General features: G+C 42.4%; 1 non-coding gene across 1 annotated transcript; it reads right to left on the bottom strand.

The window, feature by feature from the left end:
• Window positions 1-1,148,784: 1,148,784 nt before the first annotated feature.
• Trnas-gga (transfer RNA serine (anticodon GGA)) lies at window positions 1,148,785-1,148,868 on the bottom strand. The gene is given in 2 exon segments: window positions 1,148,785-1,148,819; window positions 1,148,829-1,148,868. It is a non-coding gene; the product is annotated as a tRNA-Ser (tRNA).
• Between the last annotated feature and the right edge of the window lie 4,565 nt (window positions 1,148,869-1,153,433).

The raw sequence follows: 1,153,433 nt of genomic DNA, 5'->3' as shown, positions 1-1,153,433 counted from the left end.
GCAAAATTCCTTCCGGCTGAAATTTTCTCCCCATACCATACACATTTACTAAATAACTTGCTTAGATATACAGCCCGTAGCTAAGTACTGGTAAATTTCCAGGCCCTGGTGATTTACCCATTCTCATTTGTGTAGGTACATTCTGTAGCTCTTTCGTAGTTATTTTCTCTACCTTTTCACCATCCTGGTTATCTCACATTCCCCACTTTATTCCCTTGCACTCTGTCCCTTCTTATATTAGCAGTCTTTTAAGATGCTTGTCACACTACTTTATCATATCGACAACTGGTAGATTTCCTCTTTCTTTTACCTCTTCACGACTGGTCCCGGCGGAGGTTCGAGTCCTCTCTCGGGCATCGGTGTGTGTGTTTGTCCTTAGGATAATTTAGGTTAAGTAGTGTGTAAGCTTAGGGACTGATGACCTTAGCAGTTAAGTCCCATAAGATTTCACACACATTTTTTACCTCTTCCCTCAGCTCAGCAGCCATATTCCGTGCTGCAGCCACTTTAGTGTGCACCATGCATCAATCGACTTCTTAGCATTTATCCACCGAGATTTCATTTTTCCTTTCACATATGTCCTTTTTTACTTCTCTAATCGTTTTGAGATTCAAGGCTCTATCCTGTTTGTCCCTTTGTCTCAAGCAATTGCTATACATCTTTCTTACGTTTAACTTCTCTTCAGTGATCCACCTCCCTAGCTAAGTTGTCAGCGTAGTTGGCTGTCATGTGAACGATTCGCGTTTGATTCCCAGTACTGCCAAGTGTTGGTCCTTGATGGGACGTTTGAGTGCTACGGGGTGCAAGCAGCATCTTGATGCCAGTTGGAAGCTTCTTGAATAAGTAGCGGTGCACAGGTCGGGAATGTCGCCAAAATAGCCGGGTGAACGGCATGATGACCACATGCCCTGCATGCTTCATCCGCATCCGCACGATGCTGCGAAGCAAAGGAATCCAAGGTGGCAAGTCGACATCTCTTAGACATTCATGACCTGGACGAGGAACTCATTTCTCTTGCTGTTATTATCAATCGAAACTTCAGAGCTGTCTGTTTAGTGACTTTTCTCGTTAGATGATCATTAGCTAACACGGACTCACTTTATTTTCAATCTTATGTATATTGTTTTTATTAGCAACTTGAATACATGATCTGTTAAGCTGATCGTGCCAAGGTTATCGCACTTATCTACATTTATCTCCATGATTGTGTGGCTGATATTTTTCCGAAAGTCTCATGGCATATCGCCACTCTCTTAGATTCTACACAACACCTGGAATAATCGTTTGATTTGGACTTCCCGTAACGACTTTAGAAAATTGGAAGGAATGCTATCTATCCCTTCGGCCTAATTTGATCTCAAATGTTTGTAACCTCCCCCTCAATTATCGACCTTAATGACAGCGAAAAATTAAACCGCGTGTACCCAATCGAAATTTGGAAAAAGCAATCGGTACCGAAGTTAATGTGTCGGTAAAGAGGAAGGAAGGGTTAAATCTAAATGAAAGGAAAAATGCAAATGGAACTGGTGGAAATTGCTTTTGAAAAAGGGTAAAGTTAATAAAGAAAGTAAATGTGCGATCGTTACGTTAACAATAAACTTGCGTTAATTAGATATTTGAGATTTGGGGAAAGTTACAGTCGCCGGTCCTATGGACAACTACTATAATAACTGAAAAAGAAAAGTTAATGCACATATAATTAGGACTAAAAGCGTGGCAACTGAAGGTTGACACGTGTTGTGTGTCCGCAGCTCGTGGTCGTGCGGTAGCGTTCTCGCTTCCCACGCCCGGGTTCCCGGATTCGATTCCCGGCGGGGTCAGGGATTTTCTCTGCCTCGTGATGAGTGGGTGTTGTGTGATGTCCTTAGGTTAGTTAGGTTTAAGTAGTTCTAAGTTCTAGGGGACTGATGACCATAGATGTTAAGTCCCATAGTGCTCAGAGCCATTTTGAACGTGTTGTGTGAAAACTGAATGTTTGTCGGAAGTAATAAATTTCGTTACACTCTGACTTAATTTAGCAAAAGAATTAATAAAACCGGAAAATTGAAAGTTAATTTAGAGGCTGAAATTAATAGTGAACTTTGTTTCTGAAGCACTACGAAATTAAATATAATTAGGTTAGTTTTGGGCTACCTCAACAATCATCTCAAAAGCAACTAGAATCAACGCAATTTAGAAATAGGAGATTTAACTTTGAACTTGAATTAAATGATTCTGAACAATTAACAATAGTAAAGTTTAGTACGTACCAAGCTGAGCTGCAGTCACAGGTAAGCTAAAATATGGTAACAAAACTCGCACTCTTAATTTGTGCTTGTGTAATCTAAATATAGTTCTGTTTCATTATTGTAGCCAGCTATGAATACATTAACTGAACTTTGAAATTAAAGCAGTGAAATGGAATGATATTACTTTAATGCTGGCGTTTGAATTTCAACGACACTCGGGTTCATTTCGGAAAAGGAAGGGATCCTGTTTGGTAATGCTATTGGGACAATGAGCAAAAAAGGTTCATTTTAAATTGCTGTATTTTAGTGATGCAAATCGAACAGTTTGAAAAACGGAGGTCTGCCATATAGTTCTACAACTTTACGTGATTTCAGTCTTCCTTGTTGGTTGATTGAAGGTTTGAAGTCGTCGATCGAGGAGGTGGCGACAATCACTTGATGTCGGCCGTCGCTGTTGCAGAAGCTGGATGTTGGCGCGCCTTCTTCTCGACACGGTCACAAGGCGAAACGGGCTCTTCATGTGTGCCAGCTAATGTTTCCCGTCCGCGACACCGTGCCAGAAACTATCATAGCAAGTCGAGCGCAATTACATGCTGCCAAACCCCGAAAGCGCGGCAACTCTCGGGAACGTCACTCGACACACCTGCTCCACCGCACTACTCCAGCCAGACCCCACTCTGCCCGCGCTCCACGCGGCAGAGTTCACACTACCAAAGATCCTAAACACTTTTGGTTCTGCACACGACCTATCGATGTAATCGTTCGATAGCATAGTTTCCCTAGTCAAGACCCAGAGTAAAAAATACAAATAATATTTACAAAACAAACCAATTATACATCGACGTAAATGCATAAATATGTTGTTGTGGTCTTCAGTCCTGAGACTGGTTTGATGCAGCTCTCCATGCTACTCTATCCTGTGCAAGCTTCTTCATCTCCCAGTACCTACTGCAACCTACATCCTTCTGAATCTGCTTAGTGTATTCATCTCTTGGTCTCCCTCTACGATTTTTACCCTCCACGCTGCCCTCCAGTACTAAATTGGTGATCCCTTGATGCCTCAGAACATGTCCTACCAACCGATCCCTTCTTCTAGTCAAGTTGTGCCACAAACATCTCTTTTCCCCAATCCTATTCAATACCTTCTCATTAAGTATGTGATCTACCCATCTAATCTTCAGCATTCTTCTGTAGCACCACATATCGAAAGCTTCTATTCTCTTCTTGTCCAAACTATTTATCGTCAATGTTTCACTTCCATACATGGCTACACTCCATACAAATACTTTCAGAAATGATTTCCTGACACTTAAATCTATACTTGATGTTAACAAATTTCTCTTCTTCAGAAACGCTTTCCTTGCCATTGCTAGTCTACATTTTATATCCTCTCTACTTCCACCGTCGTCAGTTATTTTGCTCCCCAAATAGCAACACTCCTTTACTACTTTAAGTGTCTCATTTCCTAATCTAATTCCCTCAGAATCACCCGACCTAATTCGACTACATTCCATTATCCTCGTTTTGCTTTTGTTGATGTTCATCTTATATCCTCCCTTCAAGACACCATCCATTCCGTTCAACTGCTCTTCCAAGTCCTTTGCTGTCTCTGACAGAATTACAATGTCATCGGCGAACATCAAAAGTTTTTATTTCTTCTCCATGGATTTTAGTACCTACTCCAAATTTTTCTTTTGTTTCCTTCACTGCTTGCTGAATATACAGATTGAATAACATTGGGGAGGGGCTACAACCCCGTCTCACTCCCTTCCCAACCACTGCTTACCTTTCATGTCCCTCGACCCTTATAACTGCCATCTGGTTTCTGTACAAATTGTAAGTAGCCTTTCGCTCTCTGTATTTTACCTGTGCCACCTTCAGAATTTGAAAGAGAGTATTCCAGTCAACATTGTCAAAAGCTTTTTTCTAAGTCTATAAATGCTAGAAACGTAGGTTTGCCTTTCCTTAATCTAACTTCTAAGGTAAGTCGTAGGGTCAGTATTGCCTCACGTGTTCCGATATTTCTACGGAATCCAAACTGATTTTCCCCGAGGTCGGCTTCTACTAGTTTTTCCATTCGTCTGTAAAGAATTTGCATTAGTATTTTGCAGCCGTGACTTGTTAAACTGATAGTTCGGTTATTTTCACATCTGTCAACACCTGCTTTCTTTGGGATAGGAATTATTATGTTCTTCTTGATGTCCGAGGGTATTTCGTCTGTCTCATACATCTTGCTCACCAGATGGTAGAGTTTTGTCAGTACTGGCTCTCCCAAGGCCGTCAGTAGTTCTAATGGAATGTTGTCTACTCCCGAGGCCTTGTTTCAACTCAGGTCTTTCAGTGCTCTGTCAAACTCTTCACGCAGTATCTCCCTTTTCATCTTCATCTACATCTTCTTCCATTTCCATAATATTGTCCTCAAGTACATCGCCCTCTTATGACCCTCTATATACTCCTTCCACCTTTCTTGTTTCCCCTCTTTGCTTAGAACTGGGTTTCTATCTGAGCTCTTGATATTCATACAAGTAGTTAGTTACCTTTTCTCCAAACGTCTCTTTAATTTTCCTGTCGGTAGTATCTATCTTACCCATAGTGAGATAAGCCTCTATATCCTTGCATTTGTCCTCTAGCCATTCCCGCTTAGCCATTTTGCACTTCCTGTCGATCTCATTTTTGAGACGTTTGTATTCCTTTTTGCCTGCTTTATTTATTGCATTTTTATATTTTCTCCTTTCATCAATTAAATTCACTATTTCTTCTGTTACCCAAGGATTTCTACTAGCCCTCGTCTTTTTATCTACTTGATCCTCTGTTGCCTTCACTACTTCATCCCTCAAAGTTACCCATTCTTCTTCTATTTTATTTCTTTCCCCCATTCCTGTCAATTGTTCCTTTATGCTCTCCCTGAAACTTTGTACAACCTCTGGTTTAGTCAGTTTATCCAGGTCCCATCTCCTTAATTTCCCACCTTTTAGCAGTTTCTTCAGTTTTAATCAACAGTTCATAACCAACAGATTGTGGTCAGAGTCCACATCTGCCCCTGGAGATGTCTTACAATTTAAAACCTGGTTCCTAAACTCTGTCTTACCATTATACAATCTATCTGAAATCTGTCAGTATAAATATAAACCTGTCAGCATATATATATATATATATATATATATATATATATATATATATATATATATATATATATAATATTGGTTTTTGCCCTTGCTGCCTTCCTTGCTGCCCAAACTTCCCTCATTCGCTCGCTGTGTTTCTGTTTCCGGTCCTCTGTCTATGCTTTTTGTCGGCTTTGTGTCTTCGGCTTCATCTTGATTGCCTTTTTGGTTGCCCATATTTCTTTCATCTTCTGGCTGTGATCTTGCTTGCGTTTTTCGGTCCTTTTTATGCCTGTTCGTTTGTCACAGTGTACCTCATATAGTTTACTTTTCTTAATGATGTTTCTGAATTTTATTCTGTCGTTTAATGTGTCTGCTGTTATGTTGAGTTGGTTCAGGTCGTTTTCTACCTCTGTCACCCATTTGTTGTTTCTAGTGGTTACCCAGTCAAAGATCTGTTTGGTCAGCCTGTATGATGGCATTCTGTATAGGTGTCCATAGAATTGTAGTATATATATATATATATATATATATATATATATATATATATATATATATAAATTGTAAAACGATTACAATATATAAAGACACATGTCATTTCTTCAGGTAACAAAACAAGGAAAAAATTTATAGTATAATAGATGGAAATAGGAGGATATGCATTTTTGGCGTTACATGTACCAATGCTCTGTAGAACTCTACTACCGGATCCCGTACGTCTTTCGTATTGACTCCCTTTTCCTCTACAGTCATGTCATCAGACAGTTACTTCCCATCATAGGGACGTTTAGTGTACTTTTTTAACCAATCTACCACTCCTCTGCGCTTAATAGCTGAATTCCTCATGCACTCTCAGATCTCATCAACGGAACAGAGTTGCAGTTTCGCTCGCCACATGGACACTACCCAGCCCTCCGACGACAGCGAGGCCTGTGGTCCGCTGCGAGGCCCCGGGCAGCCGCAGTCTGCGCTGGCCCTCGGACCGCCCAGTGTCCCAGCCGGAGCCCAGCTGCCGTGCCGGTGCGAGGTCCCTAGGGCCGTGGCGGCCTGGCGCGGCGCGGCCCTTCTCGGCCCTTATTGTGTTTGCCGAGCTCTCCTCGGCTCTCCGCCCCCGCCACCTTCCCTGCCCATCAGCTCTGTTTAACTTTTATGGCGGCGGATTGAAAGGGCCGATCGTTATTGGCCTCGTGGTGCGACGCCGCAGCCCTTCCGTCAGCTCTGCGATCTTCCTTCCCACTGCGTTTCCTCCGCCCTCCATTAACTTCAAACTTCAACTTCGCCTTTCCCTAATCGCGAGCCTGATCTGGCGGAATTGTAAGTAAGAGGACGATACCACTCTCTGATTCATTCGCTTGCTGTCAGAATTTCTGCCACTCTGGCGGAAATGGCGGATCAGGCTACTTGATTCGGTGAAATAAGGAAATTACAGTTGAGCAGGTGGTTACATGTCTTTCCCGTGCAATTTTGTGCAGGTCTGATTGCGCTGCACGTATTAACAGGTCCTAAATTTTTATAATCTTTTTTTTTGTAAACAGATTATCGCACGAACACAACAGCTAGCTGTTTGGGTACAACCAAAGACTAAGATTGCTGGTTGTTAAGAATAACAGTAAAACGAAAAACACAGAAACACGCTAAACGGATAAAAATTATTCAAATACTGAGAGAGACTTATTTATTGCTTTTACAAAAGTCGAATCTAATTGAAAACAATCGCAAAGAAACTTCCTTGGTAATTACTTATACATAGTTTTTTCATTATATATCCTGTTGACAATGTCGATAATTTGGGTCTTACTCAAGGGACACTGTAGCTTAATATTTTAGAATTTCCTGTTTTCCGAATTTTTCTCTCACCACCGTACCCAATTCACCTTTTCGCCGCTCGCTCTCACTTTCCATTCCCCCCTTATCTCCATTAACCCATGTTGCTTGCCTTGCTCCATCTCCCCTCTCCACAGTCAATCCATTACGCTCTTTCGTACTCCAGTTCCTGAAGTCCAGTATAAACTTCTGAACAGTCCTGCGGTCGAGTGGCAAATTCATAGATGTGTCTCCAAATAAGGCCTATGTTTTATATTAGGAGACTTCTTTACCTGTTTTAGTCTAATTCTTATATCCTCTTTAGTTCGACCGTCATGTGGTATTTCGTTCCAAGATACCATGATTACATCACTTCGTCTTGTACGTTGCACCCAATTTACTTCTCAATACTTTCGATCTTCTTTGATTTATTTCAATCCGTATATTGTGCTCAGCAGAATGTCTATTCTGTTCAGAAGAGCCTGCAGTTCTTCCTCACGTTCACTGAGAATAGTAACGAACAACGAATCTTATCACTGATATCCTTTCACCCTGAATTTGAATTCCACTCCCGCAACTTCCTTTTATTTCTGTCATTGCTTCTTTGATATACAGGGTGAGTCACCTAACGTTACCGCTGGATATATTTCGTAAACCGCATCAAATACTGACGAACCGATTCCACATACCGAACGTAAGGAGAGGGGCTAGTGTAATTGGTTACTACAAACCATAAAGAAATGCACGGAAGTATGTTTTTTAACACAAACCTACGTTTTTTTAAATGGAACCCGGTTAGTTTTGTTAGCACATCTGAACATATAAACAAATACGTAATCATTTCCGTTTGTTGCATTGTAAAATGTTAATTACATCCGGAGATATTGTAACCTAAAGTTGACGCTTGAAACCTCCGAGTTCAGTTGCGTGTTGTAACAAACACGGGCCACGGGTGTTTCACAGGACGTGGAGGACGCATAAATTGGCCAGCCCGTTCTCCTGATCTTACATCTCTGGACTTATTTCTGTGGGGTACGTTAAAGGAGAATGTGTACCGTGATGTGCCTACAACCCCAGAGGATATGAAACAACGTATTGTGGCAGCCTGCGGCGACATTACACCAGATGTACTGCGGCGTGTACGACATTCATTACGCCAGAGATTGCAATTGTGTGCAGCAAATGATGGCCACCACATTGAACATCTATTGGCCTGACATGTCAGGACACACTCTATTCCACTCCGTAATTGAAAACGGAAACCACGTGTGTACGTGCACCTCACCCCTCATGGTAATGTACACGTGCGTCAGTGAAAAAGACCAATAAAAAGGTGTTAGCATGTGGACTTAATGTGCTGTTCCAGTCTCTTCTTTACAGAAGGTCCATCACTGTTCCCTTTGGATCCCTACGTAATTCGGTGCTCTCCGATACACACGATCGAACAGCGGAGGAGTGGTACTCAAGCGTCAACTTTAGGTTGCAATATCTCCGGATGTAATTAAAATTTTACAATGCAACAAACGGCACTGATTACGTTTTTGTTTATATGTTCAGATGTGCTAACAAAACTAACGGGGTTCCATTTTAAAAAACGTAGGTTTGTGTTAAAAAACATACTTCGGTGCATTTTTTTATGGTTTGTATTAACTAATTACACTAGCCCCTCTCCTCACGTTCGGTCTGTGGAATCGATTCGTCAGTATTTGATGCGGTTTACGAAATATATCCAGCGGTAATGTTAGGTGACTCACCCTGTATAGATTCGAAAGTCAGACGGAATACTTCATCTGTGTCAGTAGAGTACTCTACCCAGTGCTCGGACAACCTCCGTGCTTGACAGGTTTCAGTAACCTTTTCTTCACTTTGACATCATGCAACATCGCCACATTTTCCCCCTTACCTGCCGCGCGGGGTAGCCTCTCGGTCCTAGGCGCCATGCCACGGTTCGCGCGGCTCTCCCCGTCGGAGTTTCGAGTCCTCCCTTGGGCAAGGGTGTGTCTGTTGTCCTCCGCGTAAGTTAGTTTAAGTTAGATTAAATAGTGTATAAGCCTAGGGATCGATGACCTCAGCAGTTTGGTCCCACAGGAACTTACCACCACCACCCCTTTACCTTCACTCACCCACTAATCTGGTATGGCAACTCTGCCCCGTGTTCTAGCGGAATTTGCGACTTTTATGAGTGTCCGGCTTCTGAATTTCCACGTTTTACAGATAAAAAACTAAATCTATAGGCAGCGTAACCATCCTTTTTAAGCATTCTTTAATTTTCCTGCATAGCAATATTGCTAGGGCAGTCCACAGCCACTAGGTTGTATGATGGCATCTGATTATGGATGCAATCATGTTAGCTGCAGTTTAAACGTTGCTGTTACGGCTTCCGCAATTATTCTCAGTTTGTATTCGTTGGTGACAAAGCCACAATCACGGAGAGTTTTGGTAGCTAAGTGGAATGAATAAATTATTTCTTTCTACTCACATTATTATGTGTTAACGTCAAGCAGAATCACTACCAGTTTATGGATGATTGGCATGCAAGTCTTGTGTATGTAGTTGTGTACAAGTAAAGAAAAAAATAACAGAAATAAACCTAGAAAATTAACCCCAGGCTATGCCTGCCACACACTGCGCGAAAAAGAAAGTACTATTGATGTAGATGTAGAAATGTTGCTACTTCAATCTCCAATCTGTTTCAAAGTAATAATTAAGAAATCACTGATGCTTGAGGTCTAAACTGAATAGCATACTGCAGATATTAGGCTAACAATGTGGACAAGAACACGCCCCTTGTTCTTTCCGATCTCTCGTAATAAGTGACATACGAGTGGCTAGAGAAATGTGTCCGTAGCGCTGACAGAATATCTTTGTTAAGGGGTCAAAATGCCACTGCTACGGAGCTGAAAGTTCAACACGTAATTATATAGGATGCTCAGTTATTTGCCGAATGTGCTTCAATCACTGTCTTCCTCTACCGATTTTACCCTCCATAGCTGCCTCTAGCACCAAGGAAGCTATTCTGCGATTTCTTAACAGATGTACTACCGTCCTGTCCCTTCTTCTTGTCGGTGTTTCGTATATTCTCTTCCTCACAGATTCTGCGGAGGACCTCCTCATTCCTTACCTCACTAGTTCACTTAATTTTCAACATTCTTCTGTAGCACAACATCTGAAATGCTTGGATTCTCTTCTGTTTCCAACGGGCCAGGTTTCACTACCGTACAATGCTGTGATTGAAATTTACAGTCTCAGAAATTCCTTCCTCAAATTGAGGCCTGTTTTTGCTACTAGCAGATTTCTCTTGACAAGGAATGCCCTTTTTGCCACTGCCCGTCTGCTTTTTATGTCCTCCTTGCTACATCCGTCAATGGTTACTGTGCTGCTTAGATAGCAGATTTCCTTAGCTTCATCTACTTTGTCAGCACCAACCCTGTTGTTAAATTGCTCGTTGTTCTCGTTCCTGTTACTTCTCATTACTTTCGTCTTTCTTCGATTTACTCGCAGCCCGTATTCTGTGCTCATTAGACTGTTCGTTCCATTCAACAGAGACTGTATTTCTTCCTCACTTTCACTGAGGACAGCAACGTCATTAGCGAATCTTTTAATTAATATCCTTTCACCTTGAATCTTAATTTAACTCTTGTACCTTTCTTTTATTTCGGTTTATAGACTGAACAGGAGGAGCGAAAGACTCCGTCCCTGCCCCATGCACTTCGTTATTGGTCTTCCAGTCTTACTGTGCCTTCTTGCTTCTTGTACACATCGTATATTATCTGTGGTTCGTTATAGCTTACTCCTATTTTTATCAGAATTTCGAACGTCTTGCACCACTTGATATTGTCTAATGCTTTCTCCAGGACGACAACTCCTATGAAAGTGTTTTTCTTTTTATTTGGTCTTGCTTCCATTATCAGTTATCAACTGCAACGTCCGAATTGCCTCTCTGGTGCCTCCACCTTTCCTAAAGTGAAACTGATCGTTATATAACATACCATTAATTTCCTTTTCCATTCTTGTGTACATTATTCTTAAAAAAAAAAAAAAGGTTCAAATGGCTCTGAGCACTATGGGACTTAACATCTGTGGTCATCAATCCACTAGAACTTAGAACTACTTAAACCTAACTAACCTAAGGACATCACACACATCCATGCCCGAGGCAGGATTCGAACCTGCGACCGTAGCAGTCGTGCGGTTCCGGACTGAGCGCCTAGAACCGCTAGACCACCGCGGCCGGCGTACATTATTCTTGCCAGCAACTTAGACGCAGGAACCGTTAAGATGATTGTACGATAATTCTTGCACTTGCTGGCTCTTGCAATCTTCGTAGTTGTGTGCATGATGTTTTTCCGAATTCTCATGATATATATCGCCGTACACATACATTCTAAACATCAACGTGAAGAGCCGTTTTGTAGTTGTTTCCTCAAATGATTTCAAACATTCTGTTGGAATGTTTTCTGTTCCTTCCGCATTATTTCTACATCTACATCTACATGGATACCCTGTAAATCACATTTAAGTTCCTGGCAGAGGGTTCATCGAACCACCTTCACAATTCTCTATTATTCCAATCTCGTATAGCTCACGGAAAGAATGAACACCTATATCTTTCCGTACGAGCTCTGATTTCCCTTATTTTATTCCGATGATCGTTCCTCCCTATGTAGGTCGGTGTCAACAAAATATTTTCGCATCTGGAGGAGAAAGCTGGTGATTGGAATTTCGTGAGAAGATCCCGTCGCAACGAAAAACGCCTTTCTTTTAATGATTTCCAACCCAAATCCTGTATCATTTCTGTGACACACACTGCCATATTTCGCGATAGTACAAAACGTGCTGCCTTTCTTTGAACTTTTTCGATGTTCTCCGTCAGTCCTATATCGTAAGGATCCCACACAGCGCAGAAGTATTCTGAAAGAGGACGAACAAGCGTAGTGTATGCAGTCTCCTTAGTGAATCTGTTAAATTTTCTAAGTGTCCTGCCGATAAAACGCAGTCTTTGGTTAGTCTTCCCCACAACACTTTCAATCTGTCCCTTCCAATTTAAGTTGTTCGTACTTGTAATAGCTAGGTATTTAGTTGAATTTACAGCTTTTAGATTAGACTGATTTATCGTGTAACCGAAGTTTAACGAGTTCCTGTAGTACTCACGTAAATGACCTCACAATTTTCGTTATTTAGGGTCAATTGCCACTTTTCGCACTATTCCGATATTTCTTCTAAATCATTTTTCAGTTTGTTTTGATCTTATCATAACTTTATTAGTTGATAAACGATAGCGTCATCTCCAAACAACCGAAGACGGCTGCTCAGATTGTCTCCCAAATCGTTTATATAGATACGGAACAGCAAAGAGCCTATAACACTACCTTGGGGAACGCCAGAAATCACTTGTGTTTTACTCGATGACTTTCCGTCAATTACTACGAACTGTGACCTCTCTCACAGGAAACCACAAATCCAGTCACATAACTGAGGCGATATTCCATAAGCACGCAATTTCACTACGAGCCGCTTTGATCTTAAGTCTCCCAAAACTCTTAAATTCTGATTCTGATATTGGATCCCGTATGTCTTCCCGACCGTCTCCTGTTTCTACTTCTATCACATCATCAGACAAGTCTTTCCCCTCCTAGAGGTCTTGAACGTGCTTTTTCCACTATCTGCTCTCTCCTTTGCATTTAAGAGTGGAATTCCCATTGCACGCTTGGTGTTGTGATCCTTGCTCTTAATTTCAACGAAGTTTATTTTGACTTTTCTATACGGTGAATCAGTCCTTCTGACGACCAATACTTTTTCGATTCCCTTACAATTTTCATGCAGCAATTTTGCCTCGGCTTCCCTGTACTTCCTATTTATTTCATTCCGGTATGTCTTGTACATCTGTATTCCTGAATTTCCTTGAACATTTTTGTACTTCTTTCCTCGATTAACCGAATTGATGTTGGTGTTGATAATCCGTAATTTTGGACCTAACATACACTGAACGAGGGAAAATCGTTAGTAAATACGAGAAAACCACCACAAGTATATTAGAGGCATACAGGGGAACTGTATCCAGTATTACGCCGGCATACGTGGTTCATAGGGAAACTTCATCTGCTAAATGTAGTATTAGAATACCTAAATTTAGTTATGGATACAGGAGAGCGTTAAAAAAATTGTGGCTGACTGACGCCATGAAGATTACGGCTAGGCTTATATTTCTCGAGATGTGCTCCTAATACCAAATGTTTGAGCCTCGCAGAATAATACAATACGGTGGAATGTAAAGTCTAAAAATCCTGGGCGATGACATGAACTGATCTCAGGACACCATATCTGCATGTCAGTCATCTGTTAACCACTAGTGATACTACTAGATGTTAACACGTAATAATGTCAGTATAGATAAGTAACTGGTACAGTCCTCTTAGCTACATTAACCAATGCATGGTAGTCGCTTTATCTACTTAAGTCAACCTTTCCGATATCTTCTCTTTAAGTTGTCATGTTAAAATATGGGTTGTCAGAGAAACCTCAGAGATTCTATACAAATCATCATAAAGTGCGACAGCTAGTCTCCTGGGATAAACTGTATATATCTCTTACAACAAGATAGAAAATTTTTGAATACATTCTTATACCAACGCCGATGATTTTTATACAAGTAGCTTCTCAGCTGGTTTTGCATGATTATCATACAGCCGAGAGGAAAAGATTGCCTCGGCAGTATTACCATGTAGGAAAATGAAACTCTGGTTGAAAAGAGATAGTTAACACAACCTATAGTGTATATTATTGATCAGCATCTTGATTGCATTAGCTAACAAGATGAGTTTGTAATTATATCTCGCATTTATCTGTTCTGGCTGTCTTGGGAACTGTGTGAATAAGAATAGAGTGTTTCAGATGTAGTGTTACGAAAGAATGCTGAAAATAGACTGAAAAGAGATGAGGAGCCTCCCTGCGCAATAGGAGGCTGCTGCCAAATCAAAAAACTATCCATAGGAAGGATCAGCATGATAAGACCTGTGTTAAGGCATCATGAGGTCACTCAATTTTTTCCATAGGAAGTCTTGGAGGACAAAAATTTAAGGGGAAACCAAGTTTAGTATATAAAAGAAATAACTGAAGACTTGGGGAATAAATGCTACTAGCAGATGAAGAGAGTGTCATAGCTTTGGAAATCGTGGAAGACCGCATCTAAACAATGATATAGTCACAACATTAAATAAGACAGAAGAAGTGAGTAAATATCCTGTTGATACCACTAGACCATGGGACAGCGTAAGCCTTTTGGCGATAGGAAGACCCATGCTTTTGCTAAGCCAGCAAAAATCTACTTAAGTTACTTAAATTCCGCCTTAGACTCACGCAGCGTTAAAACTAAGGCCCCAACTTCTAAACCCTGATCATGATATATAGAGGTCCCTCTGAATACTCCCAAATACTCTGAAGTAATTTCCTCTGTTGATGGACTAGCAAAGGCGTAAATAAGTTGATGTCAAAGAAACAGTAAATTCTAAGTCTACAGTAATCAGTTACATTTATCTTCACAAGTTTCACAAGCTGCTATATTTACAAAAGTTGTTCCTGTTCAGAATGGCGTCCCCCAGCATTAATGCAGGCATGGCATCGTCAAGCAAAGTTCTGTCGCAATCATTCTAATATCCCAGGTGTTGTTTGAACAGTGTCTCATGCAGCGAGAATTCTTACAAGGAGAGTTTCTTCAGTCTCCACAGGCGTTTCGTACACGAGACTTTTCGCATAGTGCCATAGGAGGAAATCAAGTGGGGAGAGGTCAGGTGAACGTGCCGCTCACAAAACACGACTTTCTCTGTCTGTCCACTCTCCAGGGAATTTTTGATCCAGGTGTTCCGGAACCTTCAGTCCAAAGTAAGGTTTGGGTCTATCATGTTGGAACTAATTGTTTGACGACTAACAGACATACTACCTGGACAATATGTCTGGCAAATACTTTGTACATTGGTGCAGTTAAACGGTGAGGTAGAAAAAAACCGGCTTAGTACAATAGATAGATTCATACGGCATAAGTTAATAAGAGGCGGGACTGATCCACCATGTTACAGAAAACACGTCAGAACATTGTTGCAGAAGCAACTAAAAAAGCATGCCAAATTCAGAAGAACGCAAAATACCCGAGACTGGCTAAGTTTCACGGAAGCTTGAAATTTAGTGCGGACGTCAATGGGAGATGCTTTTAATTGTTTCCACAATGAAAGATTGTCTCAAAATATGGTAGATAACCCAAAGCGATTCTCGTCGTATGTAAAGTACACCAGTAGCAAAAAACAGTCAATACAGTCACTGCGCCATAGCGATGGAAATGTTACCGATGATGGTGCCACTAAAGCGTAGTTACTAAATACAGTTTTTCGAAATTCCTTCACGAAAGAAGACGAAGTAAATATTCCGAATTCGAAACTAGAACAGCTGTTAGCAAAAAAATGGTTCAAATGGCTCTGAGCACTATGGGACTTAACATCTGAGGTCATCAGTCCCCTAGAACTTAGAACTACTTAAACTTAACTAACCTAAGGACATCACACACACCCATGCCCGAGGCAGGATTCGAACCTGCTACCGTAGCAGTCGCGCGTTTCCAGCTGTTAGCATGAGTGAGATAAAAGTAGATATCTTAGGTGTTGCTAAACAACTCAAATCACTTAAGAAAGGCAAGTCTTCCGGTCCAGATGGTAAACCCATCTGGTTCCTTTCAGAATATGCAGACACAATAGCGTCTTTCTTAGCAATCATGTACAACCGCTCACTTGACGAAAGGTCTGTTCCTAAAGACTGGAAAGCAGCACAGGTCACATGAATATTCAAGAAAGGAAATAGGAGTAACCCATAATTACAGACCCATGTCACTAACTTCAATTTGCAGTAGGATGTTGGAGCATATACTGTACTCGATCATTATGAATCACCTTTAAGAAAATGACTTATTGATACATATACAACAAGGATTCAGGAAATATCGTTCTTGTGCAACACAGCTAGCTCTTTGTTCCCATGAAGTAATGAGTGCTGTCGACAAGGGATCTCAGATCGATACCATATTACTAGGTTACCAGAAGGCTTTTGATACCGTTCCTCACAAGCGACTATTAATGAAATTGCGTGCATTTGGAGTATCGTCTCAGTTGTGTGACTGGTTTCGTGATTTCCTCCCAGAGAGGTCACAGTTCGTAGTGATAGACGGTAAATCAACGAATAGAACAGAAGTGATATCTGGCGTTCCGCAAGGTAGTGTCATAGGGCCTCTGCTGTTCCTGATTTACAGAAATGATCTTGGTAATAATCTGAGCAGCCCCCTTAGATTGTTTGCAGATGACGCTGTAATTTACCGTCGAGTAAAATCATCAGGCGATCAATTACAATTACAAAATGATCTCGAGAGAATTTCTGTATGGTGCGAAAAGTAGCAATTGGCACTAAACAAAGAAAAGTGTGAGGTCATCCACATGGGTACTAAAAGAACTACGATAAGTTATGGGTATCCGATAAATCGCACAAATCTTAGAGCTGTCAATTCGGCTAAATACCTAGGAATTACAATTACGAGCAACTTAAATTGGAAAGACCACATAGATAATTTTGTGGGGATGGCGAAACAAAGACCGCGCTTTGTTGGCAGAACACTTAGAAGACGCGACAAACCCACTAAATGAGACAGCCTACATTACACTTGTCCGTCCTCTGCTGGAATATTGCTGCGCGGTATGGGATCCTTAGCAGGTAGGATTGACGGAGGACATCGAAAAAGTGCAAAGAAGGGCAGCTCGTTTCGTGTTATTGCGCAATAGGGGTGAGAGTGTCGCTGATATGATACGCGGGTTGGGGTGGCAGTCACTGAAACAAAGGCGGTTTTCTTCGCGACGAGATCTATTTACGAAATTTCAATCGCCAACTTTCTCTTCCGAATGCGAAATTATTTTGTTGACACCCACCTACCTAGGGAGAAATGATCATCATAATAAAATAAGAGAAATCAGAGCTCGAACGGGTAGATTTAGGTGTTCCTTTTTCCCACGCGCCATTCGAGAGTGGAATGGTAGAGAAGTAGTATGAAAATGGTTCGATGAACCCTCTTCCGGGCACTTAAGTTTGAATTGCAAAGTAACCATGTAGATGTCGATGTACATAATCATTAACTATGTCCGCCAACACGTCGACTGATGAGTTGTGTTAATGGCTCCGTACCGTGGAGATTCTCATCGGCCCTAAAATGACTGTTGCGACCACTTATCATCCCGTCACTGGTGAAACAGGCTTAATCCGTGAAAAGTAGACAAGCAGGCAAGTGAGGAGTGCTGTAAGGCGCTGCAAGAATCTTTGGTTGAACACGACACGATGTTCGAAGTCAGCAGGAGTCAAAGCATACACATGCGGTGGATAACAGTGGTCTAGCTGTATTTTACGTAATGCTCGTCACTCAGTAGTCAGCGAAATATTCATTTCACGTGCAAGTGATCGAGTGGTCATAGCAGGCGTCTCATCTACTCGAGCAAGCACTGCATCTTCTAACACAGGAGTCGGTTTAATTCACCGCCCTTCTCGGTTCTTGTACTGTGGTACCAATTGCTCCGTTTCACTTAATCTTTGGAATAGTCTTCGAAACACTGTATAAACCTGATGTTTTCTACATGGTCCTGTATAACCTTTCCACTTCTCTGCTGCTTTCATTTCCTTGCCCATAAACGAAAATCATGCCTGCGAGTTGCGTCACCGGCTACAACTCCATTTGGTTAGAGCTGGTCGATGTTAGTACTTGTAAGCGCAGACTGTACCTTGAGTACAGATATTGTACACTAGGATTCCTCATGTCAGTACAGAGTACGCCATCTGCATTGGATTAGTTGAGTTATTATCCCAATCTCTACACCTAATTGCTCATCGAAGGTGCTTATCCCGCAATATGAGCAACAACAGTACCTGTGTACATATTACACTGTCAGAGGTACCAAATGATAACTTTCGACTTGGTCGTTTTCGGACCAGGATCGTTTACCTCAAGTTTACCTCAAGTTACCCTTTCCATCATCCCTGACAGTTTGTAATATTATGATGAAATCACCCTCTATAAGCTTTAGTACAGCTGGACTTCTCTTTCCTGTCTCCATTCATCTACAGCACTTTACAAATACCATTCATATTCATAGTCCTTGTTCGTCCTTAAGAATTCGACTTCAGTGATTATATCGCATTAGGACTTGCACGCTGTTCCAAATAAAACTGATGGGCTTACGTAAGATGGAAGTCACAGCATCTGATATTGACTATAATGTTGGGACACACATGAATTTATGGGAGCTTGTTATAGTAAATAATCTCAGAGACATTCCGTTGCATCGTTGTTCCTGTTTAAGAAATACAGTACCTGTCATCCTAACGAGCAGCATTCTGAAGCATCGTAACTTGATTTGTCTGTTATCTACACTGAAGTAGAAAAGTGATCCGAAATTTTATAAATTTTTAGTGCCACGCTATGACTGTGTTTTGACTTTAAAGAATTTATTATGTTCTACACTCGAGCATCACTTTGTTACGGATCTGTGGGAAGGACTCTAAATCTATGGGTGTTAATTCCTGCGCAAAATTATTATTTTACTAAGCCACTCAATTTCCACAGGAAACACTTTAGTTTGGGTCTATTGAACAAACAAGCCGTTTTATTCAATCTAAATTGTTGAATGTCGTTACCCAGCACATAGAAAGCTGTTACTGGCTCATGCTGCGAACGACCATACCGCAGAGAGCGAAATGCTGATGAGGTGTTCACATATGACATTGTGCTCCGTGTAAAGTGCTTCTGCTATAATCTACAGAAGGAATACTTGACGTTCAAATGCAAATTCCTTCAGACATCCGGCCATAGCGGTGGGTGAATGCGCTAAATACGCACCTGGTGGACATTTTCTGAACATTCGCGCCGTTCACATCAATGGAGCTTCTATGCACGTAGTTTTGTACGGTGTGATGTTATATTATGTTGTGAGCGCCCGTTGTTATAGCCTCTCGTCCTGCAGCAAGGGTATTTTATTTGCAGTTTAACTGTCGACACGAGTAAAACGACGCGCTAACATTCTGCACTGTAATTGCTTACACTTTGCCATCGGTGTTTTATGCGGATTTTTATTTTAATCCAGCAATTTAAACGTAAAATATTAACGACTAAAAGGTAGGTATTACAGAAGTTTAAAAGTGATTAATATTTGATTGATATCTGAGTTAATAATAAAACAGTGATTTAAACCCGCCAGCGAACATATACAATTGTGTGGGAGGAAAGAGCGTGGGAGAGGTATACGAAGCATGGAAAAAAGAGGGAGAGAGCGAGAGACAGAAGGAGAGAGAGAGAGAGAGAGAGAGAGACAGAAAGAGAGAGAGAGGGGGGGGGGGGACTAACGGCGAGTTCTCTGTCGGAGCGTATTAACGTGGATTGTTATAACTTAGATTTCCATAACTGAATAACTAAATGGACTCCATAAGTATAAAATAAATCATTTTCAATCCTTCCTGTTTGCCTGACACATCCTCTTCTACCCCTCAGTCATTTCACCCCTGCTGCGGAGGCCAACATTTACCATACTCTTCTTTGGTGCGTAATTAATTGTGGGGCGTCGCCAGTCTTAGCCGTAGGCAGCTGCTGGGATGACTGTGATCTTACCTTGTAGGTCAGACTTCACACCAGATTCTCAGTTGCCGCAGTTCTGAAAAGACACATAATCGTATTCAGCAGAGATACTATGATAGCTGTGGTCTCTTTCCATAGACTAATTTGCTCAAGCACTTACCTGAAGAGCTGTACTCTGTTAATACTGTTCAAGATACGGGGACCGTGAGTAGCAGAAGAGGAACACACGGAGCTGCCCGGTTTCCAAAGTTTCTCCAGAATACTTCGAGAATATCCAGAGATGAGGCACTAAAACAAGGTAATTACCTGTATGTTCGTATAAATGATGAGAGAAGTAGGCATACTTTAATCCACACAATACTTGTAAAAACACAATAATCTCTTTCGAATCAGTCCGACGTCTCCTCGGATTTACAGTAATCAGATGGATGTGCATTATCGTAGAACATTCACAAACAACTATGTGTAAGCCTGACAATAAATATATAACGAATAATGTAGCTCGGAATACGTGACACAGATTCTTGTTGATGTTAGCTATAGTGAGTGACTAACGATTTAGAAAGGAGCAGAGTGCCAACAAAGCACAGTAAACTAAGGAATACAAAAGACTTGTGTCATTTCAGTACATCTTTTTTGTGCTTACCTGCCTCGAGACGAATAAATGAGGCATCAAAGTCTCCACTACTTTTAGAGGCAAACTTCACCAGTCATCTATAATAAATACACTGAAGTGACAAAAGTCATGGGATACTTTCTAAAATCGTGGTGGACCTCCTTTTGCCTGGTGTAGTGCAGTAACTTGACGTGGCATGTGTTGTGACTGACAATTCGCAATTTTTCATAAACACAACTTTTATTAATGTAAGTTTGCAAGGTTGACGAAAGAACAACAAACGAAAGGTAACTCCTAATTGAGGAAAACAAAAGTTCACTTCTAGTTTTCCACAAAGGTGCGTGGTAGCACACACAAACACACTAGTAACAGTCCAATTCAGAGACGAAGACGTAATCTTCCACAGTCGCAGTACACGACAGTACACATAATACACATGTTACAGTAGTTATACAAAGTTATAGTAGTTTGGAAGTAATTACAAACAAACATCTAATGAGTTAATATATGCAATTGATTCTGGAGTCGCCATCAGGAAATCTTCTGGAGTCCCATCATAGGCATCTGGCATGAACTGAACTTCGGGGCTGGTTCTAGAACCTGAATAGCTGTCTCCAGCCAATCAGGTTTTGGCGTAGTGATGCTTCCTGCAGGCTATGGCTCGAGCTACCCCTGCAGGAAGTAGTGCTCGGAATGTCTGTTTCCAGTTTTATTTAGCGTATGGCATTTAGACACAATTGTTATTACAATCAATGTGCAAAATTGTAATAATTTGGCATTAGATATTCTTTCAGTTATTACAATAGTTATACAGAATTATACAAAATTATACAAAATTACACATAATACACATGTTACAGTAGTTATACAAAGTTATAGTAGTTTGGAAGTAATTACAAACAAACATCTAATGAGTTAATATATGCAATTGATTCTGGAGTCGCCATCAGGAAATCTTCTGGAGTCCCATCATAGGCTGTCCTGGGGCAGTCTTCTATTATGTGCTGGATAGTTTGATTTTCTCCACATTGACATAGCGGCGATTCTGTCATGCCCCACTGGTAGAGGGAATAGGCGCATCTGCGATGTTTAGTTCTAATTCTGTTTAAAGTTGCCCAGGTTTTGCGTGATAAGTCAAAACCTGGAGGCTTCTGGGAGATACATGGAAGTTTGCTGATGTTCTTTAAGGATCATTCTTGGTGCCAGGCGCTGGTTATGTTGAATTCTTCCTCTGTTGCAGATGTGGCTATTGCGGTTCTGATGGGTGACCTTCTGGAGCGGAGGCGGCTTTGGGTGGCATCTTCAAAATTCTCATGGATGGGTAGATTCCGATTGCTCATTATCTTTTTGTACTCTCTTATAAGAGCGTTTGTGCGGCGTAGGTTAGGGGGTGGTATGTGGCTTAGTACTGGGAGCCATTCCACGGGTGTAGTCTTTATTACACCAGCGATCATTCTCATTGTGTTATTGAGCTGTGCATCGATTCTATGGGTGTGGGGGCTGTTTAGCCATACCGGCGCACAATATTCGGCAGCTGAAAAGACGAGACTTAAGGCTGATGTCCGTAACGTAGTAGCTGCCGCTCCCCATGCCGTTCCACAGAGCTTCTGTATAATGTTATTCCTTGTTTTTAGTTTCTCTGCTGTTTTCATTAGGTGACCTTTGAAAGAGAGTGTTCTATCGAGGGTCACACCTAGGTACTTTGGGGTTTTATTGTGGGTAAGCCATGTGGTCTCGAATTTTATTCTGAGCTCCCTCTTAGCCGCTTTATTGTTTAGGTGAAAACATGATACTTCTGTTTTGTTGGCGTTAGGTTGCAGGTGCCATTTTCGGAAATATTCTCCCATCTTCTCCAAGTCAGCTGTTAGGGTCTCCTCTGCCTCTTCAAATGACTGACTTCTCGTTGCAAGGACCCAGTCATCGGCGTAGCCAAACTTCTTTGATCTTGTTTCCGGTATGTCTGCAATGTAGAGATTGAAGAGGAGTGGTGCAAGCACCGATCCTTGAGGTAGGCCATTTTTTAATTTCCTCGATGAACTAATATCTGAACCCATGGTGACTTGGATCGTTCTGTCATTCAGCATGTTGTTTAGTAGGCGAGCTGTTAGTTTACATGGGATTATGCGGAGGAACTTATAAATCATGCCTTCTCTCCAGACTGTGTCGTAGGCAGCTGACAGGTCTATGAATGCTGCAGTGGTTTTAAGCTTTCTTTGGAACCCAGCTTCAATGTACGTCGTGAGTGAGAGAACTTGATCGACACAGCTGCGGTTTGGTCTGAAACCTGCTTGTTCGATTGGTATAGCATTGAGTATTTTCTGGCAGATTCTATTGTAGATGAGCCTTTCTAACAATTTATATATTACTGACAGTAGTGCTATGGGCCTGTAGCTCTTCGGTGAGTTTGTTGGTTTCCCTGGTTTTAAGATGGCTATTATTTTCGATCTTTTGAGGTCACTAGGCACATTACCGGTTTGGATGATGTCGGTGAAGAATCTCGCCAGCCAGAGTTTTGTGTATTTACCGCAGTGTATCAGGAGTTCTGGGTTAATGCTGTCGAGTCCTGGTGCTTTCCCTGGCTTGACCTCTTTGAGTGCTGTTTCTATTTCTTCGAGTGAGAAAGGGAGAGCGTATTCAGTTTCTGTCGCCTTATTCCTCAGATTCCTGAGTTCTCGTTTTATCTTGATCGTGTGTGCCCTGTCACTAGGGGCTCTGGACGTGGCCACTATATGAGATGCCATGGTGTTTGGGGAGACGTTTGCTGTCTGTCTTTGAATAGGTGCTCCACTTCCTAATTTCCTTAACAGGGTCCATGCTTGTCGGCTTGAAGTCTGGAAATTCAGGCTCTCCATTGCTTCTGTCCATTTACGTTGTCTTGCAGTATCAAGACTGTGGAGAAGGTCATCGGCCAGTTCTTTGTCGCCCGTCTTGAGGAAGCGCTGGTAGAGCTCGTCACTGTTTTTGGACCACCCTGGGACATACTCTCGTCGGTATCCCCTAGGGATGTGCTTCTTGGCAGTGCTTATTACTGCTCCGATGAATCTTCTATAGTATTTATGGGTAGGTGGAATCCATCCTAGACATTTATCAAGGTCTCGATAGTACTTTTCCCAATTTGCGTTCTTGAAAGTCCATCTGGGGCAAGGCATGGAAGTCACCAGTGGGATTTGGCTGCCAATTTCAATAATGACTGGTCGGTGCTGGCTATGAGGAAAGTCGCACAGGACTTTACGGGTAGCTGGTAGTGGTTGGTTATTTCCGTCAGTTGAGGTGAAGCATAGATCCGGGTTGTATTCCTGCTCCCAGGCAGCTGATCTGAATGTGTAACGGTCTTTCGCATCAAAGATAAGGTTAAGATTTTCATTTTCAGCCCATTTCACCAAGGTTTCACCATTAGCATCACACTCCTTATATTTCCACTGTTCGTGGTGGCTATTGAAGTCTCCCAGTATCTTGTATGTAAATACAGTAGCTGGTGTTTACCATGGTGCTTTTGGTACGCCTTGGACATAGACAACCTTGTCCTCTGTAGTGTAATATGGGTTGCCGTCCCCCAGGGGCTACAGTATAACAGCATGCACTGAACAAGTTGTTGGAGGTCCTCTGCAGAAATATTCACCCATGCTGTCTCCATCGCCGACCATAACTGCGAAAGTGTTACTGGTGCAGGGTGTTGCACATGAATTGACCTCTATTATGTCCCATACATGTTCGATGGAATTCACTCCGAGTGATCTGAGTGGTTGAATCATTCGTTCGAATTGTTCAGAATGTTCGTCAAACCAATCGGGAACAGCTGTGGCCCGGTTACGAGACATAGTTGTTTGGGAACATGCAGTCAATGAGCGGCTGCAAATGATTTTCAAGTAGCCCACATAACCATTCCCAGTCAATGATCGTTTCAGTTTGACTAGAGAACTTAGTCCATTCCACGCAAACACAGCCCACACCATTACGAAGCCTTGTTTGTTGATAACTTTGGTCCATGGCTTCGTGGGGCCGGCACCACACTCTAACCGCACCATCATGTCTTACCGGCTGAAATCTGGACTCATCTGACCAGGCCACGGTCTTCCAGTGGTCTAGGTCACAAGCCCAGAAGAGGCGCTGCAGGCCTTGTGTGCTGTCAGCAAAAGCACTGGCGTTGGTCGTCTGCTGTCATAGCCCATCAACGACACATTTCGCCACACTGCCTTAAAGGATTTGTTCATCGTATGTTCCACATTGATTTCTGCGATTATTTCACAGAATGCTGGTTTGTTGCTCTGCCTGACAACTATACACAATCGTCGATGCTCTCTGTCGGCAACTGCGTTGTCTGTGCTGAGAAGTAATGGCTGAAATTTGGTGTTCTCGACACACTCTTCACACTGTGGACCTCGGAATACTGAATTCCCTAATGATTTCTGAAATGGGATATCCTGTGCGTCTAGGGAAAACTACCATTCCGTGTTCAAAGCCTGTCGGAAATCTTTTCACTGCCGCTGACTGCAGTGATCTAGACAGCAGCTACGGTCTAACCTCGCGTTCAGAGCGAACTTCCCTTCGCTGTGAACATATCGGATTTTGGTGACGGACGGTGACGTTCCGTGACGGACACGCATTTTCGTATCCGAGTGTTGAGATTCATCCTCGCCACGCTCCACATGTAAAACACTACTTCGCGCCAAAACGCATACTTCCGACCGGCAGGCGTTTGTGCTCACGCGGGAGCTAAGCGAATTTGAAGCTATCGCCTGTCACGGCCGGTATGCTTGCTTAATAACTGTGTTTCGTTCCTGTGGCTGTTGCCCTGGCTACCAAGAGAGCCGCCCGATCCCCCGCCTTGTTCGGCTAAAATCGGGTTCGTGCTGGTGAACACTCGGCGAGGTGGTAATGACTTTGTTCAGAGACTCATACTCACGTGGATTCTGCATGGATTTTTTTTATAACGTTTTAAACATGGCTGCGTGGTAATTAACATAATGGCGCGGATTTTACAATGGCACCACCACAACAAGGAAATTTCATCATTTGGGAAAAGAAAAAGTGACAGTTAATGTAAAATGTATCTTAAAGTGAACGAGCCGTCTTAAGATGAACCTGTCGGTTCTAAACCGACAACTGCGCTATTGAAATAAACAAATAGCATTATAAGAAGTGGCTAGTTGCTGTTATCTGCTCTGTAAGAGTCAACCTATATTAATTACTCTCAGTTTACATTCCATACTCATTAGACCATTCCATTCAGCAGGTCCTGCTGTTATTCCTCAGTTTTACACGGGACAGCGATGTCATCTGAGAATCATAACCTTGTTATACTTTCATCCTGAATTTTAAAACCGGTTCTTGAACCTTGCATCTATTCCCATCTTCAATGTGAACTGAACAGTAGAGGTGAAGTACTGCATCCTTGTCTTACATCCTTTTAAACTGGGTACTTGTTTCTTCGTCTTCCATTCCTATTGTTCCTTCTAAGTTATTTTACACATCGTATACTCTACGTCTTCCCCTATCGCTTTTTCCCATTTTCTTTAATTTCGAATATCTTTCATCACTTTAAATTGTCGAAACTTCTTTCTAGGTCGACAAATCCTGTGATAGTCTCTGGATTTTTTAAAATCATGATTCCACTATCAAGGGAAGCGAGAGGTCTCTCTTGCGCCTTTATGTTTCGGAAAGCCAGACTGATTGTTATCTAACAGATCCTCAATTTTAAGTCGAGATTATGATAAATTTTATCTCAGTCCAAAAATAATTTTCAGTTTGCTTCTGTTGTGTCATGATCGAATTCGGGGCTAACAGCCTCAACTTCAAATGAAGCTGGTGTATTTTTTTCTTTCTTTTTTGAACCATCAGTCGTCTGACTGGTTTGACGCGACCCGACTAATTACTCCTTATCTCAGAGTAGCGCTTGCAACCTATGTCCTCAGTTACTTGCTCCAGGTATTTCAATCTCTGTTTTCCTCTATTTTTTTACCCTCTACAGCTCCCTCTAGTAGCGTGGAGGTTACTCCCTGATGGCGTAGCGCAGGCTGTTCCAGCTCGTCGGCTCCGTCGTGAGCCGCGGAGTGTTCCCTGCTCCAGGGAGCCGTGTCGCTCGCTGTGACCATTCAAGTGGGCCGGCACGCCGGCAGGTGGCACTGCTGGCTGAGGCAGGCGGCAAGGCGAGCGTTTTGATGTGCCAGCTGCGTCTTACAAGATCGACAACCTCGTACTCTTAGCTGCTAAGACGTGGGGACATGCTACACCAGGAAATACGATGTTCAGGAAATAAATAATAAACAACTGTTTTACAAATTTATTGGGCCTCTTTAGCTTGACATTTTCTTTTCATTACAAGATCGGAAACATCTGGCGTCAAAGTGTTCGCAGCGTTAATGCGGAGGATGGCCTTTATTGTTGCATCCTGAAGAAACGATCGTTCCTTACTTTTTACTCTTTTCATTGCTGAGAAAAGCTGCTCACAACAATACGTAGATCCCAACATGCAGATGATCTGAGCGGCATCGTTGTGAAGCTTGGGAAATGTTTTTTGCTGTAATGAACGATACCATCGTGACAAATCCAACGTGTTGTAGTACCTCTCTTTCAACAAAGTTGAATTTTGCAAATCAATAATCTCCAACTGAAGTGACGATGACAAGTCATCGGGGGAAACTGAAAAAGGAGTGCTGAACACCGTAAGTTCCATTTCCAAACTAGTGAGGTCTCGGAATCGTGTTTCAAACGACGTGATGAGCTGCTTTAACTTTGCTTGGTAATCGCCGAAAGTAGTACCTTCAGGTAGTTTTAAAGAAGCAAGACGATTGAAGAACGTTAAATGTCCATTACTCATCTGCCTCTCAAATAAACGTAACTTTTCCATGAACGCTTTGATCTGGTCGTGCATGTCAAAGATTAGCTGCCCTATGCCCTGCAATGACAGATTTAAATTAATCAGATGCATAGTTATGTCAGCTAGGAACGCCAGGTCTGATATCCATTTTATATCTTTCAGACAACGCATTTCTTCCCCTTTCATTTCGAGAAGAAGGGATATTTCCTCACGAATGGCAAAGCAAACATCAAGAACTTTTCCCCGACTCAGCCAACGAACTGTACTGTGGTAAGGTATATCCCCATATTCCGCTTCCACATCTTTCAGGAATCCTTTGAATTGGCGATGATTCATACCGTGACGCCGCACAAAATTCACACATTTCACGACATCTTTCATTAGGCCACCTAGCTCTACTGTTTCAGCACACAGTGCCTCTTGGCGAACAAATAATGAAGAGTCAAAATGTCTTTCTCGAATTCGTCCCTGAGTTTATTTTTCAAACGAGAAGCAAAACCTTGGTGATGCCCGATCATATGTGGTGTAGCGTCTGTCGCTACAGAATGGAGCTTATCCCACGGGAAATCAATATTGTCCACTGATTCACAAACAGCTTCACAAATGTCACGTCCTGTTGCGGTGTAATCGAGTGGTACCATATCCAAGAGTTCTTTAGTTACTTGCAGCTCCATGTCGACACCACACACAAACACTGCCAGCTGAGCACAGTCCGATATGTCGGTGCTATCGCCAAGCGCTAGCTAAAATGCAACAAAGCTCTCCGCTTTTTCCCTGAGCTGTGTCTCTAAAACCGCTGCCATATTCAGGATTTGAAGAGACATTGTTTGCTTCGACAGGCAAACTCAGGCAAACCCCTTCAATTGCCTGCACCTCCCTTGGAAACAAACATTCTGCAACTGCTAGCATGCACGATTTTACGAGTGGTCCCACCGAAAACGGCTTGTCACTGGTCGCAAAGACGTGAGCGATCCTGTAGCTTGCTCGAATTCCAGGTTCAGTAGTGTTTTCTCCGCTCTCATTCAACTGAAAATTATAAACGCATTACAGAACACGAACTATGTTGCATGTTTCGGTACCCTCCGTATTACGCCTCCTGGTATGTCGTTCCTAAGCCTGGCTACCAATTCTCTGCGTGCAACGCCTTCTACCTGATCGTAGTGCGCTGCGTGAAGACGTGTATAATGTCGGTGTATATTTTACCTCCTTGCAGAATTAAATACTTTATGACATACAAGACACTGTGGACGACCATCCCTCTCAGTGAATAGAAAGGTATCCTCCAATAGAGGTACAGGGCTCCCGCGGCTAGTCATAGCTGTCATTGAACACGGATTATTGCGTCAGTTGCGGCTGCATGCGGCCAGGGGGCAGTGAGTTCGCTTTCCCCCTCCACGCGGGCTCCGAGCTGCTGCAGTGAGCGCTCCGGAGCGCTCCGGCTCCCTGGAGCTCGCTTGGAACAGCCTGGCGTAGCGGATGTCCAAACACCTTTTCTCTGTCAGTGATTTTCATATATTTTTTTCCTCGCCTATTCTCCTCACCAATTACTTTATCAGTCCACCTAATTTTCAACTTTTTTATGTATCACCATATACCAAAGTCTTCGATTCTCTTCTTTGCTGATTTTCCCACAATCCACCTTTCACTACCATGCAGTGCTGTGCTCCAGACGTCCATTCTCAGAAATTTCTCCCTCAAATTAAGGCCTATGTTTGATACTAGTAGATGTCTGTCAGCCAAAAATACCCTTTCTGCAATTGCTAGTCTGCTTTTTATGTCTTCTTTGGTCCACCCGTCGTTTTTCATTTTACTGCCTAGGGAGCAGAATTCTTTAACTTAATCTGCTTCGTAATCACCAATCCAGACGTTATATTTTTTGCTGTTCTCATTTCTCCTGCTCTCATTACATTCGTCTTTCTTTGATTTACTCTCAATCTTTATTGTGCACTCATTGGACTGTTCATTCCATTCAACATATCCTGTAATCCTTGTTCACTTTCACTGAGGGTAGCACTGTCATCAGCGAATCTTATAATTGCCATTCTTTCACCCTCAGTTTTTATTCCACTTTTGAATCTTTCTTTTATTTCCCTCATTGCTTCTTCGATGTATAGATGGAACCAAGGAGCGAAAGACTATACATCCCTGTCTTACAGTCTTTTTAATTCGAGACATCGTTCTTGGTCTTCCTCTCCTGTGCCCCCTCTTGGCTCTTGTAAGCTATTAGAAAAGATGATCAATGTAAAAATAGTACCTCTATTTTTCTCAGTATTGAAAACATCTTGCACCACTTGACACTGTCGAACGCTTTCTCCAACACGGCAGATCCTCTGAACGCCTCTTAATTTTTCGTTAGTCTTGCTTTCATTATGAACAGCAACGTCACAACTGCCTCATTGGTACCTACAACTTTCCTAAAGCCAAACTGATCGTCATGTAACAGATCCTCAATTTTATTTTCCATTTTTCTGCATATTATTCTTGTCAGCAACTTGGATGCATGAGTTGCTAAGCTAATTGTGTGATAATTTTCGCGCTTGTCAGCTCTTGCAATCTTGGGATTTGTGGCGATGATGGTTTTCTAAAGGTCTCATGATATATCGCTAGTCTCATGCAATCTACACACCAACTTGAATAGTCCTTTTGTTGGCACTTCCTCCAATGATTTGGAAATTCTGATGGTATGTGATCTATCCCTTCTGCCTCATTTGATCTTAAGTCTTTCAAAACACTTTTAAATCCCGATTCTAATACTGGATTCCCACTTCCTCTATATCGACTCCTGTTCCTTACTTCATCAGACAAGTGCTCCGCATTATAGAGGCCTTAATGTACATTCTCCGCCTATCCTCTCTCTCCTCTGTATTTACCACTGGAATTCTCACTGCACTCTAAATGTTAGTAGACTTGCTTTTAACTTCACCGAAGATTGTTTTGACTTTTCTATTCTCTGAGTCGGTCCTTCCGAGAATCATTACTTTTTCGATTTCTCCATATTTTACATGCAGCCATTTCATCTTAGCTTCTCTGAAATTCCTATTTCTTTCAGTTCTAAGTGACATGTATTTCTCCGTTCCTGAATTTCCCTGATCATTTTTGTACTTCTTCCTTCGTCGATCGTCTGAAATATTTCTACAGTTACCCATGGTCTCTTCACAGTTACCGTCTTTGTCCCTTCTTTCTTGGAGATGACCTTCCCTCTTCAGCTGAGCTGCCTACTGATCTATTCCTTATGGCACTATCTATAAACTTCACAACTTTATTCCTGAGTACTTCCTTATCCCACTTCTTCGTGCATTGATTCTTCCTGACTGATCTCTTAACCTTCGACCTACTCTTACTAAGTTTGGTCTGAGTCAATATCTGCTGGTCCCTTCAATCCCACAAACCGACCACCAACCATCAATATCTGCTCCTGGGTACGCCTTACAATTAAGTACCTGATTTCGGAAGCTCTACCTGACCATGACGTAATCTAACAGAAATCTTCCCCTATCTCTGATCCTTTTCTTATACTTTTGTGATTCTTGAATAGAGTATTCACTATTGCTAGCTGAAATTTATTGCAGAACTGAATTAGTCTTTCTCCTTTCTCATTCCTAGTATTTGTAGTATCAAGTACATATTGTTCCTATCATCTACTCTTTTCCCCTCAAATCTCACATAACAGATTTTCATCTCCCTTTACGTACTGAATTACCCATTCAATATCCTGATATATTCATGTATTTTCTCTATCTTTTCATCTTCGACTTGTAACGTCGGATTGTGTACCGGAGTACCGTTATCAGTGTTGGTTTGCTGTCGATTCTCATGCGAACAATCCTATCACTGAACTGTTCACAGTAACACACTCTCCGCCCTACCTTCCTATTCATAAAGAATCGTAGTCCCGTCACACAATTTTCTGTCGCTGTTGGTCATTCCCTACACTCATCCAACCAGAAATTCTTCTCTGCGTTTCATTCCACGTCACTGATCGCCCCCCCCCCCTCACTGTATCTAGAACGAGCCTTAGAATTTCCCTTTTCAGACTTTCTAGCTTCCCTACGCCCCCCCCCTTTTTTTTACCACGTTCAGACTCCTGACATTCCACGCCCCGACTCGTGGAAAGCTATCTTTTTGTTGGTTATTCAGTCTCTTTATCACGGTCGGTCACCTCCCCCTTGGCAATCTCCTACAGGAGATACGAATTGAGAACTGTTCCGGAATCTTTTTCCAATGGAGATATCATCACGACACTTTTTATCAAGTACAGGCCACATGTCCTGTAAATATACACTATGTGTCTTTGGTGCAGTGGTTTCCAGTGCTTTCTGCATCCTCATGCCGTTGATCATTGCTGAATATATCGCTTTTCAGGACAGTTTCCCAACCCAAGTTGAAGAGAGTCCCATGAACCTCTATCAGCTCCTCCGCCCTCTTTGGCTAAATGTGTATGACTTCTTATGCCGGAAGTCTTTGGCCGCCATTGCCAATGAGTTTCATTCAGATTTTACGGTTCGAACCGGGATCGAGGACGTTTTGATTGTTAATCAAAGACGCTACCCCTAGACCATGGGTTTGTTTAGCTGGTGTATATACACGAAATGAGCCTGATGCATGTTTTTCCTAGGATCACAACTTGCAATCATCACCGGCCAGCAGTAAGTGGTCTGTGAAATATGTGTCCACACCACCATTCTGAATGTGATTCTGCAGAAGTCAGCAGCAATTTATCTGGTACCGCGCGCCGCGGAATCTGAATCCCCGCTAAACGTCATGGACGTCGAAGACCCCTACAGGTCTCTGCACCATCGCGCCGTAAGCTGTGGCGGCGCGCGCGTACTGGCCTGCATGTAGTGTGAGGGCGCCACAGTGGAACACGTGTTTTCAGCAGCCAATAGTGGCGCCCCCGATAGAGTATTTAAGAGCTGGCCTCTCGCTCTGCAAATGCCTCCCTTCTCCCCCCCCAGTCCTTATGTATTCCCCTCCTCTGCCTACCCCACTCCCTGTCGCGTCTGCCCCCTACCGCTCTTATGGGTCCTCCTCCTCCATCAGCTCCTTTCCCGGTTCCCCCCCTTCGCTTTTACTATCCTTTCCCCCCTTTTTTGTTTTCCCATCTTCTGTCCAGTTTCCCCCCACCTGCTCTCGACTGTGGTGTCACATTTGCCAACTTTTTAGTGCAGTGTTCCAGTGACTATTCAGTGTTGTTTGTCTTTCTCGTGTTGCGAACAGAAACCGTGCTGTCGCTAGGTGTGAATTTTATGTCTAATGCGAACAGAATCCAGACTGTCGCCCTGTTTTTTAATTGTCTATTGTTTTCTCTGTCTGCTTCGTATGTATTTTTATTAGCCTCATCATCCCTCTGTTGTTTGTTTTAAGTTCCACGATTTCTTTTCGCCTTGTTACTCTCTAAGTTTCCGGTTTTATCGCCTGTTTTTTATTATTATTTGTTCTCCTGATCTTTGTCACAAAATCTGTAGGCTGAAGAGCGGCATACTAAGCTGCTGCCAGCCCGCCCCCTTCGGGGGGAATTGAAATTCAATAAAAAAAAAAGCTGTGCCAATCCCCCCCCCCATCTGCCTTTAGATCGGGAGTGTCATCTTTGTGCCGCTATTTTCGTGCAGTGTTTTACAGTGAGTGTTTTTACAGTGAGTGTTCTGTGTTGTGTCTTTTGGGAAGTGTTGCGAACGGCCATCATACTGTCGCTGAGTGTGATTTTTTATCTCTTGCGAACAGAAACCAGACTGTTGCCATGTTTTTTTAATTGTGTGTCTACTATGTTCCTTGTCTGATTCCTGTGTATTTTATTAACATTGCCAGCCCCTTTTGCTTTCTGTTTTAACTTTCCGCTTTTTTCCGCCATTTTACACTTCAAGTCACCGTTTTATCGCCTGTTTTTCTTGTTTCTTTCCTTCTTCCGTTTTTAAAAAAAAATCTGTAGGCTGTTGAGCAGCGTACTAAGTTGCTGCCAGCATCAATAAAGAAAAAAAAAAGCTCTGCCAACGAGTCTAATCGTTGCGTGAGTCTCGACACATCGCCTCGACAAGACAGCGTCTTTATCGTACTTTGATCTCGATGATCGTGGCCATGTTGGATTCGTTTGGTTGTCTCTGTCACTCCGTTACGTCTTGCGTGTTGTCGTCATAAGGTCTTTCTCCATTTTCCGTCGTTGTTTCGTGTCCGTCCTTTCCGTTCGTCCGGGCCGCTCTCCGTATGGTCCCGTCGCGCTTTCTCGGCCACCCCGCGACCGGAACAGGCTGCAACATCATTGGCGACGAAGTAAACGGTGGTAGTTACTAACATGGAGGCAAAGTTAGTCTGTCTTCTGAAGCAATAGCAGCAGCTCATGCAGCAGCATCTGCTCCAGTTAGACATCTTACAAAAGTCGCTGCAGTTGTTAACGGACAAAGTCGATGCTCGGGACGCGTTTCCACAACAGCTTCAGAGTCCTTGGGTGTCCGATGCTTTTCCACGCCCGCGGTCATTTTCACCCTTTAATGACGCTAAAGAGGACTGGGAAACCTACTTACATCGGCTGAAACAACATTTCACGGCTTTTCAAGTCACGGACGAGTCCTTGCAGCGGTCGTTGTTTTTGTCTTGGGTCTCCCCTGACACGTTCTTTCTTTTCCGCAAGTTGGCACCGTTATCCTGTGGCTCTCTCTTTCCAGGAGATATGCCTTTTGATGACAAACTACACTACCGGCTACACCACGAAGATGTGCTACAGACGTGAAATTAAACCGACAGGAAGAAGATGCTGAGATATGCAAATGATTAGCTTTTCAGAGCATTCAAACAAGGTTGGCGCCGGTAGCGACACCTACAACGTGCTGGCATGAGGAAAGTTTCCAACCGATTTCTCCTACACAAACAGCAGTTGACCGGCGTTGCCTGGTGAAACGTTGTTGTGATGCCTCGTGTAAGGAGGAGAAATACGTACCATCACGTTTCCGACTTTGCGGTTTATCGTATCGCGACATTGCTGCTCGCGTTGGTCGAGATCCAATGACTGTTAGCAGAATATGGAATCGGTCGGTTCAGGAGAGTAATACGGAACGCCTTGCTGGATCCCAACGGCGTCGCATTGCTAGCAGTCGAGATGACAGGCACCTTTTCCGCATGGCACATCTCGATCCCTGAGTCAACAGATGGGGACGTTCGCAAGACAACAAGCATCTGCACGAACAGTTCGACGACGTTTGCAGCAGCATGGACTATCAGCTCGGAGACCATGGCTGCGGTTACCGTTGACGCTGCATAACAGACAGGAGCGCCTTCGATGGTGTACTCAACAACGAACCTCGGTGCACGAATGGCAAAACGTCATTTTTTCGGATGAACCCAGGTTCTGTGTACAGCATCATGACGGTCACATCCGTGTTTGACGACATTGCGGTGAACGCACATTGGAAGCGAGTACTCGTCATCGCCATACACGTCTCGGTCACCTCTTGTTCGTATTGACAGGACGTTGAACAGTGGACGTTACATTTCATATGTGTTACGACCAGTGGCTATACCCTTCATTCGATCCCTGTGAAACCCTACATTTCAGCAGGATAATCCACGACCGCATGTTGCAGGTCCTGTACGGGCCATTCTGGATACAGAAAATGTTCGACTTCTGCCCTGGCCAGTACATTCTCCAGATCTCTCACCAATTGAAAACGTTTGGTCAATGGTGGCCGAGCAATTGGCTCGTCACAATACGCCAGTCACTACTCTTGATGAACTGTGGTATCGTGTTGAAGCTTCATGGGCAGCTGTACCTGTACACTCCATCCAAGCTGCGTTTGACTCAATGCCCAGGCGTATCAAGGCCGTTATTACGGCCAGAGGTGGTTGTTCTGGGTACTGATTTCTCAGGATCTATGGACCCTAATTCCGTGAAAATGTAATCACATGTCAGTTGTAGTATAATATATTTGTCCAATGGATACCCGTTTATCATCTGCATTTCTTCTTGGTGTGGCAATTTTAATGGCCAGTAGTGTATTATTCCCAAAGCTACCATGTGGTCGCCTCTCGGCTGGAGTTCCAGCAGTACCATAAACAGCCTGGTCACAGACTTGCAGGGTCTCAGCCGTGTAAGGCTTCGTATGCGGACTCCCTGATCTGGGATGCGGTGGTTCAGCTGGCTTCAGCTGAGGTCCGTAGTGTGCGTTGAAACTCGACAACCTCTCCTTGGAAGAGATTCTCCGCGTTGCCCACTCCTTTGAAATTGCTCAAGCGGCTAACGAGCGTCTTATGGCGGGACCGCAGGTGGCGGCGATAGTGGCGTCACGGCGGGTTCCGCCCTCGCGACGTCGACGTGGCCCGGCCGACAGAGGCCAGCATCGTCGGGACTCATCGTTGTCCGACGTCTCTATGGCATCGGCGCCTTCGGTCGCCCCTCGTCGCCAATCGCGCGGCCCACTCCCATCTTGCCCACAGTGCTTTACTGCGCATCCGCGGCTGGTTGTCCCCACAGTTGGAAAACGTGCGCGCTGTGTAACAAGGAGGGCCACATTCGATCAGTTTGTCGTAGTCGCTCGACTCGCTCCAGTCCTGCCCCTCCTGGGCCTCAAGATACAATCCATGCTCTGCGATCGGTCGCCCCACAGGATGACCCGTCAGCGCGGAAGCTTTTTCTCACGCTCCGCATTTTTAATGAGGAGGTCAGTTTTCAGGTTGACACTGGGGCCACCGTTTCCCTGATTAATATGGCGACATGTACCCGGCTGGGCTCTCCTGAGTTGTCACCTCCCGCTCGCCGTTTCGTCGCCTACGGAGACGGTTCCATTCCCCTTCGTGGGCAGTTCGCCGTCCAGGCGACGTACAACCGTGATCCCCGGCTCCTTACCCTCTTTGTCGTCGACCATTCGTCGGCTGCGAATATATTTGGTCTGGATGCGTTTCAACTGTTTGGATTTTCTAGTTCCGACGAAGTTCAGGTCGTTTCCACGGCTGTTCCTTTTCAGGCCTTGGACGATCTCTGCTCCGCTTTTGCGTCGCTGTTTGCAACGGATCTCGGATGTGCTTCCGGCTTTCAGGCGCTCATCACCCTACGGCTGGACGCACAGCCTCGCTTTTTCCGGGCCTGGCCCCTTGTGGTGGCCTTACGGCTGGCTATCAAGTAGGAACTGGATCGGATCCAGGCCGTTGGCGTTCTGCAGCCTGTAACATACAGCACCTGGTTGACGTCACTGGTGGTCATACGGAAACCCAATGGGTCCCTTCGGTTGTGTGGGGACTTCGGCACTACAGTCAATGGTAAGTCCCTCGTGACACTTACTCCATTCCCCGACATGAAGACCTTCTCGCCAAGCTTGCCGGGGGAGAGTATTTTCCAAAGATCCACCTGGCTGAGGCATACCACCAGTTGCCTCTGGATGCCGAATCTGAGAACATCGTGGTTATCAACACGCCTTTCGGACTGTGCATCTACAAGCGCCTTCCCTTTGGTGTCTCTTAGGCGCTGGCCTTTTTTCAGCGATTCCTGAAGCAGCTTACACTGCTTATCCCAACCTATGTGAATTATCTGGATGACATCTTGGTCACCGGGGGTTCCCGCCAGAAACATTTGCAAAACCTCAGCGCCCTATTTCACGCTCTGCAGTCTGCATTATTAATTGATTAAAGTATTACTCAATCATTACTTAACAACTAATAATATTTCTTAGATAATTGCAGTTTTAATCACTACTCCTAATTAACTATGTATTTTCTTATTGTAAACTCGCTTTCGGTCTCATTTGATGCTATGGCATCCTGCTCAGTCAGCCAGATAGATTGTGACTTGCGTTTCTTGGGAGATATAGCTTATCTTGTCCGAAGATGATTTCCACTTTTTCATGCATACGAAAAAACCGGCTTGGCTGCAAACGTTTGTACTCCGACGACGCTGCAGATCTCAGCCAGTGGAATTTTATGGAGTAGGAATTTTTCTATTCTTCAAGAGATCTCTTTAATGCTTGATTGTGAATTTTTATTATCTTGTGGTGTAGGTCAAAGATTACGTTCTGACAGTCCTCATATTTGAATTAAGTTTTGCATCTATACTAGTTTCGTGACAACACTTTGCGTCTATGTTCTACAGGGGCTATTTTTTTCTCAACTTCCAATCGGTCACGAAATGGGAACCATACTGAAATTCTAAAACGTTTTATTTGCAACATAGAGCTACACGTTCCCGCTACTTCTCTACTTAGACTTTTGTCGTAGCGTTGTACCCTCACCATAGAAGGCTGTCACCTGTACTTTCCGCCAATTTCCTATGCTGGTATGCTGCTAATTTTCTGTGCAAGAATGGTGTCCTTGTAGCCGGCGGTTCTTGTACGCAAAGAGATGAAAGTCAGAGGGAGCCATGTCGGAGCTGTATGGTGAAAAACGCCTCAGGAGCGCCTATTCACAGCTGCAATGAGTTGCTACAACACTGCCGCACTTTGCTGTGACGCATGGCTGTTGCGTTATTTCGGCTGCATGAAATCAGGCGGAATCCCTGAGCGAAAGACAGGACGCACTTCATGCTTGACGCGAGACTATTGCTGATTGTTATAGGCACCTTTCTTTGCTCTCTGTGCACTCAGAACAGAAAAGTGCCGCGTGATGAAATCGACAGGTATACTAGAGACACTGCACAACATACGTGCGCAAGGCTTCAACCGATATTCACAGTGCTTTTATTTAGCGACTGATTACAGTTTGGAAAAAAAAAACTCGCCCACCTACATCTAAAAGGGGCATTTAATAAGGAACGCAACACTTTTTTTTCTGAAAGCAGATTGGTTTCGTTTAGAATTCTAATACAGTATATTATTCCCAAATACTTTAGTTAGAGCCGGCCGCGGTTGTCTCGCGGTTCTAGGCGCGCAGTCCGGAACCGCGCGACTGCTACGGTCGCAGGTTCGAATCCTGCCTCGGGCATGGTTGTGTGTGATGTCCTTGGGTTAGTTAGGTTTAAGTAGTTCTAAGTTCTAGGGGACTGATGACCACAGCTGTTAAGTCCCATAGTGCTCAGAGACATTTGAACCATTTGAGCCTTTAGTTAGAAAACCGTATTTTTCAATCAACTCCATTCAATGCGACGAGCTTACGCCGTCTTACTGAGAGGTCTGTATGCCCGCATGGTACCACTGCACTTGTCGACATCAGAGCTGACCTCTTGCTGCGTCAATAACCTTCAATAACCTCCTCATCACCCACTTACTACTTCCCGTGGAATGCATGCTTCATTGAGCTGAACAGATGTAAGTCTGAAAGTGTGATACACGGGCTGTAGGTGGGTGAAGAAGAACAACGCAGTGGAGTTTTGTGAGCTCCTGTTGGGTGTGCAGACGTGTGAAGTCATGCGTTGTCATGGAGAGGGAAAAGTTCGTTTGTATTCTTGTGGCGACGAATAGACTGAATTTCTTTCTTCAGTTTTTTGAGGGTAGCACAATACACTTCAGAGTTTGTCGTTGCAGCATGAGGGAGGACATAAAATAGAATAACCCCTTCATTGTCCATGACGATGGAAACGGCCTTGCTGCAGTGGCTACACCGGTTCCCGTCAGATCACCGAAGTTAAGCGCCGTCGGGCGTGGTCGGCACTTCGATGGGTGACCATCGAGGCTGCCATGCGCTGTTGCCATTTTCCGGGGTGCACTCAGACTCGTGATGCCAATTGAGGAGCTACTCTACCGAATAATAGCGGCTTCGGTGAAGAACACCATCATAACGACCGGGAGAGCGGTGTGCTGACCACACGCCCCTCCTATCCGCATCCTCCACTGAATATCACACTGCGGTCGGATGGTCCTGATGGGCCACTTGTGGCCTGAAGACGGAGTGGTTTTTCTTTCTTTTTTTTTTATTGTATCAGACGATAGTCGTCATGTTTCGAATGGCTCTGAGCACTATGGGATTTAACTTCTGAGGTCATCAGTCCCCTAGAACTTAGAACTACTTAAACCAACTAACCTCAGGAGATCACACATATCCATGCCCGAGGCAGGATTCGAACCTGCGACCGTAGCGGTCGCGTGGCTCCAGACTGTAGCGCCTAGAACCGCCCGGCCACTCCGGCCGGCGATAGTTGTCATGACCTTACCACCTGAGGATGCGGCTTTGAACTTTATTCTTCTGAGAAGAAGTGGTGTGGCGCCTCTCCATGGATTGTCGCTTTGTTTCTGGTTCTTCGTCTGTGACGATGTTCGGAAAAAACTGTCACGATCAACTGTATAACACGCAAGAAATTGCACGCTGATAGTCCTTTGTTCTCTTGATGGTCTCTTATTAGCCGGCGAGGAAACCATTGGACACACGCCTTTGAGTAGCCCAGGTGTCACAGCTGCGTGCGGATGTCTGGCACGTGGGAGATCGGACATGTCTGCACTATCTCATTGCGATGAGAGAGACGCCTCACCCAAAGATTCACCGTGATTTTGTTCAGTGACAGATTTGTGTAGCCATTCTGCAACAACCTTTGAATATTTGCGATGCTCTGATTTTCCTCCAGAAGAAACTGACAGCCGTCTGCTTGCAACGCACCTCTGCTACAGGCGCCCTTTTCGAGGTGATGCTCTGGTTTTCCGCCAAAAGAAACTCAATGACAGTTCTCTACTTGGAGTAACTCCTTCACAGACGTCATTTGGAAAGCTATCGGAATTTCTTGGAACTCTAGAGGATGGAACGGGATATCCCACAACAAATTTCGCATTTTTTCAACCGAAATTGGCCGAGAAGAAAATGTGTCGCATTACTCATTGACCGTCCCTCGTAGATAGGCTCTAATTGCAAATAAAGTTATATCTCAAAAACGACAGTAGTCACAATACAAAAAAGCACGATTATATGCGACGCCATTAGAAACACTGACCACCTTGGGAGAGCCAGTCCTGACATAACTACCAACTGGTGAGCAAGATGTATGAGACAGGTGATATACCCGCAGACTTCAAGAAGAATATAATAATTCCAATCCCAAAGAAAGCAGGTGATCACAAATGTGAAAATAACCGAAATACCAGTTTAATAAGTCACACATCCAAAATACTAACGCGAATTCTTTACAGACGAATGGAAAAACTGGTAGAAGCCGACTTCGGGGAAGATCAGTTTGGACTCCGTAGAAATGTTGGAACATGTGTGGCAATACTGACCCTACGACTTATCTTAGAAGAAAGATTAAGGAAAGGCAAACCTACATTTCTTGCATTTGTAGGCTTAGAGAAAGCTTTTGACAGTGTTGACTGGAATACTCTCTTTCAAATTCTAAAGGTGGCAGGGGTAAAATACAGGGAGCGAAAGGCATTTTACAATGTGTACATGAACCAGATGGCAGTTATAAGAGTCGAGGGACACGAAAGGGAAGCAGTGGTTGGGAAGGGAGTAACACAGGGTTGTAGCCTCTCCCCGATGTTATTCAATCTGTATATTGAGCAGGCAGTAAAGGAAACAAAAGAAAATTCCGAGTAGGTATTAAAATCCATAGAGAAGAAATAAAAACTTTGAGGTTCGCCGCTGACATTGGAATTCCGGCAGAGACAGCAAAGGAGTTGGAAGAGCAGTTGAACGGAATGGACAGTGTCTTGATAGGAGGATATAAGATGAACATCAACAAAAGCAAAACGACGACAATGGAATGTAGTCGAATTAAATCCGGTGATGCTGGGGGAATTAGATTAGGAAATGAAACACTTAAAGTAGTAAATGAGTTTTGCTATTTGGGGAGCAAACTAATTGATGGTGGTCGGAGAGGACATAAAATGTAGACTGGCAATGGCAAGGAAAGCGTTTCTGAAATTTGTTAACATCGAGTATAGATTTAAGTGTCAGGAAGTCTTTTCTGAAAGTATTTGTATGGAGTGTAGCCATGTATGGAAGTGAAACTTGGACGATAAATAGTTTGGACAAGAAGAGAATAGAATCTTTCGAAATGTGGTGCTATGGAAGAATGCTTAAGATTAGATGGGTGGATCACATAAATAATGAGCAGGTATTGAATAGCATTGGGGTGAAGAGGAGTTTGTGGCACAACTTGACAAGAAGAAGGGACCGGTTGGTAGGACATGTTCTGAGGCATCAAGGGATCACAAATTTAACATTGGAGGTCAACGTGGAGGGTAAAAATCGCAGAGGGAGACCAAGAGATGAATACACTAAGCAGATTCAGAAGGATGTATGTTGCAGTAAGTACTGGGAGATGAAGCATCTTGCACAGGATAGGGTAGCATGGTGAGCTGCATCAAACCAGTCTCAGGACTGCAGGACTGAAGACCACAACAACAACATAAGCGACGCAAACGGTAAACGTCGTAATGGTCATAATCATATGACACAGAGCACAGCAAATGTTTTCATTCTCTATGCTCAGTACAGCGTTAAGGTAGCAATGACATTCAGGTACTTGGTGGTGCGTGTTGTGCAGCGCGTGAATGTGTGACTCCGTGGGTGTGACGTCGGGAGCAGATCAGACCGGGGCCCACGCACCACGCCTGGCTCTCGAGCTTGTTTTTCTCTGGCAGTCCAGACGGCAATAAAACTGTCACCGCCTCTCGCGGCCGCCCACTCAGACCGGCAGTTGCGAGCGGACGGCGACGTGCGGCGACGTGCCGCGCCGAATCCAATCAGCGCAGTCGCAGCCCTCCCCTCCCCCCCCCCCCCCAACCACCAGCCCTCCTCCAGCCTTCAGCCGCCCACCCTCCGACACCCAACGTAGCCCAATCTAGGAGCCCGTTACGTGTCCTGCATGCGAGGCGCTTATCCCATCGCTCTGGTGGCGCTATGTCTTCACTTACGTTAAGATTCCAATGTAGCATCAGACGTTTCACTTAGGTGCAGTGCTTTGCGCTGACAACTACACTCATTATTATACTTCAGTTTCAATATCCAAGTAAGCAGAACTAGTGATCACAAAACACTTAACATTCTGGAGGAAACAAACTACTGCTACATGTTGGACTAGCGAGGAACGGCCATAAGGCTAATGACTGCGAACGTCTAACAGTTTGATCCCGAGCTCCCACGACAAAATTTCGGAACACGAGAATTATATTCTAATTTGGGAATATTGCTAAACTTTTACTGCACTACGCATAGATGACAATGAAAATTTGTGCACGGACCAGGAGTCGAACCGAAATCTTCTGCCTGGTGCGAACGGACCGCCTTGGCCACCTAAGGACGCTTCCCAGACCGACCCAGACTTCCGTATGTCATCACATTTGTCTTCATACTATAATCGCACAGATACTGTGAGTCCCGCACAGGAAGAGACATATGGTTAAATTAGAAGCCAAGCTACTAGAGGTGAAATACTATTTTGCAGAGCCTGTGTTACTCCAATGTACTTTGCAGTTTCCTTCAGGTATGCATGAAGTGCCTGTGTTGTTCTAATGGACTTTGCAATGACCTTCAGACACGCATGTATGTCCTTCAGACGTGTATGCATGACTGAAGGAACAGGCACTGTAGTGATCGAAGCTGTATGCAATACAAGAATCACATTCGTTAAGAATATTGCTAACTTTGGCTATACTATGTATTGATGACAAGCATGTGCGGGGTCTCGAACCGGGATCGGGTTGCAAATGGGGGGGGGGGAGGGGAGGGGGAGGGAGGCCCCAGCAAAATTCATAGAAGGAACTTGCTGACAGATGCAAGGGTCAATGCTATGCAGTCAGATCTGCCAATGGTTTGAGGTTGCCAGAGACCAAGAGTCATAATGCAGATACTATCTCCCAAGGTTCTAGGACGCTGGTGGAGTCTGTTGTTAACAACCTGTATATATGGAAGAATGAGATGTGCCTGTTTGGCAGACCAAGACAAAATACCCTTCAGAGAAGCATGCATGTGTGAAGGACGTTCCAAAATACAGTGTATTAGAAAAAAAACTGCTTAGCTTTACTGTGTGCTAGAATCGGTACAAAGTGACTTACACTATTATAGTTTGTGTTGTCTGTATCATCAACTGTCCAAGTCTGGCTTCCCTGCAGTTGGCAGGTCTGCTTGATCTTCAGACGGCACCAGTACTGATTTTTTCTATGTTTCCTCAGTTCAGTCCAGGCGTGAGTGCAGTGAAGTGCAGTGCAGAACAACTCAGCAACAATGTGTACTCCGCAACAGAAAGCGCAGAATTTGGAGGACAGAGCATCCACGTGAAGTTATTCAGCATCAACGTAACTCTCCCAAAGTTAATGTCTGGTGCGGTTTGATGGAAGATCGTGTGATTGGTCCTTTCATTGTTGTAGAAAAAACAATAAACGGGGACGTTTACGGAAGTGTTGACACAGTACGACTTTCCCCAAATGGACGATATTGAGGCGGAAAAGGGCCTTGTAGCCCTATTTTTCCAAAAAATGGCGACCCACCTCATTACAGTAACCATGTGCTTGCAGCTCTTCGCACTCGCTTTCCAGCCCTCGGGCTTAGCTTAAGTTACTTTAAGTTAGATTAAGTAGTGCGAAAGCTTAGGGACCGATGACCTCAGCAGTTGGGTCTCATAAGACATTACCACAAATTTCCAAGTTTTTCGCTTTCCAGGAAGGTGGATAGGCAGGGCTGGCCCAGTACCTTGGCCACCACGAAGCCCAGACTTAAACCCATTGGCCTTTTCTTTTGGGGCCACATAAAAATGTTGTTTACAGTGAAAAGATCAGAGACGTCAATCATTTACGGGAAAGAATCGTCTTTGCGGTTGGGACAGTTACTCCCGAAATGTTGGTGAATACGTGGCGAGAAGTGGAATATCGTCTCGACGGGTGCAGGGCAACAAATGGTTCCCACGCTGAAGTCTACTAACATTAACCAAAACTTGAAGGAATTATCTTTCATGATATGTACTCGCTGATGTAATTTTTCATTAATTTCTCCATTAAATTTGTACTTAAAACTAGGGAGTTCTTTTTCAAACACCATGTACAGTAGAACAACACAGGCATTACAATATAGCCAAATCAGAAATTGTTCAGGATATTTTCTGAACATTTTAGTATATCGAAACTTGGTCTCCAGTGGCTCATTATAGAGTCATAATATACTTACAATTTATTTGGTTTGTTACTTAAATTGACTATGTTTCTGTGAAAATACTGAAAAAGCCTGCAATATGCAATCACAAAAACTACTTGAAACGCAGAGCAATGCAACAACTTTTAGATGCAATAGTGCTGCGACATAGTTACTGTCACTGTGGGAACAGCTCAGCAGGCGCCGTTGTGTCACCCTTCCTTTGCATTCAGTGAACGCATGTGCGAAGTGCTTATCGGACAGTTCTTTGTAAGGCACTCAGCTGTGAATCACTATTAATGTACAACTAACACCGCCAGAAAAACAAGTGCAAGGCGGAATCGAGCAGCACTGATTGTAAGGCTGAGAACGAACTGTCAATTAGGCACTACTGCCATCATGTTGTCAGCAGCAAGTACCGTAACAGAAACAAACTCTTAAGTACATCAATTAATAATCGCAGAATCGCCGTCAATCGGCTTTGATTCTTTTACGGTTTGTTGTATTGTGGAAGAAATTTCCGCAGTAATACTTTGGTTTATATCAGCAAACTATTTTCAATCCACTCAGACATCTAATCATCCCATTTCTTAGACTGATTGTCCAAATCATAATGTCTGTTTCTTACTGTTCATTTCGAGATTTTAAAATTGGGTAGTTAAACTATCTACTGTAGTTTTTACGGTAGATAGAGGTGTCTTAATTTCTTGTACTTCCCCTTTCAGCTGATTAACTAAATCAGGGAGGCATTCGTACTTTTCATTTACCTCATTTAAGTCAGATCTGAGGGTTCTACTGATTTTTATTTGTATGAACTAGTTTTCGGCTTATTAGGCCATCTTCAAATAACTACTGGCTATTGTTTACAAGGACCTTGCGTTCTTACGAACCAAACATTCTGGACTAAGATACAACGCACTTACATACGATTTTTAGTTGTGGTATTTTCTTTGGAATTGTCAAACGGGTCTTTTGACATTTTGTTCTGTAAAACTGTTCATTAACATAAAAATCACATTTAATGGTTTGTCAGTACCATGCATTACAACAATTAGAATTATTTAGAATACACATTATTACAAATTTACAATTATTTGTTATTTGTTGTGAATAGTTGTACTGGACATTAATTGTTGGTTGTACAACAGTTATGTTTTCTTTGGCGGTACATTTTGTTATTAGAAAATTTTGCATTAATATATGCCAAATATTACATTGTTACAGTTGAGTTGCAGTTAGGAATGTAAACACATAAGGGATATTACATTATATTGGGGTGTGAATTTGTTTACTATTGGGACACTTTGTGGTTAGTAGCAGGTTTACTGTATTGTGTAAAGTTAAGAATGGTGATGTGCTCTGTTGCTATTGGTCATTTAGGACCAGCTGGGGATTTAGGGCTAATTGTTTGTTAATGTCAAGTGCTTCTAGCAGGCTGAGTTTTCTGGCTTTGTTGGCTATATCTAGCACTTCTGTGTGTGTTAGATATTTGTGTCCTTACTTGAGCACATGTTCAGCAAAGGTGGAGACTGATTTATTTAATCTCCAGCTGCGTTTATGTTCAGTCAGCCTTGTTGTATAGCCCAGGCCATTTGACCAATGTACAGTTTATTGCAGTCAGTGCAGGTTATTTTGTAGATCCCACTGTTGTTTAGTTTATCTGTTTGCTGTTGAACAGGAGATTAACTGTAGTACGTCTTACATAAACTTTTTTTTTTGTAGGAATGGGCTTTCAGGGTTTGGCTAGTTTGTCTGATAGCTTACCTACATATTTTATAGTAGACCAGTTGGTTTTTGGTGTAGTTGTTACTGCAGAGGAGGCATAAATGTAGGGTAAGATTTTCCTTCTTTGTTTCTTGTGCAGGATTTTGTCAACTAATTCAGGGTTATAGCCATTGTTATATGCAATATATTTAATGGTATATAGTTCTGTTTGGAAATTCTGTTTTGACATTGATATGGATGTGAGGCGATGTACCATGGTATGTAAGTGCGTTGTAGCTTAGTCCAGAATGTTTGGTTCGTAAGAACACAAGCTCCTTGTAAACAATAGCCAGTAGTTATCTGAAGATGGCCTAATAAGTCGAAAACTAGTTCATACAAATAAAAATCAGTAGAACAAGAAACCGTCTAAGTGTTATTCAACCCTCAATATGGAATTGTTCTATCAAGAAGCTACGGAAAAATCCATAAATTTAGATCTGATTTACTACAGGCCTTTTAAAATAATTTTATCTCGCTCTTCCTGTTCCCTTTTGCGTTCGGCTTCAAAGGCCTCTTGTTTCCTATCATGTTCGACTTCTAGAGCAGAAAATATTTCGTCTCGTTCCCGATTCCTCTGTTCCAATCCCCTAAAAAACTCTGAAGAAGGATCTCGGTACCTAGATCAAAAAGTCGTGGTATCTACCGCTTCGGACTTTTCCTGCGAATGTTTCTGAAAATATGACGAGACATGACACCCTGCATAGTCATTTTTATCTAAAAATGATGTAGAATCATCTACGTCGGCTTGACTTTCGTCAGCCATTCCTGCCTGATCGGTCACTGGCAAAGTCTTGACATCCGAACCATTTAGCTCATTAAGATTTTCGCAAGATCCATAGTCTAACACATTCGCGGATTCCATTTTTGCCTTAAGAACTTTCTTCACTATTTCACCCGAATTAGCTTTGCAAGAAAAATTTAACGTTTTTAGAACACAAATACTTACTATGTATATCTCTACTACAAATCACTTCCTAACCTACCTCGTATTTTCACACAATAAAATAATATCACACCCAAAACATAATAATAAAACATAATAATAAAATGGTTTAACCTATATATACTACTCACAATTAATTAATCAATTGAAGACTCTTTCTTAAAACTTCACTGGTATCACAATGGCATGTTCGGTAGGAAATCCTTTAGTTCACAAGGCAAGAACCGACGAATATAAGCATCCAAATCTTAACAATACTAGACACATCAGACCAGAATATCGCCTCGCAGTAATATTGCTTTTGAGTCTATGTTAATGGGCTCATTTAGTTACAATTGCTCACGTACAGTACATGAAACAGACGATATGAATCACGTTTGTTATACAGCAAAAATCATGAATCACAATAATAACACAAATTTCACAATTAAAAAATTGTTAAACGATAGTTACCCTATATTTTTGTTTGATCGCGCCCCTCGTTACAGGGTGCCATTTGAAGCCGGTTCCGTCTTGTCTTGTCCTGTCGTACTCGGTAGTAAGTCTTGAAACTTATTTTCGTGGTTCTTTTAGTAGTAGCGGGGTCGGCGGGTGCAGCGATCCTGATGCGTTTCTTTGCTAGGAAAGGTCTTTCTGTTGTTTTACTTTGCAACGACGATACTATTTTGTAAATATCTACTCTGGTCTTCTTTAGAAGTTGCCAAGATACACAACCCGGCCCCAAGCGGCACATTTCGTTTTTATATATTGTTTTAGTAGTGCTTAGTGTGCACTGCGTGTGCTGCATTACTAATGCACTGTGTATTCACATGCTTTATAAAGGACTGCGTCGATTATTTAAGATGGCCTGCGTTTAGATTCAGTTAAATAATTTTATGATGTTAAACTTTCAAGTCTTTCCTAATATGTAAGGCCCAGAAATACGATGTAATTAAGTATTAGAAAAAGTTCCACCTAGCTCTCGATAACTGGACCAGAGATCTTATTATCTGCGTCGTATTGAACTTTAAAGTTAACGTACGACTGACACTGTTAATATCACTGTCGTTCGTTGCAAACTGTTCACACTAAAAAAATTCTGATTGAAATTACTTTTCAAACTTTCACAGCCTATTTAGTTGAAAGTCACTTCTTAAGGGAATTAAAAGTTAATTAATATTTCTCTCTCCATAGTTTCAACTTTGAGAAGTAATTATTTCGCAGGATAAAATTAGCGCGACTTGGCGCAGAGATATTTTGGTTAAAGAATGTACAATGTTTAAAACAAACTTTGTTGTATTTTCAATACTTTCTTTATACAGCACAGATAAATAAAACTTTTAATGCAATCTCAATTAAAGCACCAGAAATGAAACGAGTAACCATTTATCAGCAACAAGAGCGAGCAATAAATGCAGAAAGCGAGAAAAGGAAGATAACTAACAATGACGTGTAGTACCTTATATAGACCGAAACAAACTACGACGTAACATTCTTTAATTCCTTTACTTAATACTCTTATAAAATACCATCTATTTAAATAATATTGAACTTAAATATTTTATTTCATTACTAAAAATAATAAAGACGGTTTAAAATACGTCGCCTACATCTGATGAAAATGCAAGGGATTCAGTTCCACTGTTCGAATATAAATTTGTGCTCGTAATTAGGAGTTAGCCAATTGCCTGGACTAGTATTTTTCTAAAAATACTATCAGAATACTTTCAGACGCAGGTAATATAAAAAGAAGCTAGCATACTTGATGGCTTTCATTCTATAATATCATACAGGATTATTATTAGGGGTAATCCATCAAGTCAAGCTAAAGTCTTCCAGGTCTAAAATATTGTAATAAGAATTATTGATGATCAGATTCAAGAAAATCCTGCAGAAGCCTATTTATGGGACTAAGGGATTCTAACTATTGACTCTCAATATATTTTTTTCTTCATGAAATTTACCATTAAAAATATTTCTCGTTTTGAGATCAAGAGCTGAGTTCATGAAATCAATACTAGAAATAGAAATAATCTTCATAAAGATTTAAAGTCACTAACATTAGTGCAGAAAAGCGTCTAAAATTCAGGAACACAGATTCTGAATAACTCGCTAGTGTATACTACTAAAAGTCAGCTTAAGAGCAGCCTAAAGGATTTACTGCTGGCCAAGTCCTTCCAGTCCATTGATGAATTCCTCAGCAGCCAACTGATGTATATATGCTGCTACTAATATCAAATAAAGGGGTATTAAATACAAACTAAATTCTGTACAACTTTATTGTAGTAATGTGATCATTGTAAATAAGTGTTGTAAAATGATTTTTCCACTTAATAATGCATGGCTAATATGGCGTAAGAATTATAATATGCACCTTACATATTTTACGACAAGTTTGCTATTGCCTTGTAAAAGAAAATAAGTTTAAGATTTTTTGACTCATTCCACATCGATGACGACGATTTCACTTGGGACTTGTGGAAGACACGTTAGTGTTACGACCTGATGAAACTACCATCGTCTAGTATAACTGTGAGTTCATTGATTGCCCGGAAGAAAGTGGAGTGGAACTACAACATATGGAATATTATTCCACTTTATTATCAGAATGATAAAAAGAATTACTTAACTTTATACAATCCATTGCCAAAGGAACGTGCTGAATGTTTACAGCTTTCTTTGACTATTGAAGCGTCGCTTGATACACACATTTACTAAAGTCTTCTCTTGAAGTGCGAAGTTCACAGAGTCCAGAATGACAGTTCAATCAAAGATGTGAGTAACGCCTGTGTCCCAACTAGACGATGTTGTCTGCTCGATCATAGGTCACGAACTGGACTAAGCATTGCTCCTCTCGGCTGTATATCGGCGTCTCGATGCGGTGGCGCTGCGAAGCTGAGAGAGGGTGTGACTCGACTCCCATTCGTTGTCGCAGAATGCAGTGAGACATCGTCAGCGACTGTGGTATCGACGCGAGGTGCCGACCTTGTTATAGCATCGCGATCTTTGGACGACACCATAATTAGCATATTTGTTTCTCTTTTATAAATATTTCCTGTGTGTTTTTGCTGTCTCATGTGTTCTACATCCAAGAGGATCTCCTCACGGATGTACTGCAATGAAAATACCTCTAAGAACACGTAAAAATCTAAAAGAAAATTATATTCAAAACAGTATTTTGAATTTTGAGCAAAAAATTTACGAGGATTACAAGCAGAGTTAATGAGAAAATTTAGTCTATTGGCTTTCTGGGCTTCCATTTGTTTCAGCTTGCTAAATGTGCGCAAAATCCCGTCGTAAAAGCTTACTGGCATGGCCAGGCTCTGCGTTAACACTGTTGTCGAAGCGATGTAACTTCAAATTAAATAGGCGGTTTTACGCACGGGATTCTGGTCCCACCTACATGCTGCGTTCACATTGGCGTGTACTATAGTAAAGCAGAATGAATTCGGCTACGTTCGAAAACGATTTTGCATCCTTAGGCCCGTTACTGAGACGATCGGTAGTCACAGAACGATTGTATTCAAGCGTGTGAATCGTAATTTAAAATTTCTGGACTTTCCCTTTAACAGAGCGTGACCGTTTACATCTACAATCAATAGATACAGTCAGTGCACTGGTTTTATTGTCCTACACAAAAGCTGTGCTTCCTGCTCGGCTGTAATGGGAGTATAGCGAGCGTTTAGCAGTTAGTTGCTCAACACTACGGCATTCTGCAGGGCCGTTAGACAGAATGTGCGCCGGTACTTGGCGTGTGAGAAATTCTTCCGAGTTGATTAATCTTCGGAAGTTAGCAGTGAGCATCCGGGCGGACGGGATGTAACGTCGTTAGCGGAACAGCGGCAACAGTAGAGGGGGCTACGTGTCTGGAAAACCAGCGCTCGGGAGCGCTAGACAAATCTGACTCCCCTGCAGCACCTCCGTACATCTGCTCACTGTGGCCGACACTACGGCGCTGCACTCCACATATCCTTTTCCAGTATACACTATTTGACCGATACGGTGCTGTCATACGTCACTTCCTCCCTTCAGGTAATAGTCTTCGTTTTTTCATACTTACCGCAACACACGTTTGTGACAGTCGGCTACGCAAATCCTAATCTTAGCTCGGAGGCTATCTGGGTAAATGTGAGAGTAGGATTCCAAAGTTCTGAGTTTTGTTTCCACTATTCCTTTTGACACTTACTACTTATTTACTTTGTTCAAGGTTCAAAGGAGTGTGAAATCTTGTGGGACTTAACTGCTAAGGTCATCAGTTCCTAAACTTACACATTACTTAACCCAAATTATCCTAAGAACAAACGCACACACACACACACACACACACACACACACACACACACACACACATGCCAGAGGGAGGACTCGAACCTCCGCCGGGACCAGCTGCACAGTCCATATTTACTTTGTAGTAATGATGCGTATATAAATAATTCCACCATGGTTTCAATCCAAAATAAAATTATTGGTCCTTCCGCCATTGGCTAGGTAAGTCCGTTGAAAGATTGAAAGATTGGAAGAGGTTGAGACATACCAATTGATTATAATCAAGCCTACTCGCAGCAGCTGTGGGGTTTTCAAATAAACTCTCGAGTTTAGGAGAGATTCGCCTGAATCTTTGACCTGCGACAGTTTCATGAAGGTCATAATAATTATTATTTGTTAGTTTAAGAGAAAAGTAGAACAACGGATGTTGGCTGAGAGGTACAGCGCAGATCATAATCTGAAACTCTCTATTTCTCTCTTCCCTTGCGCCATTCCCCGAACAATTCTAACATTGACCTTTGTCCTAAAAATGTTACCAGTGTACCAGCGGTACCGGCCTTATTTGTACTGAGACTACTGTCGGTGTGGCGGTCGCAGTTGGATCTTAATGTCTCGAAAAAGATTGCAATGTTTTGTAACCTGTACTAACATGTTGTCTTCGTCCCAGTACTCAACCCTCTGCAGTGAAAGCTGAGAGGTCAGACCATCATGTACTGTTGGCTGGAATGCATTATTTCTACATTTGACGCACATCTTTAGGCTCAGGTAGACTAGTAAGTGATGTAGCTGAAACTCAAGAAGGGATGCCAGTATTATATTCACGAAGTTAATATTGATTAAAATAACAAGATCACAGACATTCTAATGTCGTTTGTTCACGTCGTTAGACTATCTACAAATGCACACATTACGAATTCCACAAATGTATTTATTCTGCTTCATAGCGTATAACTGGCCCACATTATTCACGGACTGGTGCCACGAAATATATCTCTGCAGACAAGACTTGAACACTTCTCTCTGCCGTCACGTATCACTTGTTCGTAACAACACGATAACGTGTAAAGTGATTGTTCATAAACTGTGCATTTTGATGTTTTCACAGAGTAATGATTCATACATCAAATTACGAGAGTGCAGACAAATAAGCTTCATATCTTCATTTTCTAATATTGTATCTTCCAGTCACCTTCGGAGTGAGCTGACTGTCACTGCAGTGCACTACAGTACTTGTTCTATAATTTTAAGCCATAGGAAACACATGCGCCAGAGACGTCGATCGGCGGCAGTGATTACGCAGACACTAAATCTATGGATACGCGGGCGAACCATGCTGTGATGTGGACGTGTCATTATTAGTTGCACTGTAGCGATTTATAAGTTTATTAATGAAAAGGCTGGGGTCCATGGATTTCCTATTTCGCAACCGTTATCTTTGTTAGTTAAAATCTGCGCCAAACGAATTTCAAGTGCTTCTTTCACCAGCGAGTCGCAAAACGAAGAATTCGACATTATAATTTCGATATTTTCATACCGCATAGAGTGACTGGCATCGATAGCAGCGCTCTGCCACAGCCAATTTCTTGGGCAGTGTAAACGGTTACATCTACGGTACTTTTGGCTCTGCATCGATACTGGTCCCTCGATGCGGTATGAAAATGTCAGAATCCCAGCGTCGACCTCATCCTTTGTTTGACCCGGTTGTGAAAGAAGGAGCAGAAATTCATTCGGAGAAAAATTTAACTAACAAAAGGCAGCGGTTTCAACATTGACAAATTGTGGACTCCGGCGCTGAAGAATCGCATCAGAACTGCCGTCGGCAATGTCCCGGGGAATATGGTACGCCGAGTTAGGGAAAGCTTCGAACGCCGCCTAGATGAATCTGTTGCGCCGAGGGGGCATCATTTGACAGGAGTCATATTGAAAGAGTAATCCACGCAATAAACAGCCACTTACTCATTAGTAAATAGCACGCCTTTAATTAAGAATTGACATAAGAGGTAATAAATAAATTACAGTTACCGCCTGATGATGAGTTTTTAATATTCTAGTATGAACGCTGCCCCACCCTGTATATAAGGGAGCTCAGTGTCTTTGGGCCAGTATGCATCTGAAGATGGGCCGAGGTATCTGCGCCGAAATCTCGTCGCAACAAGTTACAGACATTGGTTCGGTCACCAGAACTTTCATGAAACAAGATTAGATCAATTACGTCGAGTACGGAGACGTTAGACAATCATTCTTCTTGCTCTTCATATATAAAGAATCACGAAGAAGGCCTAATAAGTGGTAAAACGCAAACTATCCTCTGCCTTGAATTTCACATGATAGAAGTAGATGACGAACGTCATTGCACTTTCCCTAGGAGAATGTGAAGTTATGAGCTACCATGCGTGACATAAAAGATTCAAATGTTTAATGAACTAACTATACTACAGTTAATAAATGGCGAAGCGGAATTCACACTGGAAGTTCTAGAGAAATTTTGTTCTTTTCTGAGAAGGGAAAGAATAGGAAAAATCACTACCAAACATTTGAACCTATCGACGTTTAGAAAAACAATACGTAGACCTTTTTGTTTACTTTCTGAGTATCAAAAAGAGTTAGAACGAATTGCATATTTATTCTTCAATAGGGCTAACATTTTCATCGTTAAAAAAGGTTTATTGTTTACGTACAAGGTACGCTTGCGTTTTTATAGGAACTGTGAAGGATAAATCATTTTTCTTGTATTACGCGTGGAATGTACATCTTTCGTTTGAAGCATATCACATTTTCTGAACGTCGAAGAAAGTGATGATGGACCGTTTTATTACGTCAAAAGTAGGTCTGGGCTGACGCCGTGTAAAACTGCTTCGTTCTGAAGTGTAGTATTTTGTGGTTAACGTACTACAACTTGCGCTCCAAGAGAGTAATCTTTTTCAAGCCAACAATGTATTAAGAAATCTGGATAAAGGCAACCTTTCGGAACGTTGGTATTATAAGAAGTAGGGAATACTTCAGTGCTTGAGAGTGCTGCCAAAACAAAAATGCACCGTTGGGACTAGGAATATCAACATCGTTAGTGCAATTGTTTGAAGTATGTAAAAAGTGTGGGGTTTCCGCGCCAGACGTCGTGGTTCCGGATCACCTTCATGCACATGATCGTAGCTGAAACCTACGAGCGTTCACCATATACGTTGCTAGTACACAGAATGACGGCGCGCAGCAGAATTCTGTTGTGAGGCTGTATACTGAACTTCGATCGCCAGGATACTGAGCGAAGATGTGCACCCAAAGTAAGTAAACAGCGTTTGCTGTTGGAAAGTAATACGAGAGGAAGTTAAGAGATGGATTTCACATGATATGCAGTTGTAATGTGCTAGCAGATAAAATACATATATATTTTAATTCTTTGAAAATATGTTATTGCATTGCTACGTTATCCTGTGGAAGGCTAGAGTTACTACTTACATTAAATGATTTATTGCAAATTTAAAGACCTGTTACCTGATGTTTTAAAACATGTTTTTTGCAGTTTTTTGTTTTATTTTGTTTTTTTTTTTATCTGCAACATCTGACGAAGAATAAAACTTTCTTAAAAATAACAATAATTTGCGGCTGAAATATAAATAAAGGTTTTTGGTTTTAAGAAGAATGTAGAAAAGGCGGTAGTACAGAGGAGAGAATTGTTACTGCCATCACTGGTTGTGACTGCCGGTGACTACCGCAGAATGGTTTCTTCGAGCTGTTGACCGCCAGTCACTACAAAATAGTTTAAAGTTAGTAGAAGAGAAATGATATTGCTAATCCTATGCATTAATATTAGATATTCATCCACGTTCAATATTAGATGCTTTCTTGGCTAGATCGCCTGCACCTTAGGCTACGTTTACCATTTACTCTATTAGTCGCCATCCTTAATAAATATTTGACTGATATGTATAATTTGTGAGTGAATTTTGGTGTGTTATGTCGGATTCATATTCTAGATGTCTTACTTAATGTTATATTTCGTCTTTCACCTCCTCCTGTTACCCTTCAGTGTCATTGTTTTTGCTGTCACTGTGGGTATCGCTGTCCACCCTCTGGAGACTGTTGTTACATTGCAAATAGGCACGTCTGTTACATCGTGTTCGTAGGTACCATTCATGTGTTGTTATTGAAATACGGTTTGCTAAGGCAATTACTTATGCCCCTCGTCTTTTGTCTCTTATCGTTCTATATACGTGCGTTTCTGTGTAGTCTATGTGTAGTGTATGTCTATTGTTCGCGTACTGCCCGCAGAAGAAAACAGTGTGCTCTGGCGAACCTTCCTCCACGCATGTGCGTATAAGGTGTCTGTGTCACACTCACGCGGGGTAAGTGTGTGGGGCCAATGTCCGATTTCAATTAAGAAATGTATCGTACCGCGACTGGGATCGATATGTTTCATTCTCAACCGCTCTCTTATGTCAGTGAGGAAGTCGTGCACTCTGTGTCGCTTATCAGTTACATCCTGCTCACCTTGCCATGTATCCAAACACTATCTTTTAGTGCAACGTGCCGTCTGTATCGGTACACCAGTTATTGTGTATACTTTATCAAGTCCCCCATCTTTAACCAGTGCCTTGCAGCTCTGTATTTGATCATGATATCTATGTGGCGTATACCGAACATCACACACATTGCACCCAGTAAGGTGGTGCCGAAGTAAGTGTACCACTTACCCAAGTGGTACACTTCTCTGTCCTTGTATGACTGATGCTTTACTGATGACCAGTTGCAGTCTGTGTGTCCTCGTGCTATCTACGAAGCTGAGTACAGTGGTATGTCCGCACGAATGGGGAGGTAGTCTGTACTGTTTTGAATTTAGCCTCACTAGTTTATGTAGTTTTGTTCTGCTTTGCCTGTTTTTAGTCTTATTGTTGTTGAAATTCAATCTCTCATCTGTGTGTCTATAGCGTGCAACATGTACTCATTTGATGTTCGTGCCCCCTATTTTAACTGAAGGATTCCTTCGGAGTTATCCTTTCGGTAACGTGCATATTGTTTTGTTTTCGGCTATCCTGAGTTTGTTGTTGTGACACCACTGCTTAATTGTTTGTAATATTCCACTGGCTCTTTCTCCTAGCTGAGCTCTGTTTTTTGCAGTGACTATAAGTAATAGGTCATCAATGTAAGCGACGATTCCGTCTGACGCATCATTCCCATCTAGAAGTTGTAGGAGGGATTCGATTGTTATGTCCCAGAAGGCGGGGTCCCACATCGACTCTTCGGGAATCTTTTTATTTTCCTGTTGTCCATCTACCATTCCATTACTCCGTCTTTACAGTCGTATAGGAAACATTCCGTTAGCATACTGATAGCACTGGGAGAGGCAGCTGTGACAAAACTGTTCCATCTGGTGAGTGAGATGTATGAGACAGTCGAAATACCATCAGACTTAAAGAAGAATATAATAGTTCCCATATCAAAGAAATAAGATTCTGACAGTGTGAAAATAGGTCACGGCTGCAAATTACTAACACGAAATCTTTACAGAAGATTGGAAAAACTGGTAGAAGCCGATCTCGGGGAAGATCAGTTTGGATTCCGGAGAAATGTAGGGACACGAGAGGCAATACTGACCCTACGACTTCTCATAGAAGATAGGTTAAGGAGAGGCAAAAGTTTATAACATTTGTAGACTTAGAGAAAGATTCTGACAATGTTGACTAGAATACTCTCTTTCAAATTATAGAGGCGGCAGGGGTAAAATATAGGGAGCGAAACCAGATGGCAGTTATAAGAGTCGAGGGGAGCGAAAGGGAAGCAGTGCTTGAGAAGGGAGTGAGACAGGGTTGTAGGCTAGGTCTACCGGTGACATTGCGATTCTGTCAGAGACAGCAAGAGACTTGGACGAGCAGTTGAACAGAATGGACGGTGTCTTGAAAGAAGGATATAAGATGAACATCGACAAAACCAAAACAAGGATAATGGAATGTAGTCGAATTAAATCAGGTGATGCTGAGGGAATTAGATTAGGAAATGAGACACTTAAAGTAGTAAATGAGTTTTGCTATTAGTGATGATGGTCGAAGTAGAAAGAATATAAAATGTAGACTGGAAATTGCAAGAAAAGCGTTTCTGAAGAAGAGAAATTTGTTAACATAGAATATAGATTTAACTGTCACGAAGTCCTTTCTGAAAGTATTTGTGTGGAGTGTAGCCATGTATGGAAGTGAAACATGGACGATAAACGGTTTAGACAATAAGAGAATAGAAGCTTTTGAGATGTGGTGCTACAGCTGGCCGGGGTGGCCGAGCGGTTCTAGGCGCTACATTCTGGAACCACGCGACCGCTACGGTCGCAGGTTCTAATCCTGCCTCGGGCATGGATATGTGTGATGTCCTTAGGTTAGTTAGGTTTAATTAGTTCTGAGTTTTAGTGGACTGATGTCCTCAGAAGTTGAGTCCCATAGTGCTCAGAGCCATTTTTGTGGTGCTACAGAAGAATACTGAAGATTAGATGGATAGATCATGTAACTAGTGAGGAGGTACTAAATAGAATTGGGGAAAACAGAAATTTGTGGTACAGCCTGACTAGAAGAAGGCATCGGTTGGTAGGACACATTTTGAGGCATCAAGGGATCATCAGTTTAGTACTGGAGGGAAGCGTGGGATGCGGGGGGGGGGGGGGGGAGGGGGGGTGAAAATCGTAGAGGGAACCCAAGAGATAAATACAGAAAGCAGACTCATCAGAGGGAGATGTAGCTTGAAGTAGTTACACGGAAATGAAGAGGATTGCACAGGATAGAGTAGCATGGAGAGCTGCATCAAGTCAGTATTTGGACTGAAGACCACAACAACAACGGAAACTGTTGTACAGTGATTGCGGTACCTCCTGATCTCTTAACCTCTGAAAGATTGTGAGCCACCAGAGGTTATCGAATGCATCAGCACTGTCAGTCATTAGTGCCGTACCGTATTTCTGCGTTGCACTATTAACTATGTTTAGTGTATGGTTGATGGCGTCATCTATGGATTTGTCGGTACTGAAGCCGAAATGGTGTTGTTTACCGCGTAGCTTCCCCTGAATCTTTGCTAGGGTGTTTATTGTGCATATCGGTCTGTAAGTCATTGTATATGAAACGTCACTGTCTGGTGATTTCTTAATAATGACGGCTTTGTATGTTTTCCTTACTGTAGGTACTCTCCCTAGCCGTAAGGGATCATTTAGTAGCGTTGTTAGGAACGGAATGGTCTGCTGTACTAGTTTTTTTCAGTGTTTCCGTTTGGTTATCTGGTACAGGTGTTTCTTCTGTTTTTGAGCTCTGAGACAGCTAGTGCAACATCTTCGCACGCAAATGGACAGGTGACAGCAGCAGTGTTGTGCATAGGTAGTGTTGTGTGATATACTGTGACTGTATCGATGACGTCGTCAGGAAGCAGTTTGTGCAGCAGTAGTATTCCTCCAACCCCCTGCCATCGGCCCGCCATCCTGCCTTTGCGTTCCCAGAACTAGTGGGGCTTTTATATTCTCTGTCAGTATTTCGCATGGTAACCCCCTCCTCCCCTCCTCCCCCAGTCACCGCCAAATACACAATCACGTATTTTGCTCAGTTTGTCTCTTTACAAATCGTTCCCAATTTTGTTTATGCGCTTTGTACAGGGTCTGTCTGTGCATTCTTATATGCTTCGAGTCTTATTCACCAGTATCTAGCTGGTATCGTCCTTAGATATAATTTTCGTTTGCGTCTGGCGTCTTCTTTAAGTCTCATAAGTTTGTTGGTCCATGATATTGGTGAGCCTTTTGTTCTCTTTGCCGTCGGTATGTTGTCCAAGTCTAACGAATCTGACCTGCGCAGAGAAACCTGGAGCACGAGATCGAGCTGGAGCTCTACTCATGTAGGAATATTCTCGGTCCTTAGGATGTCCGTCTGCTCAGTTATTGGAAAACAGAGAGAATCACCTTTGGATGGTGCAATCTAAGTAGCTTCCCCCGCGCTGTCTGTAATATCTTTTTCTCTAGTAAGTTAAATTCAAAATTATCATAATTAGGTATAGTTGGCTTCTTGTTGGTGTGGTTTCTGTTGCGGTTTCTGCGGTGGTGCTAGATGGATTGTGGTTTGGTGTTGGGAGACATTTCAAGATCATTTTGGGATGTCACACGGTTAAACTTCATTTTGTCACACGCTTCTTCAGTGCTTTTTGCCTTCACACGTCCATTATTGACGTTGTTGGTTATTGCTGTTGTTGTGTCAGCCATATCTGTCATTTGTGTTGGACTGACTGCATGTGTTGTGATGTCTTTGTCGATGTTTGGTGTCGTGATTGTTTCTAGATGCAAGTTGGCATCAATCTAAATGTCTCACGTCTACCTCAAATTTGTCGTCACCTAATTTGTGTACTTTTGTAAATCTGAGTTCGGTAATTGTGGGTTTTATATTGGTTTGTGGTCTGATTGTTCCGGTGTCTATTGATTCAGGCTCCTTGTTTGTTTTGTTTGGGGTGGAGAGTGTCTCCCGAGACAAATTTGACTGGTTGACTGTGTTATTCACGTTTATGTGTTTCCACGTAATGGTGATTCCGGTTTTTGCGCGTCTTATGTATGTGTAATGTGATGTACCTCTGTTGGACGAGATTTTATTGGTTTCATTTGTATATATGTTGACTCATCTTCCAACTAACCTTTACTCTGCGTTGATGTTATTTGGAAGGTTAAGCAGTGATGTATTTGCTTTTGATTTGCTTTGCCACCTCGTAGTGGATGAAGCCACCGATTGTCATGTCATCTATATACTCTGTTACATTAATATAGCTATCCTGTAACGTCGTTGAGTGTGTTAGGGGGTGGGGATGATTTCATTTTCGTTATAATTATCTGTCAGATAACTGATTTTCTTTTGCAGCAAATTGCTCTTCGGTAGCTTCTCGGTATTGTTGCTGGTGATTTGTATTTACGTGTTTTGGGTGATTGGCTATGGATGTTCATGTTTGTTGTATGTGTGTTGATTTTAGTTTCTATAGTCTATGCCGTCCAAGAGGCGGTCAGGCAAATGTTTATAGTTTTGACAATGACCTACTTTTGGTTTGTTGCAGACTCGGCCTCTGTATTTGCAGGAAATGCAGACGCAAGCTTCGGCTGACGTGCAGTCAGCACGAGTGTGTCATTAGTTATCCCACTCCGCATACGTAACGTAGGCCTTTCTGCAGGTTTTAGTCGTAAAGCTTAAAACACTGATTTACTACTGTATAGTCTTTCACAGACAGTATTCGTAGTCTATGCAGCCTCTCTGTCCTTTTGTTAGGTCTCTGTACAGGTGGAAATTGACATCCAGTGGCTGATGACTGAAACCCCATGGGTTACGCCTAACTTTAAACCTTCTTTCGACTTCTCAGTCCAAGTCTTCTTTCGAGGTGTCGCCACTTAGATTCAGTTCATACAAGCTTTCTAGAAATTCCCTGACGGTAAGTGTACCGAGCACATCATACACTGCCACGAGTTTCTTGCGTTGTAGCGGCTCTTTTCTGAAAGTGGCGTGCATGTCTTTCGTTTTCTGTATTATTTCTCGACAATCCTCCTGTCTTACTGTAACAATAATGTACCTACAGTAATTTTTTTCTTTATGCATTTAGATAAATGTTTCTTTCTGACTTTATGTAAAATAATGTAAATATTATTTTGGATTTTTTTCCTTTTCGTGTCATGTTAAAGAAACTGTACACAACTTTTGAAATGAATGTTATTATTTATGTTAGATTTCAAGCAATTTGATAACCAAAGGAAAGTGTATTTAATGTTAAACTATTGTATAATGTGAAAATTGTAATTTAAACACTCGGTCCATACGTAGGTAATGCATTAGAATATGTGTAGTATAAAACCTGTGGTGAATACCCTACCTGTAGGGGCGCGGGAAAAGGTGGATGCAGGCGAGCGCGGGAAAACACACACTGGCATGGTTCGGCACAATGGGCTCAGTAATACAGTCGGAGTTGGGCATCGGTCAGAGGAACATGTATTGTACCGAGGAGGCTATCTAGGAAAAGTGGATTCCATTGAGCCTCGGATGGGCCGATTCTGACGACTACTTGGCATGGCTATATTCCCAGGCACAAAATTGGAAAGATTACGACGCTAAGAAGAATGAAAGTGCCGATACTGTGAGAGCCGTGCTTGTATGTGTGCTGTGCTGCCCGCTATCTCGCTGCCCGCCATCCGCCGCACCGACATGCACAGGTCAAACAATTATTTCATCTTTAGAAGTGTATCTGTGTGGACCAGTGTTGAAACTGTTCTGACTGTTCAATAATAACGTGACTTTTACCAGAATTGCCTTAGCCATCACTTATCCTTATCATTGACCTAGACAGGGTCTTTACCACATATTGTGCAACCCGAGTATCCCGAATTGAAAGTTTACAGTTAGTAATAAATCATCTGCAGACTAATCTATGCTATAAAGACGTTTAAATTCATGTTTGTTAACGCAGATGTTAGTAAAGAACAACAGTGTGATCAAATTGAAAGATAAATTTTGAATTGAGCTAGCAATGTTATTTAATTCATTTGAGACTGAAAGAATGATAACTAACCGATTCAGTAAAAATAAGACAAAAGATTAGTTCTTTACAGATTGATAACTTTGAGAGTTAAATTACCTTCAGGACTTACTAGTTTCAGTATAACAACCATAACAGATTCAGGGCCCCCCCCCCCCTTCTCTTGCCTATTCTTGCACATTTTGAAGTGTACTGATCAGAATTGAATAGTAAAATTAATTTCTATATTAAACCTAAGTGTATTAGTGTTTTTTCCAATTTTAATAGTGACATTGTATATGTGTTTTCAAAATTGCTGATTCTAGGGTAATCTATGCCCGATTTCAGTCTGATCAATATACAAAGTGCAGCTCGTAGTAATCATTGCTGTGTGGTGTTGTGTAATTTTAGCTCGTACAAATTAGTACAAAAGAAGAAAACCTTAGTTCAGTAGATTCTTTCTGGTTCTAAATTTTGCCATAAAACGCAACATTACTACGTGTCATTATGCTTGTACATGCTACCACTTGTACAGGGAAAAACTCACTCAATGCCTAATTAGGCTGGCGACCGTATTATTAATCATTGGTAGTATCTACTGTGTGTACTTCTTGTCCATGTGAACGCGTAATTATACTTTACATTTGCTTGACGCATCACTGTAGTTACTGACTGAATATAAGTCCGAATTGCTTCCATTAGGTACACGCGGTCAACTTATGTACTAAATCCTTGTTTACAAGGTGAAGCCCGTGAACTTATTACAGTACAGGCTTTGTTGAGCTAATGCACGTCCGACAGGGCGGTAGTGTTACAAGTGGCTTCCCGGTGACAGGACATCCAGTTGTTGTCGGTTATAAACTAACGTAAAGACCGAACAGTGGATGTTCAGTGGCACGAACAGTAATAAAGTTTAGCAAAGTAAACTGCAGTGTGAGTCAAGTATAATAGTGGTGTAATTGGCATTTAATATGGACAGGAACGGGGACAGGATAGATGTGCCAAGCGAAATTGAGAATGCGGCTAGTAGTAGCAGGAGTTTACGCGGCCAGATAACAGATGGCGTTAGCGGAAGACAATTGGCGTACATACAATACCATGAACACGTCAACGAACAGATTGAAATGTTGCGATCGCCTCGAACACAGCAAGGGACAAAACAGGAAGTAGAGGGTGACTTTGTAGATGATAGTGGGTACGTGAACGAATCCACTGACATATTTGATTCACCACAAATAAAGAAAGAACCGAAAGAGACTTTTGAAGTAGGATCGGAAAACACAAATTCCATAGAACAAAACAGTGTAAAAATTTTGAGCATAAACGATCTATTAGAACAATTAACCAAACAAATTGCAGGACAGACTGAGCAACTTAAAACACAGAATGAGCAACTTAAAACACATGTTGATGAGCAGCTCAAAACACAGAGCCATCAACTCAAAACACAAAATGAGCAACTTCAAAGACAAGTCGGTACTCAGGTTAATCAGCTCAAAACACATGTTGATGAGCAACTCAAAACACAAAAAGAGCAGCTAAAAACCCAAAGTGATCAGATTAAAGCACAGGTCAAAGATCAAGGAATTAGAATTAGTAAACAAATAGAGCAGGTAGAACAAAAAGTGGGAAATTTAGGTTCTGTGGTAAATAATATGAAATTTGAAATTGACACCATTAACAAAAATATGGATACTATGCAGGAGGAAATTGGTAACATTAACAGTAGATTCGATGTTGAAATTCTCAACATCCAAGAGAAAGTAGAACCTCTGGTTGAAACTAAGGTAGACGAAAAAGTTTTCGGTCTAAAAACTGAGATCCTAAACGAATGTCAATACGGAATATCTCAGTTGAAAAAGGTAGTTGTAGACACTGAAAAAGGATTAGGTGAAAAAGTAACCGGATGTGTTCAAAATTGTACGAAAATTCAAGGCAAAATTTTCGATCTAGAGAGCAAAATTAAAGATAGGCTTGGTGTGGTCTGTAATGGCGCACCAATTACGAAGCTGTTAGAAGGCGAGGAACGCTTCGATCCAGCCAAGAAACATAACGGGTGGCATCCGTTAGACTTTATCAAAAATTGCGAGAGAGTATTTCCTGAACACTTGTCTGATCAGGAAAAGGTAAATGTAGTAATTAGCGCCTTAGCAGGTGACGCTAAGCGCTGGGGAATAGATTTAGATACCGAACGAATGACGTTCGAAGAATTCAGGCAAAGATTTACAGAAGAATATTGGTCTGAACAAAAGCAGGACCATTTATGGCGCGAATTTATCATGGCCAAACTGCATGATAACAGGGGCAGGAATTCTTTAAAAGATTTCTGTGAATATTGGTACCGGAAATTGACACATTTAAGAGGCCGAAGATCGGATTCAGAAATTATCTGGGAGCTGTATAAAAAGCTCCCAGAAGATTCAAAGAGGTATGTAGGAAGCAACCATCGTAGCTTCCAAGCATTTCTAGAAAGGGTCGAAGACGAAGACCATTGGCGCGAAAGTCGAACCAATTATCAAAATTTTGGTAACCGTAATAACCGAAACCATGACGAAAGAAATGACGGCGATGGATTTCGCGTCAATATGATACAGAGAGGAAGAGGCAGGGGAAGAGGCAGAGGAAGTTATCCAGGTCGCGGTCGAGAGTACACCGCGCAAAATAATAACGACGTGGGAAACTAATTTCCGCGAACGTTGCGGGCCAAACGGAAGCGGACAATACATACCGGCCCCGATTTAAGAACAGATACCGGACCGACCGTAATGTAATGAGACAGGTTAGAGACAGGCGTGAAACGATGCAACGTGTTGTGGCGAGACAAGCGTCAGGTGCGAGCCAGCATGAGTCATATAGGCCGCACAGAATACTCCAGGTTAACGGGCGAGTGGAGCATCAGAGGGCAACGGCCCAGCCTAGCGGAACATCTGTTCAGAGAGAAGCCGCTAGCAATACGGCAGCAGTAGGTGCGAACGTAGCCGTAAGAGATAATGAAAATTTGACGAGTGATAATTCCGTGGCAAAGGAAACAATAAATAAGACTGTGAGTCCACAGGGAGTTGTGGTGAGCAGTGTTCGCAATGTGGTAAAGGGCGATAATGAATTAGCAGAAGTAACTGATTGGCGTATGCAGATCGACGATCTGTACAAGGGCCTAAAGCAATGTGAGTGGGAGGATTTTAAGAAGGAGTATGAGGCGAAGAAATTAGTTAATAGGAAGGGAAATGATAGGGGCGTCAATAAAGTGACGTGGCCCAAATTTGAAGAGGGGAGAATAAATAGCGCCGCGCAAAGTACGCGTGCTGCCGATAAGAGAAAGGTTAATGATAGGAAGGATGTGGAGGATGAAATCCTCAGCATTGATGAAGAAATAACTTCTGCTAACAAGCCGCCAATAGTGCAAGCTGCTACTGGGAGGCACCGTGGAGAAGGGGTAGATGATTACATGAAAGTAATTAAAGTCCACGAGGATTACACCGAATATGAAGTCATAGTAGATGTAAATAAAGCTGATGATGAGGCCGTTTCGCCAAAAGAGGAGATTGAATTAAAATCTAAGCCTGATGACAATACCGAGGAGGAACTTAGTGCCTGTCTCAAAAAAAGCCTTTATGTTAGAACCTGATAGCGATCCGGAATGGTCGGATTCCGACGATAGTTCAGATGATGAAACATACGCAAATACAGACAAAATTGAATATACTAACTGTCCCTGTTGTGCAAAAGTAGCGTACTTAAATGAATCTGGTGTTGAGGAAGAGAGTAGTGATGACTCTAGTGAAGATGAATTTTTCGGGGTAAAAGAGAGTGAATATACTTTTACTGAAAGAGGATATGAAAAAATCAGTGAAATCAAAGGGGATGCAGTTAAGTACGATATTGTATCTAACGATGACGAGGTATCAAAACAAAATCCAGATGTTGAGACCGAACAAAGAAAGAAAGAGCCGCCTGACGACTCAGTGTTTATTTTGCGAAGAGTTCAAGTGAGCAAAGACTTTGAACTCCAGAGGCCCAAGAAGCCACCAGACTTAAGTGACTGTTTTATGAACCATAAAAGACTGCCTTGTTAATAAAGAGACGAGCAGGGGCAGGATGCTGTATTTGTAAATATTATTAATATTATGCATAACTTTATTGTTACTATAGCTCTGTGTTATCTGAAATTGAATTATTGTTTTGTTGAATTAGAGCCTGAGGCAGATTCATATCGGATTTTGAGAATGTCATGAACACATTACATCCTGAAACTACAGGGTTCCCACCGGAAGAAATTTTGTTAGACAGAAGTAGTAAAAGTTTAATTGAAGAAAAATTAGAATTTCCACCTTGTACAAGTTTGGGATTGAATCAAAAGAAAGAATTGGTAATAAAAAGGGCAAAGCAAAAAGCCGAATCTAGATCTAGAAGACACGATAAAAATCTAAAAGGTTTCAAAATTTAAATTTGGAGATTATGTTCTTTTAAAAACCCACGAAAAATCTAGTGAACTAAACCATGAAATTTCAAATTTTAAATATATCTATAATGGACCATATATAATACAGAATATTCCACACGATAATGCTTACTACCTAATCTACCCAAAATCCAAAAGACCTTTAGGTGTAAGAAATATAGTGGATCTGAAACTGTATGTTCCCAGAAACGAGTAATTGTGCTGTATTTTATGCTGAACCCAAGTTATTTGAAATGTAACTAATCTTTGTAAGTGTCTGTATACCATTGAAAGTTTGCTAATGTAGTTATGTGAGTTTCAGATTACCAATTGTACTGTAACTATAAAAATGTATGGAGGAAAGGACTGAAAGGAAAGGATAAATGCTATCAGCCAGATAAAAGATGGAACTGTCAAAAATGAAAATGGGCAGTGTATGAACCATAATATGAAGGACTGCCAAATACCAATGAGGGCAGATAAATAGTCGATGAAAAATAGTAAATGTAATCCAGAGGATGTGACAATATGAAGTGAAAGGGACTGCCCAAATCCACAGAATAGGCAGCAAATATGTGTAGATAATTTACTGAAAATTTTGTGTGTGTGTTTTGTTTAGTAAGTTAAGAAATGGACTGCTATTCAAAGCAAGCAGCGACAAATTATCTTATAGTGTATACGAAATATGTATTTGTTTTTGTAGTTAAATGTTTGCACTCCAGAATTTTAAATTATTTCTTTAAGAAATTTGGGAAAAAATAATTAAATTGCTATTTTAGTAATGTTAGAATGGGAAGTGGGACTGTGCAAAAGGCACTTAAGTAAATAACGAGAAATTGGTCTTGATATGTTAAAATAGTGTGAACATATATACAGTGAGTGGGAGGAAATATGTAGTGTAAATCTTCTTGAACATTTACGTAAAAATTCAGAACCAGTGTATTATTGTTAAATTTAGTATTCCCATAAAATTTAGACTTAAGAAAATTTTCTGGAAACAGGGGCATGTGTAACAATAATGTACCTATAATAATTTTTTTCTTTATGCATTTAGATAAATGTTTCTTTCTGACTTTATGTAAAATAATGTAAATATTATTTTGGATTTTTTTCCTTTTCGTGTCATGTTAAAGAAACTGTACACAACTTTTGAAATGAATGTTATTATTTATGTTAGATTTCAAGCAATTTGATAACCAAAGGAAAGTGTATTTAATGTTAAAACTATTGTATAATGTGAAAATTGTAATTTAAACACTCGGTCCATACGTAGGTAATGCATTAGAATATGTGTAGTAGAAAACCTGTGGTGAATACCCTACCTGTAGGGGTGCGGGAAAAGGTGGATGCAGGCGAGCGCGGGAAAACACACACTGGCGCGGTTCGGCACAACGGGCTCAGTAATACAGTCGGAGTTGGACATCGGTCAGAGGAACATGTATTGTACCGAGGAGGCTATCTAGGAAAAGTGGATTCCATTGAGCCTCGGATGGGCCGATTCTGACGACTACTTGGCATGGCTATATTCTCAGGCACAAAATTGGAAAGATTACGACGCTAAGAAGAATGAAAGTGCCGATACTGTGAGAGCCGTGCTTGTATGTGTGCTGTGCTGCCCGCTATCTCGCTGCCCGCCATCCGCCGCACCGACGTGCACAGGTCAAACAATTATTTCATCTTTAGAAGTGTATCTGTGTGGACCAGTGTTGAAACTGTTCTGACTGTTCAATAATAACGTGGCTTTTACCAGAATTGCCTTAGCCATCACTTATCCTTATCATTGACCTAGACAGGGTCTTTACCACATATTGTGCAACCCGAGTATCCCGAATTGAAAGTTTACAGTTAGTAATAAATCATCTGCAGACTAATCTATGCTATAAAGACGTTTAAATTCATGTTTGTTAACGCAGATGTTAGTAAAGAACAACAGTGTGATCAAATTGAAAGATAAATTTTGAATTGAGCTAGCAATGTTGTTTAATTCATTTGAGACTGAAAGAATGATAACTAACCGATTCAGTAAAAATAAGACAAAAGATTAGTTCTTTACAGATTGATAACTTTGAGAGTTAAATTACCTTCAGGACTTACTAGTTTCAGTATAACAACCATAACAGATTCAGGCCCCCCCCTTCTCTTGCCTATTCTTGCTCATTTTGAAGTGTACTGATCAGAATTGAATAGTAAAATTAATTTCTATATTAAACCTAAGTGTATTAGTGTTTTTTCCAATTTTAATAGTGACATTGTATATGTGTTTTCAAAATTGCTGATTCTAGGGTAATCTATGCCCGATTTCAGTCTGATCAATATACAAAGTGCAGCTCGTAGTAATCATTGCTGTGTGGTGTTGTGTAATTTTAGCTCGTACAAATTAGTACAAAAGAAGAAAACCTTAGTTCAGTAGATTCTTTCTGGTTCTAAATTTTGCCATAAAACGCAACATTACTACGTGTCATTATGCTTGTACATGCTACCACTTGTACAGGGAAAAACTCACTCAATGCCTAATTAGGCTGGCGACCGTATTATTAATCATTGGTAGTATCTACTGTGTGTACTTCTTGTCCATGTGAACGCGTAATTATACTTTACATTTGCTTGACGCATCACTGTAGTTACTGACTGAATATAAGTCAGAATTGCTTCCATTAGGTACACGCGGTCAACTTATGTACTAAATCCTTGTTTACAAGGTGAAGCCCATGAACTTATTACAGTACAGGCTTTGTTGAGCTAACGCACGTCCGACAGGGTGGTAGTGTTACATTACCGTTTCTGCTACAACTGCAATCTAAATGGTTCTCGTTGACTTGATATATAAATTCTGTTTCCTCGGGTTTATGTTCTATATGATAGTCTGCCGTACACTTTGGCATCCTCATTTGCTGCCGCTTTGATATATAGTGTTGTGGCCTGTTTTGTTTTAGTCTGTTCTGCCTATATATGAAACAGTGAGTTGAAAACTTTGTGTTCTGCCTTACGGCCGATCTGGTCATGGGGGAAGCCTCGTCAGAGAGGTCCACCGCATGAGCGTCTACGGAAGTGATTCCAGTGGTGATTTCCCGTTGACTTCCACTGATGATGATGAAATTATAATGAGGACAACACAAGACCCAGTCCCTGAGCGGAGAAATCTCCGACCCAGCCGGGAATCGAACCCGGGCCCCTTGGCTTGACAGACCGCCGCGCTGACCAATTTTTTTTTTTCTTATTGTTCATTATTGATCGTTGTGTTTGGTCGTTGCAGACGTTGCAGGACATCCTGTTCAAGTTCGGTGATTGATCTTTCCACTCAGTTTTTTTATTACAGAGGCCAACCGGCTCTCTGACCGAACACGCTGAGCTACCGTGCCGGCTACCACTCAGCTATCGGGGCGGACGAAACAGTGAGTGAATAAGTCTAATTGAAACCATCCAGAAAGTACATTCTCTCGCTGTTGTATACAGGAAAAATGTTCCACCAACTGATACAATGTGATTATTCTTATGCAATGGCTTTTCACACTACCTGCTCCGTGAACAAATGTGACTTCGTTCTGAAAACATGAAGTCATAATCAGTCCCACGTGAGTGCAACGCGGCTCTGATTCACGACATTTACTTATTTAACCAGCAAAATACTCTTCTATTGATTTACGTTTAAAAATAAGTGGCTGTAATTCAAGTTTTGCCACAAAAGAAACCGCCTGAAATCTGGTTAATGAAATGAGAGTAAATTTTAATTACATTCAAATTTATCATTCCAGTTAATTAGCATAAATTCGTTATTCATGTGTTCATCTAAGTTTTTCAATGCTCTTTCTTTCTTCAAACTTTACAGCAAAACATTTCTGGCGTCTATATTCTCAAAGGAGACAACATATTTCCTTTCCCTATCCAAGAAACACTAGAACATTCTGAAGAATAAGAAATTAATACAACGACATATCAAAGAATAATTACTGACTTTTTATAGTAACGCCTATGCTACTGATTTTACAAAACTCTCTGGCACTGCTGAGTTTTTCTCTATAGGTCATAGAGAAAACTCCCGCTGATAGCTCATTTTCTGTCTATAATCTCAACAGACGGCAATACGGATCTATGCCAGATTCTTCCTTGATATCTGAATGTTTGCGGCATGAAAAAACAAAATAAAACCCATCGTAACTTCCACTCCCTTTCTACCTACATCCTTTAGAACACTTTACTTAAACTATATTCCATCTGCGTTTCATGGGGTACAAAAAACTCACTGTTTCTGAACGAAATTCGCGTTAAAGCACATACGTGAAAATTATTACCTTACTCTTGCCTCCCCAAAGGCAGGTGATTTCTGAGCACACGTGACGTTAAATATATTCATATTAATTTATTATATTATTCTGTGTGAGAAGTATCCACATTTATAGAAAAATAGGGATTCTTCCTTCGTACATATTCAGTAAACGTTCTGTGCAAAATTTCATATTTAAATACTAGTAAAACAATGGGCAGGTCATTTTTACATTAACATTTGCGTTCAACATCTGCTATTTTTATCAATCCATCTAGTCATAATCATCATCTTGGATAGTTTCCAGCCTCTGGCCGGGTCTGTTTGGAACGTAAGTCTCTCCATCGTCTTTTGTCTTGCCACCATCTCTCCGTTTTCACCTTGATCCAGTCTTCTCCTTTCTTCTGGACACTTTCCTCCACTCCTTTAAGCCATCTGTCTCTCGGTCTTCCTCTCGGTCTCTTTCCTTCCAGTTTCACCTCGTGTATCCTCCTGGGTATCCTCTTCTCGTCCATTCACTTAACATGACCATACCATCTCAGTCTTGATTTATCTGTCTCCTCCTGTAGTGATTCCACCTTCATTAACTCTCTGATCCTCTCATTTATTAACCTATCTTTGTCACTCCAATACTGTTCCTCATGAATTTCATCTCTTCGTTCCTTCTTCCTTCCTTTCATAACCAAGTTTTCGGATGCATATGTCAGGATCGGGACATAGTATGACAGGTATATAACCTTTTTACTGATCTGGTGTACATCCTTGCTCTATATCAAGCTTCTGACACTTTGCTGAAATGCTTCTGCTATTCTCCACTGCTCATTTATTTCTCTATCGTTTATTCCCACTTCCTGTATCAGGCTTCCTAGGTATTTGAAACTCTCCACTCTCTTCAATCATTCCCCATCAATTGTTATTCCAGTTGTTCCTCTCTCCTTCGTTCTTGTTGCGATAATCATATCACTCTTACTTATACAAAATTTCATCCCATATTCTTGTACTGTTCGTCCCCATACGTCCAGCTGCTCCTTTACTTCCTCCTCCATATTCCCCCAAATCATCAGATCATCCGCAAACACCATAGTTTTCATCTTTCTTTCACTAATTACTTGCCCTACTGTACTTATTATATCATCCATCACTACAATGAAGAGTAATGGTGAAAGTGCACATCACTGCCTCAACCCATTCTTCTGTTCAATCGAAGCTGATCTCTCTCTTTCCACTTTCACACAGCTCACACTTCTATGGTACATTTCCCTCATCCTCCAAATAATCAGTTCTTCAGGGCATTCCACACTTTCCTTCTACGTACACTATCATACGCTTTTTCAGTGTCCATTTCTGTTCCTGCAATTGTCTGTTGTCTTACAGCAAAAATTAGATCCACTGTGGACCTTCCTGTTCTGAAGCCATGTTGCTCTTCTCTCATCCCTCCCAATTTTTCCCGAATTCGTGATTCAAAAATTTTTTCAGAAATCTTTGCACAATGACTCATCAATGTCATGTCCCGATGGCTCCTGCACTCTTTTCTATTTCCCGTCTAAAATATCGCTACAATTATTCCCTTCTTCCAGTCTTCTGGGATCATGATCTGTCTCCACATAATTTTCATTACTCGATATAGCCACTGCTGCTCTCACCATCTCTACACTTAGGTCATCCAAACCTGGTGACTTCCCTTCCTTCATCTTGCCCAATGCCTCTTCCACTTCTCCCCATGTCAGGTCTTTTCCTATTTGCTGTTCCTCCTCTTTTTTTCTCCACGGATTGTTCCTTCTCACCCAGGTCTCCATCCGGATTCAGGAGTTCTTCAAAATACTCCTTCCACATATCCCTCAGTTCCTCCTTCTTCTCAACATCTTGGCCACTTTTGTTGACCAATCAGGCATAATCTGTCGCACCGTTCTTCCTCTTACTTTTAACACCTTTTTTGAACCTTCACTATCCTCCTCCATCATTCTGGTCCATTGTTCCATAGACATTCTCCTCCGCAACCACTCTTTTTGCTTCTCTCGTTTTTGCTTGATACTCTTCTCTTGTCTCTACTGTTCTCTTCTGGAACCATACCCTAAAGGCCCTGTTCTTCATCTTTACTATATCCTTTGTTTTATCATTCCAACAGGGTGTTCATTTCCATCTCTTTTTGTTGCTTGTCCTCCCAAATGTATTGAATCTACTCCATTCCTCTTCTACCGTTTTTGGTTCATCCTTTGGAATGCGTTCTTTTACTGCTCGTAAGTACTGTAGCCCGCTTTCTTCCTCCTTCAACGGTGGTCGCTCTCCAAGGCCTCTGGTGGTATTATCTTACTGCCAATAATGTTCCTATTCATCTCACTATCATACAGGAAATAGTCAACTATTGACTTTCTCTTTAAGTCTTGACTGTACCAGATAGTCTTCTGGCTCTATCTTTACCTGAACCAAGAGTTCCCAACCAGCAAGCCATTTCTTTGAGAGAACTCCAATAGTCTTTCTCCTTCTTCCTTACGGCAGCCCCAACAGTCTGGTTCAAGCATACTTTCGCAGCCTTGTCTTTCTCTTCCAACGTGTGCGTTTAAATCCCCCATTGCTATCACATTGTTCCTTCCCACCTGCTTCTGCATTTCCTCTTCATACTCATGCTTCTCCGCAGAAGTGCAACCCACCTGCGGCGCATACACTTGTATTGTCTCTATGGTCGTCCCCTTAAGTGATATTTTGATCTTCATCGTCCTATCACTTATTCTCTTCACTTCCTCTCTTTATCCATCTAAGAAATGCGAATATTATACTTGCTCAAAATGCGTTATTACTCTCAGTAAGCCAGGATATACGTATTTCTTAAGTTATATACTGCATAAGCCACATATCTTTAATAGAATTTTCCGCTAATGCTTCCCTCATTATCATAACATTCCTCGTTGTCCCCATATTCAAGGCACTCGTTTCTTGAAGTACTTAAAACATTTAGTTGTGTAAGTAGCCTGTTTAGGTTTTTATATTGGTAACGCCACGTAGCGCTCTGTATGAAAATCACTGGCTGTGCTATGTGCAGTCTGTGGATAGTTTGCATTGTTGTCTGCCATTGTAGTGTTGGGCTGTTGGCTGTTAACAGCGCGTAGCGTTGTGCAGTTGGAGGTGAGCCGCCAGCAGTGGTGGATGTGGGGAAGTGAGATGGCGGATGTGTCCATCAGAAACAGTACATTTGTAAGAATGTATGTCATGAACTGCTATATATATTATGACTTTTGAACACTGTTAAGGTAAATACATTGTTTCTTCTCTATCAAAATCTTTCATTTGCTAACTATGCCTATCAGTAGTTAGTGCCTTCAGTAGTTTGAATCTTTTATTTAGCTGGCAGTAGTGGCGCTCGCTGTATTGCAGTAGTTCGAGTAACGAAGATTTTTTTGTGAGGTAAGTGATTTGTGAAACGTATAGGTTAATGTTAGTCAGGGCCATTCTTTTGTAGGGATTATTGAAAGTCAGATTGCGTTGTGCTAAAGAAATATTGTGTGTCAGTTTAAGCACAGTCATGTACAATTTTTCTAAGGGGACGTTTCTCTTGCACCAAAATGGCTCTGCGCAGTGTTAATCGTATTGGTTGGTGCATTCATCATCCGTTATTATTTTAATATGTTTTAGCTCCCACGTAGAGGGATGATCAAGTTCATCAAGAAATACTAACAACTGGTGGGCATTGCCCCAAGTTATTCCTGTCAGTTTTTAATAAGCGACTATAGGTTACCTACAGATAAGCAGTTCAGTCAGGTGTAATTCATAAGCACCTTTATCTAAGTATTTTGCTTGACTCCCACACCATTCTTTCTGTATACGACTGAATCCAGCAATTGTGACCTTAGTCTCTCTTGGGCACCCTCTGACCAAAATTTGGACTTCAGTTCTCCTTCAAATCTCTCATAGGACTAAAATCTGCATCCATTCAACAGCTCTCACTGCTAAGCATTCCCCTCTAAATGATTTATCACAAAATGTATCTTTCTTCGACAGTTACAAGCTATGGTTCCGTGAAAAATTTTCAGAAAAACAACTGGGTTGGTTCTCCCTTCTGGATCAAATGATGGAAATTTTTTATTTACACCTCCGACCTTTTCAAACCTAAATTCTTCCAAAATTTATTCCCACTATCAGTCACTTGTGCTTGAGTTAGAGCACTACTTCCAAAATTTACTCTTTCATGATTTCCCTCCAAACCTACCACGTAATTTGCAGAACGGATCCCTAGTTGCTTAAACCTCTCTTGTGAGAGAGTCTCATCTTAGCCGACACTGTAAAGAGGGAACGTTACTCTGAGCTGTTTTCCTTTTGCTACTCTACCCACAAACAATACGCTTGTCACACTCACCGTGTCCATAGGTAAATCACAGTCTCTCAACTTGCTTCTTGCCCAAGATTTGTAACCCTCCTTTGACACATGATTATTGGTCTTTAGTTTACCTAGTCTCATGCTGCAGTTTTTCAACCTCTTTTTTTTAATCTTTCCTTCGTGCAGTATTCGTTCTGATACCAATACATTCAAGTATTTCATCTGATTATTGATTCTAACTATCTGTCCGTTAAATGATCTTACAAAGCTTGCTTAAACTTTTCTTGATATTTCTGAATTCTACAGCTAGTTCTCTTTATACACCATCTATCAATTTTGTATTCTTCTCCTCTGCGTGTTCTGCCAAATCGTTTTTACATAGTCTAATGAAATTCTCACACTTGCTAGCAAACGATTAAAAATCTACTCTTTACATCGCCACTACCCATTTTGCTGAAACTGGTAAGTCGCTCACAGATACAGAAAAAACAATTAAATAAAATTAATATTTTCAATTGTACCAAAACTATAAAGTTTTAAGTTGATACTTTCAGTGACGCAAAGTTAAAAAAAATGGAACAAACGTTCAGGTTTCTGTACTTGAAGATTACTACAACCAATACTGGAGGCCCAGAAATACACCAATAATATTTAACCTTCGCACCAACATCAAGTCACTAAGATCAGTGGATGCACGTGCAAAAAGAATTGTTTTTCGATGAACAGTTTACCTTAGGCCGCATGTAGCTGCTTGCCGTAATTTCCCAGTCATAAATACGGTCCTTAATTAATCCCCGCCACGCGCCCCCTTTGTTTCTCGACCAAGAACGATGTTATTTGAGTCTGTTGCTAATTCTTAGTACAAGGGATTCAAAGCCCCTTTGTCTGTTCTCATTATACCCTCCAACTGCAAAGCAGGCACTCACGGCGGTATGAAATCTTCTGAAATTTCTTATCGAAGGCAGAAAATAAAATAGTGGAGTCTGTTTTCATTACCAGATTGTTAACTGCCCAGTTATTCCTACAGATTCACAAAAAATGTTAATGAACAGAGAATGGAGTATTTTGGGTACTCCATTTTCAATTTTGATCGCCAGTATACAGAGCCAAGACCTGCGTCCAAAGCAAGTAAACAGGGTCTGCTATGATTACGTAGTATGAGAAGAAGTCAAACCATGAATTTCACTGGATATATGGCACTTCGTTTTCACAGTTGTAGTTGTGTGTTTGTAGTGCGCTAAGCTACAGTTCAGAGTTAGCTGATGTACATGGTGAATCACCTACAACTTGCATCGCAGATATTGCGCAAATGTAAAGTGCTATTGATGTGCGGTTTCCACAGAATGGGATGGTAGTCAGGGGCTCGTATTCTTAGCCAATCGATAGATTGTAATATTAGCTAGAAAGTGTATGTTTTGTTCAAACATACCCTTTTTTAAATGTGACAATGAATATTGACATTAAGAAACTAAAGGTAGGCTAAATTAGAATGTTTGTGGTGTTTGTTGTAGGATTCTTCCTTGTACCTATGTTTGGCGGTGAAACTTATGTGACAGCCCGTTGTAGAGATGCTCATTTCTGTTCATCTGAACTATCTATTGAGATATTCATTATCACATTGCCGGCCGGTGTGTCCGAGCGGTTTTAGGCGCTTCAGTCTGGAACCGCGCGCCCACTACGGTCGCAGGTTCGAATCCTGCCTTGGGCATGGATGTGTGTGATGTCCTTAGGCTAGTTAGATTTAAGTAGTTCTAAGTTCTAGAGGACTGGTGACCTCAGATGTTAAGTACCATAGTGCTCAGAGCAATTCGAACCTTTATCACATTGTCTGTAGCCTCAGAGAACTTAAAGCCTATCTCTTTATCTTTACTATTTCCGTATCCCACTTCTTTGTGCTTTGATTCTTCCTCACTAGTATACGGTTTCAGTCTCCTCTTCGTCATTACCATATTGTGATCTGAGTCTGTATCTACTCCCGAGTATGGCTTACAATCCAATATCTGATTTCGGAATCTCTGCTTGACCATGCTGTAATGTAACTGAAATGTTCCCATATTATCCGGTCTTCCTAAGTGTACCTTCTCCTCTTGCGATTTGAACAAAGAATTCGCTACTACTAGCTGAAATTTTTGCGGAACTCCATTAGTCTTTCTCTTCTTCTCTCATGACTACTACCAAGCCTTCCTTTTACTCTTTCCACTACAACGGCATTACAACCCCCCCCCCCCCTCCCCTTACTATTAGATTTTCATCTCTCGTTAGGTACTGAATTACCCTTCCAGCAGCCTCATATAGTTTCTCTATCTCTTCCTCTTCTGCTTGCGTCGTCAGAATGTATACCTGAACTATCACTGTCGTTGTTGCTTTGCTGTAGATTCTGATGAGAAATATGCTGCCACCAAAATGATTACAGTAGCTTACCCTCTGCCCTACTTTCCTATTCATAACAAATCCTACTCCGTTTATACCATTTTCTGCTGCTGTTGATATTACCCTACACTCCTCTGACAAGAAATCTTTGTCTTCCTTCCATTTCACTTCAGTGTCTCCCGTTGTATTTAGATTGAGCCTCAGAATGTTTAATTTTAGATTATCTTCCTTTCCTACCAAGTTCAGTCTTCTGACATTCCACTCACCAACACGTAGAACAACGTAAATTGGAATGATCATCTAGATAATGTTGTGGGGAAGACAAACCAAATCCTTCGTTTTATTGGCAAAACATTCAGATGATATAATAGTTTTACTAAAGAGACCGGTCTACATTACACTTGTCCGTCCCCCGCTAGAGTACAGCTGTGCAGTAAACGATCCTTCCCATATTGGATTGACGGAGGGCACTGAAAAAGTTCAAAGGAGGGTAGCTCGTTCTGCATTATCGTGAAAAGGGGAGAGAGTGTCAAGGATATGATATGCGAGATGGGGTGCCCATCATTGAAACAGACGTTATTCGCTGCGAAGAGGTGTTTTCATGAAATTTCAAACTTTCTTCTCCGAAAGCGAAAATACTTTGTTGGCACCCACCTACAAAGGGAGAAATAATAACTGTAATAAATCAGAGAAATCTGAGCTTGCACGGGAAGGTTTGTTTGTTTTTCCCGAGGGCTATTAGACATTGGAATGGCAAAGAGATCGTGTGAAAGTGATTCGAAGAACCCTCTGCCAGGCAATTGTGAATTGCAGAGTGATCATGTAGATGTAGATGAACTTCTGTCCGCCCCTCCACCGTCTTTGACAAGGCTGTTGGCAGCATAAGGGTGACTTCTTATACCAGTCATTGCTGATGATTTTTACTCAAAATTTAAGCAGTGGAGGGGCTCTAACGGGGGACAAAGGACGTTTTCATTACTAGTCAAAGACCCTACCCTTCGACCACGGGTGACAGATATTTGACTGAAATTTATCATAAACAATCTGACAAATGTTGACAATGCTACAATAATAACTTGGTAAGCCTGGTTAAGGGATCTGAATTTTGATCTTAATAAACGCTCATCAGTATTCATTTAATTTATACTTACGAGCTCGTACTGCGATCGCCGAAAGTTTAGTGTTAAAAGACAGATAGCGCCGTAGAAGAGTACGCGTTTGAATCCGTGGTTGGGACAGAAAGCGTATTAATTGTAAAACTGCAAGCAAGCCTTCATAATGAAGACTGAAATTATAGAAACTATGTAAAGATGACTTTATCATCCCTACAGTTCATCTGTCTGACGTAGCTGGATCTCACCAGGTCAATCTGCAGGTGGAAGCTGAAGTGGCTCCAAACTGTCATTATATCATACCAACAACTTGCATCTGTGGTTGAGTTCAAACTACCAAGCGAAATTTATATGTTTCCAGCTCATCTGCTCAAAGAAGTACCTGGATGCATAGACGCTCAGTTGATGAGAAGCGGAGAAGAAGTCTGGCCGGGAAGAACCCTGGCGGAAAAGTTATTTTGTGTCATCTGATTCTGAAAAGGAAGACTCGTGTCTCTACGTTTCTCGTTCATCATTTTGATAGCAGAACTATGGGTATACCGAGTGCCAACCAGTAAAAAGAATCTTGTTTCAGGAATTTGGCGCTCCCTAACACTTGGTGACGCAAGCTGTGTCCTCCTCTCTCTCTGCGTCTGTCTGTTGTCAGTGTCGTTGGACATCTGTAGCACAACAATGCTTATCCCTCTGGCTTCTAAATTTTTTACGTTATTCAGTCATTTCAGCTCTTACATCGTGTTAAATGCTTTTATTTGGCAGTGCCTTAATTCAGCGGCATCTCACGGTCCTCACTCCACTTTTAAATTTGCTGTTTAGTGGTCGGTATATTTCGAAAAAGTGTTCTTCCAGGCCAGCCAAAAACGGTACATCTCGTTACATACGCAGGTGGCTAATGAAAGACTCCTCTGGTGTCCTAGCGCCATGGGAGAAACTATCTGCATTGTGAGTCGTGGTGTCCGGCGTCCAGGGGCGGCAATCCTAAAGCAATGGTTGGTCTTGTCGCATGGTGTTGACCAACGCAGCAATCGGCAGGTCCCTTCCACGAATTCTCCTGGGGTGGCCGACTTTCTACACATCTGCTCGTAACAACTTAGCACAGTATGCTTTCATAGTAGTCTCTTATTTAGCTGACCATGCAATTTGGTATGAAACTATAATCTACATTAGTTAGTACACACATTTCATTTATCAGTGGAGATTAATTGTTCTGAGCTGACTGGTCCTTTTGATTCTGGTTTTATATTAGTTATGGCACAGTTTTATTTTAAAAAAATATTAATATAAGAAGTTGTACAAGCAGGAAGAAATATTATAGTAGTGAAAATGAAAACCAGAAATCAAATATAGTTGAAGCATGACTTACGATGTGCATTCCATCTTCATACCCTCAATACGAAATAAAAGGATTCTTAGATATAAGCAGAACCTATCTCCTTACTTCCTCACTATTTCTTGGTTTAGTTATATATATATATAGCTGGAACTTAATTACAAGCAGTATGATTCGTACAAGTAAAATTAATATTACCCCAGGTGGCCAATCCACTCGCCCTGTGGCGACAACCAAGCTATCGGATTCTGGGGAGCTTGGGCTCGTACGACAGAGAAAGTCGGAGTTCTCTAGTAAACGTCCACGAAAGTCCCATACATTTATTGGCACTTTTAACATTCAGACACTAATTCAGACAGGCAAACTTCATAATCTTACAACAGAACTCAACAAACAGAAAATTCAAATCCTTGCTCTCCAAGAGACCAGATTCACTGATTCAGAAACAATAGACTACAACAATTACCGTATCTTTAAAAGTAAAACAGACAAGAAAATTGGCAAAGGAGCTGCAATATTTGGCATGGCTTTTATTGTAAATAAGGACACCCTTGACTCTGTTATAGACATAAATCAAATCAGTAACAGACTAATGACCATGCGAATCAAGCACACCAACAAAATATATACATTTATTAATGTTCATGCACCTACCAACATTGCCAACAAAAAAGAACCGGAGAAGACAGAAAAATTTTGGGAAAAACTCGAAACTGAAATGTCCAAAATTCCAGAGGAGGATGTAAAAATTCTTCTAGGGGATTTCAACGCGCAAATTGGCAAAGAGAGGAAATATAAAAAAACAGTCGGTAATTACCCTGCGCACAAATTCACAAACAAGAACGGCATGAGACTCATCGAGTTATGTCAGCAAAACAACCTAAAAATCGTGACAACATCACTTCGAAAAGACCCCAATAAACAAAAAACATGGAGATCACCAAACCTTCAGCTTGGTGAATTTCAAATAGACCATGTTGCGATCTCCTATGACTTCCAGAAAGAAATACACGACGTTCAAGTCCGCAGAGGGGCAAATATAGATTCTGACCACTACCTTACCAGAGTTAAAATTAAATTCACTCCAAAAAGGAAACGCCAAAGGAAATCACCACTAATTCCCAAATTTGACTTGAAAAATATCAAGGAATCAGAAATTACAGAAGCATGGGATAAACAACCAACAAACAACTGGAAAGATTTCCGAACGAAAATTATACAGAAAGCAAGAGATTTGATTCCGTTAAAGAAAATATCCAAGCATCCATGGTGGAATTCGAATTGTGATAACGCATTAGAAGAGAGACAACAAGCCTTTTTAAATTACAATTGTGACAAATCAGAAACCACACAACAAACATTTTTCAAAGTGAGAAAACAAACAGCTAAAATACTTAGACAAACTAAAAGAAAATACCTTAATGAACAACTAAACACAATTGAAGAAAACTTTAAGAACCACAACACTCAAGATTTTTATAAAATATTCGCAAATCAAATCAAAGGATACACTCCACAAAATCTCTGCTTCCGGAAACAGAATGGAAAATTGGCACTAACTAACAAAGAAAATTGCCAAGAACTAGCTAAATATTTCTCACAACTCCTAAATTGCCCACAACCAAGTACAAGATTCCCCAGATTACAACCAGAACACACGAATGAGACTTCACCACCACCATCTCAAGAAGAAATTTATAGTCACATTAGAAAACTCAAAAACAATAAATCATCGGGAGAAGATGGAATTGTAGCTGAACTACTGAAAAACCTTGGTCCAAATTCGTTAAAAGAGATCACTAGCATCATCCAAGAAATTTGGCAGACAGAAAATATCCCAGAGGAGTGGAAGTGTGCACTAATTCACCCATTGCACAAAAAGGGAGAGAGATCAGACGTAAACAACTACAGAGGCATTTCACTTTTACCAGTTACCTACAAACTTCTATCTGCATGTCTCCTAAAGAGGGCACAAGAACAACTAGAACATACAATTTCAGACTACCAAGCAGGCTTTCGTCCTAATAGATCATGCCCGGAACAGATATTCAACCTTAAAACTATTTTAAAGATTAAAGCAATCAGGTCAAAACCAATAATCTGCACATTCGTTGATTTCAAAAAGGCATACGATTCCATAGACAGACAGTCTCTATGTCACATTCTCGAAGAACGAGGCCTAGACACTAAAACCCGAAAACTAATTGAACAAACACTAACAGAAACCAAATCAAAAATTAAATTCAGAGGGGAAATTTCGGAACCATTCTCAATTAAAACAGGAGTAAGACAAGGAGATGGGATCTCACCACTATTATTCAATATAGTTTTGGACAAAGTTATGAAAGAGTGGGAAGTAACACTAAGGAAACAAAGCTTGTGGAAGCCAATTGAACTAGGAAGAGGTAAAGGAAAATTGAACATCCCTTATTTAGCGTTTGCAGATGACTTGGCAATTATAACTGACAGTGAAGAAACAGCAGTAAAACAAATTGAGACACTTAAAGAATGTGCTGAGAAGGTTGGCCTGCAAATCTCCTTTGAGAAGACAGAATTCATCTGCTCAAAATTAGATATTTCGAAACTAAAAACAAAGTATGGTGAAATAACTAGAGTCAAGCACTTTAAGTATCTCGGTGAAGTTATTGAACCAACAGGACTTGAGAAAATAGCACAAAAAAACCGATTACAGAAAATCAAGAAAGCATTCGGACTTATTCAAAATATATATAACAAGAAATGTCTATCAAAAGGCACTAAAATCAGACACTACAACACAGTCATCAAACCAACAGTCACATATGCAAGTGAAACACTCTCCCTGAATAGAAAATTAGATTTACACGAAATTAAGAAAGTAGAGAGAAAAATTATTAGAAAAATCCTAGGACCACGATACACACAAGATGGATACAGGCTGCAGACTACCGAGACAACCGAAAAAATATCAAACATCGAGGCAGATATCAGGAAGAGGCGGATGAAGTTTTATGGACATATAGACAGATTACCTGGAAACAGGTTAACTAAACGTCTATTGGACTATATGACATCACTTAAGGCAACAATACCCTGGGTAACTGAAGTTAAGAAGGATTTGAAAAAGGCAAAAATTGACATAACAAACACATCAGACCGGGATACATTCAGAAGAAAAATCGACAAGTGGAAGTTTACTCCAGAGACGGAATCTAAACCTTTCCGACCAAAGTGGACCGAAGAAAGGAAGAAGGCCTTTGGGGAGGCAATGAAGAAATACTGGGAAAATAAGAAGAACATTAAGAAATGTTAATCACCTGCTTATCGTTCTCCCATGGGGACATTCGCTAATAATAATATATATATATATATATATATATATATATATACACGAAATATTATTTGGTTGTTTGAATCTTCACTCTCTTATATTAGTCAATTGTCACTTAAAACAGTGTTTTTGTTTGTTTCTCTTTTCATAAGTCTAATTTGATTGTAAATTTGGTTACGCGTATTGTCTGGTATCTTGTTCAAACGTCATCTCAAATTAGGTTGCGAACACCAATGAAAAAATTCGGAAGTTGTTCGTGAATATTTTGTGAGCGTTTTGGTATAAGAGACCAGTGGGCCTTAGTAGCTCGTTACTGAGTAATGGCATTTTGTTTGATTTCTTACCGCCTTGTATCTTTGTATGTATTGCACTGAAAATGTCTGCATGATAGTACAAATGTCGACAATGTGTCAGTAGGACCCCTATCGCTTGCGTCACGAGCGATTCCAAAGACAGTGTAGTGGCCTTAGTCATAGGTGGCACTGAGTAAGGACCCTCAAATTAAATATTTCCACATGTAAGTTGTTCTATGATGCTTGTAAAATATCACATTGTTAATTAAACGTCTAAAATGTTTGCAACAAGACGTCAGAAAGGTAAATATGCGATGTTTATATCAAATATCACAGTTATTACCACACACACATACATACACACACACACACACACACACACACACACACACACACACACACATACACACACACACACACACACACACACACACACAAACAAGTCAAAATTGTTGGCTAAGACGTGACTGTGTACTCTCAAAAATTAATTGCGCTAATAATATTTCCTTGACAAAACTGTTACGAAAAACATTTGGTTAAAAAATAACACCCTAAGCAGGTATTTGACTTCCCGTTTTAAGCCTAAATTTGGCGATGTGCCAAAACGCACCTGACGAAGCCTCTAATAGCACAAAACATGTTAGATAGCACCAATTATTTCACTCCAATGACCTTACACGAGTCTGTCATTTTCTACAACTTCATACGACAGGTCAGGTGTGTAAATATGACTTGCCTTTTGGAGTTTTCTTTTTATTGTGCCAAACTCTTGACTACTGGGTAAATAGGAATATACAGGTACAAGGAAATAATGCTGAATGGAATCAAAAAATGGCTCTGAGCACTATGGGACTCAACTGCTGTGGTCATCAGTCCCCTAGAACTTAGAACTACTTAAACCTAACTAACCTAAGGACATCACACACACCCATGCCCGAGGCAGGATTCGAACCTGCGACCGCAGCAGCAGCGCGGCTCCGGACTGGAGCGCCTAGAACCGCACGGCCACCACGGCCGGCCTGAATGGAATCATAGGATCCTTTTGAAATGAGAGAATAATACATTAATCACTGTATTGTTTCTGTTTTGTGCAGTACTGGTGTCTAAAATACTTAAGTTTCTCTTAAAATGAGCGCTCGATGGATCACGTAACACTTTCATGCTGCAGGATGCAATTTCTGGGCCAATACCTTCTGGTAACGTACTCATAATAACTGAGTTAGAGTTGCATATGTGGAAGCCAAGGTTGTATACTGACAACTACCTTAGGTAGAGCAATGTCTCTATTGGAATTTCTGGTGTTGGTAGCGCCTAACGTAAGGCTTAAATGGTTTACGCAGTAGTTGCAGTCATCACTAGAAAAAGCCTTCGTGTATTCCCCTCCTCCTCCTTCCCTCCCCCCCCCCCTCTCTCCGCCGTCACCGAGTAAGGTCTAAGCTTTTTCAAAGTTAAGTTGGTGTAGTCTAATCATATATTACCTACCTTAGAAACAGCACACTCATCACTAGTTTACACTTGTCCGTGTATGGTAAATTAAAGCTTATACTGAACTCAGTATTCATATTTTATGGACAAAAATCTCTGAATTGTGGCATTATCTTCCGTACAATTGGTGCATTTCAGGCACGCTTTTCAATCCTACAATGTACATCTATACTTGGCATGCAAGGATGTATTGGATTAAGTGCATTGCTAACGTTACACATTTTCCCATCTCTCTTCCGTACAATTGGTGCATTTCAGGCACGCTTTTCAATCCTACAATGTACATCTATACTTGGCATGCAAGGATGTATTGGATTAAGTGCATTGCTAACGTTACACATTTTCCCATCTCTCTGGCTATTGACACTCTTTTTCGTAAAACTGAAAATGTCACAAAAATCATTCCAACATACTCTAAACTTTGTACTGAGTATCCATTGTAACTTGACAAGCAAATGAGTTCTTTCTTCTACTCACTCCTTCATCATTACGTTATTTTGGTGCAGCTCTGATTGCAGCCTTTACACTCAGTAGGACCAGTGGGGTATGCATTTTGAATGGTGTGCTCTTTCAACTTATAAAACTCACGAAGTAATGTGTCTTTAGAATCTTAATCTAACGTCGAATAGCTACACAAATTGAGGTTAGAACCGTTTGATATGTTTGTGCAGTCACATCCAGCTCCTTGTTACTTAGCTGCTACTTTTTCACTGGCTTTATCACTCACATATTCATGACCACTGGTTCTTTTCTTCTTTACATATTATCTGTCCTGGTTACGAATGCATTTCATACTACCGCTTACGACATTTTTACGCAGGCATCCACGTTTCTCTGAAATAATGCATAGCATCACTTCCATTACCAAAAGAATGACGTAACATGTATATTACAAAGTGGGACAGAATAACAAAAATGGTTCAGATGGCTCTGAGCACTATGGGACTTAACTTCTGAGGTCATCAGTCCCCTAGAACTTAGAACTTCTTAAACCTAACTAACCTAAGGACATCACACATATCCATGCCCGAGGCAGGATTCTAACCTGCGACCGTAGCGGTCGCGCGGTTCCAGACTGTAGCGCCAAAACCGCTCGGCCATCCCGGCCGGCGGACAGTATAACAATTTAGGCGTAATGGCATAAAACAGTAAGAGATATCTACGTTGTTGACTCTGCCACTGATTTAGCAGACAGCTTCAGTAAGTGACACAGCTCGTCCTCTCACTCAAAATGCTGATGAGAGCGCATTCCTGAACATAAAGAACCTGCTGGAAAAAATTACAGAAATCACAGTTTTCTCGATTTGTCGCATTCTGACTAGGCCCTTTAATTGCCTGTATTACTTATCAAAAGGCACGTGGCTCGTTTATTGGCACTATTGAAAAAAAGATACACTACGATGGGGTTATCCGAATAGGACGGAAATCGGTAGATGTGATGTGTGTACGTGTACAGATAGATTTCAGAAAAATTGGATGATTTATTCAAAGGGCTTCACAGACTGAGGAAGTCAGTAAGGTGTTGGTCCACCTCATGCCCTTATGCGAGCAGTTATTCGGCTTGACATTGACTTGTAGCTGGATGTCCTCCTGAAGGATATCGAAGTAAATTGTGTCCAACTGGTGCATTACATCGTCAAAATCCCGATATGGTTGGAGGACCCTTCCCATAATGCTCTAAACGTTCTCAATTGGGAGACGTCCGGCGACCTTGATGGACAAGGTGGGGTTTGCCAAGCACGAAGACAAACAGTAGAAACATTCGCCGTGTGCGGCAGAGCATTATCGTGCTGAAATGTGAACCCAAGATGTCTCGCCATGAAGAGCAATAAAACGTGGCATAGAATACTGTCGACGTATAGCTGTGATATATGGGTGCCGCGACGAGGACCAAACGGGTCCTGCTATGAAAAGGAATGGCACCCCAGGCCATCACTCTTGGCTGTCGGGCCGTATGGCGGGCGAGAGTAGGGTTGGTATCCCACCGCTGTCCAGGGAGTCTCTAGAAACCTTTTCGGCTTGGAATCTCATTGTCAGGAGCAGAACTGTCTTCAGTGATGAGTCCCGCTTCGAATTGAGCTCCAGTAACCAGCAAATGCGTTCAGGAGACGCCCTGGACAGTGTTGGGACACCAATCAGACTAGTTTTTGTATGCTCATCCTTCTGACTGATGGTTTGTGGGATTTCAGCCGAACACTTATGTTATAAAATGAAACAACTGCAGCCGTCGTTTGATGTTATGTATTACATTGCAGCGATCCAGGCCTGCGGATGATGCACTGCGTCACCGAAACTGGTTGCGACATAATAACATCAAAACGCCGGCTGCAGGTTTTTAATTTGATTACCAACCTGATTGTAGCCCGCTAGCTAGGGCTGATGGTCTGGGGGTGCCTTTTTTTCATGGCAGGATCCATTTGTTTGCCATTCACGGCACTCTTACAGCACGGCGGTACGTCGACGACATTCTACGTCCCATTTTCTTCCCCTTCATGGCGGACAGTCCTGGACTTACATTTCAGTGAGATAATGGCCGCTCACGCACGGCTTGTCTTCGTGCTTGCCCAACCTCACCAGCGAGGTGCCGGTTCATCCCCAGTTGGAGCATTATGGGCAGGGCTCTCCAGCCAGCTCGGGTTTTTGCCGATCTAAGGCGTACGTTGGACAGAATTTGGTACGATATCCCTCAGAAGGACATCAAACATCTCTCTCAATCAACGCCAAGACGGAGAACTGCTTGCAGAAGTGTAGGAGGTGTTCCAACACGTTTTTGACTTGCCCGGTTTGCGAAGATCTTTCTCTTGAACAAACCATCCAGTTTTTCTAAAATTGTAATCATTTCTTTGTTTGTACATGTACATCATACCTGGCGGTTTCCTTCCCATTCGGGTAATTCCTTCGTGTTTTTTTTTTTTTACCTGAGAGTGTACTACAGGTTTGTCGGTAAATTTAATTCGATATTAGTATCACCCATTAAAGAAACAAAAATACATAAAAATTTGTTCTGTAACATTACAAAGGACACGTGGGCACTACTGCTTACCCAACTTCCAGCTTTAACTGCATCTACTGACGAGAATAGCCTCAGGAATGAATGTACTGCAGTATTAACTTTATCTTGTAGAAAACGTTTGGCGTCTTCTTCTATCAAGCGTTGAAGACTACGTGACACATGACTCTCCATATGCCACCATGTTATGGCAAAAATATAAAAAATTGCGGCATAGATCAACATGTTATGGAAAAGTTGTAACGAGAAGGCTCTTGCAGGCCTATAGTGAATAGTACATGGTACGAGATAGTGCCGTGGCTATCGTCACACGTAAAATACTATGCCTGTACTTGTTCCTGGTACAGGTTAAAAGCCCAGAGCAATAGAACACAGTAATATTACGGAAATTTTGCCCTGTTACTCATATTCCTGCGAATCCACCTTCTGACACGACCTAAATCCCTTAAGCAGCCTTGAAACGCACCAAGGCTGGTCACCTCGAGGCTTTGTGCCACTTTCTGCAGGATGCTTCTTGTCTTTTTGTTTAACTTTATTATTTCCGACTGAAGATAAATCGTAGAAGATTTTAAAGTCTATGACATAAATTGCGATTCTTAGATTCAAAGTAACTTTGTGTTATATCTGCGAATATCTGTCACCATTATTTGCTGTGACTCTGGTAATGTGAAGTTTGTTTTGCCCTTATGTTCTGGAAATTAGTAACGTCGGAAGAAACTAAATTAATACTTATTTAATTCTCTTTATTACAGCCGAATCGTGTTTGGCAAAGTATCAGTTATCAGTGAAACTGAATAACTAAGCAAGAGCGATCATTCAACCAACTGACAGAAGTGGTCATCATTTGTGACGAATATTTTTTCAATTCTTTTTTATTACATCTACGTCGAAACCAACTAATTTTAGTGTCATTAAAATAATGTTTCAGCCTTCGTAACTGATACGAGAGTTAGCACCCCCAATGCACGCTTAGTGGTATTTCTTTGGGAAATGATGGAGACTTGATGATTTACCATTTAACAACCAACGATATTCATTATTTAACACTACAATTGCTCTTCAAAGAGTATTTCCTTCCTGCTGTAGATTAAAGTTATAGAAGAGGTAATAGCAATACAAATCACTATTGCCGTCATTTCGTCTCAAAAGATTCAGCAACTTCGTTGATGTTTGAAATTTATCGTTTTATTTTGCTCTCTCAGTTGAATATTTATGTTTAGGATCGAAACTACTCATTCTATATGAACAAGAGACGAAAAAATAAAGCAATATGTTTCAGATAATGTTAATCAATGTCTTACTTGCAAAAGCAGACAGTAGGCCTCCTGTAATTGTTTACAGGACATTCTTACGTCAGAGTGTTCCGACATGTGATCCGCTCTGTGTGGTTCACCACCGGCTACTGAAGACTACCACCAGCTACGTGTCATTACGGTGTCAAGCCGTACCAACACGATTAAAATGACATTAGGGTCATAAGAGTGTGAACAACTACTGAGCCAGTGAGTGGCTGTTGGAATACATACCAAGTAGGATTAACAAAGGATGTTGAACCCACACAAAGAAAGACAGCGTCAGTCATCACTGGTTTTTCTGACCCTTTAGAGAGCGTTAGAAATCTGCTGAAAACGTGCACGGGCACTGGAAGACAACTGAAAATAGAAGGCTACTTAAAGAGTTTCAAGAAAGCAGGCAATTAGGAATATTGTACAGCCGCTACATGTCTCTTCTTTCCCCCCCCTTTCCCCCCTCCCCCCTCCCACCCAACACACACACTGTGATTCTTTAAAGAGTTGAAATCCCATGTATGGAACAGCTTCAAACGTCTGATTACTTTATAGATAATTTAATGTATTTAGATATTTAGTAAGCGATAAATTCTTTTCGTTTCATTATTTTGTGGAGGTGTAGGGGGGTAAAGCGTATAAAAGCTCTGAAACTGTTTGAAATTTGTTAAGTGCTCCCATTATCAATCACTCGATGAGTATAGCGTGGGTAATTTCTGCTTCGTGTTAAGAAAAGATAGAGTTTCACGAATCTCTTTGTTTATGACGCCTTATCTCCAGAACTGTGTGTCGTAAAATGATACGATTTTATACATACTTTCAGTGACACTTGAGAAGACCGTCTGCGAAATGTTTTGCGAGTAGACTTAGCAGCAGAGTTGTAATAAATTGAGGTGTCAGCCCTGACGCAGTAATTTTGCTGTATGAACAGTGAAAATGCAGTAAGCGATAAATTGTTTTCCTTTCATTATTTTGTAGTGTGTGACAGAGAGAAGTAGTTTCGAAAAGGTTTGAAGTTATACGTAAAGTTTATTCTAAGTTGCTAAGTGGTCTCATTCTCAAATACTGGACGAATATGGCGTGGGTAATTTACACGCCATGTGTTACCTGCCAGAAGACATATACACTGCTTCTAATTTTAATACTTATTGTGTTAAACCACTGACGTAAGGTTATACGTATTAAAAAGTAAATAATTATAGTATTTTAATTTTTTAATTTGGTCAATAGTTGTATGAAATACTAAAAATCAAATTTTTTGCCCCTGGAAAGGCTAGTTAATTCAACGTGGAGCTGTGACCATGTGATTTTAGGTTTAGTAATTCAGATTCTGACAGAGCTTCATACGCATAAGGAAGGGGAAGAAACTATAATCCTAGTCAAATGGGAAGTACCCTCTACCACACTCTTCATAGTTATTTGCATAGCATAGAGATAGACATAGATATTACTACAAAATGGAACCTGGGCAAAGCAGTCAAAATATTGATAAAAAGTATTGGCAGAAATGACTTTTCGCATTAAATGTAGAAATACGAGAAACCTTATATGCATAGGATTACCTCTGACCCAATAACGTAAAGTGCTCCCATTATCAATCACTCGATGAGTATAGCGTGGGTAATTTCTGCTCCGTGTTAAGAAAAGATAGAGTTTCACGAATCTCATTGTTTATGACGCCTTATCTCCAGAACTGTGTGTCGTAAAATGATACGATTTTATATATACTTTCAGTGACACTTGAGAAGACCGTCTGCGAAATGTATTAAAGTATTTCCCCAACACAACAGAAACACATGTAATGAATTAGATGAAGGTTTTCTCCTGCTCAGAAAAGTATTAGCACACTGCACGACGTTTGTTATTGTGCTTGAAAGACAACACCGAGCTTACCAAATTTGTAAAATCTGAGTTGACAAACAGTTCAGTCACTTTCCTTAAGGCCTTTGTAAGGGGCATTCTGTTGTCACGATGAGTCAGATGGGGAAGGAGCATTGCGTGTCGATCCCCGGAACCAAACAAGGCGGTTTTATTGCATACGCAAGGTAAAGCCAACCTTGAGATTGGTAAAGAACTTCCTGTTAATTATATAACTGTGCGGGCAATCATCAGGAAGCTTCAAGAAACTGACACAATAGACAATAAACCCAAATCCGGATGTCCAAGAGTCCCTTCATGTAGGGAGCGTCGAAGGATAGATCATGTCGCACAAAAAGAGCCCTATAAAATTGCAGGGTCGCTTGTATCGGCATCCAGTCAACTTCTAACAATCAGGTCAGTGCTCACACCGTTAGGAATACATCTAACGCATCTGAAATTCATGGCAGATCTTCCAGCATGAAGCCGTTTACTTCAGAAGTTAACCGAAGAAAACGCTTGCAGTTCGCCAAAGATTACGTCAATAAATAAATAGAATTTCGGAATACTGTGCTATTTTCTGACGAATACAGTTTCAACTTGTTTGGATCTGACAGACAGGGAAACATGTGGAGCAAACCAAATACAGAGCTCCAATCACAACACGTCTACCTACGGTAAAACAAGGAGGAGGAAGCATAATGCTTTGGGGATGCCTGGCAGCCTCTGGTGTTGCTGGTTCGGCAGTTATTGAAGGTGTCACGGACTATCGTATATACAAGTATATCGATGTGTTGCGAAGCCAGTCACGTAGCTGTGCCCAGAAACTGTGTATTGACGATGTCTTTCACTTTGTACAAGACAACGACATTTAACATACATCCCTTAGAACCGGGATGCGGTTCTTATATAATGCTCCAAGATGGGTTTTCATTCCTTCACAGAGCCCTGATCTTAACCCGATAGTGCATATTAGAGCACACATGGATACAAAAATTTGCAAACGTCGTTCTACAGGAATAGTGGAGTTTCAGACGGTTTTGTTAGAGGACTGTTCGATGTTAGAGGACTTGTAACGACAACTGTACATATAATAATTTTTTTCTTTCTGAATTTCGATAAATTAATGTAAGTGATGTTTTGAAATTCTTTTTCTTTTCGTGTCATGTTAAAGAAACTGTGAGCAACTTCTGAAATGAATATTATTATGTATTTTAGATTTCAAATAATGTGATAATTAAAAGGAAGTGTACTTAATGTTAAAACTATTGTAAGATGTGAAAATTGTAATTTATACACTTGGTCCATACGTAGGTAATGCATTAGGATATGTGTAGTAGAAAACCTGTGGTGAATACCCTACCTATAGGGGAGCGGGAAAAGGTGGAGACAGGCGAGCGCGGGAAAACGTACACTGGCGCGGTTCGGCACAACGGGCTCAGTAAACAGTCGGAGTTGGGCATCGGTCAGAGGAACATGTGCCGTACCGAGGAGGCTATCCAGGAAAAGTGAATTCCATTGAGCCTCGGATGTGCCGATTCCGACGACTACTTGGCATGGCTATATTCTTAGGCACAAAATTGGAAAGATTACGACGCTAAGAAGAAGGAAAGTGCCGATGCAGTGAGAGCCTTAGCCGTGCTTGCATGTGTGCTGTGCTTCTCGCTATCTCGCTGCCCGCCATCCGCCGCACCGACGTGCACAGGTCAAACATTTATTTCATCTTTAGAAGTGTATCTGTGTGGACCAGTGTCGAAACTGTTTCTAACTGTTCAATAATAACGTGACTTTTACCAGAATTGCCTTAGCCGTTACTTATCCTTATCACTGACCTAGACAGGGTCCTTACCACATATTGTGCAACCCGAGTATCCCAAATTGAAAGTTTAAAGTTAGTATTAACGAAAATTATCTGCAGACAAATCTATGCTATAAAGAAGTTTAAATTTCTGTGTATTATTGCAAATGTTGAGAAAGAACAAAAGTATGACTAAATTGGAAGAGAGTCTTTTTGAATTGAGTTAGCGATAGTCAAATAATTCAGAAATAAGAGAAAAGAGTAGTTATCCATAGATTGATAATTTTGAGTGTTAATTTACCTTCAGGACTTAATAGTCTCAGTATAACGACCATAACAGTTTCAGCCCCCCCCCCCCTTCTCGTGTCCATTCTTTCACATCTTGAAGTGTACTGATCAGATTTGAACAGCAGAGTTAAGTTCTATATTAAACCTAAGTGTATTAGTGTTTTTTCCAATCTTAATAGTGACATTGTATGTGAGCTTTCAAAATTGCTAATTCTAGGGTAATCTATGCCCGATTTCAGCCTGATCAATATACAAAATGCCGTTCGTAGTAATCATTGCTGTGTGTAATTTTAGCTCGTCCAAATTAGTACAAAAGGAGAAAACTTTAGTTCAGTGGATTTTTCCGGTTCCAAACTTTGCCATATAACGCAACATTACTACGTGTCATTATGCTTGCACATGCACCCACTTGTACAAGGAAAACCTCACTCAATGCCTAATTAGGCTGGCGACCGAATTATTAATCATTGGTAATATCTACTGTGTGTACTTTTTGTCCATGCGAACGCGTAATTGTACTTTACATTTGCTTGACTGCATCACTGTAGTTACTGACTGAGTATAGATCCGATCTTGCTTCCATTAGGTACACGCGGTCAATTTATGTACTAAAATCCTTGTTTACAAGGTGAAGCCCGTGAACTTATTACAGTACAGGCTTTATAGAGTTAACGCACGCCCGAGCGGGCGGTAGCGTTACAGACTGTTCGAAGATATTACTCGCAACTTGGTTTACTCCGTGTCAAGAAGTCTACAAGCTAACATCAATGCCAACGTTAATCACACAGGCTACTAGAACTGAATTAGAGAAACTTTAACTTCATTTTTATGTAGGTGTGCCAATAGTTTCTTGATGTGTGGAGCAACAGATTTATTTTTGTAAACCGATGTTTCCGTTGTGAGAAACCAATTATACTACAAGAACGTTATGTTTACTGCTTTACCTTTAAGTACATATAATAGAGTCTTGGCATCACCTTCATTTTTTTGTAATGTACAGGGTGATTATAACTAAAGTTAAACGTTCAAGTCACTGTAGAAATAACACCACTGGTCAATATGATGTCAAATTGCAACGAAATGTTATCGGAGAAAGGGGAAAACGTACAAAATGTAGCAATAGATGACGCTGTAAGCATCATAATTTAATAGTGATCAACTACAAATGACAAATGAATCATACAACAATGCCTAGGATGTACGTCTGACGTTAAAAAAACGGTACTACTCAGTGTGCATGGATGTGCAGGTATGATTCTGTTAATTACCTAAGCCCATCCACCACAATAAGGCCGTATTACATCGGATAGGAAAAATCGGTTTTTAATTGTCCTAAGACCAAAAATTGCATAAAAAGCATCAATCAAAATCAGATTGGGTTATTAATTTCCTCGTGACTGGCACAAAACATGTTCAATATGGTGTCCACCGTTGTCTGCAACAAGTTGAAATCGAGAAACAGCATGTTCCACAACTGATCGAAGTGTTTCCGGGGTCATGTTCAGAATGTGTTGCTCAGCTCGTGCCTTCAATGCAGCTAAGATTGCAATCAGAACAGTGAACTTAACTCAGGTAGCCCCAAAGCCAGATGTCACACGGATTAAGATCAGGTGATCGGAACGGCCAGGCTGTAGGGAAATGGCGGCTGATAATTCTTGCATTTCCGAAATCCGGCTTCAGTAGCTGCTTAACTGGATTTACAATGTGTGCATGTGCACCATCCTGCATAAAAATGGTACCATCCACACATTCACATTGTTGGAAAGCTGGAATGACACTCATAGCGCTAACCAGTGATGGTGCAGGTAACAGGACAGGAAGCACACATCTCTTCAAAAACATGTGGCCCTATGATAAATAATGCCGTAAACTCGCTCCACACAGTGACCCTTTCAGAGTGAAGTGGTACTGGTTGACATGCGTGTGCATTTTCCGTTACCCATTTTCGACAACCCTTGTATTGACATATCCTGCCACTTGGAAGTGGGCTTCATCTGTCCACAAAATGTTCCACGGCCATTCACTGTCCACTTCTAAAGCAAAGGTCTCTCTTGCTGGCAGGTCAACAGGAAGCAACTCGTGCACATGGGTAATTTTGAATGGATAGCAAAGAGGGATGTTTCGTAGGATTTTACGCACCGTGCTCACGGGTATGTCCTACAATCGGGCAGTTCTCCGTGCACCACACGTTTGCGCACCACCACTTGTCTCCTCGTGCATTTCTGTAGCCACTGCTTCCACTGACGTCAAGTCAAATCGTTTCCTCCCTCTACCAGGTTCCACACCAAGAGAATCCGTCTCTTCGAATTTCCGAATCATTATCTTCAGACCCTCGGCAGTCTCTGATCAACGCCTTTCTTCAAACCCTTCAGTGTCAGGAACTTCTACAGAGCGACGTATGCACAGTCATCATTCTTGTAATACAGTTTTACAAGAGAGCGCAATCCTGCATTGAGATAGTCATGCCGAACGTCCCAGACACGAAAGGAGGAAAAGCTGTTTTTTTTTTCTTTATTGTGATTTTTATCACCTTACACAAGGCTGGCTGTCAGCAGCTGAGTACGCCGCTCTTCAGCCTTGAGGTTACAATAAGTAATACATAGAGGGGGCACAGAGAATACAAACAAAACGGCGGGTAAAACAATGTAGACACTAAAAAACAAAAAAACACGGAGCCGTTCACGCTGGACGAGAAAACATCACTGACACTAGTTGACACGGTGCACAAAACATGGATGACGGCGACGGTACACGTGAACAGTGGCGGCGTGACGGCGAATATACACGAAACACAAACGAAGGCACACACACGAGGCACTGTTGGCAATGACCTCCGGCGCGCGAATGTTCACTGTGCGTGTGCGAGTCCGGGGACGTGCCAAGAGAGGTGGAGGCGGAAATGGAGTGGGAGAGCGAGAGGGGAGAGCAGAGATGCCACGGGCAGGGGAGATAGGGGGAGGGAGGAAGAAAAGCCGTGTACCCGGCATGTTTATACCAGCTTCAGTGGGTCGTGCGCATGACAGGTGTTTTCATTTACGTATTCTGTCACGTACAGCGCCATCTATTGATCAATATTCATACTTTTTTTTCTTCTGCCATGTGTTTCCCCCTACTCCGATAATATACCGTTGCAATTTGGCGTCATTCTGAGCAGTTGTGTTATTTCTACAGCGTTTTGAAAGTTTAACTTTAATTATAATCACCGTGTATATGTAATGTTACGTGTGACAATACGTTGTGGAACTACTGTACGTATCCACGAGTGTGAGAGAACCTAGCTGTCATCTCGTTGGAAGAGTTCTCAGTAATCGTCCCATAAGGCAAAGAAGTTCAGAAAGCACTCTCCGCCTCGCCTATCGCATCCGTCTCCCCTCCCCCACGCGGATCCTGTACGATCTCATCCCCTTCCCCCACCTCCTCCTTTTACTTGAAAGGATACGGATCCTGTACACCTCCCGTAAACTCGATCCTCCTCACCCGCTCGTCTCCCCGATCCTCTCCCACCCCCGCCCGCTGCCGCACCTGTATTCCCACGTCCCGCCTGGTCTCCATCTCTCCACCCTCCTTACATTCTCCCAAGGTGGCTTCCGCCAGCTCCCCCTCCCTGATGACGTCCTCCTCCCCTCCATCTACGCCTCCTATCAACTTTGACCCTGCCCCACCCCCCACTTCCGGTGTCCTTTCCTTTAGGCACCCTCCCTCCCTTCTCTTCCCTTCCCTTCTCTTTCCTTTTCCCCCATCCCCTCCCTCCACCCCTCTTCCCCCGGGCTTCCCCTCCCCCTTCCTCTCTCCCCCCTCTCTCCCCTGCCCGTGGCATGTCTGCTCTCCTCTCTCGCTCCCCCACTCCCCCTCCTCCTCCTCCTCTCTTGGCAGGTCCCCGGACTCGCACACGCATAGTGAACATTCGCGCGCCGGAGGTCATCGCCATCAGTGTCTCGTGTGTGTGCTTCGTTTTGTGTTTCGCGTTCTTTCGCAGTTACGACTCCACTGTTCGCATGTGCCGTCGCCGTCCTCCGTGTTCTGTGCACCGTGTCAACCAGTGTTAGTGTTTTGATCGTCCAGCGTGAACGGCTTCATGTTTATTGTTTTTTGTCTCTACTTTTTTTGCCCGCCTTTTTCATTGTATTGTCTATGTCGCCTTTGTCACATGATTGTACCACTTAAGGCTGAAGAGCGGTGTACTATGCTGCTGACAGCCCGCCTGTATGAGGTGCTAAAATTACAATAAAGAAAAAAAACAAACAGAAAGCATTCGGAACTTTACGCCGAGTACGGTGCCGACAGAGTTGTGAGGCCGCATTCATGAACGTATCACCGCCGTGAAGTGCCCGCTGGGGACGCAGTCTGGTGCCGATGTGCAGTTTGCGTGACTGTAGTCGTCAACGACTCGCAACTTGGCCCCCAGTGTAGGCTGCGGGACTTAATGAAGAGGTCGATATGGCAAGCGGCGCCCGCCGTCAGCGGGTTGGCATTTGCATATCGCCTGCGGCTGGCGGCAGCGCCGCGGCAAAACACTCCCGCCTTGCCTCGGCGCCATCGTGGTCATCCGATGGAGCTGCGACCCTCTGCTGAACACCAAAAACCTCGCACTAGTAGACTTCGCGAGTGTAGCTTTGGCCGCAATGCTTGCCACCTTCCACCTACAGGCCTTCAAAGCGGAGTTCTCACATTATTGCGACTTGGAATTTTATTTCATTGAAAGTTACAATCGGCAATTTCCGAAATCACGAATGAGATGTTTTCAGTCTTTTAATACACCGAGGTGACAAAAGCAGTGGGATACTTCCGAACATCGTGTCGGACCTCCTTTTTCCTGGCATAGTTCAACAACTTGAAGTGGCATATATTCAGCAAAACTTTGGAAGTACCTCGCAGAAATATTGAGCCATGCTGCCTCTGTAGCCTTTCATAATTCTGGAAGTGTGGCCGATGCAGGATTTTGTGCGCGAGATGACCTCTCGATTATGTCCCATAAATGTTCGATATGACTGATGTCGGGCGATCTGGGTGGCCAAATCATTCATTCGAAATGTCCAGTGTGTTTGTCAAACCAGTCGCGAGCAATTGTGGCCCAGTGATATAACGCACTCTCAGCCATAAAAATTCCAACGTTGTTTGGGAACACAAGATGACGAATGACTGAAAACTGTCTCCACGTATCTGAACATAACAATTTCAAGCCAATGATCGGTTCAGTTGGACGAGAAGACCAAGTCTATTGCACGGAAACACGGTCCACACCATTAAAGAGCCACCACCCGCTTGCACAGTCCCTTGATGACAATCTGGGCTCATGGCCTGGGGGAGCCTGCGTCACACTCGAACCCTACCGCCCGCATCTCGTGGTCGTGCGGTAGCGTTCTCGCTTCCCACGCCTGGGTTCCCGGGTTCGATTCCCGGCGGGGTCAGGGATTTTCTCTGCCTCGTGCTGGCTGGGTGTTGTGTGCTGTCCTTAGGTTAGTTAGGTTTAAGTAGTTCTAAGTTCTAGGGGACTGATGACCATAGATGTTAAGTCCCATAGTGCTCAGAGCCTTCGAACCCTACCATCAGCTCTCACCAACCGAAACGGGGACTCATCTGACCAGGCCACGGTTTTCCAGTCGTCTACGGTCCAACCGATATCGTCACAAGCCCAGGAGAGACATTACAGGCGATATTGTGGTGTTAGCAAAGGCACGCGCGTCTGTTATCTGCTGCCACAGCCCATTAACGCCAAATTTCGGATACGTTAGTTCTAAGTCCCACTCTGACTTCTGCTGCTATTTCAAGTAGTGCCGCCTGTCTCTTAGCTTTGAAAACTTTAAGCAAACACCACTGCTCTCGGTCGTCAAGCGAAGGCTGTCGGCCACTGCGTTGTCCGTGGTAAGAGGTAATGCATCCAGTTTGGTATTCGTGGCACACTGTTGACGCCGTGTGCTTCAAACGGCTCTGAGCACTATGGGACTTAACATCTGAGGTCATCAGTCCCCTAGACTTAGAACTACTTAAACCTAACTAAGGAAATCACACACATCCATGCCCGAGGCAGGATTTGAACCTGCGACCGTAGCGGTCGCGCGGTTTCAGACTGAATCTCCTAGAACCGCTCGGCCACAGTGGCCGGCACGCCATGTGTCTCGGAATATTGAATTCCTTAACGATTTTCGAAACGGTATGTCCAATGGATCTAGCTCCCAACTACCAATTCGCGTTGAAAGTCTATTAATTCCTATCGTGCGGCCGTAATCACGTCATAAACCTTTTCACATGAATCACCTGAGTATAAATTACAGCTCCACGAACGCACTGTTCTTTTACACCTTGTATACGCTATACTACCGCCATACCATGACTTCTGTCATCTCTGTGAATTTCGTGATAATGCCATCAACAGTTTCCTGTTACGGAACAGCAGCATACAAAACGTTATTTCAACTTTAGCAGATCTAGGTTACCTGCTAGGCTCTCAAAAAGGAGTATACTTGTCCTTTTCTAGCCACGTAGCAGCCGGGAAGCGATTCTGTGACAATCACCTTACCAGTGACAGAGCTTTGGCCAACTCTCTCCTACCGTTTACACGGAATGTTTTACGCTACAGAAATCAAGTCATTGGGAACAAATTACTCTAAAGTTTTAAATAGTTCCATAATAGGTCCAAAAACGGGGTGAAATCTGATAGGTCTACACTACATAGAAATACTATTGTTATTGTGGGTAACTCAATCTAAACTACATTTCTGTTAGGCAAGATAAGTGCCCAGAAATACAGGAAAATGTTAACGTAATCGCTAGGATGTCGAAGCTTTCTTGAAGAAGTGCTAGTCCTGTAAGGTTCGCAGGAGAAGTTTGGAGACGAGGAAGTGCCGCAAATAAAGCGGCGAGGAGGGCTTGTGAGTCCTGGTTCAAAATGGTTCAAATGGCTCTGAGCAGTATGCGACTTAACTTCTGAGGTCATCAGTCGCCTAGAACTTAGAACTAATTAAACCTAACTAACCTAAGGACATCACACACATCCATGCCCGAGGCAGGATTCGAACCTGCGACTGTAGCGGTCACGCGGTTCCAGACTGAAGCGCCTTTAACCGCACGGCCACACCGGCCGGCTTGTGAGTCCTGCTTGGGGAGCTTAGTTGGTAGAGCACCTGCCCCCCAAAAGTCCAAGATCCCGATTTCGTTCCTCGGTCTGACACAAGGTTTTAATCTACTAGGAAGTTTGATATCAGCGCGCACTCCAATACATAATACAAGTTTCGTTCTGGAAATGTAACTGATAATAGTTACACACAGATAATTTCCTATCGCCTCCCACGAAATTGGGAAGTTTTTTTTTCCTATGCATGTGGGAAACATTTCCAACGAAAATGAGATACTTATTAAATGGATTGTTATGGGCAGGGTACTTTGGAATAATATACATAATTGATATGAAGTGCTAAAATGTTCAAAATGTTCAAATGTGTGTGAATTCCTATGGGATCAAACTGCTTAGGTCATCGGTCCTTAGACTTACAAACTACTTAAAGTGACTTAAACTAACTTACGCTAGCCCGGTCTAACGCACGGCTTTCCGGACTGGGAAGGAGCGCCTGGTCCCCGGCAAGAATCCGCTCGGCGGACTTGCGTCGTTGTCCGGTGAGCCGGCCAGTCTGTGGATGGTTTTTAGGAGGTTTTCCATCTGCCTCGGCGAATGCGGACTGGTTCCCCATATTCCGCCTTACGCCTCAGCTACACTATGTCGGCAATTGCTGCGCAAACAAGTTATCCACGTACGCGTACACCACCATTACCCTACCACGCAAACGTAGGGGTTACACTCGTCTGATCCACCGGGGGCCGAACCACACAATAAGCCTGAAAGAGTGGTTCGGTGTGGGGCGGCGGAGGAGTGAAGTGGACTGCGGTAGTCATCGTGGGGTTGTGGACCACTGCGGCTGCGGCGGGGACCGATCCTTTCCGTCGTTTCTAGACTCCTGGTTAACATACAATGCAATACAATACAACTTATGCTAAGAACAATACACACACCCATGCCCAAGGAAGGACTCGAACCTCCACTGGGAGGAAAGTGCTAATAGTACCATATGTTTATCAAATTTAACCAGACACGTACTGCTGGCCATTAATATGGGGTGTCTCCACCCTTCGCCTTTTAGACGACTTGAATTCTGCTGGGGACGCTTTGGATAAGGTGAATGCCTTTGAAGGAATGTCAGCACTTTCTTCCTCAACAGATGGACTCATCGAAAAGGGGTTCGATTTTATTCATGCAGGGACTGGGTAGACTAGTCCATTACGGGAACGTTATTATAAAGAAATCATTGCCCACAGATGCCGCTTTATGACGAGGTGCATTTTCACAGTACAAAATGCTGCAAAGTGTGTTCACATCCTTCCGCATTTAGCGGGGACCATACCCTAATAAAGAAAAACATCCCCATACCATAACAACTCCTCCACAATTCAATATAGGCGCTACACATGATGACAGACAGGGCAGATAACGTTTTCCAGACATTGCTTAGTATGAACTACAGGAATGCGCGGCTTATGAGGGACTGTTCGACCTATGTACCCCATTCTTTTAACACCTTACGCAAAATCCTTTTGCTAGCTAAACTGCTGGTAGCACTATGAAACTTACAAGTGTTTTCTTCTTCTGATTTCATGCGATTTTTTTGCAACCGCCTTCTGCAATGCTACTCGGTCTGTCTCAAACAGCACATGGGGTGACCTGGTCATGGTTTAGCTTTGCTTGTTCCTTCGCGTTTCCACTTCACAGTCGCATCGACTTGGGCAGTTTTAGAAGGGTTGAAGTGTGCCTGATGGACCAGGTAGTCAGCTGACTACCAACAAACAGCCCACGTTCGAAGTCACTGAGCTCTCCTTTCCACCGCATTCTACTGCTGCTCCCCTACTGGCAATGCAATACTCCCAGCTTTGTCGTGGCATCAAGTCATCAATTCAGCATTACATAGAGCAGCTCTGATACCTTTGATCATCTAGTGTAGACATCACAAGACATCACAAGTCATTATGCAGTGTAAACATTGCTGCTACTATGAATCTCGGTACAGCCTCCATAATGAATTCGTCGCACATAACTAAGGGTTTGTTACCCGACACCTACATTTTCTGTTACTTTTGAATTTCTGCTAATGGTGGTCCTCTGTTTGAAGTAATAAGTACTTCCATTCAATCATACTCACTTTCATTTGGATGGAGGCTATCATACTGCCCACATCTTTCCCCAGCTTAGTCAAATAACTTGAGGCCATGAACAGATAGTATTTTACTGAGCACTTCTTTGAACGCACCTGTTCGTGGGACGACACTTACAATTACCAAAATGGGCTATTAAAAGTATGTAAATAAATAACTAAAAGTAAAAAAAAATAGAAAGTCGCCTGACCGCGTTTCATCCTAATCATGCAAAATCTGTATCAATCCCCGATTTATGATGGAAAGTTAAATAAAAAAACCCTCGAGCTATGGTTATCCTGTTTCATAGCTATCGGACTAATCACAGTACGATCAAATCCTAACATTGTTATAAACTACACTCGCTTCAACAATAATAACCAAAATTTTCTTTTTTGTGTTCCACACCTCCGATATAAGACATATTTTACACTTACCACTACAGAGCTACAATAAAACTTTCTTTCTGCAATTAATTCCGTCTATTTTGCCATCAAATGTAGACTTAAGAGCATAAGAAAATTGAGTTGTGTCTGGAAATTAGATGATGTCATGTTATACACCAGATCTACGTCCTTCCACAGCAGTAACTAGGTACGTAACATGTCCATACACGTTATAAATGTGGATGTATGTATTTACGTTCCACATTTCCTGCTAAATCCCTGGATCGATTTCAACCAAACTTCGTACACGTATCACTTATAGTTTGGGAAGACTATGTGGTGGCAAGACCAACCTCCCTCAGACCCTGGTGTGGAACGTAATTCACGACGCACAAATAGCCAAACTGTAATAATCAAGTATTTGAGAAAGAGAGCGCTTAGTGGCTTGCAACTAAACTTTCACATAATTTCTAACCTTTACGAGACTTTTTCTTGTCAACATCCCCGACATAATGATGAAAGGAAACAAAAAAGTATTTTTTCCTTTGTACGGCACATAGTTCAGACTTGATGTCGCTATCGTTGATCTACGTGGAAACGAAACTGCAGGATAAAATTCGCTAGAGGTACAGGTGAAATATGTTGTCAAATATGTATGAAATATACTTAATTTATGTGACATGTCCGTACACGGGCAAAGTAATGGATAAATAGCTTCTCTTAAACCTCAACCAACTTTCGTACACATATTACTTGTTATCTAGAAAGAAATAATGTGGAAGTGAGAATCTGCGACTTCCTATTGGTATGTGCTTCAGAACGTACTTAAGGTTTCCGCCTGTGGTTGTAATTTGTTGTACGCTTGCTCGCCTGTCTGTTGTGTGACGCTGGAGCATTCTTATTTGAGGCATAGTAGCGAGCAGTTGACTTTTTAGAGAGGGGGTTTTGGTATTCGACGGCTTGAAGTAAATAGGGATCTAAGTGCTATTTTTTCGAAAAGTGTAGTTTTACCAAAAATGAGATCTATGTGCCAGCGACAACTAGGTAAAAAGCCAAAACAGTTCCTATTAGTTACAGCGATCGATAACAGAATGCGCTGGGTTGAATATGATGAATACGTGGCATGAAGGAATGTCAAGTAGTGGAGAGGACGAAGTTGTATTCTGAACCTTCAAAGAAATTAAATCTAACTCCTGATGTTCCAGTGACCTGTCTCGCGTTCGTCAGTCGTCATTTTATGTTGCAGCGTGTTGTCTTTGTAGTATGTTGTAAGTGATTAGGCCTATTAATAGAAGGCTTACCAGTGTTATTCAGAGTAAACTATGGCAGATGAATGTTAAGAACTGAAAGAAGAAAGGAGAAGGAAGACTATCAGAAAAAAATAATAAGCTGAGAAATGCAGGCAAGGCCTAAGTCACATCTACTAACACTGTAGTAAAGATGAAGGATGCCCCATCCTAAAAAACTGTATGCAAATGCAAATCAGAGTGCAAATATATACCTACAACAAAAAGCTTTTGCTCTTTGATGAGAATTTATAAGCTAGATCATTGTAAACAACAAAACCATCCTCCAGGCCTAATGCAAGTCAAGCATGTTGCAAGACATATGGAGATTCTGTACAAAGTAGGCGTCAAACTAAGGTGACGTACACAGTTCCAAATTGCGAAGGAGAATATGTGCAAGTCTCTAAGAACACTTTCTGCAATATGTTTGCTATCTCTGGTAAAATGTGCCAGCTTCTAGTAAAAATTATGCAGATTGCTAACCCAGTTAATGTTGAAAAAGGGGGTAATACGAAAATTGATCGAAAATATATTCACGATGACAAGGCTCTTGTATGTGAGACATGCAATAATTCCCAAAAGATATAAGCCACTATGGGAGGCAGGATGTAGGGAAATAATGTCTTTCACAGGATTTAAACATGTCCAGATTGTACGAGGCTTCTAAGATACCACATTTTGACAGCACTCTGCCTTGCAGTTTTTATTATCTGGGTATTTAATAAGCTTTTCGAAAGTAAACTCTCCCTCAAGCAAGAAGACTTAAAATCTATAACAGAAAATGTTAATGTGACAAAGCCATTTAAAATAAACATGTTAGGCGAAGCTGATTGTTTTGACTTCGAAGAAGCAACAGGGACTTTTATTAACACGGCAAACTTTAACATCACAATCTTTTATGGATAAAAGTTACTTCTTGTAATCTTGGCAAAATCCTGCTTAAAATGACCTTCAATGAACTTCAGCAATGGACTGAGATTGCTTTCAAGGAAGGTGTGACCAAACCGAAAACAGCAGAGGCACCATTGCCTATGTTGTTGTGCAAATCACATATTACAGAAGAGCGATTTGAGAACTATGATTGAATTTTTGGTAAAACCTGAAGAAAAACTGCTTTATGAAAGCATCACATCTTAAAATTCAAGCCGTTTTCAGAATGTTTTTATTATTCCAATATGATTGTAATAAAGAATTTCAATACTGTTGTATTATTAAACGTCAATATTACTTAAAAAGATGTTTTTGTATTACAATACCAATTTCTTTTTGTTATGATCACAAGCAAGAATAGGGAATCAATACCTATTCTATGATTAGGTACTATCCAATGAAACATTTGTATAAAGGGAGGAAAGTGCCTCAGGCACTTACGTGCTATTTTCGTTCAATACGTCAAATGCTTTGGACATAGGAATAACCGTATCTACTGACTTTTGCATTTTTTCCGTTCTTGATTAATTTCTATTTTCTTAATGATTGATCACAGTGTAATATGTCTTCAATTAAATGTATATATCTAGTTTGAATCAGAAAATTAAAAACAAATACTAACCAAAGAAAAAACGCATTTCCTGCAAAATGTTGAGAATGACACTTACATCCCCATTTACTTCAAACCTTCAATTGTAACTCTGAGAAAAATCTAGAATACTTTATTATGGAGACAAAAACTTGTTTGTAAAAGTATGTTATTGATTCTTTGGATGAAGGAGATTTTTAAAGGAATATTTCAAGTTAACCAATGCATGTGCAAGAATGAAATGTTCGTCAGAACTATTAATTGAAGGGAATTTTTGTCCCTTAGATAACTTATAATACTCATGATTAGTATCAATTTGACCTCCTTCTTTCCATTATGTCACAAGTGGCGTAGTTAGTTTAAATATCTATAATTTTTGTTAGTAATGAGAGAATTTTGCAACTGTTAGATTTTCCTTATTTTGTGTAGTCTTTTTTGACAACAATCAGAGTTTAATTTTTCAAGAACGATTTCCTGTAACTTAAAACCCTCTTCCATCGTTCTTAGTAAAGTTTTGAATATTACGTCGTGTATGCATTGCGTCTTACGCCACACGATGCATCAGATTATTTCTTCCAAGCAAAAACAGAATTTGCACTAAGTAGTTTATTTTTTCTTTAGGTGCTGCATTTGCTGATTTCAATTTGCTTTCGAGAATGTCAGTATATTAGACACAAAGCATACTGAGCATGAGTTAGTTACTTTTATTTCAGGGCAGATCTCACTCTGCATTCTTGTGAGCAAGAAGTGTACAGTCTGAATTTTCAGGTGTTGTGCTTATTAATCAGATTAATTGACAGTGAACAGTGTAGGTAATGAAACTTCCTGGAAGATTAAAACTGTGTGCAGGACCGAGACTCGAACTCGAGACCTTTGCCTTTTGCGGGCAAGTGCTCTACCATCTGAGCTACCCAAGCACGACTCATGCCCCGTCCTCACGGCTTTACTTCTGCCAATATCTCGTCTCCTACCTTCCAAACGCTACAGAAGCTCTCCTGCGAACCTTGCAGAGCTAGCACTCCTGAAAGAAAGGATATTGCAGAGACATGGCGTAGCCACAGCTTGGGGATTGTTTTCAGAATGAGATTTTCACTCTACAGCGGAATGTGAGGACGGGCCGTGAGTCGTGCTTGGGTAGCTCAGATGGTAGAGCACTTGCCAGCGAAAGGCAAAGGTCCCGAGTTCGAGTCTCGGTCCGGCACACAGTTTTAATCTGCCAGGAAGTTTCATATCAGCGCAGAGTGAAAAGCTCATTCCAGTGTAGGTAATGTTAAAAGTTTATTTTCTACGGAGTTGAGGAGCATTGTATTTCGTGAAAATTTCAAGTCAAACTTTGCACTTCATGTTATGCAACATTCACAGTGTACTTCGGTACTGAGTTACAGTTGAACAGTTTTCACTACATACACTATTAGTTTCTTTTGGGTTTTAATTACATTTATTTTTATTAATTAAAACTCAGCATTTCTCTTAGCTTAAAGTCGGTACTGATCAGCAGTTGAATACGTTAAATGTGGATAACATTTCTGAAAAACAAAGAACATTCAGTAGTTACACTTATAGATAGTTAGGAAGCTAACACGTGAAGAGAGAAGGGGGTCTAGGAGATGGACAGAGAGGAGAAGAGAGACACAGATAGGGGGTGGGGGGGGTTGGAGATGGACAGAGAAAGAGATAGAAATGGACAGAAAAGGAAGGGGATGGGAGAGAAGGAGATGGACATTGAAGTGAAAGAAAAGGTGGTGGGTAGAGAGAGAGAGCGGGAGGAAGAGACAGAAAGAGATATGGGGGCCTAGGACAGAGGAGGAAGGGGGAGGAAATTGACACAAGTTGGGGAGAAGACAGAGTAAGGGATGGATGGAGACAGGAGGAAGGAGAAGATGGATGGGAAGTGGGAGGCAATAAAGAGAGGGAGGAGGAAGAGGTGGAATGAGAATGGGTGAGGAGGAGATAGAGATGGCAGGGGGAGATGGATGGGAGGAGGGAAGAAGCGGATGGACAGAGAGGGGGAGAGTAGGAGGTGGACAGAGAGAGCGAGAAGGGGGAGACAGACTAATAGAGGTTTGGAATAAATAAATATGCGAGCTACACCCGGTCGTCAGCTGTTTCACAATAAACGATATGTGGCTTGTACCTTTGAATGCTCTGAAGTGAGTCAGATGACGATGAAATTTTCAAAATTAGTTGCAACTAAAGTTTTGTAGTAGCATATTGGTACTGTGTGTAAAAATTACTAATCTCTTCCTTTAATTTTGAGAATGGTCAGCTAAATTTACATGTCTTGATCCTTTTACTAATAATTGCACAAGAAAACAGGAAAGCAGTTTCGATCAGCGATGACTGTACAGCTATATCAGTAACATTCAGATTTAAAAGTCTGAAATGAAATTTATCCATGTTTGCCATATTTGCTAGATAACAGTAAAGCAAATTAAGTGGCACACACGCAGACGTGCGCAAACGCGCGTGCGCACTCACGCGCGCGCGCACACACACGCACACGAGAAATGTTACAGCACACTTACAGTCATTCTTAAAACTCGTTGACAATAAGTAACGCGTTGGTCCTTAATAAATACTTGTTTATCATTATGCTTTCGCGGAGCAATGTGGCGACCGTTTTTTCTTTTTTTTTTTTAATGCAGTATATGCCTTCAGTAAAACGTTAGCCATCAGTTATAGCACAACCATTGTTCTCAGAGAAAAATATGGAATTATAGGATTTTCCATCTGCAATTATTGCTACAGACGTTGAACTAACTTAATTATTCCAACTGCAAACAGGGACGGGTAATAAACTCAAGAGAAGGATAATTATGCTGAAACGTAGGCTTAAAAGTCTGATGCTTGTATTGTACCCGAAACTGAAATTTAATCAAAGTGGATCCGTCAAAGAGACAAAGGTAATTGGCTTTTTGACTAAAAGGAAAGTGAATGAAAGTGAGTCTGTCAAAAATACAATGTTAATTGGCCTTTTGAATAGCGAGCGCAACGTTTCCACGATCACCTACGTATTGCTGGACTACAGGTGGATCAATGACCTTCCCCATTACGCTTTGAAGTTGTTTTCAGAGGTAATTACTGTGCACGCTCACCGTCATATCAATCAGTGGCTGTCACGTGGTAGTTTTACTCCTTCGGGTTCGGTGCATGACATTCCCTAAAATTTCCTGACACTGGAACAATACTTTGTCTCAATCCAGACAATGCCATAATTTGAAACTGGCAATACCCTCAACTTTTTTATTCTACTGCAGCTTTGCTTATATTTCAGAACTATAATTACATAAAGCTTCACATATCAATAAATTACGTACAATTACAAACGATTTATAATGATCCCTGTAAGTGACAGCGCCTATTGCTCATTATGTTCATCGATTATACAAAAGTTTAATAGAGAAAGCTACTAGTGCATCCTATGTATAGAATTTCAACAGAGACGGAAAGCGAATGAAACAACAAATTTACTATTACCAGTCCCAGTGGCTGGTAGCAAAAAACTTGCAGCATCATTCCAGATCAATTACAGTCACAGTAAAGTCTTACAAAAATATTCACTTTTAAAGAGATGAGAAGCAATATCTTTACAAAAGTGCTGACAGTCCTTGGTCTGAATGGCACAGATTGTCGAAAATGCTTATAGGAAGTCGATATCTTGGCTTCGCTCACGTCACAAGTTTAGTTTCTTTCTTTTCTTTCTTATACAAATTATACATACATTTGACTATAACATTGATTGAAATTAAATTAGTTTCTTAAAGGTAAAGGGTTTCTTTCTGATGTATTTTTTGGCGCTGATTTCTGGGAAAGAACTTAGAACGTTCAGTCACATGCAGCTTTGACTCAAACTTAGAATTTCTGAGAGGTATGCAGACTGTATCTATTTAATCATTATCGTATCGCCAGTACTTTTTTACGAAAGTTTGCAATGTAAACTGCTACAAAAATAAGTTCAATTCCCGGTCTATATATTTCGGTGATACTGTTACGTTGTGTCTTGTATGTTTGTTTTTGCATACTGTTTTTCACAAAAAAAAAATTCAGCAAGGAATTATAAATCGACTGGTTCTACTTTTACGAATTTCGAGGGTTAGAGAGTTTATACTAATTCGCCTGACCATTTCTGATAATCTGTGCCCGACTTGCAGTGTAAAAGCAGCAGCCGATAATCTCAGACTTTTTCAAAGAAGTTTATTTTTCTTACTTGGGAGTCAATTTGGGGACTAGGTCAAGTCATGAGCCCCACGTCGAGTGTTGGGAAGAGGGACCCCTGCTTCCTATGGAGATGGGACAGTCGTGCAAGAGACAAGCGCTGGTCTGAGAAAGTATGGCCAATCTCAAAGCCAAAATTTGGGGGGGGGGGGTAACGGACTAGGAAACAATTTATTAAAGCCCTACATTTACATCTACAGCTACATCTACATTTATACTCCGCAAGCCACCCAACGGTGTGTGGCGGAGGGCACTTTACGTGCCACTGTCATTACCTCCCTTTCCTGTTCCAGTCGCGTATGGTTCGCGGAAAGAACGACTGTCTGAAAGCCTCCGTGCGCGCTCTAATCTCTCTAATTTTACATTCGTGATCTCCTCGGGAGGTGTAAGTAGGGGGAAGCAATATATTCGATACCTCATCCAGAAACGCACCCTCTCGAAACCTGGCGAGCAAGCTACACCGCGATGCAGAGCGCCTCTCTTGCAGAGTCTGCCACTTGAGTTTGTTAAACATCTCCGTAACGCTATCACGGTTACCAAATAACCCTGTGACGAAACGCGCCGCTCTTCTTTGGATCTTCTCTATCTCCTCCGTCAACCCGATCTGGTACGGATCCCACACTGATGCGCAATACTCAAGTATAGGTCGAACGAGTGTTTTGTAAGCCACCTCCTTTGTTGATGGACTACATTTTCTAAGGACTCTCCCAATGAATCTCAACCTGGTACCCGCCTTACCAACAATTAATTTTATATGATCATTCCACTTCAAATCGTTCCGCACGCATACTCCGAGATATTTTACAGAAGTAACTGCTACCAGTGTTTGTTCTGCTATCATATAATCATACAATAAAGGATCCTTCTTTCTATGTATTCGCAATACATTACATTTGTCTATGTTAAGGGTCAGTTGCCACTCCCTGCACCAAGTGCCTATCCGATGCAGATCTTCCTGCATTTCGCTACAAATTCATATGATGTACAGTAGAATGCAGCGTATAGCTGGGGTTCCCTGATGGATACTCAATTTTTTCACCTTGTTCCTTATCAAAGTAATGACACCAAGGCTTTTGACCAACCATTGCAGCACTCCATCTGTTGCAATCAATGAAAATTTCCCCCGCAAATGTCATATTTGTCAATAATGTCTCTTAAGCAAGGAAATATGTCATTGTGTGTAGTTGTATCATGCATTTATAATAAATTAAGGAGTTCCTCCATGAAGTTGAATTCAGCATTTTTTTGGTGGTGACACTTTCAGATATATGGAGAGTAAGTTACCTTGACTATCAGAAGGTAAGATGAAATACGCGAGTTTTTGTCAGTCCTGACGTTCGGAAAATAATGAAAGACGAACCTTACGAATACAAAACGAATGAAATTTAAAGATCTAGGATATCCTTAAAAAAATTTGTCAACAAGTTTTCTGAACTGAAAGAATTAGAAACATCCTGGATAAATTCAGAGTTTGAGTGCCTCAATGATCTTGAAGCTGCACTTTCTGGACTCCCATGCAAGGTATATTCCAGAAAATCTAGTTGCTATGTGTGTGTAACAGGGAGATAAAGAAAGAGAGCAGGGGTACCAGGAAGGATGGGATGTCAGCGTGATATCTGACTACTGCTGCATGCTGCAGAGGGAATGTCCTCAGTCAGTGCATGGAAGAAAACGCATAGGAGATTTGAGGAAAAAGAGAAGAAACACTAATGTTTATAAGCTTGTACTAGACCTGGAAGATATAATACTTCATTATAATGTTAGGAGTGCCTTTTATACAGTATAATGCTTCTTTAATGAACTTTTTGAAAGTATATGTTTTGTAAGATGCAAGTGCTATTCTGAGATGAATACGTTGTGACGTTAGAGGAATTCGTGACGGCCGCATCAAACCAGTCAGAAGACTGCTGAGTCAAAACAAAAAAAAAAAAAAAATTGATTAGAAGATTCCATGGTTTACCCTGAGGGCGTCGTGGATTTGCCCTTCTTAAAAGTTCGTGGAAGATATCCTTCCAACTCTTTATCTATTAGTGCCACATTCTAATGATATTGATGTCTGTGGACCGATAAATATTGACCTTATAGTTACGTCGTTATATTGGAGCTCAGAACGTGTTTCTTGTTCCTAAAGTGGGAAAATGGTAGTATATAATTTTGATCGTCTGTTGTTCTACACTACAGAGAAGCAGGAGTAATATGCGCTTCTTTCTAACACTTTTGGACAGTTTTCTGACATGTAGGTTCAATAACGGCTCCAATTCCTCACAGTGCACGACATAACGCTAATTCCGCTAGTGCCACTCACTTTCTTAGTTTCCAAAAGTATCAATTTTTATTCACCAAAAGTAGTATTTATTACTATAATTTTCATGTCACCTGTTTTACAGTTCGCACTGCACTAAACGGCTATTTCGTTATGAGGTTTTTTGTGCATGTTTTAGCGACTTACAAATTTAGGATGGGCTGAAGCTTTCAAGTACACTAGGAATAGAGAATCAACGAGCAATTACAATATCGCCATGAATAGGGCGCCCATAAAATTATTTACATAGGGACATGAATGTTCTAACCATAAATATAGCTTTTTGCAGGCAGCTGGCTTGCGAAATGTGCAAAGTTATGAGATAATTCAGTTAAGATGCTCTAGACGACAATGTTAAGGATTCAGATTCAGCGCCCCTTTCGATTCACAGCCTTTCTCCCCTTCGACTCTTTTTTCCGATATTATTTGCTCACGGAATCAAGAAGCGACGCAGAATAGCTTCATTTACATCTTTAGAGCCAAAGAAGTAGTCGGAACAGATAATAGGATTCGTCGGTCGAGGACACAGCCAAATCGCTGCGACGTTCCTTCCAGAAACAGTGTTTTAGGACCCGAAGTAATTTACCACGACCGGCAAATCAAATGAGGTCACTACGGTAGGAAGACATGTTAAGAATGGCCTCTCCTACTTCTCGTTGCTGCAGTATACAGTAATTTTAGAAGCTGCATCTTGTAATCACAGAAGCAATTTTATTTCGTAACACAAAAGCTGTCTAATGCTTTTTAATAAGTTACGTATCAATATTAGAACATTACTTTACGGTTACGTTCAGAGAAAGTTTGTTGCAAGTAATAGCGGGCAAGAAATTTCTGATTTCTCTTTGACTGGCTTCATGCGTGTGAACGACTCCATTTGATATAAAATATACACTGAATATTATACTACTCTTCATTCATTTTTTCTATTAGACAACTTGTTTTTGGTTGTATCTAATCACCACCCCCCCCCCCCACCTCCCTTCTGTTCTGAACGGTCGGTAAATGTTCTCGACAGCTAGCAACGCTGGTGGTCAGTTGATGTATTACACTACAAAATTTATTTTTCGCTCTATCAAGCATGTTCTACATCTATATGTACATTGATACTCTGCAAATCACATTTAAGTGCCTCGCAGAGGGTTCATCGAACCACCTTCACAATTCTCTACTATTCCAATCTTGTATAGCGCGCGGAAAGAATGAACACTCTGATTTCCCTTATTTTATCGTGGTGATCGTTCCTCCCTATGTAGGTCGGTGTCAACAAAATAATTTCGCATTCGGAGGAGAAAGTTCGTGACTGGAATTTCGTGAGTCGCAACGAAAAACGCCTTTCTTTTAATGATGTCCAGCCCAGATCCTGTATCATTTCTGTGACACTCCCTCCCATATTTCGCGATAATACAAAACGTGCTACTTTTCTTTGAACTTTTTCGATGTACTCCGTCAGTCCTATCTGGTAAGGATCCGACACCGCGCAACAGTATTCTAAAAGAGGACGGACAATGTCTTGTAGGCAGTCTTCTTAGTAGGTCTGTTACATTTTCTAATTGTTATAAGTGTCCAGGCAGTAAAACGCAGTCTTTGGTTATCCTTCCCCACAACATTATCTATGTGTTCCTTCCAATTTAAGTTGTTCGTAATTGTAATACCTAGGTATTTAGTTGAACTTACGGCTTTTAGATTAGACTTATTTATCGTGTAACCGAAGTTTAAGTTCCTTTTAGCACTCATGCGGATGACATCACACTTTTCGTTACTTAGGGTCTACTGCCACTTTTCGCACCATTGAGATATCTTTTCTAAATCGTTTTTCAGTTTGTTTTGATCTTCTGGTGACTTTTTTTTTTTGGTCATCAGTCTACTGACTGGTTTGATGCGGCCCGCCACGAATTCCTTTCCTGTGCTAACATCTTCATCTCAGAGTAGCACTTGCAACCTACGTCCTCAATTATTTGCTTGACGTATTCCAATCTCTGTCTTCCTCTACAGTTTTTGCCCTCTACAGCTCCCTCTAGTACCATGGAAGTCATTCCCTCATGTCTTAGCAGATGTCCTATCATCCTGTCCCTTCTCCTTATCAGTGTTTTCCACATATTACTTTCCTGTCCGATTCTGCGTAGAACCTCCTCATTCCTTACCTTATGAGTCCACCTAATTTTCAACATTCGTCTATAGCACCACATTTCAAATGCTTCGATTCTCTTCTGTTCCGGTTTTCCCACAGTCCATGTTTCACTACCATACAATGCTGTACTCCAGACGTACATCCTCAGAAATTTCTTCCTCAAATTAAGGCCGGTATTTGATATTAGTAGACTTCTCTTGGCCAGAAATGCCTTTTTTGCCATAGCGAGTCTGCTTTTGATGTCCTCCTTGCTCCGTCCGTCATTGGTTATTTTACTGCCTAGGTAGCAGAATTCCTTAACTCCATTGACTTCGTGACCATCAATCCTGATGTTAAGTTTCTCGCTGTTCTCATTTCTACTACTTCTCATTACCTTCGTCTTTCTCCGATTTACTCTCAAACCATACTGTGTACTCATTAGACTGTTCATTCCGTTCAGCAGATCATTTAATTCTTCTTCACTTTCACTCGGGATAGCAATGTCATCAGCGAATCGTATCATTGATATCCTTTCACCTTGTATTTTAATTCCAGTCCTGAACCTTTCTTTTATTTCCATCATTGCTTCCTCTATGTACAGATTGAAGAATAGGGGCGAAAGGCTACAGCCTTGTCTTACACCGTTCTTAATACGAGCACTTCGTTCTTGATCGTCTATTCTTATTATTCCCTCTTGGTTGTTGTACATATTGTATATGACCCGTCTCTCCCTATAGCTTACCCCTACTTTTTTCAGAATCTCGAACAGCTTGCACCATTTTATATTGTCGAACGCTTTTTCCAGGTCGACAAATCCTATGAAAGTGTCTTGATTTTTCTTTAGCCTTGCTTCCATTATTAGCCGTAACGTCAGAATTGCCTCTTTCGTCCCTTTACTTTTCATAAAGCCAAACTGATCGTCACCTAGCGCATTCTCAATTTTCTTTTCCATTCTTCTGTATATTATAATTGTAAGCAACTTCGATGCATGAGCTGTGAAGCTGTTTGTGCGATAATTCTCGCACTTGTCAGCTCTTGCCGTCTTCGGAATTGTGTGGATGATGCTTTTCCGAAAGTCAGATAGTATATCGCCAGACTCATATATTCTACACACCAACGTGAATAGTCGTTTTGTTGGCACTTCCCCCAATGATTTTAGAAATTCTGATGGAATGTTATCTATCCTTCTGCCTTATTTGACCGTAAGTCGTCCAAAGCTCTTTTAAATTCCGATTCTAATACTGGGCCCCTATCTCTTCTAAATCGAATCCTGTTTCTTCTTCTATCACATCAGACAAATCTTTACCCTCATAGAGGCTTTCAATGTATTCTTTCCACCTATCTGCTCTCTCCTCTGCATTTAACAGTGGAATTCCCGTTGCACTCTTTATGTTACCACCGTTGCTTTTAATGTCACCAAAGGTTGTTTTGACTTTCCTGTATGCTGAGTCTGTCCTTCCGACAATCATATCTTTTTCGATGTCTTCACATTTTTCCTGCAGCCATTTCGTCTTAGCTTCCCTTCACTTCCTATTTATTTCATTCCTCAGCGACTTTTATTTCTGTATTCCTGATTTTCCCGGAACATGTTTGTACTTTCTCCTTTCATCAATCAACTGAAGTATTTCTTCTGTTACCCATGGTTTCTTCGCAGCTACCTTCTTTGTACCTATGTTTTCCTTCCCAACTTCTGTTATGGCCCTTTTTAGAGATGTCCATTCCTCTTCAACTGTACTGCCTACTGCGCTATTCCTTATTGCTGTATCTATAGCGTTAGAGAACTGCAAACGTATCTCGTCATTCCTTAGTACTTCCGTATCCCACTTCTTTGCATATTGATTCTTCCTGACTAATGTCTTGAACTTCAGCCTACTCTTCATCACTACTATATTCTGAGTCTATATCTGCTCCTGGGTACGCCTTACAATCCAGTATCTGATTTCGGAATCTCTGTCTGACCGTGATGTAATCTAATTGAAATCTTCCCGTATCTCCCAGCCTTTTCCAAGTATACCTCCTCCTCTTGTGATTCTTGTACAGGGTATTCGCTATTACTAGCTGAAACTTGTTACAGAACTCAATTAGTCTTTCTCCTCTTTCATTCCTTGTCCCAAGCCCATATTCTCCTGTAACCTTTTCTTCTACTCCTTCCCCTACAACTGCATTCCAGTCGCCCATGACTATTAGATTTTCGTCCCCCTTTACATACTGCATTACGGTTTCAATATCCTCATACACTTTCTCTATCTGTTCATCTTCAGCTTGCGACGTCGGCGTGTATACCTGAACTATCGTTGTCGGTGTTGGTCTGCTGTCGATTCTGATTAGAACAACCCAGTCACTGAACTGTTCACAGTAACACACCCTCTTCCCTACCTTCCTATTCATAACGAATCCTACACCTGTTATACCATTTTCTGCTGCTGTTGATATTACCCGATACTCATCTAACCAGAAATCCTTGTCTTCCTTCCACTTCACTTCACTGACCCCTACTATATCTAGATTGAGCCTTTGCATTTCCCTTTTCAGATTTTCTAGTTTCCCTACCACGTTCAAGCTTCTGACATTCCACACCCCGACTCGTAGAACATTATCAGTGGAACAGTGTCAAAAGCCTTCCGGAAATCTAGAAATACAGAATCGATCTGAAATCCCTTGTCAATAGCACTCAGCACTTCAAGTGAATAAAGAGCTAGTTGTGTTTCACAGGAACAAAATGGTTCAAATGGCTCTGAGCACTATGGGACTTAACATCTTAGGTCATCAGTCCCCTAGAGCTTAGTACTACTTAAACCTAACTAACCTAAGGACATCACACACATCCATGCCCGAGGCAGGATTCAAACCTGCGACCGTAGCAGTCCCACGGTTCCGGACTGCAGCGCCTAGAACCGCATGGCCACCGCTGCCGGCTTTCACAGGAACGATGTTTTCTAAACCCATGTTGACTGTGTGTCAATAGACCGTTTTCTTCGAGGTAATTCATAATGTTCAAACACAATATATGTTCCAAAATCGTGCTGCATATCGACGTTGACGATATCGGCCTGTAATTTAGTGGATTACTCCTAATACCTTTCTTGAATATTGGTGTGACCCGTGCAACTTTCCAGTCTTTGGGTACGGATATTTCGTCGAGCGAACGATTGTATACGATTGCTAAGTATTGAGCTAATGCATCAGCATACTCCGAAAGGAACCTAATTGGTATAGAGTCTGGAGCAGAAGACTTGCTTTTTTTAAATGATTTAAGCTCTTTCACTACTTCGAGGACATTTACTTCTATGTTACTCATGATGGCAGCTGTTCTCGATTCGAATTCTGGATTATTTACTTCGTCTTCTTTTGTGAAGGCATTTTGGAAGGCTGTGTTTAGTAATTCTGCCGTGGCATTCGCAGAGAAGGCATTAATTGTTTCTTGTCGCTAACATACTTCACATACGACCAGAATATCTTTGGATTTTCTGCCAGGTTTCGAGACAAAGTTTCGTTGTGGAAACTGTTATAAGCATCTCGCATTGAAGTCCACGCTAAATTTCGGGCTTCTGTAAAAGATCACCAATCTTGGGGATTTTGTGTCTGTTTAAATTCGGCATGTTTGTTTCGTTGTTTCTGCAACAGTGTTCTAACCCGGTTTGTGTACCAAGGAGGATCAGATCCGTCGTTGTTTTAATTTATTTGGTAAAAATCTCTCAATTGCTGCCGATACTTTTTCTTTGAATGCAAGAGACATCTGGTCCACACTTATTAATTTGGAATAAGTGGAGATTGTCTCTCAAGAAGCCGTAAGGAATTTTTATCTGCTTTTTTGAATAGGTATATTTTTCGCTTAGTTTTCGAGGATTTGGAGATTACAATAATCTCGCTACGATAACCATGTGTTCACTAATCCCTGAATCGGTTTCGATGCTCGTTATTAACTCCGGATTATTTGTTGCTAAGAGGTGAAGTGTGTTTTCACAACCGCTTACTATTCACGTGGGCTCATGAACTAGCTGCTCGAAATAATTTTCAGAGAATGCGTTTAGCACAATTTCGGATGATATTTTATGCGTTCCTCCTGAATTAAACATGTATTTTCGCCAACATATAGAGAGTAAATATAGAGAGTCACCACCAACTATTATCGTATGACTGGGGTACGTGTTTGAAATCAAACTCAAGTTTTCTTTGAACCTTTCAGCAACTGTATCTTCTGAATTGGGAGGTTGGTAAAAGGATCCAATTATCATTTTATTCCGGTTGCCAACAATGACCTCTCGCCATACTAATACACAGGAAGTATCTACTTCAATTTCGCGACAAGTTAAACTACTTCTAACAGCAACAACACGCCACCGCCAACCGTGTTTAGCCTATCCTTTCGGAACATGGTTAGGTTCTTCGCAAAATTTCGGCTGAGCTTATATCCGGCCTTAGCCATCTTTCAGTGCCTATAACGATTTGAGCAATGCAAAGGGAATCGCGTCTCCTTGGCTGGAAAGAGGTTATATTTGCATTTTGGCGTAAAATTTGAATAAAATACGGAGAAAACGTAACCACGAAGTTACGCCCCGAACGCGGAAACAACTCTTAACTGTTAATGACATTAGTCATCATTATTCATCACGACTTAGACCCTTCGAGCATTTGCAAACTTGAAACATTGGCTAGTATTGATATTTTTTCAAGGAAAAATACAGGGTGTCTCAGAAAGTTTACCCTGACTTAAAGTGTTCCCAACTTTACAATTAATCTCGACACACACAGAATATTTAACACGTGCATATACGCAAGCAAAGTTTTCAATCACATATAAATTCATTTAATGTACTTGATTCGGCAATGCTGGTGACAAACAAAATATACAAATAGCATTCTATCTTACGCCGCACATTGTTCAGAATTTGGTGGGGAGAGAGGGGGATGAAAATTTCAACGGCTTGAATTGTGCATTCACACAATGTTGGCGTATGCAATATAGGAATACATACACATTGGTCTTACCTCGATGCGATAATATCTGGCGATCTTGGTGGCCAAGGGATTGTGCCAAGCCAAGGGATTGGGCCAACATTCCCAGTCCAATACAGAAGATGCGCCCGAAAGATGTTGCCCAAAGAGGTGGTGTTCTGCCTGTTTAAAACATTACATGGAACACCATCTTCTGGAAATGGGAATATCATAATTACGAATCACATCGAAGTACACAGTACCAGTATGAGAGGTTTCATGGAAGAAGAACTGGCTACTGACTTTCTTGTGCACTAGTGAACACCACACACTGGTGTTCGGGTTATTCCTTCAGCACTCCCTTGCTAGTCTTGCCTTTTCATTATGTTCATTTGCAACGCTATTTAAATGAAACGTTGTGTGCCCACTTCGCGCAAGTTGTCGTTTCGTTTTGTGGGTCTTTGCGAATTGATTTAAGTACTGAATCCAGACAGCCTCTTGGTTCACAACCTCACAGAAGGGAGGGATGAAGGGTGCATGTCACCCAGGTGAAAGGGGAGGTTTAACTATAATTGTTTTCGTCTTCTTCTCAAAGGTAGGGAGAGGGAGAATTTTCTAGCTTTATTGGGAAAGGATGAGTCGTACGGGCTCATATCGATCTCGTTTCCCGACAGGAGTTGTAATCTTTGATTGGGAGCCACAATGGCAGAGAGCGTGCGCAGAAGGCGCAGGTAGAGTAAGCAGTGTGTATATGGATGGCTGGAGGCAATGACGGAGTGACAGCTCTTCCGGGCATCACTAAATGAGCACCATTAACGAACGAAAATACTACGAGCCAGCGCCAGTTATTGTGGTACGACTGTGGGATTGGATTTTAGGTGGTTGGCAGCCTGGGGTCATACAACAAGTCATCTTTATGGTTATTGGGCTGTACTGTGTGGCCCTGGTTGTGGAATGCCTTGTTTTGGATGTCATGCACTTTAATATCAAATGTTTATACCAGAAATGTCCATGTATTAATTCACCGGTTGCCAGCATGTGACAAGTTTAGACTGACTGTAAAACCTGCAGTAGCACCTAAAAAATTAAAATGCTGGTTGATTCCACCCATGCTTATATCTAGTGGAAGTTGTCAGTTTGGGTGAAAGCAACTCTAAGCACATGAATGGAAGCCTTTTTGCGTTTCGTATTTCGTAAAATAGTCCCCCATTCGGATCTCCGGGGCCCGGGGGGGGGGGGGGGGGGACTTGAAAGGAGGCAAAAAATCAAAACGAGAATTGGTACCTGGCATGTTAGAACTCTGCTACAAGGAGGAAAACTAGAAAACCTTAAAAGAGAGATGGAAAAGAATCATATGGACCTCGTAGGAGTTGCTGAGGTAAGATGGAATGGACATGGAGAGTTGCAGTCAGATGAATATGTGTTGTACTACTCAGGAGGAGAAGTAAAAGGAATTAATGGAGTAGGAATGATTATGACAAAATAATTGGCAAAATGTGTGGAATATGTGGACTATGCAAATGACCGGGTTATTGGTGTAAGGCTGAAAGGAGCACAAAAAGATTTACTGATTGTCCAGGTGTATATGCCAACTTCAGAACATGATGGCCAAATTGTAGAGGAAACGTACAATGTAATAGAGAGAATAATGGACGAAAATAAAAAATGCTGCAAAATAGTAATGGGAGACTGGAACGCCATTGTGGGGAAATGGAAAGAGGGAAACATAGTAGACAGTCATGGACTTGGAAAGAGAAATGAGAGAGGTGAATGGTTAATTGACTTCTGCAGGGAAAGGCAGCTCATAGCGGCAAACACATGGTTCAAGAGCCACAAGAGGAGGCTCTACACTTGGAAATCACCAGGGGATAAATACAGAAACCAAATCGATTTTATACTGGTAGAAGAAAAATACAGGAATGGAATCAAGAAGGTGTACACATTACCAGGTGCAAATATTAATAGTGACCACAACTTAATTATGGCAGAAATAGAAATAAGAATGAAAAAACTGAAGTAGGCGACCATGGTGAAGAAGTGGGATTTAGAGAAGATAAGATCCAACAAAGAACAAATTACAGAAATGCTGTCTCGGGAGTTTCTAAACACAATACGAGACAAAGAACCACCTGATAATGCCAACGAGTACTGGAATATGCTGAAAGAAGGAATCATTAAAGCAGGACAGCAAAATATAGGATATGTAAAAGGGAAAAGATAAAACAAACCATGGGTCACACAAGAAATGATTTTCAAGCTGGAGGAGAGAAGAAAATTGAAAAACAAGAACACTGAAGATGCAATAAAGATATACCGGTTAAATAATGAACTGCGAAGAGAAACAGAGCAGGCTAGGAAAAAATGGCTAAAAGAGGAATGTGATGAAATTGAAGAACTGGACAGGAAGGGAAGATACGACTTACTATACAACAGAGTAAAGACTATGGCTTGGGAACAAAACACAGCAGGAAGTGCGATTATGGAAATTTTGAGTAAAGACGAATAGGTAGTGTACAAAGATCGTGACGATGTCCTGCAGGGATGGGAAGAATATCCAAAACAGCTATATGACACAAATAGCAAACCAGAAACTCTGGAACTTGAATCACACAACAGTGTAAGCGATGACGAGAAAGGACCAACCATCATAATGGAAGAAGTAAAGTCTGCCATAGCAGCAATGAAAAATAGCAAAGCGGTAGGTACAGATACAATAGCGGGAGAAATAATAAAATGCTTGAACCAAGATGGAATAAGAGAAATATTGAGGTTATGTAATAAAATATATGACAGTGGTGAATGGCCTGAGGACTTTTTGACAACAGTAATGATACCATTACCGAAAAAACAAGGAACCAAGAAATGCAGCGAGCACAGGACAATCAGCCTCATCTCACATACAGCCAAAGTGATGTTAAGAATAATTAATAAAAGACTTGAAAAAGTAATGGAGGAGAATCTTGGCAAGGATGCTGTATATCACCTACTCCTTTCAACATCTACTTGGAAAATATGATTCACCAATGCTCATTAGATGACAAAGGAGTAGAAATTGGAGGAAGAAGAGTAGGGTGTTTGAGGTTTGCTGATGACATGGTCCTTTTAGCCACAGGGAAAAAAGAATTACAGGATTTGGTGGAAACCATTGCAACTAACGGAAAAAAATATGGAATGAAAATTAACACAAATAAAACAAAAGTATTGTCACTAGGAGGAAATAAGGAAATAAAAATTTTGCTGAATGGAGAAAGACTAGAACAGGTGCAAAATTTTAAGTAACTTGGAAGCAGGATAGACACAGACTGGAAGTGCACCACAGAAATTAAAACAAGGATACAAATGGCAAAAGAGGCGTTTTATAAGAAAAGGAGAATTTTCTGCAGCGGTCTGGACAGAGAACTCAGAAAGAGACTCATAAAATGTCTTGTATGGAGTGTTCTTCTATATGGCGCTGAAACATGGACTATGAGGAAAAAAGACAGAGAAAGGCTGGAGGCTTTTGAGATCTGGACACGGCGGAGAATGGAAAGAATAAGTTGGATGGACAGAGTAAAAAATGAATAGGTACTGAGAAGAGTGGGAGGGAAAAGACAGTTACTAGATGTAATAAAGAGAAGAAAAAGAAATGGGATTGGGCATATATTAAGAAAGAATGACGGACTGATAAAAACAGTTTTAGAAGGTTATGTAGAAGGGAAAAGGAAACGATGATGATGATGTTTGGTTTGTGGGGCGCTCAACTGCGTGGTTATCAGCGCCCGTACAATTTTCCAATCTTTGCTCAGTCCAATTTCGCCACTTTCCTGGATGATGATGAAATGATGAGGACAACACAAACACCCAGTCATCTCGAGGCAGGTGAAAATCCCTGACCCCGCCGGGAATCGAACCCAGGACCCCGGGCTCGGGAAGCGAGAAAAAGGAAACGAGGAAGGAAGAGATTCCCGATACTGGATGACATGATGGACGGTACAACATACTGCAGCCTCAAGAAGGAAGCAATGGATCGCAGAAAACGGAGAGGCAAAGGACCTGCTTATGCAGCAGATAACTGATGATGATTTAGTAATTAATCTCTGAATTGAGGCCAAGCTGCTAAGTGAACGTTCTTAGTGTTTATCTTCATGTTTCATCATAATAAGACCAAGTAAAACATATTTTCTTATACAATTGTGGAGATTGATGTACTTTCGATTATTGGTAATCGTAGTCAAGTATGAGATAGGGTCCTCATATTGATCAAATTAATTAGGACACTTCGTTGCCTAGAAAAGATTATATGTTTCTTAAGTTGTAAGGCTTCTGTGGAAGCTGAATCAGATTTGAAGTCATTCTAGCGGATTTTGCTGTGGGCTGAACACGCTATTCACAAACGTCAGTTGTCACTGAAGGGCAGATATACAGCAATTTCTTTAGTTCATTGAGATCAACTAAATAAATTTAAAATTTACTACATAGCTGGCCGTTGCAGTCCTGAAATTCTTATCATAATTAAACCTCGCCCGCATCTCGTGGTCGTGCGGTAGCGTTCTCGCTTCCCACGCCCGGGTTCCCGGGTTCGATTCCCGGCGGGGTCAGGGATTTTCTCTGCCTCGTGATGGCTGGGTGTTGTGTGCTGTCCTTAGGTTAGTTAGGTTTAAGTAGTTCTAAGTTCTAGGGGACTTATGACCACAGCAGTTGAGTCCCATAGTGCTCAGAGCCATAATTAAACCTCAAGCAATTATTTGTTCTTAAGTTAAATTTCTTTAACTAATTACAGTACATTTATTATAACCAGTGATATTTAAAGCGTATTTCACTTTCCTTAACGAGATTTAATACTCCAAGACTTCAATTAAACCTTGTGTGGGATGTGAGGTGGAATCGGTAAGTGGCGTACAGGAACGAGAGACAGAAAAGAGGTATAGGTTTAGAGAAGATCTGAGCATGAGAGAGGAATCTCCTGCAGCTGATATAAGCGAGAGGTTCACTGTACCCAGGTGTTCCTACCTGCAGCTGAGACATCGCTACCTGCAGCTAACGTGAGTGACAGGTTCATCGTACCACAGGAATCACTAGCTGCAACAGCCATGACTGAGAGGCCCACCGTGCCGAAGCATGAGACAGCGAGCAGACCAACACAACTAGCAGCTCAACGTCTGCAGCAGGTCAGTGAAAATGGCAACTCCTGCTGATTCGACACGTAGTGCCGTGACAAGTGCAGACCACCAGTATTTATTTGATAGTGAGGCGATGAAGCCAGTGCCTAGCAAATTCGGTGGAGGTACAGAACAGCTTTCGCAATTTCTAGATAACTGTGATAATGCGTATGAACTTGTAGAGCCAAAATCAAACAATTTGTTTTTAAATATGTTACAGGACAAACCACGGGACCGTCCAATTGTGAGATACTTGTAAGAGATCACACTGGATCTTGGTCTGCAGTGAGGGAATTACTAACTGAGAATTACGAGAACAAAATGACACTGGAATTTTATGCCTGTAAAATATTTAATAGTAAGCAAGGGACGAATGAGAGTGTGGTTCATTGACGGTCATGTGTCAAGACAGTGTAATTTCGTTTTCACGAAGCAATGAGAGGGTTAATGAATGCGGAGGAAGTTTCAGATAGTAATGTACTTGGTAATTTGGGTCAGGAGGTATTTATTCAGGTTTTTTTCGATGAGCTGATAATGACAGTAGAGCAGGCACAGCGAGAATGATTAACATTATGAGAAGCAAATCACTTAGAATTTACAGATGACAGTACAATCACGTCAGAGCGGGAGAAGAATAGAGTGACTGCTCTCCCAAGACAAACGAATAGGAAAGGAAAAAAAAATGTTTTAATTGTGCGAAGGATGGACATGTAATACATGGTTGTAGAATTAGATTCCATGTACATAGATTTAACCAAGCACATGCAGCACCGTCGCGACTAGACGAACTAGATTGTCTATCAATGATATCGACGTTAGACACTTCCGACGGAATTGCTGCCGTTCGGAATGTCCCCCTCCAGTTAGATGCACCAAGTGTAACATGACAAGATACTCTCCCCCATGCACCCGAGCGAACCCAGAGTCTTGTTTTATGTGTCACTACACCGGGAATTACAAAAAAGTATACAACACGTGCCTAGGGGATAACATACCCAGAAAGAACACATCGGAAAATGAATCGTGGTCTGAACGGGAAACAGCGACTACTTGCAGTTGCAAAGCTATAATTCTCAAGGAATGCGTATAGGTTTATTGATATATTCTGGAGTCCATGTAAGTCTAATTAAAGCCGCCACCATAAAGCAAAAGACTGGGGACCCGACGAGGTTAGTAACAGAAGTATAACTAATGAGGAAATTGAACTGATGGACAAGTTCAAATAAAACTGCGCATTTGAAAGGGGTGCAGAATACGTTCTTGGATCTAAAGTTTCATGGGTTACTGGGAAGAGATTTCATAGAAAGACAGAGTGGTGCTTGACTATGCACGCAGGGGAATTGGGGAATTAAAATTCAAAAAGAGTGTGTAGAGCTAAGACAAGCCACGGAGGAAGTGAAGTTATCCAAACTGGCCGTGGAAGCAAATACGACTTACAATACCAGGCGAGCCAGTTACGCATTCATTACCAAACATGGACGCGAGAAATTCGGAACAACTAGATCAAGGTGTTACGAGGCAGAGAATAAAAACAGCCCATAAAACGGCCACAGTGCCACAAATTGACATGGGAACAGAGTGAAAGTTATGTAAGAGAACTGCCCTCAAGCACGTGTTGTCACCGGCTGCCACTGCCGGACAACAGAGGGAGAGTCCGAGAGAACAGCTCTGCCAACTGCGAAATCGTAATGGAAGGAAGCATAGCCAGCAGCAGATACCGGCACTTGATCGTAGAGAGGAAATTGTAATCGGTTCCACGGACGAACGTTTCGTGGAAGTGCATGTAGCACAGGTATGAGGCGCGGAAGGTCTAATGCCAGAACAAGAAATTAAGCCGTGGGTGCACCCCAGAGGCAGTGTTCGAGGAGGAACATGCGTGACTATCATAGTTAACACTCGGAATGAAGATATTCGGCTAGCCACTCCCGAAGTATTAACAGAAGTAATCCCGCCTCCTAGTTTTTACGAAGTCTGGAAAGTAACAACTGAACATAAGGTCATGAGGTCAAGAATCAGTCTGCTAAATTAAATATCCGAATACAACGTATAAATAGCGCAGAAAGACCGGCTGTCGAAGGAATATGCGCTGCATATGACGACGTAATTCATGTACCCAGGGACGTACTAGCACAGACCACATTGGTAAAACACAATATACCCTTGATACCAGAGATGGAGGGCACGATTATAAATCAAAGACCACATAGAATACATTTCCAGGAGCAAATGTGGACTCTGACCACAATCTATTGGTTATGATCTGTAGATTAAAACCGAAAAAATTGCAAAAAGTGGGAATTTAAGGAGATGGGACCCGGATAAACTGAAAGAGCCAAAGGTTGTACAGAGTTTCAGGGAGAGCATAAGGGAACAATTGACAGGAATGGGGGAAAGAAATACAGTAGAAGAAGAATGGGTAGCTTCGAGGCAAGAAATAGTGAAGGCAGCAGAGGATCTGTCAGAGACAGCAAAGGACTTGGAAGAGCATTTGAACGGAATGGACAGTGTCTTGAAAGGAGGATATAAGATGAACATCAACAAAAGCAAAACGAGGATAATGGAATGTAGTCGAATTAAGTCGGGTGATGCTGAGGGAATTAGATTAGGAAATGAGACACTTAAAGTAGTAAAGAGTTTTGCTATTTGGGGAGCAAAATAACTGATGATGGTCGAAGCAGAGAGGATATAAAATGTAGACTGGCAATGGCAAGGAAAGAGTTTCTGAAGAAGAGAAATTTGTTAACATCGAGTATAGATTTAAGTGTCAGGAAGTCGTTTTTGAAAGTATTTGTATGGAGTGTAGCCATGTATGGAAGTGACACATGGACTATAAATAGTTTGGAAAAAAAGAGAAGAGAAGTTTTCGAAATGTGGTGCTACAGAAGAATGCTGAAGATTAGATGGGTAGATCACATAACTAATGAGGAGGTATTGAATAGAATTGGGGAGAAGAGGAGCTTGTGGCACAACTTGACTAGAAGAAGGTTTCGGTTGGTAGGACATGTTCTGAGGCATCAAGGGATCACCAATTTAGTATTGGAGAACAGCGTGGAGGGTAAAAATCGCAGAGTGAGACCAAAAGATGAATACACTAAGCAGATTCAGAGGGATGTAGGCTGCAGTAGGTACTGGGAGATGAAGAAGCTTGCACAGGATCGAGTAGCATGGAGAGCTGCATCAAACCAGTCTCAGGACTGAAGACCACAACAACAACATATTTATTGACTGTGAGACGCCAATCGGCAGGTTAAGCAACTTAAAAGCAAAGATTTATCCATCCTTCGTGCACAACTGTACCTTTTTACCACAGCGTGTGATGTGACTGTAATGGCCGTGTATGGAGAGTTGCGCTATGTTCGCTTTGTGTGACGCTGGAACCTGGTGCTTAGCTTCACTAGAATAGAAGAAGGGGCCGCCGAGGTTAACGACCCCCTCCGACGGACGGAACATTCGCAGTTCCACTCGCCCTCATTTCATGACCTACTTCACTGAGATTTGGAATTTAATGGACGACATCCGCGCAGAGTCCAGTGATCGGGAACTTACACCACCACGGGTCCTCCCCTTTACGGTAAAGACAAACGGAAAGCAGCCTACAGCATGTGTACTAGGGAAGCGAGTCTTTATATACCCAGATAACATAGTAGTGATATCCGCATGTTTATCGAAGCACAACACTCGGCAGGAAGAGGTATTTAAGCGACTGAGACAAGGCTATTTAAAATTACATGTGGACAAATGTGAATTCCTGGGGTAAGAAGTTACCGTTTTAGGACATGTCTCAATGGAATCGAGGCTGCAGCCTGATCCTGTCAAAGTCGATGAAGCTATCTAAAGGTATTCTCAAGCTAAAACGACGACACAACTAAAATTATTACTCGGTCTTGTCGGACATTACAGTTGCTTTCTAAATATTTTCAGTAAAGGGACAAAACCATTGCATGACTTGTTGAAAAAAGGAGTCGTTTATGACTGTAGAGTGCACCATGCATTACAACAACTAAAGGGAAAGTTCGTCTGTGCTCTAATATTGCACCACTTGCATTTCGACAAGGAGTTTGTACTTGGGAAAAACTTCACGCTCGGAACTTATCTCAGTAAGGGGACGATGGGAAAAAGACTTACCCGTAGCTTTAGTATCACGGACGCTCCATAAGGACAAGCAGAGTTATAGTACGGTGTAGCAGGAGTCGCTCACGAGTGTATTGGAAGTGAAATAGTTCAGGCCATATTTATGTGGCAGAAAGTTAAAAATAGTGACTGATCACAAGCCACGTGTGTGGCTAGGAATTATATCAGATCTGTCCTCGCACTTAATGATACTACGTTTAAAATTGGAGGAATCTAACAAATTATATATAATCCAGTGACAGAGGCACTGCTCTGTATTAGAATTTTGAGCGTGGTAACAAAGGAGCCATCACACTGCATAGAAAAAAGTGTCGACAGCGGCGCGGAGGCCATGGTCTTGGAGGCATGAACCGAGACAGCTGACTCAGAATTACCGGACAATACAGACGCCGTGGAGCAGCAAACAAAAGAAGGGAAAGTGGAGACACCACTGGAGGGTCCGGGTGCCGTGCTGAGCCAAGAAAAGAAGTCAGCAATCTTAATGCAGATGCATGTGTCACTGATAGGTAGCCGCCAGGCAATGGGAAGGACGTACAAACGCTTGATACAATATTGTAGGTGGTCCGGAATGAAGGCAGATATTGAAAAATTTATAGACATATGTGAGAGCTGTCTAAAGAATAAAATACGCAGTCCAAAACTAAGTATCCCGTGGAATTAACACCTGCACCTGGATTTGTATTAGAACGATGTGATTTTGATATCGTACGCCCCCTGCTGCATGCAAATTGAACCAAACTCTATATTTTGACATTTCAGGACTCACTGACTAAGTTTGTTCTGGTTGAACTGATAGCGGACAGGGGGGCAAGGAAGCCAGTAGAAAACTTTTTCCTAAGATTCGAAATCCCGACAGGACTGTTAAGCGACATAGGTTGTAATTTTGACAATGACACAATGAACCACGTAAGTAAATTGCTGAAGTTCAGCACAGCAGGTGAAATACGTAGGCAGCCAACCAGTTACAATAAATGGTGGTTTTCAATTAACCTTTACCATGGTTTCAATGGATTCAAACCCGTCTTGCTGAGAAGCACAAGAAACCTACATACAATGTGATAACGTAACTTACAATCAAAACATCATGGATCATTATTACGTGTCATATACAAACTACTGCCTACAGCAAATGTAGACATATCACAAACAACATTACAAACCTTAACAGAGGACAAGCAGTACTTACAAACTTCACATTAGCAGTCAGGAAAGCGATCTCCACATAAAATGTGTCGGAAACGGTCTCTATGCCTATAATTGAAAGTAAGTGCCCCTGGAATCAGGGCTTTGTCAGATCAGTAAAACCAGTTACATAAAATACCAGAGTACATTAAAAGTTAAAATCCGATTGAGGGAAAGCGGAGAGCGTCGGTACCAGAAAAAACAAATCCTAAGGCGCATACACCGAAGAACATGTACGCTTGGTGGCATAACAGCCAATAAGCGTAAGCAGATTGAAATTACTAACAGAACTACAGAAATACACCATGTGAATCAACGAGTATAGAATAAAATGTTCAAATAGACAAATACAAAAAAAAACTTATAGGACTATCGCCACGTTATCGTACGGAAGTAATGACGTCTGTGCACAAGTACGTTATTATAAGCATAATGACAGCAAAGAGACTAATATCACCTTAGTTCATCATCGTACGAAAAGTCATAACACCAGCGAATAGGCCCGCTATTAAACATGATGACAATTAAGAGCAAAAATTCGTTGGTTCCTGTATATAGTGGGAACGTAACAAAAGTGGGTGCCATTAATATCTTAGTGTAACTAGAACTGACAAACGACACTGTATGCACAAAAATTGTACAACAGAATTTTGAAAAAATGGACCACTCGCTGAGACCACTGGCAGTCGCAGGAAGATTTCTTTGCGAAATTTTGTAAATTCCCATCATTGCGCTCTAGATGTTGATAGATGACTAATTCTTCCCAAAGGTCCATCCTACACCTTTTGATTTCACTGTAAACAATAACCGAGTCTTCTAATTTTTCCAGAATGTGATTAGGAATTAGTGTATCTTCAGCAAACGTAAAGTTATGTATGTGAGCTCCTTTCTTTCCTAACAGTTGCTCTTTATATTGGTCCTCACAGCTCTGCCTGTTTGACCAATGTAATAGCATGGGCAATTGTTGCAGGTTAATTTACAGAAACTTGAATTGGAAAACGAGTCGCCATTATTTTCCACTCACTAGAAGATGTTTTAGCCTATAAGAAACTGACGTGGCCAAACAAAACGTAATAACAGTTTTAGAAACAAGGTCAACGTAACGTGGAACAGCTAGGCAAGGTTCAGGGAAAACATCCTTCACCCTTTAGTTTATACATTTTATTTAAATAAGACCTAGAATCTTTAATAAGGAAACATTTCCGGTTTTTAACAAATATAATTTAAATAAAAAACAAATAGCGTCAAGTACTGGACGACTCAAGCGCTTGAGAAAGTTTCACAATTTGCCCGATTCTTAAAACAAGTATTAACCACTTAGGAGGAAAAAAAATTAATTTATGAAATTCCTCAAAAAAGTACTTTTCTCTCAACTTAGCAAAAATGTATAAAATTCTTTAAGATTTTGAACTCTCAATGAGTGCAGAATGTTTATCAAAACTCACATTTTTCTCTCAGTTGAAAGACAAAATTTTTTTTTTTAAAGGATAGCAACCATTTAAGGAAACAACTGTTTGAGATACACCCGATTGTATACGTTTAAGGCAAGATTTCAATTATGTATAACTGCTTTAAAATATTAAAGTCTCATTGATTCTGTCATACTTAATAAAATCTTACAATTTATTTAAGTTAAACAAATAACAGGACAATTTTTGGGGTTGTTGTTGTTGTTGTGGTCTTCAGTCCTGAGACTGGTTTGATGCAGCTCTCCATGCTACTCTTCTATCCTGTGCAAGCTTCTTCACCTCCCAGTACCTACTGCAACCTACATCCTTCTGAATCTGCTTAGTATATTCATCTCTTGGTCTCCCTCTACGATTTTTACCCCCCACGCTGCCCTCCAATGCTAATTTTGTGATCCCTTGATGCCTCAGAACATGTCCTACCAACCGGTCCCTTCTTCTTGTGAAGTTGTGCCACAAACTTCTCTTCTCCCCAATCCTATTCAATACTTCCTCATTAGTTACGTGATCTACCCACCTAATCTTCAGCATTCTTCTGTTACACCACATTTCGAAAGCTTCTATTCTCTTCTTGTCCAAACTATTTATCGTCCATGTTTCACTTCCATACATGGCTACACTCCATACAAATACTTTCATAAATGACTTCCTGACACTTAAATCTATACTTGATGTTAACAAATTTCTCTTCTTCAGAAACTCTTTCCTTGGCATTGTCAGTCTACATTTTATATCCTCTCTACTTCGACCATCATCAGTTATTTTGCTCCCCAAATCGCAAAACTCCTTTACTACCTTAAGTGTCTCATTTCCTAATCGAATTCCTTCAGCATCACCCGACTTAATTCGACTACCTTCCATTATCCTCGTTTTGCTTTTGTTGATGTTCAGCTTATATCCTCCTTTCAAGACACTGTCCATTCCATTCAACTGCTCTTCAAAGTCATTTGCTTTCTCTGACAGAATTACAATGCCATCGGCAAACCTCAAAGTTTTTATTTCTTCTCCATGGATTTTAATACCTACTCCGAATTTTTCTTTTGTTTCCTTTACTGCTTGCTCAATATACAGATTGAATAACATCGGGGAGAGGCTACAACCCTGTCTTACTCCCTTCCCAACCACTGCTTCCCTTTCATGTCCCTCGACTCTTATAACTGCCATCTGGTTTCTGTACAAATTGTAAATAGCCTTTCGCTCTCTGTATTTTACCCCTGCCACCTTTAGAATTTGAAAGAGAGTATTCCAGTCAACATTGTCAAAAGCTTTCTCTAAGTCTACAAATGCTAGAAACGTAGGTTTGCCTTTCCTTAATCTTTCTTCTAAGATAAGTCGTAAGGTCAGTATTGCCTCACGTGTTCCAGTATGTCTACGGAATCCAAACTGATCTTCCCCGAGGTCGGCTTCTACTAGTTTTTCCATTCGTCTGTAAAGAATTCGTGTTAGTATTTTGCAGCTGTGGCTTATTAAACTGATTGTTCGGTAATTTTCACATCTGTCAACACCTGCTTTCTTTGGGATTGGAATTATTGTATTCTTCTTGAAGTCTAAGGGTATTTCGCTCACCAGATGGTAGAGTTTTGTCAGGACTGGCTCTCGCAATTCTGTCAGTAGTTCCAATGGAATGTTGTTTACTCCGGGGGCCTTGTTTCGACTCAGGTCTTTCAGTGCTCGGTCAAACTCTTCACGCAGTATCGTATCTCCTGTTTCATCTTCATCTACATCCTCTTCCGTTTCCATAATATTGTCCTCAAGCCCATCGCCCTTGTATAGACCCTCTATATATTCCTTCCACCTTTCTGCTTTCCCTTCTTTGCTTAGAACTGGGTTTCCATCTAAGCTCTTGATGTTCATTCAAGTGGTTCTCTTATCTCCAAAGGTCTCTTTAATTTTCCTGTAGGCAGTATCTATCTTACCCCTAGTGAGATAAGCCTCTAAATCCTTACATTTGTCCTCTAGCCATCCCTGCTTAGCCATTTTGCACTTCCTGTCGATCTCATTTTTGAGACGTTTGTATTCCTTTTTGCCTGCATCATTTACTGCATTTTTATATTTTCTCTTTTCATCATTTAAATTCAATATTTCTTCTGTTACCCAAAGATTTCTACAAGCCCTCGTCTTTTTACATACTTGATCTTCTGCTGCCTTCACTACTTCATCCCTCAAAGCTACCCATTCTTCTTCTACTGCATATTTCCCCCATTCCTGTCAATTGTTCCCTTATGCTCTCCCTGAAACTCTGTACAACCTCTGGTTCTTTCAGTTTATCCAGGTCCCATCTCCTTAAATTCCCACCTTTTTGCAGTTTCTTCAGTTTTAATCTACACGTCATAAACAACAGATTGTGGCCAGAGTCCACATCTGCCCCTGGAAATTTCTTACAGTTTAAAAGCAGGTTCCTAAATCTCCGTCTTACCATTATATAATCTATCTGATACCTTCTAGTATTTCCAGGGTTCTTCCATGTATACAACCTTCTTTCATGATTCTTAAACCAAGTGTTAGCTTTGATTAAGTTGTGCTCTTTGCAAAATTCTACCACTCGGCTCCCTCTTTCATTTCTTAGCCCCAATCCATATTCACTTACTACGTTTCCTTCTCTCCCTTTTCCTACACTCGAATTCCAGTCACTCATGACTATTAAATTTTGGCCTCCCTTCACTATCTGAATAATTTCTTTTATTTCATCATACATTTCTTCAATTTCTTCGTCATCTGCAGAGCTAGTTGGCATATAAACTTGTACTACTGTAGTAGGTGTGGGCTTCGTATCTATCTTGGCCACAATAATGCGTTCACTATGCTGTTTGTAGTAGCTTACCCGCATTCCTATTTTCCTATTCATTATTAAACCTACTCCTGCACTACCCCTATTTGATTTTGTGTTTATAACCCTGAAGTCACCTGACCAGAAGTCTTGTTCCTCCTGCCACCGTACTTCACTAACTCCCACTATATCTAACTTTAACCTATCCATTTCTCTCTTTAAATTTTCTAACCTACCTGCCCGATTAAGGGATCTGACATTCCACGCTCCGATCCGTAGAACGCCAGTTTTCTTTCTCCTGATAACAACATCCTCTTGAGTAGTCCCCGCCCGGAGATCCGAATGGGGGACTATTTTACATCCGGAATATTTTACCCAAGAGGACGCCATCATCATTTAATCATACAGTAAAGCTGCATGCCCTCGGGAAAAATTACGGCCGTAGTTTCCCCTTGCTTTCAACCGTTCGCAGTACCAGCACAGCAAGGCCGTTTTGGTTATTGTTACAAGGCCAGATCAGTCAATCATCCAGACTGTTGCCCTTGCAACTACTGAAAAGGATGCTGCCCCTCTTCACGAACCACACGTTTGTCTGGCCTCTCAACAGATACCCCTCCGTTGTGGTTGTACCTACGGTACGGCTATCTGTATCGCTGAGGCACGCAAGCCTCCCCACCAACGGCAAGGTCCATGGTTCATGGGGGGGGGGGGGGATAATTGGGGTATCAACCACATAACAAAAAAAACATACATAAGAAAAAAAACAGCCATTTGAGAGATACCCCAAAATATACTTTCAAGACAAGCTTTCAATCATGTATTACTGCTTAATGTAGCTCTTGATTCGGCGAGCATTTTGCAGAGCCGACGTCCTTTGGTTGTCGTAGATCTGGATTAGATTAGATTAAATTTACTTTAATTCCCACTGGCCCGTAGCGAGTAGGTCCTCCTGGACGTAGAACATATCTAAAAACAATGATACTTGACAAATTTTTACAACTGAAACAAATAAGCTAATATACCTTCCACAGGTCCCAAGTGGAATTATCCGTAAGAATCATTTTACGAACAGTCATTTACTAAGATCGCATTATGCACTGAATTTAAAATTATTATTTTTTATTTATAAGGTAATAAACATATAACAGAACTACTACAATACTTATTTACAATGAACACATCACTGCACTGAAATGGTGCACAAGTTAGTGTGTACTTACACACACACACACACACACACACACACACACACACACACAGAGTTATTTACAATGAACACATGACTGCACTGAGTTGGTGCAGAAGTTAGATTTCATTGGTTGTTAAGATTTTTATGGCTGCTCGCAAGTTATTGAAAATGTATGTTCCTGAATAGTGCACAACTTTTTCTACAAGAGTAAGTGACTTTAAATCGTTGTGAAGATTATTCTTATAATCTTTCCCTTCCTTTACACTTACAAAAAAAAAATATATATCAAACAAAGAAACATAATTAATTAGCCTATAGCATCAGCCACATGGGAGATACTCTGTGTGAGCGTTGACCCTGGTTGTAACGCAGCCGCTTATGTCTCCGTGTTTACAAACATGACAAGCTGTTGGTTTGAAAAAGTGATTTATTTCTTATGCCAAATTTCACTAAGGAATAAATATATTGGGAAGCGGAAGTTAGTATCCCTAGTTCCCTAAACAGGCTTCTGGAGGATGTTCTTGAGTTCACACCACATATAACGCTTATTGCACTTTTTTTTACCCGGAAAAATTCAGCTTGGCTTGATAATTACCCCAAAAAAATAATCCCTTACGACATTATGGAGTGAAAGTAAGCATAGTATGCCAGCTTTTTCATTTTTTAATCCCCTATGTCTAACACAATTCGCATTGCAAACAGAGATTTGTTAAGACTCTTCAGCAGTTCTGTGGTGTGCTACTCCCAGTTGAATTTATTATCAAGCTGTAATCCCAAGAATTTAACACTGTCCACTTCTTATATATGCTTGTCATCGTATGTTAGGCATGTAGTGTGTTTTTTCAAAGTTTAGTCACAAAGAATTGGCTAGGAACCAGTGATTAATGTCCACAAATATTCCATTAGCCGATCTTTCGAAGGTTACGCTTGATTTGCTATTTATTGCAATGTTTGAATCATTGGCATACAAAACAAACTTGGCATCTGGTAATGTTACTGATGAAAGGTCTTTGATATACGCAAGAAAAAGTAATGGCCCTAAGATGGAACCTTGTAGGATACCACATGTAATTAGTTCCCAATTTGATGATGCCTGATATCTTAATACATGTCTCTTTCCTTACAACACCCTTTGTTTCCTGCCAGAGATATAAGATTTGAACCATTTTGCAGCATTTCCTGTCACACTATAATATTTACTTAAAAGGATATTGTGATTTACACAAATACCTTTCACAGATCACAAAATATACCAGTTGCCTGCAATTTTTTGTGTAATGAATTAAGTTCATTTTCACTGTAAGTATAGATAGCCTTCTCAATATCAAAACCCTTTCGAAATGCGAACTGCGACTTTGACAGTATGTTATTTGTGATAAGACGGTTATAAAGCCGATTGTACATTACTTTTTCTAAAATTTTTGAGAATGCTGGCAAAAGTGAAATTGGACGGAAATTTGATGCTACTTCTTTATCTCCCTTCTTAAAAAGTGGCGTCCCTCCATCCTGTCAGACCGGCGTCGTCTTCTGCAAGGCGTGGCGCTCGAGCTGGCAAAGCCGGAACACACTAAGGCATGTGTTAACGGCCGGTTCCATACCACTTGTCGAAAAGGAGCTTCAGTAAACACAGACGGGAGAGGAATATAAGTTCAATGCGAAATAGCACAGTGCCTTTGTAAAACCACAATGAATATGGAAGTACCGAGCTATCAGGGGCTTAAAAGACAATGGGCAGAAACCAAGGCCCGCAGCCCTATGCGACCGTGTCAAACCAAAACAAAAGAGAAACGTTACAGAGACCCAGAACACACGCCAAGGTTAAACCAAATAGCCCCCCCCCCACTCCCCAGCTTAGGTCAAATCTGGAGACGACAGCAACTTGCACATTTAAAGGGTGGGGTTAATGATACACACATTATCGCGAAGATGTCAGAAAATATATAGAACACTGTATGGACCTTTAGTTTAACTGAATCAATATGAAACAACTGCCACCAAGGCGACACTTCCAGGCTTATTCTTTAATGAATTCACGTAAAGTGCTAAGCAATGTCAGATTTGTAACTAGGATCAAAATTCGTGTCCAGGATCGCAGCACTATAGCCACTCCATCAAATAACAAAAATTAAAGGTCACTAAGTATTGGAAAAACGGTCAGGGCGGACGATGATCTCCTTCAACCGAACGTAACACCTGTGGGCCTCTCGTTCTGTAAAACGATGGGGCCTCCTCCTGTCCATTCTGACGGTCGCATCCTAACTCACGCTGCCACTTCCGTCCGGGCAGACCCACTCCACATGACTGCACTCACTCGATCACTCCATCCGCCGTAGTGCCAATAGCGCCCTCTCACGGACACTGTTGCTGAAGTCGAGCTGCTGCCGCGACGCGAGAGCCTCCACCAGAACATAAACACCTCAGGAGCGGACAAGCAAAGGGACAGGCAGACTCCAGGAATTTGAAGGAAGCTGAGCTGCGTGGCTCAACCTCCCCCGCCATACCCACAGAAATCCCCTACACTTTTGCTGTGTTGACTGTTTAGGGAAGAGGCATGAAGAATACTCGAATGATCTCAATGGGACCCGAAAACTGGAGTACTAACTAGCTAGAATAGCCCTTCTCCCCTTTCCGATTAACATTGGGGTTGTCCACAAAAACCCGATCACCTACCTTACTCCTAAATTCTATACGCCCCTGATTATTACGATCGTCAATGACTGATGGGCCCGCTGAATATTTCGACGTGCGCTTCCTTCAATTCTTCTGCAGAACCTTAGCGTCAATGTACTCGAGAAGCAAATCGTTAACTGGGAAAAAGTTGGCCGGAGGTGAATTAACGTGATACCCCAATAGTAGAGAAGCGGGGGCAGTTTTCAGTGACTCTTGCTGGGCCGTGTTAAATAAAATTAAGCCACCCCATGGAGCGGTACCACTTTGTGAATTACTATGGAAGGCAATAAGAGCCCCTTTCAAAACTCGATTAACACACTCCGTAAAACATGGTTGAGGATGATAGCGGGTAGTCGTGACGTGACGGATAGCCTGCTAAAAACAGAATCTCCTAAAGCCCTTAGTTTTAAAAGCCAGGGCATTGTCGCTGACTAATCACCTCGGCAGATCAAAGATGGAAATTGTCCGTGGGAGATGTTGAATAGCAATAGGAGCCGTAACCTCGCGACTAGGGATTCACCAAAGAAAGTGTGAGAAGGCGTCCACCACCATCGCGAGTGCGTGGCAAAGGACCAATACAGTCGATGAATCACTTATCCGAGGGATAAGTTTTCCTAGTGGATTGCAAAAGACCTTTACTGGCACTAGAATCGGGTTTAGCTCTTTTGCAGACATCAAACTCACTCACCATCCGCTGGACATATTTGTATAAGGAAGGTCAAGACACAAGGCACTTAATATTAGCGATAGTATCGTGGACACCTAGCTACCTCCAGTCGCTATATGATAAAAGTTCCGGAACACAAGCTGGACGAGCTGACTAGGCAAACAGATACGAAAACCACCTGACCCCGTTCCATGACAATAAGCCAAGTCTTTATGCATGAGATTCTCGTCCACCTGTTCCCCATTCAATAGCTTATTCTTAGTAGCCTTAATCCTGGGGTCACTGTCTTCTCTTTTCCAGGGATCCTCGAAAAGTACTGGGACTTTAGATAGTATCCTGCCGACACAATCCTGTAGACCAGAATACCTCCTCAACTGCTGAATCCCAACGTCAAACATCCGACTCAAGGCGTCGGCCACCTGATTGTCGGCGCCACTATATGCTTCACCTTGGACTGGAAAGCCGAAATTAGGATGGCCCGTCGAACTATACGATCTGTCTTACGTGCGCGCGCCAACACCCAACTGAGGGATTGAGTATCAAGCAAGAATTCACGGTGCTCAAGGTAGTAGTTTCTGTATGTCGATTGATATTGGACCACGATGTTTTAATTGTAAGTTATCCCATTGTATATATTCTTGTTATAAGGAAGACGGGTTTAAATCCATAGAAAACATGATAAAGGTCGGTTGAAAACCACCATTTACTCCAAGTGGTTGGCTGTCTATTTCACCTTCTATTCCACAACCGTTTCTGAAATGCAGCCATGACCAAACTACTAAAGATCAGTAACATACAAACAACTAGCTTACCAGTCACAGACAATTGCGGCACTCGACCGCACGCACCGGACGTTGACCGAGATGCTCCAGCGCTATATTAACCGCTGTCGAACTGGTTGGAAAAGACCACTCCCTCCCACAAAATTACCGACCCATCAGCCTGCTGTGCTCGCTCAGCAAGATTGTTGAGAAGGTAATACTAAAACGTATCACTAGGCATTGCATCGCCAACGACACCCTAAGACCGGAGCAATTCGGCTTTAGGAGTCACCACTCGACAACACAACAACTCCTCCGCGTAGTCGAACATATAACACACGGCTACAACATGAACAAAGCCACAGGGGCCGTGTTCCTAGACATCGAAAAGGCTTTCGATCGTCTCTGGCACAACGGACTCATACGCAAACTAAGCGAAGCTGGTTTCCCGGACGGACTCGTACGTCTCATACACTCATATCTCACGAACAGATGTTTCAACACTAACGTGCAGGATAAACAATCAACACAACACGGTATCCAAGCTGGAGTACCCCAAGGAAGCATCCTAGGGCCCATCTTGTTTAACCTGTACATTAATGACTTCCCAGCGACACGAAACACGACGTTAGCCGTCTACGCGGATGACACAGCCATCCTCGCTCAAGACTGGAAACCGTCGAACATCAACTCACGAATACAGACAGCACTCAGAACAGCTGAGCCTTGGCTGGAGCGATGGCGTATTGAAGTAAACGTCGACAAGTGCGAAGCAGTTCTGTTCACACGCAGACCGAAACTACTGCGCAAACACCAACACTGTAGACCGATAACACTACATACACGCCCAATACATTTCCGAGAGAAAGTCAGATACCTTGTTGTCTGGCTGGACCGAAAACTTACATGGGGGGACCACATCGAATACGTTGCCAACCGAGCGCACGCGAGGCTCAAACAGCTCTACCCAATGCTCAACAGGGAAAGCACACTGAATAGGCGGGTGTCGAGGTCCTTATACATGACACTGATTAGACCTCTGATGACGTACGCAGCTTCCGTCTGGGGATATGCAGCTCCCACACGACTGCGCCGCCTGCAGATCATACAGAACAAAGTGCTACGAATCATTAGCAATGCTCCACGCTACACACGCACCGTGGATCTTCACCATGAATACCGCCTTGATACCCTCAAGGAAGTATTCAAGAAACACGCCACACGACTATACAGGAACTCGAGACACTCGAACAATCCTTTCATCCTCACTCTGGGAAACTACGATCACAACCACAGGTGGAAACACAAGCGACCAAAGACACTGCTAGCTAGGGCATAACCACCTATGGTAAACTAACATACGCAAACAGCGACAAACGTCGGTAAGCCCCTGCATATCAGCAACACTGACTGGCAACTACCAGCTGCTATTAGAGCCGACCAACAGGCCACAGCAGGGACACCGACAAGCTCGCCCACAGACGCACAAACAATCTGCCAACACTCCCTCACACTGTGCCTCCGGTATATGACCTATCGGACACAAGACCGATAACAAACCTAACTGTTGCAGGTTGCAGGACGCTGAACGAGGACTCTGTACCAGCACCCAGCGCCAGCCGCCGAGCAGCACAAACGCACAACGCCAAGGTATCGACATGCATGATACCCACTACTAACAAAGCCTATCCTTGCTCAACCTATCGCAGGCAGCAAAACAACCGCTACTGCTCTTGCCGCCCGACCTAACTTTCGCAGAGGTTTTTTTCCCTTGGCTCTTGCCTTGGCACTTTTTTTCCTCTGCCCTTCAAACCGCTACCCTTCGTCAGATTTCGACCAATCTATCTCCAGATGAGCGCGTATTAATGGTTAATCTTAACCAGACGTACGCAAACATCGCAGTACCCACATCCTGCGACACCTCACTTTAGTGAATACTAACCCTTATGCAGAGATGGCAGTAGACCTTTTGTGTTGGCCATCATGCCGGTGTGGGCGTGGAGGGGCTCCACCTCTATGTAAAAAAAAAAAAAAAAAGGTTGGAATAGCTGGGTCCCGTATGCCACTGTCGTGTACAATACCACGCCACAGAGTAAAAAAGGGAATGCACTGTTACAAAAATTTCTCAGTTGCAAATGTAACCTCTAACGGTTACTGCAGAGAAAAGCTGACAATGTGATTTTTAACTACGACGACTGTGCAACGGAGATGCCTCAAAGAATGTTGATACTGCATCAGGCTGCCATGGCCACTACGCAAGAGCGTAATGAACGAAGTAAGGTACCCTACGACAAAACACAGAATCCAGAGAGTATCCGGAAACATAATAGGTAGCTATTATTCGAGGAAACAAAGGGAAATCCGTTCCAGAAAGTTCGGTAGCAAATGAATAGGATCATTCATTATCGTGGACTTAATTGGACCAAAGGAAGTATTTAGAATAAAATGGCAAAACTGTGTGAAGATCCACGCAGACAGAATGAAGGAATTCTCTTTATTACAGACTGCTGAAGTGCAGACAATGTGGAGAGTTACAGTGATCGGAAGTACTATGTGTCTTGTTTAGCAGAAATCAAGACACTAGTGCAAGACGTACAAGTACAGCGTTTCCAGTCTGCAGCAGGGATTTATTACGACAACCAAGTAACCGTTAGTTTGTACATCACCACGTAGAGTATAGTAAGTTACTTTAATTTAAGAGAGTGGCATGACAAATTCACAACACGCAACAGGTTGCGACGAGGGCAATAGTGAATTGTATGACAAGGTTACGACGAGGAAAACTGAGCACAGTTGTGTGCGAGAAAGCGCAAAAGACCGTGAAAGGGCGTGTCGGCAAGATAAACGAAACAAAGGAGTTGATAGCACAGCTAGCGAGACACAAGCGAGGCCGTTCAAAAAGAGGTAACTTGTTCTTTATCTCAGAAGTAAGTAACGTATTGTTCGGTACACTAGACTAGGAAGAGGCGTCCTTCTTTATAGCTACGGTAGATGTTTTAGCGAAACAGCAAAAGCAACTTTTGGGGTTGATGAAGGACCAGGCAACAATTGTGGAAGACGATTTAAAGTCAGGCGGACTTTCGCCCTTCCTGGATAAAGTCACGTGGAGAGACCGAAGTGAAAAGTCGCAGCCCACCACGAAAATAAGAGATATCACATTAATGGTAGAATCCCCAAAATTACGTATGGCAAAAATTAAATCTTGCACGTAGAAAATAAGAAAACTAGTAATTATAATAATAACATCCTATGTAAATGGCAGAACAAGAGGTAATGGCATGGGCAAAACGGACTCACAAACTGAGAATAGGGTAATGAATGTGTAAAACCAGTAAAGACCTGAACAAAATGAACTCACTAAGATGATAAAAGTGAAAAACGTGTGGTTAATTTTTTTGTAAAGTACGTCAATGGTATTTTATAAATGCTGTATTCTGTGCACTTGATTAGCCGAGCGGTCTAGGGCGCTGAAGTCATGGACTGCGTGACTGGTCCCGGCGGAGGTTCGAGTCCTCCCTCGGGCATGGGTGTGTGTGTTTGTCCTTAGCATAATTTAGGTTAAGTAGTGTGTAAGCTTAGGGACTGATGACCTTAGCAGTTAAGTCCCATAAGATTTCACACACATTTTGTATTCTGTGTATTGTGTGTCCTAAGTAGTATGTTGTGCCTGACGTACTGTAGCTTGCCGGTGTATACGTATGTAAACTGTTTTGGAATGTGATAAAAGGAGGACTGTTCCAATGGCACTGGGAATAGGACCAGAAATTTTATGACCTCTGAGGACAGAGCCTATAAAACTTCCCAGGTGGATGGGAGGTGTTGCGAATCTCAATCCTGCCACATATACTCATTAGAACGCTCAAGAATTGCTCTGCTGGAGCAGCGCTGAAGCTGGCTACGGACAGGAAGTGTTGTCTCAATGTTTGACAGCGGTAACGACCAGAAACAACCTCGCGGCGCCATTTGACAAACGGTTTTACAGACAGAATTACGTAGCCCGCAGCAAGCAAAGACTGGGCTGCTCCAGGGGTAACATCTTAACCAAAAAAGCAAAAATTATAAAAACATGAAATAATAAGAACCAAAATCAAATAACAGTGTGTGCTGTGTAGATGTCGATTGTTCTGGAAACATCCTCGCGACAGCTTACGAACCATACAAGTAAGGGCACATCAGTTCGTAGGACAGATTAGGGATGAGCAGTATCCAGACAACACCGTCTCTGTGTCACATGGCGCTGGACGTCGAACTCTGACCGATTTCCTAGCCTCGGCGCCCGCGGTTCCTACGGAGATAGACCCAGAGCAGTAGATGGGAAACTGCTTAGTAGTAATGCCAGAAGAGCCGCCCATGTTCGTTAACAAGGGACTTAGAATTTCTACCCTTTTTCCTTAAAATATTCTCACCTTGTTTCGTATTCTGTACCACTTATAGCTTGTGTCCAGCAACTGACGGAGTTCTATAAGTGGTCTACGCCTACTTCCACTCATCGAGAGATTTGACTGAGGTAAGACACCTGTGTAATAGCAAGTGTCCTAACACCCTCTCGGGACACGACAATCTGTCCACTGTGCCATTGTGAAAATTTTAAAGTGTTTTAACTTTGGTTCAGAAAAGTAATTTGTTGGGGCTCCTTTTATATTTGAAAGAAAGTTTCAGTTTTTCGTCTATTGTAGTGATTTGATTGCAAGTGCCTTTCTACCCCTGCTTGTAGGTCCCACTGGGCGGTCCTGTTACGGTGGATGGGCTTGCCGGATTGTGACTGTCAACGATGGAGCTTATGCCGTGCTTCTTGTTCAAAATTTGATATTGTATTTTTTGGAAAAGCTTTACAATCAATACTGAAATAGTTCCACTATAAGTGATATGTAAACTGACACTATGAAATAAATCTTTATTGAAGGTTGTTTATTGCGAATGGTGTTTGAAATATTATGATGGCTTGGCCCTCGCACCCTACAGTTAATTAAGATGACGCCAAAGTGGAAAAAAATAAAATTCACGTTTGTTCATCGGAAAAAGCTACTTCCTGTACGAAATTTTCATTCTTTTCAACATGGAATAATATACAGAGTGGAGCAGAGAAAACGCACGTTTTTCACTATTGAATGACTGGGACACGGTCTGATAAGAATAATAAAAACAAGCATTAAGTGATAGATTTTTAATGCAGTTTTGAAATATACAAACTTTAATTAGGTTCGAAAAATGTCTTGGAGATGACGTCCTTCTTGCAGGGTACAAATTTGGATCCTCTCCCGAAAGTTACGCATGGCTCTCTCCAACATTTCATTCGGCACGGCTTCAATTTCCTGACGAATGGAATTCTTCAGGTAATCGATTGTACGAGGCTTTTTCATGTAGACTTTTGATTTTAAATATTACCACAAAAAGAAGTCACATATCGACAAATGGGGTGAGCGAGGGGGCAGTAAACATCACCATATCTCGAAATAACATGCCTTGGGAACATTTGTCGAACCATTTCCATGGATGCTCTCGCCTAGTGAACTGTGGCACCATCCTGCTGAAACCATAGTTCTCTCATGTTCACTTGACGTCTTTCAAGTTCTGGACGAAGAAAGTTGTTTACCATTTTAACGTAGCGCGCTGATGTCCCAGTAACAGCAACTCCTTCCTCTTAAAAAAAAAAAAATAGGGTCCAACAATCCCCGTCTTTGAAATGCAGGACTACACTGTTACTTTTAAACTGTGGAGAGGTCTTTGGTGTAATTGATGTGGGTTCTCCGGCGCCCAATACCGACAATTTTGAACACTGACGAACCGTCTACTCGAAAATGTGCTTCATCACTCATGAAGACTGTAGCATCTGCACCTCCCATAAACGTTTCGTCCATTACGCGACAAAACTCTCTGCGCTGCACAAAATTCCCTTCACTAAGCTGCTGAACGATCATTATCTTGTACAGGTGAAACTTAAGATTATCATGTAAGATGCAGTGACGCGAACGACGTGACATACCCGGCGCTACAGCCTGTCGTCTAGGTGATCGTTTCGGACTAGCAAGAACTGCCGTTCTCACTCGGTCTACATTTTCCGGTGTACGAACTGAACGGGGAAAACCATGTGGTTTCTTTTTCCTCACAGATCCAGTACTTCGAAACGCTGCAATCTATTGGAGTACAGTATATCGATCAGGCACTGCACCTCAACGTACAACTCTAAAATTTTGACGGTAAAGACGTTGCACTGTGACTGCGGAATCATTGTTTCTAAAGTACTGCTCGACAACGAACACACGATGCTCTACGCTCCGTCGCTCCATAGCGACTGAAACTGCATCGTATGGGCAGTCTGCTAACATTCATTCAAGGTCAATACCCCCTGTCGTCGCCGCGTACTAGCGGTTCAAAAAACATGCGTTTCCTCTGCTCCACCATGTATTATTGGCAAATTCTTTTCGTTGTTCATAATAACGTGAATTGTCCTTAAAAAAAATTCCAATTTTGTAAGAGTACAGTTGCAAATGTTTGCATAACTCTCTATGCACAATGGCGTGCTCAGAGCTACGTGATGCTTCTGTTACTGATTTGGATGGTGATCGTGTAAAGATTGGCCGAAGGTTTTGGACAGTTTCTGCTGACTTTTAATATCGCCTGCTAGTTTTCTTATACCATACCCTTTTCTGAAAAGTTTAGCATCAACACCTTAATCATCTAGACATCTGAAACTTCCTGCGATATTAAAACTGTGTGCCAGACCGCGACTCGAACATTTGCCTTTCGCGGTAAAGTTCATAAGCAGCTGAGCTATCCCAGAACAATTCAGAACCTCCACTCCTACTTTCCGACTTCAGTCCTGGTCTGGCACACAATGTTAATCTGCCAGGAAGTTTCATTTTAGCGCATAGTCCACTGCAGAGTGAAAACTAATTCTGCAGCTAGTGCTTGTTCTGGACCTCCGTTGTGCTGGATTTCGTCTTTCAGCCACACAACACTTGTGCTTTACCGCACACTGACGCCATTTTTGTGCTTTAATCTATAGCGTCGCTTCCGTTGATAGATTCATTAACTTAACCGTAATGAGTTTGACAGCACACTAAAAACAAAATATCACAGACGTATGGCATAAGTAAATGGTATTAGCTGTTTAGAGACAGAGTAAACATTCTCGGGCACCCTGTATTTTACTCACGTTACGCATACTGCTTGGGGATGATCCTCTTCGAAGAAAGTTCACTATTTCATGATCACCAATTGTTCCGCCTTTTACGGGCAGTTTCTCATTCAAAGGGCAAGAGAGTGTTCTAAATATCTGTCCACTCCTCCGTCCTTTTGACAAGGCCATTGGCAGAATAAGAGTGACTTCTTATGCTGGAAATTTTCCGGAGCCATTGATGATGATTTTTATTCAGAATGTAAGCAGTGACGGGGTTCTAACCCGGGACCAAGGCCGCTCTGGTTAGTAGCCAAAGGCGCTACCCTTATTCTGGTCGTCATTGTTCTCGGAATTTGGTCTGGGCGGACGTCTCATGTCACCGCTCGAAGTTCTTCGTTATATAGTTCACCCAATCTTGCTATTACAGAAGCAGCCAGTCCTCTGATAGAATGGATTGAGCTACCATGTCAGCAGCGAAGACCAAGGCTGCAAATATAGAACTAATGGACTTAAATCTGGCTAATGTGGTACATACACTACTGGAACTCGGAACCTTCTCCGTCTTCGTGGAAACATGTTATCCAGTTATGTCCTGAGAACTTCTCCATAATGACGTGGAGCACCATCGTGCTGACAAAGTTGGAAATTTCCCGTTCCAGATAGAAGTCCCGGCAGCACTTATTTGTCTAACAGCAGCAGATAATGGGCTGCTGTTAGTGTCCTTGGAATGAAGAATGGCATAACAATGTGAGAAACTTGTATCTCACATCAAACTATCAGTTTCAAAGCCCCAACTACATAGGATGGATCCAACCTATGAGGGTTGACATATGACTAGTCTCTGTGATTCTGTTTATTTACCTTACCATTGATACATAAATTAGTTTTATCCGTAAAAAGCGGTTATCAACAGTCTTAAAACGAAGCCTTCATATGATCGCCAGCATTCGCCTAGTTCTGTACAAAATGCAACGCAACTCGAGACTGACTGAAGCAATGCTCAAAGACACAATTCTTTCATTCTTGTAATTCTCTATGTGTCTAATACAGTACAGGATCCCATTTCCATTTGAAAATTACGAGTTGCATCGAAAATGGCGGCTTCCAAAATGGTCACCATATTGGTAACGTAATATCACAGGTCTCTCTGCCCCATCTCATACTAGTTGACTTTAAATTTATTTTTATACATCTACTTCTGTTTTAGAAGGGTGAACCAACCTGTAGCATGTTAAATGACACTTCCACCCATCCTGTACATTAGTTTACATTATCGGCTGCAAATTCAATTCAATCGTAAATTATTTAGTTGGTGGTGAAGAACTCGATTGGAGGTAAACTGGGAAAGAATCAGAACTGTGACAGTGTGACTAGTACCTGTCCCACATCCCTGTTCCTATCCTTTATTACAATTTGATTACTATCCATTTCAGTACAGTTAGGTAATAGAAGGCCCATGGTTTATATTCAGTAATTCCGACGAACGAAGTGTGTAAATACACTCCTGGAAATTGAAATAAGAACACCGTGAATTCATTGTCCCAGGAAGGGGAAACTTTATTGACACATTCCTGGGGTCAGATACATCACATGATCACACTGACAGAACCACAGGCACATAGACACAGGCAACAGAGCATGCACAATGTCGGCACTAGTACAGTGTATATCCACCTTTCGCAGCAATGCAGGCTGCTATTCTCCCATGGAGACGATCGTAGAGATGCTGGATGTAGTCCTGTGGAACGGCTTGCCATGCCATTTCCACCTGGCGCCTCAGTTGGACCAGCGTTCGTGCTGGACGTGCAGACCGCGTGAGACGACGCTTCATCCAGTCCCAAACATGCTCAATGGGGGACAGATCCGGAGATCTTGCTGGCCAGGGTAGTTGACTTACACCTTCTAGAGCACGTTGGGTGGCACGGGATACATGCGGACGTGCATTGTCCTGTTGGAACAGCAAGTTCCCTTGCCGGTCTAGGAATGGTAGAACGATGGATTCGATGACGGTTTGGATGTACCGTGCACTATTCAGTGTCCCCTCGACGATCACCAGTGGTGTACGGCCAGTGTAGGAGATCGCTCCCCACACCATGATGCCGGGTGTTGGCCCTGTGTGCCTCGGTCGTATGCAGTCCCGATTGTGGCGCTCACCTGCACGGCGCCAAACACGCATACGACCATCATTGGCACCAAGGCAGAAGCGATTCTCATTGCTGAAGACGACACGTCTCCATTCGTCCCTCCATTCACGCCTGTCGCGACACCACTGGAGGCGGGCTGCACGATGTTGGGGCGTGAGCGGAAGACGGCCTAACGGTGTGCGGGACCGTAGCCCAGCTTCATGGAGACGGTTGCGAATGGTCCTCGCCGATACCCCAGGAGCAACAGTGTCCCTAATTTGCTGGGAAGTGGCGGTGCGGTCCCCTACGGCACTGCGTAGGATCCTACGGTCTTGGCGTGCATCCGTGCGTCGCTGCGGTCCGGTCCCAGGTCGACGGGCACGTGCACCTTCCGCCGACCACTGGCGACAACATCGATGTACTGTGGAGACCTCACGCCCCACGTGTTGAGCAATTCGGCGGTACGTCCACCCGGCCTCCCGAATGCCCACTATACGCCCTCGCTCAAAGTCCGTCAGCTGCACATACGGTTCACGTCCACGCTGTCGCGGCATGCTACCAGTGTTAAAGACTGCGATGGAGCTCCGTATGCCACGGCAAACTGGCTGACACTGACGGCGGCGGTGCACAAATGCTGCGCAGCTAGCGCCATTCGACGGCCAACACCGCGGTTCCTGGTGTGTCCGCTGTGCCGTGCGTGTGATCATTGCTTGTACAGCCCTCTCGCAGTGTCCGGAGCAAGTATGGTGGGTCTGACACACCGGTGTCAATGTGTTCTTTTTTCCATTTCCAGGAGTGTATATTCACTATTTGTTGGAGAAGCATTTCAAACTTAACAATTTCTGTTCGCCCTCGTCGTTGTTGTTACAATACTGTTTTCACTCTGGTGAGTTTCCTTCTGTAATATTTACAATAAAATCATGAAATTTTGTCTGAATCATCATTTGAAGATTTAATGTTCTTTATCATTCACATGCGATTGTTACCTCTAACCGCTTTAATTACTTCCTACTTCTTATGAACTCCTAGTTGTCATCTATTCCTCTGAAGTAGTGAGTAATATTCTCCCCTCATTTTGTTTCCTCTGAATAATTATGGTCTAAATTAAATTCAGATTTTATAGTCATTAATGTTGTACCTAATGTCATCGCAGAAAGTTCTGACATACATGTGCTATCGAATCCAAAGCTTCAAAGCTTCACTCTGTAAACATTACAATGTCCAGCTTTCCAAGATCTTGGTGCGGTAGACATGGTAAGCTTACAAGATGAGTGATAAAACGTAATGGCAACCAAACTAAGAGTGATGTTGCTATGTCATTAACTACTCAAATGTATAGCTCAAAATTAATGTGATGGGGTGTCGGGATGGCTTGGACTGTATAAGTTTAACTTTTTCTTTATTTCAAGAATCATTGAAAAACATGTAGAGAAATTGTAATGCAGAGATTAGTTTACGCATTCTAAGGTGCTAAAGGCATGTATATATATTTTATCTTTCAAAATAAAAACGGCTCTGTACTTCTTCTGTCACGACAAGTTTGTTATCACTGTAGGATGCTATATTGTAAGTGTCCCTCATGTAAAAGCAATATATTTAACTAGTTGTATAGAGGTGTTTTGTGTAGTAGACTTATTTGCAACACAATTTTTTATATATCTTCATCTCATCAAAACTATAGTTATTATTTCACATCAGGCCGATTTTTAACAGGATTGCAATCGGCACTATTCAATGACGAAACAATTCGAGCTTCGTGTTGTCTCTTTCGTTGATCATTCTGCTTCAAAGAAAGAACCTATCTTTGTAGGAACGAAGTCCAGTATTTTCATTTTCTTTCTTTGCTTACACTTTCGCGGTGTGGAAATAGTATCGAAATTTCACGGTCAAAAAGTCAATGAATAATGACGGAAGCCACACATAACGCATTGGCGTGAAGATCCAGTGATGCGAAAAAGGTATACAGTTATGTAAGATCCTAATAAATATAACATGAAATAGTCCCATCGCTGCTGGAATATGCTTCCAAGACGCAGCAAAATGTGTATGCGGAATTTTCGAATGAGTCGGATCTTTCAATGTCGCACAACTAAAGAGATTCTCTACAGGAGGAGCATTTGAGCACTGCAGAAGAAGGCAGCCTATCGATACAAGTGACCTTCATTGTTTACAATCGTTCAGTCTTCGCCGGCCGGTGTGGCCGTGCGGTCTAGGCGCTTCAGTCTGGAACTGCGTGACCGCTCCGGTCGCAGGTTCGAATCCTGCCTCGGGCATGGATGTGTGTGATCTCCTTAGGTTAGTTAGGTTAAAGTAGTTCTAAGTTCTAGGGGACTGATGACCACAGATGTTAAGTCCCATAGTGCTCAGAGCCATTTGACCAATTTCGTTCAGTCTTCTCGGGGACAGGTTCTCAACTCTGGGACCTCTGCGAGTGCGGCTAATAGGGCACCGCAAAGTCTCCCGGCGCAGCTGTCCTTATAGCGGTGTCCATGTTAACGACAGCACATACTGAGAGCCCACTGCTGCTGCGTCAGCCCTCGTCAACGTCTCGTGTAACCGAGCCAATAACAGAACCGAATCTCTACGACTGATTCGTCTGATACGTATAAATATGACTCTGACAGGTGACACGTACGTGATGTCCATTGTGCACTCCGACGGACTTGGGCAATTCCAGCAGGACAATGCGACAATCCACACGCCCAGAATTGCTACACAGTGCCTCCAGGAGCACTCTTCTGATTTCAAACACTTCCGTTGGCCACCAAACTCCCCAGATATGGACATTATTGAGCATGTTACTTAAAATCCGTCTTGATTGCAATGCAAAAACAGACATAATGTCTTATGGGATAACAGCAATCAGTGATTTTATAATGTTACTTAAAATCACTGATTGCTGTTATCCCATAAGACATTATGTCTGTTTTTGCAAATTATTGAGCATATCTGGGATACCTTGCAATGTGCTGTTCAGAAGAGATTTCCACCTTCTCGCTCTCTTATTGATTTATGTACAGTCCTGCAGGATTCATGGCGTCAGTTCATTCCAGCATTCTTCAAACATTTGTCGAGTCTATGCCACGTCGTGTTGCGGCACTCCTGCGTACTCGCGGGGGCCCTACACGATATTAGACAGGTGTACCAGTTTCTTTGGCACTTCAGTGTATATAGATTGAGGATAGCGGTACTTCTACGCACGTTGAGAGGTTACACTGAAGTGCAAAACATTTGCGAAGCATGCAGTACAGTTCACGTTGATCTCACTTTATACGTCGCCTGCATGATGTCGCAATTTTAATTTTAATGGCCGTGGGAGAGGAACAGTCTGACACAGAGTTTGTATGCTATGTACAGAGTCTCTCGGGACATCTATCTTGTGGTGCATGTTTTTAATAAAGGTGTAGCCCTTCTCACTCAACCGACGTGGTAACTATCACAAGAGATCTGCTGTCACCTCCGTATTTGTTAGTTACTAATCGAGGACTTCGCGGGATGTGGGGACGTGATGTCATCCATGCATCTGGGTAGGATTACCCACTAACACGGTCGCATCGAGGAGATAGATAATGGACGAACACAAACAAAGCGTAGCGGTTTCAAGGGCAGAGGAGGGAAAAAGGTTCCAAGGAAAGCGCCAAGGGGAAAACAGCCTCTGCGACAGTCTGGTCGGGCAGTAAGGGCTGTAGCGGTTTCTTGCGATCTGCGACAGATCATGCAAGGGTAAGGTGGTTGCTAGTCTTTGGTATCGGTAACGTGCCGATATTGTCTGGTGGCGTTATTTCGTTATCCGTTTATGTACTGCTTCCGCAATCGTGTCCAGACGTAGCTCTGCATGTAGGTCGACGATGCGAGTACACAGACTGGAGTCCAGTACCCACTGAAGAACTTTATTTTGGAGAATCTGCTGCTGGCCGATTTGAGCTGAGCGGCTTAAACCCGAGACTAAGCTGCTGTATAGGATCGCGAAGAGTACTGCATGTAGGTCGAGTTGCGATTATACCAACTGGCAGCCAATATCTATTAAAGGCTTATTTTGGAGGACCTGCAGCTGGCAGCTTGAGTTGTACTGGCTAACCCCTCAGAACGAGCTGTCATACACGCGTAGTGTTGTGGAGTGCACTGAATGTAGGTTGGTGCTGCGAGTACAACAACCCCCCCCCCCCCCCCAGTGTGCACTGAAGGACCTTATTTTGGATGACCTGTAGTAGGTGGCCGATTTGAGTTGTGCTGGCTAACTCCCAAAACTGAGCTCTGAGCGGCCATACAGGACCTACGTTTTGTGTAGCCAAAGTTTCACTGTGCAGTTGAGTACTCGTAAAAAAGGGGGCTCAATGTTTGGAAAAGCCATACGCCTCATCCCAAAGTGCCTCAATGTTGTTAAGGAGAAAAACTGTTTATCCAGGATGACCCCAGATATTTTACCATCACACTTTAAGCGATATTTTGCACTCAAATTGGCATGAAGTAATGGCCGTTTCTTACTAAAGTAATACCGCAATCTTAGCCAGATGAAGTTGATCCTTATTAGTCGTACAACAAGCAGCTGTGTGGTCCAGTTGTGTCTGAAGGCGTTTGGTATTGGCCTGTACAGGCCATCCGCTGGTGACAAGGACTGTGTCATCAGCAGATTGCGCTGTTTGACCCCTTCAACAGTTGGGATGTCATTAACGTATACGTTAAATGGGACAACACAAAACCCAATGGCGACCACGCAATCACTGTCCGGGAGTCAGACGATTGATCCTCTGTAGAGACAACCATCTTCCCGTCTATAACATAATAAGTATTTATAGCCCCTTCCTCCCCAGCCATCCAGTCACTGTCAGATAGCCAGGCTACGATAGCATCTGTGTCAGTCACTATCATGATGTCAACGACGCCGCTATGAGGTGCAGCCCCCACTGTTACTGGGCCTCCAATCCTAGGAAACTGCCTGACCTCCCCCCCCCCCCTCCTCCAGCTTTTGGCGTCCCAGCACTCTGCTGCCACTGTGAGTCTACAAGTCGGGACCCATATTGTCACCTCGTACCCCTTCCCCTGACAACAGCAGACGCCGCTATCGGTTTGTTTTTTTAAATCATCAGTCTTCTGGCTGGTTTGGTGTGGCCCGCCTCGAATTCCTCTCCTGAGCCTCATCTCAGAGTAGCTACATCCTCAATTATTTCCTGAATGTTTCCCAATCTCTATGATCTACAGTTTTCGAGTTGTACAGATCCCTCTAGTGCCACGGAAGTTATATAGTGATGTCTTAGCAGATGTCCTGTCATCCTGTTCCTTCGTGTTATCAGTGTTTTCCATGTATTCCTTTCCTATCTGATTCTCTGGAGAGCCTCCTTATTCTTTACATCTGTGCACCAAACTTTCAATGTTCTTATGTAGCGACACACTTCAAATTTTGCTATTCTCCTCTACTGTTACCTAAGTCCATGTTTCACTGCCATACCATGCTGTGCCCAAATGTGATGTCTCAGAAATCTCTTCCTAAAATTAAGATACAACAGACTTCTCTTGTCCAGTAATTCCATTTTTGTCAGGGCTACTATACTTTTTATGTCCTCCTTGCTCCGTCCATCATGGATTATTTTGCTGCTTAGGTGGTAGAATTCCTTAACTTCGTACGAATCGTGATTGTGAAGCTAAGTTTCTCTCTGTTCTCATTCCTGCTACTTCTCATTACTTTCGTCTTTCTTCGATATACTCTCAATCCATATTCTGTACTCATTGACCGTTCATTACATTCAGCACACCTCATAATTCTTCTTCACTTTCACTGAGGATAGCAATGTCATCAGCGAATCTTCCACCTTGATTTTTAATTCCACTACTGACTTTTTCTTTCATTCCCTTAATAGTTTCTTCGGTGTCTACACCGAACAGCAGGGGCGGAAAACTACATCCCTGCCTTACACCCTTCTTAATCAGAGCATTTCGCTCTTGTTCGTCCATTCTCATTGTTCTTGTACATATAGTGTATTTCCCGTCTTTCTGCATAGCTTATCCCCACTTTTCACAGAATTTCGCAAAACCTTCACCATTTGACATTGTCTAACACTTTTTCCACGTAGACAAATCCTGTGACCATATCTTGATTTTTCTTTAGTCTTGCTTGCATTACCAGACTCACTGGTGCCTTTACCTTTTCGAAAGCCATGCTGATCGTCATCTAACACATTCTCAATTTTCTTTTACATTCTTCTGTAGATTACTCTTGCAACAACTTACATGCATGAGCTGTTACGCTAAGCTGGCCGGGGTGGCCAAGCGGTTCTAGGCGCTACCGTCTGGAACCGCGCGACCGCTGCTGTCGCGGGTTCGAATCCTGCCTCGCCATTGGATGTGTGTGATGTCCTTAGGTTAGTTAGGTTTAAGTAGTTCTATGTTCTATGGGACTGATTACCTTAGAAGTCCCATAGTGCTCAGAGCGATTTGAACCATTTGTTACGCTAATTATGTGATAATTCTCGCACTTATCAGCTCATTCTATCGTCAGAATTATGTGGATGGTGTTTTTCCGAATGTCAGATGGTATATCGCCAGTCTCGTACATTCTACACACTAAGATGATTAGTCGCTAAGTGTTCGCAATTCACTTAAGAATTTTAGAAATTCATATGGATTATTATGTATACCTTCTGCGTTATTTTAAATAAAGTCATCCACAGCTCCTTCAAATTCTGATTTTAATACTTGATCTCCTATCTCTTCACTGTCGACTCCTATTTCTTCTTCTAAAAGGGCATCAAATAAGTATGATGCAGCCTCTCAATGTACTTAGAGAGGAATTGAAAACGTCCGAGGATGTGAGCAGCGTGGAAGATTATCAAGATCGTAGTTCTGTTGCTAATTGCATTGAGAACGTCATTTTCGACTGTGAAATGCGCGGGAACCAACGCTATAAGGAAAGTGTTTGCTTCTTTGGCGCCCTTTATGCCACCTCCAGAGATCTTTTCGTATCGATTCTGAGTGGCGTTGTGTCTGGAATCTTTGCCTCAGATCCCCATAAGAAAAGCGCGTGATTTCAACGCTGGGTATCGGCATTCCGACCTCGATCGGAGAGGCGCCGAAAAAAGTGGTGAAACGTGGCTAAGAAGAGGGGGGGGGGGGTTCTGTGACGACCTTGTCATCGTGTGACTCGTCCACGGTCGCATTTCCCGGAATTTTTGGTCAAATTTGGTGCCAATGTGACATCATTAACCCACCGTACACTTCACAAGGACTTCATAACTCTGGCCTTTTCTTCCGTATCTGTCGTCACCTTGCTGTCTGAAGCGTCGTCGAGTCCGAGGCTGACCTCGAAGGTCGCCACGCTCATTGGGATTGAAGGGACCAGACTACTTGGGCCGTCGGTCCCTTTTTCCATGAACTTGAAACCCCCACAAGGAATAAAAACAATGGAGATGACAAGAGACGACACAGGACAAGAAAGACACAGACAGAGACCAGACAAAAGGAATTAAAATCACACCGAGTGTGACAGTGATCGCCATGGGACTCAGTTACGGAGTTTATAAGAAGTGGTCCCCTAATTGTTTTGCGCAGTGTAGATTACACATCCTACATTTTGAAATTTTCTGCCAAATGATTACTGAAAAACAGCTGTTCTACGATTAATATAGATTGTGAAAATTACTTTCATTTTGATCTATCATGTCGGAAATTTTCATAAAATAAGATCTCTTACTTTCAAAGATTTAAGTAATCGAAACATTGATATTGAAACCAAATTTCAGTCTATATGCTATAAAACTACTGCCTCTTGTAGTTCACCGTAGCGCTGAAGTGATAAAGAAAATTAATATTGTTAATGCCCTTTCAAAGACTTTTTTCCACATATCCCTTATTTAAGTTGGGGCTCTCTAACAGAGGCTTTCATCATTTCACACGCTGCTTCTTAATGTCACAACTAATATAGACAGGGGGAGGGGGAGAGAGAGAGAGGGAGAGAGTGTGTGAGAGAGAGGGAGGGGGAGGGAGAGGAAGAGGTAGAGGGAGAAAGTGTGTGAGAGAGAGAGGGTGAGGGAGAGAGTGTGTGAGAGAGAGGGAGAGAGTGTGTGTGTGTGTGTGTGAGAGAGAGAGGGAGTGTGTGTGAGAGGGAGAGGGGAGAGGGAGAGAGTGTGGGTAAGGGAGAGGAGGAAAGTGGTGGAGAGGGAGAGAGTGTGTGAGAGAGAGGCAGAGGGAGAGAGAGAGTGTGTGTGAGAGAAAGAGGGAGGGGGAGAGGGAAAGGAAGAGGGAGGGAGAGGGAGAGGCAGAGGGAGAAGGAGAGGAAGAGGAAGAGGGAGAGGGAGACAGTGTGTGTGTCAGAGAGAGAGAGTGTGGAAGAGGGAGAGAGTGTGGAAGAGAGTGTGAAAGAGTGAGAGAGTCTGGGAGAGAGTGTGGGAGAGGGAGAGAGTCTGGGAGAGGGAGAGGGAAATAGTAGATGATGAAGTAGAAGAAAAATATGCGTATTTGGACAATACATTCTTACGTGCAGGTACTAACTGTTGATTATCAATGGATCTAGTTATTTGGTTACTCTCAGCTTAACATGAAGAGCAGAAATCATTATATGACATAAGCCCTTTAATTTACAAACACACTAATGTTTAGAAAGTAACTATTGGTCATTTCAAGGGGAGAGTGCACTGATACACTCAGGATAATACGTCAGCCGATTGTAACTAAATCTCATAAGAGTAGTGGCATGATATCTGTTGTGGCACACTTTTGATATCACATTCATGTCAAATTAATTATGCAAATTATTTAAATTGGTCAAATAAATTAATTAAATTGTGACAGCTGATTTATTTGTGTTGCTTGTTGTTGTGGTCTTCAGTCCAGAGACTGGTTTGATGCAGCTCCCCATGCTACTCTATCCTGTGCAAGGTTCTTCGTCTCCCAGTACCTACTGCAACCTACATCCTTCTGAATCCGTTTAGTATAATCTCTTCATTTATTTATAACCTTAACCTATTGCTATGATAAGTGGTTTATGACCCCCTAGCAAACCCTTTCCATATGTGTCAATGCAATTACAATAAAATGTTACGAATGCAACAGTCTGACAACGAGTAAGGCGTGGGAAATACCTCCTTGTGACAACAGTATCTCTGGATATATCAATCTTCCATTTAAATTTATAACCTCCTAATGATGAACATCATTTTCCACGTAAAATCTCTGACACTCCTTACAGCTGCTGATGCTCTGACATCGCGATTTTCCACATCAAAGCAATACCTCCCTTATGAGAGGACATAGCCTCACCCTCGTCATTTTCTTTGCACGTGTCTGAACACTGACCACAGTAACTTTACACTCTGGCACATACTTTATAAGCCTGCTGATCGCAGCGAATCTATCACACAATGTATAATACTTAAGTAATAAATGAATGCTGGTGGCACCAAAAAACACTGAGTGAAAATTCCGGATGATTGGACATGCTCCATTTTCTTTTGTTGTGTGTGGTACCAGTGTCTCTTAGGAAGAGAGATGTGATCGTCTTATAAGTGACTAGCTGTTAAAACACGATCGCAACGACTATCTTACTGTCACCCTGTATAAAAAGCAGTCTTGGTTCTACAGGCATACACAAGCGTCACTAACAATATTAACGTTAAGAACAATACATTCTTTATAATTTGAGATATGTATTGCTTGTGAATGAAGTAGTCTTCCACACAAATCCTGTGACATTGAACATAGACCATAGTTACTGGGGTGTGTATTAACAGACCGAAAGTGCTGGTGCATGTATTCGGCTAAGGAGCGTGGTATTAAACCGATATTTGCAACTCCCTCATGCCACTGCTAGATATTTCTCCCACTAACAAACAGTATTTGAAACGTATTCTATTTCGATACCATTTAGACAGTGTAACAGAGGCTCAGAGATATATCCAAAGGGTTATAGACGAGGGCGGATGATGGTTGTTTGAGAATGACCACATGCAGTAGGTGGTGTGCTACGTGAGGATCGCTTAAAAAATGTCTCACTTGATTGAAGTCATAAGAAATGTACGAAATCGTATGGCCAATACTCTGGCTTTTCAGGTTTATACCATTACACTATCTGATAGAAAAGCTGTATGCGATTTGGAATCAAGTCTGTCTATTCGTCCACACACTTGCATTGGATCCTATTGAGATATATTATAATGATTACAGCCGCTGGTGGATCATATTCGTGGCACTCCCATATCTCGAAACGAGTCACCTTTTTCAAACCTATCTACTAACGACCCCATACCGCAAATCTCCAGTACGGCTTTAGACAGCCTCCCTGCATCTTGTGACTGTTCCTCAGTCTCTGCCCCGCCTTCCCTGCAGCTTTGTCCAGGTGATCATTCCAATTCAAGTCGGGACTGAGCGGAAGTCGGAGATTGCTACATCCTACCACCTTCTGCATCCCATGGAGAAACGGGTTGAGCTGAGTTAATGCAACAGGACTGTGTGTTGACCACTTGGCGGAAATGGGAACATGTTGCCATAGCCCCACCAACTGTATACAATGTGTAAGGCCAACGCCAAACTGAACTTTCTCCTGTAGTTCAAAAGTCAGTGTGAGCTGTTATGGTGGTGATTCTTACCAGGAAAATTAGGAAAACTTCAGGAAAATTAGGAAGACTTCAGGAAAATTAGGAAGACTTCACATAAGGGAAATGGAAGGACGAGGATTTTGTTACTGCATTGCAGCGCAATTCCAAACTACATGTAGGTACTGCAGTCTGAAGGAGATCTGTGTTCCTGAGGGTGCATTCATATCTGTCACCCAAATCTCTCTCTCTCTCTCTCTCTCTCTCTCTCTCTCCCTTCATTATGTTGTACCATCCAGCAGAGAAGAACCACGAAGTACATGCAACCAAAATTTTAAGCTCCATACCGTGCACTGTAATAGTGCTTCGCTAACGTCGCCTGGTAGAGAACTAAATGAGATGGGTAAAGTTTCATCTCCTGTACTGAAAGAAGACCGTATCCCATAGACTATCACTTGCTGTAGAGTTGTCTTGTGATATAGCTTTGTAAGCAGTTCCATACATTGGGTTTCCACTGTAGTGCAGCCAAGCGGTATATGAGTCCAGCTTTGTACAGCGCCATACATTTTTATCCTACCATGGCTTCAAGGTGTGGTGTGTCAGGTGCTGCAACGACATTAACATGTTTTGATCCATTGGCTATCACAGAACGCGGGAGGGGAGCGGGAGGGAGGGGTGTGCAGATGGGGCCGGCCGGAGTGGCCGAGCGGTTCTAGGCGCTTCAGTCTGGAACAGCGCGACTGCTACGGTTGCCGGATCGAATCCTGCCCCGGGCATGGATGTGTGTGATGTCCTTAGGTTAGTTTAGGTTTAAGTGGTTTTAAGTTCTAGGAGACTGATGACCTTAGAAGTTAAGTTCCATAGTGCTCAGAGACATTTTTTTGTGCAGGTGGGCTTGGGGTATGGTGGGGGATTTCTCAGAAGAATGGATTATCCCCAAGCGGTTATAAAGGATGGGTCATCCCCAAGGAGTCACAAATTAGTCCTCATGGGGTCATAAGCCATTTAGCGCAACAACAGGTTAAGGTCATAAATCAATCAGTTACCAGAATTTAATTAATTTAACTGATCAATTTAATTAATCTGCATAATGCATTTGACATCAATTTGATATCTAAAGTGTTTCAGAACAGACAATACCCCACTGCTCGTTAGTGCCTGTGTACAGGCAATGCAATCTCCTGAGCCGGGTTTAGATCTGAAGGGGAGAGATTCAGGATGCAATAAATTCAATGTCGCATGGCACCGCAAGGGCGACCGAAAATTATGTGTTCGGTGTTCTCCCTGCAGCACAGCCACACAGGTGTGTCTCTGTCCATTGTAGACGACAGAGATACTGCATGAATATCCCGTGATTAGAGCAGAGATGAAAAAAGATTGATGAGGAGTTTTATGTAATACATCCCGAAAACGTACCATTGCTGTGCAGGGATGTTCTGCACTACATCTGCACAATCCTTTCTCTTAAGTTATTATAGTAGGTACCATATGATATTCTATGAGCATCATTTACCGTCCCATCTCTTTAAGATCTGTTTACACAAATGGTCATATGTTTTTGTGCCATGAAGAACAGTCCTCTTAGCGAGATTTCCTCAGACACTGTCGTACCCCACTACCCATAACGTGATAATCCTTGTCGTGGTGGTGTAATTCAGCAATCCTTTCCACCAACTGGTGTTACTGTGTGCACGATTCTATGTGAGCAGCAACGCTGGTCGCGAGTAAGACAGTGCATTCCACTCAACGTAAAAAAAGCTTCCTGAGGAAGATGGATTTGACCATTGTGGTGTGTCTTTTCGTCGTCGCATGCGCTGTACACGCCATCTGAATTATATAACCCATAAGTTTGGAGACGGCTTGCCTGTTCGCATCCATGTAAAAGATTCAACACTTCAATATTCATAGTAAATGCCAAGTATAGTGTGTCAGCGACCGTTCGTTGCGATGAAACAGAACTGTCATTACCTCGATGTCTTGTTGTACAACAGGTTGATGTGGTGCCAGCGAGTACAGAAGTTTCAAGGGAGGCACATCCACTATACTCGTACGTGAGCCAGATATATTGTGTAAGAATTGTAGACGCTTGTTTATAGGCAACACCTACTTCTGAGCAATATGTTCCTTTGTATACTCTTAAGAGTATACAAAGTTCCTTTTATGATCTTAGGGGAATTATTTTTGTTTCTCTAGCAAAACATTTTTTGGTTGGCTCTATCTATTTATAAGCCTGAGAGGTAATGCTTTTGCATCTCTGGTGAAAATTATGAGCCTTAAACCAGTGTATCTTACATATGTCTACCGCTACAAGAGTTAGAACAAAATCAGTTTATTTCACTTTTATTTTATTTTAGTTGAAGTGCATGAGTCCATGAATTCAGAGCGCACAACTGCACGAGTTCAAAAATTCATTGCCCACGCTCCATCTTCTATTCTCGTCAGGTAGTGCTCGATTAGACCGCTCCTCCACCGTCCCCAGGTGTCTTGAGTCGTAATGGCCTGAGCTGTCAGACACCACGGTTTTCTTTCGTGTCGTTTGCAAACAGCTTCGAGGTCGCCAATTCCTCAGGTTTTGCACTGCCACCGACTTGAACGCGGCAGCGGCGTCATCGTCGTCGTACTCAAATAGGCTCTGAAAAAAAAAAAACCATGAGAAAGAGCTTCCTACGAGTGCGTGCTCAGACAACACGGCATACCTTTGTATAGTCGGCAAACTAGCTTCGGCGCTACCAGCCCCTCACACCTTTTGTGCTCCCATCAACTTGTTCACAGTGGCATCGTCGTCGTCTTACTCAAATACATCGAAGGCTCTGAAAAAAGTAGTAAATGAGTAAAAGTTCACTTGGCTGGTGGGAGCTCGTATATCCTCAAGACACCGTGGCATACCTTCGTATCGTTGCAAATAGCATCGACGGCGCCACTTCCTCAGCTTTTGAGCTTCCAGCGACTTGTGAACGGCAGCGGCGTTGTCGGTGTCGTACTCAAATAAATCCAAGGGTCTGAAAAAAAAAATAGAGTACATGAGCGAAAACTTATTGGTAGGTGTGGAAGCTTGTTTTCGTGCTCAGACACCACGGCATACCTCCGGATAGTTCGCCAACAGCATCGACGCTGCCACTTCCTCAGCTTTTGCGCTTCTAGCGACTTGTACACAACGGCGGCGTCGCCCATACACATTCGCATCTGCAGCGTGCTGTCTGCTCGCAGTGCTCTTGTCTCTGAAACTCTGCCTAAACTTCCCAGAGTCTTTCCTTATATAGAAGTACGACAATGCTAAGCGTGGTTTCCGTGGAAATGTGCTCTGACGTCATTTGTTCAACCATTGTCCATTTCAATACCACATGCATGTTTCGATACTATACACCCATTCGTGAAAGATTGAATCGAGGAAATGTACACTGGCTCACCCACTAATTCTATGTTTGATATCTAGACTGAAGACCTGGTGATTTTAATCCCCAGAGACTCTACGTAACTTGCAGACACTGTCGTGTACACTTCGTTTTTAATTTCCTTATTCTATCTACAATTGTACCAATGACTTCCTCGCTTTTAACATTGATTCGTACAAGCGCCATAGACAGTATCGTGTACTTTTAATATTAGTGAGAGAGATGCAATAGCTGTTGAGGTACCAGAGTGGTATTCGGATGACACTAGGCTCAACTCTCCGGATAGTCGTCTGCATATTCTTATTTCATAGTTATGTTTTTCACAGCTTAACTCAGCCGAATACCTCTCAACCCTTTTCTTGCTTAGGATGCGCCTTTTGTGATTGTGTCAGCAAAGAGACATTGAATTTTTAGCTTCATTTATCTGAATTTTGACTATATGTTAGGAAGCTAGACTTCCGGGACAAGAAGTCATCATCATTCTGCCAACAGCCTTGTCAAAGAGGGCGGAAGAGGTGAAAGAGTTTCAGGAAACCCTCTTGTCCATGTGTAAAAGGGAAAATAATTAGCAATAGTAAACGGTATTGCGATGCAAAATGCAATGGAAACCACGAGGTTTAAGATGCATGTTGTGCACCTTACAGGTGCCGGGTCACATAAGTCCAATCGGAAAACTGATGATTCCTCCCACAAATAAGGTAATTTGCAGCATTCACATACTAGGTAATGTATGAGACTGCTAACGGAGTGTAACATTACGAGTCAAGATAGATGTAACGGAACTTGAATAGCGTAAAGTTATCATTAAAAACGCACGCCGCGCGATTTGTTACGATTTGGTCGGTCATAATAATAGTAACATGCTTTTGAATACAATTAAAATAAAACGGCGATACCTGTTTAGTGTTAATGGAAATAATATGTAGTAAATTAACGAGTAAGGTAGCCGATCCTATAAGAAGAGGTAAAATTGGGCATATTAAGGTGTTTTGCTTTATCGACTAAGCCGATGATACGGCGTCTTTTTTTCCGCTTACTCTTAGAAATAAACAAGTAAAGAAGTGCTAATTGTGCGTTGTGAAAAATATAGGGGCGAGTTTTAAATAGCTACGGTGTACAATCAGACTAATAAATGGACATTTAGTTACACGAAATCGCGGGTAGCGAAGTGTGGTCATTAAACTGATTACACCTACAGGGCGGTCAATTCCGGGATAAGTCTATTCGCATCTTACGAGGGACGCGGTATTGAGACCGTTTTTTTTAATTATATCGCGGAGAGCGGGCTTCAATTTATAAAAAGGAGAAAAGCTGTATCATTATCATTGACTGTTGGTGTCAAGCAACAAAAACTGTTCATCAAAGGGTTTCGGTGAATGAGTGGTGAATGCGAAATGAAACTATGAACGAAGTTATGTTAAATAAAACAGAAGAGACAAGACAGTTTGTTCGTATCTGTTATTATTCCATAAACTGTAACATTTCTTCTCGTTGAACGAAGCCTTTATAGACGATCGTTATGAAAATTTGTTTTGAAGGGATCTCGTTACGAGTTAAGTTTTGGGGACCTGGTCAAGAGGGGATAGTTTGTAGATCCTAACTACTGCAGCTATCCTGGAATCAGGTGCTACCGTGACCGTTGTGTGTTGTGAATGGCTTAAAGACATCATATCTCTTGCTCTAAGATCGACGCGCCTTTCCCCTTGGTATAACGGTGTCTCACGGTAACAACGACAACGCCGACGACGAAGGAAGATACGGTAGAAGTGGCGCCACAACGTGCGGCTCGATCGAGGAGGATTGCTGCATCGAGTCGAGTGTCATCCGGATTCACGAACCCTAGAGTTGGAAAAAATTTTACCAGCCAGTGAATCTGTCCAATGAGAGAGGTATTCTTCAATAATCGCTAAAAGTGAGCGATACTACCAGGTATGATTAAAATAATAGTATAATTATTATAAAAAAAGTTGAGACTTGTGATTTTGGTAGATAAATATATGCAAATACATAGTGAAAATAAGTGTATGTCTTGGTAGTGAATAATCATGTCAATACGAACGAAAAGAATACATGATAATGTGCAGTTGAGTAGAGTAATGAGTAGAGACAGAGAGGGAAGTGAAGAGGATATGGATGATGCATCCCATGAGCTCAATGTGGGACAGGAGACATGTAACGATAATAATACAGTTATTGATTTAGAGCCGTTAGGAGATTCAAATACAATGATAAGTAAGGTAAGCAGCGTGGGAGAACATAAAGATCTTGAGGTTTCGGAAGTAGATCAGCAAGTTGATCCTCAAAATTGAAATATTAATCAAAAAATGTTTTGATATGCTGGTATCAATAAATACTCAAATGGGTGTAATGAATGGAAGACTTGGTTCACTAGAAAAAGATAATAAGCAATTAAAAGAGGACAATCAAAAGTTAAATGAAAAATTTGAGGCCAAATTTGGTTCATTAGAAGTTAAAATGGATTCTTTGGAAAGCAAACTGAACACCTTTGATTGTAAACTGGAAAATACAAAGAAAGAATTAAAGGCGGACTGGGAGACTCAATTAAATGCGAAATTTGGAGAACTAGATGTAGAGTTTTCTAACACCTTAGAAAGGCAATATAATAATTTAATGGGAAAACTTCATGACGTAGAAAAGAAATACGAGGTAGTTTCCAAGAATTATGATGGCCTGTCCAATAGGATGGTTAAATGTGAAAGCAGCTGTTTCAGTGCTAGCGCACAGATAGAAGAGCTTTCGGAACAAATAGTCGAGTTTGAGTCCGATGCTCGTAAGGGGATTGACAAGTATTTAGTAAATCAAACAAAAACACTTGACGAAGATCTATCTGAATGGATAGAAATAAAAGGAAATGAAATTGTAGACAAGGTTAAGACTACTACTGGATCCCAGCCAAATGAAACTATCAATGAGCACCTATGTAGAAATGATGAATTAATTAAGCTCTTCACTAGCGAAATTCAGAAAATAAAAGACAAAATAGTTGATTAGTTACCTAAATGGCAAAAGGAAACCAACCATAAATTGGCGGAGTTAGAACGAAAGTCATCACAAAATTTGTTGACAGAGGACGTACGTTTGGAGAATAGGTCGAAAACAACCGAACATGTGATAATACGAAGTACAATTGTGGTGAAAATTTGCATTGGGAAGTTGATGATTCGGTTGGTAAAGATGACGATTCTTTTGGTCAGCGAGGATACTTGTCTTCTTTAAAGGTGGAGAACAGCATTTTTAAAAGTAGACAATCCCCAACATTCTCGACTGAAAAGAACAACCTGCATCCGAAAATTTTGATCAATAATTTCAAAAGAATATTTCCACGTAGCTGGTCTGAACACGACCGACTTCAGTTTATAGTATCCAAAATTACCGGAGAAGCCGCATTATGGGCCGCCGAGGTAATTGAAAGTTTCCATACTTGCACTGAGTTTGAACAACTTTTTTTGGCTAAATACTGGTCGTCGAGTAAACAAGAGAAATTAAGAAAAGAGGTTTATCAACCTGAATATTTTAACAGTAAAAGGAGAACTTTAAGGCAATATTTTGAAAAGTACATAAATAAGACACGTTATTGGAGTGATCCGATTTCTCACAAGGAAGTGATCAGAATTTTGAAGGGAAGGTTGCCCATAAATATACGTGAAAAGTTAATAAATCTTCCTGACCACGATGTAGAACAATTCTTGTCGGTGATTGACTATAGATATGATTATGGAAGACGCAAGACAAATGAGTAGTAATCAAATGTCGACTCACACTCATAGTAATACGAATAATTATAGTAATAATGTAACGTATGATAATAATAATAATACCGAAAACCAGGTCAAATCTGCATCACAGGAGCGTGGACAATCTTCGTCCTATGGTTGCAATAAAAACAATGATTATAATAAATATAGAAGAGATACGTACCTATGCTAGAGGTAAGCCTCGATATAGTGACGCGAATGTGCATAGTAGTGATATTAATAAGAGTAACACGTACCCAAGTGATGAACCCAATTGTATTCGACCTTGGGAAGATAATTCGAAGCACAATGTTCATCGGCAGGATGGAACAAATGCGTTAAGTCCTCATCCAGCACAAGGAGTTATACCAATGGGCGAAGGAGCCTCCAATGTGCGACGGTGTGAATACCATAACTCGGGTCACACTGTACGGATTGTGGAAGTTCATGAACCCCCACCGATGACTCAGCGAGCGAGATACCAGTCACCAAATGCCTTCCTAGGATGACTGGAAAGGAGAAGGAAGGCAGGCATCAATTTGAACTGAGAGTATTAAGGTACAATAATGATCAGGATATAAGGAATGAATTAATTGAAGAAAAACCTGAAGTTTCTAATAAATGCGGACAAATTTTACAGGCAATAATTCCAACAAGTATAAATAATGTTGATGTTTAAATATTAATTGATACTGGAGCGACTATTAGTGTCATGACGCTGGACTGTTTAAAACAGATAAGCCGAGGGTAAAAATGTCCACTTTTCCTATCACAGGATGTACCGTGTCTGGCGCATTCAGCGCAAAAATGCAAAAAGTTGTGAAACAGATACGTGTCGACGTTACAATACGGGGGGCTCAAATAGAAAGTACATTCCTGGTTGTTCCTAAAATGACAGTACCATGTATCTGGGGTTTGGATTTTTTATGTGAGACCGGTGCAATCATTAATTTAGAGAAAGGTGAATGTATATTTAATTCCAATGGTAATGTTTTGACAGCCACCCTGAGAAAGGGCCGAGTAATTCCAAATCAATTGTGTATTAATCTAATGGTAAAATATGTCAGTATTAATGATGAAAATGTGTATGATATCTTCCTCATTTAATGTTCTGAAGAAATGATGGATAAAATGTCATTGCAGGAAAAGGTGTTAGAATCAGAATAATTATCTCTTATCCAAAGGGACGAATTGTACTACTTGTTGGAAGCATATCAGTCGATTTTTAGTAAACGTCCAGGTATAATAAAAGACTTTGAATACCATATAAAGACGTATGCACATATACCCTCTTGTCGTACTTCCTATTCTATCCCATGGGCAAAGAAGGAAGTAATCAGAAAGGAAATCAATAACATGTTAGAATGGGGTATTATTGAGCCCTCAGATTCCGAATATTGTAACCCTCTTGTGGCGGTAATTAAACCCAATGGTGACATCAGATTGGTGTTGGATGCCAGAGAGATCAATAAGATCATTATACCTGTAAAAACGCGACCGGAGAACATAGAAGAGTTAGTACAAAGGTTTTATGATGCCCGCTTATTAACTTCTTTGAATATGCATAGTTCATATTGGCAAACTAGAATATCGAAAGAATCTCGAAATTATACTGCATCGTTTTTCTGGGCCAAAGTTACCAGTTTACCGTCATGCCATTTGGGTTGAAAACAAGCGGTGGTGTTTTCATATCGGCATTAGACACCGTACTGGGCAGAGACCTTTTGAATGAAGTTACTTTATATGTGGATGATTTGCTAATTGCTTGTGAAACTTGGAAGGAACATTTTGACTTATTGAGAAGAGTTTTTGCGAAATTTTTGGAATACGGAGTTACTGTAAATTTGAGCAAATCCAAGTTTGCTCATAACCAATTGAAATTTCTTGGACATATAATTACTCCTGAAGGGATAAAACCAAATCCTAAAAAGATGGATGCAATTAACAGATGTGCTTATCCAAAGAATAGAACGGAATTAAAGTCATTTATCGGCTTAGTTTCATTTTTTAGACGATTTTTACCCAATCAGTTAGGAAGCCAAGACTGTTTGTTACGGCTGTTGAGAAAAAATGTCATGTGGGAGTGGAATTCCGAATGCACACAAGCTTTTGATAACATCCGCAATGCTTTGACTAATGCTCCACTGTTACATCATCCGAGACTTGATCAAGATTTTTATATTGCTGCGGATGCTTCTGAAACATGATTGGGTGCCACTCTTTTCCAGATGGACAATCCAGAAGATATCAGTACCATCAAAATAATTGGGTTTGCCAGCAGAACACTCTCTAGCTGTGAACGTGCGTATTGTACTACTGTATTGGAAGTACTGGCCATGGTCTGGTCCCTTAGAAAGTTTCGCTATTTTGTTTATGGAAAGAAGATCATTGTATTCTGCGACCACAAAGCTTTATCTTTTATTTTAACAGGAAGGATGTTCCATTCACGTTTAACCCGGTGGGCCGTGCTACTGCAAGAATATGATATTACGCTCAAATACATCAGAGGGAAAGACAACATCATAGCCGATGCTCTTTCAAGACTACAGAAAAGAAAGAATGACAACGAGTGTGAAGAACGGACCATTGACTCTAAAGTCATGAATTTATCAAGGCAATATTGTGAGAGGCAGATTTCACAGCTATGTCGAAGTCTTCCACAACTGCAGGAAGATGATAAGTTGTGGAAAGCCATTAGACATGCTGTTGAAAGCAAAACGCTAAGTCACTCTCAAGAACAGTATCAATTAAAACCCGGAATATTGTATCAGAGGAAGGATGAAGAAGATGTTTGGAAAGTTTGAGTTCCAAATAAATATTTAGAATCACTAGTATGGTACACTCACTTGAATTGGGGTCATTTTGGTGCCGCTAAATGTACAGCCAAAATAGCACAATACTGCTATCATCCAAATTTGGGACGTCCAGCTACAAATATTCTTAAGAAGTGCAAAATATGTTAGAAGGCAAAATCCATAAACTATTGTCGGAAGATAGAATTACATACGATCATCCCACAACAACCTTTAATGTTGGTGTCATGTGATGTCTGTGGGCCATGTTCTATGTTCTACTTCTTATACAGGAAATCTTACATTCCCGTTGATGAAGATTTTTTTCAAAATATAAGCAGTGGCTGTGATCTGATCCGTGACTCTGGACATTTTGATCATTTACAAAGAAAATCGCCAAAGAGCCGTATGTTTTGGGAAGTTATTTTATTTAGTCAACTAATTTGGGCATCTCCATAATGCCATCTTCAGGCCCCTATGCACTCCATATATAGATAATCAGATATATCGATACCTGCATACTGGAGCCATCAATATCTGGATTTCGTGAATTCGTTTTTGGAATTCACAGAATCTAAATTAGCCCAATTGCTAGCTCAAAGTGTCGTAGCCGTATCATCCTGCATGATGAAGCAAACTGTGAGTCTCTACAGTCGGATGCTAGTCGCACGAGTTCGTTGAGTTGGAAACTGTTCTCCTGAGCTCATCGACTCTGTGCTTGCACGGCAGTCGAGCTATCCCGAACAAAGCGAGCAATACTATAGTGGAAGGATAAACCACAGTCTCGATGGGCCACAATCCTGCCGTCATCGATTAGCGGCATATACTGGTAGACTTTTCAGTCTTGCACGAGTCATAACGCACTGTCCTCACACACGCACGCACACACACACACACACACACACACACACACACACATTCAAACACGACTTTTGAAGATGAAACTCGCGGTATATTATTTCCTCATACACTCAAACTCCAAAGAAACTTGTATAGCCATGAGTATTCAAATACAGAGATATGTAAACAGGCAGAATACGACGCTGCGGTCGGCAACGACTATCGAAGACAAGTATCTGGCGCAGATGATAGATCGCCTACTGCTGCAACAATGGCAGATTATCAAGATTTAAGTGAGTTTAAACGTGGTCTTACAGTCGGCGCACGAGCGATGGGACACAGTGTCGAGGTAGCTATGAACTGGGGTTTTTCCCGTACGACCATTTCACGAGTGTACCGTGAATATCAGGAATCCGGTAAAACATCAAACCTCCAACATCACTGCGGTGGGAACGATCCTGCTTGAACAGGACCAGCGACGACTGAAGAGAATCGTTCAACGTGGCAGAAGTGAAACCCTTACGCAAACTGCTGCAGATTTCAATTCTGGGCCGTCAACAAGTGTCAGCACGCGAACCGTTCAACGAAATATCATCTATGTGGGCTTTCGGAGCTGAAGGCCCACTCGTGTACACCTAATGACTGCACGACACAAAGCTTTATGCCTCGCCTGGAACTGTCAACACCGACATTGGATTGTTGATGACTGGAAACATTCGTCCGAAAATGTGTCGAGCGGATGGACGTGTACGGGTATGGAGACAACCTGATGAATCCATGGACCCTGCATGACTGCAGGAGACTGTTCAAGCAGGTGGAGGCTCTATTTTGGTGTGGGGCGTGTGCATTTGGAGTGATATGGGACTCCTGATACGATTAGGTATGAGTCTCATAGGTGACTTGTACCTAACAAGGGAACCTCCCGATCGCACCCCCCTCAGATTTATTTATAAGTTGGCACAGTGCATAGGCCTTGAAAAACTGAACACAGATCAATCGAGAAAACAGGAAGAAGTTGTGTGGAACTACGAAAAAAATAAGCAAAATATACAAACTGAGAAGTCCCTGTGCAAGATAGGCAACATGAGCTCAGGTGCGCCGTGGTCCCGTGGTTAGCCTGAGCAGCTGCGGAACGAGAGATCCTTGGTTCAAGTCTTCACTCGAGTGAAAAGTTTAATTTTTTATTTTCAGACAATTGTTATCTGTCCGTCCGTCCGTCCGATGCGAGGTAACTGCGCCGTAGTATGGAGACGCTACACCTAAACAAACATCGAAACACATGTCAGTCGACTACAGCGCACAAACTCTTATGTTTTCATCACTTTTTTGGGTGTGATTATCACATCCACAAGAAAACCTAAATCGGGCAAGGTAGAAGAATCTTTTTACCCATTCGCCAAATGTACAAGTTAGGTGGGTCGACAACATATTACTGTCATGTGACGCACATGCCGTCAACAGTGTCGTATAGAATATATCACACGTGTTTTCCTGTGGAGGAATCAGTTGACCTATGACCTTGCGATTAAATGTTTTCGGTTCCCATTGGAGGGGCACGTCCTTCCGTCTACTAATCGCACGGTTTTGCGGTGCGGTCGCAAAACACAGACACTGAACTTATTACAGTGAACAGAGACGTCAATGAACGAACGGACAGATCATAACTTTGCGAAAATAAAGAAAACAAATTCTTCACTTCAGCGAAGGCTTGAACCAACGACCTCTCGTTCCGCAGCTGCGCACGCTAACCACATGACCACGGCGCTCGTGTGATTAGAGTGTCCTTGATGTTGCCTATCCTACACATGGACTACTCAGTTTGTATATTTTGCTTATTTTTTCATAGTTCCAAACAACTTCTTCCTGTTTTCTCGATTGATCTGTGTTCAGTTTTTCAAGGCCTGTCCACTGTGCCGACTTATAACTAAATCTGAGGGGGGTGCGATGGGGAGGTTCCCTTGTAAGAATACGTCTGATCACCTGCATACATTGATGTCCATTCTGCATTCCGACGGACTTGGGCAATTATATGATTCGTTCTAATAAAATGACGAGAAACGTCATATTCATGGTTACAGACGTTTTTTAGCTTATGTATTATGAGAGTATGCTACTTAAGGCAACGACACATAGTGGATGTGTGTGTGTGTGTGTGTGTGTGACTGTGAATTCCTAAAAGACCAAACTGGTGAGGTCATCGGTCCCTTGACTTACCCACTACTTAAAGTGGCTTATGCTAAGAACAACACACACTCATCCATGCCCAGGGAAGGACTCGAACCCCCGGCGGGAAGGGCCGCGCAATCCGTGACATGGCGCCTCTAACAGTGCAGCCACTCCTTGCGGCAAGGATCCATCAAAAACTCATCGTTCTTGGTGCAAGTTGTTATAATTGAATTTCATTTGGTAACATAGATACGATTAAAGCTTTCAAGACATCGTAACATGCTAGATATAGTCATTAAACAGTTTTGGTCGGTATAGCGCAGTGACTAACGTGATGCATTTTTAACAAGAAGTATGAGGTGATCGTGGTTTGCGTCCCACGTCATCCAAACATATTTTTTCTCTAACCTTTGCTTTTTTATATTTTCTGATACTTTCTTATTAGTTTAATATATGTCTGTACTACAATACTCGATATTATGTAAATATAAGTGCGCTCTTTTAGAGGTGTGAGTTTGTTCGATTGGCTTATTCTACAGGATAGCTTGCTGTACTTGTAGTAAAATATTATACTCTTTCTTCTTTTATTTATTGTATTTTACATGTTGTAAAGATTCTGCCAATTGATAGGAACGGTGATAAAGTAAGAATGACCTTAGGATTTTTCTAAAAAGTGAGAATGATGAAATAATTTTTACCTCGTGTGGAAAACTATTGTAATATTGTATTGAACTATTAGTAATGGAACTTTTATAAGACGATGTCCTTATTGACTGGACATGGTACTTACAGCATGTTCACGGTTATAGATGTTTTTCTTTGTACTAGAAACAGAACAACCTGACTAGCAAATGGACATGGGAAGAAATGTACGTTTTAGTACAGTTACTACACGTATTTTACGCCAGTACGTTTCGCAAACAGTGTGAGTTACGAGCCAGATACAGCCGACAACTGCCGCTTGAGCACGCTACGATCAACGTGTATCACGCTGGGGCCTGCAGAAGTCGCATCGTTTCTGAGTATTCAGCATCGCGTTGAACTCGGCACGCTCGACGTCAACGTTCAAAACCACGGTGCCCCTTAACCCCGTACACGTACCACCACCTGCATGTATCCAAATGATACTCTGTGACATGTAGAATGGCCACCAGAGTGTGTTCGCGTTGTTCGTGTTTGTTGTTCCCAGACCTGACAACTTATGTTAGGGGCATGAACAGCGGCAGATGTTGAGTGATCACTGTAAGGGCAAGGAGATGCCACATACACGTGTGAGACAGCGTTATCAGAATCTGACAGAGTTTGAAAGGGATCTCATTGTGGATCTCCACTTGACCGGCTGGTCGAATCGTGCAATATCCAAACTTGTGGGACATTCAGATGTGAGAGTGGGCCGATGGGAACGTGCGGTAGACCAGTTCTCGCCACGGAAAGGGAGGATCTCCGTATTCTGCCCAGGCACGTCACAACCCCTTCACACCTGCGTCTGCCACCCGGGAACAAGTAATGGACTCCCTGGAAACAGTCTGTGTCTTCTTGCACCATTAGTAGGACACTACAGCGGCTTGGCTAGGGATTTACTGCCCTGTGCCTACGCTGCTGTCAACACCACAACACAAACAGCTGTGTTCGACGTTGTGTCGTGACCTGGAAACATAGACTGCTGATGAGCGGCGTCACACAGTGTTCAGCCATGAATCTCGGTCCTGCGGTACCCAGGATGACGATCCTCTTCGAGTATGACGGCGACCTCGAAAGAGGCCCCACTCTTCCAACGTGTATACTTCGGTCATGACTGGTAGTGACTGACGGAGCTCTGGCGGCACACCGGTACGTCACAGCGTGCTGTGTCCTCGTGTGTTGTCTGTCGTCATGCGACAGAACCGTGAGGCCATTTTTCATGGCACATACGTCTGTGAACTATCTGTGTAATGCTGAAGTATTTCCGTTGCTAGAAAGATCTCCAGATCTGTCTCCTATTAAACATGTGTTATCAGTTCGGACGTCAGTTGCATCTCAGTGCCAGTATTCAGGATATAAAGGACAAATTACAACATGCTGAATAAGAAGGACCGCTCCGATATGTTTCTCAAACTATATTTGCATCATCAGATGTGTATCTGTATACACAGCAACAGCGAAACGACGGAAACACACTCCTCAGGCTATGTGTATTGGTGGTTCAATATGACGTTATTTTAACAGTTCTTCCTCCATCAACGCTTTAAATTCGGTTATTTTGCAAAAAATCTTTACAGATTATTAATTTAGCTTCAACTACCTTCCCACTTTTCACATTCTTAGCGGCTTCTTTTTCTGGATGGTCTTTGCACCCAATTCCTATTTATGAACATTTACACGTTTGCAAGTTAGAAGTTTTAAATACCTTGATGAGAATGTTGCGGAACCTGCTTTTATGTAGACTGTAAATAAACAAAAACCTAATCGCTTTTATTTTCCATTACATACCATTATCAAAATTCTAATAGGTTGTTCTACACATTTACATACAGATGATGCAAATATAATTTGCAAAACCGTTTGTGTCTTTCCATAAGGATTTTTGAGAGTCGAAGCGGTCCTTATTCAACACGGAATATTTCAAATGTGGATGCCCTACCTACAAAATGTTATGTTCCCGTTACAACAGCTATGATAAATCTAGAAGTTAATTGGGAGAACATCGACTTGGAACACTGCTTTATCCCTAAATAACCTCGGAGGTTAGGTCTTTAACATACCGCAAACACTGTCTCAACACCAAGCTACAAGTGTCAGCCCGAAATAACATTATATCTCTGCCGATTGCTACCATAGCAATTCGCCGATAATCTTTTTCCTATGACATGAATTTGGAATTCTTACCGCGAACGCATGCGAATGAGAAAGGTATCGGATTATGCTTCAGTATCTCAAAGATTACGTTTGATAGATACCAGTAGTGGAACCAGTCCGAATCGAAACAAGGTCGTGGTACTTATAAAGTACACTGTAAATTACCCGAATGAAACAACGATCGCCAGCGTGATGAAGCAGAGTGTTACCAAGTGTTTATACCTTTCATCAAATAAATTAACTACTATGTACGCTGAAGCGCCAAAGAAACTGGTATAGGAATGTATATTCAAATACAAGAGATGTGTAAGCAGGCAGAATACAGCGCTGCGGTCGGCAACGCCTGTATAAGAAAACAAGTGTCTGGCGCTGTTGTTAGATCAGCTACTGCTGCTACAATGACAGGTTATCATGATTTAAGTGAATTTGAAGGTGGTGTTATAGTCGGCGCACGAGCGATGGGATACAGCATCTACGAGACAGCGATGAAGTGCGGACTTTTCCGTGCGACCATTTCACGAGTGTATCGTGAATATCAGGTATCTCCGACACAGCTGCCAGATTTTAACGCTGAGCCACCAACAAGTGTCAGCGTGCGAACCATTCAACAGAACATAATCGATATGGGCTTTCGGAGCCAAAAGCCCACTCGTGTACCTTCGATTACTACATGGGAGCCGGCCGAAGTGGCCGTGCGGTTAAAGGCGCTGCAGTCTGGAACCACAAGACCGCTACGGTCGCAGGTTCGAATCCTGCCTCGGGCATGGATGTTTGTGATGTCCTTAGGTTAGTTAGGTTCTAGGGGACTAATGACCTCAGCAGTTGAGTCCCATAGTGCTCAGAGTCATTTGAACCATTTTTGAACTGCATGGGAAAGCCGTACGCCTCGCCTGGGCCCGCCAACACCGACAATGGACTGTTGATTACTAGAAACGTGTTACCTGGTCGGACGAGTCTCTTTTCAAATTATATCGAGCGGAATGGATGTGAACGGGTATGGAGACAACCTCATGAATTCATGGACGCTGCATGTCAGCAAGGGACTGTTCAAGCTGGTGGAAGCTCTGTAGTGGTGTGGGGCGTATGCAGTTGGAGTGATATATGACCCCTGATACGTCTAGATGCTACTCTGATAGGTGACACGTACGTAAGCATCCTTTCAGAGCACCTGTATCCATTCATGTCCATTGTACATTCCGACGGACTTGGGAAATTCCTGCAAGGCAAGGTGACACTCCATAGTCCAGAATTGCTACAGGATGGCTCCAGGAACACTTTTCTGAATTGAAACATTTCCGCTGGTCACCAAACTCCTCCAGCCGTGCAGGATTCATGGTGTCAGTTCTCTCCAGCACTACTTCAGACATTAGTCGAGTCCATGCCACGTCGTGTTGCGGCACTTTTCCGTCCTCGCGGTGACTCTAAACGATATTAGGCAATTGTACCAGTTTCTTTGGCTCTTTAGTGTACGACTTTACTCGGTACTAAGATATGTTTTACTTATAGGACACTAAACAGCAACAGTCTAGCAAGATAACTGTTGTGAGACTGGCCACCTCAACATCCAGAGTCGCAACAAATAAATGCAAAATATATCTACTTAAAAAAAAAAGCAGAGAAAAATTCGCTTGCGCCTTCCTGAGAGACAGCCTCCACTCCTTCCGATATAACTATGTAATTGTAGACGAGATAACACAAATCTAAAGGCTGTCAATTAGACTAAATACCTAGGAATTAACATTAGGAACGAATTATGTTGGAACGGTTATATACTCAAAATTGGGGGGAAGGCAAACCAAAGACTGCGTTTTACTGGCAGAACACTGAGAAGATGCAATAGGCCTACTAAAGAGACTGCCTAGAGTGCGCTTGTTCATGCTCTGCTGGAGTATTCGTGTGCTGTATGGGATCCTTACCAGATAGGATTGGCGGGGGACATCGAAAAAGTTCAAAGACGAGCACCTAGTCTTGTTTTATTGCGAAATAGGGGAGAGAGAGTTACGAATATTATAAGCGTGTTGGGATGGCAATCATTAAAACAATGGCGTTTATCGTTGCGGCGAGAACTGTTCACGAAATTTCAATCACCAACTTTCTCTTCTGAATGTGATAATATTTCAGAATCGCTAACCTACACAGGGAGAAATGATAATCATAATAAAATAAGAGAAATCAGAACTCCTAAGAGAGTTTTCGTTGTCCATTTTTTCCACGTGATTTTAGGGAGTGAAACAATAGAGAAATAGGCTGAAGGAGTTTCGAAGAACCCTTTGTCAGACACTTAATTGTGAATTGCCGTGTGTGTGTGTGTGTGTGTGTGTGTGTGTGTGTGTGTGTGTGTGTGTGTGTATACTGAACCGGGGACTTAGAAACGATGGAGAGCTTCGTCCCGCCGTTGCCTTCAGTAGTTCACAACCCACATGAGGCCACAGCAGTCCACCCACCCCACCGCCGCCCCACACCGAACCCAGGTTTATCGTGCAGTTCGGCGCCCAGTGGGCCCCCCGTGAACGTCTCACACCAGACGAGTGAAGCCCGAAATGTTTGCGTGGTAGAGTAATTATGGTATACGCGTACTTGGTGGCAGTGTTTGCGCAGCAATCGCCGACATAGTGTAAATGAGGCGGAATATGGGGAAGAAGTCCACATTCGCCGAGGCAGATGGAAAACCTCCTTAAAAACCATCCACAGTCTGGCCGGCACACCTGACACCGACACTAATCCGCCGGGCGGATTCGTGCCGGGGACCGGCACGCCTTCCCGCTCGAGAAGCAGCGCGTTAGACCACGTGACTTGCCGGGAGGGCGAACTGCCGAGTACTCAAGTAGATGTAGATGTCCTGGAAGAGCAGTTTGCCATGAGCAACAGATACGTAAACTTAAAATGTACTGGTAAAAAACTCTCACTATGAAACTTACTGGCAGATTAAAATTGTGTGCCGGACCGAGACTCGAACTTGGGACCTTTGCCTATAGCAGGCAAGTGCTTTAACATTTTTTTCATTCTTGGAAGTGGATGGTCCGCATCTTTAGAACGCCTGCCTTAATCCTTTTTTTATGTGCAGGAATGAACGAACACAGTCGGCTTCAGACCGGGTGGAGATTAGGTGGGCAGGGTTCGAAACCCGAAGCCTGGCCACGATGCCTCTCCCTCCGCCTGTCACTATGCTGGTCTCTCACTTGGACATGGTACTAGGGTTAGATTGTTTTTCTTTCACTTAACTTTATTTCATTTTTTGTATTTTCTTAAATTTCTCCCTCATTTTTCACTGTATTGTTTTCTGGAAATAAAACTTGATAGACGAAAGTTTCACAATTTCTGGACTCAAAAGGAAACAATTTTTTCGCTATGAAGAACAATGAGAGAAGGGTCCAGAGGAAGCAAGGCAAGAAACAAGGGGATCGGGATCGTTGTCACACCCGTCTGCAGAGTGGGCGTATTGTCCGAGGAGCCACAGGAGAGAATTAGTCTTGGTCCGAGGGATAACGGAAAAATCTGGACACAGAAGATCAACCGAGAAAACAGCTTCAGATGATCGGGTAAGGAAAGCCAGCTATCGGCAAATCCAGTGCCAGTGTTCTTGTCCACAAGAGACAAACCTATGTGGTAATGTATCACGTTGATAAAATGTGTCGCAAAGACCAGTCGGATTAAGACCAACCGACGCGATGGAGGCATTCGCTGGTCGGTATCAGACTGTGAATGACCGTATACCATGATGAGGCGACTTCCAACGGCAGTGGCCGCGTGGTTTGAGGCGCTATGTCAAGGATTGCGCGGCCCCTCCCGTCGGAGGTTCGAGTCCTCCCTCGGGCATGGGTGTGTGTGTTGTTATTAGCGTAAGTTAGTTTAAGTTAGTATAAGTAGTGCGTAAGTCTAGAGACCGATACCTCAGCAGTTTGGTCACTTAGAAATTCACACACACTTGAACATTTTTTGAAACCATACTGTTTTCCACGATACAAATGGCGCGGCCAGTTCAGCTCGGGAGAGGGATGATCGTACTCCCCAACGAGAATGCAAGGTGTTTCATTGATAAAAGTCAGCTCCTAGAAAACTTATTATGATATAAAATTCAAGTACATGCCGCAATCTAGAGATGATCCGGCCAACATTGGCAGGCGGAGTCGGACTGGCTTGTCGAAGACAAGTAAATAAGTGATATGTAATAGATTGAGTTGTTCGAGTACATGTTAAAACGGTACGCCGTATAAACAATGCTGGAGCCTTCACTTTAATATTCGGAAGTCACAACCATCCAACGAGACAGGGCCTTGCAACCACTTCATACCGAAGTCGGAAAATATAACTTTTCCAAAAGAAACGACCGGACATTGGCTTCAGTTTGCGCACTACCATCGCGGGGAGAGGGAATATTCATGTAACACAGTATACTTTACTGAAAATATAGGAATCTGAGATCCGTACTTTGTGATGAACACTAAGGGGACGGCGTTCGTGTTAACGAATCGCCCCTTGAATTCGATTCGTTACCTCGCGTCTGTTGAATGCAGCCATTTTCATCGGACAGTGATCCACGGGAATTCCCAACGATTTGTGGTGTGCGACAACCGTTGCTCATGGAACGACAACGTGTTGAAAATCCTGAAATGGTAGTATTGTACATTTCCGTTCATTAATACTGGCCCCAGAGAGAAAAAAGGAAGTTAATATGTCCTTGAGCAAGGATATATTAACGACTTGACGAATCTGCGTATACTCGTACTGAGAACGTTTCTCCTAATATCTTCCAGTCACTAAATTGAGCAGCAATAAGGCGAAACAAAGGTTCTAAGGACAAGACAAAAAAATGACGGAGAGGGGGCTACCCTGCGGTAAGCCCCGTCGGATGGTCATCTGGAGATAAGTTGTCCATGCACTAGGACAGATGCGTGAATACCAGTAAAAAGATTGGATAATACCTGACTCTTATTATGACTGAGACCAGTCGCCTTCACTACCTGCATCATAAAACCGTGGCTGACCCGGCCAAATGCCTTATTAAACTCAAGGCTCCAAAAGACAGAAGGCGCTGCAGCCGCCAAGACAACATCGCGGCGTTCGACTACAGATGTCAAAATCTTGCGCCCAGGCACGCAGCTTTGGTGGACAGCAAGAATTTTCTCGAGCAGAACCGACAAACGGCTATTAATCGCCCGGTCTACAGCTTTGTAACCGAAATTAAGTAGTGTGATTGGGCGGAATTTATCAATGTCTGGACGTCCGGCTGCCTTCGGAATTAGAATGATTTAGCCAACCTTGGAAGGGTCAGGAATCAAACCACTCCCCCCCCCCCCCCCCCCCCCGGATCACTTCATTTACCAATCTTAATGGTATTACCTATAAGAGGCCAAAAAAATACATAAAATTCCCTAAGAATACCGTCGAGTCGCGGCGATTTTTTGCGATGGTGAATCAAGAATAAGACGAGATATATCATCGCAAGTAAGTCACTTAGAAAGTCATCATTTAAAGAGGGAGTAACTACAGAATCGAGGAGAGAAGTAAAGTCCATCAGGGGCAGTCATATCAGTAGCAGGCTCATCATACATGTCGGTAAAGTAATTATAAATCGCTGTGGAAATGTCACGTTGGGATTTGAGTATGCGACCGTCGCGTCGTGTGAGTAAGCGAAGTGATACATGCTCGTTTGTGACGCTTCGGCAATCGCATAAGGTGATATAAGGGGGTCAGTTCATCCTGCAGAAAGAAACGGTATTTTAATCGCACCTTGAGTCCTTCCAGTTGTTGTCTCTCTAACTGAAGAAGCTTCGCTTTAAGATGGCGGACATCCAAAATCCGTAAGGTAGCTTGTCTGGCACCGTCATAAAGTTGACGCAAGATGGAATAATAAAATTACTGGGTACGACGAAGATCCCTCACCCTCCCAGAGACGCAACGCATTCACGCTTTCCGGAGCAATGGTTAGGCATGCTCTGACTACCATTCCATAAGAGAAGGATAACGGTCCTTTCTTTTTGGTCATCAGTCTACTGACTGGTTTGATGCGGCCCGCCACGAATTCCTTTCCTGTGCTAACCTCTTCATCTCAGCACTTGCAACCTACGTCCTCAATTATTTGCTTGACGTATTCCAATCTCTGTCTTCCTCTACAGTTTTTGCCCTCTACAGCTCCCTCTAGTACCATGGAAGTCATTCCCTCATGTCTTAGCAGATGTCCTATCATCCTGTCCCTTCTCCTTATCAGTGTTTTCCACATATTCCTTTCCTCTCCGATTCTGCGTAGAACCTCCTCATTCCTTACCTAATTATCAGTCCACCTAATTTTCAACATTCGTCTATAGCACCACATCTCAAATGCTTCGATTCTCTTCTGTTCCGGTTTTCCCACAGTCCATGTTTCACTACCATACAATGCTGTACTCCAGACGTACATCCTCAGAAATTTCTTCCTCAAATTAAGGCCGGTATTTGATATTAGTAGACTTCTCTTGGCCAGAAATGCCTTTTTTGCCATAGCGAGTCTGCTTTTGATGTCCTCCTTGCTCCGTCCGTCATTGGTTATTTTACTGCCTAGGTAGCAGAATTCCTTAACTTCAATGACTTCGTGACCATCAATCCTGATGTTAAGTTTCTCGCTGTTCTCATTTCTACTACTTCTCATTACCTTCGTCTTTCTCCGATTTACTCTCAAACCATACTGTGTACTCATTAGACTGTTCATTCCGTTCAGCAGATCATTTAATTCTTCTTCACTTTCACTCAGGGTAGCAATGTCATCAGCGAATCGTATCATTGATATCCTTTCACCTTGTATTTTAATTCCACTCCTGAACCTTTCTTTTATTTTCATCATTGCTTCCTCGATGTACAGATTGAAGAGAAGGGGCGAAAGGCTACAGCCTTGTCTTACACCCTTCTTAATACGAGCACTTCGTTCTTGATCGTCCACTCTTATTATTCTCTCTTGGTTGTTCTACATATTGTATATGACCCGTCTCTCCCTATAGCTTACCCCTACTTTTTTCAGAATCTCGAACAGCTTGCACCATTATATATTGTCGAACGCTTTTTCCAGGTCGACAAATCCCATGAAAGTGTCTTGATTTTTCTTTAGCCTTGCTTCCATTATTAGCCGTAACGTCAGAATTGCCTCTCTCGTCCCTTTACTTTTCCTAAAGCCAAACTGATCGTCACCTAGCGCATTCTCAATTTTCTTTTCCATTCTTCTGTATATTATAATTGTAAGCAGCTTCGATGCATGAGCTCTTAAGCTGTTTGTGCGATAATTCTCGCACTTGTCAGCTCTTGCCGTCTTCGGAATTGTGTGGATGATGCTTTTCCGAAAGTCAGATGGTATATCGCCAGACTCATATATTCTACACACCAACGTGAATAGTCGTTTTGTTGCCACTTCCCCCAATGATTTTAGAAATTCTGATGGAATGTTATCTATCCCTTCTGCCTTATTTGACTGTAAGTCGTCCAAAGCTCTTTTAAATTCCGATTCTAATACTGGATCCCATATCTCTTCTAAATCGACTCCTGTTTCTTGTTCTATCACATCAGACAAATCTTCACCCTCATAGAGGCTTTGAATGTATTCTTTCCACCTATCTGCTCTCTCCTCTGCATTTAACAGTGGAATTCCCGTTGCACTCTTAATGTTACCACCGTTGCTTTTAATGTCACCAAAGGTTGTTTTGACTTTGCTGTATGCTGAGTCTGTCCTTCCGACAGTCATATCTTTTTCGATGTCTTCACATTTTTCCTGCAGCCATTTCGTCTTAGCTTCCCTGCACTTCCTATTTATTTCATTCCTCAGCGACTTGTATTTCTGTATTCCTGATTTTCCCGGAACATGTTTGTACTTCCTCCTTTCATCAATCAACTGAAGTATTTCTTCTGTTACCCATGGTTTCTTCGCAGCTACTTTCTTTGTACCAATGTTTTCCTTCCCAACTCCTGTGATGGCCCTTTTTAGAGATGACCATTCCTCTTCAACTGTACTGCCTACTGCGCTATTCCTTACTGCTGTATCTATAGCGTTAGAGAACTTCAAACGTATCTCGTCATTCTTTAGTACTTCCGTATCCCACTTCTTTGCGTATTGATTCTTCCTGATTAATGTCTTGAACTTCAGCCTACTCTTCATCACTACTATATTGTGATCTGAGTCTATATCTGCTCCTGGGTACGCCTTACAATCCAGTATCTGATTTTGGAATCTCTGTCTGACCATGATGTCATCTAATTGAAATCTTCCCGTATCTCCCGGCCTTTTCCAAGTATACCTTCTCCTCTTGTGATTCTTGAACAGGGTATTCGCTATTACTAACTGAAACTTGTTACAGAACTCAATTAGTCTTTCTCCTCTTTCATTCATTGTCCCAAGCCCATATTCTCCTGTAACCTTTTCGTCTGCTCCTTCCCCTACAACTGTATTCCAGTGCCCATGACTATTAGATTTTCGTCCCCCTTTACATACTGCATTACCCTTTCAATATCCTCATACACTTTCTCTATCTGTTCATCTTCAGCTTGCGACGTCGACATGTATACCTGAACTATCGTTGTCGGTGTTGGTCTGCTGTCGATTCTGATTAGAACAACCCGGTGACTGCACTGTTCACAGTAACACACCCTCTGCCCTACCTTCCTATTCATAACGAATCCTACACCTGTTATACCATTTTCTGCTGCTATTGATATTACCCGATACTCATCTGACCAGAAATCCTTGTCTTCCTTCCACTTCACTTCACTGACCCCTACTATATCTAGATTGAGCCTTTGCATTTCCCTTTTCAGATTTGCTAGTTTCCCTGCCACGTTCAAGCTTCTGACATTCCACGCCCAGACTCGTATAAGGTTATCCTTTCGTTGATTATTCAATCTTTTTCTCATGGTAACCTTCCCCTTGGCAGTCCCCTCCCGGAGATCCGAATGGGGGCTATTCCGGAATCTTTTGCCAATGGAGAGATCATCATGGCACTTCTTCAAATACAGGCCACATGTCCTGTGGATACACGTTACGTGTCTTTAATGCAGTGGTTTCCATTGCCTTCTGCATCCTGATGTCGTTGATCATTGCAGATTCTTCCGCCTTTAGGGGCAATTTCCCACCCCTAGGACAAGAGAGTGCCCTGAACCTCTATCCGCTCCTCCGCAAGCTACGGGCCCAAAACTCTCGAACGATAATCTCGAAGGAAAGAGCCTTTAAGACGAATGTATTCAACATCCAGAGGAGGTGACACGGTTTTACTAGTTGCGGAATATGATTTAAAATTACAGCTACGGCACAGTGATCAGTGAAACAAGTTGGTATCACGTCTGACGCTAATAGCTGTCCACATAAAGAGTGAGAAAGATAAAAGCGATCGAGTCGGCTGCTGGAAGTATCTGTAAAATGCGCACACCTGACAAGAATGGGATATTGACAGATCCACACATTTGTATATTCGAAGAACGCACCAAATCGTCTACTTCCTTACTGAAATTAAAATTAGGGGTCTGATCCACAGGACTCAAAACACAATTAAAATCTCCACCTAACAGAATTTTCCGCGGTGTTTCATGAAATAAATAAACTATATTCTCTTTAGAAATCAGCGCAAGATCTGTAGAACGATCAGATCCTGATGAGACATAAAGAAGAATCAAAGTAAGGTCACAATAAATTCATCCTATTTCTCGGCCATTATCAAGAACTTCGAAATCAGTGGTATACTCTCTCTATAAAATAACTCAGTGTCAATAGATTGTTCAGGAGTCTCATTGAAAAAAGTATTAAAGCCGAGAATAGAAAAATTTTCGGGCAACACTTCTTACAAAAATATCACGTCTGCGCCTGGGTCGTAAATAAATTGGCGCAGCGCCGCAAGTAGAAGCACGGGACTAATTCTGTTCATTTTCAGAGTAAGAAAGATATGGGCCTGCATCTATAGATTATGAAAACTATTCAGTCGATTACTTGCAAAATACCGTTAACAGTCCAAGGCAGAGTCAACCGGATAAATCTGAATGTAAAGAGGTGGACCCCTCTCTTCCACACTCCTTCTGTTTTTTCTTTTTTCCCGATGCCGCGGTCAGGTCGAAAACATATGCTCCGGCTGTGCGGCAAGACGACTGCCGCATGGGGCAACGTGGTAGGGTTCCTGTACCAGGTACAGGTGGGCGGTGCGGCTCCTAGGAATCAAGGGAATCGGAAAGTGACGGTACGACTATTACCGTCACCACATGTGACGCTGGCACACTTGGGCTGTTCGGGGTTCGATCAGCAGCGGCTTGTGGCAACCTTTCTCGTTACGGGGGCGCAGAAGAAGGGCGGGGATACGTTGCAGACTCAGGGATGTCTGGCAAGTCCGTAATTATAGTACGGAGCTCCGGAACAGGCCGATCCTCGTGTGATTCCGAAGAGACGTTTCGGTCTCGGAAGTTTGGTCGGAGGGAGTGGTGGACGCTTTCGAATCTTTAATAGCAACCGACATGGCACCATCCTGTCTAAACTCAGGGAGGGGAGAGGCCTCCTCCATCGGAATCTTTTCAGTAGAGCGGAGAAGCGAAGAGAAATTTTCTGACTCCTCATTATCTTGCGTCCGTCTACGCTTGTTTTGAAGTGAAGGTGGTGGAGGCGCGGAAGCAAAAGTAGCGCAGTTCCGACGCGAGGCTAACGGCGGAAATGCTCTAGGACCATCACGCAATGACTCGCCTTGGTTTTCAGAAACGTGGTTAGGCACAATGGCTGTCGCTTGGGGAACCAGATACGCTAAAGTTATCCTTTTATGTTGTTCACAATTGGATTTTAAGACATTAGCAATTTGTACGGAGGTGGATACTCTCATTACATATAAAACAGGTGCATTCTTGTCCTGTGTAAATTATATGCATCCTGTATGCGCACATCTGCAAATGAGAGAGAATATTCCGTTTGACTACCATGTTCACGGACAGAACTCCGCTGTAAACTTGCAAACGATGTTGAGCGGACCAACGTTCCTACCGTATATTCCGCGTACCCCCAAACGGAAGCAGGACCGATTCAGGAAAATGTCATCAACTTCAGGCGGAAGGTTAAACACCCTAACACTCGTATATTCTACGCTCGCGTTCGCCAGAATAACCATGCTGTTAAAGCCACCGCGATGAGTGAAAGGAGCCTGTCAACTTGAAGCTGGTCTGCGACTGACATAAAACACATACGATTCAGAATCGAAGTAAGCCGTGTGAACCTGTTCTGAAGTGACCTTGATCGTATCTACAAGCCAATCATGAATTTCTGACGAACTCGGCTGCACGTGACGCGTGGACTTGTCAAAACTAAAACTGACGGTACATGTGCGTGGGATGTTCCTAGGAGCCACGAACAACATAACGGCGAAAGACAACGGCGGGTGAAAATGGAGTCATAATCGTGATACGCCGAGACAGACAACGATGTGACCCTCACAACGACTCACACGACACTGTGGACGAACTAGGAAGCTCCCGCAGCGTAACGATAGAGGCGGGAACAATCGGAACCTTCTCACCCGGCGTGCGGCAGGAATGAACCAATGAGCTATCCAAGCAAGACTCGCGACCCGTCCTCTCAGCCTTAATTCCGCCAGTACCTCATGTCTTATCTTCATGAGACGGGAGTTGTGCTTGGCTAGGTCAAACGGTAGAGCGCTTGCCCGAGAAAGGCAAGGGCCCTTAGTTCGAGTCTCGATCCAGCGCACAGTTTTAGTATGCCAGGAAGCTTTTATCACCGTACATTCAGCTGCAGAGTGAAAATTTCATTCTGGGAACATCCCTCAGCCTGTGGGTAAGCCATATCTCCGCAATATTCTTTTTTCCAGGAGTGCTAGTTCTACAAGATCTGCAGGAGAGCTTCTCTGAAGTTGGGAAGGTAGGAGACGAGGAACTAGCGAAATTAAAGCTGTGAGGACGAGTCGTGAATGGTGCTTGGGTAGCTCAGATGGTAGAGCACTTGCCTGTGAAAGGCAAGTTCGAGTCTCGCTCCGGCACACACTTTTAATCTGCCAGGAAGTTTCATACCAGTGCACACTCTCCTGCAAAGTGCAAATTTCATTCTGTCTCTCACTAACCTATACTTTTTGTACTCAACACCAGAAAGCTAATATTCATTACACAGAGTAACTACACAAGGAATGAGCACAACTAATTTGAAAATGAGGAGCTTCTGCCATTTAATTATTGACAAACACTGACATACTATAGATATTTAAATGACTATACTCACCATTATGGTTACTCTACTTTTTCTGATTTGGTATTTACTTCTTTGCATTAAGTATATTACAAATGAAACATGGGGTCCCTGAATCGGTTATAACCTGAACAGTTGCAGCCACTCTGAGATAGAACATAGAACGAGTACGTTTTTCAGTAATCACAAGAGGATTATGAATGCGTTGAAAAGACAGGTACTGAAATCAAATATTGGCTAGGAGCGCGTACTCAGGAGTAGATATAGACTCGTATCACAATTTTGTAATGATGAAGGGTAGACTGCAGTTTAATAGCATAGCCCGGAAGAATCAGTATGGGAATTGGTGCGATACTGAACTCCTGAGAAATGATGACATGCGTTTGACGTTCTGTAAGGCCGTAGATACTGCGATAATGTATACCACAAGAGGCAGTTTATTTGAAGAGGGATTATCCAAAAAGGATAATCAGAGAAGTATCACATACAAACATAAGTACAGAAATATGGAAGTTCCGAAAACAAAACATATTCGGCGCAGGTAACCCACTGGCATTAAAAACAGCTTTGAGTCTTCTCGGAATGCATAGATGTAGGTCCTGTGTGTCCTTCAAAGGAATCTTATACCTTTCTTCTTGAAAAATCGTGGCAAGTTCAGGTAAAGATGATGGAGGTGCATAGCTATTGCGCAGCCATCTCTCAAAAATAGACCGCAAATAACCACTCAATTATATGGGGTCTGGTGAATAGTAGCTGGGGTAAATGTTCAAAAATGGAACACATAACCATCATTAGGGAACAAATGTTGTACCATGGAATAGAGTTGATCAGGGAAACCAGAGTAACCATAGGGCTCACTGAATAGCACAATGTGGAGTAGGCAGAAAGCAGAGAGCTTGAGTTACATCGGCAGAACAAGCGGGTTTTGTCTAAGGTACCGTTAAGTCGTGGAATGTCAGAAACGTTCTCTCTGTCGCTTTTCAGCCCATCACTCTTTCCAAGCTGAAACTGGTTACGCTGGGCGACGTCCAGACCACAGCTCTCTTTCGCCACAGGTGAGTTATGTATCATATACGTCCTTAAGAGGCTTCGTTCTGGTAGATATTCAGCTATTTTTTATTTCACGTGTGAGTCAAATCGTGGTAAACATCTCTATTTATTCTTTTATATATTAGGGGTATTTATGGTATTTACTTTGGCGTGATTTCACGTCTCACCTAAAGACTGAGTTTTATATGGAGGCTGCTTTGCTTTTTCAAAATGAACTGGTGCCACAATCACACACATGGAGCACGTAGGATCTCGATCTCCCTGAACTATTAGTGGAGTTAATTCATCGGCGTTGTTTAAAGTGAATTCATGGTATAAATTTGCGGTTTATGCGAGATTAACTGAGTTGACCACTTGATCAATTTGTATCACCTTTTTTGCCAGTGGCTTTGTTTCGTTATCTCACCGTATGGTCCGTGTTAGTGATAGAAGCTTTAGCTACATCTGTTGATATTGAGTCTTTGCTAAACATGTGGAATATTCACAGTGTGATATTTCCTTTGAGTAGACGACTTTTTAGTTTGTTCACACGTTGATAACGTATAGCCACGAGTCCCCAAGACTGTACAGTTTTCTTGTATCATTAGCTACAAATGAACCAATGTGTTCCATAAATAGTATGTGGCTTTTAAGTTGAATACTTACATGCTCGGGTAATTTTCGCCCGTTTCATTAAAAATAAGTTTAACACTCCTTTGTAATTCTGTGTCTCTCCACGGGTAAGGATCCATCTTCACTGCTGAGGTACTAGTAGCCGAGTAGATTCTTTTTCTGTGGTTTAGGGTATAATTTTCTGTCTTTATTACGAGCTTGAGTGAATGTGTGGATAATTTCCTTCTGGTTCTAGTACGTGCACTAAAACATTTCAAATAGGTCTGAATAAATTGGCAATTTGATGTACATTATTTTAGCGAATCAACAGGAAGTCACTGATAGCACAAGAAAAAAACGTAAGTTAACGTAATGCTCGCTACTCGTGGTATACACTCTAAGACAAAAAGACCCACCGTGAAGGAATTACCCTAATGAAACTGAAATCAGTATTGTTTATGTGCATATACAGACAAAAAATGATTAGAGTTTCAGAAAAATTGGATGATTCAAGAGAAAGAGCTTTACAAACTGAACAAGCCAACAACGCGTTGGTCCGCTTCTGGCCCTTTTGCAAGGAGTTATTCGGGTTGGCATTGATTGGCAGGAGTTGTCGGATATTCTCCTGAGGAATATCTTGCGACATTCTGTCCAATCGGCACGTTAGATCATAAAAAAACCCGATATGGTTGGAGGCAACAGTGAAGGTCTGGATGCCATCCCCGGCACCCTTACAGTACAACTTTACATCGATGATGTTCCACGTCCGGTTTGGTAGCCTCTCATGGCAAGCCTTTCTGCGCTTACATTTCATCAGGATAATGCCCGTACGCATACGGTGAGAATTTCTACTACTTGTCTTGGTGCTTAGAAAAACCCTATCTTGACCAAAAGGTGGCCGGATCTTACCATAGTTGAGAACGTTTGGAGAATTATGGGCACGGCCCTCCAACCATCTCGGGATTTCGACGATCTAACACACCAATTGGACAGAATTTGGCACGATATCTCTCAGGGGGACATCCAGCAGCTCTGTCAATAAACGTCAATTGCATGAGGACCAGATGTGGACCAACGTAGTATTGTCTTTACTTTGATGTGGAGCCACTGTCATAAAAACTTTTTGAAAGATGAAAGCACCATTTGATTGTACAACGGGTTTTATTCCACAATCTACGTTTCGGCCTCAGCCCATGTTTCAAGTGTTGCAAGCATCACGACGGTGATGACTTTGTTCTTTTCAACTGTAACACTTGAAAATGGACAAGGGTTGAAATCTAGATCATGGAATAAAACCTGTTGTACATTCAAATGACAGCCTCATGTTTAAAAAATATGTTATTGACTTGGCTAATTTGTGAAGCTCTTTCTGTTTAATAAATCATAAGTTTCTGAAACGGTAAACAATTGTTTCTCTGTACATTGTAATCACATTTCCATCCCATTTTGATAATTTCTTCTTGGTGCGTTGTTCTTTGTTCTGTTATAGTATATGAGTGTCGATCATGTGGTTGACTTATTTTTATACCTTGTATCAACAGTGACTTGCTTTACGTGGTATAAGCAAACCTTTTTACAGTATGTAATACTGAAACTAAGTCTTGTGTTATAGGATATTTCCAAACCTTTATCACGCACATGAATTTTAATAATAGTCTTATCATAGCACATCAGAAATTTTTCATCTATGAAACCCAGGTAACATTGATTATCAAGTAATTCAGATTGTGAATCAGTATGAACATTATTCCATCATTATTGTTGTAGGTAGCTGGTAGTTAACGATAAAACTAATCATTGGACAGTAGCATCCCTTGCCCAAGATAGTAGCGGATCAATCGGAAGTCACTTATAGCATAAGGCATAAACATAAGTTGAAACATCCCCGTAGAAAAATTTATAAATGACAGTGCTGGAAAACATCTACGTTATTTGATTTTCAAACAGCTGAGCAAAACTGAACGTACTCAGACATTTCTCTCTTTACTTATTCTGATCAACACTAAACTGACACACAATTCTATACCTTTCATGAATCACGTACCTCACAAAAATCTTCGTTACTCAAACTACTGCAATACAGTGAGCGCCAATACTGCCAGCTAAATAAAAGATTATAACTACTGAAGGCACTAACTACTGATAGGCATAGTTAGCAAATGAAAGATTTTGATGGAGAACAAACAATGTATTTACGTTAATACTGTTCAAAAGTCATTATATATACCAGTTCATGACATCCAGTCTTACAAATTACCTTTTCCTGACGGACACACGTCCCGATTGTCCGGTCTCAAAACTCTGTCATCTGTCTCCCCACATCCACCACTGCTGGCAGCTCACCTCGAACTGCGCAACGCTACGCGCTGTTCACATCCAACTGCCCGACACAATAGCGAATATTCCGACAATGAGTCCAACCAGCCACAGACTGCACAGCACAGTCAGTGATTTCCATACAGAGCGCTACGTGGCGTCACCAACATGAAAACCTAAACAGCCTACAGCCTACTTACAAAGTCAGCAATAGATTTAATGTATATATACGGGCAAACAACCGAGTTAACAATCCTACTGTGGGGTACTCGATAAAGAAAAAATTGAGGCGTTTGAGATGTAGTGCCGCAGATGTATGTAGAATATTACGTGGGCTGATTAGGTCAGGAATGAGATTGTCCTCCGCAGAGATGGCGAAGCAAGGAACATGTGGAAAACACGGAGAATAGCATCAACATGGAAGACAATGTGTTAAGACATCAGAAAATAACTCTTTAGGGAGCTGTAGAGGGTCAAAAGTCTAACGGAAGACAGAAGGGAAGACATGCAACTAACGATGACGTGGGAAGCAAGTGCTACTGTGAGATGAAATTCGTGGCGTGCTGCAACAAAATCGTTAGAATTCGGCTGACTAAAGAAATATGAATGAACGAATCGAGAGGTATATCGATTTTGCTCGTCGAGGCAGTAGTACCCTCAACATTACTAGCAGTTTGGTAATTTATTGAGGGGTTAGTAGTAGTTTTACGGTGGTAGAAAGTTTCGTGGTTACATGAAATTACTTGAAGCAACGAAAGACTGCAGTCGGTTTACGCACACTTTGCAGTATACGAAATGCGTCACTGGAAACGCAAGTCACGAAGTGAAACTTGTTTCCATATTGTCAAATTCGGTCTTGTAGAACTTATATTATGCTTCGTGAACTTAAAATTTGTAACTAAGATTAGTTTCAATTCAGGACATGATTTAGTACAGTACTTTAATTTTCCTTAGTTGCTGACTCTGCATTAACGAAGAAGGGAGAGTTAACTGTAGGACTGGCAGCTTGTGAGGGTTGAGTTTTGAATGTGACATAAAGACTTTCTCGTATTTAACTCGAATAATATAGGGATGGAGTATCCATTCAATCGAAGACATTAAACGTAAACATTACTGTATATGCTCCAAGAGTTAGGTCGTATCACCTACAAGGCGGTTTATTGTCTTTTGTATCAGTACGAGGAGCATTCAATAAGTAACGCAACACATTTTTTTTTCTCAGCCACTTTCTGTTGAAAATATGCGAAATTTGTTTTGGGGCATTGTGGAATATTCCCGCTTCAGACCCCAACTTTTCGTGAAGTTCACGTAGGTGGCGGCGCTATACGTACCTTTCAAAATATCGTCTGTAACGGAGGTGCGTCCCAAGCAGAGAGCCGTCACTGAGTTGAAACCAGAGCGTCGCAGGTATTCATAGGCGATTGCAGATTGTCTAAGGTGGCCTGGCAGTGAACAAAAGCATGTCATTAGATGGGGGAGGCGTCTGTCATAATTGCAACATGGTCGCGCAGACATGTCCGTTCTCCGGCGTGCCGGCCGGCCATGCACAGTTGTCGCTACTGCAATGTTGAAACGTGCGGACACTCTCATTCACCTTGCTGCACAACTGGAATTCTGTGTTGGCAGTGCTGACACACACATCCACGAGTTGAGTGCTCAAAGGTGTGTGCTCGCTGGGGTTCTGATATCGTCAAAAGTGATGAGAAACAAAACGGGAATCCGTGGAGTGGTACCGCTCCACCTCTCCTCCGATGAAAAATTTCAAACGTGCACTCTCAGTAGGTAAAGTCATGATGGTTGTCTTCTGGGACTTTGAAGAAGATATTCTGTTTGATATCCCCGCTCATCCTGCAACGATCAACGCTGAAGGGTATTGTGCTACGCGCTTGAAATGGAAGAAACAACTTCAGAGTCTTTGACGTTACAAAAAGCAAACGAACTTCTCCATGACAACACAAGGTCTCGCACAAATCTGTGCACCCGAGAGGAGCTCCGAGAACTTCATTGGACCGTTCTTCCTCCTCCACCTCACACCCGGATCTCCCACCTTCTGCCTTCCGTTTGTTTTGCTCAATGAAGGATGCACTCCGCAGGAAGCAGTAGGTGGATAACGGGGAGTCTATGATGCAGCAAGACGTTTGCTCCGAGTGGTACCATACAGGCATAAACGTCCTCCAAATAAGGTGGCGTCAGGTAGTCGTATTGGACGGAGATTATATTGAAAAATAGGGTTTTGTAGACAAAAGATTGGAGAGTAATATAATGTACTGGAATCCTGAATAAAACCAACCTGTTTTCAGAAAAAAACTGTGTTGCATTACTTATTGAACGCCCCTTCTGGCTCGAGTTAAATGCAGTTCGTCTACGCACTAGAGTAGTTGTACTGCTGTCAATGAAATTTAAATAATAATCAGGTGACCAGCTCTAGTGAAGTTCTGCTAATAATCAAGAATGCTTCAGAGTCTGACAGCTGAGTCAGGTGTTTAAGCTGGGGACCTGATCTACTTTATTAGAAACGCTGTCTCACTGAGGAGTTACGCGAGTGTCAGTATCAAATACAGTGTGTTAAACATCCGGACTTAAGGTCTCACAATCTTTCGAATCAAGTTCGTGTAAAGATGTTTCTGCACAGTTGTCGCATTTAAGTGGGTACTGAGCGATTCTCCGCATTGGCAACCTCTGACTTAATGATTTCGGTACAATATTTCCTTTGTTTTTAAACATCTAACGTGTAACAACAGGGATAGTATGCGAAACCGTTACTGAAAGTCATTTCATTGCGTACTTTACCGGAAATCACAATTGAGGGGTTACTCAAATAACTATAAGACTAGCTAGGTGTTCTATGGTTGTCCGTAATTCCAATGACCAAACCCCTTCCCCTTACCTAATACACACGAGAAGACACCAGAACTATTTCTGAGATAACTCAAACATTATGGGGGTCGGTCTCACGGGAACCATCAAAAAGCGATCACGAAGATGAATTAGAAACGGTAGCAATGGTTGGCAGTCTCTCGAGGCGGCTCAGGATCAGAAGCGAGTCAGCGCCGATATCAGACAAGAAACACATGGAGAAGGGGTAAGCTACAATGAAAGAAACGGTACAAAAAGAGTTAGTAGTAAAACTGCGGATATAAACCACCTAATTTGTAGAACAAGGTAAGTTGAAATACATGAAGCTCTCCAATTTGCAATTAAAGGCTACAAGAATTAGGCAAAGAAACAACGATGTAAACTTTTGAAACTTCATGACTGTTTACATCTCGAATTAGGACCACGGAAGATCGTGAGTCGTGATCTTACTGAGTTATCCAGGCGTGCCCAATGGTCTCACAGCTTTCCTCTGACAGTGACACTTTCACATTTTCTGAATAGTTCTGAGTGTTTCCTGCTTGCATTGCTGGACCAATACCACGAATAAAATTCCCTCTGTACTGAAGCAGTTGTCGACAAGATATGAAAATCTATTCTCCTCCTTCCTTCCCTCGAAGAAATGAATTGGATATTGGAGGCTAATATATGACACATCATAAAAATAACCTTTTTTCGAACTTTATACTGGGTGTTCGTGGACGAATAGTAGATGTTTTAAGAGGTGGTAGTACAGACAAATTCGAATAAAACATTTCATACGACACGAGTCCTATTTTTAATAGTTGCTGAGATATAGCCAGTTGCGATTTTATTTCGGTGGTGATACGACCGTTTATTTATCGACTGCCATTTTTGTTTTGAAGTTCAAGCTATGAAGACGTTTTCCAGTTCACATGATTGAATTTTTCAACTTTGATTGTGATTTGCGGTTCTAGGCGCTTCAGTCTGGAACCGCGCGACCGCTACGGTCACAGGTTCGAATCCTGCCTCGGGCATGGATGTGTGTGCTGTCCTTAGGTTAGTTAGGTTTAAGTGGTTCTAAGTTCTAGGGGACTGATGACCTCAGATGTTAAGTCCCCTAGTGCACAGAGCCATTTGAACCATTTTTTAAAATATTTTTATTTGGGTTTTGCGATGGAAACGCTGCTGTTGCTATTGCTTGTAGAGAATATCGGTGGATTAGATTTGTAAAACTACCAGAGGTTACCAAAGACTACCAAAGTAAGCGTAGACTGTGGTAGTTTTCCTAGTACCTTTGGTCAGTTAAAGTCATACGGCATTACCTATACTTAGGTGTGCTGAATACCTAACGGGCGTTATCTAGTAACCATTCCTTTCTTTACATATGCGACCAGTGTCTTATTAGAGTCCCCTAAAATCAAAAGCGTTGAATCGTCATGAAACTGAGTGATGTTATGTACAGGGCGAGTTAACCTATTGGGCGGTCCACTCAAGGTCTAGGAGCAGCGACTATGATTAGTAATCGAACCGTCCGTGATCCAGGGTTCTATTCATGGCAGTGATTAGTTTTTCAATAAAAATAATCAGCAATGGCGGCTGACGATCTCCGGCATAACAAGTCACCATCACTCAGCAACGGAGGGGCAGAGAGGAGTTCGGAGCTTTTTGTAAGGGCTGGAGAGTTTGAACAGCCGAGAAGTCATTGCTTATCGGACATTTCAGATATGTGAAGCGTATAACACGGATCGTGGAACTTCTTATTATACGTCTACAATGCCATTGGTTCTCAGGAGGAGGAATCGTCGTAAAGTAAATGAATCAGTCTGTGCCCGTATGCGTTAAAAGTGCACTCAATTATGTCAAGTTTAAACTTGTTGATCATGTGACACATTAATACAGAAACTGAAATAAATTACCTGTCCTTTCTTTATCTGTTTACCTTGAGAAAATTACCTTTAATGGTGGAAGAATCAGAAATGATCAACGGCGTGAGGATGCAGAAGGCAACGGTAACCTCTGCATTAAAGACACGTAACGGGCATCTACAGGACATGTAGCCTGTAACTGAGAAAGTGTCATGATGACAAAAGATTCCGGAAGGTTCCCCATTCGGATCTCCAGGAGATGACCATAAGAAGAAGACTACTTAACCAATGAAAAGGTAACTTCTACGAGTCGGGGAGTGGAATGTCAGAAATTTAAACGTGGTAAGTAAGCTACAAAATCTGAACATGGAAATGCAAAGACTCGGTCTACATATTTTGGGGACCTGTGAAGTGAAGTGGAAAGAATATAAGAATTTCTGGTCAGGTGAGTATAGGCTAATACCAACAGCAACGGAAAATGGTGTAGAGGAAATAGGATTCGTTACGAGTTGCGGTGAACAGTTCAGTGACAGGGCAGTTCTCATCAGAATGGACAGGAGAACGACACCGACAACAATAGATCAAGTGCACATGGTGGTATCGCAAGCTGAAGATGAAGAGACAGAGAAAGTATGTGAAGATATTCAACTGGTAATTCAGTACATAGAGGAAATTGGAAAGAGAAACACACGCAATTCATACACACAAGCAAGCATACCTCATGCTCACATGAACACCACCTCTGCATCTCGGGGTTCTGGTCTGAGATGTTGGAGTTGGCGGTCTTGTGTGCATGAAGTGTAGTTGCTTGTGTGTATGAATGGTGTGTATTTCCCTTTTGCTGATGAAGGCTGTGGCGGAAAGCTTTATGTAAGTGTATTTTGTGTCGGTCTGCAACATAACGTGTCTTCTTTACAGTAAGTAGCAATCATCTTTCCTTACATTGTAGATATTTCTACCTGGAGTTTCAGTTGTTTAAAACTGAGGATGTGTTAGATGACGATAAGTTTGGCTTTAGGAAAGTTAAAGTTACCAGAGCGCCACATCAAGCCATTCAGGATACCGACGACTCAAAAAAAAAAATCTACAGAACGTTTGCGTTCTATATAGTTATTCTACTGTCTGTTATTTAAAAGTAAATTGTATTTATAGCAAAACTGAAATTGTCAATATTAAATTCACGTTTTATTCGAAAACTGTTGATTGTAAACTGAAACAGAATGATGTTGTAGTAGAAATAAAGAAAACAATACATATTTGTTACATAGCACTAGAGAATGCAATTTCCTCAACAAAAAGGTAAAAATTAAAAATACCGCAAAACAATGACATTTCAAACATCGCTTCAATACGTGCCGAACTTATATTAAATATGTTTCTGTTATTCATACACGACTTTCGTATTTATCAATAATAACAAGGAACTCTTGCCCTTGACCACGACGAAGAACGTTACACTGAATGCAAAATAACAACAATAATTAGATATACAGTTTTTATGTTTGTGCATCTACTTGCATCAAAAGTAATTGCTTTGGATACATAAAAGCGCAGAAGTTACGCAATCAACTAATTTTTATTACTTGTTTGTTGTTGTGGTCTTCAGTCCTGAGACTGGTTTGATGCAGCTCTCCATGTTACTCTATCCTGTGCAAGCTTCATCTCCCAGTACCTACTGCAGCCTACATCCTTCTGAATCTGCTGAGAGTATTCATCTCTTGGTCTCCCTCTACGTTTTTTACCCTCCACACTATCCTCAAATACTAAATTGGTGATTCCTCGATGTCTCAGATCGTGTCCTACCAACCGATCCCTTCTTCTGGTCAAGTTGTGCCACAAACTCCTCTTCTCCCCAATTCTATTCAATACCTCCTCATTAGATGTGTGATTTACCCATCTAATCTTCAGCATTCTTCTGTAGCACCACATTTCGAAAGCTTCTAGTCTCTTCTTGTCCAAACTATTTATCGTCAATGTTTCACTTCCATACATGGCTACACTCCATACAAATACTTTCAGAAACGATTTCCTGACATTCAAATCTACACTCGATGTTAACAATTTTTTCTTCTTCAGAAACGCTTTTCTTGCCATTGCCAGTCTAAATTTTATATCCTCTCTACTTCGACCATCATCAGTTACTTTGCTCCTCAAATAGCAAAATTCCTTTACTACTTTAAGTGTTTCATTTCCTAATATAATTCCCTCAGCATCACCCGACTTAATTCAACTACATTCCGTTATCCTCGTTTTGCTTTTGTTGATGTTCACCTTATACCCTCCTTTCAAAACACTGACCATTCCGTTCAACTGCTCTTCCAAGTCCTTTGCTGTCTCTGACAGAATTACAATGTCATCGGTGAACCTCAAAGTTTTTATTTCTTCTCCATGGATTTTAGTACCTACTCCGAATTTTTCTTTTGTTTCCTTCACTGCTTGCTGAATATACAGATTGAATAACATCGGGGCGAGGCTACAACCCTGTCTCACTCCCTTCCCAACCACTGCTTCCCTTTCACGTCCCTCGAGTCTTATAACTGCCATCTGCTTTCTGTACAAATTGTAAATAGCCTTTCGCTCCCTGTATTTTACTCCTGCCACCTTCAGAATTTGAAAGAGTGTATTCCAGTCAACATTGTCAAAAGCTTTTTCTAAGTCTACAAATGCTAGAAACGTATGTTTGCCTTTCATTAATCTTTCTTCTAAGATAAGACTTTGGGTCAGTATTGCCTCACGTGTTCCAACATTTCTACGGAATCCAAACTGATGTTCCCCGAGGTCGGGTTCTACCAGTTTTTCCATTCGTTTGTAAAGAATTCGTGTTAGTATTTTGCAGCCGTGGGTTATTAAACTGATAGTTCGGTAATTTTCACATCTGTCAACACCTGCTTTGTTTGGGATTGGAATTATTATATTCTTCTTGAAGTCTGAGATAATTTCGCCTGTCTCAAGCACCTTGCTTACCACGTAGTAGATTTTTGTCAGGACTGGCTCCGCCGAGGCTGTCGGTAGTTCTAATGGAATGTTGTCCACTAACGGGGCCTTGTTTCGACTCAGGTCTTTCAATGCTCTGTCAAACTCTTCACGCAGTATCATATCTCCCATTTCATCTTCATCTACATCCTCTTCCATTTCCATAATATTGTCCTCAAGTACATCGCCCTTGCATAGACCCTCTATACACTCCTTCCACCTTTCTGCTTTCCTCTCTTTGCTTAGAACTTGATTTCCATCTGAGCTCTTGATATTCATACAAGTGGTTCTCCTTTCTCCAAAGGTCTCTTTAATTTTCCTGCAGGCAGTCTCTATCTTACACCTAGTAAGATAAGCCTCTACATCCTTACATTTGTCCTCTAGCCATCCCTGCTTAGCCATTTTGCACTTCCTGTCGATCTCATTTTTGAGGCGTTTGTATTCTTTTTGCCTACTTCATTCACTGCATTTTTGTATTTTCTCCTTCCATCAATTAAATTCATTATCTCTTTTGTTACCCAAGGATTTCTAGTAGCCCTTGTCTTTTTACCTACTTGATCCTCTGCTGCCTTCACTATTTCATCCCTCAAAACTACCCATTCTTTTTCTATTGTATTTCTTTACCCCATTCCTGTCAATTGTTCTCTTTGCTCTCCCTGAAATTCTGTACAACCTCTGGTTCTTTCAGTTTGTCCAGGTCCCATCTCCTTAAATTCCCACCTTTTTGCAGTTTCTTCAGTTTTAATCTACAGTTCATAACAAATAGTTTGTGGTCAGAGTCCACATCTGCCCCCGGAAATGTCTTACAATTTAAAACCTGGTTCCTAAATCTCTGTCTTACCATTATATAATCTATCTGGTACCTTCTAGTATCTCCAGGGTTCTTCCATGTATACAACCTTCTTTCATGATTCTTGAACAAAGTGTTAGCTATGATTAAGTTATGCTCTGTGCAAAATTCTACCAGGCGGCTTCCTCTTTCAATTTTTAAACCCAATCCATATAACCTACTATGTTTCCTTCTCTCCCCTCTGCTACACTCGAATTCCAGTCACCCATGGCTATTAAATTTTCGTCTCCCTTCACTATCTGCATAATTTCTTTTATCTCATCATACATTTCATCAATCTCTTCGTCATCTGCGAAGCTAGTTGGTATATAAACTTGCACTACTGTAGTAGGCGTGGGCTTCGTGTCTGTCTTGGCCACAATAATGCGTTCACTGTGCTGTTTGTAGTAGCTTACCCGCACTCCTATTTTTTATTCATTATTAAACCTACTCCTGCATTACCCCTATTTGATTTTGTATTTATAACCCTGTATTCACCTGACCAAAAGTCTTGTTCCTCCTGCCACCGAACTTCGCTAATTCCCACTATATCTAACTTTAACGTATCCATTTCCCTTTTTAAATTTTCTAACCTACCTGCCCGATTATTACTTATAAAATGCAATTTAAGGATACGAAGTAACACTGACTGATGTGCGGTACTAATTATGTGCTAAGCAAACAACCAGAAAAACAAACAACCAAAGAGGTCATCGGCTCACTGTTTCTCTCTTACACATTCATTTACGTTTCTTTCTGTATCATTGCTACCATTATTGCCGTTAATAGTGCCATTTACTACGTCATTTATGTAGTGTACAAAAACTACCGACCCGTTGTTTTGGTAGAACCCAAGTGTACGGTGGCGTATTTCCTAACCGCGGAGTACCATGATCAAGAGTGTTTACTCCTGTCTTTACTCAGCTGCATGAGTCTGGTGCAGTGCTCGGTAGTAATATCTCATCGGAACGTGTAAATGGTCAATGTGTGGATGAAACAAAAAGACGTTAAGCAGTTAGCAGCAACATCGTCCGTTAACAAGTACGTGTTGAATTTGTACACTTATCGATGTTCCACTTACAAGAATATGCCGGACATTGCTTACACATGGCCTCTATCATTATCAGTTGCAGAGGATTCCAGACCTTCGAGAAGAATTTCGAGGTAGAAGACTGGAATTTCGTCGTGGGCAACTTGAAAATCCCCTACCAACCCTCTTATTACTGTTAACAAATGAAGCCACTTTCACCCATGACCGTGTTAATAACACTCGCAACTCGTGGTCTTGCTAAACCCAAATTACGTATTTCAAGAACACTTTTTCTGCAAACTTACAGTATGGTACGGTACGGAAGACAACCAGCTGACTGTTACCGCACCGTTATCTAGACTTTCTTAAAGACAATTTTCAGCGTTATTGGGAAAGGCGCCATTAGGTACAAGTTTGGGTATGTTCTTTAACCATGAGAGTGACACATTATGTAAACCTAACATTCCCCTGAAGATGGGTCGACAAAAATGGTTACATTTCTTGCCCAACAGGCTCCCTTGATCTCACCGTTTTAGTTTTTTCCTACTGGTGTCGTTAAAAGAAAAAAGTAAATACAGTACAAGAAACGAAGTGATCGGGCTGTGAATAGTGCTGGGGATGAGGCATTATTATCGCGTATTAACGTGGCTCATGCCTGCTGTCATACTGGTCACTGAGTGTACGTGAACGAGGAGGAGGAGGAGTGTCCCGATGAAGAGGTCTCGGTATGCGAGATTTCGTTCGATGAGGAGGATGAAACACCGTCGCATGAGGAGGAGATGGAGTCCCCGCAGCTGCCCACGCGTTTCTGTAATTGGAGTGGGAAAGATCTGTAGATGGAAGAGACAGATCATTAAAACATTTAACACGGAGTTTTATTATGGGGGAAAAGATTACTATTCAAGTGGGCGAAGGATTGTTGATTCATTTGTTGAACAGATAGCAACCTTTAGGCACTATAATATTAAAGACGCAGTAACGTTCTTCAAAAATAAATACAGTACCGTTATTATCATCAAGTTTACGACATACGCGTATAGAACTAACGTCTCAGGCGAGCGCATAACGAACGGTAACCAGGCATCTAAGAAATTCTTTGAAGAATAGGGACCTATTGAAAAAATTAAACTGTTTATTAGTAATAAGATGGGTAGATTTAGTTTCCAACGATTTGATTCCGCTGTTGTTCCATAAGGGGAAGTATATCGATAAGAATGTATATAAATTCCTAACGTAGAGCAGCCCCGCACAACGATCAGTGGCGGCAGACAAAGTACGGACTGGCCATCTACTGAAAATAAGTTTAAAACTAAGAGTAAGGTGCCTGACGAAAATCCACTCTGTATTGGTGATATTTTTAGTTGAAGTGAACCTAAGGCTACTGATGCCGTATAAAGTGAAGTAATATATGTATCATACATAGTGAAAAATATTGTTCAATAAACATTTTGTGAAAGTAAAGGAAGGGTAACATTATAAATAAATGTATTTTGTTACAAAATGCGTCTGTGTTGGCGTTTTATTACCAGAACTGGAAACACATCACATTGAAGCGCCAAAGGAACTGGTATAGCCATGCGTATTCAAATACAAAGATATGTAAACAGGCAGAACATGGCGCTGCGGTCGGAAACGCCTAATATAACACAACAAGTACGTGCCGCAATTGTTACATCAGTTACTGCTGCTACAATGGCAGATGATCAAGAGTTAGTTTGAATGAGGTGTTATACACTCCTGGAAATGAAAAAAAGAACACATTGACACCGGTGTGTCAGACCCACCATACTTGCTCCGGACACTGCGAGAGGGCTGTACAAGCAATGATCACACTCACGGCACAGCGGACACACCAGGAGCCGCGGTGTTGGCCGTCGAATGGCGCTAGCTGCGCAGCATTTGTGCACCGCCGCCGTCAGTGTCAGCCAGTTTGCCGTGGCATACGGAGCTCCATCGCAGTCTTTAACACTGGTAGCATGCCGCGACAGCGCGGACGTGAACCGTATGTGCAGTTGACGGACTTTGAGCGAGGGCGTATAGTGGGCATGCGGGAGGCCGGGTGGACGTACCGCCGAATTGCTCAACACGTGGGGCGTGAGGTCTCCACAGTACATCGATGTTGTCGCCAGTGGTCGGCGGAAGGTGCACGTGCCCGTCGACCTGCGACCGGACCGCAGCGACGCACGGATGCACGCCAAGACCGTAGGATCCTACGCAGTGCCGTAGGGGACCGCACCGCCACTTCCCAGCAAATTAGGGACACTGTTGCTCCTGGGGTATCGGCGAGGACCATTCGCAACCGTCTCCATGAAGCTGGGCTACGGTCCCGCACACCGTTAGGCCGTCTTCCGCTCACGCCCCAACATCGTGCAGCCCGCCTCCAGTGGTGTCGCGACAGGCGTGAATGGAGGGACGAATGGAGACGTGTCGTCTTCAGCGATGAGAGTCGCTTCTGCCTTGGTGCCAATGATGGTCGTATGCGTGTTTGGCGCCGTGCAGGTGAGCGCCACAATCAGGACTGCATACGACCGAGGCACACAGGGCCAACACCCGGCATCATGGTGTGGGGAGCGATCTCCTACACTGGCCGTACACCACTGGTGATCGTCGAGGGGACACTGAATAGTGCACGGTACATCCAAACCGTCATCGAAACCATCGTTCTACCATTCCTAGACCGGCAAGGGAACTTGCTGTTCCAACAGGACAATGCACGTCCGCATGTATCCCGTGCCACCCAACGTGCTCTAGAAGGTGTAAGTCAACTACCCTGGCCAGCAAGATCTCCGGATCTGTCCCCCATTGAGCATGTTTGGGACTGGATGAAGCGTCTTCTCACGCGGTCTGCACGTCCAGCACGAACGCTGGTCCAACTGAGGCGCCAGGTGGAAATGGCATGGCAAGCCGTTCCACAGGACTACATCCAACATCTCTACGATCGTCTCCATGGGAGAATAGCAGCCTGCATTGCTGCGAAAGGTGGATATACACTGTACTAGTGCCGACATTGTGCATGCTCTGTTGCCTGTGTCTATGTGCCTGTGGTTCTGTCAGTGTGATCATGTGATGTATCTGACCCCAGGAATGTGTCAATAAAGTTTCCCCTTCCTGGGACAATGAATTCACGGTGTTCTTATTTCAATTTCCAATAGTGTAGTAGGCACACGGGCGATGAGACACAGCATCTCCGAGGTAGTGATGAAGTGGGGATTTTCCCGTATGACCATTTCACGAGTTTACAGTGAATATCAGGAATCTGGTAGAACATCAGATCTCCGACATCACCGAGGCCGTAAAAAGATACTGCAAGAATGGGACCAATGACGTTTGAAGAGAATCGTTCAACATCACAGAAGTACAACCCTTCCGCGAGTTGTTGCAGATATCAGTACTTGACCATCTACAAGTGTCAGCGTGCGAACCATTCAACGAAATCTCATCCGTATGGGCTTTCGGAGCCGAAGGCTAGCTCGTGTACCGTTGATGACTGCACGACCCAAAACTTTACTCCTCGCCTGGGCCCGTCAACACCGACACTGGACTGTTTATGACTGGAAACATGTTGCCAGGCCGGACGAGTCACGTTGGATGACAACCTCATGATTTGATGAACCCTGCACGCCATCAGGGGAAAGCTGGTGGAGGTTCTGTAATGGTGTCGGGCGTGTGCAGTTGGAGTGATTGGGACCCCTCATAGTCTAAGTATGACTGAAAGGTGACATGTACGTAATGTCCATTGTGCATTCCGACGGACTTTGGCAATTCCAACAGGACAGTGCGACAGCCCACACTTCCAGAATTGCTACACCGTGGCTCCAGGAACACACTTCGGACTTATCTGTGTGTACAGCCCTGCAGGATTCATGGTGTCAGTTCGCTCCAGCACTTCTTCAGACATTAGTCGAGTCCATCCCACGTCGTGTTGCGGCATTTCTGCGTGCTCGGGGTCCCCTACACGATATTAGGCAGGTGTACCAGTTTCTTTGGCTCTTCTGCATATTATCCTGAGTCCTTACGACTTGAATTTGTAGAAACAGATACAGACGCAAGAATAGATTACCTCGCCGTAACATTCTACGAGAGTAAGATCAAAGCATCAGTCGCCGTTAGTCTATTGGAAGAACTGTGTTGCTGTAAGCCTAATGTCTATGATCTAATACGTCGTTTTAGGGAAGCACATAAGACTATATACTACATAGAGTAAGGCGTGCGAATCGGTATCTCAGTTTTCGGCAAATATATAGACCTTTGTGGTTTACGTACTAGAACGTCTGTCATAGAAAGACGTATTAGAACGGCTGTCATAGAAAATGGCCTCAGTGAGTAAGTAGGCCCCCCACTCAGAATGAACACTGTAGGCTGCGATCAGAAGCAAAAGAGAGGAAGCTGTTAGCAACATGCAAGTGCGATGCAGAAAAATATGCACCATCAGATGTAATTTATAGTTAGGATCTACGAAATGCTTTGGCTTACAGGATTGCGAGCAACAACACAGACTAACAAGATTTGTGAGGAAGGGCTGTATGAAGGGATGCCTCATATTAGCTAAACGTGGTGTTGTCAAGAAAATTCGAAAGTGCATTGGCGTCAGAGGTGTAATCCATGAAAATCAAGGTTTAATTTAATCATTTGTCTGCGTTTAACGCCTTCTGTGAGAGTTGTTTGTTAATATATATCACCAAAGCATGTGGATAGTGACATGCTGATATGAAGTACATAACAAGTTTCTCACTTTCCTAACGTTTATCTCGTTGTATGGGGTCGGTTTTGTACATGAGCAGGGTATACTTTCTGACGCTGTAGTCGTCACTTAACCAACTTAAGGAAGGAAAGGCGTGTAAACCCTTATTCTCTGTGTTATCATATTTTAACTTTTTGTGTATCGTCTTTGTGACGTGTAAACTGGAGATCAGCCCAACATTTTTATAACCAAGTTTGGAAATCCGCTTAACTCACGTACGTCCACAAGGTCAATAACCATCCTGCTGCGTGCTGACAGGGTATTACTCTTACTGGTCTGGTCAGAAGATTTGCGCTTTGTAAAAGTAAAACTGTCAAAATGTGCCGCAAATGTAATATAAATTTGTATGGGAAATGCTTTGCGGAGTTTCATCAAAATTGGCTATGAGCGCTATGGGACTTAACATATGTGGTCCTCAGTCCGCCAGAACTTAGAACTACTTAAACCTAACTAACCTAAGGACATCACACACATCCATGCCCGGGACAGGATTCGAACCTGCGACCGTAGCAGTCATAAACATTTTATGTTCCTTACCTGCCTAATATAATTACTTAATAGTTATTAATTTTCAAGAGGAAGACTGATTATCAAATTCCTAATAACAAACGCCGATTAACGTAAAATATGTTTTATTTTGAAAATATCTGTTCCGGAGCAGTGTACGGCATTATGAGCGCATGCGCTCATTGTCGATCCAGTGGAAAAAAAGAACTTTGTTTCAGAACTCATAACTACAAATTAGCGTTACAGCTGTTGTCTGTAGCCACTAATGAATGACATATATAAAAAACATAAAACTCTGTGTTAAAAAGCTTTGTGCCCATATACGATTAAAAACAACATTCAGGGCTGGCCGCTTTAGCAGACGAAAGGTTATTAAGCCTCGCACTCTCCGCATGGTTCACCTTCCTCTCCCACTACCTAGCACGCTGGGCGCTAAGCTATACGAGCGATTTATGTACAACAAAAAATATATTTTGTAATGTTTTGTTGTAAAGTGATCACATCGAGTTACCAAAGTTTTTTGTTTCATTGTTCTGCAACAATCAAAGAAAAACTTTTAGTAGCTTGCTCTGGTTTTTTACAACAATGTGTTTTTTGAGCAAGCTACGAATGAAATATATTAAACACAGTAGTCTAATGATGTTGGGTTTGAAAGAAAAAGAATGATTACGCGAGATCTGTCGTGAGTTAGACAGCTCAGCATTTGGGAGAAAGTAGTGAAAATAGTTTGTGGAAGATGACAAAAAATTGAACGCTATATTGGGAGAGGTTCGAAATTCCCGTTCATTGTTTAGTCAGTTCTCGATAGCAAAATTGGGAGAACAAGTACAGTGTCTGATAAGGATGATAGATGTCGTTTGCTCAAACAGGTATATGGAAACAGGAAGAGTTCAGAGAGAGTACTAGAAGGTTCACAGTTGTAAATAAGGAAACATGAAGAAAGATGTGCTACACATCATGTAAGTTAAGAGTGGACACATTATTATGAAAAGCAAAGTAAATTTTATTGAACGCTGCACTGCATACTGAAAGTGATCAGATACATCAAGCTATTTTTAACGCACTCATTAGGTCTCTGTATACGGCGGTCGGTTGGCTTTCGGGCTCGTACAAGCTCAGCATGCTGAAATGTGTACATAGGTACATACATACATTAATCCTTGTTCCATAGATCATGAATACGGAATTTCTTAATGAAGTTGAACGTGTCATTGTAACATAAGTTTTCTTTAGATAAAATAATTAATTTTTTTTTTCAGTTACTACTTCATATCTAAGAATTTATCTATTGTGTAGAAGGAGTTGTCATTCAGAAATTCTTTTAATTTGCTTTTAAATTTTAGTTGGCTATCTGCCAGACTTCTAATACTATTTGGCAAATGACCAAAGATTTTTGTGGCAGCATAATTCACCCCTTTCTGTGCCAAAGTAAGATTTAATGCAGAATAGTGAATATCATCCTTTCTTCTAGTGTTGTAGCTTGATCTTCTCTGTTATTTTTGAATTGGGATGGGTTATTAATGACAAATTTCATAAGCGACTATATGTATTGCGAAGGTACTGCGAATATCCCGAGTTCCTTAAATCAATGTCTGCAAGGTGATCTTGGGTGGACTCCAGCTATTATTCTGATTACACGCTTTTGTGCAATGAATAGTTTCTCTCTTAATGACGAATTGCCCCAAAATATGCCATATGAAAGCAGCGAATGAAAATAGGCATAGTAGGCTAATTTACTCATATGTTTATCACCAAAATTCGCAATAACCCTAATAGCATACGTAGCTTAACCTAACCATTTCAGCAGATCATCGATGTGTTTCTTCCAATTCAATTTCTCATCAATCCACACACCCAGAAGTTTTGAGTATTCTACCTTAGCAACAGACTTCCGTTCATAGTCTATATTTATCAGTGGTGTCATGGCATTTACTATATAGAATTGCATAAACAGTGTTTTCTCAAAATTTCGTGATAGTCCATTTGCAGAGAATGTAACTGTGCAGCCCTCAGGTCAGGCCGTCATCTGATGACTGTCGAGGACGATGCAGGCGTATCAGATTGCGTTATGGAATGGAATTTGTACTGCAAAATGGTTGTCGCTCTTTGCTGAGTTTGGCACTAAGGTCGGAACTTATCAAATTTAAGTTCCTTCTCTTTTCTGTTAAAGATATGTTTAAATTTTGGGTTTCTGTGGCTTCTCTGTAGTATCTACTATAGCATGGCAACGACTCGACCTTTATAAAACGATAGTATCACAGAATCGAACTTGAGCGTTGCCCAACAAACATAGTGATGCATTTGTGTGTCCATTTTATATTTACACTATGTGGTTTTCTAGTTACATGTATTAGTGGTAAAATAAATGGATGATGTCAGGAGGGTATGAAGATAAAAATGTCTAAAGGTGTAAACCCTTCCTAAATTGTTTAAAAGGCTACCAGAAACAACTGTAGAGACTATTGTACTGTTATGTTACATGTATTTAGGCGTGCAATTTGGCCGCCTGGAAGTGGTATTAGGCGAGATGAGACTGGGGTACAGCTGAATGATAATGGACCAAGGGCTCAGGGCACACAATGGCGATGGGAAGGGCGAGCCCTGGTACAAAGACAAGGATCGTCGACGGAAAAGGGTAAATACAGAAGCTGAGAATGTCGACCTCTGTCGCTTGTCTGGCCTTTATGCAGGAGATGCACAAAAAGTGGTGTAGTGTCAGGCATGCTTCTTAAAGCCCTTTGAGAATCTATAGTAATTTGCAGCTAAGTATGGATGGGAATCTGAATACAAAAATGGTTCAAATGGCTCTGAGCACTATGGGACTTAACTTCTGAAGTCATCAGTCCCCTAGAACTTAGAACTACTTAAACCTAACTAACGTAAGGGCACCACACACATCCATGTCCGAGGCAGGATTTGAACCTGCGACCAGGGTGGTCGCGCGGTTCCAGACTGTAGCGCTTAGAACCGCTCGGCCACTCCGGCCGGCAATCTGAATACATCTGTAAACTCAGAAGAATGAGCTGCATCCAGTAACGCAACAATATTTCAGTATATTTAAAACTACAAAAGTTAGTAATTTAAAGCAAATAAATATTTTCACTATGAATCTCTGAATTAACAACTTTTAAACGCTTAACGAAGTTTCAAACAATGATATATCATATGAAAGAACTGCACGGTAGCTATCATCCCTGAAAGTCACTAATCTATATCTGTTTTGTTTACTAACTTATGACATCTTTTATTCCTTTCTATTACACAAATGTTTGAGAGAATATTGTATGCTCCACAGTTACACAGTATATGAATGCAGCATGAATACCTTTCATTTTTTCGTACCCGTGTATTTATTTGATGTATAGTATACTATTTTGCCAATCACTTAAAAAAAAAGTTCAAGTGGGTCTGAGCACTATGGGACTTAACTTCTGAGGTCATCAGTCCCCTAGAATTTAGAACTACTTAAACCTAAGTAACCTAAGGACACCACACACATCCATGCCCCGAGGCAGGATTCGAACCTGCGACCGTAGCGGTCGCGCGGTTCCAGACTGTAGCGCCTAGAACCGCTCGGCCACCACGGCCAGCGCCAGTCACTTTATTTAAATATTAATTATAGCTGATAGTACAAAATCGTGGTAATTTAAGAAGTGATCAGTCACATGTGTTAGCTGACACAACCTTTGTGAAAGAGAGCCAAAGGACACTTCTAACAAGCAGGCCTAAGTAACTATTTAAACAATATTTAACGACAATCTGTCATAATTTATTGATATTTATAGTTAATCGTTTGAGTGTGACCGAGTGCTCATACGATTTCTGAGTTTTTGTTGTAATATATTAGTTTAGACCAGGAAGTGGTCAAGCTAAGGCAAATAATGTCCATAGAACTTAAGAAAGATTTAATTTTTGTGGGCCGCCATCATCCAATCGAAAAATCAGACAGTAGCAGAACTCTACAGGAGTTAGATGGAGACCGGTACAGTTATCGAGTGAAGAGCTGAAGAGAGCAAATCCTAAATTTTACGTGAGTTCTGAAAGGATGTAGACCTGCCTGTGGTAATGAGTGGTATTCGTTCATGGAGATGTTTGATTCTGGGCACTGAACAGCCACTACTGTACTTCAGCTTCTAAAGGGAGTTGTCAAGAGGTTTTAATGTGCTCCAGAGCAGGGTTCTAATGTTTCTGCCTTCGTTACAGACCTGAAGATACACAGAGTATGAGTTACTAGTCCTTATATCACTTGTGATAATTTGTAAATGATTATATTGAACTCCGAACTGTTTTGAGATAGTGAATATTTCATGATTTTGATTGTGAAATGGACTTAATTGTCTCGTATCTTTGATTACCATTTAGTTTGGAGACTTTGCTGTCATTCTCCAAACGCTCTCAACGTTACTTTACTGATTTAATAAGGATATTTACTGTTTTTATTTTAACTGAATGTTGTAGGACCACTTCTCACTTATTTGATATGTCCTTTCGTGAATAAACATCATTCAACTAATTCTCTGACGTCTACATCAATTACGTGCGTTAAAACAGAACCATTGTTATTAAATTATCTATTTAACCTGCGTTTTGCATTCCTGTGTATTTTATTAACATGCAATTCTAGCGAACACATAGATTATTTGACTGCAGAATCACAGCTACAGGTTATTCTTTGCACCGAATTAGCTGTGATGCATGAAAGCAGGTGTGCACAGCCATGAGTACATTGAACTATTCTTTTTCACCCTCTGCTTACCAGAAAATCTGTTTAGCGTTGCTTACCAGTCGGGCCTCTCAGGCCTGTGTTTTTTAAATTGACATAAGGTGACGCTATGCTGACTGCTTATGATATGAAAGACTTGTGAGGAATAAATAATTTTAAAATAATTTTATTTATTTAAAGATTGCATTTTAGAAAACACAATTTTTATACTTTTGCAGATGGCCTTTATTCTTATCGAAAATTTGCCCATGGTCTACGGACAATAGCAGAATGTCCCGAGCATACAGGTTTGGTGTACTTTAACATGTAATTTGAATTTTTCTATCTTTCTTCTCTACATAGTACGCACATCTCCTTTTATAAGCTGGTGTTTCCACTGCCATTCCTGGATCTGGTGCTACTAATGTGTTCATCGACTTCTTTATCCCTTCTAGTTGCTTTCCCAAATTGATGAAAGTCTGACATCTCATTTTTTGATTGGTAGTCAGCATCATCCAAATTATCTATGCATTCATTGCACCTACATCGATCATGTTGAAGAAAAGCACCAATGGCCAGTGCCTTGTTTTTATCTTCACACTGTAGCTTCGCATCTTCTGGTCCATGTTGTCAACGATAAACTTTGTGACATTGTGTCTCATTACAACTTGAGGATTCTTTACATGTCATGATGACATCATTGGTTGGTCATCAAGAGAGCTAAGGACGCTAACAAGATAGCTTTCTTCAGCAACATAAGAGGCTATTATCCCATCTGGTTGAAAACCAAATAATGTAGAGCATACTTCATGTCCTTTAGGTGTAATAAATTCGGCAGGCAGAACGACTTTCTTTTTTTCGGATAGTACCGACTAGTGTCAGACCTTTTGATGACAAATAACGAACTAAATCGAGAGATGTAAAAAATTATCAAAGATGATATTACTCCCATATTTATCAAGTTTTGTTGCCACTATCTTCACAACATTCTGTCCAAATCACACGGCTCTGGTTTCTTTCGCCTTTCCCAAATACACTTTCATCTTCCGGCAGTACCTTGTCGCAGTGCCACAAACTGCCCAGAACTTTATTCTATATATACCAAATTTTGATGGGATATGCTGTGGAAATGGACAGCGACCACCAAATGTGACTAACTGTTCATCCTTGGTCGTGTACCATCCGCAATGTAGGCTTCCCTAAAGGTGAGATCCCACATCTCGAAAACTTCTCTCATTGGTTCCATTTTCTCACTTCACCTATATTCATTTTCGGTATAACATGGAAGCAGCTGCGAGGCATAATTTCACTGAACAGAGGTCGGCCATTCTCAATACTCCAAAGCTGACTGATATCTTTACTTTTTGACTGGTGAACCCCAGCCAGGAGCAGAACTCCAAGAAAGGTTTACATTTCACGTTTATCTACACCCATCCAGTCCTCCTAGACGATTCGACCTTCGTTGTCGATCCACATATGAGGGGGTACGCGAAGGAACAACGTAAAACAAGATTCTTCAGTATCATAGTTCCTAATAGACTAGGGTGACCAAATTATTTTCAGTGAAAACCGGAACACATTCACCTGGGTGCCAATGGACACCTCATTCCACATGTACCCGGTTCCGTAATTATAAATATTAATGTTTTGTTGAAACATTTTGTTAACCTGATTATTATAACTAATAAGTGGATACAAAAGATTGATATAATCTAGATTATCTGTATAATTAGTGACATTTAATAAACATATACAGTAATAAAGAAATATATTACGATTTTACAAAATTTTACAGCCATTCAACGTTTAATCAATTAATATTAACATGAGCTTTAGTATTACTGAGCACTTGTAGATGGAATTGACTTTCCTTGGAGAAAAGTCGTATTTTTCACTGCCTCCAGCCTTCTTGATCATGTCTTTGTTCTTTGAGACACAGTGATAAAACTCGGCACAAGCCATTTTGTAGTTGTACAGGATCTGCAGGATTGCTTCAAGAGAATCCACCTCCATTCTGTTTCTTTCATCAGTCCACTGGATATTCATGAATGAAAATATTCTTTCCACATTGGCATTATGGGCTGGGATAGCAAATAAATACCTTGCAATTATTACCAACTCAGAGTAATGCTGAAGACAGTCACAGCTTTTAAAAAATCTCACCCACTCATGACATTTCAATGGTGTTTTTTTTCATCATTCCACTTGCAAAGGGTTTCTTCAACAAAATTTGTCAGTGTGCCGAACTGGTCAAAGAGAATAGAATCATCGATTTCAATCTCTTTACTCTTCAAATAAGAAACTGTCTTTTCAACACTTTCCCATTTTGGCACTCTCTTCAGTAACATCCAATCAGACACCGGCGATGAGGGTAAATAAGAGGCGCTCCACTTGCCGAGATATTCTACACAAGTGTCATAAAACTTGTTAACTTCTTCTCTAAAACTCCTTTCCGCTGCTTCTGATACTTCTGCTCTTTTAAGGACAGATTTAACATTAAAGGAAATGAACTGCTGTTCTCTCCTCTTAGTAACAGTTTCCAGAGAATTTTTCAAAACATCATTTACCTCTATTACACTTTTCGTGCTTCCCTCAATTTCCTTTATCCCATGCTGCAAAGTGCTAAGCTGCCTGTGAATGAACCATAAGTAGGCTTCACTTAAAGGGTTACTGAAAAACTGAACCAATATTTTGGGGCTTTGTCTTCATTTAGGAAAAAAATCTTTTAACGGTTCAAACAGGCGAATTACTCTTTCAACTGCTGGAAACAGTGATAACCAGCGAGTTTTCGAGTGACACATTGCATTCACATATTCAGTTCCCACATAATCACAGAACTCCTTAAGCCTCTCTGTTCTAACAGTATATATGTAAAAGTGTGAGTATACCTTCATGGCGATAGTTTCAACATCACAGCTTAACTGTCAGCAAATGTCTGCACGCTATTGTGTAAAACATGTGCAGGGCACCTTTTGCCTTCAAAGTTTACATGCAATGTTGCCTTTAATTTGGTAAATACGTTGCATTTGCCTTGTCTTTTTAAACCACCAAAGTTTGTGTTGGTGTTGTCTCCACAAAATGCCACACATTTATTTTTCTCAAGATCAAAAATTTCGATAGTATTCATACAAAATCTTGAAATTTCGTCAGATGTTTCATTAGGTAGGGAACTCACCTTCAAAAGTTTGGTCTGAATTCCCTGATTAATATCAAAAAACTGAACAACAAACGGAAATATTTTAGTGGCCTTATGATGTCTGGCATCAGTGGATATCCCGTAGATAGAAGACTTTTTGATGTATTCACAGCTTTCCTTTACACTCTGGGGAGCAATAACTACTTTCACTAAGGCTGACACTTTAGTTCTTGCTGAACTAAACTTTTTTGCAATGGAAGACTCATCAAACATAATGCTGTTAAGCTTATTAGCAGAATCACTAGATCTATAAGTTTGGTGATGTTTTACCGTGTTAAAACGTCCCCTTAGAAAAATTATACATGACTGTACTTATACTCACACACAATATTTTTTTAGCGCAACGCAATCTGACTTTCAAAAATCCCTGCAAATGGATGGCCCTGACTAACATTAATCTATACCTTTCACAAATCACTTACCTCACAAAAATCTTCGTTACTCAAGCTACAGCAATACAGGGAGCGCCACTACTGCCAGCTAAATAAAAGATTCAAACTACAGAAGGCACTAACTACTGATAGATATAGTTAGCAATTGAAAGATGTTAATAGAGAACAAACATTGTATTTACCTTAACAGTCATAATATATATTTTAGTTCATGACATCCAGTGTTACAAATTTCAAAACTCCGCCATCTCTCTCCCCACATCCACCACTGCTGGCGCCTCACCTCCAACTGCGCATCGCTACGCGCTGTTCACATCCAGCTGCCGCTGCCCAACACTACAATGGCAGACAACAATACAAACTAGCCACAGCCTGCACACAGCACAGCCAGTGATTTTCATACAGAGCGCTACGTAACGTTGCCAATAAGAAAACATAAACAGCCTACTTACAGTGTGGTAGGCTAGTGTAAGCTCGGCTGCTCGAACTTTCGTCTCTTTACTTGACTGATGTTTCACAAAATAATTTTGTAGAGTTTTACTGCACCTCGGTGCACTGTATCTGTTAATGTGTTTCTTTGACCTGATGTGATCAGCTATGTCGGAACGTCCACCATGACTTATACTAATAAAACAGTTACATACGGAACGCTCTGCTTCGTAATCAAAACGACCTTTCTTAATTAAATTACATTCCTTGGAATAACAGTCACTGAACTTGCAGACACGTTTCGGCATTGCGTTTCACAGTACTGCAGCAATAATACCATTAATATGAGAAAAACTATTGCAGTTTGTCTGACAAAACATCAACAACTACACTGTTCTGACAATGAGTGTGTGAGTAAGTGGCGCGACAATCGAACTGTTTCATAGCTCTGTTACAATAATACAACTTACTACTTGTTGGCCAAAATACCGCTCAAAGCAAATTATTGCCTGAGTGTATCAATACCGATACTGTGATTACTAGTATGGGACAATGGAGGTTTTAGACAAATAAGCTAAAATATATTAATTTCTTGTGTTGTATTTCCTTTATTATAGCGAAATCCCAAAAATTTGAGAAAGTTTCACGAAATGTATCTAAAAACTGAAATCCGCGTGATAGCCGGGTCTGGCGGGTTGCATTATGCAGCCTCGCAAGCTCTCAGCGGCGAATGTGGCACTATTTTTAAGATTTTTTGTCGACTGTATGTATGTAATGTATGTAATCAAGGTCATTCGCTCAGTATAAAAGCGGCCAACGCAGACCAGCTGAATCATTCCGCTGTGAGCTATATCTGCAACAGCATTGAAGCACTATGCCTCGTCGACGTGTTTATCGGCATCGCCGCCACCGCATGCCTGTTTACAAATACATAATTAGCTTGGAAAATAAGCTTGGCGGAAATGGTACTGCACAATCTATTATTCTTAATGGACCTATATTTTTCCGTGGATGTCGAGTTAATTTTTCACTCGATGTTGCAAGTGGAGCAGCTGGCAGTGGGTGGTTTACACTCGCAATTGTCCGCTGTGAGAACGCAGCGCTTCCTGGACTAGAATCTTTCGCCGACCGAGATGTCATCGCCTACAAGACATGGCACTGTGGAATCGACCCGAAGACAATGTATGGATGAAAGGACTGGGTGTGCTTGCTGAGAATGTAACTGTAACTGTTGATGTAACCCTGTACTATAATTATTAATAAAGTATGATCTGTAGCATCAGCCATTAACCTGGGAGCGTATATCGACAACCGGGGGCTCAAGGATGCAACAGTTTGAAAAAAAAAATTCTAACATAGTACCGCGTTGGCCGCTGAGCGCCTGCGAGGCTGCATACGGGAGGAAACGTGCATGATCACTTTAACACAAAGCCGTAGGTAAAATTTTATAATTCTCTTCCAAAATTATGACTCAGTTGACAAATTACGTAAAGTCATAGAATTTCTTTAAAATAAAGTTTATCGTCACTAACAGAGAAGATATTAAAAATCACTGACGGGCCCCTGAGACCTGATGGTAGGTAAAGGACTAAACATAGCCGCGTACAGCCCAAGTACCTAAAGTACGAGGAACCACAGTAAAGACGCAGCTGGTTTTCTCGTACGGGATGCTGTTTAGAAGAGCAACTCAGCAGCATAAAACCGTAAGGTAACATCGCAGGACGGTCAAAAGAAACTGTAACAGAGACAATGGGCTGTGGAGCCAATTCTTTCAAAGTGATTACTGAATGCGACCTCTAGTTTTCATAGTTCCCAGAAGGTACATGCTACTAAATAGGTATTCCATTATACGAAGGTGTACATAACTAGAGGGGGCTGTAAAGGAAGACAGAGACGGTAGAGGAAGACAGATACTGGGGTACATCCTGCAGAAAACGGAAGCTGGAAGTTGTAAGTGCTACCCGGAGATGAAAAAGTTGTCACAGGAGAGGAGTTTGTGGAGGGCCATACAGCACATCAAATCACTAGGAAGACTGATGACAAAAAAAGAAAAGAAAAGCCACAACGGAACCAGAAATTGGAATTGGTTCCATTCGAAAGTAATGATGATGCCCCCATTAAGACATTTATCTCACTGGAGGACGAGACTCAATTCCTGTTTAATAGAACGTGGTCGGCCGCTGACTGATCCACAACTGCATCTATTCTTGCACTTCCTCATCGACTAAACCAACATGCACACAAGTCTTTCTTCAGGTCGCTAAAGAGGGGAAGATAACACTGTGAGAGGTCAGCGCTGTGTAGACGACGTTGCTGTGTTTCCCAATCAAAACGCTGGTGCATAGCCCTCGTCCGAATGGCAGTGTAGCGGTGGACTTTATCGTGCAACAGTATGATTCAGTCCGAAAGCGTTCTGACAGCCCGAGGGCAAACTACAAAGCCAGCAATGGAAACGTTACACATCTCCCCCGCCAAAGATATCCAAAGCTGCTCACAGAAGTTCTGGTAAGGTCATGAGGTCCTACATCGACAGGAGGGGCCCCTGCTCGTCGAATTCCTTGAGCGTCGAACCAGAATCAATGGGAAGATCTATTAAAACACTTTGCAGAAACTGCGGCGCGCCATAAAGTCGAAACATGGAGGAATGCTGTCTCACGGAGTCATCCTGTTGCACGATAACGCCCACACCCCATCTGCCAAATGGACGGAAGCTACGCTGTAGCGAATCCGTTGGGGAACACTGCAACATAATCCTGTGTGATATTCACATCTTTGACGACCTGAGGTAAGAGATGAGTGGACGTCGGTTTCAGTTGCACGAGGAAGTGCAAGAGTGGTTATAGTTGTGGATCAGGGATGGTGGTTATCGCTGAAACAACAAGTTTTCGGTACACCGATTTTTCCTTTTCCATTTTAAGCTCATTGTTAAAACCACTCAGAATAACCGGTTTTTTAGGTAACCAATTTTCGGTTGTTGTTGCTATTATTCAGCAGTAGACGTAAACACTGAGCAAAGATTGAAGTTTCTAAGATTCCCTCACAGTTTTATGTAATAAATTTCAAGATACAGAAAGTAAAAATAACAAGTAAATTATGCAAATGAAAGAAAGCTTGATCCGTCCAACATTCACTGGTTTTCCCGAAAAAATAATGCAGTATTGAACACTTTAAATCGCTGCTCAAAAATCATACAGAAAGTCAGTGTTAAAGTGTGGAAAAGGATACAGAACTCTACTTTTTGTGTTAAACTGTTTCTTTCCAAGGGCTGCAAGCAGATAAAGGCGTATTATGTAGATATAGGCAGCTGATCAACTATTTTATATTTTTTATGCAAACAAGAAAGTTTCGTTAAGTTTTTAATTGATTACTATTGAGATGACTTAATTTGTCTTATTCCATAAGACAAACAGTAAGCTTTTGTGTAAATTTTGTACCATTTTGTTTCTTTAATTATTTCGAATGAAAAACCTGTACCTTAGTCAAATATGTATCTTTACTCTTTAATTGGAATTTGAATGCAGCTGATTTTTATGGTCAAAATAAAATATGCTCTTTCAAGAAATTTAAATGAATGATATCAGACAAAAAAAAAATATTTACCAGAAACAGTTTCATTATTAATTGAAATAAAAACTTCAGTAACGGATCAATTCGCTGGTCAATATTTACTCCCTAATCTGTTCATAAATACTCGTTCTGTTATTTTTTGATTTGTAACCTGACTCCTTTCATCATAAATAATATTTTTGACAGGCATTACGTTTCAGAAGCCACAGAACTTCTCATCAAACAAGCTTCTAAAGAAAAGTTTAATTAGAAAACAAAACATTTTAGCTCCACTGTTATGCTAAACTGACATATCAGTTTTTAACCAGTTCTTAGTGAAAAACGCAAATGCTTTTTATAACCGAGACCAAGTATACACGGAAAAATATCGGTTATTCAGAACTCAAATACCGGTATTTTAATTAATTTGGAGAGATCCCCTTCACTTGTACTAACATTTATTCAAACCATGACTTGTTTCGGAATTTTAATTTCATGTCCTTAAGATGGGACTTTAAAATCCTAAAACCGTTGCGGTTTGAATAAATATTAGTACAACTGAAGCGGATCTTTCTAAATTAATGATAATGCCTCTCAGTAGCGGATGTCCTTGTTACCAAATCTTATAAAATACCAGTATCGGTTTTAACTGGTAGGTTTTTCCCATCCATATGTGAATCCGGCAGTGACTCACCGTGTTCTGTGAAACAGGAACTGATCGCCTCGTCTCCCAGTGAGATAAATGCCATAACGCGTGTGGTGATTACTTTTGAATGGAACCATTCCATGGTCCCGTTGTGGCAGAAGTTAGATTTTCATTTGTCTGCCCGTTATACTATACGGTATCTCTGAATGATACGTCCGTTTTCTGCATCTTCTACAAGGTAGGAATCACAACATGGTTGCTGCGCCTAGACGATGGACTGGTAGCTGCGCTTAAGGCGCCTGCTGAATGTGTTATTACTGGCGGTTCTTGATATTCCACCGGAGGAGTGACGGAGTGGGAAGGGGAGGGGAGGGGGGGGGGGGTAGGCACCCGTCCGTCGATGGAACTCACGTAAGGGCGCAGTCACTCACATTTGACAGGCTGCAGGAAACCGTGAAAGATTTATGGCGATCTTTCTCGCTGGCTTTCAGCCATTCACTTTCATTCCATATTCACTCCGTCTTGGCGCATGTACTCTGCGCAGAAATGAACCGAGTCTGCAACTTCATTCTGTGCCCCCATAAAGCCTTCACAACCAATGCAATCATATTAATGGTGGCATAACTTATTCACCCGCTGTAAAGCCTTTCCTTATTTATTTGTTGTTTAACTAATGCAAACCTTTCATCCAGTATATCATCAACTGCAAAAGAGTGCAACGTAATTACAGTAGACTAGCTGAGATAGCCGACGTTGCCCTGGTCGGAATATGCCGAATGCGAGAAATCACAAGTATCATGCGTACACACCTACATCACATCAAGGATACCACGAATGGGGTGAAATGAAATGTAGTGTGGCTAGGGCCTCCCGACGGGTAGACCATTCGCCTGGTGCAAGTCTTTTGAGTTGACGCCACTTCGGCGACTTGCGCGTCGATGGGGATGAAATGATGATGATAACACAACACCCAGTCCCTGAGTGGAGAAAATCTCCGACCCAGCCGGGAATCGAAACCGGGTCCCTTTGCATGACATTCCGGCACGCTGACCATTCAGCTAGCGGGACGGACATGAATGCGGTTATCCTGTAGTAAGGTAGTTTAGTCACGGAGCGTGATAGTAGGTGAGTGTGTTGGGCTAAAGTCCGCGAAATATGGAGCAATAAATACTCTTAGGTAAAGAAAAAATAGTATGTAACTTACGATCTTTACCGTATATGTGGAAATGAGTTTGTTGTTTCATTCACTATGTAAGTTAATGAGTCCTCAACGTTTTTCATCCATACTGTGGTTGGTGGCTATACTGACGAAGAATAATGCAAAAGAAGAATAAGCGAAATGATTGACGACAACAACGAAAATAATGAAAAACATTATACTCACGAAGAATAAGCAACATGTTAACTCGAAATCACTATAGTGTGCCGTTAGATTATTCATTTGTTAGTTAGGAGTCTTTATGTCTTTCACTGTACTTGCATTACTTTCTTTGTGTCTCCGTTGACCGTCAGTAAAGAGTGGTTGTAAAACGCGCTGAGAGATTAAAAACTGATCTATTTGATGTTACATTTCATTACTGAAGTATGAATGACGAAGACGCGCAATATCATGTCGGACGAATGAAACAATAAACGCATTTTCATATGAACGGTCAAGTTAGTGAGTCAACACAGCATATAACTTTTTCTAAGAGTATATACTACATATTTCGCCGATTTTTCCTCACCACACTCACCCAGTACCATTCACGGCGACCAAACTCCCTTATTAACAGCATGAGGCAAAAAGGTTTTTTTAATTTTTTTTTGAGACATCAGCTTTCTGTCTGGTTTGATGCTGCCCGCCACGTGTTCCTTTTCCTGAGCCAACCTCTTCATCTCAGAGAAGCACTTGCAACCTACGTCCTCAGTTATTTGCTGGAAGTATTCGAATCTCTGTCGTCCTCTTCAGTTTTTGCCCTCTACAGCTCCCTCCAGTACCACGGAATTCAGTCCCTGATGTCTTAACAGATGTCCTGTCACCCTGTCCCTTCTTCTGCTTAGTGTTTTCCACACATTCCTTTCCTCTCCGATTCCGGGCAGAACTTCCTCATTCTTTGTCTTATCAGTCCTCCTCATTTCCACCTTTCGTCTGTAGCACCACCTCTCTAATGCTTCGATTTTCTTCTGTTACGGTTTTCCCCATAGTCCATGTTTCGCTATCATACACTCCTGGAAATTGAAATAAGAACACCGTGAATTCATTGTCCCAGGAAGGGGAAACTTTATTGACACATTCCTGGGGTCAGATACATCACATGATCACACTGACAGAACCACAGGCACATAGACACAGGCAACAGAGCATGCACAATGTCGGCACTAGTACAGTGTATATCCACCTTTCGCAGCAATGCAGGCTGCTATTCTCCCATGGAGACGATCGTAGAGATGCTGGATGTAGTCCTGTGGAACGGCTTGCCATGCCATTTCCACCTGGCGCCTCAGTTGGACCAGCGTTCGTGCTGGACGTGCAGACCGCGTGAGACGACGCTTCATCCAGTCCCAAACATGCTCAGTGGGGGACAGATCCGGAGATCTTGCTGGCCAGGGTAGTTGACTTACACCTTCTAGAGCACGTTGGGTGGCACGGGATACATGCGGACGTGCATTGTCCTGTTGGAACAGCAAGTTCCCTTGCCGGTCTAGGAATGGTAGAACGATGGGTTCGATGACGGTTTGGATGTACCGTGCACTATTCAGTGTCCCCTCGACGATCACCAGTGGTGTACGACCAGTGTAGGAGATCGCTCCCCACACCATGATGCCGGGTGTTGGCCCTGTGTGCCTCGGTCGTATGCAGTCCTGATTGTGGCGCTCACCTGCACGGCGCCAAACACGCATACGACCATCATTGGCACCAAGGCAGAAGCGACTCTCATCGCTGAAGACGACACGTCTCCATTCGTCCCTCCTTTCACGCCTGTCGCGACACCACTGGAGGCGGGCTGCACGATGTTGGGGCGTGAGCGGAAGACGGCCTAACGGTGTGCGGGACCGTAGCCCAGCTTCATGGAGACGGTTGCGAATGGTCCTCGCCGATACCCCAGGAGCAACAGTGTCCCTAATTTGCTGGGAAGTGGCGGTGCGGTCCCCTACGGCACAGCGTAGGATCCTACGGTCTTGGCGTGCATCCGTGCGTCGCTGCGGTCCGGTCCCAGGTCGACGGGCACGTGCACCTTCCGCCGACCACTGGCGACAACATCGATGTACTGTGGAGACCTCACGCCCCACGTGTTGAGCAATTCGGCGGTACGTCCACCCGGCCTCCCGCATGCCCACTATACGCCCTCGCTCAAAGTCCGTCAACTGCACATACGGTTCACGTCCACGTTGTCGCGGCATGCTACCAGTGTTAAAGACTGCGATGGAGCTCCGTATGCCACGGTAAACTGGCTAACACTGACGGCGGCGGTGCACAAATGCTGCGCAGCTAGCGCCATTCTACGGCCAACACCGCGGTTCCTGGTGTGTCCGCTGTGCCGTGCGTGTGATCATTGCTTGTACAGCCCTCTCGCAGTGTCCGGAGCAAGTATGGTGGGTCTGACACACCGGTGTCAATGTGTTCTTTTTTCCATTTCCAGGAGTGTTTAATGCTGTGCTCCAAACGTACATTCTCCGAAACTTCTTCCTCAATTTTATGCCTGTGTTTCATTGGTTATTTAGCTGCCTAGGTAGTAGAATAGGCCTACCTTAAATTCATCTACTTCGTGACCGCCTGTCCAGATGTTAAGCTTCTCGCTGTTCTCGTTTCTACTACTACTCATTACTTTCGTCTTTCTTCGATTTACTATCAATCCATTTTCTGTCCTCATTAGACTGTTCATTCCATTGAGCACATCAAGTAATTCATCTTCACTTTCACTCAGGATAGCAATATCATCAGCGAATGGTGTAATTGATATTCTTTCACCTTGGATATTAAATCTACTTCTGAAATTTTCTCTTATTTCTAACATTGCTTCTTCGACGTACAGATGAACAGTAAGGGCGAAAGACTGAATACCCGTCTTACAGCACTTCGTTCTTGGTGGTCCATTCTCATAATTCCCTGTTGGCTCTTGTACATACTGTATATTATCCGTCTGTTCCAACAGCTTAACCCTATTTTTCGCAGAACTTCGAACGTCTTGCGCATTCCACATTGTCGAACGCTTTTTCCAGGTCGCCAAATCCTGTGAACGTGTCTCCATTTTTCTTCAGTCTTGCTTCCATTATCAACCACAACGTCAGAATTTCCTCTGTGGTATGGTGTGGCCAAACTGGTTATCATCTAACACATCTTCAATTTCATTTTCCATTCTTCTGTACAATATTCATGACAGTAACTTGGCAGCGTGAGCTGTTAAGCTGACTGAGCGATAATTCTCTCACTTGTCAGCTCTTGCAGTCTTCGGAATTGTGTGGATGATTTTTTTCCGAATGTCTGATGGCATGTAGCCAGGCTCATACACTCTACACTCCAACATGAATATTCGTTCTGTCTTATTTGATCTTAATCCGTCCAAAGCTCTCTTAAATTTTGGTTGTAATGCTGTATACCCCACAACTTCTAAATTGATTACTTTTTCTTCTTCTATCATATCAGACAGATCTTCCTCTTCATAGAGGCCTTAAGTTTACTCTTTGCTCCTATCGGCACTCTTCTCTGCATTTAACAGTGGAATTCCCGTTGCAACCTTAGAGCTACCACGCTTTCTTTTAATTTCACCGAAGCTTTTTTTGACTTTCCAATATGGTGAGTCAGTCCTTGCGACAATCATTTCTTATTCGATTTCTTCACATTTTACATGCAACCATTTCGTCTTAGCTGCCTTGCGCTTCCTGTTTATCTCATTCCTAAGCGACTTGAATCTTTGTACTCCTGAATTCCCATGAACATTTTCGTACTTCCTTCTTTCATCGATCAGCTGAACTATTTCTTTTGTTACCCATGGTTTCTTCACAGTTACCTTCATTGTATCTGTTTCTTTCTGTCCAACGTATGTGATTGCACTTTTTATATATGTCCATTCCTCTCCAACTGTACTGTTTACTGAGCTATTCCTTATTGACGTATCTATAGCCTTAAAGAACTTCAAGTCTATCTCGTCATTCCTCAGTACCTCCATATCCCACTTCTTTGCGTACTGATTCTTCCTGACTAATCTCTTAAATTTCAGCCTAGTCTTCATCACTACTATATTGTGAACTGAGCCTCTATCTGCTCCTTGGTACAGCTTAAAATCTACTATCCCTCTCTGACTATGATGTAATCTGACTGAAACCTTGCCGCATCACCCTTCCCTTTCCAAGTATTCCTCAAGTTATTCTTGAACAGAGAATCGCTATTACTAGCCGAAATTTGTTATAGAATTCAGTTAGTCTTTATCCACTCTCATTCCTTGTTCCAAACCCATATTCACCTGTATCCTTGTATTCTACCCCTTCCCCTACAGCAGCATTCCAGTTCTCCATGACTATTAGATTTTCATCGCCATTTGCTGTATTAAGTTTTCAGTATCCTCAGATACTTTCTCTATCTCTTCATCTTCAGCTTGCAACGTCCGCATGTATACCTGAAAAATGTTTGTCGTTGTCGGTTTGCTGTCGGTTCTGATTACAACACACTAGTCACAGTAACACACTCTGCCATGTCTTCCTAATCACAACGAGTCCTACTGCTCTTATACCATTTCCTTCTGCTGTTGATACATTTCACTGACCCCTACTGTGTCTAGATTGAGACTTTGTATTTCCCTTTCCAGATTTTCTAGTTTCCTTACCACGTTCAATCTTCCAACATTCCGCGTCCCGACTCGCAGAACGTTATCCTTTCGTTGGCTATTGAATCTTTTTCTCTTGGTCACCTTCCCTTTGGCAGTCCCCTCTTTGAGATCCGAATGATGGACTATTCCGGAAACATTGGCCAATGAAGAGATCATCATGACACTTTTTCATTTACAGGCCACATGTCTTGTCTATACACGTAATGTGTGAACTGAATGCAGTGGTTCCATTGCCATCTGCATCCTCATGCCGTTGATCATTACTGGTTCTTCTACTTTTAGGGGTAGTTTCCCACCAAAAGGCAAGAGAGTACTGAATCTCTGTCCGCTCCCTCGTCCTCTTTGACAAGGCATTTGGCAAAATGAGAGTGATTCCTTATGCTGGAAGTCTTAGGCCGCCAATGTTGATTATTAATCAAACTTTAAGCAGTGGGGTGAATCGTACCCAGGGCCAATGAGCTTATTAGACGAAGACGCTACCCCTAGGCCATGGGTAACACAACAACTAGGCGCTATCAACTGCATAACCACGAGTGGGTGTCAGCAGGTCGTCATGGAGTCATAAAGTCTATCGTACAATGACAAATATACCTAAAAACCCAGTGAAGCATAGGCACCAAGATTTATTTGATAGATTCATGTCAAACATTGAAAACGATGCACTTGCTTGACAGTCTTTCTCTTACGAGGCACTGAAAATGCTATGTGAAGAACAGAAAGACATTGTGAAACTAAATGTGGCTGACAAGGAATTTTGGCCCTGAAGTTAAAATCTTCTGTGTTATTAGGCCGCGTCATATTCCTTCTAAAATGATCGACGTTTCGACCCCTCTGCTGGGATCTTCCTCAGGATCTTCTGGTGTCCACTACTGATAGAACTGTTCTAGCAGTTGTGAACACCAGAAGATCCTGAGGAATATCTCAGCAGAGGGGTCGAAACGTCGATCATTTTAGAAGGAATATGACGCGGCCTAATAAGCCAGAAGATTTTAACTTCAGTGACAACGCTCCCGAAAGCCTGCAGACTTACATAAATCTTGGCCCTGCTATTACGGTACGAAGACAAAAACTCCGAGAGTGAAATATAGGGGGCAAAGTGCGCTATTATCGAGTGCTGTTCTTAAATTTATGGTTACCAATAAATTAGCAGCGTTTAAATTTGCTGTACATTTCCTGGGGAATATTTAAATACGACCCTTACAAAAAATCTGCCGAATGTCCTCTCATTCTTTGCTAACAGGAGAAAGAATTACAACGTATTATTTTTGCCTCCAGAAAATGTGTTTCTAATTCCGGGTTGAACAAACACTAAAATGTATGGAATTTGTAGCGTAGCCTTTATTAGTACCAAATGATTGTTTTAAAACTATCGAGTGTTGCAAAATTGTCGGTTACTCTGCGGACGTTTCAGTCATAACAAGAAAAATGTCCAGTCCTTATGGTCTTGGATACAGAAATCACATTTACAATTTTTCCGAGTATCATCGTCGACGTCTTGTGTTTAATGACTTAATTATTCATGTCCATAATTATTTTTGAGAATTTTCTTTGAATGACGGAAAACCATAGAATCATGCCAAATATCTAAATTACGAAAGAAAGGAACGATTTACCTCGCAGCGGAGAGCATTGTTAAGCTTACAGACCACTGACTGCAGCTGGTCGTTGTGGCCGAGCGGTTCTAGGCGCTTCAGCCCGAAACCGCGCTGCTGCTGCGGTCGCAGGTTCGAATACTGCCTCGGGCATGGACGTGTGTGATGTCCTTAGGTGTGTTAGGTTTAAGTTGTTCTAAGTCTAGGGGACTGATGACCTCAGATGTTAAGTCCCATAGTGCTTAAAGCCATTTGAACCATTTTGAACCACTGATGACGCAGGGTTTCTCCACTGACCTGGCAAGCGCCCAATGCATACACACTCGACTCGCCACACACATGTTCGTCCTAAGCTACTGCGGGTTCTGAGCAGTACCAGATTGCTGTCTCGTGGGTTTTGTTTATTCCAAGTGTACGTTGTTCTTCAGCTGTTTATTCCAAATGTACGTTGTTCTTCAGCGTCCATAGCTTAAATGGAAATATGTTTCTGCAGAAAGATGGATTGTTTGACGAGGGGAATAAAGGCTCATAACACCGGTGAAAGCAACCGAGCAGTTATCCAGGTCTCTTTAGAGGTATCAGTCAACCACAGTTCGCACAGTAAGTGCACTCTTTGTACTCTTCTTATTCGTATTATGTCTTTCAACATGGATTCATCAACGCATGAAAATCTTTCTCACCACGATCCTGATTCTCCGCGACTCTTAGTAACAGCTTCCTTATGGTAACCCCACACGTTGAAGGTGTATCAGATTCATCACATGAAGCTCCTGGAGGAGATTTTGTTGAAGGTGGTGTCATTCCAGTAGCCTTGATACTTGCTTCCTTTTGCCCTTTAGCCAGAGACTGCTGCAAAGCCTTTTTAATAGGAGATGAAGTGAAGAGTACTGCTTTACCTGTTGTTGGTGATGGGTTCGATAGTGGAGGCAGAATAGGTGAGCTGCTTTCATAGGGAGAAACCGCTGTTCTTCCATTCGCGTAACTGCAGTCGACAACGACCATTTTGTTTAACTTCTGAGGCCTTATCAGCATATTCTACAGATTGCTAAGGCTGCAAACACGTAGATGAAAGAAAACTAATGGGTCACAAGAACATCTCCCACATTTTTTGAAACCATTTGCAGCCACTTCTATCCTTGCGGCTGTGCAATATACCCAACACATCAGTGCCCCAACATGTCTCTGTCACTGCGTAGACGCCATCTGGAATAAGATGCAGAATATCTGACACATTTAAGATAATTTTGATTTATTGTTCCGTATCAGTTGCACATTTTTTTAATTCGATTACATGTTTCGATCGCTCTGGATCATCTTCAGATCTAAAACAAAGTAATACTAAATATGTACCATCTAATATTTTAAAATAGTAGAAAAGAAAAGAGCTGTACATAATTGAAGAATTTACCTAAGTAATTGCATCAGCTATCCGTATTCTCTACTCAGAACAACGTATTATAATACTGTATTTTGCACCTGAGATCATGTAGATGGAGACAGGGTGTAAGAGGGGGAGAGGGCAAATGGTATGAAGCTGAGTGGAGGACGGGGGAAGCAGGGAGGGCGTGATGGGGATGTCATGAGTTTATTAAGAGAGGTCGTGTTAAAATTATAGAACGCACAACTGCGTAAAAATTATCGTTAAAACACTAGTAGTGTAGAATAATACATATGTAAAATGTAAGCCGCATAAAATAGTGGAACTACAGGTAAAACTGAAACGACAGGGCACTGAGAGCGGGCGAAGAAGGCAAGGCATTGAGGGGAGGGGGAGGGAGGGGGGGGGGAATGATGGTGGCAGGGATGCTACGGGGACTATAGGATAGGGTCTTGTCTTAAGTTGCAAAAGAGGCAGTAATGTAACAACCTTCTGTTAAGATACTATAAAACTGTAATAGAACGAAAAAATAATAGATAATGAAAACGGAATAAGCAACTGAATTGGAAGTGCGAAGCCATAATTTCTTACTCTAAAAGTATAAAAATAAAATTTTATAGAGATCTTTTCGTTAAAATATTAAAAGTATAGGCCTAGAAATACGGGTTTTGTAAATATTGAATGACATAAAGACAGTAAAATCATAGAAGTGAAATTGTGTAGAGGTCCTAGAACTGCATGAATTAACATTAACTCGCATAGATTCGTTGGTTGTCAAACTATACCTCCTGGTAAACAGCAACATAGATACGACAGATCAGTACTACATGGTCATTGTCTGCCAATCGTGTGAGTCTAGATCTGTTCGTGTTACGTGGGTGGTATGGCTCTAACGCATCATGTGGGTGTTGCTGGGATCGAATAAGATGGTACATTCCATTCGAACACGTAACAGAAAAAAAATCACGTCGTTTAGTATACTACATTCGAATAAGTAACAGAAAAAACTCTCGCGACGTAATTGTCCTGAATATGTAAGGGTGGCATAGGGTATGTATGGAACTATACAATAACTTTTTACTCTAACAGCGCGTGAGACTTGGATGGGAGGGTAATCGATTACACAGGTACGATGTACCCTCCATAATGCCCTGCACAGTGATTACGGAATATTTGTTTTAGGTATAGGATGTTCACAGGTAACGGAGTTATCTACAAGCAGGTGGGAAGACCTGTGTCTAAGTAATGCTGGGTGTCAGAACTGCATTATGTCAGTACACCCCATTTCAGAAAATGCTCTGTATTTCTCGTAAAACGCTACTAACTGAACGAAAACTCTGATAACGTTACACTCTCGGATATCTAGCGTAAGGATCACAGGAATACGATTACGGAGATTAGGACATGTACAGGGACATATTTATAGACAATCATTCCAAATCGATTAATTGCAGATGTTTGCCTATGAATTTCTTTGTGCAACCACTATCCATTAAAGGTAGACAAATTTATAAAGAATCATTATAAATCGATAAATTGCAAATGTTTGTCTCTGCATTCCTCACCTACTAAAGATGCAATAGGCCACTGCACTGGAGAACTGTACCCCTACAGTCTATCCATTAAAGAAACCTGTATGTGGCATAGCACTCATAGTGGAGATTAGGATACTTACAGATGAATACAATAATTTTTTCTCGATTATTACGTTTGTGAGTGGAATAGGTGTGATAAAATCGATAGTACTGCAACGTCATAGCACAAACCGGACAGTGGTTTGCGGAATACGTATTTAGATGTAGGCATCTATCTATAGGAGGTCTCAATACCAGCAGACTATAGCGATTTACGAAGGACTGACAACTGGTAGGGGTTTGAGTTAAATGTAGATAAATGTGACTATTGAATCTAAATAGCCAAAGTGACTCGGTACTGTTCGATTATGTAACTGAACACCGATCACTAGAAACAATACCCGTCATACAATACCTGGACATAAGCATACACACGGTGGTGAATTTCTTCTTGTACGTTAGTGTTGGTACACAGCTACTGCGTGGGGTCGTCTAAGAAGGGGAGGATTAGGCCCAACGTCATTCGTGACCAAAATATTTTTTGAACAACATATGTTTAAAAGACCAATCAAACGAATTAAGAAAAATTTACTTGTGAGCTTTCAACAATTAATTTAAAGAAACACGTTAAGACCAACAACAACAAGCCTCAAAAGTGATTAAATTTAATAAATGTGCACATCCCCGAACGTGTGCTGCAGTGTTTGCTTTGCGTACAAGAAAAACTTTAATACACTGTCACACTGACTCACTTTATAGTGTTAAAAATACAGGGATCCCAAAATGTTGTGTATAGTTAGGAAAATATATATGTCCAAAGACAGCAAAGGAGCTTTGCACTTAACTTTAACTATCGCACTTATGGGAGCAAATAGTTTCAACAACTCACACTGCAGAGTCAAGGAAAGTCCTTGACAATTAATGTCTTCTCACTAAGTTTCAGTTCCTATAATGAGATACCATACAATTGTTAGAACATAGATTTTTTTTAGTACAAGCTTATATGAGAGATGAACGATAGAACAATGAAAAAAAATTGAATTCAGTATCTGTACTTGAATTCAAGAGCTACAACAAGAAGAATTTGTGTCACAAACAGCTTAGTAGTTCACCTTATCGTATTTCCCGACAGCCTGTTTACTCATTTACAGTTGCTTGGTATCACAGAACGTTCCACTACATTACTGACCAAAGAAATGAGAACATACTTAAAATATACGTTCAGTTCCCCAAAAAGACACACACACACATTTCAAAATATATACAGTTTCGTAAAAAACCGAGACAGTTAGAATGCTGACTCAAGCTTCTTTTTTTGTCTTCTTCTTCTTCTTTTTTCCGACCGCGGGGGTACTGTTGATCAAGAGGTAGCGCAATCCGCGACCTCAGAATCCAACGGGCTGCACCCACGTAGTTACTCGGCATAAATCAGATATAGACAACTCCCGGATAATGAAGACAATTCTGCGCATGGCGCTAGTAAGTGCTAGTGTTACCTGTCAAGAAAAAGAATCTGTAAGTTCAACAAATAATCAAATCATAAATGATCTTTAACCCCTAAATCATGGAACGGAACACAATATGGCAACGAGTGTAATCACATGCATACATGCCAACAAAGGGGCAGAAATCAAGCACTCCAGTAATAGCATAAAAATTATACGTCTATTTTCACATTAAATGTGCAGCAGATTTAGCAGAGTGCTAATCAGGGGGCCACTCTCTTTTCCCTATTTACTTGTACCATACTGACTGTTCTAAATCAGCATGGCTTTAGACATTTAAAATTAGAAGCAAATCACGCAGCGAGGGTCCATGAGGTTCGTGCGCCTATAAATGAATGGAGTGAGGCCTTAATAGGTAGACTAATATACTTTGTTCACTCATAGTTCTGTGAATAAAGTTATAACGTTGCTTTGAAGGTCAAAAATTTTGATCAACAGACAGACATTCTCCCCACCAGACAAAATAGAGCAAAAGCCAATACCAACCAGCAAAGAAAGCAAGTTGTAACGTATTTGTATTATATTTGAAGACCGTTAAATGATGGTTGTATAATAAACGACACAGGACATATAGCCTGAAGCTTCAAGCTAAATAGACAAAGACTTTCAAGGATGTTCCACTAATTCCTGGAAGAAAATTTTAAACATCACGAACACAGACTTGTCTTACAGTTTAGCATTTTCTTTCAACTTCTGAGTTATGGAATATAATTACGTAACTTCGACAATTATTAGCAATCCTTTGCTAAGTTACTGTAGAGTAAATGAAGTGGTAGAGACTTCGTGAGGGACTAAAAGGCTGTGTGGAGAGTGCACATTCTTCCGTGAAATTTCTTTGTCTATAACTGTATTTACTGACATCTTAGTAGACAAGCTAAATGTATACTATAGACTCGTAGATAAAATACAGTGAATAAAATTAGGGAATTGCTCTACACCGACAGACATTCTTTCCACGTGCCGTTCACGAATGCTTCTAGCTGCAGATGAAAAGGAAATATGCTTGATGACTCCTAGGAGTGACGCAGTGCATAATTCATTAACACGACAGTGGAACTAAAATGAAGGGAGCTCCATATGCCGTAGTTTGAATATATTTGGAACAAATTCCGTCGCAATGAGGGACAAAAATACTGGAATTGTCAGACTATAATTGAACGTGAATTTCGTAAAACATATGGAAACGTATAAATGATTTGTGTTTCGTAGAACTGATATTGTATTCTGCGTATGCACTATTAAGGTGTACGCTGTGCACTACACGAATGACATCATCTCTCATTTACAAAATATAGTGCAGACGACGTAACAAAGCTTATTGAACACATTTTGCTACGGCGTAAGATGGGCTAGGGTTTAGTATATTAATAACTTTACATTCTACGAAGTAAGTGACAAGTTATATTTAAAAAAATCTTTGTAGATGTGTGCGTATGCGTATTTAAGACTAGTGGCTAACCTGCTGTGCCGTGCAATAGGGATCCGTGGAAGCAGAGGCACTACATATGCAAGCGCTGCACCTGCAATTGCACGGCAAAAGCGTACAAAGCTTTTTTTTTACCACACTTCAAGAGGAATGGAGGGATGCAAATTCACGCATGCAGTCTGCTCGAATATGTACGGCTGATGGAAAAGAGGGGCATTATTGGTTTTTTAATCGAGATACGGTCACTGCTCTTAGAAGTAGGCTGTAGCGGCAGACACTTAGCTTCTCTACCCTCTGGGCTAGGCAGGTGAGTGGGGTGTGGGGAGGGTGCAGAGCCCAGCCGCAAGAGCACTCTAGTTCCGTTTATCCACATTTGCTAATACCTGTGGCTCTGTGGCAGGCGGGCTATGACAAGCACTGCAGTCGTGGAGCTCCAGTTGGTGGCTATGTAGCAGCAGCGTGCGGACAGACAAAGGGTTCTGTCGTCTTTTGCTCCTGTTTTAAGTAAGCCTTCGTGATATCAAGACAAGCACTTTGGAGTATGCGGTTCGGAGTGCTAGGGAACATTGTGTAGAGTATGGAAAGATATTGTTTTTAAGTACCGTGCATAGCTCTCCTACTCTTACCCTGGTGGTAACAGCACAAGTGTGGAGCGCACTGGCGAGGTATATACCTTTCCTCTGTAGAAATGTTCACATCATAATTTGTTTTACTAGTCCAGTATAATCATATACTGTTGCGGGAGCTGAAACACCGCACACTTTAAGCGCAGGTTATAAGTTTGTTTCAAGCGAAACGTAGGTTTCCTGCATGTTTCTTGTCGTGGTGTGTTTCCTGAAAAAAAGTAGCTATTTGCTGAATACTTGTAGCAAACCGAGAAAATTTTAGCGAACCGCCCAAAAACACAAAATAGTGTAGCATGTTGGTGTCGAAACGTGATGTCCTCCTCTAGCATTACTTTTCCTCAGCAGTATCTTCGATACTAGTATTATTTTTCAAATTTTCGACGGTTCAGTATAATCTCAGTTCCCTTTCTGGAAACTTTCATATAATTTTTACACAGTATGTTATATTTGAAGCCAAAATTTATGAAAATGAATTACTTTATTAAATGTTTTAGTCACGATATTATAATCGGTAAGTACTCGCTTTGAAAGTACCTTAAAATAATCCTTTTTAGAAACATTTGAAACTACGATTTCTTGGCACACGTAATTTTTTATTAATTATGCAATATTTTACTGGTTATTATGTTTATTTGTGGATTCATTTATGAAATAATACTCGAATGTAATAATGTAACACAAACTAATAGAAATCCATTTGTTAAGAAAAATTGCAAACCCTTTGGAATATGGTTATTTCCGCAGAATGTGAGAGTCGTAAGCACGCCTCTGATGTGATCGGACGTATTTTGGGTTTTATGTGAACATTGTAATTTCGGCTTTGTTAATGTGAAAAATCAAAAGACTATATGATATAATAAAATGTGAGAAAATAGATTTCCGTAAAAACAAAAGTTCTACAACAACGATCTTCAATTATACTTAGATCAATCCAACCGTGAGGATCTAAAATGTGACATTTTCAGCCTCAAGAAGCACCCCCCCTAGACAAGAAGAACTGGAGTCAACGCTACATGACAAGCTAAGTAAACTAGAAAGTTTACTGTAATCTTCGATCCTCTCAAATCTTCATAAAAGACTAATGTGGACAATAAATGGAATTAGGAAGGAGGTTGGAGATTACAGTATGCTCACGGGGTATGTGGTGTGGTGTTAGATGCTACAAATTTAAGGCTCGGTATTTAAGTGCGTCTTCTTGAAAAAGCAGGTATTTTTGAATACAGAGGAAAAATCGATAAAATTTTAACAAATTGACTAAAAATTGTAAATAGTGTCATATGTTGGTGGTGTTATTAAACATTTAAAACCACGTATTTTTCTGTGTGTTTTCTGAGAATCTACGTAAAAGCAGCAAAACCCATATTTATATCTGCAGTCTTAAGAAGTTCGTAGAATTAGTAACGAAGCCATATCTATGGGTATCTTCTTAAAAGTAGTGGAAAATAGCAGCGATCCAATATTTATACGAACCTTTTAAGAAAGTGCAGGAAAATCAGGAAAATAGCAATGAAATCAATAAAATAACAATGAAATCAGTAAAATAGTAATGGAACCGCTAAAAATTAACCACGGAATCCTAAACAGCGTCGTATGTTGCAGAAAATACTGAATACTGATGAGTGCTGAACTATGCTAGAAATTTACAGTGTTAAATGAATTTACAGATGCTACTGCTCGAATGAGATCCATTTTAAAAAGGTCATGGTTAACGGCGAACGGACGCACTGCAACGAATTGAACAATGCAGTAGACAAAATCCATAATATAATTACTGTGAGTAATGAAAATTTGATCACATTTAGTAAAGAAAATTTGCTTGACGAAATGAGTAATGTGTTAAGAGAAGCAGACACCAACAATATTGGCGGGACGCATGTAATTCTTGACAATGGACTGAGCTCCTTTCCAGAACTATGATCCGAAACAAGATATTCATACTCTTGACTTTGTTAATCAATTTAAACACGCATTTCCCAAACCTTATAATGAGTGTGCTAAAATTTACTTTCGCGTCTGTCACATAAAACGGGAAGCGCATGTATGGGGTACTCGAGAGCTCGAAAGCCACCACAGCTATGAAGAATTTGAGTACGCATTTTTAAATAAATGTTGGTCTAAAGAGAAGCTGTGGGGCGTTAAATCAAAAATTCTTACGCCCCCCAATTATGCAAGGCACCAAGTTACCATGCCCGAGTATATGCAGAAGTACTGAAACGGCAACGCTTATTTAGAAGATCCGGTCAAGTAAGAAGATCTGATGTTGATTTTAATAGAGAAATTACCCATCGCAGTTCGAGAGACGCTAGCGCATACATCGCAATTAATAATGGAACAAATGGGTTTGTTACTTGACCGCAGGGAATCACTTAACACGGAACGAGAACAGAGAGAACGCAATAACAACAGTAATTATCAAGGTCGAGATAATGGCCCGCTGCGAGAGGGATTGCAAGCGCACGGACGACCAAGTACTCGTAGATTTCATCGCCGAGGTGACGAGAGGCACTGAAGAAATAATTATGACATACGCGATCGAGTCAGATCGCCGAACAAAAGAGAAACAACAAAATATCAATCACTGGAATGTGCCACAGGCTATGACTGTAATCAGCGAAATAATGAACCGTTAAACTAAGTCAAATTTTGGAAGCGTCCCGCTCCGAAACTCAATTAGAAACGGAAAGGTCAGGAATTATGATGATTGTTATTCAGTATGAAAGCACTGATGCGGTAGAATATCTTTACAGGGAAAAGGAGGAAGCAGAAAAAGAAATTTTGAAGCCATATGTTGAAATCGAATCTTGTGGTGTAATCGTAGATGCTCTAATAGATTCAGCGAGTGAAACGAGTGCAATTTCTGATAGCTTATTTAAACCGTTAAATAATAAGATGACATTCGGAACGTTCCCTCGTGACGAAGTACGTATTGTCAGTGCAGTCGGCAACAGAAGCAAACCCATTACAGGATTGGCCTCGTTGAAGTTTCGGATTAAAGAGGATGAATACGAAAATCGAGCACTAACTGTTGCCTCTCTCTCAATGTTGGGCTGGTTCTCAGAATAGATTGGCTAACTGAAACGAAGTGTAGTACTGATTTTGAGGAAAGTTGTCTGCGGATTAAGATTAATAATGCAGAGAAGAAGGATTAATAATTAAAGATTGAGGATTAATAATTAAATGTGATAGTAGTGCTGCATTCGTCAGGATAAGGTTAACCGTTTTCGTGGAGAACATGAAATGGTAAATGTTGGTCATGCTAAGAACGATGTAGGACTGCACGTTCAAAGGATTCAAATATTTAAGTAGTCTTGATTTGAATAACACCCACTGGCAGCTACTCCTAGACGAAGACAGTAGAAAGTTTACTGCATTCCGATACAACGGAAAATGTTACCAGTTTCAGAGGATGCCGTTCGCTTTGTATATATTTTCAGCAGCTTTTGTGAGAGCGCTTGATGGAATGAAACTTCCTGGTATATTAAAACCGTGTATTGGACCGAGACTCGACCTCAGTCCCGACTTCGGGCCTCGGTCCGGCACAAGCGCACACTCCGGTGCAGAGTGAAATTCTCATTCTGGAAACTTGGTGAAGTGTTAGGGAAAGATTTATTAGAGCACACGACGTTCAACGTCGATGACATTTTATTTAGTACTGCCTCCTGGGTAGAATATTTGGATTATTTGATTTTTTTGTTGAGTACTTAACGCTTTTAGAAGACCTCCAGTTACCATTAACTTGAAAAATTCACAGTTCACCAAATCACAGATTAAGATGTTTGGTCATGTTATTTCGTAGCGTGGAACTGAAACGAATCCGGAAAAATGGACACAGTGAGGAATTCTCCACTACCGCAGTACCACAAGTAGGTGAAACAACTTATTCGTTTTGCCCGCATCTCGTGGTTGTGCGGTAGCGTTTTCGCTTCCCACGCCCGGGTTCCCGGGTTCGATTCCCGGCGGGGTCAGGGATTTTCTCTGCCTCGTGATGGCTGGGTGTTGTGTGATGTCCTTAGGTTAGTTAGGTTTAAGTAGTTCTAAGTTCTAGGGGACTGATGACCATAGATGTTAAGTCCCATAGTGATCAGAGCCATTTGAACCATTTGAACTTATTCGTTTGTGCAATTTCTATGGCTTTTTTCTGCCAGGATTTTGTTTACCTTCTCCTTTCTTGATGGAACTATTAAAGAAAGGTACCATTTGGAAGTGGGGTAAGGAACACCAAGATGCGTTCGAATTGATTAAAAAACAACTATATGAAGCACCAATAGTGCACCACCACGGTCTAAATAAGAATTTTTATGTCGGCACTGATTCAACTGATTATGCTGTATGCGCAGAATTGTATCAGTTAATAGAAATTGACAGAGTAATTGAGTATTACGTAATCGCATTCGCGAGCCGTGTCTTTACTAATTGTGAAATAAATATACTGTCACAGAAAAAGAAGCACTGACTATCTTGCGGAGTTTTGAAAATTTTCGCTTTACTTGTTTGGAAGACACAGAGTAATAGTGACAGATCATAAAGCGTTGTCATTCTTACTTAATTGCAAATTGGTGCACGACTGGCTCACCCACTGGGTATTGACTCTTCAACAATACAGCTCCGAAAAACAGTACGTGCCTGGGAACCAAAACATACTACCGGATGCGCTGTCAGTGTTATCTGAAAGACATGAATGTGTTACTGTTGCACACTCGCGGCAGAAAGACGTGAAGGTCCACTTCATGAGAGATGTGGAAGGTGAACATTCCGTACAGAAAATACTCAGAAACATAAAACATGAACAGGATGCCGATCAACCACTTAAATTGGTAAAGGAGAAACATGATGATCCGAATGCTGTAGGTGGTGATAATATACGTTAGTATTATGTAAAACAAGCTGGAATTTTACGGCAACTCATAAATGTTAACTCAGATCAATGAATCTGATACAACTGAATTTTCCTCGAGACTTTTGAGTCTCATCGTTATCTACAGTAATGATGGAAGCTAAAGAAATGAATTAAAATCTGTGCTACAAGTGGGACCTGAACCTGAGTGCCCTTGCTTAGTAGGCAAATATGCTAGCCATAACAGCACCACAGCATTCAAACTTCAATTCTCACCCTCAGCTTATTTTCCCCTTCTCACATCATCACTGTCGCTGAGGTTCTCCAGCATTGGAATAGCAGTCCAGCATTGGATAAGTGAGAAAAACCTGCCTGTACCTCAGGTGTAGCTGATCTGTAGATCTGATAAAATTAAATTTTCCTCGCGACATTTGAGTCTCATCTTATCTACGATCTAGGGAGGGCATTCGACTAGGGTAGTCCATGCAGAGGTGTAAACAGTAATGTTGTGGTGGTGTAATGGCTATCGTACCTGCCTAGTAAGCAAAGACACGTGGGTTCGAGTCCTGACCGTAGCACAAATTCTAATTGATTTCTTCTCCTTCCATCATTATCAGATCAATGAAGGTTGTGCATACCTACATATGTGGTAGCAATCTAATAAAATATGTATATGTGAACTATACTCATTTTTGACCATGTGAGTGCATGTAGAAGTTATAGGAAAATTTATTTTGCGACAATATGGCTAGAAAAATCTGTGCAACACTGAAGTCTTGCAAACTGTGTCAAAAAAGTATCTATTTTTCAGCATAAAGGGTTTATGCACAGTATAGTACTGAGGCTGTTTACGTTTTCTTATTGGCAACTTTACGTAGCGCTCTGTATGAAACTCACTGGCTGTGGAAACAAACCCTGTCCTTTCCTTTTGTGTTATCCCACTATGTGTTTGTGTACCCTTGTGTATTTGTTTTCTTCCTGTCTCTGTGTAGTTTCATAGAATTTTTTCTTCTTCTAATACTAAGCTACATTCACTATGATGAAGAATACTGTTATCCTCGAATATAATTGGCATTAATAATATGTTATTTACCTTGTAAAGATGTTTAGACATTATTTATTCTGTTTTGTTTTAATGCTCATGTGTGAAGTTGATGTTTCAATAATTATTCTGATCTTTTATCTATTTACTTATGTCATAATTCCTGTAACACTGATGTATATGTCTATTTCTATTCTTTTGTAAAGCCTGTTTTACTACAAATGTTATCTGTATTGTTATGTTCTTTAATGATGTATTTTGTACCTTTGTTATTGTATACTTATGTTATAAAATTGTAATTGACACCAGTTCATCAAATTAAGTAACTTGTAAGTTACATTTCACTGCACACGTTTCTGTTGGTCATAGTATATGGACAATATGTGAGAAGAAGGGACTGATAGTGTTTGCACGTGTGTTAATAATTCAGCAAGGGACTGGATAACAGCATTGCTGGTTCTAAGGACATTTCAAACAAATTTTTTGTGAGTGGACAAGTGGTGGTTTATGGACTTGCTGTATTCTCCGCAAGACTCTTCAATGGTGATTGTGCACCTGCACAGTCGCAACAGATGGCTGCTGGCCATCTCTACAAGGACTACAGTGGGTCTGCATTTTTGATGGCCCACCAGTACCATTATTTCTACAAGGACTACAGTGGGTCTGCATCTTTCATGACCCACCAATACCATTATTTCTACAAGGACTGCAGTGGGTCTGCACCTCTGGTGGCCCACCAATACCGTAATCTCTACCAGGACTACAGTGGGTCTGCTCTGTGATGACCTACCTACCAATCTTCTTCAACACGTCGAATGACTCTGCTGTGGGTTTGCTCTGTTGTCTGCATGTCAAGAGTCAGCACTGTCTTTCCGTTGGAAGGACAACACTACTTCTTCAAGACTGCATGGAAATCCACTGCTTCCGTGTGCATTGTCTTTTACTGCTCAGACTTTGAGAAAAGAAACGGCAGTTTTACTGTGATGAATCATCAGGACTGTTTTTATGGACTGTGAGAAAATTTTAGCTATTGACCAAGATTGTATCAATAAGTGTGTGCATTTGATATCTTTGTTATTGTAATTATGAAAAATTTTAACAAATATGTATTGGCCAGTACCCAAAACGATTTGTAAAATTTTTTGTAGGGAGCATGGGGGCTATGTAAGTAGGCTGTTTATGCTTTCTTATTGGCAACGTTACGTAGCGCTCTGTATGAAAATCACTGGCTGTGCTGTGTGCAGTCTGTGGCTAGTTTGCATTGTTGTCTGCCATTGTAGTGTTGGGCAGCTGGATGTGAACAGCGCGTAGCGTTGCGCAGTTGGAGGTGAGCCGCCAGCAGTGGTGGATGTGGGGAGAGAGATGGAGGAGTTTTGAAATTTGTAATACTGGATGTCATGAACTGCTATATACATTATGACTTTTGAACAATATTAAGGTAAATACATTGTTTGTTCTTTATCAAAACCTTTCATTTGCTAACTATGTCTGTCAGTAGTTAGTGCCTTCCGTAGTTTGAATCTTTTATTTAGCTGGCAGTAGTGGCGCTTGCTGTTTTGCAGTAGTTCGAGTAACGAAGATTTTTGGTGAGGTAAGTGATTTGTGAAAGGTATAGGTTAATGTTAGTCAATATTGTGTGTCAGTTTAAGCACAGTCGTGTACAATTTTTCTAAGGGGACGTTTCAGTACCTAAAAAAGACCTGGAGAATTCTCGGCCCTTAACTTCTACGGACCCCTTCCTCGATCTAAAGGGAATTTCACAGAGTTTAGTTGGGATGGACTTATTTTCAATATTTCATGCCTTTACTAACTGAGAAAAGCCAATAGCAAAATTATAATAAAGAAACTGAGAGAAGAATACTTCATGTACATTGTTAAACAAGAGTACACTCTATCTAATAACGGCCCAAAATTCCATTCACATTGGTGGAAAGGATTTATACATGATGAGGGGATTTTATATATTACTGTCACAGTTTATAGGCCCTCATCCGTTTGGGACGTTTGTTTCATGCCTATAGCGACAAGAAACACACTAAATGGTTTGATCAACTAACTAATATTGAAACTGTGATGAACAGCTTAGCTCATGGTTCAGTGGAAATATCACCATGTATTTTTCTCTTTGATAAGTAGCCAGACAGCATATTTCATAAATACATTAAGTTTCCGCAAGAAAAACGTTTGAAAATCGCTCTTGAGACAATGAAGAAGCGAGCAGCCCATGACAAAATCGTTAGATCTGTTACCTTCAAGGCCGGTGACTTAATACGTATCCGAATACAAATGAAACCACCAAAGTATTAACGTCGAAATAAAGAAGTTTCACCACTATTACCATGGGTCATTTAGGATCAGAAAACTAGTATATCCGAATTCAGTGAAAGTAGAAAGGATACTGTCTGCTGAGCACCAAAGTCTTCAACACGTCGAAAACCCAAAATGTACTCAGTGAGAAACAATGTAAAGATAAAATCTTATGTTTATAGATGACAGTACAGTGAACTATAGAAATGGACAATATTCGGTAGCTATTGTGAGTTAGGACTAATTGTCTGAAGTGGTTAGCTACAGTGAATTCGGTTTAAGCAAATATTAACATCATGTCTTGTTATACACTGTGTTGTGCTACCTTAGAACGCTGCTGCAGACGATGTTTGTGTCATGTGATTCGTCAGAAGAGGCTGCTGGGAAGGTTAGGCGTTGCGTGTTCTGTGTTATTGCACCACTGCCGTAAGTGTGTTTTTTGTGCTCACATGTAGATGAGCCATCTCGATATGCACGTAACCCGGTCACAGGAAGCAGGCTGCCAGTGAGTTGTGCCGATGCGCGCGCAACCCGCGTTTCCATGCTGCGACTCCTACAGTGTTATATCGTCATATGTAATTCTATCTTTTTCTCATAACCTCTTGTCAGTCCCTTTCCAGTTCCTAATGGGAGACTAAGCCAGCCAGTGGAGAGAATATATCAATTACAGACCACATGCAATACGGATCGGGTTGGTGGGGATAAAGCCTGTCAATTTTCAGTTTTTGTAACATTGTCGCCAATGAGGGATAGAATTTCCCGTGAATTCTGATTAAAGTCTTTTGTTGGATTGGTACCTATAACCCATCAAAATTCCAGTTCTGTCTGATAATTAATTACAGAGAAATTTACATATTAGTAAAGAAAAAATAATTGCGAGATTTTACCACACAAAATGACGTAAAGCCCCGCAGTTCGGATCTCTGCCATATCTGAGATAAACATGGATGTGAAAGGATGACTGCAGGATAAAAGCACTTGGAATAACCCGTGTAAAATTTTTGTATTACAGCCAAGTTACTCATCAAAATATTGAACTTAAATAGCTCATAAATTTGAACATAATGTTTAAAAATATTTCTACAAAAATAATACTTTTCTCTCCAAAAAAGAAAGATTAGTAAGGTAACCTGATAGTTCAGTGAGTAAGGCTACGCTATATAGCTAAATAGTGCACTTTGTTAGGTCTTCTGAAACAGTTATTCCGTTACCGAACCGTGCTGTGTTCATCCCTGTGGGTTTCGACAGTTTTGTTATGATCAGTGCCAATAAATGACTTTCTGTGTCTCAAGAAATTAGTAGCCCCCTGGAACTGCTGTCTTATTGTTGGAGCTGCGTGGATGTACCCCAAAATATTTGTGGAGATTTGCCCTGTTTCGCCATTTTCTCACAAATGTGCCATGTTGATTTTGGGGACTAACTGTAACAGTTATAGCCACTCGAATGTGTTGCCACAATGCAGTAGCTTCAATGAGTAATTAGTTGAGCCTTCTTTTCAAACCTTACATTATACAATGTTCAAGTACAACAAGAGAAAAATTAAATGTAAGTAGTAAAAAATGACTTAACTTGTTTTCTCATCTCTGGAGCGACCTGCCGAGACGAAACCTACACAGAACAGTAAGTTACAATAAGACAAACCTGTCACTAGGTGATCAACTCCGAATCGATGACGGGCGGTTTAAAAACTCATTATGTGTCTTTAATGCTTGGTTTCAATTGCCTTCTGCGCCCTCACGCAGTTGATCATTGTCGATTATTCCGCCTTCCGCGACGATTTTTGTTCAAAATTTCGGCTGTGGTGGGATTCGAAACCGCGACGCAAGACATTTCCGTTACTCGCGGAAGAAGCTGCCCCTATTTTATTGTTGTATTCGTGGATCTACTCTTTATATTCTAAGTTTAATCTCCAAAATATATAAAAAACAAAAATCCAGTCCACCCCTACGTGGCACCGCCACTTTAAACATACCAAAAAAGAGATATAAACTATCATTTTTCAAGTGTTGCCCCTAACTGTTCTCAAAAATACTTCCAAGGAAATAAGCTCCACGACTCTATGATTTGTTCATTTGCTTATTTATTTTAATAAAATTATTATAGTTAGTAAATGTGTACAAATAAAAATGCTATAAAACAGAATGTTGTAATAAAAACATTATTCAAAGCATAAACTAAAATAGCTTTCTGTATTGCTTGTGCTACTCCAGCTAAAAGGTTGAGTTTTGATACCCCGTAGAGGTTCAGGTATCCCACACATTGCAACTGGTCCCAAGGTTACGAATCCCTATACCTCAGCTACCTACTTTATTGCAAAACGCTTTTTTTTCAAGCATTTTGCTATTCTTTCACTTCACTTCATTTATACCTGGCTCTTTCCACACCTGTATTTCTTCTCTGTTTCTATACCTCTTCCTCTCCTCCTCCTCCCAGATAGTACCTAATTGTATTCTTCCTTCTATTACGAGTTAGGAAATGCGTTTAGCACTGACAGTATTTCTTTTTTTGAGTTATAGCATAGTTACTGTATTCCGTTACAATCCTGATCCATATGTATGTATTGAAACCATTCTGATATTCCTAAGACGGGCCCGCATCTCGTTGTCGTGCGGTAGCGTTCTCGCTTCCCACGCCCGGGTTCCCGGGTTCGATTCCCGGCGGGGTCAGGGATTTTCTCTGCCTCGTGTTGGCTGGGTGTTGTGTGCTGTCCTTAGGTTAGTTAGGTTTAAGTAGTTCTAAGTTCTAGAGGACTGATGACCATAGATGTTAAGTCCCATAGTGCTCAGAGCCATTCGAACCATTTATTCCTAAGACGTAGCACAGATCAACACACTTGCTATATTTCCTGCTCTCTTTACCGCTTAATGATCACCGAAGAGTATACTTCCACGTATTCTGCAATAAACATAGCTTCTTCCCTCGTACGGAATCGAATTTGAGTCTTGCACTGCCAAAAAATGTATCATGTTTTATGCTTTTCTATTTTTACAATTTCTTAAAATTATGGTTTTTTGCACCTGTGACTATTTGCATGAACTGTAGGAGTTGCTTTTAGTGTTTTGCTTGCAAATCTGAAAAGAAAATTCTGGAGCCTTATCGGTTGTGTGATTGTCTCTGCTTCAAGATGTCGGTAGTCTCCAATGATTGCTTAATGAAACGTTCTTCTCCTCTTTCAATAACAAGTTGCGAATTGTTCATCTCTGATTAATAGTCAGCTATTGATCTGTCGGTGCGTTATGTAATCGGAACCTCCTAATAGGATATATCAATTGACGGTTTGGTTCCTGATACATTTAATTGATGTAATCTGAGAGTAACATAATTGATCTCTCTCTCTCTCTCTCTCTCTCTCTCTCCCTGTCTGTCTGTCTCTCTGTCTTTCATGGTCACACACACACACACACACACACACACACACACACACACACACACACACACTACATCTCTGTCTCCCTCCCTCATTTTAAAAATGCATGTATTTACACGCATACACATTGGAGGAGACATTCTTTAAGATCTACTTACATTATACCGAAGACCTCGTTTAGAAACGTTAACAGTGTTATTTTTCTTATTATTTCTTTAATAAATAAACCTTTCTGCAAAATCAGTCCGTATATAGTTCATGTGAATATGTTTGTTATGTTGTTTAGCCGGCCGGAGTGGCCGTGCGGTTCTAGGCGCTACAGTCTGGAACCGAGCGACCGCTACGGTCGCAGGTTCAAATCCTGCCTCGGGCATGGATGTGTGTGATGTCCTTAGGTTAGTTAGCTTTAATTAGTTCTAAGTTCTAGGCGTCTGATGACCTCAGAAGTTGATCCACATAGTGCTCAGAGCCACTTTTATGTTGTTTAATTGCATGTTTTTACGTAACACAAGCGAAAGTTTTCACAAGAATAGCACGTCCGGTTGAAATATTTCATTATTGTCTTGTATACTGTTGATACTATAAAGTTAACAAAGCAATAATGACTATTCTCTCTCTCTTTAAGGTATGTTTCCCTTCCAGAGCACTCTTTTGGATGCTGATGATTAAAGGTATTTTCTATGGTGCCTCAGCGTTACACCGATCTGTACTTGCTGGATATTAATTCTGTTACGCGTCACCTGGTATCTTTAAGTAACGGAAGACTGTTATCGCACACGGCTGGAACATTTTCTTAATGTGGACGTTACAAAACCCTAAAAAGCAGATAAAACTAGAAAGAAAAGAAGCAGCAAAATAGTAGATCCTTTTAGCAACGAAGTGAAATGTTGACGTGCCGTAAACTGTTGGTTCAGTGTGGCCTCGGAATAATCGTCGAGAGTTTCACAGACCCACAGCTTCTCAACTACCTGTAACTATCCTGTGCTTTTCGTTTAATAATACTGATTATCCTAATCCTACCTACAAAGTTAATATCTGTGACAGGGACAATAATAAAACACAAGATAATAGCTGCTAATATGAATATTAGTGGTGGCCTTACTAAAAAAGGTGTTATAATACTAGTGTTTTCAGGTTGGTTCGTGAGACTGTTTTTATTGTGTGGGGGTGGTGTTATTGACGTTACAGGGCCACATTCACCTGTCACTTGCATTGGTTTGTCATCCATGATGAATGGTGAGATCGCCACCACAGCAGTTTCACTGGGACCTCATTTCGCAGGGTATTACGCGACAGGGAAGGGGCTAGACCGTTACTGTCGTGTTAACATACTAAATGTATAGACGGTTCACGGTTTACTGTTAAGTTCGCTCTTTGCTGTTAAAGTTTTTGCTATCTAAGGAACAATTCATCGTATATTGATACGTTAACGCACAACCCTGTGTCTGCTCTGAGGGTGTCCGGCCAGCAAAAGATCATGTGTTCACGAGTTCAGTCTTCTTGACATTCTAGATTCTGTCTATGATATCTTTTAAACATGTAAGTTTGGTAAAACACGAATGTAGGTAGGAACACCAATATGTACGTACATGCTTCTGAGAAGGTAAGCTATACAGTTACTTATTTCTGACAAAGCTATCAGATCCATTCAGGATACAAGGTTTCTGAACATTTCATGTTTAATATATCTTGATACCTTGCAAATCAGGTTCTCCAATGAAAAGGACAGTCAGCGCTGTTCTTTCAGTATAAGTATCTAAGGGGAGAACAGTTCGATGAAATTGTTCTGTTGTGATGTTTCGTCCTAGAAAGAACACTTTTCCGTAACTTTGGTTCATATAGTTATAGTACCTTTCACGAATAAATTTGAAGCAATGTGTTGTGTTTTGTCTATATATCGACACTGTGTAATTTGTTGTTCATTAGAGATTACTCACAATTAAAGTGAAACCTACGTAAGTAAACACGTGATTTCTACAAGCCGATCCGTAGAGTCGGCAGTATGAGGGCAAGAGCTAACAATAGTTACATCGAACATAATTATCCAGATCATGACGAAGAGCAGCCATTGACAATAAGGATAGCAATTCTAAGATTCTGCGTGGTGTCTGTTTGAGCTACACTCCTGGAAATGGAAAAAAGAACACATTGACACCGGTGTGTCAGACCCACTATACTTGCTCCGGATACTGCGAGAGGGCTGTACAAGCAATGATCACACGCACGGCACAGCGGACACACCAGGAACCGCGGTGTTGGCCGTCGAATGGCGCTAGCTGCGCAGCATTTGTGCACCGCCGCCGTCAGTGTCAGCCAGTTTGCCGTGGCATACGGAGCTCCATCGCAGTCTTTAACACTGGTAGCATGCCGCGACAGCGTGGACGTGAACCGTATGTGCAGTTGACGGACTTTGAGCGAGGGTGTATAGTGGGCATGCGGGAGGCCGGGTGGACGTACCGCCGAAATGCTCAACACGTGGGGCGTGAGGTCTCCAAGGTACATCCATGTTGTCGCCAGTGGTAGGCGGAAGGTGCACGTGCCCGTCGACCTGGGACCGGACCGCAGCGACGCACGGATGCACGCCAAGACCGTAGGATCCTACGCAGTGCCGTAGGGGACCGCACTGCCACTTCCCAGCAAATTAGGGACACTGTTGCTCCTGGGGTATCGGCGAGGACCATACGCAACCGTCTCCATGAAGCTGGGCTACGGTCCCGCACACCGTTAGGCCGTCTTCCGCTCACGCCCCAACATCGTGCAGCCCGCCTCCAGTGGTGTCGCGACAGGCGTGAATGGAGGGACGAATGGAGACGTGTCGTCTTCAGCGATGAGAGTCGCTTCTGCCTTGGTGCCAATGATGGTCGTATGCGTGTTTGGCGCCGTGCAGGTGAGCGCCACAATCAGGACTGCATACGACCGAGGCACACAGGGCCAACACCCGGCATCATGGTGTGGGGAGCGATCTCCTACACTGGCCGTACACCACTGGTGATCGTCGAGGGGACACTGAATAGTGCACAGTACATCCAAACCGTCATCGAACCCATCGTTCTACCATTCCTAGACCGGCAAGGGAACTTGCTGTTCCAACAGGACAATGCACGTCCGCATGTATCCCGTGCCACCCAATGTGCTCTAGAAGGTGTAAGTCAACTACCCTGGCCAGCAAGATCTCCGGATCTGTCCCCCATTGAGCATGTTTGGGACTGGATGAAGCGTCGTCTCACGCGGTCTGCACGTCCAGCACGAACGCTGGTCCAACTGAGGCGCCAGGTGGAAATGGCATGGCAAGCCGTTCCACAGGACTACATCCAGCATCTCTACGATCGTCTCCATGGGAGAATAGCAGCCTGCATTGCTGCGAAAGGTGGATATACACTGTACTAGTGCCGACATTGTGCATGCTCTGTTGCCTGTGTCTATGTGCCTGTGGTTCTGTCAGTGTGATCATGTGATGTATCTGACCCCAGAAATGTGTCAATAAAGTTTCCCCTTCCTGGGACAATGAATTCACGGTGTTCTTATTTCAATTTCCACGAGTGTATATCGCGTCTCCCTACCACTTTCGCTCAACGACGCTCTGAGCGTGTTTTTTAGGGAATTGACTAGTTTGAACCTGGGACCTGTTGCTGGTAAGGAGACGCCAGACTACACATGACATGTAGAATTCAGAAGAGTTCAGTGACACTAGCGATGACGTACCCAAATACTTAATGATTTCAGCGTCCGCTCCACTGCACTCCCTGTAAAAGAATCTTAATACTAACTAAATTTAGTGGAAGGGGTTCAAGGCTTTCCTATTTTTGGTTAGCTGGTAACATAACGTCGAAAAAGCAGTTAAGTTTACCATGAGAAATTTTATTCTACTCACAAAGCATTGTTTATAAATTGCACTATTGATAAAAGGGAATGTTTTAATACAGGATGGTAAAAACCAACTGCGTTCAACAAAAATGTGAACGAATATTCCATGAATAGGTTTCCAAGTTCTACAATGGATCGAAGGATGACCTAAGCCATATCACATCTATAATCTAGGTTTAAATTAAGTTTCACAAAAGAGAAAACTATCAAAATGGTCTACAGTGACCCTCAATTATCTTTAATTATCTATCTAACTTGTCTTAAATTACAGTGGCTGATGTGGCTTCTCAATAACTATATAACAGAAAAATGATCGCGTTTCAGGTTTTTACTTCAAGTGCCAAATGTGAACACCATGAGTTTTAATTGACGATCGACACTAGTATTACGCAAAAAGGGGATGTAACAGATGAGACTTCTGCAGTTCGGAGTGAAGCTTTATGCGCTGTTATGCGGCATCGCATGTGTTCATTACCTTGTCGGTGTTCGTCAGGGGATGGCGGGCAGCACAGCTCCGCTCACCTTGCCGTCTTGGAAGAAACTCTGTCGTAACTTCTCCTTACTACAATTTACCGAAGTTGCTTTAAAAAAACTATCTGGCTGTGTTTTCATCTGACCAGTCAGGGTCTCAATGTTAACCTTAAGCTCCACCTACAAAAATTCTGTCTATCCAATGAGAAACGTTATACTTTTCATGGTAAGGCAATGTTTTTAAAGTTTGCTACATAACAGAGACATGAAAAAGTCTCACGCTAAAACTTGCAGCTGGTGTGGTCCTTTTAGCGTTATCGTAAGATCTATACTGTTCTTCTGGAGGGCTCTATCTTTTAACATGGGCTGGGGGGTGGTCCTGACGTAACAGAGACGCGAAAAAGTCTCACGCTAAAACTTGCGGCTGGGCGTGGTACTTTCTGTGTTATCGTTAGATCTATAGTGTTCTTGTGGAGGGCTCTAGCTTTTAACATGGGCTGGGGGTGGTCCTGACGTAACAGAGACGAGAAAAAGTCTTACGCTAAAACTTGCGGCTGGGATGATCCTAGCGGTTAGCTGGCGACGTGGGTGTCCGTCCCTTATTGTAGGGCCTTCAGCTTAACACAGTTCTGCTCTCGGCTTCTGTTCTCGTTTCTCCCCTCGGAACTGCGTCTGTCTCACGGTGGGAAGGTATGACATGCATTTAGGCAATTTTGTGTTTGCACACTCATTACTCGTATTACTTTGGTTAATTTAATGTCATGATTTATTTGGAGCTATGTGATATACTACTGGATTTGATTGTCATGTCAGGGCATTCATGGAAGGTGTTGGATTTGCCTGACACCTTACATATCACCACCCTTCGAACTTAATTTTTGCACTGAATTTAGGTAATGATTGAATCGTTGTCTAAGTCATTCAAATATTATTCCTTTATCTAAATTTTGTTGCCTACTGTTCAGCAATGTTATTCTGGTTCTATGCTAGTTTGTATTACTAATTTATGTTTTTATATTCTTCCACATTATTCCCAAAAATGACAAGAGAAGAATATTTTTATGCTATTATTAATTTTTAATTACTTTCTTTCTTTATTTAAGTGTGACGTTTGTTTTTAAGAAGTTTGTTATCGAAACTGAGGAGTCTTTCACATCGATTTTCTTAGAAATATATTTTTTTTATAAATGTAGTAATTAAGTAAAATCTATTCCTAACACATTTTCTAAATATCATGTACAAGTAAAATGGTTTTGTTTCCGGACACTCATTTCAATGTTGTTACACTAACAAATAAGAATTATTCCCAAGAATTGCTTTGACAAAGGAATATATATACACAAGTACTGAGATATAATCCTAACAAATGGTACAAATGTTAAAAAAAAGGGAAAACATCCAAGAAGATAATTTTTTATTCTTTGTTTTTATAGGGTGAAAATAAGTAAAATACAGTTATTCTTTTATTTTTATGAGGAGAAAATAAGTGGCATATAGTTTTAGTGTTTATTATACCTTAATTTTGTCCTTTATATACTGTCCATTTTAGAAGTAATGACTTATTTTTATCGATCGTCTATTTTTTACTTAAGTCCTTAGTCAATGACTTATTTTGTAGATTATTAGCTGTCTGGTGTGCTTAACTTGTTTAGGTTTTCACACGTTTCTTTTGCACAATTCCTACATCACATAATTTGATTTCACACATTCACACAATCATATGAATGTTTAAGCATTGGGTTGGCGAAAGTTTTTTGCACGAAGGTGATGGACTTGAGCGAGATGGATGTGGGCAAGTATTTGATGTACAGCTTCGTTCGTTGTTCCTTGTTGGCTTTGCAAGTGTGTATTGCTGTTGTGGAGGTCCCATAATGGAATGGTGCTGTGAGTGCAGAATCTCGTGGTTTACTGGCTTTGTATGCGTGAGAGTCATCGTTATGTGTCGCTGAAAGTGGTCGTTTTTCGTTGTAATACTTCACAGACGACTAGTTTACAATAGGATAGGGATTTGGGAAGGTATGTCGTCTATTCTTCACCCATCTTCTTCCTTGGTCTCAATCTTGTGAATATTCAACTTCTTCCTGCTTTTTCTCTGCTTCTTACTTGCTTCTTGGTTCTTCTCTAAGCAGGATATGGAAATATTTATTGATAACTAGTCGCTTTGAAGTTCTCCTCTTAGTAAAAGTTAGATAAATTCTTAGGGCATGTCATTTTTACTTTGTGGAAGTTTTCTTGAGTTTCGTGCATGAGCGTGCTGTTTAATAGCAGTAGTGTGACTTTTACACACATTTTTTTGCCCGTGGTGGCTTGCCCAAGCTGTCTTTTCGTCAGGCCGTTTTTTGCTCGCTCTGCTGAGTTGGGGCATCCGGCGTCCCGGGGTTTACGAGAGGTGAACATCTGATGTTTGCTTGTCAGTCCCAAGACCCTCTTGGCTTTCCGTGTTCTGTCACAGCAGGGTTCTCATTAGTGGGCAGATTTACTGCTCACTTCCGATACAAGAGCCTTCTGTTGGTCTCGCTGTCCTTTCCCTTCTCTCGACGCTTCTGCCTTGTAGGAATCATTTCTTGCTAATTACGTACTTTCCTTTCTTGATACTTCTCGCGTTGCAACTTGTGGGTCGCTACATCTCGTCCTTGCTGGAGATTTGGCAATGGTTCTTACAAAAAGTTTTACTCATAATCATCTAACATATGTCTAGTATCTACATTGTTTTACGCCTTCTTAAAAGCTTTACAAATTTCGGCACCCTTTCCTTGTTATAATTCTAAGATATTTTGAGTTTTAACGTCTACAAGAGTCCTCAAATTCGTTTCTTATTTTTGTGTAGTGTCGTGGTGTATAGCATTTTAGTATTTCATGCTGTTAGACTATCTACGTTTTATCCCTTCACCTTAATCTATGGTAGTATTGGTGTTATTTTTTTTTATTGAAACTACTTTCTTTTTCCCACCTTCCTCCCTCTTCATTCTTGTTTCTCCTGACGATCTTATCTGCAACATAATCTTGAAATATTGTGCTGATTATTTACCAGTAATAAAATTAATCTTCAAACTTGCACTGAAAGTGTTTAATACTGCCAGTCTTAGGTAAAAATACCTCTACTTTATCTCGTAAAATACCCTCTAATTCTCTTTTACTGTATTCCGAAATACCTTGAACTTCTTGCAAATTTTCGTCGATTTCTTTATGGACTTCTAACATGAGTTGAGGCGATTCCCCCTTTTGTGCATACCATTCTAATTCTTCATCCTCTTTATCTCGCGTCATTCGTAATCGTTTGTTTATAACTGGTATTTATTCTAATTTTAGCTTTTGCTCAAAGAGAAGTGTGACATTCCCGAATGTTACGCTACCTTTCCCCATATCTATTATCGCGCGTCTCTCATTTAAAACATCCGCTATTAATTATAGTATTGACTGGGATATGCTTTACCATGGCCTTCACAATTGGTTGAATTTGAAAGGGTTGGTTCTGTTCTTCTTCTTCTTGCATCAAGGAAATCCTCCAATGAATCATACATGAGTCTTTTTAGGAATTTACCTTGTGAATTCGAACTTTCTGTAGGATAAGCTTCGACTGCTACTTCTCTCTATTTCCTCTTCTCTATTTCTTCCTTCATTTACGCTTCCTTCAACATTCTCTACTTTTTCCTCATCCTCGTCTATCTTCTCCTTCTCCGTCGCTACTTCCACATAATCGCATCTAAATGCTCTAATTATCGCTTCATAACTTCCTTCATTATATACGTTGGGTTGTGTGCCCACTCGTAACTTATTGTTGACTGCGCATTATCCTCATTGAATTCGCTTTCCCTGTTTTCCATCTCAAATAGCTCTGCAATACTCATTACTTCGTCCTTTCCTCCTACATTCGTTGTGCATGCTCTGGTAATTCATCTTCCTCGTCAGTATTCTCCCAATTAATTTCGTCCCAACATGATACTGTTATTTTCTTGTCTTCGTTTTCATCTGGTCCCTGTGGATTTGTATCTTCCTTCTTCTCTTCTCGTGATAAGATTTTTACTTCTCTGTTCAAGGTGCTGCAATTGTCCTGGGTCGGTGTGTCATTCTCTTTGGCATGGGCGCTTAGCTGTCAATTCGAACGTTAATCGGGGTTTGGTGGTCTTACCTCCACCTCTTCTATCTGTATTCTCTTTTCTTGTTCAGCTTGTTGATAGTGGTTTCTTTGTTGATAATTTGTCGGTCTATTGGTTCTCCAGTACCAGTTCCGGTTGTCGTTATTCCCTCTGTAATAGTTGTTGCCGTTCCTGGGTGAATTATAGTTATTGCCATATTCTCTTCTAAATCCATAACCGGTTCTTTGTTGAAATCTATTGTCGTTTCTTGGTGCGAAGTTATCACGTGGTTCGTAATTATTGTTTCTTCGTACTGTGTCTTGAGGATTCCACTGCTTTTTGCTTTCGTTTTCACGTGCGCTTCGTCTTTTTCTTGCATCATCTTCCGAAAATACGAACTCTAGTTCCCTTAGAATACCTTTAAATGCTTCGACGTCATTGCCTCTGCGCCCTACTAATGATTGCTGGTATTTCAATGGTAGCTTCATCGCGCATAATTTAGTCAACTCTCCGTCACTGTATGGTACATCTAAGCATTGATTTTTGTTTGTCATTGCTTCGAAAAATTTCACGGGACTCTCCTGAATTTTCAATATATGGGTTGTGTAATAATTCGTACTTCACTCTGTTCTGTGCTTCGCTGGACCAATATCGTGAGAGAAACTTCTCTCTGAAATCTTCGTACGATCATCATGTCGCTGCAACATTCTGCATGGTTTCTGCGACTGTTCCTGACATGTGACATATAAAGTCTAATTTGTGTGCTAGCGTCCAGTGTTCTGGTAATCCTACTCGGAATTGATCAATAAAAGTTCGTGGATGTAATGAGTTTCCTTCTCGAAAGTGTTGAAATTTTCTGACTGTGAGGAAATGATCGTTGTCGTACTTCGTCATAGTTCCATATGAAATTCGCGATTCTTTTGTTTCTGATCAGTTCTCCCGTCGTTCTTTCCGGTTGTAGTAGATCCAATGGACATTGTGCACTGTAACTTTCGCTTACCCTTGCGTAGTATCGTTGGAGTGGTACGCAATAATTTTCTTCCATCGGTTATGAACGTGTAGCTGAATGCATTGCATGTACTCTTCGCGACCTGGCTTTCCATTGTCACGTATTGGTTGGGTATCTTGTCTGGCTAACCTTGCCGCTTCATTGCACGATCCAAACTGTCTTGAAACATACATTTGTGGTTCCACATGTGTTTGTGGTGCCGTTTGTTCATCAAGAATTTCGAAACATGTTTGTTGCTGTGCAGGCTGTCTGATTTCACGTATGGTACTCTCCGCCTGTGATTGGAATCGCAAATGCGTAATATCTTCGTTAATTGCTTGTTTTTCCGCTGCTATTACAGATACGGATGTGGTTGCAGTCTCTGTGCTTGTTCGATCCTGTTCACTACGCTCTTCAATGGTTTGCAACAACTCTGTTCGCAATTTCTGAAATTGTAGCTTCGTTTGCGCTTCTATTTTGACTATGCGGTTATCATATCTTTCCAGCGCTGCTTTTGTGATACGTTTGTGTAACACACTGTTTTCAACAACTTCACGCGCTGTACCTGCTGCTTGTCTAGTAATTTCGTTTATCTGTTTCTCTAGTTTCTTGACTTCTCCCTGGGTGTTGTTACGTAATGTTTTGATCTCGTCCTGAATGTCATTACGCAATGTTTGTACTTCCGCTTGTACCTTGTCAATGCCTGTTCTCAATTGATTGTTACCTGTTATTAAGTTTCCTATCACTTCTCGAGATTCTTTTGCCTCGTCTTCAATATGACTTAGGTGTAACTGAATTTTTTTGTTTTGTTCTTTAATATCACGCATTTGTCTCGTGGTTTCTGCAATTTGAATTTGAATTTGGTTCGCTGTCTTTATTTTGCCTTGTCATGGTTTCCGTAATTTGTTGTAATAATTCTGCCAGATTGGTGGGTTCTATTGCGTTTTCTTCCGACGTCCTACGCTCTGTGTTTTCGCCCAAGTGTTGGTTCGCAACCGATTGCATTGAACTATGCTGTAACACGTTTCTGCTCGCGTTCCTTGTACTCTGTGGTGAGGGAGCTCTGATTACTTATACTATGGGTTCTAGGTATTCAAGACGCAAGTTAGAATCCTCATCGACCGTCTCTCTACTTTTCTGCTCCTCTGTCGTATGCTGACTTACGTTTTCTATGCCTTGACGTACATTATCCTCGTGATGGTGCGTTATATGTCCTATTTCTCGCGATACTGCATCGTCTGTTGTACTGTCCTCCTTCTCTGTCCATTTTCATACTGGGTCACTACCTCAATTCGGTCAAGGTCTCGATCTGCCATTGCTAATCTTTCCGAATCCCTTATTTTCTGTTTTAAAAGCAATTCACGCGCGCTACTTCGCGTCAACATGCGCTCATACGATCTCACGCGTTTCATAATCTTTTTGCACACACGACTTGACAATCAATTCACTTACTTGTTGGGTCAGGACCAACTTGTCAACGATGTATCCGCTACCTGTGCGCTTGCATTGGAGAGAAAACTTAATTGTAACAATATTAAAATTCATAACTTAATTATGCTATTGTCTCTGTCAGAATGTCTCACTTTTATTGAATACTTTCTTACTATCTATCGCTGCAGCTACTGTATTTGACTATTTATAACGTTAAAAAAAATTTTTTTTTTATTACGAAAATTTTTTAACAGGATATTTTTCTGGCCTAGTTAGGCATGTGGTCGACCTTCAATCATGATATTTTACCATCCTGGCAGGGTCGCCATTTTGTAACATTCTGCGTGGTGTCTGTTTGTTCTATATTGTGTCTCCCTACCACTTTCGCGCAACGACGGTCTGAGCGTGCTATTTAGGGAATTGACTAGTTTGAACCTGGGACCTGTTGCTGGTAAGGGGACGCCAGACCACACATGACATGTAGAATTCAGAAGAGTTCAGTGAGACTAGCGATGATATAACCAAATACTTAATGATTTCAGCGTCCGCTCCACTGCACTCCCCGTAAAAGAATCTTAATACTAACTAAATATAGTGGAAGGGGTTCAAGGCTTCCCTATTTTTAGTTAGCTGGTAAATAACGTCGAAAAAGCAGTTAAGTTTACCATTAGAAATTTTATTCTACTCACAAAGCATTGTTTATAAAGTGCACTATTGATGAAAGGGAATGTTTTAATACAGGATGGTAAAAACCAACTGCGTTCAACAAAAATGTGAACAAATATTCCCTGAATAGGTTTCCAAGTTCTACAACGGATCGAAGGATGACCTATGCCATATCACATATATAATCTAGGTTTAAATTAAGTTTCACAAAAGAGAAAAGTATCAAAATGGTCTACAGTGACCCTCAATTATGTTTAATTATCTATTTTACTTGTGGTAAATTACAGTGGCTGATGTGGCTTCTCAATAACTATACAGGGTGAGTCACCTAACGTTACCGCTGGATATATTTTGTAAACCACATCAAATACCGACGAACCGATTCCACAGACCGAACGTGAGGAGAGGGGCTAGTGTAATTGTTTAATACAAACCATACAAAAATGCACGGAAGTATGTTTTTTAACACAAACCTACGTTTTTTTAAATGGAACCATGTTAGTTTTGTTAGCACATCTGAACATATAAACAAATACGTAATCAGTGCCGTTTGTTGCATTGTATAATGTTAATTACATCCGGAGATATTGTAACCTAAAGTTGACGCTTGAGTACCACTCCTCCGCTGTTCGATCGTGTGCATCGGAGAGCACTGCAACATACATCGCGTTTCTACAGAATGATCTGCCAACGTTGCTCGAAAAGGTCCCACTGGAAACGCGTCGACGTATGTGGTATCAGCATGATGGTGCACCTGCACATTCCGCAATTAACACTAGGCTGACCCTTGACAGGATGTTCGATGGGCGTTTCATAGGACGTGGAGGACGCATAAATTGGCCAGCCCGTTCTCCTGATCTTACACCCCTGGACTTCTTCCTGTGGGGTACGTTAAAGGATAATGTGTACCGTGATGTGCCTACAACCCCAGAGGATATGAAACAACGTTTTGTGGCAGCCTGCGGCGACATTACACCAGATGTACTGCAGCGTATACGACATTCATTACGCCAGAGATTGCAATTGTGTGCAGCAAATGATGGCCACCACATTGAACATCTATTGGCCTGACATGTCGGGACACACTCTATTCCACTCCGTAATTGAAAACAGAAACCACGTGTGTACGTGTACCTCACCCCTCATGGTAATGTACATGTGCGTCAGTGAAAAACACCAATAAAAAGGTGTTAGATGTGGAGATAATGTGCCGTTCCAGTCTCTTCTGTACCTAAGGTCCATCACCGTTCCCTTTGGATCCCTACGTAATTCGGTGCTCTCCGATACACACGATCGAACAGCGGAGGAGTAGTACTCAAGTGTCAACTTTAGGTTACAATATCTACGGATGTAATTAACATTTTACAATGCAACAAACGGCACTGATTACGTATTTGTTCATATGTTCAGATGTGCTAACAAAACTAACGGGGTTCCATTTACAAAAAAACGTAGCTTTGTGTTAAAAACCTTCCTTCCGTGCATTTTTGTATGGTTTGTATTAAACAATTATACTAGCCCCTCTCCTCACGTTCAGTCTGTTGAATCGGTTCGTCAGTATTTGATGTGATTTACGAAATATATCCAGCGGTAACGTTGGGTGACTCACCCTGTATAACAGAAAAATCATCGTGTTTCAGGTTTTTACTTCAAGTGCCAAATGTGAACACCATGAGCTTTAATTGACGATCGACACTAGTATTACGCAAAAAGGGGGTGTAACAGATGAGACTTTTGCAGTTCTGAGTGAAGCTTTATGCGCTGTTATGCGACATCGCGTACGTTCATTTCCTTGTCGGTGTTCGTCAGGGGGTGGCGGGGAGCACAGCCACGCACACCTTGCCGTCTCGGTAGCAACTCTGTCCTAACTTCTCCTTACTACAATTTACTTACTACAATTTACCGAAGTTGGTTTAAAAAAACTATCTGGCTGTGTTTTCATCTGACCAATCAGGGTCTCAATGTCAACCTTAAGCTCCACCTACAAAAATTCTGTCTATCCAATGAGAAACGTTATACTTTTCGTGGTGGGGCAATGTTTTTTAAGTTTGCAACGTGACAGAGACACGAGAAAATCTCACGCTAAAACCTACAGCTGGTGTGGTCCTTTAGCGTTATCGTAAGATCTATACTATTCTTCTGGAGGGCTCTATCTTTTAACATGGGCTGGGGGGTGGTCCTGACATAACAGAGACGCGAAAAAGTCTCACGCTAAAACTTGCGGCAGAGGGTGGCCCTTTTTCTGTTATCGTAAGATCTATATTGTTCTTGTGGAGGGCTCTAGCTTTTAACATGGGCTGGGGGGGTGGTACTGACGTAACAGAGACGCGAAAAAGTCTCACGCTAAAACTTGCGGCTGGGGTGGTCCTAGCGGTTAGCTGGCGACGTGGGTGTCCGTCTCTTATCGTAGGGCCTTCAGCTTAACACGGTTCTGCTCTCGGCTTCTGTTCTCGTTTCTCCCCTCGGAACTGCGTCTGTCTCACGGTGGGAAGGTATGACATGCATTTAGGCAATTTTGTGTTAGTCTGTGGTATTCCATTTGCTCACTCGTTACTCGTATTACTTTGGTTAATTTAATGTCAAGATTTATTCGGAGCTATGTGACATACTACTGGATTTGCTTGTCATGTCAGGGTTTCCATGGAAGGTGTTGGATTTGCCTGACACCTTACACAATACTGCTGCTCTCTTCTGGTAGCCATTCTACACGAGTCGCACGGCAGCAGTTCTGGCCATTGCAACAATTTATGGCTTTGCTGTACGTCCTTTGCACAACCTTTATGCACAAAATTGCCATTACCGGCACTAGCGGACGGTTTGAGCTTGTTACGACCGTGTTTAACTACGACGAACTTTGCAGCAAATAGTACCTGCATCAGAGGCAATTCCAACTAGCGTATAGCGTCTCCGTTTCAGTCTTCAAATTTACGCTTGCGTTAACTCGACAATAACTCAGAAATGTAAGAGTTAAGGAGAAGAACTTAGCACGAAACTTTTCTTTCAACAGTGTAATGTTGCTCGAAAATTAAAGTGTTCGATACCGGGCAGCGGCTTCGACCTGTGACATTATCAAAATGTCGGAGATAAGTAACTCATCTAAATTCTATGCGGCTACAACGACGTCGCCCATGCAACTATTTTTTGGTGCATAAGTTTGTTATACCTGTTGGTATTCCTGTTACTATACCTTTCTTTTGATCGTCATTTCTTCTTTGTAGTTCTCTACAGCCATTTGAGTTTAAATATTGTCATTTTGTTATATGGAGATAGTAAGTGGAGATGTGAACGCTAGGGAATGGAGTGTCGAGTGGAGAAATCGGAACATTTGCGACATAAGTTGCACTCCAGTAGGTGGGTAACATCAGCGGAGACAACCAGAAACATTTGAGCTGTGTGTGGCGATAATGCCATTGGACAGAGCACTGTAAGAAAATTGTTTTCTCGTTTTAAAGAGTATCGTTTTAACATCAGAGGCTCTCCACGTTCAGAAAGACCTTCGGTGTTCGATGATGATAGTTTAAACAAATTTAAACGCATAGTTTAAACACAAACACTAACACATGATCCAGATCAATGTGCTAGTAAACTGACAAATATTATGAACTGTGATCATTGCGCCATTGTGCGGCATTTGCATGGAATGTGAAAGGTTCAAAAATCGGGTGTATGGGTACCGTATGCTCTAAGCCAAAATCATAAAAATTTGCGGGTGACCATATGTGCATCTCTGCTTAGTCGTCATCAATTGGCTCGTGAACAACACTAACAATTCATATGCTATATCGTTACTGGTGATGTGAAATGGTGTCTTAATGCTAACATAACGAAAAGAAGAGAACGGTTGAGTCCAAACAGAGCAACAAGTCCCAGTAGAAAGGCATGCACACATCCACTAAAGATAATGTTATGCATCTGATGGGACAGCGACAGTGTGGTGTTGAAACGGTTCAAAAGGCTCTAAGCACTATGGGAGTTCACATCTGTTGGCCGGGGTAACCGAGCGGTTCTAGGCGCTACGGTATGGAACTGCGCGACCGCTATGGTCGCAGGTTCGAATCCTACCGGGCATGGATGTGTGTGATGTCCTTAGGTTGGTTAGATTTAAGTAGTTCTAAGTTCTAAGGGACTGATAACCTCAGAAGTTAAGTCCCATAGTGCGCAGAGCCATTTGAACCTAAGGACATCACACACATCCATGCCCGAGGCAGGATTCGAACCTGCGACCGTAGCAGCCGCTTGGTTCCGGACTGAAGCTCCTAGAACCGCTCGACCACAGCGGCCGGCCAGTGTGGTGTACTAACAATTGCTTCCCGGAGGTGTAACCATCACTGCTGACGTTTCTTGTCAAGAACTGTGATTTCTCGCGGACGGGATCCAAGAGTAAGGACCAGGTAAACTGCGTGAAGTGATGATACCCCACGATAACGCCCGCCCATATTCTATTGGACTGAGAATAAACACTGAAATGTAGTTGGCTTGGAAAGTCATTCGGCACGCATATTATTCACATAATTTTGCGCTCTCACATTTTCACCTTCTGCATTCTCTGTCAAACATCCTTCTAGGAACTTCCTTTACGGATGAAAATGTGCTCCGAACATGGCTATACGAGTTCTTTCACTCAGAATCATTGCAAAGTTTCAATAGTGTTGGCTGACTCTTGTAAGTAGTGAAGGAGAATGTTTTATTGATAACTGAAGTCTCTGTTATGTGTATCTGTGGAGTTTGTTAAACTAATGAAAGACGATACGAACTTACGCACCAGAGTATTATAACATGCAACAACTACAATTCCATAACATAAAAATGTAATCAAACTATTATAAAAACCAATATACAGAGTGTCCGTGTTAAACATGTAATAATATAAAATCTAATAACTTGAGGCGTAATTGAGATACTTATTGGCCGTTTGCTTCTACATGTACGTTAACACAGAATGTTTTCTGTGTGCCGGCCGAAGTGGCCGTGCGGTTAAAGGCGCTGCAGTCTGGAACCGCAAGACCGCTACGGTCGCAGGTTCGAATCCTGCCTCGGGCATGGATGTTTGTGATGTCCCTAGGTTAGTTAGGTTTAACTAGTTCTAAGTTCTAGGGGACTAATGACCTCAGCAGTTGACTCCCATAGTGCTCAGAACCATTTTCTGTGTCTGTTTGCGATAGATGGTACCTCGTGTGCGTGCGCGTAATTGCATTACTCACGTAAACGCTTGTCAGTAGCCATGTTGACCCCACACCAGCCAGCTTTGTTACACCTATGCATCGTCGTTGGACTGCGGACTTTCGCAACAATCAAGACATGGACAAGCGGATTCGTCAAAGTAGGAGTGTGCTTTTGATGTCAGCCACCACTCCAAGCACGCAGTTCCATATGCTACTATTGAATTAATCCGTACGTACTTTCAGCAGAGCACTCTTAAGTCAGTTAGACAAGCAAGTAGTCATTTACAGTTACGTCGTTCGCCAGTACACGGTGTCGTCCATAAACGGTTTCCCCTACGGGCGTAGAAATTACAGCTTTGTCACAACATCAAGTGTCAGGACTGGCCGTGTCGGATGTTATTCGTGGACACATTTCTGGCAGAAATGGATGAGGCACTGATCGATTTCGTCTGTTTCCCGGGCGAGGCTGTAGTCCACACTTCCGGCACGGTAAACACGCACAAGCGCCGCTTCTGGTTTACTGAACCCCCTAGGTACTAATGCAGTGTGAACGAGACTCTCCGAAAGTGAAGGTGTGGTGTGGATTGTTGAAGAACAGGGCTATACGTCCATTCTTCTTCGCGGAGGCTACGGTTAATACAACAACGTACGTCTACACGTTGGAGCTGTATGCTGTGTTACAACTTTCTCGTGACGTGAACTTTCAACAAGATGGCCCACCATGCAGTTCTGCGAACATTTTGAGGGTTTTATTGCATTGTGAGTTCCGAGATCTCTGGATTAGGAGAGGTGTTCCATCAATTTCTTGGCTACGTAGAAGGCCAGACATTACAGTTCTGTGGAGGCTTGCCAAGAATCAGGTGTGCCGCCCACGATTTCCTGTTCTGCTTCTCATTCGTGCAGCTGTCGCAAATGTTGACGTCTGCAGTGCTGAAAAAGCACTTGCAGATAGGTGGAATACGGATTGCTTGTCTGTCGCGCCACTAATGGTGCGCATATAGAGTAGTGGTAGGTGGGTAAAATAACATTCTGAGGTACCACACTTGTAGTAACGTATTGTCAATAAGTATCTCAATTACCTCGAAAGTTATTACATGTTATATTATGATATGTATAGCCCAGTCACCTTGTGTAACCGACATGACATCCGTGGGTTTGGGTGGGGGAAAGCAATCCCCGACCTCCTGCTCATGTGCGAAACGTATCAAAAATTAAAGAAAAAACCATTAACGTCCCATTACGTACTTCAACCTGAACCACTAATAAACAGGTATCGTTATCTTCATTTAACCTTATTCTTTAAGTCTTAACACAATTCCTACCATCCAGTCCCACCTTCTTGTCAATGTTTTTCATGCGTTCCTCTCTTCGTCCATACTCGATAGAACATCCTCACTTCTTATCTTACAGGTCGACTTATTTTTCCTTCTATATAATTACTTCTCAAAACTTTCGACATTCTTCTTATCTGGCTTTCTCACAGTTTTTGGTTCACTTCGGTGCCATGCTGTGCACCAAATGTATATCCTCAGAAATTCCTTCGTCAAATTATGACCGATGTTTGAGACTAGTAAACGTATTCTGGCCAGAGATGCCCTCTTTACCAGAGCTAGTCTACTTCTTGTATCCTCCTTGAGTAGTCTGCTACGCGTTACTTTTCTCTTCCAGGATTGGCAATCCTTTCGTTTCCTCCCTTACGTTGTCCCAGTTTTGACATTCGCAATCTCATTTCTGCTACCGCATGTTATTTTCTTCTTTCTTCTTTTTACTCTCAAGCCCCATTTCATTCAACAGGTCTTTAATTCTTCCTCATTTACTTCATTTACGGCTGTTAAATTTTACAAGTCCAGGCACGCAACGATCTTCAACAAATCACAGAACATTTAAAAACTTTCGGCACACCGAAATTTACTGTAAGAGAGCCCCACCTCAAGCAACATGCCCGCTTCAAGACTCCCTTACTTCACACAAGTTTCAGACATACCGCCGTGGGTCAAAATCAACGCCCAGTGCTGAACGCCTCAGCTGACCAGTAAGATTGATAGTAGTGTAAATATCTATTACAAATTCGCCAAAATATTGTTCTACGGTTTAATACATTATTTGACAGCAGGGTACCGTAGTCAACGAGACAGATGCATGTGATGAACTGCAGGCCGTTGCACTTGACGGTCGATATTTAACGTGTCTTATTATCGTTTCATCACAGATATACACTGTCAACGAGGGTATAACAAGACCAACCTGATTTTGGTATGACAAGATCAGCATTAACTGGTTTTCCTTTCCTATTGTAATTCAGTATATTTGCTCACATACTGAATTTGTGTAGCAGTCTGATTATTCGTCTAATGTGATACTTTTATTTATACCTGCAAATAATATGCCTCTTATTTATTGAAAATGCTAATATTCTACGACGTAAGGAGATATCGTCGAATGAGTGAATGAAGACCGTTGAGATTCCGAGTAGAGGACGGATAATAATGACCGTATGGCGTTTTTGGTCTTTTGGGAGCCTCAAATTGAAGATAGAGCTTTCAATCAAATTAATCGTTTCCATCTGGAGCAACTGGTGAATAGTCAAACGTTCGAGAATAGTTTACACAAGGGTGGCCTTTCCTAGATCTTATTGTGTTGTTGCAAGATTCTGGAGAGAGCACACGTTAGCTCTAGCTGTATACTCCGTAGTCTGAGTGGACCTGCGTCGGTAATTGAATCCAGGATGTAGGGGAGCTTTCCAGCATTCTTTGTTGGAAACATTCACCAGCTGTTATGCTTCAGACGGGAGCTACGTTCTTGCACGTACGTATTTAGGAGCAACAACCCCATTCAGATAATAAAGTTATCCAACGTCATTTTAAGAAAAGAAAAACTGAGAAATTAATTCGGAAGAAGTTTAAAAAATGGCTCTGAGCACTATGGGACTTAACTTCTGAGGTCACCAGTCCCCTAGAACTTAGAACTACTTAAACCTAACAAACCTAAGGACATCACACACAACCATGCCCGAGGCAGGATTCGAACCTGCGACTGTAGCGGTCGCGCGGTTCCAGACTGTAGCGCCTAGAACTGCTCGGCCACCTCGGACGGCCGGAAGAAGTTTATCCAAAAGCTCTTGCTACTACAGTGGTGAGCGGCTATAATTTTATCAACAGTATCTGTACCACTGATTCTACAATTTATGGGCTAAGGAGTTCAAGTTGGGAAGCTGTGAGTCTTTACACGTGCCCATTTCCGAACGCGTTGAGGGTTTCAACGTCATGAGCACCAAAATCGTTTCTAAACGGTCGCAGTGGTGCTAAGGACACGGCACTGAGCTAGTGGATATATTTTCCCACCTAGAATAAGTGTATGAACGGTTACTGAAAATGTTTCACTTCCGAATGTGTGTGTCGTGAAGTGCAGATTAACAAGCACTCCCGCCGATGACGTCTATCGGGAGAAGAGAGAAAGCACACACCAGATGCATCCGTGTGAACTAACGATGCAAGAGAAAGTGACGTGAAATAAAAATATTTCGCAAGTGGTTGGACATTTGGTTCGTTATCGTGTCGTGCAGATGACGATCATAACAACCGCGAAGGTTACGCTTGCCATCGTAAGCAGGAACTGAGTGTTGACCAATTGCTGCAAAGAAGACTTACGGTTTACAAAACTACAGGTCTCAGATGAGACGATCAGTACTAGGTGTTATTTGAACATGGCAACAATTCTGAGCCGTGCTTCAGCTCGACTTTATTGTGGTACCGATCAAAGCTGTTTGATATCATTGCTGTACGTATGCTTTACCCGGTCACCGTGTAGACACCGAGGGCGTGGCACTAAGTGGGTACTTAGCGCCGGCCGCGCCTGTACAGAGCGAGAGAGAGTGAACTACACTCCTGGAAATGGAAAAAAGAACACATTTACACCGGTGTGTCAGACCCACCATACTTGCTCCGGACACTGCGAGAGGGCTGTACAAGCAATGATCACACGCACGGCACAGCGGACACACCAGGAACCGCGGTGTTGGCCGTCGAATGGCGCTAGCTGCGCAGCATTTGTGCACCGCCGCCGTCAGTGTCAGCCAGTTTGCCGTGGCATACGGAGCTCCATCGCAGTCTTTAACACTGGTAGCATGCCGCGACAGCGTGGACGTGAACCGTATGTGCAGGTGACGGACTTTGAGCGAGGGCGTATAGTGGGCATGCGGGAGGCCGGGTGGACGTACCGCCGAATTGCTCAACACGTGGGGCGTGAGGTCTCCACAGTACATCGATGTTGTCGCCAGTGGTCGGCGGAAGGTGCACGTGCCCGTCGACATGGGACCGGACCGCAGCGACGCACGGATGCACGCCAAGACCGTAGGATCCTACGCAGTGCCGTAGGGGACCGCACCGCCACTTCCCAGCAAATTAGGGACACTGTTGCTCCTGGGGTATCGGCGAGGACCATTCGCAACCGTCTCCATGAAGCTGGGCTACGGTCCCGCACACCGTTAGGCCGTCTTCCGCTCACGCCCCAACATCGTGCAGCCCGCCTCCAGTGGTGTCGCGACAGGCGTGAATGGAGGGACGAATGGAGACGTGTCGTCTTCAGCGATGAGAGTCGCTTCTGCCTTGGTGCCAATGATGGTCGTATGCGTGTTTGGCGCCGTGCAGGTGAGCGCCACAATCAGGACTGCATACGACCGAGGCACACAGGGCCAACACCCGGCATCATGGTGTGGGGAGCGATCTCCTACACTGGCCGTACACCACTGGTGATCGTCAAGGGGACACTGAATAGTGCTCGGTACATCCAAACCGTCATCGAACCCATCGTTCTACCATTCCTAGACCGGCAAGGGAACTTGCTGTTCCAACAGGACAATGCACGTCCGCATGTATCCCGTGCCACCCAACGTGCTCTAGATGGTGTAAGACATCTACCCTGGCCAGCAAGATCTCCGGATCTGTCCCCCATTGAGCATGTTTGGGACTGGATGAAGCGTCGTCTCACGCGGTCTGCACGTCCAGCACGAACGCTGGTCCAACTGCGGCGCCAGATGGAAATGGCATGGCAAGCCGTTCCACAGGACTACATCCAGCATTTCTACGATCGTCTCCATGGGAGAATAGCAGCCTGCATTGCTGCGAAAGGTGGATATACACTGTACTAGTGCCGACATTGTGCATGCTCTGTTGCCTGTGTCTATGTGCCTGTGGTTCTGTCAGTGTGATCATGTGATGTATCTGACCCCAGGAATGTGTCAATAAATTTTTCCCCTTCCTGGGACAAGGAATTCACGGTGTTCTTATTTCAATTTCCAGGAGTGTATTTCCCGTTTAGGTCACCGGGGCGCCACTTGGTGGATGGAAACATGGCTGAACAGCAACGCGGGGTTGGAAGCAACATTTCCTTCATGTGGGACAAACTGTTGCTTGGACGATGAAATGTAATTCCTCAGCCCAAGTAGCTCCTGAGTATGCTGAACTGTATGTGACTGCTCATCTACCGTTGCTGCCAAGAGCTTGCTTTGAATTACTGTGTGTTGGATTTGTGTCACGTTACCTGAAACACGTGTCCTTGAAATGCCCCTGACCACGTTCTAATATATATTTCCTTCATGCTAATCTGCTTACATATTACTGTATACATGTGAAAGTTGGCAAGCAGTTATTTGGTGCAACACCTCCAGCAGTCAGTTTCTGAATTCGTGTTCTGCTTCAGCTATCTTTTAATGCCAGTAGTTCTTCCGTGATTTCGCAGTATCTATTGTGAGTTTTGATTCTCGTCCAGGTAATTTCTTTTTTTCCCCTATGTTGTAGTAGGACGAGCGTTGCGTGATTCCTTGTCTGTATTAAGCAGGCTCCTATTAACGGTCAGACGAGCGTGTAAGTTGCAAGCAGCACGGCGCCATTTTTCTCCTTTGTACGCAAGCCAGTTTATTCACCAGTTTGGGTCATGCGTTTCTCGTTATTAAATTTCCTCATTGTGTAGCCGTTGTATGTAGTGTTAAGTGTTTAAGAGGTTTGTGTATTATTTTTAACAAAAATATCCTTTGGAAGTACTGTTTTCAGATTCTTAAGCTTTATGTGATTAACTAAGTTTTATGTAAATTCGTTTTGAATATTGGAAGATGAATTAAAGTCCATTTGCGTTAAAATAGGCTACATTTTCTTAATTCTCTGCTTTTGCTCAAAACATTCATTTGGATTTGAGATAAAGGCAGTAATAACTGAGCTCACTACATTGGTCAGGTGATTTAAGTGTTGTTAATGAAGAGTTGTTCTGATGTATGGTGTTACTACTGTACCAAATTTCCTTCGAAAAGAAGGAGAGAAGAAACAAGACTACGCTGGAAAATAAATGTGTTACAGTTTAACAAAAATATTTCTTTTCTGGGTAACCAGCCCTTGTCACTTTCCTGTACATATCTTTGCTAACCATAAGCACTTGAAATTCATATTAAATGACTAAAGCCATAGACTGTGAAAAACAGAGCATGTGCTAATAATTTCAGAGTGTGCCTTTTCCCCATCCCTGTAGACCTTAATTAATTACAGGAACGCTTGCTGTTGGTAGAGCAGGAGCACGCGGCTGCGCATGTCGCAGTGAAAGTAGGCACACAAATTACAGGCACCGGCTGACAGCAATCAGCATCATCAAGGAACTTGTGTGTGTGCTTCTGCCAGCTCTCTTACACAATATTGTTAATAATCATGATTTACAGCGTGCAGTTTCAAATTTTTTTTTTATTTGCAAATGAGCAATTCTGGGGTCAAACAGTTATAAAGGAATTTCGTTCAGTGCACTGTAGCACTGTTAGATATGTATGGAATAATATTTAACATTACAGCCCAATTTTTGTTTAATATTATTGAAGAATAGGTATTAATATTTTATTACACTTTTTACATACATACTGTAGGGACCACCTGTTCTTAAATACTTCAAGTACTTTGTAATCAAGCTTTTACTAAAAGAATGTATAGTTTTAATGGTCTCAGGTAATCAATTATTGCCCAAATGACAACTCCTAATATATCCACAACCAATTACTGTAAAAATTGTACCTCTTCAAAATTAGGTTGTGCATGGTACGTTCTACAACGTCTACATGGCTACTCCGCAATTCACACTTAAGTGCCTGGCAGACTCACCTTCAGACTACATCTGTACCAACCCTCTCGCCAGGAGGGCGCTACGTAAACGAACTCTTAAATCTTTCTACAAGACCTCAAATTATTTTATACGATGATTATTTCACCCTATGTAGGTGAGCATCAACAAAATATTTTCGCATTCTGAGAAGGAAGTTTGTGGTTGAAATTTCGTGAAAGGATCACACCTCAACGGAAAACACCTTTGGTTTAGTGGGTTCCATTCCAGCTCGCGTGTCATATCCCCAACACTCTCTCCCCTATTTCATCATAGTACAAAATGGGCTGCACTTATTTAAAATTTTTCGATATCTCTTATCAATTCTATCTGGTATGGAACCCATACAGTGCAGCAATACTCCAGAAAGGACGGACAAGTGTTGTGTAGGTAGTCTCTTTTGTAGCTCTGTCGCATCTTTTAAATATTCTGCCAATAAAACTCAGTCCTTGGTTCGGCTTCCCCACAACATTTTTTTATCTGATGGCTCCAATTTAAACTTTTCGTGAATGACAGCGTTTAGTTTTTGTGATTTATCGCGTAACCGAAATTTAACGGGTTCCTTTTAATAATCATGTGGATGATCTCAAACTTTTCATTATCTAATTTTGTAATTGATTTTGATCTTCTGATAATTTTACTGTAAAGAATAGTATCAACCACAAACAATCTAAGAGAGCCCCTCGGATTGTCTTCTAAATCGTTTACACAGATAGAAAAGGCAGAGGGTCTAAAAATACTTTCTTGGGGCACGGCAGATATCACTTTCGTTTTACGCGACCATGAATCCGTTCCCACAACACAGACAATATTCCACAGAGACGCAGTTTCTTGAGAAATCTACTGTGAGCAACGGTCCAAATAGCCTTCTGGAAGTCTAACAATGTGGAATCACTTTGAGATCCCCTGTCAGTAGCACTAATTACCTTGTATGAATAAAGAGCCAATTATATTTCATTAGAAAGATATTTTCTCAGTCCATGCTATGCGCCAATACCTCTTTGAGATAATTCATAATATTCGAATACTCTACATGTTGAAAGTCCTATTGAAAATCGACGCCATGATATGAGTCTGTAATGCAGCAGATTACTCCTATTCCATTCATGAGTATTTTAAGTTCTTAGGTCTGGTCTTTCGTCGAATCAGCGGTTGTATGTGATTGCTAAATATTAAGCTGTTATATCAACATATTTTGAAAGGAACTTAACTGGTATACAACCTGGACCAGAAAACGTTTTTATTTAAATTGCTTCACTACAGCGAGGATATCTACTTCTAAATTTCTCATGTGGTTCGTGGTTCTAATTCAGACTGTTTACTTCGTCTTCGTTGGTGACGTAACTTCGGAAAACCGTGTTCAGTAATTCCGCTTCTTTGACACTGTAAGCAGTAATATTACCATCGTTATCCCACAATGCAGGTAGTTATTTTGTCCTGTTTCTGGTGAATTTTTCATATGGTCAGAATTTCTTTGGATTTTCTGCCTGTGGAAGCAATTAAAAGCATCTCGTATTGATGTCCTTGCTAAATTTCGAGCTTCTTTAAAACATCGCTAGTCTTGGAGATACTGCGTTATTTTATATTTGGCATGCTTTTTTCGTCGCTGCTGCGGATTTACTATGACCCTGTATTTGTAATAAGGAAATGTTTAAAGAAAAACTGAAGGAAGTAAATTAATATTGTGTAAACCCATATTACTTCCAAAAACTTCAAAGCAAGCCTGAGAGGGGACAAGTTACTCTCACACCTATTTTTTGTATATGGAAAATTATTAAAGATTTTGTTACAACCTGACACACCTTGAGCGAGCCTCTAGAAAGTTAATGGCCTTAGCAGACGTTGATGGAGTCTGGTAGGACACTAAAAGCATGAGGTATTTTTATAGTTCTTAGCTCGTAGAAATGGCTTGTCGAAAGCAATTGACAGTGACCCCCTTCCCTTAGTAAACCTTGCCAGACAGGCCCACAGCTGTACATGGCAGACATATCCAGGTAGGTCTCCAGCAGAACAGTGCCTTGATACCTGCATTGGCGCCAGCCATAGCCTAGTGTGCAGGCGATGGACGGAAGGAACGTGTCTACACAGTGGAGTCGTAAGCCTGGCATTCTCTGCAGGTTTCTTAATTCTTGCCCTGGTTCAAAAGGAGTTTGTGATGTTATGTGGGAGATTTAGCGCATCTAGAGCCCTGCAATTGGCTCAAGATGGTGTGAAGGCGGTGTCGTTCGTGCACTGTGTGGGAAAACGGATTTTTTTCTTTGAGAGGTGCAAAGCACTTGTGTGCTGGGCTTTGGTATGATAAGAGGACTTCTGGTCAATGCTCTGGCGTGTGTGGTTGGTGCTTGGGACCTGTCCTGAGATTGACTTCAATTGCAAGTAGTTTAGACTGCAGAGCCTGTGGTGAGGTTCTTAGTGTACCGACAGTGTGGCTTCAAATGTATTGGACTACTCGTTAGCTGATTGCAGACTTATTCCTTTTTGGTTTACAAGTCTTGACATTTGGTATCCTTGTGCGCTCTGTTGTGTAAGTGAGCCACATTGGTCCTTGGTACGACCAGCGAACTGGTTATCACACACTGACATCTACTTTGATTTCAGGGCTTTCGTAGGAGAGTGAATTACGATCTGTCTGCCTGATCGCCAGACTGTGAGATTTTGGAATTTCTTTTGTTGCCGCGATCAATTCACATTTGCTCCTCATGTGTCGCCTCCACCACACAAATCTCGCCGGCTGCATGTTACATCGCTGCACGTAGCAAACAATGTAACATACTGCAACTCCAGCCTTGTCAGGGGGGACAGATCTCAATTGCCACTTGCTCTCAGCTGCACCTATATAGAAAATCTTCTGAAGATTTGAACAATCAAAGTCTACTCAGCATCAGATCAAATCAGATTGAATTATCTACATTTTTAGGGCCAGAGTACATGACTCACTTCTGACACCCAAAATCGTTGTTCACTGTGGTCTTAAATCATGTGTTTGTTGTTTACGATATCAATCAATAATGTTATTAGCTTAATTTATGTATTTTTTATTTTGAAAATAAATGTTGTTAGAACTCTAGTTAATTTTGCCTCCTTCTCAATCATTTATATAGTCTCTATAGGGTTAAACTTTCATTCTGGCGACCCTGGCAGGATCTCTGATTGATGGCACCTTCTGTGATGGCCATATCGCGTTGCCTAGCATAGTCATTCAGTTTGAAGTCCCTTGTGCAGAATTTTGAACTGATGGCACCTACTGATCGTAGATCATAGATAGTGTTCCTTAGTGAAGTTTCTGTTCCTGATGTTGAATATGGTGCTCGGGGTAGAGTATATTCGCGTTGCTGGCACCTAGACACAGTACTAATATGTAATTATTTTATGTGTTTATTTTCATGTTGTGGTTGTGATTTCTGTGTCACTTGATCGTCTGTTTCTGATGGCGAACGGTGTTGTGCTGATTTGTTATGATTAAGATTTTCGTTTGTGAATATAGACAATCGTTCTGTTATATGAATTCGCTGTCAGGAACTAGGAATCAGTAGCTCATAGGAGCGTAATTTGGAGTCGAACTTGCGTGGCACAAGAATGTGTAGTGTTTAAATTCGTTTGGGTCAGAATTAGAGTGCATGCTTACAAGAAGCAAGGCCGTTTGCTACAGAGTAGCGGAAGTAATTGTGTTTTGTTAACCATGATCGACGTCATGTTATTAGCGGTGACCAGGCAGATATTACACACGAACCTCAGGTAAATGCAGTTCCGGACTGGACAGAAATGTCAAACGTAGAACCAGCAGAGTATGACGACATGTCTCAGTCAGGTGACGAAAGTGAACGCGAGACCGCGTCAGAACGAAAAGTAGGCGCTGCTGGTACGAGACGCACCATCAGTGAGACCGGCAGACCAGAATCACGAACGAAACGTCACAGAGTGATGGAATCTCGTTTGTCTAGTCCTCGAGGTATTAGCGGTGGATCTCAGTTTGGGGCTCTCATGCAATTCATGCAAGAGGCAGAGAAAAAGATACGGGACGGAGAGGAGCAAAGACACAAATTAGTTACGAGAACGGTCACAGACGGTATAGATGGGGTCAAGAGAGAGAGATCGCAGGAATCCAAAGAGATCTAAAGAACGTCAGCAGAAATGGGTGAGGTCGCAGACCGGGCGAAGCGCGATGCCAAAACAGCGCGTTGGTAGCGTAAGTAATACGAAAAGACGCATCAGTGGCCAAAGAACAAGTTAAACTGGCAAGAACTGAGGTGTGTGAGACAAAAAAGACACTTGAAACTCTCCAAAATCAGGGCAAAGATAGTTGAAAAAACACAGAAAAAAATGAGTGAGGTTGCGAAGCGAATAGAACAGATAGAAATCAAACAGATCGAAATATCTGAAGTTAAAGATCAGCAGCCCCGAGTCGCCGCACTACAAAACGAGTTGGATATGGACGTTCGGCAGGTACATGAGGAGGATGCGCAATGGCAAACACAGTCTCGTCCGGTAGAGCGCCACCGAGAGCATCACGTAAGTTAATAATATGGTTTGCGGGTGAATGCAGTAGGAATATGCTCCTACCACGGCGAAACACGTAGTACAACACGCTCCGTTGGTAACACGCAGCGTGTCAGAGACCGAGCCCGAAAATAACTGTACACGTCTACGGAGGTCAGAAACATTATACGTGAATCTGACAACACGAGGAGATACCATAACAGTGGACGTGGATCGTTTGGGCGCTGCGGAATCACTCGCTGCAGACGAGAGGGGAAATTCGCACGGCGAATACTTCGAACCTTTCGATCACAAACTTTCCTTGTCCATCCAGAATTTTCAATTCTACATGGAGGCAAAGAACGACTTACATCCAAAGATGTGGATGGCACAGTACGATTACGTGCTACCAGAATCTTGGCCACTGTAGTACAGGCTCCAGTTTATCTGTGGTTTCTTAGAGGGGTCGATTGCAGAACATATGTGCGGAGTTGCGGAGATCCTACCAAGATGTCCTCCTTGCTCCGTCCGTCATTGGTTATTTTACTGCCTAGGTAGCAGAATTCCTTAAGTTCATCTGCTTTGTGACGATCCATCATGATGTTAAGATTCTCGCTGTTCTCATTTCTACTACTTCTCATTACTTTCGTCTTTCTTCGATTTACTAGCAATCCATACTATGTACTCATCAGACTGTTCATTGCATTCAGCAGATCATGTAATTCTTCTTCACTTGCACTCAGGATAGCAATGTCATTAGCGAATCGTATCAGTGATATCTTTTCACCTTGAATTTTAATTCCACGACTGAAGCTTTCTTTTATTTTCATCATTGATTTCCCGATGTACAGATTAGACAGTAGGCGCGAAAGACTACATCCTTGTCTTACACCCTTTTTAATGCGAACACTTCGTTCTTGATCGTCCACTCTTATTATTCCTTCTTGATTGTTGTACATATTGTATATGACCCGTCTCTCCCTCTAACTTACCCCTACTTTTTCCAGAATTTCGAACATCTTGCACCATTTTACATTGTGGAACGCTTTTTCCAGGTCGACAAATCCTATGAACGTGTCTTGATTGTTCTTTAGTCTTCCTTCCATTATTAACCGCAACGTCAGAATTGCCTCTCTCGTGCCTTTACCTTTCCTAAAGCCGAACTGATCGTCACATAGCGCATTCTGAATTTTCTTTTCCATTCTTCTGTATATTGTTCTTGCAAGCAACTTGGATGCATGAGCTGTTAAGCTGATTGGGCGGTAATTCTCCCACTTGTCAGTCCTTGCCGTCTTTGAAGTTGTGTGGATGAAGCTTTCCCGAAAGTCAGATGGTATGTCGCCAGGCGACAAATTCTACACATCAGCGTGAATAATCGTTTTGTTGCCACTTCCCCCAATGATTTTAGAAATTCTGATGGAATGTTATATATCTCCTCTGCCGTATTTGATCTTCTCCAAAGCTCTTTCAAATTCTGATTCTAGTACTGGATGCCCTATCTCTTGTAAATCGGCTCCTGTTTCTTCTTCTATCACATCAGGCAAATCTTCCCCCTCATAGAGGCTTCCAATGTATTCTTTCCACCTATCCGCTCTCTTCTCTGCATTTAATAGTGGAATTCTCGTCGCACTCAGCCTTGCGTTTTTTAGTGTCACCGAAGGTTGTTTTAACTTCCCTGTATGCTGAGTCTGTCCTTCCGACAATCATTTCTGTTTCGATGTCTTCACATTTTTCCTGCAGCCATTTCGTCTTAGCTTCCCTGCACTTCCTATTTGTTTCCTTCCTCAGAAACTTGTATTTCTGCATTCCTGAGTTTCCTGGAATATTTTTGTACTTCCTCCTTTCATCCATCAGACACTAAGAAAGAAATAACCTCGTTAGTGATGGTCCTGCAGAATGGTGCGTCAATGAATCAAAAATCGACATTCTCTTTCTATGTGGCATTAATCAAAATTATAATGGTGATTTTTCTAATTCAAGGAGATCAATAGACGAGAAAACCAGATATTTGAACAAAAATGTGTTTTACCGTTAATTTTTAAATGGTGAATCAAGTTTGTGTGATGTTCTGGTATACTTCTCTTGCACCGCTGCTGTTTTTTGGGCACCATGTAGATTTTTCGGAGGTAAGGCTGCGATTGCTAATAATGGTATTGCAGATTGGAGAAATATTTCTAATATATTATCTCAGCATGAGAATTCACTTGAACACAAAAATTCTGAGTTATCACTCTTAACAAGAAAGAAGTCACTTGGAACAATAGATAACCGTTTCGAGTCATATGTTGAGACAGAAAATAATATACTGGCGCAATGTATTGAAAAGGGTGTTTGCAGTAGTGAAGAAGCTAACAAGTCGTGGACTTCCCCTATGTGGACACGTTGAAAGATTCGATTCATTACGTAATGGTCAATTTACGATGCCTCTTGAACTTATAGCCGAGTTTGATCCTTTTCTCGCAGAGCACATTGAACGATATGGAAATCCAGGGCAGGGACATATGAGTTATCATTCTTCAACAATCTGTGATGAAATAATAGAGCTTCTTTCTGAACGACTAAAAAGAATTATCATAAGCGAAATAAAACAGGGCAAATATTTCTATATAATAGTAGATTATACTGCGGATATTTCGCATATTGATCAATTATCTTTCATATTAAGATATGTGAACTAGAATGGTGAACCTGTTGAATGTTTCCTTCTGTTGTACCAAACGAGGGACACGAGTCCGAAAACTTAGCAGAGGCCGTACTAAAAGTGCTATCTATAAATTCCATTGATAATATTGGCCGTAGAGGCCAGTCATATGACAACGCAAGCAATATGTCAGGAACCTACGCAGGCACTCATTAAAGAACGAAATCTGGAAGCGCGTTATGTGCCTTGGGCAGCACATTCTTTTAATTTAGTCGGCACTAGAGCTGCAAGCTGTCGTTGGGAAGCATGTTTAGTTTTAATTGTAGTGCAAAAGCTTTATAGTTTATTCTCTGGTTCTACAGAGTGCTGGGATAAACTTCTTTCTTTCATCAAACCAGAAGCAAACCGATAAAAAGTTTATCAGAAATGCGTTGGTCAGCAAGAGAGGAAGGGTGTGTAAGTCTGTATGAAAACTATATTGCCAGTAATACGTTTGAAAAACCACTTGTGCCGAATGAGGCTTCAGCTTTATTGAATCAAGTCAGCAGACTAGAAACAGTATTTATAATGACAGTTTGGAAGGACGTACTCCAGAGATTTAATGGCGTAAATCTGAAATTGCAAAGTGTGAAATATTGATGCTAAAATAGTGCATGAATTATATGAATCATTTGTAGGATTTATTGCATTTATTCGTGGAACGTTCGACTATTATGAAAACAAATCCATGGAGATTGTGACATATAAATTATGAATGCACCTATAAAAGATCACGAAAACGGAAACTTCATGATGACGAAGAAGCGGACTCTGGAGAAGTTTTTCTGACTGAAAGGGAAAAATTTAGAGTCGAAACATTTCTCGCAGTACTTGGCGATTTGTACGCCGAATTAGCGAGGAGGAAGAAAAGCTATAGAACACTGTTGGACTCCTTCACAGTTTTCAGTAACCTTAAGAACAGTTCACCTGACAATATTGCTGAATGTGCAGCAAAACTCCAAGTGTCGCCGACACAGATTTAGAGCCTTCCTTCTCTAGTGAATGTGTACATTTCGCGTAACTTTTGAAATCTTCTGAGATTAGTGATATACCAGTCGAAATGAGTAAATTTTTACTAAAAGAGAGATTGCAGCACGTGTTTCCGAATGTTGACATTGATCTTAGAAGATTCCTATGTATGGCACTTACAAATTGTTCGTTTTTTTCATATAAGTTTTAAAATTTAAGATTATAATGTGACATTTATTATAACCTAGAGCACATTCATTGGATTTACAAACTACGTATTACCTGATTATTTTATACTTACCGATGGCAGAACGCGGAACTAAACCTCGTTTACGTGCAGACGTGACCGAAGGTGCCTGACAGTACCAAACAATAGCTGAATGACCCAGGCCTCTCGGCGCTGTACAGTCAAGTCATACTGATACTGTGGTATATTACAACTGATGCGTTTGCTTGGCGTTTCATCAAATGTATAGTTATCTCAAAAATATACGTTATCGGAGAGTACACTCAGATGAAGAAGCGTTAATAAATAACGTAGGTCAGTTCTGTCGATAAATACGTAAAAGCTTTGCTAATACCGTTAGAAAGAGCTATGGTGAGAGCAGTAGCTGCATTGCAATACTGTTGAGCCCTTACATGGATTAAAGGTATTGTGTACACTTACTACGCAGCATCTAGCTACACGGACCCTAATGCTTTTACACGTTAACTATTAGATTATAAAACACATTTGATTTTTCCTCACTAGTCTGTAAAATTATGTAATAGCAAATCCAGTTCTGTTTTTGTTCTTCTGTATTTAGTTATTAGTTCGTGCACGGAAATCTCTGTTTCATTTTCATTTCTTATCCTTTCCTATAGATCCACGTATTAATATTTCCTATAGATCCACGTATTAATACCGAACGTGTTTTTTTATCTGATACACATTCAATTCATTAGATCGTAAAACGACATTTTAATTTTAATTCCGAAAGCATCTCTGTAAAAGTACGTATTAATTTCTAATGTATGACACGTTCGCTTCAATTTTTAGATCGTAACACAACATTTTTATTTTGATTTTCAACGACTTCATGTAAAAGAACATATTAAAAGTTGAATGTATAACAAAAATCCGTTGTCTCCTACATGCTCTGCTGAATTGTTAGGCTATAAAAGAAAAATTATTTTCCTTGTGTTCTTTTCCGTTGTCTTTCGACAGAAGAATGTGTTAACACAATGCAGTTTTAAGTTGGTTTTATCCGCTGTCGTACCCCAAGTAGAGTTCAGGAACCATATTACATTTTGATTGAGCGGGACTAGACCTGTGACGCGTCCTTCAGAACAACGAATAACAGAGTACGGAAACAGCTCCCAGCGCTCCCACCCAAAATGACAATTGTCAAGTGATCGGGTAATAATTATTACTTAAAACATGTTTTTTTTGAGGTGGGGGGGGGGGGGGGTCGGGAGGGGAGGTGGTCATGTAATATGGTGTGCCTAGGGGCGCAAAATTTTGAAATCCGCCACTGAGCATCCATTTGTCATAGGCCCGAACAAAGTAACTGTTTATGCAGCACTTGGAGGTCGTATTAGTTCAATTGCAACTTTCACACACGATAGTTTGGCACAGGACACGACGTGTTTACATGAACATTCTAAGTGCTATAATTCGCCAATTGCGAATGTTAATATTCAGGTTCACGGTAACTCCGTTACATAGCAACACAGTTCACAGTTTCCACATTGGCGGTTAGTGTTTTAACATACGTCGTATATTGTTGTCAAGAAAATGACCAATGTTAAATTTACAGTTTATGTAATGCACCTCAATTCTAAACCGGCGACAATACTGTCTGTTAACGAGTGCATTGTCACTGCAACAAGCATCGTTCTGCAAAAACCAACAGTGTTCACGAAATACAACGTCAGTTTAGAATGTCCATCATGAAGTCAAATTTCAAACCGTACCTAACACACGGAAGTTCGGTATTAATATCGCGTTAAACGCACACCATTACCACACACACTTGCTTTCGTACCGCCGCGCTCGCACCATTCGCGACTGACTGCCCCACTGTTCGACCCGACAACTATCGATACCTCTCTCGCTTCACAGTTCTTAAAACACATCTGCCCATTGCATTCCGTTCCAAACAATACATATAGTAAAACTATCTGAAAGATCATAAAAAAAATCGAAATATTTTACGTAAGGACCTCGTATAGAAAACAGCAAAGTAAACATAGTGACATTTCATGTTCTACACTAACAACCAAATAAAAAATATTTTACGTTATCAGAAATATATCTATGAAGTACAAGATAGTAAAAGAAAGGAAAAATATATATATCTCGTTATTAGTCATGGCATCACAAGTTCAAACATCAATTAGAATTTTTAAAAAAGAGTTTCGTGATGCCTTCAGCTGACATTCTCTTCATTTTTAAATACTATTCTACAGATTCGGCCTTAGGCAGCATTATAAATTGGACTCAACAGTCTCGCCTATGAATTTAACGCAGGAACAAGTCATATCCCAAGATATACTATGTTAGATTCGTAAGTTACATTACTGCGTCCAATGTATAATGCTTCCATTTGAGAGACTAGAAAATGTCCTGAGGCCGAAACTGTACACTCGTACATCAAACAAAGAGAACATCAGCTGAAGGCATCACGAAATTCATCGCAGTTGCAGAACCTATCGCAATGAAGACTATAGAGTCAGTGTGAAAGCCATATACTCTTTTGTTTTCGGTAAGCGTTCAAGAAACGTGACACCCATTTACCCTTAAGCTTTCTCACAGTTTATTGTTCGCTTAGAATATATCATATTCCTTTGTCAGGCATGCCTGCTGCATCGATTATTTCATACACGTTTAACAGGCTACCGACCAATACGATATTTATAGCTCTCTCAACGTTTCTCAGCTCTGGTTGCAGCTTTGCTATTTCTACAAACTGATCAGCTTATACAGAAATACTACTACGTTTCAGACGAGATGCTTGTTTCTTCATTGTTAAAACTGGGTTTCTAACTAAAGATCTGCCAACTTTCAAGAACTTCTACTAGCAAAGAATGCGTCCAGACTGATGTTGTGACAGCACGGAATTATAGTTTGTCAATGCGAACAAAAATACACGCGCAGCACGGAAATACTTATAAAGTCATGCCATAGATCAAGCTGCCATTTGACTTACACCATTCCACAACATAATCCAAGACAGGAAGAGGAAAATTTCATTGCCACTTGTTTATCACACCAAAACGTCTCACCTTGCTGTAGTATAATGTTCGAGTCGTATTTGTGAATTTGGTGCAAGAGTCGCAAACGAGGCGTAGTTTTGTGGGTACGTAGACTCCTCCGCCGTTCTGACTTTCAGTAAACCTTTACAAGATACACGGTCGCGGTGTCATGTTGTTGTCTAGAACAACGTAAATACACTACCGTGATGAAAAGTTACTTGCAATACTGATCGAAACGTTGCTTCCTAACAAAATAACAGCATAATCGTACACCTGCAAAAGTTTTATCGAAATTAAACTTTACTATGTGGTGCTACTAAAGCGTCCCTTCGATCATCTACGTCAGTCGTTCCAACCTTCCTTTTTGACCGTTACCCCTGAGTGCAATCAGACATTAGCTTGTACCCCCGCCCATACCCCCTACCCCTGCCGTCTGTTGCCCCCTCCGCCTCCCCTTCGCCCACATTAACTTTAGCACCTAAGTAACTTTAGAATGAAAGGAATTTCTTGAAACACTTTTATTTTTAAAGTGATGAAAGATGAATGATATTTAGTGTGTGTGTGTGTGTGTGTGTGTGTTAGAATCAATTACAAAGGAATTCGTGGTGCATCGAAAGTGCTATCCACAACTCCTTCTCAGATATGAAAGCTAAGGGTAGACACTTGTTGCAAGACATGCTTCCCCTGCATTATTCCTGTCTATTGAGGCATTTGCTTGACCTGCACACCGCAACCCCATTTAAAATCAAACAAGTTCAGATGTGTGTGCTATAGTTACCATTTGTACATAAATTGATTGTTGCACTCCTTACTGCCGAACTTGCAAAAACTGGACGACTTAGGCTGTTAATTCGTTGTGTCTGATCACTCTAATAATAATAATTACTGTGTACAGCACTATCGTAACCCTTATCTAGTGGCTGCTGTGGCGCGCTGTCAATTAATTCATTTATCTGTTTCGAAGCGAGTAATGAAGCGATATCTGGACTGCTGCAGGTACTATCTATAACTTGTAGAAGACATTTTCTTGAGATATTTAGCATTTGTAACGTATGTGTCTCACTTACACATATACGTGTGTGGTGGGTGGACCATGTGAAGAACCTGTTACCTCCGCGCATTAACGCTTCTAATTGAGAAATAGTAATTATTGATAACTTACATAATCTATATAGGAGTCTTACAAAATTGTGATAATAGTAATGATCTTTCGAATAATTGAGTTTCGTGACTGAAACAGAATCGAATCGTTTAGTTTTTATCCCTCAGAAAATTTCATTTTATCTCTCGGGGGGAATTACACTCAGATTGGAACCACTGATCTACGTACACATTGAAGTAGGTCAGAAATACAGTGCCTGGAAAAGAGAGGTGAAGCATCCACAAGACATGGGTGGATATGAATGTACACACATCAGCTGGAACGTAAATGATTAGAGCTGCAACTCTCTCTAGCAGGTAGAAAGGTCACCAGAGTGCATTATTGTTGATAGTGTTTAGTGTTGCTACCAGACCTGCTAGGATATACAAGGGACGTAAACAGCGTCGAATTTTGAGTGATCACTCCGAAGGAAACTGCGCGGGGACTTGAGCGCGGGTATACTCGTCGTCAAGTTTCATGTGGACCACGTTTGACCACCATATTCTGCATCAAGCACATCGTAGCTTCTCCACATGTGCGCCTGCCGTGGAACGAGTAATGCAACGTTCTTCTCATCCGACCAGATGACTAGCAGCAGCTGGAATAGAGAATTGTCGTGAGATGTGTACGCTGTCGATAACCCCACATTACAAATTGCTGCGTTTGGATGGTACAGTGAGAGGTAAATATGGACCGCTAATGAATGACATTGTATTGTGTTTAGCGATGAATCGTGGTTGTGCTCTAGACCGGATGAATCTGTCGCAGAACATAACGGCATCATGGGGAGAGGACCTATTCGTCCGACGTTTTGGACAAGCACAACGGTGTTACACCTGACATCATCACGCGGAGAGCCCCAGGTAGGAGTTCAGAACATGCCTGGTAATGAGTGAGAGAACTCATCAGACACAACGGTAAGTCACGAACATTATGCGCCTCATATGCAACCTTTCATCTGACGATATTTCAGAGTCATTTTTCAACAGAACAATGCTCGTCCACATGTGTCACGTTTCAATGATATGCGAGATGGTGAGGTACTCCTGTGGCCAGCAAGATCCACAGATCCGTCTCCGATAGAACGAGGGTGGGACCAGTTCGGTCATCGTCCCAATGCTAGTATCAATGACGAGTTACAGCAGTTGTGGGCCGGTTTGCGTCAGAAGACGATATAACGGCTTTATGACACCGTTCCCCACCAAATCAGTGGCTGTGTTCGGTACTGATAAATGGAATCCTACTGTCAAGTTGTTTGTAAATTTGACTCGGTTTTATAATCATCAAAAAACATTACATACCCTCTCAAAAGTTTTGCGTCACCTCGGTTCCGAGAGTTCCGGAACCTGTACAGAAAATTGGAATAGAGATCAACATTTCCGTGCTTTTTATTGCTCATGAAAACCACAAATTGCATGTTGTACCACCATACAGTGAGACATTCAGTGTTGGTGGTCCAGCTTGCTGTACACACCGGTACCTCTAATACCCGTTATTATGTCCTCTGGCATACTATCCAAAAGTTCATCAAGCCACTGTTTGTCCAGATTGTCCCATTCCTCAACGGCGGTTCGGAGTGGTTGATGGGTCACGTAGTCGGTAAACAGCCCTTTTCAATCTATCCCAGGCATGTTGGATATGGTCACTCTAGTGGAGCGATGTCGTTATCGTGAAGGACGTGATTCACAAGATGTTCACGATGGGTGCGCGAATTGTCGTCCATGAAGATGAATGCCTCGCCAATATGCTGCCGATATGGTTGCACTATTGGTCGAAGGATGGCATTCACGTATCGTACAGCCGTTACGGCGCCCTCCATGAGCACCAGTGGCGTACGTCGGCCCCACATAATAACACCCAAAATATCAGGCAAATTCTACCTTGCTGCACTCGCTGGACAGTGTGTCTAAGGTATTCAGCCTGACCTGGTTGGCTCCAAACATGTCTCCAACTATTGTCTGGTTGAAGGCATATGCGACACTCATCGGTGAAGAGAACGTGATGCCAATCCTGAACGGTCCATTCGGCAAGTTGTTGGGCCCATCTGTACCGCGTTGCATGGTGTGGTGTTTGCAAAGATGGACCTCGCCATGGACGTCGGGAGTGAAGTTGCGCATCTGGGAGCCTACTGTGCACAGTTTGAGTCGTGAAACGACGTCCTGTGGCTGCACGAAAAGCACTATTCAACATGGTGGCGTTGGTGACAGAGTTCCTCCGAGGCATAATCCGTAGGTAGCGGTCATCCATTGCAGTAGTGCCCCTTGGGCGGTCAGTCTCTCTGTGTCTTCTCCATGTCCGAACAACATCGCTTGGGTTCACTCCGAGATGCTGGGCACTTCCGTTGTTGAGGGCACTTCCTGACGCAAAGTAACAATGCAGACGCATCGAACCGCTGTACTGGCCGTCTGGGCATGGTTGAACTACAGACAAAACGAGCCGTGTGCCTCCTTCCTGGTGGAATGACTGGTCGGCTCTCGGACCCTCTCCGTCTAATAGACACTGCTCATACATGCTTCTTTATATCTGTGGGCGGATTTAGTGACATACCTGAACAGTCAAAGGGACTGTGTGTGTAACACAATATCCACAGTCAATGTGTATCTTCAGGAGTTCTGGGAACCGGGGACATCCAAAACTTTTTTTGATGTGTGTATTTTGTGGTCAGAACAGCAAACGTTAAGGATAGTCCACGTCTCCGCCTAGTTCCTTACGAGAAATAGGGTCGACTGCCAATAAACGTCTTGAGTATCTTCATGGAGAGAATGACAGCAATTTTTGTCAGATAGGTGTAGCCAAGTCCCATATAAACCGTTTTTAAAGAAAAAGAAATTGGCGTTTTTGTGTAATTAAGTTAAAAACTGCAGGTTGAAACTGAAGAAACTGCAAAAAGGTGGGAATTTAAGGAGATGGGACCTGGATAAACTGAAAGAACCAGAGGTCGTAGAGAGTTTCAGGGAGAGCATAAGGGAACAATTGACAGGAATGGGGGAAAGAAATACAGTAGAAGAAGAATGGGTAGCTCTGAGGGATGAAGTAGTGAAGGCAGCAGAGGATCAAGTAGGTAAAAAGACGAGGGCTAATAGAAATCCATGGGTAACAGAAGAAATATTGAATTTAATTGATGAAAGGAGAAAATATAAAAATGCAGTAAATGAAGCAGGCAAAAAGGAATACAAACGTCTCAAGAATGAGATCGACAGGAAGTGCAAAATGGCTAAGCAGGGATGGCTAGAGGACAAATGTAAGGATGTAGAGGCTTGTCTCACTAGGGGTAAGATAGATACTGCCTACAGGAAAATTAAAGAGACCTTTGGAGAGAAGAGAACCACTTGTATGAATATCAAGAGCTCAGATGGCAACCCAGTTCTAAGCAAAGAAGGGAAGGCAGAAAGGTGGAAGGAGTATATAGAGGGTTTATACAAGGGCGATGTACTTGAGGACAATATTATGGAAATGGAAGAGGATGTAGATGAAGACGAAATGGGAGATAAGATACTGCGTGAAGAGTTTGACAGAGCACTGAAAGACCTGAGTCGAAACAAGGCCCCGGGAGTAGACAACATTCCATTTGAACTACTGATGGCCTCGGGAGAGCCAGTCATGACAAAAATCTACGATCTGGTGAGCACGATGTATGAGACAGGCGAAATACCCTCAGACTTCAAGAAGAATATAATAATTCCAATCCCAAAGAAAGCAGGTGTTGACAGATGTGAAAATTACCGAACTATCAGTTTAATAAGTCACAGCTGCAAAATACTAACGCGAATTCTTTACAGACGAATGGAAAAACTGGTAGAAGCCGACCTCGGGGAAGATCAGTTTGGATTCCGTAGAAATGTTGGAACACGTGAGGCAATACTGACCTTACGACTTATTTTAGAAGAAAGATTAAGAAAAGGCAAACCTACGTTTCTAGCATTTGTAGATTTAGAGAAAGCTTTTGACAGTGTTAACTGGAATACTCTCTTTCAAATTCTGAAGGTGGCAGGGGTAAAATACAGGGAGCGAAAGACTATTTACAGTTTGTACAGAAACCAGATGGCAGTTATAAGAGTCGAGGGGCATGAAAGGGAAGCAGTGGTTGGGAAAGGAGTAAGACAGGGTTGTAGCCTCTCCCCGATGTTATTCAATCTGTATATTGAGCAAGCAGTAAAGGAAACAAAAGAAAAATTCGGAGTAGGTATTAAAATTCATGGAGAAGAAGTAAAAACTTTGAGGTTCGCCGATGATATTGTAATTCTGTCAGAGACAGCAAAGGACTTGGAAGAGCAGTTGAACGGAATGGACAGTGTCTTGAAAGGAGGATATAAGATGAACATCAACAAAAGCAAAACGAGGATAATGGAATGTAGTCAAATTAAGTCGGGTGATGCTGAGGGAATTAGATTAGGAAATGAGACACTTAAAGTAGTAAAGGAGTTTTGCTATTTAGGGAGTAAAATAACCGATGATGGTCGAAGTAGAGAGGATATAAAATGTAGACTGGCAATGGCAAGGAAAGCGTTTCTCAAGAAGAGGAATTTGTTAACATCGAGTATAGATTTAAGTGTCAGGAAGTCGTTTCTGAAAGGATTTGTATGGAGTGTAGCCATGTATGGAAGTGAAACATGGACGATAACTAGTTTGGACAAGAAGAGAATAGCAGCTTTCGAAATGTGGTGCTACAGAAGAATGCTGAAGATAAGGTGGGTAGATCACGTAACTAATGAGGAGGTATTGAATAGGATTGGGGAGAAGAGAAGTTTGTGGCACAACTTGACTAGAAGAAGGGATCGGTTGGTAGGACATGTTTTGAGGCATCAAGGGATCACAAATTTAGCATTGGAGGGCAGTGTGGAGGGTAAAAATCGTAGAGGGAGACCAAGAGATGAATACACTAAGCAGATTCAGAAGGATGTAGGTTGCAGTAGATACTGGGAGATGAAGAAGCTTGCACAGGATAGAGTAGCATGGAGAGCTGCATCAAACCAGTCTCAGGACTGAAGACCACAACAACAACAACAAGTTCAAAACATTACTTTGAACACACTATATGTCATATTGTCTGTGAGTAAGCTTTATTTTATTTCGTAATTGCTCTGGATTTGTAGTAATGAAAGATGGTAGCGTTTTGGTTACATTCAACGTATGTACGTTTGTATGATAGACATCTGACTCAGTTTCCTCAGCAGATACAGGGTGTTACCAAAAGGTACGGCCAAACTTTCGGGAAACATTCCTCACACACAAATAAAGAAAAGATGTTATGTGGACATGTGCACGTTATCATGATTTCATACAGGATACTCTACCTGTGCTGCTAGAACATGTGCCTTTACAAGTACGACACAAAATGTGGTTTATGCACGATGGAGCTCCTGCACATTTCAGTCGAAGTGTTCGTATGATTCTCAACAACAGGTTCGGTGACCGATGGATTGGTAGAGGCGGACCAATTCCATGGCCTCCACGCTCTCCTGACCTCAACCCTCTTGACCTTCATTTAAGGGGGCATTTGAAAGCTCTTATCTACGCAACCCCGGTACCAAATGTAGAGACTCTTCGTGCTCGTATTGTGGACGGCTGTGATACAATACGCCATTCTCCAGGGCTGCATCAGCGCATCAGGGATTCCATGCGACGGAGGGTGGATGCATGTATCCTCGCTAACGGAGGACGTTTAGAACATTTCCTGTAACAAAGTGTTTGAAGTCACGCTGGTACGTTCTGTTGCTGTGTGTTTCCATTCCATGATTAATGTGATTTGAAGAGAAGTAATAAAATGAGCTCTAACATGGAAAGTAAGCGTTTCCGGACACATGTCCACATAACATATTTTCTTTCTTTGTGTGTGAGGAACGTTTCCTGAAATTTTGGCCGTACCTTTTTGTAACACCCTGTGTACACTACTGGCCATTAAAATTGCTACACCAAGAAGAAATGCAGACGATAAACGATATTCATAGGACAAATATATTATATTAGAACTGACATGTGATTACATTTTCGCGCAATTTGGGTGCGTAGATCCTGAGAAGACAGTACCCAGAACAACCACCTCCTGCCGTAATAACGGCCTTGATACGCCTGGGCATTGAATCAAACAGAGCTTGGATGGTGTGTACAGGTACAGCTGCCCATGCTGCTTCAACACGATACCACAGTTCATCAAGAGTAGTGACTGGCGTATTGTGACGAACCAGTTGCTCGGCCACCATTGGCCAGACGTTTACAATTGGTAAGAGATCTGGAGAATGTGCTGGCCAGGGAAGCAGTAGACCATTTTCTGTATCCAGAAAGGCCCATACAGGACCGGCAACATGCGGTCGTGGATTATCCTGCTGAAATGTAGGGTTTCGCAGAGATCGAATGAAGGGTAGAGCCACGGGCCGTAACACATCTGAAATGTAACGTCCACTGTTCAAAGTGCCGTCAATGCGAACAAGAGGTGACCGAGAAGTGTAACCAATAGCATCCCATACCATCACGCCGGGTGATACGCCAGTATGGCGATGACGAATACACGCTTCGAATGTGCGTTCACCGCGGTGTCGTCAAACACGGATGCGATCATCATGATGGTGTAAACAGAACCTGGATTCATCCGAAAAAAATGACGTTTTGCCATTCGTGTACCCAGGTTCGTCGTTGAGTACACCATCGCAGGCGCTCCTGTCTGTGATGCAGCGCATGTGTAACCGCAACCATGATCTCCGAGCTGATAGTCCATACTGCTAAAAACGTCGTCCAACTGCTCGTGCAGATGGTTGTTGTCCTGCAAACGTCCCCATCTGTTGACTCAGGGATCGAGACGTGGCTGCACGATCCGTTACAGCCATGCGGATAAGATGCCTGTCGACTGCTAGTGATACGAGGCCGTTGGGATCCAACACGGCGTTCCGTATTACCCTCCTGAACCCACAGATTCCATATTGTGCTAACAGTCATTGGATCTCGACCAACTCGAGCAGCAATGTCATGATACAATAAACCGCAATTGCGATGGGCTACAATCCGACTTTTATCAAAGTCGGAAACGTGATGGTACGCATATCTCCTCCTTACACGAAGCATCACAACAACGTTTCACCAGTCAACTGCTGTTTGTGTATGAGAAATCGGTTGGAAACTTTCCTCATGTCAGCATGTTGTAGGTGTCACCGCCGGCGCCAACCTTGTGTGAATGTTCTGAATAGCTAATCATTTGCATATCACAGCATATTTCGCGTCTGTAGCACGTCATCTTCGTGGTGTAGCAATTTTAATGGCCTGTAGTGTATATATATATATGTATATATAGCGTTTCAATCTCCTTCTTCTCTCACACTCATGATTTTCTTTCCACTCACATTTATGCGTTTGTTTTTTAACTCAGATTCTTGAAGGCCACGCGTTGCTTTATCTTGCGGCAGTTTTTCTGCCATTTCACTCGTAGCACTGGCGCTTATACACCCTGCTGTCCAAAGCAACATGCAGCTTTTTGGATGCCTACAGGCCATTCATTCATGCATCCTGTCTTCATACCAGAATTAATTATTACTTTAAATCAAAACCTTTTACGTTTTATATGAGAGATAAATCTATCTAAAAGTTCATCAAAACCTTTACATGTTCACCACTGACCATGACTGACAGACACAGTATGTCAGACTTTCTAAATAACTACTGACATTTTAATAAACAATAAAAATAAAGGCGGAGAATTTTCATCCTAGTTCAGATGAAAATACTGAGTTTTCGGAGAAGCAAACGCAAAATTTACACTTTATGACAGGTGTTGTGACCGGAACATAAATGTCCTACTCAGCTCCGACATTTTTCTGAATAAGAGAAATAAAATATATTTTTTGTTGCAGGTAACGTCTCTTTTTAAATGTAAGTTACATATTTCTATCAATTGTAGCAGTCTCCTTGCTAAAATGATGTATTATAACATACCTATCTTTGTCGATGAATGTGAAAGAATGTGTCTAAACGAGAATGTTTCATGTGTCCTTGTAAGAGAAAAGTTATTTTTTCACGTTTCAGCTGTAAGTGGATTTCTGTATAATAAGATATTTCCCCAAAGTAATACCTGCCAGAACTTAATTACATTCACTACACATTATTTGTATGAATATCCCTTTGATTCGGGACCCGATGGCAACACTATTTGGGGGTTTGGCCGTGATAACGACGTATTAAAGATGTTCTAAGTATAAAATAGTGATCTTGCATCCGCTGTTACCAGTATCGAAACAGAAATATTCCAACGTCTCGTGCTCATATTAGTAAATGCTAAAATTTCTAATCTTTTCTTTCCTACGTGACACACGTCAACAACGATACGCTTTGTTTATGGTATATGTTGAGATGCACTATCTGGTTCCTCTTATTTTGATTTTTTTGTTATTTTTTGATCTTTGGACAAGCCGTTAAGTATATGTGTGGGCATGATTTTCAAGCTGAAAATTGTCTTTTTGCCCCGTAAAGATAACGTGATGTGTTTTAGTTTTCCGACGATGATATAAGTCTCTGTTTTCTAGCCTGATAATTGTTTCCAGTCCTTAGAAACGAAAAGGGTCATCATTATCGTTCGAAAGACTTTTCTGTGCCATTCTTCCTCATTTCATGTTGCCTCGCATTCAGAAGGTCCCTGTAAATTATTTGAATTTCTCACTGGAGACACAGGTTTTTTTATTCTTTTTCCGCCTTCCGCTTCGCATCATACACTTGAGCAACTCGGAAGACAGTACCTTGAGTCCACAAACTCGCACAACTAATTTGTTCATTTCCTCGGTTCCTTTTGGTCCTGATGAGAGGCTAGCTTCCGCTTGGAATGAGGCCATTATGCGCCATCTTCATCACTTACTAACCGTTATATGAGAGCATAACCGTTATTTACGCTTCTAATGAAACTTTATTTTCTTCTTCGTTGTCTCAATTAGCGCTTCATGTGTCATTACGTGCACCCTTTCATTAACTTTTCGCTAAACGAAAGAAAATACAAATTTTGTCATTTATACGTGTATGATGGAGGCCCTTATGACCCGACAAAATGTTCGCTGAGGCTGTTGGGGTCTCTTTATTGAATTCGCCGGCCCTGGGACGATGAGATTTCACCGAACTAGCAGAGCGTACTAACCAGTAGGTGTGCTGTACTTCCATACTACTTTCCCCAGTAAATGCATAAGAGTGATTTTCAACAAGAAGACCTTAGGAATGAGTGTGTCTAAGCAGGGTGTGCCTGCGGAGCAAAAGACTGGATTATAGGCAACACACACTGCACTCGCATGCACAGTCTCAGGGGGGTTATCAGTTATGAAAGGCGCCTAGCGCAGCCGTGAAACGCCAGTGAACATTTTGTCTTGAACAGAAGCCATTTCCCATGATGTGATCAATCACACCTGAACGTGTGATGCAAAAACTTTTATATGTGTAAACGGTTATAAGTGCAGATATTTTTATATGTGGTACCTTAATATGTACAACATCAGCGTGACGGTTGTTTCCCCTCTATGTCGAACAGTCTTTCCACAGACACGTCACATACTTCCCGACCTGATGTTTCACACACAGTCGTAACTGCAGCTCTAAGTCGCCTACCCCTATCAGAATAAATTAACCATTTTGCATCCGTGCATCCACACTTCGACAGCTGACTTGTTACCCAGGAGTAAATAAGCTTTAATAAAATACTCTTGCCACATGTACTTGGAGGTTCTAACCAATCTAACAACATACTACTCCTAACAACTACAACCATTTGTCTGCAAATGAAGTAATAGTGGCGTAGGCCCATCTATCTGATGAGCATTCCACACTAACGAATAAAAGTTATGTGTGATACGAGTGTTCTTTAAAGCTACTCCCTTTGTTGGTGGACTACATTTCTCGAGGATTCTTCCATTGAATCCAGATTTCCCACGATTATTTGTACCATGTCAGTCCAAAAAGTTTCGTGACTGTGTCACAAAAAAACAAAGAAAAATTAAAATCGCGTTTTCAGCCCTTCATGTGTTCTACACAATCTCCCCCAACTTGAGTACAACACACAGAAAGTTCTTAGAACCATGTGAAACTGACATAAAAGTCCTTCTTTGGGATGTTGTTCACCTCATGCATCACATTGGTTTGAATATCAGTTATTGACCATAGGAGTTTCTCACCTCCGCTTCACAGAGCCCTTCCGCCAGTCAGCCTCCAGGGAAGAACGTAAGCATTTCAATTGGCCACTTCCGTCTAGCATCATAGTACTTGCTGTAATACGCTGCTTCCTGTCCCCAAAGGGTGTTACAAAATACTGCCAGATTTGTGAAAATTACCCTTGAAAACAATGTGATTGGTCCATACCACGAGCTACTTACCCAGATTAAGGGAAATTAAATCCAGTATATCCAGGCTGGAGAATATCTACCCCCTCCCCTCCCGGACCCAGAGAAGAAACGCCGGCTTCCACAACAGCTATCAGCACTAGCCAGTTGTAGTTGTGTCATGGCTGTTATAGGACAACCTACCGATGTCGTACAGCTGCAAGAACGTTGTATTTTTTATTAGTGTTAAAACCGTTGGCTGGCAACACTGATAAAGGTTTTTCAAAGTCACTTAACAGAATCGTGGACACATCCTGTCCCGTTCTTGTACAACTGAACTCCTTTCTTATCTGTTAATACCTACATGTGAAAGTGACATCAAACTGTAATCCCGTTCCTTTCTTTTCAGCATCAGCCATTCCATACAGTAGTTACAGGCCTTCTCTCAACTTTTCCATGCTTTAAGGTCTCCCGTTATACGGATTCATGTTCTGTTGCCCACCGATCCTCTATTGTGACATGGCCTCTGTCTTATCAGTCGGAAGCATCAAGGTATTACGTAGGTCGATCTAATGTACCTTATTCTGGCTACAAGTTCCACTCAACTGCATTCAGTTTTAAATGGAGTCATTATCACTACTTGTTTTTTGTTCCTTGACTCATTTGCTATTTCTCTCTCCTAGAAATTACTGAGACCCTTTACTGATTTCAGAGTAACCCTCAGTGTTTGAATAGTTTTCACGTGTTGCCAGTATCGAATTCGCATGTTCGTAGCGGAGATACACTCTTATCACATGTCTTTTGTGGCTATGCATACATATGCTTTTTATGTATCTTAAGTTGCAAAATACTGTTTATCAAAAACACACGACATCCGAGACACTCTTTTGCAGGAAAAACCAGTTATTCAAAAAACCATTTCACACCCTGTCGTTGAAGTAAAGATTGGATCATCTAAATTTTCAGCAGTAATCGATTCTGGATCACCTATGTCAGTTATAAATGAGGAAACTTTCAACGAATGTAACAAAGAGAATACCTATCCTACGTTACCATTAGGCAAAACTAAAGTAAAAGGAGCAGTATCTGGTAAAGGAGTAGATGTAAAATTACAGACACATTTATCATTTTGTATTGCAGGTCATACATGTCACTCAAATTTTAGGATTGTTCCCTTATTGACAACAGACATTATTTTAGGTACGAATTTTCTGGTTCAAGACGACGCAATTATTGACTTTCGAAATTCGTATTTAATGTTAAAGGATGAAAATGTGCAACTGGCTTTAGAATTTCAGCATTCTTTACCTGCAGAAGAACAAACAATTAATTGTACAGAGGTTATTTCCGCATCACGTAACATAGACTGTCATTCCACGTTGTTCACAGATACGTACGTACACAACTATAATACTCCAGACGAAGCCGACTATGACGTTATACAGATGATTTCTGCTAAAGTTAAACAGAGCAGCGCAAATACAGACGACGAACGCACGCAATTACGCAAAATTCTTTTACAGCAAGCTCCAGTTTTTGACAACGTCCCTGGTACTATGTCCGGTTTTATGTATGAATTTCAAGTTAAACAGCACGACACATTTAAAGCCAAACATTATCCCATTCCGTATATTCACAGAGAAAAAGTTAACAAACAATTGCAAGCTATGCTTGACCAAGGAATTATTGAACCGGCAGTTAGTCCGTACATAAACCCACTCCATATTGTTAAGAAAAAGGATGGTTCACTTCGCCTCGTACTTGATTAGCGTCACATTAATGACATTATTATTAATGAAACAGATCGCCCACAGACACTAGAAGAACTTCTACAGAAATTTCATGGTACTGCTATATATTCCACATTAGATTTGAAATCGGGATTTTGGCAAATTCAGCTCCATCCAACCGAATCACAACGTATGTAGACGACATTCTTATTGCAGAAGCTAACTGGTCTGAACACAATCTGATTCTTGAACAACTGTTACGAACTTTTCGTGCACAAGGACTCACAGTTAATCTCAGTAAATCATAGTTTGGGAAAACTTCTATAAAATTTCTTGGACATGTAATTTCAGCAGAAGGCATTGCGCCTGACCCGGAATAACTTCAAGCTTTACGTGACATTACTGTTCCTACGACGAAGAAACAATTACGCAGCTTTCTAGGATTAATTAACTTTTTTCGTAAATTTCTTCATTACTCTGCTTTCGACACCCCTAGATTATGTCAGTTGACGAGTAAAACCACTATTTAGTCCTGGGATAGCCAAGCACATTCTGAATTTGTGAATCTGAAACAAGCTTTGTTGAATGCACCACTTTTATCACATCCAGATCTTACTAGAAATTTTTCCATTGCCACCGATAGTTCTAGCACCGCTTTAGGCGTACACATTTTTCAGGAAATTGAAGAAGATGGTTGTACAGTAATCAAAAACGTCGCCTCTGCGAGTCGCATTCTGTCACCTGCTGAACGCAATTATTCTGTCACAGAACTTGAAACATTATGTGTTGTATGGGCATTTACGAGATTTCGGCATTTTCTTTATGGAAGACACACTACCGTTTACACAGATCATAGAGCTATACAGTTTTTACTTTCCGCAAAATTTACACACAACAGGTTAAGCAGATGGAAACTTTGTTTACAGGAATTTAATTTCACAATTGTTCACATTCCCGGTACACAAAATATTGTCCCAGACGCACTAGCCCGTTCTCTCAGCAACAATCAGCAAGACATCGCAACCAACTTCTGCAAAGGAAATTTCAGCGTCATGTACACTCCTGGAAATGGAAAAAAGAACACATTGACACCGGTGTGTCAGACCCACCATACTTGCTCCGGACACTGCGAGAGGGCTGTACAAGCAATGATCACACGCACGGCACAGCGGACACACCAGGAACCGCGGTGTTGGCCGTCGAATGGCGCTAGCTGCGCAGCATTTGTGCACCGCCGCCGTCAGTGTCAGCCAGTTTGCCGTGGCATACGGAGCTCCATCGCAGTCTTTAACACTGGTAGCATGCCGCGACAGCGTGGACGTGAACCGTATGTGCAGTTGACGGACTCTGAGCGAGGGCGTATAGTGGGCATGCGGGAGGCCGGGTGGACGTACCGCCGAATTGCTCAACACGTGGGGCGTGAGGTCTCCACAGTACATCGATGTTGTAGCCAGTGGTCGGCGGAAGGTGCACGTGCCCGTCGACCTGGGACCGGACCACAGCGACGCACGGATGCACGCCAAGACCGTAGCATCCTACGCAGTGCCGTAGGGGACCGCACCGCCACTTCCCTGCAAATTAGGGACACTGTTGCTCCTGGGGTATCGGCGAGGACCATTCGCAACCGTCTCCATGAAGCTGGGCTACGGTCCCGCACACCGTTAGGCCGTCTTCCGCTCACGCCCCAACATCGTGCAGCCCGCCTTCAGTGGTGTCGCGACAGGCGTGAATGGAGGGACGAATGGAGACGTGTCGTCTTCAGCGATGAGAGTCGCTTCTGCCTTGGTGCCAATGATGGTCATATGCGTGTTTGGCGCCGTGCAGGTGAGCGCCACCATCAGGATTGCATACGACCGAGGCACACAGGGCCAACACCTGGCATCATGGTGTGGGGAGCGATCTCCTACACTGGCCGTACACCACTGGTGATCGTCGAGGGGACACTGAATAGTGCACGGTACATCCAAACTGTCATCGAACCCATCGTTCTATCATTCCTAGACCGACAAGGGAACTTGCTGTTCCAACCGGACAATGCACGTCCGCATGTATCCCGTGCCACCCAACGTGCTCTAGAAGGTGTAAGTCAACTACCCTGGCCAGCAAGATCTCCGGATCTGTCCCCCATTGAGCATGTTTGGGACTGGATGAAGCGTCGTCTCACGCGGTCTGCACGTCCAGCACGAACGCTGGTCCAACTGAGGCGCCAGGTGGAAATGGCATGGCAAGCCGTTCCACAGGACTACATCCAGCATCTCTACGATCGTCTCCATGGGAGAATAGCAGCCTGCATTGCTGCGAAAGGTGGATATACACTGTACTAGTGCCGACATTGTGCATGCTCTGTTGCCTGTGTCTATGTGCCTGTGGTTCTGTCAGTGTGATCATGTGATGTATCTGACCCCAGGAATATGTCAATAAAGTTTCCCCTTCCTGGGACAATGAATTCACGGTGTTCTTATTTCAATTTGCAGGAGTGTATATTCAACAAGTTGCATTTGAAAATTTCTTTTCGTCGTCATTACGAGACATAGCACAAGAGCAGAGTAAAGACAACGTATGGAAAGAAATTAAACACCTTTGGCAAGATAGGAATAATGTTACCATTAGAAACCATGACACTGTACGCAATAATATTCTGTTTCGCCGCTCTCACCCTGACAGCAACAACTGGTTACTATGCATTCCTGGCGAACTTGTTAACAAATTAATCTGGTATACTCACTTAAGTTACGCACACTACGGAGCCAGAAAATGTTTTCTTATACTGAGACAGAACTGTTACTTTGCCAACATGGAGAGACGTATTCGACGAGTTTTAGCGTCATATAAAATCTGCCAGAAATCTAAGTCAGATACGACTTCACATATTCCTCCATTACATCCCATTGTACCTGTTAAATTGAGACATATGGCCGCTGTAGACATTTTTGGTCCGATTCCCAGAACTAATAGAGGTTTCTGCTACATTTTGGCGCTGTTGAACTCACTTCTTTGTTACGTTCACTCCGTTACGCAAAGCTACTGCTAAAACTATTTTGAAAGCATTTGTAAAACATTTTCTATCCCATGTAGGACATGTATTGAAAGTAATTTCCGACGATGGACCACAGTTTCGATCTGCTATATGGACACGTATGTTATGAGCTAGAAACATTTCTCCGATCTATATATCCAGGTACCATGCTTCTTCGAACCCTTGTGAACGACTAATGAAAGAAATTGGTAAACTGTGTAGAATATACTGCCATAAAAATCATATTGATTGGGATACAAACATACTGTCATTCCAGGATGGAATTAACCCCATACCAAATGAATCTACTATGCTATCTCCAACTGTTATAATGAAAAATGTTGAACCACCTAACAAAATTAAAGAATTAGTAACCTTTCCTACATCTCGTCGACTACGACACCATGAAATAATTGACATTGCCCTGAACAACATCAAACGTGCCGCAGAGCGCCGGAGAAGACAGCAAAAACAGGTTTGTACACGCCGTGACTTTCACATTGGACAGAAGATATTAGGACGTACACACTATCTATCCAACAGAGGAAAGAATAGATGTAGTAAATTTGAGCTTCTATATGCAGGCCCATATCGAATTCGCAGCATTCCCCACCACAATGTAGTACACGTCGAAACTCTGAGAACCAGAAAAAGTAAAGGCAGTCACCATGTCTCCAATATTAAACCCTTTATTGAATGAACATACTTTATGATTTATCACATTGTAATGCAATTTCCTGATTTTTATACAACCACTTATGCAATTATATTTATGTGACTACTTACTGATGATTATCGTATTTTTTCTTGACAAGTGCCCGGCAAGGTAAGGTTAGCAGGTCGCTTTTCTTGTCGATACACATCAGACCGCGCACATTTTCCATTTTTCATGTATGTAAGATTGTTTTCCTGTTTGTTTGTATGCACTATGAAATGTTTAAGATGTAACAAACACCAGTTGACTTTGACATTTTGTCTTATCATATCTCAACATCGTGACTATTTTACATTTTTTTTGCTACTACATTATGATACTCCGTGTATATTTTTTTTTGCTCTTGAAAACTGTCTATGTTTTTGACATATTACGTTTTCTGTCATGCTATGCTGTATGCTTAATTATATCACTAGAAACCAGTTTTTATTTAATGGGTATATGATTTAAATGTAAGACATTAATCATTGTTCATCATTTTCAGAAAGCAATAACGTGTAAAAGAAATAAATTAAACAAACCACAGTGGATTACTATGAAATGGGAATTTCACCTTCGGAATGAACGAAAGAAGATGAAATACCTCGTCATGAAGAGTAAATGGATCTGAATTAACAAGCATTAACAAGAATATACTATACACATCGTATGATAGCAGTCTTAACTAATTTTTTCTTTCAGAATACGAGGCGACTGATGCAGGCTGTCAGACAGAACTACACATCTTAGTTTTAGTGATGAAATATGCTAGAAATAAGAAAGTCTATACTATGAATAGTTATATGAAGTAAATTGTAGTATGAATAATGGATAATGAAGTGTCTTTTTGCAGATGATAATGAATGGTGATGAACAGCTATATGAAGAATATGCTAATATGAATAATGAAGTTTTTCTTTGCAGATGAGAATAATGATGAAGTTTATATATTTACTATTAGTTAAGAGATGCTATGTAGTTATTTAAGTATTTGTTGCAGTTCGTTTTGACAGTATGTCTTATATCGCATGGTATAATGACTGAATGTTTTGGAAAGTACAGCTAGAGTACATACATACTGAGTACACATTTCATTACCTGTTAATTCGATGTTCATTACTTTTCAGCATAATATACGTTTCTTCTTTCAGCTTAATAATCCATTTTGTATTTTTTCTAGGAGCAGCTGTTCACGAAATTAATGTGCTATAAGCAGTTAGTCATTAAACCTGTTCTAGTACTTGCATTTTGTTTACCCATTTGTGTGTGTCATTCATGAATGTGATCACATATACTCTACTTGTTTCATAACCTTGCTACAGCTGACTCATGACGAATGACGTTACGTACCCTCATTGTAGCAATAAGTCGAAAGCAAATATTTTCATCCCCCAGCAATTAATTATCGATCCCAACGCAAAGCATTGCTAGAAAAAAAATGTACTACCAGTCCCAAAAAATGCTACCAGTTTAAGAGAGTTCTGAGTAATACTAAATGATGTTTTCTAACCACAGACCTTGAATAATAGTTACAGTGTGTTACATTTTAAATATGTCTTATGTCACTTGAATGATGAGTTCTGAGCAATACTGAATGATGTTTTGTAACAATGCGTACATGCTATGCCAATAATTTCTGTAAATAATATTTTTGTTATACTCTATAAATGCTATGCCAATAATTAACTCTCATTTTGCTTGATAACTTCTGATGGTTTGTCACTGGCCAAAGAGTGCCAACAATTATTTGAAATATGTCGCATGTCACTTGAATGATGAAAAATGTTTTGTAATATTCAATACTTGCTATATGTTTAGTCGCTGGCCAAAGAGTGCCAATAATTATTTTAAATATGTCATATGTCACTTGAATGATGAAAAATGTTTTGTAATATTCCATACTTGCTATACGTTCAGTAACTGGCGAATGAGTGCCAATGATTACTATAACTAGGTGAATTATGTAAATGGTAAGCCATTAATTAACTCTTGCTTTGAATGATCACTTTTAAATAATGTATAAAAATGGTTTGTAACTGGCCAATTAGTGCCAATGTTCACTGTAATCAGATGATTTATGAACATTATTCTGTAATACTTCATTCATAGTACAGAAATGTTCAGTAACTAGGCGATGAGTGCCAACAATTAGTTAAATCGGTTGATAGACTAGTGTAATTCTCAATGATGACTAGCATGAGACTTAATGTCCTTCACCTTCTGACCTAATTACCAGAAATTGCTGCAATATACGTTTGTCCTGTCTATACTTTTGATCATGGAGCACTATATTTGGTTTCTGCACTAATTCTACGTTGGTGAATGAGTGTGGTGTTGACACATCATGGTGTCCACCACCTTGAACAATGGTGATGTTATTATGGTTCCACTGTTTGGTGTACCTAATGTACTACCAAAATGATAACATGGAATATTAATACGACATTTCAGTGTCTTGGCTACACTGATTAATACTTCAGGGAAGAGAACTTCAGATTGTCTCACTTGGTGTTGTGCCTATGTAGAAATGTATGGACTTTCAGTGCAGCTACGTGCAACCTAATGTGCTACAACCATGATGCAATCCTTCCCTTTCCTATCCTAGTTATAGTAAAATGGTTAAAACAAATACTACAGTGCGTATGCACTGTATGTCATTTGTTAATATGTTTTGTACTCATTGCGTATACATTTTGTCATTGCTTGATATGTTCTGTACTACAGTGTGTATACACTTTATGACATTTGTTAATATGTTTTGTACTCATTGCGTATACATTTTGTCATTGCTTGATATGTTCTGTACTACAGTGTGTATGCACTTTATGTCATTTGTTAATATGGTTTGTACTCATTGCGTATACATTTTGTCATTGTTTGATATGTTCTGTACTCAGTGCATGTGCACTATATTTCATGTCATGTTATGCACTTATATATATGTATATACTCTGTGACTGTAAACTTAGTTAATTAAGAAAAATTGCATATATATTTTGTATTTTCTTGATATGTTCTGCACTCAGTGCATAGGCACTCTATTTCATTTTATGTTCTGTACTTATATATATGTATATACTCTGTGACTGTCAACTTAATTAATTAAGTAGATTTTAGAAAAATTTGTTGGTCATGGGAAGTCCAATTGACTCACCATCGCTGCCAAATTTTTGCCCCCCCCCCCCCCCCCCCCCAGTGGAGGGTTATGTAAGAGGTATGTGCTGCCTGCGATATGTAAGCTATAAGAGAATCTGAGTCCAAAGAGCAGTGTTGACTGCAGTACGAAATGTGTAGCAGTTGCAGTAAGTTGTTGTTGCTAGCGAGCAGTAGCCTGTCTGCTCTGGTCTGGGCCGGTTGCGGTGCAGTGATGCCGGAGCCCGAGTATTATTGTATAAGGTAAAAAGCAGCCTCGCGCATATCTAGTAATGGTATGTAAAGTGCCATGTAAATCTTTTAAAAATGTCCCAATAATAATCTTCGTGATATAAAGTAATTTCTAAAAAAACATTCATTTCAATTTAAAGAATTTACTAATTTCTTCAATCCATGATCATTCCTATTGTTGCAAAAGAAAAATCAGTTTCTTTCTTTCATAAATGACAAATCTATCAGCCAGCATTGCACAGAGCTGTGCCGGAAAAATTTTAGGTAAGAGCAGATATATTCGCCGTTTTTATTGAGGTAAGAATTTTTGCTTTTTTATTCAGAATGATCATACAGGGCCTTGATGCAGCACTGCTGTCGTCCAAAATTTACCAGGTTACTGATTTATTTTTTATTACGATGTTTAGGAATTTTTCTGTTTCAAGCTTACATTAGATGAGAAAGGAATTTTGTGGGTACATTAAATGTGAATGCATTTCTGTACAGAGATTATAAATGGGGACCAATTTCGTTCAGAGGTTACACAAAAACTAGAATCATATTCATATTATTATTATTATTTATTCAATTTTTTTGTGGGAAGGTTACACACTATCTGACGTAAATGAACCACGCGAATATAATATTAAATGAAATGATTTTTCCACTGAATAATTAATAACTCTGCAACAGAGTTTAGGTAAAGTAAGCATACAGTACTGGAAATAAAAAGATAACACTTTCAAGACTCAATGGTTACTGTATTTATCCAAAAGCGCTATCTCCGTACTCATCCATAACTCTAGTCTGGCTTTACATGACTAATTACGAAATGAAATGTTTGTAGCTAGCCTTTTGAGATGCAGTATAGTTGAGAATTAGGTGCAGAATTGCTTCCACAGCATCTTCTGCACCATTATTATTTAGATAGCTTAAACCCTCAAGATTGTATAACCTTTGGAACCATTCATCAATTGCAATGGCTTAATTCTTGCAACAACATAATTTTGCGTGGAAACATCTTGCATCCACGGCTACAGTTTACCAGAGGCGGCTTGTTACTGTCAAATTAATAATTATCGCCTTCCGCCAAAAGTTGCACCAAATTTAGGACAAAATATTCAAATCTTGAAGAACACACCATTACGTGACGATACAGCCGTGGAACATGGCGGGTGGAGATTGTAAGGAATCGTATGAAATCAGCCGAAGAAATAACCTCACAAAAAGAAAAAAAAAAAAAAAAGCTCCAGTGCGGAGACGATGAATTTTTGTACCAACAAGAGAAAGTAGCATCTGTGAGACAATGTTTTGTGGACAATAACATTCCTGAAGTGGACTGGCCTGCTCAGGGTCCCGACCTGCACCCAATGGAACTCATTCTATTTCCGTCCAGACCCCATTACCCAACGTCAATAAGTTCCCTAGTTTCTCCTTGAGGAAAAATTGGCTCCAGTTTCTCCACAGGCGTACAGAGAACTCATTAAAGGAATCCCTAGCGGAGTTCAAACCGTCATAAAGACGAAGTGTGGACACATTCCATATCAGTATCCGCTAATAGGTGAGATATTTCTTATCAGCTAGTGTATACTCATGCAGACGCACTGATTTCGGTTTATCAAATTTGTCTTAAGCCATTTCTGGTGGCTACAAACCATCTTCGACTAGGCTACAAACCATCTTTAATACACATCCTCCTCCAACTGAATTAGATCTGTCTCTGCTCAAAGTATCGATATGACGTAAAATTACCGTCATTTTTCTCTTACATGTGCTTCAGTTCTCTTCTTTGTCTACTTCTTCTTAATGCTATTCATCTGTTTCCTGTTATTTTTTCACCTTCCCTTCTTCTTTAATCTCTTCTAACTCGTGTCGAGTACTAGTATACTGAAACTGAAAACCCAATGACATAGTATTTCGAATTAGAAACTTCGGTTTTTTTGTGATGGTTACTCGTAAAGCGCATAAATAAATTCGTACAGCACATTACTGTTGATTGCTGTCGTGCAGTTTTGTGTTTTATTATTTCGCAAAACTACACGGGTAGAATTCGTTGCTCACTGACAGGTCTGAGTTTCGATAGTCAGCCCAACTTAAGATGTTTTTTGGCTTTTGGTGTTACGTTCGCGATCAATTTTAAAAGGCTTATGAGGATGGCCTACTTCTCAGATCAACATTCAGGGTGATTAATTTACTTTTGTTAGCTGGCAAACGTTTCTGGCTTCTGGAGATAAATTAGACGCTATTACATTTGAATAACGAGGAGCAGATGTTCATGCTTCTTAATCATAGCCGTTCCAATTAAAACAGGCTGCCGAGGTAATAAACAATCTTTGGTCAAATGCTAGTACACAAATCATAAGAGCAGCCATGAATTAATTCCCGTTCCAATTCTTAATTTGCTGTCAGTTTGCCAGCACTGTGCGAGTTGAGTTACTACTTCTAATAATAGCTCTTTATTCGCCTACCGCTTACCTTGCAGCCCATAAAGAAACGTTATCTCATTCCGCACAGGGACAGCCCGCACCGAGCGTCCAGCAGCGATCGATGGCGCCATACATTAGCAGACGTCTTGGCTTCCGACGTACCCAACGCATACATTTGATTCCATGAAATCAATGGCTTCGGTGTTCCGCAGGTACTACCGGTGTCAACAAATGTTCACTTCAGAAACATTTTCTACAAGCATATTGAGATACAGCAGAACCTATAAAATAAATAAATAAATAAAATAAAATATTAATTATTAATTACGTATTATAGTGATTGGTTGTAATTAATATTTGCTTATCTGGAACGTGGACGTTTAATTATTTGGTATCAGACGCTTGACAATGGCTTTTTCGTAAGTGCAATGTTATTCGTAGTTGAATGTGAAATAAGACTCAAATAATCGGACTTCGTATTTAAATCATTTCCAAAGACTGCTGCGGCAAGTGCGGACTCAAAATCTAAATCTCAATATTAGAATAATTTGCCAGCCATGTCAATACGCCGTACAGAGGTGACTGTCTACTAAACATAAAAAAGTTTACACAGTTAGTTAAATCAGATATATTCAACGATTAAGCCTACAGTTAAATAGTTCAACTTACTTTCATAAATATAAATTCTTTACAGACTCGAGTGCCTAGTAAGATTGCAACTTGCAGTGTTCTTATATAACATCAAAAATGGCGGTGTGCCAGTTAATAAAATATACGTGCTTCCAGCCTCAGCTATTCTACAAGACCTCCTCCTTCTTAATGAAACATAAGAGTGTCATAATTGTATTTTGTTTTATCAGCGGCATAGCGCTGCAGTCCTGTGCCATAGGCTTTATTTATTTGTCAGAGATTAATTATTTAATTAAGATTTCGCGTTTCCGAGGAAACTCACGCACGGCATGCAAATGTGCCTTTATAAACCTTATCTCTTAAAAGACAGTTATCTGAGGCGTTGTGTCTATACAGACGAATTCTCAAAAGGAAATTTGCATTCTATACGTTAAGTCTGATCCTATATAAGGGGTCTGTTGTGTGATCCCTACAGGGGACGCTGAGCACTAGTTGGAGACAGTGTTATCAGCACTGACAGAGTTTGAAGGCGACCTCGTTGTAGGTCCTCACTTGGTCTGCCGGGTAATCGTGCGGATGTACAGTTTTACGGCGCATTCGGATGCGATAGGGAGCCCGATGTTTGCGTGCATGTGAACATGAGCGCAGGCATACCGTCGTCAAGATTCCGGTCGTACGCGTTCGGCAACCACAGATGAAGATCACGATACTGTGCGTCAATCGTATCGTAACCATTTCACATCAGTGATTCAAGAATAAGTAATAGACTTTCTACAACATTCTGCGCCACCCTACACTAAGGACTAGCTCCTACCAGACAAGGAAATTGTCGTAACGCATTGAACACAAGCGTCTACTTTTGGAGAGAGGCCGCGATCGCGAAGCATCTACTGCTGATAAATGGCTTCGCATTGTGTTCAGTGGTTGTAGACTACCCTGCATAACCATCGTCGACAAGTATGTCGGAGGCCTGGGCAGAGGTCCCATTCTTCCAGTGTTCTGGAGAGGACCGGATATGTTACTCCTTGTGCCATGGTGTGTGCAGCCATCGGTATGACTTACGGCTGCTAGTGACTGAAGGAACTCTAACGGCACAGTGATACGTCAAATACATCCTCGTCCTCATGTGTTACCTCTGAATGGACAGTATAGTGGTACAATTTTTTACAGGGCAATGCTCGTCCACACACTGTGCGATATTGAGGTACTCTTGTGGCTAGCAAGATCCTTAGAGCTATCACCGACATAACGTGCGTGGGACGAGACTGAACGTCAAAACCGTCCCAGTGAGAGTATTCAGGATATGAAGGACCAGCTCGGCTCGGGAGAGTATACAACGGTTTTACGACCCCCAACCCATCAGAATCAGTGCATACTAAGTGATGTGTTGGCAAAAGAGCCAACACCGTGTTGCTAGAGGAGGCCGAAATGCACGCGTTAAAGCTCACGCAGGTTGGCGTGAGATCTGGAACAGGTCAGAGAAATAAGACTAGCAAAACAGGAGGTAACTGGTAGCTTTAATCCACAATTGGTGAACATCTCTCTTGACTGTACATGCTTCATAAGATAAGTAGCAAAGGATATGGCGCCTTGCTAGATCGTAGCAAATGACGTAGCTGAGGGCTATGCTAACTATCGTCTCGGCAAATGAGAGCGTAATTTGTCAGTTCCATCTCTAGCAAAGTCGGCTGTACAACTGGGGCGAGTGCTAGGAAGTGTCTCTAGACCTTCCGTGTGGCGGTGCTCGGTCTGTAGTCACTGACAGTGGCGACACGCGGGTCCGTCGTATACTAGCGGCCCGCGGCCGATTAAAAGGCTACCATCTAGCAAGTGTGGTGTCTGGCGGTGACACCACACTAAGCTTATCCGTTACGGATATTTCAGAGCCCGTGTCTCTTTATTCAATGTAAATACATAAAACTGCAGCCAGTCACTTTTCTTCAAATAGTTATTTACTTATTCCATGAACCGGTTTTCAAACCTTTTCAGACTCATCTTCAGATGGTTTTCCAAAACTTCCATTACATAACGCTGGGTGCTGACTCTGGGATAAGAAGATGGAAAATGCTTCAATACATCGCCATGAGTGTTGTTTATCTGTTGATTTGGATCCAGAATTTAGTTTTGTACTTACTGCCCCAGTATGGGCGGCTTTTGTTGTTAGTATTCATCCGCCTGCTTCTATTGTGGTGGTCAGTTGATACTACATCATCCACTTTTATACAATAGGTATGCTTGTATACTGTCATAACGAAACTTTGGCATCATCTAGCAGGTACCGTACAACTGTTACTTGTTACAAAGATCTTGACACAAAGATGTGGCGTAGGCCTACTTTGCTCCGAGATGCCAGTTTCTTTTTGCGTGTACTAAAGTCGATACGTGGGCAAATATTGCAATAAAACCTGGTGTTAACATGAAAGCCCAAAATAAAATAAAGAAATTAATGAATTACTACAAGAACAAACATAAAGTGACCTACTGTCTTATTTCTATTCGTGTATTAAAATATATAACAGTAAATTTGTGAGCAAATACTGGTCATACATAAAGCACATCAGTGGCAAGACGCAATCAATACCTTGACTGCGCGATAACAACGGTGAAGTCACTGATGACAGTGCCACTAAATCAGAGTTATTAAACGCGGTTTTCCGAAACTCCTTCACCAAAGAAGATGAAGTAAATATTCCTGAATTCCAATCAAGAACAACTGCCAAGATGAGAAACATAGAATTAGATATTCTAGGTGTAAAAAAGCAGCTTAAGTCACTTGATAAAGTCAAGGCCTCCGGTCCAGATTGTATACCAGTCAGGTTCGTCTCAGAGTATGCTGATAAAATAGCTCCATATTTAGCAATTGTCCACAACCACTCGCTCACAGAAAGATCCGTACCTAAAGACTGGAAAATGACTAAAGTCACATCAATACCCAAAAAGGGAAGTAAGAGTAATCCGCAGAAATACAAGCCTATATCACTAACGTCCATTTGCAGTAGGGTTTTGGAAAACATACTGTATTCGAACATTATGAAGTACCTCGAAGAAAACGATTTATTGACACATAGTCACCATGGATTCAGAAAAAATATCGTTCTTGTGAAACACAACTAGCTCTTTATACTCATGAAGTACTAAGTGCTATCGACAGGGGATGTCAAATTGATTCCATATTTTTAGTTTTCCAGAAGGCTTTCCGACACCGTTCCTCACATGCGTCTTCTAACCAAACTGCTTGCCTACGGAGTATCGCCTCAGTTGTGCAACTGAATTCGTGATTTCCTGTCATAAAGGTAACAGTTCATAGAAATAGATGGAAAGTCATTGAGTAAAACAGAAGTAATACCCGGCGTTCCCCATGGAAGTGTTATAGGCCCTTTATTGTTCCTGAGCTATATTAACGACATAGGAGACAATCTGAGTAGCCGTCTTAGATTGTTTGCAGATGATGCTGTCATTAACCGTCTAGTAAAGTCAACAGATGATCAAAACGACTTGAAAAATGATTTAGATAAGATATCTGTATGGTGCGAAAACTGGCAATTGACCCTGAATAAAGAAAAGTGTGAAGTTATTCAGCTAAATTTCGATTACGTGATAAGTCACACAAATCTGAAGGCTGTTAATTCAGCTAAATACTTAGGGATTACAATTACAAATAACCTAAATTGGAACGATCACATACATAATATTGTGGGTAGAGCAAGCCAAAGACTGCGATTCATTGCCAGAACACTTAGAAGGTGCAACAGGTCTACTAAAGAGCCTGCTTACACCACACTTGTCTGCCATATTCTGGAGTACTGTTGTGCGGTGTGGGATCCGCATCAGGTGAGACTGACGGATGACATCGAAAAAGTACGAAGAAGGGCAGCTCGTTTTGTATTATCGCGAAATAGGGGAGATAGTGTCACAGACATGATACGTGAATTGGAGTGGCAATCATTAAAACAAAGGCGTGTTACGTTGGGACGGGATTTTCTCATGAAATCACCAGTTTTCTCTTCCGATTACGAAAACATTATGTTGCTACCCACCTACATAGGAAGAAATGATCATCACGATAAAATAAGAGAAATCAGGGCTCGCACAGAAAAATTTAAGTGCTCGTTTTTCCCGCGTGCCGTTCGAGAGTCTAATGGTAGAGAGACAGCTTGAACCCTCTGCCAGGACTTTATTGTGAATAGAAGAGTAATCACGTAGATGTAGATGCAGATGTAGTCGAGAATTGACATTAAAATGAATGCCTAGGGATAAAATAACATAGAGTTACAGTATTTGCAATGAACTGCAGCTGCCTGTATGACGGTCATCTTTAAATTTAAAAACAAGAACAAAACTTCAAATGAATTGATGACTTGTTTCTGTTCTTACATCAAAAAGGTCTGGAATATTAGTAAAGACAAAATTCTTTTTATTTCAGCTAGAGGTGATATGCATAAAATTTAGGGTATTTCTAATGAACTAAAGCTCTTTGTATGACCATGAACTTTGCATTTAAAGACAAGAACAGAACCTCTAATGAACTGTTCACTTATTTTTGTTCTTACATTAACATGATCCGGAATATCACCAAAGGCAGATTCTGTTTATTTCAGCTAAAGATAATATGTATAAAAGTATTGTTTTACTTCAACAGTAGAGTGCTTTGACATTTAGTCATAAACTACAGGTTGACAACAGTGTAGATGGGATGTAAAGAGAGGAATAGGGCGGCGGGGGTTAGAGGAGGGTGGGGTTGAGAAGGGGGCATGCTTGGTTGATTGATTACCTGTTTTGAACGAATAAGGCTTCGAAATTCCGAAGGAAAAATTTATTTCTCAGTTCAATAAACATCATTTTCCAGAGTTTGTGCAAAGAATATTTCTCTCTTTTTGATCACTGTAACATCTCGATAAAATCCTGCTACAGTCCTTTATTTTTGGCACAATTATGTAATTAACCATGTTGTTCATTTTATGCGACATTGCGTCATAGTTATTTTTATAAAAATAATTTTTTTTGTTTCGTATCTTTTATACGACATACAATTTACTTAGTTTAAACCATATAAACATGTGCCATACTGAAGCATTACTGTAACACTTGCATATTTCATACAGTTGAACGTTTGTCACGCTACAAGCGCCCAGTAAGTAGCGAGCTATACACCATGTTTACCTGCCCTCGCAACCAGTTGTCACACGTTTAGTCCAATGTCTTCTCTTTTAGTAAGCTGTACGTGTGTGACAATTCTTACTGTTTCCATGGAGGGCTTTCTACTGTTTGACTTCTTCTCCTTGGCTCATCATATTGCAAGTCGAAGACTGCTCTGATGCAGCTCTCCATGCTACACTATCCTGCGCAAGCCTCATCCTTTGCGAGTAACTGCTGCAACCTACATCCTTCTGAATCTGCCTACTGTCTTCATCTCTTGCTCTCCCTCTACAATTTTTACCCCTTCCCCTACCCCCACGCTTCCCTTCAGTACTAAATCGGTGATCCCTTGATGTCTCAGAATGTGATGATGATGTTTGGTTTGTGGGGCGCTCAACTGCGTGGTTATCAGCGCCCGTACAACTACCCAATCTTTGCTCAGTCCAATTTCGCCACTTTCCTGGATGATGATGAAATGATGAGGACAACACAAACACCCAGTCATCTCGAGGCAGGTGGAAATCCGTGACCCCGCCGGGAATCGAACCCAGGACCCCGTGCTCGGTAAGCGAGAACGCTACCGCGAGACCACGAGCGGCGGTCTCAGAATGTGTCCTACCAGCCGATACCTTCTTCTAGTCAGGTTATGCCACAAATTTCTTTTCTCCCTATTTCTATTCAGTACCTTCTCATTAGTTACGTGATTACCAATTTAATCTTTAGCATTTTGCCGGCCGGAGTGGCCGTGCGGTTCTAGGCGCTACAGTCTGGAGCCGAGCGACCGCTCCTGTCGCAGGTTCGAATCCTGCCTTGGGCATGGATGTGTGTGATGTCCTTAGGTTAGTTAGTTTTAATTAGTTCTAAGTTCTAGGCGACTGATGACCTCGCATAGTGCTCAGAGCCATTTTTCAGCATTTTGCTGTAGCATCACATTTAAAAAGCTTCTATTCTCTCCTTGTTTAAACTGTTTATCGTGCATGTTTCACTTCCATACGTCGATGAAGTCCAGACCAATACCTTCAAAAAAGACGTCCTGACACTTAAATCTATACTCGATGCTATAAAATTTCTCTTCTTCAGAAATGATTTCCTGCCATTGCAACTCTACCTTCTATATTCTCTCTACTTCTACCATCATCTGTTTACTACCCAAATAGCAGAACTCATCTACTACTTCAAGAGTCTCATTTCCTAATCTAATTCCCTAGGCATCACCTGACTTAATTCGATTACATTCTATTATCCATATTTTGCTTTTGTTAATGTTCATCTTATACCCCCCTTCCAAGACACTGTCCATTCCGTTCAACTGCTCTTTCAATTCCTTTGGTGTCTCTGACAGAGTTAAAATATAGTCGGCAAACCTCACAGATTTCGTTTCTTCTCCCTTTACTTTAATTCCTTCTCCAGATTTTTCTTTTTTTTACTTTACTGCTTGCTCAATATACAGACTCAATAACGGCATGGATAGGCTACAACCCTGCCTTACTCTCTTCTCAACCACTGCTTCCCTTTCATGCCGCAGTTTCTGCACAAATTGTAAATAGGCTTAGGCTCGCTGCCTTTTACCTCTGCCACCTTTGAATTTGAAAGAGAGTATTCCAGTCAACATTGTCAAAAGCTTTCCCTAAGTCGACAAATGCTCTAAACGTAGGTTTGCCTTTCCTCTATCTATCTTCTATGAGAAGTCGTTGGCTCTCGTGTTCTTACATTTCTCCAAAATCCAAACTGATCAACCCTGAGGTCAGCTTCTCTCAGTTATTTCATGCTTCTGTAAAGAATTCGTGTTAGTATTTTGCAACAGTGATGTATTAAACTTATGAGAAGTCGTAGGCTCTCGTGTTCTTACATTTCTCCAAAATCCAAACTGATCATCCCTGAGGTCAGCTTCTCTCAGTTATTTCACGCTTCTGTAAAGAATTCGTGTTAGTATTTTGCAACTGTGATATATTAAACTGACGGTTCGGTACTTTTCACACCTGTCAGCACCTTTTTTTATCGAATTGGGATTATTATATTCTGCTTGAGGGCTGAAGGTATTTCGCCTGTCTCATACATCTTGTTCACCAGAAGGAAGAGTTTTGTCACGGCGGGCTCTCCCAACAGTATCAGTAGTTCTAAGGGAATCATGTATGTTTACATTTTAACGTCATGTAGTTTCCCTAAGTACCAGCTCTAATTCATTTATTCCATTTCATTGTTGTAAAGTTTTAACTACACTCCTGGAAATGGAAAAAAGAACACATTGACACCGGTGTGTCAGACCCACCATACTTGCTGCGGACACTGCCAGAGGGCTGTACAAGCAATGATCACACGCACGGCACAGCGGACACACCAGGAACCGCGGTGTTGGCCGTCGAATGGCGCTAGCTGCGCAGCATTTGTGCACCGCCGCCGTCAGTGTCAGCCAGTTTGCCGTGGCATACGGAGCTCCATCGCAGTCTTTAACACTGGTAGCATGCCGCGACAGCGTGGACGTGAACCGTATGTGCAGTTGACGGACTTTGAGCGAGGGCGTATAGTGGGCATGCGGGAGGCCGGGTGGATGTACCGCCGAATTGCTCAACACGTGGGGCGTGAGGTCTCCACAGTACATCGATGTTGTCGCCAGTGGTCGGCGGAAGGTGCACGTGCCCGTCGACCTGGGACCGGACCGCAGCGACGCACGGATGCACGCCAAGACCGTAGGATCCTACGCAGTGCCGTAGGGGACCGCACCGCCACTTCCCAGCAAATTAGGGACACTGTTGCTCCTGGGGTATCGGCGAGGACCATTCGCAACCGTCTCCATGAAGCTGGGCTACGGTCCCGCACACCGTTAGGCCGTCTTCCGCTCACGCCCCAACATCGTGCAGCCCGCCTCCAGTGGTGTCGCGACAGGCGTGAATGGAGGGACGAATGGAGACGTGTCGTCTTCAGCGATGAGAGTCGCTTCTGCCTTGGTGCCAATGATGGTCGTATGCGTGTTTGGCGCCGTGCAGGTGAGCGCCACAATCAGGACTGCATACGACCGAGGCACACAGGGCCAACACCCGGCATCATGGTGTGGGGAGCGATCTCCTACACTGGCCGTACACCACTGGTGATCGTCGAGGGGACACTGAATAGTGCACGGTACATCCAAACCGTCATCGAACCCATCGTTCTACCATTCTTAGACCGGCAAGGGAACTTGCTGTTCCAACAGAACAATGCACGTCTGCATGTATCCCGTGCCACCCAACGTGCTCTAGAAGGTGTAAGTCAACTACCCTGGCCAGCAAGATCTCCGGATCTGTCCCCCATTGAGCACTGGATGAAGCGTCGTCTCACGCGGTCTGCACGTCCAGCACGAACGCTGGTCCAACTGAGGCGCCAGGTGGAAATAGCATGGCAAGCCGTTCCACAGGACTACATCCAGCATCTCTACGATCGTCTCCATGGGAGAATAGCAGCCTGCATTGCTGCGAAAGGTGGATATACACTGTACTAGTGCCGACATTGTGCATGCTCTGTTGCCTGTGTCTATGTGCCTGTGGTTCTGTCAGTGTGATCATGTGATGTATCTGACCCCAGAAATGTGTCAATAAAGTTTCCCCTTTCTGGGACAATGAATTCACGGTGTTCTTATTTCAATTTCCAGGAGTGTATTTAACTGTTTAGATTAGATTTAATAGTCATGGGTGACTGGAGTCCGGTAGTAGGAGAAGGCAGAGAAGGAAACGTAGTAGGTGAATATGGATTGGGGCTAAGAAATGAAAGAGGACGCCACCTGATAAAATTTTGCACAGAGCACAACTTAGTCATAGCTAACACTTGGTTCAAGAATCATAAAAAATGGTTGTATACATGGAAGAAGCCTGGAAATACTGACAGGTTTCAGATAGATTACATAATGGTAAGACAGAGATTTAGGAACCAGGTTCTAAATTGTAAGACATTTCCTGGGGCAGATGTGGACTCTGATCACAATCTATTGGTTATGAACTGTAGATTAAAACATAAGAAACTGCAAGAAGGTGGGAATTTAAGGAGATGGGACCAGGATAAACTGAATGAACCAGAGGTTGTACAGAGTCTTAGGGAGAGCATAAGGGGACAATTGACAGGAATGGGGGAAAGAAATAGAGTAGAAGAAGAATGGGTAGCTTTGAGAGATGAAATAGTGAAGGCAGCAGAGGATCAAGTAGGTAAAAAGACAAGGGCTACTGGAAATCCTTGGGTAACAGAAGAGATAATGAATTTAATTGATGAAAGGAGAAAATACAAAAATGCAGTAAATGAAGTAGGCAAAAAAGAATACAAACGCCTCAAAAATGAGATCGACAGGAAGTGCAAAATGGCTAAGCAGGGATGGCTAGAGGACAAATGTAAGGATGTAGAGGCTTATCTTACTAGGTGTAAGATAGATACTGCCTACAGGAAAATTAAAGAGACCTTTGGAGATAAGAGAACCACTTGTATGAATATCAAGAGCTCAGAGGGAAACCAAGTTCTAAGCAAAGAAGGGAAAGCAGGAAGGTGGAGGGAGTATATAGAGGGCCTATACAAGGGCAATGTACTTGAGGACAGTATTATGGAAATGGAGGAGGATGTAGACGAAGATGAAATGGGAGATATGATACTGCGTGAAGAGTTTGACAGAGCACTGAAAGACCTGAGTCGAAACATGGCCCCAGGAGTAGACAACATTCCATTAGAACTACTGACGGCCTTGGGAGAGCCAGTCCTGACAAACCTCTACCATCTGGTGAGCAAGATGTATGAGACAGGCGAATTACCCTCAGACTTCAAGAAGAATTTAATAATTCCGATCCCAAAGAAAGCAGGTGTTGACAGATGTGAAAATTACCGAACAATCAGTTTAATAAGTCACGGATGCAAAATACTAACGCGTATTCTCTACAGACGAATAGGAAAAGTTGTAGAAGCTGACCTTGGGGAAGATCAGTTTGGATTCCGTAGAAATATTGGAACACATGAGGCAATACTGACCCTACGACTTATCTTAGAAGCTAGATTAAGGAAAGGCAAACCTACGTTTCTAGCATTTGTAGACTTAGAGAAAGCCTTTGACAATGTTGACTGGAATACTCTCTTTCAAATTCTAAAGGTGGCAGGGGTAAAATACAGGGAGCGAAAGGCTATTTACAATTTGTACAGAAACCAGATGGCAGTTACAAGAGTCGGGGGGCATGAAAAGGAAGCAGTGATTGGGAAGGGAGTGAGACAGGGTTGTAGCCTATCCCCGATGTTATTAAATCTGTATATTGAGCAAGCAGTGAAGGAAACAAAAGAAAAATTCGGAGTAGGTATTAAAATCCATGGAGAAGAAATAAAAACTTTGAGTTCGCCGATGACATTGTAATTCTGGCGGAGACAGCAAAGGACTTGGAAAAGCAGTTGAACGGAATGGACAGTGTCATGAAAGGAGGGTATAAGATGAACATCAACAAAAGCAAAAGGAGGATAATGGAATGTAGTCGAATTAAGTCGGGTGATGCTGAGGGAATTAGATTAGGAAATGAGACACTTAAAGTAGTAAAGGAGTTTTGTTATTTGGTGAGAAAAATAACTGATGATAGTCGAAGTAGAGAGGATATAAAATGTAGACTGGCAATGGCAAGGAAAGCGTTTCTGAAGAAGAGAAATTTGTTAACATCGAGTATAGATTTAAGTGTCAGGAAGTCGTTTCTGAAAGTATTTGTTTGGAGCGTAGCCATGTATGGAAGTGAAACATGGACGATAACTAGTTTGGACAAGAAGAGAATAGAAGCTTTCGAAATGTGGTGCTACAGAAGAATGCTGAAGATTAGATGGGTAGATCACATAACTAATGAGGAGGTATTGAATGGGATTGGGGAGAAGAGAAGTTTGTGGTACAACTTAACTAGAAGAAGGGATCGGTTGGTAGGACATGTTCTGAGGCATCAAGGGATCACCAATTTAGTATTGGAGGGCAGCGCGGAGGGTAAAAATCGTAGGGGGAGACCAAGAGATGAATACACTAAGCAAATTCAGAAGGATGTAGGTTGCAGTAGGTACTGGGAGATGAAGAAGCTTGCACAGGATAGAGTAGCATGGAGAGCTGCATCAGACCAGTCTCAGGACTGAAGACCACAACAACAACAAGATGTTAGTTCCATAATATGTTAAAACATTATAGGTGAGTTTCCTTCTGAAGAAGATACCCTTAATGGTCAAGAATTCTACAGTAAAATTATGCAATCAGTTGGATATATAATTTATATGTTGACATTATCGTGCCTAATATCGTGTCGGAAACGCTCTGACATTGCAAACAGCTACCAGTAGTTTCGAAACGGATAAATACACTGATCGTCCAGAACATTATAGCTGACATGCCCATTTTTGGTACGGATAGCAGCGACGACATGTCGTGGCCTTGAAGCAATGAGTCCTTCGTAAATCGCTGGAGGGAGTTGGCACCACATCTGCATACAGAAGTCACCTAGTTCCCGGAAAATTCGGGGGGGGGGGGGGGGGGGTGATGAGCTCTGATGCCACGCTCAGTAACATCCAAGATGTGTTCAGTGGCGTTCATATCTGGCGAGTTGGACAACTAGCACATCAATTAGACCTCGCCACTGTGTTTCTCGAACTACTCCAGCACGCTCCTGGGCTTGTGAAATGGCGCATTATCTTGCTGAAAAATCCCACTGCAGTCGGGAAACATGACCGCCATGAAGGGGTGTATGTGGTCTGCAACCAGTGTACGATACCCCTTGGCCGTCATGGTGCCTTGCAGTAGCTCCACTGGATCCATGGATGCCCAGGTGAACGTTCCCCAGAGCATAAAGGATCCGCCACCAGATTATCTCCGTTCCTCTGTAATAGTGACAAGGAGCTGTTAACCTGGAAGACGACAGATTAGCGCCCTCTCATCGTTATGCTGAAGGAGTTATTAGGATTCATCAGACCACTGTGCCAACGTCCAATGCCGATAGTCACGTGCTCATTTCAGTTGTAGTTGGCAGTGTGGAGGTATTAACATTGGCACATACAGGGTGTTTCAAAAATGACCGGTATATTTGAAACGGCAATAAAAACTAAACGAGCAGCGATAGAAATACACCGTTTGTTACAATATGCTTGGGACAACAGTACATTTTCAGGCAGACAAACTTTCGAAATTACAGTAGTTACAATTTTCAACAACAGATGGCGCTGCGGTCTGGGAAACTCTATGGTACGATATTTTCCACATATCCACCATGCGTAGCAATAATATGGCATAGTCTCTGAATGAAATTACCCGAAACCTTTGACAACGTGTCTGGCGGAATGGCTTCACATGCAGATGAGATGTACTGCTTCAGCTGTTCAATGGTTTCTGGAGTCTGGCGGTACACCTGGTCTTTCAAGTGTCCCCACAGAAAGAAGTCACAGGGGTTCATGTCTGGCGAATAGGGAGGCCAATCCACGCCGCCTCCTGTATGTTTCGGATAGCCCAAAGCAATCACACGATCATCGAAATATTCATTCAGGGAATTAAAGACGTCGGCCGTGCGATGTGGCCGGGCACCATCTTGCATAAACCACGAGGTGTTCGCAGTGTCGTCTAAGGCAGTTTGTACCGCCACAAATTCACGAAGAATGTCCAGATAGCGTGATGCAGTAATCGTTTCGGATCTGAAAAATGGGCCAATGATTCCTTTGGAAGAAATGGCGGCCCAGACCAGTACTTTTTGAGGATGCAGGGACGATGGGACTGCAACATGGGGCTTTTCGGTTCCCCATATGCGCCAGTTCTGTTTATTGACGAAGCCGTCCAGGTAAAAATAACCTTCGTCAGTAAACCAAATGCTGCCCACATGCATATCGCCGTCATCAATCCTGTGCACTATATCGTTAGCGAATGTCTCTCGTGCAGCAATGGTAGCGGCGCTGAGGGGTTGCCGCGTTTGAATTTTGTATGGATAGAGGTGTAAACTCTGGCGCATGAGACGATACGTGGACGTTGGCGTCATTTGGACCGCAGCTGCAACACGGCGAACGGAAACCCGAGGCCGCTGTTGGATCACCTGCTGCACTAGCTGCGCGTTGCCCTCTGTGGTTGCCGTAGGCGGTCGCCCTACATTTCCAGCACGTTCATCCGTCACGTTCCCAGCCCGTTGAAATTTTTCAAACAGATCCTATATTGTATCGCTTTTCGGTCCTTTGGTTACATTAAACCTCCGTTGAAAACTTCGTCTTGTTGCAACAACACTGTGTTCTAGGCGGTGGAATTCCAACACCAGAAAAATCCTCTGTTCTAAGGAATAAACCATGTTGTCTACAGCACACTTGCACGTTGTGAACAGCACACGCTTACAGCAGAAAGACGACGTACAGAATGGCGCACCCACAGACTGCGTTGTCTTCTATATCTTTCACATCACTTGCAGCGCCATCTGTTGTTGAAAATTGTAACTACTGTAATTTCGAAAGTTTGTCCGCCTGAAAATGTACTGTTGTCCCAAGCATATTGCAACAAACGGTGTATTTCTATCGCTGCTCGTTTAGTTTTTATTGCCGTTTCAAATATACCGGTCATTTTTGAAACACCCTGTATATTGTCCATTGTCTGCAGAGACATATTGTTAGGAGTGTTCGGGCACTTTGTGTTCAGATACACTTGTACTCTGCCCTGCATTATAGTCTGATATTAGTACACGCAGCGTGCGTGTGTCTGACTAGCAGTCAGGTGACGCTGCTACCGTGTGGACGGGTTTATATCGTTAGTTGGCCCGTAGATATAGTGTTCTGGCTGATCAGCGTACAGGCCCTGTAGGATTTTCAGGTGAATGTTATATAGTTCTTCCTGCAAAATCGTGACGAGCTCAGGTTACGATGATGGATGTATTAGCGATCATACATCCTTCATTCCAAAATAGACTCCAAAGGCTCACTAATATTGAGATGTGGTGATGTAGTGCACAGTGGAGATGCGAAATTAGTCCTCATGCTCACAAAGATAGTCCTGGACGACGGAACTATGGAGATGGGTAGAGGGGGGGGGGGGGGCAGACCAAGAGGGGTGTTGGAACACAACATAGTTGTTGGGGAATAAACATTATACCCTGGGCTGGATCTCATGAGCCAAAATAGTTACATAATGCAGATTAACCATGGGGCCCCTGTAATGCCACGGTATGTCTGCCCAAATTATTACCGAAACGGCGCCATGTTTCACTCTTGAGACACTCTGCCATAATTTGTGGACAGTGCGCAGTGTCCACCCCCGGTAGCTGAGTGGTCAACGTGACAGAATGTCAATCCTAAGGACCCGGCTTCGATTCCCGGCTGGGTCGGAGATTTTCTTCGATCAGGGACTGGGTGTTGTGTTGTCCTAATCATCATCATTTCATCCCCATAGACGCGCAAGTCGCCGAAGTGGCGTCAAATCGGAAGGCTTATACCCAGCGAACGGTCTACCCGACGGGAGGAGCAAGTCACACGACATTCACATTCAACAGTGTGCAAAAAGAATGATTCGACCAAATGGCTTTCTCCCTTTTCTCCACAGTCCTGGTTTTATAGCTTCGACACCACGTTTTCCTGTTCCGGACGTTTGCAGTACTGATGACTGGTTTCGTAATTTCGACTCACCCCACAATTCTTTGCTTCTGGAACTCCTTTCGAGTTGTCTTGTTGCTGACAGGGTTCGCGAATGTGACATTTGGTTTTACAGTGTTAGTTGCAATTTTCATCCTGTTATTTTTCGTCACAATATTCTTCAATAAACGTCTGTCAGGATCATTCAACACGCACTGTAGTCGGCGTTGGACATAGCTGATGAGGTTTTTCCGTTTCCTCTCTGCGGGATATACATATTTGAACTGCGCCGCTTGAAACACTTGGGTACGTTGGTTACGGTAGTACGCACGATACGAGTGCGAACAATTTGCCTGTGCTGGAATTCACTTAACTCTTACGTAATGCACTCACACCTTCACACTATTCTACATCTACATCTACATCTACATCCATACTCCGCAAGCCACCTGACGGTGTGTGGCGGAGGGTACCTTGAGTACCTCTATCGGTTCTCCCTTCTATTCCAGTCTCGTATTGTTCGTGGAAAGAAGGATTGTCGGTATGCCTCTGTGTGGGCTCTAATCTCTCTGATTTTATCCTCATGGTCTCTTCGCGAGATATACGTAGGAGGGAGCAATATACTGCTTGACTCTTCGGTGAAGCTATGTTCTCGAAACTTTGACAAAAGCCCGTACCGAGCTACTGAGCGTCTCTCCTGCAGAGTCTTCCACTGGAGTTTATCTATCATCTCCGTAACGCTTTCGCGATTACTAAATGATCCTGTAACGAAGCGCGCTGCTCTCCGTTGGATTTTCTCTATATCTTCTATCAACCCTATTTGGTACGGATCCCACACTGCTGAGCAGTATTCAAGCAGTGGGCGAACAAGCGTACTGTAATCTACTTCCTTTGTTTTCGGATTGCATTTCCTTAGGATTCTTCCAATGAATCTCAGTCTGGCATCTGCTTTACCGACGATCAACATTATATGATCATTCCATTTTAAATCACTCCTAATGCGTACTCCCAGATAATTTATGGTATTAACTGCTTCCAGTTGCTGACCTGCTATTTTGTAGCTAAATGATAAAGGATCTATCTTTCTGTGTACTCGCAGCACATTACACTTGTCTACATTGAGATTCAATTGCCATTCCCTGCACCATGCGTCAATTCGCTGCAGATCCTCCTGCATTTCAGTACAATTTTCCATTGTTACAACCTCTCGATACACCACAGCATCATCTGCAAAAAGCCTCAGTGAACTTCCGATGTCATCCACCAGGTCATTTATGTATATTGTGAATAGCAACGGTCCTATGACACTCCCCTGCGGCACACCTGAAATCACTCTTACTTCGGAAGACTTCTCTCCATTGAGAATGACATGCTGCGTCCTGTTATCTAGGAACTCCTCAATCCAATCACACAATTGGTCTGATAGTCCATATGCTCTTACTTTGTTCATTAAACGACTGTGGGGAACTGTATCGAACGCCTTGCGGAAGTCAAGAAACACGGCATCTACCTCCCCTGCGGCACACCTGAAATCACTCTTACTTCGGAAGACTTCTCTCCATTGAGAATGACATGCTGCGTCCTGTTATCTAGGAACTCCTCAATCCAATCACACAATTGGTCTGATAGTCCATATGCTCTTACTTTGTTCATTAAACGACTGTGGGGAACTGTATCGAACGCCTTGCGGAAGTCAAGAAACACGGCATCTACCTGTGAACCCGTGTCTATGGCCCTCTCGTGGACGAATAGCGCGAGCTGGGTTTCACACGACCGTCTTTTTCGATAGCCATGCTGCATTCTCACCACGACTGAGATATGCAACGTATTGAGGGCACTGCACAGATGCCATTCATGGGCAAACACAAAAGCGCAGTCGGCCAGTGTGGCCGAGCGGTTCTAGGCGCTTCAGTCTGGAACTGCGCGACCGCTACGGTCGCAGGTTCAAATCCTGCCTCGGGCATGGACGTGTGTGATGTACTTAGGTTAGTTAGGTTTAAGTAGTTCTATCTTCTAGGGGACTGACGACCTCAGATGTTAAGTCCCATAGTACTCAGAGCCATTTGAACCATTTGAACGACAGCGCTACCCCGAGGCTTGGCTAGCATCTGCACTTACGTTGAAGGATAAATTTCCCGCTGGATTTCCATATGTTTGTCCAACCCCCTGTCGATGCAGAATGTGAAACCACCTGGCAGCAACGGACTCAGCTACAGTGTGAAGAAACCGTCGGTGCACCGGAAAGATGCAACTTTTTTGTTTCGACGACAGTGTTCGAGGTAGAAGAGGAGGAGGAGGTTAACGTCGCAAATATGTGTGCCTGGACTGTAGGGAAGGGAGGCGGAGGAGACGAAAATCCGCTCGGAGACGTAATTATTTTACGCGCACAGATTAAAAAAATGAGAAAGTGGCGAGAGCCTTAATGAAAGTGGTAGCAGAGCCGTGCAGCGGTAAAGCTGTTAGCAGTACGGCGCTGACGGCTTCCGTCTGCCGGGGAGTCGCGTCACACTCACGCCGGGGAGCGCAGCAGAAACCAGCGATTACTGCGTCTCCTGCCTGCTGTCTGTCTGCCTCGGTACCGGAGAACCGGCCTGCGGCCGTGAACCGGTGTCGCGTCAGCAGTACTCGTGCCCAGCCAGTGGCCACATCACACAAACAGTGGCCTACGCTGTCTACTCCTAGGAAGTGCTCATCTCCAAGGTCTGTACAAAAACATAGCGGTTTTTTAACAAGACGTCCCCAACTGAGCTGCATGGAGAGACTCAAAATATATGCTTCCGCTTCGGTGGATTAGAAACAACGGCCGACCAGTTGAAAAATGTAGGTTTATTGAACCTTGACCATGCTTTAGACTGTTTAAAAACATTCCTCATCGGATGATATTGTACCTGTTAACAAGATTACGATTCTGTGTGTGAAACAAAGATAATAACACACAAAACGCAAAATTACAGGAAATGTTTACAAAAAAAAGTTTCTGTGAATCACACTCACGTAGATTCACATTATCTATAGCTAATGTGGGAATCATTTACTATGTCTAGTATATGTCTTGCAATTATTCACCATTTAAAATACGTTATAGAAAAGTATTAGGCTTCTACTGCAGGGATTTGTCTTAAAATTTCTTAAACTGTCATACATTTGACGCTGAATACAACAACAAATAGTATGCCACTGAAAGATTTGTATAAAACTGACATTTAAACATAAAAAGGGCATCGGATCCTATGGAGCGTAAATATGTCACGTTCAGAGCTAGTGATATGCGCTGACTGACTGAAGAGAAGAGGTAGTATTCTAAAGTCACCACCTGCCCGTCCTAAACGCGCATAGATGCAATGAGCAGCGTGTGTTATTTCACTAGTACACACAACTAACAGAATTACCATCTCTCCTTCTTTTCAACTACTTAGTAGGTGAAAAGAGGGAGAGGAGCGTAAAATATGTGTCATTAAAGTCGTATGACTTATAAAGAGCCCGCAGGCTCAATTGAACAGAGCAGACGCTTTACAAAATGTGCAGACCGCACGAGAAGCACCCCTGTGTGAATAGGCAACCGTACCAAGAGTAAACACCAAAGAAAAACTGCTTCATGGAACACTATCACTGTGTAAGAGATCCCCCACTAGATGTACCCAGTTGCCCCTGTCATGCTAGAATACTGTAAAAGGACACACTATGACAGAGCAACTACAAATATTAAAAGACAAATGGAAATTGACAAAAGAGAAGGGTGGGGGAGAAGTAGAGGATTAATCATCGCTTGCAAGGCATCACGCTAAGTGGAGTGGTCATACTGATAAAATATGTTATATGAACAAATGTACTAGAACAGGGTGCGTTGTAAAATAGCTAGTAAAATAATAAACAAAAGTCTCACTAAGCAGCGTTTACGCCTAGTAATCATAATGTTATAGACAGAGTAAAAACATACTAAAAATTAGAAAAGGGGGAATAGGTCTAAGGAGGACCACTACTAAAATTTTGAACAGCAACTTAACTGTAATTAAAAATGACATCATAAAAATAACAAGAGACGTGTTCTTACAGGACATAGAATTCTGATGAAACAAACACTACTCGGAGGCCACCAAAGAGTGGTATACTTGGCTACTCGGACAGAAGTAGAGACTTAAAAGCCTTCCAAGAAATGTTTAGTTGCAAACTAAAGCTGATCGTTTAATGTGTAGGCATCGTTTTTCTCTAAGTGTTCCACCCATAAATCTAATCTTATGCCCTTTTATTCTTTGTGTAAGATTACGATACTCTCAGAGTCCTTCGGAGTATGACAAGCCATAAGTAAATTTTCTGCAAAAGTGGGATTGTGTACGTTACTACCTTTCTTCGCCAACAGATGTCCTTTATATCTCACCCTGATTGCACTACCAGTTTGACAAATACGGTAAGTAGACGATTACTGCAGATCATTTCGTAAATTCCGGAATTTGAGAACGGATTCTCAGCAGTTTAGATAGTATGCACAAGATGTATTTTAGCTTATTATTAGTAGTAGAAGTTACCTTGCATTCACATTTATCCAACAAAAGGAGTTTAATCCAATAGGCCCATTGCCTGTAGAGTTGAATATTTTGGTAGTTTCATTACAGAGGATACTATCTAGTACACCTTGCTTATATTCATTGTTGGTAGCCATGGATTTTATTACATTCATTTCATTTCGTTGGTAACTCAGAGACAGGGGCGTTGTTATGGCACAATTGATAACGGAATGAAACACACTGTAATTTGTGCGTTCGCGAATGAGAAGAATCATCTGGAATAATATTACCCGAATAAGTTGTCTCACGAAAAACATTAAAATGATTCCATTATCTGCTATATATATTTTAGGGTCGAGGAAGTTAAGCTCCGCATTTTCTCGTGGGAACTATTAAACGAGCTGAACAACTGCTCAAATTCTCTGTCATTGCGATCAAAGGCGATAACTATATCGTCTACATAACGAGCATAAAAGCGTATTTTTCTTTGTAATCCTGAATTAGAATTGAAGAAAGCAGTTTCGAGGAGATTCGCGATGATGTCAGCTAGTATTGCGGCGAGAGTGTAACATAGCAGGTTATTACGAAATAAGATTCGATGCAGTAAAGTACGCAGCCGTATAGTGCGATGGCTCCAGGATGGCTATATTTCTTCTTCGCTCTGACTCACAGTGCAGCTGACGCTACCAGCCATTAGAACGGTCTCAAGTAACACTCAGTCGGTACGCAAATTCGTACCCCCTACGAATCTAAATAAACCAGAGTAATTATCATCCAATTCTGTTCAAACTTGGTACTCAATCTTTTGTTATTAAGGAAGGGATCCTGTCAAAATTTCAGATTTTTGTCTATTATAGTTACAGAGATTGAGGAAATTACTTAAATGTCCTAAAACCGTCACCTATGTTTCGAAACTCAGTTAGGAACGATAACCAAATGTCTTTTATTATCGTCTGTAGTCATAACAAAGCTCACAGTATACAAAATCACTTAACTGGAATTTTCTTTTCAAAACTTTAATTACTCTACGTTATGTAGTATAAAAAATCATTCGAAATTATTTGCTTATTATTTTTTGGTGTGTATACATGGGAATGAGAGAGTATATGCGGGACATTCGTCAAAAGTTATTGTCATTTTATGTAAAACCTTATAAAACTGAACCGTGGGAAAATTGTGTTGCAACCACGATGCTGATGACGTATGTCGATGTGTTCTTGCTTTTGCAAGAGAACAGCCATAATAAAAGTCTGAAGCGGAAAAAGTTTCTATATTAACTTAAAGAATATTTTGCATTTCGTTCTATTTTATCAAACAATATACCAGAAATTGAAATTGTAATGACGTCAATGACTGTCTGATTAGTGGTTAGCTCATTCTGGTTGGTCATTCAGACCAACAGCCAACCAGAACTAAACAGTTCCCGCGCAGAGACAGTTAGACAGGCAGAGAGGAGAGGAGCATCGAGATAGTCGCTCGCTAACCTGCTTCCGGGTAACACCATGCTAGATGTCTGCGTAAAAATATTATGTAAAATGAAGAGTTAGTGAGATCATTTAAGATAGAATGCGTCGTGACTAAAGCGGTTTAAGTTACGAACATTTTGAGGAAAGTGTGATATTTCGGAATTAATTAGTTGAAGTTTTATAAGCGTGTGATCTTTTGGTCGTAGGGGCGATTCCGCATGGCATATTCCGTGTTCTTGATGGAGTACTTTGGCGAGCACTTCTGCCATAGAAGACTACTGAAACGACCGAATGTTCAACTCTCTAATAGTGGTGGGTCAGTGACTGTTAGATCACAAATTTAACCAGGTCGGTCTTGCAGGAATTCTGGCTGCTTTTACGTGTGATATATGTTGGGTAGACTGTGAACTTTGAATGATAGATATAACAGTAGTAATTACGGACTTGATAGCCATTTCATGTCATTCCCTATGAAAAAATACGTTAACAGAATTTTCAAATGCTTACTGCAAATAAATAGCATTCTCCTACCGGTCAAAATTTGAGGACATGAACTTACAGGAAATGATTTGCAGCTTGAGTTACGCGGCCTCTCTGTGATAGGTATTAGGTAGTGGTTTCATCAACGCTGCTTCACACTGCCCAGCTTGTATCTACTACTGCAGAGGGAAGGAACGTCGGAAGACAGAAATATAGAGGTAGGTGAACTGTTCGACGAAAGTGACTGTGAGAGAGAGGAAGGAGACGAAAGAACGGCAGAACGACCCCGCCCCACCGAAAGAGGTCGATCCATCGCTAGGTCCTATGATTGTACGTATCCACTTGTGACGACCGGTTTCAGGAAAATTGTATTCCCAGCTTGAGATGTATAAATTTGAACTCAAAAAGGAGCAAAATATAGTAAAGTGCGCTTAGTAAAGTTGGATTGTGAAAAAGTAACTACCGATGGCAATTCATTTACAAGCGTAACGGAAAAAGTGCGATTGGGTTAGTCAGTGTAGAAAAGAGGGAACATGGAAAGAAAAATAAATTGTATGGATCATATGAATTCATTGTTCATCTCCAGAATACGTGCGTTGGCTCCGAAGTGTATGCTACGTCCTCTTTCACAACGTACGTTCCATTACGAGTAATTCCGGGTATCAATTTGGACCGTATAGCTGCCCCCCCTCTCCCCCCCCCCCCACACATACTCTAAAATCATTATATCAAGTTGTATACAACATAACCATTGCTTTTCTTGCCACTTCATATGTATCTATCACTCCTATAACTCTAACCTTTCGACGATTTCACCCATCGTTTCTCCCAGGAGCAGTTAGCTATGACGAAGACGATGATGACGATCGACAAAAGTCGCAGCTATACCCAAATCTGACGTGGCAAGAAAACCGCCAACGTTTTACACAAGATCATCGTGAGAAACTTAGTACACACTACCTATGAGTGCTGGGAATCATAGGATGAATGAAGGTAGAATACTGATAATAGAAACGAAAAACTCGACATGAGACATCTGTGGGCTTCTGATCAGTAAACAGACCATAGACGAATATTTGAGATGAACATGTAGGAATATTGCTTAGAAGAATGTTTAGGTACGCGTGGGAACACTAATAAGGCAAGAATTTAGCTGTTCCCTTTTGTACAGATTGAGAGATTGAAATTATCCGCTTCAGTTGTGACGACAGGTTTAGGGAAAATTTGATTTCCATCTTCAGATATACATATTTACTGAAAGAAGGGCGGAAGTATAGTATAAGTCTGTATAGTACACCCGAATTGTAAAAAAAGGTAACTACCGATTGCTGCACAACCTAAGAAGTGGAATCGGGTTGGTTAGTGTAGGAAGAGGGATCAGCGAAAGGGAAATGAATTATAAGGGGGCCTCGAATATGTGAATGAAAAATCGAGCAGAAGTTGAAAGCACTAAAAGTGAGCAATAGAAAGACGGTTTCACGTAATCATCTGTGGACACCACAGCGCGTGGCGGTGTTGTACGGAGTGGTGTGACTGGGCAGCCTGCCGTAAAGGGTATATTACCAACTTCTATTGAGTGCCCAGAAAGAAGAGCCATCATGTGCAGGGAGAAGAGAAATGGAGAACTACTACAACTGATTAGCCCGAACAATCGCAGGTAGTCAAAACTAGAAAATATAATTAATACCGGAGTAATAATAGTAGTATGCATGTCTTCATACACTCCTGGAAATGGAAAAAAGAACACATTGACACCGGTGTGTCAGACCCACCATACTTGCTCCGGACACTGCGAGAGGGCTGTACAAGCAATGATCACACGCACGGCACAGCGGACACACCAGGAACCGCGGTGTTGGCCGTCGAATGGCGCTAGCTGCGCAGCATTTGTACACCGCCGCCGTCAGTGTCAGCCAGTTTGCCGTGGCATACGGACCTCCATCGCAGTCTTTAACACTGGTAGCATGCCGCGACAGCGTGGACGTGAACCGTATGTGCAGTTGACGGACTTTGAGCGAGGGCGTATAGTGGGCATGCGGGAGGCTGGGTGGACGTACCGCCGAATTGCTCAACACGTGGGGCGTGAGGTCTCCACAGTACATCGATGTTGTCGCCAGTGGTCGGCGGAAGGTGCACGTGCCCGTCGACCTGGGACCGGACCGCAGCGACGCACAGATGCACGCCAAGACCGTAGGATCCTACGCAGTGCCGTAGGGGACCGCACCGCCACTTCCCAGCAAATTAGGGACACTGTTGCTCCTGGGGTATCGGCGAGGACCATTCGCAACCGTCTCCATGAAGCTGGGCTACGGTCCCGCACACCGTTAGGCCGTCTTCCGCTCACGCCCGAACATCGTGCAGCCCGCCTCCAGTGGTGTCGCGACAGGCGTGAATGGAGGGACGAATGGAGACGTGTCGTCTTCAACGAGGAGAGTCGCTTCTGCCTTGGTGCCAATGATGGTCGTATGCGTGTTTGGCGCCGTGCAGGTGAGCGCCACAATCAGGACTGCATACGACCGAGGCACACAGGGCCAACACCCGGCATCATGGTGTGGGGAGCGATCTCCTACACTGGCCGTACACCACTGGTGATCGTCGAGGGGACACTGAATAGTGCACGGTACATCCAAACCGTCATCGAACCCATCGTTCTACCATTCCTAGACCGGCAATGGAACTTGCTGTTCCAACAGGACAATGCACGTCCGCATGTATCCCGTGCCACCCAACGTGCTCTAGAAGGTATAAGTCAACTACCCTGGCCAGCAAGATCTCCGGATCTGTCCCCCATTGAGCATGTTTGGGACTGGATGAAGCGTCGTCTCACGCGGTCTGCACGTCCAGCACGAACGCTGGTCCAACTGAGGCGCCAGGTGGAAATGGCATGGCAAGCCGTTCCACAGGACTACATCCAGCATCTCTACGATCGTCTCCATGGGAGAATAGCAGCCTGCATTGCTGCGAAAGGTGGATATACACTGTACTAGTGCCGACATTGTGCATGCTCTGTTGCCTGTGTCTATGTGCCCTTGGTTCTGTCAGTGTGATCATGTGATGTATCTGACCCCAGGAATGTGTCAATAAAGTTTCCCCTTCCTGGGACAATGAATTCACGGTGTTCTTATTTCAATTTCCAGGAGTGTATAAACCCCCTTTCCTCCTTCCCAATCCCCCCTTTTCCTCTCATTTTAATTTTTATTGTCTTAACTCCTTATCATATCTAGCCAACGTTAGTAATGTCGATTATAATAGTCTTTTACGAATATTGTTTTATTCGCGATGAGTCATTATGCTTGTACACACACTGCATTAGTAACACTAATTTTTATATCTTTTCCTAATGCGTTTTATAACCGTTTTCATGAACATTATTTTCCAACTACGCATTATTATTTATACTCATAGGACACTAGCACTATTAATTTATGCCTGTTCCACGGTGCAGTCTGGTGTCTACAACATGTGACCGCCTCATAGCTGAGCCCCCATACAATTTTATGTGAACTGAAGGTGAAGGGGGAAAAAAGGAAAAGGATTAGTGATGTCACCTTTCCGAAAGTCACACTGATCGTCATGGAACAAATCTTAATCTGTTTCCCATTTTTTTTGTTTATTATTCACGTTGCAACTTGGACACACGAGTTGTTAAGGTGGTTGTGCGATAGTTCTCACACTTATATGCCCTTGCTACAGTCTAGATTGTGTAGGTAATGTTTCTCCTAAGTCTGATGATACGTCTCCCGTCTCATAGATTTCACACACCAACATGAATAATCGTTAGGTCGTCACTTTCTATAACATATTTTCTTTTTTTCCTAGTCTTATCGTCTACACGGGTCGGCTTGTTAACCTAGAATTAGCGTTCTAGGTGGTGTTCGGCTATACTTTGTCGCAGGAACCAACCGTTCCCCCCTATCACCCTCCCCGATGTCAAGGAGGCTTGTGTTATCCCACGTGAAAGAGTGTGGACGGTAAGGTTTTCAAAATGTATGTGAATGGAGTAACTGAGGTGGGACGAGCGTGGAAGAGACGTATTCACTTAGTCGGATGTGGAAAACTGCCTAAGAGTCACATGCAGAACGACCACTTCGCATAACGATTGTAGAAATTCCGAAGAAACATCAATCCCTTCGTCCTGATTTGATTGAAAATCTCACAACGCTGTGTTGAACATTGACTCTTAACGCTGGATCCCGTATGTATTCCACACAGATTCCTGTTTCTTCTTCTATTACGTCATGATATCAGTTTTCCTCTTGCAGAGGCTTTCAGCGTACTCTTTCCTCCTGTTAGCCCTACGAGTTTAACAGGGGAGTATCCACTGCACTCTCAAACTTGACGCCATTGTTTTCCTTTTTATCAAACGTTGTTTTGACTTTGCTGTATGCTGAAACAATTTTTACGACGTCCTTGGATTTTCCACCCCTTCGAATTCCCTGTAGCCACTCCACTTCGGTTTTACTGCACTCTCTGTTTATTTAGTAAGTGAATGACTTATATTGCAGTTTTCTTTTGCTTCTCTGCACCCTTTTCCATACTACTTTCAGTTATCTTCTTTGTTCCTATGTTTGTCTGCCTAAGTTTTCTGAGTGCTGTTTTCTCAGATGGCTTTTTTTTCCCCAACTGAACCGACTACTATGATATGCATTATCCCGTACCGCTAGCTCTTTCTTTTGTATATTACAGACGTTGTGATCAGTGGGCGATCTGAGGATTGTAATATTTGAAAAATACTTCAGAACAAAGATCGCATACGGCATAATTTTGAAAATGAGCATTTCGAAGCTAACATCAAAGTATTGTTGAAACCGGTCATCCATTTAAAATAAATATTTAAATACGATCTTGGCACTGAAGTACTTCTTCGAATATCATTCTCTTTCTTGTATTCCTTCCTATACTGTCGCAGTCCACTTCCCCATGATTTTTACCTCATCTTCTCCCTTTGCATGCTTTCCGTATCTATTAAACTGCTTGTGATGTCGGTATGTACAGTATACATGAAATATTATCATTGGCATTGTAATGCTGTCGATTTTGCTTAGAACAATCCTGCCAGTGAACTGTACACAGTAACTCATTTCGGTCATAAATTCCTATTCATAATGAATCCTACTTCAGTTACACGGCTGTCTGTTCTTCGATATTCGCCTGACCAATGTCTCTTAACTTCTTTTCGTTACCTTAGTCACCCCACTACAGATGGATCGACGCTTTGCATTCACCTTTTCAGATTTTCTAGCTTCCCTTCCACATTCAAACTTGTGACATTCCGCTCCCCGACTGTTACAATGTTACCCTTTTGATGCTTATTCAATACTTTTTTTGTGATCATCTTCCCCTTGGCAGTCTCTTCATGGAAATTTGAATGCGATACCAATCTGGAAGCTTTTGTCACTAGAGGGGTCATCATGTCACCTCAGTTACAGGCTACGTGTCCCACGTATACACCTAGCTGTCTTTAATGCAGTAGTCTAAACTGCCTTTTGCATCACCATATCGTTGATCATTGCTAATTCTTCAACCTTTTGGGGCAGTTTCTCACCCCCAGAGGGAGTGATTGCCATGAAACTCTGTATGCTCGACTGTCCTCTTTGACAAGGCTTTAAACAGTAGCGCTGTGACTCCTTGTACGGGATGACGGCCGATATTGCTGATAAATTTTGTTCTAAATTTGGTATTGAACCAGGGACACATGAACTTCAGATTGCTAGTCAACGACGTTATTGTTAGAACATGGGTAGATTTACCAGTTCGAGGAAAGGCTAAGAGCTCTTCATCATTAAGCACGGTTATGCGGTTTTCAGGGACTTCCATGATGCTGTGGCTCGTTAGTGGCTATTTGTCACTTGGGCATACCTCAGAACTCTCCTGATGAGATAAGGGTGGCCTGTCAAGACCAAGCGTTGCGGTAAACTGTCCAAGGTGACATTTCTCCTCCAAGACAACTACTCAGTTAATTCTGCACAATAAACTGTCACACATGTTGCTTCTTTGGGCTGTCAAACTTAGGCTCACCCCCCATTTTCTTCTCCCATGGCACACTGATATCTTACCCTGTCCTCAGATGAAGAAACCATTGTGTGGGAGGTATGTCCAGAATGTGGATCTGATTTTCCAGGTGAAACGTTTCTTGAGCAGCTGAAATTAAAGCTTTACTTAGCGTACCTCAACTATCCATAATCAAAAAACGTGCTTTACGAAGCAGAACAAGACTTTCTGCTCTTCAATAGTGACCAGCGATACCCTTCTTCCTCAGTGTTATCAAATACTAGGCCAATATAGTGTGAGCTGTTTGAGCACCATTTTCAGAAAAGCTGGTTTTTCACGCATCTCAATGTGTATGGCATCATATCTCCTTAATTAAGCGTCGTACAGTGATATAGTTCGGCAAGTATATTCAGTGGTATATGTGGTTATTCTCTGTAATTTTTTTGCCAATAGAGTCAGAAGTAAAAAAGTAATACATTAGAACAGAATATTCGGTTTAATTTTATCCATATTTTGCTGCTTAAAACGTGACTGTATTTAAAACATTAGAGGTATGAATTAAAAAACACCTTCAGTCACAGCCTTTTCGTGTTTTATTAACTACACGATGCATTTCGGACCTTGTGAGTCTATCGTCAGGCGTAATTTCTCTTAATACATGTTTTATTTCTTCTCCTGAATGAGGTGAAATGCATATTCCTGTCACGAAAACGTTTAATGTTAGGTTATGAATTTCGTAAGTCGAACGCAGAAAATATGTGCAAAATAGTGGAAACTGAACAGTGTAAACTTACCACATCATCCAAGGAAAGCATTTTTAACGTTTTAGTATCCTCAAACATTCTTTTTTCCGTCATTTTAGTACATGTCACTTCATTCAAGATGTACATTTGAACACACATGTTTATAAACACTTCCCAGGTATTTTTGTACATGGTGTTGTCAAAGATGAATTTATTCGTACTGCTAAAGATATAACTATTAAACAATTGACATATGCAAGAAATAACTTTAGAATAGGTTTTTAAAATTACTGAAATAGCTATGGCTTGCGAAATCTGTTTGTTCATTTAACGCAGATTCGGGGTTTTTGATTTTGTTAAGGTATATCTCCAGTTGTTCTAAGAGACTTAGGGTCTTACCATTGGCTTCGTTATGTAGTATTACCACACTGTTTTCTATACTGTTGATGACATGTTTCGTTTCCAACATATGTTGTGCAATGAACGATTTTTTGAAATTTTTGAGCCTGAAAGCATTTACATGTTCTTTAAAACGGGTCTTGAAGTTTCTGCCTGTTTTCCCTACATAGTAGGCAGGATAACAGAGGGATGTACTTGTACACTCCGCTGTTGTTATATGTTTGTGTATTTGATTTTACGTTAAGCATGAGTAGGTTTCCTAAATTATTATTGTTTGAGAATGCAACCTTTTCAGAAAAACAAATGTAACAGTTCGGAAATCCTGACTAAGGATTCCATGATTTCCCTAACTCGTTTCAGGCAAACGCCGGGATGGTTTCTTTTAAAGGGGACGGCCGACTTCCATTCCAATCCTTTCCTAATCCGATGGGACCGATGACCTCGGTGTTTGGTCTCCTCCCTCAAATTAGCCAGCCATCCCTAATCTCTCTTCCTCTTTTTGTCCTGGCTCAAGAAGGATGAATTTAGGAGGAAAATGGTACGAGCGGATCAAGTGTAGAATATGCAAAAGGGTTCATAGCTGTTGTTGAATGTAAGTGTTACGTTGAAAAGAAAAGATAAACACAAGATAGAAAACACTCTGAAAAACTAACGGCTTAAAAATTAGAGTTTCATTAGCTACTACTGGCATCACGATGATTCAAGATAACGCTACGAACGTTTACCTGGCAATACACACTGAAGAACCAAAGAAACTGGTTCACCTGCTTAATAACGCGTATGGTCCCCTAGCGCGCAGAAGTGCCACAACATGATATGGCATGGATTCGACTAATTGCTCAAATAGTGCTGGATGGAACGGACACCATGAATCCTGCAGGGCTGTCCGTAAATCCGTAAGAATACGAGGTGGTGGAGATCACTTCTGAACAGCACGTTGCAAGGCATCCAAGATGTGCTCAATAATGTTCATGTCTGGGGTGTTTGGTAGCGGAAGTGTTTAAACTCAGAAGGATGTTCATGGAGCCACTCTGTAGCAATTCTGGAAATTTGGGGAGCCACATTGTCATGCTGGAATTGCCCAAGTCCGTCGGAATGCACAATGAAGATGAATGGATGCAGGTTATCAGATAGGACGCTTAGATACGTGTCACTTGTCTGAGTCGTATCTAGATGTATCAGAGGTCCCTTATCACTCCAACTGCACACACGCCGCAACATTACAGGGCCTCGAACAGCTTGAACAGTCCCCTGCTGACATACAGGATCCATGGATTCGTGATGTTGTCTCCATACCCGTACACGTCCATCCGCTCGATACAATTTGTAACGAGACTTCTCCGACTAGGTAACATGTTTCCAGTCATCAACAATCCAATGTGTGTTGACGGGCCCAGACGAGGCGTAAAACTTTGTGTTGTGCAGTCATCAAGGGTACACGAGTGGGCCTTTGGCTCCGAAAGCCCATATCGATGATCTTCGTCGAATGGTTCGCACGCTGACACTTGTTGACGGTCCAGCACTGATATCTGCAGCAATTTGCGGACAAGTTGCACTTTTGTCACGTTGAACGATTCTCTTCAGTCGTCGTTGGTCCCATTCTTGCAGGATCTTTCACCGGCTGTAGCGACGTCGGCCGACTATAACACCACGTTCAAACTCACTTAAATCTTGATAACCTGCCATTGTAGCAGCAGTAAGCAATCTAACAACTGCTCCAGACCCTTGTTGTCTTATATATGCGCTGCCGACCGCAGCCCCGTATTCTGCCTGTTTACATATCTCTCTGTCTGAATACGCATGCTTATACCAGCTTCTTTGGCGCTTCAGTGTATTTGTCTTACAGGTGAAAGCGTTAAGGTTTTAGTTCGAGTTCCCTCAAGTTCCATAGAGGTTATTCTCTTTCGTGTTAAGACATAGTCTATCATATTCTCCCTTGTTTCCCTGATCCTTAATACAGGACCTATCGTCTTGTCCCTTCTTCTTGCCAGCGTTTTGCATATGTTCCTTTCTTCGTCGATCCTGCCGAGGACGTCGTCATTTATTATCAGTCCCCCTGCTCCTCAACGTTCTTCTGTAGCACCACATGTCAACCACTTCGATTCTCTTCTGTTCCGGTTTTCCCATTATATATGATTCACTACCATACAATGCTGTGCTGGAAATGTACATTCTCAGAAATTTATTCCTCAAATTAAGGCCTATGTTTGATACTAGTAGACTTCTCTTTGCCTATACTAGACTTCTTTTTTATGTTCACCTTTCTCTGTCCGTGGTGGGTTATTTCGCTTCCAAGATAGGAGAATTCCTTATTTTCGTCTACTTAGTGATCACCAATTCTGACTTGAAGTTTCTCATGATTCTCATTTCTGCTACTTCTGATTATTTTCTCTTTCTTAGCTTCCCTCTCAGTCCATATTCTGTACTCATTACACTGCTGACTCAATTCAACGTTTCTTCTTCACATGGAATTTTAATTCTACTCTGGAACCTTCTTTTTTATTTCGATCTTTGCTTTTTCCGTGGATAGACTGAAGAATAGGGCCGAAAGACTGCATCCTTGTCTTACACGCTTTTTAATCTTAACACTTATGGATATTATGTAGTATAATAAAACTGTCTCCTAACGAATCGCGTCACTAATGGCGATCTTTAGTTTCCCTCCCTAGCAAAGATCTTACTGTGGCGCACGAACTAGAGAGAAACGACTGGAAGAATTTTCATCACCTATACTCCAACGAAACTCTAGGACAGCTAATAATGTGTAATATCGATCACTGAACTTGCGATGTTATGTCGTGTCAAAGCGTTCCGTTTTATTATTGATCACTACCCTTACACTTGACGCGGCCCACTATGATTTCCTGTCATCTAAAAATCTCTCATTAATGTAGCAATTAGTCTCGACTTTCTCCTTTACTTGTTCTGCATATCTCAGTCTCTGCCTTTCCCTACAATTTTTGCTCTCTGCGGCTCGTAGTATCGTGGAAGTTATTTCCTGATGTTTTAACAAATGTCCTATCAATGTTTTATAGTGAATGATTTCACATACTCCCGAACTCGCACTCTTACCTGTTAAATCGTGGAATTGGGACATCTGAGAAAGTTGTTGATCTTTCCGTGGAGTGGGATCAGGTTGTTTATCTCAGCTGATGCTGTAGGACTGTGTGCCATCTGTTTGTGCAAAATACAAATTCTACTTCTGTTACTTTTCCTACTGAAAAATGTTTCAACACATTTTTTCCATTATCAGTGAGTTCTCATTTAATTCAAATCTTGAGTGATTCTTTGTTAGGCTTCGTAGGACCTATACTACTAGTCGGTTAATGTATAATACGTAATTCATACACTACTAGTCCAATAATGCATAATACGTAACTCATTGACAAAACCGCTGTAATAAACTATATCGAGCTATCCGACCAGTGATGAAGGTCCTACAGACCTAACCAACAACTAATTAAGACTTTAATGAAACAGAGACCCATTGCTGAGAGCATGGCTGTGGTGTAACATGTCAGGGTGGGAAAAGTAACATAAGATAAAAGGTATTATGCATAAGCAGGCGAACCTAATCGTATAGCTTGAACTTCGTATATCTCTATTTCTCTCTTTTTCATCGATAATTATTCTTACATTCTTAAACATTTATCACACCCATAACGTCACATTCTACACAGTGTGCAACGATTATCATGAATATACCGTGTCTAATGTTTTCGACCATTAAAAATGAGTAATAAACTCCACTTATTATTTGGTGGAACTTGTAATAGCTGAGTTCATTCTACTTCTTAATGAGCGCAGATCAATGATCACAAAAAAGATACGAAGGTACTATGCTCCATAGTTGTAGTTTTTCTATCCTCATAAATATGCATTATCTTTTCCTAACACATGATATCATGAGATAGGAATCCAGAGGGGTGATATTTTCGTGTGTGAATTTGGCTTACGGCAAAGAAGGAGCATCGGCTAATAGCTGCGAGGGCTGAACAACCAAAGTGTGCGTGAACTTCGCAGACTTTATATTATTACGTGCACTTCGCCGGGAGCGTTTATCAGGCAGCGTGCGTTGCTGCAACAGTGGGCTGCTAATTATTCTCTTGTCTATTACGGAGTTTACTCTGGAAAGTTGGAATTCTAACTCCGACTTGAGGTAACAACAGTGCCGGCAAACTGAAATAAACCAAAGATATCGTTGTTCAAATGAAACTGTAATGACGTTATAACGTCGTTTTTAAGTCAGAAGCACCGTTTTAATGCTGAAACTGTGTCTCAAGCAGAATGAAATCATTTAGGGAAGAAGTGATTCGAAGGACTGAACTTGGATCATGAAACGTGCTCCCAGTGTTTGAGTCTGAACATAATTGGAGAATGATTCGAAATAATATCGTAATCGATCAGGTAGACGAATTCAGGTAACGGTTTCTCGAGATACAGAGCCAGAGACCAGCACAGAAAACTGCGATCTAACCACCACCCCACTATCACCTAATCTCTTCGGGTGGTGGTGCCCTCTTCCCCTCTCCTTTCCTCCAACAAGACGCAAATGTCTGTCACGTGTCATACTGCAAGTTTCATAGCTAGAAAGAAATATGTGTTTTTCATTATGAGGTGGAAGCCCACTTTTTTACCCGTCTATGCTCCAATAAATAAATTATCTTCTGAAATGATACTGCCACTGCATGAATTACGTACTGTGAACCCTTGGCGGAAGTGCTGGAGTTTGGATTGAAGTGATGGTGGCTCGGTAAGGGCGGAAACTCTTTGTCCCGTCTCTGAATGTTTGGGAGAAGACTAACTGGACTCGTGTTGAGTTGTCTTTTCAACTGCATCTCCTGCTTCTCGGATCGTCACCGAGACTAGTACTAGCAACAACTGCCTGCTGCTGCAACTGCAAGAGCAGAGCCGCTACTGTGCCTCTGCTGCCCTCGAGCTAACAGCAGCAGCGTAGAAGTTTCCGGCGTGCAGCTGTTCCTGCGAAATATCAGCAAACGTACTGGATTCTGTCCTAAGTTGTAGCTACCAAACTTCGCCGTGAGGTCACCTGTACGGCAGATGTCAGACAGCGAACCCATCAATACTGATACATATATAGGTGTACTAATGAGAAAACTGTGTTTGCTTAAGGAAGAATGCTTTGAAAGTCTCTATACGTAGCCGCGCGGTGTAGCCGTGCGGTCTTAGGCGTCTTGTCACAGTTCACGTAGCTCCCCCCGTCGGAAGTTCGATTTCTCCCTCGAACATAGGTGTGTGCGTTGTCCTTAGCGTAAGTTACACTCCTGGAAATTGAAATAAGAACACCGTGAATTCATTGTCCCAGGAAGGGGAAACTTTATTGACACATTGCTGGGGTCAGATACATCACATGATCACACTGACAGAACCACAGGCACATAGACACAGGCAACAGAGCATGCACAATGTCGGCACTAGTGCAGTGTATATCCACCTTTCGCAGCAATGCAGGCTGCTATTCTCCCATGGAGACGATCGTAGAGATGCTGGGTGTAGTCCTGTGGAACGGCTTGCCATGCCATTTCCACCTGGCGCCTCAGTTGGACCAGCGTTCGTGCTGGACGTGCAGACCGCGTGAGACGACGCTTCATCCAGTCCCAAACATGCCCAATGGGGGACAGATCCGGAGATCTTGCTGGTCAGGGTAGTTGACTTACACCTTCTAGAGCACGTTGGGTAGCACGGGATACATGCGGACGTGCATTGTCCTGTTGGAACAGCAAACTCCCTTGCCGGTCTAGGAATGGTAGAACGATGGGTTCGATGACGGTTTGGATGTACCGTGCACTATTCAGTGTCCCCTCGACGATCACCAGTGGTGTACAGCCAGTGTAGGAGATCGCTCCCCACACCATGATGCCGGGTGTTGGCCCTGTGTGCCTCGGTCGTATGCAGTCCTGATTGTGGCGCTCACCTGCACGGCGCCAAACACGCATACGACCATCATTGGCACCAAGGCAGAAGCGACTCTCATCGCTGAAGACGATACGTCTCCATTCGTCCCTCCATTCACGCCTGTCGCGACACCACTGGAGGCGGGCTGCACGATGTTGGGGCGTGAGCGGAAGACGGCCTAACGGTGTGCGGGATCGTAGCCCAGCTTCATGGAGACAGTTGCGAATGGTCCTCGCCGATACCCCAGGAGCAACAGTGTCCCTACTTTGCTGGGAAGTGGCGGTGCGGTCCCCTACGGCACTGCGTAGGATCCTAAGGTCTTGGCGTGCATCCGTGCGTCGCTGCGGTCCGGTCCCAGGTCGACGGGCACGTGCACCTTCCGCCGACCACTGGCGACAACATCGATGTACTGTGGAGACCTCACGCCCCACGTGTTGAGCAATTCGGCGGTACGTCCACCCGGCCTCCCGCATGCCCACTATACGCCCTCGCTCAAAGTCCGTCAACTGCACATACGGTTCACGTCCACTCTGTCGCGGCATGCTACCAGTGTTAAAGACTGCGATGGAGCTCCGTATGCCACGGCAAACTGACTGACACTGACGGCGGCGGTGCACAAATGCTGCGCAGCTAGCGCCATTCGACGGCCAACACCGCGGTTCCTGGTGTGTCCGCTGTGACGTGCGTGTGATCATTGCTTGTACAGCCCTCTCGCAGTGTCCGGAGCAAGTATGATGGGTCTGACACACCGGTGTCAATGTGTTCTTTTTTCCATTTCCAGGAGTGTAGTTTAAGCTAGATTAAGTAGTGCGTAAGCGTAGGGACCGATGACCTCAACAGTTTTCTCCCATAGTCCTTACCACAAATTTAATTTTCTCTATACGTATATAAAAGGCCATGTCCTGACTGACTGGCTGCCTCACTATCGCCCAGCCCAGAACCCAAAGGACAGGAACTTGAAATTTGGAGAAGATGTGGGTCTTATACTGAAGGCGAACCTCAAAGTTTTTATTTCTTCTCCATGGATTTTAATACCTACTCCGAATTTTTCTTTGGTTTCCTTTACTGCTTGCTCAATATACAGATTGAATAACATTGGGGAGAGGCTACAACCCTGTCTTACTCCCTTCCCAACCACTGCTTCCCTTTCATGTCCCTCGACTCTTATAACTGCCATCTGGTTTCTGTACAAATTGTAAATAGCCTTTCGCTCCCTGTATTTTACCCCTGCCACCTTTAGAATTTGAAAGAGAGTATTCCAGTCAACATTGTCAAAAGCTTTCTCTATTTCTACAAATGCTAGAAACGTAGGTTTGCCTTTCCTTAATCTTTCTTCTAAGATAAGTCGTAAGGTTAGTATTGCCTCACGTGTTACAGTATTTCTACGGAATCCAAACTGATCTTCCCCGAGGTCGGCTTCTACTAGTTTTTCCATTCGTCTGTAAAGAATTCGTGTTAGTATTTTGCAGCTGTGGCTTATTAAACTGATGTTTCGGTAATTTTCACATCTGTCAACACCTGCTTTCTTTGGGATTGGAATTATTATATTCTTCTTGAAGTCTGAGGGTATTTCGCCTGTTTCATATATCTTACTCACCAGATGGTAGAGTTCTGTCAGGACTGGCTCTCCCAAGGCCGTCAGTAGTTCCAATGGAATGTTGTCTACTCCAGGGGCCTTGTTTCGACTCAGGTCTTTCAGTGCTCTGTCAAACTCTTCACGCAGTATCGTATCTCCCATTTCATCTTCATCTACATCCTCTTCCATTTCCATAATATTGTCCTCAAGTACATCGTCCTTGTATAGACCCTGTATATACTCCTTCCACCTTTCTGCTTTCCCTTCTTTGCTTAGAACTGGGTTTCCATCTGAGCTCTTGATGTTCATACAAGTGGTTCTCTTATCTCCAAAGGTCTCTTTAATTTTCCTGTAGGCAGTATCTATCTTACCCCTAGTGAGATAAGCCTCTACATCCTTACATTTGTCCTCTAGCCATCCCTGCTTAGCCATTTTGCACTTCCTGTCGATCTCATTTTTGAGACGTTTGTATTCCTTTTTGCCTGCTTCATTTACTGCATTTTTATATTTTCTCCTTTCATCAATTAAATTCAATATTTCTTCTGTTACCCAAGGATTTCTGCTAGCCCTCGTCGTTTTACCTACTTGATCCTCTGCTGCCTTCACTACTTCATCCCTCAAAGCTACCCATTCTTCTTCTACTGTATTTCTTTCCCCCATTCCTGTCAATTGTTCCCTTATGCTCTCCCTGAAACTCCGTACAACCTCTGGTTCTTTCAGTTTATACAGGTCCCATCTCCTTAAATTCCCACCTTTTTGCAGTTTCTTCAGTTTTAATCTACAGGTCATAACCAATAGATTGTTGTCAGAGTCCACATCTGCCCCTGGAAATGTCTTACAATTTAAAACCTGGTTCCTAAATCTCTGTCTTACCATTATATAATCAGTCTGATACCTTTTAGTATCTCCAGGGTTCTTCCATGTATACAACCTTCTATCATGATTCTTAAACCAAGTGTTAGCTATGATTAAATTGTGCAAAATTCTACCAGGCGGCTTCCTCTTTCATTTCTTAGCCCCAATCCATATTCACCTACTACGTTTCCTTCTCTCCCTTTTCCTACACTCGAATTCCAGTCACCCAATTTCGTCTCCCTTCACTATCTGAATAATTTCTTTTATTTCATCATACATTTCTTCAATTTCCTCGTCATCTGCAGAGCTAGTTGGCACATAAACTTATACTACTGTAGTAGGCGTGGGCTTCGTATCTATCTTGGCCACAATAATGCGTTCACTATGCTGTTTGTAGTAGCTTTCCTATATTCCTATTCATTATTAAACCTACTCCTGCAGTACCGCTGTTTGACTTTGTGTTTATAGCCCTGTAGTCACTTGACCAGAAGTCTTGTTCCTCCTGCCACCGAACTTCACTAATTCCCACTATATCCAGCTTTAACTTATCCATTTCCCTTTTTAAATTTTCTAACCTACCTGCCCGATTAAGGGATCTGACATTTCACGCTCCGATCCGTAGAACGCCAGTTTTCTTCTCCTGATAACGACATCCTCCTGAGTAGTCCCCGCCCGGAGATACGAATCGGGGACTATTTTACCACCGGAATATTTTACCCAAGAGGACGCCATCATCATTTAATCATACAGTAAAGCTGCATGCCTTCGGGAAAAATTACGGCCGTAGTTTCCCCTTGCCTTTAGCCATTCGCAGTACCAGCACAGCAAGGCCGTTTTGGTTATTGTTACAAGGTCAGATCAGTCAATCTTCCAGACTGTTGCCCTTGCAACTACTGAAAAGACTGATGCCCCTCTTCAGGAACCACACGTTTGTCTGGCCTCTCAACAGGTACCCCTCCGTTGTGGTTGTACCTACGGTACGGCTATCTGTATCGCTGAGGCACACAAGCTTCCCCACCAACGGCAAGGTCCATGGTTCAGGGGGGGGGGGGGGAAACATTAATGAAATATTAAAAAAAAATTTTTCTGATAAATGTGGTTGGATGTACAGAAGTTTACTGTTTATTTTAAATCATCCTTTCAATTATTATTGTGTCGTACACTTTTTCTTCCCAATTTCTTCAAGCCTTTTCATACATTTATATTCCCTCCTATCTATATTATTGGCAGCACATTTTTCACTTTATCTGGAACTACTACTTCCCCCTCTGCTATACCGTAGCAGCGCCGGCCGAAGTGGCCGTGCGGTTAAAGGCGCTGCAGTCTGGAACCGCAAGACCGCTACGGTCGCAGGTTCGAATCCTGCCTCGGGCATGGATGTTTGTGATGTCCTTAGGTTAGTTAGGTTTAACTAGTTCTTAGTTCTAGGGGACTAATGACCTCAGCAGTTGAGTCACATAGTGCTCAGAGCCATTTGAACCATTATTATTATACCGTAGCATATGTTCCTCAAACCTCTGAAGTTTCACATTTTCCATCAGTGTGTTAAAAGTTAGTTACCATTTTATAATATTTGATGAATAAAACCGTCCAGGCCGTTTAACGTATTTTTTCTTCGTACCGTCGTTCCGGCTACTGCCACCACCAGATCAAAACTTAGAACGAATAAAACAACATTCGGTCTCAGTACGCACAGAACGTATGCCTAAGCGGACGAATCCATAAGTGTCATTGATACTGACGCTGGACGTTTACAGCTTCAATCATTTGATCTGATGGTGGCACTAGCCGACACGAACTTATAAACAAAGTGATGCAGTAAGCGGTCTAGAAAACTTTATTCACGAAGCATCTACGGTAACCGGAGGCCCATTCAAGAAAATTATTGACTTTATTAATGACAATCTGTGAGTTGAGTTTTGAGATGCACTATTTATTCTGGTTTTATTCTGTAAATTCCAAGCTGCAATCGTCGGCAGAGCGAAACTATTACTAAAGAAACAAATAATACGCGAACTGTTGCATATTGTTTTCACATTCAAGTAACTTCACTCTTTACATTCCAAGTGACACAGATTTCAGTTACTCTGTGTGAATCTAATTTTTTCTGTGCATTACGGTTGTCAGCTATGCATATTCACATTGACGTCCCTATCTTCCGAAAGTATCTAGCGACCCACCACTAGGCTCTTTTTTCGTATGATTTCGAGACCAGAAATGTTCTTCCTTGGCCCATTTACTATGCACTCATCTGGCCACATGTTCTACCTAAATACATATCGTTTTCACTGCTGTCGTTATCACACATTCTAATCCAGACTGTTCTCCAACACATTATTTGATTGTGTCTCCCACCCTACATGTGTATCTCCATTACTCACTGAACAACCCACAATTTTTCAACAGTTCTCCCTTGTGTCGTAGCCGGAAGTTGAAACTAGTAACACAGCCTGGTTACTTTTCTATGGAGCTACTCAGTTTTGAAATGCCAATTTAGTTTAGCAAAAGCGTTGTTCGCCATTTGTACTACTATGTTTAATCCATTTGTCGTGCACACAGTTGCCCTAAGGACAAAGAAAAGAGACATCTTTTCTTTTCGATGTGGTCATTGTATAGGTGTCATTACAACTGAATTTTTGGGAAAGTTTCAAAATAGTTATATTAAGTTTCACCTTCGTTGTTCACGTGTAGCTGTACGAAAGGCCAACAGCCAGTGTCATCTGCAAAATAAAGGTATTTCAGTATGATCCCTAAGTATGTGTTCCTCCTTAGTTTACATAGTTTAACCCTTTGTAAACTATTTTCAGGACTGAGGAGAATATTTATGATGATATAAAGCGACGGTCTTGACTTCTCTTCGATTCCCACTTTTCTCACTATGCTCATTAAGTCTAATGGAAGGCGTAACGTTGACGTATGTTCTTCAGTGTACCAAAAACCTTTGAGTGAAAGACGTGTTTGTCAAGGGTTGTTAGAGCTGATTACGGTGAAATCTTCTGTAAGGGCTTCTCAAAGTGTTAACTATTCTCCGTCTTGTGACTTAAGTCACCATTTCCAAATCGAAATGTTTGAGCTGCTGCCCTGTAAAAGGAGGTTGAAAAATGAAGTGAACTGATAAGATATGGAGAAGTTTTCATTAGATTCGGCGAACAGAGCAACTTGTACAAAACATTAAAAAGAAAAAGAGACTGGATTATAGGACGTATGTAAGCCAAGGAATAACTTCCATGGTACTTGATGGTGGTTTAGAGGGTTGAAACTTTAGGGTAAGGCAGAGATAGGAATTCACTGACGGGCAAAAATCGCAACACCAAAAAATAATTAATGTTGGGTAACAAAATTTTGGGAACACATTTGTCTACGTAACATACTTAACTATTAACATTGCAGAATCACAGGTCAATGTAAGCGCGAGATACGACATTGCATATGTGAAACGCTGGTACATTAGTAACCGATGTAGCCCGAAGAATGTTGAGTGTAAGCATGGAATACCAGATGTCAGTTTGTGGGATGGAGCTCCATGCCTGTTAAACTTGGTCAGTCAAAGCCCAATGATGTCTCATATGTGCTCTATTGGAGACAGACCTGGTGACCGAGTAAGCCAACCCAACTTGTCGACACTCTGTAGAGAATGCTGGGTAACAACAGCAGTATTTGGGCGAGTGTTATCCTTTTGGAAAAAAAAAAAACTACCTGGGATGCTGTTCATGAACGGCAGCTCAGCAAGTCGGGTCACGAGACTGACGTACAGATTTACAGTCAAGACGCGTGGGATAACCATGAGAGTGCTCCTGCTGTCGCACCAGACGATGACTCCTGGCGCACGTCCAGTATGTCTGGCACACAGACAGGGTGGCTGCAGGTCCTCAATCGGCCTCCTCCTCACCAACGTATGGTCATCAGTGGCACCAAGGCAGAACTAGCTTCCATCATAAAATACAAAAGGTCTCCATCCTGCACTCCAATGAGCTTTCACTTAACACCACTAAAGTCGCACGTGAAGTAAGTCTGGGGTCAATGGAACCCACGCTACAATGCTTCTGGCTCGGAGCTGCCCTTGAAGTAACCGATTTGTAACAGTTCGTTCTGTCATTGTGGTGCCAACTGCTGGTCGATTTGCTACTGAAGATGCAGTGCGATGCGCCAGTGACATACGCCAAAAGCGATGATCTCTCTCGTTTGTGGCACGTTGTCGTCTAGAGACTGGTCTTCTTGTGACCGCACATTCTCGTGACAACCACTACTAGCAGTCATGTAGTCCTACAGTGTCTATATTCTTGCCAAGTCTTTCCTCAGTGTCTCAGAAGAAACATCCAGCATCTTGTAGCCCTGTTGCCCGACCTCGTTCAAACCCAGTGAGGTGCTGATAAGGCGTATTTGACACCTTAAAGACATTTTTGACTAACATCAACTCACCATGTCCAATTTCAAAAGTGACTAACGCTCACACTCTTTACAACGTGTATATAAGGCAAACCTGTTCGGCAACCTGATAGTGACGCTACTAGCAACGTTAGGGGCAAGTGCTACTCTGAGATGAAGAGGTTGGCGTGGGAGAGGAATTCGTGGGGGGGGGGGGGGGGGGGGGCTGCCACATATCAGTCAAAGAAATGATGGGAAAAAGCGCAAATACTGTGACAACTCCTGCTGTGAGCTTCTGTTTTCTATGCTCTTGATGATAGTTATGGAAATGTGACAGTTTTTTACATCTAATGAAGGAGAATTACGGCATTAATACCGCATCATAAGAGGGTTGTCTTTATTCTTAAATACACGATGATGCAAGACAGGCCACCCTAAATATGTCTTGAACGAGTAAATGTAGGGTAGGGTAACTATAATATCCACGAAACATTTCAGAAAGTCGATACAGATAAATGGCCAAGAACAACGTAACAAATGATATGCAGCACACATCTAATCGGCAGTGTAGTTTCGCTCATACCCTATTGAGCGTACAAGACGTAACGGTAAAAACAACTGCTGCAATGCGCTGTCGCAAGTTATTGAGATTCTGAGGTAGAGGCGGAACTTAAACGCTAATCTTGATGTAACCCCACAAGAAGAAATACCAAGGCGTCAAGTTTGGCGACAGTGGTGGCCACTCCGTGGATCCAGAGTTGTGACAACGTCTTAATCAGATAATCTCCAACACAATTGTGGCAATGCGGGAGGGGGGGCGGGGGGGGGGGAAGGGGGCGTCTTGTTGAAAGATTAAAGCCCTGCTATTATTATAAAGTTGTGGAATGACCCAGAGTTGCAGCATGTCGGAAACAAATTGTGTAAAGATACCTTATGTTAACCTGACATGTTCCACATCATTATGAAATGTCGTACGCATGTTTCGTGGAACAAGTATTAATGTAACGTCTCTCAGACAGAAGAAGGGCCCGTAGACTAGGACCGTTTTACTGTGATACCGCAATCTGTTCTTTTGGCTGTTGAGAAACTAGCAACGGGAAGCTCTTTACACACTCACTACCGATGGACAAGAAGCAAGCTTTCTCTGCTTTCTTAGCCCCACTTTCAGCAGCTACGGTCGGTTGTGCATTTTTCGGCGGTTTCCTAAACTAACATGCCAGACCCACGTTAGAAAAATAGAGTTTGGCACTCAAGTGCTGTACATTTGTTACGTTACATTTAGCTATTTGCGTGCACCGATTTTGCGGACAGTAGGATAGCAAGTAGGTGCAGGAGTAAAATTTTGTTAAGAACCAACGGAGATGGCTAAAGATGGTTAAGTGGGGCGCGATGGTGTCGTAACTGAATGTCAAGAAAGGGTGGCCCGAAGTACAAGAAAGCTATGAGCACATTTCATCAAACTATGCGAGAAGGAAGCCAGGAATAACTGATTCAGCGCGTCGACAACAGTGTGGAAAACACAGAATATGAAACTGTAACGATGCTAAAGGTAGTTACTTCACTCAGAGGTGTCATAAGAATACCTCTCTGGATGCAAACTTCGAGTAAAGGAACCCTCTGAAATCCTGTAGTTAAACGCTAGAGCAGACGGGAGCGCTGATAGGCTCATAAAACGAGAGTACATTGGATCACAAGCCTTGGTGGATCACGCCATCACCCGCTGTGAAACCTCCGCCCACCTGAAGCTCATTCTCAGAGTTACGCCCACATTACGTGTGTCAGTGGAAGACCGGCTCTGTTACGCTGAAGGATGCTCTAGTGAATTCAATAAGTGTCCAGAAGCTGCCGCGAACCTGGAGTCCACTGCTGTATATTCACAGCAGTCTGACGGTCGAGGGGACTTCTGGCAAGCCAATCCTGACTGAGGGGAAATTTTCAGTGGGTGAAGAACCTATCTCTCGATCTGGAAGTTGTTTAACTTCGGTACTAGGGACCTGTGGGGCCGCTACGGGGGCAGTACAAGTACGGCCTTGCCAGATGTTATGCTGGGATCGCTACTGGGACTGTCTGTGCTGCTGCCGGGTCTACACGCCATCTCGACAACCGGCAGCAGGGGCATACAGACTTCTGGAACAGAGCCTAAGCACAGCTTCACTCGTCGAGGGCGCTGAGGCTCTAACGGCCGTCCACAGTCATGTCAGGCTACGGGGACACTGGGCCGCCGCACCCTTCTGCGACAAGGCTGAGTTGCTGACGACGGACAATACAGGAGCTGTCCTCAGCAAGTTCCTCGCCGGGCACCGACGTGCAACCTCACGATTTCACGCAGCGCAGACTCAGCAGAGACGCTACTGGGTAGCGCAGGGAAGAAGAGGGAGTGACTGTGCGGCTCTCGCCAATGAATGATTGCTAACTGAATGATGTTTCATTAACGCCCTATCGCTCTACAGGACCACTCACCCAGTCACCCATGCTCTCCGGTCGACCTCCTAATAACCACGAGACCCCCGCTCGGGTCGAAACAGATCTTTTGAAAAGGTTTTATGGGCGTAGCCTGTATATTCAGTAGCGCTTTTTCCTGAGTTCTAGAGGACAATGTTGAGAATTTTCAAATGTACTAAGTAGATTCAACGTTTATAGCGACCAAATAAGGATACCGTCTTTTTTTAATGGAACAAAACACTTCTTTCTGCGACATTGGAAGGATACTTAAATTACATAACAAGTATGTACCGTTATCAGAAAGTAGTATGATAACCATAAGAAGCCGCAAGCCACAATTCCTCTGACACGAGAAGAGGTCTGACAAGCGTCTGGCCTACTGTACCAAATATAAGCAAAGATATAGCTCAAGAACGGGTCGTATGTTTATTAGTACGCCTACAACTTGTAAAAGTGACTTTGAGCGTACCCCAAGGGGGTGTTATAGGACCATTACTTTTCGTAATATGCATAAATCACCTATTGAACAGCAAGGTGTGGACCCGTGGTCAACAGATGGTGTACTTGACTAGTAATCAAAAAATTATGCGTTCCGGGTTCCAAACTAACATCTACTTAAATTTTGAATAAAAATCATCTACAGTGGTAACCGGAGACTTGTAGTATAATAGCTCCCCCTCGTTCTGCCAACGACCCTGTAAAGAGGGCGGAAGAGCGGAGTTCTGCGCACTCTCTTTCCCTTGCGATGGCAAACTGCCCCTAAAAGGCGGAAGAATCAGCAAAATTAAGGACGCAATGTGTATTAACAGGAACTGTGACCTGTGAACTGAAAAAGTCTCATGATGATTTTTCCGATGGCAAAAGATTCCGGCTTAGTCCCCAATTCGGATCTACGGGAGAGCACTGCCAAAGGGAAGGCGACTTTGAGAAAAAGACTTAATAAACAACCAAAGGGAACGTTCTACAAGTCGAGTTGTCGAATGTCAGAAGTTTGAATTTGGTGGGGAAGCTAGAAAAACTGAAAAATGAGATGATAAGGCTCAGTCTAGATGTCAGTACAGTGAAACGGGAAGAAGAAAAGGATTTCAGGTCAGACGAGTATAGCATAATATTACCGCAGCCAGAAATGGTATAGTGTGGATAGGACTCTTTATCAATAGGAAGGCAAGGCAGAAAGTGCGTTACTGTGAACAGGTCAGCGACAGGATTGTTCTCATCAGAAATGACAGCAAACCAACAGCGACTGTAATAGTGCAGGTATACCAGCCGACGTCACAAGCAGAAGATGAAGCTGCAGAGAAGGTATGTGAGGATATGGAATGGGTGATACAGTATGCGGAGGGAAATCAAAATCTATCAGTCGTGGGGGACTAAAATGCGCTTGTAGAGGAGAAGTAGAAGAAAGAGTTACGCGAAAATGTGGGCTTGGTGATAAAATGGGAGAGGGGAAAGTCTGACTACTGCAATGAATATCAGTGAGTAACAGCGAATATTGTGTTCAAGAATCAAAGGAGGAGGATTTATAATTTGAAAAGGCTTGGAGATACGGAAACAATCCAGTTAATTAGACATATAATGGTCTAACTACTTTTAGCATTGTACTTGATAATGACATACAAGCCGAAACCTAGGTAGTACAGAACATAAACATAGTAATACACAGTCAAATGTTGGTTTACCACTTTAAAAAATAACCATGACTATGGCTCAATACCATCGAAAACGTTTTAGGTTACTTCGTGTTCAGGCGGAGATTCCGAGGTCACATGTTGGATTGTCTGAAATAACCAGGAGCAGATATACACTCATCACAATTTAGTAATGATGAAGAGTATGCTGAAGTTTAAGAAACTAGACAGGAAGAATCAGTACGGAAAAAATGGGATACGGAAGTACTAAGGAATTCAGAGATACTCTTGAAGTTCTCTGAAGTTATCGACACTGCGATAATGAGTAGCTCGCTAGAAAGTCCAATTGAGTAGGAACGGACATTTCTGAAAAGAGCAGCCACGGAGGTTGGAAAGAAAAATATAAATACAGGGGAAGTAAATGCGAAGAAACCATTGGTAACAGAAGAAACACTTCAGTTAGTGGATGAAAGAATACAGAAATATAAACGAATTAGGAATGAAAGAAATGGGAAATGCAAGGAAGCGACGGCGAAATGGCTGCATGAGAAATGTGAGTAAATTGAAAAAAAAAAAATGATTCTCAGGAAGACTGTCTCACAATATAGAAAAGTCAAAACATCATTCATGGAAATTAAAATTAAGGGAAATTACATTAAGAGTGTAATGGGAATTTCACTGTTTAATGTAGAGAAAAGAACGGATATGTGGAAATAGTACACTGAAAGCTTTATAATTGGATGGACCTGTCTGATGACGTGATAGAAGAAAAAACAGGTATCGTCATGGAAGAGATGGTGATTCAGAATTGGAATTTAAAATTTCACGCGGTGTGTAGAATGTATCAGAGGGCTATATCATCACACTTTCGGAGAAACATTATCCACACAATTCCGAAGGTGTCAAGAGCCTACAACTGCGAGAATTATCGCGCAGTCTATTTAATAGCTCATGCAATCAAGTTGTTGTCAAGAATAAATACTGAAGGTTGGAGAAGAAAGTGGAGGATTCGGTAGATGACGATCAGTACGGCTTTAGAAAAGGCAAAGGCTCCAGAGAGGCAGTTCTGACGTAGCGGCTGATAATAGAAGCAAGGCTAAAGGAAAATCAAGAAACGTTCATGAGGCTTGTCGATCTGGAAAAGGGGTTCAAGAATGTAAAATTGTGAAAGATGTTCGATATTCTGAGAACAATCTGGATAAACTACAGAGAAAGACGGCTAATATATAATATGTGCAAGAAAAAAGAGGGAGCAATAAGACATGAAGACCACGAACCAAGTGCTCGGATTATAAAACGTACATGATACAGATGTAGTCTGTCGCTCCTACTCTTTTATCTGTATACTGAACAAGTAATAATGGAAATAAATTAATGATTCATACGTGAGATTAAAATTCAGTGTAAAAGGATAACAATGATAAGATTCTCTGATGACGTTGCTATCCTCAGTGAAAGTGAAGAAGGACTAGAGCGTTTGTTGACTGAAAGGAACAGTGTAATGAGAACACAGTATGAATTAGGAGTATGACGAAAGAAGACAAAAGTAATGAGAAGTAGCAGAAATGAGAACACTGAGTAGCTTAAAATCGTAACTAGGGATCACAAAGTAGACGAAGTTAAGGAATTCTGTTCCCTAGGCTCAAACGGTTCAAATGGCTCTAAGCACTATGGGACTTAACTTCTGAGGTAATCAGTCCCCTAGAACTTAGAACTACTTAAACCTAACTAACCTAAGGACATCACACACATTCATGCCCGAGGCAGGTTCGAACCTGTGACCGTAGATAAGTATCAAGTATTGGCGTTTATTTGGGAAAGAAATTACTGACAACGTACATTTGGAGCACAGCTTTGTATGGTAGTGAAACGTGAACTGTGGGAAAATCAGAAAATAGAGAGTCGAAGCATTTCTGATGTGAAGCTACAGAATTATACTACACTCCTGGAAATGGAAAAAAGAACACATTGACACCGGTGTGACAGACCCACTATACTTGCTCCGGACACTGCGAGAGGGCTGTACAAGCAATGATCACACGCACGGCACAGCGGACACACCAGGAACCGCGGTGTTGGCCGTCGAATGGCGCTAGCTGCGCAGCATTTGTGCACCGCCGCCGTCAGTGTCAGCCAGTTTGCCGTGGCATACGGAGCTCCATCGCAGTCTTTAACACTGGTAGCATGCCGCGACAGCGTGGACGTGAACCGTATGTGCAGTTGACGGACTTTGAGCGAGGGCGTATAGTGGGCATGCGGGAGGCCGGGTGGACGTACCGCCGAGTTGCTCAACACGTGGGGCGTGAGGTCTCCACAGTACATCGATGTTGTCGCCAGTGGTCGGCGGAAGGTGCACGTGCCCGTCGACCTGGGACCGGACCGCAGCGACGCACGGATGCACGCCAAGACCGTAGGATCCTACGCAGTGCCGTAGGGGACCGCACCGCCACTTCCCAGCAAATTAGGGACACTGTTGCTCCTGGGGTATCGGCGACGACCATTCGCAACGGTCTCCATGATGAAGCTGGGCTACGGTCCCGCACACCGTTAGGCCGTCTTCCGCTCACGCCCCAACATCGTGCAGCCCGCCTCCAGTGGTGTCGCGACAGGCGTGAATGGAGGGACGAATGGAGACGTGTCGTCTTCAGCGATGAGAGTCGCTTCTGCCTTGGTGCCAATGATGGTCGTATGCGTGTTTGGCGCCGTGCAGGTGAGCGCCACAATCAGGACTGCATACGACCGAGGCACACAGGGCCAACACCCGGCATCATGGTGTGGGGAGCGATCTCCTACACTGGCCGTACACCACTGGTGATCGTCGAGGGGACACTGAATAGTGCACGGTACATCCAAACCGTCATCGAACCCATCGTTCTACCATTCCTAGACCGGCAAGGGAACTTTCTGTTCCAACAGGACAATGCACGTCCGCATGTATCCCGTGCCACCCAACGTGCTCTAGAAGGTGTAAGTCAACTACCCTGGCCAGCAAGATCTCCGGATCTGTCCCCCATTGAGCATGATTGGGACTGGATGAAGCGTCGTCTCACGCGGTCTGCACGTCCAGCACGAACGCTGGTCTAACTGAGGCGCCAGGTGGAAATGGCATGGCAAGCCGTTCCACAGGACTACATCCAGCATCTCTACGATCGTCTCCATGGGAGAATAGCAGCCTGCATTGCTGCGAAAGGTGGATATACACTGTACTAGTGCCGACATTGTGCATGCTCTGTTGCCTGTGTCTATGTGCCTGTGGTTCTGTCAGTGTGATCATGTGATGTATCTGACCCCAGGAATGTGTCAATAAAGTTTCCCCTTCCTGGGACAATGAATTCACGGTGATCTTATTTCAATTTCCAGGAGTGTAGATTAGAGTTCTCCGGAGAATCGACGAGGAAAGAAGGGATAGATAGGACATGTATCTCGACTTGAGGGAATAACCGCTAAGGTGCCAGACGGAACTGTACAGAGTAAAATGTGTAGAGGCAGATAGAGGCTACATGCAGCAAATAACTAAAGACATAGGGTGCAAGGAGGAAGAGACTGGCACAGGAGGGATATATTGAGGTGACACAAGTCATAGGATAGCGATATGCACGTATGTAGATAGCGAAAGTATCGCATGCACAAGGCGTAAGACGGTGCATTTGCGGATCCGTCATTTGTACTCAGGGGATCCACGTGATAAGGTTTCCGACGGGATCATTGGGGAACGGCGGGAATTAACAGACAATGAACCTGGAATGGTAGTTGTAAATAGAAGCATGGGACATTCCATTTCGGAAATCGTTAAGGATTTCAATATTTCCGATATCCACAGTAGGGAGAGTGTGCCGAGACGACCAAATTTCAGGCATTACAACGTAGTGGCCGTCGGCTTTCACTTGTACACTGAGAGGAGGGTTGTGTAGAGTTGTCAGTGCTAACAGACAAGCAACACTCCGGGAAATAATCAGAGAAATCAATATGGGACACATGACGAACGTGTTTGTTCGGACAGTGCGGCGAAATCTGGCTTTAATGGGATACACCAGTAGACGACCGACGCGTGTACCTCTGCTGACACCACGACATCGCTTGCAACGCCTCTCTTGGGCTTGTGATCATATCGGTTGCGCCATACAAGACAGGAAAATCGTGGCCTGGTCAAATCAAATGCCTCTGAGCACTATCGGACTCAACTGCTGTGGTCATAAGTCCCCTAGAACTTAGAACTACTTAAACCTAACTAACCTAAAGACATCACACACATCCATGCCCGAGGCAGGATTCGAACCTGCGACCGTAGCGGTCGCACGGTTCCAGACTGGAGCGTCCAGAACCGCTCGGCCACTCCGGGTGGCGTGGTCAGATGAGTCCCATATTAGATGGTAAGAGCTAATGGTAGTGATGGTACAGTTCGAGTGTGGCACAGGTCCCACGAAGCTAAGGACCCAAATTGTCAACAAGGCACCGTGCAATCTCGTGGTGGCTTCATACTGTGTTTGCATTATCTTGCGTATCTTTGGTGATCTTGTGTATCTGAGACCTCTTCATGATCCTCATATTCGTGGACCTCATGTTCCCGAACAACGAATTTGTATGGATGCCAATCCGGGACGTCATCAGGTTACAATTGTTCGCGACTGATTCTAAAGTACATTCTGGACAGTTCGAGCGAATGAGTTGGCCACCCCAGTCGGCCGACGTGAATCCCATCGAACATTTATGGGACATAATCGAGAGTCCTATTCATGCACAAAACCCTGCACCGGCAACTCTTTCGCAGTTATGAACGGCTATAGAGAGACAATGGCTGAATATTTCTGCAGGGGGCTGCCAACGACTTTTTGAGTCCATGCCCCGACGAGTAGCCGGGCAAAAGGAGGTCCAACACGATATTAGAAGGAATCCCATGACTTTTGTCACCTCAGTGTATTTGTGGCGGGTGGCATGAAAAAAACCAGAGGACTGATGACTCAGAGTAATGACATCTGCAAGTATCGCCATGCATGATGTTTGTTTGTCCCGAAGTGTACACTTATATAATAACTGGCTAGAGATACTGTGGTGTCACCGCCAGACACCACACTTGCTAGGTGGTAGCCTTTAAATCGGCCGCGGTCCGTTAGTATACGTCGGACCCGCGTGTCGCCACTGTCAGTGATTGCAGACCGAGCGCCGCCACACGGCAGGTCTAGAGAGACGTCCTATCACTCGCCCCGGTTGTACAGCCGACTTTGCTAGCGATGCTACACTGACAACTACGCTATCATTTGCTGAGACTGTAGTTAGCATAGCCTTCAGCTACGTCAATTGCTACGACCTAGTAAGGCGCCATTTATCTTTTGTTGGTTATCTTATAAAGCCTGTACCGTCAGACCGATGTTCACCAATTATGGAATAAAGTTAAGTATTACATCAACTACGTACTTTATTTGCTATATTAATCACATTGTAATGTTCCAGACCTCACGCCAGCCTGCGTGAGCTAAGCGCGTGCATTTCGGCCTCCTCTAGCAACACAGTGTTGGCTCTTCTGCCAACACAATAGATACTTCCAGATGCAATAGTGGTGAGTTCTGATGATTGCCTTAAAACGTCGAGTCTTGAGATGAAATGATTTATGAAAAAGAAGTAAGTCAGTTGTTCCACTGAGAGAGGACAATTCAATATCTCTCTTATTTTCATATTCAAGGCTACTCTTTAATGTCATTATTACGCCCTAGGCATCATTTTTTGTGAGACGACCTGAAGTTATTAACATGACAGGTACTGAAAGGAGCATGTACATTGTACTGAATGTGGGTTCTTTATGGTAGCTCTCCTTTGAATAGTATTTTCTAGGTGGTTCGGTTATTTAACCATAAATATTATAATGGACATTTGTATCTTGGGGGCCACGTGCTGCTGTTAGGGAGAGGATGGAATGCTGGTCCCAAGAATTTCTCGTACCAGTGTGGAAACAATGCTTCCGAACGAAGAGGCAAAAAACTGCCTATCTGGATTTATCTGTTAGGCATTTCTGGCCACAGGAGGGCAGTGGTGCAGGAGAGAAAGTGAGTCACGTGACTAAGATGTTCCAAGAGTCTAGTAAATGCCCATTATGTGTGGAGCTGGGGCCCATAAAAGTCTGCGAGTTTCCATGTTCGCCTTGGACCGGACACTATATATTTAGCCAACAGTTGGTGTTGTCCCTCTGCCTGCTGAATTTTTTGGGAAGCCTCGGGCCTTTGTAAGAAAGTTAGTATGGAACACGATATTTATGGCAGCTCTGATATGGTCTATGTTGGGGCACGAAAACACTTTTCTTAGAATAGCCAAGGGCCCTGGTCGGACACGCTGTAAAGTTCGACACATCAAGATAGTGATTTCTGTGATAAATGTGTTGTTCACTTCAGGCCAAAACGAAAACCCTCAAAACATGCTGCCTAAAGTGGCTGCGGGAGAAACAGTTTGGGGGGTGTAACCTTTTCTCTTCCCTGTGCAGAAATTTGAGTCAGGTATTGGCTGCTTCTCCAGTAAGGAAAAGAATATTATTAACTTTGGTAACTTTGGTTAGGATTGGCTGGGAGGTAGAGCAGACGAATTAGAGGGGAGTCTTGTGACTGGCATGAAACCCATCTAGAGTTGGTTGTATTGTTGCACTTTGGAGTTGAAGGAGTTTTGATGGGGATGGACAAGCAGAGAAATGCGCTTCTAATTCAGACTTCGTTCTGGAGAGGAGATTATGGTCTGCACTCTTGCTATGAGTAGGCTGCACTTGGGACACTGATACTGAGTACGACTTCACACAGGCACTGGTCTTGCCTGGTGAGCCTGTGGTGAAGTCTTACCTGTTCTGACAGTTTAGACCTCAGTCATCTCGAACAACTCGCTGTGCCACCTTGATTTTTGATCTCCTTGCGCGCACTGCTACATGAGTTGGTCAGGTTGGTCCATGGTATGACGGGCAAACGGGAGTGCCATACGGTGGAATCTGCAGTTATTTCAGGCCTCCGTTAGAGAGTAGTGGCGAACCATCTAATAGATCGCAAGTCTGCTACTTTGCATATTTCGTGCTCGCGACAACGAATTACACGCGCCGCATATCGCTACCCTGCACACGCTTGCCCCACGACTGTCACCCGAGGTAGCGCTACTCATCGTGAAAGGGGCAGAGTGCTTCTGCTCCAGCTTGTTAGGGCAAACAGAGTCACAGCCCCGTGACTTATTCTCAGCTGCGCCAACCACCAACCTAGTATCACTTCTATGGACTGTAACTCCATCAAAGTCTGTTCAGCGTTTGATATTTTCAGTTTGTGTTAGCCCTGTTTTCAGCCAGAGTAAACAGATTAAACGGATAGACCTTATTCTTTGCCAACCAATCGTCAACCAGTCACCACCCAGTTGAGAGCTAATTAAATGTTGCATCTATTTGCGGTGCCAAGAGTTCATGACTTACTTGTCACCTCACTTAACTTGCGCTGTTTGTTCTATTTTACGATCAGTACACTTTTGCCATAAAATTTTATAGAAGCTAATTCCATGTTTATATATCAATCACCCATCAATAATTGACTACAATAACGACAGGGCCACTGTTCTGTTAAATTTTTCTCTGCTTTCAAGTTCTATTTAAGATTCTGATAAAAGTGATAACCTCCAAAGGAAGCTAGCAACAACAACCACTATCAGAGGGCAGCATCAGTTTAGCAGATGGATGGCCAGGTAGACAACTGGAAAGCTTACAAGTTAAAGTTATTTCTGTCAGGGTGTAAACTTACAGTAGCCTGTAGTCTTTCAAATCAAACTGCAAGCCACGTGTAGTCTTGCACCGTGAGCCATTTTGCAGATGATGGTGCACTGAGTACTGGCTTCTTGTATTATGGACCACTTTGACATTTGACCGTCAAGTAGCCTACATGCAGGGGTAGAAGCTTGTCTACATCCTGAGGGGTAATAACATCATTAAAATAGCAGATGTATTTAAATTTAAAAAGCGAAAATGTTAAGAAACTTAAAAATTAGGGATGACGGTGATGAGGAATTATTATAGCATTCATCAAAAAATGGAACAGCCAATCACAGCACTTGAAAGTGCAAGAGGGTGCTAATGGGCAAATACTTTCCAGACAATCAAAGCGCAGTATATGTTTCTGCCAAAGTTCACCTTGTTCAAAAGTATCCAATATACTATTTATAAAAAAGGTACGTAGTTCAGAGTACTTTTCAAGGTCGCCCAAGTATCCACTTTGGCTACTTTGTAAGATCCAAAAGACACACAGGAATAAGAATGTTTTTGGTTTTTGACGAGGTAATGATTGAGGAATCATATATTTCTGTACAAAATCGTTGTTGATTTGGCAGAGAAGTATTGCCAAAGTACATTAAAACAGATGGAATGCGTTAACAACAAGGGAAATAAAAGGCAAAATGAAAATACACGAATTGTCGTGGCTAGAAGAAATCCCAGGACAACTAGAGCATGTTATTGTTAAAGTCATAAAAGGGATAGTTTTAAAAATAAATGAATAAATCAATTGCGACTCTTGACATAAACATATACTTTTTCAATCTTGTACTGTTTGCTGTTTGCTGTCGGGAGTATGTAATTTTAGGAGAAAATTAAGTATGTATTGAATTTCGAGGACTGACCTCCTTCGTATTTGCCAAATTACTGCCTAGAGGTAGAATTAAATGATTTGGATATAGATTTACAAGTTGAAAATTAAGGTGGATGTTATTAAAACCACATAAGACCAACATAAAAGAGAGTAGTTTTCGGTTTGTAAATGTATATTCAAAAATTAATAAAGGTTTTGTATAATAATATTCGATTTTTTAATATGGTATTCTGTCAAAAACCCTAAAAGTCTCTTGTTTTTGTGTGTCTTTTGGATGGTGATATTTCAAAGAAGCCAAAACTGTATTATCGAGTATCGGAAACTAGGTACTTAAAAGCACAGTAACCCACGTTTCCTACCCATATGATGCAATTTCACATTTCACCAGCTCGATCTTTCTGGACAAGTTGGGGTTGCAAAATCCATAATCAGTGAATTCAGGTTTTTCAGAGTACCAGATTCATATTTCACTAATTTGACAGTCCAAAAAGTTTAGGGGCTGCAAAATACGTAGTTAGCGAATTCGGGATTTCCTATGCTTAATCAAAATGTGCATCATATTACTCCAACAGGGTGCGAGATGTGTCAGAAAAGCAAAATGCTCAGTCAGTGCGCTCATTCTTGCTGAAGCCTCATTGACATCTGTTTCATAATATACAAAGCCGAGTTTAAAATGCAAAATTTTTCATCAACTGTGTATGACTCAACAAATGACATTTATTGTTTTACTTTTTTTCCGTTGTAAAATCAGTTAACATTTTCCTGCAGCACAATGTACTATTTAACTGTTCAACCTATTTAAATATGCGAAAAATATTAAATAAAAAAAACAACATTGTAGAATTTTAAGTCCGACTACCCTTGTCGTATCTAGAGTGTATGTTAAAGTTCACAGTCAAGCAAATGTACGTCTCACTTTCTTTGGAAAGCCATTTTTTATTTTATATCAATGGGGTCTTTTTGTTTTATTTTTCTTCCTTTCCCACTACTTCGGTATATACAGTTTTTGACGTAAACAGAGAGACACGAAGTATAGTGATGCTGATATAAACATTACTGGGGTATGAAAACAGGGAGAGAGAGAGATGAAATTTACTGATGACGCAGATATGAGATCAAATTTTCTGGCAACTCTTGACAGTATTTGACACAAACGTTAAGTTGTAAACGAGTAAATCGTAAATTACTAATGAGGTTACACTACTGAATTTCATCACGGAGCCGGCCGCGATGGTCTAGCGGTTCTAGGCGCGCAGTGCGGAACCGCGCGACTGCTACGGTCGCAGGCTCGAATCCTGCCTCGGGCATGGATGTGCGTGATGTCCTTAGGTTAGTTTGGTTTAAGTAGTTCTAAGTTCTAGGGCACTGATGACCACAGATGTTAAGTCCCATAGTGCTCAGAGCCATTTGAACCATTCATCACGGAATAAATACTTTTTCAATTAATAAATAACTTAGGTGCCTAACTTTCATGATGAAGCACGAAATTGTACTTCATCGAGATCTCTCTCTCTCTCTCTCTCTCTCTCTCTCTCTCTCTCTCTGAGCTGCTGTTCTCTCAAAATACCTGGAACAGAATCTAGATGCGAAGATTCACTGACTTGATCCATTTGTTCCTGTGCTGAATTTTAGTTTAACAGCGATTCCAGACGAAGCATTTTGATATTTTTATAGGTTTGTTGTAGTCGTAGCCGCGTTTCTACAGTTCATCTTTTCCTCAAAAGGCCTTCATATACTTAATGTCTGCAAGAGATAATTTTCCATAAGGTTTTCATTCAAAGGACACGCACAGTGTCTGTATTTAACACTCTTCCATTACAAATTAATGCATTAACGTAAGACTGAAAACTCTATTTTGTTTTAAATAGATTTTGAAAATTCTAGGGTTTTGCATTAAGGAGTTCGTCTTTAATAAACAATGCAAAATTCATCGAAGAATCTCTTTTACTTGTGAAGAAAAGTGTACCTGTAGCACCAAATGCAGCCAAAAGTAACTGAAAAAATGACGAAATTTCAAATGTAAAAAAAAAATTTTGTTATGTTTTTGAACTTCCACTTCTATTAGAGTGAATCCTGAATCCTTCGTGGTCATGCTGACAAAGTTTTATGAATTTATTAGTAAAACTATATACAGTGGAAATAAAAACGTCTTGTGGTGCCTCTCCTGCCCCAAGTCGCCCCATTTGACGTCCTACCCCCCTTAAGCTGCTAAGATGCCTTTTTCATTATTCTCGACGTTAAGTCTCGATGGATTTTTTTCTGTTACTATAGTGGTCCAACAACGTACTGATCTTCGTATCGTAGTCCACGTGTTCCATAATTACGGCTGCGTTACCCTCGTTAGCAGGGAAAACTGCACTACTTTCACCATTGTGTAGTGCGCGCAAGCCATTGCGATTGGCCCTGGTTACGTATAGTGCTTTCAGGTTTCCTTTAGTGAGAATATGGCCCATTTCATGACGTATTTCATCCCCTGTTTTAAAGGGGAACTTCCGAACTCCATGTTTAACGTCAATTTTTATTTCACAGAGAGGGATGCCCTGCGACGAAGATGCGAATTGAAGTCGTTTCTTTAAGTGCCGACGTGCTACCCATGTGTATGTCTCTCTCCGTCAAGTTGGTGATGGCGTGTTCGGAGGATCTGTGGTCCGTAGCTTGTTCTTGTTGCGGAAGCTGGCTAAACTTCCATCTCTCCTCCTCGATAGTTCATTTCTGTAACCTCACCGACGCAATCCCATCCAAGGCTGTCAGTATCCTTGGTAGTTACAAATGCAAGCCTATAAGGTCACGTCCGTTTACTTCCAGCTGCTGAATGATGTTGTTTATCCTTTGCCACTGTGGGACGAAGCTGGCATGACGAAACGTTCTGCAGGCGGCGGTGTTGATGTGATGGGATGTCATAGCTAATCGTAGAGTTGTCTTCTCGTCGCGGCAACGTAGCAGGAAGGACAGTGAACTCAGTAAATTAGGCTCCGTGACGCGCAGCTTCCCCAGACTTTTAATGCTGTGCCACGTTTAATTCCCGTTAAGGTACATAAACCAAAAATTCAGAGTCCTGCAGTGGTAACATTGAATACAACGAGCTTTCCATCAAGTACTCCCTGGCCATTGTCAAGTGAAACGACTGCTAATGGCTTCAATAGAGACGGCGCCCTACAACCGAGCACGGCATGAGATCTAGCGAGCGCAAGATTGAAACAGGCACATCGAACGCAGAGTCAACGCGTGTCGATGTATGGCGATACGGCGGGCACCAGTGACGTCACACCCGTCAGATAGTGTATACAGGGGCGTACCGGCACCCCATCACAAGTCATTCGACTTGACAATGGTACTATGTCGAGAACATCTGATGTTTTAGGCATTTGACTCAGAGCACAATTTATTCAGTGTTACCGCCGCGTTACTCTAAATTCTTACAATGAATTACTTCCTTCTACGTATATCTTGCGAAAGGATTACGAAGATGAAAGTAGAGAGGTTCGAGCGCACGCGGAGGACCATTTGCGACTGGAGTAGGAAAACGAGTAATTACCTGTGGTATATAAAGTACCCACCACCACACACCATAAGGTGAATTGTTGCGTAGTATAGATGTAGATACAGTTATCTGTTATGGGCATATGTGGGGTGGCTTTGCTTTAGTGGGCTTATCCTGTATACTGTAAAAAATATGCAAGATTCTAATTGCATATGCAGAAGTACATCTTCTAAGGTTACCGATGTGTTGTTGACGCCTATTAAGCCGTAACGACGTTCATATTTACCGAGCTTCTTCCCATGGTTTTGGAAAATTTCATCAGTAGATAATGATTCATCATCACACTGTCAGATGCACTTTTTAGTTTGTCTGCCTTTTATTGGTTAAATTTTTCCATGATAAGTTTTTAAGTAGTAATTTTGACAACTACTATTACTCAAGTGAGCAAGCCTCATTGTCTGTAAATGTTCTTAAAAAGGCTTTACGAAAGCCGGCATAAGGTACTAACACCTCAACTGTTGAAGCACAGGATTAACTGAATGAAGGGCATAGTTGTCACTGAATGCTCAAAAACAGAGTTAATAACATTGAACTGATACTGAAGAACAGCTCGCTTACGACTGACTTGGAATCATGCATACTGAATACCGTGCAATAAGTAAACTGAATAACGTAGTACCTTAAGGAGTACAGCAACAGTTCAATTTCTATGTATTTTTATTTATATCAGTACGCGTTTCGGGCTTTTACCCATCTTCAGTTGGCGTAATACATATTTAACTCAGCATCCAAATTGCGGCCGATGTTTTCATCGACGTGTTAATTTAAGTTTTAAATACGAATTGCGCTAATTGAAGATGAATGAAAGCCCGAAACTCGTATTGGTATAAATAAAAGTACATTTAAACACGTAATAAAATAGCTGGTTGCCGTTTTTCTTAAAGTAATATAATCCAAGTCACGGGGCTGAACTATCAGTAAAACTGCAAAATTAACTAACAACTTAGTGTCTGATCTAGGTGATTACTCGTGTACGACTGACTCTGATTTTATGCGAACGCTTAAGTAAAAACGTTTGTAGTATTGATGAGACATAATTGTAAAATACAAGACTAATATGTTTTAGATATTAACGTAAAAGACAGCAAAAACAGACAGTTAAAAAATTTCATTAGGCAGCGAAGTTATCTTGATTAACTACAGGCGTTGTAAGTAAAACGGTAAAATTGCAGGTAGTATTTTATGATTTAGAAGTTTTAACCTGCACTGGATTTCCAAACACTGCCGTGAATTTTCCGGAAAGTTAAGTCCTCTAATTCGAATATTTTGTTAACAATCATGCTATTGTAAGAGAGTTATATATTTTTGTAATCATAAAATTATGGCTACGAAAGTATAAGAGAGAAATTTCTACAGGTTCACATTTTAAGATTAGAAATTCTGGAATACGATAATTTTGAATTGTAGTTGAGTAGAGGTGAGTTCATCCCTGACACCTGCAGTGGGCTGGGCGCGGCAGCTTCGCTGGCCTGCCTCAACCAACAACGTGGCCCGACGTTGCCAACGCCTCAGTGCTGTCACAGCTCTGTAGACGGCTACTGTTTTCGCCTGCAGCCGTTAGTGCTTCGCAGTTGAAAGCTGACAACAGCGCTGAGAGCTGTCAGGGATCTTCTTAAGCCGTCTCGACTATAGTACAATTTTTCAAATAGGTATGTTTCGGAAAAAGTAAGATGTTCGTTGTCAAATGGAGAGTGAGGCCTTTCTATTAAACGCATGTCAGTTCTAAAATAAGTAATTATCAGCGGCATCGAATTCTGAAGAGTGTATTGTTTTAGTGCCCGAGCGCAGTGGGGCAGTGATCAGAAACCTGTATTATCAGTCGGGACTGCCATCCATATTTAGGTTTTCCGTGATTTTCCTAAATCACTCCTGACATGTCGGGACGGTTCATTGGAAAGGGCATGGTCGATTTCATTTCCTCTCTTGAAACAATCTGAGCTTTTGCTCCATCTCTAATGGCCTCAACATCGACGGTGTGTTAATCCACAATCTACCTTCTTTTATTTTTATGGATTTAGTTGATCGTAAATTTACCGGAAAGGTGGGGAATAGTAGCGTTTGATATGTAGTGGTATAGAATAATGTTGGAGATGAAGTGTACTGGTAAGGTAAAGAAAGAGGAGGTTCTCCAGAGACCTCCTTTAAGACACCATGGAATAACTCCCATGGTGTTAGAGGGAGTTGTAGCCGGTAAAAACTGTAGAGTAAGATACATATTGTAATACATCTAGCAAATAATTGAGGATGTAGGTCGCAAGTGCTATTCTGAGATGAGGATGTCGGCACAGAAGAGAATTTCGTGGCGGGGCATATCAAACCATCACAAGACTCATGATCCGAAAAAAAAAAAAAAAAAAAATGTTACCTCAAAAAGTACTTCTTTGGTATAATCAGTGATCTGAAACTATACAGTGAATACTAACGTTTAGTTAAATACAGCACTGATCATAATTTAACATTTTCATGTACACATAAGTAATATGCTTGTAATAGAAAACTGGAAAAAGCAAAGAATGGAATTGTAGCAAGTGGAGCTGTTATATTTTATCATCTTTTAACTAACAGGAATGCTTTTTACAGCATCACAGAACAGCCACTGAGATGGAAATGGTAAAAAAAAAAAAAAATAATAGAGTGACATACACATATAGCAGCACGTTTCAACCGAGGGGGATGTTGCTTGCAAGCAGCGCAGAACAACCACAGAGTTTGCAATCGTAAAATACAAGCAAGAGGTTGAAAGACACATTAAACAGCACGTTTGAGCATTTGAATTCGTTTTAATACTCCATTAGTTGGCGATCATCCCTAAAATTAACAGGAAGTCGAGCATAGAGTGGCACCAGGCTTCTGCTCCGGAGTGCAGCACATTTGCGGGTGTACGGGTAAGGCAGCAGCCACTACTGGGGTGACAGCGCGGCCCCTAAGCCCCTGCCATGTAGGTCGCCGGTGGTCCCTGAGTGCACGGCTGGCGGCCCAACCTGCCCGGCGCCGCGCAGCACAGCGGCACGGGGTAGCGGAATTAATGCCGCGGCATTAACAACACAAATGGCCGGTAGCGGGTAGCGCGGCGCACGGGCAGGGCTCGCTGGCTTTTATTCAGAAAAAGCCGGAATAAATTGAAAGGCAGCCGCGTCACCCAACGCGGCCCACCGGAATACGCGGTAGTTCGAGAGAAATTGTCGATAAATACAAAAAGCGCAAGACAGCTAGGTGGGCGTATTACCAGTGACAGCCAGGGTGGATTCCGTGATACCTGCACATTTGATTTGTCACATACTATCAACACGACGTATAGTTAGCCTACCAAAAAGAGTAGAGAAAGGTCACAATAAAAACACCACTTTTTTCGTTCGTATTTTCCCACTCAACGTGGAGTCGACGCTCTTGGCCAGTCTTCTCCATTTTCTTCGGTCCCGTGCTTCCCTCTCCCTTGTTGGTTTTCCCTCAAGTCCCTGTGTAAACGGTCCACCCACCTTAATCCTCACCTTTCTGTCACCTTCCACAACAATTTCTACCATTCGCTTGGCAATGCGGGTGTCGTCCCTTCTCGTTTCATAGCCATAGCCTGTCTTGAACCTTCTCTGAGGCTCCATTGTCTTAAAGTTGTCTCTTATTCTCCTATTTCTGATCTTATCAGCTCTGCAGGCGTCACAAATTCATCTCAACATTCTCATTCCAGCCACATCCTTAGGTTTACTTGGTGTCCACATCTATTCTCTATACATTTCAGATCTCACTGCTGACTTATCCAGTATTTCTTTAATCTTAAGGTTTATTCTTCTATCGCATAGTATACCTGATGAACTTTCGCAGTGCCTCCAGCCTGTCTGTAGTCTACGGGTTATCACTTCATCTCAACTCTCAACAGTAGTCATTGCTAACACTAATGTCTTAAGCCATCGACTCCTTCAAATTTTGACTACGCATATTGTGTTACATTCCGTTTAGGCCATCGAAGTTTTCCACTCCCTGTTTATAACGAGGAAATATGATCATGACAAAATAGTAAAGTAGTGTTAGGTGGGGAATAAGCAGCGAAACACATACTGTGTGCGATCGTTTTGTTTCACTTTGTGCAGAGTGGAACACAGAGGAGAGTAGTGACGACGAGTAAACGTCTTCACCTGCTGTGGGCAGGGCCTTTTATGTATTGGCATCCCGGTTTGTGAAGGAGCAGCCACCCTCTCCAAGAATGAAAACAGCAACGAACAAATGAAGCACTAAAATGATATATTACTTACTTCTTGTCGAGCCTTCAAAGCGAATGTTATATTTAATTTATATTGTCTCTGCTCCAAGTTAAGAAGTTATGGGGATCTGCACACCCACTGAAACAAACCGAAGGTATTCAAGTACGAAATATTTACGTCATTTCGAAGTTAGAGTAGATATCGTTTTTACTTCTATCAATAACATCTGCAAAGGCTAAGAGTTCAAATCTTCCAGTGCTAAACACGGTTCTGTGGAGCTACTGCTTTCGAGGATCACCACATAAAGGAAATAATTAACGGCGACCGAATTACATTAAAAATATATTAACACACGGAACATTGGCAACAAAAAGGCTATTCACGTTGACGTTTAAAATGTATGAGTCTACCAACAAACCATCTGACTTCCATAAAAATATCGTCCAACAGTTCCCAAAACTGAAACAACTGACAAGTGCGAGAATTAACGCAAAATCAGCTTAACAGCTCATTCATCCGAGTTGCGGACAAGAATAATGTACAGAAGAATGGAAAAGAAAGTTGAGGATGTGTTAGATGATCAGTTTGGATTTAAGAAAGGCAAAGGCACCAGGCAGGCAATTCAGACGTTGCGGTTGATAATGGAACAAGACTAAAGAAAAATCAAGACACGTTCATAGGATTCGTCGACCTGTAGAAAGCGTTCGACAATGTAAAATGGTGCTAGATTTTCGAAATTCTGAGGAAAATAGGGGCAAGCTATAGGGAGAGACGGGTAATATACAATATGTACAAGAGCCAAGAGGGAATAATAAGAGTGGACGACCAAGAACGAAGTGCTCGGATTAAGAAGGGTGTAAGACAAGGATGCAGTCTTTCGCCCCTACTTTTCAATCTGTACATTCAAGAAGCATTGATGGAAATAAAAGAAAGGCTCCGGAGTGGAATTAAAATTCAAGGTGAAAAGATATCAATGATTCGATTCGCTGATGACATTGCTATCCTGAGTGAAAGTAAAGAACACTTACGTGATTTGCTGAATGGAATGAACAGTCTAATGAGTACAGAATATGGACTTAGAGTAAATAGGAGAAAGACGAAAGCAATGAGAAGTAGGAGAAATGAGAACAGCGAGAAACTTAGAATCAAGACTGATGGTGACGAAGTAGGTGAAGGTAAGAAAATCTACTACATAGACAGCAAAATAAGCAATGACGGACGGAACAGGAAGGACATCAAAAGCAGACAAGCACGGCCAAAAAGGGCATTCCTGGCCAAGAGAAGTTCACTAGTATCAAACATAGGTGTTAATTTGAGGAATTGGATGTACGTCTGGAGATAATCACTGTATGGTAATGAAACATGAACTATGGAAAAACCGGAACAGAAGAGGATCGAAGCGTTTGAGATGTGGATGGAGAGATGCGACAATTCGGTTTCGTACTCACAAACCCAATCCTAGACGATGTGAACTGTGCGACAGGGGCCCTGTCGTCTTTGAGCACATCGTCGCCATTGGGGAACAAACATTGCACCATGAGATGGACGTAATCAGCCAAAATGGTCACACAATCCTTGCAGTAAGGTCACACTGCAGAGTACTCATGGAACCTATGGGATGCCACGATATGGTTGCCCAAATCATCGTCAAACTAGCACCATGTCTCACTTTCGAGATGAAAGTTGGACCATGAATTGGGAACAGTGACAATAAGTATTCCTCTGATGAAATGATTTTCTTCCATTATTCCACATTCTATATTTTATGGTTTGAGCACCACGTTTCCCATAACTGATGAGTGATTTTGGAATTCAAGATCACCATGTAGTAAACAGCTACCGGAGCTCCCTTCGTGTTGTTCTGGTGCTGAAAGTGTTCCCAGGTGCGACATTCAGTTCTGCAGTGACATTCGTAGCTGTCGTCCTCTTACTTATAGTCACAATCCTCTTCGATGGCAACCTGTCACTATCGCTCAAAACACACTTTCTTCCGTGTTGTGACATAGCTGATGATGTTTTTCCTTTCTCCCTGTGTGCGGTATAAATCTCTGATATCGTTGCTCTTGTAACTCAAATCAATTTTTCTCCCTTGTCTTCGTGAGCATCCACCATTCAAGCACCGAGAATTTGCTCACGTTCAAATTCACTTAGTTCCAACATAACGCACTCACAAGTACACGGAAAAATTTTTCTGAGCACGACGGATACATCCTATATACTGAGATCATTGAACAGGAATCGTTCGTGGTCAGGTACAACAGTTCAATCCGCAACCTTGAAAGGGATCCGCATATATGTTCAATACGCGTTTCCCCTGTATTAGGCAGAATGCATGGCTGAAATTGTTGAACATTTTAGTGGTATACATTGTACAAAATGTCGTACTCAGAGTGGCAGCAACAACATATCTGATGCGGCTGCACATAGAGCCGAACTGAACTTTTATGACATACAGATATAACGTTCCATGTTACTTCTTCTGTTCTAACCATTTCATCTCAGAGTAGCAACTGCAACAGACGTCCCCAATTATTTGCTGGATGTAATCCAACGCCTGTCTTCCTCAGCAGTTTTTACCCTCTACAGCTCCCTCTAGTACCATCGAAGTTATTGCTTGATGTCTTAACAGATATCCCAACATCGTATCCCTTCTTTTTCTCAGTGTTTTGCACAGACTGATATACTGCTTTCCTCACCGATTCTGCGGAGAACCTCCTCATTCCTTACCTTATTAGTCCACCCAATTTCCAACATTCTTTTACAACACCGCATCTGAACTATTTCGGCTCTCTCCTGTTCCGGTTTTCCCATAGTTCATGTTTCAATACCATACAATGCTGTGCTCCAAAAGTACATTCCCAGAAATTTCTTACGCCAGGAATGACCTTTTTGCCAGTGCTAATCTGCTTTTTATATTCTCCTTGCTCCGTCCATCATGGGTTATTTTGCTGTCTAGGTAGCATAATTCCCTAACTTCATCTATTTCGTTACCAATTCTGATGTTAAGTTTCCCATTGTTCTCATTTCTGCTACTTTTTATTACTTTCGTCTTTCTTGGACTTACTCTCAGTCCACATTCTGTACTCATTAGACTCTTTATTCCACTCAACAGCTCCTGTAGCTCTGCTTCGCTTTCGCTGTGGATAACAGTGTCATCAGCGAATCTTCTCATTGCCATCCTGGCACCCTGTATTTTAATTCCACTCTTCAATGTTTGCTTTATTTACGTCATCGCTTCATCAGTGGACAGATTGAACAGTAGGGGCAGTAAACTACTTGTCAGTCTCTCACACTTTTTTAACCAGAGCATTTCTTTCTTGGCCTTCCAGTCTAATTGTTTCATCTCGTTTCTTGCACATGTTCTGTGTTACCCGTCTTTTCCTATAACTTCCCCTACTTTTCTCAAAGTTTAGAAAATCTTGCCCCATTTTAGGCTGTCGAACGCTTTTTCGATGTCGACAAGTTCTACGAACGTGTTTTTAATTTTCTTCGTTTTTGCCCTCATTATCATACGCAACTTCAGGAGTGCCTCCCTGCTGCCTTTACTTTCCTAAAGTCCTTGATTGCCCTTTTAGCGATATCCATTCCTCTTCAATTGGAGAGCCTTCTGAGCTTTTCATTATCGAAGTATGTATAGCATCAGAGAAATTCAAACGAAACTATTCATTCCTTCGTACTTCCGTATCACGCTTCTTTGCCCATTGATTCTCTCCGACTAGTCTTTTAAACTTCAACGAACTCTTCATCAGTATTAAATTGTGATCTGAGTCTGCATCAGCTACTAGATGCGCCTTACAATCCATTATTTGATTTCGGAGGATCTGCCTGATCATGGTGTAATCTGACTTGAAACTTCCCATATCCTTCCTCCTCTTGTGATTCTTGAACAGACTATTCGCTAGCTGAAATTTATTGCTGAACTCAATTACACTTTCTCCTCTCTCATTCCTACTACCAATCCCATATTCTCCCGTAACCCCGTCTTTTATTCCCCCCTACAGCCACATTCCAATTCCCCCATGAGTATTTTTTTCATCTTCCTTTATGTACTAAATTACCCTATTAACATCCTCATGTACATTCTGTATTTCTTCGACTTGCGATGTCGGCATGTGTAATTGAACTTTTTTTGTCGGTGTTTGTTTGCAGACGATTCTGATAACAGCCCTCTCTCTGAACTGTACATATTAACTCACTCTTTTCCCTAATTTTGTTTTCGCAACAAATTCTCTTTTAGTTATAGCATTTTCTGTTTCCGTTGATATTACCATGCATTCATCTAAGCAAATATCATAGTGTTCTTTCCATTTTATTTCACTGACACCTACTAGATCTAGATTGACCATTCACATTTCTCTTTCCAGATTTTCTAGCTATCCTATCATGTTCAAATTTCTGACATTCCACACTCTGACTGGTAGAAGGACATCCTCTCGTTGGTTATTCAGTCTCTTCCTCCCCCTTGGATGTCCCCGCCCGGAGTTGCGAATGGGGAACTGGTCTGGAATCTTTTGCCAATGGAGAAATCATCGGACACATTTTTCTGTTACGGGCCATATATACTGTTGGTATACATAATGTGTCTTTCACGCAGTGGTTTATATTGCCTTCTGCATTCTCATGCTGTTGTTCATTGTTGATTGTTCCGACTTTTAGGAGCAGTTTCCCATCCCAAGGGCAAGAGAATGCACTGAAATTCCATCTGCCCCTCCGTCCTCTTTGAAAAGACAATTGGCAGAACGTGGGTGATTTCTTATGTTGGAAGTCTTCGCCTCAGAGTGATGACGATTTTTATTCAGAATTTGAGCAGTGAACTTGTTCGAACCAGAGACCCAGGACGTTTTGGTGTTTTGGTTACTAGTAAAACACACTACACATTTTTTGTTTTCGTTTTTTTGTCGCTATCCTTCTTCCTTTTTGCTGGCCACTTTTTTTTTTCCTTAGGCCTTTCCACTTCAAGCGTGGGCCCGTAACACCCATACTTCCCCGAAGAACCTACATAACATACAAACAAAAACAATATATAGTGCCGCTGCCACTTTCATCCTAAAAGCTAACTAGGACGGATGTTTGCCACCACTTCATGCTCTGCCCACAAACAAAAAGGAAATGCGCCGCTGCTCATCTTGTCAAAATAAGAGGAAGGAAAGAAATGGCACAATGCTTCTATTTAATTTTATTCATTTATATTTTTAATTTTTTAAAATATTCTTATGGTGGTGTCCACCGAAGCCAGACGGTGGGGTCTCCAGGTCGTCTTCTTGTTCAGCGGAGGTCAGACACCCTATAACTACCGTTAATGTCTGTGCTCGGTCCATCCTGTGCAATATCTTCAGTTTTTTCTCACAACCAGCACACCCTAGTATTGCGGTTGCGCAAACGACGAACCCAAATAATTCGCTAAGAGCGAACCATACGACCAACTGCGCTGTAAAACAGTGTAGTTGCTCGTTAAATAGTACCAAAACTCTAACAACTCTGCAACGCCCTCACTAAAAAAAGTATGACAATACTGTACCTTTAATTCACACTATGGCGTTATCACAAGTGGCATGGTGGTAAGTGGCGTCAAGATGCGTCAGTTTGATGGGCTCTACGGGTAGAGGCGTCCGATGTAGCCGCAAAGCCAACATGTGACGTATCAGGAGCCAACAGTCGGCAGCCGTATCACAAACGAAGCGGTGCATATCGCTGTCGACAGCGGCGCACTGGTGGCAGAGAGGGCCCTCGGCAAGGAGTATGGTGTATGAAAGTTTGTTTCGTAGCAGATAGCTCACTCTCGACGCTTCGCAGAACCAGATGGAGCGTACAGATTCACGAGGCGGACCGCACCGATCGTGAGCGCTACTCCTCGCACTGAAAGCAAATACTGAATATACACTCCTGGAAATTGAAATAAGAACACCGTGAATTCATTGTCCCAGGAAGGGGAAACTTTATTGACACATTCCTGGGGTCAGATACATCACATGATCACACTGACAGAACCACAGGCACATAGACACAGGCAACAGAGCATGCACAATGTCGGCACTAGTACAATGTATATCCACCTTTCGCAGCAATGCAGGCTGCTATTCTCCCATGGAGACGATCGTAGAGATGCTGGATGTAGTCCTGTGGAACGGCTTGCCATGCCATTTCCACCTGGCGCCTCAGTTGGACCAGCGTTCGTGCTGGACGTGCAGACCGCGTGAGACGACGCTTCATCCAGTCCCAAACATGCTCAATGGGGGACAGATCCGGAGATCTTGCTGGCCAGGGTAGTTGACTTACACCTTCTAGAGCACGTTGGGTGGCACGGGATACATGCGGACGTGCATTGTCCTGTTGGAACAGCAAGTTCCCTTGCCGGTCTAGGAATGGTAGAACGATGGGTTCGATGACGGTTTGGATGTACCGTGCACTATTCAGTGTCCCCTCGACGATCACCCGTGGTGTACGGCCAGTGTAGGAGATCGCTCCCTACACCATGATGCCGGGTGTTGGCCCTGTGTGCCTCGGTCGTATGCAGTCCTGATTGTGGCGCTCACCTGCACGGCGCCAAACACGCATACGACCATCATTGGCACCAAGGCAGAAGCGACTCTCATCGCTGAAGACGACACGTCTCCATTCGTCCCTCCATTCACGCCTGTCGCGACATCACTGGAGGCGGGCTGCACGATGTTGGGGCGTGAGCGGAAGACGGCCTAACGGTGTGCGGGACCGTAGCCCAGCTTCATGGAGACGGTTGCGAATGGTCCTCGCCGATACCCCAGGAGCAACAGTGTCCCTAATTTGCTGGGAAGTGGCGGTGCGGTCCCCTACGGCACTGCGTAGGATCCTACGGTCTTGGCGTGCATCCGTGCGTCGCTGCGGTCCGGTCCCAGGTCGACGGGCACGTGCACCTTCCGCCGACCACTGGCGACAACATCGATGTACTGTGGAGACCTCACGCCCCACGTGTTGAGCAATTCGGCGGTACGTCCACCCGGCCTCCCGCATGCCCACTATACGCCCTCGCTCAAAGTCCGTCAACTGCACATACGGTTCACGTCCACGCTGTCGCGGCATGCTACCAGTGTTAAAGACTGCGATGGAGCTCCGTATGCCACGGCAAACTGGCTGACACTGACGGCGGCGGTGCACAAATGCTGCGCAGCTAGCGCCATTCGACGGCCAACACCGCGGTTCCTGGTGTGTCCGCTGTGCCGTGCGTGTGATCATTGCTTGTACAGCCCTCTCGCAGTGTCCGGAGCAAGTATGGTGGGTCTGACACACCGGTGTCAATGTGTTCTTTTTTCCATTTCCAGGAGTGTATGTTGCTTCTGTGCCATCGCGTAGTACTAAGGCCATACCACCACCACCGTCGGTAGTTGGGTTGACATAAGACGTGTATCCATAAGCATCCAGGCGCAGATCAGGATGTACCTTGAAAGGAACAATGTGGGGACTATATAAATGATTGAGAATGAAGTAAAATTTACTAACAACATTGATTTTATTGAACCAGACATAAAGTATGCTAAACAAGTTATTGATTGAACAATGTAAACAACTAACAGTTGGTTTAAGGCTACACTAGACAAGGATCCTGGGTTGGCAAAGACGGTTTAACTCTGGACCTAAAAACGTGGATAACGCAATCTGAATTGATTTGACGCTGAGCAGACTTTGATAAAATCTACTGTAGTTTCACTACATAGGTGGAGCTGAGAGGAAGTGGCGATTGAGATCTGTACGCCATGACAATGTCGGAATGGCAGTATGTTACCCTGTTTGCTTCAAGCGGCGATGTAACTTGCAGCTGGCGAGATGCGTGCGGTGGAGGTGAGATGTGAGGCGGCACCTGTGAATCGATGGCGGCCACGAAAGAAATGCAAAAGTCTCATGGTCTAGCGATCAGGCAGACGGGTCGCAATTTTACTCTCTACCAGAGCCCTGAAATCACGGTAGATTTCAGTGTGTGACACACCCGTTCGCAGATCATACCAAGGACCAATTTGGCTCACGTATACGACAGAGCGCACAAGGTAACCAAACGTCAGGACTTGTAAACCAAAAACAAGTAAGTGTGCCCTCAGCAAACGAGCAGTCCGAGACGTTTGAAGCCACACTGTTGGTACAGTAAGAAATTCACCACAGGCTCCCCAGTCTAAACTACTCGCAAGTGAAGTCAGTCTCAGGACAGGTCCCAAGCACCAACCACACATGCCAGAGCATCGACCAGAAGGCAATTACCAGACCAAAGTCCAACACCCGAGTGCTTTGCACCTCTTCGGCAAAGTGCACGAATGATACCACCTTCATGCTGTCTTGAGCCAGTCACAGGGCTCTAGAGGCGCTAAATCTCCCCTTCCACACTACAGAACATACTCATGTCGAACCAGGGCAGGAGTTAAGAAACCTGCATCTCTGAAAAAAAAAACCGCCAATTACTAGCTTTTTTAAGTTTTCGCAGAGGAGGAAGATGATTTTCTCTGAAGTCGTGTCGCTTCCCACGGCAACAAGTGAACATATACAATCTTAAAGATCTTTATCTAAATCGCCTTTGCCTTGGAACTTGTTAGTCTCCAAACATTTCTCAGATGCCGGATTTTTTTCTTATACAACCGAGGCAGCTGGGAATTGGTTTACAGTCCGGTACGCACTATCGGTGAAGATGAAAACAGGTGAATTTTTATTACACGTGGCTCTGCACACAATGCCCTGTTTATGATTCCACTGTGTAGATGCATTCCTTCAGTCCATCACCCTAAACCTAGCCTTCTGCTGGCACTGCAACAGGTAGCTTGGCATTGTTCTGCTGGAGACTTGTCTTGACAAGGGGCTGCCCTGTCTGCCCTGTACGGTTGTGGACTTGTCCAGCAAGATTTACTGAGGGATGGGCACGTGGCCAATTCCTTTCAACTTCCAACATGCCGTTGCTATGAGCTAAGAACCAAAAAAATACTTCATGCTTTTAGCCTCCCATCAGGCTCCATCAGTGTCTCCTCAGGCTGTTAACTTTCTAGAGTCTCACTCAAGGTGCATCAGGTTGTAATAAAATCTTTAATAACTTTTGGTATGTGGAAATTAGAGTAACTTGTCCTCTCTCAATCTCTAGAAGCAGAAGCACATATCAATGTCTGCCCCTGAATCATGTTCTTTAACTATTGGTTTTGATTGTAGAACTAGTGCCATTGACATTGACCGTACCTATCCAATACAGCTGGATCACTATGTAGTATGACGGAATATCGTGCAGTCGTTTAATTCATTAAGTCCCAAATTGCTTGTATTACCATCCCTGTCACCCACAACACACATATTTGGCCAAGGCAAGATGTCCAACCGACGATCCGGTGGCCGGGGCATCAGGTGATTGCTCGAGTTTAACATCAATCTTTCCATCTCTAGTTTAGGCGACTAACCACCAAGCTGGAGTTGCAGTACGTTAGCCGATGGATGACGTTCATCTGGTGTCCCGGCTGCAAAATCGCTAGGATGATCGTCAGTTGGTTGATCATCGTCAAAATGTCTTAGTCCTTGGGCAGACGTTGCCAGCAGTGAACTAGTAACTGTTGGAGTAGGCTTCACAGCCCAGGCCACAGAGGGACTGTCCGCATCGCATCTTCCTGCAACGTGTCACCGTCTTACAAAACATTTCCTGTGGACAGTCTCCTCTTCTTTATGCTTGTGCTAATGCGTGCCTGCGTCCTACGGATCACTACAAACAGTAGCCACGTCCTACATTTCTGTGTGCGACCTTGAATCGATCTTCAGGTGCTCACATGGATGAAATGCACACGCGGTCGCTTCTGTTGAGCACGTCGATGGTTCTGATGCAGGCCGTGACGTCGTAGGCGAGGAAACGGTGCCGGCTGGGATCGGTAACTGGAACAGAACAACGTTCGCGTCCGTCATGTTCCCCGTTGCCTCAACGTATGTAAAAGGCAGCGTCGTCGGTTGTGATGTAGGCGTCGTGTATGCACGAGGTATCTGGACGAGGCGTCTCTGCAGCTATTCAGAGCGAACATGGGTTTCCCGCCCGTACCGCGAGCAAGTCCGCGGCTGACCGTGATAAATGACCATCACTCGGTAGCCACCAACGGTTACATACCACAGGATGTGTTTGTGCTGTTCGTTTTGCACCTGGCACGGGGTACGTCTCGAACGTTTGCCATTTTCCTTCCAAGTGACTTAGTACCTCTCCATAAGGCAGCAGCGCTTCCACGACAAGAGTGGCTCTAACTTCAAACGGCAGCTCGAAGATTCTTATGTTCGGAACGAAGTCTTGCTTGGTCAACAGTCACTACTTCCATATTGCCATCTGAGTGATGGAAACGATACCCGTCGTTGGAACGGCGAATTAGCCGTTTGCACGCTGCTTCATCGACAAATTTCAGCTAAATTGTGCTGGAGACGATCGAAAGATGGTTACTGGGGAGTTGCTGTGGATCGACGAATGCATTACTTCACTAAGGAAACGCCCTGCTTCGAATACTTTATGTGGTGCATACTGAACATGGAACGTTAATGTTATTGTGGCATTTTTATACGAGAGTGCCATCGTCGTTCTAGGCGATCTTCTTACACTGCAATACCACGATCCATGCGAGTAAACAACTGCTCGCTCGCTCAGCACCGCACAGAGACGAGCGCACGTCTTCTTCACACCACGGCTGAGAACCGACAGACCGCTGGATAGCAAGAGGTGTTATAAGCACGAATTTTAAAATTTTGTCTCTCTTCTTTTCTTTCTCGCTGCACTTCGAATAATATTATACAAGTAAACGGCAATTTTAATATTCACACACTTTTGCTGTTGTAAGTTCATAGCAATTATATGAGCTACTTGAGGACGAAATGAGCAGAATGGTAGCGTTCAGAAAATATATAATGTATGATCTACTCGTATTTCTGTCTGGCGTGCAATTAACTGAGACTGTTGACGCTCATTTTATTTCGCCGAAATTTCGAAGCTGAAACTTCGTTATTTGCTTCAAAGATAATTTCATTACGACTTAACACTTGAACTGCATGGTTTAGCGCCGTATACCATCAGATGGAAAAAGCAAGTATTCAATTACAGATTTCGCTTTAAGACACATTGCACATACACTATATGATAAAAAGTATCAGGACACCTCGCTGAAAATGACTTACAAGTTCGTGGCGCCCTCCATGGGTAATGATGGAATTCAATAGGCTGTTGGCCCAACCTTAGCCTAAATGACAACTTACACTCTCGCAGGCATACATTCTATCCGATGGTGGGTCTCTTGGGAAATGGCAGCCCATTCTTCACGGAGTGCTGTACTGAGGAGAGGTATCAATGTCGGTCGGTGAGGCCTGGCACGTAGTCGGAGTTTCAAAACATCCCAAAGGCGTTCTGTTGGATTCAGGTCAGGACTCTGCGCACCTCAGTCCGTTACAGGAATGTTATTGTCGTCTAACTACTCCGCCACAAATGGCTGTGAGCACTATGGGACTTAACTTCTAAGCTCATCAATCCCCTAGAACTTAGAACTACTTAAACCTAACTAACCTAAGGACATCACACACATCCATGCCCGAGGCAGGATTCGAACCTGCGACCGTAACGGTTGCGCGGTTCCAGATTGTAGCGTCTAGAACCGCTCGGCCACTCTGACCGGATACTCTGTCACAGGCCGTGCATTATGAACAGCTACTCGATAGTGTCGAAAGATGCAACCGCCATCCTCGAATTGCTCTTCAACAGTAGAAAGCAAGTAGGTGCATAAAACGTCAGTGCAGGCGTGTGCTGTGATAGTGCCACGTAAAACAAAAAGGGGTGGTGCAAGCCCCCTCCGTGAAAACACGACCACACCATAACACTACCGCCTCCGAATTTCACTGTTGGCACTACACACGCTGGCAGATTACGTTCATTGGGCATTCGTCATACCCACACCCTGCCATCGGATCGCCACGTTGGGTACTGAGATTCGTCACTCCACACAACGTTTTTCCACCGTTCAATCGTCCAATGTTTACGCTTCTTACAGCAAGCGAGAAGTCGTTTGACGTTTAGCGGCGTGATGTGTGACTTATCAGCAGCCACTCGACCATGAAATCCAATTTTTCTCGCCTTCCACCTGTCATAGTACTTGCAGTGGATCCTGATGCAGTTTGGAAGTCCTGTGCGGTGGTTTGGATAAGAGTCTGGCTATTACAGATTACGACCCTCATCAACTGTCGGCGGTCTCTGTCAGTCAACACACGAGGTCGGTCTGTACCCTTTGCTTCTGTACGTGTCCCTTCACGTTTTCACTTCATTATCACATCGGAAACAGTGGACATAGGGATGTTTAGGAGTGTGGAAATCTCGCGTACAGACGTATTACAAGTGGCACCCAATCACCTGACCACGTTCGAAGTTTTTGAGTTCCGCGGAACGCCCCATTCTACTGTCTCACGACTACGGTGATCGCTGACATGGAGTACCTGGCAGTAGGTGGCAGTACAATGCATCTAATATCAGAAACGTATTTTTTGGCGGTGTCCGCAAACTTTTCATCACATGGTGTATACCCCGTGTAAGTAGGCTGTTTATGTTTTCTTATTGGTAACGCCACGTAGCGCTCTGTATGAAAAATCACTGGCTGTGCTGTGTGCAGTCTGTGGCTAGTTTGCATTGTTGTCTGCCATTGTAGTGTTGGGCAGATGGATGTGAACAGCTCGTAGCGTTGAGCAGTTGGATGTGAGCCGCCAGCAGTGGTGGATGTGGGAGAGAGATGGCGGAGTTTTGAAATTTGTAAGACTGGACGTCATGAACTGCTATATATATTATGACTTTTGAACACTAGTAAGCTGGCAGTTGTGGCGCTCGCTGTATTGCAGTAGTTCGAGTAACGAAGATTTTTGGTGAGGTAAGTGATTTATGAAAGGTATAGATTAATGTTAGTCAGGGCCATTCTTTTGTAGGGATTTTTGAAAGTCAGGTTGCGTTGCGCTAAAAAGATTGTGTGTCAGTTTAAACACAGTCATGTATAATTGTTCTAAGGGGACGTTTCACGCATACTTTTCATCACATGCTGTATAACCGGTTGTGCATAAACGCAAGTCTTTCTCTGTCTGAAAGCGTAAGGTTCTCCAGTAAGTCTGCTAATTTATCGTGCAGAAACTGCGATAGTGAGGCGGCCTTTACATTCGAAATGCCGGAGCTGAGAGATTCTTTACCATAGCTAATGGTTGTACTGCGGCGCTGTGGCCACGACGACGTGTCGGTCACCGTGCGTACTGCATATCGGGTGTGTGGTTACAGAATCGGCTGACGGTGGTTGAATCACGAATAAACTTGCCTACGCCGAAAGTAATTTTCCGAATAATCCCATTTCAGTTTACTTATCTTACAATCGTGCAAATTTCAGCATAAAATGAAAAAAAAAAAAACTTCTAACGGAAGGGTGAAATACATGATGCTGAGTGAAGTTCCTGAACAAACGCGCACTTGGAGACAAAGTTCCCCTGAAATGGGTCAGCAAACGGAAATCACTTTTCGTGATCACAACCAACATAGTGTCATATCCTGGAGCCATGAACAGTGCTTAACCCGTCACAACTAAAGGTTAAACAGAAAACTATCTACATCGGCAGTGTGCGACGGCAGATGGCCTGTCTGCACTTGCTAATTACCAAGTAGAAGTATCTCATATGAACTGCCAGGGCAGCCGGATATAGAGATGCATGTTTCTCTCATGAAGGAAGCAGGCAAGCAGAGGAGATTAAGAAACATATATCTCATGAAAGAAGTAAGCAAGCAGAAGAGATTCAGAACGCAGAATGAGAAATCACGCCAGACTCGCGTTGGAAGTTACAGAGCATAGTACTTAGAGTCTGTATTATAAAACGAAAAAAATTTCTGACGAATTCAAGATGATGTCACATTATGAGCTTGGCAGGTAAGCGTCTCCTATCACCACTCTGACGTCATGGTATACAAGCCAATGAGCCGTTCTCGTTCTACACGTTACTAAAGTCCTAACGTTTTGATGCTCGGTTCGGAATTTCTCTAAAAACTAAACAGCAGGGGTCGATGGTGGAGTTACACCGTCCCTCTGACGAAATTCTTAAGATGTTTTTTTAAATTAATTTTTTGTTTTTTATTTAATGAACGCTTCCTCCCGAGCGTTGGTTGGGGGACTCTTCTTGTCCCTGTAGTGCAGTGAAACGGCACCGAGGAAGATTGTTTAGAGATTTTGCAGAACCTGGATCCCATTGTATGATTCAGGGGCCGCCAATAGGCTGTGTGGTCTCTTACGGAACATCACTGTGCCACCGGGTGGTCCTGTCTCCACGTCGTCCTCGCCTGGCATATGGAAGCAGAGGGCTTGCCGGTGGCGGCCGTCTCGTGTGAGATTTGCTCTCTCGCTCAGCTGGGACATAGTCTGTTCTGCTAGAGCCAAGTTATTGCAACTAAAAGCTAAACTGCAATTGTCACAAGAAATAGAAAGAAGGTTATTGAATTAAAGGATAAAGAGAGAAGAAGGAGAAAATGTAGGCTTACCCATTGACTATTCATACTAGTGACATAACAAATTTGCATAGCCCCTCCATTTAATGCCTAATGTAAGTCAATCCAAAAAGGGTGTGTAATGAAATCTACAACTACAGTGTTTGAGGAACACCTGAAGACAAAGAACTGTTAACACGAAGTATTTTGATGATTTTATCCAGTTACGGCAATCAGCTAACGTGCGACAGTGGTATGAGTGTGTTACTGATTAAATTTTCTTAGGCAGCTTATTTCTTTCATGTCTGTTATGAACGCTATCTGTGTTACATAACATGTGTATATTTGTGTATAAAATGCTGTGCATGTGTATTTTCTGTTCTATGAATGCTATGCCAAGAGGAATTAATAATATATTCCCATCTCTAATGACTGAAATCGATGTATTTTTAGTATCCATTTCGTCTGATTATTCCACCATAAACTGTTCTGCATATATTTCATTGCGAGAAATACTCTTCTATAGCGATCCATCATCTATTATGTTAGTCAATATAATAACGACGAATGTCATTAAATTAAAGGAAGGATAGTCGCCACACTGAATTCAGTAACAGTGAAGGCACAGACTGCACTCCGGATAGCCATCAGGTATTAGAAACTTGCTTTCATATGCCTGTAGTGACCGAAAAATATTGAAAGCAGACCGATGGGAACAAAATTAAACTGTGGCAGGAAGCAGTTCAAAGTGTAGTAAACAATTCTATTTCCAGCTAACATTTCATTATTAATACTTCCGTTATTTAGTGAGATGAGCTATTTACTTAGACGCATTCTTGCAGACCAAATTATATGAACATTTAATTTATACAAATTCAAAGTGCATGCCTTGCGGGACACTGACCATGGGTTACGCCACGTTGGGACCACGCCTCCACGCCGCTGGCACCGACATCCGGTTCCCCCAACCATCCTAGAGGAACCGGACTCCGAGCATGGCCAACGATAGGCCTGGCACGCCGACCACGGACGCATCCCTTGGCGGGACCAGCCCCTATACCCGCCCACGTTAGGCTAAATTTCTCTGCCTGACACATACAGCACTGACACCGTCAGAGGGTAGTACGGGACCACAAGTCCCACCGCCACACCTCCAAAGTGAATTGTAGTGACGCAGTCACTGCCCTGTGGATAAATTTACTGCCTCACCAACACAGTTAGACCGCAATAGACCGGTGATGCTGTATTGTAACATATCACAAAAAATAAATAAATAAATAAATTATGCGGCGTGTTTTCAGTTTGGATCCCTGAAAGTGTTTTCTAATACGAGTGCGCTTCCGTGTCGTGTCGTTATAGTTTTTGCACCGCGTAACAGCGTTGGTGTACGTGCTATTTCGGCGTTGGTATCTTAGTAGTTATTACCCCAGGATAGCTGGGAAGTTTTTGGTGTGCGTAGTCCTCTCGTGCCGGGCCCCTGGCTATGTTAGGCGGACCCGTGTCCACTATGGAGAAACTTGCGGAGCAGCCTTCGCGAACCTCCAACTCTTCCACCGCCGCCCTGCGGGGAGAACCGCGTCGGAAACGCCGCCCATCCCGGCCTCCCGTCGCGCACAATGCTCCGCCCACCTCGCAACGGGCGAAGGATCGCTTGAATCGCGCCAACCGCTACAAATCGCCGGAGGATACCACCGGCATTGAAACCGATCATCATGAATCCACCGTCGCGTGTCAGGGTCCGTTCATCCGTGTCGTCGTCGTCGTCGTCCGACGATTCACCTGACCGCCTAGTAATTGATATTTCTCGTAGTGAGGCGGCGAACACATCGTCTCTGTCTGACCACCACCCCGCTGTACCTGCACCTCTTTCAACGCCGTCCCGCCACCGTGGCGATTCTTCTGGACACCCTGACCCAGTCGGAAACTCCTCTGGCCGTCACTCCAGACGCCCCTCCGCCCACACGGGCTGCTGTGGCAGCGGATTGTGTTCCGATACCCCCCTGCCGGGGGACGCCGCACCGGATGGTCCTGTGGATGAGGAAATGGCTCATGCTCCCGACTATCCTTCTCAAGAGATCCCGTCAAGCACTCTGAAGAGAAGATACCCCCCATTGTCGTATATAATGCCACTAATTATGCGAAACTAAACACTGAGCTCGAGCGGCTCATTGTCGGCCAATTGAGAGCTGTTTACCAAAAAGATCATGTGAAATACCCGCTTGACAGTAGGGACGACTATCTTACCATTCTCGATTTCGTAAAATCAAAGGCGATGCCTTACTTTACCCACCAGACGTCGGGTAATCGCCGAACCAAAATCGTCATCAAGGACTTGCCACCAGAAGTTACAGCAGAGGAGGTCAAGGAGGAACTGCTTCGACTCGATTTCGAAGATCCTTTGGTCCACCAGTTTAGCAAGAGGGATCCTGAGACCACGGCATTGATCCCCTGCCCCACCCACGTCGTCTCCCTTTCCCGGAGGGAGGACATAGAGCGGATTTACCAAATCCGCTATCTTCTGTACACGAAAGTCCGGATTGAATCTTACGAGGGCCGCAACGGGCCAGCCATCTGTCGCAAACGCCAACGTTTACGACATACTGGGAATTACTGCTACCTGCCGTTGCTGTGTGTCAAGTGTGTTGGCACACATTTAGTGGAGAACTGCACACTCCCTGCTTTGGAGAAACCTACCTGAGCCAGATGTTTGGGAACGACTCACGATTCCCACCACAGGGCATCCTGGAGGGGCTGCCCTGTTTACCAGAAGGCACTGAAGTCTTCTCGTCCTTCCATAAGAAACCAAGAACAAATCGACCTCCCCCACTGCTACGGGACATGACCAACTATCCTGTTTTGCGGGGTCAGCCAGGTGCACTGTCCTCAGCAGCCACTCTGGTACCAGCCACTCAGGAACCAGATGGTTCGGTGGCTCCTGTGCCCCTTCCTGCCCGGACTGCCACGACATCCTTTGCTGCTGCAGCCCGGTCTCCTCCTCATTGTCCATCTTCTGTGACTGCTCCCACTGCTCACCAACTACAGGAGCCAGCTGCAGCTCCCTCCAGTCCATCTGTGGCTCTATCCCAGCCCTCTGCCCCTACCCCCACTCTGCCTACTATTACTCCTGTACCTGCCCGCCGTAGGGGCAAGCAGACCACACGGGACCCTCCCCCAGTGGTGGAGACTGATGCGTCCTTTAGGGCGGACATGCGTGAAATCCTCCAGGTCATCACCTATTTCACGAAACCCCACCTCCAGTCTGTTATTCGTGACACTGCGCAAAGAATCCGTCGGTCGGAGGATGGGCTCTCCAAGGTCATCGCCCTAGTGGAAGGGCTTAGTCAAATATTGTTGTAATGGCGAATGGACCTCCACACCACCATCAGCCCCCTCGGGATCTGGTCACCTGCATTTTTAATGCCAATGGCATTAAACGGATTAAGATAGAATTGAACACCTTCCTCCATGACCATCGTGTGGATGTTTTACTGGTCACAGAAACACACCTCAAACCGGCAGACGATTTCTGCCTTCGCAACATGGTGTGTAACCGCTCTGACTGCCTTGACCGCTGTGGTGGAGGTACAGCTGTGTTCCTCAACAAAGCTCTTGTCCATACCCAAGAGACTCTCCAGCCAATGGAACACATAGAGGCCCCAGCGGTTACCATCTCCACATGCCTTGGTACCATTACCTTTGCAGCAGTGTATTTGAGCCCAAACAAGCCACTGCTGGAAGCAGACCTCTGCACATTGTCAACCTTCGACAGGCTCATCACTGGGGCGGATCTCAATGCCAAGCACCCAGCTTGGCATTCTTGTGTCTCTAACCCCAAAGGCCGGCTCCTCCTTGACCTGGAGGATACTTAAGCACTATCAGTCTATGGCCCCCACGAACCTACCCATATCCCAGTCCGTACTAACTGCCAGCCAGACGTTCTGGATGTGGCCATCTTGAAAAACATCACCGCTCAGTTTTCACTGGAATTTCTCCACGAACTGGCCTCTGACCATGAGCCACAACGCTTGCACATCACCAATGCTGCCCTTTCATTTGATGTTCGTTCCACTGCGACCCTCACCAATTGGGACAAGTTTGCCAGGGTACTTAATAACACCACTCGACACGACCTCGATTTGACAACACCAGCCAATATAGTCCGTGCTGTGGATTATCTTACCGCCAAAATACAGAAAGCAGTGAAACTCTCAACCTCCACTGCACCTCGGAATTTAGCACCCCTGGACGACTTGCCCCCTCTGTTACGAGAGCTGAACGTGCAAAAGAACCGCTACCGCCGGAGGTGGATGCAGTTTCGTGACCCTCAGGACAAACGCCAAATGAGACGCCTCCAACGCGAATTCAGCCACCGTGAAAGGAGGTCTAAACTGTGGGAGGAGAGGATGTACACTTTCCTACTCCACCAAAAATCTGACTGGGCTATCATTCGCACCCTGCGGCGTTCTATGCCAGCGACTGCCCATCCTATTCGCACAGCAGTGGGCTTGTCGTATGATACCTTCCAAATTATGGAAACGCTGGCTGATGCGTTCGAGGCCCAAAACCACCCTCTGGTTCAGGATCTTTCTGCAAACGAACTACAGGAAGAACATGAAGTCCTGACAGCTGTTGCTGCTTTCTGCAACCGCCCACCCCAGTCTGCTCCCCTTCTTACGTCCATGGCAGAAATTCAGCGCATCCTTCGACGGAAACGTGGCCGGTCGGCCCCTGGATTGGACGGAATTTTAAATGAACATCTTTGCCACCTTCCCCGCAACCACTCGTCTTGTTCACCAAGATTTTAAACTGTTGTCTCACGTCTGGCCTTTCCCCCCCCCCCCTCAGTGGAAACAAGCCAAGCTGATTGCCATCCCCAAGAGGTTAAAGGACCCTACAGTCCCCACCAACAACAGGTCCATCAGCCTCCTAAATACTATGGCGAAGGTCCTTGAATCTGTGATCCTTCACCGACTTTCCCAACCTCTTGCAGCAGCTGGGACGATCCGTCCTGAACAGTTTTGATTCACTTCGCACCTCTCTGCTGAATTTCAGGTCCTACGGATCACTGAACACATCAGCAAAGGCTTCAACACTGCCAAGTCGGCAGCTGCCGTTTTTCTGGACTTGCAAAACGCCTACGACACGATCTGGCAAGACAACCTCGTACACAAGATGCTGACAAAGACCCCTATACCGGATATTTATGTCAAGATCGAGGATGACTTCCTCCGTGGTAGGACTTTCCTAGTTTCTCAGCGGGGAATGCGTTCTGGAATTCGGCAGTTGTCGGCAGGCACTCCACAAGGATCGGTGCTACCTCCCATCCTTTTTAATATCTATGTAAATGATATGCCGGTATCCCCGAATGCCACCTTGCACAATATGCTGATGACACAGCACTATACACCACTGGCCGCATTACTGACGCCGTCGTCGCCCACCTCCAACGACAGGTGGATGCCACCATCACCTGGTGCCGGACAAACAAAATAGCTCTCAACGCCGCCAAAACTACGGCAGTTTACTTCACGAAACGGCGCCCAGTCCTCCGCCGCAATATTTAGATTGCAGGTGTGTAGGTGCCCTGGTCCCCGACAACCACCTATCTCAGGGTCCAGATTGACCTCAAGTTGCTCTTCCACTGTCTTGCGGAGTATGTCACCAACAAGGGGCAAAAGCTGACTAGGGCTTTGTACCCACTCTTTCGCAGTAGGAAACTTAACCTGCATACGAAGCTCCGCATTAACTGAACAGTTATCCTGCCTGCCCTCACGTACGGATCTGCTGCCTGGGCCACGATTAGTGTCACCAGGATGCGAAAATTGCACCGCCTGCAGAACAAGGTGGTCAGGTGGAGCCTGCACGCCCCGCCACTCACGAGAATTGTCACTCTTCACGAGGAAGCGGATATCGTCCCCCTAAAGACGACCATACGCAATACGCGGGCCGGCTCTATGAGAAAGTGGATGCCTTGTGGGACACTGTCCATGGGTTGCTCCACGTTGGGACCACACTTCCACGCCACTGGCATAGACATCCCGTTCCCCTAACCATCCTAGAGGAATCGGATTCCGACCATGGCTAACGATAGGCCTGGCACGCCCACCACGGACGCAACCTTTGGCGGGACTAGCCCCCATTCTACGTCCAATACTTTCCAACCATATCTGCCCACGTTAGGCTAAATTTTTCTGCATGACTGATGTAGTACTGTCACCGTCAGAGGGTGGTACGGGACTACAAGTCCCACCGCCACACCTCCAAAGTGAATTGCAGTGACGCAGTCACTGCCCTGTGAATAAATTTACTGCCTCACCAACACAGTTAGACCGCAATAGACCAGTGATGCTGTATTGTAACATATCACAAAAAAAATTATGCTGGTTGTGCTAACAGTCGTTTTGACATTTGGGAGTGAGGACCAGCCGAGCCAACTATAGTGACATATTTCCTTGCATTCAGACACGGTAACGTGGACTGGAAGCCGCCCCAGCATATGAGTGAATGAGAGCCCCATCCGAGACCAGCATAGCAATGTATTGCCGCGCATTTACGCACGGCAAGAGACTGAGCGAAGTTTGGACTATGGAATTTGCCTCGCAGAGATTGTCGGTGAGTAGCTTCTAGAATTCCCCTTCGTAGAGGGTGTGGTGGTATTTAATACATTTGTTTGTAATCACTAGCCGAGCGCATGTAAAAATGTACGTCAGAATGAGGAGGCTGTGGTGAATATCCCCTAACCCTCATTCGTGAGTACGGGTACCTAAATAATTAAGAGCACTTCAACATACATCACAAATATTCTGGCAATATTATAATTAACAGCACCCCACCATACGACACAAACATGCTGGTAATCTTACATTAGAAAGAGTTAATCTAAATGTACACTCCTGGAAATTGAAATAAGAACACCGTGAATTCATTGTCCCAGGAAGGGGAAACTTTATTGACACATTCCTGGGGTCAGATACATCACATGATCACACTGACAGAACCACAGGCACATAGACACAGGCAACAGAGCATGCCCAATGTCGGCACTAGTACAGTGTATATCCACCTTTCGCAGCAATGCAGGCTGCTATTCTGCCATGGAGACGATCGTAGAGATGCTGGATGTAGTCCTGTGGAACGGCTTGCCATGCCATTTCCACCTGGCGCCTCAGTTGGACCAGCGTTCGTGCTGGACGTGCAGACCGCGTGAGACGACGCTTCATCCAGTCCCAAACATGCTCAGTGTGGGACAGATCCGGAGATCTTGCAGGCCAGGGTAGTTGACTTACACCTTCTAGAGCACGTTGGGTGGCACGGGATACATGCGGACGTGCATTGTCCTGTTGGAACAGCAAGTTCCCTTGCCGGTCTAGGAATGGTAGAGCGATGGGTTCGATGACGGTTTGGATGTACCGTGCACTATTCAGTGTCCCCTCGACGATCACCAGTGGTGTACGGCCAGTGTAGGAGATCGCTCCCCACACCATGATGCCGGGTGTTGGCCCTGTGTGCCTCGGTCGTATGCAGTCCTGATTGTGGCGCTCACCTGCACGGCGCCAAACACGCATACGACCATCATTGGCACCAAGGCAGAAGCGACTCTCATCGCTGAAGACGACACGTCTCCATTCGTCCCTCCATTCACGCCTGTCGCGACACCACTGGAGGCGGGCTGCACGATGTTGGGGCGTGAGCGGAAGACGGCCTAACGGTGTGCGGGACCGTAGCCCAGCTTCATGGAGACGGTTGCGAATGGTCCTCGCCGATACCCCAGGAGCAACAGTGTCCCTAATTTGCTGGGAAGTGGCGGTGCGGTCCCCTACGGCACTGCGTAGGATCCTACGGTCTTGGCGTGCATCCGTGCGTCGCTGCGGTCCGGTCCCAGGTCGACGGGCACGTGCACCTTCCGCCGACCACTGGCGACAACATCGATGTACTGTGGAGACCTCACGCCCCACGTGTTGAGCAATTCGGCGGTACGTCCACCCGGTCTCCCGCATGCCCACTATACGCCCTCGCTCAAAGTCCGTCAACTGCACATACAGTTCACGTCCACGCTGTCGCGGCATGCTACCAGTGTTAAAGACTGCGATGGAGCTCCGTATGCCACGGCAAACTGGCTGACACTGACGGCGGCGGTGCACAAATGCTGCGCAGCTAGCGCCATTCGACGGCCAACACCGCGGTTCCTGGTGTGTCCGCTGTGCCGTGCGTGTGATCATTGCTTGTACAGCCCTCTCGCAGTGTCCGGAGCAAGTATGGTGGGTCTGACACACCGGTGTCAATGTGTTCTTTTTTCCATTTCCAGGAGTGTATTTGGGTGAATATCTTAGTGTGTGTATGCTGAACTCCAGTTCACCGTGCGAATCAAATAACAGCAGTGGGAGGAACATTGCAAAAGGAAAATAGTCTTAAACAGATAACATTGCTAACAGTGTTCGTATGTCCACAAGACGTTACGCTGACATTACAGTCGCTGTCGGCGTCTGCCAAGTAAAAACATGCTAATTTCACCACCAATACTCTAATGTAGGAACTTTTTTCATGATCGGAGCTTTTGCGACTATGCCCCAAGTAGCAATTCACAGTTTCAGTTTACCACGTTTCCTTTCCATTCCAACAACGTGAATAGATAAACGACGTAGTTTCACTTATCCAAAACTCTGAGATACAAACAGGATGCAATATATTGCTAGCAATAAAATCACAACACTATGATGGCGGCTTGCAACAGTCATAAAATTTCCATAAAATGTACTAAATGCTTGTACCTGCAAATGAGTAGCGTTTTAGCGCAAGCATGCGAATAGCTTTCTGTAATAAGGATACCAGATTCTCCCTAGACAGTTTGTCTGTGAAGATGAATAAACGATTGAAAATAGGACTGCGTCCCTAACACAAGTCGCAAAAAGTAATATAAATAAGTATAATAAAAACTAAGAGGAGCTACGGCACTTCTCTTTGCTAAATAATAACGTTATCAGCAACGTGTTCGCATACAGAAGTCGCCTTTAGAAATAATGGTGGCAACAAGCAAGAAATAAAAGGAAAAATATCGTGTTTCTCAGTCAGAAATTACTTTTAACATTGGTTATTTGTGAGGAGAACATGTTATGTCTCGTCGAAAGAAGAGTCACGGAAACCAGTACGTAACTGAATACCAGAGCGACAGGGTTGTGGCCAAACAGACTGCGCTTTATCGTCCCGCGATACTGTTGTTTTCGTTGGTCGGGATAAAACCGCAATGAGAATATCAAGTCTATGGTTTCAGAAAGGCCGTTCTCAAGGCATGGTGGCTCCCTTAGAGAGGTGGATCGACGGCAGTGCGCCCAACGACTGTGGACGCGAGTGACACCACATCCCTATTCCGTGTGAAGCATTACGATCGGAGTACGAGTTCGTGGACGCGATTAAAGAACAAAATTTGCTACATTCTAATGTTAATCATCATACGGGGGAGTGTAAGATGCACACCCATACCGCTTTGGGTTAGCAAAACAGGTAATTTTGACAACAGGCGTTACTTGCGCGACGTGTTAGCGTCGATGACTGTTCCCTATCTTCGAAGTTCCCCTTATGTTGTCTTCCAACAAGGTAATCCAAGACTGCATGTTTCCCGAGATATTCCGGCACCTGGATGGAGAGCGTTCAACTGTTTCCTAGACTACATAGTTCTCCAGAAGCGTCACACATTGAAACCGTTGGTTTTGAGTAGTTGAGAGAAACACAAAAAATGCAAGTCACTTAGCGATGAAATAAATCAGAAGTGCAGGGGAACTAAGGTGAAATGGCAGCATGAAAAATGTGAAGAAATTGAAAAAGAAATGATTGTCGGAAGGACTGACTCAGCATACAGAAACGTAAAAGTAAGCTTTCGTGTAACTAAAATAAGGGCGGTAACATTAAGATTGCGTTGGGAATTTCACTATTGAATGCAGAGGAGAGAGCGGATAGGTGGAAAGTGTACATTGAAGGCCTCTGTGAGGGGGAAGGTTTGTGTGATTTGACAGCAGAAGAAACAAGAGCCGATTTGGAAGAGATAGGAGATCCAGTATTAGAATCAGAATTTAAGAGAGCTTTGGAGAAGCAGAAGGAATAGATAATAGATAACATTCCATCAGAGTTTCTAAAATGATTGAGGGAAGTGGCAACAAAACGACTATTCACGTTGGTGTGTACAATGTATGAGACTCGCTATATCTTCCTGACTTTCGGAAAAATATCACCCACACATCTCCGAAAACTGCAAGAGCTGACAAGTACGAGAATTATCGCACAATGAGCTTACAGTTCATGCACCCAAGTTGCTGACAAGAATAATATACAGAAGAATGGATAAGCAAACTGAGGATGTGTTAGATGAAGATCAGTTTGGCTTTAGGAAAGGTAAAGAAACTAGAGAAGCAATTCTGACGTTGCAATTGATAATGGAAGCAAGACCAAATAAAAACCAATACATGTTCCCAGGATTTGTCGACTTGGAAAACGCGTTCGACACTGTAAAATGGTGTAAAGCGTTCGGAGTTCTGAGAGAAAGATCCGTGATCCAGCGGTGCCGGCACGATGGTGTTCAGTCACAGTAGTAAAAGAACTGAGTGAACTTGAATGGGTGTAATGGAATGTCCGCCCTGAACAAATGCAATGAACAATAACGAACAAAATGAGATAAAGTAGGGGAGTTAGTGTCCTTGATTCGTAATCAAAACGTCCTTGGTCCCTTAAATTTTAATTTATGAGTAGCATTGGCGGCCGAAGACTTCAGGCATGAGAAGTAACCTTCTTTCTACTAACGGCCTTGTCAAAAGAGGGCGGAGGAGCGGACAGGGCACTCTGTTATCTTTCGCCTGAGGAACTGCCCTTAAGGGCGTAAATATCAGCAATGATCAACGGCATGAGGATGCAGAAGGCAATGGAAACCACTGCATTAAACACACATAACGTGTATCTACAGGAGATGTCACCTGTAATTGAAAAATTGTAGCGATGATCTCTCCATTGACAAAAGATTGCGGAATAGTCCCCTATTCAGATCTCCAGGAGGGGACTGCCAAGAGGTAGGTCACCATGAGAAAAAGATTGAATAAATCAACTGAAGGATAACTTTCTGTGATTCGGGGCGTGGAATTTCAGAAGCTTGAATGTGGTAGGGAAGCTACAAAATATGAAAAGTGATATGCAAAGTCTCAATCTAGATATAGTAGGGGTCAGTGAAGTGAAATGGATACAAGACAAGGATATCTGGTCAGATGAGAATAGAATAATATCAATATCAGCAGAAAATGGTATAACGGGGAAGGATTCGTCATGAATACAAAGGTAGGGCAAAGAGTGTTACAGTGAACAGTTCAGTGGTAGGGTTGTTCTTGTCAGAATCGACAGCAAACCAACACCGACTGCGATAGTTCTGGTACAGATGCCCACGTCTCAATCTGAAGATGAAGAGACAGTATACGAGGATATTGAAAGAGTAATACGTTACATAAAGGGAGATCGAAGTCTAATAGTGATGGGGAACTGGAATGCAGTTGTGGGGGAAGGAATGGAAGAAAAGGTTACAGGAGAACATGGGCTTGAAACAAGGAATGAAAGAGAAGGACTATTTGAGTTCTGTTATAGATTTGAGCTAGTAACAGAGATTATTTTGTTCAAGAAAAAAGCTTAGGACGACCTAAACACAAATAAGGCAGAAAGGTGGTATAAAATTCCTCAGTAATTCATAAAATCATTAGGGGCACTGACAATAAAACAACTATTTACGTTGGTGTGTAGAATGTATGAGTCTGGCGGTTTACCTTCAGGCTTTCAGAAAAACGTCATCCACATAATTCGTAAGGTACCAAGTATCACCAGGTGCGTGAATTATCGAAAAATCAACTTAACAACTCATACTCCAAGTTACTGACAAGAATAACATATAGGAGAAAGGAAAAGAAAATTATAGGTGTGTTAGAGAACGATCAGTTTGGCTTTAGAAAATTTGAAAGGCATCAGAGAGCCCTTTCTGACTTTGCGGTCGATATTGGATGCAAGACTGAAGAAAAATCGAGACACGTTCGTAGGATTTGCTGTCCTGGAAAAAGCGTTCGAAAATGCGAAGTGATGCGTGTTCGATTTTCTGAGAAAATTAGGGTAAGCTATGGCGAAATACCGGTAGTATACAGCTTGTATAGGAATCAAGCGGAAACAAGACCAAGAAAAAACTGCTCGGATTAAAAAGGGTGTAAGACGGGGACGTTGTTTCTCACGCCTACTATTCAATCTATACATCGAAGAAGCAATGAGGGAAATAAAAGAGATATCCACGAGAAGGATTAAAATCTAGGCTGAAAGACTATGGATGATTAGATTCGCTGACGACATTACTATCCTCATCGAAAGTGAAGAAGAATCACAGTATCTGGTGAGTGGAACGAACAGTCTAATGAGTACAGAGAATGTAGATTGAGAGTAAATTCAAGAAAGATGAAAGTAATTAAATGTAGCAGAAATGAGAACAGCGAGAAACTTAACATTAGAACCATGGATCATGAAGTCGAAGTTAAGGAATTCTGATACCTAGGCAGCAAAATAACCCGTCACGGGCAGAGCAAGGATGACATAAAAAGCAGACTAGGACTTCGCTAAAAGGGCATTCCTCGCAAAGTGAAGTCAATTAGTATCAAATGCTGGTATTAATCAGAGGAAGACGTTTTTGGGGATGTACGTTGGAACACAGCATTGTACGAGAGTGAAACGTGGACTGTGGGAAAATCGGAAAACAAGGGATTCGAAGCATTTGAGCGTGGTCCTGCAAAAGAATGTTGAAAATTAGGTGGACTAATAAGGTAAGGCATGAGGAGCTTCTCCATAGAATCGGCAAGGAAAGCATTATATGGAAAAGCACACCGACTAGAAGAGCGGACAGAGTGGTAGGACATCTGCTAAGACGTCAAGGAATACCTCCCATGATACTAGAGGGAGCGGTAGAAGGTAACGGCCGTGGAGGAAAACAGGGTTGGAATACATCCAGCAATTAATTGAGGACGTGTAGGTTGCAATTGCTACTCTGAGATAAAACAAGGAAAGCAATTCGCGTAGACCCAGTGAGAAGATTAGATTCTATATTCGATAATCTACGGGTACAATCACATTTTCTATGGATTGTACAACGGTATGTCATCCCACGTTTCCATGGGCGTTGGCCAAGGAGGTCCAATAGCATGATAGCATGACCTCCTCATTCGTCTGACCTAGAGCCATTGGATTTCTGGCTACAGGAACATTTAAAGGCACTGGTGTACGTTCAACCCAGCGACAACGTGCAGACGCTGCAAGAAAGTATGACCAATGCATGTGGAGCAGTTCAATTAGAGCCAAGCGTATTTGAGTGCGTGTGTGATTCACTGCGAAAAAGGGCTAAAGGATGTCATAGGATGCGTGGTAACTGCTTGCATCACTGACCATAGTGTCTACTTCTAGGTAACAGACAGATGGAAATGAGATGCAAGACTGGCTCATACCTTAACGGGTATTGCTTTCGGCCAAGTCATTATAGGAACTTTTCCTCTAGGTTTGATCTATACTGCCGTGTAGAACAAGGTAACGCACAAGACAACGGCGTTACTTCTCGACGTAATCGCCCTGCAGACGTACACATTTTTCACAACGCTGACGCCATGATTCCATGGCAGCGGCGAAGGCTTCTTTAGGAGTCTGTTTTGACCACTGGAAAATCTCTGAGGCAATAGCAGCACGGCTGGTGAATGTGCGGCCACGGAGAGTGTCTTTCATTGTTGGAAAAAGCCAAAAGTCACTAGGAGCCAGGTCAGATGAGTAGGGAGCATGAGGAATCACTTCAAAGTTGTTATCATGAAGAAACTGTTGCGTAACGTTAGCTCGATGTGCGGGTGCGTTGTCTTGGTGAAACAGCACACGCGCAGCCCTTCCCGGACGTTTTTGTTGCAGTGCAGGAAGGAATTTGTTCTTCAAAACATTTTCGTAGGATGCACCTGTTACCGTAGTGCCCTTTGGAACACAGTGGGTAAGGATTACGCCCTCGCTGTCCCAGAACATGGACACCATAATTTTTTCAGCACTGGCGGTTACCCGAAATTTTTTTGGTGCCGGTGAATCTGTGTGCTTCCATTGAGCTGATCGTCGCTTTGTTTCTGGATTGAAAAATGGCATCCACGTCTCATCCATTGTCACAACCGATGAAAAGAAAGTCCCATTCATGCTGTCGTTGCACGTCAACACTGCTTGGCAACATGCCACACGGGCAGCCATGTGGTCGTCCGTCAGCATTCATGGCACCCACCTGGATGACACTTTTCGCATTTTCAGGTCGTCATGCAGGACTGTGTACACAGAACCCACAGAAATGCCAACTCTGGAGGCGATCTGTTCAACAGTCATTCGGCGATCCCCCAAAACAATTCTCTCCACTTTCTCGATCATGTCGTCAGACCGGCTTGTGTGAGCCCGAGGTTGTTTAGGTTTGTTGTCACACGATGTTCTGCCTTCATTAAACTGTCGCACCCACGAACGCACTTTCGACACATCCATAACTCCATCACCACATGTCTCCTTCAACTGTCGATGAATTTCAATTGATTTCACACCAAGCAAATTCAGAAAACGAATGATTGCACGCTGTTCAAGTAAGGAAAACGTCGCCATTTTAAGTATTTAAAACAGTTCTCATTCTCGCCGCTGGCGGTAAAATTCCATCTGCCGTACGGTGCTGCCATCTCTGGGACGTATTGACAATGAACGCGGCCTCATTTTAAAACAATACGCATGTTTCTATCTCTTTCCAGCCGGAGAAAAAAAATCGGAGGCCTTAGAACTTGAATGCACCACGTAATTATCGATACTGCCGGCAACCCAGTTCCCATGAACTAGAGTGTAGTATGATGTGCACCTCAAAATACTATGACATCGTGGGGAAGACTGTTACAGTGACCTTATCGAGTGAGAAAACATGTATGGCATATGATAGTATGCAGCTGTACATGGTATTGACTACTTTATTTTTTCTCTCCCCCTCTGAAACACTTCTCATGCAGCAGTAATGATACGTTTGTGTGGATGTACTTTGGCTAAGCTAGCGGTGATACTTTAACTGATTTTGTTTGGCACGCTGTGAGAGCTGTATCTCAGCTGAACGAGTGCATAACATCCTGCATGGAGAATTGGGTATGAAGAATCTGTATGCGAGGTGGGTGCACGATAGCTCACAGTCGATCAAACGCGTATCCGGCGCAACATATCAACACAGTGTTTGGTGATGTTTAATCGCAACGACAAGACTTTTTGCACCGATTTGTTACTTTTATGAAACCTGGATCCTTTAACACACATCAGAGTGAAAACGGCAGACGAAACAATGGACAAAGGCTGGTTAAAGTACACCAAATAGGGCAAAGACCATTTTGTCAGCTGGAAAGGCTATGGTCGCTGTTCTTTCTGGGGAGGAGGGGGGGGCAAAATCCCCAAGGAATAATCCTCAGAGATTACTGGTAAAGAGGCAGAACCAAAACTAGACCATTTTAGGCTTCATTGTTGGACCGTCTGAAATTTGCTTTATCTGAAGAAAGACAATATTGGCACGGGATAAAGAGCTTTTTCACGAGGATAATGCAGCATCCGACGCTTCAGCTAAACAGTAGTGAAAGTGCATGAACTGGGCTTTGAATTGGTTCCTCATTCAATCTAATCGCCAGACTCAGTCCCAAGTGACTTCTTCCTGTTCTCTAACTTGAAACTTTAGATGACTGGGAAGAAATTTTCATCAAATGAAGAAGTGAAATTTGTAGTCAACGAGTATTTTGCAGAGCTTGACAGAACCTGCTTTTCCAGTGGGTGGTCACAGGACTAAGTGAATATCCCCCAAAGGAGACTGAGTCATGTGGCGAGTTCGATACGTCATACCTGGCGAACTTGACCACCATCTTTGTGTATCTGGTTAGATAGCGCTCTCTGGCGGAGGAACGGTGGAGATGACAGTCGGACCGAGGACTGGGGGGATTCTTGGAGAGAACAGTACACAAGGTGGAGCGCATTTGTTTCGGGTTACCTTGGCCAGCTTTCCCTGTGTGTGTGTTACAGCAGGGGGCTCCGTGTGTTGGCGCTGTTGGTATACAGCTGTGTAGCACTTGTCGTGGCGTGCCAGCCGTAACTAGTGTATTGCAGTCAGATAGTTTGATAAGTAGTTTGACCAGACATTTGCCCAGTTTGCTTGTCACGCTTGGTCGAAGACAGAGCTTGGGATTTGCCGCTACCTGTTTTAATCGTGAGCGTTCTTTGACATTTCTGTGACACTCGTTCCGGCTTGTAATATTATTGGATTTCAGATACTTCGCAAATGAGATATTTGTCATAAAAGAAAGGAACAGCCATCTGGCTGTAGTTCGTAAAGATAATAAGCAACTCAGCGCATGTGTAAAGAGACGAAATACTTTATAACGTGCGCCTACACCAAGACGCGCGTCCAGTGTTAAAATATTTCAAATAAACACTATGACCTGCTAGGCGCAGATATTTAAATCATTGCCACAGCGCTCGATTGAAATAAGCTCAGAAACATTTGAAAGAACAATCCATCATTTGTTAAGAAATGTTCTAGAGACTTCATTACCTTTTTACGTTTGGTCGCCGACTTATTAAGACGAGTTGTGTAGCACCGTTACACACACACACACACACACACACACACACATATATATATATATTGCACTGTGTTAATAAGAATATATTTAAGGCCAGGCTAGAACACTGCGTTTGTAATACTTTTGGAACATAAAGTAAATTTGGATTCTCAATGTACATGAACTTTTCCTAATGTTGCACTGTTTTCATAGAAAATCTTGCGACTAGTAAATAGTTTATTGTCAATAGAAAGGAACTTCGAACATTTTGATATACTGGTGATCTATACTGTGGTATTAAATTTTGTCAAAATATTATTTAAAAGAAGCAATGTTGAACATGGTACCCAGTCCTTCCACTACGCGCTGTTGATTGTGTCCTCTCATAATGATGGTTAAAGCATGGTTGCTCGTATCGTGATTGGAGACGGAACATTGAAGAAAGGGCAGTTAATGTATGAGTTGATAGTTCGTGGAAGAAGCGAGGAACGTGGCGTCAGTGAGTTACACAGACGTCTCTATGCAGTGACACCTCCCGTGAATGTCACGGGCGCGCTTATTTGGCAGGTCAGTGACGCACTTGTTAGTGCTGCCGCCTCTTTAGTTGATTTAGACAGGAATATTAAGTTCTTGGCAGGTTCCAATCCCTCTCGAATGCTTATTTATCTCCTGAGTTTGCTTAACCGAGTGGAGATTGTGGTATCTGTAAGCTCTGATGTACCGACCAGAGCTAAGGCTTAATGAATTATTGCTTGCTGTGCAAATAAAATTGAGCGCCTTAAAATGGTATCGTGGATCCCGGGGGATGGCGAGGTAAGCAGTGTGACAGAAGAATGTACAGGGCAAAATCATAGTCCTGCAGAACGGAAGGTGCCTAGCGGGCCAACCTGTTTTGCCAAACTTCAGAATCTCTTCCTTAATGTCAGTGAGGGGATAGATTATCTTGCTGTAGATACCGTTAATAAGTTAGTAAAATTTGTGTGGATCTCTGTAAATCTGGAGAAACAAATCACTGTTTTCAGGGTGGCTTGAGATTTGGTTTTTCAGATAATTTACCCATTGTGTAAAGGTTCTTTAACTGAAATGGTAAGCAGTGTCCTGCCCCGTAAGCGTAATTTACGTGAATTGCTCTCAACGATCCTTAGGCAAATACTTTTGACCCAAGTCTGAAACCAGTTGATTTACTAACATTTTTCCACAAGCAGCAGGTTGGCAAACGCCTTATTGATTACATGTGGGAAGTGCGTATTGCAGCCCTTGCTTTTAATGGGCAGCTTTCACAGGACGAGGTGGTGCCTACTATTGTGCACGGCATTAATAAAGAGGATCACTCATGCGTTTTGTTTTCAGAAGAACCTATAACATTTTGCGGTTTAGAGCGTCTAGTATCTGCCGTCATTGGCATTCCTCAAGCAGGCACCAGGTGTGAGCAGGCTGGGGGATCGGACGTGTTTCGGATGATAGCACTATCATTATTAATGATGTCACTCATTGCCAAGGAGTAGTATTTCAGTTGGGTGGACCTGTGACATTTTGCCCACTCGTGGCAATAGAAACAGTGCAGAACAGCAGACGCCAGAGATTAAACAGACTCTATGGTACTTCTTCTATGCCTAGATCACGTAATCATCTGAGTGCAGGTTGTCTGAATCCTCTCCCTTATTCTTGCGAAAACATCAGCCATGTGCCAGTGTGAGGTGTTTTAAACCCTGGAAGCTTGGTGTCTTTTTCTGAGTTGTGGGTGGTATTTTAGACTCATTACCATTTGTAATTTTACGAAGTTACTAGCAGTAGTTACAGGATGCTGCACTGTAAGTCAGCAGCAGATTGCCATAGTGGCTTTGTTGCACATTAATCGTGGGCAGGCTATTTGTCAAAGAGGTCGTAGTAGCGGGGAAAGGTTCAGGCACTCTCTTGTCCAGGGGGTGGGAAACTTCCCCTAAAGGCGGAAGAATCAGCAATGATCAACGGCATGAGGATGCAGGAGGCACTGGGAACCAATGCACTGAAGACACACAACGAGTATCCACAGGACATGTGGCCTATAATTGGGAAGGTGTCATGGTGATCTCTCCATTGGCAAAAGAATACGGGATAGTCCCCCATTCGGATCTCCAGGAGGGGACTGCTAAGGGGGAGTTGACCATGAGAAAAAGATTGAACAGTCAACGAAAGGGCAACATGCTAGGAGTCGGGGCGTGGAATGCCAGAAGCTTTAACTTTGTAGGGAAACAAGAAAATCTGGAAAGGGAAATGCCAAGGCTCAGTCTATGTATCTTAGGGGTCGGTCAAGTGGAAAGAAGACAAGGATTTATGGTCAGATGAGTATACTGTAATAACAACAGCAGCATAAAATGGTATAACGGGAGTAGTATTCGTTATGAACAGGAGGGTAGGACCGAGAGTGTTCAGTGATAGTGTTGTTGTTCTCAGAATAGACAGCAAGACAGCAAACCAACACCGACAACGATAGTTCAGGTAAACATTCCGACGTCGCTAGCTGAAGATGAAGAAATAGAGAAAGTATTTGAAGTTGTTGAAAGGGTGATACTGTACGTAAAGGCAGGTGAGAATTTAGTAGTCGTGAGAGGCTGGATTACAGTTGTAGGGGAAGGAGCAGAAGAAAAGGTTAAAGGAGAATATGGGCTTGGGGCAAAGAATGAGAGAGGAGAAAGACTAGTTGAGTTCTGTGATAAATTTCAGCTAGTAATAGCGAATACTCTGTTCCAGAATCACAAGAGGAGGAGGTATACTTGGAAAACGCCGGGTGATACGGGCAGATTTCAGTTATATTACATCATAGTCAGACAGATTCCGAAATCAGATACATATTGTAAGGCATAGCCAGGAGCAGATATACACTCAGATCACTATGTAGCAATGATGAAGAGTAGCCTGAAGCTTAAGAGATTATTCGGGAAGAATCAACACGCAAAGAAGTGGAATACAGAAGCACCAAGGAATGACGAGATACCCTTGAAGTTCTCTAGGGGTATAATACAGCAATAAGGAACAGCTCAGCTGGCAGTACAGTTGAAGAGGAGTGAATGTCTCTGAAAAGGGCCGTAACAGAAATTGGAAAGAAAAACGTAGGTACAAAGAACGCAACTGCGAAGAAACCATGGGTAACAGAAGAAATACTTCAGTTGATCGATGAAACAAGGAAGTACAAAAATGTTCCAGGAAACTCAGAAATACAGAAGTACAAGTGGGTGAGGAATGAAATGAATAAGAAGAGTGTGGAAGCTAAGACGAAATGGCTGCATGAAACATGCTAAGAAATCAAAAAGAAATGATCATCGGAAGGACAGACTCAGCATACAGTAAAGGCAAATCAATCTTCGGTGACATTAAAAGCATGGGTGGTAACATCAAGTGTGGAACGCTAATTCCACTGTTAAATGCAGAGGAGAGAGCGGATAGGTGGAAAGAATACACTGAAAACCTCTATGAGGGAGAAAAATTGTCTGCTGTGATAGAAGAAGAAACAGGATAGATTTAGAAGAGATAAGGGATCCAGTATTAGAATCAGAATTTAAAAGAGCTCTGGAGGACTTAAGATCGAATAAGGCAGAAGTGATGGATAACATACCCTCAGAATTTCTAAAATCATTGGGTGAAGTGGCAATAAGACGAATGTTCTTATTGGTGTGTAGATTGTATGAGTCTGGCGACATAACATCTGACTTTCAGAAGAATATCATCGACACAGTTCCGAAGACAGGAAGAGCTGACAAGTGCGCGTACTATCTCACAATAAGCTTAACAGCTCATGCAGCCAAGTTGCTGACAAGAATAATATACAGAAAATCGTTAAGAAAATTGGGGATGTGTTAGACAACGATCAGTCTGTAAACTTAAAGGCACCAGAGGGAGAATTCTGATGTTGCGGTTGATTATGGAAGCAAGACTAAAGGGAAATCAAGACACGTTCATAGGATTCGTCAACCTGAAAAAACCATTCGTCACTTATAATATTTCTGGCTTATTGAGCCATCATATTAGGCTCCAGGAAGCTATTTCCAGGGCAGTGGAGATGCAAGAAGCATAGAGATGACGCAATGTGGGATGAGGTACCGGTGACAGATGTTAGATTCGGTACCATTCCCGTGAGAAAGACCGCCTGCATGATGCTGCTGCTCTGTGATTGGCTGCTGTGTTCGGCGGTAGGGCGCCAAAACGTTAAACTTTAGTTGCTATTATTAGTTAAACCTGTCATCCAAATTACTTCATATTTTTAAATAAACATCTCTCAACAGCCAGCTATCAATCAGTCATTTCAAAATTATTAAAATCAAAGTATTACTAAAGCAAAAGACTGACGATATTACTGCCGATGCACTTCGGTGACGTTCGGGTCACGCCTTGCTGCCTTGGCGCGCGAAGTGTCTCGGGCAGTCCGGCTCTCCAGTTCTGACCGTTACATTAGACAGACATGTTGTCTGTTATAGCTGTATTTGTTTCATGCAATTTTATTTACTTGTTCTGACGGTTCCAGTAGACAGACATGTTGTCTGTGGCAGGATGTATTTCATGTTATTTTAGCCAGATATAATGACTGTGGAAAGATATGTTCAATATGTTGTGATCAAGAATAGTTTCTCGTGTCTATATCAATAAAAACGCGAGTGGCATCCCAAATGAGTTATAGTTTATTCGTAGCAGCAGTTCCTTGCGAAGTTAATTTCAGCCTCAAGAAAAAGAATCTACGACCTGCGTGCTGTTTTCTGCGCTGGGGACATCATCATCATGAAGACAGCAGGTTAGTGAGGTGTACAAGAACTTACGAATTCCACACAGGGCAGTGGAAACAACTAGGCACCTCATGTGTACTGCATGCACTGTACAAATGTGCTCAGTGACACGTCATCTGCAGTAATGCAGAGGAGGTAAAGAAGGATGAAAGTAATAACACCATCTCACTTTTACTCCTTTTTATTGCCGTACAGTGTAAAATGGTGGAAGATGTTCGAAATTCTGAGAAGAATAGGGGTTAGCTGTCGGGAGAGATGGGCAATATGCAATATGTACAAGAGCTAAGAGGGAGTAAAAAGAATGGACAACCAAGAACGAAGTGCTCCGATTAAAAAGGATGTAAGGCAGAGATGTAGTCTTTCGCCCCTACTGTTCAATCTGTACATCGAGGAAGCAATGATAAAAATAAAAGAAAGCTTCAGATGGGGGGGGGGGGCGGAATTAAAATTCAAAGTGAAAGGATATCAATGATACGATTCACTGACGACCTTGCTATCCTGAATAAAAGTGAAGAAGAATTACATGATCGCTGGATGGAATGAACAGTGTAATAAATGCAGAACATGGACTGAGAGTAAACTGAAGAAAGACGAAATAATGACAAGTATCAGAAATGAAAGCAACGAGAAAGTTAACAACAGGATTGATGGGCACCAAGCAGATGAATTTAAGGAATTCTGCTACCTAAATACACTCCTGGAAATTGAAATAAGAACACCGTGAATTCATTGTCCCAGGAAGGGGAAACTTTATTGACACATTCCTGGGGTCAGATACATCACATGATCACACTGACAGAACCACATGCACATAGACACAGGCAACAGAGCATGGACAATGTTGGCACTAGTACAGTGTATATCCACCTTTCGCAGCAATGCAGGCTGCTATTCTCCCATGGAGACGATCGTAGAGATGCTGGATGTAGTCCTGTGGAACGGCTTGCCATGCCATTTCCACCTGGCGCCTCAGTTGGACCAGCGTTCGTGCTGGACGTGCAGACCGCGTGAGACGACGCTTCATCCAGTCCCAAACATGCTCAATGGGGGACAGATCCGGAGATCTTGCTGGCCAGGGTAGTTGACTTACACCTTCTAGAGCACGTTGGGTGGCACGGGATACATGCGGACGTGCATTGTCCTGTTGGAACAGCAAGTTCCCTTGCCGGTCTAGGAATGGTAGAACGATGGGTTCGATGACGGTTTGGATGTACCGTGCACTATTCAGTGTCCCCTCGACGATCACCAGTGGTGTACGGCCAGTGTAGGAGATCGCTCCCCACACCATGATGCCGGGTGTTGGCCCTGTGTGCCTCGGTCGTATGCAGTCCTGATTGTGGCGCTCACCTGCACGGCGCCAAACACACATACGACCATCATTGGTACCAAGGCAGAAGCGACTCTCATCGCTGAAGACGACACGTCTCCATTCGTCCCTCCATTCACGCCTGTCGCGACACCACTGGAGGCGGGCTGCACGATGTTGGGGCGTGAGCGGAAGATGGCCTAACGGTGTGCGGGACCGTAGCCCAGCTTCATGGAGACGGTTGCGAATGGTCCTCGCCGATACCCCAGGAGCAACAGTGTCCCTAATTTGCTGGGAAGTGGTGGTGCGGTCCCCTACGGCACTGCGTAGGATCCTACGGTCTTGGCGTGCATCCGTGCGTCGCTGCGGTCCGGTCCCAGGTCGACGGGCACGTGCACCTTCCGCCGACCACTGGCGACAACATCGATGTACTGTGGAGACCTCACGCCCAACGTGTTGAGCAATTCGGCGGTACGTCCACCCGGCCTCCCGCATGCCCACTATACGCCCTCGCTCAAAGTCCGTCAACTGCACATACGGTTCACGTCCACGCTGTCGCGGCATGCTACCAGTATTAAAGACTGCGATGGAGCTCCGTATGCCACGGCAAACTGGCTGACACTGACGGCGGCGGTGCACAAATGCTGCGCAGCTAGCGCCATTCGACGGCCAACACCGCGGTTCCTGGTGTGTCCGCTGTGCCGTGCGTGTGATCATTGCTTGTACAGCCCTCTCGCAGTGTCCGGAGCAAGTATGGTGGGTCTGACACACCGGTGTCAATGTGTTCTTTTTTCTATTTCCAGGAGTGTATAAGGAGTTTATTTGTGTTGTTACCTCTGGATGATAATTACACGTAATATTTATCAGGATTCGTAAGCAGTGGGTCCCTGAGGTGCAAAACATGCGAACACCGAGAAGTAAGTTTAAACAGTTTGTCAACAAAAGACTGATTATAAAACACCCATGCCACGCGCACCCAATATCAGCGTGTCTGACATCCTAACACTTGCGACTTACGGTCTTGTGAAAAGGCTCCATGGTGAGCTAAGGAAAGAGACATATTCGCTCTAAGGCCGCGCTGTTATACGGCGCGCTACGGACGGCGGCCAGTGGCTTTCTCTCTTGTGGCGCACTGCGGCCGGACGCACGTCTACTGACCAAGCATATTGTCAGCATTCCGGTCGGCTGGCGAGCGCGTGTTACGTACTGTACGGCTGCGTACAAACTGGTAGACCCTTACATAAACAATAAAATAACCAGTGACGGACGGAGCAGGGAGGACATCAAACGCAGACTAGCAATGGCAGAAAGGGCATTCCTGACCAAGAGAAGTGTACTAATATGAAACATAGGCCTTAATTTGAGGAAGAAATTTCTGAGAATGTATGCCTGGAGCACAGCTTTTTACGGTAGTGAAACATGGATTGTGGAAAAACCGGAACAGAAGAGGATTGAAACATTTGAGAAGTGGTGCTAGAGACGAATATTGAAAATTAGGTGGACTTAGAAGGTAAGCAATGAGGAGGTTCTGCACAGACTCGGAGAGGAAAGGAATATATGGAAATCACTGGTAAAGAGAAGGGACAGGATTATAGGACATGAGGGAATGACTTCCATGATGGAGCTGTATAGGGCAAAAACTGTAGAGGAAGACAGAGAGGTTTTGAGTGTTGATTTTCTCCTGGGATGCATCTTTATTGGTAAGATAGGACTTGCCTTCGGTTATGGGCAAGGGCACTTTTATTTCAGGTTTGTCATTTCAGTGAGATTCCTCTTTTATTATTAGATCCACTTGGAGGGTGTTGATTATGGGGGGGGGGGAGGATTGATTTGGGGTATCTGTTGGTGGAGAAAGCACAGCAAGTGTGGACAGTGCAGCGACAATTGCCTCATGTCCTAACGGACAAACCTGGAATGACAAAATCGAATATTGTATTCAACTGAAAGGGTTAGATCAATGTTAGCCAATCGCCCAACTGCCTCGCACTTCCGAAAATGAAGGCACTGCGTCAGAAAGTAGAAAAGATGTTGATCAATGGGGTTATTTGAGCATCCATTTCACTCTACGCTTCTCTCGTTTTGTTTGTGAAAACACGTAATGGGGAAGGTTTTGCCCGTCGTCGTTTACCGTGCGTTGAATAATAGGGTCGGTCTAGAACCGGTTCCCTTGCCTGAACTGCACCATCATTTTACATGGTCTGCCTGGGCAAGCTATTTCGCCGTCCTGGACGTCGACCCAGCCTATTATCAAACTGCTCTGGTGGGGGTATCAAAGGCTACGAAGGCATTTGTTACGGACTGGAACCTGTACCGATTCAGTTGTCTCCCTTTCGGGTTGTCCGCTTGTGCAGCGGTTCTGTCCCACTTGTTCGACTCTGTTTTGTTGCATGTTTGTGTGGAACTATTTCTGTGGCGCCGTCATTTACAGCAAGACTTATGTCGAACATCTGGAACCACCGCCGTCAGGTATTGGCAAGATTGGGGGAAACGGAATTGCCTGTCAAACATTCAAAAGTGTAGATTGAGATTTCCTTTTTTGGATATTTAGTTTTGTTTGATGGGGCTCGAGTGGACTGTACCCGAACTCAGACCATTCACTACTTTTGTGCTCCTAGACCTAAAAAGAGAGTAGTTCGGTTTGTTGGTATGATAAACGTTTTCGTAAATTTGCTCTGCAAAATACCCGTTGACTGCAAGTGTCACTTCTTCATTTGATGAAACTTTTTTCCCAGTCATCTAAAGTTTCAAGTTAGGGAACCGGAAGAAGTCACTTGAAGCTATGTCTGGCGATCAGATTGAATAAGGGACCAATTCAAAGCCCAGTTCATGCACTTTCGCTACTGTTATCGTTGAAGCGTCGGATGGTGCATTATCCTGTTGAAAGAGCACTTTTCCTATGCCAATCTTGTCTTTGCTAGCGCAAATTTCAGACGGTCCAACAATGAAGCCTAAAAAGATCCAGTTATGGTTCTGCCGGATTCGCTTTTGATCGACTGTGAGCAATCGAGGCACCCACCTCGCACACAGATTCTTCATAGCCAGTTATCCATGCAGGATGTTATTCACTCGTTCAGCTGAGACACAGCTATCACAGCGTGCCAAAGAAAATCAGTTAAAGCATCACCGATAGCTTAGCCAAAGTACATCCATACAAACGTATCATCCGCCGACTTGGCAGCCCTTTTGAATTTACTGCGTATAAATGGACAAGAGTTCAGGTGGACCGAAAGTCGACAAGCTTCGTTCGATGCACTGAAGACCACACTTAGTAACGCCTCCGTAATAGCCATACACAATTTTGATTAACCTATTATCTTGCCAACTGACGCGTCAGAAACGGGATGGGCAATGTGGACCCATTGCTTAAGCGTCACGCGCCTTACCAGCCACTGAGACCTATTAGTCTGAATGGTAGCTTGACGCCCCCACTGTTCTGTTTAGTACAGAGAAGTTCAATTTTACTTAAAACTGCGTCAATACATCTTGGAAACTGACAATCGAGTGCTCTCATGAGTCCTAAAATGCCCCTATAACAAGAGGCATGTTGCGAGCTGGGCGGTGCGCGTTCCGCTTTTAAGTTTCTTGTGAAGGATAAAAGGAGCAGCGAAAATGATGTTGCTGGCGCGTTAAGCCGTATGGTTGAGTCTGGGAATGTATGACTGATCGTGAAGTTAATGTTAGTGTCATCTTGACTGAGTTATTTAGTGACGTCGCTCAAAATCATTTGGTGTTTACGGATCAAGGGCGACCGGCATTGGAAAATGTATTTACCCCGTCATCTTGTTCTCCCTATCCATAGATACTACCATCATCAGTCCTTGCTGGGTAGGCATCTATGTGTTTATAAAACCCTTCACAAGGATAAACAGAATGTGACATGGCCCTCCATCTACAGCGATGTTAAGGTGGTTGGGCAGAGCCGTGACTGAAACGGCAAAAGCCTAATTATGTTCATAAGGGTGGGCTGTTGCAGTCCACCCATGTTGAATGTCCTATGGAACACCTTTCTTCGGCTGCGTCTGCCTCCTTCCTCAGACTCAGATGGGTTATCACTACACTTTTGTTACCATCGACGCCTTTTCGCTTTTTGTGTGGTTACTGTTGTATGGGGAAGTGCCTGCAAGGCAGAGCATTACGCACCTGAGTAACATAATTTCGCTTTTTCGCCCTCTTGGTTCTTTAGTGATAATGTGCGGGAATCGTTTCTCGTAGTTTCGCTGGTTTCCTATTGGGCATGGTACCCATCATGAAACCACCATACCCTGTCATCCTTAGCCGGCCGTTGTGGCCGAGCGGCTCTAGGCGCTTCAGTCTGGAACCGCACGACCGCTACGGTCGCAGGTTCGAATCCTGCCTTGGGCATGGATGTGTGTGATGTCCTTAGGTTAGATAGGTTTAAGTAGATCTAAGTCCTAGGGGACTGATGACCTCAGATGTTAACTCCCATAGTGCTCAGAGCCATTTTTTTTTTGTTATCCTCAAACATCTTTCGCAGAAAGGGTTCATACGAACCTGAAAGCTGCAGTTATAACTTATCTCTCAGGGGTGCAATCGAAATGGGATGCACCCTCCTGTGTTTGAATTTTCCCTTCAATACTGCGAGGCATATCGTGTGGCTAGGGCCTCCCGTCTGGTAGACCGTTCGCCGGGTGCAAGTCTTTCGATTTGACGCCACTTCGGCGTCTTACGCGTCGATGGGGATGAAATGATGACGATTAGGACAACAAAAGACCCAGTCCCTGATCGGGGAAAATCTCCGACCCATCCGGGAATCGAACACGGGCCCTTCAGCATTGACATTCTGTCGCGCTGACCACACAGCTACCGCGGCGGACACTGCGAGGCATGAAGCCCAACAAGCTGTGCTGGCGTCCTTAATATTTGACCATGCAGTAAATTAGCTACTTTCCAAGATGTGGGAGACATCAGACTTGCTTCTGTATCAAGTTACTCCTGGAGTAATCGTAGAAAACTGGGTTAAAGGCAAATACTGCTAGAATCTACCAAAGGAAAGCGGCGCACTATAATCGCTGGTACTGGCCTGCCAAATTCCAAGCAGGCGACGTGGGCAAGGTCGTGACTTTGGAGGACGTGATAAGGAATGTAAATATCTAGCAAGTTAGCGACAAGCTTTGTGAGTCCGTGGTGGTCCTTGATGTCCTCACCCTGGATGTGCTATGGGTGAAGGGCGAGGCACCCTGTACAGAATGTGCACGTTAGGCAGGTTAAGCCAGCAAATTCTCATTAATGTTGAAACGTCCCCTTAGAAAAATTATACATGACTGTGCTTAAACTGACACAAAATATTTTTAGCGTAACGCAATCTGACTTTCAATGATCCCTACAAAAGAATGGCCCTGACTAACATTAACCTATACCTTTCACAAATCACTCACCTCACAAAAATCTTCGTTACTCGAACTACTGCAATACAGCGAGCGCCACTACTGTGAGCTAAATAAAAGATTCTAACTACTGAAGGCACTAACTACTGATAGGCATAATTAGCAAAAGAAAGATTTTGATAGAGAACAAACAATGTATTTACCTTAATATTGTTCAAAAGTCATATTATATATAGCAGTTCATAACATCCATTCTTACAAATTTCAAAACTCCGCCATTTCTCTCCCCACCACTGCTGGCGTCTCACCTCCAACTGCCCAACGCTACGCACTGTTAACACCCAACTGCCCAACACTACAATGGCAGACAACAATGCAAACTAGCCACAGACTGCACACAGCGCATCCAGTGATTTTCATACAGAGCGCTACGTGGCGTTACCAATAAGAAAACCTAAACAGCAAACAGCCTACTTACATAGCCCCCATGCTCCCCGAAAAAAATTTTACAAATTGTTTTGGGCACTGGCAATAATGATTTATAAAATTTTTCATAATTACAGTAACAAAGATATCAAATGCACACACTTATTGATACTATGTTGGTCAAAAGCTAAAATTTTCTCACGGTCCATAAAGACAGTCCTGATCATTCATCATAGTAAAATAGCAGTGTTGTTTTTTTCTTTCTCAAAGTCTGAGCAGTAAAACAGAATGCACACGGAAGTAGTGGATTTCCATGCAGTCTTGAAGAAGTAGTGTTGCCCTTCCAACGGAAAGACAAGTGCTGACTCTTGACATGCAGACAGGTAATGGGCCACAACAGAGCAACCCCACAGCAGAGTCAGTCGAAGTTTTGAAGAATAGTAGTAGGTAGGTCATCACAGAACAGACCACAGTAGTCTTGTTAGAGATTACGGTATTGGTGGGCCACCAGAGGTGCAGACCCTCTGCAGTCCTTGTAGAAATAATGGTGTTGGTGAGTCATCAAAGGTGTAGACCTACTCGTGGCGTTACCAATAAGAAAACCTAAACAGCAAACAGCCTACTTACAATGTATGTGCTTCTCTTCTGATCTCCCTTCCCGGAAGTCCAGTTTACGGATTAGGGGGGGGGGGGGTTAAGCCATGTGGCGAGATGCGAGATGGATAATTCACACCAGGCGAACTTCAGTACCGTCTTTTGGTATCCGGAGCGGTCCGTGACGGTCGGGTTCAGGGATCTGCGGGGAAGGAGAGGGGGAGGGAGGGGGGAAGAGGTGAGGGGCGAGCATTTATTCACTGCTGAGGTGGCCGGTAACCGGTGCGTTGCACTGTGAAAAGATATTTTGCGGTGTTTGGCACGGTTGGTTAACTTTAATATGAAATTTTTGAGATTGGTATTTGTGTTTTGATGCTGTTAGATATTTCGTGCCCACTTCTGCTTTAGCCTTGAGTAAAGCATGTTTGTAGATGGGCCGATGAACTGTTGTTATATCCCTGCTTTACTTCAGACACATTTTAGGTTTGTTGTCGCCATGGATAGGATGCCCAAAGCCTACATCAGAGAGTAATATTCCGTCTGGGGGTTTGCACCCTTCCACTGGACTGGTTCCTCACAATTTGTTGGTCGTGGTCTGAAGAACCTCTTTGAGTAAACTATTTTACCTGAAATTTTGGAGGCATGAAGAATAAATATACTGCACTGTGTTAATAAGAATAGATTTAAGGGCGGGTTAGCAAACGTCTTTTGTAATACTGTTGGAACGTAAAGTAAAATTTGGATTCTCATTGTCAATGAATTTTTCTTAATGCTGCACTGCTTTAATGGAAATTCTTACAACTAGTAAATGGTTTATAGTCAAAAGAAAGGAACTTTCGAATGTTTGTAATATATTGGTGAACTCTGTTGTGGTAATGAACTTTTTCAAGATGTTATTTAAAAGAAACAAACGATGTTCAACTTGTAACCCCTCTTCCACTAGTACATGTTGTGTCCTCTCATTAATGAACTTTTAAGACCGTATTAACACTGTGTCAAGAAGTAAGGTGAGTTGAATATGAAACAAACATTTTTTCTATCTTATTTTTACCAGACTTATGAAACCATCCCGCTTTCGCCACTACAGTACTTCACCGAAGTGTACCCGCAGCGAAGCCATGTGGCAGTTGTTACTAGCATACAGCGGAAGAAAATTGTGAGCTCCCGTGTGCAATTTTGCGTAATAACTGAAACGTACCAAAGGCGAGTGAACTTACTGGTCATCTTGGGAGTGTTCATTTTATTCTAAATCGCACTGAGATTGTCAGCGGTAACTTGAGTGTGCTTTGAGTGATTTGTAACTGTGGATCCGCCAGGATGGCATTTTGTCACAAATTCCTCTGTGTCTGAGCACCTGAACTGGCAGTGGGTTAAACGTGTTCGATTCGGCCAGATAGGCAGCCTAGTAATTGATTCTTCATTTGTTAAATTCATTTATGTTGTGAGTGATGGGAAAGACGAAAAACTGATTCCTTCGGTTACACGATATGTAACTGTTGTAAGATACTATTTTATGTGTGGTAACATTGTTTTGTTCTGTTTCAGAGCTCTAAAACTGTCCAATTTTACCTTTAAATCTACTAGGACGACCTGTTGGAACCTGTACCCATTGTAAACAAGTTTAACTAGCTTGTGAACAAACTTTTCAGGTTGAGACTTTTATACCCGTCGTAGGTGTCTGGTAGATGATCTTTGTGAAAATTACTAGAAATTACTCGGCCTGTGTAAATGTAATTCTGTATTTGGTATGTTGTAGACACTTAAATAACCATTCGCAAGTGATTAACTGAATACTCAAATGAGCTCATATCACTAGCGTGTGCCTTACGTAAACTGTTGCGTTAAACAAAGCTGCGAAATATTTCTGCTGATGGTAGTGGGCTCACTTGGCTACCACTCCCGGACCTCCGTATCCTTATATCATTTCAGGCAGGCAGCTGGAAAATATCAATTAGGAGATTTCACATTTGCCAGAAAGTTGGTGTAATTGCAAGGCATTCCAAAAGAAATTATCTTATTTTCGCGTGCCAAAGAGAACACTATCGCACTCATTAGACATTTTATATGGTACATCCATCGCAACATTTCATATTTCCGCGAGGAACCACAGTAATGGAACGCACGGGTATAGGTTAAAGAAACCATTTGATCATTGCATTGCCTGCTGCCCACGTGGTACAAAGAAATCTACGACGCTGTTTTAGGGAGTCATGAAGTTTGGAGATACGCACACGCTCTTCAACTGCAAGGAGCTAAGTCAAGCCTGGACTTCGGGAGTTTGATTTGCTGTCCATAATAAAATGATATCGGCTGTCAATAAATGGTCTCCAGCAAATTACCGAAGCTGCTGGACGATATTAAATTCTAAGCCATATAAGATCTGCTTAGTCAACTGTCGCGCCCCATCGGTAGATGCTGACGAAGAAACAATGTCTATATCGAGCTAGAAAATGTAGTAGGTGGCCTACCTAGGCAATCAATCCAATTGATAATAGGAGTTTTCAATGCCAAAGTGTGAAAAGAAAAGGACTATCGCCCAGCAATTGGCAATGGCAGTAGCCATGAAACAAGGTATTAGGACGGTGTCAGGCTAATTAACGTCGCTAAAACAATGAGATTGACCATCAGAAGCACGTACTTCCCACGTAAAGAAGTATATAAAGTTACCTGCATGTCCCCAGATGGAAGTACGAACAACCAGATCGATCATGTTTTAGTTGAGGGCATCATGGAAGTGTCGAACATGTACGAACCTCCATCGGGGCAGATATGACTACGACCACTATTTGGTTGTAGCTAAACTACGTCTGAAACCGTCCACCAAATGGCGAAATAATGCGGAAAGGATGGTCCGCTTGGGCAAGGAAAAATTGAAAGATGTAACAGTCAGACAGCTCTACTAAGAAAAGACTGCGAAACGTCTCACAACTTAGGAAGAGCCTAACAACGTAGAAGGCGCATGGCTGGCACTACGGAATGCAGTGCTATTCAGCGCAAATGAAGAACTTGTTTGCCTTCCAAAACGCAAAAGTAAACTTTGGTTTGCTGAAGACTGTCGGAAATCCGTAGAGACCAGATCAGCGAGGAGGCTGAAATGGGTAGAACAACCTTTAGATGATACAAGAATAGCTTATTGTGAGACGAGGCAAACACAGGCCTGCTCATAAGGAGGAAGAAATGGGAACAAAATAAATTGTTGATAACAGTCGAAGAGTCAGTCATCACGTTCTTTCTTTCAGGCCTCAAGATTTGCCAGACGTGTCTACTGGCAACATACATTGTTTTTAACGAGTGAGACTGGTGAAGTGGTACCACCACTAGAGCAGGCAAATCTATTACAGAAACATTTTGAAAGTTTATTGAACCATGACAGCCCAGCAGTGTTGACAAGTCAGATACAGCTCCAATTTGATAGAGAGAAAATCCCTGAACGATAAGAGGAAGAAATCCGTGTTGCGCTAAAGGCCCTCAAGAACAGCAAGGTTCCAGGTGGTAGTGGTATTACAGCTGAAATGCTACGCCTGTGGGTGAAGCATTGATGGAGGCGTTGAAGCGGTTAACATCTACGATCAGGACAGTGGAAAACATTATTGAAGAATGGAAGGGCGCAGTTGTATGTCTCAACTTGAAGAAGGGAGATGCCACACAAGTATCCAACTACCACAGGATTGAGATGGGGTACAAAGTATTTACAATGCTGCTCGTGAACCGTTTGAAACAAGTGGGCTGAAGAAATTATAGGCCCTTATCAATCTGATTTCATCTCTGGACGGTTGACTCTTGATCACATATTTACCTTGCGACAGCTAACAGAAAAATTTTATGAGTGTGACCGGGAACTACATATCATCTTCATTGATTTTAGACAAGCGTATGACAGCAATGGCGGCCCCACGCTTTGAGAAACATTTGAAGAACTCGACATACCACCCAAATACATCCCACTAATAGCAGCTTGCTACTCTCAATCAACTTGCCAAGTAAGGTTCGGTAGCCAACTATCGTCACCATTCGGTATTCAAAACGAATTGCGACAAGGAGATCCATTGGCGCCAATACTACTCAACTTGGCCTTGGGAAGGGTAAGCCGCGATACTGGTCGAAGCAGAGAAATGGTGATTGTGGGAACTGACACAATTCTGGCATTTGCAGACGATGTTGTGATCCTTTTCGACACCCAAGAGCAAGTAAGTGCTGACACTTCACGATTCCTCCGCAACGCAAAACAAATAGGGCTGGTAGTGACCGAAAGGAAAACAAAATATCTCGTTGTCTCACGACATCAGGCTCTTCTCCCCTCGATTATTTTTCGACGTGGATGCCATCGAACGAGTAATAGAATTCAGATACCTGGGATTCAAAGTGACCAATGAAAGTGAAGTAACGAAAGAGGTGCAGCAAGGAATAACAAACATTAATCGCATTTTCTTCAGTTAAACAATCTATTCAAATCCCCACTGATATCGCCAAAAAACCAGATTAGGCCGGTACTTTTATATGGTTGTGAAACCTGGGAAACTTTCTCTACAACTGAAGAAGAAATTTGTGCGTTCGAGAGGAAGGTACTTCGAAAGATATATGGATCCGTCCACAATACTATGTAAGGCAAATGGGAACGAAGAACAAAAGAAGACCTTTACCAGCGGTATAGGAAGCCACACTTCGCCAGAATATTGGGGCAGAAGAGGCTACGGTGGTTTGGCCACATCCTTCGAGCTCATGCATCCCTCCTCAACGGTGTTCTCCGTTCCCGATCTGCTGTGAGGCGCCCAAAGTGACGATTGAGGAAGCGATGGAAGGATCAGGTACTGGCATTACTCAAACAAGTGTGGCCAACAGTGATAGAATATGAGGCTGGGGACCGACAGTGATGGACCTCCATCTGCAATAAATGGCTCGTATACTGAGATTGTGACTGACTGATGTATTTTGACTTTATGCAATGTGTACCTTTGTAAATTTTTATTATGTGCAGTTCCTTGTATTATTTTTATATTGTTTGTATCCTTTATTTATTCTGCTGTAGACCTTACAATCCCGTAAAGGCAATAAATGACAGTATGTTCAAAGAGTTTGAGGATTTTTTTAAATAAGTTTGTTTATTTGTCTACATTGATGTGATCTCCTTCAAAGTAGTCCCAATTAGATATTACTCTCTCATGCTAGAGCTTCTTTCAGTCCCCCGAAGCACATCTAGAACTCGATCTAAACTTGTAAAACGACAGCCTTTTAAGATTCTCTTTACTCCTGAAAACAGAAAAAGTCTCACTGGCCAAATCTGGCGATTAAGGAGGCTGGGTCCTCAATAAAGTGTTGTTTTTCGCCAAAAATTCAAGCAATGAAATGTGAGCAGGTGCATTATCCTGATGCAAAAGCCACAAATTGTTTCGCCACAAATACAGGCATTTTTTCCAGACTGATTGCCGAAAACGGCATTGCACTTGTAGGTAGCACTCCTTATTGATCGTTTGACGCTTTGGAAAGAACTTACGATGAACTGTACCGCTAAAATCGATGAAAACCGTGAGTAGAACTTCCACTTTCGGCCGCACCAGATGAGTTTCTTTGTCCTGGCGATCCAGAATGCATTAGTTGGGACGACAGAGCTTCAATACCAGTATTCCCATGTTTCGTTATCTGTTGTGATATGCTCCGGTATCTCAGCATGTTTCTTGACTTCATTTAGTGACTCCTTAGAAACTTCTATTCGCCTCTGCTTTTGGTCAAAATCCGCCACGTTTGACACAAACTTTGCTGTCACACGTTTCATACCCAAAACTTCGTAATAGATTTCATGGCATGAGCCATTTTACATGTCAACATTATTAGCAGCTTCTATGGCTGTGATTCGGCCATCGTTCATAATCATTTCTCTCGCTTTTTTCACGTTTTTATTAATTGGTGGCTTTCTGGGGTGTCCGGATCGTTCGTCGTCTTCTACTTCTTCACAGGTATCTTGGAAACGCTTACACCACCCGTAAACCCTCGTTTTTACTCGTTGCAGACGCACCAAATGCAATATTCAACATTTATAAGACTCTGTTGCATTTCATTCCATTTTATAGGCAAATTTAACGCATATTGTCTGATCCTTTCCTGAAAGAAACTCGTAAGCAAACACATGTAACCTTGTCAACTATTGACCAGAGACATTCAATATGGCTGTCAGTGTACAGATATGTGTGTGTGTGTGTGTGTGTATTTGTGGTACGTGGCTGCTGCAACCTTCAAAACTACCATGTAACAAAGAAATGCAAACGAAAATCTCTAAATTGTCAGCTTATGTGTCGAGCAAAATAAAAGTCTGTCCACTTGCCCGTCACTGCAGTGTGTATACCGCAGAATGTGTGGGCTGCATAGGCCGCCACTCTCGTCCTCTCGCGTAGTCCGGCCTTCACAGCAGCGCGAATCCTCGCCGAGATAGACGCCCACGGAATGGCGCCGTGAGGCTGCTTTCCTCCATGAATATAAGATTAAAACCAGGCTCCGCTTTATAATTTAATTAAACAAGAGAAACAGCGAACATATGGCGAACACAAAGGAAGAAAATTGTTTTGTTCTTTCGTCAAACAAAATGTAGTTACTCCATCCTGTTCATTGGAATTTAGCTGAAGGAGAATGTTTATTTTACCTTAGTATCTAGTACGAATAGACAAAATTTCGTTTAACTGCTAATATACCGGATCAGGACTCTCTCAATCCAGACAACCGTAACTATACAGCGATACACGAAGTGGAAACTACGTTGTATTTCCATGGTCCTGAAATCAGCTAATAACGCGTGTAGTCTGTGCAGTGACTGGTGCTGAAAAAGAAATGAACAATGTAGCAATAGTAATTAATATTATGAAATAACTTCTCTGCAGAACTGGAGAAACTTTAAGGCAAAGTACACTGGAGATAAACCGAAAGGAACTTGTAAGAGGTCCATGATTAAAGAATTTGTTGCTAGCTCAGTCGAGCAGATGTAATTTCGATGGATTGCTCACGCGCTGCCTGCGATATGTAAGGTATAAGAGAATCTCAGACCAGAGAGCAGTGTTGTACGCAGTAGGAACAGTGTGGTAGTTGGAATAAGTAGTTGCTAGCGAGCAGTCGTGTGTATGGAGTTGGCTGGGCCGGTCGTGGGGAGCGATGGCGGAGCCTGAGCGTTGTAGTATAAGGTAAAAGCAGCCTCGCGCATATGTACTATTGTTATATCAAGTCTCATGTAAATGTGTCTAAGGAATCTCTTAATAATAATCTTTCTTATAAAAAAGTAACTTTCGACAATAAATCATCTCAATTTAAAGAATTTACTAATTTCTCCAATCCTTGGTCATCCCGATTATTGAAAGGAAAAATCAGTTGTTTCTTTTTATACATGACAAATCCATCGGCCAGCATTGCACTGAGCTGCGCCAGAAAAATTTCTTATAGGAGCAGATATATACGCGTTATCCGGTGACCTAACTGAGGTAAGATTTTTCAATTTATTGAGAATGAATTTTCAGGGCCATGACGCAGCACTGCTGACGTCCAAAATTTACCAGTTTACATTCACAGTCAATTATTGAAAGGTTATAAGTGAGCCACATTTTTTATTTAGAGATTAGTCACATTTTATTATTGATAGGTTACGAAATTTTTCTGTTGGGAGGTTACACTAAATGTCAATGCTATAATTATATTTTTTACTGTTGGGAGGTTATTATACATATTAATTTTTTGTGGGGAGGTTACAAACTGTGACGTATTAAACAGGGGCTTCGCATGTGGAAGAATATAAACTTTAATCTCTATATGTCCGTTCTGATAAGGTTTCACGTGGTTTCGTTAAATTTCTTCAAGCAAATTCCGGGATGATGACTACTGTAAGGCTACGGTCGACTTCATATTCCATTCTTATGCAGATAGATCTGTAACTGTTTAAAGGTGTTTGGATTAATACCATTGTCATGTCCTATTATAGGTGGGAGAGGGAAAAAGGGGTTACTGGTCAGTCTGCGCTCCCGAGCGGTACAGAGCAGAAATCAGAAGGACAATTCACCGTGAAGACATTCGATTGTTTTCTTCCATCTGAGCCAACACTGGTATATGGATTTACTAGAAATGCATGTGGTGAAACTCGGTAGGGAACTCGTTGTGGAGACTCTTGGACAAACAGGGTTGTGAAATAGTAGTTTATTCCAGACAGGATTAACTAACAGACTGGAGGCTAGTTCTATTATTTGAAAAAGCTTGAATAACACTGTTACAACAGAAGTCAGTGCAGAAGTCCCAGGAGTGGAAGATATCCACAGTACCAAACACTAGCAGCATCTTTAGGCAACAACTTAGTTGCAAAACAAAACATACTGAATGTGACACTGTCCACTGAGGCACTGCAAGTGAGAGAGCAGACTTACGCGGAGCTGGACCGAGGCTGAAGTCGACGGACGCGGATCGGCGCCCAGATCGTCTGACTGAGAACTCCGCCAAAATGCGGAATCAAGGGGTTTTAAAGAGTCGCGCGGGGGCACTGTTTTTCCCACATAAAGCCGCCCAGCCAATCCCGCAAGTCTCTTGCAGGCGCCTGCCTCTCACGGTTTAGTTTGGTCCCCTCTACTGCTCCTAAGGCGGGGATGTTAATGCAGCTGCACTAACTAAGTTCGTATTTGGCATCAACATTGTTCAGCTGAAAGCTAAAAGTAACTGCTCTGCCAAATAAGGCTTGCAAGATTATGGTTATACGTCATTTAGCTCCGCCCCTCGGGTTCCCCGGAATAGGGACTGCTAGGTCAACGGTTTTTGGCGTTGCCGCTCTCTTTCTAACCCTTGTGATCCTACTGACGTTGCTGTTCTCAGAGCTGGTATCTAACTGGCTTTATACGCTAGTACGTGCCTGTTGGTTACAAAGTTCTACAGTGACAACCTACTACAGCATCTAGACGACATATGAAGTTAAATGCTAATTCCTTGAGGAGTAACTAACGACCTGGGACCGCTTCTGGGGGCGTCTGCATTTTCGCAAGGCTCTCCCCTTACGGTTTACTTCACGTAACAATATCTCTCCTAGTTTCGTTTGCCCGCAGCATCGTCTCAGCTTCTGCGCCTTGGAACGCCTGTCCTCCTTTCTCACAGCTTCAAGATAACACTACAGTAGCAAGGAATAATCAATATATTACACCATAAAACTTCCAATATCCTTATATAAGTGATCCATGGATAAATAAAACTACTACCTCACTCTTTTGCGGTGCCTCAGTTCTGAATACAAAGCCAACATTAACCAAAACTACTGCAGTGCGTCATCGTTAGTTGCAATGCTAATATCTGGAAAAGCGGAACGCTAAGCAATATCTGTTTAAACGAATCTTAGCATGTACTGGAGCACGCTCATCTTGATAAATGATCGAAAACACTTAAAAATAAATGTTTATTGACAGAACTGAAACTCAGTTTTAATGCCTTTGGATGAATATTGACACACGTTTTGACCACTGACGTACTATTGGTGATGGCAATGATGAAACTGGACGGGATCTGCCGGCGTGCAGCCTGAGACGAAGTTACTGGAAATGTCAAGTTCATCTGTAACTGAAGTGAAACGCTATGTCGCCGGATGAAACTGCTGGTACTAGCGACTTGAGGCGTAGGGCGTAACCAACTTCGTACGGTCCGATGGTGTCCTAAATACACTCCTGGAAATGGAAAAAAGAACACATTGACACCGGTGTGTCAGACCCACCATACTTGCTCCGGACACTGCGAGAGGGCTGTACAAGCAATGATCACACGCACGGCACAGCGGACACACCAGGAACCGCGATGTTGGCCGTCGAATGGCGCTAGCTGCGCAGCATTTGTGCACCGCCGCCGTCAGTGTCAGCCAGTTTGCCGTGGCATACGGAGCTCCATCGCAGTCTTTAACACTGGTAGCATGCCGCGACAGCGTGGACGTGAACCGTATGTGCAGTTGACGGACTTTGAGCGAGGGCGTATAGTGGGCATGCGGGAGGCCGGGTGGACGTTCCGCCGAATTGCTCAACACGTGGGGCGTGAGGTCTCCACAGTACATCGATGTTGTCGCCAGTGGTCGGCGGAAGGTGCACGTGCCCGTCGACCTGGGACCGGACCGCAGCGACGCACGGATGCACGCCAAGACCGTAGGATCCTACGCAGTGCCGTAGGGGATCGCACCGCCACTTCCCAGCAAATTAGGGACACTGTTGCTCCTGGGGTATCGGCGAGGACCATTCGCAACCGTCTCCATGAAGCTGGGCTACGGTCCCGCACACCGTTAGGCCGTCTTCCGCTCACGCCCCAACATCGTGCAGCCCGCCTCCAGTGGTGTCGCGACAGGCGTGAATGGAGGGACGAATGGAGACGTGTCGTCTTCAGCGATGAGAGTCGCTTCTGCCTTGGTGCCAATAATGGTCGTATGCGTGTTTGGCGCCGTGCAGGTGAGCGCCACAATCAGGACTGCATACGACCGAGGCACACAGGGCCAACACCCGGCATCATGGTGTGGGGAGCGATCTCCTACACTGGCCGTACACCACTGGTGATCGTCGAGGGGACACTGAATAGTGCACGGTACATCCAAACCGTCATCGAACCCATCGTTCTACCATTCCTAGACCGGCAAGGGAACTTGCTGTTCCAACAGGACAATGCACGTCCGCATGTATCCCGTGCCACCCAACGTGCTCTAGAAGGTGTAAGTCAACTACCCTGGCCAGCAAGATCTCCGGATCTGTCCCCCATTGAGCATGTTTGGGACTGGATGAAGCGTCGTCTCACGCGGTCTGCACGTCCAGCACGAACGCTGGTCCAACTGAGGCGCCAGGTGGAAATGGCATGGCAAGCCGTTCCACAGGACTACATCCAGCATCTCTACGATCGTCTCCATGGGAGAATAGCAGCCTGCATTGCTGCGAAAGATGGATATACACTGTACTAGTGCTGACATTGTGCATGCTCTGTTGCCTGTGTCTATGTGCCTGTGGTTCTGTCAGTGTGATCATGTGATGTATCTGACCCCAGGAATGTGTCAATAAAGTTTCCCCTTCCTGGGACAATGAATTCACGGTGTTCCTATTTCAATTTCCAGGAGTGTACGTCGGAAGCAGTTGGGTATCCGCATGACGCAGCATGAGCACGTGACCTGGCGTAGCAAATCAGTGTCCGGATGACAGTGCGCTCCGCTTCGGCAGGTACGCTACGCTGCCTATCTGCGAGGGTGGCGACCGCAGACGATGTGGACGCTACGTGGCAGCTCTATGGTAAACAACTCAAGCCATAAAAGGAGAATATCTCTAATTTATTTAATAAACACACTCGTGATCGCATTAAAGTTCATTTTATATTTTGGATGACCGGTTTAGACCATTTAAGAGATCATCATCAGTTACCAAATAGAGTTTTCCATAATTCCTTCACGAAAGAAGACAAAGTAAATATTCCAGAATTCGTAACCAGAGCAGCTGTTAGCATGAGTGACATATAAGTAGATATCTTAGGTTTTGCGAAACAACTCAAATCACTTAAGAAAGGCAAGTCTTCCGGTCCAGATAATATACCAGTCAGGTTCCTCTCAGAGTATGCAGACACAATAGCGCCTTTATTAACAATCATATGCAACCGCTCACTTGACGAAAGGTCTGTTCCTCAAGACTGGAAAGTAGCAAAGGTCACACCACTATTGACTGATGACCTCAGCCGTTAGACCCATGGTGCTCAGAGCCATTTGAACCACACCACTATTCAAGAAAGGAAATAGGAGTAAGCCATTGAATTACAGACCCATATCACTGATATCAATTTGCAGTAGGATTTTGGAGCATATACTGTACTCGAACATTATGAATCACCTTGAAAAAAATGACTTATTGATACATAACCGTCCGCTGCTTGCATATGGAATATCGTCTCAGTTGTGTGACTGGATTAGTGATTTTCTCTCAGAGAGGTCACAGTTCGTAGTGACAGACGGTAAATCATCGGGTAGAACAGAAGTGAAATCTGGCGTTCCGCAAGGTAGTGCCATAGGCCCTCTGCTGTTCCTGATTTACATAAATGATCTAGGCGATAATCTGAGCAGCCCCCTTAGATTGTTTGCAGGTGAAGCTGTAATTTACCTTCTAGTAAAATCATCAGACGATCAATTCCAATTACAAAATGATCTAGAGAGAATTTCAGTATGGTGCGAAAAGTGGCAATTGACGCTAAACAAAGAAAAGTGCGAAGTCATCCACATGGGTACTAAAAGAAATCCGTTAAACTTTGGGTATACGACAAATCGCACAAATCTAAGGGCTGTCAATTCGACCAAATACCTAGGAATTACAATTACGAGCAACTTAAATTGGAAAGACCACATAGATAATATTGTGGGGAAGGCGAAACAAAGACTTCGTTTTGTTGGCAGAACTCTTAGAAGATGCGGCAAACCCACTAAAGAGACAGCCTACATTACACTCGTCCGCCCTCTGCTGGAATATTGCTGCGCGGTATGGGATCCTTACCAGGTAGGATTGACGGAGGGCATCGAAAAAGTGCAAAGAAGGGCAGCACGTTTGGTGTTACCGCGCAAAAGGAGTTAAGAGTGTCTCTGATATGATACGCGAGCTGGGGTGGCAGAAACTGAAACAAAGGCGGTTTTCTTTGCAGCGAGATCTTTTTACGAAATTTTAATCACTAAATTACTTTTCCGAATGCCTAAATGTTTTGTTGACACCCATCTACGTAGGGAGAAATGATAATCATAATAAAGTAAGAGATATCAGAGCTCGAAAGGAAATATTTAGGTGTTCATTTTTCCCACGCGCCATTCGAGAGTGGAAAGGTAGAGAAGTAGTATGAAAATGGTTCGATGAACCCTCTGCCAGGCACTTATGTGGGAATTGCGGAGTAGCCATGTAGATGTAGATGTACATCTACATTCTGCGATGAGCAGCAAACCACAACGCTTCAGTTACAACTGAAATGTACATTAATACACAATAATGTAGTAAAAAAAGATCAGCATGATACACCCTTGATGACAATTGCGGATATAATTGTTAATTGCACAGAGAACAATTTTCTGAAAAACCAATTCTGATAGAAGAGATAAAGTCATCTATTATAAACGACACAGCCATTCTTTACGATGGGTCCCTAGAAGAAACTGAAGTTTTGACAGTTATACTGAACAATATTCATACAAATTTGCATTTTACCGTTGAACATTAGGTCCATAAAGGCACTGACTTTCTTAGATATCACTATTACCAATTCAAGTGATAAACATCAGTTCGCTATCTACAGAAAACCGACTACCCAAGGATGTCATTACTCATGCGAAATCTTGTCATCCATTCAGGTATAAAAAGGCATTTTTGCAGTCCATGGTTTTCAGTATTATAAACCCGAATTAGAAACAGGGGCAATTCAGAAATCATTGAATAATCTTTACAAGATTCCTATAGCTAATAGTTATAGCACTGAATATGTTGATACTTTATTTAATAAAATTAAAAATTCCTACTGAAATTGAAACCAAGGCACAATTACAAATAACTATCGGCTTACTAAACTGACCTACCTAGTCAGTACCTCAGAGAAAATTATTAAAATGTTAAAACACACAGAAGCGACAATAGCATTCTCAACAAATAACCTGTTGCAGCGTACGTTTAGACGTACTATGGACAAATGTGGTACCAAATTCTTAAATTCCTGAGTTTATAAAGCCATTACGTAGGCCACAGATGCAGAAATTTTAAGATAAGATTTCAAGAAATATTCGCGGAAGAGCTAGCAATCAATTTGATTGTGCTCAACAGCTCATCAAGAATAAACACTCTCAGGAAACTTCGGATAACAACGTAAAATTTCTCCATATGGCCCCTAAAGGAATGTTCCTCAGTACCTTGGAGGAACCTGAAATTTATATCTATCAGAAAAAGGAACCTTCAGCTCTATTTAACGAGCAATTGAAAGTTATTAAACAGTTTTTCTTCTATCTTTTCGATGAAGTAATCTAAAATTCCCAGCACTTCATGTTCACAGTTTGCCAATTAGATTACACTCTCACACATCAGAGTATGTTATTACTTACCTTACTATGATTAAATGTGATCATTATTCTTCAGTTTTTCTTTTCTTTTTAGTGCTACTGATTATCTTACTAGTTAACACTTACTTAGATCCGGGATCTGGTGCATTCTTGATTCATACATGTACCTAACACTACTGCGAAGTGGCAGTATGTCTTTTAAATCCATACTTTACGTGTGTATTTTTCTCGTAAACAGCGACTCGGCCATTTAAACAAAGACCAATTATATCTGGCCATAGGTACGTAAAATATGCATTATATGAGTATTACACTAGCTGCAGATGGTTACGTACATCTGTTATCGATTACACGTCGTATCCATGGTTACCAGCTGACATCCTTCTTGCCAAAGGGAATCCATAACATCTTTGATTAATGGCGGAACGTTTGTCGTCTTCTTGGTTACCAAACTGGCGTCCTATGGACCGTCCTTGTTACGTTTTCTACCAGAAGGCCATGCAAAGGGCACCCCACGTTTAAATGAGGCCTGTCATTGGGTAGTGACTATTTTTCTACTTCTTCGCTTTTTATAATGTGTTGTTCTTGATAACATCAAAATATTCTTCGTTGTTTTCTCAAGGATCGAACTCCTAATAGTTATATTCATAATATATGTTCTTCGCACAATGTAATTAAGTCTCACGGCCGTTTGGTACCAATGACGTTATGCCAGAGAAAATGGGCGGGGCTTCCGCCATTTAACTACCGGCAGCCAAGCCGTGTCCAGCAGTATTCTCCACGCCAGCGGTTCCTACTGTCATCAAGGGTATATCATGCTGCACTTTCTTGCTAAATTATTGTATATTAATGATATTTCAATTGTAACTGAAGCATTGTGTTTTATTACTCTTCACGGAATGCACATATGACGATGATTTCTTAGAAGGTCGAAACCAGTCATCTAAAAAATAAAAATTAACAGTTTAAATGCGATCACAAATGTGTTTATTAAACATGTTGTAATAGAGCGCTGTTTTTCCTGAAACAGTATTCCAAAAAATAAAAAATATCTCTGTTTAGATTAGAGACGTTTACCCAGGTCCCCTTGGCGGGCGGCTATCAGCACGACGTGCCATATGTGCGGAGAACAAAGGCAAATCCAACATGCATTACTGTTAACGATATGGAGGTGTGGATCCGCCTTGATAAAAACATGTTTATTGTTTATTTACTGCTCCAGACGTCATCAGCTGGTTTCTTTATTCCAAAACATCTCCTTGGGAGGAGTGGAAATTGAATCATTGTAAGATGCAAAATATTGCCACCTTACAAACTAAATGGGTTGTCAAATACAGCGCGGACAGATCCAATGCACTATTAAGGGAGTGCCATTCTGTAGGCAAGTCTGTTATACTGTAGTCAGACAGAGATAGAGAGAGAGAGAGAGAGAGAGAGAGAGACAGAGGGAGAGAAGCTTTGCGCTCACAGGCATCATTTATGCTCTAGGAAGGAGGTCGTGGTAGCATGTGGTGGGTTCTTATGTGCTAGAAGAGTCGCACTGCCTCCGGCGGCCATAGTGTGCACATCGATGTAGGCGGCGGCAGACGGTTGCCCTGTGGCTGTCTACAATAGTGGTATGTATTATGTCTGGTGCCATCCCTGGAAGTATGAAATGGTGAGTCACCATAGAAACAAGTTACCTAATGTTTCATTTTATCAACAGATGGGAGTCACGAACGCCCTTCGATAAACTACACCTCACCCCCCCTCACCCCTCGTACTGATGTTAACAGCTCTAGGTTGGTTAGTTGGTGGTTTGTGGGGGTAGAAGGGACAGACTACAAAGGCCAACGATCCCTAACAGCTCTGGAAGCTTAATTTGGGTTCGATCAACACGGGATTCCACGGACGTGGTATTGATCAGCGTCGCCAGTTCTATACAGATGAAAGCGTTCATTATGCAGTTAGACATTTGTGTTGTGAAGAGCGAGATTGTTAGCTTAAATGTCGTATACGTTGCGATACGAAAACATCGCTTAAACGATAACAGGAAGAATTAAACGAAATCGGTGGTTCCTAATGACAGAACAAGAAACTGATCATCTTTACCACACGCCAAGAAATTATTTTCCATTTTCCATGTAAAAACGTGATAACAGCCAGGACAGGAGCCTAGCAATCGAACCCAGGCTGCTGTTGCTGAACAATATCCTGCTAGCTCACGAGCGTCAGTAGACTCAGCGTACGCAGCTAGCGCTTACAGGTCAGAGACGTCAACGCCCTGATACCTTAGCAGTGTCAGCAGACACAGCTTCCTCGGCCAGCACTTATACGGCAGGGACGCCAATGCCCTGCTAGCTAAGCAGTGTCAGCAGACACAGTTTCCTCAGCCATTGCTTACAAGTAAGGGACGCCAACGTACTGCTAGCTTAGCAGTGTCAGCAGACAAAGCTTACTCAGCCGGCGCTTACACGTGAGGGGAACCAATGTCCCGCTAGCTTAGCAGTGTCAGCAGACACAGTTTCCTCAGCTAGTCCTTACAAGTAAGGGACGCCAATGTCCTGCTAGCTTAGCAGTGTCAGCAGACAAAGCTTACTCAGCCGGCGCTTACACGTGAGGGGAGCCAATGTCCTGCTAGCTTAGCAGTGTCAGCAGACACAGTTTCCTCAGCTAGCCCTTACAAGTAAGGGATGCCAATGTCCTGCTAGCTTAGCAGTGTCAGCAGACAAAGCTTACTCAGCCGGCGCTTACACGTGAGGGGAGCCAATGTCCTGCTAGCTTAGCAGTGTCAGCAGACACAGTTTCCTCAGCTAGTCCTTACAAGTATGGGACGCCAATGTCCTGCTAGCTTAGCAGTGTCAGCAGACAAAGCTTACTCAGCAGGCGCTTACACGTGAGGGGAGCCAATGTCCTGCTAGCTTAGCAGTGTCAGCAGACACAGTTTCCTCAGCTAGTCCTTACAAGTAAGGGGCGCCAATGTCCTGTTAGCTTAGCAGTGTCAGCAGACAACGCTTACTCAGCCGGCGCTTACACGTGAGGGGAGCCAATGTCCTGCTAGCTTAGCAGTGTCAGCAGACACAGTATCCTCAGCTAGTTCTTACAAGTAAGGGACGCCAATGTTCTGCTAGCTTAGCAGTGTCAGCAGACAAAGCTTACTCAGCCGGCGCTTACACGTGAGGGGAGCCAATGTCCTGCTAGCTTAGCAGTGTCAGCAGACACAGTATCCTCAGCTAGTTCTTACAAGTAAGGGACGCCAATGTCCTGCTAGCTTAGCAGTGTCAGCAGACAACGCTTACTCAGCCGGCGCTTACACGTGAGGGGAGCCAATGTCCTGCTAGCTTAGCAGTGTCAGCAGACACAGTATCCTCAGCTAGTTCTTACAAGTAAGGGACGCCAATGTTCTGCTAGCTTAGCAGTGCCAGCAGACAAAGCTTACTCAGCCGGCGCTTACACGTGAGGGGAGCCAATGTCCTGCTAGCTTAGCAGTGTCAGCAGACACAGTTTCCTCAGCTAGTCCTTACAAGTAAGGGACGCCAATGTCCTGCTAGCTTGGCAGTGTCAGCAGACACTCCTTCTGCAGTGGACGCTTACACATGGGGGATGCCATGCAGGCTCGTGTCCCATAATTGACTGACCTACCAAGGATATATCACCAGACCATCGATCTGCTCCAGACGTTTCGATACAGGTTCAATACAACGTGCCTTCGCTACTGTCTGCACGTGGAAACAGGATTTAAGTCACCAGGATCAGCTGGAAAGTCGGACGACAAAGAGCCTGTGTCAGTTTTTGCCGCATGTGTGGCAGTGTCTCTGCCAGGCTGCGAACCAACAACTGCTGCCCAAGTGTCCTACCTTGCACAGGGCTCTCATCTCGCTGCTGTATCGCCACACTGTAGCTGTCATCTGTCTCTTTTTTCATATGTGTTGAACATGCCTGCTCGTGTTCATCAATAAAGTGTTCAATTAACTGATTGGCTGCTTTCTTTGCCCACTTCATCGCCAACTTCCAGCAGAGAATGACTGGCCCATTGCTACGCGTAATGGTGAAGCGAAAAAGTAGGTATAATAATTAGGTTTCATCCATTGCATCAGGCAAATCAGTATCAATATGGATGAATTAACGAATAATAATCGTGAACGTAAAGCTATTTTGCAGGAGGCAGAAAAAAGGGCGCTTGTCGCGTTTTTGCGGGGCCTGCCGTCCGAAATGCCACGGAAAGTATATATGGAGTGTCCGAGGACCCGGGGCGAAACAGTCGCAATTTCAATAGCTTTGACTGAAACTGGTTCTGTAACTAGAGCAATGAATAAGTGGGCAGTGTTTAATGAGAAGATTATATGTTAGCGGTTCGGTGTTCCAGGCTACATTTATCGTCTCTGTATGAAACCACGATGTCAGAGTTGCAAGCCATTTGGGAATTCTTCTATAAAATGTTCGAAGGCCTTAAACGCTACAGGGGGCGGTATCACCACTGGCGCAACGCTCCTGGTGGAAGGAAGAGACTTCATACATGTGCGGAAGTCCTGTCTTCCGCGGACATTAGCTACGACATCACTTTGGTCGTGGACCACCTGAGTAAACATCACGCTAAAGTCGATCTGCAGCAGCGGACGGTAGAGCTGGATGGGACGTTTTCCCTCTCAGTTGCATGGCTGAAAGAGCCAAACTGTCGCAAGGAACACCCGAGACGTCACGTAAGCCGCTTAAATTGGGTACACGGTCTCTCTGGCTCGACACATGGGGTACAATATGGAAAGGCAGAGGAAGGCTCTTCTGGATGGACGTAGGTGCTGATCTGACAGCTAATCTGTGTGTGTGTGTGTGTGTGTGTGTGTGTGTGTGTGTGTGTGTGTGTGTGTGTGTGGTAGAGCCCTTGTTGCCAGAGAACGAGGTACTGGATCAGGCACTAGTTTTGAACGACGATGTTTGTCAAATGTGGAAGAGATAGATGTAGGTGGGTAGTGCCCATCATTATAGACAATTTTCGTGCAGGGTAGGCGCGGCCATCAAAAGGCAGCCTGGTGAATTGTAAGGGGATTTCGTACAAAAACCAGGACACTCTGTCAGTTTAACTGCGCTGTGAGGAGTAGTATCGCATCTGAAAGGACGCGAGAGAGTATCTATGGAGAAACTGTTAGCAAAATATGCAGGATCGTTTAAGCCACCTGGATCACTACCAGTATACCTCTCGTACAACACAGAATTCCGACTGGGACGGAGCAGCCAGTGTACAATAAACAATACAGTGTCACCCACTACTTACAGCCAGTAACAGAGGGGGTCATAGACCACCAGCTTCGGCGTGGAATCGATGGAATCATTGAAGAAAGAGGAGCTAGCCCCTGGTGAGCTCCAGTAGAAATTGTGCCCAAGGAGTCCTCAAATAGGAAAAACACTTGTAAGTTTTTCTACAATTACAGGTTACTAAATCAGCGAACGGTAACCGATGCAGAGACCTACCTCTCGCTTAATAACACAGACACTTTAGAAAATGTAGAGCGAGGCTCTTATTTCACCAGCTTAGATTTACGCAATGGCTGTTACCACTTAGAAGTTGCACCAGAGGATCGGCCAAAGATAGCTTTTCGGTCCCGTTTGGACACTTCCAATATAGTCGGATGCGTTTCGGTCAGAAACACGTGCAGCCACTTTCCAAAGCTTAGTCACTAGATGACATAACAGTATACTCCAGATACATCCAGGAGCACTTGGTACATGTGCGGGAAATATTTGAACGGTTGCGTGCAGTACGGCTGACCAACAGCTTAGAAAAATGTCATTTTGCATCGCAGGAGGTCCACTATTTACGTCACATTGTTGTCCGGGATGGGTGTATACCGACCCTCAGCTTTTGCAAGCAGTAAATTATTTTCCAACACCTAGCACGGTAAGAGAAGTACAATCATATATTTGGATCGCGAATTTCTATAAAAAATGGATTCCGAAATTTGCAGGGGTTGCTAAAAAGGCGTAAAATTCAACTGTATTCCGAACTGTCAAGAATTGTTTCAACTGATAAAGCAATTACTGACCACGAGTCTTGTTCTCATATTTCCAGACTATCAAAAACAGTTTATCTTGTCCCGTGATTTGAACAACCATGCCCCCGGCTGTGACCTGCTCCAAGAAGCACATGAGAAGGAATGTCCTTCAGCCTACGCTCCCAGACAACTGAATAAAGCAGTAAAAAACTATCCAACTACAGAGAAGAAAATGCTAGCGCAAATTTTTGGTGTCATGTAGTTTCGTTGCTGTCTGCATGGGGGAGGGGGGGGGGTGGCTATTTAAGTTGATTACATATCATATTGCAATAAAACGGCTCCTAGCGCTAAAGGATCCAAGCAGTAGGGCAACCCGCTGGCCATTACGGCTTAGAAAATTAGATTTTGAGGTAGCCCATCGTTCAGGGAAGTCTCATGGTAATGCTGACGGATTAAGCAGCAACGAATGCATTGTAGAATGCTTCGGAATAAGCACAGGAAAGTCCACAGAGCTCAGGCCGCCGACGCCAACTGTCAGCGATAAGCAAAACATACGCACCTCAGCTCTGATGACGGAGTGCTTTGCAAGCAAACACGATGCGGCCGCCGTATCGTTGTGCCAGGCTCTTTATGGGATGAAGTGTTGAAGCAAGCCCATGATTTAATCTTAGCTGGGCACATGAGACGACGAGCCACAGACAGACGCACGAGCCACGTTGAGCGCTATGTAAAGAACTGCATCCTTTGCACTCAAGAGCAGAGCTGAGCTGTCGGCGAGTACCACTGAAAACACAGCCTGAGGCAGAGAAACGTTTTCAGCTAATCAGCCTCTACGTCTTTGGTCCTTTTGCACAAACACCAGGGGGAAACCGAAATGCACTGACCATAACTGATCACTTCTCGTGTTATTTGCCCATGATCGCGATACCAAACCGACAATCAGACACAGTAGAAACAGTAACAATAGACCAATGTACGAACTTCATGTTTTAATTGTTTAAAGAACTATGTCGGCTGTTGCGCTTTAAGAAGTTACGAACACTGCGTCGACAGTTTCCTAGTAGTCGTCAAAAAACCCTAAGTCGTGATTTACTGCGTCCGCTGACTCTCGAAGGTGTGTCAAAAAAAAAAAAAAAAAAAAAGGTTCAAATGGCTCTGAGCACTATGGGACTTAACATCTATAGTCATCAGTCCCCTAGAACTTAGAACTACTTAAACCTAACTAACCTAAGGACAGCACACAACACCCACCCATCACGAGGCACGGAAAATCCCTGTCCCCGCCGGGAATCGAACCCGGGAAGCGAGAACGCTACCGCACGACCACGAGATGCGGGCGAAGGTGTGTTATGAGGCGGCCTTGGTGGTATACCAGGTATTGCTCACGAACAAGCGCCCGTCACCCGCAACCGAACGGTAGAACAGGCTTTTACCCATCCTTGCCAAAAGTATCACGGAGACCCTCATCGAAGTCGTAGAACTGCAAGAAGCACTCCTCCACGCGATCTGTGTTCATCTGACCGTGATACTGACGCCACTGGGACAATTTTTTGAATGGCTACGCAGAATTCACTTATTGTACAGACGCTACGGCGCCTTCCATAACCTCCAGCGGCGTACGTCGGCTCCACATCATGCCACCCCAAAACAGCAGGGAATCTCCACCTCGCTGCACTCGCTGGACAGTGTGTCTAAGGTGTCCAGCCTGATTGGTTTGCCTCCAAACATGTCTCCGATGATTGTCTAGTTGAGGGCATATGCGTCACTCATCGGTGAGAAGAGCGAGATGCCAATCCTGAGCTGTCCATTCGGCATGTTGTTGGGCCCATCTGTACCGTGGTTGCAAAGATAGACCTCGCCATGGACGTCGGGAGGCGCATCATGCAGCCTATTGCCCACAGTTTGAGTCGTAACACGACGTCCTGTCGCTGCACGAAAAGTATTAGTCGACATGGTGGCCTTGCTGTCAGGGTACCTCTGAGCCATAATCCGCAGGTAGCGGTCATCCACTGCAGTACTAGCCCTTGGGCGGTATGAGCGAGGCATGTCATCGACAGTTCCTGTCTCTCTGTATCTCCTCCATGTCCGAACAACATCGCCTGGGTTCACTCCCAGACGCCTGTACACTTCCCTTGTTGAGAGCCCTTCCTGTCACAAAGTAACAATGCAGACGCGATCGAACCTCGGTATTGACCGTCTAGGCACGGTTAAACTACAGACAACACGAGACGTGACGTGTACCTCTTTGCTGGTGGAATGACTGGAACTGTTCGGCTGTCGGACTCGCACAGCGTAATTGGCGCTGCTGATACATGGATGTTGACATGTTTGGATGGGTTTAGTGACATCTCTGAACACTCAAAGGGACTTTGTCTGTGATACAATATCCGCAGTCAACGTCTATCTTCAGGAGTTCTGGGAACCGGGGTGATGCAAATCTGTTGACATTGGCAAACAATAAATCTCTGAATTAGTCGTAAAATAAAACGATTTCTTCTGTTCCTACGTGTAAGGAGACAAATGACAATAATCGGATTAATAAACTCTTGTTTTTTATTGTATCTTTGGACGTAAATTTTAGTCTGTGATCACTGATGTTTTCATGAAGGATGCAGGTAAGGTTACCACAAATCCGTAATAGGATCGTCTGTGTCAAAAGGCAAATACCTTTAGGATTTGCGTCATGTCCTTCACAAAGAATCTCTTCAGATTGTCATTTACATCTTGATTGTTTAACGTAACCCGTAACACGCGCCAAATGTCTGGCTTACTCAAACTACGAAAGATCGACACTTCTGGGAGAATGTAATGTATAGCTTCATCGTTCTTGAGGCTCACTGGTAGGCACTTCACATATTTTTTAAAAAATTGCTACCAAATCACATCTTTGTAGAATTATTCGTTTTGCTAACGATGAACTGCTAACAATCACTCCTAGGAAGTTGTACTTCGAGTCATATACTCACTGGTGACGCAAGGCAGTCGTATAGAATGATTACAGTCCAAAGCGGAGCTGATCGTTGTGTATTCCACCCGATACTTTACATTTTGCTATGTGACCGTGCTCTTCAGAGCATGAACACGTAGTGCGCTTGGGAATGACTCACAACTGATTCTTAACTGGTCGTGTTAATAAATTTAAGACTAATTTTAGTAATTAAGCGTATTTTTGTAAGAAATTTACAATCAACAGTCGTGGAATAACTTCAGTCATTTCAAACAATTTTAATGAGAAAGATAAAATGCTGTTATTGATAACACTACAACAATTTTTACATTGTGGTTGTTTATTTATTTAGTTGGCTGTCAGTCATGATGAGCTTCGGGCAATACGTTCTCTCTTATAGGTAAATGGAGAACGTACAATTTATGACGTAATCGGTACACAGTTTCACACAGCATTTAGTGAAATATTTGGCTTGGGGCAAATAGAAAGTAGCAGTCGTGCTAATGATTTGTTCTGTGACTTTCCTCTGACAATGATTTGTTAATGTGCAAAATGTCATTTTACTCAGTATTTTGGAGTCCTGATTCAAGTCTTGTGGGGGAGGATGCGGAAAACGGCGTTGTCGTTGTCGTAATGCGAAAACGGAGCGATTTATCTGACGTACAAAATGGCATGATCATTGGCTTTCGGGCCAACGCTGGAAGCATTTCCGAAATGGTTAAGTTCGTAGACTGCTCGCGTGCCGCCGTGGTTAAAGTGTACCGAGCATGTCAAAACGGCGCTATTCTATACCAGGGCGCAACAGGACATAGGTGACAGGGTGAAGGAAGGCTAACTGGCGATGTTGCGAGATTTACGTGGCCCAATTACTTAGCGTGATCACCTCCTACGTTCGAAGTCAACTAGCGATAACCACCTACATGTGGTAGGTGGCATCACTAACAATGGAGGGTATATAAAACCCATCGGGGGGACGTGGAACACAGTGCAGTCATTGTCGTAATGTGGAAACAGAATTATTTATCTGACGTCCAGAAGAGCATGATCAGTGGCTTTTGGGTCAACATGGAAGCATTTCCGAACCGGCTAAGTTTGTAAACAGTTCGCGTGCCGCCCTGGTTAAAGTATACCGTGCGTGGTAAAATGGGGCTATCCAAAACTGACCGCCGATGCAACTGAGGCACACCACGGCCCAAGGGTGAACGGTGGCTGTGGAGATGTGTACGGGCGAATAGACGTACAGCTGTTTGGAAACTGACCGCCCAAATGTACCAAGGGGCAACTAACGGTGTCCCCTCAGCAATATTTCAGAGAAGGTTGCTGCGTTATAGGCCTCCGCAGGAGGCACTTGGATCGTGCACCCATGCTGACCGTTGTTGATCGGCGATGACGGGTGGAATTAACACGCCAATACCGCTCTTGAACGACAGATGTTCGTTGACGTGTACGTCTGAAAGCAAACACCCTGTAGAAATACGAGTAGTTGGAAGGTTCCAGCCCGGAAGAGGGAGCTTTACGGTCTGGGCAATGTTTTCTGGCGACACCCCTACTCGCAGTTTGTTTTTCCTTAGCACGTTGACACCTATTAGCAGGACAATGTGACGTGTGACACGGCTCGCAGTGCACGTGCTTGATTCGAAGAACACCAGAATGAGTTTACCGGACATCCCTGGCAACCAACCCCTCTGGATTTAAACCCAATGGAGAATCTATAATACCATCTCGATCGGGCCGTCCGTGCCATGGATCCTCAACCGAGAAATCTAACCCAACTGGTCACAGAACTGGGTACTGGAATCGGCATGGCAAGTCATCTCTGACCGCACCTTGCCGAACCTCACTGACTTTCCTTCTGCACTTTTGCAGTGGCTCGTGCTGCAAAAGGTGGTTATGTGACTAGACACGGTACTTTCAAGTTCGGAGAAAGTCCAATAGGACCAAAGGTATAAAAATCACTTGAATGTTCAAACTAGTCTTCGGGTTGAATATAGCTTTACGTTATATAACAGTACGTAATCGTTTTATATTAACTATATCAAATACGAAATCAAAGTATTGCATGACGACTGTTCATTATAGCAGTAACTGCTTGGACGCTTATCACATTCGTATTATACTGATTTTATTATAGCAATTACAACGACAAGGGCAAATAGTTTAAATAAATTAACATCATACTGTCAATTAAAACGATGAGAGTTTCACGTCTCGTTAAAACGAGGTTATTAGAGAAAAAACACAAATTCGAATTTTACAAGGATGTGGAAGGGAATCGGCTGTGGATCTTCCAGGAGAACGATCTGGAATTCGCTTCTTTCTATGTAGAGAAACCACGTAAACTCTCAATCGCGACAGAGACGAAAATACCGCAGTTCCGAATGCGAGTTCAGTGCCCAACAGATGGGCCACCTTTCCCACTGCTAAGCTTATATACTACTAGGTTATTATTCTATATGGAAAAGTACAGATTCCCAAATGTAACAGGCCAAGTTATCCCTTAGTTGAATACTTACAGCAGTGCTTCATGCCAACAGCTGTGGTATGGGTAATATTCAATAAAAGTTTAATATCGTGAGAATTTTCGGTGAAGGAAAGCTGTAATTTGCGTAGAAATATTTGAGATGGCAATTACTCAGAAATCGATAGGAGTAATGGTGAGCATAGTAATAGAGTCTTTAAACACTGCAACAATGCTCTGGAGAAATGACTATTAAAATTGAATGAGTATGTTCTGGTCTGTGTCACTAAGAGGCATTTAGGATGAGGACAACCCGTCTGGAGCCAGTACTGTATTTGTAACTCGACATAAGGTCCTATTACATTTGGCCTAAGAAACGTTTCCTATACATGCCTCTTGAGAAAAAAATAAGTAGTTTGCGGAGACCGGAAACTCGAAACAAGGCGCTACGTTATTGATCGATTAGGGAACTATTTGAAGGACTCAGAGACACCCGGAAGCATATGCGAAGCGTATGCAGAAGACTCTCCATTTCCGGGAATCCTTCCATTTGGCACGGCCGTAGCAAGCGCGACGCTATGCCGTTGGCGAATTGCCGAATAACGCATCGCGAATCCAATTAATCCGTCTACACGGGCGAGGGAATAGCTTCCACTCTCGCTACCGATGCGATTGTTTCCCCTCATCCGATTTGCCCGTCGCAGGTTGGGGTGGCTTCTCTGGGGCGTGGGAGGACTGGTGAGGAGGGGCAGAGGGTATCCCTGAGCTGTCGACATCGGTGTCTCCGGTCGACCGAGTAAAGAGGCAAGAAGCGCCGGAATGTCACTTTTTCACTGCGCTCCCAACTGTTTCTCCCTCCAGACGGTGTAGCGCCAGTATTAATTACCAAGTCGGTAGCGCGCGCCATTGTTCAGGCGTGTAACTGCGCGGCTCCCTCTATTGTACTTGTGTTAATTAGTTTGCCGATGATCCGGAATACCTCCGTCGCCTACAATCTGGAGGAGCTTTGTCCCTCTACAACAGTCGAGATTAATGCGTTTCTATTGACCGTAAACACGATCTCTTGCCGGGAAACTTGCATCCAGTTAAGCCGTGTAGAACTATAGTTGCGGCACTGTTCTCAGCTCACCGACTCCGGTGCTGTGGCTAGTTGTACTACGTTTCTTGGTTGAAAATCCATAGCTCGAACAACCCGCTCAAAGTGGTCACACAGATTCTCGACTGGGTGTAACTCCGGGGAGTTTAGTGGCCAGGGGAGTACGATAAACTGATTCTGGTGCTCATCGAGACACACACATGCACTGTGAACTGTGTCACATGCGAAGAAACTGGGTCGCCAGAACATGTCACACTAGAATGTAACACGGTAACACATGCGAGATTTACATAGAACGACAATGAGATCGCCAGAATAATACACAATCCCGATGATTGGAACACAATAAGGATTGCAGACGATATTGTATCGAACACACTGTACGAAGAATACAAGCACCAAAACCCTTATGGAAGGAGGTGTAGACAAGCAAAAACAATACAACAAACCATGCGGGAGGACAAGCACGAACACAGATTCGGAAGCCGAGGAAAGAACCAACACACTAAGAGAACGCGATTCGGAAGGGATCAACACATAAGAGGCCCAGACCAACAACACGTGACACTGCATGCCATAGCACAGCCACAAACAAGACAACATGCAGTTAACAATCATAAAACAAAGAATCGACCAAGTAGTGACACTACATACTAAGACTCTAGTAATAAGGTAACGTTGCTTGAGAGGAGAAGCCACGAAGGTCTTGTACTCCGAGGCCCCTCCTCCCTAACGACACATTGTATGTTGCTCATGGTACACTGTACATAAGCAGTAATGTATTGTTTGTCTTATTATGTGTAGATAGAAGTATACTCTCTTCTTCATGTAAAGCTACAATCAATGTATTTTATGTATGAAATGTATTTTCTGTATAAACCATGTATAAAAATAAAAGTGTAGTATATTAAGTTGTTTCAGAAACACTGCAATCAAGTAGCAATGTACTACATTGTATTTCTATCATTAAATTATAACCACAGGTTTATTCTTTCCGTAGAACTAAAATTCAAGTATTTCATGTATCAAATGCTCAATCAGCATATAATCTGTTTAGCAGCTGGTGTATATATATCTAAACTATCACATAGAATACACAAAAACTACCAACAATTATGCAAATAAACATTCACGGAATATAATGTAGTGTCTTGACATGCAACACTCCACACACAAACACAACAAACGTGCATAAACACACACCATTTCGGATGAGAATAACTCGAGGTTCTACCGACGCTTGCTCGCCTGAAATGAGTAGAAAGAGGCTGTTATAAACCAACAACCTGGTTACGCAATATTGCAGTCCAGATGTAGCATATCACTTCTCTCTAAATATTGCAACTTATTTTTACCACACTTACTGTATTACATTTTTTGACATATGCATAACCTTAGAGAAATTTTTGTATACTATGTTCTTCACATTCTTTAAAATAGCATTAACAACTGCATATCAGTAATACTGTCACAATAAGGATTCTTTGCTGTTAGATTTAGTAGCATCCGATCCACATGTCATTTCAAGGTGGTGGGATGCTCTGTACTGTTAAGGAAATAAATAATCTGGACACATCTTGGGTTTAGCACCTGGATGTCTGCCCATCTGACCGACTGCTGAGAGCAGCCGGTTATTCATTATACAGGGTGTTACAAAAAGGTGCGACCAAACTTTCAGGAAACATTCCTCACACACAAATAAAGAAAAGATGTTATGTGGACCTGGGTCCGGAAACGCTTAATTTCCATGTTAGAGCTCATTTAAGTTTCGTCAGTATGTACTGTACTTCCTCGATTAACCGCCAGTTGACCCAACTGCAGGAAGGTAATGTAGACTTCGGTGCTTGTGTTGACATGCGACTCATTGCTTTACAGTACTAGCATCAAGCACATCAGTACGTAGCATCAACAGGTTAGTGTTCATCACGAACGTGGTTTTGCAGTCAGTGCAATGTTTACAAATGCGGAGTTGGCAGATGCCCATTTGATGTATGGATTAGCACGGGGCAATAGCCTTCCACGGTACGTTTGTATCGAGCCAGATTTCCAGAACAAAGGTGTCCCGACAGGAAGACGTTCGAAGCAATTGATCGGCGTCTTAGGGAGCACGGAACATTCCAGCCCATGACTCGCGACTGGGGAAGACCTAGAACGACGAGGACACCTGGAATGGACGAGGCAATTCTTCGTGCAGTTGACAATAACCCTAATGTCAGCGTCAGAGAAGTTGCTGCTGTACAAGGTAACGTTGACCACGTCACTGTATGGAGAGTGCTACGGGAGAACCAGTTGTTTCCGTACCATGTACAGCGTGTGCAGGCACTATCAGCAGCTGATTGGCCTCCACGGGTACACTTCTGCGAATGGTTCATCCAACAATGTGTCAATCCTCATTTCAGTGCAAATGTTCTCTTTACGGATGAGGCTTCATTCCAACGTCATCGTCCGCAGCTCGTGGTGGTTCGGTAGCGTTCTCGCGTCCCGCGCCCGGTTTCCCGGGTTCGATTCCCGGCGGGGTCACGGATTTTCTCTGCCTCGTTATGTTAGGGTATTGTGTGATGTCCATAGGTTAGTTAGGTTTAAGTAGTTCTAAGTTCTAGGGGACTGATGACCATAGATGTTAAGTCCCATAGTGCTCAGAGCCATTTGACCCATTTTCCAACGTCATCAAATTGTAAATTTTCACAATCAACATGTGTGGGCTGACGAGAATCCGCACGCAGTTGTGCAATCACGTTATCAACACAGATTTTTTGTGAACGTTTGGGCAGTCATTGTTGGTGATGTCTTGATTGGTCCCCATGTTCTTCCACCTGCGCTCAATGGAGCACGTTATCATGATTTCAAACGGGATACTCTACCTGTGCTGCTAGAACATGTGACTTTATAAGTACGACACAACATGTGGTTCATTCATGATGGAGCTCCTGCACATTTCAGTCGAAGTGTTCGTACGCTTCTCAACAACAAATTCGGTGACTGATGGATTGGTAGAGGCGGACCAATTCCATGGCCTCCACGCTCTCCTGATCTCAACACTCTTGACTTTAATTTATGGGGGCATTTGAAAGCTCTTGTCTACGCAGCCCCGGTACCAAATGTAGAGACTCTTCGTGCTCGTATTGTGGACGGCTGTGATACAATATGTCGTTCTCCAGAGCTGCATCAGCGCATCAGGGATTCCATGGGACGGAGGGTGGATGCATGTATCCTCGCTAACGGAGGACATTTTGAACATTTCCTGTAACAAAGTGTTTGAAGTCACGCTGGTACGTCCTGTTGCTGTGTGTTTCCATTGCATGATTAATGTGTTTTGAAGAGAAGTAATAAAATGAGCTCTAACATGGAAAGTAAGCGTTTCCCGACACATCTCCACATAACATATTTTCTTTGTTTGTGTGTGAGGAATGTTTCCTGAACGTTTGGCCGTACCTTTTTGTAACACCCTGTATGTCGCTGCCTGCTAGACGCCTGACAACAGCACTGCGTCTGTAAGGTGGCGCCAAGCGCTGCTACTTCCCTGAGGCAGCTCCCAGCCACCCCTGTGTACTCAGGCTGTTGCGAGCCAAAAACACTGCTATGTGCAATGCTGAGGTAGCGGAGCAACTTGTTATTAGTGTAATGGAACGTTATGGTGTGATGTTAGTTTGTCAAATTTTTAATAATGGATCTTCATTAATGAAATAAAAATATCAATACCTCTATATTAATTGTTAGTCTGTAAACAATGGAGGTCTTATCGAATCAGCTCCACACTTCTGGGCCCCCAGAATGTAAGCTCATGAATACAAGGGTAAGACTGCTTCTTTGCCATATTACCTTTTCAGAAAGTGTTGATCCTGCTTTCATAGCACTCTCTCTTGATTCTTGAGTATATTGTACACTAGAAATTTGGCAATGATTCGCAATTGCTAACTATATATGGGACTTGTAATACATCCAAACCGCCATCTCTCCCCCCCCCCCTCTCTCTCTATCCATCTCCTCCTCCCAGCCTCTTTCTCCATCTTCTCCACTTCCCCCACTCTTAGTCTGCTTCCTCCTCTTCCACCTCCTCCCTCTCACTGCCCATCTCCTCCCTCCCCCAATCTCTCTCTATTTTTTTCCTCTCCCCCATCTTTATCCATTTCCTCTCACCATCTATCTCTCTGGACTGAGCTTAATTTATTGCAAACGAAACCTTGATGATGAAACAAAATCACCTAAAATGAGTAAATCATACCGAATCACTACCATAAGGGATACATGGGAGACCTATCTAGTTGTTGGATCTCTCTGGATAGTAGCTTCAATGGCAGTATTTCGCATAGTTTTAATCTGTGAACAGCTAGGATTACAATGTTTCGAATGATTAAGATTACATAGTAGTATTCTAGTCGTAAGTCAATGAGCCACAAATAGAACAAACCTCTTTCCTTTAATACTGACTTCGATGAAGGAAACAAAGCATCTTACTATTGTATATATATAATATTTTTTTAAAATTATGTACGAGGGGAAAGAATATATTTGTGGAAGAAACATTTTGCCTAATGTATTAAATGTCTTGATATTTAAGTTAAAACTGACTGTAAGAAAGAAAACTAAACTGTAATTTTTCACAGTACAGTAAGTAAATTTTATCTTTCAGTCTGTTTTAATAGACATCTGTATATTATTATTAAGAAAATATGAATAGGCCATGTCCATCTAACGATCACAAAGTTATTTAGATTCGTTGATGACAAAGTAATATTAAATACATATTTCAAAATTATATATGTTTATCACAAAGTTATTGAGAATTTTTGATAGCAATGTTATACTGAATAAATATTTCAATATTTGTATATTTAAAAATATACAGCCATTATCGGTCCAAAAGTTTTTCAGATATGCAGCCATTATATGTCTAATTGTTTATGACACCATAGTGTAGGGTTGCAAAGAAACTGCTCAAGAACTTTCTGAAATTTTTACTAACAACGTTTCCCCTCAGTGTGGCAAATACGTGTTTCTGTACCACATATACCTCAAAAAGTACATAGTGTTTGTCTGTCCAAATGCATATTAGACTATGTTGTAAAGATATGTTCGTTAACAACAATACCGAAAAGTTCTTGATTGAGTTAATTCAGATATTGACATGGTAGTTTAATATGCATTTGGATGGACAAATGTTATATTTTTTTGACATATATAAATACATAAATATGTATTTCACACACAGAGGGCTATGTTGTTAGTAACAATCTCGAAAATCTCTTGATCAATTTGTCTCAAACCTTACACTACAGTCTGATAAATATTTGGATGGATATTCCTGTATGCACAAAAAATAAATAAATAATAATACAGAGTAATGAAATTTCGGGAACGTACAGGCGCCAGATGTCAGTTTGTGGGTTGGAGTTCCAAGCCTGTTGTACCTGGTCGGTCAGTAGAGGGACGGCGAATACTGTATGTGGGTGAAGCCGGAGTTGTAGTCTGATGATGTCCCATATCTGCTCGATTGAGGACAGACCTGGTGATCCAGCAGGTCAAGGCAGCATGTCGACACTCTGTGGAGCATTTTGGTTCACAACAGCAGCATGTGTGGGGCATTATTCTGCTGGAAGCTACCTCCTGGAATGCTGTTCATGAATGGCCTCCAACAGGTCGAATCACATACAAATCTGCAGTCAGAGTGCTTTGCATATCCATGAGAGTGCTGTCATACGGAATCACACCCCAGACCACAACTCCAGGTGTTGATCCAGTATGTCTAGCACACAGACAGGTTGGCTGCAGGCTCTAGACTGGACTCCATCTAATCAACATACGGTAATCACTGGCGTCAAATCAGAACCAGTGTTCATCAGAAAATTAAACAGATATTCTCTCTGTTCTCTAGTGAGCTCTCGATTGACACCACCATGGCGGTTTAGATTAGATTAGATTAGATTTACTTTCATTCCAATTGATCCGTAGTGAGGAGGTCCTCCAGGATGTGGAACATGTCAGAAAAACAACAATACATGACAAATATTTACAACTAAAACAAGTAAGCTAATGTACCATTCCACAGGTTCCAAGTGGAATGATCGTCATTTTTTAATGAACGCTAAGAGTCATTTTACAAATACTAATGCACTGAATTTAAAATAAAAAAGTTTTTTATTTATTTATAAGGTAATAAACATGTAATACAACTATTGTAATACTTATTTACAATGAACACATTACTGCACTGAAATGGTGCAGAAGTTAGATTAAACTTACACACACACACACACACACAAATTTTCAATGAACACATTACTGCACTGAAATTGTGCAGAAGTTATGTTGTACTTATATACAAATCAGTTGGTTTTACTAAGAAATTCATCAATTGAGTAGAAGGAGTTGGCCACCAATAAATCCTTTAGGCTTCTCTTAAACTGAATTTCATTGGTTGTTAAGCTTTTTATGGCTGCTGGCAAGTTATTGAAAATGTGTCTTGCTGAATAATGCACACCTTTTTGTACAAGACTAAGTGACTTTAAATCCTTGTGAAGATTATTCTTATTTCTAGTATTGATTCCATGAACTGAGCTGTTGGTTTGAAAAAGTGATATATTTTTAATGACAAATTTAATTAAGGAACAAATATATTGGGAAGCAGTAGTTAGTATCCCTAGTTCCCTAAACAGGCTTCTGCAGGATGTTCTTGAGTTCACACCACATATAACTCTTACTGCACGTTTTTGTGCCTGGAAAAATTTAGCTTGGCTTGATGAATTACCCCAAAAAATAGTTCCATATGACATTATGGAATGAAAGTAAGCATAGTATGCCAACTTTTTCATTTTTATATCCCCTATCTCTTACAAAATTCGCATTGCAAACAGAGATTTGTTAAGACGCTTCAGCAGTTCTGTGGTGTGCTCCTCCCAGTTGAATTGATCATCAAGCTATAATCCAAGGATTTAACACTGTCCACTTCTTCTATCTTCTTGTCATCATATGTTAGACATATACTCTTGGGACACCCCTTACAAGTTCTGAACTGCATGTAGTGTGTTTTTTCAAAGTTTAGTGACAAAGAATTGGCTAGGAACCAGTGATTAATGTCCACAAATATTTTATTGGCTGATCTTTCTAATACTACAATTGATTTGCTATTTATTGCAATGTTTGTATCATTGGCAAACAAAACAAACTTGGCATCTGGTAATGTTACTGATGAAAGGTCATTGATATACACAAGAAAAAGTAAGGGCCCCAAAATGGAACCTTGTGGGACCCCACATGTAATTAGTTCCCAGTTGGATTATGCCTGATAGCTTGATACATGTCTCTTTCCTAATAACACCCTTTGTTTCCTGCCAGAGACATAAGATTTGAACCATTTTACAGCATTTCCCATTACACTATAATATTCTAATTTACTTAAAATGATATTGTGATTTACACAGTCAAATGCCTTTGACAGATCACAAAATATACCAGTTGCCTGCAATTTTTTGTCTAATGAATTACGCACGTTTTCACTGTAAGTGTACATAGCCTTCTCAATATCAGAACCTTTTAGAAATCCAAACTGTGACTTTGACAGTATGTTATTTGAGATAAGATGGTTATAAAGACGACTGTACATTACTTTTTCGAAAATTTTTGAGAATGCTGGCAACAGTGAAATTGGACGGAAATTTGATGCTATTTCTTTATCTCCCTTCTTAAACAGTGGCTTAACTTCAGCATATTTCAGCCACTCAGGAAATATTCCACTGATAAACGACTGGTTACACAGATAGCTTAATATGTTACTTAGCTCAGAATCACATTCTTTAATTAACTTTGTTGATATTTCATCATACCCACTAGATGTTTTTGATTTTAAAGATTTTATGATGGACATTATTTCTGTTGGGGTAGTGAGGGTCAAATTCATATTATGGAAGTTACTTGAAATGTCTGGTCTAAGGTAATCCATAGCAGCATCTACCGAACCTGACAACCGCATCTTTTCAGTAACAGTTATAATATGTTTGTTAAAAAGTTCTGCAACACTATACACATCTGTCACCAATGTATTATTTACTCTTAATGCTATTTGTTCCTCTTCATGTCTGGTTCTACCAATCTCCTCCTTCACTATATCCCATATTGTCTTTATTTTGTTATCTGATATGACTATCTTTTCCTTGTAATATATTTGCTTTGACATCCGTATTACAGTCTTTAATATTTTGCAGTATTTCTTATAATGTGCTATAGCATCAACATTGGAAACGTTTAGGATTGACAGATACCGTTTTCTTTTTGTTTTACAAGATACCCCTATTCCTCAAGTAATCCATGGCTTCTTTGTAGACTTTGCTCTAACCTTGGTAAGTTTTGGGGGAAAGCAGTGTTCGAATAAGGTAAGCACTTTATTAGCAAAAATGTTATATTTTTCATTCATGCCATGAGCACTGTAAACATCAGTCTGGTGAATGTCTCTGAGGAGTGTCCTAAAATAATCAATTTTTGGCTTACTGATTACCCTCTTGAGCTCAGATTTAACAGATTTTATATCCTGTTCAGTATTAACATTTAACAGAAGGAACTGCATGTCATGGTCTGAGAGGCCATTGACTATTGGTTTTGTAATATAATTTTGTTCATTGGACTTTTCTATAAAGATATTATCAATGGCTGTTTGTGAGCAAGTGGCTATCCTAGTGGAGAACTTTACAGTGGGAATTAAGTTCAATGATAGTGTTACTAACTCAAATAAGTTCTTATTGGGAGAGTCTTTAAGGAAATCTACATTGAAATCACCAGCAACCACTATTTCCTTGTTTTTGGTTGTTAAATGGGCCAGTACAGCTTCAAGGTGGTTTACAAACAGATTAAAGTTACCTGCAGGTGCTCGATATACACTTAATACTATGAAGGATTTTTTGTGAAATTCTAATTCTGTTGCACATGCTTCCATATGCTGTTCTAGGCAAAATTTATGAATGTCTATGTTCTTAAATTTATGAGAGTTCCTGATGAATGTGGCAACTCCTCCTTTCTCCATTTCTGATCTACAAAAGTGAGATGCTAACCTAAACCCTGTAACACTTAAAAGTTCTATACCAGTGGTCACATGATGTTCAGAGAGGCAGATTATGTCAGCTGGGCTTGAAGACTCTAATTCATCTATGCAGATAGTTAATTCATTAATTTCATTTCTCAGTCCTCGAATATTTTGATGCAATAAAGATAGCTGACATTTCACATTGACTGAGTTAAAATTGGGTGGAGTTAAAATATCTGCTGACAGTTGAAAATTCTTAACCAATGGCTGTTTATGCTGATGTAATAAGCTGGAATTATGTTTTTTGATTTCTTTCTCAAACTGAAGGTTTGTCTCAGTCCTAACCTCTCTTAAAATTTGCTTTCTTTCTGTCCTGCCTACCCTAAAAAAGGGTCTTTTCTGAATCCTATAACCACTGGTATTTTACCACTCATGACAGTGCCTCCCCCCTTTAACTTTCCTGCTATTTCCCCAGCCAATTTACCCTTCCCCTTCCTGTTGAGGTGAAGGCCATGCCTAGTATAATCCCACCTACTGAGAGAATCAACATGAACCACACCAATGTGTGACCCCGCACCCGACATGAGCAGCCATTCCAGCTCCAAATTAACTCTCTTGACAGAAGAGTTCAAATGAGGTCGGTCATGGCGCCCAAGAACAGATACAAACTCAACACTAGTATGCTTCGATGCTGATGCAATCTTCGCCAGGTCACACTCTATACTGTACCCAGGATCTCTGTCAATACTGTTACCTGCCCCACCCACTATAACCACGGTGTTTTCCTTAGTGAAATCTTTGCAAAGTGATCCTAAATCCTCTGTCACCTGCTCCAGCCCAGCACTAGGTTTAAAAAAAATTGGTGACCTGGTATTCTGATCCCAGTTCATCCTGCAAAAGTTGGCCAACACCTCTTCCATGGGAACTACCTAACAACAACACTTTCTTTCTCTTTACTGATTTCCCTACATTCTTACTTTTCAATTTGCTGCTGAAAGTTTGTTGTGCCCTGTCTACACCTGCAACTGCTTGAGGCTCACCAGCTTCTAACTGAAGCAACAGGTCAAATCTATTTTCCACATTCACCATAAAGCTGTCAGACAAAGTTCTAGGCCTGTTCCTCGTGTTGCCTGTTGCCACTTACCACCTCTCTTTACCCTTCTCCCTCCTTAACCTGTCAAGATCTCCCCTGGCCTTGTCTAACTCAGCCTGAAGGGCGGCAATTTTCCCCTCCTGTTCTAGTATCTTCCTATCTCTACTACAAATTCTACAAAACCACTGATGAGTCTCATTTACTTCCCCTATTCCCACGCCACTACAGTCAGTTTTGGGTCAGCGGAATGCACGCTACTGGGCGTTTGTCTCGGCTCTGTCCTTGAAGTAATCGATTTGCTGCAGATTGTTGTGTCCCTGTGGTGCTAACTGCTGCTCAGATTACTGCTGCTTATATGACTGCCACGTCTCGGCGACCGCTACGGTTGCAGTTTCGGATCCTGCCTCGGGCATGGGTGTGTGTGATGTCCTTAGGTTAGTTAGGTTTAAGTAGTTCTAAGTTCTGGGGGATTGAAGACCACAGATGTTAAGTCCCGTAGTGCTCATAGCCATTTGAACCATTTGAACTGTCATGTCTTTCTGCAATACCATAGAAGGAATTTACATCTCCTCGTAGCCCTGTTATACGACCTCGTTCAAAAGTCATTCTTGGCTGACATTAACTCACAATTTCCACTCTGAAAGGTAACTAACGCACACGACCGTTACAGCGTGTTTTTAATGCAAATTTGAATTGTATCCTCGTAATGGTGCTACTAGCGCCACTCTAATGCGACTGGTAAGAAATTTTAATCGAGTTCGTCTTTCAGATATAGAAGTACGCCTTCCAACTGTACGCCTACCTACTGTTGTTTATGCCGCACAACTCCCTTTGGCGCTGCATTTTTTCCGTCGGTGTGTATAGGCTCTGCACGTCCCAATGTGTATTAGAGGATCGTAAATATTTGAAGTAAATCGATCAAGAACTATCCGAGATTTTTGGTAACAAGTTTAATAACGAATTGTCTTGGTATAGTAATATAGAAGACTTACATTCCATATGTATTAAAGAAAATATATGTAGCCTATGTCTATCTGAACATCTATTAGCTACCGCGTAAAAGTTTGAAGTACTTCGGTCAAGAACTTTAAGAACTTTTCAAGATGTTTAATATCAACATTAAATTGCAATTTGTCTTTGTATAGTAGCATAAATTACGCGTCGTTTCATATAGTGTTTACGGAGGATCGGGTAAAACTGGGTGCGTATTTATCAAGCGGCCTAGGATTACCAGATTCCTTAGTTTACTGCAGTAATATTATGCTTCAGATACCTAGCTTGAAAACTGGGTTTAATGAGGTAAGCGAAAATGGCATTTCAATTAATCTGGAATACTTTCAACTACCCATTATATCTTATATAGCCTGTAACAGACTACATCTGTACAAAGTTGTTGAGGCTGATGTGCTTTCTTGTTCACATATTGCTTATTTGCTTCTGTTTGTCTGACCATTTATCTGATGTTTCACGAGCATAAGGGTGCAACATCTGGAATACGTTCTGAGAACCAGTGGATACTCCACCAATGCAAGAGAAGTGTCACGAAATCTATCGGCAAATTGACACGTCGGAACCAGGAAAGAATCGGCAGTATATTGCACAAACACAGCGTAAGGATTAATTACAAATCGAAGACCAAAGAGATCCTGGGGTCGGTAAAGCGTCCACTAATGTATTTGTCACAAACATTTTTATGTTTGTTGCTAATTAATGAACTGAGTGACTTTAGAAAAGGAAACTCTATAAAATGTAATAGCTAGCGAGAGAGGAAATCAATGATATGGACTATAAGATTGTTAATTCTACGAAATGTTAATTTAAATAAAACCAATGACAATAGCGACTTGAAACAGTACACTGTGTGTACATAAAGTCCCGGAAAACTTTCAATTATTTATTGAACAAGAACTGAAAATTGTACAGATGTCATACATATTGCATTTTGAAGAGAAAATCTGAAAGTTTTTTTACGAACATTCGATATGCGAACCATGAGTGACCCGGCAGACGTCAATACGGTAATCGAATTCTTGCTATATCCGTCCCAGCATGGCATCGTCGACTGTGGCAGTCACTTCCCGTATTCTCTACCGGAGCTCTGATACATCACGTGGTAGAGGCGGTACATACACCGGATCTTTAATGTGTCCCCACAGAAAAAAGCCACACGTAGTGTGATCTTGTGATCGGGGCGGCCACTTCATGAAATAGCTCTCCCCTTCTGTAGCATGGCCTTCCTTGTTGGTGGCTTCTTACTGTACTTGGTTCTAAACATCCGGTGAACAGCTGTAGCCCACTCTCCAACGCACAGAAAGCTCTCTCCGCATCTGAACTCGCCATGTTTGCGACAAGCGCAGGCTATCGGCAAATTACCAAACTACGCTGTGGCGGTATACATCATCATCATCATCATCATCGTCATCATCATCATTTAAGACTGATTATGCCTTTCAGCGTTCAGTCTGGAGCATAGCCCCCCTTATACAATTCCTCCATGATCCCTATTCAGTGCTAACATTGGTGCCTCTTCTGATGTTAAACCTATTACTTCAAAATCATACTTAACCGAATCCAGGTACCTTCTCCTCGGTCTGCCCCGACTCCTCCTACCCTCTACTGCTCTTGGATAACCTTGCTTCTCCCATGCGTGTAACATGACCCCACCATCTAAGCCTGTTCGCCCTGACTGCTACATCTATAGAGTTCATTCCCAGTTTTTCTTTGATTTCCTCATTCTGGACACCCTCCTACCATTGTTCCCATCTACTAGTACCTGCAATCATCCTAGCTACTTTCATATCCGTAACCTCAACCTTGTTGATAAGGTAACCTGAATCCACCCAGCTTTCGCTCCCATACAACAAAGTTGGTCGAAAGATTGAACGGTGCACAGATAACTTAGTCTTGGTACTGACTTCCTTCTTGCAGAAGAGAGTAGATCGTAGCTGAGCGCTCACTGCATTAGCTTTGCTACACCTCGCTTCCAGTTCTTTCACTATGTTGCCATCCTGTGAGAATATGCATCCTAAGTACTTGAAACCGTCCACCTGTTCTAACTTTGTTCCTCCTATTTGGCACTCAATCCGTTTATATTTCTTTCCCACTGACATTACTTTTGTTTTGGAGATGCTAATCTTCATACCATAGTCCTTACATTTCTGATCTAGCTCTGAAATATTACTTTGCAAACTTTCAATCGAATCTGCCATCACAACTAAGTCATCCGCATATGCAAGACTGCTTATTTTGTGTTCACATATCTTAATCTCACCCAGCCAGTCTATTGTTTTCAACATATGATCCATAAATAATATAAACAACAGTGGAGACAGGTTGCAGCCTTCTCTTACCCCTGAAACTACTACTCTGAACCATGAACTCAACTGACCGTCAACTCTAACTGCTGCCTGACTATCCATGTAAAGACCTTTAATTGCTTGCAAAAGTTTGCCTCCTATTCCATAATCTTGTAGAACAGACAATAACTTCCTCCTAGGAACCCGGTCATATGCCTTTTCTAGATCTATAAAGCATAGATACAATTCCCTGTTCCACTCATAACACTTCTCCATTATTTGCTGTAAGCTGAAGATCTGGTCCTGACAACCTCTAAGAGGCCTAAACCCACACTGATTTTCATCCAATTGGTCCTCAAGTAATACTCGCACTTTCCTTTCAACAATACCTGAGAAGATTTTACCCACAACACTGATTAAAGAGATACCTTTGTAGTTGTTACAATCTTTTCTGTTTCCATGTTTAAAGATTGGTGTGATTACTGCTTTTGTCCAGTCTGATGGAACCTGTCCCGACTGCCAGGCCATTTCAATTATCCTGTGTAGCCATTTAAGACCTGACATTCCACTGTATTTGATGAGTCCCGACTTAATTTCATCCACCCCAGCCGCTTTATTGCACTGCAATCTATTGACCATTTTCTCCACTTCCTCAAATGTCATCCTATTTCCATCATAATTCCTATCCCATTCTACCTCGAAATCTGAAACACTACTGATCGCATTTTCACCTACATTGAGCAACTCTTCAAAATATTCACTCCATCTGCCCAAGGCATCCACAGGATTCACCAGCAGTTTTCCTGACTTGTCATTTCCTTCTTACCTCCCTTTCTAAGACTGCTAATTACACTCCAGAATGGTTTTCCAGTGGTATACATGAAAAAAAACTTTCACGGTTTCTCTTGAAAATGACATATCTATGACATCTGTAAAATGTTTGGCTCGAGTGCAATAAATAATTGAAAGTGTTCCTGAACTTTATGTACACCCTGTACTTCTATCTACGACTATTACAATATAGAACACACATAGGAGCGCCATTCTCATAGCGTCTCTCTGCTCGACATTCGCTCTTTCTCTGTGTTGAATTCTGCCTTGACCTCAATATGTATGGTCTAGGACGCCTGCCTTCTCGGATTGCTAGACAACATGCAAACAATTCGTATAAATCAGTTTTATTACGAAATGACCAATGACAATACTTAACATTGACGATAGCACAGAAGTGTCGCAACAAAGAGCGACAAGCAAATAAGAAATCTCTTCAGTATATACAATTTCGAAGCCACTGGTCTTCAATTGTCTAATTTTGATGCTGCTGCAGACGTCGGCCGCTGCCGGTCGGTGAAGCGCTTATGTCCTCTTCGTATAGAGGTCGCCGCCGTCGCATTGTCGTCCTGGAGAGGGGTCTGTCAGCGTGCAATTGGCCGACGTCTTCTTCACAGCTCTGTGTGCTCTCTCGTTTCCGCCTGGTGTGCCGGCGCTTGACTTTACGCGATGACACTTTGACTCTGTCGTTGTTATAAGATCCCTCTGTGTCTTCCAGTTCTGTACGACTGTATAATGTGTTATTAATTGTGAAACAGGTTTTTAACCTAAACTCATATTTAACGTTTTCATTTCATGCATTACATAACGAAGCATTTACAGCAATTCTGAATGGTTCAAATGGCTCTGAGCACTATGGGACTTAACTTCTGAGGTCATCAGTCTCCTAGAACTACTTAAACCTAACTAACCTAAGGACATCACACACATCCATGCCCGAGGCAGGATTCGAACCTGCGGCCGTAGCGGTCGCGCTGTCTCAGACTGTAGCAGCTAGAACCACTCAGCCACTCCGGCCGGCCCGTAATTCTAGCACGCTGTGCAGTTGAGACGCTGTACCATCACAGGAGGTACAAGACAGCCTCCATTACGCGGTAAATTTGAATTTTAATACTTTTCTTCACAGTCGCGCAACTGATCGCGCAGCTAGTATGATATCTCTATATGATAGGAAACTGTAGGTATGGAGGAGATTTTCTTATATCGAAACAAGTAAATGTACAATAAATGACTGATTTTTCATCTGATATGGCTACGAACCAGCAAAGACGGAATTTCAAGTCATGTTATAGAGAAAAGGTGTAGGACTATGCACTGTTAAACCATTGTAGTGAGAAAGTCATTTAAAGTGCCATAGTTGATTTTATGGTGCGAAAATAGGTACTTTACGTAGACGTAGTTACGGACGCTTATCGTCACGAGACCTCTTTTTTGATGATCGTTGCTTATAACAGCATATACTCCACGCAATCACAATACCTAGACGCAGGCTCAATTCATGATTATTAAAGTAAATGTGGCTAAGAATTATCCTGTAATTTACGTCACAAACGACAGAGCTAGACTCAGAATCCATGCGATATTTTACGAGTTAACTTCCAAACAACACTTTGGTTTATTCAAAGAAAACCATAAAAACAATTAATTACAAGAAACAAAAATAATTTTCAAACTTGAGCTAACACCAGAAGTATATATGAACTTATAATATACTATTACATACTATTGCAACATACATTAATTGCACGTATCTTATTTTTTCATGAAATACATACGAGACTGATACCGAGAAGATGCTTGTAATGATGAGAGGAAAAGATTACCTGGAAAATAAAAATGATACTGTGTACGTAAGGTACAAGATAAATGGTTAACAGGTAAGGGCGGCAGTGTAGAATTTCCTGTTGTCGAGGAATTACTAAAGTGAATGTACAGAAGATAGTTTCTGATGTTGGCAGTTTTTCTTGTAGCATTGTAGCACTGAATCGTTTAGTTGTGAGTTGTTGCTTCTTGTATAAAGATTTAGTGAGTTTTGTACCTAATACGTGCTGTATTTCGTGTGGCGAACCATAGTTAGGCCTAGGAAAAAGATGGAAAACCAAGCTAGCCAAGGCATGTCTGCATCAGAAACAGTGTAAGACGCTGAAGTTGGTAACGTAACAGTACATGCTGAAGCCCATAGTCGGCAAGCAACCGGAATAATAAGTGAACTGGGTTCACCAGTCTTTAACAAAAAGTAATACGATGGAAAGCAAAAGTGCTGACACAATTTTTCTATACCAGATCGGTTTACTGAACTTCTATGTAGGTCAGAAGAACGTGTCGCTTACAATACAAACGTGAAAAGGAATGTGATCGTTTGCAAGCAGAACGTGAGGTAGAGAGTGATAGGAAATTAGTCGCTGAAAAAAATTAAAAAATAAATAAATAAATAAAATAAAAACAAAAAGTAAAAAAATTAAAAAAATAAAAATAAAATAAAGGATGAATTTACAAACTTAAAAACGACATGCAGAGGTTTAACAAAATGGGTATAGTGGTTGTCCACCCAGTTAGAAATTGGACACTTGTCTGTAGAGGAAGAAGTAGCTTTACGACCTGAACGGTTTAATAATCTGGCAGTAGATGCAAATAAGAATGTTGAACAGCCATTTTATTGTGAATTTAATGAATGGTTACATAGCAAAGAGAACGAAGTTACCGATCGGGCGGAAACTCAAGTAAAGTTTGCGATACAGCGCCTAAACAAGTGAAATTCCAAGCAACAATGTTTGGCAACACGGCCTCCGTTGCAGCTGAGTCAAACGACAGAGCGCACTGGAAACAAACTTGGCATCAGTGTAGCCGCAAACTAAGTTGTGACTGCTGGGAGCGACCATAAAGTCATTTCCATGTACAGTCTTTCCCATCAGATACCGCGCCTTGTGTCAACATTGTTTGCGTGTATAATACGCCCTGGTAGCGAAGTACTACAGAGGGTTTTGACACAAATTGCAGTCCAGTAGCCAGTGATGGGCATTTTGTAAACTGTGGTGTGACATGTTGTAACACCGAAAATGTAGGATGCATGGCACCTACTACAGATATATAACTTTTTTGTGAATTGTTTGTAAATATTTCTAATTTAAATGCTTTCTTTTAATAAGTAAGAACATTGCTTGACTGTTGTGTAAATTTAGGTAGTAGTAGTTGACGTTTCATTGTATTTCTCTGTGTCTTACTGTGAAACTTATAAGCTCCGGGAAAAAGCCAAAGGAATTGTTGTTTGCATCGACTAGCAACGATAATAGCAGTGCTTTTGCATTGTAAAATCTTTGGGTAGGGAGATGTTGCGCGGAGCGCGCGGAGAAAGAGAGAGACGGGTTCCAGCGCTTGTAGTGTGTGGAAGTGTGGTGTTAACGCTCTCACAGTAGAGAATACCATTTTCGGAGAATCATGTGCGCGAGCCAGTCACATGTCTAGTAGCAAGAGTATGGACAATGGACGGGCGGAAGCGGCTGTATTAATTACGATTGCGCGTTCCTGTAATTACGCGTGTCTCCACAAGATGCGACCGTCTTCAACAACAGCAGCAGTGCCAGCAACATAAGTTTGTCGTCGGCTTCGAGTTTCGTCGTATGCACAACGCTGAAGTAAGACTGTTCATTGCTAGAAGGTATTAACGGCTAACCCAGCAGCACAACTGAATGTGATTTGATTGATGAAATTTATTTAAATAATAATCAGTTAAGCTCAAGACGGTTGTGTCCTCATTGTCCTCAAACGTTTTTACGAAGCAGGGTCCTTGTTCCTTTTTTTCCCCCTTATATGATGAGTGTCATAAGAAATTGAATACTTGCAGCCAGTTTATTAACGAATAATTTGATTTTTAAGAATTTTAGCCTTAGTCTATTTTCAATTAACAGTTGTACAACAGAGGTTTCAGTGTATGACTAAAGTAAAGCAATTTCATTTTTAAAGTTAGAAAATCAGTCACTGTAAAAAATCCAAATCTAAAGAAATGCACAAATTAAGAGCGTGGAAGTTTTATTTATTGTACATATAGCTTGGTGCACACGGCTGTTTGGTTTGGTACATATTCTAGTGTTTAATTCTGTTCAAGTCAGTAAAAACGGCTGAGTTGTTCAGACAATAATATGAAATCCAATTTGCAAAACAAGTAACTGCAAAACAAAAAGTGCTTGCTTTTTTTTTTTAAATTTCTTTGACGACTTTAGATTGAGGTCACTGAAAGTCATTGTTCATATAACGAAGTTCAATACTAACATACAGTTTAATTACATATTTTCAAATCATTACTCGATTGCCTTTTTCAAAATTTAATGCCAAACATAACGTAAGAGTGACTTCTCAGTTTTCTTTGTCATTATATACTCCCTTAAAATTAGTTAAAAAAACATGACAATCTTCACCTGCCGCGTCAGTGTTTAATAATAAATTTTTTTCTTTCCCGTCATCTTGTACAGGATTTTGGATGTAAATTGCCCTAGTGGGCTGGCGACCGTTAATTATTTCCTTTTCGTTCATTAGTGTAACTTTTGGATTCATGATCAGTGGTACCCCTTTTCTGTCCAGTATTGTTCGTGAGCAAATGCACAAAATTACTTTAATTTTCGAAATTATAGCCCAGTTCGATTTAATTACTTTTTATGTTTAATAAACTTTCCACCAGAAGGGTCGATTGTACACTTTCCTCCTACCTATTGGTATCACTTCTTCGGGAAAGATACCCTTATCCAATTGGAAAAAATCCATTAGACATTCACGCGATCCACGATCATATTTCATATCGCAGGCAGGATACGCCGATTAGTAAGAGGGAGGTTAGAATGTAAAAATATGTATGGTAATGAGTGCAATTTTCCGTGAGCATTCGAGCAGCAATACGCATTCACATCCAATAGTCACAGTCCAATCAACATAAAACATTTATCGAGTTGCTGGGGCAGCATCTCCGGTTTCGGACTTACTGCTTGAAGGAAGTTTGATTAAACATAGGCAGTTTCAACCTTATACCGATGGAGAGAAGTATATTGAACAAGTTGTGCTCATTCGTGGTTTAAAAAATATATTATTTCGTGCTTGGAGAGGGCGGCAGAAAATCTAGTTCATTTTGTCTCACATTTAAGGTGAACCAGCATTAGGTACCCTTCAAGTGGCAGAACCTTGTGATACAAAAGGACACTTGTGTATCACAAGGTTCTGCCACTTGTACGTCCCCTAATGCTGGTTCACCTTGACTGTGAACAAAATGAACTAGATTTTCTGTCTCGAAAAAGCATTTGTATCGATATTCAAGAGCGTTTACATAAATAAGTCTACTCAAGTGTAACTCAAAACATGGTTCTTTGATGAAGTATTTCTAAAGTACATAAATAAAACACGTTACTGGAATGGACCGATCTCTGATAGAGACGTCATCCGCTTGTTGAAGGCTAGGTTACCACACAATATCAAAGAAAATCGACGCGTTAGTCACCAAATTGGGCTCAACTCACAAGACTTGCACCAGGCGACCGGTCTATCTGACGGGAGACCCTAGCCACATGACATTTCATTTATCAAAGAAAAGTTTATCAGTGTATCCGAAAATGATCTTGAGCAATTTATGTCTCTGCTTGAATCTGCTGACCTTATGTAGGTAGACATGAGGCATAATAGCGAGCACGGGAGCGGTAATGGAAGTATAGGAAAAAGTGATTACAGAAACAATAACAGTAGACAAGAAAACGATCATGGCGGTCAGCCATTTAACGCAAAAAGAGACCGAAAGGACAAGCCCTAATAATAATGCGAAACGGAGAAATACTAAGCAAGGAGGATATTCCCGACCTGGAATACAAATCAGAGACCTCCGCCTAGTAATTCGAGCAAGCAAAGTGATAACAGCCAAACAATTGCGCAAGGGCAATGGCAGAATTCTAATTAAGACGTGCGTGTAGTGGGGGTAACGGAAGAAAATCTGCACGGTCCGTCTGTTCTATTAAACTAGATTCGACCGCAACACGCTCACCATTATAGGCAGTGCGGTGGAGTGAGAAAAACATGACTGACACTCATGGCAACGACATATCAATGTTGAGGCACAACGATGGCCTCGAACGTCAGTTAGATTTGGAGAATGAACAGCGTTCATGTCCCAAGACGGATAGATAACTTGTGCTGGCGTTATGTGGCATATCTATCAATATAATCATAGGCACTGGTGCTTCTACGAACGTAAAGAGTAGAATTCCTTACGAAAATTTGTAAGATCCAAAGACTGCCAACATGACCGGTGAAAAAGTTTCTGGTTGTAATAATGGTAGGAGAGAAAGCAATTAAAAGCACCTTTCTCGGAGTACGAGGACCCTCGGTTGTTTGTATCCTTAGTTGCGAGTTTCTCGGGGAGAGGAAAGCAAATAATCACCTTTGCAAAGGGGAAATAAACTTTATCAATGAGAGAAGCACAGTGTCACAGGTAATGTTGGGGACAAAGGAAATACAAAGCAAATACTGCCAAAGTATCCAGAACATGTGTAGGGGGCTGCATGTATTGCAAATCTGCACTACGATATACACACATCAAAAAAAGGTTTTGCATCACCCCAGTTCCCAGAACTTCTGAAGATAGATGTTGACTGTGGATATTGTATCACAGACAAACTGCATTTGACTGTTCAGAGATCTCACTAAAACCACCCAAAGGTGTAAACAACCATGCATGCGCAGCGCCTCTTACGCGGTGGTGGTCCGACAGCCGATTAGTTCGAGTCATTCCACCAGGTAGGAGGTACACAGTTCGTGTTGTCTGTAGTTCAACCATGCCTAGACGGTCATTACCGCGGTTCGATCGCATCCGCATTGTTACTTTGTGCCAGGAAGGGCTCCCAACAAGGGAAGTGTCCAGGTGTCTCGGGGTGGACCAAGGCGATGTTGTTCGGACATGGAGGAGATACAGAGAGACAGAAACTGTCGATGACATGCCTCGCTCAGGCCGCCCAAGGGCTACTACGGCAGTGGATGACCGCTACCTTCGGATTATTGCTCGGAGAAACCCTGACAGAAACACCACAATGTTGAATAATGATTTTGGTGCAGCCACAGGACGTCAGGACGTCGTTACGCTATAGGCTGCATGATGCGCAACTTCACTCCCGACGTCCATGGCGAGATCCATCCTTGCAACCACCACACCATGCAGCGCGGTACAGATGGGCCCAACAACATGCCTAATGGACAACTCAGAACTGGCATCACGTTCTCTACACCGGTGAGTGTCGCATACACCCTCAACCAAACAATCGTTGGAGACGTGTTTGGAGGCAACCCGGTCAGGCTGAACGCCTTAGACACACTGTCCAGCGAGTGCAGCGAGGTGGAGGTTCCATGATGTTTTGGGGTGGCATTATGTGGGGCCGACGTACGCCACTGGTGGTCATGGGAGGGCCGCAGCGGCTGTACAATACGTGAATACAATTCTCCGACCGATAGTGCAACCATATGGCAGCTTATTAGTGAGGCATTTGTTTTCATGGATGATAATTCGCGCCCCCATCGTCCACATCACGTGAATGATAGGATAACGACGTCACTCGACTAGAGCGGCCAGCCTGTTCTCCACGCAGGAACCCTATGAAACATGTCTGGGATAGATTGAAAAGGGATGTTTATGGACGACGTGACCCACCAACCACTCTGAGGGATCTACGACGAATCGTGCTATTGGATATTAGAGGTACCGGTTTGTACAGCAATGTGGACCACCACCTCTGAAGGTCTGGCTGTATGGTGGTGCAACATGCAATGTGTGGTTTTCGTGAGCAATAAAAAGGGCGAGAATGATGTTTATGTTGATCTCTATTCCAATTTTCTGTGCAGGTGCGGAACTCTTGGAACTGAAGTGATGCAATACTTACCTTAATGTGTGTGTAATGAGGGACTGTACTACTGAGATACTGGGGAAGATAATCAACCTCGAGTAGAAACGCTGATTATTTCGAAAACACGAGAACTAGAGTATCTTACTTGCGGCCAGCAATTCGGAATAGGTCAACTGCTATGTACATACTTAGGAGTCTTTTCTAACAAACGAGGTACATCAAGGAATACAAGTACAACACATTTTATCATGTCACTTATTCCGTACCACGGACCAAGAAAGCGTCAGTCACGAAGGAAATCAGAAAAATAGGTGAATTGGAAATAACAGAAACTTCTTTGTCACCATACAGTAGTCCATTTGTTACCGTAGCTAAAACCGGTCACAAAATCCGTCTGGTTTTAGACGCTAGAGATATAAATAAGGTCAATGTACCGGTTCAAACCAGACCGGAGACTTTAGAAGAACAGATTCAAAAAAACTTTTGTGTTATATATCTAACATCAACAGATTTAAAATAATACTACTGGCAGATTTCGTTAACGGAAGCTTCTAAGAAGTATCCAGCATTCATATTTTGTTGTAGTAGGTACCAATTTAGAGTAGTATCATTCAGCCTGAACGTTAGTGCAGGTGTATTTATAACAGAACTTGATATAGTTCTTGACTATGAACTGCTGGAAGAGTAAAGTTATACGTGTGTGAATTATTGCTACACCAACATTAGAAGAGCTTGTAGAGATTTTAGAGAAGGTACTGCGAAAATTCACAGAAGCAGGGTGAATGCAAAACTCGAGAAATCGAACTTTAACAGGTGACGAATCCAATTTCTAAGACATGTTATTTCACTCTTAGGCATCGTTCATGATCCTAAGAAAAGGCAAGCGACTGACGAATTCCCTCAACCGAGAACGAAGAAGCAATTAAAGGTTTTCATGTCGTTTCTCCTGCGTTTTGTGCCCAATCAAATTTTGAACAATGTACCACTGTTGGGATTACTGCATAAAAACGCACCACTGGTGTGGTCAGTAGAATGCCAGACAGCATTTTCAACAATCAATCAAGCCTTGTTAGAAGCAAACATGCTGTGCCATCCGAATTTGACGAATGAGTTCTCTAATGCAACAGACGCTTCTTCGTCCAGGCCAGTATGTTCTCTGTTTCAAGTAGAAGTGAACGGTTCAAAGAAATACGCGTGATCGGTTTTACAGGCTACGGTAAGCCAGCGAGAGTATATTGTGGTCATCAAGCTCTGAGCTTTTTGCTTACGTGCAAACTTTTACATAACATGTTGTATAACCTTACAAGAATATCAACTACACATAATGAAAATGAAAGTATGTGTCAACGTAGTAGCAGATGATTCATCACGCCTACCTCGTGGTTTAGATTAGCTAATTGAGCTGATTGAACAGGCTTCCGAGCATACAAATGTCACTAGTTAGGGATCAAAGGCATAGGCAAAAGTTTTTGCAGATGTGTAAAGACATGATCGAATTGCAGAACTCAGATTCGATTTGGAATGAGGTAGTAACAGCCTTGTCCCAGCGTGTGCTTTAAGCGAGCCATTTAAAACAGAAAAATCAGTCCTATTCTGTGGAGGGGCGTAAACACAGATGTGTGGTGCATGTGTAAACCGCAGTAGTGTATGAAACATTTCATCTGGTATTCACACATGACTCGGGGGCGGCCGGCACCTGTGGCCGAGCGTTTCTAGGAGCTTCAGCCCGGAACCGCGCTGTTGCTGCGGTTGCAGGTTCGAATTCTGCCTCGGGCATGGATGTGTGTGATGTCCTTAGGTTAATTAGGTTTAAGTAATTCTAAGGGTAGGGGACTGATGACCTCAGATGTTAAGTCCCATAGTGCTTAGAGCCAGCCATTTTTGACTTGGGATCAGGTAGGAATTAATAAGTGTGTGACAATCATAAAAAGGTACTGTCATGCCAACAACCTCAAAAGACAAGAACAAAGCGTTGTACGAACCTGCGAAATATGTCAGAAGGGCAAGCCTATGAACTAGTCAAGTACGAACGCATTACATACTGTAGTACCAACCAGTTAGTGTCAGTTGACATAGTAGGCAAGAGTATCTCCTTACTGTGTACGATACATTCACAAAATATATGAAATTGTACGCTCTGAAAACGTTCACAGCATCGCCAGTATTTCGAAATCTGATAAAGGACTACATCTAAAAGTAGTAAAACCTCAGGCTAAATGGTCTGACAATGCTGTTTATTTTACCGTTTTGAAATGAAAACTGTTCCTGAGGGAATAGGGAATTAAATAGGTATTAACATCACGCTTCCATGCAAAGCAAGTCCGGTGGGGAGAACTTTTAAGGAGTTCGATACATTTATAAGAACCTTCATACCCGATCAGCACACCAACTGTTCGGATTACTCTACCATGCAAACGTTTGTGGTTGCACTCGTCTGGTATGTGACGTTCCCGGGGAGCGGGGGGTGGGGGGGGGGTCCATTGGGCATTGGGGGTGATATCGCACAATATCCCTGGGTTCGGTGTGGGGCGGCAAAGAGGTGGGTGGACTGCTGTGGCCTCATGTGGGGTTGTGAACCACTCAGGGCTACGATGGGATGAAGCCCCTCCGTCGTTTCTAGGTCTCCGGTTCAATACACAATACACACCCCTGCAAAGACTTAAAGATATGAATGCAGTAGTTTTAAGTTGTACATAGTAGATATAAGTGTAGAGAAGTAACTGTTTTATCGACCATTTTGATGTGAAATGTGTGTTGAGTGTAGTATGTAAGTGTTTGTTACTTGGCCCTCAGCCAGGACTGAGCATTTGCAGATAAAGGAAAAAACGCCTTCAGCAGTATAATGTACAGTAATTTTATAAGAAAGTCTACCTGGTAGACAAAAACTACTACAGGTCAAAGTAAATATTTAATTGAAAAATAATGTAAAGTGCATTGACGAGTAATTAATGTTTTTCATTTGAATTGTCACTGTGTGTACATCATGTCTGAATGCCACATAGGCAGGGTTTGAAACCAATATGTAGAGATTTTGTACTGTAATATCCAGACATCTTCTGTGTATTGCATGTAAAGATTTTGTACTGTAATATCCAGACATCTTCTCCACACTGCACAAGAGTAAACCGCATTGGAAAGGACTGTGCCTTCTCCACGCACAACTTCATATGAAAGTTTTATTGCATGTTGAATAGCCATGATTCTTTAGTTTCTGGATGCGTGTGTGTTGTTGTAATAGGAACATACACTGCCTTCGTAACGAAGTAATCTTCGAATGCATTTAACTTCTGACAGTAACTACAATTAGGATTTGATTTTACGATAAAGATTCATGAAGTCAGTCCAGAGTCTGTAGTCAGGACGCAGCACCCCAGTGATTTGAAAAGGGTGAATAAAGAAGTGGAGCATGTACACCAAAGTCAAAATTACAGACATTTGTGTACTGTTTTTATAAGGAATATGTTCTCGTCCATAAGACGAAAATGAGTGAGATAAAGATAGAATTAGTTATCCACAGTCTGGTTACTAATGAGAACTTTAAACCAAAAGTGTGTTAGTGACTTGAAGCTGTGATTGGCAATATGTACGTAATGAAGAACGAACACTTATTGGTAGAAGACAGTGCAATAGTGAACGTTATATTGTAAAACCAAGCTGTGTGTTACGGACGTGTGTACAGAACCCCTGTGAAAGTGACAGTGAAAACTGTACAGGCAGTGGTTACGTACAGAGAAGTTAGGGTCATTGTTTTTGAGACTGCTGGGATTCAGTCTCAGACAACTATTCACATACCGCGCTAACTGTCGGCGAAGCGGTGCAGACAGTGTACGATCGCAGCACTGAGTGTTTGCAGAACGCGGTGTTCCCGAGAGCGTCCACAGTCTATGAATTTACGAACGGAGAAAACTCTTGGGACAACGGTGCGTTTACGTGTATATAATTCCGCGTAGGGCAAACCGATAAGTGTGGAAGACGTGTGAGAATAAATCGCACAACACAGATAATCTTCTGAACTGGTCCTGAATAAAAAATAATCATGCATAATCGACCTTTGTTTCATCCCGAAGCATGCAACGTCTAAGTCAATCAGGGCGTAATGCTGTACTTCAAACATTTTGATGGTCACTCATGACGGTGTTGCGCAGTCGAAAGTAGTGATGGGGAGGTCGTGAATGAGTCGTTCAAATGAACGCTTCACTTCAGTGAAGTGTGAACTAACCACTCAATTTCAATGAACTGGTACTTCAAACTCTTCACAGATAGCACACTCCACACTTTTTTCTAGTTCACTCACTCTCTTCTCCTCTCCCTCTCCCACTATCGGCGCTACGTCACTCATTCTCCCTTCACTTCAGTCCTCCCTCTGCTGCCTCTTGACGAATCGCGCGGGGTTTGTGGGGAAAGATAGGTTTACGAGGGGTTGGGGAGGTGAGGGGTGAGGGGAAGGCAGCGTCAGCTGCTAAGTGCAGTGCTGACATTACTCGTGACTATTTGTGTATTTATACTTCGCGTCTACGGGTAGCCTACCGTTGGCAGCGCTTGCAGACAAATGAATATTAAAGATATAAACGAAGGGGCTGGCTGTGTGAGCACGAACAGTCAACATGAAAATAAAAGGTTTGTTAATAACACTGAAAGAGGGATTTTACCTGAAATCGTACCAATGACTACAGGTGACAGTTTACGTTTTGAATCTGGAGGGTTATTATTCTCAACAAAAATAAAATCTACAGGAAAACTTGTGAATAATTACTTAACGTAGGTATATAGACTGTGACAGTTGTAAACATACTCATTCTATTTTGGATTAAATTTTACAAGGAACTTAAAATTGGACTGCATTTCGTTGGTAGCCCTATTTTTCAGTTCATGAATACAACAAATAATATTTCATTTGGCAGATAAAGACTTTTTTGGACGCTTCATGAGAAAATTTCGAGCAAGATTAAATGTAATACCTTCTTTATATGTGACAGGCTTCTCTGTTTATCTTTCCTTTGTCCCCTTCGACCATGCTCTATTTAAGTTAACTCAGACGCTGTAAGAGCGTAAAACGTTGCGTGCACGTTACTGCATAGTTCGGCCATCTGTTGGTAAAATTATGAAGTATTACGAAGCTTCATTGTACGAGCGAGCGTAGCAGCGGCTGAGCGGCGAACTGGGCAACTTCGACAGGCTTCCATACTTCACGAATGAACTACTTCATTTGAACGCTTCACGGCAAAGAGTGAAATGAATGAAGTAGTTCACTGGAATGAACGAGTTCGACCCATCTCTAGTCGAAAGCAGTCCAAATTTTCGCGAACCGCGAACAAGGCAGCGACAAGTTGGCGGCAGCAACTAAGCAGTCGTTGCCGGAGGAGGGGGGGGGGGGGGCGGGGATGGGAGACTGTGGAGTGCGACCGAATCTTCCTCTGGGCGTTTCTCAACGTCTACAGCGAGACGACAACAAGGCGGCATCAAAACTGGTCGTATGTCTATGACGGAGAAGATCTCCGAAAAATTTTAAATATTTGCATTGTATAACTGCGAAGAGAAAATCTTCCAAGAAATTCTGTAAAACTTCATGCTTAGAGCAAAAATAATAATGCATTTATGTTTGATCTGTATATTTATGTTTACGTCTAAAATGTTAGCATAATATCTCTGATTGAATCAAATGTCTTACAAATGATCGACAAAAGTAATATCTGAGCAAACTGGGTGTGGAGATAGGTCCTTTCATGGTTTTTCGAGCCGCTTTTCCACCTCACCGCGCCATAATGACCACAAATTTTCTAACGGCTCAAACTGATAAATCTACTTTCCAAATTAAAAGCAACTTATAAGAACAGTTGCAAAATTGTGTACTTTCAAGCAGCCTTAAGAAGTAAACGCAAATTAATATGCAATGATATACATACTAACAAGCAGCAACAAACACTAGTTTATAAGTTTCAAAAACTTTAATTGTAACCTGTAAGAAGGTAAATATGATGAAGTGTCATGCAAATTTTCATAAACATTAACGTACTACGTAGATGTTATGTGTAAAAGTCTGTAAACAAGGATCGCATCATAAACTGTTAGTGAATGTGAACCCAAATAGTGAAATATTATTTATCTCATGCGTGTCTTATGGAAAAACAGGCACGCTAGTAGAATTTCCATTACAGATTAGATTAGATTTACTTTCATAACAATTGATCCGTAGTGAGGAGGTCCTCCAGGACGTAAAAAATGTCAGAAAAACAATAATACATGACAAATATTTACAACTAAAACAAGTAAGCTAATATAGCTTCCACAGGTCCCAAATGGAATGATCGTCATTTTTTTAATGAACATTATATGAAAGAATCATTTTACAGGCACTCATTTACTAAGATCGCATTAATGCGCTGAAACTAAAATTTAAAAAAGTTATAATTTATTTATAAGGTAATAAAAATATAATAAAACTGCTATGAGACTTATTTACAATGGACACATTACTGTACCGAAATGGTGCACAAATTAGATAGTACTTCTTTTATATATATATACACACAAAGAACTTGCTTCAAAAGACAAGATGGAACACTGGAGACAAATCCGAAGAAAAATTGTGAAATATTAGCCAGATACTTTGACACATTACTTAACTGTGATAAAGCAAAACAGAGATTACAGTTTACAAAACCAGAACCCTATGAAGAAATGGTGAAAATAATAAAATCACTGAAAAATAACAGAGCACCAGGTGAAGATGGACTGATTGCAGAAATCTGGAAATTAGACCATGAAAACATTACACCCAAAATTCATAGTATAATCAAAAACATCTGGGAAACAGAAAAGATACCAGAAGAATGAAAGTCAGCCCTAATACACCCCCTCCACAAGAAAGGAGACAAAACAGACCCTAATAACTATAGAGGAATTTCGTTACTGCCGGTGGCATACAAAATTCTATCAAAAGCTCTGTTAAATCGCCTAGAACGTCAGACAGATCCACAGATCGGAGAATACCAAGGAGGGTTCAGGAAGGGAAGATCATGCAGTGAGCAGATCTGGTGTCTGAGAACATTATTAACAACGAGAAAGTCCAGAAACACCACAGTAACATTTGTTGATTTCAAGAAGGCTTACGATTCCATAGACAGAGAAACACTTTTTAATACACTGGAAGAAATGAAGGTAGACAATAAGACCAGAAAACTAATTCAGGACACATTAAGAAATACAAAGTCAAAAGTGAAGTTCATGGGCGAGATCTCAGAATCTTTCGAAATCAAGACAGGAGTGAGACAGGGAGATGGCCTGTCACCCACTTTATTTAACACTGTTTTAGAGAAAATAATCAGGACGTGGGACAAAGGAGTCAATGGGGTAAAGATGGGGAGAGAGAAAAATAGAACAGTCAACATAAAATGCCTGGCCTTTGCCGACGATATAGCCATCATTATAAATGACAGAAGCCAGAGAATCCCTAGAGATATTGCATGAAATCGCAGCCAGAACAGGACTACAAATATCATATGAAAAAACCCAGTACGTGGACACAAAATCTACAGGCAGAAGCCCGTTGATAACAAAGTACGGTAAGATAACACAAGTAGAAAGTTTCAACTACATGGGAGAGATTATACAGAAAACAGGACTGAATTCAACAGCATGCAGATTTACATGGAACCATTACAATAAAAGAAATATTTCCGTCAATGCCAAATTAAGACATTACAAAACAGTAGTCTTACCTGAGGCCTTGTATGCCTCAGAAACGACAGTAATCAGAGGAAGAACTAAAATCAAGGAAATGGAAGAGCAAGGGAGGAAAATTCTGAGAAAGATCTATGGGCCAGTTCAGAGATAGGGGATTTGGATAAAGAGACCAACAAAGGAATTGTACAAACAGGCAGAGACAATTACAGACAATATCAGAAAAAGAAGGGCAAAATTCTATGGGCAGATTCATAGGATGAATGAAAATAGGCTGACCAAGAAGATTTTTAACATAATGGTGACAAATAAGGTGAAAACTAACTGGGTAAAGGAAACCATGGAAGACCTCAAAAATCTAAACATCTCCACAGAAGAAATATCAAACAGAGGAAATATGAGAAAAAATCAACAAACAGAAATTCGAAGAAACACCAAAAGAGAAGAAATCAGGAAAGAAGTGGACAGAAGAGAGGAAGAAGAAACACAGTGAGTTTATGAGAGGTTTTTGGGAAGAGAAAAGAAAGAGACAGAAAAATGTGCCATGAATTTCAAATGTACCAATTTATGTACCATATTGTCATTGTGAATATTGATTGTGTTTTAACACTCTCCTTAATGGGGAATTAACGATAATAATAATAATATCACTCAAAGAAACACAGTTGTTTCTAATGAGATTTTCATCAATAGAGTAGAGAGAGTTGGCCACCAACAAATCCTTGAGGCTTCTTTTAAACTGAATTTCAGTGGTTGTTAAGCTTGTTATGGCTGCTGATAAGTTATTGAAAATGTGTGTTCCTGAATAATGCACACCTTTTTGTACAAGAGTAAGTGACTTTAAATCCTCATGAAGATTATTCTTATTTCTAGTATTGATTACATGAATTGAGCTGTTGGTTTGGAAAGTGATATGTTTTAATGATAAATTTCATCAAGGAATAGATATATCAGGAAGCAATAGTTGGTATCCCTAGTTCCTAAACAGGCTTCTGCAGGATGTTCTTGAGTTCACACCACATATAATTCTTATTGCACGTTTTTGTGCACTGAAAACTATAGTTTGGCTTTATGAATTACCCCAGAAAATAGTCCCATATGACATTATGGAATGAAAATATGCGTAGCACGTCAGCTTTTTCATTTTTATATCTCCTATGTCTGACACAATTCGCATCGCAAATAAAGATTTCTTAAGATGCTCCAGGAGTTCTGTGGTGTGCTCCTCCGAGTTGAATTTAATACCAAGCTGTAACCCCAAGAATTTAACACTGTCCACTTCTTCTATCTGCTTGTCATCGTACATTAGACATATACTTGTGGGACACCCCTTAAAAGTTCTGAACTGCATGTAGTGTGTTTTTTCAAAGTTTAATGACAAAGAATTGGCTAGGAACCAGTGATTAATGTCCACAAATATTTTATTGGCCGATCTTTCTAAGAATACACCTGAATTGCTATTTATTGCAATGTCTGAATCATTGGCAAGCAAAACAAACTTGGTATCTGGTAATGCTACTGATGAAGGTCATTGATATACACAAGAAAATGTAAGGGCCCTAAGATGGAACCTTGTGGGACCCCACATGTAATTAGTTCCCAGTTGTATGATGCCTGATATTTTAATATATATCTCTTTCCTAATAATACCCTTTGTTCCCTGCCAGAGATATAAGATTAGAATCACTCTGCAGCATTTCCATAATATTTTAATTTACTTAAAATATATTATGATTTACACAGTCAAATGCCTTTGACAGACCACAAAATATACCAGGTGCCTCCAATTTTTTGTCTAATGAATTAAGTAAATTTTCACTGTAAGTGTAGATAGCCTTCTCAATGTGAGAACCCTTTAGAAATCCGAACTGCGACTTTGACAGTATGTTATTTGTGACAAGATGCTTATAAAGCCAATTGTACATTACCTTTTCTAAAAGTTTTGAGAATGCTGACAAAAGTGACATTGGATGGAAATTTGATGCTGTTTCTTTATCTCCCTTCTTAAACAGCGGCTTAACTTCAGCATATTTCAACCATTCAGGAAATATTCCACTGATAAACGACTTCTTACATAGGTAGCTTAATATTTTACTTAACTCAGAATTACATTCTTTAATTAACTTTGTTGATATTTCATCACACCCACTACATGTTTTTAATTTTAAAGATTTTATGATGCACATTACTTCTGCTGGTGTAGTGAGGGTCAAATCGAAATTATGGAAGTTACTAGAAATGTCTGGTCTGAGGTATTTCATTGCAGCATCTACAGAACCTGCCAACCCCATCTTTTCTGTAACAGTTATAAAATGTTGGTTAAAAAGTTTTGCAATACTATACACATCTGTGACCAATGTATCATTTACTCTTAATGCTATTTGTCCTTCTTCATGTCTGGTTCTACCAGTCTCCTCCTTCAATATATCCAACATTGTCTTTATTTTGTTATCTGATATGACTATCTTTTCTTTGTAATATATTTGCTTTGGTGTCTGTATTACAGTCTTTAATATTTTGCAATATTTCTTGTAATGTGCTATACATCAACATCAGAACTGTTGTTACAGTTTTCTTTTTGTTTTAAAAGATATCTCTATTCCTTGAGTAATCCATGGCTTCTTTGTAGACTTAACTCTAACCCTGGTTAGGTATGGGAGAAAACAGTGTTCAGATAAGGTAAGCACTTTATTAGCAAAAGTGTTATATTTCTCATTCATGCCATGAGCACTGTAAGCATCACTCCAGTGAATGTCTCTGACGAGTGTCCAAAAGGAATCAATTTTTGGCTTAATGCTTACCCTCCTGAGCTCTGATTTAACAGATTTTATATTCTGTTCAGTATTAACATTGACCAGAGGGAACTGCATGTCATTGTCTGAGAGGCCACTTTCTCTTGGGTTTGTAATATAATTTTGTTCATTAGGCTTTTCTATAAAGATATTACCAATGGCTGTTTGTGAGCAATTAGCTACCCTAGTGGGGGATTTTACAGTGGGAATTAAGTTGAATGATAGTGTTACTAACTCAAATAAGTTCTTATTGGGAGAGGCTTTAAGAAAACCTACATCGAAGTCACCAGCAACCACTATATATCTGTTTTTGGTTGTTAAATGGACCAGTACAGCTTCAAGGTGGTTTATGAACAGATTTAAAGTTACCTGCAGGTAACCTGTATTATATTATAAATGATTTTTTGTGAAATTCTACTTCTGTTGCATATGTTTCCATATGCTGATCTAGGTAAAATTTATGAATGTTATGTTCTTAAATTTATGACAGTTCGTCATGAATGTGGCAACACCTCCTTTCTCCAGTTCTGCTCTACAAAAGTGAGATGCTAACACAAATCCTGTAACATGTAAAAGTTCTATACCAGTGGTCACATGATGTTCAGAGAGGCAGATTATGTCAGCTGAGTTTGAGGACACTAATTCATCTATGCAGATAATTAATTCATTAATTTCATTTCTCAGTCCTTGAATGTTTCGATACAATAAAGATAGCTGACATTTCACATTGACTGAGTTAAAATTAGGTAGAGTTGAGATTTCTGCTGATTGTTGAAAATTCTTAGCCAATAGTTGTTTATGATGATGTTACAAGGTAGAATTATTTTTTTTTCTTTCTCAAACTAAAGGTTTGTCTCAATCGTAACCCCTCTTAAAACATGGTTTTTTTCTGTCCTCCCTAGCCTAAAAAAGGGTCTTTTCTAAACCCTATAACCACTGGTATTTTATCATTCATGACAGTGCCTCCTCATTTTAGCTTTCCTGCTATTTTCTGAGCCAGTTTACCCTTCCCTTTCCTGTTGAGGTGAAGGCCATGCCTTGTATATTCCCACCTATAGAGATAATCAACAGGAACCACACCAATGTGTGACCCTTCACCCGACATAAGCAGCTGTCCCAACTCTAAATTAACGGCCTTGACACAAGAGTTCAAATGAAGTCGGCCATGGCACTCAAGAACAGATACAAATTCAGCACTATTATGCTTCGATGCTAATGCAATCTTTGCCACGTCACACTCTATACCGTACCCAGGATCTCTGTCAATACTATTACCTGGCCCACCCACTATAACCACTGTGTCATCCTTAGTGAAATCTTTTCAAAGTAATCCTAAATGCTCTGTCACCTTCTCCAAACCAGCACTAGGTTTAAAAAAAGTTGTGACCTGGTATTCTGATTCCAGTTCACCCTGCAAAAGTTGGCCAACACCTCTTCCATGGGAACTACCTAACAACAACACTTTCTTTCTCTTTCCTGATTTCGCTACATTCTTACTTTTCAGTTTGCTGCTGAAAGCTTGTTGTACCCTGTTTACACCTGCAACTGCTTGAGGCTCACCAGCTTGTAACAGAAGCAACAGGTGAAATCTATTTTTCAAATTCACCACGAAGCTGTCAGACAAAGTTCTAGGCCTGTTCCTCCTGTTGCCTGTTGCCAGTTTCCCACCTCTCTTAATCCTTCTCCCTCCATAACCTGTCAAGATCTCCCCTGGCCTTGTCTAACTCAGCCTGAAGGGCGGCAATTTTCCCCTCCTGTTGTAGTGTCTTCCTGTCTTTACTACATATCCTACAAAACCACTGATGAGTCTCATTTACTTCCCCTATTCCCATGCCATTGCAGTCACCCACATGGGAAAAAAAACTACAGCACCTTCTGCCTCTACTACATATCCTACAAAACCATTGATGAGTCTCATTTACTTCCCCTATTCCCATGCCATTACAGTCACCCACATGGAAAAAAAACTACAGCACCTTCTGGATCTACTACATATCCTACAAAACCACTGATGAGTCTCATTTACTTCCCCTATTCCCATGCCATTACAGTCACCCACATGGAAAAAAAAAAAACTACAGCACCGGTCACACCAAAGTCCCGACCTAACAATTCTACGGCAAGTCAAGCACTTTTCACTCCTGATAAACGTAATAGTTTATTCAGAATAAGTCAGTTAAATTACAGATAAACACGAACATATGATTCCACAAATTTGGCCTATACGCAACTGTGTGTAAACAAAAACAACAGTACAAAGTTTCTGAAATAACAACTTAAACTTTACGCTACTTTCCGGAAATGTGAGTTAAATAATGAAGAGGTGCGCTACAGTTAAATTGCTGGAGGGAGCAAAGAACAATTAAACAAAATTCTATAGATTTGCTGCGCCGAAATGTAAACAGAAAATACGACTGTAATCCGAATACACGATCTTTTAGCGTTTTCTGCTATATTGCGTAAAGAAAAATAAAACCTTTAATGGTACGCTTAAAAGGCACACTAATACACCTATTTACCACGTAATCGGTACTAAACTATATGTTTTATAATGTAAAATGACTTATCTTTACGAGAACACCAAAACTCGCGCTAGTCGCCTGGCTGCAGCGCAGACAATGTTCAAATGTATGCATGGACAGTCTAGGGGGCCATATAGCGTCCCATATGTATTTGCCCCGAGCATTTTTATATTTGTTACGAATTAATTAATTGAGTGACTAATATAAGAAATTCTATATAGTGGAATAACTGGTGAAAAAGAAAATTAATGGGCATGGAACGTAAAATCTTTAATCCTACATAATGTTACTTTAGAGAAAACCAGTGGTAACAGGGACTGGTGAAAAAGAAAATTAATGGGCATGGAACGTAAAATCGTTAATCCTACATAATGTTACTTTACAGAAAACCAGTGATAACAGGGAGTTGACATAACGTGTTACGAAATAGTATATTTATATCTGTGACTCTTGCAATTTAGAATATAGATAGAGGAGATAGAGGAGATAGAGGTTACACGACGATCTCTTTCTGTAGCTCTTTCTCTGCCTTTGTAAGATTGCTCTGCGTCTTGCAGGTCTGTATGACTATATAATGTGTTATTAATTGTGAAATTTATTTTTAGTCTAAGCTCTTATTTAACTTCTCATTTCATGGTTGTAATCACCCTGCACCACATATGAAGCATTTACTGCAATTCTAGCAAGCTGGGCAGTCGAGACAACGGAGCATCACAGAAGCTACAAGATAGCCGCCATTACGCGTCAAATATGAATTCTAACTCTTTTCTTTACAATCGCGCAAATGCTCACGCATCTACTACGACGTAATTTCGTGTTATAAAGGAAACGTGTGTGACTATGCAGTGTTAAACCATTATACTGAGATAGTCATTTACAGTGGCATGGTTGATTTTATGGTGCGAAAATAGGTAGGTTACTTGACGTAGTTACGGACGCTCATTGGCACGATATTGTGTTTTTTTAGTACTTGCTTATAATAGCATTTACTCCATGCAATCACAAAAATTAGATGCAGGCTCAATTTATGATTATTAAAGAAAATGCGACTAAGAATTGTCCCGTAATTTACGTCGCGAACGAAAGTTCAAATGGTTCAAATGGCTCTGAGCACTATGGGACTTAACTTCTGAGATCAGCAGTCCCCTAGAACTTAGAACTACTTAAGCCTAACTAACCTAAGGACATCACCCACATCCATGCCCGAGACAGGATTCGAACCTGCGACCGTAGCGTTCGCGCGGTCCCAGACTGTAGCGCCTAGAACCACTCGGCCACTCCGGCCGGCACGAACGAAAGTGCTAGGCTCAGAACACATGCAATATTTTACGCGCAAAGTTAAACAATAAATGGATTTATGTAAGGAAAATAAAAAAAACATGTAATTACAAAAAAAAAAAAAAAATTCGAACTCGAGACACCACATCGGGAAAAGACAAAAGGGATCCACTTGTAATTTCGGGAATAGATCTCATACTCTGTAAATGTGGAGATGCCTATGGCTTAATAACTGCACGATCCATCAATACCACAAAGACCGAACATAAGCGATGTTGGACAGATTGGAACAGATGGAGAAATCGGCAGCGACAGAGAATGCCCTGAGTGAGATCGATCACATAATAAAATTCGACGACAGGTAGGTTCTTGCTGTGGAGAGGAGCTACCTACCACGCCCGCTTGTTCAGGGGATCCTTAAAAATTTACATACACGATAATAGTTTCGACGATAATAGTTTCAACAAGAAAGGGGAAAGCCTCGTATTGAGCGGATTCTGGATTCCCTTGCTACAGTCAACGATTGTTGTAGGTAGCAAAGGGAGAACGGAAGCGGTAACAACCAGAGGAAAGATCTTAGATGTCGGTACGACAGGTAGGCCTATTATTATCTGCGACCGAGAGATCGACCCGAGTCCGTTACCAGCAATACGGAAAATCGTCAAGCAAACGTCTGCCGGAAAATCCGAGACAAAGCAAATAGCTAGTTGGTCACAGTACATCAGTGTTACAAAATAAATGGACGTTAGGTGCAGAACATGTCTAATTTAATAAAAGGCTAATAAATGCGAATAATCTGAACATTGAATGGATTAAAAGTTAACTAAAAAGTCTGACAGTATTATCACTTACTACTACAAAACTCTACCCACAAAACACATAAATATTTCATCATCTTCAGTATCGATTCAAGAACACTGCCGTGAGCCCAATCATTACACTTTGGACATTTCAATGAGCCTGATTCACAATTAGAGATGGAGAAAGGTTCACTAAACAAAATTTCGAGCTATATTATTATTATTACAATGATCTTTTCCGTGGGACTCGAAAGTGTCAGTTTCTTTCTCATTTTGCTCGTTCAGTCACTTTATTGTCGCTGAGACTTCATTTCCTCTTTTCATGGCTGTGTGTAGCCAATGGACCTGCCAAATTACTGCAGTACGGCTAGCTTGTTTGCATGTTGTGAGCCTTCTGTCTTGTCCCAGTAGCCACGGGGTGCCTTTAATATCTTCATGTGAGAACCCAGCTCTACGCCTTAAGTGTTTAAAGTTTTAAGTCATTGTTTGGAATTCTGATTTAGAAACACATTTTCCTTCTCACTTCGTTAAAACGCTTCGAACTCCATCACCTACCGTTGTCAGCTGAATAACTTGATATCTGCTACAAGTTATCAACGCCAGCTGAAGACAAAAGGCAGAATTATACCAACTTCGTTTAGGGTCAGAGACTATTACACCATACAGGTATCATCTCTGACTCAGTGCGGCAGACGCAATTTTCATTTTGGCATATATGGCTGTATTGTATTATAACGTGAAGTAGGCTAATTCAAGGCAACGTTTAATTGAAGATTTATCACAAACACGTCACCCCTATCAGCAAAAATTAATGTCAGTTAATGGCACATCAACGAGATAAGCCTTCAAGAAATGCTATGATACCCGGGACAAAAAACCGAATCGAAGCGTAATGGATATATGGAAGGACATCAAAAGAACAACAGCTTTGCTACAACGAACTGATTATAAATATGTAGAAATCAGCGACTTGTTGATTCCAGATCAGGTACCTTATCCCTAAATGGAAAACAACGCCATAATGTGGCTTTTCGGGAATTATCCCAATTACATTATTAACAAGAATGGATATGACAGCCTACTGAAGTTCCAAACGTATATGGAAAAAATATGCTAAACATCCATTTTAAAAAGTTGGGTGTAGGATAATGTAACACCGAGAATTGCAGGATGCATGGCACCTGCTACCGATATATATTTTTTTTGCTGAATTCTATGTAAATATTTGCAATTTAAACACTTTCTTTTAATAATTAACGACATTGCTTCACTGTATGTGTAAATTTAGGTAGAAGACTGTTGACATTTCATTGTATTTATCTGTGTCTTCCTGTGAAACGTATAAGCTCTGGGAAAAAGCCAATGGAATTGTTATTTACATCGCCTAGCAACGACAATAGCACTGCCTGTGAGTTGTAAAATCTTTGGGTAAGTTGTTGTTGCGCTTAGCACACGGAGAGAGGGAGACGGGTTCCAGGCCGACCGGTGTGGCTATGCGGTTCTAGGCGCTTCAGTCTGGAACTGCGTGACCGCTACGGTCGCAGGTTCGAATCCTGCCTCGGGCATGGATGTGTGTGATGTCATAAGGTTAGTTAGGTTTAAGTAGTTCTAAGTTCTAGGGGACTGATGACCACAGATGTTAAGTCCCATAGTGCTCAGAACCATTTGAACCATTTTTTGAACGGGTTCCAGCGCTCGTAGTGTGCGGAAGTGTGGTGTTAACGCTCTTGCAGTAGAGAGTGCCGTTTCGGCGGCATCATGTACGCGCAGTGGCCAGATGTCTAGTGGCAGGGGTAAGGACAGTGGACGGGCGGAAGAGGCGGTATTAAGTACGATTGTCCTATCCTGTAATTAGCCGTGCTCCACAAGATGCGACCGTCTCTAACAACAGCAGCAGTGCCAGTAACATAAATTTGTCGTCGGCTCCGAGTTACGTCGTATGCACACCGCCGAAGTAAGACTGTTCATTGCTAGAAAGTATTAACGGCTAACCCAGCAGCACAACTGAATGTCATTTGATTGATAAAATATATTTAAATAATTATCAGTTAAACTCAAGACGATTGTGTCCTCATTGTCCTCAGACATTTTTACCAGGCAGGGTCCTTGTTCCTTTTTTTCCCCTTATATGCTAACCGAATGTCATAAGAAACAAATTGAATATCTACAGTCAACTTATACATGAATAATTTCACATTTAAGAAATTTTCCTCAGTCTACTTCTTAACTGTTGTACAACAGAGGTTTCAGTATATGAGTAAAGTAAAGCAATTTCATTTCTCATTTCTGAGAATCTGTTACTGAAAAAATCAATATCTAAAGAAATGCACAGATTAAGAGCGTGGAATTTTTATTTTTTGTACATATAGCTTGGAGCAAATGGCTGTTTGGTTTGATAAGTATTCTATTATTTATTTCTGTTAAAGTCAGAAAATAATTTGAATTCCAATTTGCAGATCAAGAAAGTGCAAAGTAAAAAGTGCTAGTTTTTTTTATAAATTTCTTTGATGACATTACGTTGAAGTCATAGTTCACGTAACGAAGTTCAATACTAACATACCTTCAGTTGCCACGTCAGTGTTTAACAATACATGTTTTTCCTTCCCATCATCTTGTACAGGCTTTTGGATGTAAATTACCCCAGTGGGCTGGCGACCGTTAATTACACTCCTGGAAATTGAAATAAGAACACCGTGAATTCATTGTCCCAGGAAGGGGAAACTTTATTGACACATTCCTGGGGTCAGATACATCACATGATCACACTGACAGAACCACAGGCACATAGACACAGGCAACAGAGCATGCACATTGTCGGCACTAGTACAGTGTATATCCACCTTTCGCAGCAATGCAGGCTGCTATTCTCCCATGGAGACGATCGTAGAGATGCTGGATGTAGTCCTGTGGAACGGCTTGCCATGCCTCTGGCGCCTCAGTTGGACCAGCGTTCGTGCTGGACGTGCAGACCGCGTGAGACGACGCTTCATCCAGTCCCAAACATGCTCAATGGGGGACAGATCCGGAGATCTTGCTGGCCAGGGTAGTTGACTTACACCTTCTAGAGCACGTTGGGTGGCACGGGATACATGCGGACGTGCATTGTCCTGTTGGAACAGCAAGTTCCCTTGCCGGTCTAGGAATGGTAGAACGATGGGTTCGATGACGGTTTGGATGTACCGTGCACTATTCAGTGTCCCCTCGACGATCACCAGTGGTGTACGGCCAGTGTAGGAGATCGCTCCCCACACCATGATGCCGGGTGTTGGCCCTGTGTGCCTCGGTCGTATGCAGTCCTGATTGTGGCGCTCACCTGCACGGCGCCAAACACGCATACGACCATCATTGGCACCAAGGCAGAAGCGACTCTCATCGCTGAAGACGACACGTCTCCATTCGTCCCTCCATTCACGCCTGTCGCGACACCACTGGAGGCGGGCTGCACGGTGTTGGGGCGTGAGCGGAAGACGGCCTAACGGTGTGCGGGACCGTAGCCCAGCTTCATGGAGACGGTTGCGAATGGTCCTCGCCGATACCCCAGGAGCAACAGTGTCCCTAATTTGCTGGGAAGTGGCGGTGCGGTCCATTACGGCACTGCGTACGATCCTACGGTCTTGGCGTGCATCCGTGGGTCGCTGCGGTCCGGTACCAGGTCGACGGGCACGTGCACCTTCCGCCGACCACTGGCGACCACATCGATGTACTGTGGAGACCTCACGCCCCACGTGCTGAGCAATTCGGCGGTACGTCCACCCGGCCTCCCGCATGCCCACTATACGCCCTCGCTCAAAGTCCGTCAACTGCACATACGGTTCACGTCCACGCTGTCGCGGCATGCTACCAGTGTTAAAGACTGCGATGGAGCTCCGTATGCCACGGCAAACTGGCTGACACTGACGGCGGCGGTGCACAAATGCTGCGCAGCTAGCGCCATTCGACGGCCAAACCGCGGTTCCTGGTGTGTCCGCTGTACCGTGCGTGTGATCATTGCTTGTACAGCCCTCTCGCAGTGTCCGGAGCAAGTATGGTGGGTCTGACACACCGGTGTCAATGTGTTCTTTTTTCCATTTCCAGGAGTGTATTTACTTTTCGTTCATTAGTGTAACTTTTGGATTCATGATCAATGGTACCCCTTTTATGTCCAGTGTTGTTCGTGTGTGAATGCACAAAATAACTTTCATTTTCCAAAATTATGACCCTGTTCGGCTTAATTACTTTTTAGTTTTAGTAGACTTTTACATTAGAAGGTTCTGTTGTACACTTTTCTCCTAATTATCGGTATTATTTCTTCGGGAAAAATACCTTTATCCGATTAGTAAAAATCCATTAGGCATACACTCGATCCACTGTCATATTTTATATCGCAAGCGGGATAGGCCGATTATAAAGGGGTAGGTTACAATAAGAAACATGTAACTGCTCAATTTATTGTTGTTCTACAAGAGCGCGTATACAATGTAAATGGCATAATACTATAAACATAACTAGGGCTACTTCGGGTCTTCGGGACAATTCCACAATGCCAGGTGTTGTAAACGATGGCATCTCTGTCGACGAAAGATTCAAGTCCAGGTAATGATGCGTTTACACAACGAACAATGGCTAGGGTAAACTAACCACTACCGGAATTTCCAGCAGCGACATACAAAGTAAAATTAACTCTGCAGCCTCGGAAGAATATAGATCCATTTAATATAACTGCTTGGGTGGTGTCATTGCCTCGTAGTTTATTTTTGCTGGAGATATTACTTTGTACTATAATTATTAATAAAGTGTGATCCTTGACTTCTGTAACCGCTAGACGTACATCACTAACCGGGGGCTCAAGGATGTAACAGTTTGAAAAAAGTCTAAAACATAGTGCCGCACTGCCCGCTGAGCGCCCAACGAGTCGGTGACGCAACCGGCCCGACTAGGCTCGGCGCTAGGCCGGCGCACTGCTAGTACTACTACAGCACGCGTATAGTCTGTCTGGAAACTCGAGCGAGCAGCGCTTTTGGTGGGGGAAGTGGTCTTTCCCGGAAGAACCCTGCCACTGGCCTACAGGGCAGCCCAAAATCAGTTGCCCGTTACCTGTCTAGCAGTGTAGTTCGGCGTGCAGTGATACATGTCGTTTCTGTTCGTGGGTTCTTAGTTGCCAATCTCTCAGTTGACTTTGTGTACTCACTGATATACTTCAGTATCGGGAAGTGATGAATAATCGATCTGCATTGCAAGAAAATTTGCAGAATACGAAGGAGATATTTGCGCAAAACGAGCGTTCGATCGTCTCTAACGTTATTACAGCTTGTGTTAAGGAGACTACACAAAAAGAACTGTTGGCTAATATTACCAGTCCCAATGAAAGGGCTGCAGTTTATGCAAACGTCAGCCTCGCCAAAATAGGAAGCATAAGGAAGGAACGCGAGAACAAGGCGCATGGTTTACTGGAATCGGCGCGAAGGCAAACTAATAATTTAGGGAGGAAACCCATCGTTATAGACAGTTTCACAAAATCGGTCATTCGACAAACGATGGATGACTTTTACATAAACCAAAAAATAATGCCCACATTACGGAAATTACTCAATGGCGTGAAACAAAAAATACATTTTCGTTGCAGAAAGATGTTTTACACAAGACACTGCGTGAAATGGGATTTACCTGGAAATACTTTTCAGACATGTTTACGAAGACAATGACAAAAAAAGCAGTGCGAATCGAACTAATACAACACACGTAGTTATAAATTTCTGGTTACTTTTTAAACACTCTTCGTGTTGCAAGAATTGTTAAGTTTTAATGCAGCCCTTCAAAGAAAACTTCTACCTTTTAGTAGAAACACGAAGTAAGAACAAGTCTTAAATTCTAAAGACTGATTCCACTATATCTGGTTCCTCTTACGATAGAGGAACATACATTGATATGAACAGGCATTCGGTTCTATGTTTGTAGTAGAATCCTGACTTCCGTTCTTATGTTAATATTATTTACTCTATAATGTTTTGTTTCGAAGAAGGTATCGTCTTTCGTTTTCCTTATAATCTTAACGCATTTGTCTAAAAATAAACGCAGACGGGACCTATCTGTACACGGCGTCGCCACAGATTTAAAGCGCGCGCCGCGGCAGGGACTGTACTACGTTGTGGAACAGCCTGTAGAAGCGCCCTCTGACGTAGCAAGGTAGGCAGAGTGGGGACTCGCTCGCTCGCTCTTCAGTTTACCGACAGACTATACGGTACGGGATAACTTCCGCCGGCTGCCAGTCTTGCAAAACCCCGAAGGAGCTCATGAAGACTATTATTCACAGTTTATGGGATACCATTTTTTTTAGCTGTCATGCAATATAATCCTTTACATGATTTACTAATCATTCATGAGTATGGTATACTTGTCAAAAAATCATATTACATAAGATTTTTAATAATAATGTGAAACGTAAGACTGTTCCCACAGTTTAAGAAAGTTGGTCAATTTGACCTACGCCATTCTAGTTATCCAACAACAATTATCCATAGCAGTCAAGGGTTAAGTGCTATATGAGCGTGATTGAGTTTCACCACCCTTCAGAAAGTGTGTTACTTATGAACTCAAGAAACCACGTATGAACTGTTATCAGGTATTTCAACGAAATGTTACTACGCTGATGACACTTTCGAGATCATAAAATAGATCTATGGAACACCTATTATAATAAAAGGACAGCGTATTTTAAAAAAAAAAAAATCGTTCGGTTCCCCAAGACTGTCGTCTACATGAAAGAAGGTAGAAGCTTGCGAAGAATTGTAACTCAGGTATCGAAACAACAAGTTTATACCTTGCTGTCATTTGTAAATTGCCAGTTCACGCGGCTGTCAGTAGGGGCGCATTGGTGCAAGCACTTAGTTCATTAAGCATTGTGTGTGGAGTCGAAATGACGATAACTCAGTAACATAGGCGTACTGCGTTCTTCGTTTCAGCGGGTGCTACTCAATTGGAACAATGCGACGTGATTTTTGTCGAGAGTACAGCACTTCATCTCACAATGTAGAGGGCTTACCTATCCCCATTGCACCAGTGTCCTCGAAGGTCACTTGATTTCTCGGTATTTTTTTCTGAAGGTTGGGTTGGGGAGGGGGCGCTTAATGGAAGACTACGTACATGTGCTTCCCCTCCCAACAACTTTGGGTGAACTGCGGCAAAGTACAGCAGCAGCGGTGAATGCAGTAGCTCCAGATACGTTCGATATAGGGCAAGTTTGATTAAACGTAATTGGAACAGATAACCTATGGTTGGATGTGAATCCATTAAAGACATACCGTTGGAAAATAAAATAGTTCGTTTGAGGTAGAAAAAAGTGGTCTAGTGGGGTAAGTTAAAAATATCCTTCCACTTAAATTTCTAGGCGCTCAGTCCGGAGCCGCGCGACTGCTACGGTCGCAGGTTCGAATCCTGCCTCGGGCGTGGGTGTGTGTGATGTCCTTAGGTTAGTTAGGTTTAATTAGTTCTAAGTTCTAGGGGACTGATGACCATAGATGTTAAGTCCCATAGTGCTCAGAGCCTCCACTTAAATACGTAAATTCAAGAACTGATGACTTTGATATTTATGAAGAAGAGATATGAAAAAAGGGTAAGAGGTAGTTTCAATTAAGAATCAGAAAATCAGAAAACTATAGTGGGAGGGAGGCCACAATATTTTTTGGCTGTCGCTCAGAGGCCGGTACGCGAAGCGTGTGCTGCCTCCATCCCATAACGCAGAGCCCACAAATTTCAGTGACGCCTCGGCCCGGTGCCGCTGGCAGCCGTCACGTCACGGCGCGGCGGCAGCTCGGCCAGAGCGGCGCCGTGCTGCGCTGTGCTCCCTCGCCCTCTTCGTCGGCCGCCCCTTTCCGGGTCGCGCTAGCGGCGCTTTCATCATTCCGACCGCAGGCGCGCTGCCTCGCTTCGCCTCGCCTCGCCTTCCCTTCATCTCGGCGGCGGGTCGCGCCGCCACCTCAGTATTTGTTGCTGTCATCTCCAGACCGCGCCGCGTCGCGCTTTCAGCCGGCGTGTCGCGCAGATCCGCCGGTACGGGCGCGCGCGCCCTCGGAACGAGCCGCGCTTTATGGTCGCTGCTCGTCCACAGTTTTCTGCATATCACGCCGGCACTCTCTCATGTCGCTGCGTTACCGCTCCACCTTCGTACTCGCGGTAACAGCTGTCTGCCGCTACACGACGAAGATATAATACAATCTCCCGCACAGTGGCGCCGAATATACTCGGGTACTATTGTATGTTATTCGATACTTCATGTCTTCACTCTGTTCTTTAATATCATATTATCAATTTTATTGGCTTGCCACCTGTTGTCTACAACCTTTTCATGCTATAAATCTTTCATGTTAACCTAAAGTTTCACAACCGTTTCACTTTTGGAGTGTTTCGTATAGTTTTTCATATCGCTTATATTTACGAACATAACTGTAAAATTTGATAACTAAACATAATGTATTTGTTTTCGTCTTCATCTATTCTTCATCTCAGATTCATCTATTTCTCCACCGTCATCTTCCTTCTCCCCTCCAATTACATTTCGCTTCCCTCTACTTACCCAAAACTTTTGTCTCACACTTCAACACGTTACTCGTCCCCTCCAACCTCTTTCCTCTCACTTGCCCTTTTTTGACCTCTTCTGTACCGGCCGTAGTGGCCGAGCGGTTAAAGGCGCTACAGTCTGGAACCGCACGACCGCTACGGTCGCAGGTTCGAATCCTGCCTCGGACATGGATGTGTGTGATGTCCTTAGGTTAGTTAGGTTTAAGTAGTTCTAAGTTCTAGGGGACTTACGATCACAGCAGTTGAGTCCCATAGTGCTCAGAGCCATTTGAACCATTTGACCTCTTCTGTTCTTCCTCTCACAATTCACTTCTCCATCCCCCCTCTGCTCTCCCATCCCTATACTTTGTACCATATTCTTAACCTTTCTTCTTCTTTTTGTACACCATATCTTAGTCACTTCTTTTCATTACTGCTATTCTTCAGTTTAGTCCTACCACTTCTTCGTCATCCAGTCTTGCTCATATTCACCACCACCACCACCTCCTCCTCTTTGTCCTTCTACTTGTACTGCTACAAATTAATATAAGTATCTCATATGGTGTTCCTGACAATGACCAACTGTATATGTCCTGGTACGCCTTGAAAATTTATCACTGAAACTGTAAAAACTCAATGTATTGTCCCACAAAATAATATATGTCATTCACAGAATATAGTAGCAGTTCAGTGCGTCTTGACCACACAGTGCCAGCACGCTATGTACGCTGTTAACAGTAATGCCAATACATGTTCTGAGCAGAGTACCATCTGGAATAATTTCGCAAGCTATCAGAGATTAAGTGCATAAATGGTTAGTACATGACCTGCTTGTATCGGATCTACATTACTCCTTTCCAAAACACATAATTATACAACATTTAGTATGTAGGACATCCACAACTGACAGATATGATAATTAATTTACAGAGACCCTGTTCAGTTGCACCAATTACTTATACAAACCACAGCTGCTTTCCGGATTTGAAAATCACATCTATAGGTGTGTGAAACTATAACATACAAAGGAGAAGAGAGCAGAAATATAATCCTACAGATCTGTAAAAATGAGAAGAGCATACAACTGAAACATGGTGGCTCACTTACTGTATTAGGTAACGCATGACACACACTCGGGCCAGTCAGCACAAGAGCTCCAAATCACCGCAACTTGGCGGAAAAGGAGAGGGCATAATAACCAAACGACCTGAAAATGTAACGTCCAGCAGGGTGGGATGAAGGAAACACGGACCGGGAACAAAAACAGTACTTACACCGTCCGCCGATGGCCAGCTGTACGGTATGAACACCATAATACATAAAGACAAAAACATAAAAATCTATAATGGAAGTACAGTAGTGCTAGGAGCGAAACCAGAATCTGCTATATACAGTACAATAAATGAACGAATTACGATCAAACATGTGTTTCTATTTAGAACTATAAATTTCTTATGTGATATGTCACAGGATCGGACCTATTTCTCTAAAGTCCAATTCGCTTATTGTTTCACCGTAATCATCTTTTCATATGAGTCGTGAGCGTCCAGCTCTTTCAATTGCAATCAAGACGTTAATAAAATGACAAAAGTTATGTTAATCAGAACACTGGGAGGAGTTGTGGTCTAAATAACAATAGATTTGTTCATTTTTAACATCACATGACAAAAAAATTTTGCTGAAGGAACGCCACACAAACATTTTTATCTGGCAAACGCTTTCAATGACATGCGGTCTATGGTGAACAAAGCGATCAGCTGCGTATCAACACACCACACTAACCAGAACCAAACGCTTTATCTGATCTACAAATGTGAATCCGTGGTATGGCCCAAAAAGCACGCTACTATTCCATAAAGAAAAATATGGTTCCAAGAACAGGGTGCTTAGAAGCATACATTGGAGCCCTACGCCATGGTGGTGAATACTTTACCCTTCTGCAGGTGAGGGCAGCACAGCATGACGCACTCGCCAACTGGAGTCACTGACAGCGAGAGTCTGTTGTTAACGCCACGCGCGCGGAAATATGCAAATACGCAGTCTCGCGATCGGCTGATTCGGTACGCAGGTACTTCCCTACGAGCCTCTGAAACCCTGGTGGATTCCAGAGTCCAGGTGGACCCGTTTGCTGGTCTGCCAAACCAATTTGGCTCCGTGACATGACTATGTCTGACGGAATATGTCAAAAGTTTAGACGGCCGACTCAAAACAAATAAATACACCCACATATCACACGTTGTGTGCGTGATGCAAGAAGCAGTATCTCTGATGGTTCAGACGGTGACTGGCATAGGCTCTAAGTAGCACACTAGCAAAGGACACAAATCTCACTTAATAGCGAAGTGTCAGTACAAGAGTGTCCTCTTTCTCTACAGCTTTCCTATGCAGCTCGGTAGCATAGGACATTTGCATGCTTAGGCTACACCAACTTTAGCACAAGGCAATCACGAGCCGGAGCATGGGAAGTGGGAGCAAGTGGGAAGACCGCCCCCTACTCTGGATACACATATTTCACCGATCAACGACTTTAAAAATTAATTGGGAGAATACATCTACATCTACATCTACATCCATACTCCGCAAGCCACCTGACGGTGTGTGGCGGAGGGTACCTTCAGTACCTCTATCGGTTCTCCCTTCTATTCCAGTCTCGTATTGTTCGTGGAAAGAAGGATTGTCGGTATGCCTCTGTGTGGGCTCTAATCTCTCTGATTTTATCCTCATGGTCTCTTCGCGAGATATACGTAGGAGGGAGCAATATACTGCTTGACTCTTCGGTGAAGGTATGTTCTCGAAACTTCAATAAAAGCCCGTACCGAGCTACTGAGCGTCTCTCCTGCAGAGTCTTCCACTGGAGTTTATCTATCATCTCCGTAACGCTTTCGCGATTACTAAATGATCCTGTAACGAAGCGTGCTGCTCTCAGTTGGATCTTCTCTATCTCTTCTATCAACCCTATCTGGTACGGATCCCACACTGCTGAGCAGTATTCAAGCAGTGGGCGAACAAGCGTACTGTAACCTACTTCCTTTGTTTTCGGATTGCATTTCCTTAGGATTCTTCCAATGAATCTCAGTCTGGCGTCTGCTTTACCGACGATCAACATTATATGATCATTCCATTTTAAATCACTCCTAATGCGTACTCCCAGATAATTTATGGTGTTAACTGCTTCCAGTTGCTGACCTGCTATTTTGTAGCTAAATGATAAAGGATCTATCTTTCTGTATATTCGCAGCACATTACACTTTTCTACATTGAGATTCAATTGCCATTCCCTGCACCATGCGTCAATTCGCTGCAGATCCTCCTGCATTTCAGTACAATTTTCCATTGTTACAACCTCTCGGTACACCACAGCATCATCTGCAAAAAGCCTCAGTGAACTTCCGATGTCATCCACCAGGTCATTTATGTATATTGTGAATAGCAACGGTCCTATGACACTCCCCTGCGGCACACCTGAAATCACTCTTACTTCGGAAGACTTCTCTCCATTGAGAATAACATGCTGCGTCCTGTTATCTAGGAACTCCTCAATCCAATCACACAATTGGTCTGATAGTCCATATGCTCTTACTTTGTTCATTAAACGACTGTGGGGAACTGTATCGAACGCCTTGCGGAAGTCAAGAAACACGGCATCTACCTGGGAACCCGTGTCTATGGCCCTCTGAGTCTCGTGGACGGATAGCGCGAGCTGGGTTTCACATGACCGTCTTTTTCGAAACCCATGCTGATTCCTACAGAGTAGATTTCTAGTCTCCAGAAAAGTCATTATACTCGAGCACAATACGTGTTCCAAAATTCTGCAACTGATCGACGTTAGAGATATATGTCTATAGTTCTGCACATCTGTTCGACGTCCCTTCTTGAAAACGGGGATGACCTGTGCCCTTTTCCAATCCTTTGGAACGCTACGCTCCTCTAGAGACCTACGGTACACCGCTGCAAGAAGGGGGGCAAGTTCCTTCGCGTACTCTGTGTAAAATTGAACTGGTATCCCATCAGGTGCAGAGGCCTGTCCTCTTTTGAGCGATTTTAATTGTTTCTCTATCCCTCTGTCGTCTATTTCGATATCTACCATTTTGTCATCTGTGCGACAATCTAGAGAAGGAACTACAATGCAATCTTTCTCTGTGAAACAACTTTGGAAAAAGACATTTAGTATTTCGGCCTTTAGTCTGTCATCCTCTGTTTCAGTACCATTTTGGTCACAGAGTGTCTGGACATTTTGTTTTGATCCACCTACCGCTTTGACATAAGACCAAAATTTCTTAGGATTTTCTGCGAAGTCAGTACATAGAACTTTACTTTCGAATTCATTGAACGCCTCTCGCATAGCCCTCCTCACACTACATTTCGCTTCGCGTAATTTTTGTTTGTCTGCAAGGCTTTGGCTATGTTTATGTTTGCTGTGAAGTTCCCTTTGCTTCCGCAGCAGTTTTCTAACTCGGTTGTTGTACCACGGTGGCTCTTTTCCATCTCTTACGATCTTGCTTGGCACATACTCATCTAACGCATAATGTACGACGGTTTTGAACTTTGTCCACTGATCCTCAACACTATCTGTACTTGAGACAAAACTTTTGTGTTGAGCCAACAGGTACTCTGAAATCTGCTTTTTGTCACTTTTTCTAAACAGAAAAATCTTCCTACCGTTTTTAATATTCCTATTTACGGCTGAAATCATCGATGCCGTAACCGCTTTATGATCGCTGATTCCCTGTTCTGCGTTAACTTTTTCAAATAGTTCGGGTCTGTTTGTCACCAGAAGGTCTAATATGTTATCCCCACGAGTCGGTTCTCTATTTAACTGCTCAAGGTAGTTTTCAGATAAAGCACTTAAAAAAATTTCACAGGATTCTTTGTTCCTGCCACCCGTTATGAACGTTTGAGTCTCCCAGTCTATATCTGGCAAATTAAAATCTCCACCCAGAACTATAACATGGTGGGGAAATCTACTCGAAATATTTTCCAAATTATCCTTCAGGTGCTCAGCCACAACAGCTGTTGAGCCAGGGGGCCTATAGAGACATCCAATTACCATGACTGAGCCTGCTTTAACCGTGACCTTCACCCAAATCATTTCACATTTCGGATAAGAATAGGAAAAAAAGATTCTGCTTCGGAGCCCCTTTCCCACTCGTTTACACCGTGTCTTTGCTAAAAGCATGACCTGGGTGGAACCATAGCTCTCCTTAAAAAAGATCGTTATCTCTCCTGTTGCGTCCATTTCGAACTTTCCAAGGAACGGCCATATACTCGCTAAGAGCCTCGTGCTTCGCAAATATGTTTTGTAGTAGAGTCAGCCCTGTCCCACATATATTCGCAGAAACTCACAGCCGTCTCGTCTGCTTTCTCTACCTAACAAGGGCCCATCCTGTGCTTTATTGCCGGTAATCAATGCTCTGCTCAAAGCTGCAGTGACTACTCGGCACCAGTCCCCCTACCTGGACGAGGCCGCCGACCGAACAGCGCCGTCCAATGTCACAATGAGACTGAGGGACTTGGCTGTCCGCAAACGTTTCCACCCAGGTTCCACAGAGAAAACGCTCCCCTCGGCTCTCAGTCACCGTACGATTTTACGGCAGTTAATTAACTCGGTACCCTCTTTCTTTGAACGCAGGTAAAGCTTACTGCTATGCCTTCACTAGAGCACACAAGCAAGAGCGTTAACTACTTACTTCATTCATCATAAGAATGAAGTCAGATCGTATCAGATATAGCAACCGAGTAATAGAAATTATCTTCCCTAAGAACATTAAGCAGCATGAACCCATATCAAAAGTGAAAGTGCCCTGAAATCTCTCACAGTACTATTTCATCTAAGAAAGTGCACTCGCCTGACCACCTACATTTGTCATTTCACTCCTAGCATCGTTATATTTACAAGAGTCTTATAATGATTTTTATATTTATATATTTTTAAGGATTTCACTTTACATCACTTGAGACCATAATGTATCCTACATATGAGATGACTCACTTGGTGTAGTTTATCTTACCATTACTTTTTATCACGACTTTTTGTGTCTAATCCTCCGCTCACTCATTAGACTTTTCCACCAATGAATTTTTGCCTGTTAAGTCACATTTTTTACAAGTTTATGAGGTTCTGGCTTACTTTTCTCCAACTTGTTTAGTTGTTTGGCCACTTAGCCATCTTTCCATATCATTATTGCTTTGTAATAACACAGGGCACTCAGCGTGATCATTTTCGTTTTTTTATTTCGCTGCCTATGCTACTACAGATACATTTTATTTCCGTGACGGCTTTCGTGTACTTTATTTTGTGTGACTCGGTTCCATAGTATATCGAACATGGTGAGATTTAACTTGCACGGTCATGTTAACATTAATATTTATTCTGTTTTTATCCCTTGTTCATTCATATTGCCTGTGTACCATTGTTCTGCTGCCTAAAAGCATCACGTTTAGTAACATGTCTGATAGTTAATGAGCCTAACACCATACCACAGCTCGTTCATATTCTATTATGTTTTTAAATGAAGTACTGGAAGTGCTCGGACTAGTCAGTCTAGATTTTATATATCTTCACTAATGACGTCAGTTTATTTGTTTGTAAATCACTGGCGTCTGCGCGGCATCGCACCTCCAGACTTCTGGTGTAGCCCTCCACTCATTCGTGGTTGGCACTCATATCGTACGACTACTGTTCAAATCCCCCTCGGCCAACCAGATTTAGCTTTTCTGTGATTTTCCTAAATGGTTCAAATGGCTCTGAGCACTATGGGACTTAACTTCTGTGGTCATCAGTCTCCTAGAACTTAGAACTAATTAAACCTAACTAACCTAAGGACATCACACACATCCATGCCCGAGGTAGGATTCGAACCTGCGACCGTAGCAGTCCCGCGGTTCCGGACTGCGCGCCTAGAACCACTAGACCACCGCGGCCGGCGATTTTCCTAAATCTCTCCAGGTAAAAGCCAGTATTGTTTTTTTGAAAGGATGCAGTAGATTTCCTTCCACATCCTTGACAAAATCCAAGCTTGTGCTACGTCTCTAATGATGTCGATATCGACGAGACGTTAAACCTAATTGCCTTTCCTACCTTACGGTGCTTCTGCCCGATGGCGGACATTGTGAGTACAGCGTTTGTTCCTGGTTTCTGTACTCTCCGTCCCACCCGCCCGAACGTCACATTTTGGTTATTACACTCCTTCCTTTTCTTTAGTTCCACCAAGAAACAGTGATTTGGAGTTCTTGCACTGACTGGCCCGACTGCATATCATGTGTTACCGAATATGGGTAGTGAGTCGCCTTGTTCCGGTAGTCTGCTCTTCTGGGTTTTACAGACATGCTGCACTGTATTTCCTTCCCTTCTCCTTTGTAATAGTTTCGTACTCCTGAAGATGGGATTTTAAAATCCCGAAAAAAAAAATGCTCTGAGCACTATGGGACTTAACTTCTAAGGTCATCAGTCCCTTAGAACTTAGAACTACTTAAACCTAACTAACCTAAGGACATCACACACATCCATGCCCGAGGCAGGATTCGAACCTGCGACCGTAGCGGTCGCGCGGTTGCAGACTGTAGCGCCTAGTACCGCTCGTCCACCCTGGCGGGCAAAATCCCGAAACTTCGCGGTTTGTATAAATAACTGGTACAACTGAAACGTTTCTTTCTATATTAATTATCATCTTGATTATGGACATACTAGCAACCGTACACGATGTAACCTCTGACTGGCATGTACGTAATACCAGGGTGTGCTGTAAAGGAATGTCTTCATGTTTCTTATCTGAATACTCTTAAAGCGTTTTACCTGGAGGACAGTGAACCGAACGAATAAGAATGCTGGAGATGTTGCAGTGATCGTGTATGGTCTGGCATTGTCGTGCTGAACGAGAGGGTGCTTGGTATATGGATGAACTCTTCGAATTCGAAACTCGATCATATGACGCTGTTTCTCAGCACCGACATAGTTACGTTGCACACCCCCATGTTACACTCTACAACTCGGGGCCTTCTAGAGGTAGAGGGCTGCAGATATGTAGACATGAAGAATAAAGGTGTAGAAAGTTAATGACGTTTGTTTTGTTTTTTAAAAAAACTTTAAGAGTTTTCACAAAAAAATTCTGAGGCACCACTTTTCAGCACGCTCTCACACAAAGTGGTTGCGAGTACGGGTCTCAATTTGACAAATCGAATCTAGAATTTCATTCTATACACACTGAAGTGTAAAAATGGATACACCAATTTTTCATATAAATGATAACACTATAATGTATCCTTTTGTTAATAATTAAACAAAATTATCAACTGACTCCTGTCTTCCAGCAAAAAGATGCTGAAAAATTAATATAACTTAATATTTCATTTCTTTTATTTTACAACACGTAAATTCCTAGTGTATGGTGAGCTATTTGTATTATTATTTATTAACTCGTAATTCACGTCTCACTAACGCGTATCTCCACTGCATTTTTATTTAAATGTGCTACCTCTGATTTTTCAAATGTTCGGTAACAGAACACGAAATGCAACAGTAGTGAATGCGTTATTCTTTAAAGTGTCGTTGGACTTCTACTACATCTTCGTCTCATACGGATAATATAATTAATTTTTGTTACTACTCATGAAAGATTTTAATCTCCTGTTCACGCCCGGGTTCCCGGGTTCGATTCCCGGCGGGGTCAGGGATTTTCTCTGCCTCGTGATGACTGGGTGTTGTGTGATGTCCCTAGGTTAGTTAGGTTTAAGTAGTTCTAAGTTCTAGGGGACAGATGACCATAGATGTTAAGTCCCATAGTGGTCAGAGCCATTTGAACCATTTTTGAATCTCCTGTTTATTTATGGTTAAAACGGTTAATAACTAGGCAAACCCAATGACAACAAATATTCTTTTAGTTACAGCTTACCGTACTTTTTCTATGTACTTCATGCCATCTTTGTTTTCTCTTACACATTTTGCTAACCCTAAGGCAAGATCGCATTAACCGTCACGTTAGAGGCATAATATGGAGAGCCATTAGCGTTTCGAGCGGCGGGAAAGCTGGCAGTCACATGCGTCGACAGAATAATGTTTATTCTTAATACTTTTTCTACTTAATTAACATAATAGGTATTATACGTTTGCTTTCCAGGAATTAGTAAATTAACAAGAAACGCGAATGGTTCTGAAACAAGTGTAAAAACACTAATTCATTGCCATAAAACAGTAACTTATTCGGGAAGAAATTCTTTCGACTATATGTGTAACTGCAGCTTACTCCACTGAAGAGAATATAAATACACATTTCAGTTATGAGAAGCGTATATTTCTGTTGACATCTATTCTTATTATGACAAGTATTTTCCTGGCCATATTCAGAGTCTAATGATTCGCACTTTCTAACACTTTGATAGACTCTCTGACACACGAATACTTTTGTAAATGTAATTATTTTTATCTCTAAAGCGAATGTGTTGTAGATTCTTGCCATTTGTGGCTCAGATTTAGCAACAATTCAACATTTATGGAATTGATTTATTTTGTGTTGGGAAACAGTTTCGGTGTTTTCGACGTTATACTGGCACGTATGTGTGGCTTTCTCTTGACCAGCAATTGTTGTAGATGATTTGGTGAGTTAAATAATGTTGATATACCATTCAATACACGTTTATTACATTCCACTTTCACTGATTTCACTGGAGGTATAGCAAACAAAACTTCGAGTTGCTGAGTAAGCGCTATATACACTGTAGCGCGAAAGAAGCTGGTATAGGGATGCATATTCAAATACAGAGATATGTTAACCCTAGGACTAACTCTGGGGTCATAGGTGACCCCAGTCATCTTTACTATGGATAAAATAATATTTCTATTTCTTGTAAAAATCCAGAATTTTATGACTTTTACCACACAGTATTGTAGTTCTCTCACAAACATTTTTAGAGCGCTTGACGCAACATTTAAATCAATAATTAACAAAAACTACTGTTGGAGTCAATTATGACTCCAGATAGATTATATGTAACATTCATAGAATGCATAGATTATCAACCATCAATCTCTTTCTTAGGTATTTTGAGGTGGTAACACTGAATTCAGGTGTTATTAAGGTGTTACTCAGAACTAACCTCAAACTGGAAGTTCGTTTGTACGTTTGTTGTACGTTTGTTGTTGCAGTGTAATTTCAGCATGGATGGAATACGTTTTGCTCCTGGCTATAGTGTAGAACAAGCTATGGAAGACTTATTTCGTAGCAGTAGTGATTCAGAAGGTAGTGACGCCGAAGATGATGGAACAGAGACACAGGTAGACCAAAGTGATGAAATTTGTTTACATGAATTAGAAGAAAATGATATTCTTGCTGAAAATGATGACAGTGGAGAAGATGAAAGTGCAATACTGGTAAGCAGGGGTGGGGATATTGCATGGAGTACAAAAGAATCATCAATTCGTAGATTTCCAATCCGCAACATACAACGATTTTCAGCAGGTATTCCTAGTACAGTTAGTGTTAACTCAGCTGTTGACTGTTTCATGCAGTTTATTGCTAATGAATTGCTGGATATAATAGTTCAGTTCACAAATCAACGAGGAAACGAATTGAAAGTGTCTGGAAAATTAGTTGACTGGCGTGATACAGACAGATGCGAGTCTCTTTCATTTTTAGGCTTGCTGATTCTTTGTGGCGTACAGTAAAGAGCCGGGGGAAACCTATTGACGAATTTTGGGACTCTAAATATGGCACTCCTCTATTCCGTGCTACTATGTCGAGGAGGCAATATCAGGACAATCTGCGTTCAATTCGTTTTGACGACCGCATCACAAGACTTGAAAGGAAAGAGAGGACTGGAAATAACGCTGAAGCTGTACAGGAAATATTTGATTTGTTTGCCGTGCAATGTCAAACATCATTTATACCTACCAGCAACATTACTGTTGATGAACATCTTTGCGTATACAGAGGTCGGTGCAGTTTCAAGGTCTACATTCCTTCAAAGCCAGGAAAGTATGGCATCAAGATATGGTGCGCAGTAGACTGTGAACATGGTTATGTGACAAATCTTCAAATGTACACTGGAAGGAGTGGTGATGTGAGAGAAGTGAATCAAGGCAAGAGAGTGGTCTTAGATTTAGTGCGTCATCTGGTTGGCAGTGGTAGGAATATTACCACTGACAATTTTTTCACGAGCTATGACCTTGGCCAAGAATTGTTGAAAATGAAGTTGACACTTGTATGTACTCTACGTTCTACAAGAAAAGAAGTTCCAAAAGAGTTTTTGCCTTCGAAAACTAGGGAAGAATGCACTACCAGATTTGCATACAGTGGTAAAACCCTATTAGTATCGTATGTTCCAAAAAGAAATAAGGCTGTGCTACACCTGTCAACACAACATCAATCATTTGAAGTGCCGAAAGAAAACAACTTGAAACGAAAACCAGAAATAGTGTTGTATTACAACTCAACAAAATCAGGTGTTGATACGCTAGATCAAATGAGCTCTTACTATTCTGTGAAAAAGGGTACAAAACGTTGGCCATTAGCAGTATTTTATGATCTTGTCGATCTAGCTGCACTCAATGCCTGCATACTCTTCTGTGTTGCTCTTGAAAATACAGAGAGACGTCTTTTTCTAATGAAGTAGGCCAAAAAAATGGCAAAGCCGCAAGTGGAAAGTCGTTTGAGTTTACCACAAGCAAGGAGCAAGGATATTATTAGCAGTATCAAACGGTGTGGATTTGATGACCTGTTAGACAATGGAAAACCAGACGTAATACCAGACAATCAGAAGAGAAAGCGAGGCAGATGCTCCATTTGCCCCCAATCATAGGACACAAAATACAGTTCAACATGCAAAAAATGTAACAAATTTGTTTGCAAGGAACATTCTGAAATAGTTACTACTTGAAAAATATGTGCAGATGACTATGGTACGGATTCCGGTTAGAATTATGTTTCCTGTTGGGTTGTTCATCACATTTTCTGTAAATTTGAAGCCATTGTGAAACATTTATGAGTGAAACAAATTATGACTTAGAGTAATATTGTAACTTCTGATACATAATTACTCTGCCACATGTAATTTAATTCTACTATGTACATACCTGTTAAAAAGCTGTGAAATGTGTCTAAATAATAAATAAAATGTAAACAAACAGTATTAAACGACAGTACGTTGTTCTCTGAATGATTAGTACACACAGTCAATTATATATTGATTGGCGTCATGTATGACCCCAGATGGAGTACTAGGGAAATTTTAGCAGAGTGAGTCCTAGGGTTAACGGGCAGAATAAGGCACTGCGATCGGCAACCCCTACATAAGACAAACAAGTGTTTGGGGCAGTTGTTAGATCGGTTACTGCTGCTACGATGGTGTGTTATCAAGACTTAAGTGAGTTTGAACGTCGTATTATAGTCGGTGCACGAGTGATGGGACACGGCATCTCCTAGGCAGCGACGAAGTGGGAATTTACCCGTACGACCATTTCACCAGTGTACCGTCAATGTCAGGAATCCGGTAAAATATCAAATCTCCGACATCACTGCGGTCGGAAAAAGATCCTGCAAGAATGGCGCGAACAACGACTGAAAAAAATCGTTCAACGTGACAGAAGTGCAACCCTTCCTCAAGTTGCTGCAGATTTCAGTGCTGCATCATTTCAACGTCCTCAAGTGTTATTGTGTGAAAGCAACGAGCGTTGTAGGAGCTAGGCTCCACACCGGACGCAAACGGATAACGGTTCATCTTTTTGTCGCACTGTTGTTTTGAGTCCACCGCTGGAACTGTAATCATTACACTACAGCTACCTATATGCGCCACGTATGACTAAAATTCTCTCATTTACGTTGCGTCAGTGATTCAACTATTCTCCAAACCCGGCAGATGATGGTAAGTGGTTCATGCACCTCTTTAGGGCAACCTGTGTTACAATCTACACCTGAAATTTCCAGTAACTTTAGCTACACCCAATACTCATTTTGTAGCAAGATTACAATACGATGGCTCGCTCACAAAAAGTCTTTTGAATCTACGATAAGTTTTCTGCCGTCGAAGATGGTTTTAGACCAAACAGGTTGCAGAATAAATATCATTATCACGGATAGCACAGTGTAATACATTTTGTGAAACTTCTGAAATTTGTTACAATGACGAAAGTGGAGATTGTTACACCATGGACACTTTATCCGAACACCCCAATGTTCCCATGTGTGTGGGATAGGCTGATTAAAATGTTATCCTTAAGCAGTTTGTTTTCAGTATTTTTAGTGCAGAAATACGTCCTTCCTGCAGATAAAGAATGGTGTGAGTACACAATGGTTATTGAGTGTGGCTAAGGTTTCTGGAACTTTTCAGTTGTAGATGGTAGGACAAGTTGCCCTGAAGAGATGCATGAACCACTTATCATCATCTGTTCGACATGGAGAACAGTTGAATCATTGACACAAGGGAAATAGGAGAATTTTAGTCACACATGGTACATATAGGTGGCTGTAGTGTAAATACTACAGATTCAGCGGTGGACTCAGGACAACAGTGTGAAAAAGATAACCGTTGTCCCTTTGTGTCCAGTGTGGAGTCTAGCTCGTACAATGTTCGTTACTTTCACACACTAACACTTAACAGGACGGTGAAATGAAGATCGAGCGAGTGTGAAAACTTGTGGTAGTCAAGGGAAGGCAGGATTCGGTAACGATTGTGGAAGGTTTCGCGTAAATAGTTCTCTCTCACGAATTGTTAAATTGTTGCTCTTTGGTTTATTTATTCTCTTTGTAACAACACATTTACGGAAAGAGTTACGCGAAATACTTTTATCAATGCTGTGCTTTGCTTTTCATTATCCTCATTACCTTTTAGCAGAATAAAATGTATATATGGAAGTTTGATTGTTCTGGATCTGGCCTCCTATTTAATGAACGATTTTTCGTAACTGCAACTCATGCTAGGAATCAATATATCTTCCCTACTTCATAATGAGTAAAGGTTGATATTACTTTGTTATGAACACTGATGTTACAATTCGTATGATCGTTCAAAAACACAAGTTCGCAGTGGATTTTATTTCTCGTTAAAATGCTATTTCACACCACGACTAGCCCAAGAACATGAGACTCTCATTAAAAAAATACGTTGTCACTATAAAGTTTGCCAGATCAGAACGGAGCACAGCAAGATTCCTATCAGATTCTGAAGGTACATTAAATTATTTGCACTGTAAATTATATCCTATCAGCAGCCCGCGTCAATCTGCAACACATCATAAAATCCGCTGATCTTCACTGCCAGTCTGGGAGCTAAAAGAAATAATATTATTTTACTATTATTTTACCGCTTCCTTGCGGTATGCTCAACTATATCGTAAGTCATTTAAATACGCCGCGGCAGCGGCTTTTCGTTCTCCACGCAGCTCAGCACCACAGATAATATTTATATAACTGAAAAATGTTTCAACAGGATGGGATAATATGCAAGCAAGCTTAACAATAAATGATACAAGTTTTCATTTAAACAACTCTATTAAAACCTTTAAATATCTCAGTGATTACAGACCTTTGTGAATTCAGACATAATGGCGTCAAATGCTTAGTTTCGACAAAAGAGTGCTACATTCGCGTTCTCTACGACAACAACAGGAGATCTTACTCGCGCAACTTCCAAACTAAGAAGAAAAAGACATTAATCTACATCACGTATTATATACTAGTTCATTTCTTTTATCTCTGTTTAACATTTATCTTCTGTGTCGGTTTTATTACTCGCCGACGCAGACGTTTTCAAAAATAAATAATAAAAAAAAAATACATAATTTTATGCAATGACACAATATGATACATCTAATTCTCTAATTACTACATAATATATTGTTTTTGTTTCTCTAGACGTTACAATGCCCCCTGGCAGCAATTGACTAACGTTGGAAATGTTCGGCAATATGCTGCCACTAACGTCTGTTTGGTTATTGTCTGTTACCTTGGTTGGAACATTCACCATACACTTCTTAGTTCTTTTACACTGTAGGTTTAATTACACTTTTTATACTGTTCTTACACTTTGCGAGGTGACCGTCAACCTAGTCCCAGGGTCATTACATTTATTTGGCTCCCCCATTCGGGCTACGTGCGATCAGAAAACCTGGGAAAACTGCGCCGGAGCCATGGTCATCTCGCCTGGTTTGTTTTAATACCCAGTTTGATCACAAAAAGTTCAAATTCTTTCAATGTTCACATATAACAAAGGCTATTTGTGAGATCATGTTAAACTTTTAGTCTCTTTGTTACCCATATAATATTTGTGTTTTGGATTGTAATGAAAGTCACTTATTACACAATTTTACAGTAGTATCCTGAATCGTCCTTGCATTTGCTCGCGACAATTAGTTTAAAATGTCTAGCATTCATGCGAGTATACTTCATTAACATGACGAAAACATATTATATCTATATATCACTGAACCAATGAATACTTTGAGTCCGTATTGAATAACTCAAAAAAAAACTGTTTGTCACGTCATTTAGTGTCCACTAAACCCTATTCATGTTAGTGCATTAAACACATATTTGATAGTTCATTTGAATGACAACAATGTTGTACGGAGCTGGCGGCGCGAAGCAATTGTTGAGTAGCGTCGTCTGGAACGCCGCGTGCCGACGGCCGCTGGGTTCGACGACCGGCTCTCAGTAACAGCGACGTCGTGCTGACGTGGCGCCCAAGCAGTCACGAACCGCGCTGAACCATTCGCCGATGTCGGCGAGTGGCAGTGGTTTACCGTGACCGGCTGGCTGGCGACACGGCACTCGTCTCGGCTTCTCCGCATGGCTCCCCGTCGTAGCGCATGAAACAAACATTCCACAACGGTGTACTGTCTTTAAGAATACAGATTACTAGCTGTGGAAGAAGATGCAACTGGTTAAAAGCGTTTATTGTTCAGTAAGCCGTCGCTTCACTGGTATGCACAGGATGGTTTGGCGTGATAACAGGTTTCTTGTGGCATTGTGACACTGGTATTCAAGGTTCGTCACACGCACATTGTACTACACATTTTCACTCGCTCCACGGTTGGTACACTGCCAGAGCGTCTTTCAACACGTGAAAATGTTTCGTAACACACATACTAAATGTCCCCATCGAGCGATGTTCGTTTAAATCGACTCCGAACGGATCAATAACTACTGTTTTTATATACTGTCTATTGTTCGTTGAGCACTGCACTAGGACAGTCTGTCACTCAACACTAGACTTATCGACGTATATATTGGTGCAGATACAACAGTCATTTTCTGTCCCTGCTACACACAATATTGCGTCCTTTCCTCCATTATTTATACGCACAGTTTATTTTTTAGTACCTTTTAACTGTTCTTCATATACTCACTCTCATCTACATGGCGTCTATTTGTTTTTACCTTATCACAACACACTTTTCATATTGTTACTAGGCGTATATAGCCCTTTTGCAAAATTTTTTAATTTTCTTATCAGTGTAGCTTGCCTGGTTATCACCCATCTATCAAACAGATTTTACCATGTGCATGACAGCTTGACTTGGGCATATTGCTCAATAAATACTTCATTTAGCACTAGCATTATTTTTAATGATTTTTCCTATATGACTACAGTGTAGGTTCCACATTGGTTGACTTAATTCGCGTATCGCGTAATGAATATTCAAGGGCGTGTACCAAGTACACAGGCTTCAATTGAAGCATTGTTATATACAAAGCGGAGTTTCCACGGAACCGGCTTGTTTTTTGATTAGCTTATGCTCCAGTGGTGTTCTCAAATCACTACTGGCAGCAAACATCACATAATTGTTGCATATTACAAAGTCCATGTTTGGCTAGTCAAGACTCTCTCTCTCAGGGTTCCTTATTCTAATACAATTACAACAGTTACCTTACTATATTAGATTGCATCATTAATTGCACTTACACACTACACATAGAAAATGGTTCAAGAAATTAATCCTTTGTATAATGATTCAAGAAATTAATCCTCACTTTATCAACAAGAAGATTGTTCGTTGCTTAATGAGCATATAATATTTTAAATGGCTCTAATTGTCTGTAAGCAAAATCTTTCCTGTGTAAGCTATTGCCTACTTTCTGAATCCATTTCCTCCAAGTTTCATTACACACAAATTTCTTTCTTAATACTACCATACTTATATTCTAAAACACAATTAAAATCTTCTTACAACTATTACTCTTTATATGTGATATGTCACTGAATAAATAACTTCACATCTTTACGTGGATACAATCCTTTGATCTTCCCCGTATGGGGATGTGCTAACAAATAGCTACATTCGTGTGGCACGCTTATTACTTCAAAGGGCCCTGAATATAGCAATTGCCACTTACTATTCTGTTTTAAGGTGGCTGAGGATTTAGGGTGGTTACGAATAAGTACTAGATCTCCTACATTATATTTCTGTTCGTTAGTTACACCTCGGTCGTACTTCCTTTTCCTCTTTGCCGCACAGCTGATTAGTCTGTTCCATATCTTTTTCATCTTTTCCTCCCTTGTTTCTGCCTTGACTGGTAGTCTCGGCAAAGGCGTGAGCCATTCATTCGGTGTCTCATTAAATCCATTCAGTATCTCTACCGGTGGATAGCCTGTACTTGAATGGGGTGTTAAATTGTGTATTTCTACAAATTTCGGTACTAGTCCTGGCCATTTTGTATGTCGGTTCCCTAAGTAGATTCTAAGGAACTTATTCAATTCTCTGAATATTCTTTCTACTAGACTTGCTTCTGGATGGAATCGGGATACCAGAATATGCTGTATATTTTGTTCCCGTAGGTAATTTTTCCAAGTTCGACCCGTGAAATAAGAAGCATTATCAGTCGTTATGGCTTCGGGTTTTCCCACTTGAGGCAAGTATTCTTGATTGATCCGCCTGACCATGGTTTTGGCAGTAGCTGATTTTATGCAATAAATTGCCAAGTATTTGGAAAAAATATCGTACATGGCCAGTATATACTTCATACCTCCTCTGGCCATGGGATAAGGACCGGCTACATCCACAGACACTATTTGAAGCGGCCTGAGTGGAACTATGGGATGTAGTTCAAACTTAGTGGATCGATTATAATGTTTTGCTTTTTGACATATCACGCAAGTTCTAACTGTTGCCTGAATCTGGTGTTTCATACGGGGAAAGTAGCAGTATCTCGCCATGATCTCTGCACACTTTCCAATCCCTACATGGCCCCATGCCAAGTGCGTGTGCCATATCATAACTTTTACCGACTGGTTAGGTATACATACTGCCCAGCAGTCTTCTTTCGTATTAAGTTTATGATACAAAATATGGTTCACTATTTTAAAACCTTGCTCATCTCTATTGTTAACACCCTCTTCAATATTATTAATGATTTTTTTCCACATCGGATCTGCCCTTTGTAATTCGAACATGTTTTTACATATATATAAAAAATCCTTCATGTAAGTATTGTCACGCACTAACAGCACTTTATACTCCGCGGACTGCTCTAACAATTCTGCTAAATCCGGTAATCCTACCGGCAGTCGCGACAGAGCATCCGCTATCACGTTATCTTGGCCTTTTATGTACATAATCTTTATCCGGTATTCTTGTAAGACAAGCATCCATCTCCTCAGTCTGGTATGGAATAGTTTGCATGACATCAAAAAACTTAACGCCTGGTGGTCACTATACACTCTAATCTCCTTCCCTTGTAGATAATAATTAAACTTTTTTACAGCCCAGACTACTGCAAGTGCTTCCAGTTCGGTTGCCGAGTAGGCTCTCTCGCAGCTAGTTAAAGTCCTACTGGCGAAGCCGATAATCTTTATTGTTGTCGGGTCGTTTCCTTCCCCCCACTGAAATAAGCACGCTCCCAGGCCATAGGAACATGAATCCGTCGCAAGACAAAAATCTTTTGACAGATCTGGGTGCTGCAAAATATTTGCATTCAGTAGGGCGGTTTTAATCGCTTCGAAAGCTTGTTGACATTTGTCAGTCCAAACCCACTGCACATTTTTTCGTAGTAGATTTAGTAGTGACGCGTCATTTAACAACTGATTGGGCACGAACCTTCTGAAAAAAGACGTGAGCCCAAGGAACGCTTTCAATTGTCTCTTAGTGCGGGGGCTTGGAAATTCTCGGATCGCCTCTAGTTTTTTGTTGTCTGGGCGAATACCAAGTGGTGTAATAAGATGGCCTAAAAATTTAATTTTATTTCGTCCAAATTTTGACTTTTCTAGGTTTGCTGTCACACCTGCTTGCTTAAATCTCTCTAGTACTCTACGCAACAATTCCATATGTTCGTCCCAAGTAGCAGTAGCGATTACCAGATCATCAACATATACAGTGATTTTTTCTAATAAGTCTGGACCCAATACCGTGTCTAGTGCAGTAATAAACACTCCGGCACTCACATTCAATCCGAAGGGAAGTACCTTGAATTGGTAACTTCGCCCTCCGAATATGAAAGCTGTGTACTTCCTGGATTCCGGTGTAAGGGGAATTTGCCAATATGAACTTTTAAGATCGATCGAGGTCAAGTACTGTACTCCATGAAATTTTTGTATCTGCTCATCTAAATTCTCAGGGCGAGTCCGGACAGGTATGATAATTTTGTTAATGTCCCTCGCATCTAACACTAGCCTGATTTTTCCATTGGCTTTCGCCACTGCTACAAGAGGACTACTATATGGAGAGAAGGAGGGCTCAATGATATCCCACTCTAACATCTTCCGAATCTCTTTAGCTACCAATTCCCTCCTCGACCAAGGGATGGAGTAAGTTGCGCGACAGTATGTTTTATGAGGCATCACCTCTATGTGATAGTGGTACCCTTTGACTATTCCTGGTCGGTCGGTAAATACCATAGTGTATTCCGATAGCAGCTGCGTCAACTGTTGCTTTTGCGTATCGCTTAACCCTTCAGATTCCTGCACTTTGGTTTTAAATGCCTGAACATTTGTTTCAAAATTTCGATCCTCTAAATTCGGATAATAGAGGTCTGCTGCATGTGAAAAATCATCAAGGTGTAGTACCCAAGGGTTCCTACCCTTGATATTGATTCGATTACAACACGGCACAAGTACCTCCTTCGATTTCATCATAGATAACTCAATCCTTCTACCCCTATTAACTATGCTTAATTTCCCCAAGGAGAGGTCGATCAATGCGTCCCTCTCGCGGAGAAAATCTACTCCCAGAATGCAGGCCACCTTCAATCCTTTTACAACGAGGAACGAGCTCACTATGGCTTCGCCCTCCTTACAAATCTCCACCTGCACCTGGTACTTAACTGATTGGCTCTGTGCACTAATGGCTCCAGACACCTTACAATTATTAACCGGGAAAGTCGGAATGCTATGTCCTTTTCCCAGTGCCTTAAATAACTCCATACTCATTACACTTACTGAGGCACCTGTGTCGATGATTATATTCACTGCAACATCATTGATTTTCGCTTCGATAATAGCTTGCACATTTTCGTTATTATCTTTCTTACATTCGTGCGGTTCGTTCAGTAGATCTTTATCCATACTGACACCATCGTTGTATCGCAGCATACGTATCCCAGGTATATTATTATCACTCGTGTTGCTCTCACTCCATCCCTCGGCCATCGATGGAGAGCATATCGAGGCCGATTCTAGTTTGTTGGATTAGTTACTTGTGAAGTACTTGGACGGCTATTGTCCGCGACCTCCACTATATGTACACTCTGATTTGTCGGCCGCCACGGCTGCGCAATAGGCGCGTTTTGCGGTGGTGGTCTATTGTTGTTATACCGGTCATTACCCTGTCGCTCTGGGCTTCTTCGCTGATTTTGCTGCCAATTTCGATTACTATCACTATAATTGCTCTGCCACTGACCTCGCGCATTTTTACAGCGGTTGGTCCCTGACATTCCGGATTCGTATCGATCGTCAAATCGACGCTTTTTGTTATAAGTTGTTTGTCCATACCTGTTCTGGCCTCTACCATTACTACCATTTTGCGAATGTTCTTGCCGCTTGTTACCACCCCCACTATTTCCATGGTTGTGGTTTTGTGCACTACTATTTCTGTCATGTTTATATCCTGACCCATTATTCCGCGAGTGATCCCACGCTGATTTTGCGTCTTCCTGTATCAAGTCTATAGAATCTAGAACAGACAGGAAGTTTTCCATATCGCTTTCTGGTACGTGTATTAATTTCTCTTTGATATGAATGGGTAAATGCGATTTTAGTAGTCTTATTATGTCTCTTGGTGATATAGGCTCGTCCCAGTAGCGTGTTTTGTTTATATATTTTTCAAAATACCGTCTCAAATTCCCCAGACGAGGTGAGTACGGTTCGGGATTATATACTTCTTTTCTTAGCCGCTCTTGTATACAAGGCGACCAATATTTCGATAGAAATGCCCTTTCGAACTGTTCATATGTCATGCAGCTGTCTGCTACTTCTGTAGCCCACAACGCTGCGTCACCTTGAATGTACGACATTACGTATTGAATTTTCTGTGTTTCATTCCACACACTGGGCAAGATATTTTTAAAGCTTTTTATGAATACTACTGGGTGTACTGATTTCCGTTCAGTAGTAAACGTTTGAAATTGTCTATTTTTGATTAAACTTTCTTCCACTAATATTTTTGAACTACATGGTTGTGCCCCTGGGACATATGCTGTGTGCTCCGAACCGAAGCTACAGCTCTTCGCATTATCGGCTACAGATTCCCCATTGTTGTATCGCGTATAAGTTTGTGCGTTGCCAAAACCGTGGGCTGTTGGCGACAGAGGTTCCTGTTCCAAATGCTTTCTGCTTTGTACTAAACCCTTCTCCAGGTCGGATATCCGTTTGTTCATATTCACTTGCCACTGCGGAATATCCTCCCTGAGTATTTGCTTGATGGTTTGCACGTCGTTCTGTACCTGACTGTTTACTGCGGTACTGAACGTTTCGGGATCTCTATTTGCTATGGCTGCTTGCACTTTGGCATTAATGTTCTTGTCAATCTCACACTCCTTCACTTCTAGCCATGAGTTGAATTCTGTTTCAATTTTAGTTGCTTGTTCGTTCCACTTCTGCTCTACAAGCTGCGTGGAATCTATTTCTAGCTTTTCTACTCGATTGGCTAATACACCTATTTCGTCTACCCTGTTAGTGTTTGCTACTTGCAGGTTGTTGACCTGTTCAGTCAGCTCCTGCACGGCCTTAGGTATCGACTCATAATTCTGTTTCATATCTGCAATCTCTTTTTTCATGTTTTCTAACGATTGCACAAGTTGCTGGTCCCGCTCAGCTTGCCGGCGATCTCGCTCAGCTTGCTGGGCAAGTAAATTTTCTGTTAACTGGCGATCTCGCTCAGCTTGCTGGGCAAGTAAATTTTCTGCTAGCCTACGATCTCGCTCAGCTTGCTGGCAGTCTCGCTCGACTTGCTGTTCAATAAAGGTTTCAATTTTTTCGTCCTTTTCAGCTTGTTGTTGCGCAAACTTTGCCTGGTAATCCAGCACGCGCTCTAATATAGCCTGAAGTGAATACCCACCAGGCAGATTACCACTCTCTGGTTCCTGCTTTTCTGGTGGTGGTACAACTTCTTTCTCTACATCTCCTTGAGGACTAGTGGGCGGTGGCACCACTTCCTGTGCCCCTGCCCCCACATTCTCACATGTTATATCCTCAAAGAGAGTACTAGTACTACTTGAGGTACCCGGTTCCACATTTCCTGCACTAACTAATTGTTGTTCCTCAGTATCCATATTGCTCGGACGTTGACTACGCAACTTAACCATATTCCTAAATTGCTTACTAAAATACAAAGTCTGACAGTTTTGCCCCTTGCACACAAAATACGTTAATTTATCTACACTAACTGCACACTAAAAATTACTATCTACCATCCACTTTGTCCTGTCACAAACACTAACATCAAACTACGTACAATATGCACACCACTAGCGAAATGAGATCACTTCACTGGAGCTCGACTTCTACAAACAGGACAACTACACTGTAGTCTTACCTTTAGTTTATCTTATCTCGGGGTTCGGCTGCCCCCGGATTACGTAGTCGTTACAGCTTCTCAGTACTATCAGGATCGTCTTCTCAGACTCGTTTGCAGTAGTACGTTTTGTCATGAAAGAGTGTTTACACATTCATTAATACATAGCATTGATCATGATATACATACATACATTCATCACTAAATACATATATATCTATACATACATAACAATCAACACTGAAAGAAAAATACATAAAATTTTATATTTGTGGCCACTGCAAATTCGGGCCCCGCGTTTTTGGGCGACAGTTTCGCGTAAATAGTTCTCTCTCACGAATTGTTAAATTGTTGCTCTTTGGTTTATTTATTCTCTTTGTAACAACACATTTACGGAAAGAGTTACGCGAAATACTTTTATCAATGCTGTGCTTTGCTTTTCATTATCCTCATTACCTTTTAGCAGAATAAAATGTATATATGGAAGTTTGATTGTTCTGGATCTGGCCTACTATTTAATGAACGATTTTTCGTAACTGCAACTCATGCTAGGAATCAATATATCTTCCCTACTTCATAATGAGTAAAGGTTGATATTACTTTGTTATGAACACTGATGTTACAATTCGTATGATCGTTCAAAAACACAAGTTCGCAGTGGATTTTATTTCTCGTTAAAATGCTATTTCACACCACGACTAGCCCAAGAACATGAGACTCTCATTAAAAAAATACGTTGTCACTATAAAGTTTGCCAGATCAGAACGGAGCACAGCAAGATTCCTATCAGATTCTGAAGGTACATTAAATTATTTGCACTGTAAATTATATCCTATCAGCAGCCCGCGTCAATCTGCAACACATCATAAAATCCGCTGATCTTCACTGCCAGTCTGGGAGCTAAAAGAAATAATATTATTTTACTATTATTTTACCGCTTCCTTGCGGTATGCTCAACTATATCGTAAGTCATTTAAATACGCCGCGGCAGCGGCTTTTCGTTCTCCACGCAGCTCAGCACCACAGATAATATTTATATAACTGAAAAATGTTTCAACAGGATGGGATAATATGCAAGCAAGCTTAACAATAAATGATACAAGTTTTCATTTAAACAACTCTATTAAAACCTTTAAATATCTCAGTGATTACAGACCTTTGTGAATTCAGACATAATGGCGTCAAATGCTTAGTTTCGACAAAAGAGTGCTACATTCGCGTTCTCTACGACAACAACAGGAGATCTTACTCGCGCAACTTCCAAACTAAGAAGACAAAGACATTAATCTACATCACGTATTATATACTAGTTCATTTCTTTTATCTCTGTTTAACATTTATCTTCTGTGTCGGTTTTATTACTCGCCGACGCAGACGTTTTCAAAAATAAATAATAAAAAAAAATACATAATTTTATGCAATGACACAATATGATACATCTAATTCTCTAATTACTACATAATATATTGTTTTTGTTTCTCTAGACGTTACAAAGGGGCCGCTATCAGATGTTGTTGGTTGCCTTTTACAGTTACCCACAATTTATTTTAAACCAGTAATTCCAGACTCAACAATAAATAAAAAACATCACACGTTATTAATGAAGGAATAAACAACAGTCTAAATAATAGTGTTTTCAGTGAGTTACAATCACCATTAAATATAGATACAACCGATAATGTATTAAAAGCAAGCCCCTGTGCTTTGGGCAAGAGGCCTTGCACAGCAGGAACGGCAATAAATTGAGAATTGATTAAAACTCTCTGCAACTAACAAATTACAGGTATATAAATGTTAAAGGTAAGTCGCTACAGCACAGCAGACAGCATCGGACGCCAGGAATGGCAGTAAATAAGGTTTTAAGGCTTACCGCTAAAATACAAATACCAAACTAGAATTTTAAGGCAAATGACCACAATCACGGCCAAAGGCGTTACACGCCAGGAACGGCAATAATATAAAAAATTTGAAACCTGCTGTAAAACATCAAATACAATAGCAAAAGTTAAGTAAAAGAACAAGCAACTGATCCAGATGGTGCTCCAGGAATCGATCTCTGAGAAGGTCCGGCAACAAACACACTCGCGAGCGATGAGATAGGCAGCCAAGAGTTGTATTCCCTTCACAAGATGGTAACTCATACTAGTGGCAGTCTAACGAATAACTAACGATAATGTTGCTGAAGCTACCTGACGTCCGATAAACCAAATGCAACGATGGAACAATACGCCAAAGCCAGCACCGGCGGTCTGCTCTACGTCCAGAATACTGTGTTTAGAGCCCCTGGAACGAGAAAGGAATCATTACCACCAGAGTAGAGGAATCACCAACCGGCCTACAATCAAGAAAGCTGTCAAAACTACACGCCTTACCGGACAGCAGCGGCAAGACGACGAAATGTACACTGCCGTTACATGCACTAACACACCCAAGGCAGGTAACTGGGGTGTTAGCGGGCATCAGGCAAGAAAAATTAGCACTGGTTGAACTTAACAAATTGTAACAAGTTTAACGCAGAAAATAGTAACAAGAAGTCGAGGAAAGCTAATGAGATCCACCTTCCCCAAGCACTCCACTCGCTGCACTTCGCCTTGGCGACACTACGAGCAGCAACACGAACCCAAGTCACTGGAGAATCACGGGATATCACAGTGGTGGAGGTTTCTGTACTTGGATTGAAATGCACTCATCTTAAATCTTGCTGGATCGGGTTTACGACGACGTCGCGCACCCTCGTGACCACAGGCCTTCCATCCGGCAGTCCAAGCGTGCTGCCAGTCGTCCCGGCGTGTTCTCGCACTGCGCAGACCTGAGTCCCCAATCGCACTCGTCACTCACACGACCGGGCAAGAACAACGACATCGCCCCAAAGATAGGGCAACAGTTACTAGATATCGGTAACCGCCGCTGCTGCCACTAGCGGACATCGAATGCTTACGAAACTGAGTGGCGTCAGTCAACACGAGAAGAGGACAAACAATTGCAACCATGCCAACTAAGCAATACCGTCTGGTCTCCAACAGAGGGCGGAAACCTGCAAAAAGCACCAATGCGAGCTGCAGCACGGCTCAGAGTGTAATGTTCGTTGCTTTGGAAACATAATACCTGAAGGAACTAGGTCTTAGTGACATAAAACGAGCTGGAAAAGGCCTTCGACAATATAAAACGGTGCAATATGTTCGAAATTCTGAGAAAAATTTGGATAAGCTATAGGGATATGCAGGTGATACACAATGCGTTCAAGAACCAAGAGAGAACAATAAGAGTGGAAGGACAAGAACGACGTGTTCGGCTTAAAATGTATGTAAGATAGTGATGTAGTCTCTCACCCCTTCTGTTCAATCTATATGTAGAAGAACTGTCCGCCTTCTTAGCTGTATCGTAACGTGCTCGCCTCCCACGCAAGCGGGCCTGCGGGCCTGGGTTCGATTCCCGGCTGAGTTGGAGATTTTCTTCCCTCGGGGACTGGGTGTTGTGCTGTCATCATCATCATTTCATCCTCATTACCAGCGCGCACTCGGAGTCCGAACTTCCCTGGATAGGGCCTTCCGGTCAACGATGCCATACGCTCATCCCTTCCATAGAAGAACCAATGACGGGAATAAAGCGAATGTTCGAGGGTCGGATTAAAGTTCATGGTGATAGGATGTCAACGATAAGATTCGCTGATGACATTGGTATCCTCTCTGAAAGTATAGAAAAACTACAGGATCTTTTGAATATAATGAACAGTCTATTGGGTGCAGAATATGGACTGAAAACAAATCGAAGGAAGACGAAAGTACTGAGAAGAAGCAGAAATGAGAAGAGCGAGAAACGTAACATCAGAATTTGGGGTCAAGAAGTAGACGAAGTTAAGGAGTTTTGCTCCCTAGGCAGCAAAATAAGCCTTGATGGACAGAGCAAGGATGTCGTAAAAAGCAAACTGGAAATGGAAAAGAGGGCATTCGTGGCTATAAGAAATCTACTAGCGTCGAATATAGGCCTTAAATTGACATTTATGAGAATGTACGTTTGGGACACAGTACTGTAGTTATTCAAAAATCGCGTGTGAGGAAACCAGAACTGAAGAGTATCAAAGGATTTGACATCCAGTATTACAGAAGAATGTTGATAATGAGGTGGACTAATAAGATAATGAATGAGGAGGTTCTCTAGAGAATCAGTGAGGAAAGGAATATGTGGAAAGCACTGTCAAGAAGAAGGGAGAGAGAGTTTAAAACTATAGAGTAAGACAGAAACTGGAATACATCCAGCAAATAAAGGAGGACGTAAGCTGCAAGTGCTACTCTGAGACGAAAAGGTTATCATAGGAGACGAATTCGTGGTGGGCAAAATCAAACGAGTCAGACTGCTACAAAGAGGAATAACAAGTTGGTAGAACGTGACGGTTTTCATCAAAGGCCGGTCTGCTCTATTTCGCTGTATCTTCGGATAGTGACTGCGTGTTTGTTAGCCAGTTCATGGACACGGCACACTGCAACCATTTCAGAAATTAGTTGGTTAGTTGTTGTGTACCGGAAACGGATCACATGAAATTACTGTTTCGATAGCCTGATGTAATTATATGCCTTACCTTTCTTTTGTTAACCAAAGTGGTTTCTTCAAAAGTATTTTGTAAAGAAAATTAATGAGAGTTGTTAATCACTTTAACAAAATGCGCAGGATTAATTACCTGAGTGGGATTTAGAGAAAAATGAAACATAGCGAATAGGTGAAACCGAGTGAGTTCATTAGAATTGGTACTGAAAAAATGGTTCAGATGGCTCTGATAACTATGGGACTTAACATCTGAGGTCATCAGTCCCCTAGAAGTTAGAACTACTTAAACCTAACTTACCTAAGGACATCACACACATCCAGGCCCGAGGCAGGATTCGAACCTGCGACCGGAGCGGTCGCGCGGTTCCAGACTGAAGTGCCTAGAACAGCTCGGCCACACTGGCCGGCTTGGTACTGAAGGACAGGTTAATTACATATAAGGGATGTTAAGTCTTGGCTTTGACTGGCAGGACTAATTCCGTATTTGTGTCGTTCTCAATTTCAAGTTCTTAATTAACGACTCAAACGAGAAACGTATTTCTAAAAATTCCAACAAAGTACAACGCTTTATGCTCCCATCTGATCTTCACCTTTGGAATTGTTATGGTGCGTCCTTAAAGATTTTAATTACGTCTTCATCACATTTACCTCAGGCCGAAATAAAGAAAAAAAGAACCATGTGGCCACTAATACGGTTTCTTGAAGCCATTATTCGAGGAACGCTAATAACAACTAGTGTCAACCCCGAACAAGGGCATGCGTTTGGCACTACACAGTGCAACGTTTAGTGTGCGTGCGTGTTGTGCGTGTGTGCGTGCGTGTGTGTGCGTGCGTGTGTGTGTGTGTGTATGTATGTATGTGTGTGTTGTAGCGGTCTCTACCCCTTCCTAACTAATTAATTAATTAGGGCCAGGTACCGAATGTTCCTGGCGCGACACGTTACTGCGTCGGGTGCACTAACGGTGCAAGTTGTTGCCCGCGGATCGTTGTTTGTAGAGGGCGTATAACACTACAACTAGTTTTACGTAGCTTGTGCAATCAAACACCAAATTTGGTCTATTACGTACTATGCCCCAACAGACCAAATCGTCCTGTCACTGAAAAGCCATCCGCTACAGCTATACTATAACCTCAAAGTTGGTGGCAGTTTGTATAATGAAGTTATTTTTATTCAAGCAATTATAGTATAAAGAAGCAGCGCAGTGTTACCCTCTGAGAGGAATTTTGTTATGTTGACCGTGTTGTACATAACGGAGGTGGCTTATCGGAAGTGAAAGTCAAAATTACGTAAATATTTAAACAGTAACAAACAATGTTTTATCTATCTACACTGTTCAAAGAATAAAGAAAACGGTCGCCAGCCTAATTATTCAAGAGAATGAGTAACATTCTTATTCAAGAACTGAAAATAAGTAACTTCAATGGGCAAACACAGCCTATACGTTGTCACTCGGGAGTGCAATGAACTCTGACACCTGCTTATGTTCACTGTAAGGTTGGATCTTACAGAGCAGAAAAAATTATTTGCATCAATATAACAGATAACAATACAAACTATTACTTTCAGGGCTTATTCCAACTGAATGGTCTTTATAACATTACTATTAATATTCACTGTAGAATCATAAGTTGGACATAGTTTCAGTATTACTTTTCAAACATTTTCCTGTCTGACAAAAAATTGTAAATGGAGTTCACAGCAAAATTATGAGCTGATCATAGGTTAAGTCTCTCTCAGCGAAATACTTTTCTATGTAGAATGAAAGTTAAATGCGTTTCACTAACAAACAATTTCTCACTGAATTTTGAATTAAAAAAAAGTTACTGTTTTCATAGGTAGTTAGGTAGTGGTCTTTCTATTAATTGTATGTAGCATGTGCGCAATAGACGAACTATAGATCCTGTTACAACATTAATATGCACTTTTAATACACAAGAGGAACCCAATATTGTACAGAATTTGACTTGAGTAGCAAGAGTAATTGAAACTTCTTATAATTAAGTAACTTTGTGCCTTTGAACTACTTTCAATGGAGGGGGCCCTTAAACTTGATCACTGTAGCAGAACAAACTAAACACACTTTCATTACATCAGTGAAACACTTAGCAAGCATGAACATATAACTCTCAACAGTTGCAGTTCTGATCATTTACTGCAGTGAAACACAAAATTGAGATATTTGTTAGATCCTTTCAACAAACATTCTTAATCTTAGCACACTCTATTGCCATATTAATTTTAATATGCTTTCAATAAAGGTAATCAGTTCAAGTGGAGGAAAACCTGAGAGGTGTTGTCAGAAGGAAAAAATCAAGGTAGGTACATAAATTCAGTTATAAATTACCTTATACTTGAGCACACTAACACATCCAATGAGCTGCTCTTTCACTGTACATTACTATGGTTCTTCTGTTCTATTACAGCGATCACGCAATGTGGTGGCATGTGCGTGTTGGTAGGTGGATTTGCAGGTAGACTTGCTGGACTCTGTCTTTTCTTGGTGGCGATGATGTATACCAATTTCAGAATAGTTCCAGCTCTTTATCCATCCACCCGAGGCATTGGAAAGCGGCACGGAAAGCCTCTCTCGGCACGAGCACAATACACAACTTTTACAAGAGTAGTTGACAGTTTGGTAGCTCGTCGCCGACTGGCTCTTTGTTCCACCTTTTTATCCATGCCAACCACATTTTGCGCGCGCTACACAGTTCCGTTCCCAAGGGGAACCACAACACCTTTTACATACAAAATAACTTAGAACCCTAAGTGAAGGGCAGCAGTTTACACAACAGCCAACAAACATTAAAAAAATAGAACATTTGCATATATTGGTAGTTCTACACAAAATTATTTAAATAAAATTATTTAATTTTAAAGATAACCAAAGAGATTATATGAGGAAGACAAAATATCATTTGCTCATATTGTGCATATTACAGACATTACACTTCATTACAGTGTCGAATTAATCGTACACTAATTACAGAAGATCAACGGTGGGATGTTGAACAATGTAGAAAGCTAAATGAATCAACAAAGAGTACGTAGTGTATAAGCTATGGTGTTACAGGCTACGTTGATCAATTCATAGCCAGACTGTCCAGCACAACTGCAAATTTCCTAATTCGCCATAAGGGGTTTTCTCTATTTCCCATTTGGTATTGTTGTCATCAAAACACATGACTCCGCACAAGCATTAAGTCGACTGTAATAATGGAATGGCAAGTAGTAATACTTGAATGTAAGTTTGCGAATTCTGACCATCAAATATTGACCACAATTTCAAATTGAAAAAACTTATCTCCATATGAAGTTATAAAGTCCGAAGTTGTGTACTTGCATACCGGTCCGAAACAACAGACACCTTATATACACTGGAGTCTAAAATTAAAGAAACAAACCGAAATTTGGGAAGGTAGTTTTTATTTTGCCACAAAACAGTACAATCAAGTGATAGCAAAGTAGAAACAATACAAATAATAGAGTATGTAAAGAGCTGCAACATGCATGATGGTAGACGAAAATGTTCTTCGTTCTTTCCAACTTAACGGATTTACGCACACATTCCGATAACTGATTAGCGCACTCAGTATAGGGTGTGAGCACCTCTGGCAGCAATATGGGCCTGACACCCCCAAACTCTGGGGAATGCTGTGAACGGTGTTATCAATCTCATGTTGAGGCAACAACGCCTATTCTTCCCGCAGAGCTGCCCGCAAGGCTTGAAGAATGAATGGTGGATGCTGACGTGTCGCAAGTGCGCCCCAGACGTGCTCTTCGGGATTCAAATAGCGAGAGTGAGCAGGCCACGCCATGCATGCAATATCTTCCGTTTCCAAGAGAACATCAACCACGTGTGCTCTGTGGGGTCGAGCATTATCGTCCAGCAATACGAAGCCTGCACCTACGCACCTCGCAACCATCCGCACATGAGGTCCCAAGATCTCGTCACGGTACTTGACAGCAGTTAAACCCTGCCGATTTAATCGTGCAATGTCGTGAAGAGGTATTCAAGTGGTCAACATAACCTCTGCCCTCACCATTATGGATCATTCTCGATATCAGTCTTTTTCTACAACGGTTGGGTCCTGAAATGGTGTTCCACGTTCCCTCCAGATGCGAGTACGTCGGGAATAACTATCGAGGCCAAATCGGGGCTCATCTGTGAAAATAGCATTGACCCGCTGTTCGACCGTTGCTCTAGACGTTGCCTTCTGTGAAGACGCGTCAGGGATATATTTACAGCAGATGACAGACCATGAAGGCCACCTGTGAAAGCCTTCTGTACACCGTTTGCCCCGCTACAACACGTCCAGTGGATCCTGCGAGGTCACATGCTACTTGCCGTGCAGTGCTAAGGGGGTACCGTCGTGCCCTTACAGCCCAATATGGGTTCTCTCTTTCTGATGTTACACGTGGTCGACCCCACCCTGGTCTTCAGGATACTGTTTCGATGTCTATGAACTGTCGCCGTATCAGAAAAATAACAGAACGATCTACACTGAGCCAACGGGACACATCAGTCAGCGACTATCCTGCTTCCATTCTTCCCATGGCTTTCCACCACTGAGATCCTGACAGGCGTCTTCTCTGTGCCACAGTGCACCGTGTCTGAATATGTAAACAGCTATTGTGGATGTGAGACTACCCGGCAAACACTATCCCTTTTGATAGGTGCTCTGACGTCATCGTTGGCGCTGTTGTCCGACGGCTAGAATGCCATCTTCTGTGCAGGACACGATCTGTTGACAAATTGTATGGTTATATCGTGACTTAAATACAGGATGGGTAAATGGTGATTTGTTGATTTACTTTTGGACACCGGTGTATACATAATTAAGGCGAGGACGGTCAATGATTCCTTCAGTGCAGATGCACACCAGGCTCGAACGCTTATGGGAATTGGCGAGATGGTGTGAGTAACGAAGCTAATGGTCAGGGGCACTACATCATTTGGTCTGACGGGAGGCGTGCTATTATAGTCCGTGCGGTTGGCGTGACCACTATGTCTGGATGGCTTAGCGGTCAGTGTATCTGCGTAGTAAGCAGAACATCCAGTTTCGTTTCCCGGTTTAGCACAAATTTTCAATTGCCCATTGACATAAATCAATGCCCAGTGGCAGCTAACGTCTTTAAAGTCTTTGTGTCTTAGTCCAAGGCTGTCTAGTAAATATTTCCTGAGGCTAATACTTTAATTCCATTTTAACAAAGTAAAATATTCATACGCAGAGAGCACATGTTGTTAGTCTGAATGCTAATCGAAGACTACATTGTGAGCTTTAAATAGGATTAATTCAAAGCTTGACCCTGGAGTTACTGAAATCAAATTTAGGATTCCGACAGTGTGGATAATGTCAAAATTCTATTCGTAGTCATATACAAACAGTTAAACAGTTCATATATGCCGCAAATACCCCAGTAAGAGGCGGCTCCTGCTTGCGTCTCCTTTCTCACTCTCCGAGGCCATCTGCCGTTTTGTGACATGGGGACTGCTACTTTTTGCTGGCGCAACACAAGCCTTTACACACTGGGTGACATGCTCTAATAATGTGTGGCTCGACATGGGGCATGATCACCACATATCCCCCAAGCAAAATTGTCTGTTTTTAATATTTCATGTTTTCATTTCAAAATGGAAAATTTAAAAAATAAGTGAACTTCACTCCTGCTCCGGTCTTATCTGCACGGTTACAATACATGTTCACAAATATTTTGAATTATAGGCTCCCTACTGTTGAATAACAGTAACCTGTATTACACATAAATATTTTAGTACTCTAGTTGTTTTTTATTTTATTCTATAATTATATTAAATATGTGTCTTAACGCTCATATGCCTTGTCTAAAAACTTAATTTCATACATCTGAGAGTATTTAATCGATACACAGCCACACTATATGTTCATCTGCTTGTTGGTGGTCGTAAATGAATTCGATCCATTGGCTGATCATGGTGATCAGGTCTTGATAGTTTCCCATTTCCATTCATCTCGAATAGCGGGTTGCATGCAAAATACATGAAACGAAACAGACATTAGGCACGTACCATAGTTTAACCTTCTTCGAAACGAAAATCACAATAAAGTTAATGACGTTTGACATCAATAATATTCATACAGCAGTTTACATACATATAAAATGTGTTATTTCTTTTCTTAACAGTGAGCAAGTGTTCGTTTACTTTGTTCACAAACGAGATGTGAACTCTTACCTCTTACTTCACCCTGACACATCTCAATAGCCAGTGCCTCATCTGTACTTTCACTGTCGCTAATGCGTCACTGATTGTCGCAGCTGCTGGATGTCGATGACCCAGACAGTATGTGGTTCACCGCCCTGCATTCGAAGGCCCCGATTAGCCACACCCTTGCACTGCATGCGCTTTCTGCTCTGTCCTTTCGCTGTGTATAAAACATTACAGCATTCGCGGTCGGTGACACATAAAATTCACGAAATACTGAAATTAATTTACACTAAAGGTTAAACCAGAATGAAAAATGCCCCTATTGTAGCACAAGAATTGCAGGTATGTCTTGGGCAGAGTTAGGGATGCAGACTATGGGAAGTAGCTTTTCGACTTATCTGGCAGCTTCAAACACACATAAATCAAAACATCTTTACATAATCTCGCTTTTGTACTTGTTAGTATTAGTGCCCATGTCATTAAACCTAATACATCGTGTCAAGTAATGTAACTTGATGTAATGTAGTATAACGTGACATATACCATCATGTCATGCAACATGGCAATATGGCAAAATGTGTCACTGAAGTTTTGGATGAATGCAACTCCACTCTAGGATACTTCATATTTTAGATACATCTCCACTCTCGAATTCTTCCTGTTGTCGATGCGTCCCATTCTGTAGATGCACATAAATTTGTGTCTGTTGCTTCTTACGCACCTCACCATACATCTAATGAGAGGTGGGTCTGAGAGAACTCACTGCGATAGAGAAGCAGGGTTAACTCGTAAAAAAAGTGGGAATATGTCAAAAAGCTGCAAGGTAAGTCGAAAGTCTAGTTCCGTTCTTTTACAAATAGCTCACTCAGCCCAGGATATATCCGCCTTTCTTTGCGCTAAGATAGAATTTTTCTTTCTGGTTCTTAACTTTTACTCTACCATAATTTTGACCCTAGTACACCATAGCTTGGCACCATATGTAGACATTTATCATACAAACATGTTGCTTATGTCTTCGAAACGGATAAACCTTCACAAGGAACTGGTAAACCACTAATTACAAGTATTTCTCTCCCTTCCTATAAAATTTGATCCGATTCCCACAAGTTTGAAACACAGACGTCGAGCGGGTAAAAAACCTCACAAAAAGATGTATTTTGCACGTAAAATCCAAATAATGCTAAAATTTTGAAAGCGAGTTTTCAGTTTTACCATAAGTAAGCATTTTTTAATTGTCTGATGCACTTCAAACTGTTTCCCGTATTCAGTTCGTCTAAGTACGTATTTTACGTGCTATATTTAGTTCGATTTTTAACAATCGTATCTCGAAAACGGATAGAGATTACTGGCAGAAAATTTTTGTTTTGACTTTATCCATTTATCTATGTCAGTTGAAAGTGTGAACCGATTCGTATATGTTAAAACCATATAAGTGGCTCTCTTCAAAAACTTCGCAGAAAAACATGTTATTGCACGTAAAATCAACCACTTATCTCTCTCCAGTTGGGAGCTATGTACGGGTGACTGTTTTTCCACATAAAATCCGAACGGTGCACATACAAATGGCGCCATTAGCTGAGTATTAATTTCAGTTAAGTTAAAATCCTTTCCAAAAGGAATTAACCGATTCGCTCAATTTACCTGGGCGCAGCTCCTGTTCGCCATTCAAACCTTGCTTAGTACACTGTAACACAGCTACAGTAAAACAGAAGTCCGAATACAAATGGCCGCTGGTTCGGGCTACAACGAAGACATTTAACCATATGTTCCCAGCTGCAATGCGCACCGAGCACCTAGACGCCTCCCCGCCCCCCCCCCCTCCTTCCACGAACCATGATTCTGTGCACGTCTCTTTCAGACCTTTTCGTTACCGCGCTTCCGAGTAGTCTTTCCAATTAGCTCAAAGTTTCGAACCTATTTTCTGATGTTTTCTCAATAATTTTAGTAAAGCTTCATTTTCATCATAGCCATCTGTCTGACCCACTGTATCACTAATTACTACATCATTATCATTCTTCAACCTATAAATTTACACTGCATCACACACATTTTAAAGTCGCTATTTTCACGCGTCACATACAGCATTGTCTTCCTCACAAGCCGACTTATTCATGTTCTCCTTCTGCATGGTATCTACATTTGCCATTGTTCTGTTATTACTTCCCTTTATACAACTTCATTTATAACAGTACTCTGCTGCCATCTTCCAGCACATCCTCCTACCTACTTCACTTCTGGTTCTCTTTTATTTTCGTATACGACAGCTACGTCTGATATTAAAATCACAATTCTACACTCATTCTTTCCCAATTTGTCGTCGTACTCCTGTAAATTATTTTCATCGCAAATAATCTCTCCTGTAGTTTCCTGTTGAGTATTTAATTCGAGATTTTCAGTGTTACGCTCTTAGTCATTAACACATTTTTTCAAATCTGTCACTTACGCTTGAAATCCTTACGTAGCTCTTCAAAAACTTCGTTCAATTGATCAAGCTGCTGAATAGTCTTATTAGCATTTGTCAATGTGTGCTGGACAAAATCTCAGTGGGTTGGTCAATATTACAATTAATTTGTTTTATACTATTTCATAAAGCTTCCACCAGTTGTTCACCCATCTGTTTATCCCATTTGATACGTGTTTATCTATTTGTTTAATATCTTTAGTCATTTGTTCAATCCCTTTACTTAAATCTTTATACAGCTGTTTCATCTGTCCCAACTTTACTTAACAAATTACATTCAACGTAGTTCTATCCACAATTTTTTGAAAACTGTTTGCTACTCTCACTCCCCCCTGCGGGTTCGGGGGTTAGAATAGGCCCGCGGTATTCCTGCCTGTCGTAAGAGGCGACTAAAAGGAGTCTCACATGTTTTGGCCTTATGTGATGGTCCCCTCTCGGGTTTGACCTCCATCTTTCTAAATTATTCCGAAGAGCGAGCCAATTGGGGAAGGGCGCCTTACATGGTGCACTGTATCCGTCGTGCAATTAGACCTTTAGCCGTCTTTCTCGTCGTTGCAATGGTGTCCCGCTCGTTTTCGATCTCTTGGGCGATTACCACACTGCACTCTGCAGTGTTTCTTTTAACTGCGACGACGACCTTGGCCATTTTTGCACCTAAGATCCAGCACGGTAGCCAGTCCGTTGTGGTGGGGCCGCCATGTACCCTCTTGGTTGTAGCCCCCTGACAACACAGGGATCGCTCTACTGATGCCTGCGCCGTTAACTCCCCACGAATGCCAAGGAGTAGATGCCTATCCTCCTGGGGTATCAGGACTCCCGGCAACGGCCATCCTGCCAGGTGGCCTTTGCTGTGGCTGGGTGGCGCCCGTGGGGAGGGCCCTTGGTCGGAGTAGGTGGCATCAGGGCGGATGACCCGCAATGAAGCGTGGTACATCATCTCTCGCTGGCGGCCAGCCGCCAGCAGTCTCTAAGCGTTCTCGGGCTCAATTTAATGCTCAGAAGTACGATCCGAAAATGTTCCCCTCCCTGGCCACGCCGTGGGAAGAGCGTAAGTCCCAGGATGGAGGTAACAGTTATTCGCCCCGATTCTTAGTTTGCACGAGAGCTGATGGGGAGTCTTTTCTCTCCACAAAGCCTCAGTTCTTCGTCGAGCATTTAGAGGACAAGTTTGGGGAGGTGGAGGGCTTGTCTAAAATGCGCTCTGGCTCAGTACTGATACAAACGGCATCCTCCGCCCAGTCACGCAGGTTACTTGCTTGTGACAAGTTGGGGGATGTTAACGTTACTATTACTCCACATAAGAGTTTAAATATGGTCCAGGGTGTTATTTTCCATAGGGACCTCCTTTTGCAGTCTGATGACGAGCTGCGCGCCAACTTAGAACGTAGAGGTGTTCATTTCGTCCGGCGCGTTCATCGGGGTCCGAGGGACAATCAGGTTGCTACCGGTGCCTTCATCTTGGCCTTCGAGGGTGATACGTTACCGGAAAAGGTCAAGGTGATGGTCTACCGATGTGACGTCAAGCCCTATATCCCTCCCCCGATGCGGTGCTTCAAGTGCTGGAAGTTCGGCCATATGTCTTCCCGCTGCACTTCCAGCCTCACATGTCGAGATTGCGGACGCCCATCTCATCCCGATACTCCATGTGCCCCGCCTCCCATCTGCGTCAACTGCGGGGAGCACCATTCACCTTGCTCGCCAGACTGCAGAATATTCCAGAAAGAGCGCAAAATCATGGAATATAAGACCCTGGACCGACTGACTTATACTGAGGCCAAACTGAAATACGACCGATTACATCCAGTGCGAATGACAACTTCCTACGCCGCTGCTACAACACCTGTGCTAGCGCCATCAGTTTCGCGCCTTCCGGCCGGATCGACGAGTGGTACAACTCCTCCTGCCCCCTTGCCAGTGGGGGGCTCTACCCACCGGGTTGCTCCTGTGCCACCTACCTCAGGAGCAACACCACCCCCCCATCGGGGACGTCGGTCCCCGCTTCTAAGCCGGAGAAGTGTCCCACTTCTTCGGCTTCTCACGCTCGCAAGGGGTCCCTTGGGTCCCTCCCTTCCCAGGTTTCCACCGGCGGGAAGGCTGACGATCGACAGTGGCGTAAGTGCCCACAATCTGCAGGTCGAAGGGCTTCCCGATCCTCCTCAGTCCCGGAGACTGAATCGGTGAAGCCCTCCCAGCCAGTTAAACCCAAGGAGCAGCGTGAGAAATCAAAGAAGAGCAGCTCTAAGCCCAAGGAACGCGCGGTGGTAGCCACCCCATCGCAACCTTCTAGCTCTGCGTTTGGGGACGAGGTGGAGATTCTGGCGTCCGCTGAGGACCTCGATCTCGCCGGTCCCTCAGACGCCGTGAATAGCAATAGCACTAGCACGGGTGCTCAATCGGAGGCAGCAGGTGACCCAGCGGCGTAATCTGCCGTCCCAGTCCCGGCACGCCTTTCTCAGCCATGGACAAAACCATCCTCCAGTGGAACTGCAGCGGTTTCTTCCACCATCTAGCTGAGCTCCGCCAACTTATCAGCCTTCACCCTGTCCTCTGCATTGCTCTGCAGGAAACTTGGTTTCCAGCAATGCGCACCCCCGCCCTCCATGGCTATCGGGGTTATTATAAGAACCGAGCAGCTTATGAAAGGGTGTCTGGTGGCGTCTGCATCTATGTCCTTAACTCTCTTCACAGCGAGTCTGTCCCTCTACAAACAGCTTTAGAGGCTGTCGCTGTTAGGGTGTGGACGCTGCAGGCTCTTACCGTCTGCAGTCTTTACCTTCCACCGGAGGGTGATGTCACGCAGCATGTCCTGGCTGCGCTGATAGCCCAATTGCCGCCACCTTTCTTACTACTGGGCGACTTTAACGCCCATAACCCTCTGTGGGGTGGGTCAGTGGCAACAGGTCGAGGCGCCACCGTTGAGCATTTATTGTCGCAGCTCGATCTCTAGATTTTGAATGATGGTGCCTTCACACACTTCAGTGTGGCGCATGGCACCTACTCCACCATTGACCTTTCAATCTGTAGCCCAAGCCTCTTACCATCTGTCCACTGGAGTGTGCATGACGACCTGTGTGGTAGTGACCACTTTCCGATTTTTCTGTCACTACCACAGCGTCACTCTTCTGGGCGCCCTAGCAGATGGGCTGTGAATAAGGCTGACTGGGACTTGTTCTCCTCCACTGCCGCTATTGAGCCTCTCTCAACTGATGCCATTGATGCGGTGGTTACATCGGTCACCGCCGGCATCGTCACTGCCGCCGAGTCTGCCATTCCCCGTTCTTCTGGGTCCCCTCGGCGGAGGGCTGTGCCTTGGTGGTCGCCTGAGATCGCTGAAGCGATTAAAGATCGCCGGCGGGCGCTCCAGCGTCACAAGCGACATCCATCCATGGACCACCTTATCGCCTTCAAACGGCTGCGTGCGCGGGCCCGCCTCCTTATCCGCCAAGGCAAGAAGGAGTGCTGGGAGCGGTATGTGTCCACCATTGGACTCCATGTCACTCCATCGCAGGTCTGGGCCAAGATTCGACGGGTCTTCGGCTATCGGACCCCTGCCAGCGTCCCTGCGCTCTCACTGAATGGAGCAGTTTGTACTGACTCCGACGTCATTGCAAACCGCTTAGCAGAGCATTTTGCTATGAGTTCCGCTTCTGCGAATTACCCCCAGGCCTTCCGCTCCATTAAAGAGCGGATGGAACGTCGGAGCCTTTCTTTTCGCACCAACGCTTCTGAACCCCTCAACGCTCCATTCAGTGAGTGGGAATTTCAGAGTGCCCTTGCCGCTTGCCCTGATACCGCTCCCGGGCCAGATCGCATCCACTGTCAGATGCTGAAACACCTTTCAGTGGACTGCAAGCGACGCCTCCTCGACCTTTACAACCGTCTCTGGGTCGAGGGTGAGTTTCCGTCGCAATGGCGGGAAAGTATTGTCATCCCCATTTTGAAACCTGGAAAGAACCCTCTGGAGGTGGACAGCTACCGTCCCATTAGTCTCACCAACGTTCTTTGCAAGTTGCTTGAACGGATGGTGAGCAGGCGCTTAAATTGGGTGCTGGAGTCTCGGGGCCTTCTGGCTCCGTCTCAGGGTGGGTTCCGTAAAGGCCGCTCTGCCACTGACAATCTGGTGAGCCTGGAGTCGGCCATCCGTACAGCCTTTGCCCGCCGTCAGCACCTGGTCGCTGTCTTTTTCGACATGCGGAAGGCGTACGATAAGACATGGCGTCATCACATCCTTTCTACGCTTCATGGATGGGGTCTTCGGGGCCCTCTGCCGATCTTTATCAGAAATTTTCTGTCGTATCGTACCTTCCGCGTGCAAGTCGCGGCCTCATATAGTTCCTTCCTCGTCCAGGAGAACGGGGTACCCCAGGGCTCTGTCCTCAGTGTCTGCCTGTTTTTAATTGCAATAAACGGTCTCGCTGCGGCAGTAGGAAATTCTGTCTCCACTTCCCTGTATGCTGACGACTTCTGTCTTTACTATAGTTCTATTAGCATTGCAGCAGCTGAACGTCAGCTACAGGGCGCAATCTGCAAGGCGCAGTCTTGGGCTGTAGCGCGTGGTTTTCAGTTTTCGGCTGCCAAGACCCGCGTTATGCATTTCTGCCGGCGCCGAACGGTCCATCCTGAGCCGCGGCTTTATCTTGCCGACGAACTTCTTGCTGTGGTGGAGACCCACAGGTTTTTGGGTGTCCTTTTTGATGCCCGGTTGACTTGGCTGCCTCATATCCGGCAGCTTAAACAAGCGTGTTGGCCTCATCTCAACGCCCTGCGTTGTTTGAGCCACACCCGCTGGGGCGCCGACTGATCTACCCTGTTGCGGCTCTACCAGGCGTTAATCCAGTCTCGCCTGGATTATGGGTGCCTAGCTTATGGCTCAGCATCCCCATTTGCGTTGTGGGTGCTGGACCCAATTCTCCACAGCGGGATACGCCTTGCCACTGGTGCTTTCCGCACCAGCCCTGTGGACAGCGTCCTAGTGGAGGCAGGTGTACCTCCGCTGCGGTTCCGACGCCAACGTTTGCTGGCCGCTTATGCTGCCCATGTTTTTAGCTTGCCCGGGCATCCAAATTATCGTGTCCTGTTCCCGCAGTCAGTCGTCCATCTGCCAGACCGTCGGCCCCGGTCGGGTTGTCCGATCGCCGTACGCATCAAGGAGCTTCTCTGCGGGCTTGGGTTTTTCCCAGTTCCACCTCCTTTCCGGGCGCCTCTGCATACACCCCCGTGGTGTGTTCCTCGCCCTTGCCTTCGGCTCGACTTGGCACAGGGCTCGAAGGACTCGGTCCCTCCAGAGGCCTTCCGCCGCCGCTTTTATTCCATCCTGGCCACGTATCAGGGCTCTGGAATTGTTTACACCGACGGTTCGATGGTTGCTGGTCGTGTCGGGTATGTGCTAACTCTAGGGGACCATTCCGAACAACGGTCCTTGGCGGCTGGCTGCAGCGTTTACACTGCTGAGCTAGTCGCCATCTTTCGTGCCCTAGAGTATATCCGCTCCTGCTCAGGTGAGTCCTTCGTTATCTGTAGCGATTCCCTGAGCGGTTTTCGAGCTCTCGACCAGTGTTTTACTCGTTCTCGTCTGGTGATGGCTATCCATGAGTCCCTGCATACTCTTGCGCGTTGCGGCCGCTCTGTGGTCTTTGTGTGGACCCCCGGTCATGTCGGTATCCCGGGCAATGAACATGTTGACCGCCTGGCGAAAGAGGCCACGAGTAAACGGTCTCTGGACGTTGGCCTCCCAGAGACTGATTTGCGGGCAGTCCTCCGCCGAAAAGTTTTTGCGCTTTGGGACGCTGAATGGCGCAATCGGATCATGCCCAATAACCTCCGTGCCATCAAGGAGACGACGACTGTGTGGCGGTCATCCCTGCGAGCCAACCGCAGGGACTCTGTCGTCCTTTGTCGGCTCCGCATTGGCCACTCCCACCTGACACACAGTTATTTACTGCGCCGGGAGGACCCTCCTGTATGTCGCTGCGGGGCGGCTTTGACAGTGGCCCACATTTTGTTGGCCTGCCCCCTTTTAGCTGTAGTGAGGCAGACATTTGCGCTGCCTGATACGCTCCCTGCCCTCTTATGTGATGACCCTGGTATGGCTGACCTAGTTTTCCGTTTTATTCGGGCAGGGGTTTTTTATTATTTACTCTGAGTGTTTGTTCTGTTCTTTTGTGTTGATTCTGGCCATTGGCCTACGATTTTACGCTGAGTTTTTAATGTGTTCTCGGTGGTTGGCTTTTCCTTTTTATCTCTATGGTCGGCCAACCACTGTCACACTCTGTGTGATTTTAATTTGTTTCGTCTGATCTCTGTAGGAGTATTTCTTGTCCTGTGTCGTCTGACGTCTTTCCTGTTAGTTTTTTTTATTCTCTTTGGGTGGTTTTACTTTTTTTGGAAAAAGGGACCGATGACCGTCGCAGTCTGGTCCCTTTAATCCCCCCCAAACCAACCAACCAACCAACCTACTCTCACTGTTTTACTGAAGCCAATATTTACATTTCGTTTCCCAATTACCTTTGAGCTACCTCAATATTACCGCAAGGTAGTACATTTAATTTACTTGTGGAAGGTACCGAGAAATAAACGCATGTAACTTTTTCGTAATTTTTACTTTATGGAATAACTATAACACCCAGCTCAAAAAAATTGAAAACCGCAATAAAAACCACCAACGGAAATAACAGTTTTTCTTTAAGACAAGTACAATTAAAACATTGAATTAGATAAAATACATTAGTGGATTATAGCATCTCATGAAATCTTCAAAAATAACTGCCGGGTCCAGCTTCCTTGATGTGGTGAACTCTCTCTAACAGATTGATTATGGCGCAGACGGTATCACACTCTTCAGTGATCTGAAACACACATAGGAAACAGTCACAATATAGGTCTTAAAATGAAATAAGCACCTATATCTTTTAAAATCTTAGAGGAGGAGGAAAACTTTATTGAGTATTGTGATCTGAACACCAGGTAACTGAACCCCATCGACTAAAATTGTCGTCTTACAACTTAAACATTAAAGTTTTACCAATACATGGACAAAATATCAAATATTGAAACATTAAAGCAGCTTCCCTACAACACGATTTCAAAGGCACCATGCGTGACATGAATCACAGATTGACCAAAAGCTCTCTCTCTCTCTCTCTCTCTCTCTCTCTCTCTCTCTCTCTCTCTCTCTCTCCCACCCTCTTTCTCTTTCTCTAAAGAAAACAGATCACTAATCTCAACCAAGAGCAGAGCCATAAAATATATTTCCTTTTAAAATAACTAATGAAATATTGAGACAGAATAGTTTTGCCCTCTTGTTTATAATTTCTAAAAACACAGCACCAAAAGGCATAAATATTAATACACAAAAGTAAATGGTACCACCCAAAACAAAAAAGTATACCACTCACAACATATATTTGAACACATGACTGCCCTGTGAAAATACTAAACCAGATTAATCCTTAATACCAAGGCTGACGAACGTTTGCGTATGAAACTATAAGGCTCACCATTTACTCGTTTGCGCGGTCCCTTCTTTCGCTACGATGAATATCTACAAGCAATACGGCAAAATACAGCCAAATTACCAAGTGACAGGAGCCGTACTTGTTGCGCCTTTTGACCTTTAGATAAAACAGACAGCATTTTCAACAGAGCACACGAAACTCGTAATATCGACGGAGAATTAGCTGGGCCAGCAAGCATAGCATTCATGGATGTAAATTCAGAAGTTTCTGAGAAAAAGGGGCTGTTATACTGAAAAATGTCATGTTCAGAAAATTGCGTTTAAAGAAAAAATTTAATATACAGCCAACTGATACATAAAAAATGTTAGAATCCTCCTGGATAGTAGACCTCATCTCCTCCAACTTCCTCACCCAGTGCTGCCCTCCTCCTCTTGGATTTGGCTTCTTTTGACATATTGTTTGTTGCAATCTCTGCCTTCATGATTTGCAGTTGGTCCAATCCATCACACTTTTAGTGGTGTTGTAACCTCTATGAATGCCAAGATATTCCAAAACCTGTAGTCTTTCAGAATAGCCATCATTAAAAAGTAGTAACAGCATCCAGAACAACAAGTTCGAAGGTTGATCTTCCAACAAACACATTTTTTTTTGTATCCTTGACCATACAACGTTGTTAAATGATTCATTCCCATTTTTGTGCTTTGCCCTTGAGACATTTCTTCAACAGCTCGGGTTGGGCAAGATCCTGAAACACAAGTTTCATGGCAAGCATAACAGCATTTGGTATAGTAATTTTGTGCGAGAAAGTGTCTACTTTACCCTCCTCTTTTGCCTTCAAGTATTTACCCCATTCAGTGGAAAACAGGTTGTGTATTGGTTCAGCATCTGTAGACAGCTTGTGAAAATAAATTGCCCAAACAGCTCGCTTCATACCATCTAAATTATCTCTGTTAGTTCTAATAGCCATACCATAAAATTGTGTAATCTGATCAATTTGTTCATCAGTCAGTCGACGTCTTATACTTAGACCATCAGATAACTTGGTACTTGACAACTGCTGTTTGAGTCTACGTAGTCTCGTGCCCATCCCCTTTTGCACATGATTAATACACTCTAGTTTTGTAATTGGCAAATCACTATAGGGTTTACTCTCCACCACTGCCTTATACGATCGTGAGTCTCCATCCCCAAGGAAACTCATGTAGCGAACAGCATGGCCATGCTGGGAACGTTGGGACATTTTCACTGCAGAAGCAACCTCCATCCCTCCACTAGTTCCTTCATAGTTTATCTGACAATTCATTTCATGCTTAGTTTGCTTTTCAGTACTCTTGCCTGCTTGCCTACAACCCTGACAGTACATGGTCTACACATCAACATCCAACTCTTTCCAGTTGTCAATACTGATAATAGATGCACATGATTTCTTTGAATGGAAACCTCTTTTTTGCCAGGATCCGTCGAATGATATTGCTATGTCAGAACTACCGTTTTCTGCCACAGCCTGCTCTGCTGCTGTAGTCATTGACTCCACAGCACACGCCTTGCAACTACTTCTACTATGGAATTGTATTTGATAGATTTTGTAGGGGGACTAGGTAAGTTCAGTAAGCCACAAAGAACCTTAACAGCGTAATGGCCGTTCCCTTTGCATCTAAGTCCATAGAAGTATCTTAGATTAGTGTCAAAAAGTCCATTCTTTACACTTACTTCTGAAGTCTTGAAAGTCTTTTCTCATTTACAGTTCAAACACATTATTTGTAAAGTGCACCCCAGACCATTGCGTTGAGATAGCTTTTCAGAAATTTCAGTTGCCCCTCCACATATATGACAACACACTGTTTCACACAAAGCTGAAATAAGCATATGGAGATTAATAATGATATTGGAGTTTGTTTCAGTGTCTGAAGCTGCGTTGTATTTTACATCATTACCCAGCAGTTTTTTCTTGGAAGCACTCGGAGGAGTAGAAGGACTGTCACTATTTACAACCAAATTGTCACGCCCTTCGGCGCTAATCAATCTTTTCACTTCTGCTATATTTGTTCTGCAATATCTGTTTCCTTTGTTTGGTGTTTTTCCAAACACTCCTTTTGGTTTAGTCATGACAAAAACTATCACAGGAAACACAGAAACTAAAACGCGGCTAGTGGATAACTGTTATTGTCAAACACAAACAAATGTACAGTTCAAAGAGTTTACTGCGAAGTACCGCCAATGTTGTCAACTTATGAAACGGGCAGTTCTCTGCAGAACAAAAGAAACCACTGCCTTCTAGACTATATAGTTCCAGAAAAAAAAAAATGCGAAATGATGGAAAACAAAATTCTCGGAAATGTCATTGCATGATAATTTTCAAATATTTATAAAATAGTAAATAATCGAATATTTCATTAAAACCAAAACCAAATTAAACATAAACATCCATATTTTCATAATATGCATAAAAGTAAAAATGTCAAATTTGGTCATTTTGGGCGGTGCGACCCCCCTTAAGTCGTATTTTCAAGATGGAGCAAACTACATGAGTCCCGGTATGCTGGCGAAAAAGTTTTATTGAATGCTGCAATTCTAACGGTGATCCTCACCGTGTTCGAAAATTTACGGGAAAAACACAATGAGCCTGAGTATCTGGGAAGTGTTGAAAAGCAGTTGAAAGACAAGTCAATAAGCGTTTATTAGACGAAAAGAGCACTCTTGTACAGGTACACCCGTCACGATGGAAGACTGTGAGCGACACTTAGACTTACTAAACAAATCCAAAAATTAAGCAGTCCCTAAAGTGTCCCACATTAGCTACTGATGTGGGAAATCTTGTGGCTCAATGTTCTGAATGTACGTCTACAAAGCCGAATCGATACACCCTTAGTGATTCAGGTTACGTTCTAATCACGAGCAAAAACTTATGGAGGATCTATGCGTCACCTATTTGGGTCTTTTTCCCTGGCCCAGAAGGGGGGGGACAATATAATTTTATCCTGGTAGACACCTTAGCCACTTTGTGTGGTTATTCCCTAGCAGGGAGACTACCACTGGTATTGCTATTCAGTACCTGGAGAACATTTTTATTCGCATACCAGTCTTTCAAAAGAGCTAGATAGTGATAACGAAACCACATTTATTCGCGGGTTCTCGACAGGGGTAATGCGGAGAGTGGGAAAGTGAACTAACACCGAGAGTGGCTTTGTTGTTGCTCACTCGGTCCATACTCTTAGTAGTTATTGCTTTGTCTCACCTGTTACACTGTAGGCTGTGTTTTGGGTGGACTTAAACGTGTTTATGCCACTTGTGAGGTGGGGAGAATTTTTCGGTTGGATTCGAACGAGCGGAGGTGATAGCTACAGTGGTGCTGGGTTGCATTTGGCTGTAATCGTAGCCTGTGGATGGTGCCTACTAACGGACGGAAGTTGATCATCGAGCCACTCTCAGGCCCTTGGGGTCGAGTTACAGTGCCATCCACATGGTTGCTAGGCATGCCATGTGACGGTTGATGAAGTGCATTTATTTTCACCAATGTCATTGTATACGACATTCACCAATACACCGGGAGCGTATTGAATTGGTGATCTTTAATTTTGTTAGACTTGATTCCTTGTAACGGTCCTGACTGGGGTTTGGAAAATTAAAAATTAAATTAAGTGAATACTCTTGTTACGATGAAAACGTGTGCCCTGTAACACCATGTGCCACTTCGCCAGTTAATTTAAAATCTGTGAGTATCGGCGCTAGAAGCCATTAATGTTTTCATATAGCCATTTAATGTGATGAGGGTAATCTCGTTATTTAATATAAAATGTTTTAAGGCGTGCTTCTTTAGAAGCTCATGAGATTCTTTTTACAGTTGTGGGTCAATGACTGAAGTGAGGCTTCGTTTACATTACGTGAATCATTTTAACATTTACTTTTTTATACATAGTAGATTAGACGTACAATTGTGTGCTGGGTATTAATTGTTCACATGAGTAAGTGAGCATTGTGCTTGAATATAGAGCTTCGGTGTAGCTGAAAGTTGTAATTATTTTGGTGCGAACTTCATTTGTATTGGTAATATGTGTCGGTGTCAACTCTGTGTGTTCCCTTTTAGGCAATGATTTGTTTTGCATTTTTGTAACTCTGTTTTCTTATGTTGTAGTAATTTGGTTTGCTAGTGTGGGCTGCTTCCACAACTAAATTCATAAATTATATGATCACGGCTGAGAATCATGTTCAGAAGACGTTTCGGAATGATGTACCAATCCACTGGATCGGCAGGCTTACTTCAGTAAAGGAGACTGTTCTTTAATGGTTCAGTTTTTATATATTAATAATTAAAATTATGAAAGTGTAATTTGAAATGGTTGTCATGAAACTTTTTCGATGTTAATTACTGATTTTGCAGTTTCTTTAACTTCACACACAATATTGGTTCAAAATAGTTTGAAGTTGTTACGATTTAACTAACTTTTTTAAGGTTTATGCCTCTAGGAAGCAAATAAAATTTATGAAAGAATTCTATATTTTGTGTTCTGGCAGCCTACCAGTCCCTGTTGACTGCATTGCTGTCATTTCACTTACGTAAAACGAAACAAAACAAAAAGGATGCGCAGAGTGCAGGTTGAAATACACAACTGTTGTTGCGATATGGGACCACAACGAATAGTCTGTCAAATCTAAAATGATATAATGAAACGCAGAATCATGTATATGGAAATTCCGCATAACACGGCAATGTTAACTGTACTTTATAACAGGACATGATTTTATAAATTCATTTGTTACAAACTGAGAAAAAGTTTAATTACATTCGCATACTGATTGCATTAATTAGTTAAATTTAATGAATGCATTCTCGTTAAAAATATGGAAGAGAGACAGAGAGAACAAAGCGAGTCATTTTAGTTCATGCAGAAACTTGAATTATGTGTAGACACCCTGTAAAACCTTACCATCATTCAAAATAATTACAAAGTATATTTGTTTTGAAGGAATAGAAATAATACATAGTGCTGGAGCATATCAGGATGTTTAAATGAAGTGCGAAACCGGACTATAATTAATTAAAAAATTATGGTAGCTAACGATGACCAGCAGGGTGACAGCTATGTCATCTGTTACATGAGAATGCTGCAAAGACAGCGCCTCGCTGTGCGATTTAAGACACACATACAAGAAAGGATGGAAAATCAGTAAAATCGTCGGAAAAATTCGATGTTGTATTTTTGCAATGACGTGACTTTTTTAGCTATAGTGAGCAAAACGACCATTGCTTTAGCTGTATGACTGAAGTCCTAAGTGACAATGTGGTTAACGTACACATGTTATCATTGCATAAAAATTTGTAACTTCGAGAACAGAAGTAACTTTGGTACATGTGTGATAAGAATTTCACAGGGACAGCGAAACCAAGGGAATTCAGTTCAGAATATACTGACACACGTACTGTAAAACTGTGATTTGCAGCCGATTTTATTTAATTTATATTACACGCTTCTTATCCAATCATCCACCCCTTCAAACTACACTCCTGGAAATGGAAAAAAGAACACATTGACACCGGTGTGTCAGACCCATCATACTTGCTCCGGACACTGCGAGAGGGCTGTACAAGCAATGATCACACGCACGGCACAGCGGACACACCAGGAACCGCGGTGTTGGCCGTCGAATGGCGCTAGCTGCGCAGCATTTGTGCACCGCCGCCGTCAGTGTCAGCCAGTTTGCCGTGGCATACGGAGCTCCATCGCAGTCTTTAACACTGGTAGCATGCCGCGACAGCGTGGACGTGAACCGTATGTGCAGTTGACGGACTTTGAGCGAGGGCGTATAGTGGGCATGCGGGAGGCCGGGTGGACGTACCGCCGAATTGCTCAACACGTGGGGCGTGAGGTCTCCACAGTACATCGATGTTGTCGCCAGTGGTCGGCGGAAGGTGCACGTGCCCGTCGACCTGGGACCGGACCGCAGCGACGCACGGATGCACGCCAAGACCGTAGGATCCTACGCAGTGCCGTAGGGGACCACACCGCCACTTCCCAGCAAATTAGGGACACTGTTGCTCCTGGGGTATCGGCGAGGACCATTCGCAACCGTCTCCATGAAGCTGGGCTACGGTCCCGCACACCGTTAGGCCGTCTTCCGCTCACGCCCCAACATCGTGCAACCCGCCTCCAGTGGTGTCGCGACAGGCGTGAATGGAGGGACGAATGGAGACGTGTCGTCTTCAGCGATGAGAGTCGCTTCTGCCTTGGTGCCAATGATGGTCGTATGCGTGTTTGGCGCCGTGCCGGTGAGCGCCACAATCAGGACTGCATACGACCGAGGCACACAGGGCCAACACCCGGCATCATGGTGTGGGGAGCGATCTCCTACACTGGCCGTACACACCCCCCAGGGGGTCCACAACTCTTTTGTGGATACATGCGTAGCGAGCACGGGACCCCGAGCTAATGTGGCCTTCCTTCCTTTCCGGGCTGCATACCTTCCCATTCCGCATCCTTCCCCATCCCTATCTTCGCCCCTCCTCCCCTCACCTCTGGCTCTTTCCTTCCCTTTCTCCCCATTTGGGAGTATGGTTTGTGCCTACGTCCGGAGACGGACGCTCGTAAATGTACTGCATTCTTCGCCTTCTTGCTTTTATGTCTTCTTCCTTCCTTTGTCCTTCTCTGTCTTCTTCCTTCCTTTGTCCTTCTCTGTCTTCTTCCTTCCTTTGTCCTTCTCTTTTCGTTACCTCTTCTCTTTCTCTTTTCTCCGCTGCGGCGTTTGAGACCTCTCTTCCTTCCTTTCCCTTTCTCTTTCTTCCTCCCTGTGCGTGTCTGAAGGCCGACCCACGCCCTTCGTGCGTAGCCGGTGACGGGGTAACGCGTAATTCCCCGCCCCGGGTAGACAGGTAGGACACGTACGTACCCCCTGGTAACGGCCAGGCCCAGGGAGGGGTGATTACCCGAGCTGATACCTTCCGAAAATGCCGATTGGTCCCTCCGTCCGTTTGTCGGGAGGTGTGACCTGAGGTGTGAACAATCACCTAAGGCGGGAGTGCCCTCAGAGAGGGCCCCCACAAGGGAGGAGCGCGCCATCGGAGACGCCGGTAATCATGGGGGATTCTTCCGCAATGGTTTCCTCACCTTCCACTAAGTCTGCTCACAAACGTAAGTATACTGAGTCTCAGCCACAAACGAGTCTTCCATCGTTGCCACAGTTCCTTGTTGTTTCTCGGTCTGATGAAGGTCACGACTTCTCCACGGTCAACCCTTTCATTATTCAGAAAGGAGTCGACGCAATAGCAGGTCCTGTAAAGTCTTGTTCCAGATTACGAAATGGCACCCTGTTGTTAGAAACACACAGTGCCCTCCAGGCACAAAAATTGCTGCGTACTTCTCTGCTCCACACCTTCCCTGTCCGGGTGGAACCGCACCGTACCTTGAATTCCTCGCGTGGAGTCGTTTATACACGCTCCCTCGATGGATTGTCTGACGAAGAAATTCAGCACTACCTGTCTGACCAGGGCGTAACGGCAGTTCATAGAGTAATGAAACGGGTTGACACGAACATCATTCCAACCCGCACTGTCTTCTTGACATTTGACACAGTTCAACTCCCATCGAAAATCAAAGCAGGCTATGAGATAATTTCAGTTCGCCCTTACGTCCCAAACCCTACGCGTTGCTATCGATGTCAGCGGTTCAATCACACCAGCCAGTCCTGTTCCAATCCAGCCAAATGTGTTACGTGTGGCAAGGATGCCCATGAGGGTGCTTGTCCACCTCCATCCCCTCGCTGCATCAACTGTATGGGTGACCACGCTGCTTCCTCTCGAGATTGCCCCGTTTTTAAGGACGAGAAGCTCATCCAGGAAATAAGGGTGAAGGAAAAGGTGTCGACCTTTGCTGCTCGAAAATTATTCGCCAGTCGCAAGCCCACCGTGCCTCAGACAGGAAAATACAGCACTGTCCTTGCTTCTCCTCGGCCAACAAAGGAGGCGGCCACGCAGACTTGCGACCTCACCTTTAGTACCACGGTCGTCAGATCGGCCAGCGCAAAGATCGCTCGTTCAACCTCACCACTTTCGCCTGCCCACTCTATGGCTCACCCTTCGTCAGGTTCTGCTACATCTCGAGCCCAAAAGTCGGACGCCAAGTCTTCGAAAAAAGAGCATACTCGTGAAGAGTTTTTACGTACCGCAACTTCACAACCATCGGTTCCTCCTTCATCTAAACAACATTCTTCCAAGAAGGCTACAAAGAAACCCAGTTCCTCTCCTTCTCCGCCAAGGCGTGCCCCCTCTACAGCACCACCTGGCGGAAATCGCCCTCGGCCATCTTCTGTGTCGCCGAGGCGCACTGCTGGTGGCCGGTCAACCGGCCGATCGCTGGTGGCAGGGACTGCTCCTGCCCAACCTATGGATCAGGATCTTCTGCCTTCGGCTGAATGCCATTCCATGCTGTCGGTTGCTAGCTCCGAGCAGTCTTTGAGTTGACAGCAACTTTGGTCACATTCCTCCATTCTCTTTTCACCCCATGTCCATTATCCACTGGAATATCCGCGGCATTCGAGCCAATCGGGATGAATTGTCGGTCCTCTTACGCTCCTACTCGCCGGTCATCTTCTGTCTTCAGGAAACAAAGCTGCGTCCCCATGACCGCTTTGTTCTCCCTCATTTTCAGTCTGTCCGATATGATCTCCCCTCTGTTGAAGGCTCTCCAGCCCATGGAGGACTCATGATTCTTCTCCATGATACTCTCCATTATCACCCAATCCCCTTAAACACTTCCTTCCAAGCTGTCGCCATCCGTCTTTCACTTTCCGGATACACGTTCTCTCTTTGTACTGTATACATTCCATCGTCCACACCATTGGCACGAGCTGATCTCCTTCATCTTCTTGGTCAGCTTCCACCCCCCTATTTGCTGGTTGGGGACTTCAATGCCCACCACCCGCTTTGGGGATCTCCACACCCTTGTCCACGTGGCTCCGTATTGCTAGACGACTTCCACCAAGCGGATCTAGTTTGCCTCAACACTGGGGTCCCCACATTTTTGTCTGCCTCCACGACAACCTTATCTCATTTGGACCTTGCGGTCGGTACTGTTCCGCTCACTCGGCGCTTCGAATGGTTCGCCCTTGATGATACACACTCGAGTGACCACTTTCCATGTGTCCTCAGACTGCAGCCTCAACTGCCATATATGCGCCCGCGACGCTGGAAGTTTGCCCAAGCCGATTGGACACATTTTTCGTCTCTCGCGACATTCGATGACCGTCGCTTTCCCAGCGTCGACGATGAGGTCACACACATTACCGACGTTATCCTTACAGCTGCGGAACGTTCAATACCACGCACCTCCGAATTGCCCCGGCGCCCCCCAGTTCCTTGGTGGAACGAGGCATGCCGTGACGCAATACGTGAGCGGCGACGTGCTTTTCGCATTTTCCGTCACCATCCTACCTTGGCCAACTGTATCCGCTATAAGCAGCTCCGTGCGCGATGCCGTCGCGTCATCCGCGATAGCAAGAAGGCAAGCTGGAAATTCTTTATTAGCTCATTTAACACCTTCACTCCCTCCTCGGAAGTTTGGAGTCGGCTTCGACGGTTCTCAGGCGCGCCTAGTTTCTCCCCGGTTTCTGGGCTCACTGTCGCGCATGATACCTTAGTGGACCCCGTCGCAATTTCTAACTCGTTGGGTCAGCACTTTGCTGAGATTTCGAGCTCTTCAAATTACCCGCCAGCGTTTCTCCCGAAGAAACGTGCAGCGGAAGTGCGACCTCTTGCTTTCTCCTCCCAAAATCACGAAAGCTACAATACTGTTTTCTCCATGCGGGAACTCCAACATGCCCTCTCATCTTCTCGCTCCTCCGCCCCAGGACCGGATGGTATCCATGTCCAAATGTTGCTGCATTTACCAACCCCTAGTCTGCGTTACCGCCTTCGCCTTTATAATCGAATTTGGACCGACAGTACCTTTCCTAAACGGTGGCGGGAAGCTATTGTCGTTCCCGTTCCGAAACCTGGAAAGGACAAACATCTCCCCTCTAGCTATCGCCCCATTTCTCTCACGAGTAGTGTCTGTAAGGTTTTGGAGCGTATGGTGAATTACCGTTTAGCTTGGTGGCTGGAATCCCGCAGTCTTTTAACACCAGCCCAATGCGGATTTCGGAAGCATCGTTCTGCAGTTGACCATCTTGTTGCTCTCTCCACTTATATCATGAACAATTTTCTCCGGAAACGCCAAACGGTAGCAATATTTTTTGATCTGGAGAGAGCATACGATACCTGTTGGAGGACAGGCATCCTTCGCACACTGTTCTCTTGGGGCTTTCGAGGCCGGCTGCCCCTTTTTCTCCGCGAATTTATGGCAGAGCGCACTTTTAGGGTGCGGGTGAACACTACTCTCTCCCGTACTTTCTCCCAAGAAAACGGGGTACCCCAGGGATCCGTGCTGAGTGTTGTACTGTTTGCCATCGCCATAAATCCAATTATGGATTGTCTCCTTCCTGATGTCTCGGGCTCCCTCTTTGTGGACGATTTTGCGATCTACTACAGCTCTCAACGGACCAGCCTTCTTGAACGACGTCTTCAAGGATGTCTTGATCGCCTCCACTCGTGGAGCATCGAAACCGGCTTCCGTTTCTCACCCAGTAAGACCGTTTGTGTCAATTTTTGGCGACGGAAGGAGTTTCTTCCGCCCTCCTTACATCTAGGTCCTGTCAACCTTCCGTTTTCAGACGTCGCTAAATTCTTGGGTCTTATGTTTGACAGAAAACTGTGCTGGTCCTCCCACGTTTCCCATCTTTCGGCTCGCTGTCTGCGATCGCTTAACACCCTCCGTGTCCTGAATGGTACCTCCTGGGGAGCGGACCGAGTGGTCCTTCTCCGCCTCTATCGCGCCTTAGTGCGCTCAAAATTGGATTACGGAAGCATAGTCTACTCCTCTGCTCGGCCGTCTATTCTTAGGCGTCTCGACTCTATCCACCACCGTGGATTACGTTTAGTGTCTGGAGCTTTTTACACTAGCCCTGTGGAAAGCCTTTATGCTGAGACTGCTGAACCACCGCTGTCGAATCGGCGAGCAGTCCTCCTGAGTCGTTATGCTAGCCATCTGTCTTCCATGCCTGCTAATCCAGCCCATGTCCTTTTTTTCGATGCCTCCTTTGATGTAGGATATGCAGGCCGCTCCTCCTCCCTACTACCCCCGGGAGTCCGTTTCCGTCAATTGCTCGATTCTCTTTCCTGCCGCTTTCCGAAAACCTTCTTGACAACTTGGGGTACAGCACCGCCTTGGCTCCGTCCCCGGATCTGCCTGCTCCGTGACCTTTGTCAATTTCCCAAGGATGGTACCCCTACACTTGTTTATCGTCGGGCATTTGCTGCTTTATGTGCACAAATGACGGACGCCACATTTATTTACACCGACGGCTCGAAAACATCCTTAGGTGTAGGGAGTGCCTATATTGTTGGGGACACCCCAAATCGCTTTCGACTTCCCGACCAGTGTTCGGTTTATACTGCGGAGCTTTACGCTGTTCTCCAGGCTGTCCACTACATCCGCCGCCATCAGCGGATACAGTACGTTATCTGCTCCGATTCTCTCAGCTCTCTCCTCAGTCTCCAAGCTCTTTACCCTGTGCACCCTCTGGTCCACCGGATTCAGGACTGTTTGCGCTTGCTCCACCTGGGGGGCGTCTCGGTGGCGTTCCTCTGGCTCCTGGGACACGCTGATATCTGTGGCAATGAGGCGGCCGATATGGCGGCCAAGGCTGCAGTCTCTCTTCCTCGGCCAGCTATTCAGTCGCTTCCCTTCACCGATCTACGGAGCGATTTATGTCGCCAAGTTGCTCATTTATGGCATGCGCATTGGTCAACACTTCCCCGTAATAAATTGCGGGAAGTGAAAGCCCTTCCTTGCGCTTGGACCTCTTCCTCCCGAACGCACCGTCGGGAGGAGGTAATTTTAGCTAGACTCCGGATAGGGCACTGTCTTTTTAGCCATAGACATCTTTTAAGCGGTGATCCTCCTCCACTCTGTCCCCACTGCTCTCAGCCGTGGACGGTCAGACACCTTTTAATTGAATGCCCCTATTTTAATCAGTTACGCTCCCGTCTACAGCTATCGCCTGATCTATCGTCGATTTTAGCAGATGACACGCGCTCAGCCGACCGCGTTCTGCAGTTTATTAGTGACAGTGAAATGACGTCAGTCATTTGAAGTTTTTTTTTTTTTTTGGGGACAATCACCCCCTGTCTGTAGTGGATTTTTAAGCATTCTTTCTACTTTTAGTTTCTCCAATTTTATGAGTTTGTTCCCATTGCTGCTGGTTTTCAATTTCGGTTTTTTACTGTCTTAAGTCACGGGCTGGGCGCTAATGACCATAGAAGTTTTGCGCCCTAAAACCACAACAAAAAAAAAAAAAAAAAAAACTGGCCGTACACCACTGGTGATCGTCAAGGGGACAGTGAATAGTGCACGGTACATCCAAACCGTCATCGAACCCATCGTTCTACCATTCCTAGACCGGCAAGGGAACTTGCTGTTTCAACAGGACAATGCACGTCCGCATGTATCCCGTGCCACCCAACGTGCTCTAGAAGGTGTAAGTCAACTACCCTGGCCAGCAAGATCTCCGGATCTGTCCCCCATTGAGCATGTTTGGGACTGGATGAAGTGTCGTCTCACGCGGTCTGCACGTCCAGCACGAACGCTGGTCCAACTGAGGCGCCAGGTGGAAATGGCATGGCAAGCCGTTCCACAGGACTACATCCAGCATCTCTACGATCGTCTTCATGGGAGAATAGCAGCCTGCATTGCTGCGAAAGGTGGATTTACACTGTACTAGTGCCGACATTGTGCATGCTCTGTTGCCTGAGTCTATCTGCCTGTGGTTCTGTCAGTGTGATCATGTGATGTATCTGACCCCAGGAATGTGTCAATAAAGTTTCCCCTTCCTGGGACAATGAATTCACGGTGTTCTTATTTCAATTTTCAGGAGTGTATTTTCAGTGTTAATTCCCGTGTCTTCTATCCTGATATGGGTAGCTAAGTTCTGACAGTCATACAATGCACGAAAACATTAGTACACCTGACAACGTTGATTTTGATCCAGTGACAGCATATGCTACCTGGAGGATAGCAGATGTACTGATAATGATTTCAGCGTTGTCCGCCAACAGACAGCATAGTGGCGTAGCTACCAGAGCGTCATCTGTGTCTACCCTTTAATAGGAAATGCTCACACCCAGAAGGTACAGAGTGGTGCAAAAGTGTGAAGCAAGCAGTGGCAGGATGGACTTTTCTGAGAACTGCCACGCAAGCTGGACACGCTGCGTCAGTTGTGCAACGATGCTGGTATCAGTGATCTCGCAACCGAAGACGAGATCGAATTTCTGGACGTCCACGTCGCACAGACTCCCGCCAGGGTAGTTGTAGTGTAAGGGCAGCAGTGGCAGATAAGCACAGATAAGAGGGTGTGTGAGACCAGACGCGTCAGTAACCGGTTATTAGCAGTGGGACAACGGGAAAACACACCTCTAGCCCATCTCCAACTGAAGCCACAAAATCGACGTGCACGGCTCGACGGATGGCATCAGAAGATCACTTAGGAGATGGAATGATGCGATGAAAGCAAATTCTTTCTACACGCTAGTGATGGTCGTTCGCGCGTTTGAAGTAGACCTGGTGATTGCTGCCTCGTAGAGGGCATTCGTCCAAGACACACTGCCCCCCCCCCCCCCCCCCGGCCTTATGATCTGGGGGTGCAGTATGCTGTTAGACACGTTCGTCTGACGTTCTTGCAACAGGAGTACGATGTGTTGTTACAAAAAGATAATGCTCGCCCGCAGACTGTCCGTGAAACTCAACGTGATTTGCGAGACGTACAACAATTTCTCTGGACAGAACGATGTCCGGATTGCCTCCAGTCGAGCGCGTGTGGGATTTGACGGAATGAGAAGTGTCTCGTGTGACTTGTCAACCAACAACTGTTACAGAACTACGTGAACAGGTCGAGCAGGCGTGGCATGGCGTATCCCGGGACAATATGCGCCGTCTGTGAGATCGACTATAGTTCAATTCTTTTATCTTGGCGGCTCGCGCATGCCCGCCCAGACGCGGTTGATTGCTGCGTTGCCAGTTGCAAACGACGCATGCGCCAAGAGAAGCAGCGCCATAGTATAGTAAGTTCGAAAACTTACGTTTAGGGGGGAGCGCGCAGTTTATGAAGTAAAGCCACCACGGCCGCATTGTGCTACAGAGACGCGCTCCCCGCATTCAGCGCTGTGCGCGATTTTGTCATGTTCGCCTGTGCAGACACATGGTGTTCCGACTGCTTTGACACACTTATCATTCGATTTCACGAAAACTATTTGGCCCAAAAATTTGATTTCTACACATCTTCTTTACTGATACCTTCCCCCCATAAATGACTTAATTTTGTTTCGATGTTCAGCGCAGTTATTGCGCAGCATTAAATGTAGTAGTAAACCATTGCACGAAATTTTGAAGAGTTTGCAGCGGTAAAAGTCCATAGCGTTTATTTTCCGTATGGTCGAATTTAGTTGGCACAATGTTGAGAATGAAATGTGGACAAGATACCCAAATTTCGTATAAAATTTACTGTATAACACTATCTCATTTAATTTAAGTACCAGATAGGAGTCGCATGTAATATTGGGAAATATTCCATCTTTAGCGACTGTAATAAAGCTTTTATTTATACCAGAGTCATTTCCCTTTTTTCTAAAAAGTTCTGATTAAAACAAAGTTGGCGAAGTACACAAAACTGAATTGTGGACGTAATAAAACATAGAAACTAAAATATATTGCCAGTGAGACGCAGTGCGCAAACAATTTGTGTTTGTCACAACTGACAGCAAATACTTGCCACAACAAAAAACATAGATCAGTCGACGAAAACATTGAATATTATGTTGCCAAAGCAGCGAAGCACAAAGAATAGCGTCAGACAATCAAGTAGCTCGGCAATGTATGAGCCGAAATTCAGCTCTAAATAATACTTTTAATACTGTCGCAAAAGAATATATCTCAATATGAATAGTAAAACAGCGTCTGCGGAAGAGAAGATATACCAATAAAACAGATAACATGAATATTGTATGTGTGCCTTTTCACTGTTTTTAATTGCTGTGAAAGGAAATATTGGAAGACAAAATTAGAAAAACCGAAAACTTATGATTATAATGAAGAGACAAAGCACTGGTAATTTCAGAAACTTGCATTCAAACAAATAAAATTCATGAAGTTAGGCACTTCGATATTGTTTATAAATAAAGAAAATATTTAAGACCGATCTAGAACCTCTCGTTTAGTAGCCAAACACCATAACTATTACGCTAACGCAGCTCGTCGGTAAATAGATTTCTTGGACTATAAAATCTCACGCAAAATACCGACAAACACTATCGGTATGACTATAAATTATTCACGTTTCATCGAAGTACAATAGGAAATAAACAATTACCGCTGTTCTTTATTGCGAAAAAGCGGTTCGTGAGAATGATACAAACACCTTTCCTTGCTGTCTCCTGAATTAGGAGGCTTATTGCTTGTTTGGTTTAATTAATTGATAGAATATGAAGCAATTGGTATAAAGAATGTTTTTTTCCAAACTTTGTATAAAAGAAAGTCTGCTATCAAGACATTGCTTTTGTTCAATTACTTTATTTATGACTGAACGTTTCTAAAACTGAAGACACTCGTCCGTGCTCTGCACTGCAGTCGAGCTCTGGCAACGTCGTTCTCTGTTCATTATCTGACTGTGTTTTGTGACGTCAGATGCGCAGAATGAACCTAAACTCGGCCGCCGTCATAAATGATGTGCACTTTAAATGCCAGAGTCAGCGCCTGTGTCGCCGCCTGTGGAGTCTACACCATTTATTAGTACGAGTCTTTCAGCATGGGTCGGTACCTTGTACCTCAGAACCGCTTGTGCGATTAATCTCTAAATGTAATAATTTCATGTGCCCCATATGCACAATTAAACTCGAGCGAATTCGAGACTTCTTAAAGAGTGCAATAATTTTTCCGGATCTGTTTGAATAGAGATAACTTTGTCTTGAATCTCTCTATTGACGATGATCTCTTGTTGTTTTTTATGGTCTTCAGTTCGAAGACTTATTTGATTGAGTTAGTCTATCTTAAGCAAGCCTCTTTCTCTCTAATATAACTATTACAACTACATCCATTTGAACCCACCTGCTATATTCAAACTATAGACTCTCTCTATACTTCGCTTTATTATCAGATTGACGGTTCTTTACTGATTCGCGTGTCCTAGAAAATGATGCTTTGTTTTAGTCAAGGTATGAAAAAAACAAATTTTTCCCCAATTAAATTCCGGATCGTTGATTATCTACATCAATTTCAAAATTCGTCTGTAGCACCAGATTTTAAAAGCTTCTCTTCTGATCTTGTCTACATTTTTTGTAGTACACATTTCCTTTCCGTGTAAGATAACATTCCGGGACAATTGATTTAGAAAATATTTTCTACCAAAAATTGATAATCGATGTTGGAAAATTGCTCTTTTTTTGAATAATCACATATTTTACTATTGTCAATCTGCATTTTGTATTTTCCCTGTTTCGGATACCATCAGTAATTTTTCCTGCACATATAACAAAATACATGTGCTAATTATAGTGACTCATTTCCTAATCTAGTTTCCTCAGCAAAGCTGACTGAATTCGACTACGTTCCACTACCCTTGTTTCATTGTTATTGATCTTCATATTACAATCTTTTTTCAAGATATTACTCTTTCACATTCCAAGTACTTTGGCAGCTATGACAGAATTATAATATCGTCGGCAAATCTCTAGGTGTTTACTTCCTCTGACTGAACTTTAATTCCCTTTCCACTTTCTTCCTGGTTTACTTAATTGCTTCCTAAATGTATAGTTGGAATAACATCGCAGTCAAGCTACTAACCTATCTAATTCCGTTCTAAACTATTTATTACCTTCGAAGTCCTACGACTAAAGTAACTACAGTTAAATTTATGTAAAAATTATAGATAACTCTCTGGTCCCTCTCTCTTGTCCCTGGTACCTCCATAAATTCAGGGAATGTGTTGCAAAAAAAAAAAAAAAAAAAAAAAAAGTAAAAAAGGTTCAATAGCTCTGAGCCCTATGGGATTTAACATCTGAGGTTATCAGTCCCCTTGAACTTACAACTAGTTAAACCTAACTATCGTAAGGAAAACACACACATCCACGCCCGAGTCAGGATTCAGACCTGCGACCGTAGCGGCCGCACGGTTTGTAGTGGGACGCGAAATTGAAGCGTCACCCATCCACCAGTGTCAGCCCAGTTTGCAGGTGAATATAAATTTAATTTAGTGTTTTGTTTATGTATTTTTGTAATCTTTGTAATTGTTGTGAATTATCTAAAGTTTTGTACTTTTTTTTATGTTTCATGTACGGAGAGGGCGGCGCAACGAACGGAGACAGCATCTTCACTGCCGGGACCAGAGAGAAAATTGCTGGCCTCTATACGTCGCGGGTCGACAGCCAAAGAGCAACAGAAGATCCTGAAACCGAGTTGTTGCATCGTGCTTCTAAATACTGGAAAAATAAGAATTTGTAATGTTTCTACAACAATGATGTCATAGAAAGTTTAATCACGTTGTAAATGTTCAGTCCTATCTTGTCAAGGCTCAGGTTCACGTCTATATGTAGGAAAATAATAAACTAGTGGATACTGCTAAAGTTCAAATACGTGTTCCGAGAACTTATTTATGAAGAATTATGTGAATGAATTGATTATTAATTTTGACAACGTTCATCGCGAGTTTGAATCTGGAAAGTTTATTCAATGTGGTTCTAATATTTGTTGAATCAGATAACTTGCATTAATATAATTTCTGAGAGGAAACAAAACGACATCTAAATTGAAAAGGTTTGCACAAACAAATTGGACTGAGTGACGAAATTCTGCGCATACGACTCAAATGATGATGTTTTACAGTTTCGTTCAAGAATCATTTAGAGACAATTTAAAAAGAATTTAAATAATTTTGGAGTATGTTGTAACTGACGTATGTGACGAAGTCTGCACACGGTCATATGTCAAGAGAAAATCATTTATACAAAACTTGCTTCGTTACACTACACCGTGGCGACCTTATAAACAGGACCTGTGTGCAACTAAGACACACAGGTACGAAACAAAACATCAAGAGTTCTTCGGAAGTCAACGCGAGTTTTCGTGGAGCTTTCACCAGCCAGCGGCGACTTCGCGGGTGTGGGCATCTGACGGAGCGCAGCCAAGCAGTACGGTTACGCAGTTATTCCACGAGAAGGCGCATCTGTTGAGCAGCAGCTGAATGCTGCAAACCCCGACAACCTTTTTCTCCCTAAACTAACAGGCCCAGTACGTCAGCTGGGGGGCGTTCTTCCGGCTGGTATTGGAGGTGTTGCTGAGGGCTTCGCCTGCCGACGGTGGGGCCGGGCGTGGTTGCAGCCAGTGGCGTCTCCGGTGTTCGACTCAGCGTCCTGCCGGTTGCGGAAGCGGGGTCGCAGCGTCTCAGCGGTTGCATCGACGGCTGTTACTTCTGCAGCCCATAGCAGCACACTGATCACCAAGAACTACGAACTACAATATTAGTGCCCGGTGAGTATGTTTTAAGTTGGAAGTGGAGTGTTGTGTATAGGGAGTGTGTTTTATAGGATTGTTGATTACAAGTCTGCGTGTGTAACTAGTTAATATCTTACAATAATGTCGGGAGGTGAAATGTCAGACGAAGAGCAATCTGTGTCCGATAGGAGCATGAGATCCCTTTTTAGGGCGATCGCTAAATTAAAAAATCTAATGGGGATTTTTTAGCTGAATTAAAACAATCTAACGAAGAATCAACTGCTAGATTAAAAGAAGAACTAAAGCAGGAATTAAAACAATCTAACGAAGAAGCTACTGTAAAATTAAAACAGGAATTAAAACAGTCTAACGAGGAATCTACTGCTAAATTAAAAGAGGAGCTAACAAAATCTGCAGACAAGTTACAGGAACATCTTAATGAAACCAGTCGAGAATTAAGTGATAAGATAGAGGCTTCTAAAGTTGAAATGCAGGAAAAACTAGTAGGACTTAGTAATAAGATTGCTGATAATTGTAAAAGGTTAGAAGAACATATCCAGGAATCGCGTGAGGAAAAAGCTCGCATGCGAAATGGTATTACTGACTTAACCAAGAGACTAGATAATGTCAATGTCTTAGTTGCAAATGAAATAGAGAAAAATAACGATAAGTTACGAGATGAATTTTCTATGCGAACAGAAACTGTTCGTGGAGAATTATTAGAATCTATTAAAGAGGTTTCTACTAAACCTGTAGAGATTTCTTCAATAGATAATGTAGAATTAGAGACATTAACTCATCGAGTAGAAAAAGATCATACTGAAATAGAAAACATGAAATTTTTAATTACCGAAATATGCAGTAACCTTGAGACTTCCAAAGATAACAACATTGACGAAGGTACAGAGCGTTCACATCGTGAACACAATGAAGAATCGATATTAGCTAACCGCGTATCCAATACAGAAATGCGAATACAGGAAATTACTAAACGGTTATCGGAATTAGATAATAATGAAAACATCAAGTAGTAGAAGTAATAACGTAATCAGAGACAACAGTCGCATCGTGTTTGCTAGCTCGGACGACAACAACATAAATAAAGAAATCACGGCAAGCAAATCCGACGCAACTCCGTCTCTGCAATCTAAACAAAATCCAACTATGTCTCTCACAGAATGTTGGGATGGTATAACGACAAATTCAAATGTAACAAGTCGATTTCCTGTATTCAAACCAGGTGGCGAACTTCACCCTATAATCTTTATAAAAGCTTTTGAAACTTCATTATCTCCTAAATGGAGAAATGAAAAACGGATTCAATTTGTAATAGGACATTTAGAAGCAGAAGCTGCGGAATGGGCAGTACTGCATAGAACTGAATTTAGGGACTGGGATGATTTTGTTAAGCAGTTTAAACAAAATTATTGGTCGAGAGGAAAACAACAACACTTAACTTTAGAGTTGTTAGACCCTCCTCCATATTCTAAACGGTGGGGCGGTTATAGGAATTATTTCGAATGGCATTTAAACCGTGCTAAATTAATTGAAGGACCAATTAATGAAAGTCATCTAATATGAGTCCTAATTAGTAGGTTACCGTATTATATAAAGGAAGGAAAAATGTTATTCTACGAATTGTCCATCCGAACGAGAAAAGGAAGACCTTGTATTAGTACGACCTCATCCTAAAACTTCGAAGATCAATAAGGAATGTAGAAAATTCTTCTTTATCTTTGAAGGTCCATATGTTGTACATAAGATTGCACATCCCAAAGCGTTACTTCTTATGGAACCTTCATCAGGTGTAATTAAATGATTATATAGTGTCGATCAAATTAAACACTTCACTCCTAAATAAGTCAATATTTAGTATATGTTACATATGGACGAGCGTTCATAGTTTATTCATGTGAAGTTTTTCGTGATAGTTACGTGTTATTTTAAAGAAATGACAGGAAGTTTAAACGAGTGTTCTACAATAATCTACCGGTACTTCAAAAAGGGAAAGATAACTAAAAGGGGATTTATATGGAAGTAAGTTTTGTTATTAGGTCAGGAGGAATTTTGTAGGTAGTATATTTACTCGGATAGTAGGAACCAAAGGATATGCTTAATAATTTTAGGGACCGTGGGTGTCCAGAGCTATATGGCTCACGAGAACATAGCAGAGTGCCTTTAATAGAGATTTGTAATAGTGTGAATGTAGAACACACCAAACGGGGCTCTCTCGCTTGTTTCTCCTAAGTAAATTGCCATTACCCAACAAAGTGTCCGAAGGTAAAGAAAGCCGCACCGAGATTCTAAGGAAAGTTTTGCTTGATTTCTTCTTGACCTCCGGCATAAATAAAGCATTAGGGAAGAGAACGACGTAAAGTAAATAGTACTATTAGTTATTGTGAGAAACTTATTAGTAATATACAATTGGGGGAAGAATAACTCTAGTAAATGAATAAAACTGAAACTAACCTATCACAATTTGAACGCTCTGTCCTAATGTAACAACGTTAAAGAACGTACTAAATTATTATTTACCAGCAACTATTAAGTGAAAAGGAGTAATCTCTATATATTCGATTGTGAATTACCATAATGGCACAATTAAAAGTAAATGACAAATAGTCACAACAATATTGTCATGAAAGGATTGAATCTATCTAAGAGCAAGGACTTTAGACTATGGAAAATGTGAGAAAAATGTATAATATTAACAGTTAAATATTGTATATAGACGAAGTTTTATTTTCGATTAAAACCTGACAAACTGAGCTTGTGGGTGGGGTATGTAGTAGGACGCGAAATTGAAGCGTCACCCATCCACCAGTGTCAGCCCAGTTTGCAGGTGAATATAAATTTAATTTAGTGTTTTGTTTATGTATTTTTGTAATCTTTGTAATTGTTGTGAATTATCTAAAGTTTTGTATTTTTTTTTTATGTTTCATGTACGGAGAAGGCGGCGCAACGAACGGAGACAGCATCTTCACAGCCGGGACCAGAGAGAAAATTGCTGGCCACTATACGTCGCGGGTCGACAGCCAAAGAGCAACAGAAGATCCTGAAACCGAGTTGTTGCTTCGTGCTTCTAAAAATAAGAATTTGTAATGTTTCTACAACGATGATGTCATAGAAAGTTTAATCACGTTGTAAATGTTCAGTCCTATCTTGTCAAGGCTCAGGTTCACGTCTATATGTAGGAAGATAATAAACTAGTGGATACTGCTAAAGTTCAAATACGTGTTCCGAGAACTTATTTATGAAGAATTATGTGAATGAATTGATTATTAATTTTGACAACGTTCATCGCGAGTTTGAATCTGGAAAGTTTATTCAATGTGGTTCTAATATTTGTTGAATCAGATAACTTGCATTAATATAATTTCTGAGAGGAAACAAAACGACATCTAAATTGAAAAGGTTTGCACAAACAAATTGGACTGAGTGACGAAATTCTGCGCATACGACTCAAATGATGATGTTTTACAGTTTCGTTCAAGAACCATTTAGAGACAATTTAAAAAGAATTTAAATAATTTTGGAGTATGTTGTAACTGACGTAGGTGACGAAGTCTGCACACGGTCATACCTCAAAAGAAAAGCATTTATACAAATCTTGCGTCGTTACACTACAGGTTCTAGACTGAATCGCCTATAACCGCTCGTCCACAACGGCCGGTGAATATGTTGCAGTCAACACTGTCGAAAGGTGTTTAAATCTATAAATGCTATAAACGTAAGTTTTCCCTTCTTCGACGAATCTTTTAGAATAAGTTGTACGAGCAGTGTCATATCAAGTGTTCCAACAGTTCTCCAGCAAGAAAAGTGACCTTCCTCGACGTCGACTTCTACCAGTTCTTCATTCTTCTGTAAATAATTCCGGTCAGTATTCTTCAATCACGACTTAATGAACTGACAGTTCGATTATAATTACAGCTGTCAGCATCTGTGTTCTGTGGAACGGGAATCCTTACGTTGGGCTCTTGAAATCAGAGGGTATTTCGAGAGTCTCATACAATGAGATAACAAAAGTCACGGGATAACGATATGCAAATATACAGATGGCAGTAGTATTACGTACACAAGGTATAAAAGGGCAATTCATTGGTGGATAAGACATTTGTACTCAGGTGATTCATGTGAAACGGTTTCCGACGTGAGTACGGTTATACGTCGGGAACTAGCAGACTTTGAACTCAGAATGGTAGTTGGATCTAGACGCATGGGACACTACATTTCGGAAATCGTTAGGGAATTGAATATTCCGAGATACACAGAGTCAAGACTGTGCCGAAAATAACAAATTTAAGGCTTTACCTCCCACCACATCTAGCGCACTGGCCTACAGCCTTCACCTAACGACCGAGAGCAGCGGTATCTAGGTGGAGTTCTCAGTGTCAACAGGCAAACGACACTGCGTGGAATGACTGGAAAAATTAATGTCGGACATACAAGAAACATCTCAGTTAGGACTGTGTGGCTAAATTTGGCCTTAACGAGCTATGGCAGCAGACGACCGACACCAGTACCTTTGCTAACAGCACGTAATCGCCTGCAGCGCCTCTCCTGGGCTCGTGACCGTATCGGTTGGAGCCTTGACGATTGGAAAACTTGGCTTGGTCGAATCAGTCCCGATTTCAGATGGTAAGTGCTGATGGTAGGGTTAGAGTATGGCACAGACCACACGAATCCATGGACCAAAGCTGTCAAGAAGGCACTGTGCGAGCTGGCGGTGGCTCTGTAATGATGAAGGCTGTGTTCTGTGTTTGCATGGATTCGAACCAACCATTGACAGGAAACGTCTAAGTTCGGCTACTTGAGACTATTTACAGCTATTAATGGTGTTGTGTACATAGTTCCGCGTAGTCAGCGCGTATACAACTTTCCCACTCGAGTGCGCCCCACTAAGCATAACAACAGCAGGCGCAGCGCTCGTCCGTCTCCAAACTACGAGATGGCGCTGCCATAGAGACGGACCAAATTCTGCTTCCGATGATCAGCGTATTAATATGTAATGCAGCCAGTGAGATTGCTGCTAACGTAGAACCTTTTCTCCTCGCGGATCACAGTCGCGTAGTGATACATGAATGCACGAGGTATTATAACGAGTGTACAGAACTCCGATTAGTCAGTCTGCATTTGTCTGCACCAGTCTGTACCAGTCTGCATTTGTCTGCACCAGGCTATAGTCAAGTTTCAGTTTGCGCCTAATAAGATTACCATATTCGTGTACATACTTTCGTCAAGTATCAGGGATATACGTGAGAATAAGATTATCGTACCAATACCAAAGGAACTTCAGATTGTCAATTGTAAATAGCATCCAGAACCAAGTTAAGTAAATTTTATGCTTGTTATTATTTTAATAAATATGTGTCACAATTAATCAAGTTATGTTTAAAATTGGTCGCAGTCAATCTGCTACTCTAAGCGTGCAAGTGGCATTTCTATCGTCTGACCTAACGGCAGAAGATAAACACGCCACGATAAGACCACGAGACATATTGCTGACACTCGCCTACTGTGTTAGAGCGACAAGTCAAATAATCTGAAGGTGTGTGTACTGAAGGTCTTACAGTACGCACACCACAAATGGATTTCATTTTCCCAAACAATGATGGAAGGTTTACGGATGACAATGGGCCATTTCAATGGACCACAACTGTTTATGATTGATTTCAAGAACATTCTGGCTAATTCGAGCGAATGTTTCGGCCATCCAGATCACCCGACATGAATGTTGTTAAACATTTATGCGAAGTAATCGAGAGGTCAGTTTGTGCACAGAATCCTGTACCGACGACACTTTCACAGTTATGGACTGCAACATGGGACAATATTTCTGCGGCTGGTTGTGTCCACGCCACGGAGAGTTACTGCGCTATGCCAGATAAAGGGAGTACCGAAACGGGAGTGATCCCATGACTTTCGTTACCTCAGTGAATATCTTGCACACTAGGTGGAATAGTTTTATTACGGATGGTTCACTTAAGGATGTCGATATTTCTGAGGAGTGTCAACTACGCCGCAGGCCTTGTTTCCTCTTGGGTCTTCCACTGTTCCGTAAAATTACTCTGTAATACAATATCACTTATCTTGCCTACTTCCATCTAATTGCCCTCTTATTTATTTTCCTTGTAAAGCGATTGTGTGCATTCCGTCTTTCAGCTATCTCTTCTTTGCTTGGTACTAGCTTCGACACATAAATCATATTTAAGCCAATAAATTATGATCGCTGTACACCGCGAGAATGGTTGCCTCCTAGTGGAACATCGAGTACGTGACGCGGTAGGCGAAACAGAGCGGAGATAAAAGTGGCGCAGTGACGAATGTGGAATGTTTTAGAGATGATATGGGACGCAAATGGTGAAATTCACTGAAGTAAGCGATATCGAACAAGATCGACTTGCTATAATCCACAGCTTAGGAACTAAAATCTCGAAAACGGCGTAGCTATGCGGATTTGAAATTCTACTGTGGAGAGTCCATGTAAAGTGGTTGAAAGACTATAAAACAACAAATAAAGGGGACAAAGTGACTTCCACGTCTCATCAAAGAACCTGAAGGTCAGACGCTTGCCCATGTGGGAAAGCAGGTTCGGCGACTATCAGCTCAGATTTGTAGCCACAGTACAATTCTGGTGCATTCGGAAGTGTTTCTTAAGCGCCCTGTGTTGGACATGAGTCTATGTGGTTTCCATATTCACCTAATGTCCATTTCGACTGTCGTGTGCACGAGATAATCGCGATTAGTGCGAGGGGCCGGGACAAGCAGTGTATTTAACACTTAAGTTCTTCTGGAACCTTCATATGGAAATGATGCTCTAAGCCCCCCCCCCTTTCCTAACTCCGACTTTTTCTGTTGCACATGGATTAAGAAGAAACGCGAACTGACTGTAATCGACCTGCAAGTGGAGTAGAAAATAGTTTGACACCTGCAACAATTTAATTTGATGGAAATTAATTTGATAAAGGAAAGTTTCATTAACGTGAAACGTCCCCTTTGAACAATTTTACATGTGAAACGTCCACTTAGAACAATTATACAAGCCTGTGCTTAACCTGACACACAATATTATTTAGCGCAACGCAATCTGACTTTCAATAACCCCTACAAAACAATGGCCCTGACTAACTTTAACCTATACCTTTTACAAATCACTTACCTCACAAAAATCTTCGCTACTCAAGCTACTGCAAAACAGCGAGCGCCACTACTGCCAGCTAAATAAAAGATTCAAACCACTGAAGGTACTAACTACTGATAGGGATAGTTAGCAAATGAAAGATATTAATAGAGAACAAACAATGTATTTACCTTAATATTCATAATTGACATTCAGTCTTACAGATTATCAAAACTCCGCCATCTCTCTCCCCACGTCCACCACTGCTGGCGGCTCACCTCCAACTGCGTAACGCTACGCGCTGTTCACAGCCAGCTGCCCTTCTACAATGGCAGACAACAATGCAAACTAGCCACAGACTGCACACAGCACAGCCAGTGATTTTCATACAGAGCGCTACGTAACGTTGCCAATAAAAAACATAAACAGCAAACTTACGTAAAGAAAGCCTAAACAGCCTACTTACATAGCCCCCATGCTCCCCACAAAAAATTTTACAAAATGTTTTTGGCCGGTGGCCAGTAATGATTTGATAAAATTTTTCATAATTACACTAACAAAGATATCCAATGCACACACTTATTGATACAATGTTGGTCAAAAGCTAAAATTTTCTCACAGTCCATAAAGACAGTCCAGATTGTTCATCATAATAGTAATTACAGGTGTTTGTTCACAAAGTCTCATTAGTAAAAAAAATTGCACACAGAAGTAGTGGATTTCCATGCAGTCTTGAAGAAGTAGTGTTGTCCTTACAACGGAAAGACAGTGCTGACTCTTGACATGCTGACAGGTAATGGGCCACAACAGAGCAAACCCACAGCAGAGTCATTCGACGTTTTGAAGAAGATTGGTAGGTAGGTCATCACAGAGCAGACCCACTGTAGTCCTGGTAGAGAGTATGGTATTGGTGGGCCACCAGAGGAGCAGACCCACTGTTGTCCTTGTAGAGATGGCCAGCAGCCATCTGTTGCGACTGTGCAGGTGCACAATCACCATTGAAGAGTCTTGCGGATAATAGAGCAAGTCCATAACCACCACTTGTGCACTCACAAAGTTTTTGGAATTGTCCTTAGAACCAGCAATGCTGTTATCCAGTCCCTTGCTGAATTATTAACACACGTGCAAACACTAACAGTCCCTACTTCTCACATATTGTCCATATACTATGACCAACAGAAATGTGTGCAGTGAAATGAATGCTTACAAGTTACTTAATTTGAGTAACTGGTGTCAATTACAATTATATAACATAAGAATACAATTACAAAGATACAAAATACATCATTAAAAACATAACAATACAGATAATATTTGTAGTGCAGGCTTTACAAAACAATAGAAATAAACATATACATCAGTGTTACAGGAATGATGACATGAGTACATACATAAAAGATCAGAATCACTTTTAAAAATTCAACTTCACACATGAGCATTAAAACAACACAGAATAAATAATGTCTAAGCATCTTTACAAAGTAAATAACATATTATTAGAAAAAGTCTACAACAGAGCTCTCATCAGCTAAACACATAAAGACAGGAAAAACACAAATACACAAGGGTACCCAAACACATAGTGGGATAACACAAAAGGAAAGGACAGGGTTTGTTTTCAGTGTAACATTTGGTACTGCAGTCCACCCCACAACTTCATTCGATAGATCTTTCGTCTTATTTCAACATTTGTTTCCACCAAAAAAATCCTATCCAAGCATGCTTTCTGTATTTATATGTTCACACATTGCTTACCTCATCATTTATTTCCAAGAAAATCCTACCTATACCTCGTTCCTGTATTCTATTCATCTTTCTTTCAAAATAATTATTTCTGATTGTACAATACTCATTGGGGCCCAAATCTTTCTTCGCAATGCATTCTTTACCTATTCTCCATAGTCAGTTTCTTATATAGTCTACCCCCTCTTAAGCTAACTTAAATCTACTGAGCTCAGATATATATACCAAAGGACGAGGCAATGCAGCATCACAACAAATCAACACAAACAGAAATGACAAAGAAATGCAAATTGGCAAAGCTAGCAGCATAAATTAGCAAAAGTCAAATTCAATAACACTATGCCTTGCAAACAGCAGCAACTTATACCTAAACATGACATAGCGCAAGCAGAAAAAATATTACAGTAAAAACAACAATGCAGACAAGGGAAATGCATATTCACATCTTAATGTCTATGTAATTAAAGTGGTCATCTTAATGTCTATGTAATTAAAGTGGTGCACCATAACAACTTATTGTAAAAAAAATATTACCATGTACCTGAAAAGAAAATTAAGTGTTACTGTTACGAGTTACTTCTTATTGTTCTTTCCTTTCCAAGTGCTCCTTTTTTAAAGAATGTGGATTACAAAATTATCATTTAATAGATCTGTTGACAGAAAGAGTTCACATTAGCAAATGCATCTCATTTTATAAAAGCAATGCTGCAACACAGCTGGAAACCAGACATCAAATCAAATAAGCAATTACACAAACCAAAGCATAAAAATGTCATTCAGTAGTCATGTGACATTTCATTTCATAAGTTAATTGCTCTCAACTCTCGTACAAAGACTCTTGTCATAATCAGGTGTGCAGATGTAAAAATATTTCTTGTCATTTTGTTAGGCATTTCAGTAAATATCATAAATTTTTAAGTAACGAGGGTGTCGCATTAGCGATGAAAGGCACATCCTAATGGTTTATTCTCCAGGTGTTTGACACAGCTGTGTGCCCACAACGCATTACAAAAATCATATGTTTTCAAGTAACGAGCGTGTCGCATTAGCGATGAAAGGCACATCCTAATGGCTTTCTTTTCTACCTGAGCGTCTGAAAAGGCTTGTTCTCCAGGTGTCTGACACACCTGGGTGCCCACGTCGCATTATGTGCAGGTGGTCACTTAACTTTCTTACGGAAATATTTACGACAGCAGTTTCCGCTACAGTGACAGTCTCATATAAAAACATTTCATAGGTCAAGAATTTTATTGACATAAACATACCTCAACAGCATAATACACATCGTCGTCGTAAAAATAACATCATAACACCTCAGTCAAATGTCAAAAACGTCGTAGCTTCCTCCAATGATTTCAAAACCTAAAGAAAATTCTCTGCTCATTTCAGTAGTGTCATCTACCTCAAACGTACTTTAAAAATTATACTCCCTTACCAAATACATCATTCAAAGTTCTCATAGTATCACAATGGTTCCAAAAAAATATGAACAGTGCACAAAGTACAGACAAAGTACAATTTCTTAAGTGTGAAGTTATCCAACGGTGTAATTGCGTAAACATGTGTCACTGACGTAGAAAAAAAAATGTTTGTTTCTCTGTTAAATGATCAGATAGCTGTGTAATTTATGTGTTAGAGAAATATGGTACCGATGTGTAAAGTTGTATAAGCAAATACCATATTAGCTAGGGCTCCTTGTGCTTGCCAAACACATGGTACACAAAGTAGGCGTGTACCCCCCTGAGGTTTATTGTAATTGTATCCTCAGGTATTACAGCTTACAGCAATGAAATGAAATGTGTCGCGAAAAACTTTCTTTGTAATTCAAAAATCTCTAAAAATAAATGTCTTAAGTACAAAATTAATCACTCAAATACGTGTCCAGTAGCGCTAAATGTGCGTCTTGCTCTAAGATAATCTCTGGGAAGTGTCGTAGTTATTGTCCTCCGAAAGCTAAGTTCTGCAGAAGTCAATGTACTTACCTCATGATACACAAAAGTGAAATGCTTTGCGTATAGATATCATACTTATTACGCTTATTGCCGTGATGAGGAAAGTACTGTGCTGTAACGTATTGTTGTCCTACGGAAAAGGCTGTCTCCTTGTAGCAATAGCACAAAAGTCACCACTAAAACATGTTTTACTTTACAGAAGAATTCAGAAAAACTGTGCAGATATCAAACAGATACACCGCAAAAGCAACATTGTAAATTGTCACTCATTAGTAACGTCGTGATATAATCGTGTAGCTGTCACACAAACCAACCACTGTGTCATCTGGCATTTCACAGAAAGCACCTCAAATCCAGAATCCACTCGTAAGCAAACCAAAATGTTGCATGTTAACAGTTTCTTAAGTCTGACAAATTGTACAAGTAGCGTGAAGTGAAAATTGCAAAGACTAAGTTAAAAAGCAAATTATCTGTCAATAAATGGTTTGACATGAGAAATGTGGTGTAAACCTTTACTCTTCCTAGTACGCAGAGTTTCAACTTCAACGCAATTATCATGTGGTATACGTCGGATTCTGTAAGGTCCATTGTAAACTAGAAAGAATTTGTGACTCAAGTGTTTCTTCTTATGTGACAATGAATGAGCTTTAATGAGAACTTTCTGACCAATATATAATTTCTTTGCATTTGCTTTACCGTGTAGTTTTCTCCCTTTCTCTGCTGCAGATTTTATATTTTTAAGAGCCAAATCAATTATGTCTTTGTGTCGCAGTTTACGTGTATTCGGGAAAGGTACAAGCTCTCTGATTCTGTTCGGTGGTTCTACATTCTTCAGTACAAGAGTAGGTGGTAAAGCAGTGGAGACATGAGGCATTTCATTCAGCACGTTTTGAAATAAGTGTAAATATCTGTCCCAATGCTGATGCTTTCTGTGACAATAAAGTCTGCAAAGCTTATTTATTTCTTTCATAATCCGTTCAGACGGGTTACAATGTGGTGAGTACAATGAAATAAAAGCAGGTTTGATTTTATGATTCCGAAGCATGCATATGAAACGCCCCCTTAGAAATATTTATACATGTGAAACGTCCACTTAGAACAATTATACAAGCCTGTGCTTAACCTGACACACAATATTATTTAGCGCAACGCAATCTGACTTTCAATAACCCCTACAAAACAATGGCCCTGACTAACTTTAACCTATACCTTTTACAAATCACTTACCTCACAAAAATCTTCGCTACTCAAGCTACTGCAAAACAGCGAGCGCCACTACTGCCAGCTAAATAAAAGATTCAAACCACTGAAGGTACTAACTACTGATAGGGATAGTTAGCAAATGAAAGATATTAATAGAGAACAAACAATGTATTTACCTTAATATTCATAATTGACATTCAGTCTTACAGATTATCAAAACTCCGCCATCTCTCTCCCCACGTCCACCACTGCTGGCGGCTCACCTCCAACTGCGTAACGCTACGCGCTGTTCACAGCCAGCTGCCCCTCTACAATGGCAGACAACAATGCAAACTAGCCACAGACTGCACACAGCACAGCCAGTGATTTTCATACAGAGCGCTACGTAACGTTGCCAATAAAAAACATAAACAGCAAACTTACATAAAGAAAGCCTAAACAGCCTACTTACAAACGTAGTGAGAAATGAATGGGTTGCTCCACCAATCTACAGAATGAAAGTTCTGATCCAAAATAACAATTTGATTTATTACGACTAAACTCAAAATAATAAACAAAACACATGAAACATTAACAATACGTCAAATTGGATACTTGAATAAATGCTGTGAAAGTGAAGTTGTCCATAAACTAGCTTGTGACATTTATAGCAATTTGGTATGTGGAGCCGCCAATTCCTTGCAACTCAAATCTTAAGAGAAACAGCCAGCCAACCCAACATTAATTGCTGCTACAGTAGTGAGAATTCAGACAATGAACACCCAAGACAGAACCATGTTAGAAAACACGGGAACAGGCACGTTCTGCGGAGCTCTGATTATCACATAGCAAAATTCCCTAATCTGCCGGGGCTGCAGATATACATTACCAAGCTGTCTTCCTAACTGCAAGGACACGATCTGGTGTACCAAAGGCGATGGCTGGTCGCTTCGACGTCCGTTGTGGTAATGCTAATGTCGCGAGTATAGCCCAAAACAAATTATCCTGGTCTGGTATTTACTGACTAAAGACTTCCTAGCAATACAAATGCGCCTCTGAGGGAGACGAAGAAGGCTCGCCACACAATCACTGACGGTACAGTGATTGATTTTAACAAGCGAAGTCAATACAGTCAACTTTAGCCAAAACTGCTCAAGATGGACAACATAGTCCACTTGTACTCTGAACGCTCAATTGGCAACTGTTCTCGGAAAGTTACGTTGAAGTCAAAACTTCAGCAACTCCGTCAAACAGGTACAATAAAATGAAAGTATATTAGACAGCCAATGGAAGGCAGGGTTGTCCAGAACAGCGAGAGCTCAGTCTTATAACCTACTCCGACCGAAAGGCGATACTCCACTCTACGAAGAGCACCCGTACAAGCCGAACACAGAACATTACCGCCCCCACCACGTTAGCCGTGGTTAAATGTGCCAATCAGCATCTCGAAAACCGGAGGAAAATTCCACTCTATTGCCGAAGCACTACTATTCCACCAATGGAGATACTTGATGCCAGTTTCTGCACCGATTTTGCTACGTCACGGAGCTATCCCCTGATCAAGCCAATCACAGTTATGATTTTGCAGAAAACGTTAGAATTTGCCCGCCAAGACAGCCTGGGAACACAAATCATTCCCACGCCTCGCTTCTAGCCCGTCAGAAAGCGTTTTCACTAAGTTTCTGCGAAGTAGCGGAATCTCTAACCCCAGCCGCTCATTCAGGCCGTGTTAGCGTGTCGCCTCCGCTCTTATGACGATGTCGGCGTCTGGACAGCATCCCCTTGGCTCCCTCACACCCTTCGGCATAACCCTTTCAAGATCAGCAGAACCCACCTGTCAGTGGACTACCCGGGTGACGAGAGGCGCTGCGTGGGAAGGCCGCGTGTGTAGGAACAGCAACTTTTCACTGTATGCAATTAGAGAGGAAAATATTCATATCTTCTGAGTTCTCAGTACTGGCCTTGTAATGACCATACTCGGCTATACTTCCCCCAATAGAATTACTCAGAGTAAGATACAAATATGAGAGGTGGCAAGTCACTGTGTGCATCGCAAAGGTATGCCACCTCTCATTAGACTGTGTATCAGTGAAAACCTATCGCCTGGTTCCATGGATCGCATTTCTTCTTACACCGCTGATTGTATCCAGATACATCGTCATCTAGGCAAAGGCCTAGTCGAAAAATAGACTGTGCTGCGGATGTTTGCTGATGGGGGGCAATATTATGATATGGAGGACATATACCAGGGTTTTGGTGGAATCTTTGGTAGTAATCAAACACACAATGGCAGTTGAGGAGTACATGCATTCCTTTATGCTTAGTGTCTTTCCCGAAGGCGATGTCATCTTCCATGATGTTGACTGCCAACGTCACAATGTCACCATCGCGCTACAGTAGTCTGAGAAACGTTACAGAGAACTCAAGCTGATGTCGCATGCGCCATTCACCTGATCTGAACCAAATGGAAGGTATCTGGACCATTATAAGGCGCCATCTACATGTTCACAAATCACAGACTCGCAACTTGCGCGACCAGAGCATGAGCTTCTGGTGTGATATCCCTTGGAAACCTACCAATAACATGTCGAATCGGTGATACACAGAATTTCTCAGCCTTGTTTTCCAAAGTTGAACCATGACGCATTCAGGAGGTGGTCATAATGTTTCGGCTTAGCATTGAGCTTTCCCTGGTTGCTGTCTTCCAGTTTTTGAATAATTTTAAATTGAGAAGCATGTTTAAAAATATAGTAGAATTTTCAGTACGATTGTAGGAACGATAAGAAACCAAACAAGGAAGGGAACAATGCTGCAACTGCACGTAAAAGATTTTGGCGGTGCCAACAGATTTGTACATGGGTCCTTGGCGATGAAACAGTTGACACAAGTAAAAGTAAAGCGCACACCACTCACGAACTAGGCCTTAGCCTCTTCCGTCAGGGCGACTGCTGCCTACATGGCTGTACGAGGAGCGATCTATAGGACATGTCATCAGCTTGTTGCCAGTTTCTAGAGCCGTTAACACAATTTCTTCGGCGAATAGAAAGAGAAATAACGACATTTACCATTCACTGTTTAAATGACAAAATCTTGCAATATCGTCAAAATATGAGATTTGATCTAGAACGAATGAGCGATGAACGTTTGCGAAAATCGGTTTATAGGTTTATTCAGGGAGGATTCCACAGAGTTGGCCTACCAAGGACAGGGTGGGAAGATTAGTTTTGAAGTTTGCAACAGGTATAGTACCTAATGCAGAAAGAAGCTGGTGAGAGTTAAAAGCATACACAGTCTGAACAGTCACAAATATTGACGATCATAAAGCAGTTTTCTTTCAGCCTGCTACTACTGAGTATAGCATAGAAAGCTAACATGAGACAGAGGCACGTGAGACAAACTTGACTCGTATACGATTAACAATCAATGGCCTGTTACACTGGCTGTATAATTCCATAAACCAAGGGAAAAATAATAAAATTTGAAACTTCCTGGCAGATTAAAACTTTGTGCCGGACCGAGACTCGAACTCATGACCTTTGCCTTTCACGGGAAAGTGCTGTACCATTCATTCTGGAAACATAACAAAATTTGAATGATTCGAGATTGATAGTAAAAATGAATGCTTTGATCAGTATTAAATTGAAGCAATGGAGAGAGAGGCATGCACAATAACGCAAAAAATATTTTTCTTTCATGATTCCATGTCAATGGAACGAATGACTTCCAGCATCAGTTTTAGACTGACGCAGTGGCGAGTAGCGAGCAGCTACATACTGTCCATAAAAGAATGCAAAAATCATTTTCATCTTCTTTCCTCACATCTTACATCTTACTATGTACCCCTATTCCACGTGGTTAATTCCTTGTCTGGTCTCTCCAGTTAATTCTTTGTATGCTTGATAATCGTCTCCCTATATTTCAACACATCATTGCAGTTCTGCCTGTTCTGTTTTACTTCATTCTTGCGACAAGGCCTCTACATTTACTTCTGTACTCTTTAGTTTGCTCCTTAATGTTAGTGAATCTAAATCAACTCAGATTGTCGTGTTACTGATTCTTGTGTTACTTACACACGATAGCTTGTACTCAGTTGATCTTCTTAAAATGGCTTCCATTCCACTTTCATTTCCAACTATTGTTGGCCATACGGTGGGGATGATACTGCTTATTTTCTTCATATAATTTTTGTTCAGAGTTTTGTATACTGTAACATTATCTAAATCTTTCTGTTTTATTCAATTTTTATCTTTCATTCTGAATGTTTGGCAAAGGAGATATTCCTGAAGATGCTGATTTTCTGTGGTTTCTGATAACAGATTACAATTTAGCCAGGGACAGTCAGACCTTCTGTATATTGTGTACAAATAATTACAGCTGTTATCAGTTATATTTAATATATAAATGAGAGTTTTAGGATGTTCTTAGCGCCAGTAAAAAGTTAAAATGCTTAGCCTGCATTATTATGGGAACTCACGGCACGCCGTCGATTTTGCTGTGCGAGGCGTACAGATAAAGCATCGATTGTCACTTCCAAAAAGTGATAAACGTGTGGTGCGCTGCGACACATCTCTTGGGAGCCTGTGAGGCCGTGCTACAGTAGTGTGGCAGGTGGATCTCAGTGGTATCAGGACTGCGCACATATACCTGCAACTACATAAAACATTAATTATGTACCTTTATTTTTTCACTGTAATAATTAAAAGTTTATGATTACCCCGTACTGTCAATATTTTTAGGCAGTGAATGAGAAAACAACAAATTCGTGATACTAAAAATCAAATCGTGACTGCTTCACGATAAATTGAAAACTTTAACATTTTAGTGTAATATTTCTTTATTTTTGGTCTTAATGGCAGCTATCAATTACATCGGTAACTTTCCAGTAAGTATATTAGAGAGTATCAGTGAGTAGTTGTAGGTTAGGTAGATCACAGATTATAGTAATTATAAATGATCTTCCTTCCTTGTCTCTATCTTTGAGAAGAAGGACACGATGAACACATAGTCTAGTTCTAGTACGCCATTAAGGTGGATCAGACACCTTCGATTTCTCACCCACCATTAGAAGTAATCTGACGGATAGAGATTCTAATCTGTCAAATGTGCAAGTCTATAGATACAGTGGCATATGCAGTAATGATATACAAAGAGTGGCGAAATTATTATTTAAAGTCGCATACCAGCAAACCGATGGAAAAAAGGAAGATATAAAATAAATCAGAGGTAAAAATGGAACTGCCTTCAGTTTCTTGTGAATTTCATTAATCTAAATACGAGCTTTTATCAGTAGACTTCAGCTGTCGAAGAAATAAACTGTTCTTAATATTCTAAGTGCAGATTCAGAGAGATAGATGCTACATAGTAAAAAAAAAAATCATTTTCTGAATGGTATGTGAAGTTCAGCACACAGATATACCTCTCCCAAAGCAGTTTGATGTAACTCTCAAAAATATTCCAGAAAATCGGCATTAATGTTTTCCGACCATTTTTAATATGCTAAACTTACGTAGTGTTCTGACATTTCGACATGCAGCGTGACTATGTAGTAGAGTGCTCATATGTTGCTTGGGGGAGGGGGTGCAGCACGGGTTTGAATCGTAGCGGAATCAAATTTTTAAACAAAGGTGCATGTTCTATGAGCATTTGCATCAGAGTAAAACACAAAGCGATAAAAAATGTAATTTGTACCTTTTTATCATACAAATAATGATCTTTTAAAAAAGATTGATGATTAGAAACTTTGGTTTGCAACGAAAACTAGATTTCTGTGTGCAGTATATAATGAGAAATAAGAAGACGTGCATTTTTCATAAAAATAATAATTTGGTGTATTGCCCTCTGGGTATAAAAGGAATGTCCTGTGACTCATTATCCTCAGCCCAAATCGCTAACAATAGGAACTTGACATTCGAAGAGGGTTTTGATCTTATACCATGTTGATCTTATAGTACAGGCATCGTTCAAGAAGGGATTTTTCGTAATTGAAGGGATTCTTCGTAATTCCTCGCGTAAGGGGTTAAATAAGGGATGAAAAGGTTTTGGCAAAACGTGTCGCTTTTAAGGCACTTTTGAAGTTACAACTACGAAAATTTGGTTTCTCGGTTAGAAATTAAATAAAAAATTATGCATGTTTCAGCATTTTTGTAAATTCGGTCGCTGAGGGGATGATATAGCGGATTGAAATTTTTTCAAAATAAATAATTATTAACAAACTACTAAAGCATTTTATAGCCACGTCTACCAAAATTTGTATTTGATTTATCCGCCAGAAATAAAAAGATACGTGTTTAGACGTTTTTGGAAATTCAGTTCCTAAAGAGTGTAATAGAAAATGAAATGTTTTATGAAAATATTTCTTTATGGAAGCTTTTTTAAAGTTAAACCTACGAAAATTTGTATATGGCTTCTCGATTAGAAATAAAATTGTATGTATTTAATATTTTTCGAAATTGAAGCCCTGAGAGGAGTGGAAATGAGGATGAAAGTTTGCATTGGAAGATTATATCATGAAAGCGTTTTTGAAGCTACTCATGAGAAAACTGGTGTTTGGAATATTTGTTAGTGGATGACAATTTCTATTGAAATATCACAACAAGAGCTCAACAGGCAGGGTGAAAAAAGCCCCCAGCTCCAGTTACCAGAATCGTTTTCCAGTCAGAAATACGTTCGGAAAAGACCACACTTCTGTAACGTCAATTAGACCATACACTCTACTATAGACAAACAGCTGGCACTAAAAGATAATGATCGAAACGAGACTCGATCTAGCGATTACCAGTCTCGCTCGTAGGGCACGCAACTGTGCTTAAAAATTGGATTCCACCTGGGATGAAATCAGACCCTCCATAGAACAAGAGATCACACAGCCATACAGTCACACTGCTCTTCGAAAGATATTAACTTTATTTTAAAATAATAAACACGATTCTAAAAGTTTCTTGAGTTTCTCCCGGCGTATTTGATAATCAAAATATCCACGGGTGTGCTGCCGGTCTATAGTGTCCAACGGGCACAATATTTCGGCGATCATACTTGTCGCCATCATCAGGTTCCTGATGATGGCGACATGTATGATCGCCGAAATATTGTGCCCGTTGGACACTATAGACCGGCAGCACACCCGTGGATATTTTGACGATTCTAAAACTTCAAAATCGATTTTTTCGAGACTTTTTGAGAATTGGATCGAACTGATTTGGAACAGGTATATTTGAGTGCACAACTTCATGCACCATAAATATAAAAGTTACAAAAATCTGATTGCCATTTGGTCCCGTTGATAGACTAGTAGCGAAATGGTCAAACTTGCTGAGTTAATGAGGAATTAAAACAAAAAAGAAAAAAGGAAAAGAACGGACAAATACGCGTAGGACTCACGCTCTGCGCGTTCCTTCCAAACTTAATTGTGTAAGCTATACAGATATTTCGTGGAAGGATTTTGATGAGTGAGCTTGTTAGTGTCAAATTGGTCATATCTTTTGATTGCATTGACTTAGAAGCTTACAGTTTTTACACCGGCATGGAACTGAAGACCTTAGTATAGACATACATAAATTTCAGTTTGATGCCCGCATCTCGTGGTCGTGCGGTAGCGTTCTCGCTTCCCACGCCCGGGTTCCCGGGTTCGATTCCCGGCGGGGTCAGAGATATTCTCTGACTCGTGATGGCTGGGTGTTGTGTGCTGTCCTTAGGTTAGTTACGTCTAAGTAGTTCTAAGTTCTAGGGGACTAATGACCATAGATGTTAAGTCCCATAGTGCTCAGAGCCATTTGAACCATTTTCAGTTTGATACCTATTATTGATAAAAGGGGTCTTAACAATCAGGCAGACAGAGTGACAGAGAGATGAAGAGTGTTGTCTTTTGCGGGTTCCGCTTCTATCGACTGAGGTAAGGGACCCTAAATGGAAATGAGCGTATGGCATCGTTGGCTGGGAAGCCCCATCCGGGGAAGTTCGGCCGCCAAGTTCAATTCTTATTTCTGTCGACGCCACATTGGGCGACTTGCGCACCGGTGATGAGGATGAAAGGATGATGAGGACGACATAACACCCAGTCCCCAAACGGAAAAATCTCCAACCCGGTCGGGAATCGAACCCTGGCCCACTTGCATGGAAGGCGAGCACGTTACCACCCATCTAAACAGGTGGACAAGGGACCCTAGAAAAGGGCTAAAAGGTGGTTCATTCTTTGACTTGAAACAATTGTAAGGTGTCAGGCAAATCCAACACCTTCCATGAAAACCCTGACATGATAAGCAAATCCGGCAGTATGTCACATAGCTCCGAATAAATCCTGACACTAAATTATCGAAACTAATACGATCAACGAGTGAGCAAATGGAATACCACAGACTAACACAAGAACTCCTAAATGCATGTCATACCTTCACACCATGAAACAGATGCAGTTCCGAGGGGAGAAATGAGAAGCCAAGAGCAGAATCGTGTAAGCTAGGAGGCCCTGCGATAAGGGACGGACACCCACGTCGCCATCTGACCGCCAAAACCACCCCACAGCCCGTGTTAGAAGGTAGAGCCCTCCAGAAGAACAGTATAGATCTTACCATAACACTAAAAGGGCCACACCAGGTGCAAGTTTTAGCGTGAGACTTTTTCGTGTCTCTATTACGTTGCAAACGTTAAAAACATTGCCCCACCACGAAAAGTATAACGTTTCTCATTGGATAGACAGAATTTTGTAGGCGGAGCTTAAGGTTAACATTGAGACCCTGATTGGTCAGATGAAAACACAGCCAGATAGTTTTTTTAAAACCAACTTCGGTAAATTGTAGTAAGGTGAAGTTAGGAGAGAGTTACTTCCGAGACGGCGAGGTGTGGAGCAGTGCCGCCCGCTGCCCCCTGACGCTGCCTAAACACCGACAAGGTAATGAACGCACGCGATGCCGCATTTTTGAGCGCATAAGGCTTCACTCAGAACTGCAGAAGTCTCATCTGTTACATCCCCTTTTTGCGTAATACTAGTGTCGATCGTCAATTAAAGCTCATGGTATTCACATTTGCTACGTGAAGTAAAAATCTGAAGCACGATGATTTTTGTGTTATATAATTATTGAGAAGCCACATCAGCCACCGTAATTTACGACAAGTTAAATAAGTAATTAAACATAATTGAGGGTCACTGTAGACCATTTTGATAGTTTTCTCTTTTGTGAAACTTAATTTAAATCTAGATTATAGATGTGATATGGCATAGGTCATCCTTCGATCCATTGTAGAACTTGGAAACCCATTCAGGGAATATTCGTTCAAAGGACTCTGAGCACTATGGGACTTAACATCTATGGTCATCAGTCCCCTAGAACTTAGAACTACTTAAACCTAACTAACCTAAGGACAGCACACAACACCCAGCCATCACGAGGCAGAGAAAGAATATTCGTTCACATTTTTGTTGAACGCAGTTGGTTTTTATCATCCTGTATTAAAATGTTTCCTTTTATCAATTGTGAAATTTATAAACAATGTCTTGTGAGTAGAATAAAATTTCCAATGGTAAAGTTAACTGCTTTTTCGACGTTATTTTACCAGCTAACTAAAAATTGGAAAGCATTGAACCCCTTCCACTAAATTTAGTTAGTATTAAGATTCTTTTACAGGGAGTGCAGTGGAGCTGACGCTGAAATCATTAAGTATTTGATTACCGTATTTACTCGAATCTAAGCCGCACTTTTTTTCCGGTTTTTGTAATCCAAAAAGCCGCCTGCGGCTTAGAATCGAGTGCAAAGCAAGTGGAAGTTCTGAAAAATGTTGGTAGGTGCCGCCACAACTAACTTCTGCCGTCGAATATATGTAGCGCTACACAGGCATGGCGCCAAAACCTCCGCGTCAGTAAATAAATTAAAAAAAAAGGAAGAAAAAAAAAGGTGGAAGACGAGCTTTTTTTTCTCCGCCCCGAGTTTCGACCACTGCACTTTCATACACTATCCAACAAAGTAAATACAAATTCCGTATTGTTCATCTTCGAACGTAGCAGAATGTCGATGTACTACGAAAATCCGACATGCAAGACTGTTTGGGATGTTTGTCAATATGGCCAACTCTACTTTCTGAATTTTTTTCCTACCTGTGAGAAGAGATGGTTGCTAATAGGAACCTGATGAAATGTGAATCACATCACAAAACAAAGCCATGCCGCGAGCGGCGACAGGCCGTAAACACGCACTGTCAGAATGCGACAAACAATGCGTGACACAGTACAGTAATGCATTTTCAGCTTAGAGTGACGCAAACACCTATAACAAAGAAAACAGCACTTATCAGATCAAAGCAAAATAAGCAATCGATTCAAACCAGACGAAGCATGTGAAAAAGGAAGGGTACCCGTATAAATACGGACGGAGCGCCTGACGCGTAGCAACGGCTACCTGGTAAAGCTTGACTGCTAAGCTTACGACTCGAACCAAACTACTGTAGCTGTATCGTCATTCATTCGACCTAAATTGTCTCTCATATTACAATGTTTCGATATTACTTTGTTTCGATTTGGAGGTGCGGCCTAAAACTTTACTCTCCCCTTGAATTTCGAGTCTCAAATTTCCGGTGCGGCTTAGATTCGGGAATTTTTTTTTCCTTTATTTCGAGTCTCATTTTTCAGGTGCGGCTTAGATTCGAGTGCGGCTTAGATTCGAGTAAATACGGTATATCATCGCTAGGCTGAACTCTTCTGAACTCTACATGTCATGTGTCGTCTGGCGTCTCCTTACCAGCAACAGGTCCCAGGTCCAAACTAGTCAGTTCCCTAAAAAAAAAAAACACGCTCAGAACGTCGTTGCGCGAAAGTGGTAGGGAGACACGACAGAACAAACAGTCACCACGTAGAATGTTAGACAATACTGCTCTATACGACATCTAACTGCGTTTTAGACCCATGCCGATAACGATGGGAAAGCCCATACCTTAAACGTTGCCGAAAAGAATGGAAGAAGCTACCAGCAGGCAACTGGGCGACAGCGTCCTCCCCCGCGCCAGCTTCGCCGGTGGCGCGTTCCTCTCGGCAGCGCAGCGCCAGTAGACTCCAGCCCTGGGCTAATCCCGGGGGCGCGACACGGCGAGGTGGCGGCCTTTGCCTGAGCAACACCGCGCTGAGCGGCGCTTTGAATTTCAAATCGCGCACACAGCAACAGGCAGCCGCCGCCAATTACACGGAAATTTCTGGCCTCAGGAGGTCGCTGCTGCCTCCACTACTGCTGCTGCTGCTGCTGCCGAGAATGTGAACTACTCTTTCTTTTTACGCCGAAGCGGCATGTACCACCGGATGCCGATTGTCAGGGTCTTTCCTAGCACAAAGCACCACGCAGAGACGCCGAAACAAACAGATGACCGACTGCCCACCGCGAAACTGAATGCCTCCTGATGGCATCGCAACCACGTGTCATGGTAAGGAAAGCATATAAAGTGTAATCTTCTAGATTTGAAATCTGATTGTTAACACTGCTCTCTCATCACATCGCAGAATTATGAGCGCCACTATATTCATCGTCAATTGTCATCGTCACATCGACGTTGAGAGGTTACTTTGTCCAACTGTGGACGGATGCTACCTCCATTGTCTGCCTGTTCTACAACAATCAAGTCATCAGCATGAGGACACTGCTGCGGACCGCCTGTATAACAGCAGCAGCTAAACATACGGTACTATGTGTTACCTGGAAAACACCGTGAGTGACGGCTACCTACAGGACATTCTCTGGACTTCTCCACACCTGATTAACTTCTCATGGACAGGATGAATGGTCATGCACAGTTTCTGAAACGACGTCCTATTCGCCATCGACCATAAATCTTATTTATTTTACAACTACAATATCGCCCTTTCTGACATATGCAAGTGGAACTGCAAAACAGGTTGCTTCGGCACATGTCAAACTTCGAAACCATTTCGACATGTATACATGCCATCGTCAAAACTTCGACTTTACACTGTAGAAATACCCTAACGGCAAACGAGTACGAAGCTCTCCGCCTCGCCTCACAGTACTCTCTGGCTGTATTTCTTGTAGTCGATATTTGAAATCACACTTCTAGGTTTAACAGATTCACTTTGTACTAAAAGTATGACTTCGTAACACACATTGATTTGACGTTGAGTACCTACATGCTTCTGAATCTGCTTCCTGTATTCATCTCTTGGTCTTCTTCTACGATTTTTACCCTCCACGCTTCCCTCCATACTAAACTGGTGCTCCCTTGATACCTCAGAACGTGTCATACCAACCGATCCCTTATTATAATCAAGTTGTGCCACAAATTTCTCTTCTCCCCAATTCTATTCAGTACCTCCTCATTAGTTACGTGATCTACCCATCTAATCTTCAGCATTCTTCTGTAACACCACATTTCGAAAGCTTCTATCCTCTTCATGTCTACACTGTTTTGTCGTCCATGTTTCATTCCCATACATGGCTACACTCCATACAAATAGTTTCGGAAAAGACTTCTTGCCACTTAAATCTATATTCGATCTTAACGAAATTCTCTTCTTCATAAAAGCTTTTCTTGCCATAGCCAGTCTACATTTTATATCCTCTCCACTTCGACCATAATCAGTTATTTTGTTCCCGAAATAGAAAAACTCGTTTACTACTTTAAATGTCTCATTTCCTAATCTAATTCCGTCAGCATCACCTGATTTAATTCGGCTGCATTCCATTATACCACTATATATATATATATATATATATATATATATATATATATATATATATATATATATACCATTTTCCCCACTGTATTATTCCTTCAAATAGTAATTATACATAACATGTACATACAGTGGAGAGGATGTGTTTCTTCACTTATCTCAAAAGTAGTTTTATTTATTTTCATCACTTTTCAGGATGATATTAAATTTCATCAAAGAAATAAAGGAAATAAAATGAATAAAATGCCAAGAAATATATTGCACTATCATAGTAATTAATTAACAACACAAAGCAGACAAGTATGTAGCACTAATGAAGCAAAAATAGTTATTTCTTCAATGAGGTGAACGATTAATTATTAAAAATCATCCCCAAATAATCTTTATTTTTTTATCCGAGGTTTTCTCGTAAGTAGACGAAAATTTAAAGTGTATTGTTTTTTAAATCCCAAAAAACTGTATATGTTTTAGTGTTACATACAGCTGTTTGAAGAGTAGTGTCCAGTCAGTATAGTTCTTACCGATAAAATAAGTTCAGTACACTTGTGCACTCGCATAAGCCCTCATTTTAATGGAAGCACGTCGGCATACATTTTCAGTAGTTCTGAAAGTATCATGTCTTGCGCTCAGTGTTATTGTTTATCCTAACCATGTTATACTTTGTATTCTATTAGTGCCATTTCCGACTCCTGTTTCCTGTCATCATCTCCTAAGCTAGTTATGGGATTTTTTTTCTCGCCATCACATTACTTTTACGTTTGAGTTTTTGTGTTTTATGTGTGTGAATTCCTAAGGGACCAAACTGATGAAGTCATCGGTCCCTCATGCCCGAGGGTGGACTCGAACTTCCGGCGGGAGGGTCCGCACAATCCATGAAATGGAGCCTCAAACCGCGCGGCCACCCCGCGCGGCTATCTTTCGTAATTATATTCCATAAGTACTATATTTTTCGTCATTACTTGTACATTGATTATCTCAAAATATCTGTCGTACTCGTTTAGTAGCTTTTTACCGTTTTTCTCCATATACTGCCATATCTCCTGGTAGACTACGCTCGCCAGATTCTATGTAATCTCTATTGTTCGCTTCTGTATTTCCCTTTCGAAGTTATTACTAATCACAACTCTCATCAACAAATGCATCCATTCTGTTTGAGAGAATGCAGTATGCATTTCGATCTCAATATCCTACGAGGAGTCGTATCATCTTTCCTCGTATTCGTCGTATACATCCATAATGACGAATTTTTGATCTGCAGTGTCACAGAATCTCCTCTTTGAAATCACAGTAACTTGTGCAAATTTTGTATTGATCACTCAAGTACTGAAGTCACGTTTTAGATGTCACCACAGATTATTTTCACTTGTTCGTTTGAATGTTTCGGAAAACCTTCAATGAGTCGCTACGATTTCCTGTCTCATCCCTAAAACAGTGACTTTATCTACTACCGCAGTTCTTCTCTACTCCTGTACTTAGGTGCTGAAGGCAACGCTCTACCTCCAGGTCTCACACATTGAATTTTATGGATCTCACTATTGTCTGTTTTTAGCCAGGTGTCTTTTATTCGTTTAACTCTAACTGTGTGCGTTCTCGACTTATGTTTTATATTATTCCACCTTACATTTATTATTATTTTAGTTTTTTGTGTTTCTATGCTTTTGGTGCTTCACTTACTATATATGAATCGGCTCTATTTTCGATCGTATCTTACGTGTTCACGCTATAATACATCACAAATTCATGCATGTTTTTCATAATTGATTAATGCAGCTCGCACTAATTGTTGTTTTTGTACCCGTAACCCTGTGAAATAACAATGCTATGAAAGTAACAGCACTCAACAACTAATTAATCACTGACGTTTTCGCTTATCTTATTTATTAAGTTAACCACTGGGCATCCACTCTCAACAATTATGCTGTTCTCAACAGATCCGAATTTAACAATGTCGCTGATACTCAAAGCCTAATACGTCATGAACGAACTTAGCACAGCCCTCTGTATCCGCCATACTGCCTAGCTTTGATAGTAAAGCTATCACACAATTATTACTGCAGCCACGGGATCTGCACTGTCTCTCTATGTGTATCAATGTAGAGCGGCACTACGTCTGCAGTTTCTGTTCACTGTTCTCCCATTTTCCCTCTACATCAACACAGTGACATAAAATTCACTTGACTAGCAGCTCTGCGTGTAGTATTTACGCGCTGCTTTCTGTCTCAGGACATTTTTCGTATCCAGTTTTCAATGATCGACAGAATGGAGCAGAGCTTCAGAACGTAAAGTCTTCGCTTGACATTGGAATTTGACTTGCATAAAGGATGGTTGTGAAGTGATTTTGCATCAGAGTTTTCGATTTTATCGATTCATAGTAGATAATCCCAGACGATTCCTGTTTTTCAGGAGCCCACGCATCAATCGCCAGTGAGAACCGGTCACATCAAACAATGCAATAAGCCGTAGACAACAGCAGATACAAACTTCCTCGGCCTAAGCAACCTATAATAAAGTCACCGCTCCTTCCGCCTCAAGTGACCAATCATGCAACTATCTTTTAAATTAAGACGTAACTTCTTGCTAAGTGAGGAGCAATGAGAAAATCTAAGGGACTCCACGCAGCTAAAACACACCAGTAGACTGTGGTTGAAACGTTGATTCCACGCATACAGTATTTTTGCATCGCGACGCGGTACGATACTCAGAAAACTGTTATATCTACGGTCAGTGGCCACAAAAGTGTACGCAAGTCTATAAGGTTCAAATGGCTCTGAGCACTGTGGAACTTAAATTCTGAGGTCATCAGTCCCCTAGAACTTAGAACTGCTGAAACCTAACTAACCTAAGGACATCACACGCATCCATGCCCGAGGCAGGATTCGAATCTGCGACCGTAGCGGTCTCGCGGTTCCAGACTGTAGCGCCTAGAACCGCTCGGCCACATCGGCCGGCAGTCTATAAGGTATTGATGCTATAGTCAACAGCCAAATAAGTAGTGTTTACTGACATCCAGTGCTTTTTAAGTTTAACGTGTAAATAAAATCGTCACAGGTAGATATCAGTTACCGAATTCGTCCGAAAACTACATGAACAATAAGGATGCATTAATCGTAAGAAATATCACGTTTCATACTTAGCTACTCATATTGTTCGCTTCATCTATTAAAAGAAATGTAAGTTTCATTTCGTTACCGTTTTTCATAAATGTAACTATCTACATCTGCATGGATACTCTGCAAATCACATTTAAGTGCCTGGCAGAAGGTTCATCGAACCGCCTTCACAATTCTCTATTATTCCAATCCCGTATAGCGCGCGGAAGGAATGAAACCTATATCGTTTAGTACGAGCTCTGATTACCCTTATTCTATCATGGTGATCGTCCCTCCCTATGTAGGACGGTGTCAACAAAATATATTCGCATTCGGAGGAGAAAGTTGGTGATTGGAATTTCATGAGAAGATTCCGTCGCAACGAAAACCGCCTTCTTTTAACGATTTCCAGCCCAAATCCTGTATCGTTTCTGTGACACTCTCTCCCATATTTCGCGATAGTACACTACTGGCCATTAAAATTGCTACACCAAGAAGAAATGCAGATGATAAACGGGTATTCATTGGACAAATATATTATACTAGAACTAACATGTGATTACATTTTCACGCGATTTGGGTGCATAGACCCTGAGAAATCAGTACCCAGAACAACCACCTCTGGCCGTAATAACGGCTTTGATACGCCTCGGCATTGAGTCAGAGCTTGGAGGGCGCGTACAGGTACAGCTGCCCATGCAGCTTCAACACGATACCACAGTTCATCAATAGTAGTGACTGGCGTATTGTGACGAGCCAGTTGCTCGGCCACCACTGACCAGACGTTTTCAGTTGGTGGAGATCTGGAGAATGTGCTGGCCAGGGCAGCAGTCGAACATTTTGTGTATCCAGAAAGGCCCGTAGAAGACCTTGCACATGCGGTCGTGCATTATCCTGCAGGGATCGAATGAAGGGTAGAGCACGGATCGTAACGCATCTGAAATGTAACGTCCACTGTCCAAATTGTCGTCAATGCGAACAAGAGGTGACCCAGACCTATAACTAATGGCTCTGAGCACTATGGGACTCAACTGCTGAGGTCATTAGTCCCCTAGAACTTAGAACTAGTTAAACCTAACTAACCTAAGAACATCACAAACATCCATGCCCGAGGCAGGATTCGATACTGCGACCGTAGCGGTCTTGCGGTTCCAGACTGCAGCGCCTTTAACCGCACGGCCACTTCGGCCGGCGTATAACTAATGGCACCCCATATCATCACACCGGGTGATACGCCAGTATGGCGATGACGAATACACGTTTCCAATGTGAGTTCACCGCAATGACGCCAAACACGGATGCGACCGTCATGATGCTGTAAAAAGAACCTGGATTCATCCGAAAAAGAACGTTTTGCCATTCGTGCACCCAAGTTAGTCGTTGATTACACCATCACAGGCGCTCCTGTCTGTGATGCAGCGTCAACGGTAACCGCAGCCATGGCCTCCGAGCTGATAGTCCATGCTGCTTCAGTCGTCGTCGAACTGTTCGTTCAGAGGGTTGTTGTCTTGCAAACGTCCCCATCTGTTGACTCAGGGATCGAGACGTGGCTGCACGATCCGTTACAGCCATGCGAATATGATACCTGTCATCTCGACTGCTAGTGATACGAGGCACGGCGTTCCGTATTACCCTCCTGAACCCACCGATTCCATATTATGCTAACAGTCATTGGATCTCGACCAACGAGAGCAGCAATGTCGCGATACGATAAACCGCAATCGCGATAGGCTACAATCCGATCTTTATCAGAGTCGGAAACGTGATGGTACGCATTTCTCCTCCTTACACAAGGTATCACAACAACGTTTCACCAGGCAACGCCGGTCAACTGCAGTTTGTGTATAAGAAATGGGTTGGAAACTTTCCTCATGTCAGCACGTTGTAGGTTTCGCCACCGGCGCCAACCTTGTGTGAATGCTCTGAAAACCTAATCATTTGCATATCACAGCATCTTCTTCGTGTCACTTAAATTTCGCGTCTGTAGCACGTCATCTTCGTGGTGTAGCAACTTTAATGGCCAGTAGTGTACAAAATCGTGCTGCCTTTCTTTGAACTATCTTAGACAAAAAAGTTTACCACGAAAGGCATAAATCGCTGACAACAGTTTCTCGTGCCGAGCTACCTTGTTCCCCCTTCTCTCCCTTTTCCCTGTGATTAAGCGTTGTGAGTCGGGCCATTGCTCACTTCTGTGGCGTGAGTGCGAGACAGCTTGCACGAGCAGATAGATAGATGAACAAGCCTGTACTAGATAATAAGCTATAACATAATCCCGACATAATTTCGGTGGAACAGCGACCTATGCAATACTGAAAAAGTATTTAGTCTATCCTCGCAATTTATTTACACTCCTGGAAATTGAAATAAGAACACCGTGAATTCATTGTCCCAGGAAGGGGAAACTTTATTGACACATTCCTGGGGTCAGATACATCACATAATCACACTGACAGAACCACAGGCACATAGACACAGGCAACAGAGCATGCACAATGTCGGCACTAGTACAGTGTATATCCACCTTTCGCAGCAATGCAGGCTGCTATTCTCCCATGGAGACGATCGTAGAGATGCTGGATGTAGTCCTGTGGAACGGCTTGCCATGCCATTTCCACCTGGCGCCTCAGTTGGACCAGCGTTCGTGCTGGACGTGCAGACCGCGTGAGACGACGCTTCATCCAGTCCCAAACATGCTCAATGGGGGACAGATCCGGAGATCTTACTGGCCAGGGTAGTTGACTTACACCTTCTAGAGCACGTTGGGTGGCACGGGATACATGCGGACGTGCATTGTCCTGTTGGAACAGCAAGTTCCCTTGCCGGTCTAGGAATGGTAGAACGATGGGTTCAATGACGGTTTGGATGTACCGTGCACTATTCAGTGTCCCCTCGACGATCACCAGTGGTGTACGGCCAGTGTAGGAGATCGCTCCCCACACCATGATGCCGGGTGTTGGCCCTGTGTGCCTCGGTCGTATGCAGTCCTGATTGTGGCGCTCACCTGCACGGCGCCAAACACGCATACGACCATCACTGGCACCAAGGCAGAAGCGACTCTCATCGCTGAAGACGACACGTCTCCATTCGTCCCTCCATTCACGCCTGTCGCGACACCACTGGAGGCGGGCTGCACGATGTTGGGGCGTGAGCGGAAGACGGCCTAACGGTGTGCGGGACCGTAGCCCAGCTTCATGGAGACGGTTGCGAATGGTCCTCGCCGATACCCCAGGAGCAACAGTGTCCCTAATTTGCTGGGAAGTGGCGGTGTGGTTCCCTACGGCACTGCGTAGGATCCTACGGTCTTGGCGTGCATCAGTTCGTCGCTGCGGTCCGGTCCCAGGTCGACGGGCACGTGCACCTTTCGCCGACCACTGGCGACAACATCGGTGTACTGTGGAGACCTCACGCCCCACGTGTTGAGCAATTCGGCGGTACGTCCACCCGGCCTCCCGCATGCCCACTATACGCCCTCGCTCAAAGTCCCTCAACTGCACATACGGTTCACGTCCACGCTGTCGCGGCATGCTACCAGTGTTAAAGACTGCGATGGAGCTCCGTATGCCACGGCAAACTGGCTGACACTGACGGCGGCGGTGCACAAATGCTGCGCAGCTAGCGCCATTCGACGGCCAACACCGCGGTTCCTGGTGTGTCCGCTGTGCCGTGCGTGTGATCATTGCTTGTACAGCCCTCTCGCAGTGTCCGGAGCAAGTATGGTGGGTCTGACACACCGGTGTCAATGTGTTCTTATTTCCATTTCCAGGAGTGTATTTTCCCTACTACCGGTTTACGGTACACAGTACCATCTTCAGGCTGCCCCCTGGCACGCAGTCGTTACACTGGCTTCTCAAGTAGGAGTCTCCATACGTAATGCTTTTCCAATTAGCTGTACACGTGAATACGAGGGCAGTTCAATAAGTAATGCAACACATTTTTTTCTCGGCCAGTTTTGGTTGAAAAACCCGTAAATTTCTTGTGGAATATTTTCAAACATTCCCACTTCGTCTCGTATAGTTTCATTGGCTTCCGACAGGTGGCAGCGCTGTACGGTGCTGTTAAAATGGCGTCTGTAACGGATGTGCGTTGCAAACAACGGGCAGTGTTCGAGTTTCTTTTGGCGGAAAACCAGGGCATCTCAGATATTCATAGGCGCTTGCATAATGTCTACGGTGATCTGGCAGTGGACAAAAGCACGGTGAGTCGTTGGGCAAAGCGTGTGTCATCATCACCGCAAGGTCAAGCAAGACTGTGTGATCTCCCGCGTGCGGGCCGGCCGTGCACAGCTGTGACTCCTGCAATGGCGGAGCGTGCGAACACACTCGTTCGAGATGATCGACGGATCACCGTCAAACAACTCAGTGCTCAACTTGATATCTCTGTTGGTAGTGCTGTCACAATTGTTGACCAGTTGGGATATTCAAAGGTTTGTTCCCGCTGGGTCCCTTGTTGTCTAACCGAACACCATAAAGAGCAAAGGAGAACCATCTGTGCGGAATTGCTTGCTCGTCATGTGGCTGAGGGTGACAATTTGTTGTCAAAGATTGTTACAGGCGATGAAACATGGGTTCATCACTTCGAACCTGAAACAAAACGGCAATCAATGGAGTGGCGCCACACCCACTCCCCTACCAAGAAAAAGTTTAAAGCCATACCCTCAGCCGGTAAAGTCATGGTTACAGTCTTCTGGGACGCTGAAGGGGTTATTCTGTTCGATGTCCTTCCCCATGGTCAAACGATCAACTCTGAAGTGTATTGTGCTACTCTTCAGAAATTGAAGAAACGACTTCAGCGTGTTCATAGGCACAAAAATCTGAACGAACTTCTCCTTCTTCATGACAACGCAAGACCTCACACAAGTTTTCGCACCCGAGAGGAGCTCACAAAACTTCAGTGGACTGTTCTTCCTCATGCACCCTACAGCCCAGATCTCGCACCTTCGGATTTCCATATGTTTGGCCCAATGAAGGACGCAATCCGTGGGAGGCACTACGCGGATGATGAAGAAGTTATTGATGCAGTACGACGTTGGCTCCGACATCGACCAGTGGAATGGTACCGTGCAGGCATACAGGCCCTCATTTCAAGGTGGCGTAAGGCCGTAGCATTGAATGGAGATTACGTTGAAAAATAGTGTTGTGTAGCTAAAAGATTGGGGAATAACCTGGTGTATTTCAATGCTGAATAAAACAACCCCTGTTTCAGAAAAAAAATTTGTTGCATTACTTATTGAACTGCCCTCGTACATTTTTTTTCCCTTTCATAAATGGTTTTAGTGGTGACCGCGATCTGTGTCTGTAGCATGCAGCCTCTAGCCTAGCAGCGCCACGTCGCCAGGTAGGGGCAGCTGGACTACGGGGCCGCACTGCCGGCCGGTGCCCGCCGCCCGCTAATGGGCCTCTAATGACGAGAGTCGGCGGCCCTGGAGCTGCTGCGGCCGTGGAGGGGTAGTCGCCTGCTGACCCCAACTGCCAGCGGTCGCTGTCCGCCTCACACCGTGGCGTGCTGCACCACTCTCCTCACCAACTGTTTCTCGGTAAAATTAAAATGCAGTGTGACAGGCTGAACGCTACACTCACCTCTCCTCTTCGATAGCAAAATTTTGATGCGAACAGGAGAGATATCTTCGGTACTCTGTGTCAATTTTGATTCCAGCCATTGACGTACTTCTCAACTTTCTTTCAACTTAGAACTGCCTCCAAAAGAAGAGGTTGCAAATACCGCTAACCTTAAAGACTTCCAAACTAGGTATTAAGTAAAGCAGATTCTACAATTTGTAGATGGATACCTTTTTTATCAGGACTGGGACACTATGCACAAGAAACTGTTTAATAATAAGCAATTAGCTTAGAAATTTCGTCCGTTATTTTGTCTGTAAGAGAGAGTTTTTTTTACCTTGAACCGCTTTTCAGACTTTCGTCTCTAGGTATCCATGTAATAGAAGTGTAAAGTGTTCGCTTATTCAGCTTTGACGTGATGGCATTCGCTTTATGTGTACTGCAGTTTTTTTCTGAAATGAGAAAAAAATACCCCGGAAAACTAAGGTTTTTCTAAATGCGCAAACCTGTTCCAAACTACAACATGGAAAAAATACTCTATTGGAACAAATACTCTATTGCAGCTTAAAAGTGTTGTAATCGAAGAAATCTTTTCATAACAGTATTTAGTAGTCTATAGGTTCAGTTATTACTCTACTACACACCCATAACCAGTAAGCGAAATCAAGCTAAGAAGAAATATTACTAGAAACCCTTCCAGTCCATATGTGGCATAACAGCAAACCAGTGCTTAACAGTATTGGTTAAAAACAGTCTTTGTTCCAATTTGCGAGTACTGGCACACGACGCTAGGGTGCATTATGCTTACTACCTTTGCCCCCATCTTATTTTTACTCGCTCCTGTGAACGGGAACGCGTTATGCAGATCTTGGTGCCTCTCGCGTCCATCTAGAAAAGATAACGTGAAGATGCCTAAATAAGGCGAAACGCGTCGTTGAAAAGTAAAAAAAAACTAAAATTGCAACCAAGACTGTTTTTAACCAATACTTACTAGAAACCAGTTACAAGCTAAAAACATTTTGAAATACTGGCTATTGGCAACTAACAGACTGTGACTTAGGAAGTGGGGACGAGGCGTACACTTAGGATGGAAGGTCAATGCCCCTGTAATGTCACTCCTTAAACAACAACTACCAAATTAATTGTTTATTCAGAACAAGTAAGAGACAATCAACGTGGGCATTTATTATAAAATATTACAGATATCTTGCTTCTCAAGCAAGACAGCAGAAACAATTGCCAACAGACTTAAAGAGATGACCCACAGAGATTTCAAATAAATTACAGTCTGAAGCTGATTTAAAGAAATGGCACAAATTAAAAACAAAATTTACAATGTGAAGCTGATTTCAGTTCTTTTACAACCCCCAAAAACTCAACCAGCACAACAAATGACTTTCATTACAATTTATATTCACCAAATTTAAAACCTTTTCTTTAAAAAAAACAATACAAGAAATATGTTACGTTTATCAAACGGGCAGTGACCCCAGGCTGCCCTGGGCAAAGGTGACTCGACTTAAATGCCGGAAGCAGCAGACCAGCCATCCAAACAACCTCTACACACCGGGACCTAATGGAAGTCACTTCCCATTAGACGGCACGTCACAGCTTGTGTGCACCGAAGCGAGACGTGGTGCCGCACCCACGCACCCCAACTCACAGAAACTGGAACACAAACAGACCGCAGAAGACACGACAAACATCAATCAAACATCAATCAATATACGTCAAGAAACTGATAAACAAAATACACAAACCAATTACTGTTGAGTGGGTGCATTCAATAAGTGCACGTGTATAAGGAAGTATATATAAATGAGTATCTTTACAAATACAAGTTTTACTAATAACAGAATAACTGGTTGCAAATTTCTTGTCTTTTCTTTTTCTTTTTTTTTTTTTTTTTTTTTACGGTAATATACCCGGGACGTCGCTTGATGGCAATAACCCGAAATCACATGCACGCCTTCGTGTTAATCTGTCCTTTAATAGTCATCCAACCAGCGGACTGTAAAGCAAGTAGTATCTGCTGGTCTGCATATATTCACACAAACTCTGCCGGCTGCTCTTACTTTGACAAAACGAACATTAGTACCAAGCGACCAACAAATACACTCTCTGCAACTCAAATCGTTTTGGCGAAACGATGGCACCAAATCCTCTTACACGTACGATCGAGAGCGTTGTTCGAGATGGTCTCGAGGGATGGGTCTCTCCGAGGAAACAGGCCCCAAAGCAATGCGACGAGCAGCGCCCGAAGTTGACATCAGACAGGTCCAAACTCGCGACCGCAAGGTAGACCGGCCGCGCCAGCACTGGCCAAGCCGGCGTGTTTGTCTGTCGTCCCCTGAAGCACGTCCTAGTGCCTCGTAGCAAGTCGGACGACCAACCTCCCTATCGCAAATACCGTCCCGCAGCCCACCACAGGGGCAAAGACCGTAGTACAGCCGGGCAATCGATACTCGTGCCAAAGAGCTGCTGTGCCAGTAAAGGCACACCACGGCTCACAGATATTTCAGTTTTCTAGATAGGGGAAATTGTTAATACACTGAAGACAGTTCATTTCTAAAAAAATATATATAGAAGAAGGTGATGAACGACAGATGAAGAAACGCTTAACCGTCAACACGTTTCGTAATAAGTTTTAAATATATCCAGAAGTCGCTCTCCGATAGAAAACACAACAGTTTCAGCCAATGGCAAACCCGATGCTTTGTAAGGTACATAGGTTCTAGTATCAGCGGCAATATAATATGACAACAGTAATTCATATTTGTACTATGTGCTCTACAGTTGCAATAGGACTCTAGTCAAAAGTATCTGTTTCAAATTTGAACAGAGTAGTAACACAGCATGTGATTTGTGATTTTTCGTTGCTGTACTACTTCTGCTGTTGGAAAAGAGCCTGTGTTAGAGGTATTATTACTGTTTTTGTTAAGGTTACTATATTGTGTGATTGATACATTAGATGTCACCTACAGTAAAACATAGAAATTCTAGCTGAAGTTCGGACCAGCATAAAGAAGAGCAAGAAGAAAGATATGCGAAGTCCAGACGGGAAGCATTTATTCAAAAATCGCAAGAATAAGGAAGAAAAGTGTAAATGTCGTGTGTCTAGGGACTCCCGTCGGGTAGACCGTTCGCCGGGTGCAAGTCTTTCAATTTGACGCCACTTCGGCGACTTGTGAGTCGATGGGGATGAAATGATGATGATGAGGACAACACAACACCCAGTCCCTGAGCGGAGAAAATCTACGACACAGCTGGAAATCGAATCCGGGCCCTTAGGATTGACATTCTATCGCGCTGACCACTTTTTTTTTCATTTTGTCCCAGGGAGAACAGTTGAGTACAACATTGTGCTGCTAATGTTCTATTCCTTTCAGTGAACTCATTCACGAGCTGCATATCGGCCAACTCTTCATCAGTAAACCTGTTCGGAGTGCTGTTTATAAACGTTAATGTACAATTAACACTACCAGAAGAACAAACCAGACACAGATCCGAGGATGAAGTGTATGTTGGACGTTACAGTGTTGCCAGCGGAAAGTACCATGAGTAAACGGAACAAGGTTTTTTCCAAGCAAGGCATACACATATTACCGTCGACACTTGCTCTATTGTGTACATATTTGCAGTGTAATACTTACGCAGAGATAAATGAGGTAAAAAATCACAATAAAATGAATTTTCTCTGCACTGATCCACCGAACATCGTTGGTACATAGCAATAAAATACTCAGAAAACATCCCTGAACAACCATCGAAATTTTGTCCGTAGAACTTCGTGTGGTGGGTGTCGATTATGATTCCATTTGTGAAAATGTGTTTACTCTGCTGCTCCGCGATGTGAGGGTAACGTCTTTGACTAGTAACAAAAACGTCGTGGGATCCGGGTCGGGCCGGCCGAAGTGGCCGAGCGGTTCTAGGCGCTTCAGTGTGGAACCACGCGACCGCTACGGTCGCAGATTCGAATCCTGCCTAGGGCATGGATGTGTGTGATGTCCTTAGGTTAGTTAGGTTTAAGTAGTTCTAAGTTCTCGGGGACTGATGACCTCAGATGTTAAGTGGCCTAGTGCTCAGAGCCATTTTGATCCGGGTCGGAACCCAGACACAGATTACATTCCGAATTAAAAACAAAGGAAAGAAAAATAAAAAGGAAAGAAAAGAGCAGCAGTAGTGAATTACGTTCCCCGGTATGAGGTGTCACCATAGTTCTACTAATGACCTCGTCAAAGGGGGCGGAGGAGCGGACAGAGTTTCAGGGCAACGGCAATGTTTAACTTTTGTGGTGGGAAACTGCCCGTTTTAGACCGACAAATCGGTAAAGATCAACGGCTTGAGAATGCAGAAGGCTACGGAAACAACTGCATGAAAGTCAAATTATGTTCATTTAGAAGATATGTTGCTTGTAAGAGAATGAGGTGCATTATGATGTCTCCACTGGTAAAAGATTCCGAATTAGTACCCCATTCTGACCTGTGGGAGAGGATTGCCAAGCGAGAGATAACCATGGGAAAAAGATGGAGTAACCAACGGAAGGATAACATGCTATGAGTTGGAACGTGGTCTGTCAGAAGTTTGAACGTGGCAGGGAGGCTCGAAAAATTGAAAAGGCAAATACAAACGCTCAGTTTAGTCATAGTGAGTCAGTGAAGTGAAATGGCAAGGAGATAAGTATTCCTGATCACACGAATATAGGGTAATATCAGTAGTAGCAGGAAATGTTATAATGGGAGAAGGAAACTAGGCCAGTGAGTGAGTAACTGCCAACAGTTCAGCGACAGTTCAGTTACTGGTGGAATCAATAGCAAACCATCGCCTACAACAATAGTTCAAGCATACATGCTGGTGTCACAAGCAGAACATGAGAGTATATGAGGATATGGAGAGGCTAATTCAGTATGTGAAAGGAGTTAATAATCTATTAATCGTCGGAGATTGAAAGGCTATAGCAGAGGAAGGAATAGAAGAAAAAGGTACGGGAGAATATGGGCTTATCAGAAGGAATGAGAGAGGGGGAAGACTAATCGTTGAGCCATGCGTGGCTCCTGTTCCCGCCATTGTGTTTTGCACGCCCTGTTTATAACGTATTTCCACCTCACTACGTTAATTTAAATTACTACCGTCAATGAGTTGCTGCTTTGCCTCACTGTGAACGGCACTAGCAGCGCGTATCGATATATCCCTTCTCGCAGTACTTTTGCTCGACAGCTGTTACTCCCCGGTCGTTGTCGGCCGTAAACGAGTTCAGGTCGCGACTTCGGGTTGCCAGTCATTTGGAACATGTCTGGAGCGCAGTCTGGACCTGCCAGTCGTGGAGTTGTAATGCGACACTAGTGCAGTCGGGTTGGAGCAGAGACGTCGGCGTCGACATGGTTCGCCCGACGATTGCCGCCACACTTCACTTGAGCCGGGCCGCGGTCTTGGTGGATCGTTGGTCGGTCGTCCTACATGACTAAGCGTTTTGGCTCGCCGATCGTACATGAGTCGGCTGTGTGTGTGTGTGTGTGTGTGTGTGTGTATGTGCATCGACTCCCGATTTGTCTTCGTGCGTGCTTAGTTACTGTTGGGTGTTGTTCAGGCCTTAGTGCATGTGTTTGTCACGTTGTGTGTGTAGTTGGCGTTATTTCCACTGACGACTATTTTAGATGTTGTCGGCATTCTGAGTGTAGTCGATCGGTTGCTGCGGACCCGGGGAAATATCTCCGCGCGGTGCAGTCGGCTGGGTCCGCTGGCAGTCCCTGCGCAGTGCCGGAACGTGTGTGGAGCAGTCCGATCGCTACGAGCCTCTTGGTTCAGCGTGCCAGGACGTCAAAGTTGAGTAGTGGTTTCAACTACCCAAGCCACGGCCATTCATGTCGTGTGGTTCGTTTCGGTGGTTCACTCTTGGGGAGGTTTTCCTGTGAGCAACACCGAGTGTTTCTTTGCTGAAATTTAGCGGCCATGCGGTGCAATTAACTATATTGGTTGACTACAATTCAAGTGCACCAGCGGATGTTTCTGCCTTGTGGCCGTTAGTGTTTTGGTTACCTTCCCTGGCCACTGACGTAAATTCAAGCAGTGTTTCTTTTGGGTGAAGATAACTATATTACCGTATTTCAGATTCAAGTGTACTAGCGGAATTTTCTGCCTTGTGTTCCGGTTACCTAACCTGGGCACTAACGTAATTTCAGGCAGCTTCCTTTCCTCACCTGTTGTCATTGTTCAACATGGTGTGTAGTTTTGACAGCCAATATATATTTCATCGTGGATAATCACGTTCGTAACTTTTGGGTTTGAGTTCTCATGTACCGATTGGTAGCAAGCAAGTCGTTTTGTCGGTCGGTCCGTGACCCTGCTTTGGTTCCGACGGATTAAGTGTAGGTGGGCTCACCCCTGTCTCACCTAAGTGAACGAGGGCAGACCGACCTCCCTGGAGGCTTCTGAGTGCCGTTTTCTGTATTGTCTTCTCACCGGTGTTTAATTGTCTGTTTATAATGTATCATAACCAATGACTTAAATTTTTTTTTGATTTTACTGAATTTTATGTATTTTTGAATTTTGGAAAATTAACTGTAGGCCTTCAGCCACTTAAATCCTTATTCTAAAAATAAAAAAATAAAAAACATTGCAGCCTTCTGCCTTTGAAAGGTTATGATAGTTTATTTCTAAATCTTAAAAATTTTATTGTGGGTCTTCAGCCGTTTGTATTTCATCTTGTTTATGTTTGTCTATTCACCCTTGCCTTGAGGCTCTCAGCCTCGCCGGGTATATATATGTATAAATTATTTTATTTTCAATTTTTACTGCATGTTTTTACCACTTGAGATTTATCTTGTTGCTTTAAGATTTCTTGTTTGGAGGGCTTCAGCCGTGAAATAATTGCCTTTTTAAAACTCGTAGTTCTAAAGGTTCGGCTATGTGCCGTTTTGGTTTAAAGGTGTTATTAAATTACAATAAATTACAATTTTGAGTAAACCTGACCGACACGTTATTTGGCCCTTTCCACAATCCTAATCACCTGTTCTGCCCAGCGGGTTTAGAGGGCGTTTCAATTGCGTTCCGCAAAAAATTTCAAATGGTAATGCCACAAAGACTTATCACAAATCACAGTACGATGAGGTATACCTGGGAAAAGCCTAGAGGTACGGGAAGATTCCAGCTGGATTACATCACGCTCAGACAGAGATTCAGAAATATTATATTGGGTTGTAATGCATACTCATGAGCAGAAATAGATTCGAATCAAAGTTTAGAAATGATGAATAGTAGCTTGTAGTTTAAGAAATTAATCCGGGAGAATCAATGAAAAAAGAAGTAAGATATTTAAGTGCTGAGCAATGAGAAAAAGCGCTTTGAAGTTATCTAAGTCTCTAGATACTTCAATAACGAATACCACGGTAGACACTTCAGTTAAAGAAGAATGGACATTTCCAAAAGTGTCAATCACAAAATCTGTACAGACAAAACATAGATACAAGAAAGGTAACTGAGAAGAAACCTTGAATAACAGGAGAAATATTTCAACTGACTGGCGGAAGAACGAAGAACACAAATGTTCCGGGAAATTCAGGTATACAGAAAAGTATAGGAAGCTAAGGCGGGATGGCTGCATTAAAAACGTGAAAAAATCAAAAAATACATAGTTGTCGGAAGAACTGGTTCAGCGTATCGAAATGCCAAAACAATCTTCGGAGAACTTAAAAGCGGCGGAAAATATCATCAACGCAATACTAAATATGGAAGGAGTTAAGTGCGAGAACTACTGAATAATCAAGATTAATAGACAGGAGAACTGAAAAGAAAATTGAAGATCTTAAGACGACGATTTGTTTTGATTTCAGAAACGTAAAGGCAAGAGAGAAGCACATCTTAAGTTGCGACTGATAACGGAAGTAAGACATAAGAAAAGTCAATACACGTATTTGTGGACTTAGAGAAAGTGAAATATGTTCGAAATTATGAGAAAGAAAGTAAGCTGTAAGGAAGACGGATAATTTGCTGGAGTATAAGAACCAAGAGGGAACAATAACGATGGAAGACAAAGAAAGAAGTTTTCGGTTTAAAGAGAGTGTAAGACAGAGATGTAGTGTTTTGCCGCTACTTTTCAAATTGCAGATCGAATACAGTTTTAATGGCTCAAGAGCGGGCTTCAAATTGTAGGCGAAAGATAAGCTGATGACATTGCTAGCCTTAGTGAAAGTGAAGAAAGTTTACTGATCTGCTGAATGGAATGAACAGTCTTATGAATACATGGATTGAGAATAAGGAAATGACAGCAGGTAACATCAGAATTGGGAATCACGAAGTATACAAAGCTCAGGAACTCTGCTACCTAGAAGCACAATAGCTCATGATGTGGGAAGCAAGGACGATATAAGAAACTGACTGAAGCTGGTAGAAAGGGCATACCTAGTCAAGAGAACTGTATCAAACATGGGCCTTAATTTGAAGAAGAAATTTGCAACAATGTACTTTGGAGCACGGAACTGTGTGGTCTATAGGGAAACCAGAACAAAAGTGAATCGAAACATTGTAAATGTGGTGCTTCAGAAGAGTATTGTAAATTCTGATAAGACAAAAATATGAGGAGGTTCTCCGCAGAATCGATTAATAAAGGAACATATGAAAAACACTGATAAGAAGATGGAGGGTAGGATGATAGGGCATGTGTTAAGATATCAGAGAAGAACTTTCATGGTACTGGAGGGAGCAGTAGTGGACAAAAACTATAGAAGAAGACAGAAATTGGAATACATCGATCAGTGCAAGTTATACTCTGAATGAAGACGTTATCACCGGAGACCGGAGAGAAATTCTTTTCGGACTTCATTAACGAGAAAAGGTAGTGCACCAGAAATCGTATTTTGTTGTTCATTAACAGACCTGCTTCTGCAAATTCAGATAAAATTACGTAATCTTATATGATTAAATGGATATTGCGTTATGGTTGTGAACATCTATTATAACAAGGTACAGTCGTGGACAAAACGAGCGAGACCACTCGCCTTTTCGTTATGCTGATCCGCACGGCTTTAAAGTCTGCCACACAGCATAACAGGCAAGGGGACCAAGTGCTACCAACATACTACGCAGAGGCATGAAATTGACAAACTATCTGAACTTTTTTAGGCTGTGTTCAGTAATTTGTAAGACTATATTAATGCTGATTAGTGTGTTAAATACAACACGCAAATATAAGACAGAACTGAAAGAAGAAACACTAATAGGTATGAACTGTACCAAAGAAAATGAATTTCAACTTATCGAGATAAAATAACTGTTTTAGTAAGACAAAGAACCCCAGATCGATACGAATTAGCAAAATATTATCCGCATTCGGCCGCGAAACAGTCTGTGTCAACGTTCAGACCAGTCATATTGGATTACCATTGCTGACCTACCATGAAAGTGTGCAACTTTAGCAATGTGTGAAGATTCATAACGAAATTCAGTTAAAAAATCATTCAGTGCCACAGTTAAGTCAATTCCATTATTGACAGAAGCGGAAAAAGTAGGCAGTAACATGTATGAAATTCTACAAGAGTGTCACATTGACATCCACAGGCGCCAGTACAGAATAAACGTAGTGATAAAACGTATTGGGGCCGCGAGAATTTCTTAAAATTGTTTTACTGATATTCTACCTGCCTCGATCGAGATTAGAACCGAATACAAACCAGACCTTCTTTTCACTACTCTAGCAGACAACCCCGCCAAACAGCTTTCTATTATTACCCCAGACGTGAATAAGCCGGCTATTTCGCAATGAAAATGGCAAAATGATCTGCAATTTCTGTTGCATAGAGCTTTCTGGACTCAAAAACATGAATTTTCTACCTTTATGTCACCGCGTATGTCAGATCATTCGGGATGTTTATCGAAATAACAAAATACTGTTATTAGAGAGTAAATTTCGTAGGATAATTCTGGACCACCCCAGGAAATAAACGGCTACATAGCTGCCAAACGTATTCTACACTGTTTCGAATTCTCCACTAGACTCGTCACAGCCAGAAAACGTTCATTAGCTGAAGTGTTTCTTAAGCTAGCTAGCAATGGGAATGCTCGCACTACTAAAACGCGGTGGCATTAATACTGGGATGTGAATTACCATGTATATAGGCGAATGGATTCTATTTGCATTCCTGTAAATGTGATTTGGATCGAAAGCGTAGCTACGATTAATATGCTGATGTATCGACTGCAACTAGAACATTTCGAATAAAGAGTAGGGGGTGTTATTTATGCGGCCCTCATCTTCAGTAACTGTCGTAGCTGTTTTCGTTGTTGAGATTTCGTCACCTAAAGCGGTAAAAACGGAAGCCTACTAGTCCCACATTCTTGACCGTCTATCGGTCTACCCAACCCTTAAAACCCGTTTACCTCCAGAACGGGTGGACATAATAAGCGGAAATGTATCGCACTTCTTGCGGTAACTGGTCTCTTGGTGGTGTAAAAAAGTGAGCTTCTATGTCAACGCAATCTAAAGATACGGGCATTTATGTAAAGAAAATTTACGTGGAAGGTCAAAAGATGGCTCCAAGAACTATGCGACCAAACTGCTTATCAGCCCCTAGACCTAGAACTACTTAAACCAACCTAAAATAACACACATCCATGCCCAGGGAAGGATTCGAACTGACGGCGCAAGCAGCCGTGCGATCCACGATATGACGCCATTGAAAGCATGGCTAACCCGCGCCGGCAAGCTGTTAATATCATCTGATGTTGCTAAAAAGTTATTTACCTCTGGTGAATGATTTTCTGCGCAGTTCGCTTAAGATAGAATAGCTAAAATATATTTGATGTTACGAAAGACGAAGGACGCCTAATTCATTTCCCTCTCTTTATTTATGATTTTAAATTCGCAATCTGAGCATACGTATTATCCAATACCACACTTAAGCGCCACACAGATATGTGAATGAAACACATTGGCGTACAGTCTTAGACATAAAAACTGACCACCGGCCGTCCGCCAATAAAACTGACCGCCCCTGACAACTCTAAGGCCGGCCATCTGCACAATCTGGCAACACTGTTAGATGCGGAAGTGTTAGGAGGAAGCGTTGTCTACTCCCGAGATGTTCTCGGATTGTGTGAGACCGTCGTCTGTAATAAAAAAAAACTGAGTAAATGGATCAACGACGAACTAAAACGGGTGTCTTGCGACGTCCGCCCCGACCAGATACAACGAACAAAAGCGAACAAAATGAGATAAAAAATGTGGTAATCTTCGTGCATTCTAAACTTATGGTCGCGTGTTCACGTCCAACTTTTTTTTACCACATTTCGGTCTAAACTTATGAGTCTGATTGAGCATCGAAGATAAATCGCTGAACATTCTGCCCACCAGCAATAACAAGTATTCCAGAAACAACTCCGCCGGACAGCTCGTGGCTGCGTCGCGATCATAACAGCTTACGCTCGAGCGTTTCCTTGCGCTGCAGCGGCTACCGGCCACTGGCCAGACGCCACCCGCCGCCTGAAATCCAGCGCCGCCCATGTGAACACGGCGCCACGCTGTCAGTGTATGTATCAACTGTCATTTTCGAATTTGAAGTTCTAGTTATCATCTTGCAGTTAAGCATTGGATTTTGCATGCTTGAAAATCATGAACTACAGTTAAGCATTGTAAAATTGAGTCGTAAGTGGAAAAAGCTGTAACATCTGCAACATAACGATTACTTTTGGTATAACAGAGGGGTGAATGCAGAGGAGGCAGCTAGAGAGATTTGAACTGTGTTTGGAGCGAGTGCTCTTGGGAAAAATACGCCACAAAAAGATATTCGTGTGTCAACAAAGATCGTTCTGGCATGAATGATTTTACAACATTAAGGAAGTCTCGACTACTGATATATCTGATAGATTACCATTTTACCATCATGCGACATTTGCATTCAACAGGCAAAGTTCAGAAGTCTGGTGTAGGAATAGTGCATGCTCAAATTCGAAACAACAAAAGTCAACGGAGTGATTATTATTGAACGTCATCAGGTCTCTCATCGAGCATTCCTATGCAGTACTGTTACTGGTGACATGCTATGATGCCTTTATCGTTAACTTCCTAAGAATAAATGAAAGTGTGAGCCCAACCAAAAGACGTAAACTCGAGGAAAGAGTTGTGTGAACATAATATTTCACATCTGATAAATCCTAAAGTGTGTTTTGGGCTACGAATACTGCCCGCAGGGTATGTGCAACACAGCTGGAATTTGTTACCAACAACCGAGACACCTTTCGGTCGCAGTGTAAAAAAATGGAGCAACAAAACTACATCACCTGTGCTACTGCATGATAACGCACTATGTTGATTTGAGAGACAAAACTATCCAGGAGATTGATAGGAAAGTCGTCTCTCAGGCACTTGTATTGTTAGGGAAGTCCTCTCTCAAGCACTTGTCCCTCTCCTCATATATTTGTAAAATTTTACCTTTCCAGCTCTTGATCGATCAACCGTCAAGGCAATTCATTTCTAGACGAAAATACTCTTAAAACTACTCTGGTTTAATGACATCGTTAGAACCAGTAGGTATCTACAGGCGTAGAATTTGTAAACAACTTTAGCATTGTCAGATCGTTTTAGATATCGTGAAAGAAAATTCTGCTGCTGATTAATTTCTCTTTGATAATTACTGTTGCGTTTAGTAAACTAATGGAAAATGCAATTAAAATATTCACTGTACTAATACAAATTAAATTCAGCTTACTACAGAAACATCACGACGGCAGTCTATCTTAATAAAGCATTAAGTGCCTATGAGACGATTGAGCCTATTTTAACACGAATTAGTAGGATATTACCGACTTTTGACCCCGAAAAGATCTGTATTTATTTCATTTCCTGTACCATTCGTAAGTATTATGAAAATGTGACATTTCTTAGATAAAATTATGTATTCACAACAACTAAAAATATGTCAGCAGAAAACAAAAATGGCATTATAAATTTGGCAGTACCGTATGGTTTTCGTTCTGACACTAAGTGTTACTGAAAGTAGCAAGAGGAATTTTGCTCGAGCGTTGTCGTACGATTCCCTTATTGAGTTTTTATCTGCCTGCTTGTAGCTGTGCTACAAAAGAATTAAAAATCTGGCTTTCAGCGAGTCTCGAAAGGCGAACGAAATCAGCTTCCACCTAGTAGCTAAGCATGTTACCTGGGAACTGGTTTCTTCCTAAAGTGGGAAGACATCCTTTTGTGGTTGAATTGTTGGCAAATGTCAGTCAGACGTGTGCCGTTGGTCTAAGCGTTTCGGTGTGTTGAATTTGGACCAATGTTTTTTCTACAGGTTTTTTCTGTCCCAAGTAGAGAGTTGAAGTCTCCCATTAGTATTTTCACGTCATCTTGGTGAATTTTGCTCGTAGTATTTTCGAGTGTGTTCCAGAATTTTTCGACATTTTCGGTGTTGGTGGGGACACGTGCATTGATGAGTGTATATTTTTTACTGGGGCTCTGAATGAGCATAGTCACAAGTCGCTTGTTGATGGGCCGGCCGCGGTGGCCGAGCGGTTCTAGGCGCTTCAGTCCGGAACCGCGCGACTGATACGGTCGCAGGTTCGAATCCAGCCTCGGGCATGGATGTGTGTGATGTCCTTAGGTTAGTTAGGTTTAAGTAGTTCTAAGTTCTACGGGACTGATGATCCTCGCTGTTAAATCCCATAGTGCTCAGAGCCATTTGAACCTTTTGACTGTTGATGGGTGTGATTTCTTTGACAGAGTTGATGATAGATCTGTGTTCGAGAAATGCAATGCCGAAGATTGGTACGCCTTTCGCTACCTTTGGTTGTATTTGGCCCTTGAAGATGCAATGGTTTCCCTAATGCAAGGTTTCATTGTCAGTTAGTTGTTGTTCTTGAAGAGCAAGGATGAGAATTTTTTGTCGGTCGATGTCTTTTGTGAGATTATTTAGTTTTCGTGTTTGGATCAATGTATCGTTGTTTGGTTTTAAATGCATGTTTTTTGCTTGTAGGGAAATTTACCAGAGATCTTCGATATTCTCTGCCGCGCTAACATGGACTCCCCAGAACCCGAAAATCCAACTGCCGCCTGTCGACAGCCGGGTTGTGTACCACCTGGGGTAAAGTTGACTTTGCTTGTACAGTTCATGTTTGCTTGTGTTTCATTGGTTTGGCTTGGGTGATACGAGGACCGGTCAGGACCAGAGGGTGTTGAAGCATTTGAAAGCAAATATTTTCAGCCAAGCTCATTGAGCTAACAGACGGTGGCCAAAGTAGCGGTGATTTTCACTCAGACGTGTCTGGATTTTGGGTTCAACGGATTGAGTAGCCTTTCAGGATTGTGTTAGTATTTGGTTCACCCCTTGTATTTGGTTTCCTCGGTACCACCCATATGGGGGAGGGTTTCCCCTATCCGCCACACGCGATTATTATTATTATTATTATTGTCATTATGTCATCAGCAAATCCGATATGATTTACCTTCCCACCACTGAAATAGATGTGTATTGTTCGATTCAGTATTTCCATCACATAAATGTGGGTTATAATTACGTTACATTGCTGCTAGTAGACGTATTTCCCGCTTTTTCTTAGACAGTTGCTACCTGTTCCTCCATCATAGGAATTTATGTGCGCAGTATTGTTGCAATACAGACGTTCAAATTATCCGATTTCTGTAATTTCATTTCGATACCAGATCGTTCTAATCGGATTCAGCCAGGCAGTCTTAATGTGGATATCCGACTACGACTCTCATCATATGATAGACTGGGTAAACCACATTCTTAATCGGACTGTTGAATATAGATCACTTACCTATGACAGGGCCGGAATTCTTGAACACTATGGAAAATAATAATCTAATGTGCTTATTAAAAATACGTGATTTAATTATAAATATATGAACTAACGAGATAACAGTTTATTTACAGGAGCAGAGCCCCATCCATCATAGCAGAGCAGTGCGAGATTGGTTTCAGGGCCAAGAGAGGATAAAGCTGTTGCCGTTTGTTCCACGATCACCAAACATCAACCAGATAGAGAATATGTGCCACGTGGATCTACAAAAGCAAGCGACCTTTGGACAAATATAGAAAACATATGTTGGGAATTAAACCATCACGCTACGCTGTCGGCCACTTAATGAAATCAATTCCCCTACGCCTTCGAGAAATCTTACGTAATGATCATGGGTGGTTTGGTTACTAAAAGTATAAAAAAATGTTCAAATGTGTGTGAAATCTTATGGGACTTGACTGCTAAGGTCATCAGTACCTAAGCTTACACACTACTTAACCTAAATTATCCTAAGGACAAACACACACACACCCATGCCCGAGGGAGGACTCGAACCTCCGCCGGGATCAGCCACGCAGCCCATGACTGCAGCGGCCCAGACCGCTCGGCTAATCCCGCTAGGCTACGAAAAGTATACTCGTCCACAAAACCCATGAAGACAATTATCTGAAAATCGGTCAAGCTTTGCTTTGTCGCAGCTTTTTAGCATACAAGTCCATTTACTTTCAGTCTCTTCCTTACAATTGTTGCAATGCAAGGTAATTGAAAAAAACTCATCCACTCGACGCCAACTGAGGAACTGACTGGTGCATATGTTGTTCAACACACAGTAGTTGTCACCCTCACTGGAATCAATGACTGTGTGTGTGTGTGTGTGTGTGTGTGTGTGTGTGTGTGTTTGTGTGTGTGTGTTTTCGTGTTCGTGCACAATCTGAATCAATACTATTAACATTAAAGAGACAACCAACAATAAATATTGCATCAAATATGACTTTAAAGTATTTCAATTCGATGGGAAGTTACAAACTGAATTTTCACTCAACCCACGTCCTGCATATTACGTTAAGTAAGATGTATTAACTCCATAGTATCGTTAGCAGAGACAGCGCGCTCTTGTTGTCGAGGCTCGCGACAAGCGCAGCGATCAGCAGTGCCCAATGCCGCCGCTGAGCGTGCACACTGCAGCAGACGCTTCGCCATAAACAGAAAGAAATCACCTTGGCTCTGCCTGCAGTGAGCGGATATCACTGCCTGCGTGTTCTTATAGTAACCAACGTGAGACTCTACTCACAGGTGCCATGGAGCAGTTGCAACGGGTATCAAGTCATTAGTCATCAGAATATTAACCAGTGATGAAATGTCCACTCTATTTGAATCCCAAGAAAATAGGAACCTTCTCACAAAGGAATGTGAGGTGATACCAAAATTTATCCGACATACAAAAATTAACTGCAGGGCTTTCGTGTATGCAGTAGTAGCACACAAGGAAATATTATGTCTTGGAAGCGTATATTTCATTTCCTCTTCTCATATTAACGCCCTTGTTTTAGAATGAAGTGAGAAAATAAACACGAAAAACTTAAGTTCCTGAGAAGCATATAAGTCATTTCCTCCTCTCATATCATAACTGTTGTTTTAGTATGAAGTAAAAAAATTAAGAGTTTAGGGTTCTGAAACATAATATGACACCAGATTCTTACCGTAGGCGCTATCGGAAACGCAAAAAGCAGGGAGCTATCCATTCTTTTGTCCAAAAGTCTGTTTCCTTTCATGCATTACTCACGCTAGGAGATTCTTATTTAAGGACTTGTGGGCATCAAGTTCTTCAGCAGAACAAGCCTCATGTCATTGTGCTAATTACGGTATGGAAAAAATGCAACAAAGACGAGTTCACCTGGAGCAGTGAGGATATTTGCACATGTCTGTATTCAGCAATGACTACCAGCTGCCACAACACTTCACAGAATCCTTGCGGCAGGCAACACAACTGTGCGTGCACTTCAGACTTCATTCAGTAAGACGTCAGGAGATGGATGGAAACGTCAAATTAACGTTGCTTTCCGAGTCGTATTCAATCCAGAATGAGGTGTTATTAAGGTAGTTGAACGTTCTAGCAATTACACTTCTATAATTCCCATATGAGTATCCCGATAGCCAAAAGAATCCGTTAGTGTGAAACCATATGGAACTGCATTAACATCAAACTGCAAGAACTTGAGTCAATACGTGGACTCTTCTCTTCGCTGGGTGACCTATTACTGATATTTAGGATTCTCTCCGTCGTAGGTGTAATGGAAATGGATCTTCTGAGGCGCTTTCCGCTATTCTTGACAAACATGAGCAACTTGTAATCAATGCGAGTTACAACTGCGTGATGATAATGGTTGAGGTTGTCAGTAGTTGTGGTGGTGTTATGCTGTCAAACTGCTTACAGCAACGTTAATAGTGGCGCACATAATTTAGCGCTGACTACCTACTTAAGTAAAGATAGTGTTGTGGCGTCGTCGCTTGTCTTTATTTGTCCTCAGCTTGAATTATCCGATTTAACGAACATAGTACTACATTCGCGGGCTGCTAATGATACAATATGACTACAGATATCATCGTGCGGGTATTACATTAATTCTGCAATGAATTGCTTAAAAAATATTACCCTCAGCTATGCAGCTGGAATGACTCATTGCACAGGTACTCTATGTTGCACTTGGTTAAGTGATCAGTTCGCTGCAATCCTGCTTCTGTTTGTAAATACTTGTATACTTCAAAAATGGTTCAAATGGCTCTGAGCGCTGTGGGACTTAACGTCTGAGGTCATCAGTGCCCTAGAACTTAGAACTACTTAAACCTAACTAACCTAAGGACATCAGACACATCCATGCCCGAGACTGGAGTCGAACCTGCGACCGTAGTGGTCGTGCGGTTCCAGACTGTAGCGCCTTTAACCGCTCGGCCACTCCGGCCGGCTGCTTTCAAAGGCTTCAAAACCCTCTGGTCCTCTCGGTCCACGTATCATCCAAGCCAAACCAATGAAACACAAGCAAACATGAACTGTGCGAGCAAAGTCAACTTTACCCCAGGTGGTACACAACCCGGCTATCGACAGGCGGCAGTTGATTTTCGGGTTCTGGGGAGTCCATGTTAACACGGCAGAGAATATCGAAGATCTATGGTAAATTTCCCTACAAGCAAAAAACATGCATTTAAAACTAAACAACGATACATTGATCCAAACACGAAAACTAAATAATCCCACAAAAGAAATCGACCGACAAAAAATTCTCATCCTTGCTCTTCAAGAACAACGACTAACTGACAATGAAATCTTGCATTAGGGAAACCATTGCATCTTCAAGGGCCAAATACAACCAAAGGTAGCGAAAGGCGTACCAATCTTCGGCATTGCATTTCTCGAACACAGATCTATCATCAACCCTGTCAAAGAAATCACACCCATCAACAGTCAAAAGGTTCAAATGGCTCTGAGCACTATGGGACCTAACAGCGGAGGTCATCAGTCCCCTAGAACTTAGAACTACTTAAACCTAACTAACCTAAGGACATTACACACGTCCATGCCCGAGGCTGGATTCGAACCTGAGACCGTTTCAGTCGCGCGGTTCCGGACTGAAGCGCCTAGAACCGCTCGGCCACCGCGGCCGGCCCATCAACAAGCGACTTGTGACTATGATCATTTAGAGCCCCAGTAAAAAATATACACTCATCAATGCACGTATCCCCACCAACATCGAAAACAAGAAAAATTCTGGAACACAGTCGAAAATACTATGAGGAAAATTCACCAAGATGACGTGAAAATACTAATGGGAGACTTCAACTCTCTATTTGGGACAGAAAAAACCTGTAGAAAAAACATTGGTTCAAATTTAACACACCGAAACGCTTAGACCAACGGCACACGTCTGACTGACATTTGCCAACAATTCAACCACAAAAGGATGTCTTCCCACTTTAGGAAGAAACCAGTTCCCAGGTAACATGCTTAGCTACTAGGTGGAAGCTGATTTCGTTCGCCTTTCGAGACTCGCTGAAAGCCAGATTTTTAATTCTTTTGTAGCACAGCTACAAGCAGGCAGATAAAAACTAAATAAGGGAATCGTACGACAACGCTCGAGCAAAATTCCTCTTGCTACTTTCAATAACACTTAGTGTCAGAGCGAAAACCTTACGGTACTGCCAAATTTATAATGCCATTTTGGTTTTCTGCCGACATATTTTTTGTTGTTGTGAATACATAATTTTATCTAAGAAATGTCACATTTTCATAATACTTACGAATGGTACAGGAAATGAAATAAATACAGATCTTTTCGAAGTGAAAAGTCGGTAATATCCTACTAATTCGTGTTAAAATAGGCTCAATCGTCTCACAGGCACTTAATGCTTTATTAAGATAGACTGCCGTTGTGATGTTTCTGTAGTAAGCTGAATTTAATTTGTATTAGTACAGTGAATATTTTAATTGCATTTTCCATTAGTTTACTAAACGCAACAGTAATTATCAAAGAGAAATTAATCAGCAGCAGAATTTTCTTTCACGATATCTAAAACGATCTGACAATGCTAAAGTTGTTTACAAATTCTACGCCTGTAGAAACCTACTGGTTCTAACGATGTCATTAAACCAGAGTAGTTTTAAGAGTATTTTCGTCTAGAAATGAATTGCCTTGACAGTTGATCGATCAAGAGCTGGAAAGGTAAAATTTTACAAATATATGAGGAGAGGGACAAGTGCTTGAGAGAGGACTTCCTTAACAATACAAGTGCCTGAGAGACGACTTTCCTATCAATCTCCTGGATAGTTTTGTCTCTCAAACCAACATAGTGCGTTATCACGCAGTAGCACAGGTGATGTAGTTTTGTTGCTCCATTTTTTTACACTGTGACCCAAAGGTGTCTCAGTTGCTGGCAACAAATCCCAGCTGTGTTGCACATATCCTGGGGGCAATATTCATAGCCCAAAACACACTTTTGGATTTATCAGACGTGAAATATTATGTTCACACAACTCTTTCCTCGAGTTTACGTCTTTTGGTGGGGCTCACCCTTTCATTTATTCTTAGGAAGTTAACGATAAAGGCATCATAGCACGTCACCAGTAACAGTACTGCATAGGAATGCTCGATGAGTGACCTGATGACGTTCAGTAATAATCACTCCGTTGACTTTTGTTGTTTCGATTTTGAGCATGCAATACTCCTACACCAGACTTCTGAACTTTGCCTGTTGAATGCAAATGTCGCATGATGGTAAAATGGTAATCTATCACATATATCAGTAGCCAAGACTTCCTTAATGTGGAAAATCATTCATGCCAGAACGATCTTTGTTGACACACGAATATCTTTTTCTGGCGTATTTTTCCTAAAAGCACTCGCTCCAAACACTGTTCAAATCCCTCTAGCTACCTCCTCTGCATTCACCCCTCTGTTATACCAAAAGTAAACGTTGTGTTGCAGATGTTACACCTTTTTCCACTTACGACTCAATTTTACAATGCTTAACTGAAATTCATGATTTTCAAGCATGCAAAATCCAATGCTTAGCTGCAAGATGATAACTAGAACTTCAAATTCGAAAATGACAGTTGATACATACACTGACAGCTTGGCGCCGCGTTCACATGGGCGGCGCCAGATTTCAGGCGGCGGGTGGCGTCTGGCCGGTGGCCGGTAGCCGCTGCAGCGCGAGGAAACGCTCGAGCGTAAGCTGTTATGATCGCGACGCAGCCACGAGCTGTCCGGCGGAGTTGTTTCTGGAATACTTGTTATTGCTGGTGGGCAGAATGTTAAACGAATTATATTCGATGCTCAATCAGACTCATAACTTCAGACCGAAATGTGGTAAAAAAAAGTTGGACGTGAATACGCGACCATAATTTTAGAATGCACGAAGATTACCACTTTTTTATCTCATTTTGTTCGCTTTTGTTCGTTGTATCTGGTCGGGGCGGACGTCGGAAGACACCCGTTTCAGTCAGTTTTTTTATTACAGATTGGAGCTAACCCTCGCCACTAGACCAGGGTCTCACACAATCCGAGAACATCTCGGGAGTAGACAACGCTTCCTCCTAACACTTCCGCATCTAAGAGTGTTGCCAGATTGTGCAGATGGCCGGACTTATAGATGTCAGGGCGGTCAGTTTTATTGGCCACGTTAAGTGAACGACTCTGACTTAGTCTATGTGGCGGACGGCCGGCGGTCAGTTTTTATGTCTAAGACTGTACACTTGAGATATTTCGTTTCCCATGACATGGTGGCAGACGATGCTGTGGCGTCTTCGAAGGGCGATCTTCGTCAGTGCAAGATAGCTCAGCACAGCGGAGTGAACGTTTTCTTCCTGCTTCTAGTCTAATGGACAATGGCAATACTGTAGAATACTTTTGACAACTATGTGACCATCGATTTATTTTCGTGAGTGATTCATAACTATGTTAGTAAGATCAATCGATATTTGTATGTCCTTTAAATTACATCTGCTACATGATTTGCATTGAAGACGTAGGAAACGAATGTTATTTGGTCCAGGAAGGACGTTCCAATAGAAATTGATGCTTACATTGACATTAATGTTGCGAATTAGTCGTCTTATCCATCACATGGATAACGAGGATGCTCCGTTTTGCTACAGTTGTTTCATAGCTAACAAGGGAATATCCCTATCGCACCCTCCTCAGATTTAGTTATAAGTTGGCACAGTGGATAGGCCTTGAAAAACTGAACACAGATCAATCGAGAAAACAGGAAGAAGTTGTGTGGAACTATGAAAAATACAAGCAAAATATACAAACGGAGTAGCCCATACTCAAGATAAGCAACAAGAAGGAGATTGTGAGCTCCGTGGTCGCGTGGTTAGCGTGAGCAGCTGAGGAGCGAGAAGTATCTTGGTTCAAGTCTTCCCTCGAGTGGGTAGTTTAATTTTTTATCTTCAGACAATCATCACCACACGTAGTGTTTATCAACAAATGTAGGAAATAATCATACAAATGTACGACAATCGTTCGATCCCTTAAGGAACTTTCCGATGCCTTACAGTTCGGAAAATATTCTTTGACATTGTTATTGAAGTCGCGTGCTATATTTGCTGGATTCATATTGCCCACAGAATGCATATCACGTATATAATGCACTCTCGTCCAAAGTAGCGAACAGTCGACTGCCAGGCAGGGAGCCTCGTTAGCAGGAATACTCTCTCTTCCGTGCGTTGTAATCGACTGACGTCATGTGTTTCGATGTTTGTTTAGGCGTAGCGTCATCATACTACGGCGCAGTTACCTCGCATCGGACGGACGGACGGACAGATAATAATTGTCTGAAAATAAAAAATTAATCTTTTCACTAGAGGGAAGACTTGAACCAAGGACCTCTCGTTCCCCAGCTGTTCACGCTAACCACGGGATCACGGCGCTCCTGAGCTCACCCTCTTCTTGATGTTGCCTATCTTGCGCATGGACTACTCTGTTTGTAAACTTTGCTTAATTTTTTCATAGTTCCACGCAACTTCTTCCTGTTTTCTCGATTGATCTGTGTTCAGTTTTTCAAGGCCTATCCACTGCGCCAACTTATAACTAAATCTGAGGGGGGTGCGATGGGGATGTTCCCTTGTTAGTGGTATTGTGTGTTGGTGGTGTTGCCAGTTTACATACTGTGCATGTAACACACAATAAATGCGTTGGATGCCTCCTGTGATCAGTTTACTTGAAAAACGTTTGTTGTCATCGTAATTTATGTAACTGGCTCCCCGACTTCCAATTTGACAATTTGTGGAAAAATTGTTTACCTTGCTAGTCCTAGTTTCAAACATTGTCTGACAGAAAACATAGGCACGAAGGAGTCAGTAAAAGCAATTATTCGCTATTATAGCAAACTTTTGAATCCACTGGACACTTGAATTCTCTATATTGATTCTGAGAGTTTTGTTATTTCTCTTTTTATTTACTGTCTCAGTGTCATCCGTGAGAATAAAATTAAAGGCAGTTGGATTAGGTTCCTGATCTATAAACTATGATTTAATATTCTGCGCTGATAAATAAATTTTGAAGGTTATATTCTTTACGTAAAACAGAGTATCGGTTTCAGTCCTAGGATTGACGATAAACTTCAGAAATACAATTACAGAATAGTGGCATATCGATTATGGCTCCTCACCATCAACAATAGTTGTTACCCATAGTTTCGTATTTGCTATTTTACCGCCGTTACCCTTTAGAGACCAACCTGGTCTTTCCACAATGCCATTTTTGACTTGCTTCTTAAAATGTCCTACAACTAGAGATTTGTTGAAAATATTAACTGTTAAATACGCTATTCCACAAATTAAAAACTTCCAGTTATTCCTCATATCTTGAAACTTACTACCGTTGACTTTCACTGAAGAAAAGATACATAATAATAAAATGAAATCAAAGATTAGAATGTCAAAGCATAGTGTGAATGGTTAAAATGAAAGGAACTAAAAATCATCTTCTTATCTAAAACACGTTACTCTTCCAGAGAACTTCGGCACCTCTCAAAATATTTTACACCTCTGATGTTTAGCCACATGTGGACAAATAGTGGGTCTCATGATGCAGCACTGTTTAGCCGTCACAAAATAAAGCCTCAAAAAGCAGTAAATAAAACTGTTCTTCTACTGTTGCTCCGAATCACATACACCAATCGCCCTCTGCTGCGACGACGACTCAAAGTCTATTGGGTATTTGATTTTTCTCTGCTTTTTCGGGCCTCCTTACCACTCCTTCTAGCCCAACCTTTGTTCTCCAATTACGCCTTCATCGGCGAGCTTCGCCTCAATATTTTTCATTTGTGCTGAATTGTTTTGTACCCTTCTTGCATATACACGAGTGTCATGTATTTTGTTAGAGACTGCATGAATGTATAAGGTGAGTATTTCTTCTCTTATAAAATTAAATATTACATATCTTGCTGTGAATTAATTTGTTTGTCCACATTCCACTTACTGCGTTTCCTTGAAATTATATACAATATACGTCTGCAAAACAAAACAAAAAAAAGCTTGAAACAGCTGTTCCAGCTGATTGGTGAAGGGCTGAAAAAAAAAACACCTCTGCTGATGCTGCTTAGTATCACGTATAGTCTCCTTCGGCTTCCACAACAGCTCGAAGTCTGTTGGGCATTGAGCCCACAACTCCAGCCACATAACTAGGAGATTGAAGTAACTCATTCCAAGCGTCATGAATCACATCAGAAAGCTGTCGGCGAGTCGACGGTGACTGCCCCTTTTCTCGTATTACTCTGACCATTTCAGCCCAAATATTCTCAATGGGATCCATGTCAGCTCCTTCAGGTGGCCATTCCATTACAGTAATATTACTATGGTCGTCGACCCACCCCTTAACCACACGTGCCATATGAATAGGCGCGCGATACTGTTGGAACATCATCTGATCATCGCCATATCTTGCTGCCACAGAAGGCAACATCACGCTTTCCGGAATTGATATGTAATTGCGCGCATCGCATCTTCCTTCCACTTCCCACAGGAGTCCACACCCTTCGGCCGATATCCATGCCCATACCGCTACCGACTCCCTGCCACTCCTTCGGCAACTGTACATATATTTTCGATTATACCTTTAGGCCGGTAAACATGTACTTTTCCGGTTGATGCCGCAGAGAAAACTTTTTCGTCCGTGGAAATCACTCGCCTCCAAAACTGGAGAGGTTTGTCGACATTTTCAGCAGCAAATGCAAGGTGAGCTTCTCTGTGTTAAACATTCAATGTCTCTTTCACAGCAGCGCGTCTTGCTCTCAGTCCACCTTCCCTTAGACGACGAGTGACGGTCTTACTGCTAACATTGAGACCCAAAGTTTCCTGAATTTGTCGTGCGTTGGCAAATGGGTGGTTCTCACCGAAACGGCGTATCTGCTGATCCTGAGCTGCTGTTGTTTTGCGGCGACGGCCATGAGACCTCCCATTCAGGTTACCATTCTCTTCCTTTCGTCTGATCCACCTGGCTACCGTCGACTTGTGAAGACCCATAGTTCTTGCTATATAGCCATTTGGAGATCCCTCTGCATGGAGTGCTATTATAGCGACCCTGTCTGCCTCAGCCAGATGGGCCATTTAGCGTTGACTGAATGATTCATCGCGGTTAATATCTGCTGCGGAAACAGCGCTAGCAGGAAACAGACTGCCTCCTCCACGATGGCAGCCACAACGCAATGGCCAAGTATGTGTAACACGGAAATCGATGGCATAAACGAGAGATCGCAAGCCCGTACCCGTGTCATTACATAGTGGAGCAACTTAGAAGCTTTAATTTATCTCAGAAGGGACTGATCCACTCTTGTCATGTCTTATCCCGATAAATATTACATGAAATAAAATGTTTACGTTTTGCATATGCGGCAGGTCTAACGCAAGAAACATTTCTGAAATATCTGAGGCAATCTGAAGAACATTTCGTGAATTTTAGCTGTAGAAGGTTGCCTTATAAGAAGGAAAACGTGTTTATCCCCGCTCGCCGTGTTTCCAAGTGGCGCAGTTTACTCTGTGGCATACATAATTCTCGCCGGACGTAAGAAGCGACTCGACTAACGAGGGGAACTCGCCAGGTGTCATAGGCTGATTGTTCGGAAACTTTGCTCAGTGAAGGAGAGGACAAAATAAGCGAACATGTGTTTCGACTTATCTGCAGACACTCGAACGTTTCCGAGAAAACGACGGTCAAAGTTATCAACGCGCTCTTGCTATAGTGTAGATACCTTCTGCAGCCGAGAACGCAATTGAAACGGTGGCTCAGTGGCTACCGTCGTTCCTACTTAACTTTGATTCCCGTGTTCGAGACCATATTGGGTTTTTTATTATTATTTTTTCCTGCCTCTATATCAGGATTGTCTACGAATGTTTTTTTCTAATTTATGTTGAAATAATGTTGTAATTATTCGCCAATTAACTTTATGTGTAATTAATTAATTAAAAAAATAATAAACGAATGAGACAAGCTGATCTAAAATCATCTGGTCTGCCTCATGTATCGTTATATCCAAATGGTTTATAAATGTTAATCTACATTCAGATCCGATGATGGCCCCTTTAGTGTGTTGAAACCGGTTATCCAGTGAACAGTATTTAAGCGATCTTGGCTTCTGAATTATTTCTACAGCAGAGTGATCGCCCCACTACGCACTATGTGTTCCCCTTTTTAACTTATTTCTTTACACAGTAAATTAACTGACGAATAACGACAACAGTGTTTCATAAATTGAAATAAACATTCGTAGATAATTCAGAGAGTTAGGGGGGAAAAAAAGGAAAAACCGGCTTTCGAACCCGCAGCGCAAAGTTCCGAAGTCGCTATGGTAGCCGCAGAGCCACCGCTTCAGTTGAATCCTTACCCGCTAAGAGGTATCTACACTACAGCAACAGCGCATTGAACACTTTGACCGTCGTTTTCTCAGAAGCGGTAGAGTGTAAGCAGATAAGCCGAGACACGTGTTCGCTTATTTTGTCCCCTCTTTCACTGAGAGAAGTTTCAGCAAGATCGGGGTATGACACTTGGCGTGTCCCCTCGTAAGCGGCGTGCGTTGAGACAGAATGCGTCCACTTTCCTCGACTACTCATTGACATGTTTGGAAACTTTCTTTCTTGTAGTGGCACTTTCCATTATGAGGGCTGGTTTTCCTGGTAACGATCTGCTAATGGACTTTGCTCCTAAGTTACGTTACTGTGTAGTAGACCTACTACAACTATTTAAACCGGAAATGTTTGTTTATTTGGATACTCCTCTTCTTAGTTGCTACATTTCGCTATAATATTTTCCTTTGTTTCAAAACGGCAAGTTAAGGTGACCACTGCAACTTGGTAACATCAGTGACAATTTAATACTTTAAAAGAGTTATGTGTGATGTACGAGGAGTGTACTCTGTTGAATGAGGAATACATTAAACACGAAAGCTGCGTCCAGTAACAATAATTAACTTTCGGTTACATGACAAAACACAAGTCGAAGCACTGTCAGTTCATCTCAGTACCCAGTAAAACTTAAACTGGAACGATCGAAAACACACTTTTGTGGGGAAGGCAAACGAATGTCTGCGTTTTATTGGCCGCACACTAAGAATACGCAACAGGCCACCTGAAAACACTGCCTACACTATGTTTGTCCGTTCACTGCTATAATATAATTGACAGACGTGATTGACTGTGCACGCAAAAACGTCCAAGGAACGGTAGCACGATTTTTAATGTCACGAAATAGGGGAGAGGGGGTCCCAGGTTTGATAATCGAGTTGGGGTAACATTCATGAAAACAAAAGCGTTATTCGTTGCCGCGAGATCTTTTCACGAAATTTCAATCACCAACATCTGTTCTGAATGCCAAAGCATTATTTCCTCGGAAACTTACACAGGGAGAAACCATAGTAATAATGTAATTCAAGGCTCGCAAGCAAAGATTTAAGTGGTCCTCTTTCCCGCACACTGTTAGTGAGTGGGACGGTAGAGAAATAGTCCGAACCTTCTGCCAGGCACGTAAGTCTGGATAGCAAAGAAATCCTGTTGATGTAGTCATGTAGATGTAACAATTAAATTATGTTGTAATTGCGACACGTGACTTTCATTTGATTTGAACATCGAAGTTGTTCGCTGTTTATTTACCTTTTTGTTTATTAGTTTCAGCCATATACGAACACCTAGGCGCGTTAAATTGATATAGAAATAAAGTTTCATGCATGGACCAATAACAATAAATTCTTACCTACTTGTTATGGTGCTGCAGTATCTGCCAGCGTCATCAGAAGTGGATATCGCATACGACACTCCTAGGGTGTTTATAAATGGATATTGCAGACGACTTCGAACAAAGTTTGAATGTAGCTTCGTAAAAGTTCTGTGATCAAACGATCTGAGTTGCTGGCGAATACAGTTTATCCTCACTAGACAGTATATATTATCATTATACATGAGGTGAATAGGGTTTCGCCGGATGCGGTGGCCGAGAAGTTCGAAGCGCTTCAGTCACGAACCGCACGGCTGCTTCAGTCGCAGGTTGGAATCCTACCTCGGGCAGAGATGTCTGTGATGTCCTTAGGGTAGATAGGTTTAAGTAGTTCTAGGTCTAGGGGCTGATAAGCAGTTTGGTCGCCTAGTTCTTGAAGCCATTTTTTGACCTTAAACGTAAATTTTCTTTACATAAACGGCCGTATCTTTAGATTGCGTTGACATAGAAGCTCACTTTTTTACACCACCAAGGGACCGTATACCGCAGGAAGTACGATACATTTCCGGTTATTATGTCTAACCATACTAGAGGTAAACGGGTTTTAAGGGTTGGGTAGACCGACAGACGGTCAAGAAAGTGAGACTAGTAGGCTTCCGTTTTTTCCGGTTTAGGTGACGAAACCTTAACAACGAAAACAGCTACGACAGCTACTGAAGATGAGGGCCGCATAAATAACAGCCCCTACTCTTTATTCGAAATGTTCTAGTTGCAGTCGATACATCAGCATATTAATCGTTGCTACGCTTTCGATCCCAATCACGTTTACAGGAATGCAAATAGAATCCATTTGCCTATATACGTGGTAATTCACATCCCAGTATTAATGCCACCGCGTTTTAGAAGTGCGAACATTCCCATTGCTAGCTAGCTTAAGAAACACTTCGGCTAATGAACGTTTTCTGGCTGTGGCGAGTCTAGTGGAGAATTCGAAACAGTGTAGAATACGTTTGGCAGCTATGTAGCCGTTTATTTCCTGGGGTGGTTCAGAATCATCCTACTAGATTTACTCTCTAATAACAGTATTTTGTTATTTCGATAAACATCCCGAATGATTGTCACATAAGCGGTGACATAAAGGTAGAAAATTCATGTCTTTGAGTTCAGGAAGATCTATGCAACAGAAATTGCAGATCATTTTGCCATTTTCATTGCGAAATAGTCGGCTTATACATGTCTGGGGTAATAATAGAGGGCTGGTTGCCTGGGTTGTCTGCTAGTGTAGTGAAAGGAAGGTCTGGTTTGTTTTCGGTTGTAATCTCGATGGAGGCAGGAAGTATTGACTTAACTGTGGCACTGAATGATTTTTAACTGAATTTCGTTATGAATCTTCACGCATTGCTAAATTTGCACACTTTCAAGGTAGGTCAGCAACGGTAATCCAGTATGACTGGTCTGAACGTTGACACAGACCGTTTCGCGGCCGAATGCGGATAATATTTTGCTAATTCGTAACGATCTTGGGTTCTTACTAAAACAGTTATGTTATCTCGATAAGTTGAAATTCATTTTCTTTGGTACAGTTCATACCAATTAGCGTTTCTTCTTTCAGTTCTGTCTTATATTTACGTGTTGTACTTAACACACTAATCAGCATTAATATAGTCTTAAAAATTATTGAAAACAGCCCAAAACAGTTCAGATAGTTTGTCAATTTCATGCCTGTGCGTAGTATGTTGGTAGCACTTGGTCGCCTTGCCTGTTATGCTGTGTAGCAGACTTTAAAGCCATGCGGATCAGCATAACGAAAAGGCGAGGGGTCTCGCTCGTTTTGTCCACGACTGTACCTAATGTACTGCAGCTGAATCTCAGATCGATAATTTTTCGTATTCTGTAGATGTACTTCTTTTACTGTTGTTCTAAATAGCTCCTCGTAAATGCGTAATACGCGTAATTCTCCCGATAAACTTCTTCTGAGTATAGGGCCTCGTTGCGTATTAACTTTGCTGCGAATAAGCAACAAAAAAGAGTCAACTCTTAGCAGGTAGCAAGAAGTACAGTCCCTCGGGAAGACGAACGTTTTCTATGCTCCTTTATAACTGGGCTCCTGCCAGCTGCTACGCCTGCCGCGTCCCTGGCGGGAGCTGCGGCTGGTGTCGGGGTGGCTGGGGAGCGTGTATCACTTGACAGATTAGGGGCGGCCGCTCACCTCTGAGGCTGCGCCGCGGCTCCCCCGCCATTACTCAGGCGCGAGTAATTAATTAAAACCGGCCGCGACGCCGGCGCTCCGCTCTGTTCCCGGAGTGGGCGCCGGCCCGGCGCGTCTCCGTGACCACTTAGCGATCGAACGCAGGCGCGGCCCGCGGCCGGCAGCAGAGGACGGCAGTAATTACACGCCCTCCCCGCTAATGATCACTGCGGGACTCGCTCCGAGGGAAATCCGGCCTACTCGTCCGTTCCGAGAACACTCCAATGCGGGGAATTTTTGCAAACAGAAATATAGGGTGTTCAAAGATTCAGTCCCCAAACGAAGAGGTGTGATGACGGGGACAAAAACGAACATGTTTCGTTAAGCAACCACACGCTGGAAATGCATATTACTGGAGTGCTGAGAGTACAGGAGATTAATGTGTGTCTCAAAACTATATTTCATTGTCATAATGGGATTCCGCGATCGTTCTTTAAGGGGCTCCGGAAAGGCTCAAAATCATGAAAAGTTCAATTTTTACTTTTTTGCGTTTTCTGAATCTGCAGACTATTACCTTTTAATAGATACATAATTTATTCAATTCCGAAGACTACAACTATTTTTAAATTTTTTTTGAAATGTGTTCTACATGGGCGTGACCCACTGTGGCGCTGTTAAACTGCTGTCAAATGGTGTTATTATTAACGTCCGTGTTCATCAGGTACATTTTAGTGATTTGAGATAAAGTATGTGTTGTGGCTAACCTATTTTCAGAGACTTAGCAGCACCTGAACTGTTGAAAAAACCCCAATGAAAGTGTAAATAGTGTTATATGGTCGAGAATCCCCAAGACTGTATTTGTTGGAATAGAAACACTTCACTTTGGTGTGTATGATGCTGTTGCGACTTTCAATGATGGCAACATTGTAAGGTGCAAGGTATTTAGAAATATGGGAATGAAGATAGGTTCTAACATGGTACGAGCGATGCTTGCTTTAGACAAGGAACGCCTTCGGGCTGCAGACAGGGCTGTAAAGAGTCTAGAAATACAAGCAAGAGTAAACAGGAAGAGGAATAAGAGGAAGCTGGAGGAGGAGCTTGCAGAGGATGAAGATAATCCATCCTATGGACCTGGAATGCACTAAAAATTTAATCCAATCTTTGTTGCTCGATTCCCAAAACTTTTATTTTCTCATACTAATTACGTGTTTTCTAAGGATCTTCCAAACATATTTGTTTCAAACTTTCAGTAAATGTTACACAGTACCTTCTGCATAATTTAACACAGCCTTTTTCCAAAAAACTGTATATTTTTGAATATAAATAAAAAATTGCAAAAAATGTTGTGAATTTTCATTACAATTGAAAAAAATCATCTTTAATAACTGAACTAAAATTTTGTAAAATTCCTGTGTTAAGTTGTAGCCCATATTCCAATAAATAATCTGTAAAAACTTCAACTTCCTACCTCAAATACTTTGTCAGGAAAGATGTAATTTATAAGCGTTATTTTAACATTGCAAGTATAGGGCGTTCCGGAGCCCCTTAAATAAAAATATGGCATTTCAGTCTTTGATCGCTATTTTTTATTTTCAGTGACCGATTTCACGCTAGCTGCCCATCTTAAGATCTATCAGACAAAGTTAAAAATATAATTACCAGGAGAGATACATTTACTGATAGAAATGTCTTAGTTTACAAAAAAGAAGAAATTTTGGAATGTATTACATATCAACATACCACATATTGCAGTTACAGAGTAACTTGTCAGTACAGAACTATCGGTTCACTGTCATAAGTAAAGTAAATTTTAATCTGTTAAAAGCTTATATCGCAGCTTTGAAGAAACCTGATTGGAAACCGTAAAAAGTGCCCTCTACGTATAAGAACTGTGCATATGTTATTTTTTCACCGTACATATTTGTGGTGTCACCGCCAGACACCACACTTGCTAGGTGGTAGCCTTTAAATCGGCCGCGGTCCGTTAGTATACGTCGGACCCGCGTGTCGCCACTATCACTGATTGCAGACCGAGCGCCGCCACCCGGCAGGTCTAGAGAGACTTTCTAGCACTCGCCCCAGTTGTACAACCGACTTTGCTAGCGATGGTTCACTGACAAAATACGCTCTCATTTGCCGAGACGATAGTTAGCATAGCCTTCAGCTACGTCATTTGCTACGACCTAACAAGGCGCCATGTTCAGTTACTATTGATATTATGAATAATGTACCGTCAAGAGCGACGTTCACCATTTATGGATTAAAGTTAACTATTCCACCAGCTACGTCCGTTTTTTGCTAAAGTCTAATTTCCTTGACCTGTTCCAGACCTCACGCCAGCCTGCGTGAGCTAAAACGCGTGCCTTTCGGCTTCCTCTAATATCACGGTGTTGGCTCTCCTGCCAACCCACAACAATATTAATGGGGAATATACTTTTTAATAAAACAACTTTTTTTTGAGTGGGCCATCAACCGAAATAATTTACAGTAATGTAAAAATTTTTCATAAAGAAACTTAAAAATATAATTAAAATGTAGATATTCTTTCGAAAATGTGCGTTTCCTCTTCTTTTTATTGATTGGTGGTGGAGAGGGTTTCCCTACGTCAGAATGTATACAACGCCACGCCAAGTCCTCTTCCGCCGCGCCCAATTCACCTCTCCGCCAGTACGCTGAGGGCCGTTCCGCTGCAGCTTGTTCTTACTGGAGCGTGCTGTTCCATTTAAAAAAAGTTCAAATGGTTCTCAGCACTATGCGACTTAACTTTGGAGGTCATCAGTCGCCTAGAACGTAGAAGTAATTAAACCTAACTAACCTAAGGATATCACACACATCCATGCCCGAGGCAGGATTCGAACCTGCGACCGTAGCGGTCGCTCGGCTCCAGATTGTAGCGCCTAGAACCGCACGGCCACTCCGGCCGGCGTTGCATTCAAGAGTAAGCATAAAACAGGTCTTTAAAAATCTCATAATAACTTCTGTGCATAAAATCACTTTGCTCATTAAGTAGTAGATCTGGGACTTTTTCTTTGATTAGCGTATATTTCAATCTCTTCGAGCACGTTAAGATAGAGACTTTTTGGAGCTCTATGTAGCACCTCCACTTGTTAATTTATATTACTCACATTATGTGTACTATCTTTTACATGCGCTCCAAATGCTGTCCGATTGCTATGACTGTAATGTTCCCTGTATCGAATTTCAAAATTCCGCCCTGTCTGTCCTATATAATAACTGTCACATTCGGCACATTTGATATTATATACTCCGGAATTGTTGCATTTCATTTGTTTTGTCGTTGCTGGTTTATGTCTTAGTCTATGTGCCATTTGCCCTTCATTCTGGAATGCCACAGCGATGATTTTTGGAAAGCATTTAGCGATTCTTTCCGACAGACGCCCTTTGTATGTCAGGGTGGCAAACTTCTTCTTAACTTTAATTTTCCTAGAATCATTACTGATACCCCCGGTTTCTTTTTGATCTTGTTAAACATAGGTGCAACATCTTGTGTCCTGTATCCATTAGCTGCTGCAACTTGCTTAGTAATACCTTGCTGCAACTCATCTTCCTTTAGTGGCAATCTCAGGGCTCTGTTGCACATTGCATGAAAGTAGGCTCTTTTACGCTGTTCCGGGTGATGCGACGTCGCTTCTGTGATGTTGTTGGAACACGTGTCTTTCCTACAGACGCCCAAAACGTGTCTACCTACCTCGTTTCTGACGGTCAAATCTAAATAGTTAATCGCCCCATTGTTCTCCATTTCTAGCGTGAATTGAATTTTTGGATGCTGCTCGTTTAAAACTTTAGTCATTTTCTCTACTTCTTCTTTTTTCCCTTTGAATAATAAAATAGTGTCGTCAACATACCGCCTGTAATAAATTAACTTCTTAATTTCTGGAAAAGAGCTGAAAACTTTATCCTCAAAGTCATTCATAAAAATTTCAGCTAAAATGCCTGATAGACTGTTTCCAACGTTAACCTGCAGAACCAGTATCGACGTAGCATAGAGTCCCATGTTTGCTGGGAAATACGTTCCATGTTCTGCATTTGTGTGGCTATTGCAAGAATTCCTGCAACAAATTCCGCCCCCGAGTCGACAGAAGCAGAATACACCTCGGTTTTCATGCAGCCCCAGAGAAGGAGGTCTAATGGGATGAGGTCCAGAGATATTGCAGGCCATTATACGGGTCGTCCACGGCCGATCTGCGATTGCCAAAAGTTCTGGCTGTTATTCCTCGCACTCTTCTATGAAGTGGACTGGGGCCCCATTATGCTGAAAACATATCATCCTTCTGATGCCTAGGGGTGCCTCTTCTGTTATTGCCTTCCGACGCACCGTAAACAAAGTGCATGTCTCGACATGTCCCTGTTCTCCCAATGTGTAGCACTCGACTTTGACACTGCAACTGTGATGCAAGCACTAGTGCTGTCTGCTGTTTACTGGTTCAAATGGCTCTGAGTACTATGGGACTTAACTTCTGAGGTCATCAGTTCCCTAGAACTTATTACCACTTAAATCTAACTAACCTAAGGACATCACACACATCCATGACCGAGGCAGGATTCGGACCTGCGACCATAGCGGTCGCGCGATTCGAGACTGAAGCGCCTAGAACCGCTCGGTCACTCCGGCCGGCGGCTGTTTACTGACTCAGTGTCGAAGAGCATGACATCACAACATGCTAACAAGGGAACCTCCCCATCACACCCCCCTCAGATTTAGTTATAAGTTGGCACAGTGGATAGGCCTTGAAAAACTGAACACAGACCAATCGAGAAAACAGGAAGAAGTTGTGTGGAACTATGAAAAAGCAAGCAAAATATACAAACTGAGTAGTCCATGTGCAACATATTCAACATCAAGGAGACCGGAGACGCAGTAGCGTCGTGGTTCGGTGGTTAGCGTGAGCAGCTACTGAGCGAGAGGTCCTTGGTTCAAGTCTTACGTTGAGTGAAAAATTTACTTTCTTTATTTTCGCAAAGCTATGATCTGTCCGTTCGTTCATTGACGTCCCTGTTCACTGTAATAAGTTTAGTGTAATAAGTTTGCGACCGCACCGCAAAACTGTGCGATTAGTAGACGAAAGGACGTGCCTCTCCAATGGGAACCGAAAATATTTGATCGCAAGGTCATAGGTCAACAGATTCCTCCACAGAAAAACACGTCTGATATATTCTATACGACACTGGTGACGGCATGTGCGTCACATGACAGGAATTTGTTGTAGACGCACCTAACTTGTACACTTGGCGAATGGGTAAAAAGATTCTTCTACCTTGCCCGATTTAGGTTTTCTTGTGGATGTGATAATCATTCCCAAAAAACTGATGAAAAGATAATAGTTTGTCACATAAACTGAAAATAAAAAATTAAACTTTTTACTCGAGGGAAGACTTGAACCAAAGACCTCTCGTTCCGCAGCTGCTCACGCTAACCATTTTTTTTTTTGCGAAAATAAAGAAAGAAAAATTTTCGGTCGAGGGAAGACTTTTTTTTATGGCGGACACGGCAGTACGGCAGCTTTTTTTTCTTTTTTTTTTTAAATAAAGAAAGAAAATTACCTCTTCCACTTCAGGCGTTGGCCCCTATCACCCATACTACCCCCAAAAACCTATCTAGCCTAAAAACAAAAACAAAGCTAGTGCCACCGCCACTTTCATCCTAAAGCTAACTAGGACGGCCGTTCGCCACCACTTCAGGTTCCGCCAACGAACAAAAATTAAATATGCCTCTGAACTTTGTATAAAAAAAATAAAATAAAAGGAAAAGGAAAGGGTATAATACTTTATTATATTTTATTTGTTGTTCTTTTGTTCTTATTTTGTTCTTGTGTATTGATTTGGATACGAACGCAGGTCTCCTGCCCACTTTTTTTAATCTTTATATATATATCAATGTGCGAACAGTCAACCATGGGACCACGACGCCCATGTGCTTCAATTATCCTTTATGTTGCCTATCTACTCAGTTTATATGTTTTGCTCATTTTTTTCATAGTTCCACACAACTTCTTCCTGTTTTCTCAATTGATGTGTGATCAGTTTTTCAAGGCCTATCCTCTGTGCCAACTTATAACTAAATCTGAGGGGGGTGCGATGGGGACGTTCCCTTGTAAGTATCTTAAACTAACATTTTGGGTAACAATCACTTTTATGTATGTTTGCAGGTGGAGATATCCATCCGCCAAATAACTGTTAAAGTTCATACTGAAACCATCAGCTGTCATTCACTTTTCACAATTCGCTACTAGTTTCGGTCTATAACTATCTGTTCTACTCCTGTATTACCTGAACATGCTCAGTGCTCACGCTGTATGGGTTGCTTTAGAAAATATATTTATTTCTGTCTCGTGTATCACCTATGTTAGTTTGAACACTGAAATTTTGAACACTGTGTGTGTTCTGGCGTAATCACAAGCGGCGGAACGAAGAGGTAGACCAGAGAAGGCGGTGAGCAAACGTCGGCCAATAGCCAGATAACAAGACAATATAAGGGCCGCTGCTGCCAGCCTCGGACGGACATTAGCGCTCAGATCTGCTCAGCGCGGACATTAGTTGCCAGTGACGTGGCATAGCCAAGAATATTACTGTTTGCATGTCGCCCATCGTTTGCGACTACCCCTTGCAAATCTCCAAGTTAAGTAATGTTAATCTGCTTTTTATAAATAAAACTGCTAATGTTATTTGCCTGAATTTTTGTGCAGCTTTCTGAGAAAACAGCATCCTTTAAGGCGCCCTATACGAGACGGGTGGGCAAGATCCAACAGTGTCCAACTGTCAAATATAACCAGGCGGCGAAATGTTGTATAACTTTCCACAATACTTAAGCAATGGTTATTTTACTAAAGAGGTCTGGTTCAGCATAATTAATCCGAATTCACAAGATTACATCTTCCATATGAATAAAGATAGAAAACTAGAGTGAATTTTAACTTACATGTGAGACTACAAAGCGTTTTTCTTTCAAATGAACTAGTGGCTACAAAAACGCCTCGCATCAGGAAACGCTGGAAAATCCATACTTTACATACGTTGAATAAACAACTACGGTATCGTGGTGGGTTCACTAGTATAGTTAAGGTTATCACAATATCTGCTAAATGAAAATCAGTGATCCAGGAACATTAATTTATTCATAGAAACACAAGAAAAACAAGGTCACCACAAGCAACTACATGCTTGAAGATAATAAGCTACACTCCTGGAAATTGAAATAAGAACACCGTGAATTCATTGTCCCAGGAAGGGGAAACTTTATTGACACATTCCTGGGGTCAGATACATCACATGATCACACTGACAGAACCACAGGCACATAGACACAGGCAACAGAGCATGCACAATGTCGGCACTAGTACAGTGTATATCCACCTTTCGCAGCAATGCAGGTTGCTATTCTCCCATGGAGACGATCGTAGAGATGCTGGATGTAGTCCTGTGGAACGGCTTGCCATGCCATTTCCACCTGGCGCCTCAGTTGGACCAGCGTTCGTGCTGGACGTGCAGACCGCGTGAGACGACGCTTCATCCAGTCCCAAACATGCTCAATGGGGGACAGATCCGGAGATCTTGCTGGCCAGGGTAGTTGACTTACACCTTCTAGAACACGTTGGGTGGCACGGGATACATGCGGACGTGCATTGTCATGTTGGAACAGCAAGTTTCCTTGCCGGTCTAGGAATGGTAGAACGATGGGTTCGATGACGGTTTGGATGTACCGTGCACTATTCAGTGTCCCCTCGACGATCACCAGTGGTGTACGGCCAGTGTAGGAGATCGCTCCCCACACCATGATGCCGGGTGTTGGCCCTGTGTGCCTCGGTCGTATGCAGTCCTGATTGTGGCGCTCACCGGCACGGCGCCAAACACGCATACGACCATCATTGGCACCAAGGCAGAAGCGACTCTCATCGCTGAAGACGACACGTCTCCATTCGTCCCTCCATTCACGCCTGTCGCGACACCACTGGATGCGGGCTGCACGATGTTGGGGCGTGAGCGGAAGACGGCCTAACGGTGTGCGGGACCGTAGCCCAGCTTCATGGAGACGATTGCGAATGGTCCTCGCCGATACCCCAGGAGCAACAGTGTCCCTAATTTGCTGGGAAGTGGCGGTGCGGTCCCCTACGGCACTGCGTAGGATCCTACGGTCTTGGCGTGCATCCGTGCGTCGCTGCGGTCCGGTCCCAGGTCGACGGGCACGTGCACCTTCCGCCGACCACTGGCGACAACATCGATGTACTGTGGAGACCTCACGCCCCACGTGTTGAGCAATTCGGCGGTACGTCCACCCGGCCTCCCGCATGCCCACTATACGCCCTCGCTCAAAGTCCGTCAACTGCACATACGGTTCACGTCCACGCTGTCGCGGCATGCTACCAGTGTTAAAGACTGCGATGGAGCTCCGTATGCCACGGCAAACTGGCTGACACTGACGGCGGCGGTGCACAAATGCTGCGCAGCTAGCGCCATTCGACGGCCAACACCGCGGTTCCTGGTGTGTCCGCTGTGCCGTTCGTGTGATCATTGCTTGTACAGCCCTCTCGCAGTGTCCGGAGCAAGTATGGTGGGTCTGACACACCGGTGTCAATGTGTTCTTTTTTCCATTTCCAGGAGTGTATATTGAACTCTAATGCTAGCAGATGCCAATGAAAGAAATGACGCATTTATTTGAAATCGTTACCTGCACGCCTTATCTCTGTGGTTCTTGCAAACACATATTACAGTTAATCTAATCCCCGCATTGCCCAAATTGAAATATAACCTCCCATCCTACGTTGCTGGCTCAGAACTTCGTATTGCCCTCGGTACTCAGCACAGTTGGCTCGGTGGTTATGGATGCAGACGACGCGGCGCGACTTCAAGTTGCGCCCTCGCTTTTTCTGCTAAAAGCACATGCTGAATAGGCTGTTACCATAGTGTGACTCTGTAGGCCATCGGCGCTGATGGTCGATGCCTGACGCAGCGCCCAGGGCAGGACGAAGTCTTCCATCTCGAAATGAAGGCAATTTAAGGCGCACTTAAACTTCCTAACTCCGAATACTAGCAGCTGCTGTCTACAAAACAGACTGGACTCCAAGACTTCTCCTCGTGAAATCCCGTTGTGCCATTCTGTGTGGCTCGCCACTTGAGCTCGGAGCAGTGTACTCTCTCCACACCCACGACCACTTGCAAGGTAGATGTGACACACCACTCCCAATCAAAAGACTCCGAGGGACGTTCAATAATTTATGAAACACATTTTTAAATGCGAACATTTTTAGGTTAGGCTTTACCGTGACTTTGCGATTATGTCTTCTCTTCTGCTGTACGAACCTTGCACCCAGCTGATTCCAGACGCCATATTTGTTTACAAATGTGGCAGTATACATGTGAAGTGTTACGACAGAAAAAGGATCCTGTGACCACTGGAGGTACTCTAGTTTACTTATTAAAGTTTACCATTAGTTATCAGTTTATTTTTTGTCAAAAGTTATCCAAAACCATATTCTGAAATATTGTCTTGTTTCCCCACTAGGCAGTGCCACAAGTTCCTCCAAAATCGTAACACAACATACACACATATGTAATACTAACTAATGTAAATCCACCCGATGATGGAGGTTTAAACCTTTGAAACGCGTCGTGGAAAAAATAAAATAAAACAGTGACTGGTAACAGTAAACTTGTTGTTTCATTTAAACACATTTTTTTCTTTCCTGCGATTTCGGTTCTAGGCGCTTCAGTCTGGAACCACGTGACCGCTACGGTCGCAGGTTCGAATCCTTCCTCGGGCATGGATGTGTGTGATGTCCTTAGGTTAGTTACGTTTAAGTAGTTCTAAATTCTAGGGGACTGACGACCTCAGATGTTAAGTCCCATAGTGGTCAGAGCCATTTGAACCGTTTGCGATTTCGGCTGGAAAACATACCCGCTTGACCCCATATAGTTTCATGAGGCTCCGGTAGGTGACGACGCCATATGTTGACTTCGAAATGGCGTCTGTAACATAGGGGCTTCCAAGTAGAGAGTTTTTTTGGCGGAAAACCAGAGAATCGCAGATATTCATAGGCGCTTGCAGAATGGTTACGGAGGCCTTGCAGTGAACAAACGCACTGCGAATCATAGGGCGAGGCGACTGTCGTCATCGCAATAAGCTCGCGCAAATTTGTTCGGTGTCCCGCGTACTGGTCGGCCGCATACAGCTGTGCAATGTTGGAACGTTCCGACAGTCTCATTCCAGATGATCGACAGATCACAATCAAACACCTCGCTCCTCAAGTGGACCTCTCTGTTGGTAGTGGTGACATACTCATCCACCAGTTGGGATACTCAAAGCTGTGTCCGCTGGCTTCTTCGCCGCCTAACAGAAGTCCATGAAGAGCAACGAAGGACCATGTGTGCGGAGCTCATTGCGCGTTACGAGCCTGGTCGCGATAATTTTATGTCGATCATTGTAACAGGCGATGAAACACGGGTTCATCACTTCGAACTGGAAACAAAACGACAATACATGGAATAACGCCACATCAGCTCTCCTCTGAAGAAAAAAAATCCAAAACAGCAACTTCAGCAGGTAAAATTATGGCGACTGTCTTTTTAGACCCTCAAGGTGTTTTACTGTTTGATGTGCTCCCTCAACAATGAACTCCGAAGAGTATTGAGCTACCCTCAGGAATCTGACGATACTTCGGCGTTTTCGTCACCACATTAATGCAAACGAACTTCTCCTTTCTCATGACAACGCGGGGCCCCATACATATCTGCACTCTCTAGAGGAGCTCGCAAAAGTTCACTGGACTGTTCTTCTTTATCGGTCCTTCAATCCCTATCTCGCACCTCCCAACTTCCACCCCCTTGGGCGCACGAAGAATGCACTCCATAGGAAGCAGTAGGTGAATGATGGCGAGGTTACTGATACATCAAGACGTTGGCTTTGACGTCGACAGTAGAATGGTACCATGTGAGCATAGATTGTATTGTGCTGTAGTGTATGTTAACCGGGGGCCTAGAAACGACGGAGAGGCTTATAAAGGCACATTTGCATGCCGAGCGTGAGTTTCCTCGGAAACGCGAAATATTAATTAAATAAATAATCAGTGACAAATAAATAAAGCCTATGGCACACAACTGCAGCGCTGTGTCGCTGATAAAACAAAAGCACAATTACGTTACTCGTATGTTTGATTAAGAAAGGAGAGCTCTGGTTGAAGTGGTGCGAGAAGCACGTATTTTATTTTATTGTCTGGCACACCGCCATATTTCATGTTATAGAAAATTACTGCGAGTTGCAACCACACTAGGCACTCGATTCTGTAAAGAATTTATATTTATAAAAGTAAGTAGGATTTTGAACTGAAGGCTTATTCATTGAATATATCTGATTTAACTAACAGTGTAACTTTTTTATGTTTAGTAGACAATCACCTCTGTACGACGTTTTGGCGTGGCTGGCAAATTATTGTAATATTGAGATTTAGATTATGAGTCCGCACCTACCGCAGCAGTCTTTGGAAACGATTTAACTACGAAGTCCGATTATTTCAATTTTATTTCACGGTCAACTACGAGTAACATTGCCTTTACGAAAAAGCCATTGTCAAGCGTCTGATACCGAATAATTATCCAGATAAGCAAATATCAATTACAATTACAATCACCATCATACAGAATAATTAACATTAAAATAATTAATATTTTATTTGATTTTTATTTTATTTATTTTATATTGGCGACTGCGTGTCGGACTTGTTATTTTGTCATTTGTTACATTGTTCTCTTTGTTTCATGTAAAAAATCAACTTTCTGGACCTGGACGTCAATGTATGAGAGATAACAAAATTTGAAGACATTGCAATTCTGAAATTTTGCCGGAAGACGCAAAGAAGCTTCCAGCAAAATAAGGTAAGACGCAGCATCCTTGCATTGGCAGGCTTGACCAGACGTATAATTCAGTGTATTAGCTTTTCAGTAAATTCTGTAGTGTTTCTTTTCCGCATAACAGTTTCAGTGATAAATTCCATTCTCAGTACTTTTCCCTAAACAATAACGTATGCAACAATACCAATACACGAGTGTACAATATGGCCGACTTCTGTACGATACGTAGTAACATGGACAGCAGCCATTACCAATAATCTCAAATTCAGTTTATATTTTTAAATTAATAGACAGCCATTGTTGCTACGAGCGATTCATGCTCAACTGCATTTTATTTTAAAATCAGTGTCAAATATTTTCTTGAAACATATATCACGTGTGGCATGGTAATAACTAGAAAACAATACGCAAAAATGGAACAGCAAGGACGTACTATTCAGACGCAATCCGACTCGGACGTGAGACAAGTGTTAGAAAATGACTTTACGACAGCAACCGGTAGTGACGATTCATCAAACATTGACGCAAGTATTGACGAAAATTTTGACAATAGGCCGTCCACCACAAAAATTTCAAAGTCTCAATCAGAGCCCATGTTAATGCATGACGTCACGTCTAATGACGCGGCGGGGGCAGAGACCTTGCAAACGGTAAACATTGCCGACATGTTACAAATGTTAATCAAACAGAACGCCGAAAACATGGCAACCTTAAAGACCCAAAATGACGCAATTAAATCTGACCTCATAGCACTCAAGACAGGTAATGACACTTTATGTAAACGTGTGGAACTTATAGAGGCCACACTGACCAAACAGATGACTGAACTCAGTACTAAATTTTCCCAGCTTAATACGAGACAAGAAAAGACTACAACTGACGTAGCACTTTTACAGACACAAATAAAAAACCTTAATGTCACGTGTGAAGTTCTTACTGAACAAATTCAAACATATCCTTCACTACATGACAACCTTGAAAAACGAATTACTGACGTACAGAATAAATTTGACAATGTTGAACAACACCTGACTGACATCTTACAATCTGATGCCACAGCTCATTTTGGAAATATTAATAAAGAATTTAATGATTGGGTAGTGAACAAAGACAAACATTTTGATACATGCTTACGTGAAAAATTACCAACAATTGTGCACGACTCCGTAGCGCAATACATTACTAATAACAAACAGCTGATCAGTGACGCAGTACAATCCGTCACTGCACCCATGGGACAATTCACCGATCGACCACAGTCTGAATGTAACGAAAATATCAGTCAAAATGTACAGTTCAGAAACCAATATACATTCGAGTATGATACACACATTCCGCACACGACAAATACACAAGAACAAAACGCACCACGACTACAACACATGCCACGATGTGCAAACACAAACACAAGCTATTATCATGGTAAACCACAGCAACATTATCGTAATTACTCGCCAGCTGGACATAGCAGTAATTACAGTGGGACAAATCCATATCATAATGCAAAGGAAGACGAAAGCTTAATGAAACACAGGCAATTTCAGATTTTTATCCCAGAAAAACGAACCATTCATCCGGTGATTTTTCTTAAATCTTTTAGTAACGCATTTCCACGCACTTGGAGTGACCGGAAAAAGATTTCATATATTGTCGGTTACATCCAAGGCGATGCAGCTGTCTGGGCATACAGTCAAGCTGACGTATGTACCACGTACAGTGAGTTTGAGCGTGCTTTTCTGAACAAATTCTGGTCGCAATCCGTCCAGGAGCGACTCAGAAGACAAATTTTAGAACCTGAAACTTTTAACAGTAAAAATGGCAACTTACGCAGATATTTTGAAAAATACTTGAACATGGGACACTTTTTAGACGAACCAGTCGCAACGCGTGATATACTCCGTGCGTTGAAGGCCAAATTGCCTTTCAACATTAAAGAAAAACTTCTACATATCCCGGATGACGATTCAGATTATTTTTTAACAGCTTTAGATTCGGTTGACATGTTACTTGAAGACCAGCGCTTCGCGCGGCAAAACAGCAGCCACAATGTTTACACTAGTGGTATGCAAAACATGCAGGCTTGCCAACACAATTCTGGCGCGCCCACAGTTGGATACGCGGTACAACAAAAACAGCAAACTCACATGCCGTCTCAGTACGGAAATCAAAATCAACACGCGTATTCCAATACAAACAATAGTTACAACAGTAATAACACTTCATGCGGCAATCCATACAAAAGGCACCGCGGTAATAACTACAACGGTAACAACGGATACAAAGGTAATAACAAAAACACAAACAGAAATAGAAATAATAATAACTACGAGCCAAGACAGCATCAAGGTTGGACTCGTAACGATCAGTACTTTCATTCAAACTCTGCTTTACCACAGCAGCCACAAGGACAAAATTGGAGCATACCTTACGACCGACAGGTAAGTTATAATGCGCAACAGCAACAACAACCGCAAAAGTTTGGAGATCATAATAGGCAATATCCGAATGTGAATATAATAGAAATGACACCTGATGCACAACCGCAATCTGTGTCAGTACCTAGTACAAATGCTAATCCAACAAACTAGAAACAGTCACTACTTTGCCCCAGGTCGTGGCTGAAGAATTCTTGGGGGGCGGCTTCAATGTTAATCAGTTATTTGACACCACACTTGAACAACAGAATAATGATATGCCGAGTAATTCTAAACAAAAACTACCTGTTTTATTTATAAGATACAACCACAATAACAATATATCAGATGAACTTTTACAAGACAGTACACAATGTCGTTTAAACACAAATGAAATTGTTTTAGCATCCACTACTGGTGTAGTAGGTGGGATTCCAACTACTATTGTCCTAGATACAGGTGCAGCTGTGAGCGTTTTATCTTTTAATTTTTATAAAAAGATGTGTGAATTGGAACCTGTGCCTGAGTTTCCTGCCCAAAACTGTAAAATAACTACTGCACTAGGTAATAAGTCATGTAGGGTTACGAAGCAAGTTTTTGTAAACGTTAAAATAGGTAATGGAACCGTACAATGGCCATTCCTGGTTGTACAAAACCTTGTGACTAATTGCATATTAGGAATAGATATTATGAGCGAGAAGGACTGCATTATAGACTTCTCCAAAGGTAAATGTATTTTAAATGATAAAAGCAGGGTAATTATTATTGATTTGGACAGGAGAACTCTAAAGCATGACAAACACTGTACAGGGTACAAGGTTCAGTTAGTACTTGACAAAGACATTCAAGACATGCAAACATACTCATCTGACGCAGAGCTAATGGACTTGAAAACATTGCTTGATCATAAGATAAGTGAAGCTACAGCTCTCAGTGTACATGAACGTATAAAACTACAGGAAGTGTTATCCAAATATTTACAAGTTTTTACCAAACGATTAGGTGTTATCAACACGTATGTGTACAAGATTGAAGTTAAGCCTCACAAGATCTTCTACCACAAGACATATAACGTACCGTTATCTCAACGACCTGCTGTGTGGCAAGAATTAAAACAAATGTTAGACTGGAAGGTCATTGAACCATCCACCTCACCTTACTGTAGTCCTCTACTTATTGTCAAAAAATCAAATGGAAGCATTAGGTTAGTGTTAGACGCACGAGCTATTAATGAAATAATTTTACCGGTTCACACAAAACCTGAAAATTTAGAAGAGCAACTACAGAAATTTCTAGATGCAAAATATTTTTCCACAATAGATCTCGCTAATTCGTTTTGGCAGGTGGGTATCACTCCTGATTCTCGGAAATATACTGCATTTATGTTCGGGGGGCGAACCTATCAGTTTTGTGTTCTACCCTTCGGACTGAATGTCAGCTCTGGGGTATTCATTACAGCCCTGGATACCGTGCTAGGCGACGATTTAATTGAGACAGTCACACACTATGTAGATGATATACTGATAGCTACACAATCCTGGAATGAACACGTTGACACACTTCAAAGAATTTTAGAAAAATTTGCACAAGCTGGAGTCACAGCCAACCTAAGAAAATCAAAATTTGGTTGCAGTGAGATAAAATATTTAGGACATATCATTAATTCACAGGGCATACGTCCTGATCCCAGTAAATTAGATGCTATCAGAAACTTTCCTAGCCCTCGAACTAAAAAGCAGTTAAAATCATTCCTTGGGCTATGTTCATTTTTCAGACGTTTTTTGCCACAACCACTTTTGAACAGTAAACATCTGCTAAATCTACTCAGAAAGAATCAAGTTTGGATCTGGTCGGAACAGTGCCAGAATGACTTTAATACAATTCAACATGCTTTAGTGAATGCTAACATATTGAGCCATCCAGATTTCAATTTAGATTTTTGTATGACTTGTGACGCTTCACGTACTGGCTTGGGCTGTTGCTTATTTCAAGTTGTAAAGAATAAAGAAAAGGAACAGATAAGAATTATTGGGTTTGCAAGTCGTACTTTAACTGAATGTGAGCGTACATACTCGACTACTGAGTTAGAAACACTTTCCATAGTATGGGCATTCAAGAAATTCAATTATTATTTATTTGGAAAACATACAGTGATTTACACCGATCACCAGGCCCTGACATTTTTGTTAACTTGTAAACTTGTACATCCTAGACTATCACGATGGGCAGTTACACTTCAGAACTACTCTTTTGAAATTAAGTACATAAGAGGTAAGGACAACACCATTGCGGACACTTTGTCTAGACTTCCACAAGGTATGAATGATACCAACAGTGACTTAGAAAATATAAATGACTACAGGATTCTCTTAATGCAAGACAAGCAGTATCACCAATATTATATTGATATGTGCAGAAACATGGCTGAATTACAAAAATCTGATCCTCACTGGTATAAGATAATAACATTACTGGTAGAAAAACAAAATCATCCTTCGACTAAGTATTACAAGTTACACAATGATGTGTTATTTTATCGACGACATCCAAATGCTACTAACTGGTGTGTATGCATTCCCGAAGAGTCTGAACGTAATTTAATTTGGCACACACACTTAGTTTGGGGTCATTATGGGACGAAAAAGTGTTTGGCAAAGCTCAGCACATACTGTTATTTTAGCAATATGAGAAGAAAAATTTACAGGGAACTGAAAACATGTGTCATATGTCAAAAATCAAAACCTCAGAATTTATCCACAAAAACAGATTTACATTCTATTTTACCCAGTAAACCCCTGGAAATTCTGTGTACTGACATCAGTGGACCGCATCCAGCAAGCTCTGGAGGCGTCAAATATATCTTAGCTTTTTACGATGTATTTTCTAAACATGTAAAACTTTATGCTTTAAAATCCGCCACTGCAAGTGCTATAATACGAAGATTCTCAAGTGATTACCTGACGCACGTGGGAAAACCTAAAGCAATTCTGTCAGATAATGCAGCATACTACTCTGGGTACAAATGGAGAAATTTCTTGAAGGACAATAACATTAAAAGTATATTTATTTCGAGGTTTAGTCCACAATGTAACGCGACTGAGAGACTTTTCCGAGAATTAAATCGATTCATGAGGACCTATATTTCATCAAAACATACTAATTGGGTGTCCTACCTAAGTCTTTTCGAAGACGTACACAATAACTTAAATATTTACGATACAAATTACACACCTAACGAGATCATGTTCAATTGCAAACAGAACGATCAGTGGATAGAACCATTACCTAAGTTGTCAGACAAGGAAATCACACCTGCACAGAAAATAAAAGAAGTATTGACTACATTGACACATCACGCACAAATACGAAACAAACATCACAGAAACATAATAAAAAGAAAACAAAAATTCGAGGTAGGAATGCTTGTACTACTTCGTACTCATCATAAATCTGTTGCACTCAAACGACGCAACGCTAAGTGGCGTCTGCTATATGAAGGACCTTATATAATTGTTAACATACCGCACCCTGGTGCGTATCTGTTACAACATCGTAGAACTAACAAAATTATTGGGCTATACGCACACCGAGATCTTAGAGCATTTCATGCTGAATAATGTCAAAGTCATACCCATCAAAACATTGCTAAGCAACTCGTTACAACACAGATAATAAGTAGTATAGAAATTTTCATTTCAGCGTTCCAGAGTCGCAGTTGAAGACAGAAGAACTTTTCTTTCAACGCCGCGGCTCCACCGAGAAGACTGAATATTAAAGTAAAATTTATGATTACGTAGCAGTGAATAATATATTAATTTTTCACGGAACATTTGTGACTGTAGGTACCACTGACTTGGTATGACACCTGACGAACTGACAGACGTCATCTGTGAAGCGATCTTTTACTTTGAGAAATAGATTAGACGCACATCTCTCAACACGAAAAGCATCTACCAGTAGTCAAGGCCACACAGACACTCTACACACACGCACAAAACGCGAGGAATCGAACATTTTCTCTCTCTTACTATTTTGAATATTTATTGAGTAGTGAAAACGCCTGGTCTTGCCTACTGATGTAATGAATGTTGTGTCTAATCTATCTTAATTTCAGATGACATCACAAAACCGATAAAGAGGACGTAAATATCTGCAATTCATGTAATCAAATGTGACACAATGTAATAACCTATAGCGATGTAATGATGATGTAAACATGTTTATGTGCAACTGTATTATGTTTATACTAAGAAAATATGTGACGTGTGTATGTATAATTACTTTTTTTTTTAACTGATGTATCATGTAAAAATTTGAACAAAACGAATGCCAAAAAGACATTGCATAGTGAACCTCTGTTCACGGACATTAACGAACATTACTAACTCTGCAACTACGCAGAAACCTATCTGAAGGAAACGGTTAATGCCATTCATTATGCATCGTACCTATGTAAACGCGATGAACGATTTCCTTGATTAATAACTACGAACATTTAGGTGAGCTATATTCAGCAAAAAACTGAAAATGTGAAGTGCATAATTCGTGCATCGTCTAGTGACATTACTACAGTACCTAACTTCAAGATGTTAACTGGATTAAATGGACACAAAGTGCCTGTCCAGAAAACAACACGACGGGTGGAAGAATTTTGGTTGGAACTTCAGGGAATGAAATGTTCTCGAAATGTGACGGACACTCTTACCTGGACTGTCCTAGGATCGACGCCAGCTATGTGCCGTCCGAGGTTCTACAACCAAGCTTCCACGGAATGTAAAAAACGAACTGCACGTGGACCAATTATTCGGCGGGTCACGTCTGATCTGTAATAAGCAATGCTTTTACTCACAACGAACTGCATCACAACGACTATAATGAAAATAGGAAATGGACACGCTTATGTATTAATCACGTTGTTATACAACGATGTTACCGTGATCAAAAAACTTTACCACGACGATACAAACCTGTAAAAAATTATTGTGCAGCAGATGAATATGAACTGTGATAACGACACGATGTGTATAGGTCAACGCACCTGAAACATACGGACATTTTTCTTTGAAGTATTTCAAAACAATACTATGTAACTAAGAACATTCAACAATCTAAGTTGTATTGTGTTATAACGAATATTGTAAATTTAAAACTAAGTTACCTGTCATAGAATGTAGTCTTCATATGTAATCTTGGTTGAATATTTTCTTGGTGCAACGACTGAGAGACGCGCGCACACGAACAATATGAACTGCAATACTGTGCCGCGTGATCTAACTGTACGCACTCTATCTGCCAACATAAGAACTTTTACGGCGCACCCGCGTCATTCAAATTTTGTATATAATGAGTATAATGTGGGTCATGTAAATAGTTGTAGATAACTTAGATTTTCTTGTGCCTTTAGGTGAATTGCTCGCCTGCAGGTGTGTCCTTTCGCCTCGCAATTCAGGGGGCAATATAAAGGCACATTTGCATGCCGAGCGTGAGTTTCCTCGGAAACGCGAAATATTAATTAAATAAATAATCAGTGACAAATAAATAAAGCCTATGGCACACAACTGCAGCGCTGTGTCGCTGATAAAACAAAAGCACAATTACGTTACTCGTATGTTTGATTAAGAAAGGAGAGCTCTGGTTGAAGTGGTGCGAGAAGCACGTATTTTATTTTATTGTCTGGCACACCGCCATATTTCATGTTATAGAAAATTACTGCGAGTTGCAACCACACTAGGCACTCGATTCTGTAAAGAATTTATATTTATAAAAGTAAGTAGGATTTTGAACTGAAGGCTTATTCATTGAATATATCTGATTTAACTAACAGTGTAACTTTTTTATGTTTAGTAGACAATCACCTCTGTACGACGTTTTGGCATGGCTGGCAAATTATTGTAATATTGAGATTTAGATTATGAGTCCGCACCTACCGCAGCAGTCTTTGGAAACGATTTAACTACGAAGTCCGATTATTTCAATTTTATTTCACGGTCAACTACGAGTAACATTGCCTTTACGAAAAAGCCATAGTCAAGCGTCTGATACCGAATAATGATCCAGATAAGCAAATATCAATTACAATTACAATCACCATCATACAGAATAATTAACATTAAAATAATTAATATTTTATTTGATTTTTTATTTTATTTATTTTATAGGCTCCGTCCCCGCTGCAGCCGCAGTGGTCCACAACCCCACAACGACTACCGCAGTCCACTTCACCCCTCCGCCGCCCCATACCGAAGCACTCTTTCAGGGTTATTGTGCGGTTGGTCCCCGGAGGACCCCCCCCCAGTGAACGTCTCACACCAGACGTGTATAGCCCCTATGTTTTCGTGGTAGAGTAAAGGTGATGTACGCGTACGTGGAGAACTTGTTTGCGCACCAATCGCCGACATAGTGCAGCAGAGGCGGAATAAGGGGAACCAGCCCGCATTCGCCGAGGCAGATGGAAAACCGCCTAAAAATCATCCACAGACTGACAGGCTCACCGGACCTCGACACAAGTCCGCCGGGCAGATAAGTTCCGGGGGCCAGGCGCTCCTTCCCTGTCCGGAAGGGCATCTCCCATTGAGATAGCGTAACTCCGTCGCGCTGAACGGAGATTATGTTGAGAAACGGGGTTTTGTAGTCAGGAGAGTGGGGGATAATACTGTGCATTGTAAATCTGAATAAAACCATCCTGCGTTACGTGTTGGACGTTCCTCGTAATTGAATCTCGCCATAGATGAGCTGACGTGCTCCCACCTGAAGCAGATGCATGCCGGAATTCGCGCCTCGAGCTTCTAAAACAGCTGTCGACTTCCTACAAATATACACTCCTGGAAATTGAAATAAGAACACCGTGAATTCATTGTCCCAGGAAGGGGAAACTTTATTGACACATTCCTGGGGTCAGATACATCACATGATCACACTGACAGAACCACAGGCACATAGACACAGGCAACAGAGCATGCACAATGTCGGCACTAGTACAGTGTATATCCACCTTTCGCAGCAATGCAGGTTGCTATTCTCCCATGGAGACGATCGTAGAGATGCTGGATGTAGTCCTGTGGAACGGCTTGCCATGCCATTTCCACCTGGCGCCTCAGTTGGACCAGCGTTCGTGCTGGACGTGCAGACCGCGTGAGACGACGCTTCATCCAGTCCCAAACATGCTCAATGGGGGACAGATCCGGAGATCTTGCTGGCCAGGGTAGTTGACTTACACCTTCTAGAACACGTTGGGTGGCACGGGATACATGCGGACGTGCATTGTCATGTTGGAACAGCAAGTTTCCTTGCCGGTCTAGGAATGGTAGAACGATGGGTTCGATGACGGTTTGGATGTACCGTGCACTATTCAGTGTCCCCTCGACGATCACCAGTGGTGTACGGCCAGTGTAGGAGATCGCTCCCCACACCATGATGCCGGGTGTTGGCCCTGTGTGCCTCGGTCGTATGCAGTCCTGATTGTGGCGCTCACCGGCACGACGCCAAACACGCATACGACCATCATTGGCACCAAGGCAGAAGCGACTCTCATCGCTGAAGACGACACGTCTCCATTCGTCCCTCCATTCACGCCTGTTGCGACACCACTGGAGGCGGGCTGCACGATGTTGGGGCGTGAGCGGAAGACGGCCTAACGGTGTGCGGGACCGTAGCCCAGCTTCATGGAGACGGTTGCGAATGGTCCTCGCCGATACCCCAGGAGCAACAGTGTCCCTAATTTGCTGGGAAGTGGCGGTGCGGTCCCCTACGGCACTGCGTAGGATCCTACGGTCTTGGCGTGCATCCGTGCGTCGCTGCGGTCCGGTCCCAGGTCGACGGGCACGTGCATCTTCCGCCGACCACTGGCGTCAACATCGATGTACTGTGGAGACCTCACGCCCCACGTGTTGAGCAATTCGGCGGTACGTCCACCCGGCCTCCCGCATGCCCACTATACGCCCTCGCTCAAAGTCCGTCAACTGCAGATACGGTTCACGTCCACGCTGTCGCGGCATGCTACCAGTGTTAAAGACTGCGATGGAGCTCCGTATGCCACGGCAAACTGGCTGACACTGACGGCGGCGGTACACAAATGCTGCGCACCTAGTGCCATTCGACGGCCAACACCGCGGTTTCTGGTGTGTCCGCTGTGCCGTGCGTGTGATCATTGCTTGTACAGCCCTCTCGCAGTGTCCGGAGCAAGTATGGTGGGTCTGACACACCGGTGTCAATGTGTTCTTTTTTCCGTTTTCCAGGAGTGAATAAGTAAAAAACCGAACATGTGACTTACAGTGGCCTATACTTCCATGAGACTCTGCATAAGATGTTGTCCCTTCTGAAAAACTCTGCTGTCGCATTCTTGAGGATCATGTTTTTTGGCGAACAAAGTTTTCTGGTGTTCCTTTAGCTGGCCAAGAACCAGGCTCAGTTTTCTTACACAGAGGCCCTCTCTGCTTGGTTCCAAAAGAAAAGGCGTCCTCTTGGGAGTCTGCTTACCATGGGCAGAGCGTCACACCCAATCATTTTCAGACGTAGGTAGACACCACAGCAGCCAATCAATTGGACTGGTCAGGCGACGACTGTCTTCTCACCCTATGCTGTCTGCCCGGCAGGTTCCCAGACAGGAAGCCCTTTATAAATTCCTCCCTTTCCACTAGTGCGCGACAACAGAGAATTTGGTGGACACAAGCCTGCTGCCTATTGCACCACAAATACTGATGTTACACTAAATGCAAGAAGACAGTAGGGAAATGAAGTCAACTGAAGAACCTACGTAAGAATCTAGTAATTACTCATTATTTGATTGTAAATTAACCTAATAAGAAATAAGAACAAACTAACGCAAACTTTAGTTCAGATTAGTGAAATACTGAATGTGAGGGAGAGACTCAGACAAGGCTGATACCTCTCAGAACCATTTGATTTTAACAAGCTATTTCTCTTACATACAAGTGCGTAAAACCTTTGGTCACTTTTTGCAGTTACGATTAAGATCAAAGTTTTGATTTACCTTCCACAAATGACAAATGTGTACTTTGCCACATGCACAACGAACTTAATAATTGAAGAAGTAACGTACGGTGGGGACATATGACACTTGGTGACTTGTACGAGGTGCATTCAAGTTCTAAGGCCTCCGATTCTTTTTCTAATTAACTACTCACCCGAAATCGATGAAACTGGCGTTACTTCTCGACGTAATCGCCCTGCAGACGTACACATTTGTCACAACGCTCACGCCATCATTCCATGGCAGCGGCGAAGGCTTCTTTAGGAGTCTGTTTTGACCACTGGAAAATCGCTGAAGCAATAGCAGCACGGCTGGTGAATGTGTGGCCACAGAGAGTGTCTATCATTGTTGGAAAAAGCCAAAAGTCACTAGGAGTCAGGTCAGGTGAGTAGGGAGCATGAGGAATCACTTCAAAGTTGTTATCACGAAGAAACTGTTGCGTAACGTTAGCTCGATGTGCGGGTGCGTTGTCTTGGTGAAACAGCACACGCGCAGCCCTTCCCGGACGTTTTTTTTGCAGTGCAGGAAGGAATTTGTTCTTCAAAACATTTTCGTAGGGTGCACCTGTTACCGTAGTGCTCTTTGGAACGCAATGGGTAAGGATTACGCCATCGCTGTCCCAGAACATTGACACCATCATTTTTTCAGCACTGGCGGTTACCCGAAATATTTTTGGTGGCGGTGAATCTGTGTGCTTCCATTGAGCTGACTGGCGCTTTGTTTCTGGATTGAAGAATGGCATCCACATCTCATCCAATGTCACAACCGACGAAAACTCTTATTTCAGTCGACGCCACACTGGGTGACTTGCGCGCCGGTGATGAGGATGAAATGATGATGAAGACAACACAACACCCAGTCCCTGAGCGGAGAAAATCTCCAACTCGGTCGGGAATCGAACCTGGGCCTGTTTGCATTGGAGGCGAGCACGTTACCACCCAGCTAAGTAGGCGGACAGTGAACGATACATTCCGGAGGATGCATTACGTGGGTGATGGGGACATTGATGCAGCAAGATGTCGACCCCCGACGTCAACCAGTGAAGTGGTTCCACGCGGCCATACACCTTGGAGTGTCGTAAGATGGTCGCACTGAACGGAGATCATGTTAAAATTATTTTCATCATGCCAGCGACAACAGCAACCGTTACCAAATTGTCTCGAATGGAAAACAGCCCACAGTTGCACTAAATTATGTTTATTTTAAACCTTAACTATGGTTTCTGTTATAATAATATAGACTTCTTTGGAAGTCACAGTAATAAATGAAAAATGGCTTAGCCCAGCGGCTGAATCAAGATGAATAAAATAACTTCAACAGACATAAGCCTGTTTCGAACATGAGTAAAATTACATATGGCACCGTATGCCCTCCGCCACTACCTCTGTTATACTGTGTCCAGTACTACTACTCATTCCCCCGAACAGAGTATAGTAGTAGAAGAAGTATTACATTTCTATTCGGTTAGGGTGGAAACCGGAGTAAACAGTGTCGTCGTACGTGTTAATAGCAGAAGTCAACTGAGAGAAACGACAAATATTACCAGAATAATGAGGTAGTCAGGCAGAGGAGATTTGTAGGCCTTCTGGCTTTTGATCACTTATTGTGCACCACGGTCTATTTCCCCTGCTCCCCTATCACTACAACCTGTTGCTAGTGGTCTTTAGATTGCTAACGACGTGAATCATAGTCGTTTGGTATGTGCTGGTACAGAATTTCATTGTTTCTCCTCCATTCTTTTTTAACTTATGGAGGAGGGAAACATCGCAGAATATTTCAACAACTATGACTGCGTCGTAAACACTATGCAACTGCACATCTGACTCATCTTCCAGCGGACAGAGAAGGCTACACATACGCCCTCACCAATTAATTCTAATCAAGAAATCCCTCGTGGTACCGCAGGTACTTTTGTAAACGGTAAGTTAAGGAAATATGTTACTACTGTCTTCGAAATTTATCGGCACAAAACTGTTTACTACCTTTATGTGCACCTCTGATGTTACCGCGTACAAATGAGTCATTTTCATTTTTTCTGACCTACAAATTTTCATAAAAATGCAAATTGTTAAGTACAAAAGATTCCCACAGAAATAACCAGAAATATTCTCTAGTACATATTCAGAGGTCTTCCATACGATATTGCAACACTTGTTCTGAGCAAAGAATCCAACAAATCTGACACTGCAGCAGCCAGTGATAGACGTCTTTTCAACTGACTGAAATTAAAGAATTTCCGTAGGACCTATACTGATACAAGCATTATTGTCAGTCAGCATTCTTATTTGCGTAGTGTGAGGATGGTGAAATATTTTGTTACTATATCGTTATTGGATAATCGAATTTAATTCACATCATCGATTTCAAAATTACGCATTTTCGTCTTCAGCCGAGTCTCTTTTAGTCCAATTCAACCGAAATTTTTAATTACGTGCAGTAATTCAAAATTAAGCCGTATCGAAAATCAGTGGAATGTAAACAAAATATGCACAAGATGATGGCCAATTTTCGATGTCATCTCGAGTCACTTTAAGAACTTCAGTTTTCAGTTGCACGGGACTGCTAAAAATACGGCTAAATATGATGCTGGATAATTGTGATATCCGACTATGTGAATTAAAGACCGCCAATAAAACACACGAATAAATCTCACCACAACCTCCGTGTGGATTGCCATCGCTGGTGCAGTAGTCCATATGGATGACACAAATATTGTCGTTCCCTGACACAGGTGATACTCCCCATAACTTCGTCTCCATAATGGATATACCGCGAACTGTCGGCTAAAGTAGTCTGCTTGGCCATGTCAAGTAATTCCCTTTTGCCTCAGATTTCTTAGAACAACTTGAGAGCATCGAACACACGTCCGATTTCAGATGATTATCTCCTCTACATAAATGATGATGGGAACTGAAAGTTTACATCGGTGACAGTTGTAGGTTGACAGTTAACGTGGTTGCGGGTAGGGAATTATAGTCTCCGTTTCGAGAGATGCAATTCAGTTCGTGTTCCATAGGGCCCGCAACGTAGTACGAGGTGCATTCAAGTTCTAAGGCCTCCGATTTTTTTCCCCGGACTGGAAAGAGATAGAAACATGTGCATTGTTTTAAAATGAGGCCGCGTTCATTGTCAATACGTCCCAGAGATGGCAGCACCGTACGGCAGATGGAATTTTACCGCCAGCGGCGAGAATGAGAACTGTTTTAAATACTTAAAATGGCGCCGTTTTCCTTACTTGAACAGCGTGCAATCATTCCTTTTATGAATTTGCGTGGTGTGAAACCAATTGAAATTCATCGACAGTTGAAGGAGACATGTGGTGACGGAATTACGGATGCATCGAAAGTGCGTCCGTGGGTGCGACAGTTTAATGAAGGCAGAACATCGTGTGACAACAAACTGAAACAACCTCGGGCTTGCACAAGCCGGTCTGACGACATGATCGAGAAAGTGGAGAGAATTGTTTTGGGGGATTGCCGAATGACTGTTGAACAGATCGCCTCCAGAGTTGGCATTTCTGTGTGTTCTGTGCACACAATCCTGCATGACGACCTGAAAATGCGAAAAGTGTCATTCAGGTGGGTGCCACGAATGCTGACGGACGAGCACACGGCTGCCCGTGTGGCACGTTGCCAAGCAATGTTGACGTGCAACGACAGCACGAATGGGATTTTCTTTTCGTCGGTTGCACTTGGCAGCCGAATCTTCCCCGAACGTGGCCTCCCAACCAACGATGCCATACACTCATTTCTATTTGCACTGCGCCAAACAGATGAAAGTCAGAAGGTGCGAGATCCGGGCTGTAGGGTGATGAGGGAGAAGAGTCCAATGAAGTTTCGTGAGCTCCTCTCGGGTGTGCATAGTAGTTTGAGGTCTTGGAGAAACAGAAGTTCGTTTGCATTTTTGTGGCGACGAACACAGTGAAGTCGTCTTCAAACATCTGAGTGTAACACAATACATTTCAGAGTTGAGCGTTGCACCGTGAGGAAGGACGCCAAACAGAATAAGCCCTTAAAAGTCCCAGAAGACTGTTGCCATCACTTTACCGTCTCAGTGCACGACTTATTCTTCGGAGGAGAGGCGGGGTGGCGCCACTCAATATATTGCTGTTTTGTTTCCAGCTCGAAGTGATGAACCTATGTTTTGTCACCTATGACAATTTCGATTAAAAAATTATCGTGATCATTCTCGTAAAGCGAAGCAATTCCGCAAAGATCGTCTTTCTTCCTCTGTATAACCTTCTGTTGGGCGTCGAGGAAACTAGTGGGCATATCTTTGAGTACCCTGCCCGCATCTCGTGGTCGTGCGGTAGCGTTCTCGCTTCCCACGACCGGGTTCCCGGGTTCGATTCCCGGCGGGGTCAGGGATTTTCTCTGCCTCGTGATGGCTGGGTGTTGTGTGCTGTCCTTAGGTTAGTTAGGTTTAAGTAGTTCTAAGTTCTAGGGGACTGATGACCATAGATGTTAAGTCCCATAGTGCTCAGATCCATTTGAACCATTTTTTGAGTACCCCAGCGTGGACGAGTGTGTCAGCGCTACCAACAGCGGCGTCCAGTTGTGCAGCGAGGTGTTTGTCATTCACCGATCATCTCGAATATGGAATGAGAGTGTCCGTATATGCCAGCGTTGCCGGATTGCAAGGTGTGGGCGGCCGGCCCGCATGCGAGAAATCGGACAGGTCCGCGCGACTCATTTGCGATTATGACAGACGCCTCGCCTAACGACTCGTCATGCTTTTGTTCACTGCTAGGTCTCCGTAGACATTCTGCAAGCCTATGAATATCTGCGATGCTCTGGTTTTTCCGCCAAAAGAAACTCAGTAACAGCTTCCCGCTTGGACCACAACACTGTTACGGAGCTCATTTCGAAGGTTACGTGGAGCGCCACCACCTGTCGTAACTTCATAAAACTACAGGAAATGAAGCAGGAATACTACACATTGTCCTGCAAAAAATTCCACATTTCTGAATTGGAACTAGCCTAGAAAAAAAGTTTTGCGTTACTCACTGAATGCCGTGGCATTTTTGTTTATTTTCAATGTGTATTTCAATAAATTGGTCAATTTTTTCAGATGTCTATCTCTTTTTTAATGTCCTGTTACTCATCCTGCTAACCTGTATAATAATGAAGAGGAAGTATAAATGTAATATTTTGTTTCATTACGTAATGGGACAGGGGTATGAAATAACAATTAAAAAATCATTTTGTAGCACTTATGGTTGAGACTTTCGAAACTGTGCTGTATCTACAATAAATCTTACTTGCAGACGATTGCATTGCTGCATTGATATTGTGTGGAGGAAGATAAAAACATTGCTTGCAACTCATATCTTGATATGTGGCTATTGCAACTGACTTAAAGTAACACCTGACATATCACCGTATTATTAGTATATGTATCCAAAACTCTGAAGCATTATTTAATTTCTTAGTAGCTAGAAATGAGTTTCATTTTCCTTTCCGCACCTCGTTTGGATGTGAGAATAACATCAGGCAGCAGCTACGTGCCGGCCGCTGGTTCGAGTCCAGCTTCGCGCATGGATATGTGTGATATCCTTAGGTTAGTTAGGTTTAAGTAGTTCTAAGTTCTAGGGGACTGAAGACCTCAAATATTAAGTCCCACAGAGCTCAGAGCCATTTGAGCAGCTACGTTACGAAGTCAAGGATTCTGGGGAGGGACAATTTCACATTCTTTTTCTTCAAGGAGGTCAGGCTTCTGTCTGACAAGATGCAGCTCACCTGTGCCATCCTCTCCGTTTCAGAATACCTCCTATACCAAAGTCCTAAAATATTTGGTGAATACATTTTAATCACTTTATCTCTTTAACCTCTGCTCCGGTAAATAAGCTATTTACTGATGTAATTACACATCTGCTGTCGGATTTTTCTTTAAGTTAGTGTTTTCACATTTTCTCTTCGTAATATACATTTCAGTTTTGCTTAAATTTACCAAATTTTTATATTAAAGAATTTTTGTGTCTGTTGTACGCTCTTGGCTTTGAATTATATATTACTGTTTATTTAATCGTTTGGCGATTGGGGTTTTAAGAGAGCCAACCTACAATATATCACGTCCGACACAGTAATAAACGGTTTACCTGTTGTTCGTGACGTGCCCGTAATTAATGGCCATGTACTTGTTAACAACGAGTGGTCAGAATCTGTTACAAAAGACAGCATGGTGTACGAAAATTTAGTATATTGATTTCCAGCAGTAAATGTTCCTAACTACGCCTTCCATGCCTGTACTTTTGTAATCCACACCGATAATTGTCATCATGATACTTTCATCGATACCAGTTTCAGCAATTGCTACAGCCTTCTGCAGTTCATTAATTCGCATATATCGTAATCAATAGCTTCATTTCTACTTACACTATGTACTGGTAGATTTGGGGAAAACAATATTTATTTATATGGAATTACGAACAGGGCAATCAGTTAAGACTTGCACGTACAGAAGTGTACAGAAAACATATTTATCATTCAACGTAATTCTATTTAAAAACAATATTGATTTATAATGTGTATAATTCTTTGTTCCATGTTAAATACATTAATAACTGTGAAATATTCGAATGATTTTATGTAATTATTTACTCTGGTCTTGATCTTGGATGAGGATAGACGTATGAGACAGTGTATGTGGACTTACGTTGCAGTTTGGTTAAATATATGTGTTTGTTTGCTTTTTTGTGAATCTTTAGCATCCCTAAATGTTAGAAAACTAATAACTTATTTTTTCAGAGTATCAGAACGCGCAATACAGCGCGAACCTATGACTGATTGTTGTCGGCTACTTCCACGGCACAACATTACATTTAAATATTTCCAATATTAAACGACACAGAGACTCGCAAATATGTTACGAGGTTTACGTTTATTTATCTTCAGTGACATTTTAGCTTATGTACAAAGCTTAATGGCAGTTTTCATTAAATTCTTCTGGTTGCCGCATAGCGGCTATCTTTTATCTCAGCTGCGTAAATTCACAAAAAAACACTTACTGCGAAATGATCACTGACAAATATTCCACAGAAAAATATTTCTCTAGGCAAACCCATGACATTAAAGCAGTATTAATTTCAATAAAATTATAATGCGAAAAGAACCTGAGATGTTTTGTTAACATGCGAGCTGGTACGGTGCTTCACACCGCTTTTTACGTGTTACATATTGCGGGCATTAAGGCTCCAAATAATACTTCCTCAAAAAAAAAAAAAAAAAGACTGTGTAATTTGCCGGTGATAAATTGCGTTGTCACTTTACTGTGTGTGGCGTCATTTGATGTGTAATTATACGTGTATGTATCTACGAATCATACAGTTTAATGAACTGCATAGGTACATACAATTAAAGCACACCACTTGATGTACAGAACAGAACAGAACAACATAAGCATTAAAAGCAACACAACTAGAAAGAGTTACACTCGCTTCCCATTGAAGCCACTGTTTCGTAGTATAGTAATTGAAATATTTATTTTTATTTAATTTGAGTTATTTAGATGATTTTTATGTCAATTTTTGTTTGAAAATTACAAGTTTATTAATATAATAAAATAATTTAGATTTTTCAATGAAGATGAGGGCTTAGACTAACAGGTAGGTGTTAAACATTTTGTTCAATGTTTTGTTTTCAGTAGTATATGTTGTAGACCGAAGCGATATCATCTGTTAGCTCTCTCTCAGAATCTCCGTTACATTTATGTTTATTGTTGAAAAACGTTATGTGTGAAAGCTTCGTTACGTACGAGTTACGAACAAAACAAGATCAAAAGCAATCAATGGTTCAGCTTTGTTATTTATGTATTTTAATATGTTCAGTTATTGAAGTGTTACGATTTTACATCTGAGACTGAGTGGTTCAAAAATTACTAGACTGCACTTACTATAATTTTGCAGTCAATCTCAGTTCAACAGCAGTTAAACAATTTTCAATAAAAAGTTAACTTTCGACCGCAGCGCCGAGCGATCGGCTTACTGTCATTTATTTGAAGATTCAAATGGTTCTGAGAACTATGGGACTTAACTTCTGAGATCATCAGTCCCCTAGAACGGAGAACTACTTAAACCTAACTAACCTAACGACGTCACATACATCCATCCCCGAGGCAGGATTCGAACCTGCGGCCGTAGCGGCTGCCCGGTTCCAGGCTGTAGCGCCTAGAACCGCTCGGCCACTCCGGCCGGCTTATTTGAAGAATTTCAACGACTACATAGTAGCAACCTCTCTGACTTGAAGCGTGTAATCTGACGTGAAAACCCAAATTATGACGAATATAAGAGCTTGTGAATAAACAATTTACGACCGCTAATACTGTTTAAAGAGATTTTAATAAAGTTCGTGGCGCGTCCTCCTAGCTTTAAACAAAAATAAACTGAATACGACCCTGAAGATCGACGATATCGTCACCCGCCAATTTAATAATCTGTAACTTAGCACCCACGAAAGACTACAAAAAGGAGTAGAAGCCACACCATGCTTAACTTTTATATCTATAGATGCTAATTAACAACCGCTTGCAGAATGAGATTTTCACTCTGCAGCGGAGTGTGCGGTGATATGAAACTTCCTGGCAGATTAAAACTGTGTGCCCGACCGAGACTCGAACTCGGGACCTTTGCCTTTCGCGGGCAAGTGCTCTACCATGTTTTTTTTTTTTTTTTTTTATCTAATGAACCGCTGCAGGAGCAGGACGACGGGTGGGGCAGGGGTCGACACCCGAAGCCTGGCCATCCCGCCGCCACGCCCAAGCAACGTGTTCGAGTTCGAGGATCGAAGAATCAGGAAGAGGATGTAGTGGGTTTGTCGATGTTGTTTTATTTATTTATTTCTTTAATTTTATAACATTTATTTTAATACCATCTGAGCTACCGAAGCACGACTCACGCCCGGTCCTCACAGCTTTACTTCTGCCAGTAGAGCACTTGCCCGCGAAAGGCAAAGGTCCCGAGTTCGAGTCTCGGTCGGGCACACAGTTTTAATCTGCCAGGAAGTTTCAACAACCGCTTGACTTCCTAATACAGTTCTTCCTGCCGGCCGGTATTGGCCGAGCGGTTCTAGGCGTTTCAGTCCGGAACCGCACTGCTGCTACGGTCGGAGGTTCGAATCCTGCCTCGGGCATGGATGTGTGTGATGTCCTTAAGTTGGTTAGGTTTAAGTAGTTCTAAGTCTAGGGGACTGATGACTTCAAGTCCCATAGTGCATAGAGCCATTTGAACCATTTGAACAGTTCTTCCTCTCAACGCCGTCTCTAGCTCTTGCTGCCACCGATCCACATCTTAACGATCCGACCTTCTCGTATGATCGCTCATTATGTACTGGAACAATATCGGTGTGACTCGACATTACTCCCAATTCCGGAAAAAGGCTCTGAAGAACCGAATGTTCCAGAATAGACGACCCACCGGCTAGCTAAGGGATACTACCCATGGAGTCGAGTGTAGGCCTATAGTCACACTACTCTTAGTATACGATACCTAGTTATATTGACCAAGACATAATGTCACTTGTGTGCATCCATATACCATTGTTGGTTTAGGAGTTCTTCTACATTTTCCTGGGATGAGTTGGTGAGTGATACGGATTTTGGCTTTTCTCGTAGTTGCTCGTACAGTACGAATAAATTATTGGATAGCCGACACAGGACTTCAGCTTTGATGAGCGAAAACATTATGACCACTTGCTTAATAACTGGTTTGTCCACTTTGGAACGAAATACGTCGCTGACTCTGCTTATCAGGGATCCGACAGTTAGTTGGTAGGTATGTGGAGGTATGTGGCATTACATGTCTACGCACAGGTCATGTAATTCCCGTTAATAGCTAGCAGCTAACTTGCGTACGCGGTGATGGCCCCCGATAACAGCCCAGACGAATTCAATAGGATTTACATCAGATGAATTTGGTAACAGAGCTTACTATAAAGCTCCTAAAACCTCAGTAGCACAAGTCTGGCTCTGAGACGCGAACATTTATATTTCTGAAAGATGACATCGCCGTCGGGGAAGAGATCAGTCATGAAGCGATGCAGGTGCTTCGCAACGGTCAGTGTGTCTTCGATTACTACCACGGATCCCACGCAATTGAAGGAGAATGTCTCCCCTAGCGTAGTGCTGCTCCCACCGGCCTGCGTCCGCGGCGCGCTGCACTTTTCGAGCCGCCGACACCCCCGAAGACGGCGTTTGTGGATAGACCTGCGACCTAATGTAGCAAAAATGTGATTCACCCAAAGAGCCGACACGTTTGCATTGATCGACGGTCGACGGTCGACGCTCGACGGTCGATGGTCCCGGGCCCACTGCAATCGTAATTGCCGATATCGTTGGGTGAACATCTGAACACGCTGCGTCGCTCCTTGTTCAACAATGTAAGATGAACTGTGTGCTCTGAAAGACTTGTACCTGACCCAGCACTGTGCTTTTTCAGTAGAGATGTGACAGATCACCATCTATGCTACTTTACAGAGCAGACAAGCCTCCGAACACCACGTTGTGTGAAGAGTCGTGGGTGTCCAACCATCTAGTACCTAGTGGCAGTTTCACTGTTCTTCTACCTCTTTCTGTAGATACTCACGAGAGTAGCACGTGAACATTCGACTAGCTTCTTCATTTTCGAGTTTTTCGATCACAGGCTCTGGTAACCGCGGGACTGCTACGGTCGCAGGTTCGAATCCTGCCTCGGGCATGGGTGTGTGTGATGTCCTTAGGTTTGTTAGGTTTAAGTAGTTCTAAGTTCTAGGGGACTTATGACCTAAGATGTTGAGTCCCATAGTGCTCAGACCCATTTGAACCATTTGAACAGGCTCTGGTAATAATAATCTGCCGTTTGTCAAATTTGCTTATCTCAGTGGATTTCCACATTTGCAGCCCTTATCTTAATAAGAGTGATCCGCCGTCCGCGTTTGCTCGGCTTACATACTTCTGTTATCGTCTCACGTGCCCGAAACGTCATCAGACGACATCTATCGCCGCGGTGGGCAGTGGTCCTAACATATTGGCTGATCGTTGTGTTTATAAACAGTGTGATTCCGTGTTTACGCCACAAGCTATCGGGAATGATGGAGAAGGGTAAATGTACCAATTTGGTGCGTGGGACTCTGACACAGAAACGACGGAGTCTAAAATTGTAAGAGACAATGTTTCTGATACCTCTGACACTAGACCTCTTCTACAGCAGGTTCTTCGCTCTCTGTATTTTGGATGGAAAAGTATGAACTATGTTCTTAAGGTATGACTTTTAGTGTTCACGTTTTCTTGACAGTTCTTTTTATTTAACTTTTGGTCCAAACCATCTCCTCCCAAAATATGCAAAGCAAAGAGCCTGCAGTGGAAGAGGTCCAGTGTCAGAAGTTTCAGAACGATTGTCACTTATAACTTTGGTCCTGGACTCGGTCATTTCTGGACCATGGCCTCTTACGTCAGATTGATACTTTTACTCTGGTCCATCATTTCTGAATGTTCCTCACATCATCACGGAATCACTCTGCATACGGAAAATACTCTGAGTTGAAGACGTTGACACAGGAGGAGAACTCGTAGCGGGTCGCATCGAACGCGTCAGAAGATGATGATTGTAAAAAAAAAATGTCAAGTCATTTACATGAAAAAGTAAAAAAGTAAGAGGTTATATTTATTTCTAAGTCTCTACTGTGACGAATTAACGAAGTAATCTATATGCAGTATCGACGGTGTCTTCGTCGACCACACACTGCAAGCCGATCATGTATCCGAGCGAGACGATACATTTGAAACTCCGGCCAGTGTTCCTCCATGAACCTACTGCCTCCAGCACTCGGCATCTACGATGCGTGGCGAAAAGCACGCAACCATAGGACGCCGTCTTCGAATCACTCACTGCGTTGAACTGTTCCATCGGCAAGAGCCGCGCACCACCTCCCAACCCCCCTCCCCCCCCCCCCTCCCCTATACACCCAGATTTCGGGAGACTTGGAGTGAGTACTTCGTTACAGGACGACGCCACATTTCCTACAGCTAGCCAATGACTGAACCTACAAACGCTTTCAAGTGTACTAGTTGTGTGAATATTCACAGCAACCACTAAACGAGTCGTATCATACTTGAAGTTAAGTATTCTTATAAATTCAACTTGTAGATAATGCGTTTGTGGATGTCTGTCTGTCGTTAAATGCAACCAATTAAATTATGGATACAACACTGTAAGTTGTAATTTCTCCTGTGCGGTCAAGATAACAATCTAAGGTGGATCGCTGCTGCTGCGGGAGATATATTCGTGGTTATCCTCACACGCCTGCAGAATTACATAAAATGGATGTGATGAGTATTACATGAAAGTGATGATACGACAGTACCGTTCACTGTCGGTTGTCCTGCAAGATTGGAGAATAGGTTCTTCCAAAATATTAGTACCAATTAATATTCTATTACCTGTCATGTAGATATATTGTATATTTAATCACATTGCGATACCACAGTTTCCTAGTCATTTCTGCTAAGAATCTGCTACTTTTTCGTCTGATCAGTGCGCGAAACTTAACCAACCCTCTGTCTCACCATATTTTAAATGTTTCGATTCTTTTCTTTCCCAGATACTATATTAAGTAAAAATCATCGTTTATATTCAGTAATAATAAAATATGTTAAATAACGTCAAAGGCCACACATGTAAAGAGCTATTCATAAGCACCTGTATGGTTTCAGACAAAAAGCCATGCGAAAATTGCAAGATACAAAGGAAAAAAAAATATATCAGCGGACAGAGCATCACTCCAAGTTTCGATTCGAAATACGCGCCTTCAAACAAATTATGAAGGTCTTCCATTGACCCTTTGAATGCACTGAGGAAATAAACAAATCTTATGTGAGACACTGTTTGCTGTTCTTCGCCGCAGTCACATTCAGGGGAGAACTGTCACCTCCATTGGTGCAACAATGCTCCTCTACATCTGCTCCAGTCGGTTCTAATTACGTTCGGTATGCACCACTATAGTTGGAGTAGATGGAAATCTGGTCGCTCCAAAGGAGTTTTAATTAGTTGCTGATGCTTCAGGGAAGACCGCTTCTACCGCTGATCGTTCCAGGGTTCTTGCATGTTGAAGTCATTGTCCTGCTGGATGGTTGTTGTTCTCTGCGATGGATTTCTAGAGCTTAGTCACTCGGGTTCCAATGATTAAATTTCTGTTATGTATACAGGGTGGTCCATTGATAGTGACCGGGCCAAATATGTCAAGAAATAAGCATCAAACGAAAAAACTACAAAGAACGAAACTCGTCTAGCTTGAAAGGGGACGCCGGCCGGAGTGGCCGAGCGGTTAAAGGCGCTACAGTCTGGAGCCGCGCGACCGCTACGGTCGCAGGTTCGAATCCTGCCTCGGGCATGGATGTGTGTGATGTCCTTAGGTTAGTTAGGTTTAAGTAGTTCTAAGTTCTAGGGGACTTATGACCACAGCAGTTGAGTCCCATAGTGCTCAGAGCCATTTTTGAAAGGGGAAACCAGATGGCGCTATGGTTGGCCCGCTAGATGGTGCTGCCATAGGTCAAACGGATATCAACTGCGTTTTTTAAAATAGGAACCCCAATTTTTATTACATATTCGTGTACTACGTAAAGAAGTATGAATGTTTCAGTTGGATCACTTTTTTCGCTTTGTGATAGATGGCGCTGTAATAGTCACAAACGTATAAGCACGTGGTATCACGTAACATTCCGCCACTGCGGACGGTATTTGCTTCGTGATACATTACCCTTGTTAAAATGGAACGTTTACCAATTGCAGAAAAGTTCGATATCGTGTTGATGTATGGCTATTGTGATCAAACTGCCCAACGGGCGTGTGCTATGTATGCTGCTCGGTATCCTAGACGAAATCATCCAAGTGCCAGGACCGTTCGCCGGATAGTTACGTTATTTAAGGAAACAGGAAGTGTTCAGCCACATGTGAAACGTCAACCACGACCTGCAACAAATGATGATGCCCAAGTAGGTGTTTTAGCCGCTGTCGCGGCTAATCTGCACATCAGTAGCAGACAAATTGCGCGAGAATCGGAAATCTCAAAAACGTCAGTGTTGAGAATGCTACATCGACATAGTTTGCACCCGTACCATATTTCTGTGCACCAGGAATTGTATATGTTTATACGCACATTCACACCTACCCTGCCAACTCAGCTGTAGGTTGAACCATGACGGCATACAAATTTCCATGCAAGTCGTGGATGTAACGCGGGAAGATCTCCTTTGGCTTTTGCCTTCCTCTTGCTTTTAATGTTGACGCTTTGATATTTATGTGATACACACATGTGACGGATAACGTATAGGTGGACACAAAACCACAAAGTTCGAAATATAAGTTATTCTTATGATGGGTGCTGAGTATTCTATTCGAGCCTAAAAATCATGTTGGCAGAGCATGCATCCCTGTACTCTTTCAATAAACACATAAGTATAGAAAAACTGGAATTTTTCGCGAAAAGGATGTAAAAGCAGAAAAGTGGTAAAACTGTAGATGACCCATTAGAGGTAACATAATGGCAAGGTAGAAAGAAATGAAAGGCAGTACTTCTGGAGCTAAAGATATACAAGGGTGAGTCAAATGAAAACAAATTTGTAATAACAAGTCAAAATTTCGCGCCGTTATCCTGTAAGTTGGTAAGCGTGCTAGAAACATCATGCAGAAAAAAATGTCTCTGAGCACTATGGGACAACTTCTGAGGTCATCAGTCCCGTAGAGCTTAGAACTACTTAAACCTAAGTAACCTAAGGACATCACACACATCCATGCCCGAGGCAGGATTCGAACCTGCGACCGTAGCGGTCAAGCGGTTCCAAACTGTAGCGATTAGAACCGCTCGGCCACTTAGGCCGGCCATCATGCAGAATGGCCTGTAGGTGGCAGCATAGTGCAGACTCACACATACCGTTTCAGTATCAGTATAAAGATGGCCACCCCACCAGAGAAGAACAGCGTTCTGTTATTCGGTTTTAGCGTAAAACTGTGAAACCTATTGAAATTCATCGACGAATGAAGGTTCAGTACGGTGATGCATGTTTGTCACAGCAGCAAGTCTACGAATAGAGTAGGAAGTTCGCAAATGGTGTGACTTCAGTGGAAGATGCTCCTCGTCCAGGTCAGGCACAACGAGTTGTGACTCCACAGAACATTGCAGCAGTTGAAGCCATAGTGAAGGAAAACCGCCGAGTGACACTAAATGACATTGCAACATGTTTACTGATTAGCCATGAGTCAGCACACCACATTGTGCATGATGTGCTCCAGTTTCACGAAGTGTCTGCAAGGTGGGTCCCACGGCAGCTGACTCCTGAAATGAGAGAACGAGGTGTTGATGCTTGTGAAGAACTTCTTCGACGCTTTGAACGAGAAGGTGATGGCTTCCTTGGAAGAATCGTTACTGGGGACGAAACCTGGGTTTATTTCCACCAACCGGAAACGAAGAGAGCGAGCAAGGGATGGCGCCATTCCTCATCACCACAACCAAAGAAGTTTCGAACAGAACCATCAGCAGGGAAGGGTATACTGACTCTCTTTTGGGACGAAAAAGGCGTCATTTTGGAGCATTACATGCCTAGAGGGACCACTGTCACCAGTGCATCATACACAGATATCCTAAAAAATCATCTGCGGCCTGCAATCAAATCAAAGCGACGTGGATTGCTGTCAGCAGGTGTCCTTTTGCAACATGACAGTGCAAGGCCCTACACTGCCCATACAGCAGTGGCAACAGACCTGCATTTTGAGTGTCTTCCTCATCCACCATACTCACCTGACGTTGCCCCAAGTGATTTCCATATGTTTGGACCACTCGAAGACGCAATGGGAGGAAAGAAGTACCGTTCTGATGAAGAGGTACGCAACGCGGTGGGTGAGTGGTTGCGCGGAAAATTTTTTTCTAAAGGAATTTATGCACTTTGTAAGCGCTAGAGGGCTTGCATTAAGCGTGGGGGATATTACGTTGAAAAGTGATACAGCTTTGTAACACTTCTGCACAATAAATAATATTTAAAAAAATATTTAAGGTTTTCATTTGACTCACCCTCATATATGAAGATGTATTAGATACGAATGTCAATTATACGACATGTCTCAGACGCAGAGACTTTCTCATAATTTATTTGAAAGCTGTATATCAAAAGAATTCCCCAAAGAAATTTGCGTCAGAGACCATAGGACGAAAAAAGTATGTAAAAATTATGGAAAGAGCAATGTTCAGAAGTGACGGAGCAGCACAGTTTCTTTGACAAGGTGTAGCCTCAACTACACGTTCAGAGCAATGAGTCAGTATTACCCTAAAGGCTCTCACGCGGGCCAGAAGGATCGACGAAAAGGTTTCCGTTTGAGGGCGATGCTGCTGCGTATCTGCAACGTAGCGCCACTCGGACACGGGAGTGTAAGCACCGACGTGTAGGCAAGGGACTGGATTGTCATTCATGTCTTTCCCACGTGCGTGCGGTAAATGCAGAAATGTGAGTTATGGCAACGTTATTACCAAATGCGTCCTAACAGGACCAACGTGCTGTTATTCTTCTCTTGGCTCCCGAAGGACAGACACCGGCATACATTGGCAGCATGCCTGTCGGAAACCACCATTGTGGAGTGGTGAACCAGGTTTATTACAGCGCACGTCCCCATATCGTAAAGGTCGAAATGCAGAAGTTACGCCAGCTCAAGTGAGACACACTCGAGCACCCGCCATAGTCCTGACCCACTTGCGGTTACCATGCCGTGGATCTCTGGGGGGAAAAAAAGAAAAAGACTTGAAGGGTCGACGATTCCTGCCGGACGAGGATGTGCAGCAGGCAATTACGGACCTCTTCAAGCAGCAGAACCCGGTTTTTTACTAAACGAGTACCTTCAACCTGGAGCGTGGGTGGGATGATTACTTCAACGCTCTCGGTGTTTTTGCGTGATTGGCGTACTGATTCTGGACTGTATGGCCTTAGAACCAAAACTTTTTGAACGTCTCTCATATGAATTCAGCTTGTGTGTATTAGCATAGCTGCACAATATTTATATGTCTGGAGGAGTACCTATTTCAATGTAATATTCAAGATGAAAGAGCCAAACGTAATGGAAAGTTAGATAAAAAATAAATATTTTCCTATTGCAGTATACAGTAGTTGTACAGTACAGTACAGTTGTAGCAATAATAACGGGGACAGAAGTACAAACAGCTAAGATCGCTATTGCACTGCCTTTACTATCATGACCGGTTTCGGCAAGCTACGTCGCCATCATCAGTTCTTCTGCACTATATTTCACTGAATCTTGACCGAAAGCAGTGCAAAAGATCTGATGACAGAACTTAGTTTGCTGAAACCGGTCATGACAGTAAAGGCTATACAATAGCGATATTGTACTTCGGTTTCTTCATTAATCCTGATTGCCCCCTAGCTTGATAATGTCAAGCATATATAATAATAATTAATAATACTACTACCGTTTCATGCTAAAGCCATACTACAGACTTCTAAGTGGCTTCCGGATTGTCGTAGTGCCGTGAGGAATGAAGTTTTCATTTCGACAACTGCGATTCCCCCGCGTGAGGCTGAATTCTCAGCAGGGACGGGAGGGTGCGTCGATATCCGTTGTTATTAAATGGCGTGCCCTCTCCGAGCGCTCCATCTGTCAAAATCAGACATTGCAGGGCAGGCCACTCGATAATGTTCGCCAGCGCACAGTTAATGTATCAGAAGGCTCATACTTTATACCTGGTTCTGTCAGACGAGCGGTCTGTTCTTTCGTTTGTGACTGCTTGAAACATGTTCTGATATTAAGGGAGAAAAATATGAAAGGCGGAAGAGTGTCCAAAACAGACAAGTCGAGGAATGGGTTGCATGGTCTTGTCATACACGCTTAATAATGTCCCATTTACGCCGCTTAACGATGTACCATTAATTTTCTGCTCGTTACTTTAAAACCCTACTGTTCCTTGCAGTCAGAAGGATAACTTGTAATCGTTCGAGTGCTTCTTTCATCTATTTGAATCGTCAGTCTCCTGAATTGTTTGATGCGGTCCACCACGAACTCCTCTCCTGTGCCAACTTATTCATCTTAGAGTAGCACTACGTCCACCCAATTATTTGATGGATGTGTTCCAATCTCTTACTCTACAATTTTTACCATCTACAGCTGCCTCTGGTACCATAGACGTTATTCCCCGATGGCTTAACAGATGTCCTGTCATCCTGTCTCTTCTTCTTGGCCGTTCGCTGTGGCAGAGCTGTTCTAGTCGCTTCAGTCCGGAACCGCGCTGCTGCTACGGTCGCAGGTTCGAATCCTGCCTCGAGCAAGGATGTGTGTGACGTCTTTAGGTTAGTTAGGTTTAAGTAGTCTTAAGTCTAGGGGACTGATGACCTCAGATGTTAAGTCCCATAGTGCTTAGAGCAATTATTCTTCTTGTCAGTGTTTTCCACATATTCCTTTCCTCTCCGATTCTGCGAAGAACCTTCTTATTCCTTACAGTATCACTCCACCTAATTTTCAACATTCGACTGTAGTAACGCATCTCGAATGCTTCGATTCTCTTCTTTCCGATTTTGCCACAGTCCATGTTGCAGTATCATACAATGCTGTATTCCAAACGTAAATTCTTAGAAATATCAGCCTCAAATTAAGACCTACGATACTAGTACACTTCTCTTCGCCAGGAATTCCCTTTTTGCCAGTGCTAGTCTGCTTGGTGTCCTTCTTACTCCGTCTGTTATTGGTTATTTTGTTGCCTAGATAACAGAATTCCTTAACTTAATCTACTTCGTAACCATTAGACTGATGATAAGTTCCTCGCTTTTCTCATTTCTGCTAATTCTCATTATTTTCGTCTTACTTCAATTTACTCTGTTCATATTCTGTACTCATGAAACTGTTCATTACAATCAGCAGGTCATGTAATTCTTCTTCACTTCATTCAATGTCATCATCGAATCGTATAACGATATCCTTTCGCCTTGAATTTCAGTTCCTCTCCTGTTTTTATATCCTTAATTAATCCATATATATATATATAAAAAATTGATTCTAGTGAGAAATTCGTCAATGAAGTAGAATAAATCCTTTAGGCTTCTTCTAAACTGAATTTCATTGGCTGTTAAGCTTTTCATGGCTGCTTGCAAATTACTGAAAATGTCTGTTCCTGAATAATGTACATATTTTTTTGTACACGAGCAAGTGACTTTAAATCCTTGTGAAGACTGTTCTCATTTCTAGTACTGATTCCATAAATTAGGCTGTTGGTTTGAAACAGTAATATATTTTAATGACAAATTTCATTAAGGAATAAATATATTTGGAAGCAGTAGTTAGTACCCCTAGTTCCCTAAACAGGCTTTTGCAGGATGTTCTTGACTTCACACCACATATAACTCTTATTGCACGTTTTTGTACCCAGAAAACTTTAGCTTGGCTTGATGAATTACCCCCAACAAATAATCCCATATGACATTATTGAATGAAAGTAAGCATAGCATTTTTATTTCCCCTATGTCTGACACAATTCGCATTGCAAATAGAGATTTGTTAACATGCTTCAGCAGTCGTGTGGTGTGCTCCTCTCAGTTGAATTTATTATCAAGCAGTAATCCCAAGATTTTAACACTGTCCACTTCTTCTATGTGTTTGTCATCATATGTTACACTTATACTAGTGGGATACCCCTTTCAAGTTCTGAACTGCATGTAGTGTGCTTTTTCAAAGTTTAATGAGAAAGAATTGGCTAGGAAACAGTGATTAATGTACACAAATTTTTTATTAGCCGATCTTTCTAAAACTACACTTGATTTGCTATTTATTGTAATGTTCGAATCATTGAAAAACAAAACAAACATGGCGTCTAGTAATGTTACTGATGAAAGGTCATTGATATACACAAGAAAAAGTAAGGGCCCTAAGATGGAACCTTGTGGGACTCCACATGTAATTAGTTCCCATTTGGATGATGCCTGATATCTTAATACATGTCTCTTTCCTAATAACACGCATTGTTTCCGGCCAGAGGTATAAGATTTGAACCATTTTGCAGCATTTCCTGTTACACCATAATATTCTAATTTACTTAAGAGGATGTTGTGATTTACACAGTCAAATGTCTTTGACAGATCATAAAATATACCAATCTCTGCAATTTTGTCTAATGAATTAAGTACATTTTCACTGTAAATGTAGATAGCCTTCTCAATATCAGAACCCTTTAGAAATCCGAGCTGTGGCTTTGACTGTATGTTATTTGTGGTAAGATTGTTATAAAGCCGATTGTATATAAACCTTTTATAAAATTTTTGAGAATTCTGGCAAAAGTGAAATTGGACAAAAATTTGATGCTTTTTTTATATCTCCCTTCTTAAACAGTGGCTTAACTTGAGCATATTTCAACGATTCAGGAAATATTCCCCTGATAAACGACTGGTTACACAGATAGCTTAATATGATAGTTAACTCAGAATCACATTCTTTAATTAACTTTGTTGATATTTCATCATACCCACTAGATGTTTTTGATGGACATTACTTCTGCTGGGGTAGTGAGGGTCAAATGCATATTATGGAAGTTACTTGAAATGTCTGGTCTGAGGTATTCCATAGGAGCATCTACAGAACCTGACAACCCCATCTTTTCAGTAACAGCTATAAAATGTTTTGCAACACTATACTCATCTGTCACCAATGTATCATTTACTGTTAATGCTATTTGTCCGTCTTCCTGTCTGGTTCTACTGGTCTTCTCCTTCACTATATCCCATATTGTCTTTATTTTGTTATCTGATAAAACTATCTTTTCCTTGTAATATATTTGCTTTGATGTCCACATTACAGTTTTTAATATTTTGTAGTATTTCTTGTAATGTGCTATAGCATCAACATCAGAGCTGTTTCGGACTGACAGATACAGCTTTATTTTTGTTTTACAAGGTACCTCTATCCTTTGACTAATCCATGCCTTCTTTGTAGACTTTGCTGTAGGCTTGGTTAGTTTTGGGGAAAAACAATGTCCAAATTAGGGAAGCACTTTATTAGTGAAAGTATTATATTTTTCATTTATAAACATCACTCCAGTGTATGAGTGCCCTAGAATAATCAATTTTTGGCTCATTGATTACCCTCTTGAGCTCAGATTTAACAGATTTATCATATACCATTTTCATACAGCCATTCCAGCTTGCCTATCCTGTAATTCGCATTTATTTAATTCCTAAGTGACTTGTATTTCTGTATTGTGCGATTACCCTGAACAGTTTTGTATTTCGTTTTTCATCAGTCAACTGAAGTATTTATTTCGTTACCCATGTTTCTTCGCAATTACCTTCTTTGTACCACTGACGTTCTTTCCAACTGGTGTGATTGCCTCTTTTGGAGAAATCCATTGCTCTTCGACTGTCATGTATTTTGAGCTATTCTCTATCGCAGTATATATAACTCAGTACTTCCATTTCCCAGTTCTTTACGTGTTTATTCTTCCTGACCAATCTCTTGAACTTTATCCCATTTTTCATCAGTACCACATTGCAATCCGAGTCTATATCTGTTCCTGGGTACACCTTACAATGCTGTATCTGGTTTCGGGATCTCTCTCTGAACATGATGTAATCTAACTGAAATCTTCCCCTACATCCGTCGTTTTCCAAGTATAGGCCCTCTCTTGTGATTCTTGAGCAGAGTATTCGCTGTTGGAATTGGAATAAAAGTCAATGTATATTGTATTCTGCTGCCTACCGAGTGTGTTAAAGGCCTAATAAATCTACCATGTCAAAAGCTTGAAGTTTCAACGATTTACATATAAGTACTCACTGATATAAAATCTTTGAAAAACGTCATTAATATCGTCTTGAGGTGCTAATAAAATTCCTTATTCAACAAGCACTTTCGGTCCACAGACTATCATCCGTTTCTTAAAAGTGTTTACAGCACTCATATTAGGGAAATGTAAAATCACTGACGTCATATAACAAAGCGATGAATTTCTCACAGTTGTCACATGATAATATAAATTACATGATCAGTTATACAGTGTTACGAGCTGAATTTGATTCGCGTTTGGGTTTAGTAGGACGTTATACCATTTACCAAATAGGTTCTGCATCGTATATACTTTTTCAAATGTACGCTATGGAGTAAATCTTTTTGTGATTGTGTTATGTCTCAAGAAACCTTAATCGATTTTTCCTGTGTAAAATCTTTGTGTGATTGAGATGAAATTATAGTTCAAAAGTTCATGCCCTTCATGAAATTTATTAAATGGTGCAAATATTGAAAGCATCCATAACCATGACCTCTTTTACTAGAGCTTTATGCAGAAACAATTAAATACATATTCCCGTTCCTTTAATACAATAGAAGGTTCAGTAAGAACCACCTCTGCTCATAACAGTTATTCGGATGGCAAGCATTTCGTTTGCGTTAGTAACTTATTTTTAGATGCCTGAAGGTAAGGTTACCTAGATAACTTGAGGAGAGAAACTACTTCGTTATTCTGATACAATGTTTTGTCATAGCGTGGCAAACTAGACGACAACAACGAAGAAAAATAAATTCGTAAATGAATGAATGCGCACTGTTGGGTATATACCCAGGTGATGAGGTGGAAATTTAATGTTATTTATGGAATTCAACCATAGGCTCATTGAAGTTAATCATTGACCAATAGTGAAATATTTCAGACGCTGAAGAATATTCCGTTGCATTTATATACCTGTGTCTCTAACGAACCATGATAAAGAATAATACGAAGGCTTTTCGGAAAGTAAGATCCGGTCGGTCGCCAAATGGAAATCACATCGAAAATCCCATGAAGGATCGCAGAGATGTGTTGGGTAGTGTCTCTACTATGCGAGACGTTGCTCCTTTCAATTCTGAGCGCACAGTCAACACGTAAAGATGCCAAGAAAACAGTATCTCCCGGCAAGTATGAGGGCCTGGTGAGAGACTTCGTCTGATGTGCAGCCCACAAAACATGACTGTCATGCGTTTCGTTCTCCATAACAATTCTCGGCGTTACGCTGCACGGACAATGAAGAGACTCCTCCAGCATTTCGATGGGAAGTGTTTGATCATCCACAATATAGCCAGTAATTGGCTCGTCCTGGATTTTATCTCTGCACACTTGAGCCGATGGCTACGAAGCAACATTTTGCCATCAACGAGCTATGGACGAGCGTAGGAATTTGGGGGGAAGCACAGACGGCTGCCTTATGTGACGACGGTATTGGAAAGTTGGCATAAAGCTACGACAAGGCTTACATGACAATGCTGGAACGTATTTTATATCAATTTTGGCTAGAGCGTAGCTGCTCTAAATTCCAACCGTTGCTTTTTGCAATGTAGTTTCACGATTCGTCAATAATTGCATTCTGATCAAGACATCCCTAATAACTGTCGAAACGTAGGTCGATTGTACAACAATTATTTGCAACAGGTTGGTTGCAAAATTCCTTTGTTGAAAAATTATATGCGTTTGGTGAGAAACAGACATGTTCGAAACAGTAGCAAATGTCGGAGCGGCGATCACGTTGAGAAATAGCTGTAAGGTGCGTCTTACCATCGCAAACATTTTTGATTTGCACAGTGGTTTAGCCGGCCGCTGTGGCCGAGCGGTTCTAGACTCTTCAGCCCGGAACCGCGTGACCACTACGATCGCAGGTTCAAATCCTACCTCGGGCGTGGATGTGTGTGATGTCCTTAGGTTAGTTAGGTTTAAGTAGTTATAACTTCTAGGGGACTGATGACTTCAGATGTTAAGTCCCATAGTGCTCAGAGCTATTTGAACCATTTTTCACAGTGGTTTCCATTTCGCCACCGATCACAACTTACTTTATGAATAGCCCTCGTAGTATTCCATTGGGGCTTATTCACTTTGAAAAATGGGCAACTATTTGAATCCGTCAGGTAGTTCAAAAGGTTCAAATGGCTCTGAGCACTATGGGACTTAACATCTGTGGTCATCAGTCCCCTAGAACTTAGAACAACTTAAACCTAACTAACCTAAGGACATTACACACATCCATGCCCGAGGCAGGTTCGAACCTGCGGCCGTAGCAGCCGCGCGGTTCCGGACTGCGCACCTAGAACCGCTAGACCACCGCGGCCGGCCGTCAGGTAGTCGTTCCCTGCACACACAAAGAGGGCCGTTCGGGAAGCCGGCCCGCCAGGAGAACGAGAGTAAGACTCTATGACCGTCTAGGTAGCTGCGCGGTCAGCACGGCGGACTGATAACCGAGATGCCCGGGTTCGGTTTACGGCCGGGTCGGTGATTTGTCTCTGATCGCGGACTGGGTGTTGGGTTGTCCTTACGTCCGTATCGTCGTACTCTTGAGATGGCTGTATCAGAGCTTCCTGAGAGCCGATAAAAAGGAAATACACTCCTGGAAATTGAAATAAGAACACCGTGAATTAATTGTCCCAGGAACGGGAAACTTTATTGACACATTCCTGGGGTCAGATACATCACTTGATCACACTGACAGAACCACAGGCACATAGACACAGGCAACAGAGCATGCACAATGTCGGCACTAGTACAGTGTATATCCACCTTTCGCAGCAATGCAGGCTGCTATTCTCCCATGGAGACGATCGTAGAGATGCTGGATGTAGTCCTGTGGAACGGCTTGCCATGCCATTTCCACCTGGCGCCTCAGTTGGACCAGCGTTCGTGCTGGACGTGCAGACCGCGTGAGACGACGCTTCATCCAGTCCCAAACATGCTCAATGGGGGACAGATCCGGAGATCTTGCTGGCCAGGGTAGTTGACTTACACCTTCTAGAGCACGTTGGGTGGCACGGGATACATGCGGACGTGCATTGTCCTGTTGGAACAGCAAGTTCCCTTGCCGGTCTAGGAATGGTAGAACGATGGGTTCGATGACGGTTTGGATGTACCGTGCACTATTCTGTGTCCCCTCGACGATCACCAGTGGTGTACGGCCAGTGTAGGAGATCGCTCCCCACACCATGATGCCGGGTGTTGGCCCTGTGTGCCTCGGTCGTATGCAGTCCTGATTGTGGCGCTCACCTGCACGGCGCCAAACACGCATACGACCATCATTGGAACCAAGGCAGAAGCGACTCTCATCGCTGAAGACGACACGTCTCCATTCGTCCCTCCATTCACGCCTGTCGCGACACCACTGGAGGCGGGCTGCGCGACGTTGGGGCGTGAGCGGAAGACGGCCTAACGGTGTGCGGGACCGTAGCCCAGCTTCATGGAGACGGTTGCGAATGGTCCTCGCCGATACCGCAGGAGCAACAGTGTCCCTAATTTGCTGGGAAGTGGCGGTGCGGTCCCCTACGGCACTGCGTAGGATCCTACGGTCTTGGCGTGCATCCGTGCGTCGCTGCGGTCCGGTCCCAGGTCGACGGGCACGTGCACCTTCCGCCGACCACTGGCGACAACATCGATGTACTGTGGAGACCTCACACCTCAAGTGTTGAGCAATTCGGCGGTACGTCCACCCGGCCTCCCGCATGCCCACTAAACGCCCTCGCTCAAAGTCCGTCAACCGCACATACGGTTCACGTCCACGCTGTCGCGGCATGCTACCAGTGTTAAAGACTGCGATGGAGCTCCGTATGCCACGGCAAACTGGCTGACACTGACGGCGGCGGTGCACAAATGCTGCGCAGCTAGCGCTATTCGACGGCCAACACCGCGGTTCCTGGTGTGTCCGCTGTGCCGTGCGTGTGATCATTGCTTGTACAGCCCTCTCGCAGTGTCCGGAGCAAGTATGGTGGGTCTGACACACCGGTGTCAATGTGTTCTTTTTTCCATTTCCAGGAGTGTATAAAAAAGCATCGAGCTATTTCTTTGTATGGCCTGGGATGTTTACCACGGACATTCAAATCGCCTCTAGGCGCCTGGGAGCGCCATCCCCGGTAACAGGTAGCGTGTCTGTCACAGCAGAGACTGCTGTCGGCATGTCACGAGCCCTCGCAGTGCTACGAGGGTATGCATCCCCTCCCGATTATTTAGGCCACCGCCGGACCGTGCTAAGTCAGTTACGCCCTACGCCTCAAGTTGGCGGTACGAGCAGTTCCGTCTGGCAGCGTCAGCACTTTTGTTCCAGCGCTGGCAGTTGGCAGCACAAACAGTTTCGTCTCAGCGTTCCACACCGCCAGACCCGGCGCAGGTCGTCGTGGTCTGCGCCTGTAACATGCTGACCAGCATCAAACTGGCAAAGTCTCAGGCCTTCACTGCACCGCCTACCTGACTCTGGGGTCCGTCGTGTAGGCACATCACAGACGGCGTCATAGGAGAAATATTTCTGTTATATGCAGTTGTGTGGATTTTCATCAAGGACATTACAATTTAGATTCGTTTTTTGATTCTTGTGACCTGACGATGGCGACATGTCTGATCGCCGAAACATTGTGCCCGTTGGACATTATGGACCGGCAGTACACCCGTGGACTGTCTGAGCTAGTTTCGTTTTGTAAATAATCTTTCAATTATTTGTTCGATCTGCGTAGAGGATACTTTGATTTTTATGTGGAATTCAGGGGTAACTGAAAGCTCCAGCATATTTGTGGGGAAGTAGTATAGGCCAGACCAATAAAAAATTATCAAGTAAAAAGGCGCTCTAATATGCATACATCAACAGCTATGAGAATTTGTTCTGCTGAGGAAACTGAAATGTCAGTGGATGCTTTATGATAAAGAAGCAACTAAACGGGCATGGGAAAGGTGCAGGCCATTTATCACAAGTCATTTGTTACTTCACAAGAGTCCAACAATGTTTCATCGTACAGATACCAAAAACTCTAGTGAAATACAAATTATTCGGGAAATTACTTTAAATTTGTTGAATCAAATCAACTGATAATCAAATAGTTAATTTAAACAAATAAAATGCACCTTTTTAAGGAGGACTAACTAGCAAGTAGTAGAGTCAAATATAACAGAAACTAGCGCTTAGCGCTGGGCAAACAATGACAACAATGATGCTAGACACTACAATTCCAACGTTTGGCAGGTCAGAAGTGTTGTGGCCTAACCACAAGCGCCGGAACAAAGACGAATGGCAGACCAGAGAAGGCGGTTAGGAAACGTCGGCCAGTGGTGCGCGGAACTGGACCGCGCCGCGCCACGAGCGACGTCTGAAAGAAGTGAATATAAGCATCCGCCCAGTCTGCAACGGACATTAGTGCTACGCTATCAGATTGTCATGATCCGTATCAAGTGCTTACCTGGATTTTGTGTATAGCAAGAACTTTACTGTTTTCGTGTCGCCTCTCCCTCGCGACGGTTGCTGTAATCAGAGTTTAGTATTGTCAATTTGCTTTCTGGAAGTAAAACTAGTAATGTTATTTGTTTGAATTGTTGTATAGCAATCCGAGAACGCTGCATCCCTTAGGCACCCTACTAGCGACGAGTGGCCAAGACATCACAACTGGCGACGAGTTGTTCGAAACAATAACCGTGCCTGACGGCCACCGACTTTTTTGTCTAGATTGTTCTGGCGTCTTAATTCTCTTTTGTCATTACTTTGCAGGGGCACCCGCTTTGCTTTAATAGTTCATAGTCGTGTTTGCTAATCAGTGTTTTCAGGTGGTGTTTATTTCTTTGATTTTGTCGTCACTTATAATTCTTGCCTTGTATATTTTTTACATCTGTCTTCCATTATGGCCACCCCATTGAGCCGCCCCTTGCTCTATCGCCGCAGCCGCATGCGTTAGATGCCACACAGCTGATGCAGATGTTTCAGTTCCGGACTCTGCAGATATCTACTCTTCTCAACACGGTGCAACAGCTACTGGCCAACGGTGCACGCCCGGCAGAACAGGCACAGCCTACTACAGCTTCTATATCACCTTTTCGAAGGTTTTGTAAACAGAAAGGGGAATGGCTCTAGTGGCTCTCACAGCTTGAGGCGCATGTCATTCACCACAATGCACCAGGTACTCTGAAACTTTCATATCTATTATCAACGGTAGGAAGTGCAGTGTTCAGATTAATTCAAAAGCTCATTCCTAACGCCACTCCGAGCGAAATGGCTTAAGGCCAGGTGATACAGCCCCTAACTAACTACACTACTGGCCATTAAAATTGATGCACCAAGAAGAAAAGCAGATGATAAACGGGTATTCATTGGACAAATGTATTATACTAGAACTGACATGTGATTACATTTTCACGCAATTTGGGTGCATAGATCCTGAGAAATCAGTACCCAGAACAACCACCTCTGGCCGTAATAACGGCCTTGATACGCCTGAGCATTGAGTCAAAGAGAGCTTGGATGGCGTGTACAGGTACAGCTGCCCATGCAGCTTCAACACGATACCACAGTTCATCAAGAGTAGTCACTGGTGTATTGTGACGAGCCAGATGCTCGGCCACCATTGACCAGACGTTTTCAGTTGGTGAGAGATCTGGAGAATGTGCTGGCCAGGGCAGCATTTTCTGTATCCAGATAGACCCGTACAGGACCTGCAACATGCGGTCGTGCATTATCCTGCTGAAATGTAGGGTTTCGCAGGGATCGAATGAAGGGTAGAACCACGGGTCGTAACGCATCTGAAATGTAACGTCCACTGTTCAAAGTGCCGTCAATGGGAACAAAAGGTGACCGAGACGTGTAACCAATGGCACCCCTTTCCATCGCGCCGGGTGATACGCCAGTATGGCCATGACACGCTTCCAATGTGCGTTCACCGCGATGTCGCCAAACACGGATGCGACCATCATGATGCTGTAAACAGAACCTGGATTCATCCGAAAAAAATGACGTTTTGCCATTCGTGCACCCAGGTTCGTCGTTCAGTACACCATCGCAGGAGCTCCTGTCTGTGATGCAGCGTCAAGGGTAACCACAGCCATGTTGCTGCAAACGTCGTCGAACTGTTCGTACACATGGTTGTTGTCTTGCAAACGTCCCCATCTGTTGACTCAGGGATCGAGACGTGACTGCACGATCCATTACAGTCATGCGAATAAGATGCCTGTCATCTCGACTGCTAGTGATACGAAGCCCTTGGGATCCAGCACGGCGTTCCGTATTACCCTCCTGAACCCACCGATTCCATATTCTGCCAACGCCCATTCAGTCTCGACCATCGCGAGCAGCAATGTCGCGATACGATAAACCGCAATCGCGATAGGCTACAATCCGACCTTTATCAAAGTCGGAAACGTGAGGGTACGCATTTCTCCTCCTTACACGAGGCATCACAACAACGTTTCACCACGCAACGTCGGTCAACTGGTGTTTGTGTATGAGAAATCGATTGGAATCTTTCCTCATGTCAGCACGTTGTAGGTGTCGCCACCGGCGCCAACCTTGTGTGAATGCTGTGAAAAGCTGATCATTTGCATATCACAGCATCTCTTCCTTTGTGTTAAATTTCGCGTCTGTAGCACGTCATCTTCGTGGTGTAGCAATTTTAATGGCGAGTAGTGTATTATGACCAACAAGCTAATGTGGTACCTGCTAGTATCAATTCTTCAATTGAAAAAAAAAAAAAAAAAAAAAACGGTCAGAACAAATTTATCGCGAGTGGGTAACAGATTTGCAAGGTATGACAAGGTAATGCAAATTCAAACTGCTTGCGGTGCTTTATATTCAGATGTTGTGTTGCGTGATACGATCGTGAAGAATGTATCTGATTTCAAAATCAGATAACAAATTTTGAAACAGTTCGATCCATCATTTCAGCAGGTAGTCCAAATACAAAATCAGTACGATTCCGGTCCGCCGCTCGTGGTCTCGCGGTAGTGTTCTCGCTTCCCGAGCACGGGGTCCCGGGTTCGATTCCCGGCGGGGTCAGGGATTTTCACCTGCCTCGAGATGACTGGGTGTTTGTGTTGTCCTCATCATTTCATCATCATCCAGGAAAGTGGCTAATTTGGACTGAGCAAAAGATTGGGTAATTGTACGGGCGCTGATAACCACGCAGTTGAGCGCCCCACAAACCAATCATCATCATCATCTAGTACGATTCCCGTGCCTTGTCGGCTCATACATTTGAGCATCCAGCTATTTGTCCGGTTGAGTCCCTTTGTTGTGAGCGCCCCATTCCGCACCGGCGGCGTGCGCTAGCCACGCCAAGTAAACAACAGCTGTCCACACCCCAAAACCAGTTTGCTAAACAGGCGGCTACACAGGTGAACAGAATTAAGTCTGGTCCTCCATGTCATACATGGCACAAACGCCCCTTCCTGAGAAGCTCAATGTTACGCTTGTGGTAGGAAAGGACATGTGCAATCGTTGTGATTGCCACGGAACAAACATAAGCATTCAGCCCACCCACAAAAACGTCGTCACTAGGACCATGTCTTAAATGCGGTATATTCCAAGACTGCAGCTATCAAGCGTGCAGTTTCTACAGTAATACGTCAGTCACACAAACTTTTTGTTCATTTAATTTGTGGGAAACCGTTGAGATTTTAGTTGGACACGGGTGCCTCTGTCACATTGCTAAATCGTCACACATGTGAACAGTTAGGCTCCCGACGCCTGTCTAAAACTAGCACGTAACTAGCACGTAACTAACGGCTTATAATGTACAAGACATAACCATTCTTGGAAAATATACACTGCATGCCACGTATCCCTCGCATACGCGAACAGCGACTTTTATAACGCTACATTCAAGTGAGTGTGCGAGTATATTTGGTCTTGATTCTTTTGATTTGTTTGGCTTTAACATTTAGGACAACGTGTTGTCAGTATCTGTATTCAATGCAAAAGCTGAAAGAATTCCCGTAACTCTTTTCTGAAGGTTTAAGCAAAGCTAGCAATTTTGTTGCACATATTACGCTGAAAGACAATGCTCAGCCGAAATTTTGGCGGACGAGAACTGTTCCTATTGCATTACGGGACAAAGTCGCGGGTGAACTTAAAGAACTGCAAGATTATTGCGCCCATATCAGCTTGTCAATGGGCAAGTTCACTAGTTTTGCTCCCCAAACCTTTCAGGTCCCATTCTCGTCTGTGTTGACTTTAAGTCTACAGTCAACCTAAAAACTGTCATTGATACTTATCCATACTAAACGTTACTTTTCAAAAAATGATTTGCGCAACGCGTATCTTCAAATACCGCTCGATGAAGAATCTCAAAAAGTGTATGTAATAAATGCTCATTTGGGCTTGTTTAAATATTTGCGTTTGCCGTTTGGCAGTGCTTCCGCACAAGCTATTTTCTAACGGGATATGGAAAAGCTGACTGCACAAGTGCCAAACTGTTCAAACTATTTGGACGATATTGTCGTAGCAGCTCGTATACCTGAGGAAGATATTGTAAATTCACGTGTTTGTTTCGTGTGTTACCTAATGCAGGTATAAAGTGTAGATAGGACAAGAGTGATTTTTTTAAACCTGAGTTGCAGTATTTTGGTCATGTCATAAACAGTCAAGGTTTACATCCTCTTCAGTCACATTTGTTAGCCATAATAGACTTGCCATTTCCTCGTAATATCAGAGAATTGCAGTCAGTTTAAGGGAAAATGCTACACAAGGAATGCTACACAAATCGCAGCTCAATCGCGTTGTTTAGACAGATGAGTGCCAAGCAGCTTTTCAGAGCTGAAAGTTGCATTGTTCAATGATCGATGCTTAGTTTACTTTGATCCAGAGAAACCAGTTGTATTGCAAGTTGACGCTTACGGAATTGGTGCAGTGCTTTCACACAGAATTGGTCATAAAGACAGATCTGCTGCTTTCGTATCAAAAGTGTTATCCAAAGCTTAGTGCAACTATCCATATATTGAAAAACAGGCATAGGCTATTGTGCATGGTGTCACCCAATTCCACCACTATTTTTATGGCAAAAAATTCTACTTAGTAGCGGATCACAAGGCTTTGCAGTCCTTGTTTCATCCGACGCAGTCGTTTCCCGTGCGAACTGCCCAAAAATTGTAAACATACCAGTACGAGATTATATATCGTCCGACTGCTCAACATGGTAATGGGGACACAATTTCACGTCTTGCAATTAACCCTGTTACAGACTTTGACGCTACTGCTGCATCTTGTGTTCACATTGATGTTCAGGATTCTGTAATGCTTCAGTGTTTTCCGCTGAATTATAAGAAAATTGCACAGGCCATTGACACTGATCCAGATTTGAACATTTTGCTCCAGTGTATTCGCAAATATTGGCCTCATTCGGTGAGTAACATAAAAAACTCTGTAGTGCGCCGATACATTGCACGTCGGTATAGCGTCACTGTACAAAAAAGTGTGATACTTGTTCAGAATGACTATGGACAGTCAAGTGTATTGATCCGTAAACCTTTCTAAAGGGGAGTGTTGCAGTTACTTCACCAAGGACACTGGGGGATTGTTCGATAGCACTGTACTTGGCAGAGTCTGGACACCCAAATAGATCAGATGACGTCACATTGTCAGGCTTATGCGAAAAATCAGCCCGCCCCGCCACAAAAGTTCTCTGCTTGGGCTAAGTCGCTGTGGCTGTGGCAACGTGTGCACATAGACTTTGCGAGACCCTTTTGGAACATTCGCTGGTTGTTTGTGGTTGATTTATACAGCAAGTTTCCTTTTTCTGTGCCAGCGAACTAGACAGCGTCACGTAGCACAATTCATATGTAGTTCAAATGGTTCAAATGGCTCTGAGCACTATGGGACTGAACATCTCAGGTCATCAGTCCCCTAGAACTTAGAACTACTTAAACGTAACTAACCTAAGGACATCACACACATCCATGCCCGAGGCAGGATTCGAACCTGAGACCTCACATGTTGTCATCTAGTTTTTACCTAGAAGGTTGCCCTCAAGTAATAGTGTCAGACAACGGACCTCAGTTCACATTAAATGAATTTGAAACATTCTGTGAACGCAATGGCATACAGAATCTAACTAGTGCACCGTTCCATCCACAGTCAAACGGCGAAGCGGAACGTTTTGTCAGAACATTCGAGCAGCAGATGGCCGAACATCGCTCCGCATACACCAGGGATCAAGCAATGCAGCTATTTCTCGCTTCGTATCGATCGCAACCACAGGATGGACCATCGCCGGCGGAATTGCTTCACGTCCGCCTCCATCGCACACTGCTGCTCCTGAGTAACATTTCTGCTACTAAATGTAACTGGGTTTTCTCTTTTGATACAAGTCAATTGTCAGGATGAGCATTCTAAAGCATTAGTCAGGGTGAAAAATTAATTTTTCTCTCTTAACAACATGTGGGCAGGGTGGGTTCTTCCTTGTCTCGGGTATGAGGTAGAATGAAACAGCATTTTTACATAAGATAACTTTTATTGCAAGTTTCGTGCAACTGTTTTCTTACTCGATGTTCTGGCTCGGAGAACGGCAGCTGTGTCGTTTGCGTAGCCTTCTGCTGCGGCAGCGGCGGCGTCTGATTACGCGTGGCAGTGTGTATCTCGTGTCGCCGTCTCGCCCAGCTGACTGGAGACGCGCAGCGCGAGGTGGCCCGTTTAATTATTGCGAGCGAAGTCGTGCATCGGATGGTGATACCTTGGATGTGGCGTCCCAGTGTTTCTCTTCTCTAAGCGGCCGCGTGTGTTGTGCGTCGGCCAGCGGAGCGGCGCGGCGGGGGAAGGCCAGTGTACCGGACTCGAACAACGGACTCCCGCTTGCCAGTCTTCGGCTGTCAGATCTTCATCGCAGCTCACAGGTGACTGCTGATGTGAGTCCGTCTCCTTCCCTTCCTCACGAGTCACCCGGGTACGTAAAAATCAGACTTCAAATACCTTTTAACTTCTGTCTTCTGGCGCCGCGGCTGCTGCTTGCTGTTCCATTACAGCGGCGGACTTGGTGCGTCTTTGCATGATGCAGTCTCTTCTTGCATGACTGTCTTCAGCACCGAAACTGACTGAAAACTACTGCTACGCTTCTTCACTTCTTCGTCTTCTTCGTCTCTCGTCTTCGGGCCCACTGCGTCTCGCGTATTTATTCACTTCAGTTTACTGGAGGTGAACGACTTCACGGTCATTGCCTCTTCTCTCACATTGAGAAGCTTCTCGAAGAATCTTCTTAACGTCGGTCATTGGCTCTCGGAATGTAGGCGAGGGCCTTTGATCACGTGTGACAACTGAGAAGCACGTGAGCCGGTCGGGCGATGCCCTGACGGCTGAATCGACAGCGTCTGCTTATGTGGAACTTGCTGACTTCATGGTCATTGTCTCTTCTGCTCTGTTGTTCTGCCCGCTGTTTGCCAGTATGTAACTCTCTAAACTAAACCAATTTTTTCATTTATATTCTACTTCACTTTGATTTCTCTAATTTATTTACTTAAGTACCACTCAACACCTGCTGCACCCTCCTCAGCATCCGGCGCCGCAGAAAGGCCGGAAGTATCGCTTCGCACCGCCTGATATTATATTTTACAGGGTTTTTAGCGGCAGCAGACAGTGGGCGCGAGGCGAGATCGTCCGTCGACTTGGCGCTTGCATGTATCTTATTCAGGTCCAGACGGCTTGCAGCGCCGCCATCAAAATCAACTTCGCATGTGACATGTACACGATGATCTTTCAGTCTTTCTTGCCCCAGATTCGCGGGTCTAGGTGACAGCGAGGCCGCAGCAGCCCCAGAGGGTGTCGTCATGGGCGGGACGACCCCATGGCACACGGAGTCTTCGCCTCCTCCGTATCCTCTCGTCCTACCGCTGGAGCTGGACCCGCCCACACCACAGCAGTTGCCGCCTTCTTCGTCTGGTTCACGGCTACAGGAGGTGTACGCGTACCCTTCTGGTCGTTTTCCGGAGGACGTTTCCGCCAGAGCGCAGGCCGGAAGACGGGGTACGGCCGGAAACTTGACGTCCCCTGCAGACACAGCGTGCGGTCCGTCGAGGCACGCACACTCCTGTATCCAACGCCGTGGTCGCACCCCACACACGACGACGGTCCGGCTTAAGGGGCTCCGGAAAGGCTCAAAGTCATGAAAAGTTCAATTTTTACTTTTTTGCGTTTTCTGAATCTGCAGACTATTACCTTTTAATAGATACATAATTTATTCAATTCCGAAGACTACAACTATTTTTAAATTTTTTTTGAAATGTGTTCTACATGGGCGTGACCCACTGTGGCGCTGTTAAACTGCTGTCAAATTGTGTTATTATTAACGGCCGTGTTCATCAGGTACATTTTAGTGATGTGAGATAAAGTATGTGTTGTGGCTAACCTGTGATGGTTCAATATATATCGCTGGTGCGAATGGGAACAAGACTTCGGCGACTGAAAGCTTCGCCCGCATCTCGTGGTCGTGCGGTAGCGTTCTCGCTTCCCACGCCCGGGTTCCCGGGTTCGATTCCCGGCGGGGTCAGGGATTTTCTCTGCCTCGTGATGGCTGGGTGTTGTGTGCTGTCCTTAGGTTAGTTAGGTTTAAGTAGTTCTAAGTTCTAGGGGACTGATGACCATAGATGTTAAGTCCCATAGTGCTCAGAACCATTTGAACCATTTTTTTTTTTGACTGAAAGCTTCGTACAAAAAACAAAAACTCAGTGATGGTAAAGGGTTGGATGGGAAGGGAAGGTTAACGGACAGTGTAATTGACAAAATACAGAACTATTATGGAATGGCTATTAGGCAAAATACACAAAGTGTCGACGAAATGAAGAAGGCTGTTTGGGCTCTTTTTTTCATACTTCTTCAACCGATGAAAATCCCCAAGATAGCTTGTGTCCCAAAGAAGAAGACAGTTGGTGTAAATATAACAAAGGATTGCTAACTGGTGAAGTGTACACTAATAAGCATAGTCTGCCTCATGCAATAATGGAGGTGATAAAACCTATTTTCAGAGACTTAGCAGCACCTGAACTGTTGAAAAAGTGTATTCACGGAAAAACTCAAAACCCCAATGAAAGTGTAAATAGTGTTATATGGTCGAGAATCCCAAAGACTGTATTTGTTGGAATAGAAACACTTCACTTTGGTGTGTATGATGCTGTTGCGACTTTCAATGATGGCAACATTGTAAGGTGCAAGGTATTTAGAAATATGGGAATGAAGATAGGTTCTAACATGGTACGAGCTATGCTTGCTTTAGACAAGGAACGCTGCAGACAGAGCTGTAAAGAGTCTAGAAATACAAGCAAGAGTAAACAGGAGAAGGAACAAGAGGAAGCTGGAGGAGAAGTTTGCAGAGGATGAAGATAATCCATCCTATGGACCTGGAATGCACTAAAAAGTTAATCCAATCTTTGTCGTTCGATTCCCAAAACTTTTATTTTCTCATACTAATTACATGTTTTCCTAGGATCTTCCAAACATATTTGTTTCAAACTTTCAGTACATGTTACACAGTACCTTCTGCATAATTTAACACAGCCTTTTTCCAAGAAACTGTATATTTTGGATATATAAATAAAAAATTGCAAAAAAATGTTGTGAATTTTCATTACAATTGAAAAAAAATCATCTTTAATAACTGAACTAAAATTTCGTAAAATCCCTGTGTTAAGTTGTAGCCCATATTCCAATAAATAATCTGTAAAAACTTCGACTTCCTACCTCAAATACTTTGTGAGGAAAGATGTAATTTATAAGCGTTATTTTAACATTGCAAGTATAGGGCGTTCCGGAGCCCCTTAACCACAAGCGCCGGAGCTAAGACGAATGGAAGACCAGGGGGGTGAGGAAACGTCGGCCAGTGGTGCGCGGAACTGGACCGCGCCGCGCCACGAGCGACGTCTGAAAGAAGTGAACATAAGCGCCGCTCCTGCCACACTTGGCCGCTCACATCGGCCCAGTCTGCAACGGACATTAGTGCTACGCTATCAGATTGTCGTGATCCGCAACAAGTGCTTGCCAGGACTTTGTGTATAGCAAGAACTTTACTGTTTTCATGTCGCCCCTCGCTAACGACATTTTATGTAATCAGAGTTTAGTACTGTCAATTTGCTTCCTAGATATAAAACTACTAATGTTATTTGTTTGAATTGTTGTGTAGCATTCCGAGAAAGCTGCATCCCTTAGGCACCCTTTTAGCGACGAGTAGGCAAGACCCCACAAGAAGGGGGTGATTGACAATAATGAATATAATTGACAAGAAGTGTGGTAACATAAAATTACAGGAGTCTGTATCTCACAAATGGAGGCCCGTTAAGTACTTATATTTTATGCAATGAGCACCGGAACAATTCGCAAGGCAAATATCGAATATCTGATCAATCAGAGAAGACTCTTAGGCATAATAAGGATACTGACGTGGAAAAATAATAAAGTACCATTCTAAAAACCGCGTATTACACCAATATTAAAATTATTACATTAAACGGGAAACGTGGAAGGTGCAAGTAGGTTGGCTTGGTCTGACAAGGGAACCTCCCCATCGCACCCCCCTCAGATTTAGTTATAAGTTGGCAACAGTGGATAGGCCTTGAAAAACGGAACACAGATTAATCGAGAAAACAGGAAGAAGTTGTGTGGAACTATGAAAAAAATAAGCAAAATATACAAACTGAGTAGCCGATGCGTAAGATAGGCAACATTAAGGACAATATGAGCACAGGAACGCCGTGGTCCCGTGGTTAGCGTGAGCAGCTGCGGAACAAGAGGCCCTTGGTTCAAGTCTTCCCTCGAGTGACATCTTTACTTCATTTATATTCGCAAAGTTATCATCTGTCCGTTCGTTCATTGACGTTTCTGTTCACTGTAATAAGTTTAGTGTCTGTGTTTTGCGACCGCACTGCAAAACCGTGCGATTAGTAGACGAAAGGACGTGCCTCTCCAATGGGAACCGAAAACATTTGATCGCAACGTCATAGGTCAACCGATTCCTCCACAGGGAAACACGTCTGATATATTCTATACGACACCGGTGATGGCATGTGCGTCACATGACAGGAATATGTTGTCGAATGGGTAGAAAGATTCTTCTACCTTGCCCGATTTAAGATTTCTTGTGGATGTGATAATCACTCCCAAAAAAGTGATGAAAACATAACGGACGGACAGATAATAATTGTCTGAAAATAAAAGATTAAGATTTCTCGTTCGAGGGCAGACTTGAACCAAGGACCTCTTGTTCCGCAGCTGCTCACGCTAACCACGAGACCATGGCGTTCCTGTGCTCACACTCTCCATAATGTTGCCTGTCTTACGCATGGGCTACTCAGTTTGTATATTTTGCTTACTTTTTTCATAGTTCCACACAACTTCTTCCTGTTTTCTCGATTGATCTGTGTTCCGTTTTTCAAGGCCTATCCACTGTGCAACTTATAACTAAATCTGAGGGGGGTGCGATGGGGAGGTTCCCTTGTGAGTAAGATGACTTAGAATAACGGGATCTTCTGGTTAAATTAACGCCCTATTGCTACGAGATATAAACTCGACTTATCAGAGATGGCGTAGCAAGTCAGGAGGCCGTAGCAAGCCAGGGGGCCGCGCAACGTCTCAGGGGCTACGGTGAGATGGGAAGCGGCTCGCCGCCCGCACCCACGTGCACAGCTGACGCGGGTAGCTACGCCCGATGAAGCGGAGGTAACGGGCAACAACACGGGGCAGCGCCTCCAAACGCTACGGACCGCTCGGAAAGCCGAGAGCAAACAAGCAGACATATAATTCATGCATGATAATCATAAAACATATCAAAATTGTCAGACCAAGACAAGAAACTCAAAAGTGAGCATGGCCCCAAGCCCAAAACAAACCTTACGTATTACAACGAGGATATTACAATGAGAATTACTAATGCGATTAACTAGTTAATCTTATAATGAAATATAACAACAAGCTAATGTAATAAGCAAGAAATCACACGGCAATCGAACACATTAGCTTAAGTGACTTAAAAGGTAAAAGGCTAATCCTGAGGGCTGATACTCAAACAACTACGATAGTAATTATTTACTATTAGTCACTTATGGGCGCAATAGGAGGTACAATCCATCAGTGTCGCTATTGATGGTTGGCCTTCCTTTGCGTCCAAATCCGTTTCATCCTTTCAAAATGAAATTTCTTTCCTTCTTCAGACCACGGTGTTCTAGTCCGTTTTCTGACTTCCCTCTGACCAACTTTGCAATCAAACATCTTTTGTCTGAATGTATTTCTATTTGAAGCGTCTGCCTGAGTTTTACCGGCCCGATTAAGGTCCTCCTTAACCGCAGCGATCCATTTAATTCGCTCAGTTTTTGCTTTACTTCTGTTTTCCTAGAATTATACTATTTGCTTTGTCAACCTGCTGGGTGCCATTCTTTTAGTGCGCCCATAAAATTTAAGTCTTTGTGTTCTCATATCACCATGTGTGTATGTGTATTCTTTTATTCCCTTATTACTCCTCAGCCTAGAAATTTCTCCGTCAGTAAATTTTGGGCCTAATATTTTCCTAATAACCGCTCCTTATTTGTTTTTAATTTCATCAATGTCCCTCTTTCTATTTAAAATTACAGTTTCCATTCCATAAAGACATTCAGCTTTGTTTACAGTCCTATAATGTCTAAGTTTACTGAACTTAGAAAGTGATTCTTTATCACAAAAATTTTGTGTTAATTTGAATGAGGTTGCCATTTCTTGTATGATTTCCCCCAAGTATTTAAACTGAGAAACACTTTATACAATAGGAATTATATTTTAAAGAATAAGTATTAATTTTCTTGAAACGGGCAAAATCTCACCGGAGTTTTGGAACTTAAATACCCAAATGAGGCAAGATTCATTGAGCCACTAGCGTTTGCCTACCACAGCCACAGGAAATTTTATAGTCGTTACTTCAGTCAGGGGAGCAACAACTTCCGATTCAAATAAGACTCGATTTAGACCTCAATGGCGACTAATACTCGTGACAGCCTAGAATATGCGCTACAATTAATTTCAGACTGAAGTGACAAGATGAACGCCGGCCGCGGTGGCCGAGAGGTTCTAGGCGCTTCAGTCCGGAACCGCGCGATTCCTACGGTCGCAGGTTCGAATCCTGCCTCGGGCATGGTTGTGTGTGATGTCCTGACGTTAGTTAGGTTTAAGTAGTTCTAAGTTCTAGGGGACTGATAACCTCAGATGTTAAGTCCCATAGCGCTCAGAGCCATTTGAACCACTTTTGACACGATAAACGGACAGTGAACAAGCTGCAATTAAAAGAGATTTTAAAACACGTCAGATATGGCACTCAGATTATTCCAAATCGAGGCAAAAAAAGTTAAATTTAATACTTGAGGCACAGTGACGGTGAACCATGCGTAATATAGAGTAACGGGAGCAACTTGAACACGAGAGCACAAGTGTCAATCAAGTAACTAGCACCATACCCACAAAGAGCAGAACAGACGGCATCAGAAAATGAACAACACTCCAACACCTATATACCAACTATTTCCTTAATGCAGGCTAAACTGGCTGCGTTGATTTTAGGCCCAAGTATTGCTGACCATCACAACTCTACAGACCACCGGCCTCTTAGACAATTCTTCGACCGTAAGCTCCGTGAACAGCTCACCGTACGTCGCACGTGCCTCTTGTCTCTCTCTGACTGACAGCGCCGATCGCCTGTCCACGTGGTCAACAGCCCGCTCCAAGAAACTGCAACCAAAGACTCAACTAACAGGCGACCGAAGCACCACGTGGCGACTAGACGGTGACGAATCGCGCCAGTAGGCCAAGATGTAAGAAGATAGAATGAGCCCACACGGTGAAGTGTAATATCCACGACCACATTTTATTCAAAATAATATTCACGACAGCATTGTATGTCGAATGTGACTGAACTTTGATGCTATTCTCGCGATACTGATAAAAGGGACTCAATGTTATTGAAGTAATAAATAATTATTGTCCACGACATAAATTAATGTTTTGTTAAAAATTATATGTCAGGCAATACCCATGTAAAAAGATAATGAAAATCTCTGTATTTTGTTGCAGAAAAATCCTCTTCTTGTTCGAACTGCTGTACTCATAGGATGTGATTGATTTCTCGTAACACGGAGGTCTGGAAAAAACTATATTATGTTGCTAGCTGATATTTGAAAATAGAGTTTATGTGTTATTAAAATGAATATTCTTTGTTTGGAATTTTATTTCATTGTAATTCTCGTCCTATATAAATGCTAAGTTTCCTGCTCAGCTACAAAAGAGCGCAGCCATCAGCGCTATTGATCTACAGCGCATTTTGTTAGTGAATGCTGAATATTATGTCTTGTAACAGTGTGAAATATTTTCAAATGTTAATGCATATAGTGAAGGCGCGAAAAACTTCAATATGTATCATTTATTAGAAGCAAAACATCCTGGACCAGAATCGATAAGTGATTGTCTTATATTAGCCGCATCTAAGTGAAATATTGCAGCGGCAGTTTTCAATTGATTTTCTATACAGACATAAATGTTGTTGGTAATAATTGCGATAATAATTGTGTATTGGTGGCCGAGGACCCACTCTGAGATAATACATTCGAGTTAGACTGTGAATACATTGAATTTCTATGAATGCAAACAGCATCTTACGTACAAATTATTATCTGCTGATGTATGAAGCCTGGTTATTTCGTAACAACTTTCACGAAATACTTTGACACAAAAATACATCATTGTTGTGTACGTGTGGTATTGTGTGACAAAACTGTTCATTTTGCTTAAAGAAAAGTGTTGCCACCTCAAATAACAGTTGCGTCAAATTCGATAAACGATCTTCAACTAGAAAAATACTATTACACAACAGCACTGAAAATTACTAAAAAATCATTACCCTTGTTTAGGTTAGATTACGTACCACACAATTAGCTTTTGTGCATGAATTTAGTGCTTTTTAAACTGCTTGACAGACAACACTGCTACACGTTCCCGGGTGGAGATTTCTTTAACAAAATAACGATCGTTAGCCGGGAAAGGCAGTGATTAAAGAAAACCTCATGCTACATTAATAATAAGTAACTAGTTTTATTGTAATATCGCTGAAATTGTACAACACAACACATGTAATTTCCCCACACGCCACAGAAGATGAACAAATGCCAATAGCTATTTAGGTGTACACTTCGGTACCTACGTTTACTGGACATTTTGTTCTTGTTTTCATCCATAATCCAACCTCGGAAGACATGGAATACAAACAGGTTGCAGAAGAAGAGATTCGTTTCACAGTGTGGAAGATGAAGAAGTGCTTAGAGCTCGTAAGATATTCATCTTAGAGCCGGTGTTTACTTCACGTTTTTGCTTTGGATGACCGCCCCTGTCGTACTGTTGAAACCTTCTGGTGTACCCTTTAGATCAGTGGTCGTCAAACTGCGGCCCGCGGGTCACATGCGGCTTGAAACAAGTATGCCTATGGCCCGCCGTTCTCACCCGTATTTCGTAATAATATGCATCTAGAAACTAACAGCCGAATATAAAGACGTCAACTAATGTTAAGAGCTTCTTAAAAGTATTGTATTCCTACCCATTATCGAACAAAACTTCTTGCGGAGAGAATAATGTTGTAAGATGTGCTTAATTTTAAATGATGTTGGTGAATTCTTCTGTGAACTACCTAATACTGGCCGCTTACCACAGGGTCAGTGGGCTAAGTGGCGCTGATACTGCGGGATTAGAGGACGAGAGGAAGGGAATATCGTCTTGTTTGTCTTCCTCTACTGACAACCGGCAGGCTTGCGAGACTTGTAAAGTTCTGCTGATCTGGTGTAAATTTTAACGGAAGTAAGATGGAATCATGAATGCACGTTAGAAAGACGGTGACCTTCAAATAAGGTACATATTTGTAGCAAGGCATATGTAGTTGAAGTTGTTCGAAATACGAGACAATGAGCAGAAATAAAATGACATTCAAAAGATTCAGTTAACATTTGTGAACGTGTCTCATATCATGTACTGCACTTAAATGTAAGTAAAGTTACTGTTATTACTCAGTTAATCATCGGCTTAAAATCCCTCTACCTCTGGGACTAATTAGGCTTTTCTACACGACCGTGTACCTAGAGTCCCTGATCTGTGGGGAAAAGTCATGTACTCCGAAGAATAGTGTAGAACCGAGAGAAGCAGATGACGTTATAACTTAATTGCCACTGCTCAGTACTTTAGCAACGACGATTAGAACCAAAGTTTGGTCAATTTTACTGCGTAAACTGATTTTTAATTAACGGTAGTTAGAGGGAGATTTGGGAAAAAGATTTTCAAGGTATGTCATTAACGAAAATAGCCAACGGTCGCTAGTTACTCACCGGAGCAAGAACAATTACATTGAAACTGAACTTTATACTCGTCAGAAATCTTACGTGGCAATAGTTATTGGCGTCATGATGTAGGAACAGTACGTAACGCACACTTTCGAGTACTTCACACCACACATATCAGAATAGTCAAATAATAATCAGGTTGCAAACACAGACAACACACTATATTAATTTTCAAAGATCAGTTAAAGTAAGATTCTTTACTGGCTGTGGACAGAAACTTTTTGTTGCGTTACTAGCCGTAATACTGACTGTCGTCATTGTACTAAGCAGAAAGGTTGTTTGAATTTACTCGTTGGTAAGAACTGTCATTTACCAAGCAGTTTATCTGTTATTTCTTTCTAATAAAAGTTATAAATTATGCCACAAGCTATAAATTAGAACTGTTATAACTGTTCTCTCGCTGTGAAATTCGGTTTCCAAGTTACGCGGAGTTTTACTACCAATTTTTTTATTGTGAAAGTTACTCCATTTTTTGCTAATGAATTAATACTGGCTTTTGCATCGTGCTGTTTCTCACATTAGTTATACGACAGCCAAGGAATCGTTATTGCGTAAATGTGGAAAAGTTGGAAAAATTATGTTTTGATAATCTAATAAAATAATGTTCACTTCATTTTCAGTCCTTTTTCTGACTGTCTCGGTTCATACGAAGGGACAGGATGGATGCAACTTGGATAATGACTTAGGAACGTTATTTACGTGACAATATGCACGAAAACAAAGTTATTTAAGCAATAAAATTCCAACTACTCAGGTCAGCCTATTACACTTCTACTTGCAAAAAGTCTAGATCTTACTTCAGTTTATGATGCCGTTTGTTTGTCTAAAGGCTTCATTTAGCGGTAAAATAGGGCACAGGTTGATCTTCTTGCCGTACCATAGCCAATAACAAGAGCCTACAGTACTCTTCATGTTATGTTGATTACTCGTGAATTACTCTTGCTGCATTTGTACTGTGCCCAATAAATGTCCATATTAAACATCCACCAAAACAACCATTTCAGTTTTCACAGATCCGCACTTCGGAAACAGACTTTTTCATAGCCACGCCGGCGAATACTCAGAACCAACGACACCAACCGTCTGCTCTCGAATCCGAACTACTACTTTGTGGCGCGCTCGCACGCCCAGCGATAATGCATTTACTGACTAGGCCAGCTTGTCTACTTACAAAGTAGACTTTTTGCTATTTCTTAAATAACAAGCAGCATCTGTAACTTGACAAAATATTTACAAGAATAATATTCAACACAACTAGGCAGCAGTAGCCGACCGAGACAGACGCAGCAACAGGAAAGTAACCGCTTTTGTGTCATTTACGAGTTCCTAACCAGAAGCGAATTTTATTGTATCGTCTGTGTGCTTTAATAGTTTCTTGAGTTTCTGCATGTAAATTTAATATCTAATAGCCACAGTTGTCGCGTTTTCGTTTACGTCGGAAAGTAAACAGATTTTGTGAAATATTACAAGTTCCTAATCAGGGGCAAATTATTTAGTTTCACCTGAGTGCTCCGGTAGTTAGGTTTTCGAATATCTGCGTATTACTAGACACAGTTCGTGCGTTTCCGCGCCGGTCGGTGTGACCGTGCGGTTCTAGGCGCTTCAGTCTGGACCCGCGTGACTGCTACGGTCGCAGGTTCGAATCCTGCCTCGGGCATGGATGTGTGTGATGTCCTTAGGTTAGTTAGGTTTAAGTAGTTCTAAGTTCTAGGGGACTGATGACCTCAGAAGTTAAGTCCCATAGTGCTCAGAGCCATTTGGCGTTTCCGCCAGGGCCTAGAGTATAGTTGCGCAGCACGTGCCGATAGTCTGTTTATTTGCATAGTTTAGTTTTCCATGGTCTTTAGTATGGACAGGGACTGCGATTGTTGTTTGCGGATGAGAGCCGAGTTGGTGACACTTCGCTCTGAGCTTCAGCCTGTGATGGCCTCGGTTAGACAGCTTGGGGCTGCAGTGGTTGGGCACCACTGTTGTGGGCCGGCCGTGGAGATCCAACGGACGTCCAGCACGTCTGAGTCCTCCGATCGGTCCTCACCGATGGCCAACCCAGTTACTGCTCGCACTGAGGCTGACCCCTCACCTGTGGGTGGTCGCCCCAGGCCGAAGCAGGCGGCAAAATACTTCCCAGGCGGCCGCACGTAAGGCCTCCCCGTTTTGTCTGACAAACAGGTTCCAGGTGCTGTCTGTGGCTGACACTGTCGCTGAGCCAGATGCTGTCGCCTGTTCTGTTTCAGAGGAAACCACTCTGCCTGCAAGATCCGGGCAATCGCAGAGGGTGGTATTATTGGTAGTTGGGAGCTCCAACGTTAGGCGCGTTATGGGGCCGCTTAGGGACTTGGCTGACAAGAAGGGTAAGAAAATCAATGTGCACTACGTGTGCCTACCGGGTGGAGTCATTCCAGATGTGGAAAGGGTCCTTCTGGATGCCATGAAGGGCACAGGGTGCAGCCAACTGCAGGTGGTTGCTCACGTCGGTACCAATGATGTGTGTCACTCTGGATCAGAAGAGATTCTCTCTGGTTTCGAGCGGCTAACAGAAGTGGTAAAGGCTGCCAGTCTTGCTTGCAAGATGAAAGCAGAGCTGACCATTTGCAATATTGTCGACAGGACCGATTGCGGACCTCTGGTACAGAGCCAAGTGGAGGGTCTAAATCAGAGGCTCAGACGGTTCTGCGACCGTTAGGCTGCAGATTCCTCGACTTGCGCCAAAGCATGGTTGGGTTTCGGGTTCCGCTGAATAGGTCAGGTGTCCACTATACGCAGGACGCGGCTACACGGGTAGCAGGGGCTGTGTGGCGTGGACTGGGCGGTTTTTTAGGTTAGAGGGTCTCGGGAAAGCACAAGAAGGGTTTCAGTCACAAAGCGTGCAGCCTGAACACAGGAAGAACGTAGATACAGGAACCATTGGTATAACAGTTGTAAAATGTCGTAGCTGTCTTGGGAAAGCACCAGAGCTCCAAGCGCTAATAGAAAGCACTGCTGCTCATATCGTTATGGGCACTGAAAGCTCAGCGGAAATTTTTGCGAAGAATCTAACAGTGTTCCGAAACGAAAGGCTAAACACGGTTGGCAGTGGCGTGTTTGTTGCTGTCAGAAGTATTTATCTTGTTGCGCAATTGAAGTAGATACTTCCTGTGAGTTAGTATGGGCACAGGTCATTGTTGGTAACCGGAATAAAATAATAACTGGATCCTTTCACCGGCCTCCCAATTCGGATGATACAGTTGCTGAAAGCTTTAAAAAAAGAAAAAAAGAAAACTTGAGTTTGATATGAAACACATACCCGGCTCATACGATAATAGTTGGTGGTGACATTAATTTACCCTCCTCTGAAAATTATTTCGAGCTATTAGTTCATGAGCCGACGCGAATAGTAAACGGTTGTGAAAACACACTTCACCTCTTAGCAACAAATAATCCTGAGTTAATAACGAGCGTCAGAACCGATTCAGGGATTAGTGAACACAGAGCTGTCTGGCGAGACTGAGTATTGTAATCCCCAAATCCTCAAAAAATAAGCGAAAAATATACCTATTCAAAAAAACAGATAGAAATTCACTTGGCGCCTTCCTAAGAAACAATCTCCACTCATTCCAAATTAATAATATAAGAGTAGACCAGGTGTGGCTTAAATTCAAAGAAATAGTATCGGCAGCAATTGTGAGATTTATACCAAATAAGTAGACAAACGACGGAGCTGATCCTCTCTGGTACACAAAACGGGTTAGAACACTGTTGCAGAAACAATGAAACAAACATGACAAATTTAAACAGACACAAAATCCCCAAGATTGCCGATCTTTTACAGAAGCTCGAAATTTAGCGCGGACTTCAATGCGAAATGCCTATAACAGTTTCCACAACGAAACTTTGCCGCGAAACCTGGCAGAAAATCCAAAGAGATTCTAGTCGTATGTGAAGTATGTTAGCGGCAAGAAACAATCAATGCCTTCTCTGCGCGATAGCAATGGAGATACTATCGAAGACAGTGCTGCCAAAGCAGAGTTACTAAACACAGCCTTCCCAAATGCCTTCGCAAAAGAAGACGAAGTAAATATTCCAGAATTCCAATCGAGTAACATGAGTAACGTAGAAGTAAATACCTTCGGAGTACTGAAGCAACTTAAATCACTTAATAAAAGCAAGTCTTCTAGTCCAGACTGTATACCAATTAGGTCCCTTTCGGAGTATGCTGATGCATTAGCTCCATACTTAACAATCATATAAAACCGTTCGCTCGACGAAAGATCCGTACCCAAAGACTGGAAAGCGGCGGTCACGCCAATATTCAAGAAAGGTAGTAGGAGTAATCCACTAAATTACAGGCCCATATAGTTAACGTCGATATGCAGCAGGAATTTAGAACATATATTGTGTTCTAACATTATGAATTACCTCGAAGAAAACGTTATATTGACACACAGTCAACATGGGTTTACAAAACATCGTTCCTGTGAAACACAACTAGCACTTTATTCACATGAAGTGTTGAGTGCTATTGACAAGGGATTTCAGATCGATTCCGTACTCCTCGATTTCCGGAAGGCTTTTGACACTGTACCACACAACTGACTCGTAGTGAAATTGTATGCTTATGGAATATCGTCTCAGTTATGTGACTGGATTTGTGATTTCCTGTCAGAGAGGTCACAGTTCGTAGTAACTGACGGAAAGTCATCCACTAAAACAGAAGTTATTTCTGGCGTTCCGCAAGGTAGTGTTACAGGCCCTTTGTTGTTCCTTATCTATATAAACTATTTTGGAGACAGTCTGAGCAGCCGTCTTCGGTTGTTTGCAGATGACGCTGTCGTTTATCGACTAATAAAGTCATCAGAAGATCAAAACAAACTGCAAAAGAAAAGATATCTGAATGTATGCGAAAAGTGGCAATTGACCCTAAATAACGAAAAGTGTGAGGTCATCCACATGAGTGCTAAAAGGAACTCTTTAAACTTCGGTTAAACGATAAATCAGTTAAATCTAAAGGCCGCAAATTTAACTAAGTACCTAGGAATTACAATTACGAACAACTTAAATTGGAAGCAACACACAGAAAATGTTGTGGGAAAGGCTAACCAAAGACTGCGTTTTATTGGCAGGACACTTAGAAATTGTAACAGACCTGCCTACATTACGCTTGTGCGTCCTCTTTTAGAATACTACTGCGCCGTGTGGGACCCTTACCGGATAGGACTGACTTAGTGCTTCGAGAAAGTTCAAAGCAAGGCAGCACGTTTTGCATTATCGCGAAATATGGGAGTGTCACAGAATTGATACAGGATTTCGGCTGGAAATCATTAAAAGAAAGACGTTTTCCGTTGCGACGGAATATTCTCACGAAATTCCAGTCACCAACTTTCTCCTCCGAATGTGAAAATATTTTGTTGACACCGACCTACATTGGGAGGAACGATCACCACGATAAAATAGGGGAAATCAGAGCTCGTGCGGAAAGACATATGTGTTCATTCTTTCCGCGCGCTAAACGAGTTTGGAATAATAGACAGTTGTGAAGGTGGTTCGATAAACCTTCTGCCAGGCACTTTAATGTGATTTGCAGAGTATCCACGTAGATGTAGATGCAGTATAAAACACGTAGAAAATGTATGATGATCCACAGAGTTGTGGTGTTACAGGCTCACATAGACAAAACCACAACACGTCGTCAGTTGATGTGCAGCAATCTGAAACAGGAAACAGTCGACACAAAGTGTTCCGAATGGTGCCGAGTTTTAAGGTCAGTTAGTTACTCGGGTGCCGGCGATTCATAGCATAGTAATGAATATAGATTACGTATTAATAATAAGACTCGTAGTTACGCGGTCCTAGATGCCGTTTCACCTTGGCTCCTCAGCAGAACAGTTGGAAGACCACTGCTTTAGATGTAGGCAAAATGCAGAAATAGTGGCTTCTTGCTTCGATGTGGGAGTTGCCGCACTTCTGCATTGGGTTTCCCACGTGTCAGTTAAGCGAGACAGCCAGATTGTGAGCGAAGAAGGGAACGCATCAGATATGCACAAAGTGTTGCAGGGGCGGCAGGTGGAAGCAAACACAGGCTGGGGCAGATCGCGGCGTTCAGCCGCCGGCTCGGTAAATCCCTCACCCTTCGCCTTCGCCCCCTTCCCGTGTTCCGAGCCGCGCGCAAGCAAACAGGCGGCAGCCGAGGCGCCGCAGGAAATTGGTTGGCGAGGGCGGTGTGCGCGCGCAACACTCGCAGAGATCGCGGCGACAAATTGAAACGCGACAGGAAGGGCCAGCCGTCGCTTAGCGTGGCGTAGGAGGCGCTGCATGAGAATAAGGCGGCGCGGCGCGGCGCGGCGACGTGTCGCTTTATGTGGCGCCGGCACCACGTCTGCTGGGAGACGGCGTGGCGCGACAGATGCGGCGCGACGCGCTGTTAGCGTCCCGTCTCCAGACGCTGCGAAAATCTCCCTCTGCGACGCACGCGGAATGCATTCACGTAATGGAAACGCGGGAAAGTAATTCGCCTCGCTTAGGCTGCACCTAATTCGTCTCGATCAGTGGTATTCAAGTTGGGTGCCGATGAAATATTACAAGACGTGATTTGGTACAGTCAAAACGGATAACTTTATCTGTTTCAAGACGTGATTCATAACGAAGTGACAAAATCAAAGTAGTCGACGAGTCTTACTATTAGACGAGCAAAATAGCTGACGATATCAAAAGAGAGGGTGTAAAACAAAGAATAGTGGAACGTGCTATTTGCTTCCAATAATACTTCCAATTAATAACTTGCACAGTTTAATTACAACAAAACATAAATTTAACAACCTCACAGGAGCATAACAAAAATTTTTCTTAAACCCCTGTTGAAATCTGCATAACAAATGCATAAAACGTTAAGAAAATTTCGGTTGGTATAAATACTTAATACAATCAAAACTTACCAAACACTGAACCCGCAAGACTATATTGTACAATGATATCTCTTTTGCAATATAAATTCATACGAAGGTATAACTTTAAGGCGTAACATAAGGCACACAAGTAATAATAAAAGACTATCCTGAACAATGACTTCTCTTCTGCAATATTAATTCATACCAAGGTATAATTAAGGCGTAACATAAGGCACACAAGTAATAATAAAAGCAACTTCTGAAACTTCGCCGCGCGGGATTAGCCGAGCGGTCTCAGGCGCTGCAGTCATGGACTGTGCGGCTGGTCCCGGCGGAGGTTCGAGTCCTCCCTCGGGCATGGGTGTGTGTGTTTGTCCTTACGATAATTTAAGTTAAGCAGTGTTCAAGCCTAGGGACTGATGACCTTAGTAGTTAAGTCCCATAAGATTTGACACATATTTGAACATTTTTTGAAACTTCAAGGTTCGCCAATGAAAACATCGGGCACACTAACTTCTGACTAAGCAATAATCCAGTTGATGCCAGGAAAGGAGGGGACTAATTAAAATAACAGCCTCAGCGTCTAAACATTCCCTGAGAACATAGGCGCATGAAACACTACTTTATAAAAATTAAACTTCCCAAGCAGCACACAAAATACAAATATAATAAACAAAAAAAAGTGTGTGAAATCTTATGGGACTTAACTGCTAACCTAAATTATCCTAAGGACAAAAACACACATCCATGCCCGAGGCAGGACTCGAACCTCCACCGGGATCAGCCGCACAGTCCATGACTGCAGTGCCTCAGACCGCTCGGCTAATCCCGTGCGGCAAATATAATAAACAAATGGCTGGTATGGGAATACAGAATTAATAAGACGGAGCCTCCTGCAATCTGATCGGGCACTAATTACATAGTGAAACCCGGTTTTACAGGTTTAAAATCATATTTCGAGTTTAAGGGTGCGTTCGCCAAAGCGGCGAAGGAACAAGCTACAAAACTTAACCACCAGACACAACCAGGAACAAAGAGAATAGCAGTGCTCAAGGACGAGATCGAGACAGAAGGCCAGCAACATGGAGACCGCTCTAACGAATCACAGTTCCAGTGGCAACGGCCAAGTCGTCAAGCCCCGGTGACACGCCCCACCGTACCAGACGAAATGCATTCCGTTCCGCACAACTGAAACAGATATCAACTACAACAGCACACTTGCAATTGCCCAGTCATATCACATAAAAGAATAAAACATAACATTACAACAGGAAGAAAGCACTCCATCTTCAGGCCGCGAGTGGCCTACCGGGACCATCCGACCGCCCTGTCATCCTCCGAGGAGGATGCGGATAGGAGGGGCCGCTCACCCGGTCGTTATGGGGGTATTTTCGACCGAAGCAGCTACTATTCGGTCGATTAGCTCTACAAATCAAATGGCTCTGAGCACTATGGGACTTAACTTCTGAGGTCATCAGTCCCCTAGAACTTAGAACTACTTAAAACTAACTAAACTAAGGACATCACACACATCCATGCCCGAGGCAGGATTCGAACCTGCGACCGTAGCAGTCGCGTGGCTCCAGACTGTAGCGCCAAGAACCTCTCGGCCACTCCGGCTGGCAGTAGCTCCTCAGTTGGCATCACGAGGCTGAGTGCACCCCGAAAAATGGCAACAGCGTATGGTGGCTGGATGGTCATCCATCCAAGTGCCGGCCACGCCCAACACCGCTTAACGTCGGTGATCTCACGGGAACCGGTGTATCCACTGCGGCAAGGCCGTTGCCCATTACAAATGGAAAGCTCGCAAAAAAATTTTTAAACTCAACATTTAAGAATTCATTTAAACACTCAAATACAGGCGTAGATAAGAGCGTATTTCGTTAGTCGTAAACTAAGGTGCAATTTTTGATACTTAATCACCAGGGTTATAACAAGTTTAGATATGCAGTCACTCAGTAATGAGCAGCTCACCGGGCTTCCCTACATATAGCTGCAGATACTACATCAAGTGGTAGGAAACTAAGATGGAAAGCCCAAGCCCCGTTATCATGCCACGTATGACACGACTCACATATGCCCAGGCGGTCAGTTAACGCCAGGCGAGCTCCGGCAAGCTCTTCTACTCAACACGCACAGCTTGGCGAGAAAAGCCAAACACCACGCCTCGTGCCGGAACCCAAACCTTTCAGCCGTTTCCGGTCGCAACACTACAGTATTACCACGCGCAATGAGCATGCGCACCAAGTAAGGGCCACCCTGCAGACCCTACTGTAACCGCAACTTATAAAACCACACAGTCCCTGTTGCCTCAACGCTGCAGACTTAAACAACAAACCCGCGAGGCTGGTCAAAGCAAAATTGATGGCAAAGATGATACTACAAGAAAGAGGTATTGGCGCTAGCCGCGCAACGTATGAAATAGCAAGAGACGAATCGATGTATGATATGATTTGAGTTCTAGGAAGTCTTTTCTGAAAACACCTTTCTAGAGTACAGCGTAATGTGCATGTGAAATGTGTACGATAATTAGTTGTGTTAAGATGAGAAGGAAGCTTTTAAAAAGTAGAGTTGCGCAAGAATGGTCATCATCGTCATTATGGTGTTCTGCCCATCAGCAGCAGCTTCGTGGCATCATTTCTATCTACATCTGAAGCCTTTCCAGACCTAATGTTTGTATCTTCATTTCACTTCATCCAGCACCTTCAGTCTCCTCCTTTTATTTTTACCTTCTATAACTGTTTTTAGAGGCCCTTTTCTCACGTTATATGTGCCAGCAAGTCGGCTTTCTTTTTCTTAACCTGCTTCACGACGGTTTTTTTTATTTTTCCCTTTCATCTACATCTACGTGATTACTCTCCTATTCCCAATAAAGTGCCTGGCAAAGGGTTCAATGAACCACCTTCACGCTGTCTCTCTACCGTTCCACTCTCGAACGGCACGCGGGAAAAAACGAACACTTAAATTTTTCCGTGCGAGCCCTGATTTCTCTTATTTTCTCGTGATGATCATTTTTCCCTAGGCAGGTGAGTGCCAACAGAATTTTTTTGCAATCGGAGGAAAAACTGGTGATTGAAATTTCATGAGAAGATCCCGTCACAACGAAAATCGGCTTTGTTTTAATGACTGCCACTCCAATTCACGTATCATGTCTGTGACACTATCTCCCCTATTTCTCGATAAAACGAAACGAGCTGCCCTTCTTTGTACTTTTTTGGTGTCATCCGTCAGTCCCACCTGATGTGGATCCCACACCGCACAGCAGTACTCCAGAATAGGGCGGACAAGCGTGGTGTAAGAAGTCTCTTCGGTAGACCTGTTGAACTTTCAAAGTGTTCTGCCAATGAATCGTAGTCTTTGGTTTGCTCTGCCCACAATATTATCTATGTAATCGTTCCAATTTAGGTTATTTGTAATTGTAATCTCTAAGTGTTTAGTTGAATTTACACCCCTCAGATTTGTGTGACTTATCGCGTAATCGAAATTTAGCTGATTTCTTTTAGTACTTATATGAATAACTTCGCACTTTTCTTTATTCAGGGTCAATTGCCACTTTTGCCCCATACAGATGTATTATCTAAATCATTTTGCAAGTCGTTTTGATTACCTGATGACTTTGCAAGACGGTAAATGACAGCATCATCTGAAAACAATCTAAGACGGCGTCTTAGATTGTCTCCTATGTCGTTAATATAGATCAGGAACAATAGAGGGCCTATAACACTTCCTTGGGGAACGCCGGATGTTACTTCTGTTTTACTCGATGACTACGTCTATTACTACGAACTGTGACCTTTCTGACAGGAAATTACGAATCCAGTAGCACAACTGAGGCGATACTCAGTAGGCGCGCAGTTTGATTAGAAGACGCTTGAGAGGAACGGTGTCGAAAGCCTTCAGGAAATCTAAAAATATGGAATCAATTTGACATCCCCTGTCCATAGCACTTATTAATTCATGAGTCTTAATAGCTAGTTGTGTTTAAGAGGAACGATATTTTGTGAATCTGTGCTGACTATATGTCAATAAATCGTTTTCTTCGAGGTACTGCATAATGTTCGAATACAGTATATGTTTTAAAACCCTATTGCAAATCGACGTTAGTGATATAGGCCTGTAATTCAGCGGATTACTCCTACTTCCCTTTTTGGGTATTGGTGTGACTTGAGCAATTTTCCAGTCTTTAGGTACATATCTTTCTGTGAGCGAGTGGTTGTATGTAACTGCTAAATATGAAGCTATTTTATCAGCATACTCTGAGAGGAACCTGACTGGTATACAATCTGGAGCGGAGCCTTGCCTTTATTAAGTGATTTAAGCTGCTTAGTTACACCTAGGATATCTACTTCTATGTTTCTCATCTTGGAAGTTCTTCTTGATTGGAATTCAGGAACATTTACTTCGTCTTCTTTGGTGAAGGAGTTTCGGAAAACCGTGTTTAATAACTCTGCTTTTGTGGCACTGTCATGAGTGACTTCACCGTTGTTATCGCGCAGTGAAGGTATTGATTGCTTCTTGCCGCTGGTGTGCCTTATGTATGAGCAGAATCTCTTTCGGTTTTCTGCCAGATTTCGAGACAGAATTTCGTTGTGGAAATTATTAAAACCATATCGCATTGAAATACGCACCATATTTCGAACTTGTGTAAAACTTTGCCAATCTTGGGATTTTTGCGTTTTCTTTTTTTAAATTTGGCATGCTTTTTTCGTTGCTTCTGCAACAGCGATATGACCATTTTGTGTAACATGGGGGACCAGTACCATGACTTATTAATTTATGCGGTATATATCTCTCAATTGCTGTTGATACTATCTCTTTGAAAAAGTCCACAACTTTTCTACACTTACATGATCTGATCGGAAGGAGTAAAGACTGTCTCTTAAAAACGCGTTAAGAGCATTTTATCAGCTTTTTCAAATAGTTATACTTTGCTTTTTTTGACGGTTGTAGGTGTTACGGTATTCAGCCTAGCAGCAATTGCCTTGTGGTCGCTAATCCCTGTATTCGTCACAACAGTCACTATTTGTCCCGGATTATTTGTTGCTAAAAGGTCAAGTATGCTTTCGCGACCATTTACGCTTCTAGAGGGCTCATGAACTAATTGTTCAAAATAATTTTCTGAGAAAGCATTCAGTACAATTTCGGATGATGTTTTATGCGCACCAAGTAAGGGCCTCCAGACCCCGCTGTAACCATTACTTCATATTACGGGACCGTTTCCGGAATGGACCTGCTACACATGCAGATTCACAATAAATTAGAGACTCACTCTTGGTCTGTGTAATTAATTGATCTTAAATGTAGAGTGATTGTTACTCGCAATAGTATAAAAATGGACTTGAACGCTACAGGGAAACAATGAATTGTTTGGAAGCTGTTACGTCTGCCACAGACGGCCCCTGCCAGGCAGACTACATTCAAGACAACCTAGTGTACCATATAACATACTCAAGCACTTGCAGGCCAACCAAGTTGAAAACAATTCTTCAAAATAAACAGAACTTGCTAGAGACTAATGTTAACCTTTTTCTGCAGTGGTCCCGTCACAGACACAGGGAAATCTGGAGTACTCCGACGACCTCCGCCAGCTTATTAAGGCCAGCTCAGCAGCAGTACAGTCGGTTCCTCGCCACTGAAGAAAGTATTGTAGAACACTCAGTATAATGTCGTTTATTGAAACTGAACTGCACTTCTCAAACAATCGCTATATACACACAAAGAAAACAAATAACAGGTAGACGACTATTCATCAAGAGCGTCGGTGAGGTCCTTCGGAGCTGGTCCTAGCTAGGCGAGGAACTGGCTGTACTGCTGCTGCGCTGGCCTTATAAAACCGGCGGAGGTCGGCGGAGTATTCCACCTTTCCCTGTGTCTGTGAGGCGACCTCTTCAGAAAAAAGGTTCACATTCGTCTCTAGCAAGTTCTGTTTATTTTGAAGAACTGTTTTCCTCCTGGTTGCGCCTGCAAGTGCTTGTGTATGTTATATGGTACACAGGGGTGTCTTGAGTGTAGTCTGCCTGGCAGGGGCCGTCTATGGCAGACTTAACAGAAGCAAACGGGATTACAAGGCCTATGAACCACCAAACGCTGGGATGGCCAGCTTCTTCGGAGTGTGGACCAAGAGGGTAGGCTTCCATACAATGACAAAGAGCCGGCAGGGCCTTCTCTGACACCCTACGGCGCCGCCGGACGTATTCCGTAACAGGGGGTGCTTCCGGAGTGAGGAGGAAGCTTGGCAGCAGGCGCTATTGTCCGCCACACGAATACACGATTCCTGCTGTAGACGTGTAAAGAAAGCCGCTGGTCTTTGAAAACATCGGGGTTCTGCTAAATGCGCAACTCCTACACAAAAAAGGAAAATTTTGTTTAAGAATATAAGAGGTCGGATGCTGGTTCATGTCGAACTTTAAGAGTGACTGAGAGAGCTAAAATGACAAAAGGAAGCTCCCTTATTGGCTGAAGCAAGATAAAGGGCAAGGAATGACGTTTTTCCGAGGAAACAGGAAGAATTTCAGTGCCTAACCAGATTAAACATAATCCAGAAAAGGGGACCTGCGCTCTCAGAGACGCCTTTTTAGTGGTCGGAGTTCACAAGAAAGAGAGTCCAGCCAATTAGGACTAGCTACTAACGAGAAACGCGGTAAGGCGAGGCTTCCTTGACGGACGCAGTGACACAGTACAATCAGAATTCATCTCAATCTTTTCTCCGCCTGGCCGCACCGCAGAGCTTCCCCTTACGACTCTCAAGTTTGAAGGAAGGGAGGTCGCTGATGCAAACACAGATTGAGGTCGCAGTACTTCTGCACCTGCTGCTATAATATGGTGACACCGAGCCGCTTCTGCATGAGGTGCACGAAACATCAAATCAATTACATCTTACAGAGCTCCACTCTAAGGATTTATTTTACAAGTAATGAAAGGTTTGCTTCCACATTCCCCAACAGGTACGAGGTACTTACTGTCTTCCATAAATCTACGTGTTGCATTCAGCAGCTCTGTGCCCTACGACCGCCATGTCAGTGTTACAGGTTTGCGTTTGCACCTGTTGTCCTATGCCTTTATGAAATATTATTGAGACGTAAGCGGTTTCTTGTCATAGTTGTGAATTGCTGACAGCGTAAATAAACCAAATGAATATATCAATAAAAATACAAAAAATACAATGGTTTGAACTTCATCCATCCATGTTATTTCCTTCATTCTCCTTCAACGCCGCATCTCAGATGCATTAATTTTTTCTCCTCCTCTGTTCTTCAGCGCCCAGCTTTCACTTCCTTACAGAAAAACACTCCAGATGAAATGTTTAACCATATTTTTGCTAAGTTCTACCACCAGTTTTGCTGCTTAGATGGAATAAATACTGGAGAGATACTGAGCGCAATAGGGGAGAGTACTTTTGTAACACAGGTAGACTAAATGAGGATCTATGTTGATCGGACACTCCCTGAGGGAGACGTAACTAACGTATTTGGGGATTCGTAAATGTACTACCGAAGTATCCAGTACAAGTGTATACGGAAGCACGACTTAGCACTTCCTGACTTATTTTGTGTACCAAAGATGGCTTAAATCTTTCAGGAACCAAGCAACATGCACTGTCGAATTGTTAATAATAATAATCTCCATATCCAATACACATTTTCATAATTTTAGTGAATGGGGCGGAATACAGTAGGGGATAGTCTTATAAGTTGGGGAGCTCATCATGTTTCCTGGTCGGTGTTTCTATCTACTGACTAATTTTAGAATCGGAAGAAGGACCGCGCAATATAGACCGCCATATGAAATACTCGGCTGATTATTGCGAGGGTCTGAGAAAGATTCCATGTAATTGCCTCTCCTAACTAATTATGGTGAACTGCGATGCCCAAACCCGCCACAAGTGAATGCAGTAATATCAGTCATGCTCCTCAAAGTGTGGGAGAGTTTGAGTGCCGTCTGGGTTTCGAACTGCATCAAGTAGAGTGCTCATTGAACATTTGAGAAATTTGAATTATGACTTTGATCGTGAATATAGTTGCAGAAATATCTGAAGACTGCAAGTTCATGCATGTAAATGAGGTATGTTTGTAGAGTCAGATGGTTAGTTTGAAAACGAAAATTTGCTGTGGAATGCGAAAACTAACATTTATCCCACATTTTTATCTTCGCTCATGTAAAAAAGGCAGCTCATGCAATAGATCAGTCTTTATGAAATACCCTGCCCCACTTACAGAAATAGTTCTCTTTGTTGTTCCAACGTCAGTCTGTTACAGTAGTATTCGAAAGGAAAGAATGTTTACAGTACTTTCATTTTAAATGATTCCAGACGAAGTGAATTGGTGAAAGTGGCGCTCTGCGTGCATAGTACCGGCTCTGGACCCTATATTCTCGTCTGTTCCAGTGATGTCGGCCTGACATGTTTGTCAACCTATTACATCAGGTGTTTATTCCGGGGACTACCTTAGATGCGGCATCTCTTATGGTGGCAAAAGCACGCTTTAAGAGACTTTAATCACGGTTAGGGCGAGACTGCTTGCCACACGCCCGGCTGTTAACGAGTTTCTGCGACACAAAGTCATCAAAGTTTCCAGTAAGCACCGGGCGGCGACGGTGGAGACGGCGGCGACAGATTAAAATTTGGGACAGGAATTAACGGTGCACTTTCTCCTGTTTAAACGTATGCCCCGCAGCAAGGGCTTTTGAGAAGATAGAAGTAGTGTGCTGAATCTCTTTCTCTCTCCCATCCGTCAGTTCCGTTTATGAAGGCGACTGTGGCAACATATACTAAGAAGTTTAAAGCATCAGTCTAAGTTTTAACATAATATGGCATGGCTGTTATCGTTAACACTGCAAAACGTTATAGGTGTTACTTCTTGAATTTTTTGTTTTTGTTTTTTTAAGTTGACAGGTAAAAAAATGGCTCGGAGCACTATGGGTCTCAACAGCTTAGGTCATAAGTCCCCTAGAACTTAGAACTACTTAAACCTAACTAACCTAAGGACATCACACACACCCATGCCCGAGGCAGGATTCGAACCTGCGACCGTAGCAGCCCCGCGGTTCCGGACTGCAGCGCCAGAACCGCTAGACCACCGCGGCCGGCGACAGGTAACACCATGGCGAAAGACAGGGCAGAGGTATGAGGTAGGTGAGCTGAAGTGATGTTCAATTTCATGCCATCCTGAGTTCGTTATTGTGGTTGTAGTGACACAGAACTACATGAAATTGTTAAAAACTAGAAATGTAATTACGTAAAACTGTTATCTGTATCGTATACTTTTAAATGTTGTCTGGTAGTCCTAATTATCAATAAATTAGATCTCTGTGGAGTGATAAGTGAGTGAAGTCATATTAAATCCGAATCTTTAAGTCACATGTTGACTGAGCTTGTAATTTTGAATCATTAGATGTAGCTACAATTACTTTTCACGTGCAACAAGGCGATCCTATATTTCAGACTGAATTTTCACTCATCAGCGGAGTGGGCGCTCATATGAGACATCCTGGCAGATGAAAACTGTGTGGAGAATCAATACTCGAGGAAAGGCCCCGATTTCGAGTCTCTGTCCGGTAAACAGTTGTAATCTGCCACGAAATTTCGTTTCTGCACTGTACTGCAAAATATAATATATAGTAATATATAATATGTAATATTAGCAACTTTATGGAGATGAATGAAAGTGCCGGAGAATGTTGTCAGAGATCTCCGAGTAGTGCACGGAAGGCTGGAGGCCACGTGCGGTGAGGTCAGAGTGACTATGGTACCGAACGGTGCTGGCTCCGAGAAATCTGAAAGAACAGGAAAAGACACAGCGTGCCAATCAGTGGCCAGCTACGGTACACTGTGGTGATATTCCTCATCACAGTGTTTCACGGAGACAACATCTGGATTATTTTGTAAGCGGAAGAAACATCGAAAAACTGGAAGAAGGGCGAAGTGTGATGAGTGGAGTCCAGTAATTTGGTGTTGCTCGTAGCATTGTCTCACATGCTTGAGGAGCGTTCCGAAGCGCAGACACTGCTGCCAGAAGGAGAAGAGGTGGACGATCACTGTCAACTGCACCAGTAGAGGACCACTACCTTATGTAACAGACAAGAAGAAACCCACGTCAAATGGTGGATGCAATTGTAACCCAGTTTAACACGGCTCCAAGGCACGTACTGTCACGCTCGACTGAATGGGGGTGGTCCTGAAGACCAGTACGCTTTGTTCCGTTGACACCCGCACATCGACGGCACCGTTTGCGATAGTTTCAGGCGCATAGGTACTGGACCAACGACGAATGAGGTCACATGCAATGCTCAGATGATCAGCTATGGTCTGACTAGTAATTCTGGACGTACCGTCGTATGGTGACAAATGAGGACATATAAAGTACTAGCATCATCGTTATGGTGGTTCAAGTACTGCTTTGTAGCAGTTATTATATTCACCTTACAGTTATAAACAATACACCAAATGAAAGAGAAACACCGTTTCTCTCACAATTATTCAGTGTGAACACCGATCACACATCGAGTCGATAGGCGAGTTGTCCCGAAACCTTAATCAATGTGTCAGGAGTAACTGTTGCAATAAAGTGTTTCCAAAGTCTGATAGATAAGCTGGTATCGGAGGCACATAGACATGATCGCGTCAGATCGTGTGTGAACGTGGAGGCCATGAATAAAATGTGTCAACCGACCCCTTGCGCCCAATCCACAGGTCGGATACGACTTCGTTTAACCAGTCGCGTGCTGAGTTACGCCAGTGAGGAGGCGCACCATCTTGCTCCCAAATAAAGATGTGTTGTCAGCTTCTTCCCATTGTGGCACGGGCCATAGCTGTAGCACAACAAGATACGAAACATCAAGTTGGTTCACCGAAAAAGAAAGGCCCATAAACTTTCCGTGGGAATATTTCTTGGGCTTAAGCGTGAAAGACTCGCACTCGTTCAACACGTTTTTCAGTCTCTCTTTGTCATTCCCTACTATTCCCATTGCGTACAGGTATATAAACAAAACTGTTTGAGTTGCTCTTTCATTTGGTGTATTATCTGCAAGTGTAAGTTGAACTTCATAAATGTTACAACGTCTTAAAACCGGTATGTTCATTTTGAAACACCCTGTATTATGGTGTTGGAAGGCATTATGTTGCACGGGGATACTGACCTCCAAATCGTTGAACATGGTACACACAACGGACAACGTTACTGTTACACTGCACTCTTCCCCCACGTGCGTCTTGTCAGGGATGCGTTAGGCCCTGGCTTCACTTTGAAGGGTAATAATGTGCGACCGCATCGGAAAGCACACGTGGAGGATCTCTGGGAACGACAGGAGTACTATAGGGGTCGATATGGGACATCCAAGTGAAAACAAAGTGAAATATTTTCCACGTCTTTTTCACTTTAAATTTGAAAACATTTAGCTCAAAAGTGGTAATCTCCTTGAACCCGCATCTTTTTGTGCAAAGGATGGCGACCACTTTTTGACGACCAATTTTTTGCTACCATTATTTCTGCAATGACTTTCGGTGAGCTGTCCTATATGAAAATTCAATTGCATATTTGAAAAAAATTTAATAAAGTGGCTACGAAAGGAAATAGCGTGAATAACTATACTATGAAAGAACTAAAAGATGAAGCGAAAAATATGGACTTAAAAGGCTATTCAAAGCTGAGAAATCAGCAACACTGAGCTTATTAATAAGGCTCAAGTGAATGAAAAACAAGAAGAAGAAAAAGAAGAAGAAGAAGGAGAACCTGTCTGAACAACAGCAACTTATTCATCAAATATGTAAATTTTTAAAATTTGAACAATTATACGAATGTATTCAACAAATGAATCAAACTCTGCAATAATTGCTGATTATATCAGTAAATAAATTCCATTTAAACGTTCCATATAGAGGACTATACGTAGATGGGAAAATCTATCTGAAGATATCATGAGAGACTTTCAAGACAAATTCGATTGGACTGAAATATCGTGTAACCAAAAAAATGTCGGAAGATTTCATGAGAAAGTTTCAAGACAGATTAAACTGGTGGGCATTAGCATGGCAGCAGAAACTGTCTAAAAATTTCATTAGAGAGTTTCAACACATATTATACCGGCAACACGTATCTGAAGATTTTAAGAAAGAATTCCAAGACAGATTAGAGTGGTTTCATATATTATCATATCAAAAACTGTCTGAAAATTTCATGCGAGAATTCGTAGACAGATTAGACTGGAGATTTATGTTATTGCATCAAAAACTGTCTGAAGATTTGATGGGAGATTTCCAAGATAGATTATTCTGGAAGGGTGTATCGCTCTGTCAAACGCTATCTGAAGATTTTATAATGGAATTTGAACATAAAGTAAACTGGGAATTAATTTTAAAGGTTCAATATCTATCTGAATCGTTCAAACAAAAGATATCATGCTCGTATGAAATACTGACCGAACAACCTGAAAATAACTCTTCTATATGCTTAACAAATGGAAATGGCAAATTTGTGTTAACAAAATACTAACACTTTTTTCATAAAGCATGCGTTCACTGTTGGTTAACAATGCAAAATAATTGTCCAATGTGCAGAACAGCTATGAAAAGAAATATTGAGGGAACATATTTTGGCACCCGATATTTCCAGACGATTTATACCAACAGCAGCACCAGCACAAGTTTGAAATTTTATAGGCCTTGACCTATAAAATTATCTTTTCGGTACTTATGTGTCATCTTTATTATTTGCTCGTTGATGAACATTCTATGTTCTCATTGAGCATGAGCTCGTACCAACGAGTAGGATCATCCATGTATTCTGTAATCGCTGTTTCCATTTATATATACAAAAAGTTTTCTTTAATAACTCCACGGAAGTATATCAGTTATACCGGCTTTTTCTTGTAGAAGAGTACGTTTATCGTAGTTAAATTCAAACTCTTTTGCTATAAATTTATTTACCAGATTTTTCGTCTTCTTATCTCTCGTAATGTCTCGCTTATGATAACATCTTCAGAAGTCTATATTAATTCGGCCATCGTCTTAATTTTGAATTTTACAGAATTTTTGTAGTTTAGAGTGAAGCCTTTAATTTTGGTAGTCTGCCTTTATATGTTCGATAAGCATAGCTTTTTGGGCCTGTGCTTATCCATTCAATGCCAAAATCGTCTTTGCGGAGCATGCAACCTGTTTGCACGGTATTTGTGCCATCGTCAATGTAAACAACAGAGTCTGTGTCGTAGCATACAGCTTTATCGCCTAATATATCGAGCATGTCATACAACCTTATTCTAGCGTTGGCAGGCGTGAAAGCGACCACACACACCTGTGCTCTCTTCGACATAGAAATCATCGTAGCGATATGTCACCTCGATGATTTCCTCGTTGATTGGTATCACATTAGTTATCTCTATTTTCTCATCGAGCAAGAGCTCGTGCCATCGTTTAACGTCGTCTACAAATTCTGTTTGTGACAGGTTCAGCCATTGACCGAATTTCCCCCATAAAGAATTTTGGCAACAGCATACTTGCCGGCATTCGGGTCAATAATGCTAATGACGAGCTCATTATCTTGCATTTCCTTGATAACTTGACCTTATTCTTCTTTCGACTTGTAATCATCTTCCCAAGTACTAATGTCCAGTTTGACTTTCATGAAAGTTTTGACGTAGTCTCAGAACATCTCATTACTTATTCGATCAAATGCCACATCTCGTAAATTTACCGCACTTTGTAGCCTTTTTCGATGGCCTTGTTGAGCCCTATCGTTGTGCAAGTTCCTAGAAAGGCGCGCTCATCGTCACTATCGTTGCAACAACTATGAGGGTTTTCTTCTACACATTTCGCGCATAGAGCGAACAAAAGCTTTTCCTGGTTAACTGGCAGCACAGGATGATACAAGCCTCGAGGCGCAAGCACTTTGTATTTAACAAAAGCAAACCATTATTTTTCGTATTTTTCTGATCTCAGTATCTGTACGGGACTACTAACAGGATAATCGTCGTAAAACGTCACTGTTGGACATAGACTGCAGATATCTATGTATCGCAGCTTCTTGCCTGAAACCTTCAATTTAGCAGCGTTTGTTTTTCCACCGAAAAACGCGTCTCTAGGATCCAGTGGTTCTACAACATTTATTGTTCTGTTTACGTTCTGTTTGTGAGCCTTAGAATTTTTCCACTTACAGCACACCTCGACAACGTTATAACCAGCATTCCTCATCGTACGTATTCGCTTTGCCGCCACTGAAAAGAGATCATCCATGGTTTCGTCGTTTACATTGTTGATAGTATCGGGCGAATAACACTCTGGACAGTCGTACCAAAAGCAACCGTGATACTGATACACGGTTTTCGTGCTTGCGTCGTAGCCGTCAACTTTTGCACCACATATTGTAACTTCCCCGCCGTTCAATGTATGCTGTACATTAGGGAATGAGTTTAACGATGCAATTGACTCTTTGCTGAACATTTCATTCTTTTGATCTTTGACTACAGCAATCGCGTTAGGCTCAAGGTGTTCTGACCTGTGCCGGCCGTGGTGGCCAAGCGGTTAAAGGCGCTACAGTCTGGAACCGCGCGGCCGCTACGGTCGCAGTTTCGAATCCTGCCTCGGGCATGGATGTGTGTGATGTCCGTAGGTTAGTTAGGTTTAAGTAGTTCTAAGTTCTAGGGGACTGATGACCTAAGATGTTAAGTCCCATAGTGCACAGAGCCATTTGAACCATTTTTGTTCTGACCTGTAAATAGCCATAAAAACTCTAGCACTTGTTATGTACTGAAATGGATCAATATTTGCTATATCCAGGGAATTTCTCCTAAATTACAGGCAGCCGCGCACCAATATCTCGACATCGGAATGGCAATACTCGGCAAGTTCCTTCTGGAAGTCAAACACGTAGTTTTTCTTAAACTTCTGATCGTGTCATACTAAGTACGCTTTTCTAGCTTCATGTTTCATCGAGTAAACAGCATAGTACTTGATCGGTGGAATTTGCCTTACGTAATTTTGATTTTCGAGCTCATTGAAGAAGTGCGGAAAGTAATCTTTCTTCAGCTCTTCAAGCCGAATGTCTTTGGAAACGACGTGAGGCCGCCTTGGATAAAGTTTATGCTGTTAATTATTCAGAGGTTTAGGGTAGGTATTTTCAGCAACATAAGCGTTGTCCCTTGGTTAATGGTTTTTCATCCTAATTCCGTTATTGACACAATACTGAAAAATGAAGTACGCATCATAAGCCTTTGCATTGTGCGCTGTACACGCGTACCCCCTGTTACTTCGTGATATCAACCATTTACAAAATTCATTGTTATTTCTATACTCGTATCTGTTTCTCTTGAAATCGTGAACAGCCACAAAATTTGCCGTCTGTACGCCTGTATCTTGTTCTGATTCGGAATCGAAAAAGTAGTAACTTTCTGCATAAGTGCATTTTTTAAACTTTTGTAGTGCCTTTTCAATTGCAAGTACATTTATTATCTCAGTAATCATCACGACTTTTTCTCCTTTGCATGTAGCATTTGTGTTCACTTATCTTCACACATTCTTCACCACAATTACGGCAACCAGAGATACCACAGTTGTGTCTGCTGATGCTTCTTTTACTTTTTTTTACATTTTTTTTGCATTTCTAAAACATTTGCCAAACTCTCTTGTGGTTATCCATGCATTCCTTATCAAAACAAAGTCTGTTGCACATTTTACAATAAATCCTCGATTATTTTCCTTCTGTATTATCATGCTTTGGTCATAAACACAAATTGCACATATTTCATTTCCTTTTTTGCAAGAGTATTTGTCTTTGTTATTGTAGGCAACATCACATTTTTTGCAGTAGCTTAAGTTGTCGATCACTTCATAGTGGTCGTTATTTAAATATAATTAAATCGTTTTCTCTCTTTCCGCGCGTGGAGAATGGATTACCTTGTTAAGTGCAGTAGCTGAAACAATCTTGGTCTGAACATTCGAAGCCGCGCGATTAGCCGAGCGGTCTAAGGCACTGCGGTAGTGGACTGTGCGGCTGGTACCGGCGGAGGTTCGAGTCCTCCCTCGGGCATGGGTGTGTGTGTTTGTCCTTAGGATAATTTAGGTTAAGTAGTGTGTAAGCTTAGGGACTGATGACCTTAGCAGTTAAGTCCCTTAAGATTTCACACACATTTGAACATTCGAAAATTCTGCTGCATCGTTGATATCGGTCAGGGTGAACGCTTCTTCATAATTTTTTCCAAGTTTATCGCACAACTCCTTTGCTAACTCTTCCTGCGGAGCTCTCCCTTTCCAAATGTAGAGAACTTCATTATCCGTCAATTCCTTGATCAGTATGTTGCCAGTTCCGTAGGTAAGTGCTGTGATTATTGCTCGTGGCCCGCACAGGTTGTCAGTGTTGGTTATTCTGCTTATGCTCTTTTACTAATGATATCAGTAGCAGTATTCACTATTTTCTTTCGATTTGCGCCTTTTCCTCTAGGCATTTTGTAGACGTCAAAGTAAAAAGTGGCATTGTTTATGTCTACATTGTCATTTGATGTTAATATTCTCTCAGTCAGTGCAAGGTGCCGTGAAGCATTGAATTTTGTTCCTTTTCGGCGAAATTGTGTGATTAAAATGATTATTTTCAGCAACTACCTTCATTTGATCGCCTTGCTTGAAAGCAGTTAATTTTCTTACCGACTTGATAGCCGCGTGTACAGCCTTTCTGACAGCTTTCATTTGTTTCACGGGATCACCTTTCAAGTCTTTGATTTTAATAGCAGAAGCTGTTTGCCAAACATTGTATCTCTTAAGCAATACTGTGCGATCACAAGGACCAATCTGGAACGGCAACTTCTTCTCTTTCAATGACTTGAACAGTCTTTTCTTGGAAGGGAAAATATCGCCTACTTTTTCTCTTTTCCTGGAGCGACGCTGCTGTCGTTGTAGTTGTTGTTTCTCTTCGGAAAACTCTCGAGAGAATTGAAAGTGCCGAATCCTCTCCAAACGCTCCTTCTCTAAATTTATCAAATTCATTAGATTTTCCTGTGAACGTATCAGAGAATATCCTTTGACTCCATTTTCCCCTGATATTTCTCTCAACTCACAAAAAGTTTCTTTGGTAAAGTCATCATAGTTAAACAAATCGCTAACAGAGCTCTTTCTATATCTTTACCAAGTTCTGCTTTCTTCATTTTGCAAAAACCTTTGATCCTGAGTTCTTTTGTGAGAGCTTTTAATCCAGTAACAGTTGCGCCGTTGCAGCGCTTATTATTATTTTCTTTCTCATTTATTATACAAAATATTTTTTCATATCTCAGTTACGCAATTCAGTTTTTATGGTACAGCTAGCATTTAGAATGTTGCAATCTGTGGCGGTAGAGCGCATATAACCAGATAAGAAGTAGGAAGTACGTGTGTGCACGGCCTTCGCCCGCGCTGACTGTTTTCTCTCCCTCTTCCGTCAACAGATATTGCTGACGTTTGTGCCATTTAAATTAGTACGGTACGTGTTTTTGCTTTATTCATTATCGAAATGCAGACGGGATGGCCATTACGGCTGAAAATCAAAGAGAATTAAAGTTTGCGTATAGTCTCTTCAAATGAGCTGCAACTATCTGGCGAAAACCACACATTTCACGCGAGAAATAAGCTGGTGAATGTAGGTGCTTTTAGAAAGTACTTTAACGCTGCCTCACAAACTATATAAAGCTGCAAACGCTTGAGACTGCTCCCTGGTTTGCCTCAGGCTTGGGAGCTGGACTGGCCACCCAAAGCAATGAGTATCATCATCATGGTTCAAATGGTTCAAATGGCTCTGAGCACTATGGGTCTTAACATCTGTGGTCATCAGTCCCCTAGAACTTAGAACTACTTAAACCTAACTAACCTAAGGACATCACACACATCCATGCCCGAGGCAGGATTCGAACCTGCGACCTTAGCAGTCGCGCGGATCATCATCATCAAGCCGCTCCTGTTCCTGTGCTCTGCCCTGTCAGTTAAAGACAACGGGTGACAAATTTCTTCTCTGCACTCTGATGACGTAAGAAGTGCAGTTGCAATCATCGTCAAATAATTGCAACAGTACAGACGTATGTCTTCAATTCTCATTTACTGTTTGAGGGACAACATGAGGTAATAATTCATTTACTCGTTGAATGTGCTCTTCGTGATTCTATTTAAATTTTCCAAGTGAGTTATGTGGCCTTGATACATCTCTTTAATTCTTTACTCACCGTGTTTTCGGATCGAGGGTAAAACCTCTTCAGAAACCCAGTCTTGAAAATCTTCTGCAATAGGTATTTTCGATTTCATGATTAGCGAGTACTATCCTGGTTCGCTGATGAACACAGTGTTTGGTTGCATATTCGAAGGGAGAAGCATTTCGCTACCCCCTATTTTTTCGTATGTTTTACGATATTTTTCTCTCACATGTTCACGAATTGCTCCTCTTGTATTCTCGTACTCAAGAATCTCTGCCACATCCTTTGCCTTGAACCAGGGATTATATTGTTTATCTAGCACCACGAAAACATATTGTCGTTTAACAGCCGGCCGCGGTGGTCGAGCGGTTCTCGGCGCTTCAGTCTTGAACCGCGCTGCTGCTACGTTCCCAGGTTCGAATCCTGCCTCGGGCATGGATATGTGTGATGTCCTTAGGTTAATTAGGTTTAAGTAGTTCTCAGTCTAGGGGACTGATGACCTCAGATTTTAAGTCCCATAGTGCTTAGAGCCATGTGAACCATTTTTTTTTGTCGTTGAACAAAAGTTGGTTTTTGCCAATATCGATGACTGCTTCCATTTTGTTATACCTACTATATTTATATATATTTTGGATGCAGACGTCCATGAAAAAATTGAATTGTATGACAAGTAATAATAATAATTTTTCTATGAACGGGATGATCGTACTTTCAATCTTTTTACCCTTATAATTATCTGCTCTTGATGAAGCAGCAATAAAGTACTTGCACAGCTTCGGTTCTTTGGCTGCCCAAGAAGAAGATCAGCTTTCTGAATTGAGTGACGAAGCGTTCAAAGAGGCTCTTACGTTATTTCAGCAGAAATACACACAACAAAAACGTTTTGCATCACCCCGGTTCCCAAAGCTCCTGAAGATAGACGTTGACTGTTCAGAGATGTCACTAAACCCGCCCAAAGATGTAAACAACCACGAACGAGTAGCGCGTATAAGACGGAGGGGGACCGACAGCCGATCAGTTGCAGTAATTCCACCAGGAACGAGGTACACGGCTCGTGTTGTCTGTAGTTCAACTATGCCTAGACGGTCAGTACCGCGGCTCGATCGCGTCCGCATTGTTACTTTGTGCCAGGAAGGGCTCTCAACACGGGAAGTTTCCAGGCGTCTCGGAGTGAACCAAAGCGATGTTGTTCGGACATGGAGGAGATACAGAGAGACAGGAACTGTCGATGACATGCCTCGCTCAGGCCGCCCAAGGGATGACCGCTAACTGCGGATTATGGCTCGGAGTAAACCTGACAGAAACGCCACCATGTTGAATAATGCTTTTCGTGCAGCCAGAGGACATCGTGTTACGACTCAAACTGTGCGCAATGGGCTGCATGATGCGCAACTTCACTCCCGACGTCCATGACGAGGTGCATCATCGCAACCATGCCACCATGCAGGATGGGCTCAAAAACATGCCGAATGGACCGCTCGGAACTGGCATCACGTTCTGTCTCATACGCCTTCAACCAGAAAATCGTCGGAGATGTTTTTGGAGGCAATCCGATCAGGCTGAATGTCTTAGAAACACACTATCCAGCGAGTTCTGTGGGGCTGATGTACGCCGCTGGTGGTCATGGAGGGCGCCGTAACGGCTGTACGATACGTTAATGCCATCCTCAACCAATAGTTCAGCCTTATCGGCAGCATATTGACGAAGTATTCGTCTTCATGAACGACAGTTCGGGTCCCATCGTGCACACCTTATAGATGACTTCCTTCAGGTTAACGTTATCGCTCCACTAGAGTGGCCAGCATGTTCTCCAGACATTAACCCTATCGAATATGCATGGGATGGATTGGAAAGGGCTGTTTATTGAGGATGTGACCCACTAACCACTCTGAGGGATCTACGCCGAATCGCCGTTGAGTAGTGGGACCATCTGGACCAACAGTGGCTTAATGAACTTGTGGACAGTATGCCACGACAAATACAGGCAAGCATCAATGCAAGAGGACGTGCTACTGGGTATTAGAGGTACTGGTGTGTACAGAAAACTGGACCACCACCTCTGAAGATCTCGCTGTATGGTGGTACAACATGCAATGTGTGGTTTTCATGAGCAGTAAAGAGGGTGGAAATGTTTTTTATGTTGACCTCTATTCCAATTTTCTGTACAGGTTCCGGAAATCTCGTAACCGAGGTGATGCAAAACATTTTGTTAAGTGTGTATAACCTTGTAGGTAATGGCGAGCTGACTGACGAAAGTTTGCAATTAATGGAGAAACCAAGATGAGGTGCGGAAGATAACGTCTTGGGCTTTACTACGCACATCTACAAGTGGAGAAAGAAGAATATGAAATGACGTTACTATCTTGCGCCTAGATAAATGTTGCAGGTAGCTGAAACAGCTTTTAAAATATGGCAAAATCACACAGATCTTACTTTAGAGAACAGCAACAAAAATCCTGATATAGTCATTTCGAACAAGAGAGGAGCTCGCATAAGATAAAATTCAGTGCTGCAATTCTATCAACGCAGTTTTGGCGGGAGAGGTCACGTGCTGGCTCATGCAGATTACCCTAATTTGTACAACGATCCTATTGAAATTCACGTTGATCAGGATGAACGGACAATAATAAGCATTCTTCACAAACAACAAACAAACTTGCTCGCTGTCTTCGTTCACGAAATTGGCCACACGCTAGAAGGTTTAGCGCATTCAGACGTCGCTGAGTCAATGATGTACGCGTTCTACAATAGCACTACGATGTAGCTATCTGAAGACGACAGACGCGATATTCAAACGTGCTGCTGCTGACTGTAAGTCTACTCAGCCGCCGACGCCAGCAGTGCCTGAAAAAGAAGCGGAATTATGCAAAATCGAGCAGTTTGAAAGTTCTGTTATTGTCGACGAATTCCTGTACATTTTCCACCGAAGATGGGTTTGGATGAACGCTCTTAAGGGGCTCCGGAACGCCCTATACTTGCAATGTTAAAATAACGCTTATAAATTACATCTTTCCTCACAAAGTATTTGAGGTAGGAAGTTGAACTTTTTACAGATTATTTATTGGAATATGGGCTACAACTTAACACAGGGATTTTACAAAATTTTAGTTCAGTTATTAAAGATGATTTTTTTTTCAATTGTAATGAAAATTCACAACATTTTTTTGCAATTTTTTATTTATATATTCAAAAATATACAGTTTTTTGGAAAAAGGCTGTGTTAAATTATGCAGAAGGTACTGTGTAACATTTACAGAAAGTTTGAAACAAATACACTCCTGGAAATTGAAATAAGAACACCGTGAATTCATTGTCCCAGGAAGGGGAAAATTTATTGTCACATTCCTGGGGTCAGATACATCACATGATCACACTGACAGAACCACAGGCACATAGACACAGGCAACAGAGCATGCACAATGTCGGCACTAGTACAGTGTACATCCACCTTTCGCAGCAATGCAGGCTGCTATTCTCCCATGGAGACGATCGTAGAGATGCTGGATGTAGTCCTGTGGAACGGCTTGCCATGCCATTTCCACCTGGCGCCTCAGTTGGACCAGCGTTCGTGCTGGACGTGCAGACCGCGTGAGACGACGCTTCATCCAGTCCCAAACATGCTCAATGGGGGACAGATCCGGCGATCTTGCTGGCCAGGGTAGTTGACTTACACCTTCTAGAGCACGTTGGGTGGCACGGGATACATGCGGACGTGCATTGTCCTGTTGGAACAGCAAGTTCCCTTGCCGGTCTAGGAATGGTAGAACGATGGGTTCGATGACGGTTTGGATGTACCGTGCACTATTCAGTGTCCCCTCGACGATCACCAGTGGTGTACGGCCAGTGTAGGAGATCGCTCCCCACACCATGATGCCGGGTGTTGGCCCTGTGTGCCTCGGTCGTATGCAGTCCTGATTGTGGCGCTCACCTGCACGGCGCCAAACACGCATACGACCATCATTGGCACCAAGGCAGAAGCGACTCTCATCGCTGAAGACGACACGTCTCCATTCGTCCCTCCATTCACGCCTGTCGCGACACCACTGGAGGCGGGCTGCACGATGTTGGGGCGTGAGCGGAAGACGGCCTAACGGTGTGCGGGACCGTAGCCCAGCTTCATGGAGACGGTTGCGAATGGTCCTCGCCGATACCCCAGGAGCAACAGTGTCCCTAATTTGCTGGGAAGTGGCGGTGCGGTCCCCTACGGCACTGCGTAGGATCCTACGGTCTTGGCGTGCATCCGTGCGTCGCTGCGGTCCGGTCCCAGGTCGACGGGCACGTGCACCTTCCGCCGACCACTGGCGACAACATCGATGTACTGTGGAGACCTCACGCCCCACGTGTTGAGCAATTCGGCGGTACGTCCACCCGGCCTCCCGCATGCCCACTATACGCCCTCGCTCAAAGTCCGTCAACTGCACATACGGTTCACGTCCACGCTGTCGCGGCATGCTACCAGTGTTAAAGACTGCGATGGAGCTCCGTATGCCACGGAAAACTGGCTGACACTGACGGCGGCGGTGCACAAATGCTGCGCAGCTAGCGCCATTCGACGGCCAACAGCGCGGTTCCTGGTGTGTCCGCTGTGCTGTGCGTGTATCATTGCTTGTACAGCCCTCTCGCAGTGTCCGGAGCAAGTATGGTGGGTCTGACACACCGGTGTCAATGTGTTCTTTTTTCCATTTCCAGGAGTGTATGTTTGGAAGATCCTTCGAAAACATGTAATTAGTATGAGAAAATAAAAGTTTTGGGAATCGAGCGACAAAGATTGGATTAACTTTTTAGTGCATTCCAGTTCCATAGGATGGATTATCTTCATCCTCTGCAAACTCCTCCTCCAGCTTCCTCTTGTTCCTCCTCCTGTTTACTCTTGCTTGTAATTCTAGACTCTTTACAGCCCTGTCTGCAGCCCGTAGGCGTTCCTTGTCTAAAGCAAGCATCGCTCGTACCATGTTAGAACCTATCTTCATTCCCATATTTCTAAATACCTTGCATCTTACAATGTTGCCATCATTGAAAGTCGCAACAGCATCATACACACCAAAGTGAAGTGTTTCTATTCCAACAAATACAGTCTTGGGGATTCTCGACCATATAACACTATTTACACTTTCATTGGGGTTTTGAGTTTTTCCGTGAATACACTTTTTCAACAGTTCAGGTGCTGCTAAGTCTCTGAAAATAGGTTTTATCACCTCCATTATTGCATGAGGCAGACTATGCTTATGAGTGTACACTTCACCAGTTAGCAATCCTTTGTTATATTTACACCAACTGTCTTCTTCTTTGGGACACAAACTAAGTTGGGAATTTTCATCGGTTGAAGAAGTATGAAAAAAAAGAGCCCAAACTGCCTTCTTCATTTCGTCGACAATTTGTGTATTTTGCCTAATAGCCATTCCATAATAGTTCTGTATTTTGTCAATTACACTGTCAGTTAACCTTCCCTTCCCATCCAACCCTTTACCATCACTGAGTTTTTGTTTTTTGTACGAAGCTTTCAGTCGCCGAAGTCTTGTTCCCATTCGCTTCTGTACGTGTCCAATACACTCAAATTTCTGCACTACAACATCATCACCATAGGGCTTCAGTCCTTGAACATGTTTGAAACTTTTAGAATCACCGTCACCAAGGTAATTAACATATCGCACAGCGCCACAGTGTGTCACGCCCATGTAGAACACATTTAAAAAAAATTAAAAATAGTTGTAGTCTTCAGAATTGAATAAATTATATATCAATTAAAAGGTAATAGTCTGCAGATTCAGAAAACACAAAAAAGGAAAAATTGAACTTTTCATGATTTTGAGCCTTTCCGGAGCCCCTTAATAATAATGACGAGCGCGCTACTACTAAACTTCTGTTAATCACAGACTGGTTAAGATTTATACCGCAGAATTTCAAAACTACATCTGTTGTTTATCAGAGGCCATCAGGTCGTGTTGATTGTTAATAACATGAGTTTAGCGCCAGAAGCTGGCTACCCTCAAGAAGCGTCTGATATAAACCTGCAGCAAAACTCTGTCATGCACAGAGTGTTATACACTTATTCAGGCAGAACGTTTACTTTTTATGACGATGTATACTTTGCAGAAATGGAAGAATGCAGCTTTAGAGCAAAGGGCTAGGGCGTTATCAGTAAAAGTCTGCCCGGCTTGCCGTCAGCCTTAGACTCTGTGTTTAGATACATAAACGGCAAGTTGTACTTCTTCAGGGACGGCATATTCTGCGAATACATCGAATTCTCGAAAGTTCTAGTTGGAGCAGGTAAATATGATCTGTCATTGTTTGGCATAAATTGCCCAAAAACATTTTTTCCATTCAGGGCAATAATGAAGACTTTAAAGAATACTGTGGCGCAACTAGAAGCGATAAATCCCTAAAAAATATGTATATTTCGTATAATAAAATGGAACGAGATAAGTAAAGCAGCGTAAATACAAGACGTGAATATAAAACATCTCTGGTGCTCGATGGCGAGTGTAAGATTCTTTTACCAGACAGTTATTACTGAGTGCAGAATTACGAGGACTATGCAATGCTGACAGGCATGAAGATGATATATAAAGGTCACAAGAACGTCAAACGTCAAACTTCACGTTATCGAATTATGTTACATTTTTATGGTTCATAAACCATAAAAATCACAGTAAACGTGAGAAGTTAGACGTGGTGGCTCAGTAAGATGAAAACGTAAGATGTCAGACGTGAGACGTAAAACGTAAAACGTGCGTCTTTAAAAATCTCTCCTTAAGGGGCTCCGGAACGCCCTATACTTGCAATGCTAAATTAACGCTTATAAATTACATTTTTCCTCACAAAATATTTGAGGTAGGGAGTTGAACTTTTTGCAAATTATTTATTGGAATATGGGCTACAACTTAACACAGGGATTTTACAAAATTTTAGTTCAGTTATTAAAGATGATTTTTTTTCAATTGTAATGAAAATTCACAACATTTTTTTGCAATTTTTTATTTATATATTCAAAAATATAGAGTTTTTTTGAAAAAGGCTGTGTTAAATTATGCAGAAGGTACTGTGTAACATTTACTGAAAGTCTGAAACAAATATGTTTGGAAGATCCTTAGAAAACATGTAATTAGTATGAGAAAATAAAAGTTTTGAGAATCGAGCGACAAAGATTGGATTAACTTTTTAGTGCATTCCAGGTCCATAGGATGGATTATCTTCATCCTCTGCAAACTCCTCCTCCAGCTTCCTCTTGTTCCTCCTCCTGTTTACTCTTGCTTGTATTTCTAGACTCTTTACAGCCCTGTCTGCAGCCCGAAGGCGTTCCATGTCTAAAGCAAGCATCGCTCGTACCATGTTAGAATGTTATTATTCACAGTAATAACACATACCTTTGGCTTTCCAACATTTCTTCTTTTCTTAAAAGCCATCAGAGGATTTCTAATAACTTTACCTTTACTCATTATTATACTTCAACAAAACAGAGACTCAAGAAACAGAATTAATTACGAATATTTTCGAGATAACTACAGAGTAACTAAACATGAAACAATCGACAATCACACCAGCTATATATATTGAATCATCACAGGTTAGCCACAACACATACTTTATCTCACATCACTAAAATGTACCTGATGAACACGGACGTTAGTAATAACACCATTTCACAGCAGTTTAACAGCGCCACAGTGGGTCACGCCCATGTAGAACACATTTCAAAAAAATTTAAAAATAGTTGTAGTCTTCGGAATTGAATAAATTATATACCTATTAAAAGGTAATAGTCTGCAGATTCAGAAAACGCAAAAATGTAAAAATTGAACTTTTCATGATTTTGAGCCCCTTAAATAAAGATGTTAGCAAAGTATGATCAGAAGTTTGTTAAACAAGCAAAGAAGAATAGAAGGAACTTTGAACAGCTGACTAGTCAGTTCAAAGAGTGGAGATGAAACCGATAACAGAATACGAGAATTATAAGAAAGGAGACCAGCCTGTTGTCGATAAACGAGACGCTTTAGGGAAAGAAGATGTCGGTGCTATAGCGAAAAATCGAGAGGTTGAAAAACAGCTAGTTCCTTACGAAGGGAATTATGACGATTTGTTTCCTATTCGGCCTAAACCTAAGGAATTATCTTCTGAAAGAAGCTTATTTGTTGAGGATGAACGGATCACGCCAAAGATTAAGCCCGCGTTGCAGCAAATTGAGGAAGAAAAGCGGAAGAAGATGAAGGCTGTTACAGACTACTCGTCAACTTATCTTCGGCCGAAACATCAAGATACTTGGGGGGATCTCGGTGATACAGAATTTGGCCTAAGGTTTGACCATGGAAAGCATTACATAGGCGCTTCCGAAGTAACGTTTTGTAATGACACTATTTCTGACAAAGGTACCGCTTTCACTGCCACCGATGACTGGCTGATGATCTTGAAGCATATACAACTATGATAAACGCAACGAATGCAATATTTCACCACAATGATCGAAATACGAATAAATCCGAGTCAATCAGCAGCGAAAAGTACAACAACATCATTAAGCCGATATGGTAATCGTTAAGGAAAGTGCGTAGTAATTCGACATCAAAATCACCAGGCAGCAGCAGCAGCAAAGGAGGAATGGGCTTTGTAAAAGAATATACAGCAAAACCAGTTCAGTATGTTTGGATGAATGACGTCAGAGATTTATTTTTATTTATTTATTTATGCATTTATTTTACCTGGCAAGATTAGGGCCTTCAGGCCCTCTCTTTCACCAAACCAGGCATACTCAGATTCAACAAATTTCAGTTTCTACAGAACATTAAGGACATATTACATGTTATACAGTATTAATGTTAAAGAAAAAAAAGAGAGATTATAAAAGTAGTACAATGATAATTATAACAATCAAATAATAATTATAACAATCAAGAATAATGATAATAATAATAATAGTAATGACTATGTATATGTAAGTAAACATATTTTTCTTTTATGAATGTCAGTCCTATTGCTAGTTGGGTATTTTCTCGCTATATTCTTGCAGCTTGTGAGTTATTCTCATCAAGCAGAGACATAAGACGATAGAATGGGGTGAAAGAGATATAGAAGAGGTAGATAGGTTAGAAGAAGAGAAATAGAATGGTAAAATTCGAAGCTATGATGGAGAGGAGAAAGAAAAAGATGAGAGGGGCACAACAATGGGGGCTATACCGTCCCTAATATGTAAGTCTTGAGTTCCCTCTTGAATGTTGAGTGGTTCTGGATAAGACGCAGGTCACACGGGAGCGCGTTCCATAGTCGTATGGCTGAGATGGAGAATGACACGGAGAAAGATTTGTGTTATGCAAAGGTACAGCCAAGATGCTAGACGTATCCGATCTGGTATTGCGGTTGTGGAATGATGATAGGTGTTTAATGTGAGAAGATAAGTATTGGGGGCACCAGTGGCTAAGAAATCGATGAAGTAAGCACATCGTGTGGAGATCGCGTGCCTTATGTGGGCATATCCAACCTAGCTGGGAGTATGAAGGACTGATATGATCATACAACCGTATATTGCACACGTATCTAACGCAAGCATTCATCACTAGCTCGAGGCATCTCGAATTTTCACTATTTGTGCCGTGTTGAACTACATCACAGTAGTAAAGATTAGGCATGACTAGTGTTGGGACTAATTTTTGTTTAACATGGGTTGGAAATATTTTTCTAAATTTTTGAATTGCATGTAGGGAGGTTGTAACACTACCGCCCTGTCGGACGTGCGTTAGCTCAATAAAGCCTGTACTGTAATAAGTTCACGGGCTTCACCTTGTAAACAAGGATTTAGTACATAAGTTGACCGCGTGTACCTAATGGAAGCAATTCGGACTTATTCAGTCAGTAACTACGGTGATGCGTCAAGCAAATGTAAAGTATAATTACGCGTTCGCATGGACAAGAAGTACACACAGTAGATACTACCAATGATTAATAATACGGTCGCCAGCCTAATTAGGCATTGAGTGAGTTTTTCCTTGTACAACTGGTTGTATGTACAAGCATAACAACACGTAGTAATGTTGCGTTTTATAGCAAAATTTAGAACCAGAAAGAATCTACTGAACTAAGGTTTTCTTCTTTTGTATTAGTTTGGATGAGCTAAAATTACACAACACCACACAGCAATGATTACTACGAGCTGCACTTTGTATATTGATCAGACTGAAATCGGGCATAGATTACCCTAGAATCAGTAATTTTGAAAACACACATACAATGTCACTATTAAAATTGGAAAAAACACTAATACACTTAGGTTTAATATAGAAATTAATTATACTGTTCAATTCTGATCAGTACACTTCAAAATGTGCAAGAATAGGCAAGAGAAGAGAGGGGGCCCTGAAACTGTTACGGTCGTTATGCTGAAACTAGTAAGTCCTGAAGGTACATTAACACTCAAAATTATCAACCTATGGATTGCTACTCTTTTGTCACGCTTCTGGAGTAATTGACTAACATTCTTTCAGACTCAAATGAACTAAATAACATTGCTAGCTCAATTCAAAATTTATCTTTCAATTTAAACACACTGTAGTTCTTTACTAACATTTACATTGGCACTCCTAACTCTCAACTGCTTTATAGCTTAAATTGGTCTGCAGATAATTTGGTACTAACTGTAACTTTCAATTCAGGATACTCGGGTTGCACTATATGTGGTAAGGACCCTGTCTAGGTCAATGATAAGGATAAGTGACGGCTAAGGCAATTCTGGTAAAAGTCACGTTATTATTGAACAGTTAGAACAGTTTCAACACTGGTCCACACAGATACACTTCTAAAGATGAAATAAACGTTTGACCTGTGCACGTCGGTACGGCGGATGGCGGGCAGCGAGATAGCGGGCAGCACAGCACACATACAAGCACGGCTAAGGCTCTCCCAGTCTCGGCACTTACATTCTTCTTAGCGTCGTAATCTTTCCAGTTTTGTGCCTGAGGAAATAGCCATGCCAAGTAGTCGTCGGAATCGGCCCATCCGAGGCTCAATGGAATCCACTTTTCCTAGATAGCCTCCTCGGTACAGTACATGTTCCTCTGACCGATACTCAACTCCGACTGTTTTACTGAGCCCGTTGTGCCGATCCGCGCCAGTGTGCGTTTTCCCGCGCTCGCCTGCATCCACCTTTTCCCGCGCCCCTACAGGTAGGGTATTCACCACAGGTTTTCTACTACACATATCCTAATGCATTAACTACGTATGGACCAAGTGTTTAAATTACAATTTTCACATTATACAATAGTATTTAACATTAATACATTTTCCTTTGGTTATCAAATTGCTTAAAATCTAACGTAAGTAATGACATTCATTTCAAAAGTTGTGTACAGTTTCTTTAACATGACACGAAAAGGAAAAAAAACCAAAATATTATATACATTATTTTACACAAATTCAGACAGAAACATTTATCTAAATGCATAAAGGAAAAAAATTATTATAGGTACATTATTGTTACACATGCCCCTGTTTCCAGAAAATTTTCTTAAGTCTAAATTTTATGGGAACACTAAATTTAACAATGATACACTGGTTCTGAATCTTTACGTAAAAGTTCAAGAAGATTTACACTACATATTTCCTTCCACTCACTGTATATAGGTTCATACTATTTTAATATATTAAGACCAATATCTTGTTATTTACTTAAGTGCCTTTTGCACAGTCCAACTTCCCTTCATAACATTACTAAAATAGCAATTTAATCATTTTTTTCCCAAATTTCTTAAAGAAATAATTTAAAATTCTGGAATACACACATTTAACTACAAAAAGAAATGCATATTTCGTATACACTATAGGATAATTTGTCGCTGCTTGCTTTGAATAGCAGTCCAGTTCTTAATTTATTAAACAAAACACACCCACAAAATTTTCAGAAATTATTTACACATATTTGCTGCCTATTATGTGGATTTGGGCAGTCCATTTCACTTCATATTGTCACATCCTCTGGATTACATTTCCTATTTTCCATCGACTATTTATCTGCCCTCATTGGTATTTGGCAGTCCTTCCTATTCTGGTTCATACACTGCCCATTTGCATTTTTGACAGTTCCACCTGTTATCTGTCTGAAAGCATTTACCCTTTCCTTTCAGTCCTTTTCTCCATACATTTTTATAGTTACAATACAATTGGTAATCTGAAACTCACATAACTACATTAGTAAACTTTCAATGGTATACAGGCATTTACAAAGAATAGTTACATTTGAAACAATTTGTGTTCAGCATAAGATACAGCACAATTACTCGTTTCTGGGAACATATAATTTCAGATCCACTATATTTCTTACCCCTAAAGGTCTTTTGGATTTTGGGTAGATTAGGTAGTAAGCATTTTCGTGTGGAATGTTCTGTATTATATTTGGTCCATTATAGATATATTTAAATTTTGAAATTTCATGGTTTAGTTCACTAGATTTTTCGTGGGTTTTCAGAAGAACATGATCTCCAATTTTAAATTTTGAAACTTTTAGATTCTTATCGTGTCTTCTAGATCTAGATTCGGCTCTTTGCTTTGCCCTTTTTATTACCAATTCTTTCTTTTGATTCAATCCCAAACTTGTACAAGGTGGAAACTCTAATAATTTTTCTTCAATTAAACTTTTGCTACTTCTACCTAACAAAATTTCTTCCGGTGGGAATCCTGTAGTTTCATGATGCAACGTGTTCATTACATTCTCAAAATCCGATATGAATCTGCCCCAGGCTCTAATTCAACAAAACAATAATTCAATTTCAGATAACACTGAGCTATAGTAACAAACAAGTAATGCATAATATTAATAATATCTACAAATACAGCATCCTGCCCCTGCTCGTCTCTTTATTAACAAGGCAGTCTTTTATGGTTCATAATACAGTCACTCAAGTCTGGTGGCTTCTTAAGCCTCTGGAGTTCAAAGTCTTTGCTCACTTGAACTCTTCGCAAAATAAACACTGAGTCGTCAGGCGGCTCTTTCTTTCTTTGTTCGGTCTCAACATCTGGATTTTGTTTTGATACTTCGTCATCGTTAGGAATAATATCGTACTTAACTACATCCCCTTTGATTACGCTGATTTTTTCATACCCTCTTTCGGTAAAAGTATATTCACTTTCTTTTACCCCGAAAAATTCATCTTCACTAGAGTCATCACTACTTTCTTCCTCCACATCAGATTCATTTAAGTACGCTACTTTTGCACAACAGGGAAAGCTAGTATATTCAATTTTGTCTGTATTTACGTATATTTCATCATCTGAACTATCGTCGGAATCCGACCATTCCGGATCGCTATCAGGTTCTAACATAAAGGCTTTTCTGAGACAGGCACTAAGTTCTTCCTCGGTATTGTCATTAGGCTTAGGTTTTAATTCAATCTCCTCTTTTGGTGAAACGGCCTCATCATCAGCTTTATTTACATCTACTGTGACTTCATATTCGGTGTAATCCTCGTGGACTTTAATTACTTTCATGTAATCATCTGCCCCTTCTCCACGGTGCCTCTCGGTAGCAGCTTGCACTATTGGCGGATTGTTAGCAGAAGTTATTTCTTCATCAATGCTGTGGATTTCATCCTCCAAATCCTTTCTATCATTAACCTTTCTCTTATCGGCAGCACGCGTACTTTTCGCGGCGCTATTTATTCTCCCTTTTTCAAATTTGGGCCACGTCACTTTACTGACGCCCCTATCATTTCCCTTTCTATTAACTAATTTCTTCGCCTCATACTCCTTCTTAACATCCTCCCACTCACATTGCTTTAGGCCCTTGTACAGACCGTCGATCTGCACACGCCAATCAGTTACTTCTGCTAATTCATTATCGCCCTTTTCCTCATAGCAAACACTGCTAACCGCACCTCTCTGTGTACTCACAGTCTCATCTATTGTTTCCTTTGCCACGGAATTATCACTCGTAAAATTTTCATTATCTCTTACGGCTACGTCCGTACCTACTGCTGCTGTATTGCTAGCGGCTTCTCTCCGAACAGATGTTCTGCTAGGCTGGGCCGTTGCCCTCTGATGCTCCACTCGCCCGTTAACCTGGAGCTTCCTGTGCGGCATAGATGATTCATGCTCGCTCGCACCTGACGCTTGTCTTGCCACAACACGTTGCTTCGTTTCACGCCTGTCTCTAACCTGTCTCATTACATTACGGTCGGTCCGGTATCTGTTCTTAAATTGGGGCCGGTATGTATTGTCCGCTTCCGTTTGGCCCGCAACGTTCGCGGAAATTAGTTTCCCGCGTCGTTATTGTTTTGCGCGGTGTACTCTCGTCCGCGACCTGGATAACTTCCTCTGCCTCTTCCTCTGCCTCTTCCTCTCTGTATTACATTGACGCGAAATCCATCGCCGTCATTCCTTTCGTCATTGTGTCGGGTATTACGGTTGCCAAAATTTTGATAATTGGCACGACTTTCGCGCCAATGGTCTTCGTCTTCGACCCTTTCTAGAAATGCTTGGAAGCTACGATGGTTGCTTCCTACATACCTCTTAGAATCTTCTGGAAGCTTTTTATATAGCTCCCAGATAATTTCCGCATCTGATCTTCTACCTCTTAAATGCGTCAATTTCCTGTACCAATACTCGCAGAAATCTTTCAAAGAATTCCTGCCCCTGTTATCATGCTGTTTGGCCATGATAAACTCGCGCCATAAATGGTCCTGCTTCTGTTCAGACCAATATTCTTCGGTAAATTTTTGCCTAAATTCTTCGAACGTCATTCGTTCGGTATCTAAATTTATTCCCCAGCGCTTAGCGTCACCTGCTAAGGCGCTAATTACAACGTTTATCTTTTCCTGATCAGACAAGTGCCCAGGAAATATTCTCTCGCAATTTTTTATGAAGTCTAACGGATGCCACCCGTTATGTTTCTTGGCTGGATCGAAGCGTTCCTCGCCTTCTAACAGCTTCGTAATTGGTGCGCCATTACAGACCACACCAGGCCTATCTTTAATTCTGCTCTCTAGATCGAAAATTCTGCCTTGAATTTTCGTAGCATTTTGTTCACAATTCTGAACACATCCGGTTACTTTTTGATCTAAATCCCTTTCAGTGTCTAAAACTACCTTTTTCAACTGTGATATCCCGTGTTGACATTCGTTCACGATCTCAGTTTTAAGACCGAAAACTTTTTCGTCTACCTTAGTTTCAACCAGAGGTTCTACTTTCTCTTGGATGTTGAGAATTTTAACATCGAATCTACTATTAATGTTTCCAATTTCCTCCTGCATAGTATCCATATTTTTGTTAATAGTATCAATTTCAAATTTCAGAGTATTTACCACAGAACTTAAATTACCTACCTTTTGTTCTACTTGTTCTATTTGTTTACTAATTTTAATTCCCTGTCCTTCAACCTGTGCTTTAATCTGATCACTCTGTGTTTTGAGCTGATGGCTCTGTGTTTTAAGTTGCTCGTCAACGTGTGTTTTTAGCTGATTAACCTGAGTGCTAACTTGTCTTTGAAGTTGCTCATTCTGTGTTTTGAGCTGTTCAGTCTGTCCTGTAATTTGTTTGGTTAATTGTTCTAATAGATCGTTTATGCTCAAAATTTTTACACTGTTTTGTTCTACGGAATCCGTGTGTTCCGATTCTACTTCATAAGTTTCTTTCGGTTCTTTCTTTATCTGTGGTGAATCAAATATGTCAGTGGATTCGTTCACGTACCCACTATCATCTACAAAGTCACCCTCTACTTCCTGTTTTGTCCCTTGCTGTGTTCGAGGTGATCGCGACATTTCAATCTGTTCGTTGACGTGTTCATGGTATTGTATGTACGCCAATTGTCTTCCGCTAACGCCATCTGTTATCTGGCCGCGTAGACTCATGCTACTGCTAGCCGCATTCTCCATTTCGCTCGGCACATCTATCCTGTCCCCGTTCTTGTCCATATTAAATGCCAATCACACACACTATTATACTTGACTCACACTGCAGTTTAATTTACTGAACTTTATTGCTATTCGTGCCACTGAACATCCACTGTTCGGTCTTTAGTTTATAACCGACAACAACTGGATGTCCTGTCACCGGGAAGCCACGTGTAACACTACCGCCCTGTCGGACGTGCGTTAGCTCAATAAAGCCTGTACTGTAATAAGTTCACGGGCTTCACCTTGTAAACAAGGATTTAGTACATAAGTTGACCGCGTGTACCTAATGGAAGCAATTCGGACTTATTCAGTCAGTAACTACGGTGATGCGTCAAGCAAATGTAAAGTATAATTACGCGTTCGCATGGACAAGAAGTACACACAGTAGATACTACCAATGATTAATAATACGGTCGCCAGCCTAATTAGGCATTGAGTGAGTTTTTCCTTGTACAACTGGTTGTATGTACAAGCATAACAACACGTAGTAATGTTGCGTTTTATAGCAAAATTTAGAACCAGAAAGAATCTACTGAACTAAGGTTTTCTTCTTTTGTATTAGTTTGGATGAGCTAAAATTACACAACACCACACAGCAATGATTACTACGAGCTGCACTTTGTATATTGATCAGACTGAAATCGGGCATAGATTACCCTAGAATCAGTAATTTTGAAAACACACATACAATGTCACTATTAAAATTGGAAAAAACACTAATACACTTAGGTTTAATATAGAAATTAATTATACTGTTCAATTCTGATCAGTACACTTCAAAATGTGCAAGAATAGGCAAGAGAAGAGAGGGGGCCCTGAAACTGTTACGGTCGTTATGCTGAAACTAGTAAGTCCTGAAGGTACATTAACACTCAAAATTATCAACCTATGGATTGCTACTCTTTTGTCACGCTTCTGGAGTAATTGACTAACATTCTTTCAGACTCAAATGAACTAAATAACATTGCTAGCTCAATTCAAAATTTATCTTTCAATTTAAACACACTGTAGTTCTTTACTAACATTTACATTGGCACTCCTAACTCTCAACTGCTTTATAGCTTAAATTGGTCTGCAGATAATTTGGTACTAACTGTAACTTTCAATTCAGGATACTCGGGTTGCACTATATGTGGTAAGGACCCTGTCTAGGTCAATGATAAGGATAAGTGACGGCTAAGGCAATTCTGGTAAAAGTCACGTTATTATTGAACAGTTAGAACAGTTTCAACACTGGTCCACACAGATACACTTCTAAAGATGAAATAAACGTTTGACCTGTGCACGTCGGTACGGCGGATGGCGGGCAGCGAGATAGCGGGCAGCACAGCACACATACAAGCACGGCTAAGGCTCTCCCAGTCTCGGCACTTACATTCTTCTTAGCGTCGTAATCTTTCCAGTTTTGTGCCTGAGGAAATAGCCATGCCAAGTAGTCGTCGGAATCGGCCCATCCGAGGCTCAATGGAATCCACTTTTCCTAGATAGCCTCCTCGGTACAGTACATGTTCCTCTGACCGATACTCAACTCCGACTGTTTTACTGAGCCCGTTGTGCCGATCCGCGCCAGTGTGCGTTTTCCCGCGCTCGCCTGCATCCACCTTTTCCCGCGCCCCTACAGGTAGGGTATTCACCACAGGTTTTCTACTACACATATCCTAATGCATTAACTACGTATGGACCAAGTGTTTAAATTACAATTTTCACATTATACAATAGTATTTAACATTAATACATTTTCCTTTGGTTATCAAATTGCTTAAAATCTAACGTAAGTAATGACATTCATTTCAAAAGTTGTGTACAGTTTCTTTAACATGACACGAAAAGGAAAAAAATCCAAAATATTATATACATTATTTTACACAAATTCAGACAGAAACATTTATCTAAATGCATAAAGGAAAAAAATTATTATAGGTACATTATTGTTACAAGGTGAGCGATTTCCGGCAAGCTGTGACTGTTTGTTCTTCCCAGTTTAGGCGTTCATCCAAGATTATTCCAAGGTCTTTTACTGTTTTTTGGTATGGTAGTTGGGTACCATTGAGGAGTATTTGATGGACTGTTTCGCGAAAGTACCGACTAATTAACTTTGGATGAGATATAAGTATGACCTGGGATTTCTTGGGGTTTAGTTTCAGACCTAGGTTCTGTGCCTATCGAGAAACAGAGCAAATATCTGCGTTCATACTCGCTACTGCGTCAGCAATGTTCTTGGGGCTTGCACTTATGTACAGTTGGATGTCGTCAGCATATATATGGTAGTTTCAGGAGTGGATCACTGAAGAAATATCATTAATGTACAGTGAGAAGAGTAATGGACCAAGGACGGAGCCTTGGGGAACTCCAGAGCGCACGTTTTTCCATGATGACTTTTCCGACCCACAAATGACTTGTTGACTTCTGTTTTTGAGGTAGCTGTCGAACCAGTGTATTGCGCTGTTTGAGAAATTCAGCTGCTTCATTTTAATTAGTAATATATCAAAGTCAACTGTATCAAAAGCCTTGCTAATGTCAAGCAGTGTTAGGATGGTAGCTTCACGTCTGTCCATAGCAAGTTTAATGTCATCAGTTACTTTGTTTAATGCAGTTGCTGTACTATGGTGCTTTCGAAAGCCTGACTGATATTTGTCGTGGAATTTATGAGTTTTGAGGTAATCCGTCAGCTGTTCATGGACGATGTATTCTAGGGCTTTAGATATTGCAGGTAGTATGCTGATCGGCCTGTAGTCACCTGGTGACTTTGGGTTGTCAATCTTGGGTATAGGTTGAATTAAACTTTGCTTCCACTCAGTAGGATATGTACTACTGACAAGAGACAGGTTGAAGATGTCTGTGATAACTGGAGTAATAGTGTCTATGACGTCCTTAATCATGCCAATGCTCACTCCATCAATTCCTACTGCCTCGGAAGAGATTCTCATAATTGCCTTGTGTACTGTGCCGGTAGTGACATGTTTTAGGAAAAACTTGTCTCTCGAGAGATTGATATCTTGGCACTGGTAATTTGTCGCTGCGTGGCAGTTTACAGCTGTTGAGAAGAAATCGTTTAATTCTTCTGCAGACGCTTGATAAACAGCGTCAGATCTTCGCTTCCCTATACCGAAACTGCGCAGCTTTTTCCACAGTGCAGCAGGTTTTGATATGCCGCATACGACAGAGTGGGCATGTCTGATTTTGGCATTAATCACGCTTTGCTTGGTTCTATTTCGGAATTTCCTATAAGCTTCGTACGCCTCTTGAGTTGGGTTACGCTTGAAGGCCCTATGTGCAGCATCACGTTTATTCATTAACTGGCGTAATGCAGTGGTGAGCCACGGAGCGGGAGCTCTCTTTATCTTGACAGTGCGTTGAGGAGCATGTTTATCATACAGTGCAATAATTTTGCGACATAATTCCCGAATTTTTCCGTCTAAAGTCGGTTCATTGCTTATATAATGCCAAGGGATGTCTGAGCAAACCTTTTGAAGTGCGTCATGGTTAACATTTTTTAGGTTTCTGTAGGTTACCAGGTGAGATTTTTCTTTGGTAGTATGCACTGAGTAATTTAAGAATATCACGTCATGAGCAGAGAGTCCTGGAGCGGATGTCTGATTGGCGCGAATTATTTCATCTGGTCGCTTTGTTGATATTATATCTATGAGTGTATGGCTGTGTGGCGCGACGTGGGTTGGGTCCAGCGGTGTTAAACTCATATTATTGGAGTGGAACAGTCTCCTTAGTTTTTCTGCAGAGAGAGATTTTAACTGTAAGTCGATGTTTGTGTCGCCCATAATGATTATGTTTACATACAGTGTAACGAGCGAGGACAGGGCAGACTGAAAGGAGGACATAGCACCGACGTTTGGAGGTTTATAGATTACTCCAATTAGCAGATTCTGATTTGATGTATTTATTTCAATAAACAAGAACTCTGCTTCTCCTTTGCCCTTTGCATCCGATGTGCATAGTATAGTAGGTCTCAGATCAGAGCGAACATAGGCACCCACAGCAACCCCGCGCCCTGTTTCACGATCTGCCCTTAGGAGAGAGTAACCAGTGATTCGGATAGCGTCGGAAGAAATGTTTGGTTTCAACCAAGTTTCAGAGACGAGGATAATATGGAACAGCGATTGGCAGAACAGGTCACAGATCTCGTCGAAGTGAGCCGTTAGCGACTGAGCGTTCGCGTGGGCCACAAAGAGCTCGCCGCCGGAACCGGTCCATCTCATTGTGGCCGATTGTAGGACCGAGCGCGCTCCGTCTACCTGCTGGCCGGAAGAGGGACATAAGCTGGATTTCGCGGGGGAAGACATATTTACAGGTGTGTCCAAGGTCGTGACTGACACAAGCGTCTGTGGGCTAAAGGTGAAAGACAAGCTGGAGGTATCGGAGAAGGGAGCGAAAAGAAAGATGGAAAGTGGCAGTAGTGGTTACGAAAAAGATAATAGTAGTAGTAGTGGTAGTGACGAGGATGAAAATAACAGATATAGAAAAGCGGTTTTAAGGAGATTCCTGTTAATGGAGAATGTTAATTCCCGTTTGACTGACAATATGAATATACATCGGCACTTATGACAGACAAATAAAGAAATAGTGAAATAATCATCGGGCTGATGGTAATTCACGGTGAATAGAATGCAGGAAATAATAGTTACCTTTACGAAAAAGTTGGCTTACCAGTAAATTTAACGACTTTATAGTAAACAATCCAAAGGTAATTCTGTACTTGATTAGATTTCTGAATAATTTCCTCACACGTTCTGGAAGTCAGGAAAGCACGGTAAAGGCTTAGTCAGTTGGGCATCAAATACTCTGCCAATGCCCAAGATGAATCTGCCTGGCTACCGCTTTTGCGGACCTTACACGAAACTAGAGGAGAATTTAGTAAGTGGAGATGTAGGAATTAATCCTTTAGATAAAGTTTGCATTACATATAGAGACATAAGGATGTGAAAAAAAGACATGAAGCAGACAAAGAATTACAGAAAGCAGCAAAATTATCTCGCAAAGATTCATCGCTAAGCGACAGATTGCTGTTGCGGGAATAGTGTAGGGAAAGAGAAAATTAGGCATGCGATCAGTACACGATAATGGCTGGTTTTTATAATTTTTTATCTCCTGTTAATAAATCAAAGGATTTAGTATTGATTTTAATGTGACATCTATTGGCAAGCCAAAAGCCAAAGATATGAAGCTAAAACTCTTAAACGACGAAGTGAAAAGTCACGGCTTTCTTAATAATTTTCTTACTGAATCACACATGAAGCAGAAAGCCAGTAAAGTTCTACTAACTTTATTTATTCCTGTTGTGAAAAAAATTGTTTGAATAACTTACAGCAAATAAAGAAACTAAACACGAGGGCTGGCTGCTTGTTACCGCTGATTCTAGGTGCATTAGGCTCAATTGGATCGTTGGTCGGTGGCGCTGCAGCAATTACGAGTGCTGTCCATGAAAAAACAAGGAAGATGCAGAGTTGGCAGAACAGAAGAGACATAACCTAGAAATGAAGAAAAGAAAAGTGGGGACAAAGTTGCCTAAGATATCTGATCAAGTAGGCACTCACTGCATATGTTACTTCAGGAATAGCGGTGAAAAATTTGTGCTTGACTAATTTGGTGGCGATGTTCCACAACCGTTAGTGAACTATCCTCGCCGTGATGACTTGTTTTACAACGCAGAGAGGGTTCAAAATTGTGATCAGTTTACATCTGGCCACCTATGTTTGTTGGTCTTGAAGCTTTTACAGACGGATGGTCATTTGATAAAATTCTCGATATATTTGAAAGGGTACAGTACCGCCTGACTTTGAAAATAGGTACAACATACTTCATTATTTTTGTCAGAACAACACATTTTTTTTGTAAAATAACTCAATTTCAATTAATACAGCGAAGCCGGATACCAGTGTGGGAAAGAATGACAATTTATTTATTTAATTGATCACATGTGCACTCCCACAAAGTAAATCCCTACATCCACTTTGGTGAGATCTGTGAAATGAATGAATGTATGGTCGTCTGCTAATCGCAGATAGTGAATGTGAATATATGATCATCTTTGAGACGATCCTTTGGTGGGACCGAAGAGATGAAACTTACCTGAGCTTTGAGCGCCTGAAATGTGGCTGACCAATACGGTAGCAAGGTGCTCCCCCACTTCAGCAGAGGTGCGAGAGGACCTCGAGAACGGCCATGTTTCAGCACTCTGCCACTGGATCTTGTGCTGTTATGACCTGTTTTAGTTGTGCTTCGTAATGACGAAAGAGTGGAGACATGGTATGCATGTGGAATATTTAAGAGTAGTTTGAAATAATAATTTCTCTATTTCAGGAACTTTTGTGGGGAGAATTAAATGTCAGGCAGGTAATATTAATGGGATTGTAGTAATCTTTGGAAGTGACCAACGGTCACAATGAAACCACGTGTAGCAATAAGTTGAAATACTTCCGTGTGCTAAAGTTAAGCTGAATTACTAGCGTGTGTACAATAAGTTGAAATATTTAAGAAATAGCATGTGTACCATAAGTTGAAATATTTAAGAATTGGCGTGTGCAGGACTTGAAATTAGAGACGAGTACTTCCACGTGGTGAGTACTGTGTGAGTCTCAAACTGTGTATGAGGCAAAGGATAAAGAGAAGTACCCGTCCATGGTATCAGTTGAGGACTCGCGTGTGTGATGAATACGTTCTTAATATTACTTTGCGTGATATGATTCCGTGTGACGCTAGATTCAAACTCTGAGAGAGAAGCAAGGTGAGTCGGCCGTCTATCCAGCAACGCCACTTGGCTTGCATTGCACAGGAAGACGTGCATATACCTCCAGAGTTCATAGTAGGAAAGCAGAATTACGAAGTGGGGCAGTGTCGTGTGAAACTGGGATAAATATTAATTGAAGTGGGAAAGCTGAAAGTGATAGTGTTGTGACTATTTAGTGTTTTGTATTTCACGTTGTAGTGTGATGTATGTCATGTAATTTGGGTATGTGTGGTTTGCATGGGAGAGTAGCAAGGTAGTTTCAAAAGATTAGTGGGTTATGCTTGTTCATTCTGTACTGCTCGGTCTGGAGGATAGTTTCGTGATGATGATTGTGAGAGTCGAAGTGTTAGAAATAATAATAGATCCACCATCCTATCCAGAAAGTGCACTGTAGCGTTAAATAATTACGAGACCATAATATAGAGATTCACCAATGTAAAGCCATGCCCACTGGACGGAATTTCTCATGTGTTATTGTTGTAGGTTATTGAATTTGTGCGTTTAGGTTAGAGGATTTATCGGAATAAATAAGGTAGTGAAAAGAAAAAGATTGGTGGACTTTTCCTTCGAATTGTATGTTGTCATAATGTCCCGAATTTTCAATGTGTGCGCCATTCATATTCAGTGCGGTGGCCACGTGTTGACAAAAGCCGTTAAATAAAAAAAGAAAGAAAATGTGGTATTGCCAGTGCGTAGTGTACAGTCAGAGTTCTGTAAATTACTGATAGTCAGATGTGTGTTTCCGTTGCGCATTAATCATATAGGAGGATAACTTGTATCTTAAGTGTGAGTACTAGAGTTCATATTACTCGATAAATAAGAATGAATCCACTCGCTTGGCGGACCACTCATCTTGCAGGCCTGACTGCTTGATGCCACAGTATGAGCAAGGCATGTGGGAGCCTCTCATAATTTCGACCCTGCCAGGATATTTTGCCAGATTATTTTGCCAGGATATATTGCTGTTAAGATTTTTTTTATGGAATGTATTGTGATAGCGCTAAGAAGTAAAATTTATTTTGTTTGCAATTTATTTCTGGATTGGTGAGGATCTTTTATTTTTTTATGTAATTAATTGCTATATCGTCCAAGGCTGGAAGATCGTTGCATAATTTTTTTTGCGTAATGTCCGTAGTAACTAGGTCGCAGTCGAAAAGTGTAGTCAGCATGGAGAATAGCGATTCTGGGGTGAACGTAGCAGTGCAGCAGGAAGTAGCTGTCGACCATGGGCTAATGAGCGGGAACGGCAAACACTCAGAAGGGGCTGAATTGTTCAGTGGACCGCTGCTAGGTGATCCTTTGAGCGGCGGGCTTTGTTCACAATCGGGGGCTTTTCCTGGCGACGCGGGCGAGCCGGGACTAGATCAGGTATGCAGTGAAAGTGCAGCTACCCTTAGCAAAGCTATGGTTTCTCAGGCGAACGAGGTGAGCGCACCGAAAGCAGCAAATGACAGTGTGCTATTGCAGTTTTTACAGAGGATGGATAGAGATAATAAGGAGAGAGATAGGGAGAATAAGGAAAGATTTGAAGCAACTAAGGAAAGATTGGAAGCAAATAAGGAAAGACTGGAGGCAATGGATAAGGGAAATAAAGAGGCAATGAGGAAGCTACTCTCAGTTATCGATGAGCGTCTGTCCGCAGTTAATAATCGGTTAGACGAGGGGGAGAAGAATCTGGGTGCGTTGAAGCAAGTATGTGACGCCGTGAAAGAAAAAGCTAATAATTTGGAGGTACGAATAATTGCAATAGAGAGAGATATCACAGAACGTAGGGACGTGTTGCCAGATGAGCGAATCAGAGAGGTAGTGGAGGACTTACTTGCAGATAAACAAGGGGCATTAGACAGCGTGGAAGCTCAAGTCACCCGGCAGGAAGTGGCACTAAATAAATACAGGGATGAAGTTGCGGAGGTAGTGGTCAGAATGAATACAACTAGTGCAGATGTAGAAAAGGTCAGTATAAGAGGCGAGACAGGCTCTGACAGTATGCAGAGAGAGGTTTATGCCGAGCTGAAAGAAATACAATCACTGTTACAGTTTAAAGAGGCACAATTCGAAATAAATAGGAAACATAGGGAAGAACTAGCACAGTTGCAATTAGCATGCACTAGCGGAGGTGACACACCACCAGGTAGATTGCAGAGGGAGAGTGAGATAAATTCAAGAAAAGAAAATAGGCAGAAAGAGGAAGACGAACTCAGAGAGTTAGAAGAACGGTTGTGTCGGATAAAACAGGTGGCAAACCCAACTGGGTATAGCCCAAGGTCGGAAAACATAAATGCGGAAGAAGAATGTAGGAGGCACTTCGTGTCGGTACAAAAGTTCACTTGTTTTCCAGATCCTGATAACTACCAACATCCATGTCTGTGGCTGTCTCAATTTCAAGATTCATTACCTGCATCGTGAGGACCGCTCTTCAAAATGAAGTTTGTGTGTAACCATTTGAGGGATGAGGCTAGAGCAAAAATGCATGAAGTTATTAAAGACTGTAGTAGCTACAAGATATTTTGTGACAAGTTTTTAAATGACTTCTGGCCGAAAAGTAAGCAGGACCAGGTTAAGCAAAGCATATTGATGATGCCAAATTGTAACGAAGGTAGTATAAGAGATCCAGTGGCGTGCTATCAGGAAATACTGAGACGAAATAGATATCTGGATGTGCCATACGAACCTGGGGAGCTCATTAGGATCAGTATAACGAAGCTGCCAGTGAGATTGCGCAGAGATATAGCGATAGCAGGCAGAGGCTTAGACGATTCAGCGTCATTTCAGCACTTATTACAGGAACTGGGTAATGAGAGGAACATCGTGAACGGAGACACGACTCATAGGTCAGACAGAGTCGAGGACAGGAACGGCAGAAACTATCAGAATGGCAGGAGAGCATGGAATCAGAGGAATGACGGGAATGGAAGATGGCGAGGAAATAGGGGGCAGAATTCATGGGAATATCGACCGTCAAACCGGGAAAATAGAAGATGGGACAGAGATAGAAGAAGAAGGGAAAATCAAAACGATGGGCGAAGAGAGGATAGGCAGTCATTGCGTTCACGACAGGACAATCATTGTCACAATTGAGACGATCAAGGGAAAACAATCGTGTGGGCTTGGTCACATTTCTAACATCAAATTATGGAAAAGTTAAGGATAGATCGAAAGTAGACAAGTTATGGTAGATAGTCAGTGTATTTATTTGTGGTGTGTAACGTTGTGCAGGGTCAAATCGAACATAACAATTTTCAGGCGGGATGTCAGGAAGTATGACGGAATAGACTGGTCGAATGAGTCATGAACAGGAGTCGACAGAGTGGTGTATGTACAGTCGTGGACAAAACGAGCGACACCCCTCGCCTTTTCGTTATGCTGATCCGCACGGCTTCAGTCTGCTACACAGAATAACAGGCAAGGCGACGAAGTGCTACCAACATACTATGCACAGGCGTGAAATTGACAAACTATCTGAACTTTTTTAAGCTGTTTTCAATAATTTGTAAGACTATATTAATGCTGATCAGTGTGTTAAATACAACACGTAGATACGAGACAGAACTGAAAGAAGAAATGCTACTTGGTATGAACTGTACCAATAAAAATGAATTTCAACTTATCGAGATAACATAACTCTTTCAGTAAGACAAAGAACCCCAGATCCTTACGAATTAGCAAAATATTATCCGCATTCGGCCGCGAACGGTCTGTGTCAAGGTTCAGACCAGTCATACTGGATTACATTTGCTGACATACCATGATAGCGTGCAAATTTAGCAATTCGTGAAGATTCACAACGAAATTCAGTTAAAAATCATTCAGTGCCACACTTAAGTCAATTCCATTATTGACAGAAGCGGAAAAAGTAGGCAGTAACATGTACGAAATTCTATAAGAGTGTCACATTGACATCCACAGGGCGCCAGTACAGAATAAAGGAAGCGATAAAACGTATTGGGGGGCGCGAGAATTTCTTAAAATTGCTTCACTGATATTCTACCTGCTTCCATCGAGATTAGAACCGAAAACAAACCAGACCTTCCTTTCACTACGCTATCAGACAACCCAGGCAAACAGCCCTCTATTATTAACCCAGATATAAATAAGCCGGCAATTTCGCAATGAAAATGGCAAAATGATCTGCAGTTTCTGTGATTTGGATCGAAAGCGTAGCTACTATTAATATGCTGATGTATCGACTGCAACTAGAACATTTCGAATAAAGAGTAGGGGGTGTTATTTATGCGGCCCTCATCTCCAGTAGCTGTCGTAGCTGTTTTCGTTGTTAGGATTTCGTCACCTCAACCGGTAAAAACGGAACCTTACTAGTCTCACTTTCTTGACCGTCTATCGGACTACCCAACCCTTAACACCCGTTTACCTCCAGAACGGGTGGACATAATAAGCGGAAATGTATCTCACTTCTTGCGGTAACCGGTCCCTTGATGGTGTAAAAAAGTGAGCTATGTCAACGAAATCTAAAGATACGGCCGTTTATATAAAGAAAATTTACGCGAAAGGTCAAAAAATGGCTTCAAGAACTATGCGACCAAACTCCTTAGGTCATCAGCCCCTAGACCTAGAGCTACTTAAACCTAGCTAGCCTAAGGACATCACAGATATCTATGCCCGAGGTAGGATCCCAACCTGCGACTGAAGCAGCCGTGCGGTCCGTGACTGAAGCGCCTCGAATCGCTCGGCCACCGCACCCGGCGAAACCCTATTCACCTCATGTATAATGATAATATGTACTGTCTAGTGAGGATAAACTGTATTCGCTAGCAACTCAGATCGTTTGATCACGGAACTTTTACGAAGCTACATTCAAACTTTGTTCGAAGTCGTCTGCAACATCCATTTATAAACACCCTATGAACGTCGTATGTGATATCCACTTCTGAAGACGCTGGCAGATACTGCAGTACCATAACAAGTAGGTAAGAATTTATTGTTATTGATCCATGCATAACACTTTATTTCAATATCAATTTAACGCGCCTAGGTGTTCGTATATGGCTGAAACTGATGAACAAAAAGTAAATAAACAGCAAACAACTTCGATGTTCAAATCAAATGAAAGTCACATGTCGCAATTACAACATAATTTCGTTGTTACATCTACATCACTACATCAACAGGATTTCTTTGCAATCCAGACTTACGTGCCTGGCAGGAGGTTCGGACTATTTCTCTACCGTCCCACTCATTAACAGTGTGCGGGAAAAAGGACCACTTAAATCTTTTCTTGCGAGTACTTGAATTCCATTATTACTATGGTTTCTTCCTGTGTAAGCTCCCGAGGAAATAATGTTTTGGCATTCAGAACAGATGTTGGTGATTGAAATTTCGTGAAAAGATCTCGCGGCAATGAAAAACGCTTTTGTTTTCATGAATATTACCCCAACTCGATCATCAAATCTGGTACCCTATCTCCCCTATTTCGTGACATTACAAATCGTGCTCCGTTCCGTGGACGTTTTTGCGTCTGTCAAGGATATTATAGCAGTGGACGGACAAACGTAGTGTAGGCAGTGTTTTCAGTTGGCCTGTTGCGTATTCTTAGTGTGCGTCCAATAAAACGCAGTCATTCGTTTGCCTTCGCCACAAAAGTATGTTTTCGATCGTTCCAGTTTATGTTTTACTGGGTACTGAGACGAACTGACAGTGCTTCGACTTGTGTATTGTCATGTAACCGAAAGTTAATTATTGTTATTGGGCGCAGCTTTCGTGTTTAATGTATTCCTCATTCAACAGAGTACACTCCTCGTACACCACACATAAGTTTCAAAGTATTAAATTGTTACTGATGTTACCAAGTTGCAGTGGTCATCTTAACTTGCCGTTTTGAAACAAAGGAAAATATTATAGCGAAATGTAGCAACTAAGAAGAGGAGTATCCAAATAAAAAACATTTCCGGTTTTAGTAGTTACACTAGGTCTACTACACAGTAACGTAAATTAGGAGCAAAGTCCATTAGTAGATCGTTATCAGGAAAACCAGTTCTCATAATGCAAAGTGCCACTACAAGAAAGAAAGTTTCCAAACATGTCAATGAGTAGTCGAGGAAAGTGGACGCATTCTATCTACTGTTGTTATTCGTCAGTTAATTTACTGTGTAAAGAAATAAGTTAAAAAGGGGAACATATAGTGCGTAGTGGGGCGATCACTCTGTTGTAGAAATAATTCAGAAGCCAAGATCGCTTAAATACTGTTTACTGGATAACCGGTTTCAACACAATAAGGGTGGCATCATTGGACCTGAATAAAGATTAACATTTATAAACCATTTGGATGTAACGATACATGAGGCAGACCAGATGATTTTAGATCAGCTTGTCTCATTCGTTTATTATTTTTTAAATTAATTAATTACACGTAAAGTTAATTGGCGAATAATGACAACATTATTTCAACATAAATTAGAAAAAAACATTCGTAGAAAATTCTGATAGGCAGGAAAAAATAATAATAAAAAAAGCCAATATAGTCTCGAACACGGGAATCAAAGTTAAGAAGGAACGACGGTAGCCACTGAGCCACCGCTTCAATTGCGTTCTCGGCTGCAGAGGGTATCTACACTATAGCAACAGCGCGTTGATAACTTTGACCGTCGTTTTCTCGGAAACGGTCGAGTGTCTGCAGGTAAGTCGAAACACATGTTCGCTTATTTTGTCCTCTCCTTCACTGAGCAGAGTTTCCGGACAATCAGCCTATGACACCTGGCGATTTCCCCTCGTTAGTCGAGTCGCTTATTACGGCCGGAGAGAATTATGTATGCCTCAGAGTAAACTGCGCCACTTGGAAACACGGCGAGCGGGGATAAACACGTTTTCCTTCTTATAAGGCAACCCTATACAGCTAAAATTCTCGAAGTGTTCTTCAGGTTGCCTCAGATATTTCAAAAATGTTTCTTGCGTTAGGCCTGCCGCATATGCAAAACGTAAACATTTCATTTCATGTAATATTTAGCAGGATAAGACATGACAAGAGTGGACCAGTCCCTTCTGAGAAAAAGTGCCGATTCTAAGTTGCACCACTATGTAATGACTCGGGTACGGGCTTGCGATCTCTCGTTTATGCCATCGATTTCCGTGTTACACATACTTGGCCACTGCGTTGTGGATGCCATCGTGGAGGAGGCAGTCTGTTTCCTGCTAGCGCTGTTTCCGCAGCCGATATTAACCGCGACGAATCATTCAGTCAACGCTAAATGGTCCATCTGGCTGATGCAGCTGCAACAGCTGATTCAAGTCTTTTTTTCTTTTTCTTTTTCTTTTTTTTTTACAGACGTATATTTTATATAATTTCAAGGAAACGCATTAAGTGGAATGTGGACAAACAAATTAATTCACAGCAAGATATGTAATAATTAATTTAATAAGAGAAGAAATACTCACCTTATATATTCATGCAGTCTCTAAAAAATACATGACACACGTATATATGCAAGAAGGGTACAAAACAATTCAGCACAAATGAAAAATATTGAGGAGAAGCTCGCCGATGAAAGCGTAATTGGAGAGCAATGGTTGGGCTAGAAGGAGAGGTAAGGAGGCCCGAAAAAGCAGAGAAAAATCAAATACCCAATAGACTTTGAGTCGTTGTCGCAGCAGAGGGCGGTTGGTATATACGATTCGGAGCAACAGTAGAAGAATAGTTTTATTTACTGATTTTTGAGGCTTTATTAAATGACGGCCAAACAGTGTTGCATCATGAGACCCACTATTTGTCCACATGTGGCTAACCAACAGAGGTGTAAAAAATTTTGAGAGGTGCCGAAGTTCTCTGGAAGAGTAACGTGATTTGACAAGAAGATGATTTTTAGTTCCTTTCGTTTTAACCATTCACACTATGCTTTGACATTCTAATCTTTGATTTCATTTTATTATTATGTATCTTTTCTTCAGTGAAAGTCAACGGTAGTAAGTTTCAAGATATGAAGAATAACTGGAAGTTTTTAATTTGTGGAATAGCGTATTTAACAGTTAATATTTTCAACAAATCTGTAGTTATAGGACATATTAAGAAGCAAGTCAAAAATGGCATTGGGGAAAGATGAGGTTGGTCTCAAAGGGTAACGACGGTAAAATAGCAAATACGAAGCTATGGCTAACAATTGTTGTTGATGGTGAGGAGCCATAATCGATATGCCACTATTATGTAATTGTATTTCTGAAGTTTATCGTCAATCCTAGGACTGAAACCGATACTCTGTTTTACGTAAAGAATATAACCTTCAAAATTTAGCGCAGAATATTAAATCATAGTTTACAGATCAGGAACCTAATCCAACTGCCTTTAATTTTATTCTCACGGATGACATTGAGACAGTAAATAAAAACAGAAATAACAAAACTCTCAGAATCAATATAGAGAACTCAAGTGTCCAGTGGATTCAAAAGTTTGCTATAATAGCGAATAATCGCTTTTACTGACTCCTTCGCCTGCATCTCGTGGTCGTGCGGTAGCGTTCTCCCTTCCCACGCCCGGGTTCCCGGGTTCGATTCGCGGCGGGGTCAGGGATTTTAACTGCCTCGTGATGGCTGGGTGTTGTGTGCTGTCCTTAGGTTAGTTAGGTTTAAGTAGTTCTAATTTCTAGGGGACTGATGACCATAGATGTTAAGGCCCATAGTGCTCAGAGCCATTTGAACCATTTTTTTAACTGACTCCTTCATGCCTACGTTTTCTGTCAGACAATGTTTGAAACTAGGACTAACAAGGTAAACAATTTTTCCACAAATTGTCAAATTGGAAGTCGGAGAGCCAGTTACATAAATTACGATGACAACAAACGTTTTTGAAGTAAACTGATCAAAGGAGGCATCCAACGCATTTATTGTGTGTTACATGCACAGTATGTAAACTGGCAAAGCCACCAACACATAATACCACTAACAAGGGAACATCCCCATCGAACCCCCCTCAGATTTAGTTATAATTTGTCAAAGTGGATAGGCCTTGAAAAACTGAACACAGATCAATCGAGAAAACAGGAAGAAGTTGTGTGAACTATGAAAAAAATAAGCAAAATATACAAACTGAGTAGTCCATGCGCAAGATAGGCAACATCAAGGATAGGGTGAGCTCAGGAGCGCCGTGATCCCGTGGTTAGCGTGAGCAGCTGCGGAACGAGAGGTCGTTGGTTCAAGTCTTCCCTCGAGTGAGTAGTTTAATTTTTTATTTTCAGACAATTATTATCTGTCCTTCCGTCCGTCCGATGCGAGGTAACTGCGCCGTAGTATGATGACGCTACAACTACGGCGCACGGAAGAGAGAATATTCCTGCTAACGAGGCTCCCTGGCTGGCAGTTGACTATTCGCTACTTTGGACGAGAGTGTATTAAGTGAGATGCATTCCGTGGGCAATATGAATCCAGCAAATATAGCTCGCAACTTCAATAACAATGTCAAAGAATATTTTCCGAACTGTAAGGCATCGGAAAGTTCCTTAAGGGATCGAACGATTGTCGAACATTTGTATGATTATTTCCTACATTTGTTGATAAACAGTACGTGTGGTGATGATTGTTTGAAAATAAAAAATTTAACTACTCACTAGAGGCAAGACTTTTTTTGATACATTCTTAACGTGGTTTTGCTTTATACCACAACAAAAATAAATGTATCTAGCACCGCATCGTGCTCAATGAAAAGGAAAACAATATCTCGGCACGTTCCTACACCGAGGTAATGTATATGGGGAAAACGAAAAAGAAAGTGCTTCATACAGGATGCAGAAGCGTGTGTCGCTACTCTCCTTACGCTTCATCATCCAGGTACGTCTTCACGTATATCATGTTATTCCACCGAGAATCGAACTTAGTCTTGTCAACTCACTCAATGGGTGTCTTCTCCTACCTGTTGATGATCCAGCTGCGTGGAGAGTCGCGTAGGGCCCTCCCTAAGTAATTAGAAAAATACTGTCTGTATTTTTGTTTCCGTACGATCTTGCAATGACGTTCTTGTAGGTAGTTCCAAAAGTCGAATACATCTTTAGGTCCATCGTGAAATAAGTAGTGTACCGCATGCGCACGGATCCACGTGACAGCGTTGGTCTTGGCGCGCGGGAAATACTGTTGATCCGGAAATAGTAGAAACCGAGGTGTAATGTGTTCCGGAGACACTCGTAGAAAATACGACAAAATTTGTCGCACCAAGCTCCATACGTCTTCTGCCGCGCCGCATGTGAGACGGTGTTCGTCCGTGTCTGGTATCCCGAAGTCTACGCAGAGAGGCGATTCCGCAATGTTTATCTTGTGGAGGCGTGATCGGGTGATCTGTTTACCATTGACTGTAATGTACCATGTGGATCGGACGGCTGCGTCCAGCTTTTGGTCTCCACGATGTTTGGTGTGCGCCTTTGCTGTAGGACATGATATACAGGGTGAGTCACCTAACTTTACCGCTGGATATATTTCGTAAACCACATGAAATACTGACGAACCGATTCCACATACCGAACGCGAGGATAGGGGCTAGTGTAATTGTTTAATACAAACCATACAAAAATGCACGAAAGTATGTTTTTTAACACAAACCTACGTTTTTTTTTAAATGGAACCACGTTAGTTTTGCTAGCACATCTGAACATATAAACAAATACGTAATCAGGGCCGTTTGTTGCATTGTAAAATGTTAATTACATCCGGAGATATTGTAACCTAAAGTTGACGCTTGAAACATTGTCCTCACTACATTGCAGGGGCCCAAACAGCTGCAACATACATCGCGTTTCTACAGAATGATCTGCCAACGTTGTTCGAAAATGTCCCACTGGAAACGCGTCGACGTATGTGGTATCAGCATGATGGTGCACCTGCACATTCCGCAATTAACACTAGGCTGACCCTTGACAGGATGTTCGACGGGCGTTTCATAGGACGTGGAGGACGCATAAATTGCCCAGCCCGTTCTCCTGATCTTACACCTCTGGACTTCTTTCTGTGGGGTACGTTAAAGGAGAATGTGTACCGCGATGTGCCTACAACCCCAGAGGATATGAAACAACGTATTGTGGAAGCCTGCGGCGACATTACACCAGATGTACTGCGGCGTGTACGACATTCATTACGCCAGAGATTGCAATTGTGTGCAGCAAATGATGGCCACCACATTGAACATCTATTGGCCTGACATGTCGGGACACACTCTATTCCACTCCGTAATTGAAAACGGAAACCACGTGTGCACGTGTACCTCACCCCTCGTGGTAATGTACATGTGCGTAAGTGAAAAAGACCAATAAAAAGGTGATAGCATGTGGACGTAATGTGATGTTCCAGTCTCTTCTGTACCTAAGGTCCATCACCGTTCCCTTTGGATCCCTACGTAATTCGGTGCTCTCCGATACACACGATCGAACAGCGGAGGAGTGGTACTCAAGCGTCAACTGTAGGTTACAATATCTCCGGATGTAATTAACATTTTACAATGCAACAAACGGCACTGGTTACGTATTTGTTTATATGTTCAGATGTGCTAGCAAAACTAACCGTGTTCCATTTAAAAAAACGTAGGTTTGTGTTAAAAAACATACTTCCGTGCATTTTTTTATGGTTTGAAGTAACCAATTACACTAGCCCCTCTCCTCACGTTCGGTCTGTGGAATCGATTCGTCAGTATTTGATGTGGTTTACGAAATATATCCAGCGGTAATGTTAGGTGACTCACCCTGTATATCCCGCGCCGGCGTCTGTTTCGTCGGTGGTACTGCTATACGGACATAGCTCTGTTCAATGTAAAAGTTCCCGAAATAGTAGAAGGGTGGGGGTATGTTTTGCGTCGTAAGTGGGGGCATAAGGGAGGGCGGAGCTAAGGACTCCAACAGCGAACCTGTCAAACTTTCCGGGTGGTGACGCCACAGCTTGATGTGTGAGCTGACATACAGGGCCACAGCTCTGTCGTGGACATGGACTAGACCAAGACCTCCTCTTTGTGGGGGAAGGGTCAGTGACTCATAACTGACTTTGAAGAGCATGCCTGTACTGACGTAGGCTCCGAATGCCGCTAAGAGACGTCGAGCCATCAGTAACGGTATTGGAAAAACACGCGCTATGTGTGGAAGGCGCGATGCGAGGTAAACATTAACGAAGTGTGTCCTTTGGAGAATGTCGAGGGTCCGCAGACGAAGTTTGAAGATCTGGACCCGAATTTGTTGTAACAAGCGGCGGTAGTTAAGAGCCGCAGTGCGCCGTATGTCGCCGTGAAACTCTATTCCGAGACATTTGATAGTGCCACGAACCTGTAGGGGTTCGACACACGCTGGGGTCAACCCGTCTCCTGTGGCCATGGCGACCGATTTGGCGACGTTGAGACAGCTGCCGGAAGCCACACCGTACGTGGTAATCCATTCTAGTGCTCTGTTGACATCGTCGCGATTTCGGAACACGAGAACCAGGTCGTCTGCATATGCTGTACAGCGACATGTGACGTCACGTAGGGTAAGACCGGTGAGGCGTTGACGGAGGCCACAGAGGAGCGGTTCCAGTGCCACAGCATATAGTAACGTCGACCAGGGGCAACCTTGACGCACGGAGTGGAAAATCGGGAGGGACTGCGAGAGACGCCCGTTAACGAGCACTTTGGATGTCGCTCCTCGGAGGAGGCGCATCACGACGTCTGTGAATTTCTGTGGGTACTGCATGTGCTGGAGAACGGACGTTAGGTACGCGTGATTCACTCGATCAAAAGCTTGGCTAAAATCTAGTGATGCCAGCGCTCCCGGGATGCGGCGTGCCCTGACTAGGGCTATTAAATCAAGGTATCGACACAGTGCTGTGTGGATGTTGTTGATACCCCCCAGGGAAGTCTGATCTGGCGAGATGACGGTGGGTCGTTCCGTTGCGAGTCTGTCTTGTGTTCGAGCTCGGACGATCGTACCTGAAGTGTCGGCGCATATGGGATACGATCTGTGCTTTCGCACGCTGAACTGTCAACTGTCGTTCCGGTGTGGGTGGCAAGGAGGCGCATTCGCGAAGGACGGTGAAATAAAAATCCAGGGTCTGCCACCTCCAAGCAGCACTCTCACGACCATACGTAATAAAGGTTCGCTGTAGGGCCGGCTTGGCGCTGGTTAACCACCAACTAATTGACGTAGGATACGTTGGGAGGTGGCGGACGCACAAACTCCACGTGTTTTCAATGGCGCGTCGACAATCCGGAGAAGCGAGATGAGCAAGGTTTAATTTCCAGGGATGTCGGCTGCGCCACACCCGTTGGCGACGAAGGGTGACGGCACGTATATAGGCCTCGTGATCAGAAAAGGCAACTGGCCACACCTCCGCGTCACTCACCATTGCCGCGAGAGAACGGGAGACGTAAATCCTATCGATGCAACTAGACGAGTGACTCGTGAAATGGGTGTATCCCGGTCAATTTCCTCGGGCATGTTCCCATGTATCTACCAGCTGGAGATCGCCGATGAGTGTCCCAAGTTCAGGGCACGGTGAATGGCGTGGCAGGTGATCTTTAGGTGCTTGGGTGCAATTGAAATCGCCCCCTAATATCAAGTCATCGTGCCTGCCCTGAAAAAGCGGTGTTATTCCTTCTGCGAAGAAGAGCGATCGGTCACGACGGCAATTCGTTCCGGAAGGGGCCTACACATTGATAAACCGGACGCCTTGCACCGTTACGGCCATTCCTCTAGCGTCTGGAAGATATCGGACTTCGTCCGCCTCGAGGCCCTCTTTGAGGAGAATTCCGACTCCACTGTTAGTTGGCGAGGCGTGGGACACATGAGCCGTATAACCATACATACCCGGGAAATCGGCGACGAAGACTTCTTGGAGAAAGACAATGTCAATGTCTGCTGCATTGAGCATTGTCTTGGAGCAGCGTAAACTTCGTACGTATCCGAATGGTGTTAATGTTGACGGTCGTTAAGCGATAGGCCTGTAGATCGTCTCCTGCGGTGGGGGCCGCCGTCAGTGTTGCCGTAAAAGGTGGGGCCTGTGATCTGCTGGCCGCGTCCGCGCCGTCATCTGTTGCTACTCGGGAGGGGCCGAGGTGTGGGAGGAGAGACCCCTCTCCTCATCCACCACAGCGGCCGTAGAATCGTCTTCAATGTCATCCGCCCAAGGTCCGTAAGTTAACGGCGGCTGCGGTAGAACACTTGTGGGCTGAGTGACTGAGGGTGAATCCGCAGTTGTTTCCGGTTGTGTACCAACAGCAGGCGCTGTGCTGGCCATCCGTTTGTCCGAGAGAGCGGAATCGGGTTTGTCAAAATCAGACAAAGTAACAGGTGAGGGCGATCTCGTGTCATCCATTTTCCTCGTCGTTTCGTCGGCCGTCCGGTCGTCAACTGGAGAAGACGTCCGCTGGAGGCAATCGTCTGAGGGTGTGCGACGTCTCTTTGTATGTTTTCTCGGTGACCTTTGTTTGCGGACATGGGTTTCTGTGTCCGAAAGAGTTTGTGGTTCCCGCATAGCATCCACCTCAGGTAGAAAGGCAGAGGTCGGTACAACCCTAGCGTCGAGTTCCATTCTCTCGCCCGAATCTTCATGTGGAGTCGATGGGCGGCGTTCTTCAACCTCTGCAGACACCGTAATGGTGTTGGTCAATCCAGGACCGGCGACAGGTGCGCAATCTAACTCTTCCTGTCTACCAGGGGGGTTGTCGTCTGTCATGACGGTCGATCGTGTCACCTCGGCGTAATTGAAGGGGAGGGCCGTGAGCGTAGGCGGTGGTGTCGCGTCATGCAATGGCAGTTGTGTAACCCGACGTTGAATACACGCCGAGCGTACATGATCCTCCTGGCCGCAACCAGAACAAGTACAAGGTTGTCCGTCGTACATTACTATTGCTCGACGGCCGCCTATGACTAAGGAGGACGGCACATGTTTCTTTAATTCAATTTCCATTGTCGGACGCCGTTGAGGAACTTGCACGTCTCGAAAGTGTTCCATTTTTCGGCCACGTGGCTAATTACCGTCCCATAAGGGCGGAAAGCTGAGGTAACGACGTCCGGTGGTACTTCGAAAGGGAGTTCGAAGACTCTTAGTGTGCGTAATCCTAGTCCAGCATGGTCAACAGTAACCTCTCCGATGTGACCATCGGAGTGTTTGAACTTGAGAGTGTTCGCGCATCTGTTCACAACTGCGTGACATAACTCGTCATCGACCATCTTGATGTAAACGACGCTACTTGTGATGGATAGGTGGATACCGATGATGTGCTGTGTTGGTATTTGAACTTCGTCGCGGATGAATCGTTCGACTTCAAAGGCTCGTGGTCGTGCGTAGTCGGGCTGGAAGCTAATCTTGATGGTAGCTTTTCTGTACGAATGAGCCATGGAGACTCAGTGTTAACGGACGCGAGTATTAGCTGCGGCGAGGAAGTAAACAAACAACGCGCGCACGCGACTCTGCGGACGGGACGTAAACAAGACGTCCTCGACGCTCACCGGTCGAAAGCAGACTGACTTGAACCAAGGTCCTCTCGTTCCGCAGCTGCTCACGCTAACCACGCGACCACGGCGCTCCCGAGCTCACACTATCCTTGATGCTTATCTTGCGCATCGACTACTCAGTTTGTATATTTTGCTTATTTTTTTCATAGTTCCACACAACTTCTACCTGTCTTTTCGATTGATCTGTGTTCAGTTTTTCAAGGTCTAACCACTGTGCCAACTTATAACTAAATCTGAGGAGGGTACGATGGGGAGGTTCCCTTGTTAGCTATGAAAAAACTGTAGCGAAACGGAGCATCCTCGTTATCCATGTGATGAATAAGACGACTAATTCGCGACATAAATGTCAATGTAAGAATAAATATCTGTTGGAACGTGCTTCCTGGACCAAATAACATACATTTCCTACGTCTTCAGTGCGAATCATGTAGCAAATGTAATTTAAAGGACATAAAAATATCGAATGAATTTACTAACATAATTATGAACCATTCACGAACATAAATCGATGGTCACATAGTTGTCAAAAGTATTTCACAGTATTGCCATTGTCCATTAGACTAGCAGCAGGAAAAAACGTTCGCTCAGCTGTGCTGAGATATCTTGCACTGACGAAGCTCGCGCTTCGAAGACGCCACAGCATCGTCTGCCACCGTTTCATGGGAAACGAAATATCTCAAGTCTCAAGTGTACAGTCTTAGACAAAAAAACTGACCGCCGGCCGGCCACCACAGAGACTAAGTCCGAGGCATCCACTTAACGTGGCCAATAAAACTGACCGCCCCTGATAACTCTAAGGCCGGCAATCTGCACTATCCGGCAACACTGTTAGATGCGGAAGTATTAGCAGGAAGTGTTGTCTACCTCCGAGACGTTCTCGGATTGTGTGAGCCCGTGGTCTAGTAGCCGGCACGGTAGCTGAGCGCGTGCGGTCAGAGGGTTAGCCCCCTCTTTATTTTTTTTTTTACCACATTTCGGTCTAAAGTTATGAGTCTGATTGAGCATCGAAGATAATTCGCTCAACATTCTACCCACCAGCAATAATAAGTATTCCAGAAACAACTCCGCACGACAGCTCGTGGCTGCGTCGCGATGATAACAGCTTACGCTCGAGCGTTTTCTCGCACTGCAGCGGCTACCGGCCACCGGCCAGACCCCACCCGCCGCCTGAAATCCGGCGCCGCCCACGTGAACGCGGCGCCACGCTGTCAGTGTATGTATCAACTGTCATTTTCGAATTTGAAGTTATAGTTATCATCTTGCAGTTAAGCATTGGATTTCGTATACTTGAAAATCATGAACTACAGTTAAGCATTGTAAAATTGATGTAACATCTGCAACACAACGTTTACTTTTGCTATAACACAGGGGTGAATGCAGAGGAGGCAGCTAGAAAGATTTGAACTGTGTTTGGAGCGAGTGCTTTTGGGAAAAATACGCCAGAAAAAGATATTCGTGTTTCAGCAAAGATCATTCTGGCATGAATGATTTTCCACAGTAAGGAAGTCTCGACTACTGATATATGTGATAGATTACCATTTCACCATCGTGCGACATTTGCATTCAACAGGCAAAGTTCAGAAGTCTGGTGTAGGAGTACTGCATGCTTTAATTCGAACAACAAAAATCAACGGAGTGACTATTATTGAACGTCATCAGGTCACTCATCGAGCATTCCTATGCAGTACTGTTACTGGTGACGTGTTATGATGCCTTTATCGTTAACTTCCTAAGAAGAAATGAAAGGCTGAGCCCCACCAAAAGACGTAAACTCGAGGAAAGAGTAGTGTGAATATAATATTTTACATCTGATAATTACAAAAGTGTGTTTTGAGCTACGAATTCTGCCCACAGGGTGCGTGCAACACAGCTGGAATTTGTTGGCAACAACTGAGACACCTTTCCGTCGCAGTGTAAGAAAATCGAGCAACAAAACTACATCACCTGTGCTACTGCATGATAACGCACTATGTTGAATTGAGAAACAAAACTATCCAGGAGATTGATAGGAAAGTCGTCTCTCAGGCACTTGTATTGATAGGGAAGGCCTCTCTCAAGCACTTGTCCCTCTCGTCATATATTTGTAAAATTTTACCTTTCCCGCTCTTGATCGATCTACCGTCAAGGCAATTCATTTCTAACTAAAATACTCTTAAAACTACTCTGGTTTAATGACATCGTTAGAACTAGTAGGTTTCTACAAGCGTAGAATTTGTAAACAACTTTAGCTTTGTCAGATCGTTTTAGATATCGTGAAAGAAAATTCTGCTGCTGATTAATTACTCTTTGATAATTACTGTTGCGTTGGGTAAACTAACGTAAAATCCAATTAAAATATTCAGTGTACTAATAAAAATTAAATTCAGCTTATTACAGAAAAATCACGACGGCAGTCTACCTTAATAAGCCTTAAGTGTCTGTGAGATGATTGAGCCTGTTTTAACACGAATTAATAGGATGTTACCGACTTTTGAGTTCGAAAAGAACTGTATTTATTTCATTTCCTGTACCAATCGTAAGTATTATGAAAATGTGAATTTCATAGATAAAATTATGTATTCAAAACAACAAAAAATATGTCGGCAGAAAACAAAAGTGGCATTATGAATTTGGCAGTACCGTACGGTTTTCGCTCTGACACTAAGAGTTACTGAAAGTAGCAAGACGAATATTGCTCGAGTGTTGTCTTACGATTCCCTTATTGAGTTTTTATCTGCCTGCTTGTTGCTGTGCTACAAAAGAATTCAGCGAGTCTCGAAAGGCGAACGAAAGCAGCTTGCACCTGGTAGCTAAGCATGTTACCTGGGAATTGATTTTTTCCTAAAGTGGGAAGAATGTTTTTGTGGTTGAATTGTTGGCAAATGTCAGTGAGACGTGTGCCTTTGGTTCAAGCGTTTTGGTGTATTGAATTTGTACCAATAATTTTTGTACAGGTTTTTTTCTGTTCCAAAAAGAGAGTGATCATGCACAATCTGAATCAATACTATTAACATTAGAGAGACAACCAACACTAAATATTGCATCAAATATGACTGTAAAGTATTTTAATGCGATGGGATGTTACAAACTGAATTTCCACTCAACACACGTCCTGCATATTACGTTAAGTAAGATGTGTTAACTCCATAGTATCGTTAGCAGAGACAATGCGCTCTTGTTGTCGAGGCTCGCGACAAGCGCAGCGATTAGCAGTGCCCAATGCCGCCGCGATTTGTTTATGTTGGCTGAGCGTGGACACTGCAGCAGACGCTTCACCTTAAACAGAAAGAAATCACCTTGGCTCTGCCTGCAGTGAGTGGATATCACTGCCTGCGTGTTCTTATAGTAACCGACGTGGGACTCTACTCACAGGTGCCATGGAGCAATTGCATTGGGTGTCATGTCATTAGTCATCAGAATATTAACCAGTGGTGAAATGTCCACTCTATTTGAATCCCAAGAAAATAGGAACCTTCTCACAAATGAATGTGAGGTGATATCAAAATTTATCCAACATACAAAAATTAACTGCAGGGCTTTTATGTATGCAGTAGTAACACACAAGGAAATATTATGTATTGGAAGCGTATATTTCATTTGCTCTTCTCGAATTAACGCCCTCGTTTTAGAATGAAAATATACACGAAAAAGTTAAGTTCCTGAGTAGGATATAAGTCATTTCCTCTTCTCATATCATAACTTTTGTTTTAGTATGAGGTAAGAAAGTAAACAGTTTAGGGTTCTGAAACATAATATGACACCAGATTCTTATCGTAGGCGCTATCGGAAATGCAAAAAGCAGGGAGCTGTCCATTCTTTTGTCCAAAAGTCTGTTTCCTTTCATGCACTACTCACGCTAGGAGATTCTTATTTAAGGACTTGTGGGTATCAAGGTCTTCAGCAGAACAAGCCTTATGTTATTGTGCTAATTACGGTATAGAAAAAATGCAACAAATACGAGTTTCCCTAGAGCAGTGAGGATATTTGCACATGTCTGTATTCAGCAATGACTGCCAGCTGCCACAACACTTCACAGAATCCTTGCGGCAGGCAACACAACTGTGCGTGCACTTCAGACTTCATTCAGTAAGACGTCAGGAGATGGTTGTCAAATTAGCGTTGCTTTCAGAGTCGTATTCAATCCAGAATGAGATGTTAAAAGGTAGTTGAACGTTCTAGCAAGTACACTTACATAATTCCCATATGAGTATTCCGATAGCCAAAAGAACCCGTTAGTGTGAAACCATCTGCAACTGCATTAAAATCAAACTGCAAGAACTAGAGACAATACGTGGACTCTTCTCTTCGCTAGGTGACGGGTTACTGATATTTAGGATTCTCTCCGTCCTAAGCGTAATGGAAATGGAACTTCAGAGGCGCTTTCCGCTAGTCTTGACAAACATGAGAAACTTGTAATCACTGCGAGTTACAACTGCGTGATGATAACGGTTCAGGTTGTCAGTAGTTGTGGTGGTGTTATGCTGTCAAACTGCTTACAGCAACGTTAATGGTGGCGCACATAATTTAGCGCTGACTACCTACTTAAGTAAAGATAGTGTTGTGGCGTCGTTGCTTGTCTTTATTTGGCCTCAGCTTGAGTAATCCGATTTAACGAACGTAGTACTACATTCACGGGCTGCTAATGATACAGTATGACTACAGAGATCATGGTGCGGGAATTACATTAATTCTGCAATGAATTGCTTAAAAAACGAAGTGTTGGCAGAAGAGCCAACACTGTTTTGCTAGAGGAGGCCGAAATGCACTCGTTTAATTACACGCTGATTGGCGTGAGGTCTGGAACAGTTAAGGGAATTAATTGTAGCAAATAAAGTACGTAGTTGATATAATACTTAACTTTAATCCACAATTGGTGTACATCGCTCTTTACGGTACATGTTATAATCTCAATATCAAATGCTATGGCGCCTTGCTAGGTCGTAGCAAATGACGTTGCTGAAGGGTATGCTAACTATCGTCTCGGCAAATGGGAGCGTAGTTGTCAGTGATCCATCTCTGGCTAAGTCGGCTGTACAACTGGGGCGAGTGCTAGGATCTGTCTCTAGACTTGCCGTGTGGAGGCGCTCGGTCTGCAATCACTGACAGTGGCGACACGCGGATCCGACGTATACTAACGGACCGCGGCCGATTTAAACGATACCACCTAGCAAGTGTGGTGTCTGGCGGTGACACCACAAAAAATTTTACCCTCAGCTATGCAGCTGGAATGACTCATTACACAGGTACTCTATGTTGCACTTGGTTAAGTGATCAGTTCGCTGCAATCCTGCTTCTACTGTTTGTAAATACTTGCATACTTCAAAAATGGTTCAAATGGCTCTGAGCGCTATGGGACTTAACTTCTGGGGTCATCAGTCCGCTAGAACTTAGAACTACTTAAACCTAACTAACCTAAGGACATCAGACACATCCATGCCCGAGACTGGAGTCGAACCTGAGACCGTAGCTGTCGCGCGGTTCCAGACTGTAGAGCCTAGAACCGCTCGGCCACCCTCGCCGGCATACTTGTATACTGACCATTCGTTATTTGACTAAATATGAACTACAATCTAATTCGCATGTATATGACATGGGTTAGCGCCGGCACAAAGGTATGACTAAGGATTGGATGCCGTTGGAGTCCCGTTATTTTGATGGCAAGACAAATGTTCGCAAATCACCTCTATTGCCTCAAAAAACAATTGCATCTTAAATATCGAAGGACCGACGTCCACACTGTCACAGCGCGTTGAAATACAGCAACGACGGCGGATGAATATTTGTCACCTACTGAGCTTCGAACCTAGACCTCCTGCTTACTAGACAGACGTGCTGACCACTGCACTATTATTTTTTTTACCAGGTAGGTGGAGGCAAAGAGGGCAGGGGTCGAAATTCCGAGGCCTGGCGACAATGCCTCCCCTATACCTGTCACTGAGCAGCTGAATTATTCACATGTATTCCATGTTTGGACTCATATATTCCTTTAAATTGTAGAACAAAATTGAAGTAGGAATTAAGGTAAAATAAATTACAGATTGTCGCCTCCAATGGCGTGCGTTCCTTGTGGAACATAACTTATAACAGTGAACAGGGTGACGGAAAAATTAATAACAAACATTCATTCATAAATATATTCACAATTTAAGTTATTGTGCACTGGATGCATATGAGGTCTGTAAGGAAGCCATATATTTTTCAACAAATGGAATAAGTTTCGGAGCCGGAGGGGTTTTGCCAAATTAGAACAGTTCTGATTTTAGAACCAACGTAAAAGAATATTCCCGGAATTAAAAAAGTGAAAGAATAGTATTCTGCTTCTAATAAAAAAAACTGTCCACCTCTTTGTAGCCCACATAAAGCAATAGATAAAAAATTTTAAACCATTCCTTGTATTTGTTATTCTTCTTCAGCTTAAAATGTTCTTCTGCAATATAAAACATGCACTCTTCTAAGTTCTAAGTTTTGTTTATTACGACGTAAAACACAAACTGTCCCAGAAGCCACGAATAACTGTTATTCTTTGCGGACGGGTAACATTTCCAGTCGGGTTGTAAAGCTTCAGTTATCGGTATATGACTTTCTGCGGTTCTGTTGATAGTGCTAATTTCTTCCTAGTCCAGTTCCAAATTCTGATTCTGTTTTCACATAAGAAGGTGTGCGCTACAGTTTCTACAAGCCCACATTTGTCACAGTAAGGAGATGGTCTCAATTTGATTTTTCATAATCGTTCCGCTGTGGGTATGGTTTCGATTACAACGTCGCACCATACGGCACTGACTCTACTTGGTATAATTTTATTGTTGATATTTTTCCAGACGTTCGTCCAGTTTTTTGTACGTTAATTTACCGGAATTGGTTTGTGTAGACGATGTCTGGTAATATAATCATAGACGGTTCTAGTGTTGGTTTGTGCTGGTGGAAGTCTTATACAGCTCCAATCGCCATAGTACTTTCGGACGTAATCTAGGCTGGCGTGCTGAATTAACAGGAGCGTTCCTATCCCCTGGACCTAACGAGAGGAACAGAAGTTTCGTGATGCCTGTCTTAGTGGCGTGTATTAGTTTAAAAGCACGTCTTTAATTCCAAGTCCTCTGTTTTGCCTCTGCAAAGTTGCCGTGTGGAAGGATACTTTGAAGATATTTTGTTTCCACACATACCAAGAGGCTACAGCTAATATTTTATGTGCAGTGACCTGCAGTATCGGTAAGACTGCTGCGACATGACAAATTTTGCTAAATATGTATGTAATTATGAACTGAACTTTCTGCATTCAGTCTAACGATCGCAATTCATGGTCCTTCAACAAGGTTCCGATGACATTAAGTTTCCGCTCCCAATTGTTCGTGGCCATGCGTTTGGGATTCGCCCTTAACCACAATCCTAGATGGAGGCTCTCTTTAGTTACATCTAACCAGTGCCCACTTATTGCACTATTGTAAGAACCGACATGCACTATTTTGGATTTAAAATGTTGTAAATTTGTGATAAGAACTTATGGGACCAAGTTGCATATGTCATCGGTCCGTAAGCTTACACACTATTTAATCTAACTTTAAACTATGGACAACACACACACCCATGCCGGAGGGAGGACCTGAAGCTGCGACGGTGGACACTGTCGGGACACAGCAACCAACCTCTCTGCAGCACCTATCTACACACGCTCCTCATCAGACGCGAATTCCCATCTTTGCCGCATACTACATGCGCGGTATCCCTCCTCCGTCGCCCCCCCCCCCCCCCGGCCATTATTCCACTCGCTCGCGCTCACACTGTATTCCCGCGAGGGTTGGGACGATGTCGTGCGCCTAGCACTGAAAACTTTAGATGACCCGTCGAGACCCAAATAATTATACAGCATGTTTCAGGAGAAATACTAAATATTGTGGGAGATGGTAGTATAGACAAATTGCTGAAACAATGACATATAACATGTGTCCAATTTTTATTGAACATACATATAGCTGGGTTGTAATGTATCTAGAATTAGCCGTGGATGGAAAAATATTATGAACACCTCACATAAATAATGTGTACCACTCCTTTAGGGTAAAATGGGGTCTAAAACCAGTACTTACTGGATATACACCTCTGTAAAAAGACCATTGATAATTTATAGGCCTATAATATGAACAAACTCGAACAGAAGGTGACTGCTAGGGAGTCTGGCAAAGTGCAGAGACTGATCTGCTTTCACAAACAGATGGAATTAGCAGGACATCCACTCTCGGGGTTGATATTACGCTAGACATGCTCGCCTTACACCTGTGGCTTAAAATGGAGGCAGCGGCAGGGACATACAGGCTACAAATTGGAAATAGCTGGATATAGTTAGAATATACGTAATCCCAAGTCAGTATGGCGATTGCCCGGGAAATGCCGACTAACTATACAATAACTTCTAGTTGTTTCAATAAACCTTGCCATTTAACAGTTAGAAGAAGGGAGGAGTGGAAGAACGAACCACTACACCGTGCAGGAGACAAAATATAGTGGTTTACTGACAGGTCGAAAACAAATGAAAGTACCGGGTCTGGTGTACTGCCTAGAATCTCTTTATGGAAGGTGGCCACAGTATTACATGACATCTTCTACCAGCATGTGCACGGAGGAGAATTAGAGTAGACCCTACAAAAATCGTAGCATCTACTTTTATTCAGACAGCCAAGCAGCTCTGAAATCTCTATCAGCCCGTACAACTAGATCTAAGGGCATTGGAGAATGCCATGAAGCATTTTCTTTCGGACATGTAGCATGGAGAGCTGCATGAAACCAGTCACCAGTCTCAGGACTGAAGACCACAACAACAACAACATGTCCGAAAGAACAGACACCACACATATATCCATATACAGGGTGTTTCAGGAGGAATAGTAGATATTTCAGAAGGTGGTAGTACAGACGAATTGTATTTAAAAATTCCATATAAATGCGTCCACTTTATATTGAGGACAGAGATATAGCTGTTAGTACGTAACCCTAACAAACTCAAATCACAGGCAAATGAGGACGTTCAAAGTTGATTTCCAAAAATTCCACCACCAACTTCAATGCACATTTGACTTCTCTTGATAACACCACGTGTAGCTCTTCTGAGGTCGTCCTTGCGTTCTTTTATGAGGGCTGCACTATTCATAATCCGAACGATCAAATCGGCTCTTGGGTTTACTTTTTCTTTGTAGACTTCACCTTTAACCATCCCACAGGCAAAAATCCAAATAGAGAACGTCCAGGGACCTTGAAGGCCAAGAAAAGTGCCCATATCTAATGATCCACCTTCCAGAAAATGTTAGGTTTGGATAATGTGTCACCTGACGGCTAGAATTTGCAGGAGACCCGTCATGCTGGAGGAACATAGGCATTCCTGTAGCAAAATGAACCACTTCCAATAACGCTGGAAATGATTTTCATGGAGGTGTAGACAACTGGGACCTGTAAGGACCAACATACGAAACGGAAATGCATTGAACCCAGCTGTATGTACGAAATAAAAATTGGACACAAGTTATATGGCATTTCTTCTGCAATTTGTCTATACTACCACCTCCTACAATATTTACTATTCCTCCTGAAACATCCTGTATAATTATTTGGGTTTCGGCGGCTCATCTAAAGTTTTCAGTGCTAGACGCACGACATCGTCCGAACCCACGCGGGAATACAGTGTGGGGGCGAGCGACTGGAATAATGGCCGGGAGGGCTTGGTTTCATAAGTTCTTATCACAAATTTACAAAATTTTAAATCCAAAATGTTGCATCTCGGTTTTTACAATAGTGCAATAGGTGCACACTGATTAGATGTAACTGAAGAGAGCCTCCATCTAGGATTGTGGTTAAGGGCGAATCCCAAACGCATGGCCACGAACAATTGGGAGCGGAAACTTAATGTCATCGGAACCTTGTTGAAGGACCATGAATTGCGATCGTTAGACTGAATGCAGAAAGTTCAGTTTATAAATACAAACATATTTAGCAAAATTTATCATATCGCAGCAGTCTTACCGATACTGCAGGTCACTGCACATAAAATATTAGCTGTAGCCTCTTGGTATGTGTGGAAACAAAATATCTTCAAAGTATCCTTCCACACGGCAACTTTGCAGAGGCAAAACAGAGGACTTGGAATTAAAGACGTGCTTTTAAACTAATACACGCCACTAAGACAGGCTTCACGGAACTTCTGCTCCTCTCGTTAGATCCTGGGTATAGGAACGCTCCTGTTAATTTAGCACGCCAGCCTAGATTACGTCCGAAAGTACTATGGCGATTGGAGCTGTATAAGACTTCCACCAGCACAAACCAACACTAGAACCGTCTATGATTATATTACCAGACATCGTCTACACAAACCAATTCCGGTAAATTAACGTACAAAAAACTGGACGAACGTCTGGAAAAATATCAACAATAAAATTATACCAAGTAGAGTCAGTGCCGTATGGTGCGACGTTGTAAACGAAACCATACCCACAGCGGAGCGATTATGAAAAATCAAATTGAGACCATCTCCTTACTGTGACAAATGTGGGCTTGTAGAAACTGTAGCGCACACCTTCTTATGTGAAAACAGAATCAGAATTTGGAACTGGACTAGGAAGAAATTAGCACTATCAACAGAACCGCAGAAAGTCATATACCGATAACTGAAGCTTTACAACCCGACTGGAAATGTTACCTGTCCGCAAAGAATAACAGTTATTCGTGGCTTCTGGGACAGTTTGTGTTTTACGTCGTAATAAACAAAACTTAGAACTTAGAAGAGTGCATGTTTTATATTGCAGAAGAACATTTTAAGCTGAAGAAGAATAACAAATACAAGGAATGGTTAAAAATTATTTTATGTATTGCTTTATGTGGGCTACAAAGAGGTGGACAATTTTATTGATTAGGAGCAGAATACTATTCTTTCACTTTTTTTAATTCCGGGAATATTCTTTTACGTTGGTTCTAAAATCAGAACTGTTCTAATTTGGCAAAACCCCTCCGGCTCCGAAACTTATTCCATTTGTTGAAAAATATATGGCTTCCTTACAGACCTCATATGCATCCAGTGCACAATAACTTAAATTGTGAATATATTTCTGAATGAATGTTTGTTATTAATTTTTCCGTCACCCTGTTCACTGTTATGAGTTATGTTCCACAAGGAACGCACGCCATTGGAGGCGACAATCTGTAATTTATTTTAATTCCTACTTCAATTTTGTTCTACAATTTAAAGGAATATATGAGTGCAAACATGGAATACGTGTGAATAATTCAGCTGCTCTGTGACAGGTATGGGGGAGGCATTGTGGCCAGGCCTCGGATTTTCGACCCCTGCCCTCTTTGCCTCCACCTACCTGGTGCTGAAAGTATTCTCAAACTTTAAAAAAAAATAATAGTGCAGTGGTCAGCACGTCTGTCTAGTAAGCAGGAGGTCTAGGTTCGAAGCTCAGTCGGTCACAAATTTTCATCTGCCGTCGTTGCTGTATTTCAACGCGCTGTGACAGTGTGGACGTCGGTCCTTCGATATTTAAGATGCAATTGTTTTTTGAGGCAATAGAGGTGATTTGCGAACATTTGTGTTGCCATCAAAGTAACGGGACTCCAACGGCATCCAATCCTTAGTCATACCTTTGTGCTGGCGCTAACCCATGTCATATACATGCGAATTAGATTGTAGTTCATATTTAGTCAAATAACGAATGGTCAGTATACAAGTATGCCGGCGAGGGTGGCCGAGCGGTTCTAGGCTCTACAGTCTGGAACCGCGCGACAGCTACGGTCTCAGGTTCGACTCCAGTCTCGGGCATGGATGTGTCTGATGTCCTTAGGTTAGTTAGGTTTAAGTAGTTCTAAGTACTAGCGGACTGATGACCTCAGACGTTAAGTCCCATAGCGCTCAGAGCCATTTGAAACATTTTTGAAGTATGCAAGTATTTACAAATAGTAGAAGCAGGATTGCAGCGAACTGATCACTTAACCAAGTGCAACATAGAGTACCTGTGTAATGAGTCATTCCAGCTGCATAGCTGAGGGTAATATTTTTTAAGCAATTCATTGCAGAATTAATGTAATACCCGCACGATGATCTCTGTAGTCATACTGTATCATTAGCAGCCCGTGAATGTAGTACTATGTTCGTTAAATCGGATTACTCAAGCTGAGGCCAAATAAAGACAAGCGACGACGCCACAACACTATCTTTACTTAAGTAGGTAGTCAGCGCTAAATTATGTGCGCCACCATTAACGTTGCTGTAAGCAGTTTGACAGCATAACACCACCACAACTACTGACAACCTGAACCGTAATCATCACGCAGTTGTAACTCGCAGTGGTTACAAGTTTCTCATGTTTGTCAAGAATAGCGGAAAGCACCTCTGAAGTTCCATTTCCATTACGCCTAGGACGGAGAGAATCCTAAATATCAGTAACCCGTCACCTAGCGAAGAGAAGAGTCCACGTATTGTCTCTAGTTCTTGCAGTTTGATTTTAATGCAGTTGCAGATGGTTTCACACTAACGGGTTCTTTTGGCTATCGGAATACTCATATGGGAATTATGTAAGTGTACTTGCTAGAACGTTCAACTACCTTTTAACATCTCATTCTGGATTGAATACGACTCTGAAAGCAACGCTAATTTGACAACCATCTCCTGACGTCTTACTGAATGAAGTCTGAAGTGCACGCACAGTTGTGTTGCCTGCCGCAAGGATTCTGTGAAGTGTTGTGGCAGCTGGCAGTCATTGCTGAATACAGACATGTGCAAATATCCTCACTGCTCTAGGGAAACTCGTATTTGTTGCATTTTTTCTATACCGTAATTAGCACAATAACATAAGGCTTGTTCTGCTGAAGACCTTGATACCCACAAGTCCTTAAATAAGAATCTCCTAGCGTGAGTAGTGCATGAAAGGAAACAGACTTTTGGACAAAAGAATGGACAGCTCCCTGCTTTTTGCATTTCCGATAGCGCCTACGATAAGAATCTGGTGTCATATTATGCTTCAGAACCCTAAACTGTTTACTTTCTTACCTCATACTAAAACAAAAGTTATGATATGAGAAGAGGAAATGACTTATATCCTTCTCAGGAACTTAACTTTTTCGTGTATATTTTCATTCTAAAACGAGGGCGTTAATATGAGAAGAGCAAATGAAATATACGCTTCCAATACATAATATTTCCTTGTGTGTTACTACTGCATACATGAAAGCCCTGCAGTTAATTTTTGTATGTTGGATAAATTTTGATGTCACCTCACATTCATTTGTGAGAAGGTTCCTATTTTCTTGGGATTCAAATAGAGTGGACATTTCACCACTGGTTAATATTCTGATGACTAATGACATGACACCCAATGCAATTGCTCCATGGCACCTGTGAGTAGAGTCCCACGTCGGTTACTATAAGAACACGCAGGCAGTGATATCCACTCACTGCAGGCAGAGCCAAGGTGATTTCTTTCTGTTTATGGCGAAGCGTCTGCTGCAGTGTCCACGCTCAGCCAACATAAACAAATCGCGGCGGCATTGGGCACTGCTAATCGCTGCGCTTGTCGCGAGCCTCGACAACAAGAGCGCATTGTCTCTGCTAACGATACTATGGAGTTAACACATCTTTCTTAACGTAATATGCAGGACGTGTGTTGGGTGAAAATTCAGTTTGTAACATCCCATCGCATTAAAATACTTTACAGTCATATTTGATGCAATATTTAGTGTTGGTTGTCTCTCTAATGTTAATAGTATTGATTCAGATTCTGCATGAACACGAAAACACACTTACGCACACACACACACACACACACACACACACACACACACACACACACGCACACAGTCATTGGTTCCAGTGAGGGTGACAACTACTGAGTGTCGAACAACACATGCACCAGTCAGTTCCTCAGTTGGCGTCGAGTGGATGAGTTTTTTCAATTCCCTTGCATTGCAAGAATTGTAAGGAGGAGCCTTAAAGTAAATTGACTTGTATGCTAAAGAGCTGCGACAAAGCAAAGCTTGACCAATTATCAGATAATTGTCCACATGGGTTTTGTGAACGAGTATACTTTTAGTAGCCGCGCGGTATTAGCCGATCGGTTCGGGGCGCTTCAGTCATGGACTGTGCGGCTGGTCCCGGTGGAGGTTCGATACCTCCCTCGGGCATGGGTGTGTGTTAGGTTAAGTAGTGTGTAAGCTTAGGGACTGATGACTTTAGCAGTTAAGTCCCATAAGATTTCACACACATCTGAACATTTTTTTTATACTTTTAGTAACCAACCCACCCACGATCATTACGTAAGATTTCTCGAAGGCGTAGGGGAATTGATTTCATTTAGTCGTCGACAGTGTAGCGTGATGGTTTACTTCCCATCGTATGTTTTCTATATTTGTCCAAAGGTCGCTTGCTTTTGTAGATCCACGTGGCAATGGCCTTGTTACCTCTGCCCACATATTCTCTATCTGGTTTATGTTTGGTGATCGTGGAACAAACGGCAACAGCTTTATCCTCTCTTGGCCCTGAAACCAATCTCGCACTGCTCTGCTATGATGGATGGGTCTCTGCTCCTGTAGATAAACTGTCATCTAATTAGTTCATATATTTATATTTAAATAACGTATTTGTAATAAGCACATTGGATTATTATTTTCCACAGTGTTTAAGAATTCAGGCCCTGTCAGAAGTAAGTGATCTATATTCAACAGTCCGATTAAGAATGTGGTTTACCCAGTCTATCATATGATGAGAGTCGTAGTCGGATATTCACATTAAGACTGCCTCGCTGAATCCGATTAGAACGATCTGGTATGGAAATGAAATTACAGAAATCGGATAATTTGAACATCTGTATTGCAACAATGCTGCGCACATATATTCCTATGATGGACTAACAGGTAGAAGCTGTCTAAGAAAAAGTGAGAAATATGTCTACTAGCAGCAATGTAACGTAATTATAACCCACATTTATGTGATGGAAATACTGAATCGAACAATACACATCTATTTCAGTGGTGGGAAGATACACCATATCGGATTTGCTGATGACATAATGACAATAATAATAATAATAACAATAATTGCGTGTGGCGGATAGGGGAAACCCTCCCCCCATATGGGTGCTACCGAGTAAATCAGATACTAGGGGTGAACCAAATACTAACACAATCCTGAACGGCTACTCAATCCGTTGAACCCAAAATCCAGACACGTCTGAGTGAAAATCACCGCTACTCTGGTCACCGTCTGTTAGCTCTATGAGCTTGGCAGAAAATATTTGCTTTCAAAGGCTTCAACACCCTCTGGTCCCGTCCGGTCCTGGTATCACCCAAGCCAAACTAATGAAACACAAGCAAACATGAACTATGTAAGCAAAGTCAACTTTACCGCAGGTGGTACACAGCCCGGCTGTCGATAGGAGGCAGTTGGATTTTCCGATTCTGAGGAGTCCAGGTTAGCACGGCAGAGAATATCGAAGATCTCTGGTAAATTTCCCTACAAGCGAAAAAAATGCATTTAAAAGTAAACATCGATACATTTATCCAAAAACGAAAACTAAATAGTCTCACAAAAGAAATCGACCGACAAAAAATTCTCATCCTTGCTCTTCAAGAACCACGACTAACTGACAATGAAACCTTGCATTAGGGAAACCATTGCATCTTCAAGAGCAAAATACAACAAAAGGTAGCGAAAGGCGTGCCAATCTTCTGCATTACATTTCTCGAACTCAGATCTATCATCAACTCTGTCAAAGAAATCACACCCATCAACAATCAAAAGGTTCAAATGGCTCTGAGCGATATTGGACTTAACAGCCGAGGTCATCAGTCCACTAGAACTTAGAATTACTTAAACCTAACTAATCTAAGGACATCACACACAACCATGCCCGAGGCTGGATTCAAACATGCGACCGTAGTAGTCGCGCGGTTCCGGAATGAAGCGCCTAGAACCGCTCGGCCACCGCGGCTGGCCCAACAACAAGCGACTTATGACTATGCTCATTCAGAGCCCCAGTAAAAAATATACACTCATCAATGCACGTGTCCCCACCAACATCTAAAATAAGAAAAACACCGAAAATGTCGAAAAATTTTGGAACACACTCGAAAACTATGAGCAAAATTCACCAAGATGACGTGAAAATACTAATTGGAGACTTCAACTCTCTATTTGTGACCGAAAAAACCTGTACAAAAATCATTGGTACAAATTCAACACACCGAAACGCTTGGACCAACGGCACACGTCTCACTGACATTTGCCAACAATTCAACCACAAAAGGATTCTTCCCACTTCAGGAAAAAACCAGTTCCCAGGTAACATGCTTAGCTAACAGGTGCAAGCTGCTGTCGTTCACCTTTCGAGACTCGCTGAAAGCCAGCTTTTTAATTCTTTTGTAGCACAGCCTCAAGCAGGCAGATAAAAAATCAATAAGGGAATCGTAAGACAATGCTCGAGCAATATTCGTCTTGCTACTTTCAGTAACTCTTAGTGTCAGAGCGAAAACCGTACGGTACTGCCAAATTCATAATGCCACTTTTGTTTTCTGCCGACATATTTTTTGTTGTTGTGAATACATAATTTTATCTATGAAATGTCACATTTTCATAATACTTACGATTGGTACAGGAAATGAAATAAATATAGATCTTTTCGAAGTCAAAAGTCGGTAATATCCTATTAATTCGTGTTAAAATAGGCTCAATCATCTCACAGACACTTAAGGCTTTATTAAGATAGACTGCCGTCGTGATGTTTCTGTAATAAGCTGAATTTAATTTGTATTAGTACACTGAATATTTTAATTGGATTTTCTGTTAGTTTACTAAACGCAACAGTAATTATCAAAGAGTAATTAATCAGCTGCAGAATTTTCTTTCACGATATCTAAAACGATCTGACAATGCTAAAGTTGTTTACAAATTCTACGCCTGTAGAAACCTACTAGTTCTAACGATGTCATTAAACCAGAGTAGTTTTAAGAGTATTTTCGCTAGAAATGAATTGCCTTGACGGATGAACGATCAAGAGCGGGAAAGGTAAAATTTTACAAATATATGACGAGAGGGACAAGTGCTTGAGAGAGGACTTCCCTATCAATACAAGTGCCTGAGAGACGACTTTCCTATCAATCTCCTGGATAGTTTTGTTTCTCAAATCAACATAGTTTGTTATCATGCAATAGCACAGGTGATGTAGTTTTGTTGCTCGATTTTCTTACACTGCGACCGAAAGGTGTCTCAGTTGTTGCCAACGAATTCCAGCTGTGTTGCACACATCCTGTGGGCAGAATTCGTAGCTCAAAACACACTTTTGGAATTATAAAGGCATCATAACACGTCACCAGTAACAGTACTGCATAGGAATGCTCGATGAGTGACCTGATGACGTTCAATAATAGTCACTCCGTTGATTTTTGTTGTTCGAATTAGAGAATGCAGTACTCCTACACCAGACTTCTGAACTTTGCCTGTTGAATGCAAATGTCGCACGATGGTGAAATGGTAATCTATCACATATATCAGTAGTCGAGACTTCCTTAATGTGGAAAATCATTAATGCCAGAACGATCTTTGTTGAAACACGAATATCTTTTTCTGGCGTATTTTTCCCAAAAGCACTCGCTCCAAACACAGTTCAAATCTTTCTAGCTGCCTCCTCTGCATTCACCCCTGTGTTATAGCAAAAGTAAACGTTGTGTTGCAGATGTTACATCAATTTTACAATGCTTAACTGTAGTTCATGATTTTCAAGTATACGAAATCCAATGCTTAACTGCAAGATGATAACTAGAACTTCAAATTCGAAAATGACAGTTGATACATACACTGACAGCGTGGCGCCGCGTTCACGTGGGCTGCGCCGGATTTCAGGCGGCGGGTGGCGTCTGGCCGGTGGCCGGTAGCCACTGCAGCGCGAGGAAACGCTCGAGCGTAAGCTGTTATGATCGCGACGCAGCCACGAGCTGTCGTGCGGAGTTGTTTCTGGAATACTTGTTATTGCTGGTGGGTAGAATGTTGAGCGAATTATCTTCGATGCTCAATCAGACTCATAACTTTAGACCGAAATGTGATAAAAGAAAAAAGAAAAACAGAAGGAGCTAACCCTCTGACCGTACACACTGAGCTACCGTGCCGGCAACTTTTTTTTTAAATGAGCATTAATTTTCTTATAGCCAGCTATCCTAGCCACATTTTTTAACAAAAAAAGGAAAAAGGATTTTGGAAGGTTTGTTTTTCTGCTTTTTTTATTTTTATTATATTTTATGTTTATACAAATGGATAAAAGGAAGGCCGTTCCTCTTCGGCTACATAAACAGAATAATAGCAAGTCGTCCCGTTACGACAAAGGATGCTCCATACTATAGCCCGCTGCGAATTTTTCGATGACTGTCTTCTCGTTGCTGTGTTGTTTCCGTTGTTTGTTCAATCTCATAAAAAAAAGGAACTGGGAAGAGGTGCTATGGTTGTCTTCTCATGTCATCGATAATCCAGCTGCGAGGCGGATTATGGAATGCGCTCCAAAGAAAATTAGAAAAATATTGCCTATATTTATGGTTCTTGACGATCTTACAATGTCGTTCGTTGAGGTAATACCAAAAATCGGGTACTGTCTTTTCGCCATTACCGAATAGGTAGTGAACAGCGTGGCCGCTGACCCACGTCACAGATTTCGTTTTTGCTCTTGGGAAATAAATCTTATCGGGGAAAAGAAGTGATCGGGTAGTTATCCTGTCGGGGGTGGTGCGTGTGAGAAAAGCCAATATCTGACGCAGCAAATACCAAACGTCCTTTGCCGACCCGCATTCGAAACGATGTTCGTCCGTGTTAGTCACTTGGCATGTGGCACACAAGGGTGAGTCGGCGAGGTGGATGTGATGTAGGCGGGACTGGCGCAACTGTTTCCCATTAACAGTTACGTACCACGTCAGTATCAAGGGTGGTGGCATTCACTACCTGCCACACAGCGCGCCACTTTGTAGTGGGGTGTTTGCTTTCAACCACATTCGGCGTCCTGTTTATTTGCATGCCAGCATATATCGCCCTCGTCATCATCAAGCGTGTGGGTAGTAGTTCGGTGCGGATGTAGCTTAAATTCAAGGAAGAATGGGCTAATGAAGAAGAAAGGTGCTGGGATGTCCGATATCATCACAGGGCGTGCGAGTGAGATTGGTCGTAAGGCTTCCAGTAAGAGACTTGTGAGGCATGCCCGTATTAACAAAGGATCCCAAAACCGCCAACATGCGGTGAGCCAGGGTAGGTGGTATCGGGAGTATCTATGCAAAATGGGGGATACGTGACGCCAAATAGACGTTAGCATACCGTATCCGTTGCAGAAGGTCTAGATGTCTCAGACGGTGGTCACTTATTGCTGCTCTTATCTGATTCAATAAACGCCTGTAGTTAAGGGCTGTTGAACGCTTCTTGTCAGATGTGAAATCAATGCCAAGACAGCGGATTGTGTCACTGATTCGTAGCGGTGCGATGCTCTCGTCGGGTAGGCCTCTGCCTATAGATAGTGCGTGTGATTTGTGAAGACTGAGGATGTCTTCCCGATGCCGCGCCGTAGGTCGCCACCCACGCCAGTGCTGCACGAACATCGTCATTATTGCGAAGAAGGAGTACCAGATCATCCGCATAGGCAGTGCAGCAAAAAGTGTGTCCACCAAACGACATCCCAGTCAGGCGTTGTCGGAGGCCGCAGAGGAGTGGTTCCAAGACGAGGGCGTACAATATCGCCGAAAGAGGGCAGCCTTATCGCACCGATCGCTGGATCTGTATCGGCGGCGTGAGACGGCCATTATATAACACCTTGGACGTCGCGCCGCGTAGGAGACGCATCAGTACATTAACTATGACGTCCGGATACCCCATGTGTCGCAGTACCTCCATCAAAAATGTGTGGTCGACACTGTCAAAGGCCTGGCTAAAGTCGAGTGAGGCCAAAACCCCTGGCAGTTGGCGAGCTTTGGCTAGCGTGATCATATCTCTATATCGGCACAATGCAGTGCGAATATTATGGTCACCACATAACGATGCCTGGTCCTGCGACACAACACATCGTACTGATCGCTTTAGGCGTGCCGCCAGAAGCCGGGTGAAAATCTTCAAGTCGCTGTTGAGTAACGTCAAGGGCCGAAAGTCACTGATCCTGGCTCCGCATCTTGGTTTGTGTATGGGCACAATCAGTCCTTCTAGGAAAGCCCAGGGATCTGCGTCGTGGGAGACATAAGATCGCGGCAAATATCAGTCCATGCTGGTGCCAGCAATTGTTTATATGTACGGTAAAATTCCAGAGGAAGGCCATCAGGTCCTGGGGACTTATGAGCAGCCCCAGCCTGTATTGCTTTAATGATTTCCTCTTCCGTTACATCTGCAGTCAAATCCGCCGCCGCTGTCGGAGAGATCGTGCCGTAAGTGAGTTGAGAGACTTCGGCGATCACATCTGGGGGATGTCGATGTTCCGAGTACAGCCTAGTGTAGTGAGCATGAAGGGCGTTTCCTATGTCGCGCTGGGTATCAAGGCGTCGTCCGTCTTCCGTCGTGATAGCTTGGATCAGTGTCTTGCGTCGGCGCCGTCGTTCTGCAATGACGTCGTACATGGACGGTTCGTCTTGTGCCACTCTGTCTTGCCCGCATCTCGTGGTCGTGCGGTAGCTTTCTCGCTTCCCACGCCCGGGTTCCCGGGTTCGATACCCGGCGGGGTCAGGGATTTTCTCTGCCTCGTGATGGCTGGGTGTTGTGTGCTGTCCTTAGGTTAGTTAGGTTTAAGTAGTTCTAAGTTCTAGGGGACTTATGACCACAGCAGTTGAGTCCCATAGTGCTCAGAGCCATTTTTTGAACCACTCTGTCTTGAGTGCGCGCTCTGACGATCGCACCCTCAAGGTGGCAACGTGTTAATCTGATGATCTGTGCCTTGGCACGGTTCACCGTCACCTGCCGTGCAGGTGAGTACGGCAGTGTTGTACATTCCCTTAAGATGCTGTAGTACAAGTCCATGGTATGTCTCTTCCATGCTGCAACATCTCGGCCGTAGCGTATCAAGGTCTTCCGGAGGGCTGGTTTGGCGCAGAGTAACCACCACGCCGGCGGTTGCAAGAGTCCCATGTGTTCTCTATAAGGCGGCGGCATTCCTGAGAAGCTAGGTGGGCGACGTTCAACTTCCAAGGACCACGGCTGTGCCATACCTTCTGGCGGCCGAGGGTAATAGCGCGGATACAGGCCTCGTGGTCAGAAAAAGCTGTGGGCCAAACTTCGGCAGCTCTTGTCCCCACAGCTATGGAGCGCGAGATGTAAATCCGGTCGATGCGGCTGGAGGAATGGCTGGTGTAGTGAGTAAATCCGGGCCGATCGCCACGAGTCCACCAATTGAAGATTATTTATAAATGTCGTAAGTTCTGCGCAGGGAGAATGATGTGGTAACTGATCCTTAGGTGCTTGGTTACAGTTGAAGTCCCCTCCGATTATCAAGGCGTCCTGACGGCCCATAAGAGCGAAAAAGGTGGATCCTTCGCGACGCCGACCAGATCCTGACGGTGCATAGATGTTAATAAGTTTGACTCCTAGAATAGTAAGAGCCATGCCTCTGGCGTCAGGGAGATACTCGACGTCTTCTGCGGATATACCTTCGCGGAGGAGGATCGCCACACCACTGCCATTGGCAGACGCATGTGAGACCCAAGTCTTGTAGCCATAGGGTTCCTGAAGTCTGCGACATACACCCCTTGAAGGAGCGCAATGTCGATGTCTGCTGCGTTGCGTACATCCTGTAGCATCGCTAGTTTATGTCGGGCACGTATGTTGTTGATGTTAATCGTCGCTAGACGGTATGTTTGGTCAGCCAGGTCGGCAACTGCGTTGTGTAGGAGGCCAGGTGTGGGCGGCAGGGGCGGCCCCACAGAGGCTGACGACACAGCCGTAGTCACTGTGGTCGGTTGGTGCTGGGTACAGCCGAGGGAGCATCTCTGCCTTCGGCATCCTCCAGGTACTGTGGCTAATCCTCGACATCATCCGCCAAAGAATCAGATGCAGCAATTGGTAACTCTTGATTAGTGCTTTCAGTAGGGCGCTTGCGCGCATGTTCAGTAGCAGAAGTGATGTTGTCAGACCGAGGCTCAGAAACTGTATCCGCCGTAGCATCGTGATGGGAAGGGTGAGTTGTGGTGGTAGTGTCCTGAGTGTCGTCCGACGCCGGATGTTCGTTCGGGTCACACATCCGAAGCCGGCAATCATCGGATGTCGTATGGCGCCGTTTCTTGTGTTTTCGAGGGGACCGTTGTTTCCGGACATGTTGTTCTCTGTCAGAGTGCGGGCGACAATCATCTAATGCGGTCTCCATTGGTAGGAAGGCAGAGGTCGGGACAATTTCGGTTTCTACTTCCATCTTCTCTTTAGGCTCGTCTTGGTGGCACAATTGATCACCGTCTAGAGGCAAGTCTGCCGATGACGTCGTAGAGGGGGATATGCAGTCCGCCACACTGTCATCGATCACTGACTGCAATATGGTGTTACGACCCTGGACAGGAACAGCTGTTGCGGCTGTAGCCGCTGCATACGTGATGGGGAGTGAAGTAGGCATCGCCGGGGATGTAACTTCACCAATCGGAGTCTGTCGGCGTTGAATGCATGCCGATCGGACATGTCCTTCCTGGCCACAGCCGGCGCAAGTACGCGGCTGTCCGTCGTACATGACAATGGCTCTACAGCCGCCAATTACTAAATAGGATGGCACATGCTTCTTCAGTTCAATCTTAATTTGTCGCACTCCATTTAAGACGGGGTACGTCTCAAACGTTTGCCATTTTTCAGCCAAGTCGCTTAGCACATTGCCGTAAGGTTTGAAATCTATCATCATAGCATCTGGCGGGACTTCGAATGGCAACTCGAAGACCCTCAGAGTGCGAAGGCCTAATCCAGCGTGGTCGATCGTGACAGTTCCTATGTGACCATCAGAATGCTTAAATTTATGTCCATGAGCGTGTCGGCACACAACATCAGTGCACGCCTTTTCTTTGAGCAGTTTTATGTAGACGACACTTTGTGTTATAGAAAAGTGGATCCCAATGATGTCTTGAGGTGCAATATGAACTTCTTCCCGGATGAAAGGTTCAATGTCAAGTGCTCGAGGTCTTGCGTAGTCTGCTTGAAATGTGATCTTAATTGTGGACTTGCGATATGATTGCGCCATGGCACTACCGAGACACGGACGTGTGACACTCGCCGCAGCGGAAGGTAAACAGTAAACACTCGCGCGCGCGATGCGCTAACAGGGGGAAACAGGCACGACGACCTTGCCCCACCGCTGCTAACAGCAGACTGAGGCAGAGAAAATCCGTGACCCCGCCGGGATTCGAACCCAGGAACCCGAGCGTGGGAAGCGAGAACGCTACCGCACGACCACGAGCTGCGGACGAAATGTGGTAAAAAAAAAAAATACAAAGGGAGCTAACCCTCTGACTGCACACGCTAGGCTACCGTGCTGGCTACTAGACCACGGGCTCACACAATCTGAGAACATCTCAAAAGTAGACAACACTTCCTCCTAATACTTCCGCATCTAACAGTGTTGCCAGATTGTGCAGATGGCCGGACTTAGAGTTGTCAGGGGCGGTCAGTTTTATTGGCCACGTTAAGTGAACGCCTCCGACTTCGTCTCTGTGGCTGCCGGCCGGCAGTCAGTTTTTCTCTCTGAGACTGTACACTTAAGATATTTCGTTTCCCATGAAATGGTGGCGGACGATGCTGTGGCGTCTTCGAAGCGCGAGCTTCGTCAGATATCTCATCACAGCTGAGCGAACGTTTTTTTCCTGCTGCTAGTCTAATGGACAATGGCAATACTGTAGAATACTTTTGACAACTATGTGACCATCGATTTATGTTCGTGAATGGTTCATAATTATTTTAGTAAATTTATTCGATATTTTTATGTCCTTTAAATTACATTTGCTACAAGATTCGCACTGAAGACGTAGGAAATGTATGTTATTTGGTCCAGGAAGCACGTTCCAACAGAAATTGATGCTACATTGACATTTATGTCGCGAATTAGTCGTCTTATTCATCACATGGATAACGAGGATGCTCCGTTTTGCTACAGTTGTTTCACTGCTAACAAGGGAACCTCCCCATCGTACCCTCCTCAGATTTAGTTATAAGTTGGCACAGTGGTTAGACCTTGAAAAACTGAACACAGATCAATCGAAAAAACAGGAGGAAGTTGTGTGGAACTATGAAAAAAATAAGCAAAATATACAAACTGAGAAGACCATGCGCAAGACAAGCATCAAGGATAGTGTGAGCTCGGGAGCGCCGTGGTCGCGTAGTTAGCGTGAGCAGCTGCGGAACGAGAGGTCTTTGGTTCAAGTCTACCTTGGAGAGAGTAGTTTAATAATTTTTATTTTCAGACAATCGTCACCACACGTACTGTTTATCAACGAATGTAAGAAATAATCATACAAATGTTCGACAATCGTTCGATCCCTTAAGGAACTTTCCGATGCCTTACAGTTCGGAAAATATTCTTTGATATTGTTATTGAAGTCGCGAGCTATATTTGCTGGATTCATATTGCCCACGGAATGCATCTCACGTATTTAATGCACTCTCGTCCAAAGTAGCGAACAGTCAACTGCCAGCCAGGGAGCCTCGTTAGCAGGAATACTCTCTCTTCCGTGCGCTGTAGTCGACTGACGTCATGTGTTTCGATGTTTGTTTAGGTGTAGCGTCATCATATTACGGCGCAGTTACCTCGCATCGGACGGACGGAAGGACAGATAATAATTGTCTGAAAATAAAAAATTAAACTACTCACTCGAGGGAAGACTTGAACCAACGACCTCTCGTTCCGCAGCTGCTCACGCTAATCACGGGATCATGGCGCTCCTGAGCTCACCCTATCCTTGATGTTGCCTATCTTGCGCATGGACTACTCAGTTTGTATATTTTGCTTATTTTTTTCATAGTTCACACAACTTCTTCCTGTTTTCTAAGAGGTAAGCGCATTGAAAACTTTGACCGTCGTTTTCTCAGAAGCGGTAGAGTGTAAGCAGATAAGCCGAGACATGTGTTCCCTTATTTTGTCCCCTCTTCCACTGAGAGAAGTTCAGCAAGATCCGTGTATGACACTTGGCGTGTCCCTTGTCAGTGGCGTGCTTTGGGATTCAGTAGACAGAATGCGTCCACTTTCCTCGACTACTCATTAACATGTTTGGAGACTTTCGTTCTTGTACTGGCACTTTGGATTATGAGGGCTGATTTTCCTGATAACGATCTACTAATGGACTTTGCTCCTAATTTACGTTACTGTGTAGTAGACCTACTGCAACTACTTGAACCCAAAATGTTTTTTTTATTTGGATACTCCTCTTCTTAGTTGCTACATTTCGCTTAATATTTTCCTTTGTTTCAAAACGGCAAGTTAAGATGACCACTGCAACTTGGTAACATCAGTAACATTATAATACTTTGAAACAGTTATGTGTGGTGTACGAGGAGTGTACTCTGTTGAATGAGGAATACATTAAACACGAAAGCTGCGTCCAATAACAATAATTAATTTTCGGTTACATGACAAAACACAAGTCGAAGCATTGTCAGTTCATCTCAGTACCCAGTAAAACTTAAACTGGAACGATCGAAAACATACTTTTGTGGGGAAGGCAAACGAATGTCTGCGTTTTATTGGCCGCACACTAAGAATACGCAACAGGCCAACTGAAAACACTGCCTACACTACGTTTGTCCGTCCACTGCCATAATATCATTGACAGACTTGATTGACTGTGCACGCAAAAACGTCCAAGGAACGGTAGCACGATTTGTAATGTCACGAAATAGGGGAGAGAGAGTCCCAGATTTGATAATCGAGTTGGGGTAACATTCACGAAATTTCAATCACCAACATCTGTTCTGAATGCCAAAACATTGTTTCGTCGGGATCTTACACAGGAAGAAACCATAGTAATAATGTAATTCAAGGCTCGCAAGAAAAGATTTAAGTGGTCCTTTCTCCCGCACACTGTTAATGAGTGGGACGGTAGAGAAATAGTCCGAACCTTTTGCCAGGCACGTAAGTCTGGATTGCAAAGAAATCCTGTTGATGTAGTGATGTAGATGTAACAACGAAATTATGTTGTAATTGCGACATGTGACTTTCATTTGATTTGAACATCGAAGTTGTTTGCTGTTTATTTTTTTTTATCAGTTTCAGCCATATACGAACACCTATGCGCGTTAAATTGATATTGAAATAAAGTGTCATGCATGGATCAATAACAATAAATTCTTACCTACTTATTATGGTACTGTAGTATCTGCCAGCGTCTTCAGAAGTGGATATCGCATACACGTTCCTAGGGTGTTTATAAATGGATGTTGCAGACGACTTCGAACAAAGTTTGATGTAGCTTCGTAAAAGTTCCGTGATCAAACGATCTGAGTTGCTAGCGAATACAGTTTATCCTCACTAGACAGTATATATTATCATTATACATGAGGTGAATAGGGTTTCGCCGGGTGCGGTGGCCGAGCGATTCGAGGCGCTTCAGTCACGGACCGCACGGCTGCTTCAGTCGCAGGTTGGGATCCTACCTCGGGCATAGATGTCTGTGATGTCCTTAGGCTAGCTAGGTTTAAGTAGTTCTAGGTCTAGGGGCTGATGACCTAAGCAGTTTGCTCGCATAGTTCTTGAAGCCATTTTTTGACCTTTCACGTAAATTTTCTTTACATAAACGGCCGTATCTTTAGATTGCGTTGACATAGCTCACTTTTTTACACCACCAAGGGACCGGTTACCGCAAGAAGTGCGATACGTTTCCGCTTATTATGTCCACCCGTTCTGGTGGTAAACGGGTTTTAAGGGTTGGGTAGTCCGATAGACGGTCAAGAAAGTGAGACTAGTAAGGTTCCGTTATTACCGGTTGAGGTGACGAAATCCTAACAACGAAAACAGCTACGACAGCTACTGGAGATGAGGGCCGCATAAATAACACCCCGTACTCTTTATTCGAAATGTTCTAGTTGCAGTCGATACATCAGCATATTAATAGTAGCTACGCTTTCGATCCAAATCACGTTTACAGGAATGCAAATAGAATCCATTTGCCTATACACGTGGTAATTCACATCCCAGTATTAATGCCACCGCGTTTTAGAAGTGCGAACATTCCCATTGCTAGCTAGCTTAAGAAACAATTCGGCTAATGAACGTTTTCTGGCTGTGGCGAGTCTAGTGGAGAATTCGAAACAGTGTAGAATACGTTTGGCAGCTATGTAGCCGTTTATTTCCTAGGGTGGTGCAGAATTATCCTACCAAATTTACTCTCTAATAACAGTATTTTGTTATTTCGATAAACATCCCGAATGATTGTCACATAAGTGGTGACATAAAGGTAGAAAATTAATGTTTTTGAGTTCAGAAAACTCTATGCGACAGAAACTGCAGATCATTTTGCCATTTTCATTGCGAAATTGCCGGCTTATTTATGTCTGGGGTAATAATAGAGGGCTGTTTGCCTGGGTTGTCTGATAGCGTAGTGAAAGGAAGGTCTGGTTTGTTTTCGGTTCTAATCTCGATGGAGGCAGGTAGAATATCAGTAAAGCAATTTTAAGAAATTCTCGCGCCCCCAATACGATTTATCGCTACCTTTATTCTGTACTGGCGGCCTGTGGATGACAATATGACACACTTGTAGAATTTCATACATGTTACTGCCTACTTTTTCCGCTTCTGTCAATAATGGAATTGACTTATGTGTGGCACTGAATGATTTTTAACTGAATTTCGTTATGGATTTTCACGAATTGCTAAATTTGCACACTTATATGGTAAGTCAGCAACGGTAATCCAGTGTGACTGGTCTGAACGTTGACACAGACCGTTTCACGGCCGAATGCGGATAATATTTTGCTAATTCGTAACATCTGGGGTTATTTGTCTTACTGAAACAGTTATGTTATCTCGATAAGTTGAAATTCATTTTTATTGGTACAGTTCATACCAATTAGCGTTTCTTCTTTCAGTTCTGTCTGTTGTATTTAACACACTAATCAGCATTAATATAGTCGTACAAATTATTGAAAACAGCCTAAAAAGTTCAGATAGTTTGTCAATTTCGCGCCTGTGCATAGTATGTTGGTAGCACTTGGTCACCTTGCCTGTTATGCTGTGTAGCAGACTTTAAAGCCGTGCGGATCATCATAACGAAAAGGCGAGGGGTCTCGCTCGTTTTGTCCACGACTGTACCTCACGGACATGGCAGTACTGCTTGGCGAACGCCACAAGCATTCCTATTCTGTGCAGCTCGCAAACGCAAAGCGAACGAGTCGAAGACCCACAAAAACATACAACCCGCAACCGGTGAGCAGCTCGGGAAGTGATCAGTCCTAGTGCGAAATGGTACACATACACAAAATTCAGAAAACGTGCTCCAGAAAGCGGCAGTCAGCACTGGTTGGAGACGGTGGAGATGGTGTTACCATCGACGTCCCCTGCACCACGGCTACGCAGTGACAAGTGCCCAAATTTCACCTCCGTCATTTTCCGATATACCTTACTCTTACCTTACAGGACCTGGCACAATGTTTTTTTCAAATTCTGACTACGCCGGTTTGCTGCTGGGACATCTTCATCCGCGGAATCCTATGTAGTTAACACCATTTTGCCCATCAGTTTTATTTTTTATATTTATTTATTTTTCTTGCTAGTCCAATTTCGCAATCGGGATCATGCCATTTATATGATTATATGAAAGGTTGTAGTTTTCTTGTGGATCAATCTGAAGATGCCTTGTATAGGGCGAAATGCATGATTCGGTTATAAATATAACAAAAAAGCCGTTTCTAGAACCCAAGCGGTTTGCTCTTTCATATTGTTACCACTGGTTGCGGTGTCACACAGCCATTGGTTGGAAAAAGTTCTATAATCTGAAGCCTTCCTCCACAGTTAGCAAACCTTGTACTCTGCCGGCTGGTGTGGCCGTGTGGTTAAAGGCGCTTCAGTCTGGAAACGCGTGACCGCTACGGTCGCAGGTTCGAATCCTGCCTCGGGCATGGATGTGTGTGATGTTTTTAGGTTAGTTAGGTGTAATTAGTTCTAAGTTCTAGGCGACTGATGACCTCAGAAGTTAAGTCGCATAGTGTTCAGAGCCATTCGAACCATTTGAACCTTGTACTCTTCTCAAAAATCGCCAGAAAATGAGCATATGTGACAGTCTCGTCACAACACACTCTTACCTAAATCAGAGCAACGGAAGACGGATGTGCATGGATTACGTAACTCAACACTCAGAGAATCCCCCCAACATTTAGTAGTGTCGATACGTTCAACTTTCAGTCAAAAGATTTCTCTAGACTGTTATTACGAAACTGGTTTTCGAGAAAGATTTATCACTACAGTACCACGTCCACGTAACGGTGTAAGAATGTTGTTCTCAACCGGGTTTCGCTAGTTGAGAGTGGAGGGCTAGGATTTTATTAACTGCCTAGGTTAAGCTGAGAGTCATTTATTGAAGTACTCATTTGTGAGAGATATCTTGGAGACTGCAGTGAAGATTCCGTCGTGGCTGCGGAACGACCAGTTGAGGAGGCGATGTCAGGCGCAACTCATTCCCCAGTAAAGGCCACCGACTCCTTCATTTAACTGTTAACAGTACAAGAACCACAGCCCTCTTACAACGTTAGCACCTTTCAATTACGAAAGGCACAAAGTTTGCGATAAATGTCATAAGATTAGTGACTTTATATGGAAGGAATTCTCAATGGACTTTAAATTCAAAATTTTATTAATGCAGAATATTAACTAGCCTTAATAACACTAAGATTCGCAGATTGTCATTTAAGACGAAAATTTTAATAGGAAACGCTTATTCGACAAAGAAGAAACTAGTTACTGATCAGCGTCCCAAGTGCCGCAAAGCAGACACGCGAATTCAAATCGCTGGAGCGACGTGCATCCAGCACAATTCCCTCCACGCCCCCACTCCAACCACCTAAAAAGAAACAATGAAACTATCCCAGATAGACGGTAACTTGGGAGACATACGCTTCCACGTCCTTACCAATCTGCCTATCCTAGATTTGTACTGTAACTGGGGGGGGGGGGGGGGGAGGAAAAGCTGAATTACTAATGGTCCAACAATAAATTGAGGAAAATAGTTTTTTCGAGACCTTCTAAGTGGTCTTATTCATTGCAGAAACGTTTTTAATGAATACTGTCACCAACCTTGCAACTACAAGTCCACCTGTTCTCATTACCACGGTTCTCAGATCTACAGTGTGCTGCTCTTATGTTGTTTCTGCTTTCCGCCATTTCTCCTTGATATCAGCAGGAGAGATTTTCCGGGGAAAAAATCGTCTTGTTCCCACAGATTACTTAAAGTTGAATTGGGTACATAAGAAAACAGCAAGCATGAGAGAGTGCTCGGATGACTTTCATGCATATGCTAACCAGGTTATTTCTCATCCCATCTCACGATGATACGCAACGAGAGCCGCTCGGAAATTGACTCACCACAGAAGAGGGGTTAGGATAATACCAGATGGTACACAGATGTCTAACCCCCATTTCGAAACAGAAGTTTCTAAATTCCCTCGACTTAAATGCAGCTACATTATTAGAAACCAAGATCCTACTGGGGTCCAACACCCCAAAATGTCACCTTCAACTCGTTACTGCTGCTTGTGAAGTCGCCGTTCTGGTTGGGACTGAACAAGTGAAGATCGACAGGTCATCAACAGCAACAAAGAGATATATGTTCCAACTTTTGGAAGTGGTAATGGTCGGACGAAATCCACAGATACGTCCTCTACACGTTACTTTGCCGGTTTGGAAGCTAGATGTGCCGTTAAGGTATACTGAGCAGGTTACTCAACGCACACACCTGAGATTCTATGTGTCCATTATGGTCCAAAAGAAACATTCTCTAATCTTTCCCTTGGTTTTGTAAAATCTTAGGCATCCATCCATAGGAGGCTCGGTGGAGACATTGATGAATATGTTCACCACATTCTTTATACAAAATACCATTCCTTAATAAATTAGAACAATTCTGTTCCAGATTTGTTTTCTCGCCAACTTTGTTAACCTTTGGGTCTTGACTCTGAGAACTCTCTAATGCCCTAAAAATGTGCCAGTACCTCTGATAGTATAGCGTCAATCTCCACAGAACGTTCCGCTCAGACTGTTGCTCAGGTTACGGCTGGACCTCAAACAAACGATTCAACTCACCCTCAACAGAGTTATCAACCCCCTTAATATACCATACCTGGAACTTAAAGGCCAATCTACATCTACATCTACATCCATACTTCACAAGCCACCTGACGGTGTGTGGCGGAGGGTACCTTGAGTACCTCTATCGGTTCTCCCTTCTACTCCAGTCTCGTATTGTTCGTGGAAAGAAGGATTGTCGGTATGCCTCTGTGTGGGCTCTAATCTCTCTGATTTTATCCTCATGGTCTCTTCGCGAGATATACGTATGAGGGAGCAATATACTGCTTGACTCTTCGGTGAAGGTATGTTCTCGAAACTTTGACAAAAGCCCGTACTGAGCTACTGAGCGTCTCTCCTGCAGAGTCTTCCACTGGAGTTTATCTATCATCTCCGTAACGCTTTCGCGATTACTAAATGTTCCTGTAACGAAGCGCGCTGCTCTCCGTCGGATCTTCTCTATATCTTCTATCAACCCTATCTGGTACGGATCCCACACTGCTGAGCAGTATTCAAGCAGTGGGCGAAGAAGCGTACTGTAACCTACTTCCTTTGTTTTCGGATTGCATTTCCTTAGGATTCTTCCAATGAATCTCAGTCTGGCATCTGCTTTACCGACGATCAACATTATATGATCATTCCATTTTAAATCACTCCTAATGCGTACTCCCAGATAATTTATGGTATTAACTGCTTCCAGTTGCTGACCTGCTATTTTGTAGCTAAATGATAAAGGATCTATCTTTCTTTGTATTCGCAGCACATTACACTTGTCTACATTGAGATTCAATTGCCATTCCCTGCACCATGCGTCAATTCGCTGCAGATCCTCCTGCATTTCAGTACAATTTTCCATTGTTACAACCTCTCGATACACCACAGCATCATCTGCAAAAAGCCTCAGTGAACTTCCGATGTCATGTACCAGGTCATTTATGTATATTGTGAATAGCAACGGTCCTATGACACTCCCCTGCGGCACACCCGAAATCACTCCTACTTCGGAAGACTTCTCTCCATTGAGAATGACATGCTGCGTCCTGTTATATGCGTAGCCCATCTCCCTACCCTACCGGTTTTCCTGGGCCGACCCAATACCTTGTTAAGGGCTTCATTCTCAGTTTTCGGCTCTAAATGAATGTGCTCGGTATTGTTTGAACTTGCAATTCACAGACGAACTGCCCTCGTTACAGATTTTTAAGGAACTTGAAACAAAAGCAGTCGCTCTAAGGACCTCCTCATCCCATTGTAACAGAACGGCTCTTGCTCCCGACTGTGAAGCACCAGTTTGAACAATAATAATGTTATCCAAGTCGGGCGATATCAGAACTGGTATAGCCGTTAATGGCTCCTAAAGGTCTAAAAATTCGGCCTCTTGAGACTAATTCTACTGAAACTTTCTTTCTTTCTTAACGTATTAAGTTAAGCCGCCTTCTGCGCGGACCCCATTATAAATTTACGAAACGAACTCTCCTTCCCAACGAATCGTACTACCTGCCTTGCCTCAGGAAGGGTAGAGAACTTCATAATAAATTTAATCCTGTTAGTGCCAATAGTTAACCCTTCGGCGGAGACAACGTTCCCCAGAAGTTTTATCGAGGAAGATGCAATTTAACCTTGTCCTGGATAACTGTAAGTCCCGCCAGTAAATCCGAGCCAGTGTACACCTCCACATCACCGAGGTAATGGTACAGAAATTCGAACTCCATTTGGTCAGACACGGTGTTTACATACTGACAGTGAGACAACAAACACACACAAACTGTTCAGTTAACGGGATGGAAGTCTCCTCGAGGGGTATCAGGTAACATGCCTGACTCAAAACGAGTGTAGCAAAAGTTTTGCATCGTTGATCAAGTAAAAACATGAATCAGGGAGAGGAACGTAGAATAATCTTCTTGTTGAGTTCTCTATAATCAACCATCAGCCTAACTCCTCCCTGGGGCTTTCTTGTGGTAAAAATAGCTGCCGAATAAGGAGTTGATGATGGCCGAATTACGCGCTACTGTACATTTTCTCCACGGCCTGCTTGAATTGCTTTATATGTGACGGGGGGGGGGGGGGGGAACCAACAGGGTGGTTTTCTATATGTAGCATTATGAGTAACCTCAATTTTGTTCTTCATAAGTCGAATAAGGCCTAACCTGTCTGTAAGCACATCAGGAAATTTGGAGTATAATGACTTCATTTTCTGTTCTGACTAGACAGGTATTGAAATTGGTCAAGTGTTTCACAAATTCCGACACGATGTCTTTGACCCTCGCTCGGTTGTGTGTGGGAATTCGTGGTAATCATCACCTTTGTGTCCACACAAGCACATTGTTTACCTCTACAAAATTTGAATTCAAAATAACCGACAGATCAGTTAGGCAAGAGACCTGTTTTAGCTATTATATCAGAACCATGTATTACATTGATAGTAAGATTAATCACCGCCCTAAATCTAGCTTTCCAAGGAAAGTTATTAATGCATAGTTTAACACCCACAGTGCTAGTTACTCCAACATAGGAATTTTTGGCTGCGGGATGCCGACCTACATCAGACTGAATTGGAGGAGACTTACAACGCTGTTGATGTAGTTCCAACCGATGAGCATCAATATCTGAAGTTGCACTTCCTGAAGTTAGATGCGCCTAAACAGGTTCATGGGCAATATGAAAACAAATTAAAGGCAGGTCGCCAGCTGTGAAGTGTTCCGTTACCGCAATACATTGGCTACTAATAATCTTCGACCTCCGCCGTTTTGTTAGTTGTCAACTCCAACTGCTAGATTTAGTCTGGGTACAGAGTCGGTGAATATGTCGGTTTTCACTACACTGACAATATTTCGTCTCACTTCAGCACAAGGAGAGTGTAAGTGCGAATATGTTAATTTTCATTACTCCGATAACATTTATCTCACTTCAGCCATTGTGCGTGCAGCTTTAAAATTAACGTTCCTTCTTTGGTCTGTATACATCAAGGCTTGAATGTACCGGATTAACTGGGTTAACTGTAGATAGTATTCGGGCATTCAACAAAAGAAAACCGTTCGCCTAACTTCTCGTCTCATATCCTCCAAAATTTGCCTAAGCATCATTTCCACATAATTTAATCGAAGGGCACTAACAAGGCTTTCCTCTCGGCGAACATAAGCACGCAATATTTCATCAATTTCCGGATCCGTCACATAATATAGGTGGACTGATTCCTGTATGGAATGTCCGGATATCGTATCACTAACAACCTGTTGCTACTGCTACACTTGCTCTAGTACTTGAATTAGCGCCCTTAAGGTATTGCAACAATCCTCTTTCAACCTTAGTTGTAATGAAGGTTAATAGATCTCTGTCGCTAATGCCAAGAAGCTCACCATTGTCTTGCAAATCCAGTAACAGGTATAAAAATTTCACCACTTCGTAAGTTTAGCTGTTTCCTAAGTCCCTACATTTCTAACAAATTCTTGCAACGAATTTGGCAGCTTACAAAAAACTTTAACCTTCCTAATCAATTTCATTGTCATAACTGGGCTGATATCAGATTCAGCATCATTAATTACGCGTCTGCTTTCAACAGTGCCCGAAAATACTGCAAAAATGCTGGCGAAAGACAGGGTCGTTGAAGTTTCTTGACCTTTATTTGCAAATAATTAGTACAACTGCTTTTACGACCCCCTGCTTGAATGCACGCCGTGCAACGATCCTGAGTGATTGTCGCGTCATTTTAAACGCCGCTGGCAAAGCGGGGTTTGCCTCAGAGGCTGCCTAATTCGCGGTGGCATCCGTCTCGATAGAGGCGTCGCAAACAACAGGTTTCAGGTGTTCTCAGACGAGGGATCAAGGGGTGACAAGTTCGGAAACGTGCAGGCCGTACCATCGGCCCAACGTGCCCTACCAAGTCCTCACCAAGGGTGTCATACAAATCATTTCGCACTGCGAAGTTGGTATCGCATGTGTTGCTGCGCGTTGAATGGGACACGTTCCAACAATTCTGGTAGTGATTTCCTTAAGAATATTAAGTATATTTTTGCGTTCAGACGTCCGAGGAGTCTATTTGCACCAATCAAATTCTCTCTTACCTCACTGCTGCTCCAACCCGACTGAACTAGTGCCGCGTTCGAACTCCCCGACTGAGAGGTCTGAACTGCACTCCTAGCACGTTCCAACTGAATTGTTTGGACAACTAAATAAAGTTATTTGTGGTTGAGTGCAACTGACAGCCCCCTTTTGGCCCCTTTCCACAGTTACAACTACCTGTTCTGTCCTGAGGACTTAAGTAGGGCGTGTCAACTACTTCGTTAAAAGTGGAGATTTATATGCTAGAGAATAGCAATATACCAAACGTTTACGGTAGAGGGTTCAGAGATTTTGCAAATTTCAATCAACTGAAAAAACGAACGTCTTTAACAGGAACAAAGATATCAGTAGTACACATGGAGGGCAAGAGGATTCACATCGTTAATACACTATGTCATTGTAAACCAAAAAATATCACCTCCTTATCGACACACATGTGTATTGTGGATGTGATATTTCATGCCTGTTTCAAGAAACAGTGTGTAAACCGAATGGAGAAAGGCAACAACATATAATCAAAAGAAAACAACTTACAAAACCTTTTTATTGGAAGACAGCAGTGTCAGGACGACTTATTACTCTCAAGCGCCAAAGAAAATGGTATAGGAATGAATATTCAAGTACAGAGATATGTAAATAGGCAGAATACGGCGCTGCGTTTGGAAACGCCTATATAAGACATAAAGTGTCTGGCGCAGTTGTTAGATCGGTTACTCCTGTTAAGATTAAAGTGAGTTTGACCGTGGTGTTATAGTCGACGAACGAGCGTTGTGACGCGTCATCTCCGAGGTAGTGATGAGGTGGGGATTTTATCGGACGACCATTTCACGAGTGTACCGCGAATATCAGGAATCCACTAAAACATCGCTGCGGCCGGAAAAAAGATCCTGCAAGAGCAGTACCAACGACGACTGAAGGGAATCATTCAACGTGACAGAAACGCAACCCTTCCGCAAATTGCTGGGGGTGAGCCATCAACAAGTGTCAGCTCCGAACCAATCAACGAAACATCATCGATATATGCTTTTAGAAACCTGTTGCCTGGTAGAAGGAGTCTCGTTTCAAATTGTATCGAGAGGATGGACGTATGCGGGTATGAAGACAACCTCACGAATCCATGGCCTCTGCGTGACAGGACTGTTCGAGCTGGTGGAGGCTCTGTAGTCTCGGCTGTGTGCAGTTGGAGTGTTATGAGACCGCTGATACTTCTAGACTTCTAGATACGACTCTGACAGGTGACACGTACGTAAGCATCCTGTCTGGTCACCTGCGTCCATTCACGTCCATTGTGGATTCCGGCGGACTTGGGCAATTCCAGCAGGACAGTGCGACACCTCTCACGTCGAGAATTGCTCCAGAGTGGCTCCAGGAATATTCTTTTGAGTTTAAACACTGCCGCTGGCCACCAAACTCCCCAAACATGAACACTATTAACCACAACAGACGACAACTGCGAAGTAATAGCAGTGCAGCAAAGATAACACGTGAGGGCTATATCGATAGGCACTGCTGCTGCCGCTGACGGGCAGACAAAGTAGCAACTCAGTGACAACAGAAATTGAAACTAATATAGCGAGGTGGCAACACGAAAGAAACAGGATGTAAAATAAGAGATGGCACGAGAGCGAGCCACGCACGACTCAGTAGTCATTGTTGTTCAGTGCATCCAGCTATTTCTAAAATGTGTCACAGAATATTTCTCTTTGTTCCTTCCTTCCTCTGCTGTTCAAAGTGCAAAGGCCTCTCTCGAGTTAAAGATCTTATTGATATTATCCTGCCATTTAAATGGTTATAGAACACAAATTTTTCCTTCCGTTTAGTATCCATCAACTGTACCAAACGTGACTGTGCTATAGTCTCCACGTCCGCTCCAATGGCTGTCATAAGACAGTTTCGTACGTCTTGAATTCGTTTAAGCTTCTATTTAGTTTCTATCATGGCAGCAATACTTATTCTCCTTTTTCTTATTATCTCTATTACATCATTCTCTTTTTGATTAATGCCACGCACTTAGTAGGTACCGATGTTCGATTTGTGTTTAATATCTAAGTGTTTCTCCTTGTGCGAAATTAGATGATGCTTCCAGGGTGTTTGTTCACGGACTATTCCACTAAGGCTTGTGAATTCTCTCCATTTTTCTGTAGAAGAGGCTGACATCTGGCGATCCCCTGATCTGCTTGATTATTCTTCCAGGGTTTTCTCCCAGTTAAGGAGCTAGGAGCTCGTCCATCGCCCTGCCAGAGTTATGTGTTTAAGATTATTTCTTTCCCCTTTATAGTTTTCATTTGCAGCGTAAGTTTTGAGAACGTTCTTTTTTAAAAAAAATACTGTTTCCGTTTCTTGTGTAAAATTCTTACTCCTTTATACTGAGGTGAAAACAAAAATTGGGATAGAGCGATATGCGCATGTACAGGTGACGTAAACTAGGTATAAAAATCAGTCATTTGCACTCAGGTGATTCACATGAAAAAGTTTCCGATGGGATTATGGCCGCACGACGGGAACTAAAATATTGGTAGAAATGGCGCTGAGCACTATGGGACTTGACATCTGAGGTCATCAGTTCAAATGGTTCAAATGGCTCTGAGCACTATGGGACTTAACATCTGAGGTCATCAGTCCTCTAGAACTTAGAACTACTTAAACCTAACTAACCTAAGGACATCACACACATCTATGCCCGAGGCAGGATTCGAACCTGCGACCGTAGCGGTCGTGCGGTTCCAGACTGAAGCGCCTAGAATCGCTCGACCACAACGGCCGGCAAGACGGGAACTAACAGACTCTTAACGCGAAATGTGAGGCTGAGTTGGACGCATGGAATATTCCATTACAGAAATCGTTGGGAAATTCACTATTCTGAAACCCACAGTATCAAGAGTTTGCCGAGAAAATGAAATTTCAGACATTACCTCTCATCATGGACAAGGCAGTGACCGATGGCCATCACTTGATCATTGAGAGCAGCGGCGTTTGCGTAGTCAGTGCTAACAGACAAACAGACCACAGAAATGAATATAGGACGTTCGTCGAACGATCCTATAGGATAGGGCGGCGACATTTAGCGTTAATGGGCTGTGGCGGCACATGACCAATGCAAGCGCCTTTGCTAACAGCACTACATCCTCTGCAGCGCCTCTTCAGGGTGTGAGCATATAGACTGGAATGTAGACGATCGGAAAACCGTGACCTGATCAGATGAGTCCAGATTTAAGTTGGTAAGAGCTGATGGTAGGTTTCGAGTGTGGCGCAGACCCCACGAAGCCATAGTGCGAAGCTATCGGCACTCTGCAAGCCGGCGGTGTCTTCGTAATGGTGTGGGCAGTGTTCACATGGAACTGACTGGGTCCTCTAGTCCAACAGTAGCGATCACTGGAACTGGTTATGTTCGGTTACTTGGAGACCACTGGCAGCAATTCATAGCCTTTATGTTCCGAAACGACGATGGCATTTTTTCGAAGAACTTTCTGGACAGTTCGGGCGAACGATCGGTGCACTCGGTTCGCCCGACATGAATCCCATCTGATATTCATCGGACGTAATCGATAGGTCAGTTCGAGCACAAATTCCCACAGTGGCAACACTTTCGAAACAGCACAGCTCAATATTCCTTCCAACGACTTGTTGAGACCATACCACGTCGCGTTGCGGCGGTACGCAGGAAAAAGGGAGGTGCGATAGAACATTTGCAGGTATCCTCATGACTCTTGTCACCTCATTTACATCTACATCATACTTCGCAAGTCCCTAACGGTGTGTGGCGGAGGGTACTTTCCGTACCACTATCTGATCCCTCCAACCCTGTTCCACTCGCGCATAGTGTATGGGAAGAATGATTGTCGGTAAGCTTCTGTATTGGCTCAAATTATTGGAATTTTCTCCTCGTGGTCAATACTTGAGATGTATGTGGCGGGAAGTAATATGTTGTCTGACTCCTCCTGAAAAGTGCTGTCCCGAAATTTCAATAGTACATCTCTTCGTGATGCACAACGCCTCTCTTTTAACCTCCGTGTAAGTTTCCTCTATTTCCTTTTCTTCCCCAGGACTTCATTATATATGTTTTGCAGCTGCTGTTAACTTTTTCCATTCTTCTTACAATTCTGCTACCACTTCCACATTTGATTTTGTCATCATTCACGAGGATATAGGGAAATACAGCTAGACAGTTGCAGAAATTAAAGGTTTATTAAAATCCCTCGACGTAGGTTTTGACATCTATAAAAGCGTCTGCTTTAAAATACATATATAAAGAAAAGTGAAAAATAGCTCTGTACCACACAACGAACTATTTTCACGTACAGGTTACAGTACATTGTGGAGGTATGCTGAAAGTGTAGCTATAAGACACCACTAGAAGATACGATTCACCTCAATATTAGTAAAACCGCACTAATCATATTAGACAGTACTTCACAAATGTAATTAGCGAACTGACGTCGGACCGATATTTCTTAGGTGAAGGAAAGTTTCAGACGAGAGAGGGCAGTACGGGAGGTGTGTGTGTTCAAGAGTGAGTGAAAAGTGATAGCTCTACAATAGCTTGAAAGAGTTAAAATATAAAAACTGTAACTTAGAAACAAGGGATTTTAGTGATCATATGATAATATGAAGACACATCATATGACATTTTATTAGTTTATCGTTCCTCCCCCTCCTCAAAAAAATTAACCTATGTGTTACATAAACGGTAAAATACCTTAAAGTACAGTACATCGTTTGTAACTAAAAGCAAGGTGGAGGGAGAGAGGTTGTCGTGAAAGGAGTTAATGTGGTTTGTGGGTTTGCAGGTGGTATGAATCTGCTGAAATTACAAGTATAGGCCTATTACATGCGGGGATGGGTTGCAGAAGTTCTCAAAATTAATTTTGTCATTCTTCAAAATTAGTTTCTAATCTAAGAAATTATTTTCCTAGTTGTATTTTGTATTTCTGTTGTAAATTTGATTCTCTCAGGAAAACTGATAAACACGTGGAACATTTGCTGCAAATCATGGCCAGTACCATCGAACTCTATGAGTATATCATGTACACAGCGTCCGGCCCCGGTAGCTGAGTGGTCAGCGTGACGGATTGTCAATACTAAGGTCCCGGGTTCGATTCCCGGCTGGGTCGGAGATTTTCTCCGCTCAGGGACTGGGTGTTGTGTTGTCCTAATCATCATCATTTCATCCCCATCGACGCGCAGGTCGCCGAAGTGGCGTCAATTAGAAAGACCTGCACCAGGCGAACGGTCTACCCGACGGGAGGCCCTAGCCACACGACATTTCATTTCATTTCATGTACACAGCGGGCATAAAGAAAGAGTCTTACTCTTCACGTCAGAGCTATTTTGGAAAGAAGGAAGTTTCTTCCACTGCATTTACGAATGTATCCGCTGAAATTCAGGGTAATGGGCATCCCATTCCTAAGCTAAAGGTTGATGTTGCATTTTACCATTGAACTGGAGGTGATTGTACTTTAAAACTGTCTCAAAAAAATTCATGGCTTCAGAAATTTGTAGTTTTCTTTAATTTGTTATAAGGTTGACAATTATTTTCAGTAATTTTAAGAGTTATGTCTACAGGAAATTTTGTGTATTGACATTTTATGTCAAAAGGCCCCAGCTGAGAAAGGAAATTGCACTTTATTTATAAAATCTGCACCATTTTAACAGAATCATTATTTTCGAAAAAAAAGTTTTCTTTGATATTAGAAATCTAGCCACTTTGTGATGAACACTACTTATCCCATTAACAATTGGATGCAGTGATCATCCTCATGTGCCTTAAATTGGCTTCATAACACAGGTGGTTTGGGATTCATGATTATTAGCCACTGCTTTTGAAATTATTTCATAACATTTATTTCTACCTAAGTAATCTACGATACTCCTTGTAATTTTGGGGTTGAGTCAGTATCAATTTCAGACACGCCAATTTACTCGAATAATGCTTATGGCTTAACTACAAATTCGGTTTTTTTAAAGACAGCAAGCGTATTCCATATTCCTTTATTAACGGACCAGAAGTGTTCATGAATGTAGTAATATTTTAGAAAAAGAAGTCATTGCTAGCAGACAACATGGGAATTCAATAATATTATCATATGGTCACTAAATCAGTTGTTTCTAGGTTACAACTTTACATTTTAATAGTTTTAAGCCATTTTAATGCTATTATTTTCACTCATTCTTGCGCACACAACCCGCGTGTACAAGTACTGCCCTCTCTCGTCCGAAACTTTCCTTAACCCGAGAGACATCGGCACAATTTCAGTTCACTGGTTACATTTGCGAAATATTATCTAATGACGATCAGCATGATTTGTATGGTCTACTAACACTGGTAGATTGTTTCTTTAATCAGCGCCTTATGACTACATTTTAACGTACATCTACAACCATGTGTAACAAGTAAGTGTAAATAATTCGTAATATGATGGAGAGTTACTTTTCACTTTTCTGTATATCTATATTTTAACACGCATATAATGTAGGTGTGACGATTGATCTTTCTGAAGAAGACGTTTTCGTCGACGTCAAAACTTAGGTCGAGGGGTTTGAATAAACCTTTCACTTCTGCAAATGATTGGCTGTATTTCACTTAATTCTCACGAGGACTCCATTCTACAGTTGCCAGACAAAAATTTTTCTCATTCGACTTTGGTAGACATCTATTTTGCTGTTATCCTCTAAAAGGTACTCCTTAAAAAGCTATTCATCTATTTGTTTCTTAATTAGTTTATCTGAGTTGCTCCGATTTGCGTAGATGATAAACTTTGGTATCTCTCACCTGTCCAGGAAATCCCTCATTTGTTATTATATAGTCTCTCTCCCTCTGTCTAGCTTTCGAGTTAAATTTATGTATGCCTTCTTTCTGAAGGAGGTATTGGTAATTTTTGAAGGGTTAAATGTAGTAAAATCTTGTATTTTTCCGTTTATATTACATATGTTTTCCTCAGGTGTATATTTTCATTTCTGACACTGAGACTCCCAAGAGTAAAATTCGATTTTGAACTAGTTAAATTTCTTTGTAATGCTTTGTAAAATTTCTCGGATTGGAAAATTTTTCTTCTATCTGGAGCGTTAACTGCTATCATTCCCTGGAATTCTTTTGGGCTCTAATACCTACTAGCACAATGCGTTCGTTAACAGGTTCGTAATTCAGTGTTTTATATTCCCATTTTCTATGCGTCTGGTTCCAGAAGTTTTCTTCTTATTTGTTTCTATTAATTCCGGAGTTTACCCAAGAGAAATTTTCCTAACGTATCAAGTGGTAACTTCCCAAGAATCATTAAGCCATTTTCTGTAGTCCATGTACCTTGCCCAGGTCGTAACCCAGTAATCCGTCTTGTTAACGAGGCTACGTTGATTACTGCAAGTACGTTTATTGAGTCCTGACCCATTGAAGGTAAGCCTGATGGGGCGGCTATCTCTGAGCCTTAACCAGCCACAGCGTGTAACTAACGTGGACGAGTATGGTGCAGCATTACTCCTGCACTCAATACACTCGATCGCTAATACACGGTTGTCAGAGCCTCGTCTGCTATGGAGAGCACGCTGAGGGCAGGCGAGGTTGACAGTTGGGTGCGAGAGGCTGTATATTCGCGTCTTCATCCTATTAGTGTTCCTTCCTCCCTTCCCCTCCCCCTCCCCTTCCTCCGAATGATCTGTACTTGCGTTTCATCCATATCTGTACTCCCCACGGGCTCTAGGAACCACAATGAGCATCAAAACTGACTTTGCATTTACACTTCAGATGGCAATGGCTTACATTCATTGGCATCCAAGTAGATTTTGATGCCAGGCCCGTGAGGTGACTGTGAGAGGTTAAAGTGAACTTTGACCAAATTTCAGAGTCGCCCGCAGGTTGTATTGATCTGGTAGTACCGGAGGGGATGGGGGGACGCATTGCAATTAAGACGCCACCCGTCAGGGTTGAGGTGCCGGCTTGCTTGCAGCCACCAGCCTTCGTCACTCAAGCTATGAGATGGTGGATGGAAGAGCTGCGTGCTGCCGCTCACGGCAGCGGGAGAAGTAATGGAGCAGGACCTACTGATTTAGTGCTCCCGTGGTGGAGGAATTCTCTAACGCAATTATAATTTGCTCCTTGAATTTTTTCACCTGTGTGTGGTGCTTGGCAGTTGTTATTATGTTGTATGTGGAATTTTTGTGGCGAAACTTCCGCCACTGCCTTTATGATGGCGTCAGCCACTCTCTTCAAACTCATAAAACTAGTTTTGTGCCCAGAAACTTGTGACAGAGGAGGTCATTGAAGATGAAATGGTGGTGAGTGGCGGATGGGGTGGTTTGTATGCACTACAGCAAGGTCTTAATCACCCAGGTGAAAATAGCATGAGATGAGTGGCAGCAATAAACACTTACCAGAAGTATAAAACAGAAATAGAAATGAAAAGTAATAAAACTTCGTCAGACCATGTGTGCACCCACACTGAAGCAAGAAAAGAGGGTATCATGACACGATTAAAACTTATAAGGAAACACTCCCAAGATTGAATAAACGGTCGAAACTTGGTGAATGAAACTTGGTGAATGTTCAGATACGGCAAAACACAGTTTTTCTTTTAAGGGGTGAAATACGCCCCAAAAGGTAGTTTGGCAAGATAGGATTCGAAACAATATCTTAGAAACGATGAATTTTATAAAAATGTTTCTCACATAAAAGTTGATATATAATTAACGTTCTTGAAAACTGTATAATCTAATTAAGCAATAATTTCAAATTTAACAAATACCCCACAACTATTAATTAATTTTAAAGAACGAAAATTATTGTTACAACGTGAATTAAATATCCTTTCAAACCACATACATCAATGTCTAATATAGCTGGTTTCTGAAATACCACTTTTGGAGATAGGGTGCGCACTATATGTTGCCAGAGTATTATCAGCATACCTAATTTGAATATGTGAATGTTCATTATTAATCTTGTTATATGTTTTACTTGCACTTGTTTTGTGTTTTGAATTATGATTTTAAATCTTACATCCTTTTTTTTTTAGTTTACTGTTTCGCATCTATAAATAAATGCTTGAAACATAACGTGTTCTTACACCATGCACTTAAAATGAACGTAATTTCTTCACGTAATACACACGATAGAAAACACAATAGAAAATAAAATTCAGCAGGATTTCAAATTTTCATGGGTGATCTTCTAAATATCCTTGTTCGTGTCAGGCATATTTCAGTACACTGGTAAGCTGCGACGAAAATAATGGATTATGTACTAGCGAATGTAGCTTAATTATTTTGTTTCTCACGAGGAAACTGATATCAAAATCATTCAAGACACCCAGAACTGAAATTGTTTTACATTTTTCTTCCAAAATCGAAAGCCATTTACATACCACGTCTGTACCTGTGCCACAGAGCCCTTTGGGATCACCAGATGAACAAGTGCCTTGGGCTCAGGTACGATACTCTATGCAATTCTTTCACAAAGACAGCCACAAGAATCTAACAATAATTCGTATTTTTCTTCCTCACTGGCAAAGAAAAGATATTTCAAAAACTTTTTGACCTGGACCAGACGGTTGTTTGTCAAATTTCGGTGCTGCCATAAGGACATTTGGGATGTCAGAAGGGATTCTAGAATTGTTGTACTTGCGTACTGACTTTGCATTTCCACTTCAGATGGCAATGGCTTACATTCATTGGCATAACATGAGAAATCAATTTCGACCGTCATTTCCAAGGACAAGAAACTTGTTCATATGGTGATCCAAAAAGATACGATGGCACATGTACAGACGTTGTAGGTATACGTCTTTCGCTGCTGGAAGAGCTTGCGACAAGAATAACGGAACTAGTTTTGTAGTATGATTTTGATGTGAATCTCCGCTTGAGAAACAATATAATTAAGCTGCAGGCACTAATATGTAATCAGTTCTTTTCACCACGTCGTACCAATATATTGAAATACGTCTGATACAAATCGAGATGTTTAGAGCATCATCTGCAAGAATTTGAAATCTGGCTAAATTTTGTTTTATATTGTGTTCGCAGTCATGCACATTATGCGAAGAAAGTACGTTCATTTCTAGTTCCTGGTGTAATAAATCGTTATGTTTTAATCATTTATTAACAGATTATTGTTTTACTGATTATTGTCATAATATGTTTTTAAATTTTTTAAACTATCAAAATATATGTATGTTAAATGGTAAATAAAAAACTAAAAAAAGAATGTAAAATGTAAAATAACAATTTAAAAGATAAAACAAATATTTATAAAACAAATAACTAGGCAAATAACGGATGTATATGTACTTTAATTAGGTATGTTGAAAATACACTGACAGCACATTGTGTACAGCTTATTTCCCAAAAATGGTGTTTCAGAAACAAGCTTTATTACACGTGGATGAACGTAGCTTGAAAGTATCCTTAACTTATATTGAGACAAAAGTAATCACTTGAAATAAATTAACGGTGTTGGGGTGTTTTGAAAAATTTCAATTAATTGGAAAATTCGATTATACGGTTTTCAAGAAAGTTAATTATATATGATGTTTTACATAAGCAACATCTCTTACATGTCATCGTTTGAAGTTATGTTTCACCCCTAAAAGGGAAATTCAACACTGGAAAGGAAATTAGTTTTGTTGTGTAATTTGACAGTGGGGGTGGGGGGATGGGGAAGGAAAGGAAAGAGGCGTAACAATTGATGTCCGCAGCAAACGGAACTTATGCGGAATCAGCGTCGACGAGTAAAAATGTCTGCCGGACGGGGATTTGAAGCCAGAATCTGCTGTATACACGGCCACCCGGACACAGTGTGCATCGCAGTTGCGGGGATTACCTGGCTCGTCTCCCGACCGACCCACACCCCCACCCAGTGCCACCTGTCTGCGGTCCCTGTCCACGTAATTGGCATCCCCACTGAAGGTGGTGACTTCATTGCCCACCGTGGTGAATCAACTGCATGAAAGCATGGTGTCTGTTCTTTCGGATATGTCCACAGTAGCTTATCTGTCAGTTTTTAATATTCTTCGATCACACCACATTTCTAATCGTTCCACCTCTTTGTTCTCCGGATTACCTATGGACCACATTTCCCTGCCATATATTTCTGTGTCTGCACACTGAGAAAATTCCGACTTACTTTCATATCAGTACTTGGTAGCAAAGAATGTCGTACCTAATGACACTTCCTTGTCTTTGGCCTCAAGGAAGTTCAATAACAAGAATTTAATCTATATTCTTATTCCATTTTTAGATCATAGCGTCACTCTTTTTGTGATGCAGTCTCTCTTCTACATTACAAAGTTGCTTTAGAAATATACGGCTTTTCCAAATGTGAGTTCAACAGTGCAAGATGGTCATAAACTTAATTTCAATATTCTATTGAAATTTAAAACTGTTTATATCGAGAAAATCTTATCAGTAATATATTTTATGGTGTGTTACATTATAAGTCAACTACAAACCAGTAGTTAGTAAGTGACATCACATTAAGTAGAAGCATTATAAAACGCCTTTTACAAGTTAAATACATTTTGAAATGGAAGCTATTGCAAACACAAATCCCCATTTTCGAGACTGTTACAAAACACAAAGAGTAACTAGCATTCCAGCAGCGACTAAGCAGCGCTTCTGCAGAGCGGTAGCGAAGGCTGCCAGGATGCGTGTTAACCTCTTCCAGCACTGCATCCCAGACGGGAACGAGGGGACAGAGTGCCATATCCCAAGAGACACTGGTTTCCGGAGGAGGTTTTCTTTTAGTTTTTACCAACACTGAAAACGATCTACAACCTTTACATATAAAGGAAATGTCCTAACAGACCGACAAATCCTTGCTCAGAATATAAACTTGAAATTTGAAGAGGGTGTTACTCCGTAGATATCGTTTAGGAAAGAATTTTTTAAAATTGCTCTCCTAAGCAGATGAAATAGAGGATGAATTTTTTTTTGAAAATTTTTAAGCAAGAACTACTATAATTGTTTTCTGGTTTCTCAGTCAGGAATTAAAAAATTACGTGCTTCAGAATTTTTGGAAATTTAAATTAAAACGAGTAAACTACTAGGTAAAGTTTATTTTGGAAATAAATCATAATTAAAGAACTACTAATCCAATTTTAAAGCTACTTTATTGGAAACTGATATTTGATGTCACGGCTAAAACTTTGAAAAAAGGGCAAACGTTTTTTGGTCTTTTTGGGGATCCAACTTGTAAAGGGGTGAAATAGAGGAGGAAAATTCTCATACAAGTGTTTAGTTATGGAAGCATCTTTAAATGTAAGAAAATTTGTATTTGGCTTCTCGCTTAGAAGTAAAAGAAATACGTTTTCAGTGTTTTTATAAAGTCAAGAACTGAGGTGGTGAAATGGGGAATGAAAATTTTTGTCGAAATATTTCGTTATATTAAAGTATTTTAAAGGTAAATGTCTGAAAATTGCTATTTGACTTGTAAAGAAATATGTGTTAGGAGGTGGAAGTTTGTATCGCCAAAAAAACTCTAGACAGTATTACAAAACAAGCCTCCTACTTCTGCTACCAGAATCGTTAATTCGGTCAGAAGTACATTAGAAAAAGACCGTACTTTTATGAAAAATTTAGATGTAGCAATTTTGAAAAAAAGCTGTTCATGCATACAGTATACATGAACGAAAGAGCTGGCGCTAGTTAGTACTGAATAAAAAATAAAATCCGTAGCTTCTGTCTTTCGCTCTTCCACTGTAGGCTTGTAACACACAATGTACTGCGATAGCAGCACTCTGTGACTGCTGTATTCTATATCAGAACAGGTCAGCTGATGTTTTCTCTCATTTAAAATATGGCTGTTGAACTTGAAATTATCAATAGCAAAGATCAGTTGGTGTGGTAAGTTATTGTATCCATTTTCGGCTTCAGAACCTGAAGGTTACGGTCCCTTTCGTTTTTAATTTTTTGCACGCAGGAAATTGCTTGGGTCACGTGTGTTAGTGGTGCTAGAAGATATCAAACGAGTGCCATATATGAGTACCATAATATGAGAACGGTGAAATGATTTATCCTCCAGCATGCAACACACTATTGGAATTGGACGCTCCCAAAAGGCAGAATAGATTGCATTGCTTTGGAACCTTATGGTAATGGCAACCTGTACACAAAAGCTGCTGCTCAGGCTTGTTCAGTGTAGAGACTCAACTTCGCAGAAAATTTTGTAACTGCTCATTCCGATTTCCCTGTTGTACTGGTTGCTCTGGAGAGAACAATATTTATTCATACGGAATTACGAACAGTGCAACGAATTAGGAGTTTTATAATTGTAGAAAAACATACTTAATAATGTACGGAAACAACATTTGTCATTAAATTTTAACTGTATATAAATATTTGTTCTATGTTAAAAATATTAATAACTGTGGAACAGTCGAATGATTTTATATAATTACATACGCTGGTCTTGATCTCGGATGAGAATAGACGTGAGAGACATAGTACGTGTACTTACGTTGCAGTTTGGTAGCATATATGTGTATATCTGCTCTTAAAGCCTTTATTTATGTATCTCTAGTATCCCTACATGTTAGAAGACTAATAACATATTTTATCATAATTTCAGAACGCGCGATACAGTGTGAGCTTGCGATTGTTTGTTGTCGGCCATTTGCACGGTCGCAAAGTCTTATTTGAATATTGCCAATATTAAGTGGCACAGAGCGCATAAATAACTTACTTAGTTGCATTTTAATTGTATTATTTAACTAAAGTGTCATTTTAATTTATTTGCGGAGATTAATAGCAGTTTTCATTAAATTCGTTGTTGCCGGGTAATGAATGTCTTTTATCTCCACTACGTAAGTTCATAGAAATTAACAGTGATAAACTTGCCACACAATAATATTTCTCTTTGCGAACCCTGACATTAAAGCAGTATTAATTTCAATGAAGCTGCAACGCAAAAGACGCATAGATGTTTTGTTAACATACGAGCTAGTACGGTGTTTCACAATGCTCTCTACGTGTTTCATATTGCGGTCATTACAACTTCAAATAATATTTCCATAAAAGAAAAACTGTGTCATCTGCCTGTGATAAGTTGTGTTCTCACTTTGCGTGTGTGGCGTAATTTGATGAGTAACTGTAGGTATTTGTGCCTACAAAACGTATGGTTTAATGAACTGCACATGTATACACAATTAAAGCACACCACTTAGCGTACAAAACACAACACAACAACATACACATTAGAAACAACACACTGTGTAGTGAAGGACAATATTCTGTACACGGAAATAATACACCTTCATAAGTAAATCACATACTGGATAATAAAATAACCAATAGATGTACATGTATTCATAAATTTGTGTGATTTTGTGTCATTCGAGCCGGCCGCGGTGGTCTAGCGGTTCTAGGCGCTCAGTCCGGAGCCGCGTGACTGCTGCGGTCGCAGGTTCGAATCCTGCCTCGGGCATGGATGTGTGTGATGTCCTTAGGTTAGTTAGGTTTAAGTAGTTCTAAGTTCTAGGGGACTGATGACCACAGATGTTAAGTCCCATAGTGCTCAGAGCCATTTGTGTCATTCGAATTCAGAAACTTTCTCTCAATCTGCGTCCATGTCGTCCGACGTTCACATACCTCTTACACACCCTATTCTTAAGATGTATTACTGAAGAGAAACAATAGGCATTCGCCTGGGTACGTAGACGGATGATGGAAGAATCTACTTAAACTCTTTTAGACAAAAATTGCTATGGAATCCCGTGCTATTTATCAGATAAAGTAATGCGTAAGCCGTTGAAATACTGTAATAGCGCAAGGATTAAAATTATAATTCCACAGCGCAATGAAGTTCGAGACACAACTTCATCCGAACTTATTCAGCAGCACCTCATCAGTGTTCATGTGGCACATTCCATTACCTTGAGTGGCCTACATTTGATGCCATGAGACTCCTGTTTGTCCTCAACCTGTTGTGGGTCCTTGGTTACTCAGGGATAAGTGCTAAGGAGCAAGCCGATAGGTTGGCCAGGATAGGGGCGATGATATCATTTATTGGACCGGAAACTGTCCTGACAATCAGCAAGGTGATAATAAAACTACGAGTCTGGGCAAGGAGACAGCATGTAGAATATACAGCTAAGGTCCAAAAGCAAAAACACGGCAAGGTGTTGATGCCGAAGCCATGGTCTAAGAGAAGTCTCTCAATCCTGGGCTTGAACAGGAGAGAAATAAAACTCATTGTTGGACTACTGACAGGCCATTTTATTTTGTTGAACGATAATATCGCGAAGAACTCTATGATAGGAGGCAGGATACCAACTGGCTATAGCTCATAACAACTGCCGATCAAATTATAGGCTATGCGAACCGGAGACACTCAAGATCTACACGTCCAGGTCACATACGACGATGATGAAAGCAACGGTCGAAGTTCATTCCTCTCAGAGCCTCCACACATGATATGTCTATCGTGATGTCGTTGGTACCATTGTCGGCATGTCTCCCTCTGTTACTGTGCCAAGGGAAGCCGCAACAATGGCAATTTTGATGCCAATTCGTGGTGCTCTAATCGTCCTTGCACTGCACATGTATCCACGTATTAAGCTACTGTACAAAAGCCCGACTGGAAGTGCTATCGGATGGTAGTCACATGAGATCCTGTATGGCTTTGTGGCCCTATTGGGACCATAGCTTCCACATTATTATGGTAGTCCTGAGGTCGCAGTCCTGGAGTCCCGAAGAATGGGAGTGTCAGTATTTCGGTAGGCTACGATCCTGCCACTGTCTAACTGCGACATGCGCTAGGAAACGTTTCTATTTTTTTTACAAAAGAGATGGCATGGACTTCTCACAAGAAAAACCTAAAAATGCTAATTCCCGCTGTTTAACGTTTCCTTAAGTACTGAATTTAGATGGCCTTATTCGCGCCTACTTTCTGTGGTTGTGCAGAAACGCTAATCGTCTGTGTATTCAGGCGTTTAGTATGTCGATGGCAGATTGAGAACCGTGGTGTACCGCTTTCGTGGTGTGGCAGTTTTATACATCATCAATGTGAAAACGTTGTAAAGCGATATTAATGCTTAACATCACAGACAGACGTTGTCATGTGTAGTAACAGCACCCAATTTAAACATCACAGCTGACACTCATCGAACAGTGCCAGGAAGTCTCTGCCTGTCGATGTCAGAGAGACTCAACATGAGTGCAATGTGGCTGACGTCATCGGTGGGCAACGAGGAGGTGGAATCGGTTGGCAGGCGGAGAGGTCTTTAGCGATCTGCCTGGGAACGAAGTCGGCTGAATTGCGTCTGTGTATCGCAGTCACGGAGGCGTGACTGTTGAGCGATGCGGATAGTACCAAGCTACAGGCATCGAGTACAGAATGTTTGCCTGCCACTTCTCGCAAGTGGGGCGAGGAAATGAAATGATCGTATGGCATTTATTGGCCGGGATATCCCCTTCGGGGTTCGGCCACCGTATTGGCACCGTTACATGAAGCGAGTGCAGGCCGTTTGCCTGCAGTTTCTCTCTGCCGTCTAGAGAATACGACACTCGGACGGATGCTGCACAGTTAGGGGCAACAGATGCAGGCTTGTCTGCCTGTTTTTTCCTCTGCTGTTTGCGGAGGACAGGGCCCAGGTAGATGCTAAGTCTGTCATGTTCCGATTGGTGTGAGTGCGGAAGTGGCAGCATCGTGCTCAGCTGTGACCGCAAGAGTAAAGACAGCAGCTACACCATTAAATGCCAGAGTTGTTGTGGGTCACTGTGCATTCTGTTCTGGTAGGGCTTATTTAGTCTCTCAATGCATCGCTCTTTAGTACAAGTGAGGGGCTTGTTTAGAATGGCATGAGGCTTTCTCGTTCAGAGCTTGTTTAAAATTACTGTTAAGTCGGACTTGCCTTATGCTTACGTACACCTATAACCTTGTGCCTTTCAAGTCGTACAAAGGACAGTGATGTCTTATTGATAGTTTCCCAACATTTAATTACATAACGTCTAATGCACCAGTTGCACCAAGGTTATGCGGATAGCTCAATGTCTGCATAGCCAATTAATCTATACTTGCCATCTGCATTTTTAGGGAATTTTGTGTCAAAGATTTATTTTTATTGAAAATACTAACTATTTGTAAATGTCTTAAAATTTTTATTGTAACTTTATATGTTTTGAAATCGGTCTTTAGCATTCAATTTTATTATCGCATTGATGAGAGAGTGTGACTTAATGGTATATATATATATATATATATATATATATATATATATATATATATATATATATATATGAGTGTTCTTTTCTTTGTTTTTTATTATGTGGCTAAAAGATAGCAACCAAATTTTTTTAATACCAGTTGTAAGATGAAAGGTTTGTATCCTTATTGCCAAATGTGATGGAATATATCTGGTGATTAAACTGTGATATGATCGGTAATATTGCTCTTACAGTGAAGTATAATGTTCGGATTCTGTTTTGTTTTTTTCGTTTTCTTTGGATAAGTGCTGAACCGATAATTGTCGAGTAAAACCACCAGCTCGTTCCATTCCCCCACGCACACACTCCCTAGTGGCGCACTTATGTCTTGGCAGAGTGATACAAGTCCGATTATCGTCAAAACAAAAGAACATGTATTTTTCTACTTTTTTCAGACTTCTTCTAATCCGTATGTGGTATACAGCAAACAACTGCCTAATGGTATTGGTTAAAAAGAGTCTTGGTTGCAATTTTAGTTTTTTATTTCTCAACGACGCGTTTCGTCTTATTTAGGCATCTTCAGGTTATCTTTTCAAGATGGATGCGAGAGACACCAAGATCTGCATAACGCGTTCGCGTTTACAGAAGCGAGTGACATAATGCATTATGCTTACTACCTGAGCCCCCACCATCTTGGTGTCTCTCGCATCCATCACAAAAAGATAACCTGAAGATGCCTAAATAAGGCGAAACGCGTCGTTGAAAAATAAAAAACTAAAATTGCAACCAAGACTGTTTTTAACCAATACTTTTTTCAGACTTATTAGCTTCTCTAAATTTTAGGCTGACACAGCCATATCAGTTTAAGTTTTTGATGGGAAACTAGTACGCAGACTTCGAGCTATGTAAGTTGCGGGTATTTATTAAGAGATGATGAGCAGTGATTATACCTTGGTATTACATTGAAACAATGTTCTTTCAGAATTAGAACATTTTTGACACTGTTGTGCAGACGCGAACCACACTTTTTATTTCTTTCGTGTCGCCTGACGAGTGAAACCTATTGTGGCGCTCAGACCTTCCCGGCAGAGCTCCAGAGCAACAGCGGTCGTCCCTCAGCGCAGTCAGTCAGCGAGAGGCTCCAGGACCACAGAGGAGGCAGTCGTACCAACTGAAGCGGAAATAAGGAGCTTGCCGCGCTTAACTTCCGCCCGGGGCAATATCTCCGTCTGGCCCGTCCACCAGCGCTGTGGGACGGGCCGCGCCACGCATGCGACATTCAGATATTTTGCGGAGGCTTCGCTCAGACGGTAAACATTCAAAGACGAGGGCTCTGCTCGCACATACACTCGGCACAGAGAAGATCCCAGAGAGAAGACCGCTCTGGTTCACCAGTGGATGGGCGGTCCCCTTTTCATGTTTACATTTGGGTCTGCGTCTTACAGACAGCGGCCTCATTAGAGTGAAGTACGGGGAAGCCCTGCTGATAACGACGTGTGTCTGTCTTGACTTTAAAGAACATTCCTCCTCATTATTGCTTTCATTTTAAACCACACTGTAGGAAATGAATACGGGAAATAAATGTTCCATAATTCGAGAATGCTTACCCGTTCGTTCCTTCTTCTGCAAGTTTATTATTTGTCGAATATCATTGTTACTGGTCTTAGCAGTTTTTAAAGTGCCATCCCTTAAATTGGAGTATATATCCAGCGTTACTGCCACCACAAATCTCTACACATGTAACTTCATTTACGTTTGCCATTCCCTGAGGAACATCTATTACGCATTATCTGGAATATGTTCACGGAAGTAATAACATTCATAATATATTGGCTCCGATGGATCGAGAAGGTGCACCGTTTTCCAAAGCCCATTTTGGGGAGTGTCTACGAAAGCAAAGAGCTTCGTCCCTGATTGAAGCTAAGTCAAAGCCTAGTTGACAAATTAAAAAGGAACGAAGGAGAAATGAGCATAAGGAGGGCAATTCGAGGAACGTATCATGAATCTAAAAGTACAATTTTGCAAAATGATGTGACAAAAACTCCTAAGATTTCTTAGTCTTATGCAGAGTCAAAAAACTGATCGAAATCATCTGTTTGGTTGCTCAGTAATCATACTAACAACGAAATTGAACATGACAGAGGGAAGGCCGAAATACGGAATTGTTTCACCGTGAAAGATTATAAGACGATTACTCCTTCAAATCATCCTACGCAAACCGAAACGCCGATAATAAGTTACGCGATCACTGAATAGAAACTCAACGAAAGCTGCTCAAAGGTAGAAAGGTAAATCGACCAGACGTCTTCCATGTAAGCATCCAGAGAGATTATGCGAAAACACGTGCTCCCCTTATGGCAGCAGTTCTTCTTATGAAGCTGGAGCATCAAAGGACGCCTAGCGATTGGGAAAAAACATCGCGGTTCTTTCCCCTTTTAATGAGTGTCGTCGAAAATATACACATAAGTACAGACCTATATATCTGACGTCTTCTGCTGTAGAATATAGTGCATGTTTTATTTTTATCGCATTACGAGTTTTTAGAGAGGGAATATCTCATCTACAATAATAACACATAGATTCTGCAAACAGAGATCTTGCAAAACGTATCTCGCTCTAGTCTTCTGCTCTAAGGACCAGAACGTAGGTAGGATCTGCAGATGCCTATACAGGGTGTTACAAAAAGGTACGGCCAAACTTTCAGGAAACGTTCCTCACACAGAAAGAAATTTTAATATGTTATGTGGACATGTGTCCGGAAACGCTTACTTTCCATGTTAGAGCTCATTTTATTACTTCTCTTCGAATCACATTAATCATGGAATGGAAACATACAGCAACAGAACGTACCAGCGTGACTTCAAACACTTTGTTACAGGAAATGTTCAAAATGTCCTCCGTTAGCGAGGATACATGCATCCACCCTCCGTCGCATGGAATCACTGATGCGCTGATGCAGCCCTGGAGAATGGCGTATTGTATCACAGCCATCCACAATACGGACATGAAGAGTCTCTACATTTGGTACCGGGGTTGAGTAGACAAGAGCTTTCAAATGCCCCCATTAATGAAAGTCAAGAGGGTTGAGGTCAGGAGAGCGTGGAGGCCATGGAATTTGTCCGCCTCTACCAATCCATCGGTCACCTAATCTGTTGTCGAGAATCGTACGAACACTTCGACTGAAATGTGCAGGAGCTCCATCGTGCATGAACCGTATGTTGTGTCGTACTTGTAAAGGCACATGTTCTAGCAGCACAGGTAGAGTATCCCGTATTAAATCAAGATAACGTGCTCCATTGAGTGTAGGTGGAAGAAACTAAAATGAGCCCTAACATGGAAATTAAGCGTTTCCGGACACATGTCCACATAACATCTTTTCTTTATTTTTGTGTGAGGAATGTTTCCTGAAAGTTTGGCCGTATCTTTTTGTAACACCCTGTATAAAAATTTACAGGTATAATAGAATTCCATGTCATTTACAGACATAGGTGAGGAATGTTAGACTGCACGTTTCAAGAAGCTAATGGAAAAACATAAGATAAATAACTACTCATTGTTTACCATCTTGAAAGATTCAGTTGTGGAACGAGGCAATAGAACTCTGAAAGGTAAGATATTCAAAGGATTAACTGTTTGGGATTCTTCTAAATATACTGATATGGTACATCATTTAGTAATTGAGTTCTTGTACGTAAGACATTGGAAAGACATGTGAAAGATAACAACCTATTGGCTCAAATTGCTCTGAGCACTATGGGGCTCAACATCTGAGGTCATCAGTCCCCTAGATCTTAGAACTACTTAAACCTAACTAACCTAAGGACATCACACACATCCATGCCCGAGGCAGGATTCGAACCTGCGACCGTAGCGGTCACGCGGTTCCAAACTGAAGCGCGTAGAACCGCACGGCTAACAACCTTTTGTCTACTGTGTATAATGAGATCAATATGACAGATGCACAAAAAGCTAAACCTATTCTGGTGATTTTGTTATAATTAGTTAACACAAGTAAATTTTCGAGAAAGTCTATACCCAAACTGTTGTACCGAGGTATTCTAATTTAGAGCAATGCGGGAGACCAGCACATGAACGTACCTATTGCAAGCAATCGTATCGCAACCTATGCTGGACGTTTTTATAGCACTGAACTACAAGAAAACAGATATCCATTCACATACCTAAATGACTTTATAAGTGAGTGTATAAGAAGTGAGCTCTTTGGGTGAATTTTTTTCGTGGAGGACAATTTGTTACAGTTTTGCTTTCCCTTTGGTTTTAGGTCTCTTTTTGTTTTAATAACGATTTCTTCCGTTTCATGCTAACACAGGGGAATAGTGCTAACCTACGGGGAATTGTTGTCACTCAAAGCGGAATGGTGGTCACTCAGGGGGAAATGCTGGTCACTTTGTAAAGTGCCCATCATTATCCCTCATATATATATGTACCCCATATCAGCGACCTCAGCAGTCATTAGACATGGTGGGAGAGCAGAATGGGGCGCTCCGCGGAACTAACGGACTGCGAAAGTGGTCAGGTGATTGGGTGTCAAATGTGTCATACGTCTGTACGCGAGATTTCCACACTCCCTAACATCACTAGGTCCACTGTTTCAGATGTGATAGTGAAGTGGAAACGTGAAGGGACACGTACAGCACAAAAACGTATAGGCCGACCTCTTATGTTGACTGACAGAGACTGCCGACAGTTAAAGTTCGTTATGTGTAATACGCAGACATCTATACAGACCATCACACAGGAATTCCAAACTGCATCATGATCCACTGCAGTTACTATGACAGTTAAGTGGACGGTGAGAAAACTAGGATTTCATGTTCGAGAGGCTGCTCATAAGTCACACATAACGCCGGTAAATGCCAAATGACGCCTCGCTTGTTCTAAGAAGCGTAAACACTGGACGATTGAACAGAGGACAAACGTTGTGTGTAGTGACGGTACACTATGTGGCGATCTGATGGCAGGGTGTGGATGTGGCGAATGCCCGGTGAACGTCATGTGCCAGTGTGTGTAGTGCTAACAGTAAAATTCAGAGGCAGTGGTTTTATGGCGTGGTCGTGTTCTTCATGAAAGGGCTTGCTCTTGTTGTTTTGCGTGCCGCTATCACAGTACAGGCCTACATTGATGTTATAAGCACCTTCTTGCTTCCCACTCTTGAAGAGCAATTCGGGGATGGTGACTGCATCTTTCAACACGATCGAGCACCTGTTCATAATGCTCGGTCTGTGGCGGAGTGGTTTCATGACAATAACATCGCTGTAATGGACTGGTCTGCACAGTGGCCCGACCTGTATCCTACAGAACACCTCTGGGATGTTTTGGAACGCCGACTTCGTGCCACGCCTCACTGACCGACATCGATACCTCTCCTCAGTGCAGCACTCAGTGAAGAATGGGCTGCCATTCCCCCAGAAACCTTCCAGCACATGATTCAACGTATGCCTGCGAGAGTGGAAGTTATCATCAAGGCTAAGGGTGGGCCGACACCATATTGAATTCCAGCATTACCGCCGGAGGACGCCACGAACTTGTAAGTCAGCCAGGTGTCCGGATACATTTGATTACATAGTGTATGTGTGTGTGCGTGCGTTTGTGTATGTGTGTGTGTGTGTGTGTGTGTGTGTGTGTGTGTGTGTGTGTGGTGTACTTTCACCTGCATAAATACTGTATTGCTTTATCTCTCTCTCTCTCTCTCTCTCTCTCTGTCTCTCTCTGTCTGTCTGTATCTCTCTCTCACACACACACACACACAGTGAGAGAGAGAAAGAGAGAGATAGAGAGATGAAGCAATACAGTATATACACAGGTGGAATTCCGCCAGTATACGTTTACCTGACTTTCACAGAAGGCTGAAACTAATTTTACTGCTCATTGCTATCCCTCACAGTGATTACCTGGACAGGGGGAAAGGGTTTATGTATAAGGGGCGTTCAATAAGTAATGCAACACTTTTTTTCTGAAAGCAGGTTGGTTTTATTCAAGATTCCAATACACAATATTATTCCCCACCTTTTTGGCCTACAATCCTATCTTTTAACGTAATCTCCGATAAATGGGACGGCCTTATGCCACCTTAATGTGAGGGCCTGCGTATACACTTGGCTCTGCTGGTTGACGTTGGAGCCAAGGTCTTGCTACATCAATGACCTGTCCATCAACCACCTACTACTGCCCATGGAATGCACCCACCCTTCATTGGACCAGGTAGATGGATTCCGGAAGGTGAGAGTTCTGCGCTGTGGGATTTAGGAGAAACGACAGTCCAAAGAAGTTTTGCGATCTCCTCCAGGGTGCGTTCGTCTACATTTTCGTGGCGACAAACACGTTGAAACTGTTTCTTCAATATTTCAGAGTTGATCGTTTCACCATGAAAGAGGACATCAAACAGAATAATCCGTTCAGAGTCCCAGAAGACCATCGCCGTGACTTCACCGGGTAAGGTTGTGGCTTTGAACCTTTTCTTCGTAGGAGAGGTGGTGTGGCGTCACTAGATGGATTGCTGTTTTGTTCCCGTTTCGAAGTTACGATGTTTAACAAGAAAATGCAACGATCAGCCTCGTAATGCGCTAGCAGTACCGCACACATGGTCCTTCGTTGCCCTTCAGTTAGGCGGTGAGGAACCCAGCGGGCACACCCAAACTGTTGGACTAGTGCGTCAGCACTACCGACAGAGATGTTCATTTGAGCAGCGATGTGTTTCACTGTCGATCACCTCGAATGAGAGAGTCGGCACGTTCCAAAGTTGCAGAGTAACAGCTGTTTGCGAGCAGGCTTCACGCGAAGATCGAACAGGTTTGTGCAACCTTTTTGTGTTGATATGGGCTTTGCCCAATGACTCACCGTGACTTTGTTTACTGCCAGGTCTCAGTTAACGTTCCCCAAGCGCCTATGGATATCTACGATGCTCTGGTTTTCTGCGAAAATAAAATCGATGAAAGCTCACTGCTTTGAATATATCTCTGTTGTAGACGCCATTTTGAAGGCTACCTATCAGAACTTCATGAAACTAAAGGGACTGAAGCGCGAATATTCCAAGATGTTCCATAAAAAATTCTGCTTTTCTTCCAACCGAAATTGGTCGACAAAGAAAGTGTTGCATTGCGTATTGCACGCTCCTCTTATGAAGAACAACTTAGATAGTTCGGCCACCTGGGATTTCGTTTAATAGTTTAATTTTTAACTCTTCCCTGTGACTGACTGGAAAGAGGTATGAGGAAGGGGAAACGGGGCACGGATTGATGAGATCGTTGATAAGGATGATGACCTCTTTAAAAGTGACGATGTCTCTGATAAGGAGGATGAGGCTTGTTCAAGTGACAACCTTCAAGGCCAATATCTTTGTTCAAGATAATTTTTGCCGTCCTACTGAACTAAGCACTTTTAAGGGTAGCCATAAATGTTCTAACTTATTTCCTTGTGCAAGAAGTATTCCATGTGTTTATTTTAATTTTTCTTATCAGTAAAAATATTTCCTCAACTTTATATGACTGGCTTATAAGTGACTGATACATGCTAGACCAAAGCGGTGGTTATATTTCAAGCCAGCCCATAGAACTGCTTTAGAATCAGTTCAAACTATTTTCAATCAAGCGATTTATACAGGCCAGTGTTTCCTGGTAAAATTCCATCTGTTCTTCACTAATCTTAAACATTGTGCCGTAATAGGCTTCCTGAGTATAGCAGCCTCTACAACATGTGCTGCAACCACGCGGTAGATGGAAGCATTACGCCTGTACGCTAGAATCCGCAACAGTCTTGACGTCAAGAAATTTGCCATTCTGTCTCAGAGGATGTTAAAGGCTTCTAACATTAAGGGAATGCTCAGCTGAAGAGTGAGACTTTCCTTCTGGTAACTGTCATTTTCGAGAATTGAAACGGATTTGAACAAAAATAAATAGAAAACAATGCAGCATTTTAGCATTAACGGTCCTTATTGGTTACTAGACCATCCTCGATTGCCAAATGCACACATTACGTTTTACTGGTCTTGGTTATATAAGAGGTCTGCGGATCCTGAGAAGAAAATGCATTTCCACTGAAAGGAAGTATCTCAAATTCCTTAAGGAAATATCAGTCTAGTTTTGTATTTTGATTGCCTTCACTATATTTATTCACTGATTAATATCGTTCGGCTCCAATTAATATACTATTCCGTGACATCAGAGATATAATTGAAAGAAAAACAGCCCTCGGTCACTATTTTTAACAAATTAACCTGGTTTCGACGCTGCTAGGAGTGTCTTCCTCAGAATTTAAAACAAAGAATGGTCTATATTCTATAACATGGTCACAGAATTATGACTAAAAATGTATGATAGAGTATAAGTACGGAATCATCGTGAAATACTGGCAGTGCTTATATGTCATTTATAAAATAATAAATATGCCAAAAGGCATTAGTCGCAAACAGATTTAAGGTACAGAAAACTGTGATGGCGAGTCACTAAAGGCTGCTCGTTACTTGCGTGGTGCAGGTTGCGACCATTCTTTGTTTTAAATTCTGAGGAAGACACTCCCAGTAGTGTCCAAACCAGGTTAATTTGTTAAAAATAGTGACCGAAGGCTGATTTTCTTTCAGCTGTAACTACTCACGGTCTCTTAACGTGCAGCCATGTACAAGATTTTGCATCAGAGATATGTTTCAAACAACAGTTTCTTAGGAAAGATTAAAAAATTATACCTGTGACATAATCGTTTACGATTGTGCCTGAAAGAGATCTGAAAGGTCCATTTCGTGGCTTTCTGTTTTTGAAGAGGTTAATAAGTGTGTAGTACCATTCGTATTCGGATGCGTTCACATTGACTCCTGGATATACTTGCTGAAGGGGGGCTCAAAGCAGAACCGGTACCGGTAGGCAGAAACGGCCGTTCCATCAGTGATCCTAATGAGGAGTAGTTACATCCAGAAGGTTGTCTCTTCTGACGAGAAAGTGAGGTTTAGAGGAATGCTGTAGACGCAAGAACTGCCCTTACAACTTGCGAGGGGCTTAAACTTACGTCGGGGCGCCGCTCAACTAGCGAAGTAGCTGCGAAGTTGAATTCGCCTGTTGCTGGCAGCCAGCAAAACGTCCCTGCTTAGCGGGTTGCGAAAGTGGCGGACGCGCAGCTGCATTCCCAGAAAATAACTTTCTAACTTCACAAAAGTTGTCCACAAACAACAGTGCAGGGAACTTGAGCTCTCCAAAACATAAGTCTCCACTTCTTCTACGACAAAATAAAGCAGTTTCAAAACCGAGTGATTTCAACTAGTCAGCCTTACACAGAACCCCTTAGGGTAGGACCTTAAAAGAAATATTCAGAGACAAGAAGCCAATGATCAGAAACTGAAAATGTACTTGCACGTGTTTGTGAGTTGCTTCAATCTTAACTTACAAGTCTCTGTCACTACGATGCAAAGCAATTCACAATTACCTGTGATGGCTTTAACATACGTAGTAAACACTGAAATGAGAATGCACGAAGCATGAGTAATGTTTCTTGTTTCTGTCAATACCTAATTCATTGGTTGTTTTGCACTGCGTGAGCGGCAGTTCCAAAGTAAGGAGAAGCGTCAGAGATGATTTCTCGGCTCCAGCTTCTAACGGAATATATTAAAGGCTTTACTTTATCGAAGTATGCGATACCCTCTAAATTCAACCAGTTTAAGGAGTATTTATGATTATAGCAAAGGTATTGTGTATGTTAACAATGATTGCATAACATGTCTCCATAAACAGTCAACCCATTAAATTATACTGAATAACTGACCCACACAAAAGTTAATATCACTTGATCACTGATACAGCAAATGTCATAATGTAAAAACAATGAGTTCATCTTAAATAATTAATATGAAGTACGAAAATTAGTGGACAACTTAGGTATTTTGGATCTCCTTAAATAAAAATCACCCAGTGAAACCTATTTGTTCACTAGGAGCGTTTTCACTCAGTATTCACGTAAGCAATCCTATTTTAGACTAAAACCAATGTAATTCTTAATAATTCATGTTATTTACTTATTTATGCAAATTAGAGAAGTCAATTGACAAACTTCTAAAAAACGGCCTTTTTGTAACAAAGAATTATTCTGTCAAGTCAACAAATCTGTCTGTCATTTTAATAACATGTTAAATTATGTCACTCGATGCAAATTAATAACTTTTCTGCACAAATTATGATAACAGATGTACATGTGACTTGTAAACTATATCTCTTTTTAGTAGTTCTTTGACAATGTTATAAATACAAGCAGCAAGAACGGTCGAGAGGCAGTCGGAATGTCACTTTGGTAAAGTGTGTTTGTGTGATATTGTTTGAGGTGGATAAACAATGCAAAGAACATGTATAGGAAGTACTACTTTGTGTTGAGTCATGGTCTTTGGTGGACAGTGGAATTAAGATGGCCACCAGAGTAATAAATATTTGAAGTTTACATATTTGTTGGTTTCGCTCGTTCTTTATCATCAAAAACACATAAAAAACACGGGACCTCATGTTTTTAACCCTAGACAACCAGATTTAGAGCCAGCATCAGCATCGAGACACAGCAGTGATCCAGCAAGTAGCAGCGATTACCACAACACAATGCATTTTAATGGCGCCAACCTAACATCAAGTGCTAACAAGCTCCGTAAATGGGAGTGAAATAGTGCGATTATAGCAATTAACTATATCTACGACTAGGCCACCATTACAAGCTACAGCAACGAAATTGAAGGATGTGACGTTTAGCGGAATATGCAGTTTTCATGCAACACTAGCGATTTTCTGTGATTTACTAATCGGATATGTATACTTGTTATTAAGCAGGTAAGGTTTTAGAAGAGGCTGCCATGTAACAAAATCATATTATGTTATTGAAATCGTTTACATTTTACAGCTTACAGTAAACACTGGTATATTACATACATTTTAAGGTTTAACAATACAGTACTTAGGACGGACCTCGTAAACTGGTGAGCGTGTCGGTGTGTTACTGAGGGCAGGGAGGTGGTGGCTTAGGGCGGCGCGGGTGGTGGTCTTAGTATATGTAATTGGTTTTTGTTTACCTATTCTGGCTTACACGTTGTCACGACTTTATGAAGACTGGACTCGTAAACATGCGCAGCGTCACTGTTAACGAAATGTTCAGCTATTCACCCAGCATACAATACTAGTTCAGGACACAAGTCTTATGGAGCACTCTTCAGGGCCCGTTATTGTGGTGTCACCACCAGACACCTCACTTGCTAGGTGGTAGCTTTTAAATCGGCCGCGGTCCGCTAGTATACGACGGACCCGCGTGTCGCCACTGTCAGTAATTGCAGACCGAGCGCCACCACACGGCAGGTTTAGAGAGACGTACTAGCACTCGTCCCAGTTGTACAGCCGACGTTGCTAGCCATGGTTCACTGAGAATTACGCTCTCATTTGCCGAGACGATAGTTAGCATAGCCTTCAGCTACATTTGCTACGACCTAGCAAGGCGCCATTACCAGTATAGATATTGTGATTCTATTAATCTATCATCAAGAGCGATGTTCTACAAATGTGGATTAAAGTTAAGTATTCCAGAAGCTACGTACTTTTCTTTATAGCATTCACTACGTATCCTGTTTCAGACCTCACGCCAGCCTGCGTGAGCTTAGCAACTACAAGGTGCTGGCACTTCTGCCAACACTTCAGTTATCAGACATGGGACTCCTCAACCGATGACCCCTATGTCTTCCTATGTTGACACAACGGCATGGGGAATTACAGCGGAATGGATTAATCAAAAGTTCTTGAAAGGGTACTGTTTCATCCCCTTTTCTTGTAGTTGTGTTTTGTAAAACCTAGCTTACTCTGACTTCGTCTAGCGCATTGGTCTCCTGCGATTTTTTGTATTATATTTCTACGCCGGGAGAAGGATTACGTAGGGACACATTTTTATTGTTAATTTTTTATGTTTCAAGTCAGAAACTGGTCGTAAACTTTTTCGGTAATCCCCATCAGGAATAAGCTCCTCTATATGTGGATGTCTGTGTAAACTGATGTGCAGGCGTAACAGTGGTGGGCACTATACTTTTTTTTTGTAGTTGTAGAGTCTTTGGGTAATATCAGTTGAATCTTCGTCAAAATTGGCCTGTGGCCTGGTGTGGTGTGGTCCAGAACAACGGACACCCCGCAACGTTATTTTTCTCATTTGACATTTGCAAAAGGTCGAGCAAGACACTGTGCGTAGTCGTGGAAATTTCCCCCTAATATACGTTCAAGCTTTTGTCCAGTAATGTAGTGTGGGTGTAGATGAATGACAAACCGGCTTCCGGCGTCCTCCTAATTGAGCAAGCGCCTGGCGCCTCTTTGGCGGTTTTCAGTTTTTGCGACTGGTCCATCACTCCTCGTAGTGTAAAAACGTGCCAGACGATGGTGGATAGCGAGAGTTTAGAAAAGACGACATGCTGACTGGATCGCACTCCTCTCGGCATGATTACTATGTTTCAGTTTTGATCGGGATCCATTAAAAATCTCGTTTTCGATGCAGGTAAGCATAACGTTTATTTAATTAACGATCAAGGAAAATAATGCTCTTTGGTATCACTTGAAGGCAATATTTACTTAGATTCGTTGTTTCCTTTTTGCGAAGCATGAGTACTATCTCAGGATCAAATTATCATAGAAATAATCAATACTGATTTTCTTACCGAGTGGAACGAGTGTCTGGATGTACTCGTATATTTGACTTTACAATATTAATATATCTCTCACTTGTTGACTTTGAAGTTAGCGTCCATTCAAACTAGGATTATACAGTCGAATGCCGTTCAATTTCTTGATCAGAATGGATGATTAGAAGCCAAGGAACATGTTGATAAATTGAGATTTACTGGAATTATTAGACCTTTAGTCAGTATGGTGGAATCAGTTCCTTGTTTCCTTTGAGATCCATCTGTAATGATAACGCATAACCGTATGCAAATCCGGTGCAACCTCCTGTCATCCTATAGTGTGCAACGACGTTCATTTGATCCATTCCCAATATCCATATACTAACACCTCTGAGCAACAATTCCTGGCGAATATTAAATATAAAGAATGCTGAAGGGAAATTCCTTCGCCTCATAAGGAACCGTATCAATATGATTGTTCTTGGCCTACGATATGTGAGTCAAGATGGAAGATCTGTGAAGTTACTTTTTGTTTCGTGGAAAATAAATCATTTATCGTTCTCCACCCATGAGCATTCCGTTATTTTCTGATATACTCTGTAAAATCAGGGACAGAAAGAGATCTGTTTGGGAAATGAATAACAAGTATTTAATAAAGCCCATTCCATGGATCGTGGTGCCGAGTCCTCACTGTTATTTCTGTTATTCTAGTATTTCATTGGGTCCAATGTCAGTAAATTTTCGCGGAGGCATTGTACGCGCTGCAACTGAGATATAGTAAGGTTTTTCTTATTTTCACTGGGAATCATAGTACTTTTCAAAAGTCCATGTCACATGGCAAAAAATGTAGTCTACAAAATAAAAAAATCAAATATGATTAAGAAACGGGAATATGCAAAAGGTTTTTGAACTAGATACGGACACCTTTTAGTGTTATCTGGTCGGACATATAACGTTTCCTATTAGTCTATTCAGGTTGTTATTCCGTACAAGATTCCATACATGTGAAACGTTGCACCACTACCACATGCTGTTGGGGTCAGTACTTAATGTTCCATAGATTATTTGCACCATATCTTTTATCGAAATGGTTTGCAAGGAGTCAGTTAACAGAATAAGTTTACATGACTGGTGCTATCATTAGCGAACTTATTACACTATTGGGCATTAAAATTGCTACACCAAGAAGATATGCAGATGATAAACTGGTATTCATTGGACAAATATGTTATACTAGAACTGTCACTTGATTACATTTTCACACAAATTGGGTGCATAGATCCTGAGAAATCAGTACCCAGAACAACCACCTCTAGCCGTAATAACGGCCTTGATACGCCTGGGCACTGAGTCAAACAGAGATTGCATGGAGTGTACCAGTACAGCTGCCCATGCAGCTTCAACACGATACCACAGTTCATCAAGAGTAGTGACTGGCGTTTTGTGACGAGCCAGTTGCTCGGCCACCATTGCCAGACGTTTCCAATTGGTGAGAGAGCTGGGGAATGTGCTGGCCAGGGCAGCAGTCGAACATTTTCTGTATCCGGAAAGGCCCGTACAGGACCTGCATCATGTGGTCGTGCATTATCCTGCTGAAATGTAGTTTTTCATAGGGATCGAATGAAGGGTAGTGCTACGCGTCTTAACACATCTGAAATATAACGTCCACTGTTCAAAGTACTGTCAATGCGAACAAGATGTGACCGAGACGTGTAACCAATGGCACCCCATACCATCACGCCGGGATATCCGACAGTATGGCGATGACGAATACACTCTTCCAATCTGCGTTCACCGCGATGTCGCCAAAAACGGATGCGTCCATCATGATGCTGTAATCAGAATCTGGATTCATCCGAAAAAATGACGTTTTGCCATTCGTGCACCCAGGTTCGTCATAGAGTACACCATCGCAGGCACTCCTGTCTGTGATATAGTGTCAAGGGTAAACGCAGCCGTGGTCTCCGAGCTGACAGTCCATGCTGCTGCAAACGTCGTCGAACTGTTCGTGCAGATGGTTGTTGTCTTGAAAACGTCCCCATCTGTTGACTCAGGGATCGAGACGTGGCTGCACGATCCGTTACAGCCGTGCGGATAAGATGCCTGTCATCTCGACTGCTAGTGTTCCATATTCTGCTAACAGTCATTGGATCTCGACCAACGCGAGCAGCAATGTCGCGATACGATAAACCGTAATCGCGATAAGCTACAACCCGACCTTTATCAAAGTCGGAAACGTGATGGTATGCTTTTCTCCTCCTTACACGAGGCATCACAACAACGTTTCGCCAGGCAACGCTGTTTGTGTATGAGAAATCGGTTGGAACCTTTCCTCATGTAAGCACGTTGTAGGTGTCGCCACCGGTGCCAACCTCGTGTGAATGCTCTGAAAAGCTAATCATTTGCATATCACAGCACCTTTTCCTTTTGGTTAAATTTCGCGTCTGTAGCATGTCAGCTTCGTGGTGTAGAAATTTTAATGGCCAGTAGTGTATTTCTAGGCCCTGCTCATGGAAATACACTTAACATCAGGTTTTTTGCCTTTTACTGGGGCTCGGTGGCTCGCTTCGGATTAGATTCCAGGTCAATCGTATGATTTTTATATGCCACTTAGCACGTTTTTCACCACTCGTAATATATGTCAATGCGAAAAATGACGAGATGCGCCATGGTTCGGAATCCACGTTCAAGTGGAGGTTCCGTTACAAATCGCTGGGTCCGTCAGTTAAAAAAGTTGGGGGAACGCAGCGACATAGATAGCACTTCCTACTGAAGCACGCTTGGTAAAGCACTGTGGAGTTAAAAATGTTTTTAGATTGATAACTGCTTTACTTACCAGTCGTTAAATAAAAGAGCTAAAGAGAGCTTCAGTACTTTAATCTCTGTATATGAAATGCAATATCCCGACTGACTGATTGACTGACTCGTCATCGCCCTGCCCAAATGCCTAAGGATAGAAACTTGAAATTGGGAAAAGGTTTGGATGTGATTCTAAAGGCGCGGGTTAAGGAGAGATTTTCCGAAATTCCAACCCTAAGGGTGAAATAGGAAATGAAGGCTTTTTTTTAAATGTTGCAGTTAAGGCAGTTTTGAAACTAGACCTAGGAAAATTGGTATTTGATTTCTTGGTCACAAATCCGTGTTTCAGCGTTTTTGGAAATTTAACCCTATTGGGGTGAAATAGTAGCGGAAAGCTTTTCTTGAAAATATATCATTTTTGAAGCTACAACTGTGACGCTGCTATTTTGCTTCTCTGTTACAAATAAAAAAATACATGTTTCAGTATTTTTGGAAATTGACCCTCTAAGGGGGTGAAATGCACGAAGACATTCTTTTTGAATTTATTTTGTTATGAAGGCATTTTCAAAGTTAAATCAATAAAAATTGAAATTTTGTTTCTCAGTTGGAAATAAAAAGTACGTGTTTCACTGTTTTTGGAAATTCAACCCCTAAGGGAGTGAAACTGGTTTATGAAATTATTTCATTGCAAAATGAAAGAATTTTTATACCTGAATATTTTAAAATTAGCGTTTGGCTTCTCGGTTAGAGATGAAAAAAGACATGTTTCACTGTGTTTCTAAACTCTAACCCTGTTGATGTTGTTGTGGTCTTCAGTCCTGAGACTGGTTTGATGCAGCTCTCCATGCTACTCTATCCTGTGCAAGCTTCTTCATCTTCCAGTACCTAGTGCAGCCCACATCCTTCTGAATCTGCTTGGTGTATTCGTCTCTTGGTCTCCCTCTTCGATTTTTACCCTCCACGCTGCCCTCCAGTACTAAACTGGTGATCCCTTGATGTCTCAGAACATGTCCTACCAACCGATCCCTTCTTCTAGTCAAGTTGTGCCACAAACCTCTTCTCCCCAATTCTATTCAATATATCCTCATTAGTTATGTGATCTACCCATCTAATCTTCAGCATTCTTCTGTAGCACCACATTTCGAAAGCTTCTATTCTCTTCTTGTCTAAACTATTTACCGTCCATGTTTCACTTCCATACATGGATACACTCCATACAAATACTTTCAGAAACGACTTCCTGACACTTAAATCAATACTCGATGTTAACAAATTTCTCTTCTTCAGAAACGCTTTCCTTGCCATTGCCAGTCTACATTTTATATCCTCTCTACTTCGACCATCATCAGTTCTTTTGCTGCCCAAATAGCAAAACTCCTTTACTACGTTAAGTGTCTCATTTCCTAATCTAAATCCGTCAGCTCACCCGACTTAATTCGACTACATTCCATTATCCTCGTTTTGCTTTTGTTGATGTTCATCTCATACCCTCCTTTCAAGACACTGTCCATTCCTTTCAGCTGCTCTTCCAGGTCCTTTGCTGTCTCTGACAGAATTACAATGTCATCGGCGAACCTCAAAGTTTTTATTTCGTCTCCATGGATTTTAATACCTACTCCCAACTTTTCTTTTGTTTCCTTTACTGCTTGCTCAATATACAGATTGAATAGCATTGGCTAGAGGCTACAGCCCTGTCTCACTCCCGTTCCAACCATTGCTTCCCTTTCATGTCCCTCGACTCTTAGAACCCTAATGGGTTGAAACAGGCTAAGACTGATTCACTGGCTCATCATCCCCCAGCCCAAACACTATTGACTTTACACTGTAGACATCATTTAAAAATGGATTGTCGGAAATTCCATTCCTAAGGAAGCGAAATAGGCGATGTAAAGTCTTTTGATAGTATGTCACTATTAAGGGGACCACACCCTGCCTATCTAACTCATGTTAATTTAGGCAAGTATTTGACCTAGTTCCGAAAAAACTATTTGATGCAGGACCTTAATATTTTTACTGTATGTTGCATAATGCTAATAGAGTCAACTGTACTAACATCTACTTTATCCATTTTATAGTTTTTAAGAAATAATTTTTTAAATTTATTAACAAAGTATCAAGTTTTTTCACCAGAAAATATTTTTTGTGATCTTCCTAATGGGGGAATATTAATGAATGTAGTACCAGAGGTGGCTTTTTATGTTACGCGGATTCTCTAAAAATTTCATTCACTTATCTATAATAGTTTCTGATATAATAGGGCATATGTACCGAAAATTTTAGTTTGTGGGAAATTGTCTTTAAAGAAAAACTTTTGTAATTTGTTACTCTCAGTTAATGACAACTGTCCTGTTGCATATGATGGTTCTTCTTTGGCCTCTAGCAGGTCTTCCAGCTTCTTTTTCACCTTTCTGGATGTTTCCCTTGCTTTCTTGGCCATATTAGATGCAGACTTGTCTGCATAGGCTATCCTCATTTTATCGCAATGTTACAGCCCAGTGATCATATTATCACCCGGATTAATTCCCACCTTTTTCAGTACCCAACACTTTCCATTATTACCACAATTGAATGTAATAACAGCATCAGGAACTCCTAGTTTCATCATGTCCATGCCTACAAATACAATTTTAGGAAGGCGGTTCCAGATTATGCTGTTGAAACATTCATTTTGGTTGTGTGTCTGCCCATGCAGACATTTCCTTAGAAGGTCAGGATGAGCCAAGTCTCTGAAAATAGGTTTTATTGCTGTAATAGCAGCAGGAAGAGAATGCTGGTGAGAGTAAGATTCTCCAATTGCCTGTGTCCTACTGTATTTGCACCACGAATTTCCTCCTGATAGACACAATCCATGACATGGCTTATCATCAGTAGAGTACTTATGGAAGAATGTGGCCCAAACATCTATCTTCAGTGTCTCCTGATTTTCTTTATTTCTCCTAGTTGCCTCCCCATAGTATACCTGCAAGTTTTCTATTTCAGTTTTAGTTAACCGACCCTGTCCGGTCAACAATTTTCCATCTTATAATGTTTTTCCTCTCATATCTACAGTTAGTTTTCTCAGCCTTGTTCGCAAACGTTTTTGAACATGGCCTACGCATTATATTTTGCTAATAATGGCATCTCCATATGGCTTAGAGTTTTCATCACGTTGTTGTATGCGTTACTGTCACCATCGCCCAAATATTTGGTGTACTGTACGCCTCTTGTTTCTACGGGGCGATGAAATATTTGTTGTACTCCATGAACTTCCATACCACGCTTGTTCCTCTAAAATTAGCCACACAGTTCTTTATGTTCACTGACTTTACAACATTTGCAATGTTTGGACATTATCTCCCCATCTAACACTTTACCGGTGTCTACACTCGTGGCAGTCACTACTCCATTCAGAGAAGTATGTCCGCTTTTCTGCCAACTTCCATCAACGCAATTGCCAATTGCAATATCCGAACATCCACCATTTTCTTCCACTGCTTCCCTAGCAGCCAGTTTCATGCTTTCCTCACTGACCTCACATACAGCTTTCTCTAATATTGCAGTCAGTTTTTCAAATTTATTTGGTGGTTGCTGTAAGTTCATCACTGAACAAAATGTTCTCCCTGCAGCAATACCCTTGCTAATGGACCATAATGCATAAACTAATCTAGTATTGATTTCATAAGGGCCACTTGCATCTGGTTTTGAAGAACTCATAAATGATATCACAGCTGAGCATTTAGTGCAAATTAAATCCAGAGCAATTGCTAGGCCTTTTCTCCCACTGGCACTCTCACAAATTTTCACACTCTGTGACTCACCACACTGTCTACATAGTACAAATTTAGAAATTACATCTGATAATATTCTGAAATTTATGATAATTTTTCTGCACCCTTGTCACATACCGTAAATTCGTTGTAACACTCTTGAAATTGTGAGAGCTTCTTTGATGATGCACTTGTTGAAGAATTACAATTAGAAACATCGTTGCCAGGTGACATAACCTCTTGTACAGAAAGCTTTCTAAACTTGTTTCCTCTAAATTGTTGTTTCTTGAAAATGCCTTCACGTTTAAATGGATCTGAGCACTATGGGACTTAACATCTATGGTCAACAGTCCCCTAGAACTTAGAATTACTTAAACCTAACTAACCTAAGGACATCACACAACACACAGTCATCACGAGGCAGAGAAATCCCTGACCCCGCCGGGAATCGAACCCGGGAACCCAGGCGCGGGAAGCGAGAACGCTACCGCACGACCACGAGCTGCGGACATGCCTTTACGTTTCGTCAACTTCAACAAACACAACAAAACACACCTAAACAAGCACTGCAAACGTAAGTATAGCAACTACTCGCAATCACACTTAAATAAAACTAACTGCGTGTTTGAAAGCATGTTGTTTACAAACAGCAGAAACAAAATAATACCGACCGTTGCATTCCAAGGATAGCCATCACATTCGGGAGTAAAAAAAATCCCTAATGTGCAATTTAGGGGATATGAAGATCTAAAATATATGCAGAAAAGTGGGTGACAGAAAAGTGGGCGTGGCATATAAGCACACGTGGTAGGAAAATGCTCTTTAAATGCTCGAAAAAAAGTTTTTTCAACAAAATCCTTATCAGGGTTCTTAAATAAAACCTTAATCCATCGAAATATGACGAAAATCGAAAATCGATTTTTTTCGACCTGAACACACTGTGTGGTCCCATCGAATTTTGAAGCTAGAACTACGAAATCTTGTATTTCGTTTCTCGGCGAGCAAATAAAAAGTACATGTTTCAGCATTTCGGAAATTTCACCACTATGGGCGTTAAATTGTGGGTGAAAGTGTTCTGGTACTAAATAACTGCTAAAGAACTAGTAAAGTATTTTGAACTGGTATTTTACTTCTCGGTTAGGAATGAAAAAAAAATGTGTTTCAGTGTTTCTGGAAATTCTGCCCCTAAGGGAGTGCAATAGGGGATGAAAATTTTTAAGAAAATATTTACGTACATTAAAAAAATTAAAACTAATTTAAGAAAACTGGTATTTCACTTCTCGGTTAGACATGACGCAATATTTGTTAAGGGATGAAAGTTGCGGCGGACATATCTCTACAAGAACGCTAAAGGCATGACTAACAAAGGCTTTGGAGTCCAGCTACCAGAATCGCTTTTTGGTCAGAAGTACGTACCGAAAAGACTGTTTCTATGGCCTTACATAACGTGAAAAGTGTAGAAGGCGTTGCAGTTTATCAATAACGTAAGAGATCTTTGAACGCCGTACAGCCTACGCTTTCGAAGCAGCGGCCGCTGAGCTAGTAGGTAATAAAGGTCTGTTTTAGTCTTATTTTGTAGATACGGATGTCACTATTATTCTCAAGTTATGGTGGATTATTTGTCACGAATTTCATTAACGAATATTTATGTGTTGTGATGGTGCAGTTATAATTCTAACTCCTTCACTATGTACCTACTTGACGACTGCAAGTGAACACATATTCAACGGATACTGTCTTCTGCCTTAAGACATTACTGAATGGAGAGACGCAAAATTTTTTACGAGTTTGATTCGTTTTTTTCGAAGGTTAACATTTATGAGAAGACCAAAAGAATCTGATTTGTTTGAGCGGCTTATTTCCTTGCGATTTACGGAGAATAGTCTAGAGTAAGAAATAAAATCAAAACAGTCCGTAGTTCTACCACCGCACGCTTACATTTCGTTCCACCAAAAGAACCTATTTTATCCCTTAATAATGAATGGATTCTCCAAGCTACTCTACAAGTTACTCTACGTAGGACTGGCACTATAAAGCAACAAATTGTCTGAAAACGCCGTAACACGCAACTGCTCATCATCACATTTTATGCATCCAAAAGACCCACAAACACAGTTCTATTGCATATAATAAACTGTTGTACCGACAACTAAGTCCTTCCGCATTCACACAGTATGAGGGTAACCAGACAATGACTTTTTCCTCCTTGCTATAAATAACAAGTTGATGGTCACAGCTAGTGTACAGAGCAGCAACCAGTGATAAACACGCATGGTCGCATCATCTTTTCTGCTCATCACTGTCATATCTATGTACTACTTTAGTGCTCTAACCTGTCAGTCATTAACACTGCTGTTGTTATGCACTTTCGTTGCGTGATGTGTTTATCCGTGCGGCTAGTTTACTTCACAAAACAAGATCTGACTCTGTCAGCGAAATGCACAGAGCAATGTTGTTGCTACGTAATATGCTCTCATTTCATGTGCTCAGACATTTTGATAGAGAAAGGGAGAAACATAATGCCGCGGTTATACTGGCTGTAACGAGTATAGCTGAACTACTGATAATGTCTCGGAAGTGGTTGCTGTAAACGTTTGCCAGGATCAGTTCTGTACTGCCCGCTGTGAGATCGTCTGATCTAACGTTAGAGACATCCGTCAAAAATATGAAAACAGAATCAGTGTCCGAACATGTACACACATCAGTACGGCGTAGTTTTTCGGTATACATGTAGCTGTAATGAATGAAAACCACATCCGACTCTAAATGAATGATGAGTTACTCCTCAAGAGGCCATATAAATCACTAGTCAGTTAATTATATGTTGGAATTCTGTGTTACCCGTTCGCAAAGCCCTCTTTTTTAAGGATAGTAAAAATAACGGACGTAAATTATTGTCCACTAAATAACACAGCGTCGGTGCAATGTTGATTATTAAGACATCGTGTGAAAGCACAGAAAACACCGTGTGGCTGAAAGAAAGTTAGACAAATGTAGGAAAATCTTGAAAACAGACAACTTGAAAGTAGGGCAGTTGTTATATAAGCTTATTTATTCACTGTTACTTTGAATAACACTACCCCGTACTGGTCGACTAATCGCATAGTACTGGTTTATTAGGGATAACTTTTGCTATGAGCTGGTAACATAAAATCGGACATCTTCTTTTCCTTTAAAACTTTATCGTCTTTACGTGGTGTACTAGTTGTGAGCAATAGAGCACGTTTTACATTGTAAATTTATGTCAACAGCCGGCCGAGGTGGCCGAGCGGCTCTAGGCGCTACAGTCTGGAACCGCGCGACCGCTACGGTCGCAGGTTCGAATCCTGCATGGATTGGCATGGATGTGTGTGATGTCCTTAAGTTAGTTAGGTTTAAGTATTTCTAAGTTCTAGGTGACTAATGACCTCAGATGTTAAGTCCCATAGCCCGCATCTCGTGGTCGTGCGGTAGCGTTCTCGCTTCCCACGCCCGGGTTCCCGGGTTCGATTCCCGGCGGGGTCAGGGATTTTCTCTGCCTCGTGATGGCTGGGTGTTGCGTGCTGTCCTTAGGTTAGTCAGGTTTAAGTAGTTCTACGTTCTAGGGGACTTATGACCACAGCAGTTGAGTCCCATAGTGCTCAGGGCCATTGTTTTATGTCAACATGCAGTTCTTGTGCCACAGTTTTCAGTTACTCTAAGAGAACTGGGTCGTACGTATTTGTACTGTGTGTTCTGTTTCTGAGGCAGAGAGGGGATTTCGCAACAGAAGTGTGGAAAACCGTCTAAAGGTAACAGTCCTCATGAGTCAGTGCACAAGACATACTGTCGCTAATCTGGCGAGGGATTCGATACAGGTCTGGGCAAACCTCCATACAACAAAGAGAGACACACTGTACATTAAGCTATAGGGGCCGGTAATTCTTTTTCTAGGGGTATTTATAACAAGAATCCATGTGTATCTTATTTTATTACCTATATAATTTCGGGCATGATGTGTATTTTTATCTAGACCTTTGGTATGTCCTTGCTTAAATATGTCATTACACTGACTGTGCCGGCCGCGGTGGCCGTGCGGTTCTGGCGCTGCAGTCCGGAACCGAGGGACTGCTACGGTCGCAGGTTCGAATCCTGCCTCGGACATGGGTGTGTGTGATGCCCTTAGGTTAGTTAGGTTTAAGTAGTTCTAAGTACTAGGGGACTTATGACCTAAGATGTTGAGTCCCATAGTGCTCAGAGCCATTTGAGCCACACTGACTGTAAAAGGGAAGTACATGTACATCTGTTGTCAGTCTGGGTATTTCATGAACTTTACTTAGATCAGTCTAGGTATTTCTCTCTGTTGGAGCCAGATATTTGTTTTCTTGGGGACTTACATTCATACTTTCAGATATAAATAATTCGAAAGTACATTTGATGGGGTACCATAATGATGGTCTGTCTTGAACTGTCATGGTTCATGTCAATAGGTCACATGCATGATCTCTATGACTCTGAACATATAGTTCCCGCAAAATGCCATGACTGCTAGGTACGCAGTCGGATAGGGAAGGGTGGGGGGAGCAGAAGTGGTGGGAGGTCGCTCAGAGCGCTGCAGGGGAAATGCTAAGTGCTGGAGGGGAAAGTGCCGTTCTAAACTGGAGCCCACGCTCACATTTTTTGTAAATATTAAGTGGGTCCTTTTACGCCCACGGCATGGTGACCATTCAGAAAGATGTACTGTCGTCACCTCATCTTTGGTTAGTATCTAAAAAGAATTCCGCCGAAAATGCAGTGATTTGTTTTCACCCGGCTTGTTAACCATTTCTAACATTCAGAGAAGCATCGTGAGTGACGAATTTTGAGTAAAACCTACACTTTCATCTGGTTTCCATGTCAAAATTTGCTTCTCTTGCCAAAACACAGCGGAGTTTACATTGTCTCACCTCACTAACGTGTTGTGAAGAAAAAAATGGTCGCATTCGGTTCGAGTACAACTTTAATCGTTCACCAGTATTTCTTACCCCATGTGATCTGAAGCAGCAAAACACTAAACTCTAGCAAGAAAGTGTATGTACAGTATCTGTGAATTAAAGAAAGGAAGACGTAAATCAGGTAAGAGGTTGTCGTGTTAGAGGAGCTGTTATATATTCCCAGTTCTGAATTCTGTTTGCAGGCATCAGAACAAAATCCGTTACGGCCACAAGCGGAAATTTTCTTTAGTCGTCAGTTCAAATAGAATGTGACTTTTTTGTTTGTCTTTTATTTCCTTGTTGAAATTTAGGTACTCTCCATACATTACAATGCAATGTTTTATTTCTCAACCTCGTTTCATTATTGTTGGCCTACTACAGTACGTCCCATTGCGTCTGCATTAGGTAGTCTCGAAATGGAAGACAAGTGGAGATGAATATCGTATGAAGCTACTTTAAAGCATTATAATTCTTTATACAGAAAAATATGGTAACAGAAGGGCAGGAAGAGAGTTCATTGTAGCTGAGATTAACATTCGCTTATGGAACGCAACTACCGCTACTAGAAAGAAATTCACTCGACCTCGCAAAGGAAGACATCCTGACGTTGCAGTAAATGTTTTGTAACTCTCCCGAGGAAGGAGAAAGAATGGGCAACCTGTGACCAGTAACACCATAATAAAAAAAAAAAAACTAGGTGGTTGGTGCTCTTAATATACCGAAGCAAGAGTTTAAGAGTAGCCGGGGCTGGGTTGATCGCTTTATGAAACAAGCGAGCTTATCTTTGAGACGCCGTACAACAATGTGCCAAAAGCTTCCACAGGATTTTGGGAAGAAACTTTAGTATCTCAGCGGTATGTTATCACGCTTTGGAAGGAGAAGAATTTTTCGACGGGCCAAATAGGCAACGCTGATGAGACTCCAGTTTGGTTTGATATGCCATGTAATTACACGATTCATGAGAAACGTACAAAGGAAGTATCCATGAAACGTCAGGGTGTGAAAAACAGCGCGTAGTAGTCAGTGGCGTAGCTTGGTTGTAAAGGTTGGTGAGACTCTGTAGTTATTATAGGGAGACAAAATAGTACAATAAACAATAATTTAAACAAATGAAACAAAATGCATCAAATAAAACAACAACAAATACTATTACTATTACTACTACTACTACTACCACTACCAATACCACCGCCACTAATAATAATACTAATAACTAACTTGTTCAAGAAACGATGACAAATTTGTAGAACTCCAGCAGCAAGAGAAGAAGCACTTATATCTTCTTGTACACAAGTGCAATGCGTCTGTCCTTTCCTTCCACGAATAAGTCTACAACTCGGTCTACACAGATCTGATCACTGGATAGCTCTCCAAGTAGTGTCTTTTCTATTGCTAATGTTCTCAAACACGACAGCAAGATGTTGGACATTGAATTCCTTAAATAATTCTTCACTCGTTTAAGAGTACTTACGCTTCACCACTGCTTGCTGTAGTTGGGGGTAGGGTCAAAACCAAACGCAGGAACTTCGATATTTCTTCATAAAAGGAGTCTAAATCATTGTTGACAATCTACTTTAAGAGGATTCTTGGAGATAAGTGTTTTTTACTCATACGCGTTTATGTTACATATTTCATTTGCTAGTTGTTCTTGTTTGAAAAAAGGGTACCGTTCTAATAACTGTAGCAGTTTCAACTTTGGGAATTCTTTTTGATAGTTCGGGAAACACTTTTCGTTCAGAAGTTCAACAAACTGAATTTGAGGAAAGTCTTGAAACCTTCTTTTCATCTGAATAATTTGCAAATCCAGTATCTCGTAAGTTAGTGCCCTGAGAGATGTCTTTTGACTGTCACCGAATGACAAGTTGCCATTCAAACACAAGCTCCATTTAATGCATTCATTAACGAATGTTTCCGTTCTTAGCCGGCCGCGGTGGTCTAGCGGTTCTAGGTGCTCAGTCCGGAGCCGCGCTACTGCTACGGTCGCAGGTTCGAATCCTGCCTCGGGCATGGATGTGTGTGATGTCCTTAGGTTAGTTAGGTTTAAGTAGTTCTAAGTTCTAGGGGACAGATGACCATAGAGGTTAAGTCCCATAGTGCTCAGAGCCATTTTTTTCCGTTCTTAATTGTCGTAAGTTTCTCAAAACAGTTCTTACTTCGTAGTGGAAAGCAGTTATACTGACAGATTTTGACTGAAGAACACTAAAGAGAGCCAGTCGGGGTGGCCCAGCGGTTCTAGGCACTACAGTCTGGAAGCGCACGACCACTACGGTCACAGGTTCGAATCCTGCCTCGGGCATGGATGTGAGTGATGTCCTTAGGTTAGTTAGGTTTAAGTAGTTCTAGCGGACTGATGACCCCAGATGTTGAGTCCCATAGTGGTCAGAGCCATTAATTGTCGTAAGTTTCTCAAAACAGTTCTTATTTCGTAGTGGAAAGCAGTTATACTGACAAATTTTGACTGAAGAACATTAAAGAGAGCCGGTCGGGGTAGCCGAGCGGTTCTAGGCACTACAGTCTGGAACCGCACGACCACTACGGTCACATGTTCGAATCCTGCCTCGGGCATGGATGTGTGTGATGTCCTTAGGTTAGTTAGGTTTAAGTAGTTCTAGGGAACTGATGACCTCAGATGTTGAGTCCCATAGTGGTCAGAGCCATTTGAGCCATTAAAGAGATGATCAACGTAAACAAAACACCCTCGGTAGAAACAAAGCAAGTAGACAAATGTAGGATCACCCATCCGTCGTTTCATTCCCACAGCACATCTCAAATATTCTAGGTCCAACTGAGAGTCTGTATCATCAAATATATAATTAAAAACACTATATAGCCCTGAGAAATGACTGGATGTTGTTGAAACTTCCATGGAACGAATGTTCAAGCGAGTGTTGCTCGCACGTGGCAGTTCAAATCATTTCTCAGGTAGCAATACAGTTCGTATTGATGATTTGCTGAAAAACGAATGGAATGCAGTTAGATCACTTACAAACATGTGTAGTTGTCGTATGATTCTGGAGGCATATAACAGTACCAAATTCAGTTGGTTTGTGTAACAATGAGTAAGCAGTGCATAGGGACAGAAATGCTTCACCAATTGTTGTAGTCCTCTTTCTCTGCCCGCCAGTACTGAAGTGCTATCATATATTTGACTAACCACTTTTCCTTTCACATTCCATTCTTTCATTACTGCATGAATAATGTTTGACAAACCTTCAGCAGTTTTATCTTCAGAAACATCGTAAAATCCAACGAATCTTCCCTCAATTTTGTCTGCAACACAGTACCTGAATGTTACACTCATTTGACTCTTGCAATACACGTCTAATGTTTCATCAGCCTGAATCGAAATGAAATTGCAGTTCTTAATTTCAGATTTTATTTTCTCATTAGTTGCCAGAGTTATCATTTCTATTACATCACTCTGTATATCTGGAGAAGTTCCTTTAAAGGTTGAAGATGATGACATCTGGTCTCGGATTAACTGCTCTCCTTGAGCTAGTAAATCCAACAATTCCAGATAGTTACCGTAGTTGCTAGAGGATTTGTCTTCCCGATGGCCGCAAAAGGCTTGTTCTTGTTTACAAATAAATACAATCGCCTGAATAAGACGAGCCAATACTCTCCTGCTGGGTACAACTTGTTTTTTATATTTATTGCTGTCAGGCGAGCGGCTTCAGAAAGCGTGTGCTCAATTCTACTTTTGCCCAATAACTGAGGGAAAGTGGAGGGGAGCTGAGAACGCTCACGCGCTCACAGCCAGGTAAGGCAAGGGAGGCAGAGACTGAGAGCAGTCGAGCCTCAAGCAGGCAGATTCACCAACACTCAGGGTGCGGCTGCGCGGGCTACAAAACTGATGTCTTCGCACGTTTAGTGCTCTTAGAAGAAAATTGTTTATATTTTTGTTATGAATTACTATTGCATCTTTTTTAAGCACGAGTACAGGGGAGACTAAGTCTCAAAGTCTCCCCTCACGCTACGCCACTGGTAGTAGTAATGTGGCAATCACGGCAGCTGGTAACGAAATTCCTCCATTTTTAAGCTTCAAGCGAAAAACAAGGCCCAAGACTCCAAAAAATGAAAAGCTGTTCCCTGATGACGTCATTGTTCGGAAACGAGAGAAGGGATGGATGAGTGACACTTTCTTGCTTGATTGGCTCCGAAACGTGTGCGAAGTCCATGCTGGTGGGCTTTCCAAGCAACCATGATCACGGACGACGTGAAAACGACCCACAGCCTACCCAATGAACATGTTATTATTCGTGGAAAAATTAATTCTGTATTACTGCCCCTGGGCGTTAGTATAAATAAACCAGTCAAACGTTATACTCAGTACGAAAAATTGTTTTGTGAACCAAATCGTGAACTGACTCCGACGAGACAAATTAAACGTGCTGCACCCTACATTATTGTGCACAGGGTTTTGGCACCTTGGAAACACATCGAAGCACCAATGACTGCAAAATCATTTAAGAAATGCTGTATTTCAAATACTCTGGATGGCTGTGAAAATTATGTGCTCTGGAACAAAATCGAGGATGGCGGGGAAGGAGGAAATAAATCTATTTCTGATGTAGACTCTTCCGCGGATTCTCGTAATGATGACATTAGTAAATAATGATGAGTAACGTCTGCAATTTACAGAATGTTTCCTTGTATGTCATATAGGTAGTTAAGTTAGGTGCTCTGTTTTAATAATGAAAAAGTCACTTATTACCGTAATGAGTAACTTAAAAATAAATTATTGTCGTTTTTTGCAGTTCTTGTATACATTCACTGTTATTTGAAATAAAGTTAGCATTGTAAAATAAATTTCAACAGTACAAAAGTACCCTACCAGCGATGTGCCATAATTCCTTTTTCTATTAATTTAATTTTTGAAATCGGGGTGCCCATTACGTTCTATGGCGCATTAGATTCGCGTAAATACGGTATTATGTAATAGGCACCAAATGCAAAGTCATAGTGACCTCTATTTTCCACTGCACACTTTCCGGAATTTCGGGCTGTGCGTTACTTCCACGTAAATGTCTCAATAACTATGACCATTAAGAAAGTGATGGGCACATCGCCATGAACCTGACATATAGAGCTATAAGTAAAGGAAAAATGAAATTTTTTGAGCGAGTAGTTTCTGTAAAATCATTTGAGAAAAATTGTAGGGTGGGCGCCTCGAGTATGTTATCCGTTACCGGCCGAAAGTTGGAAAACACTAATCGGATGAAATCGCCCAGCCCTGTGGACGAAAAATGGTCAATGCGCATCGCCCACCGTATTCCGCGCGAGCTACAACTGGCACTTGGCTCTCGCCCACTCTGAGGGCTCGCACGCGTATTTGGAAGTTCTGCTGCAGGGGAGTGGTGTCGGGTAGGGGCAGCGCAGGTTTCGGCAGCGGACAGAGAGCTTCTCGCCGTACGACGGGAGGCGGCGGAGGCCGGTGTGGACGTGTGGTGGCACAACATCAATGCGCCATTCAACCAGAACCTGCCAGCGGAAGGCTAATGGGGCGCGTCTGTCTGTGGGTACCGGGTTGATGTCGTGGGGCGGGAAAAGTAGTGAGATTCTCAACAGAGCTTTGTTGGGCATATTTTGGCAGGTTCGTATTATGGTTTATGTGCTAGACCAGTCACCGTTGAACTATTGTCCGCTGTTGGAAGAGACTCGTGCAATTGCGTACTTAAACTGATGGTTGCTACGGCACGTCAATGCAGATTCGTTGCATTATACGAAATTAACGTCCGCCACAGCCCAGGTTCAGTTGGTTATTACCTTGCGGATTTGCGAAGCACTGGTTTAACTTTACAGGCATGGGAAAGTCTATAAATTACCCTCTCGTGCCGGTCGGAGCGGCCGAGCCGTTCTAAGCGCTACAGTCTGGAACCGCGCGACCGCTAAGGTCGCAGGTTCGAATCCTGCCTCGGGCATGGATGTGTGTGATGTCCTTAGGTTAGTTAGATTTAAGTAGTTCTAAGTTCTAGGGGACTGATGACCGCAGCAGTTAAGTCAGGCTCAGAGCCATTTGAACCATTTTACCCTCTTGTGTATACATCTTTTATGGATGATCTCACAGCATGCTTTCCTTGCCTAAAGAAAATTAGAGCGGCTGTTAATTAATAATGCGTTTGCATTGACAGATATGCTTTCTCGCATTGTTGTTTTACTTTTGTTTCTTGCGCAGGTGTCAGCCTGTCCGTGTTGATTATTGCCAGGTTCTCATTTAAAAATTGAGTTCTTTCTTCAGCGGTATGTACCAAGGCCCTGTATCAAAATTATTTAAGTGTGCCTTTGTGTGTCCTATTTTACCCTCTCTCTCTCTATTGCTCACATCTGTGGAACTGATACCAGTCTGCAGAGGGGATATTTAAAGTTTACAAGGAAAGGCATATATGTGACAAAACAATTTAGTGATCATTATCAGGTTCTCAAATATTTTGTTCCCAAAGGTTTGTGCATTCAGACTCTTTTATCGAAGTGTTGTTTCAAAGATTGATAATACCGATAACAGTCTGCTTCAGCTTTCTACATATATATATTGGAGTAAAGTCTTACCGTAAACATCATTATGAACGGGAAACCCATCGATTCCCCCCCCCCCACCTTCTTCCCAGACCCCCTATTACAATTTAGCTTGCATTTTCTGAACACACTGCGTAAAACATTTGTAATTTCCTTTGTTTTTATTATTGATGTTTTTTATTCAGATTCCTATCTGTTATAGACGTAGTGACTACAGCGTTAAATTGGCCATCTCCTTTTACATGAGGTCTGGTACCTGGAACTACTGTACGGGTTCGAGTCTTGCTCCCTTTCGTGTACCGTCATTAAGGTCAACTGAACTTTTGCTGAGGTTTGAACCGTATTCAGAAAGTTACAATTTGAATGCATACATATATATTTCTTCCATTTCTTCAATTAATTGAGATCGAGTGTTATTAAGGTTAGTAGTAATCTCACATTTTTTGCAGATTGTGCAGTTATGTAAAAGGCAGTACAATCTCAAAAAAGTTGAACAAATTTTAGTTAGATGTAGATAAGATTTGGATATGGCTTAGAGATTAATTACTCCATTTAAATGTTTAGAAACGTTGTTGTCCTTTACAAAACACGGAAACACAATATTTTCTTGCCATATCATTGAGTCTCAATTTGAGAGTTGTACTAGCAAATAACTCCTGCGACTCGTCCTAGAATAACCCTCAGCTCTGTGGAACTCATACCAGTCTGAGAAGGACGTATTTAAAGTTTACAAAGAAAGGCATCGCGAATGGTTACAGAGTTGTTTGACCCATGGGAGAGTGTCACGGAGATGTAGAAAGACCTGAATGACAGACGCTTAAGTGTGGACACTAAAAATCCCGCCAAAGTCTACTTAAAAAGTTTCGGTGACCTGCTTTTGACAACATACGTAGACCACGTAATAGATAACGTTGGAAATTCCATGAAGCTTTTCGCGGATGATGCTGTTGTATACAGATTAAGTCAAGCAGCTAGAAAATTCAAGTGAAATGAATGCAGAGAGCTGCTGTACATCGGTGCTTGGTGCAGGGAGTGGCAGTTCACCCTCCACAGAAACAATTTTAACATATTGGTAATGTTTAGGGAGAAGGACCCTTTATTGTATGATTACAAAATGAAAAAAAAAAGTACTGGAAGCAGTTCCTTCCATAAAATATCTAGAAGCGTGCGTACGGATCGATCTGAAATGCAACGCCAGCAAAAAATTAATCACGAGTAAAGCAGATGACACATATTCATTGGAAGAATCCTCAGTAAATGCAGTCCATCTACAAAGGAAGCAGCTTAAAAAAGACTCGTTCGACCGATACTTGAATATTGCTCGTCAGTATGAGATCCGTACCAGATAGGACTGATAGAAGAAACAGAGGAGATCGAAAGAGGAGCAACACGTTTCGTTAAGGGTTCATTTAGTAAGCAGGAAAGGATCAAGGAGATTCTCATCCAAGTCCAGTGGCAGACGCTGAAGAGAGGCTTTCTGCATCATATTATGGTCTACTTTTAAAATTCCGATAAAGTATATTCCTAGACGAGTGAGCTCATACACCGCTTCCTCCTTTGTTTATCTTGCGAAAATATCTTAAAAATAATATCAGATTCGAGTCCACGAAAAAATTTATCGGTAATCGTTCTTCTCGCGAAGTATACGCGACTGGAACAGGAAAAGGGGGAAGTGACCTCCGCCACACACTGTAAGGGGGCTTGCGGTGTATAGATGTACGTATTGATATAGGTATCATGGAATATACTACAGCTCCTTATCTACTGCCCCAGTAGGGACGGTGAAGACCAGATTAAACTAATTATGTCGTGCAGAGGGGCATTCAGGCAATCCTTCTTTCTCCGAACCATGCGTGAATGGAACGGGAAGACGCCCCTATATAATGGTCATATGGGAAACATCTTCTGTCATGCACCTCAAAATGGACTGCAGACTAGGATGCAGATATAGAAATGTCCAGTTGTTGTCTGAAGATGCCTTAGCTGAACTGCGCACGCCACCAAGATATTTTCTGACTTTGAATGAAAATGAACGTAAATTTTAGTGAGACCATCAGGAAGATCACGAATACTAAGAATTTACAGAATAAACCTTTTCTGGATTAATTATTCTCAGTGACGTCGTTGCAGCTTTGTCGATCTACCTTTGTGTGGGTCCTAGTTTATGGCTGTCGTTACCCGATGGACAGCTACTGCGTTTTACAATCACGAATCGTATACAAATATCATAATATCCTTCACGCTCGAATGCCTGCCATGTATCTGTTAATTGCTAATTAAGCTACTCGCAGCTGAATTTCAACGGACGCTCTTCTTATCAACTGATATAAAAGTGGAGGATTTGAATTTTCGTACGTTGAAGACACTACATACAATGTGTTCTTGATATGCTTAAGTGATTATAGAACGTGTTTGGTATGTAATCTGGAAGATTTTTCATGAGATTATATACAAATGAAGACAGAGCAAGTCCATTCGTACAGCCCCTGCAGTCCGTTCGTGTTCTATACGTGAATTAACGGGCATGTGTTTCACTTAAGTCATGCCGTAACGGAAATGACATATCGGCGTTACATACTGAGACTGGCGAAAGTTACAAAAATATTTTGTAATTTACGTTTTATTTATGAAATTTCCTTTATAACACTTTTGTATTGTACTGCTGTCTATTCTTTTCTATTTTCACTACAACATTGTAATTTACGTCTTATTTATGAAATTTCTTTTATAACACTTTTGTATTGTACTGCTGTCTATTCTTTTCTATTTTCACTACAACATCTCTATTTGTACTAAAAAACTCTCGACGTCCTCTTACCGTCTGTATTGCTACTACTACTACTACTACTACTACTACTACTACTGTTATTACTATTACTAATCGGCTATGTGTCCACTGCCAAGTCATGAGATTGGGATATGCAGTGACCTGGAGACGCTACCCCTCGGTCAAGCAGCTCGTTGGTTAGCATCACGAGACTGAATGATACCTGGTACATCAACAGCGCATGGCTCGGATAGTCACTTATACAAGTGCCAACTACGCCAGACGGTGCTTTAGTTTGCTGACGTGAGAGAACCTGTGTATCTACGACGGCACGCCCATTGGCCTTATATTCTCAGACGGTAAAAGCTTTTCACGCTAAGTTGTCGAATACATACCAACATTGACAGGTCTGTCAGTGGTATAGAATTACTACGTTGAGCCTCGTGTCTTGTACCCGTAGCACGACTTTGATGACAGAACATGGAAAGAAAAACGTGAGTTATAAATTGAGCAGGAGATTATTAAGATGAATTGTTACCCGTAATAGGAAGATTATGTCCAAGGAAAGAAAGCACATATTACAGCTGTTATTGCAAAACGTCACCTAAATCCTCTAAGAAGGAGTTGAGCAGTGGAAGTAGCTGAAACCTGCTTCCGTCCATCGGAAACTTTTAATGAGATCCTACTGGTTTTCTCTGAAGCGTTTCTGTACACAAAATATGACTCTGGGTGGAGAACACGTCCGGTCTGCGTTTTTCGAAATATGGTGGAAACTATCTCATTGTTTAGACGGCTTTCTCGTGGTTTCAGAGAGATCAATAGTCATACTGAATTTTTATAAGGTCCAGTGCCTTCTTTGGCTGAGACATTGACAAAGTAAGGGTGACTCATTATAGGAAAAATCTTTGATCTCCATTTCTGATTATTTCTATTCCAAATCCAAACAGCGGCTGCAATCAACCAGATTCCGAGGATATTTCCGTTACTAGTCAAAGACTCTTACATACACCACGGTAGGAGATACAGAAGGGCAAAAGTGAAGTAACAAATATTAAAAAATATGGAATATTTTTAGAGGATACTGGACGCTGTAGGATAATTGCCAATTACTAAGAGAGGGAGGTTAGAATTTGATGTAGTTAGTCGGAAAGAACTGTGGGTAGGTCCGGAAGAGCTTTGGTGGCTGTTGAGTCTCTGTAATTAGGCTCTTGCACCAACCTATGTGTACTTACTGAGATCAGAGGATGGGGCCCCGTTAGCCAGTCCATACAGTGGATATGTAAATTACACTGTCCCGATGTGGAAGCGTGTAATAATTTGTTAACAGGACATCCGCACGAACTGCTTTGAAAACGATCCCATGTTGTTGCAGTAGCTTACATGTGTAATACTGAATGTGGTTGGTATTTCTTCCACCAACTAGAACTGCGAAGCGAAGCCAATCTGACCACATGAGATATTAATTTATATGACGAAAGCGATCTCAATTAGTAGTAAGATATTGTGTACAAATATGTCATTCAACCAAGCTACTTAAGAGGAAGGCTATGTCTGATTACACAGCAAATAATAGAAGTAACGCCTTGTAACATGAAACCCTATTTTTCATTATAAAAATAACTGGTACATGAGCAGCCTTCAAATAAATTTAAAGTTCGTCTTTACAGAGAGGACTGAAATGGCGAAAATACACTCCTGGAAATTGAAATAAGAACACCGTGAATTTATTGTCCCAGGAAGGGGAAACTTTATTGACACATTCCTGGGGTCAGATACATCACATGATCACACTGACAGAACCACAGGCACATAGACACAGGCAACAGAGCATGCACAATGTCGGCACTAGTACAGCGTATATCCACCTTTCGCAGCAATGCAGGCTGCTATTCTCCCATGGACACGATCGTAGAGATGCTGGATGTAGTCCTGTGGAACGGCTTGCCATGCCATTTCCACCTGGCGCCTCAGTTGGACCAGCGTTCGTGCTGGACGTGCAGACCGCGTGAGACGACGCTTCATCCAGTCCCAAACATGCTCAATGGGGGACAGATCCGAAGATCTTGCTGGCCAGGGTAGTTGACTTAAACCTTCTAGAGCACGTTGGGTGGCACGGGATACATGCGGACGTGCATTGTCCTGTTGGAACAGCAAGTTCCCTTGCCGGTCTAGGAATGGTAGAACGATGGGTTCGATGACGGTTTGGATGTACCGTGCACTATTCAGTGTCCCCTCGACGATCACCAGTGGTGTACGGCCAGTGTAGGAGATCGCTCCCCACACCATGATGCCGGGTGTTGGCCCTGTGTGCCTCGGTCGTATGCAGTCCTGATTGTGGCGCTCACCTGCACGGCGCCAAACACGCATACGACCATCATTGGCACCAAGGCAGAAGCGACTCTCATCGCTGAAGACGACACGTCTCCATTCGTCCCTCCATTCACGCCTGTCGCGACACCACTGGAGGCGGGCTGCGCGATGTTGGGGCGTGAGCGGAAGACGGCCTAACGGTGTGCGGGACCGTAGCCCAGCTTCATGGAGACGGTTGCGAATGGTCCTCGCCGATACTCCAGGAGCAACAGTGTCCCTAATTTGCTGGGAAGTGGCGGTGCGGTCCCCTACGGCACTGCGTAGGATCCTACGGTCTTGGCGTGCATCCGTGCGTCGCTGCGATCCGGTCCCAGGTCGACGGGCACGTGCACCTTCCGCCGACCACTGGCGACAACATCGATGTACTGTGGAGACCTCACGCCCCACGTGTTGAGCAATTCGGCGGTACGTCCACCCGGCCTCCCGCATGCCCACTATACGCCCTCGCTCAAAGTCCGTCAACTGCACATACGGTTCACGTCCACGCTGTCGCGGCATGCTACCAGTGTTAAAGACTGCGATGGAGCTCCGTATGCCACGGCAAACTGGCTGACACTGACGGCGGCGGTGCACAAATGCTGCGCAGCTAGCGCCATTCGACGGCCAACACCGCGGTTCCTGGTGTGTCCGCTGTGCCGTGCGTGTGATCATTGCTTGTACAGCCCTCTCGCAGTGTCCGGAGCAAGTATGGGGGGTCTGACACACCGGTGTCAATGTGTTCTTTTTTCCATTTCCAGGAGTGTATTTACCGATGAAAGTTTTCAGCTAACAAAGACCTGCTCTACAAAATCCAGTAATTTTGACTTGGATTATCACATAGTGTGTATTACGGGGGTTTACAGACGTTCATGATGCAGACGGCGAGGAAGGGAAGCGATGGTCAACTGATGGTGTTTGGCTTGTGATGATGCTTGGTTTGTGGGCGCTCAACTTCGCGGTTATCAGTGCCCGTCGAAAGCCCCAATCTTTACACAGTCCAATAGGGTCAACCAATGAACTCGTTCAGCGAGTGGACCAGGCGATTCGTGAAAACTGTCGGTTCACAGTTTCTGTGTTGAGTTATTCGTTTTCCTGTAATTTCAAGACAACAAGCTGCAGACTTGCACAGAGAATTTGCTGAAAGCACAGTTGGCATCCTTTTATGACGAGGGTGTTGGTAAGTTGCTACGACACTGTGACAGACGTCTAACTTGGATTTGCGAGTATGCAGAGAAGTAGCTGGAAGGTGTAGCTAAATGTTGAAAATAAAACTTTTTTTCCACTGTGGTTTCCATTTCGCAAAAAATAGCACCTTTGCATAGTATTGGGTAGGAGACAGCTGTCTCACTTGTCTATGCGCGCTTGGCCCATTCTGCTAACATATCCAAATATTCACTGAAGATGAATCCTTCGCTGTGTTAAGATTTGTTAGTACGTTGTGTTCCACGGGAATAATAGTTTTGCTTTTGGCTTGATTCCTAGAATATTTTATTACACTCCTTGAGCCGAATTTGTACATTCTAAGAATCTGCTAAATTATTAATAGATTGCGTACGATGTAGTGTGAAAATGTCAAGAGACTCCGCTACTAATGCTTCTATTAGTATAACACGGATTGTCTCCATCGAGTTTCTTCTTTAATGAGCCGGATACTGCAGAGACAGACATAATTTTGGGAATATCCTTCAACAATATGTATAAATCAAGCAAGGAACGATGCAATTTTGCCAGAAGGTTTGTACTTAGATCAGTATACGGGTAGAGTATTAATTTTTCGCTGATATAAAGAAAATATTTTCACAGAAACTGTTAGTAGTAAACTTCATGCCTACTGTTGTACACGCTTTCATTTATTTTAGAATACATTTTCAGTTAATGCCAGAAGCACTTAAGGATTTTCTTTTTTTCCGTTTCTTCCGATCACTATCCCTCATTTTCATGCTTATCTATTATACAAAGAGAGTCAGCATACATAAATACACTCCTGGAAATTGAAATAAGAACACCGTGAATTCATTGTCTCAGGAAGGGGAAACTTTATTGACACATTCCTGGGGTCAGATACATCACATGATCACACTGACAGAACCACAGGCACATAGACACAGGCAACAGAGCATGCACAATGTCGGCACTAGTACAGTGTATATCCACCTTTCGCAGCAATGCAGGCTGCTATTCTCCCATGGACACGATCGTAGAGATGCTAGATGTAGTCCTGTGGAACGGCTTGCCATGCCATTTCCACCTGGCGCCTCAGTTGGACCAGCGTTCGTGCTGGACGTGCAGACCGCGTGAGACGACGCTTCATCCAGTCCCAAACATGCTCAATGGGGGACAGATCCGGAGATCTTGCTGGCCAGGGTAGTTGACTTAAACCTTCTAGAGCACGTTGGGTGGCACGGGATACATGCGGACGTGCATTGTCCTGTTGGAACAGCAAGTTCCCTTGCCGGTCTAGGAATGGTAGAACGATGGGTTCGATGACGGTTTGGATGTACCGTGCACTATTCAGTGTCCCCTCGACGATCACCAGTGGTGTACGGCCAGTGTAGGAGATCGCTCCCCACACCATGATGCCGGGTGTTGGCCCTGTGTGCCTCGGTCGTATGCAGTCCTGATTGTGGCGCTCACCTGCACGGCGCCAAACACGCATACGACCATCATTGGCACCAAGGCAGAAGCGACTCTCATCGCTGAAGACGACACGTCTCCATTCGTCCCTCCATTCACGCCTGTCGCGACACCACTGGAGGCGGGCTGCACGATGTTGGGGCGTGAGCGGAAGACGGCCTAACGGTGTGCGGGACCGTAGCCCAGCTTCATGGAGACGGTTGCGAATGGTCCTCGCCGATACCCCAGGAGCAACAGTGTCCCTAATTTGCTGGGAAGTGGCGGTGCGGTCCCCTATGGCACTGCGTAGGATCCTACGGTCTTGGCGTGCATCCGTGCGTCGCTGCGGTCCGGTCCCAGGTCGACGGGCACGTGCACCTTCCGCCGACCACTGGCGACAACATCGATGTACTGTGGAGACCTCACGCCCCACGTGTTGAGCAATTCGGCGGTACGTCCACCCGGCCTCCCGCATGCCCACTATACGCCCTCGCTCAAAGTCCGTCAACTGCACATACGGTTCACGTCCACGCTGTCGCGGCATGCTACCAGTGTTAAAGACTGCGATGGAGCTCCGTATGCCACGGCAAACTGGCTGACACTGACGGCGGCGGTGCACAAATGCTGCGCAGCTAGCGCCATTCGACGGCCAACACCGCGGTTCCTGGTGTGTCCGCTGTGCCGTGCGTGTGATCATTGCTTGTACAGCCCTCTCGCAGTGTCCGGAGCAAGTATGGGGGGTCTGACACACCGGTGTCAATGTGTTCTTTTTTCCATTTCCAGGAGTGTATTTCCTTTAAGGTGATATGTGAGGTTTTCATTACAGCATTGTAACGTAACAGAAAAACAGCTGTAAATTGAATTTGAAGTAATTTATGAAAGATAGCAATGAGCTTACCGCAGCTATATTAACCAACTAGCCGACAAATCTGGCATTCCTTGGGTGTCCAATTTTTCAGTTTCACATTACAGACGGAAACAAAAGAAATCTGCTGTGTGTGTACTGAAGCATCGAAAAAATTTCATGTCCACTTACTCGTGAAAACATCTTTGAAATTACGAAACAGTCGTACAGAGAAACATGCATACTGTACAACTGTTTAAGTACACTATCCAAGCTAAGAAACAACATGATCCCGGACAGTTTCTGTACGCTGGGCAGCTGCTTAGCGTGTCTACAACTCTATTTTGTAACGTCTGTATGGGAATGCCTCTTCACACGTCTATTGACGGCTATCGTTTTTGTCTACAGTCGTTTGTGGCTGGTGGTTGAAAGCGGTCATAAGCGCTGCCATGTGTCAAGGATTCCCTTAATTTGACTCTGTTACAGAATTGTCTTTGTAGTAAAGAATAAATCTATTAAAACTTCATGCATGATTAGGATTTTTTTCGCGTAGCTCAGTGTTTATATTGCGAATAGAGTTAGTAGCAAAGAAGTAATAAATTTAAACGTGACGCATGATGCGGTAGTTTTACGAGCATCTCATTGTTTATCACTTTATATCTCCTGAACTACGACAGGTTGGTGATGCTTTCCACCACAGCGATTGTTTCCTGACACTGTAGGATACTTGTATCAAGTTTGGTTGAAATCTGTTCATTGCTATAGGACGAGAACTGGAAAACACACACACACATCCATATTTATGATATGTATGCATGTATGTAAATGTCTAAAGCTGATTACTGTCAGCGAGTATAGCCAGCACTTCAAGATCGGCCACAGAGTAGGTCAGATCTGTTGCGTCTGCACCGCGTATTTTGCTGTCTGTAAAACAGTTGATAACTGCTTCTGCACTTTGTACCAACTTAATAACAGTTGAGTAGTAACCGGAGCACATGTTAATGTATTTGATGGCATAAAAGACAATACACGTGAAGTTAAAGTCTTATGATTACGTAGTTTTATGAAGCACAATGTAGAACCGATATTACCATCCATCCTTGCGTACGTTTAGCAGTTGTCAAGCAAAAAGTGTATCAAATCGAACAAAAACGTCATGTATGATATATCCGTCTTACAAAGAAATTAGCAAAACGATCTTCGAAATCTTTCGTTATCGGATCCACTACATATCTTATAAGTAACATTCAGGACACTCATTTCTGCATGTCTCTGAATCGTATTTCCTTCTAGATTTTTAAATCGTCGTATTACACCGTCCTCTTTTCATCTAGTATGTGGGACGTTTTACAGCATAGTTTACACATGAGTAGTAAACTTGCTTTAGTACTGATGATATACTTATTAACTCCATGAAAAGGTGAAGGTACCGATGGTAACAAAAACGTAAATGTGGTGCTAGCACCTCTCTCTTTGGAGTCTCCAAATCGCCTGGTTTTATTTTGCGTCTTGGATTCATTTGTTCCACAAACATATCCGGTAATCTCGTTCGGTGCTTGCAACAGTAACGTTTTCATACAACTTAACACCGAAATATCTCTTATCCTGAATCTAGACGTCTGAACCACTGTCCCAGTTTTGAGTCGTAAAGTGCCGAGAACGATCTAGGACGCTCTGGCCGTAAACACGGCTAACCTAGGAGTTAAAGCATTTACGAGTTCCTCTGAGGACCATTTTACGCTGAAGATGTGACAAGCTCTGAAACAACATTTAGTTTTTTTTTGTCTTCCGCCACCAAGCTTTGCCGGAATAAGGGATGGTACTGCATTTTCGATCACCGTGTTTGCAGGATCACTCTAACAGTGGATTTCTGTATAATGTGATATATTATCATTGTACGTATCATGCACTGGCGTCTGTAGCAGTACCTTTTACGTATGGCGACCCAAATGATGCGATAATTTTAGTTCTTCATGAGTGATTGCAAACGAGGAACTAAGGTCCTCGATCATTAACAGTCTGGATATGATGACTTACTTCTGATGTATCTATCGCTAGTGAAGGTTCAAACGGTAAATTTTGGATCAACTACAGTAGTTTTTAGTGAAACAAAATCCATTTAAGTACAGTTAGTATGTCTAAAAGAGAAGTTTAAAATCGTACCAAGTACATTGTGATCTGTACTGAATGATTTCCTACACCAAGGTTTTCAGTCCGACGAGAAACTACCCTTCGCGTTTATAATCTTGACTGAATTCTAAGGACACATTGCATTATATACACCATAAACACTATACCTTAATGGACGTCTTCAGCAAAGTCAATAGAGCCACGGTACACGCAAACTGCCGTGTAGCGTTCGTCTCTTTGTTTTAAATGTGACTACATTTCCCCGAAGCAGTATGGAGTTAGTCTGACACAGTGTCGTTGAGTTTCACGCAATAATGGTACAGTGAGTGTGGCGGTATTTATCAGGTGGAGTTATGAACACACTTACACACACACACACACACACACACACACACACACACACAGAGAGAGAGAGAGAGAGAGAGAGAGAGAGAGAGAGAGGGAAAGGGTACAAAGAGGGGGGGGGGGGGGAGGGAAAAAATAAAGAGAGAAATTCTAAAAACGTGTAAAGCAAAAGCCGAATAGTAGGGAAGAAAACCACACAAAGGGAACCGTTCTAACTTTACATTCGTTAGCTATAGGATAGCGATATGAACATATAAAGATGAATGTAGTATCATCTATACAAGTCACAAGAAGGCAGTGGATTAGCGGAACCGTCATTTGTACTCAGGTGACTCATGTGAAAAGGTTTTCTACGTGATTGTAGATACACAACGGGAATTTACAGACTGAATTCGGAGTGGTAGTTGGAGGTAGACGCATGGGACATGGGGAGGTTGTTGTTGCGGCAAGAGTGTACCTCCGTCGTCAAAAATGGTTGAAATGGCTCTGAGAACTATGGGACTTAACATCTGAGGTCATCAGTCCCCCAGAACTTAGAACTAGTTAAACCTAACTAACCTAAGGACATCACACACATCCATGCCCGAGGATGCGAACCTGAGACTGTAGCAGTCGCGCGGTTCCGGACTGGAGCGCCTAGAACCCCTCGGCCACCGCGGCCGGCGCTCCGTCGTCAATCAGTAGAGTGGTACCATGAGGGTATACAGACTCTCCCAGAAAGATGGTGTAAGGCCGTCGCAGTGAATGGAAAGTATTCTGAAAATTGAGATATTCTAGCCAGACGAATGGCGAATAATATAGTGTATCACAATCGTGAATAGAGACAGCGTGCTTTCGGAAAAAAAGTTGCGTTAATAATTGAAAGCCCCTCGTACGTATACATACAAAATGGTCCAAATGGCTCTAAGCACTATGGGACTTAAAATCTGAAGTCATCCGGCGCCTAGACTTAGAACTACTTAAACCTAACTAACATAAGGACATCACACACATCCATGCCCGAGGTAGGATTCGAACCTGCGACCGCAGCAGGCGCATGGTTCCGGACTGAAGCCCCTAGAACCGTTTGGACACAGCGGCCGGCACTTATACATAAACATAGAAAGTATGGTAGATCACTACTTTATTAGGTTAAAATTTGTTGTTTACACTTTTCGTTATAAAGTGCAGTTAGTTTTTGGAATGAACAGAAACGCGCAGGTGTGTAAATATGTAGTAGAGTAATAGTTAGGACAGAATGCTGCCACATAAGTTATCATCGCTACATACCGATAAGCTTTTTGTAGGACATGAAATATCGCAGCTATTACAGTGTTAGATGCTACTAGTGTGTAGGGTGAACCAATTGGGGGCTTAGGTGACAGTGCAGTTCCATAAGGCTGAACGCCAAAATGTGAAAGAGCAGATGAAATTATGCGCGTACACCTAGCTGTGAGGGCAAAAGAAGGCGTGACTGAGCACCCGAATGTCTGACAGCTGGGGTATCGTGGCGGTGAACTCAGCATCCAGCCACGTCATGGTCGTAGCCACAAACGCCCACGAATTTCACAGGTAACCGACTCGTACTTGTAAGAATACTGAAACGTAACCCAATCGCCGCTCAGTGATACATGCGCGCGTACTGTCCCAGTTCTCGTAAACTACCGATCCACGAAAAAGGTGGCCGCCGTTACGTAAATTCGCAAACGTATACTTTCTGTACATTCTTAACAACAGGTTACCTTACTCTACATGTATGCACCATACACCATATTAGAACCAAAATTTCTAATGTACTTTAGTACAATTTCTATGTTGTATTATATGGTATTAAAATGAGATGACAAAAGTCATGCACACATACAGATGGTGGCAGAATTGTGTACACAAGATATAAAAGGTCAGTGCGGTAGTGGAGCTGTCATTTGTAATCAGATGATTCATGCAAAAAGGTTTCCCGCGTGATTACGGCAGCACGACCCAAATTTAAAGACTTTGAACGCAGAATAGTAGTTAGAGCTAGAAGCACGTGACATTCCACTTCGGAAATCGTTAGGGAATTCAATATTTCGAGATCCACAATGTCAAGATTATACCAAGATACGAATGTTCAGGCATTACTTCTCACCACTGACGACTTAGTGGCCGATTGCCGTACCTTAAATGGATTTTTTTCATTGAAAATGACTGGCCACAACACACACTAAATAAACCTAATTCCAATAACAAGGTATCAGAGACAGTTACAAAAGAAAAAACCTTTAACAAGAAAAAATGAAGACTCGTGAATTGTGAAAATAAACCCCCCATGGAAGCAATTCCCGGTAGCTTAGTGGTCAGGGCGACGGAATGTCAATCCTAAGGGCCCGGGTTCGATTCCCAGATGAGTCGGAGGTTTTCTCCGCTCAGGGGCTTGGTGTTGTGTTGTCTTAATCGTCATCATTTCATCTCCATCGACGTGCAAGTCGCCGAAGTGGCGTCAAATCGAAAGACTTGCACACGGCGAACGGTCTACCCGACGGGAGGCCCTAGTCACACGACAAGGAACCAACAATGTTTACTTTATTCACTATCAAAGCCTCTACAAGCAAAATAAACTTCAAAAGCTAGTAATTTTCCGTAGTCCCGGGCGATTTTGATAAACTAATCATCCACGGAGAGAGCTCATGTAGCTGTACCAGAGCATACAATTAGAATATGTGTAACATTACAAACTACACGACCGAGGGAGGTGGGGCAGTGGTTAGCACACTGGACTTGCATTCGGAAGGACGACGGTTCAATCCCGCGTCCTGCCATCCTGATTTAGGTTTTCCGTGATTTCCCCAAATCGCCCCAGGCAAATACCGGGATGGTTTCTTTCAAAGGGCACGGCCGACTTCCTTCCCCATCCTTCCCTAATCCGATAAGACCGATGACCTCGCTGTCTGGTCTCCTTCCCCCCAAAACAACCAACCAACAAACTACATGCCGGAGTATGTATATATGTATCTCAAGCATAAAAACGTCAATTTTTACCCAAAGCATTTAACAGAGTGACGAAATCAGTGGCAACACATAAATTTAGACACAGATACGCATCTGTAAGCGTACTTCTTTCTATTTTTTATCAGCTGGAGAGCCATAAGTAGCTATTTAAGAGAGAGGGAACTGATGGACCCACCTGATGCGCAAGACAATATCCAAAACTAAAAAAAAAATATTGGAAATGATTTTCAAATTCCGATTATGGACTCGCATCAGCTGTTGAATATTTCATACCAATTGAAAATTTGTTCTAGACCGTTACTTGAACCTCTATTTCCAGCTTGTCGAGAGCGGTCTTCTTAACCACATCAGCTATCCGAACATGTTTCCTGGAGTGATTCAAACTTCCGTTTATCCTCGTGTCTACATTCCCCAGTGATTCCCACGCAGGATGAACGCTGTTTTTCGATTATCGCATTGATCTGCTCTGGCGTGAAATACTGTACTGCAGTAGTAATTGAAATGCCGCTATTGAACGTCAAAGCAGTGTCTGTTCCTTCCAACACTCATAGTACACACTCACGTAGCAAAAGTCAGGGGATACTTCCAAATGTCGTGGCGCAGCTACTTCTCTCCTCGTAGTGCAGCAACTCCACGTGGTATGTACTCTAGAATTCGTTTGAAGACCATAGCAGAAATAATGAGCCATATTGCCCCTACAGCCGACAATTATTGCGAAAGCGTTGCCAGTGCAGGACGTTGTGAAAAAGCTGACCTCTCGATTATGTCCCATAAATGTTCAGTACGATTCATGTCGGACAGTTTGGGTGGCCAAATCATTCGCTCGGATTTGCACTATTATTTGCAATAGCATAACACATTCTAGCTTAATCCATTGTACTGCCCCATCATAAACACGTGTTCTGCCACCAAAAATTCAAAATCAGTATCTCTAACAAAAATGTGCTTAAAAAGCATCTTTATACACTCCTGGAAATGGAAAAAAGAACACATTGACACCGGTGTGTCAGACCCCCCATACTTGCTCCGGACACTGCGAGAGGGCTGTACAAGCAATGATCACACGCACGGCACAGCGAACACACCAGGAACCGCGGTGTTGGCCGTCGAATGGCGCTAGCTGCGCAGCATTTGTGCACCGCCGCCGTCAGTGTCAGCCAGTTTGCCGTGGCATACGGAGCTCCATCGCAGTCTTTAACACTGGTAGCATGCCGCGACAGCGTGGACGTGAACCGTATGTGCAGTTGACGGACTTTGAGCGAGGGCGTATAGTGGGCATGCGGGAGGCCGGGTGACCGTACCGCCGAATTGCTCAACACGTGGGGCGTGAGGTCTCCACAGTACATCGATGTTGTCGCCAGTGGTCGGCGGAAGGTGCACGTGCCCGTCGACCTGGGACCGGACCGCAGCGACGCACGGATGCACGCCAAGACCGTAGGATCCTACGCAGTGCCGTAGGGGACCGCACCGCCACTTCCCAGCAAATTAGGGACACTGTTGCTCCTGGGGTATCGGCGAGGACCATTCGCAACCGTCTCCATGAAGCTGGGCTACGGTCCCGCACACCGTTAGGCCGTCTTCCGCTCACGCCCCAACATCGTGCAGCCCGCCTCCAGTGGTGTCGCGACAGGCGTGAATGGAGGGACGAATGGAGACGTGTCGTCTTCAGCGATGAGAGTCGCTTCTGCCTTGGTGCCAATGATGGTCGTATGCGTGTTTGGCGCCGTGCAGGTGAGCGCCACAATCAGGACTGCATACGACCGAGGCACACAGGGCCAACACCCGGCATCATGGTGTGGGGAGCGATCTCCTACACTGGCCGTACACCACTGGTGATCGTCGAGGGGACACTGAATAGTGCACGGTACATCCAAACCGTCATCGAACCCATCGTTCTACCATTCCTAGACCGGCAAGGGAACTTGCTGTTCCAACAGGACAATGCACGTCCGCATATATCCCGTGCCACCCAACGTGCTCTAGAAGGTGTAAGTCAACTACCCTGGCCAGCAAGATCTCCGGATCTGTCCCCCATTGAGCACGTTTGGGACTGGATGAAGCGTCGTCTCACGTGGTCTGCACGTCCAGCACGAACGCTGGTCCAACTGAGGCGCCAGGTGGAAATGGCATGGCAAGCCGTTCCACAGGACTACATCCAGCATCTCTACGATCGTGTCCATGGGAGAATAGCAGCCTGCATTGCTGCGAAAGGTGGATATACACTGTACTAGTGCCGACATTGTGCATGCTCTGTTGCCTGTGTCTATGTGCCTGTGGTTCTGTCAGTGTGATCATGTGATGTATCTGACCCCAGGAATGTGTCAATAAAGTTACCCCTTCCTGGGTCAATGAATTCACGGTGTTCTTATTTCAATTTCCAGGAGTGTATTTAGTATTCTCCTCACTTAGCTTCATTATGTTCAAACTGAAATCAATCTTACTGATTTCCCAGTCTTGAGGTGCCCATTTCTGAAACTCTTTAGTTCTGCCTAGCCAGTCACTGGCATCAAAACAATTCTCCTTCTAATTCCCCCACGGTTCGTTCCTATCACCATTGCCAAATAAAACCTGTTAATCACCATGATCCAATAAATGTACCTGCATAACCTATTTAACCAATTAGAAACATATTTCTCATCATTAGCGTTTAGTACATCTTTCTTATCTTCTGCTGCTGAATCATCATCTGTAGCTACACACTGTACAGCAGAAGCACCACCACCTCAAACATATGACACATGATACGTTTTCCTGCTCGCAATTAATTTTATACTCGTTACTGGCGCACACATCTTCATGTACATCTTCAACCAGCAAGCCATGAGCCACAGGCCCTACTACCTGCGTACAGTTAACAGCTGTTTCCACTGAGGTAGCTCTCATTTCACCTGATTCAGTATTATTATAGTTGACATTCAAATACTCACTCATACCACTGCTGCACAAACTTGTTTTCTTTGGTACCACAGGTGATTCTTAGTCATGTTCTAAAGATGCCAAACACATAACACTTTCTTCATCATTCTCAGCATTATCATTATCTTTATGAAACAAGTATCAATATTAACTTCATCTCCATGACTTCCAGCTCCTTTCATAAATTTTTACTACTTCAACTTGCCTTCAACTCAGACCAACTTCCCCATAAACAGTTATTACCCAGGACTGCCTCCATTCCACATACACTTTCCTCCCTTATTTCTTTACTTTTGTTATTATTGTAAAACCAGTGCCATTTTTCCTATCATTATTTTCCCATCTCCTGCTCATGATTCTTACATTGTTCTTTGTCCCAAATTGGACCGCAATTGAAACCGATTTTAGTTTTCCCAATTCTTCAAAAGGAATTCCATTGTGCTGTGAAGAGCTCACTTTTCGATTTAACAACACAGAGGAAGCAAATTTTTTCTAAGAAGATGTATCACAAAAACGCCACAGAGTGTGATACACTTTGTGACTATTTTAAGAATATTACTCTGAAAAAAAACTGGGAAAGAAAGTGAGTAGAACTCTCATAGGTGAATGTGGAAAATACGATAACGATAAAAGGATCGTTGTCGACGAATGTAATTACCAAAAGAAAAGCAACGAAATTTGTATCTTAGATTTAGTTATGAAAAGAATGTTTCAGTTTTTGTGTTCAATTAAGTAAATGTTTAATATTCTGCTTCAGTCCGAAGAGGACGGAATTTTCATCGTATACTTTCATAAAAAAACTTTCTGCTCAAGCCACTTGGTTCAAAACACAGAAACAATATTCCTCAGCCAAAACAGTGTCATGAACTGGTCTGCCGGAGGGAGAATAACGTTAATATCAGTATTTCCTTCAAAGAGGCGAAATCACCAGTTCCATTGTTCGCATTCTACAGAAAGCGTAACTGCAAGAAGCAGATTGTGTAACAGCAACACTCTGATAACGCAGTCAAATGCGGTAGGTCCACGAATAAATAAAATCAAAGAAAGATCTTTAATCATTTATCACGTAAGTTACGTCATATCCCTTGGCAGCAACAGAAACGGAAAGTCACTAGGTGATTTTGAATCGTCAGTCTGTGGAAGCGAGCTTATGAGTCAACAGAAATTAGTTGAATTAGGAGACGTTTCGTTAAAAGCAGTGGTCAGTTTAGGGATGAATCAGTTGAGTAAGTTAGAGAGTTCTATGTGCAGCTTAAAGAACGATCGAAAAATTTATAGGCTCTATGCATATTATATTTTGATCATGCAGCCATTATGAACAAGATGTAATTGAATTAATGACATTTCGCTGCTAGTGAACTGTGATTCACATCAACGGGGAAAGCTGAAAATTTCTACTGGACAAGGATTCGAACCCAGGTGTCCTGAGGCCTCCAGCTCACAAGGCAGGTACTCCGATCACTAAACCACCCAGACACAGTAGTCACTGCAATTGCACGGACTGCCCTTGCACGCCTCCCATAAGATCCAAATTTTGAATTTATCTGCACACTACTTACATAATGTCCCTGTCCACTATCTTCGTTACTTGCGGTGTTTCGCCGATTACCGTAAATATTCGAGCTTGGTGTGCATTTGTACTGAAGGCATCATTCGTGTCTGTTCTTTTGTAAATGGTGTTTGACAGAAGGCGTCCGAAAGAACAGATACCACGTTTATATAATTAAGGCGAGGCAGACCAATGGGCCATCAGTGTGGATCCACAACACGCTCGAACTCTTACGGGAATCGGCGAAAGGCCGTAAGTAATGAGGATCATGGGCAGGGTCACTACGTAAGTGGTGTGTGGAAAAGTTGAGAATTTGTGTCTGATGGGATGCGTGCAAGTGTATTCCGTTCAGTTGCAATGACGATTGTGTCAGAATGATTCCATGGTCAGTGCATCTAAACAGTGAGCAGGAGTTCGGGGCTCGAATCCACATCTGGCACAAATTTTTAACTTTTCCCACTGATATAAATCACTGCCTACTAGCATCGAAAGAACATTAATTCCTTTGTTTCCTATAGATATTCCTGTGGGTGGTATAAAAAAGTAGTTTTAAATGATATTGAGTGATTATACAACAAATTGGTGATTTAAATGTGAAATGCAGAAGTTTGCTTCCAGGGATTATATGGCTGAAGCTAACCTAAAGGTGAGAAAGCATGAGATAGATTCAAGCACACAGATGTGTAACTCTAGGGATGCTATGGCCAGGGTTGATAGAAAAACGAATATAAGCAAGTAATGAGGAAACAAAATACTTATCAATGGGTGAATTGACAAGCAAGCAAGCAATTTACAGAAGGAGAAATATAATGTTGTTTCTATAACTGTAAGAAAAGACGAAATTATCAATGTGTACAGTGACATCATGAACATAGCGAACAGAGTAAGCAATTAAAACTTATGTAGTTCTTCTACAAATATGACGCAGCATTTGATGCAGGTACCCACTAAAAAGACCTTGTCAGCTGAAAGCGAGCAGATTGACTTGCTGCATGCAAAGATTGTTTTATGCATGGTCTGATCAGCGAGAGTAAAATAAAAATTAGTGATAATATTGCTAGAGGTTCCTGCTAAGATGCGGGCAATCAATCTTCAAACCAATTTTTATCTTGTGATGTATTTGGGAATCTATTTTAAACAGATATTTGAGGCATGCAAAACAAATTAGTCTGCAATGTAAGTTGCCTAATAGACCATTGTAAAGCAGACTGATTTATCATAATATTTTTTCCAACAGAAATTCAGAAAATTAGTACATTTAAATAGGCAACTGGGGATAATCACTGAAGATTACACACTGAAGATAATGTTACCAGAAACATTACAGAAAGAAATAATGCACTGTCCCACTCATTCAGTGTAAAGTTTATTGGATATTAGTGAAAAGATGGCCCAGGCAATGAGCAATAGACCCAACTGGAGAAGCAAAAATAACGAAATAATTAGAAATCCTGTCAAGATAACATCATTGTTAGGAACTGCCAGCACAGAGGGCAGAATCGGAATAGGAATAGAAATCTGGATGAGAATTTGAGAGGGAATAGGGCGAGATTTAATGAAGGGGACAGAAAGAGGTGGGATAAATTGGAAAACAGTTATGTAAGTGGGCCAGGACCAATGTAAGAAAGTAGAGTAAGGATAGTTAACTAAATAGAGAACAGCAGAAACAGAGTTGGGAAAACTAAAATCGGTTTCAATTGCGGTCCGATTTGCGACAAAGAACAATGTAAGAATCATGACCAGGAGATGGGAAAGTAATGATAGGAAAAATGGCACTGGTTTTACAATACGAGGAGAAAAGTAGCTGCGCCACGACATTAGGAAGTATCCCTTGACTTTTGCTATGTGAGTGTGTACTATGAGTGTTGGAAGGAACAGACACTGCTTTGACGTTCAATAGCGGCATTTCAATTACTACTGCAGTACAGTGTTTCACGCCAGAGCAGAGCAATGCGATAATCGAAAAACAGTGTTCATCCTGCGTGGGAATCACTGGGGAATGTAGACATGAGGATAAACGGAAGTTTGAATCTCTGGTTACTGCGTTGCCCTCTGTTAATTAATTTAGTAACTGTACGCTATATTTCGCGTCGCCATGGGGCTCAAAGACCTTCCCTACTTCGTCTGGCAGCAGTATCATAATCTGTTTCCTTGTCACACAAGGAAACAGAAAAAAAGCGTTTAGAACCTTAATGGCGCCTCTGCATAAATTCGTTGACCACTTACCGAATATGGCAAGAAATTAAAGGAACGAAAATATTTATGTAATATGTACTGTCAGCAGAATGTACGAACTGACGTTGCCTCCCTGAGAGAATAAGTTACTAAATGCTATATCAAATACATATGTTAGACCTCTTTTATATACATCCGTATTCAACTTGTATTCAATTTACTTTCAGGCTAAGTGTCTGTGTTATTTCTGTTAGCTCCTTGCTTTTGTTTTATATACGAAAGGGTGCTGAAAAGTCATCCCTCCAATTTTTTTTATTCTGTTCCCAATATCGTTGAGGTATTGTATTACATGTTACGTATATTAGTCAGCAGACTTTCCCACTTCGCTGTCTCAAGTTGCAACTCTCTCATGCTAAGGGCACAGAATTGTAGCGTGTAATATAACGAAGCGTAACGTAATTATGACGGTGTGTGAGAAACAACGTGCTGTAGTCGAGTTTTACGCATTCGAAGAATTCATCCTCGTGTGAAGCTCCTCAGTTTCAGCATGATGATGCCAGATTACACACGAGCGCTGCGACATTTGCAACAACCTGGCGCCTGATAGTTCACGTTCATCGACCGTCTTCCATAGAGTCCCGGCTTGACCCCATTTCGTTTTCATCTGTTTCCACAACTGGATGGTGATAAAGCGGTGTAAGCAGAGCTGAATTTGTGGCTCCGTCACCGAAGTCGAAAACTCTGAAGGGACGGTCTACATCCACTCACTCACTGGGAGAAATGTGTTCATCGTCAGGGTGACAATGTTGAGAATAATATATGTAGATACGAAATACAAAGATATTGAATGTTAATAAAGTTTATTTCGCTTACAAAACTTTAAGAGTTCCGCATAAATATTTTGGAGGCATTAATGTCCTGCATGTCCTCGATTATTTTCTTAATTGGTTAGAGGTACTCTTAGATAAAAAAAATTGGCATGCAGAATTTTTTTAATTGTCTGCTAAGTACTACAGTGGGATGTATTTCCGTTCATTCTTACACTTTTTTTTTTGGTCATCAGTCTACTGACTGGTTTGATGCGGCCCGCCACGAATTCCTTTCCTGTGCTAACCTTTTCATCTCAGAGTAGCACTTGCAACCTACGTCCTCAATTATTTGCTTGACGTATTCCAATCTCTATCTTGCTCTACAGTTTTTGCCCTCTACCGCTCCCTCTAGTACCATGGAAGTCATTCCCTCATGTCTTAGCAGATGTCCTATCATCCTGCCCGTCTCCTTATCAGTGTTTTCCACATATTCCTTTCTTCTCCGATTCTGCGTAGAACCTCCTCATTCCTTACCTTATCAGTCCACCTAATTTTCAACATTCGTCTGTAGCACCACATCTCAAACGCTTCGATTCTCTTCTGTTCCGGTTTTCCCACAGTCCATGTTTCACTACCATACAATACTGTACTCCAGACGTACATCCTCAGAAATTTTTTCTTCAAATTAAGGCCGGTATTTGATATTAGTAGACTTCTCTTGGCCAGAAATGCCTTTTTTGCCATAGCGAGTCTGCTTTTGATGTCCTCCTTGCTCCGTCCGTCATTGGTTATTTTACTGCCTAGGTAGCAGAATTCCTTAACTTCATTGACTTCGTGACCATCAATCCTGATGTTAAGTTTCTCGCTGTTCTCATTTCTACTACTTCTCATTACCTTAATCTTTCTCCGATTTACTCTCAAACCATATTTTGTACTCATTAGACTATTCATTCCGTTCAGCAGATCATTTAATTCTTCTTCACTTTCACTCAGGATAGCAATGTCATCATTGATATCCTTTCACCTTGTATTTTAATTCCACTCCTGAACCTTTCTTTTATTTCCATCATTGCTTCCTCGATGTACAGATTGAAGAGTAGGGGCAAAAGGCTACAGCCTTGCCATACACCCTTCTTAATACGAGCACTTCGTTCTTGATCGTCCATTCTTATTATTCCCCCTTGGTTGTTGTACATATTGTACATGACCCATCTCTCCCTATAGCTTACCCCTACTTTTTTCCGAATCTCGAACAGCTTGCACCATTTTATATTGTCGAACGCTTTTTCCAGGTCGACAAATCCTATGAAAGTGTCTTGATTTTTCTTTAGCCTTGCTTCCATTATTAGCCGTAACGTCAGAATTGCCTCTCTCGTCCCTTTACTTTTCCTAGTGCCAAACTGATCGTCACCTAGCGCATTCTCAATTTTCTATTCCATTCTTCTGTGTATTATTCTTGTAAGCAGCTTCGATGCATGAGCTGTTAAGCTGATTGTGCGATACTTCTCGCACTTGTCAGCTCTTGCCGTCTTCGGGATTGTGTGGATGATGCTTCTCCGAAAGTCAGATGGTATATCGCCACACTCATATATTCTACACACCAACGTGAATAGTCGTTTTGTTGCCACTTCCCCAAATGATTTTAGAAATTCTGATGGAATGTTATCTATCCCTTCTGCCTTATTTGACCGTAAGTCCTCCAAACCCCTTTTAAATTCCGATTCTAATACTGGATCCCCTATCTCTTCTAAATCGACTCCTGTTTCTTCTTCTATCACATCAGACAAATCTTCACCCTCATAGAGGTTTTCAATGTATTCTTTCCACCTATCTGCTCTCTCCTCTGCATTTAACAGTGGAATTCCCGTTGCGCTCTTAATGTTACCACCGTTGCTTTCAATGTCACCAAAGGTTGTTTTGACTTTCCTCTATGCTGAGTCTGTCCTTCCGACAATGATATCTTTTTCGATGTCTTCACATTTTTCCTGCAGCCATTTCGTCTTAGCTTCCCTGCACTTCCTATTTATTTCATTCCTCAGCGACTTGTATTTCTGTATTCCTGATTATCCCGGAACATGTTTGTACTTCCTTCTTTCATCAATCAACTGAAGTATTTCTTCTGTTACCCATGGTTTCTTCGCAGCTACCTTCTTTGTACCTATGTTTTCCTTCCCAACTCCTGTGATGGCCCTTTTTAGAGATGTCCATTCCTCTTCAACTGTACTACTGCTCTATTCCTTATTGCTGTATCTATAGCGTTAGAGAACTTCAAACGTATCTCGTCCTTCCTTAGTACTTCCGTATCCCACTTCTTTGCGTATTGATTCTTCCTGACTAATGTCTTGAACTTCAGTCTACTCTTCATCACTACTATATTGTGATCTGAGTCTATATCTGCTCCTGGGTACGCCTTACAATCCAGTATCTGATTTCGGAATCTCTGTCTGACCATGATGTAATCTAATTGAAATCTTCCCGTATCTCCAGGCCTTTCCCAAGTATACCTCCTCCTCTTGTGGTTCTTGAACAGGGTATTCGCTATTACTAGCTGAAACTTGTTACAGAACTCAATTAGTCTTTCTCCTCTTTCATTCCTTGTCCCAAGCCCATATTCTCCTGTAACCTTTTCTTCTACTCCTTCCCCTACAACTGCATTCCAGTCGCCCATGACTATTAGATTTTCGTCCCCCTTTACATACTGCATTACCCTTTCAATATCCTCATACAGTTTCTCTATCTGTTCATCTTCAGCTTGCGACGTCGGCATGTATACCTGAACTATCGTTGTCGGTGTTGGTCAACTGTCGATTCTGATTAGAACAACCCAGTCACTGAACTGTTCACAGTAACACACCCTCTGCCCTACCTTCCTATTCATAACGAATCCTACACCTATTATACCATTTTCTGCTGCTGTTGATATTACCCGATACTCATCTGATCAGAAATCTTCCTTCCACTTCACTTCACTGACCCCTACTATATCTAGATTGAGCCTTTGCATTTCCCTTTTCAGATTTTCTAGTTTCCCTACCACGCTCAAGCTTCTGAGATTCCACGCCCCGACTCGTAGAACGTTATCCTTTCGTAGATTATTCAATCTTTTTCTCATGGTAACCTCCCCCTTGGCAGTCCCCTCCCGGAGATCCGAATGGGGGACTATTCCGGAATCTTTTGCCAATGGAGAGATCATCATGACACTTCTTCAATTACAGGCCACATGTCCTGTGGATACACGTTACGTGTCTTTAATGCAGTGGTTTCCATTGCCTTCTGCATCCTCATGTCGTTGATCATTGCTGATTCGTCCGCCTTTAGGAGCAATTTCCCACCCCTAGGACAAGAGAGTGCCCTGAACCTCCATCCGCTCCTCCATCCTCTTTGACAAGGCCGTTGGCAGAATGAGGCTGACTTCTTATGCCGGAAGTATTCGACCGCCAATGCTGATTATTTGTCAAAATTTAGGCAGTGGCGGGGATCGAACCCGGGACCGAAGACGTTTTGATTACGCTACCCCTAGACCACCGGTACGGGAACACGTATAAAAATCCAATTTTGTCTATTGGGATATTTTGGATTCACTGTATCAAAGGTAGGAAGAGGCCTCTCATTTAATAATAAGAAAAATACTGTGCCATGTTAAATGATTTCTGCAGCTAATTCAATAAATACTTTCTGTAGCACTTTTACACCTTCTTGCATATGTACACCCACATCGTCTCCCCAATGCAGCCTATATAGGGCTCCCAAGGAATAAGGATTTTTAGTATCTTTCCGAACTTTCAAAAACATTAAAACTTGCACCTATTTCCTTCATTCCCTTCATTCCTCATTCCTATCCTTGTATAGTTCTTTAAAACTCTCTTTTCTCCGTATCTTTCTTAAGTACAATATCTATCCCTGTTTTGCCACAGATATTCTTCCATTGTCCCTGGCTCTTACCTTATTTGACCTCCATTTTCACTCATTGTCTATTTGAGGATTTACTGACATTCAAAGTGCTGAAGAATTCCTCCTGCTTAGTTCCCTGGCATGGCATCCTCGGTTTTTGTTTTGCAATTCGTAATTCAGCCCCTTTCTTAAATAACCAGTCCAAACTTAATAAAATATTGATGTTTGTCTTTAGTGACACCAACATAAATTGACTAATATGCATATCATTAATGCTAAAATTAGTGAACACTTCTTTGGTTACTTACCGGTTTTTCTTTCATTCACTTGATCTACTTGTAATCCTGTCGCCGGATACCAGAGACCATTGTGTCCTCCAGTGACAATCCAAAATTTTTAATGAAGTGCCATAAAGGTACTACCTTAATAAAGTATAATGTTAACTTTCATATTATTCACAATTCCCTTGACGATAGGTCTTAATCCCACATCTTTCACTTAAACACCTTCTATCAGTACTTCTGTTTGATAATGCAGTGAGCGTATTTCAAATACCATGTCCTTTCTCAGCCTTTTCTTTATTTCCTTATCTAAGATCTTGACGCTTTTCTGTTTACAACTTTCATCTACCCAATTTGTTTCAACTGATCCTACTATCTTCCTCTGTATCCTAATTTGCTCATCAAGTTGAGTAATCAGTTGTCCCTTGGCAGGTACAGTTACTCCTGGCATCTCAGTGAAAAAATTCACCTGCAATTCCGAAAATTTCTTCAAATAATGTATACTACATGAAACCATGCTTATCCCACTAGTATTCCACATTGAAATTTATGTTCCTTATTTCTCTTCTCCTAAATTGGACTTATCTTCTTACTCATCTGCTGATTTGGTGTCTTTTCAATCATTCTACTCCCAACAAAATCTGTGCACCAATACCTGGCACCACATACAGAGGATACAGAAACTCTGTACCGTCTATGGAAAATCTAACTGTAGCCAGTTCCTCCACCTCTTTGCTTCGACTATCCACTATTCTTTGACTGTAGAATACTTTGGCTCCCTCCTGTCTTTTCCTCCATCAAAGAGACGGATAACCTCAGCAGATTGGTCCCATAGGACCTTACCACCACCTTAATCCACCAAGTTTTATCAGTGAGACATAAGTAAGATCCTGAATCACTTAAGACATTTACAGTTTTCTCATTTACTTCCCTGTCGACAATAGGCCGAAACTGAACTTCATATTTTCCCTCTTTTTTTCCAGCAAATTATGCCTTAACAATACTTCCTCCTGATATCCTATGGATGCTAGTTGGTATACTGTGCCTTTCGTCTCACAGGGACCTCATGATTTTCTTGATTAGCCACAACAATCTGATCCTCTCTCACTGGTCCTTCCATATTCGTTGTCCCTTGACATTTACACACTGCCCTTGGGTTCTGCCATGACTGTCGATGTCCCTCATGTCTGTGCCCTGCCTCGCTCTTCCTATTTAGACCGTTTGGTGCTATTTGGCAATAATTCACGTCAGATGTATTATCAAATCTACCCCTGCCCATATGCCACAGCTGTATTATACTCATTCTCATCCCTTTCCTCAGGACAATTTACGTAGTCAAGCTGATACACAATTTCGCATTACTTGAACAGTATCCCAACTTCTAGCTATTAGCATTTCTTTTCTTGCCTAATCAGTATTTCAATTCTTTCGTTTAGACATTTGGTTTGATTTATGTGTCATCCTACAAAGTACCTGTATCCACCCCATGAATCATTATGAACCCCAGGTCCCAATACCTGTACTCTCAAACGTTTCTGTCTCCCTGATGAACAAAATTTTGCTTTGAACTCGCTCCCAGACTGTTAATATGACAGAAAACTCTCCACATTTAATAATCTCTGTTGCTATGCACTACCTTCTAAATGGTTAATTAATTAGAAATCGTATTTTTTTCCATAACATGATGAAGACTGTCAATGGCAAGAAAAGCGTTTCTGAAGAAGAGAAATTTGTTAACATCGAGTATTGATTTAAGTGTCGGGAAGTCGTTTCTGAAAGTATTTGTATGGAGTGTAGCCTTGTATGGAAGTGAAACATGGACGATAAATAGTTTAGACAAGAAGAAAATAGAAGCTTTCGAAATGTGGTGCTACAGAAGAATGCTGACGATTAGATGGGTAGATCACATAACTAATGAGGAGGTATTGAATAGAATTGGGGAGAAGAGGAGATTGTGGCACATCTTGACTAGAAGAAGGGATCGGTTGGTAGGACATGTTCTGAGGCATCAAGGGATCACCAATTTGGTAATGGAGGGCAGCGTGGAGGGTAAAAATCGTAAAGGGAGGCCAAGATATGAACACACAAAGCAGATTCAGAAGGAAGTAGGCTGCAGTAGGTACTGGGAGATGAAGAAGCTTGCACAGGATAGAGTAGCATGGAGAGCTGCATCAAACCAGTCTGAGGACTGAAGACGACAACAACAACAACAACACGATGAAGTAGGTGAAGTACCTTCAAAAGCCCTCAGAAACATAACCAGTTCCGTTTTCCATTGAGCAGCAAAGGTAGGAAATATTTGTGGGACTTTTTTTTGCCAAATTCTACCTCAGTCCAAGTGAAACTCCTCCCACTAACCGTAATTCCTATTTGAGTTTGAACTTTTGTAGTTAGGACCAGCCACACACACTCTCAGTCAATAATATCTGCTGTACGCCCATTAAGTTCCCCTATTACTCTAAGCAAGGGCTCCCATACTATAGTAGCCTATATAAGGGAGAGGCTAGACCTGGAAGTATGGAGTGTTTTTAATACTTTGGAAGACAAATACGACTTGCAAGTAGTCATAAAAAAGTCTGTTAAAATACGCGTAATATGGACTTTTAAATCTTTTCTTGAGGGATAACATCCGGCTACACTATATTTTCTCATATTCGTGAGATCTGGGGAAGGGGTTAGGGGGGGAGGGTGGAAAGGGGGGAGGCGAGGGGAGGGGCGGAACATTATTGCCCTCGGGTACAGGCGCCCCTGAATCTACCTTTCGGACTGCTGTATGGCGGTGGGGTATCATTTTCACATCACGGCAGAATTCAACACTTGTAACGCTACAATTATCCAACTCTCTCATTTTCCTAATCACCCATGTTCGCACTTGAGCGGTACTTTTATCTACTTTATGGTATACGGACACTTCACGCGTTGGATCTGGTTTCCTCCAATGACAGCGTTCATCGTCATGCCCTAATCGTTCAAAATTGCCGAACTGCTACTGCAGTTGGTGAGTTCACTTCCAGTTCCTTGTCCGGCATTCGTTCTTGATGTGTTTAGATCACACACGATAACCACACCAAAAATAATCACACAACGAAACGAAATGCACTCTTTCATACAGAGCACTAACGAAACGCTGATGGATCCTTCCGCACAAGACGCGACTCAGCGTCACGTACACAGTTCTTATATCAGAGATCGGCTGTTAGATGAGCTTGGTACTATATCGCTTGACGACAAATTATTGAGGATTTTAGCGCACTGCGGTGACTGGTTCTCGACTCATAAATACAGTATGCTACCGCAGTGTAATGACGTAGCGCAGTGGTAGCGTGTGAACCTAATCCGTAGAAAGTCGTAGCTTCGAACATCGTCAGATGCAGTGACATATTTTTTATTTTTAAATCTAATCAAACGAATTTATTATTTTTATTAATTTAATTGGTTTGAACGTAATTTTTTGTTTCTAATGTTTTGCCACGTCATTTTCATCATTGCACTGCTCTTTCTATTTGCTGTTATTTTTCTTCCTATCATTGTATTCCGTTTGGAATTTGCGTACGTCGCCTATCATCTTCACGCAAATGGCAACCAGACCTGCTCATCGGTTGGCAACGCTGCGGCTCGTGTATTAGAGTAAGGATAGTTTCAGGTGACCAGTGACAGTTTTTTTGCTTTTAGCGGTGAAACAGAAATATTTTCTGCCTTGAGTTTGCTCATAGAGAGTAGATTTAATCTTTCTGCACAAAGCGACCATGATTTGAGTTCTGCCGCAGAATGCTGCTGCAGTTCAAAAAAGTGGTTCAAATGACTCTGAGCACTATGGGACAACATCTATGGTCATCAGTCCCCTAGAACTTAGAACTACTTAAACCTAACTAACCTAAGGACATCACACAACACCCAGTCATCACGAGGCAGAGAAAATCCGTGACCCCGCCGGGAATCGAACCCGGGAACCCGGGCGTGGGAAGCGAGAACGCAAGCTGCTGCAGTTTTCTCGGGTATATTGCACATCACGAGATTGTGGTTAGGTTAGGACATGAGTATAGATTCAAGGCTACAGAGGACGTAGTCTGCCGCAGTTCAGTCATTGGTCACGTAGCTGTCGCCAAAGCAACTCGCATTTCCGTCATACCTCATGGTGGCTGCTTCCAACATTGTACTACATTACACATTAACAGCATTTGTGAAGTGACTCACCGAGTTTGTGTGCGTGTGTGTGTGTGTGTGTGTGTGTGTGTGTGTGTGTGTGTGTCTGTGCGTTTGTGTGTGTGTGTGTGTGTCACTTTTAACGGAGCGGTATGGTAGCCGAGCCAATGTGGCAACACTGTAGGGCAAGTGACATACGGCAACTTTCAAGTAAATTTAATCGGACTATTGTCAGCGTATGATACTTTTACTTTCTCATTTAAATATTTCTTTCGTAAATTTCTTATCTCATCCCTATTCTCTTGTCTGTTGAAAATGAGATCTGCTACTGAAGCAGTCAATGCTATCACTTCTTATCTATCAACATTAGCATGTTGATTAAAACTACAGTTCATCTCTTTCCTAACCTGAACAAAAGTTTCTTGATAATCTCTAAAAAGTTATCGCCTCCCTTCTTATGTCTCATTTTCTATTTCCTAAGTTTCTTATGGTTCATTTTCTGTCTCTTGCCTTTGTTCTTCGGCCCACTAGCTCAAAAAACCCTCAGCCTGTTCTGTCCCACACATTTCGGAGTTGTTGAATGGTAAAGTCGAGGGCGAATTACTCCGAAGGGTGGAGGAATGTTGAGTGGTACTTAAGTAAATAAATTAGTGAAATCAAAGTGAACTAGAAATTATAATATAAATGAAAAACTTGGTTTAGTTTAGAGAGTTACATACTGGCAAACAGTGGGTAGAACAGCAGAACAGAAGAGACAATGACCGTGAAGTCAGCAAGTTCCACGTAAGCGGACGCTGTCGATTCAGCCGTCAGGGCATCGCCCGACCGGCTCACATGTTTCTCAGTTGTCACATGTGAGCAAAGGCCCTCGCCTACATTCCAAGAGCCAATGACCGACGATAAGAAGATTCTTCGAGAAGCTTTTCAACGTGACAGAAGAGGCAATGACCGTGAAGTCGTTCACCTCCAGTAAACTGAAGTGAATAAATACGCGAGACGCAGTGGGCCCGACAGACGAAGACGAGAGACGAAGAAGACGAAGAAGTGAAGAAGCGTAGTTTTCAGTCAGTTTCGGTGCTGAAGACCGTCATGCAAGAAGAGACTACATCATGCACAGACCCGCCTAGTCCGCCGCTGTAATGGAATAGCAAGCAGCAGCCTCGGCGCCAGAAGACAGAAGTTAAAAGGTATTTGAAGTCTGATTTTTACGTACCCGGGTGACTCGTGAGGACGGGAAGGAGAAGGCCTCACATCAGCAGTCACCTGTGAGCTGGGATGAAGATCTGACAGCCGAAGACTGGCAAGCAGGAGTCCGTTGTTCGAGTCCGGGACACTGGCCTTCCCCCGCCGCGCCGCTCCGCTGGCCGACGCACAACACGCGCGGCCGCTTAGAGAAGAGAAGCACTGGGACGCCACGTCCAAGGTATCACCATCCGATGCCCGACTTCGCTCGAAATAATTAAACGGGCCACCTCGCGCTGCGCGTCTCCAGTCAGCTGGGCGAGAAGGCGACACGAGATACACAACGCTACGCGTAATCAGACGCCGCCGCCGCCGCCGCCGCTGCCGCAACAGAAGGCTACGCAAACGACACAGCTGCCGCTGTCCGAGGCAGTACAATCCAGTAAGAAAACCGTTGTACGAAACTTGCAATAAAAGTTATCTTATGTAAAAATGCTGTTTCATTCTACCTCATACCCGAGCCAAGGAAGAACCCACCCTGCCCACATGTTGTTAAGAGAGAAAAATTGATTAATTTAATATTTTCACCCTGACAGATTGCTTTAGAATGCTCATCCTGACAACTGACAGCGTCAAAAGAGAAAACCCAGTTACATTTAGTGACAGAAGTGTTACATTTAGTACCAGAACTGTTACAGAGTATAGTTTAAAGAAATATTCTTAAATTGACTCTGATGTTTCTCACAGTTATAAATAACCATTCAACAGCCAAGATCGCAAAAACATTTCTATAAGAGAACCTGTATCATCAAACTTTGCTGTCGTCTTGACGCCTTAAAATCTTTTTGTTGTAAAATGTGTTCGTTTTACGCTGAACTTCACTCACAAGATGTCAAGTGGATAAACACACTGTGCAAAATACAACAATTAGTGAAATTATACACTAAAAAGGAATATAATAAAATACTAATGTAAAACCTCTACTGCCGCATCGAAAAATTCTCAACTATTTCTGCAGCCAACGCCCCTTTCTCATAACTTGTGACTGCTTTGATTCTACATATACACTACAGCCACAAGAAATGTCGATTTTTTTTTACTTTTATCCTTTTAAACTTCAGTTCCCTTCTCTTATTCTGCTTCAGTTACTTTTGATGACCAACACTCTATCAACTTATATTCTCCTTCTTTTCAGTTCGAGAAAGCGAGTGACTCGAACCGTCGAACAATTACTCAGCTGAGCTGAAAGTGAACAATCTGGTCAGTATTACATCTAAATAGGATATATAAATGAGGTATTAATGTATTGTTGTAATACCATTACTTGACGCGAACTGAACTCTGAATTTTATACGTAGTCTGTTCAAACACTGATTATAAGCTCCAGCTTCCTTTGATGGGTTATGGAAAAAAAATTCACTGACGTCCTGGAATTGTCTATGGCCAATTTTAACATGTCACTTCCGTGATAAATGATCAAAAAGTTTTCTTTAATTTTATGTATTCATGCTCTGCCAATTCTGATGGAGATTTCAACGTTCGACAACTCGTGTTGCTGTTACGTAATCTGCTTCTCACAGCTAAGTATTATGTAGACAGACAACAGTGGAACTGATTATTCCGCCTCTGTGAGGGCTACACTGTTACTTACGTTATTTTTCCACCGGCAGTCCATTTCATCATATTACTTTTGGCTGTAGAGTAATACTTCTTTGTTTTGAAAACACTGCCTCGAACATAAGAAAATTGTTGGTTAAAGTATATGAATATAATTCTGTTCTCTTGAGACTGAAACAGAAAATTAAACATTCGTTTAATTGAATACAAAGTTCTTTTTAGAATAAGATTCTTAAAATAACAACAAAGTCAATGTCTTTCCGATCACTAAAGAAACATAGTCCATATTTCTTTTATATATATCTTCTTAGAAAAAGTTCACTTCCTCTGTGTCATTTATTGGAAAAATCTGCTCTTTACTGCTCCATGGCATTCCTTTTGACGTGGTTCCTATTTATTGTCTCTGGCTAGTGTGTTACCCTCTGTTTATTAGTTTAATAAACGTTTGTTAGCTTTAGCGCCGTCTGTGGCGCTCACAGATCGCGCCTGCTTCATCTGGCAGCAATATTTCACTCTGCAGACTCTGTGACTTAGAATAGAAAGAAAAAAAAAAAAAACTTCAGAGTCTTAATTGCGACACGGCAGACATTCGTTACTCACTTTCCTACGAGTAGAACAAGAAATTACTTGAACATAAACATTTATGTAATATCTACCGTCAGGACAAAGTATGACCTGACAGAGAGATGAAATTACAATTATTACGTGCCTCCTTAAACACTTACCTTTCGTACTCTGCCTGCAACTCTGCTTCTATTACAGATTGTTCGTATGTGATGTGGTGTACTGCCATGTATGTGTGAACGAGCTGTGGTTGCTAGCTGCTGGCGGTTGTTGTGCTGTGCAGTCGCTGCTACTGCTGCTGCACGCTGCACCTCGGCCAAGCGGTGCCATGCACTGCTATGTTGCCTGTGTGGTCTAATGTTGCTCCTGTTGTACGTAGGCTGTTTAGGTTTTTATATTGGTAATGCCACCGCCACGTAGCGCTCTGTATGAAAATCACTGGCTGTGCTGTGTGCAGTCTGTGGCTGGTTTGCATTGTTGTTTGCTATTGTAATGTTGGGCAGTTGGCTGTTAACAGCGCGTAGCGTTGCGCAGTTGGAGGTGAGCCGCAGCAGTGGTGGACGTGGGGAGAGAGATGGCGGAAGATCTGGACGTGTGTCCTTCAGAAAGAGTAAATTTGTAATATTGTATATCATGGACTGATATATATTATGACTTTTGAACACTATTAAGGTAAATACATTGTATGTTCTCTATCAAAGTCTTTCATTTGCTAATTATGCCTATCAGTAGTTAGTGCCTTCAGTAGTTTGAATCTTTTATTTAGCTGGCAGTAGTGGCGCTCGCTGTATTGCAGTAGTTCGAGTAACGAGGATTTTTGTGAGGTAAGTGATTCATGAAAGGTATATGTTATTGTTAGTCCTGGCCACTCTTTTGTAGGGATTATTGAAAGTCAGATTGCGGTGCGCTAAAAATATTGTGTGTCACTTTAAGCACAGTCATTTATAGTTTTTCTAAGTAGGCGTTTCATATGTCAACCCTTAGCCGAGGATATCTCACTGGCATCTTCTGATTTTTTCTTGTAGTTTGTGTAATTAGTGTAGCTGTTTATTGCTAGCACGTAATTATATAGAGAATTTCCTTTGTAGCTGTAGTTTTTCATTGTTGTACAATAAAACAGTTGTGGCATGCATATAGATTTGCTCCAAGTATTTCGCAGCTGCGCTTGCAATTAACGAGATATTATTTTCAGTGCTGTGTTAATGTGTTTTCTTATTTTGCTCTTCAAATTGTGCTTTTCTGTGTTGTCGTGTGAAATATTGTGACAATAATGGCGTGTGAGAAACGTAACACTAGGCTCCAAAGTAAACCGAGAAATAATAGTGACGACGAGCGTAGCTTATCAGCATCACTATGTAGTGAATTAACAGACATTCAAAGTAGTAATTTGGTAATTTTGCATAGGGAAATGGAGCGGGCGGCAAATAATAGCGTAGACAGTGAAACAAACAGTGAACAGGGAAGCATTATCGATCGATCGGTCGGCAACAGCTCGCCTCAGGATTCCGAAATGACAGGACACAATCTTGCAAATACTGTAGATTCAGGTTTTGCGTCCTCGCCGTTTTCTCAAATAAGTCAACACACATTTTCTGCTTTTCAAAATGCGAATATTGCCGGTTCAAATGCACTGCCGAATAGCACTGAGGAACATGTTTCAGACACCAGTGCATTGTTATTACAATTAATACAAGAAATGGGACAAAAGCTTCAAAAGTAAGACACAATGGAACAAAATCTTCAAAAGTTAGACACAATGGAACAAAATCAGAGACAAACACAGCAACAGCTTCAAAAGTTAGACACCAGACTTGAACAAACACGTAAAGATTTAACTACTGAGTTACATAACATCGAATCGAAAGGTCAAAAGGTCTGGAATGACGTAAAACACAAATTTGTGAGCATTTTCAAAATATTTTTTCGCGGCATGAAAATGCATTACAGAATCACGAAGCAGCCATAAAAGAACTATTGTTCATGAAAATCACGAGACCTTGCGGGCTAAAATTGACTCAGTTGCATCTACCTACACGGTTACGCTACTTGCAAAAACTTAAAGAACACAGTAGATACTCTGAAAATTGGTTCAGAAAGACACATGGAGGAAATTAGTTCATTATCAGAGAAAGTAGTCGAACTTTCTAAACAGCTAAATAATTTATCTACGAAGGTAGATGATAATCTGAATGACACAAGACCAGTAGTCTTTAATAATACAGAAGAGTACGAACAAATTAGGAAATTCAAACAAAATCAGAATCAAATTAATACGCGACACCAAAGAGAAATCCTGGAAGAACAAGGTCAGTTGGAACAGGTAGTACAAGAATTACATATTTCAGAGGACACTCGCGCTCCAATACGTGGAGAGGGAAATATAAATACGGAACAGCCACAAAATAATAACACAGGGCATTGCGGGATTATGAAAGAAATTGGCAAGGTACACCGAATTTTGAGATGGAACCGCCGAAACGTAGTAACAATGACCGATTTCCGACTCGCCAACATGATGATTTAGACTATAAGCTGTTTATTACTACACGTAAATTCAAAACATTTAAGAGTTCCGGCAACGACATTCATACACAAGCGTGGCTTCATCAATTCTCACATTGTTTTCCTCACAACTGGTCATTAGAGCACAGATTAGAGTTTATGTGTGGCTATTTAGAGAATGAACCAGCTGTAAGAATGCGATCGGTCATTCACGGTTGTCACAGTGAAGGAGAAATTTATCATGCCTTCCTCTCAGCATATTGGTCTCAAGCTACACAAGAGCGAGTAAAACATAGCATCATAATGATGAAACATTTCGAACAATCTGAATTATCCAGTCTCGTGAAATATTTTGACGACATGTTGCACAAGAATCAGTACCTGTCAAACACATACAGCCCCTCAGAACTCATCCGCATTTGCTTAATCAAATTGCCTTAACATTTACGACATATTATTTTGGCGGGACGTTGCAAAGACGACACTGAAGCTTTTCAGGGACTTTTACAAGAATTGGAAATTGACACTGACAATCGCGGAACTCGAAAACAGCACCACAACAATTACAGGTCACATCCGTCACAATTCCGTGATGACAGAAATAATAACTGGACACAACAAGGCTATTCTTACAATGTAAATCGTGACCAAGACAGACACCACCCGTATGACAACCGTTGGCAGAGTAGTAATAATTACAGGGAAAGATCACCTCTCCGTGATAATGACTATTACAGAGAGAATCAGAGAAACATACAATATGGGAACCAAAATAATTATTATCAAGGGAGACAGAATAAGGTCAGACACAATGGTCCACCACGCAGTTATGATTCAGGGAGAATTTCTCCACCACGTGACCGACCAAAAAGAAACTATGTAAACTACCGACAAAACGACAGACCTGAATTTCATCAGAACTGGCGGGATTCAAACAGGGCAGGGCCCTCTCGACAAGGTGAATTTGTAGAAGTCAGATCTCCAAATCCCAATAACGACGCGCTCCAACAAAGAGACAATAGACAATGACTCACACCGCTGGCTGCTTCCGTAGCTAGTAATTACTTAAAAATGACAGACATTAGGGACATCTTACTCCAGGAACACGACGTAAAACATAACAACATTGCATATCCTGTCATTCACATTACAGTAAATGTCGTAAAATTTACGGCAGTACTTGACTCTGGCAATCCCATTTCAGTAATTAGTGAAACAGCCTTCAGCAAATGCAACCAATCGAACGATTGCCCCACACTTCCGTTACGTAAGATTAAATTACAAGGTGCAATCATTGGAAAAAGTGTAGATGTACGCCAACAAACCAACTTAGAATTCTTTTGTCAAAGCCATAGACTCTCTATGAACTTTCTTATTGTTCCATTATTGTCGACGGAAATTATACTGGGAGTATACTTTTTGAATGAACACAAAGCAATCTTAAACTTTCATGATGCTGAAATAAGCTTAGAGAAAGAAGGCAAGTCAATAGCTTTGCAATTTGAAGATTGACTCTCAAACCATGACGAGGAAATTAATCGGCTTTACCTTCTGTTAGACATCAGTTCGGAATTTTCGACGGAACTAGACACTAACAATCATTCTGCAAGTACTGACAGGGATGATATCGATGGCATATTTGATACTAATGAGTTAGTTCAGAATAAAATTCAATCAATTGAAAATTGGAATGACACTGATAGGCAGGACCTTTTTGAGATTTTACAAGTACATTCCACAGTTTTTACTCACAAAAAAGGAACAATCAAGGGATTTCAATACTAATTTCATGTTCGTGAGCGTACTAAATTTTGTGTTAGACCATACGCAATTCCAGCACATTATAGGGACCGTCTTAAAACAAAAATACTATCTATGCTTAACGAGGGCATTAATGAGCCTGCGGTAAGCTCATACATCAATCCATTACATGTTGTTGAGAAGAAAAATGGATCGATCAGGCTTGTCTTAGATTCGAGACAAATCAATACTATCATTACTGCTGAAACATAAAGGCCGCAAACGATGGAAGAACTTCTTCAAAATTTTAACGGTGTAAAAGTGTTGTCTTCTATTGATCTCAGATCCAGCTTTTATCAGATCGAACTTCATCCAGAATGTAGAAAATACACAGCTTTCCTTTGTTTCGGCGTTTGTTATCAATTTCGGATACTTCCTTTTGGTTTGAACATTTCTTCGGCAGCGTTCATTCGCGGGCTAAATTCCATATCACCTGATTTCTTAAAACGACACATCACCTTATACTCGTATGTGGATGATATTCTAATAGCAGAAGCCTCATGGGAACAACATAATCGGATCCTCCACAGTTTGTTGCGTACTTTTGAAGAATCTGGAATTACAGTTAACTTGGAAAAGTCTGAATTTGGTAGGTCAAAGGTGAGATTTTTGGGACATATTATTTCTTCTGAAGGCATTCAGCTGGATCCTGAAAAGTTAGAAGCAATCAGAGCCATTCCAGTTCCATCCACAAAAAACAAGTCCGCAGTTTTTTAGGTCTCGTAAATTTTTACCGTCGTTTTCTGACTATGCAAATTCTAGTGATACCAAAACTTTGTTCTCCCACTGGAAAAAATACTATTTGGAACTGGGACGAACAGGCACAGCTGGAATTCAATTCTTTGAAAGAAGCGCTACTTAACGCGCCAATCCAGATCTGTCACAAGATTTCTGCCTTAGCACGGATTCTTCTAAAGTCGGTCTTGGTGCCCATTTATTTCAAGAAGCCGTAGAAAACGACACTACTGTTCAGAAAACCATTGCTTTTGCTAGCCGAGTGCTAACAAAATCTGAAAAAAATTATTCCGTTACTGAATTAGAAGCTTTAGCTATCGTTTGGGCATTTAACAAATTCCGTTTCTTTCTCTCTGGTAAGCACGTAAAAGTATACAGTGATCATCGTGCATTACAATTTCTTATGTCTCCAAAATTAAATCATGACAGGTTAAAACGTTAGGCATTGTTTCTGCAAGAATTCCACTTCACAATAGTCAACATTCCCGGCAAGGAGAACATTGTTGAGGACGTACTGTCACGCGCACCTGCTGGGATTGAGAAAAGTAACACAGAAGACAACCTCGAGAAAAATTGCAGTATTCTTTACATTCAAAAAGTCGCGTTCGAAAACTTCATCACCACATCTTTAAAGGACATTGCTCGTGAACAAGATAAAGATCCGATTTGGAAAGACATCAAAAGTAAATGGTATGAAAAGACACACACTCAGATTCGGCATTATTATCTGGTTAGAAACAACATACTCTTCAAACGCTGCACTGTTGATGACAAGCTATGGGTACTTTGCATTCGTGACGATTTTGTTAATGAGCTCATTTGGTACATTCATTTCAACTACGCACGTTTTAGTCCACGAAAATGTTATCATATTCTTCGAACGACTTGTCACTTCACTGCAAACTAATTGCGGTTTTGAGATCCAATATGTGACTTAGCGCTTTAATAAAATTCTGTTCTCTTCAGACTGAAACAGAAAATTAAACATTCGTTTAACTGAATACAAAGTTTTTTTTTATAAGAATGGTGGAATACGAGGGGTTTTCGATAAATAACATGATAAAACTTTTTCCTTATCATTTTCGGATGAAAAGTGCGAAACTGGTTGTAGAATATCATGAAATATTCCTGATTCAGTCTCTATAGTTCCATGAAGTTCCGATATGTGGCAGCGCTGTGCGTAGGCTTCAAAATGACGTCATTTACGGAGGTACATTCCAAACAGAAAGCTGTTATTGAGTTTCTTTTGCTGGAAAATCAGAACACTTCAGATATTCATACACGCTTGCAGAATGTCTACGGAGACCTGGCAGTGAGCAAAAGCACAGTGAGTTGTTGGTGAGTCGTCTATGAACATCGCAACAAGGTCGCAAAAAACCTATCCGATCTCCCGCATACCGACCGGCCGCTCAAACCTATAACTCCTGCATTGCACCTCTCATTCGAAGTGAGGGATGGACTACAATCAAACATCGTACTGCACACCTGGACGTCTCTGTTGGTAGTGTTGACGCAGTCGTCCATGAACTGTTACAGGGACGCAGCAACTGCAGCAAACCCTACGAGCTTCCGCAACGACAAAGGTAACGATGCACGATACCTTGCACTAACGTAACCATACCCTGCATGCACTGTCGCAGCTAGCAAGCCGCTACTGCCCTCACTACCCGTCCTATTGTCGCAGAGGTTTTTTTTCCATTGGTGCTTGCCTCGGCACTTTTTTTCCGCTCCTCTTACAACCGCTACCCTTCGATCGCTTTTGTCCTCTTTCTATCTCCTGATGGACCATGTAAATGAGCAATCTTGCCCAGGCGCATGGATAACATCACAGCCCGCATCCTGTGACTCCTGGTTCAAAAACTAACTTTTGGTTTGTTCACCACGTTGGTGTGGGCGTGGAGGGGCCTCATCCCATGCAGTCGTCCATCAGTTGGGATATTAGGAGCCGTGTGCCAGCTGCGTTCCTCAAAGGTGTGCCGCCCTATTAGTTCCTCACCGGCTAATAGGAGACCGTAAACAGCATATGTCATAAGATGTTTTCCCGTGACCAGCTCATTACAGTCTCATCGAACAGAGCAGTTGCAGTCGGCTTTCTGAGACCGTCTTGCAGTGATCTGGGCTACAAAACAGAAATGATCGGATATAATTCTTCAAGAGGGGTGGTAATGTGTCGGCGACGTTGTCCAACTCGCTTTGGGTACTGAACTCTCTCCCTGTAGCGTGTCGACAACCTATGGATGACACATGGAGAGGTGTCAGTATCTGCAGCAACACGATCGAAAATCAATCCTTTTTAGATCACAAAAAGACCGCCTTGAAACTCGCACCGCATTGCATGTGCTTGGTTGAAAACAATGTCCACAAATGCAATCTGCCGTCTATGTACCTCACTAGAAAACTCTGGGTCACCGATACTCACTGGTACTGACTTCTTTCTTTGGGGTCAACAGACGCTCCAATCCATGGCACAACGAGTATGTAGCGAATAATTTTAATTGTCGCATACGTTAAAAGCGAAAACATAGATCTCGAGCCATGCAGTAAGACCACAGCTACTGCCTGTATTTGGAAATTTGTGGTAAGGACTATGGGACCAGACTGCTGTGGTCATCGGTCCACTACCTGTATCAAAATAGATTTAACGTACCGGACGTTGATGCAGGTGTTTCCCTAATTCTTCTTGACATTCTATATGTGGATGTACCGTCACATTATTAATTTAAACATTCATAAAGAACTTCTTGGTATTTGTAGTTACGGTTTCATATTAGGAAAAAAAGAAACTGAATCGTTTCATTAACATTAAATTCTAGTAGAAGAGTAATACATTCATCACTGAACATGTCACCTTTCTTAAGTTACGAGAGACTTTCCAATAAAGGTATGTAGTTCAGCCTTTTAACATGAAACGAAAACGCGTCAAGACGTAGTAGTAGTAATACAGGACTCAGCCCTGGAAAAATCGGTGCACATCATCTTCAGTAGCAGCAGAGTGGAAGAATTTGTATTTGGGAAGATCATATATAACTGTTTTATGGGTAGAAAATTTGTCAATATGTATATAATTGCAGTAACACAAGACTTATAAACCATTACGTAACTGATAGAAAGGCCATCCACGGTTCACATTGGACCATCGTCAGAATTAGCCCACGATTTATCAAATACGTTCACATTTCTACGCAATCATATTTTCGTGAATAGAGGAAAGTGAAAAAACATAAACTCATTTGGAAATAATGGCAAATGCTGTGCGGAAGCACAGTACGGAACACAAAACATGAATCAAATTTTTAGGAACGATAATCCATCTCGTATTCTCGCTGCCCAACGTCTGACTTCTATTTATATCTGAGTCTGTAATTTGTTCTGGTTTCGCCACTCATTCATTTTCATTATATCCCGGAATATTTCACAGGAAAAGACATTAGTATTTATTACACTGAGTAAATAATAGGGCAGTTGCTAAAATTTTGCAGCATTTTGGGTAAAAAGCAAGTCAGGTAATAATGGCAGTATGAAATACTCTTGATCGTTTTAGCATAGTGTTCTTCCTGACAAACGGAGATGAAGAACGCAAATAACGGCAGTGAAGTTCTTGAGAAATATTTTAACAGTAATCATAGAATCCAAATCATGCAGCGTGAAGGAATCACTTTTTAAAGCAAACATATCAAACCATGGAAAAATTCGAAGATATTTGTCAGCAGAACTAATGGAGTAGGGAGAGAAACAGTTAATATCAAAAATAAAATGTAAAATGAGATATAGAGTTTACAAGCGTATTCTAAATCACGTACACTCATCATAATGTGGCTCAATCTCATTCGTTCGAACAAAAAAATTTAAAATCTTAAGACCGTTCTATATATCGTGACGAATCGGAGAGGTGGGACAGGGTAAAATTTGTCGAAGCATACACCTACCGAAAGCTGCGATGGAAAAGTTCTTCTTTCTTCCAGACCAGTATTCTTTCATGTTGACTCTCCCTCAAAGCCAGCTAGTCAATTAATTAGTTACTTGGTTTACTGTACCATGGGTTATTTGCATATCATTACGACACTGTATCAGTCAGTAAACGGCCTGTTACATTAATTAATATTCAAATATGTGATCTGACTATGTACAGATGAAGCAACAAGATTTCAGGTATAAGGAATTATTTTGCGTAAATATTAAACAACAGTAACTGTACAGGGAGGGATGAGTTCACTGAAATGAAATTTATCTGCATTTTTGCAGATTTTGCTTTGTTGCAAGTCAGACAGTTTACCTCACTGGGTAAATGGTCAAATGTTTTTGTAACAGATTCAGTCAAACTTTTAAAGTATGTCAGTTTTACGAAGCAACAGGAAGGTCATTTTGCGTTGCAGTTTTATAATTACAAATATTATTCCTATCGACCTTGAACGTACTAAGATACGAAAAGCAGGACGGAAATTACTTTTTCTGGGACGTCTGCAAGATGTCTACAAGATTACTGAAGGTGAGCACTACATGTTATTCTTACTGCACTTACTGCACATTTATCTTCAGTGAATAACTTCCTGAAGATTATTTGTCCAATAACATAGTTCTCTTAGACAAAGCTGAATGAAAATAATCGATATATATATATATATATATATATATATATATATATATATATATATATATATATATACAGGGTGTTTCCAAAATGACCGGTATATTTGAAACGGCAATAAAAACTAAACGAGCAGCGATAGAAATACACCGTTTGTTGCAATATGCTTGGGACAACAGTACATTTTCAGGCAGACAAACTTTCGAAATTACAGTAGTTACAATTTCCAACAACAGATGGCGCTGCGGTCTGGGAAACTCTATAGTACGATATTTCCCACATATCCACCATGCGTAGCAATAATATGGCGTAGTCTCTGAATGAAATTACCCGAAACCTTTGACAACGTGTCTGGCGGAATGGCTTCACATGCAGATGAGATGTACTGCTTCAGCTGTTCAATTGTTTCTGGATTCTGGCGGTACACCTGGTCTTTCAAGTGTCCCCACAGAAAGAAGTCACAGGGGTTCATGTCTGGCGAATAGGGAGGCCAATCCACGCCGCCTCCTGTATGTTTCGGATAGCCCAAAGCAATCACACGATCATCGAAATATTCATTTAGGAAATTAAGGACGTTGGCCGTGCGATGTGGCCGGGCACCATCTTGCATAAACCAAGAGGTGTTCGCAGTGTCGTCTAAGGCAGTTTGTACCGCCACAAATTCACGAAGAATGTCCCATTTTTCGGATCTGAAAAATGGGCCAATGATTCCTTTGGAAGAAATGGCGGCCCAGACCAGTACTTTTTGAGGATGCAGGGACGATGGGACTGCAACATGGGGCTTTTCGGTTCCCCATATGCGCCAGTTCTGTTTATTGACGAAGCCGTCCAGGTAAAAATAAGCTTCGTCAGTAAACCAAATGCTGCCCACATGCATATCGCCGTCATCAATCCTGTGCACTATATCGTTAGCGAATGTCTCTCGTGCAGCAATGGTAGCGGCGCTGAGGGGTTGCCGCGTTTGAATTTTTGTATGGATAGAGGTGTAAACTCTGGCGCATGAGACGATACGTGGACGTTGGCGTCGTTTGGACCGCAGCTGCAACACGGCGAACGGAAACCCGAGGCCGCTGTTGGATCACCTGCTGCACTAGCTGCACGTTGCCCTCTGTGGTTGCCGTACGCGGTCGCCCTACCTTTCCAGCACGTTCATCCGTCACATTCCCAGTCCGTTGAAATTTTTCAAACAGATCCTTTATTGTATCGCTTTTCGGTCCCTTGGTTACATTAAACCTCCGTTGAAAACTTCGTCTTGTTGCAACAACATTGTGTTCTAGGCGGTAGAATTCCAACACCAGAAAAATCCTCTGTTCTAAGGAATAAACCATGTTGTCTACAACACCCTTGCACGTTGTGAACAGCACACGCTTACAGCAGAAAGACGACGTACAGAATGGCGCACCCACAGACTGCGTTGTCTTCCATATCTTTCACATCACTTGCAGCGCCATCTGTTGTTGAAAATTGTAACTACTGTAATTTCGAAAGTTTGTCCGCCTGAAAATGTACTGTTGTCCCAAGCATATTGCAACAAACGGTGTATTACTATCGCTGCTCGTTTAGTTTTTATTGCAGTTTCAAATATACCGGTCATTTTTGAAACACCCTGTATATATATAATTTAACGATATGTTTATACATCAGACTTCTTATGACTTCAAGTGTAAAAGCGACTGATAAGAGGTGTTCAGAAACTCCCAAAGGAGGACTTACATTTTAAATTCCCATCAACATTGGAATGTAATCAATTTGTCATTGCTTAACAGATTTTGTTGCTCAGAACCGAACTGGCTTTTTATTTTGCCTTTTCTCTTTTCAATGAAATCATTTATAAGAATGGCACACCGAATCAATACTTTAAACGAGTGATTTACAGTTTTCTCTGTCGCTGTCTCTTGATACTTACAAGGGAACCTCCCCATCGCAGCCCCCCTCAGATTTAGTTATAAGTCGGCACAGTGGATAGGCCTTGAAAAACTGAACCCAGATCAATCGAGAAAACAGGAAGAAGTTGTGGGGAACTATGAAAAAAACAAGGAAAATATACAAACTGAGTAGTCCATGCGCAAGATATGCAACATCAAGGATAATTTGGGCTCAGGAGCGCCGTGGTCACGTGGTTAGCGTGAGCAGCTGCGGAACCAGAGGTCCTTGGTTCAAGTCTTCCCCCGAGAGAAGAGTTTACTTTCTTTATTTTCGCAAAGTTATGATCTGTCTGTTCGTTCATTGACGTCTCTGTTCGATGCAATAAGTTTAGTGTCTGTGTTTTGCGACCGCACTGCAAAACCGTGCGATTGGTTGACGAAAGGACGTGCCTCTCCAATGGGAACCGAAAACATTTGATCACAAGGTCATAGGTAAACCGACTCCTCCACAGGAAAACACGTCTGATATATTCTATACGACACTGGTGACGGCATGTGCGTCACATGACAGGAATATGTTGTCGACCCACCTAACTTGTACATTTGGCGAATGGGTAAAAAGATTCTTCTACCTTGCCCGATTTAGGTTTTCTTGTGGATGTGATAATCACTCCCAAAAAAGTGTGTTTCGATGTTTGTTTAGATGTAGCGTCCCCATACTACGGCGCAGTTACCTCGCATCCGACGGACAGATAATAATTGCCTGAAAATAAAAAAAATTGAACATCTCACTTGAGGGAAGGCTTGAACCAAGGACCTATCGTTCCGCAGCTGCTCACGCTAACCACAGGACCACTGCCCTCCTGATCTCAAACTTCCCTATATGTTGCGTATCTTGCACATGGACTACTCGGTTTGTATATTTTACTTATTTTTTTCATAGTTCCACACAACTTCTTCCTGTTTTCTCGATTGATCTGGGTTCAGTTTTTCAAGACCTATCCACTGTGCCAACTTATAACTAAATCTGAGGGGGGTGCGATGGGGAGGTTCCCTTGTTAGCATAATACTCGCGTCATCGACAAGAGAAGGTACTTCATACACATAATTTTCCATTCAGTACTTACTTAATTTTTTTGCACGCAGATGTTTTGGAAGGGCATCAAGTAACACTAGCTGTCTGTTTTACCTTGATGCTTGCAATACGTAGTGAGTAAGTGTAAATATTGCTATCAAAGAGCAATTGTTTAGACTGTAATTTATTGACTGTTATTATTACATAAATAATCATTATCATTTATAGAAATCTATATTTGTAGTGATTTCCCTAAATCGCTCCAGGCAAATGCTGGGATGGTTCCTTTGAAAGGGCACGGCTGAGTTCCTTCCCCATCCTTCCCTAATCCGATGAGACCGATGACCTCGCTGTTTGGTCTCCTCCCCGAAACAATCGAATCCTATATTTGTATCAAATGCCTCACATCCTTCTGCAGCGCTGTGTGACTTTGATACCACTTCTGCATTAATTAAGAAACGAATTCTAAAAGTATCCGCTGCCTTATAAATATCACTGGCGAATTTCTCTTCTAGCACATATTCGATGTTGATATGTATAATCTGCTGTTCACTTGTGCGTCTTAGGTTCCAGAGAGAAATGAGAAATCAGACCTGTTACGAAAAATGGTTCAAATGGCTCTGATCACTATGGGACTTAACATCTGAGTTATCAGCCCCCTAGACTTAGAACTATTTAAACCTAACTCACCTAAGGACATCATACACATCCATACCCGAGGGAGGATTCGAACCTGCGACTATAGCAGCAGCGCGGTTTCGGATTGAAGCGCCTGGAACCACTTGGCCACAGTGGCCGGCTGGACCTGTTACGTCTATAACGTTTAGCCCTGAAGAGATACAGCACAACGTTATACTTGCGCATCAAAAAATTTAATACTAAAGTCTTCTATTAGGGCCAGAGGAGCACGTGATACCTAGCGCAACGTTATATTAGATTTGGAGCGGCTTGTACTCAGTGTACGGCTCTCTGAGCCATAGTCAGCTTTGCGAATATTGGACGCGCTTATTCTCGTAAAACTATCCCCTGAGTTTCCCTGAAGAGGTGAGTGCCGCCTCATTTAGTCCTCGCACCAAAGGAAATATCACTCACAGTGGCAATCATCTAAACCAGGGCCTCTCATAGCAGTCGGACAAGTTGACAGTTCAGATACAGAGGTGGGGAGATATGGTGCAAATAGTACGACACACCATAAAACATATGTTCAGTGAAAACCATTAAAGAAAGTTCTCTTTCAACATTTGCTATGGGAGACACTTTTTACCCCTCAAAACTGTTCAACGCTTTACAGAAATGCACAAACCGAGAGATCTTACGCCGTGGTTAGCACTCTGGACTCGCATTCGAGAGGACGACGGTTCAAACCCGCGTCCGGCCGTCCCGATGTTTTCGTGATTTCCCATAAATCGCTTCAGGCAAATGTCGGGGTAGTTCCTTCCCCATACTTCCCTAATCCTATGAGACCGATGACCTTGCTATTTGGTCCCCTCTCCCAAATCAACCAGCCAACCAACAAAGACACGAAATGCACAATATGAAGAACGAGAGCCAGCAAATATGATTAAATCACAACGGGTTGCATTGCGAAGTACGCTATTTCTCTTTTCATTGTGAAATACTACCTGTTCTTATTATTATACGATTACACAATGTAACATTTTACATACTCCGGTACCTCAAGATCACACACCACATTTGATTTTCATCCTCCATTTTTATCTATCTGACTATAAATTTTCTTCAATATTTCTTCTTCTGATAGAGGTCTGAATTCCTTGAATCCATGTGGTCGGCGGTCTCCTTCTTTTCTTTCTTCCTGTTGCCTCCCATTCTATTATTCTGTTTGGTAATCTCTCCTCTGACATCCTTTATGTACACTATGTGTTCAAAAGTATCCGGACACCTGGCTGAAAATGACTTATTAGTTCGTGGCGCCCTCCATCGGTAATGTTGGAATTCAGTATGGTGCTGGCCCACCCTTAGCCTTCAAATGGCTCTGAGCACTATGGGACTTAACTGCTACGGTCATCAGTCCCCTAGAACTTAGAACTACTGAAACCTAACTAACCTAAGGACAGCACACACATCCATGCCTGAGGCAGGATTCGAACCTGCGACTGCAGCAGTGCCTAGAACCTCTCGTCCAGAACGGCCGGCGCTCTTGTTTTTTGTCTTGTGTGTTATTGATTCATAGATATTTGTACTCATCAGTGTGTTTAATAGTTCTCATCCCTTTACCCAGTGTCAAATCTTGATCTGTGTCTCTTATTATCAAATATTTTCTTTTATTCCTGCTGATCTCAAGTCCCCATTTTTTGTACTCCTTTATTAATTCCCTTGTAATGTACTCTATGTCTTCTTTATCTTGTGCCAAATTTAGTTGGTCATCAGCAAATTGTAATCAATATACCTTAATATCATTTACTGGGATCACCATGTTTTACGTTTTCTTTTCCAGTTTTCCAATGCTTTTTCTGAACGTATTTGTGAAGTCTTGGTGACAGACTGCATCCTTGACGTAATTCTTTTGTAACTTTAAATCCAGCTGAGAGATAATTTGGTAGTTTGTTCTTGCTATAGAGTTTTCGTAAAGGTTCCGAATTACTTTAATTATGATAGAACTAATGTTAAATGCTTTTAAGGCATTCCTATTCCGACACTAAATTGTCATTGTATTATTCACCGCACCCAAGGTTGGTTTTATGCAGTTCCTATTCCTGTCGGTTGTTAAATATCCTCTTCATTTCAGAATAACTGGTCCATCTCACATAACTGACGATCTGCCTTTGTTCTGTTTTTGCAGTGATGGGGAGGGGAGGTTGAGGAAGAGGGGGGCTGGTCAGTGGACCCTCACACGCTTTTGTTGCGCCAAACTCTTCAGCTCAGAATAGCATTTGCACCAATCGTTCTCAATTATTTATTGGAGGTATTCCAGTCTCCGATATCCTTACAGTTTTTAACCTATAGAGCTCACTGTAGTACCACTAAACTTATTCCCTTATCTCTTAACGCCTGTACTATCGTCCAATCTCATCTTCTTGTCCGTGTTTCGCACTCATCTCTTTCCTCGCCGATTCTGCAAAGGTATTCATTTGTTATTTTCCAAGTACACCTAATTTCCAACATCCTTCAACAGCACCGCACCTCACGCACTTCAGTTCTTTACTTTTCCGCTTTTACCAAATTCCAATGTTCACTTTCATACATGTTATTGGCAAGACAAATAGTAGGTGGTACACAAATAGAATAGCTAATTCACCAGATAAAATAAAACCGTATGTTTAATCAGTAAGGAAGTGTCTAGGCAGCAGCATAAAGTCGACAATATAAAGTCAGTACATAGTAAAAATTTTCGCGTTACTGGTAACAGATGTAGGTACAGTAATAACTATGTTAACATTGTTGGTGAATTAAATAAATTATTTAAATAAAAACTTAGTTTCTGAGCCGTGGCGGCTCATATCGACAGTGCCACTCTGGTGGTTTATCTTTCCTGCCAAGGTCAGGGCGGTAAGCAGCGCCCTCTGGGACCTACGTGAGGAGTAACGAGGCGAGGTCCTATGGAGGGGTGTGCTCCGGGACGTGGTGGAAGACGGTTGTCGGGTTGACGCAGCTAGTGCGGGATCGGACCTATCGCATGGAGATATACAAGTTGGCTCTGAACGGAAGGCGCCGTAGCAAACAGCGGGAAGCGGGCGTCCTGTAATTTGTGTGAAGGAGTAACGATTTTTTCATTGGATGTCCCAGTGGTTCCCGAGAGTTGCGGTGGCTGCTTTCGGAGAAGAGAATTGGTAAGAGCTTGTGTCTACGCTCTTTTCCGTACGATGTTGCTGCCTGCCGTTATAAACGAGTGAAACTCAGGCCCTTGTACTGACTATAATGGAACTGGTGATGTAAAATTACATTTGTGATTGAGTCTCACTTGTACTGTGACAATTTAGAGGCGAAAACTGTGGTGGTTTCAATAGGTCTGATTCTTTGCTGTGCAACTAAGGGAGTCAGTTATTTGGGGTAACTGAGGGAGCACCATTATGCTGGTCTAAGTGATACGTTCTCCACGTTTTGTCTAAGGCTTTGCGAATCGAAATCGTGGGGGAGTACAAGTGTGAGTAATTTGCTATTGTATTGATGGTTATGTTTTAAAGACTGGTGTGTTAAATCACGCGCTGATTTGTAGCCAATCTAAGCAGAAGTTACCATTGCTACTTGCTTATATGCTACTGTCCTTACCATTGGCGTTGTTTGTCTTTTGATTGTGGGTGTGCTCACGTTTAAAAAGAAATTACGGCTACTATTCAGAAGTGTTATCTAGTAAGGAAATTGCTTAAGCTTTTATCATATGCTGGTCTGTTTGCCGATCTCATTGGCTTTCTATGCAGTAACTGAAGGAATGTATGGTGGTTCAAGATTGTAGGCTGACTAGTATTCGAACTGGTGTTGAGGTTAAGGGCGAGATCAGCATCCCGCAAACCAGAACGCTGCGCGTGGTTAAATGTTCCGCTATTGGGGAGCTGGCTCTCTGTTCTTGGATTTTGTAAGGATACGTGATGAGTGCATCGCTGTAGTTTTTCGCGTGCTAAATTGCGGGGTGTCGGTGCCGTCCTAGGGCTAGACTTGATGTATGTTAGGTTGAAAGAGAATTAACTGTACCAAACTTAAGATCTTTTAGTTTGTTTTAGGTCTGTACATGGAATGATGTTTTTTTGTCGATTGCGGCCATAACTTCCTGTGTGGGGAGATCCTCTGAGGGAATTGTATTGTACTGTTGCAGTGCAGTCCATCTGAAACGTGCTGCTTAAAACTTGGGACTGCAGCTCTCTGATGTTATACATTACTGTTTAATATTAAATGTCTTGGATGTAATATGGTTGTTGAGGATTATGTAATTAATTTTGATCGCTGGTTCCTTAAAGGAAGTATTTCGTTTTAAAATATGTGCTCGGTCAGAGCCTACTTAAATATGATTTTAACTCATCATTCAAATCTTCTAGTCTTACTTTCTTAAAAGGCTTTCAGTTAAAGGATTGCTATTTGCCTGTTTAAATGTTTGAGTGACATAAAGGAAAAGAATATTATTATTTAATTTGTGCTGATTGTTCCTTTTGGGCAATACCTGACCTAAGTGTTCAATGAATTAGTGTGTAGTCAGTGGTGATGCACTGTTCTATTGCTAGCCTATCCCTTCCACTCCACAGCCTACTGAGCTGCTTTGGGTCGAAATTGTGTTCAGAACACCCCTCTGACCTGAGACCTACGTTTATACAGGGAATCATATAACCTGTTGGAAAATGGCTTTCCGAAACAGATATCTGAAATAGTACTATGTGTTATTGACAAGTGGGATCTTGAGTTAATAATTAAATCATTGAATACTAAGGACTCTCGTGGATATGATGGAGCGGCTAGCAGAATGTCAAACTACTGTTCTGTACTTGTTAACAGTGTGCTTTGCTGTATTTGTAATTTTCCCTTTAGAAACGGTCAGTTTCCTGAACGATTAAAGCACTCAGTAGTAAAGCAGGTTTATAAAAAGAGAGAAAGGCATAATGTTGACAATTTTAGTCCTATTTCTATGCTATCAGTGTTTGCTAAAGTTATTGAAATAGTTGTGTAAGTAAGGATAATTAATCATTTTATTCCGCATTATTTGGTATCAAATGTACAGTTTGGTTTTGGAGGTGGTTTAACGACCGAAAATGCTATATTCCCATTTCTCTGTGAGGTACCATACGGATTAAACAAAAGGATTCAGACGCTGGGCATCTTGTTTGATTTAACTAAGATGTTTGACTGTGTTGATCACAAAATATTGCTCCAGAAGATGAACCACTACGGAATAGGGGAGTAGCTCACAATTGGTTCACCTCTTACTTCAATGAAAGGCAGAAAAAGATCTTTCTCCACAGTACTGAGAACGGCTATGACCTGAGGTTCGAGTGGGTCACGTTAAATGGGAGGGCCCCCAGGGATCAGTACCGGGGCCAATCCTGTTCCTTATTTATAAATGATATGCCCTCTAGTATTACAAGTATTTCTAAAATATTTTTGTTTGTTGATGACTCTAGCTTGGCAGTAAAGGATATTGTTTACAACTGTATCAAATAATACAGTTCAAGATGTAAGTTCATGGCTTGTAGGAAATATAATAACGCAAAATCAGTTAGATTCAGTTTTCTACAGTTTCTAACACACAATTCAACAAACCCCGAAGTTTTAATTTCACGCAATAGGTACATGATTAGTGAAACTGAACATTTTAAATTTGTAGGTGTTGAAATACATACTAAACTGTACTGGAAAGCCCACATTCAGGATCTTGTTCAAAGACTTAGTGCTGCCATTTTTACTACTAGAATGGTATCTTCAGTAAGTGATAGTTCGACACGGAAAGCAATCTACTTTGCTTATTGTCATTCGCTTATGATCTAGTTATTCAATTTTGGGTAACTCTTCCCGTTCTCAGAGTATTTTTGGCTCAGGAAAGGGAGGTTCGGTAAGTGGTGTAAGTTCGAGAACTTCTTGTCTGGGTATTCTGACATCGGACTTTCAATACATATATTCTTTACTGTCGTTTCTTGTTAACAATATCAGCTTATTCCCAAGAATTAGCAGCTTTCACTCAGTTAATACTAAGCAGGAATCTAACCTGCATTTGGATTGCACTTAGTTGACTCTTGTGCAGGAAGGCGTGCAGTATAATGCTGCATCCATTTTAAGTGCATCTACTCCCTCATGTATACTCTGCAAATCACATTTAAGTGCCTGGCAGAGGCACCACCTTCACAATTCTCTATTATTCCAATCTCGCATAGCACGCGGAATGAACGAACAATTATATCTTTCCGTACGAGCTCTGATTTGCCTTATTTTATCGTGGTGATCGTCCCTCCGTATGTAGGTCGGTATGAACAAAATGTTTTCGCATTCGGAGGAGAAAGCTGGTGATAGGAATTTCGTGAGAAGTTTCCATTGCAACGAAAAACGCCTTTCCTTTAATGATTTCCAGATCAAATCCTGTATCATTTCTGTGACACTCTCTCCCATATTTCCCAATAGTACAAAATGTGCTGCCTTTCTTTGAACTTTTTCGATGTACTCCGTCAGTCCTATCTGGTAAGGACCCCACACTGGCCAGCAGTATTCTAAAAGAGGACAGACAAGCGTAGTGTAGGCAGTCTCCTTAGTAGGTCTGTTACATTTTCTAAGTGTCCTGCCAATAAAACGCAGTCTTTGGTTAGCCTTCTCCACAACGTTTTCTGTGTGTTCCTTCCAATTTAAGTTGTTCGTAATTGTAATACCTAGGTATTTAGTTGAAATTCAAAAACCCTAGCAGCAATCTACGCGTCCCATATATAAACTAAAGAGATTTCTCCTGGGTCACTCTTATTTTGTCGAGGAGTTCCTTGAAAAATTAAGCTGGTTTCTGATTTATATTGTTGACTGCGTTTTAATAAACGGCTTGTCTTTATTTTTTGGAATAATAAAAATTTTATTTGTTATCACTTTCCTATTGCAGTTTGATGTACTGACACTTTCCATGACCATGGAGATTTGCTCCTCAATTTAGTCCTACGGAAATAGGTGTGGAAAAAAAGTAATACAAAATTTTAAAAAATAAGCAGTGCTCAGAACATACGTTTTCAGAAATTTCTTCTTCAAATTAAGGGCAACTTTTGATACTAGTAGACTTATTTCGGCCTGCAGTTCCTTCTTAGTCGTGCTGGTCTGCGTTTTATGTCCGCCTTGATTCGTCTGTCAAGGGTTATTTTACTTCCAAGGTAGCAAAACTCCGTGGTCAATAATTTTGATTTTAAGTTTCGCAATAACCTCCTTTCTGCTGCTTCTCATTACTTTCGTCCTTATTCTTTTTACTCTAAAGCCACATATTGTACTCAGTTGACTGTTCACCTCACACATTATTCCGTAATGTTTCTTCACTTTGACTGAGGACTGCAGTCTCATCGGTGGATCTAATCATTGATATTAGAGAGTGGTGCACCAGAGGGCAAACGAGTACAGTAAAGCAGTAGCAAGCTTGTGTATCCACATTCACTGGAGGGTGATACCTTGTTCCTCTCGTCAGTGCTTTGTCTTCTGTGAGTGCTGATTGTACTGCTGTATCTCTTAGAGCACAAAACACAGCTAACAAACGGTTCATGATAGTTTCTATATATATAAAAAAATAGTGTGACAAGATTCTAAGGCATGTTGGTCGTGCAGTACCGCCCATCCGATTGTCTTTCCTGCCGGCCGCGGTGGTCTAGCGGTTCTGGCGCTGCAGTCCGGAACCGCGGGACTGCTACAGTCGCAGGTTCGAATCCTGCCTCGGGCATGGGTGTGTGTGATGTCCTTAGGTTAGTTAGGTTTAAGTAGTTCTAAGTTCTAGGGGACTTAAGACCTAAGATGTTGAGTCCCATAGTGCTCAGAGCCATTTGAACCATTTTGATTGTCTTTCCGTGTTGGCTATAAGTAATTAAAATTTTTAAATTTTATTTTCTTATTATTTCTTTTTAGAGTGACATGGCGAAAAATGAAAGAAAGGTAAGATAGTAGTTACTAGCGGATACTGCGTTAGGAAAGTTTATTAATTTGCTGGATGTTGGAGTCACTGACCATTATGTGGCACATGAACCAACGTTAGAAAACAGAAATGACAACAAAACCTCAACGCAAAAAACGTCATAAAGACAAGAAAACCTAGCGAGGTGGGGCAGTGGTTTATCACTCACATTCGGAAGGACGACGGTTAAAACTCGCGTCCGGGAATCCTGATTAAGGTTTTCGTGATTTCCCTAAATCGCTTTAGGCAAACGTCTGGGTGCTTCCTCTAAAAGGGCACGGCCGACTTCCTTCCCATCCTTCCCTAATCCGATGGGACCGACGACCTCGCTGTTTGGTCCCCTCCCCCAAATCAACCAACCCATCAAAGACACGAAATACAAAACGTAACCTACGAGCAGTTGGGTAGGGAAAGTCACATGTCAATCATATGGAACCATGAAATCGCATTAACTGTCCATTTCATGGATAATAATACAAAACAACGATAGTTTTCCCACATCGGGAACATTCGTCATGCACACAGAACTGAAAACTGAACATAGCATGAGTAGCTAAAGCACTTGTAGTCTCAAAGATAACAACACAAAGATGTCTGGTCGATTTATATCATGACGTCCAAAGGTAATTCAAGAAATAAAAAATCATGATCATAACAATTACACTACACTCACAAGTAATATTTGTACTAATTCAAAAGCATCAGTTATAATTTTTCTCTTTTTTTTACAATTAATGTATATGCGCATCACATCTACATCTACATGGATCTATAAATCACATTTACGCGCCTGGCATGCTGTTCATCGAAATACCTTCACAATAATTCTTTATTATTCCAATCTCGTACAACGCATGGGAAAACGAACACCTGTATCTTTCCGTGCGAGCTCTGATTTCCCTTATCTCATTATGATGATCATTTCTCCCTATGTAGGTCGGCATTAAGAAAATAATTTCGCATTCGGAGGAGAAAATTGGTTATTGAAATTTCATGAGAAGGTTCTGCCTCAACGAAAAACGTCTTTGTGTTAATGATGTCCATCCCTAAACCTGTATCATTTTAGTCGCTCTCTCCCCTATGTCGCGATAATAGGAAACGTACTGCCCATCTTTGAACTTCCTCGATGTAACACGTCAATCCTATCTGGCAAGGATCCCGCACCACGAAGCAGAATACTAAAAGAGAACGGACAAGCGTAGCGCAGTCTCTTTAACAGATCTGTTCCATTTTCCAAGTATGCTGCCAATAAAACGCAGTCTTTTGTTTGCCTTCCCCACAACATTTCCTATGTGTTCCTTCCAATGTGCTATCTGTTTAACAGGCGTTACATGGCAGTAATGAGACCCTTGGCACAAATACTTCAAACATAATTAAAACAATAGTACCAAATTCTGGGTAAAATGTGTAATTCATGTTGAAACAGACAGGGATGCAGGAACAAATGATTAAGATTAAGGATCCCAGAATATTACTGAGAAGCTACACCATCATGGATACAAGAAAAGCTAACGAGAGTTAAACAGTGCAAGGTACACAGTGTTAAAACTTAACAGCTTAATAAAAGTGCCTGTCGATAAAGGCGTTGTTTCACGTGGAAATGGAAATGAGCGTTTGGCGTCATTGGCCGGGAGGCCCCTTACGGAGCAGGTCCGGCCGCCTTGGTGCAGGTCTTATTACATTCGGCGCCACATTGATCGACTCGCGCGCCGGATGGGGATGAAATGATGACGAAGACAACACAACACCCAGTCCCTGAGCGGAGGAAATCCCCGATACAGCCGCGAATCGAACCCGGGCCTCTTATGAAGGCAGTCCGTCACGCTGACCATTCAGCTATCGGGGCTGACGTTTCCACGTACATATGCGTGATTAAAATAATTTAGCAAACGACGTGTAACTTACAATGAAACATTAATTATATTTAATACATTTCGTAAGAGGGATCGGTACACAATATTCAGTATGGAGCATCAGACAAACAGCGAACGAGCGTATAAACGTTATTCAAAGGGCATGGGAGAATCAGTCATCTGGCTTAGGCAAATTAAGATTGTATTAAACTGGACGCAGTCTAAGACCAAAAAATGAATATCTTAAATAGTGGACTTTTTATTTATCTCACACATTTCGGTATAGTGTACTGATCCCTCTTAGGAAATGTATTCCACGTAATTCCTGTTGACTATACTTGTATGTCGTGTGCTACATTATTTTAGCCTGGCATATGGACATGAAATGACGCTCTTATTGAGAAGTCTTCTGCATGCTATTATTGAGGTACCCTTTACTAAGCTACCAGACACTAGTAGCAAATTCATAAATCGTACTGATGAATTCAAGTATCATGAGTTTCATAAAAAAAAAGTAAAGGAGAATGGAATGATGAGTGTGTGAAACTGGATGTGAGCAGTGTTGTGCCCAGCGAAATGACTACCAGGGAGGAAGCTGAAGCGTTTCCTCTACATCGAAACACACTTGGAGACAGGATAAGAGCAATTAAGCAAGTAATTCCACAGCATTAATTCCTCAGATGAGCAGATGCAACACTTTTGATGAAAAAATGGGAGAACTAGTGCATTACGTAAGCGTTCATGCCCCTCCATAGGGAAGAATTCTTACAGCTTAAAATTGCTTTGGTTGAACACCTGGACGTGCTTCGCCATTTCAGCAAACAACGAAGTATACTTACAACTTCTGGTCAGTTGTCCATACTGCACAGACTTCTGGAATCTTCAAACATTTCTGAATCTCCAGCATCCGTTATGAATGAAACTACTGAAAACATCTCTCGGTCGCCAAAACCCCTGAAATGAAGAAAAGGAAGAGGAAACAGAGGGCTCAGTAAATTGAAATCCTATCATCATCGCCTTTTAAACAATAGTTTAAATAAAAGTTCGCTACCGGAGAGAAGAGAATAAAAGTTGTAACACCCCACCCGTCACTTATCTGTTTTTGGCGTGTGTTCACCCCCAGGTAATTGACTAACAGATCAACAGAGAGTTCAAAACTACCGCAATATCGGATAACACAAAGAAAGTAATCAGGCCCTGTGACTCCTGATTGAACTGCAGCGGCAGTGTTGACATTAATTGATTCAGAATTGATCACTTTCAATTAAAAAGGGATGCACATTGATGTTACGAGATGCATTCAAGTTCTAAGGCCTCCGGTTTTTTTTTCTCCGGACTGGAAAGTGATAGAAACATGCGCATTATTTTAAAATGAGGCCGCGTTCATTGTCAATACGCCCCAGAGATGGCAGCACCGTATGGCAGATGGAATTTTACCGCCAGCGGCGAGAATGAAAACTGTTTTAAATACTTAAAATGGCGACGTTTTCCTTACTTGAACAGCGTTTAATCATTCGTTTTCTGAATTTGCGTGGTGTCAAACCAATTGAAATTCATCGACAGTTGAAGGAGACATGTGGTGATGGAGTTACGGATGTGTCGAAAGTGCGTTCGTGGGTGCGACAGTTTAATGAAAGCAGAACATCGTGTGACAACAAACCGAAACAACCGCGGGCTCGCACAAGCCGGTCTGACGACATGATCTAGAAAGTGGAGAGAATTGTTTTGGGGGATCGCCGAATGACTGTTGAACAGATCGCCACCCGAGTTGGCATTTCTGTGGGTTCTGTGCACACAATCCTGCACGACGATCTGAAAACGCGAAAAGTGTCATCCAGGTGGGTGCCACGAATGCTGACGGACGACCACATGGCTGCCCGTGTGGCATGTTGCCAAGCAATGTTGACGCACAACGACAGCATGAATGGGACTTTCTTTTCGTCGGTTGTGACAATGGATGAGACGTGGATGCCATTTTTCAATCCAGAAACAAAGCGCCAGTCTTCTCAATGGAAGCACACAAATTCACCGCCACCAAAAATGTTTCGGGTAACCGCCAGTGCTGAAAAAATGATGGTGTCCATGTTCTGGGACAGCGAGGGCGTAATCCTTAACCATTACGTTCCAAAGGGCACTACGGTAACAGGTGCATCCTACGAAAATGTTTTGAAGAACAAATTCCTTCCTGCACTGCAACAAAAACGTCCGGGAAGGGCAGCGCATGTGCTGTTTCACCAAGACAACGCACCCGCACATCGAGCTAACGTTATGCAACAGTTTCTTCGTGATAACAACTTTGAAGTGATTCCTCATGCTCCCTACTCACCTGACCTGGCTCCTAGTGACTTTTGGCTTTTTCCAACAATGAAAGACATTCTCCGTGGCTGCACATTCACCAGCCGTGCTGCTATTGCCTCAGCGATTTTCCAGTGGTCAAAACAAACTCCTAAAGAAGCCTTCCCCGCTCCCATGGAATCACGGCGTCAGCGTTGTGAAAAATATGTACGTCTGCAGGGTGATTACTTCGAGAAGTAACGCCAGTTTCATCGATTTCGGGTGAGTAGTTAATAAGAAAAAAATTAGAGGCCTTAGAACTTGAATGTACCTCGTGTATTCAGCTTTTGAACACCAGATGTAAATGTCGAACATAAAATTGAGAAAGTGACTAGGGATTTTAACTACTTGATTGAAAACAGATGCAGTCGATTAGCACAAATTTATTTTAACTCCCAACGTTCAATCATCACATTACATGACTCTCCTAGCAGGCAGTGGTAATAAATTGTGTTTACGTGGAGTAAAGCGTGATAAATCAAAATTAATTCCTGTCGACTAACCCAGGCATAATGCGAAGTGCGAGAAGAATTCCCCAATACACGGCCCATGAAACCCTCATGGAAACTTTGCTGACGTGATCCAACAAATAAATTAGTGGCCAAATTCAAGCCGGAGCAGGTGAAATATCACCGAACTGTGTGGCGGGGTGTCGTCATTGTGAGGACGTTGGCTGGCCTTGTGGTGCTGCTAGGCTGTGCACGTCTATTCACTCCTAGCTATCTTGCTCAGTACATAGCTCGATCGTTCCATTTGCTAAGTCCTAAACTGCAGAGATGCTCACTCTCCCTAAGAGGCAAGCTGAGTAAAGAACGCCAAGCTGGGAATGGATGACCTCTATGGAGACTTCTCCCAGTCCACTCTTCACCTTAGTTTCCCCTCCAGCAAAATCACTTACACCAATTGCAGTGCAAGTCACATTAATTATGCGTCGCTTCCCAGTGCCGACCAATGCCTGCTCTGGGAAGTGAACAAATTCCCACAAAATTTCCCTTCCACTCAACTTCTGCTATTTAGCTCCTCCCAGGCCACCCATCAAGGTTAGCGTCTGCACAAAACACCAATTTTTCCGGAAATCTGACTCCCAGGAGAGTACTTCAAATTCCTTAGTCCTACGTTCCCATCCTAGGCCAGCGTATTTCATTCTGTCGCTCTTCACCTGATTTACTTCAGACTCTGTGGACCGTGAATTCAGCGTGAAGTTGCTATAGTCACGAACATGCATATTTTGACCTCTGTCGACCGCTCCTCCGTAGCTTTGCGTGGCTTTCTCACATGTTTCACTGAAAACGGGATGATGGACATTTATCAACAGGCATAAAAGTTCTCCGTCTGCTTCCCGGTACACCAGCATGGGGTCAACCACCCACTCACTGTCATTCATCTTCAGGCAGCTGGAGGCTGCACCCCGTTACCGCTTTGTCAGAGCTTGAGCCGCCCTAAGCTGCCTATTGTTGCTTCCCTTTGCCGTTCACCAGCCAGCCACGGTCAACTCTGATTACTTCCCTGGGATAAACTAGCCTCCAGTAAATCTACGCGTTTCCACAAAAATTTCATGTCATGTGAATGACTTTAAAATCATCACCCGACATTAATTAATCCAATACGTCCATACTATACCCTCAACAAGGTGCATCGTGCCTTGTCCATCATTTTTGTTCAGCCCTACTGTTTGCACAACGTGAATTAGGTGATCTTTAATGACTTCATGTAAGGGGCATAGTTCTTGCCATCTTACAAAGTGGAAATAAGAAAGTCTGAAAGGGAGTTGAAGAAAGCTGAACTTCAGTGACGGTTCCAACAGAAAACAGAGGGTGGCCATGAAAAGGATAGAGGCTAGGAAAATTGCAATTTCCTGGAAATAATCAGTTAACAGGACAGACTGAAAAGTGCATTATGTGGGTGTAGTTATTTGAAGATGTTTGGATGCAGTGTACCAAATGTAGAGGCTGGGCACATGCTGGATGAGAGGATAAGGAGAATAGGTTGTAATTATTTGCACCACCTTGGTTCTGGAAACCGGGGTGATGTAAAACTTTTTTGATGTGTGTATTATTATTCATTATCATTGAAGTGTGTCTTTAATACCTGATAAAATCAAAGAAAAGACAAGGGCCGATATTTCAAGACTTGTAATCGTGGTTCTTTTACGTTCCATGTAAATGAAAACCAAAATCATTGCGCCGTGCAATTCGTTGAACGTGTCTTCAGATTAAAGCATGGTAAATTACTTTTCTGATTAACCACCAGTTACACAGTAAAGACAAAGAAACACAAGCCAGCCGATACTGCACTACTCTCCCCTAGTCTGTCGCTCTGTCTGGATTTTAATTTCGCTCCTGAATCAATGTTTTATTTCCACCAGTGCTTCTTCGATTTGTAGACTGAAAAGTAGGGGCGAAAGATTGCATCCATGTGTTACATCCTTTTTGATCTCAGCACTTCATTGTAAGTCTTACATTCTTAATGCTTCCCGTTAATTCTACGAACGTATGGTATATTTACCCGTCTTTTCTTATACGTTATACCTACTCTCCTGAGAATTTCGAATATCTTTCAAATTTTGAACTGTCGAACACTTTTGCTAGATCGACAAATCATATGAAAGTGTCTTGAGTTTTCTTAACCCTTGATTCCATCATCAACTGCAACGTCAGAACTGCCGCTTTGACGTCCATACATTTACTAATTCAAACTGATTGCCAACTAGGATATTCTCAAATTTATTTTCATTCATCTGCACTATATTCTTGTCAACAAGTTGGTTGAATGAGATGTGAAGCCGATTGCGTGATAATTCTCTTACCTGTCTGCCTTACGTATTAATGTCTAAGCCTGCACCATCCATTGTTTATAATATCCCACGAAATTTTTTTTAGAAACAACTTATGTCGTAATATGTGACCAAAAATTGTATATCATGATTCGATTATCTCCCTATTTCTGGTTGAACAGTAGCTGGACATAGCGAATGCTACTTGTTCATCTGTTTGTAATTAATATTCGCTATAGATAGCTTTTGATGGTCATCTTCTTGTGATTCTTTGTTGTTCACGATTCGGATGTTGTAATCTCGTCTGAGTTCCGTATTTTCCAAATTAACATTTTATATACGTCTGCAAGGAAAATTAATATACGTCTGCCCTCCCCCCCCCCCTCGCCCCCCCACCCTCACCGAACCACGGACCTCGCCGTTAGTGGGGAGGCTTCCGTGCCTGCGCGATACAGATAGCCGTACCGTAGGTGCAACCACAACGGAGGGTATCTGTTTGGAGGCCAGACAAATGCGTCATTCCTGAAGAGGAGCAGCAGCCCTTTCAGTAGTTGCAGGGGCAACAGTCTGGATGATTGACTGATCTGGCTTTGTAACTCTAACCAAAACGGCCTTGCTGTGCTGATACTGCGAACGACTGAAAGCAAGGGGAAATTACAGCCGTAATTTTTCCCGAGGGCGTACAGCTTTACTGTATGGTTAAATGATGATGGCGTCCTCTTGGGTAAAATATTCTAGAAGTAAAATAGTCCCCCATTCGGATCTCTGGGAGGGGACTACTCAAGAGGACGTCGTTATTAGGAGAGGCGTGGGCCTACTACAGTAGTACAAGTTTATATGCCAACTAGCTCTGCAGATGATGAAGAAATTGATGAAATGTATGGTGAGATAAAGAAATTATTCAGAAAGTGAAGGGAGACGAAAATTTAATAGTCATGGGTGACTGGAATTCGATAGTAGGGAAAGGAAGAGAAGGTAACGTGGTAGGTGAATATGGATTGGGGGTAAGAAATGAAAGAGGAAGCCGTCTGGTAGCATTTTGCACAGAGCATAACTTAATCACAGCTAACACTTGGGTCAAGAATCATGAGGGAAGGTTATATACATGTAAGAAGCCTGGAGATACTAGAAGGTATCAGATAGATTATGTAATGTTAAGACAGAGAATTATGAACCAGGTTCTAAATTGTAAGTAATTTCCAGGGGCAGATGTGGACTCTGGCTACAATTAAACCGGTTATGAACTGTAGATTAAAACTGAAGAAAGAGCAAAAAGGTGGGAATTTAAGGGGATGGGACCTGGATAAACTGACTAAACCAGTGGTTGTACAGAGTTTCGGGGAGAGCATAAGGGAACAATTGACAGGAATGGGGGAAAGAAATACAGTGAAAGAATAATGGTTTGCTTTGACTGATGATATAATGAAGGTTTTAGAGGATCAAGTAGGGTTAGTAGAAATCCTCAGGCAACAGAAGAAATTTTGGATTTAATTGATGAAAGGATAAAATATAAAAATGCAGTAAATGAAGCAGGCAAAAAGGAATACAAATATCTCAAAAATGAGACCGACAGGAAGTTCAAAATGAAGCAGGGATGGCTAGAGGGCAAATGTAAGGAAGTAGAGGCTTATCGCACTAGGGGTAAGATAGATACTGTCTATAGGAAAATTAAAGAGACATTTTGAGAAAAGAGAACGACTTGTATGAATATCAAGAGCTCAGATGGAAACCCAGTTCTAAACAAAGAAGGGAAAGCAGAAAGGTGGAAGGAGTATATAGAGGGTCTATACAAGGGCGATGTAATTCAGTACAATATTATGCAAATGGAGGAGGATGTAGATGAAGACGAAATTTGAGATATGATACTGCGTGAAGAGTATGACAGAGCACTGAAAGACCTAAGTCGCAACAAGACCCCGGGAGTAGACCGTTCCATCAGAACTACTGACAGCCTTAGTACTGAAAAAACTCTACCGTCTGGGGAGCAAGCTGTATGAGACGGGCGAAATACCATCAGACTTCAAGAACATTATTAATTCCAATCCCAAAGAAAGCAGGTGTTGACAAATGTCAGTTTAATAAGCCACAGCTGCAAAATACTAACGCGAATTCTTTACAGACGAATGGAAAAACTAGTAGAAGCCGACCTCGGTGAAGTTCAGTTACGATTCCGCAGAAATATTGGAATACGTGTGGCAATACTCATCCTACGACTTATCTTAGAAAATAGATTAAGGAAAAGGTAAACCTACGTTTCTAGCATTTGTAGACTTAGTGAAAGTTATTGACAATGTTGACTCCAATATTATCTTTCAAATTCTGAAGGAGCAAAAGGCTATTTACAATTTGTACAGAAACAAGATGGCAGTTATAAGAGTCGAAGGACATGAAAGGGAAGCAGTGGTTGGGAAGGGAGTGTGACAGGGTTGTAGCCTCTCCCCGATGTTATTCAATCTGTATATTGAGCAAGCAGTAAAGGAAACAAAGGAAAAATTCGGTGTAGGTATTAAAATCCATGGAGAAGAAATAAAAACTTTGAGGTTCGCCGATGACATTGTAATTCTGTCAGAGACAGCAAAGGACCTGGAAGAGCAGTTGAACGGAATGGACAGTGTCTTGAAAGGAGGATGTAAGATGAACATCAACAAAAGCAAATCGAGGATAATGAAATGTAGTCGAATTAAATCGGGTGATGCTGAGGGAATTAGACTAGGAAAGCGTTCCTGAAGAAGAGAAATTTAACATCGAGTATAAATTTAAGTGTGAGGAAGGCGTTGCTGAAAGTATTTGTATGGAGTGTAGCCATGTATGGAAGTGAAACATAGACGATAAATAGTTTGGACAAGAGGAGAATAGAAGCTTTCGAAATGTGGTGCTACAGAAGAATGCTGAAGATTGGATGGGTAGATCACATAACTAATGAGGAAGTATTGAATAGGATTGGGGAGAAGAGAAACTTGTGGCACAACTTGACAAGAAAAAGGGATCGGTTGGTAGGACATGTTCTGAGGCATGAAGGGATCACCAGTTTAGTATTGAAGGGCTGCGTGGAGAGTAAAAATCGTAGAGGGAGACCAAGAGACGAATACACTAAGCAGATTCAGAAGGACATAAGTTGCAGTAGGTACTGGGAGATGAAGAAGCTTTCACAGGATAGAGTAGCATGGAGAGCTGCATCAAAGCAGTCTTAGGACTGAAGACATCAAGAACAACAACAACAAACGTCTACAGATATCTGTAGTGATGAATAAGTGCAGAATGCACAGCAGAGAGTAACATTTCAGTTCCCAGTCTGCCTGAAGTAGTGGCAGTAGGGTGAGACGCTGTCGATACCTGTGAGAAAGACAATTACATCATCCCACGATACGCAGAGAAACCACAGCCATACCAGCGAAGAAGGAAGTGATTTTGTTTAAAAAGTATTTGCTATTAAAAGCAAATTTTTCAATTTCTGATATTAGAAAAATCCTATTGGTCATAAAAGCTTTCTTATAACAATATCACGACCCAAGAAAGGAGTCTTCCGAATGGACAACTGAACAGTTTTTAAGATAATGAAATTATACGGACAGCTATGAAGTTTCGCGATTGTAACTCCGAGATATGGACTGCCCAATGTAGTTGCCAGTCGCTGATTTGATGCTTTCCAGACTAATTCTGTCTTGCTCTTGTAACGCAGCAAGTTATTACGAGATGACATTAGTTGCAGTAAGGAACGCAGCAGTCCAGTACGGTGGCTGCAGAATGGCTATGTTTGTTTTCTCGCTTTCGTCACAGCATAGCTGACGCTGCCTGCGGTGAGAACTGCACAGCGTAACCTTCTGTCGATACGAAAATTCGTACCCTCTACGAATCGTAATAATCCATTTTAGTTATTATCCGATTTTGTTCAAATTTAGTACCCAGCCTTTTGTTATTAATGGAATTATTCTGTCAGAATTTCAGAGTTTTATTTATTATAGTTTTGGAGATAGAGTCAATTACCTAAAACTCCTAAATACCTACGCTTGTTGATTAAAACCAAGTTAGGAACAATAACAGATTGACTTTTATTATCATTTGAAGCCATTCCAGAATTATCAGTGCATAAAAATCTATTAATTAGAATTTTATTTCTGAAGCTTTAGTCACTGTGCATTCCGTAATACAAAAATCGGTCAAAATGATTATTTTATTATATTTGGGGTGTGAGTGCGTGAGAATGATGGAGAGAGTGTATTTGGGACACACTTTAAAATTTAATATTTCATTTTACGTAGTAACTTGTACAAACGAATCGTGTGAAAGTTATGTTGCAACCACGATTTAGGTGACGTATGTCGGTGTGTGCTTCCTTTTGTATAAAAGTAGCCAGAATAGAAGTTAGTTGCGGAATGAGTTTCTTTAACAATTTGAAGAATGTTTCGCACTTCGTTTATTTTGATTAAACAATATTAATAGTATCAAATAAGTGACTCGATAAGGCAAGATTTGCTGCGAGAATGATCTGGAAGGAACGTTAAGATTGGTCTTTCAGATCAGCAGCCAATCAGAATTAAGCTGTTCAGGCGCGAAAAGAGGAGCCATATAGGAGAATACCTCGAGAAGAGTCGCTTGCTAGCCGGTCTACAGATAACACGATGTCAGATCGCTCCTTAAAAATGTTCTGTAAGATGAGGAAATAGTGAGTTAAATTCGGTTCGAACATATCGTGTCTAAAGCGCCTCGAGTTACTAACATTTTAATGAAAGTTTGATGTTTCTAAATTAAATAGTTTGAGAGATATGAGCGTGTGAACTTTCTGGTCGTAGTATCAACTCCGCATGGCGTGTTTCGTGCTCTGTACGGAATATTTTGGCGAGTACGAGGAAGACCCCTGAAACGACCGAATGTTTAACTCGCGAATAGCTGTGGGTCTGTGACTGGTAGAAAGTGGAAATTAGTCAGGTCGGATTTACCATATTAAAGACGAACTTGATAGTCATTTAATGTGTTTCAATATGAATAAAAAACAGAGTTAATCTAATTTTAAACGCTTTTCTGCAAGTGCACTGAAGATCCCGAACGCCCGATTTTTTAATCATGAACTGACTTGCTACTAGTTACGCGGCCTCTGTGTGGTTAGGTATTAGGTGGTGATTTCATAAACGCTGCTTTACACTGCCTAGTACGTATCTGCTACCACAGAGTGAAGGGACATCGGCAAGAATCCAATGGCTGTGGACTGAACAATATCGTTAACAATAACGGAGACGACCGACACCGTCCCGCCGCACTCACGAGAAATTGCTAGTTTCGGCTTAGTTATGTGTTACATGATTATTATCAGATTGCCGTAATTGAACTCAGTATAAGGGGATCCAGGAACGTTAATTCCACTAATATAGCTTCCAACATCATCACATAGAATCATAGTATATAGAACTGCACTTTCAGTGAATCCTATGACGCCGGTAATGCTTCTGCGAGGGACATCAACTACGAGAGTTTCGGGGTAGAACAGGTAGGAAGAAATCCAATTTGATTACATACTAAGATAAGCTGAGGACGGGTTGTCATAATCTCTGTAAATCTCGGATGGAACAGCACGGCCAGTCATACAATACGCCCAATACGCCTCTTATACCATCTTCTACAGGCATGGTATCTAAACTGAGAGACGCCAGGAGAGTTAGTAAAGTGGTAAATCTTACAGTGTGAATTATTCTCCTGCATAAGCGTTTCTAAGGTTCTTTGTTGGTATAGTATGCCTACGAAAAGTTTAAATATAGTTTCACAGCGCTCTCTCGTTGCATTTGTGGCGTGGAACTTGTGGAAATATCGGTGACTATCGAAAACATCACTCGACTTCATTTCCGTACGTTGTTTGAATTGCTTCTCGTAATACATATTTAGGTCCTACGGTCAAGAGTTTTTTATGTAAGCGCCCGTTTATTTCTACAGGAAGCTATTTACCTTTGTACAATCCTCGCTACTAGATCTATCATGCATCACCCGACGTAGAAAGATTCGTCCACTTCTTCATGAGTTTAACATTTAGCTATCCTGCATGTCCAGCTACTGCGGACAGCATTAGCCTAGTTTTCTTTTTGGTAACGTGCGTATCATATCCATCCGCTAGCACACGTTTCGCTTTATTGAGCATCCGTCTCATTACTTTCTCTCTTTCGGCATCCAGAGCTATGCCACCAGCCTCTTGTGTCGTACTGTCAACACGGCCTGCCCAAGTCTGCTGTGCATGAACAGAATATGTTACCCTTCCATCCCTGTTGTTTATATCAAATTACCCAACAATGTAACCTTACACTTACTCATTAAATAGTTCGTTAGCAAAAACATAATTTTGTGAGAACTAAGTCAGAAATTAATTTTTTGTTCCCATATGATTAAAATATATTTAAGACAACACTGCGAAGTTTACCATAAGCAGTCATATGATCGGTCTCACCAGCGTTGACTGAAACGGGAATATTACATGGTTTTATGTACATGTATAATTTATTGTTGCTGTAAAATTACCGTCATTAATTGATTTATAGCACTTCACAGCTAAAGAAAAATAATTTATAACTTCTAAAATCCACACTTCACGTGGAATAATACAGCGAAAAAGTTAACTTCGTTGTAATGGGTCACATACTAATGACAAGGTTAGCGAAGACTTCTTAAGTAACATACCCAATATGTTGTCCCAGACAGGGAGCGTTATAAGGAACAAGTGTATCGTCAGTAGTGCCCCATGAAATGTCATAACACCGTTATTTTCTTTATACAGTAAATGATCTGCCAGCCAGAGTGGCCGCAGTCTGCACCTGAATATTACTGGTTTGTTTTCCCTAATCATCTGCATTATCTTAAATTTTTGTACATTTTGAGCTAGCTGCTATTCATCGAACCAACTAGAAATTTTGTCTAAGTCAAGTGGTATCCTCTTATAGTCACTCTACTTCGGCATCTTCCCGTACATGTCAGCATCATCTACCATTAGTAGTGTCCTGTTTGTCACAGTGACGTCGTTTGAATATATGAGCGTAATCTTGCAAAGCGATGTGAAATGGAACGAGGATGTCAGCATTGTGGCAAAATGGTCGACTGCGGTTTATTGCGAGAATTTTGGGACAGTGTGGTTCATCTGTAATGGACAGGCATATAGGACGCTAGTATGAACTATTTTTCAGTATTGCTCGAGTGTTTGGGATCCGCAAATGGTCAGGATTAAAGGAAGACATCGAAGGAATTCAGAGTCGGGCTGCTACATCTGTTACAAGGAGGTTCGACCTGCTTCGAGAACCGAAATGAAAATATCTGGACGAAAGGCAACGTCCTTTTCGAAAAGCACTATTGAGAAAATTAAACCGGAGTTTGAAAGTATCGGCGAAACGATTCTATTGCCGCCGTTACACATATTTCAAATTAGGATCAAGAACATAAGATACGAGAAATTGGGACTCATAGGGATGCAAATAGTCATTTTCCCTCGTTCTATTTTCGAGTGGAATTGGAAATAAAATGACTAGTAGAGGTAACATTACCGTTCTCCACCCATCGTACGGCAGCTTGCGGAATATGTATGTAGATGTAGTCGGATTCCCACTGATGTTCATGTCATACGTAAGATCACTTCTGGTACTCCAAATGTAAAAAATATGCCACTGAACCACAGACACTACTAATCCTCGTTTGAGTCGGAACTTGTTTCCAAATCATGTCAATTTCATCTGTTTAAATGAGGTGAATGCTCATTGACTTGAAGACGTGAGTAATGAAAGTTCTGATAAGACTTAAGTACGGTAGTAGCATTAATTCATTTCTGTTCATCATTAAGTGAAAGGTTCCGATGTACATCTGTAGTACCTTCAGAAGTATTATTGTTGATGACTGCTCTCACGCGGGCAGAGTACCGCGGTGTCCTTTATCTCCAGGCTCGCGCGCCTGGCCCCGCGCGCAGCTGCTGACCAAGCTCCCGCGTGCTTTGAGCCTTGTTTGACGTCGCAGTCTGGCAAGACTGGAGCTCATGTATATGCGAGGGACGTTGCCCGTCTGTGCTTTGAAGTCTCTGACGCCTCCAGACTATCAAATGTAGCACGAATCGCTTTCGCGCTTCCCCAAGAATAGCACACAAGAAAATAGCTGAGTGCCTATCCTGAAGAACACAGAAATAAAAGCGAGCAATTTGGAACTGAAATTAAACTTTTTAAACATTTTTTTCGCAGCCTAATACGAGTCAGTTGTAAACGAGAATTCTGTTGTATTTCATAATTCCTATGATTTCACAGTATTTGGTTTTAATTTGCTAGCACTTTCGATATTTCTTCCTTATGTTAACTCTTGAACCTCTGGACTTATATTTCAGGTAGTATTTTCTATATCGAAGAATGCAAACGAACTCTTTACACAGTGATCCGATTTTCGACTTGTGAAGCCGTTATCACTCAACAATTAGCCATCTTCATCGGAGAGGAATATTGGTGAGAAACGTGATATACCGTGAAATACGTGTAAGACGTAGAGCGTGTGATGTCTACAGTAATATCTGCTAAGAACGTAGAATTTGCTTCGAGAAAAGGAAGGAATGGTTCCACGCGCAGCATAGCTAGTCCAGTTACCTATCATCTTTTTTTTTCTTTTTTTCAGCTTGTTCAAACAGTCGGAATCGAAATCGGGTCCGTTCGGTTAGCAAACTGCAGTTACCGAGGCGGACAACACGTAGCATCTAGAACTAGTCATATCTTGCTGTTTCCTTTGTTCACAGTGATTAGCGGTTTCGAACAGGGCTCAGCGCTCCTTTCGATAATTTCCCAGGCTTCCACGTTTATAACACGTTCGCTGCCCCCGACACACCTGGCTTGTTCTGTCTATAGGCACCGTCTAGTTTATGTTTTGTTTATTGTGCGAATCAGATTTGCCTCACTCACTGCCAGGGCACTCTCTGTCTGTTGATTTATCTTTCTGCCACTCTGTGGTGAAACTTTTGCAGGTACGTGCATGTGTGTTCAATGTATAGTTCTTTATCTATAAAATGATTATTTTCAGTGTAATTACACATAAATTTTATATTATGTCGACCTATCTCAAAACAGGCGTGGAGCCGGCCGCGGTGGCCGTGCGGTTCTAGCGCTGCAGTCCGGAACCGCGGGACTGCTACGGTCGCAGGTTCGAATCCTGCCTCGGGCATGGGTGTGTGTGATGTCCTTAGGTTATTTAGGTTTAAGTAGTTCTAAGTTCTAGGGGACTTATGACCTAAGATGTTGAGTCCCATAGTGCTCAGAGCCATTTGAACCATTTGAACAGGCGTGGACGTAAGAGGAAATTATTACATGTCGAAGGTAAATGTGTAATAAGTATAAATTTAGGTTAGTACCCTTCGTATTTTTTGTATTTCATAATCTTGTTCCCTGCATGCTTTGCATACATATCTGTTCCATATAGTAATTTTATTATAGAACTTGCAGTAAATGTTTACTGAATTATTTTTTTTCTCGGCGAAATATTCTGAAATTGTCTGACAAGGAATGTATGCAATACGCTCAGCATTTCTTTTTCACCCCTTCATCTCTGACAATTAACATTTCTTTCAGTTGAGCACGAGGATGATATTTGTTCTTGTTATTTACGAGCTTCTCATTCTACCGGCTAGACAGGAAATGAAGGTAAACTATGAAACTTAGGCTGCTTTTTTCGATAGGACATAGCGGAGGAAAAGGAACATAAGACATTCTGTTATATTGATATGGAAGTATACTATTTGTTTGATAGTTTCCTTGGTTCCTCTTCATTGTTTAATGGACTAGTAAAATAAAAATGACTACGAATAAAATTGGCTTCCGAGGTGATTCACATCAGTATGGGGGGCAGCAAACGCGTCAATAACGTTGTTACCTGCTGCTGTGTGCTTCACGCGGATGCCGTGTCGTTTGTACGAGAAGACCGTGTAGTCCTTCTGTATCTCACACTACACTCGTCCTGATCTGCAGGAACCGTCCAAGAATATTTTTATGTGGGCCCACAATGTTTAGACAAGTTCTTGCCGCTGGCTATGAATCGTATATCCCACTGTTCCGAATGTCGCTCTAAATTCCACTCCCTTCACCACATCGAAATTGGCCAATGGTTTTCAGGCGAATGCGCTCGTGCTTTTGACCGAAATGTGACGCTAACACTTCTATGGAAATCTTCATCGATTTCTGACACTCATTCATATGATCTTCCACGAACTGTGTCTCCGAGCTGTAGTGGATCAGCCGCTAGTGATAACTTCTTTATGCTGAGGCCATTTCCTGGCCACATTCTTTGATCACCGACTGACTTCACTTCACATACTTTTGTCATTCTTTGTGGCAGTTGGTATTCATCTTAAGGAACTTGAGAGTGCTCCTGCCATCTATCTCGCGATTATGATAGTCTTCCAATCTTCATTTTGTTAGTTAAAAGTTTTACTTTTCACTTCTGCGAAGTTAAACTTCATATACACAGCAATGATTTTTTTGATTGTCATGTCTTCCACAATGTATTTCCACGTCTCTCGCAACCAATCTGATTACTTGAATTTCCTATTAGTTTCATTCCTATGCAGCTCGTTTTGCTGGATCTCTTCTTGAATTTTGTTCCTTTTTACTGATTTATCCATAGTTCTTGTGCCTCTCCTTTCACTGCACGTATGATGTTCCATACTACCACAACTGTTTCTTTATTACCGTTCGCTCGTGATCGTTCTGTACTGACGTTATCTTCGTTCTGTCGCATAAGCTGATGTCAATAGCATAACAGAATTCCATTATTTCTTTCCTAATATTCCTGTACTCCACTTCTTACTTTACACCTTTCTTTTTATCTTTCTGAACGTACAGCTATTATGCACCACTTCTAGATTTTATGTATGTCTGCTTTTCGGTATTCTGTAGTGTCTGGTTTCGATTTACAAACATACTTCTTTGCAAAACTTAAGGACGAAGTAAATAAAGTGACATAACATACCATCAACTGGGTGAAAATTAATGAAAGTGCGATAACATTTTGACAGTGGTCTCTCACTCGTGCAAAGAAAAGTGGATGTCTTATGACGGGAGGTTACGCTGACTTTAGCGCCAAATGGGGCTGGCCCAGTGTCAGAAGGAAGGTGAAGGACGCTGAAAAGGCGCTGTATGTCAGTCAGCAGGAAATTACGGTGCGCTGTATTAACGTTTTCCAGCACAACATAGCCCGGATGACTTCACACGGTGAATATTCATCGGGAAACTGCAAGGAAGATGAAGAGTGATGACTGTTGCCCAGGAGCTTGGTATTGCTCACATCACTGTTTGACGTATAGTGGAAGCTTTCCGAAACACAGGGACTGCTTCCAGCAGGACATGAAACGCTCGACCACAGGTGGCCGCCGCTGCATTGTGCAACAGGCAAGATGTAATCCACGCCAAACAGCGGATGTAATTACAGTCACATCTAACATGACTGCAAGGCACGCATTATCACGTTCCACAGAGCAACTGGTGTGGTCTATTTGCTTCGAACAGCGCAAGCAGAGAAGCTCTCGAAACGAAACGGTATTCGACAAATGAACAAAACTAGCCAGACCGTTCACCCAGCGCGAACGTCATCGAGCACGTTAGGAGGATGCTCTGTGGATCTGTATTGCAGCACGTCCACGTGCAACACCGACCATCCACCAGCTATCAACCGCGCTGCCACAGGGTCTCCTCACCAGCCTTGTGACCATCACAGGGTCTCGTTGCAGAAAACGCATTCCTCTACGTGGTGGTCACACATCCTTTCGAGAACCACATCTCGCCGTTTGTAACGTCGAGCGGAGCCGAACATCATGCAATGTGGTGACTTCAGTGCAATTATTGCCTTTGAATAAAAGCGTCGTTTATGTCCGTATCAGAGCGCATTTGTTTGATTTAAATTTCTGTGTTATGCTTAGCATATCTTTGTGTGGCAGGCAGGGGTGGCCGAGAGGTTCTAGGCGCTACAGTCTGGAACCGCGCGACCGCAACGGTCGCAGGTTTGAATCCTGCCTCGGGCATGGATGTGTGTGACGTCCTTAGGTTAGTTAGATTTAAGTAGTTCTAAGTTCTAGGGAACTAATGACCTCAGCAGTTAAGTCCCATAGTGCTCAGAGTCATTTGAACCATTTTTTTTCTTTCTGTGTACAGTTCAAGTTTCAGTGAGCTATCTTAGTTTGGAGCGAAAAATCACGCGAAAATTAGTTTCGTCTTCAACTTTTGGTCACTACTGTGTAAGTCAAACCATATTTTCAGTTTCCATCTGTGTCATTCATTTCCAAATGTACACCATTCTCTAGTAATCTCGCCATCACCAGTGGCTGCATCTAATCTATAATCTGTTTTCTCTTCGTATTTCTTTCCCCGATAATTGTCATTTCTTAACCCTATTGTAGGATTCCACTCACGTAGGACAATCTAATTTTGATTACTTTCAGATCGTTCTTTTTAATCCTCTATTTGATCACGACTTGTATATCCTGAAATTGCTTCAGACTTGTAGAGCTACTCAAGGCATGGTTGCTATCTCACTCTACATCTCTTGTTTAGCCTGAGGAAAGTGGATGCATAAATAATTTTAGATTTTAGAGCAGTATATGGCGATAGAGACTGAACAAAATAATATGAGAAATATGAAGAAAGACCTCCATAATCATTCAGATCACCCGGAACTCTGATATCTACGGATATGAATCACGATGCAGACTTATAAAGGGAAGACCTTCGCATCTAGCGAGTCCTCTGGTAGAATTTTAACATATTTTTTAAATCAATTTTGAAATCAGATTTATGTTTTCCGCAGCCTTCATCTGAAATTACACCAGAATCTTAGGTTTCTCGAAATATGAAACACCTTTTGAAGATCATGTGCCAAGGAATAAATATTCTAGTCAGATTTAAAAGTTTTGCAGTGTAAAATCCTTGTCAGTACTGCATTTATAAGTTTATCTTTTAAAATATTGCTCTACTATGTTGTTGTTTTGGTCTTCAGTCCAGAGGTTGGTGTACTGCAGCTCTCCATGCTACTCTATCCTGTGCAAGCTTCTTCATTTCCAAGTAACTACTGCAACTTACATCCTTCTGAATCTGCTTAGTGTAATCACCTCTTGGTCTCCCTCTACTATTTTCCCCTCCATAACGACAGGAGGTGCAAAATGGCTAAGCAGGAATGGCTAGAGGACAAAGGTAAGGATGTAGAGGCTTATCTCACTAGGGGTAAGATAGATACTGCCTACAGGAATATTAAAGAGACCTTTGGAGATAAGAGAACCACTTGCATGAACATCAAGAGCTCAGATGGAAACCCAGTTCTAAGCAAAGAAGGGAAAGCAGAAAGGTGGAAGGAGTATATAGAGGGTCTATACAAGTGCGATGTACTTGAAAACAATATTATGGAAATGGAAGAGGATGTAGATGAAGATGAATTGGGAGATACGATACAGCGTGAAGAGTTTGACAGAGCACTGAAAGACCTGAGTCTAAACAAGACCCCGGAGTAGCCAACATTCCATTAGAACTACTGACGGCCTTGGGCGAACCATTCCTGACAAAACCCTACCATCTGGTGAGCAAGATGTATAAAACAGGTGAAATACCCTCAGACTTCAAGAAGAATATAATAAATCCAATCCCAAATATAGCAGGTGTTGACAAATGTGAAAATTACCGAACCATCAGTTTAATAAGTCACAGCTGCAAAATACTAACGCGAATTCTTTACAGACGAATGGAAAAACTAGTAGAAGCCGACCTCGGGGAATATCAGTTTGGATTCCGTAGAAATGTGGGAACACGTGAGGCAATGTTGACTGGAATACTCTCCTTCAAATTCTGAAGGTGGCAGGGGTAAAATACAGGGAGCGAAAGGCTATTTACAATTTGTACAGAAACCAGATGGCAGTTATGAGTCGAGGGACATGAAAGAGAAGCAGTGGTTGGGAAGGGAGTGAGACAGGGTTGTACTCTCTCCCAGATGTTATTCAATCTGTATATTGAGCAAGCAGTGAAGAAAACAAAAGAAAAATTCGTAGTAGGTATTAAAATCCATCGGGAAGAAATAAAAACTTTGAGGTTCGCCGATGACATTGTAATTCTGTCAGAGACAGCAAAGGACTTGGAAGAGCAGTTGAACGGAATGGATAGTGTCTTGAAAGGGCTATATAAAATGAACATCAACAAAGTAAAACGAGGATAATGGAATGTAGGCCAAGTAAGTCAGGTGATGCTGAGGGAATAAGATTAGGAAATGAGACACTTAAAGTTGTAAAGGAGTTTTGTTATTTGGGGAGCAAAATAACTGATGACGGTTGAAGTAGAGAGGATATAAAATGTAGGCTGGTAATGGCAAGGAAAGCGTTTCTGAAGAAGAGAAATTTGTTAACATCGAGTATAGATTTAAGTGTCAGGAAGTCATTTCTGAAATTATTTGTATGGAGTGTAGCCATGTATGGAAGTGAAATATAGACGATAAATAGTTTGGACAAGAAACGAATAGAAGCTTTGGAAATGTGGTGCTACAGAAGAATGCTGAAGATTAGATGGGTAGATGACATAACTAATGAGGAGGTATTGAATAGAATTGGGGAGAAGAGGAGTTTGTGGCACAACATGACTAGAAGAAGGGATCGGTTGGTAGGACATGTTCTGAGGCATCAAGGGATCACCAATTTGGTATTGGAGGGCAGCGTGGAGGGTAAAAATCGTAGAGGGAGACCAAGAGATGAATACACTAAGCAGATTCAGAAGGATGTAGGTTGTGTTAGGTACTGGGAGATGAAGAAGCTTGCACAGGATAGAGTAGCATGGAGAGCTGCATCAAACCAGTCTTATGGCTGAAGACCACAACAACAACTACTTCTCCCCCCCTTTACTAAACTAGTGATCCTTTGATGCCTCAGAAAGTGTCCTGAAAACCGATCACTTTTTCTAGTCAAGTACTGCCACAAATTCCTCTTCTGCCCAATTCTGTTCTGTACCTCCTCATTGGTTACGTGATCTACCCATCTAATCTTCAGGATTTTTCTGTAGCACCACATTTCGCAGGCTTCTACTCTATTCTTAATATTTCTCGTCCATGTTTCACTTCCAAACGTGGCTACACTCCATACAAACACTTTCAGAAAAGCCTTCCGGACGCTCAAATCTATACTCGATGTTAACAAATTTCTCTTCTTCAGAAACGCTTTCCTTACCATTGCCAGTCTACATTTTATATCCTCTCTACATCGACCATAATCAGTTTTTTTGCTCCCCAAACAGCAAAAGTCATCTACTACTTTAAGTCTCTCATTTCCCCATCAAATTCCCTCACTTCACCTGATTTAATTCGACTACACTCTATTATCCTCGTTTTTCTTTCGTTGCTGTTCACCTTATGTTCTCCTTTCAAGACATTGTCCATTCCGTTCAACTAATCTTCCAGGTCCTTTGCTGTCTCTCACAGAATTACAATGTCATCAGCAAACCTCAAAATTTTTATTTCGTCACCATGGACTTTAATTCCTACTCCAAATTTTTCTTTTGTTTCCTTTACTGCTTGCTCAATATATACGATGGTGGTTCGGAAAGTAAGGAACGATCGGTAGCGAAATGGAAACCACAGTGAAAATCAAAACTATTTTCTTTGCACATTTAGCTACACCTACCAGTTACTTCTCTACGTAGTCGCCGCTCCGACTTAGACATTTGTCGGAGCGTTATACCAAATTTCCAACACCGTCGTCATAGAAGGCAGCCACCTTTGTTTTCCGATAATTCATTACGCTGGTCTATAACGCGCAGCCTGCGCCCGAGTATTGCTTTTGTATCCCGCGTTTCACGTGAACAGAGATGATACTCAGGACGAGGCAGTTAGGGGCTGTGTTGTGGTTGATCAAACACTTCCCATCGAAAAGGCTGCAGGAGCGTCTTCACTGCCGTTTCAGTGTGCGGCTGAGGATTGCCATGAAGAAGGAAGTGCGTGGCAGTTGTGTTAGGTGGGCTGCATTCATTAAGGCGAAGCCTCTCAGCGGACCCTCCTACTTGGTGGAAGGCATTGTTGTTCTAGGCACCTTTAATCACTCATTGTGCTCACAACTGAAAACAGCTTTTTGATGTGATCGACGGGCGAACTAGAGACACTGCCCAAAACGTCTGTGAAAAGCGTCGTCGGATTTTTACAATCGTTTCCATTTCGGGACCGATCGTTCCTCACTTTCAGATTGGTCCTCGTACATTGAATAAAAGAAATTATTCAGGTAGTGAAGGGAGACGAAAATTTAATAGTCATGGGTGACTGGAATTCGAGTGTAGGAAAAGGGAGAGAAGGAAACATAGTAGGTGAATATGGATTGGGGGAAAGAAATGAAAGAGGAAGCCGCCTTGTAGAATTTTGCACAGAGCATAACTTAATCATAGCTAACACTTGGTTCAAGAATCATAAAAGAAGGTTGTATACCTGGAAGAATCCTGGAGATACTAAAAGGTATCAGATAGATTATATAATGGTAAGACAGAGATTTAGGAACCAGGTTTTAAATTGTAAGACATTTCCAGGGGCAGATGTGGATTCTGACCACAATCTATTGGTTATGAACTGCAGATTGAAACTGAAGAAACTGCAAAAAGGTGGGAATTTAAGGAGATGGGACCTGGATAAACTGAAAGAACCAGAGGTTATAGAGAGTTTCAGGGAGAGCATAAGGGAACAATTGACAGAAATGGGGGAAAGAAATACAGTAGAAGAAGAATGGGTAGCTCTGAGGGATGAAGTAGTGAAGGCAGCAGAAGGTCAAGTAGGTAAAAAGACGAGGGCTAATAGAAATCCTTGGGTAACAGAAGAAATATTGAATTTAATTGACGAAAGGAGAAAATATAAAAATGCGGTAAATGAAGCAGGCAAAAAGGAATACAAACGTCTCAAAAATGAGATCGACAGGAAGTGCAAAATGGCTAAGCAGGGATGGGTAGAGGACAAATGTAAGGATGTAGAGGCTTGTCTCACTAGGGGTAAGATAGATACTGCCTACAGGAAAATTAAAGAGACCTTTGGAGAGAAGAGAACCACTTGTATGAACATCAAGAGCTCAGATGGCAACGCAGTTCTAAGCAAAGAAGGGAAGACAGAAAGGTGGAAGGAATATATAGAGGGTTTATACAAGGGCGATGTACTTGAGGACAATATTATGGAAATGGAAGAGGATGTAGATGAAGATAAAATGGGAGATACGATACTGCGTGAAGAGTTTGACAGAGCACGGAAAGACCTGAGTCAAAACAAGGCCCCGGGAGTAGACAACATTCCATTAGAACTACTGATGGCCTAGGGTGAGCCAGTCATGACAAAACTCTACCATCTGGTGAGGAAGATGTATGAGACAGGCGAAATACCCACAGACTTCAAGAAGAATATAATAATTCCAATCCCAAAGAAAGCAGGTGTTGACAGATGTGAAAATTACCGAACTATCAGTTTAATAAGTCACAGCTGCAAAATACTTACGCGAATTCTTTACAGACGAATGGAAAAACTGATAGAAGCGGACCTCGGGGAAGATCAGTTTGGATTCTGTAGAAATATTGGAACACGTGAGGCAATACTAACCTTTAGACTTATCTTAGAAGAAAGATTAAGGAAAGGCAAACCTACGTTTCTAGCATTTGTAGACTTAGAGAAAGCTTTTGACAACGTTAACTGGAATACTCTCTTTCAAATTCTGAAGGTGGCAGGGGTAAAGTACAGGGAGCGAAAGGCTATTTACAATTTGTACAGAAACCAGATGGCAGTTATAAGAGTCGAGGGGCATGAAAGGGAAGCAGTGGTTGGGAAAGGAGTGAGACAGGGTTGTAGCCTCTCCCCGATGCTATTCAATCTGTATATTAAGCAAGCAGTAAAGGAAACAAAAGAAAAATTCGGAGTAGGTATTAAAATTCATGGAGAAGAAGTAAAAACTTTGAGGTTCGCCGATGACATTGTAATTCTGTCAGAGACAGCAAAGGACTTGGAAGAGCAGTTGAATGGAATGGATAGTGTCTTGAAAGGAGGATATAAGATGAACATCAACAAAAGCAAAACGAGGATAATGGAATGTAGTCAAATTAAATCGGGTGATGCTGAGGGGATTAGATTAGGAAATGAGACACTTAAAGTAGTAAAGGAGTTTTGCTATTTAGGGAGTAAAATAACTGATGATGGTCGAAGTAGAGAGGATATAAAATGTAGACTGGCAATGGCAAGGAAAGCGTTTCTGAAGAAGAGAAATTTGTTAACATCGAGTATAGATTTAAGTGTCAGGAAGTCGTTTCTGAAAGTATTTGTATGGAGTGTAGCCATGTATGGAAGTGAAACATGGACGATAACCAGTTTGGACAAGAAGAGAATAGAAGCTTTCGAAATGTGGTGCTACAGAAGAATGCTGAAGATAAGGTGGGTAGATCATGTAACTAATGAGGAGGTATTGAATAGGATTGGGGAGAAAACAAGTTTTTGGCACAACTTGACTAGAAGAAGGGATCGGTTGGTAGGACACGTTTTGAGGCATCAAGGGATCACAAATTTAGCATTGGAGGGCAGCGTGGAGGGTAAAAATCGTAGAGGGAGACCAAGAGATCAATACACTAAGCAGATTCAGAAGGATGTAGGTTGCGGTAGGTACTGGGAGATGAAGAGGCTTGCACAGGATAGAGTAGCATGGAGAGCTGCATCAAACCAGTCTCGGGACTGAAGACCACAACAACAACAACATTGAATAACATCGGAGATAGGCTACAGCCTTGTCACACTCCCTTCTGAATCACTGCTTCCCTTCCACGCCCCAGGACTCATAACTGCCATCTGGTATCTGTGCAAATTGTAAATAACCTTTCTCTCCATGTATTTGAGCCCTGGAACCTTCAGAGACTGAAAGAGAGTATTCCAGTCAACAATGTCAAAACTTTCCCTAAGTCTACAAATGCTAGAAACATAGGTATGCCTTTCCTTAATCTGTCTTCTAAGATAAGTCGTAGGGCAAAAATTGCCTTGCATGTTCCAACATTTCTATGGAAGCCAAACTGATCTTCCTCAAGATCGGCTTCCACCAGTTTTTCCATTTGTCTGTAAATAATTCGTGTCAGTATCTTTCAGCCGTGACCTATTAAACTGATAGTTCGGTAACTTTCACATCCAGTATTTGGAATTGGAATCATTGCACTCTTCTTGAAGTCTGAGGGTATTTTGCCACTCTTACATCTTGCTCACCAGATGGTAGAGTTTTGTCGGGGCTGGCTCTCCCAAAGCCATCAGTATTTCTGGAATGTTGCCAGTTCCCGGTGCCTTTTTTCCACTTAGGTCCTTCAGCTCTCTGTGAAGTTCTTCACACAGTATCACATCTCCAATTACATCTACGTCTTCTTCCATTTCCATAACATTGCCTTCAAGTACATCGCCCTTGTGTAGACCCTTTATGTACTCCTTCCACCTTTCTGCTTTCCCTTCATTAGTTAGGACTCGTTTCTCATCTGAGCTCTTGGTATTCACACAGGTAGTTCTCTTTTCTCCAAAGGTCTATTTAATTTTCCAGTAGATGGTGCCTGTCTTATCCCTAGTGATATATGCCTCTCGGTCCTTGCAGTTGTCGTCAAGCCATCCTTGCTTAGCCATTTTGCACTTCCTGTTGTACTCATGTTTAAGTAGTTTGCATTCCTTTTCACCTGCTTGATTTACGGTATTTTTACATTTTCTCCTTTCATAAATTGAATCCAATATCCCTTTTGTTACTCAACGATTTCTACTAGCCCTAGAGTTTCTGCCTACTTGATTCCCTGCTGCCTTATTTCTTCTCTCAAAGCTTTCCCCTATACTTGTCAACGGTTCCCTAATGCTCTTTCTGAAACCCCCTACAACCTCTGGTTCTATCAGTTTATCCAGGTCCCATATCCTTAAATTCCTACCTTTTTGCAGTTTCTTCAGTTTTAATCTACAGTTCCTAACCAATAAACTGTGGTCAGAGTCCACATCTACCCTTTAAAATGCCTTACAGTTTAAAACCTTGTTCCTAAATCTCTGTCTTATCATTATATAACCTATCTGAAGTCCGTCCCGATAGCTGAGTGATCAGCGCGACGGAATGCCGTGGGGCCCGGGTTCGATTCCCGGCTGGGTCGGAGATTTTCTGCGCTCAGGATCTGGGTGTTGTGTCGTCCTCCTCCCTATCATCATCATTTCATCCCATCGACGCGAAAGTCACCGAAATTTCGTGAACTCAAAAGACCTGCACCAGGCGACCTGTCTACCCAATAGGAGGTCCTAGCTACATGGCATTTACTTTCATGTATCTGAAACCTTCCAGTGTCTCCACTCCTCTTCCACGTATACAACCACCTTTCATACTTCTTAAACGAAATGTTAGCTATGATTACGTTATGCTGTGCGCAAAATTCTACCGAGTGGATTCTTCTTTCGTTCCTTACCCCTAGTCCATATTCACCTACTACTATTCCATCTGTTGCTACTATCGAAAGCCAGCCCCTGATGACTGTTAATTATTCGTGTCCCTTAACTATCTGAATAATTTCTTTTATCGCATCATACATTTTTCAAACTCTTCATCATCTGTGGAGCTAGTTGGCATATAAACTTGTACTACTGTGGTATGCGTGGGCTTAATGACTATCTTGGCTACAATAACGCTTTCACTATGCTGTTGGTAGTAGCTTATCTGCACTCCTGTTTTTTATTCATTATTAAACCTACTCCTGCATTACCCCTATTTGATTCAGTATTTATAACCCTGTATTCATCTGATCAGAAGTCTTGTTCCTCGCACCACCGAACTTGACAAATTCCCACTATGTCTACCTTTGACCTATCCATTTCCCTTTTCAAATTTTCTAACCTACCTGTCTGATTAAGGTATCTGACATCCCATACTTCAATCCATAGAACTCCAGTTTTCTTTCTCCAGATAACGACGTCCTTCTGAGTAGTCCCCACCTGGACATCCGATGGTGGACTGTTTTACCTATGGAATATTTTACACAAGAGGATGCCATCATCAGTTAACCATGCGGTAAAGCTGCATGCCCTCAGGAAAAATTACGGTCGTAATTTATCCTTGCGTTTAGTCGTTCACCGTATCACCAGAGCAAAACCATTTTGGTTAATTTTACACGGCCAGATCAGTCAGTCACCCAGACTGTTGCCCCTGCAACTACTGAAAACGCTGCTGCCCCTCTTCAAGAACGTCACGTTTGACTGCCTCTCAACAGATATTCCTCCATTGTGGCTGCAGCTATCTACATCACTGAGACATGCAAATCTCCCCACCAACGGCAAGGTCCATTGTTAATTTGAGGGAGGTCCACTATGGTACACACCAATAATCAGTAAATGGAATCAAATGAAGAAGAAATTATATAAAACCAGTTACGAGTGAGAAAAGATCATGAAATAGAAGCTATTAGCAACTATTATAAATTAACATTTTCAAGACATGGAAAATTGTTAAGGTATTAAAGAAATTCATATCATTTTCAAATATCATGTGTTCCATGGTAGAAGATCTCCCTTCATTTCGAGGAACAAGATCCTGCATGAGCGATGAATTGTGACTTAACTGCCCACACTTTATGTAACTGTTTTTAGAAAAAGTATTTTACTTTCTATAATGCTCTGTAACTGAAGAAATAACATCATCCTCCAAATAACTTCCATATAGTATAGAGAAATTAAAGATATAGAACTCGTAATATTTACAAACGTTGCTAAAAACCTTATGTCTCACAACAACAGAATCAGTGGAAAATGCCGGAAGGTGTATGTGGCGTTTTCTAATGCGCAGTCTTTCAGGTGTTTTAAAATCAGGCAGTAAATTGAATCACCGACAAGGAAATATCATGTGCTCCTAAATTAACTATCCTCCAGGTATAATACTTTCTTCTACCTTTCACCTCAAAGAAATCGTCCGGTACCTCGTGAAATACATTGCATTGTTGCCTTCAGTCCGGTGACGTATGATGCAGATCTTCACGCTAGTTTTGTGGCGGCGTTCGTAGCGACAAACACTTCGCTGTAGAAACGGCTTACGAAGTCACCGCCACACTTTTAATAGCGGGCCGACCGGTCCGCTGGAACAGTGAACAGAAAGATGAAAACCCAAACACTCTGATTAAATAAAAGTCGGTACTTATCTTTATTAACGAAGATACAGAAACACAGTAGTGAACTCCGTGTCTACAGAAATCTGTCTAGTTCGAGTCGGAGCGGCTAGGTCAGCGTCGGCTGACGACAAACAACAACTCTGCTGCGATGAACACACAACTGACTAGCAAGTACACAAATCGGTGGCGAGTATACAACTGAGCGGCGAATACAGAACTGTCCTAGCGCTCGCGACTCCAGCGCTTAAGGAGCCAGAAGCCAGCGGTGGCGCGCGCAGACTTGCGGCGATTTCCTGTATCGCTGGCGCTGCTTATGCGGACGGCGTCCGGACTTTGATGCTGCCAACCTTTTGGCAGCGGGCTCGGTTGGCATTACTGGCTAGGATATAACAGCTAGTCTATCCTGTACCAGCCTCTTCGTCAGTTAATAACCACAGCAACCGACATCCCTTTGAACCTTCTTATTGTACTCAACACTTTTCGTCCCTATGCATGTTTTCCCTCTACACTTCTCTCCATCATGAAATATATGATTCCTTGATGCCTCATGATGTATGTAATCAACCGATCCGTATTCAGAATGAAGTTGGGCCATGAAGTTCTTTCATTCTGAATTAGATTTGGTACCTTCTCATCACTTGTTCTGTCTACCTGTATAATCTTCGGCATCCTTCTGGTCAAACGCATTTCAGTAGTTGTATTCGTACCTTGTCTGAACTGCTTATCATTCAAATTACACTTTCTGAAAATAATTCCTAACATTTAAATTTATATTAGATGTGAATAAATTTCGCTCTTTCCGAAATGTGTTTCTTGCTACTGGCAGCCTGTATTTTATATTCTCCAGCCATCTCAAGCTATTTTGCTACCCAAATAACAAAAATTATACACAGCTTTTAGTGTCTCATTTTCTAATATAATTTCTTCCGCATCGTCTCAATTAATTCAGTGCATTATTTTGCCATTATTTTACTTTCGCTGGTGTTCTATTATAACTTCTTTTCAAGAGGTTCCACTCGGCTGCATTCCTATTTTCTTTGCTGTCTCTAGGAAAATCAGTGTCGTCAGTAAACCACAAAATTTTTAATTTTCTCCCGTGAACATTAATTCATTTTCCAAATTTCCCTTTCATTCCCTTCAGTGTAGTGCAATGTACAGACTGAGTAACACTGGCGACAGTCTACAACCCTCTCTTCTCACCACTGTTTCACTGTGATTCCTTACGACTCTTGTAACTTCAAGCTGGCTGCTGTACAAGATGTAAATAACCTTTCACTCTCTGTATTTTATTCCTGCCAACGCCAGAGTTTTCAAGAGTGTAGTCCTGTCAACATTGTCAGAAGCTATCTGTGAAAGTAGAAATCCCATTGAGCTCTCTGGCTCGAGAGCGATATTTCGATTCGGCGTTTCGCGGTATCTTTCTGTTGTGCACTTCAGTGCCTCTGCAGCGCCGCCTGCTGTCTCTTGCGCCTAGCTGAGAGGTACCTCGGAGCCGAGGAAGGGCTGAGAAGAGACGGGGGTGAACAGCGCACTCCTCCTTCTGTGTCGTGGGCGTCCGGCGTAGTGTGTCCCAGGGTTTTCAGCAGGGCGACCAGTGTGTTTTGCCGGCAGCGTACATTTCTTAACCCTTGAGTTGCTGGACGTTGGTTCTATAGTGTGAATGCGGGTAAGGGCCTCATGTTGAGTGTTTCAACCCCTGACATGTGTACTGTGTCACGGAATTTGTTGCTGGAGCTGTTATGTGTGGGTAATGTAGCACAGGAATTGTAAGGATATGTTGTATGTTGCAGCATAACATTGTTTCCCCAGGACGTACTGTATTATTGTTCGGCTTCGAAGATTGCTGTATGAGGATGTTGCCTATTGCTGTTTATGATTGAAAACTGTAGCCACCGGGTGAGGGTTTAGCGCTGGACTAGCTGCGCTTTGTGTGCATATTTCTGAGAAACACTGGCGACAGTCTACAATCTTCACTCTCTTCTGACCACTGTTTCACTGTGATTCCTTACGACTCTTGTAACTTCAAGCTGGTTGCTGTACAAGATGTAAATAACCTTTCACTCTCTGTATTTTATTCCTGGCCACTCCTCTCTAGCCTTATTTGATTCGCAATGTCTTATATTTGAGTTCAACTGAATTTCATGATAAAACTGGCCACATGAACGACGTTCTCAATTGGTCAGTCACTTCCCTTTTAAGAACCTTGTTTCGCTCTTCCTTGTATTAAGAACTTATTATTTCTTTGTAGGCTTAAAGCAACTACTCGTCATTGGTTTCAGGCATGTCATTCAAATGTTAACTTTACTTGCTTAGGTGATTTTTTTAAATAAAGTGCCATAGTATTTGTCTTGGCCTCTGAATTTGATTTAGAGTGTATTAGCGTACATTTAGAGCCAGTTCTATTATTTTGGTCTTCTTCTGAAGGGATGGAGCAATTAGCTCGGCGGCCTTTGTAATTGGTTTCCATTGGGAGTTTCGAATTTCGGGAAGTAGGTGGATCTGTAGAGCAAACGGAAGTACTCGTGTTGGGCCCTGTACACTCCTGTGTCTCGATCATGAGAATCACTCTAGTTCTGTATGTGCTTGCTTGTGGTGCAGCCGTGTCCACAGGCCAGGCGCTTATGTCTGATCTTTTCTTCACCTTGCTTGCTTCCGTCCAGCACCTTGATAGTTGATGTGATATCTTGTACACTCCTGGAAATTGAAATAAGAACACCGTGAATTCATTGTCCCAGGAAGGGGAAACTTTATTGACACATTCCTGGGGTCAGATACATCACATGATCACACTGACAGAACCACAGGCACATAGACACAGGCAACAGAGCATGCACAGTGTCGGCACTAGTACAGTGTATATCCACCTTTCGCAGCAATGCAGGCTGCTATTCTCCCATGGAGACGATCGTAGAGATGCTGGATGTAGTCCTGTGGAACGGCTTGCCATGCCATTTCCACCTGGCGCCTCAGTTGGACCAGCGTTCGTGCTGGACGTGCAGACCGCGTGAGACGACGCTTCATCCAGTCCCAAACATGCTCAATGGGGGACAGATCCGGAGATCTTGCTGGCCAGGGTAGTTGACTTACACCTTCTAGAGCACTTTGGGTGGCACGGGATACATGCGGACGTGCATTGTCCTGTTGTAACAGCAAGTTCCCTTGCCGGTCTAGGAATGGTAGAACGATGGGTTCGATGACGGTTTGGATGTATCGTGCACTATTCAGTGTCCCCTCGACGATCACCAGTGGTGTACGGCCAGTGTAGGAGATCGCTCCCCACACCATGATGCCGGGTGTTGGCCCTGTGTGCCTCGGTCGTATGCAGTCCTGATTGTGGCGCTCACCTGCACGGCGCCAGATACGCATACGACCATCATTGGCACCAAGGCAGAAGCGACTCTCATCGCTGAAGACGACACGTCTCCATTCGTCCCTCCATTCACGCCTGTCGCGACACCCCTGGAGGCGGGCTGCACGATGTTGGGGCGTGAGCGGAAGACGGCCTAACGGTGTGCGGGACCGTAGCCCAGCTTCATGGAGACGGTTGCGAATGGTCCTCGCCGATACCCCAGGAGCAACAGTGTCCCTAATTTGCTGGGAAGTGGCGGTGCGGTCCCCTACGGCACTGCGTAGGATCCTACGGCCTTGGCGTGCATCCGTGCGTCGCTGCGGTCCGGTCCCAGGTCGAGGGGCACGTTCACCTTCCGCCGACCACTGGCGACAACATCGATGTACTGTGGAGACCTCACGCCCCACGTGTTGAGCAATTCGGCGGTACGTCCACCCGGCCTCCCGCATGCCCACTATACGCCCTCGCTCAAAGTCCGTCAACTGCACATACGGTTCACGTCCACGCTGTCGCGGCATGCTACCAGTGTTAAGGACTGCGATGGAGCTCCGTATGCCACGGCAAACTGGCTGACACTGACGGCGGCGGTGCACAAATGCTGCGCAGCTAGCGCCATTCGACGGCCAACACCGCGGTTCCTGGTGTGTCCGCTGTGCCGTGCGTGTGATCATTGCTTGTACAGCCCTCTCGCAGTGTCCGGAGCAAGTATGGTGGGTCTGACACACCGGTGTCAATGTGTTCTTTTTTCCATTTCCAGGAGTGTATATGTATACATATTTATATCTATGTGTACATTTGTGCTGTATCTGGGCCATTACTGGTCACTGACGGGAAAACTTAGTGTGCTACACATCTGGATGATCTTGTTGCTTCTCCACCTCCAGTAACGTGTCTAGGAAGGGGCCGTGACAGTATCTTGTCTTGGTGGCGAAGTGTTTGGTCCACATTTGGGTGTTGTCATTGGTTTGATTACAACCATTTACTTTAATACTTTTACCAGATAACCTTGCTAACTCACTGCATTCAGTTACGTTTCTTGTAAGGAAAAAGTATTCTTCTGAATATTAATATTATCCCCATCCTGGGCAAAAGAAATTTAAACCCAAATTTAATTTCTCTGGAGTAGAAAATTCTGCTATTTAAGATTTTATTTTTTGTGGAAGCCTTGCTTATCATTGTTATCACCATTTTAAGTATAACATACTACTCAAGTCAAAATTTAATTGCTTCGGGAATTAACATTCATTCTTTCTAGATTTGATTGTTTTAGATCGAAATTTATTCTCACGATTACTTTCGTCATTCCGGGCAAAGGAGACTGCTTGGCTGTAGATGTATCTGTTACGGCGTAAATTCAGCACCGACATGCTAGTCGGGAAAGAAAGACAAGAGATGGCTGTGGGAAGATGTCAGCCAATCGCCTACTGACCAACCCCCTTCCAGTACAAGAAAGCAACAGTAGCGGTCCCTATCTGAAGAGGACAGAAGCCTCGCGCCTAACTGGCGGCGGCCCATTTCAATAGCAGCGTCAACGTTAGCCACTTCGCTAGGAATCTCTATGTGGCACAGAGTTGTGTTCCTCCATTCTGAAGAAGACTGATTATTTTGTATGTCGCCCTTTCTTGCGACACGTATCAAAGTATTGTAATTGTCTTATTGTAATAAAACTCGTTAATACGATTTGATTGATTGTTTACCTAGTGAACCAATATTGCAGGATTCCTAGACACAACCGTATCAATTATTGTATTATTGGTTGCTAATCAGGTTGGAATTTCAATGGCTATACCATGAATTTAATTACTTAGATAAGTTTATCAGTTGTTTCATTTTTTTGGGGGGGAACGCGCCAAATTGTTGTTTAAGAGTAAATTCTTAGTTATCAAATGTAATCTGGCCCAAAATAAAGTCATCATAAGTAACCATGAAGGATGTTGCCCTTGAATGTTTTCCTTGTACAACCCTCCACACCGCAACCATGTGTGCTATTCCTTGGATCGTTTTTTCCTCGTTTTGGTGGCAGAACATGACTGTGTTCTGGGTCCCCTAGTTAGTTGTTAAAGCAGCATTCATGGTCCGCTTAATCTAGTTAAGCTCGGTATTTAGTTGTACAGAGTGACACCATTGTTCAATTAGGTAACTAGGAAACTCGCTAAGCAGCCATGGAGTTTGAGAAGTTATTGTATTTTATTTTCAAAACCAGTTTCGGCAATTCAGTGTGCCGTCTTCAGGCCCCTGCAGATTAAAGAGGGTATACATGTAGTGTACACCAAGGTATACCACAACTCACTTTGTAAGTAGGATGTTTAGGTTTTTATGTTGGTAACGCCATGCTGCGCTCTGTATGAAAATCACTAACTGTGCTGTGTGCAGTCTGTGGCTGACTGGTCTCATTGTTGGAATATTCGCTTGTGTAGTGTTGGGCAGTTTGATTTGAACAGCGCGTAGCGTTGTGCAGTTGGAGGTGAGCCGCCAGCAGTGTTGGAGGTCGAGAGAGAGATGTCAGAGTTTTGAAAAGTTTCTGTAAACGGACGATCTGGGTGTTTGTCAGACATAAAAAGGAAATTTGTAAAGATGGAGGTTATTAGCCCCTGTGAGAATAAATTTCGATCTATACTACTGGCCATTAAAATTGCTACACCAAGAAGAAATGCAGATGCTAAACAGGTATTCATTGGACAAAATTATTATACTAGAAGTTGAAACATCACCTTTGAAAAATTATACAGGACTGTGCTTAAACTGACACAATATTTTTAGCGCAACGCAATCTGACTTTCAAAAATCCCTACAAAAGAATGGCCCTGACTAACATTAACCTATACCTTTCACAAATCACTTACCTCACAAAAATCTTCATCACTCGAACTACTGCAATACAGCGAGCGCCACTACTGCCAGCTAAATAAAAGATTCAAAATACGGAAGGCACTAACTACTGATAGGCATAGTTAGCAAATGAAAGATTTTAATAGAGAACAAACAATGCATTTACCTTAATAGTGTTGAAAAAGCATAATATACATAGCAGTTCATAATATCCATTCTGTACTCAAAAATCCGCCATCTCATTTCCCACATCCACCACTGCTGGCGGCTCACCTCCAACTGCGCAACGCTACGCGCTGTTCACATCCAGCTGCCGCTGCCCAACGCTACAATGGCAGACAACAATGCAAACTAGCCACATACTGCACACAGCACAGCCAGTGATTTTCATATAGAGCGCTACGTAACGTTGCCAATAAGAAAACATAAACAGCCTACTTACGTAAAGAAAACTTAACAGCCTACTTACATAGCCCCCATGCTCCCCACAAAAAATTTTACAAATTGTTTTGGGAAGTGGCCAATAATGATTTAAAAAATTTTTTCATAATTACAATAACAAAGATATCAAATGCACACACTTATTGATACAATGTTGGTCAAAAGCTAAAATTTTCTCACAGACCATAAAGATAGTCCTGATCATTCATCATAATAGTAAATACAGTTTTTTTTCACAAAGTCTCACTAGTAAAAGAAATTGCACACAGAAGTAGTGGATTTCCATGCAGTCTTGAAGAAGTAGTGTTGTCCTTCCAACGGAAAGACAGTGCTGACTCTTGACATGCTGACAGGTAATGGGCCACAACAGAGCAAACCCACAGCAGAGTCATTCGACGTTTTGAAGAATATTGGTAGGTAGGTCATCACAGAGTAGACCCACTGTAGTCCTGGTAGAAATTGTGGTATTGGTGGGCCACCAGAGGTGCAGACCCACTGCAGTCCTTGTAGAAATAATGATATTGGTGAGTCATCAAAGATGTAGACTGACTGTAGTCCTTGTAGAAATAATGGTATTGGTGGGTCAACAAAGGTGTACACCAACTGTAGTCCTTGTAGAGATGGCCAGAAGCCATCTGTTGCGACTGTGCAGGTTCACAATCACCATCGAAGAGTCTTGCAGAGAAGATAGCAAGTCCATAAACCACCACTTGTGCACTCACAAAGTTTTTGGAATTGTCCTTAGAACCAGCAATGCTGTTATCCAGTCCCTTGCTGAATTATTAACACATGTGCAAACACTAACGGTCCCAACTTCTCACATATTGTCCATATACTATGACCAACAGAAAAGTGTGCAGTGAAATGTAACTTACAAGTTAATAATATGATGAACTGGTGTCAATTACAATTTTATAACATAAGAATACAATTACAAAGGTACAAAATACATCACTAAAGAACATAACAATACAGATAACATTTGTAGTACAGGCTTTACAAAAGAATAGAAATAACATATACATCAGTGTTACAGGAATTATGACATAAGTAAATAAATAAAATAATGAGAATAGTTTTCGAAACATTAATTTCACACATGAGAATTGAAACAGAACAGAATTAATAATGTGTAAACATCTTTACAAAGAAAATTACATATTATAAATGCAAATTATATTTGAGGATAACAGTATTCCTCGTCATTAGTGAATGTAGCTTAGTACCAGAAAAATTCTACAACATAAATCTTATCAGATACACATATAAATACAGGAAGAACATAAATACACAAGGGTACACAAACATATAGCGGAATAATACAAGGAAAGGACAGGATTTGTTTTACTGCAGTAGTTTGCAAACAAAACTTTCTTTACTTCTCGGAGATCTCCCTTCGTTCTTCATTATTTCCAAAAGTCCTATCTATACCTGCTTTCTGTACTTTTCTCGTGTAGCCTCTCAGTGCATTTCTTCAAATTCATCGCAACTCATTCTCTTATAGGCTACCCCCTCTTAAGCTAACTTAAATCTACTGAGCTCAGATGCTAAACTAAGGGATGAGGCAATGCAGCAGCACAAAACAATTAACACAAACAGCAATGAAAAAAAAAATGGAAAATTGCGAAGCAAGCTACAGTAAATCTAAATTACCAAGCAATGCAACATTACAACTAATAAGAGCCAATGTGCAGCAACAAGAAAAATAAATCAGTAGTAAAACTAGTTTAACAGAGTAATACAAAGTGAAATTTGGTAGCACTATGCCTGGCAAACAGCAGCAGCAACTTATATCTAAACATGACATAGCTCAAGCAAAAAAAAAAAAAAAAAAAAAAAAATATTACACTAAAGACAACAATGCAGACAAGGGAAATGTATATTCACATCTTAATGTCTATGTAATTAAAGTGGTGCACCACAATAACATATTGTAAAAAAATATTACCATGTACTTGAAAAGAATATTATGTATGCAGTTACTGTTACTATTCCCTTCTTATTGTTCTTTCCTTTCCAAGTGCTCCTTTTTTGAAGAATGTGGATCACAAAATTATTATTTAATAGATCTGTTGACAGAAAGTGTTCACATTAGCAAATGCATTTTATTTTAATTTATAAAACCAATGCTGCAACACAGCTGTAAACTAGATATCAAATGAAATAAGCAACTACGAAAAGCAAAGCATAAAAATATCTTTCAATAGTCATGTGACATTTCATAAGTTAGTAGAAATTCTCTCAACTCTCGTAGAAAGACGCTTGTCATAATCAGGTGTGCAGATGTAAGTATCTTTCCAAGTAATGAGCGTGTCGTATTTGCGATGCTTTCTCTAAAGGAATGTCAATGGCGAGGATAATGGCCTCTTTTTTTTCTCCACCTAAAGGCTTTCTTTTGTCAGACGACTACCTCTCAGCTGGGCGCCCAAAACGCATTACGCCATGGTCACTTACCTTTCTTACTGAAATATTTACGACAGCAGTTTCTGCTACAGTGGCAGTCTCATATAAAAATTTTCGCTGGCATTGTGATACATTCACGCATTTACATACATTTCATAACTTTTAAAGTACGATTCTTGGTTTCCAACAACCTTATTCACAAACCAGAGTCCCTAACCACTACTCATTATTCCTTACCTTATTACATATATACATATTCGTCGACACTTCTTCAATATTTCATCATAACAGATATGTAGCATAATCAAATAACTCATATAGCATCAGCTTATTAATCATAAACATGAATGTCGTTGGCAGAATTCTTAAACGTTTTGAATTTACGTGTAGTAATGAACAGCTTATAGTCAAAATCATTGTGTCGGCGAGTAGCATATCGGTCATTGTTACGTCATGTCGGCGGTTCCATCTCAAAATTCGGTGTACCTTGCCAATTTCTTTCATAATTTCCGAAGTGCCCTGAGTTATTATTTTGTGGCTGTTCCGTATTTCTATGTCCCTCTTCCCGTATTGGAGCGCGAGTGGCCTCTGAAATACGTAATTCTTGTATTACCTGTGTCAGCTGATCTTGTACTTCCCGGATTTCTCTTTGGTGTTGCGTATTAATTTGATTCTGATTTTGTTTGAATTTCCTAATTTGCTCGCACTCTTCTGTGTCAGTGATGTCTACAGGTCTTGTGTCATTCAGATCATCATCTACCTTTGCAGATAAGTTAGTGAACTGATCCTAAAGTTCGGCTACTTTCTCCAATAGTGTACTTATTTCCTCAGTGTGTTTTTCTGAACCAAGTTTCAGAGTGTCCATTTGTGTTGAAATCGTATCTACTGTGTCCTTTAAGTTTTCTTGAGTTTTTGCAAGTTGCGTAACCGAATCGATAGATGCAACTGAGTCAATTTTAGCTTGCAAGGTGTCGTGATTTTCATGAACAATAGTTTGCAGTTCTTTTATGGCTGCTTCATGATTCTGTAATGCATTTTCATGACGAGCAAAAATAGGTTGGGAATGCTCACAAATTTGTGTTTTTACGTCATTACAGACTTTCTGACATTTCGATTCAATGTTATGTAACTCAGCAGTTAAATCTTCACGTGTTTGTTCGAGAGTTTATTCCAATGAGTCTAACTTTTGAAGCTTTTGCTGTGTTTGTCTCTGATTTTGTTCCATTGTGTGTAACTGTTGCTGTGTTTGTCTCTGGTGTTGTCCATTGTGTCTAACTGTTGCTGTGTTTGTCCCTGATTTTGTTCCATTGTGTCTAGCTTTTGAAGATTTTGTTCCATTGTGTCTAACTTTTGAAGATTTTGTCCTATTTGTTGCATTAATTGTAATAACAATGCATTAGTGTCTGGAATCTGTTCCTCTACGCTTTTCGGCAGTGCATTTGCACCAGCAACATTCACATTTTGACAAGCAGAAAATGTGTCTTGACTCATTTGAGAAAACGGTGAGAACCCAAAACCTGAGTCTACAGTATTTGCAATATTGTGTTCTGTCATTCCTAATTCCTGAGGCGAGCTGTTGCCGACCGATCGATCGATAATACTTCCCTGTTTACTACCTGTTTCACTGTCTACACCATTATTTGACGCCCGCTCCATTTCCCTATGCACAGTTACCAAATTACTACTTTGAATATTAGTTAATTTATTACATGGTGGCGTTAACACACTGCTTTCGTCTTCACTGTCATTTCTCAGTTTACTTTGGAGCCTAGTGTTACGTTTTTCACACGCCATTATTGTCACAATATTTCACACGACAACAAAGAAAAACACAATTTGAAGAGCAAAAATAAGAGAGCACATTAACATAGCACTGAAAATAATATCTAGTTAATTGCAAGCGCAGCTGCAAAATACTTGGTGCAAATCTACATGCATGCCACAACTGTGTACAACAATGAAAGGCTGCAACTACAAAGGAAATTCTCTCTATAATTACGCGCTAGCAATAAACAAAATCTACTCTAATTACACAAACTACAAGAAAAAATCAGAAGATTCCAGTGAGATATCCTTGGCTAAGGGTCGACATATGAAACGTCCCCTTAGAAAAATTTATACACGACTGTGCTTAAACTGACACACAATATTTTTTTAGCGCAACGCAATGTGACTTTCAAAAATCCCTTCAAAAGAATGGCCCTGACTAACATTAACCTATACCTTTTACAAATCACTTACCTCACAAAAATCTCCGTTACTCGAACTACTGCAATACAGCGAGCGCCACTACTGCCAGCTAAATAAAAGATTCAAACTACGGAAGGCACTAACTACTGATAAGCATAGTTAGCAAATGAAAGATTTTAATAGAGAACAAACAATGTATTTACCTTAATAGGGTTGAAAAACCATAATATACATACCAGTTCATAATATCCAGTATAACAAATTTCAAAACTCCGCCATCTCTCTCCCCACATCCACCACTGCTGTCGGCTCACCTCCAACTGCCCAACGCTACGCGCTGTTCACATCCAGCTGCCGCTGCCCAACGCTACAATGGCAGACAACAATGCAAACTAGCCACAGACTGCACACAGCACAGCCAGCGATTTTCATATAGAGCGCTACGTAACGTTGCCAATAAGAAAACATAAACAGCCTACTTACATAAAGAAAACATAAACACCCTACTTACAAAGTGACATGTGATTACATTTTCACGCAATTTGGGTGCATAGATCCTGAGAAATCAGTACCCAGAATAACCACAGTTCATCAAGAGTAGTGACTGGCGTATTGTGACGAACCAGTTGCTCGGCCACCATTGACCAAACGTTTTCAATTTGTGAGAGATCTGGAGAATGTGCTGGCCAGGGCAGCAGTCGAACATTTTCTGTATCCAGAAAGGCCCGTACAGGGGCTGCAACATGCGGTCGTGCATTATCCTGCTGAAATGTAGGCTTTCGCAGGGATCGAATGAAGTGTACAGCCATGTGTCGTAACATCTGAAATGTAACGTCCACTGTTCAAAGTGCCATCAATGCGAACAAGAGGTGACCGAGACATGTAACCAGTGGCACCCCATACCATCACGCCGGGTGATGGCGATGGCGATGACGAATACACGCTTCCAATGTGCGTCCACCGCGTTGTTTCCAAACACGGATGCGACCATCACGATGCTGTAAACAGAACTTGGATTCATCCGAAAAACTGACGCTTTGCGATTCGTACACCCAGGTTCGTCGTTGAGTACACCATCGCAAGCGCTCCTCTCTGTGATGCAGTGTCAAGGGTAATGGCAGCCATGGTCTCCGAGCTGATAGTCCATGCTGCTGCAAACGTCGTCGAACTGTTCGTGCAGATGGGTGTTGTCTTGCAAACGTCCCCATCTGTTGACTCAGGGATCGAGACGTGGCTGCACTATCTGTTACAGCCATGCGGATAAGATGTCTGTCATCTCGACTGCTAGTGATACGAGGCCGTTGGGATCCAGCACGGCGTTCCGTATTACCCTCCTGAACCCACCGATTCCATATTCTGCTAACAGTCATTCGATCTTGACCAGTGCGAGCAGCAATGTCGTGATACGATAAACCGGAATCGCGATAGGTTTCAATCCGACCTTTATCAAAGTCGGAAACGTGATGGTACGCATTTCTCCTCCTTACACGAGGCATTACAACAACGTTTCACCAGGCAACGCCGGTCAACTGCTGTTTGTGTATGAGAAATCGGTTGGAAACTTTCCTCATGTCAGCACGTTGTAGGTGTAGCCACCGGCGTCAACCTTGTGTGAATGCTCCGAAAAGCTAATCATTTGTATATTACAGCATCTTCTTCCTGTAGGCTAAACTGTAGCACGTCATCTTCGTGGTGTAGCAATTTTAATGACCTTTAAACACTATTAAGGTAAATACATTGTTTGTTCTCTATCAAAATCTTTCATTTGCTAACTATCCCTATCAGTATTTAGTGCCTTCAGTAGTTAGAATCTTTTATTTATCTGGCAGTATTGGCGCTCGCTGTATTGCAGTAGATCGAGTAACGAAATTTTTTATGAGGTGAGTGATTCATGAAAGGTATAAGTTATTGTTAGTCCTGGCCATTCTTTTGTGGGGATTATTGAAAGTCAGATGGCGTTGCGCTAAAAATATTGTGTGTCAGTTTAGTGATGATCAGAATAAGTAAAGAGAGATCTGAGAGAAATGTCTGAGTACGTTCAGTTTTGCTCAGCTGTTTGAAAAGCAAACAACATAGACGTCTACCAGCACAGTCATTTGTAATTTTTATAAGGGGACGTTTCAACCTTACAGAAAAAAGTGCAATAATAAAAGTTCTTAAAACCTACAAAATGCAAGTAGCACATTCAGGAGAGCAAAGTAGGATATGTACACATAATGGTTAGCACTAAAATCCATTTTAACATCCCAGAGCTATAACAGAACAAGCCACACCTTATAAAAGATCAAAAATAGACTAAATACAACCGAACAAAACTTGAGTATTTTTTTCTATGTAACAAAAAAGCTACATATTTCTTATAAACGAGAAACTCCTAGTCCATTTTTGCCCGCTGTTCTTTTCACTTTCTGGTTGTTGGTGTTTTACGTATTCTACCCGTTCACGACGACACGATGTATCGATCTATGCCACTGATTGTTATTTTTTATCTTTTGACTCCGTGGTACCATCTTTGAGGACTTTCTCGGACTGCAGGTGTGCTCAGTTGTGCTAAGTTGTTGTCAGGTCTTCGAAGGAAGCACTTGAAATACCGTATGTTGGCTCTTAGTATGTATGGATTTAATTTTCATCTTGTTTTTTTACTTTAGGCCTGACTGGCTTTATATGTAGAATTCACGACATCCAGGTACCGATGGCTCTATAACGCCAACATAATAAGTGTCAATACATGATGTGCATATGGTGAATAATTTTTGCTGCGTGGCGGTTGTATAGAGTGACTATTTTACTAACTTTTTACCTATGTTTCTGCACTAGTGTATTGACGTTAAGTCGGGGTATTTTACGTTCGTATACTTCTAGGCACAGAGATGTTACCTTTTTGAAGTGTTACATGATATGGTCTTTTGTAGAGTGGTAACTGTATTTTTACTGATAGATTCCCTACTGATTTTGTTGTAATTTATATGGCGTATGGTACTTATATTACGATCGTACACTTCTCCTCACAGGGATCGTTTTATTTGGAAGTTTCACTTGAAATTACTGTTTTAGCTTCCGTTCAATGAGTTTGTGTGAAAGTAGAGGATTTAAAGTTAGATCTTACACAGACTTGACTTTCGACAGGGTGCGTTGATTTTTCTATTTCGGTTGGGAATACATGGCTTACTGTCATCTGTCAGGTTTCCATCACATTCCTTAACGAATCATATTTGCCGATACTATGCTGGATAGCAAATTCACCGTAGTGTAGTCGGTTCTGTGAGCGAGATATGTAGTTTATTAGCTACATATTATATTATCTATTCCCATGTTGAGTTTTCTGGCCTCAAGACTATATTACCGATTTCATTTGACTAGAATAACCGTGGATGATTTTGGCACACTACATTTTTAGGTAAATTTTTACACTGGTATTAGAGGTATTTGCTGTCAAAACGTTATGTGCCATTTATGGGTTTTTAGTAAATTTTATTTTGTTATTTCGTTGTTTTTTCGGCCCATAGGTATTATCGTGGTTTTCCTACTGTACTGTACTTCATTCTTTACTCAAGTTTTTCTGTTTTTGACCATTACGTTTTCGATATTCTATACTTTTCCCCACGTCTAATCCTTTGTCTTCGATTCTTAGTATGCATGTACCACCTTACTTTTATGATAATTAATTGGTTTGTCTGACAGTTACGTATGGTATGTCTCCTTACTGTGAACAGATCTTGGTTGTTTCTACAAATCATTGTATCTCGCTTTGTAATGCTCCAGTCTTTTTTGTATGTAGCACGTTTTTATTATTGGCCATGTTTTGGTCTTTTGTAAGCTTGTATCCATTTGTGAGGGGATGTTCATTACGATAGTAAAGTCCTCTTAATCTTTAGGACGGTGAGATTGTCACTGTTTCCTTGTGTTGTGATTTGTTGCAATCCATTCGGCTGCATACCATTTTTTGTGGGTTACATTTTTAGGCCCAAATTAACATATTCTGCAGTTCATATGTGCGATATTCAGTACTTATTGTCTGCACTTCATGAGGAATGTTTTGTTAGTTTAGCATAGTTCTAGCTCTGTAACCTTTACTTCACCTTTTGGGAATGTTAAGATGTTCTTGCAATATACGCATATTTTGTAATATTTGTGGATTTTGGATTGATGTAGACCTGATTATAGTTTTGAGTTCATGGGTTACTGGTGTGGGCCCCAAGTTTTACTGTGTGGCTTGAGAACCGTGGCGTATTTAGGCTTGCGCTAATACGTATGTATCACGTTTATTTCCTCCATCACTTCTAAGGTCCTGAGTAGTATTGTTCCAGTCCATGATTAGTCTATAATATGAAACCATTTAACAACTTCTTTTTTGCCCACAGTTGTTGCCTGCCCCCTTTTTTGCCCCAGTATGTTGCTTAGCTAGTGGGCTTATTCTTTCATGTTTGGTTGGTCTTCGCCCACTCACCTAGTTTTAGCATGCTCCATTTCCGCATTACCTATCGCGCTACAACTTCCTGTGTGTCATTTCGTTTTGGGATGGATTCGTCGTTTTATAGAGAGTTAGTTAGTGAGATACCTTGTACTCCCATGCAAACAGTATTACATCGTAAGGTGAGGTTTTGGAGGACCGCTCTTAGTTAATATGGATTTAAGGTCTTAGTTTGTTCCACTATTGTCTTCGCCCACCTATTAAATGATGCAGCGGACACCAAGTCATATCTTTCTGCTTTGATTCGGTGAAATGTATGCTCTCAAGGCATTTTATAAGTATTCCTCGTTTGTTTTTCATATACTCTTCCATTTAATATGTTGTCTGCCGTTGGGTTTTGCGTTTTTGATGTTGTGACAACTAGTTCTGGTATATCACCAGCAGCGATAATACACAAGATAGAGATATGCACACTACAGTGTATTTTATAGAATATGTGGCCACGTTTTACATTCAATGAGTATAGGTCTTCATATGAACTAGGGTTTTCTCCTCCATAACAATTACGTAGGGTTTATATATACTAAGTAAGTTTTATTGGGTTGAGTTTCTGATTGTATATAGTATATTCTTTGTCTTCTTTGATGTTTGATATCTTCTGTTGCAGCTCCATGATGTTAAAATAGTTTCAGTGCTAACCGGTATGTGCAGATATTCTGCTTTGTTGGGCTGTATGCAACCAGGTACTTTTCTTAACGCTGCTGCTTGCAATTTGTGGGTTTTAATAACTTTTATTATTTCTCTTCAGTTTCTGCAAAGTAAGCTGTGGCATACCTCCATATACGCTACATGTATTTTTAATATGCAGGGGCCTGAAGGTGGCATACTGAAATGCCGAAACTGGTTGTGAAAATAGAATATAATAACTTCTCAAATTGTACAGCTGATTAACTATTTTCCTAGTTAAATATTTTACCAGCCGCTGTTCTGCGTCCACAGTGAATCAACAGATGTTGTTCATTATATTTGGGCACAGAATCAGCCATCCACAACCCAGGGTGTGCCTTGGCTTGGACCACCGTAAGAGAAGGCAATTGATTTACGAACTTGCAGACCGATGGTACCGTCACAGACTCTAGTACGTGCTTGCTGTTAGTCTTGGACCAGCTGGTGTGTATCATGGCTGAAACATTGCTGAGGTAAATGCTCTATTGGCTTTGGGAGCTGCGGCTGTTCTACCATCAGGCAGTTGCTTCAGCAAGCGATGGAATTGCAAAACGACCTTAATGCAGTAGGGTGTCATGAGGAACGTGGTGTAGTAGGCAGAGATTCGTCACCTCTGGGGCAATGGAATGGTTCAGTCCCATTCGAAGGTAGTTCTATAGTAAATCGCCTTGCTTCAGAACATTTTTCTACGCTACTCAACCCAATATTCACCACAGTCCACGGATTGAATATCCTGACTGTTGATGAGTTGCCACGTATTAATGAAGTCATTTGGTTGTTGGATCTCATAGAATCTCTTGCTAATGCACTGGGTGTTGCCCACCAAACCATTCTCCAGTCTGAGTTTCTCCTGGTGCATCCAATTTTCAAACAACTTAAGGGAATTCAGCCAGGTAATATTTACAGCGACCGCCGATATTTCGGTGGGAGAACACCCCGCCATTTTCAAGGCACAAACAGTTTGTGGCTTGGAAGTGGCGGGGTTTACTCCCTCCGAAATGTCGGCGGTCGCTGTAAGTATTACATGGCTGAATTCCCGTAAGTTGTTTGAACAGCCTCCAACTGATTTACCCCAGTGGTGAAAGGTTTGCTGAGCAACCATTGTTGGTCAGATATTAAGTCACAGAGGCAGTCTGTTCAAATTACGTATGAGTATTATTGAGGGTACGATTACTCCCCACATTAAGTGAGATTCAGTGAGTAAATATTTCTACCGTGTTCAGAACGCTTTGGAAATTCTCCAGCAGTACATTGAAGAGATTCGTGCTCCCATCCTTTGTCTTGCGTTAGACGTATCAGGGGAGGCCACAGAAAGTATGCTAGGATGTATTTAGCCTGAAGGTCAGTCGCGGATTATATTTCACTATAAAACAAATGTTTTTACTGATCTTGATAATTTAGTTCTCAGGATTAAGGGGTCACATTTCTCTGACAGCAAGCACGAGGAGTGGCGATTTTGGGCTTGAACCCTTCCGTGTGCAAACTAAAGCTGCAGGTGGGCAGAGAAGTAATGTTGAATATAAGAGGTGTTTTCGCTGCGGGAATTTCGAACATTTTCTTCGTGATTACCCCACACAGTGAAAGCCTTAGCCAAAAAGATGACGCCTAAAGGGAGGAAACACTTGTAGGCAGACATCATCGATAAATCGGTGTGACGGCATAAGGTCGGTCCTTAATCAATCCTGCCTTTTGTTTGTGCTGCTTTAAATCATGAACCTGTCTGCACTTTGTTTGGTTCCAGGTATAGTACATCGTTATTGTATTTCCAGTAATACATTAATGACTACCTAATTATACTAGATAAAGCAATTAGTTTATGAGACTCATTAAGCCCGCTCCTGTTCAGCTTAATGATGGGCCACATCACTGATGACGTCAAAAAGAAAGCTGATTATAAAATGGGAAATAAACTGGTAAATATTGTATGTTACCCGATGATGCTGTATTGATAGCAGAAATGAGAATATTTACAAAGGTTACTTTTCCAATTTAGTAACGCAGCTAAGCAATACAACATGAAAATCTCATAAAAAATAGAAAAAGAAAGAAAAACCCTAAGATTTTAGTAATATTAAAAGCACCTGTACGATGTACATTAGAAGTATATGTTGTGTTATTTGAACAAGTGATGAGTTTTTATTGACTAGAGACAATCCAGCTGTAAAGACAGCCGTGGAAGTGGAATATCAAGTGACAATTATAAGGGTAGGCAGATGTCTGCAAAATACTGCATGGAGAAACAAATTTTAGACAACAGAGGGAAATAGAAAGATACATAAAGCAATGGTGCGTCCTCTTTTGACAAAGCAAAGCAAGAGTTAACAGCAGTGGAAATGAAGATACTAACACAGATCCAAAGAGAAACCATGTGGAACAAAAGAACAGAGGTGTCGATAAGGGAAGAATGTGGAATACAAAATATAAAGAAATTGATGAAGGCGAGAAAAGGAAATTGGAAGGATCACGTGGAAAAAGTATTGTCCCTTCGACTAGCTAAAATTGGTTAACAAGGACGACAGACGAGGGAACGACTACTGGGACGACCATCCAAGCGATGGGACAGCAGTCGGTACAGTGCATCGAAGGAATGGAGCAAACACAGGCAGCGCTAGTCAGCAGAAGAATAATTTAATAACCGTACCATTTGTAGTCTTTTTTTTCTGCTGGCTACGTCACAGCGATGTCGTTCTGTCAATGGACAGTTGTTACCCCCGACGGTTTACTGTAGAGGCAGTCTATAATATTTGTCATAGCCGATTCAGGTACTGATCGTTAGAGAGCTCAGCCTGTTATTAGCCGGTGACTGCATCCAGCGAATGGGGTTGGGTTTAGATGACGCAGATAAAAAAATTTCTTTAATTTTTGTCCTGTCAGGAAATTAAAGTTGTGCTCGGGCCGAACTGCAGCCAGAGTTAAAAATATTGGCGCGAAGAGTTCTAAATTTGAGTTAAATCATTTATCCAGTGGGGAGGCAAAGGCTTTGCTGAAAGTTCTTAATCAGTTTCCTGATGTCTGACAAATAAGTTAGGTCTCACTGATAGAATCTGCTATAAATTGTAGTTGTCTGACCACGTTCCATTTAAGCTTCCCTATCGGCTCTCACCAACCGAGGTGGAGGCTTTATGATGGATAGTGAACAAAATGATGGAGGAAGGAGTTATTAGGCAGTCTGCTTCCCTTCATGCCTCTCCCATGTTGAAGTGTCTAAAGGGGAGTCTGGCCATGGATGAGTCGTGGGCTATATGAAATTAAACCACATGATAATTTTGCAATCTGTTATCCTGTCAGACTTACATCATTGTTTCACCTGATATGCTGAAGCTAGGATTTTCATGGTCATTTACCTTAACCAGGAATACTACCAGATTCCAGAATCCAAGCGAGTGACTGCCTTTTGCACCCACTGGAATCTATGAGAATTCAAGTGAGTCCCATTTGGGTTTTCCATCATCTTTTGCAGGTGTTACAACGTTTCCGATCTGCTCGCCTAACTGTTAAGCCATCCAAGATAAGTCTAGTACGCAAGGAAACATCTTTCTTGGGACAATTGCTGCAAGATAAGTCTAGCAAGTAAGGAAATCTCTTTCCTGGGGGACTTGGTTTCAGTTGGTGGGATAAGGATAGATCTAGAGAGGACCAGGGATTTACATAAGATTTCTCCACCTAAACCAAAGGAAGGAATCGCTCAGTTTATTAGCCAGACCAATTTCTTTAGAAAATTTTGTACCCCATTTTGCCCTGAAGGTGACTCCCTTGTACCCACTATATATGAAGGGTGAGAATTTCTAGTGGGGACAATGTCAGCAGTCAGCCTGTGATGCCATTAAGACCACCTTGACTAACCCGAATTCTGAAAGACTATTTATTGTGCAGGCGAATACTTCTAATTCAGGTGTAGCTGCTGCCATGCTTCACGAAGGCAAAAGCCACCCTATAGACTGATAAGGGTAGTCAGCACACTGAGAGCTCTAGTTGAGTAATGGGGTCCTTCTGGAGTTTCCAGAACTGGTAAGCGATCTAAGGAAAAAATAGAGCCACGACCACACCTTCAAGGTGATTAAACAGCGTTTACAGGAAGGTTCGCTCGCGCCATGTTAGTCTAGAAAAGGGCATCGTCTGCTACTACACCAGGAAAGCTAAGATCTCCAAGATTTGCTTACTCTGTGAGTCAATTAAAACTTTTTGCATTATTTTCACAATTCTATAACAGAGGGTCATTTGGGAGTCGCCAAAACCAGTTCTAAGATTAGGGAACATCTCACCTCGCCGACTCTGTTTACGGATATTTGGAGGTTAGTGTTTGAATGCCACAGTTGTGAGACACCCAAGCCTAATCCTAACTACAGGAAGGGATTGTTACAGTTCTCAAGGCAGAATGGCTTCAAGGGCAAGTCATCCATTAGTGACATTGGTCGATTACCAAGGACATGGAATGGCAACTGTTATACCTTGGTTTGCATTGATACTTCCCCGCATTTCGTGAAGCTTGTTCCAAGTAGCGGAATTTCGGCCGGTTCAACTATTCATTGTTTTTCTCACATATTTTGTGTCTTCATCCATCAACATACTTGTTAACAATAACTCACCGAAATTCGTGTCGCAGCCATTTAAGAGGTTTTGTTTTGAGAGTGCTTCACATCATGCTAGAACCATAGCTTATTATCTACAAACGAAATTCGCAGAAAGGGTCAATCGCAATTTCAGATCCACCCTTACTGTCTTGCACCAGCATTCTCAGCGGAAATAGGACGTTCCACTTTCTTGGTTAAACTTGGCTTTTAGTTCGGCTTACCGTGAGGTCAGTAAGGATACCCCGGCTTCCCTGACGTTGAGTTACTTAGCTACCCACCGACCAATTTTTGGACTAAAAATGATCGTCTTCCGGAAAATATAATCTCGGAGGTTATTAAGGAAAAGTGCAGAAATGCACATAGGAATACAGAGCTCGCACACCAGAAACAAACGTGCCATTATGATGAAGGGCCTCACCCCTTTCCTGAAGAGCTAGAAGATAATGTTTTCGTTCGTAATTTTGCTGTCGGGATGGGGTAATAAGGCTACTTCACGCAAGTTATCACGACATTATGAGGGTCCCTGCGAATATTTCGAAGTCGTTAATCTGGTTAGCCTGATAGTCCAGATTATAAAAATGGGGAGTCCGTTTAACTCAGGTGAAGAAAGGTGGGAAAAGACAGGGAGGTCCTTTGGTATTGTGCAGGGAAAATGAGGCTTATGGCTCGTGTGCAATATTTCGATACGGCGCTACAACCTATATTTCCATTGAGCGCTTCGTTGGGTCTGCAGCGCCGCCTACTGGCTCTTTCGCCCAGCTGGGAGGTGGCTCAGAGCCGATGGCTAGTTCACGAGAGTCACTGGTGAGCAACGTACCCTTCATTACTCTGCGAAGCATCTGGTGTTTATTCCACCCGGGTTTGCGAGAGGAACGACTAGCGTGACAGAGGCTCTCGCACCGCCATCTTGGTTGGAACATGCTGTGGAGGTCCGGCGTGATGTGTCCCAATGTTTTCAGCAAGACGGCCAGTGTATTCTGCCGGTAGCGTATATTTATTACCCTTGAGTTGCTGGACATTGGTTCTGTCAAGTTAGTGCGGGTAAGGGCTTCATGTTTAGTGTTGCAGTCCCTACCTTTTGTGCTGTGTCATGCAATTTATTGTTCGAGCCCTGATGTGGTACGTAACTCAGGAGTTGTAAGGCTGTGTTGGTACGTAGCACAGGAGTTGTAAGGTTGTGTTGTACGTGGCAGTATAACATCACAGGACGTACTTGCAGCCGTATTGTTGCCAGGCTTTGAAAGTTGCTGCACGTGCGTGTTGCCTACTTCTGTTTCTGATTTTAAACTGCACTCATCTGGTGAGGGTTCGTCGGTGGACTAACGGCCCCTTGTGTGAATATTTCGATGTTTCACTGGCCACTACTGTTTGACCTAATCTGATTTGCTGTTTCTTTCACAACGCGTCTTACTTAAGGCGAAATGAATTGTATGAGTAAGCTGGCTCATATGGGCGAGGTTTTCATAATAATCAGTCGGTTCCCTTTTGAGAACCTTGTTTAGCTCTTCCTTGTATTATGCACTCAGTGTTTCTGTGTGGGTAAACAGAAATTGCTTCTGATTGTCTTTTAGGCATGTTATGTAACTGGTAGCTTTATATGGTTATGTCTTTTTTTATCAAGTCTCAAAACATTTGCCTTGGCGTTTAAATTTCACTTTAAACGCATTTATTTATGTTTAGCTCCAACTCTTTTATTTTGGCCTGCACTGGGTTGGATGCAACCATAAGCTTGGCGGCCGCTGTAACTGGTTTTCAAGGGACCTTTCTAATTTCAGGTAACGTCGGTCAGACCGTAGGGTAGACACAGGTACTTGGGTTGTGCCCTGTGTACTCTTGTGGCTTGGTCATAAAGATCGCTCTAGCTGTTTATGTGTTTACTTGTGGGGTGGCCTTGCTCACTGATGCTCGTGTCCAATCTGTTGTTGACCTTGTCTGTAACCACCCAGAGCCTTAGGAGATGATGTTATATTATGTATATGTGTGCATACTTTTGTCTATGTGTATTGTGGTATTGTGTATCGGCCATTACGGGTCACTTATGGCCAACCCCTCTTTGGGTTTCCCCACGACCATCAGGCTGTTTAGGACAGTGTCGTCATGGTATCTCGTCATCATGGTGAAGTGGTTGGTCCACCTTCGGATGTGGCTGCTGGTTTGATTACATCCGTTTATTGTCATATTGTTTTCAAATAGCTTTGCTGATTCAGTGCCTACAGTTAAGAGTTAATTGTGTTGGCTATATGAACTTAACCGTTTAAAACAGTTTTTCTCAAGGGAAAATGTTTTTACAATTATTACTACTGTAATTCTGGGTGACAGAAACATTAAAATTGAATAGAGTTCTTAGATGATAATTTAACTTTATAAGATTTCATTGTTAGGGATGAAATTTCAACTATTCGAGATTGGTCGCTTTAATAAAATTTTATACTTCTTTTTAACGCCATTTGGTAGGAAAATGAACTTGCAGCAAAATTTAATTGTGTAGAAGATCGAAATTTAACGATTCAAAATCTCATTACTTTGAGTAACATATCCTTATTACCAATATAATCATTTTGAGCGTAAGATACAGTCAAAATTTAATTGCTTTTGAGATTAAAACATAAGCTTTCAATATTGGATTATTTTCAGTGGTAATTTCTTTTAACGATTTCTGTCGCCATTCTAGGCGAAGGAGACTGCTTGGTACTAGTTGCATCATTTATTGTATTATTCGTTATTAAACGGATGTAATATGTCAAACGTCATTGCCTGCAGACTAAAATTTTTGTTACTTAGAGGTAATTCTTTTACTCTCTCTTTTTTCTTTTTTTGTGAAGGGCGCGAGTGGGAGAGTGGGTCGGCAAAATAGTATTGTAAGAGTAAGTTAGCAAATGTAATCTGCTCCAGAATAAATTCATTTATTAACCATGAATGCTACTACCGTTGCATGTTTTCCGAGCCCGCCCCTCAATACCACTGCCATGTGTGCTGCTCATTGCATCATTAATTTTTAACCTAAACTGATGAATCAGCTATAAACTTTTATTTGCCTTTCTTTAACGTATCTTCTCACATCATTCGCAGAGTCAGGAATTCCTTCCATGTTCCTAGTTTTCAAAGTAATGCAGACTGAATGTCCCTCTGGTCGGCATCCGTAAGTTTTGCCATTCGTCTCTCAGTAATTCGTGCCGGATTTTTCAACTATCACTTATGAAACTGATAGTTCGGTAGTATTCAAGCCTATCAGCAACTACTTTCTTTTGAATTCTTCTTGAAGTCTGAGGATACTTCACGTGTCTCATATTGCATATGAGATGTAATGGTTTTGTCATGGCTGGCTCTTCTTAGTGGTAAAAGAAATGCCGGAAGTAGAAATCCCATGACAAGTGTTCCCAATTTTGATTTCTTTTGCTGCACTGCCAGCTCGCATGGTATTTGGCTGAAAAATTTTGCCGACCCTCTTTAGAGACAGGGAATGAATAACTGAAAAAATAAATTTCTATAATTCTTTTAAGTTAATTTCACTTGTATAGTCTTCCATGTGAGAAGACTATACAAGTAAAATTTCACTTGTATAGTCTTCCATCCCCCCATGAAACATGGACCTTGGCGATGGTGGGGAGGATTGCGTGCCTCGACGATACAGATAGCCGTACCGTAGGTGCATCCACAACGGAGGGGTATCTGTTGAGAGGCCAGACAAACGTGTGGTTCCTGAAGAGGGGCAGCAGCCTTTTCAGTAGTTGCAGGGGCAACAGTCTGGATGATTGACTGATCTGGGCTTGTAACACTAACCAAAACAGCCTTGCTGTTGTGGTACTGCGAACGGCTGAAAGCAAGGGGAAACTACAGCCGTAATTTTTCCCGAGGGCGTGCAGCTTTACTGTATGATTAAATGATGATGGCGTCCTCGTGGGTAAAATATACCGGGGGTAAAATAGTCCCCCATTCGGATCTCCGGGCGGGGACTACCCAGGAGGACGTCGTTATCAGGAGAAAGAAAACTGGCGTTCTACGGGTCGGAGCGTGGAATGTCAGATCCCTTAATCGGGCAGGAAGGTTAGAAAATTTAAAAAGGGAAATGGATAGGTTAATGTTAAATATAGGGGGAATTAGTAAAGTTCGGTGGCAGGAGGAACAATACTTCTGGTCAGATGAATACAGGGTTAAAAATACAAAATCAAATAGGGGTAATACAGGAATAGGTTTAATAATGAATAAAAAAAGTTGGAATGCGGGTAAGCTACTAGAAACACCATAGTGAACGCATTATTGTGGCCAAGATAGATACGATGCCCACGCCTACCACAGTAGTAAAAGTTTATATGAGCACTAGCTCCGCAGATGGCGAAGAGATTGATGAATGTAAGATGAGATAAAATTAATTATTTAGATAGTGAAGGGAGACGAAAAATTTAATAGTCATGAGTGACTGGAATTCAATAGTAGGTAAAGGAAGAGGAGAAAACGTAGTAGGTGAATATGGAATGGGGCTAAGGAGTGAAAGAGGAAGGTGCCTGATAGAACTTTGCACAGAATAGAACTTAATAATTGCTAACACTTGGTTCATGAATCATAAAATAAGACTGTTTACATGGAAGAAGCCTGGAGAAATTGACAGGTTTCAGATAGATTATATAATGGTAAGACAGAGATTTAGGAATGAGTTTTAAATTGTAAAACATTTCCAGGGGCAGATGTCGACTCTGACCACAATCTATTGGTTATGAAATGTAGATTAAAACCAAAGAAACTTAAAAAAGGTGAGAATTTAAGGAGATGGGACCTGGATAAACTGACAGAACCAGAGATTGTAGAGAGTCTCAGGGAGAGCATTAGCGAACGGTTGACAAGAGTGGGGGAAAGAAATACAGTAGAAGAAGAATGAGTAGCTTTGAGAGGTGAAATAGTGAAGGCAGCAGAGGATCAAGTAGGTAAAAAGACGAGGGGTAATAGAAATCCTTGGATAACAGAAGAGATACTGAATTTAATTGATGAAAGGAGGAAACATAAAAATGCAGTAAATGAAGCAGGCAGAAAGGAATAGAAACGTCTCAAAAATGAGATCGACAGGAAGTGCAAAAGGTCTAAGCAGGGATGGCTAGAGGACAAATGTAAGATCGTAGAGGCGTATATCTCTAGTGGTAAGATAGATGCTGCCTACAGGAAATTTAAAGAGATCTTTGGAGAAAAGAGAACCACATCACTCATCTGACCATAAGTGCTGTTCTTCCCACCATCATACTAATTCCTCTCACATTTATCCACATCCTATCCTTTTCCCTTTTGAAATTCTGTAACATAGTTGCCCGATTAAGGTCTCTAACGGAACACCCTCCGACTGTTGAACATCAGTTTCGTATTTATTCATGACGACACTCTCCTTAGTACTCACTTTACGGAGATTGGAATTGGGGACCATTTTCCTAAGGAATATTTTACCCAAGAAAATACCATCATCATTGCGTCAGAGTAGAGCTGTATGACCTCGGGTGAAGAAATTAACACCTGTAGTTTTCACCTACTTTCAGCTGTACGCAGTACTAGCACAGCACTGTCATTAAGAGCTGACACACCATATCGATCAAAGAGATCTTGATTAGATTTCATTTCATTGACGCAGGGAGAAAAAACGACAGACGCTGAGTTTATTGTGCGACTTGGCTTCCTCTAGAGGTAGTATGAGACCCGTTACTAAATCGCTATTATCCACGACGCCCTCAGGCTCTACAGATCCAGCAAAGTCTTACTACCTAATGCTTCTGCCCGAACAGTTTCATGCGCTGAGTACTTCTTGTGTAAGATGATGGACTACAATGTCTCTTACGGTCATTTTCGCACTGTCGTACTTACACGTCCCCTTTAAGCGTAGATACGCAGCGTCACAGCGTTCTGCAGGAAGTGACTGGAATTTCTTCAGATGGATACCAGTTACAAAATATCGATTTAGGCCGCACAATGGATCATATCTATTTCTGTAAACGTTTGTGCCAAATTAAAGTCCAATACTTGGTGACGGTACTCACTCCACAGAGCACCGCAGCACAATCGATAAGCCGCTCTCGAGACAATCGTAGCGCAGCAGCTGTACGGGTTGGCAGTACGAACTCTGCCTAGGTCCACCAGGGGCCTCAGCTGCCAATCCATTGGATAGAGATAGGTCGATGCCTCGTTAAATACCGGAGCACTGAACTACGGTGGACAGTTCTCTTCAGTGCGTCGAGTCGTGCGCAGTCTACAAGCTGCAGTGTTCGTCTGTCGTCTCTGAGACTTATAGGCTCCATAGGCGTCGTAAGCCAGCTCTGGACTCTCCGTTGGAATCATCAGAGACACAGAGACAGGACTTTAATATCTGAGAGGTAATAATTTCAACCGTCTAATTGTCCTGGACAGTTGAAGCATCGTTTGAATTTAATAGTTTTCCTTATATTTAATAAATATCATTTCATTACTAATTGTTGGTAATGTTTCCGTTTGAAGATAACCTACGCCGTCCTTCTGCATTCACAACACAGCCTAACTATATGGTCCTTTGAGACATAAGACCTTCAGCTGTATCAGTTCATATGCGTCACAAAACACTTTCAACATTCTATTGTAGAACGAAACCAGTTCACATATCCGTCTGACACAGACTATTCAACGAATCTTCAATAATTTCCTCGAAGTTTCATTTTCCAAGTTCATTGATCGAATCGCCAACAGTCTTTCCTCGTTAATACACTGATTCCTGCCAGAGCACCGAAGTTGAGCAACGTAGGACATAGTCCCTAATCGAAAAAGGGCATCTTAAATGATTTCATTGATATCCAGTAATTTCTTTTCCGAGTGCGTGACATGATAACAAACTTCTATTGGCTGGAAAAAATACGGTCTTAAATATATGTAAGGACTTACTGGATCTCAATGACGCAGAAATAGCTCAAAAGGCGACATTACTTGTCTCCTTCGATACTTATGTTGTGTTCCTTGCGCCAATTGAACATATTCTTTGTCTCCACATGCTTTACAAAATATACTTGTTCATCTAGTATGATTGTTCACCTAGTTACCTTTATTTGCGTCAGCCCTTTCTTCATTACATGAAGTCCAGTTATTCATTTAGTGACACTGGTCTCACTAGTAGTAAAGATTTATTCTACTGGCTTAGTCTACAGTGATAGAGATACACCGGATTCCCACTGATCGCCGACAGAGATGATACTAAAAAATCAGAAGAAGGTATAACGATTGGTGTTTAGTTGGAGATCTTGTAGGACAGCTGATGTCCTTAATACATAAAAAAAAAAATTGTAAGCAGATGTCTAAGATACTTTGCGATTGTTACATATTACGTATAGGTGTTGTATATTTTTAGGAGGTTATAGACGACTTCAACATGTTTAAGGGGCCCCAGAAAGGCTCAAAATCACAAAATGTGCAATTTTTACTTTTTTGCATTGTAAAAACTTACAGACTTTCCACTTTCAATTGTCATATAATTGATTTACTTCTGAAGACAACTATTTTTGAAATACTTTTTAAATGTTCTGCATGGGCTTGACCCTTCGTGGCGCTGTTAAACTGTTGTCAAATGTTGTACTCATGAGATTACGAGCTCATCATATACATTTTAGGGATGTGGGAGGAAATAAGTGTTGCAAAATAAGTGTTGTCGCTAACCTGTGATAGTTCAATATGTATCGCTCGCTCGATTGTTTTTTTCATTTTTATTTACTGTTTATTAATTCTGAAAATATTCGTAGTGAATTACATTCATTGAAGCCTGTTTTATTGAAGATTAATCATAGGTAAACGTTCAGTGACTAGAAATCCTCTGAAGAATTTAAGAAAATGAGATGTTGGAAAGCGTACCGTAACCAATAAAGACGATAACCAAGTGTGTGAACCTATCCTTGCTTACACCTGCACATGCCAATAAAAGTGAGAAAAAAATACTTCACAGAGCAAGCTTGGCTTAGTTAATGAAAGTATGAATATTTTACGGGCGAATTAGATGTGAATGAGATATCGGATATGTCATTTTTCATCGGAACTTTTGCATACCTTGTAAGATGTATTCAGTGTAGTGAAGTCAGTCTGGAATTCACGATAAACAATAAAGTAGGACTTGCCAGTGAACTAGAACTCAAATGTGGTAAGTGTTCATATGTGACCAACTTTTGGATCAGTGTTGCAGTAACTCCAAATGGGAAAATTGTAACAAAACTTATGAACACAACATTATTTCTGTTTATGCCTTGTGTACAAGTGGTAAGGATGCTACCACAGGCACAGTTTTCTGTGGCATGATGACCTTTCCAAATTCCCCAACCAAGTTTACAAACTGTAGTAGATTTATAGGGTCTAAAGTACAAGATGTCTGTATAGAATCTATGAAGAAAGCTGTAGAAGAGTCACTAATAGAAAACAGTGGTAATAGAGACTTGACTGTAGCATTCGATGGTACCTGGCATAAACGGGGACACATGTCTCTTCATGGTGTAGTATCTGCCACCAGTATGGTAAAGTGTTCGATGGGAAGGGAAGGTTAACTGACAATGTGATTGACAAAATACAGAACTATTATTGTGTAGGCAAAACGCACATTGTCGATGAAATGAAGAAGGGTGTTGGGCTGATTTGTTCACACTTTTTCAACCGAGGAAAGTCCGCATCATTACTTGTGTCCCAAAGGAGAAAACAACTGATGAAAGTACAACCAGGGGTTCCTAACTGGTGAAGTGTATACACATAAACATAGACTGCCTGATGCGTTAATGGAGGTGATAAGACCTATATTCAGAGACTTATCAGCCCTGAACTGTTAAAGAAGTGTGTTCATGGAAAAACACAAAACCATAATGAAAGTGTAAATAGTGTTATGTTGTTGTTGTGGTCTTCAGTCCTGAGACTGGTTTGCTACAGCTCTCCATGCTACTCTATCCTGTGCAAGCTTCTTCATCTCCCAGTACCTACTGCAACCTACATCCTTCTGAATCTGCTTAGTGTATTCATCTCTTGGTCTCCCTCTACGATTTTTACCCTCCACGCTGCCCCCCAATGCTAAATTTGTGATCCCTCGATGCCTCAGAACATGTCCTACCAACCGATCCCTTCTTCTAGTCAATTTGTGCCACAAACTTCTCTTCTCCCCAATCCTATTCAATACCTCCTCATTAGTTACGTGATCTACCCACCTTATCTTCAGCATTCTTCTGTAGCATTCTTCTGTAGCGAAAGCTTCTACTCTCTTCTTGTCCAAACTAGTTATCGTCCATGTCTCACTTCCATACATGGCTACACTCCATACAAATACTTTCAGAAACGACTTCCTGGCACCTAAATCTATATTCGATGTTAACAAATTTCTCTTCTTGAGAAACGCTTTCCTTGCCATTGCCAGTCTACATTTTATATCCTCTCTACTTCGACCATCATCGGTTATTTTACTCCCTAAATAGCAAAACTCCTTTACTACTTTAAGTGTCTCATTTCCTAATCTAATTCCCTCAGAATCACCCGACTTAAATTGACTACATTCCATTATCCTCGTTTTGCTTTTGTTGATGTTCATCTTATATCCTCCTATCAAGACACTGTCCATTCCGTTCAACTGCTCTTCCAAGTCCTTTGCTGTCTCTGACAGAATCACAATGTCATCGGCGAACCTCAAAGTTTTTACTTCTTTTCCATGAATTTTAATACCTACTCCGAATTTTTCTATTGTTTCCTTTACTGCTTGCTCAATATACAGATTGAATAACATCGGGGAGAGGCTACAACCCTGTCTCACCCCTTTCCCAACCACAGCTTCCCTTTCATGCCCCTCGACTCTTATAACTGCCATCTGGTTTCTGTACAAATTGTAAATAGCCTTTCGCTCCCTGTATTTTACCCCTGCCACCTTTAGAATTTGAAAGAGAGTATTCCAGTCAACATTGTCAAAAGCTTTCTCTAAGTCTACAAATGCTAGAAACGTAGGTTTGTCTTTTCTTAATCTTTCTTTCAAGATAAGTCGTAAGGTCAGTATTGCCTCACGTGTTCCAACATTTCTACGGAATCCAAACTGATCTTCCCCGAGGTCGGCTTCTACCAGTTTTTCCATACGTCTGTAAAGAATTCGCGTTAGTATTTTGCAGCTGTGACTTATTAAACTGATAGTTCGGTAACTTTCACATCTGTCAACACCTGCTTTCTTTGGGATTGGAATTATTATATTCTTCTTAAAGTCTGAGGGTATTTCGCCTGTCTCATACATCGTGCTCACCAGATGGTAGAGTTTTGTCATGACTGGCTCTCCCGAGGCCATCAGTAGTTCTAATGGAATGTTGTCTATACCCGTGGCCTTGTTTTGACTCAGGTCTTTCAGTGCTCTGTCAAACTCTTCACGCAGTATCTTATCTCCAATTTCATCTTCATCTGCATCCTCTTCCATTTCCATAATATTGTCCTCAAGTACATCGCCCTTGTATAAACCCTCTATATACTCATTCCACCTTTCTGCTTTCCCTTCTTTGCTTAGAACTGGGTTGCCATCTGAGCTCTTGATATTCATACAAGTGGTTCTCTTCTCTCCAAAGGTCTCTTTAATTTTCCTGTAGGCAGTATCTATCTTACCCCTAGTGAGACAAGCCTCTACATCCTTACATTTGTCCTCTAGCCATGCCTGCTTAGCCATTTTGCACTTCCTGTCGATTTCATTTTTGAGACGTTTGTATTCCTTTTTGCCTGCTTCATTTACTGCATTTTTATATTTTCGCCTTTCATTAATTAAATTCAATATTTCTTCTGTTTCCCAAGGATTTCTATTAGCCCGCGTCTTTTTACCTACTTGATCGTCTGCTGCCTTCACCACTTCATCCCTCAGAGCTACCCATTCTTCTTCTACTGTATTTCTTTCCCCCATTCCTGTCAATTGTTCCCTAATGCTCTCCCTGAAACTCTCTGCAACCTCTGGTTCTTTCAGTTTATCCAGGTCCCATCTCCTTAAATTCCCACCATTTTGCAGTTTCTTCAGTTTCAATCTGCAGTTCATGACCAATAGATTGTGGTCAGAATCTACATCTGCCCCAGGAAATGTCTTACAATTTGAAACCTGGTTCCTAAATCTCTGTCTTACCATTATATAATCTATCTGAAACCTGTCAGTATCTCCAGGCTTCTTCCATGTATACAGCCTCCTTTCATGATTCTTGAACCAAGTGTTAGCTATGATTAAGTTGTGCTCTGTGCAAAATTCTACAAGGCGGCTTCCTCTTTCATTCCTTCCCCCCAATCCATATTCACCTACTATGTTTCCTTCTCTCCCTTTTCCTACTGACGAATTCCAGTCACCCATGACTATTAAATTTTAGTCTCCCTTCACTACTTGAATAATTTCTTTTATCTCGTCATACATTTCATCTATTTCTTCATCATCTGCAGAGCTAGTTGGCATATAAACTTGTACTACTGTAGTAGGCGTAGGCTTTGTGTCTATCTTGGCCACAATAATGCGTTCACTATGCTGTTTGTAGTAGCTAACCCGCACTCCTATTTTTTTTATTCATTATTAAACCTACTCCTGCATTACCCCTATTTGATTTTGTATTTATAACCCTGTAATCACCTGACCAAAAGTCTTGTTCCTCCTGCCACCGAACTTTACTACTTCCCCCTATATCTAACATTAAACTATCCATTCCCTTTTTTAAATTTTCTAACCTTCCTGCCCGATTAAGGGATCTGACATTCCACGCTCCGATCCGTAGAACGCCACTTTTCTTTCTCCTGATAACGACGTCCTCTTGAGTAGTCCCCGCCCGGAGATCCGAATGGGGGACTATTTTACCTCCGGAATATTTTACCCAAGAGGACGCCATCATCATTTAATCATACAGTAGAGCTGCATGTCCTCGGGAAAAATTACGGCTGTAGTTTCCCCTTGCTTTCAGCCGTTCGCAGTACCAGCACAGCAAGGCCGTTTTGGTTAATGTTACAAGACCAGATCAGTCAATCATCCAGGCTGTTGCCCCTGCAAGTACTGAAAAGGCTGCTGCCCCTCTTCAGGAACCACATGTTTGTCTGGCCTCTCAACAGATACCCCTCCGTTGTGGTTGCACCTACGGTACGGCCATCTGTATCGTTGAGGCACACAAGCCTCCCCACCAACGGCAAGGTCCATGGTTCATGGGGGGAAATAGTGTTATATGGCCAAGAATCCAAAAGACTGTGTTTGTTGGAACAGAAACAGTTTACTTTGGTGTATATGATGCTGCAGCTACTTTCAACGACGGCGACGTTGTAAGGTGCAAAGTATTTCGAAATATGGGAATGAAGATAGTTTTCAATATGGTAAGAACGATGCTTGCTTTAGACATGGAAAGTCTTCAGGCTGTTGACAGGGTTGTAAATAAACTAGAAATACAAGCCAGGGTAAACTGGAGAACAAAGAGGAAGCTGGAGGATGAATTTGCATATGATGAAGAAGATGAAGATAATCCGTCCTATGACTCGGAATTCAGCAGAAAGGTAATCCAAACATTGTTGTTCGATTACCAAAAGTTTCATATTTTCATACAAATTACATGTTTTCTCTGGATCTACTAAATGAAATTGCTTAAAATTTTCAGAAAATGTTACACTGTCCTTTCTGCGTAACTTAAAACAACCTTTTTCCAAAAACCTGTATATTGTTGAACTTATAAACAAAAAATGAACAAAAATTAGTGAATTTTTATTTACAATAGAAATAATTAATCTCTAACAACTGAATTCAAATTTTTAAAAATGCCTGTGTTACGTTGTAGCCGATACTCTAATAAATAACCTGTAAAAATTTCAACTCCCTAGCATAAATACTTTCTGAGGAAACACGTAATTTATATGCGTTATTTTAACATTGGAAAGTTAGGACTTACCGGAGCCCCTTAAGGCATTGACAGGTGACTGTTGGTTCTGCTGAAGTACAGGTAAGAAGAAGTTAATGTAACTGTGATTTAAGTAGCTTTGCTCCTGAGAGGATCTACATTCTTCTCTTCAAACGATTGACTATGCGCTTAGTTTAATAATAATAATAACGATAATAATAAGCAGAACGCCAAGTTTTGAGTGAATTGAGGCATATACGTTAGGAGTTAATGACATAACGGTACCAAATTATCGGTCTCATACTGCACGTAACCTGGAGAGTACGGGTGATTGTGTAGTCTTATTTAAAATGTTAATGCAGTGACAGTGTCACCAGTACAGAATATACAGAGTTATATTGTGTATAGATATGGTTGTACGAGCATCATTACGGAAGCGTTTCTAACGTTTTGTAAGTTCCTGAGGAGGCAACCTCACGAAGTGACGAGTACTATTCACTCATATCCTGACGTCCTTGAAAGTTACTAGCGGTACATCGCTGTATGAGTGGATGAATACCACAAAATAAATCTAGCTGAACAATTGGGCATGCGTCGAAACTATACACAATATAGCATACGAAACAGTAGAATCTGACTGTGCAATTTCATCTGAGGACGACAGCAAGCGCTGCACATTCATTTTGATGTATGAAGTTACACTATTTACGTTTTTTATTTACTATTAAACTTAGACTGACCAGCTTGCACAGGATGGAGTGCATGTGAGCGTTAGGTCGCCCTTTGCCCTTCTGCTTCCTTCTCAGAAACAGACGAGCCTTCGGTAAGATGCAGGCACTCCGGCGTTGTGAGCGGGCCCTCAATCCTCATTTCCGCTGACGTTTATGGCGCTACGAACAACAGAGGCCACGATAATGAGGATATCTCAGAAATCCCCTTTACGTTGCCATCATTCACTAAACTTGACAGCTTTCCCTCCATGCATAAGAATTCTGTATACATGACGTTCTAGCAACAATTACCTCTAAAGTTCCTTGTCAGGCTAAATAACGATATATTTTTTTCTTTTGATTCTATGGTTCTGGTCCTGTCAGAAGACGTGTTATTGCAATGTTCAGTCGGAAGATTAATATGATTGTCTCCACGCCTGTCTATCCCGTGCAATGATTTTCATCTCTACATCCACTTAAACCAGCTTGCAGTAGTCACCCCTTCACTTCCCTGCATAAGTTTCTCCCCTCACTTCCCTCCGTCACCAAACTGGCGACTCATTTACGTCCAGAGATGTGTCCGACTAACTGTTCCCTCTCTCCTTCAAGTTCTCCCTAATTCAATCCAATACCTGTTTATTAGTTGCCCGGTATAGTCGCTTTATTCTTCTGTAGCACAATCTTTCAAAAGCTATTGTTCTCTTCTTGTCCAAATTGTTTATCCACGTTTCACTTCCGTAAATGCCTTCACTCAGAATAACTACCCAAAATACTTACTAATATCTAAATTTATACTTTACTAGCGACTTAGTCCGGGTAGCATTAAGTATCTAGTATCGCACGACTTCTATTGCGTAGCGGTATTTTGTTTGCGGGCCACTGCGTAGAGCAGTAGAATTATAAATAATATTCAGAGAACAACGTCAGCAATCTGAATATCATCACTTTGATATAACTTTAGCGATCCAAGCAGCGCACGCCAAGAGTTTTCCGGAGATGTGAGTGTTGTGTATTCCATATTGAAATTGCATTTGGAGTGACGTCTCTTGGCAATGTTGGAGCACACCTTCATGTAAGTAATATGTTTACAACCAATGTAAACACTGTTTACGAATCATGGGTGTGCGTCGGTATTCAATATACAGGGTGCCGAAATAAAAAGCACCTACAAACTTCAGGGTCAGGTATATACTGGAAGTATCATGCTATCAAAACTGGTGCCAGACACAAGGATTCGTATGAATTGTTCTGGATGTCTCGTCCGAAAATTACTTTGAGAAGATAGAGAACCAACTAGTGAGGGTAACTTTTCAGACCTCCTGGTAAGAAACAGGCCTGAACTTATCGAATGAGTTAACATAGAGGAAGATACAAGTGATCATACGGCTGTGATATCATCTATGACAATGGTCTAACAAAATGTGTTAAACATAGGAAGATATTTTTGCTTAGCAAGAGTGACAGGATACCAATTTCAGAGAGGCTGAGCAGTCACCATAAAATATTCGGTGATGACGACGAAGATGTGGAAAAAAAGGAAAAAAATTCAAAGGAGTTGTGCAATACGCACTCTACAAGTATATTCCGAGTAAGATTTGAAGGGATGGGAAAGACCCACCATGGTTTAACAGCCGTGTTAGGAAACTGCTACGAAAACAAAGAGAACTTCATCTCAGATTGAAGAGATGTGAAAACCTAGCTGATAAACAGAAACCAAACGAAGCGAAGATGAGCGTAAGGGGAGCAATGAGAGAAATGTTCAATTACTTTGAAAGTAACACTTTGCCAACCGATCTGAGTAAAATCTCCAATAGGTTTTGATCAAGTGTAAAATCAGTGAGTTGGTCAAAATCATCTGTTCATTCAGTCAGTGACCATACTGGCACCGAAGATAACAGAGAGAAAGTCGAAATACTGAATCCGTTCTTCCGAAATTGTTTCACCGCAGAAGATCGTAACGTAGTCTCTCCTTTCAATCATCGTAAGAATGTCTAAATGTCAGATATAGAGATAACCGCCAGCGGAATAGAAAAACTAATACAATCTCTTAGTAGTGAAAAGGCGTCAGGACCAGATGAAATACCTATAACATTCTACAAAGTTTCTGCGAATTTGCTCCCCTTCTAGCACTAATTTATCGTAGATCGCTTGAGCAACGGAGGGTACCCAGCTACTGGAAAAGCAACGCAAGTCATTCACGTTTTTAAGAAGAGCTGCACACAATTATGGACTCATATTATTGACGTCAATCTACTGCAGAATTATGAAACATGTTTCATGCTACAAAATTATGAAATTCTTGGGCAAGGAAAATCTCCTCTATAAAAATCAACATGGATTCAGAAAACAGAGATTCTGCGAAACTCAGCTGGCTCTGTTCCTCCAAGAAATCTACAGTGCCGTAGACAACGGCGTTCAGGTCTATGCAGTGTTTCTTTGCTTCAGGAAGATACTTGGCATCGCCCCGCACTACCGTTTATGAAAAACATTCGAGCTAATCGAGTACCGGAGTAGATTTGTAACAGACTTCCTTGCATACAGAACTCAAGAAGTCGCTCTTAATGGAACAAAATCTACAGATATAAAGTAAATTTCCGGTGTTCCATCAGGAAGTGTGATAAGTGTGATAGGACGGTCACTATGTAGTAGTAAACATCGAATGCTCTATAAGACTATTCGCAGATCATGCGGTTGTCTATAACAAAGTAGGGACATTAACGATTTGGAGAATGACCTGCGAAGAATGGTTTAGGCTCTGGAAGTTGACCCTGGTCGTAAATAAATGTAACGTGTGGCGCATACGTAAGAAAAGATATCCACTATTGATAACTGCGCTATTAATATCAAACCACTGAACACAGTCTCTGCCGTAAATATCTAGGAGTAACTATCCAGGACTACCTTAAGTGGAATGACCATATAAAACAAATGGTGCGAAAAGCAGATGCCAGACTGAGATTCATAGGACGAATCATAAGGAAATGTAACCCATCCACGAAGGAAGTGGCTTAGAAGGCGCTTGTATGACCGATTCTCGATTATTGTCAATCTATCTGGGATCCCTATCACATAGGATTGATAGGAGAGATAGAGAAGATCCAACGAAGAGTGGCACGTTTCGTCAGGGAATCGTTTAGTCGGTACGAGAGCTTACGGAGATATTCACCAAACTCCATTGACAGACGTTACAAGAAGGTCGTTGTGCATCACGAAGAGATTTACTGCTGAAATTTCGAGAAAGCACTTTCTGGGAAGCATCGGACAACGAATTACTTCGCCCCACATGCGTCTCATGTAATGACCATGAAGAGATAATTCGAGATGTTAATACAGAGGCTTACCGACAGTCATTCTTCCAATGCGCTATTCTGCCAACCACCATTAGTTGAGCTGCGGAGCATGATGCACGTGTAGAAGCAGATGTACAGAAGTAAGTAAAAAGCATCTAGTAAACATGTACTCTAAAATGAATACCTTTAGAGTTATGAGCACTTTTTCAAGTTCGGCACTATGAAAAAGATGTCTACTGCAAGATTGCTGCTTTATGACATTAAATTCACGTTTTTAGACCGCTGACAATCTTTACACTTTACTAAGACTATCCTGATTCGCCTATCCATATTTGGAAAGTAACTTTATTGTTTCAACATTAAAATGCAGTTGCTCTTCCCATAATGATCTTTACTAAGGTTGACACTTATTTGCAATTGAATTTTATTTTAAAAACTAGTGCGTATTTATAATTAATATTTGTTCTGCTTACTTACGGAAATAAGTGACATTGCATCTCTGACAACAACAGAAGTCAGATCCTGAACAAATAGAAGCAGAAATTATTCTTCCTACAAATGATAAATACATCTGTTCTCAAGTATGTGTCTACGAGTTTTCAAATATTCTTTAACACCTCTTAACAACTGTTCAGCAATGCTCCTAAACGCAATGGCCAACTTGTCTTGTTGCCACTGCGACTTTTTTTTTCCTTTATTAGATTTAGATTCCCCGGGCTGGCAGCAGCTTAGTACACCGCTTTTCAGCCTACATAATTTTTAAAACATCAGAAGATAAGAAACAATAAAAACAGGCGATAAAACGGTGACGTAAAATGTAAAACGGCGGAAAATTGTGGGAAGTTAAAACATAAAACTAATGGTGGGCAATGATAATAAAATACACAGGAAGTAGACAGGGAAAAAGTAGACAGACAATTAAAAAAACATAGTGAAAGTCTGGATTCTGTTCGCCAGAGATAGGAAAAAAAATGACACCCTGTGACAGCATGATGTAGATTCGCAACACTTACGAAAAGACGCACAACACTTAACTATCACTAGGAACACTGCACTAAAAGGTCGGCACAAAGATGACACTGCACAGGCAAGGGCAAATGGGAGGGGGGACCTGGACAGAGGAGGGGGAAAAAAAGGTGGGACAGGAGAGGAAACAACGAAAGGCGAGGGGGGAGGGGACGACGACGAAGGGAGCAGACTCAGAAGGGGGAGCTGGGTAGATGCGAGAGGAAATGGGGAAAGGCAGAGGAAGGAAAACAGAAAAGGACTTGGGGGAGAGAAGGCAGGCAGTGAGAGGGTAGGTGGGGAAAAAACAGGATGGAGGGGGGAGGGGGGAGGGGAAGAGGGAACCTGGGAAAAAGACAAAGGAAAGGGGGGGCTGAGGATCAGAGTTGATAGGAGGGATAAACGGAGAGAGAGAGGGCATCATCCAGCAGGGGGAGTTGACAGAAGCCACCTTGGGAAAGGAGATGAAGGGTATAGAGATGGAGGGTAGAGATACACAACAGTGAATGAGTGGCAGAGGGCGGAAGGTTGGAGAGGAGAGGATGAACCAGGGGATGAGGGAGATCAAGGCGGCAGGAGGTGTAGAGTGTGCGGGTATGTTCGAGGAATAAGAGCAGATGGAGGAAAGGAATGAGGTCGCAGAGGCTCCGCATGGGGGACGGGAGGCGTATATGGAAGGCATGGCGGAGTGCATGGCATTCGAGGATCTGGAGGGACTTATAGAAGACAGATGGTAAGGGAGAAATCCAGGAGCCAGGAGGAGCAAGTGGTATGACCTACGATGATTGCCTGGGTCTTGGAAGGATTGATTTTCAGGAACCACTGGTTACACCATGCGGCAAAAAGGTCAAAGTGATTCTGGAGAAGGTGTTGGGACTGTTCGAGGGTCGGACAGAGTGCAAGGAATGTGATGTCATCAGCATACTGCAGGAGGTGTACTGGAGGGGGTGTTGGGACATATTTGCTGTGTACAGGACATAGAGGAGAGGGAGAGGACAGAGCCCTGGGGCACACCTGCAGAGGGGTAGAGGCTGTGGGAATCGACATTATGGATGGTAACATAGGAGGGGTGGTGGGAGAGGAAGGATGCCATCAGACAAATGTAGTTGACAGGAAAGGTGTAGGTTTGAACAGGAGACCGGGATGCCAGAACGGTCGTAGGCATTTTCGAGGTTGAGGGAGACAAAAATGGCGGAGCAACGGGAGTTAAGCTGGAGGGAGAGGAGATGAGTGAGGTGTAGGAGTTGGTCATCAGCAGTGAAGGAAGGTCGAAAGCCACTGTGGTGTGCATACTGTAAGACCTTCGGTACACACACCATCAGATTATTTGTCTTGTCGCTCTAACGAAGTAGGCGAGTGTCAGCTATATGTCTCGTGGTCTTATCGTGGCATGTTTATCTTCTGCCATTAGATCAGACGATAGAAATGCCACTTGCACGTTTAAAGTAGCAGATTGACGGTGACCAACTTCAAACAGAACTTGATTAATTTTACACACATTTATTAAAATAGTAAAAAATATAGACATTATGTAACTTGATTCTGGATGCTGTTTACAATTGACAATCTGAAGTTCCTTTGGTCTTGGTACGTTAATCTTATTCTCACATATCTCTGATACTTGACGAAGTGTCTGTACATTTCTCTTCATGGCTATATGGATATGTACAGGAATATGATAATCTTATTAGGTGCAGACTGAAACTTGGCTATAGACTAACGCAGACTAATGCAGACTAATTCAGACTGGTACAGACTGGTGCAGACTGATTAATCGGAGGTCTGTACACTCGTTATAATACCTCACGCATTCAGGTATCACTGCGCGAGCGTGATCCGCGAGGAGAAAAGGTTCTAAGTTAGCAGCAATATCATTGGCTGCGTTACGTATTAATACACGGATCAGCGGAAGCAGAATTTGGTCTGTCTCTAAGAAAGCGCCATCTCGTGGTGCGGAGACGGACGAGCTCTGCGCCTGCGCTGTTGTGCTTAGCGGGGCGTGCTCTATTGGGAAAGTTGTGTATGCTCTGACTACGTGGAACTATGTACACAACAGCCACATTGGTTGTTGGGGAGGAGGTGGTTTCGGTGGAGGTGGTGATGGATGCGCTGGGTAAGGATGGTTTCCAAGAGCTTGCTGAGCACGGAAGTGAGACGTATAGGACGATAGGAAGAGGCATCAGATGTAGGCTTCTTGGGTTTGGAGAACATCAGGATACAGGAGGATTTCCACATGTCAGAGTAAAAGCCAGTGGCAAGGATGATGTTGTAGAAGGTGGCAGGGACTGCAAGGAAGGAGGGAGGGCAGTGTTTGAGGTGGCGGCAGGTAATGCGGTCGTGGCCAGGAGCAGTGTTGCGTTTAGTGTGGGGTGTGAGGCTGATGTCCTGTGTAGTGATGGGAGTGTTAAGTTCAGATGCTGGTGTGTGGCCCAAGTACTGGAAGCTAGGAGCAAGAGGAGAAACAGAGGTATTCATATGGTCAAAGACGTCAGGGAGGAGGGAATAATGAAATTGTGGATTATCTGGGATGGAAAAAACATCGGATAGATGAGAGGCAAAGTGGTTGGCCTTACTGAGGTTGTCAGAAAAGGGATGGTCATCAAGGAGGAGAGGATACTGGGGGATGAGGCGGTTCCCAGTAAGGCAGTGGAAAGCAGACCAATACGTGGAAGAGTTTATTGGGAGCATGGTGTTGAGATGTGTACATGTCTGGCGCCATGGGTGGCGTTTCTTCACAGGAAGCAGGTTGCAGATGTGTCGTTGTAATTGCCGGTGGCGAGTGAGTACCGGTCATGAGTGCGGAGAAGAGAGTGGTAGAGGCAATGGGATTCTCAAAGGAGCAGGATGGCCTGTGGAAGCAGGGCTGGGTGGTGAGGGTGGATGGCTTTGGTGGGGATATGGGTGGCTGGGTGGCGACGGTGTCAGACAAGGTCTGGTGCAGGAAGGAAGCAGTGTGGGAGATGTCATCAGGAAATTGGAGGGTAAGGTCATGTCATTCAACCTGGGTATGTATGGAGTCCCGGTAGGCATCCCAGTTGGCATGGGAGTAAGCATGGACAAGTTTAGGAGGGATGTCAGGGTGAGGAGTGGGGTGGGGACGGCGACCATTAGAGATAGTGACGAGACTGGGAGAATGGTCACTGCCAATGAGGTCAAAAACATCTGCAGTGATGCGCCCAAGGAGGTTGGGAGAGGCAAGGATCACATTGGGAGTGGTGTTGGATTAGGGTCGGGTGTGCTGGGGGAGGGAAAGAGGTCTCGCTGGAGGCTGGTGAAAACTGATGCCACCACTGGAGGTTGGGAGGAGCACAGCTGTGGATATTGAGGTCGGCGGCAATCACATAGGTGGAGAAGGTGCGGTCAATGTGGGCCAGGAAAAATTATGGGATGGGGTTGCGAGGGTGGACATAAATGGTGGCACAGGTGACAGTAAGGGTGGGGAAGAAGAGGCTGAAGGTAAGATGCTTTGCAGGATTGTTAAGGAGAGGTTGGGGGCTGAACAGGGAGTTGCTTGAGGTGGCCTATAGCAATGCCGCCATGTGCCAGAGTGTATGGGTTATTGGTGCAGTGAAGAGTGTAAGGATGTGTGGAGATGGAGATATGGGGTTGAAGGAAGGTTTCATTTAAGATGAAATCATCCAAGCGGTGCTGATGGAGGGTGTGGAGGAATAGGAGTTTCTGAGCAGGCAGGGAGCGAATATTGTGGTAAAGGATACTGTAGTGTTGTTGTACCATGGGAGGGGAGAGTTAGACTAGGGTGGTTTGGGGGGTGAAGGTGAAGTGGGCCTGGTTGTGGGAGTAGGTGGCATAGGTGGTAAGATGGAATGGGCAGCAAAGGCGATTTGGAAAAGGGTGTGGGAGCACTGGAAGGGGTAGATGTTTTGGCGCAAGAGGCAGCAGCAGCAGCAGCATCTCCCCCTGCGCCACCACAAGTCCTCTGGCACCCATGGGCCATTCAACTGGCGGGAGAAGAACAACAGGTGCATCTGTCTCCTACCCCACTGGACAGTAATGGGAACTTCACATCCCAGGAGCCATCATTGCAGCTCGGTTATTCCAGCTGACCATCACCACCTCCACCACCTCCTCAGACAGCTCACCCCAACTGTCAACGAAAAGTGCGTGTACCAGTGCATATACCCCTCCCTACAGATGACGCACGATCACCAGCCCCATCATCGACGCGCTGGACACCCAGCTTTAGTAGTAATAGTATTAGTGATTATTCTGTGGCTAGCGGTGGTACTCTCCCCCGTCCTATTGATAGTGAAGTACATCAGAATAGTTGTGTAATGATCCCTCTAGAATACTCAGCAGTTGCTAGGGCTTTTGAGGGGCGCATCTCTTTCACGAGGGTTGAGAATCCAGGAGGAAGATACTGCAGCCCTGTCAGGTTCTTAGAGGTGTGCCTCCCTGTCTTGGAGACCGAGCTCCTCAAAGTCATAGACAATGAGAGATTTAACGCCATTAAGAGCAGTGCAGTACTATGCTGTGAATTGAATCACCCACCTACACAACCAGGTGGTACAGAGACTACAACTCTGCACTATATATGGGGTGAAACGTGTTATTTCTCGGAGCACATCCATTGCTGAGTGGTATCATAAATCCACCTTGAACACTATTGTGTCCAAATTTTCCGAGCTGGAAGTAGTTGGGTCTGCTAAAGCGCTGAGCCGTACACCACACTTCGACTTCCATATACATGTCTATGATCCAGTAAATGGTGGGTCCAGTTATATTAAGCTCCCTAAAGATATAGCTAACCAGAAGGCATGCATTCATGTCGAAAATAGAAAAATCAAGCCTGTTTGCATTGGTCAGTCCTGGCTTGTGAGAGAAATTACAAGACAAATCAGCACCGTCCGAGCAGTTACGAAGTCAGTGATATGATAACATATTATAACTTTGATGGTATAGAGTTCCCCATAAAGATCCAGGACGTACCTAAGTTTGACGCGCAGAATACCAGAATATCGGTTCACGTTTATGGCCTAGAGAAGAATAATGACAAGTCACATGAGCAAGACAAGCACACTGTAGTCGGCCCCCTCCATTTCTCAAAATCTGCAGATGAGCGAGACCTGCGTGTAAACATGCTATACCTCTCTGAAGGTGGTGATTACCACTATATCTGGATCAAAGACATGTACTGCCTCCTTTTTTCAACCAGCATAAAAAGCATGTTTGTTTAAGGTGTTTGAATTATTTTTCATCAGAAATGTAATTAGCTATTCAGCTATTAGCGTGTGATTCCAAGAACCTGGTATGTGTTATTACGCCCACAGAGGAAAATAACTTAATTAAGTTTCGAAATTCTCACCACCAGCGGTGATGTCCTTTTGTAGTGTACGCCGACTTTGAATGCCTGCTGGCTCTTATTACTCATTGTGAAGGGAACCCCTTAGCCTCACATAGAACCTTCACACAAAAACATGTACTTTATGCCACAGCATTCCTAGTTGTATGTGGATATGATTCTAAACTTAACTGCTATGAGTTATATGTCAGGGACGGTACTTTGGTTTGGCTCCTCACTGTGCTTGAAAAACTTTCATGGGAAATTGGTAAACTCTACAGCACCAATATTCCCATGACCAAATCAAAGGAAGATGATTAATTGTATGAAAAGGCGGTTAATTGTCACATATGTGAGCTAGCCTTAGATAGAAAAGTGGAAACTTCTCGTAGGGACCACTGTCATCTTACGGGTAAGTTCCGCAGTGCAACTCATAACACATGCAATTTGAAGTACCAGTTACATAGACACATACCCGTTTTTTTTCATACTTTGAGTGGGTATGACGCTCATTTTCTCGTTGAGCGCTTGGCTACTTTTGGTAACAAGAATGATCAGGTCAGTGTCCTCCCTGAAAGTGTTGAGAAGTACATTTCTTTCTCAAAAAGAATGACGCCAAAAATCACGCTCCACTTCCTTGACATTTTACACTTTATGCAAACTTCAGTCGAGAAACTCGTTGAAACTTTACCTCGGAATGATATGCATATCACTCGATCTGCATTTCCTAGTTCCAACTTGCGACTAGGAAAGGATTTTTCCCATACAAATATGTTGATACTATGGCAAAACTCAATGAAACCAGGCTTCACAACATACCTGCATTTACCAGTACTCTCACAGGCGATGCCATAACTACAGTAGATTATGAGCATGCCATTGTCTGGCGGGAATTCAACAACCCCAATATGGGAGAATATGCAAGAGTTGAGTTGAGTTTTTTGTAGGAAGAGACCAAACAGCGAGGTTATCAGTCTCATCGGATTAGGGAAGGATGTGGAAGGAAGTCGGTCATGCCCTTTCAAAGGTACCATCCTGGAATTTGCCTGGAGCGATTTAGGGAAATCACAGAAAACCTAAATCAGGATGGCTGGATGCGGGATTGAACCATCATCCTCCTGAATGCGAGATATGCAAGACTATACATGGACATAGATGTATGTTTGCTTGCAGATGTTTTCGAAAAGTTCTGGAGTGTATGTATGGCCACTTACTCCTTGGACCCCGCCTTTTTTTACATAGCACCTGGGTTGTCCTGGGAAGCTATGCTAAAAAAAAACGGGGTGCAGCATCGAACTTTTGACTGATGCTTATATTTTTTGAGTGAGGGATCTGTGGGGGACTTTGTCAATGCATTCACAGGTATGCCAAGGCAAATAACCTGTGGATGGGTGTTGGATTTATGGATCCCTTGATTCGAGTCACATTATGTACCTAGATCTGAATAAGTTATACGGGCACGCCATGATGCAGCCACTGCCGGTTGGTGGGTTTCAGTGGGTGCCTGAAAACAAATTGAAGGGACTAGGTGGACAAATAATGGGTCTTTCGGCCGATTCTGATGTAGGGTATGTGCTTGATGCAGACATCACATATCCTAATAATTTGCATGGAGTTCAAGCGACTTGCCGTTATGTCCAGAGCAACAAATTCAAGGAGGAAGCACCTTCCCTAAACTGTTGGTAACTGTTGGAGATAATCAGAGGTATAGTATTCATTATCGTAACCTCCAGCAGAGCTTCAGATTAGGGATGAAACTGAATCTGTCTTTGAGTTCCGAAATCTCTGTTATTTAAAGAGCTGAGACCACATGCATGATGTGGTGGCTCTGGGTGCACGAGCGAATGTGCCCCCGTTTACTGGTCTCATCAAAATTCTGGGCATCACTATGATGGTTCAATAATTATTCTGGATCGCCGAGCTCTGGTCTTTCTGCAACATTTGACTATTATAGAGGCACCCTAACGGTGAAACGTATGGAGTGCTACTTCGTACTGCCCTGCTGCATTGCGGAGTTTGTTCTTTTGCGCCCCTCCCTAAGAAATTATGTGACAAGCCTCACCTGGTGGCCTGCCTTGTGCTGTATCAGCAGTTCGCTGTGTTGACATTTTGACTGGCATGCCAGCCTTCAGTTAACCCTCTTGGCTCTGAGCTGGCCGGTCTAAATTTAGGGGTTTACAAAGATATTATTCGGTGCCACAGCAATAATATGAGGGTTAGAACTATAATAGTGGCAACAATTTACTTACAGCTCCTAAGAAATAGATAGGTGTTTCAAAGTTTTACTGATCTTCAAAGTAGTCACCAGTATTGTGTGTAACCCATTGTCAGCGATGTGGAAATCGTAGGATACCCTCAGCAGTGCCAGTTGTGTTGACAGTTCGAGCGGAGCGGTGTATTTCTCGACGAATTTTTAGAGTTAAGAAGCGAATGCCGTGAAGTGTTTCCTTCAACTTTGAAATCGAGTTGAACTTACAAGGGATTTAACTCAGGGGAGTGCAGTAGGTGGTATAGCACTTAGCAACCCCAGCAGTCAAACAAATCAGTAACAGCTTGCACTGTTCGTGCTTGAGCATTGCCCTGCAAAATGATGGTCAGGTCATGCAGAAAGTGTCATCACTTCTGTCTCTATGCTGTTCATTTTTGGAACTCAACCTACGACCAGGAGGTTTTCAGGTACACAAAATAGGAACATTAAGGAGAAATAAGTCTTAATGGAACACCACAACAAAGAGTGTATTAACTGAATTTCAAGGAAACGACTGGATGAACAGGAAAATTAGCAATTTAGATTTCAGGACTAGCTTCCAATGTTTGTTTTGGAAGCAATTTATTCCCAACACAGTCACTTATAAACTAAATATGAAATTACATCTGGGTGAATGTAATTGCTGAATTTTGAGTACATAAAATTTAATTCCAAGGTAGCCTAATAATAGTTTTGTGATACCGACATATTTCAACGTTTAACAGGTGATACACAAGTACTTAACAAACGAAATGTGTCTTAAAAATTCTAAATTTAACTTGTTTTACGATAGAGAAGTTCTTACATCAAAAGATTTATTTTATAAAAATCTGATGTTTAAATAAAGTTTATATTGAAAATTTATAAACATTTAGAGGTTATTGAAATATATCAGTATCACACTTCAGAACAAGATTTGCTTCTACCTGAAGGTACATAATCCTCACCGTTTACAATCATATATGGGTTCCTGAGTCGATAGAATGAACTACAGCCTCTGTATAAAAATGATATGCATAACCTTATCCTGTCGTGCTTATTTTATTGTTCTGTTTTTATTTTTATGTAGTCTGCGTAAGTTCTCTTCAGTTGGTAAACAACCACTGCCTGGCAAATATTTGAGCCACCCAAATGACATGATCAGATATCAGTGTATCTTCGCGCACACACACACACCATCAGCAGGAATGTAAATGATGTGATTCGCTGTGAGAGGCTGAATTTCCAAGACAGTGTATTAGATTAAAACTGTGTGCCCGACCGAGACTCGAACTCGGGACCTTTGCCGAGTCTCGGTCGGGCACACAGTTTTAATCTGCCAGGAAGTTTCATATCAGCGCACACTCCGCTGCAGAGTGAAAATCTCATTCTGGAGAGTGTATTAGCATTATCGTGCTTAGTATTATTATCAGGCCTGGTAGAATATAAAAAAGGCGTGGAAAGCGTTTGAGTGCTAACTATGAAGTATACGGAGACGCCCTGTACTGGTGTGGGACAGCATTAGCAGCACAGGACAGTGTCTGATAGGTGTCAAGTTTAGGATCTCCATTTGGCAGGCTGGTAGAATCGTGCGGATTTATGAGGTATTAGGATGCGATAGTGGGCCGGTGTTGGACTGCACAGGATCTTGAGGGCAGCCATACTCGTCAAGTTTCCGGTCCAGCACGTCTGACAGTCACACGGGAGAATCGATGAACTGTGTACCAAAACTATGATAGCTGCATAACATCTACATCAACCATACGAGAATCAGGAGTGCAACATTCTGTGTCCCCCTGCGGCATTGCTTGGAGGCTAGGAGCAGCCAAACTAGGGAACTGCAATGTCATGTGTCAGTTGCCTTTAACATCACAACACAAACGCCTGTGTTTGGAGTGATGCTGTGACCTGGACGCATGTACTTCTGATGAATGACATCACGTTGTGCTTAGCGATATTGACGGTTCTGCACTGCCCCAGATGACCATGATCGATGAGTAAGGCGGTGACCTTGGCGGGAGGTTGCAATCTTACTGTGTTTTGGCCCCGGAACAATAGGGTGTGAAAGCGGCTTGTAGTGACTGAAGGAATTCTGATGGCACACAAGCACGCCACGGGCATCCTGCGCCGTTATATGGTATCTCCCACTCGACAGCATCACTGTGCCACTTTTCAATAGGACAATCCCGTTCACACGTGGCACGTGTCTCTATGAACTGCTAGCTTGGTGTCGACGTACTCCTGTGACCAGCAACGCTCCGAGATCTGTCCCTAATAGAACACGTGTGGGGCCAGGTCGGTCATCATCCGTTGTACTGCCAGTACATATGATATCGAGGACCAGTTACAACAGTTGTGGGTGAGCCTGCCTCAGGAGAGCATAACAACCTTCTCAACCGCATCAGTACGTGCATCCAGGCCAGAGAGTGTGCAACGTGATACTGAAAATACGGTCTTGTTCTAATCGATTCGAGTTTGTAATCACTGATACAGTATTACATACTCTATAAACACATGATGTTTCATTTCGTTTCCTGCTCCCATTCTGGATGGTTCACTTTCTTTGTTAGGCAGTTTATGTGCAGATGTAAAAATAGGTCGTGAATGCCGAAATCGGTTATTACTGAAATATTTGACTGTGCCAGAAAGTTAATTTCAATACAAGCATTTGAACACTCACAATCGGGCGTGTAAGCGTTCCTTCTGTAACTTACAGCGTGTCTTAGGACAGAAGTTCACAGTCAATGCTTGTTGACATTGTTAGCTAATGACAGAGACATGGACTCCTGAAATACCATTTAGCGCACCGAGCAAGGTGGCGCAGTGGTTAACACATTGGACTTACGTTCGCAAGGACGACGGTTCAAACCCTCGTCCGGCCATCCTGATTTAGGCTTTCCATAATCTCCCTAAATCGATTCAGAAAAATACCAGGATGGTGCCTTTGAAAGGGCACGGCCGACTTCCATCCACATACTTCCCTAACCCGATAGGACCAAGACCTTGCAGTTCCCCCCCCCCCCACCTAATCAACCAACCAACCAACCAATGAACCAAACGACCAAACATTTAGCAAGTAACAGGCAAATGCATCCAGAAAACTGTCGATGAAATGTAAATGGGTAAGATTTTTAATCGAGTAACAAGATGCTGGAAGTACCAAACGGCTTTTGCTGCATTCCGCGTTGCGAAAGATAAGAAAAGACCAAGAGGACCATCTATCTGAAAGAGGGTAAATGTGATTACACCATTATAGAATACCCTGGAGAAAACAATTCTATTACAGAATCAAAGGACACGCAAGGAAAGCTCATTTCTTACTGGCAGAATATGAAAGGAAATACGTCTCCTGTATGAACCATAAAGTTCCCCTACTAAAATCTCAACCTAAGGTACACAAGGAAGGATGTCCTGTAAGGCGTGTAGTTAACAGTATGAACAATCCTGCATAGAAACTCAAACAAGCTCAATCAAATCCAAAGAAATATTTCACACATGACACAACATATACTGTAAAACAGTACCGCACCAAACACTGAAATAAAACAAATATTTCAAATGGTGCCCATTTTATAATACTAGACATAACAAAAATATATTTCAGTATCACTGTTAAGGAAGCCATCACTGTGGTATCCTGCCCACTCATCTAATGTAGGGTGCCCAGGAAGCTGGTTCCTCGGATAACTAGACAACATTGAAGCAATTTTATTAATGGAGTTTATTACAGTAAATTGAATTGACAATACTTAACTTTGCCTTTTCACAAAAAGGTGTCGCAAGCAATTGGCGACATGCAAATAATCAATGTCCTTCGATATATAAAATTTCCATTCAAGCAAATCTTATAAATGGAGTTTATTTCACAGCTCGTCTTCTTGAGCGACTCTTCTAGTGCGGCCTAGACTAGCTGGAGCGGCGATTATAATCTCTTAGTGTAGGTGCCGTTCCTGTAGTGGTGTCGTCCTAGTCAGCGTTCTATTGGCTGACCTCGTCTCACAGCCTACTCTGCTACTACGTTCCATTCCAACGTGCCAGCGCTCGATGTTACGCCGGAACAGTTACACAAATAAGCTGAAATTATGCAGTTTATAGAATTACTAGAAATAATCCTCAGTTACTATAACTTTGCATTCAATGACAACATTTATCAACAACCAGATGGGCTAGCCATGGCCTCATCCTTATCTGATACAAAGGCAAATATTTTCATAAACCAACTAGAACAGAAAGTATTCGGCAGCCCGAAATACAAATTAAAAAAACATAGTAGACTACAAAAGATATGTAGATGATATCTTAATTTTACTGAAAGCTGACACAAAACTTTTATTTAATAATGTACACAAGAAAATAAATTTCACAACTGAATGCAAAAGAAATAACAGTAGAAGCAATTTTCCACATTTGTATATAGAAAACAAAAATAACTGGTACAGTATCAAGATGTGCAGAAATAAGATAACTTTCAGGAACACAATCCCTTATATATAATATCACCCAGATGTACACAAGAAAGCTGCATACAGTACGATGGTATAAAGAGCAAACAAAATCCCAATGAAAAAAGAGGACAGAAAGAATTAGACATCATTAAGCAAATTGCATCGGAAAATGACTTCCCCAGCTTAGTGATAGACAGTGCGCTCTTTAGACGGAACCAATAATACAACGAAGTGTATGGCTAGCATACCTTACTTGGGCAAATTTTCTCAAACAACAGCAAACGTACTTAGATCACACAAAGTGAAAGCAGCTTTCTTCACGAACAACAAACTACAACAGAAATTAGTGCACACGTTAAACAATAAAAAAGATAAATTCTCAGACTCAAGGACATAAAAATAATATGTTATGCATATGAAAACTGTAGCAGTTTTCGTAAAAATGTACATTTCCTCATTAGAAAAATGTCTAATCGATAATTCAGTAGCCAGTAGTGAAACCATAATGTTGTGAAACCTTGTGAAACTATATTTGTTGTAACATTGTTGTAGCATGTTTCAATTACTAAAATAAAGTGTTCTAAGTAATGATTTGCGTGTGTATGATATTCTGTATAGAGGAGGAGGCAAAATAAATGTAAGGAGACAAACACAAATATCATTTCTCACACTACCACTTAAAAACACTCAAGGTACATTTTGTCCAGTTTTCCAATTGCAATATAACTCAGCGTGATTCAAGAGGGGCAGAAAATCATACAAGCCAAAATATTCATATAAACAAATGCACAAATGCACAAATTCACTTGAAAATTATAATAAATTCTGGAAGTGGCGTTGTGCTAAGCACGAAAAAATAAATAACTGACAGAGTTTTCATTATTTAGATTATGTATAGTTACTAGCAACCAATTAGTTGTGCATCATTAAACTATGACGACATGAGGTCCAATAAATGCAGGATCTTCTTGAACAATTGAATATACCAGATATCTGCTGAACCAATCTCAATGCAAAGCAGTCCGAACCTGAAGGTCTCTTTGAACACTTCTGCACTGTACTGTGCGTGGTCCTGTGTTTGGTGGTATGCCTTTCCCTTTCTCCGAATTATCATCAGATTTACAAAGCTAGTGACATGAGGACCAACAAGTATTTTACGTGAATTCCTCATTACTATCCAGCTAGGCATTTTTCCACATATTCAAATCGTTTCCAGAGGAGAAAAATGCGATAAATATAACAATAACTGTCATTCGTCGTCTCACTATTTAGGAGAACAATATGTGAAAGTCAATAAGCGGAGATAGCGTAACATGGAAGATAACTTATTTTGGTTGTGAGTCTAATAACCTCTGTGCTGTTGTCTTTTAAGATCTAATGATGGGTGTAGTATTGAAATTGTTTTTCAGTTCAAATAAATTTGACCAAAACTCTACTGCAAATATATAAATTATTCAAAAAAAAAAAAAAATACGAAGGTCTTATTGAAGGGTGCCAATACATCCGTCAAAAAATAGTTTTAGCAAAGCTGAAAGTGATTCGCCGCAAACTGAACATGATTTCTCTAAACAACCCAGCTGATTGTAAACCTAGAACAGGAAGAGAGCCTTTTATAAGCAACTACAAGAAACAATCAGAGATCTTGGGTGATAATGGGGGATTTTAATACTCTTATTACAAACAGTGTTATTCTTGAGGTTTCCTAAGGGCTCTGAGGCATGTGAAAATCACATATAAGAACTGTTTCGTTACAGTTCTCTTGTAGAGTACATACATTTAGTAAAAATTAATGCTGCTTTTTAGGAGCAAAAACAGTTTACAAATATTGGAAAAGAAAATCTTTCCCGGAAAGCTGTCTTATAGAAGTTTGGTTCACTATACTTTGAGCAAACCAGTTTATGAAACTGAAAATGGAAAGAACACATAAAATATGGTACCTACCTCATATAACGTACCAACCAGGCCACCGCAGCTGTAGTTGAAAAACAAAATCACATAAGCGTGCGAGTAAAACTTCAAAACCTGTAAAACTATTTCCGGACACATAAGAAACGTCTACCACAAACTTTGCTATATCAGAGGCTCCTTTCAAAAGAATATGCGTAGAATAAAGTTATTTGTGTGTTGGAAAAACTAGTTAAGTGCAAGGAAATGTAAATAGTTGGAGACCATGTAAAATTTGTGCGTGAGAAGGAAATGCATATTTGAGTTCTTCAGTTCATTATTGCTTCAAAGATGATTCAAGTGCATTGTTACTGGCTGTTGTGTAAGGATTGAGAATCACTACTAAATAATATGCAGATTTGGTTGACTGTAGGGAAAGCTATGTATAGCGACAAAGTATGAACCATACTTTTACCTTTAACTGGAAGAACCTTACACCACACACATAAGACAAAAGTTGTTAACTATAAAGCTGAACAAAACTTCACACAGTTGGTGGATTCTTTTGCCACATGGAAAGGAACATATATGTTTGTTATAAGTAAAGTATTATGCTTACTTTTTCTTTCTTTGCCGGGTATGGTGCCATTAGTTTATATCATTTCACGCACGAAGGTTTGCTCTTTTTACATTTATTTTACGATCATTCATATCTATTGATAATTTACTGTAACTTGGGACGCAAAAATTTACTATTTCGTTCATGACGTATGAACTGTTAAAAACAAACGTAATTCTCACGGCGTACATATCTTTAATAGGACGCAGCATTTCCCGCCGCTAGGTGCGCTGCTGTCGCTCAGACTCTGAGCTGGTAACAACGTCCACAGCAGTTGAGTATCGCAACTGTGTATGTTGAAATGTGTTCGCAGGATGCGCGGCATAGAGCTCGCCGCGGTCACCACAGGGTGACGAACCCTCGTCCAGTTATTCCATTAGCTGGTTACACTCCGGTCTGCGGCGTGAAGTCGTAGATGCGGTGGACACACAACCTGCATTAGCGGTGCGTGTTAATAGCGCACTGCGGCGAGCCAGGCTGCAGCGCGGGCCGGTTGCCAATATGAGCCACGGGTGAGCCGAGCTGCAAAACATACCGAAACACGCCGGCCGCGCAGTTGCGGGCAGGAGATGGTGAAATCTGCTGTGGGGCGTGCGAACCTTGTGGTGGAACCGTCTCTGGGATTTAGCAACGAGGCGCCTCCTGAAAGGCGCTTGGAACTGCCCCGTAGTGTCCACTGACGATACACTGAGGTGACAGAAGTGACACCTCCCAATATAGCATCTGACCTCCTTTTGAACGGTGTTGTGAAGCAGCGCGACATGTAATGAACTCGTTGAAAGTCTCCTGCAGATGTACTGAGCCATACTGTCTTCACAGTTCCCTCTAATTGAGAAAGTGCTGCTGGTCAAGGATTTTGTGCACCAGCTGACCTCTCGATTACGTCCTACAAATATCTAGAATGTTCCTCAGACCAACCACGAAAAATTGTGGCCGGGTGACTTGACACAATGTCATCTATAAAAACTCAATCGCTGTTTCGGAACATGAACTCCATGAATGATTGTAAATGTTTTCAAGTAGGCGAACGTAAGAATTTCCAGTCAATGATCGTTTCAGTCGAACTAGAGCACCCAGTTAATTCCATACAAACATAGCTCAAACCAATGTGGAGGCACTATCAGCTTGCACAGTGCTTTGTTGACAACTTGGCGCCGGCCGAAGTGGCCGTGCGGTTAAAGGTGCTGCAGTCTGGAACCGCAAGACCGCTACGGTCGCAGGTTCGAATCCTGCCTCGGGCATGGATGTTTGTGATGTCCTTAGGTTAGTTAGGTTTAACTAGTTCTAAGTTCTAGGGGACTAATGACCTCAGCAGTTGAGTCCCATAGTGCTCAGAGCCATTTGAACCATTTGACAACTTGGCTCCATGGCTTCATGCGGTCTGCGTCACACTCGAACCTTTTTTTTTTTTTGGTCATCAGTCTACTGACTGGTTTGATGCGGCCCGCCACGAATTCCTTTCCTGTGCTAACCTCTTCTTCATCTCAGAGAGAGTAGCACTTGCAACCTACGTCCTCAATTATTTGCTTGACGTATTCCAATCTCTGTCTTCCTCTACAGTTTTTGCCCTCTACAGCTCCCTCTAGTACCATGGAAGTCATTCCCTCATGTATTAGCAGATGACCTATCATCCTGTCCCTTCTCCTTATCAGTGTTTTCCACATATTCCTTTCCTCTCCGATTCTGCGTAGAACCTCCTCATTCCTTACCTTATCAGTCCACCTAATTTTCAACATTCGTCTATAGCACCACATCTCAAATGCTTAGATTCTCTTCTGTTCCGGTTTTCCCACAGTTCATGTTTCACTACCATACAATGCTGTACTCCAGACGTACATCCTCAGAAAGTTCTTCCTCAGATTAAGGCCGGTATTTGATATAAGTAGACTTCTCTTGGCCAGAAATGCCTTTTTTGCCATAGCGAGTCTGCTTTTGATGCCCTTCTTGCTCCGTCCGTCATTGGTTATTTTACTGCCTAGGTAGCAAAATTCATTAACTTCATTAAGTTCGTGACCATCAATCCTGATGTTAAGTTTCTCGCTGTTCTAATTTCTACTACTTCTCATTACCTTCGTCTTTCTCCGATTTACTCTCAAACCGTACTGTGTATTCATTAGACTGTTCATTCCGTTCAGCAGATCATTTAATTGTTCTTCACTTTCACTCAGGATAGCAATGTCATCGGCGAATAGTATCATTGATATCCTTTCACCTTGTATTTTAATTCCACTCCTGAACCTTTCTTTTATTTCCATCATTGCTTCCTCGATGTACAGATTGAAGAGTATGGGCGAAAGGCTACAGCCTTCTCTTACACCCTTCTTAATACGAGCACTTCGTTATTGATCGACCACTCTTCTTATTCCCTCTTGGTTGTTGTACATATTACATATGACCCGTCTCTCCCTATAGCTTACCCCTACTTTTTTTAGAATCTCGAACAGCTTGCACCATTTTATAGTGTCGAACGCTTTTTCCAGGTCGACAAATCCTATGAAAGTGTCTTGATTTTTCTTTAGCCTTGCTTCCATTATTAGCCGTAACGTCAGAATTGCCTCTCTCGTCCCTTTACTTTTCCTAAAGTCAAACTGATCGTCACCTAGCGCATTCTCAATTTTCTTTTCCATTCTTCTGTATAGTATTCTTGTAAGCAGCTTCGATGCATGAGCTGTTAAGCTGATTGTGCGATAATTCTCGCACTTGTCAGCTCTTGCCGTCTTCGGAATTTTGTGGATGATGCTCTTCCGAAAGTCAGATGGTATATCGCCACACTCATATATTCTACACACCAACGTGAATAGTCGTTTTGTTGCAACTTGCCCCAATGATTTTAGAAATTGTGATGGAATGTTATCTATCCCTTCTGCCGTATTTGACCGTAAGTCCTCCAAAGCTCTTTTAAATTCCGATTCTAATACTGGATCCCCTATCTCTTCTAAATCGACCCCTGTTTCTTGTTCTCACACATCAGGCAAATCTTCACCCTCATAGAGGCTTTCAATGTATTCTTTCCACCTAACTCCTCTCTCCTCTGCATTTAACAGTGGAATTCCCGTTGCACTCTTAATGTTACCACCGTTGCTTTTAATGTCACCGAAGGTTGTTTTGACTTTCCTGTATGCTGAGTCTGTCCTTCCGACAATCATATCTTTTTCGATGTCTTCACATTTTTCCTGCAGCCATTTCGTCTTAGCTCCCCTGCACTTCCTATTTATTTCATTCCTCAGCGACTTGTATTTCTGTATTCCTGATTTTCCCGGAACATGTTTGTACTTCCTCCTTTCATCAATCAACTGAAGTATTTCTTCTGTTACCCATGGTTTCTTCGCAGCTACCTTCTTTGTACCTATGTTTTCCTTCCCAAATTCTGTGATGACCCTCTTTAGAGATGTGTACACGCAACTGAGGAAGACAGGACTATAAAAGTTGAAGATGTTCATTCCTCTTCAACTTTACTGCCTACTGCGCTATTCCTTGTTGCTGTATCTATAGCGTTAGAGAACTTCAAACGTATCTCGTCATTCCTTAGTACTTCCGTATCCCACTTCTTTGCGTATTGATTCTTCCTGACTAATGTCTTGAACTTCAGCCTACTCTTCATCACTACTATATTGTGATCTGAGTCTATATCTGCTCCTGGGTACGCCTTACAATCCAGTATCTGATTTCGGAATCTCTGTCTGACCATGATGTAATCTAATTGAAATCTTCCCGTATCTCCCGGCCTTTTCCAAGTATACCTCCTCCTCTTGTGATTCTTGAACAGGGTATTCGCTATTACTAGCTGAAACTTGTTGCAGAACTCTATTAGTCTTTCTCCTCTTTCATTCCTTGTCCTCGAACCTACCAATCAGCTATTGCCAACTGAATTAAGCACTCATCCCACCAGGTGTAAGACGTGTATATTTCTATTTTCTATTGTCAAACCACAATTTATGAAAGATGTTTATATTTTATTAATAGGATTAAGTAGGAATAATTAATATTTGTCATGTTGGAAACAGTTGTGGTAGCAGGGAATGTCTGCACCAAAGTATTGTTGGCAAGAGAGACCGCACATTGATATAAATTTGAAAATGGCGGGAGTGACAGCGTATGGTTACATTTTAATAAAAGAGCGGGAAAGACAGCGCATTGATACATTTTGTAGTGGTAGAAGGGTTTGACTGCACCAGAAAGCATTGTTGACAGGAGAGACCGCAGGAAGAGACCGTAGGAAGTCAGTAGTAAGCGAGATTTGAAGCGAGTCGATAGCAGGCCTCAAGCGAGAGGTTGAGGGAACGGTGTGCCTGCCAGCCTCTAGCTATGATTTACAAGAGATTATGAACGGGTGTACAGAGACATCAGCTAACTATTATCACAAGAGGAACTAATGTTATTGAATTAATTTTTTGAGAAAGTCAGGACTACTGAAGGTATGTTTGCGCATTGCTAGTTTTGCTAGTTGTAAGATTTTTGTAAAAAGTAAGTGCCATTTGAACGTTTGTAAAATCGTTTCATTCAGAATATAATTAATTTTTGCCAGCAATATTGCATTACCGATTATAATTCATCCCAGAAACCATCAACGTAAAACTTATTGTTGTCAAGAAAAAGTTTAACTATGAATTACGTAACGTCAGTGAAATTAATTAAAGGATAACGTCACCTTTGGTAATAAATACAGGCACTTATTATGACAGCCCACCAGCAACTAATAAAGTATAGTATAACAGAGTGAGTATATTCATGCCGCAGTTCGATGTAGTAGTCAGATGGCGATCCAGTAACAGTAAAAAACGTTAGGAACAGTTTTGGGTTATTGCAGATAACGACTGAGGGCCACGACGACGACACAGTCTATGTTTCGTCGAAATAATCAGAATATCAATTATAATAGGCAGCAATTAAATTTGTGTGAGAAGATTGAGAAAGAGAATAAATTTCAAAGGGGAGATATCTTTTGTTATTATTAAGCAAGAGATATAAATCCTAAGGGAATGTTTCACAGGATATTGTAAAAGGGAAGGTTGCGTAAAAGAAAAAGAATGGTCACGAGCCCGTGGGAGGCGATGCAGGCGATGTTGAGCTGTTAGCAAAGGCACTCGCGTCGGTCGTCTGCTGCTACAGCCCATTAACGCCAAATTTTACCGCACTGTCCTAACGAATACATTCTCCGTACGTCCCACATTGATTCATGTAGCGGTGTTACTTTTCTATTTGCACTGACAACCCTACGGAAACGCCGATGTTCTCGGTCGTTAATAGAAGGGCGTCGACACCACGATCTTGGTGTGAAGTAATGCCTGAAATTTGGTGTTCTCGGCACACTCTTCACTCTATGGATCTCAGAATACTGAATTCTCTAACGATTTCCGGAATAGAATGTCCCGTGTGCCTAGCTACAACTATGATTTCCCGTGCGGCCATAATACACTACTGGCCATTAAAATTGCTACACCAAGAAGAAATGCAGTTGATAAACGGGTATTCATTCGACAAATATATTATACTAGAACAGACATGTGATTACATTTTCACGCAATTTGGGTGCATAGATCCTGAGAAATCACTACCCAGAACAACCACTTCTGGCCGTAATAACGGCCTTGATACGCCTGGGCATTGAGTCAAACAGAGATTGGATGGCGTGTACAGGTACAGCTACCCATGCAGCTTCAACACGATACCACAGTTCATCAAGAGTAGTGACTGGCGTATTGTGACGAGCCAGTTGCTCGCTCACCACTGACCAGACGTTTTCAATTGATGAGAGATCTGGAGAATGTGCTGGCCAGGGCAGCAGTCAAACATTTTCTGTATCCAGAAAGGCCCGTACAAGACCTGCAACATGCGATCGTGCATTATCCTGCTGAAATGTAGGGTTTCGCCGGGATCGAATGGAGGGTAGAGCCACGCGTCGTAACACATCAGAAATGTAACGTCCACTGTTCAAAGTACCGTCAATGCGAACAAGAGGTGATCGAGACGTGTAACCAATGGTACCCCATACCATCACGTCGGGTGACACGCCAGTATGGCGATGACGAATACACGCTTCCAATGTGCGTTCACCGCGATGTCACCCAACACGGATGCGACCACCATGATCCTGTAAACAGAACCTGGATTCATCCGAAAAAATGACGTTTTGACATTCGTACCCTCTGGTTCGTCACTGAGTACACCATCGCAGGTATCCCGTGATGCAGCGTGGTCTCCGAGCTGATTGCTACACCAAGAAGAAGTGCAGATGATAAAAGGATATTCATTCGACAAATATGCTGCTGCAAACGTCATCGAACTGTTCGTGCAGATGCTTGTTGTCTTGCAAACGTCCCCATCTGTTGACTCAGGGATCGAGACGTGACTGCACTATCCGTTACAGCCATGCGGATAAGACGCCTGTCATCTCGACTGCTAGTGATACGAGGGCTTTGGGATCCAGCACGGTGTTCCATATTCTGTTAACTGTCATTGGATCTCGACCAACGCGAGCAGCAATGTCGCGATACGATAAACCGCAATCGAGATAGGCTACAATCCGACCTTTATCAAAGTCGGAAACGTGATGGTGTAACGCCGGAAATGCATAGCCTCCTATTTCCATCTATTGTACTATTTTCTTTCCTTGCTTTGTTACCTCAAGATATGACATTTCTGTCTCTTTGTATATTGTAATTGTTTTACTGTTGGTATATATGTATATTTATACATTTATGTCGATGTATAATTGGTTTGTTTCGTGAATATTATTTGTATTTTTACGCTGGGTCTTGCCTAGGGAAAACTGCGCTATCGAACGATTACATCGATAGGTCGTGTGAAGAATCAAAGTGTGTAGGATCTTTGGTAGTGTTAACTCTGCCGCGTGGAGCGCGGGCTGAGGAGAAGGAGTCTGGCTGGAGTAGCGAGTGGAGCAGGTGTGTTGTCTGACGCTCCCGCGAGTTGCCGCGCTTTCGGGGTTTGGCAGCATGTAATTGCGATCGACTTGCGATGATAGTTTCTGACATGGTGTCGCGGACGGGAAACATTAACTAGCGCACATCAAGAGCCCGTTTCGTCTGGTGACCGTGTCGAGAAGAAGGCGCGCCAACATCCAGCTTCTGCAACAGCGACGGCCGACAATGAGTGACTGTCGCCACCTCCTCGACCGACGGCTTCAAACCTTCAATCAACCGACGAGGAAGACTGGACGCACGTAAAGTTTTATAACTGTATGGCAGACCTCAGCTTTTCAAACTGTTCCATTTTCGTCACTATAATTACAGCAACTTAGCATGAACTTTTGTTGCTCATTGTCCCAATTGCATTACCAAGCAGAGTCCCTTCCTTTTCCGAAATGAACCCGAGTGTCGTTGAAATTCAAACGCCAGCATTAAAGTAATATAGCTAACTCGTTTTCACTGCTTTAATTTCAAAGTTCAATTATGGCATTAATAGCTGGCTACAATATTCAGATTACACAAGCACGAATTAAGAGTGCGAGCTTTGTTACCATATTTTAGCTTACCTGTGACTGCAGCTCAGCTTGGTACGTACTAAATTTTACTATTGTTAATTGTTCGGAATCATTTAATTCAAGTTCAAAGTTAAATCTCTTATTTCTAAATTGCGTAGATTCAAGTAGTTTTTGAAATGATTGTTGAGGTAGTCCAAGACTAACCGTATTTTACTGAATTTCGATGTGCTTCAGAAAGAAAGCTCACTATTAACTTCAGTCACTAAATTAACTTTCGATTTTCCGGTTTTATTAATTCTTTTGCTAAATTAAGTCAGGGTGTAGCGAAATTTATTACTTCTGACAAACTTTCAGTTTTCACACTACACGAGTCAACCTTCAGTTGCCACGCTTCTAGTGCTAATTATATGTGTAATAACCTTTCTTTTTCAGTTACTATAGTAATTGTCCTTAGGACTGGCGACCGTGATTTCCTCCAAATCCCAAATACCTAATTACTGCTAGTTAATTGTTAACGTAACGGCTGCACATTTACTTTCTTTATTAACTTTACCCCTTTTCAAAATTAATTTCCACCAGTTTCATTAGCACATTTCCTTTCATTTAGATGTAACCCTTTCCTCCCTCTTTACCGACAGGTTAACTTCGGTGACGATTGCTTTTCCAAAACTCCCATTAGGTACACGCGGTTTCATTTTTCACTGTCATTAAGGTCGGTAAGTGAGGGGGAGGTTACACGGTACGCATTTCTCCTCCTTACACGAGGCATCATAACAACGTTTCACAAGGCAAAGCCGGTCAACTGCTGTTTGTGAATGAGAAATCGGTTGGAAACTTTCCTCATGTCAGCACGTTGTAGGTGTCACCACCGGCGCCAACCTTGTGTGAATGCTCTGAAAAGCTAATCAATTGCATATCACAGCATCTTCTTCCTGTCGGTTAAATTTCGCGTCTGTGGCACATCTTCATGGAGTAGCAATTTTAATGGCCAGTAGTGTGCGTCGGAAAACATTTCACATGAAATGAGTACAAATGATAGCTCCGCCAATGCACTGCCTTATTATACCTAAAGGCCACAATACTACCGCCATCTGTATTTGTGCGTATGGCTATCCTATCACTTTTGTCATCTTTGTGTGTACGAGTACAGTGTGCTCCTTAGGAGGGAAACACACGCCTAAAATATTAACAGGGGGACAAATAAAAATTTCATCAAGATTGCATGTCATCCATCGTGCAAATGGTTCGCGACAATCTGGCTCATCCTCGGTGAGATGTTTTAGCATTTGCCTTTTGTCACGAAGTATTTATGAGTGCCGAAAACTCTCATTGTTGATGTTCAGCTGACGCCAGTTCCCTGCGAAATGCGGTGTGTACGGTGCTGTAGATACTCTCAATGAGCGATAGTTCAGCTGTCTGTTTGTTTGTGGCAGATCTAGTTTCTCGGAATCTCGCGATGTGTTTCACCACGACATTGTGAGTAGTAATTGGTCTGTGTAGATGGCGCTGACCGAAATGCTGTACTGTAACATGGTACTTATCTCTCCTGATGCCTGGACGATCTCCATGCGTTCGGCTTGCCAGTGCCATCAGCTTTCACCTACCATAGAGAAACATCAGTCATAAGTCGAAAACTAATACAGCTGTCCTCAAACGAAACACAAGATTTTCATTCTGTTTCTCTGATACGTGAAATGGGATCCCATTCATATTTAAAAATCACGAGTTGCATAAGAGATGATGGCTGCAAAAATGGCTACTCACCAGCTAGTCTCCCCGATCCTCTCCCACCCCCGCCCACTGCCGCGCCTGTATTCCCACGTCCCACCCGGTCTCCATCTCTCCACCCTCCTTACCCTCTCCCAAGATGGCTTCCGCCAGCTCCCCCTCCCTGATGATGTCCTCCTCCCCTCCATCTACCCATCCTATCAACTTTGATCCTCCCCCCTTCCTGTGTCCTTTCCTTTAGGCACCCTCCCTCCCTCCTTTCCCTTCCCTTCTCTTTCCTTTCCCCCCTTCCTCCTCCCCTCATCCCCCGGGCTTCCCCTCCCCCTTCCTCCCTCCCCCTCTCTAGTCTGTCCATGGCATCTCTGCTCTCCACTCTCCCATTCCCCTCCTCCTCCTCCTCCTCCACCTCCACTCTTGGCAGGTCCCCGGACTCGTACACGCTCAGTGAACATTCGCGCGCCGGAGATCGTCGCCGTCAGTGTTTCGTGTGTGTGCCTTCGTTTGTGTGTAGTGTTGTTCGCCGTCACGCCACCACCGTTCACATGCCGTCGCCATCATCCATGTTATGTGCACCGTGTCGCCTAGTGTTAGTGCTGTTTCTCGTCCAGCGTGACCGGCTCCATGTTTTTTCGATTTTTAGTGTCTACATTTTTTGCCCACCGTTTTGACTGTCTTCTCTGTGCCACCTTTATGTACTACTTGTTGTCAAACTCAAGGCTGAAGAGCGGCGTATTGTGCTGCTGACAGCCCGCCTTTGTATAAGGTGTTTAAAATCACAATAAAGAAAAAAAAATGGCTACCATCTTCTTTACGTGTCCTCATAAGTTTTCACTCTTCTGTCGTCACATACTAGGTGACTAAACTTTTGGTTAGCCACATGTTTTTGTTTTAGTAATCTGGTTCTACGCCTGTGGACCACTCAGCACAATTAAAAAGTACTTTTTTCTGTTGAAACGAGTGATGAATTTCAGAAAAAAATACAGACGATCTTTAGCAAAATGGTTCAAATGGCTCTGAGCACTATGGGACTTAACATCTGAGGTCATCAGTCCCCTAGAACTTAGAACTACTTAAACCTAACTAACCTAAGGACATCACACACATCCATGCCCGAGGCAGGATTCGAACCTGAGACCGTAGCAGCACCGCGGTTCCGGACTGAAGCGCCTAGAACCGCATGGCCACCCCGGCCGGCTGATCTTCAGCAGACACGGTAAGTAAGATATGCACTGCAATGATCTGAAAAAAGACTGAAATTAATAAATGAAGCACTTAATTGAAAGGAAGATAATGTCTTAACGGAGCTTCTATAGCACTGTCTACGTGTTCAGTGTAAGGACAGAATATAATACTGAGAAAACCTAGACATTATGAAGTCGCTTTACTGAATAGACAGCAGGTTTTGTGGGCTATAATGGAAGAGGATACGCCCGACAGTTCATACTCGTATTGACAGACATGTAAATGTAGAAATATATTACTCCAAATTAGCTGACAAATCTGATTAAATTAATGTATATTAGGGAGTTAGACACAAGAGTGTAGTCTATCACAAGCTCTTTTTAAAATGTGTTTTGGCGACTTTTGCAGAAAGAGGAAAGTTTTAGTTCTCCTGGCTTACAAATCCATACCGTTGACAAACAAGTTCTTGTTCATCGCTGGTGACTTATTAATTACATATGACGGTGAAGATAAGCTGCAAACTGCTGTCCAAAAAGTAGTATTATTATGTCAAAAGTATAACATGAAGCTCTTTGCTGATAAGGCAAAATTAATGGCATTTAGAGCTATTATTTTATGGTCAAAAAGGGTAATAGAAGATAACAGATATTAAAACAAGTATAAATGTTACCTAACTCGGAAACTGAATAAGTTACCTATGCGATCAAAATAAAAGTAAAATTTGAATATTTCTATGCTACTGTAAATGGAGCTTTAAAAAATAAGATAAGGAGATGAACTAATATTAAATTTTGTAATCTATGGCAGATCCAGCTATTCCCTCTGGCAGTAAGACGTGGATCCTTATCGAACGACCTAGAAATAAAGTTCGTGTGATAAGAGATTTCAAAGATCTGTGGAAAGGTGTATCAAATTAGATAAATAAAAAAATGAAGATATTATATTAGATATAACTTTCAATCTACAAACGTTAGAAACAATTATACAAATTATTGGGAAGACTATGGGGAACGAATATTGGAGAGACTATTGCCACTACAGACCATGAAATGTGTGTATCATGTAAAGACGCAAGAGCAGATGGTATGAATGAGGCTGATGAAAGACGACGGAAAATGTCACCCCTGCTCCTAAAGAAACACTCTTTACTTTACATATGACACGCGCCTTGTCGGCCACACGACTGCCCTACGATCCTCTCCCATTTATATCTGTCGACCACAGTGTTAGTCCATTTGGTGTATATGTTCTTCCTAGCTAGGTCTTCTCGGGTGGCGCGTCCCGAGCTTAAATACTGCGCAATGGTATTATCCCGTTTTTGGCCTCGTAATTTAGAACAATATATTGACATAATATTATTGCGAAATAAATATTGAGCGTGATAAGGCCCCGTTTAGAGTTCATGTTATCTACAGCCCCCCTTACTCCCTCTCTCCAGCGCGCTCACTTCCTTAAAGAATTGAAATCAGATGTATAAAACAACTTCAAACAACTGATTACTTTACAAATGAGTTTGTGTATTAAGTATTGCACTTTAAATATGTAAAACCTTTAGGAAGTCACTAATGGTTCTCATTATCACACGAGGGATGACAACTGTCTGAAAAACTTGAGCTTGGTTTTAGGATAGGATGGTTGATCCCGCATCAAAATTTTTATGACATAGTATCTCGTTAACTGTGTAGTAAAATGAACTATTTTTGCGGATACATTCGCTGTTATTTGTGAATACTGTCTGCAAAATGAGTTGCTAATTAGTAGTAACGAAATAATTAGCCTGATGCTGATAATTATTTAGAAGGTGAATGGTTGCGGCATGGGGTATTAATGGACTGGGATTTGCGCTTGGGTTTGTACAGGCGGAGGCTTGTTTTACCTAAAACATTAACTATAAAATATAAATATCTTCCACAATAAACTACAAGAAGAGACTAATGAACAATAATTACAAGCCAATAGTATATTGCTGGCTATAGTTTCTTGAGCAAACCGGAAAACAGATAATCGCAAGTAATTATATGTAGATAGTAACTGTTCTCGAAAGAACAGATACCATTGATGACCGTGCAGTTTCTCTAGAATAAATGATAATTAATTGAAACCCTCAGCTGCCTACAGGTGTTGTTGACATACCTATTAGGAATATTACATATGTAGAATGTGGACAGTTGATAAGTTGCTGCAGTCGCGCTATTCATCTGTGTACTCGGTGGCTCAAATGGATAAATACGAGGGGCCCTTGTCGCCGTAGATTTTGACCACGCATACGGCCGCGTCGACCACGGCTTCTTACGCGCAGTTTTGCAACACATGGGCCTCTCTCCGGAGTCTTCACAGGTGGTCCTTCGACTGGTCCACGGAGCGCGCTCCCGCATGATGGTCAACGGTTATCAGTCTGGTCACATTGTTGTTGAACGGTCAGTGCGACAAGGGTGCCCCCTGTCGGGTATATTATTTGCTGCAGCGCTTGAACCAGCTTTACATGGTCTACGACAGCGATTAACTGGTATCTCCTTGCGGGACGTGACCTTTCGTTGTGGTGCATTCGCCGATGACGTGGTGTTCCTGGCCAGATCAGAGGATGAAATGCATATGGCGCTACAGTGGCTACGCCAGTACGGGGCGGTCGCTGGGAGCGTCATCAACGTGAAGAAGACAAAATACATGTATGTCGGAGGGGGGCTTTCCCACACAACGGAGGTGCCCTTTGACAAGGTGCCCGTACTCAAGTGTTTAGGAGTGCAATTCTATAGCAATGTCCGCCGCACGGCGGCGGCTACGTACCGCCGGCTCCTACACCAGACACGTGCTCTGCTGCTGGACAACAAACTGCGTCGCTTGGATATGCTCCTCAGAACACGTTATGTCAACACCTTTCTTGTCTCAAAACTGAACTATTTTGCGCATATCCTTCCCTTGACGGCTACGATGGCCGACAGATTTCAAGCAGCATATGGACATTTCGTAAGCACCGGTCTGGTTTTTACAGTGCGATACGCCACCCTGACGCTGCCGCAGCGGGCGGGCGGTATCGGTTTAATTCATGTATATAACCGTGCGCGATCGCTTTATCTCAACACTATGCGTCGCAAGTGGACCTCTACCCACGCCACTCTGACGGGCACGCTGATAGCGGAAGTGGCACCACACTCTCTGCATCCCCCGGTTTCTGTAGGACACATTTCACTGGCACTCACCCACATCAGAGAGTTCTTGATTGACTTCAGCTACTTACGGTCGGAACTTCCAGCGACACAGAAGCCCAGCACGAAAGACTATTATCGCCTCTATCAACAGCAGCAACCTGTAAATACGGTCACACACAGACATCCTGAAGTTGCCTGGAACACGGTATGGCGAGCGGTACACACGCCTTTTCTACCTACGACGGTGCGTTCATTGTGGTACGTGGTTGTGAATGGGAAGTTCGCTACTCGTCAGAGGCTACATTCCATACATCTGACGGACGAACCCTTGTGTCCGACATGCTCAGTCGCTGACTCGGACGCACACCGTCCGACGTGTGCCGCGACCAGCGAGTGCTGGCTAGTGACGCAGCGCATGCTGGCGTTACTCTTGCGGCGATTGCCGGAGTCTATCTCCCCTGATGAAGTATTGCGCCCCGACGGCGTATACTTTCCATCAACCAGAACGAACGCCGTTAACTGGCTAAAAGGCATGGCCGTTTACTACATATTTTGCGATGCTCCCAAAGGCACACTCGACTTTTGGTCCCTATTGATGACGACACATGCAGCTTTCAGCCGCCATCCGAAGTACAGAACTCGTTTCGCAAATTATTTAGGTTCATCATTTGCGGATCCTCCTGCTCACTGGGGCGTTCCGGGTATGAGACGCTGAAAATGAAGAAGAATCCTGGAGCATATTGATCCTCTACGGACGGAATAGCGGGGAACCCCTCCCAACAGACGAGAAGACGACTCGGGCGCTCGGCTACGGCAGTTGGTGGGATCTTTCTTTGTAATGAAACAAAAATAAATCTATAAATAAAAAACGAATGTTATAAAAATTAAAGAAATAAATAAATAAAACAACATCGACAAACCCACTACATCCTCTTCCTGATCCTTCGATCCTCGAACTCGAACACGTTGCTTGGGCGTTGTGGGGCGGCGAGTAACTTGTGAAAATCACTATAATTGCTGTATAAATGTTTGAAATACAAATGTTTGAATGTTGAATCAGTTTCAGGCTTTTAGAATGTTGTTAATGCTGTCTTTCGCCGTTCTCAACACTGGCTCTCTATTTACTTTTTAGCACCCAGAAAGTGATTTAACAAAACGTGAAGCCTGTAATTAGAGTTTCTAGTGCCCACTTCATCTGAGAACACCATTATAGCTGCAGCTTATAGCTCTGAGGAATTAGGTGATTGTCCGGGATTTCTAATCAAAAACAATTTTCCAAAATAGTTGAGTATATTCTGAAATTCACTGATAACAAACACAAGTATCCCTACAACCTAACTAACAGAGCAGTTCAGAGTGTAATGCGCTGATGCAACTATAAACGTCCGAATTAAATGTTAAAAAGAATGTTCGCCAAGATTTGATGAGAATATTTCATCAAACGCCACGCTAAATAATTGGTAGAATGTCTGTCCCGCGACGGCACGTGAAAATACGACAATACGCAAACTGAAGCTAGATAATGAAAATCACCCCAGAATTAACCCTTCACTTGAAATGATTTCATGGTTCCGCGTATCTCTAGTAACTTAATACGGCACCCGAGGCTGTTTGTAGCAGTGATACCGATGCGACGCGGCTCCCGACACAGCTGACGTGCTATTCAGCGTCTGGAGAAAACTGGGGCCTTCCCTCCTCGCGCAGCGCTCTTATATATATAGCCGCGGTGCGGACGGCTAAGGGAACGCCTGATCAAATCGGCTCTCCCGACTAGCCGCTGGGCTAGTAACGCACCACTTCAAGTTACATAATAATTTATAGCTTCTTTTGCTGATGGCCGATGAAGCTCTCAATTTAAACGTGCATTCAGCACGCAGGTAAGTATTGATAATAAAATTTTGACGTGGTTAAGTTAAATATTTTGGGCGAGAGAATTAATTAAATTACACTGCACGCAGTAGATGAGCTCTGAACTGGCCCTTTTGAGATCCGCTATCGCTATAATTTTATAGGTATTCAAAAGAAACTTTTCACATCTTCACAGTCATAGCGGACCTCCAACCTATTTAAATCTAAACATCCTAGCCTTATTTATTAGCCTACTTAATCTATCTTGCTTCCTTCAGTTTTGAGATAAAAACCAGAAAATCATGAATTTCCACTAAAGTCTTAATTTGTGAAATCCAAAGTACTGTTTTTATTAAATCATTATGAAAGATGAATCTAAATATAAATTTTGAAGTCTCTAGCTCTTTTCTGTTGCGCCAATGATTTTTTTAGAAAAACGTCCAAATTTCGAAAATGGCTGAAGTTATCGAACTGATATTTAACACACATTAATTTAGTATTATTCCTGACATGCTAGAAAAGTTTTAGGTCATTTGCTTGATTTTTAAGGCATTGCGCAACATTTATGACGTCAGAGCTAGTTACAACAGACTGGCTGGCACACAATGGAAACTGATGTGAATTTACTACAGCGTGAGTAGGCTGCTTCCCTACAGCGTGGCGGCGGGATGGCCAGGCTTCGGGTGTCAACCCCTGCCCTAACCGTCGTCCTGCTCCTGCAGCGGTTTATTAGATTAAAAAAAAAGCGAGTAGTTTGATAAAAATAATGGATAGAGCGTCTGCCTTGTAAACAGGAGAGCCCGGGTTCGAGTCCCGTTCGGGGCACACATTTTTCTGCTGTCCCCATCAAGGTGTGTCAATAACACCTGTCGGCAGCTGAGGGTTTCAATTAATTATCATTTAATCGCAAGTAAATAAATAAATTCAAGACTAAGCAAGATCACAAAGCTACCTAATATTACTTAGAGCCTCAGCGACACACATGGAAATACCAACCAACGAAAACAAATTCAGATCAAAAAATTCGCACTCAAGGCTTCCAGCCATTGCAGTTGGGCACCACTGTATATAACAGACAGATGCATGAAATCAGTCACCCTAAAATACGATTGCGCTCTGAGAAGTAATACTTCGTACTTTATATGTGGAAATTCTTAAAGCATTTAAAATAAACGTTATTAACATTCTATACCTGTATTCTTCATGTCTACATATTTGTTTCTCAACTTACTCAGCCGGATGACGAGGGACCGTCACTGTAGAATATTTGTTGACAGAGCCACAACCTCACCTCTGCTTGCACCACATCATCACTATCGAAATGAATTCCTCGAAAACGTTCTTTAAGATAAGGAAACGGATGAAACTGACGGGACCAAGTCGGGACTGTGTGGCAGATGGCCGATAGCAGTGAACCCAGGGGGTCTGATTGTTGCAGATGTCGTTGCACCTGTGTATGGTCTAGCATTGTCATGGTGAAAGAGAGGGTGCTCTCTGTGTGATCGAAATCTTCGAATTCGAAACTGAATTGCAGCGGGCTGTTTCCACACACCGATACAGTTACGTTACACACCGCCATATTACAAGGTACAATTTGTAGCTCTCTGGCGGCAGGGAGCTGCAAATGTGTAGACATGAACAATATTGATGTAGAGCGTTAGCCACCTTTGTTTTCTTTAAAAAGCTTTAACGTGACGTGAATGTTATGGCCTGTAACTTTTACTAGTATTTTGAAATTTTTACGACTCTAAAATTTGAATACGTATTGCAATTTAATTTTAAATAATTAATATTAGTGACCTATGTGAAAAAAATAAAGACTGCGGAATACATAGTGGAGCGAATATTGATTTTTATCTTTCGTACCGAGTTATGCATTATTTTTAATTCGGGTAGACTGTACTTCCATAGCATTTAAAATAAAAGGTCAAAACAAATTTTATATTTTTAGTTATTAAAACAGTAAACCAGAAGTATTTACCTCTTCGCTGTTTCTGTACTTCAAAACTATTTTTTATATTTCAGTTTTTTCTCCTAGTAATTTAATGTTTCAGCTTGAAATATTTACTACATTACTGAATAATTTGGTTAATTGTGTAGGCAAACACTACATTATTGGTTTTATAGCTTTAATACTGGATGAAGTAATGCTACCTAAGTGTGTAAAAACGTTGATTACGGGAAATAGAAACTAAAGATTTGCATGTAATTTCTCTGTCAATGATAAGAAGTCGGAATGTTCCAGCTCTATACTCTTGCTGGTTCTGAGAGTCCATTTCATCTTCTTTAGCTTTCTTTCTTTTTCTTTGTTATTCTGTCGTCCTTTTACGTGCTTTCGGCAGATTTTCCGCTTCAGCGACATGTTGTCTGTCCATGTGTAGCAGCCCACTTTTCATGTTGTCTCCAGTGTTGATGCCTAGTCTGTTCATGATTTTTAATTTGCCTGCCACTCCACCATTTAAACATATTATGACCTCCATGAAACCAGTCTGAAAAGCTGACATGCCAGCAAAATGAGTTTTTGGCAAGTGTTTCCAAATGTAACAACTGAAGCCTTAATACCGATTCTGTTTTGGCATCTAAACATTTTTTCGGCAGATTAGAATCTGAAAGATCTATATATATTACCTGAAGTTCTACCACATCATTCTCTGGCTTGAGGTGTGCCTGTATATGTTTTTGTCCCTTTGCTTCACACCAATTATACTTGCAGCAAGATTTGTTTCTTTTTGGCCAGAGTCATGCTGTGGCATCTCATCAGAGGATATTCTGTGAAACAGAGTTTCCAAAATTGATTTTCTCATCTCACTGACATTTTCGATGTTTCTCCTGACGGCTAGGCCATTTTGTATTTGTAATTTCATGAATCGACCTTGTCCACTAATTGATTTACTATCAGAGAGCTTTTTTCCAGTCGTTTCCTTGCGGAGTCTCTCCCCCATTCTCTTGTTCGCATGTCCTACATATTCTATTTTCTTAAATCTCAGTTTCACGATATGATTTAGCTGCCCCAAAGCTACTGAAGTCTTTATTGTCACCACCACCAAGAATGTGAGTGTACTGAACACACATCTAGCAATTGAACTACTAAAAATAGAGACTGCCTCCTTGCTTCCTATACCACCACTGAAACCTTCAAAATTTTTCCCACATTCGGCGCAATACTGACAGCGCTTTGTCAGAAATTCATAGTTCAGCACCCGCAGAGGTGACTGTGAGAACTCCATTCGGCGATGCATGTACACTCAGTTAGGAACCATCGACTTCATCGTCAATATCAGTAGATTAAAAAATATCGTTCCTTTCACTGCGCTCTGCATTGGTGCTTTACTGACTTTTCTAGGGCGTTATGCAAACGTTTATAATACTTCTCATATTCGACTGGTGGCTGTGGGAGATCCACCATAGTACAGAATATGTGGGCTGCTTCTCTTCCCTTTCCAATACACCTTATGGAAAAAGCCTTGGTTCAAATGGCTCTGAGCGCTATGGGACTTAACATCAGGGGTCATCAGTCCCCTAGAAGTTAGAACTAATTAAACCTAACTAACCGAAGGACATCACACACATCCATGCCCGAGGCAGGATTCGAACCTGCGACCGTAGCAGTCGCGCGGTTCCAGACTGTAGCGCCTAGTATCGCTCGGCCACCCCGACCGGTTATGAAATAAGGAAGGCGAATATTAACTTCACTGTAGTTTGTGCATGTTAAAGGAGATGTCACTGCACATTTCGTTAGTTTACAAACTTGACTTTCCCCAGTTACAATTTTGCTGGATAGGCCTCTTACTTATGTCCTCACTAAACATAAGAGATTTTTCACTATTACAGTATTTAAGTTTAGCAAGGGAAAAAAGCAATTCTGGAAGCTTTTTCTTACTAATGAAAGTGTAGCCCTTATTTTAATTTTTTACAACGTCAATATTTTTTTTAAATTTTAATAAGATGTTTCAACTTGCGTTTTGAAACACTGTTGGGCTACTTCTATGTCTAACCTCACTTTACTGTGGGGAACCAATTAATTCATGTTTACGATTTCCATCAACATGGTTGTGTTAATTACGACTACAACTAATCTTCTTTGTTTTTGGCACTGTACGATGTGAAATTGTTGTATAAATAGTCAGAACAACAAGTTTACAACACGAACACACACAGAAAAAAACTAAATTTAAGTAATCTAATTGCATCGACAGAAGGATCGACTGTAATGAATCCATGTTCATAATACAATCGATACGTTCTTAAAGGGGAATACACTGACGAGTTACTATGGAAACAGTAGCGCAAAATTTAAATAACTAGACATTGTAGGCAAGGTTTCGTTTTTGAGAGTAGTGTGGTAGCAGGGCATCCACGGGCCACATCTGCTATGGAAAGGCCCTTAAACACGTAAATGACGAGGCACTATACATAAGAAATACAATAATCGGGAAGAATGTTATCAATTAAAAAATTCAATTTTTGGGGCCATCATGTTGTACAGGTACCGTTAAGCGCTCTCATACACCAAATGAGGAGGCACTATTTTTCAGCACTTCATCGTAAGAACAGCAAATACAAACCGTGTACTCTTACTTTTGCCCCTTGGACGAACAGTGACTTGCACAGGAGCAAAGCTCAGTTCTTTTAGAAGAATTTTGGTTGCGACCAACTTAACTGATGAGTTTGGTTAATTTGGTGGAAATTGCAGTGAGGGATCTCAGACAGTAATCAACTACACGATTGTTACCCGCTTACAAGTGACTACCGTGATGATCAAAGTCACGCCACCACATGATCATAAGTATGCCTAATCTCGTCAAAATTGGTGAGCCGTCGAAAAAATTGCTGTTTTGAAGAGTGCGCCGCAGCGCGTTGTGTGAAGCAGTCGCCCTCCGTTTATGGCGGTGGCGCCGCTGTGGCAGTCGCAGCTTTGGTGTCTCCCTCTGGTGGAAAAGGGGAAAGGTTGCCTGTTCACGTGCATTTAAGGGGCGCTATGAGCTCGCCAGTCGGTCAGTCTGTCAGTCTCGGAGAGTCAAGTGAGTTGGTCAGGCGGGTCAGTGCGGGGCAGTCAGTGTCTGTCTGTCGTCCGGAGTGCTAGTATGTGTTAGGCCGCCAGTCTGCTCAAGTTTTTTCAGGCAATGGACATTGGCGATTGGATTGATTGATAGTAGTAGTAGTAGTAGTAGAAGGGTTGTGTGGGCGCACGACAGCAAGGTCTTCAGCGCCCGTTCAGTATCGTAGTGAGACGGGTGTCAAGAAAAAAACTCAGAACATTTACATCAAACGGAACAGAAAACACGGGGAACAATCATTGAAAAATATGTGCTCACCCACACCGAAGCGTGGGATGAAGCAGGGCGTCAGCAGTAAAACATGGACAACACAGGAAGAAAAAGGTAGAGGGTGCTAAAACAATATAGCAGATGGATGTGGCTGGCTGACCGCAAGGAAAAAAAGGGAGGAGTCAGCCACTCTGCAATACACTAAAACCTCCAGCCTAAAAGTTTAGGCCAGAGTCCAGACACATCACAAAACTTAAAAACCCTAGACACACACGTCTCATCGTTAGCTAAAACGTAGGGCAGATCCCCATCAACTTGTGCTTCTGCCATTGCATCACGGTATAAAATGCAGTCTGTTAAAATGTGCCGGACAGAGATGTGCACACCACAAGCATCACAAAACGGAGGATCCTCCCGCCGTAATAAATAGCTATGTGTCAGAGGACAGTGCCCGATCCGAAGACGTGTGAGCGCCACCTCTTCCCGCCTGAGCAGCCGGCAGGAGGAACGCCACGGCCGAGTGGTCGACTTTACCGACCGCAGTTTATTGGCCGTCACCGCCAGCCATTAGTCCTCCCACAACTCCATGCACTTCCTGTGGAGTGCAGCGATGACTGACTGCAAGGGGATAGGACACTGGACCACATCCTGCTCTCTGCAGGCCTCCTTGGCAGCCCGATCAGCCTGTTCATTGCCCCATATGCCGACATGACCAGGCACCCAGCAGAAGGATACCTCTTTACCCCGCCGTTGGAGCAAGTACAGTTGGTCATGTATCAGCTGGACCATCTCTTCAGTCGGGTACAGGTTCTGCAGTGACTGTAAGGCACTAAGAGAATCGGAGCAGAGAAGAAATCGATCGCCCCGAACACGATGCATCTGCTCCAGTGCCGTCAGGATCGCGTGGAGCTCCGCTGCGAAAACGGTATATTCAGCAGGGAGGCGAATACGGGTAACATGATCAGGGAACACCACAGAACAGCCAAGGAAAGTCTCCTGTTTGGAGCCATCAGTATAAACGACAGTGAAACCATGATGCACATCTAAAATGTTAAAAAACATAGATTGGAACGTAAAATTTGGTGTGCCAGCTTTCTTAAAATTAGTCAAATCTAAAATAAGTTTGGGTCTCCGGAGGAGCCAAGGTGGAGATTTGCTCCAACCGCGACGTAAAACACGAAGACCAGCCATAGACATCGCACCGAGGCAATCCTGTGCGCGAATCCCATAGGGCTGCGTCGCACGTTGCCGGTTATGAAACAATCGTGCCAGAGGAGGCTGAGCAAAGGTATGGCATGCAGGGGTGTATGGTGTGGACAAAGTTTTATACGCCTGGCGCACTGTAAGTAGCCGTCGCCGCATATGAAGTGGCGGTTCACCAGCCTCTGCACAGAGGCTTGGTATGGGGCTAGTTCGGAATGCCCCAGTGGCCAACCGAAGCCCTTCATGGTGCACAACGTCCAACAACTTTAAGTAAGAAGGCCTCGCAGACCCATACACCGCGCACCCATAATCGAGCCGAGATTGATAGGTCGGTCTCTTCCCGGGTCAGGGATGTCGGGTAGCCTGAGGGCATGTTTCCTCTGCAGGGGTGGGTCCGACCGAGTGTATCGCTTAGTCAATCTCGGTCTGCCGTCTGGAGTGCCAGGATGTCTGTCGTTCGGATCGACCTTAAGGCCGGTTGGATCGATCGGTTGGTTAGTCGCGCACTGGGACACAAGATGACTTGTCCGTCTTGAGCGTCGGCGCATTTGAGGTCACCACGTGGCAGCCAGTGGGCCGCGCCGTATAGCGAGTAGTGGCTTCGCGGCCGGCACGAGAGCAACAGGAGTCAACCCACGACATCGGTCTGGCCGGGGCGAGCAGCGACGCTGCGAGACGGGAGATCGGCGCGTCTTCCTGCGTCCGTTGAAGCGGCTGGCAGCGGACGTTTCGGGAGAGCGTTTTGGGGGTGCTGCTCCAGGTCTTCATCAGACATCGCAGTTTACTAAAAGTTAAGTATTTCGTGATATGTTGTTTCATTTACTTGTTAAATTCTACTTGTGTTGTTGGTCAGTCTCTCATTCCCAGCTTGCTCGTCTGTCTCCCGTCCGCATTTGTTAGGCAGTTAGTGTCTGTCTGTCTGCCGTACGATAATAGCTGCTTCTGTCATGTTTGTCGGTTTCGGTGTTAACGAATTTATTGCTTGAAGTGTAACGGCCGAATTTCTGAAATATTTTTTATCTTGCCTATCATCTTGCGAGGCGGTAAATGTGTAATGTAGAGCATGTTGTACATTTTATGTAAGTCTGAATTTCATGGGTTTTTAAAATAGTCATTTTTATAAAGTTGCCACCCTTCCACCGTAAGAGTGTGAGTGTTTGTACCATTTGCATCCTTCTTACAGTATGCATAGTTAATGTGTTTGCGTGAGTTGTTAAAATTTTTTGTTTAAAGTGATGTGGTGTGTTGCAGATTTGCACCAGTGCAGTCTTTCAGAGGTTGTTGTGAGCGGTCGTGACTACGGCCGTGTTGAAAGGGAGCGGCAAGCTTCTCTGCCCGAAGGCTCATACTGTCCATATTGTTCTTTCTGCCTCTAAATAAAATTGTAACTTGATATTTCGAGGGTGTTTTTCTGCTTATAAATTTTAAATCTGTTTTTGAAAAGGCTTTTATTAGTAAAATTCCCATTTGTTAAAGGTAATTTAATTTTCATCAGTTACTTCCTGGCAACTACTTCCACGCTTAAATGTGTTAATGTTCTTGATGAATCGCTAGTAAATAAAGTAAATTATTTAAGAAAATATTTTGAAAGTAAATTCACCGTTCAATTGGAATGAATGACACCAGACGCTTCCCTATCGTAATTAGAATGATGTAACGGGAAATGCAAACGACTAAGCTACTCATTACGACTACAGCTGCTATAAGTCTACCTACGTTGTGAAAAAAAAGTAATCTTACAATTTTCTGAAGTTAAATATGTACTGATCTGATGGACTTATAGTTTCCTTGAGACATATGAGTCTCAACTTTATCTTGGATGATGACAGAAGCCAAAGAATTGGATTAAAATTGCTGTCACACACACACCTGGGGTGCTATTCCAAGGCCTGAGAGCCTCAGCAATAGCGACGATTTAGGAAGGGGAAAAGGGCTGAAAGCGTGAACTGAAGCTTATGTCAGGGAGCGCATTGGAAGACGGTAGTCCGTGTGGTTGTATTGGCATAATGCTATGGTGCTGTAATTGTTAACACATCTCCGGAGCAAGCAAGAGACATAGGTTCAAGTCACAACCATGGCACAAATATTAATTCATTTATTCGTCTTGTATCATTATCGAAGTTCAATACATATGTTGAAATGCTACCGTTTTACCACAACTGTATTTCCCTTTCTCTCTCACGTCACCTACCTTGTCTCTTGCAATAGTGATTATAATGAAATAACAACAGGTACCAGTGGACTGATAATCTGAGTTCTTTCAACGAAATAACGTCTCATGAGTAGACAGGTGGCTGAAAGCGACGCATCGGAGTAGATACAGCTTGCGGACCGGTGGTACAGAATGCAAATTCGATGTGGTTGCATACCGAAAGGATATTACTAAGCAGCCCATCTTACTCGTGACTTGTTGGAACGGGGGGAAGGTTTCGGGATTGCTTGGGATGTTTTTACATAAACGGTGAAATGCCTCTGTAATTTTCAATTACGACGATTTATTTCCTTCCTTTAGGAGAAGCGTAAGTGCTTCAACAGGCCTTTAAATAAGAAGCCAGAATATTCATAATAAACAGCAAATGACCACCGTAAAGCACATTGGTCTTTGACTCAGTGAGGCATTTATTTAAAATTGCTGGTAATGTCCTTATTACCGAGGGACTGTTTGTGATAAAGGAAGGGGCTCTTGTTCTCTCTCACATTCATCGAAGATACACACGGAAGGCATGTCGTTCAATTATTTACTGTTCACTACAGTAATACGATGGTGATGGGAACTTCTTAGAGGGCCGGTGGAGGGGGAAGAGGGGTTGGATGGAGGCCCACAAAACTGAAAAATATGCCCACTACATACCTCGAGCTATATGAACTGCATTACGACAATAAATGGTAGCATGAGAATCACCAACATACGCCAATTACTGACATAGTAACTCGTTAAACTAAATAACAGATAACCAGGCGAAAGAGTGGGTTTGATTAAAAAACAAACATGTCCAGTATGAGTTACGTGTGGACGCTCTAAGCGAACACCGCTGCTCTCGGTCGGTAATTGGGGACCGTCGCCCACTGCGTTCTCTATGGTGGGAGGTAATGCCTGGAATTTGGTATTCTCGATACACTCTTGACACTGTTGATCTTGGAATACTGAAGTCCCCAACGATTTTCGAAATGGAATGTCTCATGCGTCTAGCTCCAACTAGCACTCCGCGTTCAAAGTCTGTTAATTCCCGCCGTGCGGCCATAATTGCGTCGGAAACTTTTCCACATGAATCACGGGAGTACAAATGACAGCTTCGCCAAAGCGCTGCCGTTTTATATCATGTGTAGGCGATACTACTGCTTTCTGTATGTGTGAATATCGTGTGTGAATATCACTATCCCATGACTTAAATGTATGTAATAAGACTAAAAACAGCCGACCAGTTGCAATGGATAAAGAAATCTTTACCTAGGTTTCGGCAGATTTAAATCTGTCTTCTTCAGAAGGCGGCAAATTTACATAAATATGGAATGATGTATCATCGTCGTTTTTACAAAAATCTGCATAGATCCATTAGTCCAAATTAAAATATAGCCCTGAAAATAGGGTTTGTCATGTAAATAAAAATTGTCGCTTGTGAGCTCTGCTACATCCATGTACTAATTTTTATTTACATGACAAACCCTATTTTCAGGGCTATATTTTAATTTGGACTAATGGATCTATGCAGATTTTTGTAAAAAATACGATGCTACATCATTCCATATTTATGTAAAATTGCCGCCTTCTGAAGAAGACAGATTTAAATCTGCCGAAACCTAGGTAAAGATTTCTTTATCCATTGCAACTGGTCGGCTGTTTTTAGTCTTATTACGTGGAACCGTTGCTGTTGCGCAGCTATGTTTAAAATACTTAAATGTATGTCAAAACACTAACATTAGGGAGTCTGTTGACGTTTCATCGTGAAAGAGGTTATGATGTAATTTGTGGCGTCTGAAGTGTGTACATGTACATGCGCAGTGACAAAGCAGGACTAGAGATTAAGAGTAAGAAACAGGATTGTTGGAGTTTAATTTCCAGGATACGTAGGTTATACGCTAATGTTCTATGTCGTCGGGTGGGGGGAGAGGGGATGGGGGAGAGTGGCTGCCAACGAACATATGATAATACACACCAATCAAAATTAGACCTCTCAACCTCAAGGCATGGTCGGTACATCCCCAAGCAATCGAAGGAACTGCAAGAAGGACATGTAATAAAAACATGTAGATACTTTTCTCCGGCACTCGCAAACAACATGACATTAATTAACTTGTTGGTGTTTAGTAACAGTTTGTTCCAGAAGAAATGAACGGGGGCTCCATAGTTCTGGATTGGCAGAAAGAAGTTTGTAGAAGCCAGCAGATTTCAGTACGATTATATCGCGTGTCCGGCCTTTGCAAATCTCATTGGCCTAACGTAGATCTTTGCGTAAGTAGCCTCTGTGAAGAGATTGCTGTGCCGTGTTGTACTGTATCGCAAAATAATACTTGTTTTGTGAGTATCTAAGTGGTTCCTGGCCCGTTACTGGGAACGCCTGACTTTCTTCCCACTCCTCGGGGAAGGGCCACGTGTAGTATTTTATGAAATGGGGCTAGAAAAATATTTAATACGTTGAATATTTCGAGCAGAAGAGCAAAAATAAAAACTTGGTCCAACCTCTCACTCGGCCGATGATACGAACAGTGACGTACACAGGATCAAAACTCAGTTCTTTGTGAAAAATTCTGAATTTTTGTTGCGACCTACCTAACTGATATGATTAATTTGACAGAAGTTGCAATGAGGTATCTCAGAAAATAATCAACTAAACGATTGTTACCCACTTGCAACTGATTACCGTGACGATCAAAGTTTCGCCACTATATGATCTTAAGTATGCCTAATGCCATCAAAATTGGAATAAATAACACCAAACGTTTCCCTATCATAATTTGACTGATGTAACGACAACTGCAAACGACGAACTGCAAAATTAAAACATTCTATACCTTCCAAGACCAGAGAGGATTTCTCTGAAAAGCGCTTCACTTTACTTATCAAGTTCATCAGCGAATCTCTGAAAACACCCTGCTATGGAGACGGGTCGTCTGCCTTTTTCTCCAACGAGTCTAAAAAGACGCTTACTAAGGAACTTCTGTTTAAAAAGATAAGGGAATAAATTCGTCGTGTCTGAAACGTCAAACCAGACCTACCGCTCCAGGCGTAGCTTTCTCATCATTATCAGGGCCACTTCCCTTCCCTTTTCATGTCTAAAACGACGCTAGCTAGAAGACATTTCCTGTGTTTGAAAAGAGGAGGACAGAGATTCGTTTAGTTTAAAATACCCAACCAACTCTCTCACCCACTGCTTAGTTTTTTTATCCTTGACATAGCCCGTTCCTTTTTCTGCCCCGTTCCTTGTTTCCTTTATTGTTTTCTTTTTTTTTTTTTCGAATACCCATGCAATCAGCCAACGATAAGCACTCATGGAGTAAGGGATAAACTAAAAATAGCAAAAATAGTACCCTGTGGGGTCGTAAACAGGATAATTATCTTAGTCCATCTTTTCTGCAGAGGTTTCGCACATTATTGCCACGGTAAAAACTGGTATGGAAGACTCGATAAAGGCTCAACAAGTATGACTTGTAAGTGACAAAATATATCAAGTTACGTGAAACGAACTAGTGGACTCGTTTCGGTCTTACGTTGACCAAAATCTCAGCGTAATAAGACGGACAACATTACCCACGTTTAAAGAAATGTCAACGCATACCAGCAGCGTTTAAGGCAATATCATACAAACGCACTATACTGTGCTCACGCTCCTGCTGTCAAATACACTCCTGGAAATGGAAAAAAGAACACATTGACACCGGTGTGTCAGACCCACCATACTTGCTCCGGACACTGCGAGAGGGCTGTACAAGCAATGATCACACGCACGGCACAGCGGACACACCAGGAACCGCGGTGTTGGCCGTCGAATGGCGCTAGCTGCGCAGCATTTGTGCACCGCCGCCGTCAGTGTCAGCCAGTTTGCCGTGGCATACGGAGCTCCATCGCAGTCTTTAACACTGGTAGCATGCCGCGACAGCGTGGACGTGAACCGTATGTGCAGTTGACGGACTTTGAGCGAGGGCGTATAGTGGGCATGCGGGAGGCCAGGTGGACGTACCGCCGAATTGCTCAACACGTGGGGCGTGAGGTCTCCACAGTACATCGATGTTGTCGCCAGTGGTCGGCGGAAGGTGCACGTGCCCGTCGACCTCGGACCGGACCGCAGCGACGCACGGATGCACGCCAAGACCGTAGGATCCTACGCAGTGCCGTAGGGGACCGCACCGCCACTTCCCAGCAAATTAGGAACACTGTTGCTCCTGGGGTATCGGCGAGGACCATTCGCAACCGTCTCCATGAAGCTGGGCTACGGTCCCGCACACCGTTAGGCCGTCTTCCGCTCACGCCCCAACATCGTGCAGCCCGCCTCCAGTGGTGTCGCGACAGGCGTGAATGGAGGGACGAATGGAGACGTGTCGTGTCGCCTTCAGCGATGAGAGTCGCTTCTGCCTTGGTGCCAATGATGGTCGTATGCGTGTTTGGCGCCGTGCAGGTGAGCGCCACAATCAGGACTGCATACGACCGAGGCACACAGGGCCTACACACGGCATCATGGTGTGGGGAGCGATCTCCTACATTGGCCAGGGGACACTGAATAGTGCACGGTACATCCAAACCGTCATCGAACCCATCGTTCTACCATTCCTAGACCGGCAAGGGAACTTGCTGTTCCAACAGGACAATGCACGTCCGCATGTATCCCGTTCCACCCAACGTGCTCTAGAAGGTGTAAGTCAACTACCCTGGCCAGCAAGATCTCCGGATCTGTCCCCCACTGAGCATGTTTGGGACTGGATGAAGCGTCGTCTCACGCGGTCTGCACGTCCAGCACGAACGCTGGTCCAACTGAGGCGCCAGGTGGAAATGGCATGGCAAGCCGTTCCACAGGACTACATCCAGCATCTCTACGATCGTCTCCATGGGAGAATAGCAGCCTGCATTGCTGCGAAAGGTGGATATACACTGTACTAGTGCTGACATTATGCATGCTCTGTTGCCTGTGTCTATGTGCCTGTGGTTCTGTCAGTGTGATCATGTGATGTATCTGACCCCAGGAATGTGTCAATAAAGTTTCCCCTTCCTGGGACAATGAATTCACGGTGTTCTTATTTCAATTTCCAGGAGTGTATGTGACTGTAACGAACCGTTTCACTCAAAGCACATATACTCTGCACCTTCACTGCACACCATGTTCGGCGCACACGACTCTGCAGTTGAGCACTTGTCAGCTAAGAGAGAATCACTGAAGTACGTTTGTGGTGTTCCATCTCTATTGTAATATGTACCTCTCGCTGTGAGTACCGTCATTTCTCGACAGTGGGGAAAGGCACCGACCACATACCAAGTCAGTGGTGTCCACATCATCTCTGTCATACCCCGCGTCAATCGTTCGTTATTCAAATAGTCCGGATTCACAGCAACCCAGATCCTTGTTTACGAACTTCTGACCACCATCGACTCAATGTCCGTTTTGCTCCGTCCTCATACCTCAGGCCCAGTGACTCTGGCGCTGATTTTCGCACATACACTGTGTGTCCTCTGATGGAGCGCACCACAGAAAAGTCGCATAATTAAAAGTACCGCTTCGCACAGCACATGCTGTTCTACTGAATGAACTGCAAAATACTAGTAAGCGATAAACTGTTTCACTACTTCGTGGAGGATGTCTGGATCGAAAACTTTCGAAATGGTTTGATGTTATATGCAAAGGTTGTGGCAGTCGCTAGGAGCTACCATAGGCAAATATTGGATAAATATAGTCTGGGTTATTTACGCGCTGTGGGTTAAGGTACTGCAAGACATTTTACTCCGGATCCAAGAACTCCTGAAAATAGACGTTGACTGTGGATATTGTATCACAGACAGAGCCTCTTTGACTGTTCAGAGATGTCACTAAACCCGCCCGATGACGTAAACAACCTTGCATGAGCAGCGCCTATTAGGAGGCATCCGACAGCCAATCACTTCCAGTCATTCGGTCAGGAAGGAGATACACTGCTCTTGTTATGTACAGTTGAACAATGACAAGACGGTCAATACCGCTATTCGAACGCGTCCGAATTGCTACTTTGTGCCAGGAAGGGTTCTCAACAAGGGAAGTGTCCAGGCGTGTCGGAGTGAACCAAAGCGATGTTGTTCGGACATGGAGGAGATACAGAGAAACACGAACTGTCGATGACATGCCTCGCTCAGGCCGCTCATGGGCTGCTACTACAGTGAATGACCGCTAGTTAAGGATTATGGCTCGGAGGAATCCTGACAGCAAAGCCACCATGTTGAATAATGACTTCCGTGCAGCCACAGGACGTCGTGTTACGACTCAAACTGTGCGCAATAGGCTGCAACTTCACTCCCGATATCCATGGTGAGGCCCATGTTATCAACCACGACGCCATGCAGCGCGGTACACATGGGCCCAACAACGTGCCGAACGGACCGCTCAGGAATGTCATCACGTTGTCTTCATCGATGAGGGTTGTATATGCCTTCAACTAGACAATCATCGGAGACTTGTTTGGAGGCAACCCGGTCACGCTGAATTCCTTAGACACACTGAACAGCGAGAGAAGCAAGGTGGAGGTTTCCTGCTCTTTTGGGGTGGCATTATATAGGGGCCGACGTACGCCACTGGTGGTCATGGAAGGCGCCGTAACGGCTGTACGACACTGACTGCCATGCTGCGACCGATAGTGCTACCATATCGGGAGCATATTGGCGAAGCATTTACCTTCATTGACGACAATTTGCGCACATCTTGTGAATGACTTCCTTCAGGATAACGACATCGCTTGTCTAGAGTGGCCGGCATGTTCTCCCGACATGAACCCTATCGAACATGCCTGGCATAGATTAAAAAGGGCTGGCCTACCAACCACTGTGAGGGATCTACGCCGAATCGTCGTTGAGGAGTGGGCAATCTGGACCAAGAGAGCCTTGATGAATTTGTGGATAGCATGCCACGACGAATACAGGCATGCATCAACGCAAGACAGCGTGGTACTGGGTAATAGAGGTATCGCTGTGTATATTAGACGGATTTTGTGGCCGTGCGGTTCTAGGCACTTCAGTCCGGAACCGCGCTGCTGCTACGGTCGCAGGTTCGAATCCTGCGTCGGGCATGGATGTGTGTGATGTCCTCAGGTTAGTTAGGTTAAATTAGTTCTAAATCTAGGGGACTGATGACCTCAGATTTTAAGTTCCATAGTGCTCAGAGCCATTTGAACCATTTTTGTGTATAACAATCTGGACCAACACTTCGAAGGTCTCGCTGTGTGGTAGTACAACATGCAATGTGTGGTTTTCATGAACAATAAGAAGGGTGGGAATGATTTTTGTGTTGATCTCTGTTATAATTTTCTGTACAGGTCCCGGAAATCTCGGAATCGAGGTGATGTAAATTTTTTTTTAATGTTTGTTCATATTTTCTGGCTTTAGTTGTAATATTTGAATATTGTTTTAAAAATTTAACGTAATTTTTCTACCCTTAGTGAGAAGAATGAGACAGCATGTTAAATTTTCAAATTCGGCCAATCCCATATATATTATATATCTTAAAGTTTGTTCGAGAGTGAGCAGTGCGTGCCTCGTGTTCGTGCCATTTCTTATTATGCGCCTTGTTTCTACAGTACTGCCACATCGTTACGTTAATTTTCAATTACTGGTGTCACTGAGATGCTGCCTTGCCTGACCGTGAGTGGCTGCAGCAGCGCTTATCGATATAGACCCTCTCGTATTATCTGTGCTGGACTGCTATTACTTCCCGGTCGTTTTGTGTTGTCGGGCAGTTGGGACCTGGCTGTGTTTGAGTTGGCACGATGCACAAGTTCAGTCGGGGTGTGGCAGCAGTGAGGTCCGGACTGCCATGACTCACTCGACGGTTGCCGACACACATGATTGGAATGGCGACGACTTTGGTTGGTCGTCGGTCGGTCGTCTTGCCGGATGACATGTATTTGGCTGGCGATCGCTTAAGGGTTGGCTGTGTGTGCCAACTCGTGATTCATCCTTGTTATTGTACAGTCACTGCCGGTAGCATTGTCTAGTTCTTCGTGCAAGTGTTCGTGAAACTGTGTGTAGGTTGTGTGATTCTGACAGACAAGTTATTGTAGATGTTGTCAGCGTAATCAAGAGATTGAGACCACACAATGCAGTACCACCAAGACTCTACGGTCTTTCTAAGATACACGAGGATGGTGCCCCACTGCGATTAATATGTAATATTGGTGCTGCGACCTATTCTACAGCAAAATATCTGGCCTCACTACTAAAGCCGTATGTGGGTAAGTGTTGCCACCATATACGTAATTCCGAGGATTTTGTCAGTCGCTTGAAGGAAGTTAAGCTTAGCAGCTAGGCTTTATTAGTCAGTTTTGATGTGGTCTCACTTTTTACCAAAGTGCCTTTAATGGACTCGTTACATCTTATTGGTAACTTATTCAGTGCAGAAATGACGGCCTTGTTTGAACATATACTCTCCCCAACGTACTTTTTATTCAATGACGAATTCTTTGAACAAACAGACGGCGTCGCCATGGGAAGCCCTTCGTCCCCGTGGTAGCTAATCTCTTTATGGATGACTTTGAGGAGAAAGCATTTGAGTCTGCTGTTTTAAAGCAGCGTCCTTTTCTCACAATGTTGTCTCTGTCCAACACGTGTGTGTAGTTTTGACAGCTTATGCACACTTGGTTGTGGGCGGCTACGCGTTTTACATTTTGGCTTTGGAGTTCCTTGTGTACTGGTCGGGTGGAAAACAGGTCGTCTTGTCGGTGGGTCCGTTGACTGTCTCGTTGTCGGCGGATCGGATATAGTTGGGCCGACTATCTGTCTCCCCTAAGAGAACGTTACTGTTTCAAGTGCAGACAGACCAAGGAAAACTTATGTGCGGCGCTGGCTGTTCTGCTTTTCTTATTGGTGTTTGATGATGTATTTTAATGGCTCGTAGTCGATGGTTTTGATTGCTATGCTTTTAGTTGAGTTTTAAGTAATGGGCCTTTCAGCCGTTACAAAATTGAAAGTGCCTTGCGTGTCAAGTCTAACATTGTTTGGGCTTCCAGGCTCATTTAAAAAATAACTTAAAGATAAAGCCTTGGGCTTACTGCCTTGTAAAAATTTGTTGTAGTTGTGTTTTGAATCATTGGCCTTCAGTTTTAAAAATTAATGAGGTTGTGTCCTTAAGTCATAAGATTGTGTGAAATATTCAGTCGATAGTTAAGCTCGGAAATAAGCGCTTTAATGTTTGGGCAACTAAATAAGTTATATGTGTTCGAGTGTAACTGACAGCCACTCATTTTTGGTCCCTTTCCACAATTTCAACTACCTGCTCTGTCCTGAGGATTTAACAAGGGCATTTCAGTGAGTGCGTTGGTTACTCTTTCACACTGAAATTGTTGGACGAATTTGAAAGGAATTTGGAATGGAATTATCACACATTCTGAATTTACACATAGGCTACCTTTAAAACTGTAGTACAAGACATGTAGTGATTTGAAGAATACATCCCGATACGTGGAATAATTATAACTTGTAGAAAGGTCTATTTGCTCTATGAATTTTGAAGTTCATCATATTTTATTATTTACAATGTCTTGCGTAATACGATTCAACGTAATGAATACAGTACTTACACAATCCTGAAAATATGTAATCCATATTTCCATACTAACAAATTGCATTTTAGCCGCTGAGCGTAATTGTATTTTGTAACATCTGAGAGGCCTGAAGACTCACAACAACGTTACAAAACAGATAAGTCGTGCCTTTATGTGATGAACGTCGTAGACATCCAGGGAGCTTGGATCTGAGTATCATATTCGAGCGTATCCACTGGAAACAAGTAACACGTGCTTGCACGTAAAAATGTTATAAAATTTGTTCTGCACCGAACTAGAAATTGCTTAGCTTTCTACGTTGGCTACTCGCGTTTATCGAGAGCCATAATTTTCTACATATACACAAAGAACAAGAAATCTCGGAACTTTGTTTACGGAGATGTATTGCAGTTGATTTCTGGCTCTCCATACACACCAAGACCACTAATCTTTCCGGTGTTAGGCGATGTCGCGAACAATAGTGAAATATTTACTCGCTTTCGTTGCACATTTTGTAATTCGCTACTCGGTCGTACAAATTTCTGTTCCTTAAATAAATGGGTGAGCTATAAGCGACATGTATTCCGTCAACTTCTCCCATCGACTCAAAATTTGGTGGTTTTTATTTTTTTCCGATGTCGCAAGGTTTGCAGGGCCGCAAGTGGCTCGTGCCTCAATACCTCCCAGAGATAAATTTAAGGACGGGGCATGCGCGTGGATGTTGGGTTTCTGCATTGACATTGCTTCACAAACAACTGCTTAACCACCGGTATGACATACTGAAAACCAAATATAAGTTGTCTTTGTCAGCCGTTAGATAGACAACCATCAGCTGGGATTGTGCGATCTTTTCAGCCATATAGTAATGTACACGATTATTAAGTACTATTACGACATAGGAAAGGGGCGAGTAGGAGACAATGAATTAAGCAAATAATTGCGCTAAATGTATGTCTGGAAACCAATGATTTCCCTAATATATGCACAAGTGATGTAATGCGAATACTACAACACTGGGGCCAAGTTTCTAGAAGTTTACTGTCGAGTTGTGATTTTCACATATAATTGTTTTATTGATATCTTACAGCAACTAGCAGTACGGCAATAAATAGCCTTTTAAACACGCCGCTAATGGCAATCAAATCATTTATAGCAATACAACAATTTTTAAAAAAATTATTTTTAAAAAAATAGAAGTAACTGTACGGCAATCAACAACCTTTCAAAACACGCCGCTAATGGCAATCAAGTAATTTACAGCAATGCAACAGTTTAAAAATTTCTTTTAAAAAAAGCTATCAAGTCATTTATAGCAATGCAACAGTTTAAAAATTTCTTAAAAAAAAACACACACACAGACAGAAGCTAGCAGTACGGCAATAACAGCTTTTCAAAACACGTCGCTAGCGGCAATCAAGTAATTTATAGCAATACAACAGTTTAAAAAAATTAAAGCACATTAGTAAACAGGCTACTAAAGTAAATACAGAACTTTGTTAATAAAGTACGGTGAGGTAGTGAAGCTACCAAAACAGCCATTAAAAAAAAAATCAGAGGTCTCATCAAACACACGATTAATGGCAATAAAGGAATGGAGAAATTTAAAAAAGTTTTTAAACAAAAGTGTCGTGGAATATCATTAGAGAATAATAGATACGACGGACCCGTGTAAGGCGGCCACAAATCACCCTCTCAGGGATGCTCAGGCTAGGCAGAATACTGACCAATTTAAATACGCCCGTAAACACGACTGCCACTCTCAGGCAGGTCACTGTACCGACTTTTAGCCAGCGAAAACTTGTAAGAAGACGGCCTAACTTGCTGACAGAATTAGAGCTAACCTCGTGCAAGGAAACATTACATCACACAGTCCTGAATGAGCGACCACATGATCAACCAACAAGAAGCATGAATTTACTCATAACACACGACAGAATAGCGAAACAATTAAACTGCCAAAACTACACCTCCCATCGGGCAGTAACGAGAGGAGGAGGAAAGATCACTGTCTTCAATTACACCGGTGACGGGGACAGGAAACCCGATCGCCGGAGGCCACAAGGTTACCAAACTTATTACTTAACTTGCAGTTATGCTCGAGTAGGCAGTACACGACCTCCGATGGCAAGGATCCACACATCCGACCGCGCACGTGTCGCCAGCGTACCCAACACGCCACAGTCACGCGACAACACGCTCTGTTACCAGAGTCCACGTCTTCTCTGCAACTTTGACGGGTAGTGACCGCTCCTTCATGTTAGGTGTCTCCTTTTTAAACTCCAGTGTTGAAACGGAGGACTTACAGAAGCTTGTTAACGTCCCACCAAGGTGAAATGAACAGCAACTACCCGTGGGGCGATTCTGTATACAACCAACCCGCGGGAAGCCCTTCCGTCAATTCCACCCGCTCGTTACACACAGCCGACGTACATCACGTGGCGACTCGGTACAACCGACCACGCCTGGTCCGCGCTGGCGAGCCACACTGCCCTCCCGTGTCCACCCGACTCTCAGAGCGCACCACGTCCCTACTTCCGCGCCACCACACGATGTTACCACCGGTCACTCACTTCCTCCATAGCTGTTTCACGGAAGGAAAACGCAGATATCGATAGCAGTGTGAAAAGACAACCAAGCAACCACTTAATGACATATGAAACGTCCCCTTAGAGCAGTTATGCATGACTGTGCTTAAACTGACACACAATATTTTTTTTAGCGCAACGCAATCTGACTTTCAGATATCCCTACAAAGGAATGGCCCTGACTAACATTAACCTATACCTTTCACAAATCACTTACCTCACAAAAATCTTCGTTACTCGAACTACTGCAATACAGCGAGCGCCACTACCGCCAGCTAAATACAAGATTCAAACTACAGAAGGCACTAACTACTGATAGGCATAGTTAGCAAATGAAAGATTTTAATAGAGAACAAACAATGTATTTACCTTAATAATCATAATATATGTAGCAGTTCATGACATCCATTTTTACAAATTTCAAAACTCCGCCATTTCTCTCCCCACATCCACCACTGCTGGCGGCTCACCTCCAACTGCGCAACGCTACGCGCTGTTCACATCCAGCTGCCGCTGCCCAACACTACAATGGCAGACAATGCAAACTAGCCACAGACTGCACACAGCACAGCCAGTGATTTTCATACAGAGCGATACGTAACGTTGCCAATAAGAAAACATAAACAGCCTACTTACATATAGCGCGAGTCGATACACGACTCAGTAATCCTTCGCATTAATTTTTTTACTATTTTCCATTCACGCTGAACTGTCAACTTCCCAAACGATACTCACAAGGTATGAGATAGAAAAGTCTTAATTGATATTACACACTGGGGGTATCTATGTCATTTGCCTGTGCAGCGATCGAATATTCGTATAAAAGTATCATAGACAGCAAATACGTTTTATAAAGTGGAAATTACTGTTTATGCTTATGGACTGGTGTCTTCAGTTTCAACACCAGACTCATCGATGACAGATTTAAATGGGCAATACGCTGTTGCAGCCGTCTGATGACGTTGTATCGGACCCCGTAAAAAGTTACAACAATTCACGCCGAAGTATTAGCTTTTTAGTGATTACCGTTAGTAGACATTACCGAATTACACAACCTCTGAATGCCGATATTTGATAAACTGTGAATATCACATTTGGCCAGTGCGCAGACAGTAGGATTTCACCACAAAAAAGTCGGTTCTTAAAAATTGCGGCATGGGATGTACGCTCAGTGGCTGCGTGTTATTTGCAGATGTCTGTCAAATGTATGAGATAGCTACAATTTCAGATTTTAGTGGTAAATTAATTATGTTTAATTAGTTGCGAGTGGAATTAGTCGTTTAATATTCACTGACAGGTAGAAATTGTGTAAATGGTTGAATGGAGGCAGCTTCGCGCACATGCGGCATGAAGAAGTTTCGGGCAGAGCGACGCATCGCCAGAACGCTGGCGCGGCAAATAATTAATAACGGAACTCGTGAGCACGCCTGTGCCAGCCCTGCGAATGGGAATGAAACACGGTTTGTGAAGCAAATTCCGCTGAAGGCCTCGGCGAAAATCACCACGGTTGGAATTCTAAACACGAGTATGTGGTGACATATAACAGGCCAAGCGTGTCCCCACGGTGTGCTCGCCGGAGGAATGAAAAAAAATCTGGAACTGTTAAGTCTGTAAGGCTGTGCGTGATGCAACAAAAACACGTAAAATGCAGAAACAGGAGAGGAAAGAACTGGGAATAAGTGATATTTGTTGTTTTGCAGCCAATACGCAGTGTAGATCGCAGAATAGCCGAAGGGCCTATGGAAGGGGCTGCCCTGTTTTTTTTTCCCCTTTTGGCATTTTTAGTGCTTGCCATTGTGCTACTCCACGGTTATTTATTCGTAGCTAACAGGAAAGAAAGCTGCTGAAATTTTGAATGCGACATTGAAGAGAGTACAGGCTTTCTTTTTGTGAGAAGGGGCCCCTTGGAACGAGAAGGATACCGTCTAACCGAATATCCTTAAGTAGACACCCACAAATAACGAAGTGGAACCATGGGTACACTGTTATATGATACTTTTAACGATTTCGCGAACTATGTGAAAGAGGGTGAGGATTCAAGTAAAATGGGAGAGTGGATGCGTTCACTTGATTTTATGTAAGACCCGGATTTTCTTATAGACGATTCGCCCGAATCTAACAGTGGAAACTATTGTACGATAATTGTCGAAAAATAGGACTTGTATAACGTTATATTTTTCTTCATCCTTGCGTCTTCTTAACGTGCGTTCGCCATTCTGTACCAAATAGACTGAATTCTCTCCCCAATCACTATGGCATGACTGCATTATTTACAAGTGGTGTTCCCCAAGTTCTGAAAGAAGAATTTTGTTTCTGTGTTAAAAATAGTGTTGTTTATGTGATGTTTTCCACCCCTCTGAAATACGTCATTTGGAAATGCTTGACAGAGTGGCTATAACATTGTTCTTTCAGAGACTCTCTTATGCAGAAGCAGTATAACACGAATCATTATCAATTCTTCTTTTATTTGTTTTAAGTGTCCTGTAATCTCCCATTGATTAATAAAGAAGTTTCAGTGTTGCTTCCGTGAGTTTTTCCTTTTGATTGGTGTAGAGTTAAATACTGCTTGCTTACCAATGTTACGCACAAATTAATTATGTCTTTTAACGTATTGGGAGATAGCTTTACTGTTGTTGTTGTTGTGGTCTTCAGTCCTGAGACTGGTTTGATGCAGCTCTCCATGCTACTCTATCCTGTGCAAGCTTCCTCATCTCCCAGTACCTACTGCAATCTACATCCTTCTGAATCTGCTTAGTGTATTGATCTCTTGGTCTCCCTCTACGATTTTTACCCTCCACGCTGCCCTCCAATGCTAAATTTGTGATCCCTCGATGCCTCAGAACATGTCCTACCAACCGATCCCTTCTTCTAGTCAAGTTGTGCCACAAACTTCTCTTCTCCCCAATCCTATTCAATACCTCCTCATTAGTTACGTGATCTACCCACCTTATCTTCAGCATTCTTCTGTAGCACCACATTTCGAAAGCTTCTATTCTCTTCTTGTCCAAACTAGTTATCGTCCATGTCTCACTTCCATACATGGCTACACTCCATACAAATACTTTCAGAAACGACTTCCTGACACCTAAATCTATATTCGATGTTAACAAATTTCTCTTCTTGAGAAACGCTTTCCTTGCCATTGCCAGTCTACATTTTATATCCTCTCTACTTCGACCATCATCGGTTATTTTACTCCCTAAATAGCAAAACTCCTTTACTACTTTAAGTGTCTCGTTTCCTAATCTAATTCTCTCACCATCATCCGACTTAATTTGACTACATTCCATTATCCTCGTTTTGCTTTTGTTGATGTTCATCTTATATCCTCCTTTCAAGACACTGTCCATTCCGTTCAACTGCTCTTCCAAGTCCTTTGCTGTCTCTGACCGAATTACAATGTCATCGGCGAACCTCAAAGTTTCTTCTTCTCCATGAATTTTAATACCTACTCCGAATTTTTCTTTTGTTTCCTTTACTGCTTGCTCAATATACAGATTGAATAACATCGGGGAGAGGCTACAACCCTGTCTCACTCCTTTCCCAACCACTGCTTCCCTTTCATGCCCCTCGACTCATATAACTGCCATCTGGTTTCTGTACAAATTGTAAATAGCCTTTCGCTCCCTGTATTTTACCCCTGACACCTTCAGAATTTGAAAGAGAGTATTCCAGTCAACATTGTCAAAAGCTTTCTCTAAGTCTACAAATGCTAGAAACGTAGGTTTGCCTTTTCTTAATCTTTCTTCCAAGATAAGTCGTAAGGTCAGTATTGCCTCACGTGTTCCAACATTTCTACGGAATCCAAACTGATCTTCCCCGAGGTCGGCTTCTACCAGTTTTTCCATTCGTCTGTAAAGAATTCGCGTTAGTATTTTGCAGCTGTGACTTATTAAACTGATAGTTCGGTAACTTTCACATCTGTCAACACCTGCTTTCTTTGGGATTGGAATTATTATATTCTTCTTAAAGTCTGAGGGTATTTCGCCTGTCTCATACATCGTGCTCACCAGATGGTAGAGTTTTGTCATGACTGGCTCTCCTGAGGCCATCAGTAGTTCTAATGGAATGTTGTCTACTCCCGGGGCCTTGTTTTGACTCAGGTCTTTCAGTGCTCTGTCAAACTCTTCACGCAGTATCTTATCTCCCATTTCGTCTTCATCTACATCCTCTTCCATTTCCATAATATTGTCCTCAAGTACATCGCCCTTGTATAAACCCTCTATATACTCCTTCCACCTTTCTGCTTTCCCTTCTTAGCTTTACTAACAAAAATATTGTCAGAAGCATTTCACCAATTGAGAATTTGGTAAGGGGGGGGAGGTCGGCTTTTGAGTCGTAGGATTGCTATTTTACATCCACCATTGTGGTTCACCCACATTACCTCTCATTCTGGCTGTTTATTTACAATTCCCGTCCCTACAATGCAAATTGCTGTGAACTGCATCTGGGTAGGGTACTTACCATTGTACCAGCTATGAGGGCTGAAACGCCCGCTAAATCCACTGGGCAGAACAGGTAATCAGGATTGTGGAAAGGGCCAAATAAGGTTGCAGTCAGTTTCACCTTCTAATTGTCATTTATTCTAATTTAATAACACTTTTACAACCAAAGCGGCACATAGCAGGACCTTTCCCGAATGCAACACTTTCACGGCTGAAGGCTTCCAAACAAGAAATCTTAGTAAATCAAAAAGATAAAAATGCAATTAAGATAGCAATAAAATACAAACATATATCACAGCAAAGTAGATAGAACAAATATATGCAAGGTGCAGTACCAAAGGCTCAAGACCACAATTAAGTTTCAAAAATTTTTGAGTATATTACCCTAGACTCTTAAAGGCAGAAGGCTATAGTGTTTAAAAATAAGAAATTTTAAAAATCAACAAGATAAAAAAGTGCAATTAAAAGGCAAAGAAAATAAATAAAAAACATATCACGGCTAAGTAGAAAGCCTCAAGACAAAGCAGATAGAACAAACATAATCATCACAAGGATTTAAAGTCGCTTACTCTTGCACGAAAAGATGTACATTATTCAGGAGCTTGTACAGCCCTCTCGCAGTGTCCGGAGCAAGTATGGTGGGTCTGACACACCGGTGTCAATGTGTTCTTTTTTCCATTTCCAGGAGTGTAGCTGAAGCCCACAATTAAGTTTCAAAATTTTAAAAAATATTACCATAATCTTTTAAAGGCCACAATGTTTAAGCTTGAAAGATAAATTTAAGAATTAATTTTGCAAAATTTTTAAGAAAAAAGAAAAAATTACCATAAGTCTTAAATTTTAAGCAGCCGAAAACAGATAATTAAACACCTGTGGCACTCAGGAGCCTCCAGGGAGGTCGGTCTGCCCTCGTTCTCTTAGGCGAGAGAGGTGGTGAGCGCAACTACACTTGACCCGTCGGAACCCAACCAGGGGACAGCCACGGACCGACCGACAAAACAACTTGCTTGCCAGCAATCGGTACATAAGAACTCAAATACAAAATGTTGCCGACATAATTATCCGCAATCAGATATGTACAAACACTCGGTGTTGCTCACAGGAAAAGCTCCCCAACAGCAAACCACCGAAACGAACCACTACAACATGAATGGACGTGGCTTGGGTAGTTGAAATCACTACTCAACCTTGGCGTCCTGGATCGGTGAACCACGTCGGTGAACGCTAGTAGTGATCGGACAGCTCGCCACACGCTCTGACACTGCGCAGGGGCTGTCAGCGGCCCCAGCCGACTGCTCCGCTTGGAGATAACTTCCCTCGTCTGCAACAACCGACCGACTGCCTCAGAATGCCGACAACATCTAAAATCGTCGTCGGTGGAAATAACGCCAAGTACAGACACAACCTGACAAACACTTGCACGAAGACCTGAATAGTGCACAACAGTGACTAAGCACACACGAAGACAAATCGGGAGTCGATGCACACACACACAGCCGACTCAAGAACGGTCGGCGAGTCAAAACGCGTCGTCCGGTAGGACGACCGACCGACGATCCACCAAGACCGTGGCCAGGCTCAAGTGACGCGTGGCGGCAATGGTCGGGCGAGCCATGTCGGTGCTGACCTCACTGCTGCTCCAACCCGACTGCACTAGTGCCGCATTGCAACTCCCCGAGTGGCAGGTCCGGACTGCGCTCTAGACACGTTCCAATCGACTGGCAGCCCGAACTCGCGACCCGAACTCCCTTACAACAGACAATGACTGGAAAGTACAGGGTGTTTCAAAAATGACCGGTATATTTGAAACGGCAATAAAAACTAAACGAGCAGCGATAGAAATACACCGTTTGTTGCAATATGCTTGGGACAACAGTACATTTTCAGGCAGACAAACTTTCGAAATTACAGTAGTTACAATTTTCAACAACAGATGGCGCTGCGGTCTGGGAAACTCTATAGTACGATATTTTCCACATATCCACCATGCGTAGCAATAATATGGCGTAGTCTCTGAATGAAATTACCCGAAACCTTTGACAACGTGTCTGGCGGAATGGCTTCACATGCAGATGATATGTACTGCTTCAGCTGTTCAATTGTTTCTGGATTCTGGCGGTACACCTGGTCTTTCAAGTGTCCCCACAGAAAGAAGGCACAGGGGTTCATGTCTGGCGAATAGGGAGGCCAATCCACGCCGCCTCCTGTATGTTTCGGATAGCCCAAAGCAATCACACGATTAAAGACGTCGGCCGTGCGATGTGGCCGGGCACCATCTTGCATAAACCACGAGGTGTTCGCAGTGTCGCCTAAGGCAGTTTGTACCGCCACAAATTCACGAAGAATGTCCAGATAGCGTGATGCAGTAATCGTTTCGGATCTGAAAAATGGGCCAATGATTCCTTTGGAAGAAATGGCGGCCCAGACCAGTACTTTTTGAGGATGCAGGGACGATGGGACTGCAACATGGGGCTTTTCGGTTCCCCATATGCGCCAGTTCTGTTTATTGATGAAGCCGTCCACGTAAAAATAGGCTTCTTCAGTAAACCAAATGCTGCCCACATGCATATCGCCGTCATCAATCCTGTGCACTATATCGTTAGCGAATGTCTCTCGTGCAGCAATGGTAGCAGCGCTGAGGGGTTGCCGCGTTCGAATTTTGTACGGATAGAGGTGTAAACTCTGGCGCATGAGACGATACGTGGACGTTGGCGTCATTTGGACCGCAGCTGCAACATGGCGAACGGAAACCCGAGGCCGCTGTTGGATCACCTGCTGCACTAGCTGCGCGTTGCCCTCTGTGGTTGCCGTACGCGGTCGCCCTACCTTTCCAGCACATTCATCCGTCACGTTCCCAGTCCGTTGAAATTTTTCAAACAGATCCTTTATTGTATCGCTTTTCGGTCCTTTGGTTACATTAACCCTCCGTTGAAAACTTCGTCTTGTTGCAACAACACTGTGTTCTAGGCGGTGGAATTCCAACACCAGAAAAATCCGCTCTTCTAAGGAATAAACCATGTTGTCTACAGCACACTTGCACGTTGTGAACAGCACACGCTTACAGCAGAAAGACGACGTACAGAATGGCGCACCCACAGACTGGGTTGTCTTCTATATCTTTCACATCACTTGCAGCGCCATCTGTTGTTGAAAATTGTAACTACTGTAATTTCGAAAGTTTGTCCGCCTGAAAATGTACTGTTGTCCCAAGCATATTGCAACAAACGGTGTATTTCTATCGCTGCTCGTTTAGTTTTTATTGCCGTTTCAAATATACCGGTCATTTTTGAAACACCCTGAAATAGCAGTCAAGCAAAGATACTACGAGAGGGGATATATCGATACGCGCTGCTGACGCCGTTCATGGTCAGGCAAAGCAGCAACTGAGTGACAGTAGTAATTTAAATTAACGTGGTGAGGTGGAAGTACGTTAAAAACAGGGTGTAAAACAAATAATGGCTGGAACACGAGCCACGCACGGCTCGAGGGCCTTCTTTGCCTTACATTCATACAGGGGAAGAATGCGTCTGTGCATACTGTAATTAATCGTAACTTGGTGATTCACAGAGAGTTGTGGTAACGGTGCAAACAAAAGCCAGTTCCAAGGACCTTAGGCAGGACACCACTTTCCAGGCACCTGCCATTGCTGTCAGAGACCTACCAACACTGCACCACAGCAGCAGAATACTCCTGCGAGCTTCATCTGCTGATGACATTGAGCACCCCTTTGGAATCTTCCATATTAGTAAGAAAACTAGATGACGTAGGGGACTGTGGCAGTGGAATCCCTTCCATATAGTCAGCTGTCAGAAAACCGTATTTAAACCAACCTCCCATCCTCTGAGACCAGTCAACAACAGGATAGCTGTTATATGCTACGACTTCCAGAACGCACCAGTCGTGGCCACGAAGACAATGCCATACTTGTGACGCAGATATCACCCTCGATGGGCCTCAAAACTCTGAGTGCTGCCTGTCAGCACAGTCACTCTGCACTCCGCCACCTCCATCGGTCTAAGTCGGTATTCTGCCAGTGCCTAATGGCGAGAGGCTCTTTGCCTCCGGGTTCGCGAACTGCCAGCCGGTGTTTTCCATCCAAATCTTTGGGATCTGACAGTAGGCCACATTGCTGCCTGCAGCATCAGAGCCGGCCGCAGTGGCCGAGAGGTTCTAGGCGCTACAGTCTGGAACCGCGCTACCGCTACGGTAGCATGGATGTGTGTGAGTGTGATGTCCTTAGGTTAGCTAGGTTTAAGTAGTTCTAAGTTCTACGGGACTGATGACCTGAGATGTTAAGTCCCATAGTGCTCAGAGGTTTTTTTTTTTTTTTTTTTTTTTTTTTTACAAGACGTTGCCTGTCTGCTGCATGAAGCGAATGCGAGGTCTATGATTCGCACTGCTGATTCAGCATCAAGTACATTGGCATTTGCCAAGTAAGCATGACACGTGCGGGATGTGTGCACACACCCCAAGCCTTCTGCCGCACTGATGCAAGACATCGCGCGCAACGCCAGCTCACGATCGAGTGCATTCACATCTTATTGTTCGAGTTCTCTGGAATAATAAATAATTTTGACGATCACCGACATGTTTGCTGCGGCCACCTCCTACTGTCTCCTGTCTCACTTGCTAGCATACGAAGCCAGGATACCGCTGGTGGGAGTCAAATGTCTCCCAACACACGCAAAGAGAGCTGTCACCACCCAGCAAGGGTCATTTCACGTTGCACAACCCACCCGCTAGATAATACATTCCTAGATACATCAGTTTCAGTTGGTTCTTGGAACTTTGTAAATATGCTTTCTCGGGGTACCTTGTGCGTATCGTCAAGTGACTGGCAGTTAATTTTCTTCAGTATCTCTGTAACTCTCTCTCCCATGGTCAAAGAAACATGTACCTATTCTCACTGCCCTTCCCTGCCCGCCACGAATTCCTTTTCTGCGCCAACCTCTTCATCTCAGAATAGCACTTGCAACCTACGTCCTCAGTTATTTGCTGGATGTATTCCTCTACAGTTTTTGCCCTCTAAAGCTCCCTCTAGTACCATGGAAGTCATTCCCTCATGCCTGAACATATGTCCTATCATCCTGTCCCTTCTCCTTATCAATGTATTCCTCATATTCCTTTCCTTTCCGATTCTGCGTAGAAGCTCCTCATTTCTTACCTTATCAGTCCACCTAATTTTCAACCTGTGTCTATAGCACCATACCTCAAATGCTTCGATTCTCTTCTGTTCCGGTTTTCCCACAGTTCATGTTTCACTACCACACAAACCTATACTCAAGACGTACATTCTCAGAAATTTCTTCCTCAAGTTTGCTACTGGTAGACTACTCTTGGCCAGGAATGCCTTTTTGCCATTGCTAGTCTGCTTTTGATGTCCTCCTTGCTCCGTCCGTCATTGGTTATTTTACTGCCTAGGTAGCAGAATTCCTTAACTTCATCTACTTCGTGACCATCAATCCTGATGTTAAGTTTCTCGCTATTCTCATTTCTACTACTTCTCATTACCTTCGTCTTTCTTCGATTTTCTCTCAATCCTTACTCTGTACTCATTAGAATGTTCATTCCGTTCAGCGGATCATGTAATTCTTCTTCACTTTCACTCAGGATAGCAATGTCATCAGCTAATCGTGTCATTGATATCCTTTCACCTTGAATTTTGATTCCACTCCTAGACCGTTCTTTTATTTCCATCACTGCTTCCTCGATGTACAGATTGAAAAGTAGGCGCGAAAGGTTGCATCCTTGTCTTACATCGTTTTTAAGATAAGCACTTCGTTCTTGGTCGTCCACTCTTATTATTCCCTCTTGGCTGTTGTACATATTGTCTATGACCCGTCCAAACTTATAGGTTACGCCTACTTTTTTCAGAATTTCGAACATCTTGCACCATTTTACATTGTCGAACGTTTTTTCTAGGTCGACAAATCCTGTGAACGTGTCTTGATTTTTCTTTAGTCTTGCCTCAATTACTAACCGCAGCGACAGAATTGCCTGTTTCCTGCCTTTACTTTTCCTAAAGCCAAACTGGTCGTCATCTATTCTTTTCCATTCTTCTGTATATTATTCTTGTAATGAACTTGGATGCATGAGCTGTTAAACTGATTGTGCGATAATTCTCGCAGCTCTTACCGTCTTCGGAATTGTGCGGATGATGCTTTTGCGAAAGTCAGATGGTATGTGGCCAAACTCATACATTCTATACAGCAACGTGAATAGTCGTTTTGTTGCCACTTCCCTCAATGATTTTAGAGATTTTGATGGAAGTTTATCTATCCCTTCTGTCTTATTCGACCTTAAGTCCTTCAAAGCTAATTTATAATCTGATTCTAATACTCGATCCCCTATCTCTTCTAAAGCGACTCCTGTTTCGTCTTCTATCACATCAGACAAATTTTCCCCTCTTAGAGGCTTTCAATGTATTCCTTCCACCTATCCGCTCTCTCCTCTGCAGTGGAATTCCCGTCGCACTCTTAATGTTACCACCGCTGCTTTTAATATCACGGAAGGTTGAGTTTCCTGTATGCTGAGTCTGTCCTTCCGACAATTGTTTCTTTTTCGATGTGTTAGCTTCCCTGCACTTCCTATTTATTTAATTCCTCATAGACTTGTATTTCCGTATTCCTGAGTTTTGGTACTTCCTCCTTACATCAGTCAACTGAAGTATTTCTTCTGTTACCTGTGGTTTCTTCGCAGCTACCTTCTTTGCACCTATGTTTTCCTTACCAACTTCTGTGACGGTCCTGTTTAGAGATGCCCATTCCTCTTCAACTGTACTGCCTACTGAGGTATTCCTTATGGCGGTATCTACAGCCTTAGAGAACTTCAACCGTATCTCGTCATTCCTTAGTACTTCCTTATCCCACTTCTCTGCTTATTGATTCTTCCTGACTAAGGTCTTAAACTTCAGCCTACTCTTCATCACTACTATATTGCGATCTGAGTCTATATCTTCTGACTGGTACGCCTTATAATTCAGTATCTTATTTTGGAATCTCTGACCATGATGTAATCTAACTGAAATCTTCCCATATCACACGGCCTTTTCCAAGTATACCTCCTCCTCTTGTGATTCTTGAACAGGGTATGCGCTATTACTAGCTGAAACTTGTTACAGAACTCAATTAATCTTTCTCCTCTCTCATGCCCTGTCCCAAGCCCATATTCACCTGTAACCCTTTCTTCTACTCCTTCCCTACAAATGCATTCCGGTCCCCCATGACTATTAGTTTTCATCCCCCTTTACATACTATATTACTCTTTCAATATCCTCATACACTCTATCTCTTCATATTGAGCTTGCGACGTCGGCATGTATACCTGAACTATCGTTGTCGGTGTTGGTTTGCTGTCGATTCTGATAAGAACAACCCTGTCACTGAATTGTTCACAGTAACACAGTTTATGCCATACCTTCGTATTCATAACGAATCCTACTCTTGCTACACCATTTTCTGCTGCTGTCGATATTACCCTATACTCAACTGACTAGAAATCCTTGTCTTATTTCCACTTCATTTCACTGACCCCTACTATATCTAGATTGAGCACTTGCACTTCCCTTTCAGATTTTATAGTTTCTCTAACGCGTTCAAGCTTCTGACATTCCACGCCCCGACTCGTAGAACGCAATCCTTCCGTTGATTATTCAATGTTTTTCTCATGGTAACTTACCCCTTGTCAGTCCCCTCCGGAGATCCAGTGGGGGATTATTCCGGAATATTTAGCCAATGGAAAGATCATCATGACGCTTCCTCAATTACAGGGCACATATCCTGTGGATACACGTTACGTGCCTTTACTGCAATGGCTTTCATTGCTTTTAGCATCCTAATGCCGTTGATCATTGCCGATTCTTCCGCCTTTAGGGGCAGTTTACCACTCCTAGGACAAGAGAGTGCCCTGAATCTCTGTCCGATCTTCCGCCCTTTTTGTCAAGGCCGTTGGCAGAATAAGGGTGACTTCTTATGCCGGAAGTCTTCGGCTGCCAATGCTGATTATTAATAAAAATTTAGGCAGCAGCGGGAATCGGACCCGGAAACGAAGACGTTTTGATTATGACAAAGCAGTAAGTCACACTGAACAGAATTTGCGCTAAACAGGTTTTCTCCATCTTCGTAAAGGGATTCTTCATTGTCATCACTTTCGTGTAGTTCCGAGTTTTCAGCGGCATCTACTTCATTATGATCATCACTGGTTGATTCACATCCACTAGGATGGTTTTCAGAATAAGATGACTGCTACAACAGTTATCTCCTCATCTGATAGTCCTCTTCCTCTAACATTTTCACTTTGTAGAACAACCAACTGCTATGGAACAACGCAACAAAATAAATATGTCCTTATCATAATGAGGACAGCTGAAGACTTAAAAACAACAGCGCGAGCCAGTAATGGCAAATGACTTAACAGACGCTGTTGAAATCCCTGGACTGGTAATTAAAAACTCTCAAGGTTTTAACGAAAGAGCTCCTTTGATTTGATTTAAATCGGCTGAAAGCCACATACGAAAAGCCATGGCCCAAGGCCTTAGCAAGGAATGGAGGTATAGGAGTTGTTCTGGAAGTTTCACTTCTTTAAAAAAATTTTTTTTACTTCAATAAAAATAGGCTGAAGGTCACAGTGTTAACAGCTTAATGCCAAAAACAAAGACTTCGAATGTTAATTCTAAATAGGGTGAAACCCGGCTTAAGGCCACATATCAACCAAAGAATTTAACGGCTTAAAGCCCAGGAAGAAGGGCTTTCAATTCAACAGGGCCAGGGCCTTAGCTTAAAACATTTCATGCAAACTCGGCTGAAGGCCTCATACCCCCCCCCCCCCAAAAAAAATAATGTTATGACTTAAGGGCAAGACCAAGATTTTGAATTTTCAGTTTAAGAGAGTTTAAAAGTCGGCTGAAGGCCACACTCCATGGAGAAAACAATTTCATGGCTTAAAGCCTAAAGAGAAAAAGCTTACAATTTTGATAAGCCAAAATTCGGCTGAAGACCACACAGAGTGCTTAAGACTAAAATGAAATCACAATGTAAAACACAAGGAGCCGCGCTGAGAAGGTTCGAAGGGACGGCCTGGGAAGTAACACTAACGCACGTTTAGATGAGACAGACAGCCAGACCGACAGCCCCTTAGTCGGAAGGCAACCCAACAGAAGGCCAGCCGACAAACCAACCAAGAAATTCAGTTCTGCTCCACCCGACGAGCAACACGACAACAAGACGACAATAGCTCTATGTTCTGGATACTGGTGCCCAATCGAGCGAAGTCAGAATAAACGCCCGAAACTGCCAACACACCTCAGCTGTCGAATTACACGCCGCGCTGGACAGCAACAACACGACGAGGAAAATACACTGCCAAAAACAACGTCAACGCCCAGGGAAGGTAACAGGAACGTTAACGGCCACAAGGCAGAAGATACCGCTGGTGCACTTCATTAATGAAGGAGTGCATTAAATTATGTTAAATCCCATCGAAGCAAACGGCTGCAATTCTAGTCGACTTCAATACAAACACGTTGTTGCTCGTGGGAATCTCGCAGAAAGCAACAACCAGGATGTGGTGTCACCGCCAGACAGCACACTTGCTAGGTGGTAGCCTTTAAATCGGCTGCGGTCCTCTGGTATACGACGGACCCGCGTGTCGCCACTGTCAGTGATTGCAGACCGAGTGCCGCCACACGGCAGGTCTAGAGACTTCCTAGCACTCGCCCCAGTTGTACAGCCGACTTTGCTAGAGATGGTTGACTGACAAATTACGCTCTCATTTGCCGAGACGATAGTTAGCATAGCCTTCAGCTACGTCATTTGCTACGACCTAGCAAGGCGCCATTATCATTTGCTATTTATCTTGTGATGCATGTACCGTCAGACCGATGTTCACCAATTATCGATTAAAGTTAAGTATTCCAACAGCTACGACCTTTTTTGCTTAAGTCTAACTTCCTTAAATGTTCCAGACCTCACGCCAGCCTGCGTGAACTTAACGCGTGCCTTTTGGGCTACCAATCATAGTGGCTTGGCTGTCTTGCCAAGTCACAACACAGGATCAAACGAAGGGAAGTGATAGCAGTTGATACTTGATAGTAGGTTAAGTGAGCACTCAACCTTAGAGTCCAAGATCGGTGAGCGACTAAGTTCGTAGCCCTCGCAAGAAGCGCCTCCCAACTCCAACCGCTCGCGCACGCCGCCTGCGGCTCCTGCCCAACTCCGCGCGGCCGCGGCAGGGATCTCCTCGCTGCTCTGCGCCAACCGACCGACTGCCACCACCCGGAAACGGTCAAAGGGCCCAACAGACGTCGGCCGATGGGACGACCGACCGAATGACGAACCAACGGTCGTTCCCGCTCCGTTCTCCTTCAGTCGGACGGTGCATGTTTGTCGCCAGCGGTCGGTAAGTACTGGCTGTCCGCACCTCACTGATGCTCTGTCCCCGACTGCACTGCTTGTCCGTCTCCGACCTACTTCCAGACACACGAAGGCCCGGAATTACTATCCGTCACTCCACATATGGTATGACAGGGGAATTATTGATAAGCGCTGCTGTAGCCACTCACGGGCAAGTAAGGCACAAGTTAGCGAAGCCAGTAAATGGAATAAGAAAAAGAGGCTACAGTACCGTAAAAGATGATGACAAACAGTAAATGGCATTAACACGAGCCGTGCACGGCTCAGCTGTGCAGATAGACATCTTATTGTTGAGAAATTGATTGTAACCGCACAGGCACCGAGGTCTCTATTGGAGGAATCGTGCGGTGACACTTTAACACAAAGCCATTGGTAAATTTTTATAACTTTTTCCCAAAAATATGACTAACTTGAAAACTGGGAAACCTCAGCTGTTATTCCATTGGTCCGTTACATACGTTATGTTTCAGTAAATAAGTGAAGTGGTGACTGAGGAAAACATACCGTCCTACCATTTCTTTCAGGTCAGGCGAGCTTAGACACTGATCAGCCAGAACATTATAATCACTGTCAGTATCAAACCTTCCAGCCGATAGCAGCGTCAACTGGCTAGAAAATGACTGCTAGTCAGACAAACTCACGGTGCCCGTAATATCAGCGAAAGTTCCGTCCACGTGCGGTATGGAAAGGCGCGCAATCTATCTGAGTTCGACCGATGGCAGATTGTGATGGCCCGGAGACTCGGCACGACTTGTCGGGCGTTCGAAGAGTGCTGTGGAGAGCGTCTTCAGCTCGTCGCGAAACCAAGGTGAAACCACGTCCAGGCATCGTGGGGCTGGGCGTCCACCCCCCATTACACATGTCGGACGTCGTAGGCTGTGCAGGCTGGTAAAACAGGAGAGGCGACGAACTGTGACGGAACGAAAATCAGACTTCAATGCTGGGCAGAGTACACCTGTGTCTCAACATACGGTGCTTCGTCCTCCGCAGCCGACGACCTAGGCACGTGCCAATGTAAAGACCACGACATCGGCAACTACGACTGAAACGGACACGTGACCATCGGCACTGGACATTGGCGCAGGGGCAGAGCATTGCATGGTCTGGTGAATAAAATATTTTGTTCATCATGCCGACGGGAGGGCGTGAATGCCTCTCCTTGCAGAACAGCTCCTTGACAAGCTGGCGCCGACTCCATTATACTCTGGGGAATATTTACGTGGACGTCCACGGGTACAGTGGAGCTCCTGCAAGGCACTATTACGGCCAATAAGTTTCGTTCACTGGTTACAGACCACGTACACCGCTTCAGTACTATAATGTTTCCCGACGGCAGAGGCATTTTTCAGTACGTTAATGCGGCTTGTCACAAGGCCCGCAGTGTGATGGAATGGTCAGATGAACACCATGACGAATTCTGATTGATGTACTGGACCCCAGCTTGCAAAATCTGAGCCCAGTCGAACACATCTGAGGTGTTATGCACGGTGGTGTCAGAGCTGATCGCCACCCTCCCCGGGCTTATGCGCGCAGATGTGGAGCGAGCTCCCTCCTGCGACCTACCAAGGCCTCATTACTCTCATACCACGACGAGTCTCTGCTGTTCGTGACTAAGGTGGAAACACAAGCTGTTACGTAGGTGGCCATAATGTTCAGATTGAACAGCGTACTACCAACCACGATCATGTGCTGCCTCAAGTTAAGCCGACCGAAGTGCCGTCACTCCTAGCTGCAGTAATATTGTGATCGACTAATAAAAGTTATTTGAGATAGACTAGTGCGTGTCGATGCACGGCTGAACACACAGCATGAAACGTATCAGATAGCTGACGACTCTCACAGTCATTGTGTATTTCTCCAAAAAAGTGCTGTGTCGTTATAATTACAGTGCCGTTACTCACAGGGGTCCAGTGTGGGATATAATTACCATATGGCAGCGAATCTCTGTAGATATTCTAATGCATCAATGTGGAAATGAAGAACACTGGAAAAAATAGTTCCAATTTTGGCCACCAGGAGCTTTACACACAGTGAATACAAGAAATACGTATACAAGTGATTGCATATGTAATGGATTAAGAACGGGTCGCCTGCGGAAAAGGTTAAACAAGTGAGAAAGGCACAACGTTGATTTTATTAGTCACTGCCACTTACACACTTTGTTCGAGGGAGAGTCAAATGAAAACCTTAAATTTGTAATAACAACTCGAAATTTCGCGCCGTTATAATGTAAGTTGGTATGCGTGCTACATACAGTGTGCAGAATGGCCTGTAGGTGGCAGCATAGTGCAGATGTACACATACCGTCGCAGTATGAGTATAAAGATGGCCACTTGCGACTTGCACCAAGGAAGAACAGCGTTCTGATATGCGGTTTTTGAGTATTGAAGGTGTGAAACCTATTGAAATTCATCGACGAATGAAGGTTCAGTACGGTGATGCATGTTTGTCACAGCAGCAAGTCTACGAATGGAGTAGGAAGTTAGCAAATGGTGTCACATCAGTGAAAGATGCTCCTCATCCAGGTCAGGCACAACGAGTTGTGACTCCACAGAACATTGCAGCAGTTGAATCCATGGTGAAGGAAAACCGCCGAGTGACACAGAATGACATTGCAGCATGTTTACTGATTAGTCATGGCTTCGTTCAGATGAAGAGGTACGCCACGCGGAGCATGAGTGGTTGCGCAGACTACCAAAAGAATTTTTTTCTAAAAGAATTTATGCACTTTGTATGCGCTGAAGGACTTGCATTGAGCGTGGGGGAGATTATGTTGAAACGTGATAAAGTTTTGTACCACTTCTGCACAATAAATAATATTTAAAAAATATTTAAGGTTTTCATTTGACTCACCCTCGTACAATATGAGCAGCGGACAAGTTGGCGTGATGTTGCATCCTTAAGACGACGTGATCAACACTTGCTTGCAGCAGTTGAGCTGGAACGTGAACAACGTCTTCCTGTATACTGACATTCAGATCAGACTGAGATCGAAACAGTTCCAGGCAAACGCATTCTTTTAGACATCCCCACCTGGATTCAGGTCAGGTGATTTGGCAGACCACGCATTGGAAAAACTATGGAGTCAGCTAGTTCATGGAAGGTAGCATTAAGGAGATCTTTCACTGGGTGATCGACATGCTCCATCTTACCTGAAAACAGTGGATCCCACACAACTGCGCTCTTTCGAAGCAGGAATCACGTGCTGAACAAGGCGGTCAGGCGGCCAGGCGGTCACGGAATGTGTGACATGTCCTTTGGGTGTACCTTCTTTGCAGAGCAACTTATCGAGACTAAAGGTGCTTGCGAAACCACACCCTACAGTCAGAAACGGCGAGTGCAGTGGATCTCCGCGCAACAGGTGGTTTAACAGTACCCCAAATTTGACAGTTCTGTGCGTTCGCTGCACCCTGTGGGTAAAATGTGCCTTGTCACTCGACAGAGTCATCAGCTTCGATCTGTGCCATAAACCGAACAACAAATTCGGAACGTTGCTTGAAAACTTCAGGTTTCAGTTGCTGCACCGTGTGGATCTTGTACGGGTAGCAGTGTAAAACATTCTGTAAAACTTTCCCGGCCAGTGTGGCCGAGCGGTTATAGGCGCTACAGTCTGGAACCGCGCGACCGCTACGGTCGCAGGTTCAAATCCTGCCTCGGGCATGGATGTGTGTGATGCCCTTAGGCTAGTTAGGTTTAAGTAGTTCTAAGTTCTAGGGGACTGATGACCTCAGAAGTTGAGTCCCATAGTGCTCAGAGCCATTTGAACCATTTGTGGACCACGGGACGGACAATTCTCGTGACACTGCGCAAGCAGTAGCAATTCCTGGAGCACGTGCTGCAAGGTCAGTACAGCGACATGAATAGCGTCCACCGCGATGGAACGCCTTCCTCTTCCAGGTGCCATTTCAAGCTCACACGTGCTTTCGTATTTCATTATCATATTCATTAAACCATTTAAGGGGCTCTGGAACGCCCTATACTTGCAATGTTAAAATAACGCTTATAAATTACATCTTTCGTCACAAAGTATTTGAGGTAGGAAGTTGAACTTTTTACAGATTATTTATTGGAATATGGGCTACAACTTAACACAGGGATTTTACAAAATTTTAGTTTAGTTATTAAGGATGATTTTTTTTTTCAATTGTAATGAAAATTCACAACATTTTTTTGCAATTTTTTATTTATATATTCAAAAATATATAATTTTTTGGAAAAAGGCTGTGTTAAATTATGCAGAAGGTACTGTGTAACATTTACTGAAAGTTTGAAACAAATATGTGTGGAAGATCCTTAGAAAACATGTAATTAGTATGAGAAAATAAAAGTTTTGGGAATCGAGCGACAAAGATTGGATTAACTTTTTAGTGCATTCCAGGTCCGTAGGATGGATTATCTTCATCCTCTGCAAACTCCTCCTCCAGCTTCCTCTTGTTCCTCCTCCTGTTTACTCTTGCTTGTATTTCTAGACTCTTTACAACCCTGTCTGCAGCCCGAAGGCGTTCCTTGTCTAAAGCAAGCATCGCTCGTACCATGTTAGAACCTATCTTCATTCCCATATTTCTAAATACCTTGCACCTTACAATGTTGCCATCATTGGAAGTCGCAACAGCATCATACACACCAAAGCGAAGTGTTTCTATTCCAACAAATACAGTCTTGGGGATTCTCGACCATATAACACTATTTACACTTTCATTGGGGTTTTGAGTTTTTTCATGAATACACTTTTTCAACAGTTCAGATGCTCCTAAGTCTCTGAAAATAGGTTTAGCCACAACACATACTTTATCTCACATCACTAAAATGTACCTGATGAACACGGACGTTAATAATAACACCATTTCACAGCAGTTTAACAGCGCCACAGTGGGTCACACCCATGTAGAACACATTTCAAAAAAAATTTAAAAATAGTTGTGGTCTTCGGAATTGAATAAATTGTATATCTATTATAAGGTAATAGTCTGCAGATTCAGAAAACGCAAAAAAGTAAAAATTGAACTTTTCATGATTTTGAGCCTTTCCGGAGCCCCTTAATGACATCGCATTTCTTCTCACACCTTTCAGTCGGTGATAATCTTTTGACGCAGCACAGAAATTGCTGCCGTTCACATAAAACAGTTTCACTAACTGGGCAAAGTCTGTCTTCTGGATAGCCGTGCTATTCACTCACCTTATAGCTTGTCAAAGGACTGCGTGGATATCATACTGTCTTACAAGCAGCGCACAGCGCCAGACTTGCACCTGATGGCGACAACTGCAACTAAATTGTTTTCCAAACTAAATAGGTTCCACATTAATGCATTAGGCGTATCTACCAAGTTTTACTGGTATACCATAATTACAGCCCACACTGGACCTCAGTGCGGAAGCTCCATTTTAATAATAACTCGGTACAATCAACAACAATTGTGTGATGCCTCATATCAAGCCTCTCGAAATACCTCACTCCCAGACGTAATAATGCTGTGGTCGACTAATACATGTTCTTCGAGACAGAGCACTGCCTATCGACGCGTGGATGAATACACGGCGTGTAATCTGTTTGACTACTTCCGATTTTCACAGTTAATGACCAATTCACCAAGTAAACATGTAACACAAAGACTGAATTAAAGTCCTGTATAGACTATGTACTGTCGTGCTGATTATTGGTAACAGCTCGAAGCTCGCGCACAGCTGCTAATAATATAAGGCGTTTATGGTGGCGTGGAAATACAGAAACAAGCTAACATCACTTGATCCTAACAAACCATGTTCTTTCTTTCCCAGTTCTTATCTCGCATGAACGGAACCGCTTTCACGATTCGGCAATTATTTTCGTTTTAGCTATGTGGCCCTGTCGTCATAGTCGAGAGTTAGGCTAAGAGACTTTATTTTTTATTTATACAGGTCCGCCTTGATTACACAAACTTTTATACGTCACTGCTACTGCCATCTTCAAATCACGAAATATTCTGATGTAGATATCAACGTTGATAACTGTACCAGAATATTTTGTGATGTGAACATGGCAGTAGCCGAAACCGGTAATTGTGAAGTATAAAAGTCCGTATGATTCAGACGTACTCATAAAATAAATACATTAAGATGCTATCTGTTCTTTCGAACATGTCAGAAAGAACAGATACCATCGGTGACCATGCAGCTCTCTTAGAATGAAAATGATAGTTAAATCAATACCCTAAGCAGTCGAAAGACGTTGATATACATCAACGGGGACAGTTGAAAATGTGTGTCCCCACAGGGACTTTCTTTTATTGCGCTGACCACTTTTTTTTTAAATAAAAGGAACGTGGTTCCTCCGCTTGATGGTCCAACAACACGACCACCTTTTGTTAGCAGGAAGGAAGAGTAAAAAAACAATCTTTATTCGTACAATTGTGCTGTCTTAGGGATAAGAAAATTATCGAGACAACAAAAACAATTGGGAAACCATAAAATCAACTTAAAGGCCGCCCTCTTCTTTTTACATGAATAAAGTAAATGACAATCCTAGTCACGGGCGGGAATGTAAACGAAGTTATCATCTGCATCACAACAAACCCTGCAGCACGCGGTGTCGCATCATGAATCTGGCAGAAAGCCATATAATTTTCACCAAATCTGCCATTGTGGACGGATTGTATTTCTCCTGCATCGACCATTCGAAGGACCATTATCTGAGGCGGTTTCGGTGTTTAACATCTCTTTTTTTTCCACGTTAACATAATCCAGTCATAACTGGCGACAACAGGTAGGGGCCAGTTGTCTTCTCAATGTGCAATATGCCAATATATTTGAACCGCGCAATACTGTCTGTAGTCGTTCTGCTGCAGGAGTCTTCTCAGTTCTGGAACACCCCAGCTGTCGGGTGGGTTGTGAAAAAGACTTTCTAAAAAAATGGAAAAGTAAGTCCTGCATTTCGTATGACTCCGTATGCGCAGGTATTGTTCTGGTAAATACATCCAATAATCCATCACGGACTTAATATCGTACGAATACAAACATTTCGTCGCATGTCCAGCGATCCAATCGACCGCATACGTCTTTTGTTTGGGAAAAAAGTATTGTCTAGTAGAAGAAGTACATCCGATGTGATTTCTGTGTAGTTAGTGCGCCGTAGAAAGGCCAGTATTCGACGCGTCAGCATCCAGACGTCCCTCGCTGCGCCACACACTAAACCATGTTCTTCCATCGCTAACAGTCTACACTTTGTGCAAAGAGGAGACTCGACCATATGAATTGTATGTAATCGACTCCTGGTCACTAGTTTGCGGTTTATAAGAATATACCACATCGATCTCGCTGCTGTTGACACTAATGGAGTATGCACTGCACACCAAATGTGATTCCAAGTTCTCGTTGGGTATTTGAATTATGTTGTGGCCATTGTGATCCATCAAGCACCTATAGATCTCTCGAGTTGTGGGTATTCTCATCAAAAGTATTTTCAGACGAACATAACTATAATCAACAAAAAATGAGGCAATGTGTGCAAGAGAAGGCGAAATGTTGCCTACCGCTATCGGGGGTTCGTACGAAGGCGGAACAAGAATACTTCTATCAGAGCTGATGTTATGGTATGCTTTCGCTGTTGCCAGTTTCGTATCATCGCTCGCATGTAAAGCGGCAAAGCTTTGTTTCGCACGTTTGTGAGGTTGAGGCCACTGTTCCCGAACTGTAGGGTTAAAGTGTCATATTTGATCTTAAATAACATCCCTGTACTAACATAGTAACCAAAGGCAGCCATGAGGCGGTCTGCAATACCCTTCAGTATTGGTAGGATCTGCGCTAAATGGGGCAGTCGTGACGCTATGTGAACGTTGGTGTATGCCACACGTTACATCACGTCAAAGGCTCTCAGTGAGTTGTTGCCTATCGTCAGACGAACATTCTGCCGAGAACTCGCCGCCGCTGACCGCCGTAGTGAACGGGTAAATGTGATCCCCAGATATCTCAGCAATTTCACCGTCTGAAACGGCCCGGTACGTCTTCCAGACCCAATCCAATGTGCATAATTTCGTATTTCGTCATGTTAACGACACTGCCTGCCGCCGTCCCGTAAGAGTCTAGATGTTCAAAGGCCTGACGCACTTCATGTCCTGATCTGACAAGAAGGATCAGGTCGTCCGCGTATGCGCGACAAACGAAAGAGTTCTCACTAAGCGCTATCCCAGTAAGGGAGCGCCTAATAACACACATCAGCGGCTCAAGTGCTATCGCAAACAGCATCATAGAGAGTAGGCACCCTTGTCGGACTGAGCTGTTATTGGGAATCGAGACCGCTTCCCGACCGTTTACAATCACCTTCGATGTAGCCCCTCGTATTAGCCTCATAACGATGGAGATGAAAACAGGTGGAACCGCCATTCGGCTCATGACTGACGCCAAGAAGTCATGGTTTATCCGGTCAAACGCACGATCGAACTCCACAGATATCATCGCTGCTCACATTCTACGAGTTTCCGCAAGGGCGATAACGTCACGGTATTAAAGCCGAGGAGATGTTGCTTCGCACCCCTAGGCAAGCCTTGTCAGGGGATATTGTCCTGGATACCGCCAGTTTGAGACGAGACGCTAGTAGTCTTGCAAAGATTTTATAGTCTGCGTTTAGCATAGTGAGAGGCCGATATTGATAAACACTGCGACTCCCTGCCATCTTCGGGATGGGAAGAAGAAAGCCCGTCACAAAATCCAACGGTAGGCGCAGGTCAGGACGCATAGCCTCATTGTAAATAAACACCAACTGTAGCATCATCATGTCCACGAATCCTCGATAAAACTCTAACATAATCCCATCTGGCCCTGGTGATTTATGGGCCGCTCCTTTTGTGGATGCCACCTTTATATCATCCTCTGTGAGTGGCTCCATCAGTGCGGCCTTATCCGTCTTTGTCAATGTCGTTTGCAGATGTTGCAGTACGTCTTCCTCCACTCGACGGTCCGTCGGTGTACCAGCGGAAATGCCCTAAAAATTCATTTCCAATGTCCTGTTTTCAGTTGTTCGGACATCTAAACCATGGAGCACTGTTACCAATGCCCGGCGGTAACGTTTATGTACCCGCGACACATGGTGCATCGAGGTACGTTCCCCAGTGATGGTGTCCTGACATCTTGCCCGTATTGGGATGCCACCCAGACGTCGTCGCGTGATCGATAGGATGTGTTGTGCCTTGACACGATGAACATCTGCATGATGTTCTGCAGACGACACCTGGAATGACAGTTCACGAATAATGGTGTAATAATAATCAAGAGCGTCTCTTTTCCATCTCGTCGTATCCCCACCATACTGTATTAGAGGTCTTCTTATTGCCGGCTTAGTACACTTGAGCCACCATTGCAGCACGGAGGCATATGTTGGTAGACGGCATTGACATGTGGCCCATACCTCCTCGACTGTCTGACGACATTCGGGGACCGCCAAAAGCGACGATTTGAGCTTCCATGTCCCGCGGCTTCTCCACACACTTTGCCGAGGGAGTGATATGGTACAAATCTAAGCCAGGTGATCTGCAAATGCCGCAGGCCATCTTTCCGCGTCGACCACCTTATCCTGTAGGCCAACCGAAACATATATTCGATCAAGTCTGCTCACCGATTGGCTGGTAAAATACGTATATCCCTCACGGTTCCTATGAATCCTGTCTCAGGTGTCGCATAACTCAAGGCCCCGGCATAGCACATGCAATTCACGACAGGTATTGTAATGTGGAGTCTGGTCTTTTGCTGCTAAAAAACAATTAAAGCCACCACGTATAACGAAATGATCGAATCTGCCGGTAAATAAGGGCACAATCTCTTCCGAATAATATCTCGAACGTGCCCGTCTGTTCTCTAAGTCGGAAGGAGCATAAACATTGAGAATACGAATTCCATTAACAGTTATAGCCAGTCCTCGTACCGAAGGCAGATAAGCCAGGTCGCGAACCTGAATGCCGTCCCGGACCAATATCGCAGTTCCACTGTCGTTGTTCGACTGAGGTGAGATTTAGGAGATGTATCCATGTACTTCCTACAACTCAGGAATGTAAATCTCCTGCACCATCATTATATCCACATCGGACGCGTATATCATGTCCCTAAACAATTGCTGTTTCACAGGCGATCTAATGGTATTTATGTTCACTGTCCCTATTCTGTATGCCTGGGTTCGAGTGGCTGTCATCTCCACATGATATTAAAATGACGAAAATTCACCGTATCGATAGTTCCTTTGCACATCCGCAGAGGGTCGCCCGACGGACGTGTCCCTGCAGCATTAGGTTTCTTTAGAAGCGGACGGATGCCAGTCCCCACAAATACAAGGGTCCGCATCGGTAATTTTGTCGTCCTCATCCCAGATGATATTATTGGGGTGCTCCAAATTGCCCTGTGCGGCATTGATGTGTGGCATCTGTGGATCTTTCGCAGTTTTAGACTCCGCCACAGAAGGGGTGTCGGGTCCCTGAGCGGATGCGTCGTCGGAACGACATGACGTCTTTTCACTGTCCGAATTCATATCTTCAGCGAGGTCCGAAGCTTGTGGTTCCAAGCGATACAGGTCCATAGTGTTAGACTCATCTGGGCTCCCAAGAAGAGAAGGGAGCGTCTCCGTAGAGAAGACGGCGCTTCTTGCGGCACTTTGGCGAGCGTTGTTTGCGGGCGCTAACCTCGGCCTCTGCTGTTGGCGAATCTTGTATCTCCTGCTATTTCGCCGCCGCCACAACGCCCCTAGCGTGATGCTGTCATCCTCTTTCTGCACCACCTGTAGTGTCTTGGTTTGGAGGTTGTTCGGAGCCACTCCTTCTTCATTGGGGATGAAGGTGACTCAATCAACGGCGGCGTTGGTTCGATAGTGCGCTCCGACTTCGGAGTCACCTCCCCGCGAAGCACCGTCACGTAAGTCAGCGGCAGTGACGTTGGTGTAGACGGATTCTGGAAGTCTCCGCTGGGATGTTGCACGAGTCTCCTCTGAATACACGCAGATCGAAGATGTCCTTCACCACCACACCCGGAGCATGTCCGGGGCTATCCATCATATATGACAACAGATCTACAGGTACTATGGCACACGTTTCGTTAGGGCAATTCGCCACCTGTCGGATACCGTTGAGCACTGGGTACGAGCTAAAACTTGCCCAACGCTCGGCCGTATGGCCAATAACTTTACCGTATGGCTGGAGTGATTCAGTGACCAATGATTCGGCCGGCCAGAATGGCCGAGCGGTTCTAGCCGCTTCAGTCTGAAACCGCGTGACCACTACGGTCGCAGGTTCAAATCCTGCCTCGGGCATGGATGTATGTGATGTCCTTATGTTAGTTAGATTTAAGTAGTTCTTAGTTCTAGGGGACTGATGACCTCAGAAGTCCCATAGTGCTCAGAGCCATTTGAACCATTTTTGAACCAATGATTCGGGTACCTCGAAAGGCAGCTCAAAGACTCGAATCGTACACACGCCCAGGCCCGAATGAGCTACTAAGGCTTCGCCAATACGACCATCGGAGTGTCGGAACTGGAATCCTCGTTTGGCGGCTTCAAGGATTCTATCGCATGCTGCGTCGTCAATCATCTTTACGTAAGGAGTGGTAAGTGAATGCCAATAATCTCCGTGTAATTAAGACGCACTTCGTCCCTCAAGAAACATTCGATTTCGAAAGCCTTCGGTCGTGCATACTCGTTAGAGAACGTGAACTGCATCGTGGTTTTTCGGAAATCATGTGCCACTGCTTTCGATTCAAACAGTATAACACACGCGAGTAACGACGGTGTAAACACCGCTTCTTCCGCTAACGTTCGCAGCCGGGACGTAAACAAGTCCGAGCTGCTCCGCGGCCAAAGGCGGACTGTCTCGAACACGGGATCTCCTTCTTACATGGCAGACGCTCTATCCATCTGAGCCACCATGGGCACAGAGGATAGTGCGACTTGAGGGATTTATCCTTTGGACGCTTCCCGCGAGATCCACATTTCCAACTTAATGTCCACACTCTACATTCGTAGTGCCCCTGCCCATTACACTCATTACTCGCGGCAGACAATCTCACCGAGTCCCGTAAGAGTTAGAGCAATGCGTGTGCATCCAGCACAGAAGAAGAAGGTCAATGACCGGATAGCCATAACAATATGAAGATGGTATCTGTTCTTTCGGACATGTCGGAGCGTGCAAGGGATAAATCCCTGCAGTCACACTAGCCGTTGTGCCCAAGGTGGTTCAGATGGATAGAGCGTCTGGCATGTAAACAGGAGAGCTCGGTTTCGAGTCCCAGTTGAGGCACACATTTCCAACTGTCCCCGTTGATGTATATTAACGCCTGTCGACAGCTTAGGGTATTGATTTAATTATCATTTCACTGTAAAATAAAGTACCACAATATGATCACGAACTCATCTTCATACTTTGTCTTCAATTGATAACCTAAGGGAGAAAAGTCGTGCGTGCCATATATCTGTAAATCATGTACACTTTGTTTTGTGTGTTACAGTATTTTAATCTTCTTGTGTAAGTGTCTTTTGAGGTGGAGATTGACAGAAAGCTCGTCTGTTGTCTAAACGAGTGTGGAAAACTGCCAAAAGCATTTGACTCTGGCCGGCCGCGGTGGTCTAGCGGTTCTAGGCGCGCAGTCCGGAACCGCGCGACTGCTACGGTCGCAGGTTCGAATCCTGCCTCGGGCATGGATGTGTGTGATGTCCTTAGGTTAGTTAGGTTTAAGTAGTTCTAAGTTCTAGGGGACTGATGACCACAGATGTTAAGTCCCATAGTGCTCAGAGCCATTTGATTTTTTGATTTGACTCTGGTCGGTGTATTTGACCCACGCTTGTTAGTTCAGTGTGTACATTCGGTCAAGGTCTGGCCCACAAGCGATCGCGCTGCGCGTTAATGACCGCGAAGCACCTATAATACCAGAAAATTATAGTAATTAAACTGCCACAATTTCTTTGGGCCCAACCGACGATGTAAATTGCCCGCTGCTCTGGAAATTCTGTGTTTGTAAGGAAGTCTGCGAAAAGCACTCCCAAGCAGTTCCGTTGAGTTCACTGCGATTGTCCAATACGAAGATAAAAGAATCAGATTGGGACACAACAGGTCTGTTATCCCGCACGGCGGAGTCTTCGGTCATCCCGCTCCTCGTCCCACCCTGGCCCTATTTTGCTCTTTCCCGTCTCATAGTCACACTCTCTCCATCCGACTGCCTTATCGATAGTACAGTGGCCCCCTCGCCCCACCCCGGCCCTCTTTCATTCTTTGCCTCACTCCTTCCGACTGCATTATCCGATAGTACAGTGGCAGAGCACGAAGCTCCTCTCCTCGTGCCATTTTGCGGTCTGCATCAGGGATATACACTGTCTTGCCTTTCTGAGAGGCCGAGCGCGTACAAACCTTGCAGGAGATGCAACAGTGCTGCAGCGCTGCCCGGTGGAACTGCTGCGGTGCATCGGGGACGCGCCAAGCCCTGACAATTTACGCCTTGTTCCGCTCTGTCCCCTTCGGGAGCGGGCAAGTGTCTGCGGCAGCAGGCTGCCAGACAGGCATCGGGTGGTGTTTTCCCTGTAACTGGCTATGCGGTGGGTCCGGGCGAGTGTGGGGCACTCAGCGAGATTGCCGGGAGCTACGCTCGTGCCTGCGAGCGGACGGCGCCGCCGAAGACTAGAGGATCGCCCCCGGATCTGCAACGTTGGTCGCCATCGTATGCTCCAGGGCTGTATTAAGCACTGTGTGAAATTAATTTTAAATTCGGAAAAAGTTTTTCACCGCTGTTTCGAACAGGAACCCGGTGCTAGTACAAAACAGTCGGTGTTACGAAACAGTTTTGGGCTTAACGTCTTATACAGGGTGTTACAAAAAGATACGGCCAAACTTTCAGGAAACATTCCTCACACACAAATAAAGATAGGATGTTATGTGGACATGTGCCCGGAAACGCTTAATTTCGATGTTAGTGCTCGTTTTAGTTTCGTCAGTATGTACTGTACTTCCTCGATTCACCCCCAGTTGGCCCAATTGAAGGAAGGTAATGTTGACTTCGGTGCTTGTGATGACATGCGACTCACTGCTCTGCTAGCATCAAGCACATCAGTACGTAGCATCAACAGGTTAGTGCTCATCACGAACGTGGTTTTGCAGTCAGTGCAATGTTTACAAATGCGGAGTTTGCAGATGCCCTTTTGATGTATGGATTAGCACGGGGCAATAGCCGTGGCGCGGTACGTTTGTATCGAGACAGATTTCCAGAACGAAGGTGTCCTGACAGGAAGACGTTCGAAGCAATTGATCGGAGTCTTAGGGAGCACGGAACATTCCAGCCTATGACTCGCGACTGGAGAAGACATAGAACGACGAGGACATCTGCAATGGACGAAGCAATTCTTCGTGCAGTTGACTGTAACCCTAATGCCAGCGTCAGAGAAGTTGCAGCTGTACAAGGTAACGTTGACCACGTCACTGTATGGAGAGTGCTACGGGAGAACGGGTTGTTTCCATACCATGTACAGCGTGTGCAGGCACTGTCAGCAGCTGATTGGCCTCCACTGGTACACTTTTGCGCATGGATCATCCAACAATGTGTCAATCCTCATTTCAGTGCAAATGTTCCCTTTACGGATGAGGCTTTATTCCAACGTGATCAAATTGTAAATTCTCACAATCAATATGTGTGGGCTGACGAGAATCCGCACACAATTGTGCAATCACGTCATCAACACAGATTTTCTGTGAACGTTTGGGTAGGCATTGTTGGTGATGTCTTGATTGGACCCCATGTTCTTCCACCTACGCTCAGTGGAGCACGTTATCATGATTTCATACGGGATACTCTACCTGTGCTGCTAGAACATGTGCCTTTACAAGTACGACACAACATGTGGTTCATGCACGATGAAGCTCCTGCACATTTCAGTCGAAGTGTTCGTACGCTTCTCGACAACAGATTCGATGACCAATGGATTGGTAGAGGCGGACCAATTCCATGGCCTCCACGCTCTCCTGACCTCAACCCTCTTGACTTTCATTTATGTGGGCATTTGAAAGCTCTTGTCTACGCAACCCCGGTACCAAATGTAGGGACTCTTCGTGCTCGTATTGTGGACGGCTGTGATACAATACGCCATTCTCCAGGGCTGCATCAACGCATCAGGGATTCCATGCGACGGAGGGTGGAAGTGTGTATCCTCGCTAACAGAGGACATTTTGAACATTTCCTGTAACAAAGCGTTTGAAGTCACGCTGGTACGTTCTGTTGCTGTGTGTTTCCATTCCATGATTAATGTGATTTGAAGAGAAGTAATAAAATGAGCGCTAACATGGATAGTAAGGGTTTCCGGACACATGTCCACATTACATATTTTCTTTCTTTGTGTGTGAGGAATGTTTCCTGAAAGTTTGGCCGTACCTTTTTGTAACACCCTGTATGTACACAAGTGCTATAAACGAATAGAACAAACAAATGGCTCGAAGAACTAAACATCTGAGGTCATCAGTCCCATAGACTTTGTAACCTCCCCACAAAATTTAAAATTGAAATTAAAATAATTATTATGGATAGCGAGTCTAATTTTTGCGTGACCTCAGAACAAAACTGGTTTCCATTTAATGTACCCACAAAATTCTTTTCTCATTTAATGTAAGCACGAAACAGAAAAATTCCTAAGCCTCATAATAAAAAATAAATTCAGTAATCTGGTAAAATTTGGACGACAGCAGTGCTGCGTCGTGGCCCTGTAAGTTCATTCTGAATAAAAAGCAAAAAAATTCTTACCTCAATAAAAACGGGGAATATATCTGCTCTTACCTAAAATTTTTTGGCACAGGTCCGTGCAATGCTGTCTTATACACTTGTGATTTGTGAAAGGGAGCAACTGATTTTTTTGAAATGAATGCTTTTTAAAAAAAATTACTTTATATTACCAAAATATTATTAGGACATTTTTTAAAACATTTGGATGACAGTTCAGATACATTACTAGATATGCGCGACGCTGCTTCTTTACCTTATACAATAATACTCCATCTCCAGGTTCCCGACCAGAGCACACTGCAGACAAGCGCAGACAACCTCAGACAAGTGACTAGCAACAACTAACTGCTACAGTTACACAGTTCCTACTGCAGTCAACCCTGCTCTCTGGTCAGCGATTCTCATATCGCAGACAGTGCATACCTCTTACATAACCCTCCACTGGGAGGGCAAAAATTTGGCAGCGATGGTGAGTCATTTGGACTTGCCATGAGCAACAAATTTTTCTTAATTAACTAAGTTTACAGTCACAGAATATATACATATATTATGAAACGTCCCCTTTGAAAAATTGTACATGACTGTGCTTAAACTGACACACAATATTTTTAGCGCAACGCAATCTGACTTTCAAAAATCCCTACAAAAGAATGGCCCTGACTAACATTAATCTATACGTTTCACAAATCACTTACCTCACCAAAAATATTCGTTACTCGAACTACTGCAATACAGCGAGCGCCACTACTGCCAGCTAAATAAAAGATTCAAACTACTGAAGGCACTAACTACTGATACGCATAGTTAGCAAATGAAAGATTTCAATAGAGAACAAACAATGCATTTACCTTAACAGTCATCAAAAGTCATAACATATACAGCAGTTCATGACATCCATTTTTACAAATTTCAAAACTCCGCCACTTCTCTCCCCACATCCACCACTGCTGGCGGCTCTCCTCCAACTGCGCAACGCTACACGCTGTTCACATCCAGCTGCCCAACACTACAATGGCAGACAACAATGCAAACTAGCCACAGACTGCACACAGCACAGCCAGTGATTTTCATACAGAGATCGCTACGTGGCGGCGGCGTTATCAATATAAGAACCTAAACAGCCTACTCACATAGCCCCCATGCTCCCCACAAAAAATTTTACAAATTGTTTTGGGCACTGGGCAATACATATTTGTTAAAATTTTTCATAATCGTAATTACAATAACAAAGAAGTCAAATGCACACGCTTATTGATACAATGTTGGTCAAAAGCTAAAATTTTCTCATAGTCCGTAAAGATAGTCCTGATCATTCATCATAATAGTAATTACAGTTTTTTTTCGCAAAGTCTCATTAGTAAAAGAAATTGCACACAGAAGTAGTGGATTTCCATCCAGTCTTGAAGAAGTAGTGTTGTCCTTCCAACGGAAAGACAGTGCTGACTCTCGACATGCAGACAGGTAATGCGCCACAATAGAGCAAACCCACAGCAGAGTCATTCGACGTTTTGAAGAATATTGGTAGGTAGGTCATTCCAGAGCAGACCCACTATAGTCTTGGTAGAGAGTATGGTATAGGTGGGCCACCAAAGGTGCAGACCCACTGTAGTCCTTGTAGAGATGGCCAGCAGCCATCTGCTGTGACTGTGCAGGTGCACAATCACCATCGAAGAGTCTTGTGGACAATATAGCAAGTCCATGAATCACCACTTGTGCACTCACAAAATTTTTTTTTTAAATGTCCTTAGAACCAGCAATGCTGTTATCGAGTCACATGCTGAATTATTAACACACGTGCAAACACTATCAGTCCCTACTTCTCACATATTGTCCATATACTATGACCAACAGAAATGTGTGCAGTGAAATGTAACTTACTAGTTAATATGTAGAACTGGTGTCAATTACAATTTTATAACATAAGAATACAATTACAAAGGTACAAAATACATCATTAAAGAACATAACAATACAGATAACATTTGTAGTACAGGCTTTACAACAGAATAGAAATAAACATATACATCAATGTTACAGGAATTATGACATAAGTAAATACATAAAAGATCAGAATAACTTTTGAAAGATCAACTTTACACATGAGCATTAAAACAAAACAGAATAAATAATGTCTAAACATATTTACAAAGTAAATAACATATTATTAATGCAAATTATATTTGAGGATAACAGGATTCCTCATCATAGTTCATGTAGCTGAGTATTAGAAAAATTCTACAACATAAGTCTTATCAGATAAACATATAAATACAGGAAACACATAAATACACAAGGGTACACAAACATATAGTGGAATAATACAAGGAAAGGACGGGGTTTGTTTTACTGCAGTATTTTGCAAACAAAACTTTCCTTACTTCTCGGAGATCTCCCTTTGTTCTTCATTATTTCCAAAAGTCCTATCTATACCTGCTTTCTGTACTTTTCTCGTATAGCCTCTCAGTGAATTTCTTCAAATTCATTGCAACTCATTCTCTTATAGGCTACCTCCTCTTAAGCTAACTTAAATCTACTGAGCTCAGATGCTAAACTAAGGGACGAGGCAATGCAACAGCACAAAACAATTAACACAAACAGCAATGACAAAAAAAAATGGAAAATTGCAAAGCTAGCTACAGTAAATCTAAATGACCAAGCAATGCAACATTACAACTAATATGAGCCAATGTGCAGCAACAAGAAAAATAAATCACTAGTAAAACTAGTTTAACAGAGTAATAAAAGTGAAATTTACTAGCACTATGCCTGGCAAACAGCAGCAGCAAATGCAATAACTTATATCTAAACATGACATAGCTCAAGCAGAAAAAAACATTACACTAAAGACAATAATGCAGACAAGGGAAATGTATATTCACATTTTATGTCTATGTAATTAAAGTGGTGCACCACAAGAAGTTATTCTACCAAAAAAATTACCAAGTAATTGAAAAGAAAATTCCGTATGCAATTTCTGTGAAGGGAAATGTCTTTTTATGCTCCTTCGTTTTTTTTGAATAGATCATAAAATTATTTACTGGATCTGTAGGCATAAAATATTGATATCAGTACATCTATTAAATTTTATTTTAACCAATGCTGCTGCAGCTAGAAACTTGATATTAAACAAAATGAGTAAATAAATACATAAAGCAAGCCATATGGCATTTCTCTCAACTAGCAAGACAATAGCCGTGAAATGTTTCTCATCGTTTCATTAGGCATTTTAGTAAATATCATAAATTAAGAACTCCACAGTATAATCATATGTTTTCAAGTTTGAGCGTGTCGTATTTCCGATGCTTTCTACAAAGGAATGTCAATAGCGAGGATAATGGCCTCCATTTTTTTTTTGCCTGTGCCTCTGAAAAGGCACAGACTAATGGCTTTTTCTCCAGGCGTCTGACACAGCTGGGTGCCCACGACGCATTACGTGCAGGTGGCCACTTAACTTTCTTACGGAAATATTTACGACACCAGTTTCCGCTACAGTGACAGTCTCATATAAAAATATTTCACAGGTCAAGAATTTGCGTTACAAATCTGTAGAAACAAAATCCTATTGATATAACAGTGTCCAAAAAATTTTCTCCGGCATTGTGATACACTCACACATTTACATACATTTCATAACTCTTAAAGTACGATTCTTGGTTTCCAACAACCTTTTTCACAAATCAGCATCCCTAACCACTACTCATTATTCCTTACCTTATTACACATATACATATTCGTCGACACTTCTTCAATATTTCATCATAACAGATACATAGCATAATCAAATAGCTCATATAGCATCACCCTATTAATCATAAACATACCTCAGCTGCATTATACACATCGTCGTCATAATAATATCATAACACCTCAGTGAAATCTCAAAAACGTCGTAGCTTTCTGCAATAATTTCAAAACCTAAAGAAAATTCTCTGCTCATTTCAGTAGTATCTTCTACCTCAAACGTACTTTAAAAATCATGATCTCATACCAAATACACCATTCAAAGCTCTCATAATATCACAATGGGTCCGAAAAAATATGAGCAGTTCACAAAGTACAGACAAAATACAATTTCGTAAGTGTGAAGTTATCCAACGGTGTAATCACGCAAACATCTGTCACTGTCGTAGTAAAAAGGTTTATCTCTCAGTTAAATGATCAGATAGCTGTGTAATTTGTGTGTTAGAGGAATATGGTACCGATGTGTAAAGTTGTGTAAGCAAATACCATATTAGCTAGGGCTCCTTGTGCTTGCCAAACACGATACACAAAGTAAGCGTGTACCCACCTGAGGATTAATGTAATTATACCCTCAGGTGTTTCAGATTACAACAATGGAATGAAATGTATTACGGAAAACCTTTGTATCATTGTACTTCAAGTATCTTTAAAGTAAATGATTTAAGTACAAAATTAATCACTCAAATACGTGTCCTGTTGCGCTAAATGTGCGTCTTGTTGTAAGATAATCTCTGTGGAAGTGTCGCAGTTACCGTCCTCTGAAAGCTAAGTTCTGCAGAAGCCAATGTACTTACCTCATGATACACAAAAGTGAAATGTTTTGCGTATAGATATCTTAGTTATTACGCTTATTGCCGTGATGGGGAAAGTACTGTGCTGTAACGTATTGTTGTCCTACAGAAAAGGCTGTCTCCTTGTAGCCATAGCACAAAAGTCACTACTAAAACATGTTTTACTTTACAGAAGAATTCAGAAAAACTGTGCAGATATAAAACAGATACACCGCAAAAGCAACATTGTAAATTGTCACTCATTAGCAGCGTCGTGATAAAATCGTGTAGCTGTCACACAAACCAACCACTGTGTCATCTGGCATTTCACAGAAAGCACCTCAATTCCAGAATCCACTCTCAAGCAAACCAAAATGTTGCATGAAAATCTCATTAGCAGTGCCAGATATGTTCCAAGTATGTGAGCCTCATAGTCGTTACGCGATCATGCAACTAACAAGCAAGAATGTACAAACAACAACACTGCGTCTTCCGTTCACTATAACAATGCATTCGTAATATCTGTTTAAATAAGTTCTCTTGGTTCTTGAATGGACAGTTAACTTTAAACATTGTTGCATGTTAACAGTTTCTCAGTGTGACAAATTGTACTAGTAGCGTGAAGTGAAAAATTTTATAGCAAAGACTAAGTTAAAAAGCGGATTATCTCTCAATAAATGGTTTTACATGTGAAATGTGGCGTAAAACTTTACTCTTCCTAGTACGCAGAGTTTCAACTTCAATGCAATTATCATGTGGTATACGTCGGTAAAGAATACTGGAATTTTTCTCAAGGTTAGCGCCTATGTTATTTTTCCCTGAGCCAGCGGGCGCACGTGGCTGCCTGCGGTGCGAGTCATTGTCTGTTTCTTTGTTGGCGCACGTCATTATTGGGATTAGGAGACCTAACTTCTACAAATTCGCCTTGCCGAGAGGGCCCAGCCCTGTTTAAATCCCGCCAGTTCTGATGAAATTCACGTCTGTCGTTACGATCATATCATCTGTCGTCATGTCGGAAGTTCCTGTAGTTTCTTTCTTGTCGGTTAAGTGGTGGAGAATTTCTCCCTGAATTATCACTGCATGTTGGACCGTTGCGTGTGAAGTTATTCTGTCTCCCGTGATAATAATTGTTCTGATTGCCAAATTGTCTGTTTCTATGAGTGTCTCTGTCATATTCATTACTACGGAAATGCGATCTGTCTCTGTAACTATTACTCTGCCAGTGGTTGTCATATGGATGGTGTCTCTTTTGGTCACGATTTACGTTGTAAGAATAGAATTGTCATGCCCAGTTATTGTTTCTGTCATCACGGAATTGTGACGGATGTGACCTGTAGTGATTGTTTTCCTGTTTTCGCATTCCGCGATTGTCAGTGTCAATTTGCAGTTCTAGTAAGAGTCCCTGAAAAGCTTCAATGTCATCTTTGCAACGCCCTGAAAAAATAATGTGTCGCAAATGTTCAGGTAATTTGATTAAGCAAATGCAGATGAGTTCTGAGGGGCTGTATGGGTTTGACAGGTACTGATGCTTGTGCAACATATCTTCAAAATATTTCACAAGACTGGAAAATTGTTCGAAATGTTTCATCATTATGATGCCATGTTTTACTCGGTCTTGTGTGGCTTGAGACCAATATGCTGAGAGGAAGGCATGGTAAAATTCTCCTTCACTGTGGCAATCGTGAATGACCATCGCATCCTTACAGCTGGTTCATTCTCTAAATAGCCACACATAAATTCTAATCTGTGTTCTAATGACCAATTGGGAGGAAAACAATGAGAGAATTGATGGAGCCACGCTTGTGGATGAATGTCGTTGGCAGAATTCTTAAACGTATTGAATTTACGTGTAGTAATGAACAGCTTATAGTCAAAATCATCATGTCGGTGAGTCGCATGTCGGTCATTGTTACGTCGTTTCGGCGGTTCCATCTCAAAATTCGGTGTAACTTGCCAATTTATTTCATAATTTCCGAAGTGCCCTGTGTTATTATTTTGTGGCTGTTCCGTATTTCTATGTCCCTGCTCCCGTATTGGAGCGTGAGTGTCCTCTGAAATACGTAATTCTTGTATTACCTGTGTCAGCTGATCTTGTACTTCACGGATTTCTCTTTGGTGTTGCGTATTAATTTGATTCAGATTTTGTTTCAGTTTCCTAATTTGTTCGCACTCTTCTGTGTCATTAAAGACTACCGGTTTTATGTCATTCAGATTATCATCTACCTTCGTAGATAAATTATTTAGCTGATCCGAAAGTTCAACTACTTTCTCTGATAATGAACTAATTTCCTCCATGTGTCTTTCTGAACCAATTTTCAGAGTATCTACTGTGTCCTTTAAGTTTTCTTGAGTTTTTTCAAGTTGTGTATCCGAATCGGTAGATGCAACTGAGTCAATTCTCATGACTTTGATGAACAATAGTTTGCAGTTCTTTTATGGCTGCTTCGTGATTCTGTAATGCATTTTCATGCCGCGAAAAAATAGGTTGAAAATGCTCACAAATTTGTGTTTTCACATCATTACAGACTTTCTGACATTTCGATTCAATGTTATGTAACTCAGTAGTTAAATCTTCACGTGTTTGTTCAAGCTTATGTTCCACTGAGTCTACCTTTTGAAGCATTTGTTCCATTGCGTCTAACTGTGGCTGTGTTTGTCTCTGGTGTTGTTCCATTGTGTCTAACTTTTGAAGATTTTCTTCCATTGTGTCTAACTTTTGAAGATTTCGTTCCATTGCGTCTAACTTTTGAAACTTTTGCTGTGTTTGTCTCTGATTTTGTTCCATTTGTTGCATTAACTGCAATAATAATGTATTAGTGTCTGGAATCTGTTTCTCTATGCTTTTTGGCAGTGCATTTTCACCGGCAACATTCACATTTTGACAAGCAGAAAATGTGTCTTGACTCATTTGAAAAAAGGGTGAGGACCCAAATCCTAAGTCTACAGTATTTGCAATATTGTGTTCTGTCATTTCGGATTCCTGAGGCGAGCTGTTGCCGACCGATCGATCGATAATGCTTCCCTGTTCACTACCTGTTTCACTATCTACACCATTATTTGCCGCCCGCTCCATTTCCCTATGTACAATTACCAAATTACTACTTTGAACATTAGTTAATTCATTACACATTGGCGCTAACACACTGCTTTCGTCTTCACTGTCATTTCTCAGTTTATTTTGGAGCCTAGTATTACGTTTTTCACACGCCATTATTGTCACAATATTTCACACGATAACACAGAAAAGCACAATTTGAAGGGCAAAATTGAGAGAACACATTAACATAGCACTGAAAATAATATCTAGTTAATTGCAAGCGCAGCTGCGAAATACTTGGTGCAAATCTACATGCATGCCACAAGTGTTTTACTGTACAGGAATGGAAAACTACAACTACAAAGGAAATTCTCTCTACAATTACGCGCTAGCAATAAACAATAGCTACACTAATTACACAAACTACAAGAAAAAAAAATCAGAAGATTCCAGTGAGGTATCCTCGGCTAAGGGTCGACATATGAAACGTCCCCTTTGAAAAATTATACACGACTGTGCTTAAACTGACACACAATATTTTTAGCGCAACGCAATCTGACTTTGAAAAATCCCTACAAAAGAATGGCCCTGACTAACATTAACCTATACGTTTCACAAATCACTTACCTCACCAAAAATATTCGTTACTCGAACTACTGCAATACAGCGAGCGCCACTACTGCCAGCTAAATAAAAGATTCAAACTACAGAAGGCACTAACTACTGATAGGCATAGTTAGCAATTGAAAGATGTTGATAGAGAACAAACCTTGTATTTACCTTAATAGTCATAATATATATAGCAGTTCATAACATCCATTCTTACAAATATCAAAACTCCGCCATTTCTCTCCCCACATCCACCACTGCTGGCGGCTCTCCTCCAACTGCGAAACGCTACGCGCTGTTCACATCCAGCTGCCCAACACTACAATGGTAGACAACAATGCAAACTAGCCACAGACTGCACACAGCACAGCCAGTGATTTTCATACAGAGAGCGCTACGTGGCGGCGGCGTTACCAATTCAAGAACCTAAACAACCTACATATAAGAACCTAAACAGCCTACTTACAATATAAAATTGCAGAGCACGAAATAAAATATAGTGCACATGCACTGAGTACAGAACATATCAAGCAATGACAAAATGTATACGCAATGAGTACAAAACAAATTAACAAATGACAAAAAGTGCACACACACTGTAGTACAGAACATATCAGATAATGACAAAATGTATACGCAATGAGTACAAATCTTATTAACAAATGACATAAAGTACACACGCACTGTAGTTTTTTTTTACCATTTTATAAGAACTAGGATAGGAAAGGGAAGGATTGTATCATGGTTGTAGCACAGTAGGTTGCACGTAGCTGCACTGAAAGTCCATACCTTTCTACAGAAGCCCAACACAGAGTGAGACAATCTGAAGTTCTCTTCCCTGAAGTATTAATCAGTGTAGCCAAGACACTGAAATGTCGTATTAATATTCAATGTTATCATTTTGGTACTACATTAGGGACACCAAACAGTGGGGCCATAATAACATCTCCATGGCTCAAGGTGGTGGACAGCATGTCGTGTCAACACCACATTCTTGTAAGGTACACCAACGTAGAATTAGTGCAAAAACCAATTATAGTGCTCCATGATCATGAGGATTGACAGGACAAACGGATATTGCAGTAATTCCTTGTAATTAGGTCAGAAGGTGAAGGTCATTAAGTCTTATACCAGTCATCATTGAGAGTTACACTAGTCTACCAACTGATTTGAGTAATTGGTTGCACTCATCGCCTATTTACTGAACATTTCTGTACTATGTATGAAGTTTTACAGAATAACGTTCATAAGTCATCTGATTATAGTGAACATTGGCACTCATTGCCCAAACCATTTTATGCATTATTCAAAATTGATCATTCAACAAGAGTTAATTAATGGCATACTATTTACATAATTCAGCTAGTTATAGTAATCATTGGCACTCATTGGCCAGTTACAAACCATCAGAAGTCATCCTTCAAAACAGGAGCTAATGAGTGTAGCATCAACCTACTAGTATTCATATATATAGCATGTAAGTGACATAATACAAATATAAGAAGTAGTAGCATTCATTGGCCAGTTACTAAACATATAGCAAGTATTGAATATTACAAAATATTTTTCATCATTCAAGTGACATACGACATATTTAAAAATAATTATTGGCACTCAGTGGCCAGTTACAAAACATCAGAAGTCATCCTTCAAAACAGGAGTTAAAGAGTGTAGAGCATGCATGCATTATTACAAAATATCATTCCCTATTACTCAGAACTTATCATTCAAGTGACATATGACATATTTAAAATGTAACACACTGTAACTGTTACTCAAGGTCTGTGATTAGAAAAACATTATTCAGTATTACTCAGAACCTTCTTAAACTGGTAGCATTATTTGGGACTGTTAATACATTTTTTTAATACTAGCAATGCATTGCCTTTGGATCGATAATTAATTGCTGGGGCATAACAATTTACTCTTGACTTATTGCTGCAAATGAGGATAGGTAACATCATTTATCATGAGTCAGCTGTAGCAAGGTTATGAAACAAATAAAGTATATGTGATCACATTCATGAATGACACACACAAATGGGTAGAAAAAAATGCAAGTACTAGAACAGGTTTAATGACCAACTGGTTATACACATTAATTTCATGAATAGCTTCTCCTGGAAAAAATACAAAATGGATTATTAAGCCGAAAGAAGAAATGCATATTATGCTGAAATGTAGTGAACTTCGAATTAACAGGTAATGAAATGTGTATTAAATATGTATATGTTCTCTAGCTGTCCTTTCCAAAACCTTCAGTCATCACACCATGTGACATAAGACATACTGTCAAAACGAACTGCAACAAATATTTAAATAACTACATAGCATAAATACATAAACTTTATCATTGTCCTCATCTGCAAGGAAAAACTTAAAAGCGGTGCGTTTAGTGGCCATATAAAGTTTATCACTATCAACACCTGTAAACAAAAACTTCATTATTCATATCACCATAACTCCATTATTATCATCACCTGTAAAGAAAAATTTCATTATTCATATTACTATATTCTTCATCACTTTTCATCACCATTCATTATCATCTGCAAAAAGACACTTCATCATACAACTATTCATAGTATAGAGTTCCTTATTTCTAGCATATTTCATCACTAAAACTAAGATGTGTAGTTCTGTCTGACAGCCTGCATCTATCGCCTCGTATTCTGAAAGAAAAAATTAGTTAAGACCGCTATCATACGGTGTGTATGGTATATTCTTGTTAATGCTTGTTAATTCTGATCCATTTACTCTTCGTGACGAGGTATTGCATCTTCTTCCGTTCATTCCGAAGCTGAAATTCCCATTTCAATGCAATCCACTGTGGTTTGTTTAATTTATTTCTTTGACACGTTATTGCTTTCTGAAAATGATGAACAATGATTAATGTCTTGCATTTAAATCATATACCCATTAAATAAAAACTGGTTTCTAGTGATATAATTGAGCATGCAGCATAGCATGACAGAAAACGTAATATGTCAAAAACATAGACAGTGTGCAGGTGCAAAAAATGTACACGGAGTATCACAATGTAGCAGCAAAAAAAAAAAAAAAAAAAAAAAAATAAAAAAAAAAAAATAAAATAAAATAAAATAAAATGTAAAATAGTCACGATGTTGAGATACCATAAGGCAAAATGTCAAAGTCGACTGGTGGTTGTTATATCTTAAATATTTTATAGTGCATACAAACAAAACAGGAAAAACAATCATACATACATGAAGAATGGAAAATGTGCACGGTCTGATGTGTAACGACAAGAAAAGCGACCTGCTAACCTTACCTTGCCGGGCACTTGCCAAGAAAAAAATACGATAATCATCACTAAGTAGTCACATAAATATAGTTGCATCATTGGTCATATAAAAAGCAGGAAATGGCAATACAGTGTGATAAATCATAAAGTATATTCATTTAACAAATGCATAATTGGAGACATGGTGATTGCCTTTACTTTTGTTGGTTCTCAAAGTTTCGAGGTGTACTACATTGGGGTGAGGAATGCTGCGAATTCGATATGGACCTGCGTATAGAAGCTCAAATTTACTACACACATTCTTTCCTCTGTTGGATAAATAATGTGTGCGTACTAATATCTTCTGTCCAATGTGAAAGTCACGGCGTGTACAAACCTGTTTTTGTTGTCTTCTCCGGCGCCCTGCGGCACGTTTGATGTTGTTCAGCGCAATGTCAATTATTTCATGGTGTCGTAGACGACGAGATGTAGGAAAGGTTACTAATTCTTTAATTTTGTTAGGTGGTTCAACATTTTTCAGTATAACAGTCGGAGATAGCATAGTAGATTCATTTGGTATCGAATTAATTACATCTAGGAATGAGAGTATGTGTGTGTCCCAATCAATATGTTTTCTATGGCAGTATATTCTACATAGTTTACCAATTTCTTTCATTAATCGTTCACAAGGGTTCGAAGAAGCATGGTACCTGGATATATAGATCGGAGAAATGTTTCTAGCTCGTAACATACGTGTCCATATAGCAGATCGAAACTGTGATCCATTGTCGGAAATTACTTTCAATACATGCCCTACATGGAATAGAAAATGTTTTACAAACGCTTTCGAAACAGTTTTTGCAGTAGCTTTGCGTAACGGAGTGAAGGTAACAAATTTTGAAGTGAGTTCAACAGCGACAAAGATGTAGCAAAAACCTCTATTACTTCTGGGAATCGGACCAAAAATATCTACAGCAGCCATGTGTCTCAATTTAACAGGTACAATGGGATGTAACGGAGGAATATGTGAAGTCGTATCTGATTTAGCTTTATGGCAGATTTTACATGACGCTAAAACTCATCGAATACGTTTCTCCATGTTGGTAAAATAACAGTTCTGTCTCAGTATAAGAAAACATTTTCTGGCTCCGTAATGAGCGTAACTTAAATGAGTATACCAAATTAATTTGTTAACAAGCTCGTCAGGAATACATAATAACCAATTGTTGCTGTCGGGGTGAGAGCGGCGAAACAGAATATTATTCCGTACAATGTAATGGTTTCTAATGGTAACATTATTCCTATCTTGCCAAAGGTGTTTAATTTCTTTCCATACGTTGTCTTTATTCTGCTCTTGTGCTATGTCTTGTAATGACGACGAAATGAAATTTTCAAATGCAACTTGTTGAATGTACATGACGCTGAAATTTGCTTTGCATAAGTTGGTTGCGATGTCTTGCTGATTGTTGCTGAGAGAACGGGATAGTGCGTCTGCTACAATATTTTGTGTGCCGGGAATGTGAACAATTGTAAAATTAAATTCCTGTAAATAAAGTTTCCATCTGCTTAATCTATCGTGTGTTAATTTAGCGGAATGTAAAAACTGTATAGCTTTATGATCTGTGTAAACGGTAGTGTGTCTTCCATAAAGAAAATGCCGAAATATCGTAAATGCCCAAACAACACATAATGTTTCAAGCTCTGTAACAGAATAATTGCGTTCAGCAGGTGACAGAATGCGACTTGCAAAAGCGATGTTTTTAATTACTGTAATGCCATCTTCTTCAGTTTCCTGAAAAATGTATATGCCTAAAGCGGTGTTAGAACTGTCGGTGGCAATGGAAAAATTTCTAGTAAGATCTGGGCGTGATAAAAGTGGTGCGTTCAACAAAGCTTCTTTCAGGTTCACAAATTCAGAATGTGCTTGGCTATCCCAGGACCAAATAGTGTTTTTACCCGTCAATTGACGTAATATAGGGGTGTCTAAAGCAGAGTAATGAATAAATTTACGAAAAAATTTAATTAAACCCAAAAAGCTGCGTAGTTGTTTCTTCGTCGTAGGAACAGTAATGTCACGTAAACCTTGAAGTTTTTCCGGGTCAGAGCGGAATGCCTTCTGATGAGATTACATGTCCAAGAAATTTTATAGAAGTTTTGCCAAAGTGCGATTTACTGAGATTAACTGTAGTCCTTGTGCACGAAAAGTTTGCAACAGTTGTTCAAGAATCAGATTGTGTTCAGACCAGTTAGCTTCTGCAATAAGAATGTCGTCTACATACGTTGTGACTCTGTCTTTCATGCAAAAGTGTGCATCGCATGTCGTCAAAAGTAATAACATTTTCGAGAACAACATTCTGCGTGTCAAAAGTATTGCTTGCGCTGCTGGAAGATGCAACCTGTACTGTATCTAGTCAAATTCTATCCGACGTGCTATTATTTTTGGGAGGATGCTGTGGCATTTCGACTATTTGTACTGTTCTGTTATTTCTTCCTGACGTATTACGTTCGGGATAATATCTACTGTCTGGTTCATTCATGATAATCTGTTGTTGCGGATGATTTTGCTGCTGATAAGACCGACTGTTATTAAACGTACGCTGAAAATTGTGCTTATTACTTTTACGTCTGTCATGATAGTCATTTCTATACGGTGCATTGCGATATGAGCTAAAATAGTGTGTTTTCTGTACGGACTGATTTCTTTGTTGCTGTGCGTTACTATTTGTTGGAGCTGACGCTATACGTGTAGGCGGCGAAACATTAAAGCTTGGTTGACCTTGAACATTCCATTGTTGGTTAGGTATGCTAACCGGCTCGTTTTGATGCTGTTGTTGGGAAAAACCTCTATTGTTGCCAAAATGTGGTTGCTGTCGCTGATAATTTTGACGATACTGAAAATTAAAATTTTGTTGTTATTAAAATTACGCTGGTAGTTCTTGCCATTTCGGGAGTGTCTAATGAAAATTGTCACTTTCGGAAAAACTTGTCATATCGGGTTTTCTTTACACGTTCTTAATCATAGATAGACCGATAGTTGAAGAGCTGTTTTGATAGATATAAAGGATAGTAGAAGAGAAGGCAGCAGTACAGAAAACTAAAGATGAAATAGCAACACTACGGCTTGGGGCCCTGTGCACGCTACGGCACATATTCATTAAAGCGTAATGAATCCCCTGAGGTCTATTATGCACTGCAAACAAATTTCAGTTTCTGCATTACAGGCAATGCTGATGAAAATACAAAAGCAAATTGTCGTATCCAGTCAAAAGCGCGTACCTGTGCTCTGTCATTTTTAAATACTTTAGATTTTTTTACGGATAAAAATTGCTTGTAATCAACGTTATCGTCTCTGTATCTCTCAACAGGCTCAGGATTGTATGAGAATCTATTTGTCTGTGATTGTTCGGAATCTAACTCACGTATTCTCTGTAAATTACCTAAATTATACAGGCTGTGTGAGTGTGAGAAATGTTCGGAATGTGGCGTATGCTGTGACGTGTTAGTGACTGAAACATTTTTCAACTCTGTCACTTCGTGCTGTAGAGTTGACAATTTTCTACGTAATGTATTATTGGACGAATCTATCTCACTGATCGTCTGCTGTAAATTTTGTAATTCGGGTGTTTGATTAAATGAAGCAGGTGACGTATTGTCTGATTTGGTGTCATTATTACTTTCGATAACATCAACACGACTGGCCAATTCATCATACTTTTTAGTCAGTGCTTTTACCTGATCATCGTTTTTATTATCACAAGCATTAATTTGTTTTTGTATTTTACGTGTGGTTTCGTTCAATTTTTTAACGCCTGCTTTGATGGCATCGGCATCCTGTATTAGTTCTAATTGTTCAAGTCTGTCGGTCACTGTCTGAAACTCTAATGTGTGTGTGTCTGTTTTTGTTTTAAGATCGGAAATTTCATCATGCAATTCGGTGTTCAACTGTTTGATAGTATTAATTTCGTCTGATACTGTAGCAATATTGTTGTCTACGTATGTTTTTGCTTTCGTAAACAATTTACGCTTATCTTCCTGTCTCTGTGCGGTAATTGTTTCCATGACTTGTCGCTTTACTTTATTCTGTTCCTGTATAAATTTACGGTAACGCGTTTCACTGTTTTGTAGGTGGTGATTAAAACGTTCGTCAATTTGGGTGTTCTGTTGGTCAAATTTCGCGTCTACTTTTGCATCCAGTGTGCGCGAAAGTTCTGCTGACATTAATTAAAACTCGTTGCGTAACTGTGTTGCGTTTTCGGTGCATTGTTTAGCAACTGCACTAATTTCGTACGCTTTGTATAACCATTTGGTTATTCTGTGATTGTTGAAAATGTTTGCTAATCGGATGTGCACTGTTGGCCACTACACCGAAATCAAATAAATCTGACGTATTCTGATTACACTGTTCATTTTCGATAGAGAAATTTGTCTGTTCGTTACGTAAATTTTGCAAACCGGGTGTGTCAAACTGCGCCAGCGTTCATTGTATCGGAACATGTCGCGTCACCAATTGTTACATTTACTCTGGACATAATTACATTTCTTTGCTCATCATTAGGATCAAAATCAATATTAGTGGTCGGTACGCACTGATTGTCTGTAATTAGGGGATTATCACTATTACACTGAGTGTCGCAAATATTATCGGTCAAGCTATTCGAGTCGGCTATTTCACTCATTGCACATCGCGATGTACTGCTAACAGTTTTTCGCGGCATTTTCCACAAATCAAAATTAAGCACAAAAATGAAACAAAGACAAAGCAAAAATGGAACAAACACAATTACAACAAAGAGCAACAAATTGCCGATGATCTGTGAAAGCAAGGGTGACAAATTAGTAAATGCGTTGCGCCAGACGTAAACTACATTCAAGTAAATAAGAGCAGATATTTGAATACTTCTCAGAATTCACAAAGAAATACGATCCTGGCCGGATGACGCCAAGTGTAACCTCCTCACAAAATTTAAAATTTAAATTAAAATAATTATTATGGATAGCGAGTCTAATTTTTGCGTGACCTCAGAACAAAACTGGTTCCCATTTAATGTACCCACAAAATTTTTTTCTCATGTAATGTAAGCACGAAACAGAGAAATTCCTAAGCCTCATAATAAAAAATAAATTCAGTAACCTGGTAAAATTTTGACGACAGCAGTGCTGCGTCGTGGCCTTCTAAGATAATTCTGAATAAAAAGCAAAAAAATTCTAACCTCAATAAAAACGGGGAATATATCTGCTCTTACCTAAATTTTTTGGCACAGGTCCGTGCAATGCTGTCTTATACATTTGTGATTTGTGAAAGAAAGCAACTGATTTTTTCTAAATGAATGCCTTTTATAAAAAAAATTACTTTATATTACCAAAATTATTATTAGGACATTTTTTAAAACATTTGGATGACAGTTCAGATACATTACTAGATATGCGCGACGCAGCTTCTTTACCTTATACAATAATACTCCATCTCCAGGTTCCCGACCAGAGCACACTGCAGACAAGCGCAGACAACCTCAGACAAGCAACAACTAACAGCTACAGTTACTAGTGATGGGGAGCTCGTAAATGATTCGTTCAAATGAACGCTTCACTCCAGTGAAGTGTGAACTAACCACTCAATTTCAATGAACTGGTACTTCAAACTCTTGACAGATAACACACTCCACACTTTCTTCAAGTTCACTCACCCTCTTCCCTTCTCCCTCATCCCATTACATCGGCGTTACGTCACTCATTCTCCCTTCACTTCAGTCCCGCCTCTACTGCCTGTCGACAAATCGCGCGGCGTTTGTGGGAAACTATAGGTTTGCGAGTGGTTGGGGCGGTGAGGGGCGAGGGGAAGGCAGCTTCAGCTGCTTCCTGCAGTGCTGACATCATTACCCGTGACTATTTGTGCAGTTCAGTTAAATACTTCGCGTCTACCGGTAGCCTACCGTTGGCAGCGCTTTCGGACAAATTAATATTACAGATACAAACGAAGAGGCTGGCTGTGTGAGCACGCACAGCCAACATGAAAATAAAAGTTTTGTTAATAACACTGAAGAGGGATTTTACCTGAAATCGTACCAATTACTACAGGTCGGCCATCTGTTGGTAAAATTATAAAGTATTACGTTTTGAATTTGGAGGGTTATATTATTCTCAACAAAATAAAATCTACAGGAAAACTTCTGAATAATTACTTAACGTAGACATATAGACTTTGTGACAGTGGTAAATATACTCACTCTATTTTGGATTAAATTTTAAAAGGAACATGAAATTGGACTGCATTTTGTTGGTAGCCCTAGTTTTTTAGTCCATGAATACAACAAATAATGTTTCACTTGGCAGATAAAGACTTTTTTGGGCGCTTCATGAGAAAATGTCGAGCAAGATTAAATGTAATACCTTCTTTATATGTGACAGGCTTCTCTGTTTATCTTTCCTTTGTCCCCTTCGACCATGCTCTATTTAAGTTAACTCAGACGCTGTAAGGGCGTAAAACGTTGCGTGCAAGTTACTGCATAGTCGGCCATCTGTTGGTAAAATTATGAGGTATTACGAACCTTTATTGTACGAGCGAGGCGAAGCGAGCGTAGCCGCGGCTGAGCGGCGAACTGGGCAACTTCGCCAGGCTTCCGTACTTCATGAATAAACTACACTCCTGGAAATTGAAATAAGAACACCGTGAATTCATTGTCACAGGAAGGGGAAACTTTATTGACACATTCCTGGGGTCAGATACATCACATGATCACACTGACAGAACCACAGGCACATAGACACAGGCAACAGAGCATGCACAATGTCGGCACTAGTACAGTGTATATCCACCTTTCGCAGCAATGCAGGCTGCTATTCTCCCATGGAGACGATCGTAGAGATGCTGGATGTAGTCCTGTGGAACGGCTTGCCATGCCATTTCCACCTGGCGCCTCAGTTGGACCAGCGTTCGTGCTGGACGCGCAGACCGCGTGAGACGACGCTTCATCCAGTCCCAAACATGCTCAATGGGGGACAGATCCGGAGATCTTGCTGGCCAGGGTAGTTGACTTACACCTTCTAGAGCACGTTGGGTGGCACGGGATACATGCGGACGTGTATTGTCCTGTTGGAACAGCAAGTTCCCTTGCCGGTCTAGGAATGGTAGAACGATGGGTTCGATGACGGTTTGGATGTACCGTGCACTATTCAGTGTCCCCTCGACGATCACCAGTGGTGTACGGCCAGTGTAGGAGATCGCTCCCCACACCATGATGCCGGGTGTTGGCCCTGTGTGCCTCGGTCGTATGCAGTCCTGATTGTGGCGCTCACCTGCACGGCGCCAAACACGCATACGACCATCATTGGCACCAAGGCAGAAGCGACTCTCATCGCTGAAGACGACACGTCTCCATTCGTCCCTCCATTCACGCCTGTCGCGACACCACTGGAGGCGGGCTGCACGATGTTGGGGCGTGAGCGGAAGACGGCCTAACGGTGTGCGGGACCGTAGCCCAGCTTCATGGAGACGGTTGCGAATGGTCCTCGCCGATACCCCAGGAGCAACAGTGTCCCTAATTTGCTGGGAAGTGGCGGTGCGGTCCCCTACGGCACTGCGTAGGATCCTACGGTCTTGGCGTGCATCCGTGCGTCGCTGCGGTCCGGTCCCAGGTCGACGGGCACGTGCACCTTCCGCCGACCACTGGCGACAACATCGATGTACTGTGGAGACCTCACGTCCCACGTGTTGAGCAATTCGGCGGTACGTCCACCCGGCCTCCCGCATGCCCACTATACGCCCTCGCTCAAAGTCCGTCAACTGCACATACGGTTCACGTCCACGCTGTCGCGGCATGCTACCAGTGTTGAAGACTGCGATGGAGCTCCGTATGCCACGGCACACTGGCTGACACTGACGGCGGCGGTGCACAAATGCTGCGCAGCTAGCGCCATTCGACGGCCAACACCGCGGTTCCTGGTGTGTCCGCTGTGCCGTGCGTGTGATCATTGCTTGTACAGCCCTCTCGCAGTGATGATGATGTTTGGTTTGTGGGGCGCTCAACTGCGTGGTTATCAGCGCCCGTACAATTACCCAATCTTTGCTCAGTCCAATTTCGCCACTTTCCTGGATGATGATGAAATGATGGGGACAACACAAACACCCAGTCATCTCGAGGCAGGTGAAAATCCCTGACCCCGCCGGGAATCGAACCCGGGTCCCCGTGCTCGGGAAGCGAGAACGCTACCGCGAGACCACGAGCGGCGGACCTCTCGCAGTGTCCGGAGCAAGTATGGTGGGTCTGACACACCGGTGTCAATGTGTTCTTTTTTCCATTTCCAGGAGTGTACTTCATTTGAACGCTTCACGGCAAAGAGTGAAATGAATGAAGTAGTTCACGGGAATCAACGAGTTCGACCCATCTCTAACAGTCACACAGTTCGTACTGCAGTCAACACTGCTCTCTGGTCAGCGATTCTCATATCGCAGACAGTGCATACCTCTTACAACTTAGAACTACTTAAACCTAACCAACCTAAGGACACTGCACACATCCATGCCCATGGCAGGATTCGAACTGTAGGAGCAGGGCGGTTCCGGACTGAAGCGCCTAGAACCGTTCGCCCACAGCGGTCGGCAATAGAACAAATACATGCAGTTTCTGTTGTGCTCCTCCGACAGTTGTAAGGTTTCTCACATCTGTAATGCGTTTTCCGGGGAAGTTTATTGACTCATTAGTATCGAAATTATAACTCAAGGAAAGGGAAACGGATCGACTGTACACATGTAGGAGGAGTACAAGTCATGATGCTAGTGGCGGATTTGAATAGCGTTGTTAATAAATAACAATAGAGTTTCTCAACCTGTGCACCTCCTCACAAAATTTCATTTCTGGAAGGTACATGTGAGAACTGTACTGGGGCTGCCACGATCTGCATTCTGAAGGCCGCTCACAGAGGCAACATATTGACAGTGTAAAAAGGGCTCATTCAGAATGTTCAGAGAACAGACCAGTAGTTAGTCAGCGCCAATTTGTGTGTCAAATGCGTATACGCACGTGCATGGAGAGAAATGTCGAGAAACGCCACGTAACGTTGAGAATGTGAAGCAGGTTTGCCTGTCGCTGGAGCTCAGGCCTAACCTCATTGCTCACACGTGGAAATAGTATTACATATAGTTGGTGCAGTTGCATACTTTTCTACAAGTACCCTCTTTGCAACTTGTCACTGAAATCTTTTATCAATTTAAAATTTGTTTGTAGCATTTAATCTATGAAACTTTTCACTTAATAACCATCCAAAAGAATGCCTGCAATAGACTGAAACTACTGACTGGCCAAACATGAGGATTAAAAACGTGCCACCGCCACACATACGTATACAGGTTGATTCAAAACTAACAGTACACACTCTGTCGGTGTAGTGTAGGCATGAAAATAAGAGAAAAATGATAAATAAAAGTTGCGTCTGAAACCAGTTTATTTCAGAGATATGCAGTAGAGTAGAGATCACAAGGGCAACACAAACAAAACAAACTTAATTCTTCTCAGAAAGCAACAACACGAAGTTACCTGAATTTCAACACAAATACTTACTACTCATTCACCACAGAACATGTCCAAAATAATGTCCATGTAGACGAAGACATTGACGTAATCGACGTGTTACCTCACTCAGTATGATGCATGCTCCTTTCATCTCATTCTGCACAGTTGTGCAGCCATTTTCAGTTGACTGCTGTAACGGTGATGCTTCCTCAATTGCAACACCATACACGCCCTCCTTAAGGTGGCCCCAGTCCAGTGGATTAAGATACGGAGATCTGGCAGACCAAGCAACTGCGCCTGTACGACCCTTCCACTTATCGGGTTAAGCAACTGAGATACTGTCATGCCTACCATACGTAGGTTCGTGTAGTGAGAAGGACATCAAGAAGCACATCACCCCATTCGTGTTCCACTGTGGAATAACAAGCAGTCCAAGTAACTGACTGTCCACTGTACTACACCGAATGTTCACTGAAAAATGATGCTGATATCCTCGTACAGTAGTTATACGAGGTTTCTCATTCACCCACATGTGCTCCGCAGGGCCATAGAGTACAATGGAACACAACGAAGTCAAGTAAACAAAGGCATTTCGTACCAGAATAAATCGTGCTGTGTAGAGGGGTGCACAAATCAACGTCCGTTTACAAGCAGGCGAACATAAAACGCCAAAAGTGTCTATGATTTAATGCCTGACACAAATAACATTATGCGTTATAGATCGGAAACAAAACAATTTCAGAAAAATACTTTATTTAACATTTTACTCTTACTTTGACGCATACATTACACCTACGAAGTGTGTACAGCTAATTTTGAATCACCTTGTATATCCTATCTCTACATATGCCACTGGAACACTTCTGTTCCTACCAAATTTAATCACTCCCTCCAAAACCTGGAACTCCCCATCACTTTCCGTATCCGACTAACTTCTCCTATTCGTTTCCTGTACCAGCTTATAAAGCTCCCATATAACCTAGATCACCTACAATGCCTTCAATTCCCTACATCACCCTTAAACTTGAGTCTCAAAAACCTACAGTCTGCCCCATTCTTGGGAACCCTGGCCTGCAAGCGCACCTCTGTCCAAACGTCCCTCCGACCCCAAACACTCCAGGTCCTTGCCCACTCGTAGAACCTGTCGAATAGATTTCTTCTTCACAACAGAATATTGACGAGTTACTTGCAGTAATTGTCTGCAGCTGTACTAGACTGAAGATTTAACTCTGCCGAGCATGACGGGTAATAATGTGACTACAGCAGTCTCTATCCATCTTTGCTTTTTGTGGTTGCTACCATGCTCACGGCAAATTTTGTCAGTTGCTTAAACACATTGCAAATCACGCATTGGACAAGTATGTGCCCAAAAAGTGGGTTACGGACGGAAAAGACCCACCGTGGTTTAACAGCGCAATTCGGAGAATGCTCAGGAAGCAAAGGCAGTTGCACTCGCGGTACAAGAAAGATCGGGAGAATGAGGACAGGCACAGGTTAGCAGAGATTCGTGCTGCTGTAAAAAGAGCGATGCGCGAAGCATTCAACCACTACCACCGTCATACCTTAGCAAAAGATCTAGCTGAAAACCCATGGAAATTCTGGTCTTACGTAAAATCGGTAAGCGGGTCGTAGGCTTCCATCCAGTCACTCACTGATCAGTCTGGCCTGGCAACGGAAGACATCAAAACGAAAGCTGAAATTTTAAATTTAGCAATTGAGAAATCTTTCACGCAGGAGGATCGTACAAACATACCGCCGTTTGAGTCTCGTACAGATTCCCGTATGGAGGACATAGTGATAGACATCCCTGGGGTTGTGAAGCAGCAGAATGGGTTGAAAATAAATAAATAGCCAGGTCCTGATGGGATTCCAGTTCGGTTTTATAGAGAGTACTCTACTGCATTGGCTCCTTACTTAGCTTGCATTTATCGCGAATCTTTTGCCCAACGTAAAGTCCCGGGCGACTGGAAAAAGCGCAGGTGACGCCTGTATAAAAGAAGGATAGAAGTACGGATCCTCAAAATTACAGACCAATATCCTTAACATCGGTTTGTTACAGGATTCCGGAACATATTCTCAGTTCGAATATAATGAATTTCCTTGAGAGAGAGAAGTTGCTGTCCATGCATCAGCACGGCTTTAGAAAGCATCGCTCCTGCGAAACGCAACTCGCCGTTTTTTCACATGATATCTTGCGAACCATGGATGAAGGGTATCAGACGGATGCCATGTTCCTTGACTTCCGGAAAGCGTTTGACCCGGTGCCCACTGCAGACTCCTAACTAAGGTAAGAGCATATGGGATTGGTTCCCAAGTAAGTGAGTGGCTCGAAGACTTCTTAAGTAATATAACCCAGTACGTTGTCCTCGACGGTGAGTGTTCATCGGAGGTGAGGGTATCATCTGGAGTGCCCCAGGGAAGTTTGGTAGGTCCGCTGTTGTTTTCTATCTACATCCACCTTTTGGATAGGGTGGATAGCAATGTGCTACTGTTAGCTGATGATGCTGTGGTGTACGGGAAGGTGTCGTCGTTGAGTGACTGTAGGAGGATACAAGACGACTTGGACAGGATTTGTGATTGGTGTAAAGAATGGTAGCTAACTCTAAATATAGGTAAATGTAAATTAATGCTGATGAATAGGAAAAAGAATCCTACAATGTTTGAATACTCCATTAGTAGTGTAGCGCTTGACACAGTCACGTCGATTAAATATTTGGGCGTAACAATGTAGAGCGATATGAAGTGGGACAAGCATGTAATGGAAATTGTGGGGAAAGCAGATAGTCGTCTTCGGTTCATTGGTAGAATTATGGGAAGATCTGGTTCATCTGTAAGTGAGACCGCTTATAAATCACTAATACGACTTATTCTGGAGTACTGCTCGAGCGTTTGGGATCCCTATCAGGTCGGATTGAGGGAGGACATAGAAGCAATTCAGAGGCGGGCTGCTAGATTTGTTACTGGTAGGTTTGATCATCACGCGAGTGTTACGGAAATGATTCAGGAACTCGGGTGGGATTTTCTAGAGGAAAGGAAGTGTTCTTTTCGTGAATCGCTACTGAGGAAATTTAGAGAACCAGCATTTAAGGCTGACTGCAGTACAATTGTAATGCCGCCAACTTTACGCAGGAGAGCTTGTGTAAAGTTTGGAAGGTAGGAGACGAGATTCTGGCAGAAGTAAAGCTGTGAGTACCGGGCGTGAGTCGTTCTTCGGTAGCTCAGATAGTAGAACACTTGCCCGCGAAAGGCAAAGTTCCTGAGTTCGAGTCTCGTTCGGGCACACAGTTTTAATCTGCCAGGAAGTTTCATATCAGCGCTCACTCCACTGGAGAGTGAAAATCTCATTCTGGAAGATGTTAGTTGTGGTACGAGGTACCCTCCGCCAAGCACCGTGTGGTGGATTGCGGAGTATGTATGTAGATATGGATGTAGATGAACAAACACTGGTAGCAGTTACTTCTGTAAAACATCTGGAAGTATGCGTACGGAACGATTTAAAGTAGATTGATCATATAAATTTATTTGTTTGGAAGGCGGGTGCCAGGTTGAGATTCATTAGGAGTGTCCTTAGAAAATCTAGTCCATCAACAAAGGAGGTGGCTTACAAAACACACGTTCGACCTATACTTGAGAATTGCTCATCAGTGTGGGATCCGTACCAGGTCGGGTTGACAGAGGAGATAAAGAAGATCCAAAGAAGAGCGGTGCGGTTCGTCATAGGGTTATTTGGTAACCGTGATAGCGTTACGGAGATGTTTAGCAAACGCAAGTGGCAGACTCTGCAAGAGAGGCGCTCTGCATCGCGGTGTAGCTTGCTGTCCAGGTTTCGAGAGGGTGCGTTTCTGGATGAGGTATCGAATATATTGCTTCCCCCTACTTATACCTCTCGAGGAGATCATGAATGTAAAATTAGAGAGATTCGAGCGCGCACGGAGGTTTTCCGGCAGTCGTTCTTCCCGCGAACCATACGCGACTGGAACAGGAAAGGGAGGTAATGCAGTAGCACGTAAAGGGCCCTCCGCCACACACCGTTGGGCGGCTTGCGGAGTATAAATGTAGATGTAGATGTAGGTGTGGTGGTGGATTCGCCTCTCTTCTTCAGTCGAGTTGGACGCTAACTTTTACAGAACAACGCCGAAATAGATTCCTCAAACTTTCGTCTGTCGCTTCCTCGTACAACCTATTCCAAGTTGCACAAAAGAACTGAGCAAATAACTTGGCGCACAGACGCCAAGCACAGAATGAAGTTGGCAGCGATATACGTGGGCGTCATTCATCCAAAATTCCCATAAGGTCACCGCTACGATTTGTTGTACAATGGAAACACAACAGTAGTTTACTGCTTCTCTGTAGTTAAAGAAAACACGTCAAGGGGTTACTGACTCTATGTTTGGTTTTACACGTCAGAGCTGTTCTTCTAGACTCTAACACGCCAACGCTATAGTGTAGGTGTATACATCTAAATTTAACCTAAGGTGCCAAATACAACACTGTAAAGAAGGAAATATGTTTTTATTCTGAAGGAGAATAGAAAAAAAATATGTCTGAAATATCATGGTCGAAAAGATGTCCACTCTACGAATTGGGACCCCCCCAAAACTCTAGCGAGCGCAACTCATTGCCACAAGCAATCACGATCCACGAATGATTCGCTTCAGATGGAATGGCTGCACAATAGTGTGGCAAACTGGAGAGAGGAGAAAAAGCCCACTTGAAGGTGGTTTTGCAGGTTTCCTATGTTCATCTAGTCGTACACTGCCCAGCGTTACAGTTCAGCCAATCAACTTCCAAAAATACAGCGCATAAAACACACTGCTCAACTGTAGTTATGACACTCGACATTAAAAAATAGAAATCATGAAATTAATGTACTAAATCAATTAGCATGATTAGATTTGAGGCTTTGTATGCAAGTAATAATTAGAGAGGAATAAACGTTTGTTGCGGTTTACTCCCTATTTCTCCACTTTGAGAATCATTGATAACATTTTTTCTAGGTTACTTTTGTCGATATTTAACATAATTTTCTCAAGTGTTCTGACTTTTAAATTTCAGAGTTTCAATTTTCAATGTCCATCTTACATCATTGAAGTGTGAGTTTCCTGTTAATATTTTCTAGGCATAGTTTATGATTCGTTGGATGTCCTGGCTTTAATAATATGAGAGTACAAATTCAGAGTGAGTATCGAATAGAAAACGTGACATCTCTATTGCTATTAAAAAGTATTGTCAGTGGCACGATCCCTTGACCAGTTTGCTGGCCTGACTACAGGTAGAATTTCCTTGCCACGCCACTAGGAGAGGGGGAAGTTGGCGAGCGAGAGCCCCAGCCGCCTTTAACTCCTGGGAAGGGTCCATGGCATTCATGTGGTAGCATGCTGTGAAGACCTGGGGCAGTCCTGGAACGACTGGAAGGAGGGAAAGTCTCCATGTCTACCTGGGATTGAAGCCGGGCTTCCAAGAGAAGAGTCTAGTGCTAGACCAGCACGGCTACCATATTCATTTTAATAAAACAAGAAGGCGTACTTTGTATAAGCTAAAATGCTTACAATTTTCATATCAAAGTGATCTGTTTTAAAAGTTCTAAGTGAATTACTATGAATCATTTGAGACAAAAGAAGTTTTGTATTCATCTTGTCAATGTAGGGTTTTGGGACAGGACATCCTTTCTATCTCATCGAATTAATTAGATAAAGAAATTAGTATTGGAATCTTGCTGTATCTTGGATAAATTTATACGGACACCTATGGCTCCAACGGCTCATTCTTAGCCGAGCTGGCAACTGACTCACTTCCTAATATGAACATCCCGCTTTCCCACATGAACATCCCACATACTCTTGTGTATAACATCTTCTGCAATATTTACCACATATCACTCTTGCATCATATCATTGCCATAATGAAAAAAGTGTGCTTTATATCACCATTATTGTGTCATGAATATCACCTGTATTAACTTTTTAGTTATTTTGCAATAAAAATGTAATTTCTATAGTGCATTGCAAAGAACGGAAAATTTTGACTACTTCTAGCCCAGCTCCCAGTAGAAGAATGTAAATGTGAAATAAAAGGAAAAATCAGTTTAGTGTTAAAAACAAAATTGACTGCCGTATTTCAAATATTCCAGTAATGAGGACAAACACATACTCCAGATGAATAAGGAAAGGTTGGTTCTCAATTACATAGCGCTGACCTGGGAAATGAGTTGTTATCGTAATAACGTGTACCAAAACAAAGTTGTTGCGCATACTATTGCTGCACTGAATCACCGTCAGCTGAGATAACGCACAGGTGAGTTGGAATATAAAATCATTAAAGAGCGCGGTGGCAGTACTAGACTTTCAAGTGGTACAATCAATGTGCATCTTCAGACGAAGCGAACATCCTGAAATTGATCGTTAAACTTGTACTACAATCACAGACGAAATCGCTTCATCAGGGTTTGGTGAAGAGAACGAGACTCTATGCAAACATTCATTCCGTCTGAGAGGATCTTATCTGGCTCGAAACCCGAGTGGGTCACTACGTAAAAAATGTCTCACCCAGACGGACAACTGATTTACGAGGACTGATCAAGAAAGAGAACAAATATTTATTACCTCATTTCCTTGCTGACATAATCTTTTTCAAAGTACTCCCCTCCTGCTTTAATACTTTACAGCGTCTCTGCCAGTCCTCGAACAGAGTGTCCAGGCCACTCTTTGACGAGTCCTCGAGAGTCACGTGACTTTTCTTGAGCACTGCCTCAGAGTTCTCAAGTCGATTGCGCCGAAATTTTGCCTTTAGTGTGTGGAATACAAAAAGCCACAGGGTGCAAGATCGGGGATATAAAGGGCATGCGGTACACGGGTCATATTGAACTGAGCCAAAAACTGTATGACCTGATTTGCGATGTGAGGATGAACACTCTCATGATGAAGTCACCACGCAGTCTGAGAAAGTTCTGGTCGTTTCCTTGTAATGTGCTTGCTCAGTTTAGCTAACACTGACGTGTAAAATACTGCTGTAACAGTGGCGTGAGGGGAACGGCATGCTGGTAAATGATTCCCAGACAGACAAAAATATGATATCAATTTCCCTACAGACGGAACAACTGCCGCCTGTTTTGGTGGTGAAGAGTCTGGCCATTTCACACTATGCTTCAAGATCATGATGACGCAGCCATGACACATCACCGCTGGTAATCGGTTCCAGAAACGCATTCCTTCTATCAACAGGAGACAACACCTCGTGGCTTGTCTCTATTCACACAGTTTTTTGTTCAGGAGTCAACAGACGTGGCACCAAACGGGCACAAACACGATTCAAATGGAGATGATCACGCATAATATAAAGACACTGCCGTATGAAATTCCCAACACTACACTGAGATCACGTAATGTTATCTGCTGATCCTCACGGACAATCACAGGAGTTACGTTGAAGTATACTTCAGGCACTGCAAAAGTCTATTCGTCAGGTTCACCTTACTTAACACGGAAAAGTCGGCTTCTTTGATGTCCTTGAACCACATAAACACTGTTACACGAGGTAGTGAATCTTTGCCGCACGCTTACTAGAGCGTAACGTAAGATTCCGTAGTTGTACGGTTTAAACGAGCACAGAATTTTGCAGAATTTTGTTGCGCCGAACTGTTGTTCTCTCCACTCTCTGTCCGCCAAGGTTTTAATGACACCTCTTTTTTTGCCTCGGATGATGCTTAGATTCCTTGTGAAGGTATCGATGCGTGTGAGTGTTCTTTCTATATACCTTGTGGCCCAGCGTCCCATCCACCCGTTTAATTACCGACACATCGAGGAAACTGAGTTGACCATTGCGCTCTTTCTCCATCGTAAACTGAATCTTCGGGTTAACGCCGTTCAGGTGTACCAAGAAGACATCCATCTCTTCTTCACCATGAGTCCACACTTTTTTTTTTTTTTACTGGTAGTCTGCAGCGCTCGCTGTTCGAAGATCTCCATAAATAAATTGGCAACAGCTGGACTGAGAGGGCTTCCCATCGCCACCCTGTCGATCTGTTCGTAAAACTCGTTGTTATACTGGAAATAAGTTGTCGTCAGGCAGTGTTTAAATAAAGCCACTACGTCAGTCGTAAAAATATCTGCTATATATGTAATAGCTTCGTTTACAGGCACCATGGTAAACAATGACACTACAGCGAAGCTCACAAGAATATCACTTGGGCTGACGTTAATCTCCGTCAGTTTTTCAATAAAAGGCGCCGAGTTTTTAATGTAACTGTCCGTCCTGCCGATGTGTGGTTGCAGCAAGCAGGCAAGATATCTGGCCACCTCTTGTGCTGGAGATCCTATGGCACTCACAATCGGTCTCAACGGGACCTGTGGTTTATGCACCTTTGGGATTCCATAAAGTCTGGGTGGATAAGCTTCCGTTTTGCAGAGTTGTTTTTATCATCCGAAGAAAGAGAAGATTGTTTCACCAGTTGATTGGCATTTCCCAAAATTTTGGTTGTAGGATCCTATTTATTTATGGAGATCTTCGAACAGCGAGCGCTGCAGACTGCCAGTAAAAAAAAAAAAAAAAAAAAAAAAAAAAAAAAAAAAAAAAAAAAAAAACCTTCTAAATGGTACCGCTATGTTGATGACACATTTGTAGTGTGGACTCATGGTGAAGAAGAGTCGGATGTCTTCTTGGTGCACCTGAACAGCATTAACCCGAAGATACCGTTTACGATGGAGAAAGAGAGCAATGGTCAACTCAATTTCCTCGATGTGTCGGTAATTAAACGGGTGGATGGGACGCTGGGCCACAAGGTATATAGAAAGAACACTCACACGCATCGATACCTTCACAAGGAATCTAACCATCATCCGAGGCAAAAAAAGAGGTGTCATTAAAACCTTGGTGGACAGAGCCCACAAAATCTGCGAGCCGGCTTGCTTACAAGATGAACTGAATCACCAACGGTCAGCCTTCATCAAAAACGGATATACAAGTAAGGAAATTGATCGAGCCCTCCATCAAAGAAGAAAAGAAGCCAGAAGTCCAGAGCAACAACGGACACCTACTGGAAAAGTTTTCGTACCGTTTATTAAGAGGGTTACGGACCGTGTCGGGAAAGTTCTGGCCAAGTATGGGATTGAAACAATCTTCAGACCCACCAAGAAGATTAAGGAACATTTAATAACTGCAAAAGACGCCCGACATCCCCTAGCAACACCTGGGGTATACAAAATTCCATGCAGTTGTGGACAAGTATATATTGGAACAACGGAAAGAAGTGTAAACAACCGCTTAGCCGAACATAAAAGAAACTGTCGCTTAGGACACGTCGAAAGATCGGCCGTAGCTGAGCAAGTTTTTAGAGATGGGAATCATGAAATTAAATTTAATGAGACAAGCGTCCTAGCACGAACATCCCATGATCATACGCGCGTGTATAGAGAAGCAATAGAAATTCACAAGCACCACAACAATTTCAATAGAAAAGAGGAAGTTTTAAAGTTGGACAAAATATGGATGTCGACGTTGCGCCAGCAGAATGACAATCGATTACTCTTAATCGAGAATGATGACGACTTCCAAAGATAGGCATACCGTCGGCACCACGTGACGAATGGTGGTGCCCTCTATGAGCTCTATAAATGCGAGGGTACCAGCAGCCTCAGTGGCAGTAGCCGGACGACCTCAGAAGATGTCTCCCGCAGATGGAGACGAAACGTCAGGTGGAAATTTTATACATCGACCACGGCCTCTCAGCCCGGAAGTTTTAACTGAAGAACGCATGTGTTGTTAGTTGTGAAAATTACAGAACTATCAGTTTAATAAGTCACGCTTGTAAAATACTGACACGAATGGAAAATCTGGTTGAAATGTTTGAACACGCGAGGCAATAGTGACCCTACTATTTATCTTAGAAGATAGAATAAGGAAAGGAAAACCTACATTTCTAGCATTTGTAGACTTAGCGAAAGCTTTTGACAATGTTGAGTGGAATAGTCTCTTTCAAATTCTGAAGGTGGCAGGGGTCAAATACAGGGAGCGAAAGGCTATTTACAGTTTTTACAGAAACCAAATCGCAGTTATAGGAGTCGAGTGGCATGAAAGGGAAGCAGTGGTTGGGAAGGGTGTGAGACAGGGTTGTAGAGTATCCCCGATGTTATTCAATCGGTATATTGAACAAGCAGTAAGGGAAACAAAGGAATAGTTCGGAGTAGGTATTAAAATCGATGGGGATGCAATAAAAACTTTGAGGTTCGCCGATGACATTGTAACTCAGTACGAGACAGCAAAGGACTTGGAAGAGCAGTTGAACGGAATGGACAACGTCTTGAAAGGAGGATATCAGATGAACAACAAAAGCAAAACCAGGGCAACGGAATGTAATCGAATTAAATCGGGTGATGCTGAGGGAATTAGATTAGGAAATGAGACACTTAAAGTAGTAAATGAGTTTTGCTGTTTGGGGAGCAAAAAACTGATGATGGTCGAAATAGAGAGGATATGAAACGAAGACTGGCAACGGCAAGGAAAGCTTTTCTGAAAAAGAGAAATTTGTTAACATCAAGTATAAATTTGTGTGTCAGGAATTCGTTGCTGAAAGTATTTGTATGGAGTTTAGCCATGTATGGAAGTGAAACTTGGCCAATAAATAGTTTCGACAAGAAGAGAATCGAAGCTTTCGAAATGTGGCGCTACAGATGAATGTTGATGATTAGATGGATAGATCGCATAACTAATGAGGAGGTACTGAATAAAATTGGGGAGAGGAGAAATTAGTGGCACAGCTTGACTAGAAGAAGGGGTCGGTTGGTAAGACATGGTCTGAGGCATCAATGGATCACCAATGTGGTATCTGAGGGCAGCGTGGACGATAAAAATTGTAGAGGGAGACCAAGAGATGAATACACTAAGCAGATTCAGAAGGATGTAGGTTGCAGTAGGTACTGGGAGATAAAGCTTGCACAGGATAGAGTATCATGGAGAGCTGCATCAGACCAGTCTCTGAACTGAAGACAACAACAACAACAACATGGTACATATGAGAAACTATCACGGAAGCTACAGGAAAAAATCAGTCTCTGTCTTTGATGTTCAATCCTCGTAGCAACATACCTCATTGGTCCGTCACACGAAGAGGGTATCACAAAATTGAACGATGACATCGGCAGTCTTTGTAGTTAGAGAAAAGAAAATCTCTTCAAAGCATTTATTCAGCACCATGATGTATCTGCAGAAGACGTACCAGCTTCTACCAGATCCTCAGACGTGCACGTACATGAGCCACGTGCTTCTAATCCTCGTAAAAGACCTCGGCCACCCCCAGGTCGCCCAACTCCACCTGTCCTATTACAACCAGAGAGGTTCCCCAGACGCAATTATTGCAAGCCTTGGTTGAATGATGCCTCATAACTTCTCTGCCCAACGTCTGAATGTGCGAAACACAGAGCCAAAGACACACTCCGTGGTTTCATTTGAACAACTGGCAAGGCTAAGAGGATCCAAACTACTGTCGCCATATTGATGTAGTAAGAGAATGGGAAAACATACACTCAAATCCACAACTATTTATTTCTCAGTTTAAGGGGATTTCTTTCGCCAGTATTACATATGAGAACAGAATGTCAATTTATGGAACCTGTCAGCATGTTAAGGGGATACGGAATCGGATTTTGGGTTAAAAAATCGAATTTTTTTTTATTGGCGTATTATATTCTGCCATGTTTCCTCTTTAAAATGACGTATCATACATAGCTCTACTACAATTATAACTATTTTATTTTTATATATTTGTGAGATCGGGTATTGCGCTTTAGTTATACACGTCTCTCGTGGCTGACCATGAACTTTTTGGCAGTACCTTTAAAGTGACATGAATTCAAATATCCCGGTTTCCAGCGACAATTTATACACTAGTTGCCCGAAAATGTTTCTCTCTGGTTTCCTCAAGTTACTCTTTGACTTTGTAGCGGGACTGTTTTGTAAACAGTGTGATATAAGAAAGTAGTTGTTGTTGAGTTATTTCGTATTTAGTGCTTCATTTTTCGCAGTGAAAATGCCTAGAGCTAAAGCAAAAGTATTTAAAAAGCGTGTGAACTGGCAAAAGAAAAGAAATAATGATTCATTAGCAAAGCAAAGCAGTTCATCATCATCACTGTTGGAAAATGTGAATCCACTTATTACTGATTTGCCGAACGAACTTACACCAAATGAAAACAGTGCTTCTCATAAAAAACTAAGAGATTTGGAAGAGAAATATAATTTACTTGATAGAGGGAATGAAGTTTTTGAACTCATTGATACGAATATATTGTGTGAAGCTCTTGAAAACAGTTTGTGCTACAAAAAATGTCATGGAAACGTTTCTCTGAAAGTAGAATCCCATGTTGGCCTGGCTGCCCAGTTTAATTTAATATGCAGTGTTTGTAAATACAGCTGTAAGTTTCCAAGTTCGGTTTCAGTAACTGTAAATAATGGATACAAGAAAACTGAACTTTATAGTGTAAATATTAGGTTAGTTTATGGATTGCGAGCAATTGGTAAGGGCAAAGCAGCTGGTGATATGCTATGTGGTGTTCTAAATCTTCCAAGTGCACCTTCAAAGTTTGAAGCTTACAATTATGTACTAGGATCTGCAGTTGAAGATGTAGCACAGAAGTCAATGCAGGTTGCTGTGGAAGAAGCAGTGGAAGAAAATGACGGCAGTCGTGACCTCACAGTGGCGTTTGATGGCACGTGGCAGAAAAGGGGCCACACCTCCAACAATGGTGTTGTAACAGCAACTAGTGTTGATACTGGCAAGGTTATTGATGTTGCAATAATGTCTAAATACTGTAGGTGCACAGGCAGGCTGAAAAATGAACACAGTGATGACTGTATTGCTAATTATTATGGTAGTAGTGGTGGCATGGAGGTTGCTGGGGTGAAGAAAATTTTTCATCGCTCTTCACAGTGGTATAAATTTCGCTATGTCAAATATCTGGGAGATGGTGACTCTAAAGCATTCAAAGAAGTTTTGGAAAGCAAACCATATGGGAACAGTGTAAATATAAGCAAACTTGAATGTATAGGACATGTGCAGAAGAGAATGGGTGCCAGGCTGAGAAGGTTAAAATCAGTTATGAAAGGGAAAAAACTAGATGATGGGAAAACCTTGGATGGCAGAGGAAGATTGACTGATTCCATAATAGACCACATTCAGAACTGCTGTGGCCTTGCAATCAGGCAAAATACAGGCAATCTTGAAGAAATGAGGAGAGCTATATGGGCTTTATATTTCCACACCGCATCCACGGATGAGCATCCACAACATGGTTTGTGCCCCAAAGGTGAAAACAGCTGGTGTAAATACAATAGGGGACTAACAACAGGAGAGAAATACATTCACCACCACAGTCTACCATCAGCCATCATGGCAGAAATAAAGCCCATTTTCAGAGATCTGGCTGACAGAAGTCTTCTGATGAAATGTCTTCACGGAAAAACGCAGAACCCCAACGAGTGCTTGAATAGTGTGATATGGCATCGTCTCCCAAAAACAGTGTTTGTCGGAATTAATACACTACATTTTGGTGTGTATGATGCTGTGGCAACCTTCAATCTTGGAAATATAACTAAATGCCAGGTCCTTCAAAAGTTGGGTATGTGTGTTGGTTCCCGTACGGTACGTGCTATGTTCTTTTTAGATCAGCACAGACTAAGGCATGCTGATAATATAATCAAGACATTAGTGAAAAAAGCAAGACAGGTGCAGAGGGGTGCCAAAAGAAGACTTGAAGATGATTATGAAGACTGTGAAGGGGGTATTAGCTACGGATCAGGAATGTTTTAATCTTCTTTCTCCGTTTCCCGTAAGTTTACTTTTTACTTCATCTAGGAACATTATCTCAGGTACTGGTCAACCTAGAAGTCTGAAATTTTTATGACGTAGTGACATAGGTCCCTATTACATACTGAAACAACGATTTTTTAATTACTTGATTTACAAAAGACTTAGGGGTGATAGTCTAGTAAAAAGCGATGGAAAAAATTTACTTAAAAATAAATGTACAATATCTCTGTAAGAAAATACTTTGACAATAAACTGTTGTTTCAGTATTGTTGTAACATATGAATGCACATACAGTAAAATTTTTACCTCTCTGTCTCCAGTAGTTTGTGAGAAAATGTTCCCTATAGTAGGCATATATTAACATTGCGGGGATAGGTGATTCCGTATCCCCTTAATAGCCAATGCATTTTAATATGACCAACAGGTATTCAATAACAAACGGATACAAATAAACCAAACAAGCAAGAATAATTATTTAGGAATCGCCTTCAAGATTATGTAAAAGCATACTACATCGTGATATAACTTTTTGGAAAAGCACTAGACGTTAAATACTTTTTTTAAACTTATAGCAGTCTGGCACCTAGAGTAAATTTTACGTTTGTAGATATTGATGTTTCGCATTGATCTTTGAAGGTCATGGATCTCAACGCTTACGAAAACCATCAAGGGACGATAATATCGTGCTCAAAATTAATTACACCCAAATTCGAAAACAAATCGTCGTTATATCATGAGGAAAAAACTACATAACTAATGGTAATAAGCAATGAAAAACTATATAATGTTATAAGCCACACCGAGTGATTTACTCAGAGAAAAAGTATTTGTAGATTTATATAGAGACTGAGGCATTTGAAAGAGTTTGTCGGGATATTTGGCGATATGCACATCGGATTAAAAAAAGTGGTAATAAACGTTGTGCACCTCGAAGAAGTTCATCCATTAAAATAACTCTCGAGCACCCTGGACCATTCCCGGGGCCTGGAGTAGGGGGGTGACTTTGAAATCTCAAACACGAACCCCTATTTTTTGTTGCCGATTTGGACTTTTCCGGGAAAAAATATGTAACTTTTGTATGAAACACTTCTTTCGTTTCATGATATATGGCTCCGTAATCGACACTCATGAATGCGGGGTGACAATTATTGCAAAACGGTAATATCTCGCAAAAATAGACACCCAATTACGAAAATCAGAGGACATTATTTGATATTTGGGAAAATGCTACCGTGTGACACCGTCTACCCTCCCGCAATGCAATCTTAGACTACATTTAGCGTAACCCAGAAACAACGACGTGGACATAGTAGTAATGTGTTCCCTTGGGGGTTCTAGATTTTGGTGAGTCCCCTTGCTTCTCACTATCTCAACGTGCTTGATTACTTTGAGTCCCTTTGCCTCTCACTATTTCGGGGTGCTTCATTACTGCGAATTCCCTTGCCTCCCACAAGTGTCTTAGTGCAGAAAATGTTCGAAATGTTGTCCGTTGTTTCTAACGCACACTGCAACTCTGTATCTGATCGACAATTCGACATGTTTAGTGTATCTGCGCTAACCTTTGCACATTAATTGCGAATTCGCTACCGCATATCTTAGGAGTTGTCGGTGCATCCATGAAAACTCTCTCTTTTAGCCATCCCCACAGGAGGAAATCGGCAGAAGACAAATTGGGTGAAGGTGTGGGCCACGTCTGAAGGCCTGCTCGTCCAATCCATCGACCCGGATGGTTTAGATTCAAAACTTCTCGAGCTGGTCGTGTTGAAACTACATAGTCAGTCTCGTTTGAAGTGGAACATCGTCCATTAGTATGAGTAAAACGGTGTCCGCAATGTCTCTGTACATTTGATCAGTCAGAGTACTTTCTGCGAAGTATGGGCCAATTACCTACGTACCTAAAATACCTTACCAAAAATTGACACTCCATAGGAGTTGATGTTCAACTTTCTTTATCCAATGGGGTATCTCCGCTGACCACTAATGTATATTATGTCGATTCACTTGACCACTATTCGTAAAATTTGATTCGTAGGAGGAAAGTATCTGCGAAATGAAATTATCGGCTGCCAGTTGTTCCTGTATCCAGTTGCAGAAATTTATGCGATTGTGATATCACCACCATGTAGTTCTTGATGCAGCGATAAATGAAATGGATGCCTTTTGTGTGCATGCAATGTGCGTAGAACACTTCTTTGCGAAATTCCTGAACCTTGTGCAATTTGCAGAGAACTAAAGTGAGGATTTGCAGCAACCGCAGCTAAAATATTCATCGTGTTATTTTCGTCTGTCACAGGCAGCGATCGGACTCTTTCTGTAGGTTTAACTCTTCCCGTTTATGTAAACAGGTGAACATTACTGCGAAACGTCGTTGGAGACGGAACATTCCTATCGGGGAATGGAGCAGCATACCTCTGACGAGCTTCGCCAACATTTCTATGAGCCTCAAAGTACGCGGCAATGATATCGACCCTCTCTGCAATCGCTAACATCACGACGAGATGTGTACAGTCCGAATCACTGAAGTAACATGCACAGTATGACCACGTACTGAACGCATTATCACGGTCAGTGCTTCATTCGATTGCGGGGGATACCACATGAGAGCATTATCAAAAAATATCAAGAAAGTAGTACGATTATCTTAATCTGCTGTGTATTTGTTTGAATACCGTTTTGCAACAATGGTCATCTCATTTCCATGTTTGCCGTTTACATCACCATCTATCATGAAACGAAAGAATTGTTTCATACAAAAGTTACATATTTTTTCATGGAGAATACAAATGTGCAATAAAAAATAGGGGCTCATATGTGAGATTTCAAAGTTACCGCAAACCAGCCACGGGGGTGGTGCCGGGGATCGAGCGTTATGTTAATGAATGTCCCTCTTCGAGGTGAACAACGTTTATTACATTTTTTTTTTAAATACGATCTCTATTCCGCCAAATATTCCGACAAACTATTTGAAATGCCTAACCCTCTATATTGTTAGACATTCACCTTTGCAACAAGTCTCTTATTTTTCTTTTTTTCTATTTTGGAAATATTCCTTAACATAGTTGCATCATCCATTGTCAGTCGTTTTCATTCGTCTGAAACTTTGTTCCAGGATAAGTTGCAAGAAAAGAAAAAAATTTCGCTCAAAAGAAAGTTCGTATTTTTATTAGCATGGTCACTTTTTGTTAGTATTTAAATTATTTATGACAAGCTGTGTTATGTCTTTCGTCAGATTATCATTATCAATTAAATGACTATTTTAGATAAATTTCATCGGAAAATTAGGCTTTTATTTGGAAAAGTGTACTAACAACTTGTTTTAAACTATAGCACAATTTAGAAATTTTACAGTCATTTACATGACTGTTTCAGGGATGTTCCATGGTTTTTGACTGATGTGAAATCCTTTCCTTTCTTACTGTGGAAGTGCAAATATTTCGATCTTCTGTCATTGGCATCTTTATATACACCGCGAAAAATTTGCTCTCTAGCTTTACTTTGCTGCAACGCGACAAATCGTCATCATCTGGCAGAAGGATTAAAAAGGTATATACTACGTGTCAGTTACAGCAAATTGTGAAATGTTGTTAACGCTTTGAAAGTAAGTAGACGCTGTGTGTGACACGACATTGTCAAGCTCGGAAACAGAAATTTATCAACTCTATGGAGCGCCGGCCTGAGTGGCCGAGCGGTTCTAGGCACTACAGTCTGGAACCGCGCGACCGGTACGGTCGCAGGTTCGAATCCTGCCTCGGGTATGGATGTGTGTGATGTCCTTAGGTTAGTTAGGTTTAAGTAGTTCTACGTACTAGGGGACTGATGACCTGAGAAGTTAGGTTCCATTGTGCTCAGAGCCATTTGAACCAACCAACTGTATGGAGAATAACTTAAGACGGCTTACTTTCGTAGCACTGTTTGCCTGTCAGTTTCCAATGTTTTACGAAAGTAAATAGCTGTTTCGTGCATTGTTCGCGTTTACATGCAAGTATTCTGTACCTTCCTTGTTGGGAAACATCAGCAGTTCTGTATAACTTTGTATTACTTTCTCGTAGTGTTTGTCCCGTGTGCTCACTCACCAGTTATTCCAACATCTTGAACTGTTGAAGTGTGTCCATGGATATTTTAATGATTATCAAACGTCAGTAACGTATATTTACTATTAATTTGCTTCCTGTGTGTATATTGGCGTACGTTGGGAGGAGGAAGTGCGATGAAGGGTGCTTCACTTCTCTTACTTCACGACCTCTTTGTGAGTGCTAAATAGAAGTTTGAAAATTCTGTTACCTCATATTATACACAGTAATTTGTCGGAACTGTGCTATAGGGAGTCACTTAATTTATTTTTTTATACATTGATCTGTGCTTCAATATGATGGAGATTCGCTCCCCAGTGCTCTTGATGCGAGGAGTCCCTTTTATTGACGTACTATCATGACTAGCCTACAAGCACATAGTTTTACATAACATAAATTTTTCTTCTAGGTGACACAGTAATTCCCTGTTTACGGAGTAATGAACTGCAATGGTTGTGTAAGTATTTGTATATCATTACTTTTTACTTCTCTACTGTTCTTCGACATATAGTGTGTTGTTATTCTCTGTTTAGTTGTTTGTGTCAAATTTTGTAAGTACACTCCTGGAAATGGAAAAAAGAACACAAAGACACCGGTGTGTCAGACCCACCATACTTGCTCCGGACACTGCGAGAGGGCTGTACAAGCAATGATCACACGCACGGCACAGCGGACACACCAGGAACCGCGGTGTTGGCCGTCGAATGGCGCTAGCTGCGCAGCATTTGTGCACCGCCGCCGTCAGTGTCAGCCAGTTTGCCGTGGCATACGGAGCTCCATCGCAGTCTTTAACACTGGTAGCATGCCGCGACAGCGTGGACGAGAACCGTATGTGCAGTTGACGGACTTTGAGCGAGGGCGTATAGTGGGCATGCGGGAGGCCGGGTGGACGTACCGCCGAATTGCTCAACACGTGGGGCGTGAGGTCTCCACAGTACATCGATGTTGTCGCCAGTGGTCGGCGGAAGGTGCACGTGCCCGTCGACCTGGGACCGGACCGCAGCGACGCACGGATGCACGCCAAGACCGTAGGATCCTACGCAGTGCCGTAGGGGACCGCACCGCCACTTCCCAGCAAATTAACACTGTTGCTCCTGGGGTATCGGCGAGGACCATTCGCAACCGTCTCCATGAAGCTGGCCTACGGTCCCGCACACCGTTAGGCCGTCTTCCGCTCACGCCCCAACATCGTGCAGCCCTCCTCCAGTGGTGTCGCGACAGGCGTGAATGGAGGGACGAATGGAGACGTGTCGTCTTCAGCGATGAGAGTCGCTTCTGCCTTGGTGCCAATGATGGTCGTATGCGTGTTTGGCGCCGTGCAGGTGAGCGCCACAATCAGGACTGCATACGACCGAGGCACACAGGGCCAACACCCGGCATCATGGTGTGGGGAGCGATCTCCTACACTGGCCGTACATCACTGGTGATCGTCGAGGGGACACTGAATAGTGCACGGTACATCCAAACCGTCATCGAACCCATCGTTCTACCATTCCTAGACCGGCAAGGGAACTTGCTGTTCCAACAGGACAATGCACGTCCGCATGTATCCCGTGCCACCCAACGTGCTCTAGAAGGTGTAAGTCAACTACCCTGGCCAGCAAGATCTCCGGATCTGTCCCCCATTGAGCATGTTTGGGACTGGATGAAGCGTCGTCTCACGCGGTCTGCACGTCCAGCACGAACGCTGGTCCAACTGAGGCGCCAGGTGGAAATGGCATGGCAAGCCGTTCCACAGGACTACATCCAGCATCTCTACGATCGTCTCCATCGGAGAATAGCAGCCTGCATTGCTGCGAAAGGTGGATATACACTGTACTAGTGCCGACATTGTGCATGCTCTGTTGCCTGTGTCTATGTGCCTGTGGTTCTGTCAGTGTGATCATGTGATGTATCTGACCCCAGGAATGTGTCAATAAAGTTTCCCCTTCCTGGGACAATGAATTCAAGGTGTTCTCATTTCAATTTCCAGGAGTGTATATAGCAGCGAAATTGTATCTGAAATATGATTTTCATGATGGGTTCGTTCTATACTAACTGTTGCTTTTCAGTAGCTATGGTCTTGTTGTACCGAGTTATTACGTGAAATTTAATTCTCAGAGAGAGATTTTGTTTAATCTGAGGATCTTGTGACAGAGAATTTATTTGTTATTCAAATTATTTCTGTTGATGATGACTATACCACTGCTTGTTGATTTCTGTATGATGCCATTTCCAATTTTAGGGTTCCTGTTTTCCGCATCGCCATTGTAATCTCTATTACCTTTTCAATTCATTTTCATACACTCAGTCCCAGGTAAAGATAACTCTGTGGGAATATATTTTATCCAGTATGTAGAAAGTTGGAGGGAGGTCCTAATTAACTGCATATTTATTCAGTAGCTTACATGTTTCTCAATTTAAAGGCTGTAACTAAAATATTGAATTATTCTTGCTGTTTTCTATATAGGTTAGGTTACTGCCTTTCCCAAACTAGATTATTACTGAAGTGTTTATTATGTTATCAATCAGCAATTGGTTACCAAAATATTCTTTCATCTCTAATACATTTTATTGAAAAGGTGAAATAGGCTGTTACTCTTCCTGTGCTTGTATAAGATGAAGCAAGGAATGTCTTTTCATTATCTTTACTTTGTATTACCCTTCTCTCTGTGTTTCATTCTTTTTTGTAATCCTACGTTTATCTCAAAGTTCACAGTAACAATAGACTATTACAGAGGAGACCGCTTACAAATCATTATCTAGACCAAGGCCTCCCAACCTTTTCAGCTGGCGGACCCCTTCTTCAGTCGAAAATTCATGGCGGACCCCTAGTCAGTCAAGAGCACGGGAACTTTAAATTTCAGAGCAAAACCCATGGGAACTGAGAGCTTCTTAATGCAAGTACCATGTTCCCAATGACTCCCCCCCTGCCCCGAAGTATCAATAGTCTTTTGTTTAGAGATGAATTAAAACAACTTGAAATTAACGATCCAATTTGAATTCCCACTGTATCCAGACACTTACTAGTGGATTTACTCCCTCTGTTCAACACACTATAGCCTGATTAAAATTACTTGGTAATTGACATTTCACGCGTTGGAGCTGCCTCCCTCCAAGAGCAATCAACGTCACGTCCAAACTGTTCTCTGCTGACAAGCTGCCGCCTGTGGTCTGTTCACTTCCACTGTTTGGCAACTGTTGTGTAAGGAGCATGCATAGTTCGTAACAGTCGTGTGTGTGTGTGTGTGTGTGTGTGTGTGTGTGTGTGTGGTTTTTCGTGAAACCCGAAGAAAAAGTTCAAATGTATATAAGTCTATGGGACTTAACTGCTGAGGTCATAAGTCCCTAGTCTCACACACTATTAACCTAAGTTTAACTTCCGCTAAGGACAACACACACACACACACACACACACACACACACACACACACACACACAGACACGTGCCCGAGGGAGGACTCGAAACTCCGACAGCGGGAGCCGCACCAATGTTTTCGTTTGTGTTGCCGACTGTCAAATATTATTGCCAAAGATCGAATGTTATTGCCAACTTTCGAGTGCTATACACATGTTTTTCAAAGAGAAACAATAGTGATGAATTTGATTTTCACATTTTTATGCAATAATTTTACTCATTATTTTACACGATTTGGTGAAAGGTGGCCGCGGACGCCCTAGAAAGAGCCGGAGGAACCCTAAGGGGTCCGCGGACCACACGTTGGAAAGCCCTGATCTAGACTATTTCTCAAATATGTGAGATTCGTACCAGATAGGACTAACAAGGGATACGGAACGTATACAGAGAATGGTAGCACGAATTGTCACATGAGTTTTTGACCTGTGGGAGAGTATCACAAAAATGGTGTTGGAACTGAATTGAGAGACTTGACAAAAATAATCCTTCCAGAGAGAGCTTGCTTACAAAAATTTTAGGAACCGGCGTTAAATGATGACTCTAAGAACATACTAAATGCTACTCCTTGTCGCCTCCAAGGGGATAGTGAGGAAAGCATTAGATTAATTTCAGCATGTACAGAGGCATTTAAACTATCATGCTTCCCGCACTCCATATGTGAATGGAATGGGAAGAAATCCTGAACATTAGTGCGGTGGAACATACCCTACGCCATGTACGTCGCAAGGTATTGTCAAATAAGGGGGTTACATAGTATCATAATGCGATTAGTGCAGGGCACTGTACGGTAGTCGACGAACCATAATAATAAGCGAAAAAGATGCCGTTATAGGCTACTTTATAAAGGTTGCTTGAGCTCAATTATTCAAAATCCACAGAGGCGTCGTTCTAGGTGTGCGAAGTTTTTGCTGCCTAATACTGTTTATTTATACCCTGAGAGCGTGGAACCAGTGGTTAAAAACGTAGTTGTTGATAAAGGCGAGTTGTCCACAATTTTCCGCGGTTTTTTGAACGGCGAGGAGAGGTAAACCGCCGATGTACTTTGAAACAGTGTTTGCACGTTGAAGGCATCCACCTCGGTGTCTGAATAGTCAGAGCGTCTCACTGTCATGTGGTGAAAACCTGCTTCGACTTCGAGTATGGCCAAGGATTTTTCCTCGGTGGGAGGACTGGAACCCTGTACACTCAGCCTCGTGATATCACTTGAGCAGATACTTGAATGATATGTTGCGGCACCTGATCTGCTAAACAGGAAACGGCAGAGAGAGTGGTGTGCTGACCCCGCTTCCCTGAACACCGAATCCCGATGACGCAGTTAGCTGACGAAGACACGGCGGTCGGTAGAGTTCGATTGGCAGTTCTGTGGCCGGAAAGTCAGTGTTCTCCTTCCTTCTTTCCGTTTCCTCGGCGAATGCAAACGATACTGAAATACAGTTTGCGATTTATCACGAAATAACGATAACAGATTACATCACTACGAGCAAAATCTCGAGGCCATCGTACTCACTTATACCTCCACATCTAGCGAACACAACAGTTAGCCTACAACAACTGTTATCAGGCAGCGTAGCACCAGCCTGACTCACAGCAAAATCAAATCTACAACCTAAAAACACACGCGGTCCATCAATAACAGTAGGAGAAACGATGCCTTTAACTTTGTTCTTTGCTGTGATAACGTCTTCAGGCCAACGTCGTCTTCAGCCTTATACACACCTGCGACGCCCCTCCGTGTGTCTCTGCGAATGTGTGTATCTGTGTGAGCCGTAACTCGTCATCCCAGTTAAACATGTGTTTGGTTAAGTGACGCAAACGCTTAAAGAAGCTGTTAAGTTAGTGGCACTCAGTTTCTAGCGAGGCAGGATGCAGCACGCGCACTAGTATTACTAGGTCCGTGATGGAGAAAAATTTATTTCCGTTTGTGCAGCTGGCAGTGAAAGCAGTGGACGTTTTATATTTTGAGGTGAGGAAGTGATAGCAGTTTTTCAGGAGATCGTGTGAGATCGGCGCTCACTTACATATTTTCAACGATGCCGTAGCAGCGGTGACCCTTAGTCGTACCTAAAATGGGTAGGAAAAATGAAGCCCTCTGATTGGTCAGTTTCTACAGCCTTTTTTGGGAGACAGAAGACACTTTAGAACGGCAGGAAGGAACACTAGCCAGCTACTGTGGAAGGAAAAGAACGATTTTCAGAATCAAGACTAAAGCGCAAAGTAGTAGCTTCCACTTAGTCATTTTGGAAGTCAAAGCTGAGGCTTTTATACACCTAATATGAGGTTTCACTGATATATTTACCACATCAGTAGTCCTAACAGTTGAGACAGTATATTACTTATCCAGTTCTGCTCTACAGAAGAGGACTTATTTTATTGTTGTTTTATTCGTTACTCAGTGGTAATCAAGATAAAAGAAAGTGAATGTTTTCAGACTGCGTAACCAAGTGGCAACCGCGTGAAGAACCTAGGGTGAATAATTGGATTGCTACAGCAACAGTCCCACATCACAATCAGCATCCTTGGATTATAAGTTGCAATGTCGCCAGTTGGTGAGGACGATGCTGTGGGGCGGGTGGAACAACGCCTACGCCGTCATTTCGAATAAGAGGCTTCTGCGACGGCCAACAGGAGGTTCCTTGACCCTGAGAGAATTTTAACAACTGATCGATGTGGAACACTTCTTTCAGATTGAGACAGAAAATGTGCATTGCCTGAATAGAGCATTCAGTGCCTGATTTGAGGGCTGTTAGCTATGATTAACTTCATTTATTTCTGAAAATTAGCAGTCCATATTACTGGAAACAGGCGCTATACCTTCCGAGATGAGTTACTTTCTCTTACCGAAAACAGTTACTACTAGCATCCTACCCATAACTACTGTGCTTCTGTAATCCATTCTACTGAAACAGCACTAACATGAATTAACACGATTACTTGATAACAGTTTGCGCAACACAATCTCTCTTTAGACATGCTATGTAACTTGAAACTATGGTCAGCGGCGAACTTACAATAGAAGATTAAATGTGAGACATGTAATACTACGGCAAATGTACTACAAATGGTGTAGTAATTGACGTCTTTAAAAAGGCAAGGAACACCCGATGTGGAGGAGATCTTGCGCCATGTTCAAAGCTGGCAGATCATAAAACAACATTGCCGACAAAAAGGCATGGGAGGCACATCATCACTCGATCCGAAACGCCACACCCTCTCCGCCCCCCTTCCCCTCTGCACTAATCCAACATCAGCGCCATTGAAGTACTCCTGTAATATTCGAATCAAGGAGATTGTGATCACGAGCTTTGTCATACGGCGACGATCAACACGAACGTGGCAACTCGCCCCTCGGACCAGGAAAATGTCCCTGTAACTGCGACGCACAGGAGGAAAGCCTATCGACAAAGAACCCATTCTAGACTAAAACGAAGGAACGTATGATCTTCGTTCACAACGTCCTCTGCAGTGTACACGCAAGTGGGAGATCGGAGTGGCGCTGAATAGATGGAGAAATCTTCGATGCAAAAACTGTTAAAACAATAAGACAGCGAAACAGAAATATACGGACAATCAGAAATTTGTCAAGTAGTTTGGGATGGGAGAGGGGAAACGGCTGAAGATTTCTCTACGTTAAAATTTACAGACACTATTACATGTATTACATGCGTCAAGAAATCTTCATCCTAATCAACGACCTGATATTTTGTTCACTGGGCGTCAACACGAATCTGTATCGAACACTTCCCCACGGTATCGAACAAGGCATCATCCAGGTCGCCGGTGTTTACACTTTCTGGGCCTCATGAACGAAAAGAGGGAGCTGATTTTCACAAGACTGTTGTTTTCCTAATCCATCTTATTTCTCACGGAGGATATTTTCAGTTTCTATAAGGGTTATGATAGGTGAGCATGAAACATGTTGCAGAACTCTACGACTGCGATATACGACTACAGCCATTTGCGTGTGTTTGACGGCCCGTCTTGTTAGCTAGAAATGTGCTCTGTTAACTCAAATGAGACCTGCATCCGCAAGTAGCTTATACTCACCAGCACTCGCAAATTTAAATATAATAAGCATTCAGAATGACATTTTCACTCTGCAGCGGAGTGTGCGCTGATATGAAACTTACTGGCAGATTAAAACTGTGTGCCCGACCGAGACTCGAACTCGGGACCTTTGCCTTTCGCGGGCAAGTGCTCTACCAACTGAGCCACCGAAGCACGACTCACGGCCGGTACTCACAGCTGTAATTCTGCCAGTACCTCGTCTCCTACCTTCCAAACTTTACAGAAGCTCTCCTGCGAACCTTGCAGAACTAGCACTCCTGATAGAAAGGATATTGCGGAGACATGGCTTAGCCACAGCCTAGGGGATATTTCCAGAATGAGATTTTCACTCTGCAGCGAAGTGTGCGCTGATATGAAACTTCCTGGCAGATTAAAACTGTGTGCCCGACCGAGACTCGAACTCGGGACCTTTGCCTTTCGTGGGCAAGTGCTCTACCAACTGAGCTACCGAAGCAAGACTCACGCCCGGTACTCACAGCTTTACTTCTGCCAGTACCTCGTCTCCTACCTTCCAAACTTTACAGAAGCTCTCCTGCGAAACCTTGCAGAACTAGCACTCCTGAAAGAAAGGATATTGCGGAGACATGGCTTAGCCACAGCGTAGGGGATGTTTCCAGAATGAGATTTTCAGTCTGCAGCGGAGTGTGCGCTGATATGAAACTTCCTGGCAGATTAAAACTGTGTGCCCGACCGAACCTAGTTCTGCAAGGTTCGCAGGAGAGCTTCTGTAAAGTTTGGAAGGTTGGAGACGAGGTACTGGCAGGAGTAAAGCTGTGAGTACGGGGCGTGAGTCGTGCTTCGGTAGCTCAGTTGGTAGAGCACTTGCCCGCGAAAGGCAAAGGTCCCGAGTTCGAGTCTCGGTCGGGCACACAGTTTTAATCTGCCAGGAAGTTTCATAATAAGCATTGCATTTAAATATACCGGTATACAACATGATCAAATAGGGAAGCACCCAGAAGATAAGTTCGTATATCAATGTGACATCGTACACGTACACACCGTATCCAGGTATGAAAATGATTAGACCAATAATTCTCTGTGACAGGCAGAACGGCCAACAGAGTGCATTACTGTTGTTCGTACTGAGTGTTCTTAAATAACACTTGAGACGACAAAAACCATGGGATAGCGATACTGGTGGAAGTCGTATCTAGTACACAAAGTATAAAAAAGCAGTGAATTAGCGGAACTATCTTTTGTAGTAAGGTGAATCAATATTTTCAACATTTCACGGCCCTTTCAGCAACTGTATAAATATGAATTTTAATTTTCATAATCAACAGCCTCAGTTGCACCCTTTATCTAGAATTGACCTAGGATTCAGTAGGGATAACCCAACCTTCTTCAGAATAACAGTAACTACCGTTTGTCCATAGCTCCAGTGCACCACTCGTGGCTGTCGCATCGCGCTCGCGAAATGGGGCCGAGGCAGTTTCAGATAAGATTTGTAGTTTTAGGTTGACCATGTCCACAATGGACAAACGGTAGTTACTGTTATTCTGAAGAAGGTTGGGTTCTCCCGACTGAGCCGGCCGGAGTGGCCAAGCGGTTGTAGGCGCTACAGTCTGGAACCGCGCGACCGCTACCGTCGCAGGTTCGAATCCTGCCTCGGGCATGGATGTGTGTGATGTCCTTAGGTTAGTTAGATTTAAGTAGTTCTAAGTTCTAGGGGACTGATGACCTTAGAAGTTAAGTCCCATTGTGCTCAGAGCCATTTGAACCATATCCCGACTGAAACCTAGGTAAATTCTAGGTAGACGGTGCAAATGAGGCTGTAGACTATTAAAATTAAAATTAATAAGGTGAATCACGTGAAAAGGCTTCCGACATGATTATGGCCTCCCGACGGGAGTTAACAGACGTTCATCGTAGAACAGTCGGACATTCCATTTCGGAAATCGTTACGGAATTCCATATTCCGACATCTACACTGTCAAAAGTGTGCCGAGAGTACTACATTCCAGGTATTACCTATCTCTCACCACTGACAACGCAGTGCCCGACGGCCTTAACTCCGGATCCGAGAGCGGTGGCGTTTCCGTAGACTTGTCAGTGCTATCAGACAAGCAGATCTTTGTGAAAAAATGCAGAAATCAGTGTGGCATGTACGAAGAACGTATCCGTCAGGAGAACGCAGCGAAATTTGGCGTTAATAGGCTATGGCCGCAAACGACGGACGCGACTGCTTTTGCTAAAAGCACGAGATCGCCTGCAGCGCCTTTCCGTGGCTCGTGATTATATTGGTTGAGCCGTAGACGACTGGAAAACCGTGGCCTGATCAGCTGAGTCCCGATTTTAGTTGCTGAGATCTGATGGTAGGGTTAGAGTCTGACGTAGATCTCATGAACTCATGGACGCAGATTGTCAACAAGCTGATAGTGGCTCCATAATTGCGTGGGCTGTGCTTACATCTAATGGACTGGATCTCTTGGTTCCAATTAATCTAATCAATCACTGGAAATTGTTATGTTCAGCTAGCTACAGACCAATTGCAGCTGTTCATGGATTTGATGTATGCAAACAGCGCCGGAATTTTTGTGTATAACAGTGCACCATTTCACCGCACCACAATTGTTCGCGATTGGTTGGAAGAACATTATGGACCATTGAAAAGTCCTCCATGAATCCCACTGGTTATTTGTGGTACATAATTGAGAGGTCAGTTCGTGCATCAAATCCTGCACAGTTCACACTTTCGCAGTTATGAGCGGCTACAGAGGCAGCATTGCTCATTATTTCTGCAGGGGTTTCTAAACGACTTGCGGAGTCCATGCCACGTCGAGTTGCAGTACTACGCCGAGCAAAAGGAGGTTTGCACGATATTAAGAGGTATCCCAAGACTTGTCGTCTAATACTATGACACTTTCACGAATCAATGCATCTATGCTAGCCGCAAGGGTTGCAATAATTACTCGTATTGCCAAGTATGAGTCCAGCTTGCAATCATGCTCTCAATCTGTTAAGTTCCATTTAGTTCCCTCCTGCACGTCTGGGTGACTCAAATTGTTGCCAAGCAATGTATTTAAGACGAACTCTGTACTTTTCAATGATTTTATACTGATCGTTATTTTATGACATACACTCCTGGAAATTGAAATAAGAACACCGTGAATTCATTGTCCCAGGAAGGGGAAACTTTATTGACACATTCCTGGGGTCAGATACATCACATGATCACACTGACAGAACCACAGGCACATAGACACAGGCAACAGAGCATGCACAATGTCGGCACTAGTACAGTGTATATCCACCTTTCGCAGCAATGCAGGCTGCTATTCTCCGATGGAGACGATCGTAGAGATGCTGGATGTAGTCCTGTGGAACGGCTTGCCATGCCATTTCCACCTGGCGCCTCAGTTGGACCAGCGTTCGTGCTGGACGTGCAGAACGCGTGAGACGACGCTTCATCCAGTCCCAAACATGCTCAATGGGGGACAGATCCGGAGATCTTGCTGGCCAGGGTAGTTGACTTACACCTTCTAGAGCACGTTGGGTGGCACGGGATACATGCGGACGTGCATTGTCCTGTTGGAACAGCAAGTTCCCTTGCCGGTCTAGGAATGGTAGAACGATGGGTTCGATGACGGTTTGGATGTACCGTGCACTATTCAGTGTCCCCTCGACGATCACCAGTGGTGTACGGCCAGTGTAGGAGATCGCTCCCCACACCATGATGCCGGGTGTTGGCCCTGTGTGCCTCGGTCGTATGCAGTCCTGATTGTGGCGCTCACCTGCACGGCGCCAAACACGCATACGACCATCATTGGCACCAAGGCAGAAGCGACTCTCATCGCTGAAGACGACACGTCTCCATTCGTCCGTCCATTCACGCCTGTCGCGACACCACTGGAGGCGGGCTGCACGATGTTGGGGCGTGAGCGGAAGACGGCCTAACGGTGTGCGGGACCGTAGCCCAGCTTCATGGAGACGGTTGCGAATGGTCCTCGCCGATACCCCAGGAGCAACAGTGTCCCTAATTTGCTGGGAAGTGGTGGTGCGGTCCCCTACGGCACTGCGTAGGATCCTACGGTCTTGGCGTGCATCCGTGCGTCGCTGCCGTCCGGTCCCAGGTCGACGGGCACGTGCACCTTCCGCCGACCACTGGCGACAACGTCGATGTACTGTGGAGACCTCTCGCCCCACGTGTTGAGCAATTCGGCGGTACGTCCACCCGGCCTCCCGCATGCCCACTATACGCCCTCGCTCAAAGTCCGTCAACTGCACATACGGTTCACGTCCACGCTGTCGCGGCATGCTACCAGTGTTAAAGACTGCGATGGAGCTCCGTATGCCACGGCAAACTGGCTAACACTGACGGCGGCGGTGCACAAATGCTGCGCAGCTAGCGCCATTCGACGGCCAACACCGCGGTTCCTGGTGTGTCCGCTGTGCCGTGCGTGTGATCATTGCTTGTACAGCCCTCTCGCAGTGTCCGGAGCAAGTATGGTGGGTCTGACACACCGGTGTCAATGTGTTCTTTTTTCCATTTCCAGGAGTGTATGTGATGGACAAGAGTCATACATAGAAGCGAAGGTTCCATCGGCTTTCGGGTAGATCTGTCGGTACTCTCGGTAGCTGCGTATGGATCTTTCTTATGGGAAACGGAGCGGGGATGACTGAGAAGTACTGAAACCGAATGCGAGTGTAATTTTACGAAAAATCATGAAGGACGCATCTACCCTTTCTCCTACTCTACACATTGAAGTCAATATTGTGACACACTGTCCAAAATGGGCAGTAATTACTTTCTGTTGCATGGTATGAGAACAGACGAAATCGTAATACTTGTATTGCCATTTAGCCTTGTTACAAGCTATGGGCATCCACGCTCACATATAACGGTAGGGAAACCCCCGTGTATTTTAACTGTTGGAACTACAGCGGTAGCAGAGAAGCAAGTTCGACGCTGTGCGGTACGAGAAATCGAAATTACGAGCTTTCAAGGAGCTCCCACGATGGGAACCGCATGCGTGGTCCTTGTCTTCTGAGACCGCTCCTAGCCGTCGTCCGCTGCGACACAAAAGGCAGGAACTACTTCCCGCTCCCCTTCCCCATCCCTCCCCACTGCCGCCTTCCCGCTGCAGCCGCAGGGCGTGCGCGCGTTTTGCAGAGCTTTTGTCGCCGCTGTCGAGGGCCACACCGCGGCCACTTGGCCGCCCCGCGCCCCTGCTCATACATATGAAACGCGCCATACATGTTTCAGAAACCCCAGGGCCGCGATTTACGGCGCACACTACTTAACTCTGAAACTCAACAACGCCACCAAGTCCACTTCAAAAATATTTCACGCTCGTATACTCTGTTTAGTCCCAACATCGTAACCATGGAACCGGAAGAGTAAACACGTCCGATTCAGATGGGATGCACATGAAGGTTTCTTTTACAATGACAGTCTTACTTTTTACATTTCGTCGTCCATATGTTTCTATTGGCAATTCATCTTTTCATCTCCACACCACATCAAAGTTCCTGCATTGTCTCACATATTTTAGTACTCAAATTCTTGTTTTCCTGTGTCACTTCTATCTGCCAAGGGTCGAGACAGAAGAACAATAACCAAGTATCTACCGAACGGTAGTTTTCTAAATCGCCTTCGGAGTGGACTTTTTCAGTTTCCTGATGATTCTTGCAATGAGCCTCAGTCAGAATTAATTGTAGCAAGACAGTACGATACTGAGAGCCTGTGTTGTTTAGAAGAACGATGTAATGTAGAAATAGGCACCCCAATCATACAATTACAGTGACTTCAGTCCACCCTCGATATGCGTTTAAAGCCGGCCGCTGGCATAAAACGTCATCCGAAATTGTCCTGAATGCTATCTCAGAAAATTATTTTGAGCAATTAGTACATGAGCCCACTCGAAGCGTAAACGATTGCGAAAGCATACTCGACCTCTTAGCAACATACAATTCTGGACCATGACCATGACGAACACAGGGATTATCGACCACAAGGCAGTTGCTGATAGGCTGAATACCGTAACGCCCTCACCCATCAAAACGAAACACAAAGTACACCTATTTAAAAAAAAAAAAGCTGATAAAAATGCTCTTAACGTCTTTTTAAGAGACAGTCTCCAATCCTTCCGTTCTACTCATGTAATCGTAGAATATATGTGGAATGATTCGAAACAGATAGTATCGACGGCAGTTGAGAGACATACACCACATAAACTAATATGTGATGGTACTGATCCCCCATCTAACACAAAACGGATGAGATCGCTGTTGCAGAAGCAACGAAAAAAGGAAGCCAAATTTGAAACAACACAAAATCCCCAATATTGACAAAGTTTTGCAAAAGTTCGAAAGAGTAGGTACTTCAATGAGAGATACTTATAATCATTTCCACAAGGAAAGTCTGTCTCGGAATCTAAAAGAAAACCCAAAGAGATTCTGGTCATACATAAAGCACACCAGTGGCAAGACACAATCAATGCCTTTACTGAGCAATAACGACGGTGAAGTCACTGATGACAGTGCCACAGAAACAGAGTTATTAAACACAGTTTTCCGAAGCTTCTACACCCAAGAAGACGAAGTAAATATTCCTGAATTTCAATCAAGAACAACTGCCAAGATGGGAAACATAGAAGTAGATTTCCTCGGTGTAACAAAGCAGCTCAAATCAATAAGGGCAAGGCCTCCGGTCCAGATTGTATACCAGTTAGGTTCCTTTCAGAGTATACTGATACAATAGCTCCATATTTAGCAATTATATACAACCGCTCGCTCACAGAAAGATGCCCACCAAAAGACTGGAAAATTGCTCAAGTCACAGCAATACCCAAAAAGGGAAATAAGAGCAGTCCGCTAAATTACAGTCCCATATCATTAACAACGATGTGCAGTAGGGTTTTGGAACATATACGGTGTTCGAACCTTATGAATTACCTCGAAGAAAACCATTTATTGACACATAGTCAGCACGGATTCAGAGAATATCGTTCTTGTGAAAGACAACAAGCTTTTACAGTCATCAAGTAATGAGTGGTATCGACAGGGAATGTCAAATTGATTCCATATTTTTAGATTTCCAGAAGGCTTTCGACACTGTTCCTCGCAAGCGTCTTCTAACCAAACTGCGTGCCTGTCAGAAAGGTCACAGTTCGTAGTAATAGTCATCGAGTAAAACAGAAAGAATATCCTGCGTCCCCAAGAAAGTGTTATAAGCCCTATATTTTTCCTGATCTATATTAACGACATAGAAAACAATCTGAGCAGCCCTCTTCTAACATTCTGCGTGGTTTCTGTTGGTTCTATATCGTGTCTCCCTACCACTTTCGCGCAACGACGCTCTGAGCGTGTTTTTTAGGGAATTGACTAGTTTGAACCTGGGACCTGTTGCTGGTAAGGAGACGCCAGACCACACATGACATGTAGAGTTCAGAAGAGTTCAGTGAGACTAGCGACGATATAACCAAATACTTAATGATTTCAGCGTCAGCTCCACTGCACTACCTGTAAAAGAATCTTAATACTAACCAAATTTAGTGGAAGGGGTTCAAGGCTTTCCTATTTTTAGTTAGTTGGTAAAATAACGTCGAAAAAACTGTTAAGTTTACCATTGGAGATTTTATTCTACTCACAAAACATTGTTTATAAATTGCACTATTGATAAAAGGAAATGTTTTAATACAGGATGGTAAAAACCAACTGCATTCAACAAAAATGTGAACGAATATTCCCTGAATGGGTTTCCAGGTTCTACAATTGATCGAAGGATGACCTATGCCATATCACATCTATCATCTAGGTTTAAATTAAGTTTCACAAAAGAGAAAACTATCAAAATGGTCTACAGTGACCCTCAATTATCTTTAATTACTTATCTAACTTGTCGTAAATTATAGTGGCTGATGTGGGTTCTCAATAACTATAACACAGAAAAATCATCGCGTTTCAGATTTTTACTTCAAGTGGCAAATGTGAACACCATGAGCTTTAATTGACGATCGACACTAGTATTACGTAAAAAGGGGATGTAACAGATGAGACTTCTGCAGTTCTGAGTGAAGCTTTATGCGCGCTTATGCCGCATCGCGTGCGTTCATTACCTTGTCGGTGGTTAGTCAGCGTCAGGGAGCGGCGGTCGGCACAGCTCCACGCATCTCGCCGTCTCCGTAGCAACGCTTTTCTAACTTCTCCTTACTACAATTTACCGAAGTTGGTTTAAAAAAAAACTATCTGGCTGTGTTTTCATCTGACCAATCAGGGTCTCAATGTTAACCTTAAGCTCCGCCTACAAAAATTCTGTCTATCCAATGAGAAACGTTATACTTTTCGTGGTGGGGCAATGTTTTTAAAGCATGCAACGTAACAGAGACGCGAAAAAGTCTCACGCTAAAGCTTGCGGCTGGTGTGGCCCTTTTTGTGTTACCGTAAGATCTATACTGTTCTTCTGGAGGGCTCTATCTTTTAACATCGGCTGGGGGGTGGTCCTGACATAACAGAGATGCGAAAAAGTCTCACGCTAAAACTTGCAGATGGGGTGGTCGTAGCGGTTAGCTGGCGACGTGGGTGTCCGTCTCTTATCGTAGGGCCTTCAGCTTAACACGGTTCTGCTCTCGGCTTCTGTTCTCCCCTCGAAACTGCGTCTGTCTCACGGTGGGAAGGTATGACATGCATTTAGGCATTCTTGTGTTAGTCTGAGGTATTCCATTTGCTCACTCGTTACTCGTATTACTTTGGTTAATTTAATGTCACGATTTATTCGGAGTTATGTGACATACTACTGGATTTGCTTATCATGACAGGGTTTTCATGGAAGGTGTTGGATTTGCCTGACGCCTGACACCTTACACTCTTAGGTTTTTTGCAGATGATGCTGTCATTTACCGTCATGTAATGTCATCAGATGATCAAAACGAACTGTTAAATGATTTAGATAGGATATTTGTGTTGTGCGAAAAGTGGCAATTGACCCTCAATAAATAAAAAAGTGAAATTATTCACATGAGTACTAAAAGAAATCCACAAAATTTCTATTACGTGATAAGTCACACAAATCTGAAGGCAGTAAATTAATCAAAATACTAAGGGATTACAATTACAAATAACCTAAACTAGCACCATCACATAGATACTGTTGTGGGTAGAGCAAACCAAAGACTGCGATTCATTGGCAGAACACTTAAAAGGTGCAACAGGTCTACTAAAGAGACGTTTGTCGGCCCTATTCTGGAGTACTGCTGTGCGGTGTGAGATCCGTATCAGATGGGACTGACGGATGACATCGAAAAAGTTCAAAGAAAGGCAGCTCGTTCTGTATTATCAGGAAATAGGGGAGATAGTGCCACCGACATGATACGTGTATTGGAGTAGCAATCATTGAAACAAAGGCGTTTTTCGTTGCGACGGGATCTCCTCATGAAATTTCAATCACCAGGTTTCTCCTCCCTTCATAGGGAGAAATGATGAAAACGATGAAATAAGAGAAATCAGAGCTCGCACAGAAAAAAATTAAGTGCTCGTTTTTCCCGCGCGCCGTTTGAGAGTGGAACGGTAGAGAGACAGCTTGAAGGTTCCTCTGCTACACACTTTATTGTGAATGGCAGAGTAATGACGTAGATGTAGATGTAGATGTAGATGAATGTTCCTTCTGATACGCGTGCATGTCCGAAGAAAGACTGCATCGTTCTTCTTAAAAAAAACAGGCACAGCAATATCGTACTTATCCGCCGATACCAGGCCCTGTACGGTGTGTATGGTTACAGCGATTTGACGCAGAAAGGACGGCATATAGAACCTTGGGTCTGGCCGTGAGTCGTGCCCAGAGAGACAATGTGGTTGCGTGATCGCTCGAGTAAAGCGAGAAATCTGGCTTATCTGTCGTCATATCCGTAAACAGCTTAAATTGTTCGTATTCGCATTTATCGCACGGCGACTTAACGGTCGTCTAAGAAAACGTATCTCCCGGTAGTAACGATTTTCCATAGGCGTATTTCATCTCCGCGTTTCTACTTCAAACTTCCTGTACGAGTGACGTATTTTAAACTTCGCCTCTTATATTTCCCATGTCAATCCGATCTGATACGGTTCCTGACTGATGGTCAATAATCAAATATCTGTCGAACGAAGTCTTTCTATTTCATATTCAAAATTTCAAAATCGTGTTGATCTGACTAATCGAATAAATAGGCAAAAGAGTGATGAAGATTAAACATAATATGAGGCGATATCGGGCGTTGGGAATTGAGGGGGATGGTATCTATTCACGTCACAAACAACCTACCACTCGCAAAATTAAAAATAATATTTTGTCCATATCCTCCCCTCCCCCCATGAACCATGGACCTTGCCGCTGGTGGGGAGGCTTGCGTGCCTCAGCGATACAGATGGCCGTACCGTAGGTGCAACCACAACGGAGGGGTATCTGTTGAGAGGCCAGACAAACATGTGGTTCCTGAAGAGGGGCAGCAGCCTTTTCAGTAGTTGCAGGGGCAACAGTCTGGATGATTGACTGATCTGGCCTTGTAACATTAACCAAAACGGCCTTGCTGTGCTGGTACTGCGAACGGCTGAAAGCAAGGGGAAACTACAGCCGTAATTTTTCCCGAGGACATGCAGCTCTACTGTATGATTAAATGATGATGGCGTCCTCTTGGGTAAAATATTCCGGAGGTAAAATAGTCCCCCATTCGGATCTCCGGGCGGGGACTACTCAGGAGGACGTCGTTATCAGGAGAAAGAAAACTGGCGTCCTACGGATCGGAGCGTGGAATGTCAGATCCCTTAATCGGGCAGGTAGGTTAGAAAATTTAAAAAGGGAAATGGATAGGTTAGAGTTAGATATAGTGGGAATTAGTGAAGTTCGGTGGCAGGAGGAACAAGACTTTTGGTCAGGTGATTACAGGGTTATAAATACAAAATCAAATAGGGGTAATGCAGGAGTAGGTTTAATAATGAATAAAAAAATAGGAGTGCGGGTTAGCTACTACAAACAGCATAGTGAACGCATTATTGTGGCCAAGATAGACACAAAGCCCATGCCTACTACAGTAGTACAAGTTTATATGCCAACTACCTCTGCAGATGATGAAGAAATAGATGAAATGTATGACGAGATAAAAGAAATTATTCAGGTAGTGAAAGGAGACGAAAATTTAATAGTCATGGGTGACTGGAATTCGTCAGTAGGAAAAGGGAGAGAAGGAAACATAGTAGGTGAATATGGATTGGGGGGAAGGAATGAAAGAGGAAGCCGCCTTGTAGAATTTTGCACAGAGCATAACTTAATCATAGCCAACACTTGGTTCAAGAATCATAAAAGAAGGTTGTATACCTGGAAGAATCCTGGAGATACTAGTAGGTATCAGATAGATTATATAATGGTAAGACAGAGATTTAGGAACCAGGTTTTAAATTGTAAGACATTTCCTGGGGCAGATGTGGATTCTGACCACAATCTATTGGTTATGAACTGCAGATTGAAACTGAAGAAACTGCAAAAAGGTGGGAATTTAAGGAGATGGGACCTGGATAAACTGAAAGAACCAGAGGTTGTACAGAGTTTCAGGGAGAGCATAAGGGAACAATTGACAGGAATGGGGGAAAGAAATACAGTAGAAGAAGAATGGGTAGCTCTGAGGGATGAAGTAGTGAAGGCAGCAGAGGATCAAGTAGGTAAAAAGACGAGGGCTAATAGAAATCCTTGGGTAACAGAAGAAATATTGAATTTAATTGATGAAAGGAGAAAATACAAAAATGCAGTAAATGAAGCAGGCAAAAAGGAATACAGACGTCTCAAAAATGATATCGACAGGAAGTGCAAAATGGCTAAGCAGGGATGGCTAGAGGACAAATGTAAGGATGTAGAGGCTTGTCTCACTAGGGGTAAGATAGATACTGCCTACAGGAAAATTAAAGAGACCTTTGGAGAGAAGAGAACCACTTGTATGAATATCAAGAGCTCAGATGGCAACCCAGTTCTAAGCAAAGAAGGGAAGGCAGAAAGGTGGAAGGAGTATATAGAGGGTTTATACAAGGGCGATGTACTTGAGGACAATATTATGGAAATGGAAGAGGATGTAGATGAAGACGAAATGGGAGATAAGATACTGCGTGAAGAGTTTGACAGAGCACTGAAAGACCTGAGTCGAAACAAGGCCCCGGGAGTAGACAACATTCCATTTGAACTACTGATGGCCTCGGGAGAGCCAGTCATGACAAAACTCTACCATCTGGTGAGCAAGATGTATGAGACAGGCGAAATACCCTCAGACTTCAAGAAGAATATAATAATTCCAATCCCAAAGAAAGCAGGTGTTGACAGATGTGAAAATTACCGAACTATCAGTTTAATAAGTCACAGCTGCAAAATACTAACGCGAATTCTTTACAGACGAATGGAAAAACTGGTAGAAGCCGACCTCGGGGAAGATCAGTTTGGATTCCGTAGAAAAGTTGGAACACGTGAGGCAATACTGACCTTACGACTTATCTTAGAAGAAAGATTAAGAAAAGGCAAACCTACGTTTCTAGCATTTGTAGACTTAGAGAAAGCTTTTGACAATGTTAACTGGAATACTCTCTTTCAAATTCTAAAGGTGGCAGGGGTAAAATACAGGGAGCGAAAGGCTATTTACAGTTTGTACAGAAACCAGATGGCAGTTATAAGAGTCGAGGGGCATGAAAGGGAAGCAGTGGTTGGGAAAGGAGTAAGACAGGGTTGTAGCCTCTCCCCGATGTTATTCAATCTGTATATTGAGCAAGCAGTAAAGGAAACAAAAGAAAAATTCGGAGTAGGTATTAAAATTCATGGAGAAGAAGTAAAAACTTTGAGGTTCGCCGATGACATTGTAATTCTGTCAGAGACAGCAAAGGACTTGGAAGAGCAGTTGAACGGAATGGACAGTGTCTTGAAAGGAGGATATAAGATGAACATCAACAAAAACAAAACGAGGATAATGGAATGTAGTCAAATTAAGTCGGGTGATGCTGAGGGAATTAGATTAGGAAATGAGACACTTAAAGTAGTAAAGGAGTTTTGCTATTTAGGGAGTAAAATAACCGATGATGGTCGAAGTAGAGAGGATATAAAATGTAGACTGGCAATGGCAAGGAAAGCGTTTCTCAAGAAGAGGAATTTGTTAACATCGAGTATAGATTTAAGTGTCAGGAAGTCGTTTCTGAAAGTATTTGTATGGAGTGTAGCCATGTATGGAAGTGAAACATGGACGATAACTAGTTTGGACAAGAAGAGAATAGAAGCTTTCGAAATGTGGTGCTACAGAAGAATGCTGAAGATAAGGTGGGTAGATCACGTAACTAATGAGGAGGTGTTGAATAGGATTGGGGAGAAGAGAAGTTTGTGGCACAACTTGACTAGAAGAAGGGATCGGTTGGTAGGACATGTCCTGAGGCATCAAGGGATCACAAATTTAGCATTGGAGGGCAGCGTGGAGGGTAAAAATCGTAGAGGGAGACCAAGAGATGAATACACTAAGCAGATTCAGAAGGATGTAGGTTGCAGTAGATACTGGGAGATGAAGAAGCTTGCACAGGATAGAGTAGCATGGAGAGCTGCATCAAACCAGTCTCAGGACTGAAGACCACAACAACAACACCTCCCCTTACAGATTTCCACACAACTCTATCTTATTGTTCGAAATTACTTTATCACATGTTCCGTCAGCCTTGAAAGATTAACAGATTGAAGTGGCTTTTTGAACCGAAAATTACTCTGACATATGGAATATGTGAACAAATCTGATTAATGTTGAATACGGAGACTCGTCTGGTTGATACTGACTACAGAAGCACACAAAGATTCTGGCAGCAAAAGATAGCTATAGCATTCTTCTGTATCTACCGGCACTTCAAACATTTTAGTAGCCCTGAGGAGTTATCGGAGAATTGAGTCTTACCCGTAATAAACTGCAAAATGGTTCAAATGGCTCTGAGCACAATGGGACTTCTGAGGTCATCAGTCCCTAGAACTTAGAACTACTTAAACCTAACTAACCTAAGGACATCACACACGGCCATGCCCGAGGCAGGGTTCGAACCTGCGACCGTAGCGGTCACGCGGTTCCAGACTGTAGCGCCTTTAACCGCTTGGCCACCCCGGCCGGCGTAATCAACTGAAGCCGGGATAAAATTGGTATACAACGCCGAAAGAAAAAACTTTAGCCCTACAGTTAGTGAACATGAAGTGCATTATTTTGGTACTGAGTACCTGGTAAAGAACTTTTGGATTTTAACCTGAATATTTTACTAATTCTCTTGTTATAATAGATGTCTAATCTTCAGTCAGAAGTGGTCTCGTTTTATCAAAAAGTAACAGCGATAGTACACAAAACGTGATGAACAGGTGGCAAACATGTCTTCAGTCCCCATGCTCAAAACACAAAAAAGCAAAATACCCTTGTCACGTGCACCCAGTTTATAGGCGAATTATTTTCAACTAAATGCGCACATGTTCATCAAATTTCGCGTATTGTGCGCTACATAACAAGACGTTTGGGGACAATGGACATCTCTTTCTAGAAACAAACTCAAGAAGAATACTTTTATGTATGCGTTCAGAACACCACGAATAACAAGCTGCACGAAATATAATGTACCTGTAATCCAATAAATCACCTTTCAGACGCTTCTTCGAATTCTACATAAATACTCGGCACAATGACTACTATTTCCCACAGCCAACTAAATAACGACATCTCTAACCTGACTCAAATAAGTACAAATTAGCACACACTGCGAGAAAGCATCCCTACATCGTGAAGTCCTCAAGGGTTTTGGTCTCTTTCATTGCTACCCGAGAAAAGGACTTGGTGCTCAACAGTCACCACGTGGTACCCAATATCTCTAATTTACCAAGGATTTCCTCTCCGGGAAGCTACAAGCACACACGTCATAAATCTCGTTATAACCAATTCCTAAAGGGTAACGAATTACGTGGCCTAGAAGCGACCACAGAACAGCATGTGATTTCACACGAAGGAACATGGCAATAAACTCCAATATCTTGGCACTCTCAATTAGACAACATTATGTGTGTAGCCCACTGCAAGCCAAAGTGTTTATGTAGTGAATGAACAAAATAACATTAAAACTTTGTAGCTGACCGAGGGCCATGTGCGCTTTGAATGACTTAGTCAAGAAATCAAATCAGCAGTTTCATCAAACATCTTCCGATAAATAAACCAAATGATTAATCTGCGAGCAGATCGTTAATGACAAAGGTAATTCCGGCTCTCTTGCACAAGCTCCGCATGGCAAAAGCACGTATACATCATCAACGATCATCTCTTCACGAGTATCAGAGCAAGTGGCATTTTGTTCATGAGTTTGTGGTAAGTTCTCTGCCTGCGAGCCTCGGAGAAACAATTTGACCAATTCGACTTCACATGCAAACAGGAATCATTAGCAGACATTTAACTGTGGAGTGGTTTCTTCTCTGCAGGTAAAATCGTTTGTTTCTTTGTGCCTGATTCGGTGCACATGGGAGTGTGGTCAGTCAGTAAGCCGGTCAGGCATTTGAAGGGTTTAAGTAACGTAATCCGAGCCTTTGTTCGATGTTCCTTTTCTGTTTCTGTCAATAATAACCATCATATTTTTCAGTAAGTGCAATAAGTCACAGCGTGTCGTTTAAGTGCACGGCGCCTACCGTAGGTTGTTGTTTAAAACCATAGAATTCCTCGCGACGGACGATAAAAAACCCGTCAAATGAGAAAGAAAACCAAATAAGAATATTTCAACTTTTACTTTTATAGAATATAAAATCTGCTGAAAAGTACCTTGAGCATAAACGTTGCGTGTCAAGGAACAATTATTGTGAGAAAATACACTACATTATATTACATTGTAGACTATAGCACATTGAAGACCTGTCATTACATGAAGTCTCATGAACGTATTAGATTATTTCAGTTTTTTTTCCATGAATCCTGATAACGTTGTTACACCAAGAGTCATTTCTGAATGACAAAAACATAAGTTATTGTATCACGATAGTGATAATACGTCAATTGTAAAGTATCGCAGCTGTACTTATAGCAAGAATAGAGATGCAGATCAAAGAATATTAAGTTTGACCCTTCTCATTAAGCAATGCTGAGGAGAAAAGTTCATTATTTTAAAATCTAGCTGACACGGTCATAAAGATGTACGACATTGTGGCTATAAAAAGACGTCGGAAGATTTTTCTCATGCACAGAAGTAAAATCACTGCGTAAGAACTTGGTAAGAAAATACAAGAAACTTTATAGACCTTGAACGAAACACGCAGTTTCCAAAACTGGCTCAGGGATCAATAATTGTAACGATTTTTCGAGGTCATTCACACCGTTGTATCATTATAATACTGTTTGAAGTCTGTGACTGAATTTCTTAAACTTATTGACTAACTTCGGACCATATATATATATATTGAGATATTTTCACAATGCTTTGCACACACATACAAAAACTCAAAAAGTTTTTTTAGGCATTCACAAATGTTTGATCTGTGCCGCTTTAGTGATTCGGCAGACATCAAGCCGATAATTGATAATCGGCGCAGCATGTCCCCATCAATGAATTCGAAAGCATCGTTGATGCGAGCTCGCAATTCTGGCACGTTTCTTGGTCGAGGAGGTTTAAACACTGAATCTTTCACATAACCCCACAGAAAGAAATCGCATGGGGTAAGTCGGGAGAGCGTGCAGGCCATGACATGAATTGCTGATCATGATCTCCACCACGACCGATCCATCGGTTTTCCAAACTCCTGTTTAAGAAATGCTGAACATCATGATGGAAGTGCGGTGGAGCACCATCCTGTTGAAAGATGAAGTCGGCGCTGTCGGTCTCCAGTTGTGGCATGAGCCAATTTTCCAGCATGTCCAGATACACGTGTCCTGTAACGTATTTTTCGCAGAAGAAAAAGGGGCCGTAAACTTTAAACCGTTGAGTGCCTCTGTGTGTATTTGCTTCTACTGTATAAAATGGTTCAAATGGCTATGAGCACTATGGGACTTAACATCTGTGGTCATCAGTCCCCTAGAACTTAGAACAGGATTCGAACCTGCGACCGTAGCAATCGCGCGGTGCCGGACTGAGCGCCTAGAACCGCGAGACCACGGCGGCCGGCTCTACTGTCTAAGAATTAGTACTACTTTAAGTATTTATGTACGGCATACCCTCTGCACTATTAGTGTGACGGTATTTGGACACAGTTCTCCATGCTGTATGTGTGCTTTTATGTTGTATGTTGTGTTCGGGATGCTGTTTCCCTTGACTAATGCGATAGGCGGGAGGGAAACCTCAGAACTTCGAGCCTCGCCTCCCTGTCTGGCGTATTCCTTAGATATAATAATTGTTTCGTTGCTTATGTTAGCCATTCTCATTTATATATTTTCGTTACCATATTCAAAGCGCAGTTTAAATGAGTGATAAAATCACGTGTTATGTCTGCTTTTCTTATAATTTCCTTATTTTTCTATTTTAGGTATTATACTTCGGTGTATTATGGGTCAATGTACAATATTGTTGTTGTGTTTGTGTTGTTGTTTCTACATGTACATCAGTATCCATGGCTGTGTATGAGTTTAAGTCCCCCGAAGGATCCTATTGTGTTTGTTGTCTGTCTGTTCGAGATCTGCGGTCTGGACTTTTTATTTTATAGCTGTCATGCAGTATTCTTTTAACTTTACCGGCGATGTTACCTAGAGCAGACAATTTATTTGAGTCACATAACATTTCTCCCTTGTTATATTCCGTTACAAGGCTTATGTGTGTGAGGATGTTGCTGTATAATTCCACGTGTTCAGGAGATCTACAAACATCAAAAAAAGTTTTACATCACCCTTGGTCCCAGAACTCCTGAAGACAGACGTTGACTACAGGGTTATTACAAATGATGAAGCGATTTCACAGCTCTACAATAACTTTATTATTTGAGATATTTTCACAATGCTTTGCATTCACATACAAAAACTCAAAAAGTTTTTTTAGGCATACACAAATGTTCGATATGTGAACCTTTAGAGATTCGGCAGACATCAAGCCGATAATCAAGTTCCTCCCACACTCGGCGCAGCATGTCCCCATCAATGAGTTCGAAAGCATCGTTGATGCGAGCTCGCAGTTCTGGCACGTATCTTGGTAGAGGGGGTTTAAACACTGAATCTTTCACATAACCACACAGAAAGAAATCGCATGGGGTTAAGTCGGGAGAGCGTGGAGCCCATGACATGAATTGCTGATCATGATCTCCACCACGACCGATCCATCGGTTTTCCAATCTCCTGTTTAAGTAATGCCGAACTGGAATTCTGCTTTAGCCTTTTCCGTAAGATTTTCCAAACCGTCGGCTGTGGTACGTTTAGCTCCCTGCTTGCTTTATTCATCGTCTTCCGCGGGCTACGCGTGAAACTTGCCCGCACGCGTTCAACCGTTTCTTCGCTCACTGCAGGCCGACCCGTTGATTTCCCCTTACAGAGGCATCCAGAAGCTTTAAACTGCGCATACCATCGCCGAATGGAGTTAGCAGTTGGTGGATCTTTGTTGAACTTCGTCCTGAAGTGTCGTTGCACTGTTATGACTGACTGATGTGAGTGCATTTCTAGCACGACATACGCTTTCTCGGCTCCTGTCGCCTTTTTGTCTCACTGCGCTCTCGAGCGCTCTGGCGGCAGAAACCTGAAGTGCGGCTTCAGCCGAACAAAACTTTATGAGTTTTTCTACGTATCTGTAGTGTGTCGTGACCATATGTCAATGAATGGAGCTACAGTGAATATATGAAATCGCTTCAATCATGAAACTCACATCGCAGTAAGGAAGATCAGGAGCAAGTTTCGCTCGCACATACTTTGTCTCGTTATTATTTCTGTTACGGTGTGGCTGTTTGATATGTGATGGATTGGATACAGACGTGTAAAATTCATAGAGTGAAACAGTCTCCTTGACTCCTCGGCACAACGATACCTGAAATTGTTTCTCCTATGATTATTACTTGTTCATAGTGTGACACCAGCAAACACAAGGTTAATTGGACGGATGATAATGCACCAACAGATTTGACACACATTGTTCTATGAAATGTTTCTGTGCCGTATCTTCAGGCCATTGTTAGATGTACAGTCGTGGACAAAACAAGCGAGACCCCTCGCCTTTTCGTTATGCTGATCCGCACGGCTTTAAAGTCTGCTACACAGCATAACAGGCAAGGCGACGAAGTGCTACCAACATACTATGCACTTGCGTGAAATTGACAAACTATCTGAACTTTTTTAGGCTGTTTTCAATAATTTGTAAGACTATATTAATGCTGATTAGTGTGTTAAATACAACACGTAAATATAAGACAGAACTGAAAGAAGAAACGCTAATTGGTATGAACTGTATCAATAAAAATGAATTCCAACTTATTGAGATAACATAATTGTTTTAGTAAGACAAAGAACGCCGGATCGTTACGAATTAGCAAAATATTATCCGCTTTCGGCCGCGAAACGGTCTGTGTCAACGTTCAGACCAGTCATACTGGATTACCGTTGCTGACCTACCATGAAAGTGTGCAAATTTAACAATGCGTGAAGATTCATAACGAAATTCAGTTAAAAATCATTCAGTGCCACACTTAAGTCAAATCCATTATTGACAGAAGCGGAAAAAGTAGGCAGTAACATGTATGAAATTCTACAATAGTGTCATATTGACATGCACAGGGCGCCAGTACAGAATAAAGGTAGCGATAAAACGTATTGGGGCCGCGAGAATTTCTTAAAATTGCTTTACTGATATTCTACCTGCCTCCATCGAGATTAGAACCGAAAACAAACCAGACCTTCCTTTCACCACGCTAGCAGACAACCCATGCAAACCTCTATTATTACCCCAGACATGAATAAGCCACCAATTTCGCAATGAAAATGGCATATTGATCTACAGTTTCTGTTGCATAGAGCTTTCTGGACTCAAAAACATGAATTTTCTTCCTTTATGTCACCGCTTATGTGACAACCATTCGGGATGTTTATCGAAATAGCAAAATACTGTTATTAGAGAGTATATTTAGTAGGATATTTCTGCACCACCACAGGAAATAAACGGTTCCACAGCTGCCAAACGTATTCTACACAGTTTCGAATTCTCCACTAGACTCGCCACAGCCGCAAAACGTTCATTAGCCTCAGTGTTTCTTAAGCTAGCTAGCAATGGGAATGTTGGCACTTCTAAAACGCGGTAGCATTAATACTGGGATGTGAACTATCACGTGTATAGGCAAATGGATTCTATTTGCGTTCCTGTAAATGTGATTTGGATCGAAAGCGTAGCTACGATTAATATGCTGATGTATCGACTGCAACTAGAACATTTCGAATAAAGAGTAGGGGGTGTTATTTATGCAGCCCTCATCTTCAGTATCTGTCGTAGCTGTTTTCGTTGTTAGGATTTCGTCACCTAAACCGGTAAAAACGGAACCCTACAAGTCTCACTTTCTTGACCGTCTATCGGTCTACCCAAACTTTAAAACCCGTTTACCTCCAGAACGGGTAGACATAACAAGCGGAAATGTATCGCACTTCTTGTGGTAACCGGTCCCTTGGTGGTGTAAAAAAGTGAGCTTCTATGTCAACGCAATCTAAAGATACGGCCGTTTATGAAAAAAAAATTTACGTGAAAGGTCAAAAAATGGCTCCAAGAACTATGCGACCAAACTGCTTACGTCATCAGTCCCTAGCCCTATAACTACTTAAACCAACCTAACTTAACACACATCCATGCCCGGGGAAGGATTCGAACTGACGGCGCAAGCAGATGTGCGATCCACGTTATGACGCTGTTGAAAGCACGGCTAACCCGCGCCGGAAAGCTGTTAATATCATCTGATGTTGCTAACAAGTTATTTACTTCTGGTGAATGATTTTCTGCGCAGTTCATTTAAGATAGAATAACTAAAATATATTTGATGTTACGGAAGACGAAGGACGCCTGATTCATTTCCCTCTCTTTACTTATTATGTTACATTCGCAATCTGAGCATACGTATTATCCATAACCACACTTTAGCGCCACACAGATACGTGAATGAAACACATTGGAGTACAGTTTTAGACATAAAAACTGACCGCCGGCCGCCTGCCACAGAGACTAAGTCCGAGTCTATTCACTTAACGTAGCCAATAAAACTGACCGGCCATCTGCACAATCTGGCAACACTGTAAGATGCGGAAGCGTTAGGAGGAAGTGTTGTCTACTTCAGAGATGTTCTCGGATTGTGTGAGCCCGTGGTCTAGTGCTAGCCGGCACGGTAGCTCAGCGTGTTCGGTCAGAGAGCCGGTTGGCCTCTGTAATAAAAAAACTGAGTGGAAGGATCAACCACCGAACTTGAACAGGATGTCCTGCGACGTCCGCAATGACCAAACACAACGATCGATAATGAACAATAAAAAAAAAAAAGAAAAGAAAAAATGGTAATCGTCATGCATTCTAAGCTTATGGTCTCCTGTTCGTGTCCAAGAATTTTTTTTTTTCCACATTTCGGTCTAAAGTTATGATTCTGATTGAGCATCGAAGATAATTCGCTTAACATTCTACCCACCAGCAATGACAAGTATTCCAGAAACAACTCCGCAGGACAGCTCGTGGCTGCGCCGCGATCATAACAGCTTCCGTTCGAGCGTTTCCTCACACTGCAGCGGCTACCGGCCACCGGCCAGACGCCACCCGCCGCCTGAAATCCGGCGCCGCCCATGTGAACGCGGCGCCACGCTTTCAGTGTATGTATCAACCGTCATTTTCGAATTTGAAGTTCTAGTTATCATCTTGGAGTTAAACATTCGATTTTGCATACTTGAAAATCATGAACTACAGTTAAGCATTGTAAAATTGAGTCGCAAGTGGAAAAAGGTGTAACACCTGAAACACAACGTTTATTTTTGGTATAACAGAGGGGTGAATGCAGAGGAGGCAGCTAGAAAGATTTTAACTATGTTTAGAGCGAGTGCTTTTGGTAAAAATACGCCAGAAAAAGATATTCGTGTTTCAACAAAGATCGTTCTGGCATGAATGATTTTCCACATTAAGGAAGTCTCGACTACTGATATATATGATAGATTACCATTTAACCATCATGCGACATTTGCATTCAACGGGAAAAGTTCAGAAGCCTGGTGTAGGAGTACTGCATGCTCTAATTCGAAACAACAAAAATCAACGGAGTGACTATTATTGAACGTCATCAGGTCACTCATCGAGCATTCCTTTCGGTCGAAGTGTAAGAAAATCGAGCAACAAAACTACATCACCTGTGCTACTGTATGATAACGCACTATGTTGATTTGAGAAAGAAAACAATCCAGGAGATTGATAGAAAAGTCGTCTGTCAGGCACTTGTATTGATAGGGAAGTCCTCTCTCAAGCACTTCTCCCTCTCGTCATATATTTGTAAAATTTTACCTTTCCCGCTCTTGATCGATCAACCGTCAAGGCAATTCATTTCTAGACGGAAATACTCTTAAAACTACTCTGGTTTAATGACATCGTTAGAACCAGTAGGTTTCTACAGGCGTAGATTTGTAAACAACTTTAGCATTGTCAGATCGTTTTAGATATCGTGAAAGAAAATTCTGCTGCTGATTAATTTCTCTTTGATAATTACTGTTGCGTTTAGTAAACTAATGGAAAATGCAATTAAAATATTCACTGTTCTAATACAAATTAAATTCAGCTTCCTACAGAAACATCACGACGGCAGTCTATCTTAATAAAGCATTAAGTGTCTGTGAGACGATCGAACCTATTGTAACACGAATTAGTAGGATATTACCAACTTTTGACTTCGAAAAGATCTGTATTTATTTCATTTACTGTACCATTCGCAAGTATTATGAAAATGTGACATTTCATAGGTAAAATTATGTATTCACAACAACAAAAAATATGTCGGCAGAAAACAAAAGTGGCATTATGAATTTGGCAGTACCGTAAGGTTTTCGCTCTGACACTAAGAGTTACTGAAAGTAGCAAGACGAATTTTGCTCGAGCGTTGTCTTACGATTCCCTTATTGAGTTTTTATCAGCCTGCTTGTAGCTGTGCTACAAAAGAATTAAAAATCTGGCTTTCAGCGAGTCGCGAATGGCGAACGAAAGCAGCTTGCACCTGTTAGCTAAGCATGTTACCTGGGAACTGGTTTTTTCCTAAACTGGGAAGACGTCCTTTTGTGGTTGAATTGTTGGCTAATGTCAGTCAGACGTGTGCCGTTGGTCTAAGTGTTACGGTGTGTTGAATTTGTGCCAATGATTTTTCTACAGGTTTCTTCTGTCCCAAATAGAGAGTTGAAGTATCCCACTAGTATTTTCACGTCATCCTGGTGAATTTTGCTCATAGTGTGTTTCAAAATTTTTCGACATTTTCGGAGTTTTTCTTATTTTCGATGTTGGTGGGGACACGTGCATTGATGAGTGTATATTTTTTACTGTGGCTCTGAATGAGCATAGTCATAAGTCGCTTGTTGATGGGCCGGCCACGGTGGCCGAGCGGTTCTAGGCGCTTCAGTTCGGAACCGCGCGACTGCTACGGTCGATGGTTCGAATCCTGCCTCGGGCATGGAAGTGTGTGATGTCCTTAGGTTAAGTTAGGTTTAATTAGTTCTAAGTTCCAGGGGACTGATGACTTCCGGTGTTATGTCCCATAGTGCTCAGAGTCATTAGAACCTTTTCATTGTTGATGGGTGTGATTTCTTTGACAGAGTTGATGATAGATCTGTGTTCGAGAAATGCAATGCCGAAGATTGGTACGCCTTTCGCTACCTTTTGTTGTATTTTGCTTTTGAAGACGCAATGGTTTCCCTAATGCAAGGTTTCATTGTCAGTTAGTCGTGGTTCTTGAAGAGCAAGGATGAGAATTTTTTGTCGGTGGATTTCTTTTGTGAGATTATTTAGTTTTCGTGTTTGGATCATTGTATCGATGTTTACTTTTAAATGTATGTTTCTTCCTTGTAGGCAAATTTACCAGAAATCTTCGATATTCTCTGCCGTGCTAACCTGGACTCTCCAGAATCCGAAAATCCAACTGCCGCCTGTCGACAGCCGGGTTGTGTACCACCTGGGGTAAAGTTGACTTTGCTTGCATAGTTCATGTTTGCTTGTGTTTCATTGGTTTGGCTTGGGTGATACGAGGACCGGACAGGACCAGAGGGTGTTGAAGCCTTTGAAAGCAAATATTTTCAGCCAAGCTCATTGAGCTAAGAGACGGTGATCAGAGTAGCGGTGAATTTCACTCAGACGTGTCTGGATTTTGGGTTCAACGGATTTGGTAGCCGTTCAGGATTGTGTTAGTATTTGGTTCACCCCTAGTATTTGATTTCCTCGGTACCACCCATATGGGGGAGGGTTTCCCCTATCCGCCACACGCGATTATTATTATTATTATTATTGTCATTACGTCATCAGCAAATCCGATATGGTGTATCTTCCCACCACTGAAATAGATGTGTATTGTTCGATTCAGTATTTCCATCACATAAATGTGGGTTATAATTACGTTACATTGCTGCTAGAAGACATATTTCTCACTTTTTCTTAGCCAGTTGCTACCTGTTACTCCATCATAGGAATTTATGTGCGCAGCATTGTTGCAATACAGACGTTCAAATTATCCGATTTCTGTAATTTCGTTTCGATACCAGATAGTTCTAATCGGATTCAGCTAGGCAGTCTTAATATGGATATCTGACTACGACTCTCATCATGTGATAGACTGGGCAAATCACATTCTTAATCGGACTGTAGAATATAGATCACTTATCTCTGACAGGGCCTGAATTCTTAAACACTGTGGAAAATAATAATCCAATGTGCTTATTACAAATACGTTATTTAAATATAAATACATGGACTAACGAGATAATAGTTTATCCATCATAGCAGAGCAGTGCGTGATTGGTTTCAGGCCCAAGAGAGGATAAAGCTGTTGCCGTTTGTTCCACGATCACCAAACATCAACCAGATAGAGAATATGTGGGCAGAGGTAACAAGGCCATTGCCACGTGGATCTACAAAAGCAAGCGACCTTTGGACAAATATAGAAAACATATGTTGGGAAGTAAACCATCACGCTACACTGTCGACGACTTAATGAAATCAATTCCCTAAGCCTTTCAGAAATCTTACGTAATGATCGTGGGTGGGTTGGTTACTAAAAGTATAAAAAAATGTTCAAATGTGTGTGAAGTCTTATGGGACTCAACTGCTAAGGTCATCAGTACTTAAGCTTACACACTACTTAACCTAAATTATCCTAAGGACAAACACACACACTCATGCCCGAGGGAGGACTCGAACCTCCGCCGGGATCAGCCACGCAGCCCATGACTGCAGCGCCCTAGACCGCTCGGCTAATCCCGCGCGGCTACTTAAAGTATACTCGTCCACAAAACCCATGTGGACAATTATCTGATAATCGGTCAAGATTTGCTTTGTAGCAGCTCTTTACCATACAAGACCATTTACTTTCAGGCTCCTCCTTACAACTCTTGCACTGCAAGGTAATTGAAAAAACTCATACACTCGACGCCAACTGAGGAACTGACTGGTGCATGTGTTGTTCAACACACAGTAGTTGTCAGCCTCACTAGAATCAATGACTGTGTGTGTGTGTGTGTGTGTGTGTGTGTGTGTGTGTGTGTGTGTGTGTGGGTGGGTGGGTGTTTTCGTTTTCATGCACAATCTGAATCAATACTATTAACATTAGAGAGAAAACCAACAATACATAATTCATCAAATATGACTGTAAAGTATTTTAATGCGATGGGAAGTTACTAACTGAATATTCACCCAACCCACGTCCTGCATATTACGTTAGGTAAGATGTATTAACTCCATAGTATCGTTAGCAGAGACAGTGCGCTCTTGTTGTCGAGGCTCGCGAGAAGCGCAGCGATCAGCAGTGCCCAATGCCGCCGCGATTTGTTTATGTTGGCTGAGCGTGGACACTGCAGCAGACGCTTCGCCATAAACAGAAAGAAATCACCTTGTCTCTGACCGCAGTGAGCGGATATCACTGCCTGCGTGTTCTTATAGTAACCAACGTGAGACTCTACTCGCAGGAGCCATGGAGCAATTGCAATGGGTATCATGTCATTAGTCATCAGAATATTAACCAGTGATGAAATGTCCACTCTATATGAATCCCAAGAAAATAGGAACCTTCTCACAAAGGAATGTGAGGTGATATCAAAATTTATCCAACATACAAAAATTAACTGCAGGGCTTTCATGTATGCAGTAGTAGCACACAAGGAAATATTATGTCTTGGAAGCGTATATTTCATTTCCTCTTCTCATTTTAACGCCCTTGTTTTAGTATGAAGTGGGAAAATAAACACGAAAAACTCAATTTCCTGAGAAGCATATAAGTCATTTCCTCTTCTCATATCATAACTTTTGTTTTAGTATGAGGTAAAAAAATAAACAGTTTAGGGTTCTGAAACATAATATGACACCAGATTCTTATCGTAGGCGCTATCGGAAACGCAAAAAGCAGGGAGCTGTCCATTGTTTTGTCCAAAAGTTGTTTCCTTTCATGCATTACTCACGTTAGGAGATTCTTATTTAAGGACTTGTGGGCATCAAGTTCTTCAGCAGAACAAGCCTTATGTTATTGTGCTAATTACGGTATGGAAAAAATGCAACAAAGACCAGTTCCCCTGGAGCACATGTCTGTATTCAGCAATGACCGCCAGCTGCCACAACACTTCACAGAATCCTTGCGGCGGGCAACACAACTGTGCGTGCACTTCAGACTTCATTCAGTAAGACGTCAGGAGATGGATGGAAACGTCAAATTAACGTTTCTTTCCGAGTCGTATTCAACCCAGAATGAGGTGTTATTAAGGTAGTTGAACGTTCTAGCAATTACAATTATATAATTCCAATATGAGTATTCAGATAGCCAAAAGAACCCGTTAGTGCGAAACCATCTGGAACTGCATTAACATCAAACTGCAAGAACTTGAGACAATACGTGGACTCTTCTCTTCGCTAGGTGACCTATTACTGATATTTAGGATTCTCACCTGCCTAGGCGTAATGGAAACGGAACTTCAGAGGCGCTTTCCGCTGTTCTTGACAAACATGAGAAACTTGTAATCACTGCGAGTTACAACTGCGTGATGATAATGGTTCAGGTTGTCAGTAGTTTTGGTGGTGTTATGCTGTCAAACTGCTTACGGCAACGTTAATGGTGGCGCACATAATTTAGCGCTGACTACCTACCTAAGTAAAGATAGTGTTGTGGCGTCGTCGCTTGTCTTTATTTGGCCTCAGCTTGAGTAATCCGATTTAACGAACATAGTACTACATTCGCGGGCTGCTAATGATACAGTATGACTACAGAGATCATCGTGCGGGTATTACATTAATTCTGCAATGAATTGCTTAAAAAATGTTACCCTCAGCTATGCAGCTGGAATGACTCATTACACAGGTACTCTATGTTGCACTTGGTTAAGTGATCAGTTCGCTGCAATCCTGCTTCTTCTATTTGTAAATGCTTGTATACGTCAAAAATGGTTCAAATGGTTCTGAGTGCTGTGGGACTTAACATCTGAGGTGGTCAGTCCGCTTGAACATAAACTACTTAAACCTAACTAACCTAAGGACATCAGACACATCCATGTCGGAGACTGGAGTCGAACCTGAGACCGTAGCTCTCGCGCGGTTCCAGACTGTAGCGCCTAGAACCGCTCGGCCACCCTGGCCGGCATACTTGTATACTGACCATTCGTTATTTGACTAAATATGAACTACAATCTAATTCGCATGTATATGGCATGGGTTAGCTCCGGCACGAAGGTATGACTAAGGATTGGTTTCCGTTGGAGTCCCGTTATTTTGATGGCAAGACTAATGTTCGCAAATCACCTCTATTGCCTCAAAAAACAATTGCATCTTAAATATCGAAGGACCGACGTCCGCACTGTCACAGCGCGTTGAAATACAGCAACGACAGCAGATGAAAATTTGTGACCGACTGAGCTTCGAACCTAGACCTGCTGCTTACTAGACAGACGTTCTGACCACTGCACTATTACTTTTTTTTAAAGTTTGAGAAGAATTTCAGCACCAGGTAGGCGGAGGCAAAGAGGGCAGGGGTCGAAAATCCGAGGCCTCGCCACAGTGCCTCCCCCATACCTGTCACTGGGCAGCTGCATTATTCACATGTATTCCATGTTTGCACTCATATATTCCTTTAAATTGTTGAACAAAATTGAAGTAGTAATTAAGGTAAAATAAATTACAGATTGTCGCCTCCAATCGTGTGCGATCCTTGTGGAACATAACTTATAACAGTGAACAGGGTGACGGAAAAATAAATAACAAACATTCATTCAGAAATATATTCACAATTTAAGTTATTATGCACTGGATGCATATGAAGTCTGTAAGGAAGCCATATATTTTTCAACAAATGGAAGAAGTTTCGGAGCCGGAGGGGGTTTGCCAAATTAGAACAGTTGTGATTTAAGAACCGACGTAAAAGAATATTCCAGGAATAAAAAAAAGTGAAAGAATAGTATTCTGCTTCTAATCAATAAAACTGTCCATCTCTTTGTAGCCCACATAAAGCAATAGATAAAGAATTTTTAAAACATTCCTTATATTTGTTATTCTTCTTCGGCTTAAAATGTTCTTCTGCAATATAAAACATGCACTCTTCTAAGTTCTAAGTTCTGTTTATTACGACGTACAACACAAACTGTCCCAGAAGCCACGAATAACTGTTATTCTTTGCGGACGGGTAACATTTCCAGTCAGGTTTAAAGCTTCAGTTATCGGTACATGACTTTCTGCGGTTCTGTGGATAGTGCTAATTTCTTCCTAGAACAGAAAACTTTAGATGAGCCGCGGAGACCCAAATAATTATACAGGAAGTTTCAGGAGGAATAATAAATATTGTAGGAGGTGGTAGTATAGAAAAGTTGCAGAAAAAATGCCATATTACATGTGTCCAATTTTTATTTCGTACATACAGCTGGGTTCAATGCATTTATGTTTCGTATGTTGGTCCTTACAGGACCCAGTTGTCTACATTTCCTTGAAAATGACTTCCAGCGTTATTGGAAGAGGTTTATTTGGCTACAGGAATGCCTATGTTCCTCCAGCATGACGGGGCTCCTGCAAATTCTAGGCGTCAGGTGACACATTATCCAAACCTAACATTTTCTGGAAGATGGATCATTAGATATGGGCACTTTTCTTGGCCTTCAAGGTCCCTGGACGTTCTCTCTTTGGATTTTTGCCTGTGGGGATGGTTAAAGGCGAAGTCTACAAAGAAAAAGTAAACCCAAGAGCCGATTTGATCGTTCGGATTATGAATAGTGCAGCCCTCATAAAAGAACGCAAAGACGACCTCAGAAGATCTAGACGTGGTGTTATCAAGAGAAGTCAAATGTGCATTGAAGTTGGTGGGGAAATTTTTGAAAATCAACTGTGAACGTCCTCATTTGCCTTTGATTTGAGTTTGTTAGGGTTACGTACACTCTTTGCCATAAAACTCGACCGGCGGCCGGCCGCTTCAGAGGCTAAGTCCGCGCCGATCGCGACATGGGACAAAAAAACTGGCCAACTCGCTAATTCTCTAAGTCCGGTTATCTGCACAATCTGGCAACACTGTAGACTGCGGCACTTCCTGGAGGAAAACTTGTCCCAAGATAGAGAGACTCTAGGCTGATTACGCCTGTGGTCTAGCGGTAGCGTGTGTTGTTTCTGTTCATAATGTCAGTGGATCGAGAGCAGCTGGCATAAAATATTTTTATAGCCTCTTCTGTCTGAATGCTGAAGACGTGAATGTAATGGTAGCGCAGATTCAATCTATTTCGCTTTATGACACACCGATATCAAAATTTTATCTAGTAACGATTTTGCGGCAGATTTCCTGCAGACTGTCCTCCTCTGGACGCCGTATGCGGCAAAGCTCCGGGATCCATTTGCTGGCTACTGGCAGCGGCCGTGGCGACAGCAGCGGCGCTGCACTCCCCCGTTCTTTATCGAAAGCGCCTGCTACCGCTCATCGCTTTTGATGATTTAAAACGCTTTATTATTAAATGTTGCTCCACAGAAAATTTCTACAGTTTCCATTCACGCTCAAAAGCAACGGAGACAGACGCCCTGATTAGTAGGCGGGTAATCGGCAAGAGCTGAGTATGGCCCGAAATTAATTTTATAGACTGGGACGAAATTAAACCACCTCACTACATTCGATGCATTTATAAATGCTTCATACCTCGTTTCTTTTCCTTTCAAACTTAATTATTAGTGCAACTTTTGGTCAATGTTTGGATGTTTTCGTCAAGCCAGAGTGAGCGTCTGTGGTGTAAAGCGTATTACAGCTCTTGTTTCATTCCTTATGGTAAGTCTATGCGATAAGCTGTGTGAATACCTTGCAATGCATGCTCTGTAGCAGTGCAGGCACACTGCACATTTGGAGTTCCATGTATGGGTTCATGAAGTATTTATTGTTGATCGGAAGTGATAGTTAAGGTCATCAGATTTCAACCAGAAAAATTTGTCGTTTTGAAGGTTTCAGAGAACGGAAAGGAATTGCTAACGCCGGTGTTAGAAAACGTCTACAGTTAAATGCTATTGCAAAAATTTAGAAGATGGGAACTATATTAATGAACAGGTGCACTTCATAAACAACCTTCCGACATGTTAGACCTATATGACGAACAAAGCTCAAATTTATATCGTTGACAGTCGGTTTGAATCTTTTCAGGGCCTATTTTACAGTGAAGCACCTTGGAATTTGCAAAGCAGAAATCCATGATATTAACTTAATTTACTAAGTCGAAATCGGACGAAGATTGATGTTTAAAGGCATTCTTCAGATTTCGCATAAGAAATTTTTACTAGCAGTTTGCAACTCCATTAATTAAAATGGAAAATAAAAGGTTGTAGTCAGCGGCTTCTACCGTGATTCGAACTTATAGTACAAGCACTGCAACGCACAAGGGAACCTCTGAGCTAACGACACACTGGCGGCCAGAGGCGGACTATAGTCACTGCGATGTTGCCTGAGCCTCAAAACGCAACCTTAAACACACAAACAGAGGAGGTGGAGATTACTGTTTTAACATCCCGTCGACCACGATGTCATTAGAGACGGAGCACAAGCTCGGATTAGGGAAGGATGGGGAAGGAAATCGGCCGTGCCCTTCCTAAGGAACCATCCCGGCATTTTCCTGAAGCGATTTAGGGAAATCATTGAAAACCTAAATCAGGATGGCCGGGCGCGGGATTGCACCGTCGTCCTCCCGAATGCACACACAAACAGGTGTTACTTACGTGAAGAACGCCGTTCTTGGAGTCCAGAAATTAAATATACTTTCTAATTGTGTCATCTTGCAGTGGATTATATCGTACGAGTCTTCGATGTGGAAAACGAATGTCAAGTGAATTTAGCGAGGTAACGCCGACCTACACCCGGAAGTAAATGCACTATCAGAGTGTTGACAAATACTTGCTACGACGCTGCCATTTCTCGGCTCTCTGACGAGGCAGCTCTTCAGCGAAATGCTTGCCGTGATTCTCCGATACGGTTCTTCAGAGTGGAGACGCGCGCGCACGTTTGGTTTTTATGCGGCGTTCTCCCCTGACGGTTTCTGACGTCGCCTTGTGGGCTATGTATACATATTAGACATTCAATTATCATTAATCCAGAATGATACAAGTTTCAGCTTCCGGCGTGGAAGAAGGCTGTTGACGCCGACATTATATCATTTCAACGTAGGGAAAGCAAAACGGATCATTCAATGTTTCTCATTCAACATAAAGCATGTGAGATAAATTTCCATAACGTTCATAATCATCTAAAAATACAAACGAAGTAAAAATACACCGGAAGCTTATTCGAATTGAATATAATGTAAGATACCAAACGCTTTGCACCTCGATGTCGAATTTGTCCACTTGCAATCGTTTGCAGCATGCACTTAGAATGTCATGATTACCACGAGAATGAAGAAATATGTTGGTAAGGATGGAAGCAAGAAGAGAGGCAGTCAACAAATATTCTATTCCTCATGGCATTCATTTCATTTGACACGTAAGAAGAGGTAAAGCGGGAATTTACTTTCGTTAACACGAAAGATATGCCGCACATATTGATAACGAGGAAGTCTGCGTCTTCATACGTTTCCTCCTTGAAATCTGTATGCTCTATTATATACTAAGTAGCCCGATCATTGTTTCAGTAATGTTACCCTCTTGTTTGACCCCGTAACGATGAACAGATTCCAAATGCATGTCTCTGCGTGAAAGTAGCTGTTCGAACCCTTCCTGGGTTGTTTTTTGTGTTTTATTGCTTGGAATTCCTGAAGCAGACCACTGTGCCTTCCCCCCTCGTGGGTTAGGTCTCAAAACTAAACCGCTTTGTATCCAATGGCATAATTTATTCATACAGCATCAGCATAAGACTCTTCCGAGTGAGAGAATGACAATAACAATCGTAACAAGAACAAGCAAATAATGAATGATGTTTATTCCAACGCAGAACGGGAATGGCTTTAAATATAAAAATCTATATCTATATCCATATCTATTGATCTTTGAGTTGGCACAATGCAAATATATTATTAGCATTTAGTTACTGAATTTAGTTCTGGATGTTTGCAGAGAAAAGGAAAAGTCGGTACTTCTCGCTAGTGTAATATAATGTGAACACGACTCAAGCAGGTCCTCAAGCAGGCACTGCTGCATTCTGTTCCCTGACATTGCTCTGATGACGGTTAATGCAGATAGTTCCGATTATGAAATACAAAACGTATTGTAGGTTAGTTCCTAGGATAGTAACATTGAATTTGCGTTGTAGATGGCACATGAACGTGATGACTATCCATATTACTCATCAATATAAAAAGACAATATTTTGGGAATTTAGTAGGATTACTCAAAATGAATTCTGAAATTGGGTGACTGACCGCACAGGTGCTAAACGTCGTCAAGAGTATACGATGTCCTAATCGCATTAGGAATATGAAGATCGTCTTCGACAGCTCGCCACTTTCACATTGCTATCTCCACCCTACTCCAGACAGCTCTCGGTGGAGTTGCACTACGTTGCCGATGTTATGGAAGGCCTTCAAACCGACAACAGACCACATATTGAAAAATACAAGCGAATTCTCTTGCAGCGTAAGCTTATTGTAACTAATCTAAAAATTATTGGAGAGGAACATTGTCCTATTCAAAAAAAGTAAAATGTTACACACTGTTGACGTCAAACGGACATTATCTATGTCCTGTCTTGTGTCCTACTCATCTATAATATCAAGTGTACTATGAAAATGATTATATATAATGGATTATAAGGTAATGCATTGATACCAGATGGTGGGGGCCGGCCGATGTGGCCGTGCGGTTCTAGGCGCTTCAGTCTGGAACCGCGTGACCGCTACGGTCGCAGGTTCGAATCCTGCCTCGGGCATGGATGTGTGTGATGTCCTTAGGTTAGTTAGGTTTAAGTAGTTCTAAGTTCTAGGGGACTGATGACCTTAGAAGTTAAGTCCCATAGTGCTCAGAGCCATTTGAACTATTTAACACAAAATGACATTAAAAATTTAAGTTATTCACGAGCAGCTAGTTGAGAATATGTATGAACATTAAATGACACGACGAACCGTCTTGTTCTGCATATGGATTCAAACCCAGCTCATGCAGACTAAGCAAAGATTTCGTGACTGACGGAAACTAACAGTCATTCCTGATTAGGCATACAGAGAGTGATATACCTCGATTTTAGACAGTATCAGTTAGCAAATATCAACTTTAAATTGCATAACGCAAACACTTTTAACAGACGTGAATTCCTACCCAGCATCTATTGTCCCTGTTAACGAACTACGAGAGATGTTAAATATTGCTTCTTCACAAGTAACTTACTTGAAATGCCGTGAGGTAATGCTGTGTGTTGGACACGGATTCGAACCCGGAACCTAATCGGATTGCCATCGAAGCACAGTCAAATGTGACATATCGGAATTTCGCGGCAGTAACTAGATGTTTTAACTGAAATGACGAGACGAAACATTAATTTTTTCCTTCCCAGGACTCCATCCCCCGCACCTATCGCTGTTATATTCTAGAGAAAACTAACAGTTAAATATGGGTTTGTTGCACCAGCAGTGACATGTGAGCATGTTTGAACTGAAATAATATGACGAAGAGTTCAGCGCTCACTGGGAATAGAGCCCCACACATATCGTTGTTGACTACACACAAAGAGACGTCAGCTACCGAATTTTTCTCCACCAGCTGCTCAGAATAGCATCTTGAACTTACAGTCATCTCGCAAATAGTTCTGTGTCTCACTGGGAGTTAAAAACGTCGGATATCGTTAGTGTTGACAGCGAATGAAAATACATTAAAAATCAAAATTATTATCCACCAGCAGATAGGTGTTCTCATGCTAGAGCTTGATAATACATAATTAAATCTTTAGTGCCGGGCCAGGATTCGATCCCATTCACGCATAATATGTGAAGGTGTTGAGGAATCTGCAGTTTTGAACAAACAACAAATTGTAGTCGAGCTGCATTGCCACGAAGGGATCAAATTCCGCGTTAAGGGCGGTCTGAGTTGCATTCCCAGTCCAGAACCAATTTTATCGACATACAGAAGCCCAAATAAAAGATGGAATAAGTGTCCTGTGACCATACATAGCGTTTGTGTCGTCACTTGAAATAAATAACTAGTATAAGAAAGGTTACTGGTGATAGAGTTTCTACATGTCGCCACTCCAGACTTTATTGTGGTTCAACCTGCCGTCTACTTGGTAAAGAAGGAATATCATCTTTAATGTGAATTTTCAGACCACGCAGCCATTATATCTCCTTCACTTGGTGTAGCCAGGAGAGAATGGAATCTGTCTCTCCCTATCTAAAATCATTGACATAAGTGGGAATCGAACCCAGACCATAGGTATAACAACCTACCATCCGTCCAACAGACCACGAAATCCTCTTCTCTGCGAGTCATTTTTCTATCGTAACGCAGTTGCGCCACACTGGATGAGAATTCTGACACACAGGCTCCCTGTAGTAATTTGCAGCATGTTCAGTAAATTCATTTACTTGGTTGACCGAATCACCATGAACTAGCTGCCTCGGCTACCCAGTGCATACATTCGACTATTTTGTAATCACAGAAATAAAATCACGTTACTGCCACCTACACACAACTGCCAACATTGTAGGATGCAGAAGTTTAAATAGGAACTGTTCCTTTCCACTTGAGCTATTCTATTGCGCTATCTGTTACTAGAAAACGTCGTTCAGTCCAAAAGAAAAGCTGTAACTGTTTGTCTCTCAGAAGTCAAGACCTGGCCATATGCATAATCTCACAGTGCTGTGGAATCCAAATGTTCTGGAGGAATAGTTGCCGAGCTCTGGAGCTGTTGTAGCTACGTGTCAGCTTGTAGCATAGATAAGATGTCGCGACTTCGAATACATGCAGTGCTATATTTTTTAAAACGCAATTCTGCTCTCTACTGAAGTTATCAATCTAATGGAACTTTGAACATAATTCCCTTCACTACTCAACCCAAAGTAGTCGCATGTGGAAAAAGGACTAACTACTGTGACATTTTGTTCTATTCAGGTTTAATAGACAGCAGGCAGCAGATGCATCTCGAAGATGTGCAGGGAGAGCGCATCGTGCCATAATATGTCAGAAAAGTATTTTCTACATTAGCCGTCGTGTGGTAGTGATATTTGATTCTTCTTCAAACTTTGATTGACAGCTTTAACTCAGAACAAATTTTCTACGTGCATGTAATCAATAAACTGCATGTGCATTGTCAGACTGTCATAGGTAACATCAGAGAATTCGCATATATCGTTGATGATTAATTTCTCTCTCATATTTACTATTGTTTTAACAACACTAAAGGAAACCTTACGAAAAATGTGCACTGTATTATAAGAAATGAAATAAAACTAACCATGATAACCTTACGACGAAAGTATCTGTACACAAGCATGCCTCTATCGACACGAATTAATAAAATTCTACTCACTTAGATTTTGATTGGGTCTGTGCTTAATTGGTATGCTGTGTCATACTCAAGAGGTATGCAAATGTGGCATTTCATAAATATAGTTACGTATTCCTAGAAACCCAAAATTCGCTTGTCAGCAGCGGAAAGAGGCGTTACCTATTGTGCAGCATTGTAAGTTTTTCAACATTGCACTATGAGCTGAAAGCATTTTCTTGCGATTTCCTTATTGATGTTTGATCTGACTGCTTGTAGCTCTTTCACAGAAGGGATAAAAACGTTTCAGTCAGTGAGACTGGAACTGCGAACCGTAACAGACGCTGTTTCACAGGTCAGCACGTTACCACAGAGCTGGCGAGGAGGTATGGGTCTCAGCTTCCTATTACGACGGCAATAGTAACTGGAACTCGTAAACCGCTATTTAAAGGTCGAGATTAGTTGCGATTTCCACCTGCAACGACTTTCCTGGGCTGAAAACCGTAAATTTTCAATCTTTTGTTACCCTTCAAGCTATAATGACTCAGATTATTCAATGGAAATGACAGGTAAAATCAAGTGAACTTTGGGGCTTAATTCCGTGCACACCAGGAAGTAACTCGTCGATCACAGAGTTGCCAAACATACGTTGCCTTGTTGCCAAATCTCAGTTACAGTACCAGCAGGAAGAAGACGAACCGATGAGATCCTACAGCGGTCTGGGAAGTGACCATAGCTGGTGTCACCAAGTCGCGGCTGCTACGGCCTGGAATACGTAATGCGTCTGATTCGCTTTCTGTAACTAGGTTTAGGGACTGGAGCCTAGTTACTAATAATACTCAGAACTGACTGCAAACTGAGCATCATAAATCAGTAACTCTCATTATTGTTTTTATATTTCTTTCGTAAGTGCACTCAAAACTAAGAAAGTCATTCACAGGCGTTTTCGTGCCTCGCCGATAGTCGAGCACAACATACAAATAAAAATAAAAAAGAATGTGTGTGTGTGTGTGTGTGTGTGTGTGTGTGTGTGTGTGTGAGAGAGAGAGAGAGAGAGAGAGAGAGAGAGAGAGAAATAAAAAGCAATGAGAGAGAGTGTAAAAAATTGTTGTAAAGAAATTGAATAATGGTATTTAAAGAAATCTTTCATTAAAATGACATGTTCCACATCATTACGAAATGTCGTATTCATGATCAATGGAACAAGAGTTAATCTAATGTAATCTAATCTAATCTAATCACATCATATTGATGATTAGCCATGAAGAGTCATGAATTACCGAAAGTTTTGCCAATACCAGTAATCAAATCTAAACTTGAAAATAAAAGACGACAATTTTTGTAATAAACCGTGACTCCTTATCAAGACCCTTTCATCCCTGTTATCTAACCACGAAAGATGTCTGATATACCTCCATTCTGAAGTAACAAAGTGTGCATGCATTTAAAGATGAAGTGCATGATGTGAAGTTCTGTGACGGAGATACGAACCCAACACGTAATCCGGTTGTTAACTAAGAAAAATCAAATGTTACGTATCGGTTTTTCTTACGAGCCGCTAGGTGTCTGAATCTAAAATAAGGATACAAACTTTTGTGCCTAAGCGACAATCGAACTGCACACCTACCGTGCATCCACAAATATAGCTTAAGTATCAGTTGCTTACTCATGAACAGTAAGATGTGTGCGTGTTTGACCAGAAATAACGACACCTGTTGCGATTGTTGGCAACACATGAACAGACATTGAAATTGCGTGTTAATTTTCACTAGCAGGTGGGTGTGCACTTGATAAAGCTAGAAATGAAATTATGAATATTTTTGTACTGGATCAGGTTTCAGACCCACATACTTACCTTTGGAGGAGACCTAGAGAAGATTGCAGTCTTGGGAAAAGGAACGAAATGACTGAACTATACTGTTCCGAGAGATTCAGATCCTCGAAAGAGGAGATACGAATTCGAATCACAGTCCAGCACCAAATTTTTAAACGTCTCTAGTTCAATCAAGTACAAGTAAAATAAGAGCCCTGTCCCTTTAAATGGCTATCGGTTCATCTAATAAAATAAAATTTTCTAATGTAAGTAAGCTTACTGGCGACTGTATTTCTTTTTACCATGACTTCCGCTGTGTCATTTCCCAACGTAAACCGGCTCTGCCCAGTTGGTAATGAAGGAACGTGATGTTTAAGGCGGATTCTGGATTATAACGTCTTTCTCTTGAGGTTACCAGAGGTAAAATAAATCTGTTTGTGCCTCTTAAAAGTAAATGCCTGAACCCACGCATTGCACCTGTGATAGCTCGTTCCACCAGACCATTGTGGCCACATTACCCAGCCCCAGGAGTGTGCTGTAACGGATGATGTGCTTAGCTTACAAAATTAGTCACGGTGGAAAAAATGCGAGTGTATTAAATGGTCAAGTAGAAGCAAGCTTCTGACGCAGAGATTCTGCTATTCTCATGTCAGCAGGATGTAAAGACTCTTCTAGGCATCATAGGCTGGATGTGAAGCCATTTTGATTTTTCACAAATTCAGCAAATTTCTTAGTTCGAGAAAATCCACTGTGAAGTGTGAAGTTGCCGGATAATTCGATTATTACTGTTATTATTAATATCATTTTATTCGTACCGCTGATGGAACACGACCGTAGTCTTGAGGTAAAACGCGAGACCAGCTAATATGACGTCTGGCGACCGAAAGCCCATATCGACAGAATTTTTATCGCCCCTTTCCTCTCGGTGCTGAAGCTATGAGTGTAATTCAAGCGAATCTACAATATCATATTAGCTGGTCTCGCGTCTAACCTCAAGACTACGGTCGTAGTCAAGAGTAATGTATTAAGACTGGAGTCAAGACTTCCTCTGGGAAGTGCCGCAGTCTACATGTTGCTAGATCGAGCAAATTGCCAGACATAGAATTCTGAGAGGAGCATGACTGTATTGTCCACCTTACGTGAACGACTCGGCGGTCAATTTTTTGGTCTGAGACTGTATCTACAACACATATTGCACGCTTAAGACCCAGAAGAATTTTAAAAAAAAGTTGTTTATGAGAGCAACGTTAACCATAGCGTTCGAAGTATTCATAGTATTGTATACGTGTGTGTAAACGCCTTCCAATGACCGCTCAAGAAAGACAAGGATACACAGTCTAGCTTCAATATTATAAATACGCCTCAGTTTGTGGATGAACTCAGACTTAGGTTGATAATAATTTTGAAAATATAGCAGCACTGTACCCATTGGTGTTAAACTCGTTTTCAACCAATGATTCCCACAGCTACAGGGATACTACTTGTGATACCTCTTAGACAAAATACTTAAGCAGTGTTATCAGACGAACGATCAACCAGACACAAACTGTGGGAAGTTTGTTTTACAACCTTCGTACCTGGATATTCAGCTTTTTCCTATTTGAGATATCTGTGAACGTTGCTGCTTAAGACGATTTAAGCAGAAACTAAATCCCCTCAGCTTCGACAATGTTTAAAGAAATCGTCTTATCGGCACTAAATCGTGGTTTGTGAATTGTTTACCGGCCGTACTCTTCCGTATTTTGCCGGTTGGAAGGCGAAAGCTTACTGACAAATTTCACACAGAAATTACTGTTACAGTGTACTTATGGAGCCAAATGAGTCAATTGCGTATTTTCCGGTGAGAAAGAGCACTGGCAAACAGTCTTCGCTACATTAGGTTATTTAAACTGGTGTCACTCTGAGCTAGAATTTATGGTCAGCGACTAAGTGAAAGGTCAACGTTTCGGATGCGAGTTTTGCGACTGTGAAATACTTTTATACATTATAGAAGCGAATATTAAATTTGCACTAATATTGCGAAAATTTTGTACTTGGACAGCTTAGAATGAAAATACTTCTGTTTATTGCAAAGGGAAACAATAGATTTTCTAAAACACTGTCTGTCATACACTACTTGAAACAGGTCATGTCGACCAAATCATGTCGAAGAACTAACAGCAACGTATATCGGAAGGCAGTAAGATCTCTTGCCTTTTGGTTTGTCAGTACTCTATAGCCATTTCTAGGCGAAAGTAAATGAAGAAAGGCAGTGCGTCTTTGTTACCAAGTAACGTCTTCGTCAATTACTTTAGTTTTAGTGTAATCTACGAGTAATTGCTGGTGTTTGATATTAACATGAAAAGGATTCCGTAGACAGGGAAAGAACCTGTTCTTGGGAAACTACTTCTATAGTGACCAAAAGGCACTAAATGATGTTCAAGCACTTGTGTTACAGCAGCAGTATGAATAAAATGATATTAATAATAGCAGTAATAATCGAATTATCCGGCAACTTCACACTTCACAGTGGATTTTCTCGAACTAAGAAATTTGCTGAATTTGTGAAAAATCAAAATGGCTTCACATCCAGCCTATGATGCCTAGAAGAGTCTTTACATCCTGCTGACATGAGAATAGCAGAATCTCTGCGTCAGAAGCTTGCTTCTACTTGACCATTTAATAGACTCGCATTTTTTCTACGGTGACTAATTTTGAAAGCTAAGCACATCATCCGTTACAGCACACTCCTGGGACTGGGTAATGTGGCCACAATGGTCTGGTGGAACGAGCTATCACAGGTGCAATGCGTGGGTTCAGGCATTTACTTTTAAGAGGCACAAACAGATTTATTTTACCTCTGGTAACCTCAAGAGAAAGACGTTATAATCCAGAATCCGCCTTAAACATCACGTTCCTTCATTACCAACTGGGCAGAGCCGGTTTACGTTGGGAAATGACACAGCGGAAGTCATGGTAAAAAGAAATACAGTCGCCAGTAAGCTTACTTACATTAGAAAATTTTATTTTATTTGATGAACCGATAGCCATTTAAAGGGACAGGGCTCTTATTTTACTTGTACTTGATTGAACTAGAGACGTTTAAAAATTTGGTGCTGGACTGTGATTCGAATTCGTATCTCCTCTTTCGAGGATCTGAATCTCTCGGAACAGTATAGTTCAGTCATTTCGTTCCTTTTCCCAAGACTGCAATCTTCTCTAGGTCTCCTCCAAAGGTAAGTATGTGGGTCTGAAACCTGATCCAGTACAAAAATATTCATAATTTCATTTCTAGCTTTATCAAGTGCACACCCACCTGCTAGTGAAAATTAACACGCAATTTCAATGTCTGTTCATGTGTTGCCAACAATCGCAACAGGTGTCGTTATTTCTGGTCAAACACGCACACATCTTACTGTTCATGAGTAAGCAACTGATACTTAAGCTATATTTGTGGATGCACGGTAGGTGCGCAGTTCGATTGTCGCTTAGGCACAAAAGTTTGTATCCTTATTTTAGATTCAGACACCTAGCGGCTCGTAAGAAAAACCGATACGTAACATTTGATTTTTCTTAGTTAACAATCGGATTACGTGTTGGGTTCGTATCTCCGTCACAGAACTTCACATCATGCACTTCATCTTTAAATGCATGCACACTTTGTTACTTCAGAATGGAGGTATATCAGACATCTTTCGTGGTTAGATAACAGGGATGAAAGGGTCTTGATAGGAGTCACGGTTTATTACAAAAATTGTCGTCTTTTATTTTCAAGTTTAGATTTGATTACTGGTATTGGCAAAACTTTCGGTAATTCATGACTCTTCATGGCTAATCATCAATATGATGTGATTAGATTAGATTAGATTACATTAGATTAACTCTTGTTCCATAGATCATGAATACGACATTTCGTAATGATGTGGAACATGTCATTTTAATGAAAGATTTCTTTAAATACCATTATTCAATTTCTTTACAACAATTTTTTACACTCTCTCTCATTGCTTTTTTGTTTCTCTCTCTCTCTCTCTCTCTCTCTCTCTCTCTCTCTCTCTCTCTCTCTCTCTCTCTCACACACACACACACACACACATTCTTTTTTATTTTTATTTGTATGTTGTGCTCGACTATCGGCGAGGCATGAAAACGCCTGTGAATGACTTTCTTAGTTTTGAGTGCACTTACGAAAGAAATATAAAAACAATAATGAGAGTTACTGATTTATGATGCTCAGTTTGCAGTCAGTTCTGAGTATTATTAGTATCTACGCTCCAGTCCCTAAACCTAGTTACAGAAAGCGAATCAGACGCATTACGTATTCCAGGCCGTAGCAGCCGCGACTTGGAGACACCAGCTATGGTCACTTCCCAGACCGCTGTAGGATCACATCGGTTCGTCTTCTTCCTGCTGGTACTGTAACTGAGATTTGGCAACAAGGCAACGTATGTTTGGCAACTCTGTGATCGACGAGTTACTTCCTGGTGTGCACGGAATTAAGCCTCAAAGTTCACTTGATTATACATGTCATTTCCATTGAATAATCTGAGTCATTATAGCTTGAAGGGTAACAAAAGATTGAAAATTTACGGTTTTCAGCGCAGGAAAGTCGTTGCAGGTGGAAATCGCAACTAATCTCGACCTTTAAATAGCGGTTTACGAGTTCTAGTTACTATTGCCGTCGTAATAGGAAACTGAGACCCATACCTCCTCGCCAGCTCTGTGGTAACGTGCTGACCTGTGAAACAGCGTCTGTTACGGTTCGCAGTTCCAGTCTCACTGACTGAAACGTTTTTATCCCTTCTGTGAAAGAGCTACAAGCAGTCAGATCAAACATCAATAAGGAAATCGCAAGAAAATGCTTTCAGCTCATAGTGCAATGTTGAAAAACTTACAATGCTGCACAACAGGTAACGCCTCTTTCCGCTGCTGACAAGCGAATTTTGGGTTTCTAGGAATACGTAACTATATTTATGAAATGCCACATTTGCATACCTCTTGAGTATGACACAGCATACCAATTAAGCACAGACCCAATCAAAATCTAAGTGAGTAGAATTTTATTAATTCGTGTCGATAGAGGCATGCTTGTGTACAGATACTTTCGTCGTAAGGTTATCATGGTTAGTTTTATTTCATTTCTTATAATACAGCGCACAATTTTCGTAAGGTTTCCTTTAGTGTTGTTAAAACAATAGTAAATATGAGAGAGAAATTAATCATCAACGATATATGCGAATTCTCTGATGTTACCTATGACAGTCTGACAATGCACATGCACTTTATTGATTACATGCATGTAGAAAATTTGTTCTGAGTTAAAGCTGTCAATCAAAGTTTGAAGAAGAATCAAATATCACTACCACACGACGGCTAAAGTAGAAAATACTTTTCTGACATATTATGGCACGATGCGCTCTCCCTGCACATCTTCGAGATGCATCTGCTGCCTGCTGTCTATTAAACCTGAATAGAACAAAATGTCACAGTAGTTAGTCCTTTTTCCACATGCGACTACTTTGGGTTGAGAAGTGAAGGGAATTATGTTCAAAGTTCCATTAGATTGATAACATCAGCAGAGAGCAGAATTGCGTTTTAAAAAATATAGCACTGCATGTATTCGAAGTCGCGACATCTTATCTATGCTACAAGCTGACACGTAGCTACAACAGCTCCAGAGCTCGGCAACTATTCCTCCAGAACGTTCGGATTCCACAGCACTGTGAGATTATGCATATGGCCAGGTCTTGACTTCTGAGAGACAAACAGTTACAGCTTTTCTTTTGGACTGAACGACGTTTTCTAGTAACAGATAGCGCAATAGAATAGCTCAAGTGGAAAGGAACAGTTCCTATTTAAACTTCTGCATCCTACAATGTTGGCAGTTGTGTGTAGGTGGCAGTAACGTGATTTTATTTCTGTGATTACAAAATAGTCGAATGTATGCACTGGGTAGCCGAGGCAGCTAGTTCATGGTGATTCGGTCAACCAAGTAAATGAATTTACTGAACATGCTGCAAATTACTACAGGGAGCCTGTGTGTCAGAATTCTCATCCAGTGTGGCGCAACTGCGTTACGATAGAAAAATGACTCGCAGAGAAGAGGATTTCGTGGTCTGTTGGACGGATGGTAGGTTGTTATACCTATGGTCTGGGTTCGATTCCCACTTATGTCAATGATTTTAGATAGGGAGAGACAGATTCCATTCTCTCCTGGCTACACCAAGTGAAGGAGATATAATGGCTGCGTGGTCTGAAAATTCACATTAAAGATGATATTCCTTCTTTACCAAGTAGACGGCAGGTTGAACCACAATAAAGTCTGGAGTGGCGACATGTAGAAACTCTATCACCAGTAACCTTTCTTATACTAGTTATTTATTTCAAGTGACGACACAAACGCTATGTATGGTCACAGGACACTTATTCCATCTTTTATTTGAGCTTCTGTATGTCGATAAAATTGGTTCTGGACTGGGAATGCAACTCAGACCGCCCTTAACGCGGAATTTGATCCCTTCGTGGCAATGCAGCTCGACTACAATTTGTTGTTTGTTCAAAACTGCAGATTCCTCAACACCTTCACATATTATGCGTGAATGGGATCGAATCCTGGCCCGGCACTAAAGATTTAATTATGTATTATCAAGCTCTAGCATGAGAACACCTATCTGCTGGTGGATAATAATTTTGATTTTTAATGTATTTTCATTCGCTGTCAACACTAACGATATCCGACGTTTTTAACTCCCAGTGAGACACAGAACTATTTGCGAGATGACTGTAAGTTCAAGATGCTATTCTGAGCAGCTGGTGGAGAAAAATTCGGTAGCTGACGTCTCTTTGTGTGTAGTCAACAACGATATGTGTGGGGCTCTATTCCCAGTGAGCGCTGAACTCTTCGTCATATTATTTCAGTTCAAACATGCTCACATGTCACTGCTGGTGCAACAAACCCATATTTAACTGTTAGTTTTCTCTAGAATATAACAGCGATAGGTGCCGGGTTGGAGTCCTGGGAAGGAAAAAATTAATGTTTCGTCTCGTCATTTCAGTTAAAACATCTAGTTACTGCCGCGAAATTCCGATATGTCACATTTGACTGTGCTTCGATGGCATTCCGATTAGGTTCCGGGTTCGAATCCGTGTCCAACACACAGCATTACCTCACGGCATTTCAAGTAAGTTACTTGTGAAGAAGCAATATTTAACATCTCTCGTAGTTCGTTAACAGGGACAATAGATGCTGGGTAGGAATTCACGTCTGTTAAAAGTGTTTGCGTTATGCAATTTAAAGTTGATATTTGCTAACTGATACTGTCTAAAATCGAGGTATATCACTCTCTGTATGCCTAATCAGGAATGACTGTTAGTTTCCGTCAGTCACGAAATCTTTGCTTAGTCTGCATGAGCTGGGTTTGAATCCATATGCAGAACAAGACGGTTCGTCGTGTCATTTAATGTTCATACATATTCTCAACTAGCTGCTCGTGAATAACTTAAATTTTTAATGTCATTTTGTGTTAAATAGTTCAAATGGCTCTGAGCACTATGGGACTTAACTTCTAAGGTCATCAGTCCCCTAGAACTTAGAACTACTTAAACCTAACTAACCTAAGGACATCACACACATCCATGCCCGAGGCAGGATTCGAACCTGCGACCGTAGCGGTCACGCGGTTCCAGACTGAAGCGCCTAGAACCGCACGGCCACATCGGCCGGCCCCCACCATCTGGTATCAATGCATTACCTTATAATCCATTATATATAATCATTTTCATAGTACACTTGATATTATAGATGAGTAGGACACAAGACAGGACATAGATAATGTCCGTTTGACGTCAACAGTGTGTAACATTTTACTTTTTTGAATAGGACAATGTTCCTCTCCAATAATTTTTAGATTAGTTACAATAAGCTTACGCTGCAAGAGAATTCGCTTGTATTTTTCAATATGTGGTCTGTTGTCGGTTTGAAGGCCTTCCATAACATCGGCAACGTAGTGCAACTCCACCGAGAGCTGTCTGGAGTAGGGTGGGGTTAGCTATGTGAAAGTTGCGAGCTGTCGAAGACGATCTTCATATTCCTAATGCGATTAGGACATCGTATACTCTTGACGACGTTTAGCACCTGTGCGGTCAGTCACCCAATTTCAGAATTCATTTTGAGTAATCCTGCTAAATTCCCAAAATACTGTCTTTTTATATTGATGAGTAATATGGATAGTCGTCACGTTCATGTGCCGTCTACAACGCAAATTTAATGTTACTATCCTAGGAACTAACCTGCAATACGTTTTGTATTTCATAATCGGAACTATCTGCATTAACCGTCATCAGAGCAATGTCAGGGAACAGAGTGCAGCAGTGCCTACTTGAGGACCTGCTTGAGTCGTGTTCTAAGGAAAGGGTAGTTGCTGATTCACATTATATTACACTAGCGAGAAGTACCGACTTTTCCTTTTCTCTGCAAACATCCAGAACTAAATTCAGTAACTAAATGCTAAGAATATATTTTCATTGAGCCAACTCGAAGATCAATAGATATGGATATAGATATAGATTTTTATATTTAAAGCCATTCTCTTTCTGCGTTGGAATAAACATCATTCATTATTTGCTTGTTCTTGTTACGATTGTTATTGTCATTCTCTCACTCGCAAGAGTCTTATGCTGATGCTGTATGAATAAATTATGCCACTGGATACAAAGCGGTTTAGTTTTGAGACCTAACCCACGAGGGGGGAAGGCACAGTGGTCTGCTTCAGGAATTCCAAGCAATAAAACACAAAAAACAACCCAGGAAGGGTTCGAACAGCTACTTTCACGCAGAGACATGCATTTGGAATCTGTTCATCGTTACGGGGTCAAACAAGAGGGTAACATTACTGAAACAATGATCGGGCTACTTAGTATATAATAGAGCATACAGATTTCAAGGAGGAAACGTATGAAGACGCAGACTTCCTCGTTATCAATATGTGCGGCATATCTTTCGTGTTAATGAAAGTAAATTCCCGCTTTACCTCTTCTTACGTGTCAAATGAAATGAATGCCATGAGGAATAGAATATTTGTTGACTGCGTCTCTTCTTGCTTCCATCCTTACCAACATATTTCTTCATTCTCGTGGTAATCATGACAATCTATGTGCATGCTGCAAACGATTGCAAGTGGACAAATTCGACATCGAGGTGCAAAGCGTTTGGTATCTTACATTATATTCAATTCGAATAAGATTCCGGTGTATTTTTACTTCGTTTGTATTTTTAGATGATTATGAACGTTACGGAAATTTATCTCACATGCTTTATGTTGAATGAGAAACATTGAATGATCCGTTTTGCTTTCCCTACGTTGAAATGATATAATGTCGGCGTCAACAGCCTTCTTCCACGCCGGAAGCTGAAACTTGTATCATTCTGGATTAATGATAATTGAATGTCTCATATGTATACATAGCCCACAAGGCGACGTCAGAAACCACCAGGGGAGAACGCCGCATAAAAACCAAACGTGCGCGCGCGTCTCCACTCTGAAGAACCGTATCGGAGAATCACGGCAAGCATTTCGCTGAAGAGCTGCCTCGTCAGAGAGCCGAGAAATGGCAGCGTCGTAGCAAGTATTTGTCAACACTCTGATAGTGCATTTACTTCCGGGTGTAGGTCGGCGTTACCTCGCTAAATTCACTTAACATTCGTTTTCCACATCGAAGACTCGTACGATATAATCCACTGCAAGATGACACAATTAGAAAGTATATTTAATTTCTGGACTCCAAGAACGGCGTTCTTCACATAAGTAACACCTGTTTGTGTGTGCATTCGGGAGGACGATGGTGCAATCCCGCGCCCGGCCATCCTGATTTAGGTTTTCAATGATTTCCCTAAATCGCTTCAGGCAAATGCCGGGATGGTTCCTTAGGAAGGGCACGGCCGATTTCCTTCCCCATCCTTCCCTAATCCGAGCTTGTGCTCCGTCTCTAATGACATCGTTGTCGACGGGACGTTAAAACAGTAATCTCCACCTCCTCTGTTTCTGTGTTTGAGGTTGCGTTTTGAGGCTCAGGCAACATCGCAGTGACTATAGTCCGCCCCTGGCCGCCAGTGTGTCGTTAGCTCAGAGGTTCCCTTGTGCGTTGCAGTGCTTGTACTATAAGTTCGAATCACGGTAGAAGCCGCTGACTAAAACCTTTGATTTTCCATTTTAATTAATGGAGTTGCAAACTGCTAGTAAAAATTTCTTATGCGAAATCTGAAGAATGCCTTTAAACATCAATCTTCGTCCGATTTCGACTTAGTAAATTAAGTTAATATCATGGATTTCTGCTTTGCAAATTCCAAGGTGCTTCACTGTAAAATAGGTCCTGAAAAGATTCAAACCGACTGTCAACGATATAAATTTGAGCTTTGTTCGACATATAGGTCTAACATGTCAGAAGGTTGTTTATGAAGTGCACATGTTCATTAATATAGTTCACATCTTCTAAATTTTTGCAATAGCGTTTAACTGTAGACGTTTTCTAACACCGGCGTTAGCAATTCCTTTCCGTTCTCTGAAACCTTCAAAACGACAAATTTTTCTGGTTTAAATCTGATGACCTTAACTATCACTTCCGATCAACAATAAATACTTCATGAACCCATACATGGAACTCCAAATGTGCAGTGTGCCTGCACTGCTACAGAGCATGCATTGCAAGGTATTCACACAGTTTATCGCATAGACTTACCATAAGGAATGAAACAAGAACTGTAATACACTTTACACCACAGACGCTCACTCTGGCTTGACGAAAACATCCAAACATTGACCAAAAGTTGCACAAATAATTAAGTTTGAAAGGAAAAGAAACGAGGTATGAAGCATTTATAAATTCATCGAATGTAGTGAGGTGGTTTAATTTCGTCCCAGTCTATAAAATTAATTTCGGGCCATACTCAGCTCTTGCCGATTACCCGCCTACTAATCAGGGCGTCTGTCTCCGTTGCTTTTGAGCGTGAATGGAAATTGTAGAAATTTTCTGTGGAGCAACATTTAATAATAAAGCGTTTTAAATCATCAAAAGCGATGAGCGGTAGCAGGCGCTTTCGATAAAGAACGGGGGAGTGCAGCGCCGCTGCTGTCGCCACGGCCGCTGCCAGTAGCCAGCAAATGGATCCTGGAGCTTTGCCGCATACGGCGTCCAGAGGAGGACAGTCTGCAGGAAATCTGCCGCAAAATCGTTACTAGATAAAATTTTGATATCGGTGTGTCACAAAGCGAAATAGATTGAATCTGCGCTACCATTACATTCACGTCTTCAGCATTCAGACAGAAGAGGCTATAAAAATATTTTATGCCAGCTGCTCTCGATCCACTGACATTATGAACAGAAACAACACACGCTACCGCTAGACCACAGGCGTAATCAGCCTAGAGTCTCTCTATCTTGGGACAAGTTTTCCTCCAGGAAGTGCCGCAGTCTACAGTGTTGCCAGATTGTGCAGATAACCGGACTTAGAGAATTAGCGAGTTGGCCAGTTTCTTTGTCCCATGTCGCGATCGGCGCGGACTTAGCCTCTGAAGCGGCCGGCCGCCGGTCAAGTTTTATGTCAAAGAGTGTACGTAACCCTAACAAACTCAAATCAAAGGCAAATGAGGACGTTCACAGTTGATTTTCAAAAATTTCCCCACCAACTTCAATGCACATTTGACTTCTCTTGATAACACCACGTCTAGATCTTCTGAGGTCGTCTTTGCGTTCTTTTATGAGGGCTGCACTATTCATAATCCGAACGATCAAATCGGCTCTTGGGTTTACTTTTTCTTTGTAGACTTCGCCTTTAACCATCCCCACAGGCAAAAATCCAAAGAGAGAACGTCCAGGGACCTTGAAGGCCAAGAAAAGTGCCCATATCTAATGATCCATCTTCCAGAAAATGTTAGGTTTGGATAATGTGTCACCTGACGCCTAGAATTTGCAGGAGCCCCGTCATGCTGGAGGAACATAGGCATTCCTGTAGCCAAATAAACCTCTTCCAATAACGCTGGAAGTCATTTTCAAGGAAATGTAGACAACTGGGTCCTGTAAGGACCAACATACGAAACATAAATGCATTGAACCCAGCTGTATGTACGAAATAAAAATTGGACACATGTAATATGGCATTTTTTCTGCAACTTGTCTATACTACCACCTCCTACAATATTTATTATTCCTCCTGAAACTTCCTGTATAATTATTTGGGTCTCCGCGGCTCATCTAAAGTTTTCTGTTCTAGGAAGAAATTAGCACTATCCACAGAACCGCAGAAAGTCATGTACCGATAACTGAAGCTTTAAAACCTGACTGGAAATGTTACCCGTCCGCAAAGAATAACAGTTATTCGTGGCTTCTGGGACAGTTTGTGTTGTACGTCGTAATAAACAAAACTTAGAACTTAGAAGAGTGCATGTTTTATATTGCAGAAGAACATTTTAAGCCGAAGAAGAATAACAAATATAAGGAATGTTTTAAAAATTCTTTATCTATTGCTTTATGTGGGCTACAAAGAGATGGACAGTTTTATTGATTAGAAGCAGAATACTATTCTTTCACTTTTTTTTATTCCTGGAATATTCTTTTACGTCGGTTCTTAAATCACAACTGTTCTAATTTGGCAAACCCCCTCCGGCTCCGAAACTTCTTCCATTTGTTGAAAAATATATGGCTTCCTTACAGACTTCATATGCATCCAGTGCATAATAACTTAAATTGTGAATATATTTCTGAATGAATGTTTGTTATTTATTTTTCCGTCACCCTGTTCACTGTTATAAGTTATGTTCCACAAGGATCGCACACGATTGGAGGCGACAATCTGTAATTTATTTTACCTTAATTACTACTTCAATTTTGTTCAACAATTTAAAGGAATATATGAGTGCAAACATGGAATACATGTGAATAATGCAGCTGCCCAGTGACAGGTATGGGGGAGGCACTGTGGCGAGGCCTCGGATTTTCGACCCCTGCCCTCTTTGCCTCCGCCTACCTGGTGCTGAAATTCTTCTCAAACTTTAAAAAAAAGTAATAGTGCAGTGGTCAGAACGTCTGTCTAGTAAGCAGCAGGTCTAGGTTCGAAGCTCAGTCGGTCACAAATTTTCATCTGCTGTCGTTGCTGTATTTCAACGCGCTGTGACAGTGCGGACGTCGGTCCTTCGATATTTAAGATGCAATTGTTTTTTGAGGCAATAGAGGTGATTTGCGAACATTAGTCTTGCCATCAAAATAACGGGACTCCAACGGAAACCAATCCTTAGTCATACCTTCGTGCCGGAGCTAACCCATGCCATATACATGCGAATTAGATTGTAGTTCATATTTAGTCAAATAACGAATGGTCAGTATACAAGTATGCCGGCCAGGGTGGCCGAGCGGTTCTAGGCGCTACAGTCTGGAACCGCGCGAGAGCTACGGTCTCAGGTTCGACTCCAGTCTCCGACATGGATGTGTCTGATGTCCTTAGGTTAGTTAGGTTTAAGTAGTTTATGTTCAAGCGGACTGACCACCTCAGATGTTAAGTCCCACAGCACTCAGAACCATTTGAACCATTTTTGACGTATACAAGCATTTACAAATAGAAGAAGCAGGATTGCAGCGAACTGATCACTTAACCAAGTGCAACATAGAGTACCTGTGTAATGAGTCATTCCAGCTGCATAGCTGAGGGTAACATTTTTTAAGCAATTCATTGCAGAATTAATGTAATACCCGCACGATGATCTCTGTAGTCATACTGTATCATTAGCAGCCCGCGAATGTAGTACTATGTTCGTTAAATCGGATTACTCAAGCTGAGGCCAAATAAAGACAAGCGACGACGCCACAACACTATCTTTACTTAGGTAGGTAGTCAGCGCTAAATTATGTGCGCCACCATTAACGTTGCCGTAAGCAGTTTGACAGCATAACACCACCACAACTACTGACAACCTGAACCATTATCATCACGCAGTTGTAACTCGCAGTGATTACAAGTTTCTCATGTTTGTCAAGAATAGCGGAAAGCGCTTCTGAAGTTCCGTTTCCATTACGCCTAGGCAGGTGAGAATCCTAAATATCAGTAATAGGTCACCTAGCGAAGAGAAGAGTCCACATATTGTCTCAAGTTCTTGCAGTTTGATGTTAATGCAGTTCCAGATGCTTTCGCACTAACGGGTTCTTTTGGCTATCTGAATACTGATATCGGAATTATATAAGTGTAATTGCGAGAACGTTCAACTACCTTAATAACACCTCATTCTGGGTTGAATACGACTCGGAAAGAAACGTTAATTTGACGTTTCCATCCATCTCCTGACGTCTTACTGAATGAAGTCTGAAGTGCACGCACAGTTGTGTTGCCCGCCGCAAGGATTCTGTGAAGTGTTGTGGCAGCTGGCGGTCATTGTTGAATACAGACATGTGCTCCAGGGGAACTCGTCTTTGTTGCATTTTTTCCATACCGTAATTAGCACAATAACATAAGGCTTGTTCTGCTGAAGAACTTGATGCCCACAAGTCCTTAAATAAGAATCTCCTAACGTGAGTAATGCATGAAAGGAAACAACTTTTGGACAAAACAATGGACAGCTCCCTGCTTTTTGCGTTTCCGATAGCGCCTACGATAAGAATCTGGTGTCATATTATGTTTCAGAACCCTAAACTGTTTATTTTTTTACCTCATACTAAAACAAAAGTTATGATATGAGAAGAGGAAATGACTTATATGCTTCTCAGGAAATTAAGTTTTTCGTGTTTATTTTCCCACTTCATACTAAAACAAGGGCGTTAAAATGAGAAGAGGAAATGAAATATACGCTTCCAAGACATAATATTTCCTTGTGTGCTACTACTGCATACATGAAAGCCCTGCAGTTAATTTTTGTATGTTGGATAAATTTTGATATCACCTCACATTCCTTTGTGAGAAGGTTCCTATTTTCTTGGGATTCATACAGAGTGGACATTTCATCACTGGTTAATATTCTGATGACTAATGACATGATACCCATTGCAATTGCTCCATGGCTCCTGTGAGTAGAGTCTCACGTTGGTTACTATAAGAACACGTAGGCAGTGATATCCACTCACTGCGGTCAGAGACAAGGTGATTTCTTTCTGTTTATGGCGAAGCGTCTGCTGCAGTGTCCACGCTCAGCCAACATAAACAAATCGCGGCGGCATTGGGCACTGCTGATCGCTGCGCTTCTCGCGAGCCTCGACAACAAGAGCGCACTGTCTCTGCTAACGATACTATGGAGTTAATACATCTTACCTAACGTAATATGCAGGACGTGGGTTGGGTGAATATTCAGTTAGTAACTTCCCATCGCATTAAAATACTTTACAGTCATAGTTGATGAATTATGTATTGTTGGTTTTCTCTCTAATGTTAATAGTATTGATTCAGATTGTGCATGAAAACGAAAACACCCACCCACCCACCCACCCACCCACCCACCCACACACACACACACACACACACACACACAGTCATTGATTCTAGTGAGGCTGACAACTACTGTGTGTTGAACAACACATGCACCAGTCAGTTCCTCAGTTGGCGTCGAGTGGATGGGATTTTTCAATTACCTTGCATTGCAAGAATTGTAAGGAGGAGCCTGAAAGTAAATGGACTTGTATGCTAAAGAGCTGCGACAAAGCGAAGCCTGACCGATTATCAGATAATTGTCCACATAGGTTTTGTGGACGAGTATACTTTTAGTAGCCGCGCGGGATTAGCCGAGCGGTCTAGGGCACTCCAGTCATGGGCTGTGTGGCTGATCCCGGCGGAGGTTCGAGTCCTCCCTCAGGCATGAGTTTGTGTGTTTGTCCTTAGGATAATTTAGGTTAAGTAGTGTGTAAGCTTGGGTACTATGCTCCTTCAGAGCCCCAGTAAAAGATATACACTCATGAATGCACGTGTCCCCACCAACATCGAAAATAAGAAAAACACCGAAAATGTCGAAAAATTCTGGTTCAAAATGGTTCAAATGGCTCTGAGCACTATGCGAATTAACTTCTGAGGTCATCAGTCACCTAGAACTTAGAACTAATTAAACCTAACTAACCTCAGGACATCACACTCATCCATACCCGAGGCAGGATTCGAACCTGCGTCCGTAGCGGTCGCTCGGTTCCAGACTGTAGCGCTTAGAAGTGCATGGGAAAAATTCCGGAACCAAGTCGAAAATACTATGAGCAAAATTCACCAGGATGACGTGAAAATACCAGTGGGAAACTTCAACTCTCTATTTGGGCAGAAAAAACCTGTAGAAAAATCTTTGGTACAAATTCAACACACCGAAACGCTTAGACCAACGGCACACGTCTGACTGACATTTGCCAACAACTCAACCACAAATGGACGTCTTCCCAGTTTAGGAAAAAACCAGTTCCCAGGTAACATGCTTAGCTAACAGGTGCAAGCTGCTTTCGTTCGCCATTCGCGACTCGCTGAAAGCCAGATTTTTAATTCTTTTGTAGCACAGCTACAAGCAGGCTGATAAAAACTCAATAAGGGAATCGTAAGACAACGCTCGAGCAAAATTCGTCTTGCTACTTTCAGTAACTCTTAGTGTCAGAGCGAAAACCTTACGGTACTGCCAAATTCATAATGCCACTTTTGTTTTCTGCCGACATATTTTTTGTTGTTGTGAATACATAATTTTACCTATGAAATGTCACATTTTCATAATACTTGCGAATGGTACAGGAAATGAAATAAATACAGATCTTTTCGAAGTCAAAAGTTGGTAATATCCTACTAATTCGTGTTACAATAGGTTCGATCGTCTCACAGACACTTAATGCTTTATTAAGATAGACTGCCGTCGTGATGTTTCTGTAGGAAGCTGAATTTAATTTGTATTAGTACAGTGAATATTTTAATTGCATTTTCCATTAGTTTACTAAACGCAACAGTAATTATCAAAGAGAAATTAATCAGCAGCAGAATTTTCTTTCACGATATCTAAAACGATCTGACAATGCTAAAGTTGTTTACAAATTCTACGCCTGTAGAAACCTACTGGTTCTAACGATGTCATTAAACCAGAGTAGTTTTAAGAGTATTTCCGTCTAGAAATGAATTGCCTTGACGGTTGATCGATCAAGAGCGGGAAAGGTAAAATTTTACAAATATATGACGAGAGGGAGAAGTGCTTGAGAGAGGACTTCCCTATCAATACAAGTGCCTGACAGACGACTTTTCTATCAATCTCCTGGATTGGTTTCTTTCTCAAATCAACATAGTGCTTTATCATACAGTAGCACAGGTGATGTAGTTTTGTTGCTCGATTTTTTTACACTGCGAAAGAACGGTGTCTCAGTTGTGGCAACAAATGCCAGCTGTGTTGCACACACCCTGGGGGCAGAATTCGTAGCCCAAAACACACTTTTGGAATTATCAGATGTAAAATATCATGTTCACGTTACTCTTTCCTCGAGTTTACGTCTTTTGGTGGGGCACAGCCTTTATTTCTTCTTAGGAAGTTGACAATAAAGGCAACAAAATACGTCACCAGTAACAGTACTGCATAGGAATGGTCGATGAGTGACCTGATGGCGTTCAATAATAGTCACTCCATTGATTTTTGTTGTTTCGAATTAGAGCATGCAGTACTCCTACACCAGACTTCTGAACTTTGCCTGTTGAATGCAAACGTAGCATGATGGTTAAATAGTAATCTATCACATCTATCAGTAGTCGAGACTTCCTTAATGTGGAAAATCATTCATGCCAGAACGATCTTTGTTGAAACACGAATATCTTTTTCTGGCGTATTTTTACCAAAAGCACTCGCTCCAAACACAGTTCAAATCTTTCTAGCTGCCTCCTCTGCATTCACCCCTCTGTTATACCAAAAGTAAACGTTGTGTTGCAGATGTTACACCTTTTTCCACTTGCGACTCAATTTTACAATGCTTAACTGTAGTTCATGATTTTCAAGTATGCAAAATCCAGTGCTTAACTGCAAGATGATAACTAGAACTTCAAATTCGAAAATGACGGTTGATACATACACTGACAACGCGGCGCCGCGTTCACATGGGCGGCGCCGGATTTCAGGCGGCGGGTGGCGTCTGGCCGGTGGCCGGTAGCCGCTGCAGTGTGAGGAAACGCTCGAACGGAAGCTGTTATGATCGCGGCGCAGCCACGAGCTGTCCTGCGGAGTTGTTTCTGGAATACTTGTCATTGCTGGTGGGTAGAATGTTAAGCGAATTAACTTCGATGCTCAATCAGAATCATAACTTTAGACCGAAATGTGGAAAAAAAAAATTCTTGGACACGAACAGGAGACCATAAGCTTAGAATGCATGACGATTACCATTTTTTCTTTTCTTTTTTTTTTTATTGTTCATTATCGATCGTTGTGTTTGGTCATTGCGGACGTCGCAGGACATCCTGTTCAAGTTCGGTGGTTGATCCTTCCACTCAGTTTTTTTATTACAGAGGCCAACCGGCTCTCTGACCGAACACGCTGAGCTACCGTGCCGGCTAGCACTAGACCACGGGCTCACACAATCCGAGAACATCTCTGAAGTAGACAACACTTCCTCCTAACGCTTCCGCATCTTACAATGTTGCCAGATTGTGCAGATGGCCAGTCAGTTTTATTGGCTACGTTAAGTGAATAGACTCGGACTTAGTCTCTGTGGCAGGCGGCCGGCGGTCAGTTTTTATGTCTAAAACTGTACTCCAATGTGTTTCATTCACGTATCTGTGTGGCGCTAAAGTGTGGTTATGGATAATACGTATGCTCAGATTGCGAATGTAACATAATAAGTAAAGAGAGGGAAATGAATCAGGCGTCCTTCGTCTTCCGTAACATCAAATATATTTTAGTTATTCTATCTTAAATGAACTGCGCAGAAAATCATTCACCAGAAGTAAATAACTTGTTAGCAACATCAGATGATATTAACAGCTTTCCGGCGCGGGTTAGCCGTGCTTTCAACGGCGTCATATCGCGGATCGCACGTCTGCTTGCACCGTCAGTTCGAATCCTTCCCCGGGCATGGATGTGTGTTAAGTTAGGTTGGTTTAAGTAGTTATAGGGCTAGGGACTGATGACATAAGCAGTTTGGTCGCATAGTTCTTGGAGCCATTTTTTGACCTTTCACGTAAATTTTTTTTTCATAAACGGCCGTATCTTTAGATTGCGTTGACATAGAAGCTCACTTTTTTACACCACCAAGGCACCGGTTACCACAAGAATTGCGATACATTTCCGCTTATTATGTCTACCCGTTGTGGAGGTAAACGGGTTTTAAAGTTTGGGTAGACCGATAGACGGTCAAGAAAGTGAGACTTGTAGGGTTCCGTTTTTACCGGTTTAGGTGACGAAATCCTAACAAAGAAAACAGCTACGACAGATACTGAAGATGAGGGCTGCATAAATAACACCCCCTACTCTTTATTCGAAATGTTCTAGTTGCAGTCGATACATCAGCATATTAATCGTAGCTACGCTTTCGATCCAAATCACATTTACAGGAATGCAAATAGAATCCATTTGCCTATACACGTGGTAGTTCACATCCCAGTATTAATGCTACCGCGTTTTAGAAGTGCCAACATTCCCATTGCTAGCTAGCTTAAGAAACACTTAGCTAATGAACGTTTTCTGGCTGTGGCGAGTCTAGTGGAGAATTAGAAACAGTGTAGAATATGTTTGGCAGCTATGTAGCCGTTTATTTCCTGAGGTGGTGCAGAATTATCCCACTAAATTTACCCTCTAATAAGAGTAATCTGTTATTTCGATAAACATCCCGAATGATTAGCACATAAGCGGTGACATAAAGGAAGAAAATTCATGTTTTTGAGCCCAGAAAGCTCTATGGAACAGAATCTGTAGTTCATTTTACCATTTTCATTGCGAAATTGCCGGCTTATTCATGTCTGGGGTAATAATAGAGGTTTGCATGGGTTGTCTGCTAGCGTAGTGAAAGAAAGGTCTGGTTTGTTTTCGGTTCTAATCTCGATGGAGGCAGGTAGAATATCAGTAAAGCAATTTTAAGAAATTCTCGCGGCCCCAATACGTTTTATCGCTACCTTTATTCTGTACTGCCGCCCTGTGCATGTCAATATGACACTCTTGTAGAATTTCATACATGTTACTGCCTACTTTTTCCGCTTCTGTCAATAATGGAATTGGCTTAAGTGTGGCACTGAATGATTTTTAACTGAATTTCGTTATGAATCTTCACGCATTGCTAAATTTGCACACTTTCATGGTAGGTCAGCAACGGTAATCCAGTAGGACTGGTCTGAACGTTGACACAGACCGTTTCGCGGCCGAAAGCGGATAATATTTTGCTAATTCGTAACGATCCGGCGTTCTTTGTCTTACTAAAACAGTTATGTTATCTCGATAAGTTGAAATTCATTTTTATTGGTACAGTTCATACCAATTAGCGTTTCTTCCTTCATTCTGTCTTATTTTTACGTGTTGTATTTAACACACTAATCAGCATTAATATAGTCTTACAAATTATTGAAAACAGCCTAAAAAAGTTCAGATAGTTTGTCAATTTCACGCCTGTGCATAGTATGTTGGTAGCACTTCGTCGCCTTGCCGGTTATGCTGTGTAGCAGACTTTAAAGCCGTGCGGATCAGCATAACGAAAAGGCGAGGGGTCTCGCTCGTTTTGTCCACGACTGTACATATTTCTTTTAAGCAAGAAACATTCCTTTTTCTGCAGTATCATCGTTCACATCGTTGTATGATCATTGGTGAAGACGCATCGCTGGTCGTTGTGGCCGAGCGGTTCTAGGACTTTAGTCCGGAACCACGCTTCTGCTACAGTCGCAGGTTCGAATCCTGTCTCAGGCATGGATGTTAGGTTAGTTAGGTTTAAGTAGTTCTAAGTCTAGGTGACCAATGACCCCAGGTTTTAAGTCCCATAGTGCTCAGAGCCATTTTTGTTATGTAATAGTGGAGGCGAAAGACTGAAGTGTTATCTTACACCCATTTCATTCAAATCTATTCGTTCTTTGTGTTTGAAGACCCATCGATGGCGAAGACCACGGACTTCGGAGGTTAAGCAGCTTGATCGTCGACCCTGCAAGTCGGTCGCATGGCAAACTACGAAGACAGTGACATTAACAGGCACAGGGCATGCGGAAGTCAGTCCTCCTCAGGTGATCACCTCCGCTTCACTGGACTTCGTTTAATTCTTCATATTGCTCTGCCGTACTGTGTCAACAGTGTTCGACCACCGTGACTGAAATATTTCCTCTAGATAAAATGATAAGCCAAAACACTATAATCACTGCCCAACGCGACTTTGGATGCCGCCTGTTTGCGCTGCGCGCACGTTGGATATTGTTGGGCGTGCGGACGCTATTGACATTCAGCACCGCGAAGCGGTATTCGTGGACCTGCATTCTACCGGGTGGCAGGCGCAGAGGTTGACGTCAGCAGGTCGTCTTCCCTTTGGCGACGACTGCTGTATGGGATCTGCTGTTTCCTCAGAATCGTCGCTTCGCGCCACTGGTGATTCCATCGCCGAGGAATCTACACTCCTGCAAATGGAAAAAAGAACACATTGACACCGGTGTGTCAGACCCACCATACTTGCTCCGGACACTGCGAGAGGGCTGTACAAGCAATGTTCACACGCACGACACAGCGGACACACCAGGAACCGCGGTGTTGGCCGTCGAATGGCGCTAGCTGCGCAGCATTTGTGCACCGCCGCCGTCAGTGTCAGCCAGTTTGCCATGGCATACGGAGCTCCATCGCCGTCTTTAACACTGATAGCATGTCGCGACAGCGTGGACGTGAACCGTATGTGCAATTGACGGACTTTGAGCGAGGGCGTATAGTGGGCATGCGGGAGGCCGGGTGGACGTACCGCCGAATTGCTCAACACGTGGGGCGTGAGGTCTCCACAGTACATCGATGTTGTCGCCAGTGGTCGGCGGAAGGTGCACGTGCCCGTCGACCTGGGACCGGACCGCAGCGACGCACGGATGCACACCAAGACCGTAGGATCCTACGCAGTGCCGTAGGGGACCGCACCGCCACTTCCCAGCAAATTAGGGACACTGTTGCACCTGGGGTATCGGCGAGGACCATTCGCAACCGTCTCCATGAAGCTGGGCTACGGTCCCGCACACCGTTAGGCCGTCTTCCGCTCACGCCCCAACATCGTGCAGCCCGCCTCCAGTGGTGTCGCGACAGGCGTGAATGGAGGGACGAATGGAGACGTGTCGTCTTCAGCGATGAGAGTCGCTTCTGCCTTGGTGCCAATGATGGTCGTATGCGTGTTTGGCGCCGTGCAGGTGAGCGCCACAATCAGGACTGCATACGACCGAGGCACACAGGGCCAACACCCGGCATCATGGTGTGGGGAGCGATCTCCTACACTGGCCGTACACCACTGGTGATCGTCGAGGGGACACTGAATAGTGCACGGTACATCCAAACCGTCATCGAACCCATCGTTCTACCATTCCTAGACCGGCAAGGGAACTTGCTGTTCCAACAGGACAATGCACGTCCGCATGTATCCCGTGCCACCCAACGTGCTCTAGAAGGTGTAAGTCAACTACCCTGGCCAGCAAGATCTCCGGATCTGTCCCCCATTGAGCATGTTTGGGACTGGATGAAGCGTCGTCTCACGCGGTCTGCACGTCCAGCACGAACGCTGGTCCAACTGAGGCGCCAGGTGGAAATGGCATGGCAAGCCATTCCACAGGACTACATCCAGCATCTCTACGATCGTCTCCATGGGAGAATAGCAGCCTGCATTGCTGCGAAAGGTGGATATACACTGTACTAGTGCCGACATTGTGCATGCTCTGTTGCCTGTGTCTATGTGCCTGTGGTTCTGTCAGTGTGATCATGTGATGTATCTGACCCCAGGAATGTGTCAATAAAGTTTCCCCTTCCTGGGACAATGAATTCACGGTGTTCTTATTTCAATTTCCAGGACTGTATATTTTCAACGCCGGCCGACACCGCCGAGTTGGCTAGTACCGGTCTATCTTTGATAGTGGCTTCAGAGGCAAAACCATTCCGTGCTGTCGATGCGAGAGCCACTGGGAGCCGACGTTCCACAGACGCACTGATACCGTTAACCACGTTCTCAGATGCTGAAACGTTGATGTGCTCAACAGGTAGTGTATTTTCAGGACAGGGAGGAGACTCCCTATCGAACGTCGAACGGCGCCTCCTTTTGCGTCGTTTAGGGGAGAGTTTCTTAAGTAATCATCCTTCTGTGTCCAAAGACACAAGTAGCACCAGGCAGGCAGGAAGACCGCCGACGGAGCAACCAGTGAGTTGACCAAGGAGCTACGTTCGACATTAGCGTAGGCCACGCTCGCAGCCGGAGCAGCCACCGGAACTGAGGACATGGCTGAAGTTACATCGTCAGTCACCTCGACCGCATCCGATTCAGAAAGGAATAGAATACTATCAATCAGCAGTTCAATTGATTCCGACTGCCATCGGGCACCCAGCAGCGACTTAAGTGCCGTAGCGTGTGTGATCGGAAGTATCGTAGACAATGAGGAAAGTGCCACTCCTCTAGTTGGCAGTTTCGTTATCAGTCGCTGCAGACATTCAGATCTGACGTGCCCTCTTTTCCGCACCCATATCCAGTACGCGACTGTCCGTAGTACATAACTGCGACCCGACATCCACTGACGGTCAGATGAGAAGAAACATGGCTGTGCAGATCAGCTGTGATCTGAAGATATATACGGAAGTGGGCTCATCGTTCTGTCTTACGATCGTAAACAGCTCCGTGTGGCCGGAAAGCCGGTATGACGGTCTCTGTAGGCACCTCGAATGGCAGTTCGAACACGTGAATAGTTCTAATGCCTAATCATGCAAGTTCGACTTGCACCACTCCGACGTTACCGTCAGCGTGAAGGAAACGAAGTCCCTGTTTGGTCGCCTTTAAAAAGCGCTCGCACACAGAGTCATTGATCATTTTAACGTAAACTGAGAATCGAAAGGTGGATACCCAAAAGTTCCGAAGGCAGTATCTTCACCTCGTTATAGAGGAAACGTTCCAAATCTAAGGCTTTCTGCCGTTCGTGTTCCGGCTAATGTCGATTTCCTGAACGTATTTGACATGATCTCAGTGCTCGAAGCCCGTGCGCAGGCTAAGTTGCATTTTAAAATAACACGAGTTCACACGCTCCGCAGGCGGAAGTTCGGCACATCCTCTGCTGGGAGTGGCCGCTACAGCCAGACTGTACCCACAGACCACCAGCCATAGACAGTCAATCATTAACACTATGTAATCATTCACGCGATTTCACCAGGAGATCTGAAGACAGTGTGACCGGCGGATCATTTCATGTCATACTGAGCAAGAGGACAGGCTCTGAAAAGACTTTAAAACGATGGACTGCTGTTTAATCTGTACATCCCTTATATGCTGAAATTAGATCTTATAAGTTTGGGTTTTCCATAAGTGGGTGCTGGGAGAAGCCACAGCTGTCCTAACGTCTGATCTGACGATAGTGGGAACTTTCATGGAAAATGCCACCAAACACCTCCAATCCAGAGACGGGATGGTTTTATTTGTGCGTCAGAGAGACGAATAGACAGTTCCAGATCCATTTTGGTAACACCGTATGTTACCATAATCAGCACCCAAAATACTTATGGATTACGGTGGACCGGACACTGTCTCACAAGAAACAACTGGAAGGTATTGTAAGGAAGATATGAACAACATCCTACCGAAACTGTGAAACTCTGTGCACTTCAACACAAGACAACCCGCTGTTACCTGTCCGTCAAGACTAAATTAACCTATAACGAAACCGGCTTCAATTAAGAGAATCATCCATGAAAACAACAATGGAACTGCACACGATTCGGTTCAACTTAACATACGCATGGGAGCGAGATTAGGCAGAAGCTTGCCTTCCTGTTGGCAGCACTTGTCCTGCTTAATAAGGGAAACGTCTACCTTCAACCCTTGGCGTACAAAATGGACAATACGCATCAATCATGGCGAAAGCGCTGACTCTGTTCTTACATAGGGTGTAAGGTTCCATCTCCAAAATTCGATTGTGGAGCAGCCAGGCAAACAGTTCGTCACACTGTTACAGAAAGTCCCAACAGGAAATATCGCGGAACTCTCAAGGATTTCCTGATGGCTACAAACGACGCAATTAATTACATTAAAAATCTAAGTGTCCGTGTGTAAATTACATATTTGATTGATAGTATGTTGATCTCCTACACTTTCCTTTCTGTATACGTCTTCTCCTCTCCCAACTCTCTGTCCATCTCCTCTTCTGTTACCCTGTCCATCTGCTCTTCCCTTACTTTGTCTATTTCATCCTCCCCCTGTGTCTGTTCGTCTCCTCCCCACCCATCTCTTTCTCTCTCTCCATCCCCCTGTCTATATCCTTCTCTTTCCTTTTCTTTGCCCATCTCCCCTTCTCCCGTCTCTGTCCATTTATCCTCCTTCCTTCCTGCTCCCTCCACGTTATCACACTCACTGCAACAGGAGGCTGGTGAATCTCTCAGCTACAGTATTTTCTTCCAGATTGTAACTAATATGTGTAACATATCGTACCGAAATAATTCCAGCGGCTTAGGATGAACGTTGTATCTGGGGCTTTGCTCACATACGTACAATTCAACACATTTCACACTTATTTAACATATTTCACGCGTATTTGTACATATATTTTATATTTATGTATAATGAATTTCGCACTGCAGCTTCATTTCCACGCAGCTCAATGTTTACCACGTATCTCCTCAACTGTGTGCTGTACAATGGTATATCCAATGATGTATGTACATATTGTCTGAGAAATGTGTTGTAAATAGAGCTGGTAGAAAAAAAGTAATAAAACGTCATGCAAGGTGGGGCAATTTCTCACGCATCTTAGTGTTTACGATGCCATATGTCCTGAACAATATGTCGTAAAGTGTATATTTTTCTAGATACATTCAGCGCCATGTATGGTTACCGTTTACTAAATATGTAGCGAATAGAATTAGTAGCAAAAAATAATAAATTAAAACGTAGTGCATGATGGTGCAGTTTGTAACACATCTCAGAAATTGACGCATATCTGCAGAACTATGGGGCGAACAGTGACATTTAGCGGCATATTTGGATACGGTGTGCGAGAAGTGTTGCGGATGGTTAGTAGTGAAAAAGTAATAAATTTCAACGCCTTGCATGATACGATAGTTTTCACGCATTCAGTGATTATGGCATATCTCCTGAACTATGTGTAGTTCAATTCATTGGTATGTGTAAATACTGCCAGCAAAATGTCACGCATACAGTTAGCAGTAATGAAGTAATAAAATAAAGCGTCTGCTTTATGTGGCAGTTTTACTGTATGTACAATAAAAAGAATCGTGGAAGTTTGATATTACGTGTAAAGTTTGTTGCAAGTATCAAAGTGCTCTCATTCTGAAATACTGGATGACTAAAGCATGGGTATTCTAGCGTCGTGGGCTGCACTGCTTTTTTCAGCTCCTTCCCATACTCCTTGATAGATCGGTGGCTCTCTCTCTCACAGTGATTCTTTCCGGACAATAAAGGATATGTGTTCCAAGTTTGGTTGAAATCGGTCCAGTGGTTTAGGAGGAGGCTTGTTACGCACTATAAACATATACGTACGTCCAATTTTATAGTCTGTCTGATTTCTGCTTGAAAAACCGTACAATGAATCGTTGAGGTGAAAACTCCTAGAAGATTGGCATGAGGAAAAACTCGTCAAAACGATTCGGTAACGATTTACGTTGGCGTGAGTCAGAGGATGCTCATAGCGATGTATAGATGTAGATGTTACAACGGCGAGTTGTGCCGCCCCTGTTTACTGGAATGGGGAAAGTGACCTCCTTTCACTTACGAGAGGACACTATTAAAGTCGAAGTTAAGATTGTGCAGGCTGTATAATGCAGCTGTCTGCAGCCTTCTATAAATCAACTAGCAGCAAACTTCGGTGAATTACGGACTCGCTAATAAAAGTAATACAATATCAGCTGACACTAGTACTTACACTGAGGTGGCAAAAGCCATGAGATACCTCCTAATATTCTGTCGGACCTGCGTTTGCCTGGCGTAGCGTACCAACTCGACGCAACTTCCACGAGTCTTTGGGAGTACCCTACGGAAATATTGAGCCATGCTGCGTCTATAGCTGTCCAAAATTGCGAAAGTGTTGCCAGTACACGATTTTGAGCACGAACTGTCCTCTTGATTATGTCGTTATGTCTCCTAAATGTTTTGATGGGATTCATGTCGGGCGATCTGGGTGTCCAAATCATTCGCTCGAATTGTCCAGAATGTTCTTTAGAACTGATCATGAACAAGTGTGGCCCGGTGACATGGCTTATTGCATCCACAAGAATTCGATCGTTGTTTGGGGACTTGTGATCCCTTGTAATCCACAAATGGCTGCAGACGCTCTCTAAGTAGTCGAATACAACCATTTCCAGTCAATGATCTGTTCAGACAGACCAGAGGACCCAGTCAATTCCATGCAAACTTAGCTTATACCATTATGGTGCCACTACCAGACTCCACAATGCCTTGTTGAGAACTTGGATCCATAGCTTCATGGGATCTGTGGCTCACTCCGACTCTACCATCAGCTATTACCAACTGTAATCAGGACTCACCTGACCAAGCCACCGTTTTCCAGTCGCCTAGGGTCCAACCGATATGGCCACAAGCCCACGAGAGGCGCTGCAGGGGATGTCGTGCTGTTAACAAAGGCACTGTCGTCGGTCGTCTGCTGCCACAAGACATTAACGCTAAATCTCGTCGTACTGTCGCAACAAATACATTCGTAGTACGTCCCAAGTTGATTTCTTCCGTTTTTTTCATGCAATGGTCTTTAAGTGAAGGTTGTCGGACACTGTTTTGTCTGTGGTGAAAGGCAACGCCTGGAATTTGATATTCTCGTCACACTCTCGACGCTGCGTTCCCAGATTATTAAATTAACTAACGATTTCAGAAACTGGATGTCCCATACATCTACTCCAACTACCATACCGCATTCAAAGTCTGTTATTTTTCCGTCGTGTGACCATAGTCACGTCGAACTCCTTTACACATGAACCAGCGGACCACAAATGACAGCTTCGCCAATGCACTGCCCATTCATACCTCGTGTACGTGATATTGCCACAATTTTTATATGTGCATAACACTATTCCATGTTTTTTTTTCACCTCAGTGTCTATCACATGTTATATTGTCACCTCAGTGTAAGTGGTTATTGACTATTTATGTTTAGTGAACACCTGCTTCACAGATATGTGTAGAGTTTGTATTTATGTATATGTGATCAGAAGTGTATCCTCACTATATGTTTCCAGAACTGTTTTGTTCTAATCTCAGTCCAATGGCCACCCTGATCAGTATTACAACCATTATTACAATAAAAGCAGTGCAACAAACGTATCAATAGTTTTTATGTTATTTACAGATTCCTTGGATTTTCGTGTTTGTATTTCTCTTCAAGAGGTTTAATCTCGCGTTTTTGCAAGTATGAATTCATGCAATCTGTAGCATAATAGTTGCTCATCTCTTTTGTTTTGAAGACAACCGACCGTTCGCTTAGTATGCCAGTCAGTCAGGACGCAGGTCCCTGCTGATAATATATCTACATAGCGGCAAGTTAAGTGTTTACTGTAGTAACCACAACCAACAGCGGGAACACCTTGGGCTGTGGATCGGAGCCGCCAGGCGGGGAAGACGCCGGCGGTGGAGGACGCACCACCGGGTAAACACAGGACGAGTCGGACGACAGACCAACGACAACTGACAACAACCGACCACGACCGACTATGAGCGACACAACAAGGAAGAGATAAACAACGGAGGCTTGTGGAAACCACAACATTGAACACCAAACGTAAATCCACTCGGAACCAGAGCCAGGCAAATGTCAACAACGAGCAACGACCAGAACGCAGTACCGCCGAGATAGAAACGAAATCCGGAGCGAGTACCAGACTGGCTGGACTAGGTTTTTTTTTCTTTATTGTGATTTCATTCCCCTGCCCCATATGGGCAGGGGAGGGCTGTCAGCAGCACAATCCGCCGCTCTTCAGCCGAGAGACACGACACCTAAAACAAGAATAAAATGATACATACATAAGGAGATAAAAAAGGGGAACATAAAACAGAGTAAGGGGAGAAAATGGAGGTAAAAAGACATGGACATGTAGACGTTCATGGGGGACAGTTAAAAAAGTCACCAGAAAGTTAAAAAACACAGTTGGCGATTCTTGAAACACAGAGAAGACACTGAATACGCATGCAGAGGTTAAAAGTTGGCCACAGTATTAAAAACACTCCGAAACAACACACTTAAAACCCACTTGGAGCACACACGACGAAGAGGAAAACCACCAGGTATGACCTGCCGAGGGAAAGGTCAGAGAGGATGGAAAAGGAGGGGAGAGCATGGGGCAGCTGAGGAAGCGGCGGGATGAAGAGAGGAGGGGCAACCGTGGGTTCACGAAGAGGCAGGAGACATGTGGGGCGGGAGAGGAAAAGGGAAGACAGGGCAGGAGGGAGCACAGAGACACTGAAAGGAGGCACAAGAGATGGAGGGGGAGTAGGAGGGGAAAGCCGCTCAGAAGGAGGGAGGGGGAGGAGAGGGAGCCCTGAGGAGGAGGCAGGAAGAGGGGGTTAGGAAGGGTAGATGTCAGGGCGAAGCTCATCATCCGGGAGGGGTAGATGGTGGAAGTTGTGTTGGGAAAGGAGATGGAGGGTGTGGAGTGGAGAGAGGGAAGGACACAACGGTAAAGGCGGGGCAAACTGGTTGGGAGTGGAGAGGAAGGGAGACACCAGGGGGTGAGGGGGATCAAGGCGGCGGACAATATATAGTGTGCGGATGCGATCATGGAAAAGGAGAAGGTGGGGGAAGGGGATGAGGTCATAGAGGATGCGCGTGGGGGACGGAAGGCGGATGCGGAAGGCGAGGGGGAGTGCATGGCGTTCGAGGATTTGGAGGGCTTTATAGAACCGGGGAGGGGCGGAAATCCAAGCGATGCTGGCATATCAAAGGATGGGGCGGATCTGGACTAGGGCAGAGTGGGTTCCTATATACGAAACCGGAGGGAGCGGCTATTGGCCGCTGTCTGCACGTGGCTTAGCGGTGGCGCCCTCGCTGCGCGAGAGCCGCTGCGCTGAATAGCCGCCGTGGAGGCGGAGCCCTCTATGGGCTGACCACGTCCATTTGTTCTGCCGCGTGTTCGACTTCCGCAGCGGAAGGTACTAGATTTACATTTTTTCTGTGTTTTCTCGCAGTATATTTGTTAAATTTCGTGCCTGTTTTTCTGTTTGAGAGGTTCAGTCTCGCGCTTCTGTACGGGCAAATTCATTCAGTCTGAGCGCAATAGTTGCTCACTGAACGGCCACCAACATAGCTCATTAACGCATCAGCGTCCGTTGGTGACACATCAGGCTGGTAGTAAGTTGCGTATCTAGGATTCTGTCTGAATTTTACTTCTTCAGTTAGTCTTGCTATGATGGTTAGGGTGTGTGCATGCCGTGTGCAGATGTAGGAGGACCTGGCCGCAATTCGCGAACAGGAGAATGTATTTTGGCCTACGGTAAGTCAGCTTCAGGCTGCTGCCTCAGTGTGTAGCGGTGGTGGAGAATCTGCTACGTCACATAGGACACCTGAGGTATCATTTGTTTTGCCCAGAGGCTCCGCTGTTAAGGCACCTCCCAGTGTACCCAACGCGGTGTCTTAGGGTCATGGCGGCTGGTAGCGCACTCGCATCCCTCGAGGTGAATTGCCTGTGTGGACCTGACCCTGTGAGTGGATGGGTGGCTGCTCATTCAGCAGGGCCCGAGCAGGCACATGGGGGGAGAGGTTAAATAGTTATTGCGAGCTCCAGTGTTAGGCGCTTGGTGGAGCCCTATAGGCAGTTAGCGTTCAGGGCTGGAAAGCAAGCCAATGTGCACTCCGTATATCTGTCGAGTGGGCCCCATCCGAGATGTGGAGGCAGCACTGCCTGCATCTATCGAGCGTGCAGAATGCAGTCGTCTGCTTACGTCGGTATCAAGAAAGCCCGTCACATGGGTTTTAAGAACACGCGGCTGCTGGAGCTCGCAATATGCAGAATTGTTACCAGAGTTGATATGGCTCCTTTCGTTTGGAGCTGAGTGGAGGGTCTCAACCATAGGCTTCGTCTACTCTGTGACGGTCTTCGGTACAGATTTCTAGACCTGCGTTACCGTGCGGGGATTTGTTGGACTACCCTTGATTGGTCAGAGGTGCGCTACACAAAGAAAGCAGATACGCGGGTGGTAGAAATGCTTCAAATGGCTCTGAGCACTATGAGACTTAACAGCTGAGGTCATCAGTCCCCTTGAACTTAGAACTACTTAAACCTTACTAACCTAAGGACATGACACACACCCATGCCCGATGCAGGATTCGAACCGGCGACCGTAGCGTTCGCGCGGTTCCAGATCGAAGCGCCTAGAACCGCTCGGCCATTCTGGTCGTCCAGCGCGGGTCGTAGAGTACCTGTGGAGTGCACATGAGAGTAGTTTAGGCTAGGTGGTAGTTTGAGGCACTCCAATGAACACTGGCCACTCGATACGCTGCTAGGGAAATCAGATCGCGTTCAGAGAAAAACACTTCAATTGTGAAAATTTTATCAGTAAACTGTGGACGTATTTGTAGTAAACTTCCCGCCTTTACTGTCCTCCCCGAAAGTTCTCGCACTCACATTGTTCTTGGGACCGATAGCTGGATGAAACCCAAAGTGGAAAGCTCTGAAGTGTTTAGCGAGTCGTGTAACGTATATTGGAAAGGCAGGTTAGATGCCATAGGAGGGCAGTGCTCACTGACGTTGGCATAAATATTTCTCTATTGATGTCGGAGTCATATGCTCGCGTACAACAGGTCTAGGTGAAACCAACTTAATTTATGGATGTTTTTACCAGCCACCCGATTCCGCTGTGACACTTCTAGAGTCATTCAAAGTAGGTCTACCGTCCGTGGTGCTTGAATACCCACGTCACGCAGTATTACCGGAGACGACTTTAAACTACAGAGTAGAGTCTGGGATGTTTATGGACTCATTGCAAGGGGTTCAGATAGGCAGTCACGAGGAATACTTTTGAACACTTTTCTGAAAACTATCTTGAGCAACTAGATCGGCAGCCTACACACAACGCGACCTCTTAGCTACAAATAGGCCGGACCTTAACGAGAGTATCAGTATAGAAACGGGGGTTAGTGATAATTATGTCATTACAGTAACTACGGTTACGAAAGTTAATAAATCAGTCAAGAAGGCTAGGAGAATTTTTCTGCTGGATAGAGCAAATAATAAGTTGTTAGCATCTCACTTCGACAGTGAATTAACATCACTTAGTACCAGTAAGATGGAAAGAGAGTTATGAGCAAAATTTAAGCAGATTCTTAATCATCGTCTGTAGAGTTAAGTGTCTTGTAAGTGGAGAAAGGAAGGAAAAGACACACCATGGTTTCAAAACAAAATTTGAATGATGCTGGGGAAGCAGAGGCTGTTGCACTATCGGTTGAAAAGAGAACGTAGAAATGACGATAAGTAAAGTTTAGTACAGATTCGTGCGTCTGTGTATAGATCGATGCACGCAGCCACGAACGATACAGGAAATACCCCCGTCATACCATAGCAAAAGATGCAGATAACTTGAGAAAATTATGGTCCTATATAAAACGCTGAGGCTTTCATTCAGACCCTTGTTGACCAGTCTGGCGTGGCAGTCGAAGATAGCAAAACGAAAGCTGAAGTTTTCAATTCCACATTCAATAAATCGTTCACACAGGCGAATCGCACAAACATACCGTTCTTTGGCCATCAGACGGACAGACTCCCGTATGGACGACATAATGATAAGCATCCGTGGAGTAGAGAAACAACTGACATATTTGAAACAAATAAATCACCAGGTCCAAATGGAACCCCAATTCGTTTTAACAAAGAGTACCCTACGTCATTGGCCCCTTACCTATCTTGGATTTATCATGGATCTCTCACCCTACAGAAAGTCCTAAGCGACTGTAAAAAAGCGCAGGTGCTTTCTGTATGTAAGAATGGTGAAAGAACGGATCCGAAAAATTACAGATGACTACCCCTAACTTCGGTTTGCTGCAGAATCCTTTAACATATTCTTAATTCGGATATAATAAACTTTCTTGAGACTGACAAGCCAATGTCCACGAATCAGCATATTTTGGAAAGCGTCGCTCTTGCGAAACTTTGCTTGCCATTTTCTCACATGATATACTGCATGCTATGGATGAAGGGCAACAGGCAGATTCCATATTTCTAGATTCTCGGAAAGCAATTTACACTATGTCCCACTGCAGGTTGTTAATGAAGGTACGATCAAATTGATTAAATTCACAGTTATTTGAGTGGCTTGAAGACTTCTTAAATAATAGAACTCAGTGTGTTTCCCTTGACGGCGAATGTTTATAAAAGACACGGATATCGTCAGGAGCGCCCCAGAAACTGTGATGGGACCGGGGTTGTTCCCTGTATACGTGAAAGGCTTGGTGGACAGGGCGAGCAGCAATCTGCGGTTGTTTTCTGATAATGATGTGGTGTACGGTAAGGTGTCGAAGTTCAGTGACTGTAAGAAGATACAAGACTAGTTGGTGTGATGAATAAGAGCTATTGGTCAATGTTGAAATGTAAGTTAATGAGAAGGACTCTGAAGGAAAAATCCATAATGTTCTGATACAATATTAGCAGTGGCCTGTTTGACACAGTCAAGTCGTTTAAATACCTGACTGTAACGTTGGAAAACGATATGAAATGGAATGAGCGTATGAGAACTGTTGTAGGAAAGATGAATGGTTGACTTCGGTTTATTGGGAGAATTTTACGAAAACTGTGATTCACCTGTAAAGAGACCGTATATAGGAAGCAGGTGTGACCTATTCTTGAGTACTGCTGGAGTGTTTGGGATCCGCACCAGGGTGGATTGAAGGAAGACATTGAAGTGATTAAGATGCTGGCTGCTAGATTTGTGATCTGCTGGTTCGAACAACACTTAAGTGTTACGGAAATGCTTCGGAAAGTCGAATGGGAATCCCTGGAGGGAAGGCAATGTTCTTTTCCAGAAACACTATTGAGAAAATTTAGGGAACCAGCATTTAAAGCTGACTGCCGAACGATTATACCGCCACCAACATACATTGCGCGTAAGGACAACGAAGATAAAATACGAAAATTAGGTCTTATACGGAGGCATATAGACAATCATTTTCCTCTCGCTTTATTTGCGAGTGGAACAGGAAAGGAAATGACTAGTAGTCGTACAGGGTACCCTCAGCCACATACCGTGCGGTAGCTCGCGGAACCTCTGTGTCCATGCAGATGTAGATGAATGACTGCAACGACTAAGGTTATAACAGACTCGGAAACCGCATGTTTCACTTATGCTCTATTTAAGGGGAGATAGCAGTGAAATTTTAATCCAGTAGTAAAAAAAAAAAAATCGCTGGTGCCTGTAAATTTGTTTCATAACATATCTTGGTATGGTGAATTAGGTGCGTAAATCTTGTTTAAAATCTTTCGCGTATTTGAATTTTTGAGTTTTTAAAAAATTTATATTTTTTCAGACTCACCCGTGTATTTGTTGTTTGTCCAGGAATATATCACCAAAAGAGTTTGAGTCAAAAATGTTTATAATTGACGGATGAGTAGCACAGTTTTTACTGTCACCATTTTGATTTTTTCTCACAAAATCTGAGGTATAGTTAGTTTTATACCACGAGGTAGATATGTACAGTGGAGAAATTTGATTGAAATATTATTTTTGTGTAAATACATTCACGTATATGTGCATAATCTGTAAGTACAGGGCTATTACAAATGATTGAAGCGATTTCATAAATTCACTGTAGCTCCATTCATTGACATATGGTCCCGACACATTACAGATACGTAGAAAAACTCATAAAGTTTTGTTCGGCTGAAGCCGCACTTCAGGTTTCTGCCGCCAGAGCACTCGAGAGCGCAGTGAGACAAAATGGCGACAGGAGCCGAGAAACCGTACGTCGTGCTTGAAATGCACTCAAATCAGTCAGTCATAACAGTGCAACGACACTTCAGGACGAAGTTCAACAAAGATCCACCAACTGCTAACTCCATTCGGCGATGGTATGCGCAGTTTAAAGAATCTGGATGCCTCTGTAAGGGGAAATCAACGGGTCGGCCTGCAGTGAGCGAAGAAACGGTTGAACGCGTGCGGGCAAGTTTCACGCGTAGCCCGCGGAAGTCGACGAATAAAGCAAGCAGGGAGCTAAACCTACCACAGGATGGTGCTCCATCGCACTTCCATCATGATGTTCGGCATTTCTTAAACAGGAGATTTGAAAGCCGATGGATCGGTCGTGGTGGAGATCATGATCAGCAATTCATGTCATGGCCTCCACGCTCTCCCGACTTAACCCCATGCGATTTCTTTCTGTGCGGTTATGTGAAAGAGTCAGTGTTTAAACCTCCTCTACCAAGAAACGTGCCAGAACTGCGAGCTCGCATCAACGATGCTTTCGAACTCATTGATGGGGACATGCTGCGCCGAGTGTGGTAGGAACTTGATTATCGGCTTGATGTCTGCCGAATCACTAAAGGGGCAAATATCGAACATTTGTGAATGCCTAAAAAACCTTTTTGAGTTTTTGTATGTGTGTGCAAAGCATTGTGTGTGCAAAGCATTGTGAAAAGTTATTGAGCCGGCCGCTGTGGCCGTGCGGTTCTAGGCGCTCCAGTCCGGAGCCGCGCTGCTGCTACGGTCGCAGGTTCGAATCCTGCCTCGAGCATGGGTGTGTGTGATGTCCTTAGGTTAGTTAGGTTTAAGTAGTTCTAAGCTCTAGGGGACAGATGACCACAGCAGTTGAGTCGCATAGTGCTCAGAGCCATTTGAACCAATAAAGTTATTGTAGAGCTGTGAAATCGCTTCAATCTTTTGTAATAACCCTGTTCATCCGTAATCACATATGTACGAGCTCCGTTCAAAAAACTCCAGAACTTTGCCCACAAAATCATCCTACGCTTACTTATTGCGCACGGCCGCCTTTGAATTACTCCCCTCCACAATTGGTACACCGCTGCCAACGCCGTTTCCACTTCCGGAAGCATTCTTGGTACGCCCCTTGCTGGATCGCGCGAAGCGCGGTCTGTGAATTTTCTTTTATCTCATCTATGGTTGCAAATTTTCGTTTCTTCAATGAGGTTTTCAGCTTTGAAAATAAAAAAGTGCCCGCAGGGGCCAGGTGTGGAGAGTATGGGCAATGAGGCAGCACAGTCATTTCGTTTCTTGTGCAACAGTCACGCACCAACAGGGATGAACATGCCCGTGCGTTTCCGTGATGCAAGAGCCATGAATTGCCTCGCCATATTTCAGGCCGTTTCCTCCTCACATTTTCTCGCAGGCGTCGCAACATGTCCCAATAGTACATTTGATTAACAGTTTGTCCCTGTGGCACTAATTAATAATGAACTAATAATTCAAAGTCAAAGAAAACTATTAGCATGGCTTACACATTTCATCCGACCTGGCGAGCTTTTGTTTCTTTTTGGAGAATTTTTCCCGACCCATTGTGAAGATTGAACCTTAGTCTCAGCGTCATAGCCGTACACCAACGTCTCATCACCAGTTATGATTCTCTTAAGGAACATCTCCTCATTTGAGCGATCCAAAAGCTCTTCACCGACTGCGAGACGAAGATCGTTGTGGTCTTGATTCATGAGCCGAGGGACAAACTTGGCGGCAACACAATGCATTCCAAGATATTGTGTCCGTAATTCATGACATGATCCTCCTGAAGTGTTGCATTCTCCTCCAATCTATCTGACAGTCAGCCTTCGACTAGCACGCACCATTTCTTTAACGTTTCTGACACGTGCGTCGTCGGTAGACGTGGAAGGGCGCACTCAACGAGAGTCACTTTTAACTTTTGTCCGGCCGTTTTTAAACCGTGTGAAGCGTTCATAACACTGGTGGTCAAATCCAAAAAATTACGATTTTTTTTGCTACCGAAAATTAATTGGAACATTCCTCTTTAATGTAAACTTTGAATTATTATTTTACTCGTCCTAGAAGTGGAGTTATTACCATTTTCCCCCACGCCTGCAGAGGAAATGAGCGGCCGCTGAGCGCGGAACATCGTCTCTCTGCTGTTTACCGTTCCGAATTAGTTCAGTGTTGCGCCTGTTGTTGGTAGTATTATACTTCTTGTGTAAAGCGCTGTTCTGGTTACGATGCCACGTTTTAGTAACCGTGTATATCAGAAGAGGAAGAACGTAGGGAAAAGAAAATTAACACTAATACCAAGTTGCGATACTACAATTACTGAAACAGTGCGTTCTTCTGCTAAGCAACACATGGCCGGCCATAGCCCTGTGACATCTTCTAGCAAATACTACCTTGGGGATGGTGTCTCCAAATGTTTCAAGACTATAGAGGAACTGAAACCATATGGAAATGAATTTGTAGTTGAAAAGTTGGAATGCATTGGGCATGTGCAAAAGCGTATGGGTGCATGGCTTCGAAGGCTCAAACAAACTTTGGGTTCAAGTAAGCTCAGTGATGGAAAGACAATAGGAGGGAGAGGCAGGCTTACTGATGAGGTGATTGAACGTCTACAGAGATACTATGGGTATGCTATAAGGCAAAATACTAGTAATGTTAGTGACATGCAAAATGCAGTGTGGGTATTGTTCCTTCATACTGCCTCTTCCAATGAATACCCTCAACACAGCCTGTGCCCAAAAGATTCCTGGTGCAAATATAATGCAAAAAGGACTATGATCACAAACATGGTTTGCCAGCAGCTGTGATAAATGCAATAAAACCAATTTTTCATGACTTAGCACAGCCAGAACTGTTACACAAAAGACTACACGGAAAGACACAGAATCCTAATGAGCGCATAAACAATTTGATTTGGAAAGTGATTCCTAAAAGGGTGTTTGTAAGCATAAAAACACTGCACTTTGGCATTTATGATGCAATAGCAACTAACAACCAAGGGAACAGTGTGAAGTGTGAAGTTCTGAAGGCATTAGGATTTACTGCTGGGGTGAACACTGTACGAGCACTAAGAAATATCGACAGAGAAAGGATAAGAGGAGCAGAAAGAAGAGAAAGGCATATGAAGTATGATGGAACAACAGGCCAGAAAAGAAGACAGAAGACGAAGCTTTTGGAGGATGAAGAAGAAGACCCTGATAATCCATCCTATAGTGCAGGAATGTATTGAGAAACTTTGATAGCCATTTCCCGTAAATTAGAATTTTTCGAATATAAGGAACATTTTCTCAAAATCCACTCAAGCTAGAGAGATGAAATTTTTATACAGCACTCCTAGTGGTCTAACTTACATTGTAACACAGCCATTTGGCAATATGTTCAGTAGTTTCATTTCAGTTTAATTATAAAGCAATTATTTGTAAAAAAAATTGGGCCATTAATAAAAAATATAATTGGAAGGAAACTAGAAAAGATACTCCAGAATCCTTCTGTCATAACTGCAATACTAAACCACTCTATATGTAAAAAAGATTCAAATTTTTCTATTTGGTAGTTTATTCATAAATGTTCCTCAAACTTAGTGATTTTAACATAGGCAGCATAGGCACCTCCAGCTCCCCTTAAGCATTCATCACCGCACGCCTCCCGCATCATTTTGTGTGTCTCTGTCAAGATTTTCTTGAGTTTCACGCAAAATTTAATGCAGATGCGTTGTTGCTCTAACTCTGACATCTAGAAATTCGCAAATTGTGCGACACAACGTTCTGCTCAGCACAGCGCTGAACAGCAACTGAGGGACATACAACGGTGAAACTTCCAATAGTTTCACATTAAACACAGGCGTGTGCAGTGATGCCAACCGCATCTCGCTCCAACACACCATTGGTGCGAAATTACGATGTACCGGACTCTTTTGAATAGACCTTGATTGTCTGAGTAATCTATATGAACATTTGAAATCAACGGAAACAATTAAGTGCAATTATATTAACTGCAATCTGAGTTTAGGTTACCGGAGGACCCAACTGTGAACTGCAAAAGAAATATTTATGAAGGTTTCTCGTCCAGCATAGACGGCGGCGGTGCGTGAGGTTCTTAGGGCAAGCAGTTACTTTCCATAACTGTATTGATACCACTATGCATACATATGCTCTGGCGGTAGCGTCCCTCCAGTCTACCAACTGTAACGCGATTCGGAAGCCCGGTGATTGGTGACTGCACGACTCCTGGCGGCTAAAACAAACCATTCTCATTCCGCGCGGTCAGGTTTAACTGCGACCGAAGACCAGACCGTGCGGACGCAGCGGTGACGGTATGTATGATGTAATACGCAGACTGAAAATAAGGAATACATTTCTCAAACGTATCAAATCGTCTTTTACTTATATTTCCATCCTACAAGTACAGATGTTTTGTAATTTATTTACGTCATTTTGAATGTACATACTGTTAAAAAGTCACCATATGTCAATTTCATTAACAAAAACGGAAAAGCGCTAGTCATCCGTCAAAATCACAAATTTTTGGCTTAAAAAGTTTTTGTGAATACGTTTTGTGATAAGCGATAACTCCAAAAATGGGATTGAAAAAAAAAATAATTTGTTCAACACTCTAAAATTCAGAAGTGACGAAACAAATTTCGCTTAGCAAACTGGATTTACCCGCTGAATTCAGCATGCCCAGATATGTTATGAACCTAATTTTCACCTCTCCCCCTCCCCCTTGGGATTTGTTTGCGACCGAATTGAAATTTCACCGGTATCTCTCCGTAATGCAAAGCAGTTAATGCTTCCCACGAAAACATATTGCAATGACATTAACAAATATAACTGTTTAAAGATGTGTCAATTTTTTTCAATAATTAATGTGCAAAAGCTTCTCATGGCCAAATTAGTTGGACTCCTCACTCTTGTAGTGACACTACTTAATGTTTGTTAGCTCTCCATGACCGATTTTAGTACGGAGTAAAGTGATATATAATAGTTAACTTACTAAAGAACGACAACACTCAACATTGAATAACCACGCAAATTATCACAAAAATTACAAGAGTTAAAAAGTCAAGAATGACACGTTTCCAGATGCCCCATAACTGTATGAATGTGCTTTATTCACAACTACGGGTTTCGCGTCAGTATAGAGGTATCGTCATATTAATCTGTCAAGAAGAAAAATTGCTGTGTTAAATTTTTGAAATGGTAGAAATACAGAAGTGTTGGCATTCAACAAAAACTATGACAAGTACTCACAAGGGGTATATTCCCATAGTGAAGATGGACAATTACGGATATCTAGCATCCGGGAAGTTATGCACAAGTGGGGGTTATTATAATCAAATTGAGTACACCGAAAATATGCTAATCAAAATGTACAAAGCATGTATGCGGTTGGGCGCTGATGACCATGCTGTTTAGCGCCCGAAAACCTCAAACCACACACACCGGAATGTTCTACATGACAACTGCCGCATCACTTGCAAATGCGTGCAGGACTTACTAACTACGGACCTGACTCTGTGGCGTCGTTTTTGTGCCTGGTTCCTCATACAGGCTACCACGGAATTTATGTACCAGTATAATTCACAGATGAGGCTTCCTTTAAGAGGTGGTATCGTCAATCTTCACATCACTCGTTCGTGGACTGCTATTGTCTCGTGGGAGCAGTCGTCCTTCCGCAACGCTTCTCTGTCGAGGCTAATTCCCACTTCCTTTGTGTACCCCTGCCTCCCCCTCTGGAGGATGTACTCCTGGTGGGACTAAGAGTAACGTGGCTACTGCACGACGGTGCTCCAGCCCACCGCCCTCTTGACTGTTGAGCACTCCCAATACCCTGGTGGGCTCTCATCTATGCCTCCAACAATTGAAACCTACACTGTCGAAATGCATACACATCCTTTAGAACGCATTTCCACCCACATGTCCCTATGACCTTTGTTGCTCCTTATACCCTCAGGGATTGTTTCTTGCAATTTGTTCCACTTGGGAAACCTTGTGTATTAGTCAACGGCTGACTTTGAAATGAGACTTTGTGGCAAGAATGGCGCTACAGTTAATTCTAAACAATAATACAATTTGAATATACACTCCTGGAAATTGAAATAAGAACACCGTGAATTCATTGTCCCAGGAAGGGGAAACTTTATTGACACATTCCTGGGGTCAGATACATCACATGATCACACTGACAGAACCACAGGCACATAGACACAGGCAACAGAGCATGCACAATGTCGGCACTAGTACAGTGTATATCCACCTTTCGCTGCAATGCAGGCTGCTATTCTCCCATGGAGACGATCGTAGAGATGCTGGATGTAGTCCTGTGGAACGGCTTGCCATGCCATTTCCACCTGGCACCTCAGTTGGACCAGCGTTCGTGCTGGACGTGCAGACCGCGTGAGACGACGCTTCATCCAGTCCCAAACATGCTCAATGGGGGACAGATCCGGAGATCTTGCTGGCCAGGGTAGTTGACTTACACCTTCTAGAGCACGTTGGGTGGCACGGGATACATGCGGACGTGCATTGTCCTGTTGGAACAGCAAGTTCCCTTGCCGGTCTAGGAATGGTAGAACGATGGGTTCGATGACGGTTTGGATGTACCGTGCACTATTCAGTGTCCCCTCGACGATCACCAGTGGTGTACGGCCAGTGTAGGAGATCGCTCCCTGTGTGCCTCGGTCGTATGCAGTCCTGATTGTGGCGCTCACCTGCACGGCGCCAAACACGCATACGACCATCATTGGCACCAAGGCAGAAGCGACTCTCATCGCTGAAGATGACACGTCTCCATTCGTCCCTCCATTCACGCCTGTCGCGACACCACTGGAGGCGGGCTGCACGATGTTGGGGCGCGAGCGGAAGACGGCCTAACGGTGTGCGGGACCGTAGCCCAGCTTCATGGAGACGGTTGCGAATGGTCCTCGCCGATACCCCAGGAGCAACAGTGTCCCTAATTTGCTGGGAAGTGGCGGTGCGGTCCCCTACGGCACTGCGTAGGATCCTACGGTCTTGGCGTGCATCCGTGCGTCGCTGCGGTCCGGTCCCAGGTCGACGGGCACGTGCATCTTCCGCCGACCACTGGCGACAACATCGATGTACTGTGGAGATCTCACGCCCCACGTGTTGAGCAATTCGGCGGTACGTCCACCCGGCCTCCCGCATGCCCACTATACGCCCTTGCTCAAAGTCCGTCAACTGCACATACGGTTCACGTCCACGCTGTCGCGGCATGCTACCAGTGTTAAAGACTGCGATGGAGCTCCGTATGCCACGGCAAACTGGCTGACACTGACGGCGGCGGTGCACAAATGCTGCGCAGCTAGCGCCATTCGACAGCCAATACCACGGTTCCTGGTGTGTCCGCTGTGCCGTGCGTGTGATCATTGCTTGTACAGCCCTCTCGCAGTGTCCGGAGCAAGTATGGTGGGTCTGACACACCGGTGTCAATGTGTTCTTTTTTCCATTTCCAGGAGTGTATAATTTCATTTATTTTTTAATTAACTTACGTACACTGATCAGCAAGAACATTATGACCATCGACCTACTATCGATATAAACCGGTCCAGACGATAGTAGCATCACCTGGCGAGAAACGACTGCTAGTCACATGCACGCACGGTGCATGTAGTATCAGTGGGCGAAATGTCCGTGTGTAGAATGGGGAAGGCGCGCGACCTATATCAGTCTGTTCAAAAATGGCTCTGTGCACTATGGGACTTAACTTCTAAGGCCATCAGTCCCCTAGAACTTAGAACTACTTGAACCTAACTAAGCTAAGGACATCACACACATCCATGCCCGAGGCAGGATTCGAACCTGTGACCTTAGCGGTCGCGCGGTTCCAGACTGTAGCGCCTAGAACCGCTCGGCCACCCCGGCCGGCTATCTCAGTCTGACAGAGGGCAGATTCTGATGATCCGTAGGCTCGGCACAGGCACAACTTCACGACTTGTCAGCTGTTCGAGGAGTGCTGTGGTGAGTGTCTTCAACACGTGGCGAAATCAGCATGAAATCACGTGCAGACGTCGTGGGCTTGGACCGCCAGCCCTTATTGCAGACCTTGGACGTCGTAGGCTGGGCAGACTGGCGGAACAAGACAGGTGGAACTAACATCAGAATTTAGTGCTGGGCAGAATACAAGTGTGTCCGAACATACTCTGCGAAGAACGCTATTGACGGTGGGCCTCCGCAGCCGACTACCCATGCATGTGACTACGTTTACACAACGATATCGGCAACTATGACAATTGGCACTGGACGTTGGCGCAGTGTTGCATGGTCTGATGAATCCCCTTATTTTCTTCATCATGCCGATGCAAGGGCGCGAATCCGTCGTTTTCCAGAAGAACGTCTCCTTGACACCTCACACCTGTACTGCGGGTCGGGGACGAGATGGCGGTGGCTCCATCATGCTCTGGGGAACACTCACGTGGGCATCCATGGGTCCAGTGGAGCTCGTGCAGTGCACCACGACGGCCAAGGGGTATCCTACACTCGCTACAGACAACTTACATCCCTTCATGACGATCATGTTTCCTGACGGCAGTGGCATTTTCCAACAAGATAATGCGTCATGTCACAAATCCAGGAGTGTGATGGAGTGGTTCGATGAATACAGTGGCGAGTTCCAATTGATGTGCCTGCCCCCGAACTCCCGAGATCTGAATCTGGTCGAACACAATTTGGAAGTGATTGAATGTAGCGTCAGAGGTCATCGAACCCCTCCCCGTACATAACCGGAATTGGCTGACGTATGCAGATGTGGTGCCAACTCCCTCCAGCGACCAGCCAAGCCCTCATTGCTTCCATGCTAATACTCAGCGCCGCTGTTAATGGTGGCACAGGTGGACATACTGGCTATTAGGTGGTTGGTCAAAATGTTCTGGCTGATCAGAGTATAAAATTACTTAGTGATTACCAACAGAATTGTTTAAGAACTTTGGGAGTGGTGGTGTGAAATAGATAACATACGTATATAATAAGATATATGAAAAAGGTGAATGGCCGGATGACTTTTCTCTCGGCAGTAATGATAACGATAAACAAGAAAAGGAATGCCAAGAAATGTGACGATTTTAGAATTATAAGTTTGATTTCTCATGCAGGAAAAGTTTTATTAAGGGTTATAAATAGAATACTTCACGGAAGACAGGACAAAATTATTTCAGAGCAACAATATGGATTTAAAAGAGGGAAGGTACAAGAGATCCGATGGACTGCTGAGAATTATAGGTGGGAGATGCACTGGAAAGGGAAGAGAAGTCTATACTTTCTTTATAGACCTGGAGATAGCTTTTGATAGAGTACAGTGGAATAAATTAATGAATATGCTAACAAAAAATGGTGTAGACTGGAGGGATCGAATGCTGATTAAAAACTTACACCTTCAACAGAAAATACAAGTGCAGATTGGGAATGAGATGACAAAGAAAAGTGCAATTGGAAAGGTTGTGTGGTAAGACTGTTGCCTCACCTCAATACTGTTTAACATATATTATTCAGAATTGTTTGAAACAAAATAGAAGAGGGTGAGTTGGTAGTAGGAGGATAGAATGTATTAAACTTGCGGATGATATGGTGGTAAAGGGCAGAGAGCCAATGAACTATGACTGGAATGTCAAAAGAACTAAGTAAGACCTCTGAGGAATTCGGAATGAGAATTAATAAGAAAAAGTCAAAGTGTATGGTGATAATAGCAAGAAAAGTAACAGCTATAAAGTTAAGACAGGTAATAAGAAAAGGTCAAAGTGTATGGTGATAATAGCAAGAAAAGTAACAGCTATAAAGTTAAGACAGGAAAATGTGGGACAATTTAGTTCCTTCGCATATCTGGGAAGGATTTTTACAGACGACATGAAATGTAATACAGAGGAGAAACCACATATAGCAATTGCCAAGGAGGCATTCAGTAAGAAGAAGGGGCTTCTGTGTGGGTGCACGGTCAAGCCTGAGGAAGAGACTAGCGGAGTGCTTCATATGGAGTGTAGCATTATGAGGAGCTGAGACGTGCACACTGAGGAAGGAGGTAGAAAGCAGAATAGAAGTATTTGAGATGTGGATTTGAAGGAGGATGGAAGGGATAAAATGGGTAGACAAAGTGAGAAATGAGGAGTCCTGAGAACTGGGGGCAGAGAGAGAAATTTTAAAGATAATCAATGAAAGGAAACAAAATTAGTTCAAATGGTTCAAATGGCTCTGAGCACTATGGGACTTAACTGCTAAGGTCATCAGTCCCCTACAACTTAGAACTACTTAAACCTAACTAACCTAAGGACAGCACACACATCCATGCCGGAGGCAGGATTCGAACCTGCGACCGCAGCGGTCGTGCGGTTCCAGACTGTAGCGCCTAGAACCGCTCGGCCACCCCGGCCGGCAACACAATTGGCTTGGACACTGTATGAGAAGGGATTGTTTACCGATGGATGCTGTGAAAGGTACGGTAAATGGAAGAAAAAGAAGCGGACACACAAGACACAAGATGATGGATAGTATAAGGATAGGAAACAAGTACGAGAAAACGAAGAGGTCAGCAAATGATCGGACTGCATGGAAAGCTACATGCGAAGACGTGCTCTAAGGTAGGACACTGATGATGATGATGATGATGATGATGATGATGATGGCGACGTATAAGATACAGACTTCACGTCTATTTACAAGCAACCTTCATGTTAATGTCTTTTGTGTGGATGATACATGGGGCGAACAGCAAAGACATGCCACAAAATTTTTTTTAGGAAAGTGACTCTTTTACAGGGTGGCGCACGAAATGTGTTACCAATTGTTTCTTTCACAACTTACGACGGACATTACATATCCCGCTGGGATTTCTACAGCAGTACCAGCAGAGCTTGGAAAAACAAATGAGTTACGAAATGACGCGAAATTCACGATGCTGCCACTAGGAGACTAGTAAGCACCAATGGCTGTCAATGGTGGACTGACGACAAAGCAACGATTGGCAATTGTGTTACTTTTTCATGAAACGAAAAGCCTTGTTGTGACTCAAAGGCGTTTTCGACAACAGTTTAACACACGATGGGTCCCTTGCAAGAAGACCATCCACAAGTTGATTGATAAATTTGTACAGGAAGGAACAGTATTGGAAGCGAAGCGACTTCGGCCTAAGCCTGTTTGTTCGCCGGAGAATACTGAAGCGGTACAAGTTGTTGTACAGAGAAGTACCGGGAAATCGTGTAGAAAGGCAGCAGTGCAACTGGGAATATCCAGGAGCCTCCGTTCAACGCATTCTTAAAAGTGACCTCCATATGTACCAATACAAGATGACCTGTGCACAGAAGCTCACTGAAGAACACAAGCAGCAGAGACTACTGTTTGCTCAGTGGGCGGAGGATGGGGAATAAACTCTCAACAACGTTTGGTTTTCAGACGAGGTGCATTTTAATTTAGACGGTGTGGTTAACAAACAAAATGTACGACTTTGGGCCACTGAAAACCCACAAGTGCTTCATGAACGACAACATTATGTTCCGAGGATTACAGCGTAGGCAGCAGTTTCCAGTCGTGGACATATTGGACCCTTTTTCTTTGAAAAAACTGTAAACAGCGAGCGTTATTTGAGCAAGATTCGCAATAGCTTCATTCCACAGCTTCTTGCTACTGCCTTGCTCTTCAACACGCAGTGGTTCATGCAAGATAGCAAGGCCAAATACTGCAAACACTGTGTTGGAGTGATGTTTAAATCTTTCCCGGCGTACTGATTGTTCCACAAAAACACGGGAAAACTGCCGGATATCAGTAACGTCCTGCCACGATATTTCGGCGCTGAGTCTTCTGGCCATCTTCAGGTGAGTGCCACTGTCCAGTACTACTACAGTGCCACTCACCTGAAGATGGCCAGAGGACTCTGCGCCGAAATATCGTGGCAGGACGTTAGTGATATCCGGCAGTTTTCCCGTGTTTTTATGGAACTGTGTTGGAGTTTTTACACGAGCATTTCGACATGTGGATCATTTCACTCAGGTTTCTAGGTCGCTTCAATGACGGACAATATTGCCCCCCCCCCCCCTCCAATAGTCCAGACATCAATCTATGTGACAATTTTTCTTTGGTGGTACCTAAAGGATAAAATTTTCCCGGAATGTCCAAGTGATGTAATGGAGCTCAGAAGACTTATTCTTCAAGCTTGCAGTGAAATTACGGACGACATGGGTAATCACTAACTTCAGTGTTCGTTTGAAGGAAGTTAAGAAACGCAATGGTGGACTTATTGAGCATGTGCTGAGTTAGAACAAATCTCCATGGACAGCTTTTCATTCTAGTATATGTTCCTTTCAGATTGCATTGACAATAAAGTTTATATTCAAAAACAAAATGGTAACACATTTCGTGCGCCACCCTGTAGTTTTTTGAAATTTAACTATACGCTATCCTGTGGTATTCGAAAGAACCTCAGAATATGACTTCAGTGGAATGACATCTGTGGAACTAGATGAAATATTAGCAAGCTAACACCTCTGCAAGCTACTGTCATGCCTCAGAGGAGGAGATCCGAAATGCAAACAAACAACTGACTCAGGTGCAGTTCTTGTATGTATTGTTATGTCTGGTACATCAAGTGCTCACAATGCTGACCTTGAGCGTTGCTATATGCTATAAAGCCATTCCATGCCAATTTTAAAATTGTTTTCCTCAGAAGGTATAATGGATCTTGTTAGATCAGACGTTGATTAAGTACAACGAATAAAGCCAAATGGTCCTTGTCGCATTAAGCATCCATCTTCAGAACGCAAGAAAACACAGTCCTGGACTTGGGATTGCAGCATAGTGTACTTAATCAACATCTGTTGTAAAAAGGCCATTATACTTTCAGAAAAAGACAGTTTTAAAGTTATCGAAACCTAGGTCACAGGTTCCAATAGATCTATATCTGCAGCTGGTTAGCTGACTTTTTCAACCTCTCCAAGTCTACTGTCACACAGTTGCTGATATTTCAGCCACGTTTTAAGAGCTCAACTAAATAATACCCGATTGCCTTCAACACTGGAACACTAAAAGGTGGAAAATGTTACACTGCTGCTAAACCATCGTAAATTGAACGACTCCAAATTTATTCCGAGGATGTCATAATTTATAGGTTATGTATTAGTTAATTAAAATTACTTGATCTTCAATAGTATGTTACATACCAAATTAAGTATAAAATATTGTGTCTTATACCCTTATGGAATAGTACATTTTACTATGGTTCGTTAATCTAGGGTTAAATCTGCGACCGCTAATAACACCGAAATACAGCGAAATGTAATGATAAGTTTACAACGTTGAACTGTGTCGGTTGTATATACGGTATTTCCTTCTGAAACTCTTGTTGTAGCTTCCTCCACAGGTAAAAGTCCAGAGGTGTTAAGTCTGCTAAGCGTGTAAGCTATTTTTTGTCCCCCGAATTACCGATCCAACGACCTACACCTATTCTGCTATTACCTATAAACATCTGTGGGAATCGGCGAGACATCCGTCATGTTGATACCAGCTGGATTTTCTCTGTCTTGATAGCTGGTGTTCTATACATTAGGATATGCGAGCAGGTCCCCACATTGTTGTGAGTTTTGCCATTACTTACTAGTTATTTAGTATTACTCAAGGACTGCTCCTTGGACAACCGGCTCTGTTGCGACAGACCCACACTTTCATATATAATAAGGGCAGTCAAATGAAAATGTGACAGACGAAAATAGTAAAGTATCTCTTATTTCAGAAGCAATCGCCTTATTAGTTAATACATTTATTCCACTGTGAGACAAGATGGTCAGTGCCACTATGGCACAATGTTTGCGGTTGACTACGGAGACATGAACGTACCCAGGCGTACACCTCTTCGTCCGAAGCAAATTTACGGCCACAGATAAGGAAATCGCAGAAATCGCATGGGGAGAGTTCGAGACTGTACGAAGGGTGCGCAAATGCTTCCCAGCGAAACTTTTGCAGCTTTGGCAAAATGTTAGTGGGGCATTTTGTCCGTAGGTTTCTGATACTCCGACGCGGAAGTTTGGCTGGGAAGTTCTTACACATCCTCCACACAGTTCAGATTTCTCTCCCTGCGATTTCTAAAATTTGGTGCCCCAGAGAAAGAGATTCGTGGCCGTCAATTTGCTTCGGGCGTACAGGTGCACGCCTGGGTACGATCTAGGTTCCCTAGACAACCGCAAACATTTTTCCATGAAGTCACTAACAGTGGGATAAAAGTATGAACAGCTGCAGCGATTACTTTTGAAAGAATAAACAGTTAGCTTACTTTTTTCCTCCTCTTTCGTTTTCATTTGACTGTCCTTTATAGGACAAACGTATAAGCAGGCGCACGAAGCGTGCAGAGAGCTGAGTCCTCAGGACATTTGCTGCTCGGAGACGGCTCTCCAGTCGCCTAATTTATGGATAGCGCAACTGAAAAGTTAACTGGACTGCTCTAGTAGACCGCTCCCGCCGAGGTTTTGAAACATGTATGACGGGATAAATATGTATGAGTCCGATGGCGCCGAGGTGGTGGGGGCGGCCCTCAGCCCTCGGCCCGCAGTCCTCTTGACACCGCCGGTGCCGCGTTGAGAGCCCTGCAAAATGCACCGCGCAAGCTGCCCGCCTCTCAGTGTACACTTGTCTTGTTTTGGCACTGACGTCAACGGCGGGCACAGAGCGGCACGGGTTTCAAAGTTTTCGTGCCCCGCTGATGGCTCCGTTGCCTTCAAAGGATTCAGAGTGACATCTAGGTAGATCTGTTAAGTGCAGAACGTCGTTCGTGACACTTATCATGCGCAACGCGAGGTGAATCAGCTTGTGGATGAACGTGAAGTAATACTTGCCGGGAGCGACCGTCTTTGATCATCTGTTGTTAAAGACAGAGCCATTACTTTCTCTACGGATCTCTATACCCCTAAAGTCATCTCATGAACAAATTTTCTTCCTAGTTACTAAAAATTTATC

The sequence above is a fragment of the Schistocerca cancellata genome, chromosome 7, assembly GCF_023864275.1.
Source record: "Schistocerca cancellata isolate TAMUIC-IGC-003103 chromosome 7, iqSchCanc2.1, whole genome shotgun sequence".
Taxonomy (NCBI): Eukaryota; Metazoa; Arthropoda; class Insecta; order Orthoptera; family Acrididae; genus Schistocerca; species Schistocerca cancellata.
Note: the sequence above shows the minus strand (reverse complement) of the source record. Positions and strands in the feature narration are given on the sequence as shown.